Genomic DNA, 1,153,433 nt, shown 5'->3' on the forward strand with positions numbered 1-1,153,433 from the left:
AGTTGTGGCTCGTGGGCTCTAGAGCACAGGCTCAGTAGTTGTGGCACATGGGCTTAGTTGCTCCGCAGCATGTGGGATCTTCCCAGACCAGGGCTTGAACACGTGTCCCCTGCATTGGCAGGCGATTCTTAACCACTGCTCCACCAGGGAAGTCCCTGTATTCTTGCGTTTTTTTTTTTTTTTTTTAAAGAAGATGTTGCGGGTAGGAGTTTATTAATTTTTATTTATTTATTTTTGCTGTGTTGCGTCTTCGTTTCTGTGCGAGGGCTTTCTCTAGTTGTGGCAAGTGGGGGCCACTCTTCATCGCGGTGCACGGGCCTCTCACTATCGCGGCCCCTCTTGTTGCGGAGCACAGGCTCCAGACGCGCAGGCTCAGTAGTTGTGATTCACGGGCCTAGTTGCTCCGCGCCATGTTGGATCCTCCCAGACCAGGGCTCGAACCCGTGTCCCCTGCATTAGCAGACAGATTCTCAACCACTGCGCCACCAGGGAAGCCCTCTTGTGCTTTTAATCTTGGTTCATATTTTGGTTGGCTGAAGTAAGTTTTTCCAAGGTCACCAAAGGCATGTATTTCTGAAATAGTTTATGTCTAGAATTGTTTTCTATTTCGATCTTACATGAAAACAGTCCTCAAGAATATAAAATTCTTTACTGGTGATCTTTTCATCTCAAATTTGTACTGATCTGTGGTTCTGAACATTTTTTGGTTTCAAACATCTTTAAGAATTTGATGAAAGGTGCAGGCCCCTAAGGAGAAAACAAGCGTTTATCTATTCAAAATAGTAGCAAAATTTAACAAAGGCTTTTATAATTCAAGAGCTGCCTGAAGCGCATACCTTAATCTTCAAGTTAAGAATTTCTGAAAAGATGTTTCTACGGGACAATGAAACTAATCTTCCAGTCCTTTGTAGGCAACATGTTTTACCTACCTAAATATTTATTTGCAAGATTTTATCTTCATCATAAAAATCCATTACTTTTTCATTGTTTATGTTGGGTTAGAGTTGTCGTTTGGATTGTTTTTAATTACCCCTGCCCTGGGCCCTAGGAGTAGGACCTACTTTATAACACTGCATCAATGGCTCTCTTGCCCTCTGGCTTTAAGCTGGATTCTACTCTACATAAGCGAGCACCGGTAGGAGGAATGTACCCCACAGGCTCACTCCCTCCATTCTGGGTTGTTTGCTGTAGGTTGGGTGCCTCCGTCCACTACAGCCCACAGCTCTGGACAGTGGCCTCTCTCCAGACAGATACTTTCTTTGGGTTCAGATAGCCACTCTCTCACTTCCTTTCAAGCCTAAGGTGACTGCACCAGTGTTACCAACCAATTATCTATCTCTCATGATTTCTGTTGCTTTACGACCTCTGTTGATGCATGCTTTCTATTTACTGCATTTTCTCTATTTGTCTTTTAGCTTCTGCCCTTTCTTCTGTCGGCTTCCTTCTCTGTGTATTTCATAAAGGAGGATAAGAACTGCCAGTCAGTATCTACCACAGAGCAACCTCCTATCCCCTACCAGCTTTCAGTGGCTGATATGGGAGACAGGCAGCAATCACTGCCCCAGTCTCCTGAGAACAGGTAGGTGGAGTCACATGATAGAGTGAAACATTTAATAAGGAACCTCTCAGAGGTAGCCTAAAAGCAAGGTAGAAACACTGTAGATGAAGAGAATAGAGCTCCTATCATACAGCGTTCTTACTTTTCTAATACATCAACTTAAGTTACTCTTTTTTTGTTCATTATTGATCTAGAAACTCCTGCATTGGAGTTCTGATGTTGCACACCAATGTAACTTTTCGCATACTTCCAAGATTCTGACTACTCCTCCAGTCACATTCCCTACTGCAGATATGCACAAACACGTACACTAGAGTGCACACATTACCCCCAAACAGAAAGGCCTCCAGTCTTAATTTATTTCTGTGCCCTAAATTTAAAACTTTCTGTGCCTGTGTAAATTTACAGCTTTTCATTTAACCTGCTTTTTCCTGTGTCAGGGAACATAACATTTGGAGCAGGGGCAGGGGAATGTATCACTTTTTTCCATTGATTTTACCTGGAAACCAGAGAGGAGTTTCTGAAGCATTTGAGTGATTTTTGTTCTTTTCCTTTTGTGATTCGCATTAGGATTTTTCCAACCATAATTTGATTATTGCTTCCATTCCAAATCTTTGGCTTTCTTTCTCCAGAAAATGGATTATTCTTGTTTTTATCCCTATTCTCTGTCTTCCAAAGTAAAAATGGTGTTTCTCATTATTTTCTTGTCTAATCCTTGACGACTTTCTTTGAGAATCAATTCTGCTGCTTACAGCTGCCAATGAAGATTTTAATTCCATCATCATGATTTCAATTCCTTTCAGACGTTCTCACTCCTTTTCTCATTTTATTCCCTTTTTATCTCAGTTTTGTTGCCCTTGCCTCTTACTTTGTGGATTTTTAAAAAGTTCCTCCCATTGTATTGTATCTCAGTAATTATTTTCCTGTGACTCTCTGCTCCAGCTTTATAGATAATTCATTTTCATTAACTTCCAGGTACCAGTTTTTGAAGTTTCTTCTACTCATCAACTTACTAATATTTTTTTTTAGAATTATGTTATTCCTTCTCACTGTGTAACTCTCTTCTGATACTTCACACATTTTGTTTAGTTTTTTGTTTAGTTTTCTTCAAAAGACAAGGGCTCTGGCCACGCTTGGAATCTGCCAACTGGGAGAAATTTGGATTGCCTGTGTCCCTCCTCCTTTTTCACTTGGGTGCTGTTCAAATCTTGTTCTTAGACTTACAGCTGGAGCAGTGGTATCACTTCCTTAACCAGTTCTAGTAGGCAGAACTCCTCATCTCCTCTCCTGCATATCTGCTGGCCCATAGTGGACTCTCTCTGGGAGCTTACAGTCTCTACCATGATGCAGGCAACTGGGGAAACAGGTTTGACAATCTTACAGCAGCAGAATGTTGAGAGGGAGTGACATAAAACTGGAAACAATAAAGGCAACATAGAAATATTTTCCGTGTAATAGAGGGAGGACTACCCATCTTTCTGACTGGTACAAATCCGTTCCTATGAATTAGTGGGCAGAAAGTAGGAGAAAGCTAAATTGTCTCTTCTATATTACTTATAGATGGTGGTTTGCTCTTTTCATGAGATGAAGCATAGGCAGGCCACAAATAGTTTTTCTCCAACAACTTGCATCATTTACAGTAAGTGAAATTCCTCTGAGATTTGGGCATTTTGTTGGTTTTCAGAGTTAGTTGATATTTGAATTTTCTTTTACTCATCTTGAGTTTCAAATGAAAATTTGAAGGTTTTCAAATGAAAGTTGAAGTCTGCTAACTATACACAACTTTCAAAGGAATTGAGCTGATATTCTTACAAAAAAACAGTGTATTTGTGCTGGACAAGTTAGATAGATAGATAGATAGATAGATAGATAGATGATAGATAGATGATATAGGTATAGGTATACATATAGATACTTTTCTTGCTACCAACTACTTTTATTTAAATTGTGTTTGGCTCATAAAAAGTTCATTATTTTTATGAGTAGATTTTGAATATTTCCTATGACATGTTGTCATGCTGGAAGAGCTCGTGGTTTTTACAGTAGCATGGTGTACATCTAGACATAGCCCACTAAAGTTGCTGCAGTAGGTTTTATATGTAAAAGTAACTTAAATAAGTATTATAAAAATTGCATGAGACTTGTGAGTAATCTAAAGATATATGTTTTCACTCTGCTTTTGTTGGCAACTAACTCTGTAAGCTTGAGAAGATTGTTTAATCTACAGACTTATCAACGTCTCTCCTCTGAAAAGTAAAAATATCTCCCGAAATTATTTTCCAGAATTGCGATCACACAAAACATAGGGAAAGTAAAGCGGTTGACAACTGCAAACTACAATAATTGACTCAATCGTCATTTATTTCAGATACCTCTAAGTGACATTATGGACCCATAATTTGTTTATTTACTTGTTTAATGCTTATCGCTCCTGATTAGAATCTAAACTCTATAAAGATAGCCTTTTTACTGTCACGGTCTCTTCTGTATCTCAAGACCTGATACTACTCACTGCCCCATAATGGGTACTGAGTAATTGTTGAATAAACAAATGAAGGAGCCAGCAGGGTATTGATGAAATAAACATAAACAGTTTACAGTCCTTGACCTGCTGAGTCTCACATTAGCCATAATTATAAATTTAGAACATTCTGCATAAATGTGTCCAAATGGAAGCTCATAAACATAAAGTAAAATGTGCTCATTAAGAACTAATTCAAATTCTGAGAAATAATAGGCCCGAGGTACTTAGGCCAACTCCTCTTTTTTTTCTTGGAATAATTTTACTTCGATTTCGGTTTCTTACTTAAATGTCCACTCAACTACTCTTTATTTAAAAGAAATATATTATCTGGTTCTTGCAAAATTTATTCACCATATATAAGCTACTGACTTCTTAATATGCATGATTCTTCTATGCTATAAACCCAAGAAAGACTTGAAGTGGAATATCAGACTTACTCATAATATCTCACTTTGAGTCCATTTTTCAGAAAGTATTTTTGATCTGAATCTAACTCTCCTGAAGTGTAAACAGCTGAGAATCTTTATTATGCTGGGAAGTTAACAACTGTCCTTCCCTCTTCAAATCGTGTCAGTTGTTTAAGAGATCTGTTTGTTACATATGTAAATGTTTAGCAGTTTGATATGGAAAAGCAATCTCAAATTTTAAAAAAAATTCCAAATTAATTAAATAAGAATAATATGTCATCCAAATAAGTAATGTAAACCAACATGTCCTGCAGACAGATTGCTATGTTTCCAGACCCTGACGCTTACTTCACAGTTAATTATCCTCTCTAAGCCTCAATTTCCTTATCTGCAATTGAGAATAATGTTGATACTTACCTCCTAGTGTTTTCAAAACTCAAATGAGAAAATGCAAGTAAAGAACTATAGTTCATAGTAATTGCATTTTTGAGTGCTTACTTCCTGCCAGGCACTCTTCTGTGTGTATATATATGTCATTGATTTAATCCTCAGAAGGATCATTTTAAGTAGGTGCCACTGTTATAATCCCCAGTTTACATGTGAAGAACTTGAAGTACAAAGGGTTAAAGTGTGTGTCCATAGCCAGATAGTCAGGTTAGGATGTAGGCATCTTTAGTGGAACATTATGCTGCCCACCACAGGCACTGAATATAAAATGCAAAGTACTAGGTGACTGATTAGGTGAGAAAGGAGGAAGTAAAAGGCGTGGAGGATGATTTGTAGGTTTGTACCTGGTGGGAATAGATAAGTAGATTATTACAAGTGTCTAAAATGCTATATGTAGAGCAAGGAGCAAAGGGCTGTGTTATCTCGGAGTAAAAAACGACTCACTGCCTGTAAAAATTGGATCCATTTACCCAGAGGAAATGGAAATGTCCTGGATCTTCAAGGGTTACTGGAAGCTTACCAGGCAGAGAAGTATGGGAAGGGTGCGTTAGAAACCAACTGGGCAGTGCCAAGGAACATAATACAAGCTACCAATTCCCTGTGCGATTCTAATTTTCTCTTTAATCTAGTTATTCAAGAACAATGTTAAAATAGAGTTTAGCTGGATCTTAAATTCAAACCCGAAGCAAATTGTGAGCTATTCCAGGGACACCAAGACCAACATTACATATTCCATATGCTCCATTTCACTACAAATGAACAGCTTTAGACCGGACTCCCTTGAGAGTCTTCAAATAGAGGTTTAATTAGAAGGCATTAGAGAAACTCATCCTGAAATAACAAAGGCAGTGGTAGCCCTAGAAAGACATGACCCTGGTGAGAACTTGGTGTACTCACTACAGATACTATTTACAAAAGAGGCAAATGAGAAGATTATCTCTGAGGACAGAATTTTGCAGTATCACAAGATGTGTTGGTACATATAAATTTATTTTAGGATGATGAATGTTGCTAAATGTATTTCTTTTATTAAAACTTATTTTCTTAATGTCTGCATTATCTGTGGAAACCTATCAGAAAGACGGTTGTAGGAGATATAGCAAAACAGAAGAGAGCTCTCTGAAAATGATTGCTCTTTCTGTAATTATGAGTAATTTATTATAATTAAAAATCTGCATTATATTAAGTTGCCAGTGTTTATAATAAATATTTATAAATATGTTCTAAATTTTTTATTGATAAATGACTGATACACCTATTGATGATTTGATCTTTACTTAATACTGTTGATATAATTTTCTAAATTTATATGGTCTCTTCAGAGCCAAGTATTCATTATGTAAACAGTACTAAAATGCATATATGCATGAGGTTGCAATTGCTATCTATTCCAGAATCACAGATAAGCTCTATTTTAGGAATAACTGATTTTTGTCTAACAGTAGAAATGAGGGGTACTTAAATGTCTTAAATCACTTTTCCTCATATATAAGGTGGAACTAACTGTGGGCCATTGCATTTTGTAATCTTTGGTCTAAACAGCTCTTGCCTAGAGTTATTGTGTTTTCTTTTGTTTTTGTTTTTGTTTTTTCTGTTCGCGGGCCTCTCACTGTTGTGGCCTCTTCCGTTGCGGAGCACAGGCTCTGGACATGCAGGCTCAGCGGCCATGGCTCACGGGCCCAGCCTCTCCGCGGCATGTGGGATCTTCCCGGACCAGGGCACGAACCCATGTCCCCTGCATTGGCAGGCGGACTGTCAACCACTGCGCCACCAGGGAAGCCCTTGCCTAGAGTTTTTAATTCCTAGGCATGTAAATGTCTGAGTCTGATGAAGCCCATATTTGAAATGAAAAAGTTTTTCATCTACTGACTCATCAATGAAAATTAGGGTTTGGTAGAAGAGCTAATAGGGTGCATGGTAAGAAATAAGTTAGGGGGAAGTGGTTCTTAAGATGGATGATCATAATGAGAAATAAAGGAAAAAGGAGGAAGAGAAGAAAAAAAAGAGTGGTAGCACACACACAGAGACGTACGCACAGGACCTGTTAATAATTAGGAATTATACATGAGCTTTCATATTAAGCAAATATTTGAGCATTTACTATGTGCCAGGCACTGAGGATAGATACAACAGGGAGCATGTGTCTCTGCATTCATAGTCTTATATTCTAGAGTGGAGAGACAGACAATAACAAGAGGAAATTAGTATTAAGAGAAAAATAAAGCCAATAAAGATCACAAAGAAGTGAGAAGGGAGTAGCACTTTTGGAAACTCTCATGGATAAGGGGTCATATCAGCAAAGATGTGAAGTAGTAATTGCAACCCATAAGGGTATTTGATGACAGAAAGAATAGCTACGACAACGGTCCTGAGATGCCTGCAGTGTTCCATAAAGAGTGGGAAAGCGAGAGGGCTAGAGTGGATGAAGTGAGGAAAAGGACTGTGAGAAATGAGGGCACAGGGTTTATAGGATGCTGGATCATGTAGGTCTTGTCGATTGTACTAAGGACCCAGGACCTGTGCCATGCAGTACTGTTGTCACTGACCAAATGTAGCTCTTGAGCACTTGAAATCTGGCTAGTGTGACCAAATATTAATTGAAATTAATTTAAATTAAATTAATTTAAATTAAAAAAATTTAATTGATACTTGATTCAGTTATTGGGAAGCTTTTAAATATGTTTCAAACAGCTTGAATGTGTGGATATACTTTTTTAATTGTAAATTTAATCACTTCTAAACATGAATCAAGTATTTTCAATTAAAATTCAGTGTCTTACTTGAGACGTGGTAGATATATAAAATACACACTGATGCAAATATTTCATACACAAAAAAGGCTTGAAAATATCTGAATTTTGATAACCATAGTAAATAGTCATGTTGATTATAGGTTGAAATGACCATATACATAATCTGATTATAAACCATCCTAATAGGCAGAGGAGTATTATTAACTGTGTGAAAAGTTAATACTGGTACATTTCTATTGGGATTATATATTAGAGCACTTTCTGGGAAATATTTTGAGAAAATACAGCAAAACCTTTATTAAGCAATTTCACATGTAGAAATGTGTCATACAGGAGTAAATATCACAGAAATAAACTATAAACATGCTACTTGCAATTTATTTTGAAAGCAACCGAACTAAATAGCCTCAACTAGAGGACAAATTAAATTAATAATGATATATCCATACAGTGAAATACTAGGAAGCTGTTTAAATTATAAATGTATGTGTATCAATATGTAAGGGTGGTCATAAATTATAAAGTTGGAGAAACTGATTACCAGTCTGTACATACACATTTTTATAACATATTATAAAATTTCATAAAATACAAATTATAAATAATTTCATATTTAGTTTATCATATTTTAATTTAACTATATATTTTAGCTGAATTTCTGTCTTTCTGAGGGCTACATGCGAAAATTTTAACAGTGTTTTTTTTTGTGAATTATAATAATATGGGTAATTTTTAATTGTTTTGGTTGTGCCGTGGGGTTTGTGGGACCTTAGTTCCTCAACCAGGGATCGAATCTGGGCCCACAGCAGTGAAGGCGCGTAGCCCTAATCACTGGACCGCCAGGGAATTCCCTATGGGTAATTTTTATTTTCTATACTCTAAACTTGCATACATTTTTGTAACATAAAGATGTTAAAACTGCAGTGGTAATCAATAATGTGAAAAACTGTTTATTCTTATTTTTTTGCTGAGAGACTTTAAAAGTACAATTTGGAAAAAATGCATATATGTTTCAAAATCACAGATCGTTGCTGAAGTTTAATGGTCTCCTTTCAGTCACGGAGATGAAATTTTAATAGGTGACATCACTGGTAATGATCCCATTTTTTTATAGTTGAATGAGTTTTAAAACACATCTTGTTAAATAACTTTCGCCTATATGTCAATGAAGTACTAAGGAAACATTTCTAACACACTACTATGTAAGCTATTATTCTATAATTAATATAGGTTATATTAAAAAAGAAATTGAAAAAACAGGAAAAAATCCGTTTCTAGTTCAGAAGAATTCCCTGGTGCCATGAGCTCCACCTTAAGTGAATCTAAATTCTGCTAGGCTTAAATAGACTGCTTTATTTTATTTTGTTTCCTGTTGCTGGCTGTGCAAAGTCCAATTTTTAGATGAGTAAAATATCATTATGGCTTTTTCAGGGGAAAAGAAAAGTTCATTCAAGGTGTGGAACATATTATTAAAGATTACAAGAGGCATAAATGAGCCTAGTACAAGGAAAGGACGTTGATGTGGCCTTGCCGACACAATTTAGAAATAAAAAGCGTGTGCAGGTAAAAAGTGGAAATGGTTGATGGAGATCCTCGAAGATCAGCACTGAGGCCTTATGAGACCTCAGTAAAAACCTGTGAAGGCTGCAGATCAGGGGAGGAGTCTTGACAGTCTCTTTGGAGATTGAAGCGATCACTACTAGAGTCATTGAAATTAGTACGACCTAAAGACCTCTTTTAGACCTCGGAGTCTGCATCTCTTTATGTGTCAACATACGTGCACGTGCTCATGCCCTGCTCAACTTCACAAGCCCAACAATTTTACAATAGGATAAGCCAGCACTTAACTAAAATGCTACTTTTTATTTGCGGTAATGCCCTTCTAGTGTGCTGGTGATACAGGTCAGGGATCATAGTCAATCATAGGCCTCCCATAAAAGAAATACATACTTTATATATTCAAAGCTTGTGCAATTGACCTTCAGCTTGACCCAAACAATAGGACGGTGGGATTGCTTATACTAGGACGTATCTTTCTGATTTTCTTTAGGTAAACACTAATGTCCATCTTCTAGGGAAAATCCTTTCAGATTTTGCTTAAGCCCTTTTGATCTCCTTTACCGTAATGGTCTTTTAAGAGAAATCACTCTCTTTGAACCATTCTCAGTGAGTTATATGAACCATACTTACAGTGTAGGATCAGATACAGAATGTATAAATGGCACCAAGAACACATCTTAACCTCTCAATTTACTAAATTATTTTGAAGGTTAGTAAATGTGATAGCATAGATTCCACTCAAACCAGCAAAAGTGTTTAATTAAAAAGAGCACATAGTTTAAATTTTAGTCTTATTCCATGAACTATTTTTTACCTTTTTCTGTCAGAGAGAAGAGACAAAAAGAAAAAAAGAGGAAATGGATCTTTCAATTCTGAATATGTTTGTGTCGTTTGCGTGTAAAATGCAGAATAAACTTGGGGTTTAAAAAGTAAAAGAAATAGTATTTGCCGTAGTTTTTGTTATGACATGAGGCATCACAATAAATGACTTTGCCTAAAGACTGAATGAGCCATAACACGATCCCCGCAAAAAAAAAACACAGTAAATTGCTTAAATAATCAAAAGACTCAAGCACTGAAGATCACTGAAAAAAGACTCAGAGTTTTCAGAAAGGCCAAGGAAACGCTTCCATTTTCAGTCTCTAATATTAAAAATGATCTCTGTCCTTGTAAGCTTCAAAAAAGCTGTGACTCCAATTCTATGGCCCAATAACCTTGTTAGCTGCCTGAGAGAGTTGGGTCAGAATTCTCACCCAATCCACCATTAATTTTTGCTATCACCATGACAACTTAGTGCTGGTTAAAAGGGCTCCGAAGGCCTGTTAGCAGAAAATTAAAGTAATGAGTTCTTCATTTTCCTTGTTGAAGTAGTTCCTAATCAGTTCTCTCAGCTATGACCACTCAATCATAATATAGTTTTAAATAGATTGGATGTCTCACTTAGGAGCAAATAGGAGTTCGAATGAACTCTATTTCTGTTTGGGCCATTAATAACAATAAATCCACTGCAATATCAGGGACTTTATACAGATCCTTCTTGTGGAGAAGCGCAATGCATTTCACATTCCTTGAAAAATATATTGGCAAAAAGTTTGCTCAGAAGTAGCCAAGAGCTAATATTGAGCATTGTGTTGTTCAATATAATTATTTCATATATACGTCCTCTCTAGCTATTACTCATCTTATTTAGTGCTTTAAGCATGTCAAATATAGTCTCAATATCAACTTTATTCAACCTTTTCACACATGAAATTTTACTGAATATTATTTATCAATACATGTAGATTATTTTATTCGTCTCTCTACCTCCCTGAGAAATAATGATACAGTCTATTAAAAGACTGTGCCTCTTATATAAGAATCAATTATATGTGGAATCTGAAAAACCTGAACTCATAGAAATAGAATAGTGGTTACTAGGGGCTGGGGGATGGAGGAATTAGGGAGATGTTGGCCAAAGGGTACAAACCTCCAGTTAGAAGATGACTAAGTTCCGGGGATCTGATGCACGACATTGTGATTATAGTTAACAGTACTGTGGTGTATACTTGAAAGTTGCCAAGAGAGTAGGTTTTAACTGTTCTTGCCACAAAAAAGAAATAGTATTTATATGATGTGATGGTGATAATCATATTGCAGTGTATCAGGGTTAGCAAATCAATAGGTTGTACATCTTACCCAATGTTGTCAATTATACCTCAATAAAGCTGGAAGGGGTAAAAGAAGGAATCACTTCTGTATTGATTATCTCCATTCTTTTCCTCTAACTCAAGTTTGTCTGCCGAAGTCATTAATTATCTCTTCAAACCAAATTCTTCACTCTCATCTCTAGTCCTTTGTTAGATTTCCCTCCCACTAGATTTGGTAAAGATTTCTCATTTACTTCATAAATGTTTTGGTCCTGAACATCACTTTTATCCTGCACCCAGTTCCTCCTTGTGGATTCTCTTCTGCACGTACTCTACACCTGCTTCCATCTCTCCTAAGAGCTGAATGTCCTCTGCAGTTCTCTTGTGGCTGGACCAGCACACAACCCCATTTAGAATATTCCATTGATTCTTAGTCATTTCAGCAGTTTCAGACTTGAAGTTTTCTGATTTTCAGTCAGGCGATAGTTTCTCTGAACAAAGTTTTGGGTACAGATTTCTAAGAAATAATTTAAAATATCTAAACTGCTTCACTGGTTTGCAGATAATTAGAAATATAATATGATCTCTAAACTTCTGGGAAACTACTTGCTCACTCTGAAATATCAACTTCCAAATATCTAAATATTATCTTAGAAATTCATTCACAAATATAAAATCCCTTTCATAGCTATTTATTCTTTGACATAAACTGGGAGTACATAGAACTAAAAATGTCAAATATATTTAAAGGCAGGTAGTCTGATAAACCAACAATATTACAATTCAAGGTGGATAATATGTTTGCTTATTTTAAAATAAATCAATACATCCATCACATACGTATGCTTGAATAAATTTGATCGACTATTCAGCCATCTTTCTGAGTATCTAAGCATTTTTTAAAAGCTTACTCTCAAGTATTCTCTAATATTCTCACTCATTTCCTAATTTCTAAGGATATGCAATTTATTGAGTCTAAGCCTCTTACAGATACATGTGTTGCAAAGATATATGTCGAGGAAGCAGGGAAGAGTCTCCAAAATACAGATTTCTTTCTTATGGGAAAGAGTGGAATCTATAAGATTAATTTTGGGGTGTTTTTTTGTTACACAGTTTTGAGAGTAGTGTTGCACAGTTTTTCTGTTGAATGGACTTCAATTACAGTTGGTATCTTTTTTTGTTGTTGTTGTTGTTGTTTTACGCGGGCCTCTCACCACACTGTGGCCTCTCCCGTTGCGGAGCACAGGCTCCGGACGCGCAGGCTCAGCGGCCATGGCTCACGGGCCAGCCGCTCCGCAGCATGCGGGATCTTCCCGGACCGGGGCACGAACCCGCGCCCCCTGCATCGGCAGGCGGACTCTCAACCACTGCGCCACCAGGGAAGCCCTACAGTTGGTATCTTTATATGACACTTAAAGATGCTTATCAACTCACTACAGAACTACCCTTGGTTTTTAGAATAGCCGTTAAAATTTTAGAAGAGTTGAAGCTTGTTTTTAGCATGACCATTCCTCATAGTCTGTGTTTTTCTCTCTTCATGCTGACCGACCATTCTCTGTTTTTTCCCTTACTCCGTCCTTCCACAAATATTCTCAATCTATTCAGGACCCTGAGATTTACACGTATTTATTTATTCAGAAAGTATAATTTGGAAAGTTTTAAATACCCTTTGACTTACTGATAACACTCACTGTATTACCTTCTACTATAGACTATTGAATTTAACAAATGACCCAAGACTTCACCTAAAATAACGTAGCTCGAAGAGAGAAATCTCACGTTTTAGTAAAGGGATTTGAGAATAGGGTGGGAAATAAAGGAACTCTACTATATATATATATATATATATATATATATATATATATATATATATATATATATATATATATATGTAACTAAAGCTAATCTCAGCCCTACAGCTTGGAGCACACATGATTGCTTAAGGATAATACTTCAGGGAAAATATGTCACTCCAAGCACATTTTTCATATCTCATGAAAAGATATAGATCATTAAACCATGTGAAAGGATTTTAAATCTCTCAATTTAATATCATAGCAGTTTTTTTTCATTTGTGAAATGAGGGTAGACATATAGGCTAAAGTATATATTATGGAGCTATGAACGTGTAATAAGTGACCTTAAAGTGCCATGTTGCATAAACAGTAACAAGGCATTAACCTATGTTAACCAAAATATTAACCTGAAGTTTGTTTTCTTAATTAAGAGAGCATTTGTCTTTTCAAGAGTCTTCTTCCTTTTCTTCACTTCTTTTTCTTGCCATAAGCCTAATCTCATAATGTCAAAGCATGTTCTCAGTAAAATAAAAGCAAATGGCCTATGATAGAAAATGGAAAATAATGAAATGAAAAGATTAATGACTTTGCGCTTCTCTGCTGACACAGCACGTTATATTTTACACGTGTCTGGGTAAATACTGCTAGCTCATTTCAGAATGCTTTCATGAGTGTGGAGGAGAAGCCCAGCGTGCCTCTTTCCAGCTTCGGTGGCTTCCAGCAGTCCTTGCTTATGACCACATCTCTGTCTCAGTCTTCACAGTGCCTTCTCCACTTTGTGTGTGTGTGTGCATGTGTGTGTATGTGTGTAGTCTCCATCTGCCCACATTTAGAACTCAGGGCATTTAGAGCACACCTGGATAACACAGTGTAATCTCCCTATCTCAAGATTCTTAACTTAAAGTACCCTTTTCTGTTCTGAAATAGAAGGTTCCAGGGATTAGGTGTAGATATCTTTTGCCCCTGGTGTGTGGGCGTGGGTGGAGGCAGAGAGGGAGTTCATTTTAAAGCTTGCCACAGAGATATATATTGTTTAGATTATTCCCCCCAGTTCCATGTGGAACCATAAGCCCTATGTTTCTGTAATAGAATCTTAGTTGTTTTCCTCCAGTTTCTCCAGTTTTCCCCATCTCTCCTCAGCAGTCATTCTTATTTCCGCTAATAGGAGGAGAGAAGGGCTAAAGGTACCACCTTAGTCTTTTTCTCTAATTTAGAGAAAATAAGTGTGATAGACACAGAGTTACATACCTGACATACATCCCCTCTTCTTTGTTAAAAGAATTCATTTTGACTTTAAAGATGATGCACCTGGTCCCAGACAGAGAATCATGATTTGTTGAAACGAGCCACAGGGCTGCCGTCCTCACCCTTTCCCAGACTTCACGCACCCACATTCGATCAGTGGTATAAAGGAAATCAGCAACGGTCATTCCAGGAAAGGACTGTGCTTTCCTAGTAACAACTTCAAGCTCTGAAAATATGTATCCAGGGAGACAAGAGGTAGGCAAAGGGGAAGGATCTGAAGTCAAACCATTTTGACCCAAACTGCTGCTTTTCACTGGTTAACAATTTTGAAATGTATGGTTTAGAAGTGTTATGATCAGTTTACTGGCAATGAATTTCTTTTGCTTGTGTTTCTAATTGATATTAGTTTTATTAAGTATTTGCATTAAGAAATTTTTATGATCTTAGCTTTACTCTTCCACATTTAGTTGAGCTATTCCGCTTGATTTTATTTTTATTTTTATTTATTTATTTATTTATTTATTTTGCGGTACGCGGGCCTCTCACTGTTGTGGCCTCTCCTGTTGCGGAGCACAGGCTCTGGACGTGCAGGCTCAGTGGCCATGGCTCACGGGCCCAGCCGCTCCGCGGCATGTGGTATCTTCCCAGACTGGGGCACGAACCCGTGTCCCCTGCACCGGCAGGCGGACTCTCAACCACTGCGCCACCAGGGAAGCCCTCCGCTTGATATTAAATGGATGTATTTGTTACTGCTTGTGTTGAGGGCAAAAAACCAAAAAGTGCATCTATGTGGTTTTATGCCTCACCCAGTTTTGGAAATGTGCCATTATGAACAAGTATACCTTTGAGCTGTGATAAAGGAGATAAAGCAATTTTCTTTTGATGCTCAGAGTTTGAAAATATTGAATCCTACTAAAAAAATCTAGAGATGGTGCTAAAAATTGAACTACTGTCCAAGCAGAAAGCTAAATTCCTGAATAATGGTATAGTGTTTTGATATTCATCAAGAAATGCCATCTGGGGAATTCCCTGGTGGTCCAGTGGTTAGGACTCTGCCCTTCCACTGCAGCGGGCACAGGTTCAATCCCTGGTGGGGGAACTAAGAACCCGCATGCTGTGCAGTGCAGCCAAAAAAAAAAATATTGATATAAAAAAGAAATGTCTGAATTGTCATTTTCAGAAATAAAATCAAACAGTAAATAAAAGGTAAACACAACGTTAAATTCTATAATTTGGAGCAGTACGAGGACAACCTGAAGGGTGTGGTGTACATATAGTCTCTTCTCATGTTGCCCTCCCAAAACTGGATCAAAATTTGGATTCAAAAGATTGGATCAGTAATCCAATTATTTTATATTATCTGTCACGGGATAGTGAGGTCTTAGTGATCTAGATTGCTACTATTGAAATACAAGTGCTCTAGTTTGTATAATAGTGAATAGCCATATCTAATTGAGCATGCCTATTTTATTTTCTATTCCCTTAAAACAATAAAAATCAATGAGAACTCTCTAATGGCAAAACGTCAAATGATGCTGATAAGGCAAAACTGGAGTGACTGGGGAAGTCCAGAAATTGTAAGTTAAATTCAAAGGCTTTACGTTTGCTCTGTAAATTGGCTGATGTGGCAAATCACGTTTAATGCTGACAACTGTTAAAAATAATGGTAGGGCTTCCCTGGTGGCGCAGTGGTTGAGAGTCCGCCTGCCGATGCAGGGGACATGGGTTCGTGCCCTAGTCCGGGAAGATCCCACATGCCGCGGAGCAGCTGGGTCCGTGAGCCATGGCTGCTGAGCCTGCATGTCCGGAGCCTGTGCTCCGCAACGGGAGAGGCTACAACAGTGAGAGGCCCGAGTACCCAAAAAAAAAATAATAATAATAATGATAGAGACCAAAAATAAGCAGGTAAATGAAGCAAGCAAACCAGAGTCGCTGAGCTCCTAATAGATGACAAAAAGTTCTGACATGTGTTGAAATCCTTTGAATGGTAAGAAACGTGGGAGGGACGATGGAGAAAACTGATGTACTGATATCATGAGTTTGAATCCTGAGTGTGTAGATTGTTTCCACATTAATATTTTATCCTTCTAATCTGCCCCAAGTTGCATATGAAGTAGTATTAAGATACAGATTCTATACTTTTTTAGATAAAGAAATACTCAAATTTATAAACTCCTAGACAAAAACTGGTTTGAAACGAAAATGGTTCAGCCTTATTTTTAAAAGCAAATTTTATAGAAAACATCCCAAAATAATTTGCACACCTTAATGTTTTTCCCATTCCATCCTGAAACTGCGTAATATTTCCAAATACTGAAGTTAGAAGTCTTGTCTTATAGGTCTTGAGATTAAAAGAGCATCCCAAGCCCAATTCATACTGAGACAACTATTGTACCTGGTCCAAACACTGTGTTTCACATTCATGGCAAAAAGAAAGATATTTGTAGGAGCAAATGAATGGTTTTATGAGTCAATTCAGTATTATAATAGGAATTAATGATAAACTTTCTCAATCAGTTCTAAGTAGGCTGTGTTGCAGGAGAGTGTATCAGATAACAGGTATACATGTGCGTAATAACCATTTTAATCAGATCTATTAAAAATAACTTCATTAGGGTGATTGCATATTTCTACCTGCTAGATCAAATGTCTGTGAAATGTCTGTGAATGCGCTTTGTAAGCTTCAAGTTGGTTTATCGATAGGAAAGAGCATGTGGCATGAAGGAGTCTGGACTGGTTTTCTCTGCCCAGAAACAGCCTTGCCCATTTGCTCTATGTTGCTACACAAATATTACTATTTTTTTTTCTATATGTCATGACGTCAGAATTGGGGAAACAATAGAAAAGCTAACATAGGATTGCAGAATGGATCATAAACAGAACACTGAATAGCAAGTCCAGAATTTGGCTGAGAGGACAAGGTTGGTCATTGCTGCTAGTAGGTAGCAATATAATTTATTTTTGTATTTTGATCTTATATCCAACCATCTTGCCAAACGTATTAATTCTAATGATGTTCTGTAACTGAAATCTTTTTAATGAAAAGAATTCCATCATACAAGATAACGACAGTTTGGACTTGTTTTTTTCCCTTGACTAACCATGTATCTTTTTTTTTTCTGTCTATTTAACTTATATACTATTATTTGCTGATGCCACCAGTAAAATAGGAAGTAGATATGGTGATAGTTGATATCTTTGCTTGTCACTGATTGAATGAGAAAGCTTTCAACAGTAAAGACATTTTTGCTATAGAATATTGGTAGATAATTTAACACATTTAAGATGGTTCCTTTTCTCTCTAAATTACTAAGCATTTTAATCATGAATGCTTTTCCTATATCTTTTGAGGTAAGATGATTTTCCTTTCATCTGTTACTATAATGAATGTCATTTATAATTTTTTTTAATAACCACTTTTGTATTGCTGTAATGATATTTAAAGTTCCTAGATTTGTTGTTTTCATATTTTGCTAAAGAGTTTACAAATAATTTGATGTATATATTGTTTACCTTTCCTATATCATCCTTCCTCGCCTGTTTTTAAGGTTCTAAGTTAAGCCAGCTCACAATCGATAAGTTAAGCCAGCTCACAGTGAGTAATGTTTTCTTTATTGCCCATGCTCTGCAAGAGTCTTTAGGATACTCATCTCTGACATTTCTTGAGGCTTGCTTTATGACCACGTACATGCTCAGTTTTCACGTGTGTTTCTTGCGTGCTTGGGGAGAATGTGGGTTCTCTCATTGTTGCATGCAGGGCTCCATATAGGTGCATTAAATTAAACTTACTGACTTCCTGTTCAACGTTCAATTCCGTCACTAATATATGCTGTTGTTTTTAAAGTGATTCTCGGCATGACTACGGTAGTGAATTTGGCAACTTCTCTTTATGGTTCTATCAATTTTGTCTTTACGTATTTTGATTTCATTAGATGTATTCAAATTTAGAATTTTTATGTCACTCTGGTGAATCAAAAGTTTTATCACTATGTGGTATATCTCTTACTCATATAAAGTTCATTGTGGATTAGGCCTCATGCTTGGGTATAAGGTGTCTTGGAGATACAGATTGCTACGATATGGTGGTGACAACTCAATATACAGTTTCATTGTCATTTCTTACTGTTTTCTTTTTCCAATATTTATTTATTTATTTATTGGCTGCATTGGGTCTTAGTTGCGGCACACAGGATCTCTTCGTTGAGACAGGAAGGATCTTTTGTTGCGGCGTGCCGGCTTCTCTCTAGTTGCAATGTGCGGCTTTTTCTCTCTCTAGTTGTGGCACACAGACTTAGTTGCCTCGCAGCATGTGGGATCTTAATTCCCCTACCAGGGATCAAACCCATGTCCCTTGCATTGGAAGGCAGATTCTTTACCACTGGACCACCAGGCAAGTCTCCATTGTCATTTCTTGAAGGAACAGTAGAGCGCGAAAGAGGAGGCTCTCTAGTTTCAGCCTGGAAGGGACTCATGCCATTTCTGCTCATGTTTCATTGGTTGACCCCCACGGAGGGTCAACTAGGGCTGTGCCCCATGCCATTCTCCCTGTACCTGGCAGAGGGAAGCTCCATCTCTGAGCTTTCTTAACTATGAAGGTGTAAAAAGGAAAGATGGAACATTATATATTGTCTTTTAAAGCTTTCACCTGGAAGTAACAGACATTATTTCCACTCACATTTTATGGGCCAAAGAAAGTCACACGGCTATGCCTAACTTCAAACGGAGTGGGCAAATACATTTTTAACAAGCCCCGGAAGCAGACAGCTCAAAATACTTAGTGAGCATAAATATTGATTAGCATATTAATTAAGAAATAATGATTATGTGGACTGAAAAAGTAGGAGAGATGGACATGAATGAATGAATTCCTTTTAATGTATTTGCATGTGCAAGCAACTGAATTTGCTGAGTGATTAGGTAATGAAGTAAGTGACATTTTCAACATGCTGCCTGACTGGGTGGTACTGTCAATTAGAGTTATGTGGAAGAATGGGGAGAAACAGGTTGTATTCTCATTGAGGCAGCAGGGAAAATCAACTTTGTCTTTAATTATAGAAAGTAAAGCCAAAATAATGGGTTATATAAACACTATACATGTTTTTAGTTCACTGCTTCTCCTTTTCGTAGTTTGGATATGCAAAGCTCTCTAAGAAACTGTAAATAAGAGGAAAAACCCTAGTTCCTGAAATAGACATATGCGAAAGGAGCTGTTTAGAAAAGGAAAATTTCCCCCCGTTATGCCCAAAGCCAAACCAGCGTCTATCGTTTGCACTCGCAGTTCAAAGTCCACTTTTTCGGTGACTCTTCTAAGAGGTTCTTGTCAGTTTAAATTTCTTGGCTGTCAGGTACAATGGTGATGTGTTTCATCTGGCTGTGTCAAGCACATCACTTTATTCCTGTTCATGATGAAGGGAGTTCAGCTGGAAAGTCATGCTTTGGGGAAGACTTCAAACCAGCTAAAATCCAACCTTACCATTTAAAAAGATTCAAATTAAGTTTGACGAGAAGCAGGGCATCCTGGACCATTCAGATTGCAATTAACTGACAATGTTCAATTGATTACACCTTTTATTATCATTATACAGAGACTGTGTTGCATATTAAAATTTCCAGGATGTTAGCTATCCAAAATTTAGGTCTCCTTTATGTCCAGCTGCAGAGGTATATAATTTGACATTTGTCATAAAAATATTTATTCTTCACATAAAAAATCATAGATGTCTCCACAATGCTTAGAAGAAAACTTTTAGTAAATTCAAAATTATTCATTTTTTTTTAGCTCAAACATTACTTTCTAGCCCTATTTTCTCCCACACTACTACATAAGTTGACACATGCCAATATCCACATGCTCTTAATTTCAATTTATCTAGGATTAAACAAAAAAATAAGTTGAGAGTGTTAAGAGAGCTCCAGTTCTGTTTCTCTATCAACCTTTTGGCCACACCTTCTTCTAGGGCACTCTAACCGAGCTCCCTCGTGGTAGCTCTGCAACATTCCACCCAAACAGAAGCATCTCTTCCAGCAGCTCCTCCAGAAAAGAAATGAACCTCATAGGAGTCAAATATCCAGAAAACACCTTCTGTAGTCTATTTTACCCAAACTGGGTCAAATTTTTATATGAGAACCATTCTCTGTGATTGGAATATGAGAGTTTGGCTTTATCCAGTTAACGTCACTGTCAGGAACACAGAGTGGGGGTGATTGAGGTCAGATCCAACCTAATGTCATGGCTGAGGAAGAGGAACAGGAGTTCCATCAAAGGTGATACAAGTACAGTAACTACATATTATTCATTTTTTTAATCTTGCTGTATAGTATTCATAGATATTCAACAAAAATTTAAAGGGTGAAGGGACTATAGTCCTTTACATTTTAAACTTTCATATTACACTAAATAGTAGGTTTAAATTATGCAAAGGAAGAAAAATGGATAAAGGCCATAACCACTGAAAGTATATTGAGCAAAACTGAAAACTTGTCTTCGTGATATTTTTTGCTCAGTGTACTCCTTCCCCTTTATTTTGCTGCCCATCGCTTTCTTCATAGCTTTCATAGCTATTCCCACGCAAAGCCTTCTTTCAGCTACATGTTTACTGTTGACTCACGAGGTGACTTCTGTGAATTAGGAAGTTTCCATTTTATCCAGTAGAATCCAACCCTACTCAAAAGATGCTGGGATGCATGGCTCAATAACTAGAGAATGTGCCAGATTTCAGCCCCCACTCTCCCGCAGCTCTCTTCCATGACCCTTGTGCAGTGAACATTCTATACAACCGTTACATTTAGGAAAAGTAAACAACTCCCTGACTTTTTTAGAACCTTATCCCTCACATAATAGTTGCATTTTAAAAGAGAAGAGGAGGTCAGATCAGTGCCCAGTGTGTGTACATATATATATATACATAGAGAGAGAGTGGGAGTCATACACATATTATATGCATTGTATATGGTATATATAATTGTATATATATACACATATGCATATATTAGTATATACATGATATCAGTGATAGCATATACAGTATTATATACATTGTATATATATATATATATAGTGCACTATATATTATGTACTGGTATATAAAAATTATATCCTAAATTATATATAATGTATTATATCTAATTACATATTAGATATGTATTATGCGTTATATACATTATATATTATGTGTGTTATTATATAAAATTATATACATTTTATGCTATTATTAAACATATTTACCTATGGTTGAAAAGAAAGAAATAAAATACCTTTATTCAGAGACAATAAGATTGTGTAGGTAGAAAAGCCTAATGATTCTACCAATAAGCTACTAGAAATTATAAGTAGTTTATGAGCACAGTAGGTAAATATAGAAAAGTCAATCGTATCTTTATAAACTGGGCAACAAATAAATTGAAAATGAAGTATAAATATATCATTTGTAATACCATTAAAAACAAAATTATTGAAAAGAATCTTAGTAGAGATATGCAAAGCCTCTACCCTAAAACCCACAAAACACTGTTGAAGGATATGTTTTATGTATGTAAATGGAGAGAGCTTACATGTGCATGGGTGAGAAGGCTCAATATTATTAAAATAGTTATTATTCTAAGATTGTTCTATATTTTCATTGTAATCCTAAAAGGCTATTTTTGGCAAGGGGAGAATTGGCAAGTTGATTCTAAAAAGTATATGGAAATACAAAGGATATAGAATAGCCCAAAAAATATATATATATATCTTGAAGAAGAGCAAAGTTTGGGGACTTAGATCAGCTCAATTCAGGACTTACTCTACATCTCTGATGGTCACAATAGTGTGGTACTGGTGTGAAGATAGACAAACAGATCAATGGAACAAGACAGAAAGTCTAGAAATAGACCCACACATACACTATCAATTAATTTTCGTCAAAGGTGCTCAGCCAGTTAAATGGGAGAATAAAATATTTTCAACAGAATCTGCTATAACTAGTTAACCATATGGAATAAAGTTACTTTTCCCTATTTCACTCGATCCAAATATCTTATTCCTATGTGAATATCAGCTCTAATCGTAGATGCCAGAGTTATAAGTTTCCAGAATGATACACTGAAGGGAATATCAGAGAACGTGTTCACAACATTGGAATAGCACTAGATTTCTTGGAGGGTACACAGAAGCTCTAACTATAAAAGAAAAAATGAATATGTTGAAATTGACTAAAATGTAAAGTTCTGACCATCAAAAAACATGATTATCTTGCCTGTGTAAGGAGGAGGTTACAGCCTGACTGGGGCAACTCCATGCTTATATCCAGGATACCCGGACGTGTGGTACTGACCCTTGGCCAAGATAAGGATGAGATGTGTTGATAAGTGAATTATACTGTGCTATTCAAAGTTTGAAACATCTCTGGAGGCACGCAGTACTAGCGTGTCTATGTTGTATACTGAAGTATAGATTGATAGTTTTCCAATGACTTAATCAGTTATACCCTGGCTTTAGCTACCTGATAAGATGAGTGTGAAAGACTCTGCAGCAAACTCAGATTTGGGCTCCCATGAAACTGACATGCCTCATACATGTATCTTGGGTTTCATAATCCAAAGAAGAATAAGAGCTGGGGACTTCTCCTGACAGTTTTCAGGGCTCTCTGTGGTTGCCTGTGTTTTCTTTCTCCTGTTATGCTTTATTGGATGGTAGGAAATAATGCTCAAAAGTAATTTTTACCAGTTATTAACCAGCACCATAGTTAACTGAATGTTACAGCACCTTTTGTTGCAGATACATTCCTTTACCATCCTTGAGTTTTATTTAATCCTTAGGTAAATACACCCTATAGAGTCTTTTGTAAAAATTTGTATTGAAATATGGTTGATTTACAATGTTGTTAGTTTCAGGTATACAGCAAAGTGATTCAAATATATATATATATATATATATATATATATATATATATATATATTCTTTTTTAGATTATTTTCTATTATAGGTTATTACAGGGTATTGAGTATAGTTCCCTGTGCTATACAGTAGGTCCTTGTTGGTTATCTATTTTATATACAATAGTGAGTATATTTTAATCCCAAACTCCACCCTATAGAGTCTTGTGAGTCCTCATTTTATTGTGCTTCACAGATGCTGAGTTTTTTACAGATTGAAGGTTTTATGACAACCCTGCATTGTCAGATGATGGTTAGCATTTCTAAGCAATAAAGTATTTTTTAAGTTATGTACTTTTTTTAGATGTAATGTGACTACACACTTAAAAGACTGCAGGATAGTGTAAACAAAATTGCTATATGCACTAGGAAACTGAAAAATTTGTGTGACTGACTTTATTGTGATATTTGATTTATCTAACCCACAATATCTCTGAGGTATGCCTGGATCTGATCCTGAGTAATAACTCCTCTCCTGTTGCTGCAACACTGAATATAGTACTTTGGATACGAGCATAGACTTGGCCTACAATTTCTTTGAATCCTTATTATTCCAGTTACTAGATGTGAGTTTAGAGACCAGTTGTTTACATTTCTAAGCTTTGTTTCCTCATCTCTATAATGAGTGTAATTTTAGTACCAACCTTCTGGGTTTGTTGTGAGAATTAAATGAATAATTACATGTAAGGTGTTTAAAATTGTGCTCAAATAGCTATTATTTTTATTTATTGCAACCACCATCAACACTTCTGCTACTGATACAACTACAACTATTACTGTAATCATTATCTTATTATAGATTTGGGAATTGTTCACACTAGCCTTTTGTTGAATTTGATCCTCTATTGTCTATTCTAGTCTGACTCCAAATTATATTTAGAATATTTTGCCCCTGACTTTTTAAATTCAAAGTTACATTGTTAAAAGAAATTACCATTCAAACTCAATTACCCTAGCAAAATATCTGTCTTGGCTTTTGTCCTCTTAACTGTGGTACATAAAATTCTCTATCGAATATGCATGCAACTCATTCTAGGCTATCTTACCCGTATTTCCAGCATAGTTTACAACTCAACTCCATTTTCAGAAGAACAAAATAAATTCTGGATAGCTTAAAATGAAAAAGTGGGACCAGATGTGAACTAATTTTGGAGGATATGAGAAAACTTTCACTATCCTAACTCAGATAAAGGTTAGGAATGTGTCAAAAACAACCATGATCTAATTAAAAATAAAATAATGTTCCAGCATTTTCCCAGAAATGGATAATTTAAAATAAAGAGAAGATAAAAATATTCCTCATAGCAGCTTTAATATAGTTTAAATTAAGAGCAGAGAACCCAGTATTTCAGTTGCTGATGTATAATATTAATACCTAAAACAAAAGTCAAATCAGTGGTTAGTACATAGATTTGCATAATTTTAAAAAATATGTCTTAGGTATTTGTTTATAAATCATATGCTATTGTATTTATGATTTAATATATTATAAAATATGTAAAAATATAAATTAAAAAAGAAAGATAAAGTATTTCAAATTTTGTTTTATTTATTAATGATTTAAAAAACATTTCCCTCACAGATACTATGATAGAAAATGCTTTGGTAATTTTGAAAATCTAGTAAAGCTCTTTGAGTCCACAAATTCAAGGTTTGATTCTTAGTTCAGTTTATATAAATAACTGATTTTAATCACTGTTGCTGGTAAAAAAAGATGTCATAATGAGGTTATTTTCAAACCGAAGAAGTACTGTCAACTGTGCCTACCACATCATGATATTAATATTTCAGTCACACTCACAAATTCTGTCAACGTTTTTACTGAAATTGATTTGGTAAAATTTCATTTTCCCTAATACCCAGTACTTCTTTTAAGCTGATAAGAAAATGCTGCCTTTTAATATTGTTAACAAGTAGATTGAACAACCATGGAACCATTCATTTGGAAGATTTTTAAATATGTTAGAAAATTTTATTTCTGAGTTTGAAAAATCTGAATATTTTTATAGATGACACACATTTATTTTCAGCAACAAAACTGTGTAATGGAAATAATCACCGAGAAGCCATATCAAAAATGTTTACCCTATACCCCAAGTTTCTTTCAAAAACTCAAAAACTACCCATTCACTGTTAAAATGCTACTGTACTTTGAAGGGTCACATTTTCTCTTTAACATTTGCCTGAAACCATATGCGAAAATTTCCACGTATTTGGAAAACTTTTTTTCTCTAAAATAAAAAATGTGTAGCTGAACTCTTTAAGTTTTTGAGACAAAGCAGCCAGCACATTTCTGAGTAATACCTGTGATCTTCAAGGTCACATCTCTTCTCATTATGAGCTATTGTAAAGATTTTGTTATGTATTAATTTTTTAAATGAATAATACTGACATAGTAAAGCATTTTGTGCACTGCTGCCGTTATTCTCCTTGCTTTAATAGCTTGGCTATAAATAATGTAATGAATGCATTGCATGCATGATGCAGCTTCCTCAACGTTGTCTTCCACTCATTTAAAAACAACTGCAGTCAAGGTAATCAGTCTATGGTGGTTACATTTACATATTTTTTCTAATTAATTAAAAGAATTATTTACTGTTAATTAAAAGAATTATTTACTGTTGAAACATTATCCAATGCATATTCTTTTGACAGGTGCACAGACAACAATAATCTGAGTATTTTATCATCCATCAAATTTCCTAAGGTAAGACTTGTTAGAAATATGTTCTTCCATCCAACTATATAGCAAACTCCCACACTAAGTAATTTGATCTATTAGTTGCTTTTCTAAATCTTCAGCAATATTTTCTATGTATCTTTTAACAGTACTTTCTAATAAAAGAACACATTTTAGTTTAAGATCAGATTATTTTTCGTGTATTATTTACAACAAGTTTCACTTTGAAGGGAATAACAAGTGTTTCTCCAATTATATCTGATTATTCTTTTTCAATACTAAGAATTCTCAAAAAAGACATCTAAATATTTACCATTATGTTGACATTCAGTGATATTTTATAAAGTATTGTACTGAGCATTAATGTTTAAAAAACCACTGAAACTATTGTAGATGTTTTTATTCCTATTTTGTATGCTTAGTTTTAAAATGTATCTTGTTATTCATGATGAATTCATATGATAATTAATATCTAAAAGTAAAATATTTACTTAAGGTATTGCACATTTTAAGAATAATGTTATAAATCCATGTTACAAATATTATCTTTAAATGTGAATGTAGAGAAAAAACGTCTGTTCACATCTGATTAGTTTATCGTTGTTTTAATCTTGTGCTGTGACTAATGAAGTGACAGGCTAGATTCAGAAATGTCAGGTCTGCGAATTTGACATACAGACTGAGTGAGAATGCTAGTGACAATCTGTATCAAATATTAATAAAGAGAAAGGGGTAGAGTTATTTGAAGAAATTATGGTCAGAAACTTCTAAAAATTGATGAAAAACATTAATGTACACAACTTGGAAGCTCAACAAATTTTACGTAAACTCCAAGAGATCCACATGCATCATAATAAAACTGATAGAAGTCAATGACAAAGAGTCTTGAAAGAAGCAACACTGAAGAAACTCATATACAGGGATCCTTAACAGAATTAACAGCTGGTTTCTCATTAGAAACCATGGTGGCCGGAAGGTCGTTGTCTTAGTTTGGGCTGCTATAACATAGTACCGTAGCTGGGGTGGCTTACAAACAACAGAAATTTATTTCTCACAGTTCTGAAGGTTGGAAAGTCCACAATCAAGGTGCCCAAATATACAATGTCTGGAGAGGTTTTGCTTCCTGGATCATAGATGGCAATCTTCTCACTGTGTCTTCAAAGAGAGCTTTCTGGGGTCTCTGTTATAAGGGCCCTAATCCCAATCATGAGGACTCCATCCTTATGACCCCACAAAGACCCCACATCTTAACGCCATCATATTAGGGGTTAGGGTCTCAATATATGAATTTTGAGGGTCCATAACAGGAGTAAGATGACATATTCAAAGTTCTAAAAGAAAAAAGCTGTCAACCATGAATTCTATGTCCAGCAACTATCCTTCAAAATTAAAGGACAAAATAAGCATTGTCAGAAGAACAAAAAGGGAAAGAGATAAAAACTATAGGGCTATTAGACTTTCCCTACAAGAAATGCTAAAGGGAGTTTTCAGGCTGAAATGAAAAGACATAAGAGAATAAGTAGAACCCACAAGATATATAGGAAAAAACGTTTTGTATACTATTAAAACTAAATCAGTATTAATTCAAACTAGAGTGTTAATTTATTGTTGATTAAGATTCCCAAGGCAACCACTAAGAAAATAACTCAAAAATAAATAATATAAAAACAATAAGAGAATCTGATAGTTAAGAAGATATCTATTTAATACTTATAAGGGGGAATTAAGGAACAGAAAAAGATATAGCATAGAGAAAACAAACAGCAAATTGGCAGAAGGAAGTTCTTTTCAGTAATTACTTTAACTGTAAATAGATTAAACTCTCAAGTTAATAGTTAGCAATTGTCAGAATACTGTTATTCCCCCTAAGATCAGGAATAACAAGAATGTCTGCTATTACCACTCCTGTTCAACATTGACCTAAAATTCATATGGAAATACAAGGGATCCTGAATAGCTAAAATGACCTTGAAAAAGAAGCAAGTTGGAGGACTCACACATGATTCCAAAACTTACTACAAAGCTATAGAAATTCAAAGCATGTGGGGACTTCCCCGGTGGTGCAGTGGTTAAGAATCCGCCTGCCAATGCAGGGGACACTGGTTTGATCCCTGGTCCGGGAAGATCCCACATGCTGCAGAGCAGCTAAGCCCATGTTCCACAACTACTGAGCCCATGTGCCACAACTGCTGAAGCCTGCACACCCTAGAGCCCATGCTCTGCAACAAGAGAAACCACCACAATGAGAAACCCGTGCACCGCAGCGAAGAGTAGCCCCTGCTCACCTCAGCTAGAGAAAGCCCACACAGCAACAGAGACCCAACACGGCCAAAAATAAATAAATAATAAATAAATTTTTAAAAAAATTTAAAATCCCTTATTAAAAAACAAAAAAAGTGTGTGTTACTGGCATGAGCACAAATGAATATATCAATGGAATAGAATTGAGATTACAGACATAAACCCACGTATCTATGTTCAATTGATTTTAGACAAGGATGCCAAGACTATTCAATGGGGGAAAGAATAGTCTTTTCAACAAATGGCACTGGGACAATTGGATATCCACATTCAAAATAATAAATGTTATCCCCCTACCTCATGTTATATGCAAAAATTAACTCAGAATGGATCAAAGGCTAACTATAAGAACTAAAACTATAAAACAGAAAGAAAACATAGGTGTAAATCTTCATGACTTTGGATTAGGCAATACTTTCTTAAACATGACACCAAAACCACAAGAATATTAAAAGATAACTATTAGAATGGGAGAAACCCTTTGCAAATCACGTATCTGAGAAGGGCCTGAATATATAGAGAATATTTAGAGTGCCACAATAAAAAGATAAATAACCCAATTTAAAAATGGAAAAAGGATTTGAATAAATGTTTCTGCAAAGAAGATATACAATGACTAATAAGCACATGAAAAGACATTATTTTAAAAAAATAAATAAAAAAATAACAAGTGTTGGTAGCGTCAGTAAGTATGTGGAAAAGTGGGACCATCATATATTGATGGGAATGTAAAATGGACAGCAACTATGGGGAAGTTAGGCAGCTTCTCAGTAAGTTAAATATAGAATTACTGTATGACCCAGTAATATCGCTCCTATGTATATACCCAAGAAAATTGGAAACATGTTCACACAAAAACTCGTACATGAATGTTCATCGCAGCATTATTCATAATAGCCAAAAAGTGAAAACAATCGAAATGTCCATCAAATGATGAATAGATTAAAAATTGTATCTGCACAATGGAATATTATTCAGCCATAAAAATGAATGAAGAAAGTGCTGATACGTACTGCAGCGTGGATGAAGCTTGACAACATTCTGCTAAGTGAAAGGAGCCAGACACAAAAAAGGTCACCTACTGCATGATTCCATTTATATGAGATGTCCAGAATAGACAGATCCGTAGAGACGGAAGGTAGATTAGCGGCTGCCAGAGGTGAGGATGAATTGGGAGGTTTAGGGTTTCTTTTTGTGTCTAAAATTAGATAGTGGTGAGGGTTTCACAACATTGTGAATATACTAAAAATCACTGAATTTTATACTTTAAAATGGTTTAAAAAATAGAACTATCCTCATCATTACTATCCCATATCCCCCGAAGTACATTTTCACAATCTCACCTTTGGGAGATAACCCCTGTCCAGAAGGATCCTATTGCAATGAAAGGTGCTCCTATGTATGCTGGTCCATTAAAACCCACCATTGCAAATGTAATTAATCCTCTGCCCAGAGTAAGGCAAGTGGACCACAGCAGCTGTGAGCATAGAGAAATGATGATGTGGTCAGCTCCTAGGCACATTATCAGTTAACCTCTGCACAAGGAAAACATAAAATAAATGCAGGAATAGAGGGAATGTCAAAGTGCTGCAGGAAAAAGGCTTTACAATAGAAGCAGCGTTTTATAGGAAACTTGAAATTTAAGGGAAATGTAATATGAAGTAAGGAGTGGACACCAAAAGCGGAGGCAACAGCATGAGCAAACATGGAAGAATGGAACAGTGACTAAGAGGTATGATACAAAGAATACCGGTTTCCCCTGCTATCTGAAAGGAGAGTGTTCCTGTGAACACTTTTGTAAGCTGAAATGGTGTAAAGTGAAGAAACAGTTACCTTAACACACATCTTGGTAACGGATGCGCATAATAAACTGAGATAAAGCACAGACGGTCACAGACACAGTTCAAAGCTATGGCGGCTTGATGCTGAGATGCTGAGTGTAGTTCCCAGGGAAGGAGCCTGGCGGGGCTACTCTCACTGCTTTGGGTGTGTGCTGCCTCTAGGATGGCTGGCTGCAAAACAAACGCGTAAAAACAAAAAGCCTCTTTGGATTTCTTTCAGTTAGTGAGAACAGGTACTAACGTAGGTCTTCCGTAAAAGCAAAGTGGCATAAACAGAACTTTTGAAAAGCAGGGAATACCCGTATATACTGATGCAGGATAGGTACAACTCATCAGAATGGACTATGAACTTACGGCAGCATAACAAATTCAAACCATAAATTTAGATTGGTCCTCATTACTATTATTGTTACTATCATTATTATTGTTTTAAGCAAAGAATACAAAATTACAATAGCCTCATTTCTTTTGTAGAATGTCACTTGTGGGGTTGATACCCTGCCATCAATGACTCTGTACCAGAAAATTAGGAATATTTTAGATCTGGAAATCTTACATTTTTGCCCTATCCCAGTATTTTTATAATTTGGATTCTCATCAGTTTTCAGGGGGAAAAAAAAGCATTCAATCAATTTATGCTTTCAATAGGAAAAATTACAGACACCTGGGCTTTCTTACCTTATGCTCACATTGACAAAATCATATTCTGTTTTAAGGAAAAAGCAGTTTCAGTGCCTGGCATCCCTTGTTTCCTTTCTCTACTCCCCAGCTGTCCAACCTTCCAGAAAACTATTTACTTTCAAAATCAGGATGAAACCTAATGATTGAATACCTTCAAAGTTACACTAAGAGGTTAAATTCCTTACATAATGATATTCAAGAAAATTAAAGAGGAAGGAAGTGCTATGATTATACAGGTGGATGATAAGAAAATTTAACAGTGTGAAAGGCTAGATTGTGGGGCAATATAGGAAATGGATAGGAGGGCATTGCATGGTCAATGTGAGCGTTGATGAGGGTATGAATTAAGGAACTGGCCGTACAACTGGAAAGGGGAAGTGGAAGTAGGGACCACTGCACAGGTAGTTTGGTAGATGATTGGCTGTAAGACAATGAAGACAAGGAAGTCAAGTTTATAAGCCAGGGTGTTGGGAATAATGGAGGGACTATTATACAAAGGAGCGATGAGAGGAACAAAGGCATATTTCAAGAAGATAATGATTTTGATTCTAAAGCATGCACAGTTGAATTTTCAGTGGGAATTCCAGTGGTAGGTACCCAGCAAATGATTGTTAATTGGCACCTGTTACTCAGAAAATGAATTAGAAAGATGATTTTGGATTTGAGACGTATCAGTTTAGAAGCAATATTTGTCTATTATGGTGGAATAGAATATTTAGGAAAAGAATTCAGTAAAAGAAGTGTCCTCCTATCTCTAAACCACCATAATATGCTTATGTAACATAAACCCCTATAACCATAAAAATGAATCCCTGAAGTGCCTAAACTATTCCAAGCAAAAATCATAGACTATTCTGCTTCAACTTGTCTTCCTCTCATTCCTGTTCTGTTTTCCCATGGATCTGAGTTAGTGGACCCATATGTCATTTACACAGCTTTACTTGGGGTGTGCCTTTCTAGATCTTCCAAATGGATAATACAACATGGAATTTCTCCCTGATTTCCTTCAAGAATTTAGCTCTCACTTTCCCTGATGGCAGGTCTTTCTTCAGTTAAATATTTGTTGCCACATTTCCCTCTCTCTCCTTTTTTTTTTTTTTAACTGAAAATCTCCTTGAATGCTATTCATTACAACCCTGATCATTCTCTCTTGAACCTACACCAAGCAAGCTTTTGTTTCCAACATTTGAATAAAATTTTTCTTGTTAAGGTCGTGAATGACTCCATATTGCAAATCCAAGGATACTTTCTAAGTGTTCATCTTCCTTCACTTTCTCAAAGCACCTGGCACGGTTCACTCTTGCAAACCTTTCCTTACTTGGCCTCTGGGAGGGACACATCATTGCCCTCTTGCTGTCTCCCTGTCTTCACTTTTTCAGTAGGCTTCATTGGATTCTTCTCGCCAGTACTCCATTTGGGGACCTCTTCTCTCCTCTTCACTTTTCCTCTCTTCTCATCTACATTCAACCACTGGTTATTCCATTCAGACTCACACTTTTAAATACAATTTGGAAACTGATGACTCCCATTTTTACAATTCCAGACCCAACTTCTTCCATAACTCAAGACTTTTATCCAACTCGCTATTTAATATCTCCACTTACATGTCTAATAAACTCAAATGTATCTTAAACTGAACTCAATTCTCCCCTGCTTTGTTTCTTACTCAGTTTCTCTATGTGAATAGATGTCACCAACATTTACCCAGCTGCTCATGTCAAAAACATTGGAATTATCTGTTGCCTCTTTTTTTTTTTCCACATTCCTCATCTACTGCATTAAAGTCCTTCAGTTATACATTTAAACTATTTTCTGAAGTCAGATCTTCTTACCACATTTGCTGTTCCTCTCCTAAACTAGGTCCTCTTATCTAGTCTAGGCCATCATAATAAATAACTTGGATTACTGATATCATATTCTACCTGGTCTCCCAGCTTCTACTTTTACCATACTCATTCCACCACCCCAAACACACACACACACACACACACACACACACACACACACACACACACACACACACACACACACACAGAGTTGACTCTCCATATAACAGCCAAAGCGACTGAAACGACTTCTTTTGATGATCATGCCTCTCCCTTCATGAAATCTTCCCATAGAATATACCATAAAAGCAAAGAATCTACTGTGGCTTTGAGGTCTTGTGTAATCCAACTCCTAGCTACCTTTTTGCTCTAATTTCCAGCCACTCTCCCTCCATCCAGCTAACTTTCCAAAAATGTCAATATACATTCTTCCTTTAAGCCTCTGTTTGTCCTGCTGCCTAAAAATACCTTTCCCCAAATATTCACCCCATTTACTCCCTCACTTAATTCAGGTCCAAGATGAGATTATAGCGCTGGAAAAAACCCTCATAGATACCGTTTAATCTTCTCCCCTTACTTTGCTTTATTTTTCCCTTTTCTTTTTTTTTCCTGCTTTCTTTTTCTTTTTTTGTTTTTTTTTTTTTTATATTTTTTTTCCTTTTTTTTTTTTTTTTTTTGTCCGCTCCAAGTGGCATGCAGGATCTTAGTTCACTGACCAGGGATCGAACCCACACCCCCTGCAGTGGAAGCTCGGAGTCTTAACCACTAGACTGCCAGGGAAGTCCCTCTGCTTACTTTTCTTTACAGTACTTTTCAACATCTGATATTTTATTATGGATTAATTTTTCCTGTCTTCCAGACTTTAGCAGCATGAGGACAGAGAATCTCTTGTTTTGATCCCTACTTTATCCCTAATACCCAAAATCTTGTCTACTACAGAGAGGGCTCTCAACTTTTTGTTGAAAAAATGGAGGAACAAGAGGATTATCGATAGTGTGAATTAATATAAAAAGTGTAATGAAAAGAGTCCACTTCATTTGATAGACAAGAGGCCTTTTACGATTTTAGAGAGGGGAGTGGTAATAGGGGAAGAAATTAGAAGAAACTGAATGTATTTTTGTGAATGTTCCCAGAGTGCTTGGAGGAGGAGGTAATAATTTTGAGGGTGCTAAATATGCTATTTTAGATAGAATAATAGATAATTTTAGAAAAAAAATGCTTTCAGTAATTTGTTTAATTTAATTTATTTAAATTTATAATTCATTTCTTGTCATACTCGATTATTACATCTGTAGCAAAACATTAAAACTTGAGGTAAGCAAACATTATTTTGAGTTTTTAACATCCAAGGCAATCCATGGGACAATTGTCAAAGGGATAATATCACTATAAGTCTCTCTTCAGTGTAAGTTTGGACATAATCCAAAATATAGAGCTTAAAGTATTAGGTTTTTATCAAGTTCTTAAATAGGAATTCTTGTTCTTAGAATGTGACAGTGATGTAAATTATTGTTTTTCTTCAAAGGGAGAGAATAGTCACTGATGAGACCGAGGGACTTCATGAACATGTCTTAGCTCAGAAGAGCAAAGTAAATCATAGAATTTGGTAAATTAGTTGCACAAGAAATTTCATATACCCGGGAAGAGTACAGATTACCGGGAACATATAAACTGCCCTAATGTAAATAAATAAATGTATTAGGACTTAGTCCTAAGCCTTTTGGCACTTTTTCTGGTCAGTGCTTTTTGACATTACAATGAGTCATGAACCCTTCCTGCTGTCATTCACAATGAGCTTTTTCATAACCTGCAATTTCAGCCATTCTGGAACTTTTGCTGCTGCTACAGGGAGCGGTCATTGAGTTTATAAGTATCTATCTTGGGAGCAAAAATGGCAGCGTTATGAGTGAAAGAGCAAGTTACTTGTTATAGCAATGTTACTCCTCATCTATACATCCTCCCTCCCCCAAACACAAACACACACATATTAGCAAGAAATATCCAAAGGACTATAATTACACCGAGGCAAACAAATATTGACTTCAAAAACAGCTTTATCAATGCATGTTTCAAACAGAGTACAAGACCACGTGATGTTTGACTTTGCCCTGGTTTTGCCCCTCAGAATAAAATCATTATGATTAGGGCCTCTTTCTTTGGGCCTTTGATTCTCACTACCATTAACTGCTTGGGTGCTGGCACACTGGAAATATAGTTATATCTAAGGCAACTTCATCAGCTGGAAGGTATTTTAATTTTCTTTTCAAGACAGAAATATTACTGCACTATTTTTGTATCTGCTCATTAAACAAATCAAATTTTGTTTGAACAGTACTTCAGATCACATTATTAAAAGATCATGTTACAGCACAAGCTGGTCATTTGGGGACAGAGGAAGCAAATTAGATTGTAATTCAATGCAGGCTGATAGGTTTTAGATCAAAGACTGGTTCCTGGCAATTTTTGGAATTATGAAACTATCTATAAACATGAGGCTGGCAATACTTAATTAGAATTCAGCATGGACCACTTTCTCCTGGTGTGTATAGAAATGTGTCACTTACTTTTAAATGAATAAACATGATTTTAGTAATGAGTTCTTGCATTAAATATTATTCTGATTATTCTTTTAAAAATCACCTGTATTTCAATAAGTTCAGTTTGTTAGAGCATAGTGTTCATGGGAGTCAAGTCCCTAGTATGGACCAGTTAGTTTCCCTTTGCTCCATGGTTTTAGATAACATGCTAAGCCTGGCTTGTTAGTACAGATTATTATGACTTGTCTTAAGGAGGATCAGGCTAAGACTTTACATCTTTTAGGGTAAACTCAGCCCTTTGAAAGGGAAAGAAGAGCAAAGTTCACTATGGAAGATCAATGTGTCCCTAACCCAGATAAAGTTTTCCTATTGTCATGCCATGCTTTACACGTTTGGTATTCACATTGTATTGGAATGGAACTGTGACTAAGAGAACATTGCGAAATGGTTCACTGGGAAAGGAGTTTTTTCTTTGTTATATGTTCTTTAATCAGAACAAATACTTTGGAGCTAAGTTAGAGAAAGCCATGTCCCAGTTCCTATTTTGTCTGGGAAATATAATATCAACACTTTCCTGAGATGCTGGTATTCAAACCAATTTTTATCCTCTTTTATAACACTTCCAAATGCCAAAGTGCCATACACAGTGTCAGTAATCATCCAAAGTAATTTTTATTGGGCATCTAGTACACAGTGCTTTTGGCTCGTGGGAAGAAAGCATCTGTAATTGATCAATTTGTATTTATATTTTAAAAATCAAGATAATAGTCTATGACCTCAAGTGCCTAGTCTGTGATGCTGGGTTGAAGAATTAACTTATGGCAGGGGGTGGGGGCGGAATAGCAGTTTTGGATGATTTGGGGTTTAGAATAGAGGAGGGAATGGAGAAGTTGGGAAAATAGAAAGATGAGAGAAGTGAGGGAATCTGGAAAGAGCATGGCAACGGCACTGCATACTTTGTGAGTCTCCCTAAAACGCTTTGTAAGAATGGGTTACCAAATAGCAAAACCCCAAAACCAAGGTACAACATTTACAATTAACTAGGTGACATGATATATCCTCAATGAACTCCAAAATACGAGTGGGAGGGAAAACATCTCCCACGGACTCAAGATGCCCATGTGTGTTAGTATCTGTGTGGGAAGGAGCAGAAAGAGGCTGAGGTATGGGACAGATCTAAGAGCAGAGTCCATAACAGCCAGCATGCCTGCACTGAAACGCATGTCATGCCAAACTAAGAACAGCAGCTTCTACAAAGAGGGGTTTAGATAAATCCAGTAGCTGGTATGCCAGGGGCTTGCTGTAGAGTGTGAAAGCTGGAGCAGTCTAGATCCTATGATTTCAAATCTGACCAGCCCAAACTGCCTTCCTGGACAAGGCTAGGCAATGGGAGGAAAATTCTGGAACATGATTAGAATTAAGCACAACAGGGACAACAGAAAGGAAGGAAGAGAGGACTCAGATAAAGATAGAGAAGGGAAAATCACAGGGAGCCATGAAATCTCAGAAAGCTGTTGTGAACACCACCTCTCTCTAAAACCTTAGGAGAACTACTTTACAAAAATATAAGCAACAAAAAGGGTTGTAGTCAAATTCCATACAATGTTACTATAAGAAAAAAGAAAATAGAAAACACATCCATGAAATTAAAACCATCTTAATATTTTTCAAAATGAGCTAAAAAATTAAAATTGATACAAAGTATAAAAGAATGACATAAATCAAAAATTTTAAACTCTTAAATAAGATAATGGAACTTAGAAAAGAATTACAAATAAAGGGAAAAAGTTCAGAAATGAGGAATAAATCAGAAAGAATGAGAGAGCAAATGAACACAAGAGATAATGACTTCAGAGAAAGAAAACTGTGAAAAGAAACAAGATATTAAAAAGTAAAATGAAATAAATAGATGAAAATGATTCAGGAGAAAAAAACGTATATTCAAAATACATGGAAAAAATTAGTATATGGATAATAGGAATATCTGAAGAAGAAAACCAAAGCAAGAGAAAACAAATACTAAAAATAATTAAACTTCCTTGAAATTAACAACAAAAAAATTGAAACTACATATTCTCTGCATACCAGAGAATATTGACTAAGAACAAGCTATAACTGGTAAAATTACTGAGTTTTATAGAAAAGACCAAAAAAAATACTTTAGGGATCTAGCTAAAAGAGTATGTGATGTTTAAGAGAAAGACAGTTAGATATGTGGTAGATTGTTTGCAAAAATGGACCAATAGTTCTCATCCCATTTCCCACTCTGAGGTGGTTCTCTCTCAGTGAACCTGGGTTTGCCCATGTGACTTGCTTTGGCTAATGAGACTTAAGAAACTTAATAAATACTTGCACATTGAAGTGTGCCGTCTCTTGTGGCTCTTTGGAACCCTACAGCCACTCTGATGATGTCTAGGTTAGCCTACTGGCTGAGGAGAGACACATAACCCAGTCATCCTCATCATCCCATTTGACAGCATCAAAAGCCAGACACATGAGTAAGTTTCCTGCAGGTCAAATGTAGGACGATTTGAACTCCAATAAGGATAGCAATAGCAATGAATTGAAATCCATTGTTATGGACTGAACGTTTGTGTCCTCCCAAAATTCATATGCTGAAATCCTAACGCCCCTAATGTGATGGAGGTGGGGTCTTCGGGAGGTGATTAGGTCATGAGTATGGAGGCTCATGAATGGAATTCGTACTCTTAGAGACTCCAGAGAGCTATGTTACCCTTTCCACCATGTGAGGACACAACGAGAAGTCCTCAGTCTGTGAGCCAGAGGAGAGCTCTCACCAGAGCCTGACCATGCTGACCCCCTACTCTTGGACTTTCAGCATCCAGAATTGTGAGATATACATTTTTAGAAGCCATTCAGTCTATGGTATTTTGTTACAGCAGCCCAGTCGGACTGACACTCATAAAATATGTTTAAATCCATGAATTGATAATGGTGCAAAAAAAGGATAAAAGAACTAATTAGTTACTTTCAGAAGGTGTTTGGGGACAGATTCATCATTGTGGGAAATGGGAAATAGAAGGAAAAAAATAAAACATTTATCTCGCCTTACCAATATGATTGGGTACCAAAATAACAGTTGAGGGAGACCCTCTATGTATAGAATTATTCCATCCAGACAATGAAAAATAAATGACAATGGAATATCACCATATTATAACTCCCATCAAATTAATGCATCTAGTCATAGCATTCACAGCTGCTAATATCACAAAAAAGAACAACCGAATAGCATGTGCCTCCTAATGAAAGAACACAATAGAACTTGCGGTGTTGCCAAAGGGACTGAGTCTGAGTCTAATCAAACCTCTGCATCAACTGTCAAATTGTAGGAAATACAAAGGACGGGCATATTCAAAACTACAGGTCAGATGGACCTATGTTTTCAAAAAATAAATTGCAAGAAAATGTAAGGATGGAAGGAAAAAATGTAGAATAATGGTGACTTAAGAGACATATCCCAAAATCACCCCAACCCCCCAACCCCCCCAAAAAAACCCTAAAAACAGGAAAGCTTAAACAGTTCTTAAGGATGTATACTTGAGGAATGCATCTTCAGTGACTTAACTTGTTTAGGAATTTATTGAGTACATGCAATTTGCAAAGCTCTGATCTAGTCCCTAGAATAACAAGGTGATAAGACTATAAAGAAATGCAAAGAGATGATTACTATAAAATTTTTTTAAATGGCTACTTTTGTGGGGAGGGAAGTGATTATAATGAGATGGAGCACATAGAGGACCTTCTGGGGTTCTGGGCATACTTCAGTTTCTTGACATGAGTAGTGTGTACTCAGGTGTTGGTCTTATGATAATTCATTAAGCTCTATGCTTGTATTGCATATTCTTCTGTAATTGTATCTTACTTACATTTTAAAAGTTAAAAAAAAATAAATTCTGTAGGTTAGTAATTCCATGGTGACACCTAGAAATAAAGCATGAAATTGCCATTTTTATTTTCTTGGCCCTTTCTGTCCAGGGCGACATGGTGCCAGTGCAGGTACCCAGAGCTGAGCTCTTATTTCCAGATTGACTACCTGCTTTAGTTTTCCTTCTGTATCTCTAGGGATCAAAACAGAGACAGACTAGCACATATTAGGTGCTCCATAAGCATTTGTTGAATGATTAATATCTAGGTTCAAAGTTTTTAACACCTCTTTAAAATAGTTAAATCTCTTTTAATGTTAGCTGAGGAAAAGCTGTTCTTTGCAAGATTTAAGAGGAGCTGGCCTCTTAAAGGCAGGCCTCTTTGAACTCTTCATCATAATAAGATATCCATTAAGATGCTTACATGAATGTGCAGTTCCTATTTTCCTGGTAAGTTTCCAGATCACCTTTATTATATTACCTTTTGCTTACATAAGTAAAAAAGACTAAATCATTGGTTTTGTAAAATTTAGGTGCGTCAAATGAATCATGGTACAAAATGTCCCTGATTCAAAGCTAAACAAATTACAGCTGAAATCTGGTGAGCATACACATCATAGGATCAGAAAACAACATTAAGCCAATGATCAATGATCTGTAATTACTTAATTTTAAAAATGTAAAGTGGCTTACTTATTTTCAATTTAATGCTGGGAAGATTCACTATCAAATCATTATTTTTGTTACCAATTTCCAATATCATTTCATATATAAAATTTATACACAAATATGAGTTTTGTTATTCGGGTGCATTGGGATTACAGACACTATTCCCAGGCTCTTAAAAGCGAATAAAAACAAAGGGCAATATACGCTGGTAAACTTTAACCTTTTCCCTTTCTGTTCCCATACTGAGGCTGATAATACCCAGAACAAAATGATAAGAGGCTTCAACAGAAGTACATGCTTTTAATAGCCTTGATCATATCCAAAGTTTCAGTTTCCCACGTCCTAGAAATAATGGAGTAAGGGCATAAATGGAAATTAAGTGGGGAAAAAAATTAAAGCAAATGTCAGAAGAACTTTTCATAAAAAATTAGAAACACTTTAAAATATAGAAAAAAAAAAAAAACCCCTACAAGCAAGGTTGTTAAAATCACTAGAGCTATTCAAAAAACAATTAACTAGATGGCATCCTGAGGGGAACAGAGAACCTAAACACAAAAGGATAAACCTCTACAGGTTGAGTGATCCTCACATATTAAGCCTTTCCTTGTTCTCCCAAAGATTCATTTGTATTTAGATATTGGTTACTGTGTGTCAGTCCACAGATTAGGTAAATACATCTTGCTTCTACAGTTAGAATTACACAGCATAGGAAAATAATGGAAGCATTCATAAAAGCCTTACAATGGCTCTGATTACTTGTAGTTACTAAAAGGCCAGGAAGGGGTGAAGCCAAGACCGTAACATCTTCGAGTCAAAAATCAAAAGTCTTTGATTTTTTTCATTCTAAGTGAACTTTCTCTTGCAATTTGTCTCTACCGTAAGTGTTGTAAAAATGAGAGGCTCACAAAATGACAGGACTGGGAAAAAATCACTCAAGTCCCCTTCGGACGGCTGATCCATTTAGTAGGTTTCGGCTCCCTGTACAAGGTTATGCAATTTCTGAGGCAGAAAGACACCTCTCAGTTTCCCCAGATACTCAACCTGTGTTTCAAATCTATTAGAATCCCAATTTTTCTGATGTCTCATAGGCATGACTCCAGTACCAATGTAATCTGTGTTCATATATATCCTCCACGAGGACGCTAACTTCTGATTGATGGCATTTAGAGATTCTACTAGGTTTTGGACACAGTTCAGTAAATACCAGCAATATTGTGTTAGGTATAGACCTCTCCCTAGTGATTTCTTCCTGGATTATTTGTTTACTTACAAAATAAATGTGATCAGAATTCTATTTTGAAAATTATGTGCTTTCTTTACTGCATTTCTTTCTCTTTGATGTTCATCTAAGGCATCCATCTTTCCAGGGTTTCATTAAGTTTCCCTAGGGATATTTAGAGGAAGAAATGAAGTAATATTTCGCTTTTGGCATCAAGATAGGAATTTGTAGTGAAACAATGGCCCTCCTAGCAAGGGACATTTTCTTGAGAGGAGATTTTCCAGCTTCTTTGATAATATTCAGTACATTAAGGGTTAAATCTGGAGGACTCAGTTCACAGAGTTCTCCAGTAAGAATGAAGTGGTTGTCTGGGACCATGAGGTCACCAGGCTTCCTGATCAAAGGGAAAAGGACGCTAAGATGTAGGTGAAAGGCTGAGAAAAAAAAAGAATAAAAACAGACTATATCTGGCCCTAAGGCATGGTACAGAGGGTGGTGAAGGAGGCAGATATGAGGGTCAAGGCTTATCACACACACTTGGCATTGTCTGGGGACAGGAAGAAGTAACAATTAAGTAACCAAGGGAAAAGGAGAAGTCTTGACCCCATTCCCTGTTTGGAACCTTCAAAGGAGGCTGTCCTCATTACTAGAGGTTCAGGTTGAAGTTTAACATACAATAAGTTCTTTGTCTCTTTCTCACCCTTCTAGAGCTAAGCTTCAGGTCAGGCAGACACCTTACAGCTGATTGTACTGGATCCAACAGCTTAGGGCAAGTATTTTAAGACCTCTGAGCTTCAACTTCTACATTAATAAAAAAAAAAGAGAGATTGGGCAAAATCCTTTCTGATCTGCAGCTTTAAAATCTGATGATGGGTTTGCTTAAAAAAAAAAAAAAATTCCGTGGTCTCAGTTTCCTATTCAAAAAGATGTTTCTGCTAAACCTGTATTATTTCTTTTCTCTTGTATCTCCCTATTACTTATACTTATCTTTTAACGAACAATGAGAGTTAGCTGGATATATTGAATGATAGTTTTATTTTGTAAGAAAGAAAAAATGCATGAAAGCTATAGAATTACAATTTATAGTAATAAAGCAAACAACATTTCTTCAAGAATCTTACAAAGTACAGAAGTAGAGATGGGTCAACAAATCACGTAGACTGCAGAGAAAATAAAATAGGATCTGAGCAAAAAATTATCTAGATTAAGAAAAGTTATAAATGCGAATGTCTAAACATATTTATGTTTTACCACCAGAAATAGTTTTCCTCTATAGACTACGTACTCTTTCCATTTGAGGAGAAATAGTGTTCCTCTATAGATGACATACTCTTTCCATCTGGGGAGAAATTTCTCTTACAAGAGTTTTATGACCCCAGCGGGGAGGGCAGGCAGGGGGTAGCATCCCTACCTTTTCTTTCTATTACTCTCACCATTTCCATGCAAACAAGAGAAAAAGGAAAATCAAATACTATTAGTATTGGATTATTTCTGCCCCCAGGCTAAAACATTTTCCTAACTAGAGCAGTGACGCTTTTTCCTTAAATGTCTGCATGATTGAGTTGTCATAAGTCTACCTTGTAATCTACTCAAAATAAGTGATATATTTCAACAAAACCTAAGGGGTTCCTCCATAAATATCTCCTGTTCATTTAATGCTACTTAAGCACTTGGCTTATCTTATTATCATTACAGCAACAAAAGACTTTTCCTAATGACCACATAATTGAACTTGAGGAGCATCTCTGGACCCTACCTCTGCTATGAAAGTACAACTCTCATTCTCATGACTTCATTTGTCCTTCTCTTGGTCCTTGGACTTTCAAGGAGGAGAAAAAGACATGACCTTCCTGGGGCTGCAGTTAGCTGACTCATACTTACTTAAAATAGCACTTTTATCCACCACTTGTCCTGGTCACAGCAAACATTGATGGAGATATACTTAATTGAAGGATCTGAAGGCTAATTAAGATAAATGTATAGGCAAAGAAAATGAAAATTTTATGGAGGAGATAAAGTGGAATTTAAGACAGGAAAATATGTAAGATTTTCATCGAAGAAGGGAAAAAACGTCAGATAACTGAAATGATAAATATTTTATAGGAAAAGAACAATTTTTGGATGACCACCAGCAAAGACAGGACATATGGTAGAAAACCTTCAGAAATTAAATACCTAACTAATTCAAGAAAAGTCATTCACACAAGCAGAGTAAGATAGCGAATGCAATTATTTGAATGATTAAGAACAATTACAGACAAAAATACTTGCTGTTGAGAAAAATAAAAAGATTTTCCCCATAATATCCAGCTTGACTGGCTGCATTAATCTAATTCACAGGATTGATAAATCACTTGGCTTTGTTTTTCTCAGCACAGCCCTGGTGTCCTAAAGCCTTAAGCTCTGTAGGATATACTTTAGACTCATTCTCTTCAAACTGAATCTTTGAATCAATTAATCACAGAATGCTTACTTATTCCACTTATAAGTAAGCATTCCACAGAATGCTTACTTATTCCACAAATAATAATGATATTATTTGTGTTTCACAAATAATATCATTTGTGATTAAAATGTATTTTTCATATGTCGGTATACCAAAACTCAACATGATTGTTTTTAAAAAAATTTTAGCTTAATAAATAATAACATATTTATTAAACATCAATTAACTACTAGCTCCTTTTTCACTTTAGTAATGAACTTTTTTGGGAAACAAACACTGCAGTTCATTTTCAATAATTTATCTTTTAGCTAGGTATTCCTACATAACCCATCTTCAACTTCTCCAGTCTTAAGAGATGATCCTTTAATACCCAAATTGCCTCTATCTTGATCAGAGGAAGCCAAGTCTTTGCCCCTATTTTTGAGGACATTTGTGTTACATGCAGCCTGATGGCCTCTTATTTCCCCTCTTCCAGTAGTCCTCTATTCTGTCAAGTTCAGATATTGTCTCTCTCCCACACTGTGTCATCCTAAAGGACATCATCAACCCTTCTCTTAGCTCTCCAAATAAACTGTCACACCTGGCTATCACTTGTAGTAAAAAATTCACCAAAATCTTGGGCATAACAGAAAGGTAAAGCAGTGCACAGAGTAGATTAAGAATAAAGAAATGGATATTCCTAATCATGGACCTTCACAGGTTGTCTTACTGGATGGATGTGGCTCTCAGCTCAAGCCTACCATGATTTCAAGAGGCCAGTTCACCAGCCACATAGGAGGCCCCCCCTCTCTCAAGTCACACTGCCTGAAGATTAAACCCTTATATTTCTGAAATTCCTAGTGAGAAAACAGGCGTTCTTCTTCATGGTATTATGCTATTTCATTGTTTTTATTTGCCTGAATGTAAACCGTGCCACAGATGCAACTTCATCTAAAAGAAAACAAACTTTTCATTATTATGCATATATTCATCAATATTCAGCTTATCCTTACCTCTGAATGTTCCCTTCCAGACTAGGATAGTGGCCTTTACCTTGGAAAATCAAAAGGCCTATGAAGGCCATTCCCTTCTTCCCCAAAGTTAAGGTAAAATCTGCTCTCAAAATTGAATTCAAAATGTCGTATTCTAGAGAACATGAAAAAAAAAAATTGACAGCTTTAAAGCTGCTGGGTTTTTCCCCACAGCTATTTAGGTTTTAGTAAATTCTTGGATCTCATCCCTGCTATGGTACTCTTACTACATTAGAAATTATTTACTAGCTAGTTAGTATCCGGTTATTCCTAAAATTAATCGTTGTACAAATGAAATCAGTAGACAGTTTCCCAACCAACTTGCGTGTGTAGTTCAGTAACATGTCTGAGTTTATGGATGTTTTGACAGTGTCCTTCCTTAGCCCCATATGTTGGAAACTTGAAAAACACAGGATGCATAATTGATTTTAGTTGAATATTGCTGGAATGTATGGAGCTGAGTCAGATAATTTGTTATTTAACTGAATCTCACCTTTAAACACCATGTGGGAATTGTGCAGAGCACCTTAATTATTTTAAAGCATAGAAAAAAGCCCTGTATACACCCGACATTGAATTGTTCACTTAATCTCCTTTCTTCCAAAAAAGAAAAAGAGAAACCATCCACAACTTTCACATAAGACAGTGAAATGCAACTCATTTAAAATCTTAGATACTTTTGGAAAAGAGCCAAATATGTAGTCTTGTCATCTAGAACTAGCGCCCATCCCACATAATATTAAATTTTCCAATTTACATGAAAATGAAGTAGGGATTTACTCAGTGGCAGAATCTAATTGGTTCTAATCCAAAATTTGGAAATAAATTTTGGTTGGAAATTCTTTTACAGTTAGCACAGAATGCGATGGCCAAGTCCTCAAAGGCCCTGAATGTCATATCCACGATTTGTGAGAGCCTCAAATAGATTAGGCGCAAAGATAATAGGACAGTATTTGTAGAGTATTTGCTTTCTGTGTCATGATTATTAGAAATTTCTTATAAACCAGATCAGGAAAATGAAGAAACTATGATGTTAATAACAAGAGGGGAAATTGTACAAAGAACCATTTATTTTAACAATGAGGAGTTTAAAATGTTTAATTATTTACTATATGCTAGTATACTTCCCAAATATCCAGTTAATTTTTTAAATTGATTTTCTCAAACTAGTTTATGCTTACACATAGCCCAATTCAGGCTTTTCTTATCCAGCAATCTGTTGTAGATTTATGATGGATTTATAATTTTTCTCTCCATGGCTAGTTCCTTCATTTCCTCATACCCAAATTTCCCTAGAAAATAATTAGCCAATCTTGCCCAAACCCTGTACCATATTTAGTAGTTTATTATTCTATATAAGACATGCTGAGATTATAGCTAGCTTGTTGACAGGGAACAAACTCCTGCCACCACCATTTATTTTCTTCATGCATACATTTATGTATTCATTCAACAAAAGCTTAATGAATGGGAATGATGGTTCTGGTGGGTTTATTTTCTGCACTTAGAAAATAAACATGAAAAGAACAAACCGTATCTGCTTAGATGAAGCTCATCATTTACCAAGGGATTCTTACTGGTTTAAGTACTGAAATTTTAATGTATTAATTATACAGAGAATATTGACATTTTATTATTAAAGGTGCTAGTAATGTAACTGGTTAATGGGACAAATTAAATCACTTTTCTTTGTTCTTTCTAGAAATTATGACTCATCATAACCGAAATAGGTTTGAAAAAGTAGATAGATAGACATGACTATTAGGTAGCTGTATTCTGTTAGGGTAGGTTAAGAACTCAGTACTTGATTGAGATAATCAAACTGTCCTGAGCTGTGGGGACATTTTATTAACCCATTCATTGGGATGGTTTACATCTTCTATGATCTTTAGGTCTTCTAATGAAAATTCTCTCTTGGTCAACAAAGCATCCAGAATTAAGCTGGAAATGGAGGTGATTTGTAATATCTGGTACTCTGGACTATGTGACATACACTTAAAGGGTATTTAGGATAACAATGTAAAACCCTTAATTTGGGAGTCATATCTAATTCTAATTAAAAGGATGAAAGGTGAAATAGTTACAGGGATGAAATCTGCTCAGTGAAAAATGATCAGAATCACAAACCAGGGACATTTAACATGAAGATGATGCTGAGAGTGTCAGAGAGATGAGGATACTACAGGGCAGCTTTCCAGGAACCTGCAGCCCCCATGAAATAGGCCACTTTGTATGGAAAGGCAGACACCAAGGATTCTATCTTAAATGCCACCATATTGATAGGATAGTCTTTTGAATGAGCTCAGTTTTCTAAATTACAATCTAGTAAAGAAAAAAGAGTGAGGTAACAATTACAAAGTCATAAAATAGTAAAAGTATGTAGTTAAGTGTGTGAACGAGGATGCTCTGAAGTCTGGCTGCAATATGAATCTGAGTCACTTAGCTTCCAAAAACATTACCCTAATCCAGAGACAGACAGTTTCTAAGCCTTGGGAGTTGAGTTTCATGGTGTAGGTAAGAATCCATGAGCTCCTGAAATTAAATCTTCTCATCCCACATTACACTCTCAAGTTAAAGAAGGAGAGAAGAAAACATAGTATATGCACCAGTATTACAAGTACTGGTATGATAATGGAATTCATTTAATTGTGCATTTCATTTTTTTCTGATTCATTTTATTAACCTCATGACCAGGAATGTTTTATTTAAGCTTTTTTAAATTTTGAAATAGTTATAGACCCAGACCCACAGGAAGTTGCAAAAATAGTGCAGAGAGGTTTTGTGTACCCATCACCCAGATCCCTGCAATGGTACCATCTTATATAGCTATAGAGCATTATCAAATGCAAGAAATTAACTGGAACAGTACAATAAACTGCGCTACAGACCTTACTCAGGTCTCATCATTGTTTGCATGCACTCATTTCTGTATGTCTTTTTAACTAATTCTATGACAGTTGATCACATACATTTGCTTTGTATAACCATCATCGTAATGAAGATGCAGAACTGTTCCATCACTACAAAGTGCTTCACTCGTGCTGCCCCTTTATAGTCACACCCTACCTCCTCTTGCCTATCCCCTGGCAACAGCGATGTTTATAATTTGCCATTTCAAGAAGGCTGTATAAATGGAATCATACACTATGTGTGATTTGAGACTAGCTTTTGTTCTGGCAGCAGAATACCCTTAAGAGTGAACCAGTTTGTCTCACATATCAGTAGTTGATTCCTTTTTATTTCCAAGTAGTATTCCCTTGTCTGGATACACCACAGATTGTTTAACAGTTCACACTGAAGGACATTTGAGTCATTTCCAGTTTGGGGCTATTACGAATAAAGCTGTTATGAATATTCATGTACAGATTTCTATATAAACATAAGTTTTCATTTTCTAGGATAAATGCCCAGAAGTAAAAGTGCTGGGTCATATAGTAAGTATATGTTTAACTTACAAAGAAACTGCCAGACTAATTTCCTGAGTGGCTGTATCATTTACATTTCCACCAGGAATATATGAGAGATCCAGTTTCTTCACACCCTCACTGGCATGTGACATTATCAGTATATATATTTTTTAATTTTAGCTATTCTGATATATATGTAGTGGTGTCTCATGGTAGTTTTTTGTTGTTGTTGTTGTTGTTGTTTTTTCGGTACGCGGGCCTCTCACTGCTGTGGCCTCTCCCATTGCGGAGCACAGGCTCCGGACGCGCAGGCTCAGCGGCCATGGCTCACGGGCCCAGCCGCTCCGCGGCATGTGGGATCTTCCCGGACCGGGGCACGAACCCATGTCCCCTGCATCAGCAGGCGGACTCTCAACCACTGCGCCACCAGGGAAGCCCTCATGGTAGTTTTAATTTGCATTTACTAATGGCTAGTGTTGTTGAACATCTTTCCCTATGTTTATTTACCATCTGTATATATTCTTTGATGACGTGTCTGTTGGAATCTTCTGCTCATTTTCTAATTGGATTATTTGGTTTCTTACTGTGGAGTTTGGAGGGTTCTTTATATATTCTGGCTATGAGTCCTCTCTGATATGTGATTTGCAAACATTTTCTCTAAGTCAGTGGTTTGTCTTTTCATTTTCTTGACATACTTTTTTCACAGAGCAAAAGCATTTAATTTTAGGGAATCCAATAATTGAGTTTTTTTTTTTTTTTTATGGATCATGCCTTTGGTATCATATTGAAGAATTTGTTGCCTAACAGTAGGTCATGAAGATTTTCTCCTATATTCTTTTCAAAAAAATTTTACAGTTTTACACTTTACATTTATATCTGTGGTTCATTTTGAGTGAAATTTTGGGTAGAGTGTGGGCTTAAGTCAAGGTTCATTTTGGGGGGGAAATTGATGCAATTGTTCCAACACTGTTTGTTCAGAAGACTCTCTTTCATTGATTTTTTTTTTTTTTCCCTTTGTCAGAAAGTCACTTATCTCATGCTGGATCAGAGTAAATGCACTTGCGACTTTTCTTAAAGAATTTAAGAACAAAAGTTATTTAAGGGAGAATAAGATTTAAAGCCCTCAAAAGCACAACATTAACTACATAGCACCGTTTTGCTTCAAGAGACCTAGTTTTAGAGCAAACCATATGTTGTTTTATTTTTGATAGAAATGAGTCTTTTCTAGAGCTGTTTAATTGTACTGGCAAAATTTGGCAACTCCATGGGATTTTGATTTCCATAGTAACATCTTAGTTTCCTGTTTAACATATATAAATAATCACTTTTATAAAGAATAAAAAACTCATGATATCACCGTAGCTTTAATGTATTAATATAAGATTTGGCACACATTAATCATTGTTCCTTTTCATGAAGAATTTCAGTGGCCCATTGAAGTGATCAAAATGATTGCCAGGAGATCCCTCTCTATCTATTGTTCTTGAACTGTACGTGTATTTTGAAATGGGGTGAAAAATATAGAAGTTATTTCTCAGTCTTATTATAATGTTTCAGTTTCTCCATATAGAATGAAAATTATTCAAAGACGTATCTCACTTCTGCTTGTCCTCTTGTCACATCTATTCTTCTCACTAATTTTTCCTTCTTTCTTTTTCCCTTGCCTCCCCATCACTCACTTTCCGAATATAATAGGAAACAGAGAGCCAGGCACACCTGATTTACACAGTAATCAGAGGAGAAAACTTCATTGTCCCCTTATCTCAGGCCCCAAAAGCAGATGTATATGTGGCTGTCGATCAAGTTTCATGCTTTGTAAACTATTCAACTATTTAACTCTTTATCTTAATATGTTGCCCAATGCAAAAACTATCTCCTATAGTCATTTATTCATAATTAATTGACACAGCTATTTCTCCACTGATAGCTTCAAGAATCATACACTATTCCCAAAAGCAGTGTAACATTTTGCCTTTCACTAGCAAAGCAAAGCAGAATCTACTGAATTCACAATAATCTAATTCATAAATTCAGATACCTTTGATCCAGAGCTGTTTTTTTTCCTTCTGCTTGAACTATCTAGATTGGCTGTATCTGTAGCACCAAGATGCTGAGAAATTGGGCAGCCCTCTGCTTTGACGAATAAATATTGACAGTGTTAACATCACTGATAGTCAAAGATGTTTTATTCTGGCAGGGGGCAGGAATATTGGGGAAATCAGCGGAGTCTGTAATCTGATGCTCATTCAGGTTGCCAAACTATTTTCACTGAAATCAGATAATTTAGTCTTAAACCAGTCACATCAATCTTCCTACGTATTCGCCTCTGCCATAGATCAACAAGGGAATAGGTTTATGTGTGTAGTTGACTCCATCAGGTCAGATTTTGTAGGTTATGGAAACAGAACTGCCTTCAGCATTTGAGGTTCCTTCCTTAATCTAGAAACCCATGTAGAAGGAAAAATGATAGGGTAACACACTGCTGTATTTTAACATTGACACGATTCTGCATAGCAATATTCACGTTTAGGTTGAAAATATTGTTATTATTCTGCTGCGATAGCCAAAGAAGAGTTTTGACCAAAATATTTGAGTGAGTACACCATCTTTGGCCAATCAGCCTCCTATGGCCCCTGCTCAGTTCAACCCAAGCCCAAGAAACAGGTGTCTTATTTGGTGGGTTCCTTGGCTGGATCTCAACTTTCTTAGCATCTGTGAGCCTTCAGTTAGGAGTTGATGATACATACATTTGAGTTTATCAGACTTATGCAATTGTATTTGAATCTATATCATTTGAAAAACTAAAGCAAAAAAAAAATAGGCTTTAAAAATCTTTTTCCTTTTAGAAAACAAAGGAGCATAGCTTCAACAAGTAGTATTGGCAAGAGCTACTAATGTGAAGGGAACTATATAATCTATTTTACTTGAGTTTATTTTGACCTTGCTATTTTGTGCAGTTTTTTCTCTCTTTTTTTTTTTTTTTGGTCTTATGATATTTTCAAGAAACAGTTCATTTTCTTAAATGAAGAAAGAGATTGTGACAAGCAGTCATTCTAAACAGTCTTCAGAACACAATTTCAAGCTACTGGTCCAAAGTATTTGGCACGTTAGGCAATAATTTATAATCCTTCATTAGACCCTGCCATTTGAAATCATCACAGTTTTGTTATTTTATCTTGAAAAGAAAAATGCAAATAAAACCAATCATTCTGTCATTCCCTGTTCTGCATCTTAGCAGAGATGATAGTGACAGATGAAAAATCTTTGAAAGAAGGATTGCCTGTGTGTATCAACCCAAACGTAACTTGTTTTGCATTGTCAGATAACAATGCTGACTGGAGCAATGAGAAAATAAACATGGACAGGGGCATCAGTGGAAAAGTCCATCACTCAGTTTCTACCAATACTAAATAAATGGAGAAAGAATACATATTCATTACATGGTTGAGAGACCCGAAGCCCATAACATTTAGAAATGCAATTTCCAAACGTCCTGTGAGCATTTTCAGAAGCTGCAGCTGAATATCAATAGGGTATTTGTTCATCCTCAAAGTCATGTTGTTATTATTTTTTCTTCCCCATGTTTCAGCATGTCGTACTTCCTTTGTTGATCCAGTTAAACATAAACATTGACAAGGAGTGGGTCAGAGCTACTATAAAATTGACAGGCCTGTTAGGGATGGGAGAAATTGGTGAAAGTAGGGATCTGTCATGGAGAGACACACATACTGAAGTTAAAGCATTTTTCAGATCTTCCCAATTAGAGAAGTTGTGCTGTTAATCAGCTGACATTTTTAATCAGCTGACAAGTCAAGATTCCCAAAGTTTTGCAACCATCTTAACAAGACATGCTGAAGTGAACTGGAATGATGAATGTCCGATAAAAGGTCATAAAATTGCTGGAAACACTGTTTTACATTTTGAGGATTGTATTCTGGATCTAAATATATAAATTAACTGCATTTTTGGACTGATCTTACCAGGTTAGCCAGTCAGTAGTCAGACCAACAATCAAAACACAGAAGTCAGGCTTCGTGATTTGTGTCCAATCTTCTCCAAAATCTCGCAATTGAGTGACACATGAAAGCAGAATACTTAATAGACAGTGGGTATACTTTCAATTTTTACTTAAAATGAATTTATTTTCTCTACCTGCTGTTTCATTTTCCTCAAAATGAAAACAGTCACCTGCCTCTCAGGATATACATTGAGTATATAACTTTTCCAATCTTAATGCTTACAGTATTATTCTCAGAATTTCTTTCTACTTCTTGCCTGTTTTATAACGTGGAGCAAAAGAAATTGTCTTAAGGTATAGAAGTTCCAGAGAAGTCAGCTGAATCTTGAAATTAATCAGGATGCTTTTTTTTCAGCTCTCCGACTTTTGTTTGTTAAGTACCCCGTGATATTGGGCAATGTAAGAATTAACCTTACTTCCCACGTGGTCATCTGTCATTATGATTTTTCACAGGAAATGTATGTTTAGGAGCATTCAACCTTGCCAACATCTGGCTGAAAGGTCCTTGGCTTCTCGCCTTGCCCTTGCCACAAACCATCTCTAGGTTAACAGCAAGACAATTGGAATTGTGAATATTGCAGAACTTTTTGTGTGTTATTTTCTTGAGTTATAAAATTAAAAGACCAATATGAAGGTTTTCAGATTAGATATAAAAGGAATCATTATCAAAGAAATTTCCAGTGTCTTCCGTGATAGAAAGCAAATCACAAGAATTTTGCTGTCTTTTAGGTTTGAAGAAATAACAACTCAGTCCAATAAGAAATAGGCTCTAATCTCTTCATTCCTCTAGATTAATGTCATATGTTGCATATAAATTGCAAGGAAACCAAAACTGTGCATATAACAGCAGAGGTTAGAGAAGGAAGGGACCCTCAGAGATGATAGGATTGAAACCCCTTACTGGAGGTCAGAGAGGTTGTAAAACAGTCAGTTGAAGCAGAGCTGGGACTCTACCACCTGTCTTCTTTCTCAAGTATGCTTACTGGAGATGTTTATCCAAGAAGAGTGGTATTAATTCAGATTCCATTAACTTGAAGTATGTTATCATTTGACCTTGTCTTTATGTAGTTCCGTTTTATGCTCTCTCTTAAAAAGTGAAACATAAAGAGTATTATAGAAAATATGTTTAACCCATTGGAAAGAACTATGTTTAATGACTTTATCACATTAATTAGTTTTGTATAACTAGATGTTGCTACTTACAGACCATAGAATCATAGGTCACGATCTGAAATGATCTTGAAAGTTCATCTGGTTTAGCCCTCTGTCTCCTAACTAATGAAATCCTCTTCTATCCTTTTTGCAGTAAAATCTGCTAATGAAAAGAGGTCAGTTGATACTTTGTAAGCAATTAGTCTTATTGTCATGATTATTGTTGTTTCTCCGGGTATAACAAGACTGCATTCTTAAAATATTCTATAATTCAGATTTTCTCTCAGATGTGATTATCCTGTCTCCCATTTAGTGCCATTTGGAGGAGTCTTACTATGTGTGTGTCTGCTTTTTCTCAGTTTTACGTACAGAATTATGCCCTAACTTGTCTAAGTCATCGTTGCTGTATTTTTGTCTATTACATTTAAAACCTGTAGTTGGCTTTGTTTTATAAGTGATCAAGGCATTCTTCTTTTTATTTTTATCTGATAAATTCCTGGACCATGCTGTTAAAATATGTTGTACTCTATATGAATGACAAGTAGCATAAATCCAACATGGAAAATATATATAGCTATAAGTTAATGAGATTGATGGGGTGTGTGACTTGGGAACACAGTGTTGTAATTTTTATAACCCTTATATGATTATAGATTTGTTTCCCCCCAAACAGTTAATATTTACAAGAAAAACTGCCCTTCAATCTTTTTGGAAACAGAGTTGCTGATAAGTAAATTCAGAAATATAGCACTGCATAATGCTTTGCAATCATCCTATTCCAGGAGTGGATCCCGTAAATTGGACTGGACTGGTTGAGCTCATGAAAGACCTTCAAGCCAAATAGGCAAAGAGAAAAAGCTGCCAAGGCAGCTACTCGTATTTGCTAAATGATTCTCGCTCACTATTCTACATATAAAGTTAACCCCCTTCTTCAGCCACCTGTCCTTCCTCCCGTGCACATCTGAAAGAAGGGTTGGAAGGAAACTTGGAAGATAGGCTGACCTTCCGTGTCTGTTAGGCAAATGAGTCCTGCTTTACAAAGTGAATTGGTACAATGACCGGGAAAAGAGACAGTGGAATGAATACAATAAGCTAGAGTTAAATAGGCATTTAATACTATTTCTTAGTTATGTTTGTGTAATTGTGATTACCTATGATCAGGGTCTTGGCTTACAAAGTAAAGGAAGGACCAGTGTAGAGAGTAGCATAGGGAGTAGCGTTGGTGATGAGAGAGAGTCAGTGGCTCTCTTGGATGATGATACGGCAGAACCCTGCAGCATAGAGAAGTTGATCACGTAGGAGTCTGTGATTATAAAGCTGTGTCTCTGAAACACCTAAAGGCCTAGGGTGCAGGATGCCTTTTTCCGTTGAATTGGCCTTCGACTCAGAAGCGTTTGTTCCGTATCTGAATACGCTACTTGGCATCTATATGTCACTGTGTCACTTCCCTAGGATGGGACTTATTCTCGTTAATATTAGATTATCTCCACACCCTTACCCCCTAACTGTCCCTCTGACACCTCCAGCTGTGCAATGATGTTCTGCCTCTTCACTGTTCAGTATTGCAGCCACTAGCCACTTGTGGCTGCTGAGCACATTAAATGTAACTGGGACGACTGAAGAACTGAATTTTTAATTAATTTAAAATTGAACAGCCACCTGTGGCTATGGCTTGGGAATAACATTGTTTTGGCAATGTCACAAGCTACATTAGTTTTGACTACCTGAGAACATAAAAGGTGCCCACCTCTAGGGGGAGCTCGAGACCTTCGCTCATACATCTGACTTCTCACCAAGGATTAAAACAATTCCTAGTCAGAGCCTCCCTCCCCAATGAGATCATGTGTTACTCAGGGTTGAGAATACAGATTAGAGCACTGAGCACTGAATGTGGAGCAAAAAGATCATGGTGACAACATATATGTGTTAATATCCACGCATGGATATTAACAGCAGGCAGTCGATGCCTGAGGCCCAGAAGGGAGAAGACTTGCTGGCTCTCTCCCACAAGCCCCCTGAGTGCACTCTTTCTTTGCTTTCCTCTCACCTCTATTCTAAGACAAGAGTAAGATATTTAGAAGCCACACACACTTAGAGATTATGGTGCTTCATTCATGGATCACTGTAAAGGAAAACAACATTAGGGAATAAACTGAATGTAAAGAAAGAGTAACAAAGTTTTTTCAAAAATGCTGTTGCGAAGAGCTTCAAGGTGGTGGAAGAGTAAGACGTGGAGATCACCTTCCTCCCCACAAATACATCAGAAATACATTTACATGTGGAACAACTCCTACAGAACACCTACTGAATGCTGGCAGAAGACCTCAGACCTCCCAAAAGGCAAGAAAATCCCCACGTACCTGGGTAGGGCAAAAGAAAAAAGAAAAAAAACACAGACAGAAGAATAGGGACGGGACCTGCACCAGTGGGAGGGAGCCATGAAGGAGGAAAGGTTTCCACACACTAGGAAGCCCCTTCGCGGGCGGAGACTGCAGGTGGCGGAGGGGAGAAGCTTCAGAGCCACGGAGGAGAGCGCAGCCACAGGGGTGCGGAGGGCAAAGCGGAGAGATTCCCGCACAGGATATTGGTGCCGACCAGCACTCACCAGCCCGAGAGGCTTGTCTACTCACCCGCCGGGGCGGGCGGAGCTGGGAGCTGAGGCTCAGGCTTTGGTCGGAGCGCCGGGAGAGGACTGGGGTTGGCGGAGTGAACACAGCTTGAAGGGGGCTAGTGCGCCACAGCTAGCCGGAAGGGAATCCGGGAAAAGTCTGGAGCTGCCGAAGAAACAAGAGACTTTTTCTTGCCTCTTTGTTTCCTGGTGCTCAAGGAGAGGGGATTAAGAGCACTGATTAAAGGAGCTCCAGAGATGGGTGCGAGCCGCAGCCATCAGCGCGGACCCCAGAGACGGGCATGATATGCTAAGGCCACTGCTGCCACCACCAAGAAGCCTGTGTGTGAGCACAGGTCACTATCCACACCTCCCCTGCTGGGAGCCTGTGCGGCCCACCACTGCCAGGGTCCCATGATCCAGGGAAACTTCCCCTGGAGAACGCACGGCACGCCTCAGGCTGGTGCAACGTCATGCTGGCCTCTGCCGCCACAGGCTTGCCCCGCATCCGTGCCCTTCTCTCCCCCCTAGCCTGAGTGAGCCAGAGCCCCCGAAGCAGCTGCTCCTTTAACCCCATCCTGTCTGAGCGAAGAACAGATGCCCTCAGGGGACCTACACGCAGAGGCAGGACCAAATCTAAAGCTGAACCCCAATAGCTGTGAGAACAAAGAAGAGAAAGGGAAATTTCGCCCAGCAGCCTCAGGAGCAGTGGAGTAAATCCCCACAATCACCTTGATGACCAAAACCTATGGGGTGCAGCAAAAGCAGTTCTAATAAGGAAGTTTATAGCAATAAAATCCTACCTTAAGAAACAAGAAGCATCTCAAATAAACAACATAACCTTACACCTAAAGCAATTAGAGAAAGAAGAACAAAAAATCCCCAAAGTTAGCAGAAGGAAAGAAATCATAAAGATCACATCAGAAATAAATGAAAAAAAATTAAGGAAACAATAGCAAAGATAAATAAAACTAAAGCTGGTTCTTTGAGAAGATAAACAAAATTGATAAACCATTAACCAGACTCATCAAGAAAAAAAGGGAGAAGACCAAATCAACAGAATTAGAAATGAAAAAGGAGAAGTAACAACTGACATTGCAGAAATACAAAGGATCATGAGAGATTACTACAAGCAACTCTATGGCAATAAATGGACAACCTGGAAGAAATGGACAAATTCTTAGAAATGCACAACCTTCTGAGACTGAACCAGGAAGAAACAGAAAATATGAACAGACCAATCACAAGCACTGAAATCGAAACTGTGATTAAAAATCTTCCAACAAACAAAAACCCAGGACCAGATGGCTTCACAGGTGAATTCTATCAAACATTTAGCGAAGAGCTGACACCTATCCTCAAACTTTTCCAAAATATAGTAGAGGGAGGAACACTCCCAAACTCATTCTACGTGGCTACCATCACCCTGATACCAAAGCCAGACAAAGATGTCACAAAGAAAGAAAACTAGAGGCCAATATCACTGATGAACATAGATGCAAAAATCCTCAACAAAATACTAGCAAACAGAATCCAACAGCACATTAAAAGGATCATACACCATGATCAAATGAGGTTTATCCCAGGAATGCAAGGATTCTTCAATATATGCAAATCAGTCAACGTGATACACCGTATTAACAGATGGAAGGAGAAAAGCCATATGATCATCTCAATAGATGCAGAGAAAGCTTTAGGCAAAATTCAACACCCATTTATGATAAAATCCCTCCAGAACGTAGGCATAGAGGGAACTTTCCTCAACATAATAAAGGCCATATATGACAAACCCACAGCCAACATCGTCCTCAATGGTGAAAAATTGAAACCATTTCCGCTAAGATCAGGAACAAGACAAGGTTGCCCACTCTCACCACTCTTATTCAACATAGTTTTGGAAGTTTTAGACACAGCAATCAGAGAAGAAAAAGAAATGAAAGAAATCGAAATCCGAAAAGAAGAAGTAAAGCTGTCACTTTTTGCAGGTGACCTGATAGTATACATGGAGAATCCTAAAGATGCTAACAGAAAACTACTAGAGCTAATCAATGAATTTGGTAAAGTAACAGGATACAAAATTAATGCACAGAAATCTCTTGCATTCCTATACACTAATGACGAAAAATCTGAAAGTGAAATTAAGAAAACACTCCCATTTATCATTGCAAGAAAAGAATAAAATATCTAGGAATAAACCTGCCTAAGGAGGCAAAAGACCTGTATACAGAAAATTATAAGACACTGATGAAAGAAATGAAAGATGATACAAATAGATGGAGAGATATACCATGTTCTTGGATTGCAAGAATCAACATTGTGAAAATGAGTATACTACCCAAGCAATCTACAGATTCAATGCATTCCCTATCAAACTACCAATGGCATTTTTCACAGAACAAGAACAAAAAATTTCACAATTTGTATGGAAACACAAAAGACCCCGAATAACCACAGCAATCTTGAGAACGAAAAATGGAGCTGGAGGAATCAGGCTCCTTGATTTCAGACTTTAGTACAAAGCTACAGTAATCAAGACAGTATGGGACTGGCACAAAAACAGAAAGATAGATCAATGGAACAGGATAGAAAGCCCAGAGATAAACCCATGCACATATGGTCACCTTATCTTTGATGAAGGAGGCAAGAATATACAGTGGAGAAAAGACAGCCTCTTCAATAAGTGGTGAAGGGAAAACTGGACAACTACATGTAAAAGAATGAAGTTAGAACACTCCCTAACACCATACACAAAAATAAACTCTAAATGGATTAAAGACCTAAATGTAAGGCCAGACACTATCAAACTCTTAGAGGAAAACGTAGGCAGAACACTGTGTGACATAAATCACAGGAAGATCCTTTTTGACCCACCTCCTAGAGAAATGGAAATAAAAACAAAAATAAACAAATGGGACCTAATGAAACTTAAAAGCTTTTGCACAGCAAAGGAAACTATAAACAAGACCAAAAGACAACCCTCAGAATGGGAGAAAATATTTGCCAATGAAGCAACTCACAGAGGATTAATCTCCAAAATGTACAAGCAGCTCATGCAGCTCAATATCAAAAAAACAAACAACCCAGTCCAAAAATGGGCAGAAGACGTAAATAGACATTTCTCCAAAGAAGATATACAGATTGCCAACAAACACAGGAAAGAATGCTCAACATCATTAATCGTTAGAGAAATGCAAATCAAAACTACAATGAGATACCATCTCACACCGGTCAGAATGGCCATCATCAAAAAAGTCTACAAACAATAAATGCTGGAGAGGGTGTGGAGAAAAGGGAACCCTCTTGCACTGTTGGTGGGATTTTAAATTGATACAGCCACTATGGAGAACAGTGTGGAGGTTCCTTATAAAACTAAAAATAGAATTACCATATAACCCAGCAATCCCACTACTGGCATATCCCCTGAGAAAACCATAATTCAAAGAGTCATGTACCACAATATTCATTGCAGCTCTATTTACAATAGCCAGGAGATGGAAACAACCTAAGTGTCCATCAACAGATGAATGGATAAAGAAGATGTGGCACATATATACAATGGAATGTTACTCAGCCATAAAAAGAAATGAAATTGAGTTATTTGTATTGAGGTGGATGGACCTAGAGTCTGTCATAGAAAGTGAAGTAAGTCAGGAAGAGAAAAATACCGTATGCTAACACATATGTATGGAATCTTAAAAAATAAAAAAATGGTCACGAAGAACCTAGGGGCAAGACGGGTATAAAGCCATAGACCTACTAGAGATTGGAGTTGAGGTTATGGGGAGGGGAAGGGTAAGCTGGGATAAAGTGAGAAAGTGACATGGACATATATGTACTACCAAACGTAAAATAGCTAGTGGCAGCAGCTGCATATCAGAGGGAGATCCACTGGGTGCTTTGTGACCACCTAGAGGGGTGGGATAGGGAGGGTGGGAGGGAGGGAGATGCAAGAGGGAAGAGATATGGGGTCATATGTATATGTGTAGCTGATTCACTTTGTTATAAAGCAGAAACTAACACCCTTGTAAAGCAATTATACGCCAATAAAGATGTTAAAAAAGAAAAAATGCTGTTGCACTAAGCACAATTGTGGATCTGCTTTTAGATAAGCAGGGACATCCATGTCTCCATCCCAAGCACTCTTCTGTCAATCCAATAGCTATTGCCCTGTTTTGGCAAGACCTCTTGGTGTTCTGGGCAGACAGCCCAAACCAACCCTCTAGCGTCCCTGAAGTAAATACTTTCTCTTGTTCTGTCTCTCACTCCTTTTCCTCTAAGTGTGGGTCTGCCTCTTCCCCCATTCTGAATTAAAAACCAAGGACCAGGGATAGACTTTGGGGGAAAGTAGAGAAGGAAGAGCCAGTGACCATGGTTTATGTTGTTCCTTTAAGTCTGTGGTTCTTAAACTTGAACGGCACATCAGAATCACCCGGAGGGCTTGTTAAAATGCGGTCTGCTGGGCCCCATTCCAGAATGTCAGACTTAGTAGGTCTGGTGTGGGACCTGAGAACTTGCGTTTCTAAGAAGTTTCTGGGTGATGCTTACGATGCTGGTCTAAGGACCATACTTGGAAAACAACTGCATTAGTTCTTGCTTTAGAATTTAGGGTCCAAACTCCAGCTGGTAACAATAGGTTGTCTCAGCTTCTCCGCCGGCTCTGTCCTGTTTGTGTGTATGTGTATATGTGTGTTTATATTCTCAGGGAACTCTTAGAGGAGCAGTTGTGGTTGAGGGCAAGATCCAGCTTTTCTGAATCCCCTGACCAAATGCAGCCTTTAAGATAATCTTTTAATGGTGCCCAAGAACGGGACCCAAATACTGCTTTTATTTTCTATTCTCTGTTCTTTTTCCCATGCTGCCATCTTTCATTAATTCTACTCTACATTGGTGATCCTATGACTTTTTATTTCCTGAACTGTAGTTCAGAGTCGAGGATATTGGTTAAAACAGAAACAAGCCAACCAGCCACTCCTATAAGAGATAAGAAATCAGAACCATCCCCCATGACACGACATTATCGTTTTTTCCCCCGTGCCTATATGGGAGAGGCAGAGCCTGGGGTGGTGGTTGCAGTGTTGATGATAGGTCTGCAGGACCGAACTTTCTTCTTTGGCAGGGAGGAGTTAAGGTTGAATTGGAGGTCTTAGGAGGCAATGGAGAAAAGATATGAGGCTGCCTAAGAGCAATTCCTAAACAGAGAATTAATGCTGGGACCTTGGTCATCACGGCTCCAGTGGAACACATCTGTGAACGGGCTGCTCATTGGTGTTCCCTGTGGGGCCTCCTCAAAATACAGCAGCCTGGACCTCACTCCTAGAGGGTCTGATTCCGTGGGTCTCATTTCATAAATGAGACACCTGAGAAGATTTATTTATTATCACACCTACTGGCATAGATGGATTTGAAATTCAGTTGCCTGAAACAACAAGTGCTGCTTCCCACATCTGCTGCCTCTTTTTAAATTAGGTGACACTAATGATTCTCCCCCAGAAGAGAAAGGTCTGTCTTCATCCCCTCACTTACAAATGGCAGCGTTGCTGGTGACTGACACTGCAAGGGAAAAGGAGTTTTATCCTTCTGACCCTAGCACAACGTTAAAAAGCTGTAGAGGGCTTCCCTGGTGGTGCAGTGGTTGAGGGTCCGCCTGCCGATGCAGGGGACACAGGTTCGTGCCCGGGTCCGGGCAGATCCCACGTGCCGCGGAGCGGCTGGGCCCGTGAGCCATGGCCGCTGAGCCTGCGCGTCCGGAGCCTGCGCTCCGCAACGGGAGAGGCCACAGCAGTGAGAGGCCCGCGTACCACAAAAAAAAAAAAAAAAAAAAAAAGCTGTAGAAACAGGAGGAGTGTATCATGCTTACCTCTTCTATGAGATTAGTCCACTTTTGTAAATAGTCCACATATCTTAGGGCTCCAAAGACACACTTTATAAAAATCCAGATGTTCACAGACACTGCAATCAATTGCAACGCTGGATAATCGCACTCTTCCTATTCAAGGGCAGTTTCAACAGGATATGATATAGTTTGTTTTTAGTTGCTAAAATCTGACCTCCAGGGAGCTCAAAACATTTTGTTATTTGTTTCTTACTAGTTATCAAAATGAAGGTCTTCTGAAGGAGATAGAAAGTCTTACTGCCTCCCTTTTACAGATAAAGCAGTCAAGGCCCAAAGGCTAAATGATTGTTTTGTAGCCTCACAGAAGCTGGAGCCCTTATGTTTCTGGGGTCAGGGGTCTAAGATCTAGAAATTAAAACAAAAACAAAGTCCTGCTGCATGAAATATTTGTCTTGTCATTTCCTAACGTAAAAGAGAGTAGAACTTTCTTCCTGGCAAACCTGTCATCATGTATACTTGACTCACGGAATAACAAAGCGTTGTTCTTTCTCCTCTCATTTTTTGCTTTTTTAAAAAGTAGATTTAGGCCTGAGATATTAAAATATCAACTTTTGAAAAGCTGAACATGTGTTTCCTTTGTGTACAGAATCAGCTGTGTTCAGAAAAATCTCCCGGACCTGGCACTTTGTGAAAGCATAGATGGGACTTAGAAACTCTGTGCTTCTCCACAGATTTCATCTTTATTCTCTCCTGTCTTTGTGACAAGTGTGGCTGTGTGGAAACACTGACAGTCCAGAGGAGGAAGAAGCGACTGTAGGTTAGGTCCTCCTGTTTATCCCCAGAGCTTCCCAGGCTTGCTTCTCACATAATACCCTCCAACCCAGCTCACCAGTTTGAAGTTACCTCTTTACTTGTCTGAGTTCCTGGCAGGCAGAAACTGTTCCTTTATCTTTGTACCCCACGTACATAGAAGAGAGCCTTGTACATATGAGGTATGTGCGCCTGATCTATTCCATTTGCCTCGCTAGAAACCCTATCTTTAATACTCTGTCCTGTGCCTGGTAGGCTAACCCATATGGAAGCCAGCCAGGCACTGCCTTGGGTTTAGCCAGTAGGAGGCAACCATAGGAGATTTGAGGGCAGGAGTGTTAGGCCAAGGTATCTTCTTCTGTCTCCCTCTTTCCTGGGTTGCCATGGGTAGTTCTATCCGTCGTGATAAAAATAAAAGCCACGTGACAACGTCCAAAAACATTTCATGACACTTTGTGCAGAAATGACAGACTTAAAAAATGAAAAGAGAATAGAAGAAAGCAAAACCAAAAAAAGGCAAACCTTTTAAATGCTGTCCTTTCCAGAAACCTGAAATTTATACTAGGCTGAGTGTCAGACAACTATTTAAGGTAATTAATATGGTTTGCTGTTAAAATACAGATTAATGAGACTTTCAGATAAGTTCTAACATGTTCATATTTGCATTTCACAATGCTTGTTTTATCAGTGAATTATACACATGTATACCTGGAAGAGACCTGCTTCAGGCTGATACATGATTAGTCATCCTGAGCAGATAATTTTTTTATTGCTTTTTAGAAACACCTACAACCACTCATAGTTACCAGTACCAGTCTCTGTGGTCAGGGTATACTTGCTAGAGTCATAGGGGACTTCTCTGCTGTCCATGATGATTTGGTTCCAGGTTACTTAGAGTTGACAAATTTTGAATCCTTGTTTTATCTTACTCAATGCGATGTTAGAAACTGTACGATGATAAATCTCAAAAGGCACCCACAAATCAGAGATTATTAGAGATGAAATGTTTCCCAACTTTGAAACTCTGTAGGGATTTTTTGCTTTTCTTCTAACATCTATCACAGTTGAGACCACAGATGGTGTCTTTATTTCTGTGTGTTCTTTGCAGCCCTTGGCCGGATGGCTGGCACATTGCAGGTACTCAGCCCATAATTGCCGGGGGGTCATCTAGTCGCACCTTATGATTTAAAGCAAGAAACTTCTGCATATCATTTCTTAGAGATGGTCATTTAACTCCCATCCGAAACCTTGTCATATTGCAAGGCAGTTTCAGTCTGCCTTGATAATTTGACCAAATTCAATCCTAAGGACAGCCCATGAATCTGAAGTCAGTTATTTTGCATTTTCTCTTTACTTAAGTCTTCTCTTTTAACTTAACGTACGTAATTCGTTATTTTCTTTTCCAAAAATCCTACCGTATAATGATTTCAATTCATGTTCATTTAATTATAGTCTAATTTGTTACTATTTCTCTTCAACTATGACCCCAGATATAAACCTATAAGATTTGGTCTGATTAATATGGGATGTGACAAACTCTCCCTCTTATATTCTGAACACTATGCTTATTTTAATGCTGAATGAGATTCCATTGCCTCCAAAAAGTGAGTTATTGCATTTTAGTCACCTAAGTGAAAAGACAACTGTTAGCATTTTTGAGAAGACAGTGGCATGCCAAACAACATACCATTATCCAATTAGTCAACTAGAAAAGAGATCCTTTTCAAGAGGGTTTTTGAGATCTGACTTCTCAACAGAGAAGTTGTTTAAACAGTTGTTTAGTCTTCATCCTGTGTCACAAAGAGGCAAGGTGCTGGAAAAAAGACATCATGAATACATAAGTTTTTTTTATTTGTGCAAAATGCATTCCATAGACCATTAAAAACGACAATTTTGATAACACGAGGCAGTAATGTGGACCGATAAGAGATGACATTTTTAGAATTCTTAAAGAGTAATTAGTAATTTCCATAAAGTGGACTCACTCTCTATTACTGTTACAGCCAGTAGTCAAATTGAACAAATTTTGCATGCCGTATTTACTACTCCCTAGGAACCCATGGCATGATAAATTATATCTATTTAGTTTTTTACTCCTTGCTTAAGGTACAAGACCAAAACATTGGTGGGAGAATGACCCCTATTATTCATGTGCATGTTTATATGCAATTCTACTGATTGAATCGGGAGTGGTGAGTAGAGTAAGATTAGAGTGAAGTCTTTTCTAGGTTGCCAGACTGAGAAGTACATGTTATTGGCCCTTGAATTTATTAAATAGAAAAAAAGTAAATTTATTAAAGGTGCGTTAAAGACTTTTCATTTAGATCAAAGAAAAAGCCAAGGTAGATTCTTCATATCATATAGGAACTATATATGGTCTTGGCCATTTAAAACTCTCTACTGTAATTTCATAGTCAGTTAAAACTTTCATATACTTATAAGTAATTATATTATGGCATGAACAACCTATAGAATTGAGGCTAAATAATAGTAAAATTTGACAGGAAAAACTACCTGAAATGCACTGTGTATCATGGACCATTTATGGGAGAAAGTTTCTCCAACTCATCCCTCCAATCCAATGGTTCGCAAACATACTGAGCACAAGTACTCATTTAAAAATGCAGATTCTCAAGACCCATACCCTGAAATTCGAATTCGATAGGCCTCTAGCAGGGCTTCATAAACTACATTTTAAACCACATCCCTATGGACCCTGATACAAGTGGTGTTCAGCCCACTCTTGGAGAAACTTTGGATTAAACCTATCCTTAAAGAATTTTCATTTTAGTTGATTTCTGAAATAATTGTGTTCTATTGACCATCAAAGTAAATATCTAGCGTTAGTGGGTACTAATCAGAGAAGAGAGGTGAGGCAGATTTATGGATATTTAAATGACTTATTTTAAACTAATTTTAGACTTACAGATTTATAGATTGTTTTTAAAGGCCAGCTCTTAAATGGTCCTTCTGTGATGCTGAGCATGATGAAATGGTAACATAAATGTGTGGGAGAAACACAAGGACTGAGCTCCCTCTTTGCTTCTTGCTTATCTTGTAAAATGATTTGCCCATGTATATTTATATAAGCTTTACATATTTTAATTTAGAAAATCGTCACCATTTACTGATCTACAGTGTACACTCTTTTTTTGTATTTTTATGCTTCAAAATATGATGCCAGTCAGCTTAGTCGGTAGAGGGACCGTACCATATTCACAGTATTTAAATTAAGCCCTAAAACTATACAATTTTAGAACATACTCTGAATATTTACTGCTAAATTTTCCATTAGAAAAACTCTCTCTAGTCTAATAAATAATACATACATTTTATCCAGCCATTCAAAAGTTCAAGAAAAATCTTTATCAGCATGTAGCTATGTTGGTGACCTGTGCACAACCTCTCAACAAAGTACCTCCATTAAATATTTCAGTTCCATAGTATGGCTGAATTGTGTCACGCTCGAAGTGATCTTAAATATTTATTTAGCTTAATTCAGCATGAGTCATTTCATCCTGGATTCTAATGCTAACCTCAGAACATATAATGATTGAAAGAAGGAATCATTATTATGTATTAATGGTGAAAATTAAGTTAAAATATATTTTAACACACTTGTGAATTTCTAAAGCTGACAGCAATAAGGAATATACTAAGAAGACATTTTCTCTTTATTATTCATATTAAATATGCCCCTTTTATATTCTGTAGGTAGAATGAGCCCCATAAATACGGTAATTATATTTGAATACGATGCAGTCAATACACTCAGAAATTAAATATGTTGAAGCAGCCAGATTCTTCTCTTGTTGGTTATTAGTAAAGAGATAATTCCTCTGTGGGGGACGGCTGTCACTGTTGGTTAAAAATCCCTACTGTGTAAATTGGTATAGATACTTTCTGAAAAGTGAGGGTTTTTCTACAGTAGGCTATTATAGCTTCTTCATAAGCCAGTCACATCAACCATCTATGTTCTGGTTCACTGACCTACTCCATAAAGCCATTATGGATCATCGTGTCTGTCCAGCAGCCCTAGGGCCCCATTAAAGATCTATTTCAGGTCTCAGATGCCTGCTGATAGACGACACATATTCTCAAACTCCAGTTACAAGGCATGAACAGGTATAACAGTTTTTGAATTTAAAATTTCCATTTTACATAACACAAACTTGGTCTAGTTTTTGCTTCTTAGAAGTCATCATAAATGTTGCTGTGTTGGGGGGAGGCGTGGGGGAAGTAGGGGAAAACTGGATAGGACTCAGACTATTACAGCTTTAAAACACCTGAAAAACCTTTGTCTTAAATTGCACCTTGGATCCAGTATAGTGCTAATAAAAGTGCTTGTCAACTGACTATCCAAACACTTTCTCCCTCGCCTCTGACCTAGAAGATTGGACCTGCCAGTGAAAATGCAGCAAGGTCTCTGCCAATTCCGCCTTTTGCTCTGCCAAGAGTTTCCACTGTAATAGACTCCAAGACTATAGACATCTTCTGCTAATGGCAATGCTAAGGTTGTGGGCCTAGTAAATAGCCATTAGGTAATAACACTGATAAAGACAGAAGGAGGATGGCTGGGCTCAGTTTGGCCTAAGGGGTGTTACCCCAGCATTGTGGATTGTACATTTCTATTCTTGGCTCAATTAGTGATGGGTGATTTGACACTGAACTTGAATAATCTTCAGCTTTGGTCTTTCTGTCTGTAAGACATTATCATAATAATGTCTATATCTTAGGAAGGAGATCATGCACTAATTACTAAAGCAACTACTTGTGCATGAAAGAAACAATCATGGGTTGCCAACCTAAAAATATAATAAGAACACATTTACAAATGATTTGCATGAACTTCTGAATAAAGTTACCCTGTATATAACAATTATAAAACTAGGTTGATTTGTGTGAACTTACCGGTAAGTTGTAAATACACCCCTCAAGTGGTCTTTTCATTTTTTTTTTTTAATTTCTTTCATAGTATTTGAAAATTTTCAAATGAGATATAACAGATCATAAACCATGAAGAAAAAGGCCTACATTCTGTGTCTGGTCGTATGATGTACATGGATAACAGTAAAAATTGCACATTAGAGGCAACTCAGGATAAAAATTAAAACTCTAAAGCAAATTAAAAAGTTAGCACTAGCTTGAATTTATCCAATATCCCTCAACAGAAGACATTCCCCAGAGTTGGGAAGGATGGATAGCTCTCCAAGAACAGATATGACACACTAATATCAAATGCTAAATCAAAGGATTCCAGGAACAAGAATAGACTTGTGCCTAATATGCCAGCTGACCCCTGTAGTATTGTGTCCTCTCAGGTGACACGTTCTCTCCAATGCATAGCTCTGTACAAGCTCCACACCTAGGTGCTATATGATCTCCAGCAAGTTAGCTAATCAATCTTTGTCTGTTTCATCATCTACAAACATGGGTAATGATAGTACCAAACCCACAAGGCTACTGCAAGATTTGTTCCACTGCAGCACTTAGAAAGCTGTCTGATATAAGGGTGTCATAATCTTAGTGATTATAATTTTTATTATAATTATTGTAGTTGCTATTATCATTAGGTGACTTATCATCTCTCCCAGATTGTAAGCTCTTTGCATCTCCACACAAGAAATAATATATGATTTTCACATTGTTCTTACTGAAAGAATAAGTGAATGATTGAATGAATTAAATAATGAATTTTTTAAAAAGCAAGCCCTTGAGAAACAGGGAGCTTGTATACTAGCAGAAAACATAACTAAAGTACTATACTCATGCAGTCCCTTAATATTGATTATGATCTCAGGCAATATTCCCTTTATTTACTTATTCTATATTTCAGGCAGATAGATATGTTTCTTAAGAAGGAAATGGACCTCGGACAAAGAGTTTTGATTGGGATAAAAGATTGGGGGTAAAAAATAATATTCCTGGGGTAGATTCTGAGGAGCACTATTCACTTTAAAATAACTCAGAAGCCAAGGAAACAGAAAGTTAGAGATTAAAGTTGATCCAAAGACCCACAGGCCATTCCTGGGAAAACAACAACACAATATCAACAATGACTACAATAATCAAACAAAATTTAAAATACTGTAAAAGAACTGGGATAGACCTCAGGAGGTAGATAAATGCTATTGAGAGAAGCTGGAAGGAAAAAAAAAAGTCAGCTCAGGGTTCAGCCTGGAAGAGGAAGTTTAGAGAAGAGAGAAGAATTTGGTGACATCAGGAGATGATCTGAAACCCTGCTGGAAATACTGCAGGGGGAACAAATGCTCATTTTCAAAGTATTTCCTGTCACCAAATTTATCCCAGGATTTCTAGAGTTATTCCGGTTAGTGATCCATGCATCTTTAAAAATGCAAATCAAGGAGCCTGAGTGGGAAGAAACATTGGACATTCATACTTTAGTATGAATTATATTTCCTTCAATTCATTCTTCTCACAGTCACTTCATCTCCATAAATAGCAACCATCCTTTCAGCTACTTAAGTAGAAAACCCTGGAATCACCCTTTTCTCTCAACCACATCTATGCATCAGCAAATTAGTAAAATTTTCTGTTAAAATATAGAGAGAGTTTAACCACTTTTCATCACCTCCACTGCCTTACTCAGCCCACTCCATGGTCCTGTCTACTCTGGATCATCCAAGAGTGTGTAACCAGTGTCTGTATTTCTGCCATTGCCTCCTTGAGGCTAATCTCATCTCATTACAGAAGTCATAAAGATGCAGTTAAAATTAAGACCCATATGTCATTCATTTACTCAAGACCCTGTGAGGGTCTCCCATCAGTCAGGGTAAAAGTTCCAGTTCTTTCAGTGATCTACAAGGCCCTTCAAGATCTTGTTCTCCACCCCACTCCTCCCCTTTACCTTACCCTGCTCTAGATATGCTCATGCCTCAGGATCTGTCTCCTTCCTGTTCCCTCTGCCTTAGAATTCTCTTCCCAAAAACATTGTATAGACCAATCCCTCCTTTCCTTCAGGCTCTTAATAAAATGTCATCTTCCCTAGTTAACCCTACCTAAAATTTCAACCCTGTACTCTACAAATGTTACTTCTTAGCCTATTTCCTATCCATTTTCTCTGATTTATTTTTCTCATCACTATTTATCACTATCTTACATACTCTATATTTACACATTTATCTTCTTTATTATTTATCTCTCACACAGAAATATAAATGCCTTGGGGACCAGGGTTGGTTTTTTGTTGCTGTCGTTGTTTTTGTCCACTGTTATATTCTCAGCACCTACAACATCTGCTACATAGCTGGTCCTCAGTAAATATTCTAAATAAAGTGAATAATTAAACTATCTTAAATATATGTTTTCTTACTTAAAATCCAACTGTAGTAGCTTCCCTAGGGACCTTTGATATGCCTATTTGATATCTGTATTGGGGATGGGGACAACCTTGACATCAAAAAGTAATTTGGGATTGAGGCATTGGAGCATGGCAAAGTACTAGTGGGTCCAAGAATGGAAAATGGGAAAAGAGGACCTCTGAATACCTAGAATGTATGTAGAGGCTATCAGTCAACTGGATGACATCTTCAGGAGGTACAGAGAAGTTCAAGAACATGATGAGAAAAACAATAAGTACAGAAACCATGTCTCCTCTATTTTATAATTTTGCTTCCTACAGGGTGCTTTTTCTTCCTTCTTCCAGATTAGTGAAGATTCTTATTGAGCTCCAATGCTACTAGTACTCCATTCAGAAAATTGAAGTGAGGGGGTACATGGGCGTTCATAAATTCTAGGATATTTGTAGAAAAGCAGAGCTCTATTCATCATACCTCTCCCCTTGCCAACTGCAGCCCTTTGACAGGGAAGAACTCATTCTTGATTCTCTTGCCTGGAAGATGCCAGTGGCAGGATCTGAGAAAAGGCCTTGTTGGGGTGGGCAAGGGTTAATAGCCAAGGACAACTAGAAGATATGCATGGATATGGGATAAATTATCCATGGTTTGTCATCTTTGGGGATGCTCTTGAAAAACTAATTTGCCCTTGTAGTGTAATATACTACAGAAAAAGGGAGACGAAATACCCCCTAGAGATGACAATACCTATGGGACAAAAGGAAGTCGTCAGGCTTTCACAGATTATTTGTGAAACTGCCAGATAAGGAACTGTTAGCGGAAGGCAGCTACACACTTATTCACATCTATCCTCCGTATCGTCTTATTCAATCCAGAATTGCACACACAGTAAAGAGTAAAGATAGGACAGAATAATTAAAATACAGTCCCATCCCAGAGCTCTTCCAGTACTAACTTGGATTATCTTAATATGATTTTAAGCACATTTGTGATGTTTATTATTCAGATACTGCAAATGCAGTGCTTGACATTAGGGGAAACAAAACAATAAAATATAACTTAGAAAAATTATCCAAAACATGGAAATAGGCAAAAATGGTGATTTTTTTTTTTTTTTCCAGCACAGTGCTACATTTGAATTTCTATCAACATGGTTATTTTATAGCTCTGTAGATACAGGGGTTAATTTGTCAAACTTTATCCAATAGTTTCAAACAATGTCTGTCCAATGAAAGAGATAACCTCTAAGTTTACTGTTTATTACACCTTAAGACACTAAACTAGTTTTATATCTAATCCTCTGATTTATCCCAATATTTATTTATATATTGAATATATAATATACATCATTAGCTCCTCAAATGCTCTTTGTGCTAGTTTTAACATCTTACTGGCTCCCTAATTAATAAATGGATTGAATAAAATCCTTGACTTTTTCATTTTACCTCTTTATGAAAGTTGTATCAATATTTTTTTTGTATCAATATTTTTTACTCTTTTAGAATGATACTTTAACATTCTGATAATTTTCATTAGCTCTCAAGATCATCCTATGTTCTAGTGAACTTACCTAATGAAACTTAGTTCATTGGTAAATAATCTTATGTGCTTACTTCAAAATCTGATACATCACGTGGATGATTTGCCTTTCCTGTTTTCTATAACCACATCACCCCTACCTGCTATCCAAGTCATTACATGGCCGATTCTTATTTTTTAATAGGTCCCAATCCATGCTTGGCCTTCATGACTTTGTAACAAGTTATTTGTGAAAGTTAGCTTTGCTAAAACTACTTAATAAGGCATCACACAATTAGAGAAATATTTAATAGGTCAAATTTCTTTTCCTCTATCCTTATCACTCTGAAAGTAGCCAAAATATAGTACAAGGCTTTACATTTATAATACACTGAGTTCAACAGAGAGAAAAATATTCTGAATGTCCCAATGAAGGGTTAAATTAAATAAAAAATAATGGCACCCATAAGTCATAATATCATTAAGTTATGCTACAAAAAAATTTTTGTAAGAAAAAAACTGAAATAGAACATAGACAATAGTTTTTTTTTTTTAAACAATAATTGTTCTTTTTTTTGCTACTATAATATGACACTTTCCAAGAATGACAGCAAGTTTCTGAACATTCATAGGCTTCATTTTTTCTTAAGGAAATCTTTTCTTCTAGCTAAAGCCAAGTGTTTCTTCATTATTCATATCTCCGTTAAAGGAGAACCATAATAAAAGAAAAAAGAAGCATTTCTAAACATTATTTTGTATGATTAGAATGTTCTATAATTTGGTATTATTTCTTATTCATCCTTTCATGCAACCTTATTGTTATTTTTAGCAATTTTATTGTAAAAGATAGATGAAACACTGACATTAAATAAATGAAATGAGAAAAATTGGTAAGGTTGCATAATAGAGTTTAAGAATGTCATTTCATCCACTTGCTGAATAAATAAAATATCAGTACACATTGCCAACAAACACATGAAAGGATGCTCAGCATCACTAATCATTAGAGAAATGCAAATCAGAACTATGATGAGGATCACCTCACACCAGTCAGAATGGCCGTTGTCAAAAAATCTACAAACAATAAATGCTGGAGAGGGAACCCTCTTGCACTGTTGGTGGGAATGTAAATTGATACAGCCACTATGGAGAACAGTATGGAGGTTCCTTAAAAAACTAAAAATAGAACTACCATACAACCCAGCAATCCCACTACTGGGCATATACCCAGTAGTGGGATTTGAACCATATTATGAACCATATTATGAACCATTATGGTTCTTTTTGAACCATAATTCAAAAAGAGTCATGTACCACAATGTTCATTGCAGCCCTGTTTACAATAGCCAGGACATGGAAGCAATCTAAGGGTCCATTGACAGACAAATGGGTAAAGAAGATGTGGCACATATATACAATGAAATATTATTCAGGCATAAAGAAACAAAATTGAGTTATTTGTAGTGAGGTGGATGGACCTAGAGTCTGTCATACAAAGTGAAGTAAGTCAGAAAGAGAAAAGCAAATACCATATGGTAACACATTATGGAATCTAAAAAAAAAAAAAATTGGTTCAGATGAACCTAGGGGCAGGACAGACATAGACACAGACATAGATAATGGACTTGAGGACACGGGGAGGGGGAAGGGTAAGCTGGGACAAAGTGAGAGAGTAGCGTTGACATATATACACTACCAAATGTAAAATAGCTAGTAGGAAGCAGCCGCATAGCACAGGGATATCAGCTTGGTGCTTTGTGACCACTTAGAGGGGTGGGATAGGGAGGGTGGGAGGGAGACGCAAGAGGGAGGGAATATGGGGATATATGTATATGTATAGCTGATTCAGTTTGTTATAAAGCAGAAACTAACACACCATTGTAAAGCAAGCATACTCCAATAAAAATGTAAAAAAAAAAAAGACTCAAAAAAATAAAAATAAATAAATAAAATATCAGTGTTGGCTAACATAATGTAGAAAATTGATGATATTCTTTCTTCACTGTCATTGGTAAATAATAGAGAATATAGAGTCAAAGGGGAAGGAAATAAGATGACACAAACTTCTGTTCTTAGTGAGATTTCCTGTAACATGGTATTTAATTCGAGTTAGAAAAGTAAAATCCTGTTCATCTGAAACGTTAAATTTTCTCTAAAAGTTTCTGATAAACACTAAAAATAAAGCTTAATCATTTAGTTCCTATTCATGTTCCAACGGTCTTCCCTCAAGCTTACATTTATGATTAGTTTTCCTTAAAAATAAAATGAGTTTGTGCCAGATGAACCATCGTAGATTTAGGTGCCTTTAGATATTAGCTAGCATAAGCTGATTTTTTAAAAAAATTGAGGTCAGATTTGGTTGGCCCAAGGTCACACTGATATATCGCTTATTGTCTACTAGTGGCATTTGCTGAGCATTACCTTAGGCTACATTTTTAGTATTCCCTCTGGCATGCTGAGATTAGATGTGACATTTCTTGGCCAGAATAAAACACAAGGTCGATTCTAAAGACTATAATACTATATTTTTTCCCTGCAACTTCGCATTTGCTTATCTACAGTACACAGCAGTTAGTTTTAAAGCGTGGGACTTATGAACCACTACTGGCACATGCTAAATCCTTCTCCTTACAGGATGCCTCCCCACACTGTCCCAGCATGTATAACTATCTCCTGAACCCTCAGCAAAATCCCTGAGAAAATAACCACAGCGGAAGTCAGAATGCTCCAGCTCCTACTGTAAGAGGTTGAGGGAATTTATCCTCCTACTGCCTGGGGAAGGTGACAGTTTCATCAAGAAAATCTCCCACTGAGATAATGTTATAAAGGATGATTGGCATATGAAAATCTATGAGGACTATTATTCAACTCTATTATGAGTTAAAAAGATTTTGTAGAACACCAAATAATTATCAATTATTTATAAAAGTACTTAGGAAAGAAAACCCATTGGTAAGTTTGTAATAGGAAGAACAATTTTGAAACGTCATGAATTTTGCTTAATATTTTTTCTTCCTAAAGCCTTAGAAGAAAAAGTAATAATAATAAAAACCCACCTTTGGCCTGAAAGCCAGCTTTGCTCTCATAATCACCCTGTTGTATCCACTTACCCTGACTAAAGTCAATTAGTAAATGAAAATATGAATATGTACTTGAATTTCTCTCTGAATGAAATGCAAGCCTTGTAAAATTCAAGCATTTCTCTCAAGCAAACATGTATATACTTACTAGTTTAAAAAAAATCTTTAAAATGACTAATAATCTCCAATACAAAGAGAACTGTCAGTTTAAAAATTAAAATACAATTATAATTACTTTTCTTGGTATGGCTATTGGTACTGAGCTACGTGGCACAATAAAATATGCTAAATGTGCAGTTATGAGTTTCCTTCACTTTAAACTAGGTCTTATCTAGAAAGGCACACCTAGAGGTGGGTTTATGATCCTGATTACGGGATTGTATTCATCAGTAATTCAGATAATCTGAAAACTTGAAAACAATACTCTCACTCTTGATTTAAATATTATCTACAAACAACAAATAACTATTAGGAGAAACTCAACAAGAGGCCAATAAGTACCTATTTCCTTCTGTATGTAGCTCTCTGTCTGGGTTGGAATCTAGGAAATGCTGCTCTATGCTGAAGGAGCCTAAGCTATGCTACTTCAACTCTGTGTTAAATAAAGTGACTGTCAATATCTGGGTTGAAGCTACAGAGCACAGGTAGCTCTTTGTATCTATAAGGGATGCAATGAGCTGTCCAAGCTAACTCAGCAGAGAGAACATTTACTAACAAAATGATTGTAGAGCACCACTGACTTGATGGATGTCTGGGACGGTGTAGAATGGAGGCGCCCAGGACGAAAATGGGAGCAGATTTGAAAGCCTTTAACAGGCTCCTCTTACCCATCCTAGTGTGGTTTATTAGCATGACACAGGCTCCCTGTTTTCTCTCTCTTTAATGATACTGTTCTGTGAACCAATGAATGTTTTCATTTGGAAAATAAGAAAGCTCTGACATGTTATCTGGACTGTGGTTTCTTTAGTGATGCAAAGGGAATAAATATGCTAATTCTGTGCTTTAAGGAATGTATTGGGTAAGGCCCGTTACTTCACTGCTTTCAGTGCATACTAGGCCCAGGTGAGAAAAAGTTAGTATTACACACCTTGGAATATTTCATTTACAAATGTTTAGCTTAGAAAATGGAGAATTTCAGTGACACTTGGATATACTTCTAGATGGTGATTTTCAGATTACATTCTCCCAAGTTTAACTCATCATTTGTTAATTACGATACCTGAAGCAATTGACCTCAAGCTACTGCTTGATTCTTCATAAAAGAAGCAATTACTATGAAAAGCTACCACATAAATCTTGAAATATTCACAAAAATCTTACACAAATAATATTTTCATAGAGAAATGAAAGACCGTGTTCTTCACATACACGCAAACGTACAAAAAGACATTCCTCGAGGAAATAGTAGTTTCTTGGCACACCAGGGCTTTTACAGCAGCAGTTAAATAACAGCAGCAGTGCCAACTGGAAAGAGTTTTCCCTGGCTTTAAAACTGGAACGAAACAACTCTCAACATTTGCAAAACATTCCTTTATTATTAGAAATAAATTATTTGTATAAAAAATTGCATGCGTCAACCATTGCATTTATTTTTTAGCACAACCCAGGGCTTCAATCTGGTCAGCCATTACAAGAAACAGACTCATTGTCTTATACAAGTTGAACAATGTGGGACAGGAACGGGAGTTCTCACAATCACAGAAAAATACTTACAAGAATAACATCAGACATGGTTTATTTCAACAGCATTTTTTTTTTCACAAGCTAACATTAGTTATCCTTTTGTGATTTTTTTTTTTTTTTAACTGCTCATGAGGAAGCAATACTTTAGCTTGACACTCATTGGTTGTATTATATAAAATGGGTTTCTTCACTCCCTGTTATTGATACTTTTGGCTTGTGGCTACTTTTTGTTCCTTACAAGATTGACTATTGATTTGATTGACTGTAGTCTACAGAGATCTCCAGGAGTGAGTGTTGGTGGTGTCACGTTCATTGTTTAAGATCGCATACCACATTTCTTCATATTGTATCATTTCCCTGTTTCAGATTGAATGATTGCTGTAGCTGATATATGTCGTCTTGGTAGAGGAAGCTGTTAAGACAAATTAAGACAAATTATAGTACAGAATAATAAATTAGTTCGTTAAAATGATTTTAAAATTCAAATATTGCAATGACTTTTTATGATATGTGGTCTTTACAACCTGTTACTTATTATTTTAAGCAGTGTAGTAGGATTTCAACAATTGTAGAAATAAAAATGCAGCAGAATTTTTAATCTATAAAACCACTAGTCTCATTTATAGTGTAGACATTTGGCAGAAAACTAAAAATGTGAATGCCCTGTTCTTTAATATATTTAGGTGAAATTCAATTTAAATGTGCATTTTGACTAACAGATTTACAATATAAAAAATGAAAGAACAGATGAAATTCTCTATCCTGCAAAATGAAAAAAGAATTTTTTCTTACAACCCACGTTAAAGACCTCAATTCTTTGAGTCTGATTTGATGGCCAAGAAAGGGTTAGTCATTATAATTAGTCATGCTTTGAGAATGAATATATCTTCCATTTAAAAATAGTACTTTTAGACTCTAGAAGTGAACACAGTACAATATCAATGTGTATTGCCAACACATATTTATGGTCTGGTTTCATCCAAAGGATACAAATGGAGATGTTTAAAAAATAAATAAAGACTCAAAGAAGGAACTTATCATGAACTAAACCCATTATTGTAAGATTATTAGAAAAGTATGAACAAGAAAATATTCTAAGTCTATTCTAAGTCTAAATATTCTAATTCTAAATATTTCTAAGTCTAAACTTAGAAAATATTCTAAGTTTAAGTATATTCATACTTAAATTTCCAGAAATACAAATCTAAATCCAAATAATTACTTCATATTTTTGAAAGATGTGACAGAATAAATCTGTTTTAAAATTCAAAAGTGATATCTTATTTTTTTCAGTGGAACTCTGGAATGAAAAATCATAAGAAGAAAGAAGAAAAAGTGCAAAACGTATGTATTTCACTATATAAATCCAATTCAGGGTGAAACAGATTTTTAGAGAATAATTTACTTTTGAACATTGAATAAGGAAATTGTAAAGTTTCTTCTCCGAAATAATTGGCAGTTAGACTCATTCCATTGTAGTGTACATGAATACTGGTAATTGACCAGACAAGTTCTTACCAGAGACCAGGATCAGACAAAGTCCACAGTCACTAAAATTAATACAGGGAGCCCAGGAAGTGCTAGCTGTAGAGGTTTTTGCTGTTTTTTATTTCATTGAATATTATGAGCTTCATGCCAAAAACAGGTGGGACATATCTGCTTATCTTTCTATGTTGCTCACATTAGGTTATTATTGAGGGACAGTGGAAAGGAAGCAGATCTTAGACTTTTTTTTTTAATAGATCTTTATTGGAGTACAATTGCGTCACACTACTGTGTTAGTTTCTGTTATACACCAATAGACTTGGTTTTAAATTGCATTCTCTTCTCTACAAAATGAGTGAAAAAAAGTCACTGAACCAGGTTATGGGGCCTCAGCTTCATCACTGGTCCACAATCCACAACATTATGTTTTTGTGAGGACGGAGGCACAGTAGATTTGTGGGGAATGGCTGTTGTCTTAGAGAGTCCATATGGAATGCTACTTTTCTATTTATGCTTCTAAAAGGTAGGGTGTCTGTTACCTTTGGTTTGGTGTGAAGTGAAACACAGTGATTTTTATGGTCTTTATTTCTAATTTATATAATGCTCTCTTATGCCTCTAAATGTATTCTAAGAAAATGAAATCTGTGCTTCAACTATGCTTTTGAAAGACTTTCATATGATCTTTGTAGACAAGATGGAGAAAAATTATGAGTTAGAAAAACGACCCTTTAAAAGATTGCTCAACTTCCTGCCCTATTCAGTATATTTAACAGTAACTAAAAATGTGAGAAATATCCAAATTTGCAGATAGCTAGAAAGAAAAATTATGGTTGTAACAGAGGAACAAGAGCCTAAAGACCTTAACGAAGATGATATTCAGATGTTAATCTTCAAGGATCATTCCAACTTCAAGACTCTAAAGCTCTTTAGAAATTATTTCATTGTTTGAACTCTTAGAAGTAACCTCCAGGGAAAAAGATGTAGAATTCTATTGAGAACTAAGACTATAATTTACAGAAAGAAAGTAATCTTAATTTTTCTGATTAGAAAAAGGATGTAAGGCTTTGGAAACATAATTTAGTCAACACTGAAACGATGTGAATGGCAGATATCTTGCAAGAATCTTCCCTTTTCTTTTTTTCTTCCAAGAAGAAAGAAAGATGGATGCTAAAATAATAGAATTTTTGAATTTTAAGTCTTATCTTTTCTATTAATCACAGACCAATCTAGATTTTGTGGGTTAGGTTCCAGACCATTGCAATACAGTGAATATCACAATAAAGCAAGTCCCATGAAATTTTTTTGTTTCTCAGTGCCTATAAAAGTTATGTCTACACTATCCAGTAGTCTAAGTGTGTGATAGCATTATGTCTAAAAACACAATGTACATACGTAAATTAGACAAAAATACTTTATTGCTAAAAAATGCTAACCATCATCTGACAATGCAGGGTTGCCAGAAATGCTCACTTTTGAAAAAAATGCAGTATCTGGGAAATGCAGTAGAGTGAAGCACAGTAGAACGAGGTATGTCTGCATATTTTCACGGCAGCAGTGATACTTTTATCTTTATCCCAGAAGTGTTACAGAACAAAAGGGATCAGAGATGTACATATAAGCTAATGTAATACTTCTGCTGATGAATATGCTTATGTGAAAATCAGCCTTGAATACAGCAACAATGAATTTCCTGTGCACACCACACTGTGTTCATAAGCTAGAGAAAGGAGATCTACCTCCAGAAGCAGCTGTTTTCATGAATTATGCATGAATAGAGCTTAAGGAATACCGTGTTACAGCATTCGTTAATTGGGTACCGATGATAAAATTCATATATACCAACTTTGTTTCTAACTCTCTTTCCACACTTGTATGAAACAACACTTGACCTTTTTATGTGTGAAATGTAGTATTCTGCAAATTCAGTCATTAACATGGAGTCATTTGGTCTCCCTTCTAGCTTCACATTGCTTTTATTTATTCTGTGTACCATTAGAAGCTTTCCTTAAATATGTGATCAGAATTTCTGGCATTAACAAGTCATCTTTAAGATGAAATTTCTAAGAATGATGGACTTGTAGAACTCCATAGCTATGAAAGAAAAACACTGCATGCATATCATAAATACAGTTAATTGGTCAGGAAACAAATCCTGAATGTAGCATAGTAGCCATAATTATCAAAATCCTCCACATATTAAAAAAAGGGAGGGACTTCCCTGGCGGTCCAGTGGTTAAGACTTCGCCTTCCAATGCGGGGAGTGTGGGTTCGATCTCTGGTCGGGGAGCTAAGATCCCGCATGCCTCGGGGCCAAAAAACCAAAACATAAAACAGAAGCAATATTGTAACAAATTCGATAAAGACTTTAAAAATAATGGTCCACATCAAAAAAAAAAATCTTTAAAAAAGGCGATGCTAAAAAAATAGTTTTTGAATTTTGTCTTCTTTTTTGTTACTCACAAACCAATCTATATTTTCATGGGAGCAATGATACATTTACCTTTATATAGTGGTTTATAGTTTACAAAACACTGTCCTGTACGTCATTGTCAAGTCATTGTGGTAATGGTGATTTATCAAAAGTCTGGTAGCAGAAAGTATGAGGATGCGGCAACATGGACACTGTTCCAGTGGATTAACTAGTCCTGGTTTGATTGAGAATAGGCTCCACGGGTTTTGAAAGGAGGTATTTTAAATCTGAGGAGGCAAGGTACTAGTTACAGAGAGTTGAATGGCAAAAGCTTTCCAATATTCAATTATACTTCTAGAGACATAAGACACACTTTTAGAAGAAAAATATTGCATTTAAGCTCTTCAAGTTTTTGGTAGTTTTAGAGAGTTTGTGATTTTGGAAGACTTTTTACTTTTTCCATTCAAACCACTGGTGCATTTGGTAAAGGGAACAAGCACACAAGGGGTACATTGTAGCTACTCCTTAAGTGAACAAAGGTTAACAACTGTTACCAGGAGTGGGATTGCAGAAGGATGTGTGAGGATTTCCTACTCTGTCTCTCCTGAATGTGTAAACTGTAATCACTTTATCTGAGCCTAATTCATTCAACCCAAACCACTCCTGTAAAAGATGAATAGTACAGTAAAATCCCCGAAGTACAATTTAACCTTCTTTGAGGTCATAATTGACTTTATCTTGATTCACCTTCTTAACTTTCTTTTACCTTCCAAAGGTGAGCATTCAACTCCTCCAAAATATTACAGGCTTAGCCATCATACAGCCTTCACATTTGTAATCTTTCATTCTTATTTTCAGAGAAAAGAGGGATACGTACACATGCTATGAAATTTCCATTTCAACAGCAACAGAAAATAATAAAAGGAAAACAAAATGTATGAGACTTATTTCTATAGCATGGGATTAGTCTTTGTCAATACAGCACATTTTCCCTTCAGGGAACTAACTTATTTTTTAAAGCGGTGGAAAAAGTTTATTAATTTTTTTCCTTACCACATTTCAGAGGTGAGTCCAGGATAACTGGTATTTATTTCAGTGTACATTTGGTTGTTTCCATGTGCAACCATATTATATAAGGTTTTCTGGATTGCTGCTAAAAACCAAGTACAACTATAGACTCTGGTGAGTCATACTGAGAAGTACCAGTGTTCAAAGTGTATCACTGGCCAAAAGTAGTTTATTGGCATCCTACATTAGGTCTTAACTTCCTGCACTGATGATTTCAAGGCAGAAGAAACAAATAAAATTCTGCCCTGAAATCACAAGCATTCTACACTGATGCCTTTGAGAGTAGTTACAGCACAACCTTTGCTAGGAGCCCAGATAGCCCCACCATTAGTCAATTGCTTATCTATAATCAGAGATGATTGTAACCATTTGATACCAAAACCCATCCTTATTGTGCCTCCACTTGCACTTCCTCAAGATTTCATGTTTGCAGAAGAGTGACTATGTGGGGAATGTCTGTGAAATTCTTAAAAGGCTTCTTTCTCTACAAGTAACTAAATTTGATATTTACGAGCTGAAGGTCATCTTCCTAGAGGACCTGGCCAGTCATTCCAAGAAGTCTGATAGTAATTGAAGCCAATAGGTTTAATTAATCAATACTTATCTTCTAAGGATAGTTCTGCATGTGGGGCATTAGAGTAGACAGTGTTCATCTGGAACTCTTGATGCAAGGGAAGGTTTGTGAATCTAGTGAAGACTATAAGTTGTTATAATAATTAAATCAGATAAAGTCATCTCAATCTTTTCTGTATTTCATGTCAAAAGTACAGAGAAAAGGAGATACAGCCTCCAGGCAGAATCCGAGAGGAAGAGGGCATTTTTGCGTAGGGTTTTATCCTTAATGCCTGTGTTATATTGAACCATATACAGAATCTCGTAATGTATAGGTTATACACACACACACACACACACACACACACGCATATATATATATATATATAATTTTTTTCACTGTATTCAGCTTTCTGGTATTTTGCAATACATAACTTCAATCTATTTGCTACTCTTCCATAGAGTCCAAGATGGACTTGAACAGCTCAGTTAACTCTGCTGGCTTAGTTTGGTACCAGTATGTTGTTATATGCTTCTTCAGGGATGAGTATAGAGAAGATAATAGGTGAGGAAAGGAAAAGTGGAGTGGTGGCTGTAGAAGGGGTCCTGTTTTCAGGGTCATGAGGCTTTCAGAGAAGAGCTCTAATTACCTTAATATATCCAAGAAGGGAAATCAAGGGAAACCAAAGAAGGGGACCATGTTGGGGAAACAAATATAGACTATGACTTAACCTAACATGTTAGCTAACTAGTTTTCTCATTTCCCTAAATATCTGAATAACGTATCATTTATTTGTGTAAGATCTTTGGTAGCATGCTTTGTAAATACTAGTTAACTATCAATTCTGTAAAGAGCGACCAGTATTGAACTGAAAAAGATTGGAGAGTAGTTCCTAAGAGCTAAAGGATAATTTTATAAATGGAGCACAGTTCCAAGCTTCAAGCTCTGTAATGCCTCAAAAGAGAGACTCGAGCATCACACTTTGTAAAAGAGATTTCGTGTTTATGTTCATGCTCTGGAGAGGAGCCACTTGCCTTGAAATCGTTTGGTTCTAACCAAATGGTTCTAACTGCTGTGATGGTCTCATGGTGTGCGAGTACCACCAGGCCCCTGGAACCACGTAGCACAGTCCCCAAGACCAGTAGAAGAATGTTCAACGTACATCTATCAGGAAGTGTTCCCACTCTTGACCATCGGAAAGTCTACGGATGACTTACTGTTGGTTTCAAGACTCTCACAGAGTTCGCTTTTCACCTCGCCATTTGGTCTGTCATTTCCTTTTTGGATCAGTTTGCTTTGCATGGTGGCAGCTGTCACCACAGCTTTGAAGCTCCTCTTGCGTTTTTGAACATTCTGCTCTGGATGAAAAATTATAATATAAACCTTGGGCATGTAGAGCATGCCCAGAGACACCGAAGCACTTAAACTCATGGAGACAGTAAGTGTTGTAGTCTGGATGTACATCTGAAGAAGGAAAAAAACATAGAATCAATGTTGGTAAGCCTGACCTAAGATAAAGCAAATAATATAACCGTTTTCTGAGATTATTCCAGCTTCTCTGCTAACAGTGCATTAGAAGGCACTTATTAAAACTGCCCTTAATTATAGTGAAACGTTCCTTTATCCCCACCTGCAAATGTGGGTAAAGTTGTATTGTTTATGAAGCCCAATTTTTTAAAACAAGCAAAAACAAACAAGTAAGCTGATGGAGCTTAGTTTCCTCTTTAGATTATAATTAAGCATATATAAGGAAGGGAACAAAATCAGTCTAGCAAAAGACTAATATTTTATGTCACACAAACCTTATTCAGGGAGGTATCACAGGTCAAATGTTATTCTTTCAACAGTAAACCTAACCTAGAAGGTAAATTATATATAGTGGAAATAGAGTGGGAGTGAAATAGTCCAGATCATCACTATTGCACCCCATTGCTTGGATAATGTGAGTGTTTGCATCTTCACATAATTACTTAATTCCAGCTTCCAAATTGGATACATCACAAGCATGCCATAAGGGCTTGATATTTTTTAATAGCCCTCCTAAAGGATAATTCCAGAGGGTTTCTAGATGATTGCGTCAGATCAAAATAAATGTGGGTGCTTTTAGAAAATACGTATAAGACTTCCTCCTTCCAAGACTGAAATATGCCCTTTGGGGATGGGTCCTGACATCTGCATTTTGAAAAATTCTCCCCCTGTGCTCATTCCTTATCCTTATTTCACTGAAATTGACTGCTCTGGTACTTACAAAGAGAAGTCCCTCTGGAAGATTTTTCTTCCTGCAATCTAGAGGTTAATGAACTGAAAAAGTCAAACCTAAAATCACTGCTTTAGCTCTTTTCATTATGTTATGAAAACAAACATGACAGTATTTTAATCTTTTTTCTTCCCCAATGTTATTGCGGTATAATCAAACAATAGAAATTGTATATATTTAAGGTTTTATCAAAACTTGATGTTTTGATAAACATATATTATGAAATGATCATCTCAATCAAGTTAATTAACATATCCATCACATAGTAACCATTTTCTTTCTTTCATTCTTTTATTTTATTTTATTCTTTTGTGGTGAGAATGCTTAAGATCTCTCTTCACAAATTTCAAGTAAACAATACATTATTGTTAACTGTAGTCACATATTCATCTTGCATAACTGGAAGTTTGTACCTCTTGACCAATATCTCCCCAGTTCCCCTTTCCCCTGCCCCTGGTAACCACTATTCTGCTCTCGGCTTCTATGAGTCTGACTATTTTAGATTCCACACATAAGTAAGATCATGCAGTATTTGTCTTTCTGTATCTGACTAATTTCACTTAGTATAATGTCCTCCAGGTTCATCCATGTTGTCACAAATGGCAGGATTTCCTTCTTTTTTTTTAAAGAGTCAGTAATATTCCATTGTATGAATATTTCACCTCTTTAAAAATAAAACCTTTGATCTGTTTACATTTTTCATGTCCTGAGCTGAAAATATAATTTCTCCCAAATAACTTGGAATACTGAGGTTACAAGGTAGCCATGTTTTAGGATGACGAAGAGAGCCCTTTATCATCTCCGTGATTTTTTTTTTTTTCAGGCTTCTTTTGCTCAGCATAGTGTTTTTTTTTTTTTTAAACATCTTTATTGGAGTATAATTGCTTTACAATGGTGTGTTAGTTTCTGCTTTACAACAAAATGAATCAGTTATATATGTACATATGTTCCCATATCTCTTCCCTCTTGCGTCTCCCTCCCTCCCACCCTCCCTATCCCACCCCTCCAGGCGATCACAAAGCACCAAGCTGATCTCCCTGTGCTATGCGGCTGCTTCCCACTAGCTATCTACCTTACGTTTGGTAGTATATGTATGTCCATGCCACTCTCTCACTTTGTCACAGCTTACCCTTCCCCCTCCCCATATCCTCATGTCCATTCTCTAGTAGGTCTGTGTCTTTATTCCTGTCTTACCCCTAGGTTCTTCATGACATTTTTTTTCCTTAAATTCCATATATATGTGTTAGCATACGGTATTTGTCTCTCTCTTTCTGACTTACTTCACTCTGTATGACAAACTCTAGGTCTATCCACCTCATTACAAATAGCTGAATTTCGTTTCTTTTTATGCCTGAGTAATATTCCATTGTATATATGTGCCACATCTTCTTTATCCATTCATCCGATGATGGACACTTAGGTTGTTTCCATCTCTGGGCTATTGTAAATAGAGCTGCAATGAACATTTTGGTACATGACTCTTTTTGAATTATGGTTTTCTCAGGGTATATGCCCAGTAGTGGGATTGCTGGGTCATATGGTAGTTCTATTTGTAGTTTGTTAAGGAACCTCCATACTGTTCTCCACAGTGGCTGTATCAATTTACATTCCCACCAACAGTGCAAGAGGGTTCCCTTTTCTCCACACCCTCTCCAGCATTTATTGTTTCTACATTAATGTCTGTTCATTCTAATGATACCTCTGAAAATGTAAAGTTGTCAGATTGCATCCAGCAATCCCCAAATTAATTGTGTCCTTTTTAATAAAGACTCGAAATATATTTACCTTCAAGAGTAAATATCTGAATCAGCCTTATGGCTTCCTTTTCCTAGGGGAGACTGTTTCTCTTAACAGATGACAAAGCCTTGAGGTGAGAAACTGTCTGAAACATGAAGAGAACTTCCGGCACTAGTAAAAAGACTGTCCTTGTCTGAAAAATCATATCCTGTGGATTACTGAGTTTACTGTTCAATTTATCTACCACTAAGGCTGTCGTTTGCTTAAGACCCTATCGTGAGTATGGGAACACCCTTCAACAAGGTGATATTTAGGATCGATTTGTTTCAAAGTACACCTCCTCCAGGAAGTCCTCCATGATAAATCCTGATTATAATGTCCTTATTTTACTTCTAAGTACTAGTGCATTAAAAAATAAATACAATGGAGCACTTGCTAATGTATAACTATGTGATTATAACAATTTATATGAACTTTGTAATAATTCATAAAAAATGCACAACCAGGGTATAAACTTCCCTAGCATCTGTAATCTACATTTCTTCTTATATACCTCTAAGAAATCACACAATAATTACTCAGATACCACTCATTATTTTTAAGTATATGAAGATCTTCAAGAAACCCTTAATTTACACAAATCATACAGAATATGCTTTCCATAATTTTCCACTCTGTCAAATGGACATCAGGGTTGATGACATTTTAAGTAAGAAACACAAAGAGATGAGGTATGAATCCAGATTCTAGGTTGGGCTCATGTGTACCATCCTCAGTAGAGACGTGATTCAGATACGTCCCTCGGCAAAGTGATAAATTACTACATGCCATGACCTCTCAGGCTACCTGTTATGTTAAATTTGAGAGAACTAATCTACTGCAATTAAGAAGGTCCTGATAAAATGTGAATATGTGCCTTTAAACCACACGAACCTCCCTAAGCTTTGCCACGTAGTTTTAAGCAACTTATTATTATGAATACTCATAAGCTTCTTATACAATAGTTAATCCTCTTTGAATTCCTACTTATTCTCCAGCTAGCATTGCTGCAGAAAGGCTATGCAGAAAATGGGCTGCAGAGAAAGGATGTAATGATAAGGAAAGGATAGAGCCAAATGCAAACCACACATAAATATTCCAAAGCCACTCAAATAGGGAACCATCAGTTTTGTCCCAGTCAGACCCAGCCAAGTCACTTTAACTTAAAAAACAAACAAAAACCAAACAAGGGCTTCACTGGTGGCGCAGTGGTTGAGAGTCCGCCTGCCGATGCAGAGGACACGGGTTCATGCCCCTGTCCGGGAAGATCCCACATGCCGTGGAGCGGCTGTGCCCGTGAGCCACGGCCGCTGAGCCTGCGCGTCCGGAGCCTGTGCTCCGCAACGGGAGAGGCCACAGCAGTGAGAGGCCCGTGTACTGCAAAAAAAAAAAAAAAAAAAAAACCCCTCCAGAGGTATAGCCATGAAATGATGGGAACATCCACATTGATTAGCTGGGTTCTTTTTATATGTCTTAACCTGTTGGTCTTGCTAAAACATATAATACTAGTCCAAATAATTCATAAATACCTTTCTAGTTTGAAAATCTTATAAATTTTATCCACTACCATAAATGTAAGTGATAATTTTCTCCCCTTATTCAGAATAATTTCTGTAATATATAGTAAACTTGATTTTGTTAAATATTAAGCATGAAGAAGATTCTGGAATGCTAGTTTCCACGTTAAATATATTACTGTAGTCTATCCTCTTAGCAAGCCAACTCAAAAGAAGATATAATAAACATAGACATTAGGATTAAACAGTACTATGCTTAGTGTTCCAAGCCCTCCATTAGACACTGTGATTGCAAATTACAGATCTTATGTGCTCTCTTACAACAGCTTCTGAAAAATTTTAATGTGGGTTTAATATATAAAAAGCATCTATACAAAAATCATACCCTAAAATCTAAAACCTTACAGTGGCCAAGGCTTTGTTACAGGACTTCAGACTGTGAGTAGACTGAGTTTTTGAACTTCCTCTTTGAATATTTAATGAGATAAAAATTTCGTATATATTATAACCTCAATGAAAGCAGTAAGAGCAAAATAAGCAAAGAAATGAAATGCCACCTACTGTCCTTCTAGAGAAGTTAATTTCTTAGCATCATGGATTACAGGATTTTCAGTATCTCCCATATTTAAGAAGAAATGGAAAGATTATATTAAAAGATTGAAAATGAGCACTCGTTTCCAAAAAACTCATGGATTTTTTTATACCTGTTGAATATTCTAATTACTTGAACCACGTAAGGAAGAAACATGTTCAAGCAGACCTGAGCTTGAATTCCAGCACCGCCACTTCAAATTCTTTTTAAAGATAAAGAAGTTTACAGAGAAATTCTGGAGTTGCCTTGTGGATGGTAAAAAGCCCCTAGTCGACCCACCAGGTGACAATCTGAACTCTAATAAAACTTCCCTGGCAATTGAACAGTTGTGAGATCTTATTTTCCTCTCTGACCTTTAATTTATTACCTATGAAATGGGGGAAAATAATACTTTTCTCATAGAAGGGTTATAGGTGGAATGACATAATCCTTATAAAATGTCTCAAAGGTGCAAAACAGTAGTAGCTCAACAAAGACTATTTTCCCTACAACTTTGAATCTAAAAGGCTGCCAACAAAGCATCCTTCCAGGTATATAGAATAAGAGGGGCCTATGAGCCAGTTATCCAAAGTTGACAGTTTAGTGAAGAGCTGACAGCCCTGCTCTCACTATATGATGTCAAGGAAAATGCTTTTGTAATCTTACTTCAAAGTAGGCAGAATAAGATTTTGCCCAAAAGTCAACTCCCATTTGCTGATAGGGAATAGAATAGTGCACTGGTTCTCTGTATCAAAGTTACAGTTCACCAGAATGCTGTAACTATATTAGGAGGAAACTATATTAACTCCCTGTAACCAACATAAATCCACTGAGAGATGCTGACAGTGGTACTGGATATATTAATGTAACCTTCTTTTTTCCATCCTTCTTTTATGCCCCACCCTCTGCCCCTTGTCACTCTAAAATATTAGTACCTAGAGGAAGAGGAGCATCTTTTCTATTATGTCCATTGATAGCCTGTCACTTCCTCTGCCTCCACAGCCGCTGGACATTTTGAGGCTGAAGCAGTCACATGCAGTGAAGCAGATGGAAATGATCTCTGGCTAAGCCAGGGAGGAGATGGCACAGTGGAGCATATTAACATGACATCTTTTCTGGGACCATTACAGCTTCCTCTTCATTCTCTGCAGGAGTCATTTGTGCACATCCAGGGTCTACTGAACGTAGGTCCTGGCCTGGAATCACTAAAGACTCTAGGAAGGGTAAGGAGGGAGGAGATTATATTACTCCAGGAGAAAGGTCAGTCTTTTACTTTCAACCAGCTGCCTGCACACAGAACTCCACAGATATCCAAGCTGGTGAGTTTTCAACCCCTATGTAACCAATGTAACCTGTTAAGAAACCTAACACCCCAGACGGATTTGTGCCATGTGATAAGAAACAGATGATTTATTCCTGTCTGCCTTGCCCTGGATGGTTTCATCTCACTTTTTGCTGCAGTCAGCCAGGTCCCGTTTGTCTGCTTCACACAGTCTGACCAGTGAGAAAGCTACGTTTACACTTAAAGCCTGCCTTTGCCTTTCTCTACTTCTGTTATCTATTCCCTCATCTGTGTGTCCGCCAAAGTGTCACCTGCCTCCACAAATGGATCTTCTGCTTTTCAGAAGGGCTTCAGCCAATGGATTTCAAAATCTCATTAATTACTAGAAGTGATTAAAACAATTTTTTTTTTTAAGATGGAGAAGTTTACAAAGAAACTCTGGAGTTGCCCTGTGGGTAGTAAAAGCCTCAAATCAACCTATCATGAAACAATCCAAGCTAATAAAACTCCCCTTGCAATGGGACACCAGAGGCGATAACACACAGCACCTCCACCAGCTCTTTGGATGAGCCTGGATACTAATGAACCATCCCAAGTCCATATCAAACATTTTATTATTGTTTCTGTTTTGTCGAGTTCAAATACCTTGCTGGCTTCTCCTTCTCAGTCAGTTCTGAAGGGTCCTCCTCATTCTCTCTAACATCTTTACCTTGAAGTATCCCAGACCTCAGTCCTTGGATATCTATCTGCCTATCTATCTATCTGTCTATCTATCTGGCCACATTACTCTCTTGATGGTAATGTTCAGATTTATGGCCTTAAAGCAGGACCAGCTTTCTGGGCGCACTGCCTGTACACAGGCTCCTTCACTCAGAAAGGCCTCACACTTGGTTTAAAGTTCTTCTGTCAGGGTTTTGAAATTCTCAATAATTTTTGAATAAGGAAGCCTACATTTTCATTTTTCATTGGGCCTCACAAGTTATGTAGGTAGCCCTGCCTTAAAAACTATATGCTGACTAATTCCAGGCTTCCCTCAGGAAACTCAGTTGCCTTCTGGGTAGCTCCCCTTAGATGTCTGACATATACGATCCAAAACTAACAAGCATCTGAATCCCATCTTCATTCCTAAACTTCTTCTTCCAGTGGTCTTCCTTGTCTTTAGTCCATCTTTCCCGTTGTTGGGATGAAAACAAATAGAAATTGTCCTTGACTCTTCTCTTACGCTCTATCTGTGACTGAATTCTGTTGACTCTACTTCCAAAATTTGTTCATATGTGTCATTTTCCACTTCCCCCACTGGTACTGCATTGGTCCTAGCCAACATCATCTCTTATTTGGATTTTCACTATAGATGTCCCGTTGACATCTATACATTTCTCCTCTTCTGCTCTTATTCTCTTCTATCTGATCATCTGATTGATTTTTAACACAGGTAGCTAGAATTTAATCCCATTATTCATAAATTGGGTTCAGTCACCCCTACCCTCAAAACTCTACAATGACTTCACATTGATGCTGTCCCTATAATGGCCTACAAGGTCCTCTGAACTGATCTGGCTTTACTCTTTCCCTCATTCATTCTCTTCTCATCACACTGGCCTCCTGGCTAATCTTAGAAGATACCAAGCATGCTTCTGCTTTGGGGCTTTTGTATTTGATGAACTGACCCTTCACTTCGTTCAGGAAGTGTTCCTTTCTGAATGGTTCTTTCTCAATGAGACCCTTTCCTAAACATGAAATTAAAAATTGTACCCCCATCCCTCCACCTGCATCTATTTCCCCAGCTTTATTTCACTCCTCAGCATCTATTTTCTAGCATAAAAGTCTATATATTTTACTAATTTATATATTGTCTCTTTCCCTTAACCAGAATAAAAATTCCATGAGTCCAGGGATTTTTACCTGTTTTGTTCACTGCTATAAACTCAACACCTAGAACATTGCCTGAATATGTGAATTTTCTGGTCTTTGAGGCAGTGTGGATCCTTACTCTTGAATTTGACATTTAAAGGAAATAACCCATGTAGTTTCAAGAGGAAAACAATAAATCAGGTTCTAAAGCTAGACAGTCTATTAAAATTTGAGGGCCCCATACCCCTTCAAATCAATACCCAGGCTGGGACAGAAACTCCTGGATAGATAAACATGATGATCATTTTCTTTGGCCTTGCCGCACGGCATGTGGGATCTTGGTTCCCAGACCAGGGATCAAACCCACGCCCCCTGCAGTGGAAGCGAGGAGTCTTAACCACTGGACCAACAGGGAATTCCCAACATGATGACCTTTTAAACTATAAATATGACAACTAAAAGTCAGTGGCCTCCACTTGGGAACATGAGAGCTCTGGGCTCTGCCCTGCATCCCTCCCCCACTTAAGAAATGTACAGCTGAGGATAAGGCACTCACACTATTTATAAACGTCCATAGACTTAAGTAAATGAATTTAAGGAGGCAACGTATGTAAAATGTTGGCACAGCACCTGGCATACAGTAATCATCAACAGTAGCTGTTGCTGTTATTAATTAGCCTTGATTTTACTCTCTCTGAATCCTCCTCCACTCCTCACACAGTAAAGACATAACGGTACTGCTCTCTCAAAATCAGCCACACCTTTTTTAGCCTTTTTGATAAGGAACGTGCACACATAGAACTATAGGCACAAAATATTTGTTCATAAGGAAATATATTTTATGCTTATAGGAAACACATTCAAAATGTCATAGTCTAGTATCATTCTGGAAAAAACTCACAATCCTGAGTGTCCCTCGTGTCAGGTAGAAATTGTAGGGTTGCTGACCCATCGGCAGGTCAGAGACATTACGTTGTGTTTTCATTAGTGGAGATGGAGACGGGTTTGCTCTGATCCATTTGCTGTCTCCCTTTTGGCCCCTTTTAGCCAGGACACATGTTAGCAAAATGAAGAGTCAAACCAAAGGGCGAAGACTATGGATGCAGAACTGGGCTGGTTCACATGTGAGGTCTGAATCCTTAACCTTGGACCTATTGAGAATGGTGGAAACCAGCTTCAGAGAATAATAAAGCATACACCAATAAGTGAACTATCAGCTCTGCTGAGGGTAGGAAAGGACAAGTGTAAGGAAGCTCAAGATCCTCTAAATATGGCAGGACAGATATTAGATTTATAATGAGTATTTATAATTAAATATACATGATATTTAATATTTGGACCAGGAAATAAATTTTCTATTAAAGCCCCATAGACATTTCTTAAAGTAGATGTTTCAAAGTAGAGCATTATTAAATAAAATGTAGTCTTTAGTTTTCAATTATCCTCCATAAGTATTATTTATAGAAACATAATAAAAACAGTGTCTCACACAACGGTGCCATGTTTTCGACCGTGACGTATGCAAATGAATATGAAACATCTGCTGTTGACTGCTTATCAGTTCCTCCTTTACGTGTTATTTTTCCTCCATGTTTCCCTCCATGGATTCCTGCTTCCATGCCACCTTTTAGCCCTTTATCATTTTTCAACAGTATGGTCAAAACTAAGAATAAGAATAATGGAGATACCTTTAATTATTATAATTTTAAAAGTATTTATTTGAACAGATATAAAATATAATAAAGAGAATAGTTACATGAAGAGACCAAATAAAAATTAAAATTTTTTTAGAAATAAAAAAAAGGAGAAGAAACAATTATTACAAGAACAAAATTTATCTAAGAACTGTGTAATTACACACACCCACACACAGATGGTCCCCAACTTAGGATGGTTTGTACACACACACACACACACTCTCACACACACACACACACACACACACACACACACACACACACACACACACAGACGGTCCCCAACTTAGGATGGTTTGATTTGGAATTTTTTGACTTCGTGATCGTGAAAAAGTGATACTCAATAAGAATAAGTAGATACTCAATAAGTAGATACTCAATAAGTACACACACACACACACACACATACACACACACAGACGGTCCCCAACTTAGGATGGTCTGATTTGGAATTTTTTGACTTCGTGATCGTGAAAAAATGATACTCAATAAGATACTCAATAAGAATACTTCAAATTTTGAAATTTGATCTTGCCCAGGGCTAGTGTTATATGGTGTGGACACTCTCTTGTGATGCTGGGCAATGACCTTGCCACAGCTCCGGGTCATCCACGCAATCAGGAAGGTAAACAGCCAATACACTTACAGCCATTCTGTACCCACACAACCATTCTCTGTTTCACTTTCAGTACTGTATTCAATACATTACATAAGATATTTAACACTTTATTATAAAATAGGCTTTGTGTTAGAAGATTTTGCCCAACTGTGGGCTAATGTAGGTGTTATGATGTTTGGTAGGTTAGGTGTATTAAATGCATTTTGACTTACAATATTTTCAACTTACGATGGGTTTATGGGGCCGTAACCCCATAGTTAGTTGAGGAAGATCTGTATATCTATCTATCTATTTATCTATCTATCTATCTATCTATCTATCATCTATCATCTATCTATAGTTATCCTATAGTTATCACTGTCTGAAGACAGAAGGTTTGCTGGAATTTAAATTTCAGGAGACAGTTATTATGTAGGTTGTATTATTAAAGGAAATTGGTAACATTATGGAAATAGTTTCAACCATAGTTTTCGAAAAGGTACTAAATCATTGTTCAACTGGATACTTCCTATACAACACTTTCTAAAGCCCAAAGAATTAAAGCAGTACCTCAGTGCAGGTACTTTTGTGGAGGCATAAGATGTTGTATAAATACTAATTTTTTCCTGGTGATATTACTTAATGCAGGAAGAACCAAGAGTAATGGTATTATGGGCTGAATTGTGGTCCCTCCCTCCACCCCAATTCACACGTCCAATTTCTAGCCCTTAGTACCTCAGAATGTGACTGTATTTGGACATAGGGTCTTTAAGTAGATAATTAAGTTGAAATGAGGTCTTTAGGGTGGGCTCTAATCCAATCTAACTGTTGTCCTTATAAGAAGAGGAGGTTAGGACACACAAAGTCACACCAGAAATGTGTGTACACAAAAAAAGACCCTGTGAGGACCACACAGAGGGAACGTGGACATCTAATAGCCAATGACAGAGGCCTCAAAAGAAACCAACACTGTCAATACCTTGATCTCAGATTTCTAGTGTCCAGAACTATGAAAAAATAGATTTATGTTATTGAGGATCAGGTATCATCATTACTGCCAAACATTTTATGGACATTAACCCTTCACAGTAATCCTGTAAGTTAGGAATGGGTCCATTCTGGAGAATTTAAACAATATTTTCAGAGTCACACAACTCATGAGGATAAAGTGGAGGTTTAAACTGAAGTTTGTCTGACTTAAAAGCTCATATCTTTAGCACACACCATATGGCTCCCGTAGATATACAGAGATGTGAAAGAGCAGGGTTAATATGACTTGAATCCTTACCAAGTCAGAAAATCATCCTTTTCTAATAGAGTTGGGCCAGATTTCTTAAAAATAACAGAGTCTCAATTAAAACACCTGAATTAATGTTTAATTGAGAACTCAGAGGATTTTTTTAGATTGCTGTTATCCATCAGCTACTTTCCTCATTAAAAAAAAAAAAAAAAAATCCAAAAAGAAGAAAAGAAATCTCATTGTGGATCCTGGAGAAGCTCTTTCTTAGAACTATATATTGTTGAACTTAACAGAATCATCCAGCTGGAAATACAGACTTAAAGAGATGGATAAGTTCATCTTTTTAAATGAAGATACTTAGCACCAGGTTTGCACTGGCCAGAGGAGAGGAGTACCCAACAGAACCACTGACCACCAGAAGGGACAAGGATTCCCTACATTCAGAAGACAAATTGCTGGAACATTGTTCCTGCATAGGCACTGCTCCATTTCCATAGCCATGAGAGACAGGCTATTGACAACACAGTAGGCAAGCAAACTGGGATTCACAAATACAGATGAAAAGACACCAAGAATTAGCAAATACTCAGAGAAAACTGACACTGTAAAAGAGAAGCATCAAAAAGAAGGATAAAAATCCAAGAAGATAGGTCCACTAGAGTTAGTGGAAGAAGACGTTAGAGATAAAAATAATTATCTTCGCAAACTTTTGAAAGAAAAAGTATCAAATAAATACCATAGAAATAATTTTTTATCATTAAAATGAAAATCTCAATAGATGAAGGATTTCTCATTCTGGCTATGCTGTCATCAAACCAATCCACCCACTGAGAATAGCTATAAAAGAATCATAAATTTAAAAAACGATTGCTTGGAGGCATCAGAGAAAAATCAAAGCAGTCAGGACTCAGGAGGGCCCAGATCTTAGGACACACACACACACGCACACACACACACACACTCACACTCTGATGTGAGTCAGGCATTTTTCACTGCTTTTATCCATAGGGAGTGTGCTGATTCATTGCATGGGTGTTAGAGGGCAGAAATCTTTAGACATGCTTTTCAGCAGTCTCATGGGGCTGGGAAGACAAAAAAATGGAATTCAGGGTTACCAGTGCAGCCAGGACTTGAGAACTCAAGATTCCAGGGTATTACAGACAAGTGAACCTGAGATTTACACCATTTTTTTTTTCTTTAGACTTTGGTGTACCTTAAGTGGGAGGGAGCAACAGACTAAAAAAAATCAAACATAATCCAGATTCAGAGGCTAAAAAGTTAAGCAGTGTCATTATGCTTGGGAAACAAAATTTGGAATTTGTGTCAATTAAGGAGGATGGGTAATTATAAACACCTTGGACTTTTAGCTGATATATCTGAAGGGATATCCTCCAAGATAAATGAAATATCAAACATGGACAAACCCACAGAAAGCCTAAACCTAGTCTCAAATTATCCCAATCCTGGATTACGTCAAGGTGAAATGCCTCTGCTTTAACTGTAGACAGGTAAAAAATTGCAGCTTCTCTGGAGGAAAATGGCAACATCTATAAATCTACATTTTTAAAATGTACAATGTCAGGTATTCAATAAAAGATTACCAACTACCAGCAAAACATGGTCCAACATAAGAACAAATTACCAAAACCAAAGGGAAAGGGAAAAAAAAAAACCCAGTATATAAGGTTGTGTCACAAATGATCAAGATACTGTACTTCTCAGACAGAAGTTTACAAAAGCTTGAACAGAAATGTATTGAAGAAAATACATAATAAGATAATGAATTTAACTGAGGAACTGGAATATATGTGTGTATGTATATATATATATATATATACACACATACACACACACATACATATATATATTTAAAAATTGAAACAAAAATTATAGGGCAGAAAAATATAATAATTGAATTCAATAGATGAGTTTAACAACAGATTAGATGATGTTCAGGACATGACTAACAAATTGAAAGATAGATCTGTAGAAAATATCCATATTGAAGCCTGGAGATAATAAAGAATTTAAAAATACAGAACAAAATTATTAGAAATATATAAAACATAATAAAAATTTTGAATATGTATGAATTTGGAGTTTCAGAAACAGAAGCAATATATAGTAGACAAAAAGAAAAAAACTTAGAGATACTGGCCAAGAATTTTCAAAAACTGGATGAGCATAATCTATAAAATTGCACAGAGAAAAGGTATCAGATGACCATATTCTGTGTAGTCTTAACAAATTTCAAAGGATTGAAATACAGAGTATGTAATCTGACTAATGTGGAAGAAGGGTAGAAAGTAGAGTTAGGATAGAAATAACAAAAGTAACACGAAAAGTATCAAAGATTTGAAAATTAAACAACACAGTCCAAAATCACTTATAAGTCAAGAAGAATTGACAGTGAAAATCAGAAATTATTTTGAACTGAATAATAATGAAGTGGCAACATGTTAAAAGTCATGGGGTGCAGCTAAAACAGGCTTCATCTATATTAGAAAAGAAGAAATTGTGTTATAATTATCCATCTCACAAACTAAAGAGAGAGAGAGAGATTAAACCCAAAGAATATAGAAGGAAGGAACTAATAAGGATGAAAGATGAAAGTCAATAAAATAGAAAACAAATGCAAAATAGGGAAAAATCAACAAAGCCAAAAATTCCTTGAAAAGACTGTAAAATTAACAAACTGTTCACAAGGCTGACCAAAAATAAAAGGACAAGACATGGTATAAAGTCAACAAAATATACCAGTAAACTAGTTCTGGATGTCCTTAGCAAAAAAAAAAAAAAAAATAATAAAGTATATGCTTAAAATTTAAGGGCAACCTATGAAAATTAAAATAAGACCTAAAATTTCTGAACTATCAAAATGGAAACAAAATGAAAATCTGATCAGTTAAAAAAATGGAAAGGAAAAGAACAGAAACACGAGAGTATAGTAAATAGAAAATAAACTGGCAGATACAAACCAGTGATTTTCATGATATAAATTAAATTCCCCATTTAAAAAATACACAGGTTATCAGATTGGATTTTAAATGTGATTCTAATAAGGAGAAAGTTATATGTAAAGCCTGAAAATAAAGTAACTGGAAAAGATGTACCAGAAAAACATAAACACAAAGAAAGATGGAATAGTAATATTATTATGGGACAAAATAGAATTTAAGATAAAATCTTAAGTTATACAAAGAACACATCTATCTATGTAGATAGATCACTAACAATACATTATCACAATGTGTGATGCAACAAATCATAAAAATACAAGAAGAAATGGACAAATTCATAATCATTATGAGGGATTTTAATTCATCTTTTCAGGTTTAAATTTAAACATACAATATAAAATTAAGGTTAAAAATAGTTTAACTCAAATAACAAGATTGCCATTTTGATTGCATTATTTTAAGACCTAATGGACTCTTCACAGAAATCGATCATGCATTAGATTACCCAAAAACAAAAATGAAAACAGGGAACTTACAGGCTACATTCTTTCCCCTCAAAAGGCAATCAAATTAGAATTAAAATTAACAAATAAATAAATATTGGTTTTTATTTGGAAACTAGATAGCACCCCTATAAGCAACTTGCATTTAAAAGGAAATGACAAACTATTTAGAAATGAACAATCATGAGAACAATACCTGTGAAAAACGGTGGATGCAACCTAAATGCTTGAAGGAAAATTTAAATCTAAAACGGCAATGTTAGGAAACAAGTAAGTCTCAAAATTAACCATGAAACTACTCAAAGTAAAAAAAATTAAATTCAGTAGATGTAGAAGAAAGGAAATATCTGAGATAAAAGAAGAAATGAATGAGACAGAAAGCTAAAGCCAGCAGATGTAACTAACAAAACCAAGTCACATTTGGTAATATTTGATTTAGAAAAGGAGATACAACATGACTAATTAACATAGAAAGTATAAAGAGGATATAAATATAGATACAAATTAGATTTTCAAATTATAACAGCAAATTATGTATAACTTGATGTCACTAAATCTACACATCTAGAAAAAATGCATTATTGCCCTGTAAATAGATATAAGAGGTTAGGAAAAAAAAAGATACTGGATAGACTGAGAACCTTGGGGGAAAAAAATCAGAAAGGTAGTACGTTATTGACAGAAGGATGGTAACCCAGCACTGAGGAAAGAGCCAGTGTTGCTTGCACTATGCCCTTGGGTGAAGTGAGAATAAGGAAAGTGCCCACCCCAGTTCCCATTGTGTTCCCACCTCTCACCTAGTGATATATGTACATCTGCACTTCTTTGGTGCTTTTGCTCTTGTTTTAGGTAGGGCCTAAGACCTTGGAAAGTTTACAGTCCCTTTCAGAATTAGAGATTCAAGTGCTCATGAGATATACTGGCAGAAACAAATTTTCTCAGGTTCAATCTCCTCTAAATCTTCCGTCATGCCTCACTGCTATTTGAAAGAAAGAACATGGCCAAGAGCCTCCTTCTCCCAAGTGCTGAAAAGGATACAGTGGTGAAGCAGGACCTCCACTCACCCCCTTTATCTGTGCACTATCTCTGGGGAGCATGAATATTTATAATGAGTGACGCCTTTACTAAGATCAGCCCTAAGATAAGGTGAGTTGGGGAGGATATAAATGTAACTCTATCCGAAAGGGTGACAAATCCACATTCAACTCAGCCTCAAAGACTCATAACCCTCTCTGTGTTCCAGACCCTAATGAATAGCATCTTCTGTAACTCAGGGACCATGACTTCTCTGCCCCGTCAATATTTTTACCTACTCTTGTCATGTACCTGCTTGGCAGTTCTGGACTCATCACATCACCATTTCTGAGATAATCTATATAGGGACATCTTTGTTCGCAGGACTAGTGCTTCTAGAAAATACAGATGAAGGTCAAAGTAGCCAGGTTTCTATAGATGAAAAGCCTGAGACCTAATATTGCTTTACTTTGTGCAACTGTCCGCTACCATGTCTGATAGTGACACATGGGTCTTCCTGGATGCCAGCTATGTCTGAAGCTTTCAGGAGAATTAAAATTTTACCTATACATATGTTGACTTCCCCAGGTCATCATGCCTAGCCATGGTGAAGATGCTGCCCATATCAGACCAGTGATCTGCTACAGCAGTGTACTGATCACACATATGGGCACTAGTACCCGGTTCTAGTGCCCAGTTCCGTCACATTGGAGACCGAGTTCTATGTGGTAATGAGAGCTTTCAGGAAAAGACAATTATTTCAAATAGGTTCAAGACATTGAAGCACCCACCAATCACAGACTAAAGAAGTCATGGGTGTCCCAACCAGTGAAAAGCGGAACGTGCTTTCAGCAGGTCACAGCTAAGAAGTCCTTTTCTAACAGGTATAAACTCTACAAAGTGAAAGAGAGCTTGGCTGTTCTGCCATCTCACCTGAAGCTGAAAAGCCTCATCCAGCTTTAGCAAAGGTACATACTCTGAATGAAGCATGTAGCAGCGATTTAAGATTACCACGGCTAGGCACCTGAAGAGGCTAAATGCAGAGAGTGAAGGTGAAGAACCTCTGTACAATCCTCTATGAGAGACCAACCCAAGGTCCCTCCCACAAAGTTTGATCCGGCCCCCAGGGCCGTTTCTTGACATTCACACTATGGTCCTGGTAGTCCTGCAAATGATACAAGTTCTCAGAACAAGAGACTTATGAAGCATAGGCTAGAACCAAGAAACTTTAAAGCATATTCTAGAGCCAAGAATCAATTAGAACTCCCCAGTATCTAACTCTCCTGGGATACTGAACCCAGAGCTTATTTTAGATTTCTCTCTTTCCAAAGAGCTTAGTGCCATAATAGGCTTCAGTGATAAACTGGATGCAGATGACCCATTTTGACCTCACACAGGTCAATTGGACCACTGCGTGGGTCTTGAATGGCCCGACCTGTTGGTATGTAACTGAGTCTTCTCCTGCTGGGGCCCATGTTGTTCCGTTGAGACTACAGCCACTAGATTATTCCTGTAATTATCAGTCCGCTTCCAAAGCAATGCAGCTCTGACATTAAATATTCTTTTTTTTAATTGAAGTATAGTTGTTTTACAGTGTTGTGTTAGTTTCTGGTGTGTAGAAAAGTGATTCAGTTATATAGATAGATAGATATATTCTTTTTCATATTCTTCCATTATAGTTTATTACAGGATATTGAATATAGTTCCCTGTGCTATACAATAGGGCCTTGTTGTGTATCCATTCTATATATTTAGAGCAGTTGTAATTCCTATTCCACATAAACTCCCCTGTATCCCCAGTCTCTTCTCCCGGCCTCCACCCTGTGGTCTCAACTGAAACTTCTCTCTTCCTAAAAGTATTATTTTCTCTGCAGTCTCTTAAGTGATGGTTGCTTTTATTCTCTGAATCCATATTCCTCATGGAGGTAATACAGATGGGGAATTGCTTACTCCCGTTTGCTGCTTCTGGATCATTATAGACTCATCTTTTTCCTCAATGTCCTGACTTTTAAGCTATCACAGCCTTCAGCTGCACATCCTCCCATATCCTTGTCACTTGCTCTGCCATCATTTGCCCTCATGCATTGGATGTTCTGGTCCTGGCCCACAGTCGTGTTCTCTATCCCAAGTGATGTGGGTGTTTTGGATGAATTCTACATCCGTGTACATGATTGCTCCAGTCCCCTGATCTATCAGTTCCTTAACCTCCTCATTTCCAATGATGTCCTTTACTCCATCTCAGCCACTCTCTTTCATGATTGCAGTGTGGATCTTAAAATACTGTTTTCACTTCTTGTTATAAATTCTGTAAAATACTTTTGGCTTAATATGTTATATTTTTGGTAAGAGATTATTTACAGTATCTCATATTTTCCCCTAAGCCATTCCACTTTTCACTTATAATAAATAGAGAGTTATGTTCACAGGCCTTAGTGACGTCAACATTGTTGTTGCCCATGCACTCAAAAAGCTAAAATCGAGGAGGGATGGGTGTTTCTCATTTCACATAATGCAGGTTTCCATATGGAAAGAGTTTACCAGGCAGACTATTAAGGTACCAGAATTAATGTAAATGCATACAAGCATCTTTTGAAATAAAAGTCGTTATGACTTGTGCCAAGTATTTAAAAACTGGGGTTGTTAACTTTGACCATACTTCACTGTGATAGAATGTCAACTCTTCCAAATGTGAAAATACAAGTATTAAATAGTATAACTTGTATTTTCCTAAATAATAAAAAAATGAAGCCAGCTATTATCAAATAAAGTGCATGCAGTTATAACAATAGCTGTTTTATACATTATAGTGTCAACATTTTTAATTAAACATTTTATATTCAGAAAACAACTTTTCATTCCTAGGTTTTTATGTTAATTACCAACATCACAACAACAATATTTACTACAGTTTTTATAGCAAAGGTCCTGTATCTAAATTAGATGATAGGTTAAATAGGCTTTTAATGGATGGCATAAAGACAATCGCCATATGTAAGACTGCAAATTAATTTATAAACAGAATTTTAGAACATAAACCATTCTTAAGTTTGAGGACCATCTGGATGTTATTATTGAAACTTTTTTCCTAGGAGTAGGAGTAGAGAATTATGTGGATAAATTATTCCACTGGTAAATCTGATAGACTGAACTCCAAGTATGTTCAAACTATTGATGCTTTCAGTCTTCAGAATAACCCAAGTGAAAACTTTAATTGCCATGGAGGAAATAGAATTCAGTATACTTTCTTTTTTTTTTTTTAACATCTTTATTGGAGTATAATTGCTTTACAATGATGTGTTAGTTTCTGCTTTATAACAAAGTGAGTCAGCTATACATATACATATATCCCCATATCTCCTCCCTCTTGCGTCTCCCTCCCACCCTCCCTATCCCACCCCTCTAGGTGGTTACAGAGCACCGAGCTGATCTCCCTGTGCTGTGCGGCTGCTTCCCACTAGCTATCTATTTTACATTTGGTAGTGTGTATATGTCCATGCCACTCTCTCACTTCGTCCCATCTTACCCTTCCCCCTCTGCATATCCTCAAATCCATTCTCTACACTTTCTTTTAATGTTATGGAAAAAATAGTCCTGTACTTCTTTTTCTTGTACTATTTTTACGAAGCAACTTTAGGAGCAAAGTTATAAGTAAAACAGCTTTTCAAGGAGAAGATTATGGGGAAAAAACAGACATTTTTATTGGAAAAATGGGTGTGACAGGGGTATCAAAGTGGGTGCCCCTCCTTCCATTGCATGGAATTGTTTCTGGGGAGTGCCTGACCGTCCAGTCCACTCTGACTAGAATGGGTGTGGCCATTTGGCTAGTCTTCAACCAATATCATGTGAACAAAAATGACCAATGTCAAAAAAAGTGTTTTACAAAATTTATTACAAAAAACTAAGAAATATTTCCCCTTGTTGTTGACTGCGTATTTATGATAATGAGGCTGATAAAGCTATAGGATACAAGAAATAGGGGTTCCTGAGTCACTACATGGAAGGGAGCAGCCAATCAGAAAGTCTCAGACTGTTGCTTGAGTGGGAAATAAAATTGTATACTCAGATCATATGCTTTGAATTATTTTTCTATAAATGGATTTGTATTGCACAGTACAAATGCTCCTCTGCCCCTCTGACTAATGTGTGATGGCGGAGCAGCGTGAAGGATAATGTTTACGGCTATGGCAGAAAAACGAAGTTACGATAGCCTCAGATAGATTGTAACAATTGACCTGATTCGCATCACTACCATGTTCTGATGAAGTGTCTAATCTGTCAAATATAATCCCAAGCCATTAAATTTATTCCTAGGTTCAGTCACCTTGGTCTTTGGTTAGGGAAAGAATCAAGCTGGGTTTTCTATCACATTTTCAAGAAAGAATCATTTCAGGCACTTTATATAGGTTTCAGTACCTGAAGGAGTTTACAGGAAAGGAAGCCTATGTAACTCAGCACTTACAAAAGGAGGTTGGGCTGTCAGATTAATAGTCTAAAATTCCTAAGTCAGCAGTTTAGCACTTGTGCCTGATGTACAGCTTTCTCTTTCGACCTCTTTCCCTCACATAGTTTATATCTGACACTGCCCCTAACCAACTTCTTTGTCACTGGAAACAACTATCTCTGAATACCTAAGAAAAAAAGAATTAAACTACAGAATTATACCTGAGAACTCTTCTCTCACATGGTAAACTACTTCCAAAGTCTATTATTTTTAATTTTTTTCTTTTTTTCTTCCCAATACTGTTATAATTTTTTACATTTCACCTTTTGTTGATGAAAAATTGACATTTTTTTAACATCTTTATTGGAGTATAATTGCTTTACAACGGTGTGTTAGTTTCTGCTTTATAACAAAATGAATCAGTTATATATATATACATATGTTCCCATATCTCTTCCCTCTTGCTCTCCCTCCCTTCCACCCTCCCTATCCCACCCCTCCAGGCGATCACAAAGCACAGAGCTGATCTCCCTGTGCTATGCGGCTGCTTCCCACTAGCTATCTACCTTATGTTTGGTAGTGTATATATGTCCATGCCTCTCTCTCGCTTTGTCACAGCTCACCCTTCCCCCTCCCCATATCCTCAAGTCCAATCTCTAGTAGATCTGTGTCTTTATTCCTGTCTTACCGCTGGGTTCTTCATGACATTTTTTTTTTCTTAAATTCCATATATATGTGTTAGCATACGGTATTTGTCTCTCTCTTTCTGACTTACTTCACTCTGTATGACAGACTCTACGTCTATCCACCTCATTACAAATAGCTCAATTTCGTTTCTTTTTAAGGCTGACTAATATTCCATTATATATATGTGCCACATCTTCTTTATCCATTCATCCGAAGATGGGCACTTAGGGTGTTTCCATCTCTGGGCTATTGTAAATAGACCTGCAATGAACATTTTGGTACATGACTCTTTCTGAATTATGGTTTTCTCAGGACATATGCCCAGTAGTGGGATTGCTGGGTCATATGGTAGTTCTATTTGTAGTTTTTTAAGGAACCTCCATACTGTTCTCCACAGTGGTTGTATCAATTTACATTCCCACCAACAGTGCAAGAGGGTTCCCTTTTCTCCACACCCTTTCCAGCATTTATTGTTTCTAGATTGTTTGAGGATGGCCATTCTGACTGGTGTGAGATGATATCTCATTGTAGTTTTGATTTGCATTTCGCTAATGATTAGTGACGTTGAGAATTCTTTCATGTGTTTGTTGGCAGTCTGTATATCTTCTTTGGAGAAATGTCTTTTAGGTCTTCTGCCCTGTTTTGGATTGGGTTGTTTGTTTTTTTTTTTTATTAAGCTGCATGAGCTGCTTATAAATTTTGGAGATTAATCCTTTGTCAGTTGCTTCATTTGCAAATATTTTCTCCTATGCTGAGGGTTGTCTTTAGGTCTTTTTATGGTTTCCTTTGTTGTGCAAAAGCTTTTAAGTTTCATTAGGTCCCATTTGTTTACTTTTGTTTTTATTTCCATTTCTCTAGGAGGTGGGTCAAAAAGGATCTTGCTATGATTTCTGTGATAGAGTGTCCTGCCTATGTTTTCCTCTAAGAGTTTGATAGTTTCTGGCCTTACATTTAGGTCTTTAATCCATTTTGAGCTTATTTTTGTGTATGGTCCTGTTCCATTGATCTATCTTTCTGTTTTTGTGCCAGTACCATACTGTCTTGATTACTAGCTTTGTAGTATAGTCTGAAGTCAGGAAGCCTGATTCCTCCAGCTCCGTTTTTCGTTCTCAAGATTGCTTTGGCTATTCAGCGTCTTTTGTGTTTCCATACACATTGTGAAATTTTTTGTTCTAGTTCTTTGAAAAATGCCAGTGGTAGTTTTGATAGGGATTGCATTGAATCTGTAGATTGCTTTGGGCAGTAGAGTCATTTTCACAATGTTGATTCTTCCAATCCAAGAACATGGTATATCTCTCCATCTATTTGTATCATCTTTCATTTCTTTCATCAGTGTCTTATAATTTTCTGCATACAGGTCTTTTGTCTCCTTAGGTAGGTTTATTCCTAGATATTTTATTCTTTTTGTTGCAATGGTAAATGGGAGTGTTTTCTTGATTTCACTTTAAGATTTTTCATCATTAATGTATAGGAATGCCAGAGATTTCTGTGCATTAATTTTGTATCCTGCAACTTTACCAAATTCATTGATTAGCTCTAGTAGTTTTCTGTTAGCATCTTTAGGGTTCTCTACTTATAGTGTCATGTCATCTGCAAACAGTGACAGCTTTGCTTCTTCTTTTCCGATTTGGATTCCTTTTATTTCCTTTTCTTCTGATTGCTGTGGCTAAAACTTCCAAAACTATGTTGAATAAGAGCGGTGAGAGTGGGCAACCTTGTTTTGTTCCTGATCTTAGTGGAAATGCTTTCAGTTTTTCACCACTGAGGATGATGTTGTCTGTGGGTTTGTCATATATGGCCTTTATTATGTTGAGGAAAGTTCCCTCTATGCCTACTTTTTGCAAGGTTTTTTTTTTTTTTTTTTTATCATAAATGGGTGTTGAATTTTGTCAAAAGCTTTCTCTGCATCTATTGAGATGATGATATGGTTTTTCTCCTTCAAATTGTTAATATGATTTATCACATTGATTGATTTGCATATATTGAAGAATCCTTGCATTCCTGGAATAAACCCCTCTTGATCATGGTGTATGATCCTTTTAATGTGCTGTTGGATTCTGTTTGCTAGTATTTTGTTGAGGATTTTTTCATCTATGTTCATCAGTGATATTGGCCTGTAGTTTTTTTTCTTTGTGACATCCTTGTCTGGTTTTGGTATCAAGGTGACAGTGGCCTCGTGGAATGAGTTTGGGAGTGTTCCTCCCTCTGATATATTTTGGAAGAGTTTCAGAAGGATAGGTGTTAGCTCTTCTCTAAATGTTTGATAGAATTTGCTTGTGAAGCCATCTGGTCCTGGGCTTTTGTTTGTTGGAAGATTTTTAATCACAGTTTCAATTTCAGTGCTTGTGATTGGTCTGTTCATATTTTCTATTTCTTCCTGATTCAGTCTTGGCAGGTTGTGCATTTCTAAGAATTTGTGCATTTCTTCCAGGTTATCCATTTTATTGGCATAGAGTTGCTTGTAGTAATCTCTCATGATCTTTTGTATTTCTGCAGTGTCAGTTGTTACTTCTTTTTCATTTCTAATTCTATTGATTTGAGTTTTCTCCCTTTTTATCTTGATGAGTCTGGCTAATGGTTTATCAACTTTGTTTATCTTCTCAAAGAACCAGCTTTTAGTTTTATTGATCTTTGCTATCGTTCCCTTCATTTCTTTTTCATATATTTCTGATCTGATTTTTATGATTTCTTTCCTTCTGCTAACTTTGGGTGTTTTTTTTGTTCTTTTTGTAATTACTTTATGTGAAAGGTTAGGTTGTTTATTGGAGATGTTTCCTGTTTCTTAAGGTGGGCTTGTATTGCAATAAACTTCCCTCTTAGAACTGCTTTTGCTGCATCCCATAGGTTTTGGATCGTCGTGTCTCCATTGTCATTTGTTTCTAGGTATTTTTTTATTTCCTCTTTGATTTCTTCAGTGATCACTTCATTATTAAGTAGTGTATTGTTTAGCCTCCATGTGTTTGTATTCTTTACAGATCTTTTCCTGTAATTGATATCTAGTCTCATAGCATTGTGGTCGGAAAAGATACTTGATACAATTTCAATTCTGTTAAATTTATCAAGGCTTGATTTGAACCCAGGATATGATCTATCTTGGAGAATGTTCCATGAGCACTAGAGAAAAATGTGTATTCTGTTGTTTTTGGATGGAATGTCCTATAAATATCAATTAAGTCCATCTTGTTTAATGTATCATTTAAAGCTTGTGTTTCCTTAATTATTTTCATTTTGGATTATCTGTCCATTGGTGAAAATGGGGTGTTAAAGTCCCCTACTATGAATGTGTTACTGTTGATTTCCCATTTTATGGCTGTTAGCGTTTGCCTTATGTATTGAGGTGCTCCTATGTTGGGTGCATAAATATTTACAATTGTTATATCTTCTTCTTGGATCGATCCCTTGATCATTATGTAGTGTCCTTCTTTGTCTCTTCTAATTGTCTTTATTTTAAAGTCTATTTTGTCTGATATGAGAATTGCTACTCCAGCTTTCTTTTGGTTTCCATTTGCATGAAATATCTTTTTCCATCCCCTTACTTTCAGTCTGTATGTGTCTCTAGGTCTGAAGTGGGTCTTTTGTAGACAGCAAATATATGGGTCTTGTTTTTGTATCCATTCAGCCAATCTGTGTCTTTTGGTGGGAGCATTTAGTCCATTTACATTTAAGGTAATTATCGATATGTATGTTCCTATTCCCATTTTCTTAGTTGTTTTGGGTTCGTTATTGTAGGTGTTTTACTTCTCTTGTGTTTCTTGCCTAGAGAAGTTCCTTTAGCAGCTGTTGTAGAGCTGGTTTGGTGGTGCTGAACTCTCTCAGCTTTTGCTTGTCTGTAAAGGTTTTAATTTCTCCATCAAATCTGAATGAGATCCTTGCTGGGTAGAGTAATCCTGGTTGCAGGTTTTTCTCCTTCATCACTTTAAATATGTCCTGCCAGTCCCTTCTGGCTTGCAGAGTTTCTGCTGAAAGATCAGCTGTTAACCTTATGGGGATTCCCTTGTGTGTTATTTGTTGTTTTTCCCTTGCTGCTTTTAATATGCTTTCTTTGTATTTAATTTTTGACAGTTTGATTAATATGTGTCTTGGTGTATTTCTCCTTGGATTTATCCTGTATGGGACTCTCTGTGCTTCCTGAACTTGATTAACTATTTCCTTTCCCATATTAGGGAAGTTTTCAACTATAATCTCTTCAAATATTTTCTCAGTCCCTTTCTTTTTCTCTTCTTCTTCTGGAGCCCCTATAATTCGAACGTTGGTGCGTTTAATGTTGTCCCAGAGGTCTCTGAGACTGTCCTCAGTTCTTTTCATTCTTTTTTCTTTATTCTGCTCTGCAGTAGTTATTTCCACTGCTTTATCTTCCAGGTCACTTATCCGTTCTTCTGCCTCAGTTATTCTGCTATTGATCCCATCTAGAGTATTTTTCATTTCATTTATTGTGTTGTTCATTGTTGTTTGTTTTATCTTTAGTTCTTCTAGGTCCTTGTTAAATGTTTCTTGCATTTTGTCTATTCTATTTCCACGATTTTGGATCATCTTTACTATCATTATTCTGAATCCTTTTTCAGGTAGACTGCCTATTTCCTCTTCATTTGTTAGGTCTGGTGGGTTTTTATCTTGCTCCTTCATCTGCTGTGTGTTTTTCTGTCTTCTCATTTTGCTTATCTTACTGTGTTTGGGGTCTCCTTTTTGCAAGCTACAGGTTCGTAGTTCCTGTTGTTTTTGGTGTCTGTCCCCAGTGGCTAAGGTTGGTTCAGTGGGTTGTGTAGGCTTCCTGGTGGAGGGGACTAGTGCCTGTGTTCTGGTGGATGAGGCTGGATCTTGTCTTTCTGGTGGGCAGATCCACGTCTGGTGGTGTGTTTTGGGGTGTCTGTGGACTTATTATGATTTTAGGCAGCCTCTCTGCTCATGGGTGGGGTTGTGTTCCTGTTTTGCTAGTTGTTTGACATAGGGTGCCCAGCACTGTAGCTTGCTGGTCGTTGAGTGAAGGTGGGTGCTGGTGTTGAGATGGAGATCTCTGGGAGATTTTTGCCATTTGATATTATGTGGAGCTGGGAGGTCTCTTGTGGACCAGTGTCCTGAAGTTGGCTCTCCCACCTCAGAGGCACAGCACTGACTCCTGGCTGCAGCACCAAGAGCCTTTCATCCACACAGCTCCTTAATTTGGGATGATTCGTTGTCTATTCAGGTATTCCACAGATGCAGGGTACATCAAGTTGATTGTGGAGCTTTAATCCGCTGCTTCTGAGGCTGCTGGGAGAGATTTCCCTTTCTCTTCTTTGTTCTCACAGGTCCCAGGGGCTCAGCTTTGGATTTGGCCCTGCCTCTGTGTGTAGGTCGCCGGAGGGTGTCTGTTCTTTGCTCAGACAGAATGGGGTTAAAGGAGCAGCTGATTCGGGGGCTCTGGCTCACTCAGGCCGTGCGGGAGGGAGGGGCACGGAGTGCAGGGTGAGCCTGCGGCAGCAGAGGCTGGCATGACGTTGTACCAGCCTGAGGCGCGCCGTGCGTTCTCCCGGGGTAGTTGCCCCTGGATCCCGGGACCCTGGCAGTGGCAAGCCCTGCACAGGCTTCCCGGAACAGGGGGGTGGATAGTGACCTGTGCTCGCACACAGGCTTCTTGGTGGCGGCAGCAGCAGCCTTAGAGTCTCATGCCTGTCTCTGGGGTCCGCGCTTTTAGCCACGGCTCGCGCCCGTCTCTGGAGCTCCTTTAAACAGCGTTCTTAATCCCCTCTCCTCGCGCACCAGGAAACAAAGAGGGAAGAAAAAATCTCTTGCCTCTTTGGCAGGTCCAGACTTTTCCCCGGACCCCCTCACGGCCAACCGTGGCGCACTAACCCCCTGCAGGCTGTGTTCACGCCGCCATATCGCCATATCCACTCCTCTCCCTGCGTTCCGACCGAAGCCCGAGCCTCAGCTCTCATCCCCGCCCGCCCCGGCGGGGGAGCAGACAAGCCTGTTGGGCTGGCGAGTGCTGGTCGGCCCTGATCCTCTGTGCTGGAATCTCTCCGCTTTGCCCTCCACACCCCTGTTGCTGTGCTCTCCTCCGCGGCTCCGAAGCTTTCCCCCTCCACCACCTGCAGTCTCCGCCCGCTAAGGGGCTTCCTAGTGTGGGATTCCTTCCTGCACCTCCCACTGGTGCAGGTCCCATCCCTATCCTTTTGTCTCTGTTTATTCTTCTTTCTTTTGCCCTACCCAGGTACGTGGGGGTTTTCTTCCCTTTTAGGAGGTCTGATGTCTTCTGCCAGTGTTCAGTAGGTGTTCTGTAGGAGTTGTTCCATGTGTAGATGTATTTCTGGTGTATCATTTTTTTCTTTTAATGTTTATACTTTGTTTCTACTGCAAAGACCTTCCCCTGTATCCTTTTCAATTCATGAATTTCTGTGGTATACTACATTATTGCCCTCGATTATTTACTCTGCCCTTCCTTATAATAGGATTACACATCTTTGCCCATTGTTGTATGATTTCCGGAACCACTTCTTGGGGAAGGGCTTTCTTCTCCATCCCATCCTTGCCAAGGTTCATCATGTGATATGTTTTAAACAATGAGTTGTCAACAGAAGTAATGTATACCATGCCTACGCAGAAGCATTAAGCATCATTGAGTGATTAGTCCTTGCTCTTTCTCTTGGCCAGTAGAATAGCATCTTTCGGATGGAGGCTGTCCATCAGCAATGCAACTGTAATCCCTGACATGTAATACAGGCAAGAAATAAAGCATTGTTTTGGCAAGCTACTGATTTTTATGCTGCTTATTACAGCAGCACACACTAGTAAAAGCTGACTAATATACTATGGAGACTCAATTTCATGAACTTGAAAGGCCATTCTATTGAGAGAGTCAGAAAACCAATGCTGAATGCTTGAGTTTGTCACCCCTGGATGTGGTAATATATTAACTTCTATGAGTCCCTTCCTCTCATATGGAAAACAGGAAACATTTTTTCCTGACCTGATAAACTAACAGGGTTGATTGTGAATAATGTATAAAAAAGTGTTTTGAAAGTACCGTTGGGTGTTAATCTTATTCAGGATTGATATCTTCCCTCAAGTATTTCTGCCTCCAGCTTGTCTGTCAAATATAAGGTGTTTGGGGACATATTGCTTTCATGAAGTGTTGATAATGGGCAAGAAGAATGAAACAACACGACCAAACCAAAGAGGTAATTAGAGAAAAAGATTTGGTCATCCAGCCGAGACTATGATCCAGCTAGGAATTCAGAAAACCCTAGACAAGGTGGGGAAAGTAAGACTTTCCTGCCATAAAGACTGGAGAAAACAAAAAAGACTGAGTACTAGAAGGGAGGAAACTTCCAAAAAACCTGAGATAATAAATAAAGTACATTTTTACAATAGTGTTGACTATGTACCAGGATCTTTGTAAGCACTCTACAGGCCTTCTCACTTTATATGAATTCACACAACTCTTTAGGGGAGTACTATGTTTATTCCCACTTTACAGTTAAAGAAATGACGCACAGAAATGTTAGGCCACTTGCCCAAGGTCAGAGGGCTAGTGAGTGGCACAGCTGGAATTCCAAACCAGGTAATCTGGCTTCGGAGTCTGTGTACTTCCCTTTAACCAGATTCGTGATTCCATGACTCTAAAAAGGAGAGGGTGCAAAGTTCCACAAATTTTGAAAACCTCATTGAACTCAAGGGAAGAATATAAAAGAAGATGGATAATTAATTAAAGTAAATCTACCCATTCCTTGCTAAGAAAACTTATTGCCATCGATGCTTAAAATATGAAGGAAAGTAGAAAATTTTAGTGAAACTGTTTATTGTTATTCAAGCCAGAAATGTCTCATTAGCAAAAAATATTCTATTTAAAATAAATAAAAAATCAGATATTTTGGACAGATTTATTCACAAAGATGTTCATTAGGAATTACTTATTAAAAATTAAAATTTAGCATAGCCCAGGGACCAAAAATATAATGAATACAGAAATCACAGCACAGCCACGATTGATATTTATGCAGAAATTTTAATGACATGGGAAACAATATAATTTAAAGAATAATATATGTTGAGACAGAACTGTATCTATACTATGATCTCTAAGGCCAAAGTTAGAAGGAAATAAACTAAAACATTAACCCTGATTGTTCATATGAGGAGGAATCATGAGTGATGTTTATTTCTTTCAGGATTTTTGGTCTACATGTTTAAAATTTTCTAAAATATGGACAAATTACTTTTATAATATGAAAAAAAATAGTGGCACTTAATCAAAGGAGACACAGTCTTCCTTTTATAGATGCGTGAATGTATATGTGTGTGTCATTAAAAACAAACCAACAACTAATGAAAGGATAGAAATGAGATCAATGAGATAGGAAGTGAGATGAAGTGAAGTGAACTAAGCAAACCATATTCACTCATTATCCCTTATTAACCAAATTCAGAGAAATATGAAGGATTTGTGTGACTCTTTGAACATGACAAAGAATGAAACAAATTGCCGTCATAGAGAATTACTCCTGTCTTTGATAGAGGAATTAATGAATTATAAAACAAATTTTTTAAATCCATAATTTTTAACTTTAAGAATATAATAATTGAATAGCTCTGCAAATATATACCATAGACATGTGTATTTATTTATTTACTGTTAATTTTGCAATCCATTTGAATGCTAGTTTGCATTTATCAATATATTTCTATAAGGTCAACAAAAATTTCTTTATAAAATGTATCTTACTTCAAAAGAACTATACATTATAAGCATTCAGTCCATTAATATGTATATAATCTACTTTACATGCTTATTTACATTTACTGCAAAACTAGGCAATATGAACTCAGGCGTTCAGCAATGCCCAATTGTTGATGAATTTTGCTGAGCCACAAGATATACAATTTGTTACCAAATATTTTCCTTTTATTTTAGGAAATTATAATCTTTCCATGAGACTAATTTCTATTTTGGAACATTAACTCATTTTTAGCAAGAACATTCAGTTGGTACATTTAGTATAATAAATTGTATATTATTTTAAATGAATACATGTTTTCCATAATCAGAATGGTGTGAATATTAAGTGTTTGACCATAGACAGTTAAAAGTACCTCTTAGATATTTTCCAGATTTATTAATCTAATTTTAATAGCCACCTGATTTCAATTCTGTTGACAACATATATTAAAATAATATCCTGATGTTACATATTTAGATTTTTGTTTCTAATTTGGTGACATATTATCTAAAATTAAACTGTACTCTCTATCCTTACTTCAAAGCCTGAACTTTCAGCCCCTCATAACCTCCTGCTTACTGTATACCTTACACTTCCTCCACATATTTATGGATATCTTTTCTCAGGTATGTTTACTTCAAATATAACATTTCTTTAGAATTATTCTTGGAATGGATTTATTTAGTCCAAAATATTTATGGATTTATTAGTCAGGATTCAACCAGAGAAACGGAACCAACTCCTAAGATACAGGTAAATAGATGATAGCTAGCTAGATGGATAGCCTTCAATATTCTTGGTCCTTTACAATTCCATATCAATTTCCATACAAATACACCAATACACCTACATTCATACACACACATACTCACCCCTACCAGGATTTTGATTGGGATTGCATTAATGTATAGATCAATTTGGGGATGTGATATCTTTACAAAATCAAGTCTTTCCATCCAGGAATGTTTTATATATTTCCATTTATTTAGGTCCTCTTTAATATATTTCTATATTATTTTGTAGTTTCAGTGTAGAGGTCATGTATTTATTTTGTTAGATTTATTTCTAGGTATTTAATATTTATGTTATTATAAATGGTTTATTTTTAAAATTTCATTTTATATTTATTCATTGCTTCTGTATAGAAATACAGTTAATTTTATATTTTGATCTTGTATACAGTGACCTTGTTAAATTTACTTATTAATTCTAATATCACATCTGTAGTTTCTTTTGGAATACCTATGTCATCTGAAAATAATAGGTTTTTTTCCTTTCTTTCTAAACGTTATGCCTTTTATTTGTCTTTCTTCTTATCTTGCACTGGATAGGAACACCAGTACCATAGTTAATAACAGCAATAGTGGGCACTCTTGTTGTTTTCCCAAATTCAGAGAAATCATTTTGAATAATTCAACATTAAGTATATATTTGCTGCCTTTTCTGAACTACTCATTATCAGATTATGGTAGTTCTTTTCTATTCTTAGTTTGATAATTAAGTTATAAATGGATATAGATTTTAATGAATTTCAGTTAATTTAAGAATTGGCATTTTTGTACTCTTTCTTCCTGTCTACACACTTCATTTATTCAACTCTTGTTTTCAATCTTTCAATGAAGTCCTGTAGTTTTCTTAAAATAGGTACTATGCTTTCTTGTTAGAATTATTCTTGGGATTTTAAGGTCCCATTATAAATAGGGTATTTTTTATTCATTACATTTTCTAATTGGTTATTGTTAGGATACAAGAAAAATTGATTTTATTTTGCTATTCATGATGTGTCTAGTCATTGTATTGTGCTCTGAAATTTCTTATTAACATAAGATGCATTTATTTGATGTCTTTTGATATTCTAGGGATATGATAGGATGGTTGGGAAAAAAGATACTTTTCCTCTTAAAAGATACTTTTCCTCTTGCTTATCAAAAACTAGAACTCTTAATCCTGTTTGATGTCTAATTGCATTACCCTAAATTTCTGGAAAAATTATAAACAAAATGGATGTGTATTCCTTATTTTGTTGCTGATTTTGTAAAGAATGCGTCTAGAATCTCATCATTATGAATAATTCTAATTCTGTTTTAGATACATATGCTTCATTATAAAATGGGAGCATTTCTCTATTATCAGTTTTCTCAGACTTTTTTTTCTTTTAAAAGAAAAGATATTGAAAGTTTCATGGATTTTTTTCATAATCCATTGAGAGGATCATAAGGCAAGTGTTTTAATGTTCTGTTGAATAGTTGCTCCCTGTATTTTATTTGCTCTTATATACCTATATTCATAAGAATAGTTAGTCTAGCACCTTTTAAAAAACATGTACATTCTTAATAACATATTGCGTTACAATAACTGACATCTCAGGAATTACTAAATGTTCTTTAAAAATAAAAACACTTAGTGTTTAAGGACAGGAGAGAAACAATATGAAAGTATATTCTTTTTTTTTTTTTTCATTTTAACATCTTTATTGGAGTATAATTGCTTTACAATGGTATGATAGTTTCAGCTTCACAACAAAATGAATCAGTTATATATATACATATGTTCCCATATCTCTTCCCGCCTGCGTCTCCCTCCCTCCCACCCTCCCTATCCCACCCCTCCAGGTGGTCACAAAGCACCGAGCTGATCTCCCTATGCTATACGGCTGCTTCCCACTAGCTATCTACCTTATGTTTCGTAGTGTATATATGTCCATGCCTCTCTCTCGCTTTGTCACAGCTCACCCTTCCCCCTCCCCATATCCTCAAGTCCATTCTCTAGTAGGTCTGTGTCTTTATTCCTGTTTCACCCCTAGGTTTTTCATAACATTTTTTTTTCTTAAATTCCATATATATGTGTTAGCATACGGTATTTGTCTCTCTCTTTCTGACTTACTTCACTCTGTATGACAGACTCTACGTCTATCCACCTCATTACAAATAGCTGAATTTCGTTTCTTTTTATGGCTGAGTAATATTCCATTGTATATATGTGCCACATCTTCTGTATCCATTCATCCGATGATGGGCACTTAGGTTGTTTCCATCTCTGGGCTATTGTAAATAGAGCTGCAATGAACATTTTGGTACATGACTCTTTTTGAATTTCGGTTTTCTCAGGGTATATGCCCAGTAGTGGGATTGCTGGGTCATATGGTAGTTCTATTTGTAGTTTTTTAAGGAACCTCCATACTGTTCTTCACAGTGGCTGTATCAATTTACATTCCCACCAACAGTGCAAGAGGATTCCCTTTGCTCCACACCCTCTCAAGCATTTATTGTTTCTAGATTTTTTGATGATGGCCATTCTGACTGGTGTGAGATGATATCTCATTGTAGTTTTGATTTGCATTTCTCTAATGATTAGTGATGTTGAGCATTCTTTCATGTGTTTGTTGGCAATCTGTATATCTTCTTTGGAGAAATGTCTATTTAGGTCTTCTGCCCATTTTTGGATTAGGTTGTTTGTTTTTTTGTTATTAAGCTGCATGAGCTGCTTATAAATTTTGGAGATTAATCCTTTGTCAGTTGCTTCATTTGCAAATATTTTCTCCCATTCTGAGGGTTGTCTTTTGGTCTTGTTTATGGTTTCCTTTGCTGCGCAAAAGCTTTTAAGTTTCATTAGGTCCCATTTGTTTACTTTTGTTTTTATTTCCATTTCTCTAGGAGGTGGGTCAAAAAGGATCTTGCTGTGATTTATGTCATAGAGTGTCCTGCCTATGTTTTCCTCTAAGAGTTTGATAGTTTCTGGCCTTACATTTAGGTCTTTAATCCATTTTCAGCTTATTTTTGTGTATTGTGTTAGGGAGTGATCTAATCTCATACTTTTACATGTACCTGTCCAGTTTTCCCAGCACCACTTATTGAAGAGGCTGTCCTTTCTCCACTGTACATTCCTGCCTCCTTTATCAAAGATAAGGTGGCCATATGTGCGTGGGTTTATCTCTGGGCTTTCTATCCTGTTCCATTGATCTATCTTTCTGTTTTTGTGCCAGTACCATACTGTCTTGATTACTGTAGCTTTGTAGTGTAGTCTGAAGTCAGGAAGCCTGATTCCTCCAGCTCCGTTTTTCATTCTCAAGATTGCTTTGGCTATTCGGGGTCTTTTGTGTTTCCATACACATTGTGAAATTTTTTGTTCTAGTTCTGTGATAAATGCCAGTGGTAGTTTGATAGGGATTGCATTGAATCTGTAGATTGCTTTGGGTAGTAGAGTCATTTTCACAATGTTGATTCTTCCAATCCAAGAACATGGTATATCTCTCCATCTATTTGTATCATCTTTCATTTCTTTCATCAGTGTCTTATAATTTTCTGCATACAGGTCTTTTGTCTCCTTAGGTAGGTTTATTCCTAGATATTTTATTCTTTTTGTTGCAGTGGTAAATGGGAGTGTTTTCTTGATTTCACTTTAAGATTTTTCATCATTAATGTATAGAAATGCCAGAGATTTCTGTGCATTAATTTTGTATCCTGCTATTTTACTAAATTCATTGATTAGCTCTAGTAGTTTTCTGGTAGCATCTTTAGGATTCTCTATGTATAGTATCATGTTATCTGCAAAGAGTGACGCTTTACTTCTTCTTTTCCGATTTGGATTCCTTTTATTTCCTTTTCTTCTCTGATTGCTGTGGCTAAAACTTGCAAAACTATGTTGAATAAGAGTGGTGAGAGTGGGCAACCTTGTCTTGTTCCTGATCTTAGTGGAAATGCTTTCAGTTGTTCACCATTGAGGACGATGTTGGCTGTGGGTTTGTCATATATGGCCTTTATTATGTTGAGGAAAGTTCCCTCTATGCCTACTATCTGGAGGGTTTTTATCATAAATGGGTGTTGAATTTTGTCAGACGCTTTCTCTGCATCTATTGAGATGATCCTATGGTTTTTCTCCTTCAGTTTGTTAATATGGTGTATCACGTTGATTGATTTGCGTATATTGAAGAATCCTTGCATTCCTGGAATAAACTCCACTTGATCATGGTGTATGATCCGTTTAATGTGCTGTTGGATTCTGTTTGCTAGTATTTTGTTGAGGATTTTTGCATCTATGTTCATCAGTGATATTGGCCTGTAGTTTTCTTTCTTTGTGACATCCTTCTCTGGTTTTGGTATCAGGGTGATGGTGGCCTCGTAGAATGAGTTTGGGAGTGTTCCTCCCTCTGGTATATTTTGGAAGAGTTTGAGAAGGATAGGTGTTAGCTCTTCTCTAAATGTTTGATAGAATTTGCCTGTGAAGCCATCTGGGCCTGGGCTTTTGTTTGTTGGAAGATTTTTAATCACAGTTTCAATTTCAGTGCTTGTGATTGGTCTGTTCATATTTTCTATTTCTTCCTGATTCAGTCTTGGCAGATTGTACCTTTCTAAGAATTTGTCCATTTCTTCCAGGTTGTCCATTTTATTGGCATAGAGTTGCTTGTAGTAATCTCTCATGATCTTTTGTATTTCTGCAGTGTCAGTTGTTACTTCTCCTTTTTCATTTCTAATTCTATTGATTTGAGTCTTCTCCCTTTTCTTCTTGATGAGTCTGGCTAATGGTTTATCAATTTTGTTTATCCTTTCAAAGAACCAGCTTTTAGTTTTATTGATCTTTGCTATCGTTTCCTGCATTTCTTTTTCATTTATTTCTAATCTGATTTTTATGATTTCTTTCCTTCTGCTAACTTTGGGTTTTTTTTTGTTCTTCTTTCTCTAATTGCTTTAGGTGCAAGGTTAGCTTGTTTATTCGAGACGTTTCCTGTTTCTTAAGGTAGGATTGTATTGCTATAAACTTCCCTCTTAGAACTGCTTTTGCTGCATCCCATAGATTTTGAGTCGTCGTGTCTCCATTGTCATTTGTTTCTAGGTATTTTTTTATTTCCTCTTTGATTTCTTCAGTGATCACTTCGTTACTAAGTAGTGTATTGTTTAGCCTCCATGTGTTTGTATTTTTTACAGATCTTTTCCTGTAATTGATATCTAGTCTCATAGCATTGTGGTCTGAAAAGATACTTGATACAATTTCAATTTTGTTAAATTTACCAAGGCTTGATTTGTGACCCAAGATATGATCTATCCTGGAGAATGTTCCATGAGCACTTGAGAAAAATGTGTATTCTGTTGTTTTTGGATGGAATGTCCTATAAATATCAATTAAGTCCATCTCGTTCAATGTATCATTTAAAGTTTGTGTTTCCTTATTTATTTTCATTTTGGATGATCTGTCCATTGGTGAAAGTGGGGTGTTAAAGTCCCCTACTATGAATGTGTTACTGTCGATTTCCCCTTTTATGGCTGTCAGTATTTGCCTTATGTATTGAGGTGCTCCTATGTTGGGTGCATAAATATTTACAATTGTTATATCTTCTTCTTGGATCGATCCCTTGATCATTATGTAGTGTCCTTCTTTGTCTCTTCTAATAGTCTTTGTTTTAAAGTCTATTTTGTCTGATATGAGAATTGCTACTCCAGCTTTCTTTTGGTTTCCACTTGCATGAAATACCTTTTTCCATCCCCTTACTTTCAGTCTGTATGTGTCTCTAGGTCTGAAGTGGGTCTCTTGTAGACAGCAAATATATGGGTCTTGTTTTTGTATCCATTCAGCCAATCTGTGTCTTTTGGTGGGAGCATTTAGTCCATTTACATTTTAGGTAATTATCGATATGTGTGTTCCCATTCCCATTTTCTGAATTGTTTTGGATTTGTTATTGTAGGTCTTTTCCTTCTTTTGTGTTTCTTGCCTAGAGAAGTTCCTTTAGCATTTGTTGTAGAGCTGGTTTGGTGGTGCTGAACTCTCTCAGCTTTTGCTTGTCTGAAAGGTTTTAATTTCTCCATCAAATCTGAATGAGATCCTTGCTGGGTAGAGTAATCTTGGTTGCAGGTTTTTCTCCTTCAACACTTTCAATATGTCCTGCCACTCCCTTCTGGCTTGCAGAGTTTCTGCTGAAAGATCAGCTGTTAACCTTATGGGGATTCCCTTGTGTGTTATTTGTTCTTTTTCCCTTGCTGCTTTTAATATGCTTTCTTTGTATTTAATTTTTGACAGTTTGATTAATATGTGTCTTGGCGTATTTCTCCTTGGATTTATCCTGTATGCGACTCTCTGTGCTTCCTGGACTCGATTAACTATTTCCTTTCCCATATTAGGGAAGTTTTCAACTATAATCTCTTCAAATATTTTCTCAGTCCCTTTCTTTTTCTCTTCTTCTTCTGGAGCCCCTATAATTTGAATGTTGGTGCGTTTAATGTTGTCCCAGAGGTCTCTGAGACTATCCTCAGTTCTTTTCATTCTTTTTTCTTTATTCTGCTCTGCAGTAGTTATTTCCACTATTTTATCTTCCAGGTCACTTATCCGTTCTTCTGCCATTGATGCCATCTAGAGTATTTTTCATTTCATTTATTGTGTTGGTTTCATCTTTAGGTCCTTGTCAACTCAATCTTGCATTTTGTCTATTCTATTTCCAAGATTTTGGGTCATCTTTACTATCATTATTCTGAATTCTTTTTCAGGTAGACTGCCTATTTCCTCTTCATTTGTTAGGTCTGGTGGGTTTTTATCTTGCTCCTTCATCTGCTGTGTGTTTTTCTGTCTTTTCATTTTGCTTATCTTACTGTGTTTGGGGTCTCCTTTTTGTAGGCTGCAGGTTCGTAGTTCCTGTTGTTTTTGGTGTCTGTCCCCAGTGGCTGAGGTTGGTTCAGTGGGTTGTGTAGGCTTCCTGGTGGAGGGGACTAGTGCCTGTGTTCTGGTGGATGAGGCTGGATCTTGTCTTTCTGGTGGGCGGGTCCACATCTGGTGGTGTGTTTTGCGGTGACTGTAGACTTATTATGATTTTGGGCAGCCTCTCTGCTCATGGGTGGGGTTGTGTTCCTGTTTTGCTAGTTGTTTGGCATAGGATGTCCAGCACTGTAGCTTGCTGGTCATTGAGTGAAGCTGGGTGCTGGCGTTGAGATGGAGATCTCTGGGAGATTTTCGCCGTTCAATATTATGTGCAGCTGGGAGGCCTCTTGTGGACCAGTGTCCTGAAGTTGGCTCTCCCACCTCAGAGGCAGAGCACTAACTCCTGGCTGCAGCACCAAGAGCCTTTCATCCACACCGCTCCTTAATTTGGGATGATTTGTTGTCTATTTATTTATGTATTCCACAGATGCAGGGTACATCAAGTTGATTGTGGAGCTTTAATCCGCTGTTCCTGAGGCTTCTGGGAGAGATTTCCCTTTCTCTTCTTTGTTCTCACAGGTCCCAGGGGCTCAGCTTTGGATTTGGCCCCGCCTGTTCGTGTAGGTTGCCGGAGGGCGTCTGTTCTTCGCTCAGACAGGACGGGGTTAAAGGAGCAGCTGATTAGGAGGCTCTGGCTCACTCAGGCCGGGGGGGGGGGGGGGGGGGGGGTAGGGAGGGTCACGGAGTGCGGGGCAGGCCTGCAGCGGCAGAGGCCAGTGTGACGTTGCTAGCCAGAGGCGTGCCGTGCGTTCTCCCGGGGGAGTTGTCCCTGGATCCCGGGACCCTGGCAGTGGCGCACCGCACAGGCTCCCCGGAAGGGGGTGTGGATAGTGACCTGTGTTCGCACACAGGCTTCTTGGTGGCGGCAGCAACAGCCTTAGCGTCTCATGTCTGTCTCTGGGCTCCGCACTTTTAGCCACGGCTCGTGCCCGTCTCTGGAGCTCTCTTAAGCAGCGTTCTTAATCCCCTCTCCTCGTGCACCAGGAAACTAAGAGGAAAGAAAAAGTCTCTTGCCTCTTCGGCAGGTCCAGACTTTTCCCCGGAGTCCCTCACGGCCAGCCGTGGTGCACTAACCTCCTGCAGGCTGTGTTCACGCCGCCAACCTCAGTCCTCTCCCGGCGCTCCGACAGAAGCAGGAGCCTCAGCTCCCAGCCCCGCCCTCCCCGTTGGGCGAGCAGACAAGCCTCTCGGCTGCTGAATGCCGGTCGGCGCTGATCCTCTGCGCTGGAATCTCTCCGCTTTGCTCTCCGTACCCCTGTTGCTGTGCTCTCCTCCGCGGCTCCGAAGCTCCCCCACTCCGCCACCCGCAGTCTCCGCCCGCGAAGGGGCTTCCTAGTGTGTGGACACTTTTCCTCCTTCACAGCTCCCTCCCGCTGGGGCAGGACCCGTCCCTATCCTTTTGTCTCTGTTTATTTTTTTCTTTTGCCCTAACCAGGTACGTGGGGGGGTTCCTTGCCTTTTGGGAGGTCTGAGGTCTTCTGCCAGCGTTCAGTAGGTGCTCCGTAGGAGTTGTTCCACGCGTAGATGTATTTCTAGTGTATCTGTGGGGAGGAAGGTGTTCTCCGAGTCTTACTCTTCCACCATCTTCCTGAAAGTATATTCTATAAACTAAAATGTGTTACAAAATTTAAAAATAATTCATTTTTATCATAAATTTCCATTGCATAAAAATGGTCACACAAAGAAAGACTTTTTTTTTTTCTTTTTTCTTGCGGTACGCGGGCCTCTCACTGTTGTGGCCTCTCCCGTTGCGGAGCACAGGCTCCGGACATGGAGGCTCAGCGGCCATGGCTCATGGGACCGGCCGCTCTGCGGCATGTGGGATCCTCTCAGACCAGGGCACGAACCCACGTCCCCCGCACCAGCAGGCGGACTCCCAACCGCTGCGCCACCAGGGAAGCCTGTAAAGACTTTTATTAGAAACATCAAAGAATAGTTTTCATACTTAATAAATGTCTTCCATTTACCATTCTCAAACATATCCATGTGGAATATGTTCCCATGAAAAAACATTGTCATTTCCTAGCCATACCAACTTTGGCAAATGATTTAATAATATCAAACTTCAATTTCCACATCTATCAAACTGTTGTAACAATGCTATCTCTAATTGCCTCACTAGATAGCTATGAAAACAAAATGAGATAGTGCATGTGAAATTGCTTCAGAAACCATAAAGACTGTAAAGTGTTGTAGGACATTTCAGATATGTGGGGTTGACCATAAAATTTCAATATCTTCCCCTGTCACTTGCCTACAATCAAAGAGAGACACTGATGCAAACAAAATTAAAATGCCAAATAATAAGAGAAAGGACAATGTATCATTCATATAATATTGGAGACTTATCAGACTGATTATTTCTCTCTGTATTCCAGGATTCTTGCTGATATCACCATCTACATTGATGATCCATCCCATTCCATGGCCTCTCAATTTCTTGCATTCATCACTTGCAGTAATCATGCCCTGCATCTCAGTTGTTTTAACAATAACTGCACACCTGCCAAAGTCTCAACTTCAAGCATCCTAAGCTCTGTCTGATAAGCCTACTCTTTTAAGCCTATTCCTTTCAGTACCGATGTCAACAATTCTTCAACCTTACAATTTCCTCCAAAACACCAGTGCTGAAGTCCTCTCTTACTCCTCTCTTCCTTCCTTACCTGTCTTAGATATCACTATCATTAAGAGCATTGCTTTGAAAATATCCTCTACTTCCCTGTTCCTCTCTCCTGTCATTGCTTGTGTTCAGAAAATATAATTCCAACTTGGTTTAAGTATAACTCACTGCTGCTTCTGTGTCTGTACCGATTGGAAAGCTAAGAGTGAGCTTGTTGTAAATTAACCTCATTTTAAATTGTTAATAATAATACTCAACTGGGCCTCAGTTAGCCTTCAATTCTATTAGATTGTCCTCCTCAATTCACTATCCCATTTTTCAAAAACATGACTAATTCACATCTCTTTCCTCAAAACTGCAATACCCATTCTTCTCCTCACGTTCTTTTGATAACTAGCTTTTGTCTATTTTTTTTTTTTTTGGCCGTGTCACATGGCATGCGGGGTCTTAGTTCCCCAACCAGGGATCGATCCCGTGCCCCCTGCAGTGGAAGCGTGGCGTGCAAAGCTCTGGACCGCCAGGGAATTCCCTGATAACTAGTTCTTATTTCACTGAGCAGACAGAAAAGACAATTAGAGAACTTCCACACACTTCTGTACCACTTTGAGTAACCTACTGGCTTCTATAATAATCATTTCTGTCTTTTCTCTGGTTACTAAGGCCAGCTCACCACTTGTACACCAAATTCCATCTCTTTCTCCCCTTTCAGCACTTCTGATGATTTCCCCTCTCTCGCCTACATTATCAATTTTCCCACTTCTACTAGATTATTCTTATAAAAGAAACAGGCTCTCATATCCCATTTTATGACACTCCTGTAATTCCCTCATTTCCAAACATTAAAAAATACTTGCTTTCATCATTTTACAGTAAAATTCAATGCAACTGTTGTCTCCATTTGCTGAATCCACTTGCCTTCCACTCAGTCTCTCCTGAACCCACTCCAGTCAGGTTTTATGAAAATTGTTTTTGCAAGTTTACCTCCATGTTGCCAAATCCAAATGACCGTTTCTCACTTTTATCTTGATTTATCTCTCAGCAACATTTGACGCATTTAATGAGCCCAATCAATTTCAGCTGCTGTCCTAGGACAATTTGGAATATTCTATTTTCCACATTCCAAAGTGAAATGTAGACCTCCAACTAAACAGAATTTGTAAAGGAGATGTTCAAAAATTGTATATATTTTTAATACTTAGCTGACCACCCATCTTCATTCTCAAAAGAAGTTTGAAAAGGTCGAGAGATGGACCAGAGGTTGGATAGACAATTTTCTTGGAGAATTGTCTTCCAGTTCTATAGCTTTGTCCCTGCTGGCCTGCTAGGGGAGAGTTCCTACACCTCCTGTAAGACTAGTGTAAGAGACGACACAGAAAAATTGTTATGTTTCCCTTGCAGTTTGAGAGACATAGAAGAGTGATGCCTGACTGGCACCCAACGGGCCTTTGACACCAGAGAAAACACTTAGAATTAAAGAAGTTATTAATTCCCACCAGAAGAAGTAAAGAATACATTTTCTTTTTCTTTTTTTTTGTAAGCCAGATGTGGGCAAAGAGAGAAAGAAGAAATAGGAGGGAGAAGGCAAGTTGCTCTGAAATCTCCTTAAAGGTATTTTATCCTAAACGGAAAAGGGAAGAAATGGGACTCCAAGAGAATGTCTCCACAGAGGACACCTGCCCACAGGTAAGCACCTACCAAGTAGTTATGGTAGTTGGCTGAAGAGGCAACTCTCATGACATAAAGTCAGGATGAGATGTTTCTAGTGATGGGGAACTCTGAAGATCCCACATAAATGCCCGATGAGAAATGAGTCAACTCAGAGTAGGAACAGCAGCTCATAACAGTACCAGCCAGGTAAGACCTCTCCTGCCCTCTCACCTCTCCTCCCTCCCATCCAATAACTTTTGGACCTGTGACGTATCAGAAACCATGAGGCATCAAAAAACAACCTGCGAGGGTGTGGGGAAGGAACTACATTTGTTTTAAGTATTCTCAGTGATGGTATCAATCACTAAAATACCCATTGAAAATTACTGGTTTTCTCCATTATCATACTCGAGTTGCATGTAGCTGTAAGAGCATGAACTCAGAGGAGACATGTAAATATCTGAATAACTAAATAAGTGGAGGAGAAAGGACAGCTCTTCCTTAAAGAAGAATTCCAGCTAATAAATGGAGAAGGAATGAAGGAAATAGAAAATCATCTTTAGAACGTCACAGCAGTAATTGCTGCAGGCAACATTCAGTTGTGAAGGCTAAATATTTATTTGGGGGAGATACTTTGAGACTATGCAAATATGTGTTAAGAAAACTAAGAAAAGCATCTCTTCCAAATAAAGATTTATTAATTACAGTGGGAAAAAATGGGAACTTTATAGTGGGGAAACCCAGAAGAAAACTCCTTAATCAAATTATCAAGGTTATTAATTCACTAGTAATAAGACATATTACTACACATCTCTACATATTACATAAGACATCATATCCCTGATAATATCCCTGATATGATGCAATGATAAGGGCATATTACCTGTGTTAATTTCTTTCCAATGATGCATAAATTTAATATAGTCAAGAGAAAAGTAAGGGATATTTTACATAATGTCTACAAGTGCTACAAGTAACTGACAAGTACTGTTCAACATTCTCAGTGTCCTTAAAGTTGAAGGAAGCCTGAGGAAGTATCACAGATTTAAAGGGAACCCTTGTACACTGTTGGTGGGAATGTAAATTGGTGCAGCCACTGTGGAAAACAGTATGAAGGTTTCTCAAAAAACTAAAAATAGAACTATCATATGATACAGAAATTCTCCTCCTGGGTGTATATCTGAAAGAAACGAAAACAGTAATTCAGAAAGATACATGCACTGCAGTGTTCATTGAAGCATTATTTACAACAGCCAAGATACCGAAGAAACCTGTATCCATCAATGAACAAATGGATAAAGAAGATGTGGTATGTATATACAATGGAATACTACTCAGCCGTAAAAGAGGATGAAATTGTGCCATTTGCAACAACATGGATAGACTTGGAGGGTATTATGCTTAGTGAAATAAGTCAGAGAAAAACAAATACTGTATGATATCACTTATATGTGGAATCTAAAAAATAAAACAAACTAGTGAATATAACAAAAAAGAAGCAAAGATATAGAGAACAAACTAGTGTTACCAGTGGAGAGAGGGAAGTGGGGTAGGTCAACATAGGAGTATTAGATTAAGAGGTACAAACTACTATGTATAAAATAAGCTATAAGAATACATTATACAGCACAAGGAATATAGCTAATATTTTATAACAACTGTAAATAGAATATAACTTTTAAAATTGTGAATCACTATGTTGTACATTTGAAGCCTGTGTAATATTGTACAACTATACCTAAATACAAATTTTTAAAAAAATTTTAAAAAGAGATTAAGGAAGCATGACAGCTAAAGGCAAAGTGGGATCCTGGATTAGCTATTGGGCACAAAAATAGATATTGGTGGAAACGGTTGAGATCTGGATAAAGTTGGTAGCTTACTTAGTATGTTAATTTATTAGTTTCAGTAATTCTACCATAGTTATATAAGATGTTAACATTAGGAGAAGTTAGGGGAAGGGCATATGGGAACTCTCTGAACTAATTTTAGAACTCTTCTGTAAGTCTAAAATTATTTCCAATTAAAATATTGGGGGAAAAACAAACAAACAAAAACCAAACAAACAACCTGATTCAAAAATGGGCAAAGGACTTGTATGAACAGTTGTCCAGAGAAGACATACAAATGGTCAATAAGCATGTGAAAGCATGCTTACCATCACTAATCATTAGGGGAATGCAAATCCAAACCAGAATGAGATACCACCTCATACCCATTAGAATGGGTACTATCAAGACAACAGAAAAGGGGGCAGAGGGGAAGATGGCGGAAGAGTAAGACGCGGAGATCACCTTCCTACCCACAGATACACCAGAAATACATCTACACGTGGAACAAAATACATCTATAAGTGGAACAACTCCAACAGAACACCTACTGAATGCTGGCAGAAGACCTCAGACCTCCCAAAAGGCAAGAAACTCCCCATGTACCTGGATAGGGCAAAAGTAAAAAAGAAAAAAGAGACAAAAGGATAGGGGCGGGACCTGCACCAGTGGGAGGGAGCTGTGAAGGAGGAAAGGTTTCCACACACTAGGAGCCCCTTGGTGGGCGGAGACTGCGGGCGGTGGCGGGGGGAGCTTCGGAGCTGCGGAGGAGAGCACAGCAACGGGTGCGGAGGGCAAATCGGGGAGATTCCCGAACAGAGGGTCAGTGCCGACCAGCACTCACCAGCCCGAGAGGCTTGTCTGCTCACCCGCCGGGGCAGGCGGGGCTGAGGCTCTGGCTTTAGTCGGAGCGCAGGGAGAGGACTGGGGTTGGCTGCGTGAACACAACCTGAAGGGGTTAGTGCACCACGGCTAGCCGGGAGGGAGTCCGGGAAAAGGTCTGGAGCTGGCGAAGAGGCAAGAGACTTTTTCTTCACTCTTTGTTTCCTGGTGCTTCAGGAGAGGGGACTAAGAGCACCGCTTAAAGGAGCTCTAGAGACTGGTGCAAGCCGCAGCTAAGCGCAGACCCCAGAGACGGGCGGGAGATGCTAAGGCTGCCGCGACCAACAAGCCTGTGTGCGAGCACAGGTCACTCTCCACACCCCCCTTCTGGGGAGCCTGTGCAGCCCGCCACTGCCAGGGTCCCGTGATCCAGGGACCACTTCCCCGGGAGAACGCACGGTGGGCCTCAGGCTGGTGCAACGTCGGTCTGGCCTCTGCCACCGCAGGCTTGCCCCGCACTCCGTGCCCCTCACCACCCCTGGCCTGAGTGAGCCAGAGCCCCCGAATCAGCGGCTCCTTTAACCCCGCCCTGTCTGAGCAAAAAACAGACACCCTCCAGCGATCTACACGCAGAGGCGGGGACAAATCCAAAGCTGAGCCCCTGGGACCTGTGAGAACAAAGAAGAGAAAGGGAAATTCCTCCCAGCAGCCTCAGAAGCCACGGATTAAAGCTCCACAATCAACTTGATGTACCCTGCATCTGTGGAATACCTGAATAGACAACGAAATTGAGTAGGTGGACTTTGAGAGCAAGATTTAGGATTTTTTTCCCCTTTTCCTCTTTTTGTGAGTGTGTATGTGTATGCTTCTGTGTGAGATTTTGTCTGTATAACTTTGCTTCCACCATTTGTCCTAAGGTTCTATTCGTCCGTTTTTTGTCTTAATAATTTTTTAATTTCATAACTATTATATTTTATTTTATTTTACTTTATCTTCTTTCTTTTTTCCTTCCTTCCTTCCTACTTGCACTAATTCTTTCTCTCTACTTTTTCTCCCTTTTACTCTGAACCGTGTGGATGAAAGGCTCTTGGTGCTGTACCCAGGAGTCAGTGCTGTGCCTCTGAGGTGGGAGAGCCAACTTCAGGACACTGGTCCTCAAGAGACCTCCCAGCTCCACATAATATCAAACGGCGAAAATCTCCCAGAGATCTCCATCTCAACACCAGCACCCACATTCACTCAACGACCAGCAAGCTACAGTGCTGGGCACCCTATGCCAAACAACTAGCAAAACAGGAACACAACCCCACCGATTAGCAGAGAGGCTGCCTAAAATCATAATAAGTCAACAGACACCCCAAAACACACCACCAGACATGGACCTGCCCACCAGAAAGACAAGATCCAGCCTCATCCACCAGAACACAGGCACTAGTCCCCTCCACCAGGAAGCCTACACAACCCACTGAAACAACCTTAGCCACTGGGGACAGACATCAAAAACAACGGGAACTACGAACCTGCAGCTTGCAAAAAGGAGACCCCAAACAGAGTAAGATAAGCAAAATGAGAAGACAGAAAAATACACAGCAGATGAAGGAGCAAGATAAAAACGCACCAGACCTAACAAATGAAGAGGAAATAGGCAGTCTACCTGAAAAAGAATTCAAACTAATGAGAGTAAAGATGATACAAAATCTTGGAAACAGAATAGGCAAAATGCAAGAAACATCTAACTAGGACCTAGAAGACCTAAAGATGAAACAAACGATGATGAACAACACAATAAATGAAATGAAAAATACTCTAGATGGGATCAATAGCAGAATAACTGAGGCAGAAGAACGGATAAGTGACCTGGAAGATAAAGCAGTGGAAATAACTACTGCAGAGCAGAATAAAGAAAAAAGAATGAAAAGAACTGAGGACAGTCTCAGGGACCTATGGGACAACATTAAACGCACCAACGTTCGAATTATAGGGGCTCCAGAAGAAGAAGCGAAAAAGGACTGAGAAAATATTTGAAGAGATTATAGTTGAAAACTTCCCTAATATGGGAAAGGAAATAGTTAATCAACTTCAGGAAGCACAGAGAGTCCCATACAGGATAAATCCAAGGAGAAATATGCCAAGACACATATTAAACAAACTGTCAAAAATTAAATACAAAGAAAGCATATTAAAAGCAGCAAGGGAAAAAGAACAAATAACACACAAGGGAATCCCCATAAGGTTAACAGCTGATCTCTCAGCAGAAACTCTGCAAGCCAGAAGGGAGTGGCAGGACATACTGAAAGTGATGAAGGAGAAAAACCTGCAACAAGATTACTCTACCCAGCAAGGATATCATGCAGATTTGATGGAGAAATTAAAACCTTTACAGACCACTAAAAACTGAGAGAGTTCAACACCACCAAACCAGCTTTACAACAAATGCTAAAGGAACTTCTCTTGGCAAGAAACACAGGAGAAGGAAAAGACCCACAATAACGAGCCCAAAACAATTTAGAAAATGGGAATACGAACATACATATCAATAATTACCTTAAATGTAACAGGACTAAATGCTCCCACCAAAAGACACAGATTGTCTGAATGGATACAAAAATAAGACCCATATATATGCTGTCTACAAGAGACCCACTTCAGACCCACTAGAGACACATACAGACTGAAAGTAAGGGGATGGAAAAAGATATTCCATGTAAATAGAAACCAAAAGAAAGCTGGAGTGGCAATTCTCATATCAGACAAAATAGACTTTAAAATAGAGACTATTAGAAGAGATAAAGGACACCACATAATGATCAAGAGATCGATCCAAGAAGATATAACAATTGTAAATATTTATGCACCCAACATAGGAGCACCTCAATACATAAGGCAAATACTAACAGCCATAAAAGGGGAAATCGACAGTAACACATTCATAGTAGGGGACTTTAACACCCCACTTTCACCAATGGACAGATCATCCAAAATGAAAATAAATAAGGAAACACAAACTTTAAATGATACATTGAACGAGATGGACTTAATTGATAGACTTAATTGATATTTATAGGACACTCCATCCAAAAACAACAGAATACACATTTTTCTCAAGTGCTCATGGAACATTCTCCAGGATAGATATCTTGGGTCACAAATCAAGCCTTGGTAAATTTAACAAAATTGAAATTGTATCAAGTATCTTTTCCAACCACAACACCATGATACTAGATATCAATTACAGGAAAAGATCTGTAAAAAATACAAACACATGGAGGCTAAACAATACACTACTTAATAACGAAGTGATCACTGAAGAAATCAAAGAGGAAATAAAAAAAAATACCTAGAAACAAATGACAATGGAGACACGACGACCCAAAACCTATGGGATGCAGCAAAAGCAGTTCTAAGAGGGAAGTTTATAGCAATACAAGCCCACCTTAAGAAACAGGAAACGTCTCGAATAAACAAGCTAACCTTGCACCTAAAGCAATTAGAGAAAGAAGAACAAAAAAAACCCAAAAAGCAGAAGGAAAGAACATAAAAATCAGATCAGAAATAAATGAAAAAGAAATGCAGGAAACGATAGCAAAGATCAATAAAACTAAAAACTGGTTCTTTGAGAAGATAAACAAAAGTGATAAACCATTAGCCAGACTCACCAAGAAAAAAAGGGAGAAGACTCAAATCAATAGAATTAGAAATGAAAAAGGAGAAGTAACAACTGACACTGCAGAAATACAAAAGATCATGAGAGATTACTACAAGCAACTCTATGCCAATAAAATGGACAATGTGAAAGAAATGGACAAATTCTTAGAAATGCACAACCTGCCAAGACTGAATAAGGAAGAAGTAGAAAACATGAACAGATCAATCACAAGCACTGAAATTGAAACTGATTAAAAATCTGCCAACAAACAAAAGCCCAGGACCAGATGGCTTCACAGGCGAATTCTATCAAACATTTAGAGAAGAGCTAATGCCTGTCCTTCTCAAACTCTTCCAAAATGTAGCAGAGGGAGGAACACTCCCAAATTCATTCTACAAGTCCACCATCACCTTGATACCAAAGCCAGACAAGGATATCACCAAGAAAGAAAACTACAGGCCAATATCACTGATGAACATAGATGCAAAAATCCTCAACAAAATATTAGCAAACAGAATCCAACAACACATTAAAAGGATCATACACCATGATCAAGTGGGGTTTATTACAGAAATGCAAGGATTCTTCAATATACGCAAATCAATCAATGTGATAAATCATATTAACAAATTGAAGGAGAAAAACCATAGGATCATCTCAATAGATGCAGAGAAAGCTTTTGACAAAATTCAACACCCATTTATGATAAAAACCCTGCAGAAAGTGGGCATAGAGGGAACTTTCCTCAACATAATAAAGGCCATATATAACAAACCCACAGCCAACATCATCCTCAGTGGTGAAAAACTGAAAGCATTTCCACTAAGATCAGGAACAAGACAAGGTTGCCCACTCTCACCACTCTTATTCAACATAGTTCTGGAAGTTTTAGCCACAGTAATCAGAGAAGAAAAGGAAATAAAAGGCATCCAAATCGGAAAAGAAGAAGTAAAGCTGTCACTGTTTGCAGATGACATGATACTATATATAGAGAATCCTAAAGATGCTGCCAGAAAACTACTAGAGCTAATCAATGAATTTGGTAAAGTTGCAGGATACAAAATTAATGCACAGAAATCTCTTGCATTCCTATACACTAATGATGAAAAATCTGAAAGTGAAATCAAGAGAACACTCCCATTTACCACTGCAACAAAAAGAATAAACTATCTAGGAATAAACCTACCTAAGAAGACAAAAGACCTGTATGCAGAAAATTATAAGACAGTGAAGAAAGAAATTAAAGATGATACAAATAGATGGAGAGATATACCATGTTCTTGGATTGGAAGAATCAACATTGTGAAAATGACTCTACTGCCCAAAGCAATCTACAGATTCAATGCAATCCCTATCAAACTACCACTGGCATTTTTCACAGAACTAGAACAAAAAATTTCACAATTTGTATGGAAACACAAAAGACCCCAAATAGCCAAAGCAATCTTGAGAACGAAAAACGTAGCTGGAGGATTCAGGCTCCCTGACTTCAGACTATACTACAAAGCTACAGTAATCAAGACAGTATGGTACTGGCACAAAAACAGAAAGATAGATCAATCGAACAGGATAGAAAGCCCAGAGATAAACCCACGCACATATGGCCACCTTATCTTTGATAAAGGAGGCAGGAATGTACAGTGGAGAAAGGACAGCCTCTTCAATAAGTGGTGCTGGGAAAACTGGACAGGTACATGTTAAAGTATGAGATTAGATCACTCCCTAACACCATACACAAAAATAAGCTCAAAATGGATTAAAGACCTAAATGTAAGGCCAGAAACTATCAAACTCTTAGAGGAAAATTAGGCAGGACATGCTATGACATAAATCACAGCAAGATCCTTTTTGACCCACCTCCTAGAGAAATGGAAATAAAAACAAAAGTAAACAAATGGGACCTAATGAAACTTAAAAGCTTTTGCGCAGCAAAGGAAACCATAAACAAGACCAAAAGACAACCCTCAGAATGGGAGAATATATTTGCAAATGAAGCAACTGACAAAGGATTAATCTCCAAAATTTACAACCAGCTCATGCAGGTCAATAACAAAAAAACAACCAACCTAATCCAAAAATGGGCAGAAGACCTAAATAGACATTTCTCCAAAGAAGATATACAGACTGCCAACAAACACATGAAAGAATGCTCAACATCATTAATCATTAGAGAAATGCAAATCTAAACTATAATGAGAATGTCATCTCACACCAGTCAGAATGGCCGTCATCAAAAAATCTAGAAACAATAAATGCTGGAGAGGGTGTGGAGAAAAGGGAACACTCCTGCACTGCTGCTGGTGGGAATGTGAATTGGTACAGCCACTATGGAGAACAGTATGGAGGTTCCTTAAAAAACTACAAATAGAACTACCATATGACCCAGCAATCCCACTACTGGGCATATACCCTGAGAAAATCATAATTCAAAAAGAGTCATGTACCAAAATGTTCATTGCAGCTCTATTTACAATAGCCCGGAGATGGAAACAACCTAAGTGCCCATCATCGGATGAATGGATAAAGAAGATGTGGCACATATATACAATGGAATATTACTCAGCCATAAAAAGAAACAAAATTGAGCTATTTGTAATGAGGTGGATAGACGTAGAGTCTGTCATACAGAGTGAAGTAAGTCAGAAAGAGAAAGACAAATACCATATGCTAACACATATATATATGGAATTTAAGAAAAAAAATGTCATGAAGAACCTAGGGATAAGACAGGAATAAAGACACAGACCTACTGGAGAACGGACTTGAGGATATGGGGAGGGGGAATGGTGAGCTGTGACAAAGCGAGAGAGAGGCATGGACATATACACACTACCAAACGTAAGGTAGATAGCTAGTGGGAAGCAGCCGCATAGCACAGGGATATCAGCTCGGTGCTTTGTGACCTCCTGGAAGGGTGGGATAGGGATGGTGGGAGGGAGAGAGAGATATGGGAACATATGTATATGTATAACTGATTCACTGTGTTATAAAGCAGAAACTAACACACCATTGTAAAGCAATTATACCCCAATAAAGATGTTTCAAAAAAAAAAAGGACAACAGAAAATAACACGTGTTAGCAAGGACGTAGAAAAATTGATTGTACACTGTTGGTGGGAAATGTTAAATTGTATAGCTGATGTGGAAAACAGAATAGGAGTTCCTCTAAAAATTAAAAATAAAATTACAAGATAATTGACCAATTCTACTTCTGGGTATATACCCCAAAGAATTGAAAAACTCAAAGTGACATTTGTACATCCATGTACATAGCAGCCTTATTCACATTAGCTAAAACACGGCAGCAGCCCTTGTGCCCATCAATAGATGAATGGATAAGCAAAATGTGGTATATTCATACAATGGACTATTATCCAGCATTAAAAAGGAAGGGAATTCTGATATAAGCTACAACACTGATGAAAGTTAGGACATTATGCCAAGAGAAATCAGCCAGTCACAAAAATATAAATATTATGATTCCACTTATATGAGGTACTTAGAGTAGTCAAAGTCATAGCAACAGAAAGTACAGTCATGATTGCTGGGGACTGGAGGGGAGATGGTGGAATGGAGAGTTATTGTTTAATGGGTAGAGAGTTTTAGTTTTGCAAGATGAAAAGAGCTCTGGAGATGGATGGTGGTGATGGTTGCACAACAATACGAATATACTTAATATAACTGAACTATACTCTTAAAATGATTAAAATGATAAATTTTACATTATGTGCATTTTATCACAGTAAGAAACATTTTCAAAGTTAGGGGAGAAAAACATGACTAAAGGCAGGTATTTGTGAGACGGCAAGTGTGTTTAGGAGTTTAATCTCAGAATAGAGGACTTTGGCAACTTCTATAGAAGTTTTATACAGCAATTTCAAGACTTTGCTTTTCATATTTTTGAACAGGGGCTCACAGTAAGAAAAATGTTTATATTTGATCCAGGATTATATATATGTATAATATATACTTATAACTACAATTTCATGAAACAGAACTTACCCTTAGCACCTACTACACACTCTTTTACATTCTATTCCTGCTGTCTTTCCCCTTCCTTACTTCCTCCCTCCCTCCTCCCTCCCTTGGTTTCTCTCTCTCTATCTCTCTCAATCTCTCTGTCTCTGTCTGTCTCTCTCTGTCTCTGTTTCTCTTTCTGTCTCTGTCTCTCTTTCCTTCTTTCTTTCTCTCAATGCTGGTCATGACTCAATAAAGAGATTTTGTGATCCACTGAAAGGATTACAACAACCACTAATGTGACCCTATCCAAAAGCTGAAAAACAAAATTTGGTCCAGAGCATCGATAATGACAGTTCATTCTCTGTTTATCAAATTTTCATTTTTCCAAAACCCTTTCATCCATACTTGAGCATCAGCCACCACAATTTGTATCTCAGGTACTTTAGAGGAGTGTTCTGCCTCAACTATAATTACCCTATCGAAAGGCCTCAATTTACAAAGCATTTAATTACTTAGTGCTTATGACGTAAATGTCACTACTGTTCAAGTACTTGATGGAGAAAAATATTAAGCGAAGTGCACTTGTTTTGAAGATAATTTCATTTAACGTCTCCAAAGCAGGGCATAATTAAGTTATTCTGTCATACAAAATGATGGAGGCTTTAAATAAGTAACAGCCCGTTACCCCAATGATGGAGCAACTGCAGGGCAGCCCTTGGCAAGAAAGCTGTGCAAACTCAACGGGGGCAGTATGCTAATAGACCTACATTAGGACTAAGGAAGTAGCTGAAATGGAAGAACACCTGGAAAAGCAATCAGACAAGTCCCTGTAGCTCGGAACATGCATGTTAACAGAACTCGTGTAGAAATATTAGTAATAAGTTCTTATCTATCATTACTGTACTCAGATGGGTGTCTTATATCCAGAAACATTTAAAGTTGGTCATTGCAAGGCAATGAGCGCATTTGTTAAAAAGTGTCCTCATTTTTAAATGTAACCACTATTTAAAGACCATATTCAATCCAAACAAGAAATGAAATATAATTTATTCATTACTTTAATATTAGAATTTTTTAAATGTTATGATAACCTTATTCCAAACCAATCTGATTTTTATTTCTTTGAAAACTCTTGCACAGATTTATATGAAACCATATTTGCAACAATGACCTTAAAAAGTTTAGAGTTGGCCTTCATAAAACAAATGTGATTAAAAATATTAAATAATCACCTCCCTTTTAGAAAAGCTGAGTAAAGCTGCAGTTGCATGGACCTACTGCTAAATTATTTTTTCAAAACTTATTACTGTCATTTGATCTGTATGTCAACAAGGAGAAAAAATGAGTTTGATTTATGTACTTGTTTGTTTGTTTATCAGAATTCTTAAGTTCTATCGTTGACCTTTTTGACTTGAAATCATTTTGAAAGCAGTTATCAGATTAACGCTCCTAATTAGTATTTTTATTATATAACTTATTAAGAATTTACAGTATTATGATTTATTAAGCAAGAATTATTAAGCAAGCAAATTTAAATAAACAAGCACTTTAAAGTGATAACCATGCATTAATTAGGTCCAAGGTCTCTATCCACAAGAAGCTAACTAGTCATGAGATAAAATAGATACAGAAACAAGAAGTATCACAATAATATGCTAAATGCTTATGTTGAGATATAGGGGCATAAAGACTCAGCGCAAGACCCAGACTGGGAGTTCAGTTTCCTGAGGGAGATGTGCCCAATCTAGGTCTTGATAGAAAAGTCAGATATAGGCAGAAAAAAAAATATGCATGGTTTCCAGCCAAGGGAAACAGCAGGAGCAGAGGCATGAGCGTGTAACACAGCATGACAGGGTGTGTTTTATCCCCATGAGTAATGGTAATAGGTAAAATGGCGAGTGGTGTCTGGGGAAAGAAAACAAAAGAATTTTCATATAGGCCTTCATATGAAATGTTGAAGAATGTTAAAGAGCTTGGTCTTTAGGGAGATTTAAAAAGGAGTTAGAAACAGAGCTTTATATTGGAGGGTAAAGGCTGTAAGGGAGACAAAATTGAAGACTCAGAAATCTTCTGTGATTACCCTTCTGCCAGCATAGCAGATCTCACCCTTTTTGGTATTAACACCTCCTAAAAATTTTAGATTACTGAGGATACCTAAGTGCTTTTGTTTATGTGGGTTATATCTATCAATATTTATAATGTTTGAAATTAAAATAGAAATTTAAAAAATATTTATGAATTCATTTTAAACAAAGATTTAACAAGATTTAGCCCAGTATTTGTTTTAAAAGTAACACATTTAAAAAACATATTTATTCATTTTATATTTATTTAATATATAATATATTTATTTAAAATATTATTAAGCGGTGACAGGGTGGGTTTTTTTTGGCAAGTATTTTTAATTCTTGGTTTAATACAACTGGGTTCTTTTATTTTCTTCTGTATTCAATTTATGGTCCTATGTTGTGTTGGTTAAAATGTGTAAAGAAAACAGCCTCGTGCACTAATATAGTTGGAAAATGAGGTGTATTCTAATAACCTTTTCAGATAATTATAGATATTTTTCTTTGATACTACCCTATTACTCTACTGTAGTAGTTTCTTAAAGATTAGTGATAATGTGGAAACCAAAGAAATATCACTGAACTTCCATATGCTACTACATTAAAATCCGTTGGTCTATTTTGCATTCTGAATGAATCTTTCATCCATTCATGATCTTGTAACATGATGTATTTATCATCGGGTAAATAGTGGTTCACTAAGCTATACAAGCCTTTCACGTTGACACATTTCATTATACAGTATTGAAATTTACATTTCTTAATATCACCGTTGGTCTCATCAGCTAAGTCTTTAAGAACTGAAAATCTATGAAGTTCACATTCATAGTAAAAGTGTTTTTTTGCTTGAAAGCTAAAACTTTATCATTGGCAACAAATATTGTCAGTTGCTCTCCTTGAAGTGACAAGCTCATTCCAGCCATTTCAAGGAAATATCTGCTGTATACTTAAGTTTGCATAACCATAATTTTTGTCAGTCAGCCCTTGAAGGAAAAAGGGTAATGCATAAGAAAAGCAGCTAGTTCAGATTCCCACTCAATCTCATGAGAGCTTTTCCTTGAGACAACAATCATACTTTGGTAAGTATTAGAAGTGCTCTTATTTCATCATATAGAAACCTGGTAGATTGAGATTCAATAAAATTAATAACTCTGACTGCTCCATCAATAGGTCTAACTGAAACTGTATTTTTTCTTTTTTTTCCTAAATGTAAGTGCATAGTGGTGAAGAGTACAATGACCAATAACAGTTTTGGTGTGGGTGTCTTGATTCACGTTAAGATGCTAGCAGTTGTAACAAGCACTTTTGTATCAACTGTACAGATATCAATCCAAACTTTTAAAACATGGTATCTTCGTATTATGATGAAAATAGTTTTTATGTCACAGACACCTAAAAAGTTTTGGGGGAATCCCCAAATGTCTTCAGGCCACATTTTGGAAAATGCACTGCTAAAGCCTCAAGTCCAAACTCCTGTGGCTAAAATCCATACATAATCTGGTTCCACTCTACTGTTGAGTTGAACCAGTTTTACCATTTTGCAAAACAACTCTTTTCCTCACCTCCTAATTTCATGTATTTTTCCAGTCTTCATCATGTATAAACCCTTTCGTCTTTCAAGATCTAGCCCAATTCATTTCTATCTCACATGTTTCTATAGTATCGGATTAGGCACACGATTATAGGCTGTGATGGATAATTTTATGTCAACTTTACTGTGCTAAAGAATGCCCAGATCACTGTTAAAACATTATTTCTGCGTATGTCTGTGAGGGTATATCCAGAAGAGATTAGTATTTGAATCAATGGACCTCATGAGTAAAGAAGATTGCCTTCACCAATGCTGGTTAGCATCATCCAATCTGTCGAGGGGCTGGAGAGAACAAAAAGGCAGAGGAAGGATGAATTTGTTCTTTGTGCTGGTATCTCCATCTTCTCCTGTCCTTGGACATCAGCACGCTTAGTTCCCGGGCCTTCAGATTCAGACTAGGACTTATCCGATCCAATCCCCCACCCCAACCCATTCTCAGGCCTTCAGGCTAGGACTGGGCCTTTAGACTGAATTACACCACTGGCTTTCTTGGTTCTCCAGCCTGTAGATGGCAGATCATGGGACTTCTCGGCCTCCATAATTGGGTTAGCCAATTCCTATCATAAATCCCTCCTATCTATTATTTATCTATCTATCTATCTATCTATCATCTATCTCCTATTGGTTCTATTTCTCTGGATAACCCTGAATAATACATATGCTATTTTTTTTCTTGGGGAATCAGAATTACATCTCAAAGTAGACTGTAAAATCTCCAAGGTGAGTACTGTCTTATAGTTCGTCTGACTAGACTATAGTACTTTGCAGAGAGTTGAGCATATAATAACAATGATATTAATAATACCTTGAATTTTATAAATCAGTCTTTTTAGAGTATGTCACAAATACACATGTGCCTCTGTATATGTAAATATTTTTATATAGAAAACATTTTAAAATTATTTTTGTAATATCTTCTATTTTAGGTAATCAGTAATAACAAAGATATACTTAATATGGAACATCAATTTATGAAGTAATGTAAAGCTCATCGTATACAAATATTATGATAATGCAGCTATGTATAGCGGGAAAAAAGCTGGACTAGTAGAAAGAAAATCTACGTTTAAGTGTCCACACAGTATGGACCTAGAAAACCATATGGAATAAGAGTAGCCACAAACCTTGTGTCCCAGTGTCTACAACATATCTATAACAGTGAAATGCTCCCCCTTACTGTGATAGTTAAATGAGAAATTTTATGAGAAGGTGTTGCATCAAATGCAATCTTTTGATGTCAGTATTACCCTGAGACTTGCACATTTACTGCAAACCAGTATCAGTTATGACTAGATGCACAGCACAACAATTAGGAGGACTTAAGACCTATAACTGACACATCTTTGAGAATTAAATCCACAATACTCCACTTAGAGGATGACTTGAATATTAGTTGAGTACTAGGTGTGTACACATCTCATATGTAACCCATACAAAGCAAAGAAGCCTTATGGTCCAGTATTAACAGTTTAACTTTGAAAGCCTTGAAGAATAATAAGGCTCTGAAAAGAAGATGTAAATGTATATTTGTATCTGCATCAGTACAAAGAAAGGTTTCATAAAAAACTTTAGAGAGGACGAGGGGAAGATGGTGGAAGAGTAAGAAGTGGAGATCACCTTCCTCCCCACAGATACATCAGAAATACAGCTACACGTGGAACAACTCCTACAGAGCACCTATTAAACGCTGGCAGAAGACCTCAGACCTCCCAAAAGGCAAGAAACTCCCCACATACCTGGGTAGGGCAAAAGAAAAAACAGAGACAAAAGAATAGGGACGGGACCTGCACCAGTGGAAGGGAGCTGTGAAGGAGGAAAGGTTTCCACACACTAGGAAGCACCTTAGCGGGCGGAGACTGTGGGTGGCAGAGGGGGAGAGCTTCGGTGCCCCGGAGGAGAGCGCAGCAACAGGGGTGCAGAGGGCAAAGCAGAGAGATTCCCGCACAGAGGATCGGTGCTGACCGGCACTCACCAGCCCGAGAGGCTTGTCTACTCACCCGCCGGGGCGAGCGGGGCTGCGAGCTGAGGCTTGGGCTTTGATCTGAGTGCAAGGAGAGGACTGGGGTTGGCTGCGTGCACACAGCCTGAAGGGGTTAGTGCACCACGACTAGCCGGGAGGGAGTCCGGGAAAAGGTCTGGAGCTGCCGAAGAGGCAAGACACTTTTCTTCCCTCTCTGTTTCCTGGTGCACTAGGAGAGGGGATTAAGAGCACTGCTTAAAGGAACTCCGGAGACGGGCGCGAGTCACGGCTAAAAGCACGGACCCCAGAGACGGGCAGGAGACGCTAAGGCTACTGCTGCCGCCAACAGGAAGCCTGTGTGCGAGCACAGGTCACTATCCACACCCCTCTTCCAGGGAGCCTGTGCAGCCCGCCACTGCCAGGGTCCCGGCATCCAGGGACAACTTTCCCGGGAGAACGCACGGTGAGCCTCAGGCTGGTGCAACATCATGTCGGCCTCTGCCGCCGCTGGCTCGCCCTGCGCTCCGTGCTCCTCCCTCCCCCCACCCCCGGGCTGAGTGAGTCAGAGCTCCTGAATTAGCAGCTCCTTTAACCCCATCCTGTCTGAGCCAAGAACAGACGCCCTCAGGCGACCTACACGCAGAGGCGGGGACAAATCCAAAGCTGAGCCCCTGGGAGCTGTGAGAACAAATAAGAGAAAGGGAAACACCTCCCAGCAGCCTCAGAAGCAGCGGATTAAAGCTCCACAATCAACTTGATGTACCCTACATCTGTGGAATACCTGAATAGACAACGAATCATCCCAAATTGAGGAGGTGGACTTTGAGAGCAAGATTTAGGATTTTTTCCCATTTTCCTCTTTTTGTGAGTGTGTATGTGTATGCTTCTGTATGAGATTTTGTCTGTATAGTTTTGCTTCCACATTTGTCCTAAGGTTCTTTCCGTCCATTTTTTTAAAAATGTTTTTCTTAATAATTTTTTTTAATTTAGTAACTTTATATTTTATTTTACTTTACTTTACTTTATCTTCTTTCTTTCTTTTTTCCTTCCTTCACTCCTTCCTTCCTTCCTCCCACCGTCCCTTCCTTCCTTCCTCCCACTGTCCCTCCCTCCCTCCTTTCTTTCCTTCTTTCCTTCCTTCCTTTCATTCCTTCTTTCTTTCTTCCTACTTCTACTAATTCTTTCTCTCTACTTTTTCTCCCTTTTATCGTGAGCTGTGTGGATGAAAGGCTCTTGGTGCTGTACCCAGGATTCAGTGCCGTGACTCTGACATGGGAGAGTCAACTTCAGAACACTGGTCCACGAGAGACCTCCCAGCTCCACATAATATCAAACAGCGAAACTCTCCTAGAGATCTCCATCTCAACACCAGCACCCAGTTTCACTCAACGACCAGCAAGCTACAATGCTGGACACCCTATGCGAAACACCTAGCAAGACAGGAACACAACCCCACCCATTAGCAGAGAGGCTGCCTAAAATCATAATAAGTCCACAGACACCCCAAAACACACCAACAGACGTGGAACTGCCCACCAGAAAGACAAGATCCAGCCTTATCCACCAGAACACAGGCACTAGTCCCCTCCACCAGGAAGACTACACAACCCACTGAACCAACCTTAGCCACTGGGGACAGACACCAAAAACAACGGGAACTACAAGCCTGCAGCCTGGAAAAAGGAGACCCCAAACACAGTAAGATAGGCAAAATGAGAAGACAGAAAAACACACAGCAGATGAAGGAGCAAGATAAAAACCAACCAGACCTAACAAATGAAGAGGAAATAGGCAGTCTACCTGAAAAAAATTCAGAATAATGATAGTAAAGACGATCCAAAATCTTGTAAATAGAATAGACAAAATGCAAGAAACATTCAACAAGGACCTAGAAAACTAAAGATGAAACAATGATGAACAACACAATAAATGAAATGAAAAATACTCTAGATGAGATCAATAGCAGAATAACTGAGGCAGAAGAACGGATAAGTGACCAGGAAGATAAAATAGTGGAAATAACTACTGCAGAGCAGAATAAAGAAAAAAGAATGAAAAGAACTGAGGACAGTCTCAGAGACCTCTGGGACAACATTAAACGCACCAACATTCGAATTATAGGGGTTCCAGAAGAAGAAGAGAAAAAGAAAGGGACTGAGAAAATATTTGAAGAGATTATACTTGAGAACTTCCCTCATATGGGAAAGGAAATAGTTAATCAAGTCCAGGAAGCATAGAGAGTCCCATACAGGATAAATCCAAGGAGAAATACGCCAAGACACGTATTAATCAAACTGTCAAAAATTAAATACAAAGAAAGCGTATTAAAAGCAGCAAGGGAAAAACAACAAATAACATACAAGGGAATCCCCAAAAGGTTAACAGCTGATCTTTCAGCAGAAACTCTGCAAGCCAGAAGGGAGTGGCAGGACATATTTAAAGTGATGAAAGAGAAAAACCTGCAACCAAGATTAATCTACCCAGCAAGGATCTCATTCAGATTTGATGGAGAAATTAAAACCTTTACAGACAAGCAAAAGCTGAGAGAGTTCAGCACCACCAAACCAGCTTTACAACAAATGCTAAAGGAACTTCTCTATGCAAGAAACACAAGAGAAGGAAAAGACCTACAATAACGAACCCAAAACAATTTAGAAAATGGGAATACGAACATACATATCCATAATTACCTTAAATGTAAATGGATTAAATGCTCCCACCAAAAGACACAGATTGTCTGAGTGGATACAAAAACAAGACCCATATATATGCTGTCTACAAGAGACCCACTTCAGACCTAGAGACACTTACAGAGTGAAAGTAAGGGGATGGAAAAAGATATTCCATGCAAATCGAAACCAAAAGAAAGCTGGAGTAGCAATTCTTATATCAGACAAAATAGACTTTAAATTAGAGACTATCAGAAGAGGGACACTACATAATGATCAAGGGATTGATCCAAGAAGAAGATATAACAATTGTAAATATTTATGCACCCAACATATGAGCACTTCAATACATAAGGCAAATACTGACAGCCATAAAAGGGGAAATCGACAGTAACACATTCATAGTAGGGGACTTTAACACCCCACTTTCACCAATGGACAGATCATCCAAAATGAAAATAAATAAGGAAACACAAAGTTTAAATGATACATTAAACAAGATGGACTTAATTGATATTTATAGGACACTCCATCGAAAAACAACAAAATACACATTTTTCTCAAGTGCTCATGGAACATTCTCCAGGATAGATCATATCTTGGGTCACAAATCAAGCCTTGGTAAATTTAAGAAAACTGAAATTGTATCAAGTATCTTTTCCAACCACAATGCTATGAGACTAGATATCAATTACAGGAAAAGATCTGTAAAAAATACAAACACATGGAGGCTAAACAATACACTACTTAATAACGAAGTGATCACTGAAGAAATCAAAGAGGAAATAAAAAATATACCTAGAAACAAAGACAATGGAGACATGACGACCCAAAACCTATGGGATGCAGCAAAAGCAGTTCTAAGAGGGAAGTTTATAGCAATTCAAGCCCACCTTAAGAAACAGGAAACATCTCGAATAAACAACCTAACCTTGCATCTAAAGCAACTAGAGAAAGAAGAACAAAAAAAACCCAAAGTTAGCAGAAGGAAAGAAATCATAAAAATCAGATTAGAAATAAATGAAAAAGAAATGCAGGAAACGATAGCAAAGATAGCAAACGATAGCAAAGATAAAACTAAAAGGTGGTTCTTTGAGAAGATAAACAAAATAAACCATTAACCAGACTCATCAAGAAAAAAAGGGAGAAGACTCAAATCAATAGAATTAGAAATGAAAAAGGAGAAGTAACAACTGACACTGCAGAAATACAAAAGATCATAAGAGATTACTACAAGCAACTCTATTCCAATAAAATGGACAACCTGGAAGAAATGCACAAATTCTTAGAAATGCACGACCTGCCAAGACTGAATCAGGAAGAAATAGAAAATATGAACAAACCAATCACAAGCACTGAAATTGAAACTGTGATTAAAAATCTTCCAACAAACAAAAGCCCAGGACCAGATGGCTTCACAGGCGAATTCTATCAAACATTTAGAGAAGACCTAACACCTATCCTTCTGAAACTCTTCCAAAATATAGCAGAGGGAGGAATACTCCCAAATTCATTCTACGAGGCCACCGTCACCTTGATACCAAAACCAGACAAGGATGTCACAAAGAAAGAAAACTACAGGTCAATATCACTGATGAACATAGATGCAAAAATCCTCAACAAAATACTACCAAACAGAATCCAACAACACATTAAAAGGATCATACACCATGATCAAGGGGGTTTTATTCCAGGAATGCAAGGATTCTTCAATATACACAAATCAATCAACGTGATAAACCATATTAACAAATTGAAGGAGAAAAACCATATCATCATCTCAATAGATGCAGAGAAAGCTTTTGACAAAATTTTGACCCATTTATGATAAAAACCCTGCAGAAAGTGGGCATAGAGGGAACTTTCCTCAACATAATAAAGGCCATATATGACAAACCCACAGCCAACATCATCCTCAATGGTGAACAACTGAAAGCATTTCCACTGAGATCAGGAACAAGACAAGGTTGCCCACTCTCACAACTCTTATTCAACATAGTTTTAGAAGTTTTAGCCACAGCAATCAGAGAAGAAAAGGAAATAAAAGGAATCCAAATCAGAATAGAAGAAGTAAAGCTGTCACTGTTTGCAGATGGCATGATACTATACATAGAGAATCCTAAAGATGCTACCAGAAAACTACTAGAGCTAATCAATGAATTCAGTAAAGTTGCAGGATACAAAATTAATGCACAGGAATCTGGCATTCCTATACACTAATGATGAAAAATCTGAAAGTGAAATCAAGAAAACACTCCCATTTACCACTGCAACAAAAAGAATAAAATATCTAGGAATAAACCTACCTAAGGAGACAAAAGACCTGTATGCAGAAAATTAAAAGACACTGATGAAAGAAATGAAAGATGATACAAATAGATGGAGAGATATACCATGTTCTTGGATTGGAAGAATCAACATTGTGAAAATGACTCTACTGCCCAAAGCAATCTACAGATTCAATGCAATCCCTATCAAACTACCACTGGCATTTTTCACAGAACTAGAACAAAAAATTTCACAATTTGTATGGAAACACAAAAGACCCCAAATAGCCAAAGCAATCTTGAGAAAGAAAAACGGAGCTGGAGGAATCAGGCTCCCTGACTTCAGACTATACTACAAAGCTACAGTAATCAAGACAGTATGGTACTGGCACAAAAACAGAAAGATAGATCAATGGAACAGGATAGAAAGCCCAGAGATAAACCCACGCACATATGGCCACCTTATCTTTGATAAAGGAGGCAGGTATGTACAGTGGAGAAAGGATAGCCTCTTCAATAAGTGGTGCTGGGAAAACTGGACAGGTACATGTAAAAGTATGAGATTAGATCACTCCCTAACACCATACACTAAAATAAGCTGAAAATGGATTAAAGACCTAAATGTAAGGCCAGAAACTATCAAACTCTTAGAGGAAAACATAGGCAGGACACTCTATGACATAAATCACAGCAAGATCCTTTTTGACCCACCTCCTAGAGAAATGGAAATAAAAACAAAAATAAACAAATGGGACCTAATGAAACTTAAAAGCTTTTGCGCAGCAAAGGAAACCATATACAAGACCAAAAAACAACCCTCAGCATGGGAGAAAATATTTGCAAATGAAGCAACTGACAAAGGATTAATTTCCAAAATTTACAAGCAGCTCATGCAGTTCAATACCCAAAAAACAAATAACCCAATCCAAAAATGGGCAGAAGACCTAAATAGACATTTCTCCAAAGAAGATATACAGACTGCCAACAAACACATGAAAGAATGCTCAGTATCATTAATCATTAGAGAAATGCAGATCAAAACTACAATGAGATGTCATCTCAACCAGTCAGAAGGCCATAATCAAAAAATCTAGAAACAATAAATGCTGGAGAGGGTGTGTAGAGAAGGGAACACTCCTGCACTGCTGGTGGAATGTGAATTGGTACAGCCACTATGGAGAACAGTATGGAGGTTCCTTAAAAAACTACAAATAGAACTACCATATGACCCAGCAATCCCACTACTGGGCATATACCCTGAGAAAACCATAATTCAAAAAGAGTCATGTACCTCAGTGTTCATTGCAGCACTATTTATAATAGCCAGGACATGGAGACAACCTAAGTGTCCATCATTGGATGAATGGATAAAGAAGATGTGGCACATATATACAATGGAATACTACTCGGCCATAAAAAGAAACGAAATTGAGCTATTTGTAATGAAGTGGATAGACTTATTGTCTGTCATACAGAGTGAAGTAAGTCAGAATGAAAAAGACAAATACTGTATGCTCACACATATATATGGAATTTAAGAAAAAAAATGTCATGAAGAACCTAGGGATAAGACAGGAATAAAGACACAGACCTACTAGAGAATGGACTTGAGGATATGGGGAGGGGGAAGGGTGAGCTGTGACAAAGCGAGAGAGAGGCATGGACATATATACACTACCAAACGTACGGTAGATAGCTAGTGGGAAGCAGCCGCATAACACAGGGAGATCAGCTTAGTGCTTTGTGACCGCCTAGAGGGGTGGGATAGGGCGGGTGGGAGGGAGGGAGAAGCAAGAGGGAAGAGATATGGGAACATATGTACATGTATAACTGATTCACTTTGTTATAAAGCAGAAACTAACACACCATTGTAAAGCAATTATACCCCAATAAAGATGTTAAAAAAAAAAAAAACTTTAGAATTCTCTTTCTCCCTTTATAGTTTTACCCTCATCTTCTGCAACCCTCGTCTCTCTGGAAGTTAGCCTTGACAGCATGCTGTGTCCTAGTCAATTACTCTTTCTTCTCCTACCCAGATTCTCTAATGTGACCACCCCCTTCACTTCAGCCAGACCCCTGATAAGAGCACTTTTCTCCCATGCTGAGTACTAGACTCTTGAAAATGGTAGCAGTGTTCTGCTGAATAGAGGCTTGCATCTTGTACATAAAATCCTGAAGCCTTAAAATGGAAACTGAAGCCTCAGAGAGCTTTTGCAGTCAATAATCACAGCACCTTGACCAAAAAGGGTATAAGTTGTGACATTTCTTAACATGAAGTTAGAAAAGTAAATCCTTACAGAATAGGAACTATGCCAGTGGACAAATGTTCTGGTCCCTCCTCTTATGAAGGTGGATAAATAGGGAACGTAGTTGATGTTTTCAGAGGTCCCAGTGGGAATGGGGCCCTCATGGACTCCAAACATACTCTTCGCTACCATGCTCTCTCATTCCTCCTTGCTAGTATTTCTGCTCAAATAAACTGTCTGCGTTCAAGTCTCTGTCTCAGCCTTCTGCTTTCAGAGAAATCCAAACACACAAGATCATCATCTTTTACGGAAAATGCACTACATTCTAGACTCTTCATGTAGATGATCTCTAATCCTGGAAGAAGGCTGAGAAGGCTGGGAAGTCTCCACTTTAAAGATAAGGAAATGGTAATTGAGGGAGATTAAGTAATATGCCCAAGGCTGTACAGCTAATGTATAACAGAATCAAGATGTGAGTCTATCTTTGGACCATTTAACTCTAACGTTACACTATTTTTTCTATGCTATGGCGGTTTTCTCAATAATTGCAAACATGAGTTGAATAACTCCTATATGCAGTTTGTTAAGTCCGTTATTTACCTTATCCATCGTGAAGTCTGAGGTTATACGTCTCTAACCAAATTGGCTTATTTTGACTTTTCAAAAGAAAGCATTGCTCTACAAGCACTAGTACCATGTTATGAATTTCATGAAATTATATACCATTTCACTAAATCGTAATTTCCCTCTCTGTAGACTCCATTTCTCAATGGAGCCCATCTTCTTGTTTTATTTTAATGAAAATTAATTCAGCACTATTGTAAATGTTCAAAAAGTAAGCAAGTCCTAAAATAGTGTGTTCCTATTAACTTCATTTCACAGACAAGAACAATGAAATGGATATTGTTTTTTGTCATTTAAGTTTTCATAAATACTTTATGTGCTTCTTCAAGGAGTTTCAGCTTAAAGAAAGTATTACAAATTTAGAACACTTGCATTTTATAAGTATGTAAATATAAATGCAAGAACTTAACAACTTTCACAAAATTTCATACTGTGAGAGGTAATGAGGTGTCATACAAATGACAATGAACGAGAAATGAAAGGCATGTGGATTCTCCTCCTTATTCTTGTCCTGTAGCGTCCATGAACCTTTGGTCAATATATTTTATTTATCCTTAGCAACAGTTGCCTTATTTGTAAAATAAGGCTAACAATCAGAAGGACTATTGAAAGGATAAGATAAGATAAAGGTTGAAAATAACTTTAGAAATATAAGAAAATAATAAATCAGTGGATGTGGAAAGATTCTGTTTCCAGTCTAGCCTTCAATAAATTTCAGATTATTTGACTCATCCATATGGATTATATATGTTTCCACAAGACCTGTTTCCTTGTTTGTTTGTCTTTTTGAATTGGCTTCTAAATAGGTAAGTTGACTTTAGAGAGAAATAATAAGATAAACTATCCTTTCTTTCATTGTATAGTTTTAATTATACAATAATTACATAATTCTCTTTAATGAAGCACTCTTTATGTGCCAGGGTCTGTGGTAAGAACTGTACATTCATTCTTCTTTTAATTTAAAGTAACACAGCCAATGAGTCAGATCTTATTATTCACTTTTCAATCATGAAGAAATTTGAGCTATGCAGGGGCTAAATGACAAGAGCCACACAGAGGACCTTACAGCCAGTGTCCATCCCAGGTTTACTGCCTCCTAAAGCCTTCTCCTGCTCTTCACCCCATGCTAGTTCTTTATTACTATGGTTTGATCTTAGCAACTATATGGTAATATTTAACAAACTAGAATTATTTTCATAAAAATTAGATTTAACTCATATATCGAACTTAGGTAGTTTTATTATGTGACAATCATTGATTTTATAGGTAAAGATGTAGACAGATTTATAGATAGGTGTTCCTTATATGCAAATCTCAAAGTTGAGTAATTCTGTCAGGTGGACACCTTTTCCTTGGCAAAGCTGATATACAAGCTAGAATTCTGAATATCTGTCTGTCAGAATAGGAACACACGCAGAAATCACAAATGAATGCTTTTAGTGACCACTTGAATAGTGCCTGAGATGCTTCTCAAAGTCCATAAAAATATCTGTGCTAGAAGAAATGTGAAACATATCAGAATAGGCACCAGTATGTATGGGGAAGGGAAGAGGGCATTGGGAATGTGTGTTAGTTGGTTGATTTTGCTGGAGAAGCTTTTTGAGGGTTTTGTTGTTTATGTTTTTATTAGAATAGAGTGGATGAAATATTTTCACCTAATGAAACTGTTCTGCTGTGAAATCCCCTCTGCCTTGTTAAAAAAAAGCTAATTATCTTAATATATTTAAGAAAGAAAATGGAGATGAAAAAGCATCTGACGTTAAGAAACCAGAGGCTATGTTACTAAATGCAATTGCATCTTGACTAACAGCAGGAGAGACAGGGAGCCCTTGATCAGATCCGGAGCACAGGCTATCTGCCATGTGGTGAGACGGGGCAGGAGTGGTACTGGAGGGGAGGACAGAGCAGAGAACAGTGACCATAACACTAGGGTAACCCTGGCTCAGAGACATTGACTGAAGTTTCTGCCAGACAAGGAAGAGAGCAGCATGTACCGAAAGATTCATAAGAATGTGCTAAGAGAGTAATGCTCATCTTTCCCCGAAGTACAGATTTTAGCAGAAGATGGGTTTGAGCTGTTAAAAAAAAAATCCAGAACACAAAAACCCTATGGCAGCCTCCGTGTGAGAAGAAAACGAGCAGATGTTTGCATCAGCACCGTTTTATAGCTGTGCCGCTTTTGACAACAGCAGCCTCGCTGAATGGAACATCTAAAGCTTTGCTCCATCAGTTACTAGTTCCGTGACACTGACAGAGTCTCTAATCTCTATCAGGCTGCTTTCTCGTTTTCTAAATTGGAATAATAATGGCCACCTTAAAGTTTTCCACCATCAACTCTATATGGAGGCCTCGCTAATCTCTCTCTAGTCCCGACACCTCCCCTATGGCTCCCTCTGGAAGAGGGAGTGATTTATCTGATGGATAAGATTAGGCAAAGGCACTAAGAACGCACAACTCAGCTACTTCCAGGCTCTCTTTTTGGAATCAGCTGGCTGTAGGAGGCACATTATTCTCTCTGCAACTGCTGTCATGAGGAACGGCTTCCCACGGCATGACTGACAGGGGAAGTCTCGGCGCTGCAGGCCCGCTTGCTCTCGTAATGAGTCTCAAGGACATATATACAATACCAAATGTAAAATAGATAGCTAGTGGGAAGCAGCTGCATAGCACAGGGAGATCAGTCGGTGCTTTGTGACCACCTGGAGGGGTGGGATAGGGAGGGTGGGAGGGAGGGAGACGCAAGAGGGAAGAGATATGGGAACATATGTATATGTATAACTGATTCACTTTGTTATAAAGCAGAAACTAACACACCATTGTAAAGCAATTATACTCCAATAAAGATGTTAAAAAAAAAAAAAAAGAACCAGACTTGATGGCCACTGGGGAAGGGCGGGGTGTTAGGAAGCCAGAGTTCAGCTCTCAGATCCCAGCTGTATTTCCCAACCTAATTTACCAGTAAGAATACGATCATTTTCTTACTTATTTATAACTGTATTAATCTTGCAATTGGTTTAGAACCTAGAGAGAGGAGCGTGATTGTGATTCTCGTGCACTCACAAGTCTTTTGATGGAAAGTTCTGTTGTCATCACCTTTTAAAGAAGCAATCTAACCCTTAGCTCAAACAGATGGGCCTGCTGCTTAGTATTATGGAAACTAAACGTCATTTCAAACAATCTTAGAGAATATCTGCAAATCACATGCAGCTTAACTGTCAATGTCTTACACTTGATTGTAATGATTTGGGGGGGCACCTTTAATAACCCCATTAATCTACCACATTATATTATATATTTATATATTATATTTATATATTGTATATTATATATAAATACTTAAGTTTGTTCATAATTTACATTTTTATCTCTTTAAACAAATAAATATAAACCAGTAGTACAAGGAAGTAGCACAGTAATTGTTTGCAAACCCTTAGCTAAGTCCTCTTGAAGGAAATGTCTGGGGAAGACAAGAAAACTCATACTCTACTTTGTTTTCCTTTATTTCAAAGAGGCCCTTTTTTTGTGTGCATCACACACACACACAAATAATGAAAGAAGGAAGGAAAAACAACTCAAGAAGTCTTCAAAAATAGAATCTGAATGCCACTGCCACTGTTTGAAAATTCAGCATTTCAAACTGCACTTTTCTTGAAAACATGTTACTCCTCTGCTGAGCTAGGTGACTAAAATCGCAAAAGGTAAGGTTTAAGAATGTACAAAACACCATCCCTTCAAAGAACGCTGAACACTGGGAAATACTATATGCTTGATTAAAATAGATGACTGCTGGTGAAAAGTGTGCTCAGTTCACAGCATAAGTAATTTCCTGTGAGCATTTACTAATGGGCTTCTTAGAATAACAAAAACGTTAAATTAAAAATCAATTATAACCAACAAGGACCTCTGTGTATAGCACAGGGAACTATACTCAATATTTTGCAATAGCCTATAAGGGAAAAGAATCTGAAAAAAATAGATATATATGTATGTATAACTGAATCACTTTGTTGTATGCCTGGAGCTAACACAACATTGTAAATCAGCTATACCTCAGTAAAAAATCAATTAAACAAAACAAATGTGACCTATATATATATATTATATAATATATAAATTACATATATAATATATATATTATATAACTGGGAATTCTTTCAAGTGGATATGGCCCATTAATAATAAAACATTTGCAAATTGCACTACAGTCCTGGGGCAGAGACTGTGGCTCTAAGCCAAAGGTCAGGAAAGAAGTGAGAATATGATAATCCCACAAGCAGGATGCAGTGAGACATCTGAAAACTTGTGGCCTCGGAAGCAGAGGTCAGTCGGTGGAGGGCTTTAGAACCAAAAGCAAGCCAGAGTTGGCTCACACCTCAATGGCAAAGTCAGAGACCAGAAATGTAAGTAGGAATGAAGAAGATCCAAAGATCTTAACACTAAGTGGGGTGAGCAGATTAAAATCCATTAATTGGGGGATGCTACTAACACTGCAGCAGTGATCGTACAGCAACCAGAAGAGATCTGACACATCCAAAGGTCTTGATAATTTTTCAGTCGAAGTTTGATAATTAACTGTATGTGGAGTAGAAGCCAGCTAACCACACACTTAAAAGCAGAATAATAACTGAGGTCCCCAAGCTGGAGAAAGGAGTGTATGAACAGACAGGACCTGCAGAGTAATACAAGTTTTAAGTGATTCTGTCATCCAGGCTTCTTCGTTAGGGCTCCTTAAAATGCCAAAAGCTGTGTTGCAAAAGAAATCAACCCTCAGTTAAATCATATGGAAAACTAACGTGTGGAGATCAGCCCAGCCCTTTCACGTGACAGCAAACGTCCTCATAACTTTCTGCTTTGTAAGACAATATTTAAATCTACATGTATGTGTTTCTATGTGTGTGTATCAATGAAAACTCACGCATGAGGTGACTAGTGGTTAAAATATCCCATTTCTGACCAGGCATATGTACACAGTGGCAACACTGTTTGCACAATAACTTTTGGTCAACTCGGTCATCCCTTTAGAGTCCAAGTCCAAAGCCAAAGGCTACAAAATTGAAGGGACTGAATTAGGTGGTCTTCTAACTGGCTTCCACAGGGCTGAGGAGTTCTAAGGTCCTTCATGATTACTGGGGTGGGGATAGCAAGCTGGAGTGGCCCTGTGGCCAGAGCCTTGCCTCGTCATCTTCAATGGTTACCTCACAAGAGATTTCATTTGTGAAGAGGAGTTTTGGTATTAAAAAAGGAAGGAAGGGAGGGAGGGAGGGAGGGAGGGAAGGAAAGGAGGAAGGAAGGGAGGAGGGAAGGGGAGGAGGAAAGGAGGAAGGAAGGAAGGGAGGGAGGGAAGGAAAGGAGGAAAGAAGGAAGGAAAGGAGGGGAGGGAGGGAGGGAAGGAAGGAAGGAAAGGAAGGGAGGGAGGGAAGGAGGGAGGGAGGGAGGGAAGGGAGGGAGGGAGGAAAGAGAGAGAGAGAAAGGGAAAATCTACAGATTTTATAGATTAGGCACTTGAGGTCTAGGAAGGATAAGCGACATTTCACACCTTCCTGGCACAGACAGGACTAAACCCAGGCCTTCTGACTCTTCCACTACAAGAAGTATTGGTGGCTGCATTTGTGCTTTTATGAGAAGAGTTCTCTGAGGTTTTGACCCAAAAGTTTCAATAGTTCCACTGTTGTGAAACCAGGGCACACCTGCTGCTTCCGTTCAGGTGCTAGCAGACTTTTCTAAATTAGGAAATGTCCAGTGGGGCCAACTTTCTTGCAGTTGCTCTTTCTGTAATATCTGTAATTTGTCAGCCTCTCCCTCTGGGAAGTAAAATTGCCCAGAGATCTGTTTCACTTATATGCCTATCACTCACTAACTCTGTAGCCTTGGACAAGTCATTTCACCTCTGAGCTTTCTGTTATAGACCTAGTAGGATGGTTGCAGGAGAAATTGGGGTTCTGTAATTACATAGAGCAGTATCCTCTCACCTACTGGCCTCAAGGAGTCTTTTTAGACACTTTTTTCTAATCTTCACAATGAAATTTTAATACCCCAGATACACTGTGTATTTCTCTCTGTGTTACATGCATATTAGCGCTTTATGCGTACAGAGAGTACTGCCCCCCAAACCAACTTACATACACTTAGGACCAATATCGCCTCCATGGAGAATGCATGACATAGGGTAATATTAAACACCAGGTACATAGAAGGAATTTAGTAAGTAATGAGAATGGTGATTATGGCCAATTTCAGCATGAAGAAGGAATCAAAGAGCAGCACAGTGTCAACATACCCCCAGAATAAAAGAAGGAGCAGAGTATGTGGATAGAAGATGGGGGCACACGGGAAATGTTACTGTTTGTTACATATTTACCTGTGTTCGAACTTTACGTTTGCTATTTCATGCATTTTCATAACAATCTTATGACGGTCTTTAAAGATGAGGCAACTTGGGCGCAGCTAGTATTGTGTACATGAGCTGCTTAAGGTAAAACTGTGGCTGGAGGGGCCATCCTTCAAACCTGGGTACGTCTATCTTTCAAATCCAGGCCCTTTTCATTAGCACACTGTCCCCTAACTTGGCATTTTTAAGATACATCAGCCTGAATTTACTCATCTATAAAGAGAGATTAAGCATTAGGCAGGCGCAGCTAGAATCACCCATCCTGGGCAGTCTCCATGGCCTGTTGATGTCCTTACCCCAATTCAATCCTTGCAACAACTCAGGAACTAGTTCAACATCTTAAAATTATTGTGGGTGGAATGTTTGCTCTCCCTTCTGAAGAAATCACAATATTTCTGTATGCCAATATACAATACTGGTATCTGTGAAACTTCAGAGTTCCTACCAGAATGTGGGATTAAAGCTGTAGGTTCTGAAGTAGAAAGGTGAGCCTTAAATGATAAGCGACTGTAGGGAATGATGCTGAGTGCCCTGACATAAAAGGCAGGGAGGACTGGCAGTCAGATCTGCGACCAAGGAGGAGCATCAACGGGCCATGGTCAGTAGAGTGGCGGCGTGAACTTCCTGCTTCTTGAATGGAACACAAAGTTCAAGGGAATGATAACAGTGTAAAGCAAAAGATTTCTTTGAGGCTAAGACAAAGCTAAAAATTGAGGCTAAGACAAAGACTTCCTTTGATCCTGAAATGTGTCCTAGAGAAGACAGAAGACCCATTCTGGAAGTTAAAATTAGGCACAGACCCCCCAGGGGTTAGAAGATTTCATAATGAGAGGAGAGCCCTGAGGCCGTAAACATTCTCAGGATTTACCACAAGACACCAGAGTGCTGTGTATTGGGAGGGACAGCTTTGCATATTGAAGCTGCAACTACTCATTTGTTTTGTTTTGTTTTTTGGCCTCGCTGCACGGCTTGTGGGATCTTAGTTCTTAGTTCCCCAAACAGGGATTGAACCCGGGCCCTCGGCAGTGAGAGTGCAGAGTCCTAACCACTGGACCGCCAGGGAATTCCCAAAACTCAGCTGTTGTGATGCTATATTTTTTCCTAGAATATTTTCTCTTATATTAACAACAGCAACTGCAAAACCTTGGCTGCCCATGCATACTGAATTGTGTTGGATGAAGTAAAAGGAAGATAGTATCCAGGGCCAAAGAGAAGCCTATCTCCTGGGCAAGCCCACAAAAGCAGAGTTATTAGCATTTTGACCTCTGAGCATTGGTAGGGCCTCAGGAGATCTGCTTCCAGCAGGAGCGCCTAGTTTCCAGGACCCCATGGTATTAGACCTCATCTTGGGAAACCCCTTCTGGCACATCCCATGGGCAACTGAAAACTCTTCTGCAGGAAACACTCATCCACACAAGAGACGCTGTGTCTCCAGAGAAGTGGGGGGAAATGGCACTGCTGGCTGGCTCTAATATTTTTGTCTGATTAATGAGTTGGCAATTAATATTAAATATTTTATAGGATAATTTACTTCCTCATTTTCCACCTTACTTCTGCCCTGTTCTATACCAACGCGTACAAGCTTCAGTTTGGCAGTACATGTAAGAGATGAGCTCTGATGGCTATAACGTAGCTATGGTGTCAAATTAGGTAGTTTGGGGTCTAATACGAACACAGAGTTAGAAGAGTAGATATTCAGATTTCAGATGGAGCAGCACTGAAGTCCCCTGGCCAGAAGAAGGACACAGATAAAACACTCCCGACACAATCACACAGCCGCCACAGCAGCACATATTTATCTATTGCTGCACGACCTGTTTGGCAGAAAGCAGAAGCCCTTCTACACTCTTTCCTAAGATATACAGAAGCACTTTCAAAGCAGGAAAACACTATGCAAATGGATCAGCAGCAATACACTTAAAAAAGACATGGGTTCTAGTTGAAAATAAGCTCAATTTGATTCAAGAGTTGATACAGTTTCCAGATGAAAGCTGATGTGATCTGAGTATTAAGAAATTCATGGAATAGAGCTCCCTGATATAAGTGACCTGTGCTATTCTGATCTCTCCTGGCATACTGTGTGTCATTCTTGTCAAAAGATTTTCAAAAGGGACTTACTGAACATGTGAAATTGGAAAAACCAGAGTATATGTGAAGGACTTTTGAAGGAAATAAACACATTTAAAATAAAACCAAAATTCAAAATAATTGTGGTGGCTGTCCTCCGATATGTAAAGGATTAATTGATTGCCAGCTGGAAGATGGAGAATTAGTCTTGAAGTTTTATAATCCCATCAGTATAAGTTAAATAGAGATAAATTTTAACTCAACCTAAGGAAAGGATTAGAGTCATCACTGACAACTGCTATAAATTAGCTTGAAAGATAAGGAGCTTTTAGTCACCGGAGGTGTCCAGACATCAGGTGGACATACATTGGTTGGCATCAATTCTTGATAGGCAATTGAATTCAGTGAGTTTTAAGATATCTCGCAATGCTGACACTGATTTGTGCATACTCCTTCACTGTCCCCTTTTTCGCATTGATACATATTTACGAAATATTTTGACCAAAGTTTGCAGGCAGTCTTTAGACATGACTACCTTGAGAATCTTCATTAGAGTCTAATCTGTGAGATTTAGCCTGTGGCCTTGGACTCATTAGTATCATATCCTCCAAACCTGAACCTCTTACATAGCCATGGTTGAAGAGTGTTGATGAAGGAAACAGGTAAAAAGCCATATAGAGATATTCTTAAAATTCATACATGTCAACATATTGAGAAAATTCCCCTTTTTTCCTATGGAGACACCCATAAGCAGTCCTCCTTGGTTAGGGCGTGGGGCATGGGAAGATCAACACTGCCCGTAGCAGCTGCCATGGTCTCCATGGATGTAGGGAGACTCAGGTGTCACTAAAGGCAAGCTCAGTGGAAAGCTTAGTATTTATTTCAGGGCTGTGCTGTCCATTCAAGTCTGCTACAATATGACCACCCACCACTTCCTGGTTTATCCAATGTTAAATTCCAGTAGTCAATGATGTACACGATGAACTTTGACATGATGACGGGAAAGCGGATTTGAATTAAGTGGTCTTAGCAAGACTTCTCCTTGAGTATTTTAGAATGCATTATAGGATCAGATTCGAGGAAGAGTGGGAAATTAAATGTGGGCAAAGGCCAAGGAACGTACAAATGTGAATTTAGAAAACATTCAAAAGAATGTGGATAATTAATAAGAGAAATAATTTTCAGTCAGTGTAGTAAAACTTTAAGTGTTTATGGAATGGGATATCCCAGTGGGAAATTTCTCAGCTTTGGCTGTGAGTTAAAAAAATACATAAGAATGCCAACAAGGCCAAGGAAGAAATAAATGGGTAAGAAATTGGTGGCAAGATCACATGTGGGGTTGGATCTAGAAGAAAGTTGAGCACATCGAAAAGACTGAGTTAAAACAAAAATTTAAGATCCTGAAAAGGGAAAAAAAAAAGCCAGTATAAGAAGATAAATCTCTAGATTAAGGATCTTGATAATGCCACAGAAGTGAAAAGTTAAAGAAGGACTTTTCTCCATGTGGATTAATAACTAATACCGGAGGATGGGAGAAGCAAAGAATTGGGAGTCATTCATTTCTCTTCTCCAAAAGCAGAGAGGTAGAAAATGGGTCGTAATGGTCTCCAAGCCACTATACCCCTTCCCAGAATAAGTGAGAGAATAAGATGGGCCTGATCAACTGTATATGCAGCTGGAATAAGATAGCTCCTGGCCAATCACATTCTCATCTGTGGCTGGTGGCTACTTTGTGCTGGTGAACCTATAGGCTCAGTACAGATCTCCTTATTATTCAGCTAACAGGTTGGGTCAAATAAAACCTAGTATTAACTGGCAGTAATGTAGGAGAACATGATTGACAGAGTGCTATCTGCCAATCTGGGCCATGCCCAATCCCTCAACACGTGGCCTCAACTCACGACACTCCAGCCTCTTGTGCCTCCCTCTTAGTGCTTGTATTCATCAGGCCCACTACCGTGCAGAACTCTACCATCCAGTATCTGCTCTGGCTTATCAGGTTATGGCTCTGCCTGATGCCCAAAGCTCGTGATACAGCGCTGCAGACACCAGAATCTATAGCTGCAGCACAGGCATAGGAAACCTTGGCCATTTCCATGCTGACTCTGCACTCTTTAGGAGCCAGATAAAAGAATGAGAAAACATTTATCCTGATCATGCAAACCACACATTCAAAGCTGATAAATGAATGTGAACTTGGGTGAAACCTGTTTCTAGGTTATGAAATAAAGATAAGTAGAAACATTGAGAAAGTGGGTAGCGAGTGGAGGGAGATTTAGAGACCTTGTTGGTCCACATTAAATCTCAATCGACCTAAATGCATTAAATACGTATGCTTGAACCCACTCGGATAATCCAGGATAATCTACCTATTTTAAGGTCAGTTGATTAGCAACGTTAATTCCATCTGCTATCTTAACTCCCCTTTGCCATGTAATATAACATATTCACAGGTTCCCGTGATTAGAATGTTTGCATCTTTGAGGGGCCTTTATTCTGTTTACCACAATTATTAGCCATTGAACTTTTACGCCATATATCCAAGGCACATTGGCTTATTTTGATATATCTTTTCTTATCATTTAAATTTATATTTGCACTGTAAATTAAAGTTTTGTGCCTTAAATATATACGTAGAGTTGTATTAAATTCTTATAGCAAACAATTTGAAGATTTCAACCTTTTGTTATTTACATTCATCTCATAAATCTAGTCTTATCAACCTAGTATAGAGTTGCCTGACAAAATACAGGACACCTATTTAAATTTTAATTTGAGATAAACAACAAGTAATATTTTAGGATGTCACAAATATTGTACAGGACATATTTATACAAAATAATTATTCACTGTTTATCTGAAATTCAAATTTAATTGAACATTTGTATTTTTATGTAATAAAGCTGGCAACCCTACCCTAATAACATTTTTTTAAAGTAACTTTGGGAAATGATGACTTATTATATACTGAGTTGAGATGTAAAATGGAATAGTTTTTGCTTATCAGCACTCCACACAGAAACAGAATATTTTAATATTATAAATATTAATAATTTTCCTTCTATGCATATTAACAATTCCAAATTTGCTTTACTATTCTAGGGCACTGAGATTTCAGAATGTTATGATAAAATTATATTTTAAAATATAGAGCTCTTCTTTTGACATTATGATGCATGCGGTATTTCATTTCAATAATGGGAGAGATGACTTGAAGGGGACCAACTATTCCAGAATAAAGGCAAAATACTGGAGTTGTGGAATAAGATATGAAAAAGGGAATGTAAGTTATCGAGAAAAATGAGCAATTGGGTTCATTGGTAAGTTGCGCTTCACTCAAATATACACTAATGGAGGAAACTCTGAACTAAAAGAGGAAATGGAATTATTTCTCTGGAGAACTGAAAGAGAATTTGTAGGATCATCTGGTAAGACCTCTTGCGGGAAACTAAAACCCAAATCGAGTGCAATTAACGATGTCAGAATGGTTTCAAATAGAAGATGAAGTTTGTTCAGATTTTTAAATGACTGAAAATAAATATTTGGTTAATAGGATTAAGTAGGAAGCATGTTGTTATGGCACATGGGACTAAACTGAGCAAGCACCTACGTCTTCCTGATACAGAGTATGAAATCAGTAGTGGAGTGATGAGAATGAGAACCCTTTGGTAAAATACCAGATCATATAGCATAGCTTTAAATTACTGTAATATTCTGAGAAAGGACATGTGAAACAATGTGAAAAAGAGGCCATGCTTTAGGAATTTATAATATAAGGAGTTCAAACTGAAAAATGTCATGACTTACATATACTTAACTTTATCTAAGATATGTTTCAGAAATGATATTAAAGTGAATTTCACTATACGTTTTCCCATTGATTAACATTAAATTGAGGCTGTTTTTCTTCAGAAAATATATTGTTCATGCTTTTTAACCGTACATTACAAACATAGCAAGTTTTCAAGAATCACACAGTTTAAGAGTATTTTCTGATAGAACATATTATTAGAGTGTAGGGAATAGGAAAAAAAAAACTTATATGCAAGTGTTATAACTTCTCCTCCTCTTCTTAGAGTTGTATTACAGTCATAAAAATAGTCATAGGGCTTCCCTGGTGGCGCAGTGGTTGAGAGTCCGCCTGCCGATGCAGGGGACACAGGTTCGTGCCCCGGTCCGGGAAGATCCCACATGCCGTGGAGTGGCTGGGCCCGTGAGCCATGGCTGCTGAGCCTGCGCGTCCAGAGCCTGTGCTCTGCAACAGGAGAGGCCACAACAGTGAGAGGCCCGCGTACCGCAAAAAAAAAAAAGTCATAAAAATAATTTTACTTTTAATACAAAATCACATCATAATTGATATTAAATAATTTAGCTCTACTCTATTAAAGCAGATGAAACTGTGAAACATTTAGTGTCTGCTTGGGGCTAGGTCTACACTTAAAGAATAGGGTGCTATAGTTAGGGTAGATTTGTATAACAAGAATATAAATTCAAAATGTCTCAAGTACCCAAATGCATCAGCACAGAAAGTAGGGAAGCTAGAAGATAGAGAACGTCAAAGCCATTCAGGTTGGTTGGCTGTAGGAAAGGAAGGATCCCTATCTCACCATCACCACCATCACCAACACTGGAATTATAGGAAGCAATACTCCTATAGGACAGTCTAATCTCGTCTGCTAAATACTGTTGGGATCCCCATTTCACAGATGAGAGCTGAGGCTTAGAGGATAACGTATGCTGCACATAGTACACATATGGAGCACAGAGCACTTGTCCGAACCAGTATTCGTCCACCAGATTTGTAACCACTACTCCATGCTGCCTCCATGCAATTAGACCGAGCACAATTCAACTGCTCATGGTATTACTTAAAATAGTGTGCAATGTATAACTACTGCACCTCGTGGTCAGTTACAACTGATCCTAAAATATTCTGCGTGTTAGAAATATGGCCCTTATTTTTCAAAATAAATATGTATTTCTCTTTTTGCCTTATAAGGTTCTCAATCAACAGGAAAAGAACCTACATGGTTATCATGCTTGAATTAAGTTTTAAACTAGAATTAATTTCTTTTCAAGAAAATAACTTTTGTTTGCAGTTACAAAAGGACGTTAAAGCACCAGCTTTCTCTCAGGGTCCAGGATGAAATTAGGGGGAAAAAAATCAAATGAGAGAAAAATTCAAATGTATATAAGGGAACTTAACTGGTTCTTGCTACCAACATTCTATAATTTGTCATGAGAGGGCTGCTTAGTAGATGTAATTTCCTTCTCTCTTCATAAGGCATTGTGGCAGAGCAATTTATGATACTACACTGACTACAGGTACAAGGAAAATGTGGTAGAAGGGATAACGAACTCACTAATGTGCGGTGAAATCAAAGTCAGTCTCTAACAAGAGATTACACATTAACTACTCTGGGGTCACGTTAAAGTCTTCCAGCCAGTGGTTCGTGTATTTCTAGCAAGGGAGAAATAATCTGACAGATAAACTAGGAGCAAGGACGAGTAGACTGTGCCAAAGAAAAGCTAGCTAGACCAGCAAAATCCAATGAACTAGGAAATGTCTGTGGTCAGCTATACCTTATATATCTGTTTCTTTCAACCAGAGAGGAAAGAAATTTAGAAATTAATGTGGGGGATTGAGTACTGAGCGCCTTTCTCATTTTCCTGCCTAAGATATCTCAGTAAAACTGAAAGAAACATATGGTGTGAGGACACGCCCCACAGGGCTTTTTGGAAAAGTAATTTAGACTCTGGATCACACGTTTGTATCATGCTATGTTAGCGCACTTGCTTATGGCTTATGAGACTGCTGACTGCCTCAAGCACATTTATCTTCTAAAATGCTTCCTGCATTCATTTGCATCCTTCTCTACATATGCATAATAATTTTCATGTGCATTTGCTTAAAATTAGGTCATATCTCTGAGTGGTTGACCATTTCCTATGTAGCCGGCAATTTTCTCTACAAGAGCATCTTAGAATTAGACAAGGTCTTAGAGAAATTGTGAGGAAATCAAATATCCTGGAGGTAATTACATTCCCTAGGCTCTGACATTCCAAGTGAGGCTGGAAGACAGACCACCTAGTCAAGCCCTGTTTTACAAGTGAGGAGGAGATAACTCGCTTTATCAAGGCCACAGAGACCTTAATGGGACAAGAACCATTTCATCCAAACTATTTCCCCATTTTTGTTTAAACTCACTTTCTGGCACACATTGACTCAGAATTGCCTTGAAAATGTTTACCACTTTCCTGTTCATCTAATTCAACAAAAACCTTTTTAGCTGAGAACTATTTGCAATGTACTTTGTCAGGCATTGTGGGGCTAGCGAGCAGTAAGAGTCAGGAAGATCATAAAAGAATTATGATTATCTTTTCTGAATGTCCAGAGAGAGTATATATCTGTTCAGAATCTGTAATGTTTTGTAAGTTAGAGGACAATTCACAGGTTGGTTGATTTGCTAAGAAAATTGGGTTCAGTTAAGTGAAGGGCTGTGAAAGACAAAGTTTAGGTTTGAGCTAATTGTCAATAAGAGATCATTTTAGTTTAAGAAACCTTCATAGCATCATTGATAACACCTATAAGAATTTTTATTGAGCAATTATTCTATAATTATCAGTTTAAAATCTACCAGAATTCAAGCTCCATGAGGCCACACTGAGCTCAAACAATGCTGTCAGCACTGAGCAGAGTGAAGGTGCTAAATAAAAATTGGTTGATTGAGAAAATATCTAAAAATCAACAAAGCAGAAGTGTGTGGACTAACTTTATGGCAGAAATCCAGAAGACATTCTTGAGGAGCAAAGAGCAAAGAGCATCATCACAGAAGCCCAGACTTTAGACTAAGGAATTGACCTTGGAAGTGGGAAGGAAAGGATGGGTCCAAGAAAAGTTTCAAATGAATAATATAATTTGCTGACAAAGAAAAAATAAGAGTGAAAGGGAAAAGGAAGTCTATGTTAACTTGAAAGTTTGGATCTCTAAAAAACAGAGATACTGTTCATAGAAAGGAAGAATTAAAGATTAAGCAGATTAAGCATAATGGAGAAATATAAAGTAGCTGCTAAAAGTGTGAGATCTGTAGTCAAATGGGATAGGTTCTTCCCAGGTCTACCTCATAGTAGCAGTATGAATGTAAGAATTATTGACTTAATTTCCCTGTCTCTGTAAAATTCATCTCTTAGAGATGAAAGATTGTTTATACAAAAAAAGCTTAGCCTGGTTTTTGGCACACACGAGGCATTCAATAAATAATGTCTATTTCAAATATGATAAAGTTTGGTTTCAGATATCTTAATTTCACAATTTCGGTTCTGGATTACTTAATTTCACATCTTTGCACACGTGAAAGTGCAGGGATTAAGAAAGCAGTGTGAAAAGCATGAGTGTAGCATTTATAGCAGAAGCCACTTGAACCATGACTACTTCAAGGGAGTGGTGCCTGGGAGAAAGGCCAAACTCATAGGTGAGCTGAGGAGAAGGGAGATGAGATCAAGGAGACAAGAAACAAAAAGAGATTGAAAGCAATATGGTTTCTCAGAGTATACGGGAGGGGAAAATAGCAGATGGGGGTGGAGGGGTGCAAAGCTACATGTATTAGCAATTACAAATGTATGCGTGTTCTGTATATAAAATACACTGTAAAATAATAAGCAAAGTAGAAATAAGTAATTTGAGGGCCTTCTTTGGAGACATGTATTTTATAGTCCTATGGTATTTTATAATCCTACGGTGCCTCTACTCATTGCCTCTTTTCTTGCTACCTTCTACACACATTTTTCTTTTTCATTCCAAATGTAATTATTTATTCCTTGCTTGTCATTGTCAGTTCTTAACAATAAGTAGGCAATATAACCAAATGTTCAATAAATTGTGGTGTGATTGGATGTTTTAGCATGGCGAAAGTGTTTTGTTGAAGGGCGGGCAGTGCTACCGTGATAAGCTGCCTGCTGATGTAAATACTTTATGGTTTTATGACAGGCTCACAATCTACCAACACTATTTTCAATTCAATTCAATTTGTGTGAATGAGGATTTTAGAGAAAACAGCTGGCAGGAGAAACACGTGACATTTAATCTTGCCTGAGAACATGAAATTCTTTACAAGGCTATATGTATAGGTGTGTGTGAAATGTGTGTGCTTGTATATACTCACAGAGGTTATATAGGGAGCTGTATTTTACAGAATCTGGGCCAACAGACAGCAGAAAACATCATATTCCTTGGCATTTTTCTGTAGATACACTTGACTGAGCAAATAACTCGGTGAGTCTAAAATTCCGATGAAAACATTCAACTGATTGCAATTTTTGAACTAAAAAGCTTTTTTTTTTTCAAAATGAGAACCTGAAGTCATCCTTAAAACAAACAAACAAAAAACCCTACAATTAATATTGTAAGTTTTGATGGATTCAAAACTACTACCTGTGAATAAGATTCTGAACACTGATAAAATGCAGAACTTTGCAGCTTACCTTAAGAAATCAATACATGACTTTTTAAAAATGATTTTAAAGAGAAACAACAATATAACTGAAAATTGATTTATTCTAATTTTATATGAAAGGTGCCCAAAGTTGCACAAAACAAGATATATAATAAGGAAAAAAATATTGATTGAATTTGGTCACGACCATGACAAGCAGAGAAAATCAAGATTACCCTAAAATTTGCCCAGGATTACCAGAATATAAAATCTGTCTAATGTCCAAATGTATATAATGGCAATGGTGGTTACATATTTAAGTTGGAGTCATAATCATTAAGAAATGGTTTGCCTTTTATTAATAAAGAGCTTGCCTTTTTATTTCCACTATCAAAATTCATTTGAATATTAGTTAGCAGAGTTGCTGAAAATCATAGTCTACCAGATATTTCTTGTCCTTGTATTCTTACCTTTGCTTTTATCCACACACTGATTTTTACACAACTTTACTATTTTAGGACCCAATATCCTTCTCCATACTTGGCTACAGGCAGTCATCAGCAGTTTAAAAGAATTGCTTTCTCTCCATCAGCCCAGACCAGAGGGAAAGCTACAGGCTCTTTCTTTCTTTCTTTTTTTTTTTTTTGCGGTACGCAGGCCTCCCACTGTTGTGGCCTCTCCCGTTGCGGAGCAACAGGCTCCGGACGCGCAGGCTCAGCGGCCATGTACGGGCTCTTTCCTGAAGTCCGATTAGATAGAGTCCTTGTGGCAGCCACAGAGAAGGTTCAAAATCACACAGAGACACAGACCACACAGTGCAAGCACCTCACCTCCCACTCTGTCTTCTGTTCCCCATTCAACTGGAAATGAGTCTCTTCTTTCCACTGCCGCAAGTCAAGCCCCCATATTTCTCACCTGTATTTCTTCAATAACCTTATCATCGTCTTTTTGCTTATCCTTGCACACGACAACTCAGCTGACTCACCACTGGCAGAGAAATCTCACAAAATGGGACCGTGTTGAGAATGCAGCCATGCTCAGAAAGATTCAAATGTACTCAAGTCCCTCACAAATGAAGTACCAACTTGGCATAAGTTCCATGGCGAATGGCTGCCAGTTATCTGATGAGCCTTATTTTGTAGATAACCATATAATTTATCGCTCTCACTGGGAAATACATTTTCAGAGTAAAAGGAGTGCTATTAACAACGGGGCAAATCGGGACATATGGTCACCCAGCTCTCCCTGTGATGTGTCAAACTCAGAACTGCTCTTCAGTCACAGATTTTACACACAATGCCCTGACTTTCCCTTTTCTGAAAGTTTAAACCCACTGCTCCTTTTGCCTGGAAGATGGCTTCTATCTGTTTCTCTCTACCCTTTGAGGTCGATTTAATCCCCATGTCCTCATGGAGACTTTCTCAATCTCTCAAGAGGACAGGCTCCCTTCCTTCTTTCTCCATCCCTGGCCCCAAGACTTCATTCTAGGCACTTCGCCTGCATTATGTTCCTTTGCTTTGTACCTGACCTCTATGTGCTTGGGTTGGCTCCATACTTGACCCTAAACAACTTCTTACTCATCTTTGCATATTTCTAAACACCAAGCAAAAGTCCTTGTGTATAGCAAGCATTTCAAAATGCAATCACCAGCTGATAATTAAATTGTGACCCTTAAAAATTATTTATTTAGTAATGGCATTAACCCTAAAGAGGAGGAAATTCATAAACCATTTGTGACAACCAAAGATCTTGAGTCATTTAAACAAATTCAAAATCACTCACCCATTTCTGTATCTAAAAGATTTTCTCAAAGTACATATTACACACCCAAAGTCCCTTAGAGAAGGTATATTCATGTTGTCTTAGAAAATTTTTCCTGAGACTTTCACTTAAACCATTCTATATGCAATGATTTCTATTTTTATTATAGATTAGTTTACTAAAAAAATAAAACCTAAGTATTAAATAAAATTAAAACCCTGTATCACCAGTCTCCCTATATCCTAATGCTATTCTATAGAGTTAACAAGTTTGAACAGGTTTTATTATTTATTTATCTATTTATCTATATATTTTATATATCTAGTTATTTATTTGCTGCTGTTTAAATAATGCACTTATATCTCTTGAGTTACCAATTTTAGATTATATTTGTTGACTACTCACAGTAAAAGGTGAGTGATTGAGGTCCTTACACAACTCCCCTCTCTATTGCCCATCCTTAAGCACCTCTCAATTTTTTAAAAATTATATTAATACTATTTTTAATTTATCAAGTTTATAATATTTACATTCACTTCAGTGGATAAATTAACATTTCTGTGTTCTGTTCCTAGATTCCTTCTAAGTGTAAGACCAATACAGAAAGCAATTTCAGTATTATGGCTACTAAATATTATTCCCTTCAGATTCATCCAAGTATCATGACTGGACTCACAGAGAAGGGATAAATATAATTACTAAAATCCTGCCTTTTAAAGGGTAATTAGACACTAGGGTCTAATATATCTTTTACAATTGCTTTTAAAATTTCTTCATTTTTTTCTAGGTCATATGCGATTGCCAATGTTATCCATCTCATATCAGATATGCTTTTTTATTTTGTTGGATTATACCTAGAATAATTCAGAGATAAGCTACATAGGCACCAGGTTTTCTGAGCCACATTCATTTTTAGCCTCACGTTGATTGATAGTTTGGCTGGTTCTATAGTGTTACTTTTCCCTCAGAAAGTCTTGGTTCATTGCCTTCTAGAATCCAGGGAGGCACACGAGGTCCAGTTTTCATTCCTTATAGGAGTAGTCCCACCCCAACCCCCAACCAAAAAAAAAAACTCATAGAATGTTCTCTTGGTTAGTAAAATTTTACTAAGATGTGTGCCCCTTTCAGTTTTAAGAGCTGCCTGTCTTCAGTTTGTGAAACTTTTTTTTTTTTTAAGATAATTTATTCCCCTTCTTGTTCTCTTTCTTCTTCTCAGGTGTTTTTTAGATATATGTTGGGATCCTGGGTCTAGCTTAATGTGTTCTAAATGTGCCTCATATTTTCTTTTTTTCACTTTTCTCTTTGGTTTTACCTTTTACTTTATCCTGCAGATCATCACTCTGGTCTTTAGCCCTAGCCACCCCATGTTTAAGATGTTCAGCTTTTTATTTTCACGTTCATAATTTTAATTACTAGGGTCATTTTCTTATTCTCTGATTGGTCCGTTCCATGACCACCCATATACATGTGTGTGTATGTTCAATATTCTCTTGAATTTTTTCTTGAAGAGATGCTAATTAAAATTCTATTTAAAAAATTCTCTTACATTTTCTGAATCACCTCTGGCTTTGTTTTTATTGTGTGTGTGTATGTGTGTTTGTCTTTTTAAATTATGCTATTGGGTTTCTTCAGCTCTCATGACATCTTTGGTTGTTGATGTATAATTATGATTGAAGGGTCAGGTTGATTGATAAGGATTACTGGTGGGGTACATTTTCCTCGGATGGACCGGCAGACTATGGACCTGTGTAAATTAGTGAGTTTCATCTGACTGGCTTCTCTTAACGATGCATGGATACAGGCAAGCAAGCAGACTGGGGACCCACCCCTGGAAAAACTTATTCTAAGAGTGGAGAAATTTATTATAGTTCTATCTTGTATAGAAACTGCATTTCCTATTTCCCACCTGTCTATGGCTGTCTGAAATAAAATTACTTCAAATTCTGCTGTTTTCCTTCAAATGCCTTGTGCCCACACTAGGAGCATAAGATAATCTCACCATCAGATAAGTCCTCTTCTTTAGAGTAGAATTCTGTAATTTTAACCTAAACTCTCTCTACACGTAAGGTTAGAGCAGAAGGGAGAAGCGAGAGGACCAACTGGCCCAGCTATTTTGAAATTCAGCTCTTTAAATAATTTTCCTGATGGTCACTTCAAAGCCTGCTTCAAGTCTTCATGTTGACTTTAGGTTTAGAAATTATTTGGTATTTTCATAGTAAGAATCATTTATGTCTCTTGAGCTGTTCTCTCCCTCTTTTAATTTCTCTGTAAGTCAGGCCCATTCCACCTTTATTTTTCAGGATTTTCTCAAATTGTTTTACCTACCGTTGGCTCCAAAAATATACAGGCGTAACTTGTTTACTGCACTTTATTTTGTTGCAGTTTGCAGATATTGCATTTCTTACAAATTGAAGGTTTGTGGCAACCCTGCATCAAACAAGTCTGTTGGCACCGTTTTTTCAATAGTATTTGCTCACTTCATATCTCTGTGTCATATTTTGGTAATTCTTGCAATATTTCAAACCTTTTCACTATTATTTGTTATGATAATCTGTGATCAGTGATCTCTGATGTTACTATTGTAATTGTCTTGGGGCACCACGAACCACACCCATATAAGACAGAGAACTTGTATCGATACATGTATGTGTTCTGACTGCTCCACCAAGCAGCCCAGCCATTCCCCTGACTCTCTCCCTCTCCTCAGGCCTCCCTATTCCCTGAGACACAACAATACTGAAATTAGGCCAGTTAATAACCCTACAATGGCCTGTAAGTGATCAAGTAAAAGGAAGAGTTGCAAGTCTCTCACTTTAAATCAAAAGCTAGAAATGATGAAGCTTAGTGCGGATGCCATATCGAAAGCCAAGAGAGACCAAAAGCTAGATCTCTTGTGCCAAACAATTAGCCAAGTTGTGAATGCAAAAGAAAAGTTCTTGAAAGAAATTAAAAGTGCTACTCTAGTGAATACACAAATGACAAGAAAGTTACACAGCCTAACTGCTGATATGGAGAAAGTTTTAGTGGTCCCCAAAAAAGATCAAACCAGCCACAGCATTCCCTGAAGCCAAGGCCTAACCCAGAGTGAGACCCTAACTGTCTTATATTCTATTAATGCTGAGAGAGGTGAGGAGGCTGCAGAAGGGAAGTTTGAAGCTAGCAGAGGTTGGCTCATGAGGTTTAAGGAGAATATTGGAAGAAGATGCCATCTAGGACTTTTCATAGCTACAGAAGAGAAGTCAATGCCTGGCTTCAAAGCTTCAAAGCACAGACTGACTCTCTTGTCAGGGACTAATGCAGCTGTTGACTTTACGTTGAAGCCAGTGCTCACTTACCATTCTAAAAACCCTAGGGCCCTTAAGAATGATGCTAAATCTACTCTGAAGCCGTGCTCTGTAAGTGGAACAACAGAGCCTGGATGACAGAAAATCTGTTTACAACTTGGTTTACCGAATATCTTAAGCTGACTGTTGACGCCTACTGCTCAGAAAAAAAGATTCCTTTCAAAATATTACTGCTCATTGACTATAAACCTGGTCACCCACGAGCGCTGATGGAGATGTACAAGGAGATTAATGTTATTTTCTTACCTGCTAACACAACATCCATTCTGCAGCCCATGAATCAAGGAGTAATTTCGCCTTTCAAGTCTTATTATTTAAGAAATACATTTCATAAGGCTATAGCTGCCATAGATAATGATTCCTCTGATGGATCTGGAAGAAGTAAATTGAAAACCTTCTGAAAAGGATTCACCATTCTAGATGCCATTGAGAACAGTCCTGATTCATGGGAATAGGTCAAAATATCAGCACTAACAGGAGTGTGGAAGAAGTGGATTCCAACTCTCATGGATGACTTGGGGTGGGAGTTCAAGACTGCAGTGGAGGAAGTAACTGAAGATGTGGTGGAAATGGCAAGAGCAGTAAAATTAGAAGTGGAGCCTGAAGAGATGAATGAATTGCTACAATCCTGTGTTAAAACTTTAATGGCCAAGGAGTTGCTTCTTATGCGTGAGCAAAGAAAGTGGTTTCTTGAGATGAAATCTATTCCTGGTGAAGATGCTATGAAGATTTTTGAAATGACAACAAAAGATTTAGAATACTGCATAAATTTAATTGATAAAGCAGCAGCAGGGTTTGAGAAGATTGACTCTGATTTTGAAATAAGTTCTACCCCGAGTTAAAAGCTATCAAACAGCATTGAAAGGAAGAGTGAATCAAATGAGGCAAACTTCAGTGCTTTCTTATTTTAAGAAATTTCCACAGCTCCACCCCAACCTTCAGCAGCCCTCACCCTGCTCAGCCAGGAGCAATGAAAATCAAGGCAAGACCTTCTACCAGACAAAAGATATGATTCTCTGAAGGCTCCAGGTGATAGCATTTTTTTAGCAATAAAGTATTTTAAATTAAATAATGTACATTTGTTTAGATACAATGCTATTGCACAGTTAATAGACTACAGTGTAGTATAAACATAAATTTTATTCACACTGGGAAACCAAAAAAAGCTCTGTGACTCGCGTTGTGTTATCTGCTTCATCATGGGGTTCTGGAACCAAACCCGCAATATCTCCGAGCTATGCCTATAATGACCCTCTCTCTCTGTCTCTCTCCTTCCCTCCCTCCCTTTCTCTCCCTCTCCCATCCCCCTTTTCTTCCCTTATTTTCTTTTCCTTTTCTTTCCTTCTTCTTTTCGTTTCATTATCACCTTAGAGGCAATCGATATATATGTTTGTGCCAGCCCGTATCTTGAACCAGAAGCCAGACTAAGTATTCTTTATATTTCTTTTAATGATGCAAATAAATCTGCTTTGCACTCACTTTAAATGGCCTGGAATTTAGACTAATATTTGGTTAAATATTTCTCTACACTTTGGGATGGGTGGTACTAATCCATGTGATACTGTATTTAGAGATTTAAAAAAAAATTTCCCAACCTAAAAATGTATATATGGTTACAGCCAAAAGGAACTATTTGCTTGCAATCTGCTCTTCCTGGCACCCTGTGTGCTCCAAGAGATATAAGCAGCTACTGAATCATGGAAAATGCAATTTGAAGTTACGTAAGTAAATTAGTCACTGTGTTCTGTACTATGAACAGTCTGGGATGTCATTCAAGTTCTGCCTATATAGAAAAAAAGTAAGTCTATTTGTATGGTATTCCTGCTAAACATTTTGAAATAAAGTCATGGTCACTATGTCTCAGAAGATATTCACATTTTGGTCTTAATCAAATCTAGTTCTACAGCATTTCAAAGATATTAAGAAGGCCAAACCATTTTAGTGAGATATGTGAACTCTAGGACTAAATTCCCAGGTTGACTATCTAAACTGTCTAATCGATTAATTTATTGTAACCTGGGTATAGAAAATTCAAATCCTTTGTAAATTCAATTTCAATTAAAGAGAGAGAGAGAAATGTGCAAATACCACAATCTCACCAAATGTTTCAATTAAGTATCCCCAGACCACACAGCTTCATCTGAGCCCCCAAAAAGTGGGATCATGGAATCTAAGCAAGGTTCATGGAGCAAACATTTCTTTGTGCTGTCCAGTTAGATAGGCATCCCCCCAAAGGGTTGCCCTAAATGTGTAAGTTGGTAATATTCTGCAGCAGTAATATGTAACACAAAGGGAAAAAAGTAATAAGCCTGGCTAAGGCAGCCTTCTCTAGAAGAGCTACTCAACAGATTTGCCTACACTGTGCCCTAGAATCTCCTTAATTTCATTTTTTTCTTCTACACCATCACGAGCATATCATTTTTACTGAGTGCATAAATTAGATCCTATAAATGTTTTCTTTTCCAGTTTTTTTTTTTTTTCTTTTTCCTTTTTTTATTTGGTTTTTCCTTCCAGAGTTGATTGTAACAGGCTGGTATGATTAATCTTGCCTGGACACAATCCACCATAATACCTGAAATAGTTCTGTAACCTGAGATTCCTTTAAAGGAATCAGCTTCAAATGACTGTAAGTGAACAAGGAAAGAAAACGCTCTGAGGTTTACAACAATTACAGACACACAAGATGGTTACTGATCATTGTTTCCATTTCCCTCCTTTCCACAGAAATGGAGAAAAGTTAGGAGACAGTTATGGGTGGTCTGATCTCTTCTGAAAATTACTTCCATTGCTATCTAGGTTATATTGACACTCTTACCACAGGTTTTCAGGCTGTTCTTTTCTCATCCGGACTATTCCTTAAAGCAGGGATTTTATTATTGTTTTCAGAACTACCTCTCACAACTCTTGTTAGAGTTATTCAACTTTTCAGTTTTAACCCAAGTATTCCAGCAACTGCTTTCTGATGACACTTTCCTCTCCTCTAGTGTTTTCTGCTAAGTATATGGAGGCAGTTACATTACTGCCTCAGGAACAACACTCTCTTCTCTTTCTACCTAGTCCTTCAGACTCTTTTCTCCATCTTTAACTTTTGTAATCTTGTGTGCTCTACCCTCAGGCAAGCCCCTGTGTTTGCGAAAACACGTCTGGTTGGGATGCTCCGCAGACAGCTGGAGAAATTGATGCAATTATCTGGATAATTTTAAATGCATTCAATCATTAAACAAATATTTTTGGAGAACCCATTCCGGGCACGGTTTTATGCTAGGTGTCAAGGAGATGATGGTGAGCGAAATAAAATAAGATCCCTGCCCGCGTGAAACACAGCCTAATTGTAATAACAGACAGTATCTATTGATTGCCTATTATGTGCTAAACATGCCTCATGACTCCTAGCATATAACTCTCAGCAAAACTACCATGAGGTATCTATTAATACAAAAATACACCATAATGAGACGAGAGGATTTTTTAAGTCAATCATCTTCCTGCCCTTTCCTAAATGGTATGAACTCAAGTCTGCTTTAGTTTGTGAATAGGGCTGGGCACAGATGGCAGGCAAATGCTTTATGCTGCTTTATATCTGAGTTTGCATTCCCCAGGAAATGTATTTCTATCTGCACAAATTTAGCCTCTTAACTGAATTTTCTCAGCTAGTTTAGCAGAGCTGCAGGATCTGAACCCACATCCTCCCACTCCAGAGCTTATGCTCTTCCTTACTCCACTCATTCACCTTATAATTGACAGAGTAAAAGAATAAGGGAGATACTTTTGACATGGCAAAGCACCTGGAAAACAGCATCAATTCTCCTTTGTGTTTTGTGTATTTTAGACAGAACTAAGGATAGCTATTAGAATTCCTTTTCATATTTCTCCTTAAATATTTAGCAGTCCCATATCAGAATAAGTGATACTGACAAAATTTTTAAAAAGAAATGTATTTGGCCCATCATTCAAAGGAGAAAACTTATTTTTCAGGAAAAAAAAGTTGCAGTGGGGATCACAATATGATGACTATATAAGGTTACCATTATATGCCATATTCTAACTTAATAATAAGCATTTTTATTATTATAGTATGTCATCATTGTGCAAGGGACTCTATTTACTCATTCAATAGGTATTTATTCAGAATATATTACATGAAAGTCTCTATGTTAAGAGATGCATTCATTCAGATACATATCAGACAAACATGGCTTACCCTCCATGAACTGATACAGGATGCCATTTGAAGGTGAGAGGAGGTGAGTGTGAGTACCGGGAGGGGTCTAAGATAACTCCAGGTTTTTTATTTAAGCTACTAAATAGAGGCTACACGACTTATCCAGAAGGTGAAAGAAGAAAGGCTGGTCTGGGACATATGGGGTGCTTGACAGTTTGGAGTTTTATTTTCTTTTCCGTTTTGAGGGTGTTTTGTTTTGTTTCCATCCTGTGCTCTGGCTGAAGCACTGTTGCTCCTTGGAGCTTGGCAGTGTCATAACCTTTGTCTGATTATCTAGACTTTATGAACCCAATTAGAGATGGTAAGATATGTATTTAAGAGGTTTCTGCCATCCTAACAGCCCCTAACCACCCTGAGGATTCTCTTCCTGACTATTACATTAATTATATTTTAATTTTTTGTCTTTTCAACCCAATTAGGAAAGTTTGAGTTGGTCCCTGTCTGTGCCGCAGTGTGTCTGCCCTTCCTTCACACCACCTTTTTCTAGGAAAAAAGAAAGTGCATTTAAACTATGAGTTAGTAAAATGCCGTAGTAGATATAAAGCTAATAAATGATGTCATTAAAATCTATAGGAAAAAACATGATTCATCTTGATTGTGAAATCTGAAAAAAAAGAATGTGGGAAAATTAAGTGGTGTTTTATCATTGGCTGGAGACATACTTTGGAGAGCTGTCTGTCCTCATGAATGCTACAAATGTCCCTTTATAACTTGATTTTACTCAGAGGTTTTCTAAAACATCTGTCTAAATTAGTCAACTAATTTTACTTTTTATTCCTACTTCTCTTGTAATTTCAAAGAGACCTGTGTGGCTAGATGGGTTTTTTTCCTGTAGACATGACTCCATGAAACATAATTAAATGCATACTGGAAGAAATTTTGCTCTTCCGTGTTACAAATTCTATGTCACTGATGCATAGTTACAGGATGCACAGTTCTTTTCTTCGCTTTCTCGTCTCACATCTGACTCCTCACCATCTCCCCCTGCCCTTGAGCCTGATCTTCTCCTGCCCTGGAACCTGGTACTTGCTGGTGATGACAGGCATCAGGCAGCATCAGCTGGGAGACCGGCTGCGCCTTTGTACGAGGAAGGCTCGGGGATACTGACTGACATGGTTCAGTAATTAGCACAATGCTGGACACAGTGCTCAATAAGGATCTGCTGAATTAATGGCTGTGTGTGCCTCCTGACTGCTGCACACACTTCAAGCTGATAACGTGGGGTTAACTGGCTGAGCTTTATAAAGGACAATGTAGAACTGACCAGCTCTTTGGTCCTCCAAAGTCAATAAAACTTAGAGAAAGCCTGCCTTTAGAGATATAAAAGTTGTATTCGCTTTTAATATCTGTGTCACTAATTTTAGCAACATGAAAAGATAAACACTCTCAAACATTCTGTGTATTGTTTTGAGTCATTAAAGATACTTTGACAGAGAATAGCGGGAAGCAAATTTTAACGTGAAGTGTTAGGATGACACATAAGTGTATTACACAAAATACTTCAGTAGCAAATCTTAGCTACTTATCAAATAATAGCTCTTGATGCAAAGCTTGTCTAAATTCAGCAACTCCAAGCCTAACTACATAATTTGAGCACTTTCCAATGTTCTGAAAATTCCTAGAATTAGTGTTCCTTCTTGATTTCTTCACTCATTTCCACATTCAATCATATCATGAATACAAATAAATTCCAATTAACATATTCTATAAATCTGTCTTACAGTGTGTTTCTCTGACTTACTTTGATTGCACAAAGCTAAAAAAGAAGAAAGAATTCTGGCTAGCATTCAGTCATCTCTCTGGAGGCACTGATAGATCCACACCGATAAGTATGTACATACATTCCAGGTTTTCAGATGGATGTACAGCTCCCACAGGCCCAGCACTGGGCAGCCTCCAGCCCTGGCTTATTCATGTGTCCATTTCATCCTGAAACTCTTACTGTCTCCATCACTGCTCCTCAGGGGACAGCTGCAGAGTTCTTATCTGAGAGACAATGGTCATTTGTTTTTTTTTCAGTTACCTTAAAAAAAAACTTACTATGATGCATGTTTGCATTACTACGAAGGCGCCCAATAGCTTGATGTAGGACCACGATTTTATTTATTCTAAAAATTCCTTCTAAAAATTGAGTCACTGAAAGAGTTCCCTGAATAGAACTAACATCTTATTAGCATTTATATTTGCTCCCCCAGATCCTTGACGTCACAACATGAAAAGTAAGAGTAGACTGTCTTTTATAAAATGTAAAGGGAGAGAAAACAAAAGAAAAGGGAGTTAGATATCAGAACTCAGGAGATTTTGTTTGGTTAAATATTTGTTGTCCACAAGAAAACAAAATAAACTTCCTATGGCCCTCTCTAGATAAAACAATATGTTAAAAAAGACAGTTCTAGGTTCAAACACAAATACAAGTACCAGTTAGGTTGATGTTATCAATAATTCACATAATGTGGACATTTCTAGACACTGAAAAACAATATTTTTCCCTGCCTAGTCCAACTAACCATGTCAAAACAGACCTAATAAACTTTGAGCGACACATCCCTTCCTATGTTAAATTTACAAGTTTGATCCTAATAAATTCCCATCTGTGTATGTCAAGATATAATGTTTTCTAGTGGTTAAGTTTCGTGTCCCAAACTGTCTTACTTTATTTTCCCGCCATGAGCATGGTCCTACGTAAAATATTTGTGGACTTTCATCAGGCCATTCAAGTCAAGAAAGGTCACAGGTCTGGAACCCATGGCAAGTTTGCTCTATTCAGCAGCAGGTTTGCTGAAGTACGTTTTTGGCTTTCAAAGTTGAAGACCACATTGATCGAGTAAGGGATGAATGCTCATACTAATGAGCTCTCCATGCCCTTGTTGAGTATTTTTTCCTCTGAATTAGTTGGCATTTTAAGAGTCATGTGGGACCTTCCTTGGAATGTTAGAACCTATGGAATATAATGCCCCCCTCCCCGAATGTTTTGACTTCTTCACGACTTCTGATGATGGAGGATGGAATAATCTTTACATCCTCACTCTGAGAGAAGAACTTTCTCATATGCACATTAGGGCTGAAGAGCTATCCCTTTAGAACGGTAGCATTTGCCTTTGTTTTTCAAGCTGGTTGTCTCCATCACACCACCCAAACCTTGAAAGTCATGGTTAACGTTAGTTCTCTGCTTTTCTATACATAGAAACACATACATCCAGTTCAGCATGTATTTCCTTTCACACACAGATGTTCTTTACATGCAGTGTTTTGTGTGGTGAAGTTAATGGAAGATTAGTAACAAAAGAAAATTATTTCAGGAAATTCAGTTGATCTTCAACTTCTAAAAAAATATAAACTGCATTATATAATCGCCCATTGCTGCTTCTTTCATCCCTCACCACCATCCTCCACATATGGAAAAATAATAAGAATGGGAGCTAAAGAGAAATAGTACGACGGTTCAGACTGAATTAAGCCACTTAGTTTTTGCTGTTGCAGTTTGCTTCTGTGACTAAAACCATCATAATTATTAAGGAATAGCTTTTTCTGAGAGTAACATTAGAACTGGCAAAGGAGGCATTTGTCACGCACTGAGAAACCTCTGGAATAGCTCAGCCCTGTGAATCATGTCTGCCCTTTCTCCCTTCCTCTTTTAACGTTTGGAAAACAACAGTTATGTTAGTCGATAACAGAACTGGGAAAAGGGACCCAGAAAGTGATGTGAGCTCTGTCAATCTTCCACCTTGCCAAGGAGGACACATTAAAGTGTTTTTCATGGAAAATCAGCCTTAGTCAACACATATTCAGAGCAAAGTGACCTTGAATATATATATAAAACACTGAAGCTTCTTGAGAGAATATAAGTGAACCAAAAAGAGAGAAGGGAAAGCATCCTAAAGGAAGAAGTTAAATCCAGGAAAAGGGTTGGCAATGCATTTCTTGCCACTTACCTTTTCTGCTGACTGGGCTGTACCAAAAAAGATGGGGATGAAAGCTAACCAAATGATGCAGGTGGTATACATGGTAAATCCAATAGGTTTGGCTTCATTGAAAGTCTCTGGAACTCCTCTTGTTTTAATGGCATAAACAGTACAAGTTACCATCAAGAGGATACTGTACCCTAGTGAACAAATGAGCGAGAGATCAGAGATGTCACACTTGAGCACTCCCCTGGCGTTCTCCGGGTCTAGAGTCCGCTGTTCTCCATAGTCAATGATGATGTGCGGTGGGTCCACAACAAACCAGACACACACTCCCAGGAGCTGGATGGAGATCAGGCTGAAGGTGATCACCAGCTGGGATGCTGGACTGATAAACTTGGGTGCTGTGACAGATTTCTTCCCCTGCTCAAATATTCGGTGGATTCGGTTTGTTTTGGTAAGAAGGGCTGCATAGCTGAAACACATGCCGAGTCCTAGGAAGATCCGTCGGAAGGAGCAGATGACTGTATCTGGTGCTGCAATCATTAAAAAGGTGATTGAATAACAGAGAAAAATCCCCGTTAGGAGCACGTAACTAAGTTCGCGTCCCGAAGCCCTCACAATAGGTGTGTCGTTATAGCGGACAAAGGTCACGATCACAAAGGTGGTGGCGATGATTCCCAAAATGGCAACGAACACAGGCACCACGGCCCAGGGGGAATGCCACTCCAGTTTGATGATGGGGATGAGCTGACAGCCTGTGCGGTTGATGTTTGGTCTCTGGTCCAAAGGGCAGAGTTCACAGGAGAGCTCATCCACCTGGTAGTTGTAACCTTCACAGCGCTCGCAGTGCCAGCAGCAAGGAGCTCCTTTCACTGTTTTCTTCCTCTCCCCGGGCTTACAGGGCAGGCTGCAGACAGACGCCGGGTGAGTGTGTTCTCTGTTGGCCCACTGCATGTCTTCCACCTGTGGGTATAAAATATTAATGAGCCTTCCATTTGTCCCCCATTTATAATATCCTAATCCTAGCCACAGGTTTGTAATAAGTCACTGAATGCTGACAGTACAGTTTACCATAATAAGAGCCTAGAGTTTCTTTCCCTAATATTGACTTTATGAAAGTGCTAAATGATTGGGTCCAATAAATCATTCACATCATCAACTTGATGAGTGTCATTACGTTCCATTTACCTCCTTGGTGTTGACCAATCTGACATTTGGAGAAAGATTTATTGGCCCAGACAGTTTTAAAACAGAAAAAAAAATAAGTCCCATGGAAAAACGTGTTAGAGCTAAGCTCAGATATAAATGCCAGAGTCCCTGAAACACTGGCTAGGCTATAAACACACATAGAAATGGTGATCCAAGTCTTTCCACCATATCTGGGGAAATTCAAATCTCACTGCGTCAATTTTGAAAGGAAATGGCAAAATTAGCTACTTTAATCTCTGACACTTCTCATATTAATGTTTTTGCCTGTTTAAGCTTAAAATTCACTTATTCCCCCACTCTTGCATTTTCACATTGTTGAAAAGACCGTGCTGAGTGAGATAGCTTGATGGTTATGTTTTCCATTGAACAAAAGTAGGCTTAAAGCAGTGAAACTGGCACAAACGAGCGAGTTCCCCTGCTGAGATCTCTCTCTGCTTCGGGGCCTTAAAGTTCCATTGTACTCTTTTGAATTAGATCACAGAATACCTCTATTAAAACAAACTTGTTATTCTAAGGGAATTTTGCCAATCATTGACCTCTTTCCTTAAATTTGTTTACTAAAGGTTCTGGACCCGATTCCAATGTGAGGGGGCAAGGGAAGTGGGGTTTCCCACACCACCAAGCAATCCCTGGACACCAGCTGGGTGTCTACAAGTCAAATCAGTTCTGACACTATCACCTGGAAATAGCATCAGATCCCACAGAATGCTAGCAGGACAAACCAGAAATTATGGATCATAGGAGACAACTCATTATGAAAAGCTGCTACTATATAAAAGGTAAGCTCTATGAATGGAAGGATTTTGTTCACTGATGTGAACAAACAGTGATTGACACGCAATTTGTCCTCCAATATTTATTGAATTTGTGAGCAAGGAAGGACAGGAAGGGCACCCCTGAGGAAGAAGGAGTCAACTTGGAAGTACTGGCTTCTAGAAATAAAGTACAGCTCAAAGAGGCACAGAGAGGAGAGCTAAAGGAATGTTTAAAAAAATAAAACAAAAAAACTTATTTTCCCAAGACCAGCTCTATAAAAACCCCAAAGAAAAATTACCATTTGCTGTGATAGTCTGGCTCCAAGATGGCCCCCAATAACTTTACCTCCTGGAACCATGCACTCATGGAGTCCTCTCCCACTTTAAATAGGGCTGAATTATGTAAACAATAATATATTCCAGAAATGACTGCATGTGGTTTCTGAGGCTAGGTCATAAATGACACTTTAGCCTGTGCCTTGTTCTCTCTTGGACTGCTCACTCCTGGGAGAGAACCAGACTGTCATGAGAGCTCTCAAGCAGCCCTATGGAAAGGAACTGAGGCTTCTTGCCCACAGTCAGCACCCACTTGCCATGCATGTGAGGGAGCCACCTAGACAGTGAATCGTCTGGCTCCAGTCAAGCCTTTAGATGACTGCAGCCCCAGCTGACACCTTGACCGCAACCTCATGCGAGACCCTGAGCCAGAACAACCCAGCTGCGCTGCTTCTGAATGTCCAATCTACAGGAACTGTGTGAGATGATAAGTGTTTTATTGTCGTAAGCTGCTAAATATGGAGTTATTTGTTACACAGCAATAGGAAACTAATGCAGCTCAAATTAAGCTTACTGACCCATTCTGTGACCACCACCAGTATAGTAGTCTACTGAGAATCTACTGAGAAGGTAGTGACAACTATCTTATACCAAAAACATGCCCCAAAGTGTCTAGTGTCAGCAATATTCTATCATCACTCTTAAGGTTGCCTCCCTTTGGGGAACTATGTGACTGAGCTTGTTCTCATAAATAGATCTATTGCTAAAGGATGCTTTCCTTTCTTGAATGTGGGGTGAATAGTGGAGGGCAGAGAATTGTAGCCCCGAAGTTCAACACTTGCTGAGGGCTATCAGATCTCCCCCAGGTGGAGTAGATAATTCATGCATGTTTAATTTCAAATATCCTCCCTTGAGAAAGTAGATGGTAATTCATGTGTCCTAAGGGCACTCAAGACTATTAGCTCTACCTTGTCTCTTCACCACAAAGGAAAAGCAATCTATCATAACCCTGTTAATTTTCTATTAGGTTTTAATGATTTAGAAAAGTTATTTTATTTATGTATAAGATTCCATTAGGTAAGAAAAAAAAGTTAAATTGAAAGTGGCTTCTCTCAAAAATATTGAGAAAAATGAAATGCTTCACTTGAGTGGCTAAAATATTGATTTTATACCCTAATGGACTCTTATATAAGATAATAAAATACTCTCTGTGAAGGTTATGTTTCAAAGCTAATTATTGTAAAACCAAAATTGCATTTTGTTTGGGGCTTCTATAGATTTATATAATGTTACCATTAAAAAAAAAAAAAGGCAGTAAAAACAAAAAAATCTCAGAAACATTAAACTTCAAGTTTGGTAAAGACCTTAAAGGTCAGCTTGTCTACCCACATGTCTAATTCTTTAATTCTCAATACACTTTATTTTCTATAAGGAAATAAGACCTATTAACAAAGAAATATATCCAAATCTGATAGGCCTCATTACGGAGGATAAATATTCATCATTATAAGCTAAGTACTATATTTTCTTGATCAGTTTCCTGAATACTGAACTAGTGGAAAAATGTTTTTCATAAATAAAAATTAAAGTTATAAGATAATGAAAACTACCACAATTTTTTAACAGTTGTAAATTTTCTTTAGTAAAAACAGTATAGTCAAGCCATATGTGTTACATTTCTTAATATAATGGAGAAAATTTATGTATGTTTCAGTAAACATGTTAAACATACATGACTACATTTTCATCAAGGAATCTATTTATGTATAACTGTACTGTGTTTTGATGTCATAGTTGAAGTCTGGGAACCAACTAATATCCACCCCAAGGAAGAACAAGTAGCGAACACTTGAGTCAGGATCTTATAAATACATTAGTATCTGAGACACATAATTTATTTTGGATATGTTGCTAAATTAAAAATACTACTACTCGGGCTTCCCTGCTGGCGCAGTGGTTGAGAGTCCGCCTGCCGATGCAGGGGACACGGCTTCGTGCCCCGGTCCGGGAGGATCCCACATGCCGCGGAGCGGCTGGGCCCGTGAGCCATGGCCGCTGAGCCTGCGCGTCTGGAGCCTGTGCTCCGCAACGGGAGAGGCCACAACAGTGAGAGGCCCACGTAACGCAAAAAAAAAAAAAAAAAAAAAAAATTACTACTACTTGAGAGTACATTAAACTTCCTATTTTTCACAACTGTGCTACAAAGCATCAACAAATATCATTCAGCTCTCTTGCTTTGCTATATTAACAAATAATACCATCTTCCATAATGCATAAAAAGAGAAGCCATATCCGTACATTTAAACCATGTGTCTTCCTCTCCTTTGGCATTATTCTGATATTAGGATGTTTTCTGTCTAAAACATGTGTTCTAACAAATGGATGATAGTTATATAGATAGACCTTCTAGGGATAAAACCATAGCCCATTCCTGTCTTGACAATGTTCACCAATAGTGATTCATTCTGTAGGCTCCAATCCAGTACATTTCATAGAATGTGAGCCATCAGCTGGCTTCTGCTGTCAAATTCTACTATTACTGCAGACAAATATACCAGCAACCACAAAACCAAAACTTTCTGAGTGAATGTGCTTACATTTTTTCATCTTTAATCTTCCCAGACCAATCAACCTAGAGTAATGCTTCATAAATTAAAGACATTATTTTTTATAGAATAATTTTCTTCTGTGTAGTTTTAATAACTCCTGAAAAAAAAGGACTACAAGAATATTTCCCAATTAAATGCCCCACTGTAATTAATCATTTCCAGTATTCACTACAAAATTCTCGCTCAATTTAATACCTCTATTACAGTGTTTTTCCCACATGTTAAGTGGTATGTTCAATGTTATGATTACTATACATGTGGGAAAATTTTAAATATAACATTTAAAGATAATTGATATCTAGTCATACCGTCCTTAACTAGCTCTTTTCATCTTGCTCTATAAATAAGCATAGTATTATAATCATTGTGGTGACTAGTTTGCCACTGCAGTATTCAAAAACCCAACGCTTCATCTGACTTATGTCACAGCAGATTGTACATGCAAACATTTCCAGTGAAACTGGGCATCTTTTCAAAGGTTTACTCGTTAATTTCCATATAGTCAATAGTTTTAACAAGTGCACTTAATTAGCATGAGTATTTAAAATGTCAAAATTTGGTATATTTTGTGAATCATACGATTCACATATGAATGACTACACATTGCACAATTAATTTGATAATGCAACTCAAAATACAGTTTCTCAATATATTAGTATACACATTCATATATATAGATATGTTTGTATATAGATATATATTGCTTCAGTAATATTCATCCTTTCCTTTGGGTCATGCAAAGCTTTCTACTTCTGTTCAAAGTGGTAAGTAGGTTTAGTGTCCTTGGAAAAGATAGTATGTGTGAGATGATTCTCAGATTGAAGTCCTAGTTTTATATGATATTACAGATCTACATAACCTGTACAAATGCAAAGACTACTCTTATTTAAAAATACAGTTTAAAATTTCATTTACAATAGCATCAAAATAAAATACTTAGGAATAAACTTAACAAGTAAAGTGCAAGAGTTTTTTTAACTAAAAACTACAAAATATCATTTCAAGAAAGTTAAAGAAATGAATAAATGAAAAGAAATCCCTAGTTCATGGATCAAAAGATTTAACATTGCCAAGATGGAAATACAAAACTGATCAAGAGATTCGACATAATCCCTATTAAAATCTTATCTGGCTTCTTTGCAGAAATTGACAAGTTGATCCTAAAATTCATATGGGAGTATAAGGGACCCAGGATAGACAAAATGATCTTGAAAGTGAAGAGTGAAGTTGGAAGATTCACACTTCCTGATTTTAAAACTTACTACAAAGCTATAGTAATCAAGCAGCATGATACTGGCATAAAGATAGACTAATTACTGAAATAAAATTGAGAGCCCAGAAATAACCTCTTATATGTATGGTCAATTGATTTTTGACAATGATGACAAGAAAATTCAATGGAGAAAAAACAGTCTTTTCAACAGTGGTGCTGGGACAAGACATGACACCAAAAGAATAAGCAACAAAATAAAAATAAATAAATTAGACTTCATCAGTATTACTTTTGTGATTCAACAGATGCCATTAGGAGAGTGAAAAGACAACCCACAGAGTGGACAAAAATATTTTCATATCATATATCTGATAAGGAACTTATATCCAGATTTTATTTTTTAAAACTCTTAGAATTAAACTGTTAAAAAGGCATAAAATCCAATTAAAAATAAGCAAAAGAAATGAAGAGACATTTCTCAAAACAAGACATATGAGTAGTCAATACGCACATGAAAAGATGTCTAACATCATTAGTCGTAAGAGAAATGCAAATCAAAACCATAGTACCCACTAGAATGGTCATATTAAAAAATACAGACAGTATCAAGTGTTATTGAAGATGTGGAGAAAGTAAAACCCTTTACATTGGTGGTGGCAGTGTAAAATGGTGCAGTTATTTTGGACAACAGTTTGGCACTTCCTCAAAAAGTTAAGCACAGAATTGCCATACGACCTAGCAATTCCACTCCTAAGTAATTTTAACCTAAGAAAACTGGAGACATATGTTCTCACAAAAATTTGTACATGAATGTTCATAGCATCATTAGACCAAAAAAGCAGAAACAACCCAAATGTGCATAAACAAAATGTGCTTTATCTATTCAACCAAATATTAAAAAGAAATAAAGTACTATTATATGCTATAAAATAGATGAACCTTGAAAATATGCTAAGTGAAAGAAATCGGTCACAAAGACCATATACTGTGTGGTTTTTTTGTTCCTTTGTTTTTTTTGCGGTACGCGGGCCTCTCACTGTTGTGGCCTTTCCCGTCGCGGAGCACAGGCTCCGGACGCACAGGCTCAGTGGCCATGGCTCACGGGCCCAGCCGCTCCGCGGCATGTGGGATCTTCCCGGACCGGGGCACGAAGCCGTGTCCCCTGCATCGGCAGGCAGGCTCTCAACCACTGCGCCACCAGGGAAGCCCAGTGTGTGATTTTAATTTATATGAAATGTCCAGAATAGGCAAATCCATAGACAGACAGTAGATGGGTGACTGCTAGGGGTTAAGGAGGGAAGGGAATAGAGAGTTACTACTCAAGGGTACAGGATTTCTTGGGAGGTGATGAAAATGGTCTAAAATTAGTGGTAATGGATACACAATTCTGTGAATATACTAAAAGCCACTGAATTATGTATTTTAAAATGGGCAAATTTTATGGCATTTGAATTATCTCAATAAAGCTGTTAGTTTTTAAATATGCAAACTATGTTGATACAGTCAGGAAGTATTTATACTCAGTCCTTCATTTGCTGTATAAAAAGCCATATTGCATGTTCTAGACAAGGTTCGATGTGGGGATTCAACAGTGACCAAGACATGGTTGCTGGCCTCCAGAGACAGTGCAAGTGGGGAAACAGATAAGCAGAGGGCCAGTCACAGTTCAGTATGAAACTCCCCAAAAAGAAAAGGGGTGAGGAAATGGTACTGCTAAAAGAGGATCCAGCAGGGCCACCAAGCATAGGCTTCAGGGATGTGTGAACAGCAGCCTGAAGGATGTATAGGAGGTAAACCAGGGAAGGGGATCTCAAGCCAAAAAAGAAAAAAAGAAAAGACATCAAGATTCATGGGTAAGAAGTCATAACAAACTGGAGAAACTAAAGGTATAAAGAATAGCAAAAGTATAAATAAAAGCAGTGGGGGAATTGGTAAGAAGCAAGCTAGGGAACAGAGGTGATGCTAGATCGCGAAGAACCTTATAAGCCACTGAGAGTAATTTGGGTATTATCTTGAAGGTGGTAGCTGGGATCTTCTGAAGGGTTATAACAAGAATAGGGATGATGAGCTTTATCGTTTAGAAGAATTGCTGTGCTGCAAGGTAGAAGACTGAAGGAACCCAAGACTAGATATGGGTCAATCACCAAACACGCTGAGGCTGTTAGAATTCCAGATGAAAGGCAATGGTGACAGGAATCCAAAGAATGGCAGTGAGCATGAAGGATGTTGTAAGCAGCACCAGGTTTTGGTTTTCAGATTTTATTCTCAAGGCCATAGAGGATGTTTAAAGGATTTTAACCAAATGCGTGATCACATGTAAAATATAAATATAAAACTTTATATAGGGCTTCCCTGGCGGCGCAGTGGTTGAGAATCTGCCTGCTAATGCAGGGGACATGGGTTCGAGCCCTGGTCTGGGAGGATCCCACATGCCGCGGAGCAACTAGGCCTGTGAGCCACAACTACTGAGCCTGCGCGTCTGGAGCCTGTGCTCCACAACCACAACTAGAGAAAGCCCTTGCACAGAAACGAAGACCCAACACAGCAAAAATACATAAATAAAAATTAATAAACTCCTACCCCCAACATCTAAAAAAAAAAAAACTTTATATAAATATGTAAAAAATATATTTTTTTCTTTTGGAGATCACTATGATGAGATATCAGGGAAAAGAGTGATACAGAGGCAACGATACGAAATAGGGGAATAATGTCATGATTCCAGGCAAAACAAAAGCCTGTGAACCGTTAGAAGAGGTGGTGATGAAGAAGATGGTCTGGATTTAAGATATAGTTAAGAAAATAGAGAGAAGGGTGGCCAGAGAAAAAAGAGGAACCAAACAATGTCATCCAAGCTTGTGTTTGAGAGTCATCCTTAGCATTACACTTACTTCAACCTCATGTCTGATGAATCACATGGCCAGGCATGATCCTCCCCATGCCTAACTCCCAGGTAATTAGGTATCAACCCTCCTTAATCCCTTATTATACAACACAAAGCACCTTGTAGTTTTCTTCAATGGCAATTTTACAGTATGTAATTATGCATTTATTTATTTGATTTTCTTTTTATTTGAATAAGAGATTTTCTGCATTTTAAATTATGTTCCTCAGAATCTCTTACAGGGTTTACACAAAATACATCTCACTGGGTCCCAGTTCTTAGATATTACAATTTAATAGGTCTGGAAAAGAACCTCAAGTTGGCACTTTTTTTAGTATCTTTATTGGAGTGTAATTGCTGTACAATTGTGTGTTAGTTTCTGCTGTATAACAAAGTGAATCAGCTATACATATACATATATCCCCATATCTCCTCCCACTTGCGTCTCCCACCCACCCTCCCTATCCCACCCCTCTAGGTGGACACAAAGCACCGAGCTGATCTCCCTGTGCTATGCAGCTTCTTCCCACTAGCTATCTATTTTACATTTGGTAGTGTATATATGTCCGTGCCACTCTCTCACTTTGTCCCAGCTTACCCTTCCCACTCCCCATATCCTCAAATCCATTCTCTACATCTGCGTCTTTATTCCTGTCCTGCCCCTAGGTTCTTCAGAACCTTTTTTTTTTTTTTTTTACATTCCATATATATGTGTTAGCATATGGTATTTATTTTTCTCTTTCTGACTTACTTCACTCTGTATGACAGACTCTAGGTCCATCTACTACAAAACTCAATTTCCTTTCTTTCTATGGCTGAGTAATATTCCATTGTATATATGTGCCACATCTTCTTTATCCATTCATCTGTCAATGGACACTTAAGTTGCTTCCATGTCCTGGCTATTGTAAATAGAGCTGCAATGAACATTGTGGTACATGACTCTTTTTGAATTATGGTTTTCTCAGGGTATATGCCCAGTAGTGGGATTTGGGGGTTGTATGGTAGTTCTATTTTCAATTTTTAAAGAACCTCCATACTGTTGTCTACAGTGGCTATATCAATTTACATTCCCACCAACAGTGCAAGAGGGTTCCCTTTTCTCCACACCCTCTCCAGCATTTATTGTTTGTAGATTTTTTGATGATGGCCATTCTGACTGGTGTGAGGTGATACCTCATTGTAGTTTGGATTTGCATTTCTCTAACGATTAATGATGTTGAGCATCCTTTCATGTGTTTGTTGGCAATCTGTGTATCTTATCTGGAGAAATGTCTAATTAGGTCTTCTGCCCATTTTTGGATTGGGTTCTTTGTTTTTTTGATATTGAGCTGCATGAGCTGCTCGTAAATTTTGGAGATTAATCCTTTGTCAGTTTCTTCATTTGCAAATATTTTCTCCTATTCTGAGAGTTGTCTTTTTGTCTTGTTTTCCTTTGCTGTGCAAACGCTTTTAATTTTTATTAGGTCCCATTTGTTTATTTTTGTTTTTCTTTCCATTTCTCTAGGAGGTGGGTCAAAAAGGATCTTGTTGTGATTTATGTCATAGAGTGTTCTGCCTATGTTTTCCTCTAAGAGTTTGATAGTGTCTGGCCTTACATTTGGGTCTTTAAGCCATTTGGAGTTTATACTTGTGTATCATGTTAGGGAGTGTTCTAATTTCATTCTTTTACATGTAGCTTTCCAGTTGTCCCAGCACCACTTATTGAAGAGGCTGTCTTTTATCCATTGTATATTCTTGCCTCCTTTATCAAAGATAAGGTGACCATATGTGCGTGGGTTTATCTCTGGGCTTTCTATCTTGTCCCACTGATCTGTTTCTGTTTTTGTGCCAGTACCATACTGCCTTGATTATTGTAGCTTTGTAGTATAGTCTGAAGTCTGGGAGCCTGATTCCTCCAGCTCCGTTTTTCTTTCTCAAGATTGCTTTGGCTATTTGGGGTCTTTTGTCTTTCCATACAAATTGTGAAATTTTTTTGTTCTAGTTCTGTGAAAAATGCCAGTGGTAGTTTGATAGGGATTGCATTGAATCTGTAGACTGCTTTGGGTAATATAGTAACTTTCATGATGTTGATTCTTCCCATCCAAGAACATGGTATATCTCTCCATCTATTTGTATCATTTTTAATTTCTTTCATCAGTGTCTTATAGTTTTCTGCATACAGGTCTTTTCTCTCCTTAGGTAGGTTTATTCCTCAGTATTTTATTCTTTTTTGTTGCAATGGTAAATGGGAGTGTTTCCTTAATTTCTCTTTCAGATTTTTCATCATTAGTGTATAGGAATGCAAGAGACTTCTGTACATTAATTTTGTATCCTGCTACCTTACCAAATTCGTTGATTAGCTCTAGTAGTTTTCTGGTAGCATCTTTAGGATTCTCTATATATAGTATCATGTCATCTGCAAACAGTGACAGCTTTACTTCTTCTTTTCCGATTTGGATTCCATTTCTTTCTTTTTCTTCTCTGATTGCTGTGGCTAGAACTTCCAAAATTATGTTGAATAATAGTGGTGAGAGTGGACAACTGTGTCTTGTTCCTGATCTTAGAGGAAATGGTTTCAGTTTTTCACATTGAGAATGATGTTGGCTGTGAGTTTGGCATATATGGTCATTATTATTTTGAGGTAAGTTCCCTCTATGCCTACTTTCTGGAGGGTTTTTTTCATAAATGGGTGTTGAATTTTGTCGAAAGCTTTCTCTGCATCTATTGAGATGATCATATTGTGTTTCTCCTTCAATTTGTTAATATGGTGTATCACATTGATTGATTTGCATATATTTAAGAATCCTTGCATTCAAGTGGGATAAACCCCACTTGATCATGGTGTATGATCCTTTTAATGTCTTGTTGGATCCTGTTTGCTAGTATTTTGTTGAGGATTTTTGCATCTATGTTTACCAGTGATATTGGCCTGTAGTTTCTTTCTTTATGACATCTTTGTCTGGTTTTGGTATCAGGGTGATGGTGTCCATGTAGAATGAGTTTGGGAGTGTTTCTCCCTCTGCTATATTTTGGAAGAGTTTGAAAAGGATAGGTGTTAGCTCTTCTCTAAATGTTTGACAGATTGCTCCTGTGAAGCCATCTGGTCCTGGGCTTTTGTTTGTTGGAAGATTTTTAGGCACAGTCTCAATTTCAGTGATTGTGATTGGTCTGTTTATATTTTCTATTTCTTCTTGGTTCAGTCTAATAAGTTTGTGCTTTTCTAAGAATTTGTCCACTTCTTCCAGGTTGTCCATTTTATTGGCATAGAGTTGCTTGTAGTAATCTCTCATGATCCTTTGTATTTCTGCAGTGTCAGTTGTTACTTCTTTTTCATTTCTAATTCTATTGATTTGAGTCTTTTCCCTTTTTTTCCTGATAAGTGTGGCTAATGGCTTATCAATTTTTTTTATCTTCTCAAAGAACCACCTTTTAGTTTTATTGATCTTTGCTATCGTTTCCTTCATTTCTTTTTCATTTATTTCTGATCTGATTTTTATGATTTCTTTCCTTCTGCTAACTTTGGGGTTTTTTTGTTCTTCTTCTCTGATTCCTTTAGGTATAAAGTTAGGTTAGTTATTTGAGACTTTTCTTCTTTCTTGAGGTAGGATTGTATTGCTAGAAACTTCCCTCTTAGAACTGCTTTTGCTGCATCCCATAGGTTTTGGGTCATTGTGTTTTCATTGTCATTTGCTTCTAGGTATTTTTTGATTTCCTCTTTGATTTCTTCAGTGATCTCAGTTATTTAGTAGTGTATTGTTTAGCCTCCATGTGTTTGTATTTTTTACAGTTTTTTTTCCTGTAATGGATATCCAGTCTCATAACATTGTGGTCAAAGAGATACTTGATACCATTTCAATTTTCTTAAATTTATCAAGGCTTCATTTGTGACCCCAAGATATGATCTATCCTGGAGAATGTTCCATGAGCACTTGAGAAGAATGTGTATTCTATTGTTTTTGGATGGAACGTCCTATTAATATCAATTAAGTCCATCTTGTTTAATGTATCATTTAAAGCTTGGGTTTCCTTATTTATTTTCATTTTGGGTGATCTGTCCATTGGTGAAAGTGGGGTGTTAAAGTCCCCTACGATGACTGTGTTACTGTCGATTTCCCCTTTTATGGCTGTTAGTATTTGCCTTATATATTGAGGCGCTCCTATGTTGGATGCATAAATATTTACAATTATTATATCTTCTTCTTGGATTGATCCCTTGATCATTATGTAGTGTCCTCTTTGTCTCTTGTAATAGTCTTTATTTTAAAATCTATTTTGTCTGATATGAGAATTGCTATTCCAGCTTTCTTTCGATTTTCATTTGCATGGAATATCTTTGTCCATCCCCTGACTTTCAGTCTGTATGTGTCTCTAGGTCTGAAGCAGCTGATTAGGGGGCTCTTGCTCACTTAGGCCGGGGGAAGGGAGGGGTACAGAATGCGGGGCGAGCCTGCAGCGGCAGAGGCCAACATGACGTTGCAACAGCCTGAGGTGCGCCGCGTGTTCTTCCGGGGAAGTTGTCCCTGGATCCTGGGACCCTGGCAGTGGCAAGCTGCATGGGCTCCTGGGAGGGGCAGTGTGAATAGTGACCTGGGCTTGCACACAGGCTTCTTGGTGGTGGCAGCAGCAGCCTTAGCATTCCATGACCGTCTCTGGGGTCCACGCTGATAGCCACAGCTTGCGCCGTCTCTGGTCCTCGTTTAGGCAGTGCTCTGAATCCCCTCTCCTTGCGCACCCTGAAACAATGGTCTCTTGCCTCTTAGGCAGGTCCAGACTTTTTCCCGGACTCCCTCCCGGCTAGCTGTGGCGCACTAGCCCCCTTCAGGCTGTGTTCACGCAGCCAACCCCAATCCTCTCCCTGCTCTCGGACCGAAGCCCGAGCCTCAGCTCCCAGCCCCGCCCGCCCTGACAGGTGAGCAGACAAGCCTCTCGGGCTGGTGAGTGCCGGTCGGCACTGATCCTCTGTGCGGGAATCTCTCCACTTTGTCTTCTGCACCCCTGTTGCTGTGCTCTCCTCCATGGCTCCGAAGCTTCCCCCCTCCGCCACCCACAGTCTCCACCCCCAAAGGGGCTCATAGTGTGTGGAAACCTTTCCTCCTTCACAGCTCCCTCCCACCGGTGCAGGTCCCCTCCCTATTGTTTTGTTTCTGTTTTTTCTTTTTTTTTTTTTGGCCCTACCCAGGTATGTGGGGAATTTCTTGCCTTCTGGGAGGTCTGAGGTCTTCTGCCAGCGTTCAGTAGGTGTTCTGTAGGAGTTGTTCCACTTGTAGATGTATTTCTGACGTATTTGTGGGGAGGATTTTGATGTGCACATATTACTCCTCCGCTGTCTTGAAGGTCTCTCAAGTTGGCATTTTTAAAAGAAGTCTTTCTTCTTCCAGTGATTCTGTCATGTAATTAGTGAACCACACTTTGCCAAGCACCAATTTAAATTTATTTTCCTCAGGAGAGTAAGAGCCTGGTGTGTGGCATCCCAGAGCCTAATGTGATGACTACCCTGCAATGGCCATCAATAAATATTTGTTGAATGAATAAAGAAGGAATGGAAGAACAAGTGAACAGGTGATGGTGTCCTTCATTCAAAGCCCTAGCAAAGCTTCCAAGCCAGGAAGCTCATGAATCAGATGAATACATGATCTGTGTTCATGAGTTAAGTTTCCCTGGGCAAAGATTTCAAAGGCACAGTCATATGCAAGGCAGTTGAGATCATGAATATGTATTAGCAAATTCTCACCCACAGAAACAATGGAAAGTGTGAAGGGAAGATGACACAATGGAGGCATGGCAAGAGCAAAATTTAAGGAGCAGACACAGGAAGATTAGTAAAGGAGGATGAAAAAATACGGTCAGATGGAAACCAGGGAAGAAACTGGTCCAAGGTCCAAGAAGCCAAACAGATAATTTCAGGAAAGAGGAAGTGGTCAGTGGTGCCCAAAGACAGTCAAATTTCATGAGGATACAATTTGAAAATTGAGAGTACCTGGTTGCGTTCATGACAAAAAAATTAATTTTTCTGTGAAGTCTTCTCTGACTGACCCTACACCAGTCGGGTAGGTATGTTCCTCCCCTGGATTGCATTATGTATTTTATTATAACTCTTTGGCATTATATTGTGACTATCTGTTCACATATCCATTTCTGCACCAGACCGAGAGCACAGTAATCTCAAGGACAGATAGTTTTACCTCCCATTACCTTTATTAAGACATAGGATTCAGTAGGAATTCAATGTTAGAAAAAAACATAAGTTGATTAATAAGTAGAATGTGTGGTAAGCACACCTATTACTACTCCAAATATATAACTACTCTCTATTTAGGGTTTTGAGTAGGATGGTAGTAAACTTATTCTTTCCTAAATCTGTGTGGTCTCTAGATTATTTTAACCATACCTTCCAAGAAGCTAATTTTGGGGAGGCTATGTACTCTGACACACACCTTATAGGGATGTTGGAAAGATCTAACAAGTTAACATCTGTGAAAATGTTTTGTGAATGGAAAATGTAAAAGGTGCTCAGAAACTCTGCATATACCTTGATTTAGGACTGAGAGGCAGCACTAGAAAGAAGGTACCCACTCTCTACCTATAATAAATACAGCTGCTCTGCTAATAAAACTATGTCAGCAGCAACAAGCAAAACCACGGTCTTTGGATTTCATACAGAGCTGTGGTTTCTTGCTTTAATTTTCCTACTCTCAGCTCTTAATGTCAGTTCCTGGTAATTGCCACATGAGATGAGCCTTCTCACATCACAGCTCTATGCAGAGAACAGCATCTAGGCTAGTGCCTTCTGCCCTTGACTTTAAGGTTGGAGAGGGTGGCATCTGCCAGTGTGGATGTTGGGATGTGTGTTGTGGGACACTTGGTTTTGGGGACTAGTATAGGAAGTCAGACCTACAATATTTTTGGTGAGTGGGATGCACTAACCCTATGTTAGGTTGCACCCCAACACACGGCATATGCAAATATCCAGGGAGCTCGGGGTATTTGTAGCCATAGTATTGAAACAGACTAATCTTTTTCCTTCATGTTAAATTTATCATAAAAGTTATAATTTGATTATTATAAAGAGTGGTCATTTGAACTCAAAAGGCATTGAGCTACAACTTGTGTTACTATGTTCATGATTATATTCTAAATGACCAAAATAATTTTTTTAGATAAAACCTTTTTATTTAAGGGACTTTCCTGGTGGCGCGGTGGTTAAGAATCCACCTGTTAATGCAGGGGACAGGGTTCGACCTCTGGTCTGGGAAGATCCCACAAGCCTCGGAGCAACTAAGCCCGTACGCCACAACTACTGAGCCTGCTCTCTAGGGCCTGTGAGCCACAACTTTTGAGCCCTTGTGCCGCAACTACTGAAGCCTGCTCACTGCAATGAAGAGCAGCCCCTGCTCGCTGCAACTAAAGCCCACACACGGCAATGAAGACCCAACACAGCCAAAAATAAATAAACTAATTAATTTTTTTAAAAAAGCTTTTCATTTAAGATTAATTCATCTGAATGTTTACTATAAAAATAACTATTTTAACCTCTCAGGATGATTTGGTATGTCAGATCTTTTCTGAATATTATTTAAAAGCTTTCATATTTTAATTTTAAATCTTAAAATATGACATAAATGTCATATATGATAGCTATATTATATATATTGTGCCAGTATTTTATGATGACTAAAGTCAGTTAAGCAGATCCTTCATTGCTAATAAGTAGAAGTAAATAACATGAAAATCAGCTCAGGGGTAATACTCTCTACGGGCAATTTTGTTAACTCTTAGGATATCCCTTTAAATTATTCACATTTCCTATTTTTCCTACACTATGTTGATTTATAAGTGCATGCAGAAACTAAGATAATTCTTTACAAAGCATTTTGTGATATTTTGAACAATTTAATAGATGTTCAATACAAAACACTTGTCTATTTCAATCTTAGCCATATCACTCAGTGTATATTTAACTCAATCTATGGAAATTTATAGGAAGTAAATACCTTCAAAACGTGAGAAGATAGACAAAGGAGTTTGGAATGACTTATTTCCAGTGGAAAGCCACTTTATATTGCTAAGCAAACAGAATATAAAGAGTGATGATGCTGACGATAATAGCTAACATTTTCTGAGGGCATATTATGTGCCAGAATTGTTCTAAGTAATGAACATTAAATGCTTATAACAACCCTGTGGGTTAGGTACCCCTGACCCTACCCCATTTTGTCTAAGGAGTCACGGAGCAGTAGGTAACTTGCCCCATATCACATATTTACTCAGTGATGGAGGGGGCCTAAAGCCACACGCCCAATCACAGCATTTTATTGCCTGTACCTGCTGGTTCCCAGGGCAGTGCATGACATGATAGACGGTAGAAAAAAATTTTAAACTGACTGAAAGTCCAGAATAGGGAGCAGAGAAGATAGGAGACAGTGGAGTAGGCACAACGCATTTGAAATAATAGTCCAATGAAAGGAGTGTGGCCCCAAACAGGAGAGGCCCTAGACAAGAGCAGAAAAGTGAGTGAGACCAGGACAGTCAGTTTACTGGGAATGGAAAAGAATGGGTGAGTTTAAAACAGGTTTAGAAAGAAGAATCAAAAGAATTTGGTAATAATTTGCTTAAAGGATTTTTTCACACCAGACCCAATGTAAAAACCTTAGGATAAGATAAACATTTATTTAATGGTTTCAGTATGCTTCATCCTAGGGATTCCTTTCCCTTTTTAGTTATTACAGTGAAACCTTGTCTCCAGCTTAGATTCTTCTAGCTATTTCATTCCATATATGAGCACCAAAAAGGTTATTGTATCAATTTAGCATGCTTTATTCACAGTAACCCTAAATGGCACTCTTCCTGCCTGAAAGGCATTTATAACTTAATCCTAAATGAATATATGCAAAAATAAGATACCTTATTTGAATTAAAAAAAACAAGACACCCAGTAAAAAAAAAATCTCAATTCTGTACTGAATTCCTAGGGATTGCATGACTCTGTATTCTACCCACATAAAGATAGATGGGAAACTGCTAAACACAAACAAAAAAAGCTCCTGCAGCCAGGGAGAAATAGAGCTATCACAACTGAGACATGTCATAAAAATAAATGACCTCTGAAAGAATGAGAGAACCTGATGTCACTTTCCAGCCCCAAACCTAGAGACTAAAGGCTCTTCCCACAGACTGTGGTACAGAATAGCAAGATTGAGAGAGATTAAGAAGTTCCCTTGGATACAGCTGGAGCAAAGTGACCAGACAGAAAAGAACAGAGATGAATGAGAAATTGAATGGTACAAGAGGAGACCACAGCCGGCATTTTGGGGGAATATGCCTCACAAAGACACACAAATAGTCACCAGAATTATTTGTTTCTATGCATTGTTTAATAGGACAAATGGTAACCAAAGCTATTGAAATACAGTGTAAAGACTGTGATTAGAATGTGGAACTTTGAACAATAGCTGACATAAAAACTGTGAACTGTCTCAAACTTGTAGGGAAAGCCTACATGATATTAACACGTTTATTCTGACACAGAAGTGACAAAAAATATATCAGAACTAAGGCAACAATATAAGAAAAGGAGCTCTATGACATCAGAAGAGAAACATTTTCAATCAGCCATATCTGGCTAAGGATTTCCTCAATTTATAAAAAACTTATTTATTCATTTATTCAAAAACATGAATTGCAACAACAGTATAATCAACAGGGTAGGTACTAGGAATATACAAATGAATGAAGCAATGTTTGGGCACACTAAGAGCTTGGCAATTAAGAAGGGACTGGAATTCAAGACTAAAATTATGGGATCAAATACTTGACATTAGTGAAGTTGGGCCATTTTCTTTCCCCCAACCTGGCAGAAGACTAGAGATTTACTTTCTTGAGAAGGTAAAAACATAGAGTCTTTTGGATGCAGGACACCTGGCACATTTGGGATCAGGGTACCACATTGACATCAGTTGTGGTAAGTAAAAATACAAAAGGTGAATTGTGTTTTCCAGTCCTCTTCCCCTACCTGGCTCAAAGAGTACTACCAACCTTGCTTACACCCTCCAAGGAGAGGATTTGAAGATTCATCTTCGGGAGACTTTTAGATACATCAGCCTAAAAGAGAAGATCTAAACATTCTGATGTGAGGTGATTTCCCAGTGACATCTACTGTCAACAAACACACACATGTACAGAGAGCTGTTGATCAGATTTTCCCTGCACTCTTAGGTGTGAGTGGAATCCAAGGGTCACTGGGCATGAAGAAAATATTTACCATGAACAATAGGCATTAAATCAAACAAGTAGAGGGAACATAGCAATTTAAGTAAATAAAGGCTATGCCTGGAGAGGAAAGCATTAAAAAATAATTAATACCTTCAGAGATTTTTTAAAAATGCATTCACTAAAGAAGATTGTGAAAAAAAAAAAGGAACGTTCATAGATCATGAAATAACTCTTACAAATTAATTCTAAATCATTATAATTAATAATATACTTACATTACATTAATTATAATTATAATTCTAGATAACTGAATTATTTATAATTCTGAATTATAATTTCAGAAACAGAAATCAGTAGAAGAATTAAAAGGTAAAGTTGAAGTAATCTCCCAGAAAATAGACTAAAGAGACATAGAGAAAGAAATCAGCAAGAATTAAAGGATCAGTGCAGGATTTAAATAATAATTCCAGAAAAAGAAAATGGGGCATTTGGATTATTAAAGAAAAAAAATTTCTGGAAGAAAAGGATAAGACATTCTGGAGTAAAAGGTCCTACTGAGTGTCTAGTACAATCAATAAAAATTATACACATACTAGGGTATATCCTGTTGAGATTTCAGAATAATGAAGACAAATAGGGGATCTTAAAAGATTCTGGAGATCAAAAAAACAAAAAAAGTTACAAAGGATCAGAATAATCTGAGAGCCAGGGAATAATGAAATAGTGTCTTCAAATTCTAAAGTAAAATGATTTCCAACCTAGATTTTGGCAATCTTTTGTTAAAGCATAATATCAAAATGAAGACACTTTTAAATTTTTTTAAAATTTATATTTGGCTGCATCAGGTCTTAGTTGTGGCACAAGGGATCTTCACTGAGGCATGCATGCGGGATCTTTCGTTTCGGCATGTGGGCTCTTCCTTGCAGCTCGCAGGCTCCAGGGCATGCAGGCTTTCTAATTGAGGCGTGCAAGCTCAGTAGTTATGGCATGTGGGCTTAGTTGCCCCATGGCATGTGGGATTTTGGTTCCCTGACCAGGGATCGAACCCGTGTCCTCTGCATTGTAAGGCAGATTTTTCACCACTGGACCACCAGGGAAGTCCCCCTGAAGACACTTCTATAAATGGAAGTTCTCCAAAAAATGTATCTTCCATTTTCAGTCTAAGGAAATTTTCAGTTAATATGTTGTACCTAAATAAAAGAATAAATGAAGGAAGAGGAAACTGGATTATAGGAAACAAAAGATGCAGCACAAAAGAAATGTGAAGAAATCCTCTGAATTATGGTAATGAAAGATGCTGGGATGTGGGATGTGGGATGCAAGCTTTGCCTTTATTTAGAGACGTACCAATCTAAATTGGAGAACCTGGAGAGGTATCTCTAAGAACATAAATGTAGTTAAACAGATGTTTTTCTTTTGTTTGTTTGTTTTTTTTTTTGCGGTACACGGGCCTCTCACTCTTGTGGCCTCTCCCGTTGTGGAGCACAGGCTCCGGACGCACAGGCTCAGCGGCCATGGCTCACGGGCCCAGCCACTCCACGGCATGTGGGATCTTCCCAGATCGGGGCACGAACCCGTGTCCCCTGCATCAGCAGGCGGACTCTCAACCACTGCGCCACCAGGGAAGCCCTAAACAGATGTCTTTTGATGAAAAATTTGGAAGTGAATTGGTTTTAAGTATATAAAAAGCAAAACAAAATCAAAACAAAACACTAAGCAAGCAAACAATTTTGTAAATGATGATTGTTAGCTACATAGAAATGTAAGTTATGGTTTATCTATATTGGCAGGATGATGGGACAGGAAATGTAATGGCAGAGGACAGGTATAAAGGAGATAATTCCTCATATTCCATAGTGAGAAGCTAACACAAACTGACACAGCAGAAAAATAAGAAGTAGAAAGTAAGTGTAAGCAAGTTATTTAGAAATACAGAGTAAAACACATCAAGAAACAAGGAGTTGAATGTAGTCACCTTTGGTCATCTGAAAACAAGGACAGATATATTGGGGGCTGACATTTTCAAACAAGCATTGTGAGACCAATGTACTTCTTATAATCCTATGTACAAATAAATAAAAACAGATTGAAATGAAAAGTTAATAAGCTTGATAGTAAAGTAAGACAAATAAGAAACAGAGAAGTGCAGGAGAGCTAAAAATGAAATGCCCACTGGAAATCCACACAGGAAGCATTGAAGGGAAGGAAAGAGTTTGCAAAAATCACATTCTTGTACAGACACCAACTTGTAAAGCTTCTCAAACCATTGAGGAAAAAAAAATGCTGGGATGGAAACAGTAATAGAAAAAATGGAAGAAAACAGAAGGAGACTATGAGAATAATTATGGACAACTAACATTTCTAGAGAAATCAAAACAATTGTTATGGAAAAATATAATAAAAAATATATGGAAAGAAAACATTTCTCTGCTGAAGAAACATCTATGCAAATGGATTGAAGGGCAAACTTCGTGAAAGGGACTGATAAAACATAAGACTTTTGGTGGGAGGTATAAGATTAAAGAAAAGCTCAAAACAAATCAAGCAAGATAAAAAAAAATCTGTAACAAAAAGTAAAACTAAGGATAGTCTCAAACATTTCCACCACAACACAAATGCAGAATAAAAAGAAGTATGACGTTTTTAGGAGAAACTCTCATGATCACATAATTAATAAACTGACAAGTTTTCTTTCACATTTGAGGACTAGACTTTGGAATGCCTTCACTGAGAAAACAATTTTTTTTTAACATCTTTACTGGAGAGTAATTGCTTTACAATGTTGTGTTAGTTTCTGCTGTATAACAAAGTAAATCAGCTATACGTATTCAGTATTCATATATCCCCATATCCCCTCCCTCTTGCGTCTCCCTCCCACCCTCCCCATCCCACCCCTCTAGCTACCTATTTTACATTTGGTAGCTTATATATGTCAGTGTCACTCTCTCACTTCATCCTAGCTTACCCTTCCCCCTCCCCGTGTCCTCAAGTCCATTCTCTATGTCTGCATCTTTATTCCTGTCCTGCCCCTAGGTTCTTCAAAACCATTTTTTTTTTTTTTTTTAGATTCCATATATATGTGTTAGCATATGGTATTTTTCTCTTTCTGACTTACTTCACTCTGTATGACAGACTCTAGGTCCATCCACCTCACTACAAATAACTCAATTTCATGTCTTTTTATGGCTGAGTAACATTCCACTGTATATATGTGCCACATCTTCTTTATCCATTCAACTGTCAGCGGACACTTAGGTTGCAAAAAGAAAACTACAGGCCAATATCACTGATGAATATAGATGCAAAATTCCTCAACAAAATGCCAGTAAACAGAATCCAACAGCACATTAAAAGGATCATACACCATGATCAAGTGGGGTTTATCTGAGGAATGCAAGGATTCTTCAATATATGCAAATCAATCAATGTGATACACCATATTAACAAACTGAAGGATAAAAATCATATGATCACCTGAATAGATGCAGAAAAAGCTTTCGACAAAATTCAATACCCATTGGGCTTCCCTGGTGGCACAGTGGTTGAGAATCTGCCTGCTAATGCAGGGGACACGGGTTCGAGCCCTGGTCTGGGAGGATCCCAAATGCTGTGGAGCAACTGGGCCCATGAGCCACAACTACTGAGCCTGTGCATCTGGAGCCTGTGCTCCACAACAAGAGGCCGCGATAGTGAGAGGCCTGCGCACCGCGATGAAGAGTGGCCCCCGCTTACCACAACTAGAGAAAGCCCTCGCACAGAAACGAAGACCCAACACAGCAAAAATAAATAAATTAATTAATAAACTCCTATCCCCAACATCTTCTAAAAAAAAAAAAATTCAATACCCATTTATCATAAAAACCCTCCAGAAAGTAGGCATAGAGGGAACTCACCTCAACATAATAAAGGCCATATATGACAAACCCACAGCCAACATCGTTCTCAGTGGTGAAAAACTGAAACCATTTCCACTAAGATCAGGAACAAGACAAGGGTGTCCACTCTCACCACTCTTATTCAACATAGTTTTGGAAGTTTTAGCCACAGCAATCAGAGAAGAAAAAGAAAGAAAAGGAATCCAAATCGGAAAAGAAGAAGTAAAACTGTCACTGTCTGCAGATGACATGATACTATATACAGAGAATCCTAAAGATGCTACCAGAAAACTACTAGAGCTAATCAATGAATTTGGTAAAGTAGCAGGAAACAAAATTAATGCACAGAAATCTCTTGCATTCCTATACACTATGATGAAAAATCTGAAAGAGGAATTAAGGAAACACTACCATTTACTATTGCAACAAAAAGAATATTTTTAAAAGACTTTATCAGAATAAATTTGCTTGAGTATGTAATCCAGTCAGCTGAAAATTACAGCAACTTGAGAAGTCCAGAAATGGAATCATAATATAAAAGTTGGGACCATGATCATTGAAACGTGCGTGAAATCTACCAAAATGGGAGTAAATCTAGTTTTAAAGCTGGGTATAATTAAAAAATAGTTTAAAATGATATTTAATGTAAACCAAAAATTACAGTCACAATAATCTGGATCCAAAACCCCTAGGTTTCAATGAAAATATAACTTGCATGTGCTTTTATGGGCAACAAAGCAAACAATGACAAGAAAAAAAGAAGTTAGAGATATGATAAACTGGCAAATTCCAGAGCTCAGAGAAAATGTATTTAAAAATGTGTCATAAAGAAATTCTTAACAGATTAAAGTAAAATAAACCAACCTTGTTTAGACCACATTTTCTGATGACAGTTTCTAGTAAAACTGGAAGTAAGTTAAAGTCATAAACAAAAATGCAACCACTTAGAAATTAAACAATAACTCTCTTCAAAAAGTCGAGTCAAAACCACAATTAGGCCCATTTAGAAATAAAAGATAATGAGAATGCTACATACAGCATTCTGTACTTAGAACAAAAATTTGTATTCTTCAATGCTTTTATTATAAAATAAGAAATAATAAAAATAAACAAAGTTAGTATTCAACTCTAGAAGCTAGGCAAAAATAACATAAAACTAAGAAAAGTAGAGGGGAAATTAATAATAATAAAAGCACACATTCATGACTTAGGAGACAGAATAATGGTTAATTAGTTTAAAATAGCATCAAAGAACAGTTTTTATGGAATAGCCAATAAAATTTACAGATAGCTGGCAAGTCTAAATTGGAAAAAAAGGGTAAAACTCAAATATACAGCCTTAATTCTGAGATTATAGATATAACTATAGATGCCAAAAAAGGGGAGAGAAATAAGAAAGTCTTATGTATATGTAATAATATAGCATAAAATATAATGTAATATAGTACTCTATTGCTTTATAAATATACCCTGACTCCCAGACCTTGAAAATAGTCTGTGACAGTTGTATTCTTTAGCTGGTGCATTCTTCCTCTTCTTTCTCTCTTGACCAATCCTTTAGAAACAATGTTTTATGCCCTCTGCACCACGATCCCTGTGCAAACTAGCTTTTGCAATGTACTCAACTTAAATATTATGTGAGAAAAGCATCTGCATTCAAATCCAATGACCTCTTCTCAGTCCATCTCTTTTTTAAACCCTCCTTTCTTGACATCTCGAACCCTATCACTATTCTTTCTCTCCTACTGTCATGAATGCTGGTTCTCTCTTCTTTGCTGGGATTAACTCTTTATCCTTAATGTTTTCTGACTTCATCAGACATCCCAACTATTCCCTGCCTTCAAACATCATTGCCCTACTTCAATCCTGATCTTATTAGCCGCCTGCTATTACAACATTTCCCATGACCTGCTGACCAAGCACCATGAGACAGAACCAAAGTATGAGAAATAAAGCTCATCATGTCTAAAAACGTATTTGTCATCTGACCTAAGGAGTTTTCTTCTTGATTTCTCTAATTTTGTTCAATCGAATTTCATAGCCAGTATCAGCCACTATATACATCTTTTTCTTTCATCCATCCAATGTTTTGTCCAGCCCTACTGCAAGCAGTTATTTTACCCAACACATGTATCCAACTACCAAGAAAAAATCACTAGACACAGCAAAAGGCAAAAAACACAACTCGGAGAGACAGAGCAAGTATAAGAACCAGCCGTGACAGGGATTTTGAAATTGTCAGATTCAACATTAGGTTTTGGAATCAGATCAGAGTTTAAACTGTTTTATAACTTACTAAAAGTATTTCTCTGAGTTTCAGTTTTCCCATCTGTGAAAACAGGTCAGTACTACCTTACTTCAAATGATTTTTTGAGGACTCAGTGGATGAGTCCATACAAATGTCCTAGAACAGGGTAAGTCTGATAGCACAGTAAGCATCGTACTCAACAGCTACCACTGACCCCCTCCTCTTCACTTATCTACTTCCTCTACCTGTCATTGTGACTGCTGCTATTTGTCTTCCCAAAATACACCTGACATCTCCCCTACTTGCTGCTTGAATGAGATACTCTATTTTCTATTTCCTACTCTAAAATAACTATAAGAAACAACATATAAATTATTTAGGGAAAAAAAACCAAATGTTCTATTCTCTGTATAAAATTTTTTTCCAGAAAAGGTATAGCTCTGGTATATCACTGCTGTAGTTTCATTACAGTGTGATTGACATATTCTATGTGTTGTTTTCTTTTTGGCGATATTAAATAAGCACAATGATATTTTTACTTAATACTGAATGGCTTCTATTATTCAGAGATCTCTGTATACCTGTTAAGCTGGTGATGTAGCTCTAAAAAATATCCTTTTTGTCATTTCATTTGTCAAAAATGGATGTGGAATATTAAAATGTTACCTTGTACCCCCTGAAACAATATTTCATTTGACCAAAACCAATTCTGAAATAGTGAATTTATCACATGAATGAATGAATGAATCTCAATGAAGTACTTTGCTTTCCACAGATAGACTGTGTCTTTCTCCCAAAGCCCGACGTCAACTCTCTAATACATCCACTCCAACCTAGTAATCCGGACTCAGACTCAAGAATACCCCAAAATTTTGAAGACAAAAATCAAAACATGTAAAGTTAAGTTTTGGAGAAACCACTAAAGAATAACTCAAACAAAAGAATGGCATGGGAGAAAAGAATGAGAAAAAGACAAAGCACATTGGTATGACATAAGCTAAAAATAGTTTTCTGCTTTTAAAAGGAAATCAGAATAGAACATTTAATTAAAATTTTTTTATGTGTTTCTTTTCTGATGTTTTCAGTCTTCCTCTTTATAGTCCTATGTGTTATTTTCCAAGGCACTAAACTATGTAACTTTGTTTATAATAGTTTAAGAACAACACAGTTAATATTTGACATTCCTAAACAATTCTCTATTTCTTGTTTGGAGAATAATAGAATAAATATAAGAAGAAAAGAATAAATTGAAACTTGAGATTTCAAGTTGTGGACATAGATTGCTCTTATTTTCAGAAGAGCATCATGAAAATGAAGAATGTGTTGCCTACAACTCAAAATGAAGGGGTGAGAGCAGTTAGAATAAATTATGATCTCCAAACTGAAGGAAACACTTAAAAACAAAACATAAACAAAATTATTTAGAACAGAAACACCAGTAGAACAACACAGATGCAATTTATCTTCTTGATAGATTCATGGGAAGCTTAATCTGGTCCATGTGAATAGGGCAGACTAAACTACAATTTACAGCCTAATCCCATGACACCATTCCACGTTGCACACAGGGTATCCACAACTAGATGTGAAGAAGCAAAGTAGGCAAATGACGAAAGGAGCTCCAGATGAATTGCTCAGGCAAGAGATGCTCTTCATAGCTTGGATTAAGAGCTCGGCAGAATGGCAGCAGGGTCTGTCTAGATTTCCCTTACTTTACCACTACCAGTTTACAAAATGCAGGGAACAGCTCTGAACCAGAATCCCTGTCTTGTCACACATAAACTACTCTGTAGGACTATATCCATTAATTATTGGAAATAAGTTATCACAAACTTGCTCTATTCCATAATCTTGTCAGCTGTTCAAATGATTGATTCATTGTTTATATGTACCATTGTTTTTCTAAGTATTATAATTGATTATTGTACTAACTTCAAGGCAAATTATTCTGAGGGTTTCTGATATTTGATACTTCAGATTATTAAATGAAGGCTCTACTAGCATTTTGTTACTGTTGTTCAGCTTTTATAGCTTTGTTTTGTTTTTATGTTTGATGTTTGTTTATTTGTATGGCTGTAAATGCCCGAATATTTTTTTCCTCCAAGTGTAAAATAAGGATAGAATACAAATGGTCTCAGAATGAATTCCACTTTGAACACTATGTTTGAATCCTCTCTGCTTAAAATTTGGTAATTCCCATGAAAAGTAATTTTATTTGCTGTAAAAGGACATGGCAAGGAAAAGTCTATCTCAGAATACTAAAATAAAGTACAATGGCTCTGTCTACAAAACACCAAACACATCTGGTTGAAAAGTGAGCATACTCTCATCTCTGAAATACCAAAAAAAAAACCAGCTTGTGCTTTCTTGTCCTTACTTCCCCAAATAACAAATTATTTTGAGGTTAGATACATACAGTTGGAGAAATATTCCACTTTGTCTTTAAAGTTACTTGAGTGAGAGACAAAACACTTTGTATCCATGAAATAAAATTACTCAGGAAAGCAGAGACATGTTTCAATAATTTCAGTTTTCAAAGTCAGGCAAACAGTTAAAAATAAAGTTATTGTTTTGTGGTTTTCAGATTGGCACCTATATTGTAAAACTTCAAAATAGGGCTCTGGGATGACAATGCAGCTAAAGTTATAATGGAGAAGCAGTTCTCTTGAAAAACAATGGTACATGCTTTTACAAATTTTAGTTAGAAGCCTTTCCTCATTTTCAGAGGGCAACTCCAGCCTTGCAAGCATCAATCATGCTTGAGACTATTAAAAAAAAAAGATACAAAAAAAGACTATAAATGAAATGTGTTTTTTGTTCCTAAAAAATATTTTGTCTCTAAAGAGAGTGTTATTTCTGTTGCATTGTCCTTAGTTTCTGTCTCGAATCACACATAAATGCCAAGCCTTCTTCATTGGTATCTTTATTTATTATTTTTAAAAATTTATTTATCTTTGGCTGCATTGGGTCTTTGTTGTTGTGTGCGGGCTTTCTCTAGTTGCGGAGAGCAGGGGCTACTCTTTGTTGTGGTGCGCGGGCTTCTCATTGTGGTGGCTTCTCTTGTTGCGGAGCACAGGCTCTAGAGAGCAGGCTCAGTAGTTGTGGCACATGGGCTCAGTAGTTGTGGCTCATGGGCTTAGTTGCTCCACGGCATCTCGGATTTTCCCCAACCAGGGTTCAAACCCATGTCCCCTGCATTGGCAGGCAGATTCTTAACCACTGCATCACCAGGGAAGCCCCTTCATTGGTATCTTTAGTTTTATCTAGAAGCCGTAAAGACACATGAAAAAATATGGATATAATAATAAGTATTGGTTTGGAGAGAGGGGTAGGAGGACAGCATAAATTAGAAACACAAAGAAAAAGGCAAAATAGAGCTCTGCTCTTGCCCTGAAAAATGAGCTGCTTGCAGGTAGGCTGCTTCCCAAAATAGGGATCAAGTATCCTTTCCTGTGACATTCACTGGTCCACTATCTCTGGACGAACTGGCAGGCACAGCAGACCTCGCCAGTGCCTTGCTGATGATTTCCTTCTCTGTAGGATTTTTTTAAAATAAATTTATTTATTTTATTTATTTATTATTTTTGGCTGCATTGCATCTTCGTTGCTGCCCACGGGCTTTCTCTAGTTGTAGCGAGTGGGGTCTACTCTTCATTGCAGTGTGCGGGCTTCTCACTGCGGTGGCTTCTCTTGCTGTGGAGCACAGGCTCTAGGTGTGCGGGCTTCAGTAGTTGTGGCATGCGGGCTCAGTAGTTGTGGCTCACGGGCTCTAGAATGCAGGCTCAGTAGTTGTGGCGCATGGGCTTAATTGCTCTGCAGCATGTGGGATCTTCCTGGACCAGGGATTGAACCCGTGTCCCCTGCATCGGCAGGCAGATTCTTAACCACTGTGCGACCAGGGAAGTCCCTGTAGGATATTTTTAAGAAGAAAACTGCAATCTTAAGACAGGACCAAGGCAGCTGTACTAGAGTGAGACTGGGTAATATTCAGGATCCAGTGCTACAAGGACAGGAAATAAGTAGAAAAACTAACATTTGTGACAAAGCCAGGCTCAGATGCCCTATTGCCACTTAGTGAAGAGGGCCTAGTCCAGATGCAAGGCAGCCTTCTTTGTGTTTTGCCAGAGCAAATCGTGGTGTGTACTTGCTGTGAGTAACTTGCACGGCGCACAAGGGAATGGGCCACAGATGGCTGGAAGAGCAAAATAAGTCCAGTGCTGATCTTGAAGGAAGTATCAGTTACAAGTAATTCCAACACTAATTGAAGAATTTCAACTTTAACAAGATTCAAACTCCATCTCAGTTACTGTTATGCTGGATAATTCTTGAATGGATCAAGTTGTCTTGTGACTCAGTTCCTTCTAAAATGCCATTTACATGGCCTAACAACGTATAATGAGACAAGGCGGGGTGGGGTGTGTGTGTTTAGAATCAGAACTAAAAAATGCTCAATTGATTTGGTGAATTCTCCCAACTGTACAGGATTATCTGAGGATAAACTGGGACTTGCAGGGCCCCACATGGTATGAATGTAAACCATTATTTTAAATTGGAACTGAAAATTCCAATCTTATTTTTCCCTGTTGTGTAGGCTCAGTGTAACAGTAGTGAGTGTAATACCTCTGGAAGTGACATGTGTGTCCATTTGCAACTGGATCTATTAGATTTTCTCTTTGAAATTCTCTTCAATCACTCTCCGATCTTGAATAGCAGCATCTGTAATTGCGTCAACAGACATGATCATTTTATGATCTGAGGAAGCTGGAGCAACCAATGCAATGCCACTTGAAATCTAACCCAAAGATAGAAAGCTGCATTGTCAGAGGAGAAGGCTAATCTCTACTTACGTATCAGCAGCAACACATATCCTATGTTGCCGTTACTTCATTTTATTTAAAGGCACCCCTGAACTTCTATTTCAGATGAAAGAACATAAAAATGTTGGACAGTGAACTTTTCAAACCCATATAATTTTTAGTCTATATTAGTGATTATGTAAATCATTGATTTTTTAAAAAGATTTATTTATTATTTATTTATTTTATTTATTTTTGGCTGCATCGGGTCTTAGTTGCTGCACGCAGGGTCTTTGTTGAGGCATGTGGGATCTTTTGTTGCAGTGTGCAGGCTTCTCTCTAGTTGTGACATGCGGGTCTTCTCTTCTCTAGTTGTGGGGCATGGGCTTCAGGGCGCGTGGGCTCTATAGTTGTGGTGCGCAGGTTCCAGAGCACATGGGCTCTGTAGTTTGCAGCACACAGGCTCTAGTTGAGGCTCGCGAGCTCAGTAGTTGTGGCACACGGGCTTAGTTGCCCCGCAGCATGTGGGATTTTAGTTCCCTGACCAGGGATCAAACCCATGTCCCATTGTAAGGCAGATTCTTTACCACTGGACCACCAGGGAAGTCCCTAAATCATTGATTTTTAACTAGAAGTCAAGTTATTAACAAGGCTTCTAATTTAATGAATTGCTAATATTCCATCTGGTTTAAACAACCCAGAAATAACATTGACCTATTTGATGGAAAGGTAACAAGGAATAGAGAAAAATTATGTAAAAACGACTGTATTCTTGGTTCATAAATTTTAGAAAGATGTTTGTTTACATCGTGAGATTTTGAACAGCAGGAGGAAATACTTTTAGTCAGCCTTCCACTGTTACTTATAAATTAGTCAATAAATAAGTAGAAATCTCTGCATAGAAATGAAATGAACCAGCAAAATACCAAAGAGTACAATGTAAAAACAAAACAAAAACAAAAACCACCACAGATGAAATTTACCGGTCAATATATGTCCTTTTTGGATAAGAACACAGTGTGATGAGTAGTTAGATCTGATATGGTAAATAGATTACTTTCTGTAACAGGCTTCTTCAAGAAGACCAAAAATACTCTAAAGAAGCAATAATTCTGCAAGTACCATTTTGAAGTATTAGCATTCCAGCTTTGGAGATAGGATTAAACAATTCTGGGATTGATGGCATTTAGGAATAGGATGAGGAGGGTACAGCTATTCAATGAAGATCAATAAAATGTGCATTTACTAAGCTGGCTAAACAGGAACGTTAACAAAATACACTAATGAGTGACAATCGTGTGTTTAATTTAATTACAGTAGTAGTCTGTGAAGTTATGTGAGCTTCTCCAAGTCCTCTCCTTAATGTGAGTTGTAAGAAAATGGAGTTTCAGTACTAAAACTCAACTTTATATAAAACTTTTGCTGGCTAACATTTTATATAGGAGTATTTGGGAATGAAACTTTTGATAAAGAGAAATGGGAAAAGATTACATTTATGTCAAAGGTATCACCAAGACTCAGTCATTTTCTTAAGGCAAAAGGAATGTGCTCACTTCCAATTTTTCTTGAACTGCCTACCATGGGTGACTAGTAATGACTGGTTAGCCTTCTAATCTGTTTTTTGAGTCTTAATTGACCAGGGTGTCCTGGTATGAGGGATATTTACTGTATTGAGTTAAATCCAAATAAATCTAATACCAAGTGTTTAATGTTGAAGAAATACTGTTAATGTAAACTACATAAGCAGTTTCAATGTGGCACATAATTTAAGAATCTAAATTAGCAGTTGAAATTTAGGTATAACTTACCTTAAAAATAAACAAAAGCTTTAACTAAGTGAGATCTAAATGTCAAAAAGATGGCTAAAACAAAGAATTAATAAAGGAATGTATGGTTAAGTAAGTGGCTAACAATTATTACTCAAAATGTGTCAGTACAACAGACTCACAGACTTAGAGACTGAACTTAAGGTTACTGAGGGGAAGGAAGAGGGGAGGGATAGATTGGGAGTTTGGGATTGAAATGTACACACCACTGTGTAAAATAGATAACCAACAAGGATGTACTGTAAAATAAATAAATTAATTAATTAATTTTTAAGTAAAAAAAACCCTCTGTACTTCCCATTGCACAGTATCTGGATATGATGTTTTTAAGCTTTAAAGTCCATTATAAAGAATGTGGCAATCACTTAGCCCTATTGGTACTTGTATGTACTTCCCCTTGTTATACTGCAAGGCATTCAACCCTGAAGAATCCACAGGCATTCGAATGTGATGAACCACAGGCATTATAATCCACCCTCAGTTAATTATGACATCAATGGCATTTTAAAATTCTTGATATTTTGAACCATTCTTAAGTCCCCTGTTTATAACATCAGACCTGCCGCTTACCCTATGAAGTTAAGACAAGCATATTTTGCCAGCAACTCTCATTGCTTTCATGCTGCCCCTGAAAATACTAAGAAATCATAATGTAACAGAATGTTGAGTGGGACTTTTTCCTTGACCCTGAAATCTAAGTAGAAACCCAAAGCTGAAAGGTCTAAGAAGAGCGGCCCCCAAACTGCTTGGATTTACATTCTAGCAAGGAGTCAGTGAGCTATCCTGATGGCCAAACAAGATGCATTAGAAGCTCCCCACTTCGAGGATGCATCCCCCCATCCCACCCTAACCCCCACCTCTCACCCACATATGGAGAAAATTGATGAGGAGGGCGTCCATCCAAAGGCACCCATCTGATGCTCACCAGCCTTATTAAAAGGGCAATATTCATGGTACAGGCTACTGGTTTCCCTCCTCAGAATGAGGATTCTCCAGCCAAACCACTAGCGGAGACCACTGATATCTGCACGAAAAGATGTTCTGGGTGGATGTTGGGGCTACCATCAGAGAGAAGGATGGTGAGATAGTTGCTAAGAATCTTCTGATATATGTCCTCACATGTATGAGGCTGTATGTCAACAAAGAGTGCTTATTGCTAGAGAGTTCTCAAACCTGGAGACTTGCTAGAGGAGCCTGAACCAATGGGACAAAAAATGATAACAGTAAAGTGCCTCATCCAGTCCAAAGTTAAAAGTGTGATGATTCTGGTTATATTTAGGGATAGTGGGTGGCTTCCAGGACCTTGGAGATGGGAAAGAGGATTTAGTAGTAGTTCATATGGCTCCATCTTTATGTGAAAAACAGAAGTTAGGTAACAGGCAGGTACTGTATGTAGGCTTTTCTAGCAGCCTCTGAGTCAAGCAATGAGACATCTCTCCTAGTCAAAGAGCTTTGATTGGAGATTTTGATCAACAGAAAGGGCCAAGGGATAGTATGGCTGCTGTTTTCTGAAGGGTTTCTCATCAAAGGAGATTGTGAGGATGAAGCTGAACTCAACTCAAAGAGATCAAACCAACTACTGATTTGGAAACCACCTGTCAGTCATGGTCACCAGCAGACGGAGCTAGACTGAACCAGAGTGATGTCAAAGATATTTCCCCACTACTGACAAGCCTCCAGATGAACTTAGTCTCACCTATTGCTCCTCCCTGCCTGCCACCCACCAGCTGGAGAGAGAGGGAAATAAGATGTTGAAAAAGAGAGCACCAGCCTTGGATACCTCCCCCCACCCATCCCTGCCCACAATCCCTCACTCACACTTCAGTTGGCCAAAATAACAGCTCTAGTCTACACTGGGGGTGTAAGGGGTAGAGCTTTGAATAGGATATGTGAGACTGCATCCCTAAATGATGCTGGATTCATTTTGATAGCCAAAAAATTATCAGAAAGCTATGGAATCTGCACTCAACTTTTCTAAAGAACAGGAAAAGAAGTAAGCAAGGTTTTATTTTTTATTTATCTATTTATTTACTTTAGGTAAGAAGTAGATTTATTAATATAGGACACTTGTAAGAGATGCATGTGGACAGGCGAGGGAGCTCTGACTATACAATTTTATAGTCAAAGGAAAGGGGGAGGGGAAAAGATCGCCTTCCTGGAGTAGACATGAGGCTTACATCACTAGTTCCTCCTTCGTATCAGGCCGGAGAGTGTCTGACCCTATGAGGTCAAACTAGGATTATCAGTAGAAAGGTGGTGACATTTTTCTTCCACCTGATGGCCTTGGGCATATCTTGTGCTTTTATTTATGGCTTTATAGTTAAGCAAGGCTGCTTCCTTACACAATGTTCCAATAGCTTTCTTGAGTGATCATTAACTTACAGTGGTCTTCCAAAGTTTCCTAGGTTTCCCTCTCTATGTATAGTCCCCTATTGGGACTTCTACCTGTATAACTATCCTATTCTATTCCTATCAGGAAAGACATTATGTCTCACTAGGGAATGCTTCCCCTGTCTGGTAATATAAGACAGGGCACATAATTCTGCTGCTCAGGCAATATTAATTAAACATACTAATGGAACCCAACAGGGTTACCTGAGCCCACACAGTATAAAATAAAAACTGGGGGCTAATATTCAGGGGCTAATAAAAGCAATAATGGAGGGTATTTTTTTTTTTTGCCCCTAGGGTAAATTGCTAGGCCCACTCAGAAAGAGGGCCTTTGTTGTATGCCTTGTGCAAACTTTTGAAAGCATGATAAATTGAACCCTAAAGTTCTAAAACATACAACTCTTGATATCCAGTTTAGTTGGAAATTTTCTCTCTCGCTCTCTTTTTTTCTGATATAAAAAAAAGCAAATTAAAGAAAACGTACTTGGGACTTCCCTGGTGGTGCAGTGGTTTAGAATCCGCCTGCTGATGCAGGGGACACAGGTTCGATTCCTGGTCCAGGAAGATCCCACATGCCACAAAGCAACTAAGCCCATGCGCCACAACTACTGAGCCTGTGAGCCTAGAGCCCATGCTCCGCAACAAGAGAAGCCACCACAATGAGAAGCCCACACACCACAAGGAAGAGTAGCCCCCACTCGCCACAACTACAGAAAGCCCACCTGCAGCAAAGAAGACCCAACACAGCCAAAAAAAGAAAAAAAAAATGATACTATCCCATCTGATTCTTACTAGAAAAAGATGAGAGCGGGAATAAGAAATGTCTTCTTTAGGGAGTTCCCTGGTAGCCTAGTGGTTGGGATTTGGTGCTTTCCGTGTGGAGGCCCGGGTTCGATCCCTGATCAGGGAACCATCCTGCATGCCGCACAGGATGGCCAAAATACAAAAACAAATAAATTAATACAAATTAAAAGAAAACAAGAAAAAAAATAGAAATTAAGGAAAAAACGGTTTAAAAAAGCTTTTTAAAAAAAAAGTTTCCTTTAGCATGGCAGGTCACCATATGCACAGTGGGGAGAAGCTCTTTTTTGCCTTTCAGCTGGGGAACAGCTCCTAGAGAATGCGAAAAGAGTTGCTCTTCCAGACCAAGAGAGTTTATTCCTATTTTTCAAAAGGTTTAACGTTAGAAAATCCTTGAGTAGTATTTAATACATTTATAGGTTAGAGGAGAAGAATATGCATCTCAAAAACAAAAAATAAACCCAGCGAAGACGTACATATTATCCAATATCCATTTCAAAGAGTAGATTGGAAGATAAAATACTGGACTTCTAAACTGCAATCAGTTGGACTTACTGCCTCCATTCCCTTATTTATTTATTCACGAATTTTTCTTCCAGTTTTGTTGAGATATCATTGACATACAGCACTGAAAAATTTTAAGGTGTACAGCATAATGATTTGACTTACATACATCATGAAGTGATTATCACAGTAAGTTTAGTGAAAGTCTATCATCTCATATAGATACAAAATTAAAGAGAAAAAATTTTTTTCCTGTGATGAGAACCTTTAGGATTTACTCCCTTAAAAACTAACATGTAGGGCAGAGTCAAGATGGCAGACTAGGAGGACGTGGAATTTGTGTCTCCGCACAACTAGGGCACCTACCAGGCACCGGAGGGTGACCACGGACACCTAAGGACACGGGAGGCACACCCAGCGACCGGGTAGGACGTGGGGCGTGGGGGGAGTGAAGGCGGAGGAGAAGTGGAGGCAGGACGGGACTGGCGTCCCTGAGGGGTGGCTGGGGGAGGGGAAGGGATCCCACGCGCGAAGGAGGAAATTGGGGAACCACTGGGCGGGCAGAGGATCAAAAGGGAGCGTGGCCAGGCTTCCCCTGCCCAGTTGGGCCCCCAGGAACCTGCTGAGATCCCTGGCCTGATCCTCTGCCCACCTAGGCCCCCTCCAGCCATGCAGGTCCTGAGGGAGCGGGAGGGAGAGAAGGGGGAGCAAAAATAAAGGCCGGACCTCCAGGACCGGCACCCCTGAGGGGTGGCTGGGGGAGGGGAGGTGTTCCGACACCCAGTGGGACCCACCCACGTTTAGGGGTCCAAAAGGGATGGGGGAGACCCTGGGGGAGCCCGTGAGGGGTGGCACGGGGGAATGGAAGTGAACGGCGGCCAACGCTTTCCCTGTCCACTTAGGCACCAGGGAGTCTGTTGGGCTCCCAGGCCTAATTCTCTGCCCTCGGAGCCTCCCTGCTGCCGCCCAGAGCCCGAGCCCTGCCCCTATACCCCACCCTGGGCCCTACCTCTACACTCGGAGACCTCCTCGGAGACCCCCTCCAACCACGCTGGGCCTAAACCCCACCCACACACCCTCACCCAGGGCCCTACCTCCAAACTCCAGAACTCCACACTCCAAAGGCCGTCCTTTGGACGTGCTCGCAATGTTTTATTTATTCCCCCTATAAATTAAACATTTAATAAACCCAGTTATAATAGCAATAAAGGAAGAAATTTGGCTGTTGTTTTAGATGAGATTGAGGGTCTCAAAATTGGAACGAAGAACAGATCAGATACGAGTAGAAGGCAAAAAAGGAGGGAAGCTTCAAAACTTTGTGTCGTCTCTTGACTCAGACCTTTCCATGAATTTATTACTCTGTTTAAAGTTTTGTGAATTTCATGATATCAAATACATTCACATTTACATTGATAGTAAAGAAAAAAGGTATATTAAAAAATAGAATATTTCTAGACGATTCATCTTTTAATTTTAAAATTCTTTTCTATTAACATAGGTGATTCAGAGCTGATGTCAATCTTAAAAAACAAACAATTTAGGGTTATCTGATTGGCCGACAAAATATATGTTTCTCTGGTTTACACTCCTCCACAAAAACTGCATGGCCTTCCCTCTCTGTCTCTTGTCTCACTGCAGACTATTATTTTAACTTCACGTAATTTCAAATTTTAGAAGACTCTAAAAACGGCAGAACTTGGGGTAAATTATTAGTCTCCTAAATTTATTTGCAGATCATCAATTTGCTGTCTGCTGTAAATTATTATTAAAATGTACAATGCTTTCCGTTATTTCAGTTAATAACGTCTACCCTAAAGTTAAAAATGTCAACCAGGTTAAAAAAAATACATGGAACTATTCTTCCATAGGATTTCTATAACATGAAAATTAAATTTTAAAAAGGGTGACAACTGGAGTCTCCGGTGGCTTCAATATCAGGACAACTGTTTGTAGCTCTTTAATCAGTTGGAAATCATGACAAAAATCAGGACTAGCTAGTATGAAGCAGGCTAGCTAGAATGAAACAGGCTAAGTAAATGTAAAATCACTATCAAGGCTGATAGTATTGAAAGGGAAATCAAGAAGTAAGAGCGAATCAAGGCTTGTAATCTCTGAAGAGAAACCAGAGAACAATGTCTTTGCAAATTCATTGCTAAACATTAATGATCCAGCCCCATACTCATGATTCTTCAGAACTTCACACTATCATACTTCTTCAAATCATTCTTTTAAAATTCATTTCCCCAAAGTCTAGCTGCTGCAAAAGAACACAGGAAAGAGTCACAAGTATCTAATCAGGAAAATGTTATTTCTTCTCTCAAAACAGTGGGCCATCAAAGACAGAGGAGTTTCTTAATCTAGTTTTGTTTTGTGTCTCTTTTTTTTAACATCTTTATTGGAGTATAATTGCTTTACAATGGTGTGTTAGTTTCTGCTTTATAACAAAGTGAATCAGCTATACGTATACATATATCCCCATATCTCCTCCCTCTTGTGTCTCCCTCCCACCCTCCCTATCCCACCCCTCTAGGTGGTCACAGAGCGCTGAGCTGATCTAGGGGTAGGACAGAAATAAAGACACAGACGTAGAGAATGGACTTGAGGACGCGGGGAGGGGGAAGGGGAAGCTGGGACGAAGTGAAAGAGTGGCATGGACATGTATACACTACCAAATGTAAAATAGATAGCTAGTGGGAAGCAGCCACATAGCACAGGGAGATCAGCTCCGTGCTTTGCCTTGTGCCTTAACATAACATAGTCAAAAGTAAATGTTTCCCTGATTTGCTCCCTACAATGAAGCTGGCAAAAGTGCCAAGTAGATATTGTTTGCAAAGAGGTACTTTCCAACTTGGATATTTACAACCATGACAGGCTCCAAGTAGAGAAATTTCTGTTCCGAGATATACTGAACTTCCTCAAAAGGAAACAAAAATGCTGAAACAATTTTATTTTAAATTTTATTCTTCTTTCAAGAAGAAAGGGACACTTTGTATTCAGATCAGAGCTACCAATCAAATCCTGACAGACCAGTACTTCTCAGGTAGTATTAACATTTGTCACCAAAATTTCAATGAAATCAGGTGGAGAACTCATAAGGAGGAAGATTTTCTTAGCTAGTGTCGGTCAGTTCTGCTGTGACCGTGAGGATGGAAGGGGCCAAGTGGTTTCTCCTGGTAATGTGTATAAAGTGTGTCTTCCACACCCCCCAACAACATAAGTTATCCCAAAATGCAGTCTCTTCCATTTAGAAAGGAAAATCTACTCTATTATTGGCTGCAAAGTGTTAGGACTCTAAGCTGAATACAGAAAGGCAAATTACAGGCACTGCCAGTTTTTCAATCTAGACTATCAATCTTACAAGTTATCCTTTTTCAAATTCCAGTCCTTAAATATACTTAGAGTTTTCAATCAGAGCTCCAAGAACAACCTACCCCCACAGGACAAAATTTTCTCTCTCTACAGTCACCTGAAGTGTGAGTATATTGTGTATTCACTTGGATTTCAAGAGCAGAACATTCCGATTTTCCTCTTAACCCTTCCCTGGCTCTAGACTGCGTCACGTTTTCCCAATATCCTTGGTTCCTAAAGTAACTTGATATTACTTTTGGTTGCTATTGGCTTTTTCTCCCTACCTGCTTCTTTCTCATCTCATTTCTTCTCAATTAGTACTTCGCTACATGTCACTTTTTTACATCATATATTCATATTTTCTGGCCTTCAGTCATTTTATATTTGATTTCAGTTCACCTGCACTCCCTCACTGGGACACAGTATAGAATAGTGTTGGACAAAAAATCCTTGCATCAGTAAGCATGGAGTCCTAGACATCTGTCAGATAGGATATTTCTTGAATTATAACTTCAGGGCTCAAAGCATTGAGCTACTGCAGCTGTAATAGCCAACTTCATTGTATGAATATAAAATAAACTAGAAATTAGAAATTCAAAGTATCTCCTACACTCCTAGGAAGCAACCTGCCCACTGACAAGGACTAGAAATCTCTGAAGAAGTTTTTGTAAGTGGTAACAATCATTAATTTAGTAGAGCTATGCCTATTACCCATATATTGGAAGGTTGAACAGCTCGTGAAAAATACCTTTCTTTACCACTGATGTTAAATTATAAAGCTATTAAAAACTTAAGATCTTGGGAGATTGGGATTGACATATATACGCTAATATGTATAAAACAGATAACTAATAAGAGCCTGCTGTATAAAAAAAATAAATAAAATTTAAGAAAAAACCCAAAATGTAAGAAGCTTTCTCTGACATTCTCCCCAACAACTCCCACCCATAAGAGTTACCATGACAACACTTCCTTTTTACCAGGATGTGAAAAAGCAAAAACACAATCCAGAACTCTTCCTGGAAAGTCAGTGTCCAGTTAATTCCTATATTCATTCATAAATACCCCAACAAAATCTTGTCTTAAGAACATATATTTGGAATGTTGGCAGCATAAGTTATGGCCAGATTCTGTCTGCCGCTTCTTTTCTAAATCTAATAATCTACACGGTTAATAGGCAATTTCCCCCTTCACAAGTGAGATAACATTTCATGAGGTTACTTTCAAAACCACATTGACACTGCTGATCTAGGTTGGGAAGTGGGCTCATGAATTTGCTGGCCATCCCTTCAGAACCCCTCTGTAGGAAAAGTCTAGATGTGTAAGAAAGAATAAAGTCATTAGAGACCATGTAATTACACAAAATGCAAAGGGAGTTGTAACCAACAGACAATATTTTTTTTTTTTTTTTTCTCAGTACGCAGGCCTCTCACTGCTGTGGCCTTTCCCGTTGCGGACCGCAGGCTCCGGACGCGCAGGCTCAGCGGCCATGGCTCACGGGCCCAGCCACTCCGCAGCATGTGGGACCTTCCTGGACCGGGACACGAACTCGTGTCCCCTGCATCGGCAGGCGGACTCTCAACCACTGCGCCACCAGGGAAGCCCAACAGACAAGAATTTTAATAAATGCCAGAAAAATAGAAAACGGAGGCTCATAGGTTGATAGATAAAAATAAATGGAAAATTCATAACCTAAAATATATCGCTAGGGACTTCAAAGGAAACCAGTTTGCCCAAAGCGAACCCCATGGAGATGTAACACCCAGAGACAACAAGTAATTTGAATTTTATGAGCTTTAAATGATATGAAAACATTGTGCTGAAAGAGTAGATATGCAGGATCACTGATGGATGGGACATCCATCCTGCTCAATTGTCATTTACCACCAGGCCTCTGTTCTGAATGGTCCCTCATTTCTTAAGATATTTGTTACCTTAGGAGGTAAGGTTAAAAAGCTAATTTCTAATCTGCAGTATGTAAAGGAATGTCCTACGCTGTCTCAATTTAGTGAATTCACTCAATACTAATTTTTTTTAAAAAGTAATACAAGCCAAATAGTAGATTATCCCAAACCATTAATATTAATCTCAGAGTAGTAGCTAAAGTTTCCTTCCGGACCTGGTATAGTATTCCAGGGACAACCACAGAAAACATCTAGTCATCTAGAAATTTCTATAAAATTTCCACACTGTAAAACACTGGAATTTTCACTCTAACCTACATTCTAGGTGACGACGCACTCCAAAAAAACACTAGGTATGACACTTTACACTGAAATACTATAACCACAGAAAACTCACTGCCTCATGACACTACAGCATAGTGACTAAATATCCAAATAATAATTTGGAAGCAACTTAAATATTCATTGAAGTTTCTCAGTAATTCCAAAGGATGAATCTCTATGTAACTCATCTAACCAAGCACAATTCCTTAAAATCATTTGCATCCCTCCTGAGCAAGCTTTCTTCCATGGATGGTCTCTTCATCTCAAGCGTTCATTTCTCTCTCTCTTTCTCTGTAAATTTTGCAACTTGCAGCTACCTGAAAGACTCTCTCTTTCTTCTTTCTTCCCTCTCAAAATCTCCCACCAAACCAGCCCATGCTCCTTTCTCTATGCTCATTCTGACCTGCTAGATATATTCATTTCTTTCTCTGATCCTTTCAGTGTAAATCAGTCAAGCTTATTTCAATGATTCCTGATGCCCCCTTCATTCAGAGACCTGATTATGGACAACAAAGATGTTTCTCTGTAAAGAGAAAACTAGACATACTGTTTCTGTTACATATAAACAGTAATATCATCATAAACGGTTGCTTTGAAGCTAAAAGAAATGATGTATTTGCATATATTCCTGACATAGGAAGAATTTTTCGGTTAAAGAAAGAAAAGTAGTGAGATGGGAAGGAGGACACAGTTCGGCCAGAATCCTGCATCCCTCTGGGTACAGCCTCTCAATCCCGCTACCACTTAGCATCCTGTAGAAAGAATGGGAATAAGAGAAAGGAGAAGGAGAAGGGATGGCAGAGAAGAGATGGGTGGTTAGTATGAGGAAGGAGCAACTGGTGTGGAGAGGAATACAGCTTGGCTTAGTGTGTCTGCTGCTCCATGGGTGAAGCTGTATGTGTGCCAGGTGGTGAGGAGGGCAGAGGAAGCCACAGAGCTCCAGAACATTGCTCATTTCTCTTCTTCAACACTTAGAGAATCCGATCAGTTTTGGGGCAGCCACTAGGGGGCAGTAGCAGATGACTGCCACGCTCTAGAGGTACACTCTTGAATGGTGAGGGCTCCAGTTATCAAAAGCAGCTATCTTTTATATGCCAATAAATATAGCCTACTAAAAGGCTGCAAAAAGACACATGCGTGGAAAGTTATCATTTTTAATTTGGAGCTTTAATTCAGTTATCTAATTTTTCTAGTATTTGATTTTATATATCAGCTGTAGGACAATTATTAAACTTAAAGAAAAAATACATATTATCCCTTCCCATCTCAAGTTACCCAGGAGACGAATGGTCAAGTGACAATTCTAGGAGAGGATTTTTCAGATTCAACCCACATTCACTGAGAACCTACTCTTTGTGCCAATTATAGTACCAGAATTTTCCATGGACATTCTTATGTGAGGTGGGTATGAAAAGTTATTTTTTGAAGGGAAGGTAAAAGATTTCACTTCACACACACACACACACACACACACACACACCAAAAAAAAAAAAAAAAGATGCAAAAATCAGAGGAAACTAAATACTAGAAGTTCAGTTCTGTAGTAATGTATGCAAATCCAATTCTGACTAATTTTATTCTTACCTCAATATATGTCAAAACTTCTCCCAAATGGGAAAATGACAAAGTTGAGATTTTTAAATTTTGTTCTGTGTTGTTTTTAAATGTGATTTTGTGTGGCTGTTATTCTCTATACAAAATGATTATGGCCCTCACAAATAATAGCTAGCTAACAATTCTATAGCATTTTGAAGCTTACAAAGTATTTTCACATACAAAACTCTTGATCTTTAAGAAGATTCTGTAAAACAGGAGCCAGGATATAATAGGAAGCTTCAATTCCTAGCTGAGAAAACATTTCAGACCTGTAACTGTGCTGACTGGTGTCAGCCTCTATTCTGGAGTGGTGACACTTTAATAAGCTTATGGCAGGCAGTGGACATTATAACAAGGCTTCGCTCAGATACTGATACAAAGTGTCACCACTGGCCAACTAGTTTTATAGAGTTTTTATGGGAATGGCAAAGTAGTTGGTATTCAAGGAAAAGAAATTTTTCTTGCCTGTCTTCTGGGGTACACCAAGAGTGTCTATAACTTGTCAGCTGAACTACAAGCTCAGCCCTGATAGCTTCTGAATTTGTTCACTAAATCATTCAAAGAGTCATCATGAGCTCCACCTTTCCTGGTTCCCATAACCAACCGTTCACCAACTTCTTCCTGATTCTACTTCTTTAGTATTCCTAAAAGCAGGCACACGGAGTAGGATATATATGCCTGTGAATTTCATCTCTGTTTCCACGAGCCAAGTGAACTTAAATAAGTAACTTATTGTTAATCTTAGTTTCCTCTTCTATAAAATGGCCACTCTAAGAGTATCTAACTCACAGGGATATGACACAGATTAAATGAGTTAATAAATGTAACTGAGGTGGAAGAGTCAACTTAAGCCAACATTTTTTCACAGTAAGTTTCAAGGAATATTAGTTCCGCAAAATGTTCTTCAAATAAAAAAGGATTCATGGTTAAATCAGTTTATTAAACATTACATTCAATGCCCATGTCTCAGTCAGCCATGGTGTACATTAGTATATTAAAGGGTCTCCAAATTCTTGCAGGAAAACAAAACAAAAACAGTTGTCCTAACATTCCCTAAGCTTTTTAAACCAGAGGGCCTTTGTGTGCTCATGTAGCAGCTATTTAAAATTCTGCAGAACCAGTGTTCTGAGGAAGGCATTTGAAAAAATGCTGACTTGGACAAGAGCCACAGTTATCATTTTGGAAGTTATTTCAGCCTCAGGTTTCCAACAGTTTTTGATTTTTTTTTTTTTTTTTTTTTTTTGTAAAAGAGACTACTATCTCCTAATGTTCAGAGTCATCATAAACTCGCAGAAAAATGAACCAAATTGTCCTGTGGGAAGCTGTGTCATAAGGGTAGTAGAACGGTATGAACTTCTTCTCTCAGGAGAGAAGTTTTACATACAAATATGTAAAAATCCGATAAAGAGTGGAAAGAACTCTGGGGAGATTCAGGAAGTGGATAAGCTCATGCCTGTGATGAAGGCGGACTTGAGATGAGATCACGGTGCCTGAGTTCCAATACCTCTACCCCTGACTATAAAACTATTGATTGTACATGAGGTAAGAGAGCAATAAATGCCGCAGCCTGATTGCCTCAATGTCACAGGCTGAATGCAACCCAATTTTTGACAGCACAGCAGGAGTTCCGAAAGCATCTTATTTTTCTCTTTTTATAGGAGAAAAAATAAGCTGAGCTCACGTTTATTGCTCATATGCGGCCTTTTCTTCTCTACCATGACATCCCCTAATTCTTCACAAACATAGGACTTATCCCTCCTTTTAGAGATAAACTAGCATTTCTCAGATCACGTTAGTTATTTTTACTTAGCCATGTTTGGATTCAGTCTAACTAACAGAATCAACTTAGCTCCCCTATAGCAGAGTCCTATTTTTCAAAGTATATTATAAAAACATGCAGCTGGGAGAGCAAAAGAAAACTAATATCATATCTATTTTGAACAATTTTTACATTTCTATTAAAACCAAGGTAGCAAAATACCTAAGTTGTCTTTACTAACCTCTCCCATTTTGGTTTTAGTTTTCATAGGGTATGAGTAGCCATGCTTCTTTAAAATAAATATCCCAAATTGAAAAAAAAAAAATCACATAAGGAAGCTCTCTGTTCAGTGAGGTTTACACCGTAGGATCACTTCTGTATAGTTGAATGATGGAGGGCTTAAACTTTTAAATCTAAAAAACAAGTAAACAAAAACAGAAAAATACATCCAACATAACTCTCACTATCTGAAGTATCCAATCTGAGAATAGATCTGGAAGAAATTTTAGTGAATAACTACATTAAATTCCTAATTTTATAAACATGGAACTTGAGCCTCCAAATATTAAGTAATAAAGCACAAACCTATCTCAGGATGAATGAGAGGTCTGGGTAAAAGCAAGTTTCCTAGTTTCCAGTGACACTTTCCACACCATGCAGAACCTCCTAGGGTCTGTCCTCCAAGTCCGTGTGTGCCCTGAACAACATGAAATCACACCCCTGTCAAATATTTTATGGAGACCATTTATAAAAATTGGCTGATTCCTTGATAAACTAGTTTAAGGATAGGATAATTAAGGGATTTAATTCACAGTTGCCAAGCTTAAAGTCGGTTCCTGCTAGGAGATTTATAGAGCATAGGCCAACTGCAGTGTCCCTGCCGGTTCCCTTTAAAAATTTTACAAATTTTAGATCAGTAGGCTCGAAGATCTTATAGCGGCTTAATCTAGAAATCATGTCTGAATTTTGGAACCTTAAAAACATGGCCTGAATGCACAAAAATGCATGTACCAACAGATCTGACAGCTACAAAAGCAGTCAAATGAGAGCTAGATACAGCAAAGCCTAGCAGAGTGTGAGAACAACTTAAGAAATACAGGACAGGGATGACTTTGAGGAAGTCTTGGAAACTCATTGAGAGTTGGGTTTTAGTGTCATAGACAGCAACATTAGTGTAATATTGACAGAAGGGATGGAAAAGTGAAGCACGATCAGAAGGAACATAGGTGTGGTTTCACAGACTATAACGTTAAGAGGACATAGATCCAGGTGGTGTTACTTTTAAATGAGAACTTTTCTCTTAGGTACATTTGCTGCGATTATAGTGATTAAGCACACTGCAGCCAAGGTGTCACTGTGCCAGTTATGAAGGAGCTGAGGTGTATGTTGCAGCAAGAAAGTTTCCTTTTCTTATTTTCTAAAAAATATTCTATATTAAAGGGTTAAATATAACTTCTAAAACTATCTTATAAAAATGATTTAGTTCAGTTCTGAGATGAGACATCACTCTTCCCTGCTGTTTCTCTCTACATACAATTCAACAAATGCTCATAGCAGGTCGATGCATAATTATTTTTCAGGAGTCCTTCGAAGAGTGAATAACTAAACACAGTTTGGTAACATCCATACCATGGACCTACTCAGCAACTAAAAGGAACACAACAACATGGATAAATCTGGAGGGAACCATGCTGAATGAAAAAAGCCAAACCCAATAGGTTACGTACAATATGATTTCATCCACACAGCATTCTTGAAATGACAATTTTAGAGAAATAGAGGATATATTAGTTATTGCCAGGCACTGAAGGGAGGCATCTGGGTAGGATGTGGGTGTGGCTATTAAATGACAATTTGGGATCCTTGTGGTGATGGCAATGTCTTATATCTTGACTACGGTGGTAGATACATGGGACTACACAGGTCAAAAATGCATAGAAACACCCATACACATGTATAAGTGAAAGAGGAGATATGAAAAAGATTGGTGGACTGTATAAATATCAAGATCCTGCTTGCGCTGTTACACCATAGTTTTTCACGATGTTATCATTGCGGGGAAAACTGAGTAAAGGAGGCATGGAATTTTTATCATTTCTTACAACTAAATGTGAATCTGCAGTTATCTCAAAATAATGTTTTATTCCAAATGATTTTATAACTGATAAAAGCAATCAAATACTAGTCAAATTTAGTACCTTTCTGTGTCCTTGTTATATCCCTCTGTCATTTATTTATGGATTTAAGAAAGAACACCATTTTACATCTCTACCCCTGAGTTTATGCACAATTGCACATTTCTGCAACTTCACTTAGAGATAAGGATCCATGACCTCAACAAAATGGAATAGGGACTTGGGAGGATTTCAGCTTCTGGCTCTATTTTCCTTCTTTAGACAGTGAAAGCTTTGAGGAAAGATGTCTGTTAAACTTTTGATTCAGTCAACAGACATATGAACGTTTTTCTTTTTAGTTTCATGCTCTTATCAACTACTGACCTCCATCTACAGCTGGAAGCTACATATTTTATTCATATATAATACTTTTCAGTTCCTGTAATTCTCTTGTACGTTGTAGATTTTACATAACACTGATGTGTCCACTGAGCCTTTCAAAAGTACCCTAGGATACAGGGTTCACATATATTTTAGTTTAGTAAATCTACCATAAGAAAATGATTTTTTCCCAGTTATTCCTCTATCCTACATTATCACTTTATGTTTGTAACCTTACTGATACTACTCATCATGTCAAAATTGCACTTATTTTTCTCCTCCCAAGGTTAAAGTAAGGATTAAAATACCATTTATCATTTTTACTGTTTTATTATCCCCATAAACGTCTAGAGTCACCATCCTCCTTTGCCCTTCTTTGGTGTTGGTATAAAGAGGCACTTTTCATTTTATGTTACGTCCTTCTTTAGTTGCATTGTATTTTTGATTTGCTTTTTCCAATGTGACCTCTATTATTTTTTTTAGCTTTCTTTTCCCTGTCTGTGTCACTTTCATTATTTACCAAAATAACTAAGCACTTACGATTTTTCCTATTTTTCATGAATAATAATAGCTTTATTAGTGCCCCACCTGTATTTTCCCTGATGAACTACTAGATTCCTTGGATACTATTAGATTACCCTGGGAATCTGACTCCAACTAGATCCAGATAATTGAATCCAGCTTCTGAATTCTTAATCAGATTAAATCATTTTATATGGCATAATTTTGTATCTTAGTAAGTCCTTTTAAATATTTTGTAGAACAAAACACAAACCAAGTAGATGGACAGATAGGGCGGAAAGAACCTGCCAAACAATTAGGTAAAATAAGAAAGAAATTAATTCTTAATTATGGCTTCTGCTAAATAATGGAACGACCTCTTCTCCAGACAGTCTACACTTTGCTGCCCAAAATGTTTCCCTGAAGTGTAAAGCTGAGAATGTCTCTATCAAAAAGCTCACTGTAGCTTAAAGAATATCAACTTGTGTTCTAATAGTTTTTGAAACCCTATAAAATTTAGCTTTAAGCCATCTTTCTTCATTCTGCATGATATGCTCTGCTCAGATAGTCCTCTGTACTGGCAGCTCAGGATCACACTCAATTCCCTAAATAAACTGTGCCCCTTTCCACCTCCCTATGAAAACCTAGTCAACATTCCTCACCTCCATCAATGAACTTACAACTTACACTCTGTAGGCGGGATATGCCTGCACATCCAATAGATGTGCACTCCCAACTCAGGGATGGGGATTGCATCTGTAACACCTCTAAATCATTCCAGCACTGTGTAGAGCAATGGCACACTGGAGGCACTTTATTCTGGAATGAATAGATAGATAAATGGATGGAAGGACGGATGGATGGACGGATGGATGCTTTTGCCATGGCCTACACACTCTTCCAACCGTTTCTAGCCACCAAAGTATTTGAAGATCCAGTTTGAATTCAACAAACTTTATCCAGTCCCTCTAGTTGGAGGTAATCATTACATATTTTAATTCATAGTTTGTTCTTTAATCTGTACCTTCTAAGTATGCTTTTATTATAATTATTCAAGTGTACTGTTACCTTTAATGGAGTAAAGCATTTGCTATCTGGGAGTTTATTTTATTGAACCTTGTACTCCTCAATGGCTTAGCATCCTGCCTAGCAGGGAGCAGTCACTGAATAAATGATCTGTGCACAAGTCAACTTCCTCATCAATAATCTCGGATCAGTGCTCCATATGAAGTCAGTATTTAGAAAATATCGGCATACCGTTCATGACATACTCAACAAGTCCTTACGGAGCCCCTACTCTGTACTAGCAAGAACGTAGTTAAACTTTAATTACCTTGGCTTTGCTTGATGTGTCAAAAACATGAATTTATCAAATGCTTATTTTCTCATAAACACAAATTAATTACTGACCCCAAAGTGACTTATTTTGAAAAGAATAAATTTGCATCTAGTGAACAAAAATATAGTTTTGACAACTGATCATCTTGTGACAAGGAAAGGAAGCCAAAAAAGACCTTGTCTGAATAGAATATAAAGGCAGGAGATAGAGCGGCATTTAAAGTCCTATTGGAATGTAGTAAAGGGTCTCGGAGAATTGACTTCACATTCATACTTTGTAGGATGGGAAAAGCTTTATATATTGCTTGTCTCATAGGGTGAATGATCTTTTTTATGCACTGACTATCATATGAAAGAGCATTTGCAAATGCAGGCAACTTTGCAATGGGGAAACAGGCAAAGGAAACGCATGGCTCCTAAGAGTCAAGGCAAATAAAGGCTCAAGCGTCCCCTCGAATATTGTTTCCACTCCATTCACTCCATCCTTTGCTTCAAGGCTATTTCAATACCCTTCATCATAGAAAAGCTGTTCCTGTATGACATTAGGGAATCTAGTGGTTTTGGTTAAAAACTTTTGATGTTTATCCAAAGCAATATAACCATGAGGCAAATGAGGGGACTCAGAAACTTTCTCTTTCTGTATTTCAAGCAGGTTGAGGAACCCCTGGTATAGCATGTATTTGCCTGACCATTGGCAGGCAAAGACATATATTCAATTAAAATATCATGTTATAAATACTACACTAGAGGTTCATAGAAAAGACGGATTTAATGCACTAAATCAGAAAGCTTGCTTGAGTTTCTGGTTGTCCCCAAAGCACTGACTCATGAAGCCCACTTTTTTTTCATACCAAAATAAACATTTGGGGTTTATTATATAGGGCACAGACGAGTTATCATAGTGTAACTCTTTTTACAGTTACTCCCTACTCAGAACATCAAGATAGAGGCAGAAAAGACTTTTCGTAGATGGCATTTCAGATTGCAATACCCATTATAGGTCCTCTGCAATAGGCTGGTTTTCCTGGCAAAACAAAGCAAAATTTTTATTGCCATATTCGCTTGACACTGAATATGTAGCAGGCAGTGTTCTAGGATCTTTGATATGCAATTTCCTTTAATTATCTCAATAACTCTATGAAGTAGTTATGATTGTTTCACGCAGATGAAGAATCTGAGACTAAAAGAGGTAAAATAACGTGCCCAAGGCTCAGAAATGGAAGGTTGGAACACAAAACTCTTCTTTCTGACTTGGAGGTCTTGTTTTTGACCACTATGCATTGGAATACCAATGCATTTGATCTTCATAGTAAGCCTATTTATTATCCCACTTAACAGATGAGAAAACTGAGGGTCAGAATTCAGTACCTGGTCAAGAGTTACTTTCATCTATGGAGTGGCCCCACACAAAATTAAATGAAGCCCTTCTCCTTCAAATCACCCTTTCCAATTGACTCCATGCTGCTAACAATGAAACGTTCTTATGAAGTCATTATCCTTTACTATCTTTATTTATCTTCAAATTACTTATTTGAATAAAAAAAGAATAAAACAAAACAAGCAAAAACTATGCCTCATCTTACAGTAATCTAGAAAGAGTAGCTCTGGTTGGAAGTACAGAAAAGTGAGCCCTCAGTTATTTTAGGCCCATCCGGTAGCCTCCATACACCTTCTCCCTGCGGACTCGAAGTAGCAGATGGCTGTTCTTTTTGCAGTTCAGGCTCCGCTGTTTTCTCTGAACCTCTAGGTTACAGTACGTTTTGTAATCACTAATAAGGACCACCTGCCTCTTGAGAGGTTAAGCCTCACAAAACGGAGAAGCCTAATTGTTCAAATTCACTCTCAGGTAGACAATATGCCCTTCATGCGTGGACTGAGATTACTGAATAAAAAACCGAAATCAAAATAAACAGTTATACTAACTCATTGTAATTGCTAAGTTAAGAACATATGTTAGTGCCATAAAAAAGAAAAAAATATATTTAGAACAATGAAGACCATGCTTTTGAGGAAATAAAACACCTCATGATTTTCCAGGAAAAACAAACAAAGAATAACCTACTTTTACAATTTCTTTCACTCCACTAAGATATATTCAGGGCAAATTTATTGCACTCATATATGCATAATCGTGCATCCTCTGTGCACAAACTTATCCTATGGTTGAATTCAGTCAGAAAAACTGCCTCTTTGAAAATAAGCCAAATTCAATCCAATAACTGGCTGATAAATGCTTACCATTGAGAGTGTGAAATCTATTGCAAATCTGGTTTAAGAGAATAAGAAGGGATGGAGTACATGGGGAAGAGCGCCCTCCGCTGCCATCATCACAACTCCCGTCAGCAGTCAGGCAAGATTCGGGGACTGTCTCTGGGCTGCAGGTGCAAAACCACGGACATAACTTCATCTGTGGCCTGCCCCACTGCACTAGAATGGTTGGTTTGAGTGTCCATCTATCCTTCCAGTCTGCGAGCGCCCTGAGAGCAGAGTTCACATTTTCACTCTAATCCCAGCACTTAGCATGCAGTATGTACACAGAATGAATTTATCCAATCCTTCAAAAATAACTACCTAGGTGACAATATCTAGCCACAGGCTACCACAGGAAAAGAAACTACATACTTATATTAAATAAAGTTTACTTTGTAAGTGCAGATAGATTTGCTAAAGTATTAAGGCCAATATTGAAGGCAGGCAATGGGCTATAGGGACAAATGGTCCCCACTTTAAGTGAACGTATTCTGAACTTGCTAAAGCAAACTCAAGTGCCTCTTCTGACAGAACCTTCACTTCTCTACTCACCACACTCATTCTCAGGTCTCCCACTGACCACACAGAATCATGAGACACTGGATTAATAATAGGTAATGTTTATGGATGTCATGTGGGCCAGGCCCTGGACTAACGTCTTTACTGTATTATTTCATTTAATTCTTATTACAACCATCTAAGGTAGGTGCTATTAATGTTTCTACTTTATAGATGACAAAACTGGGGCAAAGCATTTGTTTCGTGCCTTGCCTGAGATCTAAGCAGAACTTCAGTAAATCTGTCACTTTCCAAGGAACCCCTACTCCACCTCCAAACAGATGACTAATCCTGTTCCCAAGGAGAAACATTTTGTTTGTCCTGATAAAATTCAGAATTCAACCCTTGACGTATGACCTGTCTTCACAAACTAATTCACTCTTTTCTGAGAGTTGATTCTCTCTGTTTCAGTAAAGCTAGCATGGCTATGTAGTTATAAACGATTATAATCATGCATGAGAAATAATTCTTACAAATCGTTTTGATGTATTTTATGAGCAATAACACAATAATAAACATAAAACTTTTCATGCACCGTAAATGTACATAAAAGAGCTTGAGATTCAACATAAAGTTTTATAATAAATATATATATAGAGAGAGATGTGTGTGTACGTGTGCTTGTGTATATAATTATTTTAGGTATCTTCATATTATATATTAATGCACATATTTTTCAACCATTGAACTTTGTTATTTAAATCCTTAATCATAAGAATATAGTAAGCAGTCTGGCATTCATAAAAGTCAGATAAAAAGTAGCTTCCCTATTTTAACCCATATCAAATTTTCTTTGTTGTGTTTAATTATTTTATTTCACAGAGGTCCACTGTCAAAAGGGCTTTTGCCAAGAAGCAATTGATTTTCAGATTGGCATCAATAACCCACAGAGTTATCAAAGCTTTGTTTCCATAAGTTTGGGTTGCAGGACAAGGGATAGGGTTTCATCAGGCTGCTACATGTAGTAAGGTGTAGACACGTGGTCTTACGAAGTACAACCATAGTTGCAAATATGAGCTGTCTTTGTGCATTACTGAAAGCGGAACTGTGACAATTATCAGGAAGTCATTACGGAGACAATAAATCATAAATATCCTAGTTTCCTTATTTCTCATTATCTGCTTCTTTTCTGAGAACTACGGTGACTGTTGCTGTATAAACATAGCACTTCAGGGGCTATATTCGGACAAACAGAGGTGAAAAATGTATTAAAAACACCAAATTGGTGTCTTTCGAATGGGTTCAAACACAAGAAAGCACATACACACGTGGAAAACACACACAGGCAAGAATAATCTCTCTCCCCACCCTCATGTATGTCATAAGAGTTTACCTTCTAGCTAGGATAAGCTGTAGCTAGGAAATGAAAGTATTCATTTACGAAATGAACTCAGCCCTCACAGTGTTACGGTAGCTTTGAGAATCAAGAAGAGGAGGTACTTTTACTAGAGGAAAGAGTGAAATACACATTAGAACAATATAACAGTAGAAGGGTATGTTTCTGGTTTATTAGACACATTTTAAAAGCACTTCACTGCCTACAGGGGAAACACTGCTGCTGTAGAGATTCCTCGGCCACTCAGTTCCTGTCAGCAGTCCAATGTTACAGATGTATGAGAGAATGTATTATGAACATTAATGTTCATGTATGAAGGAACTCTGATCCTTAGCTGCAACCACAGAGCACACTCCTTGTCTGTCTAGACCAGAAGGAGCCGGCGTGCATAGATATAGCACCACAGGCTGTTAAATTTTGAAATGGTTCCTTACCCCGTGGTAGGCAGATGCTTCTCCAACCACTCCTGTGCCCTCCTCACACAGCCACTGCCTGCCCTATGCCCTGTGACTTCCCGGGCCTCCCTATCCGTCAAGTTCAGGACGGGCTTCCTGCTCTGGAGCCCCTTATGCTTAGTGGGTGCTGGTAACAGACAGCGCCCCCCAGTGTCCCCAAAGACCCCTTCCCTCGGATAGCCCCTCTGGAGAGCTGCCTGCCAGCTAGACTCATCTGACAGAGCTTCTCCTCCTGCTGTTATCCCACGTGCCAGCCCCACCTGGTCCCAGCAGGAGGAGACAGAGCCCCGGGTGGCGGACACAGCATGACACTGGGCAGGCAGATGACCAACTGCCTTTGGCACCAGCCCCAGGCCCTGCGACCTCGCTGCCCTGCGACCTCGCTTCCAGTTGGGCTCTCCAAGTTCTCCTCACGTGGCCACTTGTAGGAACTGCAAAATCTGTGGGCCTTGGGCCTTCATGGCTCTCCAGGGGGACAGGGACAGCTGGCAGCCCTAAGGGCTGTTAAAAAACTGAACATCTCTTTGGGGTACATTAACCTTCTCTGATGTTGTGATTCAAAGAGGTAATGCAAGTACAGATCATGATTGACTTCCATCCAGCAGACATAGCTGCAAGATCTCAACTTATGATGGGGCAAAGGTGAAGCACACTTATTAAGCACCGACTTTGTCATTCATGGCACAGTTTGTCACCCCTCCCCCCAAAACACACACATACACACACACACACACACACACACACACTGTACAAAGGTCTGAACAACTGAGCCTTTCAGAAAAGTATAAAGTTTCCCTAAATGTATATTTAGTCACTTAAAAGAAAATGAGATCTTTCATTAAATCCCTGCAGAGAGTAAATATCTCTACAGACATTTAAGACTTCTCATAACATTTTAAAGTTGAAGAAGGATCAAATCATACATTTTCTGAAAACTTATTTACAAGAAGATCAATTCTAACAAATGCTATATTACTTAAAAGTAAAGCGTCTCTCCTTGAGAACAATATACACAAAGTATAAGTTTATATTGATACTTGCTTTTAGATGAAGCTGATTGGTCCAGTGCCCAATGATTTTGTATTCTGTACTTTTGTTGGTTATTTGATACTGGAAGATATCATAACGACCAGGAGCGTCTCCATTTTCATTAAAAGTGACCGGTGTCCCAGCACTACCTATAAATGTTTAGGAAACAATGTTAACTTTTCAGTGAGATAGACCACTGGGCTGATTTCTCTCTAAGAAAAAAATGGTAGATAAAAAAATACTGTGCATAGTAAGAGCTATGCAGCTAGTAATCCATACAAGGTCATTCTTGGTAGCATAATATCTCTGACATGAAAAGAAGCCCAGACATACTTTCAGGAAGAAGACGTGCTTCGTTACGCACGTTAGAAAGTAAATGATGAGAATCCAAGTTAGGCGACAAACGTTAACAGTTAAATAAATAGAAGTTGATAGGCTGGACAGCCAATAGTGGCTACGGAGAATGGCAGTTAATAGAGAAGAGTGTAAACGCCTTGAAGCATAACAGCTATTGTACAATATGAACTGTGAACAGCAATTCAACATGTGGCAGGAGAACGTCGCAGCCAGATTCCCTAGAGTTTTACGTTATTCTGACTTGAACTCCACTCTGAAGCAATTGCCGTATTCAAAGTCTCTTCTAAGCCTCTGCTTTGGCTACCTCTGCCCAAGAGTCTATCCATGTGGGCTACGTTTAGGATCCTCTCAGTGGGTGACGCAGTGGTCGCTGGGAAGTCCCAACTCCGCTCAGATCATAAAAGTTCCCTCAATTCACTGTGATAGTGCAGTACTGGCGGGGCAGCAGGATGCAAGAAATGTCATCTTTTCTAACCTTCCATTTCTCCCAGAAGCTTTCATCTTTTTCTCTTACCAGCTTCTGCTCACTTTTACTTTCTCTCTCATTAACTTTTACATAATCACAGGTTTTAAGAGTAGAAAGGGATCACTACCCGCAATGTTTTCTTGTTCCATCTATAGCCTCACTTTCTATATAGAATTTCCTTTTCTCTACTAGCCTTTGGAGGCTGCCCACAGCCCACACCTTCATCTTCTTGCCTTACTCTTTACTGTCTCGACAAATTCGCCTAACATCAATCCCTTTTCTTTGTGCCAATCTTCTCTCTGCAGGTTCCCTTCCCTGAATTTCTTCTCACCGTATACCGGATTTAATTTCTATACTATACTAGAAACTGTCCCCTTCTTGCTATCTCTTTTCTATATTTTACTCCCCCAAAATATATACTGCTAATAGTTATACATGTCAACTCTATATATTTCCATCTTATAATGAGTTCCTTATTCTACCTGGGGAGTTTGAAACTAAAACCAATAATCACAAAAGTCTAAAACATTCCTCTTTGGAATCTTCCTAAAATTTGAATGCAGTGTGAAGTCTCTGATGAGATGCCTGGTATCTGCAAACAACTGCTAAGGACACAAGAGACAGCACAGCATGGAGAAAAGAGCACTGTTTTGAGAGTCAAGAGCTGCACGTTCATGCTCACTTGGCTTCTGCGTTTATTTTCACAACTTCTGTACTCTCTTTACTTGTCACATAGGGACTTAAAAAATAAAGATGAACATATTTTTAAGTCTCAAAAGATCTATATGCATTTAAATTATTATTATTAGTTCACATGGGAAATGACTTTATATATAAATCAAGAAAGAAATAGGGAATTAGAGAAAAAAATAGGAGCTCTCCAATCAACCACTATCTTAACTACTCCTTAGATACTCAAGTGGAAACCCACGTGCTATAACGGATCAAAACCTTTTCTAACTCCAAGTGAATGTGAGTAGGTTAACTTTTAAATCCTCAGATTCCTCATCTGTAAAATGGGAGTAATAATAACACTCATAGAGTTGCTATGAAAATTAAACAAATAGTTGCAAAGAACAATGCCGGTGGTAATTAAATATTATGATGATGATGATGATTATTCACCCCATATGTATTCTCAGTACATACCAATGTAGAGTAATAGACAGGATATTAAACATTCTTTTAAGTAATATCTAGACAAAGGATTATGGAAATTCAATGGGTAAGAGATTACTGGATGGAAAAATACACATCAGTTATGAATTTCACATTAACATCATCAACAAGTCCTGACATTTACATACCATTTCAAAATTCTGATGTCATATACTCCATGAATAAAGTATTATTTACTTTTGTCTAACTAAATTCCCCAATATTGTCATACTCCTCACTGAATGGCTCCGTATCTCCTACGACAGCATCCCGATCTTTTTTACCATAATGATACCCAGGCTAGGAGAATATCACTTGCGTCACACATTCTCATGAATGTACTCTGAGTTATATATAATTCGTAGTGTGCTAGCTGTTTCTATCTCTCTTTTCTCCAACTCAAGAAGGTATCCTGGAAAGGAACCTAATGAGAGCTGTATTACCACAAACATAATTGTCCAACTTGGATACTTCAATATAATTATTAATAGCAAGTTACACTAAATTTGGCATTGCACCAAGAGGCAATATACTAAAGTATACATACTATATATAAGTATAATACACTGGAAATGTGGGTTTGGGGGCCAGGTCATCGCACTTCTTGGATAGATGATCTCAGGTGAGGTACTTGATCTGTCTGTCCCTCACTTGGCTCATTTTTAAAATGGGCTAATTGTAATTCCCATCTCAGACGGATATGAGGATTCAGTGAATCAACATACAGAAACCTTTCAGTAAATAGTAAGCATTATATAAATATTAACTCTTATTTCCCTTATTGTTTTATGGCAGTGCTGTGTTTGAGATCCAGGGTCTATATGAGAGCATAAGGACTTCTCAGTGAGCATGTAAGGCTTTTCTGGAGTCACCCTTTCTAACCCTTGCTCTCCTCTACTAACACAAAGCCAAATATACCTAAAATCCAGTTCTTTAAATGCACTTTCTCACGATCCTGTTTCGCATGTTATTTTCTATAAGTTCACTTCCTCCTTTATCCTAACCTTTCTTCTCTATATAGTTCCTTCAAGATGTGTCTTAAAGGCACACCTATAAGGATCCTTATCTTCTAAATCTGGAGCAGGGACCCAAGTGCCTCTTCGTGTCCTGTCCTTCTCTATCATGGCACTCACTGCTCTCTGTACACTTGTACTATCCATCCCCATTCCTGATCAAAACATTCATTCAACAGATATTTATTGAGAGCCTATTACGTGCTCAATACTGGTTGGACCCTCTGCCTTCCTCACAAGACCGTGGTCTCCTTAATAAAGGCAGAGTGCATTTCTTATCTTTGTGGGCACGGCACCAAAGACTGCTTGATATTGAGTGTGCAATCAATAAATTACAGTAGAGCGTGAAAGAGGCACCCACGAACGATTCCAAGCAAATCCACATTCAGCTTCGTCATAGCATTATGAACTTCACTTCTATCAGCTCTCATCTTTTATGTTCACAAATGAAGGGACCAAATCAGTCCCTTTTACACTGTTATCAGTGTGATGTTAGAAACCACTCTTGCGACTTGTTTTAGTAATCTGCTTTCTGATCTTGGGCTAGGCTTGCAGTTGAATTACTTCAACCCTTTCAACAAAGAACTGATTCAATTGCATATTGGCTTATCTCAAATAATTGCCCTGGTACTGTGGTCTATGTAACAAAGAACACCCTTGAGTAACCATGAGAGGCTATGTCGTTTATTAATTTCAACAAGTAGAAATTTGAATGATCACCCTTTGTACTGAAACTGGGCACCCTGAAAAACAGAATTAAGTGGCATTTTGTCCAGAAAAAAAATTGAAATGACAAACGTCTCGATATATCCATCAATGTACTATGGTTTACTAACAACACAAGTAAGAAATATATTTTGTTAGGCTAAATTCATATATATATATATAGTAAATTACGCTCCAGCAAGTTTTCTTGTGCTTCCTTCCATCCTAGACTTTAGTTATTTCAGAAATTTTGAAGTGCACTAATTTTTTACATACTCTTTAATCAATGTGGGTTAGTGGAGAAATGGAAACAAACAACACAGAGGTGGAGGTAACTTTTACTAGTCAGATACTCCTCTCAGAGTCCATATATCACTTTGGATATTTTCTGTTCGATATGAAATGCATGGAAAAAACTGTATTTTCGTTACTAGGCATGTCAAGCACTCCAACGTGCTTTTGTAGTAAAAATGACCTATTCAATGAAGATTTTATTTGAAAATATTGGCTCTGTTGAATATTGTTCTGGGGAAGATTATGAGCTTGGGATTCAGGGACTGGCATTTGCTTTCTGGCTCTGCCAGTTCCCTGTGTAATCTGGGCAAGTTACTCTCCAAAAACCTGTTTTGTCAACTGTCAAGAGAACATTATAACCCCAACCTCCCTGGGCTATTACAAGGGCTGCATGAGACGATGCACGGGAAGCACTTAGTATGTGACTGGCACACAACAGGTGTGCAATATGTGACAACTACCATCATCATTATCCATTCTCTGCCTACACTTACGCTCCCTTGATCTACATTTTCTTGTTTCCACAATGCAAAAGGCAATGCAAGAGTAATTCATTCACCTTTATGTGCAAATATTAGATATAAATATATTTATAAGTATAAGCCACTCAGTGTATTGTCATGTTTATTACTTTCATTTCTCTTTCTTGCTACAAAACTATCCCTTTTCCTTCTCATAACCACCTGTGCTATTGGGTAAGCAGGAAAAAATAAGAAAGGTAAAAATACAATCAGTTAATTTAGTCATTTTTAGCACCCTTAAAAGAAGAATGAATATATGAGATTGAAGTCATTGACCAAATGCCATAGGAAATAGCAACTTTCATCAGAATCCACTTCCCCCACTTCTGGATGACTAACTGTTTCATGTCGCACACATCCAACATTTTCCTCCCCGTCGCTTCAGCTTGTCTCAGACTTTCTCACGGAGGAAAAGCAGCAATAGGACAAAGACCCCCTCCTCACTCCCCAACAAAACCTACAGCCTACCTGCATCTATGCTCATATGATCGCTTCCCTCCTGCTGAAACACACGTCCCTCATCCAATCAAAGGCGTATTCCTCCTCTAGTGCTAGGACCCCCCTTCACTCTCGCTCTCTGTGCACTTTGTCTCACAGTTATCTTCTTTCTTTTACATCAGCAGATTTAGACTGTCTGCAGTGGTCCCTTCAGTTTACAACTGAGTTCTCATAGCTCTCATCTTAAAAAAAAAAAAAAAAAAGCAAGCAAGCAAATCCCATTACTAACCTTACTGCCTCATTTATCTACTCTCCTTAGCAGTAAAATAAAACTTTTTGAGTGAGCTGTCCTCACTCTGTCTGTTTTCTTATTTCCCATTAACACATCAGACCATGTTAATTCGAAATGTAACTTCATACCTCCACTGATGAGTCTCAAATGTATACACCTAGCCCTGAGTGCAGACTTACCAATTAACTGTATATCCACTTGGTTGTTTGATAACCATCTTACACTTTACATATCCAGACACAACAGTCCTCACTCAAAACACGTTCCCCATAGTCTTTTTCCTCTTAGTAAGGAGCTGAGGGCTGTCTATCCATTCAATCAATTCAAAAACCTAAGTTAAAACCCCACATATAAGTGTAAAACACAAAGAGTGAACATAAACTATGGACTTTAGCTAATAGCAATGTATATCAATATTGGTTCATTAATTGTAACGAATGTACTACATTAATACAAAACATTAATAACTGGAGAAACTGTGCGTGTGGAATATGGGAACCTTCTGTACTATCTCCTCAATTTTTCTGTAAATATAAAGTTGTTCTTCAAAGAAGTTTTAAAAAGCAAAAGAAATTATTTTCATTAAAGCATTTGTGTAACCCAATATATGCAAAGCATTATGACATCAAAATATAAACAATATACAAACATTAATGAGATACTTTATACTTTTTTATATATCACATCTTCAAACTCCTGTGTATACCTTAGACTCACAGATAATTGCTATTTGGACTAGCTGTATTTCAAAGCTCAATAGCCACATCCCTATTTAATAGTGCAGGCCTAAAAGACTAATGATTTCAGCAGTTATTGCTCTAACCCTCCAGCCACTGGGGAAGAAGTCCATGGCTGAGCCTTTCTGATCTGGCCTCCACTTCAATTTCAACTGGACCGACTCCCCACCCCCGCCTTCAACAGTTTCTCCCCTAAAAAGGTGTGGATTCATCCAAGTCTGACCCATGGCTCAGTGGAGGCCAGAACTGGAGATAAGATCCTAAAATAAAATTCAACTTGCCCCAGTGGTAAAAACAAACAAACAGCCCACATCTAAGACATTAACAGGTCCTGTCGCCAAAACACATCCAGAATTTCCCCATTCTCTCCATTTCCTCTTCTCTGCACTGGTCCAAGCTACTGTGATCGCTCCCTGAACTCCTAGCCCATATCTATGTTCACAGTGGTAACAACAACCCACTCTCCGTCCTGCGGCCAGAGTGATACTGTGAAACGCACATCAAGTCAGACGGCTCCTCTCCCTAAAATCATGCAGTGGCTTCCCATTTCACTAAAATAAAACATGAAGTGTTTATCACGGCCCTTAAGGCCTTGTTAATTCTCCAGTCACTTGTTTCTATACTTCATCCACCCTGGGATCCTTCCGTTCCTCAAACACATGACGTTTGCTCTATTTCAGTATTTTGGTGTTTCTTGTTCTCTCTCTCCTTCTCACTTTCTCCAATGCTCTTCCCACCTGGATCTTTGCATGGCCGGGCTCCTTCTCATCGTTTAACACACACACACTACTAAATATAAAATAGATAACGAACCCACTGCACAGAAATAGAAAGGACCTACTGCATAGCACAGGGAACTATACTCGATATTTTGTAATAACCTATAAGGGAAAAGAATCTGAAATTGTTTTATCTGATTATTTTAGTGTGTGAAACAAATAGGACAAGGAATGCAGTTGAATGGCATTTCTAATTCTCTCAGCCAACCCTCCTTCTTGATTTTTCCATCAAGAAACTGAACTGACGGGCTTCCCTGGTGGCGCGGTGGTTGAGAGTCCGCCTGCCGATGCAGGGGACACGGGTTCGTGCCCCGGTCCGGGAAGATCCCACATGCCGCGGAGCAGCTAGGCCCTTGAGCCATGGACGCTGAGAAGAAACTGAACTGACAATTGTACTTTCTCTTCTGGAAATGTCTTTATGATCTTGCTTTAAAGGTGTTTTAAGAATGAAAAGTGTCATTATCAGGAATGAATAGCACAATTTGAGAAGTAGAAATACAACCTGTAATTGTACTGATGGTACTCAAATAAGCTAATTGAATTCTTAAAATAAGAAAAAATCCATTATTTAGTGATGCACATTTCAGGGAAGCAGATGAATTAAGAGGTTTAAATAAAATCTCTTATAAGAAAAGTGACCAAAGAGATGATAAAAATATCAAATGTTTAAAGGAAAGAAATGCGAAAGAATATGTAATAATTAGGCGATATTAAGTAATACATTTTAAGAGGAATTTGGGAACAAACCGAAATGTGTTGCAATCCTCGGATCTCAGTATATTTTCATTTCCTGACAGAAAACCTCTCTTTATCTAGAGCAAGTTAAGCCTTTTATTGTTTCCTTCGTGGGGGTATTTAATACCTAATAGATCTTTATTTGTATATATAACTTCCATTATAAGTTTTGATTAATCATTGTATTTCTAACAGTGCTACATTTATGAGTACATTTATGAAAGTGTGAGTGTGTGTGTGTGTGTGTGTGTGTGTGTGTGTGTACATATATTCTTGCTTTTTCAAATCTGCTGTGTACCAGGAGGATGTCTCTGACTATCTGGTCCAATGTGTTGCTAGAAAAGAAAAAAGATGCTTTTACCATCTAGATTTAAAATTGTCAAATTTATTAATTTTTATAATGAATGCTTACTAAGAAGTTTAAAATTTTGCTTTCAACATTCACATTTTTAATTTACCCACAGTTGACTTATGGTGTGAGGTCGGTATACAATTCACCTTTTTCCTATATTGATTACCATTTTATCAGCACTACTCCCCTTTTCTGAATGACTATACAGATGCTTCTCTTTTATACCTGTTACATAGAGAATGTGTCTTTTTCTGGCCTTTCCCTCCTATTCCATTAATTCATTTGTCTCTCTTTGACCCAACATCATACTGTATAAATTACTAAATTCCATAATAAGACTGATAATGGTATGGCAAGTCCCCACTCCCTATTCTTCTTTCTCAGAAGTATTCTGACTTGTCTTTGCTTTAGACTCTTCTGTATACAATGCAGAACCATCTTTTTAAGTTCCCTGAACAATCCTATTTAGATTATGATTGGAAAAATATATAATATCTATAAATCAATTGGGGAAGATTTGATACCTTTATAATATCTTCCTATCCATGAGCATAAGTTGTCTCTTGGTTGTTTGGATCTTCTTCTGCAAGATCTAATGTAGTCTTATAATTTTCTTTCCACAGCACTTAACCATTTTTTTGTAGACTTACTCCTAGGTAATTAATATTCTCTGATGCCATTGTAAATGGTGGCCTAAATTATATTATCTACTACTCTGCTGCTAGTATAGAGAATTCAGCGGAAGGTTGTTTTTTTGCTTGTTTGCTTTTGTTTTGTTTTGTTTTGTGTTACTCTTTTATCCAGTCCAGAGGTGATTCTATCACCCAGGGGTATTTAGAAATGTATGGAGACATTTTTGGATTTTGCCGCTGGGGGAGTGCAACTACTGGTGACTTGTGGAAGAGGCCGGGGTGCTACTAAACATTCTACAATGCACAGGACATCCACCTCCAATAAAGAATTATCTAGTTCAAAATGTCAGTAGTTTTAAGGTTGAAAAACCCTTGTGAAACTCTTTTTATTATACTTAAGGATTTATCTCTATAAATTCTTAAAACTTCTTTAATTTCTATGTAAAGAATCATGTTAACTGCAAATAATTACAATTTCATTTTATCCTTAACAATTCTTATGCCTCCAATCTTTTTCTTTCTTCCTTTTTTACTGCACTATCTAGGACCTTCAATGCAATTTTGACATGAAGTGGCAATAGTGCACATTCTTATACTTCTTCTAACCTTTAAAGAATATTTCCCACATTCTTCATTTAGGATTATGTTTGATCTAGGCATTTTGTAGGTGTTTCTTATCAATTTAAGAAAGTCCCTTTTATCCTACATGTACTAGATTTTTTTTATCATGAGTATATTTTCAGTGTTAGCAATGTATTTTATACATCTTTTGAGACAAAATATTTTTCTTTTAATCTGTTACTATAGTGAGTTACATTTATACATTTTTCAGTTATGTCATGGAAGCTTGGGATGGATCCAACTTGGTTTCAATATTTTTTGCACTGCTGGATTCAATCAGTTAATATTTTGTTTAGAATCTTTATATTCATACTCATAAGTGAGATGCAACTATAATTTTCTTTCTTATAATTTCCTTTTCGTTTTGGTTCCAGGGTTATACTGGCCACATAGAATAAATTGGAAAATAATCCTTTTTTTTCTTTTCTCTGCAAGAGTTTGTATAAAATTGTAATAATATCTTCCTTGAAAGTTTTATAGAACTCACCTGGAATTACCCCAGATACCATCAAGAGAGTGAATAAATCAATTGTGGCATATGGAATATTTACACAATGGAATATTATACTGCAGTCAAAATGAATGAACTACAGAGACAGCCATAAATCTGGATGAATCTTAGCAATATAACATTAAGTGAAAAACGAAAGTGCCAAATATACATTTTACAAAGGTATAAATGATTAACATTTTAAAAATTTGTGTGCTTTTTTGGGAATACATATGCAAGACAAATCTATTTTAAAAGGTAGGAATGTTGACTGTTTGGGAGTAATGTGAGAATGGGTTGGTGATGGAAATACATGTTTGGATACAGCTTTTTATCACAATTCTAGTTTTGAGGGACAGGGGAGTATTTTCATAGATGCTTATTACGTTCTTTGAAACAACCAAATAACTAAATAACTAATTAAATAGATGAAAATGGACCTTGCATAGAACAATTATGAGCATGTGTCACTAGCCAAGGAACCAAGAGGAGAAAAGAGAAAAAGAGAGACAGAGAGAAGGGAGAGAGGGAGGAAGAAAGGAAGTAAGGAAGCAGAATGAAGAAAAGGGAGAAAAAAATGAATTAAAAAAAGAAAAGAGAGATATATTAAAAATTATAAAATAGCTCTGCTATTATGCCCTTGGAGAATACAAATACTTCCTAAGGGTCTATGAACCCAAACAAAATAGGTCACAAACAGAACAAGTCAAGCTTCTGTAAGAATTCCCAGTTTATAAAATATAATGTCTGGGATTAGAATTACATTATATTTTTAAGCCAAAAAGCTTAATTCACTTTTTATTATGAAGATTTCTCTGAAGAGTAAAATAAAGCTAAAATTCACCTCTTACCAGTTGAGTTATTACTTCATTTCTTGCTCAATATCAGATTGTTCTTTTATCTTGGGTTATGCATGCCTTTGTAATAATTCATTGTTTGAAACATCATTAAACACACAGCCTTTCAATATGGTTTGGAATTAATATTTTGTTAATATTTGCAAAATTACAGTAAGCCAGTCAAATACAGATAATTCTATAGGAACAAATGTCAAAGTGTCTAAAGAAATAAAATATCAAACTAGAGAGATCTACTCATTTCTGACAATAATTTATATATTGAATTAAAAAGGATACCAAATCATTTATTTATAATGGATCTGATTTTCTGTAATTACACAAACTGTCAATGTATATTATGCCACTGTGATAAATGTGACTTGTCTATGTTACCATGGTGATTTGAGGTGTTTCTATTCAACACTGCATGCATAACAATGTGGAGCATAATCAAAAGAAACACTGAAATATGTAAGTAAAAAAACCATCATAAATTTTTTTAAAAAGTGTAGTTTGACTTTCACATATCCCTTTTAGAGGCTGACCCATTAAATGGATGAAAACAATAACTACTAAATAATATATTTTATTTCAAATATATATCGAATACTTACAAAAATTATTTCCTGCCAAAAATAAAATATGAATGATTACCATAAACTAGAACTCTCAATTCATATTCTCTGACCACTATTCAAGAATCTGAAATTTTTAACTAAAGCTTTCAAGAGAGTAAAATGTTAAAGCAAGACTAAGGAAGATAAACATCAAAAACTCCTAAAGATTTAGAAAAAACAATTAAATACTCATGTTAATTAATCCTTAAGTCAAAGAGAAATAAAACTAAAATTATAGAGTACTATTTAACAGATACTAATATATTTCAAAACTAGAAGATATGGTCAAGCCTGTCCTCAGAGAGAAATTTAAAGGATTGAGGTTAAAAAGCACATGAAAAGATGCTCAACATCACTAATTATTAAAGAAATGCAAATCAAAACTACAAGGAGGTATCACCTCACCGGTCAGAATGGCCATCATCAAAAAATCTACAAACAACAAATGCTGGAGAGGGTGTGGAGAAAAGAGAACCCTCCTACACTGTTGGTGGGAATGCAAACTGGTACAGCCACTATGGAGAACAGTATGGAGGTCCTTAAAAAACTGAAAATAGAGCTACCATATGATCCAGCAATCCCACTCCTGGGCATGTATCTGGATAAAACCATAATTCAAAGAGATACATGCACCCCAGTGTTCATTGCAGCACTATTTATAATAGCCAGGACATGGAAGCAACCTAATGTCCATCAACAGAGGAATGGATAAAGATGTGGTACATATAAACAATGGAATATTACCCAGCCATAAAAAGAACAAAATAACGCCATTTGCAGCAACATGGATGGACCTAGAGATTCTCATACTGAGTGAAGTCAGACAGAGAAAGACAAATATCATATGATATCGCTTATATGTTGAATCTTAAAAAAGGCTACAAATGAACTTATCTACAAAACCAAAATAGAGTTACAGATGTAGAAAATAAACTATGGTTACCGGGGGGGGGGGTTAGAGGGGGAGGGAGGGATAAACTGGAAGATTAGGATTGACACATACACACTACTATATATGAAATAGATAACTAATGAGAATCTGCTGTATAGCACAGGGAACTCTACTCAATACTCTGTAATGGCTTATGTGGGAAAAGAAGCTAAAAAAGAGCAGATATATGTACTTGTATAACAAATTCACTTTGCTGTACACCTGAAACTAACACAACATTGTAAATCAATTATACTCCAATAAAAATTTTTAAAAAAGAATTGAAAGTTTTTATTGTTGCACACGACCTAGATGTATTTATAGAAAAAGATCTTTATAATCGTGAAATGATAAATGGCTTTTTAAGCATGACATCAAGTAAAAACTACTAAGGAAATAATAATTTTAACAACATAAAATTTAAAGTTTCTGAATACCAAAAAAACTTATTTTTTTTTAAATAAAAAATAGAAACAATGTAAACATATATCAATCAAGGCATGGATAAATAATGACACATCCATACAATGGAATATAATGATGTAGCCATTAAAATTATAATATAAATAGTTATTATTATTATGGAGAGATTCCATGGTATACTTTTACTTTAAGAAGGATTACACACACCCACTAGGATGGCTATATTTGTCAAAAATGGAAATTAACAAGTGTTTTTGAGAATGTGGAGAAATTGGAACCTTCATATACTGCTGGTGGGAACGTAAAACAGTGTAGCCACTGTGGAAAAGGATTTGGTGATTCCTCAGAAAGTTTAACATAAAGTTACTGTATGATCCAGCAATTCCACTTCTTGGTATACACCCAAGAGAACTGAAAACATGTTCACATAAAAACTTGTACACACAGATTTACGGCAGCATTATTCATAATAGCCAAAGAGTGGAAACAATCCTAAAGACACTAAACGATGAATGGAAAAATGCAATATAATATATTCATACAATATTCAGCTTTAAGAAGAATCATATGTGCTACAATAGGCATGAACCTTGAAATCATTATGTTAAGTAAAGATGCCAGTCACAAAAGGTCATGTATGCTTCCATTTGTATGAAATATCCACAATAGCAAATCCATAGAGTCAGAAAGTAGATTAGTGCTTGTCAGGGGCTGGATGGGGGACAAAATGGGGAGGTTCTGTTAATAGGCATGGAGTTTCTTTCTGGGGTGAGGAAAACATTCTGGAATTATAGTGATGATGGTTATACAACCCTATGGACAAGCTAAAAACTTCTAAATTGTATAATTTAAAATGATGAATTTTATGGTGTGTGAATTAGGTCTCAATTTTTTAAAATTACAGGTTAACATATAACATTATCTCATTTTATACTATATATGTGTAATGTAGGTGGATGGATGGAGAGATGGATGGATAATGGACATATGATAGATATAGATAGATAGATAGATAGATACATAGATAGAAAGAATAGGATGTAAGTACATATTTTGAAAGATAAGCACCTAAAAAGTTATCTTTGGGCAGTGAAATGAAAACTGACCTACATTTTCTTCTTTATTATTTTCTCTATTTCCTGAAATAAATGTCTTATTTTTATTAAAAAACAAACAAAAAACAAAACCAAAAAACTGTGTTTTCTTTAAAATATAGTAAAGACCTTGGAAGAAAAAAATAAGGTGTCTTTTGGTAAAATCTACACTTCATATCAATGACTAAAACACACAGATATTAGCAGAGAGAGAAGTAGCTCTCAGAGTCTGCTGATAGCAATGTTCTCCCCTACACAACTGAGAAGTAATATGGGAGAGTCTGGTTAAGTTACTCTAATTCTGTAAAAAAAAAAAAAAAAAAAAAAATTGCAGTTCACCAATGAGTTCAGCGCAGGTCAGTCGGGTAGCTTATCTCTGAGAAGATCCCCAATAGTATTCCTGCATTTTTGTCTAAAAAATGTTAGCACCTGAAAAAAAATGGAGGTGTATGTTGAATAATTAATGATAGCTAACACTGACGTTTCTGAAGATTTTGATATTATACACTTTGGGCCTGGGTCTGCAAATACTCGGAACTCTTGAATGACAAAATCTTTTTGGTTAAAATGAAAACAACTTTGTACTAAAACAAATGGTTGAGATAGTATTCATTACACTGATATTCTTGTATAATTTAATCTTAATTTTTGAAGACCTTTAAATAGCTAAAAACACATTTTTTTTCCTAAAAAGCATTAGGAATTCTTAAGCTCCATATCCAAAAAAATGTGTATTAAAATAACTTCCTTTTTAATAACTATGTGGTTCATAAGGAGTATCCATATTAACAAGGGATTTAAGTCTCCATTTTACAATTAGTTTAGTTTAGCCTTTACATCAATTACAAACAATCAATTTCTCATATGTTCTAGTACATGGATCAAAAGTATAGGAAAGAATAACGCTATATGTTTTAAATCTATGTTTATAAAAATTTCCTGGTATATTAATTATTATAGTTTTGTATTGGAATGCTATATAGAAATTAGTTTTAATTAGGAATAAACTTCTTGGTTCCATTTAAAAAGAGAAGTGGGTGTATTATTCATGATCATTAGAGAAACAATCTGTTGTCATTTTAAAGTTCTATTTTATGGAAACACACTGGGTTAAAAAACTAATTAAGGAATTAAGAGCAAATAGAAGTATTTTAAAGTGGTTCTAAATATGTCTGTGAACATAAAAAGTTAGTTCTCTGCCCAGGACATCAGCAGCTCTCTCTCTTTTTAACTGCTTCCCATTACCCAGGTCACAGCACCACAAAAAATATGTCCTAAGGAATATCTGACCCTACCTTGGGAATTTCTCTAGGCTTTGCCTATTTCCTCCTTTTCATTCATCAGCTGAAGGGGTTTCCTAATTCCACAAGCTGTGAATGGTTTCTCATTTTCCTTGTTACCTTTGCATTTCAAAACTCAGCTCCAGACTATTTAATCTCAGTGTTGATTTACACCCCTATAGGGATCTGCCTCTCATATCTGCTACTGACTACAAGCTCCAAATTAGTATCGCAGACTGCTTTCTAACCCAACCTAGTCCTTCTAGTCACCTAGAACCTGGCCCTCGTCAACTTTCCCCCCTTGGCCTTTCTGCCCTTCCAGGGCAATTGTACCTCATCGTTGTCTCCATTGACATCATCACCAACATCATCAACCAGCTTTGAGTCCTTAGTACTTGCTGAACATTGTGGATATACACAAACATAAGGTTACCCTTTACTTAAGTTGATCCATGAGATCTTAGTGATTTTATCTTTCTTTAAAGCAGTGTTGTTAATGTTGACTTTTAATGATGGAATGTTAAATAATGAACATGAGCGGCAGGATCAGACATCTCTCCAAAGGGAGAAGGGTCTAGTGGTTGAAAGAGCAAAGCTTTGGAATCAATCATGCCATAGCTCATGGACCACTGAGAAAGTGTCACTGCGTATGTTCCCTCTTCTGCATGAGGTGAATATCACTTACATCATAAGGTAGCTGGAGGATTAAAAGATATAACATTTAAAAAAAATCATATGTTAATAATTATCATAGACCCCATCCCTCAGTGCCATGTCTATAAAAAAGTAGAATAAATCAATAACTTTGTTCAACCAAAAAATTAATTAACTAAAAATCTATTTCTCCCATTGATATAATCAATTAAGGGTGTAAAAAAATTAAACAAGGTGACATTTCATTTTCGTCAACATGAATTTCCATTTGAAAGGAGTTAATGCCTTATAGCTATTTATGTTCATAGTGGTGATTAATATCAAATTTCTGCATTTCACTCTATATTTAGCTAATTGAGAATTGATCTGTTGAATACCGCCAAAATTATGAAAATGTAATAATCAAAAACATTAAACCCAACTAACCCGTTACTCTGAGCTTTGAAGACCAAGCTTCATGGAGGTTTAATGTAATTATTTGTTTCTGTGCATAAAACTAAAATTTCAGTACATTACCAAATATATTCTTTCAAAATTAAAATTTTACACCAGATAAACTCTGAGGAATATATTTTTTTATTTCCTGTTATGAATCTCACATTAAAAAAAATACCTTTACCTAAGAACTCTGGCATATCACTAGAATTAGCACAGTTAGTAAAGTAGCATGTCAACATGCATAATACATGTGATGTATGTGTTCATCACGTCACATACAGGGAGACAAGTTGATCCCTTCATTGCACTGGATGACACTGGGATTACAGGGGCACCTTTCAGAGTTCTAAATTAATGTCATTCAGCTTAACCATGAGTTTACTCACTCACTGTAATAATAACATGATTAAATAATTAATTGACTCCTCTACTCAAATAATATTAGACTTCCTAAATACAGACAAGCATTTACATATCATAAAGTCATAAAATCAGAGAGTCAAATAGTGGTTATTAGTGGTTAGGGGGATGGGGGAAATGGGGAGGTGTTGGTCAAAGAGTACAAAGTTTCAGTTATGCAAGATGAATAAGTTGTAGAAATCTAATGTATATCATATGGCATTTGGTTAACAATACTGCAAGAGTTGACTCTAATGTAAACTATGGACTTTAATAATAATGTATCAATAATGGTTCATTAATTATAACACATATATCACACCAATGCAAAATGTTACTAATAGGCAAAACTGAGGGCCAGCAGGGAGAGGGGTAATAAATGGGGACTTCACTTTTTGCTCAATTTTTCTGTAAACCTAAAACTGCTCCAAAAAATAAAGTCTACAAAAATAGCATAAAAAAAAAAAAAAGAAGTGGTACATATATACAATGGAATATTACTCAGTCATAAAAAAGAATGAAATAATGCCATTTGCAGCAACATGGATGGACCTAGAGATTGTCATATTGAGTGAATAAGTCAGAGAAGGACAAATATCATATGATATCACTTATATGTGGAATCTAAAAAAATCGTACATGTGAACTTATTTACAAAACAGAAATAGAGTTACAGATGTAGAAAACAATCTTATGGTTACCAGGAGGAAAGGGAGGGAGGGATAAATGGGAGATTGGAATCGACACATACACACTACTGTATATAAAATAGATAACTAATATGGACCAACTGTATAGCACAGGGAACTCTACTCAGTACTCTGTAATGACCTATATGGGAAAAGAATCTAAAAAAGAGTGGATATATGTATAACGGATTCACTTTGTTGTACAGCAGAAACTAACACAACATCGTAAATCAACTATACTTCAGTAACAATTTAAAAACAGTACTGCATTATATGTTTGAAAATCTGCTCAGAGCGTAGCTCCTATAAATCCTCTTACCACACAAACAAAATAATTTTGCAAAAAGTATAAATAAATAAAAGGGGCAAGAGGAAACTTTTGGAGGTAATGAATAAATTTATGGCCTTGACTGTGGTATGGTTTCACTAGTATATACTTATCTCTAAACTCATTAAGCGGTATACATTAAATATGTACAGCTTTTTGTTTTGTATGTCAATCACACCTCAATAAAGTGGTTTTTAAAAATTCACTACCAAAACCATAAGCATTCCTCTTTTAGAAAGCTGGATATCCCAGATTAATGGTGATAGCTCTCCAAATTTTTTTTTAATTCGTAAGATGAAGTTCTAAATGTTCCCAAACAAATGTCTGAAAATAGTAATAACAAAAATATTGTTTGGAATTTTCATGAAGCTCTGTTTTTCTTCCTTTGAAATCGCTGAATATTTTATGCTTTCTTATTTAAATGTCTTCAGATACTGAGCTCTCAGAAGTTTATAGAAGCACTAAACTTTATGACTAAAAAACCCTCAGAAACTTATGTAAAATATATATTTTGTATTTTGTAGTCCTGAGAATAGCCTAGGAGAATACTGTATATAATAGATACTAGACAGCAAGACCCTTCAAGTCTCATATCTGAAGAAAAACAAAATCAGAAGCCATACTTCTGGTCTGTTTTTTCTTTTCAGTCATCTGAAAGCCTGTAGAAATTCTATCTATATCTGTTAGCTACCCCATAATTAATTAATTTGTTCTTATACCCTAGTTAAGTTCAAATACAAAATGGGAAGTTAGAAAAAATAACAAAAGCACAATTGTGGAAAGTAGCTTTAAAAACCTGGATGCCTTTGTAATGACACATCTTTCTATTCATTTTTCATTACATTTAACTTTTGTCACACTAGTTTCTAAAGTTCCTCAGCTTCTCAGTGAAAATGAACTTATTGCAACAGTTATACCAGATCTAAAGGATAAGTTGTAATGTTACTTGGCAACAACCAATAATCAGATTGTCTCATTGAGGAAGGGGAAAAATTAGTGTTCACATTTTCTTGGTCCATAGTCTAGTCTGCTGAGTATACAGAAGGAAACTGTATCCAAGGGCCAACACCCAATAAGATATGCTCCATCTAGTCACTGCCTTTTCAAAACCAAGCTCATGTAATTGACCACCTTATCATCGAAAATAGGAAGAAGCAGAATATTGTCAAATATCAGATGAAATGAGCTGAATATTAGTGTTGGAGAACAATGCTGTTTCTATTTTTAACAAAATATTCATTATAGAGATATTCATATTTATTGTAAAAAATTTGGAAGTCAAGATAAGCAAAAGAAAGATAGAATAAAAAATGAATATTGGCCCATCATCCTACTGTAATTTAGTGAAAATGGTTATTATTTGAACTACATTTTTTCCTATTATATCTACAGCTATCTATTAAAGAAACAATGATATAATACTATCTATGCAGTTTTAAATTCTTCCTTTTTCAATTAACAATAATTATGGAAAACTCTATATGTCAATATATAACGATCACTAATATAATTTTATTGGCTATACACTTATTCTGTTTCTATATCTACCATATTTTACTTAACCAATTTCATAGTGGTGGATACTTATATCATTGCCAATTATTTGGTCATATAACAATATTGCCCCCAAAAATCTCATGCTTATTACTTTGTCTAATAGTCTGCTTTTTAAAAAATTTCTTTATCTGGGCTTGTTGTGTCAAAGTGAACAAATATTTCAAATTCTGATGTGAGTAATTTCCTTCTAGGAATTTTACATCCAAATGGCAGTGCCTATGAATAATTGCTAATATTTATATAATATGAAAAAGCCTTAAGAATTATTCTAGGATGCAAACACACACACACACACACTTTTTTCTCTGGCCTATTTGTGTGCAGTGCTTAATGTTCACACAAATTACCCATGATATTTTTTCAAAAGCAGACTCTAATTTAGTGGGTCTGGGGTGGAGTCAAAACGTCTCCATCTGTAACATGTCTAACAAGCTCCCAGGTGATAACAGCCTTGCTGATCTGCAGCCCATGTTTTGAGTAGCAAAAGCTTACAGATTTAACAATGTATTGTTACAAGATAATCAGGAAAGTTTTTCACCTCCACGTCTGCACATCACTGATGGTTAACCTAAATTCCACCGACTTCTAAGGGCTCTATAAAAGAGCTTTATGAAATGTTTATACCACCTGCAATAGTTAGTAAACAGGGTGCATGTGAAAATGCATTATTCTGGAGAGAACAAGTACTTTAATCTAAAATTCAAAGGGGTCATGACACCAAATAGCTTGTTGATGATTTTTTTATTCTGCTTTACGGACTGATCAAGGTGTGCTCCAAAATTCCATCTACGTGCCAGATCCCTCCTCCCAAGGTCTTTCCCAAAGAAACACCACGGCAGTTGACTAGTCCACAATCATTGCAGCCTTCTCTCTCAGTGCATTTGTGTAGCACAGCACAGATAATCTAAAAAAGGGTATTTATTGGCTTAAGGAATAAATGAATTTTCAAAACATTTGGGATAATTAAAACTGCTCTTAAAGCAGCCCCCTGTGAAGCTGCTGTGAAACATAAGGATATCAGCTCAATACTGTTGACTCGGAATTGCCATAATTGTTAACTGGCTTCTGGTTAAAGCATTAGCAACACGGTGTTGGAGAAGCCAAGCATTCCTGTATTTTTCAAATTGAGATGTCAGTCCTTTTGAGAATAGTGGGACGTATGATTTATCTCCCTGAGAGAAACACATCGTGAATTGAAAACCTATTTTTGAAACAGTCACAAAATTTGGGGGGAAAGAGGCTGTGATAACCAAAGAAAAAGAAAAACACAGTTCTTTAAGTATACATAATCAAATAAACTAAAATCTCTATGGAACAAAAGTAAATAAGGACTCTTCTGGAGATGGATGGTGGTGAGAGTTGCACAGCTCTGCCAATGCAGTTAATGCCACTGTTCACTTAAAAATGATCAAAATGATACACTTTGTTATGTATATTTCACAATTTTAAACAAACAAATAAAAGAATAAACAAATAAATAAAGACTTCAGATATTTCCAGATACCAAAAAACCAAAAAGCAAATACAATAACGGCTTAGAAACTGTTGCTTTGCTCAAAAATGCCTGTCTTTCCTTGTACAGAAAACTACAACATAGAACATTAATGTCTCTCTGAAACATGTGGCTAGAAAAGAAGCATTAGCCTGTTGTTTAAGCCAAATGTAATTTGGGTAATTGTGTTCTAGCTGTCTCAAAGTCCCCTAAAGTCTCTCATAATCTGTGTCACTTCTATGCTTAATCTGTTTACAGCAGTCCACGCTCTTTCAAGAGGTCATTACCATCTGCCCCTAAGGTGGCTGCATTTCAGCAGGAGGGGACATTATTCCTATTACAGAAGTACCCAACATGAACAATTATCCCCCGGAAGGTTGATGATGCAAATTTACCTGGAAGCACCTGGGAAAGAAATGGGAAGTCTCCATAAAGATAGGTCATTGTTAGAAGTGATCAAATTAGCCCCCTGTTCTTCCTAACTCCTGAAGTTTGGTTTAATCAATACTCTTTCAGGATGGAAGTACCCTTTGTAAAAAATTTTAAAAGAGCATTTTATGTAAGACTTTTCTGTAACATGAGTACGTTTACTATTATATTTTGAAAGAAATGATACATCTACCTTTTGAAAATAAACTTGTATTAGGTGCTAAAATATATTTTTTGTTTTGTCTTATAATCCTGGATTCCCTAAATATCACTGTTTAATTTTAATACTTTCCTTCCCCCCCGTTACAGCTCTGTATAGGGCCAACACCATCCAGAAGCAGAAGAAATACATCTTATGTGACCCAGACGCCTCCAGAAATCTTCTTACTGCTCCAGCACAAGGCAGCGAATTCCTACTATTAGCATAATTATTTAGATTAAGCAGAAGGTTATGTGTAAAAGGCAACAGTATTGCTCTGGCCGGTTAACCTACTAACTTTTTTATACAGCAGCACAGAAAACTGTATCTGTTAATTCGATCAGTGCAAGATTCTGATGGTTTGATGCATATGAACAAGCAGGTTTCTTCAGAAAGGTAATTCAGAGTATTGGAAGGCAGCCTGGGTGAGCATGTATGGACAGACATACAGAAGGCACTACAGAACCAGATGGAGAGTCATAAATACTGCCAGTGGGATCGAAGAGGAATTGTCAGGTATTGATCATTAGCACGTGCCTAGGATGACGTTTACCTGCTTCGTCACGTAGTCTGTCTTGCGTCTCTGCTATACTTCTAGGTGCTAGTCTCCTCAATAAGTCAGCAACATCCCAGTCTAGACACTCTAGGGTTATTCTCATTCTTTCCCTGAATATTCATCTCAGTTTCTTCACAAAGTATGATCTTTGACTTCTGAAAAATTTCCCATGTATCTTTGTTTTTTTCCAGTCCCTTGAATGTACACCCTTGAAACTTGATCTAGCCCATGAACTTTCGAAATGGTCTCTGTGGTCCTCCAACCAGCAGAGTGATGGCTCTGAAACACTAGTCAAATCATGTTACTCAAAAACCTAGGATAGGACTTCCCTGGTGGTCTAGTGATTAAGACGCCATGCTCCCAATGCAGTAGGTCCAGGTTTGATCCCTGGTCAGGGAACTAGATCCCGCCTGCTGCAACTAAGAGCTGGTGCGGCCAAATAAATAAATAAATATTAAACAACAGCAACAAACCTAGAATGCCTCCTAACTGCCAATCAGATAAAGGTCAGTTTTGTTTAGCTGGCATTGGAAGCACCCCCATGCCCACCTTTGCACACTAATCTGGTCTCACTGCCTTTTCCATCTCACTTGCCACTGAATCCCACTGCACAATCTACTCTAGCCACTCAAGATACACACTAGATATCCCTGGCGCAGCATCCACTCTCCCAAAATGGCTAAAGTTTTTTGAACAACCCGAAATGCATGTCTGTCTTTTCTTCTGCTATCGAACTCCTAACCTTTTTCAAGTTCCTGTCCGAACGCCACCTCCTTGGTGCTTTCTTTTTTCCTGCCATTTGGAAATAACTTTAGCCCTCTGCTTGCCTCTCTCTTTATTAGATCTATTTAATTTTGCATGGAAGTGTAACTACTGACCATGTAGGACGTCTACTATCTCACATACTACGAACTGTATGAAGTAAGGATGTACCCTATCATCAGAAGCCATCGTGCCTTACACAAAGCAGATGCTTAAGAGACATTTATTGAATTTATTTCCAGCAGTGTAGGGTCCAAAGGCCAAGAGAAGAGTAATCCAAAAACAGTAGGGACAAATCGAAGGGACTTAGAGACAATGTGTCACGCGTATTCCATAGGATTATATCCAGGCTTCATTGTACCTTCCATGACAGTTTTCTGAATAGTCTCATTACATTAGTAAGGGGTCAATAAACCTTCTGGAAGTCGGTCTCCAGAAGGACTAGGTCATTTTGGAGTTATAGTCAAGCAAGAGGAGGCACTGGCAGGAGGATATTCCTTTCCCTCCAAGCCTAGGAAGAGTGGCATTCCGAAAGCAAAAGGTAACAACAGATGAATGGATAAAAAAGATGTGATACATATATACAATGGAATATTACTCACCCATTAAAAAGAATAAAATAATGGCATTTGCAGCAACATGGATGGAACTAGAGATTATCATACTAAGTGAAGTAAGTCAGAAAGAGAAAGACAAATACCATATGATGTCACTTATATGTGGAATCTAAAATGTGACACAGATGAACTTATCTATGAAACAGACTCACAGATACAGATAACAGACTTGTGGATGCCAAGGAGGAGGGAGGGGTGAGGGAGGGATGAACTGGGAGTTTGGGATTAGCAGATGCAAACTATTATATATAGAATGGATACAGAACAAGGCCCTACTACAGCACAGGGAAGTATATTCAAAATCCTGTGATAAGCCATAATGGGGAAGAATATGAAAAAGAGTATATATATATATATGTATATATTCTGAATCGCTTTGCTACACAGCAGGAATTAACACAACATTGTAAATCAACTATACTTGAATAAAATAAATTAAAAAACAATACAAAACAAAACAAAAGCAAAAGGTAAAACTGGGCTAAATTAAAGTAGCAAGACAAGGGCACAAATAGGAGACAATATTAATACCAATCATGATAAAACAAATAATGTATAATAGCAACACCTAGATTTTCATTAGCCAGTTCCTACAGTAATAGCTTTGTGTCGAGCAGCCTCAGAAGCTATGATGTGAACACGACCTTCCGCCAGGAACCCAGGGCGCTCTGGTTGGATGATATCAGTGAAGGATCATTAACCACGTCTTGCTGAAGAACATTATGGGTTACAAAAATGTCATCTAGACCATGCCGACAAGCCCATCTGTATTTAAGGCTGAATCTCTATGAGAGAAAAGCACTCCATGTGGCTCAATGGGGCTGTGATTTCAGATGTCAGAAAACTATGAACACATAACCAGAGCATACAAGCTGTAAGAGTAGTTGAAGGAATGTGGGATATGAAATCTTTCCAATTGCCTCACTTAGAGCCTAAGTACTCTTCAGAAGAGTACATCTTAGGGAAAAACAAAAAACAAACACTTTTAAAAGAATTTTGTAACCTATCAATAAAATTAATTGGAACCTAAGATAGCCTTTTCTGCAATTGATGGCTGCGATTCTATTTGACAGGATGGTGAGGATGAGAGATAAAGACATTTATGATTGGCTCAGAATTCCATCTGTCATGGGGGCAAAAGTGTTTTGTGAGAATTAACCAGGATAATTAAGAAGAAAATATTATTTCAAATTGCGATACAACCAAGCTAGTCTGTTTTCTAGAATCACATGAATGGGATGGATTGATGTCTGAAAGGAGATGAACTCTTCTAATATCAATGCATATTTATCGATTTTTGTATAAAGTTGTGTATTTGTATTTTGGGTCTGTCTCTCCGTGTAGCGCTTTCTTTGTGTGGACCGATAAGAATATGTATTAAGATGTGCACACGTATGATTTCTGTAGTTTTTTGAGTTGAGTAAACCTCTCTGATTTGACTTCTCACCAATATGTCTACTCCCTCTTTTCACTCTCCTTACCATGCCTGTCATCTTTGAAACTGGAGAACTGTTCTAGAACAACATTCCTACACACCTTTCCTCCCTCCTCTTGCCCTTCTCCCTCTCTCCTGCTCCCACCTTCCTTATCTCAGGTGTATACAGGTGAGGAAGGCTCATGAAGAAGAGAGAGGCCCTGAGTTATATTTTAGTTCTTTTCATACCCATCATCATAATAATAACTAGAAGAATATCCTGCTGGGGAATGTGTCATCACAGAGTTTAATTACTTCTAACCAAGTGGGTTTTTCATTTTCTAGTGTGGATCAATATATCCTATTATCACTGTTAGCAATTTTTAAAGAAAACTGGTGTAAATGCACCATAAAATGCCATATCGACTGACTTATTACTCATTACTGTAAAAAAAACTGCATAGTCAACATCAATTTATAATTCATTTAGAATCATACTGTTATACTGCTCTGTTGGCAATGGAAATACATTATCAAAGTTTCTCTAGCCTAGATCTATTTACTTGATCTCTTTAAAAACTTTTAAACTGACCATCCACTATTCTGAGCCCCAAACAACAAAAAAAAAACCATCTGCAAATCTATGAAATAAATTCGGGTTGGCTTAAGGTCTAAAGTCATACACACACACACACACATTCATATATATATATATATACATATATATATATACACACACAAGAGATACAAATGTATGTTTATATATGTATCTTCTGTGTCTATATACATATATATATATTACATATATAAGCATCCATAATTGGATACATTGTCACTATTATTATTTTGAATAAACTTTATCACTTAGATCAATTAAGCATAAGAAAAATAAAAGTTGTTATTTTACCTTCATTTATTCCTTCTTTGATGTCCTTCCTTTCTTTTTGTAGATTGTTTTTAACCTATATTATTTTTCTTCCTCTCTAACTTATTTTAACATTTCTTGCAAGGCTGGTCTACTGGCAACACATTCCCTCAATTTGAGAAATTCTTTATTTCTCCACTTTGAAAGGATAATTTCTCAGAGTACAGAATTCTAGGTTGGAGGTATTTTTTTTCCCTCTCAAAACTTTAAATATTTCATTGCCCTCCCTTCTGGCTTGCATGGTTTCTGGGGATCAGACTTTTTATTTATCTGTAATTTTCTGTAGTTTGAAAATGATATGCCTAGAAATCGATTTGGGGGGCATTTTTCTTTCTTGGCGTTCTCTGAGCTTCCTGGATCTGTGATTTGTAGTCTGACATTAATTTGGGGAAATTCTCCAGCATTATTGTCAAATATTTCCTCTGTTCCTATCCCTCTTTCTTCTCTTTCTGGTGTTCCCATTAAGCATATGTTATGCTTTTGTAGTTGTCCCACAGTCTCTGGCTATTCTGTTCTGTTTTTGTCAGTGTCTGTTCTCTTTGTGTTTCAGTTTTGCAAGTTTCTATTGATATATCCTCTATTCAAAGATTCTTTCCTCTGCCATCTCCAGTCTACTAAGGAGCCTGTCAAAGGCATTATTCATTAGTGTTTATTTTTGTTGTTATTTCTAGCATTTCCTTTTGATTATTTTTTAGGATTACCATATCTTTTATATGTTTCCCAACTGTTCTTGCACACTGCCTGCCTTATCCATTAGAGCACTAGCATATTAATCAGAGTTATTTTTAATTCCCTGCCTGGTAATTCCTATATTCATGCCATGTCTGGTCCTGATACTCTGTCTCTTCAAATTGTGTTCCTTGCCTTTTGGTATGCCTTGTGATTTTTTTTCTTGAGAGCTAGACACGAGGTACTAGTTCTCATGTACATGTAAAAGGAACTATTGTAAACAGGCCTTTAGTATTGCAGTGGTGAGATGCAGGGGGAGGGGAAGCATTTTATAGTCCTGATTAGGCTTCAGTTTTTTAGTGAGCCTGTGCCTCTGGACTGTGAACTTCACAAGTGTGTTTCCATGTTTTTTCTCTTTCCTTAGGTCGAACAGGATGGCTCCAGTGGGCTGGGGTTGTGTGTTTCCTTTCCCCAGGTCAGTCAGTCTCTGACAAAACCCCAGGAGGTTAGGTTTTGGTGAAGTAGTTTCCCTTGAGGGCAGGCCTTGTTAATAACAGAGTGTTTGGGCATATTTCAGAATCGTTTCTTTTCCCCTCCATCTGCCAGAAGCACAAAGAAAATTTTCTCTCATATTTACTATGGAGACCTGATTGAGCCCCTGGAGGTAAATCTGACAAAATTACCGGGCCTCCCCTATGTCTGGCTCCGGCAAGAATTTTTAACTCTCAAAATTCTCCACACTGCATCTCCAGCAATTTATCGATTACAGTTCAGGTTTTCCTACCCTGGCCCTGGTTCCTGCAGTGGTTTCCATTCCTAAGCCTCTGATACTATAAGTCTTGCCTGCCTGCATTCCTGTATGTACCTATTGGTGCCCCCGTTCTACCCTATAACCCCCTCTCTCTTATGGCTTGTAGTAGTAGTATTGCTTTTTCAGTCTGTTCAGCGTTTTACTTGTTCCTAGAGCAGAGTGCTGACTTCCAAGCTCCTTATATGCAGAACTGGAAACTGGAAGTCTCACAACATATATATATATATATATATATATTTTTTAAACTTTTTATTTTATACTGGAGTAGAGTCGATTAACAATGTTGTGATAGTTTCAGGTGTACAGCAAAGTGATTCAGTTATACATATACATGTATCTGAGCTTCTTCAAATTCTTCTCCTATATAGTTTGTTACATAATATTGAGCAGAGTTCTCTGTACTATACAGTAGGTCCTTGTTGGTTATCCATTTTAAATATAGCAGTGTGTACATGTCAATCCCAAACTCCCTAACTATCCCTCCCCCCGCAACCATAAATTCATTCTCTAAGTCTGTGAGTCTGTTTCTGTTTTATAAATAAGTTCATTTGTATCATTTCTCTTCTTATGCTGCACATAAGTGATATCGTATGATGTTTCTTTCTCTGTCTGACTTACTTCACTCTGTATGACAACCTCTAGGTCCATCCATGTTGCTCACAACATATGTCTTTAGTTCAATAAAAACATAAATACTATAGGCAAGGGCCTGTGGCTTCAAGAAGCATCCTTTATTTGGTAATGAAGGCACAGATACTATTAATCAAAATGCATAAAAAAATAGTAAGAGACATAGGATAAGCATGGTACAGAGTAACTCTCAGGGGAGAAACAGCAAGATCATTTCTGCTGAGTGTATACATGAGAAAGTGTCTTTAAGAAGCTGCTGTTTTGTGCCAGGTGCCATGAGAGGCGGCTTTCATACATTATTCCATTTAATCCTCACATTCCTGACAAGTAGATGGTTTTAATTACTACTTTGTTGGGGAGAAAATAAATAAATAACGTTTAGCAAGATGATTGATTTGGTTAAAAAAAAAAAAAAAGTAAAACACCCATGATCATTTGTTCACCAGGCCTCTTTCTGTAATCGGAAAGAACAAATCTGACTCCATATTGGATCTGTTTCTTTTACTTTAACCTTTGTATTCTATTGCTTTCACTGCAAGTTAAGAATGTTGCCTATAGCCTGAAATATACAGGATAGCCCATTCTCAAGGCTCTGACCTTTAAGGGTATAACACTTTTCCATTCATATAGAGATAAAAAGTTGCAGAACAGAATAACATGTGTCTTGTTGAGGTTTACCTGACCTACATGGACAGCTGCAAGAACAAAGGATTCCAACACCAAGAAGTTTGCAACAACTGACCGCACCCTTTTATATTTCAACCGCACTTTTATATTTCAGTATAAAAGAAGCCTGAATTCTGACTTGGGTAGGATGGTTCTCTAAGATATTAGTCTGTCATCTTCTTGGACTCCTGGCTTTCCAAATAAAGTCATCATTCCTTGTCCCAACACTTGGTCTCCCAATTTACTGGTCTGTCATGCAAGAAGCAGAATGAGTTTAGATTCGGTAACATTTCCATCACAACCTGAAATTCTGCAGCTGAGGCAGAAAAGTAGGTGGGACTGGGGGAAGTGAAATGAACAGAGTTTACAACAGGAGCTGAAGCACGAAGGCAAGACACGTTCAAGGAACTGGAATATATGTCTCTTGTGGTAAAAATGTTCCTTTTTATATGGAGGGAAAAAAACCCTCCCCAGACCTTAAGCTTCTGACTCCCAGCTGTACCTCCCTGGCCAGAATGGTCACAGGACCACCTCTAGTCTGAGGTTAGGTGAGCATACTGCTACCTCAAAGGCAAACTGGACTGTATTGAAATGGACGTGATGACTGGATATTGGGCAGGTACTAACATTATTGGCCACTCGCAGAAAGCAATGAATGAATTGTAGCTCTTAATTATTATTACTGCAGTTTTTTGAGTCTAAGGCATACATTTCCCACATATTAACATTTGTTAAATCAGTATGTGTTCTACAATTACTATTAGGAGAAACTTGCACAAATACCTTTTGTTGAAGGTATTTGATGCTCATCTACGCGTCACCACAGTGAAGGTGTTTTCACTGGCAGCACTACACACGATTGAACTTTCAATTTTTTATTTCTAGTTGTGATTTAAAATGTCAACAAAAAGATGATGTCATGATATAGTAGTCAAGCAAAGGGTTGTTATACCAAACAAGACAAAAGTAGAGTTGAAGGAAGTACATTTTCTTTTAGAGGCAGTATTGCTAATGGTCAAGAATACAGGTGCTAGAATCAGAAGCTTGTTCTGGTTCCATCACTTGGGAGCTATGTGACCTTGGAGAACTTACTTCATCCCCTGGGGCTCATCTATAAAATGGGGGTGACAAGGAGGTCAGTGTGAGGATTAAGTGAGTTAATGCTGATGAGAATGCTAGAGATTATGCCTGGCACACAAGAAGTACTCCATAAATATTAGCTGTCATTATTATTAATATCGTTTGAGGCAATGTATCACTGTAGGGGAATAAATGTCTTCTCGTATTTTCTTTCGAGTCCAAAATCAAGTGCTTTCTAGTTTCTCAGAAAGAAAGATATACACAAGCAAATAAAACTGTATGTATATGTGTATATGTATATATGTACGTATGTGTATATGTATAGTTATTCAAATTTAAAAATCACTTAAAACGTATGAAGAAGGATAACTAAAGACAATAAAAACTGTCACATATCTTCAGATGTATCATAGGATTTGAAAAACTAAGAGAAATTCCATACACCCATAGAGTTTCATTAGTGACTAAAACTCAGCAAATGTCAAAAGCTTCTGGTTGGTATTCAAAAGACACTGTTTAATATCCAGTAATACATACTTCTATTGTGGAAAAATCAAAACTGTAAGTTCAACCAAATCGGAAATGCAAACAAAAACTGGTGTTTTTAGATATGCTTCAAAATTATTTTGTCAGTCCTAAGGCAGGTAAAGAGGTCATGATTATAAGCACGGGTTTTGGAGAGCAGCTAGTCACTGTGCTGCCAAAGGTCAAAGTCATGTAAAATATGTAGACCATGAATATGAGGAAGGCTTAGACCCAAATGTTGGCTGTGATACAAAAGAAATTAGTCAAATGAAATCAATTGAATGAATTTATAGAAAAGTGAGATTGGTGGAGAAACATAATGCACATTTAATGTAGTGTTTCTTTTTTTCTTTTTTTTTTTTTTTCCAGAAATACACTTATTAAGTCAGTTGTGAATCTTACATTAGGTGGTATCTTGGAACAATGTTACAATTCCAAAACTTGTCCGTAAGTGCTGCTTGAGAATAAATCCGATTGAACTTTATTTTTAGAATAAATAATAATATTTTTAGAATAAAGTTCAATATGATATACATTTTGTCATGAAATTTAAATTTTTAATCATAAATCATTCCAATTATATTAATAGCAGCCTATTCCTCACCCAAAAAATGTTCTTTTTTTTTCATGATAATCTGGTTAAGTTTTGGAAGGAATGTGGGCAAAGTGTGAGAACTCACATCATCCCCTGGCTTTTCTAAAGATCTAATTTTTAAGAATAAAAAATGTCTGATGCCATGGCCATATGGCAGTGCTTCCCATGGACATAGATGATATATCCCTAAGCAGATAAGCCATGCCGCAAAGGAGGATAATTTTTCTCCTTCTGAAAATTAGCCTGTTCAATCAAAATCTCATGGAAATAACGACTGGTTTTCTGTGTATAGCTGGTACTTCACTTGGAGTTGTCTGTTGCCTGAATCTTCCTTATTCTGCAACACTGTATATACCATACAAGTGTGATATGTTACAGCCAATATCCAAATGCCTTCTAACTCCCAAAGTGGGGAAAGAAAAATTGGTAACACAGTGAATTATTCCAGTTTAACATGCCGTTCTCAAGATAAACAGCTGGTTGTTAAAGAAAGCATTATGCCCTGATGATGATCCTTGGTAAATGAAAATGTGAACAGATTTCACAAGTGTTTTCAGTTTCACAGGTATTTTATAGGGATCGTTTTCTTATGCTAAATACTTAAATCAAGGCAAAATGTTTTGTTTAATTACCCTGGGGAACGGAAAAATAACACAATGGAAACATTTCCTTATTTTTCTTACTCTTCTTCCTCTATGGATATTAGCTGGGACTATTAAACCATATGTTTACATTACACTGAGTGCCATATACTTAATGTACCTTCAAAAGATACCTCTATACATTTAAAGTAAATGAATTCCTCAAAGTGAGGAGGGAACTAGCCTGGATGCTTGGCTAGTGAGTATATATGAGTATATATAGGATAAAGGAATTGAGGGAAGAACTTCAGAAAGAAAGCTTACCCAGCCCTCTCTAGTGAGTCACATTTCATATATTGCACTATAATTACCTGTGTGTTTCTGTTTTTGCCTTTAACTGGGAGCATCTATTTCAATGCGTGAACCATATGTTTTGTACAGTGATAGTCACGACCAGGGTCCACAGAATCACGCCCAGAAAATGGCACAACAGATAAGCATTTTCCCAAAGGAAAGAGTTATTCTCTATGAGGATGCTGATGTCTCTCTGCTACGAGCCTTATTCAGTCCTCAATCTATTATAGTTTTAAAATATCTTTCTGGGGGTGAGAGGGATAATGCAACTTATCTCCTTTGTATCGCTTTAAATTCATGATCAGTAACATTCAAAAGACTTCAGCACTGCCTGCAAATCTCTCCACGTTTCTCTGTCAGCTGGCTCTCTCTTATTTGTCTTCAACAAATACTGCCTGTCTTCTCCCCTCTACTAAGTCTCGGGTTGTCCCCACCTTCCTCTTGCCTCTGCTGATGATCCTATCCTATACTTCACTAGAAAAACATAGACGTCCTAAAGCATAGCCCCTGCTTTTAGTCCACAGCTGAATTTTCAAGGTCTCTTACCCACCCCTCCCTCTCCGTCTCTCCAACTAAAGCAGAGAAAGTGTCTGTTCCATTAAAGGTCAACCCCACTCCACACAATCCGGTCATTGCTCAGGACCCTGCTCATCACATCTCTTACTGCTTCCTTAACCTCTTCTTTCTGACCGAGGCTTTACATGTACATTAGTTTACATTATGACCTCACTTCACCTCTTTAAAACAGAAGGGGTTTTCTGTATCAGGACCTTTACACATGCTGCTTCCTCTCTCTGCCAAGCCAGGATGACCTCATGCCAAACTTTGAAAACACCTTCTTATCCTGCCAACGTCAGTGAAGCATTAGTTCTGACTATACTCTCTGGAGTCATGCTCAACTTTTCCTTCATATCACTTATCACACTTGGAAACTACCTATTTCTTGATGCGATTTTTAATTTTCTCTATTCCCTGTTTATCTGGTTTTCATAAGGATGATAACTAGTCTGATTTGTTTCTCTCTAATGCTTCATGCCTAGTGTAGCGCCTGACACAGAGTCACTGTTCAAAAACATCTGTCCAATATTTGAATTAATCATTTCAAATGGTAATGCCCTCGATTGCTCTGCAGTCTGTGGGCCTTCCTTTACGTGGTTCCTGTCACAGCTTTAAACAGAAGGGCAGGAATGATGGGACCGTCAAACAGGACTAATGTGATCGCTGAAGACCCCAAACCAAAAGCCCAACCTGCCTATATTCTCAGATGACTACATGCATTTATGCTTCAGGACCAGGGATGGACTGGTAGATACTAACAAGTCAGGTATTTTGAAACTCTATTATCTCAAACATACAGATAACAAACAGAAAAAAATACTAGGATTTAAACAAACTTTTAAATGAACAAATGCTGAACAATGATTGTAATGTTCAAAGCGTGATTATTAGGATGACGTAATCCTTAGAAGGAAAATTCAGGGAAACACTGTATTCCCACCATAGTTACTGAAGCACTTTTCGTAGGTCTATATTATTCCTGGGTTATCCCTACAGTGACAATATAATCTGAGGACTTCATTGGCAAATTACTTTCAAAATGGTTGTGCGAAGATGGCCTCAGGCTTTTAGAAGCCACGTTAGCTTGGTGCATTTCATATTAAGTAAATCGTACTATCTTCACCTGTGTATAAAGCTGTGGATCCCAAATGTGAACATCTAGATGTGATGACAGAAACAAAGGGGGAAGAACCACTTATGAGGGCTTACATTCTTTATTTTAGAGGTTTAAGAGCAATTCTATGTACCTCCCTCTTCCCAAGGTTGGGAGTCACTTTAGCTTTGACACATCTCCCTAGTGACAGACGTGCCCCAGTTAGTGATTAGTCACAGCAACACTGACCTCACCTACAATTCAGTGGGGGTCCTGAAGCATAATAAGGACTCCCTGAGGAATAGCGAGTTTTGAATTTTAAGGAGAATTCTCTAAAATATGTTAAGAATCAAAAGGGTTCAAAAGTGGTCAAGAGAGACATGCGATATCAATGTGGTTTTATGACATTTATCTCTACTGCAACCCCTTACAATCACCCCAGGAGCGGGGGTGTGTACAGGAGGTGGAGGGGTGAACTCAACCAAAACAGGTAATTCAATCAGAGTGAAAGATGCAAACCACTTATCATGAAATGGCCAAATAAGTTGACTTGTTAAATAAGAAAATCAAACTCTTTTCCAATGGTATGAAATAACTAATTTCATCTCAAATTTTATTAAATAAGGGAACCCCAACAGAAATAAGGAGACAATTACATTGATTACGTAGATAAGAATTACAGTTCCTAAAAGCATAAAACCTTATCAAAGAATGTACTTACCCATATCAAAGCAGTCCACTTTTGAGCTGCCTCTATGGCTTACAATTTTAAAAAAAGAATTATGTTGGATATGAAAACCTCAATATAAACAAAACTAAGTAAAAATAATATTCTAGGGCAATCTGTAACAAGAATACCCATGAATATGCTTGGTATTTATTTTAATATAGTTCAGTTCAATAGGGTTGTTTGCTTTCTAATCAAAGAGCAATCTATATTTCCATTTATCAGAAGTAGTAACAGAGCTTATTTTGGTAATATCCATCGTGGGGAAGAAGGGGAAATAGCTGGACCCAGGACTATCTCAGATGATGCAAAACATTCCCTTTCATGATTCTCAGTAGACCCTATAACACTGACTATGAACAACTGCTGGATTTAAAAGTCACAATGGCATACATAGTCTTAGAGTTCATATAGCAGGATTGTAAGAGGGTTACAACTTTCCCTAGAATCAAGAGAAAGTACCATCCATCTGAACTAAAGTGAACTCTATAATCATTTCTAATAACAACCAGAGCCCTAAGCAGGTGTATGTGTATTCCAATACTTCCTCTACATCTGGACTTGAGTTGACATTAGGTGACAAGAGTGGTTTTCAGACCAATTGATATGACAATACGGTTTATGGTTATAATGAATGTCCCTCGTAACCAGTGTATAGCCAGACTCCAAAAACAGACAAATCCCTTGGTTCTGGTCTGGCTTTGCTACTATCCATTTCTGCATATTTAACCTCTCCTGGCTTCAGGTTCTAAAAATTGGAAAAAAAAAAATGGAATACTTCATCCTGAAGATCAACCTTCAGTTCTACCTTCTTCATCAGAAAAATTATGGCAGGTTTAAGAAAATCATCATCTACAGAATTAAAAATCAAAGAGACTTGCTGAGGTAAGCAACGAAGTTTACAAAGGACAATGTGAGGTTAATTTTCTTCTAGACTGAGTTTGTACCCAGTATTCATGTTGACTTGAAAACCGTGTTTTTGATAAATTAAACCTAAAATGAGGGCATTTAAAATTATTAGCCACTTATCAGCATGACACACAAAGAACACTGAAGTGTGAGATTTCTTCCAGCGGAACTCATCATTAAACTTTCACTAACAATGCCATCATTTCTTTTCCCCTCTGTGATCACACCATCTCCCAGGCACAATTTTAGATGTAATGGTCTTAAAACTAGGCAAGACTAGGAAAGCTGAGCAGGCAAATCAAATGATTAAGTTTCAGAAAGTTTTACAGGTATTTATGCCTTGGGTAAACTTAATCACACTTAATGAAGAATTTAAAGCAGTAGGAAACGTTCAAGAAAAAAATGACTATTCGGTTGAAAAAAAAAATCCGGGAAGAGCCACAGGGAACTGATGCTAATTATCACTGACAGGAGGAAAGGGCTCTGGCAAACACAGGAAGTGACCTGAAGAAACAGACTGAGAAAATGAGGGTAGAAAAGGAAAAGTAAGGGAGATATGTAAAAGGGAGGGTGCAACATGGCTTATGTTTTTCAGACAGAATATTGATTCTGCTTAAATGTGCTTTTCCTAACTTTCATACTATCATAAAGACAATCAGAATATCCTCAGCTCTTAATATTCGTTCACTCATTCATTTAATATTATATTTGGAGCTCAGTCTATTAGAACATCTGGCTGACTTCTGTACCATGAAATTCACTAACCCCCATCCTATGAGAAGAGATCCCAGTTGCATCCCATAATCCTATGAAATAAAATGCAAAATTTTAAACATGTCATCCTTCTTGGTCTCAGTTACTGGTTACTCGTCTGGAACCAGGGTTATCCCTGACTGATATACTATCCTTCAATGACCACATAATATAACATTTTCTGGAATATCTTACTGTAAATATATATTAGGCATTTGAATCTGTGGTGGTGTTTTGACTTATCATATAATATCCAAAATGCACAGATAACAGAAACTAAATAGCTGGTCCAAACCTAAAGAAGTCACTGTCTTTGCTCAATCACTACAGGATTTATCAATCCATCCACGTGTGATTTAGATGAATCCCGAGATGGATATATTTCCAAAGCACGGCACCAGAGAGTAACATAGCATTAAAATCACCTTCCAGGAAAACTATGTTTACAGAAATGCACAGAAATCGGGCTAACCTTGGTACTCTCTCCTATTGCAGAAAATAAATATTGTGTTCAGCTATTTCTCCATTGTTGGCAACGTAATATAAATACTAAAATCTATCCTTAATAGTCTACCACATAGTTATCCAAGTCAGGGAACTGCCCACTGAACTTTTAGTGTTGGCTTTCCTTTTGGGAGGGAGGTAGGGGTAACAAAATATAAACTAGAAATAATAACCATAAAAAAATGCCAAGGGGGATTAAATGCCAAAGTTTTGGGGATTTGGAGAGTGATATAAGGGCTAATGGTGGCCATGATAATCAGAATGAGTTGTGAGGGACTATGCCTCATTCCTGGTCCCCCCTCTGGCAGTCAAAACAGTGAGGGATGTGAAGGATGGGCATAGTCAAAGACCAGCCTTGATCTCCTCAGGCATCTAACGGCATGCCAGTTGGGAAGGGATCTAATAACTGTGACCCTTCCTCATGTCACCATCTTGGAGCAGCCATGAGAAGGGGTCATAGGTAACAGCTGGGACTGATGGGGGATCCCTTTAGTTGTTAGAGATGCTTGCTTTCACAGACAAGCTGTGTTTACTATTAAAAATTTTTTTTTCTAACGTCTTTATTGGAGTATAATTGCTTTACACTGGTGTGTGAGTTTCTGCTGTATAACAAAGTGAATCAGCTATACATATGCATACATCCCCATATCTCCTCCCTCTTGCATCTCCCTCCCACCCTCCCTATCCCACCCCTCTAGGTGGTCACAGAGCACCGAGCTGATCTCACTGTGCTATGCGGCTGCTTCCCACTAGCTATCTATTTTACATTTGGTAGCACTGCCTTTGAAGGCAATGTGTACTTAAAGAAACAAATTCATCCACATCTGACATTGGTGGCAGGGTCTAACCTTTGCCAACGGATTAATGCATTAGCAAGGAGCCCAAATGAAAAGTGCTCATGCACACAGTATGGCTATGTGCATGAGCCATTCTCTGGCTATGCAGCATGGCTGTGATTCAGTATGTTCACACTGCAATGTATAGTTACTGACTGCTACGATGATTTCCATTACTTATTCTTCAAGACAGATCCATGAGGTATTATCTCTAATTTTTTTAGATAAGGAAAATAAGACATCAAGTAGTTAATATGGTGTCATGTAGACTGAGTCAGACCGTGTCTATACAAACAAAAACAACCTTTTGGGAAATAAAAATGAGCCTAAAATGTTTTCTTGACATTAAATAGATCAGTGGCATTGAGATAATTTCTAAGCAGTAATACTACTTTTTTTTTCAAAATAATGTTACACACAATTCCTTATAAACAAGATAACAACTGCACTGTATTAGCAGAATTTTACTAACATTTACTAATTATTAGGGCAATTAATGTTTTTATGAATATAAAACTTTGAATCAGAGAGCATGGATAATAGTTCCAGGCATCTACCACCCTCAGCATCTGTGAATTTCAGAACTCGTGAACTCCACCGACCATAGGACCACTAGCTATAGGGGGGAAATATTCGCTTAACCTAACAGTGAGGAATTATACATTCAATAAAACTGATATGCATGTGTACACATAATGCAATAGTGTCTGAGCTGGGAATGTATCAGAACCCTTGAATGTAGTCATTTAATTAGTGAACCAACCATCCAGTCCAGAGCGGGGTGAGATGGGTAAAACCAGCAGAAGAAGCACCTACACAGGGTGACAGCAAGGGTGCTGGAAGGAAGGCCTGCAGCCAGCGGGAAAAACGTCTCCCTGATCTTTGTTATAGATCTGTCTATAGATCTTTCTCTCAGGCAGGAAACAATGACCTAAAATTAAGTCAAGAGGTGCTACTGGTTATATTAATTTTTTGAGAAGAAACAATAGCTTGATGACCTGGAGGCTAGTCTGTCTGCTGAGAAAGAATTGAATGGAACTAGAGCTTTTAAGGGTTGCATGAACTCAAAAGGAGAAAAAAAGGCAGGAAAGTAAAGAGAAGCCGGCAGGAAGCACAGGTGAGATTCAGCTCAATGGAGGTGAGGGCATAATACGGCCAAGACCACACAATGTTAGCAGGCAGTTCACAAGCCACGGGCTGAGTTAAGGCTCACTGAGCCACAGAAGGCCGTTCCCAGTGGAAGTTAAACGTGGTGAACCCAGATTCCAAAAAGGATAAGGCATGCCTTTCCAGGGACCAGAGAGAATATAAAGAGAATGGCCTGCTCTTGGACATGAGGGAGGAAGTAAAATGAATCACAAAGAAGGACAGGAACTAGCGACTGGAACCAATGATCACGACTGGATGAGCAGAGAACAGAACTGGAAACTTTCAGACCCAGGAGAGTGTCATCTAATCCCGGAAGTTTGGGGATGATACATTTGAAGCACATCTATCACCTGTTAGCTCTGCCCACAGTCTATCTGATGCTTCAGACCTGGGCACTGGGTTACTAGACTGCTTTGTACAATATGAAGGCTGCCTTCTAGATCAACTGTAGTAAAAACACTTTGGTTCTTTACAAAAGGGGAGCCACGGATGATGTGCTCTAAAGAACTGGAGGGGAGGAATACATTTAAGTAAAGAAGGAAGGCCAGGAATTCCAATAATGAAGTTTTTGGAAAATAATTATGGTATTCCCCAAATCTGTTGAATAGAAAATTAAGCTATTACAAGTGGTAGTGGGAACCTACCTGGGGTTGAGTTTCTGTTAAATGAGAAAGTGTATGTGATTGAGTTTTGTAAACTAAAGATAACTAGAAAAGGAAAATAATACTCTGAAGTGGCCCTGGATTTCAGTCCTTAGTTCACAAAGTATGTGTGTATATATATATTTTTCCTGAATATAAATATGACAGATATACATTACAGAATATTTGGAACATAGGGGAAACGATTAAAAAAAGAGAACTGTTCAACCTTAAACCCTCCACTTAGAGACGACCACTTTCAACAGTTTCGTTCATCACATACACGGCTTTATTCTTTTGTTACATCTGTGCCTTGTTTATGAACAAAACTGGGACCCTAAAACTTCCTTTTTACTTGTCAACACATTGTGTACTTTGCCATTTCATTATAATCTTAAAACATTATTTTAAAGGCTGCATGGAATTCTATTACTTTTAATAAATTTCCTGAAATCAAAAAGTTAGGCTTTCAAATTACCACTATTTCAAATAAAGTTATGAATTAATATGAATTAATATCTTTGGTTGTACTTGCATTATTTTTCATGTTTTGGACTATTTGCATTTTTTGTGTGCATTGCCTTCAAGTCTACAGTCCATTTTTTTCCCGGAGGCATTAAGCTTTGTAAAAGAGCTCTCTATATTAAATATATTAATCCATCCTCTGGAATACATATTTAAAGTTTATTTGTCTTATTTCATTTATGGTATTTTCTTATTGATTTGTCTTATTTCATTTATGGCATTATGTCATTTATGGTATTTCTGACATATAGGAGGCTTTAAATTTGTATGTAGTTAAATGTTTTCCTTCCTGGTTTTTGTTTTTGGTGTCAAGTTCTGAAAGATCTCCTCTATGCTAAAACCACACATACATATTCACCAGTGGTGTCTTGTAGTTCTTTCAAGGTATAATGAGCTTGGGGCTTGGAGTTTTGAAGCTATGCCTAACCCTTACCTTAACCCTGTGCTCTAATCTGCCTCCACTGATCTGAGGGGTAATCTGATCTCTGCTTTAATTTCTTCGTAATAAAATATGATTAACAGTAGCATCTACCTGGTAGGACACTTAAAAGCAATAAGTGGGATCATCCACGTAATGTACATGGTCTAGTGCCTGGAATATAATAAACACCCAATGAACTCTAGAGATTATTTAACTCCCTACTACAAATGAACATTGCTTTGCAGAATACAATAAAAACTGAACTTAAATTTAAATGTTTCCAACTTCGTCCCAACACTATATGTTGAATAATGCATGTTGTGTTCCACTAATTTGAAATGCCACCACTATTATATACTAAATGACTACAGGTGTTTGGATACGTTTCTAGACTTTTTATTGAAGTCCATTGATCTGCCTGAATAGTAAGGCAACACTGCTACAATATTAAAATCAGTATGGCTGACTAATGTTTTAATTACTTTTAGTGCAATTACCCCTCCATAATTATTCTTTTTTCAGAAAATGCCCTTGACTAACCAAGCTGCCAAAACTTCTGGTTAAGTCTCCAAGAGGAAATTAACAAAAGTATATGAAGATGCCATTCCTCTAAAGAACGCTTTTAGGGCTCCCTCTAATACTTGCAGGGAAAGTCCAAGGTGAACTTTTCTGTTTAAAATTTACCTGAACCCTCATCACCTCCTGGGTTCTGTCCAGTAGAGTATAAGTGTACAAAGGTCAGTATCAATTGTTTAAAAACAATCAGGCTTTAAAAGCGTCTTTGTAAAGACCAGATTGAAGGATACATTGAGCCTTCCCAAACCTAGCCCCAGGACCCACGGAATCCTGATTCATCACAGGACTGTGGTCAGCCAACCCAAGCTGCCGCTGCTCCAGCCATTACCTCAAGGAAGAAGAAATCAAACACCTGCAGAGCCTGAGAATGGGCAGTCCAAGTGCCAGCTCTTCCTGGTAATGTCTCTGCCCTGCAGTGGATGGGTTGGTGGCTGTGAGTCTGACCCGCCTCACTATCTGATCAGTCATCATTCCTGCGGAGTAGCAAGCTAATGAAGTGGGAAGACCAGTGCCGGAAGTGTTACTGTCCTACTACTCCTTCCAAGAGAGTAAACTTAAAATCCTCCCCCCCACAGAAATATAAGAACAAAAAAGGAGCTCCCTAGCAACTTGCTTCAAATCAATATGTGCCCTTTGAATGAGAGAAAGCTCCCAAGTCACAGCAGCCTGATTTCTGCCCCATCTCCTATTTTGGGGGTTCTGCGTGCAAAGCATACGTTTTGGTAGATCACTGTTGACTGTTAAAATGTCATGCCCACATACCTACTCTACTTGGTTTTTATGTCACAATAAATGCCTTAAGGTTTTCCAAATTACTCTAAATTTACATCTCATAATAGGTTCTTTGGGTACTTTTTACCTACTCCAGGGATTGGGAAGCTGAAAGGAAAAGAAAACTGAAAAGGGATCTTTTAATAGAAATGTACAAATTATGCTAAACATAGAATAAACGATGAGGAAAAGTGCTATTTTTTCAAATTAATTCTGGCCGTCAAGTAGATTGGGAGTGTGAAAATGACAAAAACCATAGGAAAAAGTGTCTATGACATCTTAAAGCCCCTGAGAGCTAGTGAGAGGAATGTTAAGTTTAGCCAGAGTATAAAAGTCAGGAAAGGAGCATTCCAAAGGTCCTGATAAAGGGAAGGATGAAACCATGGCTGAGATTCTGGAAGGGAAAAAAAAGCTCAGGAGGTTTATTAGGCTATACAAAAGGAAATTTCAGTTTTTCTTCTGCAAATAATTTTTAAAAAGGAAAAAGAAAAGGGCAGGAAGGCATATCTAAAAAGATCAATAGGAATCTGTGATGGCATCAAATTTCATGAGAATCTGTGCACTCGATAGAAGGGCAAAGAGTTAAGAAGAGGATATTTGTAAAATACAGAGTCGGAAATGCAAAAGCACATAATAAGCTGACTTGAAAAAATATATATATATATATATATGGCAGAAAATATATTCTCCTTCTCATCTTCCTCCTCCTTTTTTTTTTTTTTTTTTTTTTTTTACATGACATTCAGATCCAGAAGGGCCAGAAAAAGGCAAATGTCTTTGTTCCTCCGAGAGGGAATGATTAGTGAATGTTTGGGGTAGAGAGTGGGGTGCTGCTCTACTTATTCTCTTCTGCAGTGGAAGACAAATGTTGATTAAAGATGGTTAGGGCCAATGCCGGCATGAAGCTTGCCAGGCGAGGAGACCGTAACAGGTGCTTTCTAATTATGAACGAATCAAAGACTCTCAGCCATGTTAACTTACTGGTGAACATCCTGGTTTGCCTAAGATAGTCCCAGTTTATGCCTGCCTTTCTGCCATACTTATTAATGGACCTTCCTTCTCTTTTAAAAATAGCTTTACTTGGATGATAAATGATATGGTCATCTTTAACATATATCAGAAAGGTATTTCACATTGAATTGTTTTCAGTCATCTTTGAGAATCTATGGAGAATGGAAGTGGTACCATGAAAGTTGAGATGAGCATATGTTCTGATTTTCAAAAGTGGAAAGAAGGAATATGTTATTATATCCTGACCAAAGACTATAGACTTGATAAGCAGAGGGACAGATTACCGTACAGATTTTGTGATGACTTTGAGAGAGAACAAGCAACCACTAAGAGGGAACGTGGTTTTATAAAGACTAAACTAGGTGAGATTCACCTTCATTCCTTCTGTTTTCAGGCTACTCTAGTACTTGCCATGGGATAGCTGTTGACAGATGGAATGTGGATTTTAACTAGACCTCAGAAAAGATCTTTTTGATATTCTTATAGACAAGGGTAGAAATACAAATTGTCATACAATTTGATGGATTTTAATTGGCTGAATGACTATTCCAAATAATGTTGACTAATGTTCACTAATGTTCACTAATGTTCACAGTGCTCTTGGCACTGTCCTTTTCAATATTTTTCTCACCAAATTGGATTAAGACATGCTAATCAAAGTTACATCTGACGCATGGCAATATCAGATACTGAGATGTCAGAGTCAGGATCCAAAATTATCTCATCAGACTGAGAAAATGGGCCAAGACTTAAAAATTAAATTTCATGGGGAGAAACAATTTCACAGGGAGAAATTTATTTTCCAGAAACCAGCTGACAAAAACAACAAGAGAGGACGTGAGATTATATAGTAATACAAATGAAAAAGAAATAAAGGTTTTGTTGACTGAAAATCATAGTGTGGTGACTTGGCTACAAAAGCATTAATATCAACATCAAGAGGGTAATATATCAATTCTACTCTGAGCCCAGCATATCACACCCAAAGTAACAAGTTCTACCCAGGAACCTCAAGCTTAAGCAAGACAGTGGCAAACTGGGAGCCAGGCAGAGACTAATCAGGGTAGTAAACTGTAACAGTCATTTTCAAAAAGAATAACAAATACAATAATAATAACACAAAATTTCAGCTCTTTGCAGTTCCAAAATCCAAAAAGGTAGAAAACCAAAATACGTTTAACTCAGTTGTTGCCAAATCCTAACCTGAAATAAGGAGAGAGAGGCTGTCTTTATCTACTCCAACTTATGTGAGTATTCACATGGTTATTTGCAAAAATATTAATGTACCTAATTATGAGATTCTGCCCTATGCCCCACTGGGGATATTACATCATATGTCCATATTGCCTTTTAAATAAAAATCCAATAAGACCTTCAAAAAACATCAGGCCTCAAGGGATTGAGGTAAAGGACTGTGAACAAATAATAATGGAAATAACAACAACAATCATAATTATTGATATAATAATTACATAAATATATTCATAATATAACAGTATTTATGATATAATATCACTAAAATAATAATGATAACAATAGTAAGAATAGGTAACAGGTAAACAGCACTATGTACCACTGGGCCGTGACAGCATCCAGACCAGCAAGGGCATCACGGTGGCAGAGGTCAGGACCCATCCAAGAGCCACATGTGGCCACAAGAAGCAACAAGGGTAGACTGTTAGACTTCTGCCTCCCTATATACCTGCTGTTGGAAGCAGAGTTCATGCCCTTTGTGGACAGTTTAAGGAAAAGACCTCAAAGGGGAGATAATGAACTTGCAGGATATACAGGGCTGTCTTGCAAGGTACGTCTCTTCAAGGTAGCCATGATATGTAGCAGGACAGGGGACACATTCTACAAGGTCACACAAAGAGTTGTTATCTTGAGTGCTTTAAACCGTCCAATTTCTAACGCTCAGAAGTGTGTCTTAAACATAAAAGTTTAAGGAGACATTAGCTGGAAAAGTAGACTGCATGACCTCTAAGATACTTTGCAACTCAGAGTGTCTTTGGTTTTATGAGATGCTCTGGAGAAGTATTACATATTATTAATATTTCCCCTAATCTTAGTTGGCATTCTATTAGCTTTCTTCCCTGATACTGCACAGTGAATAAAGAACTTCAATGTATCAATATAGACCTTTGTCCTCAAGTCTATTAACTGGTTCAGTGCATTATAAACTGCACTCCGGTTGAACATCATTTCTACCTAACTCAAACACTACAGTTCAGTCTCTTCTGATTCTTACTCCATCTTTCGACTTGCCGGCCTCTTCCCATTTACTTCCTTCTCCTACTCATGCTTCAGACTCAACAAAATCCATATTCCAGCTCTACTGTACTGCTTACCAGAGATTTGATAAACCCCAAATATCAATAGCAACGGAGGGATCTATAGTTGTCTGTGTCATAATGACTGAGGGATATAAAAGGCAGTGTGTTTTTCCGTAGTCATAATCCTCAAATGCAGGTGACAGCATTTTCTGTGATCTCTTTGGGATTCTTTCTCATTTAAATAAGGAAGTACATTGTCTTCCTGCAGTGGGTGCTTATGTCCCCAAATCTGTAACTATAAGTTTGCATCTATATTCAAAGCATCTCAGTGGTACCAGCTTCACATCAGTTATGTTCAGTCAGACTGTTGAGTGAATCAAATGTAGGTTTCTAGGAAATCTACCAGGTGCTGTGCACTTTGAGGTACTGAGGAAATAATGAGATGTAGTTGCTGGTGCCCAAGAACTCACAATATTTAAAAAAAAAAAAAAATTGGAATTTAATATAATAAATACAATAAAGGAAAGAGGTGCAACTGACAAGCTCAAGAGGGTCACATGACCCCCAGACAGGAGGAAACATCATTTGTTCTGAGCAAGTTACCATGGCAAAGAGAACAGTCGCTTAACGTTTACCCAAATTACATAGGCGAAAGTCATCTAGCAATTGTCATTAGGTTAGTACATAACTGAGTGCAAAACCTGGGTCAGGACAAATAACCGAAAAAGAAAAAAACAAATGAATCGGAGTTCTGGTCACATGGCTAGCCAGAGATCTAAAGCCACTGATGTGCTGTAAATGCATGGATGGATGTGGGTCAAGCTTTCAGGCCCATGCCCTGGTACGAGAAGAGGAAAGGAGCTTCCAGGCCAATCCCCTCAGGCTCAAACAGCCTCTTCTTTTTGTCCCAGGGAGCCGTGTAAATGTCATCACTTTCTACGGGTGTCATGACATGAATGTGGGGAGTGGGACACCCTGGAAGGATAAGCCTTGGAAATTTAGGGATGATTAAAATCAAACCAGTTAAGTGACGTACTGATTTATTTTTTCCTTGGTAAAGGTATTAGTGGGTGTCATTGGTTTGAAGCAGCAACACTGATGAAACCAAAACATGCACAACACTAAGATTTCATATTTAACATTGTGATTTGATCACTTCTCTTTGAAAACTGCTTCTGGGCATAGGAGCTACATAGATCTAAAAAAAGATATTGACTTCTGCTCTTCCTATTTGTTTTTTATATTTAAGCAGTATCTTTTACATGTTAATAATGTTAAATTGTAGATATAGACTGGTGTCCTGATTTCAAGGAAAATAATCAAATAATATCATGGAGGAATCTGATTTGGAAGTATCTTTGGTCCTATTAAAATTCTTGAGTAAATGCAGCTTTTCATCCCTAAAGAGCCATTGAGTGCTACATTTGTGTGAAGTTGGGAGGAAAAATATAGTGATTCTGAAAGATTCTCCAGGCAAGGGGAGGAAAAATAATAATATAGTGCGAAGGAAATATCTTTATTTGAGCTTCTTAAGGCACTTTTAAACCAGCGGGTCTCCTCTTTCTGATAAACCGAGAGCATTCCTTAGAAGTACACAACCCGAAAAAAGATTAAAAAAAACCCGTCAACATTTATTTTGTAAGTGATCTTCCATTAAGAGGTACTCAGGCACCTGGAAAACTTTATGCCTCTTCAGTGTGCGTCTGCTGCCTTCTTTTTGACTGATACTCAGGTCCTGGCTACGGTTGCATCTAGTATCTCAATTTCAGGAATAGAAAGAGTTTTTCAAAACTGACTCACAGTGGGGGTGGAGAGGCCTCCCATCAAGCACTAGGTCTCCTCCACTGTCTTAAATGCAGGTGATAAAAAGTACAATTGTAACTAACAATTTGAAAACTGATTTTAAAATCAGAAATGTCTGTGTCTGATACTCTGTAAATCATTCTCATGAATGCTTCCCACCTGAGTACGTTTATCTAGTCCTGTTTTTCCTTCAAATTCCTGAGACTTCTGCTTACAAAGCTCTCCATTACTTTGGTTGTTTCTTTCTATTTTCCTACTACTTTATTCACTCAACCTCCCTTATTAATTCAATAGAGATGTGTGCCAGGGTCTATGCTAGAAACTAGAATCAAAAAGATGAGTAAAGCGTGATCCCTCCCCTCAAGGGGCTTACAATCCAATGGAGAATACTCTGCTAGTCCATTTTTAAAAATTAGTTCACTAGCTAATTTTTATACCTCTAAAATTACCATATATAATGTGCATATTAGAGGAAATCTTTCCCTACTATTATTTTTGGATGCATGAACAAACAATTTATCATTAAAACCTAGAATTTCCTCTGATATAAAATTTTAAATGAGGATACATTAAAATAAAGTTAATCAAAGGATTTTAGGGTGAAAAGGGCTCTGCCGAGATCTTTTAGTATAATGTTCTCACCTTACTAATGGAAACACTGGTGGCTAGAGAGTGAAATAATTTTCTTTGCTCAATAAATATAATGGGAGCATCAACCATATGCCAGGCACTGAGGTAGAAGCTGGAGAGAGTGATGAATGAGATCCACACTAGATTGTGTAATTAATATATAATTATACAAATAACTGAATTATAGTTGTAATAATTCTATAAGCGAGAAGTAGGAGATGCTGAAAGAGTATAAAATAGGGTGATAAAACCCTGTCTATACAGCCAGGGGCTATTTTTCTCAGAGGGTCTAAGTAAAGATGGGACTTACTGTATAGAAGGCTTGCCTCAGGTCACATAGCCAGTTAGAGGCACAACTGGAACTGGAACCAAAGTTTTTTATAGCATGAGTGGCACACCCTCTACTATACACTGGCAAGTTCCCTACTGGTGGTTATTTATTGCCCACTGACAATGAGATTGTCAGTAGAAGACTGTCTACTTAGTTTATAAGCTCACCTCTAGCCTTGCCTGGCCAGTGTGCTCGTCCTTCAACAAGAGTGCCAACAATATATATATAACACACATTTCCTTGATCAAGAAACACTTATTGCCACATACTGAAGTTTCCAAATAACTGGAACTCGCTTTTTAGCTGTTATGTATCTTTAATACCTATTAGGTCCAGAAAAAAATGATTCTTAATCAAATGTATTTTGTAATAAATCATAATAGAATTGAGGAAATGCAATAAATATACATACATTAAATATATGTGTGTATATTTTTCCAGTTATTTCTTTCTGATAGTGAGGTCTTGCTCTTCTGTGCCTTACGATACAATCTATTTAATAAGCTAATTAAGGAAGGGGTGTTTTAGATTTAGAACTCTTGTCAGTAAGCTATTTGCCCCTAATATACCCATTTTATCATTGTCTATCTGCCCTGGTGTACTGCCAACTAACATTATTAGCAGTGTGCTTTGCTTAGGAAGATGCAAGGGGATAACCCATTCTGCAAATATTTGTTACTTCTAACTTTTTGTTAATATTCAGGTACCGTTCATGGTAATGAGCAACACCCTCAGTGCTTTTCAAAAGAGCACAGACATCTGACACCTGGAATGTTTGTTCCTCTTTATGTTATCAATTTACCCTTAGTAATTCCTACAAACCCTCACACAGACACACACACACACACACACACACACACACACACACACACACACAACAAACACGCATGCGTCTGAGTTACAGTACAATATTTTGCTTCTTTCTCTTCTATGGTTGCTTTGGGACAAGAAAAAAACTCACTTATCTTTAGAATTCACTGAGAAGTGATTCTGGAACTAATACATAAGTACTTTAGAAATATTTGAAGGAACAGTGAGCAGGTAGAGAGAAGAAAAGGTTAGGCAGCCGGTGTTTTGACTTCTTAACTCCTATGTTGATTATGCCTCATCTTCAGCACATCCTTGTGCAGAACAACCAGCCCCTGACAACATGCCCACACCATTATTTTAGGGTTCCCCCTCAGATACGTCATTACTTAACCAAAGGTGATCTCTACTGCTCTGTGGCAGCAGGCTTGTCTTCTCTACCAGCTTTGCCCCCTTCAGACAGCTGTCCACCATCTATGTCCACAGCCCCTGAAAGTTGCTGCCCACTTGCAGTCATCTGCCCATCACGGGAGCTGAGTCCACCAGGGCTGCTCTCCCGATGACTGCACAGCTACAGATGCACCCCTCACAGTGACACGTTCACGTGAGATTACAAACTGGACGGAAAGTACTGTGCACGCATTTTATCTGAGCACCTATTCCTTACCAAGGAAAAGAAAAGCTTGGCTGGAATTCAAAGATTTGGAGATTTTAGGAGTTTCCTCCTGAAGCAATCACTTATGACGGAGCAGGGACCTTGCCTCTTTCCCAGGAACACAGATTTCCAGGCATCATGCTGACTTGTGTTTTACTTTCAATTGCTAGATACATGCATCTGCCTTCTTAGAGGCAGATACAGGAAGGTCCCTCTCAGATGGTAAGTTCAGGGGCTCATAGCTTGAATGATGACCCTTCCTCAAATCCATATTTCGAATCAAAAATGGTTTAGGAGCTTCCCTGGTGGCACAGTGGTTGGGAGTCCGCCTGCCGATGCAGGGGACACGGGTTCGTGCCCCGGTCCGGGAGGATCCCACATGCCGCGGAGCGGCCGGGCCCGTGAGCCATGGCCGCTGGGCCTGTGCGTCCGGAGCCTGTGCTCCGCAACGGAAGAGGCCACAACAGTGAGAGGCCCGCGTACCACAAAAAAAAAAAAAAAAAAAAAAAAAAAAAAAAAATGGTTTAGTATCCAGGCAGTTATTCCACAAAGACACATTTTTTTAACCTTGGAGATTATGTTTTCCCTTTCTCCTTCATTCCCTGCATTCATTATTTTTAGTCGATTCTCATGGGTAATCCTCCATTCTCCCCACTTTATGAATATGTTCTACTTAGATTTTATGAGCTATCCCAAACCCAATACAGAGAAATAAATTTTCAACGGCTCTAAGTGTAAAGAGCATCATTCAAAGCCAGGAAGCTTCACAGCTAAACCAGATGCACCCTTCCTAGTTTTCAAAGCGTTTTTGAATTATGGTATCTTCCTTAGCACTGACCTTACACTATAAATGCTTATTCACATGTTCATTTTCCCTCCTATACTATGTGAGTCCTTAGATTAGGGATAGACGTTATTCTGGTATCCCAACCTTACCAAATAGGTAACTCATGATAGGCACTCACTAAACGTCTGCCAACTCATGGAATGAATGAAGGGACAAATGAATTAGTGAGTGACTATTAAAGACACCTTCCCTTTACTGAAGACTTAATATGAATCAGGTAGTGTTTGGACAGTTTTTATAAATGATTCGATTTAATTCTCTCGCTACCGTAAGGCAGGCATTACTATCCCCAATTAACAAATGAGCAAATAGCTACCGAGAGAGGTTGAGACTTGGTGGAGCTTATAAATGTCGTAAACGACAGCTTTAAGGGGGACTCAAGGCTGTCAGTCTTAGTCACTAGGACAGGGGTCAGCAAAGTATGGTCCACACTCCTCTTGCCTGCCACGGTTGGAGTAAACGACGTTTTGTTGCAACACAGCCTCACCCGTTCATTTACATATTATCTCTGGCTGCTTCAGGGCTGCAATGAAAAAGCTGAGTAGTTGCAAAGAAAACTGTCTAGCCTGAAAGGCTGGGATATCTGGCCCTTTACTGAAAAAGAGTGTGATCCCTGCCCTAGGATATACTGAAGGATCAGACCACAGTGGTGAGAAGAATGGTGAAAAGAAAAGCAGGGACTCCTGCCCAGGGGAGAGATTGGATTTCCGTGTTTGCTTAATTCAGTTTTATCCGACTCTCCACTCCAACACAACTGGGTTATTGTGGGATTGAAAAACACCCAGGCAAGGTCCTAATTTAAATTCAACCAGCCTTAGGTCAACGTTGGTCTGGTCTGTGCTGCCGCCTTATCTCCTATTGGACCCTGTTTGGTGCTGTGGTTAACTCATCCCCAGTGAAGTCTCTGTTTGAGATGAGAGCAGCTGGTGAGCTGAAGCTTCTGTTAAACAATTAATTAGACTTTCAAAGGGCAGAGATAAAGTAATCACAATCTTCAGCTCTCAATATAAAGTGTGAAAACATTTCAGAATTTAGTAAGCCTTTCTCTTCTCTTCTTTAAGGTGTCATTTTCTCCCTTTTCTATTGATACTTCTCTCCCTCCACTCATATCTCTATTTAACTGTTCATCTGTAGAACTTATCAAATGTCAAGTATGTGTTGTATTTACTTTTTAAAAGTCAATGTTCCTTTCTTAATTAAACCACGCTTTTTAAATACGTTACATATGATAGATGTTACACAAACAGGGTATTTTGGCCCAGGCAAGGGCCTAGACATTAGTCGCTTTTGTTGGAAAGACTTATGGTCTTTAGGTGATTGGGCGGGTCCTTCTCTTCCATTGCTCTTTTTACTATGAATTATGAGTTAATAGTAGACTAAAGTCCCCCTGGAAGAAAATAAATTTGGACTGCATTGCCTTTTCTGTGAAATAGTTATTCAAACATTTCTGAGGTTGTTAGATAATCCACACTAAGGCCAGGAGTCAGGAAATTGTGACCTTCATGAAAGAAGGAACGTGTTGCATTTTTTTGCTACTGTGTTCTACATTGCCTAGCACAGTGCCTGGCACGTAAGTATATGTGGATAAAGGGAAGGTGAGCAGAAGGGAAGGAAGGAGAAGGGATGGGAGTGGGGCAATGATGGAGGGAAAGAAGATAAAGAGAAGATCAGAGAGAAAAAAAAAGGGAGTCCTTTTGAGCACACCCACCATAATGGAGTGGATGATCTAGGCTGAGATTATGGACTTAGCACCTGATTCTTGAAGGGAGAGTGGAGGTAGTGTCAGCAGACGGTGACGGATGCTGGAGTCCCTCCTGGCACATGGGCTCAGCTTGGGGAAATGGCCTGTTTTGTGTATTACCACTCGGCTCCCAGTGATTTTTGCTATGACTTGTTTCTTTCTGACATGATGCTATGGAAGAGAATATCCCCCTCCTCGCTTTGATAGATGAGGTTTAGGGAGAGGGGCAGAGCTCTGCACCTGGGGCAGAGGCGTCCTCAAGCAACACACTGAAGTTATCAGGAGAAGGTGGCTTGGTGGTCCCCCTGTCTGTAGGCCTGTCAGACTTTAACTGCACCGCAATTCCATCCAGGGCATCAAAACCCACTAAGTAGGGGCTTCCCTGGTGGCGCAGCAGTTGAGAGTCTGCCTGCTGATGCAGGGGACATGGGTTCATGCCCCGGTCTGGGAGGATCCCACATGCCGCAGAGCAACTGGGCCCGTGAGCCATGGCCGCTGAGCCTGCACGTCCGGAGCCTGTGCTCCACAACGGGAGAGGCCACAACAGTGGGAGGCCCGCGTACGGCAAAAAAAAAAAAAAAACACTAAGTGCCCTGTGCAGGGGCAGCGTCTGAAGAGTCTGACCTGGAGAGGTTCTGCTGCTTCCCAGAATATGGAACCAGATCCATGACAAGAGGGATGGATTCATGGTCAAATGTGACCAATATTGCAGGTTCTCAGGATTATGTGGATAAAGAATGTCTGGGAAAGCCTGTTTGGTTTTTTCTTTCTACTCATTTGAGAACTGGGAGCCCATGCACCTTATGTCCTGTGCATTCTTGTTAGCCTGACTGTGTTAGTCCCAGGTTGTTGAAGTCTAAAAGCTCAGCACTTTCCTGTCACCCTTGATTGCCTTTCTCTACTGTGAGCTCAGTGGAAAACAATACATGACATCTGGACTAATGTGGTACTAATTCCTTCAGCCCCAAAGCATGTGACAAACGAGCCAGAAATCACTGGCTTGCCTCGTCCCCGTCAGGGTGCCTATCACCCTACAACCCCACCAGCTCACTTCTACCTGTTTTCATCTTTATATATCTATAGATAGATTTTCACTATAAAATATAATACACATACAGAAAACTGAACAAAGCCTAATCATAGACTTTAATGAATTATTACTGGGTAATCACCACATGGGTCAGGAGATAGAGCACTGCTGGCAGTTTCAGACAACTGCTCTCCACCCCGTGTACCATCATTGACCCTTCTGTACCTTCTCCCAATCACGAATCTATCCTCTTGTCTAAAGGAAACCACTTTGACGATATTTTCCTTGATTTACTTCTTATCATTTCCACTTAAATGTGCATGATGTGCACTTTTAAACCTGTTAGTTTAGTTTTGCCTGGTTTTTTTGGAACTTTATGTAAATAAAATCAAACATTCTTATTTCCCTATTTGAACTTTATATAATGGAATCAGTTTATCTACCTGGTTACTTTTGATTTTGCTTATGAGAATTACCTTCACTGTTATGGTTATGTGTAATTCATTTGCTTTCATTGCTGAATAGTATTTCACTATATAGAGACGCTATCATTTGTGTATTCATGCTAGCATTGATGAACATTTGGGTTATTTCTGGTTTGGCTATTACGCACATTATGGTTATAAACATTCTTTTATATATGTCATGCTACAAATGGATGTGTATTTCCATTGAGTATATAACTAAGAATGGAACGGGTAGATTGGCCCGTATGAATGTCTTCAAACACAGGAGAAAATGCCTATCTGGTTTACAGAGCAGTTGAGCCAGTTATACTCCTGCCAGCAGTATATGATAATCCTTGTAGCTTTACATCCTTACCAATACTTGATAGTCTCAGTTTGTTCAAATTTAGCCATTCTCAAAAGGTAGATAAGGTAGATATCACTACCTTATTGTGGTTTTAGCTTGAATTTCCTAGATTATTAATGGAATTTAAAATCATTTTAACTTTTTTAATTTGTGAAGTATATATTCAAATTACGTGGTTGTTTTGTGGGTTTTTTTCCTATTGGGTTGTCTGCCTTTTTCTCATTGCTTTGTAGGACTTTTTTTCTTAATAGGTATTCCAGACTATATACAAGCACTTTGATTGTTATGTATATTGTAAATGTCCCGTCCCATTCTGTAGCTTGCCTTTTAACTCTCTGCACTAAATCCAATAGGAGACATATATTAAAGTCTTTGTGGCAGGTTCTGATAGACATATATTCAGAGTACCGTTAGAGTACAAAGGAAGAATTGCCAATTAAACCTATGAGGAGTGGGAACTCTAAAAATGTCACACGAAGGTAAATCTTGAAAATATACGTTCATATTTTCCAGAAAATTAAAGGGGCCCTCATGAGTAGAAGGAAGTGAGAACAAAGCGAAAGAGAACACAATCTAAGGGTCACAGGTGATATTGATACTTTGGGAGTATATGGGATTGTGAAGAAAGAATGAGTAACAGGAAAGCAAAGATCAAATCTTGGTAGCCATATTTAAAGGAGGTATCCAAAAAAAAAGGAACAATGAGACAAGAAAGTTGAAGAGTGGCCCCTGAAGCAGGAAGAAAATCAAATCAGGAGAGTGTCATTAATAATCTCAAAGGCAGAACCATACCAAATACCAAATGGGATATTAAATTTTCAGTGTCAACTTGAATAGTCTGTGGGATGGGGTCCAGCTGTTTGATCAAACACTGGTCTAGATGTTGTGAGGTAATTTTTAGTTGTGATTAATGTATAAATCAGTAGACTGAGTAAAGCAGATTATGCTTCATGATGTGAGCAGGTCTTAGCCAATCAGTAAAAAGCCTTAGGAGGAAACACTGAGATTCCCCAGAGAAGAAAGGAATTCTGTCTCCAGTCTGGCTTTGGACTCCAGACTATAACTTCAACCCTTTTCAGCCTGCCAGGTCTCTGCTCACTGGCCTGCCCTACAGATTTTGGACCTGCCGGCCCTTGAAATCATGTGAGCCAATTCCTTAAAATAAACCTCTCTCTATATATACCATTGGTACTGTTTCCCTGGAGAACCCTAAAAAACACACCAGATAATACAGAGGTCCTAAATATACCCATGCCAATGTGTAGCTGAACAGGGTTGGAAGGAAAATTTATTAGGATTAAGAAAATCGTTGCAATATGATGCTTAGATTAATTTCAAAACTAATGAGGAGCTAATGGGAGAAGTTATATATTTAGCAATTGAAGTTATCAGAAAAATCAATATTTTAAATGGGAATAAATGATGTCAACAAGAATTGGGGGAGAGTGGCATTAATATATAAGGACTGCATGGACTTTTAAAGAAGGGTAATTTTCTAGTGATGGTGGTAGAATGGGAGTCTCAAGGCAAACGAATACTGATTCCTCTCTTGCCCTATAATTGCAAGAGAGAGCAGTACTTTTAGATGAAGAAACTTTCCCAAGAAAGGTCTATTCATCATCTATTCAGTGATCAATAGAACCCTAGGTATCATTGAGAAAAGGTAAAAGGAGTGTCTAAGATTTAGAAGGATATTTTCACTTAAAATAAATATTCCCTGTGGTTTTAAAAAAAGATTTAAGGGCAGATGTGTGGTTGTCCTGTGGCGAAGTAGAGCTGAGCGGGATGGCAACGAAAGAGAGTTTCAGAAGCTGTGGATAAAGAAGAAGAAAATAGAAGGTTGTTAAGTATTATAGGCAATGGATAGCATATCAGCTTTGGAGTCACAGAGATCTGGGTTTAAATTCTGCATTCATCTAATACACACACACTTACAACCTGTGTGACTGGGGTATGAAGCAGAATTTTCAAAAAGTAACCCTAAATGCTCTTTCAATCACCTGAACAATAAAATAGCTAGAGTTGGAGCCCTCACTTTTCCCAAGGGTTAGGGTCACAGTGTTCTCAGAAGAGGGGCTACAACTTCGCCCTGGGTTCCAGGGTGCCCAGATCTGGAGCAGCTGGTTTTCTCACATTGCTGACGACTAAATGCAGATTGCCTGCCATCCAAAACAATGTATCTGCACTATCTTAACAAGAGGCTCATACCCTGGCCTCGTAGGAAGAGAGAGCAGTTAGGGCAATGTTCTTCCACTAGAACATAAGCCCACTCTGTATCCAGCACGGGGTTGCTCCTTACCCACTGCTCTGTGGGATGTTGAGCCTCCAGGAGCATGTTCTTCTCTTACTGACATCAGCCTGTAAGATTCTCCAATAAAGCCTATTCCTCGACCATGTGATTCTACAGAATTCTCCCTGAGCCCTGCTGCACAATAGCAACCTGAGACAGGTAACAACCATCCTTAGTTTTGATATCCTTACCTGTAAAATAGGAACTACAGTAATGAGTTATTGTGATGACGGAACAAGATAATGTGTTTAAGATACTTAGCACAGGGTCTATTTTATATGACTAATAGAAGAAAATTTACTTATGGGCAGAATGAAACTAAATAGCCTCAGTTTCCCAACTGAATGATAAGTCATGGTTCTGGCCTCAATAAAATCACTCTCAAGATAATGAAATAGAGAATGACAATAGAGTGTGTGGGGGGTGTGATTGGGGGTAGTGTGGCTGGAAAGGATATTTCCAAAAAGGGAGGGACTGGCCAGAAGTAGATCTACCTCTGCAAATTTATCCCACTAACAATTGTAGATTGTATTTTCACTTGTAATAATGACTCAATATTTCTTTGTGTTTGTATATATACATACAATTTATGTATATACCAAATGTATGAGAAGTCTCTGAATTATCAGGAGTAAAACTCTTGCTATATGACTGAACTCTGAGAGGATATATGTATCTATCGCCATTGTTGGACTGATTGAATATCATTGGGGGGGGTCTGTTTTCCTCTGTTTAAGATGACAAGGACAGGGAACTGTGAGGTGGGAGGTTCTCTATAAAGTAGGTTATTATAAAGAAGCTGGCCGGAGGAAACAGTAAAAGATAAGCTCTAATTGTGTAAATAAGGCAGTCAAAGCAAAGACAAATTCTTGTGTTGGAGCTGCTTCTGAATTTATTGCTACTGCTACTAGCGCTGGCCAGAAGGACCAAAACTTCAGTTATGGACAATATTGGAGAAATGAAATCCCACTTGGGCCCACTGAGATGCAGCCTGTGTACCTGTAGAGATGAGACTGGGAAGGGAGAAGGTGAGCATGGGAGCAGGAGAGTAAGAGTGGAGCTGATCAATTTCATTATGCATCCTTGTTCAAGAAAAGAGCCAGCTGGATAGGAAGGGGCACCAATCCCCACAGGACTCTCCGGACAACTCAAGGAATTCTACTCTATCAGAATTTAATCCTGTAGACTACTCAGACCCTTGGGGCCTTTTAAATGCAAATGGAACCAAGAATAACGGAAATCTTACTATAAATGAACTAATATTTGGATCTGAGGGTAAAGGAATGTAGGAAGCTTTTCTCCATGGCAGTTGTGGGGTAGGATGGAGAGAAGACAAGAGTCCTGGTACTCTGAGGGAGGGAGAAACAGGCTGGGAGGAGATGGGGCCAGAAGTGAAAGGCGGGGATGGAAAAGACCATGTTGCCTAATCACAAGAGGACGTCAGGCTTTCCCTGGGAGGAGGGCCTTGACAGAGGAGTGGGAGGCCTAACCAACACTCTCTGTATCTTTAAAGTCAGAAGACACCCCTGAGAACCAGCATTTAAATTTTCACACTGCAATCTTTGAAGTTTTGCTATAATTGTATCAAACTCTGTAGTAATGACAGATACACAGACTTGCTGTAGAGTAAGAGGTAAACAGAATGGTGAGGAAATGCCTCATCGTTGAGTCCCAAAGGCCTCTAGTTGTCACCCACCAAGGATAGTGACTGCTAAGGCCACTGTCTATGTCCTTGCTGGCAACATTGGGTGACCTGTGTTAAAAAAAAAAAAAAAAAAGTGTTGGGAAGGGAGCTGTCTTCAGGACACAGTATAACTCTCCACTTGGAAGATGTGTTCAATATGTCATCCTGGGAAGGGTGAACTCTTCCAGCAGCACATAATGGGAAAATACTGTGGCCCTGAGCAATAAATTGAGAATATTTCAGAATCTCAAAAACTACTTCCATTGCTTCTCCTAACTGCAGAATATAGGAGTTTACACTGTCCTAACAACAACAACAACAACAGCTGCAATTTTTCTCTTCCCTACCATGGAAGAGTTCCTTACTAACTCTGAATTTAGTTAAGGTTACTTTAAATGCATTATTCTTTCAGGAGTTGATTCCTAACAAATGTCAAATCCCACGAAAGTAAAATAATCGCCTTCCAAATATCAACCTTGTAAAACAGACGCAAGATCAGAAAATCAGTAGGTCATACTTTATGGGCAAATTCTTTTTGTAGCTAATGATTGGTTTATTTAACCACCCCTCATGAAATTATCACAAAGAATGGTGTTCCCCTCCCCTTGCTCCACTACCCAAGCCCTCAACAGGGAAGAGTTGGCTGGAGAAGTAAATAACTTAATAATTGCCTTAAACTTCACTAATGTTAATAAGATATGGCATCTCCCCTAAAGATCACAGTAGTCACTGACTGGAATAACAAGTGACAAGAAACCAAATTGTCAACATGGGTACAAAGAATCTGCTAATTTATTGAAGGTTGGTAAATAATAGGAAGTGTTATATTAACATTATTCCCTTGTGATCCATTTTCAACCGAATCCTTTTATTAGCAATGTTTATTTTCCTGATTTTGAAAATAATAAATGCCCCTTTTGGAAAATCAAGGCGATAGAGAAAGATACAAGAAAACAATAGTAATTAATAATAAAGCTACCAGCCATACACACTCATTTCAACAGACCAGCATTCTTCTTTCAGTCTTTTGGTATATGTATGTCTTATCCATCACACCATGTATAGGATTTGCATTTTATACTTAAAAGGATGTTCTCTTTTCATTAAACTACTGTAATATTAATGCCTATATTATATTCCATTTTACTGCCATTTGTGTATTTTTTCTAACAGTAAAAGCCTTAACAAAAATCTTCACGCACAGATACTTTTTACTTCAGATTGTTAGCGTAAAACTCTTGGAAGAGGTATTTCTGAACCAAAGTGTAAGAAGAGAATAACTGGCAAGTTATTTTCCAGGAAGTTTTCTTTATTTTATAACCTATTTAATTCTTTGCCAGCCATATAAAAGAGCACTCTCATCTCTCTGCCCTCTCATCAACCCAAAATATTTCTACTGCATATATATTCTAATTCAATAGGTGAAAAATGATGCCTCAAGTTATGTTTAATCGATCACTTCTAAAGCTTAATTGTTTTCATAGTCAAGTGCAGTTTCTTGTGTGAATTGTTTGAATATGTTCTTTGTTGATTGATATTTTAGGATTTTGAGGGAGGTTGTTAGAAATTTGTATAACCATTACAAATATTCAATACATTAATGTTTTCTTTTATATTTGAAGCAAATCTTTCTCCCCACTATTTCTCCTTAACTTTGTTCATAGTGTTTAAGCTTTTTATTTAGTTAAATCTATTATTTCCCTATGTGATTTTTTCCCCTCAGTTCCTTTAAGTTTAGAAAAATTCCTCCTCTTCTACAGATTAGATATGCGTTATCTACATTTTTTAAATAATTGATTTATGGTTGGCTACTACACATAAGACCCTGATCTGATCTCACTGTGATTATATTGGTGTATGGCTTGAGGTAAAAGTTAAACTTGTCTTTTTCAAATAGGAAAGCACATTATTTTTTTCCAGAAATTCAATTCTACTATATTCCAGGATCTACTTTTGCATAGGCCAGTCTAATCTTATTTTAAAGGCTGTCTACGGATTTTTAAAAAAATTGTACTTGCTTTTTGTTACTGTTAAAATTAAATGAAACTAAAACTTGTTAATAAAATTAGCTAACAAAATTTTCCACTGCTGACCAGATATTATAAAAAACATTGAACCTATCATGTTTAATGGTGCATAGATTTTCCCAAGCTGGAGAGCTGTGAAATAGAGTGTAACCAACGATCTGAGTGTAACTGTGATTAAACTTTCCAATGTTGGAAGACACTTTTAATGGAAGCTATTATCTATATTTATAGCAGTTTCATTTTTTACTTTAGCTGTTTCTTACTCATTTTTTTCTCCTTTTTCTGCAGTTGATTTGCAAAGTATTCCATTAATTGCCTCGTAACTGTCATATCTATGGAAAATTCTTAGCATGCCTTAAAGTGATCAAGAAAGCTCTTGGGTGTTGAAATATACTATTTTATTTTTAGATCTTTGTGTCTCATCTGGATTCTGCTTAGGCAAACCTAGTTAGATTTAATGATGCTGTCACACATTTGCTGTTAAATTGTATTGATCTGGGTCAATCAGACCCTTGAGATATGTTTGCCCCTCTAGGATCCTTGCCCAGACTAGATGTCCCTGCAATTTCTGTCCAGCTCCTAAGCCAGAGGCATTTAAGCTGGCCAACAATGGTCTCTTGCTTTGATAAAGTCTTGTATCTGGAGGTCTAAGCTTAAGAATGAGAAATAGAATTTGTATGGTCCTGTCTGATGCTGAACTCTAGCTTTTGCCTGCACCCCTGGGCTTGCCTCATGGATCTCCTATGTAAAGTCATGATTTTTGTTTGTTTGTTTGCTTTGCAATGTCCGGCTACAAACCATTCTTAGTGCCCACTGTTCTGAGCACTGAGTGTAGAAATAGCTGTTCCCTCTCTGCCCCAGTGTCACAGGTGCAGCAGGGCAGCTGTACCCATGATGCCGGCAGGTCCAGCATCTGCAGGGCAGCGTCCCCTCCCTCCCACCCAGAAAAAGTCATGATTTTTAAGGATCTCTGTTCCTACTAGGATTAGCCGGATGGGGTAACTTCTCCAGGAGCGGGTAGGGTAGGGTAGGGAGGGATTGAGGTGTCTATATTCAAGAATAACAAATTCTAGGCCAATACAACACATCATGAACTACCCCAATACAAGGTTAGTAATATATGAAAATGTTTTTAAAGGAAATGTTGTTTATCTTATAAATAAAATAAGAAAAGAAAAATGATCGCCAGACTGGTATCTTCTATAATTTGGGCAATACGCACTTTACGCCAAGAACTGTATCATGCACTAGAGACAAAGGGTTAAAAGATATAGTCCCTGCCCCCAAGGAGCTCATGGCATGGCGAGCAGACTTACTAGTAAGTAGTATAAAAGCTATGAGAGGGAAGCACTAAATGATAGGGAGCAGACGGAATGGATGCCTAGCTCAGACTGTAAACAGCTGGAAGACTTCTTGGAGACGGTGACCTACGAACTGAATTTTAAAGGAAGAGAATTTCAGGCAGATGGAATAGCACACTAGAAGGCTCAAAGCTGTGAGGAAATAGCCCACTTACAGCCCTGCAAGCACTCCGGCAAAGGTCTTAATTGGTTAGTGGCAGAAGATGGAAATGAAGGGTTTAATAGAGCCAAATGATTAAGGTTCTTATATGTCTTGCTAAGGATTCTGGATTCTATCCTAGGCTGTGGAGAGGTACTGAAGGATTTTAAGTAGTCAAGGGGAATGATCAGATTTGCATTTTAGAACGATTTCTCTGGCTGCAACCATATAACTGGGGAAGGATGGGGGGGACATAACAATACAAAACAAATAGAGGACGATTATAGCAATTCAGGAAAGAAATTATGAGGGTCTTATCTTACTCTGAAGAAAGATATTAAAGAGCTAAGGAGGCAAAATATGATTGTTGATTACATGGTTAAGGAGATGGGGATAAGGGAAAGAGTGAAGGCAGGTCCAGGATGCCCTAGATTTCTGGCTTTGGCAACCAGGTAAAACGTGATGACATTCACAGAAACGGAGAGCAACAGTGTGAGAGGAGACTTGGCTCAAGGTAGATACAACTATCTTGAGTTACCGACCAAATGTCCTGGTGGAAACACAGGGCCACGACTAGGGTGAGGTGAGTGAGGCACTCAATTGGATGCAAATATTAAGGGGCAAAAAAACTCAGTAATCAGAATAAATACTACATTAATGAAAAAAAAATTTAAAGCAAAATTAAGGCAGAAATTCATGAACAAAATATCAAAATATTAAATAAAGGCAGCATCAGTACCAGTGGCATGCCACCACATAGAGCCACCTTGGAGGAAAAGAAAAATCAGGAATACCTATCCTGGTACAGGATGCAGTGGCCAAACCCGGAAGCCCTGGCTCCTTAAAGGAAGCTGTGATTGAAAGAGATCGGATAGTCCTCAGCTGGGCAGGAGGTTTACAGAAGGTGTGTTTTGTGGGTTTCCCCCCAGCTTTATTGAGGTATAATTTAAAAATAAAATCGTAAGATATTTAAAGTGCACACTGTAGTAATCTGACATATGTATACATTGAAAAGAGTTCCTCCCACCTAGTTGTTTAACACAAGGAAGGTGTCCTTATTTCTTTTTACTCTTCTTTTATGAGAGAAGAAACTTGAAAATATCTGCTTTCTAGGTTAAAAAGGGCTGGCGATGGAAGGAGGGCTTTGGGAGCAGGAAGGTAGAGAAGCACAGGGAGAGATGGGGCTGGAGGGAAGGAGAGGAAGATGGGGACCGATGTAGGTACGTTAGTAAAGGTCTTCAGAACTAAGGGAGTTTCCACTTAGGAACTGACAGTGAAGGAAAGAGCTTTTATTGTCTGGTAACACATCAGCATATCATCCCTCTGCAGATCACTCTTTTTATCTTTTGTAATGTTTATAATATTTCCTCACATCTTTCTGCATTTTTTCCCATCCCCAAATTTAGAGGAATTAGTATGCCATACTTATCTCCCACAATCCTCCTCTCTTCTGAGCATCAATCAGCAGTTACTAATGTGAAGCTTCAACAACGGAAGAACAAAGAAGCATTAAAAACTGTTTGATGAAAATAATAGAAGCAGTGCTTAAGTGCTGCCCACATCGTTTCAAAAACGCTCTTACCCAACCTTCAGGTGGAAATTATACTCAAGGCTGCAATGGCTGGATCCCCAAGTTCACCACAGTCTGCACCTTAGAGCAATTTTTCCATAAAACAGTTCTTTTATTTTAGTAATAGAATATCTACTAAAAGGGTGAAAAACAATGCAAGCAAATGCAGTAAATGTTTGTTATTCGGAGAAGCAAGTTATTTCTTTGTCCCCTACCGTTGTTTGAGCTAAGTTCCAGAGGTTGATACTAATGGAATGGATTGCAGAACTACTTCTCAAACATGCTAAGTATCCAGGCTGTCAAATTAAAGGAGTCTCCAAGGCTGGTGCTTCTCTGGTCATCTCTAATTAGGCGATACTCTGCTGGAACCCTCACAATTAATCTTAAGAGTTGTTTTTCTCCTCCAGTGAACGGAAGGGGAATTTTTAAAGTGTATGTAGTGGCTTCCTCTTTGTTGTAATTTTATTTAGAGGAGTATGTTACAAAGATTGAGATATAATAAATTGTTCTATTTTCCCCCGTTGAAGGAAAACTAAACAAATAAACATAAATTTGCAAGAAAATTAACAAAAGGGATGCTTATCTTTTATATTATTTTATCAGTATTTAACTTATATTAAGATTATTTTTCAGTTGCATCCATGTCACAAAACACTCCAGGCATACCAGGGTATGTGCTACTCACTAAACGTTAAGTATATGTTTAGTAATGCTTTTCCACCTCTGGGATCTATTTGGGAAGGAAAAGTGTCATGTTATTTTTCTATACCTGGAATGACCCAGACTTATCTGCCTGTTAATACTTTATCCATCTGATGCTTCCTACAACATCCAGCCTTACCTGATAAGCTATTTTTTCTTTAATTTATCAAACAGTTACTGACTATCATAGATCAATGGATAAAACAATGAAGAAATGAATTAACTGATCAATGTGGTCAGATTCTATGGGCTACATATCTTTGTAACCCCAGTGGAGCCTACCACAGTGTCTGGAACATTAGCAAGTCAAATAGATATTTACCAAATTATTAATTACGTGTGTATCGCACAGATTGGAATACATTTTACTTCAAGGAATTCTCCCTAAATTATAATCATAGCTTCTGAGGAGAAAAGCATATATTTCCCATCAACCTGATCCTTAAAATCTTCAGAAGCACTTTTTCTGTAAAGGTAAATAAACTTTCTTTTAAATGCGGTGGGAGAAGCTGGTGGATGATTTCTGAATGTCTGGTTGCTGTCCTCAAGGCTTAGCAATCACCTGAACCTGAGGGACTTTTATCTAACCTTAACTCTGCACCTGACTGCCAAGCAGAGCTAATCACTTAAGTTCCAGTGAATTAATGGGTTCATCTGTAAAACACGATTGCCATCAAAGGACTTCAGAGGAAAAGACTAATGATAGAATAACCGAAATGACAGTAGATTTAAAGATTCAACAGTGCTATCAAAATTCAGGGCAAAGCCATTTTCCATACTGTCCCTCAAGTGTAACTGTGCCGCTTTTATGAGGATCGAATTCAAGAAAAATAAGCTTATAAGAGCTCTGTCGTGCTGTTTTGTATCTGCTGGATTGATGCCAGATGTCAATCCTGTTGCTTTCAAAAATTTAACACGGAAAGCAATTGGAAAATTCATATTTTCATTAGATGCCCAAGGACTCTAGACTTCAATGGACAAAACACACCCCCTATGACTTTGCAAAGACGGCTAACTAGAAAAGCAATTCATACATTTCTTTTTATCACCTTTTTCCTCTTCTATTTCCTTTCATTTTTCTACTACATTTTGAATTTGACTTTTATGTTTCTGCATCTGAAGCAGTTGGAAGGTTTTTGCAGACTCCAGGGTGCCGTTTTCAGTGTCTGATGAGGTTATCCCTTCGATGTGTGTCAAAAAATCACCTCCAGGCTCCAGATAAAGAGCCAGGGTGCCCCAGAAGTGCCCTAAGCCCTCTGGGGGCTTGATTGCCTGAGCTGCTTGTATCCTTCTAGCTGCAATGCATATGTTTCAGGGCAATGATAAATACTGGCTCAACGGAGAGCGATGGAAAGTATTCCTCAGAGAAATAAGATCTGCGTCTATTGGAAAACTGATTTTTTTTTCCAGGCACTGTGACATCTGTTCAGGGTAACTAAGCATCGCTGCATAAGGGGATAGAGGACATTAACTGAACTGGTGTTGGGTCCACAATGAAATAGAAGAACATCAGAACCAAAGCACACTCTGTTCAGATAGTTCATAGTGTCCTTTTAATCACCCACTTGACTTTATAAATCGATTTAATATGTGGGAGGTTGGTATAGAGCAGACAGAACAACCGTAATTGCACGATATTGGGACCACTAATGAACATAAAAAGCCATTTCATGTTCAGTGTTTGAAAGAAATCATGTTGGACTTAAAGGAAATCAGGAATCCAAGAATTCAATTCAAAGAAAATAGAGCTGAAGACTGTATCAGAATCAAGTACCTCATACCTCTACATTCTAGCAATTAATGATTGACTTTTAAGAAAACCTATTTCTGCAAGAATGCCAAGTAATCTTTTTTAGAGCTCACTTCTAAATATTTCTTACCATGTTCTCATTCGTTAGCTCAATTGATTCTCTTAAGAATCCTATAATTTAAAAGTTATCATAATCTACATTTTAGAGTTTAAAAAGTTGAGAGAAATAAATTACATAATTTGATAAGCGTGGTAAAGGGGCCCCTAAGAACTCCAGGCTCCCTCTCTCCATCCCTTCCTCCCTCCCTCCCTTCCTTCTTTTAATAAACATGTATATATAACTAGTAATTACCAAGCACTTGCAATGCACTGGGCAGTGCGCTAGGCTCTCCAAGGCAAACATTTTAAACTACAATAAGAGAAACAGGAAGCAATGCAATGAGTCAGCTAGTATGGGAATCAGTTTAGTCATAGTCGCTCCCAGCTGCAGGCTCAGAGTGTTGGGTTGGGCTGCCCTGAATTGCAACCACATGCAATGCAGCACCGTAGGAGCACAGTGGACCTGTCAGTTCACACTGCAGGTCCATTTATAGCTCTTATCTTAGTTAATACCACTGCTTATATATGTAAAAGGTACTTATGAATTATCATACAAAATATGGAAGGGACCTCAAGATACTTCTCGTCTCCTGGTTCTCAAATCTAACCATGTACCAGAGGCACTGGTGGTTTTTATAAGGAACAGATTCTTGAGCTTCACCAAGGACTTCATTATTTCCAGGAAGGAATTAAAAAAATAAATCTGTGTTTCTAGTAAACTCTCCCAGTGACTTCTGAGTAGCCTGTTTAAAAGGGTATTGGATTTATGTCATAGAGTGTTCTGCCTATGTTTTCCTCTAAGAGTTTGATAGTTTCTGGCCTTACATTTAGGTCTTTAATCCATTTTGAGCTTATTTTTGTGTATGGTGTTAGGGAGTGATCTAATCTCATACTTTTACATGTACCTGTCCAGTTTTCCCAGCACCACTTATTGAAGAGGCTGTCCTTTCTCCATTGTACATTACTGCCACCTTTATCAAAGATAAGGTGTCCATATGTGCATGGGTTTATCTCTGGGCTTTCTATCCTGTTCCATTGATCTTTCTGTTTTTGTGCCAGTACCATACCGTCTTGATGACTGTAGCTTTGTAGTATAGTCTGAAGTCAGGGAGCCTGATTCCTCCAGTTCCTTCTTTCGTTCTCAAGATTGCTTTGGCTATTCGGGGTCTTTTGTGTTTCCATACAAATTGTGAAATTTTTTGTTCTAGTTCTGTGAAAAATGCCAGTGGTAGTTTGATAGGGATTGCATTGAATCTATAGATTGCAAGATCCTTTCTGACCCACCTCCTAGAGTAATGGAAATAAAAACAAAAATAAACAAATGGGACCTAATGAAACTTCAAAGCTTTTGCACAGCAAAGGAAACCATAAACAAGACCAAAAGACAACCCTCAGAATGGGAGAAAATATTTGCAAATGAAGCAACCGACAAAGGATTAATCTCCAAAATTTACAAGCAGCTCATGCAGCTCAATAACAAGAAAACAAACAACCCAATCCAAAAATGGGCAGAAGACCTAAATAGACATTTCTCCAAAGAAGATATACAGACTGCCAACAAACACATGAAAGAATGCTCAACATCATTAATCATTAGAGAAATGCAAATCAAAACTACAATGAGATATCATTTCACACCAGTCAGAATGGCCATCATCAAAAAATCTAGAAACAATAAATGCTGGAGAGGGTGTGGAGAAAAGGGAACACTCTTGCACTGCTGGTGGGAATGTGAATTGGTTCAGCCACTATGGAGAACAGTATGGAGGTTCCTTAAAAAACTACAAATAGAACTACCATATGACCCAGCAATCCCACTACTGGGCATATACCCTGAGAAAACCAAAATTCAAAAAGAGTCATGTACCAAAATGTTCATTGCAGCTCTATTTACAATAGCCCGGAGATGGAAACAACCTAAGTGCCCGTCATCGGATGAATGGATAAAGAAGATGTGGCACATATATACAATGGAATATTACTCAGCCATAAAAAGAAACGAAATTGAGCTATTTGTAATGAGGTGGATAGACCTAGAGTCTGTCATACAGAGTGAAGTAAGTCAGAAAGAAAAAGACAAATACCGTATGCTAACACATATATATGGAATTTAAGAAAAAAATGTCATGAAGAACCTAGGGGTAAAGCAGGAATAAAGACGCAGACCTCCTAGAGAACGGACTTGAGGTTATGGGGAGGGGGAAGGGTGAGCTGTGACAGGGCGAGAGAGAGTCATGGGCATATACATAGTAACAAACGCAGTAAGGTAGATAGCTAGTGGGAAGCAGCCGCATGGCACAGGGATATTGGCTCGGTGCTTTGTGACAGCCTGGAGGGGTGGGATGGGGAGGGTGGGAGGGAGGGAGACGCAACAGGGAAGACATATGGGAACGTATGTTTATGTATGACTGATTCACTTTGTTATAAAGCAGAAACTAACACACCATTGTAAAGCAATTATACCCCAATAAAGATGTTAAAAAAAAAAAGACAAATTACAAAACAGCATATATAATGTAATCTCATATTTTTTGAAAAATTGTTTGAAGACTTTAGTAAAATTAAAATAATGCTTATTTCTAAAAAAAAAAAAAAGGGTATTGGAAAACTTAGACTACAGTCTTGCTTTTGATTTTTATTATTACACGATCTAGAATTGAGTTCAAATGGTCAGGTTTTGTGAGAAATGCTTCTGTTTAGTCTTGGAAATACCACCAGCAGTAGAAAATGGCTTCTAGTCCACGTAATCCCAGCCATTGGAGATGACAGAAGCAAACAGAGTAACCAAGTAGGCTAGGGTACGGAATCTGGACCCCTCTGAGACAACCTAAGAAGTGAGTCTGCCAGAGGACAGTGATCATTATAAGTGGGCTGCCTGTATCTCCTGGTATGTTTTGGACAAGCCCATCTCCCATGCCCTGCTTGTGGCATGGTGACAGCAGTACAACCTGAAGCCAGAAGTTGGGACAGTGGTTTCCTGATTCCCCCACTTCCTGATGAGGCAGTGCTGGTGGACCAGTTCTGGGGTGGTGTTCTTGGGTTCACCCTTGAAGGTCCAATCTGGAGCTCTTCCCAAAAAACTGTAAGCACTAATCTATCATGTGAGATTCCTTCCTGCTAAAAATGGAGTGGTTTCTGCTGTCTGTTGAAGAATAGCAAGTGATAAGGACATGAAGAATGAAAAGGAGGCAGGTGACAAACCAGGAAAAGAGAATTCTAGGCAGAGAGAACAGCAGGTGCAAAGGGTAGTGAGGCTGGAAAAGGGCTTGGCACGTTCAAGGAACAGAAAGATCATTGGTGTTGGAACAAACAGGTGGGAATGGGAAGGATGAGATATAGCAGAAGGCAGATAAGGTCTATGCCAGTGAGATCAAGTTCAGACTTTTTTTCCCAAGTATACTGGAAAATCAATTAAGAGTTTCAATCAGGCATGATCTAGTTTTAAAAACTTACTCTGGATGCCTTGTAGAAAAAGAAAGCAGGAAGACTAGTTATGAGGCTGTTTCAGCAGTAGTGGTGGTGACAGTAGTAGGCGTAGTGATAGCAATGGTAGTAGTAGCAGCAGCAGAGAGGGAAAGGAGGAATTAAAGATGAGTCCTCGGCCTTCCGTGGTGGCACAGTGGTTAAGAATCCATCTGCCAATGCAGGGGACACGGGTTCGAGCCCTGCTCCGGGAAGATCCCACATGCTGCAGAGCAACTAAGCCCGTGTGCCACAACTACTGAGCCTGCACTCTAGAGCCCGTGAGCCACAACTACTGAGCCCTCGTGCCACAACTACTGAAGCCCACATGCCTAGAGCCTGTGCTCCGCAACAAGAGAAGCCACAGCAACGAGAAGCCCGTGCACCACAACAAAGAGTAGCCTCCACTCACTGCAACTAGAGAAAGCCCATGCACAGCAATGAAGACCCAACACAGCCAAAAATAAATAAAATAAATAAATTTTTAAAAAAAAGGTGAGTCCTCAGCTTTTAGCTGAATCAAAGGATAGATGTGGTACAATTCACTGAAATGGGAACTCTTGGGATAGAATAAGTTTGTGTTTAAGACATCAAGAATTTTTTTGCACAACTTGAATTTGAGATGCTAACTGGACATCTAAGAGCCTATGTCAAGGAGAGGTTGTAAATAAGAGTCTATAAAAGAACAGTTTTCCATCTGGAGACCCTCATCTGAACCAGGTCAATTTTTTTTTACTACAAGAGTCAGGAAAAAACCCTCTGAGCACAGCACATCCAAGCGCCCATTTCTTATGTCGGCTATTATCATAGACCATAGGCAGTTCCACTCTATTAACCCTACTACCACCTCCCCTGTGTTTTCTCTGAAATTCATGACCACTTCCTCAGATCCAGTAAGGTCTGGACCTCTCCTGCCTAGTTACCATCAACAAAAAACTAAATCAGGCTCTCTGGTCATCTACAAGCCTCTTACTGCATGTTTGCTTCATACTTCTAACACAGACCCTGAGACAGTAACCTCCAGTCTTCTCAATTTTCTCTGGTAACTACCTAGAGAAGCTGACTTGCTCTTCTTTATAAATACACTCACGACATCATTAGCTATGATGTGCCACGATGCCAATCTCCTTGTTGTTGTGTAAACTTGCCCATCCCATATGCACGTTTTATCATCACAATCATCAACGTCATTGTGGTGGTAGTTGTTTTCATAATTATTAAATATTGAAAACTGGCTATATCAGTCATTCTTTGAAAGTATGCTTTATTTCCACCTAAGTGTATTTGCATGCATGAAATCTTTACAGGGAGAATACATACAGATATATGTGTTGACACACCTATGTTATGTATATATACATATGTATGTATACATGAATGTATGTGTATACGTATGTATGTATGTATACGTACATGTATATATATAAAACCAGCATTTTATCATCAATGTTATTTTAATTCACAGCCATTGAAACATACAAAACTTTTAGGATTTCACTATCTGAAAATATGGGAGAGCTCCAAAATGTTTAAGTGTTCAACCTTTAAGATGAAAGTATTCATCATTAAAAAAAAGAAAAAAAAGATCTTGGCATATTTAGGGATGGCAGTAAGTAACCAAAGGACCGTTTCTTTTAGGAAATTTCACTATGTTAACTTCAAACTACTTATTATTCTACATGTTGTCTGGTTTGCTAAAACCTAATGCAAGTAAAGAAGATCCAAGCAATCATTAAATATATCACTAGGAAATGAATTTTAGATAAAAGTTCCATTATTTTAAGATAGGAGAGAACACAAAATTGCAAGGGTTGGTATTAATTTTAATGTCATTGACAGTGTATTTAGTAGAAAGAATATGCAAGTGATATCAAGTGTTGTTTCTTTTTGTTTTAATATCCATGTGAACCTGAGAGAAATCACCTATTACACTGGGAAAATGTATAAAGAAGGTGATTAGTTAGGGCCCTCCAGAGAAACAGAACCAATAGGATGTGTGTGTGTGTGTGTGTGTGTGTGTATACATATATATATATATATATATATATGTATGTATGTATTTCAATATATATATTGAAAGAGGTTTATAAGGAATTGGCTCATGCACTTATGAGCCAACAATTATGGAGTTCAACAAGTCCCAAGTCAGCAAGCTGGACACCCAAGACAGCCACTGGTGGAGTTCCAGTTTAAAGGCTGTCAGGCTCAAGATACAGGAAGAGTCAATATTTCAGTTCAAGTCTTAAGGCAGGTAAAAGCCAATGTCCCAGTTCAGAGGCATTCAGGCAGGAAAAATCCTCTCTTACTCATGGGAAGGTCAGACCTTCAACTGATCGGATATGGCTCATCAACATTGGGGAAGGCAATCTGCTTTACTCAGTCTACAAATTTAAGTGTAAGTCTAAAAATACCCTCATAGAAACACCAGGAATAATGTTTGACCAAATACCTTGACTCCTTGTGTGCCCCAGTCAAGTTAACACATAAAACTGATCATCACAGTCGGTCAACATTCTCTCAGGATACAGGATCTTTCGTCTTTTCTAAAACTCCATACTAAAGAAAAGACTAACATGAATAGTAACTGACAGAGAGAGTACAAACCACTCTAAGTCTGCTTGTAAAAAGTATTATGTGCATTTTCCTCAGATCCTTATTTCCAAAGACTCCCATTATTCAAGATGCTTCATCCATACCCAATACCTGCCGTATCAACTGCAAAAGTCAATAAAACGCTCACTAAGACCTTGGTCCTTGTTACCTCGTGCCTACCTGGCAGTCCTATCACCAGTCTTTCTTCATAACAATCCATTTCTACACAATTACTTGATAAATCTTCCCCAAACATTACTAACGTCACAACCCTCCCATAGTCAAGAACCTACAATGTCTCACCAGAGCAGCAAAGGCAGATTAACTTTCATCTCTCCAAAGAGGCTATGGCTATTATTATGTATTAGACATTACAAAAAATTAAAAGTTAAAGTCCCTATATTCACCTTTAGAACTTCAAAGAGGAGTCAGAATTGTAAGCAAAGTGGAAACAAAATGAGTATTCTAATGGTACATGGGGTGTGCATTAGAAGCAAACTGTGACTGCCATCAGCTGTGTGTATTGGGGGAAATGGAGTACCAGTAAATATGTCATCTTAGTGGTCTTTCTTTCCTTCAACAACCGTTTATTTAGTGTCTTCTACACCCTAGTCTACACTAGGACTGGGGTTTCAAACCATTAAAGGCACAGCCCCTGACCTTATGGAACTCAGAAAACTAGCAAAAGTAATTCAATAATGACAGTATCCACTTATAGAAGGCTAACTTTAAGCCAGACATTTGCATTCTCTAGCATAGCTAGACACACAGTAGGTGTTTAATAATAATCTATGTGATACAATTGAATTAGATTAGGACACATCTAAATTTAGGCATTTGGATTTAATAAATGTATTTATTTTTCCTTTCGAAAAGGCTAGCCTGATCTCTTTCTTAAAAGTTTTTTTTTCCTTCCTTATATATAGTCCGTCTTAGACTCCTGACTTTTCAGTCTAATTGGCCTAATTTAAAAATCATGTTGGCAGCAGTATTTTCCATAACTATGTGGAGTTATAAAGAAGTTACCCAGAGAAGTGTATTTGACAGCTAAGTTATTTCTCTACAGAAATGCACTGAAATTTAGAAAGAGATCAGTTAGGCTTGTAATAACCACAGTTTTTCTATACTATCTTTTACTCCCCTGTGGTGTCTGCCCACGTCATTCTCTCAGAGTCCCGAATGTGAGAGCTGCTAGAAAGTATGACTTCATGATGTGACCTACCCACTTTTGCAGTAACCCCTTCTTTTTTTTTTTTTTTACATCTTTATTGGAGTATAATTGCTTTACAATGGTGTGTTAGTTTCTGCTTTATAACAAAGTGAATCAGTTATACATATACATATGTTCCCATATCTCTTCCCTCTTGCATCTCCCTCCCTCCCACCCTCCCTACTCCACCCCTCTAGGTGGTCACAAAGCACGGAGCTGATCTCCCTGTGCTATGCGGCTGCTTCCCACTAGCTATCTACCTGACGTTTGGTAGTGTATATATGTCCATGCCTCTCTCTTGTTTTGTCATAGCTCACCCTTCCCCCCCCCCATATTCTCAAGTCCATTCTCTAGTACGTCTGTGTCTTTATTCCTGTCTTACTCCTAGGTTCTTCATGACATTTTTTTCCTTAAATTCCATATATATGTGTTAGCATACGGTATTTGTCTTTCTCTTTCTGACTTACTTCACTCTGTATGACAGACTCTAGGTCCATTCACCTCATTACAAATAGCTCAATTTCGTTTCTTTTTATGGCTGAGTAATATTTCATTGTATATATGTGCCACATCTTCTTTATCCATTCATCCGATGATGGACACTTAGGTTGTTTCCATCTCCTGGCTATTGTAAATAGAGCTGCAATGAACATTTTGGTACATGACTCTTTTTGAATTATGGTTTTCTCAGGGTATACACCCAGTAGTGGGATTGCTGTGTCATATGGTAGTTCTATCTATAGTTTTTTAAGGAACCTCCATACTGTTCTCCATAGTGGCTGTACCAATTCACATTCCCACCAGCAGTGCAAGAGAGTTCCCTTTTCTCCACACCCTCTCCAGCATTTATTGTTTCTGGGACCTAATGAAACTTCAAAGCTTTTGCACAGCAAACGAAACCATAAACAAGACCAAAAGACAACCCTCAGAATGGGAGAAAATATTTGCAAATGAAGCAACTGACAAAGGATTAATCTCCAAAATTTACAAGCAGCTCATGCAGCTCAATAACAAAAAAACAAACAACCCAATCCAGAAATGGGCAGAAGACCTAAATAGACATTTCTCCAAAGGAGATATACAGACTGCCAACAAACGCAAGAAAGAATGCTCAACATCATTAATCATTAGAGAAATGCAAATCAAAACTACAATAAGATATCATCTCACACCAGTCAGAATGACCATCATCAAAAAATCTAGATGCAGTAACCCCTTCTTAAATGCCCCTATGGAACGTTGGTTCTCACCTCCTCCCTCTGGTCCAAAACTTCTAATGCATCTTCTATTCCATCTGTGCCCAGAAACTTAAAAAGCCAAGAAACTTCATTCTCCCTGAGGGTGTTTTAAAGTATCACTCTACTCTCATGCACAGACAGAATATTTGAGAACATTTGTAGGCAGAAGACAAAGTATCAGTGAAGAGGGAGAGACTAAAGAAATGGCAGCAATTGAGAGAGGAAAGCATGAGAGAGAAGAGGAAGGATCATGAACATGAGTGCAGGGGTTATTCTCCAAACAAGGCCACTGAGCTCCTCCTCCATCAAAGAAGAGCGGCAATAAACATGTCAAGGGGAGAAGGAAAAAGATAATAGTTTCTTTAAATATTTTGTGAGGTGGAAAAAAGTAACTACAGGAGACCCTAGCGAGTCTACACATTCTCCTTAAAGAAGTAGGGCGTGAGATCATTCACTTGGGAAGTGCAGCTGATTACGAAAAAGACTTAAGGCCACTTCCAAGATGTCTTTGGGCATGTATAAAATGTTAATAATTGTGGTGAGAGCCCAAAGGAAAGTGGACGGCACAAATGTATAATGGTGTAGTCACCAGAATCCTATAGCTCTCATCCAATTCTGGACAGGGAAGAGGTCAAAAGTGTGAACAACAGACCTGATCCTGGAGACAAATAATTCTAGGGACCGGAAATGGAGAGCCTTAGCGTGACTGACAGGCCCAGGCTTAGGAAGCTGGTGGGACAAACAGGAGCCTGCATGTACCATTAGTGTGAGCCGTCCAGGGACATGAGTGGCAGGGGTAAAAGAGTTCATGGACACAGCCAACCGTCGCCCTCCTTTATGCTGGGAGAGCAGGTCAAACTTGGCTGAGATACACAGCTGTGAACAGGTTTTCTCAAAAAGAGACAATTGAGAAAAATAAAGCAGGTCAATAACCATGCTGTCTCTACCTACAATTTTCTCTACATATTTTCAATATAGCCTTTACTTCTACTTCAAAGATTGTGACATCGAATATCTGAGAATTTTACCCCATATTATATATTATACCCCATATTATATATTACCAACCTACATGTTTATAAAAATTAAAATTCACAAAGCAATTATTTAATCAAATTAATAATAGACCTTAAGTTAGCAGTTCTTTTGGTTAATATCTGAAGAATTTTATGGAAACATCTCTTTACATAGAAACCATGCTGAGAACAAAAATTTATGATTATCTAAAAACTGTTTTCTATTTCTAGAAATAACTCTTTCAAAAGAACATAGTTGAGTGGATCTCTTAATTTGAACAGTGATGCCTTTCAGAATTGCAGTGAGTTATTTCTATTTTCTCATTTTTCCAGAGGAAAGGCTAAACTTGCTCCATATAGGGAAGTTTAAAAAAATGCATTCTTCAGGGACCAAATGTGTTCATACCTGACTATTTCAGAATCAGGTTCTGGAACAGGGGAAAAGATCTGATTCACAGAGGTTTTGGGTTTTGATTCAGAAATTCCACAACCTGCCATGAATCAGGTAAAAGAATTTGCAATGATGAGCTCTGCCTCTGCTGGTGAGTTCCTCTGCTGGTCAGAGGTGGAGGTCAGGACTTGTCAGGGTAGTCTCCATTGGCTACTTTGCAAGGGCATCATGGCCACTGAGAGTCAGATGTAGACGTTACCAGACGCTAGCTTTAGACTTTCCATTTGCTTTCCATGTCCAATCTCTAGAATTGTCTCTGGAATCAGCTCTGTTGTTCATGTGTTCTACCTCTTCCCTGTCCAGACTTGACTGAGAGCTACAGGATTCTGGTGACTATACCATTATACATTTGTGCCATCTACTTTCCTTTGGGCTCTCACCACAATTATTAACTTTTTACAGATGCTCAAAGACATTTCTCATGGAGGTGGCCTTAAGTCTTTCATAATTTGCTGCACTTCCCAAGCAAAGGATCTTACTCCCTACTTCTTCAAGGAAAATGTTTAACTTTCTAGGGTCATCTTACATTTCTCCACCTCAAAAGAAAATTAACATATAATCAATATTATATGCTGTGAGAGAATGTAAATACCTGGCTTTTGGAGTCAAAAGATGTGAGTCCAATTCCTAGACTAGTCACTTAAAAGGTAGGAGGTTTTAGGAAGTTACTTAACCTCTGTGAACCTCAGATATTTTTTTACCCATAAAGTGGGTGACATGCACTTTACAAAGTTACTGTGAAAAATAAATCAATAAATGAGATAATATATTTGATCATTTTGCATAATTCTTGGCACATGGTCAATAAATGGTCACAGTAGGCATTACTCATTTTTAACTTATTGGTCCTTGCAACAAAGAGGCATATTTTGAAAGTAATTCTTTTAACATAAACTAAATATAGATTTTATTTTCTAAACTTTATTAAGTGGTCAAAGTTGAAATGTTTATTCAATAGAGTATTCATCAGTATGAATGGTTTTAATCCCGTAGGAATTCTGCTGCGATCAAATACCAGTAACCCGGGAGGCACAGTTCAGGTATGGGACTAAAAGGAAAAGGAGGCATAAAGAAGGTTGTAAATGATTTCGTCAAGCCTTCAGTTCGTTCCCATGAAATTACACGATTACAGTCTGTGACAGTCACCATGTGTGAAAGATACAAGGGCCTTGTAACCACTGAGAGAACTTACAGAGGTGTGTTATTGGGAAGGCCTTGTGATAGTTCAAGTTTACCCAGGCTGCGATCCACCATAGTACTTAGCTGGGCAATCTTCCTCTGGAAAAATGCACACAATTCACCAGCCTCCAGGGAGCTGGGAAATTACAAATAGAGACTTGAGGAGTGGGTGGATTTTTCTTTCCTTCAAAGCAGCAGCTGTTATGATAAAAGGCAATCTTGAGTCTTTAAAAAGGAAATCAAGAAATACAAGGTGTTTACTGATTTCTTTAGCAAGTTCTATTTTTTCTCTTCCTTTACTTCTCTCTAAATTCCAACGTGATATTTTTTAAAGCCACATTCATAATTTTTACTTCTTCCTAATTTATAACACCTCTAGAAAAGGAGTGGATGTATCTCTACATCATAAACATACTCTTTCTTTCCTCGTCCTCCTTCCCTCTTCCCCTCTCTCTTCTTTCCTTCCTTCTTTCTTTCTCTCTCTTTATGTCTTTTTTAAATTTATTATTATTTTTTATCCATCTCTCTAATATTTAATACTAACAGGCAAGGATATACAGAATGTATACAAAGAAGGCTGCATCTCACCCAAACTTGGAAGCATATGTCAAAATAAAAAAAGATATCCTCATATATATCCTTTCTGAAAAATATTATTCACAGGTCTGTGTTAATTGAAAAAGAGTACAATAAAAATTAACAATTAAAATCTTTTTCATGTAATGGGGAAAGCAGTACTGATTTTTCCCTTAACTTTGATAATTTAAAAATATCTAGATCTCCTATTTGTTCAACAGTCAAATAATTTCATACCAATAAAATTTAGTACTCAATAGGAAAATAAAATTAAATATGATTCATGGGGCTTCCCTGGTGGCACGGTGGTTAAGAATCCATCTACCAATGCAGGAGACACGGGTTTGAGCCCTGGTCTGGGAAGATCCCACATGCCGCGGAGCAGCTAAGCCCGTGAGCCACAACTACTGAGCCTGCGCGCCACACCTACTGAGCCTCCGTGCCACAACTACTGAGCCCACACGCCACAACTACTTAAGCCTGCGCGCCTAGAGCCCAGGCTCCGCAACAAGAGAAGTCACAACGAGAAGCCCACACACCGCGATGAAGAGTAGCCCCCACTCGCTACAAATAGAGAAAGCCCGTTCGCAGCAATGAAGACCCAACACAGCCAAAAATAAGAGCAAATTAATTAATTAATTTAAAAAAATATGATTCATATGATGAGAGAAATAAAGGAAATAATAAAAAACAAAAAAATGACAAAAATATAAAAAAGATGTATAATAAACAAATAGTACCAAACATATGTTAGGTCAATGAAACTATGTTTATCACTGAATTAAAAGTTAGATATTATCAGATTGAGTTAAAAGACAAAATTAAAATGCATTCTACTTGTATTAAAAGTACCTTTAAAGTAAGGATATATAGCATCATAAAGATAATAGTCATAAATCTGTATGAATTGAGAACCTATACAAGAAGCAAAAAATACAACAAAAATAAGATATATATTAATATGTATAAATAACAAAGTTGCATAAAGAAATATCACTTTACTAAGAGATTACCATTTGTCTCTGATAAGCATATCTGATGAGCATGTTTATAAATGTTCACATATAGGTAGTTTTTACCGTAGAAAGAATAATTAAATTCCCTTAGAAAAAATGCAAAGTATGATCATAAACTAGGCTGCATATAAATTTGAAAAAAAGCAGACATCACTCAGGGACGTTCTTAGATTATGAAACAGAAAAATAAATATATAAAAGTACTCTAACCCTTTGGAGATGAAAGAGTTAGAATGCTTAAACTACTTAAACTACCTTAAACCACTATTGTTACATAGATTAGATACAATTATATTTACAGACAATATTTTTGAGGACAAATTACATTATATATAAAAATAAACTTGTTATAATAAAATCTATACCTGGAGATAAATACATAGCTTTAAATGTGTTATACATTAAAGGATAAAGAAAGAAAATAAATGGACCAAACATCTAACCTCAGAAATTAGGAAAGGATTCAGTGTGTGTATGTGTGTGCTTGTGTGTGTGTATGCAAGTGTATGCATGCACAGAAGGAAACAACAGATATAAAACAAAAGAAGGAAAAAATAAATATAGAGTTTATTGTTACCTAGCTAATTAATCAACCAATCAACAAATAAAAAAAAAATTCAGAATTGATAATGAAATCTGAGATATTTAAGAATTATTGAGAAAATTGTTGAAAAAATTAATCTGTCAATACAATCTTTGTTAAAATGGGAGTGGGTGGGTTTTGTTTTGAGTATTTTGAATTCAGCTGTTCACAGCATTGTTGCAGAGAGGGTTGAATATGAGACACTTTCACAGACCAGCTTCATCTTTTAAACAGGCAAATATATTAAAATCTATTTGTTACTGTATTTGCTCTAATGTTATTAATTTAAATTATAATTCTACTGCAGTCAACATTTGCCTAATGTTACCCATTAATGTTTTTACCATACCATATTACTACAGTTATAAAATAAAAATTTAGCACTTTGATATCTTTCCTCTTGTTACAGAATATGAGGTGTTTTTCTTTATAAAATGAAGCATCCATTCACCTCTGCCCTCACTAACGGTCTCTCATCTCACCTATGTCTTTATTCTATCAACAGTAAACTTCTTTTCCTGCATCTTCAATCCTTCCCTTTCCCCTGCCTCCTCTATGGTACATCAAATATCCACTGTTCTTTAAAAACATTTTTAAAATCCTCTCACCCAGTCTCTTCTCTTTCACATTATTTATATACTCATTGCCTCCAATTTCTTATTCCCTATTACCTTTGAACTCTTTGTGATTTGAATAAGATAGATGAATAGATGGATGGAAGATGATAGATAGATAGATAAATAGGTAGATAGATAGATGTCAAGAGTAGCCAGGGATGTAGGAGAATATGATGTGATGAGAGTCAAGAGATAAACATGTTGATTCCCTTGAGAAAATGAGTTCCCAGTAATTTTCATAAAATTAATTTCAGTTGAAATTCTTCATTTATTTATATGACTGTTTCAATCACTAGTCTCATGTCTTTTTTGTATACCCAGTAAAACATATTAATGCAATGAATGTTACATAGTAGAAGCTCAATATGCATTTATTGAATGAAAAATGCATTTGTTGAATAAATCATTGGTCAACTTAGTCAAATGCAGTTTAGATGTGAAATAAGATGACAAAAAATAATTCAATGAATTTTGTAGTATGGCGGTATCTTGTGATTATAACAAGTAGTGAGTGTGAAATTATGCAGTTTCCATATTTAATAGGAGATGAGTGTGAGGATACTGCATAGGTAATCAATTCATTTGAGCAGTTTGACTATGAATTTGCAGCAAATAAATGGAGGCTACAGATGGGGTCAAATTACAACAGTGTATAAACTCAGACTGATGAGATAAAGAACAAATTTCTTAATCTTTCCCCCAAACATGTATCAAACTCTAACAGTGTTTTGCCTAGAATACTGCAAAAGCTATTTGTTAGTGATCTCTCCATAATGTATTATTCCCTCAGGAATATGGACTCACATTTCTTTTTTTTTTCCAACTAAGCATAATTTTAATTGTACTTACAGTTATAGGTTAGCACATTAATATTTCACAATCATTTTCACCCTCCAAGAAGTCATCATCACTGATTAAAATCTTTCCAAATACTATGGAATCTTTCAAATTTTCTTAGAATTATAATAACTATAAATTTGTGCTTATAATTCACCAAGCAAATTTCCCTAGAGTTCTTTCCATTATAAATTTCTGATAATGTAAAAATTATTTGAAAATTTTTACATTTCTCTTTTGTGACATCATCTTTATTGGAGTATAACTGCTTTACAATGGCGCGTTAGTTTCTGTTGTATAACAAAGTGAACCAGCTATACGCATACATATATCCCCACAACTCCTCCCTCTGGCGTCTCCCTCCCATCCTCCATATCCCACCCCTCTAGGTGGACACAGAGCACCGAGCTGATCTCCCTGTGCTATGCAGCTGCTTCCCACTAGAACCTATTTTACATTTGGGAGTGTATATATGTCCGGGCCACTCTCTCACTTCGTCCCAGCTTACCCTTGCCCCTCCCCGTGTCCTCAAGTCCATTCTCTACGTCTGTGTATTTATTCCTGTCCTGCCCCAATGTTATTCAGAACGGTTTGTTTTTTTTAGATTCCATATATGTGTGCTAGCATACGGTGTTTTTCTCTTTCTGACTTACTTCACTCTGTATGACAGACTCTAGGTCCACCCACCTCACTACAAATAACGCAGTTTTGTTTCTGCGTTATGACTGTGGCTGAGTCATATTCCATTGTATATACGTGCCACATCTTCTTTATCCATTCATGTTTATGGACACTTAGGTTGTCTCCATGTCCTGGCTATTATAAATAGTGCTGCAATGAACACTGAGGTACATGACTCTTTTTGAATTATGGTTTTCTAAGGGTATATGCCCAGTAGTGGGATTGCTGGGTCATATGGTAATTCTATTTGTAGTTTTTTAAGGAACCTCCATGCTGTTCTCCATAGTGGCTGTATAAATTTACATTCCCACCAACAGTGCAAGAGAGTTCCCTTTTCTCCACACCCTCTCCAGGATTTAATGATTGTAGATTTTTTAATGATGGCCATTCTGACCGGTATGAGGTGATACCTCATTGTAATTTTGATTTGCATTTCTCTAGTGATTATGGACGTTGAGCATCCTTTCATGTGTTTGTTGGCAATCTGTATATCTTCTTTGGAGAAATGTCTATTTAGGTTTCTGCCCATTTTTGGTTTGGGTTGTTTGTTTCTTTGATACTGACCTGAATGAGCTGCTTGTATATTTCGGAGACTAATCTTCTGTCAGTTGCTTCATTTGCAAATATTTTCTCCCATTCTGAAGGTTATCTTTTCATCTTGTTTATGGTTTCTTTTACTGTGCATAAGCTTTTAAGTTTCTTTAGGTCCCATTTATTTATTTTTATTTCCATTTTTCTAGGAGGTGGGTCAAAAAGGATCTTGCTGTGATTTATGTCATAGAGTGTTCTGCCTATGTTTTCCTCTAAGAGTTTTATAGTGTCTGGCCTTAACGTTTAGGTCTTTAATCCATTTTGACTTTAATTTTGTATATGCTGTTAGGGAGTGTTCTAATTTCATTCTTTTAAATGTAGCTGTCCAGTTTCCCAGCACCACTTATTGAAGAGGCTGTCTTTTCTCCATTGTATATTCTTGCCTTCTTTATCAAAGAAAAGGTGACCATACATGCATGGGTTTATTTCTGGGCTTTCTACCCCGTTGCATTGATCTATATTTCTGTTTTTGTGCCAGTACCATACTGTCTTGATTACTGTAGCTTTGTAGTATAGTCTGAAGTGAGGAAGCCTGATTCCTCCAGCTCCATTCTTCTTCCTCAAGATCGCTTTGGCTATTTGGGGTCTTTTGTGTTTCCATACAAATTGTGAAATTTTTTGTTCTAGTTCTGTGAAAAATGCCAGTGGTAGTTTGATAGGGATTGCATTGAATCTGTAGATTGCTTTGGGCAGTAGAGTCATTTTCACAATGTTGATTCTTCCATTCCAAGAACATGGTATATCTCTCCATCTGTTTGTATCATGTTTAATTTCTTTCATCAGTGTCTTATAGTTTTCTGCATACAGGTTTTTTGTCTCGTTAGGTAGGTTTATTCCTAGGTATTTTATTCTTTTTGTTGCAGTGGTAAATGGGAGTGTTTTCTTAATTTCACTTTCAGATATTTCATCATTAGTGTATAGGAATGCAAGAGATTTCTGCACATTAATTTTGTATCCTGCAACTTGACCAAATTCATTGATTAGCTCTAGTAGTTTTCTGGTAGCATCTTTAGGATTCTCTATGTATAGTATCATGTCATCTGCAAACAGTGACAGTTTTACTTCTTCTTTTCCAATTTGGATTCCTTCTATTTCTTTTTCTTCTCTGATGCTGTGGCTAAAACTTCCAAAACTATGTTGAATAATAGTGGTGATAGTGGGCAACCCTGTCTTGTTTCTGTTCTTAGTGGAAATGGTTTCAGCTTTTCACCTCTGAGAATGATGTTGGCTTATGGGTTTGTCATATATGGCCTTTATTATGTTGAGGTAGGTTCCCTCTATGCCTACTTTCTGGAGAACTTTTATCATAAATGGGTGTTCAATTTTGTCAAAAGCTTTTTCTGCATCTATTGAGATTATCATGAGGTTTTTATTCTTCAGTTTGTTAATATGGTGTATCACATTGATTGATTTGCATTTATTGAAGAATCCTTGCATTCCTTTGATAAACCACACTTGATCATGGTGTATGATCCTTTTAATGTGCCATAGGATTCTGTTTGCTAGTATTTTCTTGACGATTTTTGCATCTGTGTTCATCAGTGATATTGGTCTGTAGTTTTCTTTCTTTGTGACAGCTTTGTCTGGTTTTGGTATCAGGGTGATGGTGGTCTTGTAGGATGAGTTTGGGAGTGTTCCTCCCTCTGCTATATTTTGGAAGAGTTTGAGAAGGACAGGTGTTAACTCTTCTCTAAATGTTTGATAGAATTTGCCTGTGAATACATCTTGTCCTGGGCTTTGGTTTGTTGGAAGATTGTTAATCACAGTTTTAATTTCAGTGTTTATGATTGGTCTGTTTATATTTTCTATTTCTTCCTGGTTCAGTCTCGGAAGGTTGTGCTTTTCTAAGAATTTGTCCATTTCCTCCACGTTGTCCATTTTATTGGCATAGAGTTGCTTGTAGTAATCCCTCATGATTCCTTGTATTTCTGCAGTGTCAGTTGTTACTTCTCCTTTTTCATTTCTAATTCTGTTGATTTGAGTCATCTCCCTTTTTTTCTTGATGAGTCTGGCTAATGGGTTATCAATTTTGTTTATCTTCTCAAAGAATCAGCTTTTAGTTTTATTGATCTTTGCTATCATTTCCTGCATTTCTTTTCCATTTACTTCTGATCTGATCTTTATGATTTCTTTCCTTCTGCTAACCTTGGGTTTTTGTTGTTGTTGTTCTATCTCTAATTGCTTTAGGTGTAAGGTTAGGTTGTTTATTTGAGATGTTTCTTGTTTGTTAAGGTAGGATTGTATTGTTATAAACTTGAGGTAGGATTGTATTGCTATAAACTTTACTCTTAGAACTGCTTTTGCTGCATCCCATTGGTTTTGGGTCATTGTGTTCTCCTTGTCAATTGTTTCTAGGTATTTTTTGATTTCCTCTTTGATTTCTTCAGTGATCTCTTGGTTATTTAGTAGTAGTGTATTATTTAGCCTCCATGTGTTTGTATTTTTTACAGATTTTTTCCTGTAATTGATATCTAGTCTCATAGCCTTGTGGTGAAAAAGATATTTGATACGATTTCAATTTTCTTAAATTTACCAATGCTTGTTTTGTGTTCCAAGATATGAGCTATCCTGGAGAATGTTCCATGAGCAATGGAGAAGAAAGTAATCCTGTTGTTTTTGGATGGAATGTCCTAGAAATATCAGTTAAGTCCATCTTGTTTAATGTATCATTTAAAGCTTGTGTTTCCTTACTTATTTTCATTTTGGATGATCTGTCCATTGGTGGATGTGGGGTATTAAGATCCCCTACTATTATTGTGTTACTGTCGATTTCCCCTTTTATGGCTGTTAGCATTTGCCTTATGTATTGAAGTGCTCCTAACTTGTGTGCATAAATATTTACATTTGTTATATCCTCTTCTTGGATTGATCCCTTGATCATTATGTAGTGTCCTTCTTTGTCTCTTCTAATAGTCTTTATTTTAAAGTCTATTTTGTCTGATATAAGAATTGGTACTCCAGCTTTCTTTTGATGTCCATTTCCATCAAATATCTTTTTCCATCCCGTCACTTTCAGTCTGTAGGTGTCCCTAGGTCTGATGTGGGTGTCTTCTAGACAGCATATACAGATCTTGTTTTTGTATGCATTCAGCCAGTCTATGTCTTTTGTTTGGAGCATTTAATCCATTTACATTTAAGGTAATTATCGATATGTATATTCCTATTACCATTTTCTTAATAGTTTTGGTTTTGTTATTGTAGTTCTTTTCCTTCTTTTGTGTTTCCTGCCTAGAGAAGTTCCTTTAGCATTTGTTGTAAAGCTGCTTTGGTGGTGGTGAATTCTCTTAGCTTTCGCTTGTCTGTAAAAGTTTTAATTTCTTCGTCAAATCTGAATGAGATCCTTGCTGGGTAGAGTAATCTTGGTTGTAGGTTTTTCTCCTTCATCACTTTAAATATGTCCTGCCACACCCTTCTGGCTTGCAGTTTCTGCTGAGAAATCAGATGTTAACCTTATGGGGACTCCCTTGTATGTTATTTGTTGCTTTTCCCTTGCTGCTTTTAATATTTTTTCTTTGTATTTAATTTTTGATAGTTTAATATGTGTCTTGGCATGTTTCTCCTTGGATTTATCCTGTATGGGACTCTCTGCACTTCCTGGATTTGATTGCCTATTTCCTTTCCCATATTAGGAAAGTTTTCAACTATAATCTCTTCAAATATTTTCTCAGTCCCTTTCTTTTACTTTTCTTCTTCTGGGACCCCTATAATTTGAATGTTGGTGTGTTTAATGTTGTCCCAGAGACCTCTGAGACTGTCCTCAATTCCTTTCATTCTTTTTTCTTTATTCTGCTCTGTGGTAGTTATTTCCACTATTTTATCTTCCAGGTCACTTATCTGTTCTTCTGCCTCAGTTATTCTGCTATTGATTCCTTCTAGACAATTTTTAATTTCATTTATTGTGTTGTTCATCATTGTTTGTTTGCTGTTTAGCTCTTCTAGGTCCCTGTTAAACTTTTCTTGTATTTTCCCCATTCTATTAGCAAGATTTTGGACCATCTTTACCATCATTCTTTTTTGAATTCTTTTTCAGGTAGACTGCCTGTTTCTTCATTTGTTTGGTCTGGTGAGTTTTTAACTTGTTGCTTCATCTGCTGCATATTTCTCTGTCTTCCCATTTTGCTTAACTTATTGCATTTGGGGTCTCCTTTTTGCAGGCTGCAGGTTCATAGTTCCTGTTGTTTTTGGTGTCTGCCCCCAGTGGGTAAGGTTGGTTCAGTGGGTTGTGGAGACTTCCTGGTGGAGGGATCTGGTGCCTGTGTTCTGGTGGATGAGGCTGGACCTTGTCTTCCTGGTGTGCAGGACACATCCGGTGTTGTGTTTTGGGGTGTCTGTGAACTTAGTATGATTTTAGGCAGCCTCTCTGCTAATGAGTGGTGGTGTGTTCCTCTCTTGCTAGTTGATTGCCATGCGGTGTCCAGCACTGTAACTTGCTGGTGGTTGAGTGGACCTGGGTCTTAGCATTGAGATGGTGATCTCTGGGAAAGCTTTCACTGTTTGATATTACATAGAGCAGGGAGATCTCTGGTGGACCAATGTCTTGAACTCAGCTCTCCCACCTAAGAGGCTCAGGCCTGACACCCAGCTGGAGCACCAAGACCCTGTCCACCACATGTCTCAGAAGAAGAAAAGGGAGATTAAAAAATAAATAAAATAAAATTTAAAAAATTATTAAAAATAAAAAAATTAGTAAGTAATAAAAAAATAGAAAGAAAGAAGAAAGCAACCAAACCAATAAACAAATCCACCAGTGATAGCAAGCACTAAAAACTATGCAAAAAAACAACAACAAAAAAAACAACATACAGAACCCTAGGATAAATGGTAAAAGCAAAGCTATAGAGACAACATCACACAAAGAAATATAAACATACACACTCACAAAAAGAGAAAAAGGAAAAAAATATATATATGTATAAACAAAAGGATGAAAGCTACCAAATCAATAATCTACCAATGACAATAAGCTCTAAATACTAAAGTAAGATAAACATAAAACCAGAAACAAATTAGATGTAGAAAGCAAACCCCAAGTCTACAGTTGCTCCCAAAGTCCACCACCTCAATTTGGGGATGATTCATTGTGTATTCAGGTTGCAGAGATGCAGGGTACATCAAGTTGATTGTGGAGATTTAATCTGCTGCTCCTGAGGCTGCTGGGAAAGATTTCCCTTTCTTTTTTTTGTTCACACAGCTCCCTGGGTTCAGCTTTGGATTTGGCCCCGCCTCTGTGTGTAGGTCGCCTGAGGGCATCTGTTCTTCACTCAGACAGGAGGGGTTTAAAGGAGCAGCTGATTAGGGGGCTATGGCTCACTCAGGCTGGGGGGAAGGGAGGGGTATGGAATGTGGAGCGAGCCTGTGGCGGCAGAGGCCAGCATGACGTTGCAACAGCCTGAGGCACGCCCTGTGTTCTCCTGGCGAAGTTGTTTCTGGATCACGGGACCCTGGCAGGGGTGGACTGCACAGGCACATGGGAGGGGAGGTGTGGATAGTGCCCTGTGCTTGCATACAGGGTTCTTGGTGGCTGCAGCAGCAGCCTTAGCATTTCATGTCCATCTCTGGTGTCCGTGCTGATAGCCACAGCTCCTACCCATCTCTGGAGCTCTTTCAGGTGGTGCTCTGAATCCCCTCTCCTCGTGCACCCAGTAACAATGGTCTCTTGCCTCCGAAGGCTAAGCCTCAGCTCCTAGCTCCCACCTGCTCCAGTGGGTGAGCAGACAAGCCTCTCAGGCTGGTGAGTGCTGGTTGGCACCGATCCTCTGTGTGGGAATCTCTCCACTTTGTCCTCTGCAGCCCTGTTGCTGCGCTCTCCTCCATGGCTCTGAAGCTTCCTCCCCACTCAACCCTCGTCTCTGCCAGTGAAAGGGCTTTCTAGTGTATGGAAACTTTTCCTCCTTCACAGCTCCCTCCCAGAAGTTCAGGTCCCATCCCTATTCTTTTGTCTCTGTTTTTTCGTTTTTCTTTTGCCTTACCCAGGTACACTGGGATTTTCCTGCCTTTTGGGAATTCTGAGGTCTTTTGCCAGCACTTAGTAGGTGTTCTGTAGGAGTTGTTCCATATGTGGATGCATTTTTGATGTATTTGTGGGGAGGAAGGTGATCTCCATGTCTTACTCCTCTGCCATCTTGAAGGCCCTCCTTCTCTCTTCTTTTTCATCCTTCCTTACCTCCATTTAACTCACTTGATCCTCAAAAGTTATCTCTGAAATAAGTAGCTGGAGAGTAGAGCCATTGTCATTCTTATGACAGATTACTTCCTGACAAGGGCACTATATGTGACTATAAAGAAAGCAAAATTTGATTTTTAACCCAAACTGTCACACTGTATGATTATTTAAAAGGGATGACATAGAAAGATAACTAAATGATTTTTAAGACATCCTACCACCTTTAAAATTATAAGATTTTGTAATTTTTGATTATAAGGAATATGCTGATAAAACATAAAACTATGGATGGTTACAATATAAATTAGGAAAAACATATCACTATCTTATATAAAACTGAATTTAATATATATAATATAGTAATACTGCCTTGACCAAAGGTATTTCTTTATTTTTATAAATGAAGGGAAACAACATTTTCACTGGATGTGGGTAGAATTTTCATCTCTAAGAAAAGTTTGAGGAGACTCCAAGCTTACAAATGGCTTTTTGGTAAACTGCTTTGTGAGTGTTTGTTTTGTTGCCCTCCTTCACTTTTTCCCTCTAGCAAACACAGGGATTAAAGATCAGTGTGTTGGTCATTCTACTGTCATCCAAACATAAAATGTTTTCTGCTCTCTTGAGCCGCCACCTCATCAGCACTAACAGCTTCACCTTATACCCCGGTGGTATATAGGATATACCTGCCTTTAAAATGTGTGAACTGAATTTTATCTGCAGTGATTTTTCTTTTTATCCTTTGATCTGTCACTATTTCTTCACAATGTCAAAAGCCTCAGCTTGGCTTGAATGGTGATCAAACTCAAAGGCACGCGATTTTGGGTCTGATCCCAAATCTATACAATCAAAAATCTTTTCAATTCTCATTCATACCCTGCGCTTTGCCTTAGAATAGTAAAGTGCAGCCAGCAGTAAAGCACTGCTTTCTCCTTTAAGCTTTTAAAAAATGAGCATGTTAAGGTTATAAAGAAATGAAACAGATTTTTGTACCAATTTTACTATAATAAATGCATCTAAAGAAACATGTCCTTTTGTGACCCCTTGGAAGTTTAAACACTTCCTTGGTGCTGTGGTCATTGGAATTCCTCTTTGGAATTGACTTCAAAGATAGTTTCCTAGGTCCATCAAAATATCAACATCATCAATTCACTTTCACAATCCATTCAATTGGCCTACTATATTTTCTTCCTCTCATTCTTTTTCCGTCTCTCTCTACTTGGACTTGTCCTGTCATGCACTCCCCTCTGAATGATGATTCACTTTCATTTAATGAACATTCATTTAGAGACACGCTCGTGAACAAGACTTTTCCACACATTCATTAAACTCTACTGTCAAATGTTTCCTCTTTTTGCCCTCTACCCCATTCTCCAACATTTAAAGAGAAAAGATCGGTAACGGAGCTTCTTTTCTTTTCCACTTCTAATCCTCACCTCATTTTGTAGAGCTTATTGTTGTTTTGATTTTTTTGTTGTTTGCTTTTCTGAGGAATGGGCTAGGCCCAAACTTAATAACCATAGATTTGAAAGGCTAAATGGTACCCAAGGCCTCCTTAGGAGAAGCACCTTCAGACGGAGTGGGTAACCGATCCATGTGCATCTGACAACATTATGCCTCTGACTGGGTATCAGGAACCATCAGAAGGCACTGGACCATCAAATCTGCACTTAAACTATTTCCTTAAGTTTGCTCCTGAGCACCACACTTATTTATTTTATTTGCAACTGGACCTCTACCTGAATGCCCCATGGGAAATTCAATGCAACACATCTAAAAACAGACTTTCTCTCTACAGACCTGCTCCTCCTCTTATACTTATTTTAATTATTACACTTCCGTCACCTTAAAAAATGAGCTATCCTAGATCCTATTTTCTTTCTCCTTCCTTTAGCCAAGAATTACCAAGTGCTGTAGAATCTATCCCTGTATTGTTCTCGAATATGCCCCAGGCTCCGTCTCTACTGCCACTGCTCTCATCATCACACTTGGATGTTTGTCAGAGCATTTTAGATCTTCTTACTTCTAGGCTTATCTCTCTCCAATCAGTCCTCCATAGGGCTATGAGGATGATCTTTTTAAACTATTCCTGTCACCGTACAATCCGAAAAGCCTTTGTTGATTCTTAGGGCCTTCAAGATAATTTTCAAACTCTTCGCCACTGGTTATATTTAGTTAATGCTACCTTTTCTCACTAAATCAACCAAGCTCAACTAATAATGCATCCATGACAATATCTTCTCTCTTTGTCTTCAGTCTGTTTTGAGCAGTCTTCTAATATATTATAATACTAATTTGTGATTTGCCTCTATCACAGCATCATTAATTATTCTCTCAAGCGGACTTTAAAATCCTTAGGAATAGAGCTATCACCCAACTTTTGGTACAGTGCTTTTTGGTACAGTGCTTTTTGTAGGCTGAATAATGTTCCCTCCCAAAGATGTCCACATCCTAATCCCCAGAAACTGTGACTGTATTACATCACATGGCAAAGGTCAGTTCAGGCAGAAGATGGAACTCAGGGCATGGGAACATTTACATACAAGGGAAGCTGGGAAATACAGTCTAGCCTGTGCCCATGATGAAGAAAGAATAAACTGATGGACAATGAGTGGTCCCTGATATAGCCTCACAGCATGAAGGAACAGGTTAAGGGCTGGGATTGGTGGGGGAGATGAGGGTCTAAGGAAATTAGAATGAGGGAGGAATTTCTGAAATTAGTTTTAGGAAGAATGAGGTATGATCGATGATCTCTGACATCTATCTGAAGATCCCTGGAACATTTAGGACCTGAACTTCCTTCATTTTCCAGCAAAAGTCTCTAGTAGCCTAAGTGTGTGAAGAGTCAGGCCTCCTTTTCACAAGGATGTGGAGACTGAAATTGGGATGATGTATGGATGAGTAAAGTTAGGTCAGGCTGCCCATCTTGCAGGCCCTCCTTTGGGCACACTTGCCGCCTTATTAAAAGAACTGCTTCCCTGTCTCCTCAGAAAGAGATAGAAATTGAAAGGCTAGCTGTAAGAACCCTCCTTTCCCTATGCCCTTATCTAGGGCTAGGTAAGTGACAGATGAAAGCAAATCTAACATTTCTGGTGGTAGTCAAGGATACGGTGTGAAGGAGCATGGCAGAGATCTTCTTCACAATTATGCCTCCTTCATGAAACCATCTACATTTCTTCATTTAAAAAAGTCTATCAGGAACTTCCCTGGTGGTCCAGTGGTAAAGAATCCACCTTCCAATGCAGGGGACACAGGTTCGATCCCTGGTCAGGGAACTGAGATCCCACATGCCATGGGGCAACTAAGCCCACATGCCACAACTACTGAGCTCGTGCGCCTCAACTAGAGAGAAGCCTGCGCACTGCAGCTAGAGGGAAGCCCACGTCCTTAACGAAGACCTGACACAGCCAAAAAATAAAGAAAATAAATCATTAATAAATATTTAAATTTCTATCAATTGATGACTCCCTTTTGTTGTTAACTACTGTCTTCAGTTGAAAAGTTACCCCAGCTCTGGGACTGGAAGCCACCAGAATAGACCAGGGGTGGGAAATGGATTTCCAAGAACCGATCTGGGTTAAAGAATAAGCCAAGCATTAAAGAGCCCCACAGATACTAGAAGTCAGAATGCCACTGAATCAGAACAATGGCCCAGGAATTTGCAGTTATTAATGCTCAGAGGGAAACCAGAAGAGCCTAATTTTAACAAGAGGATAACAACAGGTCAAAGAGATGAAGGGAACCAGTGTTTGTATTAACAGCAACACTTGGGCAACTTTGGACTCACAGGTGTGGGCCACTTTAAGTACAGTTACACTGAAACAGTGGTCTAGGGGGCACTATAACATATCTGAATAAGGAGTAAGAATGAGAATGTCAGGTGGATTTTACATTTGGGAGTTAAAGAGAATTTTACAATTAACTATATCTCAGTGCAAATCATCTAATCAGATTGTTTTTCTCCTAACATCTACCAAAGTTCTGGGCGGTGGGCGAAAAGTGAGAGCATTGAAGAAACTGGGGTCAGGGTAAAAAACACAAGTGATCAGGAATGATAACGAGAAAGAAAAATAAAAACCAAAACAGTTAATTTTACTAAAGGAAGGGCCTATAGATAAGAGACCACCTCTGGCCTCCAGGAATTCACATTTACATGGAGGGTATACAGGTTTGAACAGGTGTGTGTGGGAGGGGATTTTGTGAATGTGTTCTTATGTTTACTCTGCTAGGAGCTACCCTTCATTCACTAGACCTACTCTCAGGTTAGAGGAAGGGATCCAACTCAGCCACTAGAGTGAGTTCTCTTTAATGAGACAAATCAGACTAGCTTGTTCCTCAGACAGTATCTCTTTCCTCCTGGGTGGGCAATGACATTTCCCAGCATCCCTTGCAGTGAGGTGTGGCCATGACCACAGTTCTAGTCAATGAAATTTGCACAGAAGTGTTGCATGATCCTTCCAGGCTTGCCTCTGAAAGACCTCCTGCTGGATCTGCCATGCTTTCTCTCTTCCCTTATTGATTAGACAGGTACAAAGATCCAGAAGGGAACCGTGAGGCCCTAGGGAATGGCAAAGTCAATGTGTGAAAGGAATCTGAGTCCTTAAATGAATGCATGGAGCAGAGTGCCCTCCCTCAGCCTCACTAACCTGTACTGGACCAGAGCATCGATAAAGAAATCAACCTTTCATATACCCAGAGAAAACCATAATTCAAAAAGACATATGCACCCCAATGTTCATTGCAGCACTATTTACGATAGCCAGGTCATGGAAGCAACCTAAATGCCCATCGATAGACAAATGGATAAAGAACTTTTGGTACATACATACAATGGAATATTACTCAGCCATAAAAAGGAACGAAATTGGGTCATTTGTTGAGATGTGGATGGATCTAGAGACTGTCATACAGAGTGAAGTAAGTCAGAAAGAGAAAAACAAATATCGTATATTAACACATGTATGTGGAACCTAGAAAAATGGTACAGATGAACCGGTTTGCAGGGCAGAAGCTGAGACACAGATGTAGAGAACAAACGTATGGATACCAAGGGGGGAAAGCTGCGGGGGGGTGGGGATGGTGGTGTGATGAATTGGGCAATTGAGATTGACAACGTATACACTGATGTGTATAAAACTGATGACAAATAAGAAAAAAAAAAGAAATCAACCTTTATCATGTTAACCCACTGAGATTCTGGTGTTGCTTATTACAACAACTGGTTATCCTAACAAATACGTGTATCTCGGGGATGCTTCATGATGATTCATTTATTTTGCCTCCTTTTTGAATGTAAATGTGTGTAACTTAAAGACACGCTTGCTTAAAGCACATTTTAAAATATGTGCCTGAAAAGGGGAAGCTGGAAATATGCACACATGCATAATAAGCATCTGTTTTAGAAAAAAAATGATTGGGGATTTTGGTTGTTTTCACACAAGTCTCCTGTAACCATCTTCAAAATTTTAAGCAGCACTTTAAAAAGAAGTGAAAAATCAATGTCAGCATATAATGAGGCTTGGGGAAGAAAAGGAAATGAAATAAAAAGATATCCAAAGTTACTTAAACTGATGTACATTCTTACATGTAGCTAGAAACAGTACCTCATGTCAGCCTATAGTCTGTGGGTTCTCGCAGATGAGGTACAAGCTGTGAAAAAGAATTGTAAAGGAAGTAAGAGCAGATGTTCACTCATGACAACTGGAGATTTTCGAAAAGCATCAGAGCACAGTCTACAAGTTATCAACAGCCAGGCAGATCGAAGTGAGTCACAAACCCCCAGATTTACATCTTCAACAAAGTTGGCCTCTCTAAGAGTAATCTCATTATACTCAGTAATCAAAGACTGCGGTCTGCTGTCTGTGCCACCTTCAATTTAGATTGTCAATTATCACATGCATAAATACATATGACCCATGCATATTTCAATCCAGGGCATCTCTCTTTAAAACTTGGGGTGCAAAGTACATGCATTAGGCCCCTGACAGTGATGCTCAGGACTCAGGAACAGCAGCAGGAGGCCCTGTCTGTCCCTTCCAAGCCTTACCCCACCCCTGTTAAAGGTCTGCGATCCCTATGTTGCTTAATAACGTGGCTAAGAGAAGGGGGAATACAGAAGAACTCAGTATGGCCCGCTCCTTGTTTAATGCACTGGCTGAGGCAGAAGGTTCACTGGTTTCTGAACAGAGACAGGGAACAACCTAGAAGTTCAGAATTTAAGCTGAGGAGGCAGACTCATCCAATTACCATGTTGGATATTTAAATGTACTTGGCTGTCACATCTCTGTGTCTGTGTAGATGAATAGTTCCCCGTTCTGGCCACCACCACTCTTTGAGTTGCAAGCCTTTTCCCATGAAGGGTGAACCCATTTCCCCACGGGACCAGTGTTTTCTGTCACTTATTCTCCCTCTGGCTCAAAATCAGGCTTAAAAAATACTGTCAAGCACTTAAAAAAATGCTCATTAAAAATAATGTCAAGCATTTAAAAATATAAATTTATATATTCTCCATACTTCATTTTTCTTAACAAAATAAGATTTCCCCAAAGCATTTCACAGTATTTTATTATGTTCCAATAACTGAATAATATAAAATCTATCAAATAGTATTTTAAGTACTATTTATACTATTAGTAAACATGTATATTTATATGCTAAATATTTTATTTAATAATACAACTATAGAAATATATACATACATATATAATTATTGAATCACAAAAATCAAGTAATTTTAGCTAGTACCTAAATGTATTCAAGTAAAATATTTAAATAGTTAAATACACAATGACATATATAAAATTAAATGTTAATGAGTATCAATACATAAGTTCAATAAGACAGTATTTAAAATATTCTATAAAATTCTGTGGGTTGGAGTATGAGGTATGAGGGTACATTAAGAACATATTTTTAAAAGCACTCTAACCGTTGCTATTCAGAAATTAATATATGAGAGCTATATAAATACAGAAACAATATCTGATTTAGAATTTTATTGCCTCAGAATAATATAGGTGTTTAAATATAGTTTTTGAATCTAAAGCAATTTAAATGAAAAATAAAACTTTATTAAATTGGTACAAGTTACAACTCTGAAATAAATTGTCATCTAGGTAGATGTCTCTCATATACACTTGTCTAATCTCCCACTAAATTAACTATGAACACTAAGAAAAAGTGAAAAGCAAATATATCATCTAAAGAAAGTACTAACAATAAGGCTAATTCCAGGATCTGAAGCAAATTTTTAAATGGCTTAAAGTGGATTTAAGAGTATTCACATTCCCAGCGGGGTGCCCAGGAGAGAGACTGCCTACTCACCTGAAATTATGCCAAAGGACCAAAGGTCCTCCCTCTGATGTTTGCCTTCCTAGACTCCATAACCTTTAAGACATGATAGATTTTTGACCACCTGAAACTGAGTAGCTGGGCGTTGAGACCAGCTGTGAGGTGTATAGAAAGTCGTTTCTTACCAATATTATTTTATAGACACTTGAACACAATTACACCTAAATTACATTAGTGCTTGCATTCTGACAATTCACAAATTTGGAAAGAAAGGGTGAAGTCACCTCTATCACATTAGAAATTGCACGAACGCCTGTAGACACACAGAAAAGTGGGTTGTGCATGTGAATATCATTTTAAGAAATGCCAGGAAGACAATAATTGTTGAGAAGCTGTCTACTGCAGAGCCACTGCTTTTTGAAGCAACAGGAACAATCTAAATCTGCCACTACTGCCCTGCACCCCACCCCACCCCCATCATCAGGGATCCTCTTCACAGATCCAAGACCCTGCCAGAGAACTCCTGTCTGTGCCCTTGCCTGCAGTACTGCTCGGGATGCTGTTTGCCACTAATTCCCCTTTACTTCTGGAAGAAACATGCACCACAACTGGCTGGCTCACAGTGGGAGCAGAAGACGAGATCCCAGTGCAGAGCAGTAACGTTACAGAAAAGGAAAGCCTCCTTGCTACTGGGACAGGGCTTGGGCTTGGAGCTTTGTGCATTCCTCCACTGTCTTCTCCATCTGTGAAAGACCAAGCAAAGGAGTAGAGAAAGAATCACACAGAAGCAACACACCCACGCTGGCTCTGGAGAGGTTGCCCCTGTTACACAAATGCACAAACAAGTACATAAAAATACACGGTGCCATTGGAGAACACTCCAAACCCACAAGGATAAAGAACCTCATTCTGAAAAGTCATAGGAAAAGACCTTTGAAAACCTTTCAGTAGAGGAACTTGATGAACATCTTAGAAAACTGATAGACTCAACAGGAGACAAGAAGCAACAGCATTAATGATACAGGAGCCAAAAGCACAGGAAGTCATACGTGGGCTTCTGGGCCCTACATGATATGGCCCTTGGATGCCTGTCATTCTTCCTTGCACTCACCCTGTTCCAGCTGCCCTGGTCTCCTTGCTGTACCTTAAACACTCCAGACACTTTCCAAGCTGGAAGGTTCTTTCCTAAGCTTATCCCTATGCTCACTTCCTCCTCACCTCATTCAGGTTTCTGTTCACAGGTGCCCTCTTCAGAAAGGCTTTTCCTGTGAAACGGCAACTTCCTTTACTCTTCATTACCTTACCCTGCTTTAAAGTAGGTGGTCTTTACAGCACTTGAGCACAAGGGCAGTCTATCTTAGTGATCAAGGGCCTGGGTTCAAACCCCAGAGCTACCACTTCCTGGCTGTGTGACTTACCCGCTCTTTGCTTCACCTTTGCTTCATCTTTCTCATTTGGTACTAACTGTAGCCAACGGTATTAGTGCTTCACTCCCTCAACACTTAGGATTCTTGTGCCCTCAGATGGCCTCCCATTGCAGCAACTACAGTCTTCAGCCAAAAAGCATCCTCTGGCCCAGAGAGGATACCCGGTCTACATGTGGGGCAGGCCGGAAGTGCCAAGGGGTTAAAATGGTCTCCACGCTATGATGAATCAAAGTCTGAAGATAAACATCTCAGCTTCCTCACCTGTTTGGTGGAACAACGGAAGCCAGCTCTACACCAGAGTTCTGCAACCACAGCCCATACACCTGCTAATGACTTTCTTCTCCTCTTTTCCTTCCCTGTCTCAGTTCTCCACTCCCTTAGCAGTCCTTCCCGAGATCCCTTCCCATCTAAATTAGTCCCCCTCAAATGCTAGCCTAAGGGTTTGCCTCTGAGGGAACCCAACCTATGAAACCTACATGATAGGGTAATTGAGTAGGTTAAATAAGTTGATATAAGCAAATATTTAAAACGGTACCTGGAACAGAGTAAGCATCCAGCAAGTATTAATTGTATTATTCATTGTTGTATCTTGGTATCTAGAACGATGCCTGGTAAAAGATGTATGTTTAATGAATACTTTATGGAACGAATTTTTAAAGATGAATAAAAGGACAATAGTATGAGAGAAAAGGGAGATGAGATAAATAAAGAACCATAAAAATGTATATGTGGCCATTCTATTATAATTCAAATTAGAGGGTAGTAAGCGCCTGAAATGACATGAAGAAAAATCCTGTTAAGAATATCAAAGCAGACTTGAGAAGCTATTCCAGAATATAAAGAAAAGAGACAAGGAGGTGAAAGTGACCGGAATGAATATGATGAATATGGAGGACAAAGAACGAAAATCAAAGCTAAGAATTTTAGGAGTTCCTAAGGAAGAAATCCAAGGTTCTCTTTAGGAATGTAATAATGACCAATGGAAGAATAGGTTCAATATTAAATGAAAGGGGGGAGGGGACCTAAGCATGCAAAGGGTCATTTCCACTTTCTTCATCCACTTCATAGCTCTTCACAAAAAGGCAGGCACTCATCTGTTTGGAGGGAACCCAAGACATTCTTTTACTAATGGGAGAAGGGGGTTCCTGTGCCTTAAAAGTGAAGAAGCCTGCCCAAGTGCTCATTTCCCACTGCCATGTGGTAGGGGACTCCTGGAGTTTGGCGCTTTGGGGGATGCCATCATCCTTGTGGCTGGCTGGATATGTGGACTCAAGTAAGCAGATAACTTCACTAAGCCCCATCCAATAAGTTGTGCATTCCAGTTTAGAAATTCCACATTTGGGGGATACCGAGTGCTGGACTAGCCCCAAAGAAAGTGATGCATCAGTTTTCATGTGATGACCTTGTTTCTTTTGTGATTTTTCCTCATCCAAGATCTCAGAGAGAAGAATTTGGGCCCCGAAATCCCACTGGACCCCTAACAACTCACACCTAAACGTGCTCTGGCCATTACTTTTGGAATTACAAGGATAAGGAAGTAAAAGTCTCTCAAGCTTTGAGGCAAAACACAAGACCTTCTAGAGAGTTAAGGTTAAGAAAATCTGATTGTTCTAAGATATTTCCACTACATTAAATGTCAGGAGACAATGTAACAAATATAAAGGTTCTGGAGTAGAAGTCCGAGACTCAAGGGTTTATACCCAGCTAAGCTAAGGGAAGAGAAATATAGTCTCAAATATTTAAGAGTTTAGGAAGACAATCTTTTTACTGAGAAAGTTCAGTAGGAAAAACAAAACGGAATAGCTAGACCAAATGAGAGCTGAATCAAAAGTAAAAAGACTTACGAATAAGGAAGCAATAATGTAAGAGAAATGTTTGAGTCTCTTCTATTCAGTTCAGATCATGATCTAAGGCTTATGGAACTAGTTGAGAAGATTAGAAATAGATCCACACATAAACCATATATGTGTCAAAGAAATGGTATTGGCAAGCACTGATTTAGAAGCAGAAAATATAATGAAGGCTATAGAGCTTGAGCAGAGATTTGAAAAAAAGCTTAAGGCTTACATGGGTACAGAATACAAAATAAGAGCACTTTTGAAGTTGGAAAATGCCTAAGCCAAGGTCCAAATATGGGAAGTTATAAGGTCAATTTGTGCAACAGTAAATATACAGTTGGATTAGAAATACAAGAGTCGCTTTAGAGTTATTGGAAAGTAAATTTGGAAGTGAATTTGGGTAGATCATGAAGGATTCTGGATGTCAGTCCAGGAAATTTATGAATCTTTTTGTAAATAATGCAGAACTATTGAAAACTTTTTTTTTTTTTTTTTTGGTACGCGGGCCTCTCACTGTTGTGGCCTCTCCCGTTGCGGAGCACAGGCTCCGGACGTGCAGGCTCAGAGGCCATGGCTCATGGGCCCAGCCGCTCCGCGGCATGTAGGATCCTCCCGGACCGGGGCACGAACCCGTGTCCCCTGCATCGGCAGGCGGACTCTCAACCACTGAGCCACCAGGGAAGCCCTGTTGAAAACTTTTGAGCATGAAAAATGGAGTAGCTAAGGGGCATTAACCTGTGTATCCATGCAAGAGGGAGACAGGATACAAAGTTACCACAAAAGTTTTAAAAGAGAAGAGAAAATGGAAGAAATAGTATGATGGTTGGTTCCTGCTTAAATATGAAGCTCGATATGGAGAAAGATACTATTCTAAAGTACCAAAAGTAGTATAATGTTCAGGTTATTAATTAAATTAGAAAATTAAGGAAACAGAGGTATTTTACGTACAGAGCACAAAAGGGATTAGGTTATCTATTAACTATGCACATTTGGGGGTAGTAGCTACATAGTTAATTTAGTTATCAAATTCACCTTTTGATAATGATGTACAATGTCTCTCCTCTTGTATATAATCATTTGATAAACACCACAATATTTTAGTAATGAACGTGGCTAAAAGTTATAAATTTAATTAAATTATAACTATTATTTTAAGAATATGTTTTCAAATACAATTATTTGTTTAAAGGGACCTCAAATAATGGAGGTTTTAGATTAATTTTTTTATATTAAACTAACTTTGTCAATTGGAAAGAAATTTGTGAGGGTAAAAACGATGTGATCATTCTTTAACCGTGTGCTCTCCTGAGGTACTGATGGTAAGGCTTAATATGGATTGATTAATTACACTGAGGTCACATTTGATTAGTCTGATACCTTGGCCATTATCAGCAAGATGTGAAAGAAACACTGGATATCCTGAGAACTTGCTGTGTAACTAGGTTAAGTATAGACCTAAACTTGACCTAAATATTTACCCTGGGGTTTGAATCATCTCTAGTTTGAAGAATGACTTTATGGGTTCCCCGACTTCTATTTCCACCAGCTACCTTTCCCTTTCCAATACTTCTTTAACCCTTAATTTTTTAAACTTGTTATAAGAAGAAACTGAGGGACTCTCCTGGTGGTCCAGTGGTTGAGTCTTCACCTTCCAATGCAGGGGGTTGCAGGTTCGATCCCTGGTTGGGGAGCTAAGATCCCATGTGCTTCGGGGCCAAAAAACCAAAACATGAAACAGAAGCAAGATTGTAAGAAACTCAATAAAGACTTTAAAAATGGTCCACATCAAAAAATCTTAAAAAAAAAAAAAAAAAAAAGAAATTGAAAGAACATTGCCTGGATATTCCCAATGGCACTAAACAGGAGAGAAACAAAATCCATTCCAGAAATTTCTCATTTGAACTTAGGCATTCTCTGACATTTTATTATCAATATGGACTATTTCTAGGCATCCCAAAACTTCTACTTAAAATTTCTTCATTTAATATACTCTCATATTCCACAATTTCATACCAGTAATAAGTCAGTAGAAACACTCAGATTTGCATATTTCACTACGATACGTACCATCGTTATGATAATCATTGCATTGTGATAAATGCATACATATTCATGTAAATTATGAATACAAATACTTTCCCAGAGACGAGAATATATTATTTTCTCATTTTCTCTAATAAATATCTGAAAATAGAAAATAACTCTAGGTAATCAATTAGGTACATCGTTTGTACCTCAAGAATGGAATTTTTTGGTTTTGTTGTTTTAAATGAAGTTTTTATACTGCAGCGCTGTAAAAGCTTCCTCTAAATAAGACATAATATACATTTCCTATTTGGGAACTAACTTTATTTGATATGAGAAGAATTGCCATGGGGTATAAAGTCTAGGAAGCTACCATAAGGACAATCCGTCAGAATAAAAGTACTACCAAAACCCTAATTAGTTTAAAGTGTCAGCAGTTATTCCTTTTATACAGTCATAAACCAAATTTAGTGTGTAGCCAGAACAAATATCATCATATGTTTTTTCACCACATTAGATGTTTGATATAATTTTAAATAAACTAATTTAAAATGTAACTGAAAAACTGCAGGCAGGTTATTAAGGATGATAAAAGACCAGGTGTAAAAGAACATCTGTTGTAAAAATTAAAAGACCCATTAAGAAATCTAAGAAATTATGTAATTAAGTCTTCTGTATCTATTCAGAGCAATAGCAACTATCTCTAAGTTATCTAAGAAAAATTCAAAGACTCCAGTGAACAAATTATTTTTATTCTCCTGAACTTTACATCTTGTATAAGTATCACTTTGAGTTAGTAGGAAAATCTACCCATACCCTAACTTAAAGGAATGTATATTAGTGAAGTCATTCTCTCTAGCTAGTTACAGTGACGAATCACGAAAGAAGAAAACATATTTTTCTTCTGTTTCATAAAAAGTATTAATATAGCATAAAGAGAGCTTTATAAAATATATTTTAAAAATTGACTCATCCTACTTTATGCAGTTCATTTGAGTTAGTAATTTCTGCCTAGTTGAAAGCCTGGTCAAATATATTATAGCACACCTACACATGAAAAATAGTTGTATGAGGAAAGTACTTTCTTTTTGCTTTATCACCCTTAATTTTTTTTAAAATGAGGAATTATGCCTTTTCACATAGGAGCTTTCTAGTTTCCAATGAATCACTCTCTTCTAAACCAAAATCTCAAGAAATGGAAAATAAAAGTTTTCTTAAGAATGAAGAGTGAAGAATAATCCAATTTATTTTGAAGGCATGTTATGTTTAAATTATGACAATTATGTAATTGTCATCATTATGTAATTATTATGTAAACATAATACAGACAATTATGTTTAAATTATCTTAGTGATTGTCTTTTCTCCTTCACTAATTATCTTATAAAGGGCAATGTCTTTGTGATGAACAAAGTAAAATAAAAACATTAGAATTATTAAAGAATATTTCTAACACTCACTGAATTGTCCTAATGGGAGAAAAGAAAAGATCAATGGAGTACAGATTTTTCTTGCTTTTACTTTGTTAAAGTATTTTCTTCACATTATTATATATAATACACATAAAACTGACATCATAATATATAACGTATTATGATGTCAGCCTATATCTTTGGCAATGAGCAGTGTTTCTTCCGATTTAAAAAAAGGACTTGCTAGGAAAAAGGTTTATTTTAAAAAGTCCTACAACTAAATCTCATTTATAAATATGAATGCAAAAATTCCTCAATAAAATACTAAAAATTAAATAATATTAGACCTAGTAATATATTAAAAGAATAATACATCATATATAAAGAGTATTTGATGCACAGATAAAAGCAGATTTTTATTAGGTAAAAATCCTAATGTCTAATAAAGAACAAATATATATTTTCATGTCAGTGACAAAAAATGGCATCTGACAAAATACACATTGAATGAGCACCACTGAACCAGCTTTACAACAAATGTTAAAGGAACTTCTCTAGGCAGGAGACACAAGAGAAGGAAAAGACTTACAATAACAAACCCAAAACAGTTAAGAAGATGGTAATAGGAACATACATATTGATAATTACCTTAAAGGCAAATGGATTAAATGCTCCAACCAAAAGACACAGACTGGCTGATTGGATACAAAAACAAGCCCTGTATATATGTTGTCTACAACAGACCCACTTCAGACCTAGGGACACATACAGACTGAAAGTGAGGGGATGGACAAAGATATTCCATGCAAATGGAAATCAAAAGAAAGCTGGAGTAGCAATTTTCATATCAGAAAAAATAGACTTTAAAATAAAGATAATTACAAGAGGCAGAGAAGGACACTACATAATGATCAAGAGATCAATCCAAGAAGAAGTTATAACAATTGTAAATATACATGCACCCAACATGGGAGCACCTCAATACCTAAGGCAAATGCTAACAGCCATACAAGGAGAAATCGACAGTAACACAATAAAAGTAAGGGACTTTAACACCCCACTTTCACCATTGGACAGATCATCCAAAATGAAAATAAATAAGGAAACACAAGCTTTAAATGATACATTAAACAAGATGGACTTAATTGATAGTTATAGGACATTCCATCCAAAAACAACAGAATATACTTTCTTCTCAAGTGCTCATGGAACATTCTTAGGATAGATCATACCTTGGGTCACAAATCAAGCCTTGGTAAATTTAAGAAAATTGAAATCATACCAAGTATGTTTTCTGACCACAATGCTATGACTCTAGATATCAATTATAGGAAAAAAACTGTAAAAACTACAAACACATGGAGGCTAAATAATACACTACTAAATAACTAAGAGATCACTGAAGAAATCAAAGAGGAAATCAAAAAATACCTAGAAGCAAATGACAATGAAAACATGATGACCCAATACCTATGGGATGAAGCAAAAGCAGTTCTAAGATGGAAGTTTCTAGCAATATGATCCTACCTCAAGAAACAAGAAAAATCTCAAATAAGTAACCTAACCTTATACCTAAAGCAATTAGAGAAAGAAGAACAAAAAAACCCCAAAGTTAGCAGAAGGAAAGAAATCATAAAGATCAGATAAGAAATAAATAAAACAATAGCAAAGATCAATAAAACTAAAAGCTGGTTCTTTGACATGAAAAACAAAATTGATAAACCACTAGCCAAACTCATCAAGAAAAAAAGGGAGATGACTCAAATCAACAGAATTAGAAATGAAAAAGGAGAAGTAACAACTGACACTGCAGAAATACAAGGAATCATGAGGGATTACTACAAGCAACTCTATGCCAATAAAATGGACAACGTGGAGGAAATGGACAAATTCTTAGAAAAGCACAACCTTCCGAGACTGAACCAGGAAGAAATAGAAAATATAAACAGACCAATCATAAACACTGAAATTAAAACTGTGATTAACAATCTTCCAACAAACCAAAGCCCAGGACAAGATGTATTCACAGGCAAATTCTATCAAACATTTAGAGAAGAGTTAACACCTGTCCTTCTCAAACTCTTCCAAAATATAGCAGAGGGAGGAACACTCCCAAACTCATCCTACAAGACCACCATCACCCTGATACCAAAACCAGACAAAGCTGTCACAAAGAAAGAAAACTACAGACCAATATCACTGATGAACACAGATGCAAAAATCGTCAAGAAAATACTAGCAAACAGAATCCTATGGCACATTAAAAGGATCATACACCATGATCAAGTGTGGTTTATCAAAGGAATGCAAGGATTCTTCAATAAATGCAAATCAATCAATGTGATACACCATATTAACAAACTGAAGAATAAAAACCTCATGATAATCTCAATAGATGCAGAAAAAGCTTTTGACAAAATTGAACACCCATTTATGATAAAAGTTCTCCAGAAAGTAGGCATAGAGGGAACCTACCTCAACATAATAAAGGCCATATATGACAAACCCACAGCCAACATCATTCTCAGTGGTGAAAAACTGAAACCATTTCCTCTAAAATCAGGAACAAGTCAAGGAGGCCCACTCTCACCACTATTATTCAACATAGTTTTGGAAGTTTTAACCACAGCAATCAGAGAAGAAAAAAGAAATAAAAGGAATCCAAATCAGAAAAATAGAAGTAAAGCTGTCACTGTTTGCAGATGACATGATACTCTACATAGAGAATCCTAAAGATGCTACGAGAAACCTACTAGAGCTAATCAATGAATGTGGTAAAGTAGCAGGATACAAAATTAATGCACAGAAACCTTTTGCATTCCTATACACTGATGATGAAAAATATGAAATAGAAATTAAGGAAACACTCCCATTTACCATTACAACAAAAAGAATAAAATACCTAGGAATAAACCTACCTAAGGAGACAACAGAGCTGTATGCAGAAAACTATAAGACACTGATGAAAGAAATTAAACATGATAGAAACAGATGGAGAGATATACCATGTTCTTGGAATGAAAGAATCAACATTGTGAAAATGACTCTACTACTCTAAGCAATCTACAGATTCAACTCAATCCCTATCAAACTACCCATGGCATTTTTCACAGAACTAGAACAAAAAAATTCACAGTTTGTATGGAAACACAAAAGACCCCGAATAGCCAAAGCAATCGTGAGAAAGAAAAACAGAGCTGGACGAATCAGGCTCCGTGACTTCAGACTATACTACAAAGCTACAGTAATCAAGACAGTATGGTACTGGCACAAAAACAGAAATATAGATCAATGGAACAGGATAGGAAAACCAGAAATAAAGCCACACACATATGGTCACCTTTTCTTTGATAAAGGAGGCAAGAAAATACAATGGGGAAAAGACAGCCTCTTCAGTAAGTGGTGCTGGGAAAACTGGACAGCTACATGTAAAAGAGTGAAGTTAGAACACTCCCTAACACCATACACAAAACTGAACTCAAAATGTATTAAAGAACTAAATGCAAGGCCAGACACTATAAAACTCTTAGAAGAAAACACAGGCAGAACACTCTATAACATAAATCACAGCAAGATCCTTTTTGACCCACCTCCTAGAGAAATGGAAATAAAAACAAAAATAAACAAATGGGACCTAATGAAACAAAAGCTTTTGCATAGCAAAAAGAAACCATAAACAAGACGAAAAGACAACCCTCAGAATGGGAGAAAATTTTTGCAAACGAAGTAACTGACAAAGGATTAATCTCCAAAATATACAGGCAGCTCATGCAGCTCAATATCAAAAAAACAACCCAATCCAAAAATGGGCAGAAGATCTAAATAGACATTTCTCCAAAGAAAATATACAGATTGCCAACAAACACATGAAAGGATGTTCATCATCACTAATCATTAGAGAAATGCAAATCAAAACTACAATGAGGTATCACCTCACACCAGTCAGAATGGCCATCATCAAAAAATCTACAAAAAATAAATGCTGGAGAGGGTGTGGAGAAAAGGGAACCCTCTTGCACTGCTGGTGGGAATGTAAATTGATACAGCCACCATGGAGAACAGTATGGAGGTTCCTTAAAAACTAGAAAACTAAAAATACAACTACCAAATGACCCAGCAATCCCACTACTGGGCATATACCCTGAGAAAACCGTAATTCAAAAAGAGTCATGTACCACAATGTTCATTGCAGCTCTGTTTACCATAGTGAGGACATGGAAGCAACCTAAGTTCCCATCGACAGATGAATGGAGAAAGAAGTGTCACATATATACAATGGAATATGACTCAGCCATAAAAAGAAACGAAATTGAGTTTTTTGTAGTGAGGCGGATGGGCCTAGAGTCTGTCATACAAAGTGAAGTAACTCAGAAAGAGAAAAACAAATACCGTCTGCTAACACATATATATGGAATCTAAAGTAAAAAAAAAAAAAAAAAAAAAAAAAAAAAGGTTCTGATGAACCTAGGGGCAGGACAGGAATAAAGACTCAGATGTAGAGAATGGACTCTTGAGGACATGGGGAGGGGGAAGTATAAGCTGGGAGAAGTGAGAGAGAAGCATTGACATATATACACTACCAAATGTAAAATAGATAGCTAGTGGGAAGCAGCTGCATTGCCTGGGGAGATCAGCTTGGTGCTTTGTGACCACCCAGAGGGGTGGGAGCCGGAGGGTGGGAGGGAGACGCAAAAGGGAGGGGATATGAGGATATATGTGTACGTATAGCTGATTCACTTTGTTATACAGCAGAAACTAACACACCACTGTAAAGCAATTATACTCCAATAAAGATGTTAAAAAATAAAATAAAATAATAGAATAAATTTTACCTCTGGTATTGATAAAGATGAAAAAATTAATAATACCCAATTTTGGTGAATGTATGGGAAGATAGGTAAATTTATCCACTACTACTGTCTGTATAACTATGAAGGGCAATTTGATAACATCTGTCAAGAATCTTAAGGGTAGCAATTATACATCTAAGAATTCTTCCTAAGAAAATAATTGAGCAAGTAAACAGAGAGTTGTCATCTTCCTCATCTACAAAGGACACCGTGTTATTACCAAGATTCTGATGAATTATATATTTTTCAGAATAAAAAGCTGTTTAGTATTGTAAAGATCCCATCTTCACAGTATACCCAAATCAAGAAAATGCAAAGATTCATTTTTTAGATGGTACCCATAATTCAAAAGCTCTAAACACAAGAAAAAAGAGAGACACTGAATAAAGAGACAGATGGAGACCATGTGAATCCCACTCGTGCACCTGAAGGGAATGGGTTCTATCACTAAAAAACTGGAGGCAGAAACAGGGACACGTGGGCACTATCCTTCCTTCCCTGCATGTGAAAGAAGCCACGCCAATGCTAAATTCAATTCAAGAACCAGAAGAGCCCAGTATCTGAATATAATATGTTAAACAGAAGTGCACAGATTGTTCATGTTAGGTTCTTCCAGCAGGCTGATGTAAGCTCTGGGTCCAAAGACTTGGGGTTCAGCACAAACTGAACATCTTCACATATCAAGCATTGCTCTACTCAGTATGGGTAACCGCAGCAGCAGTTCTGTGATCTATTTGGGAACCAGGGGCCAGGAAGGACTCCACCAAAATATGCTGGGTTAGATCGGAAACTTAACCTAATTTACAACATGTGTGAATGTATGTGAACATATTATGGGCTCTTCTCACTAACTGGAAATATGCAACATCTTTACAACTATGCACCTATTGAAATTTTCAACTGCTTAAACTATATAAACATAACCCTCTAAAATAGGGATCAGAAATGTTCTAGACTTTGTAAACATAACCTACTGAACCAAGCAAAAGCGTTTCCATTTCCATGTTTGATATGTTCAATCCATCCTGTAATTGGACAAGGTCATTCATTATGTGCATCAACGAGTCTATAACTGCAATCTGGATGATTTTGTGCTTCTCTCATTATTATTTAGGGAATAAAGTGTCTTAAGTATTTCTAACCTTTGCTACTATTTATCCTCTGAGGCTACATGATGCCAAAATATCTTAATAGAAATGAAAAAGTGTGGTCCGTCACTATTCTAAATAGCTTTCCTGTAAGAAACCAAACATGCTCATATTTCTAAATATCCAAAGATTTATCTGATTGGAAAATCTTGTCATTACAGCAATGCTGTCGAGTTTCTTAAAGGTTCAGAATTATGTCCCAACTTAGTACCACTTCAATAAAATATAGTCTTTCTCATTTTCCCTCTAATGATAACGCTCACATGCTACATTTAACTCTAGACTAAATATTCACTGGTGTTCAATTTTTCCATTCCTTTCTTGACCAATAGCTAGACTTACAAAAGAGCCATTCCCAAGGCCCATTAATTTCTTCATTTATTCAGAAAATATTTATTGAACAGTACTTAACTTAGCACTGAACCAAGCCATGATAATATAAAGTCAAATAAGTCATGACCCCTGCCCTCAAGAAAATTATAGTCTAGGTAGAGGCAGACAAGTAAATTAGCAATTCAACCACAGTTTAGTGAGTATTACCTACTGACTAAGGGACATGGAGGAGGAACATGGAAACCAATCTAATGCTTATGAGGATGGGCTCAAGTCAGGGAAGTCTTTCCAGAAGTAACCTTTGAACTGAGTTGGGAAATAGGATGAGGAAAAGGTGACATGTCAAAGACAGGAGGGAGAATTCTCCAGAAAATGGGAATGACATATGAGTCATCACAAAGATGTGACGTGGTATGATTCATTTACAGAATCACAAGTCCGGCATAGCCAGAGTAAAGGGCACATGTGGTAGAGAGAAAATAAAAACCTTTTCAGGAAGGATGAGATGTGCTAAAGCCAAGGATTTTCCCTGATGCTGAAAGCCGCAGGGAGCCACTGCATGACTCTGAGAGAAAAATATCATGCGATAAGTGCTTTGAAAACAAGCCCTCTGGCTATTCTATGGAGGATACACTGAAAGAAGAGACAACTACAGAGAGGGAAATGGGATGCCGTTGCAATAATCCAGGGAAGAAACCTTAACAGCTTCAATTAAGGTAGGAGAGATCTAAGGGGGAGAACAGATTTGGAATATATTTCAGTACTGGTGAAAAACTGTACATAGGGAAAGGAATCTAAACTGGCTCTGGATTTCTGATTTGGAGTACTAAGTGAATGCCATTTAACTCACTAAGATGAGAAATTCAAGTGAAGGAATAAACTTGAAGTGAGAGATGGTAAGCTTCATTTTGAACTTAATGAGTTCAAAATCCAAGTGGATTCATGCAGAATATAGCTGGATAAGTGAAAGGTCTTGGTCAGAGATACAGGACTTAACTGTATAAAGAGGTAGTTGAAGTCATGGGAGTGGTCAAGGTTATGGGGGGCGGGGGCAGAAGGTGGGATGTTACTCAGAAAGAAGAACAGAGGTACCAGCATAGAACCCTGGGAAACTCTAAACTGAGAGGAGAGCATTAAGCAAACTACAAATACTTAATTACTAGAGGAACAGATGAGGAGAAGAGAGCTAAACAGGTCGATGAAGAAGAACTCCAAGAAGGTCAAGTGTTTCAGATGCTTCAAAGAGGTCATTTAGTATGAACAAGACAAATGTTCAGAGCCTTTAGCAATGTGGAAATCAGAGCTGAAGGAAACAGTGGTAGGAAAAAAAAGGAAGAGAGAAGTAACCAGACTCCAGAAGGCTATGGAGGGAAATGGGCAGTGGGGACCAATTCTCCTAATACTTTATCAAAGGAAGAAAAGAACGATGCAGACATACTCCATATCAACCACTGGTTTTAAAATAAATAATCATTATCACATCTAATTATTCCACAATGCATGTTTTGACAACATCCTTTTCAAACAGAAATTAAGTCTTTTTTTTTTTTTTTTTTTTTTGCGGTACTTGGGCCTCTCACTGCTGTGGCCTCTCCCACTGCGGAGCACAGGCTCCGGACGCGCAGGCTCAGTGGCCATGGCTCACGGGCCCAGCTGCTCTGCGGCACGTGGGATCCTTCCAGACCGGGCACGAACCCGTGTCCCCTGCATCGGCAGGCGGACTCTCAACCACTGCGCCACCAGGGAAGCCCCCAGAAATTAAGTCTTTTGCAAGCAGTTTTAACGGAATAGAAGATAAACTTTGTTTTTGTTTCTACTCTGATGTCAAATTTTAAAATAAATAGTGTCAACAGCAGGAGCAGCCGTTGGGAATTAGAGTGAATCACCTTGACGTTTCCTTCCGAAGTTATTCAAAATCATGTTGGTACAGATACATGCCATTCACACAAAGCAAAGTTTATCCTACCAGTACTCACTTCACTGCATCTTATATTTCCTTTAAGATCATGGTGTTCTGTTTAGTCACCTAACATTTAACACTAGTGTTTTAGATTAATTCTTCCAAAGAGCTTTATATTTTCAATTCTCCTCTGTTTTCCTAGTGAAATCTCCTCTCACTATTCCCTTTTTAGACTGGTAATTCTCCCATAACCCCTTTGTATAAATATTTTCAGTTCTTACTAATGTTTGTTTCTAACTCTAATTTAATATCAGCTATAAATATTTAATAATTATGGTGACTTACATTTATATAGCATTATTCACCCTGAGAGATCCCAAAGCACCTTTCCAAACTGCTCACATAAATAAATGCTAGGCAACATTAAGGATGATGAAACAGCCAGTCACACAATTAGCATGCTGTTTACTCAGCTCCCGAACACTAAAGATGCTTCATAAGACTTGAGCTAGTATCAGTCACAGGAGATGCTCCACTGAACACCATGCCACAAGCTGATATGACCTGTGACTGTTAACATGGGCCATTTTTTATGCGCTGGGATATAACTCTTATCGAGTCAAACAGAATTAGTTTTGCCAAAAAGATCAATGGCTGTTTAAAAACGCTTGAATAATAAAAATGCTTGAATAAAATGCAGGTACTTTAAGCATACTTAAAAAAACCATTTCTTTCTTAACCTAAGCTTTTACTGCTAAACAGGGAACTTTGTGTTAATGGTTGACACAAAATGTGGCTCCCAAGTTATAAATCTCGACTCAAAGAAGCACTCCTTGCATGACCTTGAACAAATTACTTACACTACCTCTTTGTTTCATAGGCTCAGAAGGAAAACTCTATTATTCCTGACTTGAACTCAGCAATTCTTCATTTGAAAGACCATGAAAATGTGCTGAAAGATTCCTCTAGCCACAGGAGATTTTGACAGAGGAGTCCTGTCACCTCATGTTGTTTCAGGCATGCACGTCAACCAGTCGTAATAGTGGGTAATGAAAATTTTTGCGAAAATACTAAAAAAAATTGTAAGGCTAAATATTTACCACCCGATTAACATCTTCCTCCAGTAAAGCACATAAGATCTTAATAACTTTTGCCATGAAAGTGAGAAGTTGAAAGTGGGGTAAGTTAAGAGTTAGTGATAAATAAAACCAATAAGGGTAATTGATTAATCCTTTATATAGAAAATGATAGCAAGTATAAAACATATTTGCCAAATGGTAAAACTTTACTTGTACAGATTAACTTGAGAAATTATTACTATTATTAATATTGACATAGCATATACTAGACGATATGTTAAATGTATTAGATTTTTTATCTCACATGATCCTCGTAACCACTTTATTAAGTAGTTACAGTAGAGTCTTATATTTGTTAGCAAAATATTCAATACTCTTGCAAATAGCTGAATTTTTAAATATGGACCTTTTTATGCAAGCTTCTGGTCTTTAAAACCACATTCATGTTTAATTCAATTATTTCCTGTTCATCTCTTCACAGTGTAACCTACATTTCAATTTGCATTAAAGCTTTTCTTGAAGTTGTTTTGCAAAGATGACAGCATTTACTAAAACAGTTTTAGGAAGCACTTTCTCTAGTTTCTGTATGTGGACCTTAGGGCAGAACTAGTCGTATCTTGGACCTGACTCAGTAGAGAATTTGACATTCTACCCTTTAGTATACCCCAACCTTCGATCTGCTAAGAAACATCGCTTTATTAGATCTCCTCTCATTTATTTTCCTTTTCAGCATGGTCACCAGCAGCTGACTTTCTTTTCAGGCTCATTTCTTTATAAAGAAATAGAGATTTGTATAGCTTCAAGAGAAAATCTGCATAGTTGATTATGCTCACTCATTAGCTAAGGAATTCACTGCTCCGAAGCACATGGTTTGCTACCCATCATGGAACTTGGAAGTTGCTCTCAAATGGAGAAACATATGAGTGCTAGACCCGTGAATGGCAAGGGTCAATTTTACTGTAATCTGAATTCACAGAAAAGAGGAAGCCGAAGCTCAGTAAAACTAAGTAATACACCCCAGCCACACATCCAGTAAATGACAGAGCCTTTCAACTAAGGTCTGGAGAACTCCACAGCCGGTTTTTCTTTTGAACAACTCCCAGTCAGTCTGGCATAGTGAATGGTCTGAATTCTTGGAACTACTTTAATGAAAACTAGTTTTACTGTAGTTTGGACTGGAACAAAAGATTTTAAAATCTGACCCCTCGCCTTGATTTGGCAACTAACCAGGTGTGAGGTTTTTAGAAAGTCATCTTAACCTTTCCGGGATTCAATGTCTTTGTCCATAAAAAGGAAAAATTCATCAGGGTTTAAGGAGCTCCAAGGTCCTAATGGTCTATGAAAGTGTTGCTAAACAGAGATTCACTGCCAGGAAAAGCTGTGTATGTGACTGTGTACAAATATATGCTGCGAGGTAATTAAGATTTGTCGTGTTGTTCATTTAATCAGGTCAAACGCCCCTCATGCAATTGGATTACAATATTCATGTGCTTACTAAGCACTTGTGCTGTAAACATTTTAAGAATGAACTTCAGTGTATTCCATACATCTACATCACCCTGATTTTAATTTAATAGGTTTAAACTTATGCTGTTTCACTATAATATTTGAACAGTGCACACTGAATATAGGTGCGATCCACGATAGAATTGTCCTGGGTTTATTCAGTTATAATTATCCTGTTCTTCACAAAACTAGGGAAATAGTACCTTAGATTTACGGAATTTTCTCACCCATCTCTTGATATCTTTCTTCTAGACCAGTGTCTCTCAAACCAGATTGTACATAATAATCATAGTATATGGGGAACTCAAATAGAGATGAAGAATTAAGGCACAGAAAGGCTACCTAACTTGCCAAAGCTTCATAGCTGGGAAAAAGCCAATGAGATCTGGCTCCGGAGACCCAGCCTTTTACCACTGCATTATACTGCCTCAACCAAGAAGCTTTTTGAAAACAGTTGACTGGGTACCACCTGATACCTCATGAGTCAGAATTCCAGGAACATATTTGTTTTGTGTCTGTGTGTGTGTGTTCAGTGTTCCCAAGGTGATTCTAACGGGGCTGCTAGACTACTTTCAAAAAAGAAAAAAAACACCCCCTATCTGTAAGTAGAAGAAGTCTGCATCCAAACATTTGGTCTTCTGTTGAGAGGACTGTCATACAATAGTTTTGCTTACTTCAGAGATGCACTTAATATGCCTGCAAGGGCACACAATTTTCTAAGCAGCAGTTGCTCTCTTTCCGCTTACCCTAAGAACAGGCCAGGATTTCTTTTTCTTGCAAATCTAGTCCCAAATGTGAGAGAACTGAAATGTCCTTGGGAAATCAGACCAGTCCAACACAAGCTGACAGCATGATGTCATGAAAAGAACAAAGGCTTGGGGGCACAGCAGATAGAAGCTAAAATCCCAGCTTGCCATTTGTGAAAGTAAATGAATACCGGCAAATTATTTAATCTCCCTGTGCTTTAGTTTCCTTATTTATAAATAAGGAATATAATAATAGGAGCCACTTCCACGAGATTGTGGGAAGCAGTACAGCTTGACAGTTAAGCGTAGATTCAAATCCCAATTCTGCCACCTTCTTCTCTTTAAGACTGAGCTCCTCATCCATAAATTGGGATTCTGAGACTCCTTAGAGAGGGGTGAGGAAGAGTAAATGAGGTAACGCATGCATTACTGCTGTTCGTACTGGGACTGCTGCAAGGATTTAAGTTAAACCTCTGCAATGAAACTGGCCCAGTAAAGGATTTGTAAACGTTACTTTCTCATTTTTAAACCTCATCTGCAGGTTGAATGTCAGAAGAAACCATATACACTGAACGTGCTCAGAAACCCATACACCATCAGAAAGACCGAAGAAACAAGGAAGAAGGACAGTTTGAAGGGGGACTTTAAGAAGACCTAGGTGAAAAGTAGTACGGAGGTTCCTCAAAAAATTAAAAATAGAACTAGTAAGTGATCCAGCAATTCCATTTCTGGGTATATATCTGAAGGAAATGAAATCACTATCTCAAAGAGATGTCTGCACCCTCACGTTCATTGCAGCATTATTTGCAATAGCCAAGACATAGAAACAACCTAAGTGTCTACTGATGGATGACAGGATAGAAAAAATGTGGTATATACACACAATCGAATATTATTCAGCCTTAAAAACGAGATCCTGCCATACATGACAACATGGATGAAACCTGGTGCTAAGTGGAGTAAGTCAGAAAGAGAAAGGCAAATAATGGAAGATCTTACTTATATGTGGAATCTAAAACAAACAAACAAACAAACTCATGGAAACAGAAAGTAGACTGGTGGTTGCTGAGGGGAGGGGAGAAACACGTGAAGGTGGTCAAAGGGTACAAACTTCCAGCTATAAAATGAGTAAGTTCTGGGGATGTAATGCGACTATAGTCAACAATGCTGTAGTATATATTTGAAAGTTTTTTCTTAAAAGAGATTTTAAAGATCTCAACACATACACACAGACAAAACTATGTGAGGCAACAGATGTATTAACCTAACTGTGGTCATCATTTTGCAATATATACATATATCAAATGATCATGCTATACACCTTAAACTTACGCAATTTATCTCAATAAATCTGAGAAAAAGACCTAGGGTTAGCATTTCAAAAATGACCCTCTGCTTTTTAATCACAGCCTCCACGGAAACCACACATGCCACTACTAAAAAGACCACCCTTCCCAGCTACCTCTCCCACTGTGTCCTACTGCCAACTCGCCATTAATCAAACACACTGAGTATCTTGTTCCTCAGTGTCTACACTCTTGCCCTTCTTTCTGCCCGGAATGTAATCTACAAACCACATCATCACCCAGCAAAATATAACTCACACAAGATCTGACCAAATACTATTTCTCCTTTCCCTAAGTTTCTCAGTCAGAATGCGTCTTTCCCTGCACTCCTACAAAACAATTACCTGTGTATACCTTCATTATTAATTCTAGTTACTAATTCATTCTGATAAATCTTAATAATTTAATTTATAAAACTTGACTCTCCACTAGATTTCAAGTTTTCTGATGGGAGTTTATCTTACATATCTTTATTTTTTCCCATAGAGGCTGAACTACTGTCTTGCATATAGTAGGTATTCAACACAAATTTGCTGGAATAATATGGGGCCACTGCAGATTGCCACAGCCATGGATGGAGCCCACAGCAAAACTTGTCTCAATCACGTGGTTCCTGCCATGATGCCTTTAATTCAGTGTATGGCAGACATTAAATGAAACAGTGCCCTGAAAAATAAAGCATGAAGTCTTTAATATCTGAAAAAAATAGACTAGTGCAAAACTGAGCCTGGGACATATGTAGTAAAATTTCAGTGAAAGGATGCAACTAACTGGCAGTTTAAAAAATCATTCTCCCGTATAGAGATATTATAGTTTAATGTACTGTAATGCAGATCCAATAAAACCTTTGCCATTTTCATTTTTAAATATTTGAATGTCAGGGTAATGTCCCAGGAACAGAAATTAATTTTCAGTGCATGTGCTATTAAAGTTATTCACTTTTCATATCAAAACCTACACTGACACTTTTGACAAGTTTTTAAAACTATACTAAATTAGATTTCAATCATAATCTTACAGAAAGTGAGAGAGGGAGAGAGAGAGGAAAGAAGGAAGGAAGGAAAGAAGGAAGGAAGGAAGGAAGGGAGAGAAAGAAAGAAAGAAAGAAAGTTGGAGCATGGGGAAAGAGGAAGGAAGGAAGAAAGAATATATATACCTGGAGTGAAAACGGAGAGGAAATCCAGCCATGGCCAAACGTAACATTTTCTCTATCTTGGTATTCCTTAAAGAAATTATACCAAGTGAGGGTACTGACATTTTCAAATGAAATATTATTTGAGCTGCTTCTGTAACAGTATAGTTTGCCTGTACGTTTTTACAATAGTTTTTTCTTCCTCCTTCACACAACAGTACTTATGGAGAAATATTATTCAGAAGAGTGTCTCTCAGTGTAGCCTACGGGGCCCTGGTGTTCCCTTTCAGGTGATCCACCAGGTGAAAACTGTTTTCACAGTAATATTAAAATTGTATCTGTCTCTCCCGCCATGTTGATATTTGCCCTGATGATAACAAAAAGTGATGGTGGGTAAAACTGCTGACCTCTTACCATGAAGAAGGCACAGGAGCTAAACTATACTAGGTGTCAGTATATCTTCCACGGCTACACACTCGCAGTTAAAGAAAAATTGCTAGTTTCACTTGAGAATAGCCTTGATGAAGCAGTAAAATCTATTGATTTTTAAAATCTTGATTGGAGTAAAGATCTTCTTAATATCCTGTATGATGAAATGTAAAGTGCACGTAAAGCACTTCTGTTACAGACTGACAGAAGCACTTCTGTTACAGACTGACAGATGATGCTTGACTTGGGGAGGGGTCGGGGGTAGCATTAAACAATAATTTCAGTTGTGAGCCGAACTAGCCACCTTTTTGACGGCACGTGATTTTTACTTGAAAAGTCTACTGATAGATAAACTACGTTTATTAAGACTTGTGTGTGTGGAAGATTTTTTTCACAAAAATGAACAAAATAAACCTGTTAACTAAAGAAAAACTTAGAAATTTTGGCCAATGATAGAACTTGAGCTTTTGAGTGAAAATTAATATTTTGGAAAATTTAAATCTTCCACAAATCTAATCAGGCTTTTCTGATCACTTTTCTGATTATACTGGTGGTGATATTAGCAAACGTTATGTTTTGCTATTATATAATAAAATGTTCCAATATTTGAAACAGATATATAAACTCAATGAACCAATATGACCCAAAAATTTCAAAATCTTCCCTAGTTAAAAGATTCAATCAAACAACCACATAGACCAACGGATTTTAAGTTTATTGCTATAGTCTCAGATTCTATATTGGAATCATCTTTTATGAAAAAATATTTGTCAAGTTTTGGTGTAGTATCAAAGATAATGTGAAAATACTATTAAAATAATCTTCCCTGCCACTATGTATCTGTGTGAAACCGAACTTTTTAATATTCTTCACCTAAAACTTCATATTGCAACAGATTTAGTGCAAAAGATATGAGACAGCAGGCTATGTTCTATTAATCCATAAAATTAAAGAGATTTGTAAACATGTAAAACAATGCTACTCTTCTCAGAAATTTTTTTCTTCTTTTATAATAGTTGTTTTCATCAAAATGTTATTTACATCAACATGTAATCGGTTTACTGTTATTTTTAAATGAATTAATAAATAAATGTTTTAAATTTTTAATTCTTTAAATTTCTAATATGGCTAATCAACAGATACAATGCATATAAACAAAAGCTTTGGGGGGTTCTTAATAATTTTAAGTGTAGAAGATGCTGGGACCAAAGTGTTTGAGAACACTGCTGATTTAGAAAATACATTAGGAATCTACATAATTTGAAAGAAAAAAATACAAATTCTCTGGCAATGTTATTTTTCACTCTGTTGAGTTTGGAATTTTTCACTATACAGATTCAATGATCTTTATGTCATTTATTCAAAAACCATTTCTCAGTCCCTGCTATAGGTCAAGTGCAATGGGAAAAAACAAAAACATAAGACATGGGTCCTGTCATCAGAGCATTTACAGTTTCCATTGTTGTCCATATAGTGATATATTGATATATTTATTCCCATCTCTCTTCTGCATTCAAACTCGTGTGTATGTGTCTTTGTGTGCCTTTGTGTGGGTGTGTCCAGCTGCCTCATAAATATCTTCACTTGGATTTTCCACAAAGAGCTCTAAATGGTCCAAAACTGAAATCATTCACTAAACTGCATATACTCATTAATGGTAATTATTACCTTTGTATGCTTTGGGGTTTTTTCCCTAATATTAACTCTAAGCATAAAATATGAAAAGCTACTTTTTTAACTTTTGTAATGGCAAACCATAGCTGTGAAATTTCATTCCTTTTTGATTCTATTCCATAGTACAACCTCTGCTTATAAACCTATTCTCCCTAACTCATGATTATTGAATTTCTTCCTGTAAACTGAATTTTCACGAGATTGTTCCTCTTATCCTGTGCTTTTCTCCTTCCAAAGAGTAAATTAAATGTCATCCTCAAAATAGAAAGCAATTCAGAATATATTTTATATATTCTGTATATATTCTACTTAATTCATTAGCAACTCAGAAATAGATAGTAAATTTACATCTTCTGAAAATTCTATTATTTGCACACATTCATTTCCCTAAAGAAAGCTGAGGAAGTGCTGCTTCTTGAAGTGGCAAAGAGGCCCTTATCATAAAATACTATGATATGAGTTTTAATGTGATTTAAAATAATCACCATGGAAAACATCAAAAGAAAAATGTAGAATTGAGTCATATTTTTCAAAATATCCCAATCCCTGTGAATTAGAAAAAAATGATAAAAGCTAACCTTCGAAGTATGACTATACTTGATTACAAGAGGATAATCATATGTATTGATGTTACTTTTTCAGAGACAGATTACTTGTCTATAGTCAGCTGTTGTTATTGTTTTCACTGTTTTGCTTTGATAAAGATTTTATAATCAAGACCAAATAATCCATTTGATGGTAACTTACTAGAAATAAAGGCTTAGTAACACAGCAAGAAACTACAATGTCTCCCTTTTGCCTACACTATCAAATCTAAATTATTCTATTCTATTTCACTAATATCCATATTCTGATGCCAACGTATTAACCAATCGTATTTTTCATTACCCACCAACAAAAATATTTACAATATTCTTTCCAATTTCTTTATGATTACATTTCTCATGATGCTAATTAAAGACCTACGAAGTTCTTCCTATTTCCTTCCTTTGTGTAAATATTACCTGTTCTTTTCTCTTTCCTTCAGTTTTATTTCAACTAATAAACCCACACAAATACAACTGAAGAATTATGAACTTTTCCCAACCCCTCTTCCTCTCCTCCTTGCTTTCCAGAGATAACAACTATCCCAGGTATTTATCATTCCTACGTATGTTTTTATTCATTTTATATACATGTTTGTGTCTTTAAAAGTATATAGTATGTATTATTTATATAATATTATGTTTTATTGTATCATATGTTATACTCTTCTGCTGCTAGTTTATATCACTCATATTTTCTATATTTATCCAGGTTGGCACACATCTAAATGGTAAAAGATGGACTTATTTCTGACTAAGACAGAGAAAAAGAGAAGGATGCTTGCTTTTACAACTTTTATTCAACATTGTACTGAAGGTCCTAGCTAATACTACAAAGCAGGAAGAAGAATTGAACACATACATATTGGCAAGAAAGAGGTAATACTGTTTTTGCAGACAACATGATTGTTTATGTAGAAAAGCCTAAGGAAACTACAAAAAATAGCTAAAATATGAGTTAATAAAGGTTGCTTTATAGAAAGTGAACATATAAAAATCAATTTTCTACTAGCAATAATTTAGAAATGGAAATTTAAAAATAACTGCACTTACAAGACTATCTAACATATGAAATAATTAGAGGCAAATTTAACAAAATATGTGCAATACCTTTACACTGAAAACTACAAATATTGTAGAGAGAAATTTAAAAATATCTAAATGAATGGAAAGAAAAACCATGTTCACAGATGGGAAGACAATGTAGTTAAGATGCCAGTTGTCTCCAAACTGACCTACAGATGCAATGCAATTCCAATCAAAATCAGAGCAGGAGATTTTTTTTTTTTTTTAGAAATTGACAAATAGATTTTAAAATTGATATGTAGATGCAAAAGGCATACACTAGGGCTTCCCTGGTGGCGCAGTGGTTGAGAGTCCGCCTGCCGATGCAGGGGACACGGGTTCGTGCCCCCGTCCGGGAAGATCCCACATGCCGCGGAGCGGCTGGGCCCGTGAGCCATGGCTGCTGAGCCTGCGCGTCCGGAGCTTGTGCTCCGCAACGGGAGAGGTCACAACAGTGAGAGGCCCGCGTACCGCAAGAAAAAAAAAAAAAAGGCATAGACTAGCAAAGCAATTTTTAGAAATAAAAACAAAAAGAATTTATGTACTACCTTATTTCAAGACCTAATATAAAGCTATAGTAATCAAAGACAGTGTGGTATTAGCATAGTCATAAGCTTATAAATTTATAGAACAAGATCACGATTCAAGAAATAGACCCATGCATATGTGTTCAAATGACTTCCAGCCAAAGTATAAAGTTATTCAACAGGAAATGGGTAGCTTTTCAAAAAAAATGTTAGGAGAACAATTGGATATCCATATTTTAAAAAATGAAACCAGCCCTTACTTCATACCATATTTTAAAATTGCATTTCTATTGATCATATTTAAATGTAAAAAGTAAAAATATAAAACTTCCAGGAGAAAAATTTTGTAATCTTGAGTTAGACACGATTTTTTTAGCTAGGACAGAAAAAGAAAATGTTGATAAGTTGGCCTTCATCAAAATTAAAAACGTTTATCAAAAGACAACATTATGAAAATAAAAAGAGAAAATATTTTTATAATACAAATATTATATATTTGTATACATATACAAATGCATATATAAAATAACTTGTTTTTAGAATGAATAAAGAACTTTTACAACTCAATAACAAGAAATCAAACAATTCATTTTTAAGATGAGTAAAAGATTTGAAGAGACAATCAAAGAAGATATAAAAATGGCAAATAAGCATATGAAAAAATATACAAAGATGATTAGTGATCACAGAAACGCAGATTAGAGCCACAATGAGAAATCACTATATACCCACTAGTATGGCTAAAATTAAAATGACTGACAATATTAAGTGTTGAAGAGGAATGGAGTAACTGAAACCCTCATACACTGCTCTTAGGGATGCAAAATGGCACAGTCACTTTAGAAAAAAGTTTGGCAGTTTCTTATAAAGTTAAACATATTCTTCCCATACAATCCAGCAATCCCATTCCCAAGTGTTTACCCAGGAGAAACAAAAGCATATGTCCTCACGAAGAGTTGTACTTATATACTCCTAGAAGCTCTTTTCATAATGGAAAAAGCTGAAAATAATCCAAATTCCATCACCTGATGAATGAACAAATTGTGATATATTCATGAAAATAAAAAGGCAGTGAGGGCATCCCTGGTGGGGCAGTGGTTGAGAGTCCGCCTGCCGATGCAGGGGACGTGGGTTCGTGCCCCGCTCCGGGAAGATCCCACATGCCGCGGAGCGGCTGGGCCCGCGAGCCATGGCCGCTGAGCCTGCGCGTCCAGAGCCTGTGCTAAACAACGGGAGAGGCCACAACAGTGAGAGGCCCGTGTACCGCAAAAAAAAAAAAAAAAAAAGGCAGTGAGCTAGAGCTACTGATAAATACAACATCATGCGTAAATTTCAAAAACTTTATGCTAAGTGGAAAAAATAGACACAAAAATTTCAAAATATATGATCCATTCATATTAATTTTTAAGAAAGCAAAAACATACTGACAGAAAGGAGACCACTGGCTTCCAGGGAATGATATTGTGGGGAAGGAGTTGACTGAAAAGAGGCAGGAAGAAGCATCTGAGGTGATGCAAATGTTCTAGACCATGACTGTGGTGGTGGTTATACAACTGTATATATTCATAAAAAACACATCAAATTGTACACTTAAAACTAGTTGGTTTTACTGTCTGTATATTTTACCTCAATGAAGCTCACTAAGTAAAAATTACTGGGCTGGCAGGAAGCTTAATGCCCACTTCCCAGCCTCAAGAAACCCATGGGTGTTAATATACAAGACTCATATATGATTGTAATGAGCTTTCAAAAGATTTACCTTGACTTCGTATTTGTTATATTCATTGTGTTCCAACTCTTGGAAACAACTTTCTTTTGGTTTTTGCTGCTCAATTGCTATTTGCACTTTGTTTCACATTATCTGTGTAGTCACAGAGAACTAACTTGACTGTGAGTCCCAGTGTTCTATCAAAATTATAAAGGTTCTTTGTTTTCTCTTTTAGACACATGGTTTTTTCACTAACAAGTTTTCCCCTGCTTCTGCAATAGCACTTATCATCAGAGGTGGTATACGTTAATTAACGTAGTAATTACCATAATCACAGTAATCACCATAGTAATTCGGTGTGCAACTCTGAGCTAAGGCTTCAAGGGCTCAAACCCTGGTGCCACCACTTGACTAGGTAAGTGAACTAAATATGTGTTTCAGTTTCCTCATCTGCAGGAACAGGGATAAAAACTGTTCCTACTTCTTCAGATTGTTTTGAGGATTAAACGAGATAGTACACAAACGATGCTTAGAAATATATCTGGAACATCATACAGACTCAATAAATGTTAGCATTTGTATCAGCCTCATATTTTCCATTGAAAATTCCAGAAAAAAGAAGTGAAACCAATGTGATTGAATAAAATGCCAAACTGGAATTTTAAATGCAAGAATTGCACTCAACTGTAATTTCAAAACTCAACAGAAAAGCCATCCTCTGCTTCTCAGTTTTGGGTGGCTTCTTTATTTTTTCTTGTTATCATTGCATTCTTAATTTTCTGGTTTATATTACAACAGAGAGGGGTCAATTAAAGATTGTCCTATGATGATATTTCTTATACCTATTACAACCTTCTATATCAATGTATGTGTGTTTGCATTATGTATGTATGTATGTACTTTATTGTATCCTAAATTCAATTTGGGACTCTTTAAAGGACTTGCGTTGAATATATTATTTGGATAGAAAAACTAGGTATACCCAAGTCCTGTCTTGGTTTAACCAATCCTCCTATGGAGGCCTCCAAGGAAACATATGCATAAAGAAGGCAAAAGAAAGTACTTTATGTTTTGATTTGATTTGCTTCTTAGCTGTGACTTTGGCCTCAAACTCCGTGGTGGAACTTCATAAACCAGGAGAGAAAATGGAGAGTTCCTTGTCTCTACGTTAGTTAAGAAAATGAACCAGTTACACAAGCAGGGCGCAATTTTGAGTCAAACTAAGCCAACATGCCCCAGGCCTTCTCAGACTAAAACAGTGATCTTTGGACAGTGGCCACATGTGAGAAAGCACAGCCACAGTGCCAAAGCTAGATGGCCTGGCCTGTTTAGAGAGAGCATCCCAGCTCCTGTCTATCGCTCTTCCTTCAGGGACTGCTCCAATGATAGCCCTGTCCACTCATTCTTAGCCAGAAGATGACCCCTCTCAGGAGCACAGCAGGCAAACTTCACATCTGACCCATCCAAATCAACCTCCTCCTCGGGGGTTGGGGAACACTCGATGATACAGAGTGGAGAGCGTCTATTTTCCCATAAGCCCACAGCAGTTGTTAAAATCTTTGAAAATTAAAACGTGACTAGTTATTATCTGATGTAGTTTGCTGTGCTATATACTTCCCTGCTGCCGCTGTTATAATCTGGGAAGTATTTGCAAGACAAAATATTTCTTCAACGTTCAGTAGCATCATGTGCACAGCGTGAACGTCAAAGAAAACATTTTTAAAAACGTTGGTACTTCCCAACTACGGTGGGGTGTGGTGCAGGCTCACATGGAGGACATACCTGGACCATAAATCCTATGAGAATAGCTGCATGGGCTTCCATGGGTCTCTACAAAGTGTTTACAAGATAATGTGCCATTTCAAGAATTTCAGGAAATAGCATACTTTTCAGTAAAAAGGTCTGTGACTCCAGAGACAGAAGGGAAGCAGTTAGCATGAAAATCTCTATTCTGTCTTGAGGCTTTTGCACCAGTTTTTTCCTAGGCTCTTATCCTTCTCATAATTCGGGTCTCATTTTAAATATCACCACCTTCATGATGATTTCACCATCTTCCCTACAGTCCCACTCTCTCTTTTCCACCATATTCTCTACTTTAGCATTGTAATACTTAACATTTTGTAGTTGTTTGGTACTTGACTGCTTGCCCTATTAAACTGCATCTTCCTGAGGGCAGCAACTGTCTTTTACTCACCATTGCGGGTCCAGTTCCTGATAAAGACTAGTACATGGTAGGCATGTAGTAATCTGTTGAACGAATAACTTGATGAATGTATGCAGATTTAGCAATTTTAATAGGCTACCTTCAAAGCAATATCCTATCTCAGCTCCTTTGAAACTTGGAGCACTAAACATAGAATTGAAAATTCTGGGTCTAGTCTCAATTCCTTGATTCAGTATCTCCAAGTCTTGAATATATTACTTAACTTTTATACATCTCTGTAGTCAAATGGCGTAATAACATCTACTTACTTGCCCTCCCACGTAAGGCTGTTAGGGCTAATGAGAGAATATATATGAAAGTACTTTAAAGTGAAAAGCGTTAAGATGCCTGGGATTGTTATTGTAATACGGTGGAATTCAAGGTAATTAGCACTAAAAAGACTTAATATGGATAAATTTATCATCAAAAGAAATCTTTCACTGAGATACAAAATAAGAAAACCTGGGGAATGATTATTAGAGGCTTATCATCTTTACACATACACATTTGTTTGAATATAAATCCCAAATGAAAAGATTATTTTTTACCTAAAATTCTAATAGGATTTTTACAATTCAGAGTCTATGATAAGGACAGAAAACAATACACAGAAGTTTTCAGCAATTATTTTTTTTCCTAAACAGCATAGAGCTAATTTTATTTGACCCTTCCTGCTGTACATTTTAAGTGAAGTGATCTGAACCCACCCTAGAATTATCTGTATTTGTGACATCATTGTCTTTGCCAGGAAACTATGAAAAGTCTTTTTAATCACAGTGATTAAGTAATCATATTCCCTTATCCACAGAGGGATGTATTTAAAATCTTAGAGAACTATCACTGAATAATGGCATTTAATATTTTATCACTAATTCAAATCAAATGATAGAGATGGATAGGCTAGTCAGGAATTATGTCAAAGAACCCTTGAAATACACAGGGTTAATTTTGTGTTAGGTTGAATCTCCTAGCACAGCCACTGGGCTATCAAACGGGACCACAGATCACCTAAACTCACAACAGGGCCTTTCCGGAGGGTCTAAAACCTGCAGTAGATCGCTAAGATTTTAAAATAGCATATTACACTAACCTGCAACCACATCATGGCGAAATTATGGTGGTCTAAGAATGTAGTAAAGAAGATAGATGTTGATCACAGTACTCTGTACATTTCTGATTCTTGTTCTTATCAATTCTTAAGATTAAAAAATAATAAAATAATATAGATAGTGAACTGACTCTGAAAACATTTTCGGTAAATGCCAGCCAAAGTCAACACAAGCTCAAATGTCATTTGGTTTATCCAAGTCCCTGTTCAGAGATATGAAGCGATTCAAAATTTCTACTCTTACTCAGTCTCCGTAAAGTTAGAAAATTTACCTAGACGTTGGCAAGGAAACAAATCCTTTCTTTCCATCATATCATTTTACTATTTTTATTCACTTCCTCTATTTCTATAGAAAGAGAGGGGTGTGTGTGTGTCTGTGTGTGTGTGTGCACTCATGCACTTAAAAGCTCTTGGTATTAGAAATTCACTTTCTACTTAGATCTGTTGCAGGACTTAAAGGTGCTCAGCTGAAACCATCCTTGAGTTTGCTAAATATGTTACTTTATTTCTATAAACATTTTGTGTGTGGAGGTTGCTAGAAAATTTATGAACTGGTTATTTTCTGCTTCAATACCAGTGAAGTAGATTGCTATCATGCTCAAGAGCCAAAAGGTGACTTCAAGTAATGCTGAAAAGAAAAAAAATCCAATATGAAATCGTATTTGTTTATTCATATATTAGCATGTAATTGCCCAAAGTAGTATCATTTAAATTTTGCATTTACAGCCAACTTTAAAGGCTAAGATGGTTCAAACTGATGAAGCACACCCGTAAAGGTATAAAAAGGAAGTATTATGCAAACATTGCAATAAAAATCTCATTATTTTTTTAACAATATCTGATAGTTTGTGCCTATGTAGATAGACCGTATTTAAGAAGAAAAGAAAAACTTTCTCACCCCAAACTACTAGTTAATTACAGTGTTTAACAAGGGAAAAATGACTTCCCCCTCCTTCACCACAAGCTAGTTTCTGTGTATAAAAAGTATCAGTTCTCTCCTTGGCTTGGGTTAAAGCATATATAGTAGGATCAGAAAGATATACTCAACTAATTCTTGAAATGTCAGTCTGAAGCTTTTTTTTTTTTTTAACAGAGGGCCAATATTATTTCAAAAGATAAACATGGGGATAGAAAAATCAGGTGTCACTGATTTCCAGAAATGGATGCAACGTGCAATCTAGAACACTGCAGTTTTCTCAAATGCCTCTGAGCCCTCTAGAATTTACTGGCTCTAGAATGTGTGACAGCTCTGACATACTGTCATTGATAGCTAAGTAAGGAAAGCAAATGTGTTTTCTTTCCTGGTAAAAATAAAAGGATTACACGCTAAAATCCTTTTGCTAAGTTCTACACGGACGTTTTGGGTATTTGGGAATTATCCTAGAGGACTAGCTGGAAGAGCCTAATTTCCTTCTCTTTAGTGCCTAGGACTGAGGCTGATGGAATTAGGAGTATTTTTTCATGATGTTGATTAAAATTGAAACAGTTATGAGAATGCTGTTTCCTGGAAGGTGAAATATATATATAATTGTACATTTGTCAGAACCCATAGAATGCACGTCAAGAATCCTAATGTAAACTATGGACTTCGGATGACAATGTTGTGTCAATGCAGGTTAATCAACTGTAACACATGTACCACTCTGATTCAGGATGTTGATAGTGGGAGAAGCTGTGTGTATGAGGTCTGGCGGTATATGGGAACTCTCTGTACTTTCCCCTCAACTTTGCTGTGGACCTAAAATGGTTCTAAAAGATACAGTCTATTATTTTTTTTAAATGATGGGAACATGACCAAGGTGAGAATATTATTGTAAGTAATATTTTTTATCACTTTCGAAGAAATTGTAGGTATTGTATTAAAATTTTTCATATATTTTAAACCTCATTAATAGATATTAAATGTTATTATTTCATAAAATAATTCATTAGGCTTTAAAAATTAAATTCTTAATATGTAATAAAGTAAATTAAATAATTGAATCTTATGGTAATAGAGAGAGATAATGGTGGGAATGTGCTTTCTTTCCTCTTTATCAAAAATTACAGTGAAATGAAGCCAGGCATAAATGAGTACAGATTATGTAATTTCATTTATATGAGCACAAAAGCTGGCAACCCTAGTCTGTGTTGTTCAGCGCTAGGACAGTGACTTCCTAGAGAGATGTATACTGACTGGAAGAGCACAGTAAGGTTTTGAGGTGCCAGTTGGGGATTTGGGGGTTTGATTGGCTGTTCTGAATACTGAGTTAGGTGTTTTCAGTTTGTAAAAATTCATGGAGCTGTAGACTTATTGCACTTTTCTATATATATGTTATACTTTTTTAAAAGTCAAAAAAAGGCCATAAACATGGTTCTTCATTTCATGATGTTTTGACTGAAGTAAAGAGGGAATTGAGATGAGGGCATATACATTCTTACATAAGCCTGTGGTTTATATAAGGACAGGGAAGAATGAAAAGGAAGTTAAGAGAGCTTAAAGGAGCTGGGAGGAATGGCCTTTTGGCTGTATTGTTAAACAGGTTAGAATTTCTCAGTGAGCTAATATAAATCATAGGGACGTCTATATAACCTAGACAGCCGGCAAAGAAAAACATAAGATCGGAGGAAAGTTAGAGCTTTCTTAAGCAGGATTAAGGATTACAAGTAAGGTAGGAATTGATAAATATCCTTCTGGGAGACTCGCATCACATCCCTTTTGCCTGCCAAAATGTGCACTGTCATTTTTATTTGAATTACTTTTTTAAATGATAGGGCTTACGGCTATTAAATAATTCTATCATGCGGAGTCCACTTTTCTCTGTTCTGTGGGCATGGACAACTCAAGTGGGCTGTGCACTGGTATGACAGTTTCCTCTCGTTCAGCCGGTTGCAAACAATGACCTTCAGCTAAATTTTTTGCACAAGTCATAGATGTCTCTTTTATAGCCCATGTCTAAGTGAGTTTCCAACAAGTTTCTTAACACGGTAGGTGTATGATATTCCCGTACACATTCCGTGAACACTATTTCAAGCAGCCTCCATCTCTTTACCTATCAGGTCATTTTACTCAAGGCAAAATGGATTAGAATGGGCTTTACGTCCTCTTATTCCTATATCTCACCCTAAAGTGCTAATAAAAAATGAAGGGCTCAGAAGGTGATTAAAAGAGAAGAGAGAAAAAGTGAAAAAAAAGCCTATTCAACCTTGAGAATAGATGAGTTAAGCCTTGAAGAAATAAGAAGTTAATTTCAGACAACACAGTGTTACTGATTTTAAGAAATTTATCAGATGCTTTGGAATCTAAGGTGTGTAAGGGAACGTATGTGAATGAGTGTGTATTTGGGGGGGTATTTATGTGTGTATGTTTGAAACCCAGTAAACATATGCAGAAGATTTACTCTTGTCATGGGGTAGAGGAAAAAATAATAGTTGTCATTCATTGATTATTCACAATTGCCAGGAGTTGTGAATTATCTCATTAAATGCTCATAATAACACTACAAGGTAGGTATGATTATTACTCCCATGCAAAGGTGAGAACATAGAGGTTTATAAAATTTAAGTGGCTTATCCAAGGTCTCTTCACCTAAGTGCGAGAGTTACAACTTTAGTTCATCTCTGTTTCAACTCAAAAGCTCATACGCTTACCCACTGCTGCTATCTTGATTACTGAATGATCACAAGAGCAAGTGGAGAAACACTGGGCAAGAAAAGAGGACAAAAGAAGAAGAAAAGAAGTTTAATATCTAAAGGAATATGAAGTAAGAAAAAGGAGAAGTGAGAACTGGAAGAGGGACAAAATACAAATAGCACAGTTCAGGTACATAACAAACGTTCAATAAATGTTTGTTGAATGGATGTATATGACATATACAAATAAATGCTATAAATACACTCTAAGTTTTTTTAAAAATTATATTTGATAATTTTCCCTTAACTTAGCTACAAAGGTGTTTATATGGTTCAAAAGAAAAGTTATTTTATAGTCATGTTTTTTTAATACATTCAAAAGACCAAATTTAATACATTCAAAATCCAAATCCCCAAAGTGTAACAATTAGGCACCTGAATTAAAAATAATTTTCTCATTCATATCCTTCACTTTCAAACTAACTTCTTGATTAAACTTTAATGTAATTATAAGAGTTAATAACCTTAAAGAGAATAATAATCAAGTCTCCATTATAATTTTCGGGTAGATTCTTTCTGAAGCAAAATATCACTAGAAAATAATTACCCTTAATAACACGGGAGCTATTCTAACAAATACTTTCTTTCATTAAAAAAGTACATAATTTTGAAGGAAACAGAAGAAACAGGGAGAGAATGAGCCCCATTTGATCTACACTAGACTCATCAGATGCCAATATCAATATACTCTGCCATATACTTTGAGAAGGTTGTAAAAATATTCACATTTCTGTTCCTTTATCTAAGAAGCTGACACTGCTGGGGAAACCTTGTTGATTGGTGCCCTGGAAGAAGCATCTTTTCCAACTTGTGTCTTGTTTTCAAGCTCTCAGTCCCATCCCACTCATCTCATCACCTTCCTAAGGTGATCCAAGTACTAACTTCATTAATTCTCTATGGATAAAATATCCTCCACATATAATACAGTACATCACTTATTAAGTACTTTCTATACATTATCACCTTATATTTAGATTTCACAGGAACTCTAAAATGCATATACTATTAACATCCCCATTGTACAGATGAGGAAACAAAGATTTAAAGAGGTTTTGTTACCTGACCAAGATCACAAAGTAGTGAGTGCTGAAACTGGATTCAAACTCTGAGTATAAAGTCTGGGTTTCTGATCACTATGATAAATACAAAACATTAAATGTGAACTCCTGCAGAAACTCCCCACCACCTCAGATCCTCTCTGCTCCTTCATTTCTGTCCCCATCCCTCATCCAAGTCTCACTGCTGCATCCCCGGTTTGAACCCAATGCCCACACTTAACCCACAGTTAGTGAGCCTATGGCACCCCATCTGTTTCTGGGGTTTGCTTATCATTTATCCCTAATTTTTGGCACATGATGAAGTTCATGAATTACAAGAATAAAGAAGGAGTAAAAGAAACCCAGTGCAGTGGGTGAAGTTGAGTGGGATCCAAGGAAGAACCAAGGCAACTCCACTGATTTGCCTGAAGCTTCGAAGGATGCTGGCTCCGTCTTGGTCCACACATAAGTCTTTATATATTAAGGGAGGAAGTGAAAGCCCTTGTTCTTCATGACTATAAAATTAAACTTAGAACAGTATGGAGGTTCCTTAAAAAACTAAAAATAGAACTACCATATGACCCAGCAATCCCACAGCTGGGCATATACCCTGAGAAAAGCATAATTCAAAAAGAGCCATGTACCACAGTGTTCATTGCAGCTCTATTTACAATAGCCAGGACATGGAATCAACCTAAGTGTCCATCGACAGATGAATGGATGAAGAAGATGTGGCACATATAGACAATGGAATATTACTCAGCCATAAAAAGAAAGGAAATTGAGTTATTTGTAGTGAGGTAGACTGACCTAGAGTCTGTCATACAGAGTGAAGTAAGTCAGAAAGAGAAAAACAAATACTGTATGCTAATACATACATATAGAATCGAAAAAACAAAGGTTCTAATGAACCTAGGGGCAGGACAGGAATAAAGATGCAGATGTAGAGAGTGGACTTGAGGACAAGAAGAGGGGGAAGGGTAAGCTGGGACGAAGTGAGAGAGTAGCATTGACATATATACACTACCAAATGTAAAACAGATAGCTAGTGGGAAGCAGCCGCATAGCACAGGGAGATCAGCTCAGTGCTTTGTGTCCACCTAGAGGGGTGGGATAGGTTGGGGGGGAGGGATATGCAAGAGGGAGGGGATATGGGGATATATGTATACATATAGCTGATTCACTTTGTTATAGAGCAGAAACTAACACAACATTGTAAAGCAATTATACTCCAATAAAGATTAAAAAAAAAAAAACTCCCACAGTTTATCAACTTACTCAGAAAACAAGAGGCCGGTATAATTATGCTGCTAAATTTCATGATGGCTTCATTTGTAGGATTGATATTTTATAAGCAACCTGAAGTTTCCTTAATCAGAAACTGAAATATTACCTAATTCAAATCAGTCTGTTTATTTATCTCTACAAATTCAATATCGCTACACATGCCGTTCACTTTCTTTTAAATATAAAAATATTTCCAGGAATTACTTCATGACTTGCAAACCTCTATCATCAAGCATAAATTATATAATGTACTTCCAAATTATTAATAATGATTTTCTAAATTTTATTTCACATACGGTAATTATCAAAAAGAATATTTATCTTTAAGGTTAACACAGAACCACTTCATCACATTTGACTTTGCTTCATCTCTATTTACCAAATAAGTAATATCTAGTCACAAGGATATTATGCCTCATAAATTCTACAGTTGACATTTTATGTCAGTTTTTCCATATATTGGCATTTTATGTCTCATTTTCTACTTATAAAGGTGGATAAAACAAAGTAGTGTCAAGTCAATTTCATCAATGGTATATATGCTAAAACATTCTCCTCAGGACTCTGTGGTGACCTAAATGGGAAGGGAATCTAAAACAGAGTAGATATATGTACATGTATCACTGATTCACTCTGCTGTACAGCAAAAACTAACACAACACTGCAAAGCAACTATACTCCAAAAAAAATTTAAAAAATGAAAACACTCAATAAAAATGATTTATGCACACACGAAAATAATGAATTAGCTCTAGGAATGGGATGGTCACAAACAGTTACAAAGAAAGATCATTTGGGGAAGTAAAGATATGTCTCAAAACCTTCTGGCTTCTAATCAAAGCACAGTGTCTAGAACAGAGCCAGCACTGAAATGATTCTTTGTTCCCTTCCTCCCTCTTCCACTTCTTTACATTCCATTTGTACTTTCATTTTCCCATTTCAGGCACTCTTCTCTCCTGGAGATGATTGGAACCGTCTCTTAACTTGTCATCCCTGTCTTCAGTCTCTCCCTCCTGTCTGCAAATTGCTGCCATAGTTATTTTTCTAAAACACAAATCCTAGCACTTCACTGTCCTGCTCAGAAAGCTTCAGTTCCCTGTGTCACAGTCAAACATCAGAGTTTGGCAGGGATTTCTAGCCAGGCCCAAGTTCACGTTGCTGGTCTCATCTCCAGGCTGCTCCCACGTCACTCCTTTGAATTCTTACACCGTGGATGCTCACTTTCTCAGAACGCGTACTCTTGCCTGTCTTCCATCTACTATTAAACTGTTTTGTCTGCCATGAATAGTTTTTCCCATCTTGTCCACCTAAAGAAATGTCACTTTCTATTTGTAATTTAAATCAGATGTCACCTGTTCTGTGTTGTATTCTTTGAGCCTCCCTTATGCAGTTTCCTAATCTCAGCCTTATGTTGGGTTTGTACATGCCATGCCCATGCCTCTATCATATCACTTATCAAATTGAATTATTGTTGGTAACGTGTTTGTGTCTCTCCTCTGTTAAGCTATGACATTTGAAAACTCATAGAACCACATTTTATTAATCTTTGTATTTTTGATGCCTGGCAAAGAGCCCTTTTATTAGATACTTTGTAAGATTCTCAATAAAATGTATGTGGGCTAAAGGAATGATTCATAAAAAATAAAAATAAACAACTAAAAAAAAAACAGTAAGAACACTGATAGGCATCTATGTTTTAAAAATATACCTTTATCTTTAAAATAATCTGCAGTGAATATAGAGCTGGAAGAGACCTCAGTGTTTAGAATATTTTAGTATAATCCTTCCATCTAAAAGATGAACCATCTTCTATATTTTCTTTTTTTTTTTTTTTTGCTTCTCCTTTTCACCTAACTCTAAAATAAATTCCAAGTGGATTATACTCTCTTATAGGGAGAAATCATGATCACTTGATTTTACTGTAAATTGATAATCAATGAATAAAATTCCTTTCCCACTGAGTTCTAACTCATCTTTATCACATCATAAGTTCATATGTGTGTATATACAAATACATGTACAAACTGATTTATTTATTATTATATATTGATATTTCTGGCTATTTCTATCTGGTTCTATTTACCATATGTCTGTTCTGGTAATAGTTCCATGCTGGATTGATTATTATAGATTAACGTTATGCTTAAATGTTAACTGTTTGGTAGGAATATTTTTTCTTCAAAATCATTTTAGTTATTTTTACTCATTTATTCTCACAATTAAAATTTTAAATATTATTTCAAATTCCAGAAAATACTCCTTTGTCATTTTGGTTGGAACTATACTAAGCCTGAATACAGATTAATTCAGAAAAGATTAACATGTTTCCTCTAATTAGTTTTTCTGTCTACAAACAAGGGATGTCTCTCAATAAAGTTGTCTTCATATGTCTTTAATATTTTTTGGCTCAATTTATTCAAAGATATTTTCTATATATTTTTGCAAAGAAAAGAGTCTCATTTCCCATAATTGTCAATGATTTCTAACATTGTATGTAGGAAAGTTCTTAATGTTTTAATATTAATTTTATATTTGATCATCTTAAAGTAAGTACTCCTAGTTTTCAATTTCTTGTCTTGAGATCAAATCATTTGAAAATAACCATAATACTTTTTCCTTTTCAGTAGTAATCTCTTATTTTTGTTTGTTGTTTTATCACATTGGTTAAAATTTATAGAATATTAATAATAGTGCTAATAGGACTAATACAGCTCTGTAATAGGAATAACTATAAATATATAACCAGCCATAGGCTGAGAGAGATGTGCTTGTCACGTTAAACATTTATTCCATTTCTAGTTTGTTTTTGTACTTGTAACAGAAATGAGGGTTATATTTTAATCAAATGCTTTTACAGAATCTTATATTTTTCATTGTCTTATTTGACTTCTTAGTGAATTTGTAATGCACTTCCTAATATTAAGCAGTATTTATTTCTTTTAGATAGCTTAAAGGTACTTTACGTGAAGAAATTTGCTTTAAAACCGTCTGCAGTGTTCAGAGACTCTCAAAATTGGATATTTGGAAAATTTGCAGTAAGTCCCTAAAATCAATAAGGTTTCTAAAGAAAAGGAAGTGCTGCTAAATTCCATCTCTACATCAGTCTCTGTAATCAGGCAAGTGTTTAGGTATGTTTCTTAGAATATTGAGCATTGAAATGGTTAGACCACTACCTCACTGTGAGTTTAGGGAAGCTGCTTCATTCAGGGAATTCAATCACAGCATGAAGGTTTGTTTGCATTAAATAATTCCAAAATTGATTCCTCTCTCAGATTCCCACAAATTCTATATGATTTTAATTGTGTCCTCTAGCCTAACAAAAATTCACCCACCGAGAGAAGCAAAGAGATTCAGAGACCACGGCATCACCCCTTTCTCAGGTTTTCACCTCTCTGCTCACTTTGTTTAAACTTTCCCCCTAAGTCAATGATAGAAGCTTCCTAAATGTCCCTTTCACCCATGTCGCTTTCACCCGCTGGGAGTGCCTCATGACAAGTAAGTTTGTACTTACTTGATCCTTGCCACTGATAATTTGGAACAGGTCTGACATCCAACCTAAGTTTAGCTAATGAGATTCAAGTTTCCAAGAAGTTAGAACTGGGACCTAAAATCCATATATGTTAATCTTAGCACATATCCTGAACAAACAGCAACTAAATTCTAGAAATGTAGATGGTCTCCTGCTACCTACCCTGTGGACCTAGACGTAGAGAAAACCAATATAAAGAGAGCCAAACAAAGCAGACAGAGGGATATTTGGATTTCTGAGAGGTTTTAGTACTTATAACCACTTCTTTTCTTAGACCTTTCTACAGTCTGCCATGAGGTTTCTTGACACACCCTCATAAATCGTTCCTTTTAGCTTAAAGCAAGCTTAAGTTGGTTTCTGTTACCTACAGTCAAACAACCCTGATTAGTATGTCGCTGTGCCTACACTGCCCTGCTCAACTATAGAGAAAGTAAGGAGACATCTCTGGAATTCTGTCCAACACTTTTTCTTTATGATGCATAAGGTTCTCACGGCAACAGAAAAATCTTTGATCCTATACAAGATGTACAGTATTAATATTTTATTGCCTATAGAACACACCAGAGTAAGGAATTGACATTGTTGCTTAAGTACCTGAAAAATCTGAACTCTTTTTATTTTATGTTTTTCTTTTGATAAATCTTTGCATTTAAAAAATTTATAGAAACAGCATTTTGTTCAAATGGTAGCAATAAAAGTAATCCTAAAAGGCAGGCCTTTGTTTCCCTCCAGATTCCCAAGTAAAATTTTGTTAAATAACATTGCTTATTAGGCTGTAAGAAAATTCATTCTCTCCTTAGAAATAGGTAAGTTTGCTTCTCTCATGTAATGCAACATATATTCCATTGAATGTCCCCTTATATCTTAGCACTTAGGAAGCTCAGAACTTAACGTAGTCCTTCATTCTGGTTACCAAATTTGTTTCTTCCCCCTTCAATGGTTTTGATGGTGTACTTCTACTTGAATAGCCCTATGTGCCTTTTTTTATCAGAAGCAGGCAAGGTATTAATAATAGATGAATACTAACAGTAAGCCAATAATGAAATCAAAAAATTGATAAACATCCTGAAAATTACTGAAAAGCAAATTATATATCCCATGATAACCTGCTTATGCTCAGGTCCCCTACCCTATTATTATAACCGTACTATTATTACCAGCTACTGGGACACAGAAAAATTTCAAGCTATTTGCAAAATAAATCTCCAAGGAGTTCAGAGAGATTCTCTTTTAAGTTCATACACTAAAATTCATGTATTTTCCATGATCCTCATCCGGAGTACACTTACTCTTGTATCAGACACAGTTCTATTATGCTTCAGTGGGTTCCTACTGCTTTCAAGATGAAGAACAAATCTTAAGAATGACCTGTAAGACATCTCATGATCTATCTGGTCCTGTCTAGTGCTTTACCCTTGTCTCTGACCCTCATCTCCAGATTCCAGCTGTCTCTAACTCCCTAGAATAGGGACATATTTCCCTATTATAAACTTTTAGTCCAACACACCTCTTCTTTCAATACTCATTGCGGATTATGTGATTACACCTTCGTGTGCTTATTTGATTGATATCTAAGTTCCCCAAGAAACATGTCTGTTTTGACTCTTTTTAACAATAATATATCTTTAGTACCTATCATAATGCTTACCACATCCTACGTGCTCAATAAATATCTCTTGACTAAGTTAATGAAATTTTATGTGCGTTTCTGTGTCCGTGGTAGATTGAAAAAAGCAAATTATGGAAGGGATCAGTCCAAAAAACAATCACAGCAACAGTAGTCTGATAATGTAGAAGGGGAATATAACTATAAAAAGTGGTCAGAAGAACTCAAAAATCATTGGACTCTAGAGGCAAATTGTCTTAATAATCATGAGACAGTATGACTTTTTCAGTAGTCTTTAACAGCATCATTATATTACAGTATAGTATAATAATTAAAGTCATCAAGGAAGGGTTAGGTCTATGGTTAAGAGAGAAATTGATAATTCAACTTTAGAATACTTTAATCCAGTGTTTCTTTAAAAGACTTCCCTGTCTTCTGGAGATGAGCTTCAGTTAATGAAAAAATATATTCATTTGCATTCCTCTTCCCACTTCTTAGCAATCTGGATAAATAAAGTGCTCCCCAACGTCATGTTAGGGTAAATAACGTATTGTATTGTAACACTCCTCTTTCGCTCCAGTTAATAATTGTAAGAAAATTATTTTCAAATTCCCCTTACTATTTATATTCTTAACAAAAGGAACTATGTTATGTAATGTTTCACCAAAATTCTGGTGAAATTCAAGAGGATACGAATGTAAACCAAATTGTGTCTCATGTTGCCTGAACAAAGCAAAAGAAGAAGTTTCCACTTGAATTCTAAATTGAAGATGACCTTGTGTTTTGAGAGAGGCTGGCAGCTGAGGTCACTGGAGTGTATTATGATGGACAGTGCAGTGCCATGCGTCCTGCTTGGAGGCATGTCCATTGTGTGGATTACAGCCAAACAGAAAGAATTAGACAGCTCAGAGCATTCTATCATTTCATTTGAAAATAACGGTCAAAGTCATGGGCAGCAACCATTACAGCTTTCATGAAAGAACAGCAGAATTCAATAGTTCCATCACTTGAGACAGGCAATTTGGCTATTCTCAGCCGAACACTATGAATCCAGCGGACTCTGTACCAATTTCTTGTGACGCTCACAGAAGCAGCATTTCTGCTTCTGCAGTAGGCAAATCTCATCTACACTTGATTGTATGTAGTTCTGCCTTACACGATGCAGCTCACTGCTTCAAACTGACCCAATCATTGAAAGAAATACAATGAAAAAGAAGATGCAGAAACTTAACACGGCACTCTTAGAATGTAAAAATATACAGCAACTCCAAATCATCCGCTCTCCTCAAGTCATCTTACTGTTTAAAATGCTTAAAATAGGTTTCAAAACAAAATGTCTACAATTCCTTCTTTCATAACGGCATTAACAAAACATTTTCAAAGAAATCTAATCTGTTGTCAGTGGTTCCAAATGAGTCTCCTAAGTTACTTCTGAAATAGTGATATTTTGATTGATAGAGGCTTATTTTTAACTTCTGCTTCTTTCAGCAGATTAATGGTAGCACCAAAAAAAATATGGTTGAGATTTAAAAGCAGGTGGAAAAAACTCACACTTCTGATTAAAAGGGGAACAGCTTCTAATCCTGTACTTTCCACTCTGCTTGAGTATACTCTATATATAGGGGAAAAAAACACACCCTGTCCCTTCTAAAGTATTTAGATTTAAAAAAAAAAGTTGTGACTTACCATTAAAATTTACAGCCCGAATATAACCGAGTAGTTCTTTCCCATCAATGGTACTCATTCGTGGGCAAAGGCCAATGTATCCAGGGCAGAGATCTTTGTGCATATTGTGCAGGGCGTAAGCCATGGAATACACAGCATCAATTACAAACTGGACCTTTCCTTCCTGTTCGTAAGATGAATCCCGAGCAATTCGCTCCAGGCCTGTGAAAGAAAAGGGAAACCATCAACTGGGGTTAGATTTCACTAAAAATTTGGCATGAGGGCTAAGATTTTCATCATTGGAGGCACACAGAAATGAGACAAAACTATTTGATTTTACTCCTGATTATTTTAGTCCTCTACTTACTGAGTCAGGTTTTTAAACTGGGTATTGAATTTTTTATTGTGAAAGAATAGAAACTATTTTATTAGCAACAAAATGATATAAAGTAAATAAAAGACATATAGTTTCATTATCTTCATTTCTACCTTATGAGCTCTATTATACTGTACATGCTGGTAATTACCTAGCATTTTGGTAGTGCTTTGATCTTTTAAGTAAAATGTGTACACTGTTGTTCTTCTCATCCACCTTAGCTCCAACGGCATCACTTAATAAGTGGCCCAAAGTAAGATCTCCCCCTCCATCCCACATCTGTCCTTGTTTAGAATGTGCTCTGTTTGGGAGCTCTTTTTGTAAATATTAAATGACAGTATTTCCTTAAATGAACTGCTTATCTTTAGAAGAATCATTCAATTTATTTTCTTCTTGAACTCAACTTTTTATTTGTTTCTATTGTTTAATTTGTTCCAGCTTATTGATACATAATTGACATATAACACTGTAAGTTGAATAAATACAACATGATGATTTAATACACATACATATTGTGAAATGATTACCGCCATAAGGTTAGTTAACATATCCTCCACCTCACATAGTTGCCTTTTTTATTCCTTGTGGTGAGAACTTTTAAGATCCAATCGCTTAGAAACTTTCAAGTATACAACACTGTGTTGTTACCTATAGTCATCCTGCTGTACATTAGATAAAAGATGTAGAGCTCTCAAAATGAATGTCATTCAGAATAATTGTACCTGTTTTTAGGTATATTTAGGGCTGAGAACTGGCATTGGAGATTACCTTTAGCTTGGCCTTTATCATTTAACATGTAACAGAAACATAGAATTAAAAATGGAAGATAAAATTGATGTTAAAAGTTAGATGGTGTATAATTAGTTATAATCCAACATTCTCATTTTGAGGATGAGGAAACTCAGTTTGTGGAGGTGAAATTCACTTAGGACACACAATGCAGACACAGGAACCACTGCCAGGTCTCAGATATTGAAATCCAATATTCTCTCAATCTCCAGGAAAATGGGGTAGATGGCAAGAATGTTGGACACGCAAGGAAAAAAAACGACAGATAGGACATTGAGGACTTACTAAGGAGATCGAAAAGGATCTATCATTTCCACATTCCCACAAACTTTATACATCTGGTACCACTGGGAGAGTGGTAAGCAAGCACTTTAAATCTTCCCATAAATGTCAGTTAGTAAACTTTAATAAAAGTCTTTAAGTTCAACAAATATTTCCTTTCTTCACAAAAATGCATATTTCCTCTAAATTTAGAGATGTGAATTAAGATGGTTGTCTTATATTTGGGTTTTTACACTCTGACAAAACCAGTGACTTTCTTCTAGACAAATGTAGTGGTCAATTCATTCATTTTCATTAATCAGATCATTGAACCTTTTTTCCTCTGGTCTCAATCACTTGTTCCACTCAGACCCTTTAAATGCTGTTTGTTGGTGCTCTACTCCCTGCAGTCTTTTGTGATGCTAAATTCTGCTCCTCCCTTTTCAACACACCTTTTCAGACTTTTTTGATGACTCAACATTCCATTCCCCAAGATTGAGTCCTCTTTTATTTTTCCCAACCTCAGAATCCATTCATTCTCAACTATTACTATTGGTAGGGTCTAGAAATAGAAACTGGAATCCAAAATTTTAATTATAGAGTCCAAAACATTAGATCAACTTATAGCATCAATTTAATTCATTGTGGAATCTAGCTTTCTGGACTTTACTGTCACCTAACTTCCAACCCACATTTCCAATTGCATGCCATATTTCTATTTAGTCTCCTTCCATATCAAACTCATAAGATCCAAAACCAGGCTATCATTGTAGGGAATTACATTATTATTTTCTTAAAACCTCCTATTGAGGATTTGGCAGGCTTAGGAACACAAAGAGAGAAGGCATTTCTAACAAAGAACCTCTTTGAGGTGCCAAAAGGTATACTGTCTCTTTCAACCTGCCTTAGTTGAGTGATCTAAGCTAAGATCCATGCGGATATGGGGATCCTAGGACAGGACTGTGTATGTGCAGAACATCACCAAGTAACTATGGAAGCAGCACTTTCAGCTTTCCATAGTTTTAACCACAAAATAGACAATTCATAAATACATACTGATGAATGGTCACAGAAACCAACAACATTCAGTTATATCTTTAAAGACCTTATCTGGTGACAAATGGCTCTGGTTAGTCCAGAACTGAGGAGTTTTTCAGGATGTAGGATCACAACCTGGACAGTCCTGGGCAGACTAGCATGGTTTCTTATGAACAAGGAGGCAAATGGTGAGGGAAACTTAATGATAAAAGACTGAAATAACTACACTGAGGGTAGGTCCCTAGGTCTATATGAAGAGATCCTTGTGTTTCATTTATTTTGCATCACTGAACTTGATAACTGAAAAGGAAGACTAGGCATCCCAGAGCAGTTGTTCCCATCTTAGTTATCTTCTTAAGTACAGATTCTGCAGTGCCATCCAGACTTAATGAATCAGAATCTCCCAACTTGAGGACATGAATACTCTGTAATTTCAAAACATAGATATCTAACTGTCTTAGATATCTGTCTTAGATAGACACTGTCTTAGATAGAACTGTCATAGATATCTAACTGTCTTAGTCAGTTTGGGCCACTACAACAAAGTGCCACAGACCGGGTGGCAGGAATTTATTTCTCAGAGGTCTGAGTCTGGACTTCCAGGCTCAGGATGCCAGCATGGACAGGTTCTGGTGAAGGCTCTCTTCTGGGTTGCAGGTGGCTGTTTTCTTACATCCTCAATTGGCAGAACGCAGAGAGGAAGCAAGCTCTCTTATGACTCTTAGAAGGGCACTAATCTCATTCATGAGGGCTCTACCCTCAAGACAGTATCTGATCCTAGTTACCTCCCAAAGGCCCACCTCTAATACCATCATATTAGGGAGTAGGGTTTCAACATAGGAATATGGTGGTGGGGGGGAACACAAGCATTCAATCTATAGCACTCATATTCCAGGTTATGTTGATTGTATTGCTGCTCTGTAAACTCTTCTGCAGCATGCTCACATGCAAACACACACACACACACACACTTTAAAGAAAAAAGAGGAATTCCACGTCTCCATTACTAAAGGAGTATGGTCAGCAGGCATAGGATTGGCAGAAAATGCCAAAGCCAAATTGATTCAAAGAAAGTAATGACCATGAGAACTTAAGGCATTTGGAAATTTTCCACAATCCATGGGATATATGGGCAAGCCAGATGTGTATGAATATTTTATATTTTTAAATTTACTCTATCCCCAAATGTCCGGAATTTGACGTACCAGGATTTTATTTTAATGCTACTGCAACCTCCTAGAAGTCTGTAAGATATTTCTGACCATTCAATAACTGAGATAAAGTTATATACAACAATTTCCTGATATACTTTTAATATAGATACCCCAACTTAATAGACATACTCTTCCTTGGATTCCTCCCCAATATTTTTCCACCTTCATGTATAATGGATTTATATTAATTCTGAAACACCACACCATCTTATTAAAGGAAAATATGTAAATTTTCACTAGTCAAACTATTTATTTCCTTGCTAGTTCTAAACTACAATTAGTTTGAGTAAAGGTTAAATATATACAACTTTGTTTTCTTTTAAAGTAAAAGTTCATAAGGCTCTCTAGTAACTATTGCCACACAAGTCAATGGACACTATAAGACATTTTTCATAAATCAATGTATGTACGTGGTGACAAACTAAAAGACTGATCACTATTGCCATTTCTAAATTTAAAAGGAAATTATCTGATTTCTTTTCAGGCTGTTTAGACAAGGTATTTTTTCTATTTCCTAAAACTTCAAACATAATGACACTTAAGATTTTACAGGATCTAGAGTTTGCCCCTCACTTCCTATATCTGCTTCCCTTGATCATCTAAGAGAATAATTTAGGAAGCTGACAGTGAATCATCAACTTAATTGCCTGTAAAATTTCATTATGCTATCGTTTCTAAAGTTAGCCTTACTGTATTGCTACAAAGTGCTAAACATTGTTTTAAAGCCTGTATGTCAGCCATCCATTTAAAACACTGATTGTAAAGTTGTGATGTGTTTTAGTGCATAGCTTAAAATTAACAACATATAGCTAAGAGTTTGTGTGGTAGGAGACGAAGTCAGCCTCATAAATCTTATAGCAAGATTGTTTTATGTTTTCATTAATGAAATCTAAAACCCTGACAGTATCTCCGTCCCTGGAACACACAGTAAATTCTTATTGGTCCGAGCAATACCACATGGACCTCAGTTAAGGTCTTCTGCACATCAGGGTGTATCTTTTTTGGTTTTGTTCCTTCTTAGCGAAAAGCAAATCTACTCAAGTTTGCAAAGTGCTGTATATTTTATAATGTGAGTTCCTAAGATGAAGCTGACATGAATTTTAAATTCTTTGACTGACACATAGTTTTTGAGCTTTGCTTTCTAAGAATTTCTCATTTCTCAGAAGATAGCTTAGTTTTGTAAACTGAGATACTAGGGGCTATTTTCCTTTTCCTGAAATTATTATAAAACTCATAATGTTACTGCAGGGATGATCTAAAAAAACAGTGGTCAATTAAGTGGGAAAAAAATGTAAGTCAAATTAGTCCTTTTATTCCCAGGAAAGCAAACATCCAATTGGTTGAATTTTTTACTACAGTCTTACCAGGTAGTAGAAATAATCCCACACTCTAAATTTGTAGGTTAAAAATGACTTCTTTATTTAGCTCCTCCCTGACATTTTCTTAAGTATGTAGCAAGTATTTTAAATAATTCAATCATTTTCTTGCAGTTGCTGTGAGGAGGATGGTAAGAGGGAAGGAGAGAATTTGTCAGTTGCTATGAATAAACACATTTACGCATACAGGACCAAATAGAAAAGTCATTCTGAATTCCACAAAAACTCCATCTGCCTTACTCCTTGATACACCAGAGATGAGACTGTCACACCCTGCATTGAGCTTTCCCGATACCGCATATGTATGTAGTGACGCAGAGAGGGTAAAATTCTTACACGCTTGAGAATGATGCCAAGAACTGCACTTCACACTAAAAAGTAATCGCTATCAGGTTAGCAAACGTAAGTCATCTTATACTGAATTTAAACTGGTTTGGTTTCAAGGACACAGTAGAGGGAGGATGGAAAAGAAAGATTAGCGTGTTCAGTAATTCAGGAATATCTCCTAGGCACTAGGATAGGCAAAGGAAATGTGTGCACCTCCCAAACCGCAGAGGGATGAAAACATGGGCCCTGTAAGGCAGAAGGACAGACTGAGTAAAGGAGGCTGCCGGCACGGGAGAAGAGGACGGGCCAGTCAGACAGACCTGCATTCAAATCCCAGTTGCACAACTCAACAGGCCCGGGACACTTTCCTGAACCTCACCAAGCCTAGTTCAACTGGAAAGGTTGCCCACAGGGACTTCCAAGACAGGGTCCCCATCTCTCCAGCCTCAACTGCTGGTAGCACCCTACCTCTCTCTTCTCCACTTTCAGGTCCTTGAATATAACCTGAGATCTTCAAACCATGGGACTTCACTTAGATGTTCACTTTGTAACTTTCTTCACTGCTTCCCAGAGATCTCCTTCTCAACCTCCAAGCTTCAGGTAAGATGTCAACTCAAATTCAGCTGCAGTAGTGATAGTTAATCATTTTATTTTCGATTTAACAGCTCAGATCAAGTCAAAGAGCATATTAAATGCTAGGTTTAAGTACTAAATATTGTTTGGTTGGAAACAGAGAGCCAATACTGGTATTTAAAATTATTTCTGGGAATTATGTGTAAAGTAAATTGAAACAAACATAAGTTGAAGGTAGAGATACAGGTTGGGAGGCAGGGCAGCAATAGGTTGAAACAGTGGAAAAGAAAAAGAATGAGAGAAAATATATTTCAGATGTCAAATTAACAGTCTTTGGATACCTAATTAAATATGAGAGTAGGAGTTGGAGGCAATCAACAACTCAGCAGTTTTGAGGACAGGTAGTAGAATATTGGCACCACTAACAGAATTTGGAAAATCAGGTGAACAGGAAGCCTCCATTTATGGCAGTTAAAAAGACTGATGTTTAAGATTCTATAGTATTGTATCCTCTAACAAAACATAAACTTTATATAAATTTGTTGAGTTATTTAAAGAATAAAGGTCCAAATGTTTAGAGTAATCATATAACAGTGATATGGTTGATTATTTATAACACTGCAATAATTTATGCCACCTTGGAGTGAAATACCTTATGCGGTACTGCCTTAAGACCAGTGGTTTGAGAATTCAAAGACCTATGTTCCAGTTCTAACACGGTGACCAACTGAATTTGTGTCCTTGGTCAAGTCATGATCTCTCTGGCATTTATTTACTTCTCAGTAGAAATTAGAGGACTGAACACGATGATCAATCAGGGTCCCTTCAGTTCTAAAATTCTAGATTCTAGGGCAGCTTCTTTTATTTCTGTTTCCTTCTTACACTAAGATCACTTGAAGATTGCATTAGGGTGTGACTGAACAAATACCACTAAACTCAATTCTCCAAAACAGCTAGGACTATCCAGTAACCAAGACCTGGAAATTCTGCACTAACAACAACAAAAAAAGAAAACAAAAACCAAACGTCAGCCTGGATTTTTCTTCTTGAATTCTCAGACTGATTAACTGAGTCACTGCATTTTCATTATTCTTAGACTTGAGCTATATATCGAATCTGGTTCCTCACAAAGGAGAAATGTTTTTCATTTATCTTTTTATTTTTATCCAATGGTTAAAAGAATCATTTATGGAAAATCAATTATGAAGACATGAAAGGGAAGAGGGAGGACACAAATAATTAAAATGGGCAGGACTCTTCACAGACAGCTTCTCTTTGATCGTAAATTATTATTACTCCTTTCATCTTCTTTTTTTTTTTTTAAAGATAACGGAACTAAGACTCAAAAAGTTGAATCATTTACCAAATATCACACAGTTATGGCAGAAACAGTCAAGTCAAGCCTGACCCCAAACCTCTGCCATTTACTGCTTCACTTCCTCTCCTCCTGAAGTTTTCTTTGATTCTTCCAGCTCGGGCTTAACTTTCACTTCTTCGAACTCCTGTTTAACGTTCAGTCATTGTATCCATGACTTGTTTGTCTCCTAGTTAAGTATAAAGATTGTGTGTGTGTGTATGTGTCTGTGTGTGTGTGTGTGTGTGTGTGTGTGAAACTTTAAAGAGGGCAGTGGAGCAGGGATTAAAGAATATTATAAAATAATACATATTTTTACAAAAATAGTAACTAATAAATACTAACAAATATTAACAAATGACAATATCTACATTGAAATGCTAAAAGGGGGGAATACATTTCTATAACATTTTGAGCATTTTCCTGAACTACATAGAAAATTTTTGTTTGTGAATTTCAACCACACACCTGAGATAAAATTGGCATAAAATGGCTGAAACTCATAAGCAAGATGATTGGATATTTGTAGTGAAATCCAAGCTAGTAAGGCCTATAACTTTATATTTATAAAAATTAAAAAGGGTATTTTAGCATTGGAGAGAGTGTGTGTACATTTATATATCTAGAGGATTTCTATAGGAAAATAACATCAAGCTCAAAAGAGAATTCGACACCTAAGGTCCTGCTTCATAGATTCTATAGTAGGCTTTCTCAAGGCCCTGTAAATACATGTATTAGACTAACCAACTAGCTTGAGCCTCGGCTTTACCTATTTAAACAGAACAGAGAAAATGAGAAGGGTCCTCCCGCTGAAAATCACCTGCTCTCCATCTTCTTCTGTAATTTAAATGTAGTCCCAAGAACTGAAGGCTCTTGGCTGCCTGAGGACACGTCAGGAGACACTTGTAAATCAACCAGTGAAGAGTGTTACAGTAGCCCACAATAACTTCTCTCCTTTGTGCCTGACAGGAAATGGAAAATGCTCCCGGCAGGTGCCAGGCGTCCCCTTCAGGAGTTACATTTTCCATGCAATGTCCTAGGGCTTTTAAAACACTGAAAAACCTAAGGTAAGTGGCAAATAAGATTAAGAGTGTATCTTCAGGCAAAACTACCAGTTTAAAAGAAAGATGTTCAGAAGAGAAAGTCATTTCATAGGTATATCCCTAGGTCCCCAAAGAAAATGCAGTTGATTAAATTCAAACAGTTGCATTTTGCTACATAACCATCTTAGATCATATACATTAGAGACGAATTTTGATAGAAAATAGTGTGTAAAACTCTTAATAGTAGAGTTCATAGTTAAGAGAACAGCTTTTCTCTTTAAAGCATATTAAATTTTCTCCATTGAAGGATTCAAATTTTCCCTTCATAATTCCCCCTTCAGTGGGTAGGATTTCTAATGCCCCACCTTCCATTCCAAAATATGTTATACTTGTCATTGCAGACCCTATGATACGGCTTAGGATTTGCCTTAAAAATTTTTTTTTTCCAGTTACAAAAGTAAATCACAGCCTTTGTAGAAATGTGAGGGGAAAAGTATTGGGTTGGCCAACAAGTTCATTCGTTTTTTTCCTAAGACGGCTCTAGTAGTGCTTAGTTGTCTTTAACTTCATTCGAAACAATTTTGTTAGATTGTATGTGACAGCTGTCACATCAGCGTGCATTTAAAAAAAAAACCTTATCAAAATTGGTGAATTTTTGTGTAGCCATTTTAATACTGAAAATGGAAGAAAAAAGAAATGTTTTCGGCATATTATGCTTTATTATTTCAAGGAAGGTAAAAATGCAACCGATCCATCCAAAAGACGTATTTTTTTTTTAACGCCAGATACAGGCTTTTTGGTTAAAACCTTGCTTTTTACATTGCCTTAAGTATAAATAGTAATCTTGGAGTGGCTTCAGTTCATCATTTGGGCTGCTCATTCTTCCACAGAGGAAAAAGAAATTATATTGGTTTCCTCAGCCTTCCTTCACCCTGCAATATTTTCATCCCATGTTTGCCTTGTCTCACTCAAAAAAAGGTTTCTAATGTCAAAAACAAAACACCACCGAAACTCAAAAAAAGATTTGTGCAGTGTACGGAGAAGGTGCTATGACTGATCGAACGTGTCAAAAGTGGTTTGCAAAGTTTTGTGCTGGACATTTGTCGCTGGACGATGCTCCACAATGTCAGGTAGACCAGTTGAAGTGGAAGCGATCAAATAGAGACATTAATTGAGAACAATCAACATTATACCACGCAGGAGATAGCCGATATACTCAAAATATCCAAATCAAGCACTGAAAATCATTTGCACCAGCTTGGTTATATTCATGTCGTTGATGTTTGGGTTCAACATAAGTTAATTGAAAAAAACCTTCTTGACCGTATTTCCGCATGCGATTCTCTACTTAAACATAATGAAAACACTCCGTTTTTGAAACAGATTTTGACGGGCGATGAAAAGTCGATACTGCACAATAATGTGGAACTTAAGAGATCGTGGGGCAAGTGAAATGAACCACCACCAACCAAACCAAAGGCCGGTCTTCATCCGAAGAAGGTGATGCTGTATATATGGTGGGATTGGAAGGGAGTCCTCTATTAGGAGCTCCTTCCGGAAAACCAAACGGTTAATTCCAAGTACTGCTCCCAATGAGACCAACTAAAAGCAGCACTGGATGAAAACTGTACAGCATTAGTCAACAGAAAACGCATAATCTTCCATCAGGATAAAGCAAGACCGCACGTTTCTTTGATGACCAGGCAAAAACTGTTACAGCTTGGTTGGGAAGTTCTGACTCATCCGTTGTAATCACCAGACATTGCACCTTCAGATTTCCATTTATTTCAGTCTTTATAAAATTCCCTTAATGGAAAAAATTTCAATTCCCTGGAAGACTGTAAAAGGCACCTGGAACAGTTCTTTGCTCAAAAAGATAAAAAGTTTTGGGAAGATGGAATTATGAAGTTGCCTGAAAAATGGCAGAAGGTATTGGAACAAAAGAGTGAATACATTGTTCAATAAAGTTCTTGGTGAAAATGAAAAATGTGTCTTTTATTTTTACTTAAAAGCCAAAGGAACTTTTTGGCCAACCCAATATAAAGAAGAAAATAGAGAATATCCATTGGCCCACTCTGTTAACCACTACTTGCACGCTGGTCTATTGCCTTACAGCATTTCTTTCCCTCTTTATTTATAAAAATTAAGATAACTCTGTATATACTTTTAAAACATACAATATTCACTTCACCTATAGTGAGAATTTCCCCGTATTGTAGGGAAGCGTGGTTTTTATAACACTTGTATTATATATAGCTCACTTAATGGATTCAGGATTTTGCATTTAACTCCTGATACCCAACATGATATTTGGTGCAAGGTAGGGATCTAACTTTATGCTTTCTAAATTGTGAACCTATTCTCCCAGACTACTGAATGAACGTTCTTTTCCCCATTAATTTACATAAAGTCACTTTTAACACATATCAGATGCATACATTATTAGATATATAAATGTGAAATTTCTGCTCTAGTCTGCTTGTCTCTTAACATGCCAATACTCCCTTTTTCACAAATATTGTAATTCTATAGGTTGTACCATCTGTTCACACAAATTCTATCAGTACTCTTATTTTTTAAAATTCTTGATTATTCTCACAAATAAACTTTAGAATTATTTAAACTAGTTTCAGAAATTGAAGCTTTTATTAGAATTGCATCGATTTTTAAAGTTAGTGGCAGAAGACTTGACATAGCTACAATATTCAGTGTTCCCACTTGGAGACATAGGATCTCCACTTATTCCAATCTTCTTCTGGAATCCTCAGAAATATATGTCACTTGCTCATTTCTTTTTAAGTAATACCTCAATATTTTGTGTTTTCAAGCTTTATAAAATAGAATTTTTTCATTCGATTTTTAATTGGTTATTCATGGTATACTTCCTAAATCTCAATTCACTTTTAATGCTCAACATTTTCTTCTCCCCTTATTTAAACTCTATGCATTCAAGAAGGCCCAGATTAAGTCCTCTGTCTTCTACAAAACAAGAAAAATGCAAAAAAGCATGGGCTCTGAGATCAGACAGATGAAAATTTGAGACCCTGCCTCTGCGTCTCTTATTCTTTACTCAGAAAATGGGAATTTATACCTACGTTGCATAGTTGTTTTGAGCATTGAGATAATGTAGAGCATCTGTGCATTACATAGTGAATAAATGGACACCATTATTTGTTATGTAGGGCTATAAAATATTTAACCTTCTATAACGTGCAACACTTTTCCAATTACACAAACAGAAGAGATCACAATATAAACCCAGGATATATGTTCACGTACTCATTCAATAAGCATGATAAAGGCAATGTACTTCAATGATTAGGAACAACCACCCTACATCCAATCTGCCTGGGTTCAAATCTCAGCACCACCATTTACTATTTATGGGACTTTGATTAAGTCCCCTAATATCTCATGCCTCAGTTTCCTCATCCATAAAATGAGGATAATAATAGTATCTCACCCCACTGGGGTTGTCATAATTAAATGAGTTAATATATATAAGGCAGAAGTCTGTTGAAATAGGAATATATAAGGGGATGTTGCTATTACCTTCTTTATTATCTATCATCATTCATCATTGTATGATATATTAAGCACTGAGCTGGATACAATGGCAAACCAAAACTCACCTAGTCCCCGATGTCATGGAATGACACTAGGACTAAGATCTAAAGGATAAACAGGAGTGAATTAGGTGAGAAAGGGAAGCAGGGGAAGCACAAAAGGCAGGGTGACAGTAATAGCGAAGGTCCAGGGATAGGAGAGACCTATAACTTGCAATTAATAAAAGAGAAATGCTCACGCTAAAGCAACCCTAAAAATCATCCTATCTGCTGTTTTTCAACTTCATGACATGACCTATTACTGGTTCTTCAAATCAATGTAGTAAGTCACAAACAGCATATCTTTAAAATAAAGAAAACGATAGAAATCAAGTGCATCACATATAGGAACAGGATGAATTATTTCTTGAAACTTTTGTTTCACTTGCAAGGCATGTGTCTACCAGGTTGCCATATACAACAAATTATTAATCTGCAGTGAAGTCAAAAAAAATTGAAACTCACTGACCTAGTCCAATCTTCTTATTTTACAAATGGTGAAACTAGGGTAGAGGAACACTGAGTGATTTTTCCAGGTCTGACAGCTCATGAAGAGGCAGAGCCAGGGACAGAACCTTAACCATCTAATTCCATGACTCTTCTCTTTATATCATGTTTCCTCTTTCTAGCTTCATGTTCTCTCCCTTTGTAATTGAGTTCCATTGAGGATAAGTAAAACTTGAGGGAATCACTAAATGAGTTTGCCCGTGCGGAACTAAAAGCCTTGAAAGAATTAGTTAAATGAATTATGGGAGGAAATGAATAACAAGAAGGTGTGAGTTATGGTAAGGCTCTCTCTCACGCCAACTTCATAGGAGTATCAGTGGAAACCAACAACATTCAGAGAACCATGCCTTTTGGTTGAAAATGCCAAAAATATAAAAGCAAAGGATTTTATAACAGAAACTTAAATTTAAAATTAAAAAAAAAAAGAAAACCTGAAGTACTTTGAGTATAATATGCATACCCTTAAAATGGAAATTTTAGGGTATCTTTCTGTGGTACTGGACCACCCAGATGCAAAAGGAAAACAATCGTTGCCTCTGTACAATGTGGTCCATCCTCTGGGTGACTGACTGGGTTTTTCACTTCTCTTCCCAGCTTTAGGGGTCAGAGCACAGGCGTAGGTATAATGCCAGTGGCTGATTAAAACAGGTCGCAATCTGTCTGGGAGAGTTTCTATGCCATCCTTCACTGGGACAGGGACCAGACAAGATGACCTCTCATGTTGCCTTCCAATTAATTCAATCAGCCTCTGCTTCCATCAGACACCTTCAGGGATGCAAACCATCCACTCATTCCAAGTCCTCACCAGGAATCAGTAAACACAGACGCTGCAGACTGTGTTTAATGAATAACCAGGATTCATCTTTCAGTCATCATCCTTGATTTACAGCCTGCTTCTAAATATTATTTTCTCTTCCAATAATCTAAAACCTCATGAAGGACGGTGGCCGGATCTGCCTCCTCTGAACACCCACTGGGCATAGTATGGTGCCTAAATACGTCTTGGGTGAGTATCAACGTTTGTTAAAACAACTCACATCAAGTTTCTTTTTAAAGAAGGGTTTACACCAACAACATAATCCCAATTAGCTGTGCGTAAAGCGTCCATCCCCTTTGCTTTAATATTCTATGAAGTGCCACTCTAGGAAACTATTATGGGATATAATAAAGTACAACTGGGAAGGCTCTTGTCAAATAAACTAAAGTTATGCCTTTTATTTTTATGTTCAAGTAAATGTACACAAAAGATGGAATCGGTAGGGGTGTTTTGTTTCTCTCCACTCGGACTGGCAGGATAATTTCCATAATAGAGTCAACAGAATGTCTGAGACTAACTGCATTAGACAGTGTTGAAACAACAGATCCAAGATGAGGTAAGTGTTCATTTCAACCCCCTCATAATACGCCTGTGGCTGTATTTCTTCCCTTCCTAAACAATCAATAAAACATCAGTATTCATTAAGCCGAACTTATACACACAGTTGCCCAAGATCAAAAATTGTGGCTTTTGACTAGGAATTTACAACAGAAAGTAGATTTGACATCTTTTAAAAAAAAAAATCTTACTAGTATAAACTGGGATTTCCTCCAACGTTACATATAAACTAATTTATAGTGCATGATTTAGTGTGACTCTTATATGGACCTAGTAAACTTTCCAAGACAAAGGTGGAATTCTAGCCCTATAACCACCAAGGGTCTCTTCTGGCAACCACCTCTGATTTCAACTGGAAAGATGGAGCATGACCAGTTGGAATCTCCCATTAATTACCCCTGTATGCGAATGCAGAAAAAAAAATTGAAAATATTTTCATCTTTAAAGTTTCAATGCATGCAAATGCAAAAGAGAATTGAAAATATTTTCATCTTTAAACTTTCATCATACGCTTTAAATACCAAAACACATTTTGTAAGAAAATTATAAATAGAAATTTGATATATTTAGAACCAATGTGAAAATCATAGCCTGAGATGCACTTTAAATTTATTTCTAACAAATCTGCTTTTTGGAGTCTGTTCTCAGTGGTTTATTTTTACGCCCCATATTATGTTACTAGCATCAAGGACTTGAGTAGAAAACAGGGAGATATGATAAAGGAAACATGTAGACATAATGGCTCAAGTGTACAAATTTTCATAAACAGCCTTCTTTTTAGAAGCTAAGGGGAAGAAATAAGATTTACTGGGATCTACTGTGAGCCAACATCCATACTAGACAAGTCAGATGTGTTCTTACATAATCCCTGTAATAACTCCATGAAGCAGGTTTTATCATTCTTCCCATTTTTTTAGATGAGGATACTGAGTCTCAGACAGGTTAAAAATCTGCCTGTTATCACAGGCATAGTAAGCTGTAAAGCCAAGACTCCAAACTGTGTCTATTCAAACTGTCTTGTTTTTTCCTTATAACTCAAGTCTAAACAATAAAGAATGTGCCCAGGTACAGCAAATGGATTTAGACTAAGATATAAACCTGCTACCAGGCCCTTGAATAGACCTGTCTCACTTGCACTCTAAGTACCTGGTAAACATTTGGCCTTTGACTTCCTATGACAGTCTTGTGTGTTCAGCTTCTGTATGAGAAGCAATTTTTAATATATGAGTTTTCTTTTTTCAAAACATTTTTATTTGATTTATTTAAACTAAACAAAAACCTCACCCATTTTCCCATCTCCCACCCCTTGCCTTTTGCAATCACCAATCTGTTCTCTCTATATGTGACCTTGGTTTGTCGTTGTTGCTGTTTTGATTCCACATTTAAGAGAGATCATAACAGTATTTGCCTTTCTCTGTCTGACTTATTTCACTTAGCACAGTGCCCTTAAGGTCCATCCATGCTGTCCCAAGCAGCAAGATGTCACCCTTCTTTATGGCTGAATAATATTCTATAATCACTTTATCCATTTATCCACAGATGGACACTTAGATTGTTTCCATTTCTTGGCTATTGTAAATAATGCTGCAATAAACAAGGGGCTGCATATATCTTTTCAAATTACTGTTTTCGTTTCCTTTGGATAAATACCCAGGAATGGACGTGATAGATCATATGGTATTTCTGTTTTTAATTTTGAGGGGAGGCTCCATACTGTTCTCCATTGTGGTTGTACCTATTTACATTCCCACCAACAGTGCACAAGGATCCCCTTTTCTCCACATCCTCACCAACACTTGTTATTGCTTGTCTTTTTGACAATACCCATTCTAACAGGTGTGAAGTATTATCTCGTTGTGTTTGATTTGCATTTCCCTGATTAATGATGTTAAGCATCTTTTCACACACCTGTCGGCTATCTGTATGTCTTCTTTGGAAAAATGTCTATTCATATCTGCTCCTTTTTTAATCAGACTTTTTTTTTTTAGTATTGAGTTGTATGAGTTCTTTATATATTTTGGATATTAGCCCTTTAACAGATATATAATTTGCAATTATTTCCTCCTATTCAGTAGGTTGCCTTTTCATTTTATTGATGCTTTCCTTTGCTGTGCAGAAGCTTTTTAGTTGGATGTAGTCCCACTTATTTACTTTTGCTTTTGTTGCTTTTGCTTTTGGTGTCAGATTCAAAACACCATTGCCAAAACCTATCTCAAGGAGTTTACTGCTGATATTTTCTTCTAGAAGTTTCATGGTTTCACGTCTTATGTTCAAGTCTTTAATCCATTTTGAGTTAATTTTTGTTTGTGCTGTAAGATAGTGGTCCAGTTTCATTCTTTTGCATTTTGCAATTTTCCCAGCACCAAGAGACTGTCCTTTCGCCATTGTATATTCTTGGCCCCTTTGTCATAAATTAATTGACCATATATGCATGGACTTACTTCTGCTCACTAATGAGGTTTCTGATAGTCTTTCAATAAATGATTTTAGGAATAAGACAGACTCAGGTACGGGAGCCATCTGGTAAACCACCCTCTTTCAAAGCCAAGGCTCTTAAAAGAGTATTTATGCTCCCACTTCCTCATTTCCATTCACATCTTGACTCCTGCAAGTTGTCTCTCAGCCCAACCACACATCAAGGCTATCTGGGCAGAGACCGTTAGTTGTACCTCAATACTAGCTCACCACTTTTTCCATAGTATTAGAACTCATGATTTTTATCAGGGCACAGAGTTGACCAGAATAAAGACATGGACATCGGCCCTTTGTCCCTATCATTTTTCAAACTTTCCTCCATCCTGACACCTGAAAGGCAAATGTTACAATGGGAACTCCACCAGCCATCTGGAACCAGGAGGAATTAGAGCCACATCCTAGAGCTGGCAGAGTAGCAAACTAGAAGCATTAGGTCCTCGAGTCCTGAGTAAAGCCGAGCCGTTGCACCATTCCTGGACTGCCTCCTCCAGACTTTACCAGACAGAAAAATAAAACTCTGGCCTCTTTAAACCAGTGTTATTTTCCCTGTCTGTTACTTATAGCTGGATATAATCCTAAATGATAAACAACCGTGGTCTCTTTGTGTCTAAACCCAAGGACAGTTTACCACATTTTGACTTTTAATTGTACCAGCCTTTTTACGAGGTAGCATGGAACAGTAGGAAAAATACAAAATTTATAATCAAAATTCCTCTACTTACTAGCTCTGTGATCTATGGCAAATGACTTAACCTCTCTTGGTCTCAGTGTCTTTATTGGTGAATGGGGGAAAATGACCACGTACCTCAAAGTGTTGTTACAAGTAGTCAATCAAATGGAAGCTACGATTTCTTGTGTCCTTTTTCACAGGGTGTAAGGACTTTAGAATTATAAATTTTATACCTTTAAGTTTAAAGTACCCTTCAACCGAAGTACCCCTTTTCTAGTTTTACGTACCACTGAATTAATGGACATTCTGGTTTTCTTCAGATAAGTCAATTGTTTATAAAATAAACAAGGAAAAAGAAATCCGTTCAAGGCACTCTCCTTTTTGTTGCTTCTAAAATCATCTCTGTATCCTATCTTATTTTAAGATAGTGTCACTAATGGTCCACAAAGGCAGGGACCATGTTTATTTTCATGTGTCATTTTACTTCCATGCACATGGTAACATCTCAGTAAATGTACCCTATTTCCCATCCTGCCATGCTAGTAATCCCAGTATCAAAAGGTCCTTTCTTCTGCCACATAATGAAAAGTTATGAACAGATTTACGCCCTACCTCTACTGGCTACCTCTTGTGGCAACCTCTTATCCTTTACTTTCTAAGTACAATCCTATAGCCAATTATGTTCTACCCCACATTCTTATGGCTTAATAATAAATATGATAAGTAAAACAGACTCAAAAGCTCTCTAGTTATTATAATTAGCATGTATAGACTTTCTGTCAATCAACTGGATGTGTTGGTCTAATTGAGCAAAAATCAGATTAATGTGACAAAGTGTTTGTGAACTGCATGACTGTTTTTTTGTTTTGTTTTGTGGTACGCGGGCCTCTCACTGCTGCGGCCCCTCCCGCTGCGGAGCACAGGCTCTGGACGCGCAGGCTCAGCGGTCATGGCTCACGGGCCCAGCCGCTCCGCGGCATGTGGCATCTTCCCGGACCGGGTCACGAACCCGCATCCCCTGCATCGGCAGGTGGACTCTCAACCACTGCGCCACCAGGGAAGCCCTGCATGACTGTTTTAAACTCTTTCTCAGTTAAGTTCACAGATGGAGTAATTGTAAATCCTTCTCAATTTGCAAATGCTGTTTTGCTCACAATATTGGCTCTCTTCTGCCCCCACAGTTAGGGGCTATGTCTAACCAAGTTATGAGGGAGACTAAGTTCATTTTCAATTCCTCTTGCTTCTGTAGTTCTTGATCATGTTTCTCCTTTAAATAGCCATGCTCCTGTCCCTTCATCCCTACCACAAGTGCCTGATACCAGCAAGATAAACTGATTCACAAAGAGATATTAATGGCTGATACTGTTCAAGGTGTCACCACCCCGAGTATATTCTGTTAACATGCCTTCACTTCTGGAATGTATGTTATCAGCATGTTGTGTGTAGGAAAGAATAGCCAATCTAGATGGCCATTTATTTCAACTACTGTCCCAGGGATGATCCTCCTCCCAGATTTCCAGGAGTCAACAAAAAGAGGGGAGGAAGTAATAATAACTTCAGCCAAATCCTACAGTATTCCTTTTTTATTGGATACTAGTCAACTGAAATCAAATATGTCATCACATTTAGCTTTAAGAAACATTACCTTTGCATACTTTGTTAATAAAAATTCTACCTTTCTTCAAAGGTAAAAATTCACTCTTAAAAAACACAGAAAAGGGCTTCCCTGGTGGTGCAGTGGTTGAGAGTCTGCCTGCCGATGCAGGGGACGCGGGTTCATGCCCCGGTCTGGGAAGATCCCACATGCCGCGGAGCGGCTGGGCCCGTGAGCCATGGCCGCTGAGCCTGCGCATCCGGAGCCTGTGCTCCGCAGCGGGAGAGGCCACAGCAGTGAGAGGCCCAACACAGAAAAAATATTATCAAATCAAGTGCTATCTTTTCCTCTCAATCTAATTTAAAAAAACAGCCTATCAAAATCTTTTATTCCTGTTATATTTACAAATCGACAGAGAGAATTTTCTATTCACTTTGATCAATTTTCCAAGTGGTAGCTCATCTTCTTTATTAAATAATTCACTATTTATTATGTTTTGCTCTTTAACTTCTTCATAATCATCCCCAGCTTTTACCTGCTGTGGCACAGACTTGTGTGCTTTAATAATCTGGTAGGCCTTTTAGTTCTGTTTTTGGGTATTCGACTTCATCTCTTGTACATATTTGTAAATCACCATACCTCAATCACTCAACTTCTTCAAATAAGGTAAATTCTACTGAAATATAATTCTTAGTAGCTTCACTAATTTTCAAAGAAATTCCTAAAACTTTTATAATCAATTTCATTCTCTTAGCTAAAAGATCTCAGCTGAGAGTCATATACAAATGACTAAAGATGAGGGGGAAATCCCCACCTAATTCTTTCTATTTCAAAGTATATTAGAAAATCCACTTGCTCCATTTACTTTCTTCAGGGAATCTTTGGTCAAAACCAACAAAAACAGCAAAAGTCATCTGAAGAATGTATGGCTAATCTATCATTCAAAAGTCTCCTTCAGATATTCTTTATATTTATCTTATTCCTTGTACTCCAAATTTTACATGCTTTTCAACATTCTCCATCCTACTGATACTACAATCTTCCTGAATATTCCCATTTCCCAGAGTCACTCAAATATCTCTTAGGCCTTAGAACGTGGGAAAATTTGGTTTCCCTATCTATTGCAACGGTAAAGTAAAATACAATTACATTAAAGGACATGAAGAATGAATTCTATTTTACCCTTTAAAGGGGCTTTAGCATAAGTATACAGTTAAACATGCAATTAGTAGCAAACCAAGAAAGCATTTAGACTAATCAGGCCTAGACTCTAGGAAATGAGTTCACAGATTATGCCTGTGAGACATCATTCAGGTCGATTTGGTCAATTTAAAACAAAAAGATAAATCAGCTCAGAGACAGAAGGAAAAAACTGTCGATGGCTCTGCTTTTCAGCTGATGTAAATGCAGCCTTAATGAAATATAAGCTACTCTTCACATGGAAATAGATTTCATGTTATCCCGATCGTATTCAAAATCTTGTAACATATGGCATTCTAACTTTGAAACAGCCTTTTCTGAACCACCTACATGACAAGGAAGAAAGAGAAGTAGAAGAGCAAAGGGGAACAGCATCAAACATGGTACAAATGAATACAGACAGAAAAATAAGATGCTTTGTTTCTAGTAAACACTTAGTTTTTCCACAGTATGATTTATAACATATGGTAAGATAATCACTATAAACATCTTACATATTTTACACTTATTTTGCATTTCCTAGTTGCCAGAAGCCATACCGAAATCTAAGATAGCCTAATCATGTTCAAAAGACTAACAAGAACAACAAAAAATGGCAATGAAACACAATCACAGAGTAATTACTATTCAGCAAGGAGAACAATGGAAGCATCTTTTCTCTGGCTGTAATCAGTTTATAATTATGGCCCTGCAAACAAGGCAACACATAAAGAAACAGCAAGAAACTCCCAGTCAGCTTCCATGTTATAAATTTATGGTGCCTTGAAGCTTTTTATCTTCATTGCCCTGACAGATGATGGGGACTCCAAAGTTCTCCCTTCATCAGCACCAGCATCCAGACCAGATGTACAAGTTAATGTTCCAAAGAAGCTAATTTTTTTTTAATGTTAAAACCTCATAGAGCATGACAAATAACACAGGTTGAAAATATAAATAATTAAAACTAAGCATCAGCAGAAAAGTAGCTTATTTGTAACAAATAACAAGCCTAAAGAAACATGAAACATGCTCTTTCTAACATATGTTGATATCATCTAATATTATGGCTTGCTAAAATTATTTTATCTTAGTGGAATAGAAAGTGTGAGTTGCCTTCTGCTAGTCTAACCATTTACATCTTTTATACAGTGACTTTCTAGAGAAGGTTTGCTATATAGATTATGTCATACAGACTCAGAGATCAACTTATCTGCAAAAGGAAGACCATAAATGCTCTCTTATTTAAAGAGTTGAATAATCTTTTTTCTAACTGGCATTTTGGAGTATGGAATTCACTACCTGTTTAATTCTAGAATCAGTCTGTGTAAGAGCATATCCTTAAAGGCATTGTCAATGAAATTCTACCTTTTTTTAAACAACAACAAAAATGCACATCGTTAGCATAATCAAAATATGTATTGAGATTTCTTTTCATTTAATAAATATGGAGATACTGGACTTCCTAAAGAGAAATCTTTTATGTAGCTTCATAAGGATGCAAGAGATAACATACCTCACACCTACATTTTAAATTAAATGTTGGGTACTGGGATTTGCATTAGTATTTATTCACACAGTTGTACTTATCATTGTATTAAACCATAGTGTCAGCATTTTATTTAAAAGATTGTTTCTTTTCATTAAAAACTACGGTTATAAGTCCTAGAGGTGAATTAGCTATGTGTTCAGATGCTTGTGCCAAGGCGATCAGAGCCAGGCCACCTCTGGAGCCAGGGCTGAACTAATGGAGAAAGGAACATATGGCGAGGATGGTTCAGAGTCCCAACAGGTGAAGGTGAATGGCAAAGAGCGGCAGTGAGGCCCCATAAACTGTAGATGCAGACAGGAAGACAGGAAAGAATGGAGACTCGGCGGGTGAGAACGGGCTCTGAGTAGGAAGACTTGACCTGATTCAGGGGGTGCCAGCTGCTTTGCTAGACTGCACAATGTGAGTCAGATGCCTCTCCTGCGGGGGAGCAAGCAGGAAGTTTGAGATTCTCATTAACTCTTTGAGATCACCAGGGTGCCATTTGATAAATGGCAGTGCCGGCGTTCTGGTGTTCTAAGTGGAGCCCAAGCATCTGTTGGAATAAACGTACATCCTGCAGCAGCCGGCTTATTAAAATAGAGTGTGACCCCACCCAAAGAATGCACCCGAGTGATAATGACTGGTACATGTCATACATACAGTTACTAAAGAGAGAGAGAAGCCGAAAGAGAGATATTGAAGTCTAGCGCGCAGTTCTTAAACACTCCACTACTACATTCTCACTTTTTTAAAAAAGGACTTAATTTTTTTTTTTTTTTTTTTTTTTTTGCGGTACACGAGCCTCTCACTGTTGTGGCCTCTCCCGTTGCGGAGCACAGGCTCCGGACGCACAGGCTCAGCGGCCATGGCTCACGGGCCCAGCAGCTCCGCGGCATGTGGGATCCTCCCGGACAGGGGCACAAACCCGCGTCCCCTGCATCGGCAGGCGGACCCTCAACCACTGCGCCACCAGGGAAGCCCAAAAGGACTTAATTTGAGATGTCAGGTTAAGATAACTGAGTATCTTCATTGCTACCAGCTTTGTCTACATTTACTTGGACTTGCATTTACTGTTAGTGGTATTATTTTCTACCTTCTGTACTATATTCATATTTTTAATGTAAAGCATTGTCTGTATTGTTTCATCTGAGGCAACTTTCCCAGACCAGGTTTTTTGTTTAAGTCCTGCTGTAACCAGGGAGGCTGCCAACTCCAGGAGGTGACTCGCACGTCGAGCTCTGCATACATTCAAGTACAGAATCAAGCAGGAGGGCATTCCCTTTTCTCCTTGTGTAGGAGCCCTGAAGGAGAAACTGACTTGTAATGTCTACTGCCCATTCACAGGATTGTGTTCAAAAGCATAGCCCTTACACAATCTTTCAAAGTATTTTGCTGATAATTAGTATTTGTTGCCATCAGGTGAAAAACAGCCTCTTGGGTGCAGCTTGTGGGTAAAAGAACCATAAGAGTGGTTAACTGAATTCCATTTAAAAAAAAAACAACTCTAAAACAGATAAACGTCAATTTTAATCAGGCCATTAACCACTGTGCTGAAATTGAACATGTATTTGCAGGGAAACAGGTTTTTTGGAAAGATGGAGAGATGGAGACAGATACTGAATAGCACACCTGAGCATTCTATGATCTTCCTCAATGCAGTGTAAGACGATGCTGAGTTGTCTTCAGAAATTAGGAGTGCCTGGTATTTGTCAACACCCTTTCAAAGAAAGCTCACAGATTATAAATGAAATGTTTCGAGAGGGGCGACTTAAAAGACTTGTGGCACGTGCAAAATGCTGCTATAATTTCTAGCGTCTGGCAGGATGGTAGTCTGGAGGGACAGGTTCATGGCCACAGTGTGTCCCTTAGGAACAGAGAACTGGGGGAGGCCAGCAGGGGAATTTCAGGTTGCTCCAGACACGGTGGCCTTTCCACATCTGAGCAGTATGTTTCCTTGATGAGAATTTTTAAAATCTTCACTGTGATTGGTTCTGTTCTCCTTTTACCAATATCCATTGCTGCTGGAAACCAAAGTAATCAAGGTGACGTCTAAACGTACTGTGTGGACCCTGGACGGGCACCAGCAGCAGTGCCTGTCAGGGAACTTGTTAGAAAATAAGTCTTCAGGTCTCACCCCAGTTCCATGGAATCAGAAACTTGGGACTGGGGCCCAGCAACCTGTGTTTTAACAAAGGGATTCTGATTCACTGCAAAGTTTAAACTGTGAGCAAGTAGGTGTAGTTATTCTACCTTACTCTCAACTCTAATCCATAATTAATCTGAACCTGCTTGTCTCCCTGACTTGACTATCACAGGCCTTACATTTCAAAGAGTTTCAACCTAAAACACATCCATCATTCTAGAAAATAAAGCTATTTTTCTGATTTTTTGAAAAAGTCCTCCATGTAAGTTATCAGGTGAGTTTACCATTCCAGCCACGAACCGTACACTGACTCCGTCAAAGCTGTTTCGGTGACTGAGGGAAACAGAGCAGTATTTGCCAGCTGTCAACATGATGTCTGGCCACTGCCGGTGTGCCTACTTTTTCCGGGGCCCTCCTGCACTGCCTCTTGGTACAGGAGGTGCAAGTTCCTTCTTCATTCCTCACTCCCTCTCTCATCTTCCTCCTTGTTGAGGTCCACTCCATTGAATTTACAGCACATTCTTCCCTGCAATATAATTTGTACTGCAGAATACTCTTTGACTTTCATGCTAAACCCCTACACCTCCTTCCCCCTCCCGGAAGCAGAAGAAAGTTGGGAGGGGTGTGTCCTACATAATCAAGCTGCTGTGTGAAGTTTTTGCATGATAGTTCTACCAGCTAGCTTTCAAATCTTCACTCGGTTGTTTTATTTCTCTACTTGTAATAAAAAGTGCCCTCTTTATCGACTTCCTTTCTGATCCATACTTTAAAATTTAAAGTAATGGTTTCCTTGGTAACAGCTACCCTCCCACTGCACTTTTATCTTCTTTTGCCTGGTTGGTCTGTTCTAATAAAAGATGGTTATGGTAGAGTGGAAAGGTCACTACAGGTCAGAAGGTCTGTGTTCAAGGGACATTTCTAGCACTTACAGACTGATCAGCACATGCCACTTAAAACTCTGAGCCATGGTCTCCTGATCTGGACAATGGAAATTAATAATGACCCCTGCCTTGCATGATCCATACAACTCTTAAGACCAAATTTAAAAACGTATAGGATTGGGCTTCCCTGGTGGCGCAGTGGTTGGGAGTCCGCCTGACGATGCAGGGGACGCGGGTTCGTGCCCCGGTCTGGGAAGGTTCCACATGCCGCGGAGCGGCTGGGCCCATGAGCCATGGCCGCTGAGCCTGCGCGTCCGGAGCCTCTGCTCCGCAACGGGAGAGGCCACAACAGTGAGAGGCCCGCGTACCACAAAAAAAAAAAAAAAAAAAAAAAAAAACGTATAGGGTTAACAGATACTACTATATACAAAATAGGTAAACAATAAGGACCTACCATATAACACAGGGAACTATACTCAGTATCTCATAATAACCTATAATGGAAAAGAATCTGAAAAAGAATATATATGTGTGTGTATATATGTATAACTGAATCACTTTGCTGTACACTTGAAACTAACACATTGTAAATTAACTAGACTTCAATTTTAAAAAACATATTTAAAAAAAATGCTGAGCAACCAAATAAAACTTCGTATACATAAGTTGATTAACAACAAAATAAATGAATGTGAAGTCATTGTGGCCACAGTAAACCTGAGTTACCAGTGTCAGTGACAGAGCTTACGGACGCAAAGTGAAAGCCGACAGAACTAGGACTTGAAAATCATAACATGTCTCTTCAGATTGGGTGGCCTTTTAATCTACAGAGTCAGAATACCACAAACTATTCAGACATGTTGATGCAATTGATTAACTAGTAAATGTCTGTAATGAAAAGCAAATAGTAATTGTTCAGTTTTGCTGAAGCAGTTGTAAGTAGAGAAAGAAAGTATTGCCTAAGATATTTCCACATTTGGAGAAAAACTGGAATAAAAGGAGTCAACCTACCAAAGACCACACAACCTAAACAACCATGGAAAGGGATTTGGGGCCAATGATCCCACACAGAAATGTTTACTAATATAAAATAGGCTTTGTGATTAATCAGTAATGCATCAATAGCTATGGGGCAAATCACACCCATAAGAAATTACACTGGATCATTAACAGCGGTATAGATGTCCATCAACTTAAATGGATCTTGAAAATAAGGCATAATATTTATCTCCCTGTGTGTTTTTTTTTTAAATCTTAGGAAAAAATATCGATTTGGAACTCAGAAATCACCAAAACAAAGAGGCTAACATAAGAATGTCTTTGCTCTCTTTATTACTGAAACCACATAAGAAATGGAAAAACAAAAACAAAAAGCAGCCCTCAGCACTAGCAGTATTAGTTATCTACATTATTTTTCCTAGTATATAACCTTGAAGAAAATCAGCCTATTAACCTTGTAGAGTGCATTCTCATAAACATTTTGCTCAGCATGAGCTTACAACCAATCCCAAATTGTTAGTGTCAATTCCCCAGGTTTAGTGCCTCCCTAAGGTCACTTTCTTTAGTTACCGAAGATCAGAGTCCTTTAGCAAAGCAGGGTCCTTAAAGTTAACATACAAAGTCATCGCAAAGACTTGCTTTCCAATTCAGAAGATAAATGTCTTTAACTTGTAACATAAGAAATGATAGCAAACAACAGAACACAATTCACATTGATTTTTCTTTTTCTTCTGAAAAACATCTTTCTAATCCATATCACTTATCCTAATATATGAAAATAAAGTATTCATTCTTATCCAGCGTGTTATGCTATACCCTGTGATTTTATTATTCTGAGATTTTCTTTAAATAACATAAAAGCATAGGATTAATTTTTTTTTAAGAAACATCAGTGCTTGTTAATATGCCCTAAAACAGAGTTTTCAATGTGTGGTCCACAAATCACCTGCAACAGAACTAGGACACTTGTTTGGGTTCCTCAACTCCATCCAGGTGAATTAGACTTGGGAGAGGAAGAACTGAGAAGTTTCATCTTCACAAACCCTGCTGTTGAGTTCTATGCACACTACAGTTTGAGAAACACTGTTAATCTTAGCCAATAATTCCCAAGTCACTGCACATTATATACACCTGGGGAACTTATAAAAACACCAATGGCCAGAACTCAACCCAGGCCAAAAAAAAAAGCCCAATTAAAACGTTGACAGAGGACCCAAGTAGACATTTTTCCAAAGAAGAAATAGAGATGGCCAACAGGCACATGAAAGGATGCTCAAAAACACTAATCATCACGGAAACGCGAATTGAAACTGCAATGGGATATCACCTCACACCTGTCAGGATGGCCATCATCAAAAAGACAAGAAATAACAAGTGTTGGTGAGGATATGGAAAAAAGGAACCCACATGCACTGTTGGTGAGAATGTAAATTGGTGCAGCCGCTATGGAAAAGTGTGAGGATTCTTCAAAAAATTAAAAATAAAACTACCACATGATCCAGCAATTCCACTCCTGGGTATTTATCCAAAGAAAATGAAAACACTAATTTGAAAAGATATATGCACCTCTTCATTCAATGCAACATAATTTACAACAGCCAAGATATGGAAGCACCCTAACTGTCCATCAATAGATAAATGGATAAAGAAGATGTAGTATACACACACACACACACGAATATTACTTGGCCATAAAAAAGAATGAAATATTGTCATCTGTGACAACATGAATAGACCTAGAGGGTATTACATTAAGTGAAATAAGTCAGAGAAAGACAAATACTATATGATTTCACTTATATGTGGAATCTAAAAAATAAAAAAAATGAACAAACATAACTAGACAGAAAGAGTCATAGATTCAGAGTACAAATAGGTGGTTGCCAGAGGGAAGGAAGGTAGGCAGAAGAGAGAAATAGGTGAGGGAGATTAAGAGGCACAAATTTTCAGTTACACAATAAATGAGTCACAAAATTACACACACACACACACATACTATAAATAAGGTTGCCAGATAAAATTCAGGACATGCTTATTTAACAAACTTATACTACAGAATTACTTGTTATTTAACTGGGAATCCTATATTTTTGTTTAATAAATCTGGCAATCTGAGTTATGGAGCCTCAGCACAAGATTTCTTCTCTTTGAGTCAACTGGGCAGTTGAGGTTGAAAACAACTAATTCTAAACCAAGGCTTTAAAGACATTGGAATATAAACTCTACAGAAACAAGCAGGCAATAGGGGTAGAATTGAGATAATATAGCCCAAAAGCAGGCTAAAAAAGAGGAATATCTGTCCCATCCTTGACTACTTCATATACTCTTGTTTTCCCAAAAATTTCATAGGAGTTGACTAATTTTAAATTAGGTACATAAATATAAATAAAAGGCAAGACAGGTTTCACATGTGGAACAATCTATCTTTTTTACATTGAAATATTCTCTTAGAAGATACTACGTAAAAGGGGGCCTCCAACAAGTTCGTTTCCATGGTTATTTACACTCTTTCCTAATGGGTAAACTGGCTTCTACTGTCACAAACCCCTCTCTAGATCCCCAGGATTCCCAGCAAGAGAAAAGTCCTGGATAATAGCCACGTCTTTCAATGATATTCACTATCTGCTGTTTATAAAGCAGCTGAAAAGTAATGCCATTTCCCCTCAGAAAAAGGTTGGGAGCCTTTAGACATTACCCAGTTGTCCAAATGGGGATCCTGATGGAATAAACACAGGTGCAAAATCATTCACAGGTTTACACAGTGAGGGAGAAGATTAAGATTATTGAATATATGTTACTGTAGCTGGTGAAGTGGAAACAACAGAGTAAGATTGATAAATAACCCTAAAATTTCTGTAGAGTTCTCTCATTACAGTCACCCCAAATTTAAAACATTAACCTTCTATAAATACCAATACTTTAAAATAAAATGATGAATATATTACCATTGAACCGATAGCATTATCTTTAAAAGAATCTCAGCTTGCAAGCTTTCTCAACGTGAATGAGTTAAAATTTTAAAGATCGACATTTACATAAAGCTGAATTCTAATCAGATAAATGATTTCAGGGGCTAATAAATTTTAGTGAGAATGCACCTTTGTAAATTGAAGAAAGAGCACAGAAAAATCAATGCAGGAAAGGCACATGCCCATCTTAAGCTTTTTTCCTCAAATTTATCTCTATAAGATTGTCCACATATCAAATTCCATGAAAATGTCCTAAGAAGGTGCATGTCCAGGAAACACCTATCAGCCAGTAACTTAAAATGGAATTTTAAAGTTATCTTGCTGTCTATGAGTATAGCTCCAGATCTGGTAATTAATAATCCACCTCTTCAAAGTGTGGTGTTTATCAAAGAAGGAAACAAAAATGACCAGCAGATGATTGAAATGACCTTCACTGACCTGGGTCTGTGACAATAATGATACACTGGGCAAGCCGGTCATCACACCAACCTACATGTCTCGAAGGATTTGGTGGTATTTAGAATGGCAGTGTTTAAGATGATCGTTTAACAAAGCTCCTGGTAAGCGTTTCCCATTAATAATTATAACAAACTGGAATCTGCTGACTTTGTGTTGACACACCAAATTCCTTTAAGTTAAAAATAAACTGTGTGTAAGACGCCACCTCATCTGAGGTTCACAATGTGCCCATTTTTCCATTTTGGGTCTAGGAAGGCACTAGCAGGTTGATCTTTTTGAATGCATGGCATAGAATCAGTTTACTAGGATTCTCCTTTTAAAGGAAACTTCAAAAAGAATAACTCTCTTATTATAGATATTATATTCTTTATCAGCAAATAAGTATTCATCATTCCAAGAAACATTTCTGGAGGATCAGTTAGGGTTCAGATGAATTCTAGACCCAGTCCTGCTCTAAGCTCACCATCTTGCTTCTCTTCAAGACATGCCTTCAGGAAAGGGAGTGCTCTGTTCTTTCCCCTTGAGTGGGAGAATTAAATAGGACATTTAAAAATGCTCATTTGTTTACTGAGAAAAAAAGTTCAAACTGCATTCTAGACCATAGAAATGGTCATTAAATCTGGAGGTTTCCTAGCCCCACCCTAGGAGTTATTATCAGAATTGCACATCATTAATCCCTGAGATTTTCACAGTTTATAATTCCCCTAGCTTTTCTGTCAGTATAAAGGTTAAGATTTAATCAGTTATCACGCTAAACCTCTTAATTTTTATAAATACTTCATCTGTGTTGTGATTAGCATTAGTAAAGATGGCTTGAACTGAATGGCCTAAGAATATCATTTATGATTTGTCATTTATTATTTACATTTTTTACACTTAACCTGGAATTAAAAGTACAGCCACACATATTCCTATTTATTTAAAATAGTCAATCATAAATAACATTCATGACTGAATTTAACTTTTTTCTTTTAATCACAATTTTATATTCCTCTAAATACCAAGCCCTGCTCTATGGTCCATGAATACATTCATTAGTCTGCAGCAAGTGGTGTGCAAGTAAGAGAGCTGAAAGGCGGCTCCAGTTTGAAGTCTACTGACAACTCTCTGAAGCTAAAACCTTTCAGTCTCTCAAGCATGGATTTATTCATGATTTTTGACCTTAAGAGATTTAGGGGAAAAGTGTTGAAAAAGTGAATGTCTAATCATTGGATAAAAACTACTCCTAGAACATGAAATATTATTCCAAAATCCGTAAGTAGCACTAAGATAGTGTAAAACAACAATGGCATTCCAAATTTGCTGCCCCTCCTCTTCTACCTTAAATACCGATGTAAACTTGTGTCTGGTTTAAGCCTGATACTACCTAAAGATATATTTTTATATCCACATTAAAAGTAGGAATACGGAGATCAATATTGGGCAAGTCTAATGCATTGAAGTATAGCTAAGCACCGACAGAGCCTTTGAAAGAGATTCAGGATTGTCTTCTTTGGGGATAAATTTACATCTCCAGAAAAGAAGTGCAAGAAGAAAACAGCTCTGTGGGAAGAACCAAGTGACATCACAATACTCTAAGCTCTGCATCACAGAATGTGTCAGAATTTCTTTCCAGATTTACACAGTGCCAAGTGCACTGTCTTCAACTTGCCGTGCATTATATCAGGATTAATATTTTAGAGCATTTTCTCCCACTGTGTAGCGTTCATCACCTTCACAGACTCAAGGACAGATCTGAAGTGCATAACTAAGGATTAGGGGAGAGGCTTCGGCGTTTGCATCTTACCAAGATGGAATGAAGACATCAAGGAATGTTCCGACGGGGAAAATACAGATCCACACAAGTTAGCCTGGAAGTGTAAGGCCAAGGAAAACTGAGTAAAAACATGAACATTTCCTCTCCTTTGGGGAGAGGGGCAGATGTGATTATGCCCACCTCATAGGGATGGGGTCACTTCAATGGGCTCCCCCTGCCCACCGCTAGGATTAATTTGAATGATCAGCTCAAGTCAGAGGTAACTACAGGGATGGGTATCCTTTGCATCAAGCAGGGATGGTAAAGAGAGCTTTGGCTTTGAAAAAGGGCTGTGCTGGCTCTATGACAACCTTGACTCCTGCCTGATAGCAAGGGAAAATAAAGCAGCCTGGATGAACTTAACAGAGCTCCTCCTATATCCCAGAGTGAGGTCAGAGGGCTTACTGTCCCTGACACAATATCAAGGGCAGACGATTTATGTTCCCACAGAAGGTCAGGGGGCTTCGGAGGGCTGGAGCTGTTGGAAAGAGCCTTACCCGTGACCTAACCCGGAAAGGTCCTCCAAGAAAGATCTGTTTTTGCCGATGGGAATGAGAAAGAATGGCAGTGATGAAATCTTGGAGCAAAAGTTCAACCTATGTGGCTCTATTGGAGAACATTCCAGACACTGCTTTGACTGCCTCAGAGATGCTAGAGGAGCTCTGACTGCCTCAGAGATGCTAGGTAGGCGTCATCTGGAGAGCTGAAAAGAGGTCCAATATATGGAAGGACTAGAATGCCAGAATATCTAGTTTAGACACTCTAGCCCTTTTCTACCCAAAGTGTGATCTGTGGACCAGCAGCACTAACACCCTGTGGAAGCTCAGAGAAACGTAGTTTCAGGACTCCCTCAGATCTCGGGTCAGAACCTGCATTTTGACAAGATCCTCATACGATTCTTGCACACATGGATGCTAAAGAAGCACTGCTTTTGTATTTATTTGAATCACCCGGGGTACTAAAGCTAACGGTGAGCTCAGGAATCTCCAAAGTCAACAAACATCTGGGTTGAGACAAATAAGAGGATGGCAACTACCAAGTAGTTGAGGAACATTAATCTGATACAGGTGGGCAGGATGGATATAAGGGTAAAGGGACAAGCAGCAATCATTCAAAGGATGGTAACAATAATGTATACAGGATTGTGCCTATGCAGTAGGGTTAGCCAAAGCAACTTACAACTCCCTCTTTGATTCCTAGCTTAGTACATAAGAACATAGGATGGATAGAGTATCAAGGAGCCCTCTTTGTACTTAGGAAATTCATCCAAAGGTAGCACCTCCATCCTTTTATCTTCCTTCCCTGGACTGTAGGAGGCAGATGCCCCAGCTGGGAGACTCAGCTGCTAGTAGCTAGAACAGTGCTTCTGTAGAGTACAAGGAACATTGCCTGGCATACACTAGGTGTTCCATAAATGTGGTTACTGTTGTTGTTATAATAATAAGAAGAATTATTACTAGTACCTTGGTTGTACCTCCTCATCTATCCAGCCTGCTCCATAAAGGTTGGGTTTACTTAGTTCCTTGATAGTTACTCAAGAACCTGAGTGAGACAGACCTGAATTTGAGGCAAACCAGCCCAAAGTGGCAGAATCGAGTCGTCTCCCCCTTCCCAATCCAAGGAAAGAGAAGCCAGGGAAAGGAAGAGATGAACCCTAATGTCTCTCCAAAAGACATGCCTGGAATTGGAAATCATCTCACATTACAAAATCAGAAAGCAGACATATTCTTTTCTCAGGTTCAATGACGTGATCATCCTCAAATACGAGCTCTAACTTTCAAACTGTTTCTGATTTTTTTTTTTTTTTGTAGATGATGGCCATGATGATAATTATAACTCATGCTGCTGACAAGAGTCTACCTTACCAAATTATTTTCTGGTACCTTAAAAACCATAAGCCTTACAAATCTTATCATATCCTAATGCATTGCTTTGTACAGACCCAGGAAGGAGACCAGCCTCTGTCATTCATCAAAGTGTCTTTCCTAATGCATTCTAGGTTCCCCTTAGAAATCCCTCATCTGCACACCAGGCAGCCTTCCTTCTCACTCCTCTTTCTATGAAATCACTGCCTTCAAGAGATTTTTTCCCCGTTTTTCTTATTTAAATATGTATAAGTGTAATGTAGCTATGCCCCAGTTCATCAATAGTAATTCTTCTTATATTTAATGACAGAGAAATGCGGACCATTAAATACAAAGTTAATGCTTCTGTCTCTCTCACTACATGATGATTTGTTTCTTTAACTGGCCTCTGAGCTTGCTGTTCACATCATCCCAAGTCTGCCACCAGAGGATAGTCAGTACTTGAAGAGCGTGAAGTTTGTAGACTATCCAGCTCCCTGGGATCATTTCAGTGGTGTTCCAGTCAATGATTTAGGGGGGAAAAAGTGTTAAATATTTGTCTTAAATGTACCTCAAAATAAATTCTAGATGAACAAATTTAACGTAAAAATTAATAAATTGTTTAAAAGAAAACAGAGTGCAAATATGCCCTGACTTAAGGAAGAACTTTTAAAAGCATGATACCAAAGTCAGAAACCTTAAAAATATGATTAATACATTTAATGGAATAAAAATACAAAACTCGTTAAGTGCAAAAAAGCCATATTTTACCAGCAATATTAAAAGGCAAGTAAGTCTCTGGGTAAATATTTGCAACATATGATGAGCAAAAGATGTAACATTGTATGTATCAGGAAAAAAACTGTTTGAAATAAATCAGATAAGAAAAAAATGAGAAATGCTTGAAATAAGTAAAAAAAATTAATGGCAAAGGCTACAAAAAGGATATTTTAAAAAGAGAAATACAATCAGCCAATATGCATACAAAAATTGTTCAACCTCATTTGTGCCAAACAGATACCAAAGTGACACTATAACACTATATTGTTCACTTATTAATACCCCACACACTGCTAGTGAAAGCATAAGTTGAGTCACATTTTCTAAAGACAAATGGCTAATATTTTTTTTTAAACTTTAAAAATGTATATATGCTTCACACAGCAATGCCACTTGTAGAAATAAATCTTAATTAGATGTAAGGCTGTTGCTTATTAAAGCCAACAACAGGGGACACGTATAATGAAATACTTTGTGATCATAAAAATTTGTTATCTAAATCTATAATTATTAATTTAAACGTTGCTCATGATATACTGCTATATTAGCAAAAAAGCAGGTGACTACATGGTATTTTTTTCTTACAATTTATTTTGTGTAAAATGAAAAGAATGATATGCATATGTTTATATAGGACACCAAAATATTCAGCATTAATATCTAGGTGGTATTTAATGAGTTACTAATTAAATTGTTTATCTGTATTATATAATTTTCTATAATATGTATGTGTTAGCTATTATAATACATATTGGCTAAAATTTAAAATAAATTGTTTAGAATTTTAGGATGGGGAAAGAGCAGGACCCAGCATACAAACTACTCAGAAGAGGCTCCCTCTCGTTTTGTTAAGTAGAGAGGCCCATCCTTTCAGAGTGACTATTACAGAGGGAAGACAGGCACTGGTGGTGGTGTCTCCTTTGCTCTGATTCACATTCCATCACTTGGTCCACTTTCTCAACTATTCGAGGAAATATAGAGTTAAATGTCAACATGAGTTACAATGGGATTCTAGCAAGTAAGAGTCTCCTAATGGTTCGTCTGGTTAATGTAAGCAATACGGACCAATATACTTATTTATGTGAGATTTCAAAGGACTGTGATAGCTCTGATTTTCCCCTGTTATGGTAGAAGAACCATGAGTGGGGTCCCCTCTATGACTTCTCTGGCCCATCTCTGCATCTGGCCTCCCATCTCTTCAGAACTCCTATTTAACCCCTCCAATGACAGCCTCTCCTAAACATGGCCCATGTTCCTCAAAATCTGGAGCAGAAATGACAATATCACTAAAAGCCATGCTGGAAACCAGGATAAAGTCATAACATTATTTTTTTTATTCAAAAAGAAAAACCTTTGTCATTTGAAATCACCAAGGTCAAAATGTGCAGGGAATGGTGACTATGACTATGCACGTGAAGGAAGAATGTTGCTTGCTGACATAATCAAACCATCATGTGAATTACACTTTTAGACTGGGGAACCTGAATTTAGTGTATGGGCACAAGTTTTCAGGTAGCTCTTGCTAGGATATACTAAGCTTGAAAGAGAGATCCAGGCAGATATTAATAGAGGCAGGTCAAAGGGAAAGGTTTCCAAATGGTCAGTTCCCTACTACTAAATAAAAATCCTCTTTGAATAAGTTGGTGGTTCTCTTGGTGCTCATGAGGTCCAAAATTATTTTGACTTCTCATTGTAAATTTTTGGTGGTGTCATGATTCGTTTCCCTGTAGGACGCCAATCCTGAGACTCCTACTAACCAGTAAGGGCCCTGGAACATTGTGCCTGCAGTTCAGAGAAGCTACCAGCAGATGGCAACATTGGTTAATTGAGCAGGTACCAGCCTCTAGGCACAAACCATTGGTAGTCCCTTAGATAGTCTCCCTAAAATGTTTAGTTTAATTCTTTCCAAATACAAAAAGTATTTGTGAAGATTCCAGCACTTAGAGAAAAGTAGGAACCTTTAGCAATCAACGTGTGTAAGTACTATGGAAAGATTATAAGTGAGGTTTCATTTTCAAATTCAAAGTTGAAAAAAAAGAAAACTACAGGAATTTTTTAGTCTCCCAGTTATCCAATACCTTTTAATCAATTTTTTGGTAAATTCCATAACCGGAATTTATATTCTTCTACATTCTAAAACACAGCCTTAGTTGCGTTTCTTCCAGCCCTTCATATTCTAGTTCTTGAGATTTAAACATCACTCTATGACCACGGCCCCCACAACCAAGTAAACTGAGTCCTTAATTATCCCTAAGTAAGGATGCTGACCACTATGGTCAAGAGCTATGGCCCGGGGGTCAAAAAGCCATGGGTTTAAATTGTTCACCATTAACTTGGGCAGATGATTTAATCTTATTAAACCTCAGTATCCTCATCCGTAAAATGGTGTTAACAATACACCTGACTCCTAGGATTAAATGAGAGAATACGTGATTAAACCCAATACTAAAATGGGCAGAAGATCTAAATAGACATTTCTCCAAACAAGATATACAGATTGCCAACAAACACACGAAAGGATGCTCAACATCACTAATCATTAGAGAAATGCAAATCAAAACTACAATGAGATATCATCTCACACCAGTCAGAATGGCCATCATCAAAAAATCTACAAACAATAAATGCTGGAGAGGGTGTGGACAAAAGGGAACCCTCTTGCACTGTTGGTGGGAATGTAAATTGACACAGCCACTATGAAGAACAGTATGGAGGTTCCTTAAAAAACTAAAAACAGAACTACCATATGACCCAGCAATCCCACTACTGGGCGTATACCCTGAGAAAACCATAATTCAAAAAGAGTCATGTACCAAAATGTTCATTGCAGTTCTATTTACAATAGCCAGGACATGGAAGCAACCTCAGTGTCCACTGACAAATGAATGTATAAAGAAGATGTGGCACATATATACAATGGAATATTACTCAGCCATAAAAAGAACGAAATTGAGTTATTTGTAGTGAGGTGGATGGACCTAGAGTGTCATACTGAGCGAAGTAAGTCAGAAAGAGAGAAACAAATGCCATATTCTAACACATATATATGGAATCTAAAAAAAAAAATGGTCATGAAGAACCTAGGGGCAAGACAGGAATAAAGACACAGACCTACTAGAGAATGGACTTGAGGATACAGGGAGGGGGAAAGGTAAGCTGGGACAAAGTGAAAGAGTGGCATGGACATATATACACTTCCAAATGTAAAATAGATAGCTAGTGGGAGGCAGCCGCATAGCACAGGGAGATCAGCTCAGTGCTCTATGACCACCTAGAGGGGTGGGATAGGGAGGGTGGGATTGGGAGGGAGACGCAAGAGGGAAGAGATATGGGGACATATGTATAACTGATTCACTTTGTTATAAAGCAGAAACTAACACACCATTGTAAAACAATTATATTCCAATAAAGATGTTTAAAAATAATAAAAAATAAAGTGCTACATTTAAAGCACCGTGCCTGAAGCACAGTGAGCCCTCACTAACGCTCCATTACCATTACTCACGATAAGTCCTTGACTGAGCACCGTTCCCTCTGTTTGAAAGTTCAGATGAAAAACAGCAGCCACTGACCCACCTTGGCTTCTTCCCACCCTAATCACAAAGGACGCAGGACAAGGCTGCCACATTAGCAACGGTGTGCACGCTCCCTTTTAAAACTGATTTCAATCTCCTCTCCAACTTCCTCTCTGCCGCATTCTGCAATTACAGCTCTTATCAATGCTTTTTTATATTGGCCTGGTTTACCAGCTCCATGGCTTTTCCTGAAGCTGTCTGGCAGATAAGTGGGGTTATTTTCCCCCTTCCACTGCTAAACCTTTAACAAATTTCTCACTTAGCAGGGTCATTTCTTCTTTTAATCTTTCTAAACATATTCCAAACATGACCAAGGCATACTGAAAAGACTGTACACAAGCATTTTATTTTGTACAAATCCCCTCCAACTCTATTCCATTTCCCTATCTCTTTCCTCAGTTTACTCTCCTGCCTTAGTCGGCCAGGTTAGTTAGCCAGTTCGAATAAATATTATGTCATTAACCTACTGATCTCAGAACCTTCCCCTCCCCTTTTATCTACCGGTCACAGCTCAACTGTAATTCCATTTCACAATCCATTCAACAAAGACACCTGCATTTTATCCTCATTGTCAATGTACCGTTCTGTTTTACAATCCAAAAATATTGCAGCCTGAACTGGAAATAGTGACCCTCTCTTTTGGGCTGCATTATAGCAACTTGGTAGTGGTAGCTGAACTGCCTCTATGTGTTTATAACCCGGGAGAGGAGATGGAATGGACTGAATCAAGTTTCTATCAAGATCTATCCTATTATGCTAAGGCTTATTAACAGTTTGTGGGTCTTTTAGAATCTTAGCCAGCTCTGTCCTGCTCTGCTAGAAAGTATTCTACAAGGAACCCGTTCCACCACCACCCCCCTCAGTCAATCAGTCAATCAAAGGTAGGAGTGAATTTTTGGTCTAGACTATGGTCCTCCCACCACTTGATAATCGACATGAACCTATGCTGATACTCTCCTTCCATCTGAGAGCCTGAGTACACAGACAATGCCCAGACCATAAATGACAACAGAACTCACACCCATAACCCCCGCAGTAATCAGCTTGGGAAGCCAGACCACAACCGCTGCACAAATTGGCCCAGAAAGATCAGAACTTGACCGAGTCAATGACTGGCCAGTTTCCTGTTTTTTGTTCCTGTTCTGCTTCCAAATCAGGACAAATTAGAGAAAGCCGAATATGCTCCCAAACCAGTCACATAAGATGCCCCACCTCTAGACAGCCTATTTGCAGCTTCTCCATGCCAGTAATGTCCAATCAGAGCAAACCTAAATTTTTTTTTTTGTTTTTTTTTTTTAGTATAAAGCTTTCTCATCCTCCTGCCTGAGTCTCTGACAAACGCAAATGATTACGGCTGACCCCCTTGCTAGAGCAAGCTCTGAAGAAATACCTCCGTTTATTCTCATTTGGGTAGTCTTTGTCATTTCCACAGTATTCCTGAACTTTCCACTGAGGTACCGTCCACACTGCCTACTTCTGCTGATTCATCAGGGGCGTTGCCCACGGGTATCCCTCGTGTCTTGCTACCTGTGGCTTACTGAGCCCATACAGGTGCAGTAAATCAGTACCAGCTGAACTGTTTTTCATTGAGTTCCTCAGCTGTTTATTGTTTGGTACCTAAGTTTTACTATCAGCTCCCATTTGTTTGACATCCTCAGAAGGCAATTCCTTTTCATCCCTTTCTGCTTTCTTCTGTGCTTGTTTGTGCAGTGCTGTCTAAAAGTGTTGTTTATCATAACACCACTTAACAACCTAACAACATTGTGAAGGAGCATCACAGGCTAGAACACAGGCACAGACCCCAGAAGCCTGTTGTCAGAGCCAGTGTCACAGACCAGCGAGTCTGCGGGTTTTCATCAGACCAGCTTCCATTTGGACAAACTTTGCTGTAAGTCGCCGATTAAAATGAATGACGTCTTGCTTCTATTTCAATTTTCTGTCCTGAGAGCTTGGCTTTGGTCTAGAGAGAGAGTTCTCTCCACTTTTCTGCCTGCCAGGAGGCAGAGACTGTCACGTCTGTTTTTTGTTGTTTTATAGGCAGCCAGCTAGTTGGGGGTCTGATACATGAAGTACACAAGCGTCACCTTTGTCTGACCATCGTCAGATCTCACAGGGTCATCAAGTCTAAATCTTCTCCAAGAAAAATCCCTGCTTCTTTTACGTACTCTCGGTACACTCCTAATTCTCGGGCATCTCTCTCTAAATGGCATAACTTCAAAGGTTATTTGAGCCTTCAGAGGCCACTACAGGGAAATTTTGACCTGAACAAAATTGTTCATTTCAGCAGTGACTCAGTGAAAAGGGGAACAAGATTTCTCAGGCCCGATGCGCAGCATTTCTTAATTGGCGTGCAGAGGCCTTCAGGTGAAATTCTGCTCCAAAAATTCTTAAAAAGAATCTTTGGCCGGGCTTCCCTGGTGGCGCAGTGGTTGAGAGTCCGCCTGCCGATGCAGGGGACGCGGGTTCGTGCCCCGCTCCGGGAAGATCCCACATGCCGCGGAGCGGCTAGGCCCATGAGCCATGGCCGCTGAGCCTGCGCGTCCGGAGCCTGTGCTCCACAACGGGAGAGGCCACAACAGTGAGAGGCCCGCGTACCGCAAAAAAGAAAAAGAAAAAAAAAAAAAAAAGAATCTTTGGCCAAGGCTAATGAGCAACTTGACAGACATAAGCAAAAAAAAAAAAACAAGCTCGACTTATTTCCCTGGTAAACCCATGTCCTCCTTGTCCCCCACTGCCTCCCTGAATCCAGGGTCCCCTCTTCCCCCTCTCCAACCGCCCCTCTTCATCTCCTTCCTCTTCCTCTTGTCCAGACCCCTCTGCTTTCCCAGTGCTTCTCCTAAGGTCCTAAAGTGCCAGTTGCCTCCACAGATCGATCTCTTCCAAAGTCAGTTATGCAGGCAACTCTAAAATTGGTATCTCACATGTGAGCTGAATTACAAGCAATAATTAAGGATTTCTCTAAACCCAGGCAAGACTAGCAATTATTCCTAGAAGAATTTAGAATTCTTCTGAGTACATGTGAACCATGGATACCTGACTTATTTCAGCTTAAATACATGTTGGTCAGAACACCTCAGATGTTAAACCCTAAATGGCAATAGCTGATTGGACTCGCCCAAGAAGGGACTGACAGGATCCCTCTTTCCACAATAAACCTGCGAGTCAAAACGGATGAAGAAGTAGGGCAAGGTCTCATAAAAGCCATAGCTGAACATTTCCAATAAAAATTGATTGGGCCATAATTCAGTCATGCAAACAAACGATGAAATGTTAGGACATTTTCAGAATAGACTAGAAAATATCTTCAGCAATACTGGGGAGTTAAAGGTGCTGATGTAACAGCCACCCTTCCATCTAATTTTGTCAGAATTACACCTGAAGTTGGGGAACCAATTTATAAATAGAAATTAGAAAATCCCCCTTTACCTGAATTACAACATCCTACAGAACATTTTGAAAGGGTTTGGAACAAAAATGAGACGGGATCCAAAATAAACTTATGGCCCTGCAGATCCAACAGCTAAGCAGCCCACTTTCCGACAGATCACCTACTGCTAAGGACATTTGTAGATACCGTAAACCACAAAAGAAGGACGGACGCTGGGAAAAAGACTGTCCCATCTTACCAAAGAAACGCCAAGTTGAAGAAAAAAAATCCCTCAACTCAGGTACGTAAGGATGCTCTGAGAAAGGAAAAAGTACCCAATACCCTGCCTTACCTTTAAACACTCAAGATGAATTACTGTAAATATAGATGGTCGACCTCCTGCTGGATCCAAGAGCTACTCTTTCTTCATTAACCCGTACACTTTCGCTCAACCTCTTCCTCAGAGTAAACATACCACACAGGTGGTAGGTATTTCAAATAATGTACAGGTTTCCCCTGGCTTTCAGCCTTTAAGTGAAACCCTTGGGCCCTGGAATGAAAAACATTTCTTCCCGCTCTGTGATCCTACTACCCTCCAAATTGAATAAGGAGAGACTTACTTTGAAAATGAAATTGTATGCAAACCAGAGGGACGATTTCTTGCGGTTCCAGAGGACTCCTCTCTTCATAATCAAGTCGTCAACGCTATAGACGCATCTTTGTCTCCTTCATTATACTTGATAGAGGTCTTGATACACGGATTATTTCAATTTCCAACCACTTTTGTAACATATTACCACAAACTTAGTGGCTTAAAACAGTATATGTTTATCATTTTACAGTTCTGGAGGCCATAAATCCAAAATGAGTCTTAGGAGACTAAAATCAAGGTATTTTAGAGAGGTGGAGCTGCATTTCTTCCAGAGGCTCTAGACAAGAATTCATTACCTTGCATTTCCCAGCTTTTAGAGGTCACCTAAATTCCCGGGCTCATGGCCGGCCGCTTCCTCTACCTTCAAAATGAGCAGTGTGGCGTCCTCAGATCTCTCAGGCTTTCTTCTTCTGCTTATAAGGACGCTTGTGATTACATTGGGCTCACCTGGATAGTCTCGGCTAACTGCCTGTTGCTAGGCTACATGATTAGCAACCTTAATTCCACCTGCAAATTTAATTCCCCTTCATCATGCAGCCTAACATATTCACAAGTTCCAGAGATTAGGATATGGCCATCTTTGAGGGTTTATCATTCTGCCTATTACCACCTGGTACCTAACACTAATGGCTAAAATTGACACAGAAAAAAATCACTGGAGGAGAACCTATTAAAGTTCGGATAGATCCAACCAGTTACCCAAACTTCCCCAATATCACTTGAAGCCAGAAGCAAAGGAAGGGCTCGAGTCTACAGGTAAAAGTCTTATATCCAAAGGCCTTTTCATTTCCTACACAAGCCTTCGTAATACTTGTCCTGCCAGCAAAAAAAAACAAACAAGAGAAGATACTGATTTTTCAAGACCCCAGGGCCATCAACAAAATTATTATGCCTTGCTTCCCAGTAGTACCGAACCCAAACGCCATCCTATCAACAATTCCAAGTGAAGCCACTTGCTGCACTGCGGTGGATCTCTGATCTACCTTTTACAGTGTGCCTCTAGACCAGTACAGTCAATACTTTTATGCCTTCACCTGGAGAGGACAAGAATACCTGGACAGTCACGCCTTAAGGGTTCACGGAAAACCTCTCTATTTTCCCTGATTCTCAAATAAGACTTAAAATATCTAAACTCCTCTTGTGATTTAGTTATGATGCAGTATGTAGATGATCTACTTTTTCCAGAGGACAATAAAGCCTATACAAAGAATTCCTTTGACTTGCTCTAAGCCTTGGCAGAAAAGGACATAATGTATCACAAAATAAATTACTGTTTTGTCAAAACAGAGTCCATTATTTAGGATATGAGTTATCTATGAAGTGGAAAACACACTCCCCTGGTAGACTAAAGACTATCCTAACTTATCCTAGCCCCCTCACAACATGACAGTTTAGAGAGCATTTCTAGATTTAAGTGACATTGCAGATAATAGGCACCAAATTTTCCTGGGATTGCAACATCTCTCCGTGAATTGGCTAAGCCTCAGATAAAGAGATCCTCTCCTTGGAGAAGCCAAGCACAAGCCTTCTATAACCTGAAGAAGGCTCTTCAAAAGCCTCCTTTCCCTAGGCATCCTTTGCTAGAAAAAGCCCTTTTATCTATTTGTACATGAGTGATCTGGACAAGGTGAAGGTTTTTTGTTTTTTGTTTTGTGGTATGCAGGCCTCTCACTGTTGTGGCCTCTCCCGTTGTGGAGCACAGGCTCCAGACGCGCAGGCTCAGCGGCCATGGCTCACAGGCCCAGCCGCTCCGCGGCACGTGGGATCCTCCTGGCCCAGGGCACGAACCCGTGTCCCCTGCATCAGCAGGCGGACTCTCAACCACTGTGCCACCAGGGAAGCCCTAAGGTGAAGTTTTTAACTCAATCTCATGAGAGCATCAAAAACCCGTTCCTAGTATGGCCTCACCCTTGACCTGGGTGCCAAGGCTTAACCTCCTTGTCCCAAGGCAATAGCTGCCCCTGCAAAACCTGTCAAGGCTTCTTCTGAATTAGTTCCAGGCTCCCTGCTTGATCTCGTGGGTCCTCACACAGTACCGGCACTGCTACTGACTGAGAGCAAACGACATTCTTAGCCGGTCAATTAACTGCTCAGGAGACTCTGCTACTCCCTCTTTTCTCACGTTACTCTTCACCACTGCAGAATCCTAGTCCTGCCGCTGCCAGAAGGTGGGATTACTTTATGATTATTTTATCTAAGTTAGGAACTTTCTGTACCTCACTCAGATTCAGTAAAGGCGCCCCTTGAGAACCTTAACCTAATGTTATTTGTTGATAGATTATATCTCAAAATTAAAACTGGGGGTTATCAAGCACGATGTGTTATCACTAATTTAAGTTCTCCTTTAGCATAGAGTCCTCTGGTCGGGCTAAAATAAGCTCAGGTGGCAGAATTTATTATGCTTATTAGAGCTTGTCATCCCACCAAAGACTGGAGAAGAAACATATACAGAGAGCAGGTATGCTTTTGGAATGTACATGACTTTTGAATGCTTTAGATCCAAAGGGGTTTCTCACCTCTGTTGGAACTTGTATCAGAAATGGACAACAAGTTAAGGAACTTTTAGATGTTTCCTAGCTAGGTGGCTATTGTAAAGGTTGAGGTTGATGCAAAAAGAAATAACGGAGATGCGAAAACAGATCATTCTACAAAACAGGCAGCCCTCATCAAAGTTATGATCCTAATTAAACCATGAAAAGATAAATCCCTTAAGGGATTCAAAGAGTCCATTAGGAAATAACAACTTTAAGTCCATGAAAAGGAAAAATGAAAAGAGTCTGGTTGTACCTTTTACTCAGATCATCTCCGGCACTCCCAACAAGGAGGCTTGGGGGCCACAAGATAATTTCAAGTGAATACCAGCTAAATTTCTCTGTTAAGTTACTCATCATGGTACAAATTGGTTACTAGCTTACATCAACATTTTGGGGAAATTTTATAAAGACAGCTGAGGCTATTTTCAGGTTATGTGTCACTTGTTAACAACACAATCCTGGAAAAACTATAAAGGTGAATAAGGCCAGGAACTAAAGCCTCAAGGACCCCTTAAACACCTTCAGGTGGTTTTATCCAACTTCCATCCTCCATCAGATTTGAATATATTTTAATGTGTGTTTATTTTTAGCATGGGTTGAAACACTTCCTTGTTGAAAAGCTACATCCTTCATAGTCACTAAAAAGCTCCTTGATTACATGTTTCTAACACGGGGCATATTAACTTTTATATCAAGTGACCAAGGCACATACTTTGTGGGAACCATTATAAAAGAAATCCACAAGGCATTACCGCCTTACTCAAAAACGGCCACAATCTTCTAGAATGACCGAAAAAACCAATGGCATCTTTAAACTAAAATTAACAAAAATTTCAGAAACCCATAAGCCAGCCTCCTTTGGGAAGCCAAAGTTACTTTTCACTACCTGTCCCTCAGGAACATAACGGTTTTCTACCTAGGAACTGGTCATTTGAAGGCCCTTTCATTCAGGTGCCTCTGATACTAGACCTGCTGCACAAAGATATGACAAAATATTGCAAAGGACTCATGTAGTTATACCCAGTCTTATCACCAACAAGTTACGGCTGCCTTCCTACAACCTCTTCGTGATCTTCAACCATGAGATTCCAACCACTGGAACAGATATCAGAAAAAACAGCTCTGAATCCTCTTTCCAAAGGACCTTATCAGATACGCTTAGCAAAAATACAGCAGAGGAACTCCAGGAAGCCAATCCTCGGGTCACCATTCACTCTTCCACACAATTAGGAGGCTACTTCAGTAGGAGATGTTAAACTGAAGATTCTTGGAGATCTAACAGAAGCAAATGGTCTTCAGATATAGAGAGTGGACCCAAAACCTTCAGAAAATGGATATAACCTCAGATAGTAGGCAGCTTCTGTCTAAGATATCAGATCAAGACCTCTATCTAATTCCTGTCTTGTTTTGTTTTATCTTCTTGCCTATAACCATTCTTCTCATTTTCTAAAGATCCCAGTTTGTCATCTACTCACAATGGCACTCTTCTCTGTTTTTCTCTTTATTAGAATTGTTAAATCAGAACATAGTCATTCTAATATCATTATTAGATTCTCCTTAACAGTGGCCACTGCCTTCAATCTTACAGGGTACTGTATAGGCCATCCATAACCAGATCTCCTGATAAAAACCTCTGAGCAATCGGTCTCATCAAATAAGATGATAAGGAATTATTCCAGTGACATTTCCACTTGCACCTACATGGACAAATGACCTTAAATAAATCAACCTGTGACTTTGCTACTGTCCCTCTATCCTAGAAAAAGAACCAATGATTACCATCTATTGATCAGACCCTAAATAATTTTAAATTTGAATTTCATAATCTTCCCTGAATGATGGGCCAATTACTTGATACCTGGAAGATAGTAATTGATATTTAAATACATAATCTAGCTAATGTAAGGCCTTGGTTCCAACCTCATGTCATGTATAACTCTATTTCTCATGGCTCTCCATGTGCCCCTACTGGTTATTAAATCCTGTGTGACCAGGATGCCTGGTTATGTTTGCCTCCAACTGATACCTCATATACTTTGGGAATAATATTCTGAGACTTTTCTGCACGTAGGAACCCTAACTCTATACATCATCAAGGCTTGAAATTCCAACTCAAACACAAGCTCCAAAAAAGAGGCCACCTTTGATTATTCAGGCACTCTACCTAGGAGAATCACTGACTCATTGTTTATATGAACAATCAGAGCAGTGCTCCCAACAGAAGGAGTCATACAAATAGAAAAGACTGTTAGAAACTTAACATTAATTCTAGCAGGAGTTATTAACAATATCATCTGTAACCTACATAAAATACACAACACTCTCAACTCATTGGAAGAATCAGTAATGGACAATCTCATTGCTCTAGATTTGTTTGCTGGTCCTGGTGGCCTCTGTGCCATTACTAATACTGCTTGCTGTACGTGGATCAATGAAGCAGACAAGGTAGGCAAGCCTAGATCTTGCCTTAAGAAAAAGCTATTTGGATCTCTAATGTGATCCTCATGCTGTACAAAATTTGTTCTCGTTACCTGATTTGGGCAACTGGGGTTCCTGGTTCCAAAGTATCTTACAGGGACTATTAATTTTTCTTGTTGTAGTCAGGGTGATCATGATGCTGGTCTGTTGCACTTTATCTAGAGCCTTGAATACATCTGTATTTAAGCAAGTCTCTTATCAGGTGCTAGCCATAAAGCTATAACAACATAAACTTAAAGATCTTGGCCTACAGTGATTATGGAGACAAACAAACATTCCCTGAGTGGCGATGATCCGGATCTCTAGCTTCCCATGAACTGGCCAACCTCTCTCGAGTGAGAGAAATACCCAGTGAGAGACAGAATATACAAATGGATAATGACCAGCCATATATGACAACAGAACTCTGACCCGCAAGCTCTGTAGTAACCAGCCCGGGAACCAAAGCATAACCTCTACAGAAAGCTTCAGCCAGTTGCCCTATTCTTGTTCTCCCTTCCAGCACAGGACCAATCCAGAAAAGCCAAATACGCTCCTGAAACCAATCCCGTAAGATGCCCCACTACATTGTCAACAATGTCCAATCAGAGATTACCTAGAGCCTTTGTTTTGTTTTGTTTTTCAGTGTAAAGTTTTCCTCCTCTCCTGCCTGTCTCTGTCTCTGACAAATATAAGTGGTGGTAGCAGGAGATATAGCAAGCCCAGTATAAATAGCTTTGTTTGTTCTCATTTGAGTTTCTTCATTTATTTTCACCTAGTTGTACACTGTCCATAGGCAGCACAGCACACCAAACTTTAGCACGCATACCTATAGCATAAAAAGGAAATAGAGCTTACTAATTATTAGTTCTGCCATTCAGGCTATGTATATTATCGAAAGTTACTTAATATCTCTAAGCCTCAGTTTTCTCATCTGAAAACTAAGCATCAAAATATTACCTAAATGGCTGTGGTGTGATGATTAAATCTGACAAAATATGGAACATATTTATCCTATTGTCTGGCCCATAGGTGGCCAATAAGCAGGGAGTACAGTGATTATGAAGGTGATGGTTTCCCGTACTTGCTAAGTTCTGCAATCTGGATTGTAATCATGCCTTGCCATTTGCTACCTGATGTTAAGGAACTGCATATACAGTGGGTTATATACATAGTATATATGCAGCATATACAGAAGTTCACAGAACACATGATAAACCTCCATATATTCGTCACCCAGTTTCACCAATCATCAACTCGTGGACAATCTTTTCCATCCATAGTCCCCCAATTCTCCCTGTTATTTTATCTGAAGCAAATCCCAAACAACATATAATTTCATTCTTAATATTCCATTATGTATCTCTAAAAAATAAGGCCTCACTCATAAACTATAACTGTAATACCATTATCACCCCTAAAAATTCCTTAATATTATCCAATACCAGTTGCTTGTACTTTGAATCTAATACGGTGAGAAGTTCAACATTGATTTATACACACTTTGGTTGTTTCCACACATTTAGGGCTCCTTTTTTCATTTTCACTTTTCTTTAAATGGTGTGCATAAAAATAAATGGTGAGTTATTGAATTACTCCTCTATTTTTGTCAAGATGGAAGATTTGGAATAGAACTGAATTTTGTCTCTATTAATACCTATTTTCACTACCTTAGGTGAGTTTCCTTTTCAATTTCTTGGTATTTTAACATCCAAACAACCCAAAGTAGGTTGTGTAACATTTACTATTTAGTTCATTTTAATACAGTAAGAGGAATTATAGCAAGATGATACCATGGGAAATATATATGACGATTCACTAAATCAATGCCATGAACATTCATTTAAATATTTTCAAAATATTTACCAGTTTCCTCAGAAATAATTTACCTGAGGGATGATGAGTTTTTGCGTGTCTGATTCATTTGTAAGGCTCAGTTTATTTACTGAAGATTATCGATGTACAGTTACCTATAAATTGAGAAAATATCCTGTAGGTTGCATATTTACGAAAAGTCCTTCCCGATCATTTATCATCCTCTACACACATCCTGACTACTTCTGCCATCATCAGTTTTGAGCAATTGATTTTCAGAAGTAAACATTTGAGGGGAGTGGATGAACAGGAGGTTGTTTGAGGGTTCCCATTTTTATGAGTCAATAACTCATTTTAATGAAAAAGATTTAATTTCACCAAGGTAAGTAAAGTATCCCTTTAAGAGGATAAAGAGAAAATACCTTAGATTCATTTTACATAGTATTTTATTAGATTCTTTTTATTTCCATTTCTCTTGACACACCTTTTTTCCCAAACTATAGTAAATACCACAGCATCCCAAAATTTTTACAAGCCTTATGGATAAAACACAGAATCAGAGGTAATTCAACTAGTGAATCATAGTCTTTAACTCTGTCTGGGAAATAGCAACAATGATGAAATTTTTTAAATCCTAAAGAGATTTTTTTTTCAAATTAGAAAAAAGGATGCTAAAGAAAGAAGAAACTTCTAAAAAACCTGACATTTTTAACTTAAATATAAAATGTATTAGTCAATGTAATATTAACAGAAATGTCTTATTTTCCCCTGTCAAACAATAAAATTGGCTTCTAAATGAGATACCCCCCCAAAAAAATTTTAGGAGCTATAATTTGAGCTCCTTAGTATAAGCATGTTCTAAAACCAGTTAAATCTAAACTTAATTTTCTGTGGTATTGACTTAGGGCTTGATTATCTTAAGTGAATAACGTTAACTGTTCTGTTAAATATTTTCCAGGAAGAACAACCAGAAGATATAATTGAAGGATGCAAAGATAATCTCTTCCTGCTTGCTGTCATTAAACTAACTTTTAGGCCTTTAGTGCCAACAGAAAATATCAAATGTCAACTCTTTCAACTATAATAATTCCAGGCTTCTTGTCTTATTCAGTGTGCCTCAAATAAATTCTGTAAGAGGGAAGATGCTCTAAGCTATTCCTTTAAAATTTTTAAAGTTGTGAATTTTCACAGCTCTTACCAGAATTAATCTTGGCATTATGATGAACCAAGGTAAGTAACTTTTTCTCCAGCATTAAGATATTCACTCTTGGAAGCTAAATTCCAACTATACTCAAACTGAAGGAAATCACACCAAGTTAACTGAGAACTCTGACAAGGAAACGACAGTAGTAAGGTGAATGGCATATGGCCTAATATTCAGCTTCCCCATGTCAGGAAACTGATTCGTTTTTGGCAGAACTGGAGGCATGCTTTACGCTAGTCTGCAGGTAGACCTTGGAATATCACTCAGTCAGCGATTCCCTCCACAACCAATTATTACCAACTCCTGTCACTTCTATCTCCTAAAAGTCTCTCTAATTCAGCCCACCGCTAATGCCTTAGTTCTGGCCCTCCTTAGCTCTCGCCTGAATTATAACTAGACTGGTTATCTGAGGGGGCTCCCTGCTTCTGTGTCCACCCACAGAACAACTGGCTGAACAACCTAGAAGATCTATCCTCTTAGGGAACAAATCTTCAGATGGCTAATAAACTAGAGTGTCACACACAAACTATTTCACAATTTAGTTTCATACACTTTATCATGTTTCCTCTCCTTACTCCTCCCTCCTTCCTCTTTCCCACTCCCCCTTCCTGTTCACACACATACATATCACATCACATTAACCCTCACCTCCTCACAACTCCCAAGACACATAGCCCACTTTAATCATCTTTGAAATAACACTGGACTTTCTCGTATTCCTATCAATAAACTCACATATATTATAAACATTTATTCTGTCTACTACCTCTTTGCTAAACTATAAATCATGTCTTAGTCTTTATTGTATTTATCTCCTTGATAAATATGCATTGAGGTGAAATTGATTCCAATGGACAAAGCAAAGTAATATAATAGATGTTCAATAAATAAACTATGAATATTTAAGTATCCATTAAATGATTTCAGTATCCGTTAAAAGATGTCATTTCAACTTCATTTAATGTTATTGGGATTGGTGGTAAAAAGTCTGAAGAGACTATGAGTCAGACTTTAGCTCATACAATACAAAAGCATATATTCCAGATACATTAAACAATGTAAATAGCTTTTTAAAAAAACTATAGAAATACTAGAAAAAAATAAAAATTAACATTTATATTATGTTGAAGGATGGAAAAGGCCTTCCTAGGTATGACTCCAAAGGCAGACATCAATCAGGAAAGCAGTGATGGCTTTTCCAATTAAAAAATAATTCTCTAGCAGTGCTGCCCAATGTAACTTTCAGCATTGATGGAAATGTCCCCTGGCTACACTTTCCAATGCAGTAGCCACTAGCCACGTAGATACGGGACACTACAAATTTAACTAGGGAGACTACAAGACTTAATTTTTAATTTTATTTCATTTTAATCAATTTAACTGCAATTCAAATTACTTTTAAATTTAATAGTCACTTATAGCTAATGGCTGCTCTTTTGGATGACATGGATCTACAGGTCCAAATAAAATCTTACAGAAAGAAAACAAAAATGCAAACCACAAAATTGAAAAAAATATGTGAAACATATCTGTTGGTTGAATAAAAATTCCCTTGTTGCTTATCTATTTTATATAGTAGTTTGTATCTGCTAATCCCAAATTCCTAATTTATCCCTCCCCCAACCCTTTTCCCCTTTGGTAACCATAAATTTGTTTTCTATGTCTGTGACTCTGTTTCTGTTTCATAAATAAGTTCTTTTGGGTCATATTTTAAATTCCACATATACATGATATAATATGGTATTTGTCTTTCTCTTTCTGACTTATACTTAGTATGATAATCTCTAGGTCCAATCATGTTGCTGCAATGGCATTATTTCATCCTTTTTTATGGCTGAGTAGTATTCCACTGTGTATATATATACCACATCTTCTTTATCCATTCATACAACTGAATCACTTTGCTGTACACCAGCAACTAACACATTGTAAATCAACTATACTTCAATTAAAATAAATAAATAAATAGCTGGAAAGGAAAAAAATTCCCTACTGGAAAAACAAAAGACAGTTACCGACAATATACAAAAAAGGAGAAATAAAAATGGCCAATAAATATATGAAAAGCATTCACCAGTCACTAGTTATCAGAGAAATATGAACTGAAAAAATGCACTGACTGCTCTAACTCCTCCCTATCAGTCCCACCCTGTCTTCACCCCATTCCCATTAGTCAGATTTGAGTCTACCCATTTTACTCTTAACATCATTCTCTTCCTTGATCAATTATTTTTGTGGCACCGACCCTGCAAAAACTCCATCTTGGATAAACTCAACAGTCTGCAGCCTACAGAACACACCGGAGAAAGCTGTCCACCGCAGAGATGATGGAACCACGGGCATGTGGTCTCACCAGCTCCTTCTCAGCACACCCTGGCTACCCTGCATATACATTACCAGCTCCCTCCCCTTTTCTCTACACTGGCTCTCCTAAAACCCTTCTACTATTTCAAACTTCCAACCTCCCCTCCTACTTCACAAAGAAATTAAAAACCACTGAGAAGAACTTTCTCAGTCTCCGGCCAGTCATCTACACATTTCCTACCTTTTTACTTATTATTTATCATAGTGTCCCCCCTTCGGGTCCAAGTCTATATTCCACTCATATTCTGAATTCCATCCTCTATCTTCTACTCCCTCTTTTTCTTGACTTGTCTCTGTCTCCCCATCTAACAAGCATTTAAGCACACCTAATTTGTCTCCAATTTCAAAGACAGTATTGAATGCAGTGACTTAAGAAATTAGCTTCAAATCCCAGCTCTGCCCCTTACTGCTTTGTGATCATGTTTAACCTTGTTCATGTCTCCTTTTCCTCATCTGAAAATGTAGGATCACAACAACAAAACAGTGCCGTTTCCTCCATCGCATAGTTATGAACACTGAGTGAAAAATTTCCACAAAGCTCTTAGAAAATATTGTCGATCATTTTCACAACTAGTGCTAATTTTGAATCCTCCTCAGCCTCATATTCTTTCCAGCCATCATCCCCAACCCCCATCCTTCCCTTCAGAGAAACTTAAAACTTTTCTTTTTCTGAACTAACTTTACACTTAGAGAAAAATTGCAAAAGTAGTACAGAAAGTTTCCACATACCCCTCACCTAGGTTCCTCTAATGTTCACTACATTGCATAACCATGGTACAGGGATCAAAACCAGGAAATTATCACTGGTGCAAGACTATTAAACTACAGACCTTATACAAGTTTTGCCAGTTTTTCCACTAACATCATTTTGCTGTTACAGGACCCAATCCGGATCCCACATTGCAACTAGTTGTTATTTCTTCTTGGTGCTCTGTAATCTTCCTTTGTCTACCCTAGTCATGACCTAACACTTCTGAAGAGAATTAATCAGTTATTTTGTAGACTGCCCATCAGTTGGGGGTTGTCTGTTATTTTCTCAGGGTTACAATTTGAAAATTTCTTGCATTTTTAGCAAGGAAACCACAGATCTTTTTATTGTGTCCTTCTCGGGACATCACATCAAGAGATTCATGATAGCAATATGTCAGAGCAAAACTTTTTGCAAGAATTAATCTCCTCTCTGTGACCTCACTTCATCTCTTTTCTCTTGCTTTGCGATCCCCTGTTCAGTGGCTTCACTCCCTGTCAGTGTAGTGAAACTGCTCTTATCAAGGACACCAAGAACTCTCTAGTTGTTTGATTTAAAAGAAACTTCTTGGACCACATGGCAGCCTCGACACTGCTGAGTACTCTCTCCTTCTCGACACGTGTGTTCAGCAGCAACGACACCACAGTTGCCTGATTTATTACTAACCTTCCTGGATGCTTTTCTCAGTCCCCTCCCCTGGCTCCTTTTCTGATATCCTACCTGTACATGTCAGTGCTGATTTCTAACTATGCACTCTTCTGGCACAATTGCAGCTCCATCTCTGGTGTTACTGGCCATCCATTTACAGACAATTCCCACATCTACACCTTCAACACATTTCTCTCTCCTTATTTTTATAGCCATATATACAACTGCATTCTAAACATCTCCATAAAATAGCTTATAGGAGTCATACACTGAACATATCCTCCAAACAATCCTACCAGAGATCTAAAGTTTCGCCTTGTGAAGTAAGACTTATTTTACATTTCAGGAGGACCTCCCAAACCTACTAAGCCACTATAGCTATAAACTCAACAAAGTAAAGAGTAGGTCAAGAACGTCATCTGTTTTTTGGAAGAACAGATTTTGATTTTTATTAATGCAGTCTAAAATTGCATTCGATTTTGTGGTGGCCACATCCCATAATTGACACACATTGGTCCCCAAGTTTCTATATAAATATATTGCTGTAGCTGTTCTTCCCCAGTCCCGTAGTTGTACAGATAAAACTTAAGATACGCTATGTCACTCTGTTGCATTTGGCCCATCACTCAAGACTGATATATTCTGGGATCCAAACACAGTAATTCAATTATTCGTGGAATCAACAAATACTGAGCAAGCACTAAACTTCTGTGAGACACGGAAGGTACTGTAGTGAGATAGAGGGCTAGCTGTCACCTCAATCCATTTTCTCTTCTTCTATAGTATTGCAGGTTCATCTGGGTTCCTGGCCATCAGCTAGATGCAACACTAGGCAGCAGAAATATTATAGGAGCCACGAACGTGCTTTTGGATTTTTTATTGGTCATATTAAATGAAATTTTTTAAAAAGAGGTGAAATTCACTTTAATAACATATCTTAATTAGCCCAATATATCCCAAATACGATCATGTCAACACGTAATTAATATAAAACATACTGAGATGGCATGCTTTCTTTTTTCACTCTAAGTTTTTGCAATCGACATGTATGTTACACTCAGAGCACATCTCAATCCAGACCAGCCACATTTCAAGGGCTCAGCGGCCTCATGGGGCCATGGCTACTGTATTTTATAGTGGAGAGGTGAAGAGACTGCATTTCCCTACAAGGTGTAGCCGTGTTCTTGCCAACGGAATGTGAATGGAAGTTACACTTGCAATTTAAGCTTCATTTGCTTAAAAGAAAACTGCTTGTATATTGGAGGCTCTAATATAGCAGCTTAAACCTTAACCTAAAGTATACAAGAATTAAAAAGCAACCGCATTCCAGGCCCTGAGTTTGCCATCCTGCCCATCTGCAAATTTGATGAGCATATCTTGTTTATCCTCATCTTAAACATGAGATCCAAATGCAGTGAGAAAAAACAAAAGAAAAGAGGAAAAAGCAGAACAGAGGTCTGCCACACACAACTGGGGACTTACATACACAGGCTATAGCAATCCATTAGTCAGCAGCCCTCTAGTACGGCCATTGGAGAACTACAGGTTAGATGCAAACTGTCCTACCATTATGGCTGAGGAATTAGGAGACTTATTTGTTTGGTCCTGCAGCCTCTCCAGTACATCTCTCGACATTTCTGAGCTTATTCTGCCATCTCTCAAGGAGTCAATTCCCAGAAACTCCTCAATGGTGTTTTCTGTGTCACAATGTACCCCCATCCTCACCTAAGGAAAAGTGATAATGACTAAGGGATTGGGTCACTGCCAATGACCACTTACAGCACGGTGGATATTAACCAAGAGTGCTAGTGGTTGGTGGGTTTCCGGGATTTCTAGACAGAATATATTTATATCTTCTGTGTGTGTGTGTGTGTGTGTGTGTGTGTGTGTGTGTGTGTGTAGCAGGGGCTGGGGAATACAAAAGGGAACCTGTCTTAAATTTCTATTTGCATAAAAAGAACACCTTATCTGTTTAGATTGCACGTCACAAATAATCAAGCAGGATTTCGGGACTTCCCTAGTGATGCAATGGTTAAGAATCTGCCAGTCGATGCAGGGGACACGGGTTCGACCCCTGGTCCGGGAAGATCCCACATGCCGTGGAACAACTAAGCTTGTGCACCACAACTACTGAAGCCCGTGTCCCTAGAGCCCGAGCTCTGCAACAAGAGAAGCCACCGCAACGAGAAGCCCGCGCACCGCAACGAAGACCCAAGGCAGCCAAAAATAAATAAATAAATAAATGTATATATTAAAAAAAGGACTTCTAAAAATACTTCTATTCATTTTTCCATAAGACTAAGGAAGGTATTTCATGTTGAAATTCTCATCATCACTGCGACCGTTATTCTTTCCCAGGCTGGGGTCACCAATGCCCATCCCTCAGTGAGTCACTGCATGTTCTCCAATGACAGACAGTCTGGGTGAATTAATAACAAGGGGATGTTGCACAGTTGGTTTCAATCATGGCTTTGGCATTGTGTTATGAATAAAAAATATATTTTATGGATAAATCACAGGCACATATGAGGAAAGAAAGGAGCCAAAGAACAAGTCGATCAATAAAACACCCTTGACTCCAAAAGTTCATTGATCTACTTCCCAGGAAGTTATTACTGTCCTATGATGCCAGCTCTCCCTCTCACTTCCCCATGTGGTTGACTGGGAGAAGGGTGCCTTGCCACATAAAGGGCTGTGCCTGTTGGCAGGCCAACACATCCCATTAAAGGGCTGCATCTGGCCACAGCCTGTGGCTCAGCCTCTGACGCCCTATTTGGCGTGTCACAATAAGCACTGCTAATGGCACCTGTCCCAAACCTATAGAATTATCTATGCAATATAGCTTGAGATACCAGTGCAAGTATCTTTTTTTAGAAAAAAATGGAATATAAGATTTTTATTTACCTTCTTGGTTAGAGACTAAGAAATATTTTGAAATATTTCTGATTCCATGACTTAGCAGTCCCATCATATTGTATCCTCCCTCCTTAATCCATATGTAGTGAAATTACGGAAGACAACAAAGTGAGCTGAACGAGCATTAGGAATAGAGTCATAAAAACCTCTGTACTACATAACTCTCTCCAGGAGCCCCCTCTTTCTCATGAGACTAGTTTAAAAACAGCAGAACCTGGGAAGGCCACTTGGGCAGTCCTTCATGTCTGTTGCTGCATCAGAGTTTAGAAAGCAATTACACAACACGACCTTTAAAATGTACAACAAATTAATGAGGTATTATTATTTTCTTTATTACTATTTTGTTCTTTATTACTGTTTCTTTATTACTAAATAGGAAACCTAAGGTTTAGAGACATTAAACAACTTGTCCAGAGTCACACAGCTAGTAAGTGGCAGATTACCAGATTTCTCAATTCAAGTCCAGAGGTCTCGCCACAAACGGCCTCAGAAGATGGCAGAAAGCCTATGCTTTTGGAAGTGTACTTAAATACTGTTACAAGATCTTGTAAAATGAGAGAACCAGGCCAAGAACAGACTCTGAATTTGTACCTTTAAATGAAAACTTACAAAATGGAAACTTAAACATTGATTTAAAAATCAAAACTTTGAAATAGTTACACACAAATGAAATGTCCATAGATAAAATAATCCCTTGTGTGTTACACTATATTTGAACAGTTGAACTTCTTTTCTATTTCGTTTTAAGAGTTTCCATCTCTGGAAGTTTAGTAGAGTAGTTGTCTTTTTCCTTGGCAGGGGAGAAAGCCATCTCAATAAGAAGTATAGGCTTTCATAACTGTATAAATCCACGTTCAAGCATTTGTCATGTACCTACTATGTGCCAAAAGCCCAAAGAACCTCAAGATTGGGGCAGAGTCATGACTAAACCTAGATCACTGCCTCTCTTTTGTCCAGGAGCTGGTACACACACACAACATACTGTATTCCAAAATAATGCCATAGTGAGTGGATCAGATTCCTGTGCTCTGTCATGACAATGGTTCACACTGGAAGGGATAATTGCTGTAGCATATAATCTCATAAAGCAAGGAATGGGCATCCAAACACCTTCCACCTATCATAATTTGGAATGCATCTTGCTTGAATATATTTAGACTGTTCTTAAACTTATTTATGTATTCAGTATCTAAACTCAATCACCATTCAGTTAAAGCAAGAAGAAACTTAATACAATCAAACATGATAAAGCTGAGTTGAGATGACAACTTATTTTTTTCTTAACTTATAATTAAATAATTTGTTTACCTACACTTTTCACCTTTTAACTTAGATTTATATGTTACACCATCAAGTATAGCCCTGATACTAACTAAGAAGCTATTGAGTATGAAACCTTTATTGTAAAAGAAGGAAGAGCAAAGTGGCGGCAGACTTTCAATTTTCCACACCATGTGACTATGATTCCCAACAAAACTTAGGAAGAAACATGTACTTTCGGTACTTCCATTTTATAGAAAACGCTCTTCTATTAGTTCGCTTTCTCAAGCATTTTGCACTGATTCCCTGGTTAATGATAATAACCAAGAATTAAAAGCTACAGCATATGTTGAATGGCCGCATCACCCCAGAAATCATATTTACTGCCATTTGTTAACATGCTGTTTTAATTTCAGAAAATTCAATGATAGTTCATGAATTTTGCAGAACCTCCAAAAAAAGGATATGATTTTGTGTTGAAGACTAAAGGGATGTTGTTAATTTTAATGCACACTGGGAGGTCACATGATAGTCTCAAATTTAATGGTAAAGCAAATTTAGTTAACTCTGCAGAAACATAAGGAGTCTTACACAATCTCTTGGCTAGCCAAGGGCAGGCTAGGAATCAGGACATTTAAGAGTTTAAATCCAACACCTGAGACATGCTTTGAAAACTTTTCTGCACTAAACGCAGCTTGTGGAAGGAGCAGTTTGAGGGGTAATAAAGGACGGGTACAAAGACACCTGATAACAGACAATAGTCTCTACAGTAGAAAAATTGAGACAGCAACTCTATGCAAGAACTAATCTCCAAGTAACCATTCTTTGTACCCCAGGTCTTCATTCTCATCCTAAAAGATGAAACTACCTCTTATGTCTAGATATGGGAAGTTTTCCCTAGGACCCTGGCTGTCCTAGTCTGCTTGGGCTGCTGTAACAAAATACCATCAACTGGGTGACTTAAACAACAGACCTTTATTTCTCACAGTTCTGGAGACTGGGACGTCTGAGATCAGGGTGCCAGCATGGGCTGAGTTCTGGTGAGGGCTTGCAGACGGCTGCCTTCTTGCTGTATCCTCACATGATGGAGACAGGAAGCTCTGGTGTCTGCCCCTCTTACCTGGGCACCAATCCCATTATGAGGGCTCTACCCTAATAACCTCATCTAAGCCTAATTACCTCCCCGATACCCCCTCTTAATACCATCACATTGCAGGCTATGGCTAGAACATATGAAACTGAGCAGGACACAAACACTCAATCCAATACTGGTCATCGAACTATAGTGTGTCCACAAACCACTTGGAGAGATATAGGAGGAATGCAGAGCACCAGTCCTGCAACACTTGAGATTCTGATTCATTCTGTCTGAGAGGTGGCCAGGAAATACTTTCAAAAGCGATCCAGGGAATTCTGCTGCAAAGGTCCACTGGCCACAGTGTGAGAGATCTGCCCTAGATTAGCTTCGGAAAGAAGGGATTGCTCACAGGTCCCTGTGCCATACCTGGAGGGGTGAAAGGAAGTACTCAGAGATCAGACTGTCCTATGAATGGTAAGAGCCAGAACCAGGAAGTGCCAACAGAGGCACATCTACATAAATGTCAGTAAAGTGGTGCTGAATAATGTATATCTGAGTAATGTAGACATACTCACCACCCAATCCCCACTCACACTGCCATTTCCATGACCTTTGGAAAACTGTTTCTGAGCAAAAGAGAAATAAAAAAGGAAAAACCTGGATAGTATCCTCATATCTAACCTACAGATGAGTTTTTAAGATGGATTTTGAGAGGGGCAGTAGAAGGCAACTGACTGCCAACTGGGGGAATACATCGGCATGTAAGCCAATGGAAACAGTCTAGCCAAAGAGAGCTCACCCTGAGCAAGAAGGCATCTCCCTGACAGTGTGACACCAAGGAAAAGACTTTGGAAAAACAAACAGTAACAACAAAAACTTTTGAGGCTATTTTTAAATACATACAATATTTTTAAATCTATTGGTTCAATTTGTCTTCTCTGCTAAACATGAAAGGAAATCTATGGTCATAAATGGTTCAAACCAACAAACAAAAAATAACGTCCAGAAAAAAGTCATAGGAGAACTGATAACTCAGTTGTCCTAAAGATAATGCAGGATGGTCAGCTAAAAAATCTTAATGGACAAGACTTTGATAGAATTAACTGCTGGGCCTTAAATTTTAAAACACTGAAATCATAAGATTAACAGCTTCAAAGTATTTCACAACACAGATATTATGATGATTTTTAAAACTATTATTGTTCATAAGCATAAGAGGGAAGAACCAAAAGAAACAATTATAACGCTGACAAAATCAAAATTACTTTTAGTGTGTAGCCTATTTCCCTATAAAAGTTCAAGTTGTCCTTCAAATATGAATATATGAAACTTATTGATGTTTCAAATAAAAGAAAAATGAATGCCTTCACAGTGCTGATTATTAGTAAATTATTTATATATTGGATTTACTCAAGCTATGCTTTAGTAAAAGAACAAGCCTTTAGAAAATGAAGTCTAATTCCTACAGGTCACTACTCTTTAAAAGTAAAGACCTTCTTGATACCAACTTAAATCTCCCCCATTTCACCAGGAATATTCCAGGTTAAAAGCAGGGCTCAGGAACTACAATAAAAATCAATTAGCCAAGTTCCAAATGCCTAGGAACTGTTATCACTGGTACACTGTGGAGTATTTTGATAACCATAAAAAATGTTTGTAATGATAAATGATTAACTATTATTGAAATTAAATTGAATAGTTATCTTTAAAATATCTTTTTAATTTCTTTGAAAATGTGAAATTTTCCAAAGATTTCGATTTATTCTGGATTTGGTCTCAGGTGATTTGTAAGTACTGGTCTCAAAATGCCATTTGATACAGAAACAGATTCCCTCAGGAAAACAAAAAGTATGGGGATGATTCCATCTATGTGTCCTAAATGCTTCTCTAAAATTTTAGTAAATTAATTCAAAAGACAGAAGCCTGGGTTGTTTTAAAGCAAACAACTTCAAAGTGAATACATTTCTCTGCTTTAAAACATACACACAAACTCACCTCTAAAAGGGTTAGGCCATCTTTAAAGCCAAAGACTTGTTCAACATCTAGATACAAGCTGTTAGGACTGATTAATGAGCATGGAGGCAAGAGAAAAAGATGACAGTCAAGGGCATTATCCCATGTCTTAAAAAATAATTCCCTCTTTGGTCAGCACATTCCATTTTGATCCAAAGCACTATGCAACCACTTGTTTAATACAATGAAGAACTTATGTCAAAAGCTAAGCTGAATTCCACATGACTGAAGTTCACAGAGATTTAAACACAGCCTTCTTAGAACCTGATATTAATCTCCTGGCCTGAATTATGTCTTTGCAAAAGTTTAAAAAAAAAAAATGCAGGAGCCACAGGTTATGGCAACCGACAGATCAAACTCCCATATACAGATAGTCTATATGGAAAATAGTATATTTAGACACTAGGCAAATAAAGACAAGAGAATAAGAATTCTATGAGGGCACAACCAAAGAATGATGGTGTATGATGGAAATGGGCACTAAACTTGGAAGCAGAATACCTGTGGTTCCCCTACTTCCCGTGTAACTTACATGAAATTAAAATTCTGTGACATGACCAGCAACGCCCTGCACGTGCTTTCCGCTGTCTTTCTGTCCAATCTCTAATATGTGTGGCCCCTCCCAACCTTGGCAACCATTGGCTCTCCCTCAATCACGTGACCCAGACCATACACGTCACTCCTCAAACTTCGTCCTTGCCTAACCCACACTCTTAATCAGGCACCCATTCTCTTTCAGAGCACACTTTACTTTCCCTTTGAAACATTTATCAACATGTGTGATTATAATACTTTTGTGTAATTATTTATTTAATTTCTCTCTCCCTCATTAGACCGTAAGATTTCTGACCGTTTACATATGGTGACCAGCATATAGTAAATACTCAATAAATGATGTTAAATTGATGAAATCCCATTTCTGACACTTACTAATTATGTTATTTTAGACAAGTCATCTAACTCTCTGAGCTTCAGTTTTCTGATCTATAAATATGGGCAACAACTCCATAACCTCTATATATTTTATCTGGGTTATATTTACAAAAGCATTTTGCAAATTGGAAAGTGCCATTCAAACTTTAGGTATTATTATCTTTATGACATCAAGATTATAAACCAAAGAACCAAAGAACATTAGTCTTCATTTAGTTGATATAACACTGTATAGATGTATCTAGAAAAGTCTCACATTTAATACTAATAAAGCTTGGTAGTTAAGGAATATTATAGACTGTGAATAACAAACAATGATGCTTTGTAATTTATAGCTAAAGCTGATGCCGCATTAGGTATATCAAAATCTCGATTAACACTATTTCCTTTAATACAGTTTATGCCAAGATGTCACATAAAAAGAAAACAACTGGTATTACTTAGTTGCTCTATTTATGTGAACCACTTCAGTGGTTTAGAAAACAATACAAGGTACATGCCACTTTATAATTCAAATATGCCTTATTTTATTTTATTATTATTTTTTTTTTTTGCGTTTCGCGGGCCTCTCACTGTTGTGGCCTCTCCCGTTGCGCAGCACAGGCTCCGGACGCACAGGCCCAGTGACCATGGCTCACGGGCCCAGCCGCTCCACGGCACGTGGGATCTTCCCGGACCGGGGCACGAACCCGTGTCCCCTGCATCGGCAGGCGGACTCTCAACCACTGCGCCACCAGGGAAGCCCTGCCTTATTTTTTTTAATAGAGCTTTACTGGAGTATCATTGCTTCACAATACTGTGTTAGTTTCTGTTGTACTAACTAAAGTGAATCAGCCATATGCATACACATGTCCCCATATCCCCTCCCTCTTGAGCCTCCCTCCCATCCTCCCTATCCCACCCCTCTAGGTCATCACAAAGCACTGAGCTGATCTCTCTGTGCTATGCTGCTGCTTCCCACTAGCTAACTATTTTACATTCAGTAGTGTATATATGTCGACGCTACTCTCACTTTGCCCCAGCTTCCCCCTCCCACCCCATGCCCTCAAGTCCATTCTCTATGTCTACATTTTTATTGCTGCCCTGCAACTAGGTTCATCAGTACCTTTTTTTTTTAGATTCCATATATATGTGTTAGCATACGGTATTTGTTTTTCCCTTTCTGACATACTTCACTCTGTATGACAGACTCTAAGTCCATCCACCTCACTACAAAATATGCCTTTGAATGAACATGAAAATTGGAAACACACTTTATACACCAAAATGATATGACTTGCCAATCATGAGTGGACTTACTGTCTGAGCTATTTTTCCAAGAGTAGAGATCCATTTATGCTGATATATGCACAATTCCCACCTCTTTCCTTCTTCAAATGAGAAGGTGAGAGGATATATGGTCCTAGAGCACTTTTTATCAGAAGGGAGCCAACCAGTGCCAGATGAAACATGACCATGGTCTCCTCTTTTATATACCTTAACCCACTGGCCTAACGGTCCTGGACAACAGGTTTGTGATGCTAAAAGAATTTACTTCTGTCTGGATATTTTGGAGGATCTGACTCCTGTCAGGTACTGCAACAAAATTAAGTGATTTCAATTTACCAAGCAAGGACAAGAAATGGTTTCAGGAAAAACCAAGGTGATGAACTATTGAGCATTCAGTTCATTAGCTGTTATCCATCTTGACATCTTCATCTTTCAAGCGGTACTGCAGAAAATCAAAGACTTGTAGTGCTTCCCTTAAAAAAATCCAAGAAGGAAGCCATATCCTCTTGAAGTTAAAGGGACCATGAAGGCTATTTCAAATGGATTATGAAAGATAACCATTGCCACAGAAATGAAAATTTTGACAGATACTCAGTCGTCAATACTACCTGTGCCGTTAAACATATTAATCTTAAAAATAATATTAAAAATGTGTACTGAGTGAACTGCTGGAATATTTTTTAGCTTATTCTAATTTGATGAATTCTGCATTTTCATATGCAGTGGTAGTGATATGACAAATAAGTGACCTTTTAGAAATAGCATCTGAAACCGAAAAAAGACCCAAGAGAAAAAGTGTTTTCCTGAAAAATCAGCCAATAAAACATGGACAGTAAGACTCCAGTGACACAGCCAAGTATTGGTCATATCACCTTCCTTCTTTTGTTTCTCTATTCAGCTTGTTCAGCATCGAGACAATTATATGCAGAGTTTCCTGAAATTACAGAGTAGTGTAAGCAACCAGAGACAGTAAAGAAGTGGTTCATAACCTTTCCCAGCCACTATCTCTCACCAAGGGGAGAGAAACAGTTCCATCTTAAGTTCTTGGAGACCCCTTGAGATAAAGGTGCAATGAACATCATGCCGTACTTCTATTTCCCACATAGAATTTTATTAATGCTTAGAAGCATTGTAAAGTTGCACTTGAGTTCTCCCTTTCCTGAAATACTCAAAGAGTTCTCCAGACCTGTAGATACAAACAAACAAAATAAAACAAAATCCCTCTCCCATGTCTCCCCCAACCCCTGAATTCTCCACTTAAAACATCTAAGTCAAGCTATAAGAGAAAATGTTAATTCACAGCTAGTATCTTGTGGTGACTGGACCACAAAGCCTAGACATGATCTCTCAGAAGCCTCTGTGATCTTGAAAGTTATTGGAGGACAACTGTGGAACAATGCAGGTGCTGCTGGGTCCATCAGGGAAAGCTCTAGGTGCAGGTGGTTTGATGGGTTGCTTCTGAGGGCAGCGTTTGGTATCCAAGGAAGACTCTACACCTAAAACTTATTTCTCAAACCTTCAGCCTGAAATTCTCCAACGTATTATTAAAACTCTTATTATCATCATACTACTACCACCACTACCATAGTGCATTAGATGATTCTTGGAGGGAACTGTACCAGGCACCTTGCATAAGGCAACTCATACAACACCTGCAACAACTGTAGGAGGTTAGGCATTATTTTCAAGTAACAGGTGAGGAAACAGAGGCAGGTAACACAGTCAAGGTTTTTGCTACTTGGAGTATAGTCCACGGAATAGCAGCTACAGCGTCACCTATTAATTTGTTGGAAATGCAGACTCTCAGGCCCAACCCCAGATGACCGAATAAGAATCTACATTTTAATAAGATTTCCAGGTGATTTATATGCATATGAATATTGAGAAACACTGCTCTAAGGTAAACTGAATTACTGAGATTCAAGTTCGGGTGTATCTAACTCGAAAATCCACGTATTAAAATAGTCGGCTCTTCTTGATGATGCAATTATAGCTAAAAAATGAAAACACTGAGTATATTTACACTCAGACATGACTTTTCCATTAGCTGACAAAATCCGATACAGAGAATTATAAATTTTGGAGAAGGAAAGAGTGAGCTGGGAATCAGGAAGGCAGTAGATACCCTTGACAGAGGAGTAGGCAAGAACCCCTGGGAAAGCTAATAGGTCTAAAAACACACTTTATTCATGTCACAGTTTGGCTAAGGACTGAGTCAGTTGGCAAGTGACTCTGTTACTAACATGGTTCCAGTTAACCTGAAATGGTGCCTGACGTCGAATAACCTCATCGAGAAGCTCGAGCAGTCCTTTATTAAATGATGCACAGGACCACTTTCTCATGAACCATGCCATTCCCTATCCTATGAAGAAGATTCCAGAAACATTTCTTTGCCAAATGTACATACTTATTCTTCAGGTTCTAATATCAGACAATCAGCCCAATATCGAGCTTTCTAGAGATACCAACTACTTCACTAAGTCTGACAGATGAAAATACCTATACGAGGTATATTGCATTTTTTAAAATGCAATTTTAGTTTTTTCCACCATAGATAATAAATAAAACTATATTAACCCATCAGGCATCCATCTGGGATCTGCTCTGATGGAATTCAAACCTAAGAAGGAATCAAAATACGTCATTTTCCTGTGAATTAGCATCTGATCTTGAAAACAATTTCCCTTAACCTTAAGTTAGTTAAGCATTTCTGCTACAGTCTTATTTATACTATCAACTTTTTTAAGCAAACCTTTCTGTTCCCCAGAATAGAAAGTTAAACTGCAGGTCATCCACAATTCAAGTTATCATAATTAATTAGGTTTAGTTCTATTGCTTTTTCATTAAAAACTAACTAGATCCCATTATATTTCCTTCCTCTTGTACTAGAATCTTTTAGTAAATGCCTTCACAATATCTAATTTTTTAACACTTTAATGAGACAGTATTTTCATCTTTTCTTGGAGGAGAATTTAGTGCTGTTTTTAAGAGTATATTTTCTTGTTCATTACAGTGTGTCATTGTAACCAGGTGACTCAAGGAGACACTCATGTTATGTCAATATCTGTGACTTTGAGCTTCTTTATTTTAAAATGAATTTTTGGCCATATGGTTTTTCATTGTGAAAACTTTTCCAAATTCCACATCATAGCATGACTTGCTAATGAATACATTTCCACAGAGGGAAAAAAATGAGCTTTGTGTGCGTTTTTAATATGAATGAAAGGGAATACAAGGGCAACTCATTTTTGAAAGGAAGATTATAATTTTTCATTAAACTTTCATTTTAATAGTGAAAAGTATACACTAATTTTATGTCACAGATGAGATTAGACTTTCTGTTTTTATAGTCAATATTTGTTAGAGAACTCTAGCTCCTATCAGAGAAAGATGTGAAAATTTAATAAAGAAGATATATTTCATTTTGTGTAAGCAGCGGTGTATGTGAAGATTAAAGGTACTGGCAGGGTCTGAAAATGCAGTCCTTTTAATAGAATGATGCATGCATCGGCTCTCTGGCTGCTGTAAATTCTCATAGGATGAGCCTTAACACATACTGTGTGATTCACTTTCAGACCTAGAAAGCTATTGGGTACCATTCTGGTCATCTCTTAAAACAACAACCGTTTTATCACTCATTATAATTTGATGGATCAAGAATTCAAGAAGAGGCTGTCTGAGCAATTCTTCTGTGCCATAAGGCATTGACAGAAGCCACTTGATGGTATTCAGCAGGTGGCTGGGCTGCTCCGGAGAGCCCAAGCCAGCTTCACTACATTTCTGGAATCTTGGTGGGAATGGCTAGAAGCATAGGCTCAGCTGGACAGCTGACTGCAGCACCTACATGTGGTCTCTGCAATAGGATGGTCTCAGAGTAGTCAGGTATCTTACTTAGCAGTCTAGGATTCCCAGAGAAAACGTCCTAAGAGTCCTGGACAGAAGGTATAAGGCTTCTTCTGATTTAGCCTCAGAAGTCCCAGAATGTCACTTGCAATGCGTACATTGATCAAACAAGCCACAAAACCAGTCTAAATTCAAGAGGAATGAAATTAGACTCCATTTCTCAATGAGAGGGGTAACAAAACATGTGCAGCCATCTTTGATCCATTACAGCTAACCACTTAGATCGCTATGCTTTTTCTTTTCTTTTTGCTCAACTAGTAAGTGGAGTTGGACTTGTACATAGATAGATAAAGAAAAATGAAGACATGTGTATATATGTATAACAGTAAATTTCCAACTTAGTATGATTTATAAAGGCCCCGCTTTCCTAAATGTAATGTTCTCATTGAGTCCAGACCCAGAAAATAAGTGGAATAAATAATACAATGTAGAAAATTTGATTATCCCCAAACTAATTATCCACATTAAAGCATATACACCACCACCATCATTCTCTCTTCTCTTCTTTTGACCATTTATAGCTGCTTAGCACATCTTCCAGATGTGGCTAAGAGGACAACAATCAGATACTCTTACACACCTATCAGAATGGTTAAAATTAAAACAAAACTGACAGTACCAATTGCTGGCAAGAATGTGGAGCAACAGAAACTCTCATTCATTACTGGTGGGAATGCAAAACGGTATAGTCACTTTAGAGACAGTTTTGTACTTTATTATAAAACTAAAAATTGTCTTACTATATGACTCAGCAATTGCTGGATTTACCATGATGATATGAAAACTTATGTACACAAAAGCATATGTGAATGTTTATAGCAGGTTTATTCATAATCACCAAAAACTGGACCCCCAAAACTGGTTACAGAGAAGCAAGAGGAGGAGGCTAGAATGATCCATGGAGTGATTGATTACAGTTTGAAACATCAGTATGAACTCACATTCAGTTTAATATAAATGCAGATGGATAAACAGAAATAATTATAGATATATGTATGTACGTCAGTTAGTATATACCCGTATATTTCCAAGCCCTGTGCACTGACTGCAAGGGTTTAGAACTAACAACACCCCAGTAGCAATGAGTACCCCTGGCACCCATCTCTTGGTTTCTAATTTCATTCTCCAATGAAAAGAACCAGAACTCCTTGGAGAAATGACTATTCTAGTGATGGCCAGGAAACATACCGGATAATCCTGGGATATCTTGTCATGCCAGAAAATAAGGAAGTGCGCAAAAACAAACTGATGGTGGTATGTCAAAGGAGCCAACTTTAAGAACTTCTGTGGCCAAAGATGGAACAATTTGAGCAACAAAATCAATAATGTAGTATTGGGTTATAACTCAAAGTATAAAATAAATGTTCATGAGTCAATACTGATAAAAATAAATGACTAAATAAATAAATAAGTTGGAGGGAGGGGGGAAATCCCCTGCACAGAATTCCAAATAATTTCTGTGACACTCTGCCCTCAAAGAGGGAGTGCGCAGCTGCCTACTCGTTAAGTGTGGTCTGTGCACAGTGACTCCTTCCAAAGGGCACAGTATGGAAAGCAGGAAAGAGAGTAACTTTACTGTGGAGAAACCTGACATACCCCACATCAGCCAGCTCATCAGAGTTAACATCCACTGATAAGTCACGTTGATAGCATGCGCCCTTAATACACTGTGAAGAGCATGGCATTTAACCTCCATAGTCTCCTCCTCAAAAACCCATGACCCCGGTCTAATCATGAGGAAACATGATGCAAACTCATACTGAAGGACTCTACCTTTACCAGTACTCATCAAATTGTCAAGGTCATCCAAAACAAGGGAAGTCTGAGAAGCTGTCACCAACTAGAGGAGCCTAAGGGGACACCATGACTAAATAGAATGTGGATCCGCAGACAGAAAACGTATTCTAGGTACAACCAAAGAAATTTGAACGAAGTGTGGTCTTTACTTTAAAAAAATTGTCGCTAGAAAGCATAAATAAGATAGTTCATATAAAAAGGAAGCTCACACACCTACGTGGACAGAAAAAAGTTAGATATGACCAACAAATGGCTTAGTCATTATACATTTTTGTGATTTATTGCTAAAAAGAGTGACCGCAATAATCTGGAGGAAAACTTTAAATGTAATTTTATCTGCCTATGTTGAAATGGAATAGAGAAAAGAATGCTCTCAGAAGAGAACAAAAGGTTCTACGTGGCAAAGGGAAACTACAAAGGCAGAGCAGCAGACCCAGGAGGAAAACCAGGACAGCCTTACATAGAAGAATACCAGGATAAATGAGGATGAGGGTTGCCAAAAAGATGTTTAAGAGGACATAGGTTACTGAAAACCACTATAGGCCTTTATAATCTGTTTATAGGACCATGAAGGCAAACAACTGATTTCTAAATCACAAATTGCTGAAAAGAAGAAGCACTCCCACCCAAAACGATGCAACAAAAGGAAAAAGACTGAGTAAATAACACTTAACCTCTGAAAGCAGAGAGAGAGAAAATATGTATTGTGGTAGGCAGAATAATGGCTCCCCAAATATGCCCACATCCTACTCCTTAGAACCCATGAATACGTTATGTTACATAGGGGTATTAAGGTTGCAGACGGAATTTAAATTGTTAATCAGCTAAATTTTAAAAAGGAGATTATCCTGGATTATCTAGGTGGACCCAATATCATCACAAGTGTCCTTAAGCGGGGAAGAGGGACACAGAAGAGCCAGGATCAGAGAGATGGTATACTGGTCTGCTCGGGCTAGCATAACAGAACACCACAGAGCGGGTGGCTTCAATAACACAAATTTATTTCTCACAGTTCTGGAGGCTGGAAGTTTGAGATCAAGATGCCAGCAGAGTTGGGGTCTGGTGAGACCTCTCCTCTGGGTTGCAGACAGACACCTTTCTGCTGTGTGCTCACATGAACTTTCCTCGATGCATTTGAGTAGAGAGAGAAAAAGGGGGAGCAAGCTCTCTCTGTCTTTTCTGGTAAGGACACTAATCCTACTAGATCAAGCCCTACCCTTATAACCTCATTTAACCTTTATTTCATTACAGGCCCAATTCTATAAATACAGTCACTTGGGCAGCTAGGACTTCAACATACGAATTTGGGGCAACACAAACATTCAGTCCATAACATCATGAGAAAGACTTGATTGGTCATTGCTGGCTTTGAAGAAGCAAGGGGGCCATAGCCAAGGAACGTACATTAGCAGCCTCTAGAAACTGGAAAAGGCAAGAAAACAGATTCTCCCTTGAAACCTCCAGAAAGGAATGCAACCCTGCTGACACCTTGGTTCTAGCCCCATGAGACCCATTTCAGACTTCCGACCTACCTCCAGAACTGGAAGATAATGCATTTGTGTTGTTTTAAGGCATTAAGTATGTGGTAATGTATTACAGTAGCAATAGGAAACTAATGCAATTATGAAAAATGTACGGGGGACTTGGAAGAGAAACGTAAAAGCATTTACTTTACAAACAGTTGCTCAAGGATGACAAAAATGATAGCGAGACTTACAGGTATATTATAAAGGAAGATAACTGTTTATAACACATAATGCTTGACATAACTCCGTCAGATTCAAAACAAATAAGCTCTATGTATTGTTTGGAATATCAGTCCCCTTCCTGTTTTGTTTAGCGTCAATTTTGGCAGCTCTGGACTTCAGTAACTAGCACATTGCCTGGTACACAGAAGCTCAGTAAGGAATAAATCCATTATTTAAACTAAATGGGGCTATAAAATAACAAAACTCACTATCACATATGGCTTGTGAGATTGGTTACATTTGCAAAGGAAGGAAGAGAGAAGAGAGCTAAAATTAACTGGAATAAAAATAGAAGTCCAACTGAGATTTAAGTACAAATGCTAATACTTTCCTAGTGAGACATTTTTAACCATTGACAAAGCTTCTGAATTTCAGTTCGTTCTTCATAACGTCTTGCAAACACGCACGGCAAAGATGCAGCTGAACTCCCACCAGCTAAAGCTGGGCTATGGTTGTTCGGGCAAACACATAACCCAGAGTAAATATTGTCTTGCACGAAGATGTGAGGAGGTGGATTAGGCACTCTAACTTCCATTTGCTGGGCATCTGGCATTCTTTTTAAAGATTTAACCATTTAGATGAGGCTCAGTGTCTCTAAAAAAGAAGTCAGTATTTCTGTGAGCCGGAGGAGAGAATAGCACTGATGTTTCCCTTTAGTTTGGCTGTTACCCGGGGCCTACAAGAGTCAGCTTCACCTACTAGTTATTTATTCGAGACAGCACAAGATAAAGAAATATGAGCACCACCTTCCTTTAGCTCATTTCCTCAAACACAATATGTTCTCATATATTATTGATCAAAAAGTGATATTTAAAGTCATGGCCATTTGTAAAATTACCCAGTAATCTTGTTATATTATCTTAATTAATTTTATGGCCAGCACTCAACCCCTGTCCTTTGTGGTAAATCTAAAAGATTCACGTGCAGATTAACAATAGCCAAGGCAGTCTCTGATAGCAGCTTTCAGAATAAGACTTCTGTTAATCTTCTCCTCGTCGACTGGCATCTACTGACGTAAATTCATTTAGTCACAGTTCCTGGCAGTAAGCATTTATAGAACAACATTTAGAGACACTGATTGGCATACCATTCCTTTGAGGTGGTGTCCCTAAATTTAAGAGTACAGATCACCTGAACTGCTGGATTCCTGGGCCCTATCAGAGAGATTCTAATTATTTAGGTCTAATGTGGGGTCCAGGAACCTGTATTTTTAACAAGCATTCTGGGAGACTCTGATTCATAGGATAAGGTATATGTAACCAGATCTGCTTTGCAATCATAGAAAAATCTGGACAATGATACTGTTGCTCAAACTCCTTTGCTCCTTTCTTTAAATTTCCAAGCCCTTACATAAATTTCCAGCCCTTTACTCCTCACAATGGTCTTGTGACTTAGGTGTTACCATGATCCCTATTCTGATGAAGAGCAAAAGTTTCAGTCACTTTCTGTATTAGTCTTCTCAGACTGCCATAATGAAATACCATAAATTGAGTAGCTTAAACAACAGAAATTTATTTTCTCATAGTGCTGGAGGATGGAAGGCTGAGATCAGGGTGCTGGCAGGGTCAGGTTCTGGTGAGGCTCTCTTCCTGGTGTGCAGATAGCCACCTTCTTGCTGTGTGCTCACATGGCCTTTCCTCCGTGTGCTCCGAGAGAGAAAAAAAGCTCTCTCTCTCTCCCTCTTCTTATAAAGCCCCCCAATCCTATCAAATTAGATACCTACCCTTACAACCTCATTTAACCTTAGTTATCTCCTAAAAGCCCCATCTCCAAATAAGCCATGTGAGGGTTAAGGCTTCAACAGATGAATCTGGTGGGGGGCACACAATTCAGTCTATCACACTTGCCTATTACAACTAATAAGTGGGATGCAGGCTTCACACCCAAGTTGGCCGGAACGGAACCCACACGACTACCTTACCCTACCTTGCCAATTCTCCCCCTCCATTCTGGGCCATGGGCAAGGAATAGTGATTGGTCACTTATGGATAGGGGCATGGAGGTTGGCTAGGATGAATAATCAGTTTTCAATTAACTGAGAATTGACTTTAATATAATCCAGATTACTTTATTAAGCTTTAAAGACCACATTGTACCTCTTGGCTACGACTATTTTATTCCTGCTAATTTGTCACTAGTGAAGTATCTGTTCTCATGGAGAACATTTAGACTTCAAAATGCCATGTAAGGGTAGGCGTTTGTTGGAGAGAGGTTTACGCCAAGGGTGAGACCCTTAGAATATTATAGGGAGGGAGATGGAAGAAAATGTAGGAGTGGATGGATGGGTTTGGGGGAGGGGAGACTATCATCACTACCTCTGCTACTCCTCCTAGGAAAAAAATGAACATAATAATTATTAATTGTACCCCCATTATACGTCCAACGTTATATAATATTTAAATATATACATTCTACATGTAAAATGTATTATTTATTTTATATGTATATACATATCTATCTCCTTCATAAAATTCTTGAATATTGTATAGATAATTAGGGCTCAGGAAGATCAATTAATTTGTCCAAGTCATATAGATATTAATGTGGTACCAGGAATTACAGCAAACTACGGAGTAGTAGGGCATAATATTTTAGGTTTAGGAATTTTTGAAGGAAACTTTGGATATCTATTAAAACTCAAATTCAACATGAAGCTCCTTCACTCAAAAACTTAATGACACAAAAGGTAATTCAGAGGCTTGCTTGTTTTCTTCCTTCCTTCCTTTATTTATTTATTTATGTGTAAAGCTTGTGTCAAAGGTTAGTTATGCAGGATGGACCACGCATGAAAGAGGCTGGTCGCCTTATAAGTTTTTCTAGGTCCAGAAAGAGTCCTAAAAATACACAAGTGAAGTCAGAAACTGTCTGCCTGTCTCTAGAAGATGGGCCTCTATAAGTCTGGCCCACTAACCAGAGGCTTATCTTTTCTTACTGTGACCTGGGGCCTCTTAAAGTAAGTACAAATCGGGTAGCTAGAAATTTGCCACAGTAAAGGGAACAAAGAGTTTTAAAAAATCATCATCTGTTATTACATATTACAGGTGGATCAAACAAAACACAGGTAACTGATGATGAAGGGAAAAGCTGATGCCTAATCCAACATGCACTGTCTGCAGTGATCTGATTCTTTCATGCTCTAAGGCCAGTCAAGTAACGTCACTGTTCATTTAACCTAAAACAGCGGAAAGAAACAGAGGAGGCAGGTAGTACTGCTACTACTCCAGGTGATTCATCCTTTTCCAAGAACCCGGGCTTCAGGTCTATATTTATAAAACATTCCATCTATCAGAAAATTGTCATCTCTGATGTCTTGACTTTGAAAAAACATGCAGACATTCGCAAAGTCAATCCGTTTACTTGCAAACTATTTGGAGCACCATTAGGTCATCTGAACAGCAAATTAAAAATGTCGATCAATCATTACTAGGGTCAGCCCAAAACTTAAAAAATACTCAAGAAGGTGGAATTTTATCTAGTCTTGTATAAATGTAAGTATTTAAATATATAAATGTATAAATATATACAAATAAATATAATATCGAAATATATAGAAGTATAATTCTGTAATGCCCAAATATCCCGGTTCAAAGATTAGTTATGCAAGCTGGACTGTGTGAGGGATAAGCCACGTGATACCAGATTTTGCAAACACAACAACTGAAAATTCTTTTAAGAAAACACTCTCAATACACTTTTAGATCTCTAAAAAGGTTTATTAAATGTCACAGTTTAGTACAAAAGCAAGGTCTAATCTTTCTGGTTCAGTTCTATAAATCGACTTACTGTAAGCTCTTTCTTTTCATTTTTTTCTTTTTATTAATGAGGAACTAGGATAATTTAATATGGGGAAAAAAATATGAGTAGTGCTTACTCCATGCCACCCTGCCCCTATCATCTGTGGCCCTTTAAGCTACTGACGGAAGAACTGCTACCATCTTAGACGTTTTTCCCTCAGTGGTACACTCTGCCATTTCCCTAGCTCAATTTCTGTCTAATGATATCTAAGAAAGGAGAAACAAAATGCCACGTACCAATGTCTATCTCAAACAAAGGCGTTGGGGGTCATCCCAGGCCTGGCTGCCTAGGATCTGTGATGCTTAGAAACAAGCACATGGAGTGGCCAGAGTGGGCCACTCCACAGGGCAGGGAGAGGAACTCAGAAGGATAGGGCTCCACTGGCCTGAGCCCACGCCAGATATAGTTAACTCCGTCCACAAACAAGGATAAAAGCAGAAAGAGGATACGGTGCCACCCACAGTACCACACCTGAGAGTACTTAACATCAACACCTCCAGCCCATGCAGGGGCGAGGCGTGACCCAGACTGCTCTTCCAGGCTGCTACCCACTCTGGGTCCCCCGTTGCCAGTGTCCACTGTCCCCAGCACGTCAATATACCATTCATACAACAAATTCTTACTGAGACTCTTTATACAGCAGCGAACAAAACAAACAAAAATCCTGCTCCTGTGGAAGTTATACTCCAGTGGGGAAAGAAACAACAAATAAAAACAGGTAAGTATAAAGTATACTAGACAGTAAAAAGTGCTAAGGAGAAAAAAATAAAGCAAGAAATGTGGAGAAGAAATGTCAGATGTGGGACATTAAGTTTAGAGAGAAAGGTCAGGAAGGAACACTCTAATATGACTTTGGAGTAAAACACTGTGGGAAATGAAGAAGTAATACACAGAGATAGTAATACACAGAGATACACAAAGAACAGCATTCCGGGCAGAGGAGACAATGCAGAGGAACTGGGTGATTTTCTAGGGTGTTCAAAGGACAGCAAAGAAGCCAGTGTGGCTGACGCAGAGTGAGTAGGGGTGAGAGTAGCAGGAAGTGTGTTCAGAGAGAAGGTCCAGATCACGATGTCATAGCAAGAGCACTGGTGTTTACGCTGGGTGAGATGGGAAGCTAGTGAAGGGTTTTCCATAGATAAGTGACATGATCTGACTTAATTTTTAACAGGATCACTCTGGCTGACAAGTTGAGAATTGACTGAAGTGGAGAAAAGGCAGAAGCATGGAGAACAGTTAGGAGTTATTCCAAAAATCCAGGAGAGGGATGATGGTGACTCAGACAGAGGGTTAGCCCTGGAGAGGTGAGAAGTAGCCAGATTCTCGGTGAATTTTGCAAGTGCAGCCAATAGGATTTGCCAAATATCAGATTTGGGATATAAGAGAAATATAAGGTATGTAAGAGTCAAGGAAGGGAGCAGTTTGGGGTCTGAACAACTACAAAGGACAGAGTTGTCTAAACCATCATGGAGAAGTCTACCATGAGAAATAGACTTGGAGGAGACTTTCAGGACCCCAGATTCAGATATGCTCAGTTTAAAAGCCTTCTAGACAAAGGCTATTGGGCTCTCATGTCAATATGTGGTTATAAGGGCTATGCATAAAATGTTTAGAATATTGAACATATTAATGGAATTTAAAGTCATGAGTTTAGATGAGATTACCCAATGAGTAAGAAAGAAAAAAGCAGCCCCTTATTTCCAGGAGCCAGCCCAATACTATCACCTAGGCCTTGATGTTCACTTGTTGACCATAAACAATTTCATAGAACACTGACATCAGACAAGGCCACTCTGTGACCATGATGGATCAAGACAGGAATATGACCATTCCATAATTATGTCTGAACAGAGACAAAACATCATTGTTCAAACCACAAAAAACCCTAAATATCCTATCTGTCTAACATGAGCAAATTGCTTCTTTACCAGTTATACCTTTAGCCTTGCCTCAGTCTTCTGTCACTATAGGTAAGGTTTGTTAAGATACTCAGTCACAGAATTGTCTGACAGCACCCAATCCAGAGTGAACTACCACTTCTTTGGACCCTCCCCAAAGTCACCCAACAAAATCCCAAACCCTATAATAAATCCTTTCTAACACCATCTTACTAAACGCCTCACCGTTGTCCATGCTGTGGGTTCTCCTTGCTCTAGCAAGTAATAAACAAACCCAACTTGTTCAGCTATAAGTGTGTTCCAGGTGGTCTTTGGCTGGAGATCATTGACATGAGTAAATATACATACACAATTGAAGAACTCTAAGGACTGGGCCCTGGAGTATTCCAACATGTAAATGTTGCAAATAAAAAGGGACCGGTCAAGGACACTGAGAACAGCTAGGGGCACAGAATTTAGACCAGGAATGTGAGCTGTCCTGGAAGCCAAGGGGAGATAAGAACGATTAACTATGTTTGGAACTTTTGACCCGTCGAGTAAGATGAGTACTTAGAACTGATCATTGGATTTGGCAACTTGGAAGTTATTAGTGACCTTGATAAGGACAGCTGAATGGTGGAAATTATAATTGATGTAGATTCAGGAGAGAATAAGGAAGAGAAATTAGAAGTAGCATGTACAGCCAACTCTTTCAAGATATTTTGATGTCAAAATATTATCATTTCAAAAAATAATGTAAAACTTATTGAGATATTTTTACATCTTTTGTGCTTTCAAAATTCAGTGCATACTTTATACTTACAGCACATCTCAGTTCGAACCAGCCACATTTCAAGTGCTCAGTTACCATATGTGGCCTTACTGGACAGTGCAACTCTAGACTCTCATTTTCAATTGCCCCATGGACACCCCTACCTCAAAATCTGCAAGGATAATTGAAATTTTCCAAAACCAAATTAATGATATCCACTTATATCTTTTCCTTTTACTGTCTTTATTTAATTTCTATTTTACTTCCCTCTTTCCTTTGTTTTCCACTGAGAAAAGGGTCAGAACACCTTGGAGTCCATTTCTTTCCATCCCTGGCATCACAGTTCCACCATAATTAATTTCTACCTGGACGATTGCAATAATCTCCTAAATGGTCCTTCCTCAGTGGACTCTCTGTTGGTAATCTCTTCTCCAGCCTATACTCTGATGCCAGAAGAATCGCTGAAATCAGGTTTGATGTCACTCTCCTACTCATCAGCCTTCAATGGATCCCCTCTGCCAACGGAATAAAGCCAGAACTCCAAAGCGTAACAAGGAAGTCCCTAATGTAGATTATACAACCCACCTTTTTCTTTCATTATGGCCTCTCTTCTATCATAAAGCCCAGAAAAATAAAGATATCTTTTAGCCCTGAAATGGCTTTATCTTTCCCACCTTCTTACTTTCACTTGACTAGTTTAATCCCATGGTTCTCAATTTTAGCATGCATCAGAATCGCCTGGAAGACTTATTAGAACGCAGATCACCGGAACCACTGAGTTTCTCATTCAGTAGGTCTGGGGTAGAGCTCAAGATTTTACACTTCTAACAAATTCCTAGGTGCTGCTGAGACGCTGGTCCCGGGGTCACACTTGGAGAATCACTGGTTGAATTTCTCAGGAATGCTCTTCTACTCATCTACACTTATGTGAATGCTACACTCACTGCATTCTTAAGTGCTGTGTCTTACCTGAAGTCTTCTTTAGTTGTTAATCCAAAACTAATTTATCTCTACTTTGGGCTTCTGTAGGTAGTTGGACTTCTCTTGGACTGTCACCTACCTTGCATTAGAGCTAATTTGTAAGTGAATATTCCTTAAGAGTAACGTTAGTAATTTGTATCTTCCATAGTGCATCAAAGATATTTAATAAATATTTCTAACTGAATTAAAAATGCAGACACTGACCTCAAGAAATTTAAAACATTTCAGAACAAGAGAACACAGAGTCTTTCTTTAAAGGAGAAAAATGGCCTTAATGATTAAAAAGTATGAAGTTTCTCCAGCTTCTTTTAATCTGTTCCCGAGTATTGCTAAAATCCACTTTTTTTTTTCCCCAGAAGTAAATTCCCTCTCAGTTTTTGTTTTTTTGGGTTTTTTTTTTGCCTGAACTCAAATAATTAATGAAAGATCAGGCTAATAAACAGAATGTTATAGCTATGGACCTTACTAGTTTGAGTAATTACTTTAAGAAATATCATATATTAAAATATTTCCAGCCAGTACATCCTTTTTATTAGCACCCTACAAATTTGCTGTCAGTGTGATATCTGCAGGGAATGCCTATAAATTAAAAAATCAGATAACAAAAAGAACATTGCCACAATTTTTTTTTTAGCAATCCCTTCTGAAGGATCCGAGTAGATGCAGTTGAAATATGGACTTGGAGCTCAAGTGATTAAACTTACAGGAAAAACAGTGCTATTTCTACTTGCCTTTCATCTGCATCTACTTGTTATTCTCCTAATTTTTCAGGGGTAGCTTCAGGAATGAGTTGTTATATGGTGATATCTTCCTTTATACCACTAAGTTTAGAGGTCAGTAAGACCAGTGGAAAAATTTATAATGATGTAGCTGAACCTGGGAATATTTTAGCTAACTCACTTGGGGGTGACTTCTTTATGCAAGGATTTGGAAATGGGAGAAAATATACAACAATGCTCATCACCACCTAAACCAGGCAATGAAGAGATTTCAAAGCTCTTAGATCGGGAAGAAGTTGCCAAGTTCTACACTGCTGTGTAATTCTTGTTATGAGGAATGCCCATCAAACATGACACACTACAAGATTCATGCATTCTTTCATTCTGCCCTTTAGAAGGTAGTCTTCTCAGTTGCATCCATTAGCTCTTATCTCATGGTATTTGGAAAATAAGCATGCTTTTCTTCCCCTCCTTTGGGAAAGCTCTCTCCAACTAGATTCCGATGCACAGGTCTTAATGATAAGCAAGTTCTTTGTAATTACATGGTACATTTGCTCTGTGGCAAAAGCAAGGTACACTTTCTGTGAGCAGGGAGATCTTTACTCCAAGGATCATGAAAATTTACCTAATTACTCATGAAACAGAAACCATGCCTTTTCTAGAAAAAGGGGCAGGGGAGAAATACAAATAATATTTGGACTGTGGACTACCACAACAACTACACGAGACGGTATCTTTGCTTTTCTCAGTGCCTATAGAACTCTGTCCAAGCCTTATGGTGTTATTGCCTGTGATTCTACAGACAGAGGTGGCAGCTACATTTATAAGCAATCATTTTCCACTTAGTTACCCGGCTAAAGGGAGTCAAGGTGTGGGGTTTGTAACTACTCAGCATAAAAATAGATGATAGATAGATAGATAGAGCAATGTGAGACCCATTGATAAAGGAAATGCCTCAATTCTGAAAACTGCAATGAGCCATCTTCTCATAGCACCATCATTTACTCCCTAAAAATCGATCATTTCCATTCACAAACAAGAATGTTCCAATACAGTTCATCTTAAAAAACAAACAAAAACAAAAAAACTCCCAGGCTTGACTTACACCCACTGCTACCTACACTGTCATTTCCATGCTTTCCTTCAGAGCAAAACTCATCGGGTGAGAGGTACTAGCCAGCTCCTCTTTGCTTCTCTGCCTTATTAAGTCCCATGGTTTAAATGCCACTGTAGACTATCAATTCTCAATATTCACCTCCAGGCTACATTTCCTCTGCATTTCAGACTCCTATATGCAATGCCATCACTACATGGATGTTCAGTAGGTTTAACAATATGTGCACAGCAGAATTTCCCACCCTCTACACGTTCAAATCAGAGCCTTCCTAATGTTTTCCATTAAAAAAAAAAATACTACCACTCACCCAGTTATTAAAGCCCAAAACTTGGTAATTAACCCCTTCCCTCAGACCCCAATGCCAAAGAGGCTGGATCTGTTATATATATGGTGGTGATAGAACTTACATAATAACTCAGTGGTTTGGATATGGGGAAAGTCCCTGCATCCACTATTGGCTACTACAATCCATTTTCCACAGAGAGTCACAGGAGTCGTAATTTCCACACTTAAATCACTCTTCTACTCAGAATTCTTTAATTCATTCCTATTACTCTCCTAGCAAAACTCAAATTCCTAACCCTGGCCATATGTCTTTGCATGATTGGACTAGCCTGCCCCTCAGTCCTGCCTCTTACCTGTCTCCCTCTCACTCAGGATGCTTCAGCTGCACCAGCCCCTCCCTATTCTTTGAACCTGGCATACATTTTCCCACTGGTCCAAGGCCTCTGCTGGGTCCTCTCCCTTGGGTGCCCGTCCCCTGTTCTTTACATGGCCGATAGTCTAACATCTCCCTTAGAGAGAGGCCTTCCCCACCCACCACATCATAAAGGACCTCTCTCACAGCAGCTCAGTTGGTTTTCATCAGGGCCACACACCTCTCCCAGCACATTTCCACCTCCCACCAAACCCCCATCCCTGTGATTTAAAAATCTTCTTGTCAGGTTGTTTGCTTACTTCTCGTATTCACCACAGCAGCTCCAGTGCCTAGTATAGTTTCTGGCACATAAAGGGTTTTCAATTGGAACTTACTATACAAATGAACAAAAGCTAGGCTTGTCCTGACCAAATCTGAAAAAGTGGAACCAGCTCCAGGTCATAAGCTCTTTATTACACCATCTTACACTCCCAGTGAACTAACTTACACTGAAGACTGACTGACCAAGATAAGTTGTATTTTCCCCAGGCTTTTTGCATTTTAATGGTAGGGAAGAGAAAGAGGCAGCTTTTTTTTTTAATGTATGTGCAATTAGCATTTTGGAATTGAAGGCTTAGTTTAATCCAATGTGAAAGGTATCACATTGGAGTAAATAGAATATCCTTCATAAAACAGATTGTATACCACACACTATTTTATGAAGGATATTCCACTCATGTGTTTTTTTTTGTTGTTTTTTCTTTTTTGCGGTACGCGGGCCTCTCACTGTTGTGGCCTCTCCCGTTGCGGAGCACAGGCTCCAGACGCGCAGGCTCAGCGGCCATGGCTCACGGGCCCAGCCGCTCCGCGGCATGTGGGATCTTCCCGGACCGGGGCACGAACCTGTGTCCCCTGCATCGGCAGGCGGACTCTCAACCACTGCGCCACCAGGGAAGCCCTTCCACTCATGTTTAAGAGCCAGTGCATATTAATATTTTAGGAGGTCATGGGTACTTTTGAGAGTCACGGGTACTTTTGAGAGTCTGATGCCAAGGTTGGATCAAAACATCTGGAAAAAAGTTCACATATGCAAAAAACTTACATATAATTTGAAATGATACATGGGTCCCTTGAAGTCTATTCATTATGCACTCTGTGTGGAGAAAAGGGAACCCTCTTGCACTGTTGGTGAGAATGTAAATTGATACAGCCACTATGGAGAACAGTATGGAGGTTCCTTAAAAAACTAAAAGTAGAACTGTCATATGACACAGCAATCCCACTACTGGACATGTACCCTGAGAAAACCATAATTCAAAAAGAGTCATGTACCAAAATGTTCATTGCAGCACTATTTACAATAGCCAGGACATAGAAGCAACCTAAGTGTCCATCGACAGATGAATGGATAAAGAAGATGTGGCACATACAATGGAATATTACTCAGCCATAAAAAGAAATGAAATTGAGTTATTTGTAGTGAGGTGGACCAAGCTAGAGTCCGTCATACAGAGTGAAGTAAGTCAGAAAGAGAAAAACAAATACAATATACTAGCACATATATATGGAACCTAAAAAAACAAAAAACAAAAAAAAAACAACTTTCTGATGAACCCAGGGGCAAGACAGGAATAAAGATGCAGATGTAGAGAATAGACTTGAGGACATGCGGTGGGGGAAGGGTAACCTGGGACAAAGTGAGAGTGGCATAGACTTATATATACTACCAAATGTAAAATAGATAGCTAATGGGAAGCAGCCTCTTAGCACAGGGAGATCCGCTTGGTGCTTCGTGACCACCTAGAGGGGTGGGATGGGGAGGGTGGGAGGGAGACGCAAGAGGGAGGGAATATGGGGACATATGTATATGTATAGCTGATTCACTTTGTGATACAGCAGAAACTAACACAACATAGTAAATCAATTACACTCCAATAAAGATATTAAAAAAAAAGAAATTTTAAAGAAAATGCTTATATCTGATTTACAGTTCTCTGAAAAATAAAGTTGTTAAGAATTTAAAAAATAATAATAATAATTCCTATATTTACTTGAAAAACAAGATTCCATTTCCCTCCACTGTAAATCTTGGGTCATTGTTGGTTTTGCTTAAAATTCTTCCTTAAGCAATTTGAACTGCCTCATTGCCCTTACAGACTGAAGAGAAAGAATCTATAAATTGCGGGAAGGAGTGAAAGGAAGGAATACTAACATTTACTGGACACTAATATGTGTCCAGCACTCTGCAGTATACCTTCCACGGATTACTACATTTAATTCTCAAAACAACCCTGTAAGGTCAATAAGCCCCATTTTTGCAGAAGTCCAGAATGGAGCCTAGATTCATATCCAGATGGTAAATTCATTTTCTCTATGTTGTAGCATATATTTAAGCTTTTAAAATGGCTGACTTAGTCTTTCATTTAACTAATGATCTACACACTCGCGTTAACTCTCTGACTTCATCTTCTGTTACTATCATCTTTGCCCACTTGATACGAGCCACATGGGCTTCCTTACAATTCCTTTTTTTTATATATATACAGCTTTAAAGGTTACTTTTCATTTACAGTTATTACAAAATATTGGCTGTATTCGCCGTGTTGTAAAATACGTCCTTGAGCCTATCGTACACCCAACAGTTTGTACCTCCCACTCCTCAATGCCTATATTGGCCCTCTCTGCCTCCCACTGGCAACCACTAGTTTGTTCTCTATATCTGAGAGTCTGCTTCTTTTATTTTATATTGACTAGTTTGTTGTATTTTTTAGACTCCACATAGAGCTATTCCTTAAACTAAGTTCCTTTTTTTTTATTCCACTACAGGTATATATCATCTTTTTTTCTATTATTTTTATTTATTTTTTTATACAGCAGATTCTTATTAGATATCTATTTTACACGTATTAGTGTATATATGTTAATAACAACCTTCCAATTCATCCCACCACCCCCACCCCGCTCTTCCCCATTGGTGTCCATACGTTTGTTCTCTTCATCTGTGTCTCTATTTCTGCCTTGCAAACCAGTTCATCTTTACCATTTTTCTACATTCCACATATATGAGTTAATATACAATATTTGTTTTGCTCTTTCTGACTTCCTTTACTCTGTATGACAGACTCTAGGTCCATCCATGTCTCTACAAATGAACCAATCTCATTCCTTTTTATGGCTGAGTAATATTCCATTGTATATATGTGACACATCTTCTTTATCCATTTGTCTGTCGATGGGCATTTAGGTTGCTTCCATGACCTGGCTACTGTAAATAGTGCTGCAATGACTATTGGGGTGCATGTGTCTTTTTGAATTATGGCTTTCTCTGGGCATAGGCCCAGGAGTGGGATTGCTGGGTCATATGGCAGTTCTATTTTTAGTTTTTTAAGAAACCTCCATACTGTTCTCTATAGTAGCTGTATCAATTTACATTCCCACCAACAGTGCGAGAGGGTTCCCTTTTCTCCACACCCTCTCCAGCATTTGTTGTTTGTAGATTTTCTGATGATGCCCATTCTAACTGGTATGAGGTGATACCTCACTGTACTTTTGATTTGCATTTCTCTAATACTTAGTGATGTTGAGCAGCTTTTCATGTGCTTCTTGGCCATCTGTATGTCTTCTTTGGAGAAATGTCTATTTAGTTCATCTGCCCATTTTTGGATTGGGTTGTTTTTCTTTTTTTAATATTGAGCTGCATGAGCTGTTTATATATTTTGGAGATTAATCCTTTGTCTGTTGATTCGTTTGCAAATATTTTCTCCCATTCTGAGGGTTGTCTTTTCGTCTTGTTTATAGTTTCCTTTGCTGTGCAAAAGCTTTGAAGTTTCATTAGGTCCCATTTGTTCAGTTTTCTTTTCAATTCCATTACTCTAAGAGATCGGTCAAAAAAGATCTTGCTGTGGTTTATGTTAAAGAGTGTTCTTCCTATATTTTCCTCTAAGAGTTTTATAGTGTCCGGTCTTACATTTAGGTCTTCAATCCATTTTGAGTTTATTTTTGTGTATGTTGTTAGGGAATGTTCTAATTTCATTCTTTTACATGTAGCTGTCCAGTTTTCCCAGAACCACTTATTGAAGAGACTGTCTTTTCTCCATTGTATATCCTTGCCTCCGTTGTCATAGATTAGTTGATCATAGGTGCATGGATTTATCTCTGGGCTTTCTAACCTGTTCCATTGATCTATATTTCTGTTTTTGTGCCAGTACCATATTGTCTTGATTACTATAGCCTTGTAGTATAGTCTGAAGTCAGGAAGCCTGATTCCTCCAGCTCCGTTTTACTTTCTCAAGATTGCTTTGGCTATTTGGGGTCTTTTGTGTTTCCATACAAATTGTAAAATTTTTTGTTCTACTTCTGTGAAAAATGCCAGTGGTAGTTTGATAGGGATTGCATTGAATCTGCAGATTGGGTAGTACAGTCATTTTCACAATATTGATTCTTCCAGTCCAAGAACATGGTATATCTCTCCATCTATTTGTGTCATCTTTGACTTCTTTCATCAGTGTCTTACAGTTTTCTGAGTACAGGTCTTTTACCTCCTTAGGTAGGTTTATTCCTAGGTATTTTATTCTTTTTGTTGCAGTGGTGAATGGGATTGTTTCCTTAATTTCTCTTTCTTTTGTTGTTAGTGTAGAGGAATGCAAGAGATTTCTGTGCATAAATTTTGTATCCTGCAACTTTATCAAATTCATTGATTACCTCTAGTAGTTTTCTGGTGGCATCTTTAGGATTTTCTATGTATAGTACCATATCATCTGCAAACAGTGACAGTTTTACTTCTTTTTTATCAATTTGGATTCCTTTTATTTCTTTTTCTTCTCTGATTGCTGTGGCTAGGACTTGCAAAACTATGTTGAATAATAGTGGCAAGAGTGGACAATCTTGTTTTGTTCCTGATCTTAGAGGAAATGCTTTCAGTTTTTCACCATTGACAATGATGTTTGCTGTGGGTTTGTCGTATACAGCCTTTATTATGTTGAGGTAAGTTCCCTCTATGCCCACTTTCTCGGGAGTTTTTATCATAAATGGGTGTTGAATTTTGTCAAAAGCTTTTTCTGTATGTATCAAGATGATCATATGGTTTTTATTCTTCAGCTTGTTAATATGGTGTATCATATTGGTTGATTTGTGTATATTGAAGAATCCTTGCATCCCTTGAATAAATACTGCTTGATCATGGTGTATGATTCTTTTAATGTGTTGTTGGATTCTGTTCGCTAGTATTTTGTTGAGGATTTTGGCATCTATATTCATCAGTGATATTGGCCTGTAATTTTCTTGTTTTGTAGTATCTTTGTCTGGTTTTGGTATCAGGGTGATGGTGGCCTCCTAGAATGAGTTTGGGAGTGTTCCTTCCTCTGCACTTTTTTGGAAGAGTTTGAGAAGGATGGGTGTTAGCTGTTCTCTAAATGTTTGATAGAATTCACCTGTGAAGCCATCTGGTCCTGGACTTTTTTTTGTTGGAAGGTTTTTAATCACAGTTTCAATTTCATTACTTGTGATTGGTCTGTTCATATTTTCTATTTCTTCCTGTTTCAGTCTTGGAAGGTTATACATTTCCAAGAATTTGACCATTTCTTCCAGGTTGTCCATATTATTGGCATATAGTTGCTTGTAGTAGTCCCTTATGATGCTTTGTATTTCTGTGGTGTCTGTTGTCACTTCTTTTTCATTTCTAATTTTATTGATTTGAGTCCTCTCCCTCTTTTTCTGGATGAGTCTGGCTAAAGGTTTATCAATTATGTTTATCTTCTCAAAGAACAAGCTTTTAGTTTTATTGATCTTTTTTATTGTCTTCTTTCTTTCTATTTCATTTATTTCTGCTCTGATCTTTATGATTTCTTTCCTGCTACTAACTTTGGGTTTTGTTTGTTCTTCTTTCTCTAGTTCCTTTAGGTGTAAGGTTAGATTGTTTGAGATTTTTCTTGTTTCTTGAGGTAGGCTTGTATTGTTATAAACTTCCCTCTTAGAACTGCTTTTGCTGCATCCCATAGGCTTTGGATCGTCATGTTTTCATTGTCATTTGTCTCTAGGTATTTTTCAATTTCCTCTTTGGTTTCTTCAGTGATCTCTTGGTTATTTAGTAACGTATTGTTTAGCCTCCATGTGTTTGTGTTTTTTATGTTTTTTTCCCTATAATTTATTTCTTAAACTAAGTTTCTTAAACAAAATTCAGCTATGACAGCAATTAATAGAGTCAGTAGTCCTACTGTGATATATAATGATTTCTATGTATATAAGAATCTGTGCCTTTTTAAGAAATGTTTTTTGGTAATTTTATTTAGAAGATGATTGCCTCAAATAAGATACTAGCAATACAGATATATTTGTTAAATTAAAGAATATAATCAATTATGAAGAAACAACTACTAATTAAAATGACTACAGGACAAATAGTGTTATAATAAAAGCATAAACATAAGCTCATAAAAAATGTATTAATATCTTACCCAGTTTGTAGACATTAACTCATTCTTTAAAGAATTAATAAAACCTCAACAGATATATTTATGGAAATTGCAAGCATATGAGTTCAGATATTCTACTCCATGTTATATAACATTTACTGGTCAAAACATGTATCTTGAGTTGGAAATATTGGGGTAATACTGCACTTTTAGAAAAATCTGTGCTGTTTTGTTTTTTTAAATATATAATTTTATATATTGATATCCTTTTGCTTTTCTGAAAATAAAATCACTTTTAGTCCTCATGACCTGTGAAGATCAGCATAGAACTGAAAAGACATAAATAATGAAGCATCCATTTGATATGGGAACATGTTAAGGTTGTTCTATGGTTTGTGACTGCAGCAATTATTATAAATCTTTTATTGGTGAATTCTCCCTTTGTGGCCTTCAGCCATGCTCAAACATGTCTTTCTTATTCCACACCAGCCAGCTATTCTCCCACTGTTTCATGTCAGCATCTCATAAGGACACCATGCTGGCTGGGACCTTTTTAATCTGAAATATTTCTAACATGCAAAAATACATAGAGAAGGTTATATGAAACACACACCCACCACCAAGAATTTATAATCCCCTTCCTCCCCAGGCATAATCCCAATACTGAAGTTGCTGTGTATCTTTCCCCATCCATATTTTTGTTTTCTCTCATATGTATCTATTCATAAGGAGTAAAAGTATCGTGCCATACTTTTATTTTTTCTATCCACCATTATGCTCTCAAGATTTGGCCAATGTGGATAATGAAGATCTAGTTTATTTATCTTAAGTCTTATATAATATACCGCAATTTACTTATCCTTTCCACTATAAATGGCCATTTATATTGTTTCCAATCTTTCACTATTAAAATCAACACAGCAATGAATATTCATGGGCACATATGTGAGAATTACTATAGTGTATGCATAGAAGTGGAATTACTAGTATTGAATGTAAATTTTTGATATTACTGGATATTGCTAAAGTGCCCTGTAATGTGGTTTTACCAATGTATTCTCCCTGCACCGTGCGTAAGAGTGTGTAAGAGTTTCCAATTCCCTATAACCTCTCCTGTGTTTGATATTGCCGATATTTTTAAAAATTATTTTTCTTACCTGATGGGTATAAAATTATATGTCTTTGATTTTTTTTAATTTGTACTATCTTGATTACTGGTGAGCTTGAACATTCTCATGTTTATTTGGCTCTTTACTTATCCACTTTTATAAACTGCCTGTTCCTATTCTTTATGTCTTATCCCACTCCATAAGTTGTTTTTCATTTCTCACTGATTTGTTGGAGTTATTTATATAGCCTGGAACATAATCTTTTTGTTTTTTGTCTTGTTTTCTTTTGTTTGTTGTATAGAAAGACTCAAATATATGTAACACAATTATCATTTCTTGGTCTGTAGCTGGCCTTTTAACTTTTTCTTTTAATATATATATAGTCATTTTAAGTTGTTTTGTTGTAGTCAAGTTGATCAATTTTCCCCCTTTTGTTTCACGTTTCACATTTTAAAACAAAAAATCCTGACAGATTTAGAGATATATGTGGAAAACAAAATTTATTTATTTTCTTTTTCCATTTCTATAGCAAATTACTTCAATACAATCAATAGCCTATTCTCTCCACAATGATTTTTAATATCCCATTTATTTGACTTCCTATGTGGTCAGTTTCTGAGATGTCTGTTCTATTTTGCAATAAAGGTACAAAAAATAAATTAATAACTAGGTATCTTCCTGGAATCATTTTGCATTTTAAAACCTGTAATGACATTTCTGTTTGTTTCTGTAACATAAAAGGATTCTTAAATAATTCTTATAGCCAACAAAATTATTACTTCTAAAATCTGTCTGGGGACTTCCCTGGTGGTCCAGTGGTTAAGACTATACCTTCCAGTTCAGAGGGTGCAGGTTCAATCCCTGGTCAGGGAGCTAAGATCCCACATGCCTCACAGCCAAAAAAAACAAAACATAAAACAGAAACAATATTGTAACAAATTCAATAAAGACTTTAAAAATGGTCTACAGCAAAAAAAAATCTGTCTGTAATTTTCTTACAATAAACTCATATTCTTCAAACAATAATTTTGTTACTTATTTTCTAATCCCTATATGCTCTTTTTTATTCCAATCCCTATATGTTCCTCTTGTCTTATTGCATAGGCTAGGACCTAGCTACAATAAATAATAACTGATGGCATGCATCCTTGAGGAAGAGAGCAGCATTCTTACTATAAACTTAATATTTTAAATTGTTATTAGTAAATTCAGATTTTCTCTTTCTTCCTGTGTTGATATTGAAAATTTATATTTTCTTAAAAAACTGTTCAGTTAATCTAAGATAGCAAGTTACTTAAGTTATTTTGCATAACATGTTCCGAATCGTCTCTCAGGATTTTAAAATCTTCACTAGATCTGAAATTTTATCCGTTTTTATTCCTCTAATTGCCTATATGTGTCTATGCATGCCCTTTTTCAATGATCAATTTCACCATGGGCTTGCCTATTTTAACATCCTTTTCAAAAATGCATCCTTTGTATTTTATTAGTAATACCGCTATTGTTTTTGTTTGCCATTTTATTACTTTGTGCTCCTTTTCATACGATTTTTCCTCCTCCCACTTCTTTGTAGGTTCTCCGCTGTTTATTTTCTAACTGCTTGTATTGAACCCTCATTCGTTTATTTTCAAATGAATTATTTTCTAATGTATACATTTATAATTAGAAACTCCCCTTTAAGTGATTACTGCATCCCACAAGTTATTATATGTACTATATTCACTATCATTCAATTATAAATATTGTATGATATTTATTTTATGTTCTTCATTAACTCATTAATTATTTAGAGGCATATTTTTAAATTTCCAGCCCTATGGGAGAGTTTGGGCTATTTTGTATAGTTGCTGCCTAATTTTATTGAATTATTTCATAGAACTTTGTGCTACTTTTTTTTACAGCATCATATAATGATAATACCAACTCACGTTGGTTAAATGTTTACCATGTGTTACGCACTATTGTAAACAGTTTACATGTTTAACTTGTTAAAACTCACAAAAGTCATAAGTACTATTATTACCTATAATTTACAAATGAGGAATCTGGGGCATAGCAAGATAAAGTAACTTAACCATGTAGCACACCTAGTACATTGTGGTGCTAAGATTCAAACTTAGTCAGTAAAACTCCAGAGTGTGCACTTCTAACTCCATAAGAAACTGCCTTGAATTCCCATGCATAAAGAAAATAGACGTTCACATTTGTTGAGTGTGTGCTTATATATACAACTGTCAGACCAACTTTGTTAATTGAGTTATTTAAATCTTCTATATCCTTTCTAAATATTTTGGTCTGATTAATTTATTAATTTCTGAGAGATGTGTTAATAACATCTCCCATTTGGATTATAGTTTTGTTAGTGTCACCTTACTGTGGTTTTTGTTCTGTAAGTTCATAATTGTCATATCTTTTGATGAATGATTTTTTATTAATTTATATTTCTCTTTATATCTACTAATACTTTACAATAAAATTTATTTTTTTCTGATTTTAATTGACTATACCACCTTTCTTTTTTCTTTTTGCTCGAATTTGCCTGGATATCACTTTTTATTTTTAATTATATGACATATATAGAAGTACACATAGGCATACATACATATACAATCACATGTAAGTGTATTTCTGTGGGTAATCTGCCACTTTTTAGATGGATTTTAACCTGATATTTTTCTGTGTTTTAATTGTTGAGTTTTACTGTAACTATTGATATTTGACATCTATTTCCACCAATGTATTTTGCATTACCTATTTACCATCCTTTTGGTTGTTTCTATTTTTTCTCCTTTTCTCACCCCCATTGGATTGATCAACTTTTCAGTACCACACATCCTTTTATGCCTCTAGGGTTTTCTAAGCTATAATTGCACTTTTATTCTTTTAATTATTAACCTTAAATTTTTAACATGCATAATTATAAAATGATGTGTTAGGATAATTAATATTTTTATATTTCTTCTGAACAATGCAAGGAGTTTGGGAAGGCTTAATTCCAGCCTCTCAAACATATCATTGTTGTTGAGAACTTTATTTCCAATGCTAGCCACTGTTTGAAAATCATTGCTTCTTATATTGCTTACTTGTAGAATCTATTTTCTTCTTTTAAGGTTAGTAGCTCCTTCAAAAAGAGTCTAAGAGGCAAATTCTCTAAGTCTTAAATGATATAAAATATCTTCATTTCCTTCTTGTCTTATATGATAGTTTGAGTATAGATTTATAACTACTGTTATTCTTCCTTCAACATTTAAAAATATTTTTCTGCTGCTGTTAGTTTTATTGCTGAACTATTATGGATAATTTCTTTTCTCTTTGGCATCTTTAAAGCTTTCCTTTTGTCTCTGCATTTCCCATTTTCACTCTGATGTGTCCAAGTGGGCCTGCTTGTTCATTTAGCCCAAGGACCCATTTCATTCTTTATATCGGGGTTATTCTCTATCGTTACATATTTAGTTATTGCTTCTCCTTCATTCTTTCTATGCTCTACTTCTGGAACTCCTGCTTTAGAGTTTTATAGTTTTAGAGCTTACATTTAAGTCTTCAATCATTTTCAATTACTTTCTCATATGGTGTGAGCACAGTGGTATTTTTTAAGGTGTCTACCACCTGGAAAGGTCTTCTCTAGGAATTAAAGATCTGACCAAAAATTGACATGATTTGGGGTCACTATGAATAATTATTATCACAGCAATATTAAATGATATGAGACACCAGTCTCTTTGATATTTTGATCTCTCTAAAAAGCATGGGATTATAAAGTCGTAGTTCAGAGAGATTGGTTCTTTTACATATTTCCAGGCGTGTATGTTTTTCTATGGTTAACAGAACTAAAAGAAACCATCATTCCTGTACTTTTGATACACGATCAGGAGGCAGTACTGAAACACCAGGAATTAAACAGCTTTAACCAACTTGAGTCACTAGTATGAGGGGTTCTAAGGAAATAAAAAACTCATTTGCATAGGCTGATTTCTTACAACCTCCCGATGCAGCCATGTTCCAAACTCTCACTGCTGTGATTTACAAGAAATGAAAGAAATAAATTGGGTACTTTCTCACCAAAACCACTAGAGGTTTATTTGAAATGTATATGTATTGACTAGAGACATTTATGAATATCTGGAAACTGATGTCAATATTTTCAAGTCATGAATCATTGGCAAAGGAGAAAGAACAGAAATTCTTTATAATATGGTAAATCCCAGTATGTAATTCTTTGCATTTCTCTCTATATTTATTGCAATATCAGAAAGAGAGATTAAAAGGAGAAGTGAGGGAAAAAAAAGGACCCTGTCAAAAAAGGGTCTGGGGGAACAAAGACTGTGGTAGGAATGCTAACACAGAAACGAGAGGAGTGAAAGCAAGAGAGGAAAGCCAGCAAACAGAGATGGGAGGACAGGAAAACCGAGGTGGTAAAAGGAGAGACAAAGACAAGCAGAGGGGGACAAAATACTGTATTAGAAAGGATGCAATCTGCAAACCAGGGATGCGATCTTAAATGGAATTCATGAGACAATCAATCAACAACACATCTGTAGATAACTAATGAGACCCTACTGTATAGCACAGGGAACTCTACTCAGTGCTCTGTGGTGACCTAAATGGGAAAGAAATCCAAAAATTAGGGGATATATGTATACATATAGCTGATTCATTTTGCTGTACAGTAGAAATTAACACAACATTGTAAAGCAACTATACTCCAATAAAAATTAATTTAAAAAATTACATCTAAAAGTATTTATAAAGTGTCTCCATCTTAGTAACAGTTTGCAGCAGAAAAATCATATAATCAGGACCTCTAGGATACTTATCCATCTTAAAATGTTAATCAGAAAAAGTGAAATGTGACAATAAAGGAGTTCCAGTCGAGAAGTGGTCATTCGTGGAGCGCCGTCTGGGGCCCTCTCGGCCTGAGTAAGCTGACGGCCCAGAGCAGGGCGGCCAGGCCCAGGCCCAGGCCCTGAGGCAGCAGCAGCCCAGCCCTCCTTTGACCTCACCCCTGTAGAGTCCGCGGGTCTCCGGGCTCCGGCTCCAGCCCTGGGGCAGTCGCTGAGCCCTCCACGCTCCAGGAAAGGGCACCGGTTGGGGGGGGGGGGGGGGGGGGCGTGGCAGGCGGAGAAGAGAGGCAGCACCCAGACACCAGAAAGAATTTGAGCTCGGTCACCTCAACCTCAAGCCACAGAGCCACGCAGGTCCTGGGCCTGGGGTGACCCCTCTGTCCCCTAGTGAGCAAGATGCTACCCCGTCCCACCCTTTAAGGGGCCAGAAGGAGCAGAAAGCAGAAATGGCTGGAGTCTGTTCCACCAGACCTTGACCCTGGAAGAGGGAAATGATAGAACAGCATCCCCCACTGGGCCCACACGACGTGCCCACCACCCTCGGGCAAATTTTGTTGGCCACTTATAGAAGGCCTGCATATATAATATGAAGCAGGTGCTCTCAAGTTTCCCCCATCGTTTTAAAAGAAAACACTGTATTGTACAATAGAAATTTGCTAAGAGAAAAGAATTTGAAAGTTCTTGCCAAAATAAATAAATAAATGCATAAAAATAAAAATGTGGAGTGATGGATGTGCTAATTCACTCTATGGGAGGAATCCTTTCACAATGTATAGGAATACCAAATCATCACGATGTACACTTTAAATATCTTAATTTTATTTGTCAACTATACCTCTGTAAAGCTGAATTTTTTTAAGTCTTATTTTGCTACGTCTGGGCCTTCTAGATGTAAAGAAGTTCTGACATCTGATAGAAAATCCCACATCTTAAATGTGCCCTTTTGAAAGAAAAAGGAAGAAAACAATCTTAGGAAAGAAATGTTTTCTGAGAATGACTTTCGGAAATGGAATGTTTAGACCACCACTAGAAGAGACACTAGGAATCACCCACATCCATGTCTGTTCATAGGTTAGAGGAGGTGGAGCCCAAGGTCATGAAGAGGAACAGGATGGTGGTTCACTATGCCAAACTGGTCAGACTTCGGAAATATTTTCATATGATGCCCGTCCTCCTGTGTGTGCATTTTATTACTCACAACTATATAGACAGTTAACCATGCTAAGTACTTTTTTGAAATATCTAATCTTTGTAGCTGCTATGAAGTGCCTGATTTATGTTTAGAGACAGTAAAATAACACATTTTATAAATATCCTTTTGATAAAAATCATATGAAATTTGTCTTTTGGAAATGGACTGGCCAAACCACCTCTGAGAAGTACGCACTGTGCGTGTGAACCGGTTGGGCGGGGAGAAGGCAGTGCAGAGGGGTCCATGTCAGCAGTTTCACCATAAGACAAGATTAACCATTGTCCTGTATGTTCTGTGCATTTCATTTTACTTTGCTGAGTATCTAATGGACAAATGAGTCCTAAGATTACAACATCTAGACATTCTGATGTTACAGAGGTTGCCAGCACGTGACAAAAGTGGTTAGTAAACTATTTTGTGTATATTGCATTAAAACTTATAGGAATGACTGTCTTCAGAAAATGACTTGTAGAAGTAAAATTAAATTCATCTCTAAGCATTATAGATAATTATACTTGTCCACAGTAAACACCAGAATTACTAAATAAAAGGCGAAGTGTTAAATAGATAATTTTGTGGTTGATCATGATGAAATAGAGAGAACCCTGTGGGGCCTTCCTGGGGACAGACCCCCCTGTGTCCCCCACCTCTTGTTTGTAGGAAAGCTTTAACCTCCCTAGGCCTTCCCTGAGTTCCAAAGAACAAATTTAATCAGAGAAGAGAGAAAAAAAAAAGCAGAAACAAAGGAAAGGAGCCAAGCAGGACAAAATAATAATAGTTTAGCCATAAAATAAAGTCAAGGACTTTTAGCTCCTCCTCAAGGGCTACAGGTAGTATCCTGAGTCATATCCTTGAGTTATTTTGCAAATACTAAAACCCCTACCCAGGGGAAAAAGCTAACTGTATGCTGACCACCATCAAGTAGACCCCAGAGTAGTTGAAACCAGAAGGTTGATGACTGAGATTCCCCTAACATTATGCTGTTACCTCACCATCAACCAATCAGAGAATTGTGCACGAGCTGATCATGAACCCTGCGACTCTCTCTCCTCACACTGTCTTTAAAGATCCTTCCACGAAAGCCATCAGGGAGTTCAGGTCTTTTGAGCATGAGATGCCTATTCTCCTCGCTTGGCCCTGCAATAAACTCTACACTTTCCTTCACCACAACCCAGTATCAGTAGATTGGCTTTGCTGCGTGTTAGGTGAGCAGACCCAGGTTTGGTTTGATAACAATGAAAAATTAAAATACTTCTAATACATATGATTCATAAGACATATTATGTTCATGGATCCAAATTATCCTTTATGCTTTATCCTTTGCATAAAGCATTTGTCAGCATTGCCAGCCCACAACAAATGACACTCAGAGAGTAAACCTGTCTATGCCTTTAAATGACCTGGGAGCTTGGCCTTTGGCTTGGCATGAAAAACTGCTTCTGCTCCTGGTCTTTGTGTTTGCATAGGATGGAGGGAAGGAAAGCAACTCTGCTATTCTTGGGGAACTTCTACTCTCTGTCTTTAGTTCTGAAGATGAGCAAAGTCTTCTAAGGGTTGTTCTGCCCTCTTTTTTCCCTATTCTCCTGTTTTTTCCCTTTTTTCCTCTTCATTCTGAAATGCTGGTCAAGTGTGCTAAGCAAGAGATCACGTGATTAGGATCCCGGAGGAAGAAAGCCATTTCCATCCCATAGCTTCTTCAGTCCAGACCTGCTTGTCATCCGTGGAGGCTACTTCCCAAAAGGCATATTAGGAGCATTAACTCTTTTCACTGCTAAGACTGTTTAGATCGTCTCAAGTAGCAGTGCTTTAAAGAGCGCTCTGTTTTAAAATTAGGTGATACTAGTTAGGGTTAGGGTTAGGATTAGGGTTAGTACCTGTAATACAGTGTAATTAAAGTTGTATGGAAAGGGGAAAAGAACCCTCACCTTCTTTTCGGACCATGTTAACTTTTCTGAAACTGTGCATTATTCTTTTCGGTGGGTAAAACATTTAAGGTCAGAGCTGTACTAGAATATCCGGATTCTCTGCAGTTGGTTTTCTGCTACTGAAACCTCAAAACCAGATATTCTCAGCAGTGTACCGCATATATTACACAGGTGCATCAAAGGTTTATCTACCACATATATTACACAGGTGCATCAAAGATTTATCACTCTTCTTGGTCCACCTCCGTGGAGCATTTCATCATCGAAGAAAATAACTAAACTCATTTGAGCCCCTCTTTAATTTTTAAAGTGAAAATCTATATCCATCAGGCATATGTCAGAGTTTTCAGAGGGAGAAAACTGAGATAACTTTTGAGAAATTTCCTTTTTCTTTAAACACGGTTATCAAGCATTCAGATTATAAAAAACTTAAAATTCATTTTGTATTAATGAAAAGAATCTACTAAATAGTTATCAAGTGTCTAGTATTATGCTAGATATTTAGGATTTCTACTACAGTTTAAAACACACACACACACACGCACGCATGCACACACACATAACTTTATGAAGTGTAGTTTTCCTCTTCTGCATGTATCACTATTGTTTCACCTTTGATAACTTTCACTGAGGAGTTTTGTTTTGTTTTGTTTTTTTCCCTTGAGGAGTTTTTAACCTAAATTGTATCTTCATAGTGCACTCTATCTGGCTTTTTGATGAAATTGACAAGTCAATTCAAAAGCAACCACACTCATTGCCGTTTTTTTTTATTCTGTACATGAGCAAATCTACTGAGCATAGTTTTTTTTTCTTGTTTGTTTTTAAGATACAGAACTTTTAAAATTTGGGCTTGGTAAAAGCAAAACTTACTTTAATAACTGAGAGGGGAAAACCAACTGATGCTTATACACTGTATATTAGGTATTAGCCTAAGTGTTTTGTATATATTATTTAATTTAACTCTCACAAACCCTTATAAGGTGGGCACTATTATTATGTCCATGACCCACTTGGGGAAACTAACACTCAGATAGTGAAATAACTTTCCCAATGATACAGAGCTAGGACTTGAACCTAGGAAGTCTAGCTCAAGAGTTAAATGCCCACCTCTACTCTATACTCAGACTCTAACTGTGTATAACACAGAGTATAAGCAGAGAAATGCACTAATTCAAATTAACTGGATGTAACTGAGGACAAATAAACCAAAAATATGAATCTCTCTGTTCCTGATCTCAACATTTTCCGAAGTTGTCTCTGTCATGAGAAGAATTCTATGTCCAGGCTCTCTGAGACATGCAAAATTCAACAATGTTCTCAGAACACAATTGGCCTCACCTATTACAGATATGTCAAACACTTGCTAACTATCATAACAAAAATTCAAGGGAATTCAAATTGTTTTCAAGTTTTTATATGCCTTCTAAGTAAAGCTTTTGTAATTAATAATAAACAGTCTAGAGGGAAGGCTTCAAGATGGCGGAAGAGTAAGACGAGGAGATCATCCTCCTCCCCACAAATACATAAGAAATACATCTACACGTGGAACAACTCCTACAGAACACCTACTGAACGATGGCAGAAGACCTCAGACCTCCCAAAAGGTAAGAAACTCCCCACGAACCTGGATAGGGCAAAAGAAAAAATAAAAAACAGAGACAAAAGAATAGGGACGGAACCCGCACCAGTGGGAGGGAGCTGTGAAAGAGGAAAGGTTTCCACACACTAGGAAACCCCTTCACGGGCGGAGACTGCGGGTGGCAAAGGGGGGAAGCTTCAGAGCCACGGAGGAGAGCACAGCAACCGGGGTGTGGAGGGTAAAGCGGAGAGATTCCCGCACAGAGGATCGGTGCCGACCGGCACTCACCAGCCCGAGAGGCTTGTCTGCTCCCCCGCCGGGGCGGGCGGGGCTGGGAGCTGAGGCTCGGGCTTCCGGCGCTCGGAGCGCCGGGAGAGGACTGGGGTTGGCGGTGTGAACACAGCCTGAAGGGGTTAGTGCGCCACGGCTAGCCAGGAGGGAGTGCAAGGAAAAAGTCTGGACCTGCTGAAGAGGCAAGAGACATTTTCTTCCCTCTTTGTTTCCTGTTGCGCGTGGACAGGGGATTAAGGGCGCTGCTTAAAGGAGCTCCAGAGATGGGCGCGAGCTGCGGCTAACAGCGCGGATCCCAGAGACAGGTATAAGACGCTAAGGCTGCTGCTGTCGCCACCAAGAAGCCTGTGTGCGAGCACAGGTCACTATCCACACCTCCCTTTCGGGGAGCCTGTGCAGCCCGCCACTGCCAGGGTCCCGTGATCCAGGGACAGCTTCCCCGGGAGAACGCACGGCGTGCCTCAGGCTGGTGCAACGTCATGCCAGCCTCTGCCTCCGCAGGCTCGCCCTGCATTCCGTGCCCCTCCCTCCCCCAGCCTGAGTGAGCCAGAGCTCCCGAATCAGCTGCTCCTTTAACTCCGGCCTGTCTGAGCAAAGAACAGATGCCTCAGGCGACCTACACGCAGAGGCAGGGCCAAATCCAAAGCTGAACCCCGGGAGCTGTGAGAACAAAGAAGAGAAAGGGAAATCTCTCCCAGCAGCCTCAGGAGCAGCGGATTAAAGCTCCACAATCAACCTGATGTACCCTGCATCTGTGGAATACCTGAATTGAGGAGGTTTACTTTGGGAGCAACGATATATATATATATATATATATATATTTTTTTCCCTTATTCTCTTTTTCCGTGTGAAGGACAGGCTCTTGATGCTCCAGCCAGGCGTCAGTGCTGTGCCTCTGAAGTGGGAGAGCCAAGTTCAGGACACTGGTCCACATGAGACCTCCCAGCTCCACGTAATATCAAATGGTGAAAATCTCCCAGAGACCTCCATCTCAACGCCAAGACCCAGCTCCACTCAACGACCAGCAAGCTACAGTGCTGGACACCCTACACCAAACAACTAGCAAGACAGGAACACAACCCCACCCATTAGCACAGAGGCTTCCCAAACACATAATAAGGCCAAAGACACCCCAAAACACACCACCAGATGTGGACCTGCCCACCAGAAAGATCCAGCTTCATCCACCAGAACACAGGCACTAGTCCCCTCCACCAGGAAGCCTACACAACCCACTGAACCAACCTTAGCCACTGGGGACAGACACCAAAAACAACAGGAACTACGAACCTGCAGCCTGTGAAAAGGAGACCCCAAACACAGTAAGATAAGAAAAACAAGAAGACAGAGAAACACACAGCAGATGAAGGAGCAAGGGAAAAACCCACCAGACCTAACAAATGAAGAGGAAATAGGCAGCCTACCTGAAAAAGAATTCAGAATAATGATAGTAAAGATGATCCAAAATCTTGGAAATAGAATGGAGAAAATACAAGAAACGTTTAACAAGGACCTAGAAGAACTAAAGAGCAAACAAACAGTGATAAACAACACAATAAATGAAATTGAAAATTCTCTAGAAGGAATAAATAGCAGAATATCTGAGGCAGAAGAACAGATAAGTGACCTGGAAGATAAAATAGTGGAAATTACTACTGCAGAGCAGAATAAAGAAAAAAGAATGAAAAGAATTGAGGACAGTCCCAGAGAACTCTGGTACAACATTAAATGTACCAACATTCAAATTATAGGGGTCCAAGAAGAAGAAGAGAAAAAGAAAGGGACTGAGAAAATATTTGAAGAGATTATAGTTGAAAACTTCCCTAATATGGGAAAGGAAATAGTTAATCAAGTCCAGGAAGCACAGAGAGTCCTATAAAGGATAAATCCAAGGAGAAACATGCCAAGAAACATATTAATCAAAATACCAAAAATTAAATACAAAGAACAAATATTAAAAGCAGCAAGGGAAAAACAACAAATAACACATAAGGGGATCCCCACACGGTTAACAGCTGATCTTTCAGCAGAAACTCTGCAAGCCAGAAGGGAGTGGCAGGACATATTTAATGTGATGAAGGAGAAAAACCTACAACCAAGATTACTCTACCCAGCAAGGATCTCATTCAGATTTGATGGAGAGATTAAAACTTTTACAGACAAGCAAAAGCTAAGAGAATTCAGCACCACCAAACCAGCTTTACAACAAATGCTAAAGGAACTTCTCTAGGCAGGAATCACAAGAGAAGGAAAAGACCTACAATAATAAACCCAAAACAATTAATAAAATGGTAATAGGAACATACATATGGATAGTTACCTTAAATGTAAATGGATTAAATGCTCCAACAAAAACACATAGATTGGCTGAATGGATACAAAAACAAGACCCATGTATATGCTGTCTACAAGAGACCCACTTCAGATCTAGGGAGACATACAGACTGAAAGTGAGGGGATGGAAAAAGATATTCCATGCTAATGGAAATCAAAAGAAAGCTAGAGTAGCAATTCTCAAATGAAACAAAATAGACTTTAAAATAAGGACTATTACAAGAGACAAAGAAGGACACTACGTAAGGATCAAGGGAGCCATCCAAGAAGAAGATATAACAATTGTAAATATTTATCCACCCAACATAGGAGCACCTCAATACATAAAGCAAATACTAACAGCCATAAACGGGGAAATCGACAGTAACACAATCATAGTAGGGGACCTTAACACCCCACTTTCACCAATGGACAGATCATTCAAAATGAAAAGAAATAAGGAAACACAAGCTTTAAATGATATATTAAACAAGATGGACTTAATTGTTATTTATAGGACATTCCATCCCAAAACAACAGAATACACATTCTTCTCAAGTGATCAAGGAACATTCTCCAGAATAGATCATATCTTGGGTCACAAATCAAGCTTTGGTAAATTTAAGAAAATTGAAATCGTATCAGGTATCTTTTCCGACCACAACACTATGAGACTAGGTATCCATTACAGGAAAAAATCTGTAAGAAATAAAAACACAAGGAGGCTAAACAAAACACTACTTAAAAACCAAGAGATCACTGAATAAATCAAAGAGGAAATCAAAAAATACCTAGAAACAAATGACAATGAAAACACGACAACGCAAAATCTATGGGATGCAACAGAAGCAGTTCTACGAGGGAAGTTTATAGCAATACAGTCCTACCTTAAGAAACAAGAAATATCTCAAATGGACAACCTAAACTTACACCTAAAGCAATTAGAAAAAGAAGAACAAAAAACCCCAAAGTTAGCAGAAGGAAAGAAATCATATAGATAAGATCAGAAATAAATGAAAAAGAAATGAAGGACATTATACCAAAGATCAATAAAACTAAAAGGTGGTTCTTTGAGAAAATAAACAAAATTGATAAACCATTAGCCAGACTTATCAAGAAAAAAAGGGAGAAGACTCAAATCACTAGAATTAGAAATGAGAAAGGAGAAGTAACAACTGACACTGCAAAAATACAAAGGATCATGAGAGATTACTACAAGCAACTGTATGCCAATAAAATGGACAACCTGGAAGAAATGGACAAATTCTTAGAAAGGCACAACCTTCCGAGACTGAACCAGAAAAGAAATAGAAAATATGAACAGACCAATCACAAGCACTGAAATTGAAACTGTGATTAAAAATCTTCCAACAAACTAAAGCCCAGAACCAGATGGCCCCACAGGTGAATTCTATCAAACATTTAGAGAAGAGCTAACATCTACCCTTCTCAAACTCTTCCAAAATACAGCAGAGGGAGGAACACTCCCTAACTCATTCTAGGAGGCCACCATCACTCTGATACGAAAACCAGACAAACATGTCATAAAGAAAGAAAACTACAAGCCAATATCACTGGTGAACATAGATGCAAAAATCCTCAACAAAATACTAGTAAACAGAATCCAAAAGCACATTAAAAGGATCATACACTATGATCCAAGTGGCATTTATCCCAGGAATGCAAGGATTCTTCAATATATGCAAATCAATCAAGGTGATACACCATATTAACAAATTGAAGGAGAAAAACTATAGGATCATCTCAATAGATGCAGAGAAAGCTTTTGACAAAATTCAACACCCATCTATGATAAAAACTCTCCAGAAAGTAGGCATAGAGGGAACTTTCCTCAACATAATAAAGGCCATATATGACAAACCCACAGCCAACATCGTCCTCAATGGTGAAATACTGAAACTATTTCCACTAAGATCAGGAACAAGACAAGGTTGCCCACACTCACCACTATTATTCAACATAGTTTTGGAAGTTTTAGTCACAGCAATCAGAGAAGAAGAAGAAATAAAAGGAATCCAAATCGGAAAAGAAGAAGTAAAGCTGTCACTGTTTGCAATGATATGATACTATACAAGGAGAATTCTAAAGATGCTACCAGAAAACTACTAGAGCTAATCAATGAATTTGTTAAAGTAGCAGGATACAAAATTAATGCACAGAAATCTCTAGCATTCCTATACACTAATGATGAAAAATCTGAAAGTGAAATTAAGAAAACATTCCCATTTACCATTGCAACAAAAAGAATAAAATATCTAGGAATAAACCTACCTAAGGAGACAAAAGACCTGTATGCAGAAAATTATAAGACACTGATGAAAGAAATTAAAGATGATACAAATAGATGGAGAGATAGACCATCTTCTTGGATTGGAAGAATCAACATTGTGAAAATGACTCTACTACCCAAAGCAATCTGCAGATTCAATGCAATCCGTATCAAATTACCACTGGCATTTTTCACAGAACTAGAACAAAAATTTCACAATTTGTATGGAAACACAAAAGACCCCGAATAGCCAAAGAAATCTTGAGGAAGAAAAACAGAGCTGCAGGAATCAGGCTCCCTGACTTCAGACTATACTACAAAGCTACAGTAATCAAGACAGTATGGTACTGGCACAGAAATAGAAATATAAATCAATGGAACAGGATAGAAAGCCCAGAGATAAACCCACGTACATATGGTCACCTTATCTTTGATAAAGGAGGCTTGAATATACAGTGGAGATAAGACAGCCTCTTCAATAAGTGGTGCTGGGAAAACTGGACAGCTACATGTTAAAGAATGAAATTAGAAGACTCCCTAATACCATATACAAAAATAAACTCCAAATGGATTAAAGACCTAAATATAAGGCCAGACACCATCAAACTCTTAGAGGAAAACATAGGCAGAACACTCTATGACATAAATCACAGCAAGATCCTTTTTGAGCCACCTCCTAGAGTAATGGAAATAATAACAGAAATAAACAAATGGGATCTAATGAAACTTCAAAGCTTTTGCACAGCAAAGGAAACCATAAACAAGACAAAAAGACAACCCTCAGAATGGGAGAAAATATTTGCAAGTGAATCAACAGACAAAGGATTAATCTCCAAAATTTACAAGCAGCTCATGCAGCTCAATATCAAAAAAACAAACAACCTAGTCCAAAAATGGGCAGAAGACCTAAATAGACATTTCTCCAAAGAAGATATACAGATTGCCAACAAACACATGAAAGAATGCTCAACATCATTAATCATTAGAGAAATGCAAATCAAAACTACAATGAGATATTATCTCACACCAGTCAGAATGGCCATCCTCAAAATATCCAGAAACAATAAATACTGGAGAGGGTGTGGAAGAAAGGGAACCCTCTTGCACTGTTGGTGGGAATGTAAATTGATACAGCCACTATGGAGAACAGTATGGAGGTTCCTTAAAGAACTAAAAATAGAACTACCATATGACCCAGCAATCCCACTACTGGGCATATACCCTGAGAAAACCATAATTCAAAAAGAGTCATGTACCAAAATGTTCACTGCAGCTCTATTTACAATAGCCAGGACATGGAAGCAACCTAAGTGTCCATCAACAGATGAATGGATAAAGAAGATGTGGCACATATATATAATGGAATATTACCCAGCCATAAAAAGGAACGAAACTGAGTTGTTTGTAGTGAGGTGGATGGACTTAGAGAGTGTCATACTGAGTGAAGTAAGTCAGAAAGAGAAAAAGAAATACTGTATGTTAACACATAGATATGGAATCTAAAAAAAAATGGTCATGAAGAACCTAGGGGCAGGACCGGAATAAAGATGCAGACGTAGAGAATGGACTTGAGGATACGGGGAGGGGGGAGGGTAAGCTGGGACAAAGTGAGAGAGTGGCATGGACATATCTACACTACCAAACGTAAGGTAGATAGCTAATGGGAAGCAGCCGCATAGCACAGGGAGATCAGCTCGGTGCTTTGTGTCCACCTAAAGGGGTGGGGTAGGGAGGGTGCGAGGGAGGGAGATGCAAGAGGGAAGAGATATGGGGACATATGTATATGTATAACTGATTCACTTTGTTGTAAAGCAGAAACTAACACACCATTGTAAAGCAATTATACTCCAATAAAAATGTTAAAAAAAATTTAACAGTAAAAAACAAAAAAAATGTTTTTAAGTAAACAGTCTAGTTGAGCATTGATTTCTTAATGAGTTACCCCTGTTACAAATATTAGAAAATAAATGAATAAATAAATATATATGTGAAATTTGCCTACATACTTTTCCTTTGTTTATGTCTAAGGAGTTGTCAATCACTTTCATTCCTTCCATGTCATTTGCATTGTTAAATTCCATGTTTTTTTTTAAAGCTCTATCCTCCTCCTTGAGTTTTATCTCTGACTACCTCATGGAATTCTTCACTCGGATATCTAGCATGCTTTCAAAATCAACATGTCATCTTTCCTGAAGCTTCTAAATCTGCTTAGATCAAATATATTCTCAATACTAATGCAGGGGTGCATGACTCAGGGTAAAATAAAACTTCTTAAATGATACATTTTCTGACGGCAAAAATTCAGATGTGACTCATATTAGTCATCAAATCCTAACCCTGATCACCAAATTTAGAACTCATCCAATCCACCTGCTTCGTTTTACTGATAAGGAGACTCAGACCCTGAGAGAAAACATGACTTGTCCCAGATAATCATCAATTAGTAGCTGAGCAGCAACTAGAATCTTGACTCCTCTTTTTTGGTAATTGCTATTATTTTTATACTGAGTGATGAAATAAAATTCATATTTTATGGCAAGATGAGAAAAATTTAAACATAAAATTTTTCTCTGCCTGTTTGGGCCTCCTCTCTCCCTTTTAGTGTGTGTTGTACATCTGCATTAATCAGACCTCCTTAAGAGATAACAGTCTTAATCTCATAAAGGTCACAACTCCTTAGAAGATAACCTTCCTCCCTAATCGTGTAAGGGGCCCCATGACCCATGACCTACTTGCTTTGTATGTGTAGACCTGAATTGTGTAAACTGTCAATAATATGCCACTTGACACAAGCCCTTGTCTCAAAAACCTATACAACTCTGCTTTGACCTCTAATGTGCATCTCCAGGTTATAATCCTCAGATTGGCTTAAATAAAATTTTCCATTTGTTTCTTAGATAGACTACTAATTTTTTTGTTGACATGGGCATACTATGAGCCAGCCACACTACTGAGTGTTTTACTTGCATTATCTCATTTAATCCTCAAAATGACCCTACTGTAAAGTAAGCAATATTATCCCACATTACAAATGAGGGAAGACAGGCTCATCCAGGTTCATACCCTGGAAGAGTCAGAATCCCAAATCTTGTCTGTTTCCCTGTAAATCCCTTGGCTTTAGTCAGCTTCTCTAGACCAGTGCTCCTGAGTAACCCACTTCCCTCCTGTGAATGCAAACTGTATAAACAGAAATACATTTGACCATAACCATTAGGGTAAGGCGTTCCAAAACAGAATCAATGGATTAAAATATGTTAACTGCCACACATTTTATGCAAATTCTATGACTCCTCAAATTGTTCCAGCTTGTGAAATATGTCTGCAAATGGTAAGGTAGCCAAGTATTTTATTATGCTTTGTGTTCTATTTGTCAGTAATTAGGTGTAGTCTATTTGAATTCTATTAAACTGTTTATTAAGATGTCCAGTGCCTCTTTTCCTGAGTCACCAAAGATATTATCACTATAAATCAGCACCTTAGTTTCACGACAACTCAAGATATATTAAAATATTTTAGTGAGTGTCAAAAAAATCTCAAAAATGATTTTAGTTCACTTATATTTGAATACTTATATTCTGGAAATCTGCATATTCTTTATAGTAATTTAAACTTGGAATGGGTCAAGAAGAGATATAAAATACGTTTTAAAATAGTATTACAGCTGTAAGTAACCATAGAAGGAAAAACAAACAAGACAAATTATTAAAGGGCCAGCATACCAGGAAGAATTTAAATAGGTAGTAAACAACAAGCACTTTCTCACTTACATGAAGTCACAGAGTTTGAGATACTCATAGAGGCAACTGTGGAAACCTCTGTACCATCATTAGGGATGGTATAGTCCTAAACCAGTGGGATAATTTTGGAAACTTTGTCCAATAAAAGTCCAATTTAAGCAGTGACTATAGCTATGAACAAGCAATTGTATGTTCTCCATCATGGTGAAAATGCACGATGTGGGCCATCTACACAACAAATTGTTCAGCAATCCAGTTCATCTCATTAAGACAATCTTAATAGAAGAATCAAGTAAACTATCATCTGGTTGTGCCATGCATAATAAATCACCAACGATTTATCCAAAATGTCCTTTCCATTCTTCCTTTATGGATACTGCCTTAGGTCAGACACCATCACCTCTCACCTGAGTTACTATACTAAACTTTTAATGGATCTCCCTATCTCCAATCTCAATGACCCTATATTATCCTTTAACGACTTCTCATCACTTTGAGATTAACTAGAAACTCCTTTTTGTGCTCTGGCCAATGGCTTTATTCTCTAGCCACACCAATCACTCTCTCATGGGAAACCTATTTTCCAGCCACATTAAATTCAGTGCTATTCCCAGACCCAACATACTCTTTCTCCTTCCTTTTAATGTGACATTTCCTGAGCAGAATTCTTCTCTTTCCATCACTTGACTGACATCTCCTTTGACACCCTACTCAAGCTTTATCTTCCCCGAATAAGGCTTTCCATGACCTTCCCCAGGCTGAGATGCTCCTCCTGTATGCTCCCTTTGAACACCTACCAAACCATTTATTCCCCAATGGCATGTACTGTCTCCCCAATCAGAATGATTTCTTGAGGCCAAAGACTACAGGTTTCCCCTGCTATCTGAAAGTAGAGCATTCCTATGAACCCTTCATAAACCGAAAAGGCATAAAGGGAAGAAGCAACTACCTTAGGACACATCTTGCTAATAGATGCACAAAATCAATCGAGATAAAGCACAGATGCTCACAGACACAGTTCAAAGCTATGGCAGCTTGATGCTGAGATGCTGAGTGAAGGGAAGGAGCTCAGCGGTGTCACTCTCGGTACTGGATGGTACCCTGTCTCTATAAGACTACTGCAAAACAAACACTGAACACTATTTTAATTTTCACCTTTTTATATAAAATCGAAAATCCTCTTCCAATTTCTCTCATTTAGGGAAAACAGGTACTAATGTAGGTGTTTTGTAAAAGCAAAGTGGCATAAGCCAACTTCAGAAAAGTGGGGGATACCTGTGTATCCTATTTATGTTTCTGTCCCTGTATCTAGCTGAGTGCCTAGAACATGGAAATTGCTCAAGTGATGTTTGTTGAAAAGGTGAATAAATGAAATAGATCAGAATGTCCCAAAATAGTCTGATCTTAAGAATCACTTGGATGCTAATTTAAAAATGCAGATCCCCAAACTAATCCTTTGGAGATTCATGTTGAGCATCTTGAATTAGGGCAAAAGATTATGTATGTTTATCAGGCGTTCCAAGTGATTTTCAGAAGGGCGAATGAGGAAAGAGGAGATTTACTATAGTCATTTAATCATGAGAGGTAAGAAAACCTATGTCTTTGTATAAAATATGTCTGCCCTTGGCTTGCCTTTGAGGTATCCACAGGACACTTCACCCTCCCCCTCTACCTGGTACCTATCTGTGCTGTGCAAGTCAGAAAAAAACAGTTTTTCATCATATAAATATAAGGGCATGAGGATAATCTAGCCTTAGCTCAGAATATAAACTAGGCAAGGGGCCTGATTATGATTTCAACATTGTATTCTTTCAGCTAGTGTTTTCAATGTGGCCTAAAAATGTCATGACTTAGAGTAGTTATTTGTAGAATTGCTTCAAAATTTTATCTAAGCCACTGTAATTTCATACCTGAAACTACCTAGTTTGCCTGCAAGAACTCCACTTACTTGGCGATTATACGGTACTTACTGGAACTAATTTAGTGTGTAATGTTTTCTTCTTTAATTCTAGGAACACAAACTAGTTCAAAAGAAGACTGTGCTCCATGTTGCCACCTACTTGACATACCTCACTCCTTAATCCTTGTAGTAATCTTTTCACCTCCACGACTCAATGGAAACCTTTCTTTTGAAGATCACTAATAATCTCTGAATTGCCAAGTCCAACAAACTTCTTGGTATCTGCTGGCCTCTAAACTAACAGTGCAGGGCAAGCCTCTCTTCAACACCCATTCCTCAGCGGTTCCTGGTTTTCCAATTTCTCTCTCTGTTGCTTTTGCGTCTCCTTTGCTAATTAATTCTTTTGCTTCTCCAGCTTCTAAATATGTTCAGTTCCATTTTGAAATCTAAACATGTTGGTCTAGCAGTTAAGTTCTACCAGATTTGACAAAATGTTTTGGCCTCAGCACACAAAACTCTTCTCCACGTACCCTATGGTCTAGACCAGCACTAGTCACATAGGGCCTTTAAATTAATTAAAATTAAATGAAATTAAAAATTCCTCAGTCACACCATCCATGTCGAGTGCTCAATAGCTACATGTGGCTAGTGGCTACCATATTGTACAACACATTTCTAGACTAGTTAAACCATGGCAGAAGATTCTGCTGGGCAGTGCTAATCTAGACAGCTGGACTACTTGACTTCCTCACCTCTAAACTTCAATCCATTCCACTCCCTATACCTGGAATCCTCTCCACCAACCATACCTCTTCCTATTGAAATAGGACCCTTTCTTCAAGATTTATTCTAAATACTTACCTCTCCCAAAATCTTTTCTGTTCACTCTAACTGAAAGTGTTGCAGCCCTACTCTGGACTCCCGAAGTTCTTTGTACCACTCTTACCCTCTGTTCTGTCATTATTGGTGTGTGAATATCTGCTCTTCCTGATTAGATATTAAAGTGTCTAAAAGCTGATATTTGTCAACTGTCAGTGAGCGCTTTCAATGTGCTAAGCTTCTCAGGTCTTTATAACTCCACTGTGAAACATGCGGTGTTTTACCATATTAACATTAAGGAAGCCGGGATTTAAGATGATGAAGTGATTGGCCAAATGAAGGTCTCAAGACGGGGGGTGATTGCTGGGCATGAAGTGGTGAGTCCTGAGTCACCCTGGGTTGGTCTAATACTCATACCCTTAATCCCAGGGACACACTGTTTCCTCCATCTCATTCCATATTAATGTCCACCCCACAGGCCTCATGATACTAGACATGGCTCCACTGGTGAATAAGTTAATAGTGAATAATGCCTTATATGTAACAGGTAGTTCACAGTTCATAAAACTTGTTGACAGCCATAATTTATTTCCATATAATTTCCCCAACAGCTCTAAGGCAGCTCTGCAGGAAATGTTATCTCCATTTTACAGAGGCTGAGAGAGTTCAGAGGCCTCCTGAAGTTCAGATCGCTATTTAGTGAGAGCGATAGGACTTTAGCCCATGACTTTTGCCCCCAAGTTCCATCAGCCTTTCTTTCAAACCCCCTAAGGGAAACTCATCAATAATCAACAAAGACTTAAAGTGTTATATCTCAATATAATGCTTTCTATTGATATTTACCCTATTTATTCTTTAAAAAACATGAAAATGAGGCTTAATTGCTGATGTCTATGGGAGGGGGAGAGGCAGTTGTGTGCTGGTTAAGTGCTGGTTAAATAGCCGCAAATTTAGATCTTCATCATATTGTTTTCGCCCTAACCCCATTAAAATAACTTGCTGATATTAAACACAATTCAGGGAACGGTAATTAGCAATTTAGCTATGAATATGCATGATTATTTTTAAGTCCACTAATAATATGCACAGGTCTTATCTGTAATTATATCTGCATGATTTTTTTTTTTCTCTTTCTCTCTCCTTCAGGAAAGCCATTTAGAATGCATTTGGGAAATGTAATGTTCAAAAAAATTAATTCTAGTACTCTTATTTTCTAGAATTTTCTTAAATGTTTTATGGCTATAATTATTTTTTCCTTCTCAAGGCAAAGCAATATATCACAACATACATTATCATATTTGTTGACAAAATGTGAGATTCAAGGAATTAATTTTATACCAGTTAAATAACAGAAGAAAAGTTATGCTGTATTTTCTTATTATATTAATTTTCTCCTATACTTAAACAGTTTTGCATTTTGTCTTGTATCTGCAATTACACTTAAGAGTACTATACTTCCACTTACTTCATATTCATCTTTAAGCCTCGTGTATTTTTTTTTTTTTTTTTTTTGCAGTACGCAGGCCTCTCACTGTTGTGGCCTCTCCCGTTGTGGAGCACAGGCTCCAGACGCGCAGGCTCAGTGGCCATGGCTCACGGGCCCAGCCGCTCCGCGGCATGTGGGATCTTCCCGGACCCGGGCACGAACCCGTGTCCCCTGCATCGGCAGGCGGACTCTCAACCACTGTGCCACCAGGGAAGCCCAAGCCTCGTGTATTTTTGTGTATATTTGAGGTTAGTTCGGGGAGAGATATGGGAGGATTAAACTCACGTACTTTGAGTGTCTTTCTTCAGTCACACGCAGATTCTTTACAAAAATTATTTTATCTCATCTGAAAAGGAGCCTAAAAAATGATTTGCCCTTCCAGAAAGTGGCAAAGGTCAGTTTCAAACCCAGGCCTGCCTCATTCCTAACCTTATGACCTTTTCACTATGAATGACCAAATGGTTGAATGGCTGAATATTAAATGAAAGACCTCTTGGGTAAAACAGAAATGTGTCTGATAACTATTCCCTAAAATGTTTATTAGATGAATAAATAAACAAATGGGTAGATAGAGCTCAATACACATCAGCTCATTTACCTCCCCACCAAAAGAGAACATTTTCAAATAAACATTCAGGAATACACGATTAGGAAAATGTTTCAGCAATGACAGGGCTTTTACAGGATAACTCTTTCCAAGTTCAATAGTCTTAATGCACAAGCAATTTGCTTGAAGTCTATAATGCCCTTGGATTTCAAGTTGAGGAGTCTGATCAACTGGAAACAGAAAACTAAAAAATCTGAAATATTGTTAAATGAATAGATTGAACTGAAATTAGCCTCTTAGAACTTTAAGTGCTTCCACATAAAGTCCAAGAGATAGACACAGGAATGATATTCACTACAACCAACTGTTGCCTTAATTCCAAATTTAACTTCTGCAATTTGATCTAATGTTACATCAAGGCATATGGGGCCTCCGCATGTGAAGAGCTTATACCAACTTAAAGCAAACGCATCACACAAGCAAGAACGCAGTCACGTAGTAGTGATGTTTCCTTCGATATGTTTCATTCCATGTTTTTCATCATACCTGCAGTCACTATGCAAACCTGCCTCCCGTCACTTTACCACGGGCTTGTTTAAAAGCGTTGTAATTCTTCTCCCTGATGCCAACCTTTCTACTCACGTCCTCTCTTCCTACAAATGGCTGCTAGAAAAATCTTCCCCAAAGACAGCTTTTATCACAAGCTCAAAACCTATCACAGTTCTCTGAAACCTGGTATATAACAGACTCTTAAAGTCTTTACCCCTCACCATCCTAGTCTCTCATATCTCTCTGAGGCAGATTCACCATTAATTTAAAAAAAAAAAAACCTGCCATGCCCTGTATGAAATAAATTTATTTTCTTATCTGTGCTCTTTGGCATGTTAGTGATCCTAATTTAGAGCTTTTGAAATTGCTTTGCAAATTATCTATGACGTATTTTCATATGGGTGTACTATCAGTCTCTGTATCAGTCAGGGTCCCGTAAGGAAACAGAATTCATCCCAGATGGTTCAAATGAAGAGATTTTAATGAAGGAGTTATTTACCAAAGTGTAGACAGAGTTAAGGAGCAAACAAGACGGTGAGGCAACAGTGAGACTAACAGTGGTGAGAAGACAGTACTACCCGTAGAAATGAAGAGACAGGAGAAGGAGTAGCATTTCCACAGCAGCCCAGTTAAAGCTGGACGCATGGAAGAGGGCAGCCTGGAGGGAGTGAAAGCCCGAAAGGACACCACCACAGCCAGGGCACAGGGTCAAACAGGACATGGAGAGGAAACATTCCCACCTCTTTCTCCTCTCACCGTCCAATATCTTGCTAAGGTTTCCCATTGGCCAAGCCCAAGATGAAGACAGAGGGGAGGAGAGTCCTGGACATGCAATCTGTATGGAAGCTGTAAAGGCCAGCTTCCCAGGACACAGGGAGGACACAGAACAGGGGAGAATGGATGGGGGCCCAGCAAGTGGAGAACAGCTTGCACAGTCCCCAGCTCACTGCAGCCTTCTAAAGGGTGGCAGTTTCTGTGATCACCGGCATTTGGAGTGAGGAAACAGCTACAGAACTCCCTGAAGTCGCAGCTATGTGTTACTTTGAGCAACTGTACTTAGAGGCTCAGCTTCCTTACCTTTAAAATGACAGTAACACTCAGTTTATAGAATTATTTTGAATATTAAATGAAAAACAGTCTATAAACTCTCTAGCACAACAAGCTCTAAGTAAGTGCTAACTACTGTTACCCACAATGAAAATTAGTCTTAAAATAAATAAATGTGTATACATAATAAAATAAAATTTTAATGATATATTTATAAAATAAATAAATAAAATTTAAGTCCTATTTTCAGTCTTATAATAAACTGAGTCTTATAAAACATCTTATAATAAAAGAATGAACCATCAAAGATAGGAATCCCTGGGCTTCCCTGGTGGCGCAGTGGTTGAGAGTCCGCCTGCCGATGTAGGGGGCGCGGGTTTGTGCCCCGGTCCGGGAAGATCCCACATGCCGCGGAGCGGCTGGGCCCGTGAGCCATGGCCGCTGAGCCTGTGCGTCCGGAGCCTGTGCTCCGCAACGGGAGAGGCCACAACAGTGAGAGGCCCGCGTACCGCAAAAAAAAAAAAAAAAAAGATAGGAATCCCTGAGTGTTAGCGGTCACCTTTGTAGCTCGCCTCTACCCCATATCCCCTTGCCTTAAAAACTATGGCAGGACATCTTCAGGACTTGGCAGGCAGACGACTTAATTTTACACTAGTGACTTGGATACCATTTCTCTTCCTTCCCACTCAGTAACAGACGGTGCCCTGGACAGCAGTGACATCTGCAGCCCCAAGGGAGAAGGGTCAGCACAAATTTTAATTTTGCTTTTGATTTGGGGCTTTCAGTACACATTTTTTTTCTCCCTGTCAGTTTGCATCCAGCTTTGTATCTGACATTTTTTAGTGCTTTATGCAGTTGGACTAACCCCGAAATTTATAGCTCTGGGTTTTTGCTTATTTTGCTTTATATATTTAATTCAACCTCTTTGATTAAAAGAAAAAGGGCAAGTGAAAATATGATAAAGTACTCTACCTGTCATTTCTGTATCACTAAGGATGTTAGATAGAGGGTAGTCTGCTCTTTTTGAGTTCCTCTCATTAAAATGTTAATATTTTAAATAATAAGAAACAAGAATACTAAGAGATAGCTTATAAAAATATGTAGGCAATTCCACTCAACTAGAAAAAGGAACACAAAAGCTGAGAGAATTTACAAAAATTCCCTAGAAAGGAATAAGATTCTACACTGATCTCTGCTATGAGAATAAAAATAAATGAATAATAGATAGATAGATAGAAAGAGAGATAGAAAGAGAGATAGAAAGAGAGATAAAGGCTTTATTCTTAGGAGGTCAAGTGTCTGCACTGGGTGCACTCTGATCCTCCTGAGATCGAATGTTTCAGGGGAATTTCTGTAATAGGAGACTCTCCCCTGACGTTTGAATGTTGTGGCTACATTTGGAGCCATAAAAATTTCCTACTCAGGCATCCCACAGAGAAAAAGCATCTATTTCTAAGTATATAAAATGGCATTCTCATTACTGAGACCTCAATAGTATTTGTAATTTCCCTGTGCCCAGGTGCAGTCTCTAGAGGTCAAAGAGAACACCAAAGGCTATGTCTATATAATTAGATCAAAACAGAACTGAAGGCTGGCCTCAGGTAGCTATTTCTAATGGGAGTCATTCACAGGATAATAAAAATTACCGTTCTGCCCAAATGTTCTCCTTGGCCAAGGAGAGGCTGACTAGATAAAATCAGAACTCAAGGGTCATTTCTGATTGGCCTCAATCCAAAACACAGCAAAACTCAAGAAGCTTCACATACAAATAATTACACAGCTAATTCAGGTGTTTGGATTAGATAGCTGATTCAAAGTCCCCTTCATCTTCTCAGGCGCAACTGATTCTGAATTTACAACAGAATATTGAGCCTCACTTCAACTATGCAATGGGTAGAAGAAGAAGAAAACAAACTGGGCTTTCTTTTGTTTTGATGCCAGAAAGACAAATAGAATGGCATGCATAAATCACTCAGACTAGGCGATCACATCAACAGCAATTCATTGTAAGATAAAAAGATATATGGGATATCTGGTCCTGCTTCCTTTCTCTGGCCCTTAGACAAGTTATCCCAAATGATTCCAGTTTTCTAATCTGTAGAAACTAATCCAGGATAAATAGTCTCTTCACAATATAATCCAGGATAAATATTTCTTCCAACTCTACACACACAAAAAAAGCTGCTTTTTTTTATGTATCAAGAAGGGTAAAAATATAATTTTATGAATTGCACACCTATATTTCAATGAGGCTGCATTTCAGGTGGGTCTGAAGCAACCAAATGTGTATTCAAAAACTTTAACGTCAGATAAAAGAAGGGCTCAGCCAGAATCATTCCAAGTTGAAGAATCCAAGTCACAGAGATGAAATAAATCCTTTCACCAAGAATAGCTCATATCTGAAGTCATATTGTTAATATATCCCACACCCACTTGTTAGATATGTTTCAAAAATTTTGGTTTAGAGATAGATACATAGATAGCTAGATAGATAGATAGATGATCAATAGAGAGATGGAAAACGACAGATATTTCTCAACCATGTTTTTTTAAAAAACAACAGTTGTAAAAAACATATGTATATCCAATGAAAAAATAAAAAATCAGAATAGAGATAATGCAGACAGTTTAGCAAAGAAAAGATCAAGGGTGAATAATAGTATTAAATATCTGTCATAAGATCCTGCATAGTAATAAAATGAGCTGTGATTTCTCCTTTTAGCTCCCTAGAATTTAAAAATCATCATCGTCAATGAGCACTAGTTAACAGTATAATAGAAACCATTTACTGGTGCTATAAATTAAAAACAAACAGAAGAAAACTGTATTCAAAATGACTGAGCCATTTAGGAACATTTCCTTAAAAGATGGAGACATGGAAACATTTTCCACAACTAAAAGCTGAATGTCATTCAGCAGTGGATTAAACAAAGAAAATCAAAGTAAAAAAATTTGAGCATCCAGATTGATTGCATAAAACTTTGTCAAAGATAGAAATGTAGGAGTTTTGCAACTAAACAAAAGGCAAACAACACAAATATCGATATTTCCCACCAACTACTGGATATCAGTAGCTTAAGAAGCCTCTCACTTTTTTCTTTTTTTCATTCTTATCATTCTTTTTTCATTCTTATTCAATGACAAAAAAAGAAAATGAAGCGCATTCTTTCTTGAAGAGTTTATGTATACTGAGTCACAGCCCCATCTCTCAACTTCAAAGTCAATTTAGCAACTAGAAATGACAGAGAAAATGGAGATCATGTTCTATTGGGGAGAAATGGCTTTCATTGTAGTGTAAACTTAATGAATGCCTCACCTACCACAGAAGTATTTTTTTACATCATTATTCACTCAACAAATACTTATCCAGTGCCTTCTAAGTGGCAGACGGAGTGAACACAAAGGTGAGCAACGAAAACACACTTCTTATGCTCTTGGAGCTTACAATTTAATAGGGAATCAACATCAATCAAACAATCCCATACAGAAATGTACAAGTGAGTGATGATGTAAAAGTGAGTATAGTGCTCTATGGGCATATAGCAAGGAGATCTGCCCTAGACAGAGAGGTAAGACAAGTTGGAGGCTTTGTATCTTATTCCTGGAGCTCTTTCATCAGCAACTAGGTGAGGGAAGTATTTCCAAGAAGAGAATTTCTTCTGGACACCCTAAAGTCCTGTCCTGAGGGCAGCCACTTACTCTATACCTCTGTATCCAAAGCTGACCCTGCTTTTCAACTGGCCTTGCTGAGATTGAGCTCAACATGAGAGATGAAGCAACACTCTGGCACAAACCCCACATCATCCAACATCTTCAAACCAGAGCAGCTCAGTCTTGGTCCTTATCTATGAGGGATGCTTGCAGCATCATGGCTGGCTTTGCAGGGACCCCAGTAGGACCCACTGCCCTCTCCTCCACCATATTCCTACAGTGACACAGAATGTAGTTTAAGAGCCTCAGTAAATAAATCAAGGGAAGAACTAAATAAACTCAAACTTTCTAGAGTTGAGAAGCACACATCCAACCTAACTGCTAAAAATAGAGGTTCAACCTCAAAAGACTTAAAAAATCAACCCAAGATTAGTCCACAGTCCCACCTTGCTCCTTCCTGTTCCCTGCACCCTGAGAATAGTCAGAGGAGTACCCCAGCCATAATTGTCTTACTCAGTACTTAGAGGTCTATGATCAAAAGCTGGAAAAAGAGCCCACATCTTTCACACCAGCAGGGAAATTGTTTTCTGTAGCAGGAAATCATGGGACATTTAAGCATATGAAACTTAAAAAAATAGCCTATTAAGGCTATTTTCAGTAAACTTAAAATAGTCTTAATAGAGAAATTAGGTTTAGATGATTTCATACAACAAATCTGATTTTTTAATTTTTGAATACATTTACTAATTCAAGAATGGTTTTAAATCTTCAGGGAGCTGGGGGGTGCATTTCAAGCTAACTTCCACCTTCAAATGGAACATTTCTGAAATAAAATAAGGAAACCCAATTTGTAATCATAATAAAGGTTCTTATCTGAATCCAAAAGCAAGCTTGTTTTTCTCCTTGGAAATGAAAGCTCCTGAAGGGCAGGGGCTGCATTTTCTTATTCTTTGTGGCACTTGGCACAGTATTATTTCAGTCATATAAAGAGCATGGAGTGATTATAATGATGTAGTTTTTATCTTACTCTTTATAACTACAAAGTTATCCAGGTAATTCCGTGCAGGTACAGTGATGTTCTGCTCTACTCAATTGGTTTGTTCCAGAACAAGGGCACTCTCGTGAACACATGCCAAAGCATGTTTTACAAGGCAGGGACTTTGATGATAGGATCATTCTGCATACTCACGTAACTTGCAAAATCAAATCTGAGCTTCCCCACATTATTGCCAGAACTTACATGGACCCTTGTCATACCTATTAACACAACTTGAGATCAACCAGTTAAGTACGTAAACCAACAAATTAAGAAAACAGAGCAGCAAAATTCCAGACACATTTTATACTTCTTACTTTTTATTTTGACTTCAGTTTTTTCCAAGAAAAGCATGCCTACTTCTGCACATTTTCAGTTTTCTCCTGTGCACTTTGTATTACAATTTCAAAATAATTTGACCAGAGATCCAGTACTATACAAGTCCCTAAATGTGTGATAATCATAAAAAAAACTTGCAAAGGCTGTAGCAGTGGGATGTGCAACATCTTTTATGATGTCAGCAGTGTTGCCAGGAAGACAAGAAGAGCTAAAAGGAGTGAATGAGAAAATCCATAGGATAAACAGACTCCATTAATTTCTGAGCAGGCTGCATGAATTCATTAATGCCAACAGATTAATAGCATGGCCATATAAATGAAAGGTCACTGAAATACATTTTTTCTGAAGAAAAGTCATAGGTAATTCATCTTATAGAGTCAAAATTTCATTTTCCAAAATATATATGTGTGGAGACTTTCTTGAGTAATACCTCCCATCCCTAAGTTACTATAGTTTCTATGCAGCCAGATTCCCAGATAATAAAACATATGAAATGTGGAATTCAATCTTAGATATTTATCTAGTGTTTATTCTAAGTTGCAATGAATGAATGTACTAGAGAAGCAGAGTCAAAAGAGGGGAAGCCAAAAGAGGGGAAGGCTGCATTCTGTAAGGACAGAGAAGCATTATTCTGGAAATGTGTCCAAACCAAGTAGACTCATTCAAGGGATCCAGATGATAAAAGCCCAGTGGACTAAGATGTGGTCCATCTGGGTGTCTCAAAAAAAGGAAGTTTTCAATCTGGAACCTAAAATGAGCATGAGATACACCTGAAAATCAAACGAGGAGAGACTTCTTTTTCAAGAACTAGCGTTAGATGAAAGAATCAACTGGAGATAGATAACTAAGCTCTAGGAAGTGAAACCTACGGCCAGATTATAAGATTCCGGAGGGACATACTGAGCGATGAGGTTGTGTGTAGTTTACAAATGCATACAGTATTTAGAGATGTCCCTGAAGGAAATCTACTCTCAAATTATACTTGCCATGTTAAAGATAGTACTGAGCTTCCCAGAGAGCCATCAGCAGAAAGTTCCCTGACCACAGGGCTGTGGTCCTTGGGAAGCACTGGAGCGCTTGAATGGTTAGAAAGTCACCAGTGATTGAACATGTGTCTGTCTTTGAGAGGGAAAGGAGGGAGCTGGCAATGAGGAACTGTGTTGAGTTTGTCCGTCTTTTGACAAATGTTACTCGCTATTTATATCAAAATTATCAACATCATCACCACCTCATCTGCAAGGAATACCCAAGTATCTTGTTCACACTCTTCCCAACTCTCTCTACATTTACCCCAAATACACACCAAAGTTATTCAGAATTGGAAGAACAAATTGTTTGCCCAATCTCATAATAATCTGTCCTAAAAGGTCATTTAAACATTTCATCAAACCTGCAGCCCTCGGGGAAGATGTGAGTCGTGCAGCCAGCACAGCACACTGAAGTCGGGCTTTGTGTCAGCCGTAGGGATTATGCAGATGACCCCACAAAGAAATCAGTAACAGGGACATTTTCTGTCATGGGGCAAGGGAGAAAAAGCTAAACAGATTTCTGGGTTCTACTGAATTAAACCTTCATATCTATTAAGGAAACCCCTCTGGGATGCATTAAGCCACAATTCCCAGAACGTTGGCCATGTGCTGAGATATGAATGAAGACTCCTGAAAAAGGGAGGGGTAGGTGGGCATCCCAAACCAATATGAATTATTTGTTTTTCTGCTTCTTTTGATCAGTTACACCACAGCTCCCTTTCACAGGTACAAATACAGAAAAGAAGGCTTCTGTCTCATAAAAGTAGCTCAGACAAATGATACTCCTCAGGGTGCTGGACCCAGACCTGGCAGCCGGCCCATTCTCTGGGCTCTGGTCTGCTGGTACTTTTCTCTTCCAAGCTATCAGCCTGCGTTAGACCTATGCCTTCACTCTGACTGGGGACAAAAAGAAGATCACGGTGGAAATCCTTCTGTGTGCTGCTAATAAGCCTAGAGTCAATGAGAAAGCCTCATTTTGCACCAAATAAAGCCTTCACGAGTTCTACTGAATCAGTAAAACCAAAATGTGTCTGTGCCCTCCCTGTCCTCATTTTACATCAGGCTGAGAGGTGAAGCTCAGCAAAATGTTGGATGTGTTGACCTCTAAGCTTCCTTCCTCACCTGATGTCCTCTGATTCTCTGTGGGCTAGTGGGATTTGAATCTTATTTAAATGATCACATATTCTGATGGATACCTGAGACTTTCATCAGTTTTCATCTCTGTGCTCTGCTGAATCAGCATATTTAGAATCTTGGATCTCTCTTGGCAAAGAACTGAACGTTGCTGCCATGTAACAGCTTAGCTAGCATTGCCGATATTCTTTCTGGAAGAGATCTGGGTGGGAGACAGACGTAGAGCATATTCCGACCGCCCACAGAAAGACTTCTGAAGTGTTTTGGGAACCATGGTTTCCTTTACTGTGCAAAAGCTTTTAAGTTTAATTAGGTCCCGTTTATTTATTTTTGTTTTTATTTTCATTACTCTAGGAGGTGGATTGAAAAAGATCTTGCTGTGACTTATGTCAAAGAGTATTCTGTTTATGTTTTCCTCTAAGGGTTTTATAGTATCTGGCCTTACATTTAGATCCTTAACCCATTTTGAGTTTATTTTTGTGTGTGGTGTTAAAGAGTGTTCTAATTTCATTCTTTTATGTGTTTTCCCAGCACCACTTATTGAAGAGACTGTCTTTTCTCCATTGTATATCCTTGTCTCTATTGTCATAGATTAGTTGACCATAGGTGCGTGGGTTTACCGCTGGACTGTCTATCCTGTTCCATTGATCTATATTTCTGTTTTTGTGCCAGTACATACTGTTTTGATTACTGTGGCTTTGTAGTATAGTCTGAAGTCCGGGAGCCTCAGCTTATTCCTCCAGCTTTGATTTTCTTTCTCAAGATTGCCTTGGCTATTTGGGGTCTTTTGTGTTTCCATACAAATTGTAAAATTTTTTGTCCTAATTCTGTAAAAAATGTCATTGGTAATTTGATAGGGATTGAATTGAATCTGTAGATTGCTTTGGGTGGTACACTCATTTTTGCAATATTGATTCTTCCAATCCAAGAACATGGTATATCTCTCCATCTATTTGTGTCATCCTTTATTTCTATAATCAGTATATTATAGTTTCCTGAGTATAGGTTTTTTGTCTCCTTAGGCAGGTTTATTCCTAGGTACTTTATTCTTTTTTAAAATTTATTTATTTATTTATTTATTTATCTTTGGCTGTGTTGGGTCTTCGTTGCTGTGCGCGGGCTTTCTCTAGTTGCAGCGAGCAGGGGCTACTCTTCATTGTGGTGCATGAGCTTATTGCAGTGGCTTCTCTTGTTGTGGAGCATGGGCTCTAGGCACATGGGCTTCAGTAGTTATGGCACATGGGCTCAGTAGTTGTGACTGGCGGGCTCTAGAGCACAGGCTCAGTAGTTGTGGTGCATGGGCTTAGTTGCTCTGTGGCATGTGGGATCTTCCAAGACCAGGGATCGAACCTGTGTCCCCTGCATTGGCAGGAGGATTCTTAACCACTGCACCACCAGGGAAGCCCTGTTTCCTTGATTTCTCTTTCTGATCTTTTGTTGTTAGTGTATAGGAATGCAAGAGATTTCTGTGTATTAATTTTGTTTCCTACAACTTTACCAAATTCATTGATGAGCTCTAGTAGTTTTCTGGTAGCATCCTTAGGGTTTTCTACATATAGTATCATGTCGTCTACAAACAGTGACAGTTTTACTTCTCCTTTTGCAATTTGGATTCCTTTTGTTTCTTTTTCTTCTCTGATTGCCATGGCTAGGACTTCCAAAACTATGTTGAATAATAGTGGCGAGAATGGTCATCCTAAACCAGGTCATCCTTAATGAAAGATATTAATCATTTTCCCAAATGAAACTACAGTTCTAACCATTTGACCACAGTGATGTAAGCAAATAAACCTGCAGCTAATAGGTGCTGTGTGGGCCAATGGGCTAATGGAAGGTAACACAGGGGTGAAATGACATCACCTATTGGTCAGAATACTAATTCCTTTCCCAATGAATAGTCACATCCTAACTCAGCTTATTTAAAGAAATAAGCACCACTTCTAAAAACAATATAAGTTCTACATTTAAGCTCAATGTTTTAGCCAGAGAGCATTCTGGTAACATAAGGGAGAAACAGAGCAATTGAATGGCCTTTGTGAAAAGTCTGTATACCAATAACAGCCACCACTGTCACCACCAAAATCTAGAGATAGGAAAAATTAACATTTAGCAAGAATTCTTAGAGGTTAAGTTACTTGCCCAAGATCACACAGCTAAGATGCATGTTGGAATGTCTACCAATGAGGCTGATAATTTTACTAGACACAGAAAACATAATAAACACCTAGTTCCTCTTAGGTCTTATGATTTAGTTGATAAACGTACAAGCACTTTGAATAGGTTTTCACTTACACTGCGAAGAGAAATGCTTAGCTAAATTGCTGTCTGTCTGGGTGGTAAGTAGCACACCACCACCATCTGTAAAATAACATTTTGGTAGGCTCTAGGGCACGTTGCTTAACAGAACCCAGAGGCGAATTAATTTTGACAAATTAAGGAGCATTCTCTAATACTTGTGTTTCATAATTCTGCAACTTATATAGAAACATGTCTCAGTAAAAGATTGCTGAAAAGCTGTATATCATTTTAATTTTCATAAATCAAATCACATTTTATATTCACTGACTGGGAAGTCAGTATTTAAGAAACCTGTGGCAAATCCATTTAATATAAACAATTTGTCTGTGTTGGAAACATTAAACTCCTGATTTATCTTAGAATTTTAATTTTTGTCATATCTTCTTAAAATGAGGCATGTTCATGTCATGTTAAATAAATCATTCCCACTCATTGATAATATACTGTATTAGTCAGTATGCTTTCAGTTGCAAATAGGAGAAAATCCAGTGCAAAATGGCTTTCAGATTGAGAGGGTTTATCATTATCTCATATCACAAGAATGGAAGGGGACTCCAGGGCTGGTTAATTCAGAGGTTCAAAGACATCAGCAGTGACTGAGGTTCCTTCTACTCTTCTACTGTGCTACCCTCAGCATGATTTCCCTGCTGCAGGTCCAGCCACCAATTACAAATTTAACAACAACCAAAAGAACAAAGACTCCCCACTCTCTAAAGGATCCTGGAAGTCTTTCCCATCTACCTCATTGACCAGAACTATATTACAAGTTACCCTTTTAACTAAACACTGGCAAAACAGGACAGGACCACCATAAATGAACCAGACCAATCAGAATTAACTGTGTTGGGCTTCCCTGGTGGCGCAGTGGTTGAGAGTCCGCCTGCCGATGCAGGGGACACGGGTTCGTGCCCCGGTCCGGGAAGATCCCACATGCCGCGGAGCGGCTGCGCCCGTGAGCCATGGCCGCTGAGCCTGCGCATCCGGAGCCTGTGCTCCGCAACGGGAGAGGCCACAACAGTGAGAGCCCCACGAACGGCAAAAAAAAAAAAAAAAAAAAAAAAAAAAAAAGAATTAACTGTGTTACATGGGATGCACACTAAAATAAAATTCTTGTTCTGTAGGTCTGTCAGCCTAGACCTCTGCTGTCCAATAAAACAGCCAGTAGCCACATGTAGCTACTCACGTGTAAATGTAAACTAATTAAATTTTAATTTTAAAATTCAGTTTCTCAGTTGCACTAGTTGCATTCAAGTGCTTAACAGCCACATGTTAGCCACATGTGGCTACTCCATTGGACAACATAGATACAGAAAACCGTCCTTATCTCAGAAAATTCTATTGCATGACACCAGCCTAGCAGAAAGGGAAATTGCTGTTGGATAGGTTATAGCGCCTGCTGTACTCCCTATGTAGCAAGCAATAAACTTTATGTGTATTACCTCTTCTAATCTTCCTATGTATTATTATCATGTTAGTCTGGTCTTTAGGTTGCTAGCTAAGGATGGGAAAATTTAATTAGAAGGGTCTTGAACCATCTCACATACCTGCAGGAAGGGCATGGTTAAGGTTTTGATCACAGTCAGAACTCTTTCCATTTGCCATCTCTGTTCTGGCTACATGTCAATATCGTTATCCCAGGCCAACTTTCTCCTCACAGTAAAGAACTTGACAGTCTCCCCAGCCTTACCTCTCACAGCCTCACCACACACCCTCCCGCCCAAGGGAAAATGGTATTCCTCCTTCACTTACAGGTCTAAATACCCTTTGGAGAGACTCTGGTGGTACAGGTTGGGTCAAGCACCCAGCCTTGGACTAGTCAGTTGTAGTTGCAGAGACATTAGGGAGGGAAGTAGGGTCTAGGGCTATAGATCAGCAATATGACCTTAGAGGGTCCACTCATGGTTACTGAAAATAATTCATAGAGAAACTAGAATTCCAGGGTCCTCTCCTTCAACACATTCCCTAAGGCTGAGTCCATCAAGCTCTGGCTCAGGCCCTCTGCAATTTGCTGTCCACATAATTTCTGGCAAACCTCTTTCCTCAGCTTCAGACTCACATAACCAACTAACTGCTTCCCAGACACCTGCAGCTGAATATCTCTCAGCTTCCTTAAATTCAACATATCCCAAACAGAATTCATCATCCTCTCCTTCCCCCTCTTCCCCAATCATTCGTATGTCAGGAACACTCTCTCAACCAATGACCCAATTTCCCAATCCAAGAATCAAGTTGTCATCCATGATTCTTCCACTCAGTAAATAATTAATTGCCAAATCCTAAATCTATCTCTTAAAATATATCCATCTACTTCTCTCCACACCCCAGTGCAGTACAGCCATCATAACCTGGGTCACTATCATCCCTGGGGGAATTACTGTAATATCCAACTGGTCTCCCTCCTCCAGCATTACACCTTGCCAGTGTTATGCTACAGTCAGAATAATCTTTCTAAAATGGAAATCCGATCATGTCACTGATCTGTTTAAAACCTTTTAGTGCCTGTTCATTGCCTTTCAAAACAAATGTTAACTCCCTGGTGTGGCATATAAAATCTTACATGGCCCATCCTTTTCCTAGGTCTCTATCCTTCTCTTTTACTATTCTACCCCCCTACTCTCTATCACAGCCCTACTGAACTTGTTCATTTCCTCAAACCGCCATCCTCTCTCTTGCCTACTGGCCTTTGTGCTTCCATCTATTTGAAATAATAATCCTACTGATCACCCCTTTGTCCTGTCTAAATGCTGCTTATGTTTTAGTCTCAACTTAAATGACACCACTCTTCTCCCCTACGCCACATTAGGTCTCCCTGATACGCGCTCCCACTCACCAGCCATAACACGTTTCATTGCAGGGACGCAACTTAATTATTCATCTTCTCAAACTATAAGCCTCATGAGGGCAAAGACCATTTCTGTTTCATTCGCTAATATGCCCCCAACATCTAATAGTACCTGAGGAAAATTAGGTAATAAATAAGCTGGATTCAATTCATTCATTCATTCAACAGGTATTTTGAGGAAGCCTATTTGTGCCAAATGGCTTCCTAAGCACTGGGATGCAACAGAGAACAAAACAAGGTCCCTGCTTCATGAAGCCTATGTTCTTGTGGGGAAAGAAAACCAATGATAGACAAATAAACAAATAAACATGCTTAAATGGAAATTTTTTAACATCTTTATTGGAGTACAATTGCCCCACAATGGTGCATTAGTTTCTACTGGATAACAAAGTAAATCAGCTATACATATACACATGTCCCCATATCTCCTCCCTCTTGTGTCTCCCTCCCTCCCATCCTTCCCATCCCACCCCTCTAGGTGGTCACAAAGCACCGAGCTGATCTCCCTGTGCCATGTGGCTGCTTCCCACCAACTATCTGTTTTACATTGGGTAGTGTATATATGTCCATGTCACTCTCTCACTTTGTCCCAGCCCACCCTTTCCCCTCCCCGAGTCCCCAAGTCCACTCTCTACATCTGTGTCTTTATTCCTGTCCTGTCCTAGGTTCTTCAGAACCTTTTTTTTTTTTTTGGTTCCATATATATGTGTTAGCATACGGCATTTGTTTCTCTCCTTCTGATCCACTTCACTCTGCATTACAGTCTCTAGGTCCATCCACCTCACAGCAAATAACTCAATTTCATTTTTTATGGCTGAGTACTATTCCTTAAATGGAATTATTAAACACATTCTTAACTGACATTTTCTATCATATTTTCCAAATTTTCTTTTTATTATTCTGTTAGATTAGAGGTAGTATGGATATATAGTATGCTCTGCCCACATAGCATAAATATAATTTTAAAAAAATACAACACTACAGAGTCATGGCTTTTATAATCATGAAAACAAATATTCCAGTTAGATTTAACTGAAAGACACAGGCCTATATGTGTTTATAGAATTATATTCTCATCTCCATATTAGCAGTGCAGTCAGAAATTTAAAGACAAATAAACTACCAGAAGAGTACATTTTATTCTTAAATTACAGTAAAGGCTCTTTTAATATGATCATTTGTATTAAGCTTTTCCTTTCATTGAAAATGCCATTCCAACAATTAAAATACTTGTCCAAATTATGCCAAACTAGGCCCCATCATCATAGCTACACGATTCAAATGAAGAGCAAGTGGGCTATTGGCCATCATTTTTTACCAATTAACTAACAAACATATAATGAATGCTAAGCCTGCGCTAAGTCCTGAGGATACAGGTCCTGCCTACTAGAAGCTTACAGACTAGTATCTTCATTTTTCTAACTACTGTCTTTTTCATAAAATATAAGCTCCTTGAGGGGAAGGACTAGAGAAGTTTAGCATGTTATAGAGTTTTAACAAAAGCTACAAGTAACCAAAAAATAAGACTCTCCAGAAGGTTTTCTCAGTTAGCCTTAGTTAACTCTGATCACACCTCCTCTGATGTCTCCCTTGCCCTAATGTAACCAATTCCTTATTCAGTTGAATATGTAGCTCTTTTTGTTTGTATGTGTTCATCAGAATTTGTGTAAATCTCTTTTATTTCATCAAGTCATGGTGGTAGCCATAGAATTCCTTCAAATCTCATGGGTTTAAAGGAATCCCAAGATAAAATTTCTTAGAAAATAAATATTCCTTTTGTAATGTAAATAGTTGGGCCCTACATTTATCTGTCTTGTATGTTTTCTGAGGGAGAGGAAGAACATCAAATTTTCTTAATACTGGGCCATCTGTATTTTCTTTCTTTCTTTGTTTTGCTTTGTTTTAATGAAGTGGTTCCTTCAATTGAAGTTTAATAAGCCTTGAGGGAAAGATAATTTTTTCTAATGTTTCTATACTTTTCCCATCCCTCTCTCATCCTCACTGGCTCGAGCTTTATTATGGGTTTTCAAATAATTGGTTCTTAAAAATGCTTAGCTGTCACTTACTTGCTTTTATTCTCTTGTCCATTTCTAAGTCCTTCAGCCTAATATTCCGGAGATCATGTTTATCATGTTCTCCAGAGATAAGTGTGACTCCCTAATCAATCAAGCTAATGCCAGAGTCCACTGTATATTTTACAGGAATAGATTTCTAGACTCCTAAATTCATTTTGATTCTATAGAATGGATGTTCTTCTGTTTTAAGTTACTGTCTGAAAAATGTAAGAGTTTATGTACACTTAGAGTTCACTCTTCAAGGTCACTTCCTTACACTTCCACACTTCCAGCAGTATTAGTGCTTCTCAGACCAAGAGCATCAATGTGACCCCCCTTAGAAGTCAGGGAGCTTCACACAGAGGGAATACTTAACCCTAGATGGGCTAAGTATGTATATGTATGAAAACATTCAGGAGGCTATGCCAGGGAAAGATAGTGGAACGGATCAATGCAACTCAGCCCCTCGCTGGGAAAGGCTTTCAGAGCAGGAAAGGATTAAGAAAAGAATCAAGTGTCAAGTCAGATTTCAGCCCTACCATCACCTTCAGGTAGCTATGGGGCTTTAGACAACTCACTTAGGCCAGATGGGCCTCAATTTCCTTTACTGAGAAATGAAAGAATTGAGCAAAATGATCTCTATGGACATTTCCAACTCCTTTACTCTATGTGTGTTTATGACTGACAGTGCAGTTTTTTTAAGTTTTCAGAATATTTTTGGATCCTGATATGGCAAGCTTTGCTATCTACTTTGCAGATTTTAGAGATACAGGTGAAACTGTGTACGTTTCTTTAAATTTAGTAATTAAGCTTCCCACTTTCAAATTTCCTAATGAGAAGACAAATACACACACACACACACACACACACACTGCAATATCTTTATACTTTACTAATTAAATACTTATTGAAGATAGTATACATAACATAGGCTAGTGATTGTAAATTTTTGTATTTGAAAATTTGAAGTCATTTAGATGATCTTCTTTAAGACATCTTGAGTTTATCAGTAATCTTTAGCACAGCTGCCTATCTATTATGCTAATTAAATGTCAGGGACTTTTGTTATCTCTATAAACTAACTCTAATCCCCACCTGTTACTCAGTTGTGTCCCAGGGCCCATGGACTTTGCATGACCTGGGACTGGTCAGAAATGTAGACTGCCTCACCCCAGACCTATGAAATCAAAATCTGCATTTTAACCAGGTTCGCAGGTGATTTATGTGCTCACTAAACTTCTAGAAGTGCTATTATACATTACAGTGCTTCCTGCACTGCTGTAAAATACATGGTGGGGGGGAGGTTCCTATAAGGGAATGAATAAATGGGCAAACTAACTGTAATTCAGCAAAGTGAATCCTACAATTCAATGCCACTGGACTTAAGAGTTATAGAAGCTTATGGTTGATAGTTTCTCCATTTCTTTTTAATATAGTCCTAGGTCTACCCTTAGAAATGGCGGGGGGCCAGGGAACTGGAGGAAGAGCCTTATTCTGTTCAAGACCCACTCACAAATACTACATACACACTGAAAATCAACACGAAGGATATTAAAATATTAGACTCTTTTCTATAGGATTAGATAACAACCAATGTGCAATCTTTGTTTCACTTAATAGCTGGTGGTTTTAGATTTCATAATGCATTGCTGTCATACATAAAATATCATAAAGAGAAAAAAAACACTTTTCAACTATGTGGTTAAGAACTCTAAAATAAGTAAATGATAAAATAAATCAAGGATATAAAATTCAAGTGTAAGTTCAAATAACACAGACAAGGACTCAAGCTGCAGCTCTAACACTGTGGGATTCTTCAGCCATACACTAAACTTCTCTGGGTTCCAGTTTCTTCATCTACAAAAGGAAAGAAGGATCCTGATTTTATGTCCCAGCTCTAAAATTCTGAAATCCAGTATGTCTGAAATCAATGCCCATTTGTCATCTCAAATTCATGTACTGAAATTCAGTATGAAATCTCAGAAGTGGCCTAAATAAGTTAAGAACAGGAGCATACGAGCTAAATGGCCACTCTGTGGTGCAAATGCAAAGATATTGTCCCCCACAGACTTTTTCTCTATGCAAGGAGCAAATGGGTACGACAGAACACATTTTCATGCTGGGAAAGTTATCTTAGTTTCCTTTCATTCTGAATCACCATTTCCAATGGTGCGATCCCTCCCCCAGTTCACTCATGTGGACTCCATGAATCTGAGTGAATGGGTGAGAGCTTCCACCTTTCATAGGCACCCAAAACAGGGAAAGGCTGAGGGAGAGTCACACCTGAAAAGTGACATAGTTACTCTGGCACCATAAGTAAATGAGCCTGCTATTTGGTTCACTGACAGAATTTCTTGTTTGTGGGAAGAAACATATCTGTGCACTGCTTTTTTCCATTACCACTATTTCTATCGTCATAAATAAGAATCAACAGGCCATTTCAAGTAGCATATGCTCACCACCGTTTAGCGTCTGAGTGTCAGCCGTACACAAGCTAAGCAACAGTGCCCCAACCTCCTGGCTGAGAATTCAAACCCACGAGACAAGGAAAGCACTTCAGATTCATTAAGATGGTGTATATGATGGTGTGTGAGCAACTTGAAGGCAAAGGTGATCTGCTCTTTGTCTGTGTCTCTAGCAATCTCTGGCACGAGGCTGGCTATCCAAAATGAATAAATAAGTGAATGAAGAATGAATGAACGAATGAACAAATTGTTGAATGAGGCAAAATGTTTTAAGATGCTATACCGACCGGATTTTGAGGGTTGGTCAGAGAATGTTGTTTTGGGAGGGGCAGAGCTATTTACAATTCATGATGGAGAAATGAAGGCCAAGACACAGTGTGACCCAAGAGAGAGACTGCCTTTGATTAGCCGTTGCTCTGCACGTGCTCAAGTTTCCCTGCAATATTCACTATCAGGCCTCACTAGGAAAGACAGGGAATCAGAATGATGGCCATTACAAAATTCAATTGAGACCTCCAGAGAAAAACTCTCTACCGTCAGTGAGGGTCTTGCTGGACAAAACAATGTCAGGTAAGGGACTGATCAGAGGAAAAGCAGGAAAAAGAGAAAACGAGATGTTGAAGGGGAGCAGCAGAAGAGGAGTTCAGGCAGAGGTGTGAGTGGGAGAATAGGTGGGTGAAAAAAAGGCACCATCGGCTTCCCTGGTGGCGCAGGGGTTGAGAGCCCGCCTGCCGATGCAGGGGACGCGGGTTCGTGCCCCGGTCCGGGAAGATCCCACATGCCGTGGAGCGGCTGGGCCCCTGAGCCATGGTCGCTGAGCCTGCGTGTCTGGAGCCTGTGCTCCGCAGCGGGAGAGGCCACAACAATGAGAGGCCCGCGTACCAAAAAAAAAAAAAAAAAATGCGCCAAAACAAGGAGAGCAGAGTTAGACCCACAGTCCTCAAGGGAGGGTGTGGGTGTTTGGGTCGAGAGGAGCAGAAAGGCATTAAGTCTGGGAGAAGACAGGGAGGGAGGAAAAGAGAAGAGGTCAGATAAATGTCTATGAAATAACACCCATCAACAATGATAACAAGTATAAAAGAATCTTTCTTCCTTTTTGAGAAAGACAAAGGGAATTTTAAGTAGGATTAAGTAGTAGTAGCTTTCAGAACTCAGCAGAAGCAATAATAACTACATAAATAGCTAAGTGGATGGCAGGAATTACTTCACTTTGGAATTCGGCCAGCATATCAAAGTTAACAGTAATATCACATCTTTTTGAAAGCTTTCCTGAGATTCTAGGGGGGAGATCATCTCAGAAAAACTGTACCAAGTTAATTTTAGGAAGAGGATGCTCCTCACTGCTTGAAGACATTCTATCTCCCGAAAATTGATAAGACAGAAGTTCTAGCCTGCTGGAAGCACTCTCTTATCCACGTAAATACATTGCCAGTATTGCCCCCAACGGATGCAATTATGTTTACAGATTACCATCGCCTAATGTAAAATTTGACTCAAAACATAACCCACAAAGGATGCTCTAAATGCCGCAGAAAGGACCTGTGGATATCCCACTTTCAGAGTTCTCTAACTTTTGGACTCATTGTGAATGGTTAAGATGTAAACCTTGTAAGCCTAGATTTTGAAACACGCACAACTGTACACATTCATTTCTGAATTAGGTGGAATTGGGCAAATTGGAAATATAATGTTCAAACCCTGGACACCTCTAGTCATGAATATCCTGTAGGTTTTTCCTCTTACGTACATTTCCTCTTTGACCATTAACGTGCTGACCATCTTCTTTGCTTCCCAGAAATAGAGATAAAAACTGGGTGCTGATGGCAATTTGGGGTACAAGTATCTTCTCTCACCATCTGGAAACATTCATGTGTTACTGTTTCCCAAAAAAATAAGTTAGAATATTGCGTTCTTTATTTATTTTCTACCCAGGGACAAGTTATTTTAGTATCACTCACAATGGAATTTGCATGAAAATCTGTTTACTGACCCCATTCCATAAGGGTGCATTTGCCCTAGCACTTGGAGTAAACACCATTTTCATTGCACTAGAAATAGTTTTAATTGGGCAGATTGTTACAATTTTAGCAACACCCAAATAAATCAAAGGAATATGCAGCAGACATGCCACCAAGTCTGGATTATACAGCAACCCAGTTCAGTATGCCTGAAATAAGGATTCCTTACACACCATCAACAAATGCTAAAAGAACATCTGTAGACATCAAAATTTTTTGGAAAATATGAGTTTCAAGAAACTGATGATTCTGAAAACAGTATGTTAAAGAGTTATGTGATTAATTGCTAATTTTATCATATATATAGTATATATGTACATATATATCATATATACAAATATATACAAAGAATGGAATTCATTCATTTCACTAACTGGTAAATTTTCATTAATATGATCTAAACATGTGGATGATCAAACAATAACATTCAGAATTCAAAACTAAGCACCTTGGGGCTTTCCTGGTGGCGCAGTGGTTAAGAATCTGCCTGCCAATGCAGGGGACGTGTGTTCAAGCCCTGGTGCGGGAAGATCCCACATGCCGCGGAGCAACTAAGCCCGTGTGCCACAACTACTGAGGCTGTGCTCTAGAGCCCCCGAGCCACAACTACTGAGCCTGTGTGCCACAGCTACTGAAGCCCGCACTCCTAGAGCCCATGCTCCGCAACAAGAGAAGCCACCGCAATGAGAAGCCTGCACACCGCAACTAAGAGTAGCCCCCGCTCGCCACAACTAGAGAAAGCCTGCACGCAGCAACGAAGACCTAATGCAGCCAAAATAAATAAATTAATTAAATAAATTAAAAACAAAACATTAAAAAAAACACACACAAAAACTAAGCACCTTGTAACATATACCTGAATGAGAAACACATCAGGTACTGTGTGTGTAAATTCTCCTTTCAAACCTTTCTATAAACTGCCTGCTCTTTAGATCCCATTATTCATTGACACGCAAACTCCTCTCCAATAAGCTGAACCTCTGCACTGCTCTTCACACACCTCCATGCCACTCTCTGCTGGCCCATCCTTGCCCTCATTTCGGATGCTTTCTCAAATCTTTCTTGTTATCAAACACTCGCCTCCTCCATGAAGCTTTGAATTTTACTTGAACTTACAGTCATACATTTTCTGAACTTCCTCAATATCTATTTCCAAATTTAACACTTAATCGTAGGATTGTTTTGCTCTCTGCTTATGTACGTGTATGTGTATCTCTTTTTCCCAATTAAATTACATGATTGAAAGGTAACACCTTCCTCTTAAGCCTCTCCCTAAAGTTTCTGTCAAGATCCTACTCCACATTTAACTTCGCTTTCCCTTGATAGTTCTTCTGACTGCTACGTTTATCTGAAAACATGCTTAGGGTTTCCCTGGTGGTGCAGTGGTTGAGAGTCCACCTGCCAATGCAGGGGACACGGGTTCATGCCCCGGGCCGGGAAGATCCCACATGCCGCGGAGCGGCTGGGCCCGTGAGCCATGGCCGCTGGGCCTGCGCGTCCGGAGCCTGTGCTCCGCAGCAGGAGAGGCCACAACAGTGAGAGGCCCGCGTACCGCAAAAAAAAAAAAAAAAAAATGCTTAAACGTGCCCTCTCTTAAAGAAACTTCTGAAAGCCTGCTTCTTTCTCAAGCTCTCCCACCATATCTACTTTCTTTCTCTGTCAAACTTCTTCGAAAAGCATTCTTTCCTCTACTTCTATGCGCACTCCATCTCCAGCCCTCTCAACCTGAGTCTCCACCTGCGCGCACCCCATCTTCTCTCCTGACTCCCAGTTCATCTCCTTCCCCAACCACAATGCTCATTTCCTCTTCTGGCTCATCCCCTAGAGGCTCAAGTTGTCATCCATCACATCTGCACAATTTCCTTCAGCAACTGCCTCTCTGTCCTCGTCTTTAACTTCCAAGTCTCCACCTGCCACTCCCTAATCTGTATTTTTAGTGCAGCACACAATGTGGGGTGCCAGACCTTATGCTGCCACCTGCTGGGGAGTTCCATGAGGCGAGCTTAGAACCAAATTCACGGTCGTCCCTCCACATCTACCATCCGTGCTGTCCTTTCTGCTAAGTAATTCTCCTAGACCTAGTTGTCAAAGATTTAACATTCAGAACCTCCATCACTTACCACCATCTCCCCTGCATTAATCACTCACTGTGTACCGTAAATACTACCTACTACAATCTCTGCACTCTGTGTTCCACCCCCAACTAGCACATCTCATTTAAGCTGTGACTGCCCATTATAGGGGCTACTGGATGGGCCCTTTCTCTCCCCTGATCTCTAACCCTCCCTACCCTTCTGCCAGGGGAATCTTTTTGAAACAGCTATCTGAGCAGTGCCTTAAATGAAAAGCCTCATGTAATTCTACCCTACAGGTAGGATAAAGCCCCAACTCCTCAGCTCTGGAGCTTCTAGGAAGAACTCCAAGGTCCTGCATGAGCTGGCCTGTCTCTTTATCCTCTTCTTTCCTCACTTCCCCTCTCACTCCCTATCTTCACTCTCACTCACTCCAGCCTCCCTGACCTTTTTGTATCTGTACCTTGAACCAAAGAGGCTTGCCCTGGATCCTAGAATGGGCTGCCCTCATATCTTCACGTGGCTGACGACGCCGGCCACTCAGGTCTGGTCTCAAATGTCACCTCCAAAGCATCCTGACCAAATGATCTACAGTAACTGCCACCGTCCCTCCCGAGACCACCTGGTCACTCTTTTCACATTTACTCTGTTGTATTTCTCCGAGGCACCTGGAAGTCTCTGTTCGTTTACGTATTTAGTGTCTGTCTTTTCACACTCAGATGTAAGCCCTGTGAGCAGGAACTCTGCCTCACTTCACTCACCCCAGCTCCTGGAAGGCGCATCCTCCACAGGGCCCCTGTTTTCACATCCCCATCTTGCTCCATTTATACGGCTGCTCTAGCACTTATCACATTACATCTCTTATTTGAACAGCTATTTCCAAAGGAAGTGAATCACGGGCAAGGAGGTCGTATCAAAATGTCCGGGCCAGGGGGTAAGCAAGCGAGGGGTGTCTGGTTATAAGATGCTCATTCAGTGTAGAAGATTTTAGTGTAGAAGACTTATGCATCTTTGTTAAAATTACCCCTAACTTTTTACGTTCTTTTTAATCATGCTGTACATATTTCATTTTCTATGTGTTAGTTTCTAATATATATATATAAATGGATTAAAAGGATGTTTATATTGACCTTGTATCTTGAATTGATCTCACTAAATGTACTACTTAGTTCTAAGTCATTTTTAAAACTCCACAGACGTTTCTACGTACATAATCATGTTTCTGCAAATAAAAAGTTTCATTCTAACACTCAAAAAATGCACATTTAATATCACTATTATTTTTCAGCACAAGATATAGAAAGTAGAGCATCAAAAAAAATCATAGCTGATAGAGCTGTGCAAGATATGGAGAACATGGACTGAAATAGTTGAAAAACACTATCTTAGAGCGATTTGTTATGATCTGTCATCCTCACTACATTTTGAGCTCCTGGTGAGCAAAATCATGTCTTGCTTATTTGTAAGTATCCCACCAAACCTAATAAAGTACTTTGCCTAAAGTAGGCACTCAATAAATGTTTTCTTAAATAGAATTAAAATATCCCAGTGTTGGACACATGCCCCATGTTCAGTACATACTTGTCCGTTGACTGTAAGAACCAGTGAGCACACCTAAGTCTGTTGAACGATCAATGTAAGCTCAGCCCCACTGAGAAACTAAAACAAGAGACGTGAGGAAGTAGAAGATACCGTCATCATTATCCACGTAGAAAAACTTCATTTCTCAGATAATGATAAAACGAATGCACCAAGGAAAACATTGAAGTGGGTACCTGTGCATTTCTTTACGTGACTGTTCCTTTTTCCATGTGATCCTAACTTGCATCCAAAATTCTCCTCCCAGAATTCCGCAAACCATACATTTCTTCGATTATTGGCAAGCGTTCGGCTTCTAAAGTATCGATCGAACCCTATTTTAAAGAAGAAAGGTATGATTTTAATATTCGTCCAAAATCAAAACCAAATACCATCAGAGCTTTTGAATAGATATTATATGATGCTGTGATCATTGCATGAAAAAATATGTATAACAGATGGGGGAGGGCAGCCAATAACCCAGCATTAAGGCTTCCCTTGTGGCAAGAGTCAATGGGGATCAGTGGACAATATCTCCACTCCCACCATTCACCATTCAGGCACCTGACTCTAGGGATGTACACAGCAGGTAAGCCTGTTGGGTGGCATCCGCACCACCTCTGTCTCTCCTCTGTGTCTCCCAGCGGCAGCAAGCAGTGACCTCGTGCTGAATATTCAAAACCAACTCAGACTTTTCTCATTCTCCTCTCTCTCCCCTAGCACGAATCAGTGTTCCAGGCTTCCGTGCTTCTACTTGCCTCAAGGTTTATCTGTCCCGCATGTTCCATTTTCAGCTAATTCAATAAACTAATCACTACTAATGTAATCTTCTGGAGTCATGGGTAATGGGCTAGTGTCATTCTGCTCAGGTAACCAACTCACTGAAGGGAGACCACCTGGAAATAGTGCCTTATTCCCAAGGATAATGGCAAAGGTAGGAATTTCAATCACTGTCGAGATCATTGGAAAAGATATTTGGGAGACAGACTGCCTTTCAGAGATGCTCCACATCTTTGCTGTTGCATTTATTTACCCATAGAGCCAGGCCAGCATCATGTCTTCATTTGCTATAAAGCAAGCACTCTCCTTCCAACAATGCTATAACCACTGTATACACCCATGGAAATATGCAAACTTAGAGGGCGACTACTAACATCACGGAGATATCCAAGGCCAACAGCAGCGCCCCCTAAAAAAATATCTAGTGGGTACTCTTTTCTAATAAAAAAAATATATATATATACAATATGTTGAGTTAAATAGTTACTGTCTTGACCATTCTGCCATCAGTCCTAAAAATTCTATCGAGTCATTAATAATGGATTCATCTCATCGTATGCTGATACCCTGATTTTGCTTTTGAGTTTAGATTCAGTTGGAATGAAGCAAGTTCTCTACAGTGCATCCTTACCATCAATTGACGCTCTTTTGGGCAAAATTGTCACAGCCCCTTCTGCAATCTCCTCCTGCTGATAAACAGGTGCTATTTTGGATCCCCAACTATCTGAGCCAATCCAGAGAAAATGCCCACTTTGGTTTAACTTTTTCGCTGCTTCCAATATCCTCCTATTGGAATAAAAAGAAATAAAACATACCACATTTACCAAGAAACTCTACACTTGTGAATGTTACAAGACCAGCTATATGAAGTCATAAACACTCAGTAGGTCACCATTAAACAACCAGTCAATCATTCTAACTGCCTGAGTCTTATCATCTCCTAAAAGGAATATATTGGAGACTTTAACTCCAGCAGCTGATAATTAGCCTTATCCTTAACCTCATTCACATCATTCTGTTTATCATCGTTATTTGTCTCATTTCTTTCAGTCCCCAGGCTTTACTTGATAAACAGATTGGACTGAGAAACTAGAAGGCTGTTGTCTCTATGTAGCAGAAGGCAGTCTGTAATTGCATGAGAATGTTGCAATTCCTATGAAATCTCACAAGATTTTACACTGAACATGAAATATGTCAGAAAAAGGATGTGGGCTGCAAATCTGATCCTACATGAGGAAGAAAAGCAATCAGCACCTGATGTCATCTTCATTAGCAAACATAATCACTGCCCGAGCATTAGGTGTTTCTAGCAGACGCTTGATTATTTTTTCAAATTCTCCAGGTCTTGGTTCACGTGGGATTTTCTGTGATTGAGCAATGCAAACACCACCTATTTAAAAAAAAAAGAAAGAAACAGAGAAAGTGATTAGGAAAAGACATTTACTTAACACACTTAATGAGGTTAGCTACTTTATAAAAACACGTGACTCAGTAAAGGATATTGTTTCTCAAAATATCTGTCATTCTCACCTACTAAAAGCAATCACTTTTTTGCATTATATGTATCAAATAAATGACATCAATAACTTAATCATACATCAGAGGTTTTTTCCAAGTTTAAACATTATTTTTGTGGATGTCTTTAAAAAAACCAAAGTGTACAAAATGTGGGACAAGAGAGAAAGAGTGGAAAGAAGGCTCTTTTAATTCATTTAACCTAAGTCCAAGGATAAGAGTCTGGATTAATAAAAGGTATGAGTATGTCTTATAGGTGAGACCACATGTGAGGAAGGAAGGTCCTTTTGCTAATTTTATTTATCAGTAGACTTCCTTTAAGGTTAATTTCCTTTTTTGAGCTCATAGTATTGCAGCAAGATTCTTATGCAGCACCATAATATGTTACGAGACAAGTGGTCTTCAAGACTGAGACACTAGCCAAGTTTCAAAGACACAAACCCTCAGTTGACATATATCTTCACCATGAAAATCAAAATGGCAGAAATCCCGTCCCACTCACATGGAAAAAGACAAGAACTCTTCTTTTGGCCTCTCCTTTTAAAGCAACATGAAGCCAAAAAGAAAAGTTTAGAAAAGATCTCTGCCCCCTGCCGACGGGCTGGGCTAGGAGGAGAAGAAGGAGGTTTCCTTTGTTTCAGTGGTACAGTTATAGCATATTCTGATACTAGGAGAAAAAGCAATATTAGCAAGATGTTTCAATTGCATTATGGTTTAAGCAGGCTTTTTGAGTCGCTTGACAAGAAAATCATCATTTATTTATAGCATTGCTTCAGTAGGCAAAGGCATGTTTTCTTCTCAACAGTTGACAATGCATTCAGTCACCCAAACATTACTGGATGCCATTATATGCCATGCATTGGGCTGGACACTGGGAATGAATAGTCTAATCCAGCAGTTACCAGCTAGTCTGGGAGAGGGGCATTCCAATAAATTATCATGGAACATGTAATAAATTTTAGAATGGAGAGAGTATACCACACTTTGGGAGCACAGAGGAAGGAGTAACTCAAGTGCTTGAGAGAGCTGGATTTTAAATGGCAAATATACATAAACACAGGGACAAAAATGGGACATTTCTGGTAGAAGCCAAGGTATGAAAGAACCTTGCTTGATCGTGACCTATGGTTGAGACTGGCTGGGGCTGAGGTTGGAAAGAATGGACAGGTCCAGCTTGACAATGACTTTGTTATACACGCCAAAGAATTTGGATTTTATCTTGAAAAGGATGGGAACCCACTGAAAGCTCATGAGCAGGAGAATTACATGATGAGCTGTGCACTTTGGGAAGAAACCTCAAGTAGGCAAACAAAGAAGAACCATGTGGTAGCCAGACAAGGGGTGTCCCGTGTGTTGTGATCAGATTTAACATACGTGACAATACTGTATGAATAACAGTGCTAGAGTACTGAAGGTTATTTTCTGTATAAGTTAGAGCACTGCCAAAGTTATCCCTGCAATAGAAATACCCTCACTAACCCTACACTATGCTCTTCAGGGGTGGGAATTGCCCATAATCCACAGACAGAGCCTGTAGTTAGTTAGTCTACTGATATGCCATGAATAGTTGTGATGATTGATTCATTCGTTCAGTAAATATTTATGGCGTGCCCACTATCTGTCAGATACCATGTGGGGCATGTGGATTTACAATGGTGAATAAAATAGACACGGCCCTTGCCTTCACAGAGTTTAGAGATGTTATGGGTAAAACAGGCTTAATGCAAAACAAACCCGCAAACTAAGTATATAAGTTATGGCAAGTCCTAGGAGGAAGAGAAAGGACATTTAATTTAGATTGAGGAACGTTTGGGAAAAGTGTCCCTAAAGTTGGTATCACTTGGTTAAGGTCAGAAAGAAGAGAGAATGCGAGAGCATCACATGGGAAAGTGCAGGAAAGAGCCAGTGGAGTTAATGAGTGAAGGGGAGAGAAGTGTGAGACAAAAATGAGAGGTAATTTGGGGGCCAAATCATGCATGGCATGCAGAGCCTGCAGAAGATTATGTGTAATTAAAGTGCCTGACATTTAGTAGCCCATAGGAATACGTCTTGTCTATGACCGCCGCATTTCACGGGAGAAAAATGAATGAGGACCATTGAATTACGTAAGAGGGCAACCTGGAGTGAAAAGAATAGGAGGCCATGAGCCCAGTTAGGAGGTTATCAGAACAGGCAATGGGAAATGATGACTAGGGTAATGCTGCTGGTACTGAGGAGGGGCAGGTGGACCTGTAAGAATTTGAGTTAGAATCAGTAGGGCTTTGTAATATTTTTCCCACCTTTATTGAGACATGAATGACAAATAAAAATTGTATATATTTAGGTTGTACTGATTGGATCTAAGTAGTGAGGTAGTAGGAAACCATTAAGCACGACTCTAAGGTTTTGGCCTTTGTGATCAGTTTGTGTGATGACACTATTAAACAAGTAGGAAACACAGGAGGGTGAACAGGTTTGGAGAGGAGGAAAGAATGATTTTGATTTAGGATAAGTTGTCTTCAAAGTACCCATGGAACATGAAACTGAGAAAAAGTGAGTCTGCAGCTAAGGAGAGAGAAGGGAGTTGTAATCACAATGTTGCCTGATGCAGATACAGTAAGAAGTTGAAGTGTTGGGAACGAAGAGATCACTCAGAGAGAATATTGAAATCAACAACAGGAAAAGGTGAGTGACAGAGCTCTCAGAAAACCCACCAGCTTGGGGAAGGGAGCTAGTGAAAGAGACTGGACAAAAGTGATTACACATTTTGAGGAGAAAACTTTGGGGACAAAGTCTTAAGTTGAAGACTATGCATAATGTGTTTAAAAATCAAACAAACAAACAAAAAACTGTGGTGAGTGGAAGCATTAGGTAACCACAGAAATGCAAGACCCAAACTGTAACACTCTCTGGGGAACAATAGCTGTTTCAAAATATGACTGCTCTTTTAAGAAAATTCCTCTGATTACTTAAGGATCCTATTAAAGACATGTCATATCCAAAATATCATTCTGAGATTAATCCTGACTCCATTGCCAGAAGAAATGAAGGCCAGAAAATTTTTATTATGACTATTTCAGATGAGGCAAACAGGCAATGCCATCCAGACATATGGTTTAGTCTGAATTCATTGATGTATTCATTTACTACAGATCTAGTGAACATTTTTGTTTGTAAAAAGCTGAGTTGGGCTGGAATTTTACATAGTCTATTCATATGTTTTTATTCCTTTACCTCACCTTTTATTTGTCAGCCTGGTCAATCGGTATTTTCCTGGAAAGAGGGACTGCACAATTAATTTATTTCAGCTGAGCAAATCCTTATGAAGCTCCTGCACCACACGGCATTGTGCTGTTTGGTGCCTTATGGATATTTTATTAAATTGTGGAGTGTGTTACTCTCAAGTAATTGGAGTTAGAAGATTAGGATTGTTTTCTTAACCTTGAAACTCATTCACAATTTCTGTCTTCACATCAGTCAAGAAGCCACACTCATAAGCACTCATAAAAGCACATATCGTCTACTGCATTTCCGGAGCTATGGACATTGTCTCCCATTCTGTCCAAAAGAGTCTTATAATTGAATGACAAGATGTACACATAAGAAAAGCCAGATAAGAATGTAAAATGATGGACTGCTAAAAAATAATAGCAGAAGATCAACTGCAGTAATAAATGACAAGTCCCCCCGCCCCCCACCAAATAGTCCAGATTTCATAAGAAGAAGAAGTCTTTATATACTGTTAGAGTTGAGGTAAAGTACCGATGAAATTTAGTCAAACATTCAGGCTTTATCAAAGACGTGCTTCCTTCAATACTCATTATACGTTGTTTCAATTTTTAAAGAGACTCTCTGACTTGATTTAGACTCCTGGGGTGGGAGAAGGAAGAGGAGCTGCTCTCCATCAAAGCACATGTCTATTGCATCTATTTCTTCATACCTCACTCTGGAAGAGTACTGATTGTGTGCAGTTCAAGGAACACTAACTTTCTTATTCTACAGCTGTCCCCAGTTCTGCAAGAAATAATTTTGAAAGCTTAGCGCTTAGGAATGTTGTACGGAGGAATTTATAATTGGCTGTTCTCTAGAATCTTCTGACTTCCTCATCTGTGTCAATGTTTTCCTTTCGATTATTTAGTGATAATTAAAAGATCATTTGTTGAACGGAACATTTTACATTCACTCTACAACACACGTGATCACTCCTTCCCCGTCTCATTCACTCTTGCCTCCCTAGTCGTAGCGAAAGCACTCCAAGATTGGCATAATCACCACATTTCTGATGAGGAAACTGAGAAACAAGGGGTGTCAACAGCTGGCAAGAGGTTGGAAGCCAGGTTCAAAGTCAGATCTGACTCCAAGACTAGCCTTTTTTCTTCATCTTTTCCATCACTTACCCAATTGACCAGTGTGTCAAGTTGGTTCACAATTTCTGTCAAGTTCTAAGTAAATCAAATCGAGTCTCTGGTTATATAACGTGTTAGCTCTGCATGACAGAATGGTTTTGATACATAAACAAATCAACAAAGTTACCATTTTATCAATGGTTAAGTTATTGGTAAAAGAGTGATTGGTCAAAATTGTTGGTTAACCGTAAGAGATTGTTTATAATTGACCCTAATGAGAATGTAATATAGTCAGTCAACTATTATTAAATTATTTCTTATGAATGCACTTGCAAATAATAGCAATGAGCAAAACCAAATAACCAGTTTTTTTGTTTCTCTCTTAAAGACAATAGAAACACGTTAACTCTTCAAAGTGCCGGGATCCCAATTCCAATTCTTAGGGAGTGAGGAATTTCCCCACCATCACCAGGCAATCCTCTGACAAAAACTGGGTGCCCTACAATTCAACTCATTTCTGATACTATCTACCTGGATATTGTCAGATTCCACAGGTTAAGGGTTCAAGTCCTACAAGACTGTCTGCCCAGCCCCCACCCCACTTCAGATGTCAGTCACAAGCTCTGCTTGTTACCTGTGCTTCTGACCAACTGGTTACAGATCAGAGGTTCCCAAAATCTCCTCCTTGGGTTCAATTAATTTGCTAGAGAGGCTAACAGAACTCAGAGGAACACTGTACTTACTAGATCACTGGTTTATTATAAAAGAATATAACTCAGGAACAGCCAAATAAGAGATGTACAGGGCAAGGCATGGGGAAAGGGCACAGAGCTTCCATGCTCTCTCTGAATCTCCAAATGTTCACCAACCTGAAGCTCTCCAAACCCCATCCTTTCCAGTTTTGATGGAGGCTTCATTACATAGGCATGATTGAAATGGCCATTGGTGGGTGAACTCAATTTCCAGCCCCTCTCCCCTCCCTGCAGGTTTCGGGGTGAGACTGAAAGTTCTAACCCTCTAATCCTGTGGCTGGTCTTCCTGACAACCAGCCCCAACCTTAGGTTACCTACAGGCTTTCCTAAAGTCATCCATTAACATAACAAAAGACACCTTTTTCACTCTCATCACTTAGGAAATTCCAAGGATTTTAGGATCTCTGTGCCAAAAACTGGATAAAGACCAAATACTATTTCTTATTATACGTCACAATATCACAACTCTATGCCCTACTCTTTTCTTTTTTTTTTTAAACATCTTTATTGCAGCATAATTGCTTTACAACAAATGCTGGAGAGGGTGTGGAGAAAAGGGAACCCTCTTGCACTGTTGGTGAGAATGTAAATTGATACAGCCACTATGGAGAACAGTATGGAGGTTCCTTAAGAGACTAAAAATAGAAATACCAGACGGCCCAGCAATCCCTCTACTGGGCATAGACCCTGAGAAAACCATAATTCAAAAAGAGTCATGTACCACAATGTTCATTGCAGCACTGTTTACAATAGCCAGGACAAGGAAGCAACCTAATTACTCTTGACGTCATTTCTTTCCACCTTTCTGGAGACATAAGTAAAAAGACAATTTGGCCCTAATGTAATTGGTCCTTTAGTGATAGTTCAGTAAAGTTTGTTCTAAGGTTTGAACAAGTGTAATCACGCCTTTTGTAACAGTACTTTCACCTCCTATGTGGCGTACATCTGGGACTTAGCAGCAAAGTATACAGTGTGATGAAAGTTTGTCTCTTTGTCAGCTTCAAGTGCACTTTGTGAAAGAGATTTACCTCACACATCGCAGTGAAGTAAAAGTGTTATCTTGAACAACATGCATTAAAAGAGCAAAACTGCACTTAAATCTGTGCTCATTCCCCCACCACCACCACCACCACCAAACCTGTTATGCTTTTTCCTCTATCAAATGCCAATTCACCCTTAAAGAGACTGAACAGCAATGAAATGAGGGAATGAAAGTCCTGGTACAGAAGGGGCATGAGCGCCTTGCTACTCCCCTCTTTGTCCCCTAAGAGTGGCAATAGGGACGATCCAGTAGGGAGAGGACTGGCTCAGAGAGCCCCTTTCCTGCCAGTCTCCATGTGACTCAGAGATGCTCGTGCCTGGAAGGCAGATTGGGCTGGAACAGGTTCACAGGGTCAGTTTCCTACATGCTAGGCTTTCTAACATGCCCTCATTTCATCACAGATCCACTCAGAGGCACAGAGCGGTATGGCGGTTATGAACGTTGTCTCTGGGGCTACACTTTCTAGCTCCAAATCCCGGCCCTTCTCTGACTAGCTGTGATGCTGGGGAAGTTGTGTGACTTCTCTGTGCCTCTGTCCCTCAATCTAAAGATTGAGAGGATGCTAGTATCTTCCAAATGGGTTATTGTGAAAAGATTAAATAATCACTCAACAGATTAATTTGTTTCCTCAGAAAACACATTCATTGTAAATTGTTTAAAATAAAAATTGACAAACCCCAAACAGAAACAGTAACTCACTTTCACCAAGCAATACTTACCTATAACATTAATTCTAGACTCCTTAAATTTCATTCCCCAAATGTACACAGAATAACAACTCTTACTAGCAAGTCCAGTCAACGGGGATGCTAAGTACAAAAGGTTCTACGTTAGAAGGGAAACTTGTGCCCATCACCACTTGAACTAAACGTCTAATGTGTTGCCTCTTCCCCTCTTGAAAACTGGAAATGTCTAAGGAGACATGGGTACAGTAGATGGGAAAAATTCAGGAAAAGAAAGGATGAGGAAGAAGAAGAAGAAGAAGGGGGGTGGGGAGAGGGTGAGAAGGGAAATGACATGACTTGGGGGAAGAAATAGAAGAGGGAAAAGAACAAGAGGAGAGACTAGAGGGCAGACCATCCACACCAGAAGTATCTTCGGAGCTGGGCAAAAAATCCATTCTCTTCAGGGTCAAAACAGCAAACGTGGAGTTAGGAACATTTGGACAAGGAGAACTTGACGAGGTTTAAATAAATTTTACTACTGTGTTGTGTGCATTTGTATTTCCATGAATTATTTTCTGAGTACTATTTTTGGAGTGTTTTGGGATTTTTATTTTGTTTTGTCTGTTTGTTTTGTTTTGTTTTGTTTGCTATTTCACAGTGGATTCCCAGATACTGGGGCCAAAAGTATGACCGGAAGGTTTTGAAAGATAAAACTAACTCCCTGTAAATGCTCAAATGCTCAATATGAATAAACTCTCTAAGAAAAGAGAAATTTCATATTTTCTAGCCCATTGCTTGGAAAAACCATCATGCCAATGGCCACTAGAATCAAAGTGAGCACTGGTTAAATTTCTCACCCTTCTGGATTAGGAAAAACACAGTACTGGATTTAGGATTAAGCTCATTACAGTTACAGATGAGAAATTAGTCATTCAGTTACAGATGAGGAATTCATTACAGAATCATGCCAATTAAATTAGTGAGGGGGAGAGTAGACAATCGTGGCATCCGCCCTTCTTCAATCATTCAACAAATATTTATTGAGCACTGTTACAGGTCAGATACTTTTTAGACACAGAGTATACAAGAGTGAATAATATAGAGAAGGTCTCTGACTTCACAGAGCTCACATCTCAGTAAATCCCTAGGGTCTTGTGAAGCCTGATACCAGTGGGCATTCATTGGATGTGTGATAAATAAGTGAATAAACAAGAAATTCTTATTTCATGATGTAGTAGAATGATCTAATAAAGAGATACTAAGCATATCCATGTATTAAAAATACCATCATTCAGGTAAGGCTAAGCATCTCTGCATCTATGTTATATATGTATGTAACATAAAGTCATTTCCAAATACCTTCTGCAAATAGGACACTCTCAATAGTATCTCAGCAGCAGCTATCAGAGCCTGCAAACTATGAACATTCTTCTACACAAGTAATATCTTCGTCTACTTACCAGCATTACCTGAATTCTGCTATATATTGGCTTTCAGTGCAGCATTTTAACAGATACTCAAAGGGGGCTGACATTCTTGATTTAAAGAAGGAACTAATAGCTGAAACATCATTATTGCTTTAGCTGTATAACTCTTCAGAGCAAGGCTTGCACCACAACCAACGTACAACAGTGACTAAGCTAAGAAGTGGACTTCAGAGAACAAAAATAAAGCACCAAAAGCGTTTAAAAACTCCATCTTTCAAGCAAATGCAAGTACTTGTAGTATTTCTGTAGGCAGTTCACAATAATTTTCCATGGCAAGATTTGATCTATGTGTTTGAGGCATATAAAAGTTAAAAATATAATTATATATTTAACTCTTTGGATTCAAATAGAACTAAAAAGAGAGGAGAGTAAAATGACATGTTTTTGATAGCAAGCCATTGTACAGTTAAAGAACTCTTTTTAAAAAAATTTTTAACAGTTTTACTGAAGTGTAATTGATATATCAAAAAAAAACCTACATATGTTTAATGCATATACTTTGATGAGTCTGGACATATGCATACACCTATGATACCATCATCACAATCAAGGTAACAAACATATCCATCATTTCCAAGTTTCCTTGTGTCTCATGTCCCCTTTGTGTGTGTGTGTGTGTGGTAAGAACACTTAACATGAGATCTATCCTCTTAACAAAATTTTAAGTGAATACCATGCTGTTAACTATAGGCACTACTTTGTACAGCAGCTCTCTAGACCTTATTCCTCTTGCATAACTGGAACTTTACCCCCATTGAATAACAACTTCCCATTTCCCCCTCCTCCCAGCCCCTGGTAACCACCATTCTCTCTGCTTCTATGGTTTGACTACTTCAGACTCCTCACATAAGTAGAACCATACGGCATCTGTTCTTCTGAGACTGGCATATTTTACTTAGCATAACATCCTCCAGGTCTGTCCATGTTGTCTCAAATAGTAGGATTTCCTTCTTTGTTAAGGCTGAATAATATTCCATTTTATGTGTATTCCACATTTTCTTTATCCATTCATCTGTCAATAGACATTTGGGTTGCTTCCATATCTTGCCTATTGTGAATAATGCTTCAGAGAACACAGGAATGCCGATAACTCCTCCAGATCCTGTTTCAATTCTTTTGGTTAAGTACCCAGTCATGAGATTGCTGGATTATATGGTAGTCCTCTTTTTAATTTTTTTGAGGAAGCTCTACTATTTGCCATAGTGGTTGTACCACTTTACATTCCCACTAACAGTGTACAAGGGCTCCATTTTCTCCACATCCTTGACAACAGTTGTTATATTTTGTTGTTTGTTTGATAATCGTCATCTTAACATGTGCAAAGTGATATCTCATTGTAGTTTTGATTTGAATTTCCCTGATGATTAGTGATACTGAGTAACTTTTCATATACATAGTGGCCACTTGTATGTTTTCTTGGGAGAAATACCTAAGTCCTTTGACCATTTTTATTTATTTATTTTTAAATTTTATTAAAGTATAGTTTATTTACAATATAGTGTTTTTGACCATTTTTAAATTGAGTCACTTGAGCTTTTGCTATTGCACGGTAGGAGTTTAAGGACTCTTGTTAAAATAAATTTTAGACTAGATTTTACTCAAAATAGAAGGCAGTTAGTAACTTGAGATGCAAGACTCCCCATACACAAAAGAAATTAACTCTATTACCTTTTCCTTAACTAAAAACCCATTTAGAACAAATAGAAAATAATAATAATAATAATAGTGTATTGAATACTAGTTCACCATGCTTTAATATCTCATTTCACCCTCATAACATCTCAGTGCTACTGAATATGTAAGGTAAACATCATAAACTTGAGGAAACTGTCCCCGAGGTCACACAGCTAGGAAGGAGTCAAGTGCAGACCTTGTGACCCTTATCCTAGTAGCCAAGTATATTCATTGTACTTTGCTACTATCTCTCATAATTGTCCCCTTGATCATTAAAACTCCTCAATATAAATAATTAAACAGCATCAACAGGTAAGGTAGTATGACCAAAGTGCGAACTCCAAAGTGTTATACCATCAAGACCGAATAACTAAGGAAAATGGATTTTGTTCTGGTTCAGGTTGGACAAAAGTTTCATTCATTAACATCCTCTCAAAAGAGTGTCCTGCAGGCTTCTTCTCTACATGAACCCAGGCATGCCCACCAACACTCCTGGAGCATTCACTGTGTGCTTACTATATGCTGAGTGCTCTGTTGAAGTCTGGAGATACAAAAATGAGTAAGAAGCCACAGTCCCTGGTCTTGAGGCACTCACAATAAATAACACAATATGTAAACAGTATTACAATTTCATGTGAGAAATGCTACAATGCAGGGTAGCCTAGGGGTATGGGACCAAGAAAACAGAATCTAGTTAACTATGAATAAGATTCACCAGCTCCTGCCAGTGACCGTAGGAATACATGGTCAAAGAAGCGTAAAAAGTAGCTGTATGGTACATTCAGACACACCAGGATCAACAAAGTCAGAAAACATTGCAGAAGTAAGCTTATGATTGATTTAGCCATCCAGAAACCAGCAAAGTCTATTTCTAATGGAAACTACCAGTCATCAGATATATCCAGTATTTCCAGTGAAAATGTGATTGTCCTTGATAATTTAAATACGATGTAATAAATACCTTGCGTTTATGTACAAGGGGGATTTAATTTTACTTTTCCACAATAAGAAACAGACCACACATCTTGAAGTGGAAGGAATACAGAGAAAAAAAATTAAATAACCATTAAAATGGCCATTTGAAAGGGTTAGAACAAAGCATCAGTTCTAAGAACCAAGGATTTTAGTTGGATTCAATGCATTTTAATCACAACTAATCAAACAGTTTATACACGGCTTTGTTTATTTCAATGTTAAAACACGTCAGAACTTGCAAGAATAGTCTTTTAAAAGTTTATTCCTATTATTGCAAACTGTGAATGCACAGGCCAAGGCAAAATCTGAATCATCTAGAGATTCACTATCAAACATTCTTTCACTGAAACCAAGAAACGTCTATACCCGCGGTGTTACAGGAACAGAGCAGGTATGTTATAACATTTTGCATTAAATTATATCATTTATCTAAGGGTGTTCTTAGGAAAGAACATTAAGCTTTCAATAATCCTAACATCATTCAAGCACAAAAATGAAAACTGCAGATCAGAACTGCAAATGACAAAAGGATAACCGTTTGTTACCTCATAAATTTCTATGGTATAATTTCTACAATATCCATTCATGCCGTGACTCCCAGAGAAAACTCATTCTCTTTACAAATGCATTATATCTTAACAATATACTATAGCAAGTGAATATCTATAAAATAAAAAGCAGTTCGGCTTGTGGGAAAAGATTCCTGAAATATGAATAGTATGACAGACGTACTGGCTCTACCATTCTAACAACAAGTTCACTCAAGCCATGATATAATTTTCTCATTCCTACATGGGATTATGCCCATGTCCCCTCTGTAGGACCCTCTCTGGCTATCAGTTTCGTCATTTGTACAAAGAAGGGTGCTTGATGGGACGACCTCAAGATTCCTTTGAACTTCAGCATTTTGTGTTTCTGTGAATATACCACATATACTGCCTCCCATGAGTACTGTGAATTATGTAAGTAAGTTCTAATATGGAAATAGAAAGAATATCATGTAAAATACAATGAATCACTTGTTTAAAAGCCTAAAGGAGAAGAACTAGAAAAGACATAAGAAAATTTATTCAATTCAAAATTATGAAGCCTGGGCAGCTTAAAAACTAATTTTTATGAGGGTATTAGGGTCTCAGTCAGGTGCTTTGGGTCTGGAGACCAGTTTGTCGAAGCACTCTCACTCCTTCTCAGTTGATTGAAAAGGAAATGAGACAGGGGGTTCAGCATAGTCATGATGGAGACATCCATGCAGATTTGTCCATTAATAGCTTTCATTTCACTATTCCATAAGCCTCCCTTCTCCTCTCATCTTTTAATTTCCCTCTCATTTCTTTATCCTACTCCACTTCCCTTTTCTTCTTTTTCTTTGCTCCTCTCTTACTCCCCCCTCTCCCCTTTCAAAAACCAGAATATGGTGACAGGTCACCTGATGCAGCACCCTTCCAAGTCTGCCTGTCCCGCTGTTCCCTAAGATTCACTAACAGGACAGAGCAGCAAAAAAGAACTGCTGTGTGGCCTGGAGTTTGGTTAAGCAAGGAAACGAGAACACATTCATTTATCTCCACTTCCTCCAAATATCCAGCTGAGTATCAAATGGAGGTGAGTATCACATGGAGAAAACAGGAAAGAAATGTAATCAATGTTTCGAAAGCTGAAAAGCAGATGATGATCTTGCCAGGCAGAAAAAAAAAAAAAAAAACTGAAAGGAAAGCCCTCAGGGCATGGGGATGCAGCTGATATGAAGAGAAACGAGGCAGCCACTCCACCCAACATCAGGAAGGCTCTAGGAGGGGAGGCGCCAGAGACTCCAGAGGTGGGGGTGAAAACAGAATTGGGTGAAAATCTCTGTGTCTTCCTCCAACTACAGACCCTCTGCACAGAAGATCAGAGGGTCACTGTAGAGGATGAACTCAAGGACACCAGACCCAGCAAGGACTGAGCAGGTTTCTATAAAGTGAAAGCCTGTATGCTGAATGGGGATCCCCTGGTCCTGGTCCCCCTTCCCTGCTTAGCACCCAGACTCCAGCTGCCTAACTTTCATCTCCCAGGCAGGAAACTGGAAGAGTCTTCTCGGGAGAAACTGGCCAAAGGGTGACACCGTACTGATACTCATTGATGGATGTCTCCCAATTAGATAATCATGTCTACTTGCTCATTTTAAAGTAAAGCCACAATCAGGGAACCTGACCCACAAGTCGCAAGCTTCCAAACAGCACCAGGACCACATTCTTAATGTCACACCAAACAGAGGAGAAGAACTCAGTGGACACAGAAACAAGACAGAAGCAGAAGATGACTTCAAGAATATTAATAACCGCAGACAGAAGACATTCTGTCCACGCAACAAGAACAGGAGGCTATAAACACAGGAGCATTCAGAGAACAAGGAAGAGCTCCTGGATATTAAAAAAGATAAGTGAGATAGAAATACCTCAATAGATAAGACATAAGAGAAAGTCAAGGGAATATTTCAGAAAGTAAAACAAATGAAAAATCGTCATGAAATTAGGGAATGTATCCAGGAGGTTCAACATTCAAACTCTGAAGTCTCAAAAAGAAATAGAGAGGCCATTACCAAAGAAATAAAAGAATATTTCTGAGAACTGAAGAACATGAGTTTTTGACTTGAAAACACCTGTCAAATTTCTAGCAAAAAGAAAAGAGAAGGATGAGGAAGGGAAAGACCCACACGAAGGAACATTCACACAAGATTTTAAAATCACTTGAGAGTGAAAACAGATTATAGAAAAAGGGTTAGGGCTCAGAATGGCTTCTGGGTCCTGAAGGGCAGAACCACTGGACAGAAGAAAACAGAGCAACACGTTCAAAATGATGAGAAAAGATGAGTTTTATTCCAGACAAACATAACCACCAAACTATAAATCAAATGTATGAGTAAAATAAAGTCTATTTTGGAGATGCAGAAATCTCAAAAAACAATTTGCCTTCCATGCGCCCTTTTTAGGAAGCCTCTGAAGGATGTACACCATCCAAACCAGGAAGGAAACAAGAAAGGAGATTCCGAATCCAGGTAACAGGTAATCCAACACAGGGAAGGTAAAGGGATTTCTCCAAGTGATGATAAAGTGAGGTCAGAGTTAACAGGACGGAACTCGTCTAGAGATCACCCAGTCCAGGTTAGAGCAGGAAGATGGAAGACTCCAGAATATCTCCAAGAAAAAAAAAAAAAAAAAGAACCAGAATTGGTGGATTATTTGATGTGTTTGGATGTACTGAAAGAATATGTATAGTTCTGCAAGAGTTTGAAGATGAATTCATAATAGATACATAGAAAAATGAAGCTTATGACAAAGCAAGGAATTAATTCCAGGAAAAACAAAATGTGTATAGAAGAGAAATGTTATTTTAGTACCCTATCTAGATCAATTGTAATGTCATGTGTAGAGTCATGATAATATAAACACTGAATATTAACTGGACCAAAATGGCGATACAATCCTGCTGGAAAGATTGGAGAAGTGTGTGTCTATGTGCACATACCCGTGCAATTTGTGTATGGTGTGTATTTGTGTATGAGTTGTCATCATCTTCCAGAGTAGGAAGACCAGAAAGATGAAAGTTAAAAAATCAAGATAGCAGGGCTTCCCTGGTGGCGCAGTGGTTGAGAGTCCGCCTGCCGATGCAGGGGACACGGGTTCGTGCCCTGGTCCGGGAAGATCCCACATGCCGCGGAGCGGCTGGGCCCGTGAGCCATGGCCGCTGGGCCTGCGCGTCCGGAGCCTGTGCTCCGCAACGGGAGAGGCCACAACAGTGAGAGGCCCGCGTAGCACCAAAAAAAAAAAAAAAAAAATCAAGATAGCAGCATAAACATGTTGTGTGGAAAAATGGAGACAAAAACCAGGGGAAAAAAAACAACTAAAGAAATTGAAAACAAATTTTCTAGATTCAAAAGTGGGAGGACTGAGGTGTGTGACTGTGTGATTGCTGTTTTTGTTAAGCCTGGTTGCACTATACAGGAAATCGCTCAGTTAAAGTGCGTGCTTAGGGCACTGCCTTTTATAGTCATAAAGTGCGAAGAAAAAAAAAGAGCTGAAAGATGGCTTTCTATCTGTTAAGAGAAGCCTCTCCTGTAACTGGGTTTCTCTTAAAGATGTTTCTGCATGTTTACACCTAGACCTGTGTTACCTTACCTAACTGGGGGTTTTGTTTGTTTGCTTTTTGGTGGCATTGCAGATGCTTGTTTAATCTTCTTGGGACCAAAACCCGGACAACAATGCATAATGACAAAAATAATAATTAATACAAACAACATGACAACCCACGTTGCCAGAGTTTCAAGCACCAGATTTCATCTCAGTTAAAGCTAACCTGTCCATAGGTGTTTCCTACCCAAACTCCAAAGATATATCAGTAACTGTTTTCAATGACATAAAAGACCTATCATTTAAACAAAACCACGACTGACACTTTATCTGGACACTATTTGCAATTTAAAATAATGTTTGTTGTTATGTTAAAGAAAATGAGTTCTCTCACAGAAGGATATAATTGTCACCCAGGTAATCTTATTTGAGTATTTCAAGGACCACAAGGGAATGAAGCTCTATGGGCAAAGTGGCTGCGGAGTAGAGGGGAGCACACGGGCACCCAGAGGTGGGTATGTGCAGACAAGGGCATTGGTGTAGGTGACTCTAGTGTTCTCTCTATCAGGCACATGAATTTATGGTAGCTTTGGTGGGTGCTCAATCACACTCCACAAGAGAAGGAGGCGGAAATGAGAAATATACCAGAGGCTGTCATCATCCAAACCCTTCCAGTTGGGCTTTGAAGCCTTGGCAAAGGTGGTTTCAGGAAGATATGAGGAGATTTGAAGGAACTCCTTCGCCAAATTTTAGCTAATCCATGCGGAATTGAAACTTGATGAGTCCTAAGTGGGGGATAAATCACAGATTTCAATAATCTGTGATGTGAATACATCTACGTTTTTAATGTATGTTGTACACGGAGGCACTGGAAACTAATCTGTATGTCATAGTTCTCCAGAAAAGATTTGCAGTGATTTCTTTTCCAACCACGAATGGGCGGCCTCCCTTTAGACTATGTGAAAGACGGGGCCCCTACTCAACACTCACAGGAGACAAAGGTGAAGCAAACAGCAACAATGGGGACAAAGTCTCCTGCCAGCACTGCACCAGGCATGGGGGATGAGAGACCACACCCTGGTTTTCACAGAATTTGGGATCCAAGGGGTGAAAGAAAGAAAAGGGATTGGATCCATAAGTCATTCCTTCATTTTAATACCAAATAATAAATATTCATTTTAAATCTCATGGATTTTGTAACACCAACTGGGCATAAAATTGTGAACAATCATGCAACCTAACAATGTAACTCGCAAAGTGTTAAGTTCTTCTCCTGAGATCATCACTGTGCAACAGGGATTATACTGTCATCCCTCTGGGGGTCACAGGTGTCCCAGATGTGGTGATTTATGTGAAATCAGGTGATGACATTGTTTTCTGGTAACAGGTTTTTCTCACCCTCCACCAACTCATATCTATAAGCCTCACAAGGGTGATATTACCTTTCTTTCCCTCTTTGTTTTTTGTCCTATTGAAATGACATCTGTGTGATTTATCTTTTTTTATTTTAGAAAAAAATATTCACTAATCTTCTTAGATGTCGATGGTGTCAATAGGAACCAGGTTCTTATCAGTCTCTAATTGGACATAGCTTTATGCAAAGGAAATTAATGGACATGGGAGCCTCTCAGAGCTGACATTTTTTTTGTTTTTGTTTTTGTTTTTTAGCGGTACGCTGGCATCTCACCGCCACGGCCTCTCCCATTGCGGACCACAGGCTCCGGACGCGCAGGCTCAGCAGCCATGGCTCACGGGCCCAGCCGCTCCGTGGCATGTGGGATCCTCCCAGACCGGGGCACGAACCCGTGTCCCCCGCACCGGCAGGCGGACCCTCAACCACTGCGCCACCAGGGAAGCCCTCAGAGCTGACATTTTACGTGAGAAGCTTAATGAGGAAACAGAGGGAGAAAGAGGTCAGTGCCTTTCATGAGGACCAAATCCAGAGGCAAATAAATGCTAGCTCACTGTCCTCCAGGAAAGTAAGTCTCCAGTGAGTGTCTGTGGGGCTCAGGTAGGCAAGATCACAATTTACGTGAGAGAAGGCAAAAAGTGGCTAAGAGGAAAGTGAAGAAGGAAAGGGAAGGGGCTATAGCATCTGGATGAAAAGGAGATGTTTCTGACAATAAATGCTGGAGAGGGTGTGGAGAAAAGGGAACACTCTTGCACTGCTGGTGGGAATGTGAATTGGTTCAGCCACTATGGAGAACAGTATGGAGGTTCCTTAAAAAACTACAAATAGAACTACCATATGACCCAGCAATCCCACTACTGGGCATATACCCTGAGAAAACCGAAATTCAAAAAGAGTCATGTACCAAAATGTTCATTGCAGCTCTATTTACAATAGCCCGGAGATGGAAACAACCTAAGTGCCCATCATCGGATGAATGGATAAAGAAGATGTGGCACATATATACAATGGAATATTACTCAGCCATAAAAAGAAACGAAATTGAGCTATTTGTAATGAGGTGGATAGACCTAGAGTCTGTCATACAGAGTGAAGTAAGTCAGAAAGAAAAAGACAAATACCGTATACTAACACATATATATGGAATTTAAGAAAAAAAAATGTCATGAAGAACCTAGGGGTAAGGCAGGAATAAAGATGCAGACCTCCTAGAGAACGGACTTGAGGTTATAGGGAGGGGGAAGGGTGAGCTGTGACAGGGCGAGAGAGAGTCATGGACATATACACACTAACAAACGTAGTAAGGTAGATAGCTAGTGGGAAGCAGCTGCATGGCACAGGGATATTGGCTCGGTGCTTTGTGACAGCCTGGAGGGGTGGGATAGGGAGGGTGGGAGGGAGGGAGACGCAAGAGGGAAGAGATATGGGAACATATGTATATGTATAACTGATTCACTTTGTTATAAAGCAGAAACTAACACACCATTGTAAAGCAATTATACCCCAATAAAGATGTTAAAAAAAAAAAAAGGATATGTTTCTGAATAGCTTCAGGTGAGATGTGACATAAGAGAACATCAAGAACTCAAATGTTTCTTCCTGTTTTCCATTTATTACTATTAAGCCAAAATAACACTTGGTTTGTCACTTTCAGAGCTCCGAGCATACATTTCCTCTATTTTCGGCAGCATGGTTAGCATTCAGTTTATTTTTCCACGGGTGCTATAGCACAACATGGGCATAAAACAGTGAAAAATTAAATCGCTCAAAAGTGTAGGTGGGCTTCTGTGAAATTTGTGCTGAATGAATTTTTAGAAAGTAGAATGCGGTACTAAAATTGCTGCACATGTGTTCTATTATTAAATATCTAACTCTTCTAAATTGGGAAGGATGATAACAAGCAGTCTTGCGGGAAAGCTGAAGACCTAAACAATATGATTCTGAAACCAAAATAAAACTGTTTTGTTATTTTTTTATTTTTATAATTGTTAAAATATCACCGTGGCATCATAGCACAAAAACAGAAAGAACAACAGCTAAAGAAGAGCATGGAAAAGAATACTCCCCAGAAGCTTACTATCCTGGCGTTAACATTTTTTTTCAACATATCTCAGGCTTTATCCACATAAAACCATAATTATCAGTTTTTATTAATGTGCATATACTTTTGTGTTTGGTTTTCCACTGAGCATTGTACTGTTAGTATTCTTCCATGCTATTCCAAGAGAAGCAGCAGAAAGAACACTGGGTTACTAGCAAGATGTGCTTCAGGTCTTAGCACACATGAGTTCCTTGTACTGTCCAGAGAGTCATCATTTTCGTAGCTATTCAATCTTCCTTGGAATTGATATAAGCAATTTTACTTACTCTGCTCCTTGTTCTCGAGCATGAGCAACAGTTCACAAGCCTAAGTATCACTGCAATACACACTTCCTTAACATAGCTTTTTTCTTCTTTTGAAGGCTATCCTTCATATAATTTCATGGCAGGTGAACATATTTTTATATGCTTTATTCCTTTTGGTACATACTACCAAATTGTTTTCCAAAAGAGTTATACCCAGTTATACTGTTACCAGCAATATAAATATGATTGTACACAACCTACAGGATGAGAGAAAATATTTGCAAATAAGGCATTAATATCCAAAATATATCAACAGCTCATACAATTCAATATCCAAAATACCAACTAAAAATGGGCAGAAGATCTGAATAGACATTTCTCCAAAGAAGACATGCATATGACCAACAGGCACATGAAAAGATGCTCAACATTGCTAATCATCAGGGAAATGCAAATCAAACCTACAATGAGATATCACCTCACACCTGTCAGAATGGCTATCATCAAAAAGAACACAAATAACAAATGTTGGCAAGGATGTGGAGAAAAGGAAACCCTCACACACTATTGCTGAGAATGTATAAATTGGTACAGCCACTGTGGAAAACAGTATGCAAGTTTCTCAATAAACTAAAAACAGAACTACCATATGACCCAGCAATTCCACTCCAGGGTATATATATATGAAAAAAACAAAGACAGTAGTTAGAAAAGATACATGCACCCCAATGTTCACAGTAGAATTACTTATAACTGCTAAGATAAGGAAGCAACTTAAGTATCCATAAACAGATGAATGGATAAAGAAGATTTGGTATATATATATATATATATATATATATACACACATACATACATACATACACACACAACAGAATACTACTCAGCCATAAAAAAGAATGAAATTTTGCCATTTGCAACAACATGGATGGACTTGGAGGGTATTATGCTAAGTGAAATAAGTCAGACAGAGAAAAACAAATACTGTATGATATCACTTATATGTGGAATCTAAAAAATACAACACACTAGTGAATATAACAAGAAAGAAACAGACTCACAGATATAGAAAACAAACTAGTGGTTATCAGTGGGGAGGGGGGGGGAGCAAGGTCACTGTAGGGGTAGGGGCTTAAGAGGTACAAATGAAACAGCAATATAAATCAATGGAACAGGATAGAAAGCCCAGAGATAAACCCACACACCTATGGTCAACTAATCTATGACAAAGGAGGCAAGGATATACAATGGAGAAAAGTCTCTTCAATAAGTGGTGCTGGGAAAACTGGGCAGCTACATGTAAAAGAATGAAATTACAACACTCCCCAACACCATACACAAAAATAAACTCAAAATGGATTAAAGATCTAAATGTAAGACCAGACACTATAAAACTCTTAGAGGAAAACATAGGAAAAACACTCTTTGATGTAAATCACAGCAAGAGCTTTTTTGACCCACCTCGTAGAGTAATGGAAATAAAAAAACAAATAAACAAATGGGACCTAATGAAACTTAAAAACTTTTGCACAGCAAAGGAAACCATAAACAAAACGAAAAGACAACCCTCAGAATGGGAGAAAATATTTGCAAACAAAGCAACGGACGAAGGATTAATCTCCAAAATATACAGACAGCTCATGCAGGTCAATATCAAAAAACAAACAACGCAGTCAAAAAATGGGCGGAAGACTAAACAGACGTTTCCCCAAAGAAGACATACAGATGGCCAACAAACACATGAAAAGCTGCTCAACATCACTAATTATTAGAGAAATGCAAATCAAAACTACAATGAGGTATCACCTCACACCAGTTAGAATGGGCATCATCAGAAAATCTACAAACAACAAATGCTGGAGAGGGTGTGGAGAAAAGGGAACCCTCTCGCACTGTTGGTGGGAATGTAAATTGATACAGCCACTATGGAGAACAGTATGGAGGTTCCTTAAAAAACTAAAAATAGAATTACCATAGGACCCAATAATCCCACTACTGGGCATATACCCAGAGAAAACCATAATTCAAAAAGACACATGCACCCTAGTGTTCACTGCAGCACTATTTACAATAGCCAGGTCATGGAAGCGACCTAAATGTCCATCGACAGATGAACGGATAAAGAAGGTGTGGTACACATATACAATGGAATATTACTCAGCCATAGAAAGGAATGAAATTGGGTCATTTGTAGAGACGTGGATGGACCTAGAGACTGTCATACAGAGTCAAGTAAGTCAGAAAGAGAAAAACAAATATCGTACATTAACGCATATATGTGGAATCTAGAAAAATGGTACAGATGAATGAGTTTGCAAGGCAGAAACAGAGACACAGACGTAGAGAACAAAGGTATGGACACCAATGGGAGAAAGCAGGGGTGGGATGAATTGGGAGATTGGGAATGACATATATACACTAATATGTATAAAAGAGATAACTAATGAGAACTTGCTGTATAGCACAGGGAACTCCACTTCGCTGTACAGTAGAAACTAACATAACATTATAAAACAACTATACCCCAATTAAAAAAAAAAGAGGTACAAACTATTATGTATAAAATAAGCTACAAGGATATATTTGTAGCTTATTGTACAACATAGGCAATATAGGCAATATTTTGTACAACATAGGGAATATAGCCAATATCTTATAAAAACTATAAATGGAGGATTACCTTTAAAAATTGTGAATCACTATATTATACATCTGTAACTTATATAATATTGTACATCAGCTATATTTCAATAAAAATAATACACTAAAAATATGATTATACAGCATCCTTGCCAATGTTGAGTGTTTGATGTTTAATGTTTTGCTAACATATCTGAAAAGAGAGGGATATACCACCATATTATGTAGACGTTAAGTGTTAACTTTATTATATTTTATGATAATTAGTGGAAGTTTTCGGGAGTCCTGAAAGTTAATAAAATTTTAAATTATGACCCACAGTCCTGTAAAGAACTACAGATATAATTTAACCTAGTCCTGCACCCACGGAGAAATTTTTGCAGCAATATCTATGATTGAAACCTGGCCATTAACCTAGACTCCTCACTGTGCTTAACTGCCCTCATTCAATGTTACTAAGTCCTGCTGTTTCAAACCCAAAATCCCTCTTAAATCTGCCCGCTCTTCTCTGTCTCCCCTGCACGGCCTTAGTTCAAGCCCTCCTTAGCCCTCACCTGGATTACTACAATTACCTCTTCTCCAGTATTTCTGCCTCCAGTTCAATGGTTGGCATTGTGTGTGGTCTGAAATATTAATCCGATGGTGAGTGTTACTCCTTGCTTAAGTACTCCAACAGCACACCATTTTTTTTTTAGGACAAAATCTGAATTTAGTGACATAGCATACAAGGCTCTTCATAATCTAGCTCAGCTTTTAGTCTCATTTCTCACCAATAACCCCACACCCATTCAACATCCACAAAGGCCATGCTCTTACAAGCCTTCACTTACAACTACTGTCTTGTAAGACTTGTCTCAGGGGTCCACTCCTCCAGAAGACTTTCCTAACTCCACATCCTCTCAGTGTTGGTTGGTCATTCATAATTCCATCAACACAGATTAGAAATCTCTAATCTAAGCATTTATTCCACTGTATTACAGTTGCTTATTTAGCTGCTGATTTTCCCAGCTAGCCTATTGGCTCCTTCAGGTTCAAGATGTGTCTTTAGCTCTGAATCCTCAGTGCCCCGCAAAGTGTGAGCTCCTAGTGATAGGGAACAAACGTCTGTTATTATTTATTAATTAATAAATGAGTGAATGATCCAGTCTCTGTTCAATATCTTCCAGTGACAGTATCTAACAAACAGCCCATCCTGTTTGTTCTGACTTTTAAAAACGAGAGAGCTGCTACTAAATTTCTGCTACATATGACTGGGCCAGTGGTCTGTTGAAATGTGCAAGGCACTGTTAAAGTACCAATGGCCAGAAAGATACGTGAAATTGGTCATCCAGGGTGATTTACTAAATAGAATCCTGGATGCTCTTCGACATATGCATTAAAAGTGAGTTCTATCCTAATAATAAACAAATACATAGTAGGGAAAATGCAAATAAATATATAGCGTATGAATGCCTTTTAAGGAAAAACCGAATTCAAGGGGGATGCAGAGCCTCAGGTCCAAGCCGGCTGTCTCAGAAGGTCCTCCTGCAGGTCAGGAAAGCTGTCTGAAGGGAGTGAGTCTGGAAGGAGGCTGCCCAGAGGCAAAGGTGTTGATGCATTTAATGGGCTCAGGCAGCTGCTTTCACACATTTTCAGTATGGAAGAATGAATTGAAGCAAGAGAATTCGAGAAAAAGAAACAGGACCAAGTGTATTTGTTTAAAGGGACAAGTAAATAAACAAGAGGAGTGAGGGGAGGTGACATGGTATCCTATTTATTCTATAAGCATGAAGACAGTGATGAAAAAGTGAGATGTTCCAATATCAAAGTGATTCAATTACTATGTTGCTTCATTTGAAAGGAAATACTACCTTGTGTGATCTGTCTAGTGCTGCCCAATAGAACTTTCTACAGTGATGGACATGTCCTATTGCCACACTGTCCAGGACAGTAGGAGCCAGCAATGTGAGGCCACTGAGCGACATGCAACGTGGCTGTATGACTGAGCAACCGCACTTTTTACTGTATTGGATTTAAGTTTAAATGTAAACAGCCACCTGTGGCTAGTGCCCTTTGGGGCAGAGCAGAATTCTATAGCCCTACAAGCTTTAAAAAATAAGACAACTTTTCAATTTAAGAAGGAAGAGGACTTAAGGGGCAAGGTTACCTGTTTGGGAGAAAATGAAATCATATTTTTATTGGTCTTTGCAATTTATAACGTACTTTCATGTGTTTTATTTAACAGGAGTATAGAAGCTGAAGATGAAAGTGGAGTCCGAGTTGACAGAGGCAATGAGAAAGGAATCAGGGCCCCATGTCCTCACTTAATTGAATGAGGCTCCTGTGGAGTAAAGACCTTACTGAGCCACACTGGACAGGCAGGGAACAATAGTGACTAGGAATACAGACGCTGGAGCCACACTGCCTGTGCCCAAACCCAGTTCTGTGTGACCTTAGTCAAATTACTTAACTTCTCTCTGCCTCATTTTCCTCCACACCTTAATGGGAACAGTAGCAGTACTGACCTCATAGGATTGATACTTAACGCATGCAAAACACTTAGAACAGAGCCTGACATACATAGTAAATTGCTCTTAATGGGTGAGCAATTAACCAAGGGTTCAGCAGCCCCCACCCCCACCCCCGGCCCCGCCCCAGCTACACATGGTCTTTTGGAAGGACACACTGCTCTGGTCTTGGCTGGTCCTTCTTCTGACTCTGATACGTCTTTGCCTCATGATTGTCAGATGGGGTCTCAGACGGGGTCCCAGACAAAGGAAAGCATAACATTAAACCAATAATAATAGACGGTGTACAACCAAGTTTTCCCTTCCTCCTGATAATCCAGTTCCAACACCTATCAGCCTAATGGTTATTCTATTTCGTTTGCATGGCCACTTTTACTTTCAGCTTCCTAACAGGTTACAAACTATAGGTAAGTTATGAGCTGATGATTCCTATCGACTATTAAATGTTTTCATGTGAACATAACATAGTAAATGATATTCACAGACAGAATTCTTGAAGGTCCCCTACTTTTCAGCTTGTAACTGGCAGGTACTTTGTATTCACAATCTTGCTCTTGGTTACACCCTAGCCTGTTTCTGAACTTGTTCTGCTTTTCGAAGCCTCCACCATCCTCTTCCAGCTGTCACTCATCCACCCCTCACCTCTCCTTCCTCCTCTCTCCAGCCAGCACACTGCTTGGTGCAGGTGGATAGAAGCTTTTAAAGTTTTATGGAAAGTTCTGAAGAGCAGTGAAATAATTTGTCTATAAGTAGAGCTGATGTTGAACATATTAGAATGGAGGTAAAGTTTAGAATAGCTCAGAAGAAAAGCATTAGTTAAAATAGAGAATAATAATAATAATAATTTCCAGGAGTGATGTGAAGATGTGAAATAAATTAAAGATTTTCAAGGTGTTACAGAGCTAACACGCCACAGCATATGACAAGGGCTCCTATAATTGCTAGGAAGGAAAATGCAAGAGTATTCGTTATTGTCCTCCAAATAACAAATTCAATGATGTGCTTCGAATCAGTAGAAGAACATACTCAGGTTGTGAAGATGCTATGAAAAATGGTCATCTCTAGGGACTTTATGAATTAATCCTTACCTGAGGCATGCTTCTGCATGCTTAGTGTGAATTATTCTTTATAAAATTACACTGAGAAGAATAGAAAATGTAGTTTGTAACTAGCTTAACAAACAATAGATTAATAGCATTTCATATCAGACACAGATAACTGAAAAGTCAAAAGCCCAAATATATATTTATCAAGAATTCAAAAAACATTTGTTTTAAATAGAAGTCATGCTCTGTCCTTCATTTCTTACACTTGGAAAACACTGGTGATTATCCCAATAATTTCAGAGGGTAGAAGTCTCACCAGGACACTTGACTAATGTAAATGTGTCTTTACAAACCTTCATTTTCTACTTAGAAATAGAAAAACTCATAAAAGGAAAACACAGTCTCCTGCAACAAGCTGAGTTACTAATAAACTCATAAGAAGGAAAACACAGTCTCCTCAACAATCTTTCTAATAAACTCATAAGAAGGAAAACACAGTCTCATGCAAAAATCTGAGTTACTAATGAGCCCATTGCTTTTCAGACAGTCTCGTGCAATATCTAGACAAATGCTTCAGCCAGCACTGCTTGGTGTCATCAGCTCACACTGCAATATATTATTCCCTGATGTGTGAAATAAATTACAAATACTTAATAATTTATCATGGTTGTTTTGAAAGCATCATAACGCCCTTAGCATCTAACTCAACAGAAAATAACTATTGACCTTCTCACAAAAATTCCCAAGTCCTCATTTTTATATTCACTTACTAATGTTCCTTTTAATCTTCTTCTTTAATTTTGCCTCTAAATTTTACAATAGCATCTTAGGTGGGAAGTGACTTCTGGGTTATCTAAGGTCAACCCTCCCAATGTAAGAATTTTTCTAGCATCTCCAACGGATGGCTACAAATGATTTTTCTCTATCCCTGAACATCTCTGAAACACTGTTTTGTTTGTCCATTGGCAGGTCGGCTACTTTGTTTGGTTTGGCTTTGCTGGGCCTTTCTTTAAGAATCTACTGACAGGAGTTTCAAGATGGCGGAACAGTAAGAGGAGGAGATCATCTTCCTCCCCACATATACATCAGAAATACATCCACACGTGGAACAACTCCTACAGAACACCTACTGAAAGCTGGCAGAAGACCTCAGACCTCCCAAAAGGCAAGAAACTCCCCACATACCTGGGTAGGGCAAAAGAAAAAAGAAACAAAAGAGACAAAAGAATAGGGATGGGACCCGCACCAGTGGGAGGGAGCTGTGTAGGAGGAAAGTTTTCCACACACTAGGAAGCCCCTTCGCGGGCGGAGACTGCGGGTGGCGGAGGCGGAAGCTTCGGAGCCGCGGAGGAGAGCACAGCAACAGGTGTGCGGGGGGCAAAGCAGGGAGATTCCCGCACAGAGGATCAGGGCCGACCAGCACTCACCAGCCCGAGAGGCTTGTCTGCTCACCCGCCGGGGTGGGCGGGGCTGGGAGCTGAGGCTCGGGCTTCGGTCGGAGCACAGGGAGAGGGCTGGGGCTGGCGGCGTGAACACAGCCTGCAGGGGGCTAGTGCACCACGACTAGACGGGAGGGAGTCCGGGGAAAAGTCTGGACCTGCCGAAGAGGCAAAAGACTTTTTCTTACCTCTTTGTTTCCTGGTGCGCGAGAAGAGGGGATTCAGAGCGCCGCTTAAAGGAGCTCCAGAGACGGGCGCGAGCCGCGGATAACAGCACGGACCCCAGAGACGGGCATGAGACGCTAAGGCTGCTGCTGCCGCCACCAAGAAGCCTGTGTGCGAGCACAGCTCACTATCCACACCCCCCTTCCGGGAGCCTGTGCAGCCCGCCACTGCCAGAATCCCGGGATCCACGGACAACTTACCAGGGAGAACGCATGGCGCGCCTCAGGCTGGTGGAACGTCACGCCGGCCTCTGCCGCCGCAGGCCCGCCCCGCACTCCGTGCCCCTCCCTCCCCCGTGGCCTGATTGAGCCAGAGCTCTCGAATCAGCTGCTCCTTTAACCCCGTCCTGTCTGAGCAAACAACAGACGCCCGCCGGCGACCTAGCTTTAAATGATACATTAAACAAGATGGACTTAATTGATATTTATAGGACATTCCATCCAAAAACAACAGAATACACATTCTTCTCAAGTGATCATGGAACATTCTCCAGGATAGATCATATCTTGGGTCACAAATCAAGCCTTGGTAAATTTAAGAAAATTGAAATTGTATCAAGTATCTTTTCCGACCACAACGCTATGAGACTAGGTATCCATTACAGGAAAAAATGTGTAAGAAATAAAAAAAAAAAAAATAGAGGCTAAACAACACACTACTTAAAATCTAAGAGATCACTGAATAAATCAAAGAGGAAATCAAAAAATACCTAGAAACAAATGACAATGAAAACACGACGACCCAAAACCTATGGGATGCAGCAGAAGCAGTTCTAAGAGGGAAGTTTATAGCAATACAATCCTACCTTAAGAAACAAGAAATATCTCAAATGGACAACCTAATCTTACACCTAAAGCAATTAGAGAAAGAAGAACAAAAAAGACCCAAAGTTAGCAGAAGGAAAGAAATCATGAAGATCAGATCAGAAATAAATGAAAAAGAAATGAAAGACATGATACCAAAGATCAATAAAACTAAAAGCTGGTTCTTTGAGAAAATAAACAAAATTGATAAACCATTAGCCAGACTTATCAAGAAAAAAAGGGAGAAGACACAAATCAGTAGAATTAGAAATGAAAAAGGAGAATAACAACTGACACTGCAGAAATACAGAGGATCATGAGAGATTACTACAAGCAACTCTATGCCAAAAATGGACAACCTGGAAGAAATGGACAAATTCTTAGAAAAGCACAACCTTCTGAGACTGAACCCGGAAGAAATAGAAAATATGAACAGACCAATCACAAGCACTGAAATTGAAACTGTGATTAAAAATCTTCCAACAAAGAAAAGCCCAGGACCAGATGGCTTCACAGGCAAATTCTATCAAACATTTAGAGAAGAGCTAACACCTAACCTTCTCAAACTCTTCCAAAATATAGCAGAGGGAGGAACACTCCCAAACTCATTCTACGAGGCCACCATCACCCTGATACCAAAACCAGACAAAGATGTCACAAAGAAAGACAACTACAGGCCAATATCACTGATGAACATAGATGCAAAAATCCTCCACAAAATACTAGCAAACAGAATCCAACAGCAAATTAAAAGGATCATACAATATGATCAAGTGGGGTTTATCCCAGTAATGGAAGGATTCTTCAATATACGGAAATCAATCAACGTGATACGCCATATTAACAAATTGAAGAAGAAAAACCATATGATCATCTCAACAGACACAGAGAAAGCTTTTGACAAATTTCAACACCCATTTATTTTTTTTATTTTTTCAACACCCATTTATGATAAAAAGCCTCCAGAAATTAGGCATAGAGGGAATTTTCCTCAACATACTTAAAGCCATATATGACAAACCCGCAGCCAACATCATCCTCAATGGTGAAAACTTGAAACCATTTTCACTAAGATCAGGAACAAGGCAATGTTGCCCACTCTCACCACTATTATTCAACATAGTTTTGGAAGTTTTAGCCACAGCAATCAGAGAAGAAAAGGAAATAAAAGGAATCCAAATCGGAAAAGAAGAAGTAAAGCTGTCACTGTTTGCCGATGACATGATACTCTACATAGAGAATCCTACCAGATGCTACCAGAAAACTACTAGGGCTAATCAATGAATTTGGTAAAGTAGCAGGATACAAAATTAATGCACAGAAATCTTTGGCATTCCTATACACTAATGATGAAAAATCTGAAAGTGAAATTAAGAAAACACTCCCATTTACCACTGCAACAAAAAGAATAAAATATCTAGGAATAAACCTACCTAAGGAGACAAAAGACCTGTATGCAGAAAATTATAAGACACTGACGAAAGAAACTAAAGATGATGCAAACAGATGGAGAGATATACCATGTCCTTGGATTGGAAGAATCAACATTGTGAAAATTACTCTACTGCCCAAAGCAATCTACAGATTCAATGCAATCCCTATCAAAGCACCACCGGTATTTTTCACAGAACTAGGACAAAAAATCTCACAATTTGTATGGAAACACAAAAGACCCCGAATAGCCAAAGCAATCTTGAGAAAGAAAAACGGAGCCGGAAGAATCAGGTTCCCTGACTTCAGACTATACTACAAAACTACAGTAATCAAGACAGTATGGTACTGGCACAGAAACAGAAATATAAATCAATGGAACAGGATAGAAAGCCCAGAGATAAGCCCACGGACATATTGTCACCTTATCTTTGATAAAGGAGGCAAGAATATACAGTAGAGAAAAGACAGCCTCTTCAATAAGTGGTGCTGGGAAAACTGGACAGCTACATGTAAAAGAATTAAATTAGAACACTCCCTAACACCATACACAAAAATAAACTCAAAATGGATTAAAGACCTAAATATAAGGCCAGACACCATCAAACTCTTAGAAGAAAACATAGGCAGAACACTCTATGACATAAATCACAGCAAGATCCTTTCTGACCCACCTCCTAGAGAAATGGAAATAATAACAAAAATAAACAAATGGGACCTAATGAAAATTAAAAGCTGTTGCACAGCAAAGGAAACTATAAGCAAGATGAAAAGACAACCCTCAGAATGGGAGAAAATATTTGCCAATGAAGCAACTGACAAAGGATTAATCTCCAAAATTTACAAGCAGCTCATGCAGCTCAATGTCAAAAAAACAAACAACCCAGTCCAAAAGCGGGCAGAAGACCTAAATAGACATTTCTCCAAAGAAGATATACAGGTTGCCAACAACCACATGAAACAATGCTCAACATCATTAATCATTAGAAAAATGCAAATCAAAACTACAATGAGGTATCATCTCACACCAGTCAGAATGGCCATCATCAAAATATCTACAAACAATAAATGCTGGAGAGAGTGTGGAGAAAAGGGAACCCTCTTGCACTGTTGGTGGGAATGTAAATTGATACATCCACTATGAAGAACAGTATGGAGGTTCCTTAAAAAACTAAAAATAGAACTACCATATGACCCAGCAATCCCACTGCTGTGCATATACCCTTAGAAAACCATAATTCAAAAAGTCATGTACCAAAATGTTCACTGCAGCTCTATTTACAATAGCCAGGACATGGAAGCAACCTAAGTGTCCATCAACAGATGAATGGATAAAGAAGATGTGGCACATATATACAATGGAATATTCCTCAGCCATAAAAAGGAACGAAACTGAGTTATTTGTAATGAGGTGGGTGGACCTAGATACTGTCATTCAGAGTGAAGTAAGTCAGAAAGAGAAAAACAAATACCGTATGCTAACACATATATATGGAATCTAAGAAATGAAAAACAAAATGGTCATGAAGAACCTAGGGGCAAGATGGGAAAAAGATGCAGACCTACTAGAGAATGGACTTGAGGACACGGGGAGGGGAAGGGGTAAGCTGGGACAAAGTGAGAGCGTGGCATGGACATATATACACTTCCAAACATAAAATAGATAGCTAGTGGGAAGCAGCCGCATAGCACAGAGAGAACAGCTTGGTTGTTCGTGACCACGTAGAGGGGTGGGATAGGGAGAGTGGGAGGGAGGGAGATGCAAGAGGGAAGAGATATGCGGACATATGTATATGTATAACTGATTCACTTTGTTGTAAAGCAGAAACTAACACACCATTGTAAAGCAATTATACTCCAATAATGATGTTAAAAAAAAAGAATGTATTATGTTCATTTCATCATTTGGGCTTTTATTTTAAGGATAGTGGAAATCCAAAGTATGTGAAGGCTAACTCTTCTCCACGCCAACACTACAGACTGGAAGGTAAGAAAGTCAATCAACGAACACATTGTTTATCCATAGTTAATACCACATAAATGGCATATTTTCAGTTGGCAAACTAAAGTCAAGGTTGACACCACACAGAGCAAATCACAGACAACTAATAAAGAATTGATACTGAATTCCTTATTTAGGAAATCTTTTTGAGTATTCACAGTCAGCCAACACACAGGACTCTGTGGAAGAATTATAAAGAAAAGGCACTGTTCTCATCCTCGAAGAGTACACCATCTGGCTAGAGAACATAAGCAGGCATATGCATAAAGCTGTATTATTGAGTTCAAAGGATAGCATGTAAACAGCAGACAAAAATGCCTGGAGACAGGAATAACGTTTAATGAATTGAGTTAATCAAAGAAGACCTTCTCACCTTACAAATTAAAATACATTTTTTCAAAAAGAATGAGAATGCCCTATGTTCAGGAAGGGGTGAACATTATCACAAATGAATTTGTACAGTTCGGATTGGGGAGGCAAGAAGGAAAGGTAGATATGGATCCTTCAACGGTTTGACTAAGGCTAGATTTGCTATGAAATGAAATAAAGAGTCCAGTTTCTAGAGTTGAACAATACGGAAAAGCAATAAGAGATCTGTCAGGGTTCCAGGAGCCCCATTATCTATCCAGGAAAGGGTTAGAACCAGGATGATCATGATGCTGATGGTGAAAAGCTCAAGATACTTTCCCTTAGGAACTATGTCCCATGACCTCTTTTTTTTTTTTTTTCTTTTTTTTGTGGCCATGGCTCACGGGCCCAGCCGCTCGGCGGCATGTGGGATCTTCCCAGACCGGGGCATGAACCCACATCCCCCGCATCGGCAGGCAGACTCTCAACCACTAGCGCCACCAGGGAAGCCCCCCACCACGACCTCTTAGAAAGACCCATCCTCTCATGGTTGCTACAATGAAGCCCTCAGAATCACACCTGGACACGAAGCACAGCTGCAAGGTGGATTGGCCCCAATCAGGATGCAATTAATGGAAACATACTTCCCTACCTCTTCTCAAGAAAACACTGTAAAAAGGGCAGGCTTCAAAAGCTTTTAAATGAAAGAAAGTAGCAGTTTCAATTAAGTTGTACACAATCATACAGGTGTTAAGGGCAATGCAAGCACATAGTGCATCTTGAAAACAGTTAAGAGCATGGAGATTAATGATTGGACTGGGGTTATCTAGAAATTTACTCTAGCCAGGTAAAAGCCTAGCTGGACACACCAAGCTCTTTCGCTTGGCCCAGTCTCTCTTCTGTTCACACTTAACTGGCAACTTCACCATTCTTCATGTGTTCTTCTCTAACCCCACATCCCTTGCTGCTCCCAGTTAGCATCTTGTACTCTTCTTTCTTAGCACTTATCACAGTTTACAGATTGATAAACCTGTACATACTGGTGGATTATGTAAGAGGGAGCTGTGGAAGCCAACACTCTGTGTTATGGAGATAGTTGCTAGGGTTCAAATCTTGGTTCCAACACATTAGTTGTAAATATATCCCATGCCTCATGATGGTTACTGTAAAGATCAAGAGTTAGTACATGTGAAGATGGCAGAACAGTGTCTGGCATATAATCACATTCCAATAAATATGTCATCATTCCCACTGGATCCATGAGAGCAGGGACCGTGTCTATTGCATCTACCACCTCCTCTGTAGGACATAGCACAGTGTTTGGGATGTAGGGGGAGCTTAGTGAGTATATATGGAGTGAATGAATAAATCATCACTCCATGCTTTGTCACCCATCAAACCCTTGATATATATGTACATACACATTCATTCTGTCCCCTTGCTCTCAAGGGACTAGGGACAAGACAGCATTCCTTTCGTATGCCCTTTTGTATGCCTTATGTATCAGACTTAAACTTAAGCCAGTACTTTCCCAATACTTAAGAAGCCAAATTTAGAAAAATGTGGGCAGAGGCAAAATCCCCTAGAGCTCTCAACTATGCTATCAAAATGGTTTTACACTATAAATGTATAAAAATTCATAATTTTAGTATATATTTAAGAAAGGCAAAGAGAGAGTCAATTCCTCTAACTTACCAACTGTGAGTCTTTCAGCCACAAAATGTAATTATTTAGCCCTGCTCTAAATCATTCGTAAAAATGTTTAGGGATGGGTCTCCACAGCATGCTTATAACTTTCTAAAATTGATTTTTTTTTTTTTTTTTTTTTTTTTTTTGCGGTACGCGGGCCTCTCACTGTTGTGGCCTCTCCCGTTGAGGAGCACAGGCTCCGGACGCGCAGGCTCAGCGACCATGGCTCACGGGCCCAGCCGCTCCGCGGCATGTGGGATCTTCCCGGACCCGGGCATGAACCCGTGTCCCCTGCATCGGCAGGCTGACTCTCAACCACTGAGCCACCAGGGAAGCCCTAATATTGATTTTAATAATGGCATACACAAAGATTAAACCACAAGAGTTAAAAATGGACATACCAGTCATTCCTAGGCCAGAGAAAGGAGCAATATAAAAAAATTGTATCTTCAAATGACTAGAGATATTAAAGTCAACAGACCACTAAACAGTATGAGGTTCCCCTTGAGGGTCAAGGATAGAAATCCCAGCTCTTTGTGCCTGCAGTTAAGGTTATGAGGAAGGCAATTACACTTTTATGGGTCAAACAAGACATGGCAGGAGACTAGAACTGTTGGTTAGACCGGACCTATGAGTCATCTTTTGTATAGTATTATTCCTAGGCTTCAGAGAGAGTCTTTCCCTTCACAACAGTAGCCAAGAAACACCCTAAATTTCCATCAGTGGGTGAATGGATAAAGATACACATACACACACAAACACACACTCACACCCCACATGCACACACACAATACAGTATTATTCAGACTTAGAATAGAAGGAAATCCTGCAGTTTGCAAGAACATGGATAGATCTGGAGCACATCACACTAAGTGAAATAAGCCCGTCACAGAAAGACAAATACTGCACAATCTCACTTATGTGTAAAATCTAAAATAGGCAAACTCATAGAAACAGAGAGGAGAATGGTGGTTGCCAGGGGCTGGGGGCAGGCGGAAGGGGGAATTGGGGAGATGTTGGTCAAAAGGTACAAAGTTTCAGTTATGCAAGATAAACAAATTCTGGAGCACTGTGACTATAGTTAATAGCACAGCATTGTATACTCAAAATTTGCTAAGAGGATAGATCTAGTGTTCTCACTACAAAAAAAAGAAGAAAAAGAAAATGGTATATAAACGACAAAGATCTACTATATAGCACAGGGAACTATATTCAATATTTTGTAATAACCTATAATGGAAAAGAATCTGAAAACTACATATATATATATATATATATATACACACATATACACACTTATATATGAATATATCTTCATATATATATATATATATATATGAATCACTCTGCTATACACCTGAAACTAGCACAACATTGCAAATCAACCATATTTCAATTTTTAAAAAAGACCAAAAGAAATGAAAATGGTAACTATGTGAGGTGATGGATATATTAATTAACTTGATTGTGGTAATTATTTTGCAATGTATATGTATTTCAAAGCATCAAGTTGTATACCTTAAATATATAGAATTTTTATTTTTAATTTTATATTTAATTTTTATTTGTCAATTATCCTTCAGTGAAGCTGGAAAAATAAAAAGTAAAATAAAATAAAATAAAGGGTTTTTTTTTAATCCCTTAAACTCAAATTCCAATTTTAGAGCTCAATTGCTTTGACTAAGAAAATATGTATTTCTCAAACTAGAAAACTTTGACTCCCTGGAGGTTTGGAGCCAAGTGCCTAAAGGTTGTGCGGAGCCACGTGCCTAAAGGTTTTGCAAAGCCACAGATAAACATGGCTTATTTTCCTGCAAATTAAGTCTTACTTGAAAATTTGAGGCAGAGGGAGGCAAATGTTTTAACCCTCAATTTAAATCATTTGTTTATTTAAAAGAATGGATCGATTGTGCCGCAGAATCCAAGATTTGCACTCATTTTTAAAACATGGCAGGGACATATATACACTACCAAATTAAAATAGACAGCTAGTGGGAAGCAGCTGCATAGCACAGGGAGATCAGCTCAGTGCTTTGTGACCACTTAGAGGGGTGGGATAGGGAGGGTGGGAGGGAGACGCAAGAGGGAGGGGATACGGGGATGTATGTATATGTATAGCTGATTCACTTTGTTATACAGCAGAAACTAACACACCATTGTAAAGCAATTATACTCCAATAAAGATGTTAAAAAAAAAACAAAACAGGAAACTGCAAAGAAGCATCATGCCTGTAGTAGATCATTTTAAGCTCCTGAGGAGTTTGTACTGAAGAGGGAGATGTCACCGAAAATGATTCAGAAAGAGGAGCGCATAAAGGCAAAGTTCACAATTTGGTTGAGACCAAGACCTGCTCAGGAGCAAGGGGGTCTGGGAAAGCCAGACATACCAAAACCAGAAAGTCTCAACACCCAAACAGGAAAGCAGCAACTAAAACTGACAAGACCCTAGCAAAGTAGATCATCAGGCCGAGGAGATGCTGTGTGGGAACGGAGAGGAGAAAAGCTTCAAGGTTGGGGTGAACAAGGGCCAGACTATCAGAACTGCAGCTACTTGTTGACTCAGCGAATGGAAAGGGAAGCAAAGACACACACGTGTACACTCATATGAACCCAGAAATTAATGTTGATAATTGTGTGTGTAGGGGAAGAAAACAGAGTTCAGCAAGCATAAAGGGGGAACTGCTCACAGGTGCCCAGATGAACCTACCATATCAGAAAACAATACATGCATGTAACCTCCAAACCGTATTTCCCAGCATCGTAACTTTTCCAGGTACAATGACTCTTCTGTATTTTCCTTTTCCTCTCACCTTAAATAAACCTCGTTCCCTAATATAAACTTGGGAAGCAGTTTTGCCTACAAGCTCAGTGCTATCAGAGGCAATAGACAATTAGACTGAGCTGAGGCAATGACACTCAGCTCATTATTTTTACATCTTCATACAACAGAACACAAGCGTGCTTGCTTTCATGCACATAGGACTCCTAACAAGCCTGAATTACTCCATCTGGGCTGGCAACGTTGTCAGTATTAAGAAAAGATGAAAATCACCTAAACCATGCTGCTTGCAATCAGTTACGAATATACCTTTTTAGACACACGAATAAGTTCCCTTGATGGAATTACGATGTGATTGGCTGAAAGGAACTCAACAAATGATGGATATTTGAACTTCAAGCAGTTGATCATTTGTGCTATGTTTTTTTTCCCCTTAAAACTCAATTCACATTGTATTTGTAAGAACACAGGAAGAGAGCTAAATGATCAAAAAGAGTAGGAGGATGTTTTTTGTTCCTAGCATTTCCGTGGTGGATAGACTCCTTGTGAAGGAACAAGTTTCTAAGAAAATGCCAGAAGTCGCATCACATTTAACCTCATTCTGTTATTAGTCAGCAGGGTTGTGGTAGGAACTCTCTGACTTCCCAGTAACCATTCATCCCTCTTCCTTCAGGGGGATTGTAGAATCCCCTGAATTTTATTTAGAGAGATCTCATTCCAATTCCTCTTAGACCCAGATTTCCAACTTGTCTCCCATTTCTACATACCCCAGAGGCAGGCGTTTAAAACAAACAAACAAAAATCTCTATTCACCTCACGTAAAGGAGAGATTTAATCCTGGCCAGTGGCACCAAAACAGAGACTTAAAGTAAATTTCCTTTTATATAGTCGATAGCATTATATTATATATTGAAATTTGCTAAGAGAGTAGAACGTAGAAGTTCTCACAAAAAAATAGAGAGAGAGAGAGAAATATGTGAGGTGATGGATGTGTTAATTAACTAGATGGGAGGGATCGTTTCACAGTGTATATGCATATCAAATTACCATGATGTACACTTTAAATATCTTACAATTTTACATGTCATTTATACCGCAATAAAGCTAAAACAATTTTTAAGTATATTTCATTTTATACATGGCATGGGTATGTATTCAAGGGAGCAGAAAACTTAACCAAAAAAAATCCAGAAAAGAAAAATAGTGGCTGCCCCACTAGAGTCCACTACCCCACCCTCCCTGTTCCCAGTATCCTTTGCATCTAGGTGTGGCTACAGAAGTATGTTTCTGGCCAGTGAGGTGTCACTGGGAAGGATGTGTGTAACTTCTGGTTCAGTTTCCATAAGGACATTATTTACCCTCCACTCTGTCTCCCACTCTCCTACCTCCCGCAATCTGGAATGTGGACGAGACGGTGTTCCAGCTTCAGTGCGAAGCTGAGGACAGCACCTCAGGACCAGGCAGAGTAACAAACAGAAGGAACCTGGTCTCCAATCGATGTAGCGCAGAAGTGTTGACCCATCCTGGACTACCTGCCTACATGGAGACCATCAGATGAAAGAGAAATAAACTCCTATCTTGCGTAAGCCAGTGTATTTTGGGTCTCTTTGTTATAGCAGCTTAGCTTGTCCTAGTATAGAGTTGCTACCTAGATGCAGGGTCAGTACATACCAAAACTGAAAATACCGGGCAGGGGCTTAGTGACCAGGTGGCAGGTGATAAGAACACAGATATTGCAGGCTGCAAAGCTCATGACCCCTGCTAGTAAAGCCAACTGCTTCTCCTCTCCAAGTAGCAGAAGATAAGCTAGTCACTCAGAGCCTACTTCAAGAACCTCCTATGAGACATTATCCCGAGCCACACAATGGGAGCCAGCCCTGGTTCAAAGATTCAGATGACAAAGGTGTACCTTCCCCATACAAGCCCATGGCTCCAGAGCACATCAAGGTAGAAGCCCTTAAACTGAGAGAGAGAACTAGGGGTGGGCTGCGCACTGCAGCCAGTAAGTGAAAAGCTAGAATCTGCAAGCTTAAGAACTATAGCCAAAGGTTACTTTCATATGGAACAGACTGGAAGCACACAGACTGGAATTTTGAAGGAAATTGTGTTGTCAAAGAAAACAAAAGCCTAGCTGACAAAGTCAGTGATCCTACAATCACTAAAGCAAATCTCAGGTCCCCAAACCTGCAGCAGTAGAAAGCAGGCTGTCAAATGAGAGCAGCTCCCAAGGAGGGACAGTCTTCAATACTCACCACAGATGTGGCCACAAAAGACAGGGGCCGCCAAGATTAATGGCAAAAGGTCACTCCCAGAGGGCAAATCTGGATGGCCAAGAAGGCCTGCCAAGGATGGCCAAGCATTTCCTGCCCAGCAAAATTTGCTAACTGCTGCTAATGAGACTCAGTTGGATACTTTCCATTCTCCTACTTTCCAACTGGGGTTATTGTAGCAGGTAAGTCATGTTTTAGTGCAGAGGTCGCTGGAACCACATCTGACCTGATAGCAGCTGAACCCCTCCCAGGGATCCTGGGCTCTCAGCTGGGTGCAGTAACTTGGTTTGTCTCCTTTGGGAAGAAAGTAAGCATTTCCTCCACAAGGGAGGAAGGGTGAGAAGGGATACTGGATGCTAGAGGAGCAAACTGTGACGGAGGTTGTTAATTACCTCCAGTGTCTGTTCTCCTCGTGTCCTTTTAGGTCAAGAGAGCTGTGAACTCCCCCAGACCAAGCCTGCACTCCACAGCCCTTCTTGTAGCTGACTAGGCATGGATACATGACTAGATTTTGGCCAATGGGACGTAGATTTTGACGAATGGAGTACATGCTTATAAGGGGAAATTGCCTGTCCTCAACTTACTGTCTCTTCCCCCTTCCTGTGAGTTAGAATGCAGATGTGAAGGCGTGTGCCACCACTGGGCACACAGGTGGAAACAGTGCCATAGGGGGTGCAGAACAACAAGACAGAGAGAACCTGGGTCTCTGGGTGACCTCCTGGAGTCAAGCCTGCTACTCTCCTTGAACTGCCTTCCTAAACAATGTCTGTGTTGCATGAGGCACTATATATTGCAGTCTCATTTTTATAGCAACAAAGCCTGACCCTAAAATTAATACAGAAGAAAACCAGAACTAAAAGTGATTTGAGGACAAAGTATACACTGTATATCCGGAGACATGAGCTAAAAGTGAGGAAATGGAAACTCTGTCACTTTAAAAAGTAGAAGAGGTCATAAGATGAAGTAATGAGTGCACTGAAACCCAGTAGCCCTCATCAAAGTTCAGCTAAGAAAATTCATGTGAATAAGTGAAACCACATTCAGTCTGAAAACACTCTATCCTTTAAAAAAAATTGTAAAGTTAAGTCATATATCTTTTATTTCAATAGTTTAGAGGTAATAATAGGTCACTTGATCTAGTCAAGAAGAAATCCCATAAAGAAAGGGCAACTCACTTGAAAAATGAATGGTCACATGCCCAAATATTTAGTACCAAATATGAGAAAAGTAATCACATAGTATAGAGGAAGTAAATGTAAGTGGTTAAGAGCTCTGATCCTGCAGACAAATGGACTGGTCATGCATCCTAACTCCCCAATTCCTAGCTGTCTGACCTTGAACTCTTACCTAGACTGTCTAAGTCTCAGCTGCCCTTGTTTCAATGTCCTGTGGATTAAATGAGACGCACAAAGCACTCGGAGCAATACCCAGTTCATAGTAAGATTTCAGTGAACCTTTCACCATCTCAAATTATTACCACCTGATTGTAAAAAGGTCACTATTAGAAGCCAGGCATCTTAACCTTCTGTCTTCTCTGAGACTGAATTCTTTCTCAGGTCGGCAAGTCACAAAATGTTTAATGCCTTGGGTTTTAAGGAAAGGCGGCAGCTCAGTCAGAGAATTTATTTATATACCAGTGTGTTCATACCTTAGCATGAAATGAATGATTAATATAATAAAATAAATATACTGATGAAAAATCAGATTCACAGATTTTGTTAAAAACAACTTCTAGGGCTTCCCTGGTGGCGCAGTGGTTGAGAGTCCGCCTGCCGATGCAGGGGACACGGGTTCGTGCCCCGGTCCGGAAAGATCCCACATGCCCGTGAGCCATGGCCACTGAGCCTGCGCGTCCGGAGCCTGTGCTCCGCAACAGGACAGGCCACAACAGTGAGAGGCCCATGTACCGCAAAACAAAACAAAACAAAACAAACAAACAAAAAAAACAACTTCTAGATTTAAGAACTCCCATTTTGGGGAGGGATAAATTGGAAGATTGGGATTAACATATACACACTGCTATATATAAAACAGATAACTAATATAAGGACCTACTGTATAGCACAGGGAACTCTACTCAATACTCTGTAATGGCCTATACGGGAAAAGAATCTAAAAAAGAGTGGATATATGTATATGTATAACTGATTCACTTTGTGTACACCTGAAACTATCACAACATTGTAAATCAACTATATTCCAATAAAAATTTAAATAAATAACAACAACAAAAGAACTCCCATTTCCCTGTGCTATGCTTACCTAAATAAGGAACACTAGGTCTCTGAATTATTATTTCCTAATTGTGTGATATTGGGCATGTCCCCAGATGTCTTTTTTTTTTTTTTTTTTTTTTTTTTTTTTTTGCGGTACGCGGGCCTCTCACTGTTGTGGCCTCTCCCGCTGTGGAGCACAGGCTCCGGACGCGCAGGCTCAGCGGCCATGGCTCACGGGCCCAGCCGCTCCACGGCATGTGGGATCTTCCCGGACCGGGACACGAACTCGTGTCCCCTGCATCGGCAGGCAGACTCTCAACCACTGCGCCACCAGGGAAGCCCTCCCCAGACATCTTTGAGACTAGGTTTCCTCATCAGTAACATGGAGACAATGTCTAGTTCATTGATTGCTATGAGTATTAACTGAGATAATACACACAAGATGCTTACTACAATGTCTAGCATACAGGAAGCATTCAGAGAACAGACAATGAAAACTTTCTTTGGTATAGTTACCATTACACAAAATAGTAAAATGCTGTCCATATAGGACAATAACACCCTCACATGAGTTTGAGACCCACTGGTTGTCAGGCACACGCTTTGTGCTATTTTCCTCATCACACTAATGTGTCCCACTGGCCACTCAAGCATGTTCTCTCCCAATTTTCATCGATACCAAAACATTATTTTTGCAAGGCTGTTGTCGGGGGATGAGATGCACTAATGAAACATACATTCTCCCCTCTGTCAAGCTAAATGCTTCACAAGAGATTGTATTCTCGATGTGGTTTCTTATTAGTGCCACATTCTATCCAACTAACCTGACCATGCCAGCCTTGGCTAAGCAATAATTACAGCAGTGTGTGTCATGCAGCACCCTCCAAGACTTAATGATTTCACAGAACTAAAATTAAGTTTTAGTTAGAAAACTAAAATTTAGAAAATGCCCTCTTAGCTTTCAGGGAGCTGACTGGGACAATTAGTGTCATCAGCTAACTCAATATCTGGGGTGGAGCAGGGCCCTTTCTCTTTCACCCATAACATGTAGATAAGACTGGAACTAAAAAAACATGCTTGAAACTGAAGGGAAAATAAGCCTTTTCTTTTCTGGATTAAAATAGAACCTTTTCTCCTCCACCTCAGATTCCAATTCTTCACCCCATTTCTATCAGGGCAGAAGATGTGTAGCATCGCTTCCTTTAAGCCATTGTTTCGTCTTTATTTTTAAAACAATCAATTTTGCCCAGGCTAACATGTTGATAGTGTTTCCTCCCGCAGGTTTCTGATTATAGTCACCACCCTAGTCTGACCCAGTTTTCCAAGCTGATTTTTCTCAGCTGTGGAGGTGCTGGCTGCGTGGCTTCACGGTTCATCTGCTTCCATTCCTTTATGCCATAGTCCCTGGAACCTTCTCGGCTGCATCTGGTGGGCACTTCATGAAACGGTCACTACCGTTGCCCTTCTGCACACAGGCCCCAGGGGAGTATGTAGGCCCAGGCCACACTGCTTAATGGTGGCAAACCTAAGACCAGAATCCATGGTCTTTGTTGTCACCAAGCAGACAAGAGCCCTTGAACCTCTACAAATGAAAAAAGAGATGGAAAAGGAACTCCAACTGAAGTAGTCTACTGGGTGGCCTCATGTAGGCACAGTCTATGTCATAATATCTCCTTGTGAAGTCTGGCTCTTTTTTAATGATTGTCATTTGGGTCCATTTTTTTGTTCTTTCTCTCCCTGTGAGAATGTTTTTGACTTTGTCCAGTTGGATTGTTTGCTGCCTGGCTGGTTGTCCCAGCTAAGAGCCCAGCCTAGAGCCAGTGCCCACTGTGTAATCATTGCAGATTACATGACTGAATAGGGGGCTTTGTGTATCATTATTTGCTTGCTTGGCCAGGTTTCAGGCTATTTGTTTGCATCCACCTTGAGACAAAGGCAATGATAATGAGGCTCAGAGTTTTACACATTTTAGTTCATTATCTCCGCAGCAGGATTTACACAGGAATGTGATCCACGTTCAAATTCTACCCATCTATCCAAACCCAGTCCATTTATCCCTCCTGCACAGAGCCTTCCCTCACCCCCTCACTCCTGTTTCTTTCTCTGGATAACCACAGCACTTCTCTTTATATCTCCCGTGACAGCTATTTCCAACCACGCATTAAAATGGTTCACATAATTTTTTGTCTCCCCTACTCACTCACAAGCTCTTTGACAGCAATCTGCATGCCTGCTTCACCCATGGAGTCTGCGCTACCCAGGACCCTGCACTACCTTTGCCATGTGCTCAGGAAACACTGAGCCAAAGAACACACAGCATAGCCAGTGGGTCTCTTCAACCTGAGCAGAAGCAATTCTAATTCTTCACCTTCTGGAACAGGATCTTGCTATAATCAAAGCAAGCAAATTAGAACCATTCCTAAGAATCGAATCTGTACTACAGCACGACAAGTTCACATAATTTTTTAAATATTAATTTTACGTCCAGAAAAATAGCAAACAAGATAACATTCAAATACAACAGTGGTGGCAAAAGCTATAAACTCTGAGGTTTGTTAGATTTACAAATAATCACTATTAAATGCAAACACTGGATCTACCTAGAAACATTTCTTTTGAAGAAAAAAAATCTGTTGTCAAGTTCCTCCAATCTTATATCAAATAGGGTATAAATAATCTCTTCTAAAAATGTAGGTCAAGTGAAAACTTTCCTTTTCTTTAAAAGTTTACATGTGATTTATAATTAAAATGCACTTTGGCATATCTTTCTGTAATACTTCTCATCTGGGTTGGAGTAAAAATTTGACAGAATTAGTAAAGCCTGTTGAACTCACAAATTGTTTTCTAGGTAGTGAAATTGAGGAGGTAATTCCTCTAATCTTGGAAAAAAAATGTTAAGTTAGAAAACTGCTTTCTGAATGGTTTGATTATGTAAGCAAAGAAACCTCCAAACACCCACATTCCCAACTGAAGAGAACAGCATGGAAGCCCTTTGTTACTATATTGAGAATGTGTCTATTTTTAAAAACCCAAAATCTCCTGGTAATGAAATAGTCACCATGTGGTCAAGACAACCACCCTGAAGGCCCCTATGCTATTATTTTTTTCATTCCACATGTCTTTTGTCCTTCCTTCCTTCCTTACATCATTTCCCCATTTCAGACTGCAAAAGTCGCTTGAGGGCTGAGACCATATTGCCAATAGTTCACTCTAATTGGAAGCAGTAGGTGCTTAAGCACTCATTACCTGATGGGGAACATCGCAATAACAAGCTCAGTATGTAGGTCGGTGCTAATAAGGCCAAGGTCCTGGACCTGACGTGAGTGGACGTTTGCTTTGCTCCGTAACAATAAGCCAAATGCCTTGGTCGGTGCTGTTGTTTACCCAGTGTGTTTGGGGGGAAGAAAGTGTGGACCATATGAGGAGTATGTGAATGAATGTTCTAGCTCAAGTCCCCAACACGACCAGGGCTGGGGAGGTACAATCAAACATTGTGAAGCCCAGAAGGATCGGGTTGTGGTCAAGGTCAGAAGCAGGTACAGTGGTTCTCACCTCTGTTTCCTTCTCTTAACACACCGAAGTGGGAGCCACACTTCCATCAGGAACACAGACTCATCAGCACTGACCATCAAACAGAGAGTACACTCACTGGGCAGGTGAAGAGGGCTATCTCCATCATTTGTGGGGCACATATTTTGAAAAACAGGACCCTGGTTGATAATGAAACCCAGCACTGAATTGAAATTAAGTCAAGTGGAGCAGTGCATACCAATCCCTTCAGGATCTGGTTAAAATAGTTTCTGATTCTGTAGGTCTGGGGTGGGACCTGAGATTCCACATCTGTAAATAAGCTGGCAAGTGGTGCCAAGCTGAAGGGTCCTCCTTGGACCTCATTTTAAGTAGCAAGATTTGAGAGTTTCTCAGATTGGCACGTGTATAGGAATCCCGGACCTCAGGAGTCCAGACAGCCAGGAAAAGTTTTAAGAAACTGACAAATACTAGGGGTCAGGGTCACCAAGTTTTCAGGAATCCAAAGATCAGACCACTTGCAATCACTCAGGAGAGTCAGAATTAAGTCTCAGTGAGTGTTAAGGGCTCTGAGTCAGGTGTTCCCCTGTCTCTGCTATCCAGAGCGGGCGGCCAGGGACCGTGGGACACAGGACAGGGGCCTGATCTTGAGGGCATTGGCAGAGAGCAGTTGCTGCAGCTGATGCTAAAGAGACAGGTGCGGAGGCACTAAGAGGAGGCTGGAAGCTGATGGGAGGCAAGGAATTTAAAAGACGTTCAAATCTCAGATCGCCGCTGTAAGGCTAAGATCGGAGTTGTGCAGCTATTGGCCAAAGGTTGGCACAAGGCTTAAACAGATCATTATACACAAAAGTTGGAGGATGTCTGGGGCCTCGTGGGCCGTCTTCTCCACCTCAAATCCATTAAATCATGGTGCCAGCGTCCATTTGTGTGGAACAGGGTGGCATATCTCTTTGGCTAACCCAAGGTGAAACCCTATCCATTTTTCCCTCTCTAGTTGAGGTCTCCTATGTAAAATGTGGTAAGGCAGCTGAAATTAGGCTTATAGAGTCATGTTCACAGAAGTGTTACAAATGAAGGTGAGTCAGCCATGAGTTCAATGGGGCATAAATAGACAAATTTAATACGTTCATATATGGATTGATTTCGGCATTTGTCAAATATTTGCCAAAAGAGCTTTTCCCTTGTCTAAGGAAGGCATAGCCCTAATATTTTTCTTTGTAAAGGACTCATTTTACTGGTGAGTTTGACAAAAGTTAAACACTAAATGCTTAATCTGAAAATGTGCATTAATACCTTCTGTATCTTCCCAGATAGCTCAGCTGATCCCCTTCCTGGTCTGAATACTATTAGATGCAAATAAAACCGAGATCCTCGGGTTCGCTATTGTACCCAAGAGACACTAACAGCCCTCATCAGGATCATGAATGTAACCGTGGAGCCTTTCCAGCAACACGACAGAGAAAGCGGATACAGACCTTCTTCAGACTACGAACACATGGAAAGTTGGAGCAAATACAACTGAAATAAATATTATAATGTAATCTGAACTTGAAGGAAAGATCGAAGATTCTCAGGAGTCATAAGCCAATAGGAAAGTCAAAGTTGGGATGTAAGCAGGAACTGGGGCCGTGGTATCCCAAAGGGGTATTATGAGAATATGGGCTGTGAAGGCCAGGCCTTGGATCTTGGCCCAGTGGAGAACTGAACACCTGGCCCACTGGGGCTGCCCAGGCCTTGAAGAGAGGACAGGAAAATCCCTACCCCTGCCCAGAGAGCCTGAAGCAAAGCCTAAGCTCTACCCTAAATAGACTTAAAGGATTAAAGCTGTTAAACTAGCAATAAAAAGAAATTTAGAAGTGATATTTGCCATTACCCATCTTAAATTCAAACTGTTCCAGGAAATAGAAAAAAAAATTAGCCAAACTATTTCTGACCTTGCTACCCATAGGATAACTAAACAAAGCTAAAAGACAAACTACAGACTGAAAGAAGATAAGTGAATGTACATAAAATGCAGAGTTAGTATCAAGAATATATAAAGGATTTATAACAATCAGTAAGAGAAAGTCAAACAATCTCACGGAAAAATGAACAAAAGATACATATAGCTATTTCACCAAAAATAAGACCCCAAATTCCAATAAGCGTATGAGAAGTTGCTCAATTCAATAATAATCAGAAAAAGAAAAAATGACTAATGACATGATGTTATTTCGTATCTATCAAGATAGTATATGTATACATTATACATACATACATATAGGCCTGGGAAAATAGAGAACTTTTGATAGTGTTAACCTTGGGGAGAAAGTAGGATAGAAGAAAAATGTCAAGAGGGGATTTTCCCCTTTTACTCTACCTAATTCTGTATTGTTTTCATATTTATGAACATGTGCTCACATGCTGTAATATATTGATTGCACTGAGGCCCCGGTTAATGACCTTTCTCTCTATCTACAGCCTTCACCCTGTAACTTCATAACCTTCTTCCATCTGACTCTGGCTGGCCTTGTGACTTGCTTTGGCCTATAGAATGCAAATGAAATAATGGTGTGCCAAGTACACACTGGGTATCAAGAGACTGGCAGGCTTCTCCTTGGTCCCTGTCTTCCACAGCTGGGCTAACATTTCCTAGAGAAAGCCTTGACTAGCCTGCTGGAGAATAAAAAAAACCAAGTGAAAGAGAGTCTAGTTATCCCAACCAAAGCTATTCTACACCTGCCAACAGATAGTTAACCCCCAAACATATAAAAGAACCCAGTCAAAATCAGCCAATCTGTCTACCTGACCCACAGTGACTGCAGAAGCCTAGCTGACACCAGAAGAAATGCCCAGCTGACCCATCAACTCATGAACAATAATAACTACTTAGTGTTTCAAGCCACTGAGTTTTGGAGTAGTTTTATCATGCCTTAATAGCTAACACATGCATTCGCCACATATGAGATTTTTAAGAGTAGAGAAAAGGTCCATCCATTCTAGCGAAGTTGACCTGCTGACTCATACCTAGATGCACATGTAACAACTCCGAGCTTCTATTATTAATGTCATCATTAGGGTCTGACTTCAAAACTTGCTCTATTCTTCCCACACACTGTCCAGTTTCTTATTTAGAAGATACTTTTTTCTTCTTTTATGAAGTGGGAACCCCAGCAAGCAAGTGGAATCTTTCATCATATGATCTAGCATGGTGTACCCTATGCCTTCATTTACCCTTCATGAACTTTCTTTAATCAATTCTGCAAAAAGAAAAAAGACAACAAACAGCAAATTGCTCATAAACATGTGCTCTATTTGGCAGTAGATTACAAGCCAATGTGAATAGAGAGAGAAATCAAAAGTTCTAAGCTTTCCCTAAGTCTGCCCCGAACTGAGTCAATTGTGACCCAAAAGCACATCTGAGCACAATGTCACTCTGTATCTTGATTTAGTGACACAGATCAAGTGATTGGTGTGGCTGAGGGGTACAAACCTGAGTGCTCTGACTCTGAGCAAGTGGCTTAAACTCTCCAGGCCTTCAGTTTTTTAATGAAACAAAGAGGTTGAATGACTTCTCTCTTAGATTCCTCCCAATCTGAACATTCCATGATCCTGTGACAGTGAGACAAGCCCCAAGGCGTTCCTATCATAAAAGCAACCTTTTCATTCCACTTCAGTCTCCACAGGTTTTGATGTCCTTTCTCTCAGTTCAAATCACTCATTTGAAAAACTTGGACTGAAGTGAAGATTTCAGCCAAAAGTAAGCTGAAAATCAGAAGCTCCTTATGGCCTCGTTGTTAAACTGGCTAAATTGTAAATGTCCTCCAAGGAAAAGACTTTGAAAATTATGGTCAATAACTTCATCTCACAGATGAGGAAACCAAGGCCCTGAAAGGTCCTATAATTTACCAATGCCATACAGTGTTTCGGTGGGCGGGGTAAGTTGTAATTTTATGCTTTCTAACTCCTTATCCACCCGTGAATGCATTCAAGCAAGACTAAATGAACCTTTACCAGACATTGCTAGGCACTCAGGAAACACAGAGTACTAAGACAAATTCATTGCCCTCATGGAGATCACAGTCCAGTGGAAGTGAAGAAGGAAGGAACAGTTGCCAAACCCTAACACACATGCCAAGGCAGAGGTATTTGTGGGATCCTCTGAGAATCCAGAGGAAGGACTACCTCACTTTGCTTAAAGAGACGTGGAAAGTTTCATGTAGGAGGAGACAACTGAGCTGCATTTTGAAAAATAAGGAGTCCGTAAGGCATTTAGGGCATGGGAGGAAAAGGCAGAGAGCACAGCATATGCAAAGACATTTAAAACACACACATGGGGGCTTCCCTGGTGGTGCAGTGGTTGAGAGTCCGCCTGCCGATGCAGGGGACACGGGTTCGTGCCCCGGTCCGGGAAGATCCCACATGCCGCGGAGCGGCTAGGCCCGTGAGCCATGGCCGCTGAGCCTGCGCATCCGGAGCCTGTGCTCCGCAGCGGGAGAGGCCGCAGCGGGAGAGGCCACAACAGTGAGAGGCCCGCGCACCGCAAAAAAAAATAATAATAATAAAATAAAATAATAAATAAATAAATAAAAATAAAAACACACACATGGGACTTCCCTGGCGGTCCAGTGGTTAAGACCTCCCCTTCCAATGCAGGGGGTGCGGGTTCGATCCCTGGTTGGGGAGTTAAGATGCCACATGCCTCGAGGCCAAAAAGCCAAAACATAAAACACAAGCAATATTGTGACAAATTCAATAAAGACTTTAAAAATGGCCCACGTCAAAAATACATAAATAAATTAAATAAAACACACACATACACGTGTGTTTGGGAGACTATAGGCAGTTGGATAAGCTTGAACCTAGGATGCAGGCTGGGAATGTAAGGAGACATGAAAGAAGAAAAAGTCAAGAATAAATAATGCAACAAAAAGAGCTTTGACTTTTGCCTAGGAGATGAGGAATGAGCCACTAGAAGACCGTAAACAGGTAAAGGACAACGTTATCCTTGCTTTCAATAAGAGCATGCCCCCATAAAAGAGGAGACAAGAAAGCCCAGCTAATGACTTAGAGAAAAAAGTGATTATCAGCACAGAAACGAGAGCACTGGGAGGCTAATACATGTCTACTGCTCTTTCCACTAGTTTCTGTTGGATTTCATTCCCTCCAGCCTAAAAGTGCCATTTGCCACATAAACCCTGGTCCCCTGGGGAAGGCTTTGGAGATGCTCAAGATTCCTGGAGGGGCCAGGCCTAGGACCAGAGCCCACTGCTGCTCACAGCTGGATCAGTGAGTAAAGGCTGAGAAGAAAACCATGGCCCCAGGGAATCCAGACACCCGAAGACTCAATCACAGATGTCACTGAAGTAGGAGTCCACACATCTGGGTTAAGTCTCATCAGGTGGTTTACTAACTTACTTACTGTGTAACTTTGAGAAAGTTATTTCACTTCTCCAAGACTCAGGGTCCTCATCTACGAGACGCAGATGACAGTAACACCTGCCTTGTATCATGGATATATTAAATGAATGATACACGTGAGGCACTCAGCACACATCTAGCACATGGTAAGCACTCCACAATCCATGATTATGATTATTATCACTTAGCATCACGCACTCAAGCACCTTGACTATTCCTAAAGGAGTTTGTAACATGGCAGACGTTTCTAAAAACACTCTTCCGCAATCTCTCATCCCTTTGCTTCCCCTCTAGAGATCCCACAGAGAAAACGTTACATTCAAAGGGCCTCTTCTCTGTTCCATACTAGCATTTCTTACATTCTTAAGGAAGCATATTTATGCTAAACTCCATAAAGGATCAGATCTACTCTTGGAGTAGCTAATAAAATTTTAAAAAATTATTTTCTTCCTTCTACCACTGAGTAGACCCTCTTTTCAAAAAGAGCAAAGAATATTAGAATCAAAATATATATTACAGGTGTATAATTCATATAGAAAAAAACAGTATATCTACCGCTATTCCTCCTATCTCATGGTGGTTTTGTGAGTTGAGCTGGGGTTAAGAATGTCCCTTTAGATGGGAAATTTGATGAATTTTCATCCACTCACTTCTTGCCTTCATGAATTAAAAACTGAAAATAAAGTTAAATCTTCTACACTGCTGGAAATTTTCATTAATCTCAGCACCATCTAAAATGTTGACAATATTAAGAGATCAGCAATAAATACTTCTTGCATATTGAAGCCAGAGGAAGGTGGAAGGGTAGGAAAGAGGAAGGGGGCAAAGGAGACCTTTAAGGAGGCTTTGCCCAAATAATTCTTCAAAACTCTGAAACTTTACTGATGACTTTTACAAACTATAGTCATGATGGAAGTTCTTCCTTTAGAACTGCAGGCTGATAGGGAGTTTGGAGACTTCTGTCGAGCATTTTAGATCAAAATGGGTTTTTGTGGGTTTGAAGTTGAGGTTAATTCCCTCACTTTGTAATACCACTAAAACGAACATCATAAACAAAGGTTTAAGAAGCAAGGGATTGATTCCTTGAATTTAACTCTGTATTTTCCGGGTAAGTGTTTGGCAAATGTTACACTTACAAAAATATAGTTGGTTCAGTTGAGCACCCAGGTAATTCAAACCCCCAAATTTATTGAGCTTTTTTTTTGGTTCGTTTGTCCACCTGCTTTTTCAATTTTGTTTCACATTTGATTAATCTGACCTTAGACTGAAATGACCAAATGATCTGGTCGAGCCTTCTGGTAGGAAGAAAAGTACTGTGGAAAAAATGATAAATCTTCATAATAAAATGGAGATAGGCTACAATGATGTATTGTACAACATGGGGAATATAGCCAATATTTTGTAATAACTATAAATGGAGTGTAACATTAGGGGATAATTTTCATTTTCTTTTTATGTATTCTGTTTCTTTCTTTCTCTCCCCCCCTTCTTGCTTTTTCTTGTGCTCTCTGTTAGCATCACCTTGATATAAAAACTGCTATTTTTTTAGCTGTTTTTATATCAAATGATGATCAATTATCTAGATAGATGGGAGAGAAAGAGGGCTCTTCCTTGCTATAGAATTCCAATTTATAAATGTTGAAGAAAGAGAAGAATAGAAAATCACTGTTAAGCAAATACCATAGTAACAACCACTACAGAACTGAGATTCACTGACGTATGCTAAAAAGCAGTGGGTGAAAGTTGAAGAGAAACAGGATTTGCATCATCTCAAAGCATTTCCTCCACGATATTTGTTAACAGCAAGGGAAAAGATAGTAACTGTCAAGTGAAGAAATCCAGCAGAAACCATCTTAACCAAGTGATCAAGGTCAACATTACCAATAATGAAACATTTTGACATCATGAATCCCATGATATGATGCATTAAGAAGAACACAACATAATTTCTGTGGAATTCTTTCCAAAAATAGTTTCCTCAATCCAATCATGAGAAAAGACCAGACACACCCAACCTGAGGGACATTTGGCAAAATAACTGCCCTATACTCTTCAAGGATGGCAAAGTCATAATGGTTAAGGAAAGAAGAACTGTTACAGATTTCAGGAGGCTAAGGAGAAATAACAACAAAATGCAATGTGGGATCCTGAATAGAATCCCAGAAAAAACAAGACATTAATGAAAAAGACCAGTGACATTTGAATGAGGACTTTAGTTTACTTATTGGTATGATACCAATGTTAATTGCTTGGTTCTACTCATTGCATTATTGTTAAGTAAGATTTTAACACTGGGGGAGGGGAGGGCAGGGATATATGGAAACTCTCTGTACTAGTTTTGCAAATTTTCTCTACATCTGAAATCAGTTCAAAATCAAAAGTGAAAAGAAAAGGTATTGTCTTTACTCCAACAGAATTGAAAATGCTTTTGAAGAAGTAAATCTCTTTCGAGGGTTAAGATCAAATTTGGCGGGGTGAGGGGGGAACTCTAACATGAAAACAATTTGGTTAAAAATTCCCACCTTTGGATAGTTATAACTTAAGAATCTGTATCAACATTTCTGTCCCTTGTATTCGACACACTTAGGAGTTTTTATTCTTCAAGCGGAATCCATCTTAATTTTCCAGTTGCAGCAGAGGCATCTTTATTTTTCCCACAGACGGGACCTCAAACAGCTTTTTGTCATCTCTTAGCTGTTTACAACTCCAATTGTGAAAAGCCTCTAGTACATTTGATTTTCAGCCTAAAAGAACCCCATGGCTAAGATGGACAACTCAAGCAGTTTATTTCACTTCTGTCTGCTGAGGTGTTGTATTTATTTTCTTTCCCACATCATGAAAAGAGCCAGGTTATTTTTTTTTCTTTTTTCTACTCCTCTATCCCATTCTCCCCTATTTAACAGTGTCTGTCAGAAGAAGAGCTATCAAGAGGCAGCTGTGCAAATTAATCAGTCAGGGCCTCAGCACCCAGGAGCTGTTTGTTACAACAGCAAAGGGCACGAAGCCTGTATAATGAAGCCTCCAACCAACAGACTAATTAATACCTCTCTCTTCTTTGAAGAAAATGACCCAATATTGAACTCCAGTGAAATATACAGCATTTTAATTTACTATCTGCTAAAAGGATGACTCCTTCATAAGATGCATTCCTGTTTATTCATTCTCTGATAACAACAGTCGTCATTCAAATAGGATCCCCCTGGCCAAGGTCTTAAAAGAAACACTGCTAGGACAAATAGCTATTTAATACGTGCCATCATACTCACGCCTCTTGTTTCTACCAAAGGAGACGCCATATGGAAAGGATGGTGTCGCGGGCACACAGGAGCAGTCAGGAACTTTGACTCGTTGCTTCCTCCTTCCCGGCCTCCACATCTCCTCATGTTGTTATTGGTAGAGTGTTTGCAAAGATTTGCCTTCCAGACAACAATTCAGAAAATAGGCAGGAGATAAATACCCTTAGAAATAACAGGGGAAATCTCACCTGGTGGTCAAATGGAAAACTGCTGAGGAATTAATCCAGCTGCAGCAATGGCAAAGCCCTAAGCCTCGCTTTGTTGCCAGTCATGGGAACATGACAATCTTAAGATTTCTGAGGCTTTCTTCATCTGTGTACTAAGACACTGGAGGTAGATGGGCTCCGGTGAAATTTCTGGCTAAAAATGATTCTGCCAGTAGTCAAGTGTTCTTAGTGTTGCCAGATCTAACAAATAAAAATACACGATGTCCACAACCCATGCAATATTTGGGACATACCTTAAAAATCATTTGTTGTTTAGTTGGAATTCAAATTTAACTGAGTGCCCTGTATTTTGTCCAGCATCTCCCCCTCCCCTTCTGAGAAATGGATAAATAATGCCACCATTTAACTTCCAGGTTCAGATTTTTCTATAAATCCACCACTTCCTCACTGTGGGGCTCAGGTAATTTATTTAATGTCTGTATTTCCCCATCTGTAAAACGGGATAATAAAAATAATAACTTCCTTCTCGGGTTGTTGTAAATCCAATAACCTGCCCAGTGCTTGGCACAGTAATGCTCACTCTTATTATTGTAGTTACCTTATTATTATTGTTTGTACTGAATAAAATATTGTTGGGACAGCGAACAGGTGAATAAGTTTAGATTTCATCCGAAAGGTAGAAAATGTCTTTGCTAAGCAAGGTAGAGGGAGAAGAAGAGTCTGTGAATAAATTGAGAATCACTAAATTACGTTGTAAGATTTTCCTGTAATCCCTTAATATTAATTACTGTCAAGCTTCAGAATGAGGAACGCTTACTAAATGTTCTTGCAATGTTTTATACATTTCATTTTTCACTTCGATTCAGAATAAAGGCAGAAGAATTAGAGTGAAACAACTTAGATAAACCCAAACAAAAATGAGGAAAAGCTGTATATGTAAATTAAGAACACACTTATTACAAACCCTTCAGAAAAAGAATTGGCAGTGACCTCTACTCAGATATTTCTGTGTAGAGGCTGGTTGACAATCCCTTTCCAAGATTACCTATGCCTGGATAAGAGCCAATATTTAAGCCTTTCTCTTAGAAGTGCCCTATCTGCCTCTTCCACCTTCATTTCCTTAAGAAGTCGCCTAAGAACCCCTCAACACCAATACAAAGGCTGGAAGATAACATTTTCCTCTTGGCTGGATGCAAAAATGCAGAAAGGTTCTCAATGAAAATTGTTTGTTTGAATCACTATCAACTCATTCTTTCTGCTGACTAGAGGGGTAAAAAATATATAAATAAAAGTGGTTCTCAGTCTCCAGTTACACCAGCAGTTTCCAAAGAGCATTTCCTCTTTCCCAAGAGCCAGGATCAACATAAATGATTCATTTTCTTTTTAACTAGTATTCATAGGTATTTGAGGGTGTTCCACAGACTCAGATGAGTCCTTTTTCTTTGTCTAGCCTCAAGAGATTAATTATTCCTGTCAATTCAAGTCTGTCTCCCTGTTAACAAATCCCAGTGGGGTTCTTTCCCTACTTAATCAGATAAACTCCAGATTCAAACATTTGAAGGAAAATTTTTTCTACATTACATTGCCACCACCTCTAAAGAATATGTAGATCTCTGTAACATTTTCCTTTTCTCCCCCTAATTTCCTTAATAAGAGACCAGTCTGACAACTTTGTCAATTTCATAAGCATACACATATTTTTTGTGGAGGATTTTCTCAATGATTATAAGAGCTCTCTTCTAGTCACCCCATTTCCATTTTCAACAGCAATTTTTGTTTGTTTGTTTTTTGCAGTACGCGGGCCTCTCACTGTTGTGGCCTCTCCCGTCGCGGAGCACAGGCTCCGGGCGCGCAGGCTCAGCGGCCATGGCTCACGGGCCCAGCCGCTCCATGGCCTGTGGGATCTTCCCGGACTGGGGCACGAACCCGTGTCCCCTGCATCGGCAGGCGGACTCTCAACCACTGCGCCACTGGGGAAGCCCTTCAACAGCAATTTTAAAAATGAACTTGAGACGGTCAAGTTGAGAGCCGAGTACATTAAAAAGCAGCCTTTGCACATGTATGTGTGACTTCTCAGCACAGAGGGCCACACTCAGTCAATTTGAGGATATTATCAATTACCTAAAAATAAATGGCACTTTAAAGCAATGGGAACAAAGATGTGCACATGAAAATATTTTATAAAATCTAAGTTCATCACTATAAAATTAGGGCTTTATTAGTATTATTTTGAGAAGAAATGGGAGAAAGATATAAATACCTCTGAGGTTCGAAAGTTTCCAAAGAGGAAACACGATGAAGGAAAAAATATATTGTGGAGTTAGAAGGACCCCACTCTATTACTTACTATTATTTTATAGTCTGAGCCTCCATTTCATCTATAAAAGGCAAATAACCATGCCTAACTCAGTTTGTTGTTTGATTAAGCATAATAGTGTATGCAAGACCACCAAGCATAGTGTCTGACACTTAGTAGAAGTTCAACAAATGCTAATTCCCATCATGCTCTCTTCAGCATTCCCTTTCGAAATGACAATGTAACTGAAGAGGCCACAAATTGATTTCTTTATTACTTCCTAACATTTTCTTTATTAGCCTGGCAGGAACATGAACAGGGAAAAACAAGAAGCACATGGTAGGAAGGGATCAATAACTTGTGATGAGGAGAGATGAATCTTTTTGTCAGAATTCACCATAGAACACACGAGGAGCAAAGTTTATTCTTAGGCCTAATTAAACTTGCAAAGTTTACCTTTTATTCTCTCTCATAATGGAATTCTTCACCTAAGACAGAGCCTACTATAACTCTGAAAATGAATCACGAAGACAGATCTGGAAAAAGAAAAATAATCTTAGCAATGGAGGACCTTCTAATGAATGCATGCATCTTCCTCAGCCCTGGGTGACAAAGTACAGAATCAGAAGCACAGAGGTGGGACCTTGTGTGAACACTTCTTAAAGGTTCCACAGATGATTCTGGTGCGTGACGAGGTTAGACCACTGCACTGGTGCAGAGGGGCCTGTGCCTGGAAGGTAAGGAAGCTCTTAATCAGAGAGCTGAACAAAACTAGTAAGTATGCAAACATTAGCTGAAAAGAAGTAGAACACCTATAATAGAAGAGTTCCTTCCATGTCCCCCAAAGGATTAGATAACCATGGGATCTCTTCCCTTAAAGAAAAAAATCTACATAAAAAGAGCCATGTCTATTGTATTAAGGGTTTTCTCCACCTGTCCCCATCCTCAACCCATGTACTGAAATAGCAAATAGTCAACACATGATCCAGTTTATTTCATGAAGAAGTACATTCAGTAAAGTCATCCAATATCATCAAAACTGTGAGGGAGTGACCTGCATGGAACATACATTTAGACTTGAAATTTACTTCATTGACTCCTTAATAAGCTTCTGAAACACAGTGAAATTTAATGTGGGCAGATGGAAGGAGAAAGCTGGAAGATGAAAGAAGAGGGCAGTGAGATTGTAACATTAACCCTGGGAAAAGATTTTGAAGGAAAGTGAAGGCTGTTAGCTCTAAAACATAAGGTTCTGGGAATCCACAGAGCTCTAAGGGCTGGCTTGGTGTGATGTTTAATTGAGAGGAAAACTCCAGGATAAGAGGCAAGAAGGACAGACTACAGAAGGTGGTACCAAAGGCAGGAAGAAGGAAAACTACAATTGACCAGACCAGAGATGGAAAGTCCCCGAGCTAAAGCTCTGGCAGGGGCCTGGGAGAGAGGGAAAGATGGTGTGCTTACAGGCAAAATTTGACAAAAGTGAATTTAAAATCATTTAAAGACTACTTTTGATTCCTTATTTGAGAGATGACAACATTATCCTGGGATTGGGTGAAAGTCATAGAAACTTTCTCTTCATTATATTCCAATGGAACCAATGGACATGGGACCCAAATTTTGGAGGAACACTTTGGAAAGGGTACACTTTCTGGTATTGAAAAATTTCTAGCAAAAGGGAAAATCCTAAAGTTCACTTGCTTACAATCATTATCAGTCCATGTCTTTTTCCTCTAAAGATCTCTAAACTTCTTGTGGTCTTTGCATCTTTCATGGTGCCTAGTGAAATGCCTGGGTCAAATATCTTAAACTTAACTCGATCATAAATCATAATTTTATCAGAAGCCATCTGGTCTGAGTTCTTAAGTCATATAAAACTAGGTCGAAATCAGCTTCATCACGTAGCTGAATGACATTGAATAAATTAAATATTCCCTACACTCAGCTTCTTCATCCTTAAGGTCCAATTGTTGAGAAGATTAAAAGAGATAATGTGTATAAAGTACTTACCACGGTGACTAGCAAATTACAAGCATTTAACAAATGGTAGTGCTCATTATTTTTATTATTGAGCTCTTTATTTTTTTTTTCTCACACACGCAATCCACGGTGTCTGAAGCTCCACAAACATCAGTCAGCCAGAAACCCAAGTAAATCAATGAATAAGAAAAGAACACCAATCAATCTTCCAATTTTTCTATTCTGACAAGATCCTGGCAACTGGTAGTGAGGGGGAAACAAAATCCGCGGCAAAGATGCATCCTCTTTGATATCAAAACAGACTCAGATGATGTCACAGTTAGCAGAAGTCTTTACAAATGAAGACAATTCTACTAATAATACAATGCTATGCTATTCCGCCTTCTTCAAAGATTCAAGCAAAAAAATAAGTAACTGGAAAATACTCCCCCTGAAAATAATTGAGATGTCTTGGCTTTTGAAGAAATGTAGAAAACAGAAAACATAGCTTTAGTTATCAAAAAAGAGACAATATTTTATTAGAACAAGAATGAAAATTAATAAACTAATTAATGACATTATTCTGGCCCAAAGACAACACTGTTCTTAGAATGTTTGCTTACAATTGAAAATGAAATTATTTTTAGTTTGTGAAGTTATACATGAAGAGAAGATGACTAACAGGGGAGAAGTCGAGGCAATCATCTTGATATATTTTGGGCAGACGCAAGGAAATATTGGAGTCTTAGACTGAGACCTAGGTTTGGCTGTGTTCTAAACCTAGAAAAATTATTTGTGCATGATATTTCTCAGATACATATTTTTAAAAAGGAATTGAACTGAATTGAAATATAGGAATGGCACTGGACTATGTCACTTCCAAGCAAGTAAATGTTAAAACCCAAACTATTCCTACGTTGAAAACGGTACCATTTAATTTTGTTTTTTTCCTCCTACTCGCACTTTCTGTATGCATCGAGGGATATTCCAGATCCACCCCCCCCCCCAAAACTGGTTTAGCAATACTTAAAATTCAGCAAACAACATTCCCACCTCCAGGAGATACCTCCTTCATCATTATGGATGACTGACATATAAAAAATGTGATGCCTAGAACTGGAGTCAGTTCTTCTCTTGCAAATATTCACACATCAAACAATGCTCTTTCCTCATTTTCATAAAGACAGTTCTGACCATATTATCATAGCTAAAGGACAAAGTATATCGCTCTCAAAGTTCAATTGATCTTAGTTATCTAAGTCTAACTCTAAATGAAGATAACAGAAATCCTTTCTCTATGTAAAAGGGTTAAGCTTAGGGGAAAAAAAGTGAAAGATGTTCTGGTTCGTTCCAAATAGGCTTTGGAGAAAGAATCGCTAAGTGTGAAACTGCTCACCTACTGCATTTCATTGAACAAAGCATTTTGTAAAACAAGCAAATGCAAAATTTTGAGAGGCATTTAAAGGGCTTGTCTTTTGGAAGTTAATTCCCTTTGCTTAATTTATCATTGATTCCCATTCTCTTTTCCCCTCTTACACCATCACCACATATAAGAGAATATAACAAGATTCTAATTTGTCCAGAACTTAGCTTGAATTGTTCACAATGCAGATACTCATGGGGGCTGTAAAGTGCAGGATGTGTGCATTCATTCAGATCCTACCAACACCATGGCCTCCCTACTCTGTGCTGGGCTCTGGTTAAGCAGGCTGGCGCTGGCTCTGCCCCTGCCCCTGAACACCACACAGTGGGTGCTTTCTGACACGTCTCAGACTCTGCAGACCCCAAGATAGATGCTTTGGAATATTCTGACCACAAACTATCTATCAGGACCTACATTAATAGAGTCCAGGACCCTGAAGGAAAGCACTGTCCCCCGGCTTGCACTTCCTTGTACACGTCCTTTATGCTTGGACATCTGCTAGTCAAGCACAGCTGAGCTCTTCTTCCCCATCAGAGGAGGATCACCCAGCTCTGCTATAGCTCCTCACTCGTCTGTTCTTGTTTTAAAGATTCCTCCACGGTAGAGGAATTTAACTCCCCCATGGCCCCAACTATAAACAGGGAAGCTTTCTAGCTGATACCATGTACCCCCTCTCTCCCTTCCCCAATCCTTCTCCTCTGTAACCCCTCTCTCCCCCTTCCAAACTCTGTGGGCTAGAAGTAATCATAACACAGTTCACATATAAAATACTAGTTTCCATCATAATTTTTGGTTATACAAAAACTATCTGTCCTGCTCAGAATGCTTTTCAACCATATAATAAGAAGAATAACAATATTTAAAAGACTTACCATATGCTTGGTAATGGATGTTACATTTCCTCCCCTAAATGGCCCTGCGAGGCAGGTATCAGGGTCAGGCAAATTGAGGCTTGTGTAGGTTAAGTGACTTGGCCAAGGTCAAACAGCAAGTGATGAGAGACAATACGCAAACAGGTCTGCTCAGATGCCAAAGCCCAGCTTTCAAAATGCCCTTATGCTGCTTCATAAGGTCAAGGTGTGAGAAGCAAAGCAAAAATAAGATTACAGTACCAGGTATTTGTTGAATACAAATTTGTTTCCTTTCAAGCTTATTGGAAACCAAAACAAAAAGAAGTATTTCATTTTATTCCAACGGAAGACAAACACTGTAGTATAAGTGAAAGTAGCCTAAACTTTTGATCTGTACTACTGGGAGTAGAACTTACAGTAGTTTATGTTTAAATGAATGCCGGTAATGGAACAGAATATAAGGTACCTTAATTGATTTATGGACACTGTGTCTCTTAATAACTCACAGTTAGCAATTTCCAATTTTAACCAATCCCCTTCAATAAGAGCTTGCTCAAAACACTTAACGTCGTTTTCTTTGAATACCTGTGGTTACAGCAAATGTTGCCCACCACGATAACCCAATCAGCTAAGCCTACAGTAAGTGTTTTACTCCTACCGTCCACATATTTGCTGTGTCCAGTGGTTTGCCCTACACGTCAAATCGTTCCTGTGTACACTTCCCACAAACTGAGCTTCATGCTCAGTATTCAAGGTGCTTATGTTGTCTAATGATTTCAATCCTATAGTCATTTCTCCATTCATGAAAACCTTAGACATCTTTGACCTTGGCTTCTCTTTCAACATATCACTTTCCAACCTTTGTAAACATACGTAAATAAACACATATGTCTATACGAATAACTTATTCATCTCTTCTGCATGCAAACCAAATAACTCACTCAGGGTTTGGTTTTGGTTTTGGTTTTTGTGTTAAGACCAGATAGACTCCAGTTTAAGAATATTTTTTCTTGGCCTATAGTACAATGGTAATGACAAAAATAACACTCTGTATTCTCAATTCCCCCTTATTCTAACCAGTTTCAAGGGACTATTTCGTTTTCAGTAGTGCTATTTCATTGTTACATACCTGATACCACTGACTGATTCACCAGTTATTTCCATTTATCACATGAGCATTACTGCTTTCTTAGCACAGTTATTTCTACAACTCATGCAATTAATGAATATTAATTGAATCTGAATTATTTTAAATATAGATCGTTATGAAGAGGAACTATTTGTACCAAATATGGTCCAAAACATGAACACTACCAATTAGTTTGCCAGAAGGCACTTATTAAGCTTTTATTTTGCTAATTAAACATCTCTTTCCCTTCCATGTAAAGACATCATCTAGATCAGTACTGCTCAATAGAAATACAATGCAAGTCACATATGCAATTTAAATTTTCTAGTAGCCACATTTTAAAAGGCAAAAAGAAACAAGTGAGATTAATTTCTATTATAACATTACTTAAAGTGTTAATATAAAGTACATGAATTTTATTTAACCCAGCATATCTGAAATATTATCAGTTCAATATGTAATCATATAAAAACCATTGAGATACGTTTTACATCATTTTGCATTAAGTCTTCAAAATCTGGTGTATATACTTACACTTACACTCAGTTCACACTAGCACATTTCAAGTGTTTGGTGCCGCAAGTGGCCAGTGGCTACTGCACTGGACAGCATGGGTCCAGATCAGTGGTTTTCAGCCTCACTGCTCACCTGGGGAGGGTCTATAAATTTTGATTCTTAGGCCACTCCCCAAACCAATTAACTCAGAATCTCTGGGAGTAAGACCCAAACATCAATATTTTTTAAAGCTCCCAGGCAACTGCAATGGCAGCCAAAGTTGCCAAGCACTTGTCGAAAACAGTATGGAGGAGGTTGAACATGGGCTTTGTCATTTTGTCCATTTAAATGTCAGGGGGTGCGATGGTGCGTGACATCAAAAAGCTTATAACTTGTGTGAGACACACACACACACACAATACAACAAATATTCCCAATGCTGTGATAACCACGCAAATAAAAATGTAAAACAGGGCTCCCCTGGTGGCGCAGTGGTTGAGAGTCCGCCTGCCAATGCAGGGGACACAGGTTCGTGCCCCAGTCCGGGAAGATCCCACATGCCGCGGAGCGGCTGGGCCCGTGAGCCATGGCTGCTGAGCCTGCGCGTCCGGAGCCTGTGCTCCGCAACGGGAGAAGCCACAACAGTGAGAGGCCCGCGTACTGCAACAAACAAACAAACAAAAATGTAAAACAAAATATACAACAGGATACTAGAGAGAGAATGAGCAATAATGCCTGATGAAAGGGTATTCCTCGTGTGTTGGCTGGTAGAGATTGGTAAATGTCATCACATTAGGAGTGGAGGGTATTTTTTTAATAGGGCGATAAGGAAGTTTCCGAAAGGCATTTTAGTTGGTGTCATAAAAGCCTCTTTCATCAGAACCTAACTAATTCAGATTTTATAATTTCTGAGAGACGTTGGGGCAGAATTACTTTTGCCCTACGTCTGGGGAGAAAAAAAAAAAAAAAGCTTTGCTGAGAAAAAGAAGATTTTAACAGATTATTTAAAATTCTCAATACATTATCTAAACAATTTTTAAAAACTGACATGTTCACAAGTGAAGCTCTCTGAATCTAAATTAGTTTACTGTGCTGTATTAAAACATCAAAGTTATTCAATTCTATTTTTAAAGAAAAGCATAGTATTTCAGATTTATTCCAATTGTATAAGCCTTTTTGTGATATGAATACAAATGTTCTTGAATCTGTCCTTCCACTGTCGGATATGCTTCTCAGTAGGATAAATTTTTGAGGTTTTCTACCACATATTCTACTGTGGTTGCAAAATAAAAATATGCCTCCTGCACCCTACTTTAAGTTTTTTGTCTTTTTCTGACTAATATATCCTTATTTCTTTATTTGCTCAAAAATGAGCTCAGAATGTTTCTCCTTCCTGAAGCCCTCCCTGACTATACCCACATGACCCCTCCCTCTGTGTCATCTGATATGCTGTGGACAAGCTTCTCATTATACTTATGTATATCAACAAATAAGCACAAAACTGAGTGATTTTTTTCTTGAAAGATTGTGAGCTGCTTGAGGGCATTTCATGTCTTTTCAGTTTCTTATTTCCAGCCACCAGCACTATGTGTGGCACTTAGCGCTCAAAAATATTGCTCAAGTTAGATTAAAACAGAGGAAATGGCACCTTGTGGAATCAAAGCAAGCGCCAAAATACTCAACATCTTTAGTCTCAACTTTTATATACATTACTATCTATAAAATAGATAACTAATAAGGACTTACTGTATAGCAGGGAACTCTACTCAATACTCTGTAATGATCTATATGGGAAAAGAATCGAAAAAAGTGTGAATATATGTATATGTATAACTGATTCACTTTGCTGTACAGCAGAAGCTAACACAACATTTTAAATCAACTATACTCCAATAAAAATTTATTAAGTAAATAAATAAAATTTAAAAAAAGAATAATAGAAAAGATTTATGCACCAAGTAAGGAAGTACAGAGATTTCTTAAAGTTGTTTGTGATTATGTCACCTTAAAAGGAAAAGGAACCAACACAAGGTGTCAGCTTGTGCCCTGAAAATTTTCCTACAAACAATATTATTACCTCCCCTTGAAAGAGAGAAACATATATCACGATTTCTACACTGAGGGTTTAGGGAGTGAACGTGTTTTGTTCTAACAGCGAAATAATTGGAGATACTATTGTACTGGTCAGTATGACCCAGCCAGAATAGTTTTGATTTAGTAAACTTGTCTTCCTAAGTAAAACAAAGCTAATTGGACAAATATAAATAATATTGCGCTGCCCAAGGCTCTCCCTAGACCTTCAGAAAAAAATAAGTCAATGAGAAATAGAATTACCTTTGAGAGCTACAAACAAGAGTGACTCTGGTCTGCTCTGAAGGACAAGAGTCATGGGGCAGGGACAAGGGTGGGGACAGGGGGGAACACACATTGTGGGGCTGTTGGCTTTGCATTGTGATGTTTTAATGTCACTCGTACGGTCCAACCCTACCACCCCAATCTCCCCAGGGCAGAAAAAACTTACAGAGCCCTGGTCCCTAAGACTCCCTCACACTACATCTGCTGTTGGACTCACCTTATCCTGAGACACAGAAAACCTGGACCATCTTACGTTGGGACCATGGTGAGATGAGTTTCTGGTAGTTATTGGCATTGCTTCATTTATTCACATATATTTATTTCATATATATGTGAAAAAATAACCCACAAAATTCTGCAAATTCAGTGGATAACAGAATTTATCCACTGTGCCAGAATAAGAATTCCACAAGCTAAGGTTATCTGTGAACCTCTTAAATCCACCCTCCTTGGGAAAAAAACATACAGCAATTTCAGATGCATTACACAGGCCTTGCTTCTTCATTTTCATCTTTCTTTAGACTATCCTCTCCCTTTTGTCCCCAAATACAAATATGTCCCTAAAAATGCCTGAAAGCATTGTAAGATGTTCAATTACATAAAACAGAGAGCAGCCTTCACATTTTGAAACTTACAATATTTCATATACTATTTCTTTAATTCAATTTGTCAAATCTTAAATAGGTCCAAAATTCATATATTGTCCTAAAAAGCTTTGAGATAATAGTCTTCTCTTCAAAGAGAACAGTACTATTAATATACAACTGGTTAAGTTTAAACTAATAAATCATAATCAAGCAAAAGTAGGTCTTGAGGAATCTGCCTTAAGCCTCCATGACTTTAAATTTCCATATTCAGCACTTACAATAAATCCCAGTTCATGTGTGTGAAAATATAAATATTCATGCATAGTTAAATGTACACCTATAAATGCACAGGATTCATAGGCAGAAGTAAATGTGTTTTATGACTTCAGCTTATGAAGTGTCTTATAGACACGTATTGGTCGTGGAGAAACTACCACTTTAATATCCATTAGATGTAATCTATGAGTTTACCACTGTACCATCATCATAGTATAATGCCATAGTCTAAGATTCATCTATTAGGCAACTCAGAAGTGTGTAAATGCTCCAGAAATGAAAAGAAAATTGTGAAGCCATTAAATCATGGTCAATAAAGCATGTCTGTGTCAGTCATAGTCTAATCAATCCTCTAACTCCGTCAGGTTTTAGCTACAATGACTTCCAAACACATTTACCACTTTTGGGTCTTCCTTTGCATTCTTGTTATGAGTGACAAATCGCTTAGATTGGCTGACTGCTATTGCAAGGCCAAGCAAACAGATACCAAAAAGGGGGCATTTCAGGATTTGGAACAAGACCCCGGACATTTTTGCCTTATTTATAAGGCACTAATCTGTGCTAATATGTGTGTACAAGCCTATGCAGGCAGAGACAGGGCCTGCAGGTCACTGCAGCCAAACACCAGGTCTTCTCTGCTGAAGACCACTCATGCTTCTAAAATCTCCACTGCCAAGTTCCAAACGCTATGCTTTCCTCTTTTCCAATTATCCCTATCTTCATCCCCATACATGCCTATTAGAAAAAAACAATAAGACATCTACTTAGTTCAGTCATCTGGCAAATGCCACGGATAATACAGTACTGTGGGTCAAATAATGCATTCAAAAACCAATCAATTTAGTGGGAAAAGAACAATCAAATTGCTTATTTTGCAGCATACAGAGCAAAAACATTACAATTTGAATGTTGTGTTTTTCAAATAGCTGTACTGATGTTGGGTAGACATAAGCATATTCACCAGGCATCTCTGCACTTTGTCTCTTTGGTATATTATTTTTTAAACTGCCTTTTTTCCTTGGAATCAAATTTATTTATCCTTTTGGAATGCTTAATACCTTAATGTCAATCAATTTTTTTCACGAAAGCAAGTTCTTTGTTTTGCAGCTAAATTTTTTAGTCAGCTTTTGTTCAGAAACTGTTTATTTCTGACTGCATTACAAATGCTAGCTTTAACCAATCTATCAACCCAGGATAATACAAAGAGGGATCTTGTTAGTTCGTCCTTTCCTCTCAGGAACAAAGATACTGTATTCTGTAGTTTTGAAGAAAGGAAATAATAAGATTAGACTAAGATTTGAGAACAAGAGGAGGTCAGACCCAAGAAAGGTATGTGGTCCTTCTAGAGTTTTCCCATCTAATATGGGGAATTATAATCCATTCATGTTAAACGCTTTGACTACGCTCATTATGCAAAAAGCATTAGAGCCTAGTATATTTTGTTACCATAGTTCTGCCTACTGGGAACTATAATTAAAGCACATTTGAGCAAATGCAATTTTATTTGTTATTAAGCAACTAAAAGCTTAGTCAACCTTGCAAATATGGCATTATTTTAGGATTAAAATATGAGCCAGCCAGCTAGCTAATAAACTTTATTGGGTCCTGTCTTTATTAGCAATGGCTCCTATCCCTATTGTAGGAGACTCCTATGCTATATAACAATGTTTCTCAAACTTTAGGCTGCCTCGGAATAACCTGCAGGGCTTTTTAAAACACACTTCTGAGCTCCGCTTTCGGAGTTTCTTTACATCTGGGGTAGGGCCCTAAAATTTGCATTTCTAATATGCCCCTAGGGGATGCTGATGCTGCTGGTCTGCAGACCACACTTCAGGAACCACTGCTATATAATGTCATGGTTAGAGCTTTGGAGTCAGCCCACCTGGGCTCATATCCTGCTCTTCTACTCTTCATGTCCTTGGGCAGGTGACTTCATCTCTTAACCTCAGTTTCTTAATCCATTTAGTGGGGACAATAATACTTATCCAATAGGTTTGTTGTGGGAATAAAATGAGATGAAAATATGGACTGTGCTTAGCCCAGTGCCTGGCAGGGGAAAAATCAATGCATGGCAGTGATCAGTTAATTATTATTGTTAATTGGAGAAATAGGCCAAAGCTGGTACAGTGTATTTATAGCCAGCAGTGTGCATCGGACCCACCTGGAGAGCTTCTGTAAAATTAATGCAATACCTGCCCCCTCAAAGATTCTGATATAGTCCATGTTTCATTAACTACTAAGATGCCATTGATTATAAGATGCACCATTATTTTAGAAAATTCTGCAATTATACCATGACTAAACTAATGAAAAGTGAGAGCAACCAGATTTCAGAAATGAGCAAACATGAAAAAATGTGCATCTTGGGATTGATAAAATACAGTAGGTACAGAGGTGAATTTGGGCTTGCTTCACAGATTATTGTGACGTGCAATTCTGGTTAAAAAACACTAACCTAGTCAGTGTGGCAGCTGCAAGGGGGACTCAAAGTTCAGATGCCTTGAAACTGAGAGCCCACAGGTTGGAAGCCCCATCCTTAGAACTACAACACAGCCTAATATCATAATCCACCACACAATTCCCTAGGCTGCTAATGAAACAAAAATATTTCATCTTGGTTTGATAAGCTTCTCCCATTGGATAGCATTTCCCCACATAATGAGAACAAATAAGTCCATTGATAGAGCCAATCAGATCAGGAAGTTGTCAGGCCAAGAGAGTTTTTCCTTCATAAACATGAATTCCAATGCTGAGATTTGAGGAGTACTTGGGGAGACTCTTAAGGGAAAAAACATGATTTACATTTGGGGGAGAAGGGAGGGTGGTGGAAGTCACATTACTGGGACTTGCCATAGTAAATTTTTGTTTTCCATCTTGATTTTTAAACTGCAGTTTGTAAAGTGTTGGAAAAAAAAAACTGATTTTGTATAACTGTTTTATCAATAGGTAATTGCAATTTCCCTTCACTCTAGGAATTTTGTGTGAAGGCAGGAGTAGCACATAACTTCCCTCAACTTTAATACTAATGCTCTAACCCACAGGAAGTGCATCAGTCTGTAATGCAACATAGAACAGGGCAATATCTTCTGACATTTTTATTTGGGAGCTCAAGATTTCTAATAACTTCAATAAACGGTCTCTGGTAGTCTCCGTGCACATGAGTTAATTATAACGAGTAAATAAAATAATATTCATTTTAGCTTCTGAAAATTCTAAGAATGTAAATCTTCAATGAAATGTTGAAATAAAATCATAGCTGCATTTGCAATTTTCCAGCAATGAAAATTTCATTTGAACTGTTTCCTATCTTGTCACTACCCAGTTGCTCCTTTAAGGGATGGAATTGATAACAAATACTCAATGCAGATGGACAAACATAAGATGTAAGTCAGAGAGTATCAAGAACATTTTTTGAAGGTTCAAATAGTGACAAACTATAGCAATGATAATTAAAATTTTAAAATACACTAGTATAGATGATTTTCTCATTTTCTCACTGTATTAGGCACACACACACACACACACACACACACACAAACACAAACACAAACTACCAATGAAATCCATACTTCCGAAAAACTTTTTTTGTACCTTGGAAACCTCTTTTGTTCCTGGCTCATATTAAATTCCTTTCTATTGTTATATTCTAAAGGTTTACAAAAATGATGTTTTTAAAACTGTGATGTTGAAAATTTTTCATGTTTCTAATTACAGAATAGGAAATACAAGATATCATGAAACTCTACAAAAATGTCTACATAATTTAAATGACTGCACATGTAGAATATAATTTAATATAAAACACAGTCACCTGAATAAGGACATCTTAGACACAGTCACACTGGTCATAGAGAATATCTGTCAACTTAAGTGAGGAGGAAGCAGCAATATCTTTTTTTTTTTTTTTTTTTTTTGCGGTACGTGGGCCTCTCACTGTTGTGGCCTCTCCCGTTGCGGAGCACAGGCTCTGGACGCGCAGGCTCAGCGGCCATGGCTCACGGTCCCAGGCGCTCCGCGGCATGTGGGATCTTCCCGGAACGGGGCACGAACCCGTGTCCCCTGCATCGGCAGGCGGACTCTCAACCACTGCGCCACCAGGGAAGCCCAGCAGCAATATCTTTATAGAAAATTCATTCCTATTTTACTATAGAGGACAGTATTTGTTCAATTGATTCTGTCTTTCACGGTTGGGTTGCACAATGAATGCGACCCCACCCCTATTTTCCAAAGAAAAAGACAAAGACTGGTCTTGTAATTCTTCAATCCCATCTATCACTGTAACATCCAACTCACTCATTTGCATACACCTTACCACAAGGGTTTATCTTTATTAAAGAATTCTCTATGTACTTTATCTATTTTGACCAAAACATGCATAAACTTCCTAAATTTTCATGATACCAGTGTATATGATGACTTTAAGTATTTTCAGTTCTTTGGAAGACATAAGAAAAATCTTAAGAAATAAGCATTAGCAGAGTTTTGAAGATTCTGATTTGTTTTAACAAAAACATCCATTAGTTCAAGTCCTTTGCTGATCAGAAAGTAGTGGATCTCACTTGACAGTCAAAGCATTTTGATCTTACGTTTTGCACTCCCATAAAATGCCTTGCCATTTCTAATAATAATCTGAATGTTCAACTTTTTCCAATATCCTTCTCTCAGTCTTGTATGTCTGTTAGGGAATCAAAAGGTTTTGCTTGCCTAAGAAGAAATGTGCTAAAGAGAGGATGACACAACAATTTCAGGAGGGAAGAATAACAGACAAATGCCCTTTCCTTCTTTGGTATAAGTCTTGGGATTATAGAAAATGTAGAGACCAAGCACACATCACCTTGAGAGAGACCTTTAGAAGATCTTTCAACTTATCCTTGTGGACAAAATGGAGTAAGGAGAAGCTGAGTGCATGAATATTAGGGCAGATTAGTAACAGCTTCAACAGCTATACCCAGAGGGTGCTAATTAATAGAGTAACATCCACCTGGTTCTAGGTTTCCAACATCATAGGATTTTTTCCTGGGTTCCATTTGCTTCAACATTTTACATTCTCGTCAATGTCCCGGATGAGACTAGAGAGGACATCATAACATTTGTAGACCGGCCAGTGACCATGTTGGATGACTGAATCAGGATCAAGAAAGAAGCTGACATGTTAGAAACAAGGGCTAAATCCAATAAGATGAAAAGTAATAGACATAAATGTAAAATGAGGTGATTAAGTCCAAAGGGACAATTGTTTTGTACAGACTGGACAGTAGCAATGGCTTAGAAACAATCCATGCAGCTAAGGCTTAGAGATTTTAGTCTATAGAAAGGTTAATGTGAATCAACAGTAAACAGAACGTTTGTTGAATGAATGAATAAGTGTAGTATAGAATAATAGGAGGGATGAAGAAAGAAGGGAAGAGGAGGGAAGGAGAAAGGAGAGGAGGAAAAGAGGGGAAGAGAGAATCTATATGAAAAGAAAAAAAACTCCATTTGTCTCTGTGCAGCCCAGACCATCCTAGACGTACTTCAGTATAAGTATGGATGGACAAACTGGGTACACTCAGGAGTGATCCGCGATGGTGTCAAATCAGCACCATTCAAGGAGTTCTTGAAGGAATCAGGCATCTTTAGCCTTGGAGACCTGATAACCATGCTTAAATATCCTAAGGACTTTCATGGGAAAAAGAATTGGAGGTGTTGTTGTTTGGACCCAATAGTTACAAATAAGATAATGAATGGAAGGCACAAAGCAGCAGAATTAGATTCTGTACTAATATCTCAGTGTCAAAGTTCTCCAAGGATGGAGCTACTGGCCACTCTCTCCAGGATGTACTGGAGCCCTGACTGGAAGATCCTTGGCACAGCTTTTGCAAAATTAATTCAAGCATCAGATAGGTGATAGGACTAGATAATCTCTGGAAGTCCCTCCCAGCCCCGATATTCCAATATTCAAACATTTTCTTGTGGTGCAAATTAAGTTCTTGCAAAAGATTTTCTCTAATAAAAACAATGAAAACAAATGGTTAGTCTGGAGACGGGAACCAAGCCTTCAGGAAATCCTAAGAGAACCACGTGTTTGCTCTCTAGAGAACTGATTATCTCCTTCCCCAGGAATGTATTAATATCTCTTTGTCCTCTTCTATACCGGCTGACTCTGGGAATTTGCGCACAGCGTGCTTTATCTTGCTAAATATAATAGTCCATCTAGCATTCTTTCTTTGTGCGAAATCCCTATTCACTTTCATAAATTACATGAATGGATGTGAAGTGTACTTTCCTTTATTCAATAGAGACTATTCCCAAAAGCAGCCCGAAACATGCCAAACATCTGCTCCTACACACAGTTCAATACATGATATTGATATGTACTATTACTGGGTGAATTCTGAATACAAGGCCAATTTAACACACTCCTGAACAACTCCCTCTTCCTCCCATGGCCCAGTCACAGAAAGCTCAAGGAAATCAGAATAATTCTAATATTTGCCCAAGCAAGCTACAACTAAGCAGGTAAATCTGCTAAAACAAAAACCACAGTAGACCATTCCAAAATCTAACATAAATTAGGTAAGTATAAGTATGACAAATGTTTCTCTAATTTAATAAATATTTTTACATATATAAGTACTTTTTACTCTCTGCTATACTTTAATATTCGAAGATGTTGCTTTTCCAAACTGTGAGTTCCTGGGTGTTCGAGCGCTTGTTATGAGTTTATCATATATGCCTAGTCCATGTTTTAATGATTGAATGCAATTATTGTTGATCGTGTCACAACGAAAGTGACCAAAATCCCTAAATCTTGAATTCATTCTAGTCATCTACAGAGATCTCTCTCACAGACAGTGAATTTCCTAACAGACATGTTCATAAAGACACTGAGTAAACACAACTTTATTAGCACTGAGGGCTTTGGCCCCAAATACCTCTCTGGTCTCCTTTCCTGGTGAAGTGACCTGGGACCTCATGTGAGTTTCGCAGACTCTTTCTGTCCCTTGGGCTACAGATTAATTTTTAAAAATAGCCCTAGAAGCTGACCCTTGATTCCTTCACAAGTCCCAGTCTGATTCTAGTTCCTGACAAAGCCACTGCTCTCACGCAGATTACATCTGCCCAGAGGAGGCAGGTTTTCCTAATGAGTGAAGTCTTTCTATACACCTGTGTTGTCCAATGCAGCCACTAGCCACATAGCACTATTTAAATTTAATTTTAAGTAAATTAAAGTTAAAATTCAGTTCCTTGGTGTACTAGCCACATTTCAACTGCTGAATAGCCACATGTGGCCAGTGACTAGGATGCCATTTTGTTCTTGACTTTGGCCAACTTTCTTCTTGGAGTTGTGCAGCCTCATCCCCTGCTAAAGATCAGAGTGTGAAACTGTTTACTCATTTCTTCATTCAACACATATCTATCAGTTTCTTTTCTAGCTGCTGGATAGATCACCATGAACAAAACAGATATGTACCTGCTCTCATGGAGCTGTCATTCTAGTGGAAAAACCAACAATAACAGGTAAACAGCTAATGGAAAAGATTATTTAAGTTAACGATTTTTTTCTTTCTTTTTTTTGGCCACGCCCCGCACAGCATGTTGGATCTTATTATGGTTCCCCAATCAGGGATCGAACCCACACCCCCTGCAGTGGAAGCACGGAGTCTTAACCACTGGACCGCCAGTGAACTCCCTAAGTTTTGAATTTTAATGCTAGTGTATCTCCCTTTCAGCCCCATGGCAACAAGGAATTTTTGTTTCATTCAAGTGGGCCCATCCCTACAGTCGCCAGCCTGCTCTCCCTTGACAGTCTTCATAGCGCAAACACTGATGGTTTTAGGATTTCCTTGAATCTACTGTTTTTTTGTTCAGTCTCCTTTTTTCTTTAGAATTTCTACCGATAGCTTTTTTTTTTCATCTTAAGACTTCTGATTTCAAAGCTTTATTTAACTTTGTCCCTTCTTGAGGAAAAAGAGCTTGTTGTGTTCCCATCATGAATCAAGATTTTTTTCATAAAGAAAGATACCATTACAAAAATACTTGAAACTAATTATTTTAAATGATCAAAATAACCATTTTCCACAGTACTGTTTACTATTTTACTATTTTTTCTGCCTTTTTCTCATTTAACTGTCTACCCACAGTTAATTCTGTATGCTTTATTCCATCATCAAGGGTTCTCCAGGCTTTATAGTTTCAGTGATCACATTTTTAGGTGTGGCTAGTCTTAACTATTTCTATTCCCAAATAGTACAGCAAAAACTACTAGACATTCCCTCCTGGAAGACCTCCACCTCCAGCTTCTTCACCTTGTCATTAGATCTTCAGACTGTCTCTTGAACTAAAATCTTTATTCTATTCCCAGTGGGCTATACCATCTAGGCTGTCTACTACTCATACCTGGATTACTAAAGCAACCTCCCCAAAAGGTTTAATGTCTCAATTTCTCTTCCTTGCAATTGATCATGTACACTAAATCATGGTTAATCTTAAAACAGTCTGTCATTGCCCCTCTCTGTCTTCTCTGCCCTGGGAGCAGCTCTTGCCACTTCCCCACCCCCAGAAAACATATGCTTGCCCCAACTTCATCTCCATCCCCTCACTGGTCAGGATCACGTCTCAGCTGCTGAGCCAACCACTCTCTGAGGTGGTGCTGACAGATGAGAGCCTCCACAGCTTGGCAGCCCCATGCCCCCTGACCTTATTTATCCCTAGCAGCAGCTTCCAAAATGGCGCCATTGACACAGCAGCCAAGTTCACTGAGGTTGGAGCTGCCATGGTCAGAGGGGTTGGCTCTGGGGCTAGGATTAGGACTGTGTTTGGGAGCCTTATCATTGATTATGCCAGGAATCCTTCTCTGAAGCAACAGTTCTGCTCTTAATGCCATTCTGGGCTTTGCCCTCTTGGAGACCATGGGGGTCTTTTGCCTGATGATGGCCTTTCTCATCCTCTTTGCCATGTGAAAGAGCTATCTCCGTCTCCCAGTGTTCTTTCTTCCACATCTCATCTGCTCTGTATGTTCCTTTCCTTGTATCTTCCCAAGCAGGCCAGGAAAAGTGTTTGACTCAAGGTTTGACAAAGGGAAGACAAATAAATACTGTTTGAATAAGAAAAATTATAGCTTGTCATTACCCTACCTATGAACCCACCTTGGCTCCCTAATATCCCTAATATCATAGAATCAAATTTCTTTTTCATGCACTTATTGCTTTGAAAAAATAATGCTAAAACTGAATAATTCTATTATTAAAGTGACCTTTTCAGTTACACATATTATAAATAACCTATTTGGTCTCTGAAAATGATTTTGGATTTTTCAGGCTGCTATACCACTGGCTCCTATGACTTATTATGTACCTGCATATGTCTCCTCATTTTATCTACTTAAAACTTTTCTAATTATCTTCCTCCCAAGTTTCCACCAAACTCTTCTTCCACAGAACACACGCGCGTGCGTGCACGCACACACACACACACACACACACACGAGGGAAGGAAGAAAAAAAGCTTCTAGAGATAATTTACTGAGTTCACTGACATAAATGGGAGTTTTAAGAAGCACAAGCAAACTATTTCAGCCAATTGTATATACCTTTCCCATTTCCTTTACACCCATTTGAAGCCTACGCTATGTCTTTTTCCATAGGATCCAAAGCTCAGTAGCTTGAATTAATTACAGACTGACATTCTACAGGCAACTTTTGGTTCAACATCCACAAACTAAAATCAGCCCAGCCTTTGAACACAGGATCTAGTAGTGATTAATAATTTCACCACTGGCCAGGAGGATAACAAATGAAAAGAGCAAACTCATTACTTTATTGTGATTTCAAACCTAAATGTTTATCTTCTATGTATTCTACATGCCCAAAGAACATGACTGCAATTTGAGTTTATTAGTAATTGAAGCAGAACTAATGAAAGATTCTTTATTGGAATGTTCTAGTTACCTTTTCAAAAATATCTATGTCCTTTTTCATGAAGTTTAGATGTATAAAAGAAAGTTCAAGTCTCTTTTATTATTATCATAACTTGCTCTAGCAATCAAGGGAAAGGAAATTTATCTTTCTGTCATATTTTATTGCAGTTAAATTAATTCTTGTAGTTGTATTATGTCTCTAATACAGGTTAACTGATGCTTAAAGTAACTAAAGTCCAACATTTTTTCCTTCTTTTTCATAATTAGTTTCTATTATCATAAATATACTAGACTCTGAGAAACTCAGTAGACTGTTTTTTTACATTTTTTTGGATGTAAACCACTTTTAAAGTCTTTATTGAATTCATTACAATATTGCTTCTGTTTTATGAGTTTTTTTTTTTTTTTTTTTTTTTTTGGCTGTGAGGCATGTGGGATCTTAGCTCCCCGACCAGGGACTGAACCCACACCCCCTGCATTGGAAGGCAAAGTCTTAACCACTGGACCACCAGGGAAGTCCATCTGTAGACTTTTATATTTGTTACTTTTATATTTTTCAAGATCCCTTGAAAAATATTCAAAATTATTAACATACATACATGTAATACAATATACATTAATATGCATAAGCAATTTCACTAGATGAGATCATAGCCAATCAATGTTTAACCCACTTCTCAATACCATTTTATAGGAGCTTCAGGCTACCAGAATTAATTTCATTGACTTGGAAGAGTACAGAAGACATAGGTTATATCACAGGTCACAGGCAAATAATTGTGCTTAAACCCTTCTGTATTTCTATGGCAATATTTACTTAACAGACACATATGGTACTTGCTATGTTCGAAGCCTTTTATATATGTTAATCCATTTAATCCTCCTAACAACCTTATGATTTAGGTAGTATCATGATCTCCATTTTACAGACAGAGAAACTGCAGCATAAACAGGTTAAGGCTCTTGCCCAAGTCCACAGAGCTAATAAATGGTAAATTCAGAATGCAAACCTAGAAATCTGGCTCCAGAGTCTGAGCTCTTCAGCACTCTGCTAGGCTGCCTCTCCATCTTCAAAACTATTTCCATATTTGGAATCTAATTTCAATATTAAGAATATTAAAGCTTTGAATTTTGTGAAAAAAGTATAACATTTTCGCTTTCATAACTGAAATCATTTTGTGGCTGCTCCCACACAGGCACCCAAGGTCTCCCTGCTCCCCAACACACCGGCCCAGGTGCCCTCTTGCTGTGCACCATCCAGCTCTGTGCCTTCTCCTATAGCAGATCCTAACACGATTTCTGCATATTAAATGCCAAGTTCTTTAAGGGCAGGGAGTACATCTTTTCACAGGTACATCTCGAACATGCACCTGTGCAGATAAAACATCGTTATAAATCGTCCAGCAGCCAAAGAGTTAAATAACCTTCTGATCAAGTTCTGACACCTGTCATAAATAGATTTCTTCTCTACCCACGGGAGTAGACACCCATTCTATTTTTTTAAATTAGCAAGTGTGTGGAAATAGGCTTGGGATTTGAAGGAAATGATACTGCAGAAAAACAGGTAAATGAATGGTCCACTTTCCTCTTGGCATAGAGCTTTCAAAATGTGAAAGACACTGGAGTCCCTAATTTGAAGAAGTGGCAGCCCAGCGGCACTGAGCTTTTCAAGCTGAAAGCCGAGGAATATATACCAAGCTACTATAACAAAACACTTCCATCAAAACCTCACAGCAAGCGAACAACCGCCAGCCAGCACATTGCTCTGCACAAGAAATGACGTTATGTCATTTTGTGCAAAGGACATCAAAACAACTTGTCAGTTTAACAGAGGATTTAGATACACCAGGAGAAGACTTTCACATATCACTTTAAGCATTCCTAGGAAAACTGCTATAGACGCTCTTAAGGCACAATAATTTGAACCTAACTAGACTTATTAACCAACACAAACCATAACTTTTCTAAAATGTCTATTTCTTTATAAGTGTAAGGATTTGCTAGAAGAGTCCTACTAACTCTTAGAAAATAAAGTTCTGCAGAGAAATGGTGATTTATTTGCCTTCATCCAGGAACATTCACTCGTCACGTTGTTAATTATGTACCTATTAGTGCCGGGCACTCTATTGAGTGTACTTATAGGAATCATTTTTCTGCCAATAAAACCGTATTTTTAAATTGGGTTAGTAATTTCCAGATACTTTGTCAAATTTAACAACAGTAGATAGTGAGTTCTTCGTATTCATGGGACGAAAGCAGCATTTTAACTGACGTACATAAATCTACATTTTATCTTGAATGGCAGGAACATATGTAGGTGTGCGTCAGCTCACACAGGTAGCTGGACTGTTCTGATTAACTGTCCATTTTGCATTTTTGCCTAATTTGATCACTCAGTTCACTGAAACAGCCAAATTGCCTTTGGCATTTAAATAGGATCGGCTGTAGGTCCATAAAATAAGAGAGCTGAATGGGCATTGGAAGACCGGCCCCCCTGGACCACAAGCTCCTGAGTATAAGAATTGTGATTTCTGTGGCTCTGGGGCTGGATGTATTTCCCAGCACAGACCAGACACTGATATATGATTTTTTAAATAAAGGACCCCACATAACCTCTTTCAAGCCTATAAAATTATATCCCATTAATAAAAATTTCCAGAGGTACCAGACATTAAGATGGTCACTTGTTCATTACCCTTATAATATTAACCCTACCTAGATGCAGAGATCATACTGGGGCTCTTAAAGCAAAATGATTTGAAACTAACTAGATTAATTCACCAAGACAAGCTATAACTTTACTAACAGCTGCTCATTTCAGTGAGTTTGCCTTCATTCTCTTAACTTTTCATCCCTGATACCGTTTTATTTTGGGTTTTGGTTTTTTACTTTTTTGTTATCTTTTGGGGTACTCTAATTATTAAGTTAGAAGTTAACAAAATAATAAATTATAACTCTGCTTCCTGGTTACCAGCTTAAATTCTCTCAACAGTGCATGATTATTCAAGCTTATCTCCTTTTCATAACATTGATAATATTATAATATGAAATGTGCACCTCTCATCATGGTGTCCTGTACCCTTTCTACTATAATGAATGTTTGCCTTATCTCCCAACTAAACCGTAAGCTAGAGCAGGGTCCAGGTTCGCGTCCCTCTTTCTTGCCATCCCCACACCCTGACAGGATACACATGACTGTATCCACTACAGGGGCATGTTGGGGAAAGATAATACAGTACTGCAAAAATGGGGCAAGGAGGTGGCAGAGAAGAGTATCCCAAAGCTCTCTGATGGAAAATTGAATGAAAACTTCTAAGAAAAATGAAATATTCTCTTTCTCTCTCCCTCTTTTAATCACCACTTTTAAAACTTACACATAATCAAATTCCACTACAACCTGACAGCAACGACGTTATGAAATATTTATTGTGTCAGGCACTCTTTGGCCAACCAAAGAGCAATTCCCGGGCCCCAGTCACCTTTTGCTTACTTTCCCTGCTTTTCTTGCAGCCGAGGATGCCCATGTGACACAATTCTGGCTGGCACTGCCACTTCCCCATTCTTCCTGTCTTGGACATATGATGTCTGGGCCTGCATTGTGCATTTTGCATTTTGTAATCATGAAGCAAAAAAATGTGAAAACGAAAAACCAACTGTTGGGAACAGTGAAACCGAGGATAAAATAGCATTATCGAGCAATGCAAGCAAACCAATGCAAGTAATCTCCTTCTTTCAGAACACTCGATGTGAGGAAAAGACTTTTTGCTTGTGTAAGCCACTGCTACAGCCAAATGCCTTCCAACTCAGACATTGATTAAGACAGTTACGGTTTAAATCCTGATTTTACCTTTTACTAACTATGACTTTGGGCAAATTACTAAACGTCTCTAAGTTCAGTTTCTCATCCGTGAAATGGACATAAGTGTAATTGCCATTAGAGAATTTTTGTGAATTATTGTGAGAAATATGAAATAATCCACATAAAGTAATTAGCAGAACTTTAATATTACTCTCAAATGTTAAAGGTACATACTAATATTAAAATATAAAGACACAGGAATATTTTTAAAGTAAATGTGTCTTTTTTCCCAAAACATTGCATATAAAAAAATTAAATATTTAGGGTGGTAGAGAATTCAATGTTTTATAAAATAATTCTCACCGTATCTTTTAGGTCAAGACATCTACAATTAGCATTAATACACTCATGTGTGATTACATTAGGTGGTACTATAATCACTATGATTAAAATGTTTTTGTTCTGGTTATTGCCACAGAAAAATAAACTACTTCCACAAGCATAAGGATAGACTGAAATGGCTCACAGTGACCCCCAACTTTTTTTTCTTGAATTTTTGAATTTTATTTAACTGATTTTTTTATACATCAGGTTCTTATTAGTCATCAATTTTATACACATCACTGTATACATGTCAATCCCAATCACCCAATTCATCACACCACCACCACCACCCCCCCACGGCTTTCCCCGCTTCGTGTCCATACGTTCGTTCTCTACATCTGTGTCTCAACTTCTGCCCTGAAAACCAGTACATCTGTACCATTTTTCTAGGTTAAACATATATGCGTTACAATGTGATATTTGTTTTTCTCTTTCTGACTTACTTCACTCTGTATGACAGTCTCTAGATCCATACACATCTCAACAAATGACCCAATTTCGTTCCTTTTTATGGCTGAGTAATATTCCATTGTATATATGTACCACATCTTCTTTATCCATCTGTCTGTCGATGGGCATTTAGGTTGTTTCCATGACCTGGCTATTGTAAATAGTGATGCAATGAACACTGGGGTGCATGTGTCTTTTTGAATTATGGTATTCTCTGGGTATATGCCCAGTAGTTGGTATCCTGGATCATAGGGTAGTTCTATTTTTAGTTTTTTACGGACCCTCCATAGTGTTCTCCACAGTGGCTGTATCAGTTTACATTCCCACCAAGAGTGCAAGAGGGTTCCCTTTTCTCCACACCCTCTCTAGCATTAATTGTTTGTAGATTTTCTGATGATGCCCATTCTAACCGGTGTGAGGTGATACCTCATTGTAGTTTTGATTTGCATTTCTCTAATAATTAGTGAGGTTGAGCAGCCTTTCATGTGCTTCTAGGCCATCTGTATGTCTTCTTTGCAGAAATGTCTATTTAGGTCTTCTGCCCATTTTTGGATTGGGTTGTTTCTTTTTTTGATATTGAGCTGCATGAGCTGTTTATATATTTTGGAGATTAATCCTTTGTCTGGTGATTCTTTTGTAAATATTTTCCCCCATTCTGAGGGTTGTCTTTTCATCTTGTTTATGGTTTCCTTTGCTGTGCAAAAGCTTTGAAGTTTCATTAGGTCCCATTTGTTTATTTTTGTTTTTATTTCCATTACTCTATGAGGTGGATCAAAAAAGATCTGTGATTTATGTCAAACAGTGTTCTTCCTATGTTTTCCTCTAAGATTTATAGAGTGTCCGGTCTTACATTCAGGTCTTTAATCCACTTTGAGTTTATTTTTGTGTATGTTGTTAGGGAATGTTCTAATTTCATTCTTTTACATGTAGCTGTCCAGTTTTCCCAGCACCACTTATTGAAGAGACTGTCTTTTCTCCATGGTATATCCTTGCCTCCTTTGTCATAGATTAGGTGACCATAGGTGCGTGGGTTTATCTCTGGGCTTTCACGTTGATCTGTGTTTCTGTTTTTGTGCCAGTACCATATCGTCTTGATTACTACAGCTTTGTAGTATAGACTGAAGCGAGGGTGTCTGATTCCTCCAGCCCCGTTTTTTTCCCTCAAGACTGCTTTGGCTATTCAGGGTCTTTTGTGTCTTCATACAAATTTTAAGATTTTTTATTCTAGTTCTGTAAAAAATGCCATTGGTAATTTGATAGGGATTGCATTGAATCTGTAGATTGCTTTGGGTAGTATAGTCATTTTCACAATATTGATTCTTCCAATCCAAGAACATGGTATATCTCTCCATCTGTTGGTATCACCTTTAATTTCTTTCATCAGTGTCTTATAGTTTTCTGCATACAGGTCTTTTGTCTCCCTAGGTAGGTTTATTCCTAGGTATTTTATTCTTTTTGTTGCAATTGTAAATGGCAGTGTTTCCTTAATTTCTCTTTCAGATTTCTCATCATTAGTGTATAGGAATGCAAGAGATTTCTGTGCATTAATTTTGTATCCTGCTACTTTACCAGAGTCATTGATTAGCTCTAGTAGTTTTCTGGTGGCATCTTTAGGATTCTCTATGTATAGTATCATGTCATCCACAAACAGTGACAGTTTTACTTCTTCTTTTCCGATTTGTATTCCTTTTATTTCTTTTTCTTCTCTGATTGCCATGGCTAGGACTTCCAAAACTATGTTGAATAATAGTGGTGAGAATAGACATCCTTGTCTCATTCCTGATCTTAGAGGAAATGCTTTCAGTTTTTCACCATTGAGAATGATGTTTGCTGTGGGTTTGTCGTATATGGCCTTTATTATGCTGAGGTAGGTTCCCTCTATGCCCACTTTCTGGAGAGTTTTTATCATAAACTGGTGTTGAATTTTGTCAAAAGCTTTTTCTGCATCTATTGAGATGATCATATGGTTTTTATTCTTCAATTTGTTAATATGGTGTATCACATTGATTGATTTGAGTATACTGAAGAAACCTTGCATCCCTGGGATAAATCCCACTTGATCATGGTGTATGATCCCTTGAATGTGTTGTTGGATTCTGTTTGCTAGTATTTTGTTGAGGATTTTTGCATCTATATTCATCAGTGACATTTGTCTGTAATTTTCTTGTTTTGTAGTATCTTTGTCTGGTTTTGGTATCAGGGTGATGGTGGCCTCATAGAATGAGTTTGGGAGTGTTCCTTCCTCTGCAATTTTTTGGAAGAGTTTGAGAAGGAGGGGGGTTAGCTCTTCTCTAAATATTTGATAGAATTCACCTGTGAAGCCATCTGGTCCTGGACTTTTGTTTGTTGGAAGATTTTAAATCACAGTTTCAATTTCATTACTTGTGATTGGTTTGTTCATATTTTCTATTTCTTCCTGGTTCAGTCTTGGAAGGTTATACCTTTCTAAGAATTTGTCCATTTCTTCCAGGTTGTCCATTTTATTGGCAAAGAGTTGCTGGTAGTAGTCTCTTAGGATGCTTTGTATTTCTGCAGTGTCTGTTGTAACTTCTCCTTTTTCATTTCCGCTTTTATTGATTTGAGTCCTCTTCCTCTTTTTCTTGATGAGTCTGGCTAAGTGTTTATCAATTTTGTTTATCTTCTCAAAGAACAAGCTTTTAGTTTTATTGGTCTTTGCTATTGTTTTCTTTGTTTCTATTTCATTTATTTCTGCTCTGATCTTTATGATTTCTTTCCTTCTGCTAACTTTGGTTTTTGTTGGTTCTTCTTTCTCTAGTTCCTTTAGGTGTAAGGTTAGATTGTTTATTTGAGATTTTTCTTGTTTCTTGAGGTAGGCTTGTATAGTTATAAACTTCCCTCTTAGAACTACTTTTGCTGCATCCCATAGGTTTTGGATCATCGTGTTTTCATTGTCATTGGTCTCTAGGTATTTTTTGATTTCCTCTTTGATTTCTTTAGTGATCTCTTGGTTATTTAGTAACGTATTATTTAGCTTCCAAGTGTTCGTGTTTTTTACGTTTTTTTCCCTGTAGTTCATTTCTAATCTCATAGTGTTGTGGTCAGAAGAGATGCTTGATATGATTTCAGTTTTCTTAAATTTACTGAGGCTTGACTTGTGACCCAAGATGTGATCTATCCTGGAGAATATTCCATGTGCACTTGAGAAGAAAATGTAATCTGCTGTTTTTGGATGGATTGTCCCATAAATATCAATTAAATCTATCTGGCCTATTGTGTCATTGAAAGCTTCTGTTTCCTTATTAATTTTCTGTTTGGATGATATGTCCATTGGTGTAAGTGAAGTGTTAAAGTGCTCCACTATTATTGTGTTGCTGTTGATTTCCTCTTTTATAGCTGTTAGCAGTTGCCTTATGTATGGAGGTGCTCCTATGTTGGGTGCATATATATTTATAATTGTTATATCTTCTTCTTGGATTGATTCCTCGATCATTATGTAGTGTCCTTCCTTGTCTCTTGTAACATTCTTTATTTTAAAGTCTATTTTATCTGAGATGAGTATTGCTACTCCAGCTTTCTTTTATTTCCATTTGCATGGAATATCTTTTTCCATCACCTCACTTTCAGTCTGTATGTGTCTCTAGGTCTGAAGTGGGTCTCTTGTAGACAGCATATATATGGGTCTTGTTTTTATACCCATTCAGCAAGCCTGTGTCTTTTGGTTGGAGCATTTAATCAATTCACGCTTAAGGTAATTATCGATATGTATGTTCCTATGACCATTTTCTTAATTGTTTTGGGTTTGTTTTTGTAGCTCCTTTTCTTCTCTTGTGTTTCCCACTTAGAGAAGTTCCTTTAGCATTCATTGTAGAGCTGGTTTGGTGCTGCTGAATTCTCTCAGCTTTTACTTGTCTGTAAAGCTTTTGATTTCTCCATCGAATCTGAATGAGAGCCTTGCCGGGTAGAGTAATATTGGTTGTAGGTTCTTCCCTTTCATCACTTCAAGTATATCATGCCACTGCCTTCTGTCTTGTAGAGTTTCTGCTGAGAAATCAGCTGTTAACCTTATGGGAGTTCCCTTGTATGTTATTTGTCGTTCTTCCCTTGCTGCTTTCAATAATTTTTCTTTGTCTTTAATTTTTGCCAATTTGATTACTATGTGTCTCGGCGTGTTTCTCCTTGGGTTTATCCTGTATGGGACTCACTGCGCTTCCTGGACTTGGGTGGCTATTGCCTTTCCCATTTTAGGGAAGTTTTCAACTGTAATCTCTTCAAATATTTTCTCGGGTCCTTTTTCTCTCTCTTCTCCTTCTGGGACTCCTATAATGCGAATGTTTTTGCGTTTAATGTTGTCCCAGAGGTCTCTTAGGCTGCCTTCATTTCTTTTCATTCTTTTTTCTTTATTCTGTTCCACAGCAGTGAATTCCACCATTCTGTCTTCCAGGTCACTTATTCGTTCTTCTGCTTCAGTTATTCTGCTATTGCTTCCTTCTAGTGTAGTTTTCATTTCAGTTATTGTATTGTTCGTCTCTGTTTGTTCTTTAATTCTTCTAGGTCTTTGTTAAACATTTCTTGCATCTTCTCGATCTTTCCCTCCATTCTTTTTCCGAGGTCCTGGATCATCTTCACTATCATTATTCTGAATTCTTTTTCTGCAAGGTTGCCTATCTCCACTTCATTTAGTTGTTTTTCTGGGGTTTTACCTTGTTCCTTCATCTGGTACATAGCCCTCTGCCTTTTCATCTTGTCTATCTTTCTGTGAATGTGGTGTTTGTTCCACAGGCTGCAGGACTGTAGTTCTTCTTGCTTCTGCTGTCTGCCCTTTGGTGGATGAGGCTATCTAAGAGGCTTGTGCAAGTTTTCTGATGGGAGGGACTGGTGGTGGGGAGAGCTGGTTGTTGCTCTGGTTGGCAGAGCTCAGTAAAACTTTAATCTGCTTGACTGCTGATGGGTGGGGCTGGGTTGCCTCCCTGTTGGTTGTTTGTCCTTAGGCAACCCAACACTGGAACCTACCTGGTGGAGCTAATGGCAGACTCCAGGAGGGCTCATGCCAAGGAGTACTTCCCAGAACTTCTACTACAAGTGTCCTTGTCCCCACGGTGAGCCACAGCCACCTCCTGCCTCTGCAGGAGACCCTCCAACACTAGCAGGTAGGTCTGGTTCAGTCTCCCCCAGGGTCACTGTTCCTTCCCCTGGCTCCAGATGCACACACTACTTTGCGTGTGCCCTCCAAGAGTGGAGTCTCTGTTTCCCCCAGTCCTGTCAGAGTCATGCAATGAAACCCTACTAGCCTTCAAAGTCTGATTCTCTAGGAATTCCTCCTCCTGTTGCCGGACCCCCAGGTTGGGAAGCCTGACATGGGGCTCAGAACCTTCACCCCAGTGGGCGGACTTCTGTGGTATAAGTGTTCTCCAGTCTGTGAGTCACCCACCCAGCAGTTATGGGATTTGATTTTACTGTGATTGTGCCCCTCCTACCATCTCCTTGTGGCTTCTCCTTTGTCTTTGGATGTGGGGTATCTTTTCTGGTGAGGTCCAGTGTCTTCCTGTTGATGATTGTCCAGTAGCTAGCTGTGATTCTGGTGTTCTCACAAGAGGGAGTGAGAGCACATCCTTCTACTGTGCCATCTTGGTTTAGGCACCCCCAACTTTCTTTTCCCACCTCACCCAGAAACCTGAGTCATTGTGAATCTTTAGTGTTTCATTTATTAGGTTATTTTCAGGATATTCAACCATTTCTCTTGGATCACTGAAGAAAACAACAGGTCTCTGGGTTTTGTTTTCCTTTGTTTTAGTCACAAGCATTTCAGTTTCACTTCAACGAGATCATCATTCCCAATGTTTCTCTTTGGAAGCTTATCTCACAAGGCTAATAAAAGATAGTGTTCCTAAGCCTAGAGACTTTCCATTTATAGCTTTCCATTAAGCTACTTAAAGGTAGATATTATTCCAATTAAATATTTAAAAGGTAGGTCCTTTTATGAAGTAGCTTTTTTATTAATTTAAAAAGAGATAATTATTTAAACTTCTAAATCCTTTCTAATAGGATTTCAAATGACCTGCAACAAAAGACATAAATAGATTAAGATGAAAATAAATCAAAACATACCAAAGCACTGGAAAAGTGGGTGCAAATATAAAAGTCATCATTGATGTGATTATGCACAAAATTTAGCTCTGAGCTTTCATGAGACTAAGGGGAAAATGGAAATATAGTTGATTAAGCAATTTCTTATGACTATATATAGCAGATCTGTAATACTTTTATATACTAATTCCAAGTGTGGTCTTGGTACTAAATTCCATTAGGAATTTATCTTATGCGCCCTACTTCAAGGAAAATCAAGTTTCATAGTACATAGTGTTTTCATCCATAGGGTTCAGTAGCTGCTTTGAACGTCAATAAAATTCAATAGGGGCTTCCCTGGTGGCGCAGTGGTTGAGAGTCCGCCTGCCAATGCAGGGGACACGGGTTCATGCCCCGGTCCGGGAAGATCCCACATGCCGCGGAGCGGCTGGGCCCGTGAGCCATGGCCGCTGGGCCTGCGCGTCCGGAGCCTGTGCTCCACAACGGGAGAGGCCACAACAGTGAGAGGCCTGCATACCGCAAAAAAAAAAAAAAAAGTCAATAGCATGACGTTACGCCAGTAATTTTAAAATTATTTTTAGCCATGGAATCTGGAAAATAAAATGTTATGCAGCAGCTATCATATGTAACATAGGTAAATAAGCACTGCTCTAACTGAAACACAATTAAAGGGCCTGAAGCGACCATCATCACTGACTACAGAATCTGGATAAGGCAAAAGCCTGTGTAGCCAATAAACTGATCATATTAGTTACAAATATTAAAATGGAATTAAATTTCCTACAGTTAATATCATACTTAATGGTAAAAGATTGCATGTCCTCCCCATATGACTGCAGACAAGGCAAGGATGTTTATCTATATCAGTGCCATTGAACCTTACACAGGAGGTTCCAGCCAGTGAAATAAAGCAAGGGCGGAGGGAGAGGAAATACCAGGCATACAGATAGGAAAAGAAAAGGCAAAACTATCTTTATTCACAGACAACCTGTTTGGGTATTGGGTATGTAGAAAATCTTAAGAATCTACCAAAAAAAAAAAAAAAGCCACTAGAACTAAGCAAGGTTGCAGGATACAAGATCAGTAACAAAAATCACTTGTATTTCTATATATAAACAATAGAAAATTGGAAATGAAACAAATATACATTTGCAATAGCATCAAAAAACCATGAAATACTAAGAAATAAATTTAACAAAATGTGTGCACAAGAAGTATACTTAAAACTACAAAATATTACTGAGAAAAGTTAAAGTCTTAAATAAGGAAGTAGTTGAGGCGCACCCCCACTTAAATTCGTATGTTGGAGTCCTAATTCCCAATGTAATGGAATTTGGTAATGGGACCTTGGGGAGGTAATTGGGTTTAGACGAGATAATGAGGGTGAAGCCCTTATGACGAAATTAGTCTTATGTCCCTTACAGAAGGGACATGAGAGAATTTGTTTCTCTCTCTCTGCACACAAGAGATCATGCAAGCACACAGTAAGATGGCAGCTGCCTACAAGTCAAGAAAAAAGAAGCATCAGCATTACATCTACTTTACTGATTTGATGTTGGACTTCCCAGCCTACAGAACTGTAAGAAAATAAAACTGTTTTTTAAGCCACTCAGTCTGTGGTATTTGGTTAAGCCAGCCCACACTATGACAGAGATATACCATGTTCATGGGTCAGTTGACTTAACATTGTTAAGATTAAGATATCAATTCACTCCAAATTGTTCTACAAATTCAGCACAATCTCAACTGAAAGCCAAGCAGGCCCATATGGCCCAGCAATTCCACTCCTAGATATATAGCTAAAATAATTGAAAACAGGTACTCAAACATACTTGCATGATTTTTATAAAGTTCAACATACATCTGTCATTTGACCCAACCATCCCAAGACTGATTAAATTATATACCTACCCTACAAGAATGTCCATAGCAGATTTATTCATAATAGCCAAAAAACTGGAAAACAAGCCAGCTATCCATCAATAAGTGAATATATAACCAAATTGGGATACATCCATTCAGTAGACTACTACTTAACATTAGAAAGAAATAGACTATTCTACTATTGTTACATGCAATGACATGGATAAATTTTTCTGTCATTTTTGAATACTTTTGCTTATTCTGAAATTCTGGATAAATGGAATGATATAGTATGCATGTCTTCTTTTGCTCAGTAAGATGTTTTTGGTACATAGATACAATGGAATATTATTCAGCCATAAAAAGGAATGCAGTTCTGATGCATGCTACAATATGAATGAATCTTGAAAACATTATGTTAAGTGAAATAAGTCACAAAAGAACAAATACTATATGATTCCATTTATATGTGATGCCTAGAATAGACAAATTCATAGAGGCAGAAAGTAGATTAGAGATTACCAGGGGCTGGGGAGTATTGAGTGTTACTCCTTAATGGCTACAGAGTTTCTTTTTGGGACCATGAAAAATTTCAGAAGTAGTGGCAATGGTTGCATAATATCACGAATGTAATTAATGTCATTGAATTTTATACCTTAAAATGGTTAAAATGGCAAACTTTACGTTATATATGTATTATTACAGGAAAGAAAATTATTTACAAAAAAATCCTAGGAAGCTTTTTGTAGAAAACAAGTTGATTGTAAAATATACATGACTATGTGAAGGACTTAGAATAGTCAAAATCATTTTGAAAAGAATAACTAAGTTGGAGGACTTACATTACCTGATCTGAAGACTCACTATAATGCTACAATAATCAAGATAGTGTACTCTTCGTAAAGGGTAGATATACAGATCAATGGAGGAGAACAGAGTCTCCTCCACTGAGTCTGGAAATAGATTCATATACAATCAATTAATTTTTGACAAAGTACCATGGTAATTCAATATGGAGAGCAGTATTTTCATTGAATGGTGGAGAACATCTGGATATGCACACGAATAAATGAACTTTGACCTTTCCTCAGATTATACACCAAATTAACTCAAACTGGATCATAGACCTAAATGTAAAAACCCAAACGATAAATCTTCCAAAGGGAGAAAACTTTGCAAAAACCTGACATTAATCAATTGAATTTCACCAAAATTAAAATCTGATCTTCACAGACTCCATTAAGAAAATAAAAAGTTAAGCACCAAAATGGGAGGAACTGGGATGAAATGTTTATATATATGTGTATATATATACACACGTATACATATACACATATATTTGTGTATATATGAGCATATATACGTGAATGTACATACACATTCATTTGTATGTATATATGTGTATATAAATGAATGTGTGTATGTATATATATATGAATTCATATATATATATGAATTGTGTGTGCAGGTATATCTGACAAAGGACTTGTATTCAGAACTTAATAACAAGACAACAAAATCCCATTTTAAAAACTTTTCAAAAGGTTTGAACACTTTACAAAAGAAGATATACAAATGGCCTCTAAATACATCCAAAAATGCATAACTACATCAGTCAAAAGAAAAAGGCAAATTTAAACCACATTAAGATACCATCGCAAATCCATTAGAATGGCTAAAAATTAAAAGACTGGAGCAAATGGAAATCTCATGCAATCCTGGTGGGACAGTAAAGTGGTATAACTACTTTGTAAATAGTTTGGCAGATTCGTATAAAGTTCAACATACATCTGTCATTTGACCCAAATTAATTTTGTCATTAATCCCAAATTAAGTCAAATTAAGTCATTAATCCCAAAACTGATTAAATTATATGCCTACCTTACAAGAATATCCATAGCAGATTTAATCATAGTAGCCCCAAAACTGGAAAACAAGCCAACTATCCATCAATAAGTGAATGGATAACCAAATTGTGGTACATCCATTCAATGGACTACCACTTAACATTACAAAGAAATAGACTATTTTACTATTGTTACATGTAACGACATGGATAAATTTCAAAAACATTTTACTGAGCTAAAGAAGACATGCATACTATATCATTCCATTTATCTGGAATTCCAGTAAAGCAAAACTATTCAAAAATGACAGAAAACAGATCAGTGTTTGCCCAGGACTGTGGCTGGTAGGAGAGGGGGGTGACTGCAAAGTGCCATGAGGGAACGTTTTTGGGTGATAGAAATGTTCTGTAACTTGATTGTGATGGTGATTACAAAGTTGCATACATCTGTCAAAACTCATTGAACTTTATACTGAGAATGGGTGCATTTTATTGCATGTAAATTATACTTTGATAAAGGTGTAAACAATTGAAATAAATACCTGCACCCATTACTGAATCACATCATGTACTTGCTGAAGCTGTGATGAAATGGATTGTCAGAGCAATACAGCCAAGCTCACACACAGGTAAGCTCAAGTGTGGGTGTAAATTCAATTTCAGAATAAACAGACTCCCGAGTCACTGGCAGACTCAGGGGCGAGCTCTCCCTCATGCCCAGCTGGGAAATGTCCGCATTCTTTTCCACCAGCAGTGTACATATCCCAGGTCAACAGCTCGAGAGCCAGGAGAAAGACGATGGTGCATCTTCCTCCTAGAAGAAGACAGCTGCTCTTGGCAGTAGGTACTTGAGACAGGACTCAGGAAACCTTTGCTATGGCCAGCTCTCCAGAAGGTATATGCTTTAATAATTAAGCATTTTTTATCTGTGAACGATTAGATGTTTGTGCATTTTTGTCACTTCCACTGCTTCCCTAACCAGGAGAGCCCACTAATTCTCCATCCCCCACCTTGAAGATAGCTCAGAAATGATTTTAAAACATTGAAAGCATAACTAAAGTGGTGGCTTATATTTTCTTTGCACAGATAAAAATTCATCCTGTTCTCTAAATTTCTTAGTAAAGTTCATTTTCACTGATGATCATACAGGCAACTTCTAATACTAATATTAATACTAATACTATGGTTCTCAAACACTTCATGGTCTTAACCAAATCCTCAGAGGTCTCTGATGGGCCTGGAATTAGGGTCCAAAGATATGCATTTTAACATCTCCCTGATGATTCTAGTGTAGATAGTCTTCAAACATAATTTAAGAAACACTGCTTTAATGGGTTCACTGTTTCATTGCTTTGCCACAGACACGACTTTTTATTCCTCCAGTTAGGTTGGAGTGAGTTGACAGGCTAGATAATAACCAAAATACATAATCAAAGTCACTTTAGTCACTATATACTTTCTTCAAACAGTCCCTCATGAAGATACAACATGATTATTTTTGCATGGGGAAATATATATTTGATTGTTGACTTTGCTTCTGTTAAACAAATTTTAAATACAAATGGCACTGATTCTATAAATAATAACATCCTAGGAAAACAACCCATAAAGAATCTTTATACTTAACTCTTAGAGAATGGCAGCATGGATTGCTTAAAAAGACATGAAATAGCTTGCTGCTATCGATTAAATTTCTTCTGAGAAAAGGTGTGAACTCTTACAGGTGGTATCCAGATGGGGAATTAGTCCCTTCTCATCCACAGGCAGAAAGTCTATAAAATGTCTTCTACAACTGTGGAAGAAAGGGAAGACGCTTTGTGCCAAGAAATTTTGCAACTTGTGGATTGGAAGAGTGCTGCACCTCTTGGGAGCAATCCATATTACATGTAACTGTGTAGTGTCGAACAGAACAGATAACTAAACTACAGAAATTGAGTTCACGGAGAAGCAATATGTCAAAGTCTAACTTTGAACAAAGGTAGACAGACTGAAACATTTCCACGACTATGCCTGGTTTTGGTCTTGAAAATGACCCGTCCAACATGAGCCTGCTTGGGTCAACATGCGACGCAGAAGACGATCAGTAAATGGAAGGGAACAAGGATGACAACAGGAGAGGATCAATCACAACAAGCCAGAGACCCTCCTAGCCTCTCGCGGTTAAGGGTTCATGAACACCTTAATGAGTCAAGCTGACAGTTAACCCCCGAACAATATGTAGTCATGCTTATATATAATTTATTTATAGATTTTTCTTTATATATGCCTAAGGTAACGAACTATTTGTTTCAGTTTAAACAGTTTATTTTGCAGGGTGTGGCCTCCCATTCTCAGTAGTTCCTTTTAAGGACTTTAAAACCACTTTCATTATTAAGAAAAGGTATTCAAACTAGGTGAATCCAATCAACAATTGTAATGATAAGAGCATCTCTTTTTATTAGTGGCTCTTAACTTCTAGGAAAGATTTTAAAGAAAATTCGTTGTGAGTGCTTTAATCTACAAAATAAATTATTTGAATATGAATTCAATTAAACAAGCTCAAAACCAGATGGTGGAACTCAAAATAAGTTTTAGAAAAAGGGATTGCACAAGTAAGAAAAGAAGTTGATGGTCGGTATAAATTAAATTAATAAAATAACAAACACATTAGTAGGATCAAAGAACTGAATAGACAAGGTTGAAAATTAAATTACTCACTAGAGGAAACACTTGAGAAAATCAAGTAAAGGCAGAGAAAAGATACAAAACCTAACACAATTATAAGAAAAGTAACATATATAAAAGGTAGATAACACAATAAATGTAACAGAGAAAGTATTCAAAGATATAGCGCAGCTAATCTTCTCTGATAATTAAGGGGAAAATAAATGTGTATATTGAAAGGGCACATGCAATTCCAAGAAACATTGATAAGTGGTGATCATCTGCAAGAAAGACCTTGGCTACAAATTTTCCCCCAAGTTCAAGGATGAAGAACAACAACTTAGTTATCAGTTCTTGCTGTCTATTATTCTACCTACACGCATAAGCATAGAGAGATTTCTAGAATGATAATCGTCAAAATTATAATGATTATTTCTGGGAGGTAGGATTTGAGGTGGGCAATCACATTTTTCTTTGTACCTTCTTCTATTGTTTTTATATTTATAATGAACTTGGGCTACTTTAACAAAAGCAAAACTCATTATAGGAAGGAAGGAAGGAAGGGGGGGAGGGAGGGAGGGAGGAAGGAAAGAGACTATGGATCTGCAAGACACTATTTTATCTCTTTTCTTGTTACCTAATCTTTACCAAAAAAGAAGAGGAAGAAGAAGAGAAGGAGGAAGAGAAAGAGAGAAAAATCATTCATTTTGTATTGATCACAAATCATATACGTGAATTCTTGGGAATATCTGCTTATACCTGATATATTAGAATTTCGCTCAGTGATTTTTTTCCTGATATTTGTCTCTAATTTGAACTGTCTGAAGGAGAACTCCATATTTGTAGAGACCCAACTGTGCTACTGATTAAAAGATGTCTGTGTTCCATAAATATTTACATTCCAGTTTAGGAGAGCACAGAAACAACTTAGTGGGCCTGTTGCTTTCCCACTAAAACAGACTACTCAACAAAACCATTCTGGATCATTTTCTACATCGAATTATCTTTTCTACCAGATCTCTGGTAGAATGTCAATTCCCCGAAGACATGGACTGTGCTTTCTCTTCGTTACAGATAATGCAGGGCTTTGCATGGTGGAAGTACTAAAAATAAAAAATAAAAATTGTAAGCTAATTGATAGTCATGGTGATGATATTGTTTCGAACTCGCTAAGGCCAGGCTGTGAACTATCTTAACCAGATATATCTCCACTAAGTTTCAGATCTAAGAGACTTTGCCAAGCACAATTCTGTTTGCAATGAGTCTCTTACAATTATCTACTATCTCCCCAATCCCTCTCTTGGCATTTCACTTAGAATTTTAGCAACCGGCTCATTGGAAACCTCTCCTCCACTATGCCAGGCACTGTTTTTAGTAACTTGAATATGTCTTGTTCTCTTTCTCTCTCTCTTTCTAATTCTAAAATTAGAATTTTACTCAGTGATTTTTGCCTGTCTCTAATTTGAAGTATCTGAGAGAAAACCAAAACCTATCTACCTAGCAAAAACCAAAACCTATCTGCTCCCCACTTGCACCCCAGTACCTGAAAGTGGCTGGAGAAAAACACACACTTGAGTTACCAGATCTCACATAAAGTTTTAAGAAATAATTTTAAGAAAACTATTCATTTTTTAAAAATAAATTTATGACCATAAACCTCAAGAAACACCCCATCAGCATCCTTCTATCTTTCATAGTAAATTCATTTTCCTACTCTACCAAAAATTTATTTTATGTATTTTTTCCTCTCACTTCAAACCCTCAATACTCTGCCCTCCCTCTGCCTCTCACTCTGGGCTGATGACCTTGATCTGTAGTTCACTGAAAAATGAAAAGCAATCAGAAAAAAAAGTCCTCATTTTCTTATCACTGAATCTTCCAACCTAATTGCATCGGACGCATCCACTCTGTCTTTCTTCCTGATACAATGGATGACCTCTCCTTGGTCCATTTAAATCAACCCTCCACAGTGCGCTGGATTCCATTCCTTCTCCCATATTGAGAAATTTTGTTACTGAAATTCTTCTACCCTAAAGCCTGTCTTTCATTTGCCTTCTTTTCTGCTCCCTCCTCATTTTCCCTCTCTTAACTGGATCATTTCCATCAGCATGTAAACATGTTATAAAAAGTCTCTCACTTTGAAAGCAAACAAACCAAACTTCCTTGACCCTATATGTCCTCCAGCTTCTGCCCATTTCTCTGCTTCTCCTCTGGGAAAAAGTGTCTCCACTTACTCCCATTTGCTCTTTAATCGACTCCAATCACGCTCTGTCTCCACCACTCCCACGGAGCTGCTCAAATCAAGGTCATTAAAAACTTCTATCTTGCCACATCTGTCTCCAAATTACTCAGCCTCTCCAAAGTGTTAACTTAATGGATAATAGCTTTGTTCTTGAAACACTTGCTTCACTTGGCTTCCAGTGAAGGATGCTTTACTGGTTTTCCTCTTAATTCTTTGGCATTTTTTCTCAGTTTCCATTGCTGGCTCCTCCTTCTCTCAATGTTAGCATTCTCCAGAGTTCAGTCCTTGGCTCTCTTTTCTTCTATATTTACTTCTTCCTAGATAACCTCATCTAGTTCCATGACATTATATAATTATCAATAGGCTAAATATTACCAGACCACACAGATATTATATAGTCCCCATACTCCATCTTCTAACCTTTGTATTCTACTTCCAGGTTCCTACCTGTGCCCTAAGCTCACAACTCTTGATGTCCTACTGCTTCCTCTTCAACATCTCCACTAGGAGGTCTAATAGACTCTTAAACTAATGGCCAAAGGAAAACTCTTCATTTCTATCTTCCGCAAATTTTGAACCTCCCCCCAATTATGTCCATCTCAGTTACCAGCACCATGACAAAAATCTAAGTGTAATCACTGATTACTCATAATTTTGATTATCAAATAATTTTAATTATCCCTTTCCCTCCACCCTGCTCCAAGCCATCAGCAAATTCTGTGGTCTTCCTTTTCAAAACATCCCAAGTCCAACATTTATCATAACTTCCAATGCTATCACCTTTGTCCAAACTACATCATTTCTCACCTAGACAACTGCAGTGCTTAATAACTGATCTCCCTGTTTCCATTTTTACCTTCCTGTATCTATTCTCCATTTAATAGTCAAATTGAACTCTTAAAAACAGGGATTAGATTGTGTTATTCCCTTGTTGAAAACTATAATTGGTATCTATCCATTGATTCTTGATGAAATTTAACCCCTTACATAGCTCACAGGGTTCCACATAATCTGGCCTGTACCTACCACTTGGACTTCATCTCCAGATCACTCCATCCCAGCCACACCTGTCTTCTTGCCTCCAAAAACAAAATATCCATCTCTCTCAGGTCATTTACACATGCTGTCTCCTAGAATTCTCTCCCCTAATATCTTCTCATGAATGGACCCTTTACATCACTCAGATATCCTCTCTAACTTCACTGTTACAAAGAGGTCTTGTCTGACCAGTCTGTGTAAGACACCCCCCACCTCACCTCCCCATCACTCAATGTTCTTTTATTCTTCTTTCTTTTCTTCATAACACTTTACAATGTTTATTAGATGTCTTCTCCACTAGAATGTAACCGCTTCAGGTAGGGACTCTGCTCTATTTGCTGCTGTATCCCCGCACCTGCCAAAACCAGTATTGGTTCCACAGAAAGCCTTCAAGAGATACTTCCTGAATAAATACATGAATGAATGTCCTTTGCCTGCTGAAACGACCTGGCTGCTTTAGCTCACTGCTGGCTTGGGGAGGGCAGGTTTCTGACAGTGTTAAAGGACAATTACTCTGTCTTCCATGTGGCAACAGAGTAAACCAGGTGAAATTTCAAAGTAGGCAATGCTCGACCTGAGAATTTTTGAACCACTGTCCTATTTTCTAATGTCCCTTCTCCCTCACCCACTGGCGTCCGGCACCTTCATGCTGCCTGATCGCCGTCTACATGCACACACAACCCTCATCAGGGCTCCTGTTACCTTTAGAGCTTCTCTGCCATGAGAACAGGCATATTTCAGTCACGTCATGGAAAGATAAACGTAGCAGTGCCCCAAACGTAGCTGCTTCTATGCCCTGTCATTTCAGCCTCCCCACTTCTCCCTTTGATGGAGACTTCCAGTGACTTCTAGGTGCTAAAAATCTTCATGAAAATTTTAAATAAGTGTTAAAGCATAACTGTGATGGTTAATTATATGTGTCAAGCTGAATAGGTTATAGGGAGTCCAGATATTTAATTGAACATTATTCTGGGTGTGACTATGCAGGTATTTCTGAGTGAGATTAACATCTGAATTGACAGACTAAGTAAAGCAGATTGCCCACCCCCACGTGGGTGGGCCACATCCGATGTGTTGAAGGCCTGAAGAGAACAAAAGTCTGAGTAAGAGAATTCACTCTCTCTGCCTGATAATCTTGAGCTGGGACATGGGTCTCCTCCTGTCTTCAAACCCAGGCTGACTTACACCATCAGCTTTCCTGGTGTTCAGGCCCTCAGACTCGAGCTGGAACTCACACCATGGACTTTCATGTTTCTCAGGCCCTCAGACTGCAGATCCTGGGATTTCTCAGCCTCTATAACCATCCTGTGAGCCAATTCCTCTAAACAAATATCTTGTTACAAGATGGATAGTTAGATAGATAGATAGATAGATAGACAGACAGACAGACATGGATAAAGTCCATTTGTCTGTGTCTCTGAAGTACGCTGACTAATACAATAACCTTAGTTCTTTAAGAAGCTCTGGAATCAAATTTATTGTGGAGATGCCTCACCAGTGACGAGTCTTTCCTTCTTTCTTATTAAGAGACCTTCATGGTATTCAGCCAGCCTAAGGGTGTCACCTAGAGTAGGGGAGACACTGGGATCCTTGGTATAAAGTAAATCCCATCTTTCCCTAAAATTCTATCTCAGAGAGAAATAATTCCAACTCCTCCCTCTAGCAAAGATGGAGAGCTGCAAACTCTTCATTCTCTTCTTTCCAGGATGATCATTTTCCCCCAGATAATCTCAGAACTATTGGTACATGAAATTAATACAAATTGTGGTTTGTATGGTAGATACAGCAGTTGTTTTCACTTATGAGAATGGGTTGCATTTTTGTTTAATTTCTACTTACACTTTTTAAAAAATAGAGAATATATTGATCACTCATGACTATAGGAGAGATTTTATCTCAATACAGGTGGTAAAAATATAAGAGTTTCTAATACCATTATATGCTCTATTTCTTAAAATATGTTAATCCTCCCGTAAGAAAACATTTTACCCCTTAGGGAAGAATCCTTGATTCTTCCCATCACTCTGCTTTACTTTATATTAATAACTTTTTTCATTAATTTTACTATTAACTTTTGACTTCTAGCCATGTTTTATCACTAGTGAATTCTTTCAGACAACCGTAGGGTGATATGGTAAGAGTTAACATCTTAATAAAGGAGAATAATTTCTTGCATTCTTAGAAAGCTCAAGGCCAAGATAATTTTCTTATAATCATAGTTAAGAAAAGCTTTTTCATGGCTTTTATAAAGATGCCAAATGAAACTCTGTCTTAAAAAACTTGTTATCAAGTACCTCCTTAACATAAATCCATACACATAGCTATTGCTTAAGCAACTTCAACAAGATTACAGGACTCAGAAGTCAAAGATGCCCCAACGGAGAATTCATTATAACAAAGCTAAAGTCCTTAACTTCTAGTAGCTTCTGCAGATTTAACAAAGAATGTTCAGAGCATTGCCAGGCTCCTATATGGCTATAAAATGTTGTATTTATACCTGAAGGAGTCACTACGTCGATTTTTTTTAAATTTATAGGAATCACTCAGTTTTTGAAGATCACCCACACTCCTTGTCAGGATTAATTGTTTCTTTGGATTTGACCTGAAAGTATAAAGACAATGAAGCAAAGAAAGACAAGAAAAGAAAGAAAGTCAGTCTAAGAGTTATGGTCCCTACCAGTCATCTCCATTTTTGATTTTTAGGCAGAGGTTTTAAAGATGTACTCGATTGTACGCAACAAAGAGTAAATGGCTTCTGTTTGGAATTCCTCATGTGGGCCCAAATATCTAGCTAAGACTGACTATAACCTTTTAACATTAACATGATACATAGGAAGGATTTTAACTGTAACCTTCATCTCGCTCCACCTTGCATCTGACTGATTCAAAGGAGGATTCTTCTAGAAAATCTTAGAAAAGCTTGGACCAAAAAAATGTGAAAGGAGAAGAAAAACGGGCCAAAATTTCAACCATCCACACTTTAAAGCAAATTCATCTTTATAAATACAGCACTATTCAAATTCTTCCTCATGCTTCAGGACATAGGTACTAAATTATCTGTGATGCATTTGTGAAAAGTATGTGCTGTTCTCTAAATTATTTAAAACTATTTATGTTTTATGTTGAAATCTAATCTCTCAGTGTTTGTTCAGATTGACTATTAAAAGTAAAACATTTACTAAACCTTGTTTTTGTTTGTAAAAGCATTTCTGCTTGATTTAATTTAAATATTATCTTAAAATCAATTAGTAGTTACAAAAACAATATTCAAAAATTTCAAGGCCACTTTAAAAACAGCCTCTGTTCCCAGCTATTATAAAGCATCAAGCATTTGTCATGAGAGTGTTTTCCATATATTTTTAAGTTGCCTTTTATGTGGCATAAATAAAGAACATATCCATTGCTCATCCAGAAAAAGCAGTTAAAGATCAACTGCTTTGATTTTTCAGTGTTTCAAGTGTATTTCTACCTATAACACTGGGATAGATCACTTCTGAAACTCTCATTAGAAAGTATTACATAACACATGTCACCAGCATGGCTGAAATTTCTAAAGCCTGTCTTTCATTTGCCTTCTTCCTTATTTAAATTTGCCAGGCTGAGTTTTGAGCCACATAGCTTTTCCTGAATTGACAGGGGAAACCAATGATGCGGAACTTACAAGTTTTCTTTCCCATCTCTGCACAAAATCACTCTGACTTTGATTAAAGTGACCAACCACCAGGGGTTTGACTGAATTGATAGACTATTACTTTACTTGTTAGAAAATCAATTCTTTCAATCAAGAGGGTCAATCTGATTGTGTGTCAGTTATGACCTGAAATGATCTTTATCAATGTTGAGATAACCAGCCCAAAGCAATCGCTAAAGAATGAAGTATTTCAAAACTTACATACTAAAACTCATTATCTATGACTACATTAATTTCGAATTTTGAACAAGTAGACCTATTCTCTGCTAAGTTAGTTCCGTGAGACACTAAAGTATTAATAAAGTTTACACATGCATGTATCGTAATTTCATGAACACTATCTAGAATGACATTCCCTATGAAACATTAATGGTATAAAAAGTATAAACCCGACTCAGCATATGGTACCTTCATAGAACACCCAAACATTGCTTATATGACCCATAGGGCAGGAAATAAATTCACGGAAGGAAAATGGAAGCTTCACTCTAAATTATATTCTTAATTTTGTATGTGTTAAATCAAACGTTTTAAACAAAGTTTAAGATAAAGAGAACGTTTTACTTTATCACAAAAACTATAGGGCCCTAAAATTTCACAAATTACAGCCCCACTAATTTGGAACCATAAAAAAAAATCTAGATTTTTTTTTCTTGGTTGAAGTTTATATTTGACTCAGTGTAGAGATAAGTTATTCTTCTCTGGATTCTTTTTCAACCCTTATAACATGGCCAGAAAAAAAGGCTCAGTTTGGCGTTTGTATGTCTTTTACTCTTCTCTAATGTTCGACAACCTCAAACATTTAAATCAGGCTCAGTCTTTCTCCCAACAGAAGCTGGCTAAAATTTAATAACGTCATTTTCATCACATTATATTTATTTTTATAGCTGCCTTCTGTTTTCAGGAGAGGATACTGGTTTTCTATTCACAGTACTAATATAAAGTTTTCTCTTTAAATAAATTTAGATTGCAAAGTGAATCAATTTAAGGAAAATGTGGAGTAATAACTGTACAGGTGGTAAGAAAGTATGTCTAAAAATCATGGAAGTGGTAAAAATGGTTAGATGTTAGGAAGTAAATATACGTAAAAGCAAATACATTAAAAAATTATGAACAAAACTATAAGAAGAAAACCATCTACTTGGGTGAACAAATTAATTTTAATCTCTTTCCCAGTATTTATTTGTAAACCATTGTGTTAATTCGAAATGACTCCTCTATTAAAGTGGGCCCATTGAAACCTTTATTCAACAACATTTTAATAGCTGCTTCTTCAGTACAGTACAAGCTCAAAAGTTATAAGACTGCACGCCTTAGAGAAAAAAGTTTGTAGTTCAAAAACCTCATTCAACAAATGCTTATTGGGACTTCCCTGGTAGTCCAGTGGTTAAGACTTTGCCTTCCAACACAGGGGGTGCAGGTTCGATCCCTGGTCAGGGAGCTAAGATATCCCACATGCCTCAGGGCCAAAAACTAAAACATGAAACAGAAGCAGTATTGTAACAAATTCAATAAAGACTTTAAAAATGGTCCACATCAAAAAAAAATAAAACATCTTAAACAAAACAACTGCTTATCAATCACTCATTACCTCCGACATGGCAAGCCAGATTTGGGGAAGGATAAAAAGATTTATGTGTCCACTCATTATTCAAAAGCTATTTTTTTGAGTCATTATGAGTTTCAAAGTCACTTGCTGTATAGGATGTAATTAAAGGAAGAGAGCAAGGAAAATGCAGAGGAGGAGGAAGATGAGGAGGATCCTGAACTCAAGGAGATTAGCATCTCGTTCATCATTACTTATTACCGTCCTTGAATTTTACTTATTGTCCTAGATACTATTTCATTTTCTCACATATTGCCTTTTTTTTTTTTGCGGTACGCAGGCCTCTCACTGTTGTGGCCTCTCCCATTGCGGAGCACAGGCTCCGGACACGCAGGCTCAGCGGCCATGGCTCACGGGCCCAGCCGCTCCGCGGCACGTGGGATCTTCCCGGACCGGGGCACGAACCCGCGTCCCCTGCATCGGCAGGCGGACTCTCAACCACTGCGCCACCAGGGAAGCCCCACATATTGCCTTTTTAAAAAAAAGTCAACGTATTATTCAGCCAGAGGTAATATTTAAGAGACATTTCCTTTGAGTGTCAGATTCTATGAAACTCAATAGCAAATTCATGGAATACAAAACAGCACGACCACAGCAATGTTTATAAAATACTGCAGACTTGGCCTTTCACACATTCTTTGTGAAAGAGGTGATGCTGCCCCAGAAAGGAAAAGACTCAAAATTTTTAAAAAAATAGTAAAATAAAGTCACAGTACTAACTTGAACATATGCATTTATTATGAAAACCCACATGTGATTTGAGGTTTAATTATATAAATTAAAATTGGTGGAAGGAAGCTGCTATCCTTCACAAACATGATGCTTCCAATTTTACTAGATTTATACATCTCACTTAGGATGAATGGAGTTGTGATGCTGTAATATATTTATTATACTACTTGAACTTATATCCTTTTCTTCCCCTTTACTCTGTGTCTGAAGCCTGTGAGGATTTCTCCTACAGGAAAAAAACAAATCTACTGGGTTCTAAGGAAGGGTGATAGTTTTTTAATATGAAAATGGATTTTGATGTTTAATGCTTAAAGGACATTTTCATTTCTGATGCACTAAAGGCAGATTTCCAAAAAAAGTTCTGTACCATATGTACTCACACTTCACTATTTTAAAACAGAAAAATGTTAAAGAAAGATTACAAGACTTTCTTCATACCCTGCATTCTGTGTGACAGTATTTTCTGTACCATCATGGCATGGGATGCCTTCCCGATGCATTTTAAGCTGATGATGTAACTGGCATGAATACTGTGGATAATACAGCCTTACATCTGTATCAACTGCCCAACTTTCCCCAAAAGGATTATAAAACAACTAATCAAGCCATTCAATACAAGTATCAGTCACCTGTGAATCCACTTTAACCAATTCATTACTTAATTTCACCCAATAGTATGGAAGGAGAGGTAATATTTGGTGTCAAAGAGATTGAGCCGGAAAGGTGGTCCTACAAGGGAATGAGGGCGCAGTGATCCAGCTCTGCAGGTCTCGGCCCTTGGCAGTCATTTCACCAGCTTCTGGGGCCAGTTCTGTTCCCGCTGCAGCAAATGAGGGAAACACCGGTCCAAACACTAGTAACCCTCAACTCCATCTGAAGCCTGTCCACTTCGGCTCCAATAACGTGCCTGGGCTCCTTCCTCCATGGCCAATCCCACACACCCCCCATCCCCCGTAGCACAATTCTATTATCTGAATCATTTCCTGTCCTTTCTTCTCAGTCAACACTCACATGGTGTGTCAGGTACTGTGTTAGCAATGGGAAACAAAGAACAAGTCCCTCAGGACAGGGGTGCTCACTAATTCCCATGATTTCAGATATCCTATCTCCTGCGGCAGCTTCATTTAATTTTGCTTCCTACAAAAGTAAAAATATTGTTATTTTTTCCTTAATGTGAAAAATTTTGCAATATTCCATAACTGCAGCCATTTGGGTCTTCAATTCCACTTAAATAGCATTTTACTGCCTCAGATGCTACAATGAACGCTTTTGCTTTTTCTTCTTGGGATATTTTTCCTTTAGTTCTTCCTACAGCTTCTATGATGGTCTTGGGTTGCTGGTTTCCTTAATTAACTTCTCATCACATAGAATCACTGGAGAATCCTGCTAATTGGAAATGAATACCTCAAAATTATTTTTACCATAAAGGGCTTTTTTTAGTATTCCTTAAGATGCACCATTTCCCTTTTATTCCTTAAACCCTCTATTTAAGGTTAGAGAATGTCTTTCCTTCAGAAAAAAAAAAAAAAAAAAAACAGGAATTCCCTGGCATTAGGGCTCCATGCTTCCATTGCAGGAGGCATGGGTTCAATCCCTGGTCGGGGAACTAAAATCCCACATGCCATGCAGCACGGCCAAAAAGAGAGAGAGAGAGAGACAAACAAGGGTTTCCTATCACAAATCCAGGATATCCTTGAGGGTTTGGGGGGTGAATTAACTTCCTGCTGTTTAGAACTATTGATGCCTTCTTACAGCCAGAAGGGGAAATACCACTTACTCACACACTGAGGGTGACAGAGAGGGAAAAAGAAACAGCCTGGAATCATTGAGGCCATTGATAGGACAGTGAACTAACTCTGGGCCTCTTATTTCCAGACTTTCTATTAAGTAAACCATGATGATTCCTGGGCTTTATACCACTTTAATCAGGAGTTCTTTTACCGGCAACCCAAACCATCCTGTTACAGGCTCTGAGATCCCTCCAAGCATAGCTTGACCAGCTTACTGGTTCAATCAAGAATGGATGGAAAGAGACACAGACTGGAACAGGAAAGGAGGCAGACTCCTGGTGATGCCATTTCTGGGCTTCCTGATCAAGTTTTCTCTGACGGTTTTCTGTAGTTGCTTTCTACAGTGAACATAAACTGTCATCTTCTGCTCAGAGCCTCAGGACAGCAAAGACATGGAGACTGACTCAGTGTTCTCATCTCTACCTTCTCCCCGGTGAAGACATTTGGGTCATGGCCATTAGCTAATTTACAAAGGATAAAGAAGAGCAGTTGTCTGTGGACCACAGGAAAGTTTGTAAACAACGATGTCCTTGTAAACTGGCTCTCTGACGGTGGGAGTAGATGGAGGGTAGCCTTGCTACGTAGCCTTTGCCAATTTTCCTGCTATAAAATAATCCCACCACAGATTTCAAACTACCAATTTAATAACCAGCTAACAAAATTTCTGAATATTTGACAATCAGCTCTGGAAAGTCAGTGCTGGATATTAATGAGTTATCTTTTTTTTTCCCTGAGAAAACACTCTGTACCAACAGGAGGCATTGCTGAAGGAAAGTCAAGCACACCAAACTCATAATCAATTCTTCTCTCCATGGAGCTTATAGTTTAGCTGCAAGTTCAGCAACATTTGTAAGACAGAAGTAAAAATCACTTCTAAGGCAACATATTTATAAATGCAAATTAACTGAAAGCAAAGTGGTATCTAAGCACCTAAGATGTAAAGAAAATGAGTATAACAGTCCATCTCATAGGGTGGTTGAAAGGGTCAAGTGAGATCACAGATGAGAAGACCTTGGTGAGTTACAGGCCGCTACAGAAACGTAAAGGATCATTCCTCACAGAGTGGAGTGAGGCTCCAATCCGACAAGGCAACATCTGGGCTCTCAGAACACAGTAATTGATGATGACAAGGTCAAAGATGGAAAAGCAGGATGCCTAGGGATACTGGGAAGACAGAGCAGAAACCAAGCCCACCGACCTCACACAGTGGATGAATTGTGTTCACAGAGCCAGATTATTTCCTACCACATCACCACTGCCTTTTTCGTCCCATTTATTATGCAACCATGACCAAGACATTAATTCCTCTAAGGCCTCAGAAATCTGCAAAATTGACCTCAAAGGGCTGTTTTTAGGGTATTCACGATAAAGACCTGAATGACCTTGAGAATAGTCTTCTCCAAATTCAAGGTCTGACTATGGATGGTTTCGTAGGGTAGAAGCATGGCCTTTGGGACAAAAATTCTGACTCTACCACTTACTAGTTGTGTGCCTTGTGCAAGCAACTTAAACTGCTGGTGCCTCGGCTTCCTCATCTGTACTTGGAGATGGTAGTTTTTAACCTCATAATGTGGTTTTGCAGGTTAAATGAACTAAGGCACATAAAGTATCTGGTACAATGCTTAGCACATGGTAAGAACTCAATAGTTGATAGATGCTGTTATTATTGATTTTAAAAGCATCACATTCAAAATTTGGATGAAAAAAATTTTAAATAAAAAATAAATAATAGGCATTTAAATTAGTGTTACCACCAGTTTTTAAATGAGAGGTTTTAAATCATCGAGAAGGCTTTCTTTCTACCACTTAAGGTGTCAGCTTCACCTTACAACTGGCCTTCTTGTGACTGAAAGTTTGTTGTTCAGTAGCAAGAAAGCTGCTTAATACTTCCTGCACATCTGACATGGGAGGGAAGGAAGGGGGGGGGGGAGAGGGAAAGAGAGAGAGAGAGAGAGAGAGAGAGAGAGAGAGAGAGAGACCCAAGGAAGAGAGAAGAGTCCTTCTGACTCTCCAACACCTGTCTCCTCCCATCAGGTCACATGATCATCCTGAGACCAATTCCTGTGCCAGAGGGTTACAAAATGTTGATTGGCTAGAACTGGAATGTTTGGGAAGTTAGTGGTCTAGGTGGGAAAAAGGAAGGAGGAAGGTGGATACTAGGCAGGTAACCTACAAAAGGTTCCTATGGTTTCAAAACCATTTTCTTTACTCATCTATTGCCTTCAAACCATAAGATACAGGCCATTCAACAACAGACATGATTTGAACTTTGACCGCTTCTAGCTCTGGTTCATGTCATATTACAATGAAAACACGATGTTGGCCACTATCCACTCTAATAACCACAGGATTTTCTACCTCCACAAAAATGGTAGAGAAAGAAAAAGTTCCATATAAACAGAACTTACTAGCTCCAATATTGGTTGTTACTGTATCTTTTTGATAGAGCTGATTTTCCTATTTTCTTATAGTGACATATACCACAGTACCGAGGTTAGTTGGATATATAAAAACACACCAGCCCAAGCAGCTAAAAAAGGAAGAACTTACTCAGTTTTATCACTGAATAATGACAACCAATTTGAATCATGTTAGTCAAATTGATGAACTGAATTATAACCGCTTGTTTTAAGACATCCATGAAGGTGAAATCCAAAGAAAAAGATTAGGCACCTTTGTTTTTTTTTTTGTATATCTTGCATGCCTTTTACTCACTGCTTTTATCATTAAAAACAAGCTTAGTTTTTTTGTTTTTTGTTTTTTTTTTTGCGGTACGCGGGCCTCTCACTGTTGTGGCCTCTCCCGTTGCGGAGCACAGGCTCCGGACGCGCAGGCTCAGCGGCCATGGCTCACAGGCCCAGCCGCTCCGCGGCATGTGGGATCTTCCCGGACCGGGGCACGAACCCGTGTCCCCTGCATCGGCAGGCGGACTCTCAACCACTGCGCCACCAGGGAAGCCCCCCAAGCTTAGATTTTTGACTTAACGCTGCACCAGCTCTAAAGCCTCAAGTTTCTCCTTATGACAGTAGCTTTTTATTATTATGATGGACGAAAACTCAAATAATATTTATTCTATCCTATTGGGAGAAAACCATGAAAATGTCCAGAGGAGAAGAATCTCTAAAAGCAATAAATGAAATATATCCACCAATAAAGGGGAATAGAATCTTGATCTCTGGTCTCCTTTTCCAGCATTACTCTTCCTGTGGGAAAAAGACTATGGCAGAAATCTAAACATGCCTTAATTCCTACATCCCAATGCTAGATACATTAAAGGGACCAGAATTAGCTGAAATAAATTGGAAAGGAAAACATTGCTTCATAGATCCTGTCTATGACACATTTCTCTGTATGTAATCCCCATGATCAAATGAATACTTGAATGATAAAGCAAGGGAAAAGGTATAAAATCAGGGAAATTAAGAGTGATGTGAGCCTGTTATTGATAGCAGCTGTGCTGCTTTGCCTCTGTGCCCTATATATGTAAACATCTACCTATCAAAAGAACATATCCTAAAGAACAACATGGTGCAGAGATGAATTTCAATCTGACAAATGCTATGAACTAAAAAATGAACTATATCATAAACTTTCCTCCTTCTCAAACAAACAAAGAATCCTAAATAACCTTACATTCTCTGTAGGAAATAACCAGGGTAATGTGGAAGTGCTCACTAAATTTCTGCATACTGCACGGCCAATCAATCTAAAGCGATGCAGAAATTATCCTTTCACAAAATGGTTTGAAAAGTTTCGTGTTAAAATGTAACTTTGCTTGCCTATAGCTTTTTCAAACACTAGGGGTTTTTTCAACAACTAACAGAGTTTTAGACTGCAAATGCTAAACAGAAAGTATCAAAATTTGTCACTATTACATCAATCATTCTGGCCTCATAGATACACTGCTGTATTCATTTATTCATACAATATATCCATATGATTTACTATCTTCCTGTAAAAGAAAAATGGCCATCTTGATTAATGGGATAATCTGTGAATCAACTGTGCTAACTTTTCTAAATTTCATACCTATTAATTTTAATAAATTTCCACTAATTTCTGCATTATGAAATTGAGTGGGAATATCTAATGTCTTTACAAAATGCTTTACTACTGCTACTATACTTCTGCAGTTTTTAATACCATTTTGTGATCTTTTTATAAATACTGCAAAAGTCATCCATACCTACCATCATAAAATGTCCCCCCCCATTTTAAGTAGCTAAGTCCTCTCAAATTTTACTGCACAGTAATCCCAGGTTATCAAATTGATTGTGCCACGAGTCATGAGCACCAGAACTGGTGTTTAAAAGAGTATACTGCAACATAAACTGGCAAAAGCCTCAGCTCTGCCTCATTCTTGATTGGGAGCATTTGGTCAGTTGACCCCTGTCACCTTTCATCTTGCCACCTCACACGTACCAGTACCCACAAACCCTGCACACTGTGTACTGGGGTGGCAGCAACAAGAATAGAGAACAGCTAGAGCTATTTGCCAAGGAAAATGCAACTTAATGATATAAATAAATGATCCCACAAACGACACCAAGTTTTCAAGCTCAAGTAACTAGAAGAAGGTGTCATCACTTTGAGACTAGAACATTGAGATGTGTATCTGATGAAGGTCATTTGGAACTTGTTGGGTGTAGGGCGATGGAAAGGCATTCTGGTTAAAAAGTAGCAGGCAACTGGAAGTGGGATACAGATACCTGAGTAAGAGAATTGGTGTGGACATCTAGAGTTTGAGTAAAGATAATACCTATCTGAGAGACAGGAAGAATAATCTAGAGAGAGAAACATGGACAGAAAAAAAAAGAAATATAAATGAATGGATAAATATGTATGAGAGCACTTAGAGAATGTTTAAAGTTAGAATGGAAGAAGAGGACAAAAAATGATGCCTAAAGAAAAGAACGAACAGCAGGTGAGAGAAGAGCCTTGAAATTTATTCATTCATTGTTAATTCATTCAACAAATATTTATTGAGGGTCTACTCTGTCATAGGCACTGTGCTAGACACAGAAGGGAGGGAGACTATAGCCTAGGGGGAGTTTATAGTCTGGTGGAAAAGAAAGCAAGACATTGAACAAATAAAAAATCTGTACCCCAGCTCCCATAAGTAAGTATAATTGTGATAAGTGTTCCAAAAAGAAGGAAAAAAAAAAACAGGTCCAGGTGCTGGGGGCATATATAAAAGGGAGCTGCCTAATCTTTCTGAAGTGTCAGGGATGATTACTCTAGGGAAATGACAGTACCTGGCAAATGAGTAATTAGAAAAAGAGAGAGAGAGAAAGTGATCACCAAAGACAGAGTGAGCAAAGATACCCCAACACTAAGGGAGAGAAGAGTAAAACACACAGTGCATAGCTATAAAGAGGCCACTGGCGACCTTGAAGAAGCCTCCTTTTCTTCTTTCCTCTGCACTTTCTACTCTAATCCCAAAGCCACTTGGGACAGTTCAGGGCTGGCGTTGGTGTTGGGGTTAGCATGGACACAGCTGTTTTACCCCAAAACTACTCGCCAGTTCTGCCTTACTAATAGAACCCTAAGTTCTTTAGGGTGACAGTGAGCCCAGCTAAAATACTCATTTCTCCAGACTGCCTTGACGGTTGACTTCATGACAGTTCTGAGCAGTAAGACATAAGCAGAATGCTGCTGGGGATTTCCAGAAAGTTTTGCTTTTGCAAGAGCAACACAGGCCCTTCCTGAGTGACACCTGGTTTTCTTTTTCCCACCTTGAATGACACCATGAGTCTGGAAGTGAAGCAGCCATCGTGCAATGTGAAGCAATTGTAAGAATGTAAGTTTCATACTAAGGATGACAGAACACTGGAACATAAAGGGTGGCTGGAATTTTGAGGAACCACTGGACCAATTCCAGTGGAACCACTGGAACCACTGGACCACTGGAACCAATTCCTGGAACCACTGGACCAATTCCAGACTCTCTACCTATGGGCTTTTTGTTATGTGAGAAAAGCTAACTCTTATTTGGTTAAGCCAAGGTAGACCACTTTCTGTTACCTGCAGTCAAATATAATTCCTAATTGACCCAGGGTTGTAGTGGGGTGGGAAAGGGTGTTATCTTGTTAAAAGCGATCAAAGTAGGGGCGTTATCTTCTTAAAGGTGATCAAAGTAGAGATGATGACCCGGACAGAAATAGGAATCAAAAACTATTCCCAGTCCCATTTTACAACACAGACATTGTTAGTGCCACAAATACATGGGATAACCAAGCTCTTCAATAACATAAATACTACCTTATTCAGGATAATCCTTTGGAACTGTAAAAGTTATCCCCTGGAAACTGTTTAGCTTATACAGAAAACTGGTATATTTAAAGACATCTGGGCTTCCCTGGTGGCGCAGTGGTTGAGAGTCCGCCTACCGATTCAGGGGACACGAGTTCGTGCCCCCGTCCGGGAAGATCTCACGTGCCGCGGAGCGGCTGGGTCCGTGAGCCATGGCCGCTGAGCCTGTGCGTCCAGAGCCTGTGCTCCGCAACGGGAGAGGCCACAACAGTGAGAGGCCCGCGTACCGCAAAAAAAAAAAAAAGACATCTAGTTGTCACATCATAACATTTTTTTTTTAAATGTTGTGGGTAGGAGTTAATTAATTAATTAATTTTTTTTTTTTTGGCTGTGTTGGGTCTTCGTTTCTGTGCAAGGGCTTTCTCTAGTTCCGGCAAGCGGGGGCCACTCTTCATCGCGGTGCGCAGGCCTCTCACTATCACGGCCTCTCCTGTTGCGGAGCACAGGCTCCAGACGCGCAGGCTCAGCAGTTGTGGCTCACGGGCCCAGTCGCTCCGCGGCATGTGGGATCTTCCCAGACCAGGGTTTGAACCCGCGTCCCCTGCATTAGCAGGCAGACTCTCAACCACTGCGCCACCAGGGAAGCCCCCCATAACATTTTCTAAAAAAAAAAAAAACTTTCTCCATCATTGTACATTAATCAAGACTATCTAAGGAAGAAATGAAAATGTTCTGAGAACTCAGCCATGTGCTGTAGCAGGTGGTGGACATTTAAATGGCATTATTTATCGTAAGTAGCATTTAAGGAGTATCTTAGAGTCTCTGATTCCAAAAATGTATGTCAATTTGGCGAGAGACCAGTGCTTTTTTAGTTATTAAAGCATAAATAGGTTTCCCACACTTTCCTTTCCCTAGTTAGACACATTGGTTTGTCATGACGCTCCCACTTTGACGGGTATTGTAAAGTCAGCTCTGGCCAGCCTGATCAAGAATCATTATACCGGCACATTCTACAATGTTGTTCGCGGTAGCACAAATTTTACTGTAAAGTGTGCCCAATCTGATGCAGCTTTGAAGCCCAAACCCTTAGAATTTCAATCCTATCTCTAGAACATGCTGTTTTACCTGAAGCACGTTACCGCATCTATCTGAGTTTTGGTTTCCTGAATACCTACATTTTGTGAATATTAAATGAGATCCTTTAAAAACAAACAGTCCACACAAAGGTCTACACGACTATAAGCCCTCTGCAAATATTATCTCCTTTCTCTTTTGCCCATTCCTATACTGCACTGCATTTGAAGAATTTTCATTAAGCTAGTAAAATCTGTTCCTACAGAACAGATCCCAACCTAATTAAGCATAACATGAAGAGAAGGTTTCTACTTAAATTCTGAAGCAAAGATACAACATACAGAACCTTCAATTCTGAAGCAAAAATTATCCACATACAGAGGGTGGTAAAAATCACTTGCACCCGTTTTTGGAATATCATGCAGACCATAAAAAGAATATTTTAAGGACCGTTTCCATTTTTGAAAGACTGAGTTAGTATTACATAATGGCCAAATCATACATATGCCTCCTTGTCCTATAGACGTGGGGTGGCGGATATGCCTGGGTACAGCCCTGAGCAGAAAGGGTTAAGAATGGAAGATGCTTCCTGATGAATATGTTTGCTCCCATCACCCTGTGACCCTTACATCCACAGCTGTCTGCCCCACAGCTGTCTGTCTCCCTCACCTTGGACCAGTCCAGAGATAAAGCAAATATCTCCTCAAGGAAAGCAGAGAGCCTCTCAGTTCTCCCTGTCTCCATCACCTCCCCGATGAGTCATCTCTCTGACTACTTCACTCCTTTAAGGGCAGTCTGGCAAGCAAGGGACAGTGAGAACAAAACATTTATAAGCAGGACCCTAGTGATAAAAACAGTAGCAATATTTATGGATACTGAGAATTAATTTCTTTTTCTTGCAGGAAATATGAGTGATAACGTTTCCTTGGCCAGTCTCAAAAATGTCAATTCATTTGTTTGTTAATACAAATGCATTGCCTCATTCGTTCTCTGACAGGAACGTTGAGAGGAGTGAGGGGGGGAGAGGAGAATCATTATTGTCACCCTATAATTATTCAGAGGATGTTTCATTTTATTTTATGTTAGAGTGGCCAAATTCGTATTATTTCTCTGTTGCCCTAATCATCATGATAAATCATGAAATAAGAATCTCAATGTCCAATTACCATTCAGAGTAGATACAGGAAAGGAATTAAAGCTTTCTTTCTAAGTGGAAGAAAGGGCAATTCCACAGAGCTTCCTCAGGGAATGTACACTGTGCTGAACAGTACATTATTGAAAAGAGATAAGCAATTGTGTGATGTACAATTGCCAACACTTTCTTGTCTTTCAATTCTAGTTCTAAATGCTTACGAGGAATAATATCTTCACAGTTTTCAAAGGCTGCTACAGGAGAAAGCCACTTACACTCACATTCACAAGTATTGTAAATACAGCAGTTATTATTTAAAGAAGAGACACAGAGACAGAGACCAAGAGAGACAAAGAGACTGAAGTCTCTTTGAGTGACTGAAGTCTCTTAGAGTGCCATGGCCAGGTTTCAACAAAACCCTGCCCTCAGCTCCAGGCTCAGGGCTCCCATACCTCACCAACTGCTTCTTTAAGGACCTCAAGCCGGAGAGCTACAGCAGAGGGAAATGTTTTTCTTCAAAGAAATGAACTTCTAAGAAATTTAATAAGCCAAACCTAAACTCTTAAATTATTTTCTTTCTTTGGTAATTTTTCTTTTTCTGCTAATAAAGGTAGCAACTAAGTGATACTAACGTCCAGCAGGTCAACTGCATATGAGTCAATTTAGTCACTATAGCTGTAGGTGGTGTAAAAGAAACAAGTGAAGCAATCCGGTTGCTTGGACAGTTCAATCAATAAATCAAAGTGGTAACCCTGTGAAATTATACCTAAATTAAATATCCCAAAGTAGACTTTGTTTCAAAAAAGGCAACATCTATCTTATAATATTTCTAGAAAATCTATCACCTGTCATGGTTTTTTTTTACAAAAGTTTATTCTGAAATGTACAATAGGTTCCAAGACAACATTTCATTCTAGCTATAGGTGGCAACAGATGTTATGGCAGGGAATCCAGATGTTTAACCCAGATGTTTAAACAGGAATGGAACTAAGGATCATCACTGCCTCAGGCACAAGGAACAGCTTACTTTTTGCCAGATTTCTTAATTCCACCTGTGGCCAGGGGGCCTTTCCCCGCGGCCTTCGCTTTTAGCTCCTCAAGTTTCTTTTGCTCCTCCTTCTGTTTCTGCTTGAATGTCTTATCTTCCTCGTCCATCTCCTTGGCTTGCTTCTTGGGCTGCTTCAGGGGCTTCTTCTTGCCACCTTTGCGACCCGACATGGCGCCTGCCACCCCTTCCCCAGACCCTGCCACCGGATGCGGCTGTCATGGTATTTTAACACAGGGACGTCGGCTATTCACACAAAGACATTTTTAGAAAATAGACGAATTTAGCCTCACAGTTAATAATGTCTAGTTATTAAGTTTGATGGACTAAATCCCACCTTTTTTTTTTAAGGTAGGAAGTACAAGACTAGATTCAGATTAGAACAAATACTGCAAAATATAATGAAAAGATATGGACCATTTTTCTCTTCCCTGCTTTTGGAAGATTTTGTTGTTTCCTTCTATTCCAGCTTATAATTGAGTTCAATCTGATAAAAGTTTGTCCTCCAAACCTAAGTCCTACGTTTTAGGCAATTAATAATTGGCAACAAGCTTAAAATTGCACTTATGAGTTCTAACTTTTCTGTCTAGGAACTAGCTGGCTCACAGTCCAAACATGATAGTAATTAATAGTTAAAACTGTGTTTGGATCTTCTTAGAATAATACCACTTATTATCCTACTCTGCATTGATGTTTTTTCTTTTCTTTTTCCAACAGAAATTTTATTATGGATGCATAGATCACTGTATGGGAAATATCTAATTTCTAAGTAATCTTTGAAGGAGTAGTTCTTCAAGTATAGTTCCACTGTAACCTATAAGGATCTTCTAGATGTTTGGAGGATTAGTCCAAACTCTAATTCATTAAAAAATATTTAAAGTATAGCTGATTCACTTTGTTATAAAGCAGAAACTAACACACCACTGTAAAGCAATTATATTCCAAAAGAGATGTTAAAAAAATATATTTAAAGTATAGAATACAGTTTCTACTGCAAATGACACTTTCTAATATAAAATACAAAAATGAAAAAAAAAATACTATAATGACTCTTTACCCAACCCAAAGCACCCTCACCCACCTTTGGCATGGGAAAGAGAGAGGAAGAGGCTGGGGGGGAGGGGAGTCCTGGGGTCAGGGGAGAGCAAAGGATTTGGTCACTGGCAAAAAGGCAAGCAAGAATAGATCAAAATCAGTTTCCAAGATCATTTCTTCTAGGAAGCAGCGTGTGAACCAGGAAAAAAGACATTAGCGACCGAGGCATTTTTACTAGTCAATAAAATCCCATTGATTTTATTGCAAGAATATTACACCTTTCTATACATTTTTATTTCACCAATCACCTAAATTTTACAGCTTTTTATAACACCTAAAAGGCAGTGTAGCATAGTGACCTGAGTTCAAAACCTAACTCTCCCACTTAATTTCTCTAAGCCTCAGTTTCCCCATCTATAAAACGGGAATAATAATATCTATAATATGAAAACATGTTTTTAAGTGCCTTGCAAAAAGCCTGCCATGAGGTAGGCACTCAATTCATGGCAATAACATAATGTATTAGATATAAAAATATTAACTGATTTCTAGAAACCCACCTGTGCCCTTATTTTTGCATGTGCTACCATTTGAGTAGTTGCACAATTTCACTTAAAGGATATTTTTTTCTAATACTCAGAAGGAATACTTCTTTTATGTTTCAGCCTTACTTTGGTTTTCCAAACTATTTTCTTCATAACAGGCTTTCTCTGCTTTCATCGTGAATTTTTTCTTTATTTAGAATAAAAAATAAATGTTTATGAATTATTTATAGTTTCTTATTATGGCAAAACATATATATATATATATATTTTTTTTTTTTTTTTTTTTTTTTGCGGTACACGGGCCTCTCACTATTGTGGCCTCTCCCGTTTGCGGTACACGGGCCTCTCCTCTCACTATTGTGGCCTCTCCCGGAGCACAGGCTCCGGACACGCAGGCTCACCGGCCATGGCTCACGGGCCCAGCCGCTCCGCGGCACGTGGGATCTTCCCGGACCGGGGCACGAACCCATGTCCCCTGCACTGGCAGGCGGACTCTCAACCACTGCGCCACCAGGGAAGCCCACAAAACATATTTTTAAGTCTTCATTATCAGCTTGTGCCAACAACCCTCATGCTGTTTGGAGAATGGCATAGTATGTGCAAAGGGGACAAACACTGAGAATACTTTCTACCTATACAGAAAAAAGATAAGTTAATTTCTAAGCCTGGAAACATGTTTTTAAATCAGAAATTTCTCTTTCCAAATATTCACAATAACTGGTCATCTTCTGAAATCTAAAACCATGATTATTTCTCCTTTAAGTTTTAAACTATTAATTTTACATTCCGAAGGAATGTTTGCTCAGAAGCAAAAGGCTTTGATCATTTCATCAAGTAAAACCTGTAAAATTGATTTCATGGAGACAGACCAAAAAACTCTCCTTGGCTGACAAAAAATTTCCAATTTAAATCCGTGGTCATCCCTCATTCAACGTTTGCACAGCTCCACGGAATCTTGTTTGCTTATTGAAGCAAGGTCCTCCATAAAGAGTGGGTCCCAGCGTGTTTTTTCTCTATACCATAACATTTCAGCCTATTAAAACCCATAACATCTGAAGGGCATTTTAGAAAATGATTTGGTAATTTTTCTGCGATGTATTCCTGACAATGCCTGTGACTTCAAAATATCTCTGCAACTAGAGAAGAATATGTCAAGTGCTCCTTTTGATACGAAAGTCTGTAAATAAAGTAGTTGTTTACAAAGATGGAATTTAGTCAGATATGGAATTGGTTTTAAATCACTGCATGGCTAAACGTTTGCTTGACTAAGCTGATAGCTTGTCAAGTCTTATATTTGGTTATTAACAGCTGCCATTTCTTCTACAGCATTTCTGGTGCATAGTCCTGTGAGGATTAAATAAGGTAAGAGTAATTAACATGCCTAGCACAGGGCGTGGCACAGAGTAAGCGCTCAATACATGGCAGCTGTTAATATTTTAATAGCAATTATTTTACAAGTGCTATTGAACTGAAAGAAAGTGACCTATCCAGCATTGGCCAGCAGGAGTTTCCAGTGTTTCCTTGATCTTTTCTCTAATCATCATTACTGATGACCCCAACAACTGAGATTTAATACTTTTTTGTCTCTTTCAACTGAGAAAATGGAGAGAGTTGCTGTTGAACTGGTCTCCCTGCTTCCACTCCTGCCCTCATTCTTCTTATTCTCCACACAGCACTCACGTCATCTCACATACATCAGACCACATCCCTCTCCTGAATGAACCCTCCAAAAACTTAACTTCACACGGAGAATAAAACCCAACTTTGTCCTGTGGGCATGACGCCTCCCAGGAACTAATCCATGGCCTTGTCTCATGCCATGTCTTCCCCACTTCCAGTCAAACTGTCCTTTTATCTGTTCCTTGCCTTGTCCAAGCCTGTTCCCACCTCAGGACCTTAGCACCTGCTGTTGCCTTTGCCTACAAAGCTCACTACCTGTTATCTCTTCCCACAAACTCTTCAGCTCAAAGCCTACATCCTCAGGGCTATGCCCCCCACCCCATGCCTAGAAAAGCATCTCAGTCCTGCCATCCCATTGCCCCCCCGTCTGGCTCTAGTACCCATTCAATTGTATTTCCTTCACTTCTCCTTATGACTCTTTTTTTATGTAACCAATTTCTGGAGAAATCTCCACTTACTGGGATATAAATACGAAAGAGCGTCCCTAACAGTGCCATGTCAACCCCCCTTTCTCGAGAAGAAATCGGTCCTTTATGGCATCTTGGCCAAAATCCATAGCTTCTCAGCCACCCGTGGTTGAGAGCTGTCTCACTTTGGTCTTTAAGACTTGAGCCTCTTCATTTGCAAATACTACTCATCTCAAAGTTAATTCAAAGCTACTCTCTTCCCTGCCCCCATCACAGGCTAGACCATAGGGTCTTATGGGAGAGACTGGAGTGAAATCCACTATGTTTACACACTTTTCTTTCTTTCAGTTCCCTCACTCTTCTGCTCCCAGACACTGGACTCTCAGAGAACCTCAGTCTCACCCACCACACCCAGGAGAAGGAAGTTAGTCTCTCTCTCTCCTATTTTGTTTGACTTTTGGAGTATGACAGCATTTTCCCCCATCCTCCTCCCCACCAGCGCATGAGTTTTTAGTTCCACTATGTGCTACTTCAGGGATCAAGAGCTGCCTCCTCTTCAGGGACTTCCCTGGTGGTCCAGTGGTTAAGACTCTACCTTCCAATGCAGGGGATGCAGGTTCGATCCCTGGTCAGGGAGCTAAGGTCCCACATGCCGTGCAGTGCAGCCAAAAATAATAATAATAATAATAAAATAAGAGTCCTCTTCAGTTCACCGGTCCATCTGTTCATTCATTCACATGAGCAACCATGTGTTAAGCGTTTGGTATGTTCCCCAGGGCTGCGGCGGGCATACATGTAAACATTTCTCTGAGTCTCCTGTACCTTCAACATTTACCTCTTTTTTCTCTTGCAAGTCATGTACAGCTCAGTGGCAGTCAATATCCTTTCCAAAGACAGTCCACAAGATAGCTGCCCAGGAGCAAACTCTATTATCTCTGTTTAGCCAAATCTCTGTAATTCTGAAAAATAGAGGAGCTAGGATTGCTCTCAGTAGAAACGGCTATAGCTGCTTCCACTCAGCAATTAAAATCATATCAATTCTCGACAACTCTGAGAGACGGAGCCTCCTGTCAGATAAGCTATCATTTTTTTAATAGACTTTAATTTTCAGAGAAGTTTTAGGTCTACAGCAAAATTGAGCCGAAAGTACAGAGAGTTCTCATAGAGACACACAGACACAACCTCCGCCACTATCATCGAAGAGAACTTTTTATGTGCCTGGACATGCATTGGTGGTAAAGGTTTTCTCTGTCTTACTGTGATTCAGGATGGTTCTAATGAATCTGCTGAGATGAGAAGTGGGGTTTTCTGAGGGAAACACTCTTCCGCCTACCTTTTCAGGAGAGCAGCCACGGTACCTTTGCCTTTTCCCAAGTTAAGAGCCCCAACACTTGGTCCAGTTCCTGTACCCAGCTACTCCCCAAATACTGCAAGTGGAGCCAACCTAACTACTGGAGGCTTCGTGCTCCCCATCTTATCAGCTGCCACTAACCAGCATGGCGTAAACACTGCCCCCTCTCCCCAGCCACACCACGCTCCCCTGTCCTGGATTCTTCCAGTGGACCTCTGGGCTCTGCCTTTAGACACATGTCCTTTCATCTTCAAGGGTACAGATCAAATACTCACTTCTTACTCTCTTTAGAGAGAAGTCAGGGATGCAGCCTCACTGCTAGGCTCCACGAATATTCTCCAAAACTTCTCCTGCTCTACTCCAGAGACAGCATCAAAAAAGACCTACAGATTCTACCAGGGAATGAGATGCTACTCCACCATTCTGGAGACAGCCCCAGGGTCGGTTCGCTCTAAGCCCTACTCACCTAGCTCCAAGCAAGGGAAAGGCCCTCCTACCTCTCTGTCACAGGGAGGGAAGGGAATAGCCAAGCTCTGAATAGGCATCGCCAAAATGCTGACTCCTACCACTTTCAGCCTCCTTACATTGGCTGGTGAGAGTGGGTGTAGTGGTAAAGCTCGTTCTTATTTGGTGCCTCTCAGAAGCACTGCAGGAGGGCTGTTCCCGGGGCTAGCAGCACCTTGAACACAGAGTCGCACTGAGTTCTTCAGGTCCTCAGCTTTGAGCTGAAGCTCCAATTCCAGGACTAAGGGGGAAAATACCACTGCCATGTAATGCTTTACTCTCTGTCGGTCTCAACTCGCTCCTTTGTTACTCTCCACCATCTCGGTCTACCCTCAGCACCCAGAAAAGCATTGGACACTTAGTAGGTGCTCATTAAAGATTTGTTAAGTGAATCCTGTTTTGAACGCTTCTAAAACAAGAAGTTACATCATAATGAAGCCCATTACATACTGAGGAGCCCTAGTGGTTTGAAATCAAGAGAATGTTTATCCATTTTATGTATCTCTGCCCAATACAACAACAGAATAACCCCTTTTTTTTCTTCATAGCATCCCTTTCAAATGTTCCCAGATAGAGATGATGACCCTGACTCCTTTTCTTCTCCAGGGTTCTCATGCCCCATGGTTTCCAGACCTGCACTGACCATCTTGGTTGCCTTTCTTTGAAGCACTAATAGCGTGTTTAAGAAGTGCTCTACCAGTGATAAGCAGTCGGACTAGCACTTCCTCAGAGCTGGACCCTCCTTTTCTGTTAACGCAGCTGCACTTGCATTAGGATTTGGGTATTTGCTGTGTGGGGTTAATTTTTTCAGCAGAGGATCTACATAGTTGGCTCACGTTAAATGTATGGTCAACAGACCTCAGATTCCTTTCTCTGGATGGACAAATGTCACACCTTCCTCTCCTACACTGGCTTAAGTGACTTTTTCACATGTAAGTGTTGAATCTTACATTTAGCTCTGTAACATTTCTCCCTTTTGTTTTTGCCCTTTTGTTCCAGTCTCCGGAGGTTTGTTTTTAATCTTGATATCCTACTGACGTATTCAAGTTGTTATTACCTGCAATATGACAAACACATTTGCAATGTCTTCACTTAGACAATTGTTTTCAGTGACCTGCAGAGAATGGAACCAAATCAGAGCCTTGGGGTGTTCTAGGGACATCCATTTGGACTGGCACTTTCTGCATATGGCCGCTCACCCAACTGCAAATCCACCTAAATCTGCCTAATGTTGCCCTCTTGCAGCCCACATTCTAATCCCTGCCACCACCTTTGTTTTCATAAAACTCTAGAGCTTTTAAGAAATACTCTGGAGGGCTTCCTTGGTGGTGCAGGGGTTAAGAATCCGCCTGCCAATGCAGGGGACATGGGTTCGAGCCCTGGTCCAGGTCCACATGCCGCAGAGCAACTGTGGCGCAGAGCTCATGCACCACAACTACTGAGCCTGCGAGCCACAACTACTGAAGCCCACGCGCCTAGAGCCTGTGCTCCACAGCAAGAGAAGCCACCACAATAAGCCCATGCACCGCAACGAAGAGTAGCCCCCGCTCGCCTCAACTAGAGAAAGCCCACGCACAGCAACAAAAACCCAACATAGCCAAAAATAAATAAATAAAATAAATTTATAAAAAAGAATACTCTGGAGAAATAAAAATATGACATCTACAACAGTCCCATGATCTATAGATAAGATCACCTTATTCTTGAAGGTATGTTTATGTTAGTATGATATATAGATAGTTTGCTTCCTTTCCTCATAAAAACAACTAGTGAATTATTTTATAAATTATCAGGTTATCCTGATTAACATCGATATGGTTGTTCTAATTTTTCAAAATTCTTTATATCATTTTTGAAAATCTGGCTACCTATCCATCTTCAGGCTCCTCTTAAGCTCCATAAATGCCTGCAAAACATCCCCAACCTGCCCCCCCATTTCCAGTGTCAAATCTTCACATTCCTTTAGTATTGGGGAAGTCCTATGTCTGAGCCCAGAGCACTGACAATGCCTAGATTTTCTTCTATTACCTCCTCATCTCTTTTAGAAATTGTATCATCTCAGACTGCCATGACAAAATACCACAGCCTGGGTAGCTTAAACAACAGAAATTTATTTTTTTCCCAGTTCTGGAGGCTGGAAGCCCCAGATCACGGTGCCAGCACAGTTGGGTTCTGGTGAGGACTCTCTTCCTAGCTTACAAATAGCATGTGTCCTCACATGGCAGAAAGAGATAGAAGCAGAGCAAGCTCTCTGGCATCTCTTCTTATAAGGGCACTAATCCCATCATGAGGGCCCCACCCTCATGACCTCATCTAAACCTAATTATCCCCCAAAGACCCCTCCTCCAAATACCATTACACTAAGAGTTAGGGTTTCAACCTATGGATCTTGGAGGGATATAATTCAGTGCATAGCAAGAATTAACTAGTTGGTCATATTATTATTTCTTTTCTTTTTTTTTTTTTTTTGCGGTATGCGGGCCTCTCACTGTTGTGGCCTCTCCCATTGCGGAGCACAGACTCCAGACGCACAGGCTCAGTGGCCATGGCTCACGGGCCCAGCCACTTCGCAGCATGTGGGATCTTCCCGGACCGGGGCACGAACCCGTGTCCCCTGCAACGGCAGGCAGACTCCCAACCACTGTGCCACTAGGGAAGCCCGGTCATATTATTTATACTACTTGTCCTGCCCTTTTCCAATTTGAAGATTATTTGTTCTGCTGGAGAGGATGAAATAGAAGAAAATTAAGATTGAGTTTTCTTCCTTTTCTCCATAATCTATCCTATAATACCATCCTCTCTAATTAGAGAGCCTAGTTTTTCATTATTTCTTATTCCAAATTTAAATCTTGAAAAAAAATTTTATAGTCCAGCATTTTCAGAGCTACAGTTTCAAGAGTCCAGCATTGTGAGCCCTTCTTGACATCACTGGGCTCCTGCTAGGAACTTAGTCCTCACAGACATGCTCGAACAGATCTCTCACACTTTTCCTTTGGCATTTCACCTAATCGTGCATCCCTACTTGCCCCAAGATTCCTGCCTGGCAAACCTATCACATTCAATTCCTTTGCATTGTTGGTTTACTGGCCTCTAGCAGCATTTCAGAAAGGCATTGCTCCACCCCTGCTCCTCACCCACTCAGGATGCACTCTCTGCAAGAGCTGAGTTCTGCAGGCCACCACCAAAGAACAGTCTTCCTGCCATCTTTCTAGCAATGCTCCTTAAAGAAAATCGAAGCCCTGTACTTTGGAAAGGTTCGTTTACGGCCTCAATTTGGGGTACTCAAAAAAAATCAATAGCAATCGTAATTCCCACTGGAGATAAATAGCTCAAATCTGTAACTATGCATGAACATGGGAAATTTAAGAAAATATAAAAAGACTGGTTAGCCCTCAAATCATCCATTCCCTTCTCAGAACTCCACTTTTCCCAAACTGGACGGCACCCAGATTTGGGTATGAGAGGGGATGAGAGAAATAGCTGTGGTTTTCTTCTATAAGGAGGATAAGAGTTTTCTATTTTTAAATTTTGCTTTTGCTTTTTGTTGTTTTATTTCTACCGAAGGCTGAACTGGGGAAGACTTTTACTGTACAATCTGGAGAGCTTTTATCCAAAACTTCTCTCAAAGGCCATTCTAAATATCCCTAATCAGTGGGTCTTTAGAAATTGCCTTAAGGTCTTTCTTTTCTTGATTTTTGACAATAGGGTAACTTGTTTTAATTATATTTTCTTGATCACAGTAAAAATAAATATTTTTTTACCTGTGAATTGTCTCTACACATGTTTGTGCTTTTATCTGTTAGTGTGATACCATCACACTAACTCTTAGTGTGATTGTATTTGAAGGAGGGGGCCTTTGGGAGATAATTAGGTTTAGCTGAGGTCATGAGGGCAGGACCCTCATGATGAGATTAGTGCCCTTATAAGAAGAGATACCAGAGAGCTTGCTCTGCTTCTATCTCTTTCTGCCATGTGAGGACACATGCTATTTGCATGTGTTTTTTAATTGATCATAAAGATTATTTATATTCACTAACTCTCTGTTTGGTATATGTATGTGATTTTTGTCTCCTAGTCTGTTCCTCGTCTTTTGACTTTTTTTAAACAATGTTTTCCCCACCTAAAAATTGTAAAAATATTCTTCTATGTCAACTTCAAATTATTTTAACCTATAGAACTGAGTAACATATGCTTTGATCCAATAGAAAAAGCAGCCTTTCTTCAGACTCACCTTCTCTGGCCTAAGAATCTTAAACCTTTTATTTTTTTCCAGTTTTTTTCCCAGGGTTCTATATTTTAAGCCTTATATCATCCTGGAGACTTACTCCAAATAATCTCCATGGCCCTTGTATCAGATTTTAACACTTGTATCTCTAATAATATTAATTGTAACCGTAATAATAGCAATATCTAATCATCTACTGAACAGCTATTATGGACCATGGACTGATCTGGTTATTTTATCTGCACCACCTCATTGAAGCCTTATAAAAACTTCATTTTATATATGAAGAAACTCAAGATCAAAGAAGTGAAGTAGTTTGCCCAAGGTTGTACAAGCCATAAATGCTAGAACCAGAATTTAAACCTGGGAACTTGGGTTTTCTGTTTCCGAAACCCATGTGCATAATCATGGCATTTTAGTGAGTATGAAAAAAAGCGTGCACATTTCCCCCACAAACCTCTAGCTAGAAGGGACTTTCCTAAACACTAAACCACAATTTTTAAGTGTTAGGAAGTATAGTACTGATGACCCGCAGAATAGTTCTCCCTCATATAGATTCTGGACACATACATTAAAAAGAATAGACTCCATTAATAATGAAAGCTAAAATCACATGTGTAAACACATTGCTTTTAATCTATTCAGTTATTTCCCCATAAGTACTAACAGTGCATCACAAATTATGCTGTCTAGAAGACATACCACAAAACTTAAATCTTGGAAGATTCATTGCCATGGTTTAATGGAATAGTTTTCTGAGAGAATGGAAATTTTGAATCTCCAAGATGGAATGTCCCTATCCACTGTTTCCTCATTCTGTTAATCAAATCGGAGATGGACACAGAAGGCAAACTACACAGGGACATAGCTGTATAATTAATTTGCACGTCTCTTCAGCAGTTACATATAAATATAGTTTCTTCTCATGCACTTTAATTCAGTAGTTGCAAACTGGTAATGCTCAGTAGCCAAAATCAGCCTGCCCCAAAGCCTTAATTGTTCTACGCAAATGAGTGTACCTTCTCCAGTTTGCCACAAGCACTACTATTCCCTATTGTATCAAAACTGGCCTGATGCGATACATTTACATACCTGGTCCCTCCTCCAGAGGCATTTGAGTTTATAGTCACTGAATTGATCACGTGATTGCAAAGATAGTGAGACAAAAGCCCATATTAGAGACCTTATAATCTGAGCCTACTACAGGCATACTGTCCCTGAAATAAACTTAACAGGTAAAGCCACTATCCCAACTGTACAATCGATCGTCACTCTGCTATCCTAACCCTAATTCTCCCTGCTCCTTCTCCTTTCTTTCTCCCTACCAAGCCCAAAATAGCAAGGTTTATAGGTGTACTTGCTGTTGACTCAAGCTCAGACCAGGAGGCTGCACAGTTAGATTACAAAATTGGTTACGCAATCTACATCACAGAGGTACATCCCTGACCTTCCATAAATCCAGTGTTTTCACTGTGCGGTGCATAGTACGAGCTCCAGGGGATAAAAGCAAAATTGCACTCACTTCATTCCTCGAATAACCTTGAACACTGCTGTAGAGCGGATCATGGAGACAAAATTGGATTTTTGGAAAAGAACTGAATATCCTAAAATTAGCACTACTGTAAGAAAGCCCGTAAAACTCTGAACTTTCACTCCAGTCATTTTAAAAGTGCTTGGATAGGACGGGCATGGGAAAAAAAAATCTGCAGAGCTTTGAAAGCAGAACCTAGGTGGTTATGGTCATAAACTAAAGCAGCTTGGTTTAGATCAGTTTCCAGTGAAGAGCCAGGCAAAGAACTTCAGCCTTCAAAAAGAGATTTCAAATATATCTTTCTAAATCATAGAATTAATGTCAATGTTGGAAATATTTGCAGAGCTGTATTTTAGACAGTGAATAATAGTCCATAAAAAACAATTCTCTTCTCACCATGGGCAGAAAGTCAAAACAAGGCTAGAGACCACTAGGAGCTCAGATTCCTTGGCCAGTCCCATCAAATCATTTCAAAGCCAAGGGAGTATAATATTTACATTGTTAAGGTTGTGTCTATATGATGCCAGTAAACATTTGATTAGGTTGATGCACTCAAGCAACCAGTTAATTCAGTGAAACATTTACTCAAGCCCTTGTTATTTGCCTACATTAACCGAGTGATTGGCATGTTTGATTGGCTGGTCACATTGCTGTATCCCGTCTGCTCTCCCATGTCTCCTTTGGCCACTTGGGGCAGTCACTCACAACTCTCACTTCCCATCTCTACAGTCTACAGGGTCATTACCTAGTTACAAGTCTACCTCCCTCACTAAACACTGAGCTCTTTGCTCAAAGGGCACAGGAGGCTTCCTCTCCATTTTCTACCACCCAGTTGAGTTATCAGGATCTGTATAGTGTGGGGAATGAGTCAATAGCACGGCTACTGGCAAGCTGCCTTGGGTGGCGGAGTGGGGGGGGCGGGGGCAGGGGGGAGGATGGTGATCGAATTTGTCCCATTTCTTAATCCCTAAACATTATTTGTCTCATCCTTTGTAGAGGGACCTATAAAAAAGGTTAGTTAAGTGTTTCCCCCAAAGACGCTGCACAGTTTCCCATCTCTACATGCCTACCTATCAGGTACCTTCTCTACCCTGTTCTCTCCACTTGCGCCTTTCCCTCTTCCAATTTCATAGGCCACGCTTTCCACAAAGCATTCCCTGACAATGTGACAGATGTTTCCCCCTTCTGACTTCCTCTACTGTTTACCCCAGATATCTGAGCATTCAATTACAATCTGCTGGCTTGCTCGGTATTCATCAGTATATGTTTTGTATCACCTACAACAAAGATTATTCAACTCTTTGAGATTTGGACCAGTACATCTTTTAAACTGTGTCCAGCTGTTGTAGGGTTTTTTGGTGATTAATTAAATAATAAATGACAACTAACAGTTGCCCAGTGTTCTATGCTTTATTTCACTCATAAAGACATTAACATATTAGAAAACGCAGGCCTGGAGAAGTTAAGGAGCATGGTTATGACGATACAGATAGGAAATCTCTCTTGGATCCTTCTTAGTGGAAGTGGGGTAGTTTTCTACTCAGGCATATATTCTAATCAAAGCTCCTCAGCTTTCCTAGGAAGATGTTTACCCTTTCCCTAGCATAACTGTTAAGGCATAAATATGAGTCTTAACATAGACTCTACAATCTTAATGCAAACATATAGCTACCCAATGTCTCATCAACTAGGTGGAAAGAATCCTTTATCTGACAGGATTGCTTGAGGCAATCCACATGCTGGAAACTCTACTGGCCACGTACAAGCAAGAGCAACAGAGAATCAGGCAGTTGTACCCTCACAGTATGAACCCATTAGAGCCACAGAGTTGTCTCTACTACTGACCAAGCCAAATGGCAACTTGACAGTCAGCCATCTCTTTGGGATTCGACTATGGGTCCACGATTAGGAGGTTGTGAGGACACTGTTACACTGCAGAATCCCCTTCATTAAGATGCTTGGGAGACAGTCCTGTCTGGTTTCAGTACCAAGGACAGAACTTCTCCGAAGCAATTGTTCTTATCTTTTCTTATGGACCCTACGGCATTTTTAAACAACCAGTTTTCCCTTTTTGGTTAGAGCTGAATTTGTCACCATCCCAGGCAAGTAAACAGGTTTTATGGCCATCTTAATCTTGTCCCTGGTTCCATTTAATGACTCACATTTACTTTCCTTTTCCCCCTGCTTTTAATTTAAAATAAATAAACAGATGGAGAAAACTTCAGAGAGGAGATGGAATACTGCTTATCCCTCTGCTTCTCTCAACCTTCCCCAGTGCCAACTATTAGCGCTTCATGCCCTTCTCTATCTCTCCCCCAACATCATCAGCTCAAAAAACCAGATTTTTAGAAATTATTTTACAAGTTGGTGAAATGGTTTTTAACCATTTGTTGAGCCACAGACCCCTTTGCTAAAAGCACAGATCTTTCTCTCCAGAAAAGTATCCCACGGAAAATGCTTGAACACATATCCAGGAGCTCTTGAATATCTGAAGTTGGGCCCTGGTCCATGGATTGCAGGCAATAAAGCCTTGCCTGAGTGAATGCACAAGACTTCAGAAGCCACCTCTCAGGACTTGCTGCAAGCCCCACAGAAGGGATTTTTCCAAGCCCCGTCACCAAGGCCTCCCACCCATCTGAGTCCCCCAAAGCCCCCACCTCCATTTCTGCCTTTTCTGCCCAAAGACTGTGAAATAACGGTCCCTTCAGAACCTCTTGCTGGGTCCTTGCCCCACTTCGTGCCACAACCTTAACTGGCATCTGAGCGACCCACCTGCCTCCTTTTTCTCAAAGTATGACTTTCTGCTGGGTCTACTAGCCCAGGCCTCAGGTCCCAAAGTTTTGCTGCCCCACAAGTTCAGTGGTGGACAGAAGTAAGCAAGGAGCAGGGGTTATCGGAGCCTTGCGAATGAGAGGACAAGAGAGGCAGACTGAGGAGCTTTCGGAGGCAGAGACTGAAGAGTGTCTCAGCCCCACAGAGCACAAGACTCCCAAGGAAGCATGGCTGGACAGATGCTGAATTCCAGCTGGTGTACGTGTGTTTAACATTACACTATATATAGTATCAGCAAAATCTGCCAACTCTGATGCTTTTAATATATACCTAAGAATTCATGAGGAGAAGAAAAACTGAAAACATGGTTTGACTCTGTAAAAGAAATGGCAATTACAGTTATATACGAAATATATTTACCATGTACAGCTAATTACCATATGCAAAATAACTAGGATGGCAGTATACATATATATCGTTAATTCTGTTATAAATGGCATTTGATTTGCGTGCTAGAAGTCTTTTTCTGTCAGTCGGGCCTCAAGATTTGCTGCTTACAATTTCCAACATTAAGGGGTACAGTGACAGGAACCATATCTTATAGTCCTTTGTTTTTCCCTTATCATCTAAGTAACACAGCACGAGATGCCTGGAAATTGATAATCTCGCTACGGAGACTACAGCTTGCGTAGTGGTTGTATCTGAAACCACTGGAGAAAAATCCAAGACAACGTGTGAGAGGGTTATAGTACGCACGATTTACAGAAAAATGGGGGTGATTTGCAACAATCAGCCAAAGTAAGGCTACATGAAGAAAGTGGGTTTGGAACTTAGTCTCAAAGAAAATCTAGGATAAGAATATGGTAGAAGGTCATTCCAGTCCAGGCAGGAAAGAATTGTTTTCTGTGATATAGAAAATATTCAAGATTTTAAAGAACACTTTAGTTCATATTAATGTTCCCACTGTATTATAATGAAGATAAGCTTTGAATGAACTCTTATAAAGAAGAACTTTAAAACATTATTTTTATTTATTTACCCATAGAAATATACATTCGTATCTTGGTTGTTCCTTATTTTAAAAGCCAATGAAAAATTCAATAGCCATAAAGCTGCCTATAAAGTTTAAATAATAAAATATAATTTATTATAAAAATGGAATAATAAAATCACCAGTGGTGGGTGACACAACCAAACTTTCTATTCCTTGCTTAAATAAAGTAGTAGGTTGAGGAAAGGTATTTCTTCGTCTCGGTTTAAGCCTACTAATGACTATACTTGGTCAGATAACAACTAAAATAAATGACAGTTGTTAGTAAATTCTTCTAATCATGATAATCAGAGCAAAACGTACTATACTGTGTATGGCAAAAATGAATGAAATGTTTGAAAGTCTAAGTTAATGCTGAAGACTTTGGGAACTCACCAAAACTTCTCGTGGGCAAGGAGAGCTCTCCCTCCACTTGCTGGAGGCTTCTCTGAACTCCGTGACACCAGTGGGGAGGCTGGAAGTATTGATCCATGTCCTCCAAAAAGCAAACACCAAGACAGGATTAAATGTGAAAAATACTTATTAGGTGTTATGGGCCGAATTGTGTCCCCCAACCCAAATTCACATGCTGAAGTCCTAACCCCTGATACCGCAGAATGTGACTGCGTTTGGAGATCTTTAAAGACAGAAAAGGATTTTAAAGAGGTTAAAGGGTCTCTAAGTTAAAATGAAATTATTAGGATGGGCCCTAGTCCAATAGGACTTGTGTCCTCATAGGAAGAAGAAATTAGGACACAGACAGACACAGAAGGAAGACCACATGGAGATGCAGGGAGAAAATGTCATCTCCCAGCCAAGGAGAGGGGCCTCAGAAAGAAAGCAACACTTCCTACCCCCTGATCTTCAACTGTTAGCCACCAGAATTATGAGAAAATAAATAGTTTAAGCCCATCCAGACTGTAATATTTGTATGGCAGCCCAAGCAAACGATTACAGGGCACTCCTATGAGAGGAAATGAGGAGGGAGCTGGTGGAGGCTGGGAGTAAAGCTGGTCTGACCTTGAGTGAAGGAGAAAGAGAAGGAAGAGTGAACGGAAGGTCTGAGGCTATACTGCAGATCTAAGGCAAGCTTGGCAAAACCACAGAAGAGCCCGATATCTCCCGGGAATGGGCTGCTTTGGTACCCCTGCCATGCTCAGTCACTGGCTGAGAACTGCTTACAGGCAGCATCAGTGATGGATTTTAGAGCACAGCAATTGGATGTGTCAGTTTATTATACTCCCTACATCCAGAAATCTGAGCAGTGCATTCTCATGGCTGTCCACACTGGAAGGCCTCCACAGTTCTGGACATTTCAGGAAGGACTTTCCAATCAGACAACACAAATGCCCATAGACAGTTTTCCAATGTGGTTATCACACGAAGCTACAGAACATTCTCTTTTGCCTTCAGAAACAAATATTGTTCCAGGCTCTGTAGAGTAAAAAACCAGGTAGTCAGACTCCATCGACTGAAGAATTCTGGCCACGTGGACAATAACTGTCCTGCAAATGATCTCTATATTATGTGTGAAAAGATAGGCTAGCTACCCGACTTAATAATGTTAATAAAGATAGTGATGACCCTGCCGAGGAGTTTCCAAAGCAGGGAACAACAGGTGGTACAGCCTAGCTTGGCTGACCCTGGAGTGGGAAGATCAAAGGTAGTGTTTGAGGTTTGGCCCCAAGATGCTACAGACTCCCTCAACCCCATACCTTTTGATCCTGCCTTCTTTCCTTGGGATGGAAAAATCAAAATGCCTGGTTTTTTTTTGTTTGTTTGTTTTTTTAATGCTGTGAGCTGTCTAACAGGCTATGGGAGGAAAAGGACATAAAAAACAAGCTTGCATGAATGGAGAATTTGTCAGCTTCCAATCAAGTCCAAAATGCAACCAAGTTCATCTACCATGAAAATTCAATCATTTTATCTCCAATATCTAGCACAGGGGCTGAGAGTAGATGTTCAATTCACGTTAGAGGAATAAATAATGACCCTCATATTGAATTATAGAGTTTTATGGTGATAATAATAAATGAAAGTAGTTCCTGTAAATGATCATAATTAGCATGTCTGTGGGCAGGTAAAGGAGGGGGTAAATCGCCCAGAGCAGAAAGTTACAAGGAGCCTCTTCTGAAATCCCCAGAATCCAGAGTCAACCCCAAAAGTGGGGAAACAAGATGAGGCTCAGACGGTAGGCTGGGATCAGCAGATTTTAGGGCAGGGCTGCAAACCTGTATCATCTCAGTTCAGATTTCTTCCTGATATGGATAAAACAGAAGTTTCTATTCATTCATTCATTCATTCAGTACTCATGATCGGGCACTATGCTATGTGCCAGAGAAACACAAAGGAATAAAACGTATTCTCTACCATTAAAGAGGAACTTAAATGTATCAATAGTGTGAGATGTGGTAATAGAGTTTATGTATAAAGAGCTCCCAGAGCAGAGACAGGGAAGAATAAGTGGCTGCAGCGTAAGTAATGGGATCACAACAGGTCAACATCTGAGCCTGGCGGAGTGGAGCAACAGAAAGCAAGGACACGTATTCTATCTAGACGGGAGAGCTGAGAAATGGCAGGTGCGAAGACACAGAGGCGCAATAGTTTTGATTGAGATAAAGTGGGAAGGTTTGAGGGGCGATAAGGTTGTGCGAAGGGAAAGAAAAAGGAACAATTTTTTTTCATTGAAGCACTGTTTATTATAGCACAGAACTGAAAATAACCTAAATGTTAATCAAAAAGGAACTAATCAAATAAAATACAGCATATCCACACAATGAAACATCATACAACCATGTTATAAAATGAGGTAGGTCTGGGCTTCCCTGGTGGCACAGTGGTTAAGAATCTGCCTGCCAATGCAGGGCACACGGGTTCAAGTCCTGGTTCAGGAAGATCCCATATGTCACGGAGCAACTAAGCCTGTGCACCACAGCTACTGAGCCCGCGTGCCATAACTACTGAAGCCCGCGCGCCTAGAGCGTGCTCCGCAACAAGAGAAGCCACCGCAACTAAGAAGCCCCAACTCACTGCAACTAGAGAAAGCCCACGTGCAGCAACAAAGACCCAACACAGTCAAAAATAAAAACAAATAAATAAATAAACTTATTTAAAAAAATTTTTTTAAATTTCTTTTAAATTAAATGAGGTAGCTCTATATTTCTTCATACAAGTTGTACAAGATATGTTTTTTGTTTGTTCAATTTTTATTGGAGTATTGTTGATTTACAATGTTGTGTTAGTTTCAGGTGTACAGCAAAATGAACCAGTTATACATATAATATAGCCGCTCTTTTTTTTTAGATTCTTTTTCCATATAGGTCATTACAGAGTATTGAGTAGAGTTTCCTGTGTTATACAACAGGTTCCTATTTGTTATCTATTTTATATATAGTAGTGTGTATACGTCAGTCCCAATCTCCCAATTTATCCCTCCCCACCTTATCCCCTGGTAACCATAAGTTTGTTTTTTACATCCGTGATCCTACTTCTGTTTTGTAAATAAGTTCACTTGTACCCTTTTTTTTTTTCAGATTCCACATATAAGCGATATCATATGATACTTGTCTTTCTATGTCTGACTTCACTCAGTATGACAATCTCTAGGTCCATCCATGTTGCTGCAAATGGAAAAAGGAATAATTTTAAAGACAAAATCCATGACAGACAGGTGGCTCTGGAGTCACCTGAAGGAAAAGCTGGGTAGCCAGGGCATGGTGAGGCACTGGGCTTCTAGAAGAGCAGTGGCCAAGAAGTTGCAGGAGATGAGGGGCACGGAGCCCTGAAAAGGGAGTTGGAGAATACCCAAGACAAGCTTGACTTCTGTTCTTTATCCTTTTCACATGCCATGTTAAGTTTATGCTTTTAAACTCTTCTTGGGACCTAACTTTCTTGAGCCATGCCCAAGCCCCTTGCTCAGAGTAGAGAGGCAAGCAGTAGCTCTGTCATACACACACACACACACACACACACACACACACACACACACACACACACACACACACACCTGTGAAGCTGAAGCAAGCTCACGAGCTGGAGAGTCCCCGTCCCCCAGTGAAGAGTGGGGAACCCACCGTCCCCCTAACTCTACCTGCCTGCTGTAGGGAAGGAAGATCCACCTGGATGGCTAACATGCTTTGCCCTGGAGTGATCAAGCCTAAAAAGACATATCAACCTCTCCACGCGGACCTTCAAATGGAGTCTATTTAAAAGTCCTAGTACACTTCAGGTATTAAAAGTAATTAAAACAAATCCTTTACTAGCAATTTACCTAAATGATGCAGTGTCTCTCTGCAGGTGCTCTTGAGAACTAGAGTTTAGCCAAAAACAACAAAACAAAACAAAAAAACAAGCAAGTTTCATTTTAGTAACGAAGTTTAATTTAAGTAACAAAGTTTGGCTCAAAATGCCAAATTCCTTCTTGTCAAGTAGGGCAGTAGAGCTAATTCAGTGGCAAAGTCCAGCCAGGAATGGAGTCAGGTAGGTTGAGGGTTATGTAAGGCCACTGTGGGCAGAGAATTAAATAGGAACAATATCACAATAATAGCAGCAAAGTCTCACATTCACTGTCTGCTTCTGTGAGTTGGGCATTTTCTTATTCAATCACTTCTTTCAATATTCCAAAAAGCACAGGGAAAATATAGCCATACCTATGTATCCACCATCCAAAATTTAAAAATCACATTTTGTCATATTTGCTTCAGATTTTTTTTATTTAAAAAAGTTACAGATGAAGTAATTTATATTTCCTGAATCCCATTTTTCCCTCTCTCTCTCTGCATATTCAGTACTATTTTCATGTTTTACTCCATTTCTATGTACCTGTAAGTACTACAGGGGATTTTTTCAGATTTTTGTTTTATTTCCTGAAATCCTCTTTTATCAGTTCAAATGTATGACTTCAAAATCTATTACTATTGATTACTCTGGTCCATTGCACTTATCAACTTTGAACATGCTATTATATTTACTCATTCGTTTTGTTTATAGTACGTTGCCTTCTCACCATTAGACTGCAAAAGAAATAGAGGGATTTTTTTGTTTTATTCCATAATGTATCCTGAGCATATAAACAATGCCTTCAATATTTGTTGAATGAGTAATAGAAATTCAGTTAATTTAACTTCTAGAATAACCTATTTTATGCATACTTCAGAATTTATTTATCCATTTCTATGTTAAGGTTTATTGGAATTTTCCCTAAGTTTCTGATATTATAAACAATATTGCATGAAATCCTTGTATACATATGCAAAAGTCCCCCTAAGGCATTTACCTAGAGTAGAACTACTAGGTCATGGGATATGTGTACATTAAACTGTACGAGATATTATCAAATTTCTCTCCAAAGAGGTTGACCACCTTTCACTCTCACTGCTTTCCTACTTGCTCATTAGCACTTGGCATTATCAGGGTTTTTTTTCTTTTTCCTATCAGATAAGAGTAAAATGGTATCTCAGTTTTCTGTTAAGTTACATTTCCCTGATCACTCACTAGTGTGACTGATCTCCATACATGTCCTGACTCTCCGGATTTCCTCTTCTATGTGGGACATATTCTTTGCCCATCTTTCTATTTGACTATTATTTGCCTTTTTAAAAATAACCTCTGGGAAGGAGTCTTTGGTCTGACATTTAAGTCAATATCTTCTACCAGGATGTGGCCTACTTTTACACTTGTCATGGGGTCTTTAGTCATTCAGATCTCTAATTTCAAGTAGTCCAATCCATTGGTTTTTCCTTACTCTGATTTCATAAAGATATCCTCCAACATCTTTATCTATCATCTGTGTTACAACTGTATTTCCTACACACAGTTACAAAGTTTTCTTTTTCACATATGCTCCTGAATACATCTTAAGTAAAAATAAATGGTGTAAGGCAGTGACCTAGTTTAATTTCTTAACAACAACAACAACAACAAACAATGAAGAATTCATTCTTTCTGTACTTATAGGCAATCCCACTTCCATCATATACCAAGGTCCCATATGTGTGTGAGCACCTTGTCAAGCTACATATTCTGTTCTATTTGATATATTTGTCTATCCCTGTGCTAATTCCAAATTCCAAACTTTGCCATGTGCTAAAACCTTTTTATAAATCAATATACAAGCAAATCCTTGTTTTTTTACTTGTTTATTTCAGAATTGTCTGTCTATTCTTGCAATGTTACGTTTGCATCTGAGTTTTAGAATCTGTCAAATATCACACACACACACACACACACACACACCATTAACACAACCTTGCAGTGTTGAAACATCGAATATGTGAATTTAAATAAACATAGTGTTATCTCACTGATTATTCACGTCTTCTTCTTTATCTCTCAGTAATGTTTATATTTTCTCCATAATGATTCTACAGATTTTTCTTACGTTTATTCCAAAGGACCATATCGTTTTAGTTGATATCATGAAAAGTATTTATTCTATTACATTTTTAATGGGCTATTTCTCTACTTCTGGTGTATAAGAGGAAGAGAAGCATTATCACGAATTCTAGAGTCAGTTTACCCGTATTTCATCACATACCAACTGTCACCATGGACAAATTCTTTAAACTCTCTGTGACTCAGTTTTCTCAAATTTCAAATGGAAATAATAACAGTGCTACCTCATAAGGTGGTTGTGAGAAGTAAATAAGTTAACATATGCCTGGTGCATAATAATCCAATGTAAAGGTTAGCTTTTATTATTATAAGAATATTATTAATTTGCATAAATTGCTGTTATATCTGGCAGCCTTGCAGATTCTCTTGTGAGTTCAAATAGTTTGTAGATAATCTTCGAATTCATTTTAATAATGATATAATCTACCAGAAAGAACAAATTGAGTTTCTTCCTTCTTCCTGTAAATATTTCTCTTTCTTGTCTTAGTATGTTATCCAGGACTAACAGTATCATGATAAGTGGAGCAGGAAATAGGAACATTCCTGTCTTACTCTCTTTGACAGATATATTCTAAAGTTTCACCTTTAAGATTTATGTTGCCTTAATTTTTTGTCAGATACTCTTTTATCAGGGTAAGGAAGGCCCCTTGCATTCCTAGTTTGATGTGAGTTCTTATCATGACTGGGTCTTGATATAGATACTTAGATTTTCCTTCATTTAATCCCTACACTGTGGTTTATATAGAATATTTAGCAACAATATAAATTGGGCCAGAAGTCAGCAAACTAGACAACCTGCTTTGCAGAATAAAACTAAAAAAAGAAAATAAAACTAAAAAAAGAAAAAGCTTATCAGAACATAGCCACACCCATTTGCTTACATACATTGCTTGCAAACTATAATGGCAGAGTGGAGTAGTTGACAGAGACCAAATGGCCCACAAAGTTTGAAATATTTACCATCTGGCCCTTTACAGAAGTCTGCCCACCCTGATATACACCATATTAAATCTTACAACTTTCACTCTACTTTGAGGGTCTGGGGAACAAGCAGGGAAGCAGGCCAAAGCAGCTTTTTTAGAAATCTCTTTTCTAGCTCCCTCACCTCTGATCCCTCTACCATCTCTCATGTCCATGGGTCTCTTTCCTCTTCTGTCTCCTTCCCCCTTTCCTTTTTCCCTTTTCCTTCTCTTATTCTTTTTTCTTAAATTGCTGTTATATGTTCTTTAAAATCAATGCAAAATCTCATCTTCTCATTAAATCAAAAAGAAAACTGGCCAACATTTCTTCAATGTCTAGGATGTGCCAGATGCTGTACTAAATTACTTCATTCCAAATTCATTCATTCACCCAATACCTACTGAACACTATACACCAGGTACTGTTCTGGGTGCTTGAAATATATCAGAGAACCAAACAAAGATTCCTGCTCTCATGAAGCTCACCATTTAACAGAGGGAAGGAAACAATAAAAAATAGAGCAAATAATACATGAGAGGAGAAGGGTAGATAGAGGAGGGCATGGGGGGTCGGAGAATGGGCACGAGTCCAGTGCTGTACAAAGTGGTCAGCAGGTCCCCTTGAGAAGGTCCATGAGCAAAGCCTTGAAAGAGGTAGGGAGGGAGCACAAAGGCCCGTGGCCAGAGTGTTCCTGATGTGTTCAGGGAACAGCAAGGAGGCCAGTGTTTCTGCGACAGATGAAGCAGAGAAAACAGGAGATGAGGTCAGAGAGCTTATAGGGGCCAGAGGGTGGAGGCCCTGGTAGGCCTTACTCTGATGGAAATGAGAAGCCACTGAAAGGTTTCGAGCAGAGGAGTTAAGTGATCTGGCTGATTTTAAAAAGAATCACTCTGGCTATTGTGGTGAGGACCATCGTAGAAGCTGCAAGGCCATCTCAGGGGCCATGATATTCTTCAGGGAGAGTTCACGGCATTTAATCCCCAACAGCTGGATGAGACGGCAACTATTATTATAGATGAGGAAACTAAGACTGCAAAAGGATAACCTGCCAGGTCACACAGCTACCAGAAGGCATAGCTGGTTCAAACCTGGAGTCTGTCCAAGGTCAAAGGATGGTATCTGGAGTCAGACCGACTTGGACTTTGCTATGTGAAAGTGCTTCATAAATAACCTCTATATATTCAGTGATATATGACATTAGAGTTATTTCCATAGTTTCATGATTTTAGATTAATCATATGTTATTTTTGACTCCTAAACTTTTATTTTATTTTATTTTTTTGCGGTACGCAGACCTCTCACTGCCGTGGCCTCTCCCGTTGCGGAGCACAGGCTCTGGACGCACAGGCTCAGCACCCATGGCTCACCGGCCCAGCCGCTCCGCAGCATGTGGGATCTTCCCGGACCGGGGCACGAACTCCTGTCCCCTGCATTGGCAGGCGGACTCTCAACCACTGCGCCACCAGGGAAGCCCAATTCCTAACCTTTTAAATAAATCACATTTCTTTTTAAAAACTGCTTGGATGCTATAGGTCTAGATTCCTAGGTTTTGTTCTTTGTTCTTATCAAAAAAAAATTAAACCTAGATTTGCAAATATTAGTTTGCTTCCAATAAACTTCAGGACCTGGTGATTTTTTACACTAGCCCTAGAAATGAGAAACTCAAGATTATGTTCCTACTCCCCTATAGAGTCTCAGGATGTATTCTTTAAAATTCACTTCACCACTTGAGTGCTGAGTCTTCTTTTTAAAATCTGCCAACTGACAGGTACCTTCCCAAGTTCAATTCCCATCTTGCACACCGGAAATGCTGTCTTCTGTAATATCACTGGTAAGAAAGATAGTCAGATAGAAGGATTTGCTAAATGAAATGTTTCTATTTATTCTTCAGTGACAAACTGGGTGGCTCTAGCCACGCAACACAAAACAAAAGCAACACAAAAATAGTTCATGCAAATTTGATCTCGAGACACTTGGTGAGTTTTTAAACCAGCCACACTGACCCAGGTTTACAGGTAAATGATGCTGAGAAGTTTAAATGTGTCTATGTGCGTGCGTGTGTGTGTACAATCAATACACAGAAAGGCAGTCGGGGATTTAAATCAATCAGCCACAGACATGTATTACATTTACTGAGTGTTCCCTAGGCACCGTCTTAGGGCCTGGGGGTTCAGTGCTGAGAATAAAAAGTCCAGGACCCCTGCCCTCATTAAACTTATAGTCCTCAAGAGAAACCAAACAATACATACATAAATAAAAATATTAGGAGAGCCTTGAAGGAGGAGGGAGGGTGCAGGGCTGCTCTTAACATGGGCCAAACCCAGCGTGATAGGAGAGGATGGCAGGGAAGCCTGCCCTGCGAAAGGGATGTTTCAGCTCCACTGAAGACAACTGAGCAAGGAGAAGTGCAAAGAGGTGAAGGAGGAAAGAACTTTTCAAGTAAAGAGAAGAACCTGTGCGAAGGGGTTGATACAGCAGTGAATCCAATGCCTTGGGGGAAAAAACAGCGAGAAGTCTGGTGTGCCTACTGGCCACCAGGACGGGGTGGGGACTGCATGAAGTGGAGCTTGAGACAGGCAGGGGCCCGGTCAAGGGAGGCTAAAAAGTGCAGATTTAACTCTAAGCGCAAAGAGAAGCCACTAGGGGGATTTTTAGCCATGGAGTGACATGTCTAGTTCTCATTTTTTAAAGGTCAGTCAGCCTACTCTGTGAAGAATAAATCAGAAAAGAACAAGAATAGAGAGCACTTTAGGAGGCTGTCGTAATCATCCAGAGGAGAGGCTGCGGGGATGTGGACGGAGCCGGAAGCAGGGTGGTGGGCAAAGGTGACAGATTCAAATCAGCAGGGACTGTGGAGGGGGGATGAGCAAGAAGAAAGAGGCAATGATGATCCCTCATTTTCCAGCTGGGTGGATGTAAGGGCGGTTCACTGAGATAGGGGACACGGTGAGAGCGCTGCTTTGGCCCAGGTGTGAGTCCGAGTCAAGTATCCCTTAGGGGTGGAGGGAGGTCGGGGTGAACATCCGCTTCAGCACCACTTCTCCCTACCAACCTGAATCATTGCTTGTGAAAGATTTTATTTCATTGGCCCCTTCTTACTGAAGGTATAAGAAGAGTGTCATCCTTGCAGAAGGAAAGAAACAGATGTCTTCTGAGAAGAGCAGGGGGAAAGTTCTGAAAAGACAAAAGTTCTGAAGGCAGAACCTTCCAGAGAAGCCTGAGCACTGAATGCAGTGCAGGAGGAGGAACAGTGTGAAACCGTGATTTATAATAAGAAATACATATTTGGTCCTCGTCCCATTTCTGGCGCAACGCTCCTAAGACGCTGATGAGAGCGATAAAGGTGTCTTTTGTTATGTAAATGAGGTGGCTTTTGGGATGTACCTAAAGATGGGGGCTGGTTGCCAAGAGAGTCAACCAAGTGATTAAAGGGTTGGAACTTCCAGTCCCATCTCCTGACCACTGGGGAGGGAAGAGGGTCTGGAGACTGAGTTCAATCACCAATGGCCAATGAGTTGGTCAACCATGACTATGTACTGAAGACACCATAAAAACTCAAAAAGGATGGGGTTTGGAGAGCTTCCAGGGTGGCGAAGACATGGAGATTTGAGGAGCATGGTGCACCTGAAGACAGCATGGAAAGCTCCGTGCCCTTTCCCCATACCTCGCCCCATGCATCTCTTCCTGCAACTCAGGCTGTTCCTGAGTTATATTCTTTTATAATAAACCAGTAATCTAGTAAGTAAAATGTTTGCCTGAGTTCTGTGAGCCACTCTGGCAAATTAATCAAACCCAAGGAGAGAAGGGGTCGTGGGAATCTTTGATCTATAGCCAGTTGGTCAGAAGTACAGGTAACAACCTGGGCTTGCAACTGATGTCTGAAATTGTGGGTGGGTGGAGGGATTTAGTCTTGATGAAACTGAGCCCGTAACCTGTAGAACCGGAATCTATCTCCAGGTAGATAGTGTCAGATTTGAATTGAACTGTAGGACACCCAGCTGGTGTCCTGGGAATTGCTTGGTGCTGTGTACGAAACCCCCTCAACACCCACGTTGAAACTGGGTGCTCAGAATACCAGAAGAGACAGAAACCGGATGGACCTCAGGAGGGACGCAACTGAGCCAAAGACGGTGCACAGAGAAGAACATTCTGATTACTTTACGTCTTTGCTGAGGGCTGACAATGTTCTCATCGTAACATTTCCCATTTTGCCTTGCTTCCTTGGCGATGGGTGATGTACCTATTGATTACACCATAAAGATAATAGGAGAAGGAAGGGAGGACTGCTTTTCTCATTCAATTGTCTTTTTTTTTTTTTTTTGCGGTACGCGGGCCTCTCACTGTTGTGGCCTCTCCCGTTGTGGAGCACAGGCTCCGGACGCGCAGGCTCAGCGGCCATGGCTCAGGGGCCCAGACGCTCCGCGGCATGTGGGATCTTCCCGGACCGGGGCACGAACCCGTGTCCCCTGCATCGGCAGGCGGACTCTCAACCACTGCGCCACCAGGGAAGCCCTCAATTGTCTTTTTAAAGCCTTCTTCCTGGTTCCAAACACCCAAAAGGGAATACAGAATTTACAGTTAAGGGGAAGTTGCTTCTGAGCATGATTAAATGCTCTTCATCATCCTTTCAGGCAAAAGCTTGCAAATACCAAGCTATTCGATTACAGAATCGTATCATTTCTATTTTTAACTTATATCCTAGATTATATAATATACTAATTACGATCAAACATTTTGCAATAATGCAAAGGCATTTGAATAATCAGTTGGAACTTCCTATTCACCTCCTAAATATATACCCTAGTGGCTCTCAAATGTGGTCCCCAGACCAAGAGCATTAATGTCACTTGGGATTTTGTTAGAATGCAAATACATGGGTCCCACTCTAAACCTACTGAATCAGAAACTCAGGAGTGGGAGGGGCCAGCAATCATTTTAACAAGGTCTCCAGGTGATTCTGATGCATGCTAATATTTAAGAGCCACTGCCTCAAAACGTTTCTTCCCAACCTTTGCACATCTCAGGTAAACACAGAAAGAGATGGTATCTGCACAGCACCCCATGTTAAGAGGATGAAACTGCCAGAGGCCTGAAGCCACCAGTCCGAGCCCTGTTCAGTAGTGTGGCCTGAGCACCTCACTATCACCCTCTCACAGGCCCACCAGGAGGGAAACTCTGACATACAGAAACTCACACCAATGCAAAAGGAGATATATATGAATGTTCACCACGGCTTTGTCTCTCATAACAAAAAATCAGGACTCACCAGAACACCTATCAACAGAGAAGAATGGGGAAATTGTTGTACGTTTGTACATTGGAATGCCACTTGAAGTTACAATGAATTAACTGGAGCTACATTTTAGCACAGAGAAATCTCAAAAACATTATGTTGACCCAAAAAAGCAGGTTCTAGAAAAATGCACAGAGCTTGATAATGTTTATGCAAAACATGCTGAATAATACTGGGTATCTGTGTGGCACGTCCGCATGTAGTAAAGTCATAAAGACAAGCATAGGAATGACAAGCAGCCTGTTCGGGACAGGAGTCAGCTCTGGAGAAGGATGGTAAGAGGAAAGGGGACCAGGGATGTATACTAACAGGGCTTCATCAATTTTATTTCTTAAAAAAAAATCTAAAGAAAATGTAGCAGTAAGTTAAATTTGACGTGAGGGGGAATGGGTACACTGGTGTTTCTTATATTACTTTTCATACTTTTTTGTATACATGAAATAGCTCATTAAAAATTTGATAAGAAAAAAAATCAGTTGGAATCTGCTATGAAATTACCTGAGTTTTAAGGCCAACTCTGATAACAGATCTTTGGCACTCGGCAGATTATATTTCTCTCTCGGGCCCTCAGTTTCCTCATTTTGCAAAATAGAGAAGGTTGAATTCATTCTCGATCTATTTTTGTTCTCAAAGGGAAAAATCCCCAGCCCCTTGCCGTTTTGGTCTCTATACATAGGCTGCAGCCTTCTCAGGCCTTGGTCATTGTCTGGATGTCTGCCCTAACAGCCCCCTGTTTACAATTGCCTCAGCAACTGGGATGGACACTAATAACATATCACAAAGCAGGAATCGGAGAACCTGTGTTCTAAGACATATTTTTAAGGCAAAAAGAGTAAAAATAAAACCGGAAAACTTTGGCACACAGACAAGCTGTGTGGGATTCAGAAAATACCTCAAATTTGTAAGCAACCTTTCCTTGAAGGAGAATCTTATCCCTAAGCATGGATTTCACCAAGCTGAAGAGAATTTCGAATCAGCATTACAGTGACATTCACTGCTTTATCCCTATTCTTTGGACATCACTGCCACATCCTCATCCACCATTTTGACACCAGATATGATTCAACACAACTAAGTAGTTGACTTTTTCCACAAAGGAAAGCTTAGCTTCTCATTTTCCATGGATTCTTTTGAGCTTCTCTCAAGTTTTGCCTTACAAGAGCAATTCCCTTTCCAAATAGGTTTGTTTGTTGATCCTTTAAATGTGATCAATATTCCAGTAACATGGACATCATATTGATGAACTATGCCTACAAAGAGTGACCAACTTTAACTAATTTATTATTTACTATAAAATATTTCAAATGCACAAAAAAGTATACCCACCACCAAGATTTGTCATACCTTTTTAAGTTTTACTAGTTTGCATATTCAAATCAGCCGGGCAGGTTGAGATGGCATTTTCCGCTTCAGGGTTTGTGACACCAAATCACAAGTTTGAGGGTCCCAGGCCCCTTTTGAGGCATTTGTTCTGTGTAATATGGTAGGAAACATATCTAATGTTGACTGACTAGGATTATGAGGCAAAAACAAGCAAATCTGGTTCTCACTCTAAGATGTAGTAGTCTTGGGAAATCATCTCTTGGCCTCATAATCTATGCTATGCACAGATTGGACTTTATTGTTTATAAAGTCCCTCCAATCTCTGAAATCCTTTGGTTCTATGGAATGACCAAATAAACCAATTGTTCTGGCCTTGTATATATAGTCTCAGTCTTAAGTTTTCAAACTTTTTGGCTAAAAAGTGAAAAAGTCATTAATGAATCATGTAGACTCCAGCTAGACCCAATGCAGTACGTGTGTATACATATTTACTTATTTATATATAATGTATATATTTCAACAGATAGGAAAAATACACACTGCTCAGTTATTGCACAAAAAATTGCCCAGTCACTATTACATAACAGCACATAGTTAATGCTTACTGAATTAATAGGATAAATTATTAAGCTCATACTATGCCAGGGACTATGTTAGATACTTATGACAATTTCTCGTTATCCTTACAGCAACTCTGAGAGGCAGATACTCCCTACCTGGTATGGAACACAGTACTATTAAATACCAGTCAGAATTCTAAGTCTGTCTTAGCCCATTTCAGCAACAATACTAATACCCCAAAGATAGACTCCTGCTTTGTAAACGAGCTTTTTAAGAGCTTCACCTTGTATATCACTCTAACAACTTCCAGCCTCCATTCAACATTTACCTACAATTTAATACTTCTTACTCAGGTACTCTCCTGACATCTTCTATTATTCATTGTTATGAGGATATGCCTCCCTGGTGGTGAAAAACAAAACTACAATAATGGAGCCTAGAATGAGAATTAGCCAGTGGGACCCACCCAGACCCTATTCTCACTTAGATAAATATAGTTGGCTTTTCCTACCTTGTGGGTGACTGACTTTGTGAATTACCTGTGGTACCTATTTTATCTTCACCAAACTTCTTAATATATAATGTTACATACCTTAACTTCATAATTTTCTTTGAGGGGACTAGTAGTCTGGTCAGAAAATGCAGCCAGTAATGTGCATTAGATTATAGCAAAACATCTGGCAGGCCCTTTCATACCCAAATGGAGTAAATGGAGAAATGTGGACTGGATGTTAGGACAACCGGTAATTAGATCAAGAGCTATACTCAAACGGCTAGTGATTGGGACTTCCCTGGTGTTAAGACTCTAAGCTCCCAATACAGGGGGCCTGGGTTTGATCCCTGGTCAGGGAACTAGATCCCACATGCATTCTGCAACCAAGAGTTCGCATGCCAGAACTAAGGAGCCTGCAAGCCACAACTAAGGTGCTTGCCTGCTGCAACTAAGATCTGCTGCAACCAAATAAATAAATATTTTTTAATGAAAAAAAAGAGAGAGAAAAATAAAGAGCTAGTGATTAAGAAAAGAATCTCAACCTGGACAGAGAATCATGCTGCAGGGTTCTGTCCTTGACCTTTTTCTGTTCTGAAATATTATCAGTGGTTTAGATGAACAGAGAGCAAGGTCCTAAAATGTGAAGATGACAAAAAATTGAGTGGGATAATAAATGGATTATATAAACCAAAATAGATTTGACAGGGTGACGCAATGAGTCAAGTCAAACAAATTGAAATTTAACAGAAATAAGTTGAAGATCCAAAAAATAAACTTCTTAAGTACAGGATGTTTAAAGAAAAATGGTTTGGCAGCTACTGTAAAAGAGACATAGGAACTTTGGTTGATAGTAAATTCAATATGAATCAACAATATGACTACCCGAAAGCTGGAGCCACCTGTAGCAATAATAGAAATAAGACATTTCTGCAATAACAGAAATAAGAAAAGTATCTCATAGAAGTGGAGCCATCGGCTTAATCTTCTTGGCTCTGGTAATTTACTTCCATATTGCATATGGACTGTGATGTTGAATCTTAAAGATATAGACAAAGTGGTGTTGAAACTTAAAGATGTGGACAAAATGGACATTCAGTTTCTCACACCAGAAGAGTCCCATGTCAAGTGAAGAGACATTAAAAAAAGTAATAATAAATTTTTTTCAAAGATCTGTTTAGTCCGAAGGAAAGAAGGATATGATAGCTATTTTTAAACACTCTGAAGGACCCAAAGAGGTCAAATGAGGATTAGCAGGTTCAAAGAAAACAGATTGTAACTTGGCATAGCAAGGAAATTATGTACAGGATGATGAGATTGCGAGTTTCCCCATGTTAGATAGATCAGTAACAAACTAAACAGTCTACTGGTGGGATGTTGTATAGGGGAACACATCAGAGGGAGTTTCATCTCAGTGAATTTTGAGATCCCCATGCAAACCTGAAGGAAAATGAATTAACTATCTAAAAGTTGCCCAGAAAAAAAGTGACTGTTAAAGACTTACTCACTTACTCTTGTTGCTAATAGTCTCCGCAAAATATGGTCTGAAGTTAAATCTGCTACCCACCCACTTCCCAAATATGCATACACACATATATAAAGAAAATATGATTCTTGTCAAAGTGGAATAAACACCAAAGTCTCATAAGTCCAGATTCTACTATTTGGAATTTGTAATAATTCAGAGGGGAATAGGATCAAAGTTTGCCATCTCTAGGGGAAACATGTTTGCGAAGTAAATTGTTAGTGTAAACAAGATTCTGGGAGGAAAGCTTGGCCTTACATCTAAAGTCAAGAAAACACACCATTAAAAATAATTAGTTTATGGGCTTCCCTGGTGGTGCAGTGGTTGTGAGTCTGCCTGCCGATGCAGGGGACACGGGTTCATGCCCCGGTCCGGGAGGATCCCACATGCCACGGAGCGGCTGGGCCCGTGGGCCATGGCCGCTGAACCGCCACGTCCGCAACGGGAGAGACGACAACAGTGAGAGGCCCGCGTACCGCAAAAAAAAACAAACAAAAAAAGAAATTGGAAAGATTTGTACAGAAATCATAAACTAATTATTATTATTATTTTTTTTTGCGGTACGCGGGCCTCTCACTGTTGTGGCCTCTCCCGCTGCGGAGCACAGGCTCCGGACGTGGAGGTTCAGCGGCCATGGCCCATGGGCCCAGCCGCTCTGTGGCATGTGGGATCCTCTCGGACCAGGGCACGAAGCCACGTCCCCTGCATTGGCAGACGGACTCTCAACCACTGCGCCACTAGGGAAGCCCTCCAATTTCTTAATGACCCATTCTTCACCTTGAGTCAGGTAAGACTTACCAGTTTTAAGTACTTGTTAGCAGCACTTATTCTGAATACTGTACAAACTTGCAAATAATAAAGTTAATTTTCTCAATGCTAAGAAATTCAGCTTTCGGGTGAACTAGACCGTACCCAAGTTTAAATTAAGCCCCATTACTTCGAGTTATTAAGGGACTCTTTTGATGATATGTTGCTTTGAGTTCTTCTTGGTTACAGATAAGCAAGAAACGAGGATAGATCATTATTAACCAAAACTAAGTAATTATAATCTAGAGAGAGATAAAATTGAGTATTATAAGCAGTCTGAAACTTACCTGAAAGAATCCAACCAAAGCTAGAGATCACACAAACTGGCCATAAATTATAGAAACTGTGAGTCAGCACACAGGACCCAGTGCTGTTCAAAAGCATGACTGGCAGGGTCACGTGGGCATGTGACCTACGCAGTTGCACAAGGCCCCGCAGTTAAAATGGCCTTGTGCTCAGAATGGCTGTGCACTTGCTTTAATGCTCTACTCTCAATGTCTTGAAAGTCTTAATAGCTGTTTTACAATATTGTGTAAGTTTCGGGTATAGAGCAAAGTGATTCAGTTATACATATATATTTTTTTCAGATTCTTTTCCATTACAGGCTATTATAAGATATCAAATATAGTTCCTGTGCTATACAGTAAAATCTTACTAATTTTTTAACACTGGGCCCTACAGACTACGTAGGTGGTCCTGAAGACTGGTACATCATGGGAAATACGAAAGGCAAGCAAATGAAATGCATATGCACTGGCAAGATTGAAAAATAGTTCCACTTATTAATGTGCACCAATATCCTGTAATCAAGACACAGCCTGCTGGTTAAAGTTATAAAGAATTACTTTGCTTGTTTAATGTGTAAACCAAAGCTAATTCACAAATTTGCTAAGTGTTTTTCTCTGCTGCAGATGTGAGCTGCCAACCAGTGGAGCTTGAGTATTCAAAAGTAATCAGCCACCATTTCAAACGCCATCAAAAAGTCATGTATCCCTTTCAGAAGGCACAGAATTTTGGTACATTTTTACTGGAGTTATAGAAGGAGTGAGGAAGCAAGTGTGAATTTTAAGACAACAAACAATCTCTTCACTTCACCACTGAAATTAGAATCAGCAAAGAACCCTTGTAGCACTTCAGCCTTTTTCAGTATTCTCTAGACTGTGAACTGCCAAAACTACATGAGAATGGGGGAATTCTGAACCTTTGCTCAAATTATATTTTCCTTGATGTGGGTTGTAAAGCTCCCTCCACCAGTGAAAAACAAACACCTTGAATCCACACTTACAGGACAGAAAGAGTTACCAAAACGTTAAAGGTCAGAAATAAATCTAATTCATTTCTGGACACATAAATCTATAAATGAATCAATCAGGAAAAAAGTTAAGATGAAATATCAAATATGAAACCCATCTTAGTTTGAACTTACCAAAATTTTCCCTAGTCGATTTCAAGTTCATAAGTAGAGTTTACGTATCCCAGGAGAAGGTATTTAATAGTGCCCTAGATTTATATAACAACATTTGTTCCAAAGAGTACAGAGAGTATTCACATACAGTGAATATTCACATACAGTATATAACTTGTCCATATGATATCCCTATAAAAATCAGGAAAAATGCATTATCCTCATTTTCTAAATGGTAGAACTGGGGCACAGAATAGCTAAAAGCTTGCTTATGATCACACACACACACACACACAGAGTAAACTATATTTTGCAATTCATTTCTCCTTTTTAACATTTTCATATTATTAGAATCTCAGTGGAAGATTATTATTATGAAATGTATGCCTACAAAAGGTATTAGTTACAATGTAATTTCAATTATAAATCATTTTATCAGGAGCTCTATGAGGTACTAAATAATTTTTAACAAATATGCAAATTAAGAGATTATATTTTCTTAATCTCATTCTGAAATTATATTTAAATTTAGCACCAACTCATATTCCACAGACAAAAGAAAACTAATAGAGGTACAACCTCTGATAGGAGCAGTCTTTTAAATGAAATTATATTTTTATTTTAAACCTGCCTTGAAAGAACAGGGGTTACAACTTCTGGAAGAAGCCATATACAAAAAAGAGCCATAATTCATGCAAAAAAGCATTTTCTAAACTGTAATTTACAATTCGGTTGCCTCACTGCCTTATATCTCAAGCCGTTACTCAAATAATTGCAGATTTGTTGCTCAATTTAAAAACCTTCCTGGAGTCACGTCTTTAATTGGCGTTGTGACGTTTTACGTCATGATGTTGCGTCACCACGTGATGACGCTGTGCCATCACACACATCATCGCATACTGACACAATGTCATGGCATAATATCATCAAATTAAATTCATCAGCCTGGCCCCAGGAAGGGCAAAAGGGATTAAAAGATTTCCTTTGCTCTTGTCAACACTCCTGGTAAGTAGGAGAGAACAGCGGCCTTCACAAATTACTTCCTGGTCTCCTAAAACTTCCTGGATCTCAAATTATCCATGTTTGAAAGTTACAAGAGAGTTTATGGGGATGGTTTTCATGGGTTGTTCCTTGTTTTGCCCCATAACCAATGACACCCAAATCCCATTTGAGAGAGAAATGTTTACATATATTAGTCTCCCCTTTTTTCAGGTCATAAGATAGGATCGTATTTGGGCTGGTGGGAAAAAAAAACAAAACCTAACTCTTTGGTTCCTCATTTCTTGTCCTCATCATCCACATTCTTCCAATTCTTTTTCCTCTTCCTCCACATTCTTCTATAATATTCTGAAATAGCAAGTCATGGGAGAGCAGGAGGCGGAGACAGTCAATAGTTTTGACTAGAAACATTTAAGGATGGAAGGAGTGCTGAAAACTGAGATAGGGGGCCTCTGGCCATCAGAGCCTTGATGATGAGCAGGGTCTCCATGTCAGCATCCATTATAAACGTGGGACATCTGGATGAGACACATCTCATCCAGACATTATCCAAACGACACCTGAACATTTCTGAATTTACTTATAAACCCTTCCCGAAACATTGTAGTTACCAGTTCATTAAACATGACATTTGTTTGTGCATACTGTCAGGGCATGACCTCTCATTCATGAACTCAGTCACTATGTTCCTGGCACTGTTCTAGGTACAAGGGCTCACGTCAAGCAGAAGAAGCAGTGTCACCTTGAGGAGCTCACAGAGCAGTAAGGATGACAGGTGGGCAACAGATTTCAAGACAATCCGCTAAGGCCTCTAATGATGATAAGACAGGAAACGAATACCTGGAGTTGCCAGGAGGATCCTACAGGGAAGGTAGCATGTTTTTGAATCTTGAAAAATGAGTAGGCAGAGGAGAGAAAAATTCCAGACTCAAAATTTTTTAAATGGGCATGTGGGAGACCCCAAAGTATTAGACTAATTAATCCTTTTGTAGATATTTTCTCAACATGAGCCGTTCATGTAAATGCTATTTTGAGGGGCACTGACTCACACACTAAGATCACCATAATCCATCATAATTACACATAGCTTCTAGATGATCCTGAAATATACTACATCAATTCAGCAGACTTATTCTGTAGGAGAGTTTTCTTCCATGAGGCTAAATATGTTATTCTCTCTTCCTAACCAAATAAAAATTGGAAATCAAAGTCACTTGTGTTTTCTTGAAAGCACTTGACTGGCCACAAAGATCTCCCTAACTTCATTTCTGATATGTACGTAAAGATGGATTAGAAAAATCCCTACTGATGGTTCACTTTTTTAAAATAGGCATTGAAGAATATTTGTATTTTCATATACTATGGGAGAAACGACTCAGCCTAGTCAATGGTACGTGGTTATATATTCTGACATTCAGTCCCATATGAAAGCCACTGTTAGGTATTTTCTACTGCTGCCATAATCCTCAAGAGGTGTTTAAAAACTAGACATGACAAGAGAATAAAAACTCTAGGGGATTTCAGCCCCAAAAGACTTGCCTTCATCGCTCTGAAAAGTACATGATCTTGAGAGGCAAGTTTTCAAACAAGTGTCTAGAATGTCATATCTAAGCTAGATATACACAAGTCCTCTTGGAAGTCAGCAATTATTTCATTAAATCTTGATGAAACCCACTCACCTATGGTCACCTAATCTATGACAAAGGAGGCAAGAATATACAATGGAAAAAAGACAGTCTCTTCAATAAGTGGTGCTGGGAAAACTGGACAGCTACACGTAAAAGAATAAAATTAGAATACTCTTTAACACCATACACAAAAATAAACTCAAAATGGATTAAAGACCTAAATGCAAGGCCAGACACTATAAAACTCTTAGAGAAAAACATAGGAAGAATGCTCTTTGACATAAATCACAGCAAGATCTTTTTTGACCCACCTCCTAGAGTAATGAAAATAAAAATAAATAAATAAACAAATGGGATCTGATTAAATTTAAAAGCTTTCACACAGCAAAGGAAACCATAAATGAGATGAAAAGACAGCCCTCAGAATGGGAGAAAATATTTACAAATGAAGCAACTGACAAGGGATTAATCTCCAGAATATACAAACAGCTCATGCAGCTCAATATCAGAAAGACAAACAACCCAATCAAACAATGGGCAGAAGACCTAAATAGACATGTCTCCAAAGAAGACACACCGATGGCCAAGAGGCACCTGAAAAGATGCTTGACATCACTAATTATTAGAGAAATGCAGATCAAAACTACAATGAGTTATCCCCTCACACGGGTCAGAATGGCCATCATCAAAAAATCTAGAAACAATAAATGCTGGAGAGGGTGTGGAGAAAAGGGAACCCTCTTGCACTGGTGGTGGGAATGTAAATTGATACAGCCACTATGGAGAACACTATGGAGGTCCCTTAAAAAACTAATAGTAGAACTACCATATGACCCAGCAATCCCACTACTGGGCATATACCCTGAGAAAACCATACTTTAAAAAGACACATGCACCCCAATGTTCATTGCAGCACTATTTACAATAGCCCAGATATGGAAGCAACCTAAACTTCCATCAACAGAGGAATGGATAAAGAAGATGTGGTACATATATACAATGGAATATTACTCAGCCATGAAAAGGAATGAAATTGGGTCATTTGTAGAGACATGGATGGACCTAGAGTCTGTCATACAGAGTGAAGTAAGTCAGAAAGAGAAAAACAAATATTGTATATTAACTCATATATGTGGAATGTAGAAAAATAGTATAGAAGAATCTATTTGCAGGGCAGGAATAGAGATGTAGCTGTAGAGAATGGATGTGTGGACATGGAAAGAGGGAAGGGGGCGTGGGGTGAGTTGAGAGATTGGGATTGACATATCTACACTGCCATGTGTAAAACAGATGGCTAGTGGGAACCTGCTGCATAATGCAGGGAGCTCCACTTGGTGCTCTGTGGTGACCTAGATGGGTGGGATTGGGGGTGGGGGTGGGAGGGAGGTCCAAGAGGGAGGGGATATATGTATACATATAGCTGATTCAGTTCATTGTATAGCAGAAAGTAACACAACATTGTAAAGCAACTATACCCCAATAAAAAAAAAAACCTTGATGAAATCTTTAAATGTGGTTTTTAACCTATGTCAAATATACACATACATATATATATATATTCATTAACATATCTACCTTAATAAAATAAATAATAAAAAGCAGAGAATTAGCACATAGACTCCTGTGAAGACATGCAATAAGTAGTAACTGATGAGAGAGAAAAGAAAATTTCTAAATACACACTCTTTCTTATGTATAGAACATATGAAACTTTACCATGAATATGAGAGTAAATAAACAAAATGTAGTCAGAAATTTAACTTGAATAAGTGATACATTTTAGGAAATAAAATATAGAGAATATGAGGGGAAAGATCTGCAGAAGATAGGAACTCAAATGTATACAACAGTAGGCTATGGAGTTAATGAATTTCTCAAGACTTATTTCCTTGAGAATTTTAAGTATATCTTTTTTAAAAATTCCAACTCCAGAAGAAAACCAAAAATTCCTTGTCTTTGCAGATTTATTCAGATGGATATTAATGTACCTTTCATCCAGATAGAATTTATTTTATGCAACAGATACATGTGGAAAAAAATTTTTACTTGATTTGTACCTTTTAGAGCAAAGAATTTTTGCAGTACAATAATCACCCACAACTTGCCTGTTTTACAAGTTCAATACTAGCTTTCTCAAACCGGAACCCATTTCTGCAAATACGTCTCAGTTATATAATGATGCATTGGGCCCTGGGAGTAGGGGCTTAGAAGTGTTCACATGAGCCTGTCTGCCTTCATATTCTATGCCTACCTGGAGAGGTATATCCTACCCCTATATCTGAGACAGGTGTAACAAACACCTGTACTCATTCTTCCTACCCCCAAATCTTTTCTTCAACTTCTTGAGGACTTTTCAGATTCCCATGAACTGGAGCGAAACAGCTCATAGGAAGATTTTAAATTTTATTTATCTACATGAATAATTTTCTTTAAATTACTGAATTCAGGGAAAGGGAAGGGTGAAAGCATTCCCATTTATTAAGGACCTGCTGGCTGCTAGAAACTGTGTTTGGAGCTTTACATAAGCTATTTAATTCAATCACATCCTTAATGCTCTTGAAGAGGAACATGAGTACAAGCTACAAACTTCAGCTGTTTGAATTAACCCGATAACTCAACAGTTTTTTTTACCAATAGACATATTAACATTTTTAAGTACCTCTATGAGCTGGGTATTGTTATATTAAAATTACCCCAACTCACTATCATTTTACTGCAGTTTCTAGGTGAGTAGGCACAGATCGAGTTACCAATTTGTTGGGTTTTTTGTTTTCATTTTTTTTAATTGGAGTATAATTGCTTTACAATATTGTGTTCGTTTCTGCTGTACAATGAAGTGAATCAGCTATATGTATACATATAAAAGAGGCACGAGTTGAAGTTGGGGGTTGGTGAACCTGTACTTTTGAAATACCTTCTTGCCCCACTCCTTCTGGCCTTTCCCACGTTCCCTGCAGGGGAAAGGCTAATACCAAGTAATTTAGATAATCAGAGCCGCAAGCAATAGGCAGGTGGCTGAACTGGTTAAGCCCAGGTGTGCAGGGGCAGAGGCCCAGCAAATCTGGTGAAACATCACATGACCAAAAAAACGCTCCACCGAGAGAGGAGTTGGGCTTGAAGCAGCGCACACTAGAGAGCTACTGCTCTTTACACAGAAGTCATAACTAACATAATACTGTAGGAGAACAATACTTCAATTGAAAAATAAATTTAGATAAAAATAAATAGAAAGCATACGGTATTTGTTTTTCTTTCTGACTTACTTCACTCTGTATGACAGTCTCTATGCTAACACATATATATGGAATCTAAAAAAAAAAGATGGTTCTGAAGAACCCAGGGGCAGGACAGGAATAAAAACGCAGACATAGAGAATGGACTTGAGGACACGGGGAGGGGGAAGGGGAAGCTGGGATGAAGTGAGAGAGTAGCACTGACACATATACACTACCAAATGTAAAATAGATAGCTAGTGGGAAGCAGCTGCATAGCACAGGGAGATCAGCTCGTTGTTTTGTGTTCCCCTAGAGAGGTGGGATAGGGAGGGTGGGAGGGAGATGCAAGAGGGAGGAGATATGGGGATATATGTATACATATAACTGATTCACTTTGTTATACAGTAGAAACTAACACAACAATGTAAATCAATTATACTCCAATAAAGATGTTAAAAAATAAATAAATACATACATAAATAGGAAGGAAGGAAGGAAGGAAGGGAGGGAGGGAGGAAGAAGGAAAGAAAGAGAGAGAGAGTCTAATGAAAGAGGTATTATGGAAAGATTCAGGAGGAATTGGAGGAAGCCATCTGTTGGAGTCAGAGGTGCCATGACACCGCGAGCATGAAAGCTGGGGTTAGGCCGGTGGCAGGGAATGTGGGGCTCCAATCAGAGATATTCTCAGCAGGATAAAAGTCAGGACTCAAGAACATATTGGTTAAAAGAAATATTGGAGGGTACTGGAAGACAAATACAACTCCAAAAAGTTTCAGCAAGAGAAATGGGAAGAATGTTGGGCTACTGACAGAAATGGGAACGTCAGGTCGTTGTGGTGATGGAGGTGGTGAAGAAGGAAATTAGTTTCACTTTAGATGTTAAGAGTTTGAGATGACAACAGGGTACCCAAGTAGGATTCTCATGTTCATCGTCACTGTCATGGTTCCGGAGCCACAGGAGAAATCAGAGATAGCGATGAGGGGGCAGGCATCTGTTTCCCGAGAAGAGGCTCAACACAAAACTTTTCAAGTTATTAAAATTCCTAACCAAAATTCACCAAACCCATTCATTTATTCATGTCACAACAACAAAAAATTAACATATTTCCTTATGAAAAAGAAATAGGTTTTTCTCTTTTGTACTCAAAAAACTAATCTTCAGAAAATGGTTGAAATCATTCATCACTCTGAAACTTTTACTGAAAAGCTTTGATTAGCTAAAAAAAAAAAAAATCTTCAAAAAGGGATAATTCCTTTAACATTCCAGACTATAACTTGATGACATTTTTTTTCACAGAGATTACATTAATTGGCTTTTCTTAATCTTTAATAGTAGCAAAGTCATCCCATTGAAGAAACCTTACGTCATTTATCAGCTTCCTCTCCAGAGCCCTGAGAACACCTGACAATTTTTTCAATCAGACTGATCATTCATTGAACACATAATCATGAATAATTTAGTAGAGCAATAGATCTATTACTTAATGTAGTGCTAACCTTTTATAATGCTTCTACCCAGGGAGAGGACTAATATCTGTGTCACAGAACAACTTCTATCAGGCCCTAACTTTTGGAGGTAACGTTGTGACTCATGGATACCTAAACACATGCAATTATAAACCACATTATGGGAAAATAGTTAACCTTTGTGTAGCATTTAAGAGTTTACAAAGTACTTTCTCAGACATCATCTCATCTGATGCTCAAAACAATCCTGGGAGAGAGGTAATATTAACCCAGCCTATGTTATAGGTGAAGACAACCAGGCACAGAGAGGGGAAGTGATTTGCCTAAAGCTGCCGAGCTGTTTAGTGGTGGCACTGAGATTCTCCCCCCAAAATATCTGCTCTGTCCTCAGCACCCACAATTCTCTAGCAGCGTGATCAACATTGATGCCAATGGCTTTTTAAAACAGTCGCTGTGCTCCGCACGCAGCTCCCACACCCATCCATGCCATGGTTCAGCTCTTCTCTCCATGTTTCTTGGCCGCCTGCCACCAGTGGCCAGGGGTTCTCACGGGAGTCCCTGCTAAAGGAACATCATAAGCTACCACTTCTAGAGGGAGAATGCTCATTGTCTCAGGAACCAAATCACCTGCAAGCATTTCTGCAATACATACCCGTCCTCTCTGTGAGCCAAGGAAGCTGCACATCTAGTAATAACAGGTGCTGGATTTATTCTGCGTAAAATGATTCCTGCCATGTGACAGTTCATGTAAACAGCAAATAGATTTCTACCCAATCAAGAACTACTCTTTGGGCTTCCCTGGTGGCGCAGTGGTTGAGAGTCCGCCTGCCAATGCAGGGGACACAGGTTCATGCCCCGGTCCGGGAAGATCCCGCATGCTGCTCGCATGCCGCGGAGCGGCTGGGCCCGTGAGCCATGGTCACTGAGACTGCGCACCGGAGCCTGTGCTCCGCAGCGGGAGAGGCCACAACGGCAAAAAAAAAAAAAAAAAAAAAGAATTACTCTTTATTTCAAATTCTTAAAGGAGACTCGCCTCACTGTAAGCTAATTTTGTGAGAGTTCGTTTTGCCCATTCAGTATTTAGCTTGATTTGAGAAACTATCTGGAATATTCTCTTTAGCTTTCTCTCCTCCCCCCTCTCCTTCTCTCTCTCGCCAAGACTGTCTATGATGGATAAAAGCTATGCTTTAGTTCTATAATCTGCTCTTGAGAGTTCCTCATTATGCTTCAATGTCTCTCCTTTGCTTTAAAGGATATTATCCCACATTAGATGCAAGCAATTAAAAGTGTCATTAGAAAAAACTGACATTTCTTTTATAGCAAATGTAAACTCCATCCAATTTAGAACAATATGTCAGGTCCCTTCTTTACCAGCTCCATAGTAAATCATTTTGTTACAATAATTTTTATTTTCATCTCAATCGCTATTATTGTTTTACTTACAAATAACACTCTAAGGATCACATAAAACATGCTTTTAGACAAAGCTCCAGCAAAGGTGACTTGTGATTTAGGGAGAACAACAGGGGGAGATATGAGTTATAATTGCACATAGTTAGATAACTGTACACATCTGATCCCTTTAGACCAATGAAAGCAAACAACAGAGCAGAATGCTTTCCCACTAAATAAAACATTTACCCTAATATAGTCAAACATGAGATTTCCCCACCCCTTCCTCCCCCCTCATATTAGTCAAGGATAACATCCCAAAATACATGGTATTAACAGTACTCTTTAATGAATTGAAATTTTAGTCACTTAGAATTCGTGCTCAAAAGATGTGGGTGCTTTGATAAGCAAAATCACATTCTTTAGGGGAACTTGCAGCCAGAATGCCACGTTCGCTTTATTAACGCACTCAGCAATAACTAAAGAGTATTGCAGCAGTTTAGTCTGAGGCTTCAAACTGAACAAGAAACAAGAAACGTGCCAGGCCTTGTGCCATGGGGATGCTAGCCACATTACCCATGTGGGGGCTGGTAGGGTGACTGACCTTTCTGGAATGCCTAGGACTGCAAGATGTCCCAGGACATGGGACCTTTGGTGCTAAAACTGAGACAGCCCTGGACAAACCAGGTTGGTTACCCTAGATTCAGGTTGAGGGAAAACCTCCCACTGGAACTGGAGCACATATGTAGGAGAACTCGCTCCTGGGAACAGGGCAAAAGCTGCATCCCTGGAGCCAGAACACAAGGTTGGAGCTGGACTAGACACCTTGATGCCATGCTTGGTTTAATACAAGAGTATGAAAGCTTTTAAGACCCACCCCACTGCCCCACTGAGGACAGGATTGGCCCCAGAGCTGGAGACAGGCTGAGTCTGCAGCTGGGGCACAGATGGTCCCACACAACAGAGCTTGGAGCAACATGGGAAGAAGACATCCGGAAGCCCAGTCCCCGCACCCAGCTTCCCTTTGTGCTCCTCTGCTAGGCTGATGGGTCAGCTGTTCTTAGGCCTTCATTTAAACCCAGAGGCACCGCTTCAGACTTGAATGTGGGTGGGGAGAATAGCCCTCCCCCTGAAGCACTGACATAACGAGATAAGGACCGCACCAGAGTTATAGGGTGTCTGCACTCGGAGTTTCTATTCTACTGAAGCGCTTTTCATTAAAAGGCAACCGGAGTTCTTTTCCACTCTCTCCACAGGCAGCCAGAGGACACTGCTGCACCTGTTATAACCAATATCAAGAAACCTCCCCCTCGTGCTTAGGAAATCCTGTTTTCTGCAAAGACCGGAACCTGAGAATATGACTTGGGGCTCTGGGTGTTGGTTGTGTAGTCAGAGGAGCAGATGATGAGAGAACCCCAAGGGGAAAGCAGGACTGTCAACATTCAGTTCCTCCCACCAGAAGTTTCCTCTCTTGGAACTACACATCAGTGATACTCAAAACACTCATATATTTTCACTAAAGGAGACAACATTCCCTCACATGTGTCATGATTGGGGCACCCATTTACTCTACCTGTAAATATAGGATCTTGGCTTGTTTCATAATCACCATGAGACAAACTTTCGTCATCTGGAAAATAGGCAGCATAGCTCACAATTGGCAGGGCTTTTGTGAGAATGACATAAGATGACAAATGGAAAATGCTACGTCTGACACTGGTAGATATTCAACAAATGTTAGTAGTTTTCCTTTCTTTTTTCCCTGCCAATATCCTGTCTGCAAATGAACAAATAGGTCACTCAAATTTGGAAAAAATTGTTCATTATCACCATTTATTAACAATCTCAGCAGCAGCCTGATGGGAAGTAATTCAGGTCATTTTCTTTGTCTTTTACATTTATCTTAACCTTCAAAATTGAAATGTCTTTTTAAAATACCATTTATCAGAATAAATGGATATCTGGTAGAGACAACCTGATATTTGTACTTGAAAAGTTCTAAAATGCACTTGGAGATCCAATTCATCTCCTCACTTATGTGTGTGTCCGTCTACAAGTAAGCTTGTTTCTACACAGGGATCATTCTAGACAACAAGCTCCATTCTGAACACCTCACTGGATTTGACTGTCCTCTAAGTAAAAGTCATGATTTTCAGGTAGGAGGATGAAGACTACATTTAAAAAGCTCTGAAGTTGATTTTTACTTACATCCCCAACACAAGTAACAAGTGGATGATAACAGAGTTCACCACCATTTTTGAACAATAATAAAAATGACAGAAATTGGGAGTCCTCTCCTAATAGTGTGTAAAAGTCAATACAGTCAATAATTCTTCTCATACCTTTTGTCCATGTAAAGACTTTCCAAGTCACTGGAAACTAGGATCCATCCTAGGAGCTTGTTGGATAAAAGGAGCTAGCACAGGGATTATTTTCCTTAACTTTGATGTTTATTATTGCTGAAAATTAAGAACTGTTACCAAATGCCAGGACTAACCCAAGCACATTAGATAGGTAGGTAGATAGATATAGGTACAGTTGAACACTCACAATAATTCTGGGCTGTAGAAACTATGACTATCCCTATGTCACAGATGAAGAAACTAAAACTTAGAAAATAGCCCAAGGTCCCAGAGTTGGTAACAGCAGGGATAAGGCTTGAACCTATGTCTATCTTTCTCCAAAGCCCACACTCTTTAGCCATTAAACTGTATAAGAAAAGGAAGTTTTCTCCTTTTGGGTAACATTATAATCCTAACCAAAAAGATGTTGGACAAGTTAATTACTTCTTGAGGTTCCAATAGCATTCAATGATGTACCATAATAGGTACCTTGGTTTTACCCCCCAAAGTATCCATATACCAGGATCTGTAGACTGTGTTTCCTATGAGTTTCAGGCTCTGAATCACACTTACTATACTACAGAAAATAACATTACTGCCAAAGACGTTTTTTTCTCCAAACTAACTTCTTAGACTTGACGTAAGTAGTTTAAGCAAATGGCCTTTAATGTTCTCTTCGTCATGGCTGGGGAAAAAATTTTTAAAGCTCTGAGTTTTACTCACTTCAAAAACTGAATCTAAAAAGATTTCAAAAAATGTTCTCATTTTCAACTCAACTTTCAAAGGTTTTCAATGGTTGATTTGATATCCTAGAGTATTCAGTGGTATCCCTTAATGAGCTTAAAACTGGACTTTTTTCTTACAGACTTGGCTTTCAGATAATGATTGAAGACCACCTCATCCTGTCTTCTTTGTGCATTGATGCCATTAGGCTCAGTCAAAGTCAAGCATGAAGGTGAACAGATATTAATTTAAGACCATTTAGAGCTACCTTCTCTGCATCACCCACAACAAGCCTCCTTTACCAGCCCCTGATGGGGCCTTCATTAGTCAGAACAGAGCAAAAGCTAGATGGAAACAACCCAGCCTGGCAACTCAGAAGTCTTTCCTATTCCTCTTCATATTTGTAGAGGTCAGTTCAGAGATAATGCGAAACACTGTAACTCAAAAGAGAACTCAAATTAGTAGATTAAAATATGGCCACAGTTGACTGTGGTTGACTTTTTCTATACCTTTTTTCTTTGGGCAGAAATAAGTCACATTGGCCTTCTCTCTGTTCAAGATATTTCAAATTGAATATCAGACCCCACAATGGAAACTAAGTCTGGTAAAAATAGAAAATCCTTACTGTAGAGGGTTTTCCCTCTCTGTTCCCACATGCCCAGCTGTGGAATGCCATGGATACTGCTGATAAATATCTCCTGAATTCATCAGTTTTTCTCCATTCCCTTTGATGTCTCAGTTCTTAAGATGTCTTCAGTGCTGGCGCTCTGGTCATCGAGATGTACTGAGGCTTATGCTGTTTCCACGGCTTTCATCTGGCATCCCCCATTCTGTCTACGGTTTCCATGCTCACCTGCTCAACACCTGGTCCCCTCAAACATCACCCTGTATGATCTATGTCTACCCAACCAACCCTCTGGGCTTCGGCAAGCGTTTTCCCTCCTTCGTTGTCACTTGATTTGAAAGTCTCAAAAGGCTCTCCCTGTCTGAACAGGCTTTTAATTTACATTTTATGGAACCACTTCCTTCACAGCCACAAAGAGTTCTTGCCTGCTCATCTCTTCCCACAAGATGCTTTGAGGATGCTCGCATACTTCCAAAAAGTTTCCCACTTTTATAGAATAAAGTACATCCCCTGAGCCCAGCATCTAAGACTCTCCAAGGTCTCCCTGTGTTTGCGGATTTTTTTTTTCCCCACTCACTCCAGATTATACTGGTCTCCTTTACTCAGAAACATTTTAGCATTTATATCTGTATCATTTGCTCTTGAACCGAATTATATGCTTCCTTGTACTGTTTCAAAAGGATTTTATGTGTGTTTCTTGCCTGTCCTACCTACTAAATGCTGAATCCTCTTATCATATCTCTTTTTTAGCTCCTGGCTCAACACCACATGTATCACCACATGTATAGACACCCAACAAATGATTATTAATTCAGCAAGATTGAATGAATAAAACACACAGCTACCCTGAAACATAAAGAAACACAAAGAATGTTTCATAGAGAGGTAAAAAGTACAATTGAAGGTAGAAAGCTCTAGGTGTTTTTCCAGCCCACATGTTAAACCTTAAACATTATTTTTAAGCGGGTTTTGAAGAAGGGTGAGGTAAAGTCAGATGCTCTTCTAGCTTCTTTCTTTTATTTTGGCAGGGGACCAAGGGAGGTGAAGCTAGACCACCAATTGCTTCAAAAAGTAGTATTCTATAGAGACAGCTCCAAGAGGAGGGGAGGGAAAGTGAAGGGGGAATAAGGAGAGAGAAGTCAGTCATTCATCACTGCCACAGCTGGAGGAAGGCAGCCTTCCTCTGCCCAAGAGGCAGGAACAAATATCACCGCCTTCCAGGCCACTGAGAAAACATTTGCAGAGGATAACACTTCTAGGGACTGGAGGGACCTATTGGGGGAGAAATCACTTAACAGCTGAAGAGCGTCAGCCACACAAAAGGCCTTCAGGGTGGAGGCCTGCCTCTGGGTCAGTCTGACCACATGAACAGGAAGAACGGAGTAATGGACCATGAATCCAAAGGGGGTAGATGAGTTAGCACAGAGAAAGACGGCCTGCATCCCACCCGTGAAACCCCGAGGAAGGCTGCTCAGGATGCTTACGATGGGAATGGGTTTTGAGCAGATGAACACTTTCAAAGGGCTTCGGAGTTTGCTGTTAGCCTAGAAGTTTCCACTTACTCTTTCAGGAGAGGCAAAAGTATGGGCCAAGGGAATTTATTTTGTCTGATGGCATAGGCGGGTTGGTTTGGTTTTCCCCAAGCCAAACGAAAGCTGATCAAGCAAAGACTGGTTTTGGTAGAAGCAGCATGAAAGCATTGAGTTCAAACTTTATGAGCCACCCAGGCTCTCAGTGGTCATGGGGAAGGAGTAACCCACCAGATCAGGGACCCAACGAAAGACCCAGCCCAGATTCTGAAGCATGACGTCTCCCTCACACATTTTTATGCACATGGTAAAACTGTGCTCCTCTAACTAGACAGAAAATCCTGTCAAGTATGAGTCACTAGCTCTTAAATAATTTGAAGTTTCTGTAACGAATCTTTGTCCTTGAAAAGAAAAGTCTTCTGCAGATAGGACTGTAACATTAATAAAACCTTAAGTGAGCAAAGGCGTATGCTTTAATTTAACTTGTGCTTTCAGGACTATAGAAGTTTTAGTGATGCTGGAATGTTTCACGTACAAATTGCTGTAATGTGTTTGGTTCAATAAGACTTGGAAATGGACGTCCAAGATGATAAGCCCAGATGGCAATACAATAGTATGCTGCATTCATCAGATATTCCAGATAATATTGGGCTTTTTAAATAATAGAAGGTAGAAATAAAATAATATTCTGATTAATTATGATCCAGAGTACAGGCACCATTAGTGGGGTACAGGAAGGCTTTGGGGACTTCCATGTAAGACTCAGCCTTTTTGCCATTTATGAAAATTTAATTCCACATCGTCCATTTTTTACATTTCCCATTCTCATTCACGCATCGCATCTGAGCATGAAATTGTGCAATATAGGCAAAGGACAAGGACAGCAGAGGGTCACAGATGTGTGTGTTGAAAGGGAATGAAGTAGAGTATTGCTCCTCCTCTGGGGACACAGCTTCTGGGATGTCCCCACTTGCCCTGTTCCGAGCAATGATCCTCAGCTTTGTACGTCCAGCAACGTTGACAAACACCTGGGAACGGGCTCACACTAATCAATGCTCACACACTTCACTATCACTTGAAATGAAAACATGACTTTGGGATATGCCTCTTGAGATAACGTAAAGCATCCTTTCCCATTACACAAGTTGCCTCGCCCATAGGGCCATAAGGTTCCATCCTACCTACTCGCCCTCTCTCCTAACACTGCTGGATAGACACTAACCGCCTTCTACATGTTCTCCTCCCTCCTTTAAACATCACACTAATTCCATCATCTGTTGGCGCCTTCCTCTCTTGAACGTTAGTACCTTCGAGCCTGCCATGGTTTTGAATCCACTGACACAGTCAAGCTCTGTCTAAGGCTACACCCTGATCTCTTCACTGGAAATTCTGGAATTCTGGATACTCTTCGGGTTCTCGTTAGTGTCCCATTTACTGATAGCACCCCTGCCCTGCCGGTGGGGTGTTCCAACAGAAAGCCAGCTTCCCCCTTCGTGTATTCTTGAAATTCATGGTACTCTCAGCATTACAGGCGTATTTCCTACCCCAGATAGCCACACCTAATGTGAGGGTCCCTACTGATTTTGTATGAAGGCTTATTTTATTTTCCCGAGGTTGCTGGGGTAGGAAACACTGCCCACAGTCATGTTGCTGGGAAAGATCTAGTGGCAGAGGTGGGAAATGGAATGGTGACAGCCAGCTTCTTACATTTTCACCAGGTAAGACTGAAGTTCAATCTATAGGTTGCCCAGCTACAGATTGTGGACCCCTAAAATGAGAAATCATGGGCAACAAATATTGTTTTCCATAGTAAAATGCAGCATTACCTGGAGTTAAGCCTAAAATCCATTCGAATTAGACAGTCCCTACTATGACATAGCTAATGGACCACAGTGCACAAAATATGGCTGTACCAGTAGTCTAATAAAATGAAATGAATGGATTAAAATTAAAATTGGTGGCAATGGGACTTTCCTGGTGGTTCAGTGGTTATGAATCCACCTGCCGAGGGGACACGGGTTCAAGCCCTGGCCCGGGAAGATCCCACATGCCGCGGAGCCACTAAGCCCGTGCACAACAACTACTGAGCCTGCGCTCTAGAGACCGCGAGCCACAACTACTGAGCCCATGTGCCACAACTACTGAAGCCCACGCACCTACAGCCCGTGCTCCGCAACAAGAGAAGCCACCACAATGAGAAGCCCACGCACCGCAACGAAGAGTAGTCCCCGCTCACCTCAACTAGAGGAGGCATGTGTGCGGCAACGAAGACCCTATGCAACCAAAAATAAATAAATATTTTTTTTAAATTGGTGGAAATACAATAATATATTTACTGGATAAATGCATTCATATATTGTTTTCAATGGAAAGCAGTGGGGGAAGTGGTATGACAAAAACAGAGAAACCAGAAATAAATAGGGTTATTTGTCCCATTGTCCATGATTTAAATCTACCTTCTTGGTTTTCAGATGGAGTAAGTGGAGGAGGGTAGCAGTGACCTACAGAGCCTGCCAAGAACTTGTTGAACCTAGTTTATGAACATAGTCCTATCCTGTTTTGTTTTGTTTTTTGCGGTATGCGGGCCTCTCAACGCCGCGGCCTCTCCTGTTGCGGAGCACAGGCTCCAGACACGCAGGCTCAGCGGCCACGGCTCACAGGCCCAGCCTCTCCGCGGCATGTGGGATCTTCCCGGACCGGGGCACGAACCCGTGTCCCCTGCATCGGCAGGCGGACTCCCAACCACTGCGCCACCAGGGAAGCCCCCTATCCTGTTTTTGAAGCAACTGCCAAGGGGACTCGTCCCATTATTGGGGGAGGAGGGGCAGGCATGCAAAGAGCCAGCAGTTGGGCTGGAGGTATGATCCTGAAGAAGGGAGGCCCACTCACACTTACCTCTTAAGCTCCCACTGGAGTTCAAACTGAAAAGGGCAGCATAGCTTCTTGTCATCTTTATACAACCAGAAGCACCTAGCAGAAGGCCTTCTGCAGAGAAAGTGCTAAGATATTTATTGAATTGAATTGTATGGTGGCAAATACATGCTTTAAAAGTGTTAAAAGACTGGTATGCTTAGTCTAGTCAAAAACATTGTATTTAAGAGACAGAAGCTTGGAAAGGTGGTTCGTGGAAAGCCAGTTTGGCTAACAGACAGCTTGAGTGTCCAACAGCTGCATTAAAGCAGAAATTGGTAAACAACTTCCCACAGCGTGGTAAAAGATTCATTAAGACAGCTCTGAGTCTCAGAGAGGGATGGAAAAGCCGAAAGAAACCAAAAATAAAGGCAACTTGACTTTTTAAAAGTGAACTTCATTTTTTTAGAGCAGTTTTAGGCTCCCAGCAAAACTGAACAGAAATGACAGACATTTCCCATATATCCCTGGGAACAGAAATGACAGACATTTCCCATATATCCCTGCCCTCAACGTGCACAGCCCCTGCATTATCAACAACTCCCACCAGAGTGGTGCACTGGTTACACCTGATGACCTACACTGATACATCATCACCAGCAGCCCATAGCTTACATTAGGGTGCACTGTTGGTGTTGGACGTTCTTTGGGTTTGGACAAATGTATAATAACCTGCACGCACCATTAAGACATCATACAGAGTAGTTTCACTGCCCTGAAAATCCTCTCTGCTCTGTGCACAAACAGACTTGTAATGCTTTAATGTGCAACAGGAACACAAATCCTCTACTTCTGTTCCACGTTCAAACCCGTCTTGAAAGCACAGCCAACAGTCAGGCACTCAAGAGCAGAAGGCCACTTTTGAGTCATCATTATCAACAGTGAATAGACAGTAAAATGGGTGTGGCCCCAAGCCCAGGAAAACAGAGAGAACAGAGTGTCCACAAGGAGACGAGGCAGAAGCAGCTTTAGGAAGCTTCTAGGACACCCAGGCTACTGCATTCTCGTGTCCCTTCTGTTTCCTCCTACAACAGCACTCTGACTTTAACGCCCTTTAAGGAGTCCCTGAAGAGCAAGATGTGGCAGGGCTCCTCCAGAGGTCGGGTAGCTGATGGGAGCCTCAGGCTGTCATGGGGTCCTTCGCTCCAGGTCTGGCCCTGGTGTCCCTCCCAGATGTGGGTTTGACATTAGTTGAGCTGGTCTGGCTCAGGCACTATAAACAGATGTCCCGTCCAAGCGAACAACCGGAGTCACACCAGTTACACTTCAGGTTCTTTATGGATTCATAGGATGTTAGAACAAGAAGGGTCTATGGTTGGAACACTTAGTCCAACAAAGTCTTTAAAGAGGAAGAAACTATATGAGAGGGGGAATGATTCCTTAGGGTCACACGGAGAATTAGAGGGTGAACTGGGAGAAGCCCTGTTCCCTGACCCCCCATCAAGTGCTCCAACCACTATTTGCACGTTGTATGCATGTGCTGTTCTCCCTTTAGACAGCCTGTGCTTTTCTGCATTGTTGTCTGTCCATACTAGCTTCCCAGACCAGATCTTTAATGCAGCGTGCATATGTGTGGGTGTAAGTGTGTGTCTGTGCTGAGCAGGGCACCTGGGGTGCAACTAGAGCACGCAGATGTCTAGGAGTGCACACGTGCTCACTCTGGCCCTCTGGTGTTCTGGGCAAATGCTAGGGCTCTTCATAAGTAATATTCTTCTAACTGGTGCATTCTCCCCTATAAACCGGATCTCAACCAGAGGTGCTCCTCCCCCTTTGAGATCTCAACTGTATTAGCCTAAACCTCCATTTTATTCTCTGTGTACCTTCATGGACTGCGCCCAGATTGCTGTGATTTCTGGAGCAACTTCTAGCATTGTGGTTACCTATGATCCTAAATTCTCTTCTAACAAATAATTCCAGTTACAGATTAGCTACTGGGGCAAATGTGACATTTCCTGTTCTACACTGTATGTGGAAGTCAAATCTATTTCAGAAACTCCCACCCAGGGCTTCCCTGGTGGCGCAGTGGTTGAGAGTCCGCCTGCCGATGCAGGGGACACGGGTTCGTGCCCCGGTCCGGGAAGATTCCCACATGCCGTGGAGCGGCTGGGCCCGTGAGCCACGGCCGCTGGGCCTGCGCGTCCGGCGCTTGTGCTCCACAACGGGAGAGGCCACAACAGTGAGAGGTCCGTGTACCGCCAAAAAAAAAAAAAAAAAAAAAAAAGCCTCCCACCCAAAACAAAACCGCTCACAGAAGACCACCTTGTGTACGAGAAGCTTTGGGTGAGGCTGTTTCCTATGAAACAAGGCAAATCACTTCAAACTGGCCGGCAGACATGCCTGTTTTTCAAGTGCCTTCCTTCAGCGATCTTTTTACTGGCAAGGTAAGCTCCTCGGTAACCTAACTTTGTACCCTCTCCCTGACTCCTCTTTCCTCTTCTTTCCCATTTTCTTGTTATCCCTTCCTTCTCTTTTTAGGGTATTTGGGATTCTGTATCCTCAATCTACTGTCTAGAGCAGCGATCCTCAGCTGCAGTGATTCTCCCCCCCACCCAGGGGACATTCAACAATGTCTGGAGACATTTTGGGCTGTCATGAGTCGGGTGCTGCTGGTACCTAGAAGGTGGAGACCAGGGATGCTGCTAAACATCACAGTGCTCAGGACAGGCTTCCGCAACAGCCAGTTATCCAGCCCCAAACGTCATGGGGTTGAGGAACTCTTATCCAGAGAAACTTAGTTGTTGCAAGTTCTATTCTTTTCTTTTTTTTTCTTTGCGGTACGCGGGCCTCTCACTGTTGTGGCCTCTCTCGGTGCGGAGCACAGGCTCCGGACGCGCAGGCTCAGCGACCACGGCCCACGGGCGCAGCCGCTCCGCGGCATGTGGGATCTTCCCGGACCGGGGCACGAACCCATGTCCCCTGAATCGGCAGGCGGACTCTCAACCACTGCGCCACCAGGGAAGCCCTCGCAAGTTCTATTCTTAAATGCAGTTCTAGGCTTATCCAAATTCCTTCGGCCCACCTTAGAAAGAGGCTTTTATTTAAAATAGCATGTTCTTAATCCGCTGCACTAACAAGATGCAGATGAAACATCATCTGCTCTTTGCAGACTTCCTTGATCCTTCTTTCCACTCCTCCATCTGTGCCTTCACGGCACTTCTGCACCACCGTCCTGTCGTTCATCCATTTTGTTAGACTACAGCTGCCCAGCGACATAGATCAAGGCCTTTTAGCCCCCGCACCAGCACAGACCCTGGCATAGAACAGGCATTTAATACTGTTTGTGGAACTGAATTCAGTGTTCAGTGAGCAGCTCCCCCCATCTCAGTACCAAGCCTGACAGAATGGTGGTGACAATTGGCAGCAGAGGGCAATCATAACTCCTGATAGACAGAGAAGGCACGTGTGTCCCGGCAATGACTATATGATGATGCAAAGTCCAGCCTTAGTTGGAAAGACCACACGCTGGTCCTCTTAGTGAAGAGACCCAAGATGACTGAGCACAGCTCTCAGAAGCACCCGCTGTCAACACAGGATATCAACCAGACGAAGTTGTTGCCATTCCAATTTTTAGTGAGGGCATCACAGCTTGCAATTTGCATTGCAATCAGGACTATTTTAAAGGAAGAGATGTAACAGCCTATCTAAATATTGCAAAAGCATACAGAAATGCCCATTTTTCCTGACTGAGTAATGGTAAATGGTACAATTATTTTAGAATTAGCAGTAATTTTCCAAGGCTTTGTGAGCAGTTCACGAAGTAATGGAATTTCTAATGGTAACTTCTAGATAAACAATTGGTTAGTGAAAAAGAAAAAAAAAATGATACCCATACAAAGAAAAGCATGTATGAAAGAAATAGGAAATTTCATTATCACATTTCTAATCAACCATTTTGATCTCGTCTTCCAAATGTTCTGACATCAAGCCGTCCAATGGTGACATATATAAGCACAACTGAAGTATTATGCAACATCATTTATATATTTTTTTAAAGCCAGTGGCAAACTTTGATGCTTTCTAAGGATAAGATACTGCATCATTTTGTTTATTTAAAGATAAAATAAAAGCAAATTTAAAAAAAAATCTGCCTCTGGAGAGGGAGAACAAACGGTGGCAGAAACCATCTGAATTTTTCATGGCTTCATCCCCGCCAAAGTTAATGGCTCTCTGCCAGTTGTCCACTTACTGATCACCCTTTTTCTTGCCTCAGCTTCAGATCACTCCCTTGGAGCAGATCCTCCCTACCTGTAGACCCAACAGCCATTTCCCCTTCCCCCTTGCCAGTGGACTGTTCAGGTAGCACAGGCCACTTGCCTCGGGGCACAATGGCCCCTCCCATGCCCCACTGGTAGATCTTGGTTTAGTCTACCTCAGTATTTCTCAACCTTCTTTCTTTCACTGTCCCCTCATGAAGTCTTTGTAGACGTGTTTCTACTCAAATACTCCCCAAACTCCTCCCATGATATTTTAATACCACAGATATACTGTACAGCTGTTTATGTAGCCCTTTGGAGGACCATGAACCGCTGTAACATCTAAGTCTTTTTGTCCCTGTGGCAGGCAGAATAATGGCCCCCTAAGCATTTCCACATGCTAATCTCTGGATTCTGTAAATATGTTTGGTTATACAGCAAAGGGGAAGTAGGGTTGCAGATGGAATTGAGGTTGCTATTCTGCTGAATTTCAGATGGGGAAATTATCCTGAATTATCCTGGCACATCCAGTGGAATCACAAAGTTCCTTAAATGGGGAAAAGGAGGCAGAAGATCAGAAAGAGAAAGGGCATCTTGAAAATGCTCAATTGGTCATTATTGGTTTTGAAGACGGAGGAAGGGGGCCATAAGCCAAGAAATGCAGGCAGCCTCCAAAAGAGGAAAAAAGCAAGGGTTTTCTCCCAGAGCCTCTAGAGGGATACAACCCTGCTGACACCTCAGTTCTGGCCCAGTGAGACACATTTTGAGCTTCTGCCATCCAGAATTATAAGATCATAAATCTGTGTTGTTTTTAAGCCCCTAAGTTGGTGGTACTTTCTAATAGCAGCATAAGAAACTAACCCTCCCCGCACCCCAAACCAATTCTTGTCCCTGTGTGGCAATTCTGTCACCAGTGAGCATGCATAGTCTAACTCTCTCATTGTGCTTCCACTTCCCTACTGATTTAGGAATAGGCTTATGACAGAATTCGGGCCAAAAAAAACATGTTGCAGGGAGGGGGGTTTCTTCTGGAGGTTTCTGAAAAAGGATTATTGCTCTTAAAAAAATGGAGATATTCGTAAAGGGAAATTTCCCTTTGTTTCTCTATAGATGTTGCTATCTGCATGTGATACCTGGACCTCCTACAATGAGACAATGAGGGCAGAAGGATGATGAGAAACCCCACCTTCTAAGGACAGCAGAGCAGAACCCATGCTGCCTTAGTTGGACATTGACATAACCAACTGTGGAGTTGACATACCTCCAACCTTCTCGTGATGGAAGAAGAAAAATGCACTTATTATTTAAGCCAGTTTTGGATGGGGTCCAAGGCTTGCTAGCAAAAGCAGCCCTTCTTCCCTTTACCAGAAACGAACTCATTCTGTAAGCAAAACACCCACCACTAGGTATCCCCTCATTAGCTGAAATTTAATGTGGTGAACAGAAATATTTGAAGTAAAAGATCATTTCAGTCACAGAGATTATAACAATGAAATGCTAATTAGAGATGTTGAGCAGATAGTTTTAAAAAAACAACAAAACCCTAGAATAGCACAGAAGGTCCTTTCCGAGCTAGCCTTTGCCCATATTCCAAGCCTATTCCCTCTTACTTATTCCATCCCTACACTCCATGTAGCCTGTACTCCAGCCATTGCAAACGCGTGCCTCTCCATCCCTGTGCAATTGTGCAGGGTAGTCCCTAGAGCCCTTTCTCCTGGCTAACGCCTTCTCATTCTTCACAGTTCAGCTCATACTGGCTTCACGGAACCAAGCCTGGCATCACCCCTACCCAGAGAGAATTAAGCATTTGTGATCTTACTTTACCTTTGTTCCCCCAGCATGTTAGGCACATCTTCATCTGCACTTTTTTTTTAAAAAAATAAATTTATTTATTTTTGGCTGTGTTGGGTCTTCGTCGCTGCACACGGGATTTCTTTAGTTGCGTCGAACAGGGGCTACTCTCTGTTGTGGTGCACGGGCTTCTCATTGCCGCGGCTTCTCTTGTTGTGGAGCACGGGCTCTAGGCACGCGGGCTTCAGTAGTTGTGGCTCACGGGCTCTAGAGCGCAGGCTCAGTAGCTGTAGTGCACGGGCTTAGTTACTCCGTGGCATGTGGGATCTTCCCAGACCAGAGCTCGAACCCGTGTCCCCTGCACTGGCAGGCAGATTCCTAACCACTGCGCCATAAGGGAAGCCCTTCATCTGCACTTTCAAACTGTTAGAACTGCTGTGATTGTGTGAGTCAACACCCATCTCTCCCCTCCGCTAACCTGCGCTCTGAAGGCAAAACCTGTGGTCTTCATATGTAACCCCTCTACCTAGTTCTGTGCCTGGCCCAGACTGGGAGGGAGGAGGGGGAAGAAGAAAGAGAGTGAGGATGAATATGAATGAGAGAGCTTGAGTCTGGTGCTTCGATGAGACACCAGGACAAACATCTCATCTGGGGAGTCATCAACACACAGATGATGGTTCAAAGTGAAAACCTGGGCGAGATTGCCAAGAACAGCTCCTTCAGAAACATTACCACTGGGGTGGGAGGAGATAAAGGTGCCAAGAGGGAAACATAGCAGAAGGAGCTCTGCCCGCTATTAAAAAAGACAGTTTCCAGAAGAAGATATCGGCCGCAGTGGAAGATGCAGAGGGTCAAGAAGGAAGAGGGCTGGTAAAGGCCTTGGACTTGGCCTCAGAGAGACAGCCTCCAAGAGAGTAATTTCACAAGAATGAGTAGAAAAGAGGCCGAATGACAGGGGATTGAGAGAGAGTAAACAAAGAATCAGTGTGTCCACACTGACCACACCTACATGTGCAAGTGGCTGGACCAGAAAAGAAAGAGAACAAAATATACGACTCTGTCTTCTTTTGTTCCATATTCACATAGGCTGATAAGCCTGAAAATATTTTAATTTTTTTAAAAATTCTAATGCCTTTACATGTTTTGGTCCATTTAGGAATAAGCCCTTTAAGGATTGGACCAAACCAGCTGCCAGATGACTATCCTATACTTTGCTACACAAACATATAACATAGTTTGCTCTGCAAGGGCTGACTTGGCAGCCTGGAGATGGGCCACACAGTGTGGTTTTGGGGGCAGATGCCCTTTGCTCCAAGAGAAGGGCACAAGAGCCAGAACATCTGAGTCCTGGTACTAGACTTTCTACTAACTCATTCTACGACCTTTACTAAGTCATGCATCTCTCTGGACCTGTTTCTCCCTTTCTAACCCACTGTGTTTCTCTGATCCCACTCACTGGTACCAGGAAGTAATTCAACCGTTCAATGAATATTTACCTATTAGTTCAACGAGCAAAGCATTAAGCTAAGAGGCTAATTCTTCTAATGGAAAACTCTGATCCCCAATGTCACTAAATCCCTCCTGGGAAAGGTAACAATCTGAGCTGTCATTAGTCATTAACACTAATCTGTAAATGTTTCCTTGTTTATAATAATGGCAAACATTTATTAGGAGCTTACTGCCTGCTAGATCCTAAGCTTAAAACTTTACATGGATTTTCTCTTTTAATCATCACAAGAACAATAGAAGTGAAGAATATCGTTATTCTCAGTTTACAAATGAGGCAAGTTGGGCTCCGAGAAGTCACTAATGTTGTCACATAGTGAGATCACTGGGCAATGGCCAGAACAGGATTCAGAGCCATGCAGGGTGACCCCAAAGCCTGTTGTATAGTCAGGGTTCTCCAAAGGAACAGAACCAGTAGGATGTAGAAACACATGGAAAGAGATTAATTTTTAGAAATTGGTTCATGCAGTACAGGAAGCTGGCAAATCCAAAATCTGCAGGGTGGACCGGCAGGCTAGGGATCCATGAAAGACCTCCCCCCACCCCCGTAGTACAGTTCAAGTCTGAAGAATATCTGCTGCAGAATTTCCCCTTGCTCGGGGAAAGTCGATCTTTTGTTCAATTCAGGCCTTCAACTGATTGGGTGAGGCCCACCCACATCAGGGTGAGCAATCTGCTTTACTCAAAGTCCACTGATTAAAATCTCAATCACATTAAAAAAAAAAAAAAAACTCACAGAAACATCTACAATAATGTTTGACCATGTATTTGAGTGCCATGGCCCAGCCAAGGTGACATATAAAATTGACCATCGTATCTGTGCACTCAACACAATGGGGTACTTAATAAATATTTTTTAAATTATTGGTTCACTGCCAAACACTTCCTTTTGTTTTTCTCATTTTGGTTAACAACAGAATTCTCTACCTAGGTGTCCAAACCAGGAGTTTGGGAGTTATCCCTGACTCTTCCTTTTTCCTCACTCTGTACATCCAACTGCTTGCAAAGATCTATTGATTCTACTTCCTAACAGTGCTCCTATTTATCACCTCACCTCCATCCTCACAACCACAGCTTTATTTAAGACCTTGTAACTTGTTGCCTGGACTATTGCAATAACCTGCTAACTCATCTTGCTGCCTACAGATAGATTGAGTCTCTCCACCCATTGTTCAACCTACTGTCAGAGGGCTCTTCCTAAAACACAAATCTGGTCATGCTGCTGCCTTATTTTAAATCCTTCAATAGGCCTATCTCCTTAGTTTGGTGAAAAGGTCCTTTACAGTCCTGTCTTCATTTATTTTCCAGTCTCATTTCCTGTCATCCCTCCAATAAACCCCTACACTCACTGCAGCGCCCCCTTAGAAAAATAACTGCACTCCCTTAAAACTGCCGTATCTTTTCTTGGCAAATGCTGCTTCCCCTCTGCCTCAAATGCCAGCTCCCTTTCTCCCCAAATCAGTTCAAAATCATCATTTTGTGAAAGTGTTTCCCGAGATCTGGGCAAAATAAAGTACTACATACCTGCCTTCCCAGAGCCTTAATAGAGAATTTGCCAACCACTGTAAGTAACTTCCCCCCTAGAATATAAATTCCTGGGAGACAGTGCTGTGTTCACGAACACTTAACAACATAGTACCTGGATATACAAGATCAGGTACTTTATAAATATATTTAGCATAAACATGACCTTCTAGAGGTCACATTTGTGGTTTCCCCCTTAGTAAAAAAAAAAAGGGCCTATCATTTCATAATGTAACACAGGGCCTAGAAACCACCAAAGGTACCAAGAAATAAAAAGCAGCCCCATTTTCCTTGCAAAAGATTATAGGATTTTTTTTGTTGCTGTTTTTCAAGAGTTAAAAAAATGTTTCCCAACCGCTAAGGAGAACTGGTAACCAAGGAAGAAATGATGGCTACAACAGTGAAAAAGGACAGAGGCAGACTGAGCTGCACTTCAAGATACTTGCAAACAAAAGGATCTTCAGACACAAGACAGATTAGGGGATGGATTCTTTTAAGGAGATAGGCTGAACTGTCATCTTCTTGTCCCCAGCAGCTGTGCACATGAGTACCGGAACCGTGAGAGGAGACTGGGGACTTCTGGGCGTACGCTAGTCTGTGTTTGTTATAATAAATAAGACATGAAACCACAAGGCACCAACATTACAGAGGAGACAAGCTTTATGGTTCTCAGTGAACACAAGACCACTGAAAATCTGGGGGAGATGAGGTTATTATAAACCTTATATCTTATAAGTCATTAAAACAAAGCCGTGCCGTAATTGTGTCATATTAAAGATACACAAAGGGAAAGAAGGTAATTGTTGAGGGAGACAGAGGTTCTAAGCCTCAGTCGCCTTGGCCAGGTCTGAGGATATTAAGAAATGTTTCTGTCCGGTCACTCACTTACCCACCCGTCCTGGCCCCTGTTTAAGAATCACTGCTACTGAAGGCCAGTGAAGGAGACACCACCGTTCCTATGACAATGACGTTCAGACCACTGAATGTTTCAGAGTAAGAACAGGGTGACAAATCTTTATCACCATGGACGTGGAAAAGGTATGGGACAAAACAATGCATACCAAGAACGTTGGGAACTCAGAAATATAAACCTCATCAACGGAGCAGGTCCTTCTTGGTCATAAAATTGAACTAAGGGAAAAATAAAGGCATGTATGCCACAGGAAGCAGGCAAACTTTTATTTTTATAATTGAGAATTTCAAAGCAATCTTGCGCCTTTATCAATGAAAATTTTTAGCTCTGTGAAACATAGTTTGAAATGCTAATGTCTGTCTCCCAGGTCTCCACCTACATGCATTTCCTCTTCCTTCACTACCTGGCCCAGTGCCTCCCCTTTTAAGGAAGGGGAATGCTCCTGGTTGGAACCGATCGTCTCATCCTCTGCACTCACACAGCTCATGACCTGTACTTCTAGGGAGCAATTATTTTCTCTCATCTTGGCTCTAAGCGATGTGATGGTCACTGTCCCGTCACATCCTTCTTTACATCCCTCCCCAGTGCCTATCACAGTGCCTTGTCTGTAGCCAACGTGCAGTACGCCTAATCCAGTGTGACCTCCGGACAGCTCCTCTTGTAGCATAAATAAAAGAAACCAGAGCTCTGTTCCTGTTCCCCCGTCATTAATCAAGTCCTACCTCCAGCTTTTTACTTACAAGCAGGGGAGAGAAAAGCTGAACTCACAAGTTCATGCTGCTGAGATCAAGACCCGAAGCATATGTTGACCCAAATGGAGGGCCCAATGCCAAAAGCCAGGGAGGAAACCAAAGTTTCTCCAAGGAAAAATATAAGTGGGGAAAAGAGGAGAAAACACCCTCAATCAAGGCTGGATACTGTAGCCAGCCCACACCAGGCATACCTGTGTCGGTGCTTTGGTAACTGCTGCAAGATGTTAAAGCAAGGCCAAGCAGCTGGGGCGGGGGGGACAAAGGGGACAAAGGGGCAGAGGAGCAGCTGCCAGCCACAGCCCTACCCCTCCCCACTGCAGGGCTCCAGGCAAAAGCAGCTCCAAGCTGTGGGAGGGGAGAAACTTTCAGTTTGGCTGAAATTCAGTTTTATTCCACTGGGCTGGCCATTTTAATAACTAAAATGAGACTTTTCATATATTTAGAAGTGACTAAAGGACTAAGAGTCTGAAGCCAAGCTATCCTCCAGAGGAGGGTGTGGGGGGAGCTAGACCATCACAAGTGAAGAATCAGTAGGAAGAAAAAAAATAATAAAGACGTTGCTTAAAGAATTTGCTTAAAATAAAGGAGCTGCATTTTAAAAATAAAGAAGTGGCACTGTGGAGGACAGTCAACACACCAATGACATTTACACTTTTTAAGTCAGTTCTCAATGACGGGGCTTTCCCAGAGTGCCTTTCTCCCTTTAAGATGCATAGAACACAGACTTCCATGCTTCCTGACAGTCCTGCAGGGAATCCCTTTTTTTTTTTTTTTTTAAATGGAGAAAAGAAAAACTCCTTGATTTAGAAACCATAAAAAGAACTAAAATATCTTCTTTGAAAATAGAGAATTCAGCCATGTTTAAAACAGCCAAACAAAATATACTAGTTCTTTCCTTAGGCTCTGGGATCCTCTGATGGTTGTCCAGTCAGCTAGTGGTCAGAACTGACCCATGGCTGGGAAGGCAGCTCCTTGGCCACTGTGTGATCTGCGCTATTTTCACAGAGGGGACTCCACTGGTGGGGGGGGAGCGTGCATCTTGCCACAGATAACTGCTGGGGAGGCGGACGTGGACACCCTCCAGGAGTGTGAAGCCCCTGGCTTCTTTCCTCTGGTTGCCAACACACTTGGCTAAAAGAGAGGCAGGACAGAAAGGAGAGCCTTTTCAAAGTAGAGGAGAACACTCAACAGAAGCCTTTTCTTGTCCTTGAAACTGCTTTGCTTGTTACCATTTAGATAGAGGCCAAAACTATTTTTGACAAATATTATGATTCATGGCTACATTTAAATCTTATTTTTCAGGGAAATTTTAGCTACTGTAACAATTTAACATATGTTGATAGAGCTCTCTCATGCCCCAGGCACTGATGAATAAGACCAGGTTGCTGCCACCCTGAGAAGGTCACGGTCTAGGCGGGAGGCACAGAAGTCGACAGGCCGACAGCACACAATATGCACAGTGCCTGCCTGCCCGGCAGGCTTTTCTCCTTGTTCTAGACGAGCATCTTAATTTAGCATTGAGGCATGATCCCTCCCTGTGGCTTTGACCATTTGTTTCAAGTGGGCCTCTCCCCACCTACCTCTCCTCAGCTCCAGAGGGCATGTGACCCATGTCTGGCCACTGTGAACCGTGCCTTCCTTAGGCCAAAGTGGTTGCTTGAGTCATGGACTGAAACCCAACTTGGTGGAGCCAAGTCTGGGCCTTTGCCGGAACCAATGGGAACGAAACACACCCGTCCCACTACAGTTGCCTTAGTAGGTTGAAGGTATCCCCCCAGAAGAGATAACTGTCTGGAACTCAGAATGGGACCTAATTTGGAATAAAGGTCTTCGCAGCTTTAACAAAGGGAAGGAACTCAAAATGAGGTCACCTCGGATGAGAGTGGGCCCTAAATCCAATGACAAGTGTCCTCATAATAGACAGAAAAAGAAAAGGCTCAGACACACAGAGAGGAAGGTGATGTGACCGTGGAGACAGGGATCCGAGTTATGCAGCCACAAGCCAAGGGATGCCAAGAATCGCTGGCAGCCACCAAAAGCCAGGACAGGGGCGTGGAACGCACTACCCCTCAGAGCCCCAGAAGAAGTCAAGTCTGCTAACACCTTTATTTCAGACTTCCGCCTCCACAATGGCAGGAGAATAAGTTTTTGTTGTTTCAAGTCACACAGTGTGGTGATTTGTTAAAGCAGCTCTAGGAAAGGAATACAGTTGCTAAGCTGGCAGTACACAAGCCCACAGCTGCTGGCAGCCCTCTTCCCATCACGTGGAAGAAACCTGAGGATAAAGCCAACATGCAAGTAAGCAGAAGCCAGAGCTGGAACAGGATGCCTTCCTGTCAACTTCATTTTAAAATGTGGAGCTAAGCCAACCTGAGGTCAGATTTACTCCTAGACTTTTTAAGTTTCTGAACCCCAAATTTTCTCGTTGGCTTAAGTCTGAGTCCTGACCAAGACAGTGAAATAAATGTTTTTGTAAAAAAGTTAATAAACAGAAACCTCAGTTAAAGAGAGTTGGGAGACCAGAAGGGGGAGCTCTCAAGCCCTGTGAGGATAGCAGAGCCCAACAGGGAGAAGAAAGACTCCTCTTTTGGCAAGGACTCAGCCAATGAAAAGCCGTGGACTCTGCTTACTAGCGCCCTCCCAACTTCCTTTTCCCCTTTATAAAAGCTTGCTCCTTCCCTTGCCATGTGGGGACTTGCCTGTGGCTCACCGTGATTGCAGACCCCAAATTGCAATTCCCTGCTGATCCCTAATAAACCCATCTTTGCTGGAAGAATGTCTATTTTTCTTCTAAGTGTTTCAGGTCAACACTTTCTTCACTAAGGATGTGTACAAAGGGTTGCAATTGCAGAAAAGAGCTCGGCTAACCCCTTCTGGGTATCTAGGAAGGTTTCACCAAGGAGGTATCATTGATGCTGGGTCTTAAAGTATGAAAATAGCTTCAGGCAGACACTGGGATGCTGCATTTCCAGAAAAGGGAAGAGGATCCACGCAGGTGCATTAGAAAATGCTCAGGTCATAAGATGAGGCACAAAAGCACAACGAGTGAGGGGAGACGGAGGGAAAGGCAAGAAATCAGGCTGTTTAAAGAAAGAGCATGCTCTCTTTGTCCTCCCTACAGTTTCGCAGGACAAGGATGGGAAACATGACTGCAGAAACCAAAGTCTGTAACCTCAAAAGAGAAATAGCAAGAGGCAGTAAAAAGAACATGAACTTTGGAGCTACAGAACTCTGGGTTTGTATTCCATGCTACCGCTTACTAATTAATTAGGTTATCTTGGGCTGTTATGTACTTTTTTTGAGGCTTAGTTTTCTCATCTGTAAAACAGGTATAATATATGCCTCATAGCCTAATGAAAACTCAGTTATATGGTACATACAAAGTAAGCACTAATAGTTCCCTCTCCTTTCAATGAATTATCTTGGACTTGGGGACAATAAGACAGACAGACAGAGAGAGAAAGAGAGAGAGGGAGGGAGAGAGAGAGACTTTGGAAAGCAAACATTCACATTTAATAGAATATGGTGTATGTTGGAATTTACAAATCAAAAATAATTAGGTCAAATCACAGTTATACATACTTTAAATGAAAGTTGCACTAAACCTAATTTTTAGAGGCCAACGTGTCAAATCACCCATTTCTATGACCCTTGACTATGTGGACTCAGAAGTGTTTCCAGAATCACCATTGTATTATGAAAGCATAAAAATGTTCGCAAAACTGCATAATGATTAATGAGCCTTCAAATGAATCAGTAACACAAGAGTATAAAAGCAACAAGAAATATGAGTTAAGAGGAAAATATTCAGAACAATTAACAAGAAAACTCTAAACTTCAGGTCCTCCTAGAACACAGGAAAAAGAGCAATAAAGGTCTCTAGCGGACTTTGTTTAAAAAAAAAAAAAGTAACAAAAACCTGGGAGACACTTACCATTTTAACTCTTTTTCACTGAAGCATCAGTTGGAGTGAAATTTTGCCAGGAAATAATTCACTTGATCTCCCACCCCTGAATCATCCATTTAAGGGAACCATACTGTCACTCGGGACACACCCATTCCAGTCTAAGGGCTCTAGGACACACCCCGCTGTTGACCAACAAGTCTTAAAGGAGTTTTGCTTCAATGGCTTAGGTCCCCATAGCATCAAGTCACCTCATTTTCCCAGGCCTGGGACTTTGATCCTATCTGTACCTAGGCCAAGTCACACACCTCCCTGCCTTTACCTCCACCCAAGTCCAAGTCAACCCCAAGAAATTTCTAACTCATATTCTGGTTCCATCCCTACAATCCAGTTTTTGCACACGATTCCCTTAAAATCTGAATTGTACCATGTCACTCTCCAAACCCTCCAAAGACTTTCCATTGCTTGAGAATAAAATCCACACTTCCTGCCATGACCTATGACACTAGTCAATCACGCCTTTGACTGCTTTTCACCTCCTGTGCTGCCGCCCCGCCCCTTGCTGGGTTCTAGCCACACTGGCTTCCTGGATATCTCTCAAATAAATCAAAAACACACATTTGTTCCTTTCTTAATAAGATACACTTCATAATTATTAGCTTGAATTTATAATCATTAGTTTGTTTACTTGTTTTCTTTTTAAATCGGTCTCCCCATCAGAATCTAAGCCCCTTAAGGCCAGAGCTGTGAATTCCCAGCACCTAGCACAGTCCAGCTTCACATGGACATCAATCATTTGTCAAAAGGGTCATCAGTGAACAAGCTCCTCGGGGCCTGGAGTCATGAGTCTAAACATCAAAAACCTTTAGGACATCTTGCAGTCATGAAACACATCACACACTTACATACCTGGAAGACTCAAAGCCAGCTGAAAGGAGAATAGTACATTCAGCATATTTACCTCCTTTCTGATTTTGCATCCCCCCTATTTGTCAGACCTAGCAAAGCTCTAGCCCTTAACTCAGCTTTGCCCCACCGGAAGTGCAGATCCGCCATCTGGTTCTGGTTCTGAGAATCAAGTTTAGCCATCTGGGCATCAAACTCGCTGTCACCTACTTAAGCTACTGCTTCTGTTTCCCAACTTAATCCTGGCCCTGAATTGGTTTCTTGGTTCTCTCTCCTTCCCATGCAACTTCCTGTTGTAGACCCAGCCATGCCCCCAGACCCCATGCCTCCCAAGTAACAGCAGGTATGTTGTGAATTCTTACCCTGGGCAGGGTTTTACCCTCTTCCACTGAGCACTTTCATGTGGACTGCTAGCCTGTCCATCTACCTACCTCCTCCTCCAAACTACCTGCTTCCTGGTGTCCTGTCTGCCAGGATTCACTCACCTGATGTGTGTTCATTTACTCACTCATTCAACATTTTTAGAGCATCTTCTAGACCTTGCAACTACAGTACTGTACAAAGACTAACAGGCTCTGATATCAATTCCAGTGCTGGCGAGGGGCTCCCCACACCGACAAGCAGTTCTCAGGACACCAACAAGTTTCCTACAATTCAACTCAACTCTGACACTGTCCACCCAGAGAGACTATCAGATTCCACAAGTTGAGGGCTCAGTCCTACAAGACTACCCCCCACCCCTGGCCCACACTGCAGATGCCAATTGCAAGCCCAAGTTATCACCTGTATTTCTGACCAACTGGTTATCGATTGGGGGTTCCAACGACCTCCTCCTTGGACTTGAGATAAATAAGGTATGCTCTCCACCTCCGAAGGAAGAGAGAAGTCATTAAAATCCACAGTGGTAAGATATCTTCATGGTTCCCTAGAAACGGACCAAGGGTTCACAGTTGCCCACTTCTCACCCGCTACTTTGTCTCGACACAAGTGTACTCAGGCTTCTCTCCTTCCTACATGCCCCTGAACTCTGTCTGCCCCCAAATCTGAGCAAGCACTGGAAAATGGACCATGTCCCCATTATCAGCTGCCTCTGGAAAGCGGCTGATCAGAGCAGGACACTTTCCTGGTCATTTCCCCTTTGCCGACCCAGACTTCCCTTAAAAGTTTCTATTAAGCTGTTGCTTACCGCTACCTACCATATAAAAGAAAACCCTTCTTCCCTTTGACTTTGCGATACTTGTGGATTTTTGAATTCAAGTCTTCTCTCTCTTGCAATCGTCTTAATTCTGAATAAAGCCTCTCCTTGTCTAAGTCTGGATTGGTTTTTTACTTGAGAGAACACACAGAAGAGAAACCTCACTTACGTTTGTCTGGGAGGATGAGAAGGTAGAGATCTGAGAAGGCTTCCTGGAAATAATCCAAGAACTGAAGGATAAGGAAATGTAAACCAGACCTACATAGGGGGAGGACAGGAATTCCGGGCCGAGATGTGGCGTGAGCGGATCTCTTGCCACAGGGCAGTCGGTTCAGGTTATCACCCAGAACCATAATCTCTTGATCTATGCTCTGCAGGGCTAGATGCACTTCTTGTCCCATCCTGCATTTGGTGTTGCTCCCAAACATCTGTACCCGGTGAGCTTCCTAAGTCCAGATTTATCCCTCTGTGTGCCCACACAGGCACACTTTTCCTTCAACTATGTATTCTTTCACCCAGCATGCCATGGACATGGACTGAACTCTGGTATCCCCAGAACACCCAAGGGATCAAGTTGTTGATGTGACAGTTACAGACCCTCTCTCGTTATTTTCATGGACTCTCGGTCTGAGGCATTTCACACTGTAGGCTTAGGTTGAGTTCCCATAGCCCAGAGGTAGGAGACTAAAAGAATATGAGAAATGTAAAGACCGTAAGCTTGACAGGAAAGCCTACAAGGGCGGGAATCAGGTTGGACTCACCCAGTACCATATCCCCAACCTCCTAGAAGGGGGCCCAAACGTACAATACGTGCTCAAATATTTCTTGAATGAAGTGTCACATCAACTCCCATGAATATTCCCATCCACCCTAGGATTCCTCCTGGCAGTCACATCAAACCCATTCTGAAGGGGAGCACAGTGGTTGCCCTCCACGATACTAAACACAATAGGCTAACAATGTACTCTGCACTTGCCTCTTTCCCTTAATTGCCCATTATGTGGGTGCCAGCGGTGATTCATGATGCACATGTGGCCCCTGAGTCACATGGCCCTGTGTACCACTGCTTCAGAAGTAGGTCTGAGCTGCTACACGAGGCATTTTTTTTCTCACTAGTGGAACTGCCAGAGATATGTTTAAATCATTACTTAAAATTCCTTTCTCGACCAAACCTCTTCCCAGAGCTGTTAACAGGAAACAAAATGTGCTGACTCGAGTTTCACTTTGCCTCCTTTCCCCTGCCTTCCCCTTGTGGAGTCCCCAGTGAATCATGAAATGCCTCTGACCAGGCAGCATGGAAAGAAGCAAAGAAAGAAGCCCGGGATCTGTCAAACATACAGATGTTAGAGCAGAAGGACCATGTGGCCCAGTTTTGCCAAGGGATGTGACCCTTGAAATAATTGGCGCCTTTTTCAATAAACTATTCATCTTATACCTTCCTGATTGCACTATTCTTGAGCCATTCCTTTTCAAGGAAACCATAATTATTGCTTAGTTGATAAGTTATGACGGAAAGCGGGAAAACACACTCATTCTCAGGCCAACTCTTTTAGCACCTACAGAAAGTGACAGGAAGGGATTCTGATGTTGCTTCATTTCTGCAGAAAGATGTTTTCATATTATGTTCTATCAACACAGTAAAGTGCGGATGGCACGCTCATCTAGTGCTGGAGTTTCCAAACAGAAGAGCTTGAACAAGAAAATGACTTTGGAAAGGGAAATGAAAGAATGCAATTTCTTTGGGGCTAAGCGCAGGCGGAGAAGCACACGCCTGCCGTGACGCAGGCATTCAGCTCTGAGGCAGGCAGAGCCCAGCCGGCAAGGACAAGGGGAAACGGGGCTGGCTACCTTGGTTACGGAAGCTGAGGCCTCAGGAGACACAGGGGAGTCCAGGGCCCCAAATCCACCTAAAGAACCGGGGCACATGTGGGTTCAGTTCAGACAGAACTCCACGAATCAGGGTTCAATCCAGCAGTTAGGGTTGGTGTTATGGCTGAATTGTGTCCCCCCCCAAAATTCACATGTTGAAGTCCTAACTCCCAGTACTTCAGAATGTGACCTTATTTTCATTGCAGATGTAATTAATGAAGGGTCATTACAGATATGATTAATGAAGATGAGGTCATACTTATATGAGATCATCTAATATGAGGTCATATTGGATTAGGGTGGGTCCCTCAGAAGGAACCACCCCTTCTGACACCTTGATCCCGGATTTCCAGCCTCCAGAACCATGACACAATAGATTTATGTGGGAATTCCCTGGCGGTCCAGTGGTTAGGATTCCACACTTTCACCGCCTAGGGCCCAGGTTCCATCCCTGGTCAGGGAACTAAGATCCCACAAGCCACAGAGCCAGCCAAAAAGAAATATGTGTGTGTGTGTGTGTGTGTGTGTGTGTGTGTGTGTGTGTGTGTGTGTGTGTGTCATTTAAGCCACCCAGTTTGTTGTACTTTGTTACAGAAACCCTAGGAAACTCATACAGTTGGCAATAAGAGTTAGGGAGCAGGAAAAGAATAACTCGAAACAGGGACAACCCTGCTGATGACATACCCTTCCTAAGCATTTAAATGGGAATTTCTGAGAGAGAAACTCAAACCATCCTCTGAGACTGAACCCCTTTTATTCTAGGGATACGACACTAAAAGGATGTGAGAAATATAAAGACAACAAGCTAGACAGGGTCAGGATCCCCGCACACACTAGGGACCCAATAGACAGGACTCTGTTCAATGGCTTCACGCATAGTCAGATCTCAACAAGTGCATGAGTCGTGCAGAGGACCAGATGCCTCCACACAGTCAGGGGAAAGAGTTGACAAGGAATAGGCAGTGTGTCGTGGTTCAGCCTCAGAGGTCAGAGTCTGGGGCAGAGTCCCACTGCTAGGGATCCAGAGTCAGGGTGAGACAGCTCTGTAAGTTTGCTGCAACCTAGAAGGGAGCTCAGGGCTCACCCTGGGACCACCAGGTACAGGGTCCGTCTTGGCAAAATCATTCCAAAGCCCAGAAACTTGTAAGCTAAGGTCAGGACAAACTATTGGCCCTGATTAAGACTCGGGAACTGAACAAAACTGAAACTGCTGCCTAGGGCATCGGTGATGCTGGGTGGGAGTGACCGGGGGGAACAGGGGCTAAAGCCGATTATCTATGGACGGACACATCTGGGTATCCATCCATACATCAAGAAATGAGGATTGTCAAAACTATATGTTCACAGATACACACGTTACAAAGTTGGCACCATATTCTACATGCATTTTTTGTCTCTCTTTCTCAAGAACTTGTGTTGAACTTACCTAAATTCATTCCACTCACATCACACAGCGTACTCCCTTTGAGCTTGGGGTCCATAAACTGTCACCCTCCACTGCCTCATGGCAGGTCTTTTCGTTACATGAACTGCAGGATGCCCTCTCTTGGGCACTGTGCTCTTGGCCAACGCCTCTGAATGATGCCTCCATGAAGGCAATGATCACATTCATTTGAAAGTGTTTGTTTACATCTCTGTATCCTCTGATACACAGTAACCAGCTAGGAAGCAGAGGCCGTGATTCAGCTCTAGATCCTGAAAGCCTAGAACAAGGATGCCCTGATCCATGGTGGGTACACAATAGATGCTGGCTGAGTCAGTTAATATATAGAAGGCACAAAAGGAAGAGGAGAAAGCATACTTGGTGAGCCACCACTGACTGGCATTTAATTAATTCATGCATTCAACTAGGTGCCAACACTATTCTATGTAGTATATGAGTCATGCTAAGAAAAAATAATAATAGGATTGGTCTCTGCTAGGAGGTACAAAGCAAGTTTCAGGAATGAGGAGGACTGGCTGCTTTTATTTGAGCTCTTATGTAGGCCTCACTCTGCTTTCTTATTCGCTCACTGAGCTAACAGGGCACAGGTTCTGGGCAATAAGACAACCCTGGATCACCCATCAGCAAGGATGCCTAACACAACATGAGTTGGCAGTTGTTGACCACTTACCTCGAGCTACACGTTGTTCTGTATGATTTCTTTTGATTCTTAGACAATTGCTATCCCCATTGTACAGATAAGAAAATTGAGGCACAACAAGAGTAAGTAATTTACCCAAGGTCTTATAGCTAAGCTGTGACAGATCTGGAAGTCAGACCCAGCTGATAAGAAGCTCTTAGCCACTCCCCAGCACTGTTTGGCCTGAGGGAATCCAGGGTGGGCTGAACGAATAGATTACAGGCTTTGGTATTTTCCAGTAATAAAAAATTGAATTCTGAGTGGTTCAACAATGTGGAAGACCAAAGCTTCCCATATAGGTTACGTGTTAGCAAAGAAAATGCATAAGCCATTGTTGGGACCATCTCTGCCCTTCGGTTCCCAGAGCCTGAGGAAGCCTGACCACTAGGCTCACAGCGCCAACAGAGCCATGAATTGGTGACAATGGTCATTCAACAGAAATTCATGAAGCACCTGGCATATGCCAGGCACTGCACTGGGTGTTGGGGTAGGGGAGTGTCCTTCCATTGAGAAAAACACATTCTGGAGGAAGAGGTATACAGAGAAATTGGCATTACGATCAGAGTGGCAAGTGAATCCACAGGGTTAAGCTCAGGGACTCATGAGAGCACATCACTAAGGATGAGGCAAGGTACCTCAAGCTTGTCCTGATATCTGAACAATGTGCTACCTGAACAATCAGACCCAAGCAAACACAACTGTTGGTGACACCAGAAGCAATATTCAACAGCCAGGGGTGACAAGATTAAGACAGGGTAGAAGATGTACCACAGCAGTTGTGGAGGGCTAGTAAAGAGAACGGAGAGCTGGCGGTCAGGAGCCACTCAAAATCTCCTCTCTGATCTTTCAGGCAGAATATGACTAAGTTTGAAGGTAACTAATGAATCATGCAAAGCCTTCCCTGGCTATTTATCCTACACACTGGCAGCACATCCACCACCTTCATAATAATCTACAGGTTTGCCACACATTCTGGAAAAAAAATCCGTATTATCCCCATTCCTTTCACTAGTAATACCTGATATCAAATAGCACTTTAGAGTTTATAAAGAACATTTCACAAGTATTCTAGCACACGATGATCACTGAGCAGAGGGCCACCATTTTGTAGACAAGGAAATTAATCTTCAGACAGAGTCTCATAATTGAAGAAGGGGGATTTAGACACGTTTTTGACTCCAAGGTGTGTTCCACCGCATCAAACTGCCATTGTTTACTAAATACTTAACTACGGCGTTAGAATCATAGGTTTAAAAGCATCTATTGAATGCTATTTGCCATTTCACATTAATAGCAGCTGTTGCTACTTAGCAGTTCCTAAGCCCTAAATATTAAGCAAGGCCAGAATGAAGAAGGGCTTTGAAATGATGTTCCATTTGATCAAGTTCTGCAGTAATTGTCAAAATCGTATACACTTTCTTTGGATCCCTATAAAGCTTCCGCAGGATCGCTGCACCTGCAGTTCCAATTTGCAATTTCCTCAGCCCTCCTTTGAAGTTATTCTTGCCAATTACCTGGTGTTAATATTAATTAAACATGATGTGCAACTTGAAATGTGCTATCAGTGGAAGTCAGCTGTAGGAATATAAAGTAAAAATTTCAATTGAATTAAAATGTTTCCTTTCATTCACAGTATTTTACAACATTAATACTTTTGTCAAATTGATTTTTGCCTGCTGGAAGTCATTTTTCCAAAGCAGTGAACATCTATGGGAAAAAGCTGCTTTTTATGTACTTTTTTCTTTCTCTCACTTAAAATACTTTGTTTTATTCTTGAAGCAGATTCATTGCAGTTAATAGAAACTTGATTCTCGTTTATAACCCAAGAGGAAAAAACGCTTTATTTTAAAACAGTACTGACTTAGCTTAAAATGATCAGAGGACACTTTTCCATTGTAGAGGTGGAATGAAATTTCCCTTACTTTATTTCTTGACCCACACCGAAAATAAATTACTATCAAATGTTTTGGCAAGTGTCGGTCATTTCATACACACAAAAATGAATTAATTAAATTGATTTATTGCATTAACATTTCAAACAGATTGTGCCAATCCAAAGACCTCTGTGATCCCTTCCAAGTCTGAGATTTTAAGATTCTGAACACGTCAGACAATAGTCAGAAGCTTCCAGCATTTGCAAATTAGAAGAAAAAAAGTCACGTATGGTAGATTTGACAGAATCAGGTCTGTTCTGCCCCTTGTAATGTGTGGGATGACGACTCGCAGGCCTGTCATCTTCAATAAAGCATTCATAAACACGATGACTGATTAAAGGAGGTGTGTTGCCATACTGTGCAAATCCACAGTGAAAAGATAAAATGCTATCACAGATTCCTTTCATCTTCAAAGATAAAGCTTTAGCTTCCTTGCCCCTTGGCAGCATTAACATTTATTATCCTGTCTTCTTTTTTAAATAATATAATAAGGTAAGACAAAGAAGGGAAAGAATCTGTCTACAGCCTCAAGGAAGTCATTTATTGAGTCACAAACTACAAGTTCCAGAGCTTATGACAGAAAAGCATGGGTATGTATTATTAACCTTCTTATTATAATATCAATGAAAACATCATATCAAAGCATTAAAACAAGACAGACATAGAGGACTGTGGTGCTAACAACTGAGGATGTGTAACATAGGGGATGGAGAAGTCTTAACCACCAGCAGCAACTAAGCTATTCCCTTCCCTCAAGCCAAAAGAGACCAAAGGGGGAAATAAAAATAAATTAGGCCAGAAAAGACTCTAGATGTCCAAAATTTCCCAGGTGTCATTGAAAAGAACAATAGCTTGGAATTACACAAAGCAGGGAGGCTGAACAGCCGGTACACCACTGTAGAGGGAGTGTCCGCTGCGATCCTACTAGGAAGCTCCTGACTACTTAGAATCCTGGGAAAGCCAGACACAAGGATCCCACCGCCCACCCCCGTCTGGAACCCTGAGTCATCCATTAGGTTGCCTCATCTACCCAAGTAGTCAAGACTGGGAGAGTAAAATTCTGCAGCACTTCAAAAGGAACTTTTGAGCTGGTTATATTATGGTCTGCTCCGCTACCAAATTCTGTCTACAGAGCACCCCCCTCATCTTTATTGCTAACTGTTTGTCCTCCTGGTCGACCTCCCATCCCTGTCACTGCGAGTTATCTCCCTAAGTACACCCTTCATCACTACCACCCCCTGTTATGGGTATTAAATTGTGTCTCCCCAAAAGATACAGCAAGTACCCCAGAATGTGACCTCATTTGGAAATAGGGTTATTGCAGATATAATTAGCTAAGATGAGGTCATACTGGAGTAGGGTGGGGCCTTTAATCCAATATGACTGGCATTCTTATAAGAAGAGAAGACAGAGACAGAAACAAGAAGGGAAAAGACAGCAATGTGATGATGGACGCAGAGACTGGATTGACGGATGAAGCTAATGAACACAAATGATCACCAGCAAATACCAGAAGCTACCGAGGCAGGAAAGGATTCTCCCCTATAGGTTTCAGAATCAGCATGGCTCTGCCGACACCTTGATTTCAGATTTCTAGCCTCCAGAACTGTGAGACAGTATGTTTCTGTTGCTTTCAGCCCCCCAGTTCGTGGTGTTTTGTTATGGCAGCCCTAATATACGCGCTCTCAGGGACATTCCTTGATTCTCTGCCACTGTACCACACACGTTCAGCTGTGCCCTCTGGCAAAGTTCCTGTTCTCTTATGAATATCTGCTCAATAACCTTGACTTTTTCCTCAAGAACTCCTACCATCGCCTATCATGGAAAACTTCAAAGAAGACTGAGAGCCCTCCCATGGCCACAAACCCATCAAGAGAAGAGAAAAGAGAACACTCTGCCCTATTCTTAGCTTTCCCTTACTAAATCTAGCCCATTATTCCCAAATCTTCATTTTTTTTCATTCATACTAATTTTATTTTTCCAGCTTTTTTGAGGTATAATTGACAAATAAAACTTGTATATATTTAAGGTGTACAACATGATGTTCTGATATATGTACACACTGTGAAATAATTACCCACAATCAAGCTAATTCACATCTCCATCATCTCACATAGCTTTGTGTGTGTGTGTGTGTGTGTGTGTGTGTAGTGAGAACACTTGAGATCAACTCTTAGCAAATTTCAAGTATACAATACAGTATTACTAACTATAGTTACCATTCTGTACATTAGATCTTCAGAATTTATTCATCCTGTTTAACTGAAAGTTTATTTCCTTTGGCTAACGTCTTCCCATTTCTCCTACCACCCCCCACCAGCTCCTAGCATTCTACACTCTGCTTTCATGAGTTTGACTTTTTAAAATTCTACCTATAAGTGAGAGCACATATAAGTGACAGCATGCAGTATGTATCTTTCTGTGTCTGGTTTATTTCACTTAGCATAATGTCCTCCAGGTTCATCCATGTTGTCACAAGTGGCAGGATTTCCTTCTTTTTTAAGGCTAAATAATATCCCATTTAACATATATTTTCTTTATCCATTCATCCATCAACGGACACTCAGTTTGTTTCCATATCTTGGTTATTGTAAATAATGCTACAATGAACACAAGAGTGCAGATATCTCTTCAAGATATTGATTTCATTTTCTTTGGACATATACTTAGAAGTGGAATCACTGGATCATGTGGTAGTTCAGTTTTTAATTTTTGAGGAAACTCCATATTATCTTCCATAATGACTGTACCAATTTACACTCCTATCAACTGTGTGCAAGGCTTCCCTTTCCTTTACACCCTCACCAATGCTCGTCATCCCACACCTTTATGTAAAGCTTCTCCCCAAGGGTGTATCTTCCACCCCCTTTAATTCACACTCTACTACATGTTCTGCCTCAGCAATTACCCTTCCCACCTCAATCATCAATTTGAATGAGCTTCAGATCTATAGTTCAATTCCTGCCTTGGCTTTAGATCAATGTTCTTTGCTGCTCTTCTCCACAAAGGTATGTACCAGTACTGACAGTTTCTTGAGTTCATAACCAAACTATGCTTCCCACCCCAAACCAACCTTTCCACTTCACTGTCTCTTTTCTATTCATGCTACTTGCATTTTCCCAATTGCCCGGGTTCAGAATTTCAAGCTTCATTTTTTTCTTACCTTCGAGCTCTAATTCCAATCAATTGCTAAGTTCCAGAGACTCCACCTCCAAGTGCCTCTCAAGTCTGTTCCCTCTTCCACTTCTATTACCACTACCCCATGTGAGGCTAAGACTGATACTACAGAGGCCTCTCAACTGGTCTCCCCATCTTTCGCTTCTCATTAGCAAAGTCTTAAATACATATCCTAGTAGACCCCTCTCTCCTCGGTAGTTTCCTCCATTGTCTAGAAAATAAAGGATAAAATTACTATCCTATGAGGTAAAGTGCTCACCTATGTGTCCTTGTCACAAAGCCTTCCAGTTTTGTCTTCCATACCTCACTACACAAACTATGATCCAGTCAGATTGTGCTACTTGTTGATCCCAAATATTTTTCTTTTGACTTCTCCAATAAAAATGCTATAGTCAAGGGGCTGAGATTATAACAGCTAGGATATCAAGGGGCTATTTGTCTTATTTTATCAAATAATTCCTGTCCCTCTCTCCCTGAGAAGGATCGTGACCAGAGAAGAGACATCACGGGCATCTGTGTCCATGACCATCATTCACTCATAAACTTCGTTCTCCAAGACTCACGAAGGACACTTCCCCACGTCTCAGATTTTGTTAAGATGAAAAACGTTCTAAACAAACCGTACAGGCATTGTATCCCTAAACAGATTTTCCTTTCACTATCATTCCATTATGATCTGTCAGAATTAATCAGAGACAAAACATAGGAAGCCTCAATTTACACTGAAATTTCTTGGCAATCAACGTTCTTGAAGAGAGAAATCCTGAACAGAGTACAGGAAAATTTAGAAGAGTCGGGAAAATATACAATTTCATTAATAGGCAGACACTCCAAAAAATGAATGTATACTCTCCTTCTCAGTCAAGAGACTAAGATTTTTAAAAACACTAGTAACACAGTGACAGAGATGTCTTCAACGTCGTAGTAAGAGGAGCAAACGTTATAGAACTAATGAATTTTCATTAGAGGCATCAGATCATTTCAGAATGGGTTAAGTTGCTACCCTATGCCATTCCCATTAATATCATTGTCATGTAAAAGGTTTCATTTTCAGCTATTTTTGTTCTGGATAAAATCTTTGTCATTAAAATGAGGGATGATTTTGATATTTAATATATTCCATGGCATACTCTAGTGTGGTACTAATTTGGCCTTTTCAGTATTCTGCATATTAATTGACAACCCAGCCCTCCTCCATTCCCCAGATAAGTGAGAACTGAAATAGAATGGAAAGCCAATCACGTCACAGAATACTGAAAGGATCAACACAGAAGAAACAGGTTGCTCTATCAAGAGCATCCTACACAAGGCACTAAAATTATTTTCTCCCGTACTAATGACTAAGATAGAGACAGCAATAATTAATGGTATCGTCTGAATCCTTTTAGGTGACAGTTACCTAAGAAGAGCAATGCTCCTTAAAAGTGAAAACAAAATATTTCTTTTTTAGTAAGAAGAGTAAAACTGCGATCTCACTTAACTTCTAGAACAATGCATTTTATCAGATACTTCAACAACTGGCAAATCATGTCCTGTACTGAATTTTTCATAGTAATCTGTTTCGTGCACACAAAATGTGCCCTATAATTGAGAATGTACAGGATCACTGCAGAAAACTTCTCATTTCAATACGTGCTCTATTAGTTTCCTTCTGTCGTTGAATTACCACTTTGGTGAGAACCGACATCAGCTGCTTAAATAATGCATTAACCCTGCTTTCAGAAGCTATTGTTTTCATTTGAGTGGGCATTTCTCCTAAGGATAAACTTGGGATTCTTTTCCAAGAAGGTAATGTAATTTACCCTCATTTAAAGTTCAGTTGAATGTTTTGAATCATCTTTATAGCAGTAGTGATATAAATTAAAATTCCAAACAGCACAGGTTATGGCATCTTGGATATTTACAACAGGAATGAATAGTTGTCCCTTAAATAAATTAAGCCAATCTTTCCAACAAAACCAGGTCTTTTCTACATTTTCTGTAACAGCATAGCACTGGAACAAATGGTAAACACACCAAATATTATGTATAATAAATTTCCATGTTCTGTTATATGCAGAAGAACAGATCGCAGGCATCTTCAAGTGTTTCGAGAGAAAACCTTATTCCAATAACTTTGTCTTTGCTAATTAGGGAATAAGCCCAAATCACTCCCATGGTCTTTTCCTGCACTGAAGCTTCTAAGAAAAACAATAAATTATCAATATAATTTCCTGCAAGTTCAAAATTACTCAAAAACAGCTAAAGGGCACGTTAAATTTTCGACAAAACATTGTTATTACTTTTATAGAAAAATATGCAAATTTTATTCAGTAATTCTTAGTAAGAACAATAGCATTTGTTAAGTAATGGTAACATGTCTCCTTTCATCCACAAAGTTATATTGTTGGCCAGTCAGCAATAATATTTATGCCCTAAGTTGTTTTTGTTTTCTGGTTTTCCCACGCAGTGTAAGCCTCATGGTTAAACATACACGTAGTAAAACGCCTACAGAGATTTGGATGAGAACCTTGAAAAAACCGGGGACAGAGTTCACGAGCACCCTGTTTTAACCAAGTTTTCACATCTTGCCCTTACCTCAGAGTTTGAGGTAAGAATAAAAATTCAAAAAGTGAAATATGAGAATAAGAATATCGCTTATGTATAGCCTTGGGGGCTACTTCAGTACTGTTTTAAGATGATTACCAGTGTTAATTCCCTCTAGTGTTGGATGTTAAATTCCAGTGCCTTTTTAAAAAAACTTAATGACTCGCTAATGTAAACCTCCATCTAGAACAATCAAATAGCATGTCATTTATTCAAATTTACAGTGGCTCTAATGTGCCAGCGAAGTCCCTCGTCAAAACAGACAGCTTTAAAAAATGTTCGCCTGAGTCAGGAGCTCTAATTCCTAAATTAGCACCAAAGTGTCACCTTGATAGACCAAGAACAACAAAATCATTTATAATAAACCCAGCTTCCCCCTAGAGTGGACAGCCTGGGTCACGTATCTCTAGGAGCTCTAATTATCCCATACAGATCAGAGAGCTGTTGGGGGTGCCCAGACTTCTGCAACCTGTCATCTCCAAATGCGATAATCTGATAAATACACGCTTACCGATCTCCCGCGAGATCTGAGTGAAGGCCTCCACACCGCTCTCTCCGTAGTTGCCCTCAGAAGCCAGTGTTGACACATAGTTCCACCCCAGTGCCGTCACAATGTCCACCATGGCTTGCGCTTGGTAGGAGTCAGGGGGGACCACCCGAGAGAAGAAGTCATACCTGGTGTTATCACTTAGCTCTGGGGCTGTGGATGCATAGCTGATTTGAGGTATCTGCGAAACAAATGACAGGTCATTTCAACCCATAGGAATGCTGTCAAATGATGGATCGTCACACAAGAGACTAAATAGCCAAAGCTATACCAGAAACCTAGACAGATCAGCCTGCAGCCAAAATATGGTTTCATGACCACCAATTTAATTAGAACGTATTTTATAAGGGTCTGTGGACTCGCTTTCTTTCAAAGCACATTTCTAAACAGTAAGAAAGGATTTAGTTTGGGTTCAGGTCCCATTGTTTCAGAAGCCAAAGCAAAGCATTTGTGCTTTTTGTTTTTGTTGCTTTTTTATTCTGTACATGATAAGTTCTGGTGTGGAAATGAGGCAGAAATGAACATGAAATGTACATACATGCTTCAGAAAAAATCACCTCTGAAATCATCTTTGGCTTTAGGACATAAAGGCTACATAATAATGAACAGAGAATTTAACATGAGGCTATTTTTATGCTTGATACCATTTCAGCCTTAAGATTATATTTTTGGTAAAGTATTTTAAATATATAGTTTTGCAAGTCTAGCCACTGCTTATTGATATAATCACTACATACCACAATAAGATTTGGGAATAGCTAACCATGTATCTTTTAATTATAACATCTTTCCAGCCTTCCCACCCTCAAAAAAGAAAAATCACAAAACAGGAATCCATACCACAATTGCTTTAGGAAAAGAGACTATTTTCTGACATAAAAAGGGTGAATTGCTAGAAGATATTCAAAATTAGAGATCGTATGTCATTTCTCCTAAATAAATTCAAGCTGAGAAACAAATTAACTGCATGCCATAAATCTACCCCTAAAAATGTTTGAAATGCAATATTCACTCGTATAAACAAGTGAAGACTCTTACTCCACCAGTGAAAAGTGCTAGGATAGAAGAATACAGGGATGTTAAAGAAGTATGGCAGAAGGACATGCAGGCTAGACAGAGCACGGAAGATGCAGGAAATCTGGCATATAGGCCAGGAAGGACATTTCAGCCACACGAAACTGCATGTCCAAGGCCATAGAGTCAAGAAAGGGCATGGTGGGACTTCCCTGGCGGTCCAGTGGTTAAGACTTCGCCTTCCAATGCAGGGGGTGAGGGTTCAATCCCTGGTGGGAGAGCTAAGATCCCACATGCCTTGCAGCCAAAAAACCAAAACATAAAACAGAAGCAATAGTGTAACAAATTCAATAAAGACTTTAAAAATGGTCCACATCAAAAAAAAAAAAAAAGAAAGGGCATGGTATGGTATTGCAGCATTTCACATGGTGGGAATGCAGGATACCAAGGGAGGAATGTCAGGAAGGAAAACTGCAAAGCTGGACAGAAACCAGAGGATGAAGGGCTAGTCAGGTATGACAAGGAGTGTGGATTTTATTACCAAGGCCATGGGGAAGCACAGCATGATTGTAACCAAGGAAATGACATAATCAAATTTTTGTTTTAGAAAAATCACATTGGCAGCAGTGGGGAGAGTAGCAACCCTCAAATTTCAGTGTCCACCTGGGCAGCCCCATTCCCAAAGATTCTGACTTAGGATGTCTAGAGATCTAGGAATCTGCATTTTAATATGCCCTCCAGAAGAATCTGATGCAGGTGGACCCACGCTATGCTTAGAGATAACCTGAATTAAAGGGAAACCATACTACATGCAGGACAACCAGTTAGAAAACTACTACAGAAATCTATGTAAGAAAGTATAAAAACTGAAATAAGGCAGGGGCAGGTGGAAAAAAGGAAGGGTGTAGAACCTGTAACTATCTAAAAGACAAGGAAATGTGTAAGAAGAATGTGTAATGACTCTCAGTTCTATGGCTTTGGTATCTGAGTAGACGATGTTTGCTATTTACCAAGACAGAAAAACAAGAGAGATTCTGGAAGACAAAAATGATGTGTTCAATTTTTGATTTGTTTCTTTTGAGGTTCCTGTGAGATGAATGAAAACAACTAAAAAGTGGGCAATAATACTGTGGGATCTGGAGTTTAAGAGGTGTGCATCTCGTTACTCCTCTGCTGCCTTGCTGTGTTGTGAAAGTTCAGAGGTCAAAATGATTCCATGATGCACTAACTCAGGTTGCTTGGTTGAAGATGCAGGTTTGACTTGTACATAAAACCATTAATCCTGCTCTCCATCAGATCCTGCAGCTAATGTCAGTGCTCTGATGTCAAAGAAGCTGCCGTTCCATCTTCCTAAACAGGGCTACACACTCTGGGATCCAACCATCACTTATCACTCCCTGGCCAGATGATTCCCAAGCCACAAGGAGGTTTTGACTCTCCTCTTGACACCTTTATAAACCCTCAACATCTGTATCCAAACCTTTCTTAGGTCTAGAGAGTCCTACTCCGTATTGGTAGCCAGTGAAGTGACATTGAACATCCTAAGACATGAAAGCCTCCTTGCCCCGGGAAGAGAAGTAAAAGAATGTGCTTGGAGCTCTCCAGGGTGCTGCAGGATTTGTTCCGCTTCCGTGTAACCTGTGTCTATCTATATTGCCTACAAAAAATAATTTAGCCTATTTCACACCCAATTCTTCCGGTAGGACCAAAATAACTTGCCTGTTAACATTGTGGGATCATGAAAACTAGTCCTGACCTGCCTCCTTTTTGCCCTTTCGCTTTCTCTGCCAGATACACCAGCCATCTCTCGATAGACTGTCCCCTTGATTAGGCTTTGTGTCTTTGTAGCAGATAACTACTTAGCAAGGACACCCGTCCAAATCTCTAACCACACACCAAATCTTGAATTTTTTTTACCTTTTCTTGCTTGCTTCTAGAGGACCAGGGAAAGAGACAATGGATGATTCAGTGAGGTCTACACTTTACTAGGTAAAACTTTCCCAGAGATCAAGAGCATGTTCATTTCTATGTTCTAATGAAAAAGATCCATGAGCCTGACCTTCATTTTGTTTGTTTGGTCGGGGTTTTTTGCGGTACGTCGGCTTCTCACTGCTGTGCCCTCTCCCGTTGCAGAGCACAGGGTCCGGACGCGCAGGCCCAGCGGCCATGGCTCACGGGCCCAGCCGCTCTGCGGCATGTGGGATCTTCCCGGACCGGGGCACGAACCCGTGTCCCCTGCATCAGCAGGTGGACTCTCAACCACTGCGCCACCAGAGAAGCCCGTGACCTTCATTTTGGAAGGGATTCTGTGCGTGTGTGTGTGTGTGTGTGTGTGTGTGTGTGTGTGTGTAGGAGGGGATGGGGAGCATTCTCTAGCAAATTCTACAGCACTCTACCATTTCCTTGTCCTATTTGGATGTATAATAATCCTCCCACTTCCTCAGCTGCCCAGAGTCCAGCAGGAAAATGCCCTACACAGCCCCCACCCTGCCTATAATAATGAGTCACCCTTTTCTAAAAATGAGCACAAAGTGTGAAAATCTAGTGTTTGAAACCAAAACTAATTATCTCAAATTACTACCTTCAGTCAGTCACTTTCAGGGCTGTTTAATTAGCAGTCAGCATCATGTGTAGGATTAATTAAACAGGTGTAAAGTGTATATAAAATAAAAGTGCAGATAAGAAATGATTGTTTGAATAATTAGGTAAAGGACTTTCTCCGCAAAGTCTTGGAGAGTTTTCTCTTTGCGGATCAATGTGCGGAAAAGTAACGTGAGAGTATGTGTTTGTATTTTCATTTGTTCAGTTCTTGCTATGTCTCAGCCCACAATAATAGACGCCAGGGTATACAGAGCCTATTTCAAGACTTTTCAAATTGTCATGGAGTCGCATCTCATTTTTAGTTTATTGTGGTCGACCACTAAGCATTGGCTCATTCAGTATTTTAATTTCTGTGTTGGTATCCCCAATATTTCCACTACCCTCAAATTAAACTCCTACTGGCAACTAAAGTGGGAATTATTTTTAAACCTGGAATGTTTCTTTTTCTTTTCCCTACACTGAATCCATCCTAACTAATCCCTTCACCCTGGAGGTTTCAGCTACCAGAAACAAAAACAACAATAAAAAAAAAAAATGTGGTGGATGGGGCATAGAAGTAAAGAGGGAAATGAGAGGGAAAAGGAGAGTGTACCAAGAAGAGAGGTGTTAAGGAATGCATTCTGCATCAGCTCATCCTTTGTAAGATGTCACATTCTTTGTAAGTTTCTGTTAAGTCCCACTTGCCCCTTCAAGGGATAATATCCCAACTCTTCAGTCTGGCTCCTGAAGCCCTGGTGTCGGATTCTGTCCCATCCTCCTTCCCAACTTCAAGCCTTTGCTGTCATACCCTGATGGCACCTTGCATCCCTGCCCACGCTGTTCTCTGTGTAGAGAGACCCCTCTCCTCCACCCGGTGATCTTCTGCACAAATGCAATATCCAGCTCAAAAGTCTGGGATTAACATATATACACTACTGTATATACAACAGATATCCAACAAGGACCTACTGTATAGCACAGGGAACTATATACTGTATATCTTGTAATAACCTATAAGGGAAAAGAATCTGAAAAAGAATAGATACATATATGTATAACTGAATCACTCTGCTGTACACCTGAAACTAACACAACATTGTAAATAGACTGTACTTCAATCCATCCATCCATCCATCCATCCATCCACCCACCCCCTCCTCCCTGGGAAGCTTTCACTAACACTCTCAGGCAGAGCTGTCTTTTGTTGCCCCTTGTCCCGCAGCCTCCATCATCTGCCATTATAACCACAATTGTGTGCTGGCTTAGGAGCCCCTCAGGGACAAGGTCTCTGTTGATTTATTTGGTGTCACCAGCACCTAATAGAGCAAGTGCTCAATGAATGTTTGGAGGCAATTAATTACTCAAACTGCGGCAGGAATTTTGATACAGCCTCTTCACCATGGCCCCCTACCCTACATTCCACCAAAATGTCATGTGGGCTCTTCTCCATTTGTGCCTCTCGATGTTCTCCATCTTGCTGTATGTCCTAGGAGGTTGCTTTGTGACTGTCTCACCTGGGATCCCTCACTTTAGGCTTTCAGTTGAATTTGGCCCGTGGGAGGCACCTACAGAAGATGTGAGGGCAGGAGAAGACAGAAGGGAGTAGTGAAGTCCCCATCTCCTTCCCCCGCCACAGCCCTCACTCCGTGTTTCTCTACCTGAGTCCTCATCCGCGGCTGAGGCCCTCACCAGGTTCCTATGATGAGTCACTGCCCGTGGCCCTTCAGGTCTTCCCACGGTTGCTAGTTCCCGAGTTCTCCCCATCTCAGGTTTGGGACTTTAACTGTGCCCACGCCTTATAAATGGTCCTTTTATTCACCTCTCTTCTATTATCCCGTGAGTGTGCCGGAACCCTACCAGTCCACCCACTCTTCCAGGTCTCTGTAGAAGGGACATCACTGCCCTGCCTCCCCACCCTCAGCCCTGCCCTAACCTCCTAGCTCTTCTCCATCCACTTTCCCTCCCAAGCCTCCTCCATCACTTGTACTTACAGGATGTTTTCCTTCCCTTTCTTGGTTCAGCGCTTTAAGGCATCAAATTGCACCATTTGGAAACACCTGTCAATTTGCTTTTTTTTCCCATTTCTTCTTTTCCTTGTGCTGAGGTTTCATAAGAATATGATGTGTGCTTAAAATACGGCCAGTTTCCATTACCCAGATAAAGCATATCTGCGGCAATCAGTTGCACGACTCAAGATACCCATCACCATACCCTGCTTTAAAAATTGCTTGAGCTTCCATTTTCTGATAATTGTTTTGGTTCGAAAAAAAACCCGCTCCTTCTCCCACCATATTTTCACTTCAGTCTATAAAAGAAGAGATTCCTACCCTCAGCCTAATCCCTCTTGGGGAGTTCCAGAATGCATGTTTCCTACCCAGACCTCCTCCTCTTATGTATTCTCCCAAAGGGGAGGAGAAACTGAACGAGAGGTCAGAGTTCCGTGCTTCCTGGGCAAGAGTGGATAATGCTCTGCCTTCATTCTCTGACCTGCCCACACACAGCCCAGGCTTGTTTCTTTTCCCTGTGTGGTAAGAAGAACAGGTAGGGTCTCCTTTCTTGGGACAGAAGCCCACCGCTTTCCATATTCTCCTGACAACAGGTGTGTGAGAGAGCATGAAGTCCATGCCACTGGTTGAATAAGAGACGTCAAGTCTCCTGTGCAGGCAGAAGCGGGTCCCAAGCTTGAGATGTGATGTAGGAGTAGGAGGCCCCATTTCGGCCTCAAGTCCACGCTGGATCCTTTCCAATCCAGCCATGTGTCTGGGAAGTTATCTGGTGTTTGCCCAGCTCTTAATAAAACTAATTACTTGATCTGCATTAGCTAGGTATTCTGTGAATCTTGGGCTGACATACTCTAATATATTCCAAAAGTTTAACTTAGATCTCAACTTAGTACTATTTCAAAAGAAATTCATGTACAGTTTCTTAGCTATTTTGTTAAAGATAAAAACAAACATATATATATATTTTTTCTTTTTAAATAGTAGTTAGCAGATATTATTGTCCTCCAGTGTCTGTTTTCTACTTCTTCCAGAGAGAACCTCAGACTTTTACCTAGGACTTGGCCACTTAGAAGAAAACTACATTTCCCAGCCTTCTTTGCAGCTATGATCAGTAGTATAGCGGTGAGTATAACTTCTGAAAACATGTCCTTAAAGGGAGACAGCAGGCCTTTCTCATGCCCCTCCCCCTTTCCTACTGGCCAGAACTTAGACATAATCTAACATTCAGGAAGTCATCTCAGGCCATGCCGTAGGGATGGTACATGCCCTGACCTAGTCCAACCCACTGTGGTATCTGGATTCCTGAAACCACCTGATGGTCTTCCAGCTTCCATTCCTGTCCCTCTCAAATCCATTCTACACCAGCAACCAAACTGATCTTAAACAAAATAATAATAATCAGGTAATATCAAAATCTTGCTGAAAGCCCTTCAGTCATTTCCCCAATAATCTTAAAATAAAGCCTAAAACTCTTCCCACAGGACCCTGCAATTCAGCATCTGACCTCTTTTCCCCTTGCTAACCTGACTCAGTGGACTGGCTTCCTTTCTGTTCCCTGGCCCAGCCAAGCCCTATTTCTTCCCCAAGCCTCATGCCCATTGCTTCATACACTTTCTAGACAGAGCTGAGAGTGCTTACAGCTTCCTCAGGTAGACTGTGTCTCTCCCTGTTGAAGTCACTGAATCTAACTCCACATGACTGACAGGGTGAGATGGGATGTTACTGAGATGCAAAGGGGCCGAGAGACTTTTACCACCCTAAATACTCTTTCATGGCCCAAGAAGATTACAATTCCACCCCAGGTGCCTCTTTAAAGTTCCCTACTGTTTGCACATTAAAATACTACGTTAAGTTTGAAACTTTCCACATCTGCTTAAAATGACATGAATCCCGTGTCCATTTTCCCCAGTTTCTGGTTTGCCAAGGATCCCATAGGAAGCCAAGACACCCCTGACAGGCAATGAGCCCTAAAGCACAGCTCAGAGGAAGCCCCTGAGGATCATAGGAAATGTAAGCCTTCCTGCAAGAAACTCACATACATCTGAGGACAGATTTGCAGACAGAAGACAATTTAAGACCTGAGCCACACACATCTTCACCATCAATTCCTACTAAAAAGGTTTTTGTGCTTTTTCATCTCTACAGAAACCTCATCCATTGATTGTCGACCTTAATGGTAGAAGAGGTTGGCGGGTTGGATTCTTGGTGTCTTTCAATAGCAACATTGGTTTTCTCCAGTGAAAGATCAGCTTGAAGCCATGCTCTTCCTCAGGGGGTAGTGCTTGTCTGAGCACTTCTTCAGTGATGCTGGCCTTAGCAACAGCAGCCATCGCTACGATAGCTTCCTGCCACCTGGTCTTGGGATGGATTTGTTTTCACTGCAGAACCAGGTCCAGAAAAGCATAATGATTACAGCCATTAACTTTGTCTTTTCAAATTCGACTGCTCTCTGGTATTAAAACTACTAGTTGCTTGCGGCAAAAACGTGAGTATTTAATTAGAAATTGGATAAAAATGAGGAGTTGGGGCTAGAAGTCAGTGTTCAGCACACACCTTCCCCGCCTCACACTACCCTGAGCTTTCATGCTCCTCTCAGATTCATGAAAATGGAATGAGGAGAGGGAAAAGGAGAAAGGAACGTAGGGCCAAAGCGTGAAGTAATAATAAGAGGGACGACTATCCTGAATTTGTTTCTGAAGTACTATTCCCCTCCCAAACCAGGACCTGCTCAAAGAAATACACACAGTGGACAGAGAGTAAATTTCCTGTTTGTACAAGTTAATGCCAAATGTGAAATTAGTCCATGACTCTCTTCTCAGTTGAATTCCCACCGTTGATTCAGAGAAGGACCCAAGTTTTCGTGTTTTGATGCACTGTGGGGTTTAGCAAAAGAAAAGGAGAGGTGGTCTATTGAAACGGGAAATTGTGGAGGCCACGGAGAGAGAGAATGATTTCATTGTACTGTAACGTTATCCTTCTCCGCAACATCAGCTCATCCAGAGAAAGCAACATCTAATTATACACGCGCAGTGAAAGGGCCTGTGGTCAGTTAACACAACTACGTATAGAGCAATGGTTAGAACATTTAAGGTCATAAGTGTAATTCTATTATGAGCCAGGATACAGACCTTACCTCTCACCAGAAACTTCCTTCTCACAAATGCACAGCACCCACAACAGAGCCAACCAGAGAAGGATGAGACAAGGTCAATCCATTCTCACTAGCAGATAAATAATTCAAAGAGGGTTTGCTGCTGATGGTGAATCTGAAATTTCAGAGGCAAATATGAAGAACACGAAGTCATAGGAGGTACACTTTCTTCAAAAGATGAATAATGCATTTTTGTACATATGTATGTATGCCTGAAAGTAGACATAGATGTTACACTACAATGTCATCTCTGGGTTTCACGTGATCCACTTGGATGTATTCTACTGAGTTTTAAAAGGGTGCATTTATCACCATTTGTTCAAGGGTATTGTATGAGTCTGGGAAGCGAAGAAAACTCGGGAGAAAACTCCCCTGAGTTACCTGAATTCAAGGGCACTCTTGAATTCAGGTAACTCAGGGGAGTTAATAAGGGGTCTATTTTCAAGGCAGGGGTAGTACAGAGGGAGTGACAGTGGAAAGCCATAGTCAAGTAGAGTCAAAAGGGGTCAGTTGCCACGCCTGTGCCCTAAGAACCAGAGGAAGGAGGAGTTACAGAAACCGGAAGGAGTCACGGACAGAAACCATTTGAGAGAAGCAGCGACCACCCACCCCCGCAGAGGGAGGGACACAGCCACCCCCTGGCGACAGTACAGGATGGGATCCAGGAAATCATATCCCAAACTCTGCCCTCCCTGACCTCCTGCTGGCTCTCCCCTTGACCAAATCCACAGGAAACCAAGGGGCCAAAGAACCTATTGACATTGTCTGGACAGAGTTGCCTCCCAGGAGAGTGAACAGACAGCGCAAGAGAGAAGGTAAACGGGAGGGGCGAGCAGAAGCTACCCATCCCCAGCCTCATTCATCATTGATCATTAGACACTTTAAATAAACCGACGGATGGTGGTGCAGATATCCAGGCTTCTATGTTATTTTGCTTTTTTTTCTTTTTATAGCTTGATGCTTTCAAATACTTTTGGCAGAACATCTACACTAAGACATTTTCGTTTGGCTATTGGAAATTCCAACCCTAAAACTAGGCCAATTAAGTTAGCGTTATCTTTTGATAAATAAAATAAGTAGTGACCTGTTAAAAAAAAGAATTGTAATGATTTTAATCAAATTGGTAATGACATTTGACTTCTAACCTGTTTATTTAAAATGAAAGACAAGCAATCCGTGAACGTGGAAGAATTTACATATAAACAGCCATAGTTATATCCTATAAGATTAATAAACCTTTCTTTACATCTGCTAATTACATTTTACAATGAGAAAGCACAGCAGCCCCTAGGGGAAAGAGTTGTTATAATCTATCAAATCACTAGCAATGTGGGAGTTTTTAAGCCTAACTACCCTGCGTATATACATTCAAAAGTTCTAATAGCAAGTTGAATTTAAAACCTTTATTTTTTTATAATTTTTAAGGAAGGGACTTTAATATTCCAACTAGTTCTACAGTTCCTCTAGTTTATGGTTTCTCCTGATCTTCAATTTTCCCTTATAAAAAAAAAAGTGAACACCGTATTTTTTTCTAATTTCCACACACTTCAGTATGCTGTAATTTCTAGGAAATGATAACCAGTACCTATGCAGTATTACACACAGATGAAAAAGGTTAATTCAATATGCACACTTTTTCTGATTAGTGGCTACATTAAATTTAATGTCTTTTTAATGGTTACTTTTTGATTAGTTCATTCAACAAATTAGCTCACACTATGTGCCAGACACCATGACAGGCTCTGGGAATTGGGCCATAGACAACACATGGTTCCCCCCACCCTCACAGAGCATATGGTCAGATGGAAAAGATAGGCATTAAATAAACAATCACCCAAATAAACACTTAACAGCACTTGTGATGACTGCTGTGAAAAAGGAGCACAGGCTGGGAAGAGTAACTCATCTGGGGGGCGGGGGTGGGCATTGGGCAGGCTTCCCTGAGGAATGACATTAAGCTGACACACGACAAATGAGGGCGAACAGGAAATGGAATAGCAGCCACAGATTGCCTCTCACTTCGGACTTCCTTCAAATGTGTAAACCACCCAATGTGTACAAGTGAGTAGGAGGGGCAGTCGACTGACAGGTACTTAATTTTAGAAACTTGCTAAAGGCGGAATAATATTAAAGCAAAGACCACTGCTCCCCTGCTTTTTACACATACTACTATTAACTAGCGTATGCCTAACTGGGATTCTCATACCGGAACTATTTAAGAAAATAACTATGTAATTATCAGCAGGCGACTACATCATGTTCTCATAGATCCTGAGGTTTGTACGGGTCCGGAATGAATGAACAAATAAATGGATAGGTGGACGATGAAAGAATGAATGAATCCAGCAGAAACTAAGCCCATAGAAGAGAAACAACTTTAACACAAGAACCCAGGAAAAAATAAATGTATACTTGATATTACTTATAAGCTCAAATATTTGTTTCCTTTAAAAAGTTTAAAAAAAAAAGTGATTGAAAACTAAAAAGAAACTCTCTCTTCATTTTTACGCAGACAGTGAAAGCTTTGGGATAGTATTTCAAAAGACATGAGAAGCAGGTTAGAACTGACCCAGGAGAATAATCTAGTTTTTTTTTTTTTTTTTTTTTTGCTTTCAAGATGATACACATTTTCGGCACTTCTGAGGAGGAGGAAAGAGAAATAAACGGATCTGTCCACCTCTAAAGACTGTGCTCAGTGACCCAGCATCCCAGAGAGACCTGGAGAATGTCACTCCCTGATTTCACTATTTCTAACCTCTACTGCCAGGATTCCACTGCATTTCAGAGTAAAAGATACTTCTCTGTAAATTCTCAACAAAGTTTTCAAGCAGCTTGGGATTTCAAAGTGAAATCTATCTCTAAGTATTCTTTCAAACAAAAGGGAAGGAGAATTTTGCAATGAGTTGTTTAGGACAGCGAAGATTTTCTGTAACGAGGTTCTCTTACATGAGTAAAAAAAAATGATCAATTATGATTTGTTATATTAGAAAAACCAATGATGGCATGGCACTTTCTTAGCATCACTTGCTAAATCACTTAAAAATTTAACTCTTCCCCCAACTCATTCCCTTCACTGCTGACTTCAAACCATCACCTAGCATTTAATTTTCCTCTTCTGCTGATTTCCTTGCTGTGCAATCACCGCTGTGTTTCAACCTTCCCCCCAACCATGACAGCACTCAAACACTAAAGAATAAAAAGTTAGCAATTATAACCAATGAATCGAAGTCAATAAAACTTAATCTAGCAAATATTCCATTTAGACTGGCATTTTGCCACTCAATAATACATGATTTGAATCCCAGAAATAAGGCAGAATTTGATAGGGACATTTGTCTGTGCAAATAAGTTTCTCAGTTGACGATTTCTTGGACTTTCAGTGATTATCCACCTTGATTGATATCCTGGTCTCCAACTGACTATTTATCCACCAGCTGGCATCCTCCAGGTACTGATTCTGAATACTAAATACCACTGGAAATTTTCATTTCCTTGATGTTGTCTAAGCTGGTGAATTCCGTATGTTACAAGAGGGTACAGATGAGATTAAAGGTCTTACTTAGAGCTCCATTTTCACAGGAAAAAGAAAAACCACTCCTTATCCAAAAAACAAATAGCCAACTTCATAAATGGCCATGATTGGATAAGAGGAACAGTAGATGAAATAATGTAAATGACTCAGATTCCATTATTCCACTCCACACTGAAGAATGTGCCAAGCCCACGTTCGCCTGACTAACATCATCTCATCATCTTAGTATACAAAGGGCATCACATTAAGTTTCCCCAAAGTGGACTGATTAGCCTTTCTGCCCATCTTTGCCCCACCCACAATCTTTTTTTGAGAAAGCCAGCTTACTGCCCTTGACAAACCTCCTTTATGTGTCAGATCCCATCTGCACACCTAACTCATGAAACACTATGTGTGCCCATGTATGTGTGTTCATGTGTTTGGTTGGTTTTGCCAACATTTATTTAACATGTTGTATTGGCCAAGAACTGTGCTACATGCTCTGTCCCCATTTTACAGATGAGAAAACTGAGATCTGAAGAAGTTAAGTAACTTTTCTGAGGCTGAATAATTTGTGAATGGCAGAATGGGATTCAAATCTAGGCAGTCTGACTCCTGACTCATCTCTTAAGCACCTCTGCCCTCCACTACCTCAAGTCCATTTTTAAATGTTCATTCTAGTAGGTTTGCCTTCCATGAGCGCTCACATTTCTGAGGAAGCAACCATAGTTCCCTGTCCTTACTTCCTCTGGTCCCATACACAACTCCCTCGGGGTCATATTTCATGGTTCAGCTGGAGCTTGGACCCCACCAACTATACATCCAGACTAAATCTATACATCCAGACTAAATCTCTTTGCTGAGCTCCACACCGAAGTTCTACTTATTTGAAATCTCCTCTTGAGTGTCCAACTGGTATGTCAAAAGCACACATCCAAAACTTGCCATCTCTCCCGCAGCATAAACTGGAAACCAACTGGTGCACCAAGGGTCTCAAAATACAGCAAGCCCATCAGCCTGACTTCAAATGTATGTGACTACTACATACTTCATTGTAACAGTTTTTGTCTATACAGCATTGAGTGTGTTCCATCTACAGCACACAATGCATGACTTTGGTCTACCTTGTCCGGCCCTCATCTTTCTTTTATCTTTCATTGGCCAGGTTAGCCACCACAAATGAAGATTTTTTCAAAAATTAAATTTAGGTACAAAATGCCTTGAAAGGAAAAAAAAGTATCCATGTGATTTGGTATAAAAGATATATTCACATTGCAAAAAAGTCAATTTATCAGCACTGACTACAGAAACGGGAGTCTCTACAACCTTGCTGCTCAGCATTGTCAACAAACCCACAGCATCAGCATCACCTGGGAGCTTTTCTTAGAAATGCAGAACCTCAGGCCCCACCCCAGACATACTGAATGAGAATCTGTATTTTAACAAGATCTCCAGGTAGTGCTCCAACAATAAAGTTGGAGAAGTACTGCTCTAGTCTAAAGCATTGAATGTGTACTCAGCAGCCCTGTATCTTCTTTTGAAATTTTTCCATATCATGCTCAGAGGGATTTAAATGCATCAATTGCAAGGATGATTTTGGTAGATCTGATGTTGTCATCACAGGTAGATATACAAGCGCTCTCTAGGTTCACTTGATGAAGAAGGTGGTGCCTTGAACCGATGTTCCCGTCCCCTAAGGTGAACAACATCTCCTTACAGGTAGACATTTCTTTTCAAAAATATCCAACTACTCAAAAATTATATTTAAGAGTACTATGTTTCAATTCTTGCATGAAATTTTGGCATAAAGTTTATTTTTAGTGTCCTGGCAAATCTATAGACCAGTGAATACATCACGGCGGTATTGAGTCAGTAAGAGGTTTTTAAATATGTTTCTTACTTATTTGCAAATGAGTTTTGGAAAAATAAAAATTTGACAAAGGCTGCATGATTGAATGTCAAATATACGATGCAATGTACCTTGTTATCAGTGTTTCCCATAGTATTCATATGCAGCATGACAATTTATTAAGACTTTTTAAATCTAATTATTGTTGTTTCAGAAGACCCATGAAAAAACTTTTTTCCTTTTTTTCCCTTTTGTGCCCTCCCCAAGAGCAATCAAGCCTGTATGCCCTAGAGAATAAACACGCCTTGTTTTCAGAAGCCTTCGTTTACAGAGACTGTACAGCTGAATTATCTAGAGAAAGAGGATCACGCAAGGTTTGAAGAGGAGGAAATGGAAATGGAGAGAGAGAGAGGTGCTTCATCTGGGACTCAGAATGATGGAGATCTCCATTTTGCTCCCTCCCAGTGCCCAGGAACCCAGAAACCTCATCAAAGAAGCCCCTTTCCTATTCTTGCCATGGGAGGATTGGAGTCACCACCTTTAAATAGCCCATGGGGACTACAGTGAGCGTCTCTACAGCAAACACCTCCACAGCACTGGACACTGAAGTACAGGCCCAAAATATGACAGTGGTTGAATTTCTTAACATCCTAGTCAATGTTGCTCAGTGCCAGTTATCTGATACAGAAGAAAAAAGTTTCTTGCACTTGAGTTTTGAAGATCAACCCTCCCTATCAGAGGGTTGGCTTGAGAGCTTAGGCTCGGGTTTACCCTGGTATCCTTTCACAGATGCTAGGAAAGTACTTGGTACATGGTAGATGATCCAGGTATGCTGTGGATTAACTGCCTACTAGTCACAGTAAGACAACTCAGATTCCTAGCTTTTAATATCTGCAGCCTACCTGATAAAAGTACTTCTCAAAATCTTCCCACATTTTTGGTGCTTAAGTGAAAATATACTTTTCTCTTTTTATGAAGAGCTACATCCTTTTTCATAGACCGTAATTTAGAGATATGAAGACGTTCACTGTTTTTCCAATTCTTTCTCCTTTTCTAAGTAATCTAAATGTGTAAATGTTTTCATAATGGTTTGCCAGACTATATGTAAATATCACCGGCCCCGCTTTTTAAAAAAGAAGCGAAAAACAAAACAAAAACATTTCAGGCACTTCTGTCTTTAAAAAAAAATACTATTTCAACCTCAAACTTGATGAGATTTACATACTGCTCTTTAGATGCCCTTTTTTTTCCATTCTAAGGAATAAAATTTGAGAAAATTTAAAGCAGCTCAGATGGCTTTTAAGAATATAATCAATCTCAAATTGAAACTGCATACTGAAAATGTAGACTTTTCTTTTGTAAACAAATATAGTGTGGGAGAACAAGTGGGACTCAAGGTGGCTACAAAAAAGAAAGCAAGAGGACAAACACACAAGAAGATAAGGATGTGGAAATGCTGAAATATGGGGGGGAAGTTTTCAATAAGTAATGAAGACACTATTTTCAGGAGAGGGATCAAGAAGAGTGAGAAGAATGTTAAGGATTGGATGAGAAACCAGAATTAGAAAAATAAAGCTAGAGATTGAGGAGAAGAGGATGGATAGACACAGCAGTAGGCTTGAGAACTGAATGTCAGAAATAGGGAAAGAAAGCTGGAAAGAGGAGAGAAATGGGAGCCTCTAGCAGAGGATGGAACAGGCAAAGAAGCCACTGTTCTCTCTCCTTCCTTGCTCAGGGGCTACCATTGACCTAATGATCTGGCAGGCATCTTTCTGGACTGGTGGAGACTTGGTTCAGGGTTGTCTTGTAACTGAGCAAGACCTTATGGGGCCTTCCTGGGACAGACCTCCCCTCCCCAACTCCCAAGTTCCAAAGAATAAATTTAATCAGAGAAGTAAGAAAATACAGACACAAAGGAAAATAGTAAAGCAAGACAAAATAACAATAGTTTAGCTATTAAACAGAGTCAAGGACCTTTGGTTCCTCCTCAAAGGCTACAGATAATATTCTGAGCCGTATCAGAATATTTTTGAGCTGTCTTGTAGACACCAAAACCCCCACCAGGTGGAAGAAGTTAACTACGTGATGACCAGACTGTAGCCATCACATAAGCTGCTCCATCTTGCACAATTCCAAGAACCCACCTCACGGAAAAGGGAGCAAACCAACCCTGGGATTGAAGATTAACTGTACTTAAAACAATCAAGATGAAGCTGATCAGACCAACACATGAGCTAACTGTGCTGTTCTGCACATAGGACCCCCCCCAACCCACCTGTGCACCCCTGAAACTCCCCTTTAAAACCTCTTGCCCACTGAGCAGCAGTGGGGAGTTGGTTCTTTGGGACACGAGTCCACCTTCTCCCCAGGATTGCCAGCTTCCTCAATAAAGCTATCTTTCCTTTCACCCAACATTTGTCTCTCAGTATTGGATTCTTGAGCCATGAGCAGCTAAACCTGAATTCAGTAACAGTCTCATTCCATCCATTCTAGTCTTCTGGGTCACTGAGTCCCTTCATGACTAATCATCAGCCAGATGTCGTAATTAAAATGTCTGGGCCTACACAGACTTAACTGCATTATTCTGTCCATTGTTTCTGGTTAAACATTACCAAATTCTCTTCAAAAGTTCTTCAGATCTATGTCAATATGGGACACATATTTTTCAAACATTCTCCATAAGAAGTAGAAGCCATCAGTTAAAGATAGCTCTCAATTTCCCACCACCAAATCAACAAACCTGACTTCCTGTGCACCCATTTTCTCTCCTTTCCTTCTGTTGCGAGAAGATATATCACTTTTTCTATGTAATGTCAAGTCTCAACTCATGAATTGAACGTGCAGCAGCCTTTCTGCTCCTGATACTATAGATTATTGCCTCTCTCTCTAATCATTAACCTTATACTCTCAGCCAGGTCCTTCCCACCAGCATTTCTGTACACTCAATGCTCCCCTATTTAAAATGAAAACTTTTTTTAAAAAAGAAAAGAAATGAAACCATTTCTGATATTCTCATCCAGTTACAGCTCTCAAGCTAATTCTTGGCTTCCATTTACAACTCAACTTTTAAAAATGGTCTAAACTTAACCTCTCTACCGTCTTACCTCCCACTCTCTCCTCATCATTAAACCTGGTTTCTGTCCAGTGCTCTCCTGAAACTGCTCTGGGCAAGGCCACTCAAACTTTTCACGTCACAAAATCCAATGGCCAATTCTCAGTCCTCCTTTCACCTGAACCAGCATCATTAAAATCTTGACAATCATTATCATGAAAACCTTAACAATACCTTCCCTGGCTTCTGCAACAGGCTCTCCTGGTTTTCTCCTACCTCTCTAGAAGTTCCTTCTCTGTCATCCCTCTAGTTCATCTTTCTCTGCCTGGGACTTGAAAGTGAAGTTCCTTGAGGCCTGACCCAAAGCCCAGTTTTCTTCACATACTTTCATTCTCACAAGTGATAACATCCAATTATGCTTATGACTCTGATCACCATCCATACTACTACAATTCCCAAATTTTTCTCTTCAACCCAGATTTCTTCTCTAAAGTGCAAATCTAACACCAACTGGATAATGGACTTCCACTTAGAAATTTCAAACTTACCTTAAGTTCAACACGATCAAAACTGAATGCACAGACTCGAGCTTCTAGCCATGATAAAATAACTGGGACTATTCTTTCATGTGTTTGTAGTTTTGATTTGCATTTCTCTAATGATTAATGATGTTGAGCATTCTTTCATGTGTTTGTTGGCAATCTGTATATCTTCTTTGGAGAAATGTCTATTTAGGTCTTCTGCCCATTTTTGGATTGGGTTGTTTTTTTTTTTGTTATTGAGCTGCATGAGCTCCTTGTAAATTTTGGAGATTAATTCTTTGTCAGTTGCTTCATTTGCAAATATTTTCTCCCATTATGAGGGTTGTCTTTTGCTCTTGTTTATGGCTTCCTTTGCTGTGCAAAAGCTTTTAAGTTTCATTAGGTCCCAACAAATACCGTATGCTAACACATATATATGGAATCTAAGAAAAAAAAAAAACGGCCATGAATAACCTAGGGGTAAGATGGGAATAAAGACACAGACCTACTAGAGAATGGACTTGAGGATATGGGGAGGGGGAAGGGTAAGCTGTGACAAAGTGAGAGAGTGGCATGGACATATATACACTACCAAATGTAAAATAGATAGCTAGTGGGAAGCAGCCGCATAGCATAGGGAGATCAGCTCAGTGCTTTGTGACCACCTAGAGGGGTAGGATAGGGAGAGTGGGAGGGAGGGAGACACAAGAGGGAAGAGATATGGGAACATATGTATATGTATAAATGATTCACTTTGTTATAAAGCAGAAACTAACACACCATTGTAAAGCAATTATACTCCAATGAAGTTGTTAAAAAATAAAAAAGAAAAGAGGCATTTCACAAATTTCTAGAAAATTCCCAGATGTAGTTAAAAAATTTCTGTAGCAAGAAATGAAAAATAGGATTCAATTACATCAAAATTATTATTCAACCATGTTGGTCGAATCTCTATTTTACACGTGTTTTATTTTGTGTTCTAATCACAGATCATTTAAACCAAGAAAAAATAAATAAATAACTGGGACTAGATGTACCCACACACACACTGTAAACAACTAGAAAACTGGACAAAATATATGAAATAACTACTTTAGACAAGAAGCAGTTCAGGACTGCTATCTCTGAGAAACGGAAACAAATGATGTGGGCCCTCTGACTGCCCTGGCTTTCTGCCAGAGGCACCTTCTGGACTGTGGAGTAGGGAGGGACATCTCAAACCAAACAAGGTGATCCCACTGAGTTGAGAAAACAGAGTTCAAAGAAACTGAAGTGACAGTAATTTGTAGGTCAAAGAACCAGAGAAGAGGAAGATAAGCAGAGAAAAAGCTCCAGAAATCTGTACAAGTTTCCCCTTGACTCTGTTGCTAAATACTAAGAACCTTGTTCGTTTTAAATATATTATAATTTTATTTGTCAATTATACATCGATAAAGCTGAAAAAAAAAAATTCACTTTAATATGAAAGCACAGAGAAGTTCGAAGTAAGAAGATAAAATATATACCAGGGACTTCCCTGGTGGTCCAGTGGTAAAGAATCCGCCTTCCAATACAGGGGACGCAGGTTCGATCCCTGATTGGGGAATTAAGATCCCCCATGCTCTGGGGCAACTAAGCCCGTGTGCCACAACTACTGAGCTCACACACCTCAACAAGAGAGAGCCTGCATGCCGCAAACTGCACAGCCCACGAGCTCTGGAGCCTGTGCACCACAACTAGAGAAGAGAAAACCCGCACACCACAACTAGAGAGAAGCCCGTGTGCCGCAAGGAAGAGCCCACGTGCCACAACGAAAGATCCCACATGCCTCAACAAGGATCCCGTGTGCCGCAACTAAGACCAACACAGCCAAAAATAAATAAATAAATAATAAATAAATAAAATATTAAATTTTATATATATATATATATATACCATAGACATACTAATCATATGAAAGCTAAAATAGCTATGACTAGACAAAGAAGACTTTAAAACAAGGAATACTTTCTGAAATAAAGACAGACATTTCTCACCTGGATCTCTGGTGGCATCTCTTGTGTGGACACTCTTGTGTCCTCCTAATGTATTTCCCACTCTCCAGCCAAATGCAGATCTGATTATGATAGCCCTCTATTTAAAAAACTGTACCATCGTTACCATGATCTAGAAGGCCTTGTGTGGCCTGCTCCCTACATGATCTCCAAACTGTTTCAATCATCCTTTAGGTCTCCACACTCCAGCCACAGTGGCCTTTCTTTCAGCCCTCAAAGGGTCTATGTTTCTTCTCTTTTTAAGGCCTTCTCACTTGCTATGTTCTGTGCTCATCTACGCCCTTCACCTAAATCCTTGCTCATCCTTCAGATCTCTGCTCAAACAGCAGTTCCTCAGGGAAACCTTCCCTGCCCCTTTCCTCCAACAGGTCAGAACCCCCGACACAGCTGCTTATAACACTCTTGAGTTTCTCCTCCACAGCACCCACTTCTATTGGAATTGTTATTATTTGTGTAATGTATTGTTTAATGTCTGTATCTCCTGTAGGATTTCAGCTTCACAAGAACAGTAGCCCTGGGGAATTCCCTGGTGGTCCAGTGGTTAGGACTCCATGCTCTCACTGCCAAGGGCTTGGGTTCAATCCCAGGTCGTCAGGGAATTAAAATCCCACAAGCCACTTGGCATAGCCAAGAAAACAACAACAAAAAAATCAGTAGTGCTGTCCATCGTATTCAGCATCATGTCCCCAGTACCTAATATTAAAAGAGTCAACAAACATGAATAAATGAATGAACATAGCCTACAACAAAGAACAAAGTAAGACCAAGGAAGCCTACAGAAACAATAAAATAAAGTGTCAATAATGACCTTCACTGAGAACAAGAAGTTTCCTTAATCACTACCATTTTGTTTCTCAAATGAGTCCAGAGGGACCCGGAACTCAGACTAAAATAAATAAGCCTATAAAGGGTGAATGTCATTTTATCTTTAATGGCTTATTCGTTGTCATCTCTATGTTCTAAAATCTAAAAGAAATGGATTCATTACCTGGCACGGGACAACATGCATCAAGAAGGAAAATAACTAAAATGAATGTAAGTACATAATGACGCACGAATTCATAATAATACTCAGAAATTCATTGGTCACCCCTGGAAGTTAGCTGGACACTGAATCATCACACTAAAAATTGATAACAAATGGGAAAAAAATCAATATTTAACTTGCCTTTCAGTAGTTCAGACTAATTAAGTAGTGAATGAGGGAAAGTTTTTTATTAGATAGAAAAAGTATATCTCATCAATGCAGAAGGAATACTTTCTATGATAGTAACACCCAAAGTTCTTTACTACTTTTACACCTAATTTGACTTGGTCTCTCCACAAGACATTTCAAAGAGCACAGCCCACATGGCAAAGTCAAAGGTAACTTTCCTACTTCCAAGGATCTTCCATGCCAATGGATCAACAGGTTGAAGCATGCTTTGTAGGATGAGACTCAACACAGAGGTAAGTTTGGGGATGTTTTGTGGAAAATGTTGAAGGCCAGTACAAAGGGTTTGTGCTTAATTTGGTAGGTGAGGGGCAGCCACAGGAGATTTCCTTTCTTAGTGATGGTGTGACATTATCAGAGCTGTGCTTTATAAAATTAAACCTGGCAGGATATATTAAAATACACTGGAGAATGAAGGGACTGGAGGTGGGGAGAGAGTTACGAAGTTACTGCAAAATCTAAGGAGGCTTTCATAATGGCCTGAAGTGGGGTGATAGCTGTGGGAATGGCAGATCCAGAAGCCAGAGGGGAAGTATAATTCGACAAAGGCTAACAGTTATGATTAAAAAAGAAAAGTAGAAATGTACGAAATGATACCCACAGTGTGATGATTAATAAATGAATTGTGGGATCTTCAAGATGGCAGAGGAGTAAGACGTGGAGATCACCTTCCTCCCAACAAATACATCAAAAATACATTTACATGCGGAACAACTCCTACAGAACACCTACTGAATGCTGGCAGAAGACCTCAGACTTCCCAAAAGGCAAGAAACCGCCCACATACCTGGCTGTGTGGCTGACAGGGTCTTGGTGCTCCAGCTGGGTGTCAGGCCTGAGCCTCTGAGGTGGGAGAGCCGAGTTCAGGACCCTGGACCACCAGAGACCTTCTGGCCCCACGTAATAACAATCAGCGAGAATCTCCCAGAGATCTCCATCTCAACGCTAAGACCCAGATCCACTCACCGACCAGCAAGCTCAAGTGCTGGACACCCCATGCCAAACAACTAGCAAGACAGGAACACAACCCCACCCATTAGCAGAAAGGCTGCCTAAAATCATAATAAGTTTACAGACACCTCAAAACACACCACCAGAAGCAGTCCTGCCCACCAGAAAGACAAGATCCAGCCTCATCCACCAGAACACAGGCACCACTCCCCTCCACCAGGAAGACTACATAACCCACTGAACCAACCTCATCTACTGGGGGAAGACAGCAAAAACAAAAGGAACTACAAACATGCAGCCTGCAAAAAGGAGACCCCCAAAACAGTAAGTTAAGAAAAACGAGAACACAGAGAAATACACAGCAGATGAAGGAGCAATGTAAAAACCCACCAGACCAAACAAATGAAAAGGAAATAGGCAGTCTACCTGAAAAAGAATTCAGAGTAATGATAGTAAAGATGATCCAAAATCTTGCAAATAGAATGGAGAAAATACAAGAAACGTCGAACAAGGACCTCAAAGAACTAAAAAGCAAACGAACAATGATGAAAAACACAATAAATGAAATTAAAAATTCTCTAGAAGGGATCAATAGCAGAATAACTGAGGGAGAAGAACGGATAAATGACCTGGAAGATAAAATAGTGGAAATAACTACTCAGAGCAGAATAAAGAAAAAACAGTGAAAAGAATTGAGGACAGTCTCAGAGACCTCTGGGACAACATTAAACGCACCAACATTCGAATTATAGGGGTCCCAGAAGAAGAATAGAAAAAGAAAGGGACTGAGAAAATATTTGAAGAGATTATAGTTGAAAATTTCCCTAATATGGGAAAATAAATAATCAGTCAAGACCAAGAAGCACAGAGAGCCCCATAAAGGATAAATCCAAGGAGAAACACACCAAGACACATTAATTAAACTATCAAAAATTAAATATACAGAAAAAATACTAAAAGCAGCAAAGGAAAAGCAACAAATAACATACAAGGGAATCCCCATAAGGTTAACAGCTGATCTTTCAGCAGAACCTCTGCAAGTCAGAAGGGAGTGGCAGGACATACTGAAAGTGATGAAGGAGAAAAACCTGCAACCAAGATTACTCTACCCAGCAAGGATCTCATTCAGATTGGATGGAGAAATTAAAACTTTTACAGACAACTAAAAGCTGAGAGAGTTCAACCCCACCAAACCAGCTTTACAACAAATGATAAAGGAACTTCTCTAGGCAAGAAACACAAGAGAAGGAAAAGACCTACAATAACGAACCCAAAACAATTTAGAAAATGGGAATAGAAATGTGCATACTGATAATTACCTCAAGTGTAAATGGATTAAATGCTCCAACCAAAGACATACACTGGCTGAATGGATCCAGAAAAAAGACCCGTATATATGCTGTCTACAAAAGACTACCTTCAGACCTAGGGAAACATACAGACTGAAAGTGAGGGGATGGAAAAAGATATTCCCTGCTAATGGAAATCAAAAGAAAGCTGGAGTAGCAATTCTCATAACAAACAAAATACACTTTAAAATAAAGACTATTACAAGAGACAAAGAAGGATACTATATAATTATCAAGGGATCAATCCAAGAAGAAGATATAACAATGGTAAATATTTATGAACCCAACATAGGAGCACCTCAATACATAGGCAAATGCTAACATCCATAAAAGGGGAAATCAACAGTAACACAATCACAGTAGGGAACTTTAACACCTCACTTTCACCAATGGACAGATCAACCAAAATGAAAATAAATAAGGAAACACAAGCTTTAAATGATACATTAAACAAGATGGACTCAATTGATATTTATAGGACATTCCATCCAAAAACAACAGAATACACTTTCTTCTCAAGTGCTCATGGACCATTCTCCAGGATAGATCATATCTTGGGTCACAAATCAAGCCTTGGTAAATTTAAGAAAATTGAAATCATATCAAGTTTCTTTTCCAACCACAATGCTATGAGACTAGATATCAGTTACAGGAAATAAACTGTAAAAAGTACAAACACAGGAGGCTAAACAATATGCTGCTAAATCAAAGAGGGACTCAAAAATTACCTAGAAACAAATGACAATGAAAACACGACAACCCCAAACCTATGGGATGCAGCAAAAGCAGTTATAAGAGGGAAGTTTACAGCAGTACAATCCTACCTCAAGAAACAAGAAAAATCTCAAATGAACAACCTAACCTTATACCTAAAGCAATTAGAGAAAGAAGAACAAAAAACCTCAAAGTTGGGAGAATGAAAGAAATCACAAAAATCAGATCAGAAATAAATGAAAAAGAAATGAAGGACACAATAGCAAAGATCAATAAAACTAAAAGCTGGTTCTTTGAGAAGATAAACAAAATTGATAAACCATTAACAAGACTCATCAGGAAAAAAAGGGTGAAGACTCAAATCAACAGAATTAGACATGAAACAAGAGAAGTAACAACTGACATGGCAGAAATACAAAGGATCATGAGAGATTACTACAAGCAACTATATGCCAATAAAATGGACAACCTAGAAGAAATGGACAAAGTCTTAGAAAAGCACAACCTTCCAAGACTGAACCACAAAGAAATAGAAAATATGAACAGACCAATCACAAGTAGTGAAATTGAAACTCTGATTTTAAATCTTCTAACAAAGAAAAGCGCAGGACCAGATGGCTTCACAGGAAAATTCTATCGAACATTTAGAGAAGAGCTAACACCTATCATTCTCAAACTCTTCCAAAATATGGCAGAGAGAGGAACACTCCCAAACTCATTCTACGAGGCCACCATAACCCTGATACCAAAACCCGGCAAAGATGTTACAAAAAAATGAAAACTAAAGGCCAATATCACTGATGAATATAGATGCAAAAATCCTCAACAAAATACTAGCAAACAGAATCCAACCGGACATTAAAAGGATCATACACCATGATCAAGTGGAGTTTATCCCAGCAATGCAAGAATTTTTCAATATATGCAAATCAATCAAGTGTGATACACCATATTAACAAACTGAAGGAGAAAAACCATATGAACATCCCAATAGTTACAGAAAAAGCTTTTGACAAAATTCAACACCCATTTATGATAAAAACTCTCCAAAAAGTAGGCATAGAGGGAACTTACCTCAATATAATAAAGGTCATATAGGACAAACCCACAGCCAACATCGTTCTCAATAGTGAAAACTTGAAACCATTTTCACTAAGATCAGGAACAAGACAAGGTTGCCCGCTCTCACTATTATTCAACATAGTTTTGGAAGTTTTAGCCAGAGCAATCAGAGAAGAAAAAGAAATAAAAGGAATACAAATCAGAAAGGAAGAAGTAAAGCTGTCACTATTTGCAGATGACATGATACTACATATAGAGAATCCTAAAGATGCTACGATAAAACTACTAGAGCTAATCAATGAATTTGGTAGAGCAGCAGAATACAAAATTAATGCCCAGAAATCTCTTGCATTCCTATACACTAATGATGAAAAATCTGCAAGTGTAATTAAGAAAACACTCCCATTTACCATTGCAACAAAAAGAATAAAATACCTAGGAATAAACCTACCTAAGGAGACAAAAGACCTGTATGAAGAAAACTATAAGACACTGATGAAAGAAATTAAAGATGGTACAAACAGATGGAGAGATACACCATGTTCTTGGATTGGAAGAATCAATGTTGTGAAAATGACTATACTACCCAAAGCAATATACAGATTCAATGCAATCCCTATGAAACTACCAGTGGCATTTTTTACCTAACTAGAACAAAAAATTTCACAATTTGTATGGAAACACAAAAGATCCCGAATAGCCAAAGCTATCTTGAGAACGAAAAACGGAGCTGGAGGAGCCAGGCTCCCTGACTTCAGACTATATTACAAAGCTACAGTAATCAAGACAGTATGGTACTGGCACAAAAACAGAAAGATAGATCAACAGAACAGGATAGAAAGCCCAGAGATAACCCCATGCACCTATGGTCATCTTATCTTTGATAAAGGAGGCAAGAATATACAATGGAGAAAAGACAGCCTCTTCAATAAGTGGTGCTGGGAAAACTGGACAGCTACATGTAAAAGAATGAAATTAGAACACTCCCTAACACCATACACAAAACTGAACTCAAAATGGATTAAAGACCTAAATGTAAGGCCAAACACTCTTAGAGGAAAACATAGGCAAAACACTCTATGACATAAATCACAGCAAGATCCTTTTTGATCCACCTCCTAGAGAAAGGGCAATAAAAACAAAAATAAACAAATGGGACCTAATGAAACTTAAAAGTGCTTGCACAGCAAAGGAAGCCATAAAGAAGATGAAAAGACAACCCTCAGAATGGGAGAAAATATTTGCAAATGAAGCAACTGACAAAGGATTAATCTCCAAAATACACAAGCAGCTCATACAGCTCACTATCAAAAAAACAAACAACCCAATCCAATAATGGGCAGAAGACTTAAATAGACATTTCTCCAAAGAAGATATACAGGTTGCCAACAAACACATGAAAGGATGTTCAACATCACTAATCATTAGAGAAATGCAAACCAAAACTACAATGAGATATCACCTCACACCAGTCAGAATGGCCATCAACAAAAAAATCTACAAACAATAAATGCTGGAGAGGGTGTAGAGAAAAGCAAACCCTCTTGCATTGTTGGTGGAAATGTAAATTGATACAGCCACTAGGGACAACAGTATGGAGGTTCCTTAAAAAACTACAAATAGAACTACCATATGACCCAGCAATCCCACTGCTGGGCATATACCCTGAGAAAACCATAATTCAAAAAGAGTCATGTACCACAATGTTCATTGAAGCTGTATTTACAATGGCCAGGACATGGAAACAACCTAATTGTCCATTGAAAGATGAATGGATAAAGAAGATGTGGCACATATATACAATGGAATATTACTCAGCCATAGAAAGAAACAAAATTGAGTTATTTGTAGTGAGGTGGGTGGACCTAGAGACTGTCATACAAAGTGAAGTAAGTCAGAAAGAGAAAAACAAATACCGTATGCTAACACATATATATGGAACCTAAAAATAAGTGGTTCTGAAGAACGTAGGGGCAGGACAGGAATAAAGATGCAGACGTAGAGAATGGACTTGAGGACATGGGAGGTGGAAGGGTAAACTGAGACGAAGTGAGATTGTGGCATGGACATATATACACTACCAGATGTAAAATCAATAGCTAGTGGGAAGCAGCCGCATAGCACAGGGAGATCAGCTCAGTGCTCTGTAACCACCTAGAGGGGTGGGGTGGGAAGGGTGGGAGGGAGACGCAAGAGGGAGGGGATGTGGGGATATATGTATATGTATAGCTGATTCACTTTGTTATACAGCAGCAACTAACACAACAATGTAAAGCCATTACACTCCAATAAAGATGTTAATAAATTAATTAAGTAAATAAGTAAATAAATGACTTGTGATAATGACAATAATGACTCTCAGGATTCAGTTTGCAAGCTCCAAGCAGTCAAAAATTCATAAGACTTTTTGGTAAAATAATATGTTCAATGATTAAGCAACATTATTATTAAGCATCAGAGTCCAACCATATAGTAGAAGCCACTTGAGTATTTAAAGCAGCACTACTATAATATACGGAATTCATTACACAGGTGACAGGAGAGGTGAAAACCCAGAGGACAGTGATACAACCCGGAGCTTAGCACCAAGAGGAAGCCACTAGCATATAGAGAGAAGGGGGAGCGAGGTGGTAGAACCAGAGCCAGGGGCCAGGGTCACCCAATGAAAGCTGAAACCTTGGCAAGCCAGTACCCATGGGAGTTGAGGCTTCAGAGGAGACATGGCCACAGCCACAGATGATTTTCAAAGCAAAGATGGAAGGGGAGAAATAATTTGAAACCTCTCCCCTTCTCATCTGCCAACTTCCTACCAGTGTTCCCCACTGACAAAGATACACCAGAAGCCAGCTGACAGGGGAGCCAAGGAAATGCAGACTGTAGGCGTCAGCCTCCTGTAATACAGGGCAAATCAGAGGATAGGTGAAGAAAGGATATAAGAGCAGGGACACTCAGGACCAGCACAGCTATACAGGTCAGGGTGAAAGCCTTCAAATTTCCAGCCCAAGACTAAAGAGATACAAATATAAAATCAAACAAATTAAGTAAATATTCTGTAACCTTAAATTTTAATTGGAAATGTCAATGCACACTGATGATTTCTTTTATTTTTAAACATGTATTTCCCAACTCTATCTACGGAAATTGCTAAATGCAATGACAATGCAGGAGTAATGAACTCTCCTGGCACTCAGATTGTGGTCTCTAAATACCATTTCCCACTGAAATAAAGCATGGCTCCTTCTAGGAATCACTGATTCTAGACATACAGAAAGATGAACCTGGGACGTCTTATTGAGCCAGAAAGCAACAACGTTCTCAAGAGCTACTAGTGTTTTGGCAAAGGACACTGGAGCCAATGTGATGAAATTCCCACTGACCTAAGATGGGACAAATTTCATCAAAAAGAATAATGACTGCTGTGAATTGAACACATAAAAAATATATAACAAACTGAAAATAAATTGAACCTGAATCTAATTAAGCCTCTATATCAAATTACCAGTTTATAGTAAACACAGGATAGAGCAACAAGTTAAATACCATGAGAAGCAATACATCAAATCCAAAAGGTGGAACACTCTAAAGTATAAATCACAGTGTCTCCAACAAATCAGTGATATAAAAAAAGAAGAAAGAGTTAACGGACGTATCAACCAAATGCAACATGTAGAGCTTGTTTGGATATTGATTAAAACAAACCAAACATAAAAGATACTTTGGAGGGCTTCCCTGGTGGCGCAGTGGTTGGGAGTCCGCCTGCCGATGCAGGGGACACGGGTTCGTGTCCCGGTCTGGGAAGATCCCACATGCCGCGGAGCGGCTGGTCTCGTGAGCCATGGCCGCTGAGCCTGTGCTCCGCAACGGGAGAGGCAACAACAGTGAGAGGCCCGCGTACCGAAAAAAAAAAAAAAAAGATACTTTGGAGACGATTTGGGCAACTCAAACATGGACTGGATTTTAGATGATATTACATTAATTTTGTTCAGAGCAGAAAAGCATAACAGTTTTTTTTTTAAAAAGATAAAAGGTCTTAAGACTAATTTGTAGCTATTCACCCAATAATGCCCAAAGTTGGTCTGCAAGAGCTGGGTCTGAATATTAAGAAGTGGTTCCCAAAGCTGACTCATTATCAGAATCACCTTAAACAACTTTTAAAAATTCATATTCACTGCTTTGGGGTGACATGAAACAGTTCTTCTAAATATCCTAAAAGTCATCCAGGTTTGAATATCATCTTATAAAGTCAGTGGGGCTGTTTGGAGGAAAGTCCCATGTCAAGACCTTCAAGCTGAGTCATTTTTGTTTACACCACTATTTCTATACAGCCTGGAAACCTGCCCACCAAGTACAAGGTTTATCACTTGCTCTGACCAAAGTGATCTTTCTCTGAAAGTTCCTTTCAATGTAGTAAAGTAACAGTAATAATATTTACCATTTGTTGTAAGTCTCCTAGGCACTTTATGTATACTACCTCTAACTTTTGTAACAATCTTCTTAGGCGGATAGCATCTCTTTTATAGGTAAGAAAACTGAGGCATAGAAAGTTAAATAATTGTCCTTTGATTATAAACAGTTAATGATGAAAGGCTAAGGTTTAAGCTAGAATCTGTTGGATTTCAAAGACCACATTCTTTCCATGATACTATATAACTTCCCTAAGAATAGCAGGAAAAAATTTTCCTGCCATTTATATCCTTTATATCTACATTCCTTTATATTTTCATTGAGAATTTCTTCTTCCCCAGTCAGCTGGTGGATGGCAGCTCTCGCAGCAGAAGACCCAGCAAAAGACTGAGCAATAGGGACTTCCCTGGTGGTCCAGTGTTTAACACTCTGCGCTTCCACTGCAGGGGGTGCAGGTTGGAACCCTGGTTGGGGAACTAAGATCCTGCGTGCCACATGTTACAACCAAACTAAGATTATTAAAAAAAAAAGGCTGAGCACCAGCTAATATCTGAGTAAAACAAAGAAAAAACAAACAAAAAAAACCCACGTGAATTAAAGTCCTGTAATAACTGAATTGTTAATATTAATCATATGACTTCAAAACAACTCCTTCTTTACCATGTCTGACCTGATATATTGGAATTATTTCTTCCTAGAAATAAATGATGCATATAAAAACCATAAGTACGTCAGAATTCATGCATGATGTATTTCATAGCAGGAACCCAGGTAAAATCAACATTTTCAAGTCCTGACATCTCTGATAAATCTATAGAATCATAGGTATAAACCAAAAAAAAATTATTACGCTTTCAGTCAAAGCATAAACGAGACAATGCTTTTATTTACCTTTCTCTGCTGCAGCTATTAGCTAACAGCCTTACTTTATGAAAAAGATATTCATTTCCTTTGAACTGCTTTCCCCCACATCAAAGCAAAAGTATTCAATATCCTTGAGAAACTAAATTGCTGGGCATAAAACCAAACTCCCTGTTCTTTACTATAATTTGAACAATCAATTTTTTATACACTGAAAAAAATATGCTCATTGTTGGTTCACAATACTCGGAGTTCCCCCGGTGAGATCTGAAACTGGCCTCCATACACGGAGAGCAAGGAGAGACCGAAGAAAGATGCAGGCTACTCCAGACTGGTAGGTGGTAGGTTTAGCAAGAAAGGGAACTTACATATGATGCTTGTCTTGAGCAGCTGCAAGACAAGTAGATATCTGCACCATGCTAGAATCTTAAAAGTTTATATGGAGGCCTTAATGGGGTTCAGACATGTCTTCAGTCCAGATGGTCTCAATAGCACATCAATCTCTCAAGGCTGCATCCTTGAAAGAGCTCCTAGTGTGGGAACAGCAGGCAGACGTCCATTACAAAGACAGAGGAGGAAGTGAAAAGCCTCCAACTGCCTGAGTCCAGCTCACAGGTCGACCAGTGGTCACATCCTCTCCATGACCTCCTCCAGCACTCATAAAATTAAGTATTCACAGTAACCAAAAATCAAATTCCCAAACACTTGTGCTAAACTGCCAAAGACTTCCTTTCTCATCCTTATCCAGACACACCAAGGAACAGCTTGCCAAGAGACTAAATTTCTCAGTAAGTGAAAATTGCACATAGTAGGGGGTTTAATTCCCCGGCCACAGGAAGCTAAACCAATGAGAGAATCAATCTGAAAGACTACCCTTGGCAGCCATAAATGAAGTTATTTTCCTCTGTGCCGGTATCTTCGTAGAGAGTTTATTTCTTCCTAAGCAACAGTGGACATTCACCAAGGTGACAGAGATCCTATGTCCCTCCCATAGAGCTCCTCAGTGCAGCATGGAACTTAAAAATACTTTTTAGAGCCCATATACTTAGCACAAATCAGAATATTTTCACAGACCAACATATGTGTTTGTGGGTATCATTATTATTATTGGTTTATTATTATTATTATCCCCCAAAAAGAGCCTGAGAGAAGAACTTGTGTGCAGATAGTTTTTTCAGCTTGTTTCCAGAAAGCAAGAAGGAGTTGGGAATGTGAGATGGAAAAGTTAAAGGATGTATTATTACCTGGTTACCACTGTGGGGATCTGGATCTCTGTAGGGGACCCTCGGGAACTATAAAAAGTCTACCTTGGAATTGTCCTTCTAAATGACAGGAGTCTGGGGCATTTATTTGCCAACTTCTTACTCCATTGGTTGAGGGTTCTGCCCAATGCATTAATTCTCCCACTCTCTCTACACTAGAACATGCTCCCATGACTTTGGAGAAAGTCCTAAGCATTTAAATTCTTAACAAGTTCCCAGGTGATGCTAGTGCAGCTGGTCCTGGCACCACACTCTGAGAAGTCCCCAAAGAAAAGTCTCATGGGTGCCCACAATTCAGTCTGCCTTTGAAGTGGCCCAAGGCAACTGCCCTGCCCTCCCTTCTGTACTGGCTCACACCTGTGAATATCCAGCTCCGCCCACAAAGCCATTAGAAGGATGCTCACCCCTCATGCCCCTGTGGTGGTACCCAGTTCAAGAAAGCCAATGTCTCTATTCTCCTGATACTCCTGAACCACGCTCTCAAGGTTCCAGGACCAACTCAGGGTCCCACTGTGTCAGCTGGGGTCCTAAGCAGATTCTAGATATACCTAGAATCTTACAAGGTCTTATAGAGCAACTTGCATTCTGTCAGGTCAAACCCAAGCAAGGGACAAAAAACAAAAGATATCATGCCACACCTTCATTAATTCTAGTCTCCTCTCTTCTCCAAAGCTCTATCCCTAACCAGAACCCCCTCCCATATTCAAGACAAGATTTCTCAAAAATAACAAAAAGTAGAAATTGGCTTGGGAACAAGATTGAAACACTAACATCTGAGCTCCTGAACTCAGCCTGTGAAAATCCCCGTGTTTGCTTCTGTCCCTTTGTTTCTATTTTGTTTTTTTTATTGAAGTATAAAAAGTATAGTTTTATAGTATAGTTGATCTACAATGTTGTGTTAATTTCTTCTGTACAGCAAAGTGATTCAGTTATACATATACAGACATTATTTTTTCAATATTCTTTTCCATTGTGGTTATCATAGGATATTTAATATAGTTCTCTGTTCTATACAGCAGGACCTTGTTTTTTACCATTCTATATATAATAGCTTACACCTGCTAACCACCTCTTCTTTATCCATTCCTCTGTCGATGGACATTTAGGTTGTTTCCATGTCTTGGATACTGTGAATAGTGCTCCTATGAACTACAGGGGTGCATGTATCTTTTTCAACTAGAGTTTTGTCTAGATATATGCCCAGGAGTGGGGTTGCTGGATCATATGGTAATTTTTTTTTTTTCTTTTTTTTGCTGTATGCGGGCCTCTCACTGTTGTGGCCTCTCCCGTTGCGGAGCACAGGCTCCGGACGCGCATGCTCAGCCGCCATAGCTCACGGGCCCAGCCGCTCGGCGGCATGCGGGATCTTCCCGGACCGGGGCACGAACCCATGTGCCCTGCATCGGCAGGCGGACTCTCAACCACTGCGCCATCAGGGAAGCCCTCATATGGTAATTTTATTTTTAGTTTTCTGCAGAACCTCCATACTGTTTTCCATAGTGGCTGCACCAACTTACATTCCCAGCAACAGTGTAGGAGGGTTCCTTTTTCTCCACATCCTCATCAGCATTTGTTATCTGTAGACTTTTTAATGATGGCCATTCTGACCAGTGTGAGGTGGTACCTCATTGTAGTTTTGATTTGCATTTCTCTAATGATTAGCGATGTTGAGCATCTTTTCATGTGCCTATTGGCCATTTGTATTTCTTCTTTGGAGAAATGTGTATTTAGGTCTTCTGCACACTTTTTGATTGGGTTGTTTGTTTTTTTGTTGTTGAGTTGTATGACCTGTTTGTATAGTTTGAAAATTAAGGCCTTGTCAGTCACACTGTTTGCAAATATTTTCTCCCATTCGGTAGGCTGTCTTTTCATTTTGTTTATGGTTTCCTTTGATGTGCAAAAGCTTTTAAGTTTCATTAGGTCCCATTTATTTGTCTGTTTTTGTTTTTGTGGGAAAGTGTTGGATATTTCTATTACCTTAACTGTGGTGATGGTATCAATTCACTTATGTCCAAACTCAACAAATTGTACACATTAGGGCTTCCCTGGTGGCACAGTGGTTAAAAATCTGCCTGCCATTGCAGTGGACACAGGTTCAAGCCTTGGTCCAGGAAGATCCCACGTGCTGCAGAGCAACTAAGTCCATGTGCCACAACTACTGAGACTGCACTCTAGAGCCCGTAAGCCACAACTACTGAGCCCACGTGCCACAACTACTGAAGCCCGCACACCTAGAGCTTGTGCTCTGCAACGAGAAGCCACCGCAATGAGAAGCCCCCGCCCGCCACAATTAGAGAAAGCTTGTGTGCAACAACAAAGACCCAATGCAGCCAAAAATAAATAAATAAATTTATTTAAAAAAAAATTTGTACACATTAAATATGTGCAATTCTTCATTTGTCAAGTATACCTCAATAAGGCTGTTTGTAAAATTTCCCTTATTTGTAATATATAGTAGCACAGAAACATTGATCCCTTTCCTCTAAACTTTGAGAAATCTCTGGAGCAAGCTTTTGCATGATCATGGTATCGGTTATCTATTGCTGTGTAACAAACCAGCCCAAAGCTCAGTGGCTTTAAACAACAAACATTCATTGTAGTCATGAATCATTACTGTACTTAACTACTTTTGAGTTGATTTTGAATTCTATAGGCACAGTCTTCAGGTATCTAGTAAAAAAAAAGTAGTGGATTATTATGGGCTGAATTGTGCTCTCCCAAAGAAGATATGTGGTAAACTCCAATAAAGATATGTTGGATACTACCTAAGGAGACAAAAGACCTGTACTCTGAAAACTATGAGACGCTGATGAAAGAAATCAAAGAAGACACAAACAGATAGAAAGCTATACCATGTTCTTGGACTGGAAGAATAAATACTGTCAAAATGACTATACTACCCAAGGCAATCTACAGATTCAATGACATCTCTATCAAATTACCAATGGCATTTTTCACAGAACTAGAACAAATAATATTAAAATTTGTATGAAGATACAAAAGACCCCGAATAGCCAAAGCAATCTTGAGAAAGAAAAACAGAGCTGGAGGAATGAGGCTCCCTGACTTCAGACTATCCTACAAAGCTATAGTCATCAAAACAGTATGGTATTTGCACAAAAATAGAAATATAGATCAATGGAACAGGATAGAAAGCCCAGAAATAAACCCACACACCTCTGGTCAATTAATCTATGATAAAGGAGGCAAGAGTATACAATAGTGGAAAGACAGTCTCTTCAACAAATAGTGCTCGGAAAACTTGACAGCTACATGTAAGAAAATGAAATTAGATCATTCTTTAAGACCATACACAAAAATAAACTAAAAATGGATTAAAGACCTAAATGTGAGACCAGACACTATAAAACTCCTAGAGGAAAACAAAGGCAGAACACTCTCTGACATAAATCGCAGCAGTATCTTTTCTGACCCATCTACCAGAGTAATGGAAATAAAAACAAAAATAAGCAAATGGGACCTAACTAAACTCAAAAGCTTTTGTACAGCAAAGGAAACCATAAATGAAACAAAAGACAACCCACAGATTGGGAGAAAATATTTGCAAATGATGTGACCGAAAAAGGATTAGTCTCCAAAATTTACAAATAGCTCATTCAGCTTAATAACACCAAAACAAACAACGCAGTCAAAAAATGGGCAGAAGATCTAAATAGACATTTTTCCAAGGAAGACATACAGATGGCCAAGAGGCACACGAAAAGATGTTCAACATCGCTAATGCTGAATGACTAGAGAAATGCAAATCAAAACTACAATAAGATATAACCTCACACCAGTCAAAAAGGTTATCATCCAAAATCCACAAACTATAAATGCTGGAGATGATGTGGAGAGAAGAAAACTTTCCTACACTGTTGGTGGGAATGTAAATTGGTAGAGCCACTATGGAGAACAGTATGGAGGTTCCTTAAAAAACTAAAAAATAGAACTACCATATGACCCTGCAATCCCACTCCTGGGCTTATATCCAGAGAAGAATATGGTCCGAAAGGATACATGCACCCCAATGTTGATTGCAGCACTGTTTACAATAGCCAAAACATGGAAGCAACCTAAATGTCCATCGACAGAGGAATGGATAAAGAAGATGCGGTACATATATATAATGGAATATTACTCAGCCGTAAAAAAAGAATGAAATAATGCCATTTGCAGCAACATGGATGGACCTAGAGATTGTCATACTAAGTGAAGTAAGTCAGACAGAGAAAGAGAAATATGATATGATATCACTTATATGTGGAATCTAAGAAGAAATGATACAAATGAACATATTTACAAAACAGAAACAGACTCACAGACTTAGAGAACGAACTTATGGTTACCAGGGGGGAAGAGTGGGGGAAGGGATAGTTAGGGAGTTTGGGATTGTGGGATTGACATGTACGTACTTCTATATTTAAAAAGGATAACCAACAGGACCTACTGTATAGCACAGGGAACTCTGCTCAATGTTATGCAGCAGCCTGGATGGGAGGGGAGTCTGCAGGAGAATGGATACATGTATATGTATGGCTCAGTCGTTTTGCTGTGCACCTGGAACTATCACAACATTGTTAATTGGCTATACTCCAATATAAAATAAAAAGTTTAAAATATTCAAAAATCAATTAATTAATTAATTAATTTTTAAAAGAAGTTATGTTGGAGTCCTGGATCCAAGGTCCTAACTCCCAGTACCTAAGAATGTTATCTTATTTGGAGATAGGGCCTTTATGGAAGTTAAAGTTAAAATGAGGTCATTAGGGTTGGCCCTAATCCAACTTGATTGGTGTACTTATAAAAAAGGGGAAATTTGAACACAGAGACAGACAGGCCTAGAAGGAAGATGATATGAAGAGACATGCAGGCAGGGAAAAGATGACTATCTAGAAGGCTTTGGGAAAATCAAGAACTCACTGCTAAGTACATTTACTCACAGAAAGTTTCCTTTCTTGAGAAAAAAATGAGTGAGAAAATATCTACAATTTTGCAATAGATAAAGTTGTTCAACACTTCAAAGACCAATTTAAAACAATCACATCTTGCTACAGATCTCACCTCCATGAAATATCACCTCAACTTGACAAACTACCACTACATAAATTCCAATGGGCCTGATTTAGCCTTAAAACCTGCTGTGGGGCTCCCCTGGTGGCACAGTGGTTGAGAGTCCGCCTGCCGATGCAGGGGTCACGGGTTCGTGCCCCGGTCCGGGAAGATCCCACATACCGCGGAGCGGCTGGGCCCGTGAGTCATGGCTGCTGAGCCTGCGCGTCCGGAGCCTGTGCTCAGCAACGGGAGAGGCCACCACAGCGAGAGGCCCGCGTACAGGAGAAAAAAAAAAAAAAAAAAAAAAAAAAACCTGCTGTGATTCAATGAAGGAAGTGTGAGAACCAAGTGGGATTATTTCAAGAATAAAGTAAAACATTTGTTATCAAAGGTAAATGGAGCTGTAATAGAATTCGCATTATAAAAAAAGTCAAAATAATTTTAAGAAGAAAAAATAAAAAATAAAATGCAATATTATTCAGCTTGTTACCATAATATTTTGAAACTTTATAACTGTCAGAGCAACGCTCATGACATTTCCTGGTCTGTTAACTGATAAGCATTTTATTACCTATGGGGAAAAAAAAGAAACAACTTTAAGCTCTTAACTATAAAATGCAGGCAAAAGAATGGCAGGATGAGTAGACAGGGAAGAGCAGGGCAGCAGGCTGGGGGGGGACAGTTTCCCAGGGAGGCGAAGCATCATGTGCAAAGCCTCACAACAGAGATTTCTTGAGCCTGTGTTTGTATTTTACATAAATGGAATCATACAATAGGTTAAAAAAATGCAGGCAAGATATAAATCTTCTAGATATATAAAATATTTCAGCTAATTGAAGAGTCTATCCAAATTTCAGCTAGCTTTCCTCTGGGTCTGTTACACATAGGTCTGAACTTTCACAAAGACCTTGTAACAGGCTAACATTTCTTACAAACTTCAGGAAAAAAAATTTTTTTTAATACTAAATGTATGACCAGTTTAGAAATATAATGTGATTAAAATTTAATAGGCAAGGGGATTTTTACATTTAACTCATCAGTGGTACTACCTGTTGTATTAAAGAAAATCACCGATTCAGATTAAGAAGATGCTTGGTTGTGTTGGGGTTTATGTATTTGTCATCCGTTCTTTAATGGAGAAGTTTACTCAGTAAATTAATATGTTGGAACCATTTTTAGAAAACAGTATTTAACCCATTTAAAAGAGAAAAACTATTTTGAAAAGTCTAAGCATGCCCATTTCCATATAAATAAATGTGAACATTATGTAAAACTAATTATAAATCAATTTTTTAGCTGTTCATCAAAGCAGGTCCACAGAAATCTCTAACTGAAAAAATTCCAAGCAATTCCTTTTAGGCATTGTTTGAGCTATTACAGATGTTTGAAAATAACAAAACTAAATTTAAAATATTCATAATAATAAACAAGACAAAAAAGACAACCCTTGGGCTTCCCTGGTGGCGCAGTGGTTGAGAGTCCGCCTGCCGATGCAGGGGACACGGGTTCGTGCCCCGGTCTGGGAAGATCCCACATGCCGCAGAGCGGCTATGCCCGTGAGCCATGGCCACTGAGCCTGCGCATCTGGAGCCTGTGCTCCGCAACGGGAGAGGCCACAACAGTGAGAGGCCCGTGTACCGCAAAAAAAAAAAAAAAAAAAAAAAAAAAGACAACCCTCAGAATGGGAAAAAATATTTGCAAATGAAGCAACTGATAAGCGATTCATCTCCAAAATATACAAATAGCTCATGAGCTCAATATCAAAAAAACAAACAACTCAATCCAAAAATGGGCAGAAGACCTAACTAGACATTTCTCCAAAGAAGTCATACAGATGGCCAGCAGGCTCATGAAAAGATGCTCAACATCACTAATTATTAGAGAAATGCAAATCAAAACTACAATGAGGTATCACCTCACACCGGTCAGAATGGCCATCATCACAAAATCTACAAACAATAAAAGCTGGATAGGGTGTGGAGAAAAGGGGACCCTCTTGCACTGTTGGTGGGAATGTAAATTGATACAGTCATTATGGAGAACAGTATGGAGGTTCCTTTAGAAACTAAAAGTAGAACTACCATGTGACCGAGCAATCCCACTACTGGGCATATACCCTGAGAAAACCATAATTCAGAAAGACACCTGCACCCCAATGTTCATTGCAGCACTATTTACAGTAGCCAGAACACGGAAGCAACCTGAATGTCCACTGACAGATGAATGGATAAAGAAGATGTGGTACATATATACAATGGAATATTACTCAGCTGTAAAAAGGAATGAAACTGGGTCATTTGTAGAGATGTGGATGGACCTAGAGACTGTGATACAGAGTGAAGCAAGTCAGAAAGAGAAAAACAAATATCGTATATTAATGCATATATGTGGAATCTAGAAAAATGGTACAGATGAACCTATTTTCAGAGCAGAAATAGAGACTCATACGTAGAGAGCAAATGTATGGACACCATGGGGGGAAGGAGGGGGTGGGATGAAGGGAGATTGGGATTGACATATACACACCACTATGTATAAAATAGATAACTAATGAGAACCTGCTGTATAGCACAGGGAACTCTCTACTCAGTGCTCTGTGGTGACCTAAATGGAAAGGAAATCCAAAAAGGAGGGGATATATGTATACTTATAGCAGATTCACTTCACTGTACAGCAGAAACTAACACAACATTGTAAAGCAACTATACTCCAATTTTTTTAAAAAAAGCATTCCTGCCCACAATAAAAAAATATTCGGGACTTCCCTGGTGGCACAGTGGTTAAGACTCCACACTCCCAATGCAGGGGGCCCATGTTTGATCCCTGGTCAGGGAACAAGATCCTACATGTCACAACTAAGAGTTCACCTGCCACAACTAAGGAGCCAGCAAGCCGCAACTAGGAGCCTGCCTGCCATAAGACCCGGCACAACCAAATAAATATTTTTTAAAAATATTCATAATGAAGGCTTTTTACTAATTCCAACTGAGCTTTCCCCACTCTTCCTTCCAGAAGTGACTTTGTTCTGCAGCTTTGGATGGGACTGGACTGAGGGAATAGATGAGAATTATCCACTTTGAAAGTCAGATTTGGGAGATAAAGAATGAATAGGTAATTTATTTTTCAAAAAATGAACCAAGTATAAGACTGTTAGGAAGTATTAGGCAAAGAGACTCTTTTACATTCATCTAGAATTGTTGTTCTTATTCCCAAGGAGAATTTAAATATGATAATATAGGCCATTTTTCCCACCTGGCTAGCTCCAAGGAGGTTGCCCCTCTCTGACAAATAACAGGGGAAATATCCAACACAGAACCCTTGCCTGTTATTATCTCGGTAGACAGTAACTTCTAGAGAGTGAGGATTAGTTCTTTCCCCTATTCAAACTAACTACATCTTGCACAGTGCTGTGCACATCATAGGAATTCCTCAAAAGTTCGGTGAATTCCGTTGAAAAACTAAGATTATTCACTAACCTTAGCTTCTTCAATGTCAAAGTATAAAGACAGAATCAGATAAGAGCACTGAATTCTAAATTAATTCAGTTAAGAGTCATAAATTATGAAGTGCTTCCACCAATATATGGTTAAGTCAGGGGACCTACTTTTAAAATGACTTAGTTATTAAAAGACAAAAATAACACAAATGTCATAGAATTTTCAAAGGAGCTTTATCATTTGTATAACTTGCTAGAATTGGGGTTATCAAATTTAATATGAACAGCTTTCATCAAATTTGTATTTAATGAATGCAGCTGTGAAATGGGCAAATCCAATATACTGCAAACAGCCCAACTCTTACTTCGTTCCACAGATATGATTTACCCTTAACAGCCAGAAGCATCACTTCAAATAGTTTGTGTTATGGCAGAATGGATTATGTCATATTCATTCTACCTACAGGAAGGAAGGTAACATCCATAAGAGCAGCATTCAACTGTGTGTTACAAAGCACAGCCCAGCAGAACGTTTATAACATAAAATGTGAAGATATTTAAAACAAACTTTGCAGGTTGTGGCAGACCAGAGCCTTCTCTCTTTCCACTAAAGGGATATATTTTTGATTCAAGGCTTTCAAATCCTAGGACCTGAGATCAGCTACAAAACTTACCCAGGACTGTGGAAAAATGTGTCAGCCTCTGCTTAGTACTCCTAAGACTCAACTCACCATCTCTATAAACACGTACATACACAAGCATGGACGTTTCTACAAAGAGCAAATTTATCATTCATTTAACGTGGAGGATGCGTCTGCAATTGAGAATGTAATGGACATTCACATTTCTTCCTCCAGATAAATGTGTACTACGCAGTAAAGCTCCAGTTGAGAGGGCTATGAGTTCTAGTTCTCCTTTTTAATATTTCACTCCTGAGAAAATTCTCCATCACATATAAGCCATTTCTAAAATATTCGCAATCTAAGGAGGTTTCCAGATGTACCTGGAAAAATGAACAACTGCATACCAGTTTGACAGACAGTATACAAGAATTAGATCAGAGGGTAAAAGTCACAGCATTCCAATGCAAAGAGGTTTCAAGGTCATTCAGACGTCCAAGTTCAAATCTCAGTTCTGAAAAAAAAAACTAGCTGCCTGATCTTAAACAACTTAATCTTGCGAAACCTCGTTTCCCTCATGTGAAAAGTGGGGATAAAAATAGCACTGCTGTGGGAGTTGAAGTTTACACACACACCACACATGCCACGTCTCCAGCACAATCCCATGATCAGGCACTGCATGATATGTAGCTGTACATGCATAATACCACGTGGACACTCTATAGCTGTCCCTGCGTCCTACTTCCCACATTAAACAGGCATTATCTGCTCATGTTCTCTCCTCCTTTCTGCATTATGGACCATTACAGGCAGAAGCTGTGTCGTATTCAATTCTGTAACTGCAGGATTTGACACACACCTGGCATATTGTGTAAACCAGTCAACTGCTACTTATGTTTGGCGAGAGCAGCTGGCTCCTCATATATGTTAACATATTTTATCAAGTAAGTCAAATGAAAAATGAAGTGCTCATTCTTAACCTATTAAACTTTCTCCCTCTGTTTTTGTTAAATTTACATAGGTAGACCCTTATTTAGCTGTAACAATCAGCTGCTGATTTTCTATTTAAAATGTGAAACTTGAAGTTCCCCCATTGTTTCACCATCGTGGGGTTCATCTGGGTACCATTCCAAAAATTTAATTTGCTTTGTTATTAAAAAAAAAATACTAGCCCAGCCCCGTCCACCTTGATGTGGCTGGAGGCGCGCAGGGCCTGGGACACCACAGACCTGGGACCCAGAGCAGCTCAGAGGCAGTGAATAACAGCTCTTCAAGTCTGCAATAAAAAATGGCCTCCAATAAAACTACATTGCAAAAAACGGGAAAGAAACAGAATGCAAAGAGTAAAAAAGTCGAAGAGGCAGAACCTGAAGAAATTGTGATAGAAAAAGTACTGGACCGACGTGTAGTGAATGGGAAGGTGGAGTGTTTCCTGAAGTGGAAGGGATTTACAGATGCAGACAATACTTGGGAACCCAAAGAAATTGAGACTGTCCAGAGTTGACTGAAGCATTTCTTAATTCTCAAAACGCTGGTAAAGAAAAAGATGGAACAAAAAGAAAATCTTTACCTGACAGTGAATCTGATGATAGCAAATCAAAGAAGAAAAGAGAGCTGCTGATAAACCGAGAGGTTTAGCCAGAGGTCTCGACCCAGAGCGATAACTGGTGCCACAGACAGCAGTGGAGAATTCATGTTTCTCAGGAAATGGAAAGATTCAGATGAGGCGGACTTGGTGATGGCAAAGGAGGCAAATATGAAGTGTCCTCAAATTGTAATTGCTTTTTACGAAAAGAGACTAACTTGGCATTCTTGTCCAGAAGATGAAGCTCAATAATTGTCTGCATTTTTTTTTACATTTTTATATATATATATACACATACTTTTTATATACATACTTTTTATATACATTTTTATATATATATATATATATATATATATACACACACGTATAAAATCTGGGTCTTGGTTTTTTGATTTATTAGTGTGAAGAAATAACTACATTCTAATGAAAATCAAATTTGACATGTTTGTTTTGAAGTAGTATTGGGGAAGTTGTTGGGTTTTGGGGTTTGGGGGGGGGCTTTGTTTTTTTTTGCATCTGTACCACTGGTTACTTTGAACAAATAAAAGCTTTCTGTAGTTGCTTCCTTTAGCAGAAAAGAACATTTGATACCACGGTATATTATTTCCTCTGCATTAGAGAACAGCTTTTCTAAATGTTGGGGAAAATCTCCATAGTCATTACTCAATCAGAATTCAGAATTTGCATTTAACTCATATATGTCTAAGGACCTTTCTGGGTTTTTTGTATGTGTATACATAACATACATATGTAAATGGTTTGGGGGATTTTTGGTTATTGTCTAAATACATTTACCAAAACAAAAACAGCCTTTCACGGCCATGGATAAGCCCATGTTTCTGGGATTCTATCATTTTAAGCAATATAAGAAATCACGTTCAACTTAAATTGAAAATTTAAGTCTTAACCTTTCAAATTAAATAATTTTGTAATTAATTAGGCAAATTAATGTAAGTAATTTAAATTGGATTTTTTTTTTTTTTTTCCGGTACATGGGCCTCTCACTGTTGTGGCCTCTCCCGTTGTGGACCACAGGCTCCGGACGCGCAGGCTCAGCGGCCATGGCTCACAGGCCCAGCCGCTCCACGGCATGTGGGATCTTCCCGGACCGGGGCACGAACCCGTGTCGCCTGCATCGGCAGGCGGACTCTCAACCACTGCGCCACCAGGGAAGCCCTAAATTGGATAATTTTTTAAAGCAGCCCTATGAGAATTTGCATCCATATCTACCGTCATATAAATGCAGTTTTATATGCAAAACCCCTGAAAGGAAAATGTTATCACTGTCAACAAATGACACCCAAATGAAAAAACGAGAAAAATTCTGGTATGTTTTAATTAGCCAAGCAAGACTTAGTTAAATGGACATTTAAAGCTTCCTTTTGGCAAACCATTCCTTTATAAGAAGTTGAAATCCCTGTGCTGTATTTACTGAAAGACTGTGATACATGGAATGTCTCAGACTTGTTAATGGAAACCTAATCAGATGGTTAGAGACGTTGGCAATTTCGGATCTGCAGGAATAAATGAGTGAACAAACTTTTCTAATCTAAACTTGACCTGCATGTTTTTTCAAACTTTACCGCAACCCATTCCTTACACGTAGGCTCAATCTTCTCCGTATTTTGGGTTACTGGTTCAGCAGAAGCCAGGAAAAACCATAACTTTGTAGTAATCAGAATGTTATTCAACTGTATATTGTTTACTTTATGGTAAATAGTGGTGAACAGTGGTCAATAAATAGTTTTATATTCAAAAAAAAGATACTAATAGAATTGTAGGTCTTGAACACAGGTGAGTTTCTTTTTGTGATTCAAAATGAAACAACCTTTCTGGGTAAAAACTTAAATAGCTGATTTCTGCCTAGTGGAAAGATTCCCTGTTTACAGTTCTTTGCTAAAAAGGAAAGAAATGAAAATATTTTTGCCAGATTGTAAGCCCATAGGCAAGTTACAGATTAGAGTTTGCACTAATTGCTCAAGCTCATTTCTTTTTCAAAAAGGAGATCCTAATTTTTAACAACTTGACAAGATTACAGCAACCTATTTGGTACAACTCAGATTATTTTCATATTTCCTCTTTTTCTTGCTCCAACTGGTGGCCAATCTCAGTCAGAAGTCTAAGCAGCACCTCCAGTCTCCTCTCCACAAAGAGTGCCAGAAACAAGTAGCACAGAAGAGGTACCACCACCCTTAATTTGAACCTTTGTGATACCCTCAGTCCACAACTGCAAAGCTCTTCTTCGATTTACCTTTTCCAAACAAATAAACCATGTAATCTAATTCCACCCCACCCCCCCAACCTCACATCCATTCTCCTTTTGATACATTTTTCTCTTTGTTTTTTATTTGTTTGTTTGTTTTTAATACAATGAGTCCCATATACCCAGTCATCCCTCAGTATCCGTGGGGAATTTGTTCCAGGACCGCTGTGGATACCAAAATCCGTGGGTGCTCAAGTCCCTTATATAAATGGCACAGTACAGTTAGCCCTCCATATTCCTGGGTTCTGCATCTGCAGATTCAACCAAATGAATTGAACTGTGGTTGGTTGAACAGGCCGATGCAGAAGCAGTGGGGGCAGAGGGTCCACTGCTTTTCCCACTCACTGGATCTAGTAGAGCATCAAATAAGTAAGCAACCTGCGGAACCTTTATGTTCCCTGCAGGGAGCCTGAAACCTGTGTTTTCACAAGCCCTCCAGGTGGTCCTGACATGCGCCCAAGGTTGGAAACCTCTGCTCCAGCCTTTCAGGATGGGGCCCAGACTGGCAGATATTTTTCATGACTTTTTGTTCTTATAAACATACTGAAGATCCCCAATCATCTGACTGTTCCCAGGGCCAGGATTTGAGTGACTTAATGTTTAAGTACAATTCTGATAGAAGTCACAACATTTCCATTTCATAATAACTAATGTTTGGGTGAATAAAGTCTTTGTCTCTTGGAATTTGAACTACCTCACTACAGATTCTTAAATTTTATTTGTATCACACACAGCCACACGCAACCAAGGCAATTTGAAGGAGAAACCCAAAGGAAAAAAGGCAAAACATCTGTCTTTAGTGGGGAAAGCATTGCAGAGGGTCCAAAAGCCCTACCTACCTGAAACCCAACTCTCAGCTCACTCTCTCTAACAATGAGAAAATCGGAATGGAGAATATGGACGGTTCAGTGCAAGTAGCAGTAACATATATGTTGATAACAAAAACAACATTTATTTTGTCCTTACTGACATAGGCACTTTGTCAAATGAGCCACGTGTATTATTTAATCCTCACAACAACTTTTCCCATTTCACAGATAAGGAAACTGAGGCACAGAGATGTTAAGCAACCTGCCCAAGGTCTTAGAGATCTTAAGTGGCAGAGCTGGGACCCCACAATCTAGGTTTCTCTGACTTCAAGCTCCATAAACTCTTAACAACTTTGCTGTGCTGACTTCCAGCCCATCAGCCCAGATTTGGTGGACAATGGGAAAATAACTTGATGGTGCGTTATCTAGAAACCTCTCCCATGGACTGGACACTGCAGTTTGGATGCCCAGTCTGTCTCACAGACCTATTGAGGGGCTCATTTTCCTCCTTCCCCACGAGAAAGATTACAAAGTGTAACCTGAGTACATCAGGCCTTGAGGCAAACTCTACCATTCACTGTAACTCACAATAGTCACATCAACATGGTACCATCTTGAATATCAGAAAGGACATAGTATGAGCAAACTGCCTGATAATCAAGTCTAAATAGACTTACTGGTTGAGAAATAATCCTGGCATATATTCTTCAAGCAATATTTACTCACTGCAGAACAATGAATTTAAGTTTCAGCTTTGGAATCCGTTGCTTGTTTTAAATGTACCAGACCGTCTTGAGATAATTATCAACCCCTCCTCAGCACTCCCCACTGCAAGTGCTTCAACACTATTATCTTGCCTCATCTACACACTGAATCTCTGTAGCTCATGGAAAGCCTGTGTCAGAGTAGATCAAGACTGAGGCACTGGGCAGAAGTTCGTGGAAAAAAAGACACAAGTCCTTAACTTTAGGCTCCTTCCATCGGAAGTAAGAAAGAGGGCAGACCTTAAAGTGGCTGGCAAAGTCAAGTGACCTTTATAAACACACTACACAAGATCCCATAGACGCCAGCCCACAACTGGGACAGCTGGCCACTCACGCTGTTAGAGCAGGTTCCCTCCCAGGTCCACAGAGAAACGTCCAGATGCTCTCTAGGCTGCCCCCACTCTGCTTGAATCTTGAGGGCAAAATACTCCTAGTATACTTCCTTTATACATACTTCCTCTCTGGTAGAGTCACAGTTTGCCAACAACAAAGGGAGAACTAATTTACGTATACACCGAAATACATTTCACTGCTCATACAAATTCAATATTCAATCAAGACAGTATAGTAGTAATCTTACTCTATTTCCAGTTTTCTCAGTCTGCACTAATGACATTTTGGACCAGATAATTCTTTGCTGTGAAGGGCTGTCCTGTGCATGGTAGGTTTAGCAGCATCCCTGGCCTCTACTCACTAGATGCCAATAGCAAACCCTTTCCCCAAGTTGTAACAACCAAAAAATATCTCTGGGAGAGCAGATCACCCCTAGCTAAGAATCACTGCTCTATTTGCTCAATTTGTCCCATTTGTCTCTAAAAGGCAAAAGTAATACTTCTGTACTACAATGCAACTGTTTTAAAAGATATTTCATATACCCTGTGACTGTCAGTCTCTGTGATTCTCTGATGATTATTCAGACATCCAGGTGGCCTGCCTTTCTTATTCTGGCATTGTTACTGTATTAGAATTCCCTTGGCTCAAGTGCCAGACCCTGCCTGGTTTCCATCTCTCCACCTTCCTTTTCTGACAACCTGAGACCCCTGAATTCCACCCAGCTTTAGACACACCTCCAACTTTGTCTCTCAAGAACTGATCTTTTTTTTTTTCTGAGTTATATAATAATATATTTATTGAGTATATACAGTGCACCAAGGATGGGTTTTTTTGTTTTGTTTTGTTTTGTTTTACATCTTTATTGGAGTATAATTGCTTTACAATGGTACGTTAGTTTCTGCTTTATAACAAAGTGAATCAGTTATACATACACATATGTTCCCATATCTCTTCCCTCTTGCGTCTCCCTCCCTCCCACCCTCCCTATCCCACCCCTCTAGGCGGTCACACAGCACCAAGCTGACCTCCCTGTGCTGTGCGGCTGCTTCCCACTAGCTATCTACCTTACGTTTGGTAGTGTAGACATGTTCAAGGACTGATCTTGATTTGGCGAGGAGGGATACTAGCCTAATGTTCTCATAATCAATTTCCCGTTACTCCCACTATTTGTCATTAAACCACATCCTGGCGATCCAGTTTTGAAAACCAGACATGTGCCTTGAACTGGGAACAAAGTCCCCACTCACCATTCAATGTTGATAATTCAAGTTGTGTCTTATACTTTTATAATTGGTCTCATGATGCCACGATCCTCTAGAACCAGGACCCTAAATTATTCTTGCAGTCCTGCCTCAGAATTTGTGACTATCTGTATGCTCATGGAATCGTTAGCCCAATATTATTTTGTCTGCTCCTTGGAATTTCAAACATCACCTGCTTTGATGTTGGCCATCACTGAGCTTCTACGACAATCAACACATGCTCATTTGACCTTGTTACACCTACAAGATGCCAATGACTCTACTAGGCTGCTACCATCCACGATTTCATCAGCTCTCTGGACACAATCCTCAGTCTGTCAGTCTCCTTCTGTAACCCTGTTGCCCCCTCCCCAGTGCCCATCCCACCCACGCAATTGCGGGGGGTGTCCAGATCCAAGTCTTTGCTCATGAGATGGTTGTTACCCTAGCTAGGCTATGGCACTCAGACCAAGACTGGATACTGGAATTAATATTTGATTAGCTCTTCTAGGTAGTTCACTCAATTTTACTTAAACCTTAAGCCAGAATATTGCTTTTCCAGTTACATCATCCAGAAAGGGGTGGAGCTTAGATAACGAACAGAAGCAGGATCTCCAGTGCTCCCTCACAATGAACGTTACATTTGGGTACATAATCCTCTTTTTTTTTTTTTTTTTTTTGCGGTACACGGGCCTCTCACTGTTGTGGCCTCTCCTGTTGCGGAGCACAGGCTCCGGACGCGCAGGCTCAGCGGCCATGGCTCACGGGTCCAGCCGCTCCGCGGCATGTGGGATCTTCCCGGACCGGGGCACGAACCCGTGTCCCCTGCATCGGCAGGCGGACTCTCAACCACTGCGCCACCAGGGAAGCCCCATAATCCTTTTTACTCCCACATATTTCCTCAGGAAAGGAAAGCCTTCTGCAATTCTCCCTCCAATCAAAATGCTTAATTGCCTCAATTTCTTTACCTCATCTCCCACCTTCTTCATAACTACAGGAAGTATAAAATGTAAGCACAAATAACTCAGAAAGAAATGAGAAACAAAAATAAAAAGACTTTAAAAGTGTCGAAATCCTCCCAGTAATTAATTTTCACTTAAATATCTTCAGGGACTAAAAGTCTGCTCATTATGAAGGGAAACTTAATGGGTCACTCCTTCCAATCTTCTGCCTTTATGGAGAGAGGCGTCCAAACCATTCAAGTCAGGCGTTGACCCTGGCTAGGCAATAGCACTACCCACAGTTAAAAATTATGTTTTTATGAGCTTCACAAAAACAAGACCCATTAGAGTGCAGCAAATACTTTCAGAACTTCCCAGTAGCTGGGCCAGAATCCTCAATACTACTCGGCTTGTTCTACCAGCCCGCGGCAAGCTAGTGCATGGACTAGGGAAACACACAAGCTAAATGAAGGCACTATGACAGCAAGAAAGATAAGTCTCAGTGACACAAGCCTATTTACACATAAAGCCAATTGCTCCCAGTGACAAGCAGTGTTTTTCAAATTGCAGATCATAACCCAAAGCACTGGAAAGAATGACCTATTAAGGCTCTCTCCCCAGTGAATGCACTGAAATTAACTAATAGGTCTTGACTGCAATTTTTTTCTTTTTAGGAATGGAATAGAAAATTTCAGAATGCATTACAAGCAAATAGTAACGGTAAAAATGTTTCATGAAACTTTTTTCATAGATAGATGATAGATAGGTAGATAGACAGACAGATAGACAGATAGATAGATAGAGACAGAAGTTCAACAGCTATTTACTGAGCACCTACAATGCACCAAGTGCTTTTCTAGACAGATACACCAATGACTAAAACAGATAAAAATTCTTGTGATGCTTATACATACCATTTTAAATAGAAATGTAAAATGGATTTCTTAGTGTAAGTCATAGACTTTTTTTAAGTTTGAAAGACACTATTTATAATACAGAGGTACCCAAGCATCCTCCCTACCACTCCATCAAGACAGACCCACCCAGTAATTGCCCAGCCACTCTGGGAAGCCCCAGACAGGAATGAAGTGGAAGGAATAGCCCAAATCATCCCCCCTCCCCGCTTGCAAACCCGCCTTCAAGGTCAAGCCTGTCTTCTTGAAGCCATTCTCTGTTTGCTCTGTTTTGCATCTTCCCCTTTAATTTTGTTTCTTTCCCACAGTTCTGATAAGATAAGCCTCTTGAAGGGGAATGAAAACAGCTAAATGAACCAGTTCTCAGTGGATATCCCCTAGAAGTGTAACAGGTGGAGAAGTTCTGTTTACATTTTTATTAAATATTAACTACTAGTAACAGGCAAAGCATCGAAATTGTGATAGCGGATTCTCTTTAACCCATTAAACAACATATCTACATACATTCTCCCTAAATTTCTTCAGAAACATCCTAATAGGTATTAACTAGGGTCCAATCTGATACTTCTCAACATAATGATTTGCTTATTTAATCTGAAGCCGCCGTAGCTCACACTTAGTGGTTCTCCAGGATGAGCCCAACGTTGTGCTATGTGCCTCGTCTTTCATCTTCACAATGATCCGGTGAGGGCAGAATTATTATCTGCCTTCTGTAAGAGAAGATGTTAAAGCTTCTAGAAGTTAAGTAATTTGTCCAGGATCATTCAGCTAGTAAGTGGCAGAGCTAAAATTTTAACAAATGCCATATAGCTCCACAAAATGACTGACTGTATATCCATTAAGGGCAGAAGGTTTATTATGTATGAAAAAAATATAAACTCTGCTCAGAAAACTTACTCTACAAGCCTCTGCTTCCCCTGACTTGCTCTTAATCATTCTTTACTATTTTCATAATCATTAATAAAGTCTATAAATAAACAAACCATTAGGTTTAGAACTGAAGTGTCAGCACAAGTACTTTTTCCTTCCTTCAGTGCAGTAGGTTTAAATATGTGGTTGCTCAAAATATTGTGACATTTCTCGCACTAACCCCTTTTAATCGCCGTAAGGATAGTGGGAGGATAAGAGGACAGACTCTGGGTCCAGAATGTGTGGTCTCAACTACCAGCCCCACAATTTATATGAAGCTTATATACAGCTGTATAGCCTTGGGAAAACCGTGCCTCAGTTCCCTCATCTGTAAAATGAAAATAATAATAGTATTTACCTAGGAGGTTATTTTGAGGGTTAAATGAGATACCATAAGCAATGCACTTAGAACAGTGTGGACACTGAATAAACGCTATGTATTTGTTATCCTTACGATTATTACTTCCTAAGAAGCACTAGCTCATCTCATTCTACTAAGCATTAACGTCTTGGAGTTTATCAAGAAAAAACTAACTGATTCACTTTGTTATAAAGCAGAAACTAACACACCACTGTAAAGCAACTGTACTCCAATAAAGATGTTAAAAAAAATCCCAACAGGAATAAAAACAAAAAGAAAGAATGTGTATTTTGTTTTTGAGTGACGTGTATATTGTTTTTGAGTGAAGTATTGTATAAACGTCAATTAGATCCAGCTGGTTGGTGGTGGAGTTCAGTTCTGTATCCTTGTTGATTTTCTGCCTACTACTATCAATTACTGAGAGTGGAATATTAAAGTCTTTGATTATAATTGTGAAAAAAAAAAGAGTCAGTTCTGGGTGGTGGGGAAAAGAAATCAATCATTAAACTTGAAACTCTGTCAAGACAGAGAAGTATGTCTGTTCCATCATCTGTCCCTTCATTCCCCAGGTGCTTGAGTTGCTGAAAGGTGCACAGTAGATGCTATTGCCTAATTTATGCTGTTTTTGGAAAGCATTACACTTCATAGCTTATTTGAAAAGGAACCATTTTGTTTTAATGCTGATATACGAGATCTCTTCGCTTTGCAAAACACAACCAGCATGTTTATTTACTGAACAAAGGTCAGTACCATAAGTTTGTATGAAAAGAGAAATCATAACCATTGTCAAAAGAAGATTCAAACCAATTTTGCAGCAAAGGTCTATATGTTGTTTTTAACAACTGTCTCAAATGTTGGTCAAATGAAAAGGTCAAGTGTACATCAATATAAAAGAATATAAAGGTCCTCACTATCCCTTAGCCTGTTCTCTTAGTGAGGCAAAAACACATTTAAAGTGCATCTCCTCATAATCAATTTCTTTACTTACAAATGTCATTCTGAATGGACATTTTACAGCTGATTAATTTTTGTCCCTTTTTCTCACATGCAAATACAAGACCAAAATGCATACTTCTGGTAGATTTCCTTCCTGCTGATTCAAGTGCTGATTTCCTACAGATCTGCTATCTATAGCCCTGGCAGAAAAATGATCTTTCAATCTATGCTGCCATGTTGCTTAAATATATTCATCTTTTCTCTTCCAAAATATTTAAGGTAGGTGAACAACTAAACGTCTGATTGTAGAAGGTAGATAACATTGTCATTGCCTTCGTCAAAAAGTCAACATATTAAATATGCTGCACATACAAATGTACTCAGTTAACATTTTAATTAAGGATAACAAACAATAATTAAACAGATGACATTTTAATTAATTTTCTCAACTGTAAATAGCCTGATGGAAATTATTGTTAAATCTAATTTAAATATGTCTCCTTGCAAAAACAGTGACCTCAAACTACCCATGATCAAAACCGTTTCCCTCTTATGTACTTATATGGTCACAATGTCGTAGCCATAAATAAATTTCCAAGTAAAGTTTCTCAGTGTTATCAACCCTGTTCTCTTCACTTGGTATGCAACCAACAGTGTAGCTCTATATAATTATGTCTTTCAAGGCACTTGTTTATGTCTTGTGCAAAAACATAGCACTAAAGTACCTCAGGGTTGAATACTACAGTTACAGATTCATGCTTGGTCATTAAATCCAGAGAAGCTGTTCTGCCAAGCTTGGCAACTCAATTCCATGAAATCCAGTTTTCATATTGCCATTGATTCCTGAGACCTGTCCCTGGTTTTGCAACACAGAAGGGGTTGCTAATTGTCCCAAGTGGCATTATTAATTTCTCAAAGCAAAATGAGATTTAATTCATTTTGGTTTTGAAAATAAATGTGGGCCACTCAGCACTTTGTAGCAGAGTGGAACGACAGCATAGCAAATGATGCCTAAGATATTAGATGGTGAACTGTCAAGAAAACAGAATAAGCCCTGCTAGCAAGGTCGCCAGACTGGCATTCATTAATTAATTAATTTTTGGTTTTGCTCTTTTGTCCCATATTGGAACATACTTATACTAAAAGATGGTCCATTATTTATCAGAAAGTCAAATTTAACTGGGGGTTCTGTATTTTATCTGGCAGCCCTCCTTTTTTAAAAATTTATTTTATTGAAGTATAGATGATTTACAATTTGTGTTAGCTTCTGCTGTATAGCAAAGTGATTCAGTTATACATATATATAATGGTTTGCATTGGCTAATCGCAAACTGCCAATCCATCCCACCGCACCCCCACCCTCCCCCTTAGCAGTCACAACTCTGTTCTCTATGTCTGTGAGTGTGTTTCTGTTTCGTAATTTCATTTGTGTCATATTTTAGATTCCACACGTGCCTTGTTAATTTTCTTTCCTTTCCTTCTTTTTTTTTCTGGCCATGCCACATGGCTTATGGGATCTCAGTTCCCCAACCAGGGATTGAACCTGGGCCGTGGCCGTGAAAGCCCAGAATCCTAACCACTAGACCACCAGGGAAATCCCTGGTAACCCTACTTTTAAAAGAGCAGTATCTGTAAGATAAACTCACCTTGAGAAACATTTTCTTGGTCTCTGATATAGGGTGAGCTATGGCAAAAATGAGAAGAATCTGATGCTAGACGATGCTCTGGGCCTCTCTGGGGCCCTGGGAAGGTGGAAGGATAGGTCCTTAGCCAGCATCAAGAAAGCATGTCCAGGAAACAAACACTGTTTCTTTACTAAGTCATATCTGGAGCTTAAAAGTTATTGATCTATTGTTTAATCTGCTCTGCTTTAATTGTTTTTTAATTGTAATAAATAGGTCTCAGAGGACAGCGAGCTGCAGCTTGGGGTCACTCTGTCACTGAAGGAGACACTTGGGGTCTATCACAGACTCTGCATGGTTTCCTGCAGGGGAATTCCTGGAAGACAACACAATTCCCAGAGATATGGCTGGAAGAGGCAGCTTCTCTCCAGTGCAAAGTGAGCCTCAGACAAAGAAGTGGGGTTCTCATGGCTCAGGGTAGAGAAGGACAGGGGGACAGAGAAGGACAGGGGGACAGAGACGTCCACAGGCTGAGAGGTCAAGAGAGGGGAGTTTTTCCCAAGAACTTCCAGCTTTGGGAAGTTCAAGTGTTTCTTCCTAGCTGAGAATGCTGAAGGGATATGATGATTAGGATAAATGGTCTCCTTGAAATCTGTATTTTTTCATCAACAAGATTAGAACTGAATATTTTAATTCAATTACCCAGATATTTCACCAAAGAGAAGTAGCAGTTCCAACAGGAGATATCTAGGGCTAGTAAGCCCCTCTTTTCAAAAATATCCCCTCTTCACCTCCATTTACTCAACAATCCCGTTATAATTTTGGAGTCACTCATTGTACAGTAACTCTCTACCCCACCCAACCTCTGCAATCTCCACATCTCTTGAGAGAAACTTCCATAGCCTTAAAGAAGACCCTGGCTACTCTTCAACTCAAAGAAAGGGTCTCCAGCTTAAAAATGAGTTTGCTTGTGGAAATGAAAGGCAAACAGAAAGTAATCACCTAACACCATTGTTTACCTGGAATGTAAGGCCTTCGGCAGGCATCTGTCTGTATGTTAGAGGCAATCTTTCTTAGTATGCAGTTGTTATTGTTGCTTTTAGCACAACCTTGACGTGAGGTTCAAGTATACTGAGCACTCAATTCAACAATATTGAATGTATGAATGGATGGACCAGTGAATGAAACTTGGGCAGCCCACAGAAAACCTCAGAGAGAGCTAATCGATGCTGCCCAAGAGGTCTGAAGATCCTCCCCTCCTTACCAGGCAAAGCTGGAAGTTCAAGTGTCCTGGCAGAAGTGCAGAGAGTAAGGATACTGCCTTCCTACTGCTGTGGATGAAGGTCCTCTGACAGGCCCCACTAACAGAGGGTGTATTTTAAAGAGATCTTGTTTCCTAATACTTATTGTTAAGCTCTCTCCTACGGCCCTATGCAAGCTTGGCTGGTGACTTTTCTGTTAACTACAAATGAGCTGCAATTCTCTCTTGCTTTCAGCTTTAAACAAGTCCCCCTCCCCACTTTTCTTAACCTAGGGGTTAAGTCCACCCTCCGCCCCTTACAAGTACACTGACAGCATATTTCCAATATCCTCCAGTCTTCAATTGCCATATCTTTCAAACTGGGCTCAAAACACCTCTTTGTAGCAGCAGCCTCTCCGAATTAGCTCATGGAATCCAATTTTACTGTTCTCTCCGTTTATCTGAACCCTTACACACTTACATGTCAGGTCTTTACCATATATTTTTATGTTATTTACTCAGAGAAAGAATGTCAGAGCTTTGTATATTATTGGTGCTCCAAATGTAGCTTTAAAAAGTAAGTGAATGAAAACTGGTGCAGAGGAGCATAGAAAGCTCTGTTGTTCTAAGATATAATGTATCTACTCTTACCCATCTTTGAACTCAAGTGTTCAACACATGAATGTAGCCCTTCCACTTGATACTCTAAGTATGGTCCGTGAACCAGCATCACCTGGAAATTCATTGGAGATGCAGTCTCAGGCTCCACCCCAAACCCACCACATTGGAATCTGCATTTTAACAAGATTCCTCGGAGTGATTTGTATGCACAACAAACTTGGAGAAGCACTGACTTCCCCCATACCCAGCATGAAATAATCTACAAGGAATATCCCTTGAATGGCCATAACATCACTGTCCATTCAAGCATCTCTAATTTTGCCCAATCAAACCTATCCATTAGGAAGCAACTTTTCTACCAAAGGAGTTTGAAATCCTCTTCACATTGCCTCAGTGAAACAGGAAAGAAGACAGGCCTAGAATACAGGACTCAGATTAGAAAGAACAAATCGCTTCCTAGAAACCAATTGATGAAGAACTGGTACTTATCACTGAAGGCATTTCAATAGCAGGGCTCACAGAGCCAGGGGCAGGCTCCTGAAGCCAGGGTGCGTCCTTCAGACAGTAGAACAGCTGCACATGGATACACAGGAGCACCCAGCAGAGGCTGAGGGTCATCAGAACCAGACCAGAAAAGAAGACAAAGGTGCAGACTGTCCCGAGTCTCAATGGGGAAAAACAGGAAACTTACATCACAGCCCCACTGGCTCATTTGTGCCTAGTATCGATGTGCCAGGAGTTAGACGAACCACTCCACCTACATTACCTCATTCAACCACAACTATAATAGACAATGAATGTTATTATCCCATTCCACAGATTGCATAACTAAAAACCAGAAAGACTGTGAAATTAACCCAAGAAACATCACTGAAAGTGACCTCACAGGACTCGAAACCAATCTGGCTCCCAAGCCCTACTTCAGCCTCTGTTCTCCACCTCCTTCTACTCAAGGTGAGTAAAGAGTGTATGGTCTTCATTACATAGTGTGGACTCAGTCATTCTCAATTAACCCTTTGGTTGGCTTCCTAAATCCAGAATTCAAGAAGCCCTTCGGATATCACTACCCACTCATGTCTGAAGGAGGGAGACCCTACCTCAAAAACAAGATGGCCATCACAGTGAGCGTAGGAGGCTGGCATTATGAAATGCTGTCTTAACAAGGTGGTTTTTTCCCTTCCCAGTTGGTACCTGCTATATATTACAATGAGCATCAGGTTTTAGCAAAAACGAAACACTTTTCCTTCCTTGGAGAAGAGCATATGCCGGCATGGCTAAGAGGTTGGCCACCTGGCCCTGTGGTACAGAGGACTTCGTGGGAGGTCAGGTCCCATTAGGGCAGCACTGGAGACCCTGTAGATTGAAGGTCTCCCAGCCTGGCCCAGGGGGGTCGACTTTAGTCCTCAGAGTCTGTGCTATCCCTGACCCTTCTCCAGCCTTGGCCTCTCTAGAGGAAATGACATTGTACACACTTCTATAATAAACGCAGTCACCCAAAGGCTATGGTCACCCTTAGTAGACAGACCAGACCAACCACCTGCAGAAAAATTCCCCACTCACAGCACCCTGCTAAGAATCTGCTTGTGTCATAAAAGAGAAAACACCCCAAAACCCAATTGTGGGTGATGGTGAAAAGCCACATCACACTAACAAGTCATCAACAACATTTTCTAAATACATCAGGCGATTTTCTGAAAGGTGTTCAGTCACATTGCAACTTCTGCCCTTCATCACCACTGCCATCCCATGTTCTTTGACTCTGAGTTTAGAGCTCTCTATTGGGCTTTTAAAGATACACGTAGAGACATAAAAAGTGCGATAGGAGGTATAGGAAACACATAGAGGGGACAGCTGCTTCCATTTAGTTCATGTTGACAAACCTGAAGACAGGCTAATATGGACCTTGAGGGGTCTTTAGAAAGCTAGACACTACCCTTTTCTTCTCTTGGCAGTATTACATGTAAGTTGTATTTTATATTATGAATGTTTATCGGTTTCTTGTTTGCATTCCAAAGCCTTTTAATTCTGCAGATCAAAAACGTTTTACTATCAGATTTCCTAGGCCACTTTTAAATTACTCTTACTATTTCTCACTTGCTAATTACTGAATTTTCATGTTTATTTTTAATCTTGAAAATAGGGAAACTGCTAGCTTTCCTCCACCTCTCATCACCTTAGGGAAAAAGTGAATAAACATAGTGTAGAAACTACAAGAACAAGGAAGACTGGTAGGACACATGGACGCAATGGGAGGGGAACAAAGTAGGTATTTTAAATCTTTCAGGCCCAAGTTCTCGTGTGGCTTTTACCACTTACTGCGTAAACTTGAACAAGTTCATCAATCTCTTTGACTCTTGTTTTCATCATTTGTTAAATAAGCATAATACCCACCTTGCAGGGCTGGTCTGAGGGTAAGAAGCAATGGAGGTAAAGCACTTGGCACAGTGTCGAAATTCAAATTATGACAAAGATGATGATGATAGTGGTAGTGATGGTGATGGTGATGATGAGGGTGGTAAGCAAAAGAAAGAGGGCGAGGGCAGCAAAGTAAGAAAACAACACTGGATACAGGTTTCCCTAAAATCTAGAAATGGTCATCACTGGGCTTCCCTGGTGGCGCAGTGGTTGAGAGTCTGCCTGCCGATGCAGGGGACACGGGTTCGTGCCCCGGTCCGGGAAGATCCCACTGAGCTTGCGCGTCCGGAGCCTGTGCTCCACAACCGGAGAGACCACAACAGTGAGAGGCCCGCATACCACAAAAAAAAAAAAAAAAGAAAGAAAGAAACAGTCATCACTGAATACCTAAAACAAAGGAAAGAGTCCACCAACCTGATTAACAACTTCATTGTGTTTTCAAAGACACTTGAGCTAGATTGAAAATTCCACTGGGATCTACGTACTGTCTAACCTGACTTCAGTTTATCTCTGTATTCAAACTCCAGAGTAATAAATTCCAGGGGAAAGTGCTCTAGAGTGTCCTTAGGTGGAACTTTCCTTTGCAAGTTTGTTTTTGAGTCTTTTTTATAAATGAACATAGGTATTATGAAAGAGAAATTATTTCTTTAAATTGGAAGCACAGCTAATGACACTTGGAGAAAACAATTAAAAGATCCCTGAAGAAATTTTCCAAAGAGGAAAATCATGAATAAAATTATTTTTCAGACATGTTCAATAGAACTAGAGTTCAAATCCTGGATGATACTGATGTTCTTAACAATTTGGAACCATTTGTCAGTCAAAGTTAAATTATAGGCATTGCATTTGCAGAATAACAAATCAGTCAATCTTATTAGCATGAATTACAAAAATCTCCTAAAGCTCTTGGGTTTCTTAAGGAGTTTAACACCTTCCATTTTCTCAATGTGAATATTAGGTCACATTAAATCACAAGACCATAACCCACTTACTTAAAGCATATATTACATAAAAGGTCGCACAACCTACTGTGAAATACTGTATCTTTAGCATTTGGATCGCTTGGGACATTGAAAGTCCCAAGTGTGGGACTCATTTTATTTATAGTCCATGGGAAAGGCATATTTCACGGCCACAGAAGCACTTCTGCCGACAGGAAATCACGGTTAATCCAAGCACCACGCCAAGCTAGTGCAATTCCCATCCCCGTGTCCCTGGCAATCAGACAAACAGTAAAGGAGAGAGAAATTCGTTTTTAAAAAATTGATAACCGAGGAACTATGAGAATGTGGTAGAAAGTCAAATCCAGACCATGAGTAGAACTTTCATGGGAAAGACAACTTTGCCACCAAAAGAGGAAGGAAAGAGCAAAGGTGGGTTTGGCTATAGGGCGGTTAAAAGATCTGGGGGACTTTGAGATGGTTGTAGGTGGATATCATCTGTTTTCTCTGTGAAGTAGTAGAAAGTCATTTGTTGAAAGATGAGAGGTGGAGAGAGTGTGATTGGAAATAGACATGGTGGAGGTGTTAGGGCACATTCACCGGGAAGCTGAGGACTGTCAGTCTATTTGAAGGTACTGAGTATGAAGTAAGAGCAGCCTCAGACATCTCAAGTCACTTCTGTCCATTTCTCCTCCTAGACTGGACTCCTGAGGCCATAATTCATTTTGTGTCACCAGCACCTAGGACAGCTCCTGGCACAAAGCAGTTATTCGTAACTGTAATTTGATTTTAATTAGATATGACAGATACCTGAATTGTCTGACTATAAACAGACTAAATGCTAGACTTTTTTAACCTTTGCAAAATACAGTTGGCTTGTTAGTGAAATCCAATGTATACACGAAGGAAAACCCGAGGCCTAGACTTTGTATTCAAGGTTAGTTAGTCAGTGGTCCAAGGGAGGCCAAGGGAGGAGAGGTCCAAGTGCAGGGGACCCGGTGAGCATGGGTGTGAAGGTTAGATGGCTGCCCAGTCACCTCTACCAAATGCCACCTTGAGGGCAGCGGGGTTCCAGAAACAGGGTCAAGGGAATCAGCAGAGGCACCACACGACCCTGATTCTCTAGGAAAATGATGCTTTGCAGGCTGGAATCAGGAGAAAAGCTTTGAAGGAAACCCATCATTCTGACAGTACAGCTTTCTAGGTTTGCAAAGAGCACTCTTCCCTGGAACTCAGAAAAAAAATAGTGCAAACCTAGCTGTCTTTCTCAGGATCCAGCTCCTGCCCACACCTGCAGCCCTTCCAGCTTCTTCTTGCTGCTTCCATCCTGGCACATTATGTTTCAGCTTTTCTGAATTATTTCCTGGTTTCTTCCAAAGTATTTCCATGTTGTTTTAAGATCCAAGCCTTGTACGGGACGTCCCCTCTCAGTGAAAGGTCTTTGTCTCTCTCCCCATCCCATCCATTATAAACTCCTCTCCCTTCTCAGGTGCCACCTCCTCCGCAAAGCTGTCTTTCCCAGAGTACTGAAGGCCACCCCTACTCAGTCCTTGCCCACACCTGTGGGCCTGGAAGAAACCACACTTTACTTAACCTTTGCTCCCAGTGACTTGAAAAGTGACTTGCACATAGTAAGATAATCAGTGAGTGTTTGTTAAATTTAGTCTTGCCATTCACCTACCTTGCAGACAAATGGCTATTTCTTAGCTATCTCCTTTTTCCAACCTATGGACTAAATCTTTTTTTTCTTTTTAAACTGATTCCAGAACCTCTTATTATATATACACTATTGGGTTTTGAATAAAACTTCTGAAAGATAGATTTTAAAATGAATACTAGCGGCACTACTTACAATAGCCAAGACATGGAAGCAGCAACCTAAAAGTCCATTGAGAGATGCATGGATAAAGAAGATGTGGTGTGTGTATATATATATATATAATACACACACGCACACATAATGGAATATTACCCAGCCATAGAAAATGAAATAATGTCATTTGCAGCAACATGGATGGACCTGGAGATTATCACACTAAGTGAAGTAAGCCAGACAGAGAAAGACAAATATCATATTGCTTATATGTAGAATCTTTAAAAATGATACAAATGAACTTGTTTACGAAACAGAAATAGACTCACAGACATAGAAAACAAATTTATGGTTACCAAAGGGGAAAGGGGGAAAGAGATAAATTGGGAATTTGGAATTAACAGATACACACCACTATACATAAAATAGACAAACAACAAGTACCTACTGTATAGCACAGGGAACTACATTCAATATCTTGTAATGACGTATAATGGGAAAAAATCTAGAAAAGAATATTTATACGTATATATAATAAAGATGAAAAAAATGAATACTGATTACTTTGTTCTATCAGCTTTTTTTAACTCAAACAGTCTAGAAATGTGAAGGTTGGTATTGATAAAAAGATGCCTAACATACTACAAAAGACACGAGGGGTTACAGAAATAAGACTTTGCTCGTTCTCCAAATTCAATTCAGGAGTATTAGAATTAGAGGCACCCCTTGAAGGCTGAAGAACAAATAAAAGGGAATGCTACTTTACACAGCAGGAGGTAAACATGAAACTCTTTAATTAGTACAGACTTGAAAATATAAGTAGATTCCAAGAAGGACTTAGCTATAATCTAGGATGATGGTTCCAGCATGCTATTGAGTAGAAATTAGAGCTATTTACCTTGTCGGCAAGGTGCACCCACCCCTCACTTACCACAAAAGTGCCACCTGCATCCTAGCCACAGCCCTAGCACCGAGCAGGATACATCCAGTTTGGTTGGATCTAACCCAGCATGGCATTTCTGGTGCTTTTATACTCCAAAATCACAGCTCTGTTGTTTGGGGAATACTTACTTGCTTGAAACAGGATGCAGTTCTTTCTGTGATTCATCTTACATAACTGTCATCAATCATTGAAAATAAAATCTCTTCTAAAATAGTTCACTGAACAAGGACATGAGGGAGGTCAAAGAAGAGTATACCCCGGCCATGAGCTGAATGTCTTTCTAAGCCATCTGTCCTTGGGGAGGGAAAAACTGCCACTGAGTGCACTGGAGTAGATGTGTGGTGTGCTAATGCTGGCCCATGGAGGGAGGAAAAGGAAAAAGCGGAAAGAAGTTATCTAGAACCAAATGGCAAGTTTGGTTCACTGAAGTTTTATTCACAAATTCTGTCATGCAGAGTCCTCAAAATCCACTCAATAAACATCATTTTCAGCCAACGTGCACACAAATGGGCCGGAGTCGCACGTCAGGATTACTTAAGGAGGTAGAGAAACACAGTGAATTAATCCTTCTTGTGCTCATTTTAATTTAATGCACGACCTGTGCAACTGGAAGAAAGTCAAGGGGTCCCTGAGCTTGTAACGTGGGGCTCAGCACAGGAGAGGAGGGTGGTGAAAACTGACGACTGAGGCACTCTTGATGGCTAACAGGCATTTAATAACCACCAGTGCCCGCTGTTACAGGAAGTGGCTAATTCTAGCAGGGATTAGCTATGTCTATAGGGTTGCCATGTCATCAGAAAGATTTCTGAGAAGAAGTAACCATGTACTAAGATCCTTCACCTCTCATCGACAAAATCATGTATTAGCCCACACAGTTCAGGAATTCTGTGAAATGACTGTTCCTCTATAATGACACCTATGTGTAAACTTTAAAGGTTTTACTTCCAGCATGCAAGAGCTACTGAATTCCTCCCTGGGCTCAACCCTAGAGAAGCCACAAAGGGAAAGAAAAGTGCGTGCATCTGAAGACCGAACATAAAGACTCTGAAGAAACTCTGAGGAGAAAAAGATTGGTAGTAACCACATGTGGAAGAAAAATGTCAGCCCGTGTGCAGGAGGGAGGGGCCACGTACGGACAGATAGGCTGGGGGTATGCGTACGAGTTGTGTTCTTTTTATTCTGTAAGAGTTTACTTGCCCTTTACCAGAAGAACGGCAGCACCAGCCCACCCTGCAGCCATCCTGGGGTAACTCAGGGGAGAGCTGGGGTCTGGATGCTGTTGGCAGAGGCTAAAAACAGGTGCAGGCTGAGTAGCCTGCCCCTGAAGGGTCCCTGCACCTGTCCCCTCCACAGCCTTAGCTTAGGACTAGACAACCAACATAGAGAAGATGTAAGAAGAGAAAAGACTCAGAGCAGAGGCACACAGAGGTTCCCTTGGGCAGTTTCTTAGTAAGAGGGAGCAAATGTGACATTCAAGTCCAGACCTCAGAGCTATGAACTCTCTAAGCCAGGGCACACCACCAGCCTCCCCTCCTTAAACCCACCAGGTGTGACACAGGCTAGGATCTGTCTTTGGCCAGTACTATATGTTCTCCTTTACTAACGGATCACATAACCAGACTTAGTGGGAGGTCCAATAACTACTGTAATTTTAAACAGAACCACAGCCAAATCACAACAAACATGTAGCATGAAATAAGAACACCTGTGCTGTCGCTGACACTGAAATTTAGGGAATTGGTTGTGGGTCGAGCTGAGTGATAAAAGTAGAAAACAGGCCAAGGTTTACAGTCCGATACCATTGATGGACATTAAGAACACACTCACTGCAAAACAACACTGCAGACTTAACAAGAATACACACATATTTAAGATACAATACATTTAAGACATAGATCAGATACCAGAGTGAATGGTAAAGGAGAGAAGGGAATTGGAGCAGTGATTAGAGAAGATGAAAGAGAAAGAAAATAAAACAAGAAGAGGGCTTTGCACCCATCAATGATGACGATGCGTTATAAACTAAGGAGGATGATTAACTTAACTCTCTGGACCTGAGATCTGATTCAAACAAACAAATACCACCATGATAGATGATTGGAGGCTGAAAATAAAAGTAACTGGCATCGATTTGAATAGATAGAAAAAAGATAGCACCTAAAGAGTTTGCACAGATCAACAGAGACTTTGTCAGGTCGAACAGCCCTAAAACTGCTGTTTGCAGAGATGCCCTTACCCCATCTCAAGAGAGTATGCCACTGAGGCCAGATCAGGGATAAGAGCCTGACAGGCTGGAGAGGACATGGGATGGCACCCAGAACAGGTTTTTGGAAGGCTCGACACAGATTGTCTTTTCCGGTTCAGATATATGACACTCCCCGCATCTATCCACTCTCTTGTCAGTGGGACCCAGGGAAGACTCAGGAATCCAGTGGTTGTCCAGACATTTGGCGAAGATGGGACATTCCATCCATGCCCAAAGGATGGCTGAATACAGTCTTCTGATCTTTTTAGCACCCTCTAGCTGTAGGTAGCGGCAATACATAGCTAATTGGTGGTCCCCCTTCCATCTCTGTATCTGTGACTCAGGCTCCCTGAAGGGCCCTAACCAAAACTAGGATGACAGCACACCAAACTCTCCAAACCAGTCATCTTGGTCCCCCAGCAGGCCATAAGGCACACTTCACAATAGAAAGGTCGTGTGGAAATAATGCAGACACGTACTTTCCTGCATTCAAGTTTGGGAAGGGTAGACAGCAGAAGGGAGCAGGGCATATAGCTGCTTGGCTATAGCAGGACACAGAGACGGGAAATGAAGCCTTTGCTTTTGGCTGTGCTAGGTATTCCTCAAGTCATTTTTTTATGAACACATCTGATCCACAAGGTTCTCTTTTCTAAGATTACTTATCGAAGTTAAGTCTTTTAGTCACTGTTTGATAATAAGATGCAAGATAAAGTACTTGTGAACACAGAAAATTAATGGAAAGGAAACACTGTCTGAGAGTATGCTGAATTTAGCCTACAGCATCTATTTTTAAAGACGACCTAATTAATTGTTACATAGAATATGGTGAGAAAAGAAACACAGGCAAAGCTTTTAGATAAACCACTACTGACTTTAAATGTATACCATTGCTGAAGCAATTCTACAAAAGCTTATAGCATGTTGTTAATACACTTGTCAAACATGCCAGGAAGGATACATAAGGGTAGAAAACCATTGAAGTCTCTGGGGAGAAAAAAAAGGATGGAGTTGAAAAGTGACCTTAAAAAATTCCGTAGTAATTATTAATCTGTGTGTGTCTCCTCAACATACTTCTCGTTTAGTAAATCAGAGTCTAGTCGTTTTGCCACAGGCATTTTCCCCTACTGTACCTGTGTACAGAGCCATTGATTTTTATGTTGTTTTTTTTTATGAGCGTTAATGTTATTTAAGTGGAAACTAGATCAAAGATAGAGAGGACTTGCCTCTTTATCAAATTAAAGCATTCTAAAATTTAAAATCCAAATGCTGGATTTCCCCCTGAAGGACTGATATCGCACTTCAGTGCAATAAAACACGCTTGAAAGGCTGAAGCATACTACTTTGTTATCTTTGCAAATAAAAGATGATTCTGAAAATTGGCTTTACTTCCACAGTCGGAAAGCAAAGCTAAACTAAAGAACAAATACACGAATGGAACATAAAAGAACATATTTAGGAGGGAGATTTTATAAAAGCCTTGGCTAAGCATGAGAAAACTAGAAAATGGTATCTTAAAGCCTATTAACATACATCTCTTTCAAGAAAACACTAATCTAATATCACAGCAAAGGAGAGGTAGCATGTATACACTTTCTGCTTAGGCAAAACGCCGGCCAGCGTTATAGCTCTCAGATACTTGCCCTTCATCCTTGAGAGAAAGGTAATCAGTGAGCTTTCCAAAGTCACACCAAACTGGACATGGGGACCTGCCAGTGGCGCTTCCGGGCTTGGATGATAGAATAAACTGGCTTATGTCTTTTCCCTCTCCCAAACTTAATGAAATAATAACTAGGGGGAAAAAAGAAAACAAAAATTGACCAACACGTGGCAAACAAAGAAAAGTCTACAACCTAAGGCTATTACCTCAGAAAACAGTGAGTGAGGAAAGAGAAGATTCTGGAGTGCAGCAGAGGGGCACGGTGTAAGAAGGTTCAGGCACCCCTGCCAGACACACACACACACACACACACACACACACACAGCCCTCACAAGTTCCCCTGGGGAGCTGTAAAATCCCGAGTCCTCACATTAGTGATAAATCTGCGGAGAGGCAAGCTGAATGGGCTGCCCTTTTTTTTTCTCCCTCCTCTGGAGAGCGATGGAAAGGCCGCTGGGAGAAAAATAGAAGTTCTCTGGCAAAAGAAAAGCCTCTGGGCTACAGGATGAATTGGGGGAGGATCTAAAGCATGCAGGGACCCCCTTCTGGGAATGGAGATCTCCTCACAAGCATTAGACATTTAGTATCACCTGGCTCGGAAGTGAAAATGGGATCCAGACAAGCTAGCAACTGCCCCACCTCTGCTGCACCTGCCTGCTCTCTGTCACGTCCTCAGCACTTAGTAAAGCGGATCAAACCCCCCCAAAAAGCCAAAGCCTGAGCTGCCTTTTCTTAGTAGAAACAAGTGGGTCTCAATCATGGGAGAAAGAGTCAAGTATGGTGGTTTTTTCTGGATGATGGGATTGAGGGCATCATTTTTACTTTCTTCTCTACACTTTTCTGATTGGCTTAAGTAGTCTTTATAATGAACTTGAGATTTCTGTACAAAAATAATTTTTTTCTTTAAAAAGTAATGAAAGCAAGAAATGTGACTGTGACATTTAGCTTACCACACAGATTTTTAAGAACCATGAACCTGAAGTAGGGTTATGACAAACCATACAACATTCCCATCGTCACCAAAAACACCCAACCCATTTGGTACTTTGGCCTTTGAGAGGAGAAAAGAAAAGAAAGAGGTGGGAAGTAGTAAGAAGAAAAACAAGAAGAGCAAAGGAGGAAACAGGTCTGTGAGACACGGAGAGGTAGACCCATCCTAGAACAGCTGGGGGAGACGGACTCTGTCTTCTGGTCCAAGTTTTTCCCTCCCCACACTCCTCCGAGTTGACTCTCCCATCACCCCAGTCATCACCAAGCCCTGACACCCAGTTTCGGTCATCTATAGTCAGGACAGCAATTGAAGGGGGCTGACGTGAGCGTTGGGTTACAGGGAAATGCATGTGTGTCCCTGTGTCCGCATTGTGGGTGCGTGTTGTGTGTGTGCATGTATTCATAGTAATGCTGCTTAAGCAGAACAGATAGATTTACTCCAAACGTGAACAGCTGATATCTGAAAGAAAACATACAGTCTTTACTTGAATGTGCTTTTTCTACCAATGAAAAACCTGTTAATTTAAATAATTAAATTAACTAATCCCTATAAAATGTGAATAAACAAGACAATCATAATAATAATATTTAAGGAAATATATTTAAAGAAAGAAATATATTTAAATATTTAAAGAAAGCGCAGAAGAATGATGCATTCTTCTGTCACTCTTGACCGTATTTCAGCGGATCTAAGGTATCACCTTAGATTAGACCATCATTTTAGTCATTATGAAAAAACAATGTTACCAAGTCAACTGGAACTCGGTACCTTCTTATCACATCAACTGTAGGACTGTTCTGGTCCCTGGGATGTTCAAATGTGGCTCTTTAAAGCAGAGGGAATGCAATACCTATACCTCTCATCATTAGCTGTGTGATTCCTGACGGATCCCTTAACGTTCCTGGTCTGCTTCTTCAACTATAAAAGTGTTAGGCTTTTATATATATATATATACACACACACACATATATATGTATATATGTGTGTGTGTATACATATATATACATATATATATATAATGTATAAGATTCCTTTATGTTGTAAAAATTCTGTGGCTTCAGATCTCTGTTTTTCTCCAAGAACTAAGATAGTCTGTGGCCCTGAAGCCTTTCACACTGTGACGAGCAGGAGGTCCGGGTGGGTTTTTCTACTTGAAGAGCCTCGGGGGGCTCCGAGCCTTGTTGGTACACCAACCTCAGCTCCAACAGGGAGGCATCCCCCGCCCCAAGTCACCACCCATCTCTCACCAATACCTCCAATCAGGGCTGGTCCCCACTTGCTTTGTCCTATGTGCCTACTTCCTGGTCCTTTTTCTCCCAGACCAGAAGAGAAAGATACAGAAAGGAAGACCCCAGGTCTCTCATCCAATCAAGACTTTGGCTTTCTTCCAGTCTCAGAGTGGTTGCCTAGGTAACCAAGTATTAACTGAAAGTAATTCCTATTCTGTTTTTTAGACTAACCATTCTTCTGGTTCCTCCCTCCTGTCTTACTAGGGAGTTAACAGTAAAAGGATTTACTTAACTAGACTCTTCATTGTATAACCCCTGCTGGCTTCCAACAGTAAACTCCAAACTGCCTCTTACTGGAGGCTTATCTTAAATGAACCAGAACTACTTTTTCTCATCTAAATATTTTAAACCTAATTAGAACACAGCAAAGCAAAGCAAATTCGAAAAGCAGTTAGGGGAGTTTCCTTATGCTTTATCTTTATGATTTATCAATGTCTGAGGCTTGTATATTGAAATATAGCTCTTGTTTCATAGCATCAAGATCAGCTGAAGATAGGAATGGTTTGGAAAGGGAAAAAGGAAAGGTGTTCCTTTACCAAGATATCTAACTCCCAACTCTATCAGTGTTGACGGAGGAGATTATTTTCTTTAGCTGTGTAGGTAGTGGGTGGGGCCCAAAGTGATAGAGCCAGGGTCTGGGGTACAGTGCGGTGAAGGCAAGCCTCCAAGGCATCCTTAGAAGAAGGTGTGGCATAGAAACACATGGGTGGTGCTAGGTGAGAGGGAATTGCAGCTCCAAATCTACTCTATCCTTCTCCATCCCACTGTGTGCTGTGTGCCTGGGCGGCTGACTTCTATGAACCATACCAGTTTAGTCAATGGAAAGGACTTGCCAAGGCTGAGAAGGTAGGAGGGAAGTAAAGTTGGGATACTTATAGCCCCCATTCTCTCCCTGCTAGGTTGGCAGTGCTTGTGTTTCTCTGCCCAAGGCTACAGCTCCTGCCAGGTAAACCTGTCCTCCAGCTCCAGGTCTCCGTGCGTTTCAGGAAACTCTTCAAGCCTGGGTAGAGGTCAAAGTAGCTTTTCATGTAGCTAACCCTTGGGTGCTTCACCAACCCGTGCTTAATTCCACCAACCCTTAACCCTTTGTAAATTTGCCCTGCAGTAGCAACTTTCTTCGGAAATACTCATTTCTTTGGGCATGATAATGATATTCGTGATTATTTTTGAAAGTGGTCTTCATCTGTTAGAGATACATCTGGAAATATGTAGGGATAAAATGATATTTAAATGAAGCCTGTTTGGCCATGAGTTGATAACTGTCAAAGCTAAGAGATTGGTAAATGAGTACTTGGGTCTCCTTTACAATTTTGTCTCTACTTTTGTACACGTTTACGTTTTTCCATCATAAAAAGATTTTAATGGGAAAAACCTCCTTTGAATCACCCCTTTGGGGTGTGCTATCTGTTTCCCATGGGGACCTGGACTGATACAGGGGTAGAGGAGGAGCTGATATACAACGGTCAGCAAGACGAATATGGCCCATTACATAATGTTGCCTGGAGCTATCACTAAAAAGGGCCCCAAATAATCTGTTCATGGTCATTTCTGAACTGGAACTAGACAGTAAAATCTCACTAATTCATCTTGATTAGGAGAACAATTCAATCAGACTCAGAAAAGATCTATGGATTACTTATTATTTTTTTAATTTTAATACTTGAACAAGTTATTTACCTTCAGCCTCAGACTGGCCTTCATGCACTCTCCAGTGTTATCTCACAATGTACCTTTTTGCAAATCTTGATGGAAATTTTCTTTTATAGCTGTCTTGGACATGCTTTTCCTCCTCATACTAACATAAAGTTCCTGGCCCTTTCCTCTCCATTTCAAAACTCAGCTTCGTTTACCTCTTCTTTAAAGTCTGGCTTGACCCTATTGGCCCAAAATGAACTCTCCTTTTTAGGATTATTATCTCTGCTTCACCAGTTACTGGGTGACTTTGGACAAGTACTTACCCCCTCAGTGTCTCAGTTTTATCAGCTGTAAAATGGAGCTCATGACAGGATGTGTTTGCTGGGATTTGCATGACTGTTATGGGAGTCTATTTGGGATTGGCTGACCCTTAGCATTTAATCAGTGTTAGCTACGGTAATGATCATGTATTCAACAAATATATATACAGAGCTTCCACTTTGTATCTGGTTTTTTAAGACCTGAGGATACAACAGTAAACAAAATTAAACCTTGCGCTCTTAAGCTTCCTTTTAGCAGAAGAGACAGATAATAAACACCTAAACAGATAAATATTAAGGTTTCAAATAGTGCCACGTGCTATGAAGAAACTAAAACAGAGTAAAAACAATGGGAGATATTATTTTTAGATAAGGTGGTCTGGAATGGCCTAAGAAGGTGACATTTTGATGAAAAGACACATATTGAAATTAGTTTTTAAACCAGTTTCACTGCCAGAGAAAAATCTCTTAGATAAATATCAAAAACACTGCAAAGGTTTGGGAAGTCTGTGTTTTCCAACTAAGTAGTAATGATAATCCAGAATCCCACCCTGGATAAGTAGACCCATTAATGAACAAATTCACATTCTGGACCTAAGCTGCCATTCCGAAGTTGTCTTCAACTGCCGTTTTACATGTGATCACCTTCCCATATTGTCTTTTTCATATTGACCTCATTTTTCAAACACAGTGCTTTGTCATCACAACTTCTTCACACTGTTAACAGATTCTTCTCTTGCCACTATTTCACAGACCCGGCCTTTTAATTTCTTCACCTTTAATTGTTTCCTAAGAAATCGTCTCCAGTCTGAATTACACCTTTAAACTGCTTTCAGGCTTCTGTTCACCTGTTTTATCCTTTTCTCTCAGAGTCACTGTCACTGAATTCTTTCACCTTCTTCCGCTTTTTTTTTAACTCTTTCTTCTTTGTCTCTTCACTCCCATTTATAGCCAGAAGGAGAGGCGATTCCAAAGGAAGCTGCCAGCCCCTGGGGATTGGTGTGAGTTTGGAGGGAGGGAGAGGAGGAAGGTTACACTGATAGGAGTGGAGGATTCAGAGAAGGGAACATATGTATAACTGATTCACTTTGTTATAAAGCAGGAACTAACACACCACTGTAAAGCAATTATACTCCAATAAAGACGTAAGAAAAGAAACCATAAGAATTGGACTTACCCTGTAGTACTTCCTGACTATGTGATCTCAAGTAAATTACACAGACACCCTTAATCTGCATTCTTATTCATAAACTATGGGTAGGAAATCTTGCCTCTCCAGATGTGAATTAAAATGACAATACGTATGGAAAAAAAAAAAAAGAAGTAACATGATCTAAGAGCCCCACTATTATTTTTCTGACAATTTCAGCATCTGAGAATTAATAAAACAAGGATTTGTGTCAGGAAGTATCGGGAGATTCAGGAAGATAAACATTATGCGTATTTCCACCAAGGGGAAAAAAATTCTAGTAATGAAAATTGTCACCTTAGGAGACCTTTGTAAGTGAGTTAATGGATTGAATTTTTTTAATTCTACCTAATTAAAATAACAGTGGACAGTTTAATACTGAGTCCCCGGACTCTTCCCCTCATGAACCAATATACACAGGCAAATATCTGGGTATCTGAATATTCCTCTTTACCTTTTGCTCCTTTGCTGTGATTTTTTATTTCCTTCTCCTTCATACATGGGGCCCAAAGTCAGTCAAGAGAAGAAAACATAAAAAGCCAAGAAATTAAGGGCTTCCCTGGTGGCGCAGTGGTTGAGAGCCCGCCTGCCGATGCAGGGGACACGGGTTCGTGTCCCGGTCCGGGAAGATCCCACGTGCCGCGGAGCGGCTGGACCCGTGAGCCATGGCCGCTGACCCTGCGCGTCCGGAGCCTGTGCTCCGCAACGGGAGAGGCCACAACAGTGAGAGGCCGCGTACTGCAAACAAACAAACAAACAAAAAGCCAAGAAATTAAATGCTTAAGATGAACTTCTAAGGAATTCACTTCAGACCACATAAATTTAGAGGCTTTCTTCACCAGGAACTCAGCAACTCGGATTAATGTTCCTGCTTTCTGAAGTTGTGACGAATGAGGGCCACACGGAATCGGCTTGGTTTTCATCCGGTTGCACATCCCACGTGAGCGCTGGGATGGAGCCACCGTCCAAAGATGGGCTGGTACACAAAACTTTCCCAGGTACCACATTACCGTCTGTGCAGGTGGTACTCTGGCGTGGGCAACACTGAATGTTCCAAATAGGAAAAAAGTTAACCTGAGAGAAAAGACTGCTTTCTTTTTAGCAATAATAAAAATAGTTTCATTATCTCACAAGTAAAAATATCACAGAGGAGAAAAAATGCATGAGAGTTCCAGCTTTTTGCTCTCTCACATCCTGATACAGAAATTTCCGTCATAAAAATATGCTTCATAAAAATATGCTGCATTATTCTAGTTTAAGGGGTTTTCTTTAACACAAGGATCTTGATATTTCCTCTTAAATGGCATGGTAAAATTAATATTGGTTCACCTTCAAGTAGCCTCTGGTGAGACTGACGCGTTTTAATCTCCTAGACCATACTTTTTCCTGATCAAAGGAAAGGATTTTTTTTTCTCCTTTTGTGTTTGGATTAAAAATTAAGATCTGCAGGGCCGAGTTGAATGAAATTGAAAGTTTACTTTATTAAAGGAGAAAATCACTAACTCTAAAACATCCTTTTGAAAATCTACAGACTGAGGGTTTAAAAAAAAGGTCTGGTGTTTCCAGGGCATGCCAAAGGTATTAGAAAAAAAGGTAGGAAATTTGACCAAGATGCAGGCCAAAAGGGGGTTGCTGTCTGCAGAAAACTTAAGAACAATAGTCAAACCAACTAAAAAAAAGCAGGTCTACCTTTGGATTATTACCACTCAGTTCTAACACAACTTTGCATCAAAATTGTGAGCTGGCCTAGTGTGGTGGATTCTAGGACAGCTAAAAGAAAATACCTCCTAGGAAGGTACAGAAAGAGGGAATAGGACAACTATGATGTGCATTCATTCATCCATGTATTCACTCCTCCATACATTCAATAGATAGCTAGTAAATATCCAGCATTGTGTTAAGTTCTCATCTAGGCACTAAGAATACAGTTGGGATAAGCTTCATGCCCCGTGGGCGCTTATGTTGTAATGGAAAGCACAAACATAATGAACAGGTAAATTATGTAGTATGTTAGAAAGCAATTAAGTGCCATGGGGAAAATGATAAATGCACCATGTTATGGGGGATTGAGAGTGCCAGGAAGTTGTAGTTTTAAATAGGGTAGTTATTGGCCATTGGGAAGATGACTTTTGATCAAACACCTGAGGCGGTATGCCCTTTCCTGTCCCTGACCCTCTCCCACAGGAAAGGTGACTGAAGGATGCCTCTTGGTAGCTTAATTGGACCTCTTGGTCCCTGAACTCTGTTTTGTTAAGACTATTATTACGTTCATTCTGCTTAAATCTTCTGGCAGTAAAACTTCTAAACATTTCTTTGTCACAATGGAAGACCTTTAACTTCTCAACTATTTTTTAAGGTATCCTCCAAGGATATCACTGTCAGAAGCAAGATGAAAAGCACCAAGCTGGGTACCAATTTTTACCCACCCTTCCCACTGAAAGTTGAATTTGAGGCTAGGAATGAACAAATATAAGAAACATTATTTCCTAGCAATGTAGAAAATGTGTTTTAAAAGTTTTCTCTGATGTTTGCTAACACCAAGTATCTTGCCAGTGCTCACAGCTCTGAGCTGGTAATTTCCCAGTGTCAACCCATACTTCAGAAGCCCAGATTTGAATGCTCAAATTACAAATGTCTTCTATCCCTTACGACAATCAGCTATGGGTGCACAGTGAGTTTTTTATCAAGAGTAATAGAACAGCCTCTTTTCCACACTTGACAGCTTCCATCCAAGCAAGACTCATGAAGATTAACCACAAATTCCCTATCTGATATAATTTGAAGACACTAGGAAGCTTATCCTGACTCTACCACCCACAAAGTTTCCCCACCAAACACTGCTGCCTTGACATCGTTAATATGGAGAAAAATTGTACAGTAAGGATTGACCCTTACAATATAAAGTTATTACACCCAGGGGGAAAATTAATAAATTTATACTAAGGTGTAAATGACTAGTGTCCTACCCCTCCCTTAAAGCAAGTTTGTATAGAATAGAGTAGAAAGAACCCAGAAGGAGATGCAGATTTCAAAAGGGAAGAAGAACATTGACAAGTAAGACCACAAGCCCTTGAGGATAATGGGGAGGGGGAAGGGTAAGCTGTGACAAAGCGAGAGAGTGGCATGGACATATATACACTATCAAACGTAAAACAGATAGCTAGTGGGAAGCAACCGCATAGCGCAGGGAGATCAGCTAGGTGGTTTGTGACCACCTAGAGGTGTGGGACAGGGAGGGTGGGAGGGAGGGAGACGCAAGAGGGAAGAAATATGGGAACATATGTGTATGTATAACTGATTCACTTTGTTATAAAGCAGAAACTAACACACCATTGTAAAGCAATTATACTCCAATAAAGATGTAAAAAAAAATAAAAAGATCCAAAGGAATACATACTCACATTGAAAAAAAAGAAAAAAATAAAAGACCACAAGCCTGCGATAGCTTAAAACCCACTAGGAAAGGTAAAATGGACGGAACCCTCCTTAAGATATGTCCTGAGGGTGGCTTTTGTTACCACAATCAGCACTTAAATCCTAGAATACTCCCCTCCATCTCATCTCCATTCCTATTCAAACTTTCCAAAGGATGGGTTATTCTTACAGCACTAACTGTATTACAAATTTCTAAATATTACTAAAAAGAACAAAACCTGATTTTTATAATTTCCATCTTAAAATCAGAAATATAGCTCTATAGCAAAGAAAATTAAAAGAAGCGAAAAAAATTCCTTGAGAAAGAAGATAAGGCAGTGGACACCTTGTGCATATTCATCACTGCCCGGTGGGCAATGGAGCCCCCTCCAGTTTGCCTTGCTGACACTGCCATTAGCCCAACCTTCAACCCCAGATTTTTGCCCTTTCAACTACCCAAGTATAAATCTGTAACTGTTCAAGGAGGCAAGGATACATTATAGAGATTCCTAAGCCTGTTTTTCAAGACCCTTTATAAATTGAGCCCTCAATCTACTCCAGCCATAACTTCCACTACTACCCTACTCTGCCCTACTATTCCTATTATTCCCTCATTTTAGCCAAACAGGATCATCTGGGAGTGTTAAAATCTCCCTCTTTTTAAATTACTGAACTTTGTTATAATACTTTAGTCCAGATTATCCATTCCTAACTCCACATGTCAAAATCCTATGCACCATACAAAACTACCCGAATACTTCCTGATGTCTTTCCTGACCCATGTTTGGCTTTCAGCAAAAAAGTAGAAGGAATGCTAAAAGACAAGAAATAAATAGTCTGAAGACACAAAGCAAGCATCAGAACCAAATTCAGATATGGCACAGATTTTGGAATTATCGCATGGGAATTTTAAATAATTTATAATTAATATGTTAAAAGTCATAATACAAAAATCAGACAGCATTCAAGAACAGATGGGTAATGTAAGCAAAGCCATGGACTCTGAGAAAGAATCAAAAGGGAATTCTAGAAATCAGAAACACTAACAGAAATGAAGAATGCCTTTAATGGGCACATCAGTAGACTGGACACGGCCAGTGAAAGAACCAGTGAGCTTGAAGCTATTTCAAAAGAAACTTTCCAAACTGATATGCAAAGAGAAAAAAGTATGGGGGAAAAAAAAGAACAGAATATCCAAGAACTGTGGAACAATTTCAAAAGGTGCAATATATATGGAATTGTAATACCAGAAGGAGAAGAAAAAAGGGAGTAGAAGAAATATTTGAAATGATAGTGACAGATTTTCCAAAATTAATGACAGACACCAAACCACATCCATGAGATTCAGAGAATACGAAGCAGAATAAACACCAAAACCTTCCACATGTAGGTATGTCATATTCAAACTGCAGAAAACCAAATACAATGAGAAAATCTTGAAAGAAGCTAGAAAAAAAAAAGAAAGAAACAAACCTTACCTATTGAGGAACAAGATTAAGAAATACAGCACATTTCTCATCAGAAACCAGGTAAGCAAGAAGATAGTAGAATGAATGATGGATATGCTATGACAGCATAAAACAAAAAGAGCTCCGGACCAGACAAGTGAAGGGGATGATGTGGAGAACAGAGACGTGGAAATTGTATAAACGATGGCTAAAGAGATAACCAGGGAAGATATCTGGGCAAAGAAAACCAATTAGATAACTTATAAATCAGAAATACATTTCATTATTACTGTCTTGGAGGGAAGGGGGAATTGGCCCTATGTCTTAATTAGACATGTCCACATATGAAGTTTCTAACCAAGAAATGTACACTCTACCTCCTCCATGCTGCCCCAGGGGTCTCACTTTTATGGTATGCATTAAAGGGTGCCATCACTATGACTTCCCATGAAAACCAAGTTGCAGGAGAGCAGAAGGCAGGAGGCGAGCGAGACGGGAGTAGTACTTTCTTAGCTTCCTCTCAGCTATGCTGTGGGTGGACAACGCCCACATTTCTCTAGCAGAGACCACAGCTCCTGGCAAACAGCCGCCTCTCACAGCCCCTCCAGGGGTGCCTTCACTTATATGAGTGGCATCATTCTATGCTCTGCACCAGCCCTTGTTAGTTTCCCTTCACCCTGGCCACATCTTTGAAACAGTCCATTTGTTTATTTCTCCCCATCTGTTACCTGCCTAGACCCTAATTGATACAGGTATAAAATACGTGTGGACACAAAGAGAGAATATGAAATATGTTAACTGCTGACAAGGACTTTTCAGTTTTAATAAAATAGATCTAACTTATACAAAATAAGGGAAAATAGGATTTACCTCCTCTGTGGAAATACTGACCCCACAAGTTGGCTATGATTTCCTCTTTGTTCTTCTCGCTTTCTGTACATAGAGTATAATATCACGGGATTGTGGTGGGCATGAAAGAAGGTTAGACAAGGGAGCTTCATTTGGGAAAAGCTTCATGAAGTGAGGGAATCTGAGAAGTACAGGAATGCCTAGAGATCTGGTCTGACAGTTGGACTGATGTCAACTCAAGAACTTGCAGTTGGCTTGCATAGCCACACACAACCAAGAGATAGAAAGTGATGCACAATTCAGTGAGGACCCTCTTAATACATCTGTCTTTCCCATCAGATAGTAAGATCAAGAGGAGAGTTTCCATCATCTCTTTATTCCCAGTTCTAGCCCATTGCTCAATACACATCTGCTGATCTCCTACTGTAGTTGAGAACACACAGTCAGGACACAATCGGCATTTATCAACGAGCTCAGAACTGCCTTCCAAGTCATGTTTCCTGACAAAGACAAGTACAAGCTATTTAAAAGAACACCATTCAATATTAAAACATCTAGGTTACAATAACCCCAACATCATGTACCTTGATATGTTATATATACGCACTTCTGTTTTTTCCATTGCCAAGACCAAACTATTTTGAGAGAGGATTTATTTTTAAAGGAAGAATGCTCATGTCAATGCAAGCAGGAGTGGCTCTTTTAAACTCAAAAAGGAACTGCAGGTCTATCTGTAAAATCAGAGTGAGTCTCCAACCCCAGAAGTCAGAACATTAAATTTATGGTGTTCCGTTCAAATAGCAAATGGCAGTGCACCCAGATGACCTCTGAAGCCATCAGCTAATGGGCCATAACTGGCACCAACTCCCTGGTCATAAATCTGCATTTGGTGTTCTCATCTTCCCCCTTCCGAACTGTGAACTCCTGGACCTTCCTCTGTGTGATTCTTGGGTATATTCTGCCTTCACAGCCCCTTCTGTGTCAGGTCTCCCTGCCACAGGCCGAGGAGCCCACAGTTTCTTCTCTCACTCCCTTCACTTCCTTGACTCCTTTCGTCTCTACACCCAAACCCCGTTTTTCTCCAATACATTATCTTCATATCATTTTCCTATCTGCCACATCCAAATGGCCCAGGTTAACATGAATGGACTCAGACCTGTTTTCTCATCTGTAAAAGTGATAATAGAATGGGACTAAGCAAAATCGACGCGCTCTTTTAGCTCTGATGTTATTATTCCTGCACTGAACTCATCTGATCTTGGCCCCCTTGGTGTCAGCCATTCTTCTCACATCCGTCTAACATTTACCGAGTGCCTGCAATGGGAAGAACATCGTGCTAGGTTCTAGGAATACAAAAAGCATCCCTGCTTTTGACATGTAAGAGCAGTTATCACGTCTGAGCACATCTACTTGGGTATTTAAACTGGGCTCTCTGTATCCTTATGAGAATCCTATGATGAGGCACCATTTTACAGATGAGAAAACTGAGACACAGATATTAATAATATGTCCCAGGTCACACAACTAGTAAATGGCAGAGCCAAAAATCAAACCTAGGTAAACTAAATGGCACTGCTTCTTAAATATAATAGTAGAAAGTTCCTATTTAAAGATAGGAATAAAACACTGGATAGAAGAGCTTAGCTCTGCTAAGATTTCCAGGATGAGGGGCTACTTGGGCTCAAGATGCTTTCCATCCCCCACCCCACGCCCATGACATGACCCCATCAGGAGTCCTCGTCATACACCCTTAGCCAAGTCACCTCCATCTCAAGCGTTGCTCAAAGGCCCACTCACCTCCAAAGAGCTATCTTCAATGAACTGACTCCTGTCTGTGCTTTATTATTTTGTGCCTGATACTATTGTTAATTTATACATATACTACAGCTGACATCATTTTTTTCTGACTTGGTCTCATTGCCGTGTTTAATCTCCCCAGCTAATCTACCAAGGGCACCTCCAGCCAAGCTTGGTACAGTGCTTATCAAATAGCAAGCAAACTTTGTTAATAAAGCAAATAATCACTTTATCCAGGGAGTCAAATCAAAACCATTCAGACCAATCTGAGGACACTCATTCACCTTGACCTGGCAGAGCCTCCTCTATCCATCTACCAGGGCTAAGTTGACAGTTCTCCAATCAGCACTCCACACTCTCATCCCCTTGATTTGTATCTTGTCTTAAATGATAATATAAACTCTAAGGCTCCAAAGTAGTGAAATAAACTTTTATTTTCTCATGGTTTCCATTGCCCAGGTTTTTATACTGTATTGTAAATCCAAAACTGCCATCAAAGTTAGAAACTTTGAAAGTGACTTTGTAAGAATTTGGATTGCAGTTAAACATCTACCCTCACTGTTCTCTCTCCAGTGGTGGAATGTCCTCCCCTAGGACCTAACGCGAGTACACTGGGTGCGTTAGGAAGACCTGCACACATAAGCAGGTTTGAGCTATTTTCCATCACTCCTCTTTGTAAATGTGTTTGTTTTCTAACTGGAGAGTATTCTTAAACCCTGCTGCCGGTGATGCTTTCTGTAAACAACGGTAATTCTCAAGGGCCTTATCATGAATGCAGTGATTCATCTCCAGCGCAGAGAAATGGCTTTATTTAGAATTGGCCAGAGGGGGAGGGGCAACATCATATTCCATTTGACAGAGGATCTGCAGAATTCTGTCTCCTTTGCCCCGTGCGGCAGTTCCAGCTTATTCCTTTTTCTTTCTCCTGCTGTAAGAATTGCATGTAAATATTGGGAGATATTAAGCAAACAGCCCCAAATTGATGCTTTACCTAAATGATTTCTTCTTAATTGGTTCAAAGTGCACTTTGCACACCCTCCCTCAGTCTAGTCTGTGTTGCCCCACAATGACACATAGGAGACAGTAAATAAATGTTTAACTAATATTTGCTGAGCAATAAAGGGAAAAAATAAAAGCAAGAAAGGGAGGGAGGTAAAGTTTGTCATTGCAGTTGAAAAGAAGTCAAGGTTAAAGACTACATCTCTGTCTGGTTCATGAGCTACTGAACTTTACAGGACTTAGCATCTTTCTGTGACCTCACATGCCAATCAATCTGCTCTTGAATTTTACTACTAGGAGACCCTTTAGAAAGAGAGCAACCAGCTTAAAGAACTACATCCCCACTGCTAGAAATATACAAGCCAGCAAATTTTACCTCTGAAAATAAATCAGCATAAGTATTTTATGAGCTATCTACTGCCACAGTAGTACTGCATAACAAAGAGCCACAGAAACCTCAGTAACATTCAGCAATAAACATTTATTGTTTATGCCTGGGTCAGCTGGGCGTTGGCTAGATGTCTCTGCTGGTCTCAGCTAGGCTTGCTCACATGTCTGTAGTCACTGGCTGTTGGCTGATATCAGCTGTCCATGGCTAGGACAACTGGGAATACTCAGCTCTGTTCCATATGTCTCTTCTCCACCAGCAGGGTCTCATGGCAACGGAGGAGGGGCTTGCCGCCAGAAATACACAGGATTCTTGAGGCCTAAACTCAGAGGTGACTGTGCCCTTCCCTCTACCTCATTCTATTGGTCAAAGCAAGTCATGTGGCAGAAACTAGGGACAGGGAATTATATACCCTCGGTGGAAATGGACTATAAGATTAAATGACAGAGAGAGAGATGCTACAGAGAGAGAAGGAGAATTGAGGCCAACAATGCAGTGTATACCACATATATATTTATACCAATCTATTTATAACAATAAATATATTTACATAAAAATTAAAACTACACTACACTATTTTTAATTACAAAGATGGAAACCAGGCATATTGGCAAGTCTTAAACTAGGAAACCAATCTGAAAGAGGGTGCCTATTTTTTCTAATAAATGCCTAGTTCAGACCGTGTTATTTTTAACTCCAGGCTTACTATTATTATAATTAGTTAAATATTAGCTTGAGGTAAGTAACGTTTATGCTGAGAATGAATTGATTTCTTTCCTCTCTGGTTGTTCTTTATTCAAGTGGCCTGGTAAAACATTTTTATGAGCTAATAAAAGCTTTAAGCATTTTTGTAAGTCTATGACAATGATAAATTTTTCAAATTTTGGAGAGAAAGAGAATTGAAATATCCTATCTGATATAACAAAGATTATGAATAAATTAGAAATTCATTTCAGTATTTTAAAGTTAGTAAATACTTTCACGTAACAGTTTTGACAAAACAAAGGCAGAAAGATATCTGATTCCTAGATTTGTAGTTCTCATCTGATTCAATTATGTAAGCTTATATTTTGGAAACATCAACTCATTCACATTAGAACCAAGACTCACTCTACAATATCAGAAGAAGTTTCAGATTAAAAGAAGGTCGAAATGAAATTACATCTCTGCAGAAATCAGAATCTCTATTTCTGGGTTCAATGCCTTTTACAGTCTAACTACCTACATTGTTTTCATCCTATGAAAAAGGAGACTACTTTAATTTCACATCCCTTAACCTTCTAGCAATGAAATAGTCCTGGAGCATCTAATGAATATAAAGGAGGTCAGTATTCAAGTTACATTCGTTCATAGTTAATTGGAAAGTTTCTTTGGTTGTTGAAGACCGGGGATGCCTAAATCTTCAAGTGGTCATTGCCCTGATTCAATACAATTATGCTAACCCATAAGTTAATGTAGTCGCGTAAGAGATACGCCATCATTACCCAGATTTATGGGCAGAACCACCTCCACAAAATTTAGATGATTGCCTGTGTACGGCCAGCCTATTTTGCCTGTTAATATAAATAATATTCTCAACGTTAGCTACCAAGAGGACCAATTTCTCATAACTGACTTTGTACTTCATTCTGTCAGATAATCTCCTCTGAAATTTGATGAATATACTGCGAGCAATCTCTGACAACCTTCGTTTCTCTAGTGTGTTTTGCTGAAGAGGCCCAATCTGTTTTTTGTTGGGGGTGTTACCATATTAAATTGATTTAGGGACACCATTTTCCATTCTTCTTTCTTCCATGCTCTGTTAACTTATGTCACATTGATTAAAACTCATGGTTGTGCATGTATGTTTCAATTTGTGGTAGCAAACTGATAAAACGCGTTTCTTTCCCCTTTTTGTAAAATAGTATTTAACAACGGGTGCTACTATTATTGTATTGCCACAACACAAGTAAACTCAACATGAAAAGATCTGCACAATATTCTGATTAGGAGGTACTACCTGGGGCATCGAATACACGTGAAGTACCTTTTCAAATAAAAACCTGGAGGAAATAAATAGAACAAATGCATAAAAGAGGAACATATGTTTTATGTTACCAAATTACGCATCATTATTTTGAATAGCTAACCAAAATGTGTTATAGGTACTAAAGCTTCATTTAAATTTTAGTCCATTTGCAGTTTTTCTCAATTTCCCAAGGCAGGGTGGAGGTGGGGGGGTGGCTTTTCTACGGAGCTGAACTCTAAAATCTGTTTCTGAGAGATACTGCAAATCGTGGTCTCAGATTCCAGACTGTTCCAAACAAAGCTCTCGACGCTCCTGTTCGCTAATTTATGAGGTATCTGCTTTCACCTGCTAGGTTTGCACTTTATCACCAGTCTCAGGGAGCCCATCCTGGCTTACAAAGGCACGGAAATCTGAGAGACATAAAAACATTTGACACCGAGCCAGGGAGCCTTTCATATGACGCACAGCACAGGACGAACCCTTGGTACTGAGGTCATGGGCTGAACAAATACGGAGACTTTGTTGCAATCCTCACATTCTTCATGTTATTAAAACAACTTAAAGTTTCCCAAAGCCTTGTGTTGGAGAAGAGGTATCAGACTGGAGCACAGACAGTACACATCTCCCACTTTCCCTCCCAACTCCCCTTCTGAACACTCAATACTGTCCCTGCTCTGGCCAGACTAACCGACATATTCCCTGAATGCATCCTGTACTTCCCACCTTCAAGCCTCTCACACTTAAATTTTACCCATATTTTAAGGTCCAACTCATTTCCTACCTCGTAGCCTTCCCTGAGTACTCCAATGCAAAGTTAGTCCTCTCCCTTTAGAGAAAGTACAGCTTTCATTTTCTCTACCATCTCTCTATCTACCATAAGACTTACGTAAATAGTCACTGTTTCCCTAATAGGCTATACATTTTACAAGGATGAAACGATGTCAATATATTCAACAATGCCCCTAAATGGCTAACACTGTGCCTTATTCAAAGAAAATGTATAATACAAATATGTCTTTTATGCTTTTAATATTTTTAATATTTTTCTTCTTACAAAAATAATACAATGTTTTCATATATACAACCTTCAAACATAAATGATAATGTAAAAGTCATAACTCTTATCAATATCCATTCAGAAGTGTTAAGTTAATCAATAAGTTAATCAATTGAAGAGGAAGCATTTGCACCATTGACCCAGGCAGGTGTCTCAGGCTACAGTGAAGCTTGAAATGTTCATATCATTTGTTGAAAGACCCAATTCAGTCAAAACCTACTCTCGCTTATCAGTGGATCCCTGAGTGGGTTAACTCCTCCGGACGAAATGTCAAAGTGAATGCTAGATAGAGTAAATCCCCAAGTCAACTCTAATTTGAAGCCACAATCCCAGAGCATTTCAAGAGGCTCTAAGTCTTCCTGAGGCTTAAAGAGTGAGATAGTGGCTTTTCCTGAGCGATTGTTAATACTATGGGTCAAGAACAGTGGTTATGGATCATATCCTCATAATCACCTTCTTAAATATTACAGCATCTTGCAACTTGCAGAGAAGATGGGGGTGGGAGGACACTATCATAGTTTAGGAAGTTGCTTCTATAAGCTTCTCCATCTCTAAAAGTTACAGCTCAGTCATCCAAAAAGCTTTCTGAAATACATTTTCAGAAAACATTTCCATCATTGATCCAAGCGTCAGAAAACAGAAATGGAGAACGTATACAACTTAATTAAAACCCCAAGAGCATTAACAGCCCATCCCTGGCATAACATGAATTATACTTGAAGCATGAGCAAGCCATATGAGCCCCCACCTCAAAGGTGTGAGAGGGCAACCAGGGAGGAGTGAGACCAGCTCATACCACCACCTGACACACAAGTTCAGAGTTCTTCCAAGGACTCTTAAAGACATAGCTTCTACCCCCAACACTACAAGTGACTAGTCCTGTGCTTTCAGTAATGCAATTAGCTCTTCTCTGCCTCAGTTTCCTCCATGTATAATGTGGCAGTAGAGGATAATAGTGAAGGATGTGGGCTTTAAGTGAGAGTTCAACAAACCTAGGTTCAAACGTCATCTCTGACATCGACCTGCTGTATGACCTTGAACAAGTTAATCAATCTACGCTTTGGTTTCTTCATCACTAAAATGAGAGTAATGCTCATGGGATTATGATAAAAATTAAGTAAGTTGGTGTATGGATGGCAGTAAACTGTAGCTTTATCATCATTAATGTCTGCATTGTTATTATAAGGGAGTTGGATTAGGTTATCTTCTAAATATCTGTTCCACTCCTAAGAGTTTATGAAATAATAGTAGAAAACTTTGAAGTAAGCCCCAGCCAACCTCTAACTTTCATTGCCATAGAGATTAATTTGCTCCTCCTGCACCATAATGAAAAGGTGAGGCACCCTTGTTGGCTTTCGGGCATCCCTGCTCAAGAATCAGATACATTCTATTTTTAAAATTAAGAACATAAGTAACACTTGGAAAATGGCCCCATTTCAACAAAGTCCTTGATGGTTACTCTATAACCAGTGATCCTAACTCCCTCATTTAACTAGCTTTCCTGATAGACTGATTATATGGGATATAGAAAATGTGAATACCAAGTAATGAGACTGATCTTGGCAAGACATCCAGGGCAATCAGCATGAATTGCTCCTTATCACACTTACATAAGGAAAGTCATTTTAAGAGACTATGTCAAAAGGATTAATAAACACAAGTCAATTCACTTTTTCCAGGGACTTTCATGCAACTTGGTATGTATGCACAGGTGTCAAAATCTCCTTCCCTCCCAGATCCCAATTGAAATGATAAATAGAATATAAAAATGTCAAAATAAAGCTTTGCTTCTGACTTTCCTAATATTATTAGGCATTCTAGCTATTGGGATCAAAATGATATTGTAGATGGCTCCCAGTTTTGTCCTTAGCACATAACTCGCACGTCAGCCTTGGTCCTTCTTGCTGAAATCTCTTTGCTGCTCTTCTCACAATGAGTGCTTCAACCTCCACTCCATTCATTCATCTTTATCATTTTCCCTTTCTTCAGCTTTACTGAGGTATGTGTAATATAGAAAAAGTTTCACATATTTAATGTACACATTTTTATGAGTTTGGATACATGCATACATTGTGATACTATCGGCACAAACAAGGTAATAAACATATTTATCACCTCCAAAAGATGGCTTGTGTCCCCTGGCAAGTGTGTATGTGTGTTGAGAACACTTAGCATGAGATTTGCTCTCTTAAATTTTTAAGTGCACAACACCTTATTGTTAACAATAGGCATATGTTGTACAGCAATCTCTATCATTTATTCACCTTGTGTAACTGTTGCTTTATACCATTGAACAACTCCCCATTTCACCCTTCCCCCACCCCCTGGAATCCACCATCTGTTCTCTGCTTCTATGAATTTGACTATTTTAGATACCTCATAGAGTGGAATCATGGAGTATTTGTTCTTTTGTGACACATTTCACTTAGCATAATGTTTTCCAGGTCTAGCCACGTTGTCACAAATGGCAAGACTTCCTTCTTTTTAAAGGCTGAATAATATTCTGTTGTATGTAGACAGCACTTTTTCTTTATCCATTTGTCTGCTGATGGACATTTGGATTGTTTCCAAATCTTGGCTACTGTGAGCAATGCTGCAATACACATGGGAGTGTAGCTGTCTCTTCCAGATCCTGACTGCAATTCTTTGGATATATACCCAGAAGTTGCACTGCTGGATCACATGGCAGTTCTATTTTTAATTTTTTGAAGAACCTCCATACGGTTTCCATAGTGACTGCACCATTTTACATTCTCACCAACAATGTACAAGAGTTCTAATTTCTCTGTATCCTCCCAACACATGCCATCTCTTCTTATTTTGATAACAGCCATCCTAACTGGTGCGAGTTGATATCTCATTGTGGAGTTTGATTTCAATTTCGCTGATGATTAGTCATGTTGAGCAATTTTTCATGTACCTGTTGGCTGTTTGTGTGTCTTCTCTGGAGAAATGTCTATTCAAGTCCTTTGCCCATTTTTTCAATTAAGTTATTTGGGGTTTTTGCTATTGAGTTGTAGAAGTTCCTTATACATTTTGGAGATTAGCCCTTTATCAGGTCTATGGTTTGCAAATATTTCACTCACTCCATAGGCTGCCTTTTCACTCTGTTGATTGATTCCTTTGCTTTGCATAAGTTTGTTTAGTTTGATGTAGTCCCATGTACCTATTTTTCCTTGTGTAGCCTGTGCTTTTGGTGTCATATCCATAAAATCATAACCAACACCAGTGTCATGAAGATTTTTCCCCTATGTTTTCTTCTAGGAGTTTTACAGTTTCAGGTCTTATGTTTAAGTCTTCAATCCAGTTTGAGTGGATTTTTGTGTATGGTGCAAGATCAGGGTCCAAATTCACCCTTTTGCATGTGGTTATCCACTTTTCTCAACACCATTTGTCGCAGAGACTATCTTTTCCCCACTGTATTATCTTTGGCATTCTTTTTATACATACATGGATTTATTTCTGGGCTCTCTCTTCTGTTCCATTTATTTATACATCTGTCTTCATGCCAGTACCACACTGTTTTAATTATTGTAGTTTGTAATATATTTCAAAATCAGGAAATGTAATGTACTTTCTGATTTCAAAATACATCACTTTCCTTATGAAGTAATTCAAGGCTTTCACCCTATGAAAAGCCTGATTCTGCCCACTTAGCCTTACTGTCCTGGAATATTGTCCCCCTGTATTCAAATTTCACAACAGTAAAATTTCATGTATCAATGACTTTGTTCCTACAATGGAATTCATTTATCTTCTATTTCAGTGTGATTCCCCGCCCCCAACAGAACTAAACTTTCTACAGGATAAAAACTGTGTTTGCTTCTGCTTTTAAAGCTTCACAATGGTTCTGATGTTCCTTTGAGATCTTCCTGACTAGAGCTCTTAATTAATTAATTAATCAAAAAATAGATGAGAGGCTCTACATTTTTTCTTCTCAATAATGGGCAATTATGATGATGATGATAATGACACAATTCTCCGCAAGAAGATTAATTTTATAGTTCACATTATGCTAATTTTGCATGTCAAGCCCAAGAAACACCATTATTCTCAGCATATTATGGTGACAAAAATCAAAAATTCTGAAATAATTAAGACAAGCTTCAGGCAAATAAAGGCCTCTGGAAAAGAGTCAACAAAATCCCTTTATGAGGCTACTCCTGGGATTCAGAATCAACACCTGCTTTGTAGCAGAATAATGTTCAACTCAGTCCGATCACGTGTGGTTATTTCTGAGGAAAGATACATTCTGACCTGCGGTAGATCAGACTCCATGTAATAGTGAAAAGTCCCAGAAGTGAGGTCAACTCTGTGGTCAATGGATCTACCATATATCACATCCCAACATCTGCATTAAGCATGACTGCTCTTGGGCCAAAGCCATCAGAGAGGGTATCTAGGGTTCTGAGATGTGGTGAGTCCTAAAACTATCACTAAAGACCATGTGGTATCCAAGGTGCTGGCCAAAAAAGAGATGAGCCCTTTAGAGATAGATGATGATTTTAATCTAATCTGGGGTGGGCAATCACCCCCAAAATTGAAATGGTCAATGCATTGAAATAGGAATGGAAGAAAATAGCTTCTAAACTAACATAATCTTTTAAAGGAAAAAAGTAAGGTCAATCAAATTTTAAAAAGAAAAAATAGCCTTGTTTAGATTTGCAAATGGGTAAAAAAGAAGGCAAACTGTTGCTTAAAATGGCATTTTACCTCATCCAAACTGGTAGTGTATAATTTCTCTATTAAGAATTGGGAAATAGTGACACTGATAAACAGCCCCTTAATAATGTACAGTTCAGGTTTTGTTTTTATAAATGCCTTAAGAGACAAAGTAGCAACTTTTTAATTAATATGTAAGGTACTAGAGCAGGGACATTGATTTATTTGTTTCATTGGTAAAATTAATTGTAAATAATGCAATCTGATCTACTATAGGTAATCAATGGAGTACTTCTCTTGAGAAGACAGGATTTCAAAAATATCTTCATAATATTATTCTTTGTCAGTATACGTATTAGTTTCCTATTCTGCTGTAACAGATTGTCACAAATTTAGTAGCTTAAAACAACACAAATTTATTATCTTACAGTTCTGGAGGTCTTACTGGGAGCAAAGCAAAGTGTTAGCAAGGCTGTGTTCCTCCCTGGAGCTGGGGGAGAATCTACTGCTTTGCCTTTTCCAGCTTCCAGAAGCCCACATCCTGTGGCTCATGTTCCCACTTCCTCCATCTTTACAGCTAGCAACACTACATGTCTCAGTCCATCTTCAAGCTCTCTCTGACCACAGCCGGGAAAAGTTCTCTGCTATTACGGACTCATGTGATTGCATTGGGCCCACCAGATAATCTCCCCACCTCAAGGTCCTTTAACTGAATTACATCTACAAAGTCCCTTTCACCATGTCAGGTAACATATTCACAGGCCCCAAGGATCAGGGCATGGATATCGTTGGGGCATTATTCTGCCTAGTACAGTATGCTCAGCAGAACATTATTGCTCATGAATGCAAAATAAACTCAAAAAACAAATCTTTTAATAAAAATCAGAAATAAAAACTTAGGAAAGACTGAGCTCTGAGTAGGTAGAAAAACAGACACTTGGTAATAATGGCCCAGAAGCAAGAAGTAGGCAGCAAGTCAGAAGGAAAACATAGGCTGTAACACAAATATTCTCTTAACTACACTGGTGAAGTCTTATCACCAATATGTTAATGAGGAACTGGAAACCGATAACAAAGCCTACTATATATTCCTTAAGTTTGGTTCATCTTCTATTACTGTTTAAATATAGAGATAGATAGATATAGATAATTGACAGATGATAGAAAAATAAAGCGTGTGTGTGTGTGTGCATGTGTGTAAGTTATTTTATATGCAGTCTACATATGTATAGGTAGTCTTCTTTATGGAGCTTAAGATCAGTGATGCGAAACAAATGATTTTGTCATCTTCAGAAATTCCAGAGTTATAGGTTCCTGGTATAGTATTTTGTATATGGCCCACATTTTTACACTTTCTTCATACTTAGCATCTTTAGTGTAACCTAATAACCTGTCTGTTAATTTACCATAATTTGAAGGCAATAAAGTGAGTGCTTAAGAGCACATCCTCGAGCAAGATTGCCTGGGTTTGAATGTTAACTGTATCATTTTGTAGCTGTTTGACCTTGGACAAGTCACTTAACTTCTCTGTGCCCCAGTTTCCTCATCTGCAAGATCATACCCATTTTATGAGGTTTTTGTTTAGACTAAATGAGTTAATGTGTAAAATAATTAAGAGCGCTTGACGTATCATAAATATTGTAAGTTTAGCTTTATAATAATTATTGTAATTAGGAATTCATGTGCTATTATTGATAATTTAGGTTGTTTCTAGATTGTTTATTTATATCACAATAGCATCTCTATGCATATGGATTTGAGGATGGTTATTTGATTAGTTGGTTGCTTTTACTTCCACAGGATTATTTCCTTAGAACAAATCCCCAGGACTTCCACCCATGTCCAAAAGGGCTTCTAATTCAATTTTTAAGTGCTCAAATGCAAAATTACTTAATTTTATATGTTTACTTGTAAACTAAAGATATTTTCACAAAAAGTCAACAACCTGTGCAGAGAGACAACTGACAAAGAAATCAGAAGGGCCCAAAACTTTGGTTTTCATTTCAAGCTTTTTATCTCAGAGGAATCATTAATTAACCGTCTCTAAATACATCCTAGTGAGAGACAGAGGGTTGTGACCAAAGGAAGAATACTTTTTTCATAACTTGCTTCACAACTCAAAATTCATTGATTTATGTGTGTATTTTGTTTTGCTTTGTTAGGTTTTTTGTTTGTTCGTTTGTTTTTGCTGTCACTAAACAGAAATAGTTTCTTTCATCTCCCTCAATGAGAAAGGCAATATATCTGTCAGAAAAAGAGAAAGGAGAAAACAGTAGGACAGAAAACAATAAAACATGCCAGTTACGTCTTTGATATCACCCATCTACCGGTGGGAACCAAGCAGTGAGCACAGGGACAGCTGAAGAGGGAGTCGGCATAAGACGAAGAGGACAATATCACTTGTCATTTTTCTTATTTCGGGTGCCTCTAGTATTAAAAGATTTGGGGCACAGAGAGCGGCCAAAGGAAAGGTTTGTGCTCTATAAATTTCTCTCTTCTGGGCAATGACACATGTAGACTCAGTACTATTTCTTTAGCAGAAAGCATTTGAAATCCAAACTCCAAATCATATGCATACTCTACATTTTTGCTTTCTAGAGGTGAAATCACCGAAAGAGATATTTTTGTTTATCTGAGCCTTATGAGGTTTTTCTTCATTCTTGACTATCAAATAGCTAATTTGTTAAAGCAATAGTTATGTTATTTCAGGCACTGATCCCAACCTGATGCGTGCAAACGGGACAAAAGTCAGCAGGTCTTTATGCCACGATGAGCTAAATGTGTGCAGCCAGACAGCACTGAACTGGAAACCCGTATCTGCTCTGTGGCCTTAGTCAAGTTACTGAACCAATCTGAGCAGCAATTTCCTGTGAAATGAAAAGGATAGCAATTGTGGTACATGTCCTTGTACGGCCAAAGGAACTCATTCACGTAAAGCACCCGGCACACAGGTGCACGGTAAGCCCCTAATAAACGCGAGCTATTGTTGTTATGGTTTCTTTCATCGAGATGCTATGTGGATTTTTTTGTTGTTGTTGTTATCCTATTCTAGGATTTGACCTCTGGCTTATGCTGTCTGGCGCTCAAGAAATATGTTATCTTTCATTTCGTCCTCTCTGATGGATTTTCAACTTAACCCAGTTTAAAGATGATTGTTAATTTATCCAACTTACTTCACTTAGTATGATAATCTCTAGGTCCATCCATGTTGCTGCAAATCACATTATTTCATTCTTCTTTATGGCTGATTAATATTCCATTATGTATATGTACCACATCTTCTTTATCCATTCTTCTGTTGATGGACATTTAGGTTGCTTCCATGTCTTGGCTATTGTAAATTGTGCTGCGATGGACACTGAGGTGCATGAATCTTTTTGAATTATGGTTTTCTCCAGATATACACCCAGGAGTGGGATCTCTAGATCATCTGGTAACTGTATGTTTAGTTTTTTAAGAAACCTCCGTAGTGTTCTCCATAGTGGCTGTACCAATTTACATTCCCACCAACTATGCAGGAGGATTTTCTTTTTTATTTTTTTAATAAATTTATTTATTTTATTGTTGGCTGCGTTAGGTGTTCATTGCTGCACACGGGCTTTCTCTAGTTGCGGTGAGCAGCGGCTACTCTTCGTTGTGGTGCACGGGCTTCTCATTGCGGTGGCTTCTCTTGTTGCAGAGCACGGGCTCTAGGCGTGCGGGCTTCAGCAGTTATGGCTCGTGGGCTGTAGAGCGCAGGCTCAGTAGTTGTGAAGCACGGGTGTAGCTGCTCCGCGGCAGGTGGGATCTTCCCGGATCAGGGCTCGAACCCGTGTCCCCTGCGCTGGCAGGCGGATTCTTAACCCCTGAGCTACCAGGAAGCCCGAGGAGGATTCTCTTTTCTCCACACCCTCTCCAGCATTTATTGTTTGTAGACTTTTTGATGATGGGATAAATCAGGAGTTTGGGATTAACATATACACACTACTATATACAAAATAGATAATAAACAAGGACCTACTGTATAGCACAGGGAACTCTACTCAATATTCTGTAATAACCTATATGGGAAAAGAATCTGAAAAAGAATATATGTATACGTATAACTGAATCACTTTGCTGAACACCTGTACACTTTGCTGTAACACAACATTATAAATCAACTATACTCCAATATAAAATAAAAATTAAATTTAAAAAAAGATGATTGCTAGTGGACAGTCTGTTCAATGCTTATTAAGTAGAAATTAAAATTGCTTTCAAATAAAATGCAAACGTGTCATGGGTGAAGAAAGTCGGGCCTACTGCAAGTTTGTGACAAATTACCTTGAAACCACTGCTAGTAGTTAGCGAGTCCCTTCTTTGACAGATGTGTTCCTCTCTGTAATGTGCACAGATTGCATGCGATAAAAGTCAGATTCCACTTTTTTAGATGTAGCTCTTCCCTCCAGGATGACCAACACAGGCAGTTTCCGGCCTTGGATTTTAAAATGTCATGCCACGTTACGAGTAAACAGAGGCCCATGAGGATAGGACTTCTTTCCACTCTGTCCTGAAACCATCCCTCCACCTTTCAGCAGGCTTGTCTCAAACCAAGCTGCCTAGTCTTTCAAATGATGCAAAGTTGTGCCTCCACGTAGAAAAACACAAGTCATTCCCGTTCGCCCAGGTCCCAGCGCTGCACAGGACCTTAATTAGCCAGAGGCCCACGCTAAAAACAGCAGCACCTATTTTAAGCGGAAAGATCCTCTAAATGGAAGAACAAAAGTCTGCAGACAAAATACTATTCGGTTCATTATACTACTGATTTTTAGAATATTTCACTTCAGCTTTGCTTCTTTGTTGGTATAGGTCAAATGACCAGGAGTGCTTTAAGTTACATGGGGGAGTACTATTGCATGTACATGTTTCCTAGAGAAGAGAAAGAAACAGCTTTCGTACTCACCACAGGCGCTGTGAGGCTGAGCTTGGGGAAACAAAGAAAGACTACACAGATTTAAACCTTACCGAACGCTATGTGTTTCTTTGGTCTTCTACAGTGAGTTAAAATGAAGCAGTAATTGAGATGTTCTGGATGTGTGGTTCAATTCCCACAGGAAGTATCCATGCAATTCAGTGGCCCATTCTCTATATCCAACCACACACTGACTCAGCAAACGATAACCAGAGGCCTGGGGGAGACCCTACACTTGGTTTGGGGGTGTGGGGTCCACCAAGAAGAAAATAAAATCCCTTGGTGAAAATGCTAACACAATCATAGACTAAACCTGTCTGCCTTCTGCAGCCTACATGATGGCCCAAAATTGTCTGGGAAGTAAAACAGAACTCTCAGACCAGTTATGTGGCCATGCTCAAGACCCCAACATGATTTTAATCCTACAAGTGATAATTGCCTTATGAAAATCTCCCAAGTTTCATTAGGCTCCCCCTTCCCCACCCCATCCTCCCCTTTTCTGGTCTGTGTACATTCACTTCTTTAGCAAATAGATAGGACTGACTCATGAGAAGTTCAAAGCTTTGCACCAGCTCAGAGTTCATCCCAACTTCTTTGGTGGATTTCCAAAAATAATCAATACTTTGAGAGCTCTTAGATATAGATAATGTCAGATTTAATTTCCACACGCAGCAGGATTTGAATAAAGTTCTGAGACCTCTTACTAAGCTTTATTTTCAAGTTAAAGCAACACCTTTACATCATTTTACATTAGGCAAAATTCTAACCAATAAAAAAGAGCGAGGTATACGGTATTGACTACCTAGGGCTGCTGTAACAAATATCACAAACCAAGTGGCTTGAAACAACAGAGATTTATTCTCTCACAGTTCTGGAGGCTGGAAGTCTCAAATCAAGGTGTCCATAGGGCCATGCTCTCTCTGAAGTTTCTAGGAAAGCATCCTTCCTGCTTCTTCAGGCTCCTATTGGTTGCTGGCAATTCCTGGTACTCCTTGGCTCTCAGATGCATCCCTCCAATCTCTACCTCCTTATTCACATGGCCTTCTTCTCTGTGTGTGTCTGTACATATGTTTTCTCTTCTTATAAGAATACAAGTCATTAGATTAGAGCCCATCCTAGTCTAGTATGACTTCACCTTAACTAATGACATCTCTAAAGACCCTATTTCCAAATAAAGTCACATTCTGAGGTTCCAGGCAGACAAGAATTTGGGGGAACACTACTGGACCCAGAAGATATATGGTGCAAAAGCTACTCATCTCCCCATTACTAGTAACTTTCAAAGGTAGTCAAAGTTAATTTGCAATCTTCACCAACTTCTCAACATATGCACAGCTTTGTCATATCCTGGATCATAACATCGGTTGTCTCCATTGTTTATACTGATACTGTGCTTAAGTTTACAAAGTGCTTTCGTGTTGTCTCATTCGATAGTCACAAATGCAAATACCCACCCTGAGACAGGCAGGCAGGGTGACTAGTCTCTTTCTAAAAATAAAATGAGGAAGAGGCGAAGGCAGTTTATCTTTCGTCAAATACCTACACTGTGCTGGACATATATTGTTCTCAGTGCTTCATGGACTGTCTCATCTGATCCATATAAAAACTTTAAGTGTAAGTGGTTGTATTCCCATTATAAAGATGCGTAAAATAGCACTAAATAAGTCACCCAAGGTCACATAGCTAGTAAGAGGCAGATCTTCTCAAGTGTATCTGTGTTCGAAGTCCATGCTTTTTCATGCTTCCCTCTCAATTAAACCTTCCTAATAAATCTTTAACCTTATTCAGGGTCAGAATTTGCTAAAATATGTTTAACCGTCTTATTCCATGACTCCCTTGACAGTCGAGGCAGAGATTCCACGATCTGATTAAAGGATTGACCCAGAGGGACCCAGAGTCACTTATCACAGCATATGTAGGGGACCATGGTTTTATTGCTTGTTGTAGTTATTCTTTATATTGCAATAAAGTACATATATTTTCCCAACTGTGAAAATAGAGGAAGCATTATGGTAGTAAGAACAGTCAAAAGTATACCTAAACATGTTTTGAATAGCTTCAAACACAGTAACCCTCTGGGACCTCCATTCTTTCTTTTGTGTGAGTGCCAAGAAGATGAAATGGTGAAACAACTCCCTCATGCCTGGAAGAAAAGCATGGGAATTCTGAGGGCCCACCCAGGAACCCATTTTCCCTTTCTTCTTCTGCCCAGTGTGTGTGTGAATGAGGCTGTGGAGAAAAATTGCTCCAGGCCCATCTCTTCTTGTACCCCAACTCATAAGAAAAAAGGAAGGAAAAGAAATTGTCAAAACCTTAAGAAAGAAAAAGTAGGAATAAACCTTGTCCCAAATGTAGGCTATTTAGAAACATACTTTAACCTTTCTATACCTGTTAAGCACATTCTTTGTACCTGATGAGGCACTGGATAAAATGTACAATTCGGACCCTGCCATTAGATAGCTGTACCTTCACTGGGAAGCCAGAGGCAGAAAGGCTCAAAGATGCCTTCTTGAATCTGATGTCTCAGGAGCAAACTCTGGCTGAGAATGTGTGTGCGTGTATGTGTTTGTATATGTGTGTTGTGTGTATTATATTTACATCATCAGTTCTATCTCATAAATATTATAAACATTACCACAAAAACAGAACTTTCCAGATTCTTAATGCAGTCCATTTTACTTGTTTACAAATAGATATTGCTAATAGCTACCATCTATTAATGCCTATTGGGTACCAGGCAACAAAGCACTTTCTGTACGTATTCCTAGTCTTATTATTAAATAATCCTACAAGGTACTTATTACTAAGCCCCATTTTACCAGTATAGACTCTGAAAAATTTAAGTAGCTAAAGTCATTCAAGAGCTAGTAAATGTTCATTGCAGCTCTATTTACAATAGCCCGGAGATGGAAACAACCTAAGTGCCCATCATCGGATGAATGGATAAAGAAGATGTGGCACATATATACAATGGAATATTACTCAGCCATAAAAAGAAATGAAACTGAGCTATTTGTAATGCGGTGGATGGACCTAGAGTCTGTCATACAGAGTGAAGTAAGTCAGAAAGACAAAGACAAGTACCGTATGCTAACACATATATATGGAATCTAAGGGGGAAAAAAATGTCATGAAGAACCTAGGGGTAAGACAGGAATAAAGACACAGACCTACTAGAGAAGGGACTTGAGGATATGGGGAGGGGGAAGGGTGAGCTGTGACAAAGCGAGAGAGAGGCATGGACATATATACACTACCAAACGTACGGTAGATAGCTAGTGGGAAGCAGCCGCATAGCACAGGGAGATCAGCTCGGTGCTTTGTGACCACCTGGAGGGGTGGGATAGGGAGGGTGGGAGGGAGGGAGACGCAAGAGGGAAGAGATATGGGAACATATGTATATATATAACTGATTCACTTTGTTATAAAGCAGAAACTAACACACCATTGTAAAGCAATTATACCCCAATAAAGATGTTTAAAAAAAGAAAAAAGAGCTAGTAAATGGATGAGCCAGAATTTGGACTCTAGTTCACATAACTCCAAAGCCTGTCTCTACTCAAATAAAATGTTCACTCATTCATTTATATAAGATCATGAACCTCTTCAAGTATGCCCTGTTTCATCCTAGACTCCTTAAAAATTACCCAGCCATTCTCTTCTTTTGAGATCCCTCTGACATAATGGTGATTCAAAGAGGTAGGATCAAGAATCCTCATCTTCAGACAGAGTTGTCTTTTAAGCTCAATGAAGCCACAGCTTTTAGGCCTATACTATTTAGAAGTTAGTTAGAAAACAGAGCTAACACTTGTCTTAGAGGCCAAATGCTCACATCAGGTTTTCACCATAAATTATGTTTCATGAGACATGGTTTGATCCATATTATAACTGGACACCTAGTAGAGATCCATGTTATAAATGAAATTATATTTATTTTATAGACAGGTAAATATTATCAAGTATATTTCTGTATTTTTTATTAGATAACAAATTTTTAAGAAATCAGGTGATTAACTTTGGGATTTTAAAGGGTTGAACTAAGCATGAATTGGTTTAACAGAGAAAGGAAAACAGAGTAGGGGAGACAGAAGAGGGAGAGAAGGAAAAAGAAAGGAGAAACTCCTCATAGCTATAAAAGAAATGTCTGGATTGCAGAATTTTTTAAATTTTATTTTAATAAAACAGTTGAGGGCTTCCCTGGTGGCGCAGTGGTTGGGAGTCTGGCTCCCGATGCAGGCGACGCGGGTTCGTGCCCCGGTCCGGGAGGATCCCACATGCCACGGAGCGGCTGGGCCCGTGAGCCGTGGCCGCTGAGCCTGCACGTTCGGAGCCCGTGCTCCGCAACGGGAGAGGCCACAGCAGTGAGAGGCCCGCGTACCGCCAAAAAAAAAAAAAAAAAAAAAAAAAAAGTTGAAATGTAAGTAATGCAAATAAAGAGGGATTAACTTAAATATTTTAAAAATAGAACATATGCTAAATATAAGAGTAGTGGTCAAAATGTACTGGCGTGCTAATTGATTATGGAGTTCATTAATTAAGTTACATTTCCATAGCATAAATAAATGCGGTAGCCGAGCTGTGCAGTTAATGTATGTCACATTCACTGAATTGTAGACAGAAAGAGCCCAAACACTAGAAAGCAGCTTTTACTATTCTGTAATATTCTATATCAAACTGTTTATGCAAGACTTTATGAAACCTAGAACATGACATCACAATCTCCAGTGCATTATTATACAGATCTGATGCTCTCATGTTTGCTTTCAGACACTCCGGGCAAAGCACAATGGCTTCTCAGTTTTATCGTCCAGAAGCTGTGTGGTCAGGAAAGCGGCTCCCCCATCCTGCAGCAAGACACCAGAAGAGCTTGGGTTCCGAGAGCCAAGGATTCCAGTGAGGTTTCCTAACGTGCAGCTGCCATTAGAAACTTCCCAGCCCTCAGATGTGCATTTTACAGAGAGCATTCGGAGGGTGATAAACAGATCTTTTACTTGATTTGCCATCTGCGAATTTTAAAGCCATTAAGGCACTTTTCAGTCTTTATTTCCATGATGCTCCTGATCACATTTTGCTAGTTAGATGCACTCACTCTGTATTATCCAGTTCTATTGAGGAAACGGTACAGATGCATCCCTGATTTGGCATTAGGGCAGCGTTGTTCTTTCTTTTTGGATAATACATCAGGTAAAATAAACCAGCTTGAAACTCTGGCCTTCTGGAGTGCTTCAAATAATTCTTTTCATTTCTTCGTGGCTGATAGCTTACATTAGAGAGCTGTTAATACATTTGAGTAGAATTTGTGTTTTCAATTCAACCCAGACTGGGAATGAAAAGACATGGAAAAGAAACATGGGTTTCTTGGACAGCCTGAATCAATAAGTTGTTACTCTTTGCCAAATGTAGCTCCCATACAAATGGCTTCATTTCCATTCCCCTTTGCCGTGAGCCTAGATAACCACTGTCATACAAGCCACAGGATTACACCGACAGCTGTCACACAGGCAGGACCCACTCGTTTTCAATAACCCTCGCCTTTTTTCATTTGTTGGTTTTCTGAAAGACAAAATTGTGCTGATCCTGATTGTATGAAACCCAAAAGAAAAAAGCTATTGTATTTTCCCTGGTGGTTCTGCCTTGGTTTCTTTCATCAATGAGAATGCTGCACCGTAGCACAGCTGGCCCTGTAAGTGATTTTTCCAGTGGTAGCGATAGAGTCATTCATTCAATCAATTCAATCCACATTTACGGAGCACCTACTCGATGCCCAGGACTGTTCCAGAAGCCTCTATGATAATGAGCAAAACCCAGTTCCTGGCTTTGTAGAGCTTTCATTCAAGGGGGTGGGATGGGAGAAGACAGATGGAAAAACATGTAAACAAATAAGATTGTGGTACAATGTTAGAAAATCAAAGGTAAGGCAAAGGGTGAGAGCAGGGTTCTCAACTTTGGCACTAGTGACATTTTGGATGAGATAATTCCTTGTTGTGGGGAACTGTCTCGTGCATGATAAGATATTTAGCATCATCACTGACCACCACCCACTAGCACCCCCGAACCCCAGTCATGACAGTCAAAAATGTCTGCAGACTTCGGTAAATGTTTCTTAGGGGACAAAATTTGAGTGTCAGTGGGATAGAGATAGCCAGCCTGGGGAAGGGAGGGTGAGGAGTGACAGTTTCTCAGGAGAGGTGATTCTTGAGCTGAGACTTAAAAGATGAGAAGGAGACAGTTTTCGGATGATTTAGAGGAAGAGCATCTAAGGTAAAGGAAGTTGCCAGAGCAAGGCTCTGAGCTGGGAGTGGGCTGACTCATGTTCCCTCCCACAGGGAAACCAACCACCACTAAATTTCTCCCATAATAAAACCTACAGGGTGGGGACACCAAAGATACAGTGATCAAAGACACGATTCACATTGATACCTAATAGAACTGAAATTTCAGAACCTTTTTCTTAAATGTACACATGTACTGTTCACAGAACTAGAGGACTACTGATGGGTTTGGTACATAACTAGTGTTAAAATATGACTTTTTGGCATTCCAACTTGATGTAAAACCAAGTTGTCCGTTGTATGTTTTACTGATTTTTCTTTTCTATTTCACCCCTGCCTCTTCCTTTCTGTTCTAAAATGGTTAAGTCTAGGACCTGGGAGCTCTAGATACAGTCCTAACTGCCACCAACATGCCCGATATCACAGAGCTAAGTCGCTTCCTATTTTTGCTCTCTGATTCTAAATCATGGGGGTTGCAGTCGATTTTTCCTAAAGTTCCTTCCTGGGCAGAAAGTTCTGTGATTGATTTGTAAATTAGTGCTAAGTAATTTTTTGGCCTCACATGTGTGAATGCTATTAAATAGACCATAATCATAGCCATTTTAGAAATAAAGGATTGTATATATTCCAAATATTGCAAGTTTCACCAGCCCATGGATACAGATGTAGTCACATTTCCATTAATGCCTGAATTACTAGGGCTCAGGCCTCCTTTGAAGTCTTCCTCGGTTATTTCAGGGGGACTATCAGATGCTGCTTCATAACCAACAAGCACAAAAACTAACCACTTTGGTTCCTCCACCCTGGCCTTTCTGCGAGGCCTCTCCTCGAGGCCAGGTGGAGACCTGGCAGGCTGCCATGTCTTCAGGATCACGGACTTTCTGGAGTCATCCTCTCCCCTGCTGCTCTGCAGCTCTCCAGTGCACTCGGCCGGGGGCACAGGAGGATCCAGGGTGTCAATCTCCCCTGGGGTCCACAGCCAGTGAGGAGAGGAAGATGGAGGCTCCACCTGCTTTCTAATGTTACCTGGGCCCTGCAGTTCTTTCCTGCCCAAACTTTTATGTGGTCTTTCACAGACACTGCTCCTTTCTCTTCTGGCCTTTACTTCTCTCCAGCTAGACTCCACGTGTTTCCCTCTCTTCTCACCTGTCTCCAGGCACCTATGAACAAAACAGATCCCTCTTTTTCCTTCTGAAACAGAAGAGTTGATGACCAGCATCTCAGGCGATTACATTCCCATAGGAGTGACGAGCCTGATGAGGCTCGATGCCGGGCTCCAAGAGGAAGCCCTGCCAGCTATGGGTGGATGAGAGCCATTGGCATATAGGACATCAGTACCAGAATCGGTTATTTGATTTGAAGAAAATCAAACAAAAGTTTAAGAACATGTGTACCTGGGAGAGACCAAGGAAAATGGAGTGACTCCCAGAATCGGTCTTTAAACCACTCCATTTGGCTTCCTGACAAATGTACTTCTCCACCCAACCACTAAATCCTAGCGTCTTCCTCAGCCTCTACCTACAGAGTTAGAATAATTGGCTCCTGTGGGTGGTGTACAGTCATGCTGTCCCACCAATGTGCTTATGATTCCTTCTGAAGCTGGCTTTCCCTACCATTCTGGTATGCCTGCCCCAATGTGGTAAATATGCTTGCCCCAATGTGGCAAAGTCAACTCTTAGAACAGCTGAGTTGAGACTATTAATCCATTTAACTTGGGTTTTCCTAATCAATATAGAAACTTTTAGCCTCTGTATTCTGAAAGATCGATTCTATAGTCCTATATGATTCTCCCTGCCTAAGAACTGCCCTAAGCAGGGTAGCCTCAAGATACATGTGGGCTTTGCTAAATAAATTTGGATTAAGTCATCTTTTTCTAATACACATAAAAATCTTTTTATGTTGGGATTTTCCACAGCTAGATCTTCTGTAATCCTGAGAAGTTTTATTTCCTTGGAATTAATATGCCTCCATGATAACAGCAAACTTCAGAAAAACTTCAAGGCATATGTACCTCAAATGCCTGTCCGACCAGTTTCAGCAACAGTCTTCCTGTGCATAATTCAGCAGGAGAGAAAGAAAGCACCTCAGCATTCTGCAAACCCACAGAAATCCAAGCTGAGAAATCCAACATTTTAAATCATCTCTAGATTACTTAAAATAACTGATACAATGTAAATACTATATAAATAGTTGCCTGCATACAACAAATTTTCGCATTTTTTTTCTGAATATTTTCAATCCGAGGAACCCACAGATACAGAGGCTGACTGTCCTTTCCACTGGATGATCTTCAGCGTCACCAGTAAACTCAATCTCACGACACCGGGAGGACATTGGCATTGGCTTTGAATAGTTCCCCTTGGCGTCATAGATAATAGGCACAAATAACAGGTTCAACATCTGATGGATATGCCTTCACATACCTTTTAAGATGATCAACTTGATATAAGTTCTACGTTAGACTGAAACTGTTTCATAAACTTGTGAAAGCCAACATAAGGAGTATCTCAAAGTTAGTAGAGTAGAACATTCTAGATCTCTATGTGCCAGTATTTGGGATTATTGGATTAAACTAATAATTTCACTGCTAGCCTCATAGTCAAACATAATGGCAGCGCTTATTTGGCTGAGTCGGTCTCATACTTAGACCAAGGGAAAAAAGAGGAATTTTTTTCCATTATAAAGATCCCAACCTTACATAATGGTCTCCCTCACGTAATAGTCACACCCCTATTTTTGGACTGGCAGAGCCAGGCTAAAAAGTGTTATGATTACACAAATAAATACAGCACTTTAAGAGGTATTTTTAAGGACAAAAATACATTTTCAACTTTATAACTATTTTTTTTAATTTTTATTTTATATTGGAGTATAGTTGATTAACAATGTTGTGTTAGTTTCAGGTGTACAGCAAAGTGATTCAGTTATATACATGTATCTATACTTTTTCAAATTCTTTTCCCATTTAGGTTATTACAGAGTATTGAGCAGAGTTCCCTGTGCTATACAGTTGGTCCTTGTTGGTTATCTATTTTAAATATAGCAGTGTTATTACTACTTTTCAAATAGCAGAGGCTAGACAGAGGTTCCAAGTTCCTCGCTTCACTGCTTTTGAAGCTGTTACAACAGTGACCCAACTGACTGCAGTCATGTATCTTACCCAAACATAGAATTTCCCAGGAAGTCTGAGGTTATTTGGGTCAAGTTCATAAGGTATTTGATTCAGAGCCTGATAACATAGCTTTTGTGTTATAGGAGCACACTAGGACCTGGTGCTCTCTTTTAACTGAGACATAAAAACCAAGGTAACAACCTACTTATATTCACTGTCAAGTTTTCATATCATTACAGCCAAAGAAATGAAAACCACTTCCAACCTGCCTGCTTCTATTAATAAACAGTGAACTTTGATGTAAATGTCAGACATGCTCACTTTAGGCTGCTGGTCAAATTTGCATGAGGATAATTAAATTCTGAATTTCCAAATCACCTCTGTAAATTCAACAGATATGATATATTTCTCTTCTAGTACTAAACCATTTTTTACTATTGCTCTGAATGACTCAACAGCTGTAATTTTACAACTCACTGGATGTTGAAGGGCATAATAAGTGTACAGAGGGATATGAACGCGTGTAAACCCAAAGCTTGATGCCACCACTGCGATGTTACACTAACCCACATTCCTCCCAACCTCCCAACACATCCTCCTGCTACAACTGGCTCACTTCTCCACGTACCTAGTGACCTTCAGTCAACTTCTCTTCCCTATACACCTTCATTGGTTAGATCTGCACTAATATGGTAGTCACGAGCCATGTATGGCTACAGAGCATGTGAAATGTGACTAGTCTAAATTAAGACAGTCTATAAGTGTAGGAGTACACACCAGATTTTGAAGACCTAGTTTAAAAAAAATAATGTGAAATATCATTCATAATTTTTATATCAATTACCTGCTGAAATAAAAATATTTTTATATATTGGGTTAAATAAAACATATATAATAGAAATTTTAAATTTTCTACATGTGTGGCTCACATTATATATCTATTGGATAATGTTGAGTTAGATCATTTCAGGTTCTTTCTAACTCAGTTCCACTGAGCCTTTTTCAATTAGACATACGTTGCATCTTCTAATTTTATACTTTATGTCTCGATTTCTCTCTTTTTCGATCCTCTTGTCTTTCTATGCTGCACCCTGGGTAATTTCTCATATTTATCTTCCAAATCACTGATTCTTTCTTCACTGGGTCTAATCTGTTACATCCATTTCATTAGTATGTTTGTTTTGTTCTGACATTTTGAATACTGTTTTATTTGTTGTGTTTTTACACAAGATTTCACCTAGATTAGAAAAAGTTGGGAATGGTTAGGCAGTTCTACTAATGCTGTCCACACGTGTACTCTAGGACCTAGCCATTCCACTCCTAGATATAAACCAACAGGAATGGATAAATAATAGCCAAAAACTAGAAATTACCCAATGCCCATCAGCAATAAAGTGTGGTATATGTACCCAATGGAATACTATATTAAATGACAAGAAGCGAACGACAAATAATAGAAAAATATAAATGAATTTCATGTTTTTTATTATTTTCATATGTTGAGAGATAAAGGTCATATGCAAAACAGTATATACTATATAAATCTATTTATTATTTTTAAAAAAAAACAGGCAACACTAAATATGGTATTAGAATTCAGGATATTTGTGATCACCTAGCGGGTGGGATAGGGAGGGTGGAAGGAACATGCAAGAGGGAGGAGATATGGGGATATATGTATACGTATAGCTGATTCACTTTGTTATACAGCAGAAACTAACGTAACATTGTAAAGCAATTATACTCCAATAAAGATGTTAAAAAAGAAAAGAATTCCAGAGAGTGTTGCCTTTGGAGTGGGGAGCTTACCTAGAGGAGCACATGAAGGGGCTTCTAAGATGCTGATAACATTCTGTTTCTTAAGCTGAATACTGGTTATGTGGTACATTTCATTTGTGAAAATTCATAAGGTTTTACACTTATGATTTTTATACCTTTCTATGTGTATTCCTTTAAGAATATTGTAAACTCTAACTTTCTATCAGATTATCAAAACAAAATACTTGGTGGTTCAAATCCTTTTTTCAATTTCAAATATAATAATCTTTATTTCCAGAATTTCACCTTGATTCTTTTTCAAATTCTGCCTAGTCATTTTTAATAGCTTCTTGTCTCTTGTCCATGCTTTAAAAATTGTCGTTTATGTCTATAAACACTTTAAGTATACTTAGTTTATTTTCTGACTCTGATCATTCTTATGTTGAGGTCCTTGGAACATGTGATTCTACTGGTTTTTGTTTCTACTTAATGGCTTGTGTACTCTGTGTAATTGGTAACTTTTTATTGTGAACTCAGGGCTGATCGCAATCTGTGGGGATTCTAAAGAGCTTCAGCAGTGCCTGCATTCCTCCAGAGAAGATCCTCATCTGATTCTGCCAGGCATTCTGAGCCTCTTCCACGCTAGAATCATCTTAATTCACTTGAGGTTTCCTGGACAGCATATGTAGAAAATGTAAATTTAAACCCCAAATCCTCATGAGGTCCAAATTCTCAGGAGAGACTCTTTTTTAATTCCTCCATTCCCAGCCAAGGCTTGAACAAACAACTTTTCATAGCAACTTTCATTGCCAGATGGGTTATTCTGGTCCATCTTTTCATCGAGGGTACAGATCTTCAAGACTCCTGGCTTTTGCAGGGTCTTAATGAGTCCTAACTCCCCATCTTAAAGTGCCCAAGACCTTGTCTCCAATCCCATAATGGGCGACACGCACTTACCCTCACTCACCCCCTGCTCTACAGCAGTTGAAAACCAAGGCTCCGGGTTTCTATAATCTTCAGGTACCCACAAGGCAGCCCATAGCTCATACTGCTCACTTACCACCGTGATGTCAGCTCTCTCCTCATTTTCAGCCCCTATGGATCTACCTTCAATTTTTATGAGCTTGGCTGCACATATTTGTATGATATCCAGCATTTCTCAGTGTGCATAATTAGGAGAGTTTCTCAAAACTCTCAGTCTGTCATGATACCAGAGGCAGAAGTCCATCAGGCCTTCCCTATCTGATGCTTAAAGGCTAGTGAGACATTATGGCTATCACTTTGCCTCTCCAAAGCCCCCGCTGTTACCTCCCAGTTTAGCTATATCTCAATTTTATAGAACTAAAAAGTGTTTGAAGTGAACTGAAATAAGCTGGGATGTCAACCAATCCATTTTCAAAATACGCTACCACTTACCACTTAGTGGACTCGCTAAAAGGTCACCCAACAGAGAGAACTTTGCTACTTCTTTATTCCAAAGGACAAAATAATTTAGAAACTATTCATTTATACAACAAATATTCACCAAGAACCTACTCTTAGCCAGGCACAGTACAAAGTGTTAGACATACAAAAGTGATTGAAACATGAACTTGATCCTCAAACAGTTTAGCAAGAGTGCCTAAAAGTTTGTTTTTTTCCTTAAGTGCAAACTGATCAATAAGTAGCGATTGTCTAGAGTATTGTGTTAAGAATCTGAGCACAAGTCAAACTTCAGTAGATAAAAGTGATCTGTGAAAAATGTGAACGTTACCCTGCCACGTTCCTGCTTCAGCACCTCTACTAGCTTCCCATCATCCCTAGACTAGGATCCAGACTCCTTCATGGTCTCCAAGGCCGTACAAGATGCAGCCCTGCCTGTCTCCTAGTCTTTGTCTCACACCCTCTTCTTCCTACTCTCGTCTCTTCACACTGGCTTCCTTCTGTTCTCCAAAGATGCTGAGTTCATTCTCCTTTTAGCTTATTGGCACATACTCTTCCTTTCGTCTAGAAGACTCTTCTTTCAGATCTTTATATGGATCCCGCGTCTCATCATCTGGGTCTCAGCTCAAATGAGAGACCCTTTGAGAGGCCCTCCCCTGACCACCCAGTCGAAAGAAGCCCCACCACTATTTCATTTATCTATCACATCACCCTTTTTCTATCTTCTTCACATTACATATCAGTCACTTACATTATCTAGTTTTTTCTAATGGATTTCCTCATTAAATCCATACTTTGCTTTCCCTGTATTCTCCAAATGTACTTGGTGTATATAGTGGGTGCTCCATTCACATATGAGAATAAATGAATAAGTGGTTAACGATGTCTGCAAGTGTGGAAAATGAGAGTGGATTTCACTTGTGCCCCCAATTGTGTATCAGGAAATAAGACAAGTAGCAAAACAAATCCCCATTGAGTGCAATAAATGCCCTAAGGTTCAGTAGTGGCCAAAGGGGGAGCAATGAATTCTGGTGGCAGCAACTGTGGGAGACAGGCAGAGAGACTGTCCCAGCAGCTTACAAAAGACCCTGAAGAATGAGTAGGCAGCTACTGGCTGCATGTGGTGGAGAACAGCATCCAGACAGAAAAGGCGTGAATGGCAAGCAGGTAAGAGACTCCTGCTTCCTTTATGCTTCCAGCATAAAGGAAGCACTTGGTCACTAGCACCCTAAATTCAGGGAATGCAGAACCTCCAAAAGAGTTCAAGGTTTGGCTCCCTGTCCAGAGGTAGCCCAGGTATCCAAACATCAAAGTCCTATCGTAGACTTTGCCGCCAATTAATTGTGTGATTTTTAAGCAAGTTGTTTCCCCCTCTGGTCCTCCAGCTGCAGCACCTCTAGAACCAGCTCTAAAAGTCTGTGATTTTCTCCTATGTTTGCTCCAGCACACGTTCTAAAATTGCCAATACAGAAATTATAAATTCATTTTGATGGTTGTTTTTGTTGATTTGTTTTTTAATGATTATGAGCGGGTCTACAGCATGTCTGTGCGCCACTCTATGGCTTGCCTATGGCCCAGTGCACGAATCAATTACGAAATGCTGCTCTGGATCTGGGTACATTTCAAGCCTTATGCATACCATCTGGCCAGTCAGCCCGGCCAGGATAAGAACAGGGCAGTTCTGTGACTGCCACACCACTGAGCTTCTCAATGTGGGCTCCGTGGACCAGCCATTCCATATCACCTAAAGTCCTTGCTAAAAATAAAGGTTTCTGGCCAATTATCCACCACTCCTCCAGACCCTACCGAATTAGAATCTCTCATGAGAGGGGCCCAGAAATCTGCACTGTTAATAAGAACGTCAAGGTAATTCTTTCTTACGCACCCTCAGGTAGAAAGCTTCCACCTCTTAGCTTCACTCTGTTCTCCGGCAAAATGAAAACAATAAACAAAATGCTAACAACAAGGGCGGCTAGCATTTATTGAGCGCGTATTCTGTGCCGCGATCTGTAGCAGGCTTCTCTGGCTGACTTCTTTTCTTTCCCCAACAATGTTAAGTAACTCATTCAAGTTCATAACACAGTCAGTGGGGGGAGTCAGGATTTGAGTGCATGTTTCTCTGACTCCAGAGTCTATGTTCCCAGCTGCTAACTAGACCGCGGCAGGATATAGTGCTTAAGGGCTGCAGCCTCAGCATCTGCCTCAGTGAGTTCAAATCCCAGCTGCACCATTTACTAGCTGTGTGCCATGGGCAAGTTCTTTAGCCTCAGTTTCCCCATTTGTAAGGTGGGACTAATAAGCATTCCTGCCTCCTACCGTGGTTGGTTGTGAAGAAACTGAGGTGATTCACGTAGTGTTTAAAAGGGAACCCAGCACACCACAAGCACTCAGTAAGCGCTAGCCATTACAATCCAGCCTCCCCTTTCTCCCGCCTTCAGTCTCCTTGGTGGTTGTCACTGGTCCCTAAGGAGGTCTCTGGCAAGCATGAGAAGACAGATCTGAATAAAATCTATCCCCTCTGCTGGAAAACAGCCCATAGCACATGCTCTACCAACAGTGGGTCAGTAATGTGGTCTTTGGAGATAAAGGACTGCACATTATTTGAACTTAAATGTTCAAAGGGCATCAACTCCTTTCTACACAGAACACTTTCAGCCCTGCTGCTGCTTTTTCTTTCAGGCTTCCTAATGGTTCTGTCTGTCATTATGAACCTTTCAGTTCTGCTTCAACAAAGCACAAAGGGATTCCATCCTTTAATCCTCAAAATAGTTTGTCTTTATAGTTCGGCAGGTAAGAGAAGGTTGCAGAAGTAACTCCTGAAACCCGGCTCTCATTATGTCAAGAATGGCAATGTGTTGCTTCATCAAAGCATGCGTGATAACAAGTGCTTTCAGGCAGTGAGAACTGCTCTCTATAATCTGCCTTCCAAGTGCCCTCTTGACACGGAAGAACTTTTTTGACTACCATCAATCATCATTAGTAGCGAATGGTGCTACCTGTCCGGGTGACATCTCAGCCAGGGAAGGAAGTCTCATCTTTAGAATGTCAGCTACTGCAAGACTGAAAGTACAGTGAAGTACAGTGAAGGCTTTTCTTCTTCCGTGCCAAAAATTATTCCGTAAGTCATGTTTTTACTAAATCTCCTAAGGAGGTACTTAAAATTATTCATTTTTCTTTCTAAATGAAACTATTTTTACAGTCACGCATAGAATTTTAAATAAGCCACTATTTATGACCACAGATATTTCAAGAGCCCAGAGAAAGGAGAGTCAGCAGAAAAAGTAGCATTGCCACACTATCCTCATGCAGATCCAGTGATGTGCCTGTGAGCTTCCACGTCCATCCCCAAAGCTCCACCCAGAGGAGATGACGCATGTGAGGTACACAAGGCACAAGCCCCGCAGACCATGGATCTGCTGACCACGCAGCAAATTGTCTCCTCCTTTGGAAAAGCCAATCCACTAAGCAACACCCAAACATGGCAGGACCCACACAAACAGGCAGCTCACTCCTGGACAGGATGCCTTTTGCTGTACCAAGCTGAGAACTTCCTCCCTCTGAAGGGGACTGCAGCTTTCTCAGATGCAGAATGCTTTAAACAAATGGGGAAAAGACACTGGTCCCGTAAGAATCTGGTCTTTTTAGCAGTAAATTAATCAAGCTTGAAAACTTCTCAGAAACATCCAACTCCAGACAGTAAATGCTTGGCTCAAGCTTTCCTCCATAACCTGCTGTGAAGCCAGTTGATTTGACCTGAGATCCAACTCTACAGTGATGATGTTTTCTAGCCTGGAAGGGTGTCCAGTATGAGCTAAAGTGTGAGTGGTAAAAGCTTTGTAATCAGAAGTTCTGCATGAAAGAAGGGACCTCCTCAGAAGTTTATTTTGATGGACGGTGACCTATAATTTTCTGAAACACCAAACAAGTTTCAGGGACCAACACTGCACCTATGCAACTATTTCAACAAGAGCAGCTGAGCAAAATATGATGCATGTCATATAACAACAAAATGTTCTCATTAGAAACCTCCATCCTAGAGAAGGAAACTGTCTGAATTAGAAGTTTTTTCTTGCAGAAACCAGTTACAAAGTTCAGAAGTGTTTCTTGTGCTTTAACACTCAGCTTTTAACTTTGTAAACCACATCCAAGAGGCTTGGCACTTCTGCATTACTATGTTTAATTTTTTTTCTATTTTGGTTAAAAGGACCATAGGAAAAGATTTTTCTGGCATTCTTGTTCACTTGGTTACATTTGTATAAAGTTCTGATTGCCAGTTGCTCAGATAACAAGTGACAAGGCAGAATTCTTTAAAGCATTAAAGTTCCTTAAATCTAAGGCTAAATCTTGAATACATTATTGAATTCTTTAATATCCTGATGCCTAGCAGATTGACAGCTACACATCTGGCATGCTTTTTTGTTTTTGGAGGGGTTTTTGGACCTTATTTTTCATTGCAGATTCACTTGGCAATGGACAGTAAATGTTGTAAACTTGCATCAAGTTTATGAATAAAACACCATTTAAATTTTTTTTAATTGTTTAAATTAGAATTAGAATTATAAGGAGGAACTTCACTATCCTGAGAGCCCCAGGACCAACGCGGCTGAGGCTTCACTCTGTCCTCCACCTTCACCCGCTCCAGCTGCTCCTGGAGCTGTCCAGTTTCTGCACATGAAACATACGAAAATACAGAAACAGCTGCCTCTGCCCCTGACCAGGGCACAAACTGCAATAATGAGTCAAAGAATTATTGCAAAATATTATGAATAACGCAATCCTATTACAAAAAGGGCTCTTATGAGATGGATGGAATTAAAATCAAGAAAAAGGTTTACAGAACTGAAGGAACTGAAGTCCAGATGCTGAACACATTTATCCAAACGTCTAACTAGAGTAGATTCCCACTGCAACCACTTAGACAAGGAGCAAAGACCCTTGGTACCTCCTAGAATCTTCTATCTAGACTAAGTCCCTGATGTGGACCTTCTTGCCGTCCCCTCGGTCACCAAGCCATGCAGCCCTTCTGCCCCAGCCCTAGGCCTATGTGGGTCTAATTCTAGTCCTCAGCCCCCAAGGGAAGGAAGCCACTGGGCTTCAGGCCACATGACAATGATCTCGCGGTTGCCTTCTTTGCTCTTGTTGGAGGTCTCTGTGGGCCATAGGCCAGGAGGCCCAGGTCTTACTAGACCCAGCGTTCTCAAGCAACTCACCTGAGTCAATCAGGCCTTAAGCGTCCATCTGTGCCAATCCTTTTTTTTTTTTTTTTTTTTTTTTTGCATGGAAGGCAGACAGATTGAATGACTTGCTCAAGGTCATGGCAACTTAGCCAGGCCTTCTGTTACCCAAGCCAATGGTTTTCACTTGGTGCCACTGATGAAGCCTGGGGCTATAGACCCTGTTGAGCCCTGCTCGTGTTCCCAGGGATCCCTATTCTAGCTGCTGACAATGCTACTCCTAACCTCACACCTATAACCTTCTCCAGAGAACTGGCCTTGGGTGATAGAGCCACCTTGACCAAAGGTGCCTGGGAATTATCCCTAACTTAGGACTAGGCTGTCCCTAGCTCAGGACTGATTGGTACAAGGATACAAAATCCCCACTTCCTTGCCTTGAGACAGAACAGACTCTAATTCAGTGGATGCTACAGAGCACCCCATGGGATCAAGCTGACACTAGGCTTCACCTGAAACTACATTCTTTCTCCTGAGGTTGCTCTTTAATAAGTCACTTGCATAAGAATCCCCATCTACATCTAGGGAACCTGATGCTGTGCTTCTCCATGAGTGTTCCAAGCTGGCATCCTGGTTCAGACCCCGCAGTGGTCCAAAGGCCTCCATGGGCTGTCTTTATCCAGAGCCCATCAATATGAAATCCAGTGCTCAGACAGCCAGGAAGAGCTCCCTTGTCCCCTTCAGCTTAGAAGTCCACCCTTCCCCAGGGAATAGCACCAAGCCCCTCCTTCCTGCCATCCTAGATCTCACCTGACTTGGAAACAGAAGCTGAAAGACATATTCTGAAGTCAGTAAACAACCAAGCTGCAGTTATCAGCAGCGGAACATCGCCTAAAATACAATCAATGAGTCATTCTTCCGGTTCTCTTTAAGGAGGAGAGAAGCCTCCCCCAAGGTCCCTTAACTTGCTTCCTGCAGTGCGAAATCTTTTAAACAGAGAATGGGGGTCTCATCACAGCATTAACAAGCTACCCATTGCCCCTGAAATGACTCTACTCCACTTCCTTAGACGAATTACTGTGCTTGCTCCGTGTTCTAACTGATGCTCTCATCCGGATGCAGCATTGGGGATGGGAAGACATCATTTCTGGGGCTTCTTATTCAACTATGACTTGTTTAGAAAAAACAGCATCCTCACTGAGTTTGGACGCGTTTCCTTCCTGGCAAAGGTCAGATTATTGACAAAATATCTGGAGAATTTATAACCTTCTTTGTAACGATAATAGCTGTTCTTTTACAGGACCTAGTATGTGCCAGAGGCACCAGGAATATGCTACTTCTAATCCTCATAACAGGTAGGGAAAATGAGGCTCAGGGAAGCTCAATAATACGTCAATGTCATGTAACAATTACATGGTAGAAACAGGATTTGAACCCAGGTTCAGCTAACCACAGAACGTGTGATTGGGCCACCTCCCCGAACTGTGCTTGCCATTGCTCCAACATTTGAGGCTGGTTCTACCCTGCAGTAATGCCTGTTCCAAGCTAAGCTTCCTATACAATTATTTATGTTCTTGAAACTGTACCAGCAACTGTGAAGCAATATAAAGGGTGACTGGGGTGGATAAAGATGAGGATCAAAGGGGGCTCTGACGGGAAGATGCAGTAAATATACTCTTCCGTCTTCCTCCCATGGGTATAACTAAAAATGGGGACATTTCATCTAAAACAAACACAGCGAAACTCCAAAAGGTAAAGAGAAGTCAAGAAAGTTAAGGACTTCAGGACCCAAGGAATGACATGGTGGCGAGTTCCTAGATGTTCTTTTTTCTTCATATATTCCAGACCAGATACTGGAGAAGCCAGCAACCTGGAAATGCCAACAGTCATAGACAAAAATAAAGAACTCCTGTCTCTAACCCAAGAGCCAAGGAAGAGGCAGCCTAGTCCCTTTCAGATAGAAAACTTTTAGATAATAATCACTCTACTCCAGCTAAATACTACAGGAAAAACCTGCAGTCCCACCGCCACCCCACCAGCAAAGGCCTAGACAGGAGCATAGACTCTACCGAGGTGTCCCAACACCCCCTCCAGGATGATGTCAGAGACGCCTGAGTGAGGAGAGTGGACTTTCATCTCCTCCAGGTGCAATCCCAGCTGAGGAGCTGTCAGAGGAACCTAGTGGAGATTCAGGACTTTACCACCCACACTCAGCAGTAACCATGCCCAGGAGTGTTGGGGAAGCTCATGTAGGGAGCAGTGTCCAAGCACCCCTCCTTCTCGCAGCCAGAGTGCTGTAGCTTCAATGAGCAATTACTTTCTTGAAACAAATGAAAAATTGGAACAATATGACAAAGAAGTAGGAATTCTCAGCAAAGGGAAGATAGAAAGAAGAACCAAATGGAAATTTTGGAACTAAAATATACCATAACTGAAACTAAAAAAAAAAGCTCTCACTCCATTTTGCCATTGAGATGGGCTCAACAGCAAAATGGAGCAGAGAGAGGAAAGAATCCATAAATTTGAGGATAGAAGAATAGAAATTAAACAGAAAGTAGACTGAAAAAAATGAGCAGAGCCTCAGAGACCTGTGGGATTATAATGAAAGATCTAAAATATAGGTCTTCTGGCTCCCAGGAGAGGGAAAAGAGGGTGGACCCAAAAAAGTATTTGAAGAAATAACGGCTGAAAGCTTCCCAAACTCGGCAAAAGACAAATTCAAGAATTTCAGTGAACACCAAACAGGGCAAACCAAAGAAATTCATATCAAGACACATCATGGTCACACTTCTGAAAACTAAAAACAAAGACAAAAAAAAAAGTAGCCAGAGAGAAATGATGCATTAACTATAAGGGAAAAGCAATTTGAATAATACAGGACTTGTAATAAGAAATCAAGGAGGCCAGGAGGAAGTGGCCCAACATTTTTCAAGCGCTAAAAGATAAAACTGTCAACCCAGGACTCTATATCCGGAGAAAATATTCTTCAGAGATGACACTCTCAGAAGAAGGAAAACTAAGACAATCCGTTGCCAGCAGACCTACCCTGAAAGAATGGCTAAAGGAAGCTCTCTAAACAGAAAGGAAAAGATAAAAGAAAGAGTCTTGGGACACCAGGAAGGAAGGAAGAACAGACAGAGCAAAAACATGAGTAAAATACAACAGACTTGACTGCTCTTTTGTTTTCTAAATTTAGTTTATGATTAAAGCAAAAATCATAGCACTGTCTATTGTGGTTTTCAAGGTATGCAGAGGAAATATTTAAAACAATCATAAAAGGAGGAGGGGAAAGGGAGGTAAGTTTCTACATTTCAGTGGAACTGGTAAAATGTCAGCCCTAGGAGACTGTGATAAATCATCTGTATATAAATGTAATACACAGAACAACCAATAAAAAAAGCTACATAAAGAGATACACCCTAAACCAATGCAGGGGACATGGGTTCGAGCCCTGCTCCAGGAAGATCCCACATGCCGTGGAGCAACTAAGCCCGTGGGCCACAACTACTGAGCCTGTGCTCTAGAGTCTGCGAGCCACAGCTACTCAGCCCGTGTACCACAACTACTGAAGCCTGTGAGCCCAGAGCCTGTGCTCTGCAACAAGAGAAGCCACCGCAATGAGAAGCCCGCGCACCACAACAAAGAGTAGCCCCCGCTCACCGCAACTAGAGAAAGCCCGTGTGCAGCAACGAAGACCCAACGCAGCCGAACATAAAAATTAATTTTTTTAAAAAACCACACAACCGATAAATCAAAATGGAATTCTATAAAATGTTCAAGCAGCCCGCAGGGAAGCAGGAAGAGGGCAAAGGAGAGACTGAGGAGGAGGGAGTGGGGGTGGGTAGAGGCACCTCCACTTCCTATGCCAGGGTTACTCCCGAGCTAACTAGACCCTTTTCACGGAGGAGAGCAGTCTCCCTGCTGCTCAGGGGTGTACCTTTGGGGCAGGGCCAAGGGGAGGAACCCTCCAGGCAATTCCACAGAGCTTTGCCTCAGGAATTACAGTGGGTTGGGGATGTTCGTACTGACAATCATGGAAGGCCCTTGTCAAAGCCATCAGGCTGACCTGCCAGCACACCCAAAGGGGCTCCTTGCCCGGGGCTGGGTCTCCGCTAACCTTCAGCACAGTGGAGGCCCCCTGCAGGGGGAGTATGGTATATTTACATGCCAGTTACAAAAGCCAAAAGCCCCACTCTACAACCTATACTGCTGGAAAAAATTAATTCAGGTGGCTTCGATGAAGGTTGGATGCAGCTTGGACAGAGGAAAGAAACAAGTGTGTGTCGTGTGCGGCCACGCCCCAAATGCTTAAAGAAATGAGCTGAGTTCAGAATCAGGCAGCCTTGGTAAACTCTCCCTACCAGATATAAAGACTTAACTTTCACAGGCATCTTCAGTCTTAGAAATACTAAAAAGAAAATGAATCCTGAGTTCCAGTGCGGTTCAACCTCCCTTTCATTGTATTAGAGGCAGGACTCCCGAATCCTTCCAGGCAGGTGGGGAGCCCCCAGTGTACGGTAAACCACTCCATAGGACCTGCCGGCCCTGTGTCTCTTAGAAGAATGCTTCTGAAAACCTTCCATTACAGTTGTTTATGATTTTTAAGCTTTAAAAAAAGAAAAATGTACAAATATCCTGGGGATGATATTTGTACATTTCATGTCATTCATTATCGCAAATGTAATTTTAATCAGTTCAACATAAAAGTATCTTAATATTCTCGATGACGGCACCGGTAATTTTAAATATTAAAATCCACGTTAGGAAAAAAAAGGAGCTCTGATTCATCCTCTCCTTCCAAATAAGCACAATCAGCTTGGCACACACCTCCAATCTTCCTTTCTCCTCTCCCCTCGTCTTTCCTTCCTTTTGTCTTTTCTCTTTCCTCTTGCTTTTCTCCCTTAGGAGGTAGATAACAAAGAACAGGGTTGTAGGGGCAGAGTCGAAGTTGACCCAAAAAAATCTCATTATTCCCTCTCCTTCCACAAACTCAGAAACCTAAGGCTTTTCATAAAAGTAGTAGTTCTATTTTCCCCCCCAAAATCTCTGCTGTTTATGTTTGCCTTGTCTTTAGCGAACTCTAATAGATTTTTCTACTGAGTTCTGGTCTGTATCCCAGGTTCCTAAAAGGTGTATTTGAAGACAATACCAGGTAGATTCCCTTGAGTTTCTGGATACAATCTTCCTTTCACCGAAAGGCAAACAGCTCAAGGAAGGCTCTCCTACACCTACATCCTCCTTTGACTTCCCAAGAGCAGGCCTGGCAACTTGGAAAATTCTGGAAGGTTGCTGAAAATTCAGAAACAGGGTTTCACGGCTTTTTAAATACTGTTAAATTTGAAATCAATGCCTCAAGTTAATTTGGCTCTTTCCGCCTTGAGCTGATTAGTGAACACTAAATTTCATGCTAACGCTCCCAAGCCATTTGCCTGCAATGCGGGAGTCACTTTCCAAATTCCGCTGATTGCAGTAAAAATATATATGGTCACATCATCTCTTGACCGTGGTTCTACGGTATTTCTCTCCTCATACAGGTGGGTTGGTGTTTACTGTATTAGACCATCATGCTCCAACTTCCCACTGGCACATGAAGTTAGTGGTTTTCTAAAGTAGTCCTGGAATCCATTACCATGGAAACAAAAGGTACAAAGAGCTATTTTTATCTCACAGGAAAACCTACAGGAACTCTAAAAAGATCAAAAGTGTTTTCAAAGCAAAGGTTTGTAGGGCTAAATCCATTCTAGCTCGGGTTAAAAAAGCCTTGGGGTGAAATAACAAGGCAGGTTAACAGAGGAAAAATGAGGGTGGTAGGATGACAGCAAACACACAGCAGCTGGGGAGGCTCTGCAGCTGGACAACCGGTGGACACCTGGGGCTGCTCACCAAGTCTACCCCCCAAAAGTGGCTTTAAAAACCCAACTCTCTTCCTCTGCCAAGGTACACGAAATAGGATTAGAACTCTGGTCTCTCCTCACGTATGTGAAAATGAGTCGTCTGCTTTTCCGACATCGATAATATCATACAAACTTTGGTCCCAACATCTCCACCCGACCATTCTAGACTAGACTCAGTGGAAATGAGGACTAAAGGAAGGAACCTTAACACAAATATGTTCATTGTATCATCTCTCCATCTGATCTAGAAATTGATCCCGTGTGTTGAGGAAACGCTGTCATGGGTCATATTTTAGTTTGGGAAGGGAGTAGGTACAAACCACATGCATTTGTTTTAGTGTCCCTGTGTTTTCCTGAGGTCCAAGTAGTTTCACCACATCCTGCCATTAACTTCAAAGAACAATTTTGGATGTGTTAGTCCTTCCATGGAAAACTTCCTGATACATAAACTGCTCCGGCCATCTGAAAAAATACAAATTCTTCCCATCCAGCCTCCTCCTCGAAAAACATCTGGTGCAGTAGGAAGCTCCCATCCACAGTGCTGAAGGAGAACACGTTTCCTAACATTTCCCAGGAGCAGGAAAGGCACACGGGGTCATGGCGGTCAGACTCCATTCTTATATCCAGGCCATCCTGGCCACTTCCACTCTGAGAGTATGAGGCTTAGAGAGTTGAAGCCCTCCACGTTAACTTCCCTGCTCAAAGGCAATCTTTTAGAATGGCAAGGAAAAACGAATTTCACTTAGAGTAGGGTTAAACTAACAGCAGGAGTATATTCAGGGGAAGAAAACCATAACAGAAAGGATTTGAAATCATACTGTATGGAAGACTGTGCAAAGCAGTGGTTGAAAGCATGAGCTTTTGCATCTGTCAGACCAAGGTATGACTATGGCTTGACTATGACTTTCTAAGTTATGTAAGGAAGCTTAGGGAAGCCTCATTTCCTCATCTGAAAACCATACTCATCCGATGGATTTGTACCTGGGATCAAATAAGATCAGACATGCTAAGTGTTTAGCACAATGCCTAGCTGGCATTTAAGAAGCTCTCAGTAAATGTTAGCTCTTATGCTGTTACTGTCAGGAGCAGATTAAACAGTAGAAACTTTTAGCCTGGAAAACTCAAGACTCAGGACAACCAGGACCTTCAAACATCTGAAGAACTGTCCCATAAAAAAAAGAGACGCATCAGAAGACAGGAGCAGGGCCAATGGGGAGAAGTGATTGACCATGACCTCTGTTCCCACCTTGAGCATCAGGATTGCCTCACCCTCCAAATGACTGGGTGGGCTTCCACATCCCTTATGGAATTAAAGCCATTCCTAAAACTGCTCAAGGGGGAAGAAGATTTCAAGTCAGAAGAGAGAAAAGAAAAAGAATGCCATTACAAAACGGAGTGGGCCAGTTTGTGAGATTATTAGCATCAAGTGTTTAAATGCATCGTCAGGATGCATTCTTTTCGTACCTCTCTGTGCCAAGGACCATGCCAGGTACTCTCAGAGACATAAAGATGAGTAAGACATGTTTCCTGCCCTCAAGAGCATTATTCTCTACTGGGGGATTGAATGGAGATGGATGTTTAACACAATTAAGTGGTACAAAAGGCAGCACTGAATCACTAAGTATTAAGGAGCTTAATAGATGAGATTCTGCTTTGGATGAAAGGCTTCAATAGACGATCTCAGAAATGCCTTCCATCCCTGAGGTTCCACAAAGCCAAGTATTTGGGGAACTAGGGAAAACAACTGTAAAATAATAAATAAATTACTCTGTGCCAAGCTTCCCAAAACATTTTTTAAATGTTTATTAGTGGATACGATATCTTAAAATGGTGTTAAGTCTTCTACTGAATTTAACTGAGTTATATAAAACAAAGTACAATGCAAAACTGTGTACTTTTCCTTCATAAGATCAGTTTTCTAACTGGGCATAGCTTTTTAAGGGTAATTCTCATCATGTAGACGTGATCAGCATTATTTATAGGTTTTACATTTCTTTCACGTCAAATCCTAAAGTTGTACCACTTTACTAGAATGAAATATTGATGCTATTAAACACCATGAAATGTTTTAAATAGGATGTTAAAATAATATTTATTCATCAACCTTGGACTACTACAGTATTTTAGATCACTGATTTAACAACTAAATTTCTTCTTATCACATTCTATGCCTGAAACTGATCAGGAGAGGCTGAAATTTAACTGTAATTACAGTCCAAAAAGGCAGGTTTTCATTTTAGTTCCTCATAGTTCAGAGAAACACTTAAGGGTAAATACAAGTTTGGAGCTTAAAATCCTGATTCTCCCAGCATGTGCTTAAACTCACCCTGCTTCACATGCAGACCCTCGGCCGGGCACTGCTCTCAGGACCGTGTTGGCTCAGATCAGCATGGAGGTGACAGATGGGGCATTCATTTAAGGAGTGGTGCTGGGTTATCTTATTTTTGTTAGAGAAGGATACTGTGGGGAAAATATTCTCCACTTAATCTATTTTACTTGCATCAAGGTGTTACCTGTAAATATTAAGTTACACACATGCAAAACTCACTAGGTACTTTAGCTGTATGCATATAAATGAAACGAGGTAATCCAAACTAAAAAATGGAATTTCCGGTATCTTTTCTCCTCAGGCAGAGGGGAAAAAAAATCCAAGGATTTAAAATTCCAACCCAGTGGTTTCAAAGACAACAAAACATCTCCCATCGAGCTCCCATTTAAATCGGTGGGGTAACGAGAGTAGAAATTACAAGTTAAAGTACCACAGCATGAAGAAAAAAAATAAGCAGTTATGCCATTTTCAATACAGAACCTATTTCCAAGTCACTCAAAATGCTTTACACTTCGAATATTGTAAATTCTCCAAATTTTTTTACCTTACTGAGATCTATTACCACTTTGCGAAATGGAGAAAGTGCAGATATGATTACTCCCAGTTTACTCAAGGCTCAAGAAGACAGCAAGGAGAAGCTGTGACCCTCTCGAGAACACTGGCTTTCCTTATTGGATTGAGGCAAATAAAATCAATTCACTGATAATGCGTTTAATTTCTCTCTCAGCAATTAATTGTGTATCTATGTTTAATGAGAACAGTATAAACAGTCAAGATAGGCAGGTGGCAGATGAAAAAAATTTTTTTTGATCTTAAGCTACATGGATTTCCAAAGTGCAAAAATGGGGGCTGGGGGTAGGAATTCTCTGGGGTCCACTAGCTCCTTGCTTGAATCGCAGAGCAATTCACCTCCTGTATCTACTCCTACCCTGAACTAGAGGGCTTAGATTTCTGGCCTCTGGATGCTCAGTACCCACTTGCTTGGATTTTAACTGAGGTCCCGACTTTCAGGACATAACCCTCCAACCCTCCCCGTTTTCAGTCCTCCTAGAAGACTCTTAAAGGGGCCCTTTGAAGTTTTGCCATAGCAGAGAGATGCTAAGCAGAAGAAATAAGGTTTCCACTTACTTCCGTCTTCACGGAGCTGAAGGCATCAGGTCAAAGGTTCTGGGATTCCCCACACCTGGAAGAGCCCTTCTCCTCCCCTGGCCTCTGGTTTATACACTCCTACCCATCCCTCTAGGCCCAGGCCGATCCCACATTACCACGGGTAACTTGACTCATAGCTGCAGCTTCCTCAGGTGAAGTCGGCCTCTCTTCTAAACCCTGGCACCATATCACAGCCTTATCACATCGTTTTATACTGTTCGTTGCTATTGTATACGTGTTAGTGATTTCTCCCCAACGAGATTCTAAGCGATGTAAAAGCTTTGAATCTTCTATTGCTTTCTTAGTTATCCCCAGGAATGTCAAACACCATATACTTCCAGGATGCTGAATAAACCCAAACACCTGCTGGGGATTGGCTAGTACCTAGTTCACCTGTTAAGTTAAAGAAGGAGAATAAGTGGGTAATATATTGGTATTTCTTCACCGTATTCTGCTTGTCTTGGTGGGAAAAAAAGAGCTTTCACACTTACTGAGTTTAAAGAACAATACCAAGAACTACTCAGCAAGTAACACTGTGATAGGACTCTGTCCTTCCTGCAAAGACGGCAGAATTCTGCATTGCAAAACTACCACTTCTCCGTGGTCATTTTTAAGTCTTTTGTCATTTACAGACAGTTCTGGGTGTACTCTGATGCTTTTGCAAATATGTTCCTATAAAAGGGTTTCATCTTCAAGGAATTCATGGAAAAGACTCTGACAAGTACAGGTTTCTGGTAACTGTACTGCTGAACTGAATGAATAAGCATTTTCAGAACTCTAATGGAAAACTGATAAACTCATAAAAGTGCTAACAAAAGATCAAGATAAAAAAATTAATTACATGGGACTGAGTGAACTGATGAGGCTGATTATAATTTTGGTGACTTTCTGTTTGAATAAAAAAATAAAATTTAAAAAAAATAAATACCACTTCTTTCCCTGAGGAGTCTTTTCACATTTCAGTAAACTATCCATGTTTGATTAAAATGAAAATGTACCAGGCCATAATTGATGTGTGACTGAATTATTTATATTTTCAACAGGTGGAACATGAGAGGTCCTAGTGTTAGTCAGTTTTATATGTTTAGTCCCACTATTTTTCTGGTTGTCCAAAAATGAATGTGACTTCTAGAGAAAGTACTTCTGAATCTTTTTAGTGCTTCCATTTCTGACATTTGTATCAGAAGGTAATGGGTGTAAGTATTATGTAGTCCATAAAAGTATTCCCTCAATAAAAGGATAGTGTTCTTTGCCCACAGTGGGCCTATGTTTCCATCTACATTGGATCATTGTACCAAACATGGCAAAGAAAGGGAATTTCACTAACAAAAGATCAAGATGAAAAAAAAAATTAATTACATGGGACTGAGTGAACTGATGAGGATGATTATTTTTGTGACTTTCTGTTTGAATAAAAAAAAAATCCCACAAGGATTCAGAGGCAAAAAATATACAAATCAATTTTCACTGCAAAGTAAAGGAGCTGTTACAGTGGAGGATTATTGGACTAAATGTCAATATTATGACATAGCATGAGTGTGTTTCGTGTTTGGTCATCGCAATCACTGTTGCTTTTGTTGTGGTCATCCGTTTACAATGCTTGCTGTCAGTTTATTTATCTCTTGTAAAAATAAAATACAGTGTGTGTGTGTGAAAAAAAAAGAAAGAAAGAAAGGGAATTCCAACCCAAAAGACAGACTTAAACACTGCCTGCAGCCTTGAGGGTTAGTCAGCCGCTCGTCCACACCACGGCTCCACCTCTTAACCATCAAACCAGGGGTACCGGGAAAGAGTCCAGAGGAGCCAGAATTTGTTGTTGTTTTCATTGTTTTCCACAACTGAACTCCAGTGGCACTTTTGCGTGCTGATACAACCTTAAAATTTAGCACAGCTTGTCTTTGGGTCATCCAATCTTTCCCTTGGCTGTTTGTTCATTAAACAAAACTGACTCTTACCACCTAAGACATGGATTTGCAAAGAACAGAAGCCCACTGCTTCCTTAGCTCAACTGGTTGGAGCATGAGGTTGGTGAGGTCCCAGTCTCATGCTTGGCCTTCAGGCAAACGAGACAGCTTAGCTCCATGCCAGAGCCTATTTGGACCTATTGATTGCATTGTTTCTTGGTCAGTGACAGCATCTTTAATGCTAACCTGCCATTGTTCACAAAATAAGGCAAATCAGTACGGCCGCTTGAGTACTGAAGTAGAGGTCTAACTCAAGATGAATATCCTACTAACGTGGACGTCAACATCTCCCTCCTCACTATCATCATCACAACTATGTATCAGGGATCCTACTTAGGACTTCACGCACTTTACCTTATCTTCATTTAAGACCTTATGAAGGAGGTACTATCATTATCTACTCTTCAGATGTAAGAAAGCTAACGTTTAGATCACTTTGCTGTACACCTGAAACTAACACAACATTGTAAATCAACTGTACTCCAATAAAAAATTTTTTAATTTAAACACACACACACACAGAAAAGAAAGCTAAGATTTAGAGAGATTAACTAGTGTACTTAAGGTAATATAGCTAATAAGTGTTACATCAGAATTTGAACCCAGAAGTCTGACTACAAAGCCTGACCTATTTCATATAATTCACATTAATCTGTTCTACTCCAAAGAGTATCAAGCACCACTAGATAAGTATTACAATAATCTATAATTTGAAAAGACAGCTCCTGAGGATGAATATCTATAGGACACAAATATCTCTACAACATATCTGCATAGGAATGATATGCCATTTGTTCTCTAAACAATATAAATGCAAACAGTCTCAGAGCTGAGATGACAAATCACTTTGAGAACTCTACTACATAGAATTGTCACAATATTAAATACTTAAAGTTAAAATGTAAGAAATAGCACAAACACTAATAAAAGTTAGAATTCACTCTCGATTCATGTAAAGGGAAGCAAGGGTGAGCTGGAGCAAGAATACATCACCATCCTCACATCCCACGGGAGCCCAGGGTGGCACTTTATGACTTCGAAGGTGGGCCTAACCAGTAGATCTGGGGCTACATTGTACCAAGGAACCCAGCCTCCCCAAGCACAGAGGGAGCCTGGGAGAGTCTTGGAAGGAGACAAATGGCCAACATTGAAAACACATGTCTATCAGCTTGCTGGGCCAAATGAAATAAAGCAGCAGAGATTGGCCTCGTTCAGGAAACAGATAAAGGTGGCTTTGGACAATGCTATACCTGGACCCCTTCCCACCCCACCAGCCTGGTGCTCATTATGTATTTAAAATACATAAAGATTACATGTATATTTTTATGTTATTAACGGTGCTTAGAGATAGGGAAAGTCCCTATTACAGCTGAAAGAGATGTCTCTGTCTTTTGCCAGAGAATGTGTTTTACCAATTAAATGGGTAAATAGGCCCTTTTCCCCCACTGTGGGTAAAGGGCCTCTTGTGACCCTCTATTGATTAAGACTGCTGTGGAATGTTATTTGCAATCTCCATTTACATAATGGAAATCAGGAGGTAGCTGTCATGGTTTCTGAAGACAGATTGCTGGTAGCTGAGACAAATCGCAGCCTCTTTCGTCACTTACTCTTCTCAATCCCCTGTCAATGTGTATCTTAAGTCCAGGTTTCTTAAATCGGTCTGCTCCACTGTCACAGGTAATAAAAATGAGGCAAAGTGACCATCTGAGTGACCCAGCTTTAGGAACCCTGTTCAAGTGACCATTCTGCTGACCATCACTCCTGAGCCACACATTATTTAATAAGGAACACAACCTCCAAAAGAGCACACAATTAAAAATAGATCCATACGGCAGCTGCTGTGATTATGACCAATAAGAACAGAAATTCAACCAGGCATGAATCAAAAGAAAAAAGGCCGCTGCCAGACAGAACATTGTTCAACCTCATTTTTGTCTTGTGTACTTTGACTTGCTAAGTCAGCCAGCGGACGATTTGCACGGAGCAGAGTTTCTCAAAGTGTGGTCTGCGAAACGGCAGCATCAGCATCACCTGGTTACCGTTAGCAGTGCCAGGTCTCAGACCCCAACCCAGACTTACCGACTCAGACGCTCTGCCGGCGGGGGTGGGGTGGGGACTCAGCTTCCACGCTTCACAAAGCCTCTGGGTGATTTGGATGCATGCTAGAGTTTGAGAGCTACTGGGCAGGAGCCAGGGGCAGCCCTCGGATGCTAAGTCTTCCCGCAGAAAGTACAGCTGTTGGTTGTAAAAAGTTATCTTCTGAAGAGTCTGGGAAGAAACCAGTCCTGAAACCAAATAAAACCACTGCCGTCTTCAATTGTGCTGTAAGCTAAAACTTCTCTTTTAAAAAAAAAAATCAAGTCTTGGGCTTCTCTGATGGCACAGTGGTTGAGAGTCCGCCTGCCGATGCAGGGGACACGGGTTCGTGCCCCGGTCCGGGAAGATCCCACATGCCGCGGAGCGGCCGGGCCCGTGAGCCATGGCCGCTGAGCCTGCGCGTCTGCAGCCTGCGCGTCTGGAGCCTGCGCGTCCGGCGCCTGCGCGTCCGGAGCCTGTGCTCCGCAATGGGAGAGGCCACGATAGTGAGACGCCCGCGTACCGCAAAAAAAAAAAAAAAAAAAAAAAAAAAAAAGTGTATAGCACTGTTACAAGCCATTCTCTTGGAAAGACTCCTCACTACTTTCAAAACAACCTCGATATTATTTATTTATTTATTTAAATTGGATCAAAGATTCTTTAAATTCTATAGTGCTTTACGACTTTCAAAAGTTTCACACACATGATTTCATATAATCCCATAATAACCCTTTTTTCCCCTCCCCCTTTATTGCCTCTCCCCTCTTTCCTCTCCTCACTCATAGCCGCTAGTTAAAACAAACTTATTATTTAAAACACTCAAAAGATAGGCATTAATCACTACGTAACGTCTTAAGAGGTCTTCAGTATTCACTGTAGGATGTCAGACCTTTCGAGGCTAGGAAAAGGGAAAGTAAGAAATACTTAAATTCACCAAGTTTAAAATCTGCTCCAGCCAACAAGTCACGATGCTCCTTTAATGGTCTGAGCACATGACCACTACACTGGTTCTAAGTTACTGCATGTCATAAGGAGCCACCACCTGTGAGGTGGGCCTGTATCACGTGCGTCTGCCTTATAGCAAGGTGCTTTTGGTGATTCATTAATTCAGCCCCTTTGTTGGTCCAAGAAGGGGCTCTATGAGACCAAAATTCACTCTGGAGCTAATAGTGCTTGGAATGCCTCTAGCATTGTTTTCACTTTTTTTTCAAATGATAAATGACCTTAAGAAATCAAAGTCAAGTAACCTATCAGTAAGGGATTTATTAAATACATGATGCTCTCTTCATATAGTTAAAAACCAAGCAGCTAAAGTTTTACAGTTCTCAGCCCTGGACAAATAACAGAATCATCTAATGATCATTTAAAATATACCAATGCCAGGGCTCCACCCCAGTTTCATTGGTCTTGAGTAGGGTTTGGGCTTTTTTAAAACCTATCCAGGTGATGCTAACAGGCAGCTAGGGTTGAGAATTACTGAGGTGAATCTATATTAGCCAACATGGAAATCTCTCCCAGGCATATTGTTATATGAAAAAGAAAGCCATAAGACATATCTATTAATAAAATTCTGTGTATGTGTGTGACGTCACGAATAGATATGTGTTTGGATGTGGTCTCTTTCCATTTTACACTATTTACTTATTCATTGCTTAGACTTTTCAAAATGAGAATGTGCTCGTGTCTTTTACTTATTTAATTTTTAATCTTAAAAATCTGTTTAGAGAAAATGTGAATTGGTAGGAAAATGAGGCAGCACATGAAAATATAGGAACTCCCAAAATATACCACCTGTCCTTTCTCCCCTTCTCCTTCCTTCTGTTCCTTTTTGTCAATGAGTACAAAAGTAAAATACACAAAATCCCATTTCTGTTCTATCTACCCAACACCTACTATTTCCAATATCTGGGATTGGGGTGAGGGAGGTGGAGGAAGTGGAAGGGGTAGAGAGATATGGTTCATTCATTCATTTATTCAGCAAACATTTATTGGGTTCCCAGATAGGCCCTTACTAGGTGCTGGAAATAACAGCAACAAACAAGATATATATGCCCTCATGGTTATCATGGATATCATCCTGCCCTCGTGGAGCTCTGTTACATGTAACAAAGAAACTTAATGTAGTGGAGAGAAGTAAGAAAAGACTTCCCGAAGTGGAGGTAGACCTTCATCTTGGGAGAAATAGCGGCCACTAGAACTTTAGGAAGAGGAGTGGCATGACCACGTCTGCATATTTACGTGTCCCTATGGCTTCGAGTTGTGTCAGTGACCATGGGCCATGCCCATTTCCCCCTCTACCCCAACTTAAGGCCACTAAGAGAGAACATCCATCGTCTCTCATCCGAGGTGAATAGGCTCTTTACAAAGCTAAATTAGAGCTTGCTACAGGAGCAGAGCATTGACTAAAGGAATCTATCTTTCAATTTTCCATTATCTGTTTGCCATCAAATAAGATTAAACGTGAAATGTTACCTCTTGCTGAGTTTATTGATTGGGCTCATTTTTCTGCCCATGTAACTAGATGAGCCTGAATACGGCAGATATACCTGTTCAGAGTTTACAGTTAAGAAATCCCATTGTATGCAATAAATAACTCGCAAAATGCTTGGCTTTGTGGGAATGGTTACTGCAACTAGTAGAGTCTCTTGGAAGAAAATATATCTTTGTAAACATAGCGGGGTAGGCAAGCACATCCAGGGTAATGGGATGCTTCACTGTACTTCACTTACTTAACATGAAGGTCAGTTTTAGCCACTTATAACCAGGACACTTCCGCATGGTGAGAAATTATGTAGAAGTAATTCTAGATAATTATAGAATAATCCACACGTGGATTTCTATTTGATTGCTTTGGGAAGTATACACCACAGACTATCTAAACCCCATCCTTCAAGAGTTGAAAATTAATTCTCTAGGTAAAGTTCACCAGAAAAACATGAGAAAGAGAAATTATATCTGACACTGTCCTTTTCTGACCCCAATGCATCTATGTGGACATCAATATGTGTTACCTCCTACTATGAATGTGCTATTTTTAACTTATAATGTTCAATCTTTGCTCAAAGTAAGACATATGATTAGTGTTTTGAGGAACAGATTTGCTCTAATTTAAAAGAGAGGGGTGGAAATGTTCTAGAAAGGGGAAAAAATCCGAGCGCTTTATAAAACATATGCAAATTCCTTGAAACTGCTTTATAAAACAAATTTAAATTATGGGCTTCCCAGTCAACATTTCCAAAAGGCCCTCTCATTCTTTTTTAATTCTTTTCAAACTAAGCAGTCTCCATCTGAGAGCCGGACCCCTCTTTTCTTTGGTCTGTCTGCAACACAGGAGCCACTGAAATGGCATATTAACCTTCATGTAGGTTGGAGCAGTTCTGGGTTCTCTGGGTTTGCTACTCTGCAGTTATGGGTCACATTATCCTAATCGATTCTACTGTTATCTAAAACCATTAACTTGGTATAGGGATTAAACAGTCACCTAGGTGACCACTCTGCCGCCATGTTAACCCATATATGACACGTGTGTGTGTGTGTGTGTCAAGGCTGCGTGTAGTGCTTCTAAAAAGTTCAGATCATTGAAGTCTTGTTCTGTGACTCTCAAACTTGTTTTCACTCCCAACACACCTGACAAATGAGATACTTCCGTCAGTAAAAATGGTTCTAGGGAGGGGGTTGGGAGACACACACTCACTCACTGTGTCTGTCACATGAAAAGCCTCTGAGGTAGTTTTGATAGCCTACACCCCCCCCCCCCCGCAGGGCATGAGGAGAGAGGGTGTAAGCCCCGCCCACACTCAGGGTTGACAATCATTGGTTTAGTATGGCATTCAGTGCCCCAAGGGGCGAGGCCACAGGCCAGCTTCCGCCCCACACCCACCCCACAATGAAGTCTGGCTCCACCCCCTGCCGAATTCTCCGCTGAAGTTAAAGGGCTGATTTTACCATTTGCCCCTGAGCTTTGATAGGAAGAGAAACAAAGATAGGGCAACATTCCTTCCCTCTAGAGAAAAGCAGGACCAGCTATACACCACAGCAGAGGAGTTGCCCCTCACGCCGACAAGGTGCAGGATCTGGGGGGCTAAATGAACCTCCCCCCAATGCCTGAATCCCCTTGACAAAGACAAATCATTTCATTGCACCACAATTAGCGATCCCATGGAAAACAGAATCCTCCTCTGACTTAAACACAGACATGTTATATGCAGATGACTGATAACACATGCATAGCTCCTTTCCTGAAACAAGGCTTCGATCAGGAGAATGGAGAGGGACACGAGGCCAGGAGAGGCTGCCACAGGAGGGCCAGACTGAAGGAAGAGGAAGATGGGCATGCCTGGGGGACTTTGTCTCCTTCACAATGTAGCCCAGGCAGATAACACACGGCTTTAACAGGACTGTCCAGAAAAAGAGAACTGGGACCTTTGGAGACTACTTCTGATTTCAGCCCAAATATTTTCCATACAATTTTAAACAGATTCCAGCTACATTCTAAAAACCCCAATTAATGCTTATTGTTGAGCAGGACAATAAGTAAATTCATTAATCAAGACCTTGTTTACACCCCTCATGGTCAAGGTTAACTGTGTTTTTCCAAACCAAGATGCTCGACCTTCTGTGACTCCATTAATCCAGGAATAAGTGGCGCTATACTGATATCCAGGCATCGTTTTAGATACTATGGGTCATATGCTGTCCTGGAGGGGCCCAAGCGCCATAAAACTGTCCTAAATGTTTAATTTTATTCAGGTCATAGCATTTGTTTAATCAAATTATTATCTTTCAAAATGGAACGGTAAGCGGATCCCCAAAGCATTAATTTGCTAATCATTCCTTTGATAACTATTCTAATATTTCATGTCAGTCCTAGCATATGTGTTTAAATAGAATATATATTCACACATAAAGTGAAACATTTTCTATTCCAAGAGTGACCATCACCATTTCATAATTAATATCAGTGTGGAGTGCTGGCTGGAGGTCTCATGTGAATCGTCAAAGTAAACTAAAGTAGCACAACAGCGATTAAGTTGTAATTATCAGTTCACAGTCATGTGGTTCCAGGTTCAGCTGGAAGATGGGCTGACCACTTACATTTTCTCACTTACTTGTAAAAGACAGATTTTTCAAGCCCCGCTTATTTGGTTCATAAATATATCTGCTCCCATATATTCAATGCTCATTCCAGGCCAGCATACCGGTCTTAGTCATGACATCTACCATAACCAACATCTCCTCCTGACTAAAAGTCACCCAGTCCCTGTGCTTTGGTAAAGGGTGGCAGCCCCATTCATGTGCAGACCACAGTCTCGAGACTTGACCTATGGCCCTGGACTCTGCCCAGAGTCAATGGTATTGTAATTCTCCCACATGATCAAATAAGGTCCCTCCAGAGTTACCCAAGAATTGGCCAGTCAGTGAGAGAAGAACAAAGTAAAGAGAAGCCAGGTCTAGAATGCATAAAAACAAAACCTACCCTTCAATTGGCCCGAGGTCCCCTTTGGCAGCCCAAGCAGACGAAGGACACGTTCAGGTCCTGGTGGAATCCTTCACCTGCATTATCTCATTAAATCATCCAACAACCTAACACAGTGTTAACATCCCCATTTTACAGATACGCTGATTCTGTAGCAAAATTAATGTAAACAAGTTTTGAAAACCTCAACTGAGCAATTATCACCTCCATCCCACTCCTCAAATCCTTGCCCACTTTTGGCACCAGACTCCAGGAAAGAGACAGGATTCACGGGAATTACGATGGGATTGATGGGAACCAGAATTAGTTTATAAGGGGAGAGTAACAGGAGGGAGATGATCCTCACGAAAGTTTCCCCTTCCCTAAAAGTGGGTGTTGATGAGTTAAGAACAGAAAAGAGATGCTTTGGAGCATCAGGGGAGGGAGATCAAGTCAGAGAGGAGAAGAGAACTGGGAAACTGGCTGGAGCTGGACATCACCCCAGAGCCGAAAATGCCATGCGGCTCAGAATCAGGATGCGGGAGAAATCCAAGATCCCAGGATGTTGGGGTAAACCTGGAGCTTCTGGTTCTGAATCTTGCCTCCAGGCAAGGGGTCAATTAGCCCAAGAGAAATCACTAACAACTTTCCAGTTTCCCTTGAAAGTTTCCAGAGATGGACCATTAGAGCACCCTTGGCTGCCTATTTTAATCTTGTGTCCTCCTCCTTGCCAAGGGGCTCTTCCTAACGTCTGGCTCAGATATCTCAGGCATTCCCTGACGCCTGTGTGTGACTCCTCGGCACTCCTTAGACACAGAGAGCTCCTGCTCAGCAGCCTCCTCATCTGAGAAAATTTCATCCATCTGAAAATAGTCACTAAGGGGCCTCTTACCATTCTCTCCTCCAAACTTAGGCAATTCATACAGAAGCTGGGGGGATGTTACAGACGTGAACCAGACTAGATGGTCCCCCAAGACAGCTTCCAAAGCGGAAAGCTTTTGATTCGAACCCTTCTATTTTCTGAAGTAAGTTTTCCATCACTTTGTTCATTGTTGTCACTATATCTGTCATCTGTCCAACTTCTCCATATTCTTTTAATATTTTTAAATCTAATATGCACAGAAACAGCTTCTTACAATATTAAACGAAGACTCATTAATTCAGAGTAAGCTGGAAAAGTCACGTCCCACTGAGTAAAAAATAAGAGTGAAAAGTATTTTCCATTTTTAAAATTATGTCTATTACAAAGGACTACATAACGGATGTTAATAAATAAAATGAGAAAGTTAATGAAAGATGAATTACAATAACTTTATGTTTATGGGACTTTATGCTTTCAAAATATTGTTCCATGTGTTGTTTTATTTTGCCAATTTTATTCAAAATGTAATCTATAGATAATAGATCATCCAACCTAAACCAAAAAGTCTCGAATCATCCTGCTAAATCTGAACTTTTAATTCAACAAGAATTACCTATAATTATTCTAAGTCTGCCTCAGAGCAGTCTGAATTAATGAGGTTCTGCTCTACTGTAGCTATCACAAACCTGACAACTTTATGGCCATCTTCTAGCCCAGAGTGTCACTCCCATCTACCCATTGGTAATAAATACTATTTCTCCACACAGGAACTTTTGTCATAACACAGCATCCCACGTTAAAGAAATTTCACCAAGTAAATTATCTTAAATCTCAAATACTATAGAAATGTCTGATCTGATAAATGAGCTAAGAGTTCATCAGACCCTCGAAAAACACTTGCTTTGCTTTAAAATAAGCCTCAATAAACAGCATATCCCAAGATACTGAGGACCCAACATGTCATAGAAATTATCACCTTTCTGTTTGTTCAGAAAAAAAAAGTCACAGTTAATCCAATTCATTCTTTTTAAAAATGGAACTAAATCAACACTTGTAGAAACCTAGACACAAACGCCTCTCTGTGAGGAAACTGTGGCCCTGAGAGTGTCTACGAGCATCTTCACCACATTCGCTTCCCTCTTAAACCTGCAGCTGGAGTCAGGACAATTTATTGTCTTTCCACAACGGTCAGAATTGCCTAGTGCCTTTACCTACCTTAAAAAGTCTTAAAATGTTAGCCACCATGATGGACACGGAGCTCGCAGCAGCACCTATGACGCCAGAAATCTTGTCGGGCTTGGTGAAAACGGGTGGATCTCCATTAGCACACTTCACGTCAGAAGCATCTTTCTCTATCAGAGCCTGCACGAACGTTAGTGACTGCTCCAAAGCGTAGGTGTCCCTGGAGCAGGTGTCGAGGATCCGGACACCCAGAGTGATATTGGAGAGGAGATCAGGGTCCTTATTAATCTGGTCAATTGCATAAAGCATGGCCTCCAATCTGTGGATCCCTTTTTCCTTCTTCAGCTCCCCACAAGGCACCCCCCTCTCTCCCTTTGCGTGGACAGGAAAGAGACCTCCCAAAATGATGTCCCCGTCCACTCGTATGGAATGGGCATGCTCTTGACTGTGAGCTCTTTGCGTCATCGTGAGGATCCAGTAGAACTTGGCAGTCAGGAGGAAGAAACAAGGACACGAGGCTGATCGCTTTCCCTCGAATACCATTTTCTCCACAGGTGGTGTTGCAATCCAAGACCCAAAGTTTATTCTTGCCACAGAAGAAGGGGGACCATCTGAGGCTGTACCTTCTGGAGGCTACCATCAGGGCCCATGGGGAAAAGGCCCTGTGGGTTTCAGCAGGTGTTCTGGATTTGAATGTCACAGTGAATTTCCATCAGACCCCAAGGTTCAATTTTATTTCCGTATAAAGTCAACTTGCCTGGAATGATGCAAAAATTAGAGGAACAGCTGAGGTTCTGATGTTGGGATGAGGTCACCAATTCACATCCTTAAAGTCAGCCGTGTAGCAGAATTATTCCTGGGAGGCCGGAAGCAAAAAAAAGAAAGGGTTCAGTTCAAAGGGTCTACATTTTTCATATTTTAAGCCCTGTTTGCACCGACCTCTTTTTTATTGTTTAATTTTCCCTATTCAGTAAGAAACTAATTCTTTTTGTCCCCTTATGATTCTGAACACCTGGCTGCACTGCAGCTAAACAGAGAGATTGATGACACTTGTGGAGCAAGGGAAACAGAAACGTATCAGAAACTAGGTTGATTGTCCCAAATCAGAAAGCATTTTTATGTACAATTTCATTTCAATAAATCCAATTTCTGTGAAGGTAAAAATCCCGAGATTGATGGCATGAGTTCTTTTCAAATCTGTTTTTACTTTTTACAGCTGTCTGAATTTAGCATTTAAATTTCGTCCACAAAATCAGAAAGAAAGGCTGTTTTCTGTGATGTATTCAACAAGCCAGTCATTCGTTAATGACATTTTTGGTGCCTCAGATTTCCCAATGGGAAAAAGTGATTACTCAATCACACACAAAAAAAGAGAAAGGAATCCACCCAAGGAGCCCAAAATGTATAAGTTTTAGAGCTTGTGAAAAGATTAAACATAGAATGTCGGCTATTTTGTGTAAATTATCTTATTGTTCTCTGATAACAGAAGAATGACTTGAAAATTAAACACATAGGGTAGGTTATGTGTGAAAATACTCCTATTACCATTGTCAGAGTTTCCCATTAATTTGTCGGAGTGGAAGCAATGGGTATGATTACAGTTCTGAAGCAAACGCTTCTTGATCCTAGAATCACTAGAGAAAATCAGAGCTAGAGGTCTATTGAAGAGCTTCTTAATTTTGTCAGACTCAGTGGGGAAAACAGTTATTTCATCAAGACTAGAAATAACCTAGAGTGAAAACATCTACAAGCAAATCTATAGGAAAATTTTATTCTAGGACCTTCACTGTTAAAGAATGCCATGAGATTCTTTCAAAGGACTTTTGTGGAGGTTTAACTGAAAACAAGAACTGACTTCACATAAGGGAATCTGATGTTTGAAATGCACATGCGGTTAAGAGAATAAACAGCACCAGCGTATTTTGGTAGGATAGTTAATCTAATGTTCATTGCTCACCTATTTATACATATGGGTTTGAAACCTGAAATTTGGACAACTCTCCTCTACCCTAGCCAACCAACATCTGGTTGTGCTTTCCATTCACTTGTTCAATTTCCAGTTCATAAAATTTTCGTTCCTCCCCAACCCAAAGGAAAGGATGGTGCCTCTCTAGAGGCCAACTGAACATATATCCAAAAGCCTTCAGAGAAAGCTGCACTTTTTTCACTTTTAGATGAGGAAAGGGGGCTTGTTGTAGCCCACTGCCTGGGATTTCTGAGTTTACACCTGGAGCACACTCAGAAATACAGTCCATGGCCCAGTCTGCTGGGACAGTCCTCATCTGCCTATGACAAGCATTTCCTGCCTCCTGGCACATGCTAAGCCCTGGATTTCCCATATTCGGCCTCAAAATACTTCGTCCTTTTCTGATTTTTCTCATGACTTGACTAATATTCCATCACACGTGATTCCCTTAGCAGCTGCTTCTCCCTCAGAAAATCTGTGATTTGGCAACCGCCTGACCTCAGGCATTCCACAAAAGGAAACACTTAGAAAGTTAACTTGACTTTCTGTATGAAACCATTTAAGTGATGGACCATGGATTACACCAACCACCCATTAAGAGAAGGAGGATTGTGCTTTACAGTTTCACGAGGAAGACCAGTTAGAAGATAGTAAAATCTCATTAACTCTGATGACTAATTCAGGGCTTGTGACCAAGTCCACAGGGCTGGGCTGACACTGAGCGTATCCTTTCCGGCAGAGCACAGAATGAATGGATACTCGAAGGAGAAATGATGAAGGGGAAAAGGAAGGGGACATGCCGTTCTTCAAGCCACCTCCCAAGTACTTAAAACACTTCAGAGAATAAATGGTTTTCAATTATAGACGACTATAAACTCAGTCTATCTGTTAATTACAAATCATCCTTACCTATGCTACTCACGTGGCATTAACCTAGTTCCACTTGTTGTACAGCCCTGGAGGTAGTAAAATTGAGTTTCTTTTAAAGGTATTCATGTCTGCAATACTTTTTAGTCTCTTTAGCATCTCATAGGTCTGTTTAGAGCTTTAAGTTAGGGAAAGATTGGGGAGTAAATAACAGAGAGACAGGAGTTAGTCTTGTTTAGGGGATGAATGCACTTAAATGGAAAACAAGAGGCACCATTTTGGTTGGGATTTACTGGGCAGTTTACTTGGATTTTTGCTTAAATTTCCTCCTTTGCAACACAGAATTAAAGGCACATAACCGCTCTGAAGCTCGGTTTTCTTGTCTGTAAAGGGATGCCACAAGGCACACACGGAAAGCGCGGTAGCTGGCACAGGGTAAGTGCTCGGTAAACAGGAGCGATCGTTGCTAGTCTGCAACTCATTTTCCACTAAAGCACAGCAACTTTTTCCGTATTTGCCCAGTTGGTGAGATTGTTACTGAAAACTTTTGTCACTTTGAAAGTAAAATCAGAGCTACTTACAAAATGTCGAAATACAGCAGTTATTTCAAACTCTGATACACTGTCATACAAATCAGACTCTTGATGACTGGAAGGCTTAGTTTCCCTTTAAAATTCTAAGGAAACGTATATTTGAAAGTTTGTAGAAACCTACATAAATCTGGTGGCATCGCATAATCTTGCACGGCCTAATCTTGCTCTTGGGCAATTCTTGTGAGCTTTAATCTGAACTCATCCTAGTGGGCGTCAATGAATTTTAACAAAATGACCTTTTTGTGCTATCGAGCCAGATAGCTCTACTTCATGTTCTGTGCTTGATTTAAAATCAGTTTTTCTCTCAAACGGACCTTCCTCTGGGCTTTGACAGAAACCTCACCTGAGATGATGGACTTCTTCAAGGAGGCGTGAGGTCCACACTCCTGAAAGCGACCTCTGAGGGGAGAAGACACCTTCCACTATTTCTGAGCCCTCAGGCGGAGGGCTTCCAGGAGGCTTAACCATTAAATGCTCGTGCTCAGCCCTTCCTGTTCATTCATTCCCTCCCAGCTGGTCCTAAGTACACGGTAAATGGGTAGATCATTAGCACTTCCATTACCCACCTCCGTGGCCCGGGTCTGCTGGGGAGCAGGCCCCCCCCCAGCTGGGACATGAGTCTGTGGCTCCCTCACAGGCTCTAGCTATTTCCTGAAAGGCCAGGAATATGGACAGCTCCTCAAGGACCAGGGCCCTGAATTCTGCTGCTTTTTACCTTCTAGGTACCTTCTCTGAACCAAAGTCTCAAGCACCTAACAGAGTATCTCACTGAATTTTCATACACCAATCATTAGGTCTTGTAAATGAGAAAAAAAGGCTCCAAGAGGTTGAGTATGGCCCAAAGCCCTCAGCTAGTAAACGGCACCACGGTCGAAGTCCTCAGGACCTCCAGGCGGGTCCTGCCCTTTGAGAAAGCCCCCAGTCTCTGCAGAGGCTGATTGGGACAGCACAAGCAAGGGGGAAGGCCCTGCCCCTCCACTGAAATCTTCCAGAAATGTGCATATCTTTGAGCGTTAGCTCTTTAAGAAAAATAATGAACTAATTAGGAGGGGACAATCTGGGGGCATTTCCAGGGCAGGGTGATTTCTGAAGGTTTCAACGAGTTGAGAATATCAAATGTAGTTTGTCCAAACCCCTCTGCTTCAAATCCGGTTTCCCAGACAGCCTGACACCAGTGAGAACAAACCCACCACGCCATGTGGGATCTATCTGGGTCTGTCACCAGGTCTTCCTCCAGCAACCTGGCAAGTGCTTTTAAGACACGGTGTGGTAAAATCCTTACAGGGATAGCAATAGCCAAGAACTGTAATCGTTTTCTCAGAAAAAGGCCAAACAGCCTCCCTCTGCTGTGTTCCATTCAGCTCTTTAACAAATAGGTTAAGCTCAATATCGTCATCAATTCACAAAATTGCAAATCCGGCAGTTTTTCTTGAAACAGCCCACGTTTGCAGCTCTTTTTGGTTGTTTTAGAAAATGCATCCTATTTGTTTATCATCTCCTGTGCCACCACAGGTATGCACAGCCCTGGAATCTTGGTGGGGACAGAATGAGGATGGGCTAGACAGAGACTGCCCTGGCAACAGAGGCCTGGAATTGGATCCTTGTCTGACAGTCGCTGGCTGGTGACACTGAGCACGTCACTTCACCTCTGTGTGCTTCCATTTCCTCATCTGTGAAATGAGTGAGATGGACCATATAATCTCTAAGGTGTCTTCCAGCTTCCTGTTCTGAGGTTCTATTATTTAATGATAAGGAAATATGAGATTATGCTCAAAACACCAGAGCAAGGCTTTGCCAACTGAACACAATAAATGATTTCGTTTGCAAGCTGAGTGGCTTTTCCCCATCGGTGAGAGAGGGTTGTAAAAGCTCTTCTCTACAAGCAGGCCCCATATTAAGAAAATCTGATACATGAGAGGCTCAATTTACTAAACAGATAAATTAGAAGGTGATTATTTGCATTACAAAAGAATTCACCACAGGTTTCCTTTAAATAGCTAAATCCCCCGTGCATTTAAAATGCAATCTGAGATTTTTTTTTTTAAAAAAGAGGCAAAAAAAATGCAATTTGATTTAGAATTCAATTTGCACCATTTTTTTCAATAACACAGCTACTGCATAAAAAGACCACATTTAAAGTAATGAGAAGCGACTTTTATAGTATGTATCATATAAGAAGAGGGAAAGGGGCTGAAACAAACATTTACTGAACGCTACAGCGTGCCTGGAGCACGTTACCTCATTTGCATTACAAGATACACCAATGAGGTTGGTATCACGGCCCCCATTTGGTATATAAGGAACCTAAAAACAGAAAGATTATATGAATGTGTCTAAAATCTTGGGCCGGAACTCAAATGCAGGACTGTGATATGTTCTTTCCCTTACCCCACACCCCTTGGGTGCAGCAGACCATGAAGAATGTCAAGCTGACCCTGATTTGATGATGTGGGCTGTGAGTGTGGCATCCTAGGTTCTGAGAAGTACCCCCCAGTACTCACTCCATGGCACTGGGCAAGTCACTTAACCTGGGATCAGTTTCTTTGTTTCTAAACTGAGGAATGATTTCTGGCCACCTCCTACGGTTGCGAAATGAAATGATATATGTCAAAGTACTTTATAAACTGCCAAGTGCTATAAGAATGTACAGGGAAACTATCATTTAACAATCAGTCCCGCTGGGACTTCCCTAGTGGTGCAGTGGTTAAGAATCCGCCTGCCAATACAGGGGACACGGGTTCAGTCCCTGGTCTGGGAAGATCCCACATGCCGTGGAGAGACTAAGCCCATGCACCACAACTACTAAGCCTGCGTTCTAGAGCCCGAGAACCACAACTACTGAGCCCACGTGCCACAACTACTGAAGCCCGCACACCTAGAGCCCGGGCTCCACAACAAGAGAAGCCACCGCAATGAGAAGCCCGAGCACCGCAATGAAGAGTAGTCCCCACTCGCTGCAACTAGAGAAAGCCAGGGCGCAGCAACGAAGACCCAACTCAGCCAAAAACAAATAAATAAAGAAAAAATAAATTTATTTAAAAAAAAATCAGTCCTACAATTCAAATATTTTACTGGTGTACTGTGCTTAGAAGACCCTAAAAAAACACTTTCCCATCATACACAGGGCTGGTCAGACCTTAACAAGTCATGCGTCCAAGAAATCAAAGGGAAAACTGGAAAGAAGGACACGAGGAAAAGTCAATGGAAATCAACATCTGGCTGGAAAGCTGAAGTTCATGGACACTTGGAGCACCCAAAGTGCTGTTCTGAAGAAAGTGGTGACAAGATATTCTTCTGTAGTGAGAAGAGGACAATAGGATGCCTTCCTAAGTTGTATGCAGGACAAGATGCAGAGCTTCTACCACTACGGCTCATTACCACTAGAAAAGTTAGCCAGTAAACAGCCAGAAGATTTCTATCTGCAGGGATACCCTTGCCTGGAAAAGTATGTGCTCAATAATTTGCACATACTCCTCTTCAGCCTCTCCTACATCTTCCCACTTCTGCGCACCTGCTCCCTCCTCCCCCAGACCTGGATCTCCCCCCTCCCTCACGGCTGATGTGTCCTACAGGTCACAACCTTAAGAGCTGGTTTCCTGTTACCGTGGCCCTCCCCAGGGAGTGAGTAAATTCATCAACATGTATCACAACCTGAAGATGAATTACTGTCATCCCCCAACTGGAACATCTGCATTTATAAGACCATTTCCAGGAGATCCATAATTTCTTTACCAAAGAAATGTCTCTAATAGTGGTTAAGACTGGCACTGTAACAAACCAAAGCCGGGAGTTATCATAAGTCAGGAGCCTCTCAAATCCATCCCATGGCAATGCCCACCACTCAGAAGGCAGGTCCTGGGAGAAAAATGCATCATGCTCAAGGTCCTCAGTCAGTGGGTGAGTTCATCACAAGTTGTCCAAGTACCAAGTAGAAATAACAATCAAACCAAAGAACTCTCTGAGGGAAGGAAGGAAGGAAAGAAGAAGGGAGGGAGGGAGAGAGGGAGGGAGGGAGGGAGAGGGAAGGTGGAAGGAAGGAAGAAAGGAAGGAAGGAAGGAAGGGAGGGAGGGAGGGAGGGAGGGAGGGAGGGAGGGAGGAAAGGAGGGGGGAAGGAAGGAAGGGAGGAAGATAGTTCAAATATAAATTTCTAGCAGACAGAAGACCCCCCTTGGGATGGAAACATTATAATCCAGCTGGCTCTCCGTTCATATCTTTTTCTCCCACACAACATGGGGTGGCTGTCCCCCCTGAGCAAACTACATGAGTGAGTCTGGTCATGTCCAATCAGGTTCTATCAAGAAAACAGCAACAGTTTCCTGAACCTTCAAAAGCCAGCCTATTTGACAAGCATCGAGATATGGCCAGATCTTTGCTGTGGGTCCAGCTAAGAGATTACTCCAGGCAACCATTTCTTTTTAAGACACTGCGACAGGGCAACCCCATTCCCTGGACTAAAGCAAAGTCCTGTTTCTGTTGAGTATTCTAACTACAGGAGGAAGACCGTGAGAAAAGAACTTGGAAGGAAAAAAGCATTGCTACCACGAGCACATGTATACAGTGTTCTGTGCCTCATGCCCTGAAGACAGCGAAACGCTCTTACACAATGATTGGCACTAGATGTTGCCAAAGTGAACGTCTACGGGTTGTTTGCTGCATAAATACCAATTAAACAAGCCCTGCAGCAGCTTCAACCTGCCCAGCCAACTTTGAAAAGAGCACATCTCTCCAGACCTCTAACTTTCTCCTGCACTCATTAGAGCTCAACTCTTCCTTTTATCTATTCCTTTTGGATTTAGATGTTTTTAGCATTATTAAGTAGTAATAATTAGCAAAAGGAGCAGGAGGGCAGAACTAGCTAGCACAAACCAAGTAGAACAAATGGAGCCTAAGTAACAGTACAGAGCTGTGTTCTCAGCATCTTTTTCTTTATTCTGGATAAATCCTCTCCTGGGGAGCCTCCCCTCACCTATTTCTCCCCATATCCCTGATTTAAAAGCAAGAATTCTTTGTCTTTATCTCAAGTATGATACAACCTGTAGTTGACTTTGAAATGGGAAAATTGCATTTAAAAAGCTTACTTCATCTTCCCCGATGGGTAAGGCTTTTCAAAATTATCAAACCACATATTTTCAAGAAACAGGCAATGAACTCCACACAGCTGGTTCTGTCTCCGACAGAGATCTTTGAGGACATTATTCACAAGCAAGGGACCAAGGTACACTAAAGTGGTTTCTGTAGCCATTTGCAATTACTGACAATTTCATAACGGAAAATGGAAATTATAGTCAAGTGCAATAAACTGTTTATCCAAGATCTACCTGCTGGTGGCTCTTTTTTCTCTTTTTATTTTTTCTTTCAAGCAAAATACCAGCTATCATCGGAATGCATTTCTCCCGTTTATGATTTTCCTTATCGATACCTCCACCACCAACCCTGTTTTCCAGTTCTGATGTTGGCAGGATTTGTATTCAATCGCGGTCGTGGCCGAGACGGTAGTGTATTCTTGGATGTTTGCGAGACTCCCACGCCGTCAGGTCTGTGGGAAAGGATCACCCCCCAAATGGCAAATAGGGCATTTCCTCCTCGGGCGGGACTCGCTCCGGGGACTGAGGGTTTGGGGCTTCTGCAGCTGGCGGGTGGGTCTATTTTCACCCCTGCCCTCCCGGGCGCGCAGACACCCTCTGATCCCGGGCCCCGGGGGAAACAATTCTTCAGGGAAGCGTCGAGGGCGCCGTCTTGCGCAGTTGGCTGACTCGCACACCCCTCTGCATTTCATGTGCACCGAGGAAGCGTGTCAGACGGGGTTTTGGGGGGCGGGGGACTCTGTTACATTTTCACCAACTGTACGAACCTCAGAGGATCTCCGAGCTGCTTTGCAGAGCCCCTGGGCTCGCTCTCAGCGCGGCTCAGAGGGTTCTCCGCCTCTGCCTCTATCTCAGCCCGCAGCCACTCACCCCGCCCCCGCTCCCCTCTTCCCTGCCGCATCTTCCTTTTTCTTCTCTGTTCCTTCGTCTGTTGAACCCCGGCTCCGGGTAGACCCAGGGCCTTAGGAGAAGTACCCGGTTCCTCTTGCCTTTCCCGCGCCGCCGGGGTATTCCGGCGCCGCCCCAGTCCCCCGGCGCGCCCGGGGATCCGGGCTCCGCGCGCTGCAGGGCAGGGAGCGCCTCCGCCCCCGCCGCACCTGGCCGCCGCGAGCGCCCACACCCCGCGCGGGTCCCAGCCAAACTGGGGCCACGCTGGCCGTAGGTGCTTCGGAGGCGCTGTCGGGGGCATTGCCTTTGTCGTTTAAACTCAAGATCCCCGAGACCATTACTCCTCCTCCCACCCCCAGCAGGACACGGAACTCCAGTGTTTTCCTGAAAGCCGCAAAAGGGGGGCGCGGAAACCCCAACCTCGCCGGTCTAACTCGGGGAACGCAAGCTCAGGCATACCACGCGTACGCTGTGTGGGGATGTGGGGTCTCGAGAACCCCCAAACCACCCGGCTTCCCCCGCGACCCCCATCTTCCCTAGATCCTGCTTAGACATTCATCCAGCCCCACGCTCAGGAAGGCGGGGGTTACCCCAACTCATCCCGGAAGCCTCTAACTTCGGAAATCCCTCCCGTTAGTTCGCGGAACGGAGGTACCTCGTCATCTCGGCGGGGCAAGTCCGGATTCCGCCAGGGCAGATCCAGGAGGTCACACGGGGCAGGCAATCCGCGGAAGGAGCGCTTTACAATCCTGCCGCCGCACGCCCCATCCGAGCACCCTAGGCGCGCCTGCCCCTTCCCGTCACCCTTCAGTCTCCCATTCGCCGACTAAACTTTTGGGGGACCACATCTCCAAGCCCTGGGAGTTCCATGCTAAGCCTGCCTCTTTTCTGAACCTCCTCACTGGAATGTAATCATGGGAAGATAAGAGGGGTGGCTGCCTTGTTCTTTGCAACGTAAAATCAACAGACACCCAATCAAGCTCCGATGCCCGGCCAGCCCCTCGCCCCCTGGTGCCCACTCTCCCTCGCCTCTCATTCCCGTCACCTCCGCCCACCAGTTCTCTCCCGGACCCCGGGTGTGCAAGGCCATCTACTTGTGCCCAGGAAAAGCAAATCACTAAAGTGATCTGGGAAGGAACGGTGCACCTGGCTGTCCACTGAACGGTTTTAGGGAAGAAAACGAAAAGGGGAATCAAAACGGGGGAATTCTCTTTTTTCCTCAAGCACAGCCTTTGGGGAGAGTTCGGGGATGGGGGCTTTTTTTGCCTGTGGTTCGGCACTTGCTCTTCTCTTTTCCTCTCTCCGCTGCTCGGCGAGCCTTACCCTGCTCCCCACAGAGGGCGCGGTGAGGAAGCCCGCGGGGGGCCCGCAGCTCCATGTCAGCGCCGCCAACGCCGCCGCCGCCGCTCTAGGAGAGCACCGCGGCCGCACTTGTGGCTGGTCTCGGGGCTGAGGGGGCTGAGCTGGCCCAGCCGGCGCCAGGTCTCTTCCATGTGAATAACAAATACTCCCACCGGCGGCCGCGATTGGCCTGCGCCCGGCGCCTCCAGATCCTCCGCCCGCGGCCATTCACCCGGCGCGGTGCGGGGAGCCGCGGCCGGGATCGCGCCCGGGATCGCCAATCGCTTTGCGCCAACCAGTCACTTCGGGAAGCAGGAGGAGGAACCCCGAGGGGTGGGAGCCCCTGGATTTCGGATTTCGGTGTCTCGGTTCTGCCCGGATACGGGCAGGGAGAGGGACACTCGACCGGCGGCGGATTCCCCTCCGCGCTACATCAGCCCTCAGCGATGCGGGGACCAGAAATGTCAATAGTTCTGATTTTAAAAATCACTGCATCCGCCCCGCCCCGACAAAAAAAGGGAGGACCCAAAGACTGGGGGTGGGGCGGGGAGGGTAGGAAGAAGTACGGGTGGCTGTAAGTAGGAGTAAGGCTGTGAAGGAGAGGAGCGCCTCCGACTGCCAGACGAGCCCGGGACACGCGCGGGAAGCGCAGCACGAAGGCCACCCGGAGCACGTAGTCGGGACCACGAGCCCGGGGCTTGCCTTCGTGAGCAATGGGTCACGAAAAGGGTCACCGTGAAGAATACACGGTAGACGGCACGTGTCCCGCCCCACGCTTTCTTGTTGGGGATGCTCAGAGTAAAGCCTTCAGCTGCGCGCTTCCCCTGCAAAGTTTGCTCGCGCCGCGCTACCGCTCGGCCATTTATCCTGCCCCGCGGCACCGGGCGATCGTCTCCCCGCCCCCAGCCCGCGGCTCTCGGGGCGCAGTCTACAGAACCCCCGCAGCCCGAGCATGGACGGAAGATCGGGCCGCTGCGGGCCCTGCGCAGAAGGGGGCGCGGGCCGGCACGGTGACCGGCATCTTATTGAGCTGATTCAAGCAGCTGCAGATACGGGGCGGGAAAATCCTGGGGACCCACGCCACGCAGCTCCTGGGTTCCCGAGGGGTAACTCAACCGATGGAAGCCCGCCGGACTCGACGGGCACGGCCCAGAGGCACTCTCCACGAGTTACTGCCCAGGCGCCCCGCACCCGCCCGGGGCGAAGGAAAGGAGCCGCTCGCCGCCCAGCGCCCGGGAAGCTGCGGCCCGCCCGACCTTGTGTTGGTGAGAAAGTTCCATCTAGAGGCGGCCGCGCGCAACTGCAGCCGGCGCCCCAGGCCTGACCTCCTGCCTTGGCCGCCCGGTGAGCCAGGGAGGGAGTGCCGCCTCTCCCCACCTCCCAGACAGCGTGGGAACGCTGGGGCAGAGGGGGACAGCCAGCAGGAGATGGGGAGGATGGAGGAGGGGAGGACAGACCCGGTGCATGGCAGGCCCTCTACCCCCTGTCGCATCTCTGCAATGAATTCCAACTTCCTAAGCATCATGAACTTCATAAGCATCATGACAGGTACCTTGCATTATTCTGTATATTGCTTATCCGGTGTGGGCTTCTTTCATTCTCACACCAACTCTGAGGTGATCAAAATTATTAAGTCCACTCTACAGATGAAGAAGGAAACCGAGGCTTAGAGACACAGCTAGAAAGCACTAGAGCCAGAAATCAGAGCACCCTGGCTTCCAAGCCCCATACACACTTTCTCTCTGGGGCTGTTGCTTTTCCCAAGGCTGGTGTTAGGGTACCAAGTTTCCTCTTTCATAAAGCCACCCTCGCCCTATGTCACTTAGGAAAAAAATCTACAGGTTTCCAGCCCAGGAGATCTCTTCTCCTTTCATTTCCATGTCTTCGCATTCCTTTCCCTTCCCTCTCTCATCACCACATGAGGAGCTAGCTATTCGATTGTAGAATCATGATTTTAGGGCTGCAACCGCCTGGAGGGAGGATGGAGAGTTTGGAGAGATAAAATAGGCTGGATCCCCTGTCCTCAAGTTTTTATACCGGGATCCTCAATTCACTGTGAACGCACAGCACAGCCTTGAGGGAGTGACCAGGGGGCAGTGCAGCCTGGGGCAGGGAAGGTGCAAACAGAGAAGGCGGCTTCATTGATACAGAGATGGAGCTGGGAGGGCTCATGGGTCACATGCCTGCCCATGAAGTTTGGGGAACTTTCTTATGAACTGGAAGGGCTCCGTCTTCCCCCAGAAGTGTGAAGGTAAGCTGAGCAGCCTGATGTCCGTAGTAGACAGCCCACCCCCGCCACACACTGCAGACTGGCGCCATCTGGCTCAGCAGAGCAATGCAGGTGTGTGAATAAGTCCCTCCGTAAACCCTTTTCTATGTGTGCCTTAATACATTTGGGGGGAGGGACTTCCCTGGTGGTCCAGTGGTTAAGAATCCGTCCTGCAATGCAGGCAACTCCGGTGGTTCGATCCCTGGTCAGAGAACAAAGATCCCATATGCCGCGGGGCAACTAAGCCCACGCCACAAATAGAGAGCCCAAATGCCACAACTAAGACCCGACGCAGCCAAAAATAAATAAATAAATATTGAAAGAAAGAAAGGAGGAAGGGAAGAAGGAAACATATGTCTCTTCTTAAAAAAAAAAAAAATTGGGGGGGAAAAGGACATGAAGGAGAGGGCAGGCAGAGCAAACCCAAAGGTACCCTGTACCCACAGAGCTGCTGACAGCACCGTAGTCCTCAGCGTCTGCTAGAGGCCAGCTCTGGCCCCAGGAGTATTGTCACCCAGGTGAGCATGGAGGGCAGCACCCTGGCACTCTGGTGGGCCCATCTCAGGAACAAGGACAGCACAGCCGGTTGTGGCTTTGGAGGCCTGACAAGACTGAGTGAGCTGCTCAGGAGAGAAATGCCTAATGAGCCTGCTCTTCCCCTTCCCCTACTGATCGCTACCTGCAGAGAACTGGGGTCCTGCGTGCACATCGTGGGCTTTTCCGGTGCAGCCCTCTGAGAGATGAGCAGAATTGGTCTCTCCTAGGAAAAGTATAATTCTGACGTTCGGTTTTACATCACCTTTAACTCTTGAAAGTGAGAACGGGGCCATCATCCCAATCTGACATGGAATCTGGTCAATACGGAATAAATTCATTCTACATATTCCAGAGTGTTTCCAATGACTTTATCTGGTGGCCCCTGAGCAAGCGACAAGCTCATATACAGGTCAGAATCCAGCCAGACTGATAGCCACATCAGGGCACAGGAAGCGAGACTGTCTCCACAAGTCATTGGTCCCTGCCAGGAACACTCACATGGTTACACTAGGCAGTCCAGCCCGGACTCATCAGGCTCAGACCCCAGGGCTCCACTCACCCTCTGCTGCAGCCTGTGTCAGCAGCTGATTCCAGAGTCACCAGCCTGGTCTCACCTCGGGCTACCCCACCACGATATGAAATGTGTCTTTGGAAAGTGTCTGACCTCATCATCCATCCCACCCCCAAATATTTATGCACACCAAATCTATTTCCAGACAGTTAATCCTCAAAGGAGATTTGCCTATAATCTCATTTTTCCATTGATTTCCAATGATTTCCATTGATTTCCACGTGAAAAACTGCCCGTGTGTTAGATAATGCAAAAAACAATGCCATATGTGTGGGGTCCATTTAACTCAAGCTGTGATGTGTATTTCACACATTACACATGGAGACTTATGCCACAATTCCTGCTTTGGGGTAATCATTGAGACTCAAACTTTTGCAGGCTACTCACCCAGGAGGCATACTGACAGCGTGAAGCTCCCACATGGAGCACAGCTAACAGGGCAAAGTGGGAATACAATTTGTTTCTTCTGGAAACTCAGACAATCCATATATGTTTTTTACTAGACCATCTGCAAGTGGTGGTGAGTGTACCATGTGGGTTTTGCTCAGTTTATGAAAGCCCTGGCTCCTGGAAGCAAGATCAGACGTGTGAGACCTATCGACAGGGCCAGTGAGGGGCATGACAGCAGAGCGCCCCTCCCTGCACCGTCAGCTCACCCCTGCATGCAGAAGCCACGGGGAGGGATTTCCTGAGAGGGGAATCTATGGCACAGTGTACATGCATCCTGCTGGCTTCAGCTGGGCTCCCCCAGAAGCACAACCTGAGACAAGGATTTAAGGGCAGGTAGGTTATTTAAGAGGTGAAGGAGGGCCCAGTAGTGGAGTGGGCAACAGAGCCAAGAAAGAATGTGTTATCAAGCCAGCTGCCCCTGTGGGGCCTGGGGATCTGCATGTTTTGCAAACATTCCAGGTGATTCTGATGCCATTCACTAAAATGTGAAACCCGCTGCTTTCAGGAAATCATTCTCACAAGCAATCAGCAGGTGGCACATTTAAATATATAAAAACCTACTTGCAAAGCCTAGGGAGGCAGACCTTAGAAATAGGAGTCCAGGGAGGGGAGGCCCATGCTGCCCATGTCTGTGGTCACAGAAGCTCCTATCCTCTCTTTTCCACTCTTTTCAATTTTTTTTTATGCTTTTGTAATGCCTGTCTCTCTCTCTTTTTTTTTTTTTAACATCTTTATTGTAGTATAATTGCTTTACAGTGGTGTGTTAGTTTCTGCTGTATAACAAAGTGAATCAGCTATACGTACACATATATCCGCATATCTCTTCCCTCTTGTGTCTCCCTCCCTCCCACCCTCCCTATCCCACCCCTCTAGGTGGACACAAAGCACCGAGCTGATCTCCCTGTGCTATTCGGCTGCTTCCCACTAGCTATCTATTTTACATTTGGTAGTGTATATATGTCCACGCCACTCTCTCACTTCGTCCCAGCTTACCCTTCCCCCTCCCCGTGTCCTCAAGTCCATTCTCTACGTCTGCGTCTTTATTCTTGTCCTGCCCCTAGGTTCTTCAGCACCATTTTTTTTTTTTTAGATTCCATATATGTGTTAGCATATGGTATTTGTTTTTCTCTTTCTGACTTACTTCACTCTGTATGACAGACTCTAGGTCCACCCACCTCACTACAAATAACTCAATTTCATTTCTTTTTATGGCTGTCCACTGTTTTTATACCCAGATATTTCCACCCTGTTTTCTGAGGGAAAAAAAAGAGGCTGAGTTCCAGCCCTAACTTTGCCATTAACAAGTCATATCATCTTGAACTTTTAACATTTACGCACCTCAATATTTTACCTGTAATGTGGGTCTGCCAAAGACAGCCACCTGTCCAACCGAGATTCATGTTCCCCTATCAATAGTATAGACTTGTCACCAGAAAGTGGCGCGCACACACACACACACACACACACACACACACACACACACACACAGGGGCTGCATTTCCCTACCTTCCTTGCATCTAGGATCTAGGTGGGGTCATGTATGTACTTCTTGTAGAATGAACAGAAATGATCAGGTCACTTGTGGGCCAAGGAAATTAAGAAGAAAACGCTTCCTCACTCTCTCTTTCCCCTTCTTCCAGCCAGAAGCAGAGATCTCCATGGTCCTGGGATTGGCAGCTCAAGATGGATGGGCCCTGGGTCCTCAAATGGCCAAGCTGAGGAAAGCTCCCCGCCTACGAGAACATCCATGCTGCATTGTTAGGTGAGTGAGAAACTTTCATGTGCTGTCACTGAAATGTAAGGATTCAATTGTTACAGTACCTAGTTGTTACTTTATTAAGGTGGTGTTGGAGGAGGTCATCAAAAGGACATGACTGCTTGACCGGCAAGCTGACCCCGGGCGATCAGAGATCCCTCACCCGCCTCCCCTGTCCTTGGGATGTATAGCTGCCTCCTATTCCCATTCTAGCAGCCGTTTCAAGAATGTAGCTGTGAGAGGGTAAAGTGCTGCTGAGCCTGTTGGACTAAAGACGTAACCGAACCCAGTTAAGGCTTCTATATAAACTTTTAAGATCCTGGCGAGTGGATGCTGAGATGTACTCCTCTCACAGCTGCCTAAGACAAGCCTCGAATGTTCCCCTGCTTATTAAACCTGCCACCTACCAATCTGGAGTGGGCCTCCTCTTTCTTCGGTCTCTCCTTGCCCTCCGTTTATAGGTCCAGTTTCAGATCTCACCCAGGGTTGTGAGTCAGCAAGTGGACATGGTGACGGTTGTTCCCACTCACCTAGGAGACACACAGGGGAAACGTTCCTGCTTCTCTAAAGACCACCTGAGGTCAAGCTGAGCACAGTCACATGCCCTTCCTCAGCAACATTTATGCACCCAGAGGCATGAGGCCACGTTGACATCCTTCGCAAGCCCAATCCTCCCTACCCCTCCCATAGCCTGGCCGGAGAGAAGGAAAAGATAACTAATGCAGTTCCTCTGCGTCACTGGTGTTTGCCTCGTGCTAGAATAGTCACTCCCTAGGACACCTTCAAGCCGAGGGGACTGCACTCATGAGAGAGAAATTGCTTTTCACTTCTTCTTATATAACCTCCTTCAAGCATCAAAAAAAAATATTCTTTTGAACTACCTGGGAAAGGAAAACTGTGTTTCCCAGTACTGAAACACGCTCATTATTTCTTCTCTACCCGTCCTTCCCTGACCAACTCAGTCCTATCTTTCGCAAAAATCTTCCCAACCTTCTGGAGCAACCCAGTATCACCCACGCAGTTCAACTTCTTTATATGCTCATGCTTTCTTTTTGCACATCTGTCAGGCTGACTGTATTGTCTTATGGTGGAGTAGCAGACTTCATTTGGGTCCCTGGGAATACGGTAAGTAATCATGAATTACTTGACTGTTAACCTTGGAAAGGATGAAATAGCCACACCACCACGAGCATCACCACCGCCACCATCACCACCACCGTTACTACCACTCACTCACACATGCAATTTAGCTCCCTCTAAAGCTAATATATTACACTAGAGACAGCTTACTCTATATCATATTTTTAAAATCACTTTGTAAAAATTGCTGGGCGTAACCCAACCCCTAACATGATTTGATTTATATATTTCAGCTCCTTAGGTTTAAAAATTATTTGAATCTTATTCTTCAATTATTCACTAGATTTTTCATCTGAATCTCAGAAACCTGGGTTCTTACAAGAAAAACACTTAAAACGATGTTGGGCAAACAGAAAGAATAGAAATGTTAGCTACTAGTTGCTATTGTCCAGAAAACAATTTGTATTACATTTCACATGGGTTTCAATTCATTAAAAAAAAAAAAACTTCTTGTTATAATCTTGACATTAGAAATGAGCATTAGTTTCACGAGACTTCCAGTGAGAGGACGTTTTGGCTTGTTTTGCAACTTGTCATCAACTGACCAGGCAGGAATAAGCAAACACAAGTATACAGACGAGCACGAACTCAATAAGGAGTCCACATAAACTACTCAATTTTTTTCCAAGGTTAATAATCAAGTAACTCATAATTACCTGCTTGGTCCAGGGAACTAAATGAAATCACAGTCACTACATCATAAAACAATACAATCCAGCCTGACGGATGTGTAGTCATATAGAGAACATGTAATAACAAATTATATAGGTCAGAATAGGGTGTTCTACAAGTCTGGGAATGTTGTGAAGAGATAGGACCAAGCTGGTCTAGGAAGGATGGGTAGAAAAGGAATAATGATTGTGTTCTAGTGCTTGTAGGAAACGCAGCTTTCCCTTCCCAGGTACTTCAAAAGAATCTTACTAAAATATTATTTTCTAGGTGCAAAATGTGGCTTATGGTAAGCAAATCATGAGACCCACCTAGGTATATTGAGATACCAAGAGGACCCCGTTGAAGGAAACGTTAACTTAGAAGGTAGCACACTAGGTGTTTATTGCTGTGTAACAAATTACCCCCAAACTTAGCAACTTTAAGTAGCACACATATGTTATCTTGCAGTTTCTATTGGTCAGAAATCCAGGCCTGGCTCACCTAAGTCTCCAGCTCAGGTTCTCTCACAAGGCTGCAGTCAAAGTGTTGACTGGGGTCTCAGCCAACTCAAGACTTGACTGGGGCAGGATCTGCTTCCAAGCTTACTCAGGGGTCACTGGTGGAATTTAGTTTCTTGGGGGATGTTGGACTGACAGCTTCAGTTCCTTGCTGACTGTTGGCCACAGGCCACCCCTAGTTCCTTGGCCCATGGGCTTCTCTGTAAGGCAGCTGACAACATGGCACCTGGCTTCCTCAGAGTGAGCAAGTGAGAGAGAACGCGCGAGAGTGCAGCCAGATGACGTCACAGTCTTTATAACCTCATCTTGGAAGTGACATCCCATCATATTTGTCATATTCATCAGAGGTGAGTCACTAGGTCTAACCCCCACTCAAGGGAGAGGGAGAGATTACACAAGGGCATGAACTCCAGGATGCAGGGATCTTTGGGGGCCATCTTAAAAATCCACCTCCTACAGGTGGGTCTGCGGTTGTTGCTTTAAAGATCCTAATACAAGGGAGCTTGCAGAGATTTAAACATGCATTCTATACCTCGTCAGACACGCAGAGCAGTTTTTTTTTGTTTGTTTTTTGTTTTTCTGTTCGTTTTTAAACTCAAGTGTAGCTGATTTACAATGCTGTGTTCATTTCTACTGTACAGCAAAGTGATTCAGTTATACATATATGTATACATTCTTTTTTAATATTCTTTTCCATTATCATAGGATATTGAATATAGTTCTTTGTTCTATACAGTAGGACTTTGTCATTTATCCATTCTATATATAATCGTTTGCATCTGCTAATCCCAAACTCCCAATCCATCCCTCCCCCACCAACACACCCCCTTGGCAACCACAAGTCTGTTCTCTATTTCTGTGAGTCTGTTTCTCTTTTGTAGATAAATTCATTGTGTCTTACTTTAGATTCCATATATAAGTGATATCATACGGTATTTGTCTTTCTCTGTCTGACCACTCCTGGGCATACAGCTGGAGAAAACTATAATTCAAAATGGTACATGCACACCTATGTTCATAGCAGCACTATTCACAGTAGCCAAGATACGGAACCTAAATAATGAAAGGATAAAAAAGATGTGGTATATATATATATATATATACCACATGTGTGTGAGGTAGAGAAACAACAGTGGGCAGGGATTCCATTGCTTTTTAACAGCTTTTTTTAAAAATTGACGTATAGTTGATATACAGTGTTATATAAGTTACAGGTATACAATATAGTGAGTCACAATTTTTAAAGCTTATGTTCCACTTATAATTATTATAAAATATTAGCTATATTCTCCATGTTGTACAATATATCATTATACCTTATTTTACATATAATAGTTTGTACCTCTTAATCCTCTACCCCTACATTGCCCCTCTCTGCTTCCCTCTCCCCACTGGTAACCACTAGTTTGTTCTCTATATCTGTAAGTCTGCTGCTTTTTTGTTATATTCACTACCATATGACCAGCAATTCCACTCCTGAGTATATATCTGAAAAAACCAAAAACACTAATTTGAAACAATATATGCATCCCAATGTTCATATCCACATTATTTACAATTGCCAAGATATGGAAGCAATCTATCCATAAACAGATGGATAAAGAAGATGTGGTATATATATACAATGGAATACTACTCAGCCATAAAAAAGAATGAAATTGTGCCATTTGCAGCAACATGGATGGACCTGGAGGGCATTATGCTAAGTGAAATAAGTCAGACAGAGAAAGACAAATACTGTATGATATCACTTATATGTGGAATCTAAAAAATACAACAAACTAGTGAATATAACAAAAAAGCAGCAGATTCATGATATAGAGAACAAACTAGTGATTGACAGCTTTAATTTGATTCTTTTATTTCTTGATGATCACACAGCACGCTAAAGGTTTTCTCCTGCCTATACCGGACAGCAGTCTGATTTTCCCCTTTTTCCTCCTTTTCCTCTCTTCTTCTTCCATATTCAGATACTTAGTGGTGACTTTATTGGAAGGAAGAAGAGTGAAAAAGATGATCATTGTTTAGAAGCATTATTGTACTTCTTAATATTTTTTTTCCAATTTCAAGCTGAGAGAAGGGAGAAAGAAAAGCAGAAAAGGAATCAAAGAAGGAAGGAGAGAAGGAGAGAGAGAGAAGATGAAGGTTCCAGGAAAGACTCTAGCCATCTGGGGTTTTATTGTTTTAAATTAGAAGTGAGGGAGGAATTCCCAGCTCACCTTTCTGAGAAACAGAATCCGAGAGAACGTCCAGGGGCAAGTTATGGGAGCAGTTTTCCTAGTGGGAAAGTAAATACTGATAGAGGCAGGTGTGCAGGCTGGTGGGAACACTTAGGCTGCAGACAGGAGGGCAGCACACAGCTATGAGGAGTGGTGAGACCTCGCAGAGAAGGGAATGGTGCCCAGAACAGCAGCTGGTGGGAAGGTCCAGGTCCAGAAAAGGGGATGTGAAAAGTGAGAACTTAAACAAGAGATGGAGGAGTAATCTTTCCCCAAGGACATGTTAATGGTTGCTCAGAACTGAGAGGGCGTTTAAACAGGCCCATGGAAAGTCCGTATCCCTAACTCCTGGACCTGCTCACTTCTCTCTCCTTTCCTTCCCCTGACTTGTCTACCTTTGTCTCCTAACACTACCCTTTCTCTGTCCACCTTCCTTCCTTCCCATCTCTCTTTCAATCCTTACTTCTTAAGTGACGTTATTACTGAACAGAAGGATATTCATTACGTTACACTTCCAGAATAGAATATCCTGTTCTCTGTTTTATGTTTAGAACATTAAGAAATGGTTATTTGTTTAAAAAAAAACCTGAGTTTTAACTGCACTGTTTTTATTTTTGTGTGTGTGAATTTATTTATTTATTTAACATCTTTATTAGAGTATAATTGTTTTATAATGGTGTGTTAGTTTCTACTTTATAACAAAGTGAATCAGTTATACATATACATATGTCCCCACATCTCTTCCCTCTTGCATCTCCCTCCCTCCCACCCTCCCTATCTCACCCCTCTAGGTGGTCACAAAGCACTGAGCTGATCTCCCTGTGCTATGCGGCTGCTTCCCACTAGCTTTCCATTTTACGTTTGCTGGTGTATATATGTCCATGTCACTCTCTCACTTTGTCCCTGCTTACACTTCCCCTTCCCAGTAACCTCAAGTCCATTCTCTAGTAGGTTTGTGTCTTTATTCCCGTCTTGCCCCTAGGTTCTTCATGACCATTTTTTTTTTAGATTCCATATATATGTGTTAGCATACGGTATTTGTTTTTTTCGTTCTGACTTACTTCACTCTGCATGACAGACCCTAGGTCCATCCAACTCACTAAAAATAATTCAATTTCATTTCTTTTTATGGCTGAGTAATATTCCATTGTATATATGTGCCACATCTTCTTTATCCATTCATCTTTCGATGGACACTTAGGTTGTTTCCATCTCCGGGCTATTGTAAATAGAGCTGCAATGAATATTTTGATACATGACTCATTTTGAATTATGGTTTTCTCAGGTTATATGCCTAGTAGTGGGATTGCTGGGTCGTATGGTAGTTCTATTTTTAGTTTTTTAAGGAACCTCCATACTGTTCTCCATAGTGGCTGTATCAATTTACATTCCCACCAACAGTGTGAGCGGGTCCCCTTTTCTCCACACTCTCTCCAGCATTTATTGTTTCTAGATTTTTTGATGATGGCCATTCTAACCGGTGTGAGGTGATACCTCATTGTAGTTTTGATTTGCATTTCTCTAATGATTAATGGTGCTGAGCATTCTTTCATTTGTTTGTTGGCAATCTGTATATCTTCTTTGGAGAAATGTCTATTTAGGTCTTCTGCCCATTTTTGGATTGGGTTGTTTCTTTTTTTGATATTGAGCTGTATGAGCTGCTTGTAAATTTTGGAGATTAATCCTTTGTCAGTTGCTTCATTTGCAAATATTTTCTCCCATTCTGAGGGTTGTCTTTTCGCCTTGTTTATGGTTTCCTCTGTTGTGCAAAAGCTTTTAAGTTTCATTAGGTCGCATTTGTTTATTTTTGCTTTATTTCTCTAGGAGGTGGATCAAAAAGGATCTTGCTGTGATTTATGTCATAGACTGTTCTGCCTGTTTTCCTCTAAGAGTTTGAAAGTGTCCGGCCTTACATTCAGGTCTTTAATCCATTTTGAGTTTATTTTTGTGTATGGTGTTAGGAAGTGTTCTAATTTCATTCTTTTACATGTACCTGTCCAGTTTTCCTAGCACCACTTATTGAAGAAGCTGTCTTTTCTCCACTGTATATTCTTGCCTCCTTTATCAGAGATAAGGTGACCATATGTGTGTGGGTTTATCTCTGGGCTTTCTATCCTGTTTTATTGATCTGTCTTTCTGTTTTTGTGCCAGTTCCATACTGTCTTGATTACTGTAGCTTTGTAGTATAGTCTGAAGTCAGGGAGCCTGATTCCTGCAGCTCTGTTTTTCGTTCTCAAGATTGCTTTGGCTATTTGGGATCTTTTGTGTTTCCATACAAATTGTGAAATTTTTTGTTCTAGCTCTGTGAAAAATGCCAGTAGTAGTTTCATAGGGATTGCATTGAATCTGTGGATTGCTGTGGGTAGTAGAGTCATTTTCACAGTATTGATTCTTCCAATCCAAGAAGATGGTATACCTCTCCATCTATTTGTATCATCTTTAATTTCTTTCATCAGTGCCTTATACTTTCTGCATACAGGTCTTCTGTCTCCTAAGGTAGATTTATTCCTAAATATTCTATTTTTTTGTTTGTTTGTTTATTTTGTTTTTTCTTTGTGGTACGTGGGCCTCTCACTATTGTGGCCTCTCCCGTTGCGGAGCACTGGCTCCAGACGCGCAGGTTCAGCGGCCATGGCTCATGGGCCTAGCCGCTCTGCGGTACATGGGATCCTCCCGGACCAGGTCACGAACCTGCGTCCTCTGCATCGGCAGGCGGATTCTCAACCACTGCGCCACCAGGGAAGTCCTCTATTGTTTTTGTCGCAATGGTAAATGGGAGTGTTTTCTTAATTACACTTTCAGATTTTTCATCATTAGTGTATAGGAATGCAAGAGATTTCTGTGCATTAATTTTGTATCCTGCTACTTTACCAAATTCATTGATTAGCTCTAGTAGTTTTCTGGTAGCATCTTTAGGATTTTCTATGTAGAGTATCATGTCATTGGCAAACAGTGATGGCTTTACTTCTTCTTTTCCAATTTGGATTCCTTTTATTTCTTTTTCTTCTCTGATTGCTGTGGCTAAAATTTCCAAGACTACGTTTAATAATAGTGGTAAGAGTGGGCAACCTTGTCTTGTTCCTGATATTAATGGAAATGGTTTCAGTTTTTCACCATTAAGGACGATGTTGGCTGTGGGCTTGTCATATATGGCCTTTATTATGTTGAGGTAAGTTCCCTCTATGCCTACTTTCTGGAGGGTTTTTATCATAAATCGTTGTTGAATTTTGTCGAAAGCGTTCTCTGCATCTATTGTGACAATCATATGGTTTTTCTCCTTCAATTTGTTAATGTGGTGTATCACATTGATTGCTTTGCATATATTGAAGAATCCTTGCATCCCTGGGATAAACCCCACTTGATCATGGTGTATGATACTTTTAATGTGCTGTTGGATTCTGTTTGCTAGTATTTTGTTGAGGATTTTTGCATCTATGTTCACCAGTGATACTGGACTGTAGTTGTCTTTCTTTGTGACATCTTTGTCTGGTTTTGATATCAGGGTGATGGTGGCCTCATAGAATGAGTTTGGGAGTGGTCCTCCCTCTGCTATATTTTGGAAGAGTTTGAGAAGGATAGATGTTAGCTCTTCGCCAAATGTTTGATAGAATTTGCCTGTGAAGCCATCTGGTCCTGGGCTTTTGTTTGTTGGAAGATTTTTAATCACAGTTTCAACTTCAGTCCTTGTGATTGGTCTGTTCATATTTTCTATTTCTTCCTGGTTCAGTCTTGGAACATTGTGCATTTCCAAGAATTTGTCCATTTCTTCCAGGTTGTCCATTTTATTGGCATAGAGTTTCTTGTAGTAATCTCTCATGATCCTTTATATTTCTGCAGCGTCAGTTGTTACTTCTCCTTTTTCATTTCTAATTCTATTGATTTGAGTCTTCTCCCTTTTTTTCTTGATGTCTGGCTAATGGTTTATCAATTTTCTTTATCTTCTCAAAGAACCATCTTTTAGTTTTATTGATCTTTGCTATCATTTCCTTCATTTCTTTTTCATTTATTTCTGATCTGATCTTTATGATTTCTTTTCTTCTGCTAACTTTGGGGTTTTTTTGTTCTCTTTCTCTAATTGCTTTAGGTGTAAGGTTAGGTTGTTTGAGATGTTTCTTGTTTCTTTTTTTTTTTTTGCGGTACGTGGCCCTCTCACTGTTGTGGCCTCTCCCATTGCGGAGCACAGGCTCCGGACATGCAGGCTCAGCAGCCATGACTCATGGGCCCAGCTGCTCCGCGGCATGTGGGATCTTCCCAGACTGGGGCACGAACCCATGTGCCCTGCATCGGCAGGCAGACTCTCAACCACTCTACCACCAGGGAATCCCTCTTGTTTCTTAAGGTAGGATTGTATTGCTATAAACTTCCCTCTTAGAACAGCTTTTGCTGCATCCCATAGGCTTTGGGTCATTGTGTTTTCATTGTCATTTGTTTCTAGGTATTTTTTTATTTCCTCTTTGATTTCTTCAGTGATCACTTCATTATTAAGTAGTGTATTGTTTAGCCTCCATGTGTTTGTATTTTTTACAGATTTTTTCCTGTAATTGATATCTAGTCTCATAGTGTTGTGGTCAGAAAAGATACTTGATACGATTTCAATTTTCTTAAATTTACCAAGGCTTGATTTGTGACTCAAGATATGATCTATCCTGGAGAATGGTCCATGAGCACTTGAGAAGAATGTGTATTCTGTTGTTTTTGGATGGAATGTCCTATAAATATCAATTAAGTCCATCTTGTTTAATGTATCATTTAAAGCTTGTGTTTCCTTATTTATTTGCATTTTGGATGATTTGTCCATTGGTGAAAGTGGGGTGTTAAAGTCCCCTACTATGATTGTGTTACTGTCGATTTTCCCTTTTATGGCTGTTAGTATTTGCCTTATGTATTGAGGTGCTCCTATGTTGGGTGCATAAATATTTACAATTGTTATATCTTCTTCTTGGATTAATCCCTTGATCATTATGTAGTGTCCTTCTTTCTCTCTTGTAATAGTCTTTGCTTTAAAGTCTATTTTGTCTGATATGAGAATTGCTACTCCAGCTTTCTTTTGATTTCCATTTGCATGGAATATCTTTTGCTATCCCCTCACTTTCAGTCTTTATGTGTCCCTAGGTCTGAAATAGGTCTCTTGCAGACAGCATATATATGGGTCTTGTTTTTGTATCCATTCAGCCAGTCTATGTCTTTTGGTTGGAGCATTTAATCCATTTACATTTAAGGTAATTATCGATTTGTATGTTCCTATTACCATTTTCTTAATTGTTTTGGGTTTGTTATTGTAGGTTTTTTACTTCTCTTGTGTTTCCTGCCTAGAGAAGTTCCTTTAACATTTGTTGTAAAGCTGGTTTGGTGGTGTTGAATTCTCTTAGCTTGTGTTTGTCTGTAAAGGTTTTAACTTCTCCATCCAATCTGAATGAGATCCTTGCTGGGTAGAGTGATCTTGGTTGTAGGTTTTTCTCCTTCATCACTTTAAATATGTCCTGCCACTCGCTTCTGGCTTGCTGAGTTTCTGCTGAAAGATCAGCTCTTAACCTTATGGGGCTTGCCTTGTATGTTATTTGTTGTTTTTCCCTTGCTTCTTTTAGTATTTTTTCTTTGTATTTAATTTTTTATAGTTTGATTAATATGTGTCTTGGCGTGTTTCTCCTTGGATTTATCCTGTATGGGACTCTCTGTGCTTCCTGGACTTGATTAACTATTTCCTTTCCCATATTAGGGAAGTTTTCAACTATAATCTCTTCAAATATTTTCTCAGTCCCTTTCTTTTTCTCTTCTTCTTCTGGGACCCCTATAATTCAAATGTTGTTGCATTTAATGTTGTCCCAGAGGTCTCTGAGACTGTCCTCAATTCTTTTCATTCTTTTTTCTTTATTCTGCTCTGCAGTAGTTATTTCCACTATTTTATTTTCCAGGTCACTTATCCATTCTTCTGCCTCGGTTATTCTGCTACTGATTCCTTCTAGAGAATTTTTAATTTCATTTATTGTGTTGTTCATGACTGTTTGTTTGCTCTTCAGTTTTTCTAGGTCCTTCTTAAATGTTTCTTGTATATTCTCCATTCTATTTCCAAGATTTTGGATTATCTTTACTATCATTATTCTGAATTCTTTTCCAGGTAGACTGCCTATTTCCTCTTCATTTGTTTGGTCTGGTGAGTTTTTCCCTTGCTCCTTCATCTGCTGCATGATTCTCTGTCTTCTCATTTTGCTTAACTTACTGTCTTTGGGGTCTCCTTTTTGCAGCCTGCAGGTTCGTAGTTCCCGTTGTTTTTGGTGTCTGTCCCCAGTGGCTAAGGTTGGTTCAGTGGGTTGTGCAGACTTCCTGGTGGAGGGCACTAGTGCCTGTGTTCTGGTGGATGAGGCTGGATCTTTCTTTCTCGTGGGCAGGTCCACGTCTGGTGGTGTGTTTTGGGGTGTCTGTGGCCTTATTACGATTTTAGGCAGCCTCTGTGCTAATGGATGGGGTTGTGTTCCTGTCTTGCTAGTTGTTTGGCGTAGGGTGTCCAGCACTGTAGCTTGCTGGTCGTTGAGTGGAGTTGGGTCTTGGCGTTGAGATGGAGATCTCTGGGAGATTTTGGCCGTTTGATATTATGTGGAGCGGGGAGGTCTCTTGTGGACCAGTGTCCTGAACTTGGCTCTCTCACCTCAGAGGCACAGCCCTGACACCTGGCTGGAGCACCAAGAGCCTGTCATCTACACAGCTCAGAATATAAGGGAGAAAAAAAGAAAGAAAGAAAGAAGAATATAAAATAAAATAAAAAATAATTGTTAAAAAAATTTTTTAAGTAATAAAAAAAAAAAGAAAGAAAGAAGAGAGCAACCAAACCAAAAAACAAATCTACCAGTGATAACAAGTGCTAAAAACTATACAAAAAAAAAAAAACCCAAACGGACAGACAGAACCCTAGGACAAATGGTAAAAGCAAAGCTATACAGACAAAATCACACACAGAAGCAAACACATACACACTCACAAAAAGAGGAAAAAGGGGGGAAAAAAAAAAAAATATATATATATATATATATATAGTTGCTCCCGAAGTCCACCTCCTCAATTTGGGATGATTCGTTGTCTATTCAGGTATTCCACAGATGCAGGTACATCAAGTTGATTGTGGAGCTTTAATCCGCTGCTCCTGAGGCTGCTGGGAGGGATTTCCCTTTCTCTTCTTTGTTCTCACAGCTCCCCGGGGCTCAGCTTTGGATTTGGACCCACCTCTGCGTGTAGGTCACCTGAGGGTGCCTGTTCTTCGCTCAGACAGGACGGGGTTAAAGGAGCAGCTGATTCGGGGGCTCTGGCTCACTCAGGCCAGGGCGGGGAGGGAGGGGCACGGAGTGCGGGGCGAGCCTGTGGCGGCAGAGGCCGGCGTGACGTTGCACCAGCCTGAGGCGCGCCGTGCGTTCTCCCGGGGAAGTTGTCCCTGGATCACGGGACCCTGGCAGTGGCGGGCTGCACAGGCTCCCGGGAGGGGAGGTGTGGAGAGTGACCTGGCCTTGCACACAGGCTTCTTGGTGGCGGCAGCACCAAGAAGATTACTGGTTTCAGTAATCTATATTGTGAATATATTGCTACATCCTGACAAAAGACAGTAAAGAGTTTTATTGGCAGCATTGGGGCACTGGGGGGGAGGGGAAGGTGATAAGCAACAACAGACTTGAAAAAAAAAAAAAAAAGCCTAGCTCTCAAAGCCTAAAATTAAACCTTTTACCTCAGTTCTGATACTATTTTAGATGCATGTATAAAGGCCTCCAGCTGCTACACTCTGAGGTGTGATCCTGTCACTGTCACAGTTTAAGGAGGACTGTGTCACAGTCGTGCCTTGACTAAAAGGACTCTCGGATATACTTGGGTGTCACTGGATGGTGTTGCAGCTGCCACAAGTGAGGAGAGGTCTCACCTGTCCCCCCCCGCCCCCCACCAGGCAAGGCCAAAACATCCCCTCAAGCCAGCAAACCTTCCAGGCACACCCAGCGTCCTACCATAAAGACATCCGGATAGTTCGCTGTGCTCAAGTTCAAATTAATCAGGTGAGGATTTTGTAAACTCCCTACGAAACAGACAGACAATACTAGCATGTCTTCGCGTCCAACCAGAAGCGTGTAGAGGTGGTCATTTTACCGTCTGACAGGACCAGCCATCTTGCCAGGGTGGCTCCTTCTGAGGAATTGTTTTCAGACAAATATATTCTCACACATTCATCTCAGAAGCTAAAATTAATCATGTAAGGTCTAAGATTTCCTTTTGTAAAAGTTCATAGGTGTAGGGGGAGGAGATTTGGGTCTTCCTTCTATCAGCAAGGACCACCACTCTCACCTGGGCTTTGAGAGGGGGCAAAGGAGTTAAGAAAACAAAAAAGCAAAGAGGAAGAAGAGAGGAGGGGGAGAAGGCAGGAAGGGAAGCCAAAAGTTTGCTTCAGAATGAAGGAAGAGAATTAAATCACCCCAAAACCAGGACCGTTGTTCCTAAGGAACTCAAATTTTGGCCAAACCTAGAATCACTGAGCTGGAAAAACTGTTGCGATGATCTTGTCCAAATCTTTCAAAAACATGGTGAGGAAGCTGATGCCCAGAGCAGGGCAGGGACTTGCCCAAAGTCCCTGGTGGGTTAGAGGAGGAGATGGGAGTAGAAGCTGGCCTGCTGATGCCGGGTCCAGTCGTTGGCACACCACCCAACACTCAGACAGGAGTGTTTAGGGTTACATTTTTGGATACGCATATATGGTATATATGTTTACAGTATTACAGATTTCTTTTTCTCCGTGTTTGTAGATTATTCTATTCAATATATTTTTCAGATTAAGATAATAATATGTTTTCTACTAAATAATGCTCTAACATTTACTGGGTATTTAAATTTCTCTCGCCAAACATCTTAAACTCATTCAAATGAAGTACATTCAAATGACGGAAACAAAGAAAGTGAATATTGCCGTTTATTTACATTTCCCAAAAGCATGAATTAAGGATTACCTACTCTTGAGCACAGCATTATCTTAGCTACAGCTTTCTACAGTCAGTTTCATTTTCAAGACCTATGATAAAAGATGTGGCATCTATAACAGTTTAGACTCCTCCCTGGGAATGGGATGAATTCCAGGCGATGTCAACACATTGGCAAAGATGGCTAACTCTCATCTCCCCAAGTGAACCTGACCTTAGTCCCCAGCCTTCTTCCTCCCAGCCCACCACACCCTCTCCTTCAGGAGCAAAATTATGAACATTTTAACAAAGGGACAATAGTGGAAACTCTTAATGCTTGGCATATGCAGGCTATTTCTTCATTACGAGGACTATTCAGATCACTAAACTGTGTCAGGACAAATAAGGCAGTGCTGAAAGCAGCTGTATGTTAACCGGGAAGACAAGGAAATAGGATTTCCTAGATTTTGCCCTCAGCTAGGGTTAAGCTACCTGGCTTCTCAAACATGGCTCCTAAGTAACTTATTTTGCAACCTCTGTGGCATGTTTAGGCTAGTGCCTATTTATATTGAGACAATGAGACCCTCTGCATTTCTAGCACTGGTTTCCTTTCCCCAGTCAGGGCCCAGATAGCTATGGAAAGGTATGGGGAAATTTCTGTAATGTCCTTCCCTCCCTTCTATTCCTCTCTCCCTCTCTCCTTAACCAACCAACCAACAAATAACTCAGCAATCCTCTTCTCTCCAAACAACAACCTATAACTAATTCCCTCAAAACCACCCCCCATTCTTAAGAATGACTGAAATTCCATCATCCATTTTCTTCATTTTCTTGTTTCAAGGTGAGCTCCTCTTTGTGTTTCTCGGGTACTCAAATACCCTCACATTCTCTATCTCAGTCAAAGAGTACACTACACTAAAACTGAAATGACTACCAGCAGCTAAAAAAGATATATCTCCCAGGAAAGGATTTGCCTTTTAGCAAAGTTCTGTGAAGATGTATGCCCAGTGCCCATACAGTTCCCAGGGACTAACAGACTCTCCAAATTTTTGTTGAATTGACAGTTAGCTCAATGGGCAAAATTAAAGATTTCCAAATCAGACTGTTTCAAAATCAAATTCCTTTCAGAGTGATAACTGTCTCTATTGATAATAGTTCATATAGAAGGGTGCTAGAGTCTTGGATAACGAGGTAGGCATTTGGAAAAATCTTTGATTGAAATATTTGAGTCTAGGCAAACAGAATAACTCTTGTAATATAATTTTCATGGATGACTTGTCTCACCGACTAGTTAATAAACTTGAATTCAAAGAAGACATGGATATGATATCTTATTTTCCACAGCTCCTACTATATGCCTCACTTGTAATTAGAATTCAGCAGTACTTGCTGAATAGATGTGAGGACAAATGAATAAAAATGGGATAGAAAAATGGATGGATGGAAGGGTGGATGTAAGGCTGGATGGTTGGATGGATGGATGATTAGACGGATGAAAGAAAAGAGGAGAGTATCAACGGCCTAGAAGGGAAGTCACAAATTAAACGCCACAGTTCACTTTCACTCAAGACAAAACTTTAGTAGAGTTTCAATTAAAAGGAAATATATATATTGGAGACAGTAAAGGGGGAAGAAAAGGAGGAATAAAGGATCAGTGGAAGAAGCAGCCTAGGCAGTAAGAAAGTGGTGATGGTAAGAAAACCTAAACATACCAGGGTATCATAAAGCTATCTAAAACTTGGAAATAGGCAAAAAGAGAATACTGAGAAGCCTTTCAGTGCAATGCTGGGCTTGGCTTTTTATTGTCTGGGTCGGTTTACAACTCTGCAGAATGGAGGTTAACTTGTAGATTTTTGTTTGGTGGAATAGATAACCAGAGAGGTTAAGGCTCAGTTGGATATTAACCAACTTATCTTAGTATTGCCTATAAATGCATAGCTACTCAAATGTTCTTTGAACCAGTTTTAACATCTTATTGGTTCCCTCATTAATTAATGATTTAAATAAAACCTTTGATACAAACGTTCATTTTATATTTCTGTGAGAGTCATGATTTCCTTTTACAAAAATTATCAAAGATCTTCATGACACATCATTAGAGAAAGATTAGGTGATTTAGATCCCACATGCCATGGAGCAACTAAGCCCGTGCTCCACAACTACTGAGCCTGCACTCTAGAGCCCATGAGCCACAACTACTGAGCCCACGTGCCACCACTACTGAAGCCCACGCACCTAGAGCCCGTGCTCCGCAACAAGAGAAGCCACCACAATGAGAAGGCCGCACACCACAACAAAGAGTAGCCCCGGGTCACCACAGCTAGAGAAAGCCCGCACGCAGCAAATAAATTTATTTTTTAAATAAATAAATACAAATAAAAATGAGGATCTCACCCTGAACTAAAGTAATATAACTCTAAAACTGAAACCCATGAGCTTCTACCTGAAACAGGTAGCCAGCCATACCCTTAGCTGCAACGAGAGTGCATGTGTGGGATTTGAAGCAGAATTTAGCTGTAAACAGGAAAATACCATTAGCAAACTCATGGATTAGGCTTCATTTTAGTCATATATTCACTGAGGCACAGCTCCCACCTATGTGGTAACAACAAAGAGATTTCAAGAAAAAGTAGGATTTTTCTATACAGTAAAAGGCATTGATTCAATGCCCTAGCATCTCTAGACTCTTCATAGGTCATGGGACTTGGGAGATCAGCCTAGGGATATAGATGCTTAAGACGTTAGCATTTAAACTTAACTACAGTGGTGAGAATAACTGTTACATTTCATTATAGAGAGCTCTCCCAGAAAGGCTATAGAGCACTTGCATTTCACATCAATGAATATTTTCAGAAGGCACGTTGCACCCAAGAACAGTGCATTTCAATCGCCACCCTGTCAGTAGGCTCCAATCACTAACCAGCCAAATGGCAAAGGCTCCTTAAGGGTGCAACTGTTAAGCCCATTCGCATGTCTTAATATGACAGACTCCTCCGTTTTTTAGAGGAAAGAGATTAAAACTGAGATATTGAATATTTTAGGGACTTGACAAGTCTCTATAAGGTCATTTTTTTCACTTATAAACCTTAGGGACAGATTTCTGGCTGTTATCTCCGAGTCACCTGTTTTGAAATCGCAGAAGAACTTGCTGAGAATGCAGATTTGGGTCCACAGATTGACAAAATGCCAGAAGCGGTGGAGCCTAGGAATCTGCATTTTTACATACTCCCCAGGAAGTTTCTCAGCACACTCAAGTTTGAAAGACACTATCTTAAGAGATGTTGGGTGAATAGGAACCTAAAAATAAAACCCAAACTGAACACATATTGCTCACAACAGATCCTTTCTGACCTACATCTACTTACCCTCTCTCCCTTCTTCTTAGGTTAGTTTATTTCACATATAAATTCAAGGATGTTGTCATTCAGCTTTCTGGGATCATCCCCTCTCTCTCTGATTCTCAACCTCACTCCACCCCAAAGACCTTAAAACTACATAAAAGGTTATGTCTAAGCCTAGAATCACAAGAAAACACAAGCTTCTCTTGCTTTGTCTGGGGTTACCTCCATCATATCATGACAAACTATAATTCAGTCTGCTTTTATCAACTATAATTCCATTTCAGAAGATGTGACGCTGGCGCTGAAGAAAGCACATGGCTCTGATGGCAGGCAGACCCATCGCACATCCTGTCACCGGCCCTTGGTAACTCCTTTTATTTGGACAAGATACTTCATCTGTCTGAGCTACGGTTTCCTCATCTAGAAAACAGGAATCATAGTGCTTGGGATTGTGAAGAGGACTAAAGATAGTTTCTGTGATGCGGTGGTTCAGTGAGGACAATTGTGCATTCAACGTTTACTGAGCACCCACAGTCTGCCGAATACTCCTTCTAGGCCCTTGGGACCCATCAGAGAGGAACAAGGATACCTGTCCTCATGGAGCTTGCAATTTTAGAAAGAGGTTAAGCTAAACAATAAATAAAATAAATAGAGTAGAAGTGCTAAATATAACGGAAAAAAAGGAAAAGTAAGGGCAGTGTAAGTGGGATCAGGATAGCAGAGGTGAGGAAGAAATTCATGTCAGCCTTCTTCAGGAAAGTGAGATTTGAGCTGACTTGATGGAGGTGACAGAGGGAGCCAGCAGAAGAATGTTCCAGGAAGGGGACAGCTGGAGCAAAGGCCCTAAGACAAGGGGGAAGGAGGGGTGCCTTGTGGGCCTCCATGAGGACTTTGGCTTCAACTCGGAGTGAAATGGCGAGTAGCTGCAGGGTTTTGAACAGAGGGGTGACAAGAGCATCATGATTCCTTACCTATCATGAGAGGTGATGCACTTCAATTATACATCCTAAGACAGTACCTTAAGTCCAACATGTATTAACAGATGAGTCCTTTCCAAGAGGAATAGATTCTGCCTGGGCTTACAGTAATTCTTCTTTATAACAGAACTATAAAACAGGACAAAATTTACCAACTTGCTCTCCTACGTTTGCATAACCATCTTTAAACATGATGTCTCTGGAGAGCATTGTATGTGTGTGTGTATATGTGAGTTGTGTATGTGTACATGTGTGTGGATGGGTGCACGTGCACACTCTCAAGCTAATCCCTAAATGCTGCTGCCAGCTCTGCCTGGATCGCAGGCCAAATCCCACCCTACTCTGGCACTGAGGTGCAAACCTGTGTTCCTGGGTGTGGAGCAGGGTCTGAGGAAGACGCAATAGGCCTTGACTTCTAGTCGTGAGCCATTACACTGCTGCAAGAGATCAGAGTTCAGCTCTACACACACACAACTCAGGCCACTTGACACCCTAGTGAAAGATTTTATAAGTGATGCATTTTCCCAGCTCTGCATAGTTAAGTGAGAGATGGTATATGTTAGACCTGTGCTTGAAGGAAATGGGAAGGCATTTAGGAGGAACCACACACTCTTCAATAGGTTTGGAAACAGGTAACAGGGCAAAAGGGTATCCTTTCCCATTTTATTTTTCCACGAAAGCCCTGTCAGGAAGCATCATGTAGTTCAAAGAAATTTTACTATTAGAACTTTGTGGTACATTTTAGAGATCCTAGCAGCAAGAGTATGAACTTCCCATATTTCACTTCATTGCTCATATCTTTATTGAAAGTTAATTTTTCTTTACAGGCCACTGTACTCGCTAATAGTGCCTGAATAAAGTGTAACGGCACAATAAGGTAAAATGTGTCCCACGGAACGAATAAACCCCCGGCTGCTGAATGGGCACCTTGAGCCCTCCACCTTTTGCTTGCTCTTCCCTGAGAACTGTATGGTGAACTTCATGGGTGTTTTTACTATTAAAACTTCATGCCCAAAAGGGACAAAATTGCACTATATTAACATGTTTACCTAATAAGAAATGAGTTCAACCAATTATTACCCTGTGTTCATTTCCTTTTTGGGATTCATCTGGAAAATTTAATTAAGCCAGGTCAAATCTTCTGATTGAACGTACAAGCTAATAAACTTCCTTCTCTATCTCCCATATAACTGTAATGTGATCTAAACGCCGGCACTCGCTATCGTCAAATTATTTTTCTAAGGGTGTTTGCATCAATATTCAAATTGAATGGAAATCCTTTGAGATGGAAAGGATTTAATGTTTAATGTTTAAATGTATTCCTTTGCCAATATACTCAATAAGGGCAGGACCCTGGAGCCTAAGTGCCTGGGTTAGAAACCCAGCTCTGTACCCACCAGCTATGTGATGACGGCAGGTTGTCTAAACTCTGTGACTGTTTCATTGTCAATGAAGTGGGACTAGCAGCAAAGATGTTAAGAGGATAAAATGAATTAATAACTGAAAATATTTAGAACAGTACCTGACATGTTATGATAAGTTGTTAAATAAACAGAAAAAAAAATCAAATGACTCTCTTATGACTTACTGTAAAGAAAAAAAAAAATAGGTCTTCCCTGGTGGCGCAGTGGTTGAGAGTCCGCCTGCCGATGCAGGGGACACGGGTTCGTGTCCCGGTCTGGGAAGATCCCACATGCCGCGGAGCGGCTGGGCCTGTGAGCCATGGCCGCTGGGCCTGCGTGTCTGGAGCCTGTGCTCTGCAACGGGAGAGGCCACAACAGTGAGAGGCCCGCGTACCACAAAAAAAAAAAAAAATAATAATAATAATAATAATAATGATGGGGGGACAAGAAAATCACTACCTTGAGCGTTATTTTACCAGCTACTTTCATAGTTCACCTGGTCTCACTGCATCTCTCCAAAATCCTCCTATGTGGGGGAACCACACCCTCCCCCTGCAAAGGTAGCATCCATACAGGTGATTCTGGGCATGAGGCCAAAACTCTCATCTCTTCTCTTCCTTTTTGACAGTCTCTGATTCTGGGGGAGAAATACCTCAGGCTTGCCTCTGTGAGAGGAACTTAATGCGCCCCTTCCAAGCGTTATCTGTGGTACTTACGGGGGCTCCACGGAACAGCAAACCCTGGGGCCGTGAAAAGATAGAATCCAGAAATGGTTTCACAGGTCCACAGCTCTCTGGCATCTTGGTGAAATGCTGACCCTGCCATCCACAGGGATGGGGGTCAGTGATGAAGTGGACCAAAGGCAGAGGGATGTGCATATATACACAAGTGCCTATAAATACACACACAGTGGCCACTCACCCAAAATAGTTTGTCCTTCCACCCTTTCCTCCCTGAAGGTGCTGCACATACTCCCATTGCCTGGCACAGTCTGGTCCAGCTCACAAGTTCCCTCCTCAGAAAGACTGTCTGTGATCAAACTAATGCCCACAACAGTGGCTAGCACATGATAGATAACTAAAACAGTTACACAGAGATGAAAGAATGATCTGTTTCTTCACAAAGCCAAAAAGACAGTCTCATCATCTTTTTTTTGAGGGGAGGTAACACACTTACATGGTTCAAAATTCAGTAATACAAAAGGATTTACAGTGAAAAATCTCCTGTATCCTTAAACCCCATTTGTCCTCTTCTCCTCCCAGAAGCAACTGATATTCTCAGTTTCTTGTGTATCCTACAGAGATATTTGCATTTGCCGACCAGTATGTATATAGTCTGTTCTCCCTGCCTCATCTGTGACCCTTTTAAACAATCTTCTGTTGTCTTGCTCTGTTTTCCCAGAGCTCTTATAACTTTGCTTTGTGTTTTGCCTACTTTTAAAACCGAGTATAGTTGAGCTTACAGAATTACCAAATCAAAGAATTATTACTTGAGTTCTTATAAGTTGAAAGTTCCTCTGGTGTTTTTCAAAAATGTTTCTATTTATAAAAATTTATTTTGCAACTCATTTTTCAGAAAAGTCTTTGTTGCATAAAGCAAATAAATGTAAAATCTGCAGGTAAGTTTATGAGCACATAACCTTTCTATGGTCTAGGATATTTTAAGGAAAGGCTCAGAAACACACCAGTGTTGAGCTAAGGGGTATTTTTATATTTAAGATCAATGTGAAAGTGAATTTTAAGCACAGAGGGCTTCTTGTAGCAATTAACCACTTTTAACCTTTGGTTGTTTTCTGGAACTACTGACATGGGTTAAAAATCTCAATGTCCTGTGTGATTCAGATCTAATTATGCTGTTTGGGCCTCTAATGCCAACATTCTTTTATTTTCTACCCACTCAACTACAGGAAGCCCTGACTTCTCCGTTTCCTCGTTCTCAGAGCACTTTCTTTTACTTGTCCAGTTCCCCTCCCAGTGGTATACCAATCTCTACCCTGTTTCTTTACCCCATTTTCAGATTTTCAAAATTTCTTTGAGGTGTACCCACGCTTTAAAGTGATGAACCACATGAGGCCCGAGAGGAGACCGAGAATCTATCACTTATAAAATTCAAGTCTTATGTAGGGGTCAGCAAACTATAGTCCGTGGCTGTAAGTAAGGCATTTTTTTACATTTTAAAAGCATTATTAATTCAGAATGAAGTGCTCTTACAAAACAGAGTATTTGAAAAGTGAAGGCAAACTTCTAAAACATGATAGCAAAAGTGTTTTGTACCATTAAATTTTAAAAATTAAAACCATTTAAAACTAAAAAAAATAAAAAATAAAATAAAAGTGATGAACCACAGAACAGGTTAAAACCAGTGCTGTGTCTTGGAAATAGGAATCATTTCTAAATTAATTGACTTAAAGTCAGTACTTTCCCACCATGGAAGCCTATTATGGAAATGAATAAAACTGTAGAGTAATGAATTAAAAGATAATTTTATATTTTATACCATTTGCCATATTTGACTCACAAATTTCACATTTAAATAAAAGAAGTTGGGGTTGAAATAGAAAACCATTACATGAGGGAAAAAGAAAAGTACTTAATAGAAATTTAATTATCAAGGGCAGGTATATTTCTCTTAAAAGGAAAATAACTTACTTTTGACAAAAGTATTCAAACAAGTGACTTATGAAAATATTAGTTATGCATTAAAATATGAGTGGGGTTTTTTTGCTCAATTGCCTTGGAAAACTTGAGGTTTTTTCCCAACCTGTGGCCAACCAAACTGTATTCTTTGTACTTTGTCTCCTACTGCAGGGAGCCTATGTTCCAGACAAAGTGGATAGCAGAATCAGAAAGTGTTAACTGTGGAGTTTTGAAATTTTTATTCAATATTATATTTTTATATTATAGAAATTGTGATTATATCATTCAAATATAAATATATACGTGTGTGTATATTTTTTATAATAGAAACTACAGAAAGCAAACCAATGCTTGGCAACATTTCCTTGGCTGGAAGAAATATGCAGAATACCCAGTGATTCTCAAATAGAGGTTCACCCCTAGGGGCGTGCTGGAACTTCAGACAAAAGGGAGAAGAAGATGTAAATTTTTTATATCAACTGTAGGCAAGAATGTTAAAGAGCTGCAAAACATTGGTGTCTGGGGGATATAATGAGGGTAAGTGAGCATCAGGGCTGTTTGGGCTAAAGGGACCAGTCTCTGGGCTCCTGTCCTGAGCTCATGATTGTAACATCAACATTTGACCATCACTCTGTGCCAGGCCCTGGGCTGAGTGCTTTGGCACTATCTCATTTAATCCTCCCCTGACCCTCAATGTACATAATATTAAAACCTCATTTTACGGATGAAGGAATGGATGCTTCAGGGGCTCAGATAACTTACCCAAGATCACACAGGGAGGAAACTCAAAGCCAAAATTTGAGAAAAGACATCCATGTTCTTAATCATCTTACTCTATTCTACTCTACTGGAAAGGGTTGATTTCTGCCTTTCATTAAAACATTCCCGGACTTCCCTGGTGGCACAGTGGTTAAGAATCCACCTGCCAATGCAGGGGACACGGGTTCGAGCCCTGGCCCAGGAAGATCCCACATGCCGCGGAGCAACTAAGTCCGTGCACCACAACTACTGAGCCTGCGCTCTAGAGCCCGTGAGCCACAACTACTGAGCCTGCGTGCCACAACTACTGAAGCCCGTGCATCTAGAGCCCATGCTCCGCAACAAGAGAAGCCACCGCAATGAGAAGCCCGTGTACTGCAGTGAAGACCGAACGCAGGCAAAAATAAATAAATAAATTTTAAAAATTAAAAAAACAAAAACAAAAGAACATCCCATTAATCCTGTTGCTATATTTGACTGGAATTACTTTATATAGTCTCTTCTCTTAAACCGTATCATTTCTTAAGAGCTATATTCCAAAATTATTTTGGTATTCAGTGTAAACTAGTAGTCATGGGTTACATTAGGATTCAAATTGTGAAATTACTGGCTCCCTATAAATTAGTTCCGTCATGAGGTATAGAATGAATGAAAGCTCTTTTGTCTAATAGGAAAATAATACTAACTAATCATATTGAATATGATGTGCTAGGTGTGTTCTGAGAGCTTTAAGTTTATTAATTGAAATTGACTTGATCTCATTAACAGCCGTATGAGGCAGGTGCTATTATTATATCCAATTTATGGATGAGAAACTGAAAATGCTTTTTGAAGACCTACGAACATACGTAATCCCTAAAAATATATGAATAAAATGCTGCAAAATAAAAACAAATGCTTAATAAAATGTCTAGCATGTATAGCCTTACATAGATTCTATTAATTATTGAATCTAACATACTTAAAATCCTTATTGTACCTGAAAACAATTTGTAGGGTAGATTTTTCTCACTTGTGGGAATCCCTGAGTATATTCATGGTGCTTGCTAAGACATCACTGCCAACTTTTACATTAAATGAGTTACTCATAGCCAAATAACTCAAAAACAAAATTATAGAAATCTCTCAAAATTCTCACAGAAAAAAAAAAACGAAAACAATGAGAAAGGTGTTGGGGCATTTCCCAAAGAAAAGGAAAGGGCTATGAAGGGGCTAAAACCATCACGGCTGGTGATGCGACAAATTACAGAGCCTGGAAGAGCTAAGGACTTTACATTCACCTTGTTCAAATTCACTCTAAGTTTAAGATCCACCAAAGGACCATGAAATAAGATTTGAAAGCTGATGATCCTGCTCTGTTCCCTGCTGGCTGTGTGACCCTGAGCGAAGCCCTTGGCTGGCCTGTGCCTCATCATAAGACAGGGCTGTTGTCAAGGTTAAACAAGATGGTGTATTGGAAAGCGCTTTGCCAACTATATTTTCTGTGGATGTTACAATTCAGCCGTCAAGTCCAGCAATACCATTTTTCTCTTACTGAGGGAAGGACAATAAAAATTCTAAGATGCTTTTAGAAGAAATTTTGTTTTCTTACCATTTAGTAAATACGATGCTCCACCAAAATGCTGCCAAGTAGACATCTTCCCTTGGGAGGCTTTGTATAAATGGCTAAGAATAATGAGCCTATCGACCTTCCACAAATGAGCATTTCTTTGATGCCAGAGAAGTACATCTATTTAAACAGTTTCAACATACTCTCTGAGATATTATTTGTACCTGCCAGATCTCATCAAGGTGTTTTGGACACTGTGGTAGCCACCGGCCTCTGGGGAAGGTCCAGCCAAAGACCTAAAGGCAATTGTCCGCTCTGTTTTTCTCAAAAGCCCAAGTTCGGGAGCTGCTTATTGGACGGCCCTGGACTGTGTGAGCCTCAGAGATGCCCCCGTCATTCAAGGCTTGGGTCTGAGCAGAAGAGACACAGACCTGCTTTCCTCGGGTCTAGTGAGGAGACGGCCCAATCTGCCAGCCAGAGACTTTCCCTGGTTTCCCTCGGCTTCAAAACTTTAAGGGAACCAAAGCAAGGGGTGCCTGCAGGCCCATCCTAACACAGAGGTCACTGGAGATTAAATAAGGAGAAGCAGAGAGAGAGGAGGTGGAGGATGGAATCCGGTGATTCTCCATCTATGTGCCTATTAATTTTGACAATATTCTCACCTGGCCAAGTGGAGCCTCCAACACCGAGTGCAGCCAAACCTCAACTCTCCCTCCTCTTAGTTAAACCGTCTGTCTTCCCAGCCCAATATTTGTTTCTGCCATATGTACGCATTATGCATAGCATTTATATTTTCCACCTGGGAGAGACTTGGGATGATGAGACGGGAGGAGGTTGAAGAAGAGAAAAGAAGAGGAAAGAGCAAAGGGTAAAAGGTGTTTGTTCTGTCTCTGCCTCCTGCTCTTCCTCCCCATTCTCGAAGGGGGAAAGGGCCAGAGACTAGTGGAAGAGTTCAAGAGAGAGCTGGTGTAGCTCCAGACAAGCAGAACTGCTACCCGGCTCAGGGGGCAACATTCAGAGCTGTGGAGGCCATTCTCCCAGCCCCTTTAAGAAGGCAGGACCAGGCTTCCCTGGTGGCGCAGTGGTTGAGAGTCCGCCTGCAGATGCAGGGGACACGGGTTCGTGCCCCGGTCTGGGAAGATCCCACATGCTGCGGAGCGGCTGGGCCCGTGAGCCATGGCCACTGAGCCTGCGCGTCCGGAGCCTGTGCTCCACAACGGGAGAGGCCACAACAGTGAGAGGCCCGCGTACCGCAAAAAAAAAAAAAAAAAAAAAAGAAGGCAGGAACTCCTGAACCCCAGAAGCAGTGGAAACATATGGGAGATAGAATACAGACGATCCAAATGGAAGGTGCAGTGACCACCACTGCCAGGCTAGTCCAAAGACATACATAAAACCCCAGAAATAACACAAGTGACCTCAAGAGGCCACCAGAGTCAGGCAGGTGAGGTCTCCAGCTACCATAGCTTATCCCCTAATGACAAACGTAGCCTGAGACACCTTGGTGACATTGATGACATTACTCCCCTCACGAATCAGTATCTGTGTCTTACAGCCCTGGTCCGCATCACAGCTCCCTTCCTCAAGGGGGGAAGCCTTCTGCTCCCACTGGAGGTTCACTTGTGGTGCCACAAAACCCTTTCCTGTATGTGATATAAAAGTCAGTTCAACTAGGCTCCCGGCTCTTCATCAGAAATTCAAAACAATGGAATGAGTTAAGAACGTTTTTTATCTTTCTAATGAGACAAAGAGGATACAAATTAGGCACAAAAAACTAACTCACCTCATCCAACTCTGGCTCCCATGTGAACTGTGTAACAAGGACTCTGAGCCTGCCATATAGCACGTCTTTGGAAAGACAAGCATGGGTACAAACTCACCAATGCACCTAATTAGCTGCCCTGGTGATCTCCTTAAGCTTGAAACATCTAATTCCTTCTTTCCAGGCTGAAATTGTTACGAATCCCTGTTTCTATATTTAAATGTTTGGTTTTCTTATGATATTAAAACAAAAACATTACTGCTTTTAGCTTCTCACAGATTTAGAAAAGCATGGATAAATACCTAAAATGTGTGGCTGTGTTAGATACAATATCCTTTCACAAAATCTTGGCTATCAAATTACTTGCAAAAAGAGACCTTTTTCCAGTTGTATGGCAGAGAGTGGGAGGAAATATCACTTGGTATTAAAATGTCAACTTTGATGGAACAAAAACTGAAAATGGAGAGACCATCACTCAAGTGAAAGAAGATAATATTGTCCACATGTCACCTGAATGATTTTCACTGTTTCCTTTTCTTTCTTTTTTTTTTTTTTTTTTGAAATGGGAAGAAATGAAAAAACAAGTCATATCTTATTCTGATTCCTATCCACCTTTGTCCAGGACCCAAATTATTCTACGGGAAACTGTTCTAAGTGATAACAGAAAGAGTTGAAAGAGGGAAAAAGCAGAGAAGATGGATAAAATTGTCCTCCAAGAATCTCAGAAGACACTAAACATTAAGGAAAATGATTCAGACCCTCAAATGAAATGTCAGAATAGAATCCCATCCTGGTCCAACTCCGATTAATATGCTCACTCATATTAATATAAGATGTTATTTAATGGACCTTTGTCTGCCATTTGAACTTTTAACAAAGTTGCTCTTTTCTGGTTTTATAGATTTTAATTATTGTTTTCACCATTACCCCTCAATCTGAGGCAGCTTCAAAAAGGGTGGGATTTAAAACCTCAAAAATAATAGAAATGTTACTCTGATTGGTCATTTAGTCTAAATCCTACACATGGTCCATTTGGTTCAGTTATAGATTTGCAGCTAATAGCTACGTCCTGATGTTTTAGTATTAAGTGTAGGTTATTTAATGGAACAAAGAAGGTGACTATTTCAAGCTATTTTATCTTAGAAGTGGCATCTAAGACTCAGTCCAAGAGAGCTTGCTTCCTTCTTGCATGTATCAGGGGGATCTAGAATCCCCATTCCTGGGCACACTCGTAGGTGCATATGCGAAGGATTCAAGGGCTGGAATCCCACATCCTTGAGGTTGTTTTCATTGTCTTTTTTGTTGAACTGCAGAGCAGAGGGTTTAATTAATCATAACCCATAGCTGATGGCACATTGTTTTCCTTGACTCCAAGAAACGGTCTCTCTTTTATTTTACTTGTGAATTTAGCTCCTGTCCCCATCCCTGTCTCCATCTCCCTCTCCCACCACTGGCCATGTTTCTAACGTGTTTGAAGTCTGTTTCTTTCATTGGACCACTCCTGCTCTGCACCCATGCCTCCTCCCAATCTTGGCACTCCGTATGCAGGGTCTTCTCCCCATCCTCACATTTGATCACATCTTGCTGTCAGCGTTAGTTCCCCAGTTTACCTGCCCCTCTGCCTCCTCACTCGCCATTCCGTTTCCTTCACCCCTTGCTGGCTGATGTCGCCATGACTGACTGCTTAGTAACGTGCCTCCTAGGCTCAGGGCTGGAGCTCTCCAACAAGGGCAACCCAGGCAGGAGGAATGGCCTGGACCTTCCAGGAGGGACTTTGGCCTCCCAGAGTCTGCTGTCAGGGAATTTCCACCTAACACTAACCCCAAAAGTACCTCTTTTTTGGAACTCTGATGATGTGTCAGATGACATACGCCTACTTAGGGAGTAAAAATATCTTCACTGATGACGTTGGGCTTTACTTGAGGGGAAACTGGAAGAGTCAAAGGAAGCTTGTGCCTACTTTTTATCAATGGTGGTGTGCGCTTCAGGATTTACTAGGTAACCATAACATTCAGGTATTGATTAGCTCCCCAGAATGCAGATAATGTGTACCCCCAACTCTTAAGAAAAACAATGGAGAAAATATTATTGTGTTTATAACCCCAAAAAGGGATTGAGAATGAGCCATGGTTTGGCAAACTTACAATGTTCAGATCTGTGCTACCTTTGGGGGCCTGTTACAGGTCTGGGACTACAGTGGTCGCTGCTGTAGACTGAAGGCATCCTTCCATGTCCAGGAAACCTCTGCTCACCTACTGTTCTTTTGGGAGGATCTTCCATATCAGGCATGGCATAGAGGTGGCTTGTCAAAATAGACTGTTAATAAATGTGTCTTTTATGAAAAAGGATATGCAATGCCATGGAAATTCTTGGAAACTCATTTTTAAATCTTCAATCTGGCAGCGTTAAGCAGACAAAATGTGGAGCAGCATGTTTTACTTTTATTTTATAATTTTAAACTTGCTTTTATTATTTTCATTTATCAGTTCCTAATGTCTAAATTCAAATTCTTTTTTTTAACATCTTTATTAGAGTATAATTGCTTAACAATGGTGTGCTAGTTTCTGCATTATAACAAAGTGAATCAGTTATACATATACATATATCCCCATATCTCTTCCCTCTTGCGTCTCCCTCCCTCCCACTATCCCTATCCCACCCCTCCAGGTGGTCACAAAGCACCGAGCTGATCTCCCTGTGCTATGCGGCTGCTTCCCACTAGCTATCTATTTTACGTTTGGTAGTGTATATATGTCCACTCTCTCACTTTGTCCCAGTTTACCCTTCCCCCTCCCTGTATCCTCAAATCCATTCTCTAGTAGGTCTGCATCTTTATTCCCGTCTTGCCCCTAGGTTCTTCATAACCATTTTTTTTTCTTTTTTTAGATTCCATACATATGTTAGCATACGGTATTTGTTTTTTTCTTTCTGACTTATTTCACTCTGTATGACAGACTCTAGATCCATCCACCTCACTACAAATAACTCAGTTTCGCTCATTTTTATGGCTGAGTAATATTCCAATGTATATATGTGCCACATCTTCTTTATCCATTCATCTGTTGATGGACACTTAGGTTGCTTCCATGTCCTGGCTATTGTAAATAGAGCTGCAATGAACATTTTGATACATGACTCTTTTTGAATTTTGCTTTTCTCAGGGTATATGCCCAGTAGTGGGATTGCTGGGTCATATAGTAATTCTATTTTTAGTTTTTTAAGGAACCTCCACACTGTTCTCCATAGTGGCTGTATCAATTTACATTCCCACCAGCAGTGCAAGAGTGTTCCCTTTTCTCCACACCCTCTCCAGCATTTATTGTTGTAGATTTTTTGATGATGACCGGTGTGAGATGATATTGCATTGTAGTTTTGATTTGCATTTCTCTAATGATTAATCATGAGCATTCTTTCATGTGTTTGTTGGCAATCTGTATATCTTCTTTGGAGAAATGTCTATTTAGATCTTCTGCCCATTTTTGGATTGGGCTGTTTGTTTTTTTGATATTGAGCTGCATGAGTTGCTTTTACGTTCTGGAGATTAATCCTTTGTCAGTTGCTTCATTTGCAAATATTTTAAGCAGCATATGTTTTTAAGTATCTCACAGCTGTCGTCTTAAGAGCTGTAGACAGCTTTCCTTCAGCCAACATACTCATTTCCTGTAGATAAAGGGTGGAACAGACAAATACCCATATCTCCACATACAAAATGCATGTATTTGAGTATTAGTCTTCACTTAAATGTGCCTTATATTTGCCAAGGGCTTCGCTTTTTATTTGCACAGGGCTTTGCGATCACCCTGGTTACTCACTCCATATGGCAATCCTGTGAATTACCTTTTCTAAATTGACAGAGAAGTAAAACACTGCGATTATGTCACAGGCTGAGAGCCTGCACCTCCTGGATCCTGCAGCTTCAAGCGTTAGGAAGAGGAGACGGTAAAAAATGGGAGCTATGTTCAGAACCCTGTGAATCACCACTTTCTGTCCTAAGTGGATGTTCCCAGGGAGGCCTGTTAGGTGATGAAATCTCTCCTAGTTGGCAGTGTGCAAGTAATGCTGGCCTACACTTTATGATTCTTTTCTCCTAAGATGCTTAAAGTACTTTTCAGGTAATAACTCACAAATTACCCTAACATCTCTCTGATATGTGTCTGTGGCAGAGATCATCTCCATTTTAGCAAAATGAGGAGGAAACTGAAGCACAGAATCACAGAACAACTTGGCCCTCCCCTTGCTTCCAGGCAGCAGGCTGACTTAGCAAAGGACCGGGCACCTAAGTTCCATGAAGAGCATTTTGACAGAAAAGACTTCAAATGCACTTATTTACTAGCAACAAAACTAAGACGTAATTATGTGTTAAACCCCAAACAGAGCTATTTGCATTGATGAGTCTCAATAAATATCAAGTGACCGCAGCAGTGATAAGAGTCTGGTTGTTCTTTGCTTAGGAGCCCATCTCAAACCCTCTTTGGCCATTTAAACTTCTTTTCAAGGCCGATCAGTTCTTATGGAGGTACTTTGTTCACCTCTATTCAGAAAATGCAAGCCTCTTTTGTTTCTCTGACAAAAATTCAACTCCCCACCCCACCCCCCAAAAAAAGAAAAACTTAGGAGAGAAACAGAAAAAAGTCAGGGAGCATGGCTAGCTCCTGCAACACATAATTAACCAGGTACCTCTTTGCATGCGTGTGCATTTATTCGTTTGATTTTCCAGCTCTTTCAGGGATCCAGATGTAAAACAGAGCACTTGGGAAAAGCTCATAGATTTACAAGGCCCTCTAGAGGATACAAGTCTATAAACTGACGCATTAGCCTCATCCATAGACCGGGTGCAAAGTACTTTTACTGCCACAATATGGACCACAGTGTTTCTAATCCAGAAATAATTTGATATCGGTAACCAATATAACACTGGCACCGAAACGTCCTTCATTTCCCTTAACTGCTTCTGAACCATGGAAAAGTAGATGCAGTTGAGTGGAAATTGCTTTTCAAGGAGCTGTGTCTGCACTAGAAATGTGAAATGAGGGATCGGAGAGTCCTTCTCATCTACCCAGGCCCAAGAGGGAGCACCTTCTATTTGAAAACATGACGAAAAGTTCATAAGGTGGCTTCCTGTGTTGAATGTGCATGATTTCAGTAGAAGGACATACTGAATACAGTTTTACAAGCCAATAAGCAAGGGTGCAAAAACATAGCCTTTACGTTTCCTATAATTGAATTTAACTTCAATCTCAAGCTCGTGCTCTTCTCCGTAGCAGAAAAGTTAATCTCCCTAAGTTAATTCAAGTTAGTGATTCTTCAATCATTTCATGGATAAAATCAAGCAATTTCAGGTGTTTCACCCTTTCCCTTTCATTCTCTTGAGATGGCAGTGAATGTCTGTGGGTTTGCACATGTCATGGCACTGGAGAGTGAGGCAGCTTCTCCACTGGCACCCAGTGAAGGCAACTCCACCTGCTGGTCTCTTTCTCTCTCCACAGCATGCCCTGCCCTTGTGCACGGGTCCACTATGGCCTCTGGCTTTTCCGTGCTGCTCGTGTTGACAGTGAACTCTCATCACAAATCTCTCAGCTATGTCCACAGTCCTCTTAGGGACAATAAAAATTCCTGTGGGCTCTCCTCTGGGATGCAGGAGACTCAAAACTGTCAGATCCCTGCTAGCCTAGATTGGCCTAGCCACTGTCTCTGCTTTGCTGCTGTTCCAAAGTGCTCATGAGGTTTGCTGTGCACTCAGGTTTCACCCAGGAACGGCAAAGGTCTTCCCTGCTCTTGGAACCCTCCAAACAAAGCTGAGCTTTCTATCATCCTCAACCAGGGTTTTGTCACTGCTAAACAAGGACTCTAAAGCCATACTGCCTATGTACAAACACTGGCTGTACCACTTACTGTGTGACTTTGGGCCCATCACTTGCCCCTCTGTGCCTGTTTTCTCATCTGCAAAATGGGATCTCATAAGGTTGTTGAGATGGGTAAATGAATCAAAATATGTAATGCACTTAGAATAATTCTTGGCACATAGGAAGTACTAGGTGTGTTGGTTAGTGTTATTGCTACTAGTCTATGATGGAGACTGGGATGGGGCATTCCCTCTCCTAGAATCATATCAGCATCTCCCACCCATCCTTTTAGGAGAAGAACTAGCTATCACCCTCATGCTGTCTTTCCAAGTCTATTGTCTATTGTATGAACTTTGTGCTCTGAATCCTTCAGTCTCTTAGCTTTCTGGAACTCAAAATACCTTTTCTCTTTCAAAAACCTGGACTTCTGCAATTTAAATCCTTGACTCTGCCATCAACATCAAGAAATTATTGAACTACTGGACGTCCAAAGTCAAGAACTTAGAATCTAAAAAGAAAGGTTCTGAAGAACCTAGGGGCAGGACAGGAATAAAGACACAGACGTAGAGAATGGACTTGAGGACACGGAGAGGGGGAAGAGTAAGCTGGGACAAAGTGAGAGAGTGGCATGGACTTATATATACTAACAAAATAGCACAGGGAGATCAGCTCGGTGCTTTGTGACCACCTAGAGGGGTGGGATAGGGAAGGTGGGAGGGAGGGAGACGCAAGAGGGAGGAGATATGGGGATATATGTATATGTATAGCTGATTCACTTTGTTATAAAGCAGAAACTAACACACCATTGTAAAGCAATTATACTCCAATAAAGATGTTAAAAAAAAAAAGTGCCAGTCTCTCCTTACAAGTTGAAGAATATTAAGAAACTGAGTGAATTTCTTTTCTGTTTGCTTTAACAGATATTCTCAAAATCTTTGGACTGACTTAGTCCAACATCTTTTACAAATCTTTGTGGCTATAAAGACGCAAAGTCTGATGATACTAGGTCTGAACCAGATCACTAAGTATAAACATCGTAATCTCTCGCTAGAACAACAGAGGTAGCCAACAAAAAGCCTAAATTATATCACTCGCATTTTATTAATCATGTAACTTTTAATTTAAAATAAACCATTTTATGTTATAAAAAAAAAAAAAAGAATTTGTCTTCGACACTAGTCTCTCCCCTAAGGTAATAGCCCTGAGCCCTGTGATCAGGTATATGTAATGGAAAAATTGTGAGTTAAAAAGTTAGCATTCCTCTTAACTGACCTGCAAGTCTGAGCACTCTGTAGGGAGAAGAATAACAAGGTGGCTAGGCTGGCCATGCCTGTCCCATGCTTCAAATACTTCCAGGAATCATGAGGGCAGTTAAATGCTAGCCAACGCAACAGCCTGCTAAACTAATTACTTGAGGCAACTCATGGAAAAATGCAGAAATACATTAAAACACGTGTGTCATAGCCATCTGCAACAACACAAAAACAACGCATACCACGAGGACTGGACTGCTACCGCTGTGGCTGCTTGACTGCTGTAGGAGTCAAGATGTTAATGCTTTTCCCAAGATGTTAATGCCGTTCATGAAAAATTAAAATCAGTAATAATTTTGTCCCCACAAGAGCTTTGTTCTGAGCACAAGTGGCATCAACACCTCGGGAGGTGACGGTTAGCCAATCTGAGGAGGATCCTCTAGAAATGTATTTCAGTCGTGGATTTCCCACTGGGATCTTTATTTTAAGCTCTAAATATGTTTTTGCTTACTGAACCAGATCCTCTGGCATTAAAGTATATCCCCTGTGCATACTCAGAGATATATTGCCTCTTCCAGGCCATTAGAGCAATATTTGATGAGTTATGACCCCAGCTACAGGAGGACATTACTCACACCGAGTCCCTGAAAGCATCAGTTTGGCTACAGGCTCTAAAGTTACAGCTTAAAGGCAAGTCCTCAAAAGCCTTTTTAAGAAACAGCTAAATGATGCCACTAGGCATTTTAAATCGACCCACATCCATTTGAACTTCAAGTGATCAAACTTTGTGTGAGAAAAGGTAACACCGCTTTCTCAGTGGTTCTATCCTAACTCAGTATGACATCCTTCTGTCCTCTGAGCATCTTCAGACACGTGTTTTATATGTCAGCTTTTCAGGCACTAATGATTCCACAGATTCAGCACAGTGGTCACCACAGAGTTCCTTATGATCTATGAGGGGCAGGATCCTTGAGAATGCCCCAGGCATGGAGCCTTCAAAACCTCAGATTCATTTGTATATGTAAATGGAACCTGTTCACATTTCCATAAAGCCACAAAAGCACTGATCACTTTCATTGGCATCACTTCCATTCTAATCGTCTTAGGCTGATATTAAATGTATAATTAAATGACTGCCCAATTGTTTGGTCTCAGGTAATGGTAATAGCTCATACTTACAGAGGGTTCATTATGGCCCACTCACCGTGCTAAGCTATTTATGAGTATTATCCAATTTGGTGCCACAAACATTGTCATTTTACATAAGCCTCCTGAAGGGTCGGCAGTTTGTCTGAGGTCACACAGCTCAGGAGTGTGGAACTGGGACTAAACTCAGGTCTGCTTGATCTCAGAGCCTCAGCTCAACCCCACCAGGCCACACCACCGCATGTACTACATAATCCAATCAAAATGAGACGGCATTCTCAACTTTCAGCCCTGAGAGACTCAAATATGACTTCGACCCTGAATAGATATTAAATTTACCTCCATGAAATGTCTTTCCCTCTTTTCCTCCTTCCCCTCTTAGCATACCTCTTTGTTTCCATTCACTTTACAAAACCTCTGGCCCCTTTAAATGCCGAGAGTCTCAAGCTCTCCCCTCACAGACCGCCTCTATAGTAATACAGCATATTCATTAAGGTCTATAAAGCACTTGAATAACTAAAGCAAGTCTTTACGGAATATGAATATTCTTATAGAGAAAGAATTTATTATTGCAATCCTTCTCAACTCTTAAAAAAAATTTGTTTTAAAAAGTGAGCCCCACAAAAACAGAAAGATAGATCAATGGAACAGGATAGAAAGCCCAGAGATAAACCCACGCACATATGCTCACCTTATCTTTGATAAAGGAGGCAGGAATGTACAGTGGAGAAAGGACAGCCTCTTCAATAAGTGGTGCTGGGAAAACTGGACAGGTACATGTAAAAGTATGAAATTAGATCACTCCCTAACACCATACACAAAAATAAGCTCAAAATGGATTAAAGACCTAAATGTAAGGCCAGAAACTATCAAACCCTTAGAGGAAAACATAGGAAGAATACTCTATGACATAAAACACAGCAAGATCCTTTTTGACCCACCTCCTAGAGTAAGGGAAATAAAAACAAAAATAAACAAATGGGACCTAATGAAACTTCAAAGCTTTTGCACAGCAAAGGAAACCATAAACAAGACCAAAAGACAACCCTCAGAATGGGAGAAAATATTTGCAAATGAAGCAACTGACAAAGGATTAATTTCCAAAATTTACAAGCAGCTCATGCAGCTCAATAACAAAAAAACAAACAACCCAATCCAAAAGCGGGCAGAAGACCTAAATAGACATTTCTCCAAAGAAAATATACAGATTGCCAACAAACACATGAAAGAATGCTCAACATCATTAATCATTAGAGAAATGCAAATCAAAACTACAATGAGATATCATCTCACACCAGTTAGAATGGCCATCATCAAAAAAATCTAGAAACAATAAATGCTGGAGAGGGTGTGGAGAAAAGGGAACACTCTTGCACTGCTGGTGGGAATGTAAATTGATACAGCCACTATGGAGAACAGTATGGAGGTTCCTTAAAAAACTACAAATAGAACTACCATATGACCCAGCAATCCCACTACTGGGCATATACCCTGAGAAAACCAAAATTCAAAAAGAGTCATGTACCAAAATGTTCATTGCAGCTCTATTTACAATAGCCCGGAGATGGAAACAACCTAAGAGCCCATCATCGGATGAATGGATAAAGAAGATGTGGCACATATATACAATGGAATATTACTCAGCCATAAAAAGAAACGAAATTGAGCTATTTGTAATGAGGTGGATAGACCTAGAGTCTGTCATACAGAGTGAAGTAAGTCAGAAAGAGAAAGACAAATACCGTATGCTAACACATATATATGGAATTTAAGAAAAAAAATGTCATGAAGACCTAGGGGTAAGACAGGAATAAAGACACGGACTTGAGGATATAGGGAGGGGGAAGGGTGAGCTGTGACAAAGCGAGAGAGAGGCATGGACATATATACATTAACAAACATAAGGTAGATAGCTAGTGGGAAGCAGCCGCATAGCATAGGGATATCAGCTCGGTGCTTTGTGACCACCTAGAGGGGTGGGATAGGGAGGGTGGGAGGGAGGGAGACGCAAGAGGGAAGAGATATAGGAACATATGTATATGTATAACTGATTCACTTTGTTATAAAGCAGAAACTAACACACCATTGTAAAGCAATTATACCCCAATAAAGATGTTAAAAAAAATAAAATAAAAAGTGAGCCCCAATAAATAAATAATGAAAAATTAAAAGTAGTTAAATTGAACAAAATATTTTATCATAAAAACTAGTAAATTTGTATTGATATTTGCTTCTTAATAAGCCATGCTTGAAATAATCTAATTTAAAATTCCCCAAAACTTAATTTGGGCTGGGTAATTTTTCACTGTACAATGTACTTAGATTAATTGTACTTACTGTCACTTTCATCCATTTTTCACTCTTTCATAATATTATGCTTGAGTAGTTGTTCATTTTTATACCATTAAAATGTAGAAATACTCTAAATCAATATAGAATATCACATGTAATATTGTTAAAACTTTCACAGCTTAAGTCTCATGAGGTACTTGTAATCATTTCCCCATGAGGCAACTTTTAATATTCTTTAAAATTATTACAGGAATATATCTAAATGATAGGGTTGCATTGGCGATCTGCTGTAAAAGCAGAGCATGGACACTACATGACGTAAGTACAAAATAAGGTTTTTAAGAAAAACTTACAGGCAAAGAAGCAGCAGAGGTCATGAGCCCCATCCTCTTGCCATCCTGCAAGGAGACAGTCTTGGGTCATGCAGAGTCAGACACACCATGGAAAGTGCACCAAATGAAGGACACCCCTGTGTCTGTGCCCCTTTACCTAGTTATAGAATCATTGAAAGGGGCCAGGAAAGCTCTAGACACCTATAAAATCATGGGAACTGCATGGTAGGTGTGATGGCCTTCTTAGAAAGGGGGACTCTCCTGACATCAGCCTCTGGGATGGCCTGCTCCTCTGTGGAGCTGTCTTGGATCCTAGAAGCAACTTCTTTCTAAGCTATTAAAAGAGGACAGGAAAGACCCTCCAGAAGTCTCCAGATTTGTATCTTTTCAGGATCTTAGTGAATATTTTTAGGTAGTGGGGGAATCATTATCAGTGCTGCACTGAAGAAACGAAATATGTTCAAGAGGTATTGTTGTGTAATAGGTATTATTGTATAATAGGTATTATTGTGTAGGAGGTATTATTGAAGGAAGTCTAGCCATTAATATAGAAACATCAGTGACCTAATTAAAAAACAAACCTAAAAAGAAGTGTTACAGGACTTCCCTGGTGGCACAGTGGTTAAGACTCTGTGCTCCCAATGCAGGGGCCCCAGGTTCAATCCCTGGTCAGGGAACTAGATCTCACATGCACGCCACAACTAAGGAGCCCTCCTGCTGCAACTAAGGAGCCCACGTGCTGCAACTAAGGAGTCGGCGAGCCACAACTAAGACCCAGCACAACCAAATAAATAAATACATACGTACATAAATAAAAATAAAAAGAAGTGTTACTAGCTTTCTTTGGTGACATTTATAGATAATCCCATAGACCTGTGTGATGTGACACCGTGTATGATCTAAGTGGAGGCTTAGGTTAGTCTTTAAAAGATAAGAGTTGGCGAGGTTTAGGAGGATGAGTGGGCAGTACCACTAATAGAACAGAGAGCTAACATGAATTCTGTGAATCAAGTAGAAATGGGGAAACTGATGTTTTTCCAAAGTTGTGCTAAAGTATCACTATACACTGGAATAAGTTTGGCCCATTTGGGGCAGCCAAGGCCACAGGTGTCTTTGGAATCAGACAGTCCCGGATTCAAACCCTACTTACTGGTTGTGTTACCTTGATCCAGTCATGTAAGTTCCCAGAGCCTCCTTTTCCTCATGTATAAAATGGCATAATAACATAGACTTGTCAAAACTGTTGGGGATAATAAATGAGATAATAAACATGAGCACAGCAGCCCACACATATTAGGAACTCAACGCATATTAGTTCTCTTCCCTTCTCTCCTCCCCATGGAAACAAATACAGTTACCAGAATAATAAAATTAGGTCCACATGAGGGCATCTCACCAGAAAGGGGCTCCACTGACATGAACTCAGAGGACAGCAATATATGGAAGTTGTACTTGCAGAGATTCATGACATACTTGGCATTCCTAAATAAGATAGAAGAGGTTAACCTTAACCTTCTAGCTATAACTTTAAAGTCTTATTATTGTTTGTTTCCATAGATTATAGAAGTAAAAATTGCAAAGAACAATAGTTAAAATGTTATAGGTTTTCTGCCTTTTTTTTTTTTTTTTTTAATCTTATCTTCTTAAAAAGGCTGTTATGGTCCTAGAGCAAACCTTAGTGGCGGTGCAGCAGGGTTTCTGTAGTTCTTTGGGATTATAGATAATAATGAAGCTCTCAAAGTTCACTTTCCTCCCAGGCTGGCGCGGAGGTGGTGTGGCCAGAAAGTGCAGCTCAGCTGTGCGCATTGTGGTTCAGCAGGAACAAAGCAGAGAAAACAAAGATAAAGGAAGCAGGACTACACTGTTCACAAACCTAGGTGGCAAGCTGAGCAGCGCTGGGGCTGGGCTCTTACAGAGGTCTTACAGAGAGGTGATTATGTCTTGTCTTAACCTAATCCAGAGAAAGAAACTTCTGGCAATGTGGTTTCCGAAAGGCAAGAAGGAGATCAAAGGTCACAAGCAGCCTGCTGCCTGTTCTATCCTGCGTGCAGATTTAACACATCCCTCAGTGAGCCTCGGAAGCTGTAACAAGCTCCGCTTCTGTTCATAGCTGTTCCTCCCCGTGTCTCAAACTGCTCAGACCTGTGCTGAGAAAGAGCCTGCTTCTATGGCCATGTCTCCATACAGGGCTGTTTCCCAGAAGCCAGTGGTCATGTGTCAAGGTCTGATGGGTGTAAACAGAGCTTGAACTGAGCTGGGATCGTTGTGGTGGCCCTCGATTCTTGGTCCAGATCTGCCCTGCTCTGAATGAACTCTTGTGAGACATAGCACAAAGGACGCCCCTGCCACCCCACCAGCCGAAGGCACCTTGCCTCTATTACTGGTCAGTGGCTCTCTCAGTCCCCCTCACAGCTTTGTTAGCTCAAGTGTGGAGAATGGGTTCCTTCGGTCTTTTTTTTTTTTTAATTTATTTTATTGAAGTCTAGTTGATTTACAATGTTGTGTTAATTTCTGCTGTACAGCAAAGTGATTCAGTTATACACATATATATGTGCATATATATTCTTTATGATATTCTTTTCCATTATGGTTTATTACAGGATATTGGGTATAGTTCCCTGTGCTATAACAGTAGGACCTTGCTGTTTATATCAGAATGGGTTCTTTATCTATCTCCCCTGGGCCAAGAACTGTGGTTCCCCATCTTTTCACCACCAAGAACCGTTTCTCTTTTATCCATCATCAAGTCCAGCATGAACAAAGAGTCAAATCCCCAGTTTTAATCCCTTGGAGATCCCTTGGATCCCTTGCAGATCCCTTGGAGATCACAGCCAGGGGAGAAGAGGAGGAAGGAGGACTCTATTTAACAGTGATGACGTTACCTTGAATTGGCAAGATTACCTTTCCCCTATTCATTTTGTTCTAAAGACGGCTATATATTTTTTTTGACCACTTGAATTTTGTAACTGTGTGAATATCATGCCTGCCACAAATGAAACACTCATTAAGCATTTCTCAGATGTCTCCTTCTCCCTGCTTCTCACCTCTCTTGTAGCTGCAGGCTGGGGATTTGAATTTCATAGCCTCAAAGGAGACATTTAGCCTTGTAAAACTTCAGACTTTTGCTTTTTAACGGTAGACTTGCCCCATTTCTTTTATCCTGTCTGTTCTCATAGAGTAACTTGTGATAAAATATTTAGAGAAACCTAATCACACACAGTTATTTAGGAAACTAGAATACAGTAAAGGGGATTAGTAACCAAGTTGTGTTCCAGATTTGTGGTAGACAACAGAGGACCTGTTCCCAGCCACATGTAGCCAATGTGACAGTGAAGGAATGACCAGTGTTCCAGGGAGAGCTTCTTCATCACGACAGTCCTGGGGCTTGAACCAAGTTCTCCACTGAAGAACCAAGTTCTTCTCCTTTCCCAAGATGAGAGTGATCGGGTAAAGTATGGAGTCTATGGTGGGTACTATCTAACTTGAGGAATACAATATGAAACAACTGCAAAATGTAGATTATTTCTGAAAAGGAGTAGTTTAACTGCCTTCTATACCCAGGCAGTGGCTTTAACACAATTCAGGACCTTTCATGTCATCTTTTTTCACATAATCTAGCACTAGCCTAATGTGCTGTGGGATTGTTTTATAATAATTGTGAAAATTTATTGAGCATTTATTTATGTCAAGGAACTAGTCTAATACCTCTGAATAAATTAGCTCATTTAATTCTTGCAACTCTATGAGACAACTACCATAATTAGTCCCATTTTATAGATGGGAAAACTGAGGCATAGAGAGGTTAAATAAGGTCACACAGCTAGTAAGTGAGTTTAGAGCCCATCTGTGAACCACACTAGTTTCACATTTAAGCTTGGTCTTTAATAAGCTTTAAAATTCTTTGAAGTTAGGGACTGTCTTATCTTCCCTACTACCTAGCCTAATGGGCAGAAGGTAACAAATAAGTGATTATTGACTTAACTGGTGTGAACAAAATTATGTTAATTAAAACTGCCCAACAGGGAGCTCCCTGGTGGTCTAGTGGTTAAGATTTGGCGCTTTCACTGCCGTGGTCCAGGTTCAGTCCCTGGTCGGGGAATTGAGATCCCGCAGGACACGTGGCGTGGTGGTGGGTGTGAGGAGGAACCAAAAACACTGCCTAACATTTTCTTAACTAAAAGAAAACAAAAACAAAAAACCAAAAAGCATTAGATCCTGATTTTTTTTTAGAAATTCAATAAAATTAATAGTATAAACATACACAAAAAGAATAAATTGTATCCTACTTAATGGTGAAACGTAAGCATTCTGATAAAAGTCTCAAATAGTATAAACATGCCAAACAATAAAATAACTTTACAAAAGTAAAATAAAAGGCATTAATATTCTTAACAAAAAACAAGATTGACTGGACTTAGCATTTAGAAATAATATGGGAATTCTGCTGTCACCAGTCCTCTTTGTGGATCTAACACAAACCCTCTCATTTTATAACTGGTTCAACAAAAGAATCTTACTATTGGTCACCTCATTCTGATTCCTGGTGATCTATGTCTCTAGGAAAATTAGTCTAGATATTGTATCTGTGATTGGAACCTAAGTTTTGATTTGACTTCTCTGAAACGCGTAAGTCTTACCTTTTGATTTACTGGTAGGTTTTTTTCACCAAGACCTAAAGTATGTTTCCATAACAGTGTCTCATAGGAATAATTCTCGTCATATGTGATATACATTTATTCCTGAAAAGCTGAATGTAAAATGATTCAACTGCACTTAGGAAGTTTGTTTCTTAAAGATACTCTACACTGAATCTTTTATAAAAGAAAAAATCTCATATTTGTTACTTTTATAAATCTATATAAGTTACACTTATGTCAGCCTCCTCAGAAAACATGCTGATGTTACCAATCTGATGCCTTAGCAATAGAAGTAACATACTAGGTGGCCATTTTTAGCCTTATAATGCTGATTGAAGATCGCCTTCTCAGACTGATTGTCAGAGAAGTTCTGCATTTTCTTCTGAGGCTCTTCTTGGGGTCCCTTTTAGAATACTGCCACCATTGCTCTCAAGTTCCTGGGGGAGCCACGAAAATGAGAAAAAAAAGCAAAGAGGTTGTTGGAATGGAATTGTCCCTGCTTCACTTTTTCTGTTGCCCCTTTCCAAGCAGATTCACTGATAGTCTTCACCTGTAAGCTCAGGAGGTGTCCAGAGCTGTATTAATAATAGCATTAGTTGCAACCCGTCTCCCTCAGTGGGCCATGGGATTAGGTCTCACTCAGGATCCAGAAGCCTAGCTACAGCTACGGGACTCTTGGGTACCATCTTTATCTCCACTCCCTGCCCCATGTTTCCTTTACTCCCAATTGGATCTAGTGAACTGGGGGAAACTTGGGGTCTGGGTAACTCCCAAGATGAAATGCAACCTCCCTCCTAGCCAGGGAACTTCCGTGCAAACCTGACAAGGCCTAGCAAGGAGTCCAGGGGCCGGCTTGCTCTAACCAGCCTTGCCTTGCTATTTTGGTGAGGCCTGAGACTTAGAAATGAGCTTAAGAGAAGGAGTAGTCTTTCAGCCTGCTTGGTACTAGATGCATAGTTGCCTCTTGTGGCAGCCAAATGAATTCTGCACTCTAAGATTTTACATCAGGGTTTCGCGCAGAAGTGGTAACAAGTATACATTTGGCAGACTTTTGTCTCCTGTGCCCATATTTCCCACAAGTTCCTTGAAGATGTGGCAGATTGCTTTAAGACAAAGATTATATATATCACGGACTTCTGATTAAACACTACTATCTTATGTTCACTCATTTATTCTAGATCCCTAGCTTTCTGGAAAAATTATTATTATTTATGTTATAAATACGATTCATCTTTTGGGTTAAAAGTTGTACTCTCTGGCTTCTAAAAGTTCTAGTTACATGTTTCTAATTAGTATAGAATATTGGATAGCTAAAAGCAGTTCATGCTTTATGCTAGAATTATTTTTTAATTGCATTTATCTAACTAGATTAATATTCTCAGTTGTTGGGGATTTTTAAGAGAGAAAAGTGAAAGGCCCAGAGATCCCACGAGCTGAAGCTGACAGGTACCTCCCTGTATTTCCGTGGATTGATTCTGGTGGGGACAGATGTTCATCAGCAACAGCCTGAGGGGATGGCTTAGTTTATGGCGAGGAACGAATGATATCGCCGATGGTTCCACTGATCTGCTCAGGCCATCCTCAGACTATTCTTTACTTCTTTTTTTTTTTTTTTTTTTTTGCCGTACGCGGGCCTCTCACTGCCGTGGCCTCTCCCGTTGCGGAGCACAGGCTCCGGACGCGCAGGCTCAGCGGCCATGGCTCACGGAGCCCGGAGCTCACGGGCTCCGCGGCATGTGGGATCTTCCCGGACCGGGTCACGAACCCGTGTCCCCCGCATCGGCAGGCGGACTTTCAACCACTGCGCCACCAGGGATGCCCCTCTTTACTTCTTAATAATAGCTCTTTCTCTCCCTTCTTAGGAAGAACTGATTTTTCAGTTTAGTCCTTATGATTCAGAGAAGAAAGAATATGAAGATTTTTGTCTTTAGAAGATGAAAGATCAGGAAGAGAATGTAGAATTAAAATGGATCCTTATTTTCAACAGGATATCCTTTCTGAAAAATCAATATCACTAAAAAATAAAAGGGCGCACCCCCTAAAGTTACTGCAAATGTATCTGGAAAATCTAAGTCGGAGAGAAAATAGTTAAGCTAACATTAAGTTGAAAAAAACAAAATAACGGTAAAATTCGGAGAGAAAAAAAGAAACATAAAGCCTTTGGAGGACTTTTACAACTAAATATATTTGTGGTAGCTTTCCAGTCCACGCTGGTGTTGGAAGAGGAGGAGGGGCAGTAGAGGGAGTAGTAACAGTAGTAGTGACAGTGGTAGCAGCTAACATTGGACTGCTTGCTATGTGCCGATACCTGTGCAAGGTCTCTATATGCTTTATGTAACTTAATCCTTAAGGAAGTCTCTAAGAGATAAATAATTGTTGTTATTATTATTCCCATTTTGCAGATAAGAAAACTAAAGTTTCAAAAAATATAAGTAACTTGCCTAAAGCCACATAATTAGTAAGCAGCAAGGCAGGATTTGAGCCCAGTCATTGATCTAAATACCTGGACTCAGAATTTTAGGACTGAAGCCATCTTTACACAGTGTCTAATCCAATCCCTCATTTTACGGATTAAGGGACTGAGGCCAAAAATGATTCATTCAGAGTTGTATGGGCAGAGTTAGAAGAAAAAGCAGAGCGAGAAGTCAGGTAGCCTCTCTTCCAGATCAGCGTTCTTTATACTATACAAAGCCAGTATAACAGCCCAGCCCATACCCCTTGTGAGATAGGTCTCATATTCCAATCCCTAGAGTAAAAAGAGAGATGCTGCCACGTATAACAGCGTCAAGCACTCACTTTCACGCGATCGTTAAGAAGGGGCATTGAATAGGCTCAGCAACCGGGGGTACCGGCTTCTCCCCTCCACCTGCCCTTTCAGGCGATGTCTGTGGACAGAGGACCCATCCGCGCAGGGCAGCTCTGGGAGAATTCCGGAGACACAGGAAACACAGGGGGGATGGGCCAAGGGCAGGAATTTAAGTGACCCAAACAGCTGCTGTCAGTTCCTGAGAAGCTGAGAGGCCAGACCATCTAGAGCATTCAAATGCTGCAGAGTGCATAGGAAATACCAGAAATCAAACCCTGAAAGTAGAAAACCGGAAGTAGAATAGAACTTTGTGGGAAGAAGGAAAACAGAAGAGTAGCAGGCCTAACCGGAGGACGAATGCCCTGATCTCCCACCTCCAGGGAGGGGAGCAACTGTAAAGATGCTGTAGTTTCCTATCATTTTGTTCTCAAACTTTTCAAACATACAGAAAAGGTGAAATAACTGTACAATACACACCTGTATACTCCCACCTAAATTTGACAATTCATGTTTCACTACATTTGCATTATAAGATATTGATCCCTCTCTCCATCCTTCTACCCATCCATCAGTCCGTGTTATTTCTGATGCATTTCAAAGTAAGCTGCAGACATCAGTACACTTCACTCCTTAACACATCAGCAGGCATACCATCAACTAGAGTTCAATATTCATAGTTATTTTCTCTTTTTGATATAAAGTTTACATTCAGTGAAAGGCACAAATTTTAATTCATTTGTTGTATGTTGACAAATGCATGCACCTGTCTAACCCAAACCCCTGTCAAGGTACAGGACACTCCATCATCCCAGAAAGTTGCCTCAGGCTCCACTCCAGTCAAAACCCATCCTCCACACCAGAGGCAACCACTGCTCTGAGTTTTTTTCACCATAGATCAGTTTGGCCCGTTCTAAAACTTTTTAAAAATGGCATCATACTTTATGTATTCTTTCATGTAAGGCTTCTTCTTTTACTCAGTACAGTGTTTTTGAGATTCATGCATGTTTTTGTGAGTACCAGAAATTCATTCCTTTATATTGCTGAGTAATATCTCGTTGTATGTAATATATCACAGTTTGACCACTCTCCTCTTAAAGAACACCTCAGATGTTTCCAGTATTTAGCTATTATGCATAAAGCTGTTATGAAGATACTTGTACAAGTTACGTGTCTTGGGGTAGATATATTAATTTCCCTTAGGTAAATACTTAGGCATGAAATTTCTGGGTCATTGGGTAGATGTATGTTTAATTTTAAAAGAAACTGCCGGATTTTTTCCGAAAGTAATTGAACCACTTTATGCCCCCAGCGACACTGAACATAAAAGAGTTCTGGTGGTTCCACAGGCTCGCCGACCTTTGGTACTGCCAGTTTTTATAGTTTTGGCCATTCCGGTGACTAAAATTTATTCACATAATTTTCCACCCATTTCCCCCCCTATAATTTAGAGGGGGAAACAGTCATTCCTTCTGTCTTTAACGCTCATTATAGCATTTTTCACTGGACGCTTATTATGTGCCCGATGCTGTGCTAAGCACATGACCCCATTGTATAGGCACTCCTTTATTATTATCATTTTATAGATGAAGCTACTGAGACTTAAGACAGTAGCTCCATCAAGGCCACACACCAAGCCATCAGTACCCCCATACTTGCCTGACTCTGAAGGCCATGGTTTTAACCTTTCTGGTGTACCACATCCCAAGGCTGGTGCTAGGACAGAAAGAGATTTCACTTTTGGCGCTACGGCCTCTCCTTTCTTCTGCATAATTAAGTCTCCTCCCATGAGACACACAAGTCCTCTTAGGTTCGAATGTGAAATAACTGGAGCAAATTCAAAGCTTAACAGGAATCCATCGAGCCACAGGGAACCCACCTGAGTGCCCATGAGAAGTGCATCCATTTCCGGGGGCCACTGCACCATTCATTCGTCCAGTCAGTCAATAGCCTCTTACTGGGTGCCCCAAGGTGCCCGATACTGTACTAGACTCAGGATTCCAGAAAAATGAGTGCATTTCACAAAACCTAAGATGCCACTCTTTTCTGTATTACTAAGAAATAAATAACACTGCTTTCTTATCATTTGGAATTTTTATCTTATACTTATTAAAAGAATTATTTTAATATTTAGAGGCAGGTGTCAAATAAGCTGTGGTCACTGGATCTTGATATTTTATAGTGCCTTTGCTTTGACAGTGTAATTTCAAGATGGTCAAAGAGCACCTGGATTTTATTAGCATTGCCACTTTGACTAAACTCATAGTTTGATTTTCTCCCTCAACAAAAATCACATGTTGCTGGAAGTTAAGGAGTTTCTATTCAAAGGTAGCAAGAAGTTTCTGATAAATTCATGTTTGATGCCTTAATGGTAGGCCTGCACCAGGCATAACTGACCCCAGCAGCTTCTCTCATTGCTTTAAAATTCTATCACTCATCTAAAGGATGTGATTCTTCTGCCTCCAGGGATTTTGCTTGGCCTGCAAACAGAGTTCTTCTGCACATATCTGAGGAAGAAACATACCACAGCTTCATCTGTTTGTGGGGACTTCCTCTCTTAGGTACCGTAGAGCATTTGGTTTTGCTTTGCAAGAAAGTATGGAGTTGCAGTTATTCCTCCAACAATGAATACCTGATTCATTAATATCAAATGTATGTCCTATTGCTCTGTTTCTGTGCCTTTCTTTGAACATAATGACTTTTCAATGCTGAATCGGAGAGTAACATTTCTTTTTCTTCATCAATAAATGTATTGTCTTAACCAAAATAACTTGATGGAGAATTGAGAGCGTATTGTTCAGTTTAGGCCTATTCCTGAGCCCTAAGGAAGCTGGCCACCTTCTGAGCAACCTCATCTTTCTTCCAGACAAGACAGATTTTAGGACAATCCTACCTTTTCTTTTAAACTCTGTCAAGTTTCTTTTACAGACTGGACTCTCTCTGTAGCAACATAAGCTTTCCAATATACCTCTTCCATCACGCCTGGAGTTACATTTTTCTTTAACTATTGAAATAATTATTTCTTATAAGCATCCAACCCATATGTTGATCATGTACTGCCACATGGAATTTTTTGCGTTCTCAGTCGTAACCAGGGAATCATTTGGTATCTGTGGGGGATAGAACAACTCCCCCCTCGCCCCCCGCCAATCCTCAGCTCCCTCAGAGCCCCAAAAACTTCGTTCCCAAAGGAGTCTGGCAAGGCCCACATCTGAAAGGACGTGAAGGCGGCAGGCTGACCACCAGTGCTTTCCACATTCCATTCCTCTCCGCTCTCCTGCACCTCACTGGGCCTTCACAGAACTTGTCCACACCAGTGAACTCTGCTGCAGTGTGGCTTGGAAACCAACCTTCACAAGCATGGAAGTTTGTGAGCAGAAGCTGCAGAGACTAACATATCCTCTTTTATTCAGGTGTAAGCAATCTGGCAGAGTAAGCCTCTGATGGAGACACAAAGTCTCATCCTTCATTTGGGTGAGGTGTACTTGTTTTTAGCCTCGACTACCAAGTGCTCAAGCATGGAAATCATACTTTTCCCCTCCTCTTCCTTCTAAATTTCATGTTGTATTTCTTAACAACTGTAATAAGCCTATCCTTCCATATTCATGACTTGATACAGACCTGAAGGCTTTGCAGTGCTACAAAGGACAAGGTTTTTGAAGATAATTTTAACTGTCTTTTGTTTAAATTAAACTCAACATGTAGCGCCAACAATGTACATCACATGATTGATGAGGAAACTGTATGAAGAGCAGTGATCATGTGTGTGCTGCAAAGCCAAGGACACTACATCACTACTGCCACCAATGTCAGGTTGTAAAATGTAAATTAAACAAACAAAAGTGGAACAACTCACCTAGAAATGAATGAACTCTGGAGAGAACTGCCTTGATTTCAGGAAGTACCAGGGCTCACCTCCTGTGTGTCTCCATACTCCCTGAAAAGAGCAGATTCAGCTGTCATTTCAGGTGTCATGGTTATAAATAAGTGAAAATTATCTTTAAAATTTTCTCTTTCCTGTTATACAGCTAAAATGGGAGTACATTTAATGTAGGTTGAAGCTTAAAGACAACACCAATGTACATTGCTGGAAATAACAGTGGACCTTATTTAGAGTTATGTTTACTCTTCTAATGAGAAAGAGAAATTTTTTTTTTTAATTTAAGGGACAACTTAAAATATGGTTTCTGGTGGCAGCCTAGAAAAGTATTAATGACTTGCATATCTGCAATAAAAAGATGTGAAATACAAATCTACTAGTAGATATTCAGATATGTTACCAATTACGCCAAGTTTCCAAAGTAATTAAGAAAAAATCTTACCTGAAACAAATGAAAGATTAGTCTTGAAAAGAGTATAAACAGTACCCTAACTGATGAATTCAAGGTTTCATTCTGTTTTTCCCAATTGTCAACATTAGCCTTCTTTCCATTTTCAACCACAATGTATATTGTAGTTGGACTTTCTATGCCTCGTTATGAATGCTTCACTTTTATTGACTTATGTTTTCCAAGAACAATGAGTTAAATGAATTCCATGGATTCCACTTTATTTACAACCAAGAAGTCAGCATTAAAAGATTAGTGTCAGTGGCCAAAAACTATTATGTATCCAATCCATGCCCCAGTCTTTTGCTCATCCTATTAACACTCTCGTTCCATTTGTACTTCAATTCAGTTCTTTCCATTCATTTGTTAGCTTATTTGATCAAAATGAACTGAGTTTCTTTGATGGGGGCCCCAGTACAGAGACAGCTCAAAAAAGCAAACCATTTCTCTTCTTTGAGTTCCTTTATCATCTTTTCAACTTACATGAGAACCCAGAGGACTAAAAGAGAAAATTTTAAAGAAAGCATGACTTTTTTTTTTAAGTTTGACTATTCTAAATCATTTGCTTCAGCCAGAAAATCAGTCCTTTCATCATGGATTTTCTCAAGTTACACATCTCTCATTCTTCATTCGGTTTCTTTGATTCTATGTATATGATATGGTGCTGATGTGGGCAACTACTGGGAATAGTTATATTCAAGGGGATGATCACCCAATTACTTAGAGATATTTCCTGGGCAATTAATCAAGAAAAATAATTTCTGACATTCCATGGAATTTAATATGCCATCTTACATTTTAAGTAGTCAGCAAATATCTACCTTATAAAGGATGAATGGGAACATTTGAGGGCTGTGAACTTAAGTCTTTCCCTCACTGTCCTTTCTTTCTGAACCTGTCTACCTTCATTAAGTAACAGAGCTTCTACTGAGAAAAACAAAACAAAACAAAGAAACAGAACCATACAATAGCTGAAGTACTTTCAGAAGATTAGCATTAGGCCATGGTGTTTGACTTATTATGCACAATGATAAACAATCATATACCACAGGATAGTGAAAAGTCAGGTAAGTAAAACAACAGCAAACTGCTCTTAAGTGTTGTTTTATCGTAGGAAACTTGGGTTTGCATATATCGTTTTCAGATTTCTGCTAACATTACAAGCAAAAGCCTACAAAGAAGGATTAATTACACTATTTGCATGAAATCTGATTTCTACAAAGCACTTTACAGTATTTGGATGAAAAAAAGTGTCAGAGAAAATCATCAAAGCAATCAAATAAATTAAATTGCTAATTGCACATCCCTTTTAGTTAGAAATAATTCACTCTGCCAAAAAACGGCATAGAAGTAAAATTACAAAATTTAAGGCTTGTAATTTGGGGAATGTTTTTCCTTCAGCTCAAAACTGATAAACTGGTCATTAAACACTGCCGTTAAAGTTGAGGCTTTAGTCCTTTCTTTTTCCCCCACAAACAAGAAATGAAGCTGCTTAAAAGGGAGTTATGTCAAGCATTTAAGCACGCTGTTTAAAAAATGAAAATGAAATCTGACTGATAAGTCAAAGTAGAGGGACTTTAAAGAGAGCACCCAGGGCTTCCCTGGTGGCACAGTGGTTGAGGGTCCGCCTGCCGATGTAGGGGACGCGGGTTCACGCCCTGATCCGGGAGGATCCAACGTGCCGCAGAGCGGCTGGGCCCGTGAGCCATGGCCGCTGAGCCTGCGCGTCCGGAGCCTGTGCGTCCGGAGCCTGTGCTCCGCACCGGGAGAGGCCACAACACTGAGAGGCCCGCATACCACAAAAAAAAGAGAGAGCACCCAGTTATTATCTGTCTCTTCAAGTTTTGGGCTACTCTTGCTTTGGGTCCGACTCTTGCTTGTATTAGTTTCCAGTGCTGCTGTAACAAATCATCACAAACTTAGTGGCTTAAAACAACACAAATTTATTATCTTACCGTTCTGGAGGTAAGAAGTCTCAGTAGGCTAAAATCGAGGTGCCAGCAGGACTGTGTTCCTTCTGGAGACTCTAAAGGAGAACCAAGTTCCTTGCCTGTTCCAGCTTCTAGGGGCTTCCCACGTTCTTTGGTGTATCACTCCAACCTCTCCCTCTGTCATCACACCTCTGACTCTCCTGTCTCCTCTTTTACTTATAAGGACCCCCTCTGATTACATTAGGCCCACCTGGGAAATGCAAGCTAATCTCTCCATGTTAAGATCCTTAACTTAATCACTTCCCTTTCGCACAGTCCTTCTTGCCATGTAAAGCAATTATATACATAAGTTCTGGGGATTAGGCATGAATGTCTTACAGGGGGCTGGGGATGGAGGGCTCATAATTCTGTCGGCCCCACCTGGGGAACACCTGCGGGCTAGCAGCTGTGAGGTGAGCCAGAAGAAGCAGCCCCACTGGGCAGTCTGTGCTCCAAGACCAAGTCAGAGCAAAGGATTCCTAGTGTTTTCCATTGACCAAATGATGTGGGCAACGCAAGTGAGAGAGAAAGGATATTCAGGCAGCCTAAGGGGTGACAGGCCTCAGAAGAAAGAAGCCAAACGTCAGCATCTCTCAGGCATGAGGGAAGGAGCAAACAGTGAGCTAGATCAGTGCTCAATGAGCGAGGTCAGGACTGGTGCTGGTGCACACACTGTGACCAATCTACAATGTTGAAAAAGGACAGAAATTGAGAATAAGCCTTAGGAAAATTTTAGAGCGGTTTGACAGAGTAATTTTCTGTTGTAGAATGTGATTATTTAAAATGCAGGTTTATTTTTTGTATGTCTTTTCTTTCCATTTCATTTTATTAGCAATTCTTTTTTTTTTTTTGCGGTACTCTCACTGTTGTGGCTGCTTCCGTTGCAGAGCACAGGCTCTGGATGTGCAGGCTCCGTGGCTTGTGGGATCTTCCCGGACCGGGGCACGAGCCCGTGTCCCCTGCATCGGTAGGCGGACTCTCAACCACTGCACTACCAGGGAAGTCCCACCACTGATGATTTTTCAAGAAGCCCTGAGCTAGAGGAAAGTGCATAACTTACAGAAGGGAATTCCAGGTGAGAGGTCCCCTGGAAATCTCCAAGGAGCCAGAATCAGCTGTAAACACTTGCCAGGCACTCCAGCGAGTTCCACACCAACTCACAACACTATCAGCTCACTAAGAACTGTCCCGGCCCCATTCCCTTTCTCCACCCTATGCTCCAACCCCAAGGTTGGACAAGCTAGGAGAGGGGTAGGACCACTACCAGGAAAGGGGAAAGAAGCTTGCCACACCATTGTCCTCTTAAGTCAAACTTGGAGTTTTGATTATTACAAGGGACTAGACATTTTAATTACTGAACTGAGAATGTGCTCTGTGGTTTAAAATGAATAAAGGACATTTTTCATTGTATAACAGTGACCAGAAAATTCATGAGATCGGCCCGTTTTCATCCAGGGTCAGGGCCAGAACAAGCCCCGCAGACCATTTTAAAGGAAGAGTTTAAAGACAAGAAGTCACTTTATGGTTTCATCCCTCAAGTCATGATTGTTCAATCTAATAATTATGTAACTCTTAGAGATAGGGCAAGTCTCAATATAGAGCCACTCATGCCATGGTTTAAGGCAGGGTTTCTCAACCCTGGCAATATTGCCTATTGAGCTGGATAATTTTTTGTTTTAGGAGCGGGAAGGGGAACTGTCCTGTGCATTACAGGATGTTTAGCGGCATCTATACCTTATCTCTAACCCTTAGCACTCCCACCCCAAGTTGTGAAAACCAAAAATGTCTCCAGACAGCCAAATGTCTGCTGAGAGGGCAAAATTGCCCCCAGTTGAAAACCACTGATGTTAAGAGGAGCAATGAGATTCTGTTTCCTTTTCCCACCCAGTAAATACCTCCCTACCAAGATCCAAAGCATCTAAATTCCATCATTCCACCTTCATTGCCCATTCCAGGCATTTTTTTAAAATTTTATTGGAGTATAGTTGATTTACAATGTTGTGTTACCTTCAGGTGTACAGCAAAGTGATTCAGTTATATTTATATATTCATTTTTCATTCTTTTTCAGACTTTTTTTTTTTTTTGCCACACTGAGCAGCTTTCAGGAATCTCAGTTCCCCGACCAGATACTGAACCCAGCCTTGGCAGGGAAAATGCCGGATCCTAACCACTAGACGACCGCCAGGGAACTCCCAGACGTATAATTTTAAATTCAAAGTCCTCTGAGAAAGGACATCTAGCTGTTATCAGTCATTGATGCATTACCGTAATTGGGTCATCAGACTCCTTTCTTTCACAGATTGGCCCATTTTTAATATACTGGTTGTCTGAAGCCAAGGTGAGAGTAAGGCACAAAGATCTGGGAAAACCAGTTTGTTCCTTCCATTTCCAAAACATCCTCTGATCTTCTCCCTACCCCCACTACCAATTCTCTCTTTCAGGAACTCCGCTTCTCACCTGTATTATGGCAATAAATTTACCATGTCCTCCTGCACCAGTTTCATGTCCCTCAAACTCACCTTCTGCATTGTCCTTGGAATGATCTTTCTAATCATGCCATGTCCTAACTCATAAGTCTTTAAAGACTTGCTATCATCCAAAGGAAAACATCCAAGCTTTTAACAAGGCATGCACCCTACTTCCATCCATGTGAATGATTTCTAACCCCCATGTCTTTACCCTTGCCGTTCCCTTTCTCTTTCTCTTTCTTTCACATTTCTTTGTTTACTGGAAAACTCCCACTCAAACCTGCAGTTTCAACTCAAGCACTCAAGGTCCTTGAAAAATCCTTCTCTGATCCACTCAGCAATAATTAAGTTGCTCCTTTTCCCAGGATCCCAGATAACAGTGAGCATATCTTTAGTGTAGCACTTACCTCTTTGTGTTTAATTATCGTTTTACTAGACTTTTTTCTCCTCTAGACCATGAGTTCGTTGAAGGTAGAAACCATGGTCTGTTGTTTTCCTGAAATTCACAGCATGGTTTACAGAGCCCTGTGTGATCAGGCCTCTGTATTCCTCTCCTGTCTTATCTGGCCACACTGTGCATCTTGGTTTCAACTCCCATACCACACAGACATTTATTCAGTTCCAATTCATCATGTGCTCGCCCACTTCCAACCTCCCCATACAGTCTTCCCTCCTGCTTGCAATGCCCTTTTTTACCCCCTTGAACGCTGTCCCTGAAAACTCTGCTCTTTGTTTGTCCCTCAGCTAAATGTTACTTCTTCCAAAAACTTAATCTGAACTTCCAGACCAAGGGAGGTCCCTCTGTTTTACTCTTCCAAGACATTCTGTGCTTCTTCTGTGCAAAATAATTTTGCACTTATTGCAATCGTGTGACTCATACCACCTCACTCAGGTATAAGAGATGTGCTATTATTTAATTTTCTAAGTAAAATTAAATCTGATTCTGAACTTCCCACTCACCAGTGTGTGGGGAGGAAATATCAAAGTCAGTCATGTTTTTGTAAGACTGTTCAGAGTACAGAATTCTGAAGGCCTCTGGAATGCCTAGGACTTGGAGTAAGGGCCTCTAGTCTTTAATCCACTGTGACCCACGATCACTGCTAAGATACTCATCATCCAGTTTGTGGTTCATTCAAATACAGAAGGCCCTGGTGCTTCACGCCAAGCTTCTGGGCTCCGTGAGGCCCTAGAGTTCTTCCTATCTATCTACCTATCTCATGACATCCAGGGCTCTATCACCCAAGTGGCCCCCTACAGCCACCTTCCTCCGAGGCCCCAAGACTTTCCAATGTGCCACTGCCCCCAGGACTGTAACTTTTGCTTCTAGCCCTCTGAGCACCAATCTCACCCCTAATATTCACAGGGGCCAGAACAAGAGAAAAGTAGAGGCTTATGTATCATACATCCAAATATTTTCAAAGTTACAAACCAAGCCAACAAACTATTCAATGAGTTCTATTGTTCTATGATAACATATATACCTTCATAATTTCCTGGAAGGCCACATTCAAGTTAAGAATCCTTGGATTCCTCAGTGTCCCATACTGGAACATGGTGGCCTAATCATAATTGGTCCTTATCCCATACCCCCAGCTGCATCCCACACTGTGAGGGGCCTCACATGCAACTATGTGGACTCCCCAGCCTGCAGAACCAAGCTGTATCACACCCCTGCAAATAGCCATCCTTTGGCCACCCTTCAGGACTAAGGTACTCAACTGGCAGGATAGGATGGACCAGAAGATGCTCTAGAAGGTGAGGCTGTTTGGATTGAGAATGCTGGATCCCAGGCACCCAGAATGCAGTCTAAAGAAGAGTGCTCAGGGTCTAGGTGGGCATATTCCCTCAGATCCACAGACTCTTCAAGAGTGACCGAAAGAGAGCCAGAGCAGGGCTCTGCAAAGCGTGGGGCCCAAGCAAGGGCCTCTCTTACCTGGGTCTGAGGGCAATCCTGAGATCAGATCCTTAGGCCTTGCTGGGACTAACTTGTCAGCACACAAGACGAGACACCAGAAAATAAACTTATTCAATATGCTAAATCAGTATTAGTTCAACTAATACTGATGTGTGGAAACCAAGAGGAAGGGCCACCAAGCTGTTGCTAAGCTAAGAAACAAAATCAGTGTTTCGTGAAATTTCATAAAAAAAATTACCAGTTTTACCAGGAAAAAGTACAGTATTCTGTAATGAAATGTTTGAAATACATATTTTAAAGCAAATTTTTTCTTTAATGCAGAACTTCTCAGAGCCTTTAATGTAAGAATGTGGCCTGTGAATCTTCAAGTAGGCAAATAAAGTAGGTGACATTTTCCAAACTTGTATGGGTGTGTGTATGCCTAGGTATGTGTGTGCTCAAGCACACACCTGTACACACATGCATAATATATCTCTTGGCATTCTGAAAATGCTATGAATCAAATAAAACAAAATCATTATAACAGCCAGAGTTCTTGAGTGCAAGTGACAGAAATAAAATAATTAAATGGAAGATTATCAGGGAAGTCTTCAAGAACCAGGCTTGGAAAGCAAGTAGTCTGGGCAGTAGAAACCACAGCAGGAAGAACCCAATCCTTATGCTACTAATACTGAAATAAATTAATTCCCAACCATCACTACTTCCTTATGTCATAGGGAAATGCTAACAAATAATAAGTAAAAAAGCAAAACCAAGATGCAAAAGAACATGAGTCCCTCTCCACCAAAAAAAAAAAAAAAAGAAAGAAAGAAAAAAGAGATGTACAGAAAGTCCTAGAAGGAAATACAACAAAATGTTAACAGTGCTTTTTTTAACGCTTGATAGCTTATAGGTAATTTTAATTTTATTTACGTACATGAATTACATTTGTAAGTATAAAAATAAATATTTTTAAAATGAATCTTTCCAAATATAAAAGAAAACTTGTCCCAAGGCCAAAATTTTCAAACTCCCTGTTCACAATTTTCAAATCCTTCTGGATTTCATAAACTTTGATAATGAGTTTTTCTAATTATTAGATGATCATTTAAGTTCCATATTACCTGAGGATTTTTGAAGCAGTAAACAGTATTAAAGCTCTTTTTACGCCTTTTACATGAGTAACTAGGATATTATATAGAAATCACAATTCCAGTAAATTATTGACACTAATGGTATACCAAATCCCTGTTGTCAGTAACTAGTATAGTCACCACTAGTCAACACTATTGATAGGATCTCATAATGAGGAACTCTAGGTAATGCTTGCATATAACTTGGGATAATTCAACTTCACACATAATTTCACTTTTTCCAATCAAAATTACCTCTTTATTAAAATAGCAACATAAATATTAATAAATTTATTCTTTATTAAAAAGAAATAAGAATTAACAAGGAAAAAAACCTCACAACACTACCCTAAATAACACCAGTCAAAATGAAATAAAAACAGCAATTATAATCCATTATTTTAAAAATAGCAACAATTAAGAGACTACATACAAAAACTTTGGAGATGCAGTCAAAATTGTGCTCAGAGGTAAATGTAGAGCCTTATGTGTCCTATTATTAAATAAGAAAGAAGTAAAAATCAATGAACTAAATCATTAATTACAAAGAAATATTCAGAAAACACAAAACAAACTTAAGAAAATAAAGAAGGAATTTTAAACGATTAAAAGTTATATTAATGATGTACAAAACAGAAAAAATAGTTAAATGCTGGTTCCTTTAGACTACAAGTCTAATAAAAGAAAGAAAAATGCAACTAAAAATATTAGAAGTGAGAAAAGAGCTATAACTATTAATATAGAGAAAAATATTTCCAATTATAAGATTATATGTTGAGGACTGCTAACAAATTTTTTTTTTTTTTTTTTTGGTGGTACGTGGGCCTCTCACTGTTGTGGCCTCTCCTGCCGCAGAGCACAGGCTCCATACGCGCAGGCCCAGTGGCCATGGCTCATGGGCCCAGCCGCTCCGCGGCATGTGGGATCTTCCTGGACTGGGGAACAAACCCGTGTCCCCTGCATCTGCAGGCGGACTCTCAACCCCTGTGCCATTAGGGAAGCCCCAAATTTTTAAATTCTATGAAAATGCATGATTTTCTTTAAAACTGTTATTTTTTTAAATTGATACTCAAGAAATAGTAGTTAACCTGTCTAAGCCAAAACCATAGAAGAAAATATAAATTTTTTCAGATAATTATCTTCCACTCACTTACCCTGAAAAAAGCTTGGGGCCTAAACTGTGCTATGGGTGAGTTCCTCCAAACCTTCAAAGAACAGGCAATTTCTACACTCTATACTAATCTAGGGTACAGAACAACATTTTTTTGAAGCTGTTTAAGATAGAATTTAAAAATGTAAAACTATAGTCCAATCTTATTCATGAATATAAATGCAATTATCCTAAATAAAATGTAAGGAACTGAATTCAACATGATTGTACTAAAAGAGGAAAAAGAAAACAAAAAAACCCATGATGAAATAGGATACATCTCATGCAGAAAATAATCCAATATTGAGATATCTAGTAATATAATTTATTATAAAAATAGCCCACATAATCTTCTCTAGTGCCCAGAATATGTTTAACATAATTCAATAACAACTTTTAATAAAATGCTTAGTGTACTTGAACAAGGAGACCACTTCTTTAGCCTGATAAAGAACTCTATTTCAATCAAACAGCTAATATTAAAAGCTGGTGAAATATTACTGGTATTCCTAAAAAGTCAGGAATAAGAACAAAATTAATACCATCATATATTAAACATATGAGGTATTAATATTGTAAAGGAAGAGAGAAAATTACTATTAATTATACTTCAAATGATTGTCTACTTAGAAGAGAATCACCTAGAAAAATTAATGAAAGAGTTCAGAAAAGTTACCAATTACAGAAATCAATAGCTTGACCCAACAAGGAGCAACCAGTTATAAAACATAATGTGAAAATGATCCCAACAAAGATATAAAATATCTAATAATATAATTAACAAGAAATATGCAGGACCTACAAAATTACTGAAAAATATATAGGAAGCCTTCAATAACCTTGACATGCGACAAGTTCCTGAATGGGAAAATTATTATTACAAAGATGGCAATTTTCCCCCAATTAATCTATAATGTTAAAGCAATTCTAAACAAAATGCCAATTCCTTTTGGAAACTGGCCAAACTATAACTAAAGTTTACCTGGGAGAATAAATGCACAAATATAGCTGAAAACATTTTGAAAAAGAAGAGTAATGTTTACCCCATAAAAAAGTTAATCACACAATAAAGCAAATTACAAAATGACAATAATTAAAACAACATGGTTCAGGAATAGAGGATACCAAAACAAAACAAATAAACAAATAACTAATAAATCCAGAAACCACTCCAAGTACATGTAAGAATTTAATTTTGATAAATGTGGAATTTTTAAAACAGTGGAAGAGGGCTTTTTCAATAAGTGATGATGCAGCAACTAAATAAATATTTAGAGCCTTAATCACATCTATATCAAAAATAAATTCCATTTGGAGTAAAGATTTAAATCTAAAAAAATTAAAATAAAAAAATAGACAACTATTTATATAACATTGAGCTGGAAGAAGAGTTTTTCAAACATATCACCAAAAGTAGAAATCATGAAAGAAAAGATAGATTCACCTAAATAAAAAATGTAATATTTCTATATATCAAAGACATCATGAATTAAGTTGGCACATATATGACAAGGGGCAAAATATCTGCAGCAAATGGAATAAACAAATTATTAGTGGTTAGTGGTTTTAATGTATAAAGAGTTTTTACAAATCAATAAAAAGTGAACTCCCAACAGAAAAATGAGCAAATGTGTTCATTTATTCCTTTAACAGATATTTATTGTTCAACTAGTATGTGTTAGGTATTGTGCCAGGGGCTAGGAATACAATGTAGAAGAACCTAGACATCCAGACACAGTCTCTTTCATTCTTTCCAATATGGGAAACACAGACATAAAAAGTAAATAAACAAATAAATAATGTTACAAATTGAGATAAGGAATTCAAAGAAACAAAAAAGTGAGATAGCAAATAGGAGAGAGGCGAGGACTATTTGCAAACAATGCTCTGGGCAGGCCTTTTTTAAGATGTTGTATTTAAGAAGTTATCTAAAGGGTTGTGGTTGGGGAGAGGATAGCCAAGGAGAGCAAAGATAACAGCATTTACTAAGCCCCTGAAGTGCAGAAAAGATCTTGGCATGTTGGAGGAACCAGTGTGGCTACATCATGGTGAGCAATAAAGAGAGGAACATAGGTTTGGAGAGATAGGTAGGGATCAGATTGTGCAGAACTCTGTGAGTCACGGTAAAGGGTTTAGATTTTATCTTACAATTTACTCAATTCAATTTAGGAGTAAGGTCACTGTTGCAACTCTATGAAGAATGTATTGAAGTGGGTCATGGGTCAAGAGTGGAAGCAGAGAAAACAGGTAGGCTGGCTGTCATAATAAACAGGTGAGAAAAAATAGTGATTAGAAGTAAGTGTTGGCATTGAAGATGGAAAGAAGCAGACAGATTAAAGATTTATTTGGGGGACAAAATGGATATATTATGCCAGTCTATCTGATGTAGGGGAGAGATGAAAAGAATCTAGGATGATGCGTAGGTTTCTGGCTTGAGCAATTGGTTGTATGGTGGTACTCTTTACTGTAATAGGGAAGATGTGGTAAACAGGTTTGGGGTGAGAATGAGGAATTCGATTTTGGCCATGTTAAGTTTGAAAGATCTGAGTCATTCAAAGGAAGATACCAAGCAAGCAGATATGTGAGTCTAAAACTTAGAGGAAAGGTCAAAGTGGGAAACATAAATTTGTAACTCATTAGCATAAAGCCAGTATCTAAATCCATGGAAATGGAAAAGATCCTCCTGGGAAAGCACATAGAAAAAAAGAGGAACCCAGTGGAGGTGAAAAACCTCAACTTTTCAGTTAGGTGGGAGATAGAGCATAACATTAGGAGTGAACAGTGAAGCAGGAAGAAAACCTGGACAGAATAGTGTCTTGGATATGAAGAGATAATCTTTAAAGAATCAGGAAGTGGTCAAGATGAGGACAGGAAAGTATCCTTTTGGACAGGGTAATATGGAAGTGCCTGGTGACTTTGAAATGGGCACTTTCAGTAGTGGTCGTGGGGAAGTCACATTGTGAATTGAAAAGTGAATAGAAGATTAGAAAATGAAGACAGTCTATAAGGATAACTCCATAAAGAAGTCTGGTTATGAAGGACAGCTGAGAAATGGCTAATAGATGGGAAAGATGTGCACAAGGGAAGCTTTGGTTAAGATGGAGAACACTGGAGCATGTTTGCAGGCTGATGAGAATGATCCATTCAAGACACAGATTAATAATGCAGAAGAAAAGGGAAAAGCTAAGGAGAAAAGTCCATGAAAAGGCAGGAAGGGTTGGGATCCAGAGCACAAGAGGAGGGGCTGGACTTTGCAACTTCCTCCATAGTCACAAAAAGGAAGTTGGTGGTTGCCAAGCTAGCTGGGTTGGGGGTGGAGGGGTCTTGTGCTAGGAAGATGAAGTTTGTATGTAACATCTTCTATTTTCCAAGGGAAATTTAAAGTAAACAGGGAGGAGGGGATCCGAAAATTTGAGGAGAGTTGAAAAGGTATAAACAGTCATTTTAGAAGTGGGAAACTAAGACTACAGTAGGAACAATAGCACCAATTTGAGGTTTGAGATAATTGATTTAAAGTAAAACTAGTTGACTGTGTTGTGTGATTTTTCTTAAAGAAAATGTCCAATTGTCCCAGTCAGGCCAGTGGAAGGAGATGGTAAGGTTCATCTGGAGTGGGGATTTTACCAGGAAAGTAAACTGGAAGAAACTGAGGCTCAAGACTACCGAGGGCACTGTATTTCAAGGATGATGATAACAGTGATGGATCATGGGATCTAGGCTAGACAAGAAAGGAAGTGAATCCAAAACATAGGCTGATAAATACTGGAAAAAATGAGGTTAATGAATTAGCTGTCAGTGAACAAGGGATCCAGGAGGATAGGAAGATGGTAATCAGAGTGGAATGTCTGATAATGTGTTAGCTCAGGTCCTCCTAGAAGCAGACACCAAGGCAGGGTTCAACTTAGAAGAGTTTTATTGAGGGAACATCTGTGAAGGACAAAGGAAAGGAATCAGGAGCAGGGCAGGGTCTTCATATCATAATTCAAGTAGGAATCACCTAGGAAAGGAGAGGGAGATTGGGCAAGAAGAGCCTTAGACTGCATGCAGCAGGGTTCTAAGAAAGTTTCAGCCAGGCTGCTGAGGAGTCCCCATGCCCAAGCTGCTCGTGAGAGGAGTCCCGACGTCTCACTAATACCCCGACTGTGCTCAGTCATGGACTAAGGGTAGCCCAGGAGATGCACCAGCCTCAGCGCAAACCCAGTTGAGGATGCCCTGGGATGGCAGTCTAGAACGTGGGAGCAAGGGCTGATTCCGAAGGGAAGAAATGGTCATTGGGGATGAAGCTACAAGGAGTGGACTGGAGGTTGGAGTTCAAGTTTAACCACAGTTATGCGTCACACGACTCCAGACAGTGCGGGTCACCAGCTTGCCGATGATGGGATTTGAGATGAAGACTCATGTGGGAGCTAGTCTTTTAAGAACTAATAATGAAAGAAGCTGACTAGGAACTTGACAAATGACGAGGAGGAGGGAAAGAGGATGGTATTGTCCAGTGGCAAGATTCTCAGAGAAGCCGGGATTGTGGCAGACGGGATGAGGAAGTGCTGCTCAGCAAGTAGCAGCGACTAGCAGGGAGGCCTTCCTCCCCACCCGCCGGCCCTAAGGCACACGGTCCGCCTGCGGGGCTGCGTGGGACAGAGTTCGGTAAAGCGCGGGGGGACGGCAGGTCTGCGATGGCTGAGGACCCCAGGGAGATCGCCGACGCCCGAGTGGACTTCGAGAGCTCCGGCGGGTGCGGCGGGAAGGAGAGGCGCGACGGGCGAGGCTTGGGCTGTGCCGGGCGCGGTAGCGTCCGCCGGCGGCCGGGCGGCGGCGCTCACGGGGGCGCGGGCTTCCCCAGGCCGCGGGCGGCGTGCTGGCGCTCCCGGGCGGCGCCGCCGCGGAGCTTGGCGCGGCAGCTGGCGGCGGCCTGGCGCGTGGTGACGGCGCCCGCGGGAGGGCAGCGGCTCCCCGGGGCGGCCGGGCGCAGGGCGGCGGCACTGCGGGGCGACGGCTTCCCGAGGCTTCGGCCCGCACGGGCGGCAGCGGTCCCCAGGGAGAGAGACAAAGACACGCCGGTTAGAAACGGGCCGAACGCGCCGGCGCCTCCCAGCTAATCAAGGAGCCGCCAACCCAAACTCGGCGCGATGCCATTTCCGCCCAACAGGTTGTCTGTCACGTAAACACAGGAGATAAACCTGTGTTGATCAGAGGAAAACAGCATCCGATTGAAGTGTCATTATACACGTTTTTAGCAATTTAGGGAAATGTACCAAAACCCTTAAATTTTTTAATACTCTTTGACCCAGAAATTCTAATTTTAGAGTTTTCCCTTAAGGAGTAATTATGAACACATGCAAAAATTTCATATGGGGTATTCAGTGCAGTATCTGTAACAGCAAAAAACAACAGGCAAAGAAAATGGAAAAAAAAAATTTAAGGAGAAACCGGGAATATCCTATATCCCAAAATACAATTATAGTCTTTCTCTTATAGTTGATACTAACCTGCTATTAAAACAATGCTGGGATATAACTATTCATATGGAAAGGCATACTAAATAGAATGAAAAAAATTAGGTTCCTCCCCATTTGTAGTGGTGGGATGTGTGTATACTTTATGTGCGTACATGTGTATACACACACAACACACCACACATGTATAAAACAATGGAGAGAAACACTCCAAAATGTTAAGTGGTTATCTTCAGGTGATGAGGCTGCAGGTAATCTTTATTTATATATTTCCCAAATTGTATACAATAAGCATATCTTTATAATAAAAAAATCAAGTAACTTAATAAAAGGCATTTTAGTTCATTCTTATGTGCCCATTCTAACTTTCTACCAATTCAAAATTATATTTTATATTGTGTAGCAAAGTGGTGGACATCAAAAGATTTTAAGAATGAATGAATGGTCCACAGAAGTAGTTTATCTTCCTCAAAAGTTCTGAGTAAATCACAGTATTTCAGAGCAGTTTATGCCTTAAACGTTATGCAGTTAATCAAAACCACTGTCTTCTGTGAAGTTATACCTTATTTCACTCTATTAAGCATTTCTACTTCAGGAAGAAAAAAAAAAAAAGCTTTCTGGGCTGCTAACGAACCTAATTTGATTTGTAATCTCCACAGACTTAGGAACACAAAGTTTTCCGAAAAAAAATTACCATACTTTTGGAACAAATGTTTTAGATAATACCAATGTTTTCACAATGTATTCAATAATTTGCTCTTTAAGTTGAAAGAACTTAGTGGGAGCAAAACTAAAATACTGCAATAAACGAGAGTCTAAACTTTACATCTTGGTCTTCCAGTCATAACAAATTTAAATTTTTAGCACTCATTAATACCAAGGGAATCTGTTTTGCTAAACCTTGTTCCAGAAAAATGTGTACGATGACAATAAAATTATACTAATGTAACACAGGGATGGGATTCCAGGGCTTTGTTATTAAACTGATAGAAGATCCATTTAATACATAAGTTCCAATGATATTTTAAGCCAAAGTGACCTCAGAGTTGTCAGACTGATTTTCCTTAATGATGAGTAAATCCAAGCTTAGATGTTTATTAGAATGCTGCTTAAACAGATGATGACCTAATCAACCACACCATCCTGCAAGTTTCCTTCCCTCTGCAGGTACTGGATAAAATGATCATGTCTAGAGACATACCTGTAGTAAAAAAAATTATCAGAAATAAAATATACAAAAAAAACAAATCCTAAGTGGTCAAAACTTTGTGTTAACCAACTGCTCAAACAGAAAGTGTGCATGAGGTTTTTATAAAGCAGTGTCTCTCCAAAACCCTTATTTTACACCAAATGATTTAACATAACAGTATTAAATGCATAAGACAGAACATTTTTGGAGCGCTATCATCTAACTTTCATTTGGTGTATCATGTCCACACAGCAATTTCAATTTAATTCAACATTTTTGAGTGCCTATTATGTCTCAGGCACTGTGCTCAGACACTAAGAACCAAAAAAAAGACATGAGATTCCTTCCTTTGAGAAGCTCTATCTAGAAAATTACCTTCAGATTATTCAGATAACTCCAACCCTAAGGCTAACCTGAATCCCTAAATCACGCTGCAGTCCTGCCAAAGCTTTCCTTCTCATATCCTTCAAATGAGCACTTTCTAATTTCCTGTCATTCCTTTGCTCAAATTCATCCAGAGCATCCCATTGTCTCCACACTAGCAAAATTATTAGTTCTTAACCTTTTAGGGGAATCAAATAATAGTCCGAGATTCTGCTTAGACATGGACTTTGTCCTCCAGAAGCATGCACAGAAATGCATACACCATATACTTTATTTCACTGCACTAGAAACTGATTTCTTCAACATAAGCAATATACAAAAACAAATATTTACAAAGAAAGGAATCCCTCCCTCACATTGTTATTTTTCATGAAAGAAAACTGGTGACTTCCTGAAAGAAATTTTAAAATTCTAACTGCTTAGTAGTAGATCTGAGATTTGGCTTGAGTTGAAATTGTAATATGGACTTTGACACAGCAACACATACATAATCTTGGATAATCAATTATAACTTTTTCTCCATGGCAACAATTGTTGAAATCCTTGACTCACAAAGGTACACAGAACCAAAGCAGAATTTCATAGAATGCTTTGTCAGGTTAAGGTAGCCTGTGTACTAGAACACTAAATTCCTCTAAGGCTTTCAAGTTGAAGTCAAGTCACATTATTTCCTCTGCCTTCAAGTTCAATTAAGACCTCTGGAAAGGCAGCACATTTCTTTCTGTCTAGTAGAGAAAAACATCATGTTCTGTTCCCATTTCTTGGCAATACCTCTTGGAAAGGTGGTGACAGCTGCTGACATGGAAAGTAATGAGGCACAATGACATGTGGCTATCCCTCATCAAAGCAGGAAAACCATGATGTATGCCTGACATCACAAGTGTACATCTGACCTCAGAGTGCTATCATTTTTTTCCTGCCATCTGAATAATTATCAGAGAGAGACGGAGAGATATTATCTTGAAGATATTGACAGCCTTTCCAGTTTCCAAAAAGAGTCCTAAAATGAAATTCTTTGTTGATGACACCAGAGAGCCCATGAAAACGTGAAGGTTGATGCACTGAGAGGCATCAGTTATCCAGTTGCATGATGAACGGAAATGGCATGGCGCCCATTTTTTTCCAACCCTGGAATGAATGATACCATTTGACAAACACTGCCTCAATTCTCTTTCATGGGCCATATTTAAGAAACTTTGCGCCAAACTACTTGACTCTCCACTCCCCTAACATATACTATTATTTCCCACCTCTATGCTTTTGTTCTTGGCATTTCATCCATCAAAAAATGTCTTCTCCCTCCTCTCATGTATTCAAACACTGCCCATCCCTCAAGACCCTCAGCCATTCTAATTAGCTTTCCCTGATTACTGCAGTCTGAAATGATCTATCCATTTTTATGAACTCCCACAATGTTTACTATTTATAACTGTCCTCGAAGTGTGGTTATGAGACCACCAGCTTCAAAAATGCACCATAATCTGTATTTTTACAAACACCAGAAAGAGCTGTAGCAATTTCTCCACTGTTTTCCTAAACCTATTTTGCCATTCTTAAAAAAAATAACTTATCCCCAGATGGATGGAGAGGAGAAGGCTGACAACAATGCTTATTGTTGCCCGAGTGACAGATCAACTCATCTCAATTATTCCTTTCTGTACTCATTTTCACACAAGAAGTTTGATTTGTCAAGTGTGTGTTCACCAGATCGGTAATGCCATTGTTGACTGCTGAATTTACCACCATCATAACTCTACCCCTGGATTGTTCAATCATTGCCTCCCAGTTCCGTGGCCACCTGCTATTCTAAGGATTCAGACCATTTTCAAAATAACTTTACACTCTATGAGAAAGAAGTTAAGCAGATTTGAAGTTAAGGTAAGCTGATTAGATGGAAAGGCCTACAATCGACATCATCCACTCAAATAAGATATAAAATTACCTATATCCTAGAGCTGAGCAGTAACTTGAAGATTATCTCTTCCAACAGATTCACATTACAGACGGAAGAACTGTGGGGAATGGGGTATTTTGGAGCAAGAAACTTAAACTTTAGAAGTATCAAAATCTCAACAAAATGGTAGCAAAATCATGCAGAGTCAAAAGGGATTCAACATGAATGATAAATGCAATTGAGTTAAAAGAATCAGGAATTAAACAATGAAAATAACTCAAAATGTGAAAGATGAGATTGATCAGTCATCTAAAGAAATGGCCCTTTAAAAGACTGTCTTTGACATTACAAGTACCAAGGTAACCTGAACTTAATACCAGTTACATTTATTAATATTAGTTATCATTTATTTACTGTATGCCAGGCACTGGGCTAAGTGTTTTACATACATTGGTGCAATTTTATTAAACTCTAATGGGGAAAAAAATGTGCTAAAGGAGACAATCTATAGTATCTGTAAGAAAAGAAATCAAGAAAGCAAAAGCCGGCCATCTGTCTGCATCCTGGTCTACGAGAAAGGATTCTCTGAAAATTGATGAATATCTGGTCTGAGTGGCAAGTATATTCCTATGGGAAAGATGAATGTATCATACTACCAGAGCTTGCTGATACTGGTCACTAAGAGCTGATTCAATGCTCATCAAGAAACCTTCTCATTATAATTTAGTATATCTGCCTACTGGGAGAAAATACACTGAACCATAAACATGAGAAGCCAGTGTCCCTGATACATCTCATGACAAATTTAAAAAGTAGTATTGTATTTATACACCAGTATCTATGAGGCTGGTCAGAGTGACACAGTCCTCAAGCACCTAGTCACCTTGCTAGGTGAACCAGTAATGCCCCTAGATGAACCAATAGGGCCAGCCTTAGAAAGTAGTGACCATGTGAAAGTTACTTGTGAGGCCTAGCAGGGAGGCTAGCCTGCCCTCTGTCTTGCTGTTCACCATCTTCAAACTACAATGCCACATGATTTCAAACACATGCATGCAAGGAAGAACCATTTAATTCAAAACAGGAATAATGGAAAATGGAGGAACAAGATACAGAGTTGTTTCTCCATGTTCCAGAGCACTACCTTGTGAATTTAGAGCTTAGTTTCTACAGCAGAGAAGGCTGAAGATTTGTGTGGTTTTTTTTTTTTTGGTTTGTTTGTTTATGGCACCAATAAGTAATTATTTCATTTATTAAAACAATTAGTCACCTAAGCAAAAAAGAAAAAGTTCGAGTAGAACTTGGACATATAAACTTTTACCAAAGAATAAAGATTAAAACATTTCTCACGTCCAAAAATATGCACAATACGCAGTTACTTAAGGGTTTTGTTTCTGTTTGGGGTTTTTTGTCAGTTTTTGTTTTCTGATGATACCTCTACAGGCGAGATCTATATAAATACAGCAAGGTCCTAACATGACTTATCACAATTCTTGACAAGACTTGAGTTCATGATGTCACATCAAGAATTCCAAAGTCAGAATGCAGTAAGAACCATTAAGACCCTGTGTCCAGGGTCAAGGATAACACACATAAAAGTTGTGCTAATGCTATGAACCTCAAGGATACAATTTTATTTGTTCTACTACTGAATTTTAACTATTGTGATATTATGAAAATATACTTTTAGTCTGATTAACTTTTTTCCAATCAATAATGGAATTATAATTAATACTATTTTCAAACAGAATTACTCAGTAAATGATACATGGAGAAGTACTGCCATCTTTAGGGAGAATGCAGGATTACTAATTATCTAAAGTAAAATTCAAGTATAAGTACTTGGCCTCTATGACTCTTAACATGGACATTTGGTATGGTTCACATTTTTTTTTAATGGATTTGTCTTTTGTAATACAGTCTGGTCCAAAAGGTGTAAAATCAAGCAGTTTTAATAGGCCCCATTAATCTCTGAAAAATAAAGCAATAATTGCATTGACAGAGAAGCTAGCCAAAATAAACCCTGAATGATCAAAATTAAGGGTGTATTTTTATACAGATGACCATGAGTCATCTCAAGAAGATTAAAGCACATAGTTAAAACCTGTTTTGAGAAACAAATGAAAATTTTTTCTGATTTGCATATGAGTTTGGAGATTAGAAAATAAACATTTGTGCTTTAATATTTATAACACCACTGCTTGTCACTGGCACTAAGATACTAAACTGCTTTGTACATACTTACTATACAAGTTTTTACACAAGTTTAAAAGTAAATGATTTCCCTGAAAATTTCACCTGCCATTTCTTTTTCATATATTAAAGAAAATATCCCAATCAGCTATTTTGGGTAACTAGTAGTAATAATTATTATGTACATTTCACTTTAGCATTTATCATAAAATAAATCCATGACCATGCTCTCTTTCTGAAAGAAATGTGAAATACCACATTATGTTGCACATGAGGTACTCAATACGATATGCTAGAAGCAAAGAATAATTTAACACTTTGTTCACATTAACTAAAACTGGTTGTCTAAATGATAGGAAGTAAAGTAAAATGGAAAGTTCATGGACCAAGGGATAAAAACATCTGTGTTCTACAATTTTCAGACATAATGTTAAAAAGTGAAAAAAAACAAGGTACAGTATAGTATGCTACCATTTGCGTGAAGGGGAATATATACATTTATATGATTATATATACATAAAACAGATCTCAAAAGCCCAAGAAACTGGAAACTAACTTCTTAACTCTGGGGAAGAGAATGAGAAAACCAAGAGATGGGGTGGGAAGAAAACTTACCTTTCACAGTACATCTCTCTGTACTGTTTAATTTTGTTAACATGTACATGTTATTACCTACTAAAATAATCTTTAAGAGATAGCTGGTCTCTATTTCTGACTTCTTCACTGACCTTGTGCAATCACTTACCTCAATTTTCTCCATTTTAAAATGAGGTTATACTACATCTCTATAGTTCCCATTTACAATTCAACAGAATTTTGGCTCAAAAGAAGGTATATACAAAATGTATATACCAGATGGCTAAATAAAATAACTATAAGCCTGACTTTGCAGTGACTTACATACATGATATTATAATTATTTATACTCTGCCTGCTCTGTTCCCACCAGGCTACAAAAGCAGCATAGTAAGCAAAAGAATCTGGGAAGAAAATTCATGTTTGTGAACTTGACAATGTTTCTCTTCTTTGTTTTTATTCTTTATCAAAAGTAAAAAATCTGGTTAGTCCTGGGAGTTCCCTGATGGCCTAGTTGGTTAGGATTCCAGGCTTTCACTGCTGTGGCCTGGGTTCAATCCCTGGTGGGCGAACTGAGATCCCACAAGCCGCAGCCAATTAATAAATAAATAAATAAATAATAATCTGGCTAGTCCTCTTTATACACACACACACACACACACAAACTATTGCTTCTAAGATACAGACTCTCAAAACATATTTTGATACATGAGTAAATATTAAAAATAATTATAAAGAGGTAGAATCTTGTGGTAGAGTTTAAAAATGGATCCTGGATAAGGAAAAAGTTGAAAAATCACCCCTGTATTCCCCTAAAATTAGCCCAAGAACCTCCTAAAAATCATCCATAATCTTCATAAACACAAGATACTAGCAGACCAGGCAGGGTAGCCAAGGGTAGAGCAACAGAAGGTTTAGACCAGTAAAAACAGGACATGAAGAGGATACTGACATCTGGAGAACAGGAAACGGGGACAGGCCTGATGTTCCATTCATTCATGACCTTACATGCTGTAGAGCAAAACTGTTAGTCTTGAGACTCAGAGGGCTTACAGTCTAATCATGGGGACACTGTAATTAAATAATAATGCATTAATAACAAAAAGGATGAAAGTGAAAAAAACTGGTAAATCTGAGTTCATCAGAGGAAGAGGTAACCATGGGTTGGAGCTACCAAGAATAGATTCATAGAAGAAACAGCACTTTAAATCTGTGTGATAAGCAAAATGATGATAGCATGGACAAAATAAAGTCAGCAAGGGGAATCAGTGCTGGTAGTAGGATGATAAATTTAGTTTTAGTCACAGTTTGATTTTAAACAGTAACTTGGCAAAAAAAAAAAGTCAGAAATTATTTTTCAAATATTGGGTTGCCAAGTTTTCTTGATAGAATACAGGAGTGATGACATGATAGAGATATATCAAAAGTGACCGAACAGGCTCAAATATAAGATTAATATGCATCTAGATACAACTTTTAATAGGGCAGGGCTCTGAAGTATGAGAAAATCATACCTATACAGGAGGCTTGGCAACCCTCTTCCAGTATTTTCTTGCAAGTACCTAGTATTATTTCCTATCACAACCTTCATACGCAAGAGTCAGCTCCACCCAAAATACAACAAAATGAGGAAATCAAGAGGTGCCGGTTCTACCTTTCCATTGATTAAGATTGTGAGTTGGGTCTGCCGAAAGAGTTCTGTGTGTTTTACTACATGAAAAAAATGTCAAAAAAACTAACCTCTCTCTCAACGATCTAGTAACCTTGTGAAGCTAAACGAATAATATAGAACCATGTAATAACTTTTGGCAAGATACATATTCAAGGTATTATCTTATGAATAAAGAGTGTACATGTATGTGTATGAGTGTGTGTGTGTGTGTTGTTATTGGTGACATACTGATAAATCTTGTAAGAAATTTCTAAACAAAATTTATCTCTAAAATGTTGGGCAAGAAAGAATATCAACAAATATAAAGAAGGTTATTAAACAAATGAAGTCCTCAGTGCAGAAAATATAAATTCTAAAATTCTACTCTACCATTCGTTTTTGTTACAATCCTTCAAACACCTAAATACACATATTACCTTTTTTTTAGTAATCTCTTAGTGATTTACTGATGTGAGAATGAGTATACAGAGGCTTGCTGGGGGGAGGGAAAAATCAATGTTTAGAAACAAATTTATTTAAAAAGGAAGATCTGAAACAGGTGTTAGTTAAAAGTTTATGATTTAAAATAATTCTGTGCTATAGCAATGTGCCCTGTGTTATTTTGACATGGTTGTTAGGTTTATGCTGATGTCTACTGTTGATTAATTTAAAGTTCAAATAACAAGAAAATGAAACCATTTTCAAAGCATTAAAACAGAAAACTTTTAAGTTTTTTTTCTCATTTTACTATAGATTATAAGATTATAATAAAACGTTGTTTTATTATAGTTATCCTCTTCTAGTTCAAGTCTGTCAGCATTTCTATTACTGACTTCCGTTTTAAGTTTCATAACTCAACCATAAAATCTGCTCTATTGAAACCTGACACACAGTCTCCTGGGAATTCTTCCCTTTAAAGGCAGATTTTAAAAGTTAATCAAAAGTTGGATAGCTTAAATGGTATACAGACCTACACTTTCAGTATTAAATCATTGGTTTCGATCCCAAGCAGGACTGACTTCTTAAAAGTCATTCTGCATACCCTCCTAAGTATACGCTGGCCAGGGCAGGGTAAACAGGCTGCTTCATTTCAGTTCCAAGAAGACAAAAATCTCTACTTGAACTCTAGTGGTTAGCTAGATGGCAAGACCTAAAGTTTTATTGTTAGGTTCTCCCTTCAGAAAGGAGGTAAAAAGAGAGAAACCAGTGCGGAACACAGGAACATACATGACAATGCAGGGCCTAGTTTTCATTTCATTGTTATTTTAAATATTCACCAGTCCAAATAGTGCAGCTTGGCAAAGTAAAATTACTGTAATTTATTTCAATAATCTGTTCAATGTTTAATAGCATATTTTTGCCCTCAGAATCTGGCTATGGATACTAAATTACTTAAGTTTATCATATGGATTATGTCAGATTCTATTAGTTTACCCAGATGGCTTCCTCCCAGTTTTCAGAAATAGTTTCTGCCTTAGTCAGAGACATAGGGACTAAGTCACAAACAACTCCTGGATAGACCAAAGCCATGGGAGTCAACAAACACATCTTCTTCAGTCCAAGAACACTGATTGTTTTATTTTTAAAAGTAGGATATTTCCTTTTTAAAGAAATAATCTTTTAAAAATAGGTCTTACAGAGTTTTGAAAAAGCCCTCAAAATACAAGACGGATTAGTTCACATTGCCTAATACTATTACAATTTAATTATCTAGCACTTCTTAAAGTAGTATCAAATACATGCTATATTATAGATTTCATACGTTGCAATGGGGGTGGGGAGTGGCAGTGGGGAGGAGAACTGGTGCTAGCTAAACATCATTTCCCAAATGAAAAACTGAAATAGGAAGGCACTGACCTAAACTGTAAAATAAACCAAAAGAATGTGAGAATTAGTATGGTATGTTGACTCTATTCTTGCCAGTAATCTCTACATTTTCAACCACCACAGGTACATGAATGATCCCTAAATCTCCAGCCCCTGTGCAATCTCTCTCCTGACCTCTAGTCTGTATATCCTACTCACACTAAGCATCTCCAATATGATGTCCCACAAGCACCTCAAACTCAACATGTCTAAACTTTAATTCAACACTTCCCCGGAAAAGTGTTCCTCCTCCTGTGAGTAATAAGCAAATTAATCCCTACCTTGAAGAATGGTACCACCTACCTGCCCAACCAGAAGGCCCAAACTAGATGCCATCTTCAACTCCACTTCAGAAATTCCACTTCTGAAATAATTATAGTATCTGTATCCATCTCCATAGCCTCAGTGCCATTACCTAAAATTAGGTCCTTATCACTTCTTAAATTTCTGAAACTGGTTTCTGTTTGATTTCCCCACCACAAATCTTACCTTTATCCCATCTCCAATTCAGTCTTCTCAATGCTATCAGATGCCCCTGGCTTAAAATCCTTCAACAGCTACTCCTAATTTTGAAAATATGATTCAAACTACTCACTTGGTATATAAGACCTTTCTTGATTCGGCCATAATTCCTTCCCTTGGTCTACATGTGGTCTCATGTCCTCTGTACCTACTTGGAAAGTTTGTCTGCCTAGCTAACTCTTTCAAAACTCAACTTAAAAATGAATGAATGAATGATGAAAAGCCTTCGCTAAACCCTCAGTGTGCCTTAATATTCCACTTCTGTGTATCCTTGTAACATGTTCTTCTTTCACAGTATTTGAGAAAAGGAACTGCATTTCTTATCTCTGTAACCCTAGCACCTAACTAAGTGCCTCACACAAAGCAGGAGCTCAAAATGTCTACTGAATGGATGAAGCGAGTCAACCTAAGACAGTGAAATCTCAAGAATATTGATGAAATTCTGACTTTTGAAACCTGAGCAGGCTCCACAGGGAGAGGGAGATTAATTTGCTTATTACTCACTGATCTGTTTCTAGATAATATTTTTAAATAATTTTTTCATTTTCCATTCAATAAAAGTTTGCTAAATTAAAATCTTTAATCTTTAAAAGGCAAATAAATTCCTCATGTCAAACACAACTAGTCCTACAAGTAATGAACACATTAATTAACATGTGGTACAAAGGCCTGCATCACTCAAGAGGCTAAAAAGGAATCTGGGTTAAGTCAACTTAGCAAATACCTGTTTGTCTGCATGGCTAGGGTACCACCTATGTATTAACAACAGGTCAACAAATCTAGCTGCCACTACTCTACAGCCCCCAAATCAACTACAGTCACATCAGCGTTAATGTGAGTGTGGGGTAATATAATTGTTGACTCTCATCCTTAGGGAAATAAATGCAAACGACAGAAGGCAGAAGCCCATTACTATTTCAGAAAGGCCAGAACTACAGACCAAGGTCTGTGAAAATGTAGGAAGATTCTAGGACCCCGTAACTTTTCTGCCTTTGCTATCTCCTGTTTTCCTATACTGATAAGCTATCTATTATCGATCCACTCATTCAACAAATATTTTTTAAGGACTACTATGTCCCAAGCATTGTGCTAGGCACAGGGTCTACATAACTCTCCCCAGTCTGTTACATAAATCTCTCCAGTGCGAAGACAGACATTAAACAAATCAATGCACAAATATAAACATAACTAAAAACTGTATTTAATGACAATATGGAAAGGAACATGAAACAGAACTATAAGGGAGACTACTCTAGATTGTCTTTAGAAGTGACATTTAAGCTGAGATCTGACAATGAGTAAGTTAGTCAAGCAATGAACCTACAGTAACAACAGATCTGTGTTTTAGGTAGGTAGTTCTGACAGCAGCATGGAAGACAGATTAGAGAGGAGGTCGGTTAACAGATTATTGCAGTAGTATAAATAAGAGATAGTCCTAACTAAACTATTAAAGGTGGAGATGGCAAGGAGGACCCAAATGTAAGAAACACTGAATTGCAGGATGAACAGGCATTGATCGCTGATAAGGTAAAGACTGTAAGAGAGAGAAAGAAGTCAAGGTATTTCCTAGGATTCTAATTAGCCTAGGTAACCAAGAAGGTAGGAGTGTGAATAATTGAAACAGGGAACAATAAACGAGAAGCAAATTTAAAAAGAAGGTAAGTTTGGCTTACTGAGTTTCGTTGCTGGTAAGATATGGAGAAATATCCATGTGGAGATGTCTGACATGTAACTTTGAAAACAAATGGTCTAATAATCAGAATCGCCAGGCTAGAAAATAGGTCTGGGGTCATCTTCACAGAAGTAATAAGTGATGCTTTAGGAGTGAAGGAATCAGTAAGAGTATTAAAAAAAGAACAGAAAAAGGAGGAAGGAAACTCTCTGATCATATTTAAAGACGTAGAAACAAAATAAAAGTCAGTGGCAAGAGAGGAAGAATCAGAGTTCACAGGACCATCAGTTCAAGAAATATTTATCAACATCCACCATGTTCCAGGTACTGTGCTAGATGCTAGGGGTATAAAGAAAAGACAGGAGTTCTCAAGATGCTTCCAGACTATGGGGAGAGACACAAATAGATAAATTCAATATAGTTATAGATGGGGCACTACAGAAACACACAAGGGGGAAACCCAGCCAAACCCAGGAGATTAAGAAATACTCACTGGAGAAGACAGTGTATGATCTAAGGCTCTAAAATTAAGTAAAATCATGCAAAGAAAATTGGTAAGGACAAACCAGATGAAATCAAGAGAATGCTCCTAGACTTTTGGAATGCTGAACAGGATAACAGGTTATAGAAAAGAACTGGAAGAAGCTGAGAGGCTAAAGTGATTTAAATTGGAAAGAACAAAGTTAAGAGAACCAGAAGATGAAAAAAGTAGACAAGAGGTTTTGGTAGGAAGTTTACAGAAGATTCTGGGGGAAATGTTACAGAAGGGAGATTGAGGGAAGCTGCCAAGCTGTATGAGGATCTGGGAAGAGATGGGCAAAGAGAACTTGTATGAAGCTTGCTGAGCTTAACGTAATTGTACCTTTCTATCTCCTTAGAAGATTTCTGTAAAATAGTAAAAAGTTCATTATTTTCCAAAGATTTGGAAACTTGTCTGTTTCTTTTGGATGCAATACCATGCTGAGACCAGCCCAAAGTGACTTAGTTACAAGTAACCATGAAAATCTTGGAAAGGTATATTTTTGTAAGCATTAATGGTCATAGAGAGTTCAAGCATGATGGGAAGCAAGAAGGCACTAGATTTAGCATTTCTGTGGTCACTGATGGCCTTCAAGTGAACTCTCAATAGAAATGTAGGGGTAGGGAAAAACTATATGGTTCACATGTGAATGGTATAGGCATGGCTCAATATTGTTCATTCACTCAACAAATATTTATTGAATGCCTACCATGTACCAGGAACGACCCTAGGCCCTGGGGAATCAACGGTGACCAAGGCACAGGTCTCCTAAGAGCTTAATGGAGAAAGGAGACAACAAAATAGACAATTACAGTATAGTGAAATTAGTGCTAAAGCACAGTATGAGAGGACATGAAGTTTGACAGTGAAAGGAAGGAGGAACAGATGGCAGTAACTAGACTGAAGGTAGTCTGGAGGGGAAGTTTACCTTTTGGCTGAAAGGAATTTGAGCATGTCTTGAGGGGAGAAGTTTGTGGAAAGGGAGACAGAGATGAGGAGGAGGAAGGAGAGGACAGTTGGAGGAAGGTCTGAGGAAGAAGACTGGCAACGGCAGAAGTGTTGGACTTGGACTTCTTCCTTCAAAGAACCAAAGAAGGAACCGAAGACAAAACTGTGATGCAGAAGGGGAGCATAAAGAAATGTCTTCTACCCTTTGTCATGATATAGGCAAGGCTGCCTCTTATCAAGGAAGCAAAATAGGACTGGAGGCTTTAAGGGCAGTATAAAAGTTCTGAAGTAGCAATGTGAGAATTGGATAAATGAAATAATTAATTCTAATTCCTAAGATTACACAAATGACAGAAGAGGCAATCAACAATTGTATGCTTAGTTTGTTTAGATCTGGGAGTGGAATATGAAAGTGAAATGTGAGATGCATTTCATAGAATTGAATAGGGATGAATTAAACAAAGGTAAGTCTTAAAAAAAAAGAATTATCAAAAATCACTAAATGTACACCCAGTGTATAACTGATTATGGATTATTTACCAGGGTATACAGTCAGTACAGCACTCCCATGAATTTGAACCTGTCACCACTACTTAGTAGCAATGGCAGAAGCTAGGAGCCTCAAATTAAAAAGTCAGGAAACAGAAGCCATCAGCAATAGAAACGAAGAGGAATTCACAGGTAGAGAAGCTATATACATTAGAAGATGAGGTAATGGGAAAAGACGCTTAAAAGCAAAGACATATTGTGGACTAATATAAGCCTAAAGATAACTGATGTAATGTTGCTGCTTTCCTTCTCTCCTTCTTTCCACATTCTCCTAGCTGTTTTATGCCAGGTACATTGTGAGGCATTAGTGATACAAAGAGAAGACATAATTCTTGCTTATAAATTCAGAATATGTTCTTGTACCCATAGCCTAATTTTTACAAAAAATAATAATAAAACTGAAAGCTGTTCTGAGTTTTGCTACTCAAAACTATGCATTGTTCTATAAGACATTAATCACAAGGAAGCACAATTACATCATAAAAAGTTCAACAACTTCTTGAACAATTAGCAAAAGGTGCTGCCAAACACGGCAGCAGGTTAAGTACCCATAAAATAATATGTTCTAACTTAATAAACTGCTGTCCATCTTGGCTTTATCACAGACGTTACATCTGACTTTTCCTTAAATGGCTGGATTAATACCAACAAAAAGGCAACGAACATCAAATGGCAAAGCAAGATAACCAGAAACTATTTGGCAAGTGCCAGAAAGTATTTTGGCAGCAAACTGATAGCAATTTTAGTGATCACTGTAACAGTATTAATACATATTTATTGAGCTCTTGAGCCAGGCATTGTGCTAAGTATATTACATACAATATATCATTAAACTTTTATAAATTCCCACAATAAACCGACCTATACCGCATTTCCTAATACCATCATTATACAGACAAGAAAATTGAAGCTTAGAAAAACTAAGTAACTTGCCCAACATACACAGTTAGTAAGCAAAGGAGCCAGGACCTGAACTCAGGTATGCATGATTCTTAAAAATCCATGTTTTAACCACTGTGTGATTCTGTTTTCCCAGAAGAATGGAATGGTGCCAGACACATGATTAACACTCAATAGTGCCTGTCCTTGAAGGAATGAATAAAGCAGCTATTGCAGAGTAAGCCCAAATGCGGAAAATACAAGAGCAGAAGCAATACTTTAAGGTTTCACTAAATCACCAACTCAAATTGTGCAGCATAATTGTGGGTGTCTGGAAAATCACAGCAACTGACAGAATGGCCTAATATGCTGTTACAGGAAATGTAATGGCTCTTTTTGAGTGAAAACTTCAGGCTGCCTATGAATCTACAAAGCCAAAGACGGAAACAGCACCAGGCAGTTCAGAAAAGGAACTGCAGGTGCTCATTAGAAAACTCCTCCCCACATTTTCTCAGTATGGAAAGGATCACTGGTGCTGCACTGACGAACAGTCAAGCCCACAGGTTACCTTTAATTCTATCACCTTTAAAATGAAAGAAAATGATGTGTACTGGAAAGATTAGTACATTCTAGAACTATCCAGATCCCTCTTTTAAAAGACTGGCACCAAAAGATTCCTCTTACTAGGTCCAGGGCCATGTTTTATGGCACTGACTCTGCTACCATGATCACCAACGACAGGACCCACAGAGAGCACCTGTTCCAGGAACAGCCAACCTCTGAAGAGCAACCTATGACCAGCAACCTACGAAGAGGCGTAGCATGGGAGATTTGCCCAACAAGAATGCACCTAACTGAACCAATCAGATTTTCTCTTACAGAAGTCTAAACTCAAGCTATATGGAGAAAGAAAATACTTGAAAGACACAGAAGAGGCAAGCAGTGGAAATAATGAGGCACTTATATAACCACACCGAGAAGATATCAAATGATGTAATTAGTGTCTTTTTTCTTAAAGTAAAAGCAGAGTCTGACACGGGGAGGGGGAAGGGTAAGCTGGGACGAAGTGATATAGTGGCATGGACACATATACACCACCAAATGTAAAATAGTTAGTGGTAAGCAACCGCACAGCACAGGGAGATCAGCTCAGTGCTTTGTGACCACCTAGAGGGCTGGGATAGGGAGGGTGGGAGGGAGACGCAAGAGGGAGGGGATATGGGGATATATGTATATGTATAGCTGATTCACTTTGTTATACAGCAGAAACTAACACACAATTGTAAAGCGATTATACTCCAATAAAGATGTTAAAAAAAAAAAAAAAAAGCAGAGTCTGAGAAGGGCTAATAGCAGCAGAGAAGCCATACTCCTGCTCCTAAGAAGGCAACACCCAGTCCCTAGAGTAGCATTATTTTTTCCGGCTTCTTTAACTGGTTGAAATCCATATGGTGAAGTCAGTTTGTACAATTACTGCTAGGTTCCCTTAAGGCCTGGCCCCTTCTGTCTTAGTTCCCCACACAGCACTCTCTAACGAACCTCTCTTGACCAGCTACAGACCAACTAAAACCCTGCACTCGCAGCAGCAAGCACATAGCACAATGCTCTATCACGGGCACACATGCACTCACACACCTGCAATGAGATGGCATGGCAAGCTGGGTGGTGACTGGTAATCCAAGTACTGTGGGTCTTATTTCCATCTTGTAGAATCTGTGGTTTGAAGACATTGTGTTCTTTAGCTCTAGTTAACTGTTTTAGAAAGAAATGACCTTCAAAGAAGTATCTTAAACCTTAAAAAATAACAATTCATATCATTACAATTATACACTTAGAAACTGAAAAGAGATCCAGGGCAGTTACAGCAACAAAACCATTTCCTTGAAAAGTTTCTTCCTCTGGTGTGTGTTTGTATCCAAATTTCATGGTAACTAAGTGATTGTGTTCACTTACAATCATAAGAAACAACAGCTGACTAGTCAAGACAGCAAGGCAAAGAAAGGGCCAACTGGAAAATCATGAAAACGTTCTGAGGAAAGCTTAACTTGAGGATATAAATATTGATGACGACTCACAAATTTCACTAAGCGTGTTCCCTCTATCTTTATGACAGCCCCATGAGCCTACCTTATGTCCTCAAAGGCTGCCCATTCAAAGGAAAGGAGAATAAAGCTCAGAAAGTCTCAAACATCTACAAATGTCCAGCATGTTGGATTCTTAGTAATTCTTAGTAAAGGAACTAATACTAATTCTTAGTAAAGGAACTTAGTAAATATCTAATGAACAAAAGGCATGAAAATGGCATGGCCACTCTCCTGCAGAAGCTTATACAGAACGACCCTAACAACTTATATGACAAAACCCCAAGAACACTACATAAAAATCTTTTCCCTAAAAGTTAATTTCTTTTCATGTAATTCAATCACTTGTGCACACAATGTTCCTAGTACTTCGCTATTTTTTTTTCTTAGAAGAAAACTATTCCTCACTTTCTCTTCCCATCCAAAATAAAAACTACCAGACACAACCAGTACTTTGGGGTTTAAGTCTACCAAAGCATCAATTTAGCCAAGAAGAGTCTCAACTTTTAAAAAAATATATTTTTGCACAGCTTAGAAAGAAAGACTGACTAAAAGCCACAGTTCCATTTCTCAGAGCTAATTTATTCTCAGGATAATTCCACGGATAGAAGGAATTAAAAACTAATATTCAAAACCTGGGTTGTAAAGAGAGTTCTATGCATTTAGGGTTCATTTTTGTGTAATAATTTCTCCTCTGAACATAACATTATTACATGCTCTTGCATCGAAAGTGTTACCAGATTATACAGGAGCAGGACACCCAGAGAGGCTGCAAGTCATTATTGCTCAAGCATTCAAAGCGTTTGTTTTTGTTTTGGTTTGCCTATTTTTTTCAACCACCTCATTCTACTGTTTAAACATTACTATGTTTTGTGTGCCAGAAACATGCTCAGATACCTGACATAAGAATTTGAGTATCAGAATCATTAAGAAACCACACAACCCACGTGTTGGGACCCCAGCACTTAATCTGCAGATCAAGATATGAAAGTTCATCCAAACCAAGGGACAAAGGTTCTCTGGTGTTGCAAATTAACCCTAGACACAAAAATTTCTAAAATCGTCATCTTATGGTTAAAAAAAACAAGATCAAGAACAGGGAGATGTACGGGTAAACCCTGTTGGTAGATAATTTGACAGTACTTGGGCCTCAAGTGAAATGTGGAGTACTGTCACTAATGCCTATTATTGGCAAGACTTTTGAAAAGTACCATTTCTTATTTCTTCATGACACATTCACCAAAGAAATTCCTGACTTAGCCCAAATAATGCTCTCCTGAAGAATCCACTCTTTCCACAACCAAATGCTTGCTTTCAAATAGTAATGCATATCTACTTTAGTTTCATAGAAATATTTGAACTATGTTACTCAGTTAATATTTGCTCCATGTCAATACTTTACACATGACCAAAACCAAAATATTGTGTGATAGAACAGATACTAAGAGAATTTTAAGACAGATGGGTTGTCCTAAGGAGTAATGATAAAAACAAAGCCTAAACAATGAATGTGCTTAAAACTACCTAATACCTTTTCAAGATAAATGAAAAACTTGAGTAGGAATGATAAACTAGTAATAGCTGCTTAGAAGAAAATTGGTGGCAAATAATAATATAGTTGGTTGTCCTCATTTCCCAGTTAAACACAAAAGCAGCAGTTAAAATCTGATGCGTAGCAATAAACTCTCTTCTAATGCACACATTTCCATTTAAACTTAACTTTACAAGGTAATAAAAAGTTGCACATTTATACTGTGAAAATGACTTATAGTAATCATATCTAACATTTATTGTAACATGACAAGGACCACCCTGTTTTACATGTATTTTTCATTTTCTCCTCAGAACAACCCTATCAGGTAAGAAACATTATTCTCATTTTATAAATGAGGTTAACTAGGATACAGAATGCTTAAGTAACTGAACTTGCCCAAGGTCACACAGGAAATAAATGGTGGATACAAAAATTTCACCAACGAATCTAGCTCCAGATCATTACACCAAACTGCCAACAAGTAATGTAGTGACTGTACTTTGCAAATGATAAAATCTGCATATATAAGGTGCACTGATTAAGGGAACATGCTTTGTGGTCAGACTTAGTGTCAAGTCTCAATTCTATAATTTACTAGCTATGTGAACTGCAGTAAACCACTGAACTTCCCTAAGCTTCAATTTTTCTACTCTGTAAAGTGGGCATGATGAAGGAACAGTTCTTACTCCACAGGGCTCTTGGTGGATTAGGGGCATCATGCATATAAAGGATTAGCAAAGCACTTGGTACATAGTAAGCACTCTATACACGTTAATTACTATCAACTAATACTAAGAATTCTCTTTATTATCATAAACTCTCATTTTAGTACTGGTGGCACTTTCTAAAATAAATTAAATCTATCAATATTGAGATAATAAAAGTTTAGGAAAGTAAGACCCAAAGCCTCAAAGTATATGACAGCACAATTCAGATGGAAAAGGCTACTACTTACTTCAACATCATTAGCAAACATTTATTTAGTGTCTGGATATACATGAAAACGTGCTAGGCACTAAACAGAATTATCAAGACATAGTCCCTGACCTCAAAAATACACAATCAAGCAAATTAATTCTGCTGAGTGGGCACAACAGCACAATCTCCAACTCCGGGCACTTTCTGAACCAGATGCACCTATGGTGCTCATTATGTTCCCCTGTTTGTGGTATGATAGTGGTGAACATATGTAGAGAAAGAAACTTCAAAATAAATAATAAACCTGACAAGTGTAGAATGATAAAGATTCAGGAAGAAATGAGCTGTTTTTCCACACTCTTACCTTCTCAAAAAAATATTTTAGCTATCTTGGTACTATGATCTGTTAATTAACCAGAAGAGAAAAAAGGAAAGAGCTGGAAGCTCAGAACTGAGGTCAAAGAAAAAGGGTACAGAAACAAATTATAAGAGAGAAGGAAGGAATTTAGAAAGTTAGAAAAGCCAAAATAATTGTAGGTGACTTTAAATGAAACACATTTTATTCTGCCATCTAACATGTGCTTTATGCCTTAGAAACCAAACAACTAACAGCCGTACTTAAGATTGCTGATCCTTACTCCTTTTCAATCTTGAGGCTTCCGCTAGCTCTTGAAGTCAGAGAAGAGAAAAAGAATAGCATAAAGTACAGAAGGATTCTGTCTAACACCACAGCCAACATCATGCTGCCCATATCTTAGAGCTTGGCCACTGATCAACTACGAGACTGTGTCTGAATCATAATCCTGATAATCTAAGGATTCCATTAGAAAAGTAAATTCTAAAACTCCTAACTAAGGAACTAGAATATTTCCAAGGGCCACTACAGGAAACCTGAAGACCTAATTTCTGAAGTTTTAGAAGCATTTCAAATCTCATTTTCAGTGGTCATGCTATTCAAAGAGATCTTTTACAGCTTCACAGCAGGAAATGATATTCACTTGTGCTTCTATCTCTATACCTACTTGCCATAATACCTACTGGGAAACTCCTCTTTCTATACCTGCAGCCTCAAACTGTAGCAAAACCACAAAACTCCCCACTACTGCATCCACAGGCTCTCTAAAGCAAACTGAGTAGAACAGCCTACTGACCATAAGGCAATGTAACAAATACATATTCCTAAAAAATGTGAAGGTACTTTTCAACAATACAAGCAATGTGTCAACCGAAAATTTGGCTCATATATATATATATATAAAAAACTAGGCTAAAAGTTAAGGATGGATAATTTATATATTGCTCAAGAATGTGTACATTCAAGGTTTTCTTCTTGAAGTAGGGAGTAAAGAGGGGAAAGAGACATGAACCCCCAAAATGGTTATTGTGCATTCAAGGTATATCTGCATGTTATAATCAACACCTGCTTAGGGAATTCCCTGGCAGTCCAGTGGCTAGAACTCCGTACTCTCACTACCGAAGGCCAGGGTTCGATCCCTGATGGGGGAACTAAAATCCCACAAGCTGGGCAGCGTGGCCATAAAAAAAAAAAAAAAAAAACCATCTGCTTAGTATCAGCCATACTTCATCCAGCTTTTGCTTGCACTATACAAACTTATGAAGTTGAAGCGCAAGCCATACCTTTTACTGTTTCTCCTCTTCCACCAAATTTAGGAATAAAAGGTATCTTCAGGAAGGAAGATGATTTGAATTCTATAGAAGAACTCTCAATTGATCAAATTGCAGCAAAAGTGGATGTAATTTGTAGCCAGAAATAGGTCTTAATATAAAATAAGGAGTTTCTGATGGTTCTTTACCTGCTTCACTACTCCCCCCAACGACAACAAAAAGTACTATAAATACTTGCTTATACAGCCTGTGTGTAGAAAAGCTTCTGGCACAAATTTCTTAGGCCTCTTCTCAAGACCCTCAAGCCTGATCCTCTGAGATGACAAACCTCAAGAGTCAAAATAAAACCAAAAGGGATGAAGACCAGAAAGGAATAGGAAGAACAAAGAATTTCTAATCACTTCTTACTTGTTCATTCTACTTAACTGGTCCTAGTTTAGTCTCTATGCTTCCCATGATCCATTAATTTGGCTATTATGATAAAATATTCTTAATCTCTCTAAGCCCTTCTAATTTAGACAAGTCCTGACATAATGCTATTTTTTTCTCTATGACCCAGATGAAATATTTTTATAGTCCTTGGAACCCTTGATGCCCCCTCCTAAATTCCTGCTCTGTGGCTCTAAGTTACGACAGTGGAGACAAACTGTATGTGAAAGGTCCTGTGGAAACAGGTGAGTAAAGTAAGGGAACTGCAGCAATTGGGCTCTCCACCACCACCATCAGGATATTTCTCTTTCTTCCCTACAGTATTTAACAAGTAAAGCAGAAAGGAAAAGGCCAGCATACACAAGAGAGGCTGCAGCAAAGAGCTACCCCAAGCTTTTTAGGAATCCTCATATCTTTCCATTTGTTATAGGTACCTAAGTCTGGAAAATATCTTTGGAATATGTCTTGTGTGTAGGAATGCATAAAAGATAACACCTTGCAAAAGTCAAACATACAGGTTTAATAACGTGCAACTAATGAAGATGGTTTATAAATGAAATAACACCTACACATTTAGTTCCCTAAATATATTACACTATTAATCATTAAAGTTAGACCTATAAGTACAAGTTTTCCATATGTGGAAAAGTAAATCTGTTTTTAAATTAAAGAGAAATTATTACTCTAATTCTTAAAAATAAAACTATCAGGATAAATTTCAAGTGTAGCTGCTCATAGTCACTGAATAAATTTAAATTTGATAATAAAACATTTAAGTTTCAACCAATGCACCTTCGTTGAAGCACATTTAGCTGAAATAACTTCGAGTCTGGTTTATTTCCATCACATATAGTACATTTTTCCAACAAGAGCATGTACATTCAATATAGAACATTTCCAGCAACAGTTACAGTCTTTCTAGTTTCCTTTCACAGTATATTTTAGTGCAAAGCACTGGGAAGGGTAAATGTTTTTCTAGCTATGAAAGCATTTTATTATGACCTTGTGGATCTTCAACATTTTAAAATTTTATACAAAAAGTATATAGATGGACAGGGTCCCTCCTAAGTACAGGGATGAACCTATATAAAAACATGGTATATTCTCTGCTGTACCTTTTAAAATTATAATTTGACAAAAATTACTAAAAAATAAAATATTCCCTAAAAAGTACAAAATATTGATTACACAAAAACCTGTCCAGTATTTCATTAAAGATAGATGTACTTCTGTTTTCCCTAAAATCTTGATTACAAAAATGGACAAAAATTCATTATTTTCTAAATTTTACAGTAGGGATCAAATATTATCTAAAGTGGTCATTTAAGATTTTACTTGGGAGAGAAAAAGAATCAGGGTTTATACCCCAATCTTCCTTTTTTAGCAATATGTAAAGAAATAAACTAGTATTATAAGAAGTGGATGTGCAGGGATTGTCTGCATCCATAAAATAGCAGTAAGCTATTTATTACCTTCATATTAACATTAGTAAATGTGGGGTCTTTTAAAAAAAAAACTGAAAAATTAAGTTGCATCTATCATTAAAGTGCTTTGTATGAAACTTAAAGAAAAATAGGGGAATGTTTAATTTTCATAAAAACCTCAGATGTTTACAAATGAAGAATGTGATGATCCATGGATGAAAATGAACCGGAAGTTTCCTATAGTATATATTTTAGAATGAAATTTTCAAACATTTAAGTGCTATAGAACAAGTTAGAAATAAATGGATGTAAAAATAATTACAAATATTTAGTAGGCTAAATATTTATAATGTGTTGAGATTTGTCTTTTGGTCCTAACATACGCTCACTAGGAAATTATATATCTGTACAATCCAATAAAAATTCTGCCAAATAAAGTGGAACAAAACTAAAATCGCTAACTTATAAAGTCTTTGATAATTAAAAATCACCAGTGGTGGTATTTTCTTCAGATTGTTGATCACTTAATCAACAAACTGCTGGAAAACAAAATTTGCAACATTTTTGTAGAAACTGTAGACCAAATGCACAGGGGTGGTTAGCTGATGGACTGTGATGACAATACAAAATGTCACAGCTACTTGAAAGTGCTGGAAGAGGCAGTGCCTTAGAAACAAGTGGTTAGATGGTTATTATTTTAGTCAGAAAACAGCAGTTACAGTCATATATTTATCAAATTTTTTTCTTTTTTTTTCCTCATAGTACCATTTGAAGATGTTTAGTGGTTCTAACACCAATTTAAAGTCTTTCCACAAAAATGAACTCCAAACCTTTTCGTACATCACTTGAAGTTATCTGAGGAGAAATGGGAATAAATGAACACTTTTGAGTTTACCAATAAAACCTTATTTTCAAAATAATACAATAGTAAATGACTTCTAAAGGATGGTTTCATCTCAAGTTTTCCACACAAATAAAAAAATGTGTGATAATCAAACCACAACATTTAACCTACTGAGCACTCAAACTAAGTATACTGCTTTAGAATCTGAATCCAAAACTAATTTAATACTAATTAAATATATTAAATGCATTAATACAAGGGACACAGGTACTGAAGGTAAACTTTAAAAATATAGAGAGACTTGCAAAAACAAGTACAGGGAGTCTACTCCTTAGTTCATATTGCATTTTAAAAATCTACATTTGTTCCAAAACCCTCTAAAAAACTAATATTTTTTTCTTTCTTCCCAATAGGAATTTTATTTTTCTTGCAACACACAACCACAGGAGAAAAAAAAAAAAAAAACCTCCTTAATAATATTACCTATGTTGAAATGATCACCAAAACTTTATTTAAACGAAAAGGTAAAAATAAGAGGATCAGGGACCTAAACAATCACTTTTTCCAAAGGTAAAAACTAAAAAACAGGAACTAACACATACTCCCAAGGAGAAGGAAAAATAAACCCAAACTTTTGTTTATCGTTTCCCCCTTTGCCTGGAAGCACTATGTTAAACGTAAATAATAAATGCTAATTGTTCTAAATTCAATTTGGGGATTGTTTTTTCTGAGTGCAGCACTTTATTTAGCCGTCACAGATTAATTTAACAATAATTACAGTGCCTCAAAAGACTTTTTTCCTATAATTATTGCCTTCACAAATTCATTCTAATATACTTAACTTCCTACAATGTATTAATTAGTAGACTAAGTCACTGAATCAAATTAAACCTGTGCAAAGTTAGTTAAACAGAAGACTTCTATTGTAAACATAAGCCAATATAAATGTATATATTTTACAACATTGAGAGGAAATCACTGACCCTGTGCCATCTACCTATAACTATATTGCATTGTCCTGTGGAAGATAAGTTCTGAAGTTAACTTTTGTTCCCAAGCCACTGGAATAAAGGTCACTGAAGAGGTAAATGCGATATGCACATTACTCTTGCAGTTCCCACTGCCGTAAGATATATGGAAGCAAATGTGTTAAAATGGAACCAGCTATAAATTATGGTCAAATGATTTTTTTAGTTCGATGGGGGGAAAAAAGCAAAACTCTGTAACTGTTCCTCACCAGACAAGAGCCTTAGATCTTGTACTTCGGCCTTTGGTTTTGTTTCCTTCAGGTGAATTGGAAGCATTTGCCTTATGAGTTTTCTTATGATGTTCAAGATAAGTCTTTTTGGCAAATGCCTTTCCACATTTATTGCATCTGTGAAGAGAAAAGTTTTTTGTGACTTTTACTTCAATACCAACATCAGCTACTTCATACTTTTTACTAGGAGAGTTAGAAGTGCCATCGTGTTTTGAATCACTATGTTTTGCTTCGTCTCTTGAAGGGCCTCTTTTTGCCACTTTATTTAGAACAAAATCAATGGGCTTTTTTATAGCTCTGATCTCTAAACTGGCTGTTATTTTCCCAAGATAACGGGATGACTTTTTATGAACCACAGTTATATGTCGTATCACATCGCGCTTCCGACGAGTTTCATAAGTGCAAAGAGGACACTTGTAGAATTTAACATAAATGTTATTCCCATCTGTGTGCAATTCAATATGTTTAGTCAAGTTCTGTTTGGAAGTAAACTGACGTTTACAAAGTTTACAGTAAAGTTGCTTAAAGTCAAAGCCAGCTGAAAGTTTTGGCTTCCTGGTTTTTTGCTGGCCACCTGCAGCAGACGGACTAGTTGATTTAGGGCTTTCAGAGTCTTGTTTAACTTTATTTTTCTGTGCTGCCGGTGCGTTCTTTTTTTCATTTGAATGATTTGTTCCCTTTAATTCATTCTGTGGAGAATGGATAATGGAAGGGGGTGAAGATTCTACAGAATCTGCTGGTTCAACTTTAACTTTTATTTCTGAACTGTTGGCAGTATTATTGGGGCCTTTCTCTCTTTTAGAGTTTGTTCCAGAAAGAGTTATCTTGTGGACAATTTGCATATGTCTTTTAAGCATTATTTGTGAACTATATTTCCTCTTGCAAAGGAGGCATTTGCATGCAGTTAAATTGTATTCAGCCTTTGAAGACGACTTTTGTTTTCGAGCCTTAAAAGATTTTTTAGGAGAAACAGAATCCAGGAACAAAGGTTGCCCAGGCTTTGTTGCTATATCAGGAGTAATTGAATCCCTCCTTAGTCCTCTATGAACTTCATCAAAATGCCTCCTTACATTCGCTTTTGTAGCAAATGATTTACAACATACTGGACAACTCCTACTTAATGGAACTAGAACATTCTTACTGCGTCCTTTAGAGGATTGGTTTGGATTCTTTCGTGTTTCAATGTACTTTTTTAGTTCTTCCATTTTTTTCTTGTGTACTTTTCGAATGTGACGACGAACACCTCGTCTGGAATTGAATTCTTTTCTACAAAGACAACATATCAACTGGTGACCAAAATCAGAATTGTCAGAAGTTTCCAAGTCGGCCTGTGATTCCTGCAGTTGTTCATCAGATGTAGGTGCAACTTCATCTGCAACAATTTCAACAGGAGGGGGCTCTACAGTTTCCACCTCTGTGTCTGTAACTGGAACTGTCTTAGACTGTTCAGTGCTAGTTTCCTGTATTTGAACTTCAGGCTGTTCAGGAGTACTGCTTGACTCTGTGACTTCAGTAGGATTATCAGTCCTTGAAATATATTGAAAAACTGCATTCTGATTCGTTTCTATGGGTTCTAGCTTAATAATGTATTCTCGCTTGTCCACACTTGGATATATGGCTTCTAGGAGATCACTTATGGCTTGGCTTTGTTTATCATTTACATCAGGAAGGTCTGTTAAGGAAAAAACAACATTTTAATCTGAAATAATTAGCCTGCTCTAGCCCTCTAATATTTTTAAATGTATTATGAACCTCTATTTTAAAATTTATTATATTACTGGTTTGCATTTATTTTTACAAGAGCATTATCTACTTCTCAGTATTTTATGAGTATAAAAACAAGTATTAATTAAATTAAAATTTGCTTTAATTTACAATCTCATCATGGTACACAAATGTTAAGGAGTAGATGCAATCTGAAGAGTTACTTCTAATAAGGGCCCTTAATATAAAATATTTAAGCACATGGGTACAATAAACAATAAAAATAGTATTTCATATTTTTAGGCTAGCAAAGGCAAATCAAAGTTCTCATAACCCAAGATGGATAAAACACCATGAAGAATGTTACTACATATAAAAATAATTCTTTTTTTAGAAAATATAACAGCATTCCTATTAACTTAATCCATAATAAATAATCTCATCTAATTGTATAGGGACATTTGAACATCTTATGGAAAATGAAGACGATTTATAGGAAAATACATAAACATGAATGACAGGATGTATAGAAGTGTTTGCTAAATTCAGTCCTATTACATGTCTTCTTAACATGGCAACCTATTAAAACAAATGATTAAAAACTACAGATTAACTCCAAAAACAGAGCTAGTTTTATTTATCTGTGCAATAATTACACCATCTGTAGGCAACCTAATATTCCTATTGTAACAGAGCTGTCTAACACTGGTTATGTTTCTACCTAAAATGTTAAAATCTAGCTACAAGTATAGCATCAAATCTGGTATCTAATTATAAATCAAGAAATGACTCATCATAGCTCTTCTAGTCTACTAATCTTTCTTTTTTAAAATGGATAAAGTGGTATCTATAAGAAGAATTATACTTTCACAGAAGTATTTCTAGAATAAGTATTGCAGTGCACAATAATACAGCAAATCCATTTATCTATTTCCCTCTAAAATTCAACTAAACTTTATTTCACACCAAAAAGTAACAAAGAATGACTACCAGAAAATTAAATTCCTACTAGTTCTTTAATTAAAAGGTTAGATTTGAAACTAATCTCTATAGACTACCTTTTCATTTATATTTCAAGGATAAAAAGAAGTGTAGTAAGATTTAACAGTGGTAGGGAAAGTTTCCAGACAAATATGAAATTTCTGTTTCATCTATGTCCTATAATATACTTTAAATCAGCTTCATGCTAATAATTAAAGCAGTACTTTCGATATTTGGAGCTCTGCATTCCATTTCCATCCCAAAAAGGTTAAGTGGAAAAATGCACAAAATCCATAATGCAACTGTAATATCAAGCTAACAAAATAAATTCTATATTTTGTAAGTCCACAAGAGTTAAATCCCTGAACAAGAAATAATGAAAGTAACCTATTACTTATTAAAATATTTTAAGGAATTTACATTATTCTTTAAAGCAAGAAAATAATACCATTATATATACTGCAACTTAATCATACAGAGAAGAGACAATATGCTTAATTCAACAAACATTTGGTTCCACAAAGACTTTGTTAGGCTACTACCTGCCTTTACCACATAAAGCTATTTCAGATCTCAGGTTAGCCCATAACGCAATCTAATTTCTGATAAAATGACTTATCTAATAAACTTCACTGAGAATAAAACTGATCTTCAAATCAAGACCCAGAAAACACTAGAAAGATCAACAAGTATTTTTTAATGCTCTCTACAATTACCAAAAAAATCAACTCATTTACTCATTCTTTGCTCTATTTCCAACTTTCTCACTTACTTAAGGAGAATCTAAGTAAATGATGAGTCATATCTGGTAACAAGTTTTTAAGAAGTAAGGAGGAAAAATATCAACACCCTCATCAAGCATTAATATTTTAAATTACAAAAATCCTGGATATAAACTGTATAGTCCATATAAACATTCAAATATATCCAATACTTTAATACAAATATACTCAAAAATCTAACCTCATATATCTTTAGCAAAATCCAAATGAAAAACACTGATATTAAAATATCTATTTAAGAAACTGAATATAACATTGAGTCAAGTATTTTACCTTATTCTCTATCAATATATTATCTGTAACTAGACATCGATACTATTTTAACATAAATGTATAGCTGTAGTATAAGAATACATAGCAAAATGCATAATTGAATATATGAATAAAACTTACTGTCATCCATCTGGAGACTTGGTGGGCAGTAGAATTTTTTATGGGTAATTAAATTTGGTAATCCTCTGAAGAGACTGCGGCATAATTTACATTCAAAAATAGTGTCCACATCTTTTAATAAAATATGCTTAAGTTGTTTAGTTCCTGAAGGAAAAAAGAAAAGAAAACTTAACACAAAAGGTAACTTTAACATGCAGTTTTAAACTGGGCAACCACTGTTGACAATCCAAAGGTGCAGTTTTACTCTTTAAAAACAAAATACGGGCATTGCCAATGTCTACCATACTATACTCAGAACTAAGTTATAAACTAAGTTTTAAGCAAAATTCTACTATCATTTGGATATTAGGACAGCTGAAATTGATGGTCTTTTTCTAATTCAGCAGCCAATCAATTCCTGGGCTATCTTAACAGTGGTTCCAACATCTGGTTGATCATCACAATGACCGAGGAATAAAGATGTACATGACCCACTCCTGGAGATTCTGATTCAACAGACCTGGAGTGTGAACAGAAGAATTAAATGCCACCCCAACCCAAGTTTTTGGCTGGTTCTTCCAGCTCTCTTTCACATTAGGAAGTAAACATGAGTAATACACTTTCCCCGATTCCTTAAAGAAGGTCAAAACTGTGTCACAGGATTGTCTGTGACTTTCTTTTTAACTTCAGCTTAAATTACTTCGGGTTCTGGGGCAACGTGGGATTATGGCCATTCAGTGAGAGTAAAGAATCCTTGTCCACGGTTTTGAATTTTGCTTAGGTCTCTTAATACCACTAGAAATTTATTCAAAGCCTTTCTCCCTCAAAAACTCACCCTAATTGCAAAAAATTAAATATTGATATAATTACTACTTTAAAGCCCGTCTTTTCCACTAGATTATAAATTCCAAGGCAGCCAAGATCAAGCCTGCCTTATTTACAGCTAAAAAGTGTTCAGCTCTAATAATGCTCAATAAATATTCATTGAAGAATTGCCACCGATCTATGGAATCTAAGCATTATTATGATGGAAGATCAAAAGGCAGAGAAAAAATAAACAGCAACAAGCACTCTTTAAATCTTCAAAATAAAACACAAATAGAAGATCTTCTGTCACTACTTCTTACAGGTCTTTGACACAGGTAAATTGACAAAAGTGATCTGCAGTGTTCACTAATTAAGGAGCCTTTGGTTTCCTCAAAAAATGATAATAATATTGACTTAAATTAAAGAAGGGAGGGCTTCCCTGGTGGCGCAGTGGTTGGGAGTCCGCCTGACGATGCAGGCGATACGGGTTCGTGCCCCGGTCCGGGAGGATCCCACGTGCTGCAGAGCAACTGGGCCCGTGAGCCATGGCCGCTGGGCCTGCGCGTCCGGAGCCTGTGCTCCGCAATGGGACAGGCCGCGGTGGTGGGGGGCCCGAGTACCGCAAAAAAAAAAAAAAAAAAAAAAAAAGGAGGGGAAAAAAAGCGTCCTGAAAAATACTTAAGACTATCTAGGTGCACAGTGTTCCATCATTCAACAAGCACGTGACTATTAAGCTCCAAGACTACTAGAGAATAAACACCATCTCAGTAGCATAATTAATACTGTAGGATCCATAAAGGTTAAGCATTTCTGATTCAATCTTTTGCAATCTGTTTATATTTAATTATTGTATTAATCATCATGTTGCATTTTATCATTTTGAAGACAAGCCAGCCCTCAAATTTCTACTGCCAACAAGATTACCACATTATCAGAACTTTACGAAGTCTTTAGAGATTCCAATTTTGATTATCACCTAGTCGTGTGACCTTAAAGGGCTATATAATCTTTGCACCTTGGTTTATTCATCTTTTAAAACAAACAAACCAAACCTATCTTGGAGAGTTATGAAAGAAAATATGAACCTAAATTCTAGAAGAACTAAATTATAAATCCAGGTTTCTACTGAGAAAAAAATAAATAAATAAATAAATAAATAAATTATATATATATATATATATATATATATATATATATAAAAATAAAATAACTTCCACTATTTCCCAATCCAACTCAAGGTTTAATTTGGTCCACTAGACCATACTACTGCAAAATCAGAAAACACACATTTTTAAAGATTCAGAGGATAGCTTGGGTATTATACTTTGTATAAAAGTAAGTTCACACTCACACACACACACACACACACACACACTTCTCTAGTTTATTTCACATTACAAAATATATTGGCAATAAAGTGCTAATATGTTTAGTTCATAGTTAACCTCATAAGTCACTGACAAACTATGAGAGGTAGGCTGAAGATAAAAAAACACTTTAGATAAACCTCTCCAATTGATCTACATATAGTTCTCAGTAAGTGTAGGTGGGTGTGTTACCAGACGGAAGAAAACATGGGAAAATTCTGCACTTTAATTATAAATTAAAAGACCAGCTAGACCCATACTACAAATTCAATTCTGCCTCTAAAGGTAGTTAAAAAGGATTGAAGAGGGACACAGAAATAATCTGAACTAGGATTAGCTTAAGAATTCTACTGAAGATATAACTAGAACGTACAACATAAAGTTATTTGTAAAAATGTAAAACTGCATCTCGAAATCAGGTTCTCTCAATCAACCATAAAAAAACAAAAACAGTATCAATTTCTTCTTTAGTCCCAGTTACACAGTTATATTCAGTAGAGAGTATATATTTATTCCCAGTAAGCATCCCCCCCCAAAAAAAAAACGAGTTGGGGCTAACCTTGACTCATCAATCTTTTTTTTTTTTTAACATCTTTATTGGAGTATAACTGCTTTACAATGGTGTGTTAGTTTCTGCGGTATAACAAAGTGAATCAGCTATACATAAACATATATCCCCATATCTCCTCCCTCTTGCATCTCCCTCCCCCCACCCTATCCCACCCCCTAGGTGGACACAAAGCACGGAGCTGATCTCCCTGTGCTATGCGGCTGCTTCCCATTAGCTATCTATTTTACATTTGGTAGTGTATATATGTTCATGCCACTCTCTCATTTTGTCTCAGCTTACCCTTCCCCCTCCCCATGTCCTCAAGGTCATTCTCTACTTCTGCGTTTTTATTCCTGTCCGGGCCTAGGTTCTTCAGAACCATTTTTTTTTTAAGATTCCATATATATGTGTTAGCATACAGTATTTGTTTTCCTCTTTCTGACTTACTTCACTCTGTGTGACAGTCTCTAGGTCCATCCACCTCATTACAAATAACTCCATTTCTTTTTATGGCTGAGTAATATTTCATGTATATATGTGGCACATCTTCTTTATCCATTCACCTGTCGATGGACACTTAGGTTGCTTCCATGTCCTGGCTATTGTAAATAGAGCTGCAATGAACATTGTGGTATATGACTCTTTTTGAATTATGGTTTTCTCAGGGTATATGCCCAGTAGTGGCATTACTGGGTCGTATGGTAGTTCTATTTTTAGTCTCTTAAGGAAACTCCACACTGTTCTCCATAGTGGCTGTATCAATTTACATTCCCACCAACAGTGCGAGAGGGTTCCCTTTTCTCCACACCCTCTCCAGTATTTATTGTTTGTAGATTTTTTGATGATGGCCATTCTGACCGGTGTGAGGTGATACCTCATTGTAGTTTTGATTTGCATTTCTCTAATGATTAGTGATGATGAGCATCCTTTCATGTGTTTGTTGGCAATCTGTATATTTTCTTTGGAGAAATGTCTATTTAGATCTTCTGCCCATTTTTGGATTGGGCTGTTTTTTTGATATTGAGCTGCATGAGCTGCCTGTATATTTTGGAGATTAATCCTTTGTCAGTTGCTTCATTTGCAAATATTTTCTCCCATTCTGAGGGTTGTCTTTTTGCCTTGTTTACGGTTTCCTTTGCTGTGCAAAAGCTTTTAAATTTCATTAGGTCCCATTTGTTTATTTTTGTTTTATTTTTCATTTCTCTAGGAGGTGGGTCAAAAAGGATCTTGCTGTGATTTATGTCATAGAGTGTTCTGCCTATGTTTTCCTCTAAGAGTTTTATAGTGTCTGGCCTTACATTTAGGTCTTTAATCCATTCTGAGCTTATTTTTGTGTATGGTGTTAGGGAGTGTTCTAATTTCATTCTTTTACATGTAGCTGTCCAGTCTTCCCAGCACCCCTTATTGAAGAGGCTGTCTTTTCTCCATTGTATATTCTTGCCTCCTTTATCAAAGATAAGGTGACCATATGTGAGTGGGTTTATCTCTGGGCTTTCTATCCTGTTCCATTGATCTATCTTTCTGTTTCTGTGCCAGTACCATACTGTCTTGATTACTGTAGCTTTGTAGTATAGTCTGAAGTCAGGGAGCCTGATTCCTGCAGCTCTGTTTTTCTTTCTCAAGATTGCTTTGGTTATTCGGGGTCTTTTGTGTTTCTATAAAAATTGTGAAATTTTTGTTCTAGTTCTGTGAAAAATGCCATTGGTAGTTTCATAGGGATTGCATTGAATCTGTAGATTGCTTTGGGTAGTATAGGCATTTTCACAATGTTGATTTTTCCAATCCAAGAACATGGTATATCTCTCCATCTGTTTGTATCATCTTTAATTTCTTCCCTCAGTGTCTTACAGTTTTCTGCATACAGGTCTTTTGTCTCCTTAGGGAGGTTTATTCCTAGGTATTTTATTCTTCTTGTCGCAATGGTAAATGGGAGTGTTTCCTTAATTTATCTTTCAGATTTTTCATCATTAGTGTATAGGAATGCAAGAGATTTCTGGGCATTAATTTTATATCCTACTTTACCAAATTTTATAGCTAAATTACCAAATTCACTGATTAGCTCTAGTAGTTTTCTGGTAGCATCTCTGGGATTCTCTATGTATAGTATCATGTCATCTGCAAACAGTGATAGTTTTACTTCTTTTCTGACTTGGATTGCTTTTATTTCTTTTTCTTCTCTGATTGCTGTGGCTAGGACTTCCAAAACTGTGTTGAATAATAGTGGTGAGAGTGGGCAACCTTGTCTTGTTCCTGATCTTAGTGGAAATGGTTTCAGTTTTTCACCACTGAGAACGATGTTGGCTATGGGTTTGTCATATATGGCCTTTATTATGTTGAGGTAAGTTCCCTCTATGCCTACTTTCTGGAGAGTTTTTATCATAAATGGGTGTTGAATTTTGTTGAAAGCTTTTTCTGCATCTATTGAGATGATCATATGGTTTTCCTCCTTCAATTTGTTAATATGGTGTATCACATTGATTGACTTGCATGTATTGAAGAATCCTTGCATCCCTGGAATAAACCCCACTTAATCATGGTTTACAATACTTTTAATGTGCTGTTGGATTCTGTTTGCTAGTATTTTGTTGAGGATTTTTGCATCTATGTTCATCAGTGATATTGGTCTGTAGTTTTGTTTTTTTTGTGACATCTTTGTCCGGTTTTGGTATCAGGGTGATGGTGGCCTCGTAGAATGAGTTTGGGAGTGTTCCTCCCTCTGCTATATTTTGGAAGAGTTTGAGAAGGATAGGTGTTAGTTCTTCTCTAAATGTTTGAACAAATCAACTGGTCAGACCACAACTTTTCAATGTTTAAAGCAGAGTAAGCTTCCCTGTAAAAGCAGCACCTTTGTGACATTTTAACTTTAGTACTCCTCTCCTTTTTCCTCTCCCTCTCCTTCAACAGAATCCACACCAACCTCCTCATAATCCTTCCCAAGGGCAGTCATGTCCTCACGGGCCTCAGAAAACTCTCCTTCCTCCATGCCCTCACCCACGTACCAGTGAACAAAGGCACACTTGCCATACATCAGGTCAAACTTGTGGTCCAGGTGAGCCCAGGCCTCAGTGATGGCTGTGGTGTTGCTCAGCATGCACATAGCTCGCTGTACTTTGGCCAGGTCTCCACCAGGTACCATAGTGGAAGGCTGGTAATTAATGCCAACTTTGAAGCCAGTGGGGCACCAGTCCACAAACTGGATGGTATGCTTGGTCTTGATGGTGGCAATGGTAGCACTGACATCTTTGGGAACCATGTCCCACCATGGTACAACAGGCAGCAAGCCATGTATTTACCATGGAGAGGGTCGCATTTCACCATCTGGTTGGCTGGCTCAAGGCAAGCATTGGTGATGTGTGCTACAGAAAGCTGTTCATGGTAGGCTTTCTCAGCAGAGGTGACAGGGGCATATGTGGCCAGAGGGAAGTGGATAAGGGGATAGGGTACCAGGTTGGTCTGGAATTCCGTCAGATCAACATTCAGGGCTCCACACTATTTGACCTATCAACCTATTCAGGTTAGTATAGGTTGGGCACTCAACATCAAGGTTTCTACGACAGATGATAGATGGCCTCACTGTCTACCGTGAAGGCACAATCAGTGTGCTCCAGGGTGGTGTGGGTGGTGAGGATGGAATTATATATAGGGTTCAACTACAGCTGTGGAAACCTGAGGGGCTGGGTAAATGGAGAACTCGCAGCTTGGACTTCTTGCCATAATCGACAGACAGATGCTCCACCAGCAGGGAGGTGAACCCAGAACCAGTTCACCCACCAAAGCTGTGGAAAACCAAGAAGCCCTGAAGACTTGTGCACTGGTCAGCCGGTTTTTGAATTGGATCTAAGACGAGGTCAATGATCTCCTTGCCAGTGGTGTAGTGACCTCAGGTATAGTTATTGGCAGCATCTTCCTTGCCTGTGATGAGCTGCTCAGGGTGGAAGAGCTGGCGGTAGGTGCCAATGCAAACTTCATCAATGACCGTGGGTTCCAGGTCTACAAACACTGCCCTGGGCACATGCTTGCCAGTGCCTGTCTCACTGAAGAAGGTGTTAAAGGAGTCATCTCCTCCCCCAATCGTCTTGTCACTTGACATCTGGCCATCGGGCTGGATGCCGTGTTCCAGGTAGCAGAGCTCCCAGCAAACACTGCCGATCTGGACACCAGCCTGGACAACATGGATGGAGATGATAGCTGCTGTTTTGTGGCTGCCAAGCAGATGGCAGACAGGAGGAGGAGAGGCTGTTGCTTCTTACAGCGCGACTCTTAGGCAGTCGATGTAAGAGAAACTGCCTGACTTATCAATCACAAATGCTCCACCACCCTCACGTCACCTATGCACACACACACATACAAACACAGTTGTTTTGATCCAGGCATACCAAAATTCTTTCAGGTCCTTGGATTCACCAAATTCTCTCTCACTTACTTTTCAGGCCTTCACCTATGTTTTTTTTCTCTCTGCCTATAACATTCTCTCATTTCCCTGGTCTGGCTCACTTCTAGCAATCCTTCAGATTCCAGGTTAGATGTCATTTCCTCCAGGAAGCCTTCTCAGACTCCTCCTGTTTTTTGTTAAGAATTCTTCCCCTCGGGCTTCCCTGGTGGCACAGTGGTTGAGAGTCCGCCTGCCGATGCAGGGGACACGGATTTGTGCCCCGGTCCAGGAAGATGCTACATGCCGCGGAGCAGCTGGGCCCGTGAGCCATGGCCACTAAGCCTGCGCGTCCGGAGCCTGTGCTCCGCAAAACGGGAGTGGCCGCAACAGTGAGAGGCCCGCGTACCGCAAAAAAAAAAAAAAAAAAAAAATTCTTCTCCTATATTCCCCAGAGCACCCTATACATCTATACTACATAACCCCGCTATCTTGTAATTAGTTACTTTTCTGTATCCCCATTAAACTGGAGGCTTTAAGAAGACAGAGAAGATATCTCTGATGCTCACCACTGTACTCCCAGCTTTCAGGACCAGGCCTGATGGGCATTTGTTAAATGACATACTGAAGAGCCTTCTCTATGTTTCAGAAAACTTCCCTATAAGTAAGATTTCTATTAAGTCTATGTAAAGTTGACCAGAAAGTCAAAAAAGGGACCTGAATGATTTTCCAATTCTGCTTACATACTTTCCAAATGAGAAAAATAAGATGTGCCCTCATTCCATAAATACAGGCAAAAGTTATTCCCTAAGTTAGTTTCAGTTACCATTTAAGGTTTTGTTGGTTTCCCATGGGGACATAACTGCTTTATTCTAATCAGCTACCTTTTTAACTGATTGCTTTGCTCACTGACAATTAGACACAGCAACCAACTGTGCCTCTGTCAACAGTTAAAACTTTCTATAACCTGAAACACGAGACAAGACAGCAGCAAAAGTTCATCTAGACAGCCACAAAAGTTCTTCCACAACTCCTAACCCTGAGAGAGAGAGAGAGCCATGCTGCCTTACCCCTAATTATTCCTTTTCCTATATTTAACTCTTTTTCTTGCCTTAGGTTTTTAAATTATCTTAGAAGCCACTACATACTGCTTACATACTGCTTACACAGATCATCAATCAGTATCTTTCAAAAAACCAGCCTTCCAAAGGGAAAGCTTTTGATGCCTAGAAATTAACTAATTAATGAATATTTCAGATTATCACGCATAATGGATGCTCAATAAAATTTAGTTAAACCTCATCAAGGGTTTCTCCTGTGCTATCAATTAATGCCAAACACATTGTATACACTGATAAAAATGTTTAAAAAATTATTTTCAAAAGGAATCAATATTCAATTTTACATTAGGTTCGGTGGCAGTCAGTTGACATGACATAATATTAATTCTAACTCTTCAGTGCTAGACAAAGATAAACTTTCCTTTTCTCCCTTAATATACTGATATGTTGATCAATGATAAGTTGCAGCAATAATGATTTTTAAATAGTATACTGCATGCTTTATTGCTGACTCACACATGAGCTCAGTTTCTTTAGTATGACTGTTTAACCACAATATCATCCTAACACTGCAAGCAAATCTGTAACTCGTGTCATACCTCCTGAGTTCCAAGACCAGTACGAAGGGAATTTCGTACTGATCATCCTTAACGTAAGAAAACTTAGGGAAATTGAAATTGTTATCTTAAAACCACCACCTACAAAGGTTGGTTAAAAAAAAATTACTAAATTATGGAACACTGCCACATACTACAATAAATTTATAAGTAGAATAAAATTATTTTAGTGCCTACTTGGTGAATCTTTCATTTAGTCTTACACACATTTATTGAACACCTATTAAATACCAGGTACAATGTTATTCACTGAAGACATGAGAAGTGAAGGATATGATCTGCACCCTTGAGAAATTCCCTAATATAAACGGCTGCTCTCCTAGGAACACAGCCCCAGATGAGATGCTTTGAAGATGAATGTAAGAACAATAAAACAAATCTACATTTTTCTTATTCATCCCCAAAATATGCACTCTGATTTAAAACTTCCTACAGTTGCTATGTATCAACCAAAAAAAAACCCCAAAAAATCCATCATATAATATGGCACTATCTTATGTATCTCTGATAAATCACACTTCCAGGACAGAGGCATCACCATCCAGTCATAGCTTACACTAACTCCAAGAAATGTTGCTTTAAGCAATAAAAAATAAACAAAAACTCTTCTAAGAAAGTAAATGACCAAACTTAAATTCAATTAATGACAATAGCAAACATCACACAAAGCCAATTCTCATTTTTCACTGCAATTTATTCCTCCCTAAGATTCAAAAAAGATGCTACTTGCAAATAGTAGTAATGTGTTCTATAGGTAGAATCTTTCTTCTATAATACAGTTGACCCTTGAACAAACACAGGGGTTAGGGATGCCAACACTCTGCACAGTCAAAAATCTGCATATAACCTACAGTCCTCCTTATACTCCCTTCCTCCATATCCTCACTTCTGCATCCTTGGATTCAATCAACCAAGGATCGTCTGATACTGTAATATTTACTATTGAAAAACTCCGCAAAAAATAGACCTGCGCAGTTCACACCCATGGTGAATGTTCAAGAATCAACAGTATAATATTGTAAAAAGAGATAATATATATTTCAAGAATTCAAAAAAAGATGTCAACTTCATATTAAAGACTAGTTATGAATACTGGACAATTTTCCATTTTTCTGCTTCTAACCTTAGGGCATTCCACAGCTCCTTTGCCTCTACCAGAAGACTAAGCGACTAAGAAAGAATATTAAGCTCAATTAATCAATTATTTATAAATACCTCATGGAAGTACACCTTTTTTGTTATTTAAAATTTTGTTTCCATTTGGGGAGAGAGGTTGGGAAAAGAAGGAAGCTAAAATAAAAGTTAATAGAGGGAGGGTTGGATTGGGAGTTTGGGACTAGCAGATACAAACTAATATATAGAGGACAGATAAACAACAAGATCCTATTGTATAGCACAGGGAACTATATTCAGTATCTGGTAATAAATTAAAATGGAAAAGAATATGAAAAAGAATTAATATATGCATATAACTGAATCACTTTGCTGTACACCAGAAACTAACACAACATTGTAAATCAACTATTTCTTTAAAAAAGTTAATAGATACGAGGGAAATTTGAAGACAAAAAGTCACAGACATGATCCTGGAAGGACTGACACAACTAAGGAAAGGCTCGAGCAAAGGGCAGGGCACAGTCAAGGTAGTACCTGAAGCCAGGATTCAAAGCAAACAGCATGTCTCAAGTCACCCAACCATCAGGGATTTCAGAGTAGAAAATCTGCAAGTAGGGGCAAAACAGGCAGCCTTCTAAAAAAAATGAGGTATCTATCTATGGACAGATGTCAAACAACAGTGGAAAGTACTGTTAAAAAACCAAAGATACCTAACTATGCAGAGTCAGCTACTCCTTGTATTAGGAAGGAAGTGAGGAATATATGCTCATATGTGTGTAGAAGGTCTCTAGAAGAAGACACAAACCATGTAGCCGTGCTGTCTGAACAAAGACACTTACTTTTGTATTTCTGTATACCCTTTTATACCTCTTTATTATTTTTTTAAACAACTTATTCCAAAAAGAAAAGTCTATTCAGATTACAAGTTAAGCAGATAGAAATAGGGAGAGATTAGAGGTTAAGAAGTATTTGTAATTTAAAGCCAGGAAAACAGTCCAAAGCAAAAGCTGAAGTGTGAAGCAAAGAAAATGAGTCAAAACTGGTCAAGCAGTCAGTACAGCACACATGGGGTTGGTGGACCTAAAAAATGAGTCAACTCCTTCCTCAGCCTTTTACGAACTTCCAGCTTGGGTAGGAATTAATAGCAGGTCAAAGAGAGCCCAGTTTAGGCAGGAGACCATGAATCCTTTAAGCAAAGCTGATACCGGAGCTGAAGACAACTATCTTGAGCTTGAAGACAAAGGCAGATATCCTAACACATTACTACTGCCCAACCTGGTTTAGCCTGTGAAGGTTAACAAGAGCAAAAGCATAGACTTCAAAGTTCTATCTTCAAATACCTGTCAGATACAAAACACCACCAAGATTGTTCTTTAAATGCAATGTGTGTGACCCAGCTGTAATGGGAAGAGCCTAGAAAGAGATGAGTCATTGAGGGGCTGCTTGGGAGTAGAGTGAGACCGGGAGAAACTTACACAAGTCTCAGGATGAGAAGGGATCTTAGACCCTAAGTCATGAGGCCCCAACTTCCAGCTCATCCTCTCAAGGTTTCAGTCAGCCAAGGCTTATATACCTCAGTGCTAAAGAAGAGCTACCTTAGGAGACTTGAGATTATCCAGATACGTAAGAGATTACTATCTTGAGGAAATTAGAATTACTTAGCTATGAGATACACTAATGAAGTAAAAGAATTCCTTTTTTAATCCACAATTAGTTTCTTTGTACCATTCAGCATATTTCTAAATCATCTCTAATTTAAATGATAGGGTACTTAGAGAATTTAAATTATAGTATTTTCAAAATTTTTTGGGGGGAAAAAAAAAAACTCAGAAGGCAAATTTACCAGGGACATTTAAGAAAGAACATATTACCCATTTCACAGTCCCTTTCCTTCAGCTTTGTAAAGAAACAATAAACACAGAAAACAGATACAACCACAGTGCAATGGAAAAACACGTAATTTCCTTTTTAAATATTCACCTTCCAAAGTTAAAAAAATATATAGATTTTGGGTACAGGAGCTTATTGAGAAGGTATTTTTTACAAGACAAAGCACAAATAAATGAAACAATTCTAACTTCTTAATCAAATAACACTATAATAAACTGAAGCAGTATAAAATAACTTCGTTAATCCCAAATTATGAATTTTTAAAAAAGAAACCTATATAGCAAGGAATATGACTATGTGAAGCTATTACCTTCATTTCCATGATATGAGAAAGAACAAAAAGAAATTTTATCTCTATACTAAAAGTAGCTAACAGAAACTCTAACTACAAATAAAAACTAACCATTCTTCTGTTATGCCAGAAACGTATTTAAATACTGCCTCTAATTAGAAAAATTTTAATTGTATTTACCACAGGAGAATTTGACGTATTATTTATTTCTGTTAACCAAGGGCAATTATCAAAAGTAAAAAACAACAACAAAAAACACAGTAAAATACGTTATACCACCATCCAACATTAAGCATAGGCATATGGTATACACGAAATATTTACTGACTTAAATATACATAAAAGCAATGCCATAAGGACTACAGATGAAAAGTATAAGAAATGAATCTTAGACTCAGAAATTTATTTTAGATTAAAGAACAATCTATTTCTTAGAATCCTAAAGTAAATCAAATAGATACTACTTCCCTTTAAAATGATTTAAAAACAAGCACCTCAAAAAATTTCTCAATACAAAACAAATGGTTTCATATAAATTATCTTTTTCTTTGAATCTCAGAAATTTTTCATTATGATATAATAAGCTTTAAAATAATAACAAAAGATAGTCTAACCCTGTAATTGCCCACCACTTAGGTGTCCATCAGTCATGTATGTTTGCTTGTTCATATTTGATTTAATAGCCTGCAATGTCAGAGAAGCCATATCCACAAGAGGTGGACAAGTGGATCATAAGAATCACAGCAACCTAAGACTTTACAAAACACTGTAGTTCTAACAGTTCTCAACCATTTATACTTAGTGAGCAACACCTACTTTAGAGCACTGGATTGTAACTGCACAAATATACTTATTATATATCCATTATTATAGCAATCTAATGGAAAGAAAAGCTAAACAAATATATCTAAATATCAGGGCTGGAATAATCTTTTTTCTATCTGTGCTCTACTAAAGATATTGAAACTCCAGGGTTAGGTAGGAGATGGTGAGTCACATAAACAGAGATGATAAAGTAATTAATCTAGAACAAGGGACATCTCAGACATTCTGAGTAAATAATCTACTCTGTCAAAGCTCATAAAGACCCTGTATAATCTACTACCGTCCTTTGAGAGTTTATAAAGAACATGCCAAAAAATAACAATGAATCTTTGCCAGCAAATATACCACATATTTCTTTAAACCATACTAAATACTTTTTAAATTAGTATATAATATATAGTACTGAAAAGGAATCTCTATCAAGTCAATATTTACTCATCCACTTTTTAAAAATGACAATCAAAAGTATTCTGTAAAGAAAACCAATGTATACATTTTATTTTTAAAAAATTATTTCTAAGGATTTCTAGGTAGTTTTTAGCTACTATGTGAAGATTGAAAATACATCCTAAAACATTCATACCTGATCGAAAGCACTCAATTATTTGCTGAATACCAGATTTGGATGTCTGTAGTGGTTGCTGTAACAAAGGAGCATCTCCAGGTTCCAGGATATAAACTACATGGAAGACAAACACCCAACCCAATCCCCACAAAAAAAGGGTTATTTATTTAAATCATTTACTATTGAAGTAAAACAATGGTTTGCTATAATCATGTTAATGACAATCACACTTTTTTGTATGTACTCCACCATTATCTTTGTAAGGCAAAATGAAATAATGGGAAAAATGTAACTAAAATTTTTCTCAATTCAAGGTGAAACTAAGGCTACGGAGACTATGCATTAAGTTCAAATGCAAAGATCTTACTATTTTGGTGTTAGTTAGTACATATTAGTCATGTTTGCCTTTTTATTCCCCTTGAAGAGGAACCACTATATTTAACCAAAATTCTAGGGCAATGATAACCTAGCCACACCTCATAAACCATTCCAAAACTCTCCAATCTAGTACAGCTCTCTGGGCAATTAAGAGAGCAAAACTCAAAAACCACTACCTAAGGAAAGAACTGGTCAAGTGCACAACGACAGATGTACAAGAAAGTTCACTGCAGCACTCTGCAGTACTGTAAATAATTGAGAAAAATTTCAAACAACTTAGAAGTCTCTCAAAAGGAACCAGACTAAATAAACTATGAAATATCCATACAACAGAATCTCTCACGGCTCTTACACAGCATGAGCTAGGTCTACATGTACTGACAACAAAGGATGTCAATACTACATTGCTAAGCAACAAAAACAGGTTATAGAATGTGACCTCAATTATATTAATATATATTTCAGGAGCTACAGAAAGAAATAAATTCAAGGTATATGTGTGTCTATGTATAAATGCTAATATAAACACAGAAAGTCTGATGGGATACCAACGAAATTTAACAATGGTTCTTTCCATCAGGGTGGGCTTATAGGGGTGATTTTCACTTTCTGCCTCACACTTCACTAGCCTGGGCTTTTGGAAGTGTGCACTTTAGAAAGTAAGCATTTTTATAATAAGTAAAAATAATATTCCCATTGTAAAAGTAAAAATTTTCATATACAGAGGTCTATATCATGCCTGCTTTCCAAAATTCCCAGAGTAGCAGTATAAATATATAATATAAATAAGATTATGGTAATAAGAAACAAGGTAACTGAAAAGGAAAACTGAAGTTTCCCATCAGATATCAAATAAAGAGATAGTTGTGGTGGAGAAAAATTGGCCATTTTAATTACCTCTTTTTTTTCAATATGTTATAATGTTTTACTGTCTTAACCCAGATGATATTTTACCATCATCTGTTCAGTGTGAGAAGATAAGGAGGGTTACTTCAGTAATGTGTGCTGCTACTGCTTCAGGGCCCAGGCTTGGACAGCATTTAGCTGTCTGATAAAGCCTGCTAGGCTATGTGTAGAGACACAGCCTTAGATTCTCATTTTGGTTTCAACTCTTAAGTTCAGTGTACACAAAGGGGAGGAACTATGTCTCAGGACCAAATCATTCCATTAAGCAAAATTTTCCCAATTTTAAGAGAAACTCTGAGGTGTTTTTAAGAACATACACGCAAATACAACTCATTTTGGGAATATCTGACATTGGCACTAACTGCAGTGGTTAAGAACAGAAGACTCCAGACCTGGACTGATTGCGCTGAAATTCTTTTGCTACCAATAACTAGATACCACTAGGGCAAATTACACTCTCTGATTTCTCTGTTCTCATCTCTAAAATGCAGATAATAAAAGTACCCAAATCATAGGGCTGTGCGAGGATTAAATTGGCTAATGCAGGTACCTGGTTATATGAGAGCCTGGAATATAGTAAAGGCTCAATAAATGTTCTAGCACCATCATCATCATAATCTACAAATCAACTGCCTTCCTGACACCAAAAACTGAAAAATCTTTTCCAAAATCTAAGAGAAGTAGAATGCAGCCCCTTAGAGAAACAACAGTAGAAGTTTGTAAGTAGACTGATGATATCATTTATTTAGGTTAGATGTTCTTTCCAGTATTTGTACACTGTAACAACCAATAACTGATTATAAAAAATAACAACTACAGAAGATAGGGTAGAAGTTATACAATTTTAAAGAACTAAAAAGCTTGAAGGCCTGGCTCTCTAAGTGACAAGAATTCTAGAAAGGAAGAATGAAAAAAAGAGTAATGAATAAGGGAGAAATATGGGGGAAAAAAATGGAAACTTCTCCTTAGAGCCCCCTTTCTTCATTTAGGTATATGCTCCAGAAAACTTCCTGTAATACACTAACTTCCACTTCCACATAACAACATCTGATTTTAAAGCTAGAGCAAAATTTTGTTACCCATAACCATCACTGGTACCACCAGAATACATACACATCCTGAGATACCATTCAAAATAACCCCAGGGTTAGTTCAGTTATGAGTGGACACATTCATTTGGTATATACATCTGTGTAGGTCCCCTTGTAAGAAACTTTTCTTTCTTCATGAAAACATACTCTCAATCCTAAAAAAACTTTATATGTTAGTATTTTATAAAATTTCCTCTTACATATCCTAACATCCCTCCCAAGATCAGGTTACATGACCATTCAGGAAAAAAAGAGCATCTCTCTCCAGCCAAAAAACACAAACGCTCAGAAGTTAACACCTTTCTTTACATCCTTTCAAGAACACACTTCCCAGAATAAAACACCCACTTTTTTAAGTCTCTCCTACCTTAAAATAAGCCCCTTAAAATATCCTTCTACCTATGATGTCTGAGATTTGCTTTCAAACAGTAGAGAGTAGGGGAGCAGTTGGAGGATGGAGAAGGGAACTGTGGGGAGGGGAGAATACAGATCAAAAGAGCTTGTCCACATATTGATAACTGATGGAGTTGTGTAATGGCTACATCAGGTTCCTTATACCATTCTCTCTACTTCTGAACATCTGAAAATTTCTCTAACAAAAAACTTTCTTAAAACATAACTAAGAATATTTGACATACACTGATAGACTTATAACACCACCCCTCAATACAAATTGATCCATCCTATCAAAACCTGCTCAGGAACACACTGCTCTCATTCAGAACTCACCTATCGTTCATAATCCAAAGGAGGTCAGACCTCTTGGGACAGCTCATTAAAAGATCTTCTCAAACATCATGTCACCGTCTTTCCTCCATCTGAGGGCATCCTCTTTTTAAAACTACCATAACATATTCCTCTCAATAATGGCCCATACCTTCCTCTGAAATAATGACAATTAACTACCCCGTAAGTTAAACTTTTGGCTTTCCACTGAACTAAATCCTCAGGAAGTGTTTACTTCTAACTAAGAAAGTGAAGAAATACCAACCACTTTTGACATGACAGTCTGAAAAATAAGTTGCATGGGAAAAGTTCCTGGCAAAATAAAGTTGAAATTTTTCAATTAATGCAACTTATCTGAATTTGTGTTAATGAGGGAGAAAAAGCAGAAAAGTTCCAACACATATTTAAAAGTTCAACTCTGGAAAACCTCTTTAAAAAGACTAATAAAGTATCTAGAAAACTTTAATTACCAGAATATATACTTTATAAATAAGGTATGGTCACAAATTATCTTACTTGTTTACTCACGTCTATCTCTTCCCACTCAAACGTTCCATGAGGGGGTGAGCTTATCTGTTTTGTTCACCACTTATATCCCCATTGCCTTGAATAGTGCCTAGCCCCTAACCGGTGCTCCATAAAGATTTGTCAAAGAGATAAAGAAATGAGTGACCAAATAAATTTCTTCCTAAATAAGAAGTTTTAATATGATGATTTAATTAACTAATGCAACTCAAATGACTTCTCAGAAAAAAATGGAATAAAAAGACAGTGGAACACAAGTATAAGAAGTCATTCACAGCTTTGTACTTCAAAACTAGCAAAAATCCATTCAACATTTGGCAAAACGTTAAGTGATATATCATCACTTCAAAGATACAAAATATGCAGCAGAAAGGATGGTGAAAGGTAGGTAGATCAGGAACAGTTGAATAAACACTGGATTCCACCCTGGGATTGCCTGTTTTACTAGAAGAGGTATTATTTTCAGCGAATCAGTGGGGATAGGGTCATAGTACAAATTTTATTCTCATGTGTACCAAAGTGTTCCGAAAATAGTTCTTCCCCTTTTACCATTGCCATTTTTTCCCATTATACAAAAAAAGTACTCTACTTTACATGAACTCTACTGTGACAAAACCAAGTACATTAGTGCAGTTAAAATACTCCAACAAAAAAACAAGCAAAAGTATTAAAAAGTCCTAATAACTTTTAGGTCAAAAATAATGATAAACAACTGCCTTTGAACTGTAACAGAAGAGCCCTTAGTTGGTTTAGTGACTGTGTATTCAAGGATTCCCTTTTTAAGCTGTATCTCTAAATGGTTGTGACAAAGCACATCATACTTCTAATAAGCAGAGAAACTATTAAGAGTTTATATATCACATTTATTAAAGTGTTGTAATACTCTTCATGAGCCTTCAAAAAGCAACTTCTTCATTTCATAAATTCAACTCGAAAGAGTTCCACTGAACAAACTATCCTAAAAATATTTATGTATTCTATCTAAATATTCAGATTTTGCAACAATGTGCTCTGTCCAAGAAATTTCTTTAAGAGGTTCCACTTAACAAAACCTGATTCTTCCAACAAGTTGACTTCAGCAAACTTTTCTTAGCCCAAACTAAACTCATTTTTAAGTTTAAGCATTATTCTGTCTCTAAGCACTATCAAAGCACGAGAAACTTTGTTTTTAAAAATTTACATGAAACAGCTTCCTCGAAGATAATGCCAGTATTCTACTACCCATTTTTTCCTTTCTCTTCAGTTTTAAACATTCACAGAGCATGAGGGTATACTACTAACTGCAGGCTGCCTTGAAAGAAAAGGAAAGGGGATTGAGTAATTGATCTTGTGGAAAAGATTTAAGGTGACACTTGCAGTACTTTTTTTAAGAGATCAAGCAGGGGAGATCTCTTGTTTGTACAAGCTTTTAGCTTCATAACTGGTTTTATGCTGGGGGAAATTATAGCCTGCTTAGTTAGGAATGTCTTCTTGGGCAGGAGGTAAGGAGAACTAAAAGAAAACAGAAGGCAGAGCGGCTCTGGTGGAGGGCAAAGTAACTGAAGAAAGGCGTATACCTGGTTCACAGCATCCGTGATGATGGTGGTCAGTCTGACAGTATTTGTCCCTTAAAGGCATTTTCAGTGGGCGCGACCTACTTTCCTTTCACTGTAAGAAGCTCTTCATTGCGGCTTGGCTGTTGAAAGAAGCACAAACCCGTCACTCAGCCTGAACTTCCTGGGGGGGTTCTGGCTGCATTTTCCAGAAACGTTCCCCTCACCCGCCCTCCGCTTGCCCTCCGCTTGCCCTCCACAGCCCTGCACCCTCCTCTCGAACTGAGAAAGAAAAACGCACGAAGGCTTCTTCAGCCCGAACTCCCGCACAGGTTCACCGCCCTACCCGGAAACGCAGCCCCGGGCGCGCAGGGCAAGGGCCTGGCCGGCTGCGCGGGCGGCGGCGGCGGCGGTGGCGGCCTCGCCTTCCCGGGCGGGCGCGCGCGGAGACGGTGGCGCGGAGCGCAGCGGGCACGGCCGGCGCCGGGGCCCGTGGGGCGGGGGGCGCGGCGGCCGGGCGGCCGAGGTGTAGCTCCCGCCGGCGGCCGGCCCACGTCGCGCCCTCCCGCGACGCACGTGCGCCAGGGTCTCCCCGGCAGAACCCCCGTCCCCCCAACCAAGTGCGCCCAACTTACTGAACTCTTAGGGCGGGCCGACGGGCGGGCGGAAGGAAGGAAGGCAGGCCGGACGGCCGCGGGGACAGCCTGGCGTGAGAGGCGGCTTCGGGCCCCACCTGGCGCAGCCTCGCCGGACCGCGCGAAGGGACCGGGGTTCGGGCCAGACGCGCTCCCAGAGATTCCCCGCCGGCGCTGACGCGGAAGCGCCGCAGCTCACCACGTCCCTCCGCGGCCCGAGGCGACGGCTGTGGCGGCGGCTCACGGCGTCCCTCCGCGCTGTGGAGCTGGCGGGCGGGCTGACGGCGCGCGGGCGCAGGCAGTTGACAGGAGGTACCGCCCCGCAGCCGCTGCCGCCGCCACCGAAGGAGCCGGAACCGGAGCGGGCAGGACCCGAGGCGCCCCTTGCCAGGGCAACGGCTGCCGCCGGAGCCCGGCTCCCCTCAGCGCCGCTCCACCTGCGACGGTCCCTCAGGCTTTTGGAGAGGGGCGGGGAAGGATGGCGGTTTCCCCCGCCTTGGGCTCCTTTTGGTAATAGTTGTTGTTTCAGGAAACTTTATTAAGTCAGTCTCTCTCTTTCTCTGTCTGCCCCTCCACGAAGAGCCTGAGCTGCCGCCGCAGAGCGGGTAGGAAGGGGGAAGCAGAGGCTCGCCGGCTGCGACAGGGAGCGACTGACTGACCCCGGACGGAGATGGGGCGAGGGCAGGAAGTGACAAGCTCTCGGAGTGGGTGGGGGGAGTGTGGCCAGCACGCCCGGGAGCGCCGCGCGCATGCGCCCAGCCCGGCGCCCCCGACGGTGGGGTGGCGACGCTCTGCGGCCGGGCGCGGGGAGGGAGCCGGGGCGGGTGGCGCGGCCCGGGTCTCGAAGCGGCCGTACTCCCGCACGTCCCCGGCGGACTGGGAGCCGAAGTCCTGGGCTTCGCGGGCCGAGAGGTGTGAGGCCCCTGGTGCGGTGATTGCGCCCGGGAGACGGACTGCTGGGCAACCAAACTGTTGCTATCGCTTTTCTTCTTTCGGTGGAACCGAAACGGGAGGCTTGTAAAAGCAAGGGAGGGAACTGTAGGAAAAGGCTTGGCAAATGCGTAAGCCGTAAATCGTGGTGATTCCGAAAAAGTTGTCATAAATGGTACAAGTGGAACTTTTTTTTTTTAAACCCAACAATTTCCGAAGTGTGTCTCTCAGAACTTCGGGGGTTTTAGCAGGTCCTTGGGAGGAATACAACCTAGTTGGTGGAAGATCGGTATTGATTGCAGCTGCGCTCCGCTTCTGGCACCTGAAAGTGAAGTTGGGTCACGTGGGCTGTACGCACTTTTTCTCATCGGCGCTCTCTTCCAGCTTGGAAAATCCCCCAAGATCGCAGTGGTCTGTCAAATTCAGCAAACCCGTGTGCCGCTGCTCGGGGGCAGGAGAGACGCCTCCCCCGCCTTCTCCCCGACGCCTAGGATGGAATTCTTGCTCCAGAAGCAAATATGAAAATTTTAAGACAGAAGAAGCCCCTTTGCTTTGTTTATCTCCATCTCTCCCCCCCCCACCCCCAAGATCCACTTCGTAGTTAGCTTGCCAGTTTTCGGATCCCTGAAAAACAAAGTTTCGTAGATAGGCTTTTGGAAAAACAAATGAGTGACTGAAATCTATTTTCAGAATTAAAAGTTAAGTTTGTAGTAGACCCAGTAATTGATAAATTTGTTACTGTAAAAATATTGAATGGAACATTTGCATAGGTCCTAAGGGATTGTAGCAGCTTGGTTATAGGGGTGACAGGAAAAGGATAGGAAAATGAAAAACTTTTTAAAAGGAATTCCACGTACTGTACATTCTACATACTAACTGGTTACCTTAGTATGTTTGATCTCTTTATCTGTCCCATTGTCAAGAAGCAATACAAAACATCAAACTAAAATGAAATGCCACAATTTATAAACCAGTGTAAAATAAACTACGTCCACATGATGGTGTTATGAAGCCAATTTAAAAAAATCACATTTTTATAATATTGTGTGTAATATGCTTAAGCAAAAAAATAGAAAAAAATTTTAAACGTGACCCTTAACAGTGGATTTTATTTAACACTGGAGATCTTTGGTAAAATTTGAGGTGAAATATTGTCTTCACTTTTGGAAGATCTTTTCCTACTTTAATAAGCAAATTTATCATAGGTTTAAAAAATGAATATACAATTTTAAGTTTTCATAAACCTGAAAAGGCATCTCTTTGGATATGTAAGAGTTGTAAATGTTTGCTGACCAGATGTGAATAAAAAATGTTTAGTTTCCTGAGTAAATGCAGTATTATTTATATTGTACTTCAAAGTGGTCATTACTAGAGGGTCCTCAAAATTGCTTGTTAATAGAATAAGTTTTAAACAATTTTTGAAAAATTAGAATTATAGACAAGATTGTAATGTGCATGTGGGTAGAACAAATATTGAACCCTGAATCATAGAATTTTAAAGAGGAAAAGAAACCATGGAAGTTACATAGTAAACCTTACTTTATAGGCAGAAAACTGAAACCCAGATAGGTTAACTGATTTGCTGAAGGTCACACAGTAACAGAACTGGGTCTAGGACCTAGATCATTCCCTTTATAAAATAACAATGCTAGTATCTGACATGTTTTGCGTAATATGTTTTAAGCTCAAGCATTAACTCATTTAATCCTAACAACAATAAGATTTTGTTATCATTCCATTCTTCAGGGGGAGAAACTGAGGCAAAGAATAGTTAAATAACTCATCAAGGTTACAGCTGATAGGCAACTGAACCAGCATTTGAACCCAAACGGTATGGCTCTGGAACTCATGACCTTAGTCACTATGTTATGCTGGCTATATACTGTGTTGCCTACACTGTACCACAGCTGTTTTAGATCACATTGTATGTGAAAGATGAGCCAGTGGATCCTGTCATTTGTGAAAGGTATTAAAATGCCACGTACAAGTTCACGAAGCGGGAATGGAGTTGCTGAAATCACAACTGAATTTCACAGGGCCCTAGAGTTTAAAGAGACTTTGAACATCTTCTAGAATTTTCACCCTACCTCTAAAAACACTATGCACAAACCATCACAGAAAAATTGTCTTCCCTTTTCGTTGTTCACTGCAGCAACCTAGGTGATACATCATTACAGCTTTAAGGAAATTTTTGATCCTTAAAGTCTGCAAGTGCATCCTAATGATTAACCTAAGACCCTCTTACAGTTTAAAAATATTCCCTCATCTTCAAGGCTAGAGAATATATATGTGAGTGTGTGTACGTGTATATGTTACATATACACGTACACACACACACACACATACACATATATACTATTACTGCGTAGCAAACCACCCTAGAATCAGTGCCTTAAAGCCATTTTATGTGCTCTCTGGCCTTGTCTGGGATCATGCATGTAGCTGCTACAGTCATCTGGCAGCTTGACTGGGTGCACTCATGGATGGCAGCTAGTGCTGACTATTGGCTGGACCTCTCTCTCCCCTTGTAGCCTTTCATCCTCAATATTATCCTGGGCATCTTCACATTGTGGCAGCATGCCAAGCAAATACAGAGTGGGAACTGCAAGACCTCTTGAAGCAGAAACTTGGCATCACTTCCACCACACTCTATTGGTCAAAGAAAGTCAAAAGGTCAGCACATATTCAGAAACTTGGGAGATAAATTTCCCTTCTTTTTAAATTTTTTTAATTGAAGTATAGTTGATTTACAATATTGTGCCAATCTCTGCTGTATAGCAGTGACTCCGTTTTATACATATATACATTCTTTTTTTAATATTCTTTTCCATTATGGTTTATTCCAGGAGACTGGATATAGTTCCCTGTGCTATACAGTAGGACCTTGTTGTTTATGCATTCTAAATGTAATAGTTTGCATCTACCAACCCCAAATTCCCAGTCCACCCCTCTCCCTCCCTCCCTCCCCCTTGGCAACTACAAGTCTGATCTCTATGTCTGTGAGTCTCTGTTTTGTAGATAAGTTCACTTGTGCCATATTTTAAATTTCCCTCCTTGATGGGAGGAGTAGCCAAGTCACATTTCAAAGGGATACGCATATAGGAATGGAAGCAATTATTGTGATGATCTTTGCATGTAGTCTATCACAATATACAATTATTTCAAGAATGATACTAACTAAAGCTGCTGGATTGCTTTTCTTTTTCTTAATGCTTGATGATGCCTTTAAGAAGAGCATAACAAGGAAACACTAGTCAGACCAATTCTTTAAACTAAGTGGGTCAATTTGCTGGCCTTGTATAAATAAACTTTAGTGATTCCTTTACTTTCCTCATCATTTTGTTGCTTTCTTTAAGATTTTCCTATGTGTTCTAAACAAATCTCTCTAAAACACAGTATAAAAACCTAACAGCAAGTAGAAGCACTTATAGTTCCTATAGGACATACATATTCCGGTCCAGATTTTTCCAGCTTTGATTATGATGTGGCATTTTACAACACAAATAATTAAATTCATAATTATTTACAAATCAAATTATGGACCAAAATAGAGGCTGAAAGTTTAGAAAGTGTCATGGAAAATTGATTTAGAAGGGCAAATATTAAACTGTTGATCTATTATCAATTCTAGAACTTAACATCTAAGCAAGCAACATAATATGAAAAGGGATGATAATGCTTTCCCTAAGATGTTTATTTTAAGGACAGTAGGGAGTAGGTTGTACCTGCTGCCCTGGAGGTAAGTCACCTACTAGGAACCACCCCCCCACCCCACACCCCGAACATGGACTTAAAGTTTCCATTCCTGGTGCTAAAAGCACACTTAGGTCTTCCTGGCCAGGTGACACAGAGCATGTACCATGGTGCCATGTGACACGGCACCAAACCATGCCTTACAGGTCTTCCATTCAAATGCATTTCAGATAGCATTTAAGTGAATTCCATTTTTAAAAATGTTTTTTGTTATAGGGGAGTATGTTCATACGTAAGTCTGTATTATAATCTAATAATAATAGCTAAAGATAATTTTGTCACTTATTGAACTCAGACAAGGTGCTAAGTGCTTTCTGGTTTTTCACTGAATCCTTACCAAGTTCCTGGGTTAGATATTATCCCATTTTACAAATTAGGACACAGATAATTTGTGTTTGACCTAAGATTTAAACGTAGGTCTGAGTCCAGGTCCTGTACCTCAAGTTACATGCGTTCGGATTATATATTCTGATTATTTCTAAAATTTTATCTTCAGCTCAGACCTGTCCCTGAAGCCTCTAAGCTCTATTTCTAACTACCCAGGAGGCAGATAATCTGAATTTTCCCAGGCATCTCAAAATTAGCAGGGTCCAAACTGAACCTACCTTCTCACGAAACCTGTTCTTCCTCTTCCAAATTTTAATCGACAGTGTTGCTATCTATTCAGGCTATCAAGGTAGAGGCCTTGGAGTCATAGAGAGGAGCACATGCAGAGATGCAAGTAATGCAAGTTACCTGTGTACAAGGTTTCTCATCTCACTTATCCCCAGCGTCTAACCTAGCACCATTGGTTATACCTCAGAAAAGTCTAGAAAATAGTGTCCTCTCTCCGTGGGCACCATCAATCTTCTAGTCCAAAACCTCATCTCTGAACCATTTCAATAACTACCTCCATGGTCTCCCTACCACCATCTCTCCCTCTCTCCATTATTCCACACTATCAACAGAACTATAGTCCAAACAAATATAATATTACTTCCCAATTTAAAATTTCTGTTGACTACTCATTTTCCATATGAAGAAGTCAAATCTCAACAAAAACCATTAGTAGAAAGAGCACATGGGGAATCCCTGGTGGTCCAGTGGTTAGGGCTCTACACTTCCACTGCAGGGGGCCAGGGTTCGATCCCCGGTTGGGGAACTAAGATCCCACAAGCTGTGTTGGAAAAAAAAAAAAAAGCATTTGTTTTGGAGCCAGAAAAATCTAGGTCTTAGTCCCATCTCCACCATTCATGAGTTTTGTGTCTCTAAACAAGTGAGAACCTGTCTTGAAACTCAGTTTCCTCGGCTGTCTGCTACTTTCAGTGTTGTGGGAAATCAGTGAATGAATAAAGTGCCCAGAAGGACCTGGAACACAGTTCAGGTATAACAATAATAAATACTTACTATTATACTTGTCCCTCCCACAATTTCACAACTTTATGCTCCAAAGAAACTTGCTGGATTTCTCACCCTTTGCAGAAATCAACAAAGCAAACAGTAGTTTAACTGGGTGGGGAGGGAGTGTGGGACACGAGGGAATTTTAGAGAGAGATGATAGAGTTGTAGGTTATGTGGCTGTATCCATTAGCTAAAGCAACTGTTAAATAATAGAACAGTGGTTTGGGTAGAAGGTTGGGAAGTGTACTGGGAGGGGAGGGGTGCCAATTTGGGGGCTACTGGCCATTTTATAGATTTTGACCTAATGATCGTTACATGTATATTTGCCTTGTAATAATTCAGCAAGCTGATAGTTATGTTTTATGCACTTTTATGAATGTGTATAATATTTCACAATAAAAAATTTTTTTAAAGCAGCTGACGTAGGTTTTAATGCCTCTGAACTACATCTGGCATAAATCAGAAATGAGTATTGAACTTTTCAAGGCTTTGAGCCTTTGCACATGCTACTCCTTACACCTGGAAATAAATATCCTTCCCCTCCACCTGGAAAGCTCCTATTCATCCTTCAGATGTCACTTCTTCTGAGAAACTAGCTCCCACAGACAAATAACTGCTCCATTTTCCTGCTCCTGTAATAAATCATTCTGATTAAATGGCTGACTCTCCCATTAGTCTGAATTCGTCAAGAAACACATCATAACTTACTCTCTTTTGTTTTGCCATCACCTAGCCCACTACATGGCACACGATAGGCAACAATTAAAAGTTACTAGATGGGCTTGAGTGAACAAATTTTCATTTCAATTGGGCTAAAGAAGAAATAATGACAACGTTCATTCTTTGCAATAAACATCATAAGAAAAAGTTTAGTGGGGAAAATCGATTTTACTGGTTTAGTTTAATTAGGCCCCTGGCCTAATAGGACACTCATTTTCAATGTAGAGAACAACCATACGAGGACAATTAAAGGAACCACTATTGCATAGAATTAGTAGTGCTGTAGACTATATGCCATAGCTGGACACTTGAAACTACTAACCATTCATCATGTAAAACCATTCATCAGGATTGTGTTTTTGTTTTTATGAGGGGTGGTTATTTTGGTTTGGTTGGTTTTTTTAACTTTTTTTTAACTTGCAAATAAATGGGATTGTATTTTAAGCAATTTCTGCCTTTTTTAGATATCATCTTTGACTTTTTTAACTTTTAATTTTGAAATAGTTTCAAATTTAAAAGCAAATGGAAAGAACACAAATAATTCCCATACTCTACTCAGATTCACCAATTTTTAACATTTCGTCATATTTGCTCACTTGCTCTCTCTCTCAATCCATATACATATCTGATTTTTTGAACCATCTGAGGGTAGATTCAAATGTACATCCTGCCCCTTTATCCTTAATTACCTCAGTGTGTATTTTCTGAAAGCAAGGATTTTATTATCTTACATAAGTGCAATACAGTTATCATATTCAGCAAGTTTAACACTGATACGATACTTTTATTTAGACTAAGGTCTATGTTATAATTTTGTCAGTTATCCTGATAATGCCTTTTATGGATTCTTTTTCCTCCAATCTAAGACCCTATCCAGGATCACATATTGCATTTAGTTGTCGTGTCTCTTTGCTTTCCTTTAACCTGCAATAGTTCCTCAGCCTTTCTTCGTCTTTCATGACAATGACATTTTATTCAATACGGGCCAGTTGTTTTATAGAATGAGTCAATTTGGACTTGTCTGATGTTACTTCATGATTAGATTGAAGTTTTACCTTTTTTGAATGGTATGTAATACTTGATGTGGTGTCTTTCTCAAGGCATGGAATGCCTGGTTGATAGGCTTTTTTTTTTTTTTTTTTTGCACCTAGCCACGTGGCTTGCCCTAACCATTAGGCCACCAGAGAACTCCCAGTAATCCTTTTTCTTGAGATATAATTGACATATAACGCTATATTAGTTTCAGGTGTACAGCACAACGATTCAAATATATTCGTATATATTGCAAAATGATCCCCACAATAAGTCTAGTTAATATCCATCACCACAGAATTATGAAACTTTTTTTCTTATGATGAGAACTTCTAAGATCTACTCCTTATCAACTTTCAAATATATAATACAGTATTATTAACTATAGTCACCACGCGATACGTTACAACCCCAGGACTTATTATTTTATAACTGGAAGTTTGTAATTTTGACCCCCTTCACACATTTCACTCACTCCTTCCCACCCCCACAACCCCCCGCCTGCAGCAACCACCAATCTGTTCTCTGTATCTATGAGTTCAGTTTTGTTTTGTTTTTGTTTTTTTTAAGATTCCATATGTAAGTTAGACCATATGGTATTTGTCTTTGTCTGACTTATTTCACTTAGCATAATGCCCTCTAGGTCCATCACATTGTCACAAATGGCAAGATTTCTTTCTTTTCATGGCTGGATAATATTCCACTGTGTGTATATATATGCACATCAATGGAGACTTACGTTGTTTGCATGTCTTGGGTAACGTTAATAATGCTACAATGAACACGGTGGTGCATATATGTTTGATATTAATCTTGATCACAGGTTTAAGACGTTATTCAGCTTCTCCACCGTATAGTTACTGTTTTTCCTGTTGTTATGAATAAGTAATTTGTGTGTAGATAACAATGGTTTTATTATAGAGACTCCTTTCAACTAGTGATCTCAGTAATCTTGCTTAGGTTTTAGAAACTATCAAAGCAAAATTAAAGAGAGTAAAAGTTAATTGAACTGACTGTAATATAATTAGAAACTATGGTCAATTATGTAACTGGAAGCTGTTTTTTGGTTTACTCTTATATGATAAAAAGTTAGAAAAGTATTTGTTATTACCCTGGGTGTTAATTTATTATCAGTAAATCCATTCAACCAACATTTGCTGAGTATCTGTAATATTCCAAACATCATGTCAAGCTGAGAATACATTGAAGAGTAAGACCAGGTCTCTTCCCTTTAGTAAACAAAAATTTCTTTAGTGCCTATGCACTGGGTTCTAGGAATACATCATGAATAATTTGGGAAGTTCTTACCTACTTGGAGTTTATAGTCTAATTATTGAGGCGCTCCCAATCTAGTAACTGTGACGCAGTAAAAACCTGTATTGTTTCATGATAATCACATAAGACAAGCACATGAGAGATGACTGAAACCATGGACTTATAAGGTCTATTCACAACAGAAGCACGGGGGCAGGGGGACGGGGGTGTTTGCAGCATGTTTTCATCTCGAGTTAGAAAGCCATAATAATAGATGATGAATAATAATATGTTGGGTTTTTCCAAGTAAATATTAAAATGTTACTAAGACCTATTTCTTTAGGCCAGCTGACTAACAGATTACCTATTATTATATATTAACAGAATCATTCATCCTAAATCGGAAGTTGTAAATGTTTTGTGATTCAGGTTGAACAACAGTCATGAAGGGCTTTGTATTTGATATTGTACCATCAAAAAGACAGTCTGGGGGATTCCCTGGTGGTGCAGTGGTTGAGAGTCCGCCTGCCGATGCAGGGGACACAGGTTCGTGCCCTGGTCTGGGAAGATCCCACATGCCGCGGAGCGGCTGGGCCCGTGAGCCGTGGCCGCTGAGCCTGCGCGTCCGGAGCCTGTGCTCCGCAACGGGAGAGGCCACAACAGTGAGATACAGTGAGATGCCCGCGTACCGCTAAAAAAAAAAAAAAAAAAAAGGGACAGTCTGAGTTTTTCATTCATTCTCCTAACTGCTCCTCCTTATGGCCAAGAAGGTTTATTTGAATGACTGAAAATAAGGCTGCAGTTCAGGACTGTAGAACAGAATGTCTTTTATGTAACTCTAACTTCATTAGTATCTTGATCTAAAATACCAAATCCAAAATCTTCTCTGGAAAAGTGAGATGATGCCTCATCTCTAACAACAAACTATCAGAAGAAATGTACATTTTTGACTTATGAGAACTGAGTCAACACATGTGCCTTAGGTCTTAATTCCAGTTGAATACATAGACTACTATGTACCCGACTATAACCTACAACAAAATACTGTACTAACGGAACATTTTAAGTAAATAAATTGTGTCTGCACTTATTATATTGATCTGAGATTTTAAGTAATTTCTAAAATAATTTCTACAAAATGATCACATTTTTATCTTAAATTGGCATTAATTTTTCCCATTCAAACGGTCTAATTTTCTCAAATGAAAGTTGCATATTTTACATCTGAGAAATCTCTAGAATTAGAGCCTCTGCAGGTAGAAGGTACCTTATAAAAAGTCAGGAAGCTTGCTTGGGTGTTTCTTCTACTTCAAGTCATCAGTTATTGTCAGTCAGCAAACAGTTAAAGCAATTTCAGTGTTGTAATGATCATATGTGGAGTAAGGAAAAAAGTTAGATCGGTGAGAATTTTGAAAAAGAGCATCAAGGAATTACTCTCTCCACTCAAGAAGAGACGTTTCAAGTTAGAAGAAAGCCCCTCAGGATCCAGAGTGTCGAGATCCTTGGTAAGACCTGTGTTGCTGGGCAGTACTACGTCATCCAGTAACACCTAGATGCTGGAGTTAATATCACTGTTTTCAATGCCATAGAATGATGCTTTCTCCTTAGTAATTTGTGGGGGAGTACCTAAAGTAGTGTCACTCTCTTTTCTAAAATAAATGTCTTTGTAAAAAAGTGAGTCAAAGTTCAGTGTGTTTTTAAGCATCTTATTGCTAAAAGAGATGGTGTGCCAACTGTTAGGAATGGCAGTTTCATTTATGGGAACAAAGTTGCTTTACATTTCTCAGAACCTTAGTTTTAAAGAAACAATTGCTATAGGATATTCAAGAATTCCCCTATCCATGTCAGTTCTCTTTTCTTAATCTCTTGTGAAACTGGAAACTGTAATACAATAAAGTGAGAGAATTGAAACTTCTCATTTTTTAATTCTTGTCTTTCTAGTCTTAGGAAGCTCATTTTATTTTATTTTATTTGGTGTTCAAATACACTAATTTTATTTGACTTTGTATCCATAATTTTAAAGAAAACAAATAGCTAGAAGTTCATTTTAAACACACAACCCAGCCAGATGAATGAAGATGCAAAATAATGCACAAGTCAACTAGATTAATAAAATGAATGCCTAAAGATTGTTCAACTTAAGTGCTATATTTTATGTGGAAAACGTCTGAGACGTCTGTATCTCATCTAACTCTCCCTTAGGATTTTAGTTAAAGAAAACAGAGAACTCATGTCTTCTGGGAATTACAAAAAGAGTCTACAGAAGGTATTTTATAGTCTACGTGTTCATCCCTACATCATCCTTGTGTTAAAAGAGAGGGGAAAAAATTCTGAGAAAAAATATAAAGAGATGGCGAGGGGAAAGGAAAAGTTAATGAACATTAGCTGAGTCACTACTGTGGACCAGACACCAGCCTAGGCACTTTACATACATTCATTATCTCACTTACCAAGCAGTATTAAATAGCTTTATACTAGCCTTCATATGTTCACTGAGCATGGAGATATTCTCTCCTGATGTGACCTATGAAAAAAATCACTTTGCCCAGTCTAAAATGCTCTAGCTCTGATACTTTCACGAGGGAGACAGAAAGGTTGCTGCCGATTCATAGGAATTGTCACTACACTACCAGGAGAAAACATGTGCGGAAACTCCTGGCTATCTACAAATCCAGTATTTGGCAGGAGCATAGTTGCTGCACATAAACCACACTTAAAATACTGGGCTCTGTCTGGACACTACACTTTTAAAAGAGATACAAACAAACAGAGGCACATTCACTGGGAGAATGACCAGAAAAGGGAAGAGATAGGAAATCATGTCCTACCTGGAGTGTTCGTACAAACTGGGGAAATTTCGCCTAGCCACTGAAGACTTCAAAAATACATGAGGTGTCAGATGGAAGAGGAAAAATATGTGTTCTATATGCCCATCCTTGCTGGGTGCAAGAAGTGCAGGAAGGCCAATCTCAATATGATAGAATAAAGAATTTTCTAACCAAACTGTCCTTAAATGGAATGGATTGCCTCAGGAGGTGATAAGTTCTCTATCACTTGGAAATGTGCAAACTTTGACTGGGCCCTTGGCAGAAATATTGTAAAGGAGATTCAAACTTAAAATGGAAGACTGGGTTTAAAAAGATGACTCTGAAATTATTTCCAACCCAGACATTGTTCACAAATGACTGGTGATTGAACCAAACCTTCGTGCCTCGGAACTCATAGTTCAAAATACAATAAATCGGAATAAACTTTCCTCACATGAACCATACAATAAGAAATCAGAATTTTCCTACCCTTCCTAATTCAAAGTTAGAATATACAATTTTACTCACTGGTTTTTTCATAAATTGAGACACAAACCAACAACCTGACCTGTTAATGCCAACACTGGGATCAGGCATCATTGGTTTATCCTCTATAAATATCAAGGATGGAATTAGAGTATTTTGATTCATTCATGTAACAGCTATTTATTGAGCACCTATTATATGCCAATAACAGTGCTAGGGATTGGGATGGGAGATATAATCATGAACAAAAAACATGACCTCTGCCCTCAAGGAGTTTACAGTCTAGTACAGTTGCTGTCTCCCTACAGATCACATGAAATCTACTGTTTCCATGCATGTGCCTTCATTAATTTACTTTCTGATTAAAAATGTCAAAATACTTAAAACAGAAAAAACATTTTCCTTCTATTAAACATTCATCAGAAATATCATGATTATCAGCTTAGAAGGACTCAATTTACATAATCTGAGAAACCATATTCTACCAAAATACATCACTGCTTATATTTATGGAGTTAGTACAAATATACATAATATGTAAGAATGTTCTTTGCTATGATTAATTTATATAGACAAATTAATTTGCATGCAATGTGACTCATTAAGAGAATATAATTACTTGAATAATCAAAAATTATTTATGAACGTTAATTAGCTGGCGTTTTGCAGTTTTCAGATAGATACTATGGTCTAGATCAGCATTAGAAACATTTGTGGTTAGTAGTCTGGTTCTTACGTACCCCAGTAGTTTGATTTGCTGCAAAATTAAATTTACAGTTGAGCTGGAAGTTTGGTAGTAGGATTTAGGTTAGGAGCTGGAAAAAAATTTTATAAGATTAAGTCATGTGATTTAGTTGACTGACGTTACCAAGAATAACATATGAAAACTGTGAAGACAGAATCTATGAAGCCTTAAGTTCCTGCCATATACAAAGCCACATGATGAGGAGATGAATTCCTATATTCTTGCAGGCCTATTCAGAATTGTTTGCAGGTAAAACGACTCCTGCCTTTGTAATCGTGGTTGATTAAACCAGTCATCATTTCACGAGTCACAGGCAACATTATACAGTCTGGCACACACTAGGCACCCGATGAACATTTTTAAATGAATGAACAAATGGGCAGAAGTGGAAGTAAACTCGGAATTAGCATGACAGGGGTTAAAAAAAAGAGAAAGTGACCCACCCATTAACTCATTCAATAAATATTTTCTCATCTCTATAATTAAATCGGGCACTGCACGTCAGATACTCTTCCAAGGTATATAGGTGTAAGCAAGACCAGACATGATCGTACTACCCCTCAAGAAGTTTAGTCTAACTGAAAAGACAGATACTAATCAAAAGCCGCCCATTAAAATGCAAATATAATATGCATAATATGAGAAGTGGCATGATAAGATGTATGGTGCTACGAGAGGGTCTAACAGAGGGGTCTGACCTTGTCAGAGAGGTCAGGGAATCCTTGCTAAAGGACATGATGACAAATAATTACCCAGACGAAGTGAGGCTGAAGGAGCGTTCCAGTCACAGGGTCTGGCAGGTGCAAAGATCTCATGGAAGAATGAGGGCCAGTACGCCTTTGCACAGGAGGCATGGTGTGAGATGAGGCTGGAAAGACCCCTGTAGGCCATGAGTGGTGGTCCTTTAGTCTTAAAAGCAAGTAAAAGCATCCCAGTGTGTAACAAGATTAGGGATTTAATCATTACACTCAAACATGCACACAAAACATGGTGTCATCATGTTACGTGTGTGTCTATATACAATGTGTGTATATATACATATACATATATATATATTTATTTTTTTTTATTTTTTATTTTTTTTTGCGGTACGCGGGCCTCTCAGTGCTGTGGCCTCTCCCATTGCAGAGCACAGGCTCCGGACGTGCAGGCTCAGCGGCCATGGCTCACGGGCCCAGCCACTCCGCGGCATGTGGGATCTTCCCGGACCAGGGCACGAACCCATGTCCCCTGCGTCGGCAGGCGGACTCTCAACCACTGCGCCACCAGGGAAGTCCTACTGTCTTTTTTTTTTATTATTATTATAAACATCTTAGTTGGAGTGCAGTGGTATCTCATTGTGGTTTTGATTTGCATTTCTCCGATAGCTAATGATGTTGAGCATATTTTCATGGGTTTATTGGCCATTTGTGCATCTTTTCTGAAGAAATACCATGCCTGACTTTTGAATATCCTATTAGACTTTCATAAAGGTAAAATATTGTTTATAATTATCTGAGCCTAGAATTTAACTCCAGGTCACATACAATCATGAAATATTTTTGCATGGTTTTAATATATGGTAAATTCAAGGAATGCAACTACCATGTAAATTGAGTATCGATTATACCATGTTATATTCAGAAGCTTAGCAAGATCTGTTCATTATTTCAGAGCACATGATCAGTGGCAGTGCCCTCATGGCATTTGAATTGCTGGTGTAACATGCCTTTCTGTATCAGTCTGCGCTTGTTGCTGTGACATGCAAATAAGTATTCAAGGGAATTTGAGACTCCTTTTAATAGATTTAGAAACATAGGCATCTCAATGCATGTTAACAATAAGGGTTGTTTGTAAATATTCTATGTTATTTCTAACTTATGTATTTTAATGTTGTGTAACACAGTGTTATCTATGCTGTGAAAATTACATATTAAAATTATGTAATTCATAATGTTCTGTTGTTTTTCGATCTTACTTCATGTTCCCAGAAGCCTGTCAAACAACCCTCTTGGTAGTCTCTTCTAATACGGTATTATTTCCAGTCTACCTTCTTCCTCTTCGCCTAAGGATGTAGTATCCAAGGTCTTTTTAAATACCAAAGATTGAGTGCACTGGGATTTTAAGACAGGAGACATGTTTTGTGTGTGTGTGTGTGTGTGTGTGTGTGATATTTCATCACTGTCTATCTGATGTCATAATAAAGGGAATTATTCTACATTGTACTAACAAATAAGACCAAACTCGCGTGTACAAATATCCTATAGTACTTCCTCACTTTCTCCATTTCCACTGTCTGTAATTTGTCTTGGCTGTTAACTACACTTCAGTCATGGTTATTTCCCTCTTTCTCTTATCATATACAAATAAGTCTGATCCATAATACGTATCCTAATTCTAGTTTATACTTTCATTTCCACTTGTACTTCTGCTCTTTCATTTTCCTGTATTTCTTGTACAGAGGAATTTCTTACTTCTCTCAAATTCAAACTTTTTCATTGTAACAAGACTCAAGCATCTGACCCCTACATGATATCTTCTAGTCTAGACATGCCCAGGCATTTACACATTGAAAGATTTATTATTTTATAGTAAATTACTTCCCCTTTGTTTCCCCTTTATATTAGGTATAGGTTACTATATTGATTTTTTTGGAATTCTATGTGGATACATTTATATTACCTATGACTTTCATTTCAGGATAATGAAGGAGGAATTACACAATATTCGTTATGGAAATGGGACACTGGATCTGAGAGGGTTGAGACCCGCTGCTCTACATCATATCCTCCTCCACCCAGGACAGCAAGCCTCACGGCCTGGCTATCATCCGAGGCCTGGCTAGCTTCTCTACACTACGGCAGGCTCTATGCTCTCAAGTGAGTAGGCTTGGTTCTTGATATGCTAAAAGAATTTAGATGATCATCTCTAGCCCAAGCCTGGTTTCAAGATTAAAGAAGTCAGGTAACTTCCCTCTCATCCCCAGAGCAGTAAACCTCAAGCCTCATCCTCAAATGCAGAAGATGATAAAACTCATGATTTAAAGGACAAATTAAAATGTGCTATTTTAATTATTGTTAACTATAAATATTTAAAGCAAGATAGGAGGTAACATAATGATGTTTGGGTTCTATAAACTCCAGATGCTGTGCAGATAATTGACTGTGAGAAGCTCATCTATTGACTCAAGAGAAACACAACAGCTTTTCTGGTTTTCGTTGAAATCTAGTGCAAATGTGGCCAGTGTTCCCTCATGCTCTCCCATGGTGCCGGGTATCATTAAATTAATCCTTTATCACTTAAGGTCTTCTGGGACCTTACAGGACCACAGCATAATAGTGTAATGTACAAAGATGTCAAACATATAGTTGGGGAGTGGCTTAATATCTTCAGAATCTAATTCCTTTATATCTTAACTTTATGTATTGATTGTCTCCAAGTAGCGTGGTTGCTCAGCTGTGGTCTTGGTCCCTGAAGCTTCTAGCTAATAAAGGCAGGTCTTAGAATAGGAGTCCAGGTGCTGCTTCATGAACTGGAAAACATGGAGGCTTAATGCATTCTTGCTTTCTCTCTCTGAAGTCTCCCATTTTATTTTAATTTTAATCTATGATTTCATGAAGTTGAGTTAGATCCAATATCAAGACATCTCATATTATCATGGGGCATTATAGCAACGAGAGTCACATTGGTCCATGTGAATTGTTTAATGAACCTTGTATCATTGATCCAGCCACCAATATAGCTATGACATTCCAGACTGGAGAGAAGGAAAGAGTCACCAACTGCCTTAAATTATTTGGCAGAGGAGGTGAGTATAAATTGTGCAGGATGGAATACGTAAGTCAAGATCGCCAAAAGAAAGAGTATAATGTATTAGGGATCCACCATGCTCCAGTAGGACCTCATCTTTACCGTTACTCGGCAAAACTCTATTTCTAAGTAAGGTCACATTCTCATATATAGAACAGACTTGGGGTTGTCAAGGGGGAGGGGGTTGGGGGAGGGATGGAGTGGGAAGCTGGGGTTAACAGATGTAAGCTATTTTATATAGAATGGATAAACAACAAGGTCCTACTGTATAGCTATCCTATGATAAACCATAATGGAAAAGAATATAAAAACTGTATATATATGTATAACTGAATCACTTTGCTGTACAGCAGAAATTAACACAACATTGTAAATCAACTATACTTCAGTTTTTTAAAAAACTCAATAAATAAATAAATAGTCACATTCTGAGGTACTAGGGGTTAGGACTTGAACATATAATTCTGGAGTGGGAGGAGGGACGCAATTCAACCCATAACGTTTACCTTTTTTCTTAAAGCAATAATGCTTTGCCTGTGAAATTACGGCTGTGGGAAAGGGAGTAAAATAGTGGTACTGATGAGTGGTATGACTTCTAGCTTCAATTTCTAAGTCCTCCTGCTTATTTTTCTTCTTGATTTTGAGGGAGAAAAATACCAGAAATATTGGACAACTGTAAGTGCCCTTAAGTCATCTTGAGGGCTTTTCATGTGAAATAATATAATAGCAATAGAGATACAACTACTTGTCATAGAAGAACATGCAAAATTACCAGCCAAACTTTACAGTGACAAGAAATTGTTACTTTTAGATTTGAGCATATAAACACTGCTGATATACACCTCAGCTTCCTGCTGCCATTTTCCTCAAGATAAAGAATCTTCAAAGCAAAACCCAACCTAAGCAAAATTACGAAGTAAAGGAGACTTGCCTTTTGGCCATTCCCTTCTCTTCCTCCCCTGTTTCCTCCCTTTCAGGCACTTCACTGTGTCGTATTTGCCTTTCCTGGCCAGGATTGTCTAGGGTCCCGTAGACATTCTGCCATCTTTGCTGTTTGGCCCGTCCTGCCACGACCATTCAGGATTTGTTATGATGAATTTACCTGCAGAAATCTGCCAGTTCTGAATTTCCTCAGGATCAGACTCTTATTTTTATTTTTATCAAAATATATATCTTCTTTTTAAAATCTGTTTATTTATTTTATTTTATTTTGGCTGCATTGGGTCTTTGTTGCTGTGCACAGGCTTTTCTCTAGTTGCGGCGAGCAGAGGCTACTCTTCGTTGTGGTGCATGGGCTTCTCATTGTAGTGGTTTCTCTTGTTGCAGAGCATGGGCTCTAGGTGCACGGGCTTCAGTAGCTGTGGCATGCAGGCTCAGTAGTTGTGGCTCACGGGCTCTAGAACGCAGGCTCAGTAGTTGTGGCGCATGGGCTTAGTTGCTCCAAGGCATGTGGGATCTTCCTAGACCAGGGCTTGAACCCGTGTCCCCTGCATTGGCAGGCAGATTCTTAACCACTGCACCACCAGAGAAGCCCCAGGATCAGGCTCTTTAAAATGCCATCTCTGATCACAATTTGCAAAACTAATGAATTTGATCCACGATAATGTGGTCATGGGAGACAGATGAAGAATCTTTCCATCCCTTGTAGGTAAATCTATATTGAAAAAGAAAAACACCTTTGAAACAATGGCAGATGCCTCTGTTGTATAATTCAGCATAGTGGCTTCTATCAGGATTCTCAGGCAGGGAGAGCTACATCATTTGCATGATCCAGTGCAAACTGAAAATGCAGGGCCCCAGAACCAGTCCCAGCTCACAGGGGACAGGCCAGTTCCAAAGGATTATAACTTCCACACCAGTACATGCTCAGCACCTGGATTAGGGATGTTCAAGAGGGCCCTCCGAGTCACCTGCCAAATGTAGAGGGTGCTGCCGCCCCAGGACACTACAGGTCACGCTCCAGACTCTGACCCTCCTTGCGCCTGCACCTAGGCCACCACCAGGGGCAGAAGTGGGCAACAGAATGCAGGTTTCCCCACTCTGCTGCCACCACCTGGTTGCTAGGTCACGTAGAGGGTGACAGTGGTCATGGGGTGAGAGTGGGGAGGAGGAAAAGCATGCCCAAGGCACCAGGGGTCAGGAAACAGGCAGCCAAGAACCTCCGCCAGGTCAGAGGGGGGCAGGTGTGTGAGCCAAAGCTCCGAGTCCCCAGAGAATGGTTCATTGTCCCAGCAGACTTCTCTTAGAAACCACAAATTCAAAGATAAAATTATTAAAGAGTTTCAAGACAGTAGCCACAGAGCATTAAACCCTAAATGCAGTGGCTCCATAGACAAGGGAGCAGTATTTTCATGCAAGTAGATCTTTGTAGTGGTCCTTAATCACATGGCATTACAAGGACATCAAGACATAGTGCAAACAGCGTAGGATTTGGAATGAAAAGATACAGATTTGTGTCCTGAGTTGCTGGTTTACTAACCAAAGGAGATTATTATTATTGAACTTTTCAAAACCATGCTTTTTATCACGTATGATGTATTGTAAAGTGGTGTCCTACAAGGGTTAAATTCAATAAGGTTTGTGTGACAGAGACGATCAGCTAGCCACCAAAATCCATCTTTGGGTACACAGCTAGATGACATTTCCTTGTCTTTCTTACAGATAGCTGGAGCCATCTGACTAAGTTCTCTCCAACAGAATGTGAGCAGAAGTGATATACGCCACCCCCAGCCAGGTCCTGAAAATCTCCCACAGCTGTTTCTCTACACCCGTCCCATCCTGTAGGCTGGTTGTAAACGATGGTGAGGTCCTAGAAGCAGGAATTCTTAACCTGGGGTCTGTGGAGCCCCAAAGGATCCATGGATAGAACTCAGGGAATCTATGATTTAGATGAGGAATACCTTTAAATCTTTATTTCCACTAACCTCTATTTGAAATGCTGCATTTCCTTTCACTGTTAATGTAGGCAACAAAGCACAGTACTATGAGCTGTAACTGACCCTTTCACCAATAAAAGTCACCAATACTACAGTTGTTGGAGAAATCTGAAATACAATGTATGCTCATCACTACTTTGATAGTATAGTCATCCTTAGACCCACTGCTAGATCTTCTTATTTAATGCATTAATTAAAAGCACATATACTACTCCATCACAAATTAGCTCTTTTAATACTTTAATAATGATAGTTCAACATATACATTTCATTATGTAATCTTAAATATTTTATTTTATGCATTTGTAACATTATTCCAAGAAAGAAGTTTGCAGGCTCAACCAGACTGTCTAAGTGGCCCATGACACAAAAAATTTAGGACCCTGGTAGGATTATGCTAAGGAGGAAAAAAAAAAATCTAAACTTGAAAGGCTATTTACTATGTGATCCCATCTATAAGACATTCTGGAAAACGCAAATTTATAAGGATAGAAATCAGTGGGGAAGGGAAGGAGATTGACTACAAAGGGGCACAAGGGTACTTCTGGATTGATGGACATGTTCTAGATCTCAAATGTGACAGTGGTTATGCAACTGTATGTATTCATCAAAACCCACTGAACTGTACACCTAAGAAGGGAGAAATTCACTATATGTAAATTATACCTAAATAAACCTGACTTAAGAAAAAAAAACAAACCCTGCTAGAGGACAGCAGAGCCACAGAGGAAAGGAGCCTTCATGAAGACATTGGAGGAGAGTCACCCACTGGCCCGTACAACTGCCCAGGGCTGTCCTGTGAGAGAGAAAGAAACTTCTATTGTGTTGAGTCCAGGCTTGGGCCTATTTGTTACCACAGTTTAGACCACCCTGACACATTTAGTATAAGTATTTGCTACACTGTAACACATAATACAAATGTTGGAATGAGAATATCTGAGTGCAAGTCCCCACGATGTTACTTCGGAGGTTTTGCAAAATTTGGACAATCACTTGACTTCTCTGAACTTTAATTTCTTCATCATGGAATGGATAGATTGATTATACCCCCTTGCATTATGTTGTGAAGATGAGAAACAATACAGACCTTAGCCTAGAGCACCCAATAAATGAAGAACTGTTAAGTAGTCACCTATTCTGATTGTGTTTGGAGCACTACCCAATGCATTTGTAGTCCCAGCCCTACAAAATCTAGCATTACACCTTCCTTTGCAAAGCTATTTCTTGCAATGTAGGCCCCCCTCTTTAGCAAATGACTTTCAGATCTCATAATTAGATGGGATGTTCAAGACCATGTAACCCATTCCTTTTGCTTCCTTCCGCTTAGGGGAACAAAACTAAAGTAACAGTATAGCTTTAGGCTCTGAGACACAGAATTGGCAACTAAGACCCAGAGATGAAAGAAAAGGTCCAGAAAGACCCCACATTCTGAGTCAAAGCCACAGCTATTGAGGAGGAGGCAGCATCCCATGGGGCTTGTGGAGAGCTGCCGTTCTGGAAGAACTGAGGGAAGAACTGGAAGAGAGGAGATCATGATTTGGGAGACTACAGCTTCATTGAAATGAGGCTATTCTCTTCCTTTACCGCCTGCAAACCAAAGAAAGGTGATAATAAAAGTAGAGGATTCCCAAACTCTCATCCCCAACTACAGTGGGGGCTACAGATGAGTATCTTATCTAAGAGTGGATCAAGGACCAGAATGGCCAAGTGCCTGAAGCCACGTCAGAGAATGATGATAGATCTGAGAGAAGGTTTGTCTGGGAGAGGCAACCTGAATTTCCACTCTTTGGAGAAACAAGGATTCTTGAGTGCCTGTGGGTCAAGACGACACTGATGAAGGGGTCTATATGTCTGAGCCACCTCACTTTTACTGAACTGAACAATCACCCAACAGTTATGGGACTCCAAGTGATGGGGATCCCAAGTGAAGTGGCAGGGGCTGTGGCCATGGTGGCTGGAATCCAAGCCAGACCCCCCAAAACTAGGGACCGTGCAAAGAGGAGGCCCCTATCAGCACCCTTCAAAGAATCAACAAACATACCACAGAGAGAATAGCATTTGGTTGCTACCACAAAATGCAAATGTACGAGTGCCAGTCACAATCGGCAGAGTAGTAGCTGCTACTTCATTATAGGCCATTCTATAAGGAGACCCCTGCCTCTGCCTTTCCTACTTGCTCTCCACCCCAGCACCATAGGGGAAGCAGTGAGAAGGTAGGAGTGAGGGCAGGTGCCTCAGAGAGTGTCCACCATGTGCTCTCAGCCTGCTCCAGTCGGCCGGCCTACAAACCACTGCTCCAGCTTCTACCACCACCAACAACCACTACTATTCCCCTTACCACCACTCTGCCCACCACCATCACGACCAGTAGCAAGCAGCTAGAGCCAAAAGTCTTACCTGTATGGGCAGGGGTATGGCTAGAGATTTGGGCCAAGTATGAGTTTTATATACATATATATTTTTTACGTTTGAATATATATGAGTTTAATATTTTTAAATGGATAGTACTGCCCTTAAAACATGATCGATGAACTAGCCTAATAACTCTGTGTCTTTGAAGTTGTGGAATTGCACTGAAATGCTTCAAAGGAGCCCATTACCCAGAGGCAGAGCATAACTTGAGAAGGTAAAATCATTTCATGATTATGCCCACAATGAATTGAAACTTTTGATGAAATGAATAATAAATTGACATTTTTTGAGCACCAAGTACATCCCAAGCACTGTTTATTAAACATGATCTTTTTCACACCTGAGAGAACTTCCTCGCTGAAATAGCTCCCAAGCCAAGGTAAGCTGACGTATTCTTCCCAACTCCAATGACAAAAGTATTGGTTTGCAATAGACTGTGTTTAAATACATTTTAACAAGTACACTTACTGATCTGGAAATCATTAGTGTGTCATGAATTAAGAGCATGAGGTAGAAACAAAAGGTATCAGGGATCTCAGAGCTTTGCCAGGCAACTGCCCACGAGGGCATTCATTTATCAGTCAATACATGCCCACATAGCAGAAAATATGGAATGTGAAACTTGTTTCTTGCCACTAATGTATTTAATCTGTGGGTGATCAGTATCCCTTTGCAGAAAGTGAGGCCATCAGTTCTGAGGCAGATGTTGGCACAAAAAACAAAGCCACAACCAATATTAACACCATTGAATAAGCCAGATATTATGAAGCCAGGCTAGTAATTCTCAGAAAACAAAACAGGATTATGTAAATCTGTGAGCATTTAAAATGTACATTCTCATCTCGTTAATAATTTCCTTACATCGTTTACATGTTGAAATGATTTTAAATATATCGGGTTAAGTGAAATATATTATTAACATGGAAAAAATTTAAAAATAAAATGTACATTCTCATGTTAAACAGTGGTTTGAGAATTATTTTCTTTGACATGATTGATGCCACTGCGTCCCTCTGGGTTTCAGTGGTGGTGATGGTGGTAGTGTTTTTGATTTCTTTTGTTTTTGACTACCCAAGGTTCACCATGAAATGACTCACCAAAACAAAAACTGAAAACCCAAAAATAAAGATCAATTCATCACAATTCTTCATCAAACCCAGTAGGACAAAAAGGCCCAAACTGCATGCTTAGCCATTGTTATGAGCTGAATTGTTTCCCTTCAAAATTCCTGTGTTATTCCTGGCACCCCAGAATGTGACTGTATTTGGAGATAGGGTCTTTAAAGAGATAATTAAGTTAAAATGAGGTCCTTAGGGTGGGCCCTAATCCAATACGACTGGTTTCCTTACAAGAAGAGGAAATTTGGACACAAACACACACAGAGGAAAATACCACGTGAAGATACAGGGAGAAGACAGCCACCTACAAGAGAAAGAGAAGGGCCTCAGAAGAAACCAACCTGCTGACACCCTGATGCCTCCAGAACTATGAGAAAATTAATTTCTGTTGTTTCAGCCACCAGTCTGTGGTACTTTGTTATGGCAGCCCTGAGACTAATACAGCCATCATTATTTTTCAACTATATATTTTACTTAAAATCATAGCACTGTGCCTAAAGCATCAATTAAGTGCCACAGTATCAATTATCCAGGCCAACCCTATCATTCTATGTATAGTAATAATACCTAGCAGTATTGGGTGCCTACAGTGTGGGACACTGGGACGGATATCTATATTCTGATATTTACATCAACCCTGTTCAGTGTATGCATTGCTATTGGCCCCATTTTTACAGATTCCCAGAGCCAGCGACTATCAGAAACCTGGGTTCAAACCCAGGTCTGCTTGACACCAAAGTCCTAAACTCTTGGACATTACACCAGAATGAGTTTACCAATTTGCCTACTGTCAATCAATTTGCCTGCTGTTCTGACTCACAGCAGAACTAGAGCTGGAATGGAGGTCACCTGACTCCCAAACCAGTATCCTGCCTTGATGACTGCAAGACATTTTGAAACACAAAATTTTACAGAGTTCTCGCATCAGTGCAGGGTGGCCTGGCAAAGGGCTGAGACCCACTGGACCTCTTGTTCCTGTCTCATACTCTGCAGATGCTCTACACAGCATCAGAAGATTGGAAAATGGGTGAGGCTTCTGGACTAGGAACGTCTGTGAGGGTGGCTGGATGCTAATCGTGGGTAAGAGAAGAGGGAGAGCCACGCTGATGAGGTTTAGGGGGGTTGGGTTTATTTATTTTTTTAAGAAAGGCAGATTGCCACTTGCAGAGCCCTCGTTAGGATGTATCTGGAGTCCTGGTAGGTTGACTGCCCTACGTTGTCCTACAAATGGACCATAAGAGCTTGCTTGGAGGTCCTAGCAGGAGAGCACAGCTACTGCCTGCACTTGAAGGAAGAAAGATCCACCTCTATCAGGGAAGGTTGCCCTCCTCCACCAGCATGCAGCTTCAGGAGGGACACACGTGATGGAGAGGGCAGGGAGGAAGAGGACAGTTGCTTAGCCAGCCAGATCAGCCCAATCAACCCTGGCAATCAAAGGGGTGACAGATGTTGCCGCCAGATCGCCCTCACATGCAAGATTTAGAGTTTGAAGAGGAAAACTAAAATAGTTGGGGTTTAGAACGTGAGAAACAGAAATTTTCACCATACATAACAGATTTATAAGCTTTTATAGGCAATCTGCATGTAAATAGGAAATTCTAGAATTTCAGAGGTTTTCTTTTGATGAAATTGCTTTTCCTCTCTCATGCCTGTAGAGATCTACGTTGAACTCCTGTAGTTTATACTCGAGCTTGTTTCTGACGTACTCATTCTGACATACGCAAAATCAGACTACAAAATTTCATGTTAAAAGTCCTAAATAAAACCTAGAGCTCATCACTGCAGTGTGAAATATCCCAAATGGAAGATGCTAAATTGTAAGGATGAAACTCTTTCTGCAGTGTTAAGGGAAAACTGCCTTTTCTAAACTGTCTTCACATAAGTAGCTCTGTATCAGTGGTTCTCCAAGTGTGGTTCCCCAGGCCAGCGGCACTAGCATCACCTGGGGTGGGGACTTGTTAGAAATGCAGTCTCAAGCCCCAACCCAGATGTACTGAATCAGAAACTCAGAAATCTGTGTTTATAAGCCTGCCCAGGTGATTCTGATGAGTACATATGTTTTGCAACCACTGGTCTATAATAATTTTTTTTTTATTGGAGTATAGTTGCTTTACAATATTGTGTTAGTTTATAATGTACAGCTATACATATACATATATCCCCTCTTTTTTGGATTTCCTTCACCACAGAATACTGAGTAGAGTTCCCTGTGCTATGCAGTAAGTTCTCATTAGCTATCTATTTTATACATAGTATCAATAGTATATATATATGTCATCCCAATCTCCCAGTCTTCCCACCCACACCCCCTTTCCCGCTTGGTATCTATACGTTTGTTCTCTACATCTGTGTCTCTATTTCTGCTTTGTAAATAAGATTGTCTATACCAATTTTTTCAGATTCCACATATATGCATTAATATACGATATTTGTTTTTCTCTTTCTGACTTACTTCACTCTGTATGGCAGTCTCTAGGTCCATCCATGTCTCTATAAATGACCCAAAAAACATGGAACGCTTCACGAATTTGCATGTCATCCTTGCACAAGGGCCATGCTAATCTTCTCTGTATCGTTCCAATTTTAGTACATGTGCTGCCAAAGCGAGCACTAATAAATATTTTTTAAACTTTGAAAAAGTCTTAAATACTGAACTCTAAAATCTTTAATCAGTAAAATGATTTAAAAAGGAGAGTTGTCAGAATGACCCAAGTAATTACTAAATCATGTTCTGTCAAAGACTCAACACCACCTATTGAAGCGATACCTGGCCTCTTAGGTACCTTTCAATACCTAGAGTCCGTGAGCATTGAGAGAGAACAATCTCCTGACTGAATAATTGCATAACTACAAATAATTGGTACTTCAGTTTTTCACAAAGTTTTGATTTCCCATTCTCTTAAAATTAAGATTGTCATTCCTATGAAAATATCCTCCTGAACCATAACCTATTCCATTTAGCATTCTCAAATCTAAATAAGGAATATACCAAAATGTTAAAAGTGGTTCTCTCTGGGCAGAGGAATTATGGATGAATTTTATTCTGGTCTTTATACTGTCGTATTAATATCTTTTTAAAAAAATTAAGGTAAAGTTAGATAAGCATATGAGGTTCTAGTAAACCTGAGAGAAATCCATTATTATAATGTTTGCAGCCAGATCCACCATTTATAGGTAAAGAAAGATTTTTATAAATTGACATAGAAGGTATTTTCAATAAACAAGATTGAACAGAGACATTTTTCCTATCACTTTTCTCTTTTCCTTCTAACATGTGACAGATGGACTGACTATATTACATGGCAATTAGGAATTATTCTCGCGAAAAAGTCAAAATAGATTTATCTTAATTGTAACAAGAGTTTTTTTTAATGTTGAAATGTTTTCTACTCTAAGTAAAGAGTATGCTTTGGAATCTACAGAGAAAATCTTTTTATAATACAGAGAGTCACTGTACATAACCCCTTGTCATGCTTAATGGTCCTCAGTTCCATGGGCTGTTACTCTCTTTGGTTGATTGGCAGTTATACTGTAAAAGAGATTCATATTTTAGCTTCACTCTTTATTGCAGCAACTGAGATTGGAGTTTTTTATTTTCCTCGCTTTGATTCTTTAAGATGTGTTTTCCTCAACATAGATCTATTTTTTTCATTTTTAAATGTTTTTCATTTAAATTTCCCTTAGGTACTTCCTGTGAATTTTATGGGCCTCCTTTCTTATTATTGCTATAGCTGTCATTTCTGAAATCAATGAAGCATAGCCTTTTATAGGGCTGACATGTACCAATCTAGTGAGCTAGAAGAAAATCTAGCAGTTTATTTCTCTACAATTTTCTACCAAAATAATGACTCTGTATATAATGTTGTTAAACGAATTTTTTGAAATCCTAAGTACGGTCTTTCTTCTTTAGGTACATTTTTGTCACTTCCCATATACCGTGCTATTATCTTCGCACTGTGGTTTAGTAGAGGAAGCACAGAGTTAGAATCAAAAGCCCTGGATTAAGTTCAGTTTCCGCCACTTACTAATTCTATCAATCACTTAACTTCTTTGTATTCCACATTTTTCAGCTATGAAATGGAAGTGATATTAACTACATCACAAGGATTTAAAAATAAATAATAGTAAGACCATAAAATTTTAGAGTAATTATGGTTATTGTTTTCTGTCCTGACTGAAGTGCCCCAGGTAGCATGAAGTAACTAAAGAAGGGAATGGAAAGAGTGTAATTCAAAAGAAATAAAATTTGCCTTCAGAATTAAGCGTAGAACTTTTCTTGATCACATCCTTTCTGCCACATACACACCCTTCACTTACACACTCCGTGGTTTTTATCAGCTCACAGTGTTTTCCAGGTGGTTTGGTTGGGAAGGTTCTTAACCAGGCCTGGGAGGAGTTTCTATACTGAGTTTCTAGAGTGTGGTTGGAGGCTGGTGGTTAAAAAAAAAAAATCCTAGAAGGAAACAAAATCTAAACACTCCCTTAGCACTTCAACTATCTGTTCAACCTGTAAATTCTCCCTCCAAAAACCACTGGTACATCCTTTCCTCAAGCCACTTTTGTGGATAAGATAGGGTTTCTGAAACGGGGTAAAAAGAGATGGATGGCTATGCAGGTGTACATTTAGGTATATATAGGGTCACTTAGTTTCCTGGGAATAAATGAAGTATTGAAAAGTAAGGAACAGATGGATCTTGTGAAATGGATGAAAGACACAGTCCCAGAGAAACCTCTGGACTTGAGAAGTCAGACAGGACCATGTGTGCAGAAAGGTCTGACTCTTAGGGTAACCAGAGAAGGAGGACAAAAGTAACAGCTCTAGGCCGCTAACATGGGAATCTGAAATGGGTCTGACAATGACAGGGTGGCCCTGGTAAGAATAGATACAGGACGGATTTCTATGTAGTGGTTAGCCTCTCCTATTTCACTGTGTTCTTTCCTCTGCTAATTAAAACCTTTGTCCACCAGAGGATACTTCAGTTACTTTCTATTCTCTGTGTTAAAAATCTGTTTGATGTTTTCCCAGAATTAAGAAATTGTTTTGTACTAACTGCAATTAATAACAATGGAAAAGAGCATTCCAGCAAAAGTACAGATGGATTCTGTTTGCCTAAGAGAAGAGTAAGAAAACTCTATCACATTAAAGACTCAACTCAGTCACTGCAAACATGGTCCCTCAATTTACCCACCTATGTGCAGAAGATAATAATACTCATTTTATAAGGATGTTATGATAGTGAATGGGACTAATGCTTACACAGCACTGAAAATACTGAAGTCTAATTAATTTTATGCATTTTTCCATGATATTTGTGTATATGTGTGTGTTTTATGAAAAACACCTTGTAAAGAAAAATGAGAATGTCCAGTTGGTTGAACCAAAAGACAGAGATTAAACTACTTCTTTTTTTTTTAAGTTATAAGGGAGCATTACTATCATCTATTCTAAGAACTGCGAAGGGTTTTATGTTATTCAGAGACTAATGGAGCTACTCTATTTATTCTTTTATTAGGCCCCACCAATAGCAATAGAGAAAAATTAATTCCTTGACTCAGGAAAAATTTATTGAGCACCCATTACGCATTATAATGGGCTCTGGAGATTTGATTTTTTTAATAAGAAATGATTCCTATCCTTGATAGAGAGAAGTCTATAAAGAAATTCTCATCTCAAACAATGAAAAAAATGTACTCATGCATTTCAAAGTTTATTCTGTGGCCTATGCAATAGACATATAGTTTGCTCATAGAGAAGAATAATTCTGTCCCTCTACCACTATTAGTTTAAAAAAACATCACACTTCTAGATCTAAACATTCCTGAAGATAAAACATTTCAAACTAAAAAAAAAATTAATGTGATTTTCTAAAAAAAAAAAAGAATGTATGTGAAGTACACCAAGATGATTTAATAGATTATAAGTATTAATGTTGAATTAAATTTCAACTTTAATGCTATTGAAATAAAACCAAAGAATCCTCAGAGAACAAATTTTGCCACTGATACTGTCATTCATGAAAATGAGCCATTAAAAAGTTGTAGTTTGATAAGCATTGCATTGAATCTGTAGATTGCTTTGGGTAGTATAGTCATTTACACAACGTTGATTCTTCCAATCCAAGAACATGGTATATCTCTCCATCTGTTTGTATCATCTTTAATTTCTTCCATCAGTGTCTTATAGTTTTCTGCATACAGGTCTTTTGTCTCCTTAGGTAGGTTTATTCCTAGGTATTTTATTCTATTTGTTGCAATGGTAAATGGGAGTGTTTCCTTAATTTCTCTTTCAGATTTTTCATCATTAGTGTATAGGAATGCAAGAGATTTCTGGGCATTAATTTTGTATCCTGCTACTTTACCAAATTCATTGATTAGCTCTAGTAGTTTTCTGGTAGCATCTTTAGGATTCTCTATGTTTAGTATCATGTCATCTACAGTGACAGTTTTACTTCTTCTTTTCCGATCTGGATTCCTTTTATCTATTTCTTCTCTGATTGCTGTGGCTAAAACTTCCAAAACTATGTTGAATAATAGTGGTGAGAGTGGACAACCTTGTCTTGTTCCTGATCTTAGTGGAAATGTTTTCAGTTTTTCACCATTGAGAATGATGTTGGCTGTGGGTTTGTCATATACGACCTTTATTATGTTGAGGTAAGTTCCCTCTATGCCTATTTTCTGGAGAGTTTTTACATAAATCGGTGTTGAATTTTGTCAAAAGCTTTTCCTGCATCTATTGAGATGATCACATGGTTTTTATACTTCAATTTGTTAACATGGTGTATCACACTGACTGATTTGTGTATACTGAAGAATCCTTGCATTCCTGGGATAATCCCCACTTGATCCCCATGGTGTATGATCTTTTTAATGTGCTGTTGGATTCTGTTTGCTAGTATTTTGTTGAAGATTTTTGCATCTATGTTCATCAGAGATATTGTTCTGTAGTTTGGCATTTTTCACAGAACTGGAACAAAAAATTTCACAATTGGTATGGAAACACAAAAGACCCTGAATAGCCAAAGCAACCTTGAAAAAGAAAAACAGAGCTGCAGGAATCAGGCTCCCTGACTTCAGACTATACTACAAAGCTACAGTAATCAAGACAGTATGGGACTGGCACAAAAACAGACATATAGATCAATGGAACAGGATAGAAAGCCCAGAGATACATCCATGCACATATGGTCACCTTATCTTTGATAAAGAAGGCAAGAATATACAATGGAGAAAAGACAGCCTCTTCAATAAGTGGTGCTGGGAAAACTGGACAGCTACATGTAAAAGAATGAAATTAGAACACTTCCTAACACCATACACAAAAATAAACTCAAAATGGATTAAAGACCTAAATGTAAGGCCAGACACTGTAAAACTCTTAGAGGAAAACATAGTCAAAACACTCTGTGACATAAATCGCAGCAAGATCCTTTTTGGCCCACCTCCTAGAGAAATGGAAATAAAAACAAAAATAAACAAATGGGACCTAATGAAACTTAAAAGCGTTTGCACAGCAAAGGAAACCATAAACAAGATGAAAAGACAACCTCAGAATGGGAGAATATATTTGTAAATGAAGCAAATGACAAAAGATTAATCTCCAAAATATACAAGCAGCTCATGCAGCTCAATATCAAAAAAACAAACAACCCAATCCAAAAATGGGCAGAAGACCTAAATAGACATTTCTCCAAAGAAGATATACAGATTGCCAACAAACACATGAAAGGATGCTCAACATCATTAATCATTAGAGAAATGCAAATCAAAACTACAATGAGATATCACCTCACACCAATCAGAATGGCCATCATCAAAAAATCTACAACAATAAATGCTGGAGAGGGTGTGGAGAAAAGGGAACCCTCCTGCACTGTTGGTGGGAATATAAATTGATACAGCCACTATGGAGAACAGTGTGGAGGTTCCTTAAAAAACTAAAAATAGAACTACCTTATGACCCAGCAATGCCGCTACTGGGCATATACCCTGAGAAAACCATAATTCAAAAAGAGTCATGTACCACAATATTCATTGCAGCTCTATTTACAATAGCCAGGACATGGAAGCAACCTAAGTGTCCATCAACAGATGAATGGATAAAGAAGATGTGGCACATATATACAATGGAATATTACTCAGCCATAAAAAGGAACGAAATTGAGTTATTTGTAGTGAGGTGGATGGACCTGGAGTCTATCATACAGAGTGAAGTAAGTCAGAAAGAGGAAAACAAATACCATATGCTAACACATATATATGGAATCTTAAAAAAAGGGGAAAAAAAAGGTTCTGAAGAGCCTAGAGGCAGGACAGGAATAAAGACACAGACGTAGAAAATGGACTTGAGGACACGGGAAGGGGGAAGGGTAAGCTGGGACAAAGTGAGAGAGTAGCACTGAAATATATACACTACTAAATGTAAAAGAAGTAGCTAGTGGGAAGCATCTGCATCACACGGGGAGATCAGCTCGTGCTTTGTGATCACCTAGAGGGGTGGGATAGAGAGGGTGGGAGGGAGACACAAGCAGGAGGGGATATGGGGATATATGTATACATATAGCTGATTCACTTTGTTATACAGCAGAAACTAACACAACATTGTAAAGCAATTATACTTCAACAGAGATGTTTAAAAAAAAAACTGATAAAGAAAAATAGCAGTAGTTCGAGGGCCATCACTGATGTCTAGCAATACCAAATAAATATCAACCACTGTAGGTAATAAAGGTTTTATCTCCCCTAACATGGGTGTCCCAAGCTAAATGTTCACCACTTTTTTTTTTTTTTTTTTTTTTTGCTGTACGCGGGCCTCTCACTGTTGTGGCCTCTCCCGTTGCGGAGCACAGGCTCCGGACGCACAGGCCCAGCGGCCATAGCTCACGGGCCCAGCCGCTCCGCGGCATGTGGGATCTTCCCGCACCGGGGCACGAACTCGTGTCCCCTGCATCGGCAGGCAGACTCTCAATCACTGCGCCACCAGGGAAGCCCTGTTCACCACTTTTATGCAGACTCATCTGTCAATGAAATCTTCCCAGGAGAAGATAGTGCCATACTATGGAGAGGAACATCCTGCCACATTGCTCACTAATTGGTCCATACCTAGGACCTCTCAGCAACACACCACAGATGATGCAGTAGATTTTGCTTTAAAATAAAAGAATCACTTCTGGACCTGGGAGTAATTTAGGAAACACATTAGCAACACCCTCAGCAATCTCATACTTCACAAACAAAATGATGGAGCTTTTTAATAGGAGGAATAGACCAAAATGAGTCTTCAATTAGACATAAGCCTTCAAAATCACAGACAGTTCTAATCACTTTAAAGCTACTAAATTTGCCCCAATAAGGCAAAATATCATGAAATCACCAGCATCAACAAACATTTCTTCAGTGTCTATGGTGAATAAAAACATAATGCATGATGTTAGGGATACACAGAAAAAATGGAACACAATATCTGACCTCAAAGGGTTTGTAAGATAATTGAGAAAGAGAACACAGACATTTTAAAGTGAAGTGAAATACAAGGTAGCACGAGGAAAACTACAGCACTAGATGAGCATTTAATCTAAAGGGATGGGTGGGGGGAGCAGCATTTAACTAAGGTGCATTATATATCCCTAAGCCAATCACTGACCAGCATGCTCTACATAGTTACATGCTTAATTTGAGTTTTAAGATAATAGACTCTATCCTAAGGAAATAATCCAATATTTAAGCAAAACTTCAGGCACAGAATGTTCTAAAACATTATTCATCACCACTGAATAACTGGAAACAATCTAAATATTTAATAGAGTTTTGATTCAACTACACAGAAAAATTATACACAGCCATTAGAGGAGATATTTACAAATCATTATGAGAAAATACTAACTCTAGTACACTAGTACACTAACTCAAAAGTACAGAAACTGTATATGCTTTATGATCTCAACTTTGTACCTTAAAAAACTATGAAATATTAAACAAATTATTTACTCTGAAAATTAGTAAATAAAGAGAATCATTAGGCACTTACCCTGTCATTTTAGGAGGAAAATAATTTATGAGGGAAAGTTCTTTTACAGAGAATAATTCCAGCTAATAAATATAGAAAGAATAGAATTAGAAAAATCACCATTTTGAAATCCCCAGTGAAATAATTAATTCAGGCAAGAATCTCAGTGAATGCTAACACCATTAGGTGAAAAGATAATGAGGGACTGGATACTATGTGAAAGTGCCGAAATTTCACCCCACAGACTACTTGCAGATCACAAAGGGGAAAAACATGCAAGTATGTGACTGTATCACTTTAATTGGGGAATCAGACAGCATGGCTCCTAGTAAGATACTCTGATACTATATGCCTCTTGACATGAACTAATGAGCTACACAGCGTCACCTATGAAACAGTCTTGCCAAAAATGTTAGCTATGGCCTTAGATCTAATTTCCAGTCTGTAGGAAACACAGGGAACAGAGCAAGTCAACTATTACTTGGAAGAAACAATCCCTCAACAAAATGTGAGACATTCTACAAGATTGGTCTCTTCAAAAGGTGATGTCATGAAAAGAAACCAGAGAAACGTAATAAATAACCCAATGGCCACCCTGTATCCTGGTTTGGAAAACAATCTCGGGGAAACTGAGGACATTTTAAATACAGATAGGGTATTAGATTATATTGGGGAGCTATTACTAATTTTGATGATCATGTTATTTATGTTACATAAGAGAATGTTTTATATTTTGGAAAGTAAAGAAGCATGGCTCACTCTCCTAAGAGACAGAGATAGACAGAGATGGAGAGAGCTACAGAAAAACAGAGCCAGAAGAGACAGAGAAAGGAATTATTTATGGCAAATTCTAATAACCATTGAATCTAGGTGGTAGGTATATGGTCCTTCATGCTAGCCTTTCATTTTTTCTATGTGCTTAAATTTTTTATAATAAAAACTTGAAAAAATATGTATAGAAAAAAGACTAAAAAGAAATATACCAAAATATTGACAGTAGTTATGTCAGCATAATAATAGGTGATGTCCCTCTCAGTTAAAAAAATATTATTCTGTAACTTCAAAGAAACGCAGCCATTAGGTAGAACTGTGTGTGAAAAAATAAAAAGCCCTAAGTCTGTCCATTTAAGGCAGTTGTGATGTTGCTTTGGTTCTGACGTTATATATATATCAGTAGTTTCCAAAAGGAAGTTCAAGGCATATTAAGTCATATTTCAAATAGTATCTTGGCAAAGCAATAGGGAGGGCCACAAAAACAGGCCAACCCAGACACGAACTGCCCACACAGCTCATTAATAAAGGACATTTTTTTAATCTTGAAAAAATTCAACCCAAAACCTCTGGGGAAATTCTTTTCTGCATAGTTATTCAATAATAGAGAAGCCTGGAAAGCAACAAATGGCAAGAACAGCAGTGGAGAAATGGGGGAGATCTTGGAATGATAATGGAAAACAAATTAGAGATTGGTTTCCAATGACGTCAGTGAGAAACAGGTCAGTGCTGATTTGGACTGGGTATCGAGGCAAGACTGCCTTTCCTCACTGCTTGCTGAGACCATCTAGTCCCAGGTAATATTCAAATTGGGAACACAAGGAACCTTCGTCTAGCAAAGCATATAACTAGGAGCCTTCAGGGATTCATTCATCAAAAAAAGAGCAAGAAATGAAATATGCAGAACTTGCCAAGAGATGACAGAGTTAAGAGATAAAGTTACAAAAATATGTAAAAGATATTAATGTTAGGAAGAAAGAGAAAGCATTCAGCCTGGAGCTAAGAATAATGATATGAAATAAAATTAAGAACTGAAAAAAATTGTAGTAAAAATTATTTAAATGATGTCATTGGACCATCTCTTACCACTTGCCTTTAGATTCAACCAAGCAGTTTAATAGTCACATGCTTCTTGTACCAGTGCGTGGCTTAACGCTTTTCCCTTTTAGTCAGAGAGTGGCTTACACGGAGAGTCCGTAAATAATAGTCTAGTACAGTGGTGCCCAATTCTTGCTGCACATAAGGAACATTGGGAGAATTTTTTAAATTCCAGCATCCAGGCTGCATCCTATACCTGTTAAGCCAAAACATCTACGAGTGGGAACAAAGTGTCAGTATATTTAGACTGTCAGGAGATTCCAACACACAGCAGGGTTTGGGAAATACTGGTGTGGTATGCAGAAGCAAATGCTGGGAGCTGTACCGTACAGCGGATTAAAATATTTTAGGCAAAACCTCCCCCGCAAGTGCTAACAGCTCAAATCATATACCGTCTACATAGGAAGACGCAAGAATTGTGATACTATAGGCAGTAAAGCCTAGAGCTGAGAGAGTCAACCACCAGGAAGGGAAGCTAGTGAATTGTCCCACAGGTTCAGCTTGGCAAGAATGTTATAAGAACTGATTCCAGACTAGCTGAAAATAAATGGGATGTCTTTTTTCACCCCTTTTTATGGATAGAAATCGAGAGTCTATATACTCTGTTACCATTTAAAAACAACTGCTTTAAAATTTTTTCAGCCCTAACTGATTTTGGTTTTATTTCACCCATTTTGAATTGTCTCCATTCCTTTTTTGTTTTCTGATAGAGCGTTTATTAATACTCCTCATGTAACAATTTGGAAGCTTTCTTGAATCACTGTAACTTTTAAAAAATATACGAAGTAGCCAAGACATGGAAACAACCTAAATGTCCATCGAAAGATAAATGGATAAAGGAGATGTGGTACATATATACAGTGGGATACTACTCAGCCATAAAAAGGAATGAAATAATGCAGCAACATGGATGCAACTAGAAGATTATCATACTAACTGAAGTAAGTCAGAAAGAGAAAGAAAAATACCATATGATACCACTTATATGTGGAATCTAAAATATGGCACAAATGAACCTATCTACAAAACAGAAAGAGACTCACAGACGTAGAGAACAGACTTGCAGTTGCCGAGGGGGAGGGGGAGGGATGGACTGGGAGTTTGGGGTTAGTAGATGCAAACTATTACATTTAGAATGGATAAACAACAAGGTCCTACAGTATAGCACAGGGAACAATATCCAATCTCCTGGAATAAACAATAATGGAAAAGAATATTTAAAAAGAATGTATATATGTGTAAAACTGAGTCACTTTGCTGTAAGCAGAAATTAGCACAACATTGTAAATCAACTATACTTCAATTTAAAAAAATATATATACATATATATGTATATACATATATACATATGTGTGTATATATGTGTATATACATATATATACACATATATATATATACATATATATGTATATGTATATCGGGTTGGCCAAAAAGTTCATTTGGGTTTTTCTGTAACACTGTCTGGAAAAACCTGAACGAACTTTTTGGCCAACCAAATATATGACATGATATATAAGTATATGAATTTGGAAGTGACTTGGAAAATGACATGAAGTTTATTTCACTTGTAAAGCATATAATAAATTATATTGTTTATGTGGCTTTTGAAAGCAAACTTGTAATTTATGCTTCCATATTCTGTACCAGAGGTGAAAGATTATCTCCTCTCTCTCAAATATGTCCCTTCATCAAACAAAACAAAACCTGGGTGCACTCTTCTCTGCTCGCATCCCATTGTCCACCAGCCTGTCTCTAACCCCCTCTTCACCCTGGTCCCCATCCCTCAGTGAAAAGGAATTTCCCAGGCCACAGGGGGGAATTTAGCCATCTAATCGGGGATGGAAGTAAGGTCGGTGTTTCCCACAAATGGCCGAGCCCAGACTGCCAAGCCTGATCTATCTTAGGGAATGGAGGACAGATCCAGATCTTAGATCTTACGGTTGCTGTTAACTCAAGTGTGTCTGACATGGAGCTGCCATCCCCACTAACAAAACGGGATGGGAATTTCCTTTCCAGAACTGTTTCGCTTTTGTAGCTGCCAGGAACCCACAGCGAGTCTGATACATTCACCCACAACCCATTCTATGCCTCCTTACATATATCCAAGCATTTAGCCTGCAGCTAAGAATAATGATAGGAAATAAAATTAAGAAGTGAAAACAATTGTAGTAAAAATTATTTAAATGATGTCACTGGACCATCTCTTACCACTTGCCTGTGGACATCTCTTACCACTTACCACTCATATGTATATCAGCTTTACTGTGCTATAATTCACAGACAATACAATTCAGCCATATAAACTGCACAATTCAATAGTTTTAGTATATTCATAGGGTTGTACAACTATCACCACAATTTTAGGACACTTTCATCACCCCAAAAAGAAACCCTGAGCCCATAAGCAGTCAGTTCCCATTTCTCCCCAACAGCAACACCACCATTCCCCTGCCCCCAGCCCTAGGCAACCACTAATAAACTTCCTGTCTCTGTGGATTTGTCTATTCTGGAAATTTCCAATAAATTGAATCATACAATATTTTGTGTCTGACTTCTTTCACTTGACATGTTTTCAAGGTCCATCCATGTTGTAGCATGTATCAGTACCTCATTCTCTTTTATTGCCAAAAAAAATATTCCATTATGTGGATTTACCACATTTTATTCATCCATTCATCAGTTGATAGATATTTAGTTGTTTCTTCATTTGGATATTATGAATAATGCCACTATAAACGTGTATGTACAAGTTTCTGTATGGACATATATTTTCATTTCATTGGGATATATACCTAGGAGTGGAATTTCTGGGTCATACAGTAACTCTTATGTTTAGTCTTTTGAGAAACTGCCAGACTATTTCCCACAGCAGCTGTAGCATTTTAAATTCCCACCACCAATATATGTGGGTGTATATATTTCTCCACAATATATTTCTCCACATCCTCACCAATACTTGTTATTGTTTCCCTTTGATTATAGTCATCCAAATGGGTGTGGAGTAGTATCTCATTGTGGTCTTCATTTGCATTTCCCTGATGGCTAATGACATCGGGCATCTTTTGATGTACTTGCTGGCCATCTGTATATCTTCTCTGGGACAATGTATGTCTTCTTTTATGTGTCCTTTTTTTTTTTTTTTTTTTTTTTTTTTTGCGGTACACGGGCCTCTCACTGCTGTGGCCTCTCCCGTTGCGGAGCACAGGCTCCGGACGCACAGGCTCAGTGGCCACGGTTCATGGGCCCAGCCGCTCCGCGGCATGTGGGATCCTCCCGGACCGGGGCACGAACCCTTGTCCCCTGCATCGGCAGGCGGACTCTCAACCACTGCGCCACCAGGGAAGACCTACTCTTGATATATATATCAGATACACAATTTGCAAATATTTTCTCCCAGTCTGTGAGTTATCTTTCCATTTCTTGATGGTGTCCACTGAAGCACAAATGTTTTTACGTGCTGGTTTCTTTTTTCTCTCTTTCTCCTTTTAACCAATCCTATATACTGGTGGTTCTATACAAGGTTTTTAATAAAAACAGAGCCTAGAGTATAGGCTTTTAATAAAGCAGTGATTCTCATTTGTTTTGTTAAATTCTGCGATTCTTAAACAGTATGCAGCATATAGTATACCCTCAATGAATATTTGTTGAATAAATGATTGAATAACATTCACATACACTCAAATTTTTATCTTTCTGAGAGTATGTCCCATCTTATTTAAGTGCGGCCTTCTGAAACCAGGGAAATGACCCCTGGTTCTCAGTCCAGTGAAATATTATAGGAATATCTCAGTCAAACACAAACAGCAGGATCACCTACATCTCTTCCAGTCTTTAATCTTAACTATCTCCCTCCTTTTACAGAGGAGTTGCTAATCAGTGCAGCAAAGGAATAGCTCATCTTAGACCTTTCCCTGCTGCATAAACTACAACCAAGAATGGACTTCAGTGGTCCCTCCTTGCTTGCCTTTCAAGGGACAATTATACACATGGTTGAATTCTCTTATCATTTTAAGTGAGAGTCTTCTAGTTCTACAGAAGCTAATTTTTAGTGTTTCGAAGAAACTGAGTCACTGGGATAAGGGTGTATAGGACCCTTATCACCACACCATCAGAGGGGCACTTCCACGTCCTTCCTTGGGTGGACACTGAGAATAGATGCCAGTCCATCGAGGATCATGCAGCCATGGCAGGACTGGAGTGACAAAGGCCCAGACAAGCCACCTCAGAACGTATGTTTGCTGGCCTCAGTAATATTTTGGGTTGTAATAGGCATCCTTTTTGTTAAAAGCATTAAGTCTCGTTTTGCTTAAGTGAGTGATGATTGGAATCATTCAGTTTGCTTTGGTCAAACTCACTGGAGCAAACACAAGCGATCTGGAGGGAAAAGGAATAACTCCAATTCTAAGATACAGACCCTTCAGAGCCTGGCTATGAAGAGACAGACTCAAGACTATCAACAAAATATTTTTTATGTTATTCTCATTACATCAATGCTGCATGTGGGATCTTAGTTCCCTAACCAGGGATTGATCCCAGGCCCCCTGCAGCAGAAGTGTAGAGCCCTAACCACTGGACCACCAGGGAATTCCCTCATTACTTCACTTTTCTAAATTCATATTCTTCATTGCTATCAATTAACTACAGAAAGAATTTCAGCACCCAACATAGAAGCACCTCAAGACATAAGGTAAATGCTAACAGCCATAAAAGGGGAAATCAACAGTAACACAATCATATTAGGGAACTTTAACATCCCACTTTCACCAATGGACAGATCATCCAAAATGAAAATAAATAAAGAAACACAAGCTTTAAATGATACATTAAACAAGATGAACTTAATTGATATTTATAGGACATTCCATCCAAAAACACAGAATACACTTTCTTCTCAAGTGCTCATGGAACATTCTCCATGATAGATCATATCTTGAGTCACCAATCAAGCCTTGGTAAATTTAAGAATATTGAAATCATATCAAGTATCTTTTCCAACCAAAATGCCATGAGACTAGGTGTCAATTACAGAAAAAAACTGTAAAAAAAACAAACACATGGAGAAGAAACAATACACTACTAAATAACCAAGAGATCACTGAAGAAGTCAAAGAGGAAATCAAAAAATACCTAGAAACAAATGATAATGAAAACATGATGACCCAAAACCTATGGGATGCAGCAAAAGCAGTTCTAAGACGGAAGTCTATAGCAATAAAATCCTACCTCAAGAAACAAGAAAAATCTCAAATACACAACCTAACCTTACACCTAAAGCAATTAGAGAAAGAAGAACAAAAAAACCCCAAAGTTACCAGAAGGAAAGAAATCATAAAAATCAGATCAGAAATAAATGAAAAAGGAATGAAGGACACAATAGCAAAGATCAATAAAAGTAAAAGCTGGTTCTTTGAGAAGATAAACAAAATTGATAAACCATTAGCCAGATTCATCAAGAAAAAAAAAGGAAAAGACTCAAATCAACAGAATTAGAAATGAAAAAGGAGAAGTAACAACTGACACTGCAGAAATACAAGGAACATAAGAAATTACTGCAAGCAACTATATGTCAATAAAATGGACAACCTGGAAGAAATGGACAAATTCTTAGAAAAGCACAATCTTCCAAGACTGAACCACAAAGAAATAGAAAATATAAACAGACCAATCACAAGCACCAAAATTGAAACTGTGATTAAAAATCTTCCAACAAACAAAAGCCCAGGAACAAATGCCTCCACAGGAGAATTCTATCAAACATTTGGAGAAGAGCTAACACCTATCCTTCTCAAACTCTTCCAAAATATAGCAGAGAGAGGAACTCCCAAACTCATTCGACTAGGCCACCATCACCCTGATACTAAAACCAAAGATGTCACAAAGAAAGAAAACTACAGGCCAATATCACTGATGAACATAGATGCAAAAATCCTCAACAAAATACTAGCAAACAGAATCCAGCAGCACATTAAAAGGATTATACACCATGATCAAGTGGGGTTTATCCCAGGAATGTAAGGATTCTTCAATATACACAAATCAATCAATGTGATGCACCATATTAACAAATTGAGGGATAAAAACCATATGTTCATCTCAATAGACGCAGGAAACGCTTTTGACAAATTTCAACACCAATTTATGATAAAAATCCTCCAGAAAGTAGGCATAGAGGGATCTTACCTCAACATAATAAAGGCCATATATAACAAACGCACAGCCAACATCATTCTCAATGGTGAAAAATTGAAAATATTTCCACTAAGATCAAGAAGAAGACAAGGTTGCCCACTTTCACCACTAATATTCAACACAGTTTTGGAAGTTTTAGCCAGAGCAATCAGAGAAGAAAAAGAAATAAAAGGAATACAAATCAGAAAAGAAGAAGTAAAATTGTCACTGTTTGCAGATGACATGATACTAAACATAAAGAATCCTAAAGATGCTACCAGAAAACTACTAGAGCTAATCAATGAATTTGGTAAAGTAGCAGGATACAAAATTAATGCACAGAAATCTCTTGAATTCCTATACATTAATGATGAAAAATCTGAAAGAGAAATTAAGGAAACACTCCCATTTACCTTGCAACAAAGAGAATAAAATACCTAGGAATAAACCTCCCTAAGGAGACAAAAGACCTGTATGCAGAAAACTATAAGACACTGATGAAAGAAATTAAAGATGATACAAACAGATGGAGAGATATATCAAGTTCTTGGATGGGAAGAATCAACATTGTGAAAATGACTATACTACCCTAATCAATCTACAGATTCAGTGCAATCCCTATCAAACTACCAGTGGCATTTTTCACAGAACGACAACAAAAAATTTGCACAATTTCTATGGAAACACAAAAGACCCTGAATAGCCAAAACAATCTTAAGAAAGAAAAATGGAGCTGGAGGAGTCAGGCTCCCTGACTTCAGACTATACTACAAAGCTACAGTAATCAAGACAGTATGGTACTGGCACAAAAACAGACATATAGATCAATGGAACAGGATAGAAAGCCCAGAGATACATCCATGCACATATGGTCTTTGATAAAGACCATCTTTGATATCTTTGATAAAGGAGGCAAGAATATACAATGGAGAAAAGACACCTTCTTCAATAAGTGGTGCTGGGAAAACTGGACAGCTACATGTAAAAGAATGAAATTCTTGTGTATGGTATTACCTAACACCATACACAAAAATAAACTCAAAATGGATTAAAGAGGGCTTCCTTGGTGGCGCAGTGGTTGAGAGAACTCCTGCCGATGCAGGGGACACGGGTTCCTGCCCCGCTCCGGGAATATCCCACATGCTGCGGAGCGGCTGGGCCCATGAGCCATGGCCACTGAGCCTGCACAGCCAGAGCCTGTGCTCCGCAACGGGAGAGGCCACAACAGTGAGAGGCCTGCATATCGCCAAAAAAAAACAAAAAAAAAAAGGATTAAATATCTAAATATAAGGCCAGACACTGTAAAACTCTTAGAGGAAAACATAGGCAAAATACTCTATGACATAAATCACAGCAAGATCCTTTTTGGCCCACCTCCTAGAGAAATGGAAATAAAAACAAAAATAAACAAATGGGACCTAATGAAACTTAAAAGTGTTTGCACAGCAAAGGAAACCATAAACAAGATGAAAAGACAACTCTCGGAATGGGAGAATATATTTGCAAATGAAGCAACTGACAAAGGATTAATCTCCAAAATATACAGGCAGCTCATGCAGCTCAATATCAAAAAAACAAACAACCCAATCCAAAAATGGGCAGAAGACCTAAACAGACATTTCTCCAAAGAAGATATACAGATTGCCAACAAACACATGAAAGGATGCTCAACATCATTCATCATTAGAGAAATGCAAATCAAAACTACAATGAGATATCATCTCACACCAGTTAGAATGGCCATCATCAAAAAATCTACAACAATAAATGCTGGAGAGAGTGTGGAGAAAAGGGAACCCTCTGCACTGTTGGTGGGAATGTAAATTGATAGAGCCACTATGGAGGCTCCTTAAAAAACTAAAAATAGAACTACCGTACGACCCAGTAATGCCACTACTGGGCATATACCCTGAGAAAACCATAATTCGAAAAGAGTCATGTACCACAATGTTCATTGCAGCTCTATTTACAATAGCCAGGACATGGAAGCAACCTAAGTGTTCATCGACAGATAAATGGATAAAGAAGATGTGGCACATATATACAATGGAATATTGCTCAGCCATAAAAAGAAACGAAATTGAGTTATTTGTAGTGAGGTGGATGGACCTAGAGACTGTCATACAGAGTGAAGTAAGTCAGAAAGAGAAAAACAAATACCATATGCTAACACAAATATATGGAATCTAAAAAAAAAAGGTCTGAAGTACCTAGGGGCAGGACAAGAATAAAGACGCAGATGTAGAGAATGGACTTGAGGACATGGGAGGGGGAAGGGTAAGCTGGGACGAAGTAAGAGAGTGGTATGGACATATATACACTACCAAATGTAAAATAGATAGCTAGTGGGAAGCAGCCTCATAGCACAGGGAGATCAGCTAGGTGCTCTGTGACCACCGAGAGGGGCGGTATAGGTAGGGTGGGAGGGAGACGCAAGAGGGAGGGGATATGGGGATATATGTATACATATAGCTGATTCACTTTGTTATACAGCAGAAACTAACACAATTGTAAAGCAGTTATACTCCAATAAAGATGTTAAAAAAATAAAAAGAATTTCTACCTTCTCAGCATGGCACCCACGGTTCCCATGATCTGGTCCCACCTCATCCACCCAGCTTTTCCTCGCCTTTCTTCTCTGCCAACACCCTCATCTCCGTGAACCATCTCTCAAGTCTTCCAAATATGTCATACTAACTCCAACTCTTTGCATTTGCTTGAACACAATAATGTAATATGTGTCTACATCTTCTCATCTCTTTTTTCTTTTTATTTATTTATTTTTTTGCTGCGTTGGGTCTTTGTTGCTGCACGCAGGCTTTCTCTCTTTTTTTGCGGTGAGCTGGGGCTACTCTTTGTTGCAGTGTGCAGGCTTCTCACTGCAGTGGCTTCTCTCGTTGTGGAGCACGGGCTCTTGGTGCACAGGCTTCAGTAGTTGTGGCACCTGGGCTCAGTAGTTGTGGCTCGCGGGCTCTAGAACACATGCTCAGTAGTTGTGGCACACGGGCTTAGTTGCTCCACAGCATGTGGGATCTTCCCGGCCAGGGCTCCAACCCATACCCCCTCCATTGGCAGGTGGATTCTTAACCACTGAGCAATCAGGGAAGTCCTCTCATTGTATTTTAGAAAAGTAATTCAGTGGCAGATGTTGAGTGCTTTCTATTTCTTAGATGTACATTTAACAATTTTCTTTTGGCCCTAGGCTATTAGTTTTATTTTTTATTTCTCATATTAAAATTTATTATTATTATTATTTTGGCCACACCACGTGGCTTGTGGGATCTTAGTTCACCAACCAGTGATTGAACCCAGCCCATCAGTGGAAGCACCAGGAAATTCACTCAAATTAAAATTTAACGTCAAAAGTTATAGAAACAGATGTTTCCAAAAACAGGAAGAGTAGAGCAGTTGAATATATAGTGCTCAAGTATGCAAGAAATACATATTTTAAAATATCTAAAACAATAGGCAAAATCAACAACACATCAAGTTCTGCCCTACCTATCAGTAAGCTTTTTAAATAGCAAAGAAATATGGGAAAAGAATGATGAGTATTTACTGCTCAAATTAGTTTGGTGTGAGATTTTTCCAATTTAAAGTATCATTAAATTACTGCCTTTCCAAGTAAACCTAAAGAATACTTTAAATTTTTAAAGCATCTTTCATAAGCCACATTGTAGCACAATAAATAGATTTCTCAATAAAAGAACAGAAACCTCACTAACCAGGTGCCTTCTCAACAAATTAAACCTGAAGAATTTATCCAAATTCCTTTTAAAAAGAAAAACAGTTGACAAAAGAAATACAAAAATAGCCTAAACAGATGACCAAAAATATTCATTGTCACTAGTAATAAAGAATTGTCCATTAAAATAAGATAACATTTTTGCCATCCAAACTGGCTCTGGCTTTATTGTGTAATTAGACACACACACACACACACACACACACGATTATTCCACATTCTGCTTTTTCAAAGTACTCACAGCAGCAAGGGTAAAATTAGATGGATACGCTCAAACACTGCTGGTAGACGTAACTTGGTTCAGTCTTACTAGGAAATGATTAAATTATCTATCCCGTGGTCTTACAGTCTTCTAAAATTTAAAGTTTTAATGATTACATAATATTTCATCAAATGCATATATCACCAGTTATTTAATCATTCCCCTATATTAACTATGTAGTTTTTGGAGGGGGGATGGTTCTATTACAAATGATGCAATGAACATTTTTACATAACTTTTGACCACATCTCATTATTTTCTTCAGATAAATTCTTAGAAGAGATAGTACTAGATCAAGAAGTAAAATACTTTTTAAGGTTCTACTTTTAATCAATCCTATATACTTATGGTTCTTTAGGCTAGAAGACAGCCCTTTTAAGGCAGGGATGCTTGTCCGCTTTGTTAAATGCTATACCCCCAGCACCTAGAACTGTACCTGGCACATAGTACACCCTTAATAAACATTTGTAGAATGAATGACTGAATAACATTTGCATACATCCAAATGTTGGCATTTGCTCTTGTAAACTTCTGGGAAGACATCCCACACTGTCTTATTAAGGAAGGCTGGAGGCTCACTAGCATTTGGTCAAGGCATACCAAGTACAGATATGAAATTTGGACAGATGTGCCCAGTCATTCTATTTTCCATTTTAAAAGAGATAGAATTATAGCAACAAGCTGGTGATGGCAGCCTTCAAGACGGCTGCTCCAATCTACTGTCCTTGCTCCCAAATTGATCTATAGACTCAATGCAATTCCAGCGAAAATCCTGGCAAAAGTTTTGCACATTTCACTGTAAAGCTACAGTAATCAAGATAGTGTGGTACTGACTAAAGACAGACATATAGAATGAGAATACAGGCAATAAAGATAACCATAAAGATCAACAATGAAACAGAATACAGTCCAGAAATAGACTCACATATATATGATCAACTTTCATCAAAGATGTCAAGACAATTAAATAGGGAAATGATAACCTTTTCAAAAATGAGCTTGTAAAAACTGAATATCCATATGCAAAAATAAAATGATTCTAAACCCTTACCTCACATCATACACAAAAATTAACTCAAAATGGATCATGGGCCTAAATGTAAAACTAAAGCTATGAAACTTCTAGGAGAAAACATAGGAGAAAATCTTAGTGACCTTGGGTTAGGCAAGTAATTTTTAACAGGATAAACACAAACTCTAAAGAAAAAGATTGATAACTTGAACTTTGTCAAAATTTATAACTTGGGGCTTCCCTGGTGGCGCCGTGGTTGAGAGTCCGCCTGCTGATGCAGGGGACATGGGTTTGTGCCCCGGTCCGGGAGGATCCCACATGCCGCAGAGCGGCTGGGCCCATGAGCCATGGCGGCTGAGGCTGTGCGTCCGGAGCCTGTGCTCCGCAACGGGAGAGGCCACAGCAGTGAGAGGCCCGCGTACTGCAAAACAACAACAACAACAAAAAAAAAAAAAACAGAAAGTCCGTAAAAGAAGGTACATGAATAGCAAATAAGTAATACATGAAAAGATGTCCAACATTGTTAGTCATTAGGGAAACCAAGAGATACCACTACACAATCCCTAGAATGGCTAAAATTAAATACTGACAGTTTCCCACGATGTGGAGAAACTGGAACTTTCATAGTTTTCTGTTGGAAATGCAAATTGGTTCAGCCACTATAGAAAACAGTTTGGTAGTAAGTTAACACACACTTAGCATATGATCCAGTACGTCCACTCCCAGGTACTTACCTAAGAGAAATGAAAACATAAATCTACACAAAGACTTCTTATACTCAAATTTTCATAGAAGCTTTATTCACAACAGCCAAAAACCGGAAACCATCTAAATATCCATCAACTATGAATGGCTAAACAAATTTTGGCATATTGTATGATGGAGTAACACACAGCAACAAAAAGAATAATTAGTGTTACAGGCAATGATTTGCAAAAACATTATGTTAAGTGAAAGTAGCCAGATACAAAAGATTACATTACATGAAATTCTAAAAAAGATAAAACTATAGTGGTAGAAAATAGGTTGGTCATTGCCATGTTGGTGGAGACATAGGGGGACTTCTGGGGATGACACAGTTGTTCTATATCTTGATTGTGGTGTCTGTTACATGATTGCATGCATTTTTCAAAACTCATTGAATTATCCACTTAAAATAAGTGAATTTTATTGTATGTAAATTATACCTCAATAAAGCTGATTAGAAACCCTTTTGATAATAGCTTCTTTTCATTTTTAAAAACAGAGGCTAAAAGTAGTATTACTTATTTATTATGGCTGCATTGGGTCTTCATTCCTGCGTGCAGGCTTTCTCTAGTTACAGCGAGCGGGAGCTACTCTTAGTTGCAGTGTGCAGGCTTCTCTTGCTGCAGAGCACAGGCTCTAGGTGTGTGGGCTTCAGTAGTTGTGGCAATGCAGGCTCAGTAGTTGTGGCGCATGGGCTTAGCTGCTCTGCGGCATGTGGGATCTTCCCAGACCAGGGATTGCACCCATGTCCCCTGCATTGTCAGGCAGATTCTTAACCACTGCGCCACGAGGGAAGTCCCTAAAAGTAACATTTTGACGTGGATGGGGAACTGACTTCAAAAAGATGGGAGATAAAGGGGCAAATACTAAATATCCCTTTCCTTGGGTGGAGATGTGTCAACAACAGGATTTCTTCCCTGAGTGATTTGTACTCAAATCAATCTTATTCAATGCTAAAATAAAGAAGGTGATTGCATAGGAAGCAGAGTTTGTAGATTATCCTTAAATTTCTTTCAGTAGTGCATGCCAAATGAATGAAGATGAATTGTTGGATGATTTTATACTGTGTGAATAAGGATAGGTAATGCATTTTAAGAAAAACAATTCAAACCTACATTAATAATATTGTATAGGCTCAAGATATTTTCCCAGGATACACTGTTATCTGAAATTATTGATAAGTATTGTAGACATGATAATGGTATTATGGTTTAAAAACATTCTTTATCTTTTAGAGGTAAATACTAAAGATTTTACAATGAAGTAATATGACATCTGGTATTTGCTTTAAAATAATCCAGCGGAGTTAGAAGAAGTAAGAGGTAAGAATAGTTAGGAACATAGAGGAAACAAGATTGGACACATACTGATAATTGTTGAAGCCAAGTGAGTAACTAAGTAAGTACAGGGGATTTACTTTTCTACTTTATTTTGTGTATGTTTGAACGTTTCCATAATAAAGAGGTTTTTTTCTTTCTAAGTTTCCTGGGGAAAAATCTTGGCCTGGAGTCGTCCTGAACTATGCTACATGTTCCATAAGGGCGAGAAGAGAAGTTGAAAACACATCCTTCAAGTCAAGGGGATGTGGTATGGCGGAATCACCAAGGGCGCTCATCCATTCTATGCCAAGGGCCTCTCTGGAGGATTTGATGTGCTTGGATGGTAAGTTTAGTCAGTATCACTGGGCAGAGGTGATGTCCAAAGTCTAGTGGATACAGGGTTATGATTCTGAGCTAATTTGGTTCTGTGCTATTTGAACTAGGACCCCAGGCAGAAACTGAGGGTATAAGAGATAGTGTTCAATATGCTGGGGAGAAGTAGAGGAAAAGGAAAGGTGAACTTCCAGGATTCCTGCCAATGAGAAATCATTTGGGGAATATCTATAATCACTGCGAAGGTGAAGTTTCACCACACCATCCCAATAGGCTGCTCTGAATTATAAACCCAACAGAATGCTAGGAACAGAGTATAGAAGATTAAAATTTTCCATTCTATATACTAATTGCAAAAAAAAGTACTATTAGAAATTCAAAAAATCCAGAGAAGGGTTATTAATTATTTTTTTAGATACTCAAGGAAAATGTATGAAAACAAGAGACCAAAAGATGGTAACACTGGAGACTTGAAGGTTGTAATTCCTTAGAGGTATAAATAGTGTTGTAGGGACTTTTCACTAAACCCTAGAATGCTAGAACTAGAAGATGCCACTTAAAGCTTAAAAGATGTAATTTAATTCCAACAAAAGGAAGTATACTTTATAAGAATGTTTTAGCTAAGAACACAAATAAGCACGTTTAGCAAATAAAAAAGTATAATTAAAGGAAAGTAGGATATCTGAGAGAAAAATCTTCAACATTTTGAGACCAACACCATGGAAGTCATCTAAGCTTTTTACAGTCTACCCATTGGTACTACTTCAGAGGCTGAGTTGGACAAATCTGTGTTGCCAAATACTGCAGTTCTTAGTTTTTTAAGATTTGATTAAAACCCTTGAGTCACTGCCAGAATAGCTGTTGGTCCTTCACATATACAAGGAATCTCCATTTCTAGAGTCAGACATGAGAACTCACGTTGGCCAGAAACGGAATAATGCAGCATTCCACCACCCTGAGCACCATCCTTGAAAACTTACTCTTTCAGTTATTTACTGCTGTGTAAAAATCTACCAAAACCCAGCGGCTTAAAACAGCACCTTTTTATTATATTTATGATTTGGGAAGGGCTGGGCTAGGTGATTTTTCTGCTCCATATGGCATCCAGTGGGGTCACGTGTGCTATTCAGCCAGTGGCTGGGCTAGGCTGGACGTTAGTTGCAGCTGCTTCCCTCACTAGCCCAATGTCTTAACAGTGCTGCAGATGGCTGGGTTTACTTGAGCTCCTCTGCCTCACTATATAATCTCAGGACTTCCCCACATGTTTTCTCCAGCAGGGTTGTTAGAGTTCTTACCCGATGGTTGACTTGTGATCAGGACTCCAAGAGACAAAGGAGAACCCTGTCTGACCTCTTGGAGTCTAGCCCCAGAACTGGCAGCATCACTTCTGTTGTGCTCTGTTGATCAAAACAATCCAGGCCAGCCCTGATTCAAGGGGAGGAGAAATGGACTTCTCAATGTAAGAAGTGTCAAACAACTTGAAGCTATCTTTAATCCATCACAGATGCCCTCAGAAAACTGTCAGGAATGGAAAACTACACTTGTCTGCCTTTAAGGAGAACCAGAAAGTAATTTTCCTTGACTAAATGTTTATTCAATAAGAAAGATAAATAGTTCTGCATATCTCAATATTTCTATTTTTAGCCAGACCAACAGAATATTCTCCACCACATATAGAAGTGCCTTGTTCCTCGATTTACCTGTATATGTAGGTGAATGTGTGTAAAATATGTATGCATCATACTATATATGCATTGGTCAAATGACATTGTTAGGAAGGAAGTTGGGATTGTTCTAAATAACATATGATAGAGAATGAATCTTTTTAATTTTCTTAAAGAGTCCTAAAGCTTACCACAAGGAATATGTAATAATAGCAATAATAATTCATGGTTACAAGTGTAAAGATGCATAGGCATCTTTTTTTCTTTTGCAGTACGCGGGCCTCTCCCTGTTGTGGCCTCTCCCATTGCGGAACACAGGCTCCGGACGCGCAGGCTCAGCGGCCATGGCTCACGGGCCCAGCCACTCCGCGGCATGTGGGATCTTCCCGGACCGGGGCACGATATAGGCATCTTTTAATACATTGTATCATTTATTCGTTACAAGAAGTCAGCAAGCTGATATTATTAGTTCAAGGTCGCATGCTATAACCAGGATTTGAAGCCAGGTTTGCTATAGTTCTAAAGCCTATAGCCACACTGCAAATGTAGTAGAGAAATAACAAGTGTTGGCAAAGAAGTGAAGAAACAGGGGCTCTCATACACAGCTGATAGGATTGTTAGTTGTTACAATCATTACAACCAATTTGGAAAACACTTAGTTGAAAACATATATTGCATGACCCAGTCCCACTACTAGTTAAATCCCCTAGAGAAACTCATTCACATGTACATGAGAATACAAATATATTTATAATTCACTGTAAGTAATACCAAAGAAAGAGGAAACAGCACAGATGTCAATCAACAGTAGAACAGATAGCGAAGTGGTAGTGTGTCCATATACTGGGATAACCTGCACTAGTGAAAATGAATATCTGGAACACCATGCATCAACAAGGACGAATCTCAGAAATCCAAAACTGAAGCAAAGGAGTAAGTCACGGATGAATACCTAAGTATGATTCTATTTATATAAAGCAGAAACCACTGAACAATATGTTCACTAAAATGCATACAGAGGGATAAAACTATGATGAAATAAGGCAATATCACACAAAATTCAGCCAGGAGGGAGAGGAATATGATCTGGTAGAAACACACAGTGGGCACCCGGTACAGAACAAAATTCTATTTCTTGGCCTGGGTGGGAGTTCATTTTGTTATTTTTCTTTTAACTAAAAATGCATCATTTACACAGCTAACCAGATCAATGGTCTTCCTAGCATATTTCAGTGCCTGTAGCTAGTCTGCCACACTGCAGTTATCTGTTAACTGCTTTCCCGTCATCCATCCTAGCATGGCCGGGCAGGGTGAAGTAAGCTGATTAATGCTCCTGCCCTCACCCTGAGCAGCTAACACTGAAACCCATTGGGTAGTTGGCTTTAATAAGTGTTTGAAAATCTGTTATACAAAAATTAGGTTATTGCATTTCTGAAGAATGTCTATGAAATAACATTACTATTTTAACTTATTTAGGTGAAATATATGATTCTCCAGTTTTCCTTGGCATATTATTTTTTAAATCAGCATCACAGATCAACTATACAGCATAGTGCCCATTGTTAATAGTACTGTATTGCACATTTTAAAATTTGCTAAAACAGTAGATCTATGTTAAATGTTCTTATTCACACACAATAATAATAATAAAGAGGGTGAGAGGAAACATTTGGACGTGATAGATATGTTTATGGTATAGATTATGGTGATAATTTCACAGGTGTATACGTATTTCCAAATTCATCAAGTTGTATACAATAAGTACATACAGTGTTTTGTGTATCAGTCATACCTTAATTAAGTGGTTTTTAAAAAATCACCACCACATGCTACTATGAGATACATTGCTTTAAAAGCAAAAGACTCATTAAACCCACACACTTGTGGTCAATTAATCTACCACAAAGGAGGAAAGAATATACAGTGGAGAAAAGACAGTCTCTTCAATAAGTGGTTCTGGGAAAACTGGACAGCTACATGTAAAAGAGTAAAATTAGAACATTCTCTAACAACATATACAAAAATAAATTCGAAATGGATTAAAGACCTAAATGTAAGACCGGATACCATAAAACTCCCAGAGGAAAACATAGGCAAAACACTCTTTGACATAAATCGCAGCAATATTCTTTTTGATGTCTCCTAAAGCAAAGGAAACAAAAATAAACAAATGGGACCGAATTAAACTTGAAAGTTTTGCACAGCAAAAGAAACCATTGACGAAATGAAAAGACAACCTACTGACTGGGAGAAAATATTTGCAAATGATATGACCAGTAAGGGGTTAATAGCCAACATATGTAAATAGTTCATATACCCCAAAATCAAAAAAACAACCGATTAAAAAATGGGCAGAAGTGTATACATGTCCATGCCACTCTCTCACTTTGTCACAGCTTACCCTTCTCCCTTCCCATATCCTCAGGTCCATTCTCTAGTAGGTCTGTGACTTTATTCCCATCTTACCCCTAGGTTCTTCGTGACATTTTTTTTTCTTAGATTCCATATATTTGTGTTAGCATATGGTATTTGTTTTTCTCTTTCTGACTTACTTCACTCTGTATGACAGACTCCAGGTCCATCCACCTCACTACAAATAACTCAATTTTGTTTCTTTTTATGGCTGAGTAATATTCCATGTATATATGTGCCACATCTTCTTTATCCATTCATCTGATGATGGACACTTAGGTTGTTTCCATCTCCTGGCTATGGTAAATAGAGCTGCAATGAACATTTTGGTACATGACTCTTTTTGAATTATGGTTTTCTCAGGGTATATGCCCAGTAGTGGGATTGCTGGGAAGCAGCCACATAGCATAGGGAGATCAGCTCGGTGCTTTGTGACCACCTGGATGGGTGGGATAGGGAGGGTGGGAGGGAGGAAGATGCAAGAGGGAGGACATATGGGAACATATGTATATGTATAACTGATTCACTTTGTCATAAAGCAGAAACTAACACACCATTGTAAAGCAATTATACTCCAATAAAAATGTAAAAAAAAAACGGGCAGAATAACTGAATAAACATTTTTCTGAAGAGGAAATGCAGATGGCCAACAGGCACATGAAAAGATATTCAACATCACTAATCATCAGGGAAATGCAAATCAAAATCACAATGGGCTATCACCTCACACCTGTCAGAATGGCTATCATCAAAAAGAACACAAATAACAAATGTTGGCGAGGATGTGGAGAAAAGGGAACCCTTGTACACTGTTGGTGGGAATGTAAATTGGTGCAGCCACTGTGGAAAACAGTATGGAGGTTTCTCAAAAAACTAAAAATACAACTACCATATGACCCAGCAATTCCACTCCTGGGTATATATCCCCAAAAAAGCAAAAACACTAATTCAAAAAGATACATGTACCCCAATGTTCATAGCAGTGTTATTTACAATTGTCAAGATGTGGAAGCAACCTAAACATCCATCAACATATGAATAGATAAAGAAGATGTGGTATATACATACAATGGGATACTACTCAGCCATTAAAAAGAATGAAATTGTGCCATTTGCAGCAACATGGATGGACTTGGAGGGTATAATGCTAAGTGAAATAAGTCAGACAGAGAAAGACAAAGACTATATGATATCACTTATATGTGGAATCTGAAAAATACAACCAACTAGTAAATATAACAAAAAAGAAAGCAGACTCACAGATACAGAGAACAAACTAGTGGATACCAGTGGGGAGAGGGAAGGGAGAGGGGCAATATAGGGGTAGGGTATTAAGAGGTACAAACTATTATGTATAAAATAAGCTACAAGATATATTGTACAACACAGGAAATATAGCCAATATTTTATAATAACTATAAATGGTGTATAACCTTTAAAAATTGTGAATCACTATATTGTACACCTATGACATATGTTATACATCAACTATACTTCAGTAAAAAATAAATATAAATAAATAAATAAAAGCAAAAGACTCACCATATCTGTGTAGAAAGGGTAACCACAGGCTCCATTATGAGCAAATTTGTCTATATTTGTTGTGTACAAAGGCCAGTAAAAATGTGTTTGTAGCTTGATACTGAAGACAGGTGTAATGAAAAGGGAAGGAAAATTTCACTGCTCCCATGTGGAAAGAGGAAATCATCAGAAAAGTAAATAGTTCTTTTAAGTAGTACATTCTATTTTGTAATATAGATATCCTAGAGCAAAAGAGAGTAAAGCGTTCTAAAATTATCAAGTTCTCCACCTTCACAAAGAAAGTAAATACAATAATTAGAAAAATCCAAGTGAAGTATATTTGATTTCTACTTGGCATAAATGCAAAGCAGAAAGACTTCTTAGGGTTTTTTCTTCCCTTTCACTATAAGTTGATGTCAAAATAATTAAAGAAAAAGAACTTCAAATCATGATCCTTTCTCCCTTCACATCAAAGCCAAGGTTTTACTCCTAGTTATTTTAACAGGTAACATATTAAGTCAAAACAAAGTAAATTAAAATTCATGCACTGGAGGGCACATTTTTATCCAATTAAAATGAGACAGTAAGTTATGCATCAGGTAAGTAAAACCATGCTTTCAGAGCAATTTGAAAGGGAAATACTTTTCTCCAGTTGTGAAACTTCATAACTATTTATTTTTAAAAATTGGTAGTTTGACCTATTCTATTTCTTTTTAATTTTACAAGCAACACACTCCAGAATCATGTGATCTTCTATTATGTATATTTAAAATAACTATCTTCAATGCAAAGAATGAAATCAACATTATATGATGCAAGTTTATGTTTGCTTTTAATAAAATTAATAGGATTCCCTAGTAATGCTCATTGTCATTATGAATATAATACTAGATTCTCTAAATTTTTCCTGGACAAGAGTAAATATAAGTAACATAAAATAAATTCTAGCATTTTTGTGCCTAGCATTGTATATTACCTCTGATCCTTAAAAATCCGTGGTTGTTATTATCCCCATTTTACATATGAAGACACTGAGGCTTAGAGAAGTTGAGCAACTTGCTCAGCACTGCATTCCTGGCAAATGGCCAGATGGGGATTGGAATCTAGATCTGCCACTGCTTCCATGTTATTATGCATACTTATACTATGTCAGTTAACACATGGCCTTTGGATTTTAACAACTTTAATACAGCAGTGCCTGCTAGGGGACAAACAATTTGTTATGTCCCCCAAACACCATCATTTTTTTTAAATGTTCTATTCTAAAAGAATGTTTTTCTGTTATTTAAATTTAATTAGAATGTAGATTCATTCCAAATTATATAGATACTACCCTCACAATATTACAAAGGGTGATGAAGGCAAATGTTCTGGAATAGCAGGCATTTCCAAATATTATTGTTTACAGTTAACTATAATATTTCAGAAAAGAAATATTCAATAAAGATAATATATCCATTAAGAATCAATGCATAACTTTGAGCCAAACCAATCTTGAGAAAGAACAAAGCTGAAGACATCACATTTCCTGATTTCAAATTATATTCAAAGCTATAGTAATCAAAACAGTATGGTATAAGCATTAAAAACAGACACATGGATCAGTGGAAAAGAATAGAGAGACCAGAAACAAGCCCATCCATATATAGTTGTTAATTACAACAAAGGAGCCAAAAATAGAGAAAGGAAACAGTCCCTTCAATAAATGATGTTGGGAGAACTCAACAGCCACATGCAAAAGGATGAAATTGGATCCCTATCTTCACCATCCACAAAAATCAACTCAGAATGGATTACAACTTGAACATAAGACCTGAAACCATAAAACTTTTAGAAGAAAACATAGAGGTAAGCTCCTTGACATCAGTCTCAGCAATGATATTTTGGATTTGACAGCAAAAGCAAAGGCAACAAAAACAAAATAAACATGTAGGACTGCATCAAACTAATAGGCTCTGCTCAGCAAAGGAGAGCATGAATGAAATGAAAAGGCAACCTATGGACTGGGAGGAAATATTTGCAAACCACATATTTAATAAGGGGTTAATATCCAAAATATACAAGGAACTCATACAACTCAATAGCAGAAAACCAAATAACCCAATTTTAAAATAGACAAAAGACCTGAATAGATATTTTTCCAAAGAAGACATACAAATGGCCAACAAGTACAGGAAAAGGTGTTCAATATCCCTAATTATCATGGAAATACAAGTCAAAACCACAATGAGATATCATCTCACACCTGTTAGGATGGCTATTATCAAAAAGACAAGATATAACAAACACTGTGGAGGATGTAGAAAAAAGAGAACCCTTGTGTACTGTTAGTGGGAATGTAAACTGATACAACCACTGTGGAAAAATGTATGGAGGTTCCTAAAGAAATTGAAAATATAACTACCATATGATCCAGAAATCCCATTTCTGGATATATATCCAAAGAAAATAAACAATTATCTCAAAGAGATATCTGTACTCCCATGTTCACTGCAGCATTATTCACAATAGTCAAGGTATAGAAACCAGACAGTAGAAAAGTGATTGCCACTGGCTTGGTTGGGGAGGGGGAATAGGGTAGGGAGTAGTTGGTAATAGGGCACAACCTATCATTATAAGTTGAGTTAGGTCCATAAGAGGATCTAACGTATAACATGGTGACTATAGTTCATAGCACTGTATTATATAATCAAAACTTGCTAGAGAGTAGAATTTACATGTTCTCACCAATAAAGGGGGCAGGGAATATGTGAGGTGATGGATGTGTGGATTAACTAGATGGGGGAAATCCTTTCACAACATATACATATATCAAGTCATCATATTGAATACTTTAAATGTCTTAAACGATTTATTTGTCCATTATACTTCAATAAAGCTAAAAAAAGAAAGCATAATTTCAAACTAATCTTTTTTTAAATAAATTTATTTATTTATTTTATTTTTGGCTGTGTTGGGTCTTCATTGCTGCGTGCAGGCTTTCTGTAGTTGCAGCGGGTGGGGGTTACTCTTCATTGCGGTGCACAGGCTTCTCATTGCAGTGGCTTCTGTTGTTGCGGAGCACGGGCTCTAGGCATGCAGGCTTCAGTAGTTGTGGCACATGGGCTCAGCAGTTGTGGCTCACGGGCTCTAGAGTGTAGGCTCAGTAGTTGTGGCACAAGAGCTTAGTTGCTCCACGGCATGTGGGATCTTCCGGACTAGGGCTCGAACACGTGTGCCCTCCATTGGCAGGCGGATTCTTAACCACTGCACCACCAGGGAAGTCCTCAAACTAATCTTAATTGATGAGTTTAAACCACCTGATTCCTATGTAAAAGAGATATCTTTGGAAAATGATATACCTATGTTCTCAAATACATCAGCACACTAATAGTTTGAAATTTGGGGGGAAAAAACTGCATTAACAAAACTCACTAAGCTCCAGTGGATAATGAGATTGTGATTCTGTACATACGTACGTACGGCAGTTCTCATAGCAGCAGCTGAAGAAGGAGGAAAAGGAAGAAAAAGAAGAAAAGGAGGAAGAAGGAAATAGAAGAAAGAGGAGAAAAAGTAGGCGGAAGAAGCAAGACGAAGAGATACAGGTGAAAGAAGAAGAGAGAAAGGAAAGAAGAGATGGAAGAAGAGATGGAAGAAGAGATGGGAGGAGAGGAAGAGGAAGGGAGAGGAGAAAGAGAATCTGCCATGATAGCCTAATTCCAGATCATTATTTGAAATTCTGGGTACTTGAATTACATAGCTCTACAAGATCCTACTTGGGGACAGACAAAAAAATGATAGCCTACCAAGTCACCTCTGTCCCTAAATTTTGACACTGCTGCCAGAAAACAGAGACTCTGTACTGTAAATTGGGGACTGCCACATGAAAGAGTATAAAGTCCAAATCACCATGAAGGGAAATAGAACTAATATTTATTGAATGCCTACTGTGTGCTAGACCTTTCGTGAGGTTCATTACAAGTATTTTATCATTTCATAACATTAATATTATTATAGCCATTTTACAGATTGGAAAACTGAGACTCAAAGAAGTTACGTAACATCCCCATGGTTGCATCACAAGTAAGTGGTAGTCCAGAATTTAGAGAGTCCCACTGGACTCTTTCTAATCTCCTACTTCACTGCCCTAGAGGTATGGTGCTTGTTAATGATACATTCTAAATAGCAGCAGCTCAAGGCTCTCTTCCCCCTGCCTCTCCTTGAGAAGAGCTGATGTGGCCAGAAGCCAGAGTCACTACCATTGAGCTAAGGCATTAGGGGTTGAAGATTTCAGTATGGTTCAAAGACTCTGATGTCAACATGGCTTGCTGCCCCATTGGATTCCTGAACTTTAGACTCCCATTCCTGGCTCTTCACCTGCTTAGACTTAAGTATTGTGTGACTAAAACTATTTGAGGGGAGAGACGGCCATGTGTGCTGTTGTCCATGGTCCTGAACCATTGTTCAGGTTAGGGTTGTTCATCTGGGAAGTAGTGGTTATGGACGTGGGATGGGGCACAAAACCAGGAAGGCCTAGCAGACCCAGATACAGGTGTGGTCCAAAGAAAAGGAATTACTGAGTAAGTGGCTTAACCAGCACATCCAATACAACTTTCTGCAGTGATGGTAATGTTCCAATTCTGCACTGTTCAATATTGTTGCCATTAGCTACATGTGGTTATTGGGCACTTGAAATGTGGCTAGTAGATGAGTAACTAAATTTTTAATTTTATTTAATTTTAACTAATTTAAATAGCCACAAGTGTACCATATTGTAGAGCACAGGTTAGATCATTAGCACTACGCTGTTTCCTGAAAATGCAAACTCCTTGGCACCATGTCAGATATACTAAGTCACAATATCTGGGATGAGTCCAGGGATGTGTACTTTTAACCATGAAATTCCTGTGCTCACTGACATTTGAGACCCACTATCCTGCAGGGCATCTGCACCAGTCTCCTCAAACTTTTCATTTGGGTCCACTGATACCTGCCACTTTCACTTCAGTTCCTAAGTTGGTCTTGACTTAGGAAGATTAAGAGCCTCAGCCTCACAGTCAGCCCTGCCTGTACAATGGACCCAGTGGTTCAGGATGGTTGCTGACCTCCCATATCCTCCTTCTGCATCCCAAGATTCCTTAAAGACCAACTTTAAGGGCACTCATGACACACAAACTCTAAGCACCTGCCTCACCCTGCCGTGAGTCACAGTACTCCCAAATTCATATGCTATTTGCCCTCCCTCCCCATGTATTTTTGTCTAGTCCAGAGAAGTAGGCTTGAGTTCTGCCTGCCCTGCCCCAATCCCCTCTAGTATAGGGATGGTGCTTTCCTAGTTACCACCAGTCTGTCTCAGATGAATCCTCATCTTTACAATCTCCATCCACAGGCAGGATGTGCGGTGAGCTCTCATGACATTGACGACTATCCTGACCTTCAAGTTGAACTCACTTAGAATAGACCTTCAGGTTCTGATGAATGACTCATTCATCCATAAATTTGATATATCCTTGAACCAATTCTCTTGCAGTGCCAATTCTCTGTAGCTGAGTCCTTTTCTCCAAGCTTCATATACTGATCACATGATCCAGGTTCCAGCATGCTATACCTCTGAGCCCACCTGAGTTAACTAATTTTAATTTAATAATGGAAGTCAGAGATTAAAAGCTAAATAATTATTTTCAGGACTGTAAATTCAATATCTGTTAAAGTTTTCAGGTACTATGTCTTCTCCCCACCTGCTACTACACGTGCATACATACCACACAAAACTTACACTGATACAACACTTTAAAAATAATTTCCCATGCATTGTCACGTTTGACCAAGAGAATGTACAGATTGCTACGCTAATAGTCCCACATATATCAAGCCTCCATACTGTGGCAAAGTTCCCACCCTCACTGACCCTGGGCTTGGTCATGTGATTTACTTTGGCCAAAGACATTTAGCAAATATGACATAAGCAGAGACATGGTAAGCATTTGCACATTGGGACTTGCCTTCTTGGAATTACTGCCATTGCCATGTAAGACACCTGGACTTGGCTGCTGAAGCAGCCACGTAGAGAACTGAGGCATTCTGTTGACAGTCCCAGATGACTGCCAGATCAGGGTGAGGCCAATCCTGGATCCACCGGGGAAACCCCAGATCACTGTAGCTGCATGAGTGACTCCAGAAAAGACCAACAGAAGAACTGCCCAGCAGAACTGAGCCCCAAGTGTGAGCAAATAAATTATTGTGTTTTAGGCCACCGAGCTTTGAGACAGCTTTTTCCTTAGCGACAGATAACTGATACACAGAATGACCCTAGGAGATATTGTTTTTGTTCCTATTTTATAAGTTAGGAGTATGAGCTTCAGAGACATTAGGTAATTTATCTAAGGTCCTGGAGCTAGAAAGCAGCAGAAGAGGGTCTAGAACTTCAGTCTGTCCCCAAGTTCAGCACCTCTGCCCTACTCTAAACTGCATCTACACAACCTCCATTCAACTAGTAAAGCATCATTGATGACCCTAGTCCTCCCCAGACCCCATTTGCTGACCTAGTTACCGACATCCAGCAGCCCTTTATTGAGGACAAGAGTCATCTCACCTCCCCCTCGGCCTGCTGGTGACCTCACCTCATTACTTTCATTATGCAAAAACTAAGGCCAGGAATTATTTTAAGAGAACCACTTGAATACAGCTAATGGAAACAGTAAAAGTTGAGGTTACTTTACTTGCAAAATGCATATTCTGGCCTGCAGTCCTGACTTAGGTCATCATAATGGAGAAAAAAGAAAAACTTATTTGGTCTGGAGGAAAATGACAACTATCTAAGGATTAAAGAAATTCATTAGTGAAAAACAGATTTTGGAATCGAAGGTCTTATTCACAGAGAACATTATAAATTAATTCTTTAATGCAAAACAGAAGAATGAAATGAAGTTAAATGACAAAACTGTGAAAACAGGCCACAAAGCTGAACACAACTTTAAAATGGAAATCTTGGGGTAAATAAGCCTCTGACAGAAGTATTATGAAAACTCTCACCTTTTGGGAAGTTGTACATGAATTACCGAAAGAGTAAGAAGATATGAACAGTTTCATCCTTCATTTCTTCCCCAGATTCTTGAATAACATCATCATCCCCGTTGGGCTAATTCATGGATCTAGTTCCAGCTGAAGCAAATGATTTGAAAGCAGCCCCTGCTTCTCAGCAGGAGATGTGTTTACTCGGCTATTAACAAAAGGCATGTTAACTGGTCTTCCAAGTTTGGGGCTTGGGAGCCCAAAACAATTTTAAAATTAAAATTTTCACATCTGAATGTAAAACAGTTAGAAAGCAGGTGACATAAATTAAGTGAACTGATCTCCAAGTCAGTTGGAGAATAACTCTTAGTGTGATGATGTGAGGTCATTATGACCTCACATCATCACACTAAGCTGGTTCAAACGTTTGAAGCTGGTTCAAACGACGGCGTAGATAAAACATGTGAATTCATAAACAAGCTTTCTCTGACCCATTAATTTTCCTGCAGTCCTCTGTCCACACAATGGAGTGCACAATCACACAGGTGTGTCAAGCAGCGCTGCCTAGCCTGGCGCCGTGTTTGTTCCAGTAGAACTTGTGGGCCCACGTAATTTCACTCAGGAAGGGGAAGCAGCGTGGGCTGCTGTGGAAGCGCCACTGACTTTAAGCCACAGTTTAACCGCTCTGTGGCTCGTGGTTGTCGTCGGTAAAAGGTGAGTAGAAAGACTCATCCTTCCTACTTCACAGAGTTGCAAGCATAAAAAAATGTAAACATACTTTGAAAAAGTTAAAAATGCTGAGCAAAGCCAAAGTGCTTTGTATCTGGTGAAGAGTATGAAAAGGGGAAACCACGAGGCTGCAGGTGATGTCTCACATAAAAGCAGAGGCTTTTTAAAACACAAGAAATCTAACAGGGAGCAGAAATAAAGGTCTGCCACCTAAAAAAAAAAAATGATCACGGTTATTCTGGAGTCCTCACATAAGAAAATAGTATTTTGAAATATTGTCACGTTAAACTTAAGCTACCCTTGTGTGACTTCAAACTATGCAATTTGCATTTAGCCCATGCTTAATTATATCCTAGAAGAATTCCTCTAATTCTCATTCATGACAATAATCCTGCAAAATTTAATAAAGACCCACTTACAAAGACGTATACACAAGGTTAATAATAACAAATCAATCATTTCTCTTCCTTTCACCTACATTCTGAAAAATGATTTTCTTTCTTCCACATAGCACAAGGTTTCCAAATCCCGTTTACATATAGACACACATTTTTCCATACCATTTTATTATCTCCGTACATAACTTCGCATGCACTAATACTGAAATAAAAGAATGCTCTGTGTTCAAACTAGTCTATTTCATCCAATTAAATAGATGTTTTTTGATTGTATTACATCTAGTACTTTTCTTGTATCTACACCACATGTATTTGACACTGGTTTTGGCATTTGGGGAGGAACACACTTATGAATAAGATTCTCTGCATCTGAGAAGTTTCCATTCGAACCAAAAAAGAAAAAAATGATAACACAAGGCAGAATAGAAGAGCTTTAAGAGATGTTTAAAAGGCTGTGGGCAGCAAAAAAAGAGATCACATCTTGTCTTGTCAGGGTGAGGTTTCAAGAGGTTGCTTTCTAAAAAAGAAACCTCAAAGTAGAAATAGAGATAGAAAACACAAGATGCACTCTTCGTCTGCAAAAATAATCAAGGCCTAGGTGGGAGAAGAAGGAAGGACAAGTTGAAAGGCTTTGAGGTGGCAAAGCAAAGAGCCTGGTCAGGATCCAGTGCTGGTGCAATCTGGTGGAGTTCAGGGTACAAGTCTCTACAAGGAGAGGAGAGGAAAAATGAAGCAAAATTAGCTCCGCTTATTTTGAAGAACCTTCATTGCCAGGCCAGCATTCAGGGTATGAGAGAATCTTTTTTTTTTTTTTTTTTTTTTTTGTGGTACGCGGGCCTCTCACTGCTGTGGCCTCTCCTGTTGCGGAGCACAGGCTACGGACGCGCAGGCTCAGTGACCATGGCTCACGGGCCCAGCCGCTCCGCAGCATGTGGGATCTTCCCGGACTGGGGCACGAACCCGTGTCCCCTGCAGCGGCAGGCGGACTCTCAACCACTGCGCCACCAGGGAAGCCCGAGAGAATCTTTGAGAGTGGAAGTCAGGAAAATATGATATTTCACTCCCACAAAACCCCAGCTCTTTCTATTACACAATCATTACATAAATAATGTATTAAATGATAAAATCAAATGTACATGTTTGCATTAAAATCCTGATCAAATACTGCTTGACTGTTTTATTTATGTATTTACAATATTATTGCTGGCTATACTTTTATTAGCTTTCTATGAAAAGTACTGTCATACATTTTACCTTGTGATAGTCAAATGCTATCCAGTTATTCAGTATTAAGAAAGTTTTCCCCAATATACGGTTGACTCTTGAACAATGCAGATGTTAGGGCACCACCTGTCCCCCTCCCTGGCCCCCACAGTGGAAAATCCTCATACAACTTAGAGTCAGCTCCTTCATATCTGCAGTTTTTCATCCACATATTCAAACGACCTGGATGGTTCAGTACTGTAGCAGTTACTATTGAAAAAAATCCCTATACAAATGGACCTGCCCAGTTCAAATTCTTGTTGTTCAAGGGCCAACTATAATTTCAAGTTGATATCTAGATTTCTATTTCCAACAATTTGGTTAACAAAGTACCCTGCTTGGCCCTCTTGCAGAAAACATAATACTGGAAAAACACAATAAAAAAATTTTTAATACATCAATTATCTAGCTATTTAGTAAGGAGAACTCAGTGAAAGTAGGAAGCCAGAGAGGTAATCAGAGAAATGATTTTTTTTTTTTTTTTTTTTTTTTTTTTGCCTTTGGGGAGCATTTGCCAAAATGAATGAGCTCGCTTTTTTGGTTTTCTCAGTCCCATAAAGCCACAGAACAGAGGTCACAAAGCCCACGATTCACCCAACGTGGGAGGTTTAATTGGAGAGCCCACTTCATAAAGCTGAGACTGCAAAGGGCCACAGCACCAGTGTAAGAGGGAACTAGAAAAAGAAGGAATTGAAAGCAAAATTATTTACCTAGAAATTTAGGCTTGGAGAGGGCAGGACACTTCCCCCCAAATTTTTAACCACAAGCCAGTCATGCCAAAGTCATACTACCGGGGCAGGGGCACGGGGTGGGGGTAGTTCCCATAAATCACAAGCTAAGAAGTCAGTTTAAAGTTGTCCTGGGCTGGTAGTTCCTCCAGGTTCCTGACAGAAACAAATTCAAATCCTCTCTGGAGTCTGCTTTATCAGTTTCAAAGAATTCATGCAAAAGAAAAAATGAAATATGAAGTCACAGTAAAAAAAAAAAGACACAAAACATAACAGGACAAAGACAGTACCATGAAGCCCAAGCCCAAGCCATCAGAAGAGACCTGAAAAAAATGTCTAAAAGGCTTTCTGTCTAAATAAACTAAAGAATGGTTTAAAATTATGAGGGGAAAAAAAAGCCACTGTAGAAATGATGAAGCATATTAATACATACATTTTATATATATATATATATATATATATATATATATATATGTGTGTGTGTGTGTGTGTGTGTAGTACTCATTTTGGCAGCACATATGCTAAAACAAATATAACTCCTGGAACAAAAAAAATTAAAGCCTAACAGACAGACTAGAAAAAGCTGAAGTGTGAAATGGGAAAATAGATCAAATAAATCATCCCAAAGGCAGCATAGAGAGCTCGTGATAGAAATCACAAAAGAGAGACTAAGAGATATGTGACATCAGAGCTCTAAAAGGACAACAGAGAAAAAAATAGGAAAAAAGAATATTTGGATTGATGATTAAAAATTTTTCAGAAGTGATAGGACACCTCTCCACAAGTTGAAGAAGCCTAATGAATCCCAAGCTTGATAATAAAAAGGAACCTATACCTGGATACATCCTGGAGAAAGCACAGAATAACAAGGACAAGGAAAGTCTCTTAAAAGCAGCCAGAGAGAAAAGACAGCTACCTTCAGATAAAGCACAAAGACAGACACAGTGAAAATTAAAAGACCATGGAACAATATTTTCAAAGGGCTGAGAAGAAAATAGCTGACACTCTAGAACTGTAAACTCAAAATGTCTTTTAAAAAAGGGACAAAGGAAGATATTTTCAAACACAAATAGCCTGACAGACTGCTACCAACAGACGCTCGATAAGGGAAATTCTAAAAGATATATATTTTATGCAGAAGGAAATTGATCCCAGATGGAAGATCCAAGATGCAAAAAGAAATCATCAAGAAAGAAAGTAGTAAATATGTGGACAAAACTAAATAAACATTGATTTTATAAATAATAATAATATTGTCTTATGGAGTTAAAAGAAAACAAAATAAACCTAAAATGGATGCCAAGATTAATACATTTCAGGACTGTCATGATTAAATGTTTTACAATAACTGTATTACTAGAGAAGAGGGCGATGATATGATTAACTTTAGGATTTGATAAGCCAAATATGTATATTAAAATATCTAGGATAACAAGTAAAAGAATAGAAACAAGGCATATAATAAAGAAGAAAATGGAATGAGGAAAAAAAACTCAATTCAAAAGAATGCAAGAAAAAAAGAGAAAAATGACATTAAAAAGGTAGGACAAATAGAAAATCCATGATAAGATGTAGAAATATATCCAAGTATATCAATAACTACTATCAGTAATAAATGTAAATAGATAAGTATCTAGTGGAAGAAATATGTTTTCCAACTGTATAAAACAATAAACAAAATCCACTTAAAGACTGTTTAAGAAAACACATCTAAAATACAAAAGTATCTACAAAAGAAATGGCCTCCACCCTTCATAAATATCAAGAACATGAAAGAAAGACTGAGAAAATGTTTCTGGTCAAAGAGACTAAAGAAATATGACAAGTAAATACAATGTGTGGTCCTGAATTGGACCCTGGACCAGAAATTGTTTTTCTCCTTTGCTGTATAGAATATTAGTGAGACAGATGGTGATATTTGAATAAAGTACACAGAGTAGACAACAGTACTGGATCACTGTTGATTACCTGATAATGCCTCTACCGTGAAAAGCACATGTCCTGTCTAGTCTGCTAATCCAAGAAGGGTGAGGGGCATGCAGAGCACAGTTGTCTCAACCCAACCACAGTTCTCAGAAAATATGAGCTGCCCCCACTGCCACAGCATCAAACAAAGCCATGCGGCCTAGATCACCCAAAACCCAGGTGACCCAAGATGCCTGGGAATAAATGTTTATTGTTGGATGCCATCGAGATTTGGGGGTGTTTGTCTTGCTGCAATGGGTAACTTATACAGTAACACAATGAGATTATTCTAGGAAGAAAGGTTATTTTAACATTAGGAAAATCAACTGGCATAATTGACTATATGCTCAGTAAGCATATAAAAAAAAGCATTTGATAAAATTTAACATCCATTCCTGACTTAAAAAAATTAGCAATAGAAAAGTTTGCTCTGATGGATATTGACCTATTATTAAGCTATAGCAAATAAGATTGTTTGGTTTTTGTACAGAAACAGTGAAATAGAACAAACGAGAGAGTCCAGAAAAGGATACACCCATATATAAATAGTTAAAAGAGGTAGGAAAGGAAATTTGGCATAGGAAAATGGGCAAATCAAGTATTTTCAACAAATGGTGTTGAAACAACTGGGCCTCCATATGCAATAAAGTGAACTTTGATCTAAACTTCACATCTTATGCAAAAACAGAGAGAGAGCGAGACAGAGAGAGCATGGCAGATCAATTAGGAAAAGACAAGTGTGTTTTCAATAAACGGTCCTGGGACAGTTAGCTATTCAAATGAAAAAATTAAATTGTATCCCTATATCACATTATATGTAAGGATCAATTCCAGATGGACTAAAAATCTAAACACAATAAGAAAAAGACATAAAACCTTAAAAAATAATAAAGGCAAATACATTTATGACTTCAAGGTATACTCAGAGAAGTATTTCTTAAATAAGACATAAAAAACATAACTGTAATAATAAAGATTGATAAGTTATACTACATTAAATAAGAATTTGTGTCCAAAAAAAAACAATGAAAAGACAAGCCACAGAGTAGGAAAAATATTTACAACATGTATGTATAATCAGCAAAGGACTAATGTCCAGAATATACAACATACAAAGAACTATAGTTAACACAAAGAATAGTGAGGTTAAGAAAGAAATTCCCACTAACAATGCAGAGAATACAAATAGCTTTTGTTCTTATTTTAAAACTGTAGACTTGTTGAGCTCAGGGATCCTCAGAGATCATCATCCCAACTACTGAATCTCCTATTTCTCAGGTGGTCACCAAGACCCAGGGAGCAGAGGGCTGGCTGGGTAGCATGTCCTGTGTCCATGCTCCTTCCTCTTCTGAATCTCGGCACTCCCAAGACTCGTTCAGTGTCGAAACTTAGGTGTGGTCTCATCTCTGTAGCAGTCTTTTTTTCCAATCAACAATTCTTCACTTCAAGAATAAGACAGCATGCTCAATGACGAGAGAGTCTGGTTGATGGCGGCATCCACCTAGAATATTTTTCAATATCCAGCCATGTAAAGCCAAAGAAATATCCACAGAATTTCAGCTGCTGGAGTTTGTCCTGAACTCTATTTATGTTCTCCAAAGAGCAGCTTATTTTGTGCCGCATTATATTTCTCTCCTCTTTGTGGGCCAGATTCAATTTGTCACTACTTAGATATTGAACACTTTTTGCAAATTAAAGAGAAAGTCACCTCAGGCAACTCTCAAATACAGGCTTAGTGGAGACTTGATGATACTGCAAATCATTAAAGAGCTTAGGTTCTGTTCCACTGCCCTCACTGATCAAATAGAGGGCACTGCTTTGAAGCCAGCAAGGACCCCTGGGACTGACTTAATGCTTTTGCCTTCAGCTTCTCAAGTTTATCATGTTACTAATGTTTGAGCTTCTGGATTCTGCTGGCTAGTTTAATCATCTTGAAGTACAATAATACTATTAATGCTGTTAGAAATGATTTATCCTTCTTTGCATTAACTGTTTCCTCTGCTTGATTCATTCATTTTATCCACAATTTTGTAACTTCAAGTTTTCTTCTCATAATCCTTCTCTTTCTGGTCATTCAAAGTAAAGATTATACTGTCCTCTTTCTGTTAGGATAATCTGTTGCTATGGAAATAGAGTTCCCAAACAGGGATTAAATGATCCAGGAGTACTAAAGAAAGAAAAAAACGATTTTTCTAAGAAAAAATTTGTGTTCAAATACAATCCCTTTAAACTAAGCTGTCATAAAAACATTATACAATTATTAATTAAGCACTATATATCTAGCAAGGTGCTAGGTCCTAAGCAATAAAGAAAAAGAAAGTCCATAAAATTGTGTTCCAGCTGAGGAAATAGGACACATGTATAAGCAATGTAAGACTGTTTATAATTCAGAGGTAAAAAAATACATTTGGGATCATAAAAGCAGTAAAAAAAAAAAAATCACAGTAGACTAACAAATAAAGGTAGATGGGCTTGATGTGAATGAGCCACTAGTGCAAGGCTTTAAGGCCAAAATCAGTCATTTTCAAAAGTTTATTTATTTGGCTACGTTGGGTCTTCATTGCTGCACATGGGCTTTCTCTAGTTGCAGAGAGCGGGAGCTACTCATCATTGCACTGCGCAGGCTTTTCATTGCAGTGGCTTCTCTTGTTGCAGAGCACCGGCTCCAGGCACGTGGGCTTTGGCGGTTGTGGTTCGCAGGCTCTAGAACGCAGGCTCAGTAGTTGTGGCACACGGGATTTGTTGCTCTGCGGCATGCGGGATCTTCCCGGACCAGGGCTCGAACCCATGTCCTCTGCATTGGCAGGCAGATTCTTAACCATTGCACCACCAGGGAAGTCCCCAAAATCAGGAATTTTAATTTCATAATTAGAAGTTAGGTTTGGAAAGAAAGTGTAATGTGATCAGCTTGCTGCCCAGGGAAGATGACTTCATTTGTTCATTTGGTGAACATTTTTTGAAGGTCTAATTGGCATTGGGTCCTGGGCTAAGCAAGAGGGCATGGGACAACAGAAAATACTGAAACAATGTGTCTTGGATCAGGTTCCCTAGAAGCGGAGTTTGGGTGCACGTGATTTATTAAGGAAGTTCCTTAGAGAGAGAGAGAATAAGAGAAACAGAATAAGGCTGGAGAAGGAATTAAGATGTGGTGTTAGCAAGGGACTGGCTTCAGCTTGATCCCTTGGAGAGCTCTGGAGCATGACCATTTCCCACAGAATTGGTCTCACCTTGAGGCAGTGAGAAAGCCTTTTGTACGCCCCTACCAGGCAAGGGCTGGAGGCTGCCCCCAGGAAAAGTGGGTAGGTAGTTTACCAAATGAGTTAGCTCTCTTTGAGCAAAGGGCAATTCTCCAGACAAGGGAGCAGGAGTGAGCTGTTAGTAGCCAATGATTATGGCAGCTGTGGGATGGATGCCCTTGCCTGTTAATAGGGATCTCAGAGGGACACCAGCAGTGTAAACAATGTTTTCAAATCATTAAGAGAAATTTATTTTGAACCTAGAACCCTATACCTGGCCCTCTAGCCTCTCTATGAAAGAATTACTTGAGAGCAATATTGGAGCAGCAAGATAAATGAGTTCAAGAAAGAGAAATGCATGGTATACAAGAAAAAATACAAACAAAGGAATACATAAAATGTCAAGTTAATTCTAATAATTCTTAATGCAGAAATCAAAAAACAAAAAAAACCTGGAAGTAGAATTCCAGATGATTACCATGAGGCAGATAGTGGTGTAGGATGAGGAACAGAAAAATCAAAGTATCCTAAGGTGAGTAGCAGTGTATCTGGAGAGGAAGACATAAACACAAATTAACTCTGGGCCTGTGTTCTCCAGCATGGTTGTTATGGGCTGATTTGTGTCCCCGCAAAATTCATAAATTAAAGCCCTAACCCTCAGTAGCTCAGAATGTGACTGTATTTGGAGATAGGGCCTTTAAAGAGACAAGTAAGTTTAAATGACATTGTTAGGGTGAATCCTAACCTAATCTGACTGGTGGCCTTGTAAGAAGAGGAAGTGTGGATACACAAGTGACACCAGGGATGTGTGCACACAGTGGCAAGGCCCTGTGAGGACACGGCAAGAAGACAACCATCTACAAGTCAAGGAGAGAGACCTCAGGAGAAACCAAACCTGGCAACACCTTGATCTTGGACTTCCAGGCTCCAGAACTGTGAGATAATACATTTCTGTCATTTAAGCCACCTATGCTGTGGTATTCTGTTATGGCAGCCTGAGCAAACTAATATGATGGTACTTGCTGGCTACATATGGCTATTTAAATTTACATTCATTAAAATTAAATAAGTTGGGCTTCCCTGGTGGCGCAGTGGTTGAGAGTCCGCCTGCCGATGCAGGGGACACGGGTTCGTGCCCCGGTCCGGGAAGATTCCACATGCCACGGAGCGGCTGGGCCCATGAGCCATGGCCGCTGAGCCTGCGCGTCCGGAGCCTGTGCTCCGCAACGGGAGAGGCCACAACAGTGAGAGGCCCGCATACCGAAAAAAAAAAAATTAAATAAGTTAAAACTTCAGTTCCTCAGTCACACTAGCCACATTTCAAGTAATCAATAGCCCATGTAGCTAGTGGTTACCCTACTAGGCAGTGTTAGAGATATAAGACATTTCCTTCATCACAGAATTTTTTATTGCACAGTACTGCTCTAGAGGTTGAAGTCAAATTTTAAGTTTAAATATAGGGGATAAAAACTTAAAGGATGGGCTTCACTGGTGGCGCAGTGGTTAAAAGTCCACCTGCCAATGCAGGGGACACGGGTTCAAGCCCTAGTCCAGGAAGATCCCACATGCCGCGGAGCAACTAAGCCCGTGCGCCACAACTACTGAGCCTGCGCTCTAGAGCCCATGCTGCACAACAAGAGAAGCCACCGCAACTAGAGGAAGCCCACACGCAGCAACGAAGACCCAACGCAGCCAAAATAAATAAAATAAATGAATAAATTTCTAAAAATAAAAACTTAAAGGATAATGATTAGAAAGAGAGAAATAAAAATTAAATGACGAAAACATAATAAATCTAACAAAAGACCCAAAAGGATGAAACACCAATAAAATAAAGTAATGGGAATATAACCGACCATATCAATAATCATAATAAGCATAAATATATTAAATTCCACCTTTAAAAGACAAATTGCACTTTGGGTAGAGAAGGAAGAGAGGGAAGGAGGAAGGGAAGAAATTATGAAGTAAAATTAAAAATAGAGGTATGGAAAATATACAATTGGTAACAAAAAGAAAATGTAGCAATATTAATTTTAAACAAAATAGGATTCAAGTCCAAAAGACAGTAGCTGGAACAAAAAAGAATATTTTACATTAAAAAATGGTGCAATCAATCACAAAGATTGATAACTCTTCGAAATGTAAGGTAAAACTGTCAAATCCATGAATGGCTACATTCAGAGTGGAAACTTCATACTCACAGAAGGAAAATATACTCTTGGATCAGTAACAAGATTTGACATATATTAGATCACAGGTAAAATTTCAATAAATTCCGGAAGTCAGAAGTCTTACAAGCCATAAAACTGACCACATCACAGTAAAAAGAGAAATTAGTGAAAAGAGGGAACCAAAATATTTATCAACTGGGACATATTTTGAACATGCTTCTAAATAGTTCCTGGAATAAAGAGGAACTCAAAATGTTTTTTAGAAACACTATTTATTTATGTTATTTAGGAAAATTACTTAGGAAACACTATTTAGAAAGGAACGACAATGAAAGCATGTATTCAGTCAAGATTCTGAGTTGGCCTATGCTAATACATATATATGGAATCTTAACCCAAAAAAATGGTTCTGATGAACCTAGGGGCAGGACAGGAATAAAACCGCAGATGTAGAGAATGGACTTGAGGACACGGGGAGGGGGAAGGGTAAGCTGGGACGAAGTGAGAGAGTGATACTAACATATGTACACTACCAAGTGTAAAACAGATAGCTAGTGGGAAGCAGCTGGGTAACACAGGGAGATCAGCTCGGTGCTTTGTGACCCCCTAGAGGGGTGGGATAGGGAGGGTGGGAGGGAGGCTCAAGAGGGAGGGGATATGGGGATACATGTATACGTATAGCTGATTCACTTTGTTATACAGCAGAAACTAACACACCATTGTAAAGCAATTATACTCCAATAAAGATGTTAAAAAATTTTTAATTAAAAATAAATAAAAAGCAAAAATTTTTAAAAAGATTCTGAGTTGGAAGCAATAGAAACCAACTCTGGCTGACTTCAGCAGAAAATGAATTTATTAACAGGACATTGATTAGCCCACAGAATCACTGGCTTGGCAGCAGAACTAGACTCAGGGCTATACAGTTAGAACAATGCCCACCACAGTGCCACTGAAGCAATCTGGAGAGGACAATGCTCCTGCCACCACCAGGTGCCAGCAGCTGCTTCTTGCACCACTGAATCTGACAGCCATGGATGCTGAGACTGCCCTGGTGGTCCTGCCCCAAGAACTTGGTCTTGCTGCCAGTGCTACTGCTGTCACTTCTGTGCACTGCTAACTCTCACTGCAAAACCAGGATAGCATACCTATGCTTGGAGCCTAGATCATGTGCCTGTGTTCATGCTGCAAGACAGAACAACATTTTCAGCTTTTATAGAAAAGGCAGGCTTTGCCTCCCACTAAGACTTATCAACTCAAGAACAAAATAAGCCCAAAGAAAGTAGTAGAAAGCAATTAACTAAAACAAATAGAAAAATTAACAAAATGGAAAACAAAAATCAGATAGACTTGATTTTTTAAAAGACAGACAAGCTTTTATCATACTTGATTAAGGAGAGAGCGAGAAAAAAGAAACACAGACACCTTTTAGGCTAAGAAAAGGAACATGACTATAGATAGAATTCTTATTTTTAAAATAATATTACATACAGGTTATTATCAATAAATCTGAAAACTTAGAGTAAATGGATATTTTCAAAGAAAACATGAAATAATTGACTCAAGAGAAGACACAAAACACGAGATCAATAACCACTGGAGAAAACAGAAATGTAATTTTAAAAATCTATCCCTGAAAAGGCATCAAGAAGGTCCAGATGGTTTTACTAGCGAGTTCCAGAAAAATTTTTGGGGAAAAAAATGTGATTTCTGTTTTAGACAAACAACGCCAGATCGAGTATAGAAAAGGTGAAAAGTTTTCCCACTTCATTTTACAAATTAAATATAACCATGTTACCAAAGCTGGACAAAAATTGCATGCTGAATAAGACAGTTACTGACAATATGATTCAAAACTGTAGATCCAAAAATCCTAAACCAAGTATTAGTAAATCAAACACAGCAGTATATTAAATATATATATGTAATGACCAAATAAGGCTTATGGCAGGAATGCTAGGATGATTCAACATTAGGAAACCTCATTACCAAAGGAGAAAATATCAGGAGTTTCTCCATTTTGATAGATGTAAAAAATGCATTTGATAGAATACAGCAAGCTTTTTGAAATAAAAATCCCATTCTAAATTTTAAAAAAGCTTTTATGAGGTAAGAACAGAAAAAAATTCCTTTTCCGAGATAGAAGTTAACCATCAGAAACATGCAAATTACTTTTGATGGTGAACTACTAGAGGCATTCTCATTGAGGAGAAGACCAAGAAAATGTATCACATAAAAGTTCTTGGGTTGAAAGAAATTGCCTGAAAGCAATTCTAACTAACTTGGTACAAAGGGAGGGAGAATTTATTGGAAAGCTTTTAGAAAGTTCTCAAAATCAACCAGAAGTCTGGAGAACCTAGCTCCAAAACAGACAGGAATTACTTGGTCTCTGGAATCAATGAATTACAGTTTTTCTCGCTTGCTTACACATGGGTCACTTCTTCAAGAGCCGAAGTCCTAGGACAGTAAATCCAAATGGCTAAGCTCCGGTCATGAACTTGCCCCTTGACTATGCAGGTGCACTGATGCGAAAGATCTAATAAAAAAAATGTCCAAGGGCTCCTTCTATGTCCATAATAGGAGAGCAGGGTCCCAGGATTTACCATTCTTCTATGACTGCCCACAGTGGGGGAGAGGTAATTCCACAAAATCAATCAATCAATCAAGGTGCTGTCAGAAGGAGAAAAGGATGCCAGGAAAATATAATTCTACCACAACATCCTAGTCAATGTAATAAGACAAAAAACTATATATATTGTTTTTAAGAAAAAGGAAATAAGTGGTAAAGATCTCAAAAGGAAAAAGTAAACACTCATTATTTGGAGATGATATCATTGTCAAGCTAGAAAATTCAAGAGAATCAACTGAAAAGTATTAATATATTATTTTTATATATTATTATATTTGTAATTAATTACAACTTGTAATTAATACAAATTCATGAAGGTGGCTAAATACACTATCAACACAAAAAAATCAACAAATTTCCTACCCAGTTGCAATAACCAATTAGAAAATGTAAAGAAAAAATATCCATTCACAGAAATAGCAAAAACTGAGATATCCAAACAACCCTAATGAGAAATGGATAAAACTCATTAAATAAAAATATAAAGTTTTCTGAAAGATATATTGAAGAAGACCTGAGAAAATGAAAAAATATACCATATTTCAGAATGGGAAAACTCAAAATTATAAAGCCACTCAACCTATAACACAAATCAAATCCAAGCATAGATTTTACGGAACTTACAAACTTTTTATAAAGTGCATCTGGAAGAGAAAAAGGTATAATAATACATTTGAAAACATGAGGGAGCATTTACCATACCAGGTTTCAAAACAGAGCTTTAATGATTAAAACGTGGTATAGTCTACAGAGGACATGAGAGAATCTAGCAGCAGCCACATATTCATAATTTCTGTTATGACAAAGGCAGCATTTTACATTAAATGGCATTGGTACAACTGGCTAACCATTTGGAAACAAAATTAGATCCCTATTTCCTGTGTTGCACAAAAATAAATTCCACATACAGAGCTAAATGTAAAAACAAAACTATAAAAGCATCCTAACAAAGTACAGATTATTTTAATATCATCTTGGGGTGAAAAGTTTTTTTTATCAGAACCAGAGGCCATATATTGACCATTTCACTATATAAAAATTTTTAACTTTTAAATAATAAAAGGTACCTTTTAAAAGATAAAAACAAACAAACAAGCAAGCAAACAAAGAAAAAAAACACAGCAACAGACTGGGAGAAAATATTTGAATGAGCTCCTGCAAATCAGTAAGAAAAAGACCAACAACACACTTTAAAAATAGGCAAGGGCTTCCCTGGTGGCGCAGTGGTTAAGAATCCGCCTGCCAATGCAGTGGACACGGGTTCAAGCTCTGGTCCGGGAAGATCCCACGTGCCGTGGAGCAATTAAAGCCGTGCGCCACAACTAATGAGCCTGCGCTCTAGAGCCCATGAGCCACAGCTACTGAAGGCCGCGTGCCACAACTACTGAGCCCACACGCCTAGAGCCCATGCTCCACAGCAAGAGAAGCTACTGCAATGAGAAGCCTGTGCACTGCAACAAAGAGTTGCTGAGTAGCCCCCACTCGCCGCAACTAAAGAAAGCCCACGTGCAGCAACGAAGACCCAACACAGCCAAAAAAAAAAACAAAATAAAAATAAATAAAATGAAAGGTGACATAAAATGTGTGCTAATTTTCAGCTTGCTATGACTTGCTGTTTACAGTTTAAGAAAGAAACCACACACTAAGTCACAGGTACCACAGAATTACAAAATTACTTCATTCTCTAGACATTTACATAGTGCAGATCAGTGAAGTTGTAATGCTGAATTCTCCTTTACTTCATACCCAGGAGTCAACCTATTACCCCGAATCCTGGTTCTCTACCTCCTCCCCACTACTGCCCAATTTTTGGCCATTTGGCTAGTCATTACTCAAAATATAGGTAGGAAGAAAGAAAGGCGGGAGTTTAAAATTCATAAGCAATGTACTGTACGGTGTGAACAAATTTTATAAAATTTTTGATGATGCTTGGGGGACAGAGGTTGATTGTGATTACTAAAACACATTTGGAAAATTCTCTGAGTCTTTATGTCTACACCTCAGCCATCTCCTACCCCAGCAACACAGATAATAACCAAGGCCAAGCATAAACGATACCTCCTTTGAAAAAACTGCCTGTACTCCCCTGTACAGTTAGTCCTTCAGCCTCCTTGGTCTGAAAGCACTCTGTTTGGTACCTCCTATAGTCTAGTAGTTGGAATGCTATCTTTTAATGTTTTCCAGATATGTCTTGCCCTTTTCTCTGTGCATGCCACATAGACAAGGACCTCTCTGATGCATCTGTATAGCTCTTGTGCCAGCCGCAGTGCTTGATACATAGGTAATATGTAGAGTTTTGTTGAATGAATGAACGAATGGTGTGACTTTCATTCAGCAGTTTACCACTTTTGACCAACTCCTGCCTTGTCCACTAAGTATATACCTCTTCCACTGTTATGTTACTAGCTTTCTGGATACTACTTCTCACCTCCTTAGTCCCTTGCAGACATACAATGTTCCCAAAATGCTCCATTTTTATCCAGACTCAAGTCAGAGGAGGAGGAAGAAGCAAAAGAAATAGAGAACTCATTTCCATAATGTCAGGAGCCACACGATTTGGACTACAGCTATAACCCAGGCCTTAACAAACAGTCAAAATTACCCCAGGGCATAAGTTTTGAAATTCCAGTACTGGGTGAAAGAAGTCATCCTTGCAATATGGCAAAGAAAATAAACCTCAAAAATGTATGAACAATATAATAATAACAACTAACATTTATTGAGCACTTACTCTGGGTCAGCTACTGTTCTAAATAATTTTAATTGTACTGTAGCTTTATAAATGGTCCTGATATCTGGTAGGACGAGTCTCCCATCTTGCCCTTCTTCAAGAGTACTGTGGCTCTCTTTGGTTTAGGGCTCTTCCATATAAATTTTACAATCAGTTTTTCAAGTTCCACCAAAAATGAAAAAATTCCTTTGAGATTTTGATTAGAATTGCATTGAATTTATGAATTATTTGGGGAAGAATCAATGTCTCACGACACTGAATCTTATATCACGTAGTACACCTCTCCATTTTTTTAGATCTCTTTTAATGTCTTTCTATGAAGTCTTATAATTTACTTCATAAAGGTCACATGTATCTTTTGGAAGATTTATTCATAAGTACCATATTTTTGTTGCTATCATAAATGGGATATTCTTTCTTCTGTTATATTTTCTATTTGTTGATGGCAAATAGTTTGTACAATAACATTAGATCCAACCACCTTCTTATTAATTCTGTAACAAGCCTATAGATTCTTTGAACTTTCTGGGTAGAGAATCATATTATCTGCAAATAATGACTAATTTGCTTACTTATTTCTTGCCTTACTAAAAATCCAATAAAATGTTGATGAGAACTGACAATAGTGAATGTCACTGGCTTTGCCAACTGTCATTGCCAGGTCTTAAAAAGAATGTTTCTAAGATTTGAACATTAAGAATCATGTTCACTGCATCATTACTAGAGAAATGCAAATTAAAACTACAATGAGGTATCACTTCACACCTGTCAGAATGGCCATCATCAAAAAGTCTACAAATAATAAATGCTATAGAGGGTGTGGAGAATAGGGTGTGCTGTTGGTGGGAATGTAAACTGGCGCAGCCACTATGGAGAACAGTACGGAGGTTCCTTAAAAAACCAAACATAGAACTACCATATGATCCAGCATTCCCACTCTTGGGCATATATCCAGAGAAAACCATACTTTAAAAAGATACATGCACTGCAATGTTCACTGCAGCACTATTTACAACAGCCAAAACACGGAAGCAACCTAAGTGTCCATCAACAGATGAATGGATAAAGAAGAAGCAGAGTATATTTACAATGGAATACTACTCAGCCATGAAAAAGACTGAAATATTGCCATTTGCAGCAACATGATGATCTAGAGATTATCATACTAAGTGGAGAAAATCAGACAAAGACAAATATATGATATCACATATATGTGGAATCTAAAAAATAATACAAATGAATTTATTTGCAAAACAGAAACAGACCCATAGACATAGAAAACAAATTTACAGTTACCAAAGGGAAAAGGAGGGGGAGAGATACATTAGGAGTAAGGGATTAACAGATACATACAACTATATATAAAATAGATAAACAACAAGAATTTACTGTATACCACAGGGAACTATACAATATCTTGTAAAACCTATAGTGGAAAATAATCTTTAAATATATATATATATATATATATATATATATATATATATATGTGCGTATATATAACTGAATCACTTTGCTATACACCTGAAACTAATACAATATTGTAAATCAACTATAGTTCAATACATAAATAAATAAAAGTTTTTAAAAATAAGAATAATGTTCACTGAAGTGTGTTGCTGTTCTTTTAATACCTTTTATCTGGTTAAGGGAATATCTTTCCGTATTTAACTTCATGAGATTTTTAAATAAAATCATAAACAGGTTTTGAATTTATCAAATATTTTTCCTGAATCTATTGAATTGATTTTTTCTCATTTAATTTCTTGATATTATGAATGGTATTTATAAATATTTGAATGTTAAACCACGCTTGCATCTCTAAGATAAACCCAATTAAATCATAATATATTATCTTTTTTATACACTGCTGGATTTTGGCTTGTTAATATTTAGTGTAGAATTTTTGAATGTTCAGGAATGAGATTGGCCTGTAATTTTCCTTCCTGTACTATCCTTGTCAAATTTGGGGGTTTTACGTTTATAACAGGTTCACAGAATAACTGAGGAAGTATTGTCTCCTTTTCTATATTCTGGAAGCATTAGTATAAGAGTGAAATGACTTGTTCATTAAAGTTTGGTAAAAAATCTGGGCCTGGTATTTTTTTATGGGAAGATTTTAACTACTTATTTCATTTCCTTTTTCTATCTCTTTCCTCTGATGAGTTTGAAATTATAGAATCTATTTCTATTCTTTTAGTAGTAACCTTTGTAATTTTTAGATTTTATTTTTATTTTTATCAAAGATACATGTGGATATAGCTTAGTGTCAAATAGTTCTATGAATTCGTTATGTAAAACAGCAGTTCCCTAACCCCTACATGCAGCCCCATTTCCTGATTCCCAGAGGTAAATTCTCTCAATTTTTTCATTGATTCTTTTGATATTTATATCCATAGCTCTACATAACATGCTTATATTACTACTTCTTGGTTTTTCTGTTTTAGGCATTACCTATTACCTTCCCACCTTGGAAAATAAGAACTTAATACACTCTCACACATACTCTACATCCTCATAAACCTACCATATACACACAAACACTACCCTTCAATCTTCACAATATAGCTATTTGAATTTTTTTTAATTTATTTATTTATTTTTGTCTGTGTTGGGTCTTCGTTGCTGCACATGGGCTTTCTCTGGTTGCGGTGAGCGGGGGCTACTGTTCGTTGCAGCGCGTGGGCTTCTCATTGCAGTGGCTTCTCTTGTTGCCGAGCACAGGCTCTAGGCGCATGGGCTTCAGTAGTTGTGGCATGCGGGCTCAGTAGTTGTGGCTCGTGGGCTCAGTAGTTGTGGCTTGAGGGCCCCAGAGTGAAGGCTCAGTAGCTGTGGCGCACGAGCTCAGTTGCTTCGCAGCATGTGGGATCTTCCCAGACCAGGGCTCGAACCAATGTCCCCTGCATTGGCAGATGGATTCTTAACCACTGAGCCACCAGGTAGGTCCCTATTTGAATTTTAGATAGGGATTGCTGTTTTACACGTATTCAGTACCTACACTTCAGTATATAGAGTTTAATAGACTCCACTCCCAACTATGCCTACCACTGCCCATCCCAAAAGCCACAGGAATTATCCCATCCAGAGGAAATCTTTAGGGTGGGAAGGAAAGCTGGTAGGCTAGCCTCTTCGTAGAAAACCTCTCAACCACTCTTCCTTTTGCACCCTCACCAAACCTCCACCTCCAGGAAGTTCCTAATGACACCCACTCCTGGACCTTTTGTGAATCCCTCAGCACAAATAAGGTGCTCCTCAGCTTTCTCCATCTGGACGCACACGATTCCATTTCTCTCTTCCAGGTCCACATTGTGTTTCTTGTTGCTTTCCTTTTATGTGAATACATATGTTATGTCCTTTATTCCCTTCCAGTTTTATTGAGATACAATTGATATACAGCACTGTATAAGTTTAAGATGTACTGTATCATGATTTGACTTAAACACATCATGAAGTGATCATGTTATTTCTTTAAGCAATTTCATACAGTTTCTATTATGCATCTCGCAATTCTAAAATCTGAAGTTCTTAGGAATCTAAATCATTTTTCATTGTTGCCGCTGATTCCTCAAGCAGCTTGGAACTCGGCTTCCCCAGGTTCTCTAAGACAGTTACCACGCACCCAACTGCTTCCCACCTTCCTAAATTTGGCTTCTCACTTGTTCCTATAGGCTTGTATCTTTTAAAAACATCCATTTATTGTCATGCTTGTGATTTTTAGAGTGAAAATAAATGCATTCAATCAATCCATAAGGTTTAACTAGACATCCCATCCTTAAAATTTTTTCCTTCATATTTAAACAAAATCCAAAAGTTAACCAATACCGTAACATTCCCTCCTGGATATCCTTCATCCTTCCCAGTTCACATATGATTTTTACCCCTCCCAATTTGTACGGCTCTGCTGCCTATAATTTAACTCTAATATTTTAATCCCCACAAATAAAACATTATTATTTTATACAGCTAAGATTTGTTAGATTACCGTTTTCTTCTCATCAGACCTTCTTCTATTTCAGACCTTACTTCTGGAGACATTTTTTTCATTCCTTTTGAACAGCAACCTCAAAGTGTGATTTATGGACATATAGGGTCCCCGAGACACTTTTAGGGGTCCGAAAGGTCAAAACTACTTCCATAATAATACTGAGGTGTTACTTGTCTTTTCTACTGCGTTGACACACACGCTGATGGTGCAAAAGCAACAATGGTTAAAAGTGCTGGTGCCTTAGCACGAATCAAGGCAGTGTCACCAAACTAGGCTAGGAATCACTGTGTTGTCACTGTCACGCCCTCACAGTAAATTTTCTAAAATGCCAGTTTCACTTAACAGTGTGCTTGGTGAAGCAGGAAAAATAATATTAATGTTATTAAGTCTTGACCGGTAAGCAATGTCTTTTTAATAGTCTCTGTGACCAAAGGGCAAGTACAAAAAGCACTTCTGCTGAATACCAAAGTATGGTGGTTGTCTCAAGGAAAAACACTTGTGTGATTGAGTTTCAAGCTGACGTAACCAGTTTTTTCATGGAACCCCATCTTTACTTAAAAGGATGACTGACAGATGAACTATGGCTATTCAGACTTGGATAACTGCCAGACATTTTCTCAAAATTGAACGAAGTTGAGCCTGTTACTTCAAGGAAAACAACTGACAGAATTTTTTGCCAATGATAAAATTCAAGTTTACACGCAAAAGTTAGAATTTTAGAAAACTTGTATTTCCCACCATGAGCATGACAGCTTCTCAGTGGAGGGACTTTTCTATCAAGATCGGCGGTGATGTTAATGAGTGTGATTTTTGCACCAATATTTGGAAGATCTGCATTATTCAATGAACCAATATTTTCCAAATCACCAGTCCACGATGTTACAAAGTCATACATAAGTGAAATATCCATTTAAAGTTTAACATAGGCAAATAAATTTTGATGTAACAAGAATATGAAAAGTTTACCGATATGGCTTTCAAATTCCACATTGCAACTAACCATTAGAAAACTACCATTGGTTGAGTTTTGGTGTAATATCAACAGTAATATCCACCATTATCTGAAAAGGGTATTAAAATACTTCTCCCTTTTCCTGCTACATATCTGTGTGAGGCCAGATTTTTTTCATACGTTTCAACCAAACAACATATAGCAACAGAATGAATGCAGAAGCAGATATCAGAATCTAGCTGTCTTCTATTTACCCAGACAATAGATTTTCAAAAACATAACACAGTTTCTCAGTAATATTTTTGTTTTGGAAAATAAGCTATTTTTCTTAAACTATGTTATTTATGTTAACATCAAATGGATTTATGATTTTTGAATGAATTAATAAAATATTTTAAAATTCTGTTTTATCTTTTAATATGGTAGATATCAATAGATATAACCTACATATACAAAAGCACTTTGGGGTCCTCAATAATGTTTAAAAATGTAAAGGGGATCTGAGATCAAAATGTTTGTTTTAGAAGTTCCTTGATTGAGGGCTTGCTGTGATAAACTCTTGCATATTTTCCATCTCCCTGTCTTTCTGTGCTATATTCTGGATAATTTCTTTTAATCCTGTCAATAATTCTCTCTTCAATTGTTTAATCTGCTATTTAACCAACTCATCGATTTTTAAAATTTCAACCATTATATTTTTCCATTTGGAAATTTCTATTTGGTTTCTTCTCAAATCTTCCCACTTATTTTAGGTAGTTCCTTATTGCTTTCTCATTTCTATAAGATGCCAGGTTATTTCTTTAAACATTTCATACCTTATCATTTGATATTCTACATCTGATAATTCCAAAATCTGAGTTCATTAATGCTCTGAATCCTTCGTTCGTTGTTTCTGCTGACTTTCCTCATGGTGAGACGGATGTTTTCTCTTCTGCCATTTTGGTGATCTTTGGTTGTGAGTTTATATTTGGTAGATCTTAACCTATAGGAATCCCGAAGGTCCACTGAGGTTGCCCTCGTCCAGAGCAGGTTTCCCCTTCTTCTGCTGGAGGCCCAGGACTCTAGACCTTGGGCTACCTTATCCCCCTCCCAGGGTCTCACTAACATAATAGTCTCAGATTCCACTCATTCACCTTGCTTTGGGTACAAAACTTAGTCTCCTGATCACATTTGGTTACTGCTCACTGCATCTCCTAGTCACATTTCAACAAACTATTCTCTTTTTTTCACCATTGGACATTTCCCTCATTTCCTACCAACCTAGCCCTGCATTTGAAGTTGTGATGTTACTTAAGTACATATATAATATATCATAATAGAATCAAAACCCAACTTTATTTTTGCCTCCCACTGTTCCTACAAGTTTTATTTAGTAGGGGTAATGTTTCCCTGCACCTGGATTAAAACACAGTCTTGATTCAGTAACTAGAATGTCCGATTCTGTATAATAATTATAACTCTGGGTGTGACTCAGCAGTCAATCTCTTCCTCTCCCAGCTTGCTTCTGCTTCAGGCTACAAGCCTTCCATGAGAAAGAGGGGCTGATTGGCTTCTTCCCTAATTCACTGCCTTGTGCGTCTCTTCTCATCCTTCTTCTTCTGTCTTCCCTCTTCCAAGCTGAAGTTTTGATGCCTTCAGGGTCAAAGTAGGAGGATGGAGAAGAGGAATGGGACAAAATGTTCTCACTTAACCGATATCCTCATGATCTGAGGGTCAATGAGCTCTTCAGAGGTTATTATCAATGGACATCTTTCTCTTGCAACTTCTGGCTCCAGGTGGGTGCATTTCTAACCTGAGTGGTCTTTATAATTCCCCACCTAGACTTTGTACACCAGTGGTACATTACCAGCCTCTATCTTCTGATTTCTCACCTCTCGCAGATGGCAGGCTCTGAGAGAAACCACACTGGCTCATTTTCCCAATGCCCACATCTAGATTTTTTGAAACAGTGAGACAGCATATGGGGAAAAAGAAAAAGCCAATCCCTCCCCACATCTGCCACAAGAGTGGTTAGTCAGCCCTTCTCTTGCCCTCCAGATTTCCGACATTAGAATCAGACTCCAGCCCACAGGCATCAAAGCCCTCCAGGTGGTGCTACAGACCTGAAATAAAAAAGGAAGTGTCTCCACCTACGGGGTGGGGGTGGGCAGTGCAATGGATTCCCAGGTTTCTCCAAAGGGATCCTCCTCACTAACCCTTTCCTCGCTCCATGCAATAAGCCCTTTTCATATCCTTGACCTACTACTTCATGCACATTGTTCACAAAATATTCAAACGCTCTTTGGTAGCCACCATATTGGTGTTTGAGTCAAAACCCAGAGGAAAGAATTTCAGTCCAACACCCTGTGACTCATCAGTGAGCATGCTTTATCCGGGAACTAGCTGAGTATTTAGTACACCATGCCGGAGGAAGCAGGAGCCTGTGCTAATAAACTTAACTCATTTAAATGTTGTAAATGTATGATAAAATGCCTTAAAAATAAGGCTGCAGTGCCTGGATGGGAGGGGAGTTTGGGGGAGAATGGATACACGTATATGTATGGCGGAGTCCCTTTGCTGTGCCCCTGAAACTATCACAACATTGTTAATCGGCTATACTCCAATATAAAATAAAAAGTTAAAAAAAAGTAAGTCTGCAGTATTTAGTCATATTCTGAAGGCCCTGAGCTGTGAAGAATACTGCTGTCACACCCCCAAATCAATGTCATTTCTGGAAAAGAATGATCACATACACTACAGTGAAGGACCTGTCTTCTTCATTATGCGTCGAGTTCCAAGTTCCCTGTTACACAAGTATGTCTCAGCCCACTTCTACCTCATTTGGATGCACATGAGGCCGTTTTTCCCTCCAGATACACATTGCATGATTATTTTCCGCTCTAGTAAATGAATAGCTTAATTAGCTCTTTAATTTGATTTTAAGAGCTGAAAAATATAAGTAATGTGCATTCTTTTTTTTAATATTCTGCATGATCACACTTTGTGACTAATTCTTAGATATGCAAACTGCACTAAAAGAACAGCAAAAATAGAAAAAAGCAACATCTACTAAAAGCTATTTTTGACAATTAAAGAGGATTTCTCTTGTTTACATCAGAGGAGTAATAGTACAAAAGTAACTGAACACATGCCAGAATAATTAGCAGCTCTTGGCTCATTTAAATTATATGCACATTGCCATTTTAATGCATTTTTTAAACACCCGCTTGCAATCCTGTTTTATTCTTGGAAGAAAATTAATAGCTTTCTACTACGTATGACTAGTGAAAGCAAATTTGTTTCCTGTTTTCTTGGAAAACATATCTTCCTCGCTTTACACACCTACTTTTAATAATAATTAAACACATAAAATAATAATTGTACTTTGGATTTATACTATACTTCTGCCTGAAAACTGGAGGCATTCTTTTATGGACGATAACTCCTCTGTAAGAATATCATGTTGTTTTTCATGCTCGTTATATAACGTGTTGATTCTAAGGATCACCTCATATTAATAATAAGAGGATTGAGACTGTGATTTTCTTTTTTCAAGAAAATACCCCAGTGGCTCCCTAGAAACAAATTCAGGGCATGAATTTTACACATTTTCTTCTAAATTTAAGGTCCCTGATGATTAGTCACAAAGTAGTGATTAGCAAGAAGGGCATGTATATGCATGTTTCTCATCCTAGGAGATAAAAACCGGGAGCAAAGAGAGGAGATAATTTATATCTTCTGAAGACGTAAATACAGAAAATTTGATCATAAGGACAGTAGACCAACTGATCTGAAAACTCTAATCCAGAACAACAAAATTCTTGTCATTAAATGTTATAACATATGTAGCTCAGCTAAGTATCATGATATGCCTCAGACTTTAGAATATATGGAAAGCATTAACACAACCTGTCCACTGTTATCCTGTGCCTAGTCTGCTCTGGGCCGCAAACACATGCCACGTGAAACCACAAAAGTAGCTGTGACATGACCTGGGCCCTCTAGAGGCCTCCAGTCTATTGAGAGATATGACTGCCACATAGGTAATGAGAGGAAGGTAAAGAGTTGGACATTCTCTAAGATGGAATCAGACAGGGTGCTGAGGAAATTCACAGGAGGGAGCTAGTACTTCTGCAAGGAGAGACCAGGGAAGACAAACACAGCCCTCAACCATAAGGCCAAGGAAAGACATGAAAGTGTGTGGACCTCAAGAGGGGCCCTTTTGAGCCAAAGAGAACATCTGTCACACTCATTCACTGGGCAGGAACGCAGTCCCACCTCTTTCATACCAAGTTTTGCACAAATTATACAAAAATAAAAGAATGGTGTACCTATCATAGAAATGTCTGCAAGCAAAAGAAAATGAGGCAAAGTCAGAAAATATGATCAGGTAATCCAAAAAGATAAAAGTAGGGACTCTGGGGACTTCCCTGGTGGTCCAGTGGCAAGACTCCATGCTTCCACTCCAGGGAGCATGGGTTCAATCCCTGGTTGGGGAACTAAGATCCCACACACCTTGCGGAGCAACCAAAAAAAAAAAAGCAGAGACTCTGGTCAAGAGGTTAGCTTGTCACATGGGGCCTCTTTGTCTCTAGATTCAAGTCTGAAACAGGATATTTGAGGAGGTGTGATCCAGCCATGTAGGGAGGAGACTGCAGGTCATGATATGCATGACACTTCCATGCTCTCTCCCATGCTGAGAACGCGGAGCAATGACAATATAAGTTGAGTACAGGTGGCTGGAGGAGATGATACTGTGAGCTCAGGAAGATCCAGGTTTTCTGCCTTCCTTTAGTATATTCACTCCCTTCTTTGCTTTGAAAGAAGAAAGACTACAACAGTGCCATCTTTATTTTTAGAGGCTTATTCCCTTCATTTGATGATCTACAATCAAAGCTACAATTGAGGAGACCAAGTACATCACCAAGGTCCTTGAAATTACGCGTTCATCATTTTCAAGATATGTGTGCAGTACTAATATTCATATTATTTTATCACACATTTGACAACAAAATAACATGTATAAAATATTCTCTTTAAAACTAATAATTTTTGCAAGAGTATAAAGATCTGATTATATATTTTAAAAATAGCTCTCCTAGCACATGTAGCAACTAGTTTGTGAGCTGATTTAATTTGACGTGTGAAAATTAATCAATGTTCGATCTTTGATCCATGCATGTAATTTCATTGATTTCAGTGGAATCTGTCTTCAAGGGCCAAGGGTAGAATCATTCCATAATTATCTTTACCAATCCAGTTACTATATTTATTACAAAAGCCACTTCATTTCCCATACTGACTGTTTGAAACTCAGAATGCATACATTATATTCTGAATTTCTTCCTTCCATAGGCAGAGTATGAAATCCATCATGGAATTGGTAATATAAAATTACCAGAACAAGGATTTATGATGACAGTGAACACTCCTGAATGTCTCCAAGGGAGATACAAGTTTATACTTACTTCTTTAGTAAAAAAATCCACAGTGGAGTAAAAGACCCTCACCAGATCTCTTCTTCACCAATAATACTGATAACACTGAGGTTTTTTGTCCCAACCTTCGAAATATTTATTTTAAGCTTTTACCAGTTTCTCCCTAATCCCTTTCCAAAATTCCCTCTTCTACCTGCCTCAGCAGTACCCTCCAGCCATAGTCCAACAATATAACATGAAACGTAACTGGATGCTTAACCACTGAAAAAGGCACTTCTCACTTCCAAAGCCAGGAGAATACGTAATGAAACAACCAGTGCCGAGAAAATTAAACCAGTTCACAGAGCTCTTTCCTAATAAGGCAACAGTTAAAAATGACTCAGGCCCATAACAAAATAAACTTAGCAGAATGTCATAGAATGTTTTTCTGTTGTTGTTATTTCTCTTCAGAAAAAGACTACAAAGCCTGCATTCCTTTTTTTGATGTATACATGAAAAAGAGCCCAGGGCTCTGCTCAGGGGAATCAGAAATGGTTTAGATTTGTTTAGTTATTAAAACCTGCCATCAGGGGACTTCCCTGGTGGCGCAGTGGTTAAGAATCTGCCTGCCAACGCAGGGGACACGGGTTCGGAAGATCCCACATGCTGTGGAGCAACTAAGCCCATGCACCACAACTACTGAGCCTGCGCTCTAGAGCCCACGAGCCACAACTACTGAGCCCGCGTGCCACAACTGCTGAAGCCCGCACACCTAGAGCCCACGCTCCGCAACAAGAGAAGCCACCACAATGAGAAGCCCGTGCACAGCAACGAAGACCCAACGCAACCAAAAATTAATTAATTTGTTTAAAAAAAAAAAACCTACCATCAGGCACAGTTTATCTGCAAAGTGGATGCTTATTTTGGCACCAATTGACAGTCTTACTAAAGTAGTGACAAGACGAATACAAGCTTCAGGAACCAAAAGACTCTGAAATCTGTTCATATCATTCCATTTTTTTCTATTACAAGAATTTACTCCTACAAAAATTAACTCAAAATGGATCACGGACTTAAGTGTAAAACAAAAAACGTAACACAATAAAAAAGGAGAAAAACTTCGGTCCAGGAGTAGGCAACAAGTTCTTAGATTTGACACAGAAAGCATAATCCGTAAAAGGAAAAGTTGACAAAATCAGACCATATCAAATTGAGAACTTTTGCTTTGCAAAAAAACATGTGACAAGGACAGAGAGCAAGGTGCAGACTGGGAGAAAATATTTGCAAATGACATATCTAACAAAAGACTAGTACGTAAAAAAATATTTTTAAACTCTCCAAATTTAACAGTTAAAAAAATGAACAATCCATTAGAAAATGGGCAAAAGACATGAAAGCACATGAAAAGGTATTCAACATCATCAGCCCTCAGGGAAATACAAATTAAAACCAACCACAAAGAGATATCACTACACACCTACCAGAATGACTAAAACGAAAAATAGTAGCAACATCAAATACTGCTGAGGCTGCAGGGAAAAATGGATCACTCATACATGACTGCTGGGAACGTAAAATCATAGTCATTCTGGAAAACACTCTGACAATATGGCAGGCTGAATGATGGCCCGCAAAAGGTGTCCATGTCTTAATCTCCAGAAACTTTGAAAATGTTACCTTATGTGACAAAAGAGACTTTGCAGATGTAATTAAGTTAAAATCTTGAGATGGGGAGATTATCCTGGATTATCTAGTGAGTGCAATGTAAACACAAGGGTCCTTATAAGAGGAAAGCCAAACATCAGGGAGAAGAGAAGATGCTGCAGAGGCTTTAAACATAGAAGGAGTGACCATGATGAGCCTCTAGAAGCTGGTGGAGGCAAGGAATAGATCCTCCCCTGGAGCCTTCAGAAGGAATTAACACTGCCAGCCCTGTAAGACTGATTTCAGAGGTCTGACCTCAGAAATTATAAGAGAATACGTTTGTGTTGTTTTAGGCCACTAAATTTGCAGCAGCAATAGGAAACTAATACATGCAGTTTCTTATAAAATTAAACAGACAACTACCATATGACACAACAGTTGTACTCTTAGGTGTTTATCCCAGAGAAAGGAAAAACTTGTATTCACACAAAAACCTGTACACAAAGGGTCAAAGCAACCTGCTTTGTAACAGTCAAAAGGTGGAAATGGTCCAGATGCCCGTCCATACGTAGGTTAAACAAACAGTGGTACATACATACCACAGAACACTCACTACTCAGCAATACAAAGGAATGAACCATTGATGCACAAAACAATTTGGATGAGTCTCAGGGGAATTACACTGAGTGAAAAAAGCCAATCCCAAAAGGTTACAGACTGTATAATTCCATTTGTCATTCTTGAAATGACAAAATAATGACAATGGAGAACAAATTAGAGACAGAAAGTGTGGTAGAAGGGAAGGAGGTCAGTGTGATTACAAAAGGGCAGCTGGAAGGATCCTTGTGATGGAATTGCTTAGGATCTTGACGGTAGTGATGGATACACAGATGTGATAAAACGATATAGAACCCAATACACACACACACACACACACACACACACACACACACACACACAAATAAAACTGGGGAAATCTGAATAAGAAAGGTAGATTTTATCCATGTCAATATCTTAGTTGTGATAGTATACTACAGTTTTGCAAGATGCTACCATTGGGGAAAAAATGAGTAAACGGTACATGGGACTTCTCTGTATTATTTCTTGCAACTGCATGCGAATCTACAATTAACTCAATAAAATTTCAATTAAAAAGGCATTTATTATAATCCGTATACTAAAATAATATCTTCCTCTTTAATATGCATTTATATCCCTCATACAACCAAATACTATCAGTATTTTCGAAAAACTACCCTTGCATTTATTATAAAGAATTATATATTGGAATGTAGAGTTTTTAGTAATAGAAGAAAACTATTCTTAAGTCAGATATGATTTAATACTCTAAGTATTTGCTTTTATTTTTGCCACATATGCATTTCTGAATGCCCTACTCTACTGAAAGCTTTATATCTACTATGTGTGTGTGTACTGGATTCTGTACAGTTGCATCGTATGTAGGTTTGTGTAGGTTTGTTCATGGAGCACATGTTAGGGACAGAAGGTGCAGCAGGAGGGAAAGGGGTGGCTGGGGTTGTAAAAGGGCAAAACCAGGAATCTAGTAACAGACGCTGAAGATAGACCTTAAAGTTACAACTGCCCACACTCAGCACCAGGAATCTCATAACAGACGCTGAAGACAGACCTTAAAGTTACAACTGCCCACACTCAGCACCAGGAATTTCGTAACAGACGCTGAAGATAGACCTTAAAGTTACAACTGCCCCCACTCAGCACCAGGAATCTGGTAACAGACGCTGAAGATAGACCTTAAAGTTACAACTGCCCACAGTCAGCACCAGGAATCTCCTAACAGACGCTGAAGATAGACCTTAAAGTTACAACTGCCCACACTCAGCACCAGGAACCTCATAACAGACGCTGAAGATAGACCTTAAAGATACAACTGCCCACACTCAGCACCAGGAATTTTGCTGGGATAATACTAGAAAGTCCAGCAATTTGCCAGAAGTTGTGGAAGAAGTGCCCAAATTCTGATTATGACTCAAAGCCAAAACCAGATTTCTGGTTTCTATCACAAGCTCAGCCATTAACAGTGAAAATGAGAGAGTGAGACCCAATGTCATATCCAATAAAATATCTCAGAAAGCACCATGCTGTCATCAGCATCCACCTTTAGCTTCCTTACTCTCTAAGGCTGAATCTTCCCACTACATTCTGCAGTTTCATAGTCATCATGATTAAGTGTGCATCTTTCCAACTGCTGAGAAGTCACTATTACCTCTGTATTAGAACTAGGTAAACTGAGTCCTGGAAATCAGAATTCTTTTCTCCAGTACCAACAGTCAGAGTTCAAGTTTCCTTCCTTTCGGCAGAACGTTGCTCAAAAGAGCAGACGATCATATCTAGGAAGCCAGACGACACGGAAGGCCAAATCCCTGAATAGACTTGAAAATACAAGATGGCTAGGCAGCTGCAGCTTTTCAGGAGTATAGCTTCTCTTCTTGTGACTTTGACCCCTGTGTCATCCCCTCTCCTTACCTCTGCTGTCACCAGACAGTTGTTTACACTGTCAGCAACTCTGTCACACCCACAGGGAAAAAAGAAATTAGACTGGGACAAAAAGAATTCCATCTGTGAGCTCAACATCATTGGGTTAAAAGTTTAATATCCAAGCCACCACTTTGGGAAAAGGTCTAAAAACAAACAAGCAGCCTGGTGAGACATGTAGCTCTGTCCAGCCTCTGACAACATGTGCTTTTGGTCACAGTGTCAGGCTCCCCAAAGAATAAGGAGAAATCAACTGCCCGTCCAACTCATAGTCTTCTCGGGGTTGCTTGAACCCACAAAACAACTGGATCCCAGCCTCCATGACACCTAGGCATGCAGTGAGAAGGATGGAGCATATGCTATGTAGCTGTTGCATCTCTTAAACAAGCATAATTTTTCAAAGGATACAATGGAGCCTGATGAAAGAATAAAGTTGACACTCTTTAGAGCTGGTGACTGTGTCAAAAGAAAAAAGATCTGTGTTAACATTTAGCCAATATATTCCTCACCATTGACTATTTCCCCTGTTCATTCCAAGACGTTCATTATCAGATACAGTGTCACCCGAGTGCCATCATTTTGCAGTTGTTGCAAAGAGATGCATTGAAATGACACTAACTCTTGTTCATTCTCAAGATCTGATGACACTTCCAGAGTGTGAGAAGCAGTTCTCTGTATGCAGAAGAGCTTTCATTATAATGTACTTTTGCTGGTGTATTTTAAGGGGGAGAGGTAGCTAACAATATTCATAATGTTAAATCAAAGTCTGAAGTATGACATGAGAGGAGACGCCAAAACCAGGCTGTGTAGCACATCACAACACTGACATCTGTTGGCTACAAGTGTACTGAATCTATCTCCCTTCTCTGCGGCTGCAGAACAACTCCTAAACCAAATCTCTTACTGGCCCTGAGCCATTTGAGGTATGTTATGTCCTTCACTTCCAACAGATTGCAAACTCATGTTCATGGCTTCTCGTGTTAGCCTTTAACTCTCTTATGAAACAAGACTTTAGGCCATTTTAATTCTTTTCTAAAACAGAAATCAAACATCCGTGTATACAACGGCCCCGTTAATCCATGCCCAAGCTCCATAAATGAGAACTGTCGTTTTACTGATACAATTTTGAAACGCAAATTATGAAGATTACACGTTTATTGATGTGTCGCTTGTCCCCCATGTAAGTGCCTCCTGCCATTCACCCTGCTAACTATTCTCTCACTTGACTCTCCTTTTTAATCCTCCGTTCTTGACGCCATCCTCCACTGTGTTCCTCTCTTCTCTGTGGTCCTACACACTCTTTTTCTTCCTCTACCCATGAACTATGAGCATCCACGAAGACTCCCTGTGTGGTCTTCCAGAGCCCTCCTTCTAACACTCAGTATCAAGGGGACTGTATCTAAGCACATGGTTCAATATTCCATAGAAGAAGCACTCCCTGACCTTTCCTCTCCTGTATCTCCTGAGGTTTCAATGACTTAGAATAAGAGGGATTACTTGCAACGTCCCTTCTTTAATGCTATGGATTAAAGCATTAAATTTAATTTAATGAATCACCCCACTTCTGAATCACCACTCCTTTCCAATTCCCCCATTTCTATCAAATGCAGTGCTATCCTTCCGGCCCTTTAATTGCAATTTTGGATGTGGTGCTGTGGCTTGGCTCCTGCCTCTTCTCCCCTACAACATTCCCTATCCATCTCCACAGCAGGGGCCCTGATCCCCGACCCCACTGTCTCTCACTTGGACAAAGACAGTAGAATGCTCAACCTCTTCCATGACACCAACCACCATCTACGTTCTACGTTCTAAAGACATCCCCTTCTCCAGCCTAGATATCTCCCCTAAACTTCAGAATCCATAATTGGTCACCTTCACTTGGATATCACCAGGTACCTGAAACTCTACGTATCCAAAATCAAATTTCTGTTCTTTCCTTTCTCCCCCCAACAACCTGCCTCCCTCTCCTCTGTTTCTCATCTCTGTACATGTAAAGACCGTTGACTTTTTTGTCCAAGTCAAAAACCTGGGAGTCATCCAGAACTCCCACCTTCCCCTCAGATATCCTATCCAATCCATCACAGAAGCTTAATTAACTGCCCTGTGGATTCCAGCCCCTGAGTTACTCTCTATTTCATTCATGTCTCACCAACCCAACTGTAGCAGAGACCACTGTCTGACAACCCAAGATCTGAGCTCCTCCTCTGTAGTGTGCAATTGTCACAGGGGAGGAGCTGTCCAGACAGAAACTACTTCCTAAGCCCCTAGCATCTGGGCTGCGGAAGAAGCCATATGATTAGTTCTTGCCCGTGGAATGTAAGCTGATGTTACTTGTGCCACTTAGTACTTACGAAGCAGATGTACATTCCCAAGGCTCTTTCCCCATCCACCAGCTGAATGGAGTAGGCTCTTAGGTCTCAGAGGGTAATGGGGCCACGAGACAGAGGAGCCTAGGTCTCTGAATGAGCACTTGGAAGGCTGTCTTCCAGGAAGAGACCTTTTGGGCTGTGACCCAGTGTGAAACAAACTATTATTGTGTCAAGCCACTGGGAATTCTGGGCTTATCTTTTACAGTGCCTAAAGCGCCCTCTGACACTGCCTAGTTCAAGCCACCATCAGATTATTGCAGGTGACTCTCAGCTGATCTCTGTGCCTTTAGTCATGTCTGGGTGCCCTCTAGATTGTAAGCTCCATGAAGGCAGAGTCTGGCTCTGTTTGTTCACATCATGGATCCCCATCATGTTGCTCAGTGCTTACCAGGCAATAAAAACAACCAGGAGCCTTTCCTCCCAATCACTCCCTAGCTCATAATCTCCTCTCCTGGTTTTTAATACCCAATGCCTCTCTCTCTCTCTTACACCAACACACACACACTCATACTTACACTCACAGAGGGTTGACTTGAGCCCTCGTCCCAGTCCTCATGCTGACAATTCCCTCATCCCAGCCCCTCCCGTTCCCTCCTACCCACGCCCCCTTTCAAGTTGCTTATAGCTCAGCTTCTGTGAATTTTTGTCTAGCTTCATCTAGGACGGATTATCCCAACATTAGTTATCCCGTTGTTCTGTGTACCTTGTCCTAGACCTCTGCTTGCATTTGCAATAAATCCTTTGTATCTGACATACACTCTTTCCCCTCCCCTGTGCTATAGTACACACTCCCACAAGGAAGAATAGAGGTTCACTCTTTTATTAGAGCTCCTTAGTGAATGTTCAATAAATACCACTCACTGGGGCTTCCCTGGTGGCGCAGTGGTTGAGAGTCCACCTGCCGATGCAGGGGACACAGGTTCGTGCCCTGGTCTGGGAAGATCCCACATGCCGCGGAGCGGCTGGGCCCGTGAGCCATGGCCGCTGAGCCTGCGCATCCGGAGCCTGTGCTCCACAACAGGAGAGGCCACAACAGTGAGAGGCCCTCATACCGCAAAAAAAAAAAAAAAAAAAAAAAAAAAAACACAACAAATAAATACCACTCACTGAATCCAATAATTTGCTTTGTATAATCCTCTACCTAGCATCCTCTAGGGCACCTCTGGGTCTAACTTTTTGTGTGTGTACTTCAATTTGAGGGGTTTTAATGGAAATTATGCATAAAACGAAAATGAAACACAGCACTTACAAAAAGAAGTATCTCTCTATTACCTCCTTTGTGACTACGTAGTTTTCCATAAAGGAGAAATCGATTGTTAGAGCATGAAATAAGCAATTAGGTCCAGTATATAATTATCATTCATAACAAGTAATAGTAATAATAATAATTTAATGTCTATTAAACCAGTGCTTGGCACATAGTAAATGCTCTATAAACATCTTACTTAATTCTAACAACAACACTATAAAGTGGTCCTCCTGTTGTTTCTGAATTTTATCAGTTTCTTCCTGAGCTTCCTTTCTTAAAGAGCCTGTAACTGAGGAAGGGGACTGTGTTGAGACATCTGAAAGGCTCCCTGCTGAGGGCTTCCAAAAGTCAAGGGTTTGGTGAGTACACCAGAATATAGGTGAGGGCTTCCCTGGTTAAGGATCTGCCTGCCAATGCAGGGTCACGGGTTCGAGCTCTGGTCTGGGAAGATCCCACATGCCACAGAGCAACTAAGCCCATGCACCACAGCTACTGAGTCTGTGCTCTAGAGCCCGTGAGCCACAACTACTGAGCCCACGTGCCACAACTACTGAAGCCCACATGCCTAGAGCCCATGATCCACAACAAGAGAAGCCACCACAATGAGAAGCCTTCACACCACAAGGAAGAGTAGCCCCTGCTCGCTGCAATTGGGGAAAGCCCGCATGCAGCAATGAAGACGCAGCCAAAAATAAAATAAAGAAAAACAAACAAATTAAAAAAAAAAGAATATAGATGAAAAAGATGCACCGGGGATGACCAGCCTCAGACAAGAATCTCCTATCTTCATAGCGTGGCTGCTGGGAAGTTACAGGGAAATCCTGGAGGTACGATGACTATTCCTAATACAGACACCATCATCCCCACTGTAGTTTACCCATTCCATCACACAGTCTACTCATCACACAGAAACTCAATAGCCGACATTTGGTCGGCCAATCATCGTGGGTCATCTAAAGCACGGGGAAGCTGTGTATCCAGGATCCCTGGGATGCTGACACATTAGCCAGCCCAGGACCAACATCTCTTCAAACCATTTGACTGAGCACTCCTCGGAGAGACATAACCTAGCTCTCAAGGAAATCTGCTAAGGCTTTCAGGCGTGCCTCACCACGCTTTTGAAAAATTATTTTTCATTTATGTGCTGTACATTATCACTCTGTGTGAAGGCACTATATATATATTGTGCTGCACAAAAATAATTGATTACTCATGAGTGACAGAGTAATTGGCACTACCCTGGTTATTCAGCTATTTTTATACATTATAATTACCAGCTTCAGTACACTAGACAGAATTTAATGTTCTTGAAAATTAACATTATTGAAGGAATTGATACAAACGAATGTAATGTTCTTAAATTTAAAGCTTGTCACACACTGATAGTTTCCCATTGTTGGCTATTTATTAACATTTCGTTTTAATCATTTCAAACCCCTTTATCAAGTTGCAGAGCCTGTAGCTCCTGTCAATTCAGTACAACTGAATTCTAGTAAGTCTATAATCTGAATTAAAGCTTGTAGTAGTAATATTACATGTTTAATGCTGTGCTGAAGACCTAGAATCTTTTGCGTACTGACCGGTGTTAGAGCTGTGAGTTCCTTGAAAGCAAAAAATAAAAAAGCAGTCATTTATATTTGATCCTAATAAGTGCCTGGTGTGCTCAGGCTGCATGAAATGTATTAAATAAGCAGAGTAATATACAACAATGATGCCTATGAACTCCCTAGAAGAAATTCCATCTTCTGCACTGTGGTCTAGCTGTGATGCAGGAGCGAGACCTCCCAGGGTAAAAGGCATAGCTGTGAAGCTGACTCTGGCCCTTAACTTAAAGTCATCCTACCCAGGGTAATGGTACCAAGATAAGATACCTTTTGTTAAATGCTTTGGATTGTATAAACAGAACCCTCCCACCCCCACTTTTTTATTTTTTAACACTTAACTTTTTTAAAAAATGTATTTATTTATTTTATTTATCTTTGGCTTCGTTGGGTCTTCATTGCTGTGCGCAGGCTTTCTCTAGTTCCGGTGAGCGGGGGCTACTCTTCACTGCAGTGCGTGGGCTTCTCATTGTGGTGGCTTCTCATTGCGGAGCACGGGCTCTAGGCACACGGGCTTTGGTAGGTGTGCCACGCAGGCTCAGTAGTTGAGGCTCGCAGGCTCTAGAGCGCAGGCTCAGTAGTTGTGGTGCCCAGGCTTATTTGTTCCACGGCATGTGGGATCTTCCCGGACCAGGGCTCGAACCCATGTCCGCTGCATTGGCAGGCGTGTTCTTAACCACTGCGCCACCAGGGAAGCCCTCCCACCCCCACTTTTAAATGACTTAACCACTGTCTCCCAAACACTTCTTACTTATGAAACCTGGTTTTCTCTTCACTCCTGTGAACAATTCCTGTGTTTATGCCAGTCTCTCTTTCCTCTTTTATTCTGCCTACCTTTGTATCTTTAAGAGCACAGGAAGTTTTACATGTTTGTAACTGAGGCCATTCATCTGAGCGGATCTCCCCTCTGCTACAGTCCCCCGCTCCCCATTGTTCCCAAATGACCTGCCAGGCCCTACCAGCCATCTGGATGTGGCTTTCCTAACTATTCATCTCTCTCCCGTCTTCATTTTCCCTTATCCTTCCCTCCAGTCCCATCTATCTTTTTTCTCTTCCTCAGCAGTTGGCACTTAAATACTTAATACTGAAGGGCTTAAATAGTCCTTTCAATTGCCAGCTCCTAACGCAAGAACTAGATTCATGGACTCTTTTTCTTAACCTTATGGCTTTCTTTAAAATAATAATTAAAGCTAATTTTACTCCTGTGGCTCATGAATTGCTTTTTTTTCCTGTGAGTTAGCAAAAGTCCCTTCAAAAAAAATTATTTCCCATCCCCACTATAATGGCTTAACAGATATGAATTAAAGAATCATAGAATATTTAACTAGTATTAGCTTTAAGAAAATTAAAGTTAGAAAAGATGGGGTAGAATCGATCTTAAATGTGGAGCCAAAATTTTAATATGTCTTCCCAATCAGATTAATGTAGTAACATAATTTCAAGTAATTGACTCTATTGTTCTAGTACACATTAGTTCAGTAACCAAAGTGCCAACTTGATTAACTCCCATAAATTTGTACAGAAATATGCTTATTACCTCATACCAAATACAAAAATTAACTCACAATGGATTATAGACCTAAGATTATAGTTCTTACTATGATTAATAAGAACTAAAACAACAAAACTCTTAGAAGGAAACATAGGAGTAAATCTTTGTGACCTTGGATTAGGCAATGGTTTCTTAGATATGACACAAAAAGAACATGTGATAAAAGAGAAAAATAGGTCAATTGGACTTCATCAATATTAAAAACTTTGTGCTTTGGAGGACACCATCAAGAAAGAAAAGACCATTGACAAAATGGAAGAAATAAATGCAAATTATATCTGATAAGGGTCTAGTATTCAGAATATATAAAGAACTCTTACCACTCAACCTAATTAAAAATGAGCAAAGGATATGAATAGATTTCTCAAAAGATGATATACAGATGACCAATAAGCCCATGAAAAGATGCTCAACATCATTAGTCATTAGGGAAATACAAATCAAAGCCACTAGGAGATACTACTTCATACCTACTAAGACGGCTACAACCAAAAAGATAGACAATAACAAGTGTTGGCAAGGATGTGGAAAAATTGGAACCCTCAAACATGCAAATGGAATGTAAAATGGTAATAGTCACTTTGGAGACCAGTTTGGCAGTTGCTCAAAAAGTTAAACCTAGAGTTACCATATGACCCATCAATTCCACTTCTAAAAGTTTGAAAGCATACATCCAAAAAATTTGAAAATATTCATCCACACAAAAACTTGTACATGAATGTTCATAGCAGCATTATTCACAATAACCAAAAAGTAGAAACAACTCTAATGTCCATTAATGATTAATGAATAGATAAGCAAAATGTGGTATTTTCATCACAATGGAATATTATCAGCCATAAAAAGCAACTGATTCTTACTACAACATGGATGAAACTTGAAAACATTATACTAAATGAAAGAAGCCAGAAACAAAAGGTCACATATTGTACGATTCCATTTATATGAAATATCTAGCATAGGCAAATCCACAGAGGCAGAAAGCAGATTAATGGTTGCCAGGGGCTGAGGCAGTGAAAAATGGAGAGTGACTCCCAGTAGGTGTGGGATTTCTTTTTGGAGTGATTAAAATATTCTGATGAGATCGGGCACATTCAGGGTGGTATGGCCGTAGATGAGTGATTAAAATATTTTGGAATTAGTTAGTGGTGATGCTTGTATAACTTTGTGAATATATTAAAAATCACTGAATTGTATACTTTTAAAGAGCGAATATTATGAAGTATAAATTATATCTCAATAAACTGTTATTCCTTTATAAGTGCTTATTGCTAGGAAGTGCTTTGTGCTCTGATCAGCAAAGGAGTTCCCAGTGATGGGGACTGGTTGGTGTCTAAGACCTGGAGGGGATAGAGTTCCGTTCCAGAGATCCAGGGGCTTCTCCCTGGCCTTCCCCTTTTTCCTCTACTGAATTAATTCAGAAAATAGACCATGTGTTGATGTTACTTTATGTAAATTAACTTCTCCTGACCTCAGTTTTCTCAGGTATTCACCCAAGGGAGTTAGAACCCAAGTGTTAAGAGTATACGTTAGAGGGCTTCCCTGGTGGCGCAGTGGTTGAGAGTCCGCCTGCTGATGCAGGGGACACGGGTTCGTGCCCCCGCTCTGGGAGGGTCAGTGCAGTTACTATTTTCATCCCAGCTCTACCTTCTTAGAGCTGGAATTAAACCTTGGTCATGTTATTTAACCTTGCCAGGCCTCATTTATCCTCACTGTAAAGTGGGCATAATTGTACCCAACTTAGATTGTAGAGAATGAAAAAAGTATACGTAGCATTTATCGGGGTCCTTGATAGGGAGGAAGCACTCTGTAATTGCAACTATTATTAGCTCAAATCTCCTTCCAGTTCTAAAATCTCTAAGATGCCTAATAGAATTACAGTTTAAATAGTATATATCATAAAAATAGTAACAAACACAGAATAATAGCTTAAGTTGACTTGACACAGAGCTTAAAATAATAAGAAAAAGTTGAAGTCCTCTTGTCATTCTGCACAAACACTTCCATTACAACAATGTGTCCTTAAATGTTTTTTCCCATCTTCTGTCAGTTGCCTGATTTCTCAGATAAAATAGAGTATCTAATGATAGTTCAGTTGTTTCTGAATACACAAAGATTTTCTTTCCATAATCTGGCTAGATGCTGGGGCGTGACTTTCTTATCATACTTAAGATTGCTCTGGCGGATCACATAACTGATGATGTACAAGGTAAGTCTATGGTAAGCCACAGGGACAGGTGCTGTTCTCACTGCCCCTTATTTCTGAGTCAAAGAGAAGACAATTTGATGATGGCTCAGGGGTTTTTTCCTACTAATTTTGATGCCCACATGCTTGAGAGGCTATTTCTTAGATTGCCAAGCAAACATTATTGACATCATTTGCAAAATAACAAAATTACAGGGATATCTCCACTAACTATTCAATAGACTGACTTCTAGCTCTCAAGGTGTCTTCCATTTTCTTCTAGCAGTAATTTATCGAAGAGATAATTATCAGCCATTAGCTCCCCCACTGACCTAGCCCAGCATTCTAAGTTCAGAGTGAATAAAAGGGGGAAATCATATAACTTACGTAAGTACAGTCACTGATTTTTCTCAAAAAATAGAGAAACAGAAATAATACTTAAAAAAGAGTCTCAGCCTACTAGAGAACGGACTTGAGGATACGGGGAGGGGGAAGGGTAAGCTGTGACAAAGCGAGGGAGAGGCATGGACATATATACACTACCAAACGTAAAATAGATAGCTAGTGGGAAGCAGCCGCATAGCCCAGGGAGATCAGCTCGGTACTTTGTGACCGCCTGGAGGGGTGGGATAGGGAGGGTGGGAGGGAGGGAGATGCAAGAGGGAAGAGACGTGGGAACATATGTATATGTATAACTGATTCACTTTGTTATAAAGCAGAAACTAACACACCATTGTAAAGCAATTATACTCCAATAAAGATGTAAAAAAAAAAAAAAGAGTCTTGGCAATACTACTACTAATAATAATAATGACAACAACAAACTCCTGCAAGCAAAATCCCTTAGACCTAGTTGTAAGATAATGAGGTCTCATTTCATTTTTAAATGAATACATACTACACCAAGAAACAGCAGCCTGTGATTAAATCTAGAGCCAACCAAATCCCTCCAAGCCTGTGAACATATACCATAAAATAAAAAACATTCTGGTGTCCATAGGTCAGCCCATCTGTAGTAATTTGACAACCTGGGGGAGGGAGAGAACAGATATACTTCAGATAATCCCTTAAAACTTATTAGGGTTTCTATAGGAAGCTTGTCCTTCATCTTCGAAGGTGCCCACAGGAAAGAGCAACTCGTGAACACAAACAAATGACACATTATGTTGGATCACAATCTTGAATAAATGAAAAGAATACCATTCAACAAATTATTCCATAGTACCAGTAGCTAGTAACTTATGCAGGCCTCATCAAAACAGCTGACATGCACAATGACATTTAGAATCACATTACTCCATCTTGATCTTGCTTTGCCATCTGTGAGGCTCCACAGTTAATGCATCCTACCTTCGTGACTGACCATTTCATCAAACTGGAATATTGCATGTAGAGCCACAGGCTTTGTGATATAGACACTTCATTGGTAAATTGATTCAGTAAAGGGAACCAAAACAAATTCTAGAAAATTTGGGACATATTAAAATAAAAATATTTAGCATTCAAATAGAAGGATAAAGGCTATGCATTTGCATGCTTTTCTGAAAGGCAATGGACTCCAGAGCCAGATGAGCTGGGTTGGAATTTTGGTTCTGCTAAGCTGTATGACCTTGGGCAATTTAACTTCTCTGTGCCTCAGTTTTCTCATCAGTAAGATGGGGACAGGAATAGTACCTATCTTGTAGGGTTGTAAGGAGAATTAATAAGTTAACGTGTGTAAGATACTTAGAATAGTGTGTGGTACATGGGAAGCATTACATAGCAGTCAGCTGTCATTGTCTCTATGAGACTAGAGGTGGGGTAGCAGTAGAGTGCCATGTTAGCACAACCAAACCAAAATGAGCCCCTTGGCTTGGCACTTCTGGACGCTTGAACCCAAAAATCCAACCTGACTGATGATCTGAACCAATAGATGAGCCCCTCTATTATTAATTTAAGGCAGAGCTCATGAGTTCTCTTTCATCCAGGTACCTCCAACTCCTGAACATCTAGGGGATGGGGAAGAGCACGCACTGGATCCGCAACGTTAACTAAGAGACGCCGTAAGGAGACCATCCGTGTATTACCAACTTGCAGAAAATTTGTGATACTGTACAGTCTACCTATAATAACATTTATAAAACAAATTTTGGTAACTCAGAAAGCACTTCAAGATCCAATAATATTTCAGAATCATTATTATGAACATCAGTTATTACTATACTGTAGAGGTGCAGACAGAGAAGAACAACAAAGTTGAACTTGCCTCAACTATATCCTGGAAGTAGTCTTTTTTTTTTTTTTTTTACTAAATATCCTTGATATGAGTATATTTACTCACCACTTGTGTGTCTTTCTACTTTTTTTATTTTCCAGTTGCTTGGACTCTGGGCAATGAGGACTTCATCATTTCCTCTTTTTCTGTGAGAATGCATTATTTACCCAGCTCCGCATCACACCACACAGACCAATTACTCTCTGAATGTAGCATCCCAAAATCAAACATCCGGCCCTAGTAAGCACTGAAAAAGTAGTTCCCAACATTTTCACCTCTAAGAACTCCTTTTATTTTCTTTCCCCACAAACATGTCTTAAAAGATTTTATCTACTGAAATACAATCATCGGTTAACCATTTACTTGTTGAAGGATACCTAGGTTGTTTCCAATTTTTAGCTATTGCAAATAAAGCTGTTATGAATATTCACTTTCAGGTTTTTCTGTGAAGATAAAGTTTCATTTCTCCGAGATAAGTGTCCAAGAGTACAACTGCTTGGGTGTATGGTAGTTGCATGTTTAGGTTTATAAGAAGCTGCTAAACTGTCTTCCAGGGTGGCTGGAACATTTCACATTCCCGTTGTCAATGTAAGGCTGATCCATTTGATCTACATCCTCACCAGCATTTGGAAATGTCATTATTTTTCATTGTAGCCATTCTGACAGGCATGTAGTAATATCTTATCGTGCTTTTAATTTGCATATCTCTAATGGCTACTGACGTTGAACATTTTCCATGGGCTTATTTGCCATCTGTATATCCTCTTTAGTGAAATGCCTGTTCATATCTTTTGCCCATTTCCTAGTTGCACTGTTTAGTCTTTACTGTTGCGTTCTAAAAATTCTTTATATATTCTAGATACTAGTCCTTTATCAGCTATATGGTTTGCAAATATTTTCTCCCAGTCTGTACTTACCTTTTCATCCTCTTCACATAGTCTTTTAAGAAGCAAAAGTTTTCAATGTGGTGAGGTCCAATTTCTCAATTTTTTCTTTTATGAATCATGCTTTTTTGTGTCAAGCTAGAGAACCCCACAGCAGGAGCCATTGCACTAGAACTATGGTAACCAACTCGTCCAGGTTTGCCTGGGACTTTCCTGGTTTTAGCTTTGAAAGTCCCGCATCCTGGGAATCCCCTCAGTCCCAGACAAACCAGGACAGTTGGTCACCATAACTAAAACCAATGGAATTCTGTCCCTCTTTTGGACCAAAGTAGCCTCGGCTGAATGGTAGCAGGGCTAGTGCCAGGGAGACACCACATCCTATGACTTACAGTCAGGACGTGAAGTCATTGACATATAAGTAGCTGTGATGCTACAAAGTCGTGATGTGCACACATGGTACGTTTCCCGTTTCCTCTTTCACTACGAGAAGCATGATGCTCTAGAAAGGCAGGCTAACAGGGAAAGAGAGCTCCACTTGCATGGTCATCCCACTGTCCTCCCCTGACTTTGGAGTCTGTACTGAGGCAGCAATTCTCACAATGCCCACCCACATCCTTCTTCATCTAGTTCAACCCTTTGGGCCAGGAGTCCTCAGTCCTGGCTGCACAATAGATTCCCCTCAGGAGCTCTTCAAAAATAGTGATGACTAGGCCCCATCCCAAACCAATTAAATGTGACTCTCTGGGAGTGGGGCTCAGGCATCGATTAGTTATAAAAACTCCCCAGGTGATTCCAGTGTGCAGCCAAGGTTGAGGCTGCCTGCTGGAGACTCTAAGAGTATAAACCACTTGAGGACAGGGATGGAATCTGTTTGCCAGCACTGTACCCACAGCATCTAGCATGATGCCTGCATATAGTAGGCATCTGATATATATTTGGTAATTTTTAAAATGAGTGACTAAAATAGAAGTGATCATAGATTGGGACCAAATATCACTTACTTTGTCTTTCCTACTTGGAACCAAAGAATCAAATGAGGTACAAGATAAACTGCAAGATAAGCCTCCCTATAACTAGTCTGTCCCCAAACCCTTCCCAATCTCCCAAAAGCTATTGTTGAAAAGTCAAGAAATCCAAGATTGCATCAATGGCCATTTTTTCTTTTTTTTTTGCGGTACACAGGCCTCTCACTGTTGTGGCCTCTCCCGCTGCGGAGCACAGGCTCCAGACGCGCAGGCTCAGCGGCCATGGTTCACGGGCCCAGCCGCTCCGTGGCATGTGGGATCTTCCCGGACCAGGGCACGAACCCGTGTCCCCTACATCGGCAGGCGGACTCTCAACCACTGCGCCACCAGGGAAGCCCCCAATGGCCATTTTTATTACCATCATTTTACAGATAGATACTTTGGCTCTCGGACAGTGAGAGCTACATCTCATCTCTGGGTAAGTTAGAATCTCGAGCCCCTGGCAGCATCAGCATCAGCAGGAATGCTGATTTTCAGGCCCCATCCCAAAACAACAGAATCAGAATGTGCATTTTAACAATATTTCAGGTCATTCACATGCTCTTTAAAGTTTGAGAAGTACCCATCTAACCCAAATGGCTGAGAGAACCAGCTGGCTCCACTGGGAAGGTCCTCAGTCCGGGAGACGTATACGGGGAAGGGAAGAGACCCTCAGATGAGGCTGGGGGGAGCAGTGGAGCCACACCCAGAGACCAAGTCACAGAGCTTTTTGACCTTCATAAAACCTCCAAAGAATCTAAGGACTTGAATCCTTAACTTCGCAAGTGTAAGTCTTGAGCTAAAAAGATCAATGAGCAGGCAAACCGATACAGCAAAGGAGAATAACCTATGGACACCCTATAGTGTGTTTATTTTTACTTCCTGAAGGATCTGGATGAAGGCAGAGCCATGAACAGGTACTGGGTATCATCCTGAGATGGACTGAGGAATGTGGTCACATCTCTGAATTACGGCAGCAGCAGCTGAGGCAAACACTTCGGGGTTTGCTCAGGGAGGCGGGGTGGGTGGGGCTCCTCGCTTCCTCCCCCACGTGGCCAGAGTCCTGTAATTCCCACATGACGTCCACCGTGCTGGGCAGTCCCCTCACAGCACCAAAGATAAGCACCAAGATCCCTTAGAAACCCTTGCTTGTCTGTCTGCGCATCTAGCAGTTTAGTTAGCATGGCAGCATCCTTACCAGCGTTTACGACTGGTGGCTGTTATTTTCATCATTTACTTCATCCTAAAAGCAGCCTTCTGTGGGGTTTGCAGGTGGAAAGGGATGGCTGTGGTCATCTTTTCTTTTGTATAACGGAGGGGGGGGGGAATTTTATACCAGCAAGGAAATGATTTATTTTTTGCAAACTGTAGATACAGTTTATGCAGTTTTCTCCAGATTCTGATTAACACCTACACTTTCCCACAGAGGCAATACCTGACAGCCACCAGAAGTTCACAGAGAACAGCTCCCAAACCAGGGTGAACATCAAAGGCAGAGCTAAAACCTCAACTCACTCCATCCTAAGAGCCTCTCTGCCCTCGAAGTAACCTTACATAGCTACATAGACACAGAAACACCAGAAGGGGAGATCTCAGAAACTGTGTTGCCACAATGATGTTTTGTCCTGCTTTTGCCCTTGATGAAACTGCTTAAACTATTTTCTGCTTTATGACATCATACACAGAAAACATCTTACACAGAAAACATTTTTCATGCCCGGGCTCTGGCCTAAGGCAGTTTTTGCATTTTGCAATCAGGAGGAAATTGATTAATGTGAATGTTTTAGCTGTGGTTGTTGTTTGTGTATAAACTTTTGTTAAAACAAGTGCGGCAGAAAAAATGACCTTTATGTAGACACCCATTAAGGCACTAAAAGGCTTGGCTACATTCATCTGAGACGCGTACACATAACGAGAGGAACAATGAAGGGATCAGCAGCTGCAAGGGGTTGAATTGAACTCTTCAACAATGGAAAAGTTTTTCAGACCCAAATACCAGCAATCAAAGAGAATTTTTGCAGATAATCCGAAAGAAAGAAAATAATAAAATTAAAAAAAATAATGCTAGCCAACTTTGCACCAGTTAGCATAAGGTTGCCATCTGAAACATGTCAGCTTAAGAGCAGACGTACCACCATTCTTTCGCCCAACTGAAGTATTCAGAACTGTTTCCCCAAATAATCCCAGATGGCATGCCACAAAATTTCAATTCATTTTAAAAGCTTTCTTTGCAGTTATTATGTGATTGAAAGTGCAAAAGCAAGTTGCCATTCTCATGGCACTATTTGCATTGGCTATTATTATCCCCTAAAATCCCCTTTAAACAGCTACATTGTCAGCCCATAGGCCTCATTTAGAACTACAAAAAAGCCCAGATTAATTCGATCAAAGAAAGAGCCAAGTACAAAATGCACTTTTCAAACTGTATCAGAGTGGGTTCGCTTTACAGATCGCTTCGGGGCAAGAACCGCAGGGGAAAGAAAGCCTCGAAATAAAGCTTGGTTATGAAGCGAACTAACTCGGTTTGGCTCCTTCTCTGTTTTATTGGAGCACCTCGAGCCGAAATCTCCAATTAAAATTCTTACAGGGAAATATATTTAAATATAAATGCTGACACGGATGCCCGCAAATGGCAGCATCACATTCGTACCCTTGCCTTTCGGCCATCGTTCTCGGGAGGCAGTTGGAAGCCTCGTGTGGGTAACCCGGTTAGTTAGCAGGCATCTCTGATGTCTCACACACTAAATAAGCCAGAGGACTTTGCACTATAAACACTTATATCCAGTTTTTTTCACCCCATCCCCAGAGGAAATGTTTTAAGTTACTACACGACAAGAAATTGCTGGGAAACAAAGGAAAACGGGGGTGACGGCCTTTCTTCGCACAAAACAAAACATGCTAAGATTCAGGTCGAATTCAAGGATGAGAAGCATGCTGCAAGCCCGCCTTCTACAGGCAGGCTGATTGGACTGCCGGCCGCGGGGTTGGTTGGTTGGATTTAGTCTCACCTGGGGGTCTGGAGGTGGGGGAGATAGCTGGTGTGAGCCAAGCTGGAGTTTGGGTTTCTTAGGGACGCTCCATTAGTTTCCTAGGCAGGGTTAGCAGCGTCCGTTTCCACTGGAGATGGTGCAGCGGCGCTTCAGCCGGCCAGCTCCCTCCTCCCTCTGTGCCCAAAGCTGTTCCCTTCAGCCGCCGCTTTTGTGCGCTGAGAACATTTTACCGAAGAGGGACCGGAGGCACAAAGGTAGGGCTACAAGACGTATGCAGCAAGTTGTGCAATTGCCTCTTCAGGGACCGAGCAGGGCCAGCTGCAACAAATGTGAAAGTGATTTGCACGAGGGAGGAGAAACAGGGGCAATTCCAGCCGGTAGTTTCAGTTCAATCTTTTGCGCCCCCCCCCCCCACCCGGAAGGATGAACTCAAAGTCCTGTTGTTCCCCAAACCCACCCTTAAAACAAAAGAGCATCATGCTGCTCTGGTCACATCCCACGTAATGTTTAGAAAGGGCACGCTTACCAAGGGGCTCCAACCATAAAGCACTGGTCCAGAACTTCTCGGTCACATGCTCAGCTAGAAACGCACAGGACTAAGTTATTCAAATTGCACATAGGTGTGCACCACCCCGCAACAACTAAATCCTCATAATCATCCTGAGAATTATCTAGAGAAAACAAACGTGGATAGAAAACGCTGCAAATTGGAAATGTTACCTACCTCCCACCTCTGAAGGCAGGAAGACAGGGAAAGAAGTCTTACAGGAAAGGGACTATAGACTCAAATTGCTTTCAGCCGAGGTAAACATTCAGGGTTTTTTTTTTTTTTCCCCCCCAGATTTTCCAAATTAGTTGGAGTCTTTTCCTGATAGTTCTAAATTTTAACTACAGCATCATAGTTCAAAGAAAAACGGTTCTGGTTTTCTGAGACCTGGATAAAGTTTCTGAAATTCTGCAAACCTTCACCTGTAAAGCAAAAGGGAAAAAGACAGGCATGTCTACTGATTCCTTAGGAGAAAACTGTCACTGGGAGAAAACATATCCACAGTAATTTATTTCTAGTGAATTTCAATGACCGTTTGTTACCTAGTTGCAATGGAAATGTTCCTGTGACTTTTTATGTAGGTCTCACTGAAGCCCTAAATGAAAACACAATTACTTCCCTTGATGGGTAATGTTTGATGATAATTCAAAAAATATTCCAAGCAAAATAAGAAAGGAAGATCAGCACTTCATCATTACCACCACTGCCAGGATCCAGAGACCCATGGTGATCCCATCAGGACTCACAAGCACACTGTTTAAGGCAAATCCTTTGAGGTTTTTGTTTTTGTTTTTGTTTTAGGGAAGCAGAGGAATAAGGGAGAATTTGTCACAGTACCTTGTAAAATCCTCAACTCTTTGTCAGGAGATCTGCATTCTGGTCCTGGCTCTTCCTCTAACTAACAGAATGACCTTGGGCTAGTCCCTTTCCCTCTCTGGACCTTACTTTCCTCATCTATAAAATGAGAAGACTAAACTAGATGATTTCCAAGGACCATTCCAGATGTAACACCAAAGAGTGATGTGAAGATTCCTCTGGAGACTGCAGACAATAATAGTAATACAAAGGTTCTAAAATAAGTCTCATGTTATGTGCTTTCTACATGACAGAATAGCTTCACTGGCACAGGATAGGCCTTGGAAGGCTTTCTTTTTACCTATTAGAGGCTCTGGTCATCTCTATGATACACATATGGATGAACTTCAATGTGGTCAATAGGAAATTAGCCATGAAGTTTCTGGCAGTTAGCTGCCCCAACTTTTAGTCCTCTAGAAACAGCCTCTATGTTTTTCTTCAGTCAGATGGGAAAACAGGATACCATTTTTAAAAATTATCTGACAAATATCTCTTAGGTATTTTGTATTTATAAAGAGGAAGTCTTGGTTTAGTCATAAATACTTCCATTACTAGTATCACTATCCAAGCATTCATTCAAGAAATATTTATTTAGTGCCTACTTTGCACCAAGCACTAGTCCAGGTGCAGTAAATACAAGAGTGAAAAAGAATGACAAGTTCTCTGCTCTCATGGAGCTCAAACCCTAGCGCAGGACCAGGGAAAGATCATACACAAGCAAAAACAGAATTAGAAGTAGAGTGGTGGGACAGAAATTGGTGGGCTACACTGGATTGAGTGAACTCTTTTAAAAGAACTAGCCAGCATAGATCAGGGAGAAGAGCACTCTGGGCAGAGGGAACAGCAAGGGCAAAATCCTGAAAACTTGGGACAGAAAGAAAGCCAGGGGCTTCCCTGGTGGCGCAGTGGTTGAGAGTCCGCCTGCCGATGCAGGGGACACGGGTTCGTGCCCCGGTCCGGGAGGATCCTACATGCCGCGGAGCGGCTGGGCCCGTGAGCCATGGCCACTGAGCCTGCGCGTCCGGAGCCTGTGCTCCGCAACAGGAGAGGCCACAACAGTGAGAGGTCCGCGCACCGCAAAAAAACAAAACAAAACAAAAAACACAAAGAAAGCCAGTGTGGCTAGAATGCAGTGGTGGAGGGAGGGAGTGGTGTAAGATAAAGTCAGAGAGGTGAGCAGGAACCAGACCAGGTACATCACTGGACTTTATGTTAATTATAGGATGGAGCACACAGGGAGTTTTATGCAGGGTAGTGACCCAGCTGCCTTCCTTTGTGCCCACATCCCACATCTCTCATGTCCAACCTCCAGGTTTTGCCTGAGGACCTCCGTTTTGAGGCAGACTTCCTCAGCTCCCACATATGTGAGGCAATTAATGCCCCATGGGTGAGTCTTTGACTAAGGCAAGATGGCAGCTGACAGATAAATTCATCTCCCTTCCACCTCCATATGGACTGCTCTGAAAAAAAAAAAAATCAAAGCCAGGAAATGACTTCACAAGATTGAGAAATCAATCATTCTTTTTTGTCCTTCCAGTTTCATTGAGATGTAATTGACATAACAGCGATGTATAAGTTTAAGGAGTACAGCATAATGGTTTGACTTACATACATAATGAAATGATTATCACAATAGGTTTAGTGAACATCCATCATCCACAGATATAACAACAAATTAAAGAAACAGAAAAAATATTTTCCTTGTGAGAAATCAGACATTTTTATTTAGTTAGTTAGTTATTTTATTTATTTTTTTTTTTGCGGTACGCGGGCCTCTCACTGTTGTGGCCTCTCCCATTGCGGAGCACAGGCTCCGGACGCGCAGGCTCAGAGGCCATGGTTCACGGGCCCAGCCGCTCCGCGGCATGTGGGATCTTCCCGGACCGGTACACGAACCTGCAACCCCTGCATCGGCAGGCGGACTCTCAACCACTGCGCCACCAGGGAAGCCCGAAATCAGACATTTTTAAATCCAAGTGGTGGCCCATTGACTAACGCGCACTCATGTTCCCTCACTCTCCTCTCCTGCATCACTCCCCCTTTGCCCTCACTCTTCTCCCTGGGATTGGGTTCAGAAGGCAGGAGTCCAAGCAGAGGTGCAGCTGCTCTGCCATCGTACTGCTCAGCAGCTCTGGCGGTGCTGGAAGTATCTGCAGTGGATAAGAACACTGTGCAGTCTCTGGAAAGCCTCAGTGGGAGAGTTAGCACAAAACACGATGGTTATGGAGGAGGACCAGACCTTCTGTGGCCAACAACTATTTTCCATTTGAGAAAACAGCTCCTGGTACCACTGAGACCTAGTAGAGATTGATTGATCTTGCTGCATGAATTGACCATGCAAATGACTATAAGGTCAGGGAAGTGCGGCAATCCACCATATGATGGAAAATGGTGTATTCAGGATTGGGCCTGAGCAAGTCCAGAAGGTATGAGTAAGCCACCTGAACAGGTGGTCCAGATTCCCCTACACCTCTCTCTATTGCATTAACACCTCTTCCTCAACTCACTCCCACAGCTTCATAGAGGACTCCTTGACACCAATTAACAGAAGAGGAAGGGACCCAGGCCTGGTTCATAGATGGGTCAATAACAATATATTGGTACAAAAACAAAATAAAATAAAACAAATAAAATTTAAAATATAAAAAATAAATAAATACTGCAGCTGCATTACTCAGGAGTGGGTCTAAGGTGCGATGATGATGGCAAATTCTCCCTGTAGGCAGAGCTCTGAGCAGTATACTTGGTAATCCACTCCAAACGAAGTGGCCTGAACTACAGATATACATAGATTCCTAAACAGTTTCAAAGAATGGCTTAAAGGTCAAGTCCTGAAAGGAACAATATTGGAATATCAGAAATAAGGAGGTCCAGATAAACAACAAGGTCCTACCTCATAGCACGGGGAACTATATTCAATATCTTGTAATAACCTATAATGGAAAAGAATCTGAAAAAGAATATACTTATATGTATATGTGTGTGTATATATGTATGTATGTATGTATATATATATATATATATATATATATATATATATGAATCACTTTGGTGTACCCCAGAAAGTAACACAACATTGTAAATCAACTATACTTCAATGAAAAAGAAAGAAAGGCATGCAGGAAGGAAGGAAAGAAGAGAAGGAGGGGAAGGAGGAAGGAGGGAAGGAAGAAAGAAGGCAGTCTGGGGAAGAGGTATGTGGGTGGATCTGTGGAAGTAGACCCTAAGTGTTTAGATCTTTGAATCTCATGTTAATGCCCACAGGGGGTGTTCTTCCCAGTTAAGGCTCTCACCAACCAGATGGACAGGATGACATGTCTTATGGACATGAGCCAGCCTTTCTTTCTTGGCTACCTCAGTGCTTGTGCAATAGACCCATGCTATATCCATAGGCTTCATTCATGCTACCATGCTATGGATGGGCTAAACAGCATGAATTGCCCTCACTAAGACTGATGTAGCAACTACCAGTGCTGAATGCCCAACCTGCCAAGAGCAGAGTCTGACACTGAGCTATTGATATGGCGCTATGGCTCAGGAATTACACTTATATCACCTTCCACCCTACATGGAAGAGTAGGTGTTCTTTCCAGATTTGACACCTGCTTTAGATGAGATTTGCCTTTCCTTTTCATAATGCCTCCAACAGCACCGCCATTTAAGGTTTACAAATGCCTCTTCTAAAAACATTATATCACACATGATACTGCCTCGGTCCAAGGGATCAATTTTACAGCAGAGGAAGTGTGACAAGGGACACATAACCAGACTCCACTGCCTTATGCCTCATCACCCTGAAACATTCAGGCTGGTAGTGAGTGTAACGGCCTGTTAGGACTCATTTAAGGTGCTGGAATTATTATGCTCTATTCCAGGATTTGCTGTACGTATTGAATCAACAGGCAGAACCTGGTTCTGTGTGTCCAACAGCTAGAAGACCCAAGACCAAGAACCAACGAGGGGAGGTAGGATTAACCCTTCTCACTATCACTCCCAGTGACTCACTCACAGAATTTGTGCTTCCCGTTTCTTTAGCCTTAGGCTCTGATGCATTAGCAGTCCTGGTCCTGGGTGAGGATACTTCCACCAGGGAACACAGTAAGAGTTCTACTAACCTCGAGGCCCCAACCCCTACTTGGTCACTTTCATCTCCTCATTCCAGTAGACCAACAGGCAAATACATGACTTTATTTCTAATTACCATGATGAGCTAGCACTGATGCTACACATGGGGTCAGGAGGGAATATGTCTGAAACCCAGGGGGCTTGCTGTAGTATCTCTCGGTGCTTCCTTGCCCTTTGATGACAATGGATGGACAATTGAGCAACCAGTACCTGACCAAGTTAAGGCAACTAAGGATTCAGATCCCTCAAAGATGAAGGTCTAGGTCAGTCTACCAGCAAAGGAACTCAGACCAGCCAAGTGCTGGCCAAGGGAGAGAGGGATGTAGAGTGGTGGAGGGAAATGATGATGAATATCTATTACAGCCAAGGGACAGGTTGCAGCATCAGGGACTGTAGACCATGCTGCTAACTCTGCTACCTTAAATCTTTTCAGAAATTATGGCTGGCCATCAAGTTGTGAATTATTGAACGTGTCCCTCCTTTCTCAGGGAAGACATGGAAACATCTTCACGTCACAAAAATGAAGGCCACAGATACAGTGGGAGGGTGGAGCTGATTTGAGAAATGCAGGAGGAGAACTGTATCAGCACCTCTCATGTGCCAGTCCAGATCTTCATGGTCTCACCATCCACAGGGCCTTTGGCCAGTTGTTCAAGACATAGCTGCAATTGTAGTGACCTCGTCCATATGGCCTCTGACCCACTTCAGGCAGAGAAAACCTAGTAGCACCTTGCTCCACACTATGGTTCACACTCCCATCCTTTGCCCTGAGGCATCCCTACTGACACCAAGGCACGGTACACACAGACCCACTCAGTGCCCCTCAGGGCCAGCTGCAGAATTCGCAGTACAAAATGAAAATGTGAAGTTGCTTGTTCAAAAACAGGAAAGAAGCTTTTTTCTTTCTTCCACAGTCTCTCTCTTGACCTGTCAAGGTATATTTTACCTGCTACTTCATGTTGCACTCCCTCAGGCAGAGAGGTACTCACCAGGTGAGTGCAGACCCTTTCAAGTATCCAGGGCACCGCCAATGACTCAGTGGCACAAAGCTGGGCACTGAGAACCCATCTCAGAGAGGCAGGGAAAAGAAGAGCCCACCATGAGCAGAAGCTCTAAGTCCCTCAGCGCAGGCTGCATTGTCCCTCAGACTTCACTTACAAAACACAAATTCAGAAATAAAATTATTAAGACTTTCCAGGCAGTGACTACAGAGCATTAAACCTCCAGAGTGGGCCCCCTTCTGACCTCGGTTATGACTTCACTGGTCACGAGCCCAGGAAGCCGGCCCTGGTGCCCATGCGTGCCCAAATGGGAGTGTAAAAGAATTAACACAATTAACACCCTGTGGAGCAAACTGTTAACCAATGGGAGATGGGAGACAAGTAAATTCTTCTCCCTCCTTAATCCAGACATACTGTCCTGAAGAGTAGTTTCTCGGAAAACTGTCCTATAAGAAATCAGTCCCACTTGATTCCAAGTGCAGGCTGGCTCAGTTGGGCATTTTCATACTAGCTCTCTCTCCTTCCTGGACTTACTCTCCTTTTCTTCATCCTGCTTGGGTTGTATCCCGATTAAAGTAATAGCATATAAGCCTTTTCCACAGGCTCTGAATTTTGGGTAAACTAGGGTAAGACCATCAGTTAACTAAAAAAGCAAGGAAACAGGGAAGATACTTTAAAGAGTTTATTTTTATTTAAATGTTTTATTTTAGTTTATAATGCTATTTTAATTTAAAATGTTTAAGCATGCACTTGTTTGCCAATTTTCCAAAGGTTTTTTTGGTTTGTTTTTTAAAGATTGGGTTCACTTGGGAATTCCCTGGGGGTCCAGTAGTTAAGACTCCGTGCTTCCACGGCAGGGGGCACAAGTTTGATCCCTAGTTGGGGAACTAAGATTCCACGTGCCGCTTGGTGCAGCCAAAAACAACAGCAAAAAAGCAAAACAAAACAAAACAGGACAAAACATTCCCTGGTGGCACAGTGGTTACGAATCCGCCTGCCAATGCAGGGGACACGTGTTCGAGCCCTGGTTCAGGAAGATCCCACATGCCGCGAAGCAACTAAGCCCATGTGCCACAGCTACTGAGCCTGCGCTCTAGAGCCCGTGAGCCACAACTACTGAGCCTGCGCTCTAGAGCCTGCGAGCCACAACTACTGAAGCCCGCACGCCTAGAGCCTGTGCTCTACAGTAGTTGTGGCACACGGGCTTAGTTGCTCCACGGCATGTGGGATCTTCCAAGACCAGGGCTCAAACCCGTGACCCCTGCATTGGCAGGCAGACTCCCAACCACTGTGCCACCAGGGAAGCACTCTACTGTGTTTGTTAGGATTAGGTTTGACTTTATATAAACAAAAAATGTAAAACAACAATAGTTTGTGTAAATATAGTTAACATTACTGAACTGTACACTTAAAAATTGTTAAGATGGTGAATTTGTGTTATTTTTTTTACCAGAATTAAAAATAAATTTTAAAAATTTTAAATTTAAAATACAGTGGCTTAGAATTCCCTGGAGGTCTAGTGGTTAAGACTCAGTGCTTTCACTGCTGGGCCCGGGTTCAATCCCTGGTCAGAGAGCTAAGATCCCGCAAGCCACGAGGCGCAGCGAAAAAAAAAAAAAGAGTGGCTTGAGCAAATTAGAAATTTATTTTTCTTTCATCTAGAACAAATGCAGAAACAGAGAGCTCATGACCTGTATGGTCCTCCAGTAAGTGACCAAGGACTCAAGTGCCTTTTGCCTCACTCTCCACCATCCCTAGTGTGGGACCCCTGTCCTCATGGTCCAAGTGGGCTGCTAGACAGCCACTGCATCTACATCCCAGGCAGCAGCATTGAGTAAAGGAAATGACATGGGTACTCCCTCCCTTAAAAGGAGCCTTCACAGAAATCCCACACAACACTTCCTTTTAACATCTCATTATCCAGTAGTCACATAGTTTTTCACAGCTGCAAGGGAGCTGGCAAATGTCTTTTAGCTTAAGGCACAATGTGCCCACTCAGATATTACTAAGGGAGAAGAAGAGAATAAATATTGGGAGACAATGAGCCAATTTTATCACACATTGTAATTGTAAAATCATACCTGCCATTACCCAACCCCCAAATGAAGAAATCACTTACGTAAACATTTCTAGACATTGCTGTAGTAAAAATGTACATGGAATCAGCTTTCTTTTGAGGAATAAGAATTCACATTTTTCATCAGACTTTTAAAGGGAAAGGGGGGAAGAAAAATACCCTTTACCAAGGCCTACTATGTGCCAACCACAGTGCCTTTGCATCTGCCACCTCATTGATTGTCCACCATCAGGTGTGGTAGGAAATCTTACTTTCTGTAATAGTCAGGATGGGCTAGATTGGGTGCAGTTGAAGAGAAAACTCCTTGTCACTTGTTGGGAAGGGGACAGGGAAGTGAAGGAATCACACAAGAGTTCCTATAGGTCAAAGAAAGGGACATGACCACGCCTACCTTCTAGCAGGTAACTAAGTGCTCGGGAGAATTGGAAACATCAATGGCTGATGGTCCAGGGTTAGAAAGAAGCTTTTGAGGCCAGAAGCAGTGTCTCACTACCTTGGCATCTGGCATCTGGCCCACATCCTCACACACCTAAGGAGTCTGCTAACTGTTTAAGTTAAACTGTTTGCCAAAGGGGAAGTTTTAAAATTCGCCCAGATCTCCCACGTGAATCTCAATCATCTTTCTAGAACCACTCTTCTCCTGAAAGAAGTAGCTTCTGCAGCATTATTCCTAGAACTCATCAAGATTGTGAAAAAATAAGAACTTGCTGAAAATTAGGTTCTGCCCAACTTCTTCCACACTGCCTGCCACCCAGGCAAAAAATTCCCCAAGGCAGCATGGACCCCAGGCCTCTAGTGGAAGAGACACTCATTTTGGCTTCCGTGCTGCAGGACAATTTGACGTGTCAAAATTCTGTTTTTAATTTGTCCATTCCCAAGGAAATCATGACAAATGTTATAATGGGAAATACATTTTTCCGACGATGAGGTTATATAGCAGACTAATCACTTTTGCTTTTATGAAGAATCAAGTGCTGGTATTGTTACTAGGGATTGTCAGCTAAATAATTTAAGCTGTGCTATTTACGTAAGTTCCTAACTACTGCTGGGATTCGTACAGTAAGATGGAGTTAATGATTTTTTCTGTCATATATCTTCTGTAATGTGATGACTTTTGCAAGCTTCCTCCTTCTAATTGCATAAAACAACTAAAGCACTGTGTTAAGGAAAAATGGGCAACTAAATAATGATGAGTCAAAACCCACCTAATTAAGATGTGAGTGCCAGAGCTGAGCCCAGAACTGCTTAGGGGCGCACTTCTCATCATTGTTGGATGACTCAAAAACCAACTGTGCATTAATGTACCAAGGGAAATAGCCAGTATTATCCATCCAAGTATCTTCATCAGTACATCTCCCTGAGCCTCTGGTGTCAGGACTTTAACACTGTAAGCAATAGAGTGCTGAAATTAGACAATTTGACACCACTTTTTTTTTTTTTTTTTTTTTTTTTTTTGCAGTACGTGGGCCTCTCACTGTCATGAGAGGGTGTGACACCGGGGCACGAACCCGCGTCCCCTGCATCGGCAGGTGGACTCTCAACCACTGCGCCACCAGGGAAGCCCTGACACCACTTTTGAACATGAATCTTATTATGTGGATTCTCATTCCACCTCTAAACCCCTCAGTCCATTTCTGGATCCATAAAGATTTTAAATTTTGAAAAGAAATGGCCCTTGGGCCACTGCAGAATTTTGGTCTTTCTTATGATTTCATGGAGGTGTTTGCTGGCCTGTACTCTGACGCAAGGCAGTTTCTGCGAGCAGCCAGGGGGCGAAGAGAGGAGTGCCATGGCCTCCAGGCTAAGGACTCAGGACTCGGGTCACATGGGAGGCTCTAGGCTCATCAGCCTGCTGGATCGGATGAAGGGCAAGGCCAGGAGGGTGTCATCACAGAGAGCAAGGACAGAACCTAGCTGCACGGGGAGGATGGAGACAAGAAAAGCCGATTTTTCCATCTACTTAGGAGACTTCAAAGGACTCAGCCTGGCCTGAAGACAAAATAAGGTGACCAGGAAGAGTGGCCCCTAAGTCGAGGCTGAGAACCAGAAAGGAGAGAGACTAAAGGAGCTGGAAGGAGCTGTAAAATGTATTATACTTACACCTGTAATTTCCTTAAATGTATATTTTGTGTCCCCTTGTATTGTATAAAAAGTTCGTGTAAACAAGCTTTGATAGTGTATTGATTGGGTAATTCCTACACTGCCACCAACCATAATTCTATGTGTGTGTGGGGGGGGGGGTGTTTTACTTCCTCCCAAACTGCTCAATATCTATCTTTTTTATCTTAATTAAAAACTCTGCATGTGGGAATTCCCTGGCAGTCCAGTGGTTAGGACTCAGTGCTCTCACTACCGGACCCCAGGTTCAATCCCTGGTCAGGGAACTAAGATCCTGCAAGCCACTCAGTGTGGCCAAAATAATAATAATAATAAAAGTTTAAAAATAAGAAAAAATAAAAACTCTGCATGAAACCATCATTTTGAAAGAGCAGGGTCTGTGATTCTAGCTGAGGGAAGAGGCAAATCAATACAGGGCTTAGAACACACTGAGTCTCAGGTGTCCGTCCCTCCCCTGGAAACCCTGCATTGACCGCATGCAGCTGGAGCACAAGGATGCGCTCCCGACCAGAACACAGATTCAGGAGTCACGAGCGGTGGCAGTGACAGTGAGGAAACTGGATGGATACCCAAGAGAGTTTCAGAGTGATGCGAGAATATCAAATACAGAACCCGAGTGCACAGCAACATTTTCTAATGGGTGGAGGAAGAAGAGACAAGTCACACAGCTAAGAAGAGAGGAAGTCACAGGAGAAAGAAGAAACAGGTATAGCTCCCAAGGAGAGACGTTTCAGGAAGGGATGGCTCATGGTGTCAGAGTTCATAATGATCAAGCAGATCATGGATGTGGCTACACTTTCAGCTCCTGACTTTTAGCTCTGCCCTGGATGCAAAACTTACCTCGACCCCCTGAGATGATGTCTTCGTGGGCTGGTCCTTCCCTAAAGGCCACTGGGACATGGCCCAGGGCTACCACAGGCTCACTCATTGTCACTCATTGCCCTGGAAGGCCTCACTCAGCCTAAGACCAGAATGTGTACTTCTGCTCCAATGCTCTCATCTTCCTGTCCACTCAGCCAGGACTTTAAAAGTCTATCTTTTATACACAGGTAAATGGAACTCTTCCAGGCTGCACTGATGATACAGGTGATATCTGATAACTACCCTTCAAAGAGGGCATATTGGATGACACTATTCTTTTAAAATGGTCTGGCCAGGTCAGAACTGAGTGCTCTCGTGGAGGTGGAGACAATATACTTTTGGAGGATTTAATAAAGCTTTAACTTTAGAATCATTTTAGATTTACAGAAAAATTTTAAAGACAATGTAAAGTGTTCCTATATATTCCAAACCTAGTTTTCCCTCTGATGAACTTCTTACATTGGTATGTCACATTTGTCACAATTAATGAACCAATATTGATTTCTTATTATTAACTAAGGTCCATACTTTTTTTTTTTCCTTAATTTTTACTTAATTTCCTTTTTCTGTCTCAGGATCCCATCTGAATACTTTATTACATTTAGTCATCATGTCTCCCCCCACTTCTCCTGATTAATTCTCCTGGGTGTGATAGTTGGGCTACTATCTTTTACAATGGCTCTGCTGTCTCAGACTCGACATCCATGCATATCCCACTATCTAGATCCCCAGAACCCACGAGCACGGGGAGGAAGTTCTTGGGGCAAACATGGGTCACTCAGGCTAACGCACGGAGCCTGAGCCAACCTGCACTGTCTACAGATGACCACAAAATAAGTAAAATAACTCTTACAGTGGTGTGAGGAGTGGTATCTTGTCCTGGAAGAAATAGTACCTCAGTTTGTACTATCTTGTACGGCACAAGAGGAGGAACAGGGAACAGATCAAGAATAAAGTCACATGGCTGTGAAGGAAACATCAGAACATGAGGAACTGCTCTATCAGTGGAACAGACAGGAGGGTGAGTAGCTTGACGACCCAGAGCAAGGCCGCCACGGGGGCAGATGCAGACGCTGCTAGTTCACACCTCCCGTGGGGAGCAGGGACACAGGCAGCCTCGAGTGTTCTGCCCCAAGATTCTTCATTCTCCAGATAGATGGGTAAACTGTGTGGTGGGCCACAGGCTCACAGAGCCCCTCCCCTGTGCCATCAGGACCAGGGACCCCCCAAAGGATATTTGTTCCCCAGAATCAGAGGTGCCTGTCATGGGCGGACACCCTCAGGAGGGATGGGGCGTGAGTTCTATTCCGTGCTCTATTTCCATCAGCTTATTCACCATTTTATCTCTGTAGGGAACAGAACTGCCATCTCTCTCCTTGTCTGGGGCCAGGTCAGCCTCACACGGTAAACAGCTTGCTGACTGCAGTGGTGGTGGGGGAAGAGGTGACCTAATATATGGGAAAGAAAAGGGTAAACCTCTCTGAGGCCTGGAGAAGGAACAGGGGGGAAGGGGGCAAAAAACTAATGGAAAGTACTTTTCCCATCTCTTCTTCATGGCCTCTAATTAGTCATCACCCATTTTTGCCTCCTTGACCTTCCTAGTATTTTTTTAGTAACTTTATTGAGATATAATTCACAGTTAAAGTGTACAATTCAATGGTTTTTAGGGGTTTTAGTATATTCACAAAGTTGTTCAACTATCACCACTAATTCCAGAACATTTTCATCACTCCCCAAATAAATCCTGTACCATTAGCAGTCACTCCCCATCCTTCCCTCCCCACTTCCCAGACCCTGGCAACCGCTAATCTGCTTTCTGTCTCTATGGAATTGCCTGTTCTGGATATTTCATATAAATAGAATCATACAATATGTGGCCTTTTGTGTCTGGTTTCTTTACTTAAACATAATGTTTTTCAGGTTCTTCCATGTTGTAGAATGTATCAGTACTTCATTCCTTTTTATGGTTGAGCGATATTCCGTTGTACGGCTATGCCACATTTTGTTTATCCATTTATCAGTTGATGAACATTTGGGTTGTTTCCACTTTCTGGCTCTTATGAATAATGCTACTATGAACATTAGTGTACAAGTTTTTCTATAGAAGTATGTTTTCAATTCTCTTGGATATATACCTAGGAGTAAAATTACTGGGTCATATAGTAACTCTGTTTAACTTTTTGAGGAACTGCCAAACCAGGGCTATACCAATTCTTTCACAAGAACGAGAAATAAACCTCTCTGTTGTTTAAGCCAGTGTTCTTTGGGGTTTTGATGTATGTACAACTGAGCCTAATTATAACTGGTACCCTTGGCCATTAAGTCTTCAGTGTTTTGTAAATGGGTACATATGCTTTAATTGCCAGGGTGTGTCTTGACTGCCAATAAGACTGGGTGCAATCTGAGGATGAGGGTCATGTTCTTATCTTTCTGCATCTATCACAGAGTCCAGCATGGTGCCAGGCCCAAAACAGAATTGATTTAAATACTTCTGGATGTACACATGGGTGTAGGGGTTCACACTGTCTAAAGAACATACAGAAGACAGAATCAGTCTTCTCCTTCTATGAATGGTGAGAATTTCCTTTTTCCACCATCAGTCACTGAGCTGTACCTTCTAGTCTACGTTTTTAATTACAGGACACTGTAAGTTTTCTGCTGAAATTTATTTGGAGAGACACTAGGTGTTGCTAGTTTCCCATGAAAAAGAATCTTGCTAGGAATTATCCAGTAATACTGGAAGCCCTTATTATCAACAAGTTAGGAAGAATTTTGATTTTCCATTTTCACTTTTGCCAAAGTTCTTTCCAGATGAAATACTTACAAAGTATATAACGTGGTAGGAAGAATAATATCCCGCCCCTGCAGATTTTCATGTCCTAATCTCCGGAACCTGTTAGGTTACATGGCAAAGGGGAATTAAAGTTGCTAATTGACTGAATTTAAGATAGGGAGATTATCCTGGATTATCCAGGTGGGCCTAACCCTAATCACAAGGGTCCTTAAGAGTGGAAGAGAGAGGCAGAAGAGAGTCAGAGGGAGATGTGACAATAGAGAAGGCGCAGAGAGATCTGACATTGCTGGCTTTGTGGATGGAGGAAGGGGACCGTGAGAAAAGCAACGCAGGCAGCCTCTAGAAAAGGAAAAAAGGCAAGGAAACAGGTTCTCCTGTTGAGCCTCCAGAATGGAACACCTTGGATTTTAGCCCAGTGAGACCCCCTTTCAGACTTCTGACCTCCAGAACTGTAGGATGATTAATTTGTGTTGTTTTAAAGTCACCAAGTTTGGGGTAATTTGTTCTGGTAGCAATAGAAAGTCAATACATATCCTAATACTATTTTTCCCCACCTCATCTTTTTAAAAGTAGGAATCTTGGGACTTCCCTGGTGGCGCAGTGGTTAAGAATCCACCTGCCAATGCAGGGGACACGGGTTCGAGCCCTGGTCCAAGAAGATCCCACATGCCGTGGAGCAACTAAGCCCGTGCGCCACAACTACTGAGCCCACAAGCCACAACTACTGAGCCCGCGAGCCACAACTACGGAGCCTACATACCACAGTTACTGAAGCCCGCGCACCTAGAGCCCATGCTCCGCAAAAAGAGAAGCCCCTGCTCGCCACAACTAGAGAAAAGCCTGCACGCAGCAATGAAGACCCAATGCAGCCAAAAATTAAAATTTTTTTAAAAAGTAGGAATCTACTTCTTAGGAAGACAGTGGGATGTGGGAGCCAAAGTAGGAGTTAGGTAATAGTTGACCCACACAGAGTTATTTATCATTGTATTATGTTGTCTAGTATATGTGATGTCAGACATTAATAATAATTACATTTTACAGTACTTTACACTTTTCTAAGAACTTTCAATACATTGTCTGATTTGATCAGTAAACAAACAAAAAGTCCTCACAATAACTTTGAGAAGCTATGCAAATGCATTGCTTCCCTTTTTGACAGATTAAAAACAATGAGTCACGAAGAAGGTCCCAGAGAGAGGTAAGGACAGAATCAGCATTTTGTTTTCATCTCTTCCAGGGTGGTCCTTGGCCTTTAATATCTTACTCTTTCAAAGGACTAGGGTCCTGGGTGCTAGAAACCAAAAGCCCACTTTCCTAAGGACATCTGTATGTTTGCAGCCATTCTTCCACCATATCTAGCACTTAGGGAAAGAGTTCAAAGACATTAATTGAAAGTTTCTACCTTGGGCTTACAATGACGTGAAGCCTGGTAGGCAGGCAGGTCTAGGTATTTCAGACCTTATGTTGTACGACTTATGGTTCCCAGAGCATAAAGGGACTCTCGGACTGTAGGCTCCTCCTTCAACGGTTCACTCCTCACTGGCTCTCCCCTCCCACCCAGCCTCCACCATCCTCTGAAGCCTGGCAGCAGCCGTGCTGGCCAGGGGTTCGCCATTGACTGACACTATGAATCTCTGGCTTGAACTCATCCCTCTGGCCCGTCCTACTCTGGATGCCAGAAGTAGAAAATTCTACCCTGTTTGTGGCCCCTGAAAGCCCAAATCTCTACACAAGTCAGACATATTCTACAGTTCATCTCACCAGCCTTCCCAGTCTCCAATCTATGCCCCCACTTCCACCTTCCACCCTCCCTCCCTTCCTTCCTTCCTTTTTTCCTTCAGTAAGTATTAAGGGCACATCTACTCTGCATACTGCACAAGACACTTGGGATGAAGTAGTGAAGAGCAGGCCCACTCCCTAGCCTCTGGCCCTGCCACTTATTGGGAAATGCACACATACATTAAATAACAAACCCTAAAAAGGGGGAAACACAGGGCACCCGCACTCAGTTAACAAGGAGACTGGCTCCAGCTCCCTTCATAAGCTTGGATTTGGTTATTTTCAGTTTACTGATGCCATTCTAGAGGGGCATCATAGTGTAATGATTAAGAACCTAGGCTCCAAAGCCAGACTTCCTGGGCCCAAATCCTGCACCTGCTGCTTGCTAGCTATGGGCAAGTTATTTAACCTTTCTTTGCCTCAATTTCCTCAGATGTAACAAGGATGATGATAATAATACCTCATAAGGTATGATTAATTAAATTAATAGCACACAGACACTCTTAAATCAGGTCTTTTGATACATGTAAATATAGTACCTGGCATATATTAGACCATATGAAATTGCTGTTGTTATAGGTTGGATATCAGCAACTCCATATGTTTTCATCTTAGCAAACGTTACATAAGTGTTGTCACTGTCTTTCCAGCAGAGTGGTGGGAGAGTGAGCAGATGAAGGGGCAAAGGAGTGGTTCTGGAAGCCACAGAAGATGGAAGAAAGGAGGCCTCTTCCCACTTTAATCAGTACAGCCATTAAAACAGGTCAGAATGAAGGGTGGGAGGACACATGGAGAATGAACAGATGCTGTAAGATTATCTCAAGCAAAAAGCAAACACAAAATTATAATGCATCATGTTATAATTTCAATAAAGGATAGAATTCCTATGGACAGATATTGGAAGGGAGCATCAAAATGAAAACAGCTGCTGAGTTACATAGCTGGGATATGCATGGATGTTTAAAAGCTTTTAAAAATCTTGTTGAAAAGTGATTTAAATTCGACAGGTCCGAACACTCTCTCCATGATAAAACTTATTTCTCCTTTGAATTCTTTGACACCTTCTCTGCTAGTTTTCCACTTCTTTTCTGGTTGTTCCTCTTCTGTCTCTGTGTGCTCTTTTATTCTGCCTACCTTTTAAATGTTAAAGAAACATTTAACATTAATGAAATACTAAAGGGCTCCATCCTTGTGTTCTTGCTGTAGAAGAAATATATATGGGATAGGAGATGGTAGGGAAAAACTGAGTGGAAAGGGATTGGAATAGAGATATTGGTGCAAACTTGCAATTTTTTTTTTTTTTTGCAGTTTTTGTGTTTTTACATTTTCGGTCTATGATCCATTTTGAGTTATCTTTTTTAAATATTTATTTATTTGGTTGCATTGGGTCTTAGTTGCGGCAGGCGGGCTCCTGAGTTGCGGCATGCAAACTCTTAGTTGCAGCATGCATGTGGGATCTAGTTCCCTGACCAGGGATTGAACCTGGGCCCCCTGCATTGGGAGCGCAGAGTTATCCACTGCGCCACCAGGGCAGTCCCCAAATTTGGAATTTTTAAAGTGTGTATTTATGCATGAATAGCTACATGTGCACACATGTATGTATACATGTATATATAATACATAATATTTTCTAAGTCTGTCTGCTGTAAGGACCTAGAAGCAAAGACACCCCAGTAGCAATGAGCTCGCATAGCTCCCAGATATTGGTTTCAAATACCAGCCTCCACAAAAAAGAACCAGGCATCCCCAGAGAAATAGGTGATTCCAGGACTAGGGCACAGAAACCATAAGATGAGCCAAAAACATGTTTTCCAGCCAGAAAGTAAGGAAGTACTCCAAAAAATGATGGGAGCATGTCACAAGAACATGGGAGTTTGAAGGGCTCTTACCAATCTGGGGAAATTTGAGCCAAAACAATTAAGTAAAATAGTAAATAATAAACCATTGAAAAATAGGAATCCATCAGTCTAATAATAAATAGATAAATAAATGTTAAATAAGTGATGGAGAAGGCAGGGCTCTTGCTTAGAAAATGCCAAGGACCAAAAGATAAATGCGGCAGCAGTGCTGGAGTTGAAAAATCATTATTTTTCAACCATCATAGCAAAGATTGGATTATCATCAGTTGATGTTAAATTTAGGGGGAAAATTTTGAAAAGAAGCAGGATATCTGCATGGACTTAGAGTATCTCCCCATAGATTATTTATTAGTAGCAAAATAAAATATTAACTATACAGTTAAGAAATCAGACACCTTGTCTGAGTATCAAAGTTAACATCACCAATGAGGAGCGAATGATAATTTGCCTCTGGGAGTGATACCCTGAGAAAAGCATGTAAAACAAAGAACGTTGCTCACCATCCAGTTGTACAAGGATTAAGTCATTAGCCACTGCAGTCGCTGACCAACAGTGTACCCTGGGAGGAATTCAGGATGAAAACCAGGATGAGGTGCTCTGTGCTTCGGGAAAATAGGCCCCTTAGATAGATGTTTATCTCAGGAAGAACCTTAATGAACCCAGATTCTTGGATCTTCCCATGCATGGTAAAGCATTAAAATCATTAACTGATGTATCTTTTCCTTGTGACTAGCAGTAACCTTTTACCAAGGTGTACGCTTGATTGCATGTACTCTCTAGCCAAAAATCATAAATATACTGGCTCCTCCCCTACCCCTTTAGAGAAGTCACCTCAGAGCTACTGTGAGACTGTCTCCCAGGCTACAGTCCTCAGTAAGACCCTGAATAAAATTTAAACTCAGAGCTCTTACGTTGTACAATTTTCTTTCATTCAACAATCACATCACGGATCCAATATCCTGGCAGGGAATGCATAACCTTAGTCTAATTGTGAAGAAATGTCAAACTCAAAATGAGGACTCTTCTATTTTATAAAGTGGGGGAGGGCTCTATTCTCTTAAAATGTCACTGTCATACAGGACAGTAAAAGGTAAGGAACTATTCCAAATTAAAGGACATTAGAGACATGACAACTAAAGGCAATATGTGATCCTAGAGAGGATCCTATACTAGAGTGGGGGAAATCCTATAAAGGATATTATTGCGTTAGTTGACAAATTGGAATGCTGATGATGGATTTGATTATAGAATTGTATGGACGTTAAAATTTACTGAAGATTGTTACTATATTGTAGTTATGTAAGAGAACATCTTAGGAAATAGTCACTGGTAAAAGGTAAAGGGCCATGATGCATGCAATTTACCCTCAGATGGTCCAGAAAAAATATATATGCATACATAGAGAGAGCAATGGATAAAGCTAGTGGAACACAAGGTGAACAATAGACGAGTCTGGGTAAAGGGTATGATTGTTCTCTGTACTGTTCCAGAAACTTTTCAGTAAATATGAGGTTATTTCGAAAAAGATCTTTTTAAAGGGGGTGGGTGCCACCCCTGGCCCACTTCTCTCCAAAGTCTACACATCCCCCGAGTAATCGCACGCACACTAGTGCCTGCGTCACGCCGCAGACTCCCAAATCTTCATTTCTACTCCACACTGTGCTCCTGAGGTCCCAAACTCTATGACAGTCGAGGGGGCCTCTAACTAACGAGTGGGAGCAGTTAACATAATTTGAGATGACTTGGATAATGGAAAGTTTGAGAGCTCTGCATTTTAATTCTTAAATTATGCACCTACTATGATAACCCGTGAATACAGAAGTGTTTTCCTTTTCTGAATAACCTCTGACTTAGAAGTTTTTATTTGCATGGCTATATTTACATTAACATTGATATTTTCTTCTACTCTTCTCCCTGAAGTCATCTTCTTTCTTCTCTAAGCTGAGCACCGTGTGCCTCCCAGCTGCTCAGGTTGGAAGCTGGAAGTCAAACCCCCTTTGCCAGGATCTGGGCAACAGGAAGACACAGCAGCTGCTGGCTCTGGAGCCACGTTTCTGTTACAGCCAGGCCAGAAAAACAGAAACTTTGCATGCCACCCACTCAGTCCGTTCCTAGCTCCAATCTCAGATGGAGCCTCAAGTACCTCTGGAATCCTAGTTGCAAAAGAAACTGACAAACATCGTTTTTAGCTTTTTCATCTCTGCAGTTCAGGAAGATTGAATCAAAAGGGGATTAGAAGGACACTGAATGAGCTAATCTCCTATATCTACCACGTGCCCCCATGCCCACTCTCACCACCACTGTCTGTCCATGTGGATAATGCCAGTTGTCTTAGTCTTGCAAAGCTCAATTGAAGTGTCACCTTCACTTTAGTTCTTTGATTCTTTGCAGACTGAGTTCAATGTCCTGTCTTCCCCTTCTACCCCTCCATTACAGCACTTGCCACACCGAATTATAATCATTCAACTCTGAACCTATATCCTGTGCTGAACATTGAGTATATTTTGAATGCCCAGCAAAGTGCCTGGGATAGAGTAAAAGTTCACTATGTGTGTGCTGAACTGATGAATAAAGTGATACAACCTCCACGTTGCAGACTTCACCTACAAGTGGGTTAAAATTTAGGTCCATAAACACTAGCACCCATGGGTGGGAGTTACTGGGTAAGTTACCCTTAGTCAGCTGAACCAATAGCATCATCCTCCTGGATCTCTCCCTTTTCCCTTCTTGCATCTCTTTAAGAGGCCCAGAGCAGGAGCCGGAGAAGAGAGGGAAGACTCAGCCTCAGACACCAGTAGAGCTGCTGCCTGCAGTTCTCACTGCCCCCTGTCCTCAGCGTCGGCCGCTGCTGTGCTCACCCAGACCCACACTGCATGAACCCACCGTGCACCCGATGCCCCACTCTGCCTGCCACCCAGCCGCTACCCATCAGCCACTACTCTGGACGAGAGCCTCTACTTCACTCTTAAGCCACAACCTGTGATAGAGCCAATTTGTCCTGTGTGGGTCTTGGTTTCCTCTTCTCTTAAGGGAGCAGCATACCAAGCAAGCTACAATATCCCTTACGGAATGAACATTCTGTGATTCCATAAATGCTCTGATGGACTTGCACAGTCCAGGCCTTTGGTCCATGCTTTCATCCTGTGTGGGATGCACTTCCCCACCTAAGCCACCAAAGAAGGGCAGATCATCACTCATGGCCAGGCTCATATCCTGAAGCCTTCCCTCATCACTCTGGATCACTCCCTGACTCTTCACCATCATCATCCATTGACCAACCCACTCTTGGTGTACAGAGTCCTCCTGCTATTGCAGTTTGGATAAACATGCTATATGAACCCCAACAGACTCTAAGCAACTTCAAGGCAGGAATCATTTTTATTGGAGGAGCAACAGGTCTGAAATGGAGAGAGGAGACAGAGGTGGTTAGTGAACCCATGCTAGGTGCTGGATCAGCCTCTGATCCAGCTTCTTGGCCAAGTCTGCCATCATAACTTGGGAAAGATCCCAAGAGTCACCTCTGTGGTTTGTACAGCATCCAGATACGGCCTGAATCATCTGATGGCTGAATGACCAGGGATTGCTAATGTGAACGATTTTGGCCCCAGGTGTCTCCAAATCATGGTTCACAAATTGTCGAAAATTCTGTTTCCTTCTGTACCCATGGGGCTGGCTGACTCACTGACCATGAGCCATGCACAAGTGCTGACCAAGGTGCTGAAGAGGCTCCCGGAAAGCTCCCTGGGAAGATGCTAAAGAGAAAGAAAGATAGTGCCACTCTCGACTCTTACCTCCTTCCAGACAAGCATTATCTTGGTTACTCCCTCTCCAGAAGTTAGGTGCTGGTCTGAAGGACCAAGTGTCAACTCACAGAAAGAAATCAACTTTTTTTGTTCCTGACTAAACCTAGGCAGCAGAGAAAGTTTCATTTACAAGAACTTTGCCACAACCATAAAAGGATATGACGATAGAAGAAAAGGAAGTCTCTAATCCCCTTGAGAGATAAGGGAATGGCGATGCCTGTTCTACATACCCCTCAAGTACAGGGGTCTCTTAAATACAGGGACACGCTGCCAGAAGCTTCCTGCAGGGGTCCTCATCAGGAGCAAGACCTCAGGCCCAAAGTTTGGCTCAGCACCTGAGCCTCAGAGCACTCGCCACATCCTATATCCTCCTTTTCTCAGCCATCTTCCTCATAGCTCTGAAGAGAACTCCCCAAATCCTCTAACAACCAAAGGAAGCTAATTTACCTAAACTCAATTCTAGTCATATTCCCAGAGACCGAGAGAAACAGCACAGCCACTAAAATGGCCGAAGAGACAACTAGCAGGTAAACAGCACCGTGGGAGAAAGCAACACTAGGAAAAATTAAATCTCTCACTCTGAATGTACAAGATTGGTATTTTCAGTCTCTTGTTCATTCATTCAGCTGTTTATTGAACATTTAGTATGTGCCAAATTATGAAAAGTCCTGAGAGTGCAAAAATGAATGAGGCCTAGGACATGACCATGAGAGGTTTATAGAGTAGTCAAAGAGACAAGAAGTAAATTTAAAATGAAAGTACAAGAAATGACTGTGCCCAAGGTTGTATGAACAAAGTGCTAAAGGACCTCAGGGAAGTACCTGAGCGTCCCTGGGTATCGGAAAAATCAGCATGGATGGAGTGATGTTTCAGCTGAGTCTGAAAGGATAGGACCATACTGCACGTGGCTAGGATAGGGTTGGGGGGTGGATTTTGAAGGTGGAGGAAACAGTGTGCCTAAGGATCCCAGGTTTGGGAAATGTAATCCAACCAGGTGATACAATGTAAGTGTTCAAAACCAACACAAACAAGCTTGGCTTCCAGACTCCTTCAAAGCTCCTCTCAGCTGGCTAAGGCTCCAAGTTGGGCAGATATCCCAGTGGACTATACAGGATGCCAGAGCAAAGATATCCACCCAAAGGGGCAGGAAATTCCCCAGGCTGAGGCTTCATTTTTAAAACCTGATAGCTGTTGAACTAAAGGAAAGACAATGGACCCTACTCTAAATATTAACCCCCAAAATATTTTGACTGTATGGACAGCACAGTCTCAGCTAATAAAAAATTTGCATGTGATTTGCATTAAAAAACTCATGTTCAAGTAAAGTGGTATCAGCCTTTAGATTCATTCTCTCAAATAAGAAAGACAGTGTGGTCCCTCAGCGGCAGCCCATAGGGATGGACAAATTTACACTGAACCAGAGATGGTCTCCTTGCTGAAGTCAACGGACAGGGTTTACCCATGAGGGTCACTAGCTTGCAGGTGACCTTCACTTTTCTGGGTTCCCTGACCTGTGGGTTTGTCAGAAGCTTTGATATTTAGGTTATTCACGGATCCGGGTCCCAGGAAAAAACAGGCTGTTACTACTCAAACTCACATAAAACCGAGCGGTAACAACGAGTCCATTTCAGAACTTTCAGTGTGAAAGAGCTCTGCTGTTTTTCTGCTGTTACGAAGAAATGAGGCTTCAGAGAAATTATAAGGCAGTTTGTTGCCACTGAAGAGAGGACCACCTGGACAAGGACTCCTTCCTCCCCAGCCCAGGCCAGAAACACAGCCGCCTGAACTCCTGGGCAAGCACCGCGTCCTCAGGATTCCACTTTGCCCTCTGGTGGCATAGACGGCAGAAACAGCTGGGCTGCTCAGTTCAGATAAATGGGTTTGAATCCAGGTTCTACCATCCCTGGCTCTGGGCCTTGGGCAATTCATCCTGCCAAGCCTCCATTTCCTCATTTGCAAAATAGATATGCTTCACAAGACTGCTGTGAGGATTAAGTAAAATAACGCAGTCAGCTTCAGAGCAAGCACTTGATAAAAGACAGTCATTTTTCCTTTTGTTTATGGAAACATTTGTGGCTAAGAAATCAAGAAAAGCTCAGTCTAACTTCCAATTCTGCCAATTCTTGGGGAAAAAAACTAATGTGGTTTAGCACCTACTTTGTTTCAGATACTGTGCTGGTTCTTTCTGTATTTAATTTCTTTATAACCTGAGAATATAACCCTGAAATAGCTATCATTATTCCCATTATAAGAAAATTAAATTCAGAGAGATTAAGTAATTAATCAAGGTTATACAGTTGTCAGGAGATTGGACTGAGATTTTAGCCCAAAATGTCTGAATCTAGTTCCTTGCTCCAAAAACCATCAATCCCAGTAAGCCAGGCTGCCTGGGAGAGGCAGAGGAAGAGAGTGGAGGGGAGAGAGTAGAGGTGGTTGAAGGTTGGGTAAGGTGACCAATTCATTACAGTTCTATTTCCAATTCCCAAAGCTGTTTCCCCAGCTTTACTGGAGGTTATTATTGGAACACAGTATAGTAAGAGCTGATATCCTCCTCTCACTTAGTTAAAATGATCCCAGTTCTAAATAATCCTAAAATTTATATGGAACCACAAAAGACCAGAATTGCCAAAGCAATCCTAAGGAAAAAGAACAAAGCTGGAAGCATAACCCTCCCAGACTTCAGACAATACTATAAAGCTGCGGTAATCAAAACAGAGAGGTACTGGCACAAAAACAGACATATGGATCAGTGGAACATGATAGAGAGCCCAGAAACCCACGCACCTACAGTCAATTAATCTTTGACAAAGGAGGCAAGAATATACAATGGAGAAAAGACAGTCTCTTCAGCAAGTGGTGCTGGGAAAGCTGGACAGCCACATGTAAATCAATGAAGTTAGAACATACCCTCTCACCAAACACAAAAGTAAAAAGTGGCTTAAAGACTTAAATATAAGACATGATACCACAAAACTCCTAGAAGAGAACATAGGCAAAACATTCTCTGGCATAAATCGCAGCAATGTTTTCTTAGGTCAGTATCCCAAGACAACAGAAATAAAAACAAAAATAAACAAATGGGTCCTAATCAAACTTATAAGCTTTTTCACAGCAAAGGAAACCATATAAGAAACAAAAAGACAACCTATGGACTGGGAGAAAATATTTGCAAATGATGCAACAAACGGCTTAATTTCCAAAATATACAGACAGCTCATATAACGCAATAACAAAAAACAAACAACCCAATCAAAAAATGGTCAGAAGACCTGAATAGACATTTCTCCAAAAAAGACATACAGATGGCCAATAGGTACATGAAAAGATATTCAACATTGCTAATTATTTAGAAAAATGCAAACAAAAACTACAGTGAGGTATCACCTCACACCAGTCAGAATGGCCATCATCAAAAAGTCTACAAATAATAAAGGCTGGAGAGGGTGTGGAGAAAAGGGAACCCTCATACACTGTTGGTGGGAATGTAAATTGGTGTAGCCACTATGAAGAACAGTATGGAGGTTCCTCAAAAAACTAAAAATAGAGTTGCCATATGATCCAGCAATCCCACGCCTGGGCATATATCTACAGAAAACTGTAATTTGAAAAGATACATGTACCCCAATGTTCACTGCAGCACTATTTATGATAGCCAAGACATGGAAACAACCTAAATGTCCACTGACAGATGAATGGATAAAGAAGATGTGGTATATACATACATACATATATATATATATATATATATATATATATATATATATATATACATACATACATAGAATGGACTACTACTCAGCCATAAAAAAGAATGAAATAATGCCATTTGTAGCAACATGCATGGACCTAGAGATTATCATACTAAGTGAAGTCAGAGAAAAACAAATATGGTATCACTTATATGTAAAATCTAAAAAATGATACAAATGAACTTATTTACAAAACAGAAACAGACTCACAGACACAGAAAACAAACTTATGATTACCAAAGGGGAAGGGGGTGAGGGATAAATTAGCAGTTTGGGATTAGCAGATACAAACTACTATATATAAAATAAACAACAAGGTCCTGCTCTATAGCACAGCGAACTATATTCAAGATATTCAGTATCTTGTAATAAACTATAAATTTTTTTCTTTGTGTCTCATCTAAATTCTTTCTCTCTCTCTCTCCCTTTCCTTTCTTAGAGTATCTAGAACAGAAATACCAGTCAAATAACTGGAAAACTTATCCGGGGGAAAGGGGAGGGAAGACAAGGAACTTGTGTCCTTAAGGGTAGGAAGGGACCAAGTCTTTTCCTTTCAGTTGGGCGCATTCGCACAGCCTTATGTATATCAATACTTAAAATTATTAATCTGAAACTGTCTTGCTTCTTTGCTCGTTTAATATCTCCTCAAAAGTCAAAAGCACAGAATTATTAGTCCTAGGAAAGCAGCTGTGACTATGGATCTTTCTATTCTGTCCAAAACCACCTAGGAATAACAACAATCATAGTATAGCCTACATTTAAGGGGATCAGGTAAGAAAATTAAGAGATGATAACCACCACCACCACCACCACCACCACCACCATGATCATCATCATCATCATCATCATTTAGTTTAGCTTGATATCCTGAGAAATTTTCCAGGATACCATGAATCCTGGTTTGAAGTATAATAAAGCATTCATAAGCAGATTACTTCTAAAGTTTAAAGCAGGGCTTCCCTGGTGGCACAGTGGTTAAGAACCTGCCTGCCAATGCAGGGCACATGGGTTCGAGCCCTGGTCCAGGAAGATCCCACATGCCACAGAGCAACTAAGTCCGTGTGTCACAACTACTGAAGCCCACGCGCCTAGAGCCCGTACTCCGCAACGAGAAGCCACCGCAATGAGAAGCCCGCGCACCACAACAAAGAGTAGCTCCCGCTCGCCGCAACTAAAGAAAGCCCGTGCAAAGCAACGAAGACCCAACGCAGCCAAAAATAAATTAATTTCAAAAAATAAATAAATAAAATCGAGTTTAAAGCAGTAATGATGGAAGTTTCAATCTCACCCACTAAACCCATGAGAAGGCTTTTTCCAGTGTAGTTGCCTATACACAAACACTCATACACAATTCCAGGCTAAGAAATTTGGGCTGTAATTGAGGCAGTTAAAGCATTGAGGTATTCCTCCCTAGATTCAAGCTCATGGATTAATATGATGAAATATTTCTTACATCCTTTTCACTTTCCATTTACATTCACACTCCATTTATGTCTCTCTCTCTCTCTGTGTGTGTGTGTGTGTATATACCATTAAGGAAGCACACAGGTCAAGTTGGTCAGGTTTAATGATTCCGTGGTTATTGTTATTATCATTTGAACACATCACTTCTGTTCCGCTAAGTCTGCTTACTGTAAACAGTCCAGGTCACCCAGCCTCCCAATCAGAACATTTAATCACAGTCTCTGCACCCCCAAACCCTCACAAAACAGACTACTATGATGAAATAACAGAAAGATACACATCAGCCCAGTCAGTGGCAAAGCACTGGTCTTTAGGATCCAAAGATCTTTACAACCAGCGAGAGCAGATGGGGGAAAGCAAAGAATAGGGAAGTGATACTGTTTGAACCCAACTTTTCTGAGCTCCTCATTTAGTAGTAACATGTGTGGGAAGACGACGCTTTCGGACTGAAACTCTATGACCTCCCTAAGTGAGCGGGCAAAGTACTCTGGTGACAGTAATGCATGAACACCCTGGCTGCAGGGACGTGGAGATTTAGCCAGAATGCTATCCACGGAGCAGCAAGTACCCCAGCCCGGCCTCAGCTGAATTCCCACCATTTTCCTGTGAGGGTCATAGCATCCTTCTGGAATCCTCTGCAGCAGATCTTCTTCCTCTTCCCTGCCCCTACAAAGGCAGAAACAGCTTGGGGGGGGAAGGGTGTAAATCTCTGAGCTAACTCCTTATCTCCAGGCAGGATCAGAGCTTCCTGATCAGACCCCTCTCTGTAAGAAGGTAGAATTTTTTTCTTAATGGAAGTTCAACATTGAGGGAAAGCTAGCAAAGTCATTCACTCACAATCTCAGGCCAACCCTGGGCAGACAGGTTAAGGCAGGGACAAATGTGAGAGGCCTAGAACCCTATCCAGGCCAAAAGCAGGTCACTCAGGAAACCCCTAAGATCCAACTGGTGCTCAGGGTTCTCTCTAGGATGGTCACAAGTGGTGTGTTTTGTCCAGATTGATTAGGTCATACCTAGCCCTAAGTATTCCAAGCTTCCCAGTTCCAAGATGAACTTCCCAAGTTCACTATTCCTTGGCCGTTTGGAGTAGGGGACAATCTGTCACTATTTCAAACTTCCTGGTCCCTCTCCAGCCTGAATTTCTGTCCCCAGAGAATTGGGGCAGCAGTTGACCAGATTCAAGATTTTGATGAGATGGAGTAAATAGCTGTTCCTTGTGCATGTTTAGAAATTAACTGAACTCCCTTTGGAGTCATATGTACTCCTAGCTCTGCACTAGGAGTATGATATTAAAACCAAAAACACCTTATTTTAAAAGACTCTCACTTCCCCAACTTTTGCACCTCTGAGTCCTAACCTCTCCCCCCGCTTCCCCTCACACACACCACCAGAAGATGCTGTCCCAACACTTTTAGTACCTCTAGGGCCCAAGGATAAAATGGCATTAATGGCATTTGGCAGAAAATCCCAACCCACACTGAGGATTCCTCCCATGTCAACACAGTGAAGAAATAAATGATAATGTAAGAGAAGAGGCAGGAGAAATCAGAGCCTGCCCCTTCTCACAGAAGAGGCACAGAAAATTGAGGAGTTAGTGAAAATGGCATCATCTCTTGCCAGAAGGCCACCAACTACCACCGGCTGGGAGCCGCATGATCACTTGTTTCTCCTCCGGACTGAAGTGCAAGATGGTGAGGATGGCGGTGAGCGTCTGCTGGCGGCCCACGGTGTCCGGCAAGGTCAGGAAGCGGTAGATGATGTTCTTGAGGTACTCCAGGTTGGCTCCCTCCCGACTCTGGTCCCTGATGTTCTTTGCAATGTGGCTCTGCAGGGCTCCCACCTCCTCCCGATGCCGCTCCCCCTCCTCCAGCAGCCGATCCTGCAGCTGATGCACCTCCCCCTCCAGCCTGTGCTTCTGCTTCCTCAGTGACGTGATCTCCACCTCCTTGCGGGCCAACTGCTCGGCGTAAAGGAAGAAAGTGGGCTCATTGGCCGCAGCTAGCTGCAGGGCTTGGGTCAGGCTGTCCGGAGCAGACGTGTCCGCTGGATCCCCGGGGCCCACACTGCCCACAGGGCTTCTGCGTCCCGGCAGCCCAGAGGACAAGGCCACAGAACGCAGCTGCTCCAGCTCCAGGTCCTTCTCGGCCAGCACGGCCAGGGCCCGGTCCCGCTGCTTGTGCAGCTCCTCCTCCAGTTTCAGCGTGCGGTCCCTGAAGTCCAGCTGGCTCCGCTCCAGTTCCTGCCGGTGGATGTGCTGCAGCCGGGCCAGCTCCTGCTTCCAGCCCTCAGCCTCCTGCTGGTGCTGGCAGTCGAGCTCCTCGCAGGACAGCCGCAGCGAGATGTACTTCTCCTTCAGCTCCGCCAGCTGCTCCCGGGCTTCCTCCAGCTCCTTGCCCAGGTTCCCGTCTTTGACGTTCTTGCTCTTGAGGACGACCTGGGCCCGCATCTTGTACCTCTCAAACTCCTCCTTCAGCTGTTTCAGCTCCTGCTGGTAGTAGAGTGCACTGGCCTTCTCCCCGTCGGCAGCCTCTGAGCTGGGCATTATCTCCAGGTTGCAGAGCTTCTCCACATCCAAGGTCACCTGGCTCTTCCTGGCCGCAACCTGAAGCAGCCTCTTCAGCTTCTCCATCTTGTCCTTCAGGACATTGACATCCAGACTGGACTCCTCTCCATGGCTGTCCAGAGGGGACCGGCTAGAGGCCGCTAGTGCCAGTGTCTTGTTCTCCAGGTCCAGCTGAAGAATGCGCTCCTTCAGCTTCTGGATGGCCAGCTGGTCCTTCTGCTTGGCTTTCTCATAGGTGCCCAGCAGTTCCGACACCTCAGATATTTGATTCTCCAGGGCCGCCACCCTCTGCTCTTCCAACTGCGATTGCTGTCGTAGCTGATCTTCGGCGACGGCTGTCTGGAAAACAAGGGAACAGGTGGAGATGCATCCAGAAAAGCCACAAGGCCCGATGGCAAATTTTGAGAAAGCAAGAGAGGGGAGCAACAGGGTTACGGGACGGAGGTGGCCTGGCAAAAACGGGAACTGGGAATTTTTCTGTTCGTTTGGGAGCTAACCCAAGCTCCTGTAACCTGCTCCCAGCCACACATTACACCAAACAACATTAAGAACCTCTGTAGATCTGCTGTTGTTCGGCTTTAGCGTTTCTGCGCTCTGTTCTCATACGCCAACCTCACATGTGAAGTGTGCTCTTAACCATATGACATTCTTTTCCACTTCCAATATTCCTGGAAGTTCAAAATTGACTTGGATCTCTCCCCACACTGAAAGGTGGCGCTGTAAAATAGCATACCTTTCCACACAAGGCAAATGTTGACTGCAAGCAATACAACAGGTTATTTCTTCTGAGAAAATTCCCTTTGCCCCCTTCAGCCACACTACCTATAGGAATACACTGTTACCTATATATAGGCATATTCCTACAAGCATACACTCCACCTTTCACTGCACAGCCGCCACTACACTGCTTCACAGAGCACAGCTGGGAAGATGCCAATGCCCAGATGCTCAGAGCTGTCTGGCTCCAACCCAGCCTACACTCAGAAACTCCACATCCTATTGGAAGCACACTCTGTGGATACTGTCAACACCACACAGAAAAGGATTTCCCAGGACTCACAAATGAAACTTTTTGAATAGCATCAAAAATCGACAGTGCAGGGCTTCCCTGGTGGCACAGTGGTTAAGAACCTGCCTGCCAATGCAGGGGACACGGGTTCGAGCCCTGGTCCGGGAAGATCCCACATGCCGCGGAGCAACTAAACCTGTGAGCCACAACTACTGAAGCCCGAGCACCTAGAGCCCATGCTGCACAACAAGAGAAGCCACCGCAATGAGAAGCCTGCGCACCGCAACGAAGAGTAGCCCCCACTGGCCGCAACTAGAGAAAGCCCGCGCACAGCAACAAAGACCCAATGCAACCAAAAATAAAGAATAAATAAATAAATAAATAATTTAAAAATAAAATTGACAGTGCAGCCACTTAGTTCTAACTATCAAAAGAGAAAAAAAAGTCCTAATATTTCCCCATTTCAGGTTAAATGACTAATGTTTGAAGGAGATGAAGATAATTACCTTCCTCATTTCCTGCTGCAGCTGAGCCTGGAAATGGCTTTTAAGGCAGGCGGCCTCTTCCTGAAGCTCCTGCAGCCGGGGGTCAGGCCGATTCTTCTCATCTCGAAGAGCCTGCAGCTCACCTTTCAGCTCCTCTACCTCACGGGTCAGCTGCTTGGTTTGCAGTTCAAACCCTTCCATCTGACCTGCTGCATAGGCCCGCCCAGCCAGAGCTTCTCGGGTCTCTTCCAATCGAAGCTCCAAGTCCTGGCGCTGGGTCCTCTCCTCCTGCAGCAGCTTCTGGAGCTCACGCAGCATCAAGGCATGGTCACTCTGCTCTTGGGCCCGATCGTGCTGCTGCGTGATAAGTCGGGCTTTGGTTTCTGCTATCTGCTCCTGCAGCCCCTTCAATTCTCCCTCCAGCCGGCCCCTCTCCTCCTCTGCTTTTTTACTGGCATTATCTAAGTCCTGTTTCATCTTCTTTTTGTCAGCCAGGTAAGAAGCTTCCATGCGGGACTTCTCCTGGGTGACTGTAGCCAAAGAGCTGGTCAAAGTCGCCAACTGAGTCTTCAGCTGGTGCAGTCGTTTGTCCACCTCCCCACTCCCAGACGGTCCATCCCCACTACTACTGCTAACGCCGCTCTCCGATCCACTGGCCTCTTCGGACTTTAGAGGTGGTGGTCCACGGGCCAGTCTGTCATCTTCTACCCCAAACTCACCCTTGGTGCTGGTGAGACTGGCCGCAGTCTCTAAGCTGGTGGCGGTCCCGGTGCTATCCTCGCTGTGAGTGGAGCATAGGTCATCCACAGAGTCAGGAAAGGTGAGGCCTTGAGGCTGGACACCTGCAAGGCCCACATCCGCCTCGTGGGATACCGACAGCACCTTAATGCTGGCCTCCAGCGCCTCTTTCTCTTTCAGCAGACTTTTATAGGCGCGGACTACATCCTTGAGACGTGCCTGGTACTGGAGGAGCTGCTTCTTCTGGGTCTCAATGGTCTCCAGCAGGTCCTTCTTGCTTGGGCCGCCCCCGAAATTCATCCCAAACTTCTCCATGAGGGTTCAGAACGGGTTGTTCCACGTCAGTGTTCGGACAGCCTGGGAGAGGGTCACGAAGACGCTGGCGGGGAGAGAGTTGTCCCTAAGGCCGCACACCCGCTCCTCACAGCTATTCGTGACCGGATGCAGGGCAGCGGGGCAGCCTGACAGAAGCGCCCGCCAGGTCCCAGGCAGCAGGGCAGGGGCGGGTCCTATGGCGGAGCGACGCTGGCACGAGAGGAGCACACTGCCAGGGCTCGCCCGCACTGTCCCAAAAGCCGCTCCGCGCTCCCAGCTCGCCCGGGCCACAGCAGCACCGGCCGGCCCCCCGGCCAAAGCTTCAAGCTGAGCGTAGCCCCATTCCGACTTCCTAACTCTAGCGGTTAGACAACCGCGCTTCCGGGGCCACTGGAAGTGACGACAGCACGACGCCTCAGGCCCCGCCCCCCGTGGGCGCGAGGTGGGCGGAGCTACTTCAGTCGAAGGGTGAGAAGCAGCCTGTTGCGAGCCCCGCTGGGCCACGAGTCGGTCTCTCTCCACCAGAGCAGAGCAAGCAAAGTCGAGTACACGGAAGTAATGCTGGTTTGGTGAGGGCGCCTGATCTTGCCCTAGCGCTACGATCAGCGAGGGACGGGGGTGACGTCGCACTGTGTCCTTACCAAAGACCCAGGTGAGCGACACGACCCCACTGTTTGGGGGCTCAGTGCATTTGTGTCCCTAAAGAGCAACAATTAAGACTCCCTTTCGGACCACGAAAATGACAACCCTTTCTAGGACAGTATTTGGCACCTAGTAGGTGTACAGTATAATTATTAGCATCCTTCCTGAGTTCTGCTGAGTTCATTAAACAAATATATATAGATGACTATATATAGCCATGATGTCCATCCTAAGTGCCAACTATATTTCAGAAGCTTCACAGGAGTTTTGCTATTTAGTCTTTACAGTAATTCTGCTGAGTGGGTATTATTAGCACTATTTTACAGATAGGGAAACATGAGGCACAGAGAAGCTAAGTAACACGCCCAAGGTCACACAGCCAGTAACTTTAGAATCCTATCTGGATCAGTCTGAGTCTCAACATAACCAAATGCTGTGCCAGATGATCACCATGAAGAAACAAGGTCCTGCCCTCAAGGAGACCACATCTAGAGAGGAAGCAGACGTGCAAACAGCAGTATATTCAAAGTGGTACAGAAGTTAAGAGGAGGGAGACCTGTCTAGGGGAGACAGAGAAGGCTCTCAGTGGAAATACTTTGGGATTTGAAGGATGAGTACTGATTGCCTATCTAACTAGAGATGAGGGAAACAAACATTCCAGGCAGAGGGAAAAAAATGCAAGGACTCCTGGGGCATCAGAGAGCCTGGCTCACCCTGGAAGCAATGAGAATCATTTCAAGGCACTAGCTTAGGGTATGCGAAGGAGGTGGCAACAGATGGGGCTGACACAATAGATGAGGACCCAAATTAAGGCATTTGGATTTTATCTTGGGTGATAAGACACTAAAGGATTTTCATCACAAGAGTGGCATCATCAAGTCTTGTATGACAAGGTGAAGATACCAAGGTGCAGAAGGCCATTTTCATTCATGGGGATCAGATGGTAGTGAAATAGAGCAGTGACAACAGGGATGGAAAGAAAAAGGCTAATTGAAAGAGCTAAAGATGACTTGGTCACCACTAGTTGTGTTATTATATTGGAACTCTTTTAAATGTGCTCTTCAACATTGTAAAAACCTTCTTAAGAATGCAAGTCTGTGACTGAAGAGTAAAAAAGTCATGTATTCACTCATACCTGGTGCCCAGAGTCAGTTCTTTTTACAGACTGAGGGTCAGGATGGGGCAGACACTAGAAGTCTGTTCAGACCCAGATTCTTGGTGGCCCAGATAACATCATCTGCATCACACAAAACATTCAGATACATTATCTTATCATTTTAATCTTCACCGTAACCTCATGAGACAGGACAGATATTAGTCTCCCTTTATAGATGAGAAAATGATAGGCTGTGAATATTGTTGAAGTCAAGCCCCCATCCCCCCCCCAAAAAAAGGCAGAACTGAGAATTTAACAGAGGCCTGGAACAATGGCACAAAGTGGGTACTTAGTAAATATTTATGGAAGGGAGCGAGGGAAGGAGGGAGGGAGGAAGGAACTTTCTCTGATTCCCAGCTCACTTCACCATGTCCAGTCCATAAGCAACTGATCCTAGAAGCCCACTGCAAATCCAGAATAGGCAAAACGCCTGCCCTTGCTCCACTGAGCAACCAATTAGTCCATTCAACCCAGCCAGCATTTGTTAAGCATATATTAGGTGCCTGGCATTGACCCAGGCTCTGCCATAGAAGAAATTTAAATTAATTCCTATCTTGCTATTTCGCCTCAGATGCTAAGATGAGTGCGGAAATAACTTATGAAGCTCTTTGGCAAGAGCCTCACAAAATCCTAGATAGCTGTGCACTGAAAATCCAGGTTCCCAGGTCTGTGGCAGAGTGAGGAGGGAACTTTAGAAAGGCTGCCCTCTTCGACTGAAAGGCATTGTTTCCAGGGCCATCAAGGGGAAGGCAGAGTTCTCCAGTATACAGAAGTAGGGTCTACGACCCCGCCGCCAGAACTGGGGATCTTCCACTGTTTCTGCTGATTGGGGATCTATGAAGGTGGCGTTTGAAGGAACCATGAAGTGCATCTTCTTCCACCTCTGGCGTACTCCTCTCGAGATTCTATGGTCACTGAACCACCTGCTACGTTCAGAGTCCCTCGCTGGGAGCTGGGAGGACAAAAGGGAGGATTAAGACACTTGCACAGAACTTCCGCTCTCCCGGGGAGGAGGCTGGAGGTCACCAAGAGCTAAACCGGAGCCCAGAGTGCGTTGGACGCAACAAACCAAGGCCCAGAGACCGGCCACTGAAGATGGGGGTGGAGGGCCGTTATGGAGCGTTGTAGGCTTTTCTCGGCCCTGCCCGGGTTGCCGGTTCAGCGCCATACACCTGACAGGCGCGCTAGCAACTTGGGGAGACCCAGGCCCTTTCCATCTTTAAAGCTGGCGCGGGACCGGGGGAGGATGCGGAGGCTCGCTCAACTTCAGTGTCTTCCGGAGCCACGGTCTGGAGGCGGGGCGGGGGCGGGGCCAGGGCGGGGGACGGCCCGAGGTGACGTAGGGCCGGCCGGGACGCGCGGAGGCCGCGGCGGCGCCTCCTCCTTCTGCTGCTGCTGGGCCCCATCCCCCAGCGGCCGGTTCCAGCCCGCACCCCGCGTCCGTGCCCGCGCCCCCTCCCCCGGGCCCCGCCATGGGCCTCACCGTGTCCGCGCTCTTTTCGCGGATCTTTGGGAAGAAGCAGATGCGGATCCTCATGGGTGAGGCAGATCAAGCGCGCGGCCCGGACTGGAGCACCAGACCCCGCGCAGCCTTCTCGCCCCTGCGTCCCTCCAGCCCAGCTCACCCCGGTCTCTGACCCCGAGTCACCCATCTCCTAACCCCCCGGGGCCGCTACTCTCGGGTGGGTCGCGGTCTGCAGCACTGTCCCCGGGGCCTGAGACCGAGAGCTGCGGGCCTGGGTGGGGTGAAGCTCCCTTCGCCCCAGCCCGGCTCGTAAGAAGGGAGGATTCCGCCCTTGGAGACGACTTTTAAAAGGAGCGCGGCCTTTCTTTTGCGCCTCTTTCCCCTCAATCCTCTGCCGCCCCTCCCCCGCTTTGGGGGCAGGAGTTGGCGCTCCCCACCCTACTGCACTCAAGGCCCCGAAGGTAGATAACAGCGCGCACCTGGAGGCGCTCGGGCTCTCCGCCCCCGTCACCATCAGCTGTCCTGGCCTCTCCCCTTTCCTGGGCTCTAGGGGGCTCCCTCGCTCCCATCTCCAGCCCTGTGCCCCTCTCCGTTGCAGTTGGCTTGGATGCAGCTGGCAAGACCACAATCCTGTACAAACTGAAGTTGGGGGAGATTGTCACCACCATCCCCACCATAGGTGAGTCCGGAGGCGAGACCGGGAGGAGCGGGAGCGCGGCGGCGGCCCTTCTGAGGATCTGCTCTGCATTCTGCCCCAGGCCCTTATTTCTGTGCAGGGAGCTGACCCTGACATCAGATACTGCTACCTGAGAAGTGGGTCAGGGTATCTTTACGTGCAAGATGAGGCGGGATGGATGTGACCTAGCCCGGCCCCATCTGTGGGCTAGCTGGTCCTCTGGGGTTCTTTTCCCCTGGGCCTTCGTTGCCTTCTAGTTTTATATCCCTGCTGAATCCACTTAGTTTTAGTGAGTTCCTTCCTTTCAGGATTTTTTCCTCATATTTTTACCAATTATCTGCAGGCTTCAACGTGGAAACAGTGGAATACAAGAACATCTGTTTCACAGTGTGGGACGTGGGAGGCCAGGACAAGATTCGGCCTCTGTGGCGGCACTACTTCCAGAACACTCAGGTTGGGGCTCCCCAACCCCAGGGGAAGAGGGTTAAGGTTAGAAAGACTGAGATGTTGGCCCAGGCCAGGAAAAAACCCTTACCTCCTTCTACCCTCATTTGTAGGCTAGCCTCTCCTCATCCTTCAGAACTGGCCTCAGACTTCTGAGACTTAGCCACCGTAAGCGTCTCCTGAGAAGCAGAATTCTGAATCTACACTGCCTGATTTAGCTCTCATCACATGTCTTTCCCTGTTCCCTTGCACATCTTTTAGCTAGACTGCTTGCCTGAGGGCAGAGGCTGTATCCTTTGCTGGGTGTCTCCAGTTTGTGCGAGAACATCTGCAAAGCCGTAGTGGAAGTTTACGAGATGAGAAGGGTTTAGACACAATTAGACGTGGGCAGAAGAGAGGAAGAGCCAGACTAGGGTGTATGTGTCCCAGGCTCGAGTGATTGCTGCTCCTTTCTTCCTTCCCACCCAGGGCCTCATCTTCGTGGTGGACAGTAATGACCGAGAGCGGGTCCAGGAATCTGCTGATGAACTCCAGAAGATGGTGAGCACCCAGAGCCCTGGGACAGAGAGATCCTCTGTGCTGGTGTGAGAGTCAGGAAACGCCTCAGAGGCCTTGAATGTGTGATTCTCTTTGTGGACACAGTCACAAGAAGTAGCTCACCCTGTTTTGAATTGGGGTCAGGTAAAAAGTATAGGACTTACTTTTTCCTTGCATTCTCTCCTGTCTTCACAACTGACTCTGAGAAGTTGGTGGGGAGGGGGGAAGTTCTACGTGGTGGAGAGAAACATCATCTTACGTTCTTATTTTTCCATTTGGAAATTTTGTCATTTTGACTAGGGCAAGGAGTCAAATTAGAAGAAGACCCTTTCTGGACTTCAGGCCAAAATGGCCTCAAGCTAGTTTATCACTCTGTCTTGGGTTCAGCAGTAGATGACACAATATTCTATTCTTCTCACAAATATGCTAGAAGGGAAAAAGGGGGGCTCCCGTACACAGCTGGATTCCACCCCCTTTGCCTCTCCCAGCTGCAGGAGGATGAGCTGCGGGATGCGGTGCTGCTGGTGTTTGCCAACAAGCAGGACATGCCCAACGCCATGCCCGTGAGCGAGCTGACCGACAAGCTGGGGCTACAGCACTTGCGGAGCCGCACGGTGAGGGCCTGCCTCTCCCAAAGGGGCCCCAGGCCAGGCAGGAAATAAAGGCATCCCCTTTTCTTCCCTGCTACTGACCTCTTTCTTTCCTTCTCCCCACAGTGGTACGTCCAGGCCACCTGTGCCACCCAAGGCACAGGTTTGTATGATGGGCTGGACTGGCTGTCCCATGAGCTGTCGAAGCGCTAACCAACCAGGGGCCGGCCCCTGCTGCCCAGAAGCTCCCGCGTGCATCCCGGGATGACCAGACTCCTGGACTCCTCAGGCAGTGCCCTTCCCCCCCATCTCCTCCTCCCCCGCAGACAGCGGCCTCTGCTCCTGCCTGCATGTTGCCTCTGTTATTGGAGCCTGGGGCCCTGCTCTCTGGGCACGGAGGGCTCCGCTCTCCTGCCTTCTGGGACCTGTGGAAAGGGGCTTCTGGGGCCAGGGTCCCTTCTGCCAGAGGAGGAGCAGGGATCTGGGTTTACTTCTGTTTCTTCCGTTTCGGGTGTACCCTTGGGGCCAGGTGGGGAGGGAAGGTGAGGGCTCCGGGTGGTGCTATGATGTGGCACTGGATATTGAGTAATAAATTTGCTGTGGTTTGTACATGGTGTTGTCTGTAGCCTAGAGGTCGGGGGCTGGGTTACTGGCTGCAAAGAGACAATATGGGGGAGGCTCAAAGCAGCTAAGGCTGCAGGGCCTGCCCAGTCCCCCCAGCACACACACACACATCGCTGCCCTCATCTAGCTCAGCTTCTCCTCCTTTACTCTTGAGATTGGAAGTATTTAGGGGCTCCAATGGAGGAAATCTCCTTCCTTCCCCAATTCCAAGGGACCTTTGCTGCTGTAACAGGCTCTACCTTCATGGGTCTATAAACCACCTAACGCCCATTTCCCATCCATCTCCCAGCTACTTAGAGAAGTAGGCAGTGGGTCCTGGAGGCTATTGGACAACAGAGACTCTTTGGTGAGGGAAGGACTGATATCCTTAGGGGCAGCCCTTGCTGGTTGCCCAGCAGCAGGGCAACTGGGGACCGAAGAGGGTGCTCTGTGGTCCCCCCACCAAGGCCAGTCTCCTTACCCTGCTCCTGAGCCAGCCCTTCCTGATTAGCATGAGTAATCTGATCCTTGCTGGTTATCTAGGGTTTCCTCACACTCCCTGAAAAGTACCTTCTGAGATGTTTTGGCTTCATCCTCCCAAGGGCCATAGAAGTTAATAGATTTTTCTTAGGTATCTTGAACTCTAAAAACACTTGAGCCCCAAGGGAGCCAGGCAGAACCCACTTCCTAGGGAGGAAAGAGGTTGATTTCTATCCTATGATTAAAATGAGGAACACAAGTGAAGAAAGGGAGGGACTTGCCTGAAGTCACAGGTGGTGGTTGGCACAGGCTGAAGTTCTGATTCCCAGTCAATTACCTCGATGCCTGGAGTGATGTGGGGAGGCTAGTGCCAGTGGCCCTGGACCCACTTCCTCTGGGCTGTGGGTTGATGTTGCTGAGCCAGTGCCCTTTCTCCTCTATGGTGGGATAAGAGGCAACCCTCACAGTCACAATGCTCCCGGGTCACAGAGGTGCTGGGCCCCAGGCCAGCCTCTGCCTAGGAAGTTCCGTCTGGGAACATCTTCCGGTAGGCACTAAGGGCCTGATTTGGAGCCCTATGGCCTGTAGAACCTCACCACTGGCGGGGAAGGCTGGGCCAGACTGAGTCACCACCTGTGGTGCCGGCCCCATGGATGAAGTGGAGTGGATGCCAAGACAACCCAAGGCCAAGGACCTAAGGGTTGGGCTCATCAGCTGGGCGGGATCCTACCTTACTTTTGAGACATATAAGAATGCTGTCACTGCTACTGCAAAGGGTTTGGGCCGGAGACAGGTAACAAAGCAAACCTGCACTGGAACCACTTTTCCCAAGCCGTGTGTGTGTGTGTGTGTGTGTGTGTGTGTGTGTTGCCATTGTCAGGGCAAGCCAGGCTTTTGCTCACAGGTCTCCATTGCTCCATCTCCCCCTCTCTAACCCTATTCTAGCAGGTGAAGCCTCAGCCCTGGCTTTGCTACCTTGTCTTGCTCTGGCTGCTCCCTCCCCTCTATCCCAGCACAGTGGGTGTGTTATCACAGAAAGGAGAGGTGGAGAGGCCAGGCTGGAAGGCAGAATTGTGGGCGTCCAGGAAGTTGGACCAGCGGGGTTACTGCAAAGTCTATGTTCCGGTTGTAGTTTGAGACTGGGGTACTCTAGAAGCCCTCAGAGATTTGGTCTTCATTTTAGAGAGTGATGTAGGCGCCTCTCGGGATGGTGCTATAGAGCAAGGCAGTGGCAAGTTCCTCTCGCTTATAACAAGGTTGATCACAGCTGAAACAGACAATTCCATCTCAACTGTCTGTGCTCCCATCCCCGTCCCCGGAGCCCGGGCCTGCCTGTAAGAGGTCTTTCTTTTCTCCTGCCATGGTGGAGAGGTGCTTTTGGGGGGCGGACGTGTTGTCTGAGTGTGCTGTCCAGGGGCGACAGTGAGAAAGAGAGAAGTAAGACTTAAACAAAAGCATTTATTGGAAAGTTAGGTATTTAAGGAAGCAACCAAGGAAGAGAGAGGGAGTTTTACACTCCATTATCTGGAGGAGTGGGCATCTAGAATGTCTCTTGGGGTCTTGAGAAGCCCTGTGGCCCCAGTGGTGGAGGAGCCCTGAGATCTCTAGATTACCACTGGATGACAGGGTAGAAGAGTGGACAGCAAGGAGGCCAATGTGGAGGGAAGGTGGTTGCCCTCAGTGAAGGCGCTGGAGTAATGCCAGGGGTGATAGTTGAAGGGCTCCTCGGTCTAGTCTCTCGGCAGTACTGATTTCCTTCTTCTCCCTCCCAATGCCTCCAGACCTGGGAGATCCTGGTGAGCAGTAAGCATGACACACAGGCTGTGGTACGACTAAGAAGCTTGCAGGGCTTCTACCTTCTGTGCGAGGCGGATGGTTCTCTGTGCTACGGCCGGCCAAGGACGAGCCATCATGGATGCTTCCTAATCCACTTCCACCGCAGTGGCAAATGGACCCTCCAGTGCCTCATCAGTGGTCGTTATCTGGAATCTGATGGCGAGGATGTTTTCTGCACCTCCCGGACCCTCTCAGCTTACCACATGTGGACCCCCCGGCCAGCCCTGCATGTCCACGTGATCCTCTACAGCCCCTTCAACCACTGCTATGCCCGGGCTGACCCCACCATGGGCCGAGTCTGGGTGGATGCACCAGTTCCCTGCCTGAAGGAATGTGGCTTCCTGTTGCATTTCCAAGATGGATGCTACCACCTGGAGACCTCTGCACACACCTTCTTGTCCCACTTAGACGGTCTGGTCTCCCAACCCTCAACACAGACAGCTTTCCACATGCAAGTGCGGCCTGGAGGGTTTGTGGCGCTGAGTGATGGAGAAGGAGGCATGTTGTATCCACAGGGCACACGCCTGCTCCTGAGCCTGGGCTCTGATCCCCATGGGGGCGAGGAGTGGCTCATCCTACAGCACTGCCCTACCTGGGTCAGCCTCAGGTCCACGACTCAGAAGTTTCTCACCGTTGTCTATGGCAAGTGCTGGGTCCAACACGGCCATAGAGGGAGGGAGGGCTGGCTGCTGAAAAGAGGAAAGTATGTTTGGGATCAGTGAGGATTTTTGAAACTAATGCTAAGGAAGATCCCGAGGTCCCAAGAGGATCTCTGCTGCCATGGAGAAGGGCTTTAAACCAGGGGCATGGGCTTGGAGAGAAAGCGGCCTGGGTCTTCTCCAGGCCATTATGGTGCAACCGAAGGTGATGAAGCCTGAGGAGGGAAAGCAGAAGGAATACCAGCCATGAAGTGTGGAGGAGGGTCTGAGGCTGAGGCCAGACTCAGGCTTCTTCTGATGTGTTCTTCCCCTGCAGACGTGGATGTGTGTGCCGCCTCTGAGCAGGTAACCCCAATGTCCTTGTTCCAGTTTGAATGTGACAACAAGAGCCCTACCTTGCAGCTTCGTTCAGCCAATGGCTGCTACCTAGCCCAGGTGAGACCTTGACTTTCTGAGTAAGAGAACCCTTAAGCCCTGAGCTCTCCCTCTCCAGACACACTTTTTCCTTCTTCAAGGCAGATGATCAGATGGTGAGGTAAAGTGTGGAGGTCCTTGTCAATAAACATTCATTTTCATCCAATGGGCCCACTTTCATTCAATGGGGCCTCTTTAAAAAAAAAAAAACGTAAACTTTATTGAGGCATTATTTACATACAATAAAATGCACCCATTTTAAGTGTACAATTCAATAAGTTTTGACAAATGTATGCAACCATGCTACAATCATATCACAAGTTAGAGACTATTTCTATCACCACAGAAATTCCCTCTTGCCCCTTTTCAGTCAGATCCCCTCCCCTCTTGCCCTCCCCACTACCACTGGTATATAGTCTGTCACTATAGGTTAGGTTTGCTTACTCTGGAATTTCATATAAATGGAATCATACAGTAATTACAGTATATATACTTCTTTCACTCAGCATGATGTTTTTGAAATTTGTCCATGATGTCATATGTATCAGTAGTTCGTTCCTTTTTATGGCTGGGTAGTATTCCATAACTCTACACATAAACACAAACATAATTTGCTTATCCTTTCACTTGTTGATGAACACTTGAGTTGTTTCCAGTTTGGGCCATTATGAACAAAGTTGCTATGAACATTCGTGTACAAGCCTTTTTGTGGGCCTACGCTTTCAGTTATCTTGGGCAAATACGTAAGAGTGGAATTATTGGGTCATACGATAAATGTGTGTTTAACTTCTTAAGAAAATGTCAAGCAGTTTTCTAAAGTGATTGTACTATTTTACATTCTCACCAGTAATGTATGAGAGTTCTAATTGCTCCACATCCTTTCCAATACTAGGTATTGTCTGTGTTTTTAATTTTAGCCACTCTAAAATTAAATGTGTAATGCCATCTTATTGTGGCTTTGCTTTGCATTTCCCTTATAATTAATAATGTTGAGCATCTTTTCTTTTTTTTTCCAGTGTTTTTGGTGGCTGCCCTTTATTTATTTAAATTTATTCTATTTTATTATTTTTTTTTAAATTTTGGCTGCATTGGGTCTTCGTTGCTGCGTACAGGCTTTTTCTAGTTGCAGTGAGCGGGGGCTACTCTTTGTTGCGGTGTGCGGGCTCAGTAGTTGCGGCTTGTGGCTCCAGAGCACAGGCTCAGTAGTTGTGGCACATGGACTTCGTTGCTCCGCGGCACGTGGGATCTTCCTGGAGCAGGGCTCGAACCCACGTCCCCTGCATTGCAGGCAGATTCTTAACCACTGCGCCACCAGGGAAGTCCCCAAGCATCTTTTCATCTGCTTATTGGCCGCTTGTATATCTTCTTTGTGAGGTGTCTATTCAGATCTTTTGTTTCTTTGTTATTGGGTTGTCTTGTTATTGAGTTGTAAGGGTTTTTGTGTGTTCTAACATCAGTCCTCTGCCAGAGTTATGTATTGTAAACATTTTCTCCCAATCTGTGGCTTGCCTTTTCATTTGCTTAATAGTGTCTTTTGAGCAGCAAGTTTTTCATTTTGATGAAGTCCAATTTCTCCATTTTATAAATGGTTAGTGCTTTTTTCTTGCCCCAGGAAATCCTTGCCTACCCCAAAGTTGCAAAGAATTTCTCCTACGTTTTCTTCTAGATGTTTATAGTTAAACTGTGGTTATAGTTTAGCTTTCACATTTATGACTATGATCCACTTCAAAATGATTTTGGAGTCTGGGCCGAGGTTCGTTTCTGTCCATATGGGATACAGCACAGATTGGAGAAGTGGGAGAGCTGAGGTCACCACATGTTTTCCAAAAAGCATCTGAAGGCATAAGCGTACCCTGGGAGAATAAAAAAAAAGCTAGAGGGTGGGATGTGGAAAAGAGGGTCTAAAATAAAAATACTGAGAAGAAAGCTGAGATTTGGGATCCTTGCTTCCCTTCTCTGTTCCCGATCTTCTCTCCAGAGGCGCCATAGGACAGTGATGGCTGATGGGCACCAGCTGGAGGCTGAAACCTTCTTTCGTATGTACTGGCACCGTGGCAGGATCATCCTGCAGTCTCCCAGTGGATGCTTCTTGGGCATCGCAGCCAATGGCCTGCTGGTGGCCAGTGCCACCATTCCAGGTGAGCGAAGCAGCACTTGCCAGGTTATTCCAAGTCAGAGACGCTTTCAGAGGGAGCGGGGGTTATGATAGAAAGACCACTGGAGTTGGGGTCAGAAGATTTGGGTCTGTATATCTGCTGAATCACTGACTTTTCATCATCACTTGGGCAAACCACTTCTCTGAGGCTCAGGTTCATTGTCTCCATCATCAGTGGAGGTGACAGCCAACCTGCCTGCCTCACACGATTATCTTGAGGATTAAATAGATTCGCACATCTCAAAGGAAAGAAGAATATTAAAATTTCTTGGCCTCCATGCTGTACTAAGTGCTTTCACAAACATTTCACAAGCACCTAGCGTGAGACGTGGCACATAGTAAGTGTTCACTAAATATTAAGATAATTGACGACACCCTTCTGCCATTAGTGCCCGTCTTCCTGCTTCCATCTGGGAAAGCACCTAGAGGCGGCCCATCCAGATAACTTCTTCCTGTTTCTTCCAGGCCCAAATGAGGAATTTGGGATTCAATTAGCCAACCGCCCCTTCCTCGCCTTGAGGGGACGGTATGGGTATGTGGGTACCTCGTCACGACATGACCTCCTGCAGTGCAATATGGATCAGCCCGACTGCATTTACCTGCTGCCCTGCCGCCAGGGCATCTACCACTTCCAGGGTGAGTAGCTCTTCTTCTTCACCCCTGGGTTCATGGTCTAACCCAGCCTTAGCCCCAGCTCAGACTTCAGGGCCTGCCACTCAGGGCCTGCTTATATAAAAGCAAAAGCAGAGTTTCTGTTTGCTTTTACACTTCAAGGCCCCCAGAGTGGGTGGGGGGTGCAGAACAGAAGCCAGTCCTCCTGTGTTTCTAGAGAGGGACCTGCCAACACAGGCAGTGTAGGGTGGTCCAGGAGGGGTGGCGTGCCTCCTGGGAGCCTCTCAGAGGCTATACTGAGGGAGGCTTTCCTCCAGAATGGCCCACCAACCTGATCTCTTCCCTCCGCAGCACAGGGTGGGTCCTTCTGGTCAATAACACCCTTTGGCACTTTTCGCCCTTGGGGAAAGTTTGCCTTCAACTTCTGTATAGAGCTTCAGGGCAGCAACTTGCTCACAGTGCTTGCACCCAATGGCTTCTACATGCGATCTGACCGAAGTGGCACCCTGTTGGCAGACAGCACAGACATTACCAAAGAGTGTGTTTGGGAATTCTAGGTAAGGTAAAGCGTGTAAGGACCGCGGGGTCTGGGACCAGGAGCTGAGGAACAAGAGAAGAAGAGAGGAGGGTGGGGAGGCAGGAGGCAGTTAGACCAAAAGGCAGCCCGGGCTGACTTCTGTCTGACAGCTGCGTCAACTCCACACATTTATTGCGAATCTGTGCCTTTTCTTTCAGGGCTTCTAGACCGAGACTTGCTGGAGAGAGGAGTCAGATCTAGGTTTCTCACTATTACGTCACGCTGACACTTGTGCTTGCCAGCCAGGCTGCAGGGCATAGGATGAGGTGTACCTGTGTAGCTCTCTTCATTAAGATGTGGAGTTTTGCCCCCTTTGTAGGGAAGGCGGGTAACTTTGGCGGGTATTCTTTCCACCCTAGGCACTTTCTACCCCTATGCCCCTGGATCCTTGGGGTGCTGATGGTACCCAGATATTTATCTGCAGCCCTGACCCCTCTCCTGAAGTCTAACCTTATCTCTTTCCAACTTACTGATTTTTTTGTGTGTGTGTGGTATACGGGCCTCTCACTGTTGTGGCCTCTCCCGTTGCGGAGCACAGGCTCCGGACGCGCAGGCTCAGCGGCCATGGCTCACGGGCCCAGCCGCTCCGCGGCATGTGGGATCTTCCTGGACCGGGGCACGAACCCGTGTCCCCTGCATTGGCAAGCAGACTCTCAACCACTGTGCCACCAGGGAAGCCCCCAACTTCCTGATTGACAGTTGGCTTGACTTCATCCTGCCATCCCCTCCAAATCAGCCTCCTCACCCTCCCCTTCAAAGGTGATTCTTCCTGCCCTCCCCACGGCCATCTAGGGCACTGCCGTCCTCGCAAACTCTCAGACTCAAGACGCCAGCACCATCTCTCCTTCCTCCCTTACATTCCCTTCACCAAACCCTGAAAACTCAGGTACCTCCTTAACAGTGCCTCTTGAGTGCTCGCTCCTTCTTCATTGCCATCGCCACAGCGGGGTTCCAGGTTTTCCACCAAGAGCCTACACTGCAACAAGGGCTCCCCAGCAGGACTCCCTGCCACCAGTCCCATTCCCACCCGATATCTTCTCACCCCAAGTTCACTTTCCTAAGATGCTGCCTCCATTCCATCATTCCCTGTTCACAGCTCTTCAGGGCACCTCAGTGCTCTTAGCCTTGTCCCTTCACAATCGACCCCGCTTTTGATATTGTATTAGACCTGGAACCAAAACTAACAAGGTGTGGTCCTTACTAGCCCTGTAACCCCAGGGAAATTGCTCTAACATGTCTAGGCCTTGGTTTCCTTATCTGTAAAATGGGAATAATATCTACTTCATAGAGTGGTGTGAAGGTTCAATGACCATATGCCTCTAGATAGAGATCCCCGTGTACATTCACTCTTCTCCTTCATTTTCTACCAGTTTTCTGCACAAACCTTTTAACTGTGGCAAACTAGGGAAAATACAATGAAATCCCACTGGGCCTGTTTTCTTATCTATTCCATGAAGTATTTGGATCGAACTAAATTTCTCAGGCTCTTTCCAGGCCTAACATTCTAGTAGACAGTGTATCAAAGTGGTTAAGAGCTCATTTCTGGACTCAGAACTGGGTTCTAATTCGATGTTTATCAGTTAAACTTGTTGTTTGATGTTGGGCAAATGAACCTCTCAAAGTCTGCTTCTTGTGGGTAAAATGGCAATATAGTGTTTATCTCGTGGTATTATTGTATTACATGAGCTGATGATAGTGAAATGCTTAGTAAACAGCCTGGCACCTAGCACACTCTCACTCCATTAGACGTCTCTCTGGATCCAGTTTGAATTCTTAGTAAACCTAACCTGTTGACTGTAGTCTCCCTGTGAATTCTGATGCAACTTTGCACTGTTCATTGGATTTTAAAAAATCACTTCTACTGCCTTTTCCTATAAACTAACCTCAACTCTGTCCTTGTGATCCCTCATCAAGAATGGAACAAATCACTTTATTCTCTCTTCCCACAGGATCTCACCAGGTTTTTCCTAAAAGCCAAAGATCAGCAAACGACCGACTGAACGTTTCTATTTCCACTTGCCTCCCAGGTCGATGGGATGCCACCTACCAAAATCCAAATCCTCCAGGAGAAACTACTACACTAAACCGAACAGGAACCCCAGAGTCAAGATCCATGAGAATATCTGTTCCACAACTTTTCCTACCCAGTTTAGCAAAACACCTGTTGCGAGTAACAATACATCACAAAAGTCCACCCCCAAGACCCTGGTGTGCCTCTGACTTGTGAGTAGGGGTGTGGATGTGGGTGGCGACTGAGACCTCGGTCACTCCAAGTTCTATCCAGAAGAGGGGAGACCAAATGGTAACCTATTCTTCTATTGATTCTCTGCATCCCCTCCAGAACCACTAGACTTTTCCCAGTGATCCCATGAGGATCCAGCCTTGCCCTGAAGGATTCAGAAACCAGATATGACTAGATGTTCTTTTGGCTTAGAACAAAGGAAGGATTATTAATGGTCATAACAGCTTATGCCTCTATAGCCCACCCTCCCTCCAAAGCTTACCAACCATCCCACCTTACCATTACCTTTGATCCAATCAGTTGGACACAACAGGTACTTTCCCCATCACTGCCTACCTCACTGTTTACAGGGAGCTGAAGTGATTTGCCCGTGACTGGGACCTCTGACACAATTCTTCAAGTAGAGTAGACCCTAATGTCTATGGCTCTTTCCATCAAAACAGTTTCCAAAATGACTGTCATTCTTGCACTGTCTTCATAACTTTGGCTTTTATTTACCTACCGTCTACCCTATTAATGTCTTTCTTGACATACACTCTTTAGTACATTTATTTTAAAAGGGATATTTTGATCACTATCATAAAATGGAAGACCAGAATCACTTGCCATGAATAGAAAGTGACCATGAAAAGAAATACAATGAAAACAAAGTGATGTTTCAAATCTTAGTTAGATTTCCCTTCCTTGACCAAGGCTCAGAGACTCCCTTTCCCTCTGTTAAAAAAGTAGATTAGCAACTGTTACAGAGGGGCTAAAGCGTAGGACCAAAACGAAAATTTTCTCTTTGACACAATCAGAATTGAAAGGGAGTGGAAAAGGGAAAATTTTTCTCATTGTTAACCCAATATTATATAAAGCAGCATCCAGACAGTTCCTAAAAGTTTCTCAAATACCAGTGATGCCTGACCCCTATTGCATCATCCCATAATCAGTCCCTGGTTTATAAGTCCACTGAGTAGAGAACCTGAAACCGGAACATGAGAGACATTCTGTTTGGATAGAGGAAAATGATGTCGAGTTTCTGGAAGTATGTTTCTCCTCAAGAATATGAAAGAATTTTGTAAACATTTTAATCCAATTTAAAAAGGTTGCAAACTCTAGAGACCAGGGCATCTCCTTTCCTGCAGAACATTAAGAACAGGCCAAAGATGTGGAGTGGAATATAGTCTTCAGAGATAAGACGTTGGGGGTCATTTAGTGGAGAACCCCTTCCTCAGTTTTCCATAAATACATCTACACACTGAGATGCACGGGCATGCATGTGCCCAGGAACACACACACACACACACACACACACACACACACACACACAGGTATGCCCTGCTCCCCGAAAGTGGTCATCCATCCTCCACTTGAATGGTGCTCAGCCATGGAGCCTCGGATGACAGCTGCTTCCATTGCTGAGGTCAGTTTTGTTGCTGAAGTGAAGGGCATATTCTCAGCTGTACTGTGAATGCTGTCACCCCACAAAACCTCGCCCATTTCCTTGAGCAGTCTGTCCAGCAGGGTCCCCAGCTTGAAGGGAGAGAAGGCAGGGCGGGGCAGGCTGCGCTGGATTACCCTCGGAATTTCATTCTAGAGCTGTGCTGTCCCATAGAACTTTCTGTGCTGATGGAAATGTTCTATAAAATTTACTGTCCAGTACAGTAACCTCGGGCACATGTGACTGCTGGGCATTTGACTTGGGGCTAGTGTGACTGAGGAGCTGAATTATTCATTTTATTTCATTTTAATTGCACTTTAATAGCCATATGTGGTCGGTGGCTATTTACTGAGCCCCACAGCTCTAGAGTATTTGATGATAAAGAGACTTCCTGAAGGACAACTTCTGCACTTGTACCTGTCACAGATGGGAGTAAACAAACATGCCCCCAGTCCCCCCCACCCTGCTTTGCACCATCATCATTCTATCCCCTGCTCTTCAAAAAGGAAAGAATTTGGAGGGATGAGCCCATCCCCCATTCCAAATATCTCCTCTGTCCCCCTTTCCCCCCATAGCCCTCTTTTTCCCTACATCCCAGGGCTTCCCAGGAGGAGCCGTGATTTCTCTGCAGGGAGACAAAATTGAGATGAGTTGGAACTTACAGCCAAGAGGAAGCACGCAAACATGCCCCAGGAGCACATATAAAGGGCTGAGCAGAATTTTAAAAGGGTCATTTCCACTCTGTGTGCTGTTGTGCAAAAATATATATATACATATGCAATTAAGGAGTTCATGTCTCTCTTCTTTTTTTTGTGCGGTACGCGGGCCTCTCACTGTTGTGGCCTCTCTCGTTGCGGAGCACAGGCTCCGGACGCGCAGGCTCAGCGGCCATGGCTCATGGGCCCAGCCGCTCCGCGGCATGTGGGATCTTCCCGGACCGGGGCACGAACCCACGTCCCCTGCATCAGCAGATGGGCTCTCAACCTCGGCGCCACCAGGGAAGCCCCATGTCTCTCTTCTTAGATTAAGAAATTATTATACATTTTCTTAGATGTGGTCATGGTGGTGTGGTTATGTAAGAAAATTTCCCTTATTTTTTGGAGATGCATGCTGGAGGACTCAGGGGTGACGTGCCACGAGGTACTATCAGTGTGTGTGTATGTGTTATATATGCATACGTGTGGGTATATGAGCACCCAAACACCAAGATAGGTACATATCTACATACATATGTAGATATATATATACATAGATAAATACAAAGATTAGATAGATTGGATAGATAATAGCTAGATACCTAATTATATAGACACATAAATATATTAGATGATAACTAGATAGTTACATAGATAACTAAATTAGATAGATAGGTAGATAGATGGCAAACATTTTTTTTTTTTTTTGGCTGTGCTGGGTCTTCATTGCTGCGCGCGGGCTTTCTCTAGTTGCAGCGAGCGGGGGCTACTCTTCGTTGCGGTGTGCAGGCTTCTCATTGCGGTGGCTTCTCTTGCTGCGGAGCACGGGCTCTAGGTGCATGGGCTTCAATAGTTGCGGCGCTCAGGCTCAGTAGTTGTGGCTCGTGGGCTCTAGAGCACAGGCTCAGTAGTTGTGGTGCACGGGCTTAGTTACTCCGCGGCACGTGGGATCTTCCTGGACCAGGGCTCGAACCCGTGTCCCCTGCATTGGCAGGCGTATTCTTAACCACTGCGCCACCAGGGAAGCCCAATGGCAAACTTTATAATTGTTAAATATAGGGGTGGGATTATGAGTGCTCATGAGAAAAACATGATGGACAACAGAACTACTGCTAATTTAAAAGTTTTTATCACTGCCAACTGGAAGCGTCTTAAGGCCAGTGTGAGAAGTGGGTGGGCACGGCTTCTGCAATCAGGTGACATGTAAGAAGGGCAAGGTCCACAGATGGGGAGGAGACACAGGAAGGAGGAAGGAGCGGTGCTCTGCTTGGGCAGGCGGTATCAGATCCTTCCCATCCCATCTCCTTTCCACTCTGGACCGCCTCCCTCATCCCAGGCCTCGAAGTGGGGAGCCAGGCCAGAGCAAGACCTGATGGGTACCAAGACTGGCGATGGGGGCAGAGGAAGGAATGGCAAGGATGGCAAAGCAGGAGTGAATCCAGGGAGCTCGGCTGTGGGGGGCAAGTAGCCTGTAGGGATGAAGAGAGGGTGAGCTTGGGCTCGCTGCTGCCACCCCACCCCTCAAAGTCACTGATGGGGAGAGGGGCGGACATCAGTTCTCTACACTGGATATACACACTTGAATCTCCATCCCAGCCCCTTTGCCCGCTCTGACCGTCAATGATAGTACTAGTCTCCCCAACTTTATGGGCCATGCAAAGAATGAGGAAAACTGTATTGAGGTTCCTTTGATGACCCCGACTGGGGATCCATGCCCTCCGGCGGGTCAAGGAGTCAGTTAGCCTTCCCTACACCCTGCAGGAGTGAGGCCTGGCCTGGATTCTCACCCCAGCAGGGCTTGAGACAGGCTTGTGGTGGAGTGTCACTCAGACATCTGTCTGATGCTGTCCCCCAGAACCGCGGATAGCTGGAGGCAGCCAAGGATGCCAGGGCAGGTAGGACCGCTGTGGACACACTGCTGGGGGGTTGCTGGAAAAAGCAAGAGGAAACCCTCAGCTGCCAGTGATGCCTCCTGTTTAGCACAACTGGAACCCCAGGGCTGCACGACCCCACCCCACCCCCAGGGCTGTATCCTGAACAACTTCAGAGGGAGCCATTCACATGGTAAACTCTGAGGACGGCACTTTCTAGAAACATGTACTGTGAGGGCCCAGCGGAGTCATGCATTCTAGCTCAGGCACCCACTGGGAACGGGACAGTGATCCCTTCAGTCTTCCTCCTCTTCCTGGATACCTGTGCAGAGACAGTCCCTGGGGAGGTACTTGGTATAGTCAGGTCCTGGGAAGCACCTACAAGGTAAGGGTGGATGCACCAGAGGGAGGAACAGGGGTCTGGGGAGCAGGGAGTGGAGGTGAGAGGCAGGGAGGTTCTAGGAAAGGCAATGACTTCGGGGGGGGGGGGCGGAAATGGATGCTACAGCCCCAAACTGCCCTCCTTCCCAAGGCGGGGTGTTGGGACACTGGGGAAGAAGGATTAAATCCCAGGGATGTGGGGGCAGTGCAGCCCTGAAGAGCAGGGATTGTGTATGTCCGGCATCTAACACAGGGTCTGGTGCATGGGAGGTGCCGAGTATTGTTTGGTGGTTGCATGGATGGATGGAAGGATGGATGGGAAGGAAGGAAGGGAGGAAAGAAGGGTAGGTGAGTGGATGGATGGGCAGAGAAATCACCTGGAAACCGCATTTCCCCCTTGAGCTTCTCTTGTCGGCGCCATTTGGCTCTTCGGTTGGAAAACCAGATCTGAGGAGGGCAGAAACGATGCAGCTGGCTGTGCGCTCCAAGGCCCAGCACCTACTGCTCTCACCACGTGCTCCTGACCTGGACTCGGAGTGCAGACCCTTCCTCAGCCCTGCCGTCCCCACTTCCTGCTCTGGCCTGGGCTCTCCGTCCCCTTCCTCAGTGCTAAGGCGTGGAGCGGGCCATGGAGAGGAAAGCTCAGCAGAAGCGCAACAGGGAGGAGCCTGGCTCCTTCCTGCTCCGAACAAGCCCGTCTCCGCCTCTGGCCGCCTTCTCTACGTCACCGTCACCGGAAGCGGAAGCGGAAGCCTGCCCGGCCCAGACGCGCTGTCCTTGTGGTGTGTGCACGCTGTGTGGCAGAGCTCACTCACCCTCACCGTGTCTTCAGGCAGAGAGGTGGCAGCAGCCAGCTTCCCGCGGGCCGCTGAGTCAGGGTACTGCCCACGCTGGAACTCTGCAGAGACGGAGGCTCACACAGCCAGGGCGCGGGGAGAGGAGCAAGGCCCCACTCCCCGCCCGTGCCAGCCCTGAACTGCCCTACTCCCCGACGCAGGGGCATCCACGGCCTCCAGCTCTCAGCCTCGGCCCGCAGGCCTCTGGGCCGTTGCCGCCGTGGCCCACCGTCCGCCCCAGCTCTGGCACCTTTCTCCAGCGCCTCAGCTTGGCCTGGGGAGAAGATCGTCCGATTCCGGTGGCCTGTCCCTGGGTGGGGACCCCGGGGTGCCTCGGAGCCTCTAGGTGGCGTTGGAGGAACTGGAGCCAAAACAGCTGCAAAGGGAGACAGTGGCTGGTGCTGGTCTGTGACGGTGATTCCTCTGGTCGGATGGAGTCCCCACGTCCCTGGTGCTGTAGGCAGGGCACAATGCAGGGTGAGAGCAGAGCCGCACCGCTGGGGCATCCACAGTTACTCGGGGGTCGCCGCAGGGGCACTGGGTGGGAGGGTTCGCAGCCATGGTGGGAGCATGCTTAGCATGTGGGGGGAGACAGCCGCAAGGATGGGCCAGGCTTGCCTGATCCCGCAGCACCTCAAAAGTGCTCTGAGTCCTGTCTCCTCGGCAGATCCTGTGAACTTAGAGACCTAGGGAGCTGCGCTCTGTTCCAGGACCTGCCAACAACTAGCTGGTGACCTTGGGTAAGTTACTTCCCTTCCTCTGAGCCTCCATTTTCTCCTGCTAGGAGAGAATAAGACCCCCTGTGAGGCCCACGTTATTGTCTTGTTGTGAGGGTGATCCAAGAAAGAACAAGAAAGGAATCTGAGGACTGTAAAATGCTTAGGTTTGGCTCTGAACATCCCTGGAGGCAGCTCCGAGACCCACCTGGCAACCTGAGCTGTGCCCCGGGGAATCTCTGGTCCTCCTGTATCGCCCGCAGGACTCGGTTGATGGAGGAGACCTGAGGATGTGGGGTGATGAGTGGGGAAACGGTGCCCAGCCCAGGTTGCATCCTGAGGATGTTTCCCCAGTATCCTTTCTCTCCTCTGTCCCGGCCCACACATCGTTCCCAAGGGCAGCCTCCTTTCAGCCCCACGCTTTCTTCTTCTCACCTGGCTCACCACCACCGCTTTTCAGAAGAGAAACTTTTGGGGCAGAAGAGAGCCCAGAAGCCCCGCCCCCCAGCCTGGGAGGCCCCACTGCCAAGTAAGAAGGGATCTTCTTCTCCCTCCCCAGACAACCAGTCTGGCAGCCGCAGTTCCGGTTCTGGGGAGGGGAGGGCACTTACACTGGGGGTCTTGTCCTGGGTGCAAAGCCCTTCAGCGCAGAGCTGGCGTTGGATCTCCCAGGCGAAGAGGGCTGGGCACTCACCCTTCAGCTGGGCGATTCGAGCCACCACAGGTGGTGTGGCCAGGCGTGGCTTGCTTCCCCCAGTCCCCTTGGGCTCCAAGACACCTGTGCGGTAGTACCGCCCTAGGATCTTGCTCACACAGCCATTAGATACCTGGGTCGGGTGAGAAGCAGGGACAGGTGAGGCATGATGGGCAGAGGGTGAGAGTCCCTGGGACAGAAGGAAGCTACAAGGCAAAGTGAGACTGACTGAATCAGGCCCCAGAGTCGAGTCTAGCCTCACCTTTGGAACCCTGAAGCTCCCTATCCCAGCCCTCAAGGAGGCAGCCCAAGCCCCAAAGGCCCTCCGAGTCTGCAACAGCCCCAGACTTGCCTTAAAGGGGCCGCTTCTCCCTGCTTCTTGTGCGCATCACTGGGTGAAGGTCCCAGCACACTACCTTAAGGCTCCGTGAGATGTCACAGGGCCGCATCCCGCTGACGGCCAGCTGCACGATCTGCTGCCGGGTGTCCAGGGGCAGAGGCCGGCCATTCACAAAGAGCCCCCCCAGCTGATTCACACTGCTGATCCCTGGGCAGGAGAAGGAGGCCTCGTACCTGAAGTCTCCCCTCTCCCCAGCCCGCCTGCAGCGTGGAGGACCCTCCTGGGAGAGGGTTACTCAGGCCCCGCTAGCCTGGCTTCCCACCACAGAGAAAATCCTCTCTCCAGGGGACTGCTCCCCTTCTGCTCCCAGGGTCCCCCAGACATGCCACTTTCTTTGAGAGCTGCCTCATGTGTGAGTCTTTGCTCCTTGGCCACATGCACTGGCCCTCATTGTCTAAGGGAAGCAGGGTGGAACGGGGAGGGAGTGACTGGGAGGGGCTCCCCCAGAACGCTGGCTGAGGGCACATGAACCCACGTGGATGGAAGCGGAGCCCGGAGCCATTCCCGCCCTCCTATGCTACCCTGTTCTTCCCACTTCTCCTGGGCATCTTACCGTCCTGCAGCATGCTCCAGGCTGGGCCTCCTCACAGAAGGGCAGGAACTGGGAAGACTGGGGAGCGGAGTTCCTCCTGGGAGCTCCTTTTTTGTTCTTGAGGCTGGACCTGCCGTAATCGAGGGTTCCTTGGGCAGAATCCCTTGCTTAGAATGGCCTTGGGGTGTTTTGTGATAGAGGATAAGGTTTCTAAAGTTTGCCAGTAGATTGGCTACGAAAATTCAATTTCTCTTTACTAAACCTTTGAATTAAAACATCACAGAGCCAGCAGAGGACTGGATCTTTCTGGATGTCCTGATAAGGGCCTGGGAGGGTGGGAGGGCTTTCTTTCTCACATGTTCCATACAAGAGGTCAGGTAAAAATGGACGATGCTTTCCCTTTTCCAAACGGACCACTGTCGCCTCTGACCCCTCAAAAGCCTTGTCAGCCACCAGGTGATACACTTGGGACCAAGTCCTGCCTCCTAAGCTCAGGATGCTATGCCCAGCCAGAGAGGGCACCAGGGACCAAAGATCTCCATATCCCTGGTCTGAGGTGGGGACCAGGTTCAAGGCTTTGCCTTTACTCTCATGCAGATCCTGATGTTATGTTCTCCAAACCACCAGCCAGAAAGCTTCCTTCAGAGCACCTCATGGGAGGGTCTTGCTCTGGTTTTTGATACTCTCCAAGAAGGTCTGGGGAAACACCAGGGCTCAGCTCTACCCGCTGGCATTGAGGCTTGGGTCCCACCCCCTGGAAGTAGAGATGAACAAGCCTGAAGTCCTGGTTTGTCCCAGAAGACACCTCTCTTGACAGCTTCTAACCCGCTGGGGTTGCTGCTCCCTGTTAACTCTGGAGAGGTCTAGATCTCATACTTTCAGAGACCAAGTCTCTGGGACCAGACACTCATTCTTGCAACTACTGTTTACCGAAGACATGTCAAAGGGAGAGAGGGAGAAGCAGGAGAGAGCTGTCTCTGATCTGTATAGAAGCCAGTGCGAGCACGAGAGAGTTTCTTGGCAGCCCAGGACACAGGTCGTGGGCCACCACATCCGTCTTGCTTTTATCTGCTAGTAGTGGGAGTTGAAGCCTCCTCCTTTCATGCCTGGACCCCTGGCAGGGCTGGAGGTCCCCCCAGAGAATAGCTGATGCATAGAACTTTCCTGTAATAACCATGCCATCTTGGCTCAGTTAACTAATCTGCAATTATTTACTGAATAAGGTATTAATCATGAGCACATAGCTGGTTGTTCAAGATGAAGGGAGTAAAAAGAATAGGGACAAGGTTTTCGCCCTCCAAGAGATTACAGTGCAAGCAGGGAGGAGGGACGAGCGCGAAGGAAACAACAATGAACTCACAAAGACTATGGCAGCCAGAGCGACTTGATAAATTTCAGGAGATAAATCAGCTTTTACTCACTCCTCTCTAGACGGTTAGAGACACATTCCCCTGCATGCTCTCATCTTTCCAGAAAGGAAGGAAGGCAGAGGTTTCTCCAGAAAGAAAACTGAGGCAGAGATTGGGGCTCCCACAAATCAGGGACCACCCAGGGAGTAAAGCTCAAGGAGGTTTAGAAGCCAGTCCCTCCTCAGAAGCTGCAGTTTCCAGCTTCTAATCCTGAGGCTCTCTTTCTCTGCCTCCACGCCTGCTGCCTCCAAAGCAATAGAGAGAGGAAAGTCAATCTGGGGATGTAAAGGCTATGCCGGGATAGCGGGGGCAGGTGGAAGCTCAGAAAATCAGCCGAACCCTGAATCCTTGATAGGACTGTGTCCCCCCGGGTGATCAGAGCTCAGAGGAGCTGTGGGGTCTCAGGTTCAACATCCAAACCTAAATCATCTCCAAACCTAAAATCACCCCAACTCAAAACAGAAAGCCATCCCCGGTCACCACACCACACATTTCCAACGTTCATATTAACTTGTCTGATGAAAGAACTGGTCCTCACAAGATGGGAGAGCAGGAGAGGGGGCTGAAGGGGCAGGAGGGTGGTGGCTGCAAAGACAAAGGACGAGAGAGGTTGGCTTGGCCACACAAAGACATGGAACCAGCATGAGAGGCGGAGCAGACAATGAGCCTGCAGTGAGCTACCTGTTTGGTGGGGGGGTCTCAGTCTCCTGGCCTGGGCTCCTGAGACCCCTGCAGGCTCCAGGGATGGTGGTGGTGGTCTGGTCCTGCTAACAGCCTCCACTCTGCTCCTGCTTCAGTCCTGCCAGGGGGTCCAGAGCCACAGAAAGCCCGTGCTCAGGAGCAGAGGGCAGCCTTCTGGGAGCAGCCAGTGATGTCACAGGCCATGAGCAGAGGAGAGAGGAGGAGGGAGGTGTGCATGGGGCTGACTGACACCGGCCCTGAGTCAGGGCAAACCACAGCCAGTGACCCACTGTGTCCTTCCACCGGAAGTCCTCAGAGCCTACCTTGCGCCTACCTGCCACCCTGAAGCAGGTACAGAGCCAGTCTCATGCAGGCCCCCTGACTCCTGAGCACACCCACTCAGGGGCCAGTACTCCTGAAGGGAATGGGGAATAAGGAGGATGGGGAATTTCAGACTGTGTCCGCAAGGCTTTGAATGCACGGAAGCCCAAACATGAATTCCAGAACCACAGACACAGCTTCCCAGCCAGAACGCACTTCTGGGTTCCAGGTCAACTCCTGGGTCCTATGTGTATTGCTATAAAAGGTCCATGGGTATATAGACCAACACCTAAATACCGGCCAAGTTGGCTCATGGATCTCTGAGAGAATGCGGTGTGCATAGAGAGAGTATCACATAGCACCAGTTCTTCCCAAGAGTGTCCTCACCAATCCTTCAATTGGCTCCTTGACTGAGGTGACGCCCAGGATGAGTTCTTGCCTGGAAACTGGGGGACCCGGGACTTTAGAACACTGGCAACAGGAGCGATGGAGGGAATGAGCCTCTGAAGGGAGTTAGGTTGCAGGTGGGGTGTTTATCCATTTCTCGATTTATCAGGCTCCATTCTACGCGGGATTTGGTGCTTTTAGACTCTGAGCTATGAATGACACTCCTGTTCCCGCAGAGAATACCACAGGTTATCTGGATTGTTGTTCAGGTGGGGGGGCCAGTAGCTGGAAGGGAAACGAAGCCCCCAGCGCATGGAAGCTTTGTTGCCACCATGGTCTCGGGCAGACCCCTTGTGAAGGAGCCGGCATGGGAAGCTCTTTGGGTCCATCGCATACCTTGGAGTCCGTGAAACCCTCTCAGAAGTCAGGCTGAAAGTAAGCAGGGTGTGGTGCTCTAACACTAGACCCAGAGCGGGGAAGAATAGGTTTCAGTGGTAAATGCTTTGGTTTGGGGGGCAGGGGTGTTGATGTTGTATGTTCAGCTTGATCCTAGGATTGGGAACTCTTATTCTCAAAGCAGGGCCAAATATATCACAGAAGTGGGTTTTCTACCTTACCCTGCCATGTACTGCCCTTCTCTTCCAACCTCCTCCAGCATCCTCAGACTAGCCTGGAGCCCTCGGGGACAGGGGAGACTGCCTCAGGCGGTTTCAGCACCAGGGGCAGGACAGCACACGCTCGGGTGGCTGTAGAGGCCATTCACTCCCAGGGCAGCTGGGACTGCTGGTCCCTGGCCTCTGCCATGCCTGGGTGAGAGGATTTCCCAAGGAAGGCATGTGGTAGCTCTAATCTTACTCCTCCTTTCCTGCCTCATCCCTTCCTCTTGATTTGCCCCTGCATCTGGGGGACGAAGGCTCCACGTCCAGACCCACTATTCCCATAGACAGCTGTGTGAGGGTGGAGATAGGGGTGTCAGGGGGAGAAGGGACAAGACCTGGCAGATGGTGGCGGCAGCGATTTCCCCCATAAACTACCTTCTCCCCCCACCTTTACAACACACTCTTGGGTCTGAACAAACAGAGGCTTTCGACCCAGAGGTGATGGGGGGAGGGAAAAGAGAGGAAGGGCTGTGGCAGGGGGGCCTCGCCAGCCCAGAGGCTCAGCCACTCAGCCCTCTGCCCAACGCACCAGACTGTTTGAGAAGCAAATATCTGCCTTCACTGTCTGGCTCTCTCAACCTACACACACCCCCCAACCCCGGGCTTGGGGCTAATTGTCCCTCATTCACTGGGCCCAGGCCCCAGGCTGCCGCCAGCCCCTGCCATCTGCTGTCAATTATACATTAACTCAGAGGTCTTGCCACCCGCCAGCCAGCCTGTGCGCCCCTCTCCAGTCCGCCCACGGCCATTCCTGCTTGTCCTTCGCCCTGTTGTAGAGCGCTGACAGCTGGCTTCTTCTGCCCTTGGGAGCCCCTGGTGTAAAGCCCTGTAGCTATGCGAAAAGATCTGTCCTCGGGAGAGGCGGCTGGAGTTCCCCTGCCCTTTTCAAGGGGCCAGCAGACAAGACAAGCCCGTGCGTAAAGCTGGAGAGGGCAGGGCGCAGCCAGAACAGAGACCGACGGCTTCCCTCTGACACCTCACCCCGGCCTTTGGGCACTCACTGGGGGTGGAAATGCCAGTTCCAGGCTGTTTCCGCCCCTCCCTGTGGCACCTCCCTGTAGGCTGTGGGGTTCTGGCTCCCATCTTCCCTCTCTCCAGCGAGCCCCATCTCCTGCCAGCCCTCAGCTTTCCAGAGCGCACTGGCCACCTCGCCTAAACCACTCGCTGGCAGCACGTGCCTCCGAGTTTAAAGTCGTAGTAGTTTCCTGGCTACAAAAATGTGGGGTATCTTCAAGTTCCTTGGATATTCCTGAGCTTGGTGCTAAATCTGCAACTGCCCACACTGCCAACCCTACTCTCCCAGCCCACACCCCGCTATAACACTTGCAAATCCCAGCGCTTTTCCGCTCAGCGTCTGAAACGCTGGCTACTCAGCTCCCTCCCTCTGAATGTGCCACAGAGAGAGTGAAGAGCACTTCCTCCTAACTGGGGACACAGAAAATGCCCCCCTCTTCCCTCTTTTTCAACACGGGCCCCTAACCTCTGAGCTCAACCCTCCCCTTGTTTCACCTAGGACCAGGCTTTGCCGGGTGGGGTGGGGAGTCTTTATTCCCCTAGACAACCTCCAGCAGAGCTCGGGAGTTCAGAGGTTAGAGCCAAGGGCTCCAGGAGGCCAGGTGAGGAAGAGCCCAGCCCAAAGCTGCCAGGTCTGGCACTGTGCGCCTCAGACCTCAGTGGCCCATCACTTGTGGAGAGTGCGTCCTTGGGTCCAAATGCACATCAGACCTGCCCAAGGGGAAGGGGCTGCATCCTGACTGGGGTTTTCAGACCCGCCTGGTGACCCAAAGTTCCATTTATTCCTTGGGGACAGCTAGCTCTGTGCTCTGCAAATCTTCTCCACTCCATCCTGCCCAACTTTGCATGACGTGGAAGATCTGGGGAGGAAGATAGCATTCCATTTTTAAAATACATTTTATTTTAATAGGCTTTGTATTTTAGGACAGTCTTAGATTTACAGAGAAATTTCAAAGATAATACAGAGAGTTCCCATACACCCTATACCCAGTTTCCCCTATCATGAACATCTTACACTAGTATTTGTTATAATTAATGAACCAAGATGGATATGCTATTAATAACGAAAGTCCATACCTTATTCAGATTTCCTCAGCTTTTCCCTAACGTCCTCTTTCTGTTCCAGACTCCATCCAGGACGCTACATTTAGTCCCCAGGTATTCTGAGGCTCCTCTTGGCTGTGACAGTTTCTTAGATTTTTCTTGTTTTTGATAACGTATAAAATTTTGAGGAGTTGTAGAACATCCCTTAGTTTGGATTTGTCTGATGTTTTTCTCATGATCAGACTGGGCTTATGGGTTTTGAAGAAGAAGACTGAAAAAGGTAAAGTGCGGTCCTCGTCATGTCACATCACACGTCAACGTGACTTACCTCTGTTGATGCTGACCTTGATCATCCGGTTGAGGTAGCGTTTATTGGGTTTCCCCACTGAAGTTAATCTTTCCCCCTCTTTTCCATACGGTACTTTTCTGAAGGAAGTCCTATGTACAACTCACACTTAAGGCGTGGGGAGTTACGCTTCACCTGCTTGAGAGTGAAGTGTCTACATTGATTTTGGATTTCTTCTGCTTAGGAGACTTTTTACTTCTCTCACACTTATTTGTTCAGTAATGTATGTCTGTCAATATGGACTACAGATACTTATTTTATTCTTTGGAATATCATTATCCAATATGCTACATTTTTTGTTGCTCAAATCGTTCTAGCTTTGGCCATTGGGAGCTCTTTCAGTTGCCTCCTTTGTCCCTTTGACATACCCCCATTTTCATGGGGCTCAGTTTTTGTTTTGTGTGTGTTGAGTGTCTCCTTATTTATCTTGTATATTTCCTGCCCCAGGCCTAGAATCAGCCATTTCTCCAAGGAGCTCTGGTACCTTTTGTTGGAGAATGGTATGAGAAACAAAGACCTGGGCACTAGGCATGCTTGCTGCCACTGGGGTGTCAGTGCTTCTGGGTTCTTTCAGCTGACAGAGCAAAGAAATATACATGAGTGTACTAATCCATGTATATAGACATATCTATAAATAGTTCCATATGTAACCATTTGCATCGGTATTAAACTAAACATGAGTTCATACTGATGTCTCCAACTCCAGTCCATTATCACATGGATCATTCTGGTTTCCTCCCTTGCTTACCTGTGAAGTCTGTACAATACATAAGTACAATTTATTTTACCTTTAGTCTTACAGACTCCACTCATTTCCAAAGTTACTTAAATCAAGTAACTTGATTTTCCCCACTCCCGTCCCTGAAGCTGTTTCATACATTTGTAATACACTTAGATTATTTAGTCATATTCTGCAATTCGTTTTAGGATTCCCTAACCTCTAGGTAGTTTTTTAAAATTTGTATACGTTAAGTTTCATTCTCTGTGCTGTAAAGTTCTATAAGTTTTGATAAATGCATAAGGTTGTGTATCCACAAGTACAGTATTACACAGAGTAATTTCACCGCCTTAAGAGGTCTGTAGTGCCTCACCTATTCAACCCCACTCCCTGCCTGCAAGCCCCTGGCAACCACTGATCTTTTTACCATCACTATAGTTTTGCCTTTTCCAGAACGTTATGTAACGGAATCATACGACAGGTAGCCTTTTCAGACTGGCTTTTTTCACTTAGTAATTTGCACTTAAGATTCCTTCATGTCTTTTCACGGCTTGATAGTTCATTTCTTTTTAGCGCTGAGTAACATTCCACTGTATGGATGAACCACAGTTTATTTATGCATTCACTTACGGTGGACACAAGTTTTCAACTCCTTTGGGTAAATAGCAAGGAGTACACTTGCTGAATCACATGGTAAGGGTATGTTTAATTTTGTAAAAAAACTACTAAACTGTCTCCCGAAGTGGCTGTACCATTTTGCACACCCATCAGCAATGAATGAGAGTTCCTGTTGCTTCACAAACCCATTAGCATTTGGTGTTGTCAATGTTTTGGATTTTGGCCATTCTAATAGGTGTCTAGTGGGGTATATCATTGTCATCTTAACTTGCATTTCCTTAATGATACAATGTGGATAATCTTGCCATATGCTTATTTGCCATCTGTATATCTTCTTTGGTAAGATGTCCAGTTAAGGGCTTTGATCCATTTTTTCATCAGGTGTTTGTTTTCTTATTGTTAAGTTTTAAGAGTTCTTTGTATATTTTGGATAATATTCCTTTATCAGATATGTTTTTTGCAAATATTTTCTCCCAGTCTGTGGCTTACCTTCTAATTCTATTCACATTGTCTTTCAAAGAGCAGAAGTTTGTTTTGTGTGTGTGTGTGGTACGTGGGCCTCTCACTGTGGTGGTCTCTCCCGTTGTGGAGCACAGTCTCCGGACATGAGCAGAAGTTTTTAATTGTAATAAAGTCCAGCTTATCAATTATTTCTTTCATGGACCGTGTCTTAGGTGTTGTATCTAAAAAGGCGTCACCATACCCATAGACTCTATTTTTTTAGAGCAGTTTTAGGTTCACAGCAAAATTAAGAGGAAGGTACAGAGATTTCCCATCTACCCTCTGTCCCCACACACGCACAGCCTCTCCCATATTCGATATCTCCAGTTTGTTACAATTGACGAACCTAAGGTGTAAATTCTGTAGATGTTCTTTATGAAGCCGAGGAAGTTCCCCTCTATTCCCGGTCTGATGAGAGTTGTATCATGAGTGGGTATTGGATTTTGTTCGATGCCTTTTCTCCATCAATTGATATGATTTTGTTTTCTTCTTTAGCCTGTTGATGTGATGGATTGCATTCATTGATTTTGAAATGCTGAACCAGCTTTGCATACCTGGAGTAAATTCACTTGATCATGATGTGTGATTCTTTTTAGACATTGCTGGGTACAATTTACTAATATTTTGCTGAGGATTTTTTTTCATCTATGTTCATGAAACATACTGGTGTTCGGTTTTCCTTTCTTATGATGTCTTTAACACTTTTGATATTAGGGTAATTAATATTGGTCTCATAAAATGAGTTAGGAAGTGTTCTCTCAGAGATCCAGCTTTGAGACTGAGGACAGGGTTTATCATGCACGTGTACAGAACACTCACTCTAAGTATCACACTATAATTGTTGTTACTACTGTTACTAATACTATTATGTGCCAACAGGTGACGCCGTGATCTATTGACTGAGTTCACCCGTTCCAGCCTAGGACCTTCCCAGCCCCACCCTTGCTGCCTTAATTCTGCACTCCTGTCATTTCACTCTCTCTGCTCTTCAGTTTACCCTCTTGATCCCTGGGCTCATTAAGCCTACTATATGAAATTCCTTCTCTGACCTAGAGCCACCTTATCTGGAGATAGTGGGGTGGCTATCCTTCTGCTGCCTTTGAAATATCCACAAACTTCTGCACTTTTGAAAGGGAAGGGGAGGAGGAACATGAGTCATTGATGATCCCAGGTCTTTGCCTCTATGCTTTTTGAAGGTTGTGGGATCTTGGTCTTGGTCTCACTATAGAGTGAGAGGGGACTGAACTGTTTTAATGTGATCTAGTCATCACTGAAACTATGTCTGTAATAGGTCCTACCTAGGAAAGCTCAGTGCTCCAGCTTGGGTAACTTTCCGCTGCTTAGCAAGACCCAAAGGCAATGGGGAAGAGAGCTCCCTCCCCAAGGATAAGGATCTTACCTCGGTCCCAGGAATCCAGAGCTCGTCATCTTTACTGTGTCCACAAAGGCCCCCAAAGCAACATCTGCTCAGCCCAACAGAAGTCACTCTACTACCCAGAGGACAAGCTGTGTAAAGACAGGTAATTATAAATCAAGTCTCATTACTGTCTCTGGCTTGGCACCATCAAGCACAGTAACCAGGCTTTGAATGGTCCGCGTCCCAGGTTTCATCATCAGCCCAGCTGGCATCCCTTTCACCACCAACCCTCAGCTTACCTAATTTCTCTTTACTGTAGTCCTCAGGTCCACTTCTTGTTCGCTCTTACGCTCTCAAATGTCCCCTACGTGAAATCAATTATTTTAACCTTCCTTAGACGGCTCCACATTTCTCTCTCTCTCTCTCTTTCTCTCTCTGTCTCTGTTTCTCTTTTGTGGAAGAAAGTGCAGCAGCAGTGATGTTTCATGGAAGCTTCTGTTTACTCTCTGATTCTCTTTTCTTCTCCCACTATTCAACATTTAGATGGTTCACCAAAGCCCTCACTTTCTCCACCCACTATGCCGGTTTCTCTTGTCTCTTGGTACTTTGAGTTCTTTCTCTTAGTTTTCTTTCTGTTTCTCATAATATATAATAGTAATTATCCCAGTCAAGCTGTATTTGGAGAGACGCTGGGTAGAGCTGCTTGACCTCAGCCACGGGGGATCAGCTACTTGGGAGTCTGCCTGGGAGAGCCAGGTGGCCCTGCAGGGTCTGCACGTGGGCTCCCCCTGCAGCCTGCCCAGTGCTCTGCATTTCGTAGGGACCCTGAGTTTGATAGTAATTGTTCATAACCCAGGCTTCCTTCATCACCTCTCCCCTGAGAGTCCGAGCACTGTGATTGGCAGGGGAGTCAGCATCAGGTCAGAAGGGGGAAAAGAGATGCAGACTTGGGAAAGACTTGGCACCTGCCAGCGCTCTGAAACACCAGTTCTCCTTTAAATCCCGTATCGTCCAATAGCCGCTCTCCACACCATGAGTCTGACTTCCTCCAGGGATGGAATTGAAAACACATGCTCTGGAACCCAACAGAGTAAAATCCTTTGGGTGTTATTAGCCTTGTTAAGGAAGCTGGGTTTGAGAATAGAATTCTCTTTTTTCAGGAGAAAAGAAGGAATTTATTTTAAACCAACCAGTAAAAATATCAGTCAAACTATCTAACGTAATTGCCCAAAGATACCAATCTTAGTAACTCAGAAAAAAATGATTCTGGTGGATCAGTAATAAAGAATGCTGATTTTACCTCTGGTATTTTCTTTTCTTTTTACATTGTGGGAAAATATACACCACATAAAGCTTACCATTCTAGCCATTTTTAAGTGTAAAGTTCAGTGGCATCAAGTACATTCACAGTGTTGTATATCCATCCTTACTATCCATTTCCAGAATTTTTCATCATCGCAAATTCTGTACCCATTAAACAATAACTCCCCTTTCCGCACTCCCCCTAACACTTGGACCTTTATGCTACTTTCTGTCTCTATTAATTTGCCTAGTCTAGGTACCACATGAGTGGGATCATGTAATATTTGTTCTTTCGTGTCTGGCTTATTTCACTTAGAATGATGTCTTTGAAAAGGAAGTTCTTATGCATGCTTCCCTTCTCTTTATCACCCTGATCTCAAAAAATTAAAGCTCTTTTTGAAACTATTGGTGGAACCTTGAGTAAGAACGGAGCTGTCAGTCTATGAGCCCTGGGCAATAATGGAGATGTCAGTCTATGAAGATGAAGGGTAGAAGCAAAGCAAGTCTGTAAAGAGCAGACTCCCCTGGAGTTCCAAGTTCACTTATCTTGAGTACTGGGAGAGCCCCAGTTGAGAGTGAAGACAAGGCAAGGGAATTTCATCAGCCAGTCCACGGAGATACCAAGCAATTGAAATAGGAAAACGACAGCTTGTCTCTCTCTTCCAGATGCTGGGGTTTCTCTGTACTGGAGGGTGAATCCCCTGAGCTCTGGTCTGCTTGGAAAGGCGACAAGAAGGTAGGGTCAAAATAGAGTAGTTAAAATGCCCAAGTGGGACTTCCCTGGTGGCTCAGTGGTTAAGAATCCGCCTGCCAGTGCAGGGGACATGGGTTTGATCCCTGGTCCAGGAAGATCCCACATGCTGCGGAGCAACTAAGCCCGTGCACCACAACTACTGACCCTGCGCTCTAGAGCCCAGGAGCCACAACTACTGAGCCCGCATGCCGCAACTACTGAATCCCGTGCGCCTAGAACCCGTGCTCCGCAGCAAGAGAAGCCACCGCAGTGAGAAGCCTGCGCACCGCAACAAGCAGTAGCCCCCACTTGCCGCAACTAGAGAAAGCCCGCGTGCAACAACCAAGACCCATCGCAGCCAAAACTAAACTAATTAATTAATTTAATTTAATTAAAAAAAAAACATAAAATGCCTCCTAGCTTCTACATTCTTCCTCTCCTAACTCACTCCCATCTTTTAAAAATGTATGGAGTAGGAGATGAAAGGGGAAAGTTTGAAGTAGAAGGAAGTAGTATGTGGGAAAGAAATGAGAAAGAAGACATAGGAAATCGAGCCTCTTGACTGCGTGGCATCTTCTGTCCTGCTCCATCAAGAGAGGGTGGGAGGACACCCCTGGCACGTGTGTGGAGGGGAGCACATTGCTTGGAAAAAATGAGATTTAGGCCAAATGGCCACTTATTTGCTGTGGGACCTCATCTTTCTAATGAATAAACTAACCCTAGTTTACCTGCTTCTTTTTGTCATAGGGAGATGTATTAATTCACTACAGCTGCTGTAACAAAATACTACAAACCGGGTGGGCTTAAACAATAGACATTTATTGTCTCACAGCTCTGGAGGCAGAAGTCTGACATCAAAGTGTCAGCAGGGCCATGCTCCCTCTGGAGGCTCTAGGGAAGGATCTGTTCCAGGTCTTTCTCCTAGCTTCTGGTAGTTCATTGGCTTATGGCTCCAATGTTCACATGACGTTCTTCCTGTGTGTGTGTGTGTGTGTGTGTGTGTGTGTCTGTGTGTGTGTGTGTGTGTGTCTGTGTGTGTGTGTGTGTGTGTGTGTGTGTGTGTGTGTTTTCAAAAAAGGCATTCTTTTCATGAGGACACTAGTCATTGAATTAGGGGCCCACCTTACTCTAGTATGACCTCTGATTTTAATTGATTACATCTACAATGACCCCATCTCCAAATATAGTCACATTATAAGGTACTGGGGGTGAGAACGTCATCATATGAATTTTTCAGGGACACAATTCAACCCATAACAGGAATGATCCCCTTGTTTTAATTAGCACCTTTCCTATGGTAACCTCTCAGCACTGAGATTTGGAGAGAGAGAATCATGCCCCTCCAAGACATATCCCAAGAAGGGAGCATCTTCTGCTCTATCCTGTCCTGTCTGGTCCCAAAACTGAGTTCTTACCCTTGGTAGGGACTGCAGAGCAAATGCCCAGCAAGACAATAATCCTCCTGGCTCTCACCAAGGTGCCATTTCTCCTCATACTCTCACCACAAGTTCTTGTTTGTGGACCACTCCTAAGGACCACCATCACTGTGTGCTGATTGTCATGTTCTTGTCAATGTTTTTAGATTTCCTTTTAGGTTTATCCTGTCTCTCCCTGGAAATTCTAGGCCCTAAGGTAAGGAGCTGATCAGGAGCTGTCCACGGTCCATTGATAAACAAGCCCTGAAGTTATCTGGCTGCTTCCTGCAAACAACTTGACCATCCTATGACATCCAGAATATGTGAGCTGGGTGGAGAAGGAGGTGAGGGCCAACTACTGGGCCTAGCCTGCCAATAAGGCCTCCACTGGGCAGCCAGAGGGCAGTGTTTGGCTACCTAGAACCTGGGAGGGAGGAATCCCTATGAGGGGGCAAAGGCCCTGGAAATGGGGGTGGGGCTGGGACCAGCACGGACTATTAAAGCAAATCCCCTCTTTAATGATCATTTTCAGGACTTCCAAACCTTCTCAGATATATTCAGCTCTGTCTTAACCCTAGGAGCTTAGAGGAGACTCCCTCTAATAGCTACTTTGTAGGAACAGAAATTTTCTTGGGAGACAAAGGACAGTCGAGTTGGATAAAAGAGAAAAAAATTACCCAAGGTGCTAGATAACAGTTTCTGTAGGAGGAACACAGAAAATTGTCACAGTGGCTTGAAACAATGACTCATCTAGCCCAGCATTTTGTTTCTAGGACTGAAAAAACAAGAATCATTTGATGGGGAAAATAAAAGCTGGGTGGGCAGAAGACCTTGTGAGATAAGGAAAAAATGGGTAGATAAGGTGAATGTTATTAAATGTTACTGAAAGGATGTCTTTGACAACGACCTCAGCCTTTGTATGAGGTGGGACGGCCTCTAAAGAGGCTTCCCAAACCATGCCTCACGGATAGATGGACAGAAGGACCAAGAGCTTGAACTTAGGAGTCACACAGACCTGGGTTGGAATCCTGTCCCCCTGAGTCTCCGTTTTATTTCCTTTACAGTGGAAACAACGTTTCTCCCATGGGGGATTATTATAGCAATTTCATGAGATCATATGATAGTATATACAAAATATCTAGTACCATGCCTGGCCCGTTGTAGAGATTGAGCAAAAGGTAGTGTTTATAATTTACTTAAGCACCAATAGAAGGCAAAATGGGGCTTCTTAGTTACCCAAATGATGAACACATGGCTATGCAGGCATACTGAAGCGATGTGCAATAAAACCAGGCTGAGGAAAAAAATAATAATATTAATAAATAAATAAAGACAGACTAAGCAAAAACTCAAATGAGAAAGAGACTTCGGCTGCTTTTCTGGGCTGTTGGTTTATGATCACATGGGGCGCACGCCTATTCATTCTTTCTCACCCAGATGAATTCTGGCCTGGAGGCTAGAAAGGTATAACTGTCAATCGTGCTGTCACCTAAGAGAAGCAATGTGCTGTCTTTCCAGGGTGCACTCTGTGTATGTTGGGCAATAGACAGGGCTGGTGGGACCCAGTCCTGCAGAGCAGCTGCATCACTATCACCTGAATAAGTGATTAGAGCTGAACTTCTTGGCTCTCCCCTAGCGTTATACAACCAGTACCCACTGTGGGGTATGTACAAACCCTCAGAAATGCCCTCCCTAAGGAGGCTAGGGGTGCCAGGGCCTCTGTGAGGCTGCCTTGTTGGGGAAAACTTCATGAGTACCACCTACTTCCTAACCAGTTTACAACCCTTTTCTGTAAGCATTTACTATGCTCCCACCATGTTCTGACTCCTTTTTGCTCCTTTGCATTTCCTGGCCCTAAAGTGTTTTTATACTGATATGAGAGGGAGGTTGAAAGTCTTAAGGAAAATAATGCATGGGGTGGAATTTTTGTATTAAGGGTGGGTTGGGTTTTTTTGTTTTGTTTTGTTTTGTTTTTTCATTGCTTAGTGATTTATTCTCTCTCTCTCTCTCTCTCTCTCTCTCTCTCTTTTTTGGCCGTGCCCCATGGCCTGTGGGATCTTAGTTCCCCAACCAGGGATTGAACCCAGGCCACTGCAGTGAAAGTGTCGAGTCCTTATCACTGGACTGCCAGGGAATTCCTGATTTATCCTCTTAAGTTTCCATCAGCAGGTGGAATGGAAGACCCCTCCCACCCTGGCACCTTGGGTAACCAAGGCATTATCCTCCTTCACTGCCTGCTCTGCCTGGAGGGCCCGCACATCAGTGCCTTCTTTCCCAAGGTACTCCAGAGTTGATGGGGTACCTTCAAGGCCTCACTCATCCCTCAGCCAATCGCAAGGGTCTGCACACCCGTCTCCACAATTTCCTTCACATCGGCAGGCTGCACACCAGGAGAATACTCAGTTCTGTCTCTCTCCGATTTCCAGCCCAACTTCCCCCTGGCTGCACTTTGCAGCCCTTATAGATTTTAGTAGAGTCTTGTATTTTCATTTGCCCCCATGAGAGGGAAGCAATTTCAGAGGAAGATATAAGGAACTTAACTGAACTCCAACGCCCTCTGTCCACGGAGCTGCGATCCCAAATGGCTCTGTGCTTTATCTCTCACCTTGGTGTGTTCAGGGCCTCTTGGCTAGGCCAAGGGTGTTTAATTATAATGGGTTTATTTTTAGTTTTGGGGAAGAGACAAATTCATTTAGGAATGTGGATGAGTCAGAAGCAAGAAGGAAGGTGGGTGGGACAAAGAGAATAAACAAGGAGAAGGGAAATGAATGCTTAGTGGAATCTGTATAGCAGTAAACATTAGGGTAACTGGACAGACCTTCCCATTTGTCTGTCATGGCTAGGAAGAACTTGGTCTCACATCTTAGAGAAGAGCAGGTTGGAAATCTAACTGCCTTGCAATTCCATGGGTAGTAACTCCCAGGAAGAGAAGCCATCCTAATCCTTCCAGGGAAATTCAAACACCAAGCTCGAAAGGTCTAAAGTCACAGTTAAAATGCACTGACATCCTCATGTTTGCCCCTAAATCTGGGAATCCAGAGTTCAGGAGAGACGTTCCTCTTAATGACCTGGTCCTGGCCACAGGGGCCAGATGGGAGTGGGGACACTATGCTTGTTTGGCAGCACAGTGAGAAAGGGGGAGAACCATGGCTTCAAGCACTTGGTTTGGAGGTGAGGTGTGTAATGGGGAGCACAGAGCAAGTGGGGTACTCCTCTGTAGAGCTTGGTCCCAAATGAGTTGGTGGGATTAGACTGCTTGAAGAATAAAGTGTTTTACTCTTCTAGGGCCTCAGGATTTTGACTTTATCATTTGGTTTGCAATGAAGAACTTTATAAGTTCTGGGAGCAGGAGAATGTTCCAGGGTTAGATCCTCTCATTTTGGATCAGGATAACATTGAAATGACTACAATCCCAAAAGATGACTTGAGGGCAGACAAACGAAATGATGTCACAGTACCTCCAGGAATTGTTGCTATTAATGTGAAAGGCAAAATAATAAAGCTCCTAGAAGATAATAGAGGAGAATACCTTTATAACCAAATACCAGTTATACATATTTAAAAATGCTTAGCCTCATTAGAAATCAGGGAAATGCAAATTAAGGCCATAAAGAGAATACTACTGCCCCTCTACCAAAATGTTTGGAATTAAAAAAGACTGATAAGGACCTCCTTCGTGGCGCAGTGGTTAAGAATCTGCCTGACAATGCAGGGGACAGGGGTTCGAGCCCTGGTTCGGGAAGATCCCACATGCTGCAGAGCAACTAAGCCAGTGTGCCACAGCTACTGAGCCTGTGCTCTAGAGCCCACGAGCCACAACTACTGAGCCCATGCGCCACAACTACTGAAGCCCGCGTGCCTAGAGCCTGTGCTCCGCAACAAGAGAAGCCACTGCCATGAGAAACCCACACACAGCAATGAAGAGGAGCCCCCGCTCCCCCACTTGCTGCAACTAGAGAAAGCTCCCACGCAGCAACTTAGATCCAACGCAGCCAAATAAATGAATGATAAATTTAAAAAAAAAGACTGATAATATCAAATGCTGGTGAGGATATGGAATAATTAGAACTCTCGTGTACTGCTGGAGACAGTCTGAATTGGCACACCCACTTTGAAAAAAGTTTGGCATTATCTACCAAAGTTAAAGATATTCATAACCTATGACCCTTATATATTCCCCAAAGAAACGCATGTTCGTGGTTTTATGCGCTAAGTTTGAAATGCATAATATATATATATTTTATAGCAATAGTGCCAGGAACAGGATTGTATCCAGTTTTTAGCTACTATAAATAAACATTCGTGAACATGCGTTTCTTATTTTGTTATGCTTGTGGATTCTGTGGGTCAGAAGTTCAGAAAAGGCCTGGAGGGGATTGCTTGCCTCAGCTCTGCAATGTCTGTGACTTCTGTGGGGAGACTCAAAGACTGTGGCTCAGTGGTGAGGGGCTGAAATCATCTAAAGCCTTCTTCCTCATACAGCTGTACCACCAGAGAATCCCCAAAATAGCACAGAAGATGCAAATATATGCATGCTTCTGGATTTTTTTTTTTAGCTGCGCCACATGGCTTGCAGGATCTCAGTTTCCCGACCAGGGATTGAACCCCGGCTACGGTAGTGAAAGCCCAGAATCTTAACCACTAGGCCACCAGGGAACAGAATATGTGCATATATTTTGGCTGCGGGCTTGTGGGATCTCAGTTCCCCGACCAGGGATTGAACCCAGGCCACGGCAGTGAGAGCCCAGATTCCTAACCACTAGGCAACCACTGGCTGTTGATGCCAGCTGTTGGCCAGGAACTCAGCTGGAGCAGTTGGCCAGCACACCTGAATGCAGCCTCTCCATGGGGTAGCTTGGACTTTCACCCAGCTTGGTGGCAAGTGCAAGCATCCCCAAAGAACAAGGTGGAAGTGCAAGGCATACTTTATGAAGTGACTTAGAAGTCACCTCTGCGGCACTCTGTTGGTTAAGGCAGAGCAAAGGCCTTCAAGGGGAGGGGACATAGACGCCACCTTTTAATGCGAGGAATGTTGAGATCACTTTATAAAAACAGCATGTGTGTTGAGAGATATTTCTGTGGCCATCTTTGGAAAACACAATCTGCCACAAGCCAACTATCCATCAACAGGAGAATGGACAAACCTAGCGTGGTATAGTCATTATTATGGAATACTATACAGCAATGAAGATGACAAACAACAGCTATATGTAATAATGTGGATGAATTTCACGAACATAATGCTGAGCAAAAGAAACCACATGAAGGAATACATATTGTTTAATTTCAGTTATAAATTTTAAAAAACACAAGCAAAATTATAGTGTTTTAAGATACAGGCTTAGGAAGAGCAGCAATTAAAAGGGCAGTTTCTGGGAATGCTGGCCATTCATCTTCTTGACTTAGGTGGTAATTACATTAGTGTTCACTTTGTGATAAATCATTAAGGTGTACATTTTTGTTTGGAGCACTTTCTTGTGTCTTATATTTCACAAGAAAAAGGGTAAGAAATTAATCTTCTGGCACTGAAAACTAAGTTTATTTGAAAAAGAATTCACTCTGAACTTTAGAAATGATACCCAGCAAACCAACAGAACATTAAACTCTGTCTCCATCTCTAAAAATTCTGTTGGGTTCTTTTTAAGTTATACATATCTTCTTACCTTGTTAAAATCAACATGCAAAACTATTTCGTGTCATGGTTTTTACCTTGCACTATAAAGATATGTCATTTTTTAAAGCTACCTAGTATTTCATTGTTTACATATCATAAATTTTCTTAGCTTTTTTCATATCTTTGGGGCTATGTGTAACTTCAAATTCTCTAGATCATCATTATCACTCACCTTATTAAGAACTCCCTAGATCCTAGGCACTGTAAATAGAACTTTTCATTCATCATCTCACAGCAACCTAATGAGACAGGCACGACTTTTATTCCCATTTTTACTGCCGAGGAAACTGAGAATTAGGTTATGTAACTTGTAAGTTTCACAAAGTATAGGTTCCACAAACAATTCATACCTCGGCAAACACATTATAGAGCACTTCCTCTCAACCCCTTTGACTTAATACTTGCTTTGGACTCCTCCCACTCTGCCCCAGGTGGACATTTTTTCCCTTGAGATTTCCAAAAGTGGAATTGCCAGGTCAAAAGTCGGAAACAATTTTAGAATATTCCAGATTGTTCTCTATACACCCTGAACCAAAGTACACCGATATCAGGAGGGTTTAATAAAGGGTCAGGATCATGTCAAGTTTATGGATTCAAATTTTAGAGTCTCTCTGTATGACTATGGTATGGGCTAGGGAATACCTAAATATTATTCTCTATACTTGACCTATTTAGAATATCTTAGAGGGTCTTGTTTTCCCTTTCTTAACTGTTTTGGTTGACTATCTGTACCTGGGAGGAAATAATTAGGTATTTCCCCTTAGCGGTTTTTTTTTTTTTTTTTTTTTGGCTGCCCTGCGTGGCTTGAAGGATCTTAGTTCCCCGACCAGGGATTGAACCCAGGCCCTCGGCAGTGACAGTGCCGAGCCCTAACCACTGGACCACAGAAAATTCCCAAGAAATATGTATTGTGACCCCCTTTTTTAGAGCAGATTTTTTTCTTTATAATGATTCTTCTTTTCTACCACAGAACCTTTCACTGGGTTACTATCCAATAGTATTCCTTTAAGTTTTCTGTGACCTTTTAATAAGAAAAAGCCACATTTCTTCATCTCACAAAACTCTACTGCAAACATTGCCATCATATTACTCATTGCTCTTTAGATAAACAGTCATGTAATGACAACCTTCTAGAATTCAATGTCAAGGGAAAAGTTTGTTTTTTCCCATAAAATAATATACTTCCTTTGATCACACAGTGATAATTATATAACCTAATGTGTCTTTTTTATTTTTGCCTTGGTTGCAAGTACCTCTAATCTAAATTTAAAGTTCAGCCATCATAATGATCCCATCCTGAGTTTCCGATATTAAAACGTAAGCTTCCCCCAAAATAAATTAGTTAATTTAAAAAATAAAATGTAAGCTTCCAGGAGGCAGAGATGTTTCCATCTTTTTCCTGTTGCAGGCACAGAACTCCAGGCAGAGGGAAATAGCTCAAAAGCTTTATACATATTGGGAAGGAGACTCTTTTTTTTTGTTTTTTGGCCATGCCACCCTGTTTGTGGGATCTCAGTTCCCCAACCAGGGATTGAACCTGGGCCACGGCAGTGAAAGCACTGAATCCTAACCACTAGAGCATGAGGGAACTCCAGAGACTTTATGTATATATGGAATATAAAAAAAAAAAAAGTGGTTCTAATGAATCTAGGGGCAGGACAGGAATAAAGACACAGACGTAGAGAATGGACTTGAGGACACGGGGAGGGGGAAGAGTAAGCTGGGACGAAGTGAGAGAGTGGCATGGACATACATACACTACCAAATGCAAAATAGGTAGCTAGTGGGAAGCAGCTGCATAGCAGAGGGAGATCAGCTCTGTGCTCTGTGACCACCTAGAGGGGTGGGATAGGGAGGGTGAGAGGGAGACGCAAGAGGGAGGAGATATGGGGATATATGTATATGTATAGCTGATTCACTTTGTTATACAGCAGAAACTAACACATCATTGTAAAGCAATTATACTCCAATAAAGATGTTAAAAAAATAAAAATAAAAACCAACATAGGGCTTCCCTGGTGGCACAGTGGTTAAGAATCTGCCTGCCAATGCAAGGGACATGGGTTTGAGCCCTGGCCAGGGAAGATCCCACACACTGCAGAGCAACTAAGCCCATGCGCCACAACTACTGAGCCTGAGCTCTAGAGCCCGCGAGCCACAACTACTGAGCCCACGTGCCACAACTGCATGCCTAGAGCCCGTGCTCCACAACAAGAGAAGCCACGACAATGAGAAGCCTGTGCACCAGAACGAAGAGTAGCCCCTGCTCACCGCAACTAGAGAAAGCCCGCATGAAGCAACGAAGACCCAACGCAGCCAAAAATAAATAAATAAATTAATTAATTTAAAAAAAACCAACATAGAAGATTCTGGTATCAGATATGACAGCAAGATTTAAGTTTGATCACCTGGCGATTAAATACATCAGTCACTAGCCTCAGATGGCTACTTAAACTTAATTTAAGTTAATTTAAATTAAATAACATTAAAAATTCAGTTCCTCAGTTGCACTAGCCACATTTCAAGTACTCATTGACCACATGTGGCTATTGCCTACTATGTTGGACAGAGCATATATAGAATGTTTTCATTGCTGCAGAAAGTTGTTTTGGACAGGGTTGATCTAGACAACTTGGGTTTATGATGCTTTTCTTTTATTATTTTTAAAAATATTATTTATTTATTTATTTACTTTGGCTGTGCCGGGTCTTAGTTGCGGCACGTGGGATCTTCGTTGTGGCATGCATGCCAGATCTAGTTCCCCGACCAGGGATTGAACCCAGGCCCCCTGCATTGGGAGGACAGAGTCTTACCAACTGGACTACCAGGGAAGTCCCATATGAGACTTTTCTTTTAGATAAGCATAGTACAGTAAAACGTTGTATTAACTCAGACTGTCACAGCAAGATACCAGACAGGATGACTCGAGAAACAGAAACCTATTTTCTCACAGTTCTAGAGGCTAGAAGTCCAAGATCAAGGTGCCAGGGTTGATTTCGGGCGAGACCTCACAACCACCGTCTTGCTGTGTCTTCACATGGCGTTTCCTCTGTACACCTGCAGGCGGGGAGGGCGTGGGGAGGGAGAGACGGAGAGAGAGCTGGTTCCTCTTCCTATTCTTATAAGGGCACCAATCCTATTGGATTAGGAAACCACTCTTTTAACCTTAATTACCTCCATAAAGGCCCTATCTCCAAATACAGTCACATTGGGGCTTTGGGCTTCAACTTATGAATTTTGGGGAACACAGTTCAGTCTGTAACAAAGTTTAGAAAGAAGGAGAAGGAAGAAGAGGAGGTGAAGGAGGAGGAAGAGGAAGTCAGAGCCGGAAGGCGAGGGCCTCCTGTGCTATGCTAAGCAGTTGAAACTGTCTGAAGCAGAAGGGGAGCCACTATAATGGTAAGGAGGGAGTCTGTGTGATTGAAATGTGCATCTCAGAAAGAACAGCAAATTGACAGTAAGGAGGGTGGGTTGAAGTTGGAGAGGGGCTTGGAAGAATGGAAGTAGGGGGCTTCCCTGGTGGCGCAGTGGTTGAGAGTCCGTCTGCCCATGCAGGGGACACGGGTTCGTGCCCCGGTCTGGGAAGATCCCACATGCAGCGGAGCGGCTGGGCCTGTGAGCCATGGCCGCTGAGCCTGTGAGTCCAGAGCCTGTCCTCCGCAATGGGAGAGGTCACAGCAGTGAGAGGCCCGCGTACCGCACAAAAAACAAAACAAAACAAAAAGAATGGAAGCAGGTAGTTAGTCTAGTGCTGAATTTCCTCCCGTTTACTCAAAGGAAGCTCACTGGAGAGTTGAAAACTCTTTCATTGAAGCCTCTGGATTCTACAGGTGCAGATCGAGGTTGAGGGGGCATGTCTGGCCACCCTAGAAGCAGGGTAGTTAAATGGTTGAGAACAGACTATGGTCAGAAATTTCTGCGTTCACATCTTGACTCCATCCCTTATTACCAATTGACTTACAGTTGGTTGCTCACCTTTTCAAAGCATTAATGTCCTCCATTGTGGAAAGAGACTGATTATTTCATAGCATTGTTCTAAGGATTAAATTATGTAATGTAGGGAAAAGCATTCTGCATAGAGTCTGTTTAGTATTTAGTGCTCAATATACTTTGGCCATTATTACTACTGGGGATATATTTCCTAGATTTACTCTCAAAGGAGTACAGAAAATAGGGTGTTTGTTTGTTTGTTTAAATGAATCTTGTCCATCTCTAGATTGTTTGTGTGTGGGGGGCGGTATGTGTTCATGTTCTCCACACACAGGAGTCACCTCTAAGGTTTTCTAAGTCTCCTTCCACTACTAATGGCAGAGTGAACATGAGTTTTAGAGTCACAAGAACTAGTGTCAAATCCCTTCTCTACTAATCCTCTAGCCGTGTGACCTTCAACAAACATCCTACTTGAATCTATAGTTCCTTACAGGTGAAATGAATATGATAATACTTTTCTGTCATTCATTTATTTTGTTGTATTTTATTTGGCTGTGCCGAACAGCCTGCAGGATCCTAGTTCGCCGACCAGGGATCAAAGTCTGTGCTGTCTGCAGTGGAAGCGTGGAGTCTTAACCATTGGACCACCAGGGAAGTCCCTGTCATTCACTTATTCACCGATATATACTGAGCAGCTCTCTGTGCCAGGCATGGCCTCAGAATTCCACCGTAAGGAAATTAGACACAGTCTGATGACATTTTCAAAGGGAAAGAGACAATGATACTATAATCTCATAAGTGCTCTAACAGACCAAGAGTAGGAGAAAAAACAAAACAATCCTACCCTGAGGAAAGGCATTCTTCCCAATGCCTTCCAGGGGAGACATTCTGATTTCTAAGTGGGGAATTGAAGGATGGGGAAACAGGGGAAGTGAGTCAGGGCAGGGAAGAGGAAAGAGGGATGGAAAGCGTGCTCCAGGCAGACAGAAAAGTAGGCACAAAGCCCTGGAGGCCAAGGAGCGTGGTCTTGAATGGCCAAAACCAAGTTCACTTGGCCTGGGCACACTGTGGAAGGGTAGAGCTGTGAGAGAAGAGCTGGTGTAGAGAAATCACCGGAGGGGCTTAGGGCGTAGAAAGACCTGATCAGATCTGCATTTTAGAAATATCACTTAGGCTGCAGTAGGAAGAATGGGTGGGGTGTAGGTAAAGGAAGCTCCCTGATGTCAGGGCGCTCTATTACAAGCCTAGTGCAGCGACCCGGGTGAAAATATGTCAGGCTTAAGCAACAGGAGATACTTAATAATAATCACAGCAAATTTAACACATATATCCAGGCAGTGTTCTATGCGTTTAGCATATACTAACGCATACAATCCTCAAGACCAGAACAACCCTAGGAGGTAAGTCCTATTATCATCTTTATTTTACAGAGGAGAAATCCATGGAACAGAGATACCACACAGCCTGCTCAAGGTTATATCCTGTTGGGATGTGAACCCAGGTGGTCTTGTTCCGGGTCGGGCTTATGTGCTACACCGCACTGCTGTAGATCTAACAGATTTCCGAGATTGACTAAGAATTAAGGAATGAGGTAGAGAGAGGAGTCACAGACGATCTCCAGATTTCTGGCTTGTAACTGGGTAGCTTTTCATCTCATTATTTGGGCTGAGACACATACTAGGGAAGAGGAGGCTAGGGAGGAAAGATAATGAGCTCCTTGTGAGACATGTTGAATTTGAATTCCCAAGGTGACAGCCATGGGCAGATATCCAGAGTATCATTGTACATATGGGTCTGGAGCGCAAGGGAGTTATTTTAACAGGAGTTATCTATTTGGGAATCATTAGCATGCAGCCATGAGAATGGATTAGACGTCTCGGGAAGAATGTTTTGCACTAGAAAAGAAGATACTTTGAGAAGAACCCAGGGGAACATCAATATTAAGGGGTAGGCAAAGGGAGAGTCATTTGCAATGGAGATAGATGGGAGGAAGATAAGAAACATGGGAAGGAAAGAGACATTTCAAGGAGTACGATGTCAAATGCTATGGAGAGCTCAGCTAAGTGACTGCCCAATGTGAAAAGTGTCCATTGAATGTAGTCACAAGAAGGTCACTCATGAGTGACCTGGGAGAGAACAGTTTCAGTAAGTTGATAAGAGCAATAGTCAGAGTGCAGGGAGCTGAGGACTGAATGCAGGGTGAGGATGCAGAGGCAACAAACACAAAGAATTTCGCCAAGAGGGTTTGCCTATGAAGGGAGGAGAGCTATCTGGAGAGGGATGTGGAGTAAAGATGAATTTAATTAATTTATTTTTACTATGCAAGACATTTGAGAATATTTAAATATTAATGAGAAGAATCCAGGATAAACTGAGAGGCTATGAAACAGGAGAGGGAATTATCTGAGCGCCCTTGAGAAGGTGGAGGGGGTGGATCCACGACATAGATGGAGAGTTTAGCCTAAGCAGTAGGAAGTTTTTTCTTTGTAACAAGGGAGAAAAGGAGAAGAATGAGAACGAAGATAAGTTTTTAGCTTTTGTGGTGGGAAATGGAGGGAGTTCTTTTTTTTTTTTTTAACATCTTTATTGGAATATAATTGCTTTACAATGGTGTGTTAGTTTCTGATGTATAACAAAGTGAATCAGCTATACACATACGTATATCCACATATTCCCTCCCTCTTGCCTCTCCTTCCCACCCTCCCTATCCCACCCCTCTAGGTGGTCACAAAGCACCGAGCTGATGTCCCCATGCGATGCAGCTGCTTCCCTCTAGCTATCTATTTTACATTTGGTGGTGTATATAAGTCCATGCCACTCTCACTTCATCCCAGCCTCCCCGTGCCCTCAAGTCCATTCTCTACGTCTGAGTCTTTATATGGAGGGAGTTCTTGATGGTTTTTATTATCCCTCCGAAGTAGGAGGCTTTGTACTATTGGAGAGTGTGGGGGAGAGTGGAGTCAGGGTTAAGAGGAAAACAGAGAAGGTTTAAAACAGACCCAGGGATTTTTTTAAAATTAATTTTTATTGGAGTATGGTTGCTTTCCAATGTTGTGTTAGCCTCCACTGCACAACAAAATGAATCAGCCATACACATACAGATATCCTCTCCCTTTTGGACTTTCCTTCCATTTAGGTTAACACAGTGCATTACGTATAGCTCCCTTTGTTATAAAGTATGTTCCCATCAGTTGTAAAACAGACCCAGGGATTTTTAGGGCAGGGGAAATACTGTGTGATACTATATTGATGGATATATGTCCATTATACATTTGTCTAAACCCATAGAATGTACAACACCAAGAGTGACCCCTAACGTAAACTATGGACTTTGAGTGATTATGACGTGTCAATATAGGTTCATCAACTGTAACAAACGGACCACGGGATGTTGATAATGAGGGAGGCTATGTCTGTGTGGGGGCAGGGAATATATGGAGAAATCTCTGTACCCTCCTCTCAGTTTTGCTGTGAAACTAAAACTGCTCTAAAAATATAGTCTTAATTAAACAACGACACACCAGACCCAATGGAATTGGAGACCAAAGTGATTGAGGAAACAGAAGAAATTCCAGGCAATGTGTGAGGGCCTGTGAATTGTTAGTGTGGCAATCACCTGCATCTTTGAGTGTTTGCTCTAGCTAAGTGGTAGGTTTGGAGAAGGCAGAGAGATCTAGAGTTGCAGTTTTGACAGTTGAGTCCAGTGGAAGACAAATGGGGATTAGAGATAAGGATACTGGAAGGAGAAGGGCAAAAATAATGGAGTCTAAAGGACCAGGAGAAAGTAGAAAAGAGCTGATATAAAGAGGACAGAGAGGTTCAGGGACTTTGAATTCTACTTAAAGAACAGTGTGTGATAGGTAGCCTCTAAGATGATCCCCAGTGATCCTACCTACTGGTATTCATGCCCCTGTGTAATCTCCTCCCTTTGAGTGTGGGCTGCACCAGTAGAATATAGCAAGTGATGGGATGTTACTTTTTTTTTTTTTTTTTTTGCTGCGTTGGGTCTTTGTTGCGGCCAGTGGAGATTCAAGCGGGGGCTACTCTTCATATCGGTGCAGGGGCTTGTCACTGCGGTGGCTTCTCTTGTTGCGGAGCACGGGCGCTAGGCGTACGGGCTTCAGTAGTTGTGGCGCGTGGGCTTCAGTAGTTGTGGCTCGTGGGCTCTAGAGAGCTGGCTCAGTAGTTGTGGCGCATGGGCTTAGTTCCTCTGCAACACGTGGGATCTTCCCGAACCAGGGCTAGAACCTGTGTCCCCTGCATTGGCAGGTGGATTCTTAACGACTGCACCACCAGGGAAGTCCTGGGATGTTACTTCTGAGATTAGGTTCAAAAAGACTCGTGCTTGCCCTCTCACTCTCTCAGTCACTTGCTCTGATGCAAACCAGTTACCATGCTGTGTGCCCTACGGGGAGACCCACATAGCAGGGAACTGAGGTCCTGAATCCTGCCAATGACTGCCTGAGCGATCTTAAATGCAGATCCTCCCTTAGTCAGATGGGACCTTCAGATGAGACCAAAGCTCCCATTGATTCCAGGCTTGATTCCAGCCTTGTGAAGGAACTTGAAGCTAAGACCTGCCTAGATTCCTGACAAAAACTGTGAGATAATAAATGCTTATTGCTTTAATACTTAAGTTTTGGGGTAAATTGTTATACAGCAACAGATAACTAATACAAGGTATAAGAAGTAACTTAGTGAGAAGGGAGAAAGGACAGCAATTATGATCAGAGAATGGGGTGTTTGAGTTTACAGTTTCAGCTATGGAGCAGTTGTAATGCTTCATCTGTCCTAAAGAGGGTAGCTGAACGGGTGCAGAGGTCAAGTTCACTAAAGATGAGGTCAACGCCAGGGTATTGGATAAGTCAGGCACATAAAGGTTAAAGTCGCTCAGGATCACTGGGTGGAGAAGAGTGTGCACCAGGTGTCAATTTCAATGAATGACAAAGTGGCATTTGGGGCAGAGAAGACAACCCCAGTGAGGAGGAGAGTACTATACTTAGGTGGGATGAGCCACCACAGAGACTTTTTTTTTGTGAAGAGGATGGCAAATTAATGGTATGGAAGGGGCACTAGGCATCTTGGAAGATGCTCACCCCAAAACTTGCCTTTGGGAAAGGTGAAGCGTGGGAGAATAACCTCTTCTCAAAAGAGCTACAGGGGAAACAGTGTCCTCAGCGTAGGACCAAGTTTCAAGATTAAAATTAAATGGCATGAAAGCAAGATCCTTGGCTCCTCATAGTGGGCACTCGACGAATATTAGTTGCCTCTCAACATTCACGTAAACATTTATATGTCTTTGCTCTGCGCCTCCCTACCCCGCCATCACTTTACTCGAAAGAGAGACTAGGGCTAGGTGAAGGGATGGGGTCGGGCGGCTGGGGGAGGCGTGGCTCTTCACCCTGCGTCAACGGAGTGTTAGCAAGGTTCTCAGCAACTTCACTGGCGCACAAGACATCACCCCGTAAGAGAGATTTAGTCTTTCCACCAAAAAACATTAATCGAGTGCCTAACAAGTGCTAGTCACCGAAGACACAAATGCGAGCGAGATACACTCCCGACTACAGGGAGGGCGCGCGGCCACGTTCTGTGTCAAGGCCAACATTGGTAGGTTTCACGGCGTTCAGACGCTTCCAAGTTCTTCCCACACTTTCAGCTGAGGTAAAATGTCGGAAGTCGGTGTGCACCAGTACTGAGATCCCTCTAGGATTCGGCCTCGTTGGCTCGGGGTCCCAGTCAGCTCTCCCCAACCCTGGTGCGCCCTCCTGGAAAACTGGCTTCCACGTGGGCTCCCCAGGGGCCCGCGGGGCTGGGCGTAATGGGCGGGCCCAAGCCGGAGGGCGAGGCTGACCCCGCCCTTGGGGCTCCCATGGCCCACCGCGCCCCGCGGCCAGATGCTGACGTGTCCTTTCCTTTCCACTACACCTCCCGACACTACCTACTACCGCTGCCCCGGAAGTCCCGCCCCAGACTTAGCCCATCACCGCAAATCAGCTCTTTCAGCGCTTCCTGAAGTTCTCCACAGGTTTGGGGAGCAAGGGGCGGGGTTCCGCGAGCAGGGTGTCTATTGGCTTGGAGTCCGGCGGGCTCTGGGCTCTAATTGGCCGGAGAGCAGTGGCGCTCTGGCACGCTTGCGCGGCGAGTAGAACGTGTAGCGGCGGCGGAGATCGCGTCTCTTTCGCTGGCAGTCCTGCTGCTGCTCCTGTGAGCGTCCGGCGTGTCCGTCCCGTCCATCGCCCACAGCCGGTCGCCCGCCTGCTCCTCTCCGCGGCGGCCTCTCACCAACACCGACACCCACACTGACACCTCCAAGCCGGCCTACCGTCTTACTCGCTGGTTTTCCATTGCTACACATGGCCTCCTCCGCGCAGAGCGGCGGCTCCTCCGGGGGACCCGCGGTCCCCACCGTGCAGCGGGGCATCGTCAAGATGGTGAGAGCGGGGACCGGGACACCGATCCCACAGGCCACCACCGTGCGGGAGTCTGGCGCTGGCTCCTTTCCCTCCCGCCAGCCTGCATGGTCTCCCAGATCCTCTTTTCTCTGCCCCTTTCCTCACTTTTCACCCGTTCTCGGAATCCCCTCCCTAGACGCAAGCCGATACGGACTCCCCTGGGTGCCTTGCCTCCTGGACACCGTGGCATTAGGGGGTCACAGTGATTTCCGTGATCGCGGCACTCAGTCTCCTGGCTGTTTACCAGGACAGATAGATTAGTGATTGGTTAAGGGGGATAATTTGTTGGTATCTGTTCTCTGATCCCCCTGTGCTCTGTCCATTTTGGCATATGCTGAGTAGTTTGCAGTTTTTCAAGATCCTGACGTCCGCTCTTCCATGGAACTCTTGGAGTACTTGGTCTTCTTGAAGCTTTTATATTTTCACCGACGCTCAGTTACTTACGCCAAGTTTTCTCGCGCTCTGGCCCTCATTTCCCGTCCTTTCCCCTCCACCTCTTGTGTCAAGTCTGTAGTCCTGAGAGCTCCTCATATTTGTGCTCCCCCTCTTTTTGACTCTTAAGATGTTAGGCCGGTAGGAATCTTAGCGATCATTATTGTTCCCTCACTACAGATGAGACTAGTTTGAAGAGGGCAAGTGACTTGCCTAAGGTCACCTGGTGGTTTGGATTGGTTCCAGGACCAGAGCCCAAGTGTTCTGATTCCCAGTCCACTGCGGTAACACCGTAGATTCTGCCTGATTATATATCCGCTTCCTACATCTTTGAATGGTGAATTTAAACCCTGCAAGTGTCATTAAAAAATATTTACCCCCGGCTCCATGATAATTTTGTAGTATAAATTCTCTTTATCAATTGTCCCCTCTGTTGGCCTCCCCCCAACACTCCCTAATATTGGAACCTGACACTTCTTGGTTGTTACTAGAATTTCTGGTTGTGATGACCGCAGACTTCCAGATTGCATTTCAGACTGCAATTCTGACTTTTCCGTCAGGAAATATTCTTTATGAGATTTTGTCCCAAAGCTCTGTAGTGGTTTACTGTCTTTCACAGGATTAAAGTATTCTTCAGCTTGTGTGTATGAATTAGATTTCAAGACTTTTTTTTCCCACTGATGCTTATGTATTCATTTCTTAGGCGATATTCTGCCTCCAGCTGAGATTCTTAGGATTTTCAATATTGCTTTCCCGTTTATTTATACATAAACGGAGAGTCAGAATTTATCAGGAACTGAAAGAGAAGGGAATTTCCAAGGTCCACATATTTTCACCTCTTTGAAATACTGACTTGACCTATGAAAGAATTATCCTGAAGTGGCTCCTCTTAAATTAGCTTTTTCATTTGCACTGATCTTTCCATTCACCATAGGAACAGAGCAGTGCTTTGCGGTCTGGTAGTGGAATTGGCAGCACTGAGTGAATCTTTCTGAGTTTTTTCCTTTGCTAAGCCTTGAATTTTTCTTAAAGGCCCCCCTTATTTGGGGGGTGGGAGTGGAAGGAAGCTGAACATATTTTTGCTTCTACAAATTCTGGAGGTTTCCAGGGCATCTGGATTCTATGGGGTGATGATGTCTGCCCACAGATTACTCCCGAGGATACTGAATATCAACAATCACTTGTTTATTAAGGCTCATGTCTTGAGCTGAGTATTCTGTTTGTATTATCTCATTTATAATACCTAACAAGTAGATAGGATCATTGGCTACATTTTACCGGTATGTAATCTGAGGTTTAGAAAGAGTAGTTTACCCCAGGACAGGTACTTTTTAATTGGTAATGAGAGGCAGAGCTGGGACTTGAACCCAGGCCTGTCTGCTAAAGCACAGGTTCTTGAACATCATAGTACAGTGCCTCTGACTCCAGGGCATGTCGTTAGCAGAGGGCAGGGCGGGTGATGCATGGCCGCAAAATTGCAGGAAAGTGAAGCTGACTGTATTTGAGCGAAGGAAAGATTAGACGTTCCTCCTGTCTTGTCCGGGAGCTGCTGTTGTGCTAAGTGACTTTATTTGGTGCTTATGGTCCTTAGGTGCAAAGGAGTGTGGTGTGGAAGACACATTAGGGTTGGACGGAGGTTTTGAAGATTGAGTGGTAGGGTCACCTATACTGCTGTTTTTCTGTGACCAAGCTGCAAGGGGTGGGTGGGTGAGTTCCAGGCAGGGATTAGGTGAGGGAAGCTGGGTGAACTGCAGAGCGACAGGCAGAATTGTGCCAGGCTTCAAAGCCTGTCTGGAATGAAGAATCGACCCCTGGCCAATTGCTCTGTGTGAAGTTCTTCTGCTAAGCAAAGTTATATTTTCCTGGAGAGTAATCGTTTCCAGTGGTACCAGGAACTGCTTCGTAAGAACTGCAAGAGAAGATGGGGCTCTATGACAGAGGAAAGTGAGGAGGAAATAGTTTGATGAATAGGAAAATAGTGGCCACTGCTTTGCTTGCCTTTGGGTTGAGGGGCAGAAACTGACAAACCAGAGGCGGGCCTTTCAGGCTGAGATTTGTCTGGACTCAGGCTGAGCTGAAGGTCTGAAGGTCTGGGGTTGAGGTTTGCTGCAGTGAAGAAGAGTACTCACCCTTCCTCTTTTTTGGCCAAAGAACCATGGAAAGGCCGTGGCAAGTGCAAGTTTCTTCTGGTCTCTGCCTTGCCGTCCTCGCAAGTCCTGCATTCCTTCTTTTAAGGTTGAAGAAGAAAGAGCTGAGAATGAAGTTGTAAAAAATTTTTGCATTTGCCCAGTTTTTTTTAAATGACGGAAGAGGCTGCGTCTGCTATTGAGAGTGGGAGCCAAGGGACAGAGCTGGTTCTGGAATGTGTTGAAGGAGGAACTCGGCAGTAAGTTGACACAAGCATTGTGGGGCCCTTCTGTTACTGAGAAGGCAGTGAGAATGATGGAAAAACCGAAGGTGGATTTGTATATTTTTTGAGTTGGGATAAGACTGGCAATTGTGTGGGCAGACAGAATAGGACCTGGGAAAGTAAATGTCTCTGTCAAATCAGATGTTTTCTCAAAACCCTAGAGGATTCTATCTCTGGGTTTCTTGAGTAATTACTAGACTTTCTTTAGCTGCATCAGAATATTGTCAGCACATGTTAAATAGAGGTTGGGAGAAGTCTTGGGGTACTGAGTATAAAATTCAGTCACCCCACTTAGCAGCTACTTAGAGATGGCTATTTTCGCTGGTTTTGCTGTCCCCATTTACTTCTGTCTTGGGGATAGAGCCCTTTTCGAAGTCTTCACTCTAACCCTCCTATCTTATGTCTGCATGTCTTTTCAAGCAGGAGCACGTAGCAGGATAAAGCCACCGCAGTTCTTGAATCTTCTGTGCTTATCAGAAGCAGCCACGGAAGCAGCATATCTTATCCTGCTTATGGTGTGGAAGGCCAAATCTCAATTCCCATTTCACCCTGCCCCATTTAAAAGGGGAAAAGGATCCCTCTGCCAGTCTTTGGTTTTATGCTAAGAACCAAGATTACCACTCGATGCCTAAGCCTTGGGACACCTAAAGGAGGAGTTGGCCACAATTTCCTCCTTTGACAGGAATTGTGCTGCCAGGTTGTTGTGAAGCGGGATGTAGGCTTCCTGGTGAGTAGCTTAGTGGAAATTTCTCCAGTGTACAGCTTGTAGGAAATGCTGCCTATAATTTAGATCATTATAGCTGAGTGTTTCCTACATTTCTGAGCTAAGAAGTATGTGTCTTTCCAGACTGCAGTGGGGATAGAGTAGTAGTCTATTAATCTGTTCCTTCCTATGTGCACTTAGCTCTTGCAGACTGTGAAAGAAAAACACCTTTGCTAAGCTGCTTAAAACACTCTTATTCTACTGTTCAAAGGGACAAGGTAGCCGAATAAGAATATTTTAGTAGGGCCATTTGCAAAGAAGTGGGTGGAATAGGATGGAAGGCTTTTCCCTCTAGTCTTAAAATTGCCCACTTCCCAGCATGTGAGCATGGTAGCTTTCAATCAAAATTGTAAGTAAAGGAGCACTAAGTTTTTGCTATGTCTTAAAGACTTTCTGTCGTTTTTCCTGTATGAAAAGGAAGCGTCCATCTGGCTCTAGTCATGCTAACAGTGGCTGCTGCCATGTACTAACTAATGATATAGAATGATGAGCAATCATATTTCCTTTCCTGAACGAATTTTATTGATCATCTGTGTCAAGCACTGTCTGGGTATTAGAGAAACAGTGGTAAAAAAGTAAATCAGATTCCTGCCCTTACCGGTTCATAGAGGAGATAGGCAATCGACAGGTAAACAAGAAGATGATAGTATAAGATAGTGATTTCCGGTAGGGGAATGGGACAGAGTGGTTGGGAGGAAGGGAGGGGTGGCTCCTTTAGATAGGAAAGGCTTCCCTCAGCTGAGATCTGATGGACATCAAAGAACCAGCCATAGGGGAAGAGTTCCTGGCAGAGGGAACAGCAAGTGCAAAGGTCCTAGGGGTCTCCATTGGTGATTATTTTCAGAATTTTTATAGTAGCTCTTCAGTTTCTTCAAGTTCATTGTTTCACATAAATGGTATGGGTTTAACCTGAGCTATTAATATATGTGTTTTACGGTGAAAAAAGATGGAAAGGCAGCAGAGGTGATGGTTGTTCTGGTATCCTGGTGAGATCAGTAGCAGACATTAAGTCTACTGAATAAATATAACTGATGAGAGATTGATTAAAAAAATACTTGCTCTTGGTCATATTCATGTTTCTTACAGGGCCACGACTAAGGTTTGTTTTTTTTTTTTTAAGATTTATTTATTTATTTGGGTCTTAGTTGTGGCACGTGGGATCTTTAGCTGTGGCATGCGGGATCTAGTTCCCTGACCAGGGATGGAACCCTGCAATGCCCCCTGCATTGGGAGTGCAGAGTCTTAACCGCTGGACCACCAGGGAAGTCCCAAGACTAAGGTTTCCTGACTTCCTATCAGCCAATCCTGTGTATTCCCAAGGTACCCACCTTTCAGTGGACGGGACCTGGATGAGAAGATAAATGCCAAGAGCAGGCTTAGCAAGAGTTACATAGCAGCTAGAACCTGTCAGTGTTTATGCTCCTGACATCATTTTTTTACTGCCTGGAATGTAGTAGCTCTGGCCTCTGACAACACTTTTAACGTAGCAAGCTTTAGGTAACAGTGATGGTGAAAAGCGAAGTAGCATGCTTCAGAGCTCAAACTAATGGTCAGGAGAGAAGAGCTCATGAGCAGTGTGGCTCATTAACAGGAGTGGGGGCTCCTGAGGTGGGGTAGTGTTCAGTGCTGGTAATAACGAGGCAAATGATTTGGCGCGTCTATGCCCCAGTTTACTTGGGGAGTGAAATTTGGGAAATAAGTGAACATTTTAGTTTTCATCAGTAAGTTCAGAAGAGAAAATTGACCAGGTTTTTGAATCCCAGTAAGAAGGTTCTAAGGCCTGTTGCAAAACTTACTTATCAGCACGGGCTAGCAGTCCAGCTGATACGTATGGTTCTAGCAGGGTGTTCAGTAGATATCCTTTGGAATCTGGTCTTTGGATTTATTTTGTTTCATTTTTTCAAGGGAGAGCATAGCTAAATATTGCAGGAAATTTTTTTCCTTATCAGGGACAAGGAATGAAGTAAAGGGATTCAACTCTTTCTGGGCTTAGGTAGCTTTTCCTCTGATTTCTTGTTTGGAGATGGATACCCACCCAGGTCCTCCCACTGCCCCGCCCCAGTTTCTGTTGCTAATTCCTCTCTTGGGAGACTGACGTATGCTTTTTGTTCGTACAGCGGAAATTGATGCAGAATCACAGGTTGTGAACATTTGATGCAGATGGAGTGTCGTGGGGATTCACTTACTTTCCGTGAGACTCAATATGATAAATTAACGTCACGTTTTTCTCACTTAGCTCTAATGTTTAGGAAAAAAAACCCCAGAGATTTCAGTTGGCCTTTTTTAAAAATTAGGAAGTTAAGCAACTTACAGGGAAAATAAACCTAATGAAAATTTAGATGACACTCTCAGATGTCATTTTTGAGATGTTCAGTCTCTGATATAAACTGGGCTTGGCACATTTTCTCCATTTACATGCTTATGACGGAGACTTTAAGGCACCATCTCCTCTCTCTTTATGCCTTAACACAGTTTGAGGTGCTTTGCGTTCTCTTTATGTGGGAAGTAGCCTGCTCGGGATGGTCTTGTAACACCAACCTCATGTGTAATAGGGGGAATTGAGGAGATTTGGGAAACTGTGCTTCAAGTTAATAAATCCAATGCATTAACATTGTCCCTGGGAAGCAACCTGGAAGAGGAGAGAGATCATGGACCTGGGATTAAGGGGACACAGGTTCTAGGCCAGATGCTGCTGTTCTGCAGCTGTGTGCTGTGGGGTAAGGTAGTCTGCCTCTCAGGCTCTTTTCTTTTCTCTTAAATGAAGTGGTTGGACTCATCGTCTCTAAGCTCCTTACAGCCCCCAAAGGCTGCAAATGTATAAGAAGGAAGCCCTATGTCACGTGTCTTTCAGGCATGCATCAAAGCTGAGAAATCTTATGCCTTCTGGTAGTCTTCACTTTGAATTGCTGCTTATCCTGCAGGAGACATATTTTCTGTTCCCATTGCTTGTTTTTTGTTTTGTTTTGTTTTGAGAAGGTAGATTAGTTGAATTATGGTTTTCTAATGTGGAAGACCAGAGTTAGAATTTGAAGCAGACTAAGTGATCAGACACTGGAGCGGCTGGAGGGTAGATGGAATTGAGCCATGGAGATTCCTGGCTTCAGCGGTGGTGTCGGGATAGGCTAGTGGGAGTGATTGCTTGGGACCCAGAAGAACATGGTACCAGTGGGTTTTATTTATGCAGTCTCACCTCTGCTTCCGAACACCCAGCCATTCTCCTGGGGCAGCAGGTCTAGACCTGCGAGGGGTGGGGATGAAGAGGACACTCAGGGAACCTGTAACTCACGGGGAGAGTTTATTCTGATCCTGCTCTTGTTTGTGGGAGTCTGGCGGGAGCATGCGGCTTGGTTGTGTTCTGAGCTCTGGTTTTCACACTCTGAGGCCAAAGCGTCTTCCTTTAGATCACTCTCATTGTCTTGCAGATCTTTCCCACTTCCATTTCATGTGCTAGTATAGGAATCATCTTAATCTATTCTTGGTAGTTCCTCCCATGGTTTCTTCAGTTTATTTTTTATTGTAAGCTTTCTTACATCCTTTCTCGGAGTAGATTTAGAGAGAGAGAAGGAGGCCAGTGATTTTCTAAACAGGTCGTTGCATCAGGACCACCTAGAAGGCCGTTCTGAGGCACTGGATTAGAATCTCTGCAAGTGTGGTTTGGGAATCCGTATTTTATTCTTTTTTTTCCCCCGCTGCGCCGCACACCACGCGGATCTTAGTTCCCTGCGGTGGAAGCGTGGAGTCCTAACTACCGGACGAGCGGGGAATTCCCGGGAATACGTATTTTAAAATGCCACTCCTAAGTGATTCTGAAAGAGTCCGTTTGGGGTTCATCCAGGGGCTGGCATTTGAGACCCACTGATCTTGTTTAACTCCTGTGCTGTATGTAGTTGAAGGGGCAGGACATAAATGACAAAAGAAGTGTATGTTTTTGGGGCCAGTGCCTCTGAATTTTATACGAGAGGGGTTAGTAGCTTCTTTTTTTCTTTTTAGTACTTGTCTTGATGGCTCCCAGGACACTTTGCATTGCTTTTAATCTGTAGCTCAATATTAGGCTGACGTCCTCAGGGGTCCATTTACAGTGACTCCGAGACCCTATTCCTAGGTCATAACTGACAGCTGAGGAGTTGTTTTATATGCCTGATTTAGGCCATATGCTCATTTTAACACTCATTTGCCACTTTTCCTTCTATTTGCATAGATTCCCCAGATCTTCCTATAATTTGGCACCCATAACTTGGCACGTTATTACTATGGAAGTCTTTAGTGTCATCTACAAACATGAAGATTCTCTGCTCCTCACTTTCTGCTCTTAGAATCCTGCAGAACCACACATATGGGCTTTTTGGTTTCTCTATTTATATCCATCCTGTTTCTTGTTTATAAGCCCCGTTCTTAACAAGAACAACACCCGTAAAACCCAAAATGACAGTGGCCTCTGTGGTGGTCTTAGTCTTTACTTTTTTTTTTTTTTTTTT

The 1,153,433-nt window shown here is 39.6% G+C and overlaps 8 protein-coding genes, 2 non-coding genes and 4 pseudogenes across 13 annotated transcripts in view; 5 read left to right on the forward strand and 9 right to left on the reverse strand.

Annotated features, from left to right (window-relative positions):
• Positions 1-75,696: 75,696 nt before the first annotated feature.
• Positions 75,697-827,900, reverse strand: GRM8 (glutamate metabotropic receptor 8). 2 transcript variants are annotated; one of them, XM_060019982.1, is made up of 10 exons: positions 827,265-827,900; positions 696,377-696,593; positions 505,099-505,234; positions 504,476-504,630; positions 503,262-503,399; positions 369,203-369,403; positions 232,690-232,826; positions 178,234-179,169; positions 82,588-82,834; positions 75,697-76,266 (listed from the first exon to the last, which is right to left on the reverse strand). In XM_060019982.1, the coding sequence occupies exons 1-10, from the start codon at positions 827,772-827,774 to the stop codon at positions 76,217-76,219; spliced, it is 2,727 nt and encodes a 908-aa protein (XP_059875965.1). In that variant the 5' UTR covers positions 827,775-827,900; the 3' UTR covers positions 75,697-76,216. The 2 variants fall into 2 exon arrangements, with proteins under 2 accessions (XP_059875965.1, XP_059875966.1); XM_060019983.1 differs by lacking the exon at positions 503,262-503,399.
• LOC132431453 (small nucleolar RNA SNORA43) lies at positions 292,007-292,140 on the reverse strand. The gene has a single exon (XR_009520755.1). It is a non-coding gene; the product is annotated as a small nucleolar RNA SNORA43 (small nucleolar RNA).
• LOC132431358 (ATP synthase F(0) complex subunit C2, mitochondrial pseudogene) lies at positions 577,755-578,238 on the forward strand (annotated as a pseudogene).
• Positions 616,805-616,999, reverse strand: LOC132430739 (translation machinery-associated protein 7-like). Its single transcript, XM_060019981.1, has one exon. The coding sequence runs from the start codon at positions 616,997-616,999 to the stop codon at positions 616,805-616,807; it is 195 nt and encodes a 64-aa protein (XP_059875964.1).
• LOC132430740 (chromobox protein homolog 3 pseudogene) lies at positions 738,342-738,890 on the forward strand (annotated as a pseudogene).
• Positions 827,901-905,394: 77,494 nt separating the features above from the next.
• ZNF800 (zinc finger protein 800) lies at positions 905,395-954,824 on the reverse strand. Of its 3 annotated transcripts, XR_009520672.1 has the most exons (7): positions 954,176-954,824; positions 953,565-953,683; positions 948,401-948,496; positions 934,945-935,088; positions 931,064-932,756; positions 922,606-929,837; positions 905,571-905,680 (listed from the first exon to the last, which is right to left on the reverse strand). XR_009520672.1 is itself a non-coding variant. In XM_060020826.1 (6 exons), the coding sequence occupies exons 2-6, from the start codon at positions 953,623-953,625 to the stop codon at positions 905,494-905,496; spliced, it is 2,181 nt and encodes a 726-aa protein (XP_059876809.1). In that variant the 5' UTR covers positions 953,626-953,683; positions 954,176-954,824; the 3' UTR covers positions 905,395-905,493. The 3 variants fall into 3 exon arrangements, 2 of the variants coding, with proteins under 2 accessions (XP_059876809.1, XP_059876810.1); XM_060020826.1 differs by lacking the exon at positions 922,606-929,837 and having other exon boundaries at positions 905,395-905,680; XM_060020827.1 differs by lacking the exon at positions 905,571-905,680 and having other exon boundaries at positions 922,227-929,837.
• On the reverse strand, positions 940,281-941,758 carry LOC132430742 (tubulin alpha-1A chain-like; annotated as a pseudogene).
• Positions 954,825-980,041: 25,217 nt separating the features above from the next.
• On the reverse strand, positions 980,042-980,148 carry LOC132431418 (U6 spliceosomal RNA). The gene has a single exon (XR_009520725.1). It is a non-coding gene; the product is annotated as a U6 spliceosomal RNA (small nuclear RNA).
• Positions 980,149-1,089,145: 108,997 nt separating this feature from the next.
• On the reverse strand, positions 1,089,146-1,094,507 carry GCC1 (GRIP and coiled-coil domain containing 1). Its single transcript, XM_060020828.1, has 2 exons — positions 1,093,125-1,094,507; positions 1,089,146-1,091,948 (listed from the first exon to the last, which is right to left on the reverse strand). The coding sequence occupies exons 1-2, from the start codon at positions 1,094,154-1,094,156 to the stop codon at positions 1,090,653-1,090,655; spliced, it is 2,328 nt and encodes a 775-aa protein (XP_059876811.1). The 5' UTR covers positions 1,094,157-1,094,507; the 3' UTR covers positions 1,089,146-1,090,652.
• Positions 1,094,508-1,097,283: 2,776 nt separating this feature from the next.
• Positions 1,097,284-1,100,265, forward strand: ARF5 (ARF GTPase 5). The gene is made up of 6 exons (XM_060020829.1): positions 1,097,284-1,097,493; positions 1,098,018-1,098,098; positions 1,098,439-1,098,548; positions 1,099,008-1,099,079; positions 1,099,565-1,099,690; positions 1,099,793-1,100,265. The coding sequence occupies exons 1-6, from the start codon at positions 1,097,427-1,097,429 to the stop codon at positions 1,099,877-1,099,879; spliced, it is 543 nt and encodes a 180-aa protein (XP_059876812.1). The 5' UTR covers positions 1,097,284-1,097,426; the 3' UTR covers positions 1,099,880-1,100,265.
• Positions 1,100,266-1,101,398: 1,133 nt separating this feature from the next.
• Positions 1,101,399-1,106,982, forward strand: FSCN3 (fascin actin-bundling protein 3). Its single transcript, XM_060019984.1, has 6 exons — positions 1,101,399-1,101,542; positions 1,102,531-1,103,227; positions 1,103,561-1,103,679; positions 1,105,637-1,105,796; positions 1,106,279-1,106,449; positions 1,106,777-1,106,982. Exons 1-6 carry the CDS (start codon positions 1,101,399-1,101,401, stop codon positions 1,106,980-1,106,982), a joined length of 1,497 nt encoding a protein of 498 aa, XP_059875967.1.
• Positions 1,106,983-1,112,689: 5,707 nt separating this feature from the next.
• On the reverse strand, positions 1,112,690-1,122,660 carry PAX4 (paired box 4). Its single transcript, XM_060019793.1, is given in 13 exon segments — positions 1,112,690-1,112,758; positions 1,112,760-1,112,813; positions 1,113,133-1,113,291; positions 1,113,556-1,113,611; positions 1,113,992-1,114,061; positions 1,114,430-1,114,512; positions 1,114,701-1,114,826; positions 1,115,375-1,115,450; positions 1,115,778-1,115,993; positions 1,116,277-1,116,460; positions 1,119,206-1,119,297; positions 1,119,591-1,119,649; positions 1,122,636-1,122,660. Coding segments are annotated over 13 exon segments (1,269 nt in total).
• An 8,799-nt stretch (positions 1,122,661-1,131,459) lies between these two features.
• Positions 1,131,460-1,145,256, reverse strand: LOC132430535 (mth938 domain-containing protein pseudogene; annotated as a pseudogene).
• SND1 (staphylococcal nuclease and tudor domain containing 1) overlaps positions 1,145,063-1,153,433 on the forward strand; it is a 417,946-nt gene continuing 409,575 nt past the window's right edge. Inside the window, exon 1 of the mRNA XM_060020832.1 lies at positions 1,145,063-1,145,332. Coding sequence (XP_059876815.1) covers positions 1,145,255-1,145,332 — 78 coding nt within the window. The 5' untranslated portion in view covers positions 1,145,063-1,145,254. The remainder of the gene's footprint in view (positions 1,145,333-1,153,433) is intronic.

Source organism: Delphinus delphis, chromosome 9 (assembly GCF_949987515.2).
Source record: "Delphinus delphis chromosome 9, mDelDel1.2, whole genome shotgun sequence".
Taxonomy (NCBI): domain Eukaryota; kingdom Metazoa; phylum Chordata; class Mammalia; order Artiodactyla; family Delphinidae; genus Delphinus; species Delphinus delphis.

Bases quoted from the DNA above. Each gene is read 5' to 3' on its own strand.
- LOC132430739 (XM_060019981.1), bottom strand. From the start codon at position 616,999: ATGTCGGGTCGCAAAGGTGGCAAGAAGAAGCCCCTGAAGCAGCCCAAG.
- GRM8 (XM_060019982.1), bottom strand. From the start codon at position 827,774: ATGGTATTCGAGGGAAAGCGATCAGCCTCGTGTCCTTGTTTCTTCCTC. The intron at 503,400-504,475 runs GTAAGGATGCAC...TCTTTAAAATAG, and splicing joins CAAAAGAGCGTCAATTGATG to GGTTCGATCGATACTTTAGA. The intron at 369,404-503,261 runs GTACCCACTTCA...TTTCTTTCACAG, and splicing joins TCACGTAAAGAAATGCACAG to GCCTGGAGCGAATTGCTCGG.
- ZNF800 (XM_060020826.1), bottom strand. From the start codon at position 953,625: ATGCCTTTAAGGGACAAATACTGTCAGACTGACCACCATCATCACGGA. The intron at 948,497-953,564 runs GTATACGCCTTT...TCTTCCATGTAG, and splicing joins TCACGGATGCTGTGAACCAG to TTTATATCCTGGAACCTGGA. The intron at 935,089-948,400 runs GTATGAATGTTT...TTTTTCCTTCAG, and splicing joins AATTGAGTGCTTTCGATCAG to GAACTAAACAACTTAAGCAT.
- GCC1 (XM_060020828.1), bottom strand. From the start codon at position 1,094,156: ATGGAGAAGTTTGGGATGAATTTCGGGGGCGGCCCAAGCAAGAAGGAC. The intron at 1,091,949-1,093,124 runs GTAATTATCTTC...CTTGTTTTCCAG, and splicing joins TGCAGCAGGAAATGAGGAAG to ACAGCCGTCGCCGAAGATCA.
- ARF5 (XM_060020829.1), top strand. From the start codon at position 1,097,427: ATGGGCCTCACCGTGTCCGCGCTCTTTTCGCGGATCTTTGGGAAGAAG. The intron at 1,098,099-1,098,438 runs GTGAGTCCGGAG...AATTATCTGCAG, and splicing joins CACCACCATCCCCACCATAG to GCTTCAACGTGGAAACAGTG. The intron at 1,099,080-1,099,564 runs GTGAGCACCCAG...TGCCTCTCCCAG, and splicing joins CTGATGAACTCCAGAAGATG to CTGCAGGAGGATGAGCTGCG.
- FSCN3 (XM_060019984.1), top strand. From the start codon at position 1,101,399: ATGGATGAAGTGGAGTGGATGCCAAGACAACCCAAGGCCAAGGACCTA. The intron at 1,101,543-1,102,530 runs GTAACAAAGCAA...CAATGCCTCCAG, and splicing joins AGGGTTTGGGCCGGAGACAG to ACCTGGGAGATCCTGGTGAG. The intron at 1,106,450-1,106,776 runs GTGAGTAGCTCT...TTCCCTCCGCAG, and splicing joins GGGCATCTACCACTTCCAGG to CACAGGGTGGGTCCTTCTGG.